Raw genomic sequence first — 1,153,433 nt, 5'->3', positions numbered from 1 at the left:
AAGCTAAGAATTTAATATAGCTAATAAACACATGCCAAAATGAATACAAAGAAAAGCCAATGAATTTCTAAATGCTTGAAAATTAAGAAGGAATCAAAGCAAGGTCTATCCTGTTAGCGAGTGGTCCAGGTTCTTTATTTCCATGTGCGAGAGCAAATCTGAGAGATGATCTGGGGATTAAAAAAGAATTCTTTTCCCTGCTTACGTGTCTTTCTGAAAGCGCGTGATCTTTTCTCTCTCTGGAACTGAGATAAAGGCTGACAGTGTTGGGGGCAGAAAACAATTTCTGACAATTTCCTTACAGTGCTGCCATTCCACATACTGCCTTACTGCTCCGTCTGCTTCGCTCTTGGGTACCAATTTCCTTTGGGAATATTTGGGGGAATGTTATTTATTCTGATGCAACTATTTATGATTTTCCTTCTGTATTCTTTCTCTGAAGCATATGTTAATAAAACATTATTGATTTTTGGTACTTTGACTCCTTTATTATTTCTCTCAGGTGTGAATTTTTTGTCTGCTAAAAAGTACTTCCTCATTATTGTAACGAAGGTCATCTTCTGGTGAAAAAGCCCAGCAATAATTAAGCAGGAGGTATATTTCCCATTTTATTATAAATTCAAATGTCTGGTTTAAATCAAATAGCACACAGAGACTTTAACCTTGATTAAATTCACATATGCTGTGTGGCAATTATTTCAGTCTTACTTGGGCTTACAAAGATGGTAGATAGCAGTTTGGTCCAATGCTGCCCTGTGAAGAAAAATTTATAAAAACCTGTAAAACAAGTTACCTTCAGACTTCTGTTAAAAGGCAAAGTATTTTCTTCCTTATGTTTTAACAAAATTGCTTCCAAGAGTGTCCAGGGTGTACTGCCAAGAGAATAAACTGGGCTTATTTTTCAACTTTGTATTTGGCTAAGATAAAAATTGTCTTCGTGTTTTCAGTATATACTTTGGTGATTACTTTTCAGACATCTGGGACAAAGTATTTAAAATAGTTTCACATAGGCTCCTGTACTCTTTTTCTCCATTTCTGCCCGTTTAATGATGAATTGCAGTTAAACTATATTGTTGTCAGTCTTAAATAATATGCAATTCATCTTTACTGCAGACTATACTTTGAAAAGTAGTCTACAGTCCCACCTGAAGAGTGTATTTTCAGTACTGTATTTTGTCTCCAAATTACTTCCAGAGTCAAGTGTTCTCCAAGTTGAAGTACTTCTTTTAGGTGCCAACCCAAATGGTTGAACATGGGATCTTAAAGGAGAGCGGAGCTCTTTTCCTGTACATCGGCACCAGTTTGGAAGGATTTTACTGACCAAAAATTAACTCCTCAGTTTAAGCAGTACCAACCCATTAATCTTGCTAGATTACTTCCTTTGCAATGCCCTTGTTTTCAACAAATTTACACAGGTGTGACTGGAACTTGTGAAATAACTTTTTCATTGTTAACAGTTGAGGAGAATCCAGCTCATTCTCCTGTAGTAGTTCTGGTTCTGCAGCGGTCAAAGGAAGCTAATGAATACTGTGCATTTTAGCAAAAACTACTCTGAAAAGGCAATGTACGTATTTTCTGAATACGTTGATGCTGTTTTTAAACCCTCAAGTAACCTGGTATGAATAGGTTAAGGCACTTTGCTTTATTAGCACAGCATGAAGTTCACTGTGCAAATGATTGCCTCCACCTTGGCTAATAGTAAGGATTAAAGGAGGGAACTCAGAATTGAGTTTCAAAAGGCAGGTTTTGTCACTGGGGCCACTGTCATACCCACATTTTTTGTGGGGGACATCTAATAGTACAGACCGGTGTGATGTGTTCACTCAGGGAATAATATACATGCTTTCTATGATTTGAAGGAGATTTGGCCAGTAAAGAAAAATTTATTCCCCCCGCTTCTAGATTATACAGAGTGCCTACCTGACCTTTTGGACACTGATATGGGCTTACTCTGCCTGTGTTTCTAGGGTGAGGTGCTGAAAATAGAAGATTTGGCTCTGTGTCGGGCTAATGCAGCTACACTGCTTTGTGTCTGCTGAGGGCAAAGCTTTTTCCTTGGAGCCTGAGCAGGACCGGTTCATGTCTGCCAGAACAAGGACTGTCAGCATACCTGTAGGAGCTTTCCTCTTGCCAACTTTATTTGTCCCATTTGCCTAATGAAATAGGGGATAAGAGTAAAAACTTAAGCGTGGCTTTTGGAAACTGCCTAGATCTGGTTTTCCAAATAGAAGTTGCAAAGGGGTGCAGTCAAATCCATGGAGAGAAATGCCAGGAACGTTACAATCCTCTGAAATAACACCAGAGGTAAATACATCCCCGTAAACGAGGCACTGGGATGGCCTAACAGTGCTGTTGTGCTTTGATCCCTTTCTTCGTGGTGTGTCTGCTGATGTAACCCCACTGACTTCGCTTCATAAGCAACTCCAAGTGCCATGAGTGTTTGACCCAGGAGTTAGTGAGCAATGACCTGTCCTGGAGTGGTCACACCTTAAACACATTTTGGGTTTCTTACGTGTTTTTCTTTTGTTATTGGAGGCGAGAGTGTCGGTTTGGGATTATTTCTTTCTTTGTAGTAGTAGTTCATCCATAGATGTTGTAGATACCTTCTTTAGTCTATTCTTTCCTGAAAAATTTTATTATTTCTACCCTATTTATTTTGCTTTCCCTCTGCCTCCAGGGTGGAGCTGATCCGTTTATTTCCTTTTTTCTGAGCAAGGAATATGCTTTCTCATGAATCCTGCAACATGACATCAGAAGTACCTCTTTGAATTATGCGTTATAAGAACTCGACAATCAGGTTTTAAGTGACACCTTGCTGTGATGGCGAAGAGAGTATTTTTCTTGTCAGTGTCAATTTGAGTAAGAAGTGTGTGTATGTTAAAATGTAGTCACTTGTCAGAAAAAAAGCAAGATCTCATCACAGAGATGAAATGTTAAAGTTACCGCTTTAACATTTTGCAAATGTCCATACTGTACGTGTTCTTTATTTATTAACAGCCTGAGTCAAGAGCAAGACAATATGCTACTTAGGCCTTTAAAATATTGTCTTAGGTAGTGTACCTACCAGTTTTCAGGAGAAGCAACCTCTCGGCAATCTCAGATCCAAGCAGGATTTCGTAAGTCTTTCTAGGACAATGCAAACAGCTTGAGTGTCACCCGTGAAAGGGTGCAAATCTCTGAAAACAAGCGTGATGTGTTTTCCGAGGCTGGGAATGTAAAATCAAGGGCAGTTGTTTTCCGCTGGAGCTAGTGCTTTAAAGCAGTCTTCAAGGGTAGCATTATGGAGAATAAATCACAGCAATTCAATCTGGATGTAAGAAAGGTTTTGTAAACTCTTGGGAGGGCCATGCCACTGGAGGAAGAGGAGAGGTTTTGCAATAGCTGTATAAATATAAAATTGGAGGGGCTATTTCTGGAGACTGGCACTTACCTATTCTCCTAGCACTATCATTGTCTTGCTGATGTGAGCGTCAGTTGATTGTTCATCCACAACCCCGTGCTGGGTTTTGGAAAAAGAGGTAGGACGTTGTGAGACAAGAAGTTGAGGTGCTATTTCAGTTTGTGGGGTTAGGGGTGGAAGGATCTATGCACAGAGAGAGAGACATAAGTTGTTCTGATCAAATTTTTAGTCTTATTTGAATTCCTAGGATTAGTTTGAAAGGTGCCTTGTCAACCTGATGCTTTACTACCCTTTACAATATTTTCTATGTATTCTAAATGTCTTTGTTTTTCTTGATTTCTTAGAAGATATTATACTCAGTGTATTACTTTCGATTCCTCTCTCATACACTCTTTTTAATTACAAACTATCACCCAGAACTTGACCATCTGGCAAACGTTACATGAGTTTTGATATTTCTCTCTACCTTGTCAACACAGGGGGCATTTGTTTCTGGCTTTCTACTCTTCAACAGTCCTTGCTAAAATAAAACTAGCATTTTCTTTCCATGGAATAAGGCACATATGACCAGAATTGTGCCCGTTTTTCCAGCTCAATCTGATGATTTACTTAAAGATATTGCATATCCTTACAAACTTGCCTCTCATTATGTCATGACTCATATTTCTGGGTAGAACTTGGGGTCCTTGTTCCTAATTATTTGCTTGGGTGGCTGAACTTTTTGACGGATTTTTTTTTTTTTTTCAACTTTGAAATCAAACGCTTTGGCTGGACCTAAGTTTTCAATAGAATAGGTCAACCTGAAATGGCATGTTGAATGAGTTTACTTGGTTACTTGCTAAGGTTACTTTTGGAACCTTAGCAAGTAGGGAAACTCCAAGAATCATTACAGGAAAAAAATAGTTATCATCTCGTAAACCTATTTGGGACAAATAGGATTTGTATTGTTATTTCTCTTATGCTTCCTGCTGTCTAGGTTAGTTTTTCCTACCCTCACAAGAAAATACAACGAGGTGGGTGTCTCCTTGGTTCTTCAGCCCTGGAAGCACTTGTGCATCTGAATGACATTGGAAGGGGAGGTGTGAGGAGATGCCGTGGTCTGATAAAATCCAGAGACTAGCAGTACTCGGAGTCGATACAAAGTTGGCGCTTACTCTTTGGCCAAAGTTCTTGAATTTTCTGCAGAATTTTCTCTGAGTGCAAGTCCTGGTCACGCCGAGGAGCTCTCCACCTATGGCCCATTTCAATACATTTCTGTAGGATACTTTTACTGTCCTTATTGTAGTCTTTGTCCATAGGAAATGAGACTAGCCCAGGAAACAAGACGCGGGGGACGGGGAGAGGTAGGTAGGCAGTGGAGATGGGGAGCCCAAAGAAAGGATCAGTGGGTTAGTGAAAGCTGCATGACTCTGGATTCATTCCAGCCCTCCTCTGCACAGAAGCTTTTGTGAAACTCACTGTGGCTTCTGAAAGGAAGGTCCCTATTCATCCGGCCGCTGAAGGAGATCATGCTAATGGGCTCCAGGATCACAAAGACACGCACCACCTGCTGTCAGGAGCGCAGGTCAGGCTTTGTTTGCTGTGCTGAATGCTTTTTTACTTTAGAAACTGAAGTGTAGGTATATATTTGATAGAGTTTATGATTCTTTCGTGTCAGCATTTCTATTTTTAAAAGATAAGGCAGAAAAACAGATATTGTCCGTGTTGTTACAGTAGACGTAGGATGCGTCTCTTGCCACTGACACAAGGTAGAGTTCAGAAGAAATTCCTGGAAATCCATATGCAAATGTGTAGATAATAAAACCAAATCTAAAATAGTTTGATTTAAAATTAAGGCTTATTAAATTTAAGCTGAACTTCATCATTTATATTGAACAGTAGTGAATAATTTTGGCAGACAAAATTAGTATTCTCAAGTTTTCTGAACTAACATATTGCATCTAAATACTCATTGGACTTTTTACTTTAATAAAACATTTCTATTTAATTTCACATTAACAAAATGGATCTGTAATTTTATTAGGCTTGTTAACAGCAAAAATCTATGTTTGTAACCAGTCTGTCAAATTTGTCCTTTGAGAGGGATAGAAAATAAATAGTCTAAAATGTAACAAAGTTCAGTGTAGCCTGTTTTACATTTCCAGAATCTAAGTCATGATAATGCAGGATTCTCAAGAGTGTTAAACTCTGTCCTGAAATAAATCACCAAATTTGAAATATAAACATCATAAAGCATCTGTATTTGAAATGATAGGAGTTTTCCTATTGGTGTCAGAGGCACGTAATGAGTCTTGTATGTGTATCCACAGATAGTGTCTTCCCTTTCTCACATGATCTCATGAACACCCATTTTAAGAAATGAATTTCTTAGTGTGTTGAGATAATAGGAACTTTTTGAAGGATATAGTGTGATAAAAATTAAATTAAAGCAGTACTTGAAGCAACAAATGTAAACATCTCCTGAGGTATTGCATGCTGTATCCCAATAAGAGCACAGCTGCAAATAATTTGAAAACTAAATTGTATTTTTACATCAACACGGTTAGACAAAAATGACTTATTAAGTAATTGTTATTGTGACATAAGCTTCATGCAGTAGCTGAATTACTTGGCACAGCTAAAACCTCAAACTACCTTGGGAATTTACCACATTCTTTAATTTTCTGATTGATTAAATGGATTATTTGACATTTTGGCAGAGCTTTGAAATCACGGCATAACAAAGACTCCTTTCATTGCTCATTATTTGCTCTCTTCAGGCTTAGCACAGATTCTTTGAAATGAAAGGTTTAAGGTGCTTCTTTCCTGGTTAATTTTTGTTCCAGTTCACGTTTTTACTAGCAGTGTCACATTTCCAACTTAAATTCCCCCACTGTGTAAATGCAGTTCCTTATAATGACGGTATAACCTATGGAGATATGTAATCTTGAAAAACACTTATATACCTCACAACAGTGTGACTGAAGAATTCAGCATGACTAGTTTGCTATCGGAGAGGCTCTTAACCCTTACACCACTGGCATTTTCTGGAGTGCGGGAAACTAAGCAAAATGGTGGGTGTCTTTGTTCAGTTTGTGACAATGTTCAGTTTTCTGCTGCCCTGGGTGGAAGTAGACAACGTCATGCAGCAGCCTGGGGGGACGGTTCAGAGATAGCCAGGTAGGTTGGAGGACATTTGCCATCATCAGCTTGACACCAGTGAGCAAATGCGTTGCCTAACTGCACTTAATATCATTAACGAGCAGTAGCCGGACAAAACAATCCTACTTTCAACATAACAGCATAGTCCCCTCTATCGAAAAACAGCTCATGAGGGTACCTAGCGTGTTCTAGAGGTTCTGTGCCACGCTGTTTCTCAACACAAGTTTGGTGGAGCTAAGTAGCAAGTACACAGATGAAGTGAGACCTTCAGTGTCTTCTACTCACACGTTTTAATGGCAGAACTCCGCGGCAGTGCTGGATAGGGGACTCCTGATTTCAAGCCTCTGTCTTTTCTAATACTAGAAATACAAATTGCTTTGGCAGTTGCCCTCAGAGGGGCCTGTGTGTCCTCCCTCACAGTTGTGGGCAGCAGTCTGGGGCTACACAAGCGTGAGGACATGGCTGCACCAATTCCATCTCCATGGCAAGATTTCTATTCCCCAAAATCCTTTCCATGTGCCTGCATCAGTAACGGAGCATAGCTCTCCAGGCTGCCTGTGATATACAGCAAAATAATTACGTGGGCTCCTGTGAGCTCCAGGCATGCCTTCTGAGCCATGGTGGCTTCATGAACGGTTGGGACTATACAAACTGCTTGCTGTTCTTAAAATAAAACTTCCTTTGCAAACCACCACTTGCTATGCTCTATCTCTTGTGCTCTTCAAGACAGAGAAAGACCTTTGATTTGGTAAAACTGGGGGTCCAAACCTTACAAAGGTGAAGATGTAATTCTTTCATTTTCCCATTCCAAGGGAAGAAGAAATGCTAGGGTCCTGCTTGGCCTCCAGGCACTTACAGATGTGTCTCCAAGGTATGAAGTTCTGCTCGTGTGTCTAAGAATCTACGTTTGTTTCCAGTCATTATTAATGACTGGTTCTGAGGTGATGCTCTTACCTGTCGTGCTTCCCTTCCTGAGAGTGGGAGCAGGATCACAGTAATTAGCAAGCTTTTTCTGAGGCTATATCTTGAACTGGAAGTTGTATGGTAGCCAAGCCTGTTCTGACTTGGACAATTTGTCCAGCTGAGGTAAAGCCAGTGTTTCTGATAGTCCTCTAATATAAGGCAGTTTGAACTCTAAGGATGAAAAACACTGTGTAAGTCTATATATGATTATAATTTTATTCATCTGAAGTAGTGATTCTTGAAGTCAAAGTTGTGCAGTGCTTTATGTTACAATATGTTGTTTTCAATTGCCAATACCTTGTTCAAGCTGAAATTTTCTATGCCTGGAGTCTTCTTCAGGCAGATTACAAAAAAAAAAAAACCTGAACCAAAACCCCAGATCCACAATCCACTTTTACTTAGAAAAAAAGTTTTCAGCATTGTCGTACTAGTTTGAGGTGAGCATCTATGCGCTGAATAAAACCTTTCCGACACTATTAATGAACTAGGTTTGGTTCATATGATGGAATTCGTGGTTTAAAAACTTAGGAAATAACATACACAAAATCAAAGAAGAAAGCCAAGGTGCCCAATTCTGTGTTTAGGAACGTAAGAACCTACAAATCTCAAAAGAAGGGAGATGCAATCTTTTACATGCATTTTGACAAAGTCTTCAGTTACGCATTAATCATATGTCCCAGCCTGCCTAACAAACCCAGTGGCAACTGATGCTCAGATCCTGGCCCTCTCCACGGCTAAAAAGACAGGTAGTGTTTCACCTGAAGTGGAACAACTTCAGTTGGAAAGACTGAGGAATTCCCACTCCAGATATCCCACCTCAGATATCTCATGTGAGTTCAAGAGCCCTTAGGCAAAGTCTTGAGCATCCGAATAACTCATCAGCTGGATAAGAGAATAGGAACACCACCGGTATCGCCTCTGGGATGTGTTGTTTTGAGAAGTTGGAAGGGTTTAGGATGTCTAGAGTACATTCACCAGTTGCGCAGCTGAGGTTGGAACATCTCAGAAGGAAAGAATTACTGCATGAAGTTTAGGAATTGGTAGGCTCTCAGGGCCAGAAACACAAAGGTATTTCTGTGCCTAATTCCTGGCAAGCCATGTAAAAAGAAGTGAGGTTTGCGGGGGAAAAAATGTGCTTGTGCAACTTATAAATGGCAAGGGAGTCTGTGGATAAAACATTGTGTATCTCTTCGCATGCTCTAATGGTTGATGTTTTAGACGTGCTTGAATTATGGCTGAGGTAGCTGCAGAGGGGATGTTGGTAGCGTTCTAGCTGTCTGCGTGCATGCTTTTAGTCTGCTGCAAATGGGAGGAAATACGATTTTGCACTTAAAACCCATCCCACCTTAATAATTTCAGTTTGCGTCTGCCGAGGGCTGGCAGCAGTCGCTGCAGCTCAGCTGATGTGTGGCAGCTGGATAATGGGGCTGAACCTGGGGCCACAGCGGAGTATCAAGTGCATGCGTGAATCCTGCATATGCAGCAGGTTCTAGCTGTGACAAAGTCACTACTGACTTGATTTAAAATGAAAGAAACCAAAACCCGCAAAGGTTTTACATCTTACCTTTAATGAGATCATACAGCAGTTGTATTTAGTGTAAGACTATTTAAGGCATGGCTCTAGCGCTGAAGTCATCCCTTTTGGGTCACATATCTGCATCTGATGTGCCTCAGCTCTAGAAAGAGCAAGACCCTCAGGTTTCATTGCCCTCCGAGCAGTGGCACGTGTATGATCAACCACCTGTGCTGTTTAGAAATCCCTCGCTTAAGCACTGGTCCCAGTCCTTTGGGTAATGCCACCTCGTTGTCAGTTTTAGTTCCCACTTTAGTGTCTCATCTCTCTGTTAGCATAACACTGTCTACCACCATGCAAATAGCTTGCAATAGGCTGTAAAGCTGCTGAAGAAAGGCTCTGATTATAAACCAATATAGCCACGCTGGTATGAGATCTTGCTTGAATGTGCCACACGTCAATTTTCTTCAATTGCAACCCTGTACCTTAGGCCTAAGATCCACCTTGGCTGGTTACACTTTGGGAAAAATCTCAGTTCCTTTCTTATGCTTTACGTCGCGGTGTCTAGTTAGCTCAGCGTAGAAATTCACCCTATGTAACAAAAATACAGCCTCAGAATGAACTGAGCTCAGCATATAATTCAGGTTTTATTTTAAAACGGCTATAGCGTTTGTGTTGTATTTTGCATTGTGGATGTATTTGAGTGTGAAAGCTCGATGGGTTAGTTCTATACAGAGTAAGCGGTAGTTAATGAAACCTTTTATTAGTAAAGTTTAGATAATTACCTGGGTAATTGTACAGACAAATAATTCGGTAATTTGAAATGATTTATTATGTGTATAATGATACTTTACTCTCTTTAAGTGCGGCTTAACATGTTAATTACAGACACTCAAGGGACGTGCAAAAAGTTATTTTAGTGATCGTATGTTATTAATTCTCCAGGGACACTGCTTTTTTAGAACAGCACCTGCAGAGAGATTCAAACGTCAAGCCAACATGCAATATTGGCATTTAAAGATTTAAAAATAAACCCCCCAAAACAACTTCCATGGCGTTTTTTTTTTCAGGTTTGTTTTTTTTTTTTTTTCTTGTAGTGTTGAGGGCACTTCAGTTCTCTTGACAATGAGCCTCTACCTGGAATCGAGGTAGATGCCAAGTGTCTTTCTAGAGCACTTATCAGGACATAGTAATCCTGGTATGAAAGTACCCCACGTCATTTGATCCTATCTTCCCCTGTGACAGTTTCTGTAAGTTGCTGTTCTTCAAGTTCTCCTGGCTATAGCTACCTACCCAAGATAACAGATCTCTCAATTTTGCAGGTCAATACTGTTAATATGTAGCACTGCTTTAGTCTCTGATAGCATCTTTTCCGTTGATACCTCAGTGATGTCTTTTGCAAATGCAGAATACAGCAGCACTTGTTCACTGAGAGTACTATCATGCCTCTGATCCTGGGCTAGGTGTGGGAATATTGTCCCCTGTGACATTGGAACTATTGCTGTCTGACAAAAACATCAATCTGTTGGAATGAAGAGGTTTGGTGCTTTTTTTTTGCTTTTTGGTTTCTTTGGGGGTTTTTTCAGTGGTTTGGTTTTTGGGTGGTTTTTTTTTTTGACAAATCTCTGATTAATGAAAGGCAGAATTTCCTGAAAACCTGACTCATTCCTTGATGGCTTGCTAGAGATGGCACAGTTAGGTTTGTCATCTCTGGGGAGCCTGGGTGTGCTGGAGCTGTTACGGTCCTTGTTTTGATGTGGTAGTTGGGTACCAGCTTCATGCCAGGCAGCTGGGAGCCCCATGTCACCTCAGGACTCTCAAATCTTTTCTGTGCGGCAGGGAGCAGGTAAACACCGCCGAGACCTCACTGGGGGCTTGCTGGTGAGTTGTTACTGGGCAGGGGGAGATAAGTCTTGAAGCAAGTGCGAATTAATACTCTCAGGTGTGGTTCTATTCCATGTAAATGTGAAACTGAATAATGCCAAAACAGTGATGGTTTCTATCCATCATCTGTGCAGCCTGTGTTTCAGACAATTCTCCTGAGGAGTTATTTGTCAACAGTGGTGTGTCCTGCCATATCATATTCCACGGGTGTGAACTGTGTAAGTAAGTTTGAATGGAGGCAGAGGAAGGGAAAAGTGCAATGATTTCTTAGTAACAGATGTTGAAACTGCAGTAATGCACACACGAAGATCAGCTGATGAGATTGCCACCTCAGTCCTGTCATATCTGCAAATCCCACTGCTCTCTTTTTAGACCAAGTTATAGGTAGCTCTTAGTTGTTTTAATAGTTTAGGTTACCCTATATCCCCACCTGACCTCAAATTTGGTAGGAGAATAGGTGCATTTGAGTTGAGTAGGCATCTTCTTTCTTTTACGCACCAATTCTTCTTCACATTCACTATAGTTAGGCCTATCACGTAGCTGGCCAGAAGATACTGATGTCCACAGGCATTCATCCCACTTGAGAAAACCTGCCTTTTCCCTTATCATATTATCATAGCATGGGATTGTCTGGTCTCAGGTTTCACTTTGGTGGAAATTCCAGCTCCTCTGGATAAAAATACGCAGTTCTGAAAAGCGATGTGTATTTTATAACTTCTAAAAAGTCTAATATGGGTATTTTGCTCTTTACACAATTATAAATGATATTCAGCATAGTGTAGCAATGAGGAGATTCCAGATAGCACAGAGGGGATAGCTAGTAACATTACAAGAAGTTCCAAAAGGTGCAGCAAGAAAAATGACGTCCCATGAAGCAGCAGCATAAGGAATATATAACATGGAATTTATTCAGTAAATATCTAGATCGCCATTCAGTGGCATTCAAAATGTGCTAAACTGAGAATGAATACTGTACTTATGTTATTAGAAAAGCTTAGTAAGTTTGTATGTGATGGTTCATTCAGGATTATCTCAGGCATGTGGATATTTATCATGATATTACTGCAGCTAATACACTGAAGAGATGTATATCTCATTAAGCTAGGAAAAACTTTAATAGCTGATACTTTATCTTCAGGGCAATAAATCAAGGGAGCCTCTCTAGCCAAGCATAAAAGTTCAGACATTATAGCATGTGAAATAACAATATTGATCTCTCAAACTGATGCCAGTTGGGAACAGCTACAGAAAAGCAGGAAATACCCAAAGGGATGGAAATTGTGACATGTTTCCAAATCTTGCTTACAGGGATTCCACAAATCCATTGGCTACAGCAACTAAAAGAGGGTAGAAATGTGGTATTAATTGGCAGAGCGTGAATTCTTGAATCAGATCCATCAACTTTCAGTTGGTTTGAGAAAGGATCTGCCCAAAACTGAATGAAGAAAGAAGTAAAATACCATTTCTAATGTGTTTCTCTCAGTACAAGATCTTGCTCGTGGGAATATGCTGAGAGCTGCCAACATAGGAGCAGGTTGTCCAGAGGATAACCTGCTCCTAGACTGTTTCCCTGTGGCTCACTTGCTGCTTTTCCCCTGCTGCTGTGGAGAGTTCATGAGGATGCCCTCAGCAGGGGGAATTGGGTATAGAGCATTGAAATAAGGAATAAATAAGGCATAAGGATTGCCATGAACTTACACCACAGCAGATTACAACGTGAAAGGTGAAACTAATTCAAGAGCTGATGTATACAAGTACAGAGAAAAAAAATCTTAAAAGTAACTTGGAATGCAAAATAAGCGACATCTTCTAGGAGGATAGCCGTATTTGCAGCAATGTAGGATTATGCATTTGGGCACCTAACATAATAGTATATTGCATTACTGAACTGTGCTATTTTCTCATGAATCTCTTAGACAATAGCAATGCAGGTTGGATGAAAAAAAAAAAAAAAGGTTCTTTCAGCCATTTTTCATCTCAAGGCCTCACTTTGTCTCTCCTGTTTTTTACAGTCTCCTCTTCCCTTACTGTTGCTTTCAAATCAGGGACAACTTGGAGGAGATTGCTGAAAGCAGTAAAAGTACACAGCCAAATGAAAACTCTACAGAGAGTTTTGTTTTGGAAAATGTTATTCTCATTGAAAGCCTCTCAGGAAGCAAAATTAGATTTCTTTAAAAAACATTTTTGGAAAAAAAAGTACCTTTTTCTCTAGTGTTTAGCAAATTACTTTCAGGCAGTCTGCTAAACAGAAAAAGAGTTTTTTTAGTGAAAACTTAGGAGAGGAGTTGCTTGTTGGCCAATTTACCCGCAAAGCTATTAGTTCTTCTGACCTTGGAGAAGAAAACTGGAAATAGACGTATGATATCTGAGGACCATTTCAGCTTTTAGTACACAGAAACTTAATTTGATTCATATTGTGAAAATTTATATCCAACCACAACTTTCAGCCAAGCGTCTTACTGAGCGTGACATGTGCATTAAAATATTTTGAAAAGGGATCAAAGCGATAGGAAGTTGTTCTTCTGATAGGCAGCTGCAGAGTCATTCCTTGTCTGCATTGCATGAGGCACAGTAGTGCTCTTAGGGCTCCAAGAGCTATAAAACAAGCTCTTACAGAGCACTTCCTTTGCATCATCCTGATAAGAATTTCTGCTATGACAAACTATTTTTTTTGGTCTCTTATATCCAAATATTTGTGCAGTGAATGTTATTTTTCCCACTGGTCTTATACTTTTATAGTTGGAGTAGAGAAAAAAGCCAGTGGCTCAGTAGGTTAACACCTTCTGTAAATGTTATTATTGAACTTGTCCATCATTTTTGCTCTTCTGCTCTCCATGCTGGAACTTCAGTTGCTGTTTCTTTCTGTAAGACCTTCCCCCTCGCGTCCCCCTGCCACCATGGGATAGTGTGGCTGTTTTGGCGAACACGACAGTTAGGTCCTAGGAAAAGTGTAATGACGGCAAAGTAGGTTTGCCATAGCTACACAACCTTGTCCAGCCTTGTCTTTAAACCAGTCTTTCACACAGGAGCAGTGCACGGGCAAAGATTTGCAAATGAAGACAGCAGCGTGGACATCGTGGCAAACTCTACCTGTGCTGAACTCGCTCCCTTACCACCAACCTTGCAGAGCAGAAAAGCAGAAGAAATACATGCGCAGGGATGCAGCTTCGCATCTCTTTGCTCCTCTTTTGCCTGCAAGTTGCTGAGAAATCCCAGGTCTTTATTACCGCTGTCCCACGGTCTGATGGTGCTTCTTTGCATCTCATCCACATTATGATGCTGCTCTGCTTTGCGCTATCATCGGATTAAATTAATCCAGACATTATTCAGCACTATTCTGATAAAACTAGAGGTAGAACCAAGGTTTAGTGTGGCGGGTTTGAACGAACTATTCTTTCCAAAGGAAAGCACCAAATTTCCATGCTTATTTCTTTTGTGCTCGCCGAGCAACAGTCTTCTCTGCATAATTCCCTGGTTCCCAGCTGATCAGCAAATTGGCCTGTGGGCACTACTTTAGAGAGCATGTCCCGAGACATGCGTGGCCTGGCACAGGGACAGGTTTCCCCTGAGTTTGGCTGCAGAGCGACCTGCGGTTGCAGACAGCGTGGGCTCCCCCGGATTGGATCGGGGCAGCGATAAGCAGCAGCAGTCCAGAGAGAAAGTCACAGTTCAGGACACTTACGAGGCAAGAGACCTTTGCTTCTTGTATAAACTTTTTGTGCTAGTAAAAAGGCAGGAACTGAACACCTGAGTTTATCTTCCAGGGGTTTCTCAGCAAAGCTGCCATCAGTGGATCCTGCTCAAGACCTCGGTCAGGAGGAGGGAGCCTGGAGGAGGGACTACACTGGGCAGAGGAGCAAACTGAGGCAAAACTCCAGCACCCATCACACCTTAAGCCTTTTTGGCTGTTTAGGTTGCCTCAGGCTCCAAAACCAGGCCTGGTTTAGGATGGTACTCAGGTGGCTTAATCTGTATCAGCATCCATCCCAGGTGCAGCACGGCATGGCACGGCATCTTGCCTCAAGACCCGTGGTCGTTGTTTGGGGATGCATTACAAACCTGCCTGGTACCAACACGCTGATCGCAAAGAAGAAAGGCTAATGTATTTTTGAACATAGTGCCAAACGGGAGTCAGAGGAAAGGTGGCCTCTTGCTCTCAGTCCTGCCCTTAGGCAGCGCTGCGATACAGGACTGGTTTACGTGTTGTGTGGCAGAGCTTGGGAAGGAGGAAATAAAGCTCTTCCCACATATACATGAATCATTCTCTTCCCCAGCTTGCTGGTGACAATATGGTTTCATTTTGGTACCTTCCTCCGTGAAGGTACTCCAGTAACTCATGAACAGAATAATCCCAGAAGTCAGGTACTGTGCTCCTAACCAGCCGCACTTCCTTGCCTTCACCAAAAAATCCCTCGTACTTTCTCAATCTGTTAGGTTGGGGAAGAGGTAGAGAGAGATACTAGCATGTTTGGGGATTTTGTAGTTTCAAGTGGGGAAAAATTTGAAGTGATTGGGGAGTTCCCAGCCGTGATGCAGGGACTGAAGCTTCTGAGAGGGACAAGAAGCGAGTGTGATGAAAAAGCTGTGTTGGCTTTCTGTAAAAAATCTCCCAAAATAAAAATGACCTACCCTAGGAAATATCTGAAAATTGAAGCTGTTCTTCCAGAGGAAGTTAGCCATATGGCATTGTTCGTGTGAAAATACCTTAAAAATATTTTAACATACGAGAATTTTACTGAACAAGGCTACAGACATGAACGTAGTATTGGTTTGCCCCTCCGCTGCAGAAATATAGATGAGATTTAAAAGCCACAGTAATTTATGAGCTGTACTTAGAACCCATAAAGGGATATCTCAGATTCAGAATTGTTTCATTCCTGATGTGATTTAGAAGATTAAACTGTCATATTTTAGCACAGATAGATGGCCATCATTGCTATAATTAATCACGTACAATAAATTCTATTATTTAGAAGCTACTTCGTATAAAAGTTGAAAGTATTTTTTATATAATGCAAAATGAAGTAGATTAGTTAAGCCTTATAATTATGTTTTGTAGATATATGTTGATTTGTTTCATATGCAGAGGCTATTTACTTTACAAAATAATCCAATATACTAAATGCATACTGCAAAACAATACAGTAATGGAGTGTTTGCTAATGACTTCAATTTAAGGACAGCCTGTCTAATAGCTGAGATAAGATGTTACTAAAACAGTGTGCTAATGATTTGAAAATTACTACCAAAATTGTGTTCAGTCTACGACGGGTTGCAGGCATAATTGTGCTAATAAATAACCAAGTCGGCCCTGATTTTCAAGCTCGTATCATGATTACTATGAGTTTTAGAAATCAGACGGGACTAAATCATGCTGTTGTGCTCACACGAATAGCCTCTTTGGTGGCACTGCTCATTTGAGTAAGGAGAGCAAGCACAGCCTTGCTAGACAGGAATGCATTAAACATTCATAACTGACTGGTCAAAACTGCTTAACTGTCCAGGTTCCTTGAAATTCTCTCTCCTGAAATTTGGTCTGCGTACTGTCCTGAATATAAGTTTGTAGGTAGATATATAGAATTTTAAAATGTGGCTAAGATAGGATTCCATTCCTATCTATAACTAACAGTAAAACATTGTACCGGTGTCACTACCACCTTTTTCTACGTTACGTAGGTGTTCAAACTGCTCATCTAGGACAAGGTAGACCTGAGTTCAGTTTCTTCTCTGCCTGCATGGCACTAAAGTTGAATCTTCTAGCTTCTAAGAAAATGCTCTAAAAGATGCAAGTTTTTACAGAGGGTCAGTCATAGCTCCTCATGGAAGGGATCGTGCGTCGGTTTGACCAGTGGCTCAGAGCATCTGCTTGGTTTTTGGTCTCTACTGTGGGCTTAAATAGGAAGAGAATAAAATACATTAAATAGATCTCATGACAGAAGCTGAACCATAATTCATTGTTTTCAGTGAGCCAGCTTCAGCATGATACCACCCCAGAAGAGCCTTCAATTTGGCAATTAGCCTGTGAGAAGGGGGCTGCGTCTTTGTGCCCTCTGACGAGGCATGGGCGTGAGATCGGATTAGAGCTGCGCTGTCTTAGCAATACTGAGGTAGTGCTGGGAGTTGCCCGAGGCAAAATTCTGCAATCCCAAAGCAAATGTTTGGGTAGCTATAGTACTATTTCACAGCTGGATCAACAGTTTGTAAATCAGTATTTGGGGTTTATGCATGAAAATCTCTGTGGTTTGTGGTCCAAAGCTTTCGCACAGCCTCCCATTTCAGTGCTGATAAAATTTCAGCCTGTGTTCTTAAAAACAAGCTGGGGTTCTGCCACAGTGATTTTTTTTTTTTTTTTTCATTCAGAAACAGAATGAAAAACCTGTGCACAGCTACTTGTAAGGAGCAACACTTAAAAGCGTTAGCCTGAAACCGAAGATGTGAAAAAGTTTGTCCTCCCGTTTTCCGACAAGGCGGGGATTGTCTGTTCCTTCTGCTCCCCACTACAAGGTGAGGCAGCGAACCAGCTCACCTACTGCTGCGTCAACCCCCTTGCCGAAAAGCGGCGGCTGAGGCTCCCTCCCGAGGTGCTTGATTAGGATAAACGCTTTACGAGCACGCAGTCAGTGGTGTGTGCTGGCACGGCCTCCGAGGTGAGCGGGGAGGATGCCGAGGAAGGCAGACGTGGCTTTAGAGGAGCAGGTAAAGGGGCAGCTCTGTGGTGTACCCGCCTCGGCGGTGCAAATTCCCTACTGCTGATCAGAGCAGAGTTAAGAGGCTCCTGGCAGGCTGGGAGCCGCGCAGCTGCAAGCCGTGAGGAGCGGTGGTAAAAGGCTGTATTCAGCTGTAGGTCAGGGAGAGAAAAGCGAGGCTAAGCAAGGAACATGGGAGGCTTAATTCACTTGGCTGCTTCCTTTCCCTTTGCAGCTGTTCTACTTCAGGTTATTTACCAGGCCTGAATTCTTTCTTTATTCGCCATTGTTGACTGTAGTTAGCTTGCTTTGGGGTTGAAAGGAGCTAAGAGTCAATTATGTGTCTAGGAGCTTCTGAATGTCTTAAGTGTGGTAGATGGCTGCAACCCCTACCGCTCCCATCTAATGAGGCAAGGCAGACAGCTGCCAGCCTCCAGTCCGGCGCGGGCCCACCGAAACGCTCCAAACAGCCAAACAAAAGCGAATGGGAAAGGAGGCAACCTCGTTTGCAGGGCATCGGCAGCTACGGCACCGTTCGCTCGGCCTCTCTGCTTGCTCTGGAACTGCCGCCGTGCTCGCAGGGCAGGGGTCTTGCTGTGTGCCACGTGTTCGGCGCTGCCTAATGCGGGTGGACTGTCTTCACGTGGCTTCGAGATATCGGGAAGGTACGTGGAATGAGCAGTGAGTGATGCTGGGCTGCAGGGACGGTACCCTGACAGAGCTCCAGCTAGCGCTCGTGGTGCCGGGCGTTGCTCGCCGCCTGCTTGTTTGCTGGTTTTTATCTTGCCTCTGCTCACGAATGCTTGTGCTAACACAGCAGTGGTTACTGACGTATACTTTACAGCATCGTTTACCTCACCTCTGCTTCTAGTCCCCAGTCCGTTGGGTTTCGCCTAGCGAGTTCACTTTGCCGTTCACCTCCTCTGACTCCTCTGCCTTGTATCTTAGTTAATTATCTGTAGACAAAGCCACACTTGATGCCTTATCAACTAGAAAGACTGAATTAATCAGCTTTGTTAGGCAAAGGTTATAGCAAGGGGGTGACCATCCTATCCATCTGTTCACTCATCTCCTGAAGAGTAACCATAACAGAACTCTTAAAAATCCTATTAATGGATTATAGGTCAATAACCTAGACACTCCGATAGCACTGCAAGGAACTATGGACAAAATGCCTGGGATTAATGGATTTTCTGAAGACTTTTATAAGGTCTTTTATAGATGTTTCTCTCTCAAATGCTAATATGTTCTGCAAGTAGAAAGAAAATGGTTTTTTACCACTGTATTCCCTTGATGTGGCTAGGCAAAGCAGGGAAGTACCTTAAACTATGTAAAATGCATTGACTTGATCAATTAATATGTAAAGTTCAAGGAGAAAACTTTGGCCTTTTGCCTTTAGAAGTAATCATCCAAGTCGCAGAATTATCTCATCTTGACGCATGAGGAGACTCATGCATTGAAATTCAAAAGTTCACCCAATTTACTACTGGTGATCAAATTGGCAAAACGTACTGGGGAAGCATCAGACAATTCACTGTGCAGCATACCTTGCCGAGGCAAATACAATCTCCCTCAAATTTTGTCTTTTAGAAAAGTGTTCTACAAGTAGGCTAAGAAATTCTGTCAACTTCTTTACCCTTTAATTATGGAAACTTTCTTTCATTCGGAGGTGTATTGTAACCTATTCAAATGTTAGGGCTCTAAATACCGTGTTTGTGCTTAGTTTGCAGTAAGCACGGCTGTGCAACAGGGCGACCATTTATCTCTGTTCTTTTTTGCCTTGACAGCTAGACTTGACATCTCAAATTGCCGCAGCGTACACTCACACCCAGAATAAGGCACAAAGGGTGCAGAGCTGTTTATCGAATCTTTTGTCCCTTATGTCTATTAATGCGCAGTGTTGAAGAAAACTAAATGATTAAATATGGGAAACTGAAGATTTATGCCGTTGCTGGGAATTTGCTGCTATTATCTCCAGTGCTAAAATATCATTTAAGTTTTGCACCTTTCCCCATTATTGTTCTGCAAGAAGGAAGGGATCTGCAAGGTCTGAGGATGATTGGGACTTGGTCCCAAATAAATACACAATCCACATCTTTTCTGGAATAGTCAGTCGTTACAGGTGTTTACAGTATTATATTTATGCACCGGAAATAATAAAGTGGGGTTTTCTGTCTAGAACTTTTTTCTTTTGGGGGGTATCAAGACTTCTGATTATAAGCAGAGCAAATTTGGCAGTTCACTAGGTCTGCTAGTTTCCTGAGCCGCCTTTGCATTTCTTCCAAGCCCTCAGAAAGGATGCGGTGTCGTGTCACGCTCTTCAGTCTCTCAGGATGAAGGTCTGGGCTCTTACTGAGAGATTTTTCCTCCTCTTTGCCGAGGCATATCCCAGAGAAAGGTAATGAAAAAGATCCCCTCCTCTCACAGGGCTCGGGCTCTATAAGGAGCTGGTCTGGCCAAGTTGCTGAGGTTTCTTCTGCCACCCGCAGGAAAAAAAAAAAAAAAAAAAAGAGTTTACAGAACAACCCTCTCCCCATCCCTCAAAAGCGGAGAGTTCAAGAGGGCCTGGGAAGTTGGCCAGGAAAAGCCAGCTCCTCTTCCTCACCCTGCAGCAGAGAACCCTGAAGGGAGAGCATCGGAGAACTGATTATTTTTTTTTATTTTCAGAAGCAACCGTGAAAGAAGTCAGCAAGCGAAGCTGGAATCAGGCTGAGTACGTGGGGATGCATGTCTGAAATGGCAAAGGTCCTTCTCGATAGCAGCAGCGGTTCCAGCAAAACCAGGGCAGTGACCGCCTCTCAGCACCACACTCCCGGTGTGCTTCTGGAGGTGTCTGACCCAGGAACTGACCAAGACTGCTGAGATTTATCTTTGAGGTGTGAAAAGCTCTCAGCATGAGCTCATCGTCAGGCAGGGTTCAAACAAGGAGCTGTAGAGTGCTGGCAGGTTGTGCTTACTTCTCGCCCTAGCTTAAATGACTGCCCAGCCAGATAGGCACTTAATTCTCTTTATGTCACACGTTACTTAAAAAAAAAAAAAAAAAGAAAAGAACTTGCAAACATTTGGACATCTTTATGAAGGTCAAGATTTGCACACGAATTGTCTCTGAATATCACAGATTCTTTCCTGCCTTCTCATTTCTGGGGAAGCAGATGTAAATCCTAAGGGATGAACAATACAGGTATTGTCTGAACAGTTCTGCGTAAATCTTCCTTGACCAATTCCCTAAAATTGCAAGATGTTTTGTTTTGTCAAGGTTTGGGGGTTTTTTGTTTTTAATCTGAACACACTGATCTGAATTGATGTTTCCTTTTTTGCTGCTTTCACATATTTGCTGTCGTCTGTCACACATTTCATCTGGAAGCATATGAGTAACAGTTTGGCTAGAGCGTAGGACGAACAGAGAAACCTGCTTATAAAGAAAGATAATTGACACAGTAAGAGTTCAGGCCAAATCCCTTCCACAAACAGTCCCGCTGTAGTCAGTGTGACTAGTTGTGTGAATAAGGCAAACAGGATTTGGCTCTTGCTGCAGTCCCGGCTACCTTTTATCATTGGCGAAAGAGAAAAACACCATAAAATTAAATAGGTATCATCCTCCCCACATTCCTAGTGTAACTGTTTTAACTGGAATGCCTCATAAACAGATAAAGGCACTCCTGAGCTTTGGGATGATCATTTTTTAAATGACCATTTAGGGCTGGATTATGGTTTTACATTTTCACCTTGGAGGTTTTAAGGGCTGTTTGGGACATTAAGTGCTAACCTATCAAAGCCTAAACTGAAAGGCAATGTTGCTTGGGGTCGTATAGCCCAGTGAAATAATACAGTTTTGCTGCTGTTAATAGGTAAATACTTTCATTTGTGGAAGGAAAATGGTGATTCAAAAACGTTTGATGCCCTAAAACTCTCACAGCAGCTGGATATTTTACATTGGTTTCTATAATATTCTTATGATAACATTCCTATCCCGCAGGGGTCTGCTTGAATATCAGAGCACTCATCTTTTTTAAGTTTTGCATAATGTGAGATATTAAAATTAAGGCTGGTGTTTACTGTTCAGTTCTTACACACATATTCCACATTCACAGCTAGATATTATTTCCCTTGGAAATGCTTTCTGTCCCTGCCAGTTACTGAATGCAATCAGATAGCTTTGCATGGGCCAGCATACCAATTAAGTACCATGCCTGGGATGTGCGCTGTTTCCTCCATCAGAAGCTCAGTGGTTCATCGCCAAGTGAGCCGTGTATATTGATAAGGAGAAAGCCTGACTCCACGATGGAGGCAGAATCTATTTCTTGAAAATGCTTTCAGCGAGTGGTTTGAGGAGGAAAGGGGAAAGGGGGCAGGCGACATGTAAAATGGCTAGAAAAATGAAACAGGAGGAAAGATTAATGGAAGCGGGATCAGAAAAATATTCAATTAGAACTTGCAGGCCTGGTCACATTACTCTATGTTACTGTACATCTTGTCATTATCCAAATCTGTTGCTAAACTGTTGGCATTTGTCTTCATTATGCAGTAAAATGGTATAATGAATAGGTTACAAATATGATGGAGGAAATGCCCTGGAATTATCACGATGCCTAAGAATGAAAAATGCCTTAATTTAAATTATTGGTGTGCGGCATCTGCCAAGTGCACAGACAGATGTGAAGAGTGGAATGTGATTTTGTTCTGATGCTGCCTTCAAAGTTTCTGTTCCACTTCAAAGGTGTTTTCAGGCTGAATCCTTCCTTGAAAGCCAATGTCAGGGATGTGATACAACAGAGAGCAGCATTTGACATATTTTGTAGCTGCGAGGAACTGCGCAGCCTGATAGCTTAGGTCCGGTTTTGGAGCCTTCTGCAAGCAGCACTCCCCCACATGTCAGGTGGAGAGCTAGTTAATGTATAGATTATGACTTTTAACAATGAAGTGAGATATGAGGTGAGGAAAAAGCTACTATCTCAGCCTAGTTAATTAGACATAATTTAGTCTTCAGAATTGCACTGATCCGTACAGATGTGTTACCTTTCAAGCTCAATTTTACATTTGACTGATTATAATCTTCTAGAAAGACATTTTCAGGGTATTTAAACCTAACATTTGGCCTACTTTAAAACTGCGAGAGTCTGAAAATCAGTACCACTACATAATAAAGAATTTTATATTAGGATCAGGATATGAATGAATATTTTACTAAAAGTTCAAATAAAATCTTAAATAATATTAAAGTACTATTTCAGTAGCCTAATCTGGAGCATAGCCCTCCCTTTCCTAGATGTGTATTAACTTTAATAGAGCTTCCTAATGACTGCAAGGACTGCCCACCCAGTCTGAAGTCCAAGCTTCCGAACTCATTAGGAAGTATGTGTCGTAAAAATAATGTGTGCATTATAGAAGGAGAATGAGAAGTCATCCAGCAAGGATGCAAACCTGGAGCTGGAGGAAGTCTGTCCGCTTAGTCCTCTGCTAGAGATTTTTTGTGTGATCTTCAGAAGGTCTCGGTAGGTGCCCAGGCTTCATTTTTCCATCTGGAAAATGGGCATAAGGAGGGATGGAAGAAGGAAGGCTGAAAGGGGTATTCTAGCAGGAGTTGCTCTGACTAAGCTGAAGTTTGTGGGACACTCGACAGTTAGAGCAGTGACTGATGGAAACAACCTATTAAATTCTTTCCTTCAGTTTTTGGAGACTGTCACGTACTGCTGCAGTTCGTGGCACACAGATAGTGCAATACACGAGAAGATAGGTCTTCTACCTCGTGTGTGAAAAGTGAAGCACTCCGATGGGGATTTGTACAGATGTTCTTACTAAATTCTTTATCTTGTGTTGATATCTTTACCTTGATTTACATGTGTTACTTTGACATCAGATCAAGTATTTGGATGAGATTTCACTTCCATATGAGCATCGTTTTATATTGCATTAGATTTAATGGTATACAGCTAGCTTTGCTTCACTGTGAATGGTAGCTATATTTTAAACTAATAATATGCTGAAGCTGATAGGATTGTATCTATCATTCAGAGGATAATTCTAGTCTTAAACTTCATAAGTGCCGTTAGATTCTTCATGGTAATGTTTCACTGTTAAATTGCACATTTGGAACCAGATGGCTCAGAAAATTGATAAGATGATACCAAATCTCTCACCTCTCAGTCATTGTTGGGTTGAATCCAGCCCTGGTTCAGAGTAACCAAAAGTTGCTACTGTCTGACAGCTGTTTTGTGGCTTAGAGGTTTCCAAGTGGACAGGTGTCCACAACAGAAAAAAAAATTTAAAAAAACTACCTGCACAAATAAAGGGTTGCAGCAGAGGAGAGTTTATTGGCACTGAAAACAGAGTAACTTCTCTGATTGTTGGATATGTGTGTTGCAGAATGGAGTCTACACCTCTTTCTGGAGATGCCTAAAATGTCTAAATTCTGCTGCACCACTTTGGTGCATCAGTGCCTGTCAGTAAGCTCCTGTAACTTCTTTCATGAGTTATAAATTCACCTAAATGCTGTGCTGGTTTTGGCTGGGATAGAGTTAATTTTCTTCACGGTAGCTGGTATGGGGCTATGTTTTGGATTTGTGCTGACAACAGTGTTGATAACCCAGGGATGTTTTCTTTAACTGCTGAGCAGTGCTCACCCAGAGCCAAGGGCTTTTCTGCTTCTCCCCCCACCCCAGCAGCGAGCAGGCTGGGGGGGCACGAGGAGTTGGGAGGGGACACAGCCGGGACAGCTGACCCCGACTGACCCGAGGGATATTCCAGACCATAGGACGTCATGCTCAGCATATAAAACTGGGGGAAGGAGAAGGAAGGGGGGACGTTTGGAGTGATGGAGTTTGTATTCCCAAGTCACCGTTACGTGTGAAGGAGCCCTGCTTTCCTGGGGATGGCTGATGGGATGTGGTGAATGAATTCCTTGGCTGGCTTTGCTTGTATGTGTGGCTTTTGCTTTACCTGTTAAACTGTCTTTATCTCAACCCGTGAGTTTTTTCATTTTCACTCTTCCAATTCTCTCCCCCATCCCACCAGGGAGGGAGTGAGCGAGCGGCTGTGTGGGGCTTAGTTGCCGGCTGGGGTTAAACCACGACAAATGCATGTAAGATGAAATGCTATAATGTTTTCCATCCCTTTGAAATAAAGCTCTGATCTTTACAGCTTACAAGCTAGCTCCCTGATGAACAAATAGTTCATTACAGAACCCGTGTAACGGCAACAGTGTAGGAAAATATTTATAATGATAGCGGGATGCCAGGACTAAAGAAGCAGGATCATCTCCATGTTTTTTTAATCATTATTTCTTAGCATAGCGTGACTGGTACAAAAGGGAAAGAATAGTCCCCATTCTGCAGATAGGGCCAGAGGGGACAATCTATCATTGATAGGAATTAGATGTATATTTACAAGAGGGATGCATGGTATTAGATCTAAAACAGTGATTCTGACTACTTATCATTAATGCCAGGGGGAAACTTGATGCACTGATTCATGTGGTAGCCTGAAACACGGGAGGCTCAAGTCCTTTTTCTGCTTTTGCCCAGAGAGTCTTTTTGTGTGTCTTTGAACTAGTCCCTGTGCTTTAGTTTCCTTAATGCAGAAGAGGGAGGGTATCGCTCCGGTTCCTAAACGCAGCAGCGTGAGTTAAGTGCATTCGGGTCTGCGTACGAGTGCCTCGCAGTGACGGCCCCGGCAGGAGCCGTGGCTTGACAGACAGAGCTCCCGTTGGACCTCTGAGGATAGAAAAGATTAGCGAGCCCGGCTGCATTTGCTTTGCATTAGTATTTGTATTTCTTTTCTTTCTCACGCGTCCGCGTTGATCCTGCACAGCGTGGTGATGGCGTTCCCAACCCGCAGGCACAGAACCAGCTGTGACTGCCGTCCGTATGCGGCACTGCCCAGTTTGGCCAGAAATGCCTTGAGCCTGAGCTGGGGCCGCGAGTCTCCTCCAGGGATGAGCCAGGAGCGGGGATATGTCCCGTGGTGCCTGGGGTTGTCCCTCTGCCATGGGAGCCAGAGGCACAGATGGGGTGCTGCTGCTGAGACGAGTATGGGTGCGGGCAACAGCAGCCTGACCTGCAAGTTCAACACGGCGTCCCCTCTCAGAGGTAAAGCGTGACTTTTGTACTGGGTGCTACCGGTGGAGTGAGTGTCAAAGTGGTAAATGTGGCATGGAGGAAAAAGTTGCGCTCTTCCCAGCCGTTTGAGAATAATTATACACCGATTAATTGAAGAAAATGGCATGTGACACTGTCAGTGTTCTGAAACGTCACATATTAGATCCCCAAAAGTAAATGAGACACATATTCATTTTAATTAAAATGTTATCAAGAGGTGCTGTTGACCAAGAAGCCCATTAACAATAATCTGCTTTAGTAACAAGTGAGCAAGTCAATTTATTGAACTGAACTAAAAGGCAAACCCAGTTACAACTGCCCACTGAGCAAGTATTTGATCTTTCAGCTTTCTCTGTTTAGCAGGGGGAGGTGTTCCCTGAATATTAGACTTTTGTCTTCTTCCTCACTACCTTGTGGTAACTTGTAGAAACTGTCTCCATGGTGCAATCAACATTTGCTCCTCAAACTTAAAAGGGAGCTTTGCTAGCAGATCCAACTTGAAAAAAAAAAAACCATTTAGAGAGAGATGAGTTGCCCGGTACCATTATTTTCTTTTGTGTCTCAGCTGTTAAAATCCTTGTACAGGATGGACCGTTTTCCTTGGAGATCTGGCTATTTTACACACAGAGGTTAGTGCACAAGACTGGGGGTTGCAACAGAGGCTGCCTGCAATGAAAAATGACAAGGTTGCACAAATTTACCTTTTTACGTTAAATTCATTACTCCACTCCTTTAGATTGATTACCGTATGCTGTGTGATTAAACTGGCTGGACATTCCCTGAGAAGAATTCTGCCTTTATAGGAGGTCTCAACGTGGGCATAAAGCTGGCAATGACGACCTAGTTACTGCTTGTACTGGGAGCACTGGGAGGTGGCAACTGGCCAATAATCCAAGCTGTGTGGTGCAGTCGACACGCTGCAGGGAAGGGATGCCATCCAGAGGCAGGCTTGAGAGGTGGGCCCGTGCGAACCTCATGAGGTTCAACGAGGCCAAGTGCAAGGTTGCATTTTATTTTGGAATTTGTGTTTCTTGGTGTCTCTTTCCGTGGATATCCCGATCCAAGTTCAGTGGCCAGTTCGTTTCCCACACATGTGCATTTTATTTTTAGGACCGACGGGTGGTTTCTCGCAGAGGGAGCTGGAAGGACAGAAACCCAGTGGGCCACCAGCTCTTCTTCAGCCTGTGGGGATGGGAATCCAGCCCCAAGCTAAAGTCCTTTAGCTTCACCACAATAAACGATAGACGTGAGCACCCAGCAGTGCTGACACAGGCTGGTGTCTGGTGCGGCGATGTCTCCTTACCCAGCCTACATGGTGATAAGCAGAAGAGTGAGATAATTTGACTTAGAGGCTGCAGTAGTCTGTGGTCCCAGTGGTTACTCCCAGCTCAGGACAGGAGTTGGTTTGAACGTGTTGCGGATGGCGTTTTCCTTCTACCGTCAAGAAAGGATTGCCTGCTTAAGCCTGCCTGGTTATCATTTGGAAACGACAAGCAGAAGTAGAGCTCGCTGAGGATCCAGAGAGTTTATTTCATTTTCCTGGATTTTTGTATGATGACTCAGCTAGCATTTAGCAAAGACTCATAGGAATTAATTAGGCTTGTTGCTGATAATCAATGGCTGGCAACAAGTTATGTAAACCCTGCAGAATATACCGGGCATGGGAGAAGTTACAGCCTGTGATAGATTTACCATCTAAGGGCTAGATTTTTAAATCTTAGTCATTGCTTAGTATTGCAAGAGTAGGGAACTTGGGTGGCTCAGCCAGTCATTCAAAATGTAAATGCTATTGATGGTAAACACACAGATAGACTTCAAGGTCCAGGCAAGGGTTCTGCCTTTAGAAGATCTTCTATTCCTTTCTATTTGTAGCATAATATAATTTTAGTAACATGGATCAGTGTGTTTGGGCTTTACAGGAATTTTTTTCTTAAGAGATAAAATAATGTTAAGCCATCCTAATTAAATAGCAGGGCCATAATCAAATGTTGCTTTCTGCCAAGAATCTCTTTGAGAGGAATGCTCCTCTGGATTTTTTTTTTTTATTATTGTTTTATGGTTGAGAAAGCAAACTTCAGAGGATAAATGGCCTTCAAAATTGTCTTATCTCAGTGAAGCCCTTAAGTGTGCATGGAGGAGGAGATGAGACCATTCAGAATGAGGACTAGAATAGTCAGACTCCAGTTTACTGGAAGGACTTTGAAGATGATCGCTCTTGCCCCTGCCCCCAGGTGCAGCATTGCTGTGCTAGCAATGCAGTTCTCCATCTCAGCCCTGAGCACTGATTACAGCAATGTCATCATGCACTTGTTTGCACTGTGGCAGCGTGTGGCCTAGTCACATGAAATGTTTTTTGTGTAGCACATAGAGGTGACCAGGCATGGCAAAATATAAAAACATTCTCTTCAAAATTTTTTTTTTTTTTTAAATGCATGAAAAATTTAGGGTCTCAGCAAGAAGAGGTAATCTGTATGAGTTCATTGGAGCCAGGTATAGCTTTACAGGTCCTTTCTGGGGAATCAGAGCCCCACTAAACTGTACTGAATAAAAACATCCAATACACGCTGACTGCTTTTATTACAGTAAGTTCCTATATTACCAAGAAAACAACACCCAAAATGATAGTAAATGTAAAATTGTCAACATTGTCCATCATTCATACAGGCTGTGGCAAGAATATATGGATTGTAACCATGATGAACTGAAAACAACATTACCAAAATAACTGGAATTTACTCATTACCTGCAGGAGTGCAGCTATTACAGTCTACTATGATGAGTGTAGCTGGAGGTGTAGACGTGTTTTGAATGCACAAAACAGCTTCAAGATCGGGCATCTTGCAAACATACTTCTGAAATCTGCTTCTCTTTGTCTGGGTTTCTCTAGTAAAGCTAAAATATTTAGGTTAGAGTCAAGCCAAATATTATTCCCTCTTTACTGCTAGCCCTTTTTCCAAATATCTCATTTTCTCCACACTCATGGATGCTCCCTTGTGGGGCTTTTCATTGCATCTTCGACCTCCTTGTCTTGGGGCTAGCGGAAGATGACATACCACTCAGTAATAACACCATCATCTTTTAATGTGCATTCACAGTCTGGGTTACTGGCTACTGAATCTGCAAGGGGGCCAGTATACTTTTGTGGGTTTTTTTTCTCTGTTGCTTCAAATCAAGGCTTATTTACAGTCATGGGCAAGTATCTCTGCTGACCACCTGCAATCCTTTGGCCGACATTTGGTGTGAATAAACGATCTCAGCCTAGTGCCAGCCTTTGGTTTCCCATTTGCACGTGTCTGCTGGACTTTTGAAGATGGAAGTGGGAACAGCTCCATGGCCCTTCTCCTGGTGCACTGAAGCAACTTCTCTCATTGCTTCAAACTACTGAGGAAGAGGCACTTGAGTTTCTGTTCATAAATGTGCCAAACTTTACCTTTCCAAATTTCATGTGCTCTGGCTGAATGAAGGGTTCCTTTTCTGGAAGGTGTTCTGGTTTAGCATGTTTCAGAAGAACTCATTTCTTTTGGCAAACGTACATTTTAGGAAAAAAGAAAACAGATTCTCAACTGGACACTACACCAGATGGGTAAATGCTGGTGTCTACCTGCCTTTGAGAACAATGATGAAACTTAACAGTGAAAAGTGAACATTAACATGTTTCATTTTGATACAGAGCGTGGGAGTCAAGCCATGATCTGGAGGTACAGTAAAAACCAAAGAAAACTTATCTAATGTTCTAATTTTCTAATGTTTCTGAAACATTATGAATGGAAAAAAAATGGAATATGCAACTTTTCCCTTTATAACAGAATGTATTATATTTATTTGATAAAGCAATTAGCACAATTAACTAACTTTTTTAAGAGTCAAAATTGCTTTGACAGTGCTCTTTAATAAATAGTTTTTTGGTGAATTTGACATTACCTGTCACCAAGGTTAAACAAGGGAAACACTGCCTACTGGTAATACAATGGAAAGCTTTAATCTAAAATCAATATTGTTTTAAAGACAATTTGCTCTAATTAGATTGAGATGGTAACATGACGGATCTCTCAAGAAGTAAATTAGCTTTCTGTATATATGCAGAAGTTTAGTAAATGTCTCATTAAAAATGGGAACTCAGATCAGATCAGGCAATTTGCGTTGAAAAGCATCAGTTTGCTCCTGGCTGACCTGGTGATATAAGTAGCAGGGTTTCTAATATGCAAAGAATCAGATTCTTCCCTGGTCTTTTTTTTTTCTTTTTTTTTTCTTTTTTTTTTCTTTTTCTTTTTTTTGTTTGTTTATTTATGTGGGTGATTTAGATTTAAATATAATCTGGTACCAAGGAAAAAGAATATGTCAGTGCAGTGAAGTTACTGTCAATGTGTGCTGTGTCCTTAATGCCTCTCTGGCCTGAAGAGGGATGGTTTTTTGTTTTATGGTGATTCATAGTGATGTGATATAAAATAATATTGGCATAGTGTTGGCTGTAACTTGTAGCAGTCTATCTGAAGGTAGGTATCAGAAGACAGTGGTTAAGTGAAGAGGCTGATGGCAGAAGCTTCTTTCTTAGGATATCCACTTTGAATAAAACCTTTGTTTCAATGGTGGAAATACAGCGACAGGTAAAGACATGATTTGTATAGATAAGTGATGAAGGTGAAATAAAATAGATGCATTCCATAGATGTTTCTGGTGCAGGAACACAGAGATTCCTTTACCTACGAGTTGCTGGAAAAAAAGAAATAGGCGACTTCAGTATAAGGACATAGGGCTCACGAGAATTAATGTTTTTCCTGTGGTATGCAGAAAAACCAACTCATTTTCTACAAGCCATTACCTCCCTCACAATCGGAGAAAACCACTGAAAGTCCTTCCCAAAATGGGGGACATGATCAGAAACCGTTTCAAAAGAAGGGCATGGTTTTATTGTCATTCGTACTATAGGTAACCCAGATTTTTTAGCCCAAATTGTTGACTGACTTACCAACACCGGGAGGATCAATTTTAAAGCATTCTTGTTCAGGCATAACTACTTGAAGAACTGCAGGAACAGGCTCAGCCCTCCTCCCAAGCGCAGGAGTGCAGAGTATGCACCTTAGCATCTTTGCATTCTAAAGATAATTTTTTTCAACTAAATACCTTCTTCTCTGCATGATCAAATAGGGAAGACAACACTGAAAATCATTAGTTTTATTCAGATCTAAAAGATGGTGCTCAAAGTTGGGTGTATCCATGTATCAAAGATTCAGTGAATGAAAGAAAAAACAATGTACAATTTCTTACAGCATGGGAGAATTTGTTGTCTACTAGTTCTATTTGCATTTATGATTGAGTTTCGGTAGCAGATGATTGTTGAACATATGTTAATAATCAGCCCTTGGATAGTTCCACAAATATACTGAAAATCATTATCACATTTATGAATGTAACTTGTTGAGTAGCTGATAAATAGGCTGAGAGACTGATCAAAACAAAGCCTTGATGGAGAAAGCGTGCGCAGATTTTCTTGAGTTTTTAGTGCACATTACATCTGAACCTAAGTATCTCTTCAATCTCCCTAGGGCCAGAGGAAGAGAATCAATGGAGAGTGTGACTCCAAATCTTCTGAGAAATGAGGTGAAAAGGGCAGCAATGAAACCAATTTCAAAATCAAATTGCTATAGCAGTTAGAGATACTGATAACCTGCTAATACTTCAACAGTAAAAAAGCAGATAAGCAGTGCCACCTCTTCCTGTCTTTTCTTTGTCATCACGTAAATAAAGAAGTGTCGTTATCTCACCGGATATTTAAAATGCTTAGACATTCAGGGACAAAACCAGAAACAGTGGTGTAGGTGACACTGATGGTGGCGAACAGTCAACTGAGACAAGGCTTTGGCAGGGAAAAAGATTTTGCAGGACACCCAGCTGTTTTTATTCCTTAATGCTCCGCAAACCTTTTTAGGTTAATAAACATTAACACCGCTCCATGTTAATATTGCTGCGACATTCATCTACTTTTACATTGTCTCGGTAGCATTCATAACAGAGTCAGTCTAAAACATCACATTAAATGCCGTCACCGAAGGTGTCTGTTAACTTTTTCAGCATTCACTGTAGAGCTGTGACGGATGAAGAACCGCCGTCTAAACTGCAGATGGGTCAGACCCTGCCCTGCTGGTCAGTTTGGTTGACGTCAGGGATAACTAATCCTCAGGTGGAAGTTAGATCCGTCATACACCTTCCTTTGCTGTGCCACCTTAGGGCTGTCTGCTTTAGGAACATTAAAATAGCAGCAGCTGCCAGTGTAACTCCCCATCTTTGGGTTCAGCTCCAGCCTCTTTCGCACACGGTCTGTGCGACCTTGGACATTCCCTTAATCTTGCCGTACATTATCCGTATTTTGTCTTTTGTCAGTCTTGATTGTATTGTCTCCAGGGCAGAGGAGCCTGTTGCTTATCACAGTATGAGGGTATCTGGCTACTATTGTTATGCAAAGTTAATTATGAAGTGAAGTTATTAATACTAAATGACTTATACTGGTGGAAATTTAGCATTTAATAATTGTTCGCTGTTTAAAAATGTATTCCCTATCCAGTCGTTTTCATAGCAGTTTAAGGCAAAAGGGCATACAGTTGAAGCTGTGGTCGGGGGGAAAGCAATGCCAGCTGCCGGGCTTTTCGGCAGGCCACTGAAATCGGTTGGGACTGTGCCCTTGGAAGATTGAACCGAAAAGTTTTACCACCTCGCCTAGAATTTAAGCAGTGTCTATCTCAGCTATTTATATGAAGTTACGCTGTGCTCATAAACCAGTCAAACGGTGCCTCCAGGTTCACCTCTCATCCTGGCAAAGCAGCGGTTCAGTGGATCATCACCACCTTTTCAGCCATCAGCAAAAGCTGTTCTCCTCTTCTAGACATCTTTCCCTGAACTTCTGACAAGATTTGACCCTGGTTATATATCTGACTGGCTGCTTTTTGTGTTTCCCTGAACCCAATTCCACAGAGACTGGAAGAAATCTGAAAATAAAAGTATTTTTTGCAGGTGCAGACTCTTGGATGGTGGTAGGAGGGAGCATCACTGTGTCTGGAGCTTTGCTGGGTGCACTTTTCAGTGCCTGGATTTTCCCCTCATGTCCCTGTTGTTTTCCCTCATTTCCCTATTGTACAATAGAATATACTGCTTTGCAATTATTGACAGACAAACGGGATAGATTTGAGTAAAGTGTCAATCTCAATATTTGATGAATAAATGTGCAGGCAAGCGACATTTCCTGGGGCTCTAGTGCAGCAAAAATGTAGGAAATGTTACTTCTCAGACCTAGTGTTGTTTGCAGCCTATCACTACCTTATGAGCAGAAGTGTGAAAAACGTTAGCGGGGATAAACCATTGCCGGCCAGGGCTTCCTCTGGCATTGCGATGCACGTTGAAAATACTGCACCCTCTGAGCTGACCCACTTAAAAGTTTTCTTTTCTTTGATTAATGCATTTTGCAAATCTTAACTCTTAATAACTTTCTGCTGCCAGTACCTGCTGGCCTGCCAATGCACTCACACGCATGACTGAGGAGGCAATTGTCTGCTTTGCAACTGTAATTCAGCTACATCTTTTTGAAAGTTAGCCACCGTTGTTTCTTGGGGTTTTGGTGTAGGTTTTTTGATTTTTTTTAATGTTCTTTCTGCAATGCAGCTGTGTCTCGCTGGCAGTCAGAAGTGTCTGTAAGCTACTTTTTTTTCCTGTTGTTCAAGTATTCATTCTGCATCTGGCATCTCTGCAACAGGGACTGTCCAATTTGCGAGTGGGCACTGTTCCATCTGAACAGACGGGGAGGAGTGGAGACAGACAAAAGATCATATGGAGTAGTCAGCTAAAAAGTGTGGCATTGAACCCGATCAAGTGGCGTGGATTTTTCTTTATTAGGTTTTTTTTTTTTTTTTGAAAATCCTTTGCAAATTCCTTTACAGGGCAGCCATCAACACAGTTGACAGTAACACTGCACCCTGAACGAATGTAGGGTTTGAAAACTGAGTTTCACCTCCCCTCTCAGCCCGTGATTTCTTGTTCAGGGCATTAAAACAAAAAACCTCCTACTTTCTGTATTTGGTTTCCATGCCTGTGTCTGAAGTGTATTCAGAAGAACCCTTTTCACTGGTCATGACATAAAGGCTTATACAGCGGTATGAAGAACTGATGTCTAACTCTGTAACTCTTCAAAGCGGAGAAAAGCTTCCAAATTTTTAAGCTAGTTACACGGCTGATTAGATGGGAGTCTAACAGGTAACTTAAAAATCAACCCCTGCCTCTGCTTATGTCATTACAATGTAATCTGGGGACAGAGCTTAGAAAAATGTTTTCTCTGGAGCTGTTTTTTTCCTTTGTTTTACAGTATTTGTTCTGAGCTTTTCCAAAACCCTTTCTGTTTTAAGTTGCACAGTGTTAAGTGTCATAGGGTACAGAAGGTTTTAAAAAACCCCAACTCTGTTTCTTGCCTTTTTCATTTCCTTGCTTTTCTTTTCAATCCTAGCCAGTTCTATCTCCTCTTTCCTTTGCCCTTCACTAAGAAAGCACAATTTAATCAGATTTATTTTGAGATAGGGAAGCAGAAATTGAGAAACAGAGAAGTGATTCAGCATAGTTACAAGTTACTAGTGCATCTCTCAGCCAATGTGAGCACATATTGGAGGACTTGTATTTCCTCATGCAGTCCTGTGGGCCACTCTAAATTGTTATGTCAGGTAATGTTTCGGGTGGAAAGATTAAAGTATTTTCCTTCTTTCTTCTTTGTTAAGGGTTTGCTTTGTCTATCCAGAGCTTTTGGAAGACAAGCTGTCTGTTTCGTTCTTAATGGCCTACAAAAGCTCCATTTCGGTAGGTTGTAATGACCTAAATATGTGTGTTTGCGCATAGAGCTTACATTCCCAACAAAAATAGATTAGAGCCCATTGCGCTCCTCGGTTCGCTGATTTTGACTACTCGATACAAATCGTGCTCCTTGTCGCTGTATCTGTTCACTGATAAGTGTAACAGGTTGTGTTTTTATTATTTTTAGCCCTGCACAACTTTTATTCAGAAAGGTTGCTGGCAAAAATGACCTGCCTGGGTAGAAGAGAATTTATCCCCATGTGAAATCCTGTCTTGGTAAGATGGACAGTAGAATTTGTTGCCAATTTTTTAAACTCCAGACCCTGGTGCATACCAGGTCAGGAGGGGGGGCTCCTCTGCCAAACCCCCAAATGACTTTTCTTAAAATTAAACTTAAGCTTTTCATTTTACTGGGTAAATTTAAAACCCATTATTTAAAAAACAAAACAAAACAGGTTTCAGCAGAGTTGGCAATGCTTGTCCCTTCCTTCCTGCTAAAGTTTATTAACTAGGTGGATTTTGACAGCCCTGAACTGCAGAAGTGTTGCCTCGTTCTGTGTCTCAAATGTGGCATATATTAAAGCTCCAGGTCTGTGCCTCTATTTTTCTTTCTAATGAGAATCTCAGTTCTTCCAAAATCTAAGTGGTTTTTTTTTTTTTTAGCTCTTCTGCAGGGAAAAAAATTGAAAATGTAACTTGAATGCACCTTGCAGGCTTAAAAACCTGACCTGCAAATAAAATCAACCTGAAGCTTTTTAGGAAATCTGACAGAGTGGAATCCATACTCTGTTGAAATCAAATCTGCCATCTACTTCACTGAGAATAAGTCTTCATCTCAGATGTTTAAGCTGAATTTATGACTCCTGAAGGTCATGCATTTGTGTGTGATTTTTGAATGCTTGGAGCTGATATGTCCATGGTTTCTTTAAAAAGTTTCCTTCATATTTTCAGCCAGCCAAAAAAAGACTTTGCCCTCCATAACAGAATGTAAAGAAAATAGGCTAACTGCAGATACTGACCCTTAACTTCTCCATATTGTTCCCATTTTATATGGCTTTTGGACAGCTGTTACAAAAGGTGGTGGAATGCCTTCCCTTTCACAGTGTTTTGGGTTTGTGTGGCGGGGGTTTGGTGGCAGGGGAGGGGCTGCAGGGGCGGCTGCTGTGAGAAGCTGCCAGAAGCTTCCCCGGATCCAAGTGGGACCCACCTCTGGCCCAAGGCCGAGCCCATCAGTGACAGTGGTAACACCTGTGGGAGAGCAGGTTTAAGAGGGGAAACCTGCAGCGAGTAGGGGGATTGGAATATGAAATCCTTGTGCAGATACAAGGTCAGTGAAGAAGGAGGGGAGAAGGGTTGCTGGAGGAGGTTGATGCCCCCACAGCCCGTGGTGAGATGGCAGGCTGTCCCCCCCCCCAGCCCATGGAGGGGAGTGGGGGAGCAGATGCCCACCTGCAGCCCGGGGAGAGAGGAGCCCACGCCGGAGCAGGGGGATGCCCCCCAAGATGGCCGGGACTCCATGGGAAATCCCGCGCTGGAGCAGTCTGTGCCTGAAGGACTGCAGCCCGTGGAAGGGACCCGCGCTGGAGCAGTTCGGGAAGAACTGCATCCCACGGGAAGGACCCACGTTGGAGAAGTATGTGAAGGACTGTCTCCTGTGGGAGGAATCCACAGTGGAGCAGGGGACGAGTGAGGAGTCCTCCCCCTGAGGAGGAAGGAGCAGCAGAGACAAGGTGGGATGAACTGACCCCGACCCCCATTCCCCGTCCCCCTGCGCCGCTGGGGGAGGAGGGAGAGAAAATCGGGAGCAAAGTCAAGCCTGGGAAGAAGGGAGGGGTGGGTAAAGGTGTTTTGACATTTGGTTTTACTTCCTATTATCCTTGTTTTGATTTGATTGATAACAAGTTAAATTGATTTTGTTTCTTCCCGAAGTTGAGCCTGAGTTTTGCCCGTGACCATAAGTGGGGAGTGATCCCTCCCTGTCCTTGTCTCAACCCACAAGCTTTTTGTTATATTTTCTCCTCCCCATGCCACCACGGAGAGGAGTGAGTGAGCGGCTGCGTGGTGCTTTGCTGCTGGCTGGGCTTAAACCAGGACACACAGATGCAGACAGTGGAGACTCTTCTCTTTTGACTGGAAGGAGGCTTTTTGGCTGTATAGTCTGGCAACTTTGCTGAGCTCCTGAGCCTTTCATCTTAATTCCTTAAGGCAGCTTTGCAATTGTGATTTGCAGTTTTGACTGACTGTGTTTTGATATTTGGGACTCTAGTGATTCTGTGGCTTCCAAACAGCTAGCATCAAACCTGATATGTGGGGGCCATTAATGTAGATTTGAAACCTTGATGTTATGTAGCATACCAAGCATAACTGATTTCAGATTTACACTATATCATCTGTCTCAGCTGCTGCATCCCCCTCCTTCAATAGGCATGTAAGCAGTAAACTTCAAGGAAGATGTGGTTTTGTTATATGTGTCCTGGTGCATTTTTCTTCCTTCCTCCATCTTTCCACCAGTTCCACCCACATATTTTCCAGGTTGCTTCAGATTATAATGATTTTGGGAATCCGTTTTATTTTCGTTGAATTGACTAGGGAATGCGCAAAAGTTCGGCAGCTGTAATTTGGAGTTTACAGAGTTCCTTGTGTGTATTGCAGTCAACAAGGGAACAAAACAATTTAGTTTTCAACTTGCATGATAAAACGTACAGTTCTGTGGTAGTATCTCCAGGCAATTCATAGCATACATCTAGTAACACAGTCTCATTTGTTAGAAATATGTGAGCTGTATCTGTTGCTACGTAGACATATCAATAGTTTCATATATATAACTATATAAATAAAAAATATTCAGGATGTCACTACAGATTATAAAAAGTCTTCTGTGTAGCTTTCATTCCAGAAAGAATTTTGGCAGAGAAGATCAAAATATTTTTACAACCTTGCTGACACGTAACCCCAGAAGTCCTGCCCGATGAAGAGAGATTCTAAAATGTATTAATACAGGTCTAAGAAACGAGGAGGTTTTGTTTCCCACCCATTGAAAGCAAGAAATGTCTCCTTCCAGCCCAGCAGTGACAAAGGAGGAAGACAAATCCTTGGTGCCTTGGGAATTGCACAGGTACTGCCATTCTGGAGAGCACTAGGCTTGTTCTGCATGGCGGGGAGGGGGGAACAGGCTGTGACTGCTGCTTTGACTGGGTCAGAAAGCTGCAGGTCAAGTCTGTTGGCTTACAGGTATGAAAGGGAGGACTTGTACATCCCTTTCTTGCGCTGTGTTTTTCTGTATCGAAACATGTGCAGGGGAATAGTAACAATATGCTGCATTTGTACATAATGCATAAAAGGGAGGAATTTACTCGCAGTACTTTTGCTTTCAAAGATGCTTTCAGAAGAGCAGTGGATGATTTTGGACTAGAAGCCAGGTGTCTGTGTTGGCAACTGGTAGTGCTGGGCAGGGAGGGAGCAGCAAGTGGTTTCTGTCCAGCCTCGTCTCTAGTGCAAAGCTGCAGCCATCCTGCAGTTTGCAGCGATGCTGGGTGCGTGTTCAGTACCATAGTTGCAGTCACGGGGAAGAAACGGAGCTGAATTCGACCTCTTTCCACACTGAATGCTACAAGCGGAGGTGTCAGGAGCACATCATGGGCCCCAGTTTTATACTATTTAGTGCTGGTTATTAAGCAGGACACGCTGCCAAAAGATACTTTGGTTACCAGATGTCTGGTCGTTGTTTTAGCAGCACACATGGAACAGTGGCCTTGGTGTGGGCTGGTAACGTTTCAGCTAGGGGTTTGGATGGGGCTTTGCAATCTTGGTGGAGGAAGGGAGAAGAAATTTGATGTCCTGGCTCAAAGTACGTTGAAAGCAGCCCCTTCGTTTAAGGAAAAGAAATAACTGCAATAAGAAAGTTTCAGTGCATGATGATATTGATGAATGTGAAGAGTATGGCAACTTCCACCACCCGTTTTGGAACAGTTGCCATTTTATTTTCACTGTCAAAAATGGCCTAATGAAAGAATGGAAGCTCTTTGGAGGTATTGAAATTCAGTGATGTAAATACGCTATTTTTTTTTCTTACTCTCTCTTTCTTTGGGGGCAAGAGGCCACCAGAGCACAGGATGTCTAGGTACAGCATCGTGCAGTTTACTTACATGCATATTGGCCCTCAGGCCCTTTAAGTTGCTATTAGATGGAAGGGCGCTGCACTGGCATCTGCAGATATTCTTATATTTATGAGGGGAGATTACATGTGATCACTGGGAAGCAGGCAGGGGGGGAAATAAGAGCAAGAATTTAGGAAAAAGAGGTACAAGAAAAGAAAGGGTAGCCCAAGAGTAAATCTCTTGCAACTGCAGAAAATGAAAGAAGCACGGATGGCCATCACAGAAGATGACCTTTTTAGAATATGGTCAGTCAGATGGTGCCTAAATTATTAAAGACTTGCAAATACACTGGCATGCTTATACAGCAGGAGACAGTTACCATGGTTGAGATTAGAGAAGAATTAACAATACGGAAGTAGCCCAGGAATTATCAACGGGAAATAAGTTGGTATGTTTAGCAGCTGGTGTGTGGTGCTGGTTATGGCTCTGTAGGCGATTTGGTTGTCTGGTACCCCAAAAGCAGATTAGGAGGAGGTACCTTCTGATAACGCTGTGGATTGGGGATGGTGTTCCTTGGGCTTTCCCTACCTCACGCTGGTGTTTAGCAGAGTGAGGAGACGATGCCCTCCTCATCCTCTAACCTTTTTGCTAAGTTGCTGGAGCCCATTAGAGGGCTGAAGCCAGGATGATGGGGTGGAGATTCAGTGGAGCTATACAAAAGAAAGATGACCTGTGCCGGATGAGTCGCTGCCTAAATAGTTCCCAGATTCAGCCCTTCCTGTAGAAGTCAGGGGCAAAGTGCTTACTCATTTAAATAGAAACAGGATCTGAACTCTATGCACTTTTAGTGCCTTATACATGATTTGGTTAACATTCTTTTAGTATTTTGGTCTGGCTAATAACAGCAGCTTTAACAATAGAACTTCTAAATTCTAACCTAGCTTTTATGTGCAATAAAAAGGAGCCAGAGATTATTTAGTATTACTTATAAATAAAACTCTTATGTTTCATCTTTTTAATCAGAGTTTGCCATGTAATGGTGATACCTCTGAAAACATACCAGCTCCACAAACAGTAAGTGGTAATCGTAAAAGCACTTTCAGATTCCAATTGTTCCCATTCTCACAATTTATAGCCTGAGAAGGCAATTGCTGCATAGGTTGGAGAAGCAGCTGAATACTCTTTAAGTCTAGCCAGGTTTCTCCTGCATATTACCTTTTTTTTTTTTTTTTTTTTAAGGCATAGCTATTAGCCAGGGCTTTATTTCCTTGAATGCTACTTTCTAGGTAATGAAAAGAATGATATCTTTTTTGTCTCTTTACAGAGGATAACATAAGCAGCACAAACCTAGATGCAAAACATTTTTTGGATTTAAATAAGCAGAGGTTGTCTTTTGTTTGTGACGTCTATGTGAAGTAGATTGTTTTTCAATCTGAATTAATGTACCCTATCATTCCTCACCTACCTAGGCTGCATTGTCCCCTTTTCAGGACATACAATAGCAATAAAATTGGTGCAGTTTACACTTTTTCTGCAGGGCAGCTTCCATTCACTAATTCATATTTCTCTTTCCAAGATGTGTTCGTCCTTGCCATTTGCTCTTTTGGTTCATACCGCCCCATACTGCAGTGTGAGCCCCTTCTTGCACATGGAGTCAGAAAAGGAAACGAGGAAAAACATATCGTTTCCTACTACTATGGATGCCAGCTTTCATTGCCGTTCTCAGGCACTTGAGACTTCTTATTCTTCATTTTACACTCTTGGCTACTGATTTAAAAAGAAAGGAGATGTAGTTGCCTCTAAAAGAAGTAATTTAAGAGCTTTTTCTTTAAAAAAAAAACAACAACTTTTTAATCAAAAGTCATAACAACACAAATTCTGGTACCCAAACTGAATGGCAGATATGACAATACTTTTAGTACTTTTTCTGGTGAATTTCAGAAATCTTAGAGGCTTTACAAATACCTTCCCTAGCAATCTTGAACCATTTTGACTCTCTAGTTCTGCATAAGGAAGGCTTTGCTGCTGCCAGCTGGACTCTGTGCCTGGCTGGGGAATAGATTCAAGCAGGTTGGTCCTTCCCTTGCTTGCTAGAGAAGTGAGACTGACACAATTGCCTTTAAGCTGAGCTGGCTGACTTCCTACCGAAACACCAACAGAGCGCGAGAAAAGTCGAATTTGGGTCTTCCGTGGGAAGCAGCGGCCGGCAGCGTCCCCTGCCAGCCATGGCCAGTGCTGGCTGCGACCATGGGAAAGGTGCGTCGGGCAGCTCGCGGGGCTGAGCCCCGGCACCTGGGGTGGGACCGGACCTGGAGGATGCTCCAACAAACGGCCAGCCAGGAGTGAAAACCGTAAGTACCTAGGCAGATCGGCAAAGGTTTTCTACTACCCTGGTCTTCCATCCTTGGCACCATTGCTTGGATGGTGGTGGTTTGAAGGTGTGCGTCGTGCCTTAAAGCGTGTTAAAGGAAAGCGTCGGAAGAGCCCAGCTTTGTCCCTGAGCCAGAGGGAGGAGATGGATGCCTGCAGGGGTGGTGAATCACAGCGCTTCAATCGGACACCTGAAATAGTACCGTTGATATCCAGCCCATCTTCTGCCAGTATAAGACGACAGCCCTGCAAAGGTTAATCAGTTTGAATGTTAATATCATTCTTATTTTCCAACCAATATCTTTCAAATGTATGGTGTGCGCTCATTGTCATCCAGGATTAACAACGTGACAAGTTTGAACTTTTAAAAGCAAGACACTTTGTAGTTATTGGAGAGCAGAAAAAGGTTACAATGCTTTGTACGAAACAGAACCATGTAGATTTTTAGGCCCATAATTTGCCTGCTTTTCTCAATAATTTCTAAAGAAGTGTGGAGTATAAATAGGCCAAATTAGTAAAAGGGACTGGACTGCTTGTGTGTACAGTGTAAGAGGCGATCAGATAAAAGGAATTGTCCACATAGGTTGGCTCTTGCAGCCTTGTTCTGGCTGGCACAATATCATAATTTTGTTTGTTTCCTAGGAGCAAAACCACACTGGGCCCAATTCACCATTCTGCCTGACTCTCTCTACTCTTTTGGCTAGAAGTTATGTTTTGGTTGCAAATAATAGTCAGAGAGAAATGGGAAAATGCACAGGTGTCATTGTTTCCTTGATCAGTGTAAGGCAAAGGAAAACTCAAGTATTTACTTTTCTGCTGTGGCTGCTATTGTCCTTGGGGACTGCTGAAACTTTAAATCAGAGTCCTAATTGGCACTTGGATAGCCATGAAATACCAGAAGCTTCAAAAGGAGCTTAAGAGAGTAGTTGCTGCCTTTTGCCTGCTCCGTCCTGTGCTACCCACAGCACATACATAACAAGGATTTGGGAGATACAGTTATCGGCATTAAATCTTGCTGTGTGACTAGCTCAGACTTTGTAAGACTAGGCGCCCCTGAGCAAGGAGCTGACACCGAAGTCATAAACCTGGAGCAAATTACACTGTGCAAGTGATTGGAATTGTGACATGATTTGCCCTGATTCATCCGCTGGTGGTTTTGCTGCTGTTCGGGTAAGCCTGCAGTGCTTTTAAGAGTTGTGTTGTCATTTACAGCTTTTAAAAATCGAGATAGCTTGCCAAAAGTTAATGTGTTCTTGTGCCCGTAGCCTAAGTAGTGAGGAAGGGTGGAATAGCAGCTAAAGGGGTGAATGCTACTTGTGTGAGACCGGAGGCAGAGAGGGTCCGTGCTTGGCTGGTACAGTTGCACATCCCTGGTTTGGAGTTTGCCAGTTCAGAGCAACTTGGTTGACTAATGGCTGCCTCCACTGCTCCCATGTTTCTGGTGGACACTGGACATATTTTGAACCTGTTGTATTGGTTTGTTTTTTTTTTTTTAACCTGACACCAAAACCTGTTTTTATCAGAAAGCCCCCTTCACAGCTGTAGCGATCAGGGTAGTACTGAGGGTAGTAGCGATCATGCAGCATTAATGGAAATTCTTGCTGATCTGTACAGTGCTGGTTCCAGAGCTTTTGAATCCATTCGGTTGCCCTGTGCTAGAATGATGAAGCATGAACAAGCAGAGCTGGAGCTGTCAGGATGTTTTAGTCTAGCTGGATGCAGGCAGCAATGATAATGGTTATTGGAAACGAGGGAAATGGATTTTTTCTTTTTTTTCCCCCACACCAAACATTTTCTACTCCTAATGTTACAGTGTCTAGCACAGCTTCATTTCTCCAGGACAGGACTTCTTTCCAGCTGTTGCAAGCTGTTCTTGCTGACCATGTGTACACCATGCTGGAGGGACAGCACAGCTGGGGTAGATGCTCTTCTCCTTCCTGCTGGCAAAAGGGAGAAAAGTGGGCAAGGGACTCTTAATGTCTTGCCAAGACAATGAAAGTCGTTCAAAATTCACTAGAAGTAGGTGAACCTTTACTTCCAATAGAAAGCAAAGGCTCCTCGCACAGTGATGGGGTGGTTCTACTGCACTGCACTTAAAGCAGGTTGTTTTATGCCTGGGCACTTCAAACAAGTTTTGCTGGGTTTTAAAGAATCCCCAGAGAACTAAACCCCAAAGCTACCCCCAGAGCTGATGCCCTATCACCCCAGCCACCTCAGGCTAGCATATAGCAGTTAGGTACACTGGGAAGACATCAGAGAAATATTTCCTGGTTTGTTCTTCTTTCAGCTGATGTGGGCATGAAATTTGAAAGATGCCACCGTCCCCTACTGATACCCAAAGAGTTTTGCTTCAGTGGTTAGGAAAGGGAAGCGGCTGGACCATGTCCTGAACAGCCTTTGCTAGGAACCTCCGGCTCCAGCAATCCCAAGAAGGGCTATTTAGAGCAGGGAAGACTCAGCATTTTAAGAAGCAGCCATGAAATTTGGTAAGAGAAACACAAAAACTACAAGGAAAAGCCAATACCATTTGTACATCATTGAGACTGGACTGAAACTCTGCTGTTTACAAGTAGATTGTTTGGGTTTGAGTTGTATGAAACAGTTGTATAAAGTAGCTATGTTTCCATTTAGAGAGGCTGATTGTTCAAGAGTTATGCCATGGAAATGGCATTTATAGTTTTGTTTATGGAAGAGCAGAGAACGCAGCTTTGTAAGATCATTCCCCTTCCCGCACTGGAGCGGCCGTTTAGGCACTCACAGGGTCCGTCCCCCCCCGAAAGCCATCGCTCTGCGGTGCTGAGACCGGTGCTGAGAGATCCCTGTGGCCGTGCTCCCGTGTCACCGCCGTCATGATCTGCAAGCTCACCGGCTTTCTCTCCAAACTCTTCCCTCACCCCCTTCTGCCATAAAAGTGTGTGTATGTGTGCAGGTACATACAGAAATAATATCAGCAAGCATAAAGATAAAATAATTAAATATTGCAGTAGTGAAAAATAGTGGTGGGAACTACTTACTAACCCTCATATAGTTAGTCCTTTGTGAATTCCCAAGTATCCTTATTTTACTAGCATTAGCTTGTTCTCTGAAAAGGAACTTAAAGTGGGTTCTGGCTTTTTTTTTTTCTTTGCACTTGACTAATTTTGTGTGCAGTATTTTCAGTCTGCGTCAAATGAGATGGGTTGTTCCTTTACCTCTCAGCTGTGGAAGTTCAGCCTAAAGTTGGAGTTAGGGTCAGTTTTCCTGAGTAATATCAGTTTGGTAATATTGGTTTGGCAGGCAAAGGGTGGTGATACCTGGGCAACATCTCTGACCAGCCAGGGTTTGTCCGTGTGGAACAGGCTAGAACCTGGCAAGCAATTCAGATGGCAACGTGGAGTGATGCGGAGAGAACAGAGTCCATCCATCCCTCCGTCCGTCTGTCTCTTTCAGTGTTGGAATTTCAAGACAAGTAACATGCTTTTAATTTTGTATAAGCGGGAAGTGCCTGTTTCGCACAGTCATTTCCTGAATAAGAGCTGCATTTTGATTCCAGGTTCCTTGTTAGAGGCACACTTTGATAGGTCTAATCAGCGTTGTGGTTGGGGAGGGTGTGAGTTAAAGCATCCATCCATTATGCAGGAGTAACTTAGTTTTACTTCCAGGGGTTTTTTTGCTGGAAACTTAGAAGCCCCACTGCACAGCTGGAATGAAGAGTAACTTTCAATTATTCAGTACCTTGATTCCAGCAAGAAAAATGTATACCTTCTTTCATAATAGTACAGTACCTTTGCAAGAAGTAATAATATGACAAATATTGCTTTTTGCCAAATAAAAGAAACAGCCTTTTGTAACACTGCAATCACAAAATATCTGTATTATGTTAAAAAGTTTTACACTTATGAATGCATTAATTTACTAGAAACTTTGTTAAATATTTCATGTTTGTTGGCACAGGCTCTTGTCTGCTGCTTTGTTAGAAGACATCCACTGCAGCCACTTCAACTTTTGATGTTGCTCTTATTTTTAATTCCCCAAATGCTGTTGGCAGGGTTCTTTACTTTGAATCAAGGTTATTATTATAAAAATTCCACAATTCTGCCAATGAGAATGAGATAGTAAGCTATCTTGGCATGCTAATTTAGGTAACTTTTCAGGTATGCTTATTTAAACAAGAGAGGCATGAGAAATGTGAAAAATGCTAGCACTTATCGGAAATGCAAATGTGGCATTTGTTCAGCTTAATATGAATGCCTCTGCACCAGGCAACAACACCAGAAGTGCCAATTAGGATGCAGTCATGGTTCCAAAAATTCACCCTTTCTTTTCAGCTAATATGACATTTATGTGTTGGGTCTTTTTCTTTCGAAGAGTAGCTGTGCTTCAAACTACCTGCACAGAAATGCCAGTCTTGCTTGAATTTTATTTTAAATAAAAACCTGTTATTGTGCCAGGCATCAATACAGAACTGTTATGCGTGTAATGTGTTTTATTATGGCTAGAATTTAAAGAGCTGTGCCATATAGGTCAATCAGTGTTACGAATGACAGCAGTTGTTATCTGCTAGTGAGGACAGCAGTATAATAATAATGTTTATTGCACATCATTTTTCAATGATTTTATGCTATCGTTTAGGAGATGAATGAAATGGCTCTCTAGCAGACATGAATGTAAATAAATTAAACATTAAGAACCAGTGAGTTCTAATCATCTTTCTTTAAGATTGCACTAAATGGTTGCAATCAGTGAAATAGATGAGAGATTGCATTAAATTGCTCTTCCAGATACTATATCATGCCAGCTCAAACAAGGTTCACATGCATTACAAAACAGCTCAGGTTGAAGGAGCAGCTGGAATGCCTCATAGGCATGCATTAGCTGAGAGTAATGCACTGGTTGCGTACCACTGCTTACAGTCTTTTATATTAACATACATGGAGTGACAAAGAGAAACCCAAACAAATAACAAGGGAAAACCTGTACTGTTTTGTTCCAGGGCTTTACTCTTATTATAGATTTATATGAATATATGCCATGGTTTAGGGGATTATGCAGGACCATAGCATCGGTTGCAGTATTTTCTCAGCTCTTTCTTTCAGTCTCTGCTGGTATTTTAGGACACTATTGGAAATTCGCAGGGCGAAAAGATGACAGGTTGGAGAATGAAAGGAGGTTTGTTACTGTTATGAGGAGAGAATACAGCCGCTGTGATATGGGTAGCAGATAGGCAATATCTGAGAAGCTGTCAGCAGGACACGTTAAGGCTGGGTTTTCAGGAGCTGACCTCTTATTCTGCCAGCACAAATCCACAAATTAAATTGTGTGAGCAGTTAGGTCACAGAGAGGGAGAGACTTCTGTATCCGTCTGACCTAAGGTACACGCATGAAAGCGAACCTGAAACAGGGAGGGCCTCAGGGTCAGCAAAGACAGATTGGAAATCTGTCTCTTTAAGTCGCAGCACGGTAAGCACAATTAAAATTGTGGTTGCTCAGGTCCTCTGCTGCCAACAGCAGGAGCAGTGTCCCTTTTCGTTTAAGGGTAATACGGCCCAAAGTTATTTCCTTACTGATGGTGTGCTAGTCCCCGGCCGCGTGGCACTGCCTTGGCGGGATGCTCCAAGCATCCCTCCAGCAGCTGCTCTGGAGCAGCCCTGGCCCTTAGCGTGAGGCTGTGCTGGGAGGCAAGGGAGTCTGTCACATTTCCCAGCTTCTGGGTTCAAGTCCTGTTGGACAGTTGTCCTGTTAAGAATTAAAAAATTCCATATTTCTAGGTTTCCTTCCCTCCCTCCCCAAGCCGCAGCTGTTGACCGAATGCTACTCGCCTTCCTCCTCAGCCCTCTTACTTTCTGTGCCGGAATTTTCCCCATCTTACTGCACAGTGTGTGTTTTGAGAGGATTTTCCTGGAGTGCAGAGAGGAGGGCAGGAGTTAGCAGTGTGCAAACCGCGCAAGGTTTGGCATTCACCTCTTCCCCAAAACACGCCTTGAACTCGCTCTCATGCTCTGCTCTTGCCTCTGAGGGTAGTTGGCTGCACCCTGGACAGAAACACTCCTTTTGGGGAGGTTAAAGTGGCATTTCAGTTTGTCTGGGTTTTGATATCTTCACCTTGATCCGTAGTTTTAGACCAAATTCTGAATCCAAATAACCTGGCGCTCAGGTATTTGAAGATACTACTCGAGGTTTCTTCAGGTTCAGAAAAATGTGTTAATATTACTATATTGTTTGTCTTAGTGTTTATTCAGAGCATTGTGGGCTTTCCCCTTAAGAAAGGGAAAGAAGTCTGGGAACAAAAGAAACATTTACTGAGACATTTTTTGTGAATGTGAGAATCCTATGGACCATCAAAAAACTGGCTGACATCCCCCCCTTCAAAAAAAATTTTTTTTTACCTTTTTTCATCATTGTGGTCTTTGTTTTCAGTGCTTTTACACTTTTCCCTGTTGTCCAGCTTACTAACTTCATTGGTGAGTTTGTTTTGCTTCAAATCCATGTCAAACTTCGGTGCTGACTCTGATGCTGGGGGCTCTCGGGTGGCAGAAGGAGCCGTGTTGGGCTGTCCGCTGCTTCTAGTACAGAGCTACAGAAACCAGAGACAGAAGAAAGATGTGCTCTGCCCACTGTATGGTACAGCCTGGTTTATGGTAATGATGCACTTTTTTTCCTGGACTTTCATTTTTAGTATTCGATATCGCTTCCAATAGGAAAACCAGAGATACTGACGAAACATTCCTTGAGCGTGCCAGCTTATTACTTAACTGAAATAATGAGTCTGTGTTGAATACTTAGATGTAGTACATCTTCACCACGGTGAGAGAAAACAGTGGATGAAAGAAAAAGCTCCATCCTCAGGTTTTATACAGCCTTTTCAGTGACTACTCAAATTATAAAGCATTTTTTTGTTGGTTTGGTTTGGCTGTTTTTGTTATTTTTGTTGTACTGCACATTCATTTGGTAGCTTTTACTCAGGAGTAGACAGGAATCAGCCAGGTCATATCCTACACAAATATCAAAACAAACACTTGAGTCAACATCTGGCTATGTACCTCATAATTGCATGCTCTTCACAGTCCAATATTCTTTTCAAAGAGTGACACCTAAATCTTTCCTTAAATGCCTTAAGATTCAATAAAAAAAGACCTGCAGTACGATAGCTCTTTCAAGCCACAGTGGGAGAAAAAAGGAATCATTCTGGATTTTTTTTGTAGTATTACTCATCCTTATCAGTGGGCCAAAATTTATGGCAAGGAGCGGCAAGGTTAACAGAGTACTTCACTAAGTGTTTCAGAACAGATACTGACTCACTCCACAAAGGGGAAAAACTTAATCCTTATCTCATAACTGCAGGGAAAAAAAGATGGGAGCCCTTAAGTTCTCCCTGTGGCTCCCAACTTTACTCGTGATCACCACAAACTTCCTTTATCATTGGAAGTCTGCAGCATCTGCTGCTTTTAAAATCCTGAAATACTCCCAATAAAAGCACTTTTCTGAATCCAGCAAGAATTTGCTCTCTAGGTTCAGAGATTCTTCAGCCTACACAGGAGGTGTCTGAGGAGCGAAGATATCGGTGGACTATGTTGCAAGGAGACATCATCTGTATTTGGTAAGTAACATCTGAACCTCTTTTCTGCTGAGCAATACCACGTTTTGCCTGTGCCTTTCATATATGAGGTGAAATTTTCAGTGCTGCAGATAGCTTCTGACTCCAGTCTCTAAAATGGGAAGTTTTAAGACTCTGCAATTCTCACTGAAGTTCATGGAAGGTATAAGAGACCTGTACTTTAAACTATAAAAATTCTGGTACCCAAGGGGTAGTGAGACTTAGGTTATCTTTCCATTAATGCTAGCTATTACACTTGGGTGGCCTGCTGTCCTTTGGTTTATTTAACTCTTCAATCTTTTAACTAGCAGGCAAAAATATGCTTTAGTCCTAAGCATGAGAGCCGGCAACATAACCAGTACCACTTAACTTATATAGATGACAGTTAGCTGTCTGCTGAAGAGAAACAGGACAGATAATCCTAAGACCTTTTAAATTTTTTTTTTCTCCAGAATTTAACTGCAGAAGTTAGAGACTTCCTCCCAGCAGGTATAGCCAGCACTGTTCAAGTGGGATTTTGCCCCTACTTATTAAGTATTTTCTCATATTCCTCTGAATTTCAGAGGTTTATTGCTTTAATCACTGATCAGGCAAATGAGATCAAAACTAGAACAATAGTGTGATGTATAGAGGAATTCCAAGATGATTCTGTTTGAATTATTAGCCAATAGTTGAGATAACGGCTGTAGTCCAGAGCAGCAGGATGCAACACTGACTTGATGGATGTGGTGACTGAGGCTGAGATTCAGATTTGGTGGTTGTTAAAGTTCTTAACAGAGCCTCTAAAAGAGGTAAGAATCACCAATTCCCAAAGTCTTACGGTTTTGTTGTTGCAGTTTGTCATTGTTTGAATGGTTTCTAAATCCTGTCCAGGTCAATTCCGATGCTAGATACCCATGTTCCCATAGTTAGCAATTTGAAGGTGGTGTCTGCGCTCTGCAAAGGGAGCTTTTCAGCCAAACCCTGCTCTGAGAAAGAAGTGCACTAAAAATGATGGAAAGCACCCCAGCAAGATAAGACAGTCCATCTTTCATTTACTTATGTAGCACGTAGGAAGAGAGCGGGAGGAATCAAAGATACTACTGGTGTCTTGTGTTCCTGTAGTAGAAGTGATTTTGATAAGTGAAACTGTGGTTAGACTGCAACAGAGGAGTAGAAGAAGGGCAAATATTGCCTGAAACTATGTACAGGTTTTGCTGACTGATATTCCAAGAGCTTTGTGATACGCATCCAGGTACTTGAGGCTGTACCTAGACAACTAAAGGGAAAATGTGTAAAAAGGGATATACAAGTTCTGTCCCCTTTCCGAAACAGGTAGAGAGCAGTGAGATGGGATGTGGGGATGAAAACCTGTTTCTACAGGGCTAAAGAACTTGAAATACGTGCTCTGTTTTGAGCGGGGCAGGGGGGCACTTAGTGTGGAAATGGAAGTAGGTCTGCATCTGGCTAGAGAGGCTAGCAACGCATCTATATATTGCGACAGCTTGCGACTTCACGGTGCGAAACCTTTGCTAACAAAACAGGATAATGTCCCCCAAAGGGAGTGTCCTCCTGTCCAGCAGTGCCAGCTCAACTGCTTACATGTGACAGCTCTGCGAGTTGAGGCAAAAGACCCCACAACTTTCTCTTCCTCTTCACTTTCTGGGTTAATTTTTCAACCAATTAACCCCCAGGCTGGTTTGCTGTGTGGTGCAGAAGCAGCTGTGCTGATAATGCTGATGTGTGTGTGTGTGATTAGGTTGGGAGGTGGCCAGGAGGGCTGTGACTCTGTTTCAGGGTGCTGGCACCAGTCATCCTCCCTTGTGTATTCCCAGCTGGCCTGAGATCCACAAAAGTAAAACATCATCAGCTTTTGTATGTGTGTATTGCTTATGTTGGTCTAGGCTTCCACCTGACTGCAGTTTTTTAATTGCTGTGACTCTGTCTGTTAAGGATATGAGCTTTTTGTTTCCTGAAGTTGTAACTCCAAGCATTAGACCAGCATCACAGTGCCTTCTGCCAGTACAGTTTATTACCCTATGGGAACTAAAAACAAAATAACTTGTGCTGATAAAAGCATTTTCTGTGGGTGAATCTGTGTTCGTGCCCAGTTTTGACCCTGGTGTATTTAAGACCGCACACATGTCAGGGCTTTATCCTTTTATCCCCAAATGACTGTCAGGTTGCCTCAGGCTGCTGGGAAACTGCATTAACCAGTTAGGGTGGAAAGACCGGTCCCGGGCAGTGGCTCAAGGGGTGGGTGATATCTGCTGGGGATGCTGCTTTCGGGGTGAGCCTAGTGTTAGGCTGAGACCCAGGTCAGCTGTGACTGGTAAAGAAAGTGGGATTGTAACGTTGATGCCCTGCTCCGAGATGACCGGTCCAGGTGTGTGACAAGTGCAACGGTTGTAAATACAACTGAGGGGGATGCTATTGGCTCAAGGACCATTGTCATTGCTCACAATTCATCACAGAACCGCAGGAATCCTTATTTTCCAAAGTTTCTATAACCTCCTACAGAGGGGTTAGACATTTCTACGGAGCAGCTGCAAATGACCCGTAGCTGGTGTCCGTGCCACCGCTGGTTTGCAGTCACAGAATCGTAGAATCATTTAGGTTGGAACAGTCCACAGCCTGGAGACACTGCTGGCTCCGTGCTGTGCTCGCAGATCTGAAAGTCACCACGCTTAAGACTGTCCTGAGATGTCTTAAAGATCCAGAGACCTTCACATTTCATCTCACCAAAGGAAAACGAGAGACCTCGGAGGCTGCGTGATTAACCTGGGAAAGATTCATGTCTCATGCTGTTTTCAGAGTAACAGAAATCCAAGTTAAAATCAGTAAAGGGTATTCTGGAAGGAAAAACAGCAGGGGTTGGGTTATGTGGGGGTACCAAAGCAATGTTCCTGCTAGCTTGGGTAAGTTATTGTAAGTACTCCAAAACCACCGTCATGATGCTATCAAAAATATCCCCATCACCTTTTATAAAATGAGCGGGTCAAATTAAATCCAGTGATTTCAGGACAATTTGCTGATTGTAATTAAGTAAAATACAGAGTTCTCTTTCAGGTGTCTCTTGCTTCTGAAATTTATTTAGCTTAGAAACAGATGGAGAGAGAGAAGAAGAAAAAACCACTTTCCACTGTTTTATGGAATGAAGGTACTTGCAAATAATTACTTTGACTAATTGCACATTTTCCATGGGGTTATTGTTGAGAGAGAGTAGTTTTTGGTAGCATATATTTTAAATGCAAGGAATGTGAAATGCACTGCTAATCCACAGGCTTTGCTATTGTATTGCATCAACACTGGGGAAATGATGTTGGATGGGTGATGGAAAATGTATTTTGAAGACAAGTAATAGTGCTAGTAAAGGAACTGAGGTTTTAAGCTGGTAAAGATGTTTCTCTCTACTGCCTGCTAAAGAATAAAAGGTAGGAATTGGAAGCTCCACAAGTCATCAGCTGGAATTATCTTCCTGGAGATCCAGGAGAAAATAGAAGTCTGTGGGCAAGACCACTTCTAAATAAACTGAACAGTAAAAGCTAACCGAACAGGCTATTTTCCTTGCTGGAAAACTCTTTTAGAGTTTTATTTTACCATCTCTTGCTCCTGATTTTTCTCTTGATTGAGCAGGTATTTTTCAAGGGGCAAATGAGAATAAACAGTTCTTTTATTTTTCTTTGACGATAGTTGTCTTTACTCAACAATAATCTGTATGTAGCAGGAATATAGAGGTTCTCAAAACTTTTACTCTTAAATCAATTAAAAGAATAAGGAAAAGTCTTGAAGCGGACAATCAAAATGGCTGGAGGATTGGTGGCAAGCATACCCTCTACCTCACTGTAGTCATTGTGAGGTTTTTGATAATATGTTGTTAAATCTACATTTTTCTTCACTCTGTCACAGTAGTCAAGGATTCCAAGGATGCAATGTTTCAAAGGGGATATTAATGGCTTCTGATATTTTGAATTGTTTACACAGAGTGGAAGGGCTGTGGTGGTAAACACTGGAGGTAATTTCAGTGAGAACCTTGAGTGGAGCCAAGTTACACGGAGCAGATGAATGGAGGCTGATGTGGTGTCAGCTGGGACCGGGAGAGCTGACTCTCCTGCTCAGCTTTGGGAGTCAGCTTTTGGGTATCAGTAGCAAAAGTGCAGACACAATGAAAGATATAAGCAAATTCTTAATGGCTTGACCTTTCAGAAGACTGTATCTACGTGACTTTTGCCCTTTTCATTGTTACCATCCAGTAGCCTTTTCTTAAAAAAATAAAAAATAAAAAAACCCAACCCTCTAGGACAAAACAAACAAGCCCTGAATTAATTAATGTGAATATGAAAAGTTAGAGGATGATCTCCTGGGAGCCAGGCAGAGATATGGCTGGGATTTTGAAGCATCTTGCTTGCATGTAAAGAATGACATTTCTGCACAATCCTCATCATTGCGTATGATGAACTTTGTATCCAGGCTTAATGAGACTGTGTGGCTCTTGTATTTGTTGTCTGGTGGGGTTTTTTTTTTTAACAGAAACAGTTAGTGGAAATAATAGAGGGAAGAAAGGAGCAACAAGGAAAGTCAGAACCCAGCTATTTAAGAGAGACAACCTGAGCAGAACCCTAATGGACTTTGGGACACAGCTTTTGCAATAACCAAAGGCAGACTCACAGAGGTTTCCTCTGACACAAGTCCATAGCTTAGGGTTTCTTCACACACATCATTCCTCTCTGAGCACTTGGGCTGAGAGCAGGCACAGCATGATCAACTTTCCAGCCTAAAGCTTTTGCTAGCATAGTAGGATATGCCAACTAAATTCCTGTAAAATTTTCCCGATGTTTAACATTTTTCAGGTGTTTGTAAAAATGGAAACCTAGTGGATCCTCTGCAGGGTTCTCTTAGTAAAAGCAGCCAGCAGTGAAAACATATATCCAGTAAGTACATACCCTATAAAATGTAGCATGGGACACTGAAAGGCGATGTAGCTAAACTCCTGGGAAACGGGCTGCAGGCTGGCAGCAGTGTGGTAAGGAGTAAATCAGTTGTGATACGCGGCAGGACAAGAGAGATGTACTATGAGAGGTGTCCGTGAGGTTTGATAACAGTATTTCCCATGTAGTAGTTGGCATATCTGAGCATCAAGGGAAGGATACAATTGCTTATGGCATTAAAAAAGGGCAGTAATGCTATGGAATAGTGGGCTGGAAAATTCTGGCTGACTCCTTGTAAATGCTGATTCTAGCAGCTATACCAGCTGAGGAAATGACCTTTCGAGAAGCAGCGTAGTATCACTGTTGTATGGTGCATTTACAGTTGCAGACAGACGCTTGGCGCTATAGAATCAAATACAGAATTCTGTACAGTATTGCTCTTTATTTTTCAGTGATTAACTCTGAGAGCTGGGATGATATACCACTTGAGGTTTTCTCTGATGCTAAATCAATTTTCTTTTGCTCATATTTTATTGTTATAGTTATTGGTTCTGAATAACCCCTGAAAGCTTACTGCCATATATGAAACTGTTCCTTCATTAGTGTCTGATGATCCACAGGGATGTTTTCATGGAAACTTCTACATATTGACCTATAATTTTTCTAGGATTTGAGCAATCTTAATGATAGCAAAAAACCTTTGCTACTATAGAGAGGGACAATTATTTATTTGTAGAGTCAGCAGTGACTTTACCCCTAAGCTATAATAAAACTGTTAAAACCAAGTGTTCAGTAACTTCCCAGCTAGGAAACATTTTCTGAACCTTTCCCTGTATAGTTTTCTGTGGTTTGAATTATCATTTGTTAAATATATTATGACATACTATTTAGCACAGACCACAGCTTTGAGACCTTTGTGTGGCTATGTCCCCTAGGAATTTCATAAATAAATCACTGAAAACTAGACATATACTTCAATCCCTTTTGCTGTATTTTACGTCTTCTGAATGATATCTGCTTTGACGTGGATGAGACCAGGTTTATTAATGTTGCTTTATCAGTTGCTAAGGGCTGTGATGTGCTGAAGTGGAATTTGGACATTGCTGCTTCTTAGCATGTGTGGCTTGTAGACCATAAAGCTATTATCCCAGCTGGAGGGGGGGAAAAAAAAAAAACCACAACCCAAAACCAAAAGAAAAAATAAAAGAAGGGGAAAAAAGGTACTTATTATTCAAGACAGCTGAGCAATCTTGGTTCATCTGAAAACCTCTACTGAACTTTCCCCAAACAGGAAAATTAATGAAATGCCACTTGACTATTTTGCTTTTTCTGCATTGTATTTTGACATTAATTTGATCTGAAATTTCATCTTGACTAATAGTCAGCATCCTTAATATTCATCTTACTTTGGTGGCCCAGGTCTGTGCACTCAAGGATTTGCTGCTGAAATAGCAGTGTTTTGTAAAAGTCGGTGTTTTTCCTTGGTTGCTTACAGAAAGTAAATCTAAGAGAATTGGTCTATTACTGGATGTGCATCTGATTCTGAGTCAGTGAGAGCTGTAGAGGTTCAGCATTTCTCATTATTGAGCCATACAAACAAGGAGGTGCCTCAGACTAGCTCATGCAGACTTTTGAAAAGAAAAAAAAAAAAATACCAACCCTCACTCTGAGTAGCTCTGTTCAAATCTTGCTGCTTATCCTTCAGGCCTTGTCCATTCCATAATGTAGCCTTATTATAAAACACATTTAAACACATATGTGATGAAACCTTAGTTCTTTCTTTGGTGCAGTACTGCATACGGATAGGCCTAAAGGATGCGGGTTTAGATCTTGGTGCTGGAGCAGACGTGAACTCTATGCAGGTAAGACTCAGCGCTAACAAATGCCCGTGCTGACTGCCTTGCCACGCTGGGACCAATTGCTGTCACCCTGTCCTGGAAAATGCGTTCCCTGTCCTGCTTTTTGTTTGAATTCAATATGATGCCTTTTGCACAGCTTTTGTCATATTCATTTTGTGAAGCAGAAGAAAAATTTTTAATCAGAGGGGCCTTTTTTTGTCCTACCTCCATTAAATAGCCAGCTGAAAATAAATGTTTGGAAGTTATATTTACTTTTGTAATAAAAGTTAGATGTGATCCCTACCTACCATAATTATTTTTTAATCATGCGCCATACTATGCACCTCTCTGGCTATATATAGATTCTTTGACTGTATATATGCGTATACATACATAGGTTTTTCAGCTATACTGAAATAGAAATTTTTAATTTGTTCTAATTCTTGTTATATACAAAAATTTGACTGTTTTTCATGTGTGAATTTGGGAAGTTCTTTTTGTAAATCAGCTTAGTGTATCGTTACTTTATGTATTTCAGCAGAAGGCATACTATAGTGCTTTGGGCTGCGGTGTATTGAGATCAGCCATCCATTTATGAAATGCCCTCCTGGCATTTAGAAGCAATATCCATTCTGCAAGAGCAACAATGTGTGAAAACCTGTAGGAGGGAACATAAATAATGGTTTATCCAGTTGAACCGTAGAGCCACTGGTTTGTAAATAGGACAGATGTAACTAAAGTGCTGTAATTTGGAGGCTACTCTGTCATAAACCCAACTGACTTGCTATGTCTGAGACATGTATGTCACATAGTGTATCACCTGCTTCGTGCTCTACAGGTGGTGGATTATCTTTGGTGATCTCTGAGAAATTAATTATTAGATCTAAGGGCTTTATGAGATTAGGTAAACTCTCAAGCTCAAGTAGAACATCTCCAGTGTATCTCCCTCTGTCTTGGGCCCTCTGAGTTGCCTCTCAAATAATAAATATCCTATTTATTCTTAATTACAAGTAGGTGATGTGTATTTGCATTAACCTTTGTTTATTCTGCCATTGGAGGAAGTAAATTAGTGGCATTGAGACTATAACCTTTATTAAACAGTGTAGCCAACTAATCTGCTCTAATCTCACAGTACGAAGCTGACAAAGGTGTTTATGGAAACTTGCCGAGATTTTGAAACTTAACAGTAGAGAATTAAGCTTTTTGTGTGCTGTGGAATAATTTGTCTTGTAATTTAGCTTTAATTCACATTTTCACAATTAATTAAACATCAACCTAATCATTATACACATAAAGCATTTAAATTGATGTATGAAGAATGATGGGGAATGAATAATGCTTTGAAGATCCATTTCAAATTAGTTGTTTGATTAATGAATATTCCACAAGGGCATTTGTGTGATGACCTCTGTTGATGACTTAAGGAAAGGCATGTCTGTTTAGATAATGAGAAGACAAAGTGAGTGAGAGTTATCTCTGCAAGTAAGCAGTGTAGAATTACAAGGATTAATCTATAGGAAGTATATTACTTTTTTGCATTGCTTGTAAGAGATAACATAGAACTGTAAGTTCAGTAAATAAGTTTGACATCTGAAGATGCTACTTTACGATAAAATGCACTAGCTGTATATGTCGGTCGTCTTTCTCTGGTTACAGAGGACCATGGTGGAGGGCTGTTCTCTCTTCCTAAGCCCATTACTGCCTGCCAGTACCTAAAGGGGGGCCTACAAAAAAGCCAGAGAGGGATTTTTTTACAAGGGCATGTAGTGATAGGACAAGGGGTGATGGCTTTAAACTGAAAGAGGGTAGATTTAGGTTACATATAAGAAGAAATTCTTTAAGATAAGGGTGGTGGGACACTGGAACAGGTTGCTCAGAGAAGCTGTGGCTGCCCCATCCCTGGCAGTGTTCAAGGCCAGGTTGGATGGGGCTTGGAGCAACCTGGTCTAGCGGAAGGTGTCCCTGCCCACAGTAGAGGGGTTGGAACTAGATGACCTTTAAGGTCCCTTCCAACCCAAACCATTCTATGATTACGATCCTTCACAGCACTAGACCTTTTGTTTTCTTGCATGCAACAGAAGTAAAATGCTTCACACTGTAGCTTATTCACTTCCTATTGCTTCTATAGTTATAGAGATGAAATACAAATGTTTTACCTGGTAACCTTACTTAAGAGATTTGGTTTCCAGCTGTTTTACTTCAGCAGTGTACAAAATGTGTGTATAAAAGTAATGGTAGTCTTATATATCAAAATGCTATGTGCTTCGGCACCTACGAGAGTTTCCCGGGTGCGGGGTTCTGCCCCTCGCCTGGCACCCTCTGAGCTGCTGACTGTTGGAGGCAGCATGCAGCGCTGGGTGGGCCAAGCAGATGTTCAATCTGATCATGCCTACCTTCCATAGGAATGAAAATATTGGGGAAAAAATTGTTGCTGGGTATCAGTCTGAACATTTTTTAAGTTTATCACAAGATCCCAATGAAATATTTCATAAACGCTTTGGGCAACAGTTAGCTGTGTCTCTGCGCTCTGCTTTCAGCTTGTAGCATTGGAGCGGTGTAGGGACAAGAAAGACCACCCTGGAAAGTGCCGGAGCCTGAGGACCTCTTCAATGGGCGAGGGGTACATGGCAGGCACCCTGGCATGGCCACCAGTTCCCAGGTGCCATTTCTGGTGCTGTTGGGGTCACTTATTGCTAGTGTGGCTGCCTTTGGTGATCTTACAGAAGGCATAATTCAGGCAGAAAACCCAGTAGTCTTAGCTTTTCCTTAGTTTCCCTTCTCCTAGGCTGTCCCGACTGTGAAAAAAGGGTGCTATTTTTAAGTAAGAATTCAGCAGGGTTGAGAAAAATCCAGTCCAACCCCTCTTGAAGATACCTCTGAGTTCCCCAGCTGAAAAGAATGTAGACATAAAATCTGGTCATGAGTCTTTGCATAAAGTACTTTTTAAATTGTAGAACGTGGATTTGATGAAATAGGATTTTTTTCTGCATTACTAGGCAAGATTTACCAATTAATTTTTTTTTTTTTTAAGAGATAATTTTTCAGGTCCAGGATGGAGCTTGTGGCCAAACCCTTACCCTCTAAGAACACAGAAAAGGATGCAATGGGTGAGATCAATAATACCCCAAATCCAATAGTCTGTCTGCAGCAATGGCAGGTAGAGAAGCAAGGAAATCCTGAGCAGATAGCTCATATTCCCTGAGCTTCCAGTAGGCCAGGGGTTTCCTTCAGCAAGGGTGATATCTTTGTGTTTAAAAAGATAGATAGCCTGCTTGGTTCAGTCAGAGATTAGGATGGGGTGTCCCACATGCTAGTCAATAATAATATTTGTGTTCAGACTTTCCCTTTGGTTCAGGGAATATTGGATAATGGAAAGAAAGCCAGAATGCTGCTCATGCACAGATTGATTTAGAACAGAGGTGTGAATGCAGGTTTCAGACACCTTCTCTCACATTTTTTCCCATTCCCGAGTCCCTTTCTTCTGATATGTTTTGTTCTCTTAGTTGCAGTCTCAGCAAAAAATTGAAACAAAATTCTAATATTTCATCTTAATCCAGGCAGCCACGGAGCAGCCAGGTTTACTCTCTTCTCTTTCCCCTGAAGTAGAGAGGGCAGCCAGCACAACATGGCACCCTCTCTCCTCTCCGGCTCATTTGAGCTTGAGTTGACAGCTCGGGGAAAATGTTTTAAATTTCCTTTCAAACGTAAGATTTTTTTTCCTTAACCTGTGTGATTTCAAGGGCCACATTTGAGAATCTAAAAGGGGTTGCAAGCGGTGGGGACCGGGACCGGGCGCTTGTGGTTTGAACATCCACAGCTTTTAAACCATTCAGAGTCAGAGAAAAATTCCATCGTTCTCAGGCGCTCGAACTCTCCGCTTCCTCAGCACAAGGGGAAAACTTTGCCTGGATGTGACATGCACGTGACTCTCGATCGAGAGGTAATATTTCAAACAAGTTACTCCTGCTAGGATGACTCCTTTTGTACTGGATGGGTTTGGAGGTGATGCATTAAATCAAGACAGATCCTGTCCTCTTCCCCTTGGCATAACATCTCCTGCCTGCTGGCATCCCTGCCCTCTCGGGCCTGGGCAGGAGGAGTTTCTGCGAACTCTCGGTACAGGGAGAGCAAGAGCTCCCATTTCCCCAGCTTACATATTATTAAAAATAATTAGAAGGCAAATTAAAGCAGGCTTGAAGTAAAGGCTAATGCAGTGAAAAGGGTGAAATAAATTTAGAAGTAGAGAATATCAGCACACAGATGTCAATCACAGCAGGATAAACTGCAGTATTTACACAAGAGAAATCGGAACCATGCCCACTGTGCTGTCTGCCAATATGCTCCTTTGGAAAGGCACTATTTATAGCACGGTACTTTTACCACCAATAGAAGCCCACAAATATTAGTACTTAAAATACAGAATACCTTTGCAGTCATCAATGGATAATCATGATTTGAAGTTTATACCCCTAAAAGTGATCTCTTTTAACTTTGTCATTATTCTTTGCTATATTTCTGAATTTTGTTGTTGATAAAATTAATTCTGTGTTGTGATTGCAGTGAATAAGTGAGAACAACAGGAAAATATATTTATTGAGTTCTTTTTAAATAACACTTTGAATCAATAAGTGCAGATGAAGCTTCACTTTTACACAGAACATGAAGCTGTGACCAGAAAAAGCTTTAAAAATAATATGACAATAATGTTAACCATAGTTCACTGCTAACATTCATTTTGCTTTGGGTAGTAGATAAGTTATTCGGATACATCTAAATCTACTTTTCAATACAATGAGCACTTAAAAGCTTACGGCTGACTTTTGGTGAGACTTAAGGGCGTATATTTGAAACTGTGGCACAAACTTATAAGTAAAATATTAACTAATCTTTACCTGGATTCTGATATAGAGCCCCTCAACAAAATTTAGGAAGTTACTACATTGTGGAAGTTAGAACACCTGCAGTGAGATGCTAGTAAGTAGATGTGTTAGGCAAGGGAAATGCCATTCCTTGATTCATGCTGAACACCTAATTCCATCTAGTGTTATGTATGGCCTGTCATATGGTATTGATTCAACTGAAAGAGCGTCACTAGTTAAATAAAATATCTTTAAAACATTCTGTATAATTAGTTCATTTCTAATGATCCACATACCTACAGGAAAAATCCTAGGAAAGAAAGAAGAAATCTTCTCCCTCAAGAAAAGAGAAAGTGAGTACTCCACTCTCAGTTCCCAGCTGGTGTAAATCAGCGTCCTTCACTGCTCGGGGATTTGTCGCATTACGTATTTGTCTTTGCTTGTGGTATAGCTGAAGTGAAAAGATGGCAATCGTTTATCTCTAAGCTTCTTATCTTGTGAATAGTGTGCTGGAGTGTGCGTGTGCTCATGCATGTGTAGATTCAAAGTTATTGCTGGAATAATGAAACTACCATTTAACCAGAGAAGATTTTTATAAAATTGTAAGCCCCCCCGCCCCAAACCCCAAAACAAACAAACAAAACCCCCCAAACCAAAAGAACCACTAAGTGATTTTAAAGCCCCATGATAGAAGATCAATTGGAAGTTTTCAGCTCCCAGTGCCCAGCGGCAGCTGACTCCCCCATGCGAATTGCCCTCCTGGTCCCCCCCGGAGAGAGAGCTCCGGTGGGAGCGATCAGAGCAACCTGGCTCGGCTCAGCCAGCAGCCTGGAGTAACAATGAGCTGGCATTAATGCGCCTTCACTGAAGGGTGAAACTCTTCTGCAGTTCCTTTGCTACCTGTGTATGTCTTTTTTTTTTTTTTTTTTTCTCCCCCCCCATACAGGCTTCTCCTCATTAGTGCCCGAGAAAGAAATAGCCTTTCTGTGAAAGTAAAATGTTGAAACTCTACTTCTAAGTGTGTACTGTTCCACCCTTGCATTTTTAGTGGTGAAAACTGGTTGTTACATCTACAGCCGAACACTTCAAAATCCTGAGCTTATTGAAAGAAAAGGGATCAATTTTGAAACTGTGCTGGAAAGAAAAAAAAAAAAAACTGAGAGAAAGTATTCAATGACAAGGTATCCAGCCGTGCAAAGATGTTTGGAGAGGAGAGCTGCTGCCTTTATTCTTGAATGGCACAATTCAGAAAGCTTTTAGAGCAATAAAATCACACCTTTGTCAATCACGGGGGATGATTTCTGCACAGAAGCGTCGCAATGTAAAAGTCTAGGTGATGTACCCTGAGCTTGTTTTCCCGGTCCACCTTGAGGAATCTGAGCTGTTGTTTATGCATCGCTGTCCTGGTTCTCCAAACCTACCCACAGAAGCTATTAATTTCCAAAGAGACAGGAGGTTCACCACCTGCCTGGGGGGCCAAGTAGGATCTACTTCCACACTTTGCAGACCCTGGTCCGAAAAAACATTTAGCTTTCCAGGCAGGTGGATTCCTAAATTCTCATCCGAACTTTCACTGCATTTTCAGAGTAACCAAAGGTAATACATCAAAATGAAATTCATTGAATCAATGGCTTTATTTTGCCCAGCCTCGATTGAAAACTGTGTGGACCATGAGGCATGCGGTCTGTCAGGTACCTGTCTCTCAGAAGAGAATAAACTGTAGCTCCTGTGAAGCGCTGTGGCAGCTCAAGGAAAGATTAATGTTGAACTGTCCTGAGACAAGATATTTTAATTGTATTTAGCAAACTAAATTAGTTCTGCATGGATCAATCCAACCTAAGCCAATCTGTTTCATTTTCATTTTGTACGCTGGAAATTGAAACATGACAGAAAAATTTCAGTTCTCCCAAATTTACTTTTTATTTAAAAAGTCTTCCCCCTCAAATTATCTATAAAATTCTCAACGGACATGTAATATTTACGTTTTCCTGGTCGTGGCTAAAAGCCAGATTCCTTCAAGGTTGCTGTTTGCAAAATCCTTTTGCTGGGCTGAAGACATGCAAAGATCAAAGCTGTCCCTGAACTGACTGGTTTCATCAGGGAAAGGTGCCTCTCCAGCTCATCAAAACACACACTCTAAAATCAGGCAAACAGCTCAGAATAAATATTGTATGATGATTTCACTCAAAGGGGGCAGGTTTGGCGTTGTAGCCATGCTGCCATGGACGTGGATAGCTTTTGGTCAGCTTGGACAGTCGGTTAATGGTGCTTGCTTCCGTCTGCAGTAAAACGAGCTGTTCTGAAGAATCACAAGCCAGCAAATTCAACAGCGGGAAGGAGAGAGAGAGGGCATTGCGGAGTCGTTGCGCAAGGACCGGTAGCTGCTGCTTGCCGGTGAGAGCCATTCCAGACCTTATGCTTGTAATTGGCACTCTAAGATGCTTTTGCTTTTTATGTTTCCAAGCGAGCCATTCAGCTAACGTTAATTTCATTCAATGGCAATAAAGGTGAAATCTCTCTAAAAATAATTCTCTTCCTTTGCATTGAGATATGATCCCTAAGTAAACAGGCTTTAATTAATGGCAGAGAGTATCCTGTCAGCTAGCAGCACTCCCTTCCTCTGTGGAGCTACATTGAATTCATGGAGCTTTTAAAATTACTCCTCAGACACAGCATCACTGTTTCTCTTTCATCCTATCCCCCAACACCCCTCTCTGCAGTGAGACGTGGTGGCTTTGAGTGATAGGATACGAAAATAGCACCTAAGCAGCTGTACTAAGTGGGTCTGCTGTGCCATTAAAAAGGAGAAAATCTTTCCAGTTTGCTTTGTGGAGGTTCGTACAGTGGTGGCATTTCAATATTTTTTAAAAGCTCTCATCTTTTTGCATGCCCGTACTGGGAGGTGATAGCCTCCAGCAAACACGGTGTGCATATCATCATCGGCTTTCTCTGGGAGTTATCCTCACCAGAAGTCAGGGAAAAAGATTGTTTTGATGACTCACAGATGAGTTAAAACAGTGCTGGACTCTTCATCAGCTGTGGGTTGTCTCTGTCTCGCCTTGGTGCTGTGAGGACCGGAGAAAAGCAGGAAGGGTCACCTTAGCCCTCAAAAATGTTTAGCAGCAACTTGCTCCTGGCCCGAGGTATCCCACTTCCAGCTCCCTTTCCCTCCCCAGTGTGCCTGGAGTTGGGTAGTGCAGACCCTGGTGTTTCGGAGCATTTTCTCACTGCTTACGGCTATTTCAAATGAGCTCGCTGTGCTGCTAATGTTTCTAAACTGATGGTTGGCTGCCTGCTAGAGCGCTGCCGAGTGCACGCAACTTGCCTTGCAAAATGTAGCTGGAAGGATCCTATCTGTCGCCACCGAAGGAACGGAGCCATGCAAACTCCCCTCTGCTGTGGAGCACCCACGTAACGCAGTCGAAAGGGCTTTGGGAAGTACTTCATCCCTGAAGACTTCAACACCTCCCTTCTGTTACCTCTGTAAGGGCACCTCATTGACAACCTGTGTGTGCTACCTGCTGGCGAGATTGATCTTTACCCTGTGTCAGAAAGATGCTTAATGATCATTCAGATTAATTTCCAAATGTCCTTGCGATAGCTCTCAAGGAGGAAGACAAACAGTGGGTTTGCTATATTTAACTGGGTTTCGTGAGAGCTTTGTTTTGCTGATAGATTGAGTCAGTGAAGAAATGTTTGCCGGCAGTTATGACCTCATTGATGCCGTTGACCAAGCGGAAGGACGGCCACTTCTGCTGACTTGCCTGCGCGGGTGCTGGCGCTTCTCCCTCTGCACGGAGCAATAGGGGCATTAGTGGTAAGTGGAGCTTAAGCCTTTACACACTGAGGAATTGCTTGCTGAGAAATCCAAGGAGACAGAACTTCAATTAGAGGGAGGAGGATGAAAATCAAATGGGCGACAGGCATGGTGCCGTGGGCACGGCGTGCCGAACAGCTTTTTGGTGGCCACACCGGCGCAAGCAGCAGCTGCCCCTGCTGCTGGCTCTTGCCCTGTGTTTTGTGTCTCCCTCCTCATCCTGCAGTCCCATGCTGGCACAGCCTTTTTTTTCCAGGCAGGCAGTGAAGCAGGCTGGGAATTAAACACTTTTTTTTTTTTTAATTTTCTTCCAGAGGGTATTTTTCAGCTGGATCAAGTTTCTGCAGCCTACCTGACCATTTGGACACAAGTGCAGCGGCAGGGACGCAATGATTCACGGCCAGGAGCAAGCCATTGGAAAGGACGGCTGGATGGGGCAGTGACTGGCCAGAGCAAATCTGCCACCAAATGCCAGAGCACAGCTTCCATCCAGGCGGTATCATGGAAATGCTCTGTCTTTTGATTTAACATACAAAAACCTGCAAGGTAGAAATTATGCCAATTCACTAACTGGATTTCTGGAAAGGAGCCCCTATTGTATTTTGAAGAGTTTTGATCATACAGTCAAAGGAGCATGTACACGTAGCTTTGGTTCTCCTGTATCTTTTCCCAGCAAAGAATCAATATGGTTGCTGCGGATTTTCAAAGAGAAATGATAACCCTGTGGCAACTGGTTGTTTGTAAAAATGTTTTATGGTCGTTCTTGCCTTGCTTGACTATGATGAATAAGAAAGAGATGGTTCTTGCCTTGCTTGACTACTACGAGCAAGGAAGAGATGTATCCACCACACGCTCTGTTAATTGGGAAATTCTCCGGCGTTGCAGGCAGGCTCTTGGTCTGGTCCCCCCAGTGCCGCAGGGAGCATCCCCTTGTCCCAGAGCTGCATTTCGGCTGCTGGGCAGAGGTCAGGCCAGAGGGCTGTGAGGAAAACCTGAGAGCTCCTTAGTCCTAGGCCAGGGCAGAAATCATGAACTGGGATTGTCTAAACCAAAGACTAAATCTTAAATGAAAGCAAACCATAAAAATGGCTCTTTCTGACCTTGTCCAGAAGACCTCAGAGGAGTTTAAGGGGGTCATTCACAGATGGCATAATCGCCACGTGGCAAAATAAACCAAAATTGTGGCTTTAATATCAGAGAGATAATCAAGACTTGGCCTACTTGTTGCACATTTCATTTTATAGGCAGAAGTTATGGGTTTATGTACTGGAACTCTCTTTATAACAGCTTATCAAAAGTGCTTCACATGAACATATGTTTTCCCATGGTTGTGTTTTCTGAGCATGCTGAACGATTTAGTAATACCAGCTAATGATGCAAAATGGGTTTCAATAGTAATTTTAGTGGCTAAATGAATCATACTTAGATAAGGGAAATCTGAAACATTCCAATTTATGCAAAATTGCTAAATGACCTATCCAACATATCTCTGAGGAGAAGTTAACACAGGGTGGTACAAGGAACTGGAAAAATACAGCGATGTTTTCTCCTTTACAAATGAATGGGATTTTAAAGAGAACTTTAACATGCAATACCAACTATTTCCTTTATGCTTGTTATCTTTAAAAAGATTCTTGTAAGTCTTTGGAGATGAATTCTTTTCTTCCTTTCTGCATGTAGTCTGCTGAAGTACTGGTTTATTGTCATTTGTTTTCTTTTTTATGTGATTTTTCTGTCTTTTTCTCTTTCTTCTTTTTCATTAGATATTAATAAACAGAGGAAAACAGCAAAGTACAAGTGATGTGATTAGGCAAACAAATGCTGTAGTGCATGTTTTACCCTGCTTTATCTTATACACTTATCAAGTGAGGTGGTTTCCTCCAAAAAGAGGTTTTCAAATCTGCTTAGAAAATGAGAAGATTTCTTACACTGTTTTGGACATGCCAGTGTTGATTAACAAAGGCATTCATATCTGTGCAACTAAAATCAAATTACCATAAAACCTACAGAAAAGAAAAATGGAATTAGCTGAGTTCCATGCCATGATTTTTATCAGAAAATTATTGGGACTATCCATCTGCTTTGTATTTTTCTTAGGTCCCTGTCCAAAAGATGTGATCTACTAGCGTGTTTGGGAAAACAAGAAAAAAGGAAGGGACAGTAAACCAATGGAAAATCTTGTTGACATAATACAAGGCAAGCTATCCAGAAAAGTAAGTGTTACTCTTGAGGCACTAATTACTAACGATGTTCATGGTATGTGAATTTCAGTCAGTCTTCCAGTACCGGTAGGTTGTATTTCTAAAAATGGTGCCTGAAGAAGTGCTTTATTAAGGAAGCATATACTATTTACTGCTGCACTGGGTAGCATTTTATATTGCAAAACACTTCCTAACTTTTAAATAAATTTTATCCCTGGTGACAAGTTAATAGATATCACACTAGGCTATTTGCTATGAATTGATTTATGTTGGTAGTAGACAGAAACGGTAGCCACCTTATTCTGAGAGAAAATTGGGAGTGGGATGTGGAGCAGGAAGTAGAGGAAAAATGAATTTTATAGTGATCTTAATTAGAAAAATATTACAGCACCAGGGTCACACAACAGGAGTGAAGTATTGTTTCACTTCATGGCAGAAAGATTGATAGATTCTGCCTAGGATTTGTGGCAAAAGCCCATTGTAAATTGCTGTAAACGGCAAATAAAAATTACAGCCAGAAACAATTTTTTGTGAAACTGGTCTGCACAATCAGGATTTATTTTTTTCTTTCTTAGGATATTTCATATACGCCTATCTAAGGAATCTCCATATTTCCAAAACAATCTCTGCTGAGACATGAAACAACTATCCATAGAATATAGGACTTAAAATGAGTCCATGAGGGCAAGTTATCCTCAGTGCACATAAGGAGAAAAATAGAATTTTTAAAGTTGACATTGACCTATTTTAATTATTTCTGTGCTTCTCGGACACCGAAACATGAAGTTTGGGACCAGCAGCACCTAGAATGTGTCCCCTCAATAGGTTGGAAGCATACTCAGGGACTCTATTCAAGTGTAAAGGAACATTATAGGGTGGCACGATAACTGGTAGAAGATTACAGACTCTGATTAAATTACTGCAAGCCAAAAGCAGTGAAAATAGCACAAGAAATTAATTTACAGAAAAATCGGTCTTGAAATGTTCTCAAGCAACACTAATTTAAGCTTTTCATTGCTTTGAAGAAATGGTGTTACATGAAACTCAGAACACATTTCAAAGGCCTTCAAAAGCCTATAGAGGCTAAAATGGTTTTCAAGTCACAGCCCTTCCTACCTCTCTTTTCTTTTGGTATCACTGAGGAGCATGGTGGAAAGGTGGAGATCTGCATCGGGATAAGGTATGTGTACTTCTTGTATCTGGGAAATAAAAAAAAATCTCCTAGAAATCTCTGAGCTCTAGACCTAGGCGTGTCAAGTAATACTGTCAAATATTAAATCTGACTGCCAGTTAAGCAAACAAATGCCAGCAAATAGCTCCATGACAGGAAAATTAAGAAAATTCATTATACTTGTGGGCTTCCTTTTTTTTTTTTTTTTTCCCCCACAAGGCTGCAACTTGCATTACTTCAACCATGACATACCCAGGCCAGATCCTTGTTTTGTTCAGTGTACCTCCAGGTGACACACCACATTGTGTCACGTTCAATGTCTTAGTCTCTCTACTTTGTCTCTGAGAAAAGGGCATCTCATACGGGAGATAATTTACAGGATCGTGTTCTGAGGTAGTGGATACCTTAGATATACTATAGGTGGAATGTAACCAGTCTAAATTCAGGTGTCTACATTTAAACACCTAATTTCATATGGCTAATTGTTACCAACCACTTCAATGGGAAGGGTAGGGATTCCTTCCCGAGGCAGGCACGGTATATTCCGCCCTAATAAGTTCCCTGCCTGCTTCCCACAGCTGGAGGCTGACTCCCACCTTGAAGCCTATTCCTTGCCTCCAAGATGCTTTTTATTTTTCAAGTCTTCTATAGGTTAAATGTTCATCATTTGGAAAGGATCTTTCCTTGAATTTGTTAAATTTGATGTTGTCATATTCCCATGCTTTCTTTCTCTTTGTTAGTACTTTAATACCTGAAACACAGAAGCTCACAAAACAGGTTATTCTGTATCAATATGTTTCCAGAGAAAAAGGACACCTTTGAATGTCAGAACAGAAATCGAGAGCGTAGATTTTAGTGTAAATCTTATGATTAGGTCTAAAATCAGGAGTTAAATATGTTTCTTAAGAAACAGATTTACAATGTCATTAGCAGCTAATTGTACAGTGTTTATATTCCTACTCTCTTAAAGCGAATTGTTTTCTTTAAATTTTTTTTAAGTCTCAAAGCAGCAGCTGTCTAAAAAGAAGACTTACATTTTGCTTGGAAATTAATTCTGGGCATAGCAAATATTAGAAAAATGATAAAAAGTAAGGTCGCATTCTTCTCCCCCCCCTCCCCCCCCGTTAAATTATACAAATGACATTACAACATTTCAGAGTGTTTTTGGTAAATAATTTTCACTTTACATTGAATATTTGCACATTAATAACTTGGGGATTTTGTCATTTTCAGTGTACTCTTCTTTCATCAACGCTGTGTGATTATTCATAATGAGCAGCCGGTGTCTTTGAAAGTACTGTAGACTGTGCAAGTAAGATAAAAAAAAATTATTTTTGTAGTGACTGCAAACGAAAGACCTCATTAATCAACTAGATTCCATTTAAACATTAGCATTAGAAGCTTCAGTATATCATCATTATATGTTTAACCCCTTAAAGCTGCGCCCCTCAAAGTCACCCCCTGGAACCTGCGCGACAGCATCGCACAGAGAATACGTACCCTGAGTTAACGAAATGTGTGCTCCAGACCAAGAGCGGAGCTGAAGTCTCCTCCTGGATGCATTCTCAGACCTCTCGCTGCGTTTACTAAAAGCACTCTTTGAGCACTGACGGGAGAAACAGCTCCCTTTCCAAAGCATTTGGACGGGTTAAGAAACTGCTGATTCCACCGTAAAGGGTACAAAGCTGATGTGAATGGATTTTTGTATTATAAAGTTAGCCCAGTAACGCTGACTGCATTTCCCTTTCTCTGTGTGCGTATTAGCATCCCATTTTATATAACTCTTGGAAGAAATATTTGAAGTATTACAGAAATGTACCACTTTTCTCTGAGGAAGCTGTGGAGGTATCTGTTGCAGTCCATGGTTAAAGCTGAGATGCATTTTGCACTTATTAGCCGTTCAGCCCCTGTTAATTCTGAGATGTGTATTTTGGGACCATATTCTAGAAACACCATAAGGAAAAGGGAAGGCAGCCTGAAACTGTATATCTTTCAACTCAGTTTAATCAGGAGGTATGAACATAAAACACAAAGTTCCTTACTTGCAAATTTTGTGTTTATTACAGGGTGTCAGCAGAGATACTGCTTTCTTTTTTTTTCTTCTTTTTTTTTTTTTTTTTTGAGGGAGGTAAAAGAAAGCCTGCTGGAAGCATTAAAAAAGTCCCTAAAAACTTCTACATCTTTTTCAGTTTGCTGTGTTGCATCTGTATATGTTATACTCATCTGCTTTTTCTTGAACACTGCTGAGCCCCACTGGATTCAAGGTTGCATTTTGCCACCCATTGCATCCCTACAAGAGACAGTTACTTCAGAAGACCAAGGGCTCGGAAGCCTTCGAGCTTATAACTTGTTACGTGCTCACTTAGGGGTCTAAGGAGAAGAACAGAGACCTGAAACTGTCGGGCTAAAGAAACACTTGCTGCTGGTTAGGTAGCCACTGTCAATGGTGCGGTACTGGGTTAGACTCAGATCCAGCTGAGCAAAGCTGTGGTCTCCCTAAAGACCTGAGTTCTTTTGAGGACTGAAAATTAATGTGATCCTTCTGTGGTAGTATAGGGCATGCACTTTATATATGCTAATACAAAAATCTGTATTCCTGTGTGATCCCAAGGTGCTGTTTCTAAGCTAGATTCTCTGAAAATCTTTATTTTCACTAACTTCAGCTGGACTCCACAGCTGAGAAGCTGCTGGGCAGAGAAGTCCATGGCCCCAAGGCAACCCATAAACCGTGTCTCTTGCACTGGAAGAGGTGGGAGCTGGGACAAACACTGTCCTCGCACCCTCCCCGAGGGAGCACGCTTACCTGTATCACCCATGCAGTGTCATTTCCTCCTCCTCATTACCTTCCCACGTTATGAGACAACAGAAGTGTCCATGCGGACGGGCAACTTGTGCTTGATTTATTGTCGCCGATGCTGACACAAGTAATAAACTCAAAGGAAGATGAAAATTGCCTAGCAAGAATGATTCGAATAACACCTGCCTTCCTGGGCAAAGGAGCACTTATTTGCTTCTCCTCCACTGACAACATACTCACTGACCTTTACAGGAATGGTGAAAACTGCACACATGCCAATATTTAGGAAATTAATGCCTTTTTATATCTAGTCTCTAAACAAACATAAAGGAAAGAGCAGGATCTGTGCTCTGGCACTTATTATATGGCAAAAATATGAAGATTAACTCTCCTTCCAACAAAGGGAAGAAATCCTACTTACCTAATAAAAATCTAAAGATGTATTTGAATGATGTAGAAGATGTATCAATTCTGAAATGTTGAGGAATATTTTGAAATGATGTGTTGAATAAGTGATTTTTGTAACAGCCAGCACTCTCAGAAAAATGCCAATAAGTTTCTGTCCACATATTAAGTGCAAGTTGTGATTCTCCCAAGTGAATGAAATTAAGATTTGAAGTTGAAGAGCAATTTGCATCTTAAAACCACTATACCTCATTGAGCACAGTTGATAGTAGCATTCTGCCTATTCGAATGCCTTCTGGGTTTCAAGACAGGAAATAATTGTTGGAAATGTAGTATGTCTTTCTGTGTCTTTATAGCTGGAGATACTCCTATATAAAAATATAGACAAATGCTGTTTTACACCCAAAGGCCTGCAGAGACGGTGGTACCTCCATGCCAGAGATTCAGAACTCAAGTTGAGGAGACCTTGAGCAACCTTCCTTCGCTGGACCAGAAGACCTCTGGAGATCCCTTCCAGCTACTTTGTCCTGTAAGTCCATGAAACACTTTGTGTTTCCTTGCCAGTTCACGCACGCGTTGCATTAAGAATCGTGTGATTTCTGAAGGCGTTAAAGGGCTAATAGATGATGCAATGGAAGGGTGAGGGGAGAAGTCAAAGGTACAGATTTGTTAGGGTTAGGGCTGTCAAAACTTCTAGTACCTCTCTACCCCCTTTTTTAATTAGGACCAAAGTCTGGAACTGAATATCTCTAAGAGAGTGAGGAACATTGTGTAAGAGGTGTAATATGGGGATGTGAAGCTCACTTGAGGATGGTGCTGTTGTTGGTGGCTAGGGCTTAACTTCTGGACCGGTCTTCCTGAGAGCTCGGTGGAGGAGCAGCAATGCTCTGGCATGTCATACACCCAAGAGGGGTCCTTCGAGGAGTGAGATAACCAGCATGTCGCGTAACCGCCTCATGGGTTGATCTGATTCCTGCTGTGTCCCAAAGCAGCAAGCAAAGGAAGGCAGAAAGGTCACCAGGACTTTTATTTGTTCTCCCCTTCTCAGTTGCACCATGACTGCTGTGTCAAAGATGGTGAGACGCTTAAGCCATTAAAAAGTAGTCTAGTAATTTTATTTCCTCTTACAGAGACCCTGTCTCTACTAAGGGGATTCTTTTAATGCACAGATTTGTTAAAGGTGTTTCTTTAAATGCAGAGTACTGTTTGGCTATCTTCTTTCTTCTTTTTTTTTTTCTTTTTTTTTTTTTTTTTTTACCTTCCAGGATTTAGGTCAACACAGCTATAGTCATGTACAAGCATTTAAGCAATTAGCACCAGGCATGTTTTAAAATAAATGGCAGTATGTTGGCTCAAGGTAGAAATGCCAGCACAGAGACATTGAGGTATGGGTAGTACTAAGCAAAGCTCAAAGTATTTTTTACTATTTTATGATAAGATAATATGATTTGAGGGAAATATCTGTAGCTGGGTCCCTACATCATTCAGTTGCGAAAGCTTGAGATGGCTAGAGCATCAGAATGAAAAGAAATGGGCTGCCAATCTCCCCAGTCCCAGTAGGGTTAGAGATGAACAGCTCTTCACACAGCTACAGCTGCGCACCAGGCACACGCTTTTCTTCATTTAGCACTTGGGACTGACCAAACCTGGAGTCTGATGGACTGCTCAGTAGATGAGTATAAAAGTTCTTCTTTATCATAATTTGCACTGCACTGTTTGGTCAACTTCCATTATAGCTGTCTCCTATGATGATAGATAGCCCATAACATTTGAGTCACCCAATATTCCTTCCCAAATTAAGTAAAAGAGGAAAAGAGCTTAAAATATTTATAACGAAAGCCTGCATATCAAGTTATAGATAACCTCAGTTCTGAGATGGAGTCAGATATCCTCATTTTTCTTGTGTAATTCTGGACATTTTGGTATGAGTCTGACACAGGTCATAGCCCATGGGTTTCTGAGCAGGAGGCTGATAACACTATAAGTTGTGACTGTGGGACCGAGAGATAGGAATATCCTTTAGAGTGTGAGTAATAGACAGAAATGTTTTCTACAATGACCAAATATTATTTTTCATCAGCCCTCTAAAAAGTTTCAACCTGCCCTAATTTTCTCCATTGAATCTAATAGAACTGGATTAAACTACAGGGGAGATGAGAACATAAATTTGATTCCTTTCATTCCATGTAATATTAGGGTTTGTATTCTTTCAAGCTGTAATAACCTCTAGACTTCAGCAAAATTGAAAACCTTTAAATAGCCTTTCACAACCTTTCAGCGTAGTAATGAAGTTTTAAGTGCTCACTGGAGATTTTCAGTTCAGAAAAATCTAAGCAGCAGTAGATATTAAAATCTAATGTTTACTTCAACTCTTTTACAGCCTAATGGGTTTTTCTGACAGCGTAATTTTTAAGAGGTTGGGTTTCATTTATTAATATAGTATACTCACCCTGGAAATCTTTCTTCTTTAAGGACTCTGGTGGGAGCCTTATACTTATACTTTGTTGGAGCACCTGAAAAGCCAGCTAAAACAGAGAAAAGAGAAACTTGCTAAGACCCAACTAGAACAACAAGCAGGTTAAAAAAAAAAAGCCTCATGATTTAAACACCACAGGAGGCAAAAAACAAATTAAGGATGTAGATTCCCTGTGTGCACATAATTACAAGTGTGTGAGTCACTGGAGTCAGCACGGTTGCTCATCTACCTAAAGACCTAGAGAGGATGTCTGGCTGCACTCAACTCGGGGAGCAGCTAAACGGATTTTATTTATTTATTTATTAAGCTGTTGCTCAAGGGGGTAGCAATGGGGAGAGAAAATTGCAGGGTGAATTTACACTGATTAAAGAAACGCAGTCTGTGTACACAGGCGTTTCTGAGGCACAGTGTGGGACTGGAAGGATTCGGGGCTTGTGTGCTGCTAAATTAGCGGAGAAAAGAGGATCTGAATTTCATTGAGACAATAACGGTATAAGTCCCAGAGGGATATTTTTCATTGCTGTACCGCTCTATATACAATGTTTTATACATACATATTTTTATTATGCATACAAACAGTTATTAGTATTTGCTGGGAAACATATAGTAAAGTGACTGGGAGCTTTGCTTCCTCTTATAATAATGCATTCAGATGGCACTTAGGTATCTTTTGTTGATAGTTTTTCATCTTCTTCTTAAATCTTAAAACAAAAGCAGAAGGAAATACAGAAATAAGGACACAAGGAAATTATCTATAATTCCTCTATCCAACAGAGAGAAGTCCAGTGCTTCTAAAGCAACAAATTACAATATATTTTCATTAAGAAAATAAACATCTAGGAGAGGGAGGACTTGCTTATGATTATCTCTTAAGTACATAAACACATGCAAATGAAAAGAAACAGGTCCCAACATAGACATATATGTAACAGCAAAACATCCCATGGCTGGTTTCTAATTTCTAGCTAATTTTAACTCATCAGTGTGTGCTTAACTTTAAGAGCATATTTATTTCTATCGGTTAAACAAAATGCTATCGGGCTAACTACCAGTGCAGTGTCCCCAGCCACCTACTGAAATCCCTGTTATAGGTCCTTGTTTACCCATTCAGGCCAGTGCTGGCTTCTCCAGGAAAGGAGCTTCGTGACTTGTCTGTGATGCTCTGCTGTTGCTTCCAGCCTCTACTTCATGGAGAAGTGTGAGGAGAGTCACAGATCGGTGGTCGAAAGGAAGAGCCAAAAACTATAACTGAAGAACAGGAATGCCTGTGCTCAGCAACTTGCTCTTCCAGTTCCTGGCAGACACACTTCAACTGTTCAGCACTCCTTGCTCAACAACAGCAAAGTGTTAATATCTCAGAGGATGTCAATTGTCGAGCAGTGCAAAATGGCACAACTCTTCAATCTTCCCGAGTTGAAAAGAGACTAGAGGCTTTAGGTAAAGGGACAGGCTAAGAAGCCAGAGAAGTGTTCACAATATGGGGAGAAAAGCATGAGAGAGAGAGGGAGAGAGACAAAACATACACTGAAAGCAGTTTGAGGGAGACATTGCTGGTTCAGAAAATGCAGTCATACAAACATTGGAGGGAAAGATACTTCATTAGAAAGTCTAAGAGACTGAAACATGGGATTTCCCGTTTCATGTGTCATGTAATGCTCAGGATTAAATACTTTTGTTGGCTGAGACATCTCCAAGCAGTCATTTGAGCCCCTGCCACTGGTATGGCTGGGGCTGCTGCTTCTGCGAGGGACAAAAAGCTCTAGTCAGCTTTCCTCCTTGTCTCCAGATACATGCGCTTTCTGACCATGTGAACGTAGCTTTCTGCAGCACGTATGGTACAGAAATGCAGTGCCAGTGGAGCAAGTCACTTGCTTCTAGTTTTGCAGGCAAAAGTCCCATTCACATTACTTTCCCATGGATTTATTTAAATCAGTCTTTGGCAGATAGGAGAAGGAAGAAAACAAAAGGTTAGGAGCAAGAGGAAATGCTGACAGAGAAGGAAATGCAAGAAAGAATAATTGAGACCTAGAAGAAAAAATGACAAAATGGATGACCGACACCTCTGTTCTCACACAGTTACAGAAGGAAGCAGGGGAATGAACAAAAGGGAAAATGCAATGCAGAGAAATGATAGTTGAGGGATACGAAAAGCTCAGAACAGCTGGTAACACATGCTGGGCTAGCTCTCTCACTTGGTATTGTAGGTATTTGGAAGTGGCTTTATCAGAGTAGGCAAGTGTGTCACACCCACAGAGGAGAGCAAACCCAGGTCTACTTCTAGAGTAGTAATGGTGATGTCCTGGCCTTTCCTCAGAGTTAAGACATTGGTGTTCAGTCTCCACTCTTGGGAGATTTGTGTGCCTCTGCCATTCCTGTTGTGGTTTCAGCCCAGCTGGCAACAAAGCATCACGAAGCTGGTTGCTCGCTCCTTCCCCCCATGGTGGGATGGGGAGGGAAAAATATAAAGAAACACTCGTGGGTCGAGACAAGGACAGGGAGGGATCACTCCCCACTTATGGTCACGGGCAAAAGACAGGCTCAACTTGGGGAAGAAACAAAATCAGTTTAACTTGTTACCAATCAAATCGAAAAAAGGATAATAGGAAGTAAAACCGAATGTCAAAACACCTTTACCCACCCCTCCCTTCTTCCCAGGCTTGACTTTGCTCCCGATTTTCTCTCCCTCCTCCCCCAGCGGCGCAGGAGGGTGGGGAATGGGGGTCGGGGTCAGTTCATCCCACCTTGTCTCTGCTGCTCCTTCCTCCTCAGGGGGAGGACTCCTCACTCGTCCCCTGCTCCACTGTGGGGTCCCTCCCATGGGAGACAGCCCTCCACATACTTCTCCAGTGTGGGTCCTTCCCACAGGCTGCAGTTCTTCACGAACGGCTCCAGCGTGGATCCCTTCTGCGGGCTGCAGTCCTTCAGGCACAGCCTGCTCCAGCGCGGGATTTCCCATGGAGTCCCGGCCATCTTGGTGTTACCAGATAGGTCTGGGAGAGGTGTTACCGCTGTCTTGGCCTGGGCCAGCCACGGGTCTGACCTGGAGCCGGGGAACCTTCTAGCAGCTTCTCACAGGAGCTGCCCCTGCAGCCCCTCCCCTGCCATCAAAACCCCGCCACACAAACCCAAAACAATTCCCCACTGGTCTCCAGCCCCGTGCCCTGATGGAGCAAAGCGTGACATTTGGGCAGACCAAACCAAAAGCACCAGGCATCACAGCAGCAAATGAAAACTCTGCTGATGAAGACAGGCTAATGGACTTCAGAGAGAATAATCTGAGGTATTCATGCACATTGCTGCTTTGAAATTAGCTGTAACCACCAAAGAAAAAGACCAGGATATCACTATGGACAGGTCATTGTAAACCTCTGCTTAATATGCAAATGTGGAGCAGTCAATTAAGAAGCGACCCAGCCAAACTGGTTATCTAATGATCTAGATATAGAATAACACTGAAAACATCAACAGTGTCATGATTTGAAAAGGCTCCCTTCTCCCTCCAACTCCATGCTGTTGCTCAGCTCAAGCAACTCTGTCTTGGAAAGATATTAACGATGAGAGGGAGAGGCTTCAAAAGACAAATTTCTGGCACTGTTTAAGACAGAGTGAGATTTTGGGTTCACCAGATGGTCTTTCAAGGTCCTTCCAACCTGGCTGTTCTGTGATTCTATGATTTTGAAATGACAAGAGGCCAAAAAGTATCAGGACTGTTATGTATGGAAGGGGTATTGCCCAGAAGAGGTAGTTTACTCCTGTATCCCCTTTTGCTTAAAAACATATGTGAAAAGACAAAGTAAAGCTGAAAAACAATGAACTTTTTAAAAAAAAAACAAACTATTTTAACTAGTATATCCAGTCACTAAAGATACTTCCAGATCCTGGGAGCTGAAACAAGAACTGAACACTTGCATGGGCAATGAAAACCTCCATCTTATCTCCAAATAGGATGCTCTTTTTACACAGTTCTTATTAATTGGGATTATAAAAACTGAAGTCATCGGGCATGAACTAATTGCCAGGTGCATGTCTCCACTGCAGAAAGGAGTGCTGTGCAGATATGACTGAATTAACTGAGCAAGAGTTGGGGCAGAGATCTCACCCAGAATTGCACTCTCTGTGACTCCAGGCACTTGGGATTACTGTGTTTATAGAGAGTTTGGGTTTGTCTCCATGGCACTGCACTATGCCTGCTGCCTTAAAACCGACAATGCAAGGTATAAACTTCTCTTGTCAGAGATCAGCTCGTATGCCTTGCACCTTTCTCTGATTTTAGAATCATGTGAAAAGATAGACTGAGAAAAGAGTTCAAGATCATCCTAGTCTCCCTCTCTTCGACAGAGCTGGATCAACGAAGTCATGTGTCCCCATGCACATTTGTCTATCTTTAAGACCAAAGCATGGGCATTCCACAGGCTGCTCATCCGCTACTGTCATGAAAAATAGATTGTCTTTTTTTAAAAAGAAGCCTTTTTTTTAATGCTTGTTATTGTCTCTTTCAGTCTCGTGAAATGATCCACTGTAGAACATTCCCATTTCTCTTTCCAGAGGTTCTCCAGTGGTGTACAGTTCTGTACATTTTCTTCAAAACTCAGCACAGCGTTTTAGCTGGAGATTCTTCAGTGCTGGATGACTATTTTGTGAGCATTTCTCCATGCTTCTTGACCTCTCATGACAGCATTTTTGAAACAACAGGGCTTTGGTTATTCACATTAGTAAGGTGGTATGCTTTTTAAGTTTTACACTCTGTTCTGTCATGTAGGTGGCTCATGGAAATATCAGAGAACAACAGACTCAGGTGCAATGCACTGCAGAGCCCTGCTTGATAGAGTGCTCTGATAATCAACCACCGGTAGCTACATTTAAACTATTGTTTTTCCAGCAGTTACACACAGCCTGAAATAAATTCCCCCAGAACACTTTTCCCTAGCTTTCTCCTGAGATGGTGTCAAAAGCCTTACTGAAGAGAAGGTGTGTGACATCTACTATAGCTTCCATACCAACTAGTCATTCTCCTGTCACAGGAAGAAATTAGATTGTTTTGATGTGACTGTTCCTGACAAATCAACTCAGACTGTTGCTTATCTTGTTTTCTTTTCAGGGCTTATGAAAAGCCCTTTGTTTAATTGTTCCAGTGCTTTTTAGGGGATTTGAAATTGGGCTGGTAATTCTCTGGCTCCTTCTGTATAAATATCAGCTTTCTGTGGGCCCTTCCCAGTTTTCTAATATCTCACTAGTCACCCATGAATCCTCAAAGGTGGTGGGTAATGATTCTGACATTGCTTCAGCCAGATCTTTAAATACAATAATTGAGGTAATTACTTTTTAACCTCTTATTTGCCTGCATTAACCTGCGGTATTACCCCACTGTCATTGATATTGCTGGCTACCATATTGTGGCTGGCCTCTCTAGTAAAGACAGATGCAAAAAAAGTAGTAAGCTTTCATCTTCTGATCACTACCTGTTGATAATTTTTCCTTTGCAATTTGTGTTCCAACGTATTTTTTCATCTCCCGGTATTACTAATATTCTTGAATGATTTCTAGTTATGCACCATGTCACTTCATAGTTGTATCTCATTTCATGCTTTTGCAAGTCCATCTCTACCATCTTTTGCTATTTCTGTAAGCCTGCCTGTAAGCTGACACAATTTTTGCCTCCTGTATGTCTTCGAGTATTCCTGGTAAGTGAAAAGATTACCGTTTACCAAACTCTCTGTTAGTTTCTCTGTCTCAGAATTTGCACTTCTGTCCTTAGTACGGTCATGTCGAGGAACTGCCATTTCTCCTTGCCTATTTTTCCCTTTCAGCTTAGTTCCTGGAGAGCTGACCAGTCAATTTTTTCAGGTTATCAACATCTTGAAACCCACTGGTTTCTGTTTTGCTGTTCTTTCTCCATAGTGATGCTCACTTGACCTGTTTTCTATATTCATGTTTTCAAATTCCTTATGTGATTATTTAGAATCAAATATAGAAATACTTTGTTTCTGGAGCTTCCTCTGCCATCTGTATCTAGTAGATGTTGCCAGAGTTATCTGAAGAAGAATGGGATTCTGTGTCCTGGTATATCTAGTTTCCATTAGTTGCCTATGTAGCTGAAATGCTTGAGCACCACCAAGTCCTTTCATTTAAATGCTTCTGCTTATTGCTCATAAAAGGCTCTTCCACCAGATCATCCTGTTTCGGTGAACTTTAATAGATTCCTGACATGGTTTAACCCCATCCAGCAACTAAGCATCACATAGCCACTCGCTCATTCCTCCCCGCTCCCAGCGGGTTGGGGAGGAGTATCGGAAAAAAAAAAAAAAAAACAAACTATTGGGTTGAGATAAGAACAGTTTAATGACTAAACTAAAATAAAATACAATAATAGTAATAATAAAAGATAATAATAATAATAATAATAATAATAGTTGTAATGAGAAGGGCCATAACAAAAAGAGAGAGAAATAGAATCCAAGAAAAGACAAGTGATGCACAATGCAATTGCTCACCACCTGCTGACGGATGCTCGAGCAGCGATCCCCGCCTCCCGGCCAACTCCCCCCAGTTCATATACTGAGGGTGACGTTCTGTGGTATGGAATATCCCTTTGGCTGGTTCAGGACAGCTGTCCTGGCTGTGCTCCCTCCCTGCTTGCTGGCAGAGCATGGCAAACTAAAAAAATCTTTAACTTAGGATAAGCGCTACTTAGCAACAACTAAAACATCAGTGTGTTATCAACATTATTATCACACTAAATCAAGACACAGCACTGTACCAGCTACTAGGAAGAAAATTAACTCTATCCCAGCCAAAACCAGGACAATTTCCCACCACATGTATTTCCCTTTAATCATTACTTAAGAGCTCTCCAGCTGCTCCAAAGCTCTCTGCATTCTGTGATCTCAGAGCAAAAAATATGTCCTTAATATTTGAAATATCAGATCATTCCTTTTTCCTCTACCTGTACTTCTTGAGCGAGTTTTGTATCACCTCATATACTAGTTCTGAGAATGTGATTGGCTTGAGCCTCTTGCACCAAGTAAGCAATAATTTTGCTCGTGTATGAAGAGTTCAGTCTTCTCTTGTTTTTTCCATGTACTTGTGTATTGGTATGCGGACGTCTAAGATAATGACCAAATTTGATCCATTCTTCTCTTCCTTGTCTCGTCTCTGACCCTATTTCCAATAGGTCCATCCTCCCAAAATTTTACGGCTTGACCAGATAACTCCTGTTAATAGGTATCCATGGCGGCTTGCTTGCTTTGTCACCTCTCCCTTTCCATCCCAAAGACAGCTCACGTAGGCTTTACTGGCTCATGTGCAAAGATTGACCTCTGGTGGATTAGAGGGGCTACTGGTGTGACCCATTTGGGCTGTTCCTGCATCTCCTATATATCTATATACTTGGGAGCTGAGGTTCCTGAGAGTGGCAGGTGAGACCCTACTTGGTGCTTTCTGCCTCTGTATGAGCTGGAGCCTGATGGCCCCGCAGGTGATCTATCTGTCAAAGTCTTTCTACTTCATTTGTCTTGAAGTATAAACCTGAGAGTTTTAGATGTGTTTTATTTATAAGCAGAGTCCAGGGAGGGAAGTGCAGCAAGTGGGAAGCCAGGAGGAAATAACTTCTCTGCAGCTGCACTGGATGTCCATCTGCGTTACCCGTTCGCCAAATCAAAAGCGGTGGTTACTTGTGGAAGAGCTCGTGAGTAGCTGTCTGGAAATCACAACACGGTCTTGAGCTTGCAATGTAGACGCAGAACTTTACTTTCCTTGTGATGTCTCTTTTCTGTGGATATATTTGAGAATTTTATTCTGGACAGTGTATGCACCCCAAGCAAGCGCTGTGCTTTACTCTAGACTCTGCTGTGTGTTGTCAAATTAGCTTTGACACCGGTGGTACAGCATTCACCTTTTCACCCTCTGCACTCTTCAACCCAGCTACAGCAGCGCAACAAGTATGCGTCCAGCACAGCGTAAATCAGCATGTTTATTTTTAGATTTTTTGTTTTATGTCTTTGTTTCTGTAGGTATTTTAACTTCCACAAAACCACATCTGTGGGCAGCGATGCCTTCTGCTCGGTCTTCAGGAGATGGTGCGTATTCGTTTCCAGGATGGTATAAAGAACACGGAGCAAAAACCATGACTTGAAAAATTCAGGGAACACCTGGGTTGCTCTATTGCTGGTGTGTCCCTAGGGGCTGCCAAGGAGAAGCGCCCAACCCAGGCTGTGCCCAAAGAAGTACCTACCCCGGGGCTGCTCAGCTGGAATTGGGCTCCTCTCGGGATGCTTGGTCCTTCTCAGGCCACCAGGCAGCTTTTGGGAGAGGAAGACATGGGGATGGAGGAGGAGGTTGGTTCTCGCCCAAGTGCCTCGTGGTGAGAGCAGTCACCTCACCCTGGTGGGGTTTCCTTGTGTCAGCAGAGAGAGGAGGGGAATCCGGGAACCTCTTTTCTCCCATTGACTTGTTCAACCAAGAAGCATTCCTCCCTTACTTGCTCACTAGTTTTGGAGGGGTTTTTCATCATCTTTTTTTTTTTTTTTCTGAAAGTTATGTGTTTTCTTTAAAAGAATTGATTTTTTTATTGATGGATGCTGAGAAGCATGTTCAAGTGCAGGAGTTGGGTGGACATGAAACTGCTGCTGCTACTCTTTTAACTTTGTCTTCCTGCTGTTAGAGATTTATTTTTAAAATTGTGTGTAAATGCATTTCACATGCTACTGTGAAAGATCGAGTTAGTTAAGAACCGCATGAGCTGCTTTTATATTACAGACTCAGATTGGATAAATAAGGGGAAATTCCGGGGCTGGGGAGTGGTGGTAGGGGAGGCCGAATTACAGGCAGTAAATGTTGCCAAATCCTATACATTTTAAATAACAAAAAAATGATCTTTTTAAGCTCTTTTCTTTTGGCAGTGCTTTGTGTTGAACTGTTCTGATGGACGAGACTACAAAGCCATGGGGAAATTCTTCAAAGGTCTGGCACAATCTGGACCCTTGGTGTGCTTTGATGAATTTAATCGTATAGAGCTGGAGGTAATTGTAGTTCCAGTTTCTTAGCAAAGTTGGTATTCAATGGAAGTGACAAGCTTGACAACTTCATTAACAGTACTGACATTAAACAACATTGACTGAAGCTTACTCTTAAATGAAAAAAAAAATACAATTTTAGTACATTTTAATCAAACTCAACTGGTTGTCTATGCCAAATCTTTCCTTGTGATTTTTTTATGGTTTCTGCATTCGCTACTGTAAATAATAGCCAGAGAAATATTGCTGTAGCAACCTTCTGAGCACAGTGACAGAGGAGGTTTGTGGGGAGACATTGTATTTTGTTCATGATAGATTAGTGGCGAGATTTCTCTTCCGCACTGGTATGCAACCTGCCACTCACAGTGTTTTGAAAGACAGGAGTTAACTTTCATCAACAGAAAGCTCACAGCCAGGGAGAGAGACTGCTTTAATACCGCATTTATTACCTTGTTGGGGGCGGGGGGGGGGAGCAACAGAAACCAAAAAGGAACCCTGCAAAGAGGGATCTGCAACAAATGAGAGCTATGGGTTTCAAGAAGGTAATTTATTACACTTGCACAAAGCATAATTAAATGTCCACACAGGGAAATACTGCATAATTTATTTTCTTGCATAAACTGAGGTGATCTGGTTGATCTTCTACAGAGCCTACATTTTTCTGATTTTTTTTTTTTTCTTTCTTTTAAAATCACAGCTACTGACAACCCTTGGTAGAAGGTATTGACATTGAATTATGTTATAACAATTCATTTAAATTTCTGCTTCTAAGGTAACACCGAAACAGGCTTTAAAAATACAATATGCTTGCTGTATTTTCCATTATCTTGTATTAGCCCATTAGAGATACATAGCTCTTTCTGGAAGATGCTATGGCTTTAGCATTTTCATTCATTTAACAGGTTATCATTTGATGCATAGGGAATTTTCCAATGCATTGGGCAATTTATTAGCTGAAGGCTGTGATGGATTTTTGCTTTTATTACATTTAGTAGCACATTAAAACATCATTTTAAAGTTTAAAAACAAATGTGCTGGTGTTTTCAAACCAAAAGTGTGTTGAAGAGCTTGCTTTGTGCTTCCCTTCAATGCTCTTTGTAGCTGTTCAGCAAACGCTGACCCTTCAGACACGGGGTCTGAGCAGATGCAGGTGTAGGACGATATGGCTGGACTCACCCCCCACTATGTTTAACGTCAGCAATTTGGGTGGGCTGGTGGAGTGGAACTGTCGAACAGTCCAAAAGGAACAATACTAGAACAACTTTGCCGGGGTGGACAAAACTATAGGATCATTTCTTCCTTATCACAGTTTGCTCCTCTGTTAGACTTAGATTTTTTTCCCTAGATTGCAGTACCATGAAGAGCAACTGTGCCTGCATTGGTTCTTTTTCAATAAAAAGGCAGCGTGCACGCCTTTGTATATTAGAGTGCAGCATACACCAAGCAAATGCCTGAGTGAAATCTCTTTTGCCTTTGTGCGCTTTTTTCCTCTGCCCACTGACAGGAGATCCCTCAAGACCAGCACTAAGCTCCTCTTCATTAGAACCTGGTTTTCAATTTAAATTTTAATTAGAATGGATGACTAGGATACTTACCATTCGCTGTAATTTCTGCCTGCCACTAATCAACAACCAGAAGTATACTTCTTGTTTTTATTTCTAAAAACTAAGTTCCTTTTCTGTAAAAGGTTTGTTGCTGGCAGTTAAAATTATTGTAGCTCATCCCATATAGTTTCATTTTTGATCAGGAATCATGCTTGCAGAGGGATAGTCTTTTTTTTCACTCTTTTAATGTAAGGTCACCTAGAACCTGGATTCTTACATTAACTTAGGGCTAGGGTGCAGTTAAGGTTAGGGTTAAACTGCATACATGTGCAGTTCTAAATGTGTTTTTTTAACACTTTTTTGATCCATTATGATATATTATATTATGCTATATTAATGTATTATCATACACTGGATATAATGATATATGCTTGATGAGATTCAACTGGAGGATTACACCTTCCCAGTGTTGATTTTACTCGTCTTTTTATCCTTATTTTTTGTTTGTTTTAATTCTGAGACATAGTTTGAATTCTAGATGTCTTCAAACTGGAAAATAAACTACTAGATCTAAATATTACCTATGTGGAATTTCTGGTCCTCAAACTGCTGAAGAAATTTATTTCCAAAGAAAGAAGTGCCATACAAATGGCAAAGGATTTTATCTAACTAAAAGGCAATATACCTGATTAAGGAATTTCTCAGCACCTGGCACCCAGAGGCTGCCATAGACAGAGTTTGCTGGTACAGGATAACTTTGGTAGAGGCCACCCAGACATTTGAATGGTCCGATATCATTTGAAGGCTTTTATCGCATATTTAGATCAGTGCCTGGAAATCCATCAGAGGCCAGTAGGTATCTTCTTCTGGTTTAGGTCACTGGTCAATCCCCACAATCGTTCCCAGCCACAGCTCATTATCACTGTAATTGCCTGGCAGTAAGACAGTTGGGTCTGTGTCGGAGCGCTAACATCAGAGCTGTGAGTCAGCTTTGGGGTTTCTGAGGCTTTTTCATGTCCTAAAAAGAGCTCAGATCTAACGCAGCTTCTAGTCGGTAGACTTCAACTGCAAAAAAATACCATCTCTACATGTCTGGTTTCTTCCCTCAGTCCAATACCATGACATCGGTCTCATCTGCACAAGCTCGGCTAAGCTGCTGTCATCCACTCTTCAGTCTAGAAATTCACAAAGTTATTCATCCCTTTGTAAGTGTCGAAACAGGAGAGAGAAAAACACAGAGACTGTAAATGTCCTGTAGGGAGAACCATTGGGAATTCCACTGGGAATTTTGCCATTGAAGTGAGTAGATCCAAAATTTTGCCTCTTTGTCTTTAATTGCTCTTCAAAAGCTCTAATACTCTCACTCTTAATTTTGTATGAGTATTTGCACAAGAACATCCAGAATACGTAGTGGGGTTTTTGAAATTTCTAAGTATTTTTAAAGTCACACACTTGAATATTTTCTTAATGACACATTGTAGGAAAGAATAAATGGCAGAAATGGGAAATAAAATATTCCCTTAGAATTCTGAGTACTGAGATCTAAATAAGTTCACCACTGGTGTGTTACTGGGCCTGAAACTGTGTCACAGGGGTAAGTATGTACAAGAATTTCAGACTGTAGAGGAAGCTAGCTAATGTGCCACTGCATCAGGCCAGATATTACATTATAATGGATCACACAATTCAAATAACTTCAGAGTTTCTCTCATTTCATAGAAAGATATTATGCTGCTTCTGCATGCTTAAAGAAAGTACACTTTGACACAGCTATAATCACAAGAAAAGTAATACTCTAACAGGAAAATGAAATAGGACATTATCATGCTGGTAGATAGCAAAAGAAGTGAACTCATCTTTTCTGCAAGTGCATTCCCCAAACTGGAGATAAAAACAGTGATTTAATTTCTGTAATAAATATTCTAAGAGAAAGAAATCCAACCTTTTGCTTTCTGACCCCAACAATATTTGTTATTCATAATAAAGTGTTTGGATTACTAGCTCCAGCTATTTTTCTTTTTTTTTTCTTTAATTTGTTCCTTCGTGTTCTGTCCTTTTTTTTTTTTTTTTTACAGTGCCTGAATAAGTAACACAATTCCAAGTGTGGAAACAGTAGCTACGAGGGAGCTGTAGAGAAATAAGCAATACAGTCTTACAGCATATATCAATAGTATTTCTTTGTCATTCTCCTTCTGGAGCTTCCATAGGGTGCCACCCACCCAGGCACCCCGCTTGGACATGAGGGAGAAGGAGGCATTGCATTGGGCCATGCGATCACCATGAAGGCAACACACCTGGATAAATCTGGTTTTCTCCTGAGAGCCAGCAGAAATGAAGGATGGGCGCGAAAGCTGTTTCACACACACTTTGGCTGAGCTAGTGCAAAGATGGTCACATTATGAAGTATTATTGAAGAAGGTGGTATCCATCGATGCAATAATTTCTTCAGCCCGTCATCGAGCTAGTGGTTGGTCTCAAGGTATCCAATATCTGCTTTGTTATTGGCATTTGTAAATAAGAGAAATTGGTGGAATTATCTTAAAGGAGGGCTTTACTCCCAATTCACATCAGGTAAAACAGGAAATAAATCTCTTCTTTTTGTCTCCCTACACCTGCTTGATTTGAACCCCAGCATGTACTTTCCCTCATTGCCAATTTTTGTATCCCCGTGTCCAGCAGTGCCCTTCTCTTCCCAGCTTCCTAACCTCACCTGCCCATTCTCTGCCACCGATTAAAGTCCAGTTTGGGTTCCTTATTTCTGTATTGTCTTGTAGAAGCTGAAACATGCACTCAGGTTCAGATTTAACACTATCTTCATAGCCACGTGCTCTATTCTGGGACAACGATAGAAATGTTAATTTGAAATTTGACAGTCCTCCAAAGTTGACTTCTTAGTGCTTCCTCCCACATCCGAGGAAAAGGACAGATTCTGCCTGATGCAACCTCCCTTCTCAGTTCCCCCGAGGTGACAGTCCGCTCCCAGGGGTGCGATCCAAACTGTCGCACTGAGGTCTACAGTAGTGACCTGTGTTGCATGCAAAGACTTTTGCATTACAAGATCATCTCTCACTTTTAGAAACATTAATTTTTAGAAACACAAATGCTGTTTACTGGAAGGTGCTTACTTCCAGCCTGTGTCTTCCAGACCAAAATCAACAAGAGTGAGACAGCTCATATTTTTTCCTTCCTGATCTATAACCAGTTCCCTCACCTGCAACCCACTCTGGCACATTGATCTTTGTGCATTTAAAATATCAGTAAGATAGATTTCAGTTCCATCCCCAGTTTTTCCGCCATCCTGAAAAGATGTGACACCCTCCAAGCATAGGATGTGGCTAATTGAAGGCATTGAGTTGAGCAGGCAGAGTGCTAAGGGAATCTTGCACCAAGCCCATACACTGCCCAGCGCTGGTCCTGTAAATTTTGTGCATGAATTCTTTCAAAAATGTGCTTTTCCCATCAGTCAAACATCTTCTGGTGTGTATCTCTGTATATCAATGATGGTTGTCTATTTCTGTGAATTTTACAATACTTGTTTATTTTATGGTAGCTTGCGAGGCTGTTCAATTTTCACTGCTGTTATATGACATTCTCTTGTGCAAGGTATCACTTTACTATTGTTCTTTTATTTTTTTTTTTAATGTGCATGTGTTCACAGAGCAGCCTTGAGAACAGCATGCCATGATTGTTTTTCCTTACAAATGAAGGGAATAGCTGACTTTTCCTATTCATTTTCCAAATGTCACTTCATAAATTCAGCTGGTTTGTAACCACTGAAACCATCCTGGGTAGGTTCTGCTGTTTACTTATTTCCATAAGCAAACTTTTAAACTCATTTGTCCTGTTTCTAACGTTTTCAATACTCTTTCTTTGAAAGCTTCAAAGAAGACTCAGGATAATTAGTTTAAATCCTGAAATCCCATTTTTCCTTGCGGGTTGTCTTGATATTCTTGACTATGGGGATGAAATGTCAGCTATTTATAGACTTTTTTTCAAAAAAACAAAGTATGAAAATATTTATTTTATCCCTAAAAAATAATTATGCTTAAAAATAATCCTTTACTATACCCCCCTAAAATTCTCATGCAATGTACCTCTCACTCTCTTTTCTATCAAATGTGTTCAGTTTAGAAGACTGAACATGAAGCATCTTAAGATCTAACATTTTCAGATGGATCTGGACTTTTTTCTGCTACTTAAAATTTTATGCAGTGCAAAGAGGGTGCTCTGGGAATGCTTGCCAGCACCTTTGCTAGCAACGCAGAAGAGAATTTAGCTCATTCCTCCAAAGCTCTGCACTAGCTCTGCGGTACTAGTCTTGGTAAAAATGCTTAACGTATATGTAGTAAAGCAACTTGAAATCCTGACCTTACAGCAGTTGAAGAAAGCCTGGCCATTAATTTTGAAAATGTTATATGCTCTCTTGCTAATTTAGCAGTGCATGTTGGCATGTGACTAATGAAGAGAACTGCTCAAATTGGTTTACTTGACTGGGGCTCAGATCTGTGCAGATTTCAAAATGAATGGAATATATGTGCTTTTACATTCATTTTTCCCTTGTGACTACAGTACTGTAAAACATTGAATCTTTATTGGACAGTTGTTTTGTTTAGGACGATGGTCTTATCCTTAAATGAACAATTCACACGTCAGAGTGGTATTTTCTTCATGGACATATTGCCAAATTTATATTGAAATCCACTTTAATATCTATTCTTCCCGTGCTTTATTTTTGCGTGTTTATTTTATATGCCAGGAGTAGATATTCTGAGTGGCCCAGAGATGATATTGTAGCAGAATTGTTATTACCCTGGCCATTTTAGATCTAACTGCACACTAATTTTTCAAAGCTTTTGATTATTTGTCATTAAATGTATGTGAAAGTCGCACTTGGGTAATGGGACTGATGTGTTTATAACATGTAAAAGATTCACTTGCATTTCAACAGTGTATTTGACTATGCTGGTATTTATTTCAAGAATATAAATTTCCCAAATTGATGACCACACATCTGTGTGTGTATTTCATCCTGGTGAAAGTTTGCAATGCTTTCCCCAAAGAAAAGACATCCCATATTTCATTTCCTCATGCAGCTAAAGTTGAGAGAGGGGTTGGGTTTTTTTCAAACTAAGGGCTCAAGACAATGTTTGTTTTCTTATTTGTTTAAAAGAAGAGTGAGGTTGCTATACTTAAGTGTACTGCCCTGTTTCTTTCAAAGTGAATGGAAAACCAAGCTTCTAGTTAACTTGAATGTTTGAAAGGCTTTCTTCTGAAAAGGCGTATTCTTCTGTTGGAATTTTATATTTTCTTATCTTCAGCAGGGCCAGACTTTAAAGGCCTGAAAGCAGCTCCCATTGATTTTTCTGCAAGTCCCTAATCAAGTATCCGAGAAAGAAATTTGACCCTAAATAAGGATTTCTAGGGCAAGGGGGATTTGTCCGGGCAGTCTGTTTCTGAAGGAAGAAAGCTATATTCTTTCCTCTCTTGAAAGGCAGTTGATGAAAGAAACATAAGGAACGGCTTGGCAAAAGGAAAACAAAAAGGTTCTAAACTGCAGGTAGAAACAATATGTCTTTTGATAAAGCTAATGTTGCTTTGTGTTAAAAGCAGAGTTCAGATTGCCGGGAGTTACACTCTTTGTGCGATGATTTCCTGCCTCACGCCATCAAAGACTCGCAAGCACCATGTTGAATAAACTACCACTCAAAAAGAAAACCAGGGAAAAAAAAAAAAAACCAAACCCCGAAGGTAAGAGATGATGAACAGGTATTGCAGTGTCTTTTGTAGAGAGCGGGATGCAGATCTCGAAGGGCGAGGTGATGGGGACAGAGTCACGGTGGGCTGGCGGGGTTTGGCCACCGCAGCGCCTTGCCTCCGAGCAGAAACGCAGCGCAGCTTTGAAACACTGGTCTGGTGTTCAAGCAAAAAGCCCCCAGACCATCGTGACCCCACAGAGAAGGTAAAAGAAGTGTTTGGACTTGGATTTTTGTGCAGAGGTATACCTGCAGAGATACCCCAACCCCAACTAAGTAGTCGCCCGTTTCCCTTTTTTTTTAATGGTTTCTTCCTCTTTGGGTTTTTTTTTTTCTTCATTTTTTTTAAACCACATTCCCAACCGTGATAGCCTGTGATGTAAAAATCAACAAAACAGAATCCCAAACTTCTGAGTAAATATTCTATCTGCTACCCCAGCTTCGATAAGCTAACAGCTCCATTTCAAATAAGTCATTTATTTTTGCCTATTATGGTTTTAAGGAATAGGTTATATTTAGCATGTTCATATTAAAAAGGGGCTATTTGTCTATGTTCTTTTTAATACAACATGGGGAAAGTGATTAAAAGTCAAAATAAAATGGAATATTTATTATTTTGCCCATCTGTTAGTTACATTTGTTTTTTGCGTCCCTGGACAAAGTGGAAAATAAGTTTGCATTAATTAATTCAAGCAATTCTCTGTTGTACTATCCAAACACAATGTGTAATATTTGCAGCCTATTTCAGGTCTCAGAATATGTGAAGGGAAAAGATCCAGATATATTTGAAGAGGTGTAGTGATAACTTTGCAGGGTATATTTGAGGGGGGTTGTGGTTTGGGGGTTTTTTGGTTTGGTTTTGGGTTGTGTTTTGTTTTTTTTTATTTCCTGGTGTAATTGCCTTCACACACACACACACCCCCCAAAAAAACCTATAAAAAATAATCACTGAACTTCCTCTTTGCTATCTGCAGTTAAGTTGGAAACAATGAATTCTCTGTACTTCTTGCCCCTGCCCTGTATGACAGCACCATATCTTTGATGCTAGATTTCCAGTAGGTAACCTTGTTACTTTGATGAAATGTCTTTGAGAAGTGGGTTCACGGTAGAGTTCGCTAGTCTTACTGTCATAAAATGGGAATTTTAAAAGAAACAACAAAAATGTAAGCTGCTTGCTCTTTAGGCTTAAGGAAGGCTTTGTTTCACTCCAAAGCCTGCAGATTTCATGCATAACCCAAACAGAAATTATTTTCCCATTAATTGGGTCTCTTTTCCTGACTATTTTATTTTATTTTATTTTATTTCTTACTAGCTCATTTTAGAGCTGTGTCCAGCAGCTAGTACAGAGAGCAGGGCACATCACCACTTGTCTCCACATGCCACTGCCACTCTCTAGGTTGGAAGAAGAAAAGGACCCGGTATGGCTCCTACTGGGATCCTACCAGTCCCCAGTAGGATGTCAGGCCAATCTGCTGGTTGAAAACTTGGGAGTCAGCAGAGTTCTAGCATCTACTGTAAAGAAAGCCACTATTTCATTACGTGGCTTGTGGCAACTCGCCAGCTTTTCTTTTTAGCAGTCAACCTTGCTGTTAAATTGTGGAAAAGCAAAACCTCGTGGAAAAGCAAATATTTCATCTAAGCTAAATTGTCTCTGGTAAACAAATTTTTTAAAGTTAATTTGCTTGAGGTTTGCCATTATATTCAAGAGAGATTTGTCAAACCTTTTTCTTGTTTCCGTGTGTAATTTTAGAAACTCCAACTAGTGAAACATTTTTACAGCTAAATAAGAAGTTCAGCTTCACTGGGGAGTAGGCTATGGAGACTGCAAGCACTGACAGTTTTGCTGAGATAGTTTCATGGCCCTCTAGCACAAAGTGATGAGCAAAGAAAACACCAACTCTTGATTAAAAAGAAATGCACTTATTTAACAGTCTTACTTTTAATATCAATTTAACCTTCAACTAGCCAGTGTGAAAGCAGATGCAACGTGGCGTGTCTTGCTGGTATGCATTAAGCCCTTGAATGCTTTCATTTTAATTTGGAGCTGAAGTTTGACCTCATTTAAAGTTTTCCAGTCTTGTAATTATAAATTGGATGTATTCCAATGGCTAGTGTTACATCAGATATACTTTTAAAATGAGTTCCAGATTTTTAGTTCTTGTCACAAGATCTGTCTTTGCAACCCATGGGTGACAAGAGTAAAGTCTGTTCCCGTCCTCACTGGAACTCTGAAAGTTAATTTCCAGACATAGGAAGTGCTGGTTCCCAGCAAAACATTGAGAGATGTCAGCTTGCCAAAATTAACTCATCGTGCTGATGGCAGAGGGCATTTTACTTGGAGGCGTCTAATTTATAGTCACGTTCCCTATTGTCTGCTTGTTCTTGGGAGGAACTGGTGGAGTGAGAGCCGCCTTCCTCCTGCCCCGCTGCCGAAATGCTTTTTCTGACCATTACAGAGAAAGCAGCTCAGTGAAACTATTTCAGTTTCAAGTGCGTTAGCACATTCAATCATGACACATCAACTACTCCTTTACAATAGCAAGCTTCCTTGAATGTTTATGCTGTGGTTCTGCATTGCAAACCAGCTTCCTTTTTACATGGGAATTCATAGATTTAGCTTACAAAGTTCCTCTATGCGGAGGGCGGTGGGTTTCTGGGGTGCCAGGCTGGGAAAGGGGGAGCGAATGCCCTCCCGCAGGAGCACGGACCATCTCCTCATCTGCTGCTCCAGGGCAAGAAGTGTCTCTTGGACCTCTCGGCCCTTGCCACGAGCATGGAGCGACACGTCTGTTCAAAACCAGAACCAAACCGAAGGCCCTGACAAAACTGAGCGCTCCACTGCGCTCCCTGCTCTCCCCTTGGAGAGAAGAGCGGAGAGGGAATAGAACATAAATAGCAGGTATTAAATGTGGTGCTGAACACGTGGCTGGAGGGTATGCCTATGAGACCTATAATATATACTGATAAAGAGTATAAATACATAGTAGATAATGAAATTATATAGATAAATATATATTAACAATATGTTTGATTTCCTATTCATGCTATGCAGCAGTATTATTGCTAAAAAAACTAGTATGATGTGTTGTTTAAAAACGAAAAGCAGGCACATTTTGTCAGGATGATTTAAGACCATATAGAGTAAAAATAATCTATCATAGAGAAGAATTAAGCTTTGGCTGGAGACGAGACTAGCATGTGATTGTCAGAGGTTAAGTACTGGCAGTGCAATGTGTTACCACCCGGCAGAGGAGCTGCCTTAATTGCCCCTGTGAGCAGGGTGAGCCTGGCTCAACTGGGAGGTAAAGTGGGTTAGTCCAAACCTCAATAAAATAGACTGAGGTTAACGCAGTTAGGAAGAAGTTTCAGCCGCTGCGTTTTGGCTCATCATTGGGGAAGGCTCTATCAAATCAAAGTTGGGGTTTGGTCACTCAACCGAGAGGCGGTAAGTTATTAAGCTGTTGTAATTTGGTCTCGTTCGCTTGAGAGCTTTTGTCTGTCGGTGCCGCTGTGGGCGGGTGGGAACCGACTCGCGGGTCCCGCGGATGCTGAGCGGGATACGTGTATGCAATATCGTGGTTTCTTACAGCCCAGTCATTTGTACAAGGTTACTTTGCCCTCATGGTGTTTTTTTGTTTATTAGTGTTGTTCCCCCACTTGGTTTTGGACAATCAAGAGTATGTTTCTTGGTGTTTTTCTCTGGGAAAATGTACACGAGGTTTTCTGGGAGGAGAACCATCCTAGCAAGTCACTGGAAAAAAACCATGCCTCTTGCATGAGCCAAACCCCGAACTGGGATTTCCACTATATTTAAACAAGCTATGATCTCTGCATATCAGAAATCATATCTCAGTGGAGACTTTATCAGACATACTCAGTATGGCCCATTATGGTTGGCAATATGACCCTTTAAATCAAAATTATTTTAGGAGGCTATTTGTTGCTGGAAATGAAAAATGATATATTCTAAATGGGCTTCTAAACTAAGGAAATAAAGGACTTGGTGTTTCATTGCTGGATTTGGAAACTCTCCAAGGAAGATTTTTAAAGTCTATATCTTGTTTACAGTGTGTTCTCACTCACATATCAGATAAAATGTTATGTTTTCTTACCTTAACAGTTACTGATGGAAAATGTTTAACAAACAGCCTCACACAGGAATTTACAAAAAATAATGTCCAGGAGAATATAGAAGACAGTTCTATCCAAGATGAACAGTGTAGCTCATCAAAGTAGAAGCATTTCACTTTATTTATTTTTACCATCAGTTTGGATGTAAATTCATGAGGCTCACACCAAGTTTGAATTTGGTTCATTTTGTCTTATCTTTTTTTAAGACAAGAAAATGAGAACAAAGCCATTAATATCTCCAGTTCATGTTCTCCTCAGTTCATAATGACATACCAGGAGACTCATAAGGACTAGAAATAAATGGCTGCAAAACCCCTCCGTGTTCTTTTTCTTCTTAGTAGGCAATTGTACAGTCAGAGTTGACTTTTTACTTCAACTGGTGTATGAAAAAAACCTGTATAAAACATTGAAGATTCTATTCTAAAATCAATCAAGCATCTTCCAGACACGAAACCCCCAGTTCACATCCACCTTATGTTGTAAATGATAAAGCAGGAGCAATTTCACTCTCTTGTTACAGTTTTGAAAAAAATTTGTGAACTTTAAGCAGTAAGATTTTAGCACCTATGTTCTGAAGGTGTAATCCTTACAAGAGTAGCAATTTGCCAAACTTGAGTAATTTTTATGCTTTTTAATAGAGCTGATGTTTTTGGTTTGTTTTGCAGTCTGCAAGTGAGAGATGAAAATGAAGATGGAGATGGAAAGGGGTTGTCCATTATAGCTGTAGCTGTACCGTATTTATGAAGCCTTCTAAAACCAGTATGTACGGAGCCATCTTTTCAACAACTCTTAAAAAGTTGCCAGTGAGTGGCCTACAGCTACATCGACCTGCAGGCTAGAAAGTGGAGAGGGGTTGCTCTATCCAGGGTGAAAAGCAAACAAATACAGGGTTTGTGGAAGAGGCAGGGCATTATCCAAAAGATTTTTGTTAATTGCAGATCTCCCTAGCCTCGAGCGTATGCATAATATACTGTGTCTAGTTAAGGAATCTCTTTGCTGAGCGCTTATTCCTTGTTTGTAACGTAAGTAGTACATGACTTCTGGGTTAAGTACAGCCTTTTTGGTATCTATTATCAATTCTATGTACAAACGCATGGCTGCTTGTTGGTTTTAGTTGGGACAGACTGGGAAAGATGTATCTTTTGGGCTGGGGACATCAAGCACAGCATTCTCAGTTAAAGTAGCTAGAGGATCTTTTTGACATGATGCTTCTTTAAATCCTTATAGATTTTTGAGGTGAGACTTGGCAAGGAAGCTTTATTTATAAACAGGTTATAAAAGATTAATGGCTTTTTTTACCTAATGGTTAACCAAATCTTACAGCATACCTCCTGACAGGTTACTTACGTTGATTCTGTTATGTCCTTGTTACCATTTGTACTTTGTAGCTGCCTTTTGCTTCACCTCATAAACATGTGGGACACTTTACGCTCATGCATCAAGTATGCGATTCATTAAACTCTCTGGTAATCTCTTGCAATTTGTATATAAAAATGGGATGCACTGAACCCCCCTGAGATTCACCCCAAATAATTCTATGGCAATAATAGAATTATGAACACCCACTTATATATAATTGATAATAAAATCTTATCTAATTTTGAAAGGTACTGTAAATTCTGTATTAGAAACATTTTAAGTGATGATACTGAAAAAAAACCAACCCCAAACTCCTCCCAAACAGTATAAAAATCAGGTGGTTTTTCCGTAACTTTTCCATATAAGGAAGTCATTGTCTAGTTAACCAGACAGCAACGCTAGAGCATTAAAAAATGTAAATTGTGTAAGTACTATATTAAACAACGGCTGTTGCTCCATTTTGAACTGGGGAAGAGAAAGAATAGTCTAGTAGCTAGTTGGGCTTGAAAGATGAGATCTTTTTCCCAGTACTGCACTTTAGGTAAATCACTCTTAGGCTGGGCTACGTTTCATCGGACTCTGATCTAATATTAAGCCGTCTAAGTTTGAGCCGATGACTTTGCACTGCCCTGGCAGGAGAGATAGAGACAAGGATGTTTCCAGAGGGTTAGTCAGCGGATGAGCCTGGGGTGACATCTAACTTTAGCTACTCGAATTAGGGCAGACAAACATCGTGCTTTGTTTCTCTGACTCATAGGATAATGGCAGAGAGAGGCTGGGCGGTAAACCTATTTAATCCAGAGAGGTACTCGGGAAGCCTGCTGTTGGAGGCAATATCAGTATCTCAAACGGATACGCAGACAGATTTTGCCAGGACATTCCCAGACAGGAGAGCACTTCCAGGTGTTCTGGGATTTGTTTTGGTTTATTTTTAGGGTGTGTTTGTTCAAAGTATGAGTGAGGTTTTAACTGAGTGGGAACTTGGGAGAATAAATCTCCTTTGGTAAAATAATTAACATTAATTAATGTTAAGTAATTAATGTTAAGTGAGAGAAAAGAAATTTACTGCTCATGCCCTGATTATGAATTAACCACTTTTGTGGGAACTTTAAAGAAATGTTCACAATTTCATTAAGAATGTAAATCTTGAAGCTGCTGAGCTGCTGTGAACTAACTCAGCTGGAGGTGGGGAAAAAGAATCGGGAGCAGCGGTTTTGCACTGATCTGGTTCTTCTTTAATATTCACGTACCTGATCAATTTACAAAGTTCCCACCCCACAGACAAAGAAAATTCCTCTTAGAATAGGTGTTATCAGATTTATAATAACTGAAAGCAGATTGCAGCATTCACAGAAAGCTAGGATTTTTATTTTAGATAAAATATTAAATAGAAAGTATAGCATTTAACATTTCAGTTTGTATACATTGATTGAATTTTTATATCACCATTTTATTACCATTTTTGATAGCCCTGTGAAGCTGTTCCATGAAAACCCTTTCTTTCAGTTAGAATTCATTTTTCCTCTTGGTTTGCATGGTAAGAGGCATAGTTACTTGTATTGAACATGAGTATTCATAGCAACAGATTTCAATTTCGCAAGGAAATTCCAAGTACCTATAAAGAACCTTAATATGATATACTTTAAATTCTAAGGAGGGCACTATCTAGTCTGGAGCACAGTTTAGTGGTTCTGGAAAATAAATTGATGGAAATAAATTAAAAGTTAACTGACTTTTATTTAATTATCATGTTGCTAAAGTTTTAAATGGCAGATGTCACTTGGAATAGATCCTATTCTCCAGATCCACAATCAAAATAATCAATAAAACACATTCGCTTCAATGCTTTCTCTGCATGTAGAAAATAGAAATTCTCTCTCTCGTCTGCAACGTGCCGCTCCTGATTCTTATGTGTTAAAGGTGCTGTTTTCCATGGTGAAAATTAAGAAGAAAACATTTTCTGTATCCCTAGCTATTTGAGCCTGCTCCAAAGAGCCGGCTGGCTCCAGCATTTTCACACAGATGCAGGCAGTGATAGTCAGATGGCTCCGTAAGTGCTGCTGCTCAGTTTTGGGTGCAGTTCTGGCCATGCTCAGGCTGGGATTTTTCCATACAACAGCACTGTCCTTTATCACCTATTTAAATCCCAGAAGGAGTAAGAGGGGATAAGTGGGAGAGGGGGATACACGCCCAGGATTTCATGGGAATAGCAGCCATTTCTGTACTATCTGTCTTAAAATGGAGACCAGTCAAGGTTTGCTCATTCTACAGAGAGATAATTTTCTGCTTGAGATCCCGCAAATTAATTGCCAAGTGTCTCAGCTATCCCAGGAGAGGCGGTGGAAGGTGTATTGACAGTACCTGCAGATAGCCAGGAGAGATGAGCAGTTAATGGGATTCACCAAGTCACCTCCCCGACGGGGGAACGCGCTTCTGGTCTTAACTTAAAAATCAAATTCACCCGTCGGAGAAGCTCTCTGGCTTTGCAGGCGAGGACTTTCTCTCCACACCCAGAATTTCTAGGCTTAACTGTATGATTTCTGCCCAAAGTCAGGGGAGTTTGTCTTGGTCGAGCCTTGTCCCTGTCACGGCAGTGCGAGGGCGAGCAGGAGCTCTCCTTGGGATAGCCAGTGGAGACTGCCCTGCCGGGGCGCCTTCCCATCCCAGTCCTGGGGATGGGGTTTGGGAAGGGCTGGGAAAGTTCCCTGTGGTGGTGATACAGGCTGTAAAAGATGGACCTAACTGAGTGTACGTTTCAGAGCTACCTGAGCAACGGGCAGCGGCGCACCCAGTTGCGGCGTGGGAACCGCCGGACCCGCCGCCGTGTGCTGCCGCGGCGGGTGGGAACGCCACGTCCATTCCTCGTTAGTCCTGGGAATGTATCAATTAAAAGCCAGGAAACTACTGTCTCCTAAGACTTTACTGGTGCGCCTTGCCAAGTGAATGAAGGAGCATCGCCCATTTTAGCACGCTGGTGCCTGTGAAATCTGCGACCCCTTAAGAATCAGGGTAATTTTGCACAGCCTCTGCCCCGCTGGGTGGTGGAAGTAATTCCCCACATACATAAACCCGGTGCCACTGCAGACTCCAGCACATTTCAGTGCCAGGGTCACACAATTTGGGAAGGTTTAAAGAACGGTGGAAGCATCTGCACGCACAAGGCTGACAGCCAGGCAACAAGGTAAGATGCTAACGTTCGCAGGTTGTATTCAGCAGTGCAATTCAGCAGAGAGCAACCTGGGGGAGTTCAGCAGACGGTGGAGTAAGGAGGTGTTGAGCATTCAGGTAACGTGTGTGCAGCTGGGCAGACAAGTCTGTGTAGCAGTGATTTGGGTGAAAACCTAAGTGTGCTACAGATTCCTTGTTCACAAATTTTACCCAGAAAAATATGTATAAAAGCAAGGTCACTGTCAAAAACTAATTGAAGCAGAATGAAAGCCTTAAGAAATCAGGATTGTTTCTTGGATAACAAATAAGACGCTCTTCTCATCTTAATATTTTTATTAATGCCCATGAGATTTGGTGTCTGGGGCTGTGAGAGTGGGGTGATAGATACTAGATTGGATCAGCTGAACATATAGAGAGAAATGCTGCAAATCAATTTTCCTTGATACATGGACACGTGTACCAAGTGCTATAATATTGCCACCCCAAATGAGTGCCTGTAAGTCTTAGCAAATACTGCGCTTACCTGTGCGTGGGGGTGCCCAACGTGTCTGATGAAATAAGAAATGTTACAAGCTCTCATCTGCAAGTGAAAATGAAGTAAAGTCTTTCTCAGGTTTGAAAAGTTCCATTCTATGAATTTTTCAAATCGTCATTGCCTTTTCAAACCGCTCTGCGCCATCTGGGAAGGGGGAGTAAAAACGTTCACCATCTCACACTTCAGCTTGTTTACATGAGATTTCAGGTTGGTCTTGCAGGCCCAAGGGGCTCAGCTAATCACCTGGACCATATAGTGAAACAACCTGCAAACTGTTCAAAGTTCATTCATCGCTACTCCGCAGCGAAACTAATGAGCACGATTACGTCTTTGTTTGCAGCTGGGGAGGGGGGCAGCGGCACTTGGCTCTGCGCTGTGTTTCGTACCCTGCCAGGCACGATGGGCTCCCCGCGCCAGGTTCTCCGACCCCCCCGCTGAGCCTTTCTCTCCGCTTCCAGCCGCCCTCCTTACCTGCTCTCCCGGCGCTTCCCAGGTTCTTCTTCCAGCTCCGAGGCTGTTGTTAGTCCCAGCTGGGGCACTCCACGCCACATGGGTGCAAGCCAGCATGTTTGAATTACTAAAGCTAACAAGTGATTTGACACGTTTCCCAATTATGATGTGCAAAGACGTCACGCAAAACAACCCCCAAACTCTGTAAAAGTTTTGCTTCTACAGAAGTAGTAATGGAAAGGGCAAAACTTTCCAAGAGGCAGGAAAGGGGCCGTGGGAAGGAGGCTGACGAGAGGTGTGAGGGCACGGAGCAGGACCGTACATCTGATCGGACTTTGCCTTGCACCACGGCTGGGCTGTGCAAGGTGTCCGAATGCCCCCTCTTTGTATCATCAGCCACTCCAGGAGCTCTTTCGGGAATATGTGTGTGGGGAGGAGGACGTTTTAAATGTCTTAGCCTATTTCCTGCATGGAAAATGACTAGACTTTGGAAATTTAAGATCGGGTCTCTGAAGAACTTTGCTAGCTTCTTCCCTAATCACCCTCTTTCACACCCATACCCTACAGAGACCCCCTTTGTATTTGGATCTTTCCTGCCAATGGCCTAAAGATGGGGTTATATATGTATTTGGTAAATAAAGGTGGGAAGGAGCCATTTCAGCTGGGCTTAGCCACATCTTCTGTCAAACAAAGTGTGTGTAAGCAGAGCTAATTACAGAAAGAGGACCCTAATATTTGCCTAATTTGGAGGTGAATTTCCTTGACAAAAGGGGAAACCAACCGAGATGAATCTAGACAAGGAAAACGGGTCTACACTAATGCATCCTTAATAGACCTCCCCAACAGATGTATAAAAGAATCTATTTTCTTGCTCAAATATCTATTATCTATGTGTATGTATATATAAATATAATCATAGCTTTATACCCTACCATGCCATGTTTTCCTAATATGATTGCCTACTACTGTCCTGCTGAATTCCTGCCCCCAGCTCCTGCTTTCTTCTCTCCCTGGGAAATATGGATTTGCAGTGCCTGACAGGTCCACATTGACCTTAATAGAATTGCTTCCGATCTATGCTGGCGTCAATGAGAGGGACGTCTTGTCCTTTTCTGTGCCTATTGTCAGCAAAAAATCGTTCTTTCATAGTTGTTACAGTATGTGAATGAGGAGTGTCTGGGATACTGTTGCAGGTATTGGGAATTTGAAAGTGAAAGGATTTTACCTATGTGACTCTAGTCAGTCTAATCTATAAGAGAAATAGAATTTCTTTGCCGATCAAACTTAATTTCATTAGCTAATGACTCATGTAATTAAAAGCAATGTGTCCATTTTCCTGTCTGGCCAGGCAGCTCCTGGTAGGTGTTGCTGATGCCACCAAATGAAGGGGACCGCTGGGAGCACAAAACGAGTTAGAGAGGAACTGAATACTGATGGCCTCTTTGCAAGACAAGTTCTCTGCACTGTAGACATCTACAGCTTCTTTTTATGAAGTACGATCTCCGTGCTGGGCACCTTCTCCGATGATAACCCTTAATTTAAGAAGCATGCTGTCACGAGAGAGAGGAGCGAATAGGAAATTGCTAAGGATATTTTCTCTTCCTAAAACAAGAGGTATTTTACTGCGAGAGAGATGTAAATCACAGCAGGGAAATTGGCCAACTAAACGACCAGGGGGCTAGATCTGGGGAAGAATTAAATTTAGTCTCTTTATTACATACCTTATGAAGATGCAACATTTGAGATGCAGGTACGAGGATGGCAACCTCGTGTCTCCTGTGCCCCCAGCCACAACGAGCTGCTCCTCGGGTCCCTTTCGGAGTGCCGGCTGCCCTGCAGGCTAGCTGCCCCAGGGTGTGCTAGCCTCCCCAGAGGCTCACTGCCTGCTTGGACAGAAAGTCAGGTCCCCAGGGCAGCTCCGAGGCAACTTTTGTAAGCCGGTCCAATTTCCCATGGATCCTGCAGCTTGCAGTGCCTCCAACCTGCTGCTGCCAGGGCCGTGGAGCAAAACGTGAAAAGTTTGTTTTCTATAGCTTTAGCCAACAGAGTCCTAAAGACATATTTTTTACCTTTTTGTGATCTTGCACAGAAGGAGATGACTTGCAAATATGTCCCTCTATGCTAGATTCTATTTCTTTAGTTCCATGACGTTCTGCATTGTGTATTTGCCAAGTAATTCCAGGTTGTAATTCATTCTAAACAAAGGGGTTTGTGTGGTGTTTATTCTTTAATGATTGGACAGTGGATTAGAGCAGACTTTTGGCAGAGATCCTTCAAACTTGTTTACATTTCCATCTGTCTCTGCATCTTCTTGAGGTTTTTCAGGTTATTGTGCATGTACCTTATTTCATATTCCTAAGAGGAACAGGCATTTTAAAAATAGAAGTAAATGAGATATTTCAGGTTTTGAAATTTCACACTTGGGTATTCCTCAGTGTCTAACAGGCAGTTTTTTAGTTGCCTTAGAATTCTGAACACTTTTGTTTCTTCTACAGTTAATTTATTATGCCCTCCTTGAGAAAACCAGATTGCTTGTTTTTTAGCCTTTAAATGCTTTGGTATAGCTTTTAGTCGTTGTCTTGCATTAATGCGGTGGATCTATAGTTAGGGAGACTAAGAAATATTTCGCTTTCATGTGTTGGCTTCAACACTTTGAAAAATAGATCTTAGACTTGGTGTTTCATATTCATCTCCATTTTGCTTTTGAACACGCATGGAAAAGTGGCATGGTAATTTAAGTTGTTTTGGCAGGGAATTTGCTAGTAGCCTTTACTCCCTGAAATGCATTTGGAAATGCTTTTTTATTCTTTGAAAAATCTCACAGCATCATTACAGCCATGTAGAGTTATTAAATATATATTTTCATGGAAGCTATGAACTGTTATTTTCCCTTGGATGCACATCTGTATGTGTATGGGGGGGGATTGACAGGCTTTTCTTCTGGAAGTTGCCATTCTCCTTGTTGATCTGAATTATTGCGTAATAAATTTCTTTTTTTTATGGCATGAAACCTCCCTTCCGTGTGTTTATACTGCCTTATAGCAACCCAAGTGTTTTAAATGTCACAGTGAGCAGTTCAAGGTATCTAAGCGATTTGATCACAGATCAGTTTTCAACTGTTTCTTTTGGGCATGATAGTAACCTAATCTCTGATAGGACTAAAGGCACGCTGACAAACCAGATGGTTTTTGCCATTTGAAATTTGGATTTTAGAGATTTTTATGTGTTGAAGTAATATGGCATTGGCGATCTTAGAAATGCGAGTAATGGAATTTTTACATACTTTATCTGAAATAGTAGCATTCTTTCAAACTACCTGTTTGTGAAACCCACTCTAGCTCTGCCAGCTCAAGAGGGGAGATCAAATTAGGACATCTCAGAAAGCTTACTGTTCAAATCAGGTCTATTTAAATGTCATTCAACTGAACAACCAGAAACAATTCGCTGTTGAGAGTCTTCGGCATGTATATCCAACATACAATACGCACATACACTGTGTTTTGCTCTTTGTCCTTGCATATAAGGGTACATCACTTAAAAGAAAGAGATACACAGCATCTACTTCTGGATTGCAGTGGTAGAAACAAGAGATATGCCTATTCAGGTATCCCGCTGAAAAACAACAGCTTGCTGGTGCCGGCCATCTTCCGTAGCTGCAATATCATCACTAAAGTATCCTTAGCTTGTTTAACGGTCTCAGGGGACACCCCTGCCGGGGTCCCTCTCTGTGCAAGCGGTTGTCAGCAGGAGTGAGCCTGCCCTCCCATTCCCGACCTCGACCTCGTGCTGATGCTGCACATTGGGAAGATGAGGCTGGAAACTAAGGATTAGAGACCAAAGAGGTTGTTTGGATCCAGGTAGGGTGTCATCTGCTTTCAAAGCTACAGGAGAAAACCTCTCCAAAATGCAGAAACTTCTGGTTCAATTTCAAACACGCTGTTGAAGAGAGATGGGGAAGTGCTTGGCTGAGTCGACTGATCCAGAGTAGATTATTTTCCTGGGTGCATACATCTATCTCTCTCTATAAAATAAGAACAATAGAAATGACGAAGAGTAATGATGTCTCCTCTCATGTTAAAACAATGCCATGTCCTAAATCTCTCAAGGCGGCAGCACTGCTCACTCTGTAGGTCATTCTGATGGCAACAAGTTTAGAAGAAATATCATTTACAGGGGGGAAAAAAGGATGTGATGCACAGGTTCTTTTCTAGTTCTCAAACAGAATCAAGAAGGGGTCTTCTTTACATCTATTGTTGCTGTTAAGCCCTTTGGGCTGGATTTTTTGGTTTTTTTATGTATTCTCCCCAGAAACTCTTACTTCACAACAAGCCATTCAAAGGTGGAAGAGGTAGTCCTGGCTGCACGACAGATGAAAAACCAATCAGATCAAAAGCAAATACGTAGAGAAGAATGGAAAATATCTTTTCTCCTACGGCATTGTAGCTCTGGAGCTGGTCCATGGCGCCTGCAGCAGTGTCCTCTCATCAGCCTCTGGCTTTGGTCAGAAGGGGCACCCCATTTTGTAGCCCTTTTGGCTCTTCCCTGCTCCCCTTCCCTTCAGTATTACCGTTTCTCAGGCAGGCTAGTGAGCAGGGTGGGCTATGTGCCCCCCCAGGGCTGGCTGTGCCTGCATGTCCACTACTCACCCCACGGCCCCTTCCCAGCCCCGGGCAGAGCGGCACCAGCTCCTCGGCCAGGGGTCTTCGGTAGCCAGAGATATCTGAGCAGGGCTTGTCCCACCGTGCATCGCCCCACCTGACAGCCAGGCTGGAAGACAAAGAGGGGACGCGATGGTTTTCCGCTGGGACCTGCACGGGTCTGTGTTAGGCTAATGCAGGGAAGGCACGCAGGCTCTCGCCTCCCTTCCTTACGACATCAGGCTTAGCGCTGGGTATTGAAGAGGACTTTGTTTAGCAATCCAGGGCTATGAAAATAGCTTTTTTTTGTGTGCGAGTTGCATGTGCAAATATCTCATCTGGGTCTAAAAGAACACAGAATTTATGTATGCACAGTTCCTTTTTTATACTGTTATTCATTGCTGTTATGAGAGTCCACGTTTAACATTAATTTGGGGTCGTTTCCCTGTACATGCTGCTTCTGTCCTTCCATGTACCTAGTCTGTCACTATTAGGTAACAGAAAGATAATCTTTGCACCTTTAATGGGTTTCCTTTTATTTTAAACGAAAAATTATTTTCCAAAATAGATGGAACGCTCACTTTCTTTGATGCCAGCTCAGTATACCACCGAGTATCATCTTAGCTTATATCTTCACTACTCTGTGGTGGGATTTCAACAATAAACTGTTCATTTTTGCCAGTTTTTTAACTTGTCACCCTCAGAGATGTTTGAAAGAGACTTTTGATTCACAAAGTTTTATATGTATTTTAGATGATGAAAGGCCAGAATTTTACTTTTATGTTTCAGCAATAAATGTGGAACCTTCTGAACTTTTTTTAAATAGCAAATCTTATTAATTGTAGATGAAGGATTAAAGGAGATTTAAATAAGAGAAGCTAAAATGATTACATTAGTGGTGGCCCTGGCCGCACATTCCTTATCTGTTTTGTTTTTTTTTTTTTAATTTTCTGTGTCTGTCCCACAGCATTCTGTTCTCTGATAGCATCATTTCTGACCTCTTCCCAGGGGTTGTTTTACCAGCTCCTGACCACGGCATCCTGAATGTATCCATCAGGGAAATCATAGAGAAAATGAATCTGCAGCTGGTTCCCTGGTTCATTGGTTAGATAATACAAACCAGGACATCTTTCTATTTAATACTTTAAAATGTGAATGCGGAATTCTTTGGTTTAAGAAAATAATGTGAAAGCATTCCAGTGGAATCATACATAGCCTTTCACATCTTTAAACAGTTATTGTTCTGAACTATGTATACGCACTGTTTAAGCCAGCTGATAAATGGACCTCCAGGGCAAAAGCTTTAGAAATGAAAACAGGTATCCGTGGAAAAAAACAACCTTTCCTTTAAATCTACCCTCGTCTCCTTGCTTCCCCAATATCCTACTCTCTTTATTTAGGAAAGTTGCGATATATTCCTTAGTGGATCTGCTACCTTTGTATATTTTTTTATACATTGAATCAATTTTATGTATTGCATGTTATAACTTTAGGGGTGTAGTACCAGTCCTGTTGCCATCCTCCATTAGAAAACAAACAAACAAACAGACTTTTTTTAGGACTTAATATAAATCTTGTCTTTTTAGGGGGGTAATTTAGACTATGCATAGCAACTGCTGTCATGGAAAACGGAATGATCTCTTCGTTAAGCATTTTATCTCCATAAATAAATGTGATTTTTTTTTTGTCTTTGAAAGGTCTATGAACAAGTGCTAGTTTGGCATGGTTTTATGTTGGTGGAAAGCCCTCTAGGGTACACAAACCTCTGCTTTGAAAGAACTTGCTGGATTCTTGAACAGCAGGAAGGACAAGGTTTAATGGATGAACATAGAGTAGAGCATGTTTTCATACGCCCAAGAACTATCACTATGAAGCAGTTGTATGGCAGATTTGATCCAATTTCACATGAATGGAGCAATGGCTGGTGTTTCAGAGAGCAGAACAGGGCTCCTGTAGTGAAAACTACTAACCACTTTAATTATATTTTCATGCGTGGCCTATTTTATAGTGCAATTTTCCTGAAAGGCTTACAATTTGATTTCTCAAACTCAGGAGATTAGTTTGGTTAGGGTTTTCCTTGAAAACTAACGGACACCTGGCAAGCTTTTTTTTTTTCCTTCATGTGTGAATGTAGGTTACAAATAAACCTTACAGATAAACCCTTAAACCTATTTTAAGATGTGATAATGAGTAAAAGGCCAGTCTTAACCAGCAGTGTTCAGTATGAATAAGTGAACTGCAAAAGGCTGAGGAACTGGTTGTGATGAAGTGCCTGGCTACTGTTCACCTTGGTTCAGACTGTCTTTGTGGTGCAGGACTGAAGTGGACAGGGTGACTGTAAGCGTAGATGTGCATCTCTCTGTCTGTAAAGCAATGGCCTCGCCTTTCTGGATGGTCCCTGCTCTGACTTACAAGCTGGTGTGTCCCTGAGTAATAGCACGGTTAAGCGAGCTGAAGATCTGAACAGGATTTGGCTGGGGTGGGGAGAGAATAAATTCTAAGCCCATGTTTCTGACTATATAAATATTGGAGGAAAAACTGTTATGGACTCACTCTATTTACAGAATGCATCTTCCTTTCAGTACAGTCCCTGTTAGTATTTGCTGTGAATTGGATAGTATAAAGAGATTATTTTGCAGTATAGTTTAATCTGTTTCTGAAACAAACTGTCATAAGGGAGCACAATGCAGAAGCTGTCCAGAGATATCAAAAAGAAAGACATTTAGCCAACATGATTTTCCAAAAGGAAAACAAAATTGTGTCTTGAATCAGCAGTACATAATCATGAACAGACTCGTTTTCATAATGTCCTTGAAACAAATCTGCCATATGAGATAAAAACATAATGTATAAAGATACTGCGGCAAATGCAATGCAACAAGCTACTTCGGCATAACCTGGATCCAGGAACCTGAGACAACACTAAATAACAATATTAACATATAAAATGATATTGCTGAGAGAAAGGAGAAGGAATTAAGGAGGGCAAGGGAGAGAAAATGTTGCCAGCAGTGAATTGAAGTGAGATAGAAAATGGGTGAGACAGCTCATATAGGAAGAAGTTTCTCGCAGATGGTGGGAGCGTGGAGGGGGGGCTGAATGCTCCTGAGAGTAGCAGGCATTTCAGAAAAAGGGGGGATGGCAGTGCCAGCTCAGTGGAGGGAAGGAGAGCACAACAGCAGAAAATAATTCCACATTCTATTATATGCGCGTTAAAAAACTGGCTCTGGTGTAATTTTGTGGCATGTCTGTGTGTTCATCAATGAAGACCCTGGTTTTAGTGTTGTAGGGGCAGCTGCTCAGGCTCTCAATAGTTCTCCCACATGAGGATTGCCCGCTCACAAAGAACTGAGAATAATAGTGATTTTTTTCTCCTATTTTCAGGAAGATAAAAATCCATGGAGAACATGTTCACTTTAATGAGGTCACAGGTTTGCAAGTGGGACTGCTCTGAGACTTATCTGGCAAGAAATGGTTTGTTTGGTGCAGGTCGTCTTTTCTGCCCCAGACCCCCCACCTGCTATCACTTCATCAGCCAGCTGGGACTTCACTACCCACTTCCACACTGCTGGGTGAAGTGGCTTACCTTTTCTCCCGTCGTGGTTGAGGGCACCCAACAGGTTTCTTCAGCTCCGGTTTAGCGGGGCAGCCCGTGTGTTTTGTGCAGCAGCCTATGTAGAGCAGGGCAGAAGGACCTGACACGTAACTTGTGCGGGACCAGACTGCCCGCTGCCTGCTGCAGTTTGCTCCGGGCCAAGTTACCTGCCAGCACGGGAGCTTCTCCCCTCTAACCAAATGGACGTGTCCTAGACCTCTAGTGTTTAAGTGATTTGATTAAAGTTTGCTCAGGAGCCTGTACATGCAAGCAAAAGTGCCTTTTGGATGACTGATCCTGCCCTCAAGACCAAAAAAAATGTCATTTGTTCTTACTTTGAGGAATCTGTTCCGTTCTCCTCCACTTCTCTCTTCTCAAGGATCATTGAGATGTACGATCTCAATGGTTGTACAACACAGACACAGTGAGAGTAGCTATCAGCAGAGACATCTGTCCTTCGCAAGAAGGTTTCCAGGAATTCTAGAGTGGATATGGTGAAGTAGACCAGTATAATGCAAGGAGCCATGACACAATGAGACAGAGGAAAGACAATTCAGAGACAGCAAGACAAAGGAAAAACAATTCAGAGGAAGACATGACCCCAAAGGTGAAGAGGAGGCCACACAACCAGTTTTCTTCACGTGAGAAAAATGTTGCTAAAGAGAACTAAAATCTGTAACTACTTCCATAACACGTCTATTCTGCACACACAGCTACGGCAAGTGCTCCAGGGATGTTGTGTAATCGTGACTGGGAGGCTGGGAGGGAGGGTGATCACTCTATTAGAATGTGGCCCACACTGTGAGAAAATAATAATAAATGGATTGCTGCATCTTCAACTCTTAATTTAATTTAATTTAATTGCATTTAATTAATATGATTTTTAATCAAGAAGCAAAATCTAATGTATGATAATAACTCTGCTCTTCAGGAGAGCCTGTGAAAATCATGCATCTTGTTTGTAGATGGTACCAAAAGCTGTTTAGCCTGGGGGATAGATGCCTTCTTATATTTCAAGGATATTGAGTTCAAACCCTATGTAGTTTGTACTTTCATTAAAATTTCTATTAACTTTTTCCATTGGTATAGGACTTATGATTTAATTCTTTCTTTTTTTTTTCAAAGCAGAAATTGATTTATAAGCTAACTTATTTCTCATGTAAGAGAGGCAAATTAACTGAGAGGCAAAGTAACTGTTCATCAGCTAGTGACTATCTTTATGCCATTTTGGTAGTTTATTTGTTTATTTCCAATATTCACTTTTCTTTCAATACATAAACTATTCTTTAAAATACTCAGAAAAGCTAAGATCCAATTTGGATGTTGCTCTGCTTTTTATCTTCTCTTGCTACAAAGTCCACAGCTCTACATATGTATAAATAAATATATAACAGGCTTCCATGAGGTGCCCAATACCTAAACTAAAATGTCGTGATGCTGAACAAATACTTTCACTTCATACCCTGGAACAGGATGGACTGTCAGTGAGAATTGTCTGTGATACTTCTTCTTTTTGCCTTGAACACAGTGAAATGATAAACCTTCAGAATGCTAATAAAGTCTGTAGGACGTGTTCCGCACTTGCTGCATTTGCTGACACCAAACTGTGAATTTTCATTACCGTGGGGCAAATGCCAAGTCCACATTTGTGAAGCTCTTTTCTGGCTATGTAGATGAACATCCTGATGGGGACAATTTGGCCTAAAGCACCCACAACGCGCTTTAGACTTCTGTTCCATATGGCCCAGTTGCCTAGAGCTAAAATATCAATATAGAGCTGTAGGATGTCTTGTCCAGATGACAAGGGTGTTATTAACATGTTAGAAGAATAACAATAACTAAGCATTCAGTGCTGAGACAGTTCTTCTCATATACTATGCATAACTTCTTCTTATTATTGATATTTAAAAATGCACCTTTCAGGCTCGGTTCTGATTCCATTTGTCACAGTGCTCTTTTTCAAGGTCTCTTTTTCCTACACTGATGTATTATTCTCCAGTCTGAAAAGTAATTGCAAGTCCTTGAGGCTCATAAGGGATTTGAATCCTTTGCTGACTAAGGATGCGATTTAAATAAATGCTCATCATTAAGCAGGTATGTAGAAGCTGTGTTACACTAGAACCTCAATGTGCTCTAAGTGGAATTTGGTACTATAAAGCACAAAGATATTTTTCCCCAAAGGACCCTTCTTGGAAAGGTTTCACATGAAGAAGAAGAAATGAGTGGGAACAAGTGACTGAACTTTCTGAACTGCTCTTTCATAATCCTCCCTCTGTCCTTTCACTCCTCTCATGTTGAAAAGAAGTGACACGATTACCATTTTATTGCACTGTGAACAAAAAATGGCTAAACTCCTCTTGGTTTCTCTGGACGTGGCAGACCAGCGATGTAGGTACCTCCAGAGCTCAGGTATGTCTGAGGACCTGCACAGCCAGGGTGACCTTCGGGCACTCGTTACCTCTTCAGGTTAGAGTTCCCTTCTCTGGGTAAATGCAGCAATGTTTTGTAGTTTGTGCTGTCTGTTCATATTAAACATAAACAAGGGTGCTGGGTATTATTATTGTTGTTGTTGTTGTTGGGGTTTTTATTATTGTTGTCGTTGTTGTTGTTGTTGTTAGTAGTAGTAGTAGTAGTATTCAGCTTTCCACCCCACCCTTGGTTTTTCCTGTTGTCTCTGTGGCTTTCCAGAACTGTCAGCAGCAATTTTGGCTGGTCTGTGAGAGGAACGCCACTCTACGCCTGGCATCGGGTGAAGCAAACTGCAAGAAAAATGTTCTTTTCAACGGCTTTGCTGAAAAACGCCCCTTATTGCTCTAAACACAGGAATGGGTGGTTGGGATGCAAAACAGAGGAGCCAGCCATGTACTTGTGCACTGTTTCTCTCCCTCACATTTGAGCACCGGCATTTCTCCTTTTTCTTCTGCCTGCAGGGTTTAAAAAGCCGGAGAAGAGACGAAGAAGTCCCCCAGCTGCAGACTCTCCGGTCCTTTCCCTCCTTGGCCCTGCAGTATCGGCTGCTCAAAGACCTGGGTCCTCGGTGACCACAGCAAAGCGTGTGCTCATCCCTCCGCAGCAGAGCAGCGTAAGGTAAAGCCCATCAGCTCCCTCCTCTCCACCTCTGTTGCGTGTGCTCTGCTCAAGCTGTCCCCACGTTCTCCCTCCTTTCCCTGCTAAATCTGTGGTTCTCCCTCCTTTCGCCGCTAAATCCGTGGTTCTCCCCACCTCGCTCAAACCCTGACTTTGGTTTTGCTTGGAAAGACATTAATGTGCCTCTGAGCGCACGCCTGATATCTAGCAAGTGGCTGACGAGTGCAATGAGTTTTGCAGAACCTCTAAAGTAGTCTTTGCTGTTTGCAGTGAGTTCAGCAGAGTCCAGGGAAAGACCCCAGCAGGCAAGTGCTCCTTGGTGTCAGGCTGTGGGAAGTCCGGAATTCTGGGACCGTAATTTCCCGTGTCAGACGGGTCGGACCAGAGAGCAATGTCCCCTAGTAACTAACAGCCTCTCTCTATCATCTCACTGTACCTCTTCTTTTTCTTTCAGTTACCTGGCTCTAAGATATTTAAATCACCTAAATGTCTCGGCACCAGCCGGCACCGCTGCCCGGCCCTGGGCCGCTGGTTGGAGGCACAGAGCCATCGGCTGCGAGGGAGCACGGATCTCAGGTGAGGTTTCTGCATTTGGCCACTCAACTGGTGGTGGTGTTTCTGGGGGTAACTGCTGGGCATGCTTCATTTTTACATTTCTTTTTGTTTCGAGGTGCCCGAGCTAACCTGAAGATCCACAACCAGGAGGAATTTCTGACTGCATCTGGACCTCGGGGAAGGTAGGGCTGCAATTTCATAGTGGTTTCTTTCAGCTTTTCTTGCCCTCAGTCTTAAAAGCTCTTAGTGATACTGCTGTGACCAATAGCTGAAGAAAACTGGGACAGGCATTGACTATGTGATTTGTGTCTAGATCATTAAACCATCTCCTTCCCAGCATTTTAACTGCATCCCAAAGATTCTCTAGGCTAATGGTATCTTGACCCTGCTTTCCTCCCAAAACAAGGTTTCTGTGATGCTGTCTGCATGTTTCTGCGTCTAATGACTTGTGAACCGGTCGGTCGATGTCAATCAGATCTGCCGTAGAGGCACTGATCAGAGAACGCATTCACAGACAGATTCACACTTTCCTGCCCATGTGCGGTACAGTCTGACCTGTGATCCTCGTACAAGAACAGGAATTCATGTTTTCTCCCTCCATACAGGTTTCACCTCCAAGCCCAGGTGTTGCCCTGGTGCATGGCACGCTTGCACCACTGACCATGAAAAGCTTCTGTGTTCCATACTGCAGACAGGGGGAAAAAAAAAAAAATCTTAAAATCCTTCAAGTTTTATGCAGGAGGAGCAGAAAAAGGGGACCAAGAAGGAACAGGAGGGGACCAAGATTTCTGCAGTGGCTTGTGCTGGAGGGAAGGCTAGTCCTGTGCTAGACTTCAGCAGATCTGTGTAAGTACGTGAGACGTCCTTGCAGCACACCATGCACGCATGAGCCTCCAAGCAGAAGACACAAATATGTTGGAAACTCCTCTTCCTTAGTTCACAAATACTTGTCTGAAGGAAAAAAAGCACAACGCTGTTTCCTTCCTTCTTTCTTCCAACTCATATGATTTTAACTTCACACTGTGTTAGCCCTAAGCCTCAGCATGTGCAATATTTTGTTAGAGACTGTAACTGTTTTAGAGGCTGAAAGTCAAAAGCTCTTGAGATTTAACCTCAAGCAATGTTTTCTTAGGAAAGGGGAGACTTTCAAAGGGGTGCAATGAACACTAGAATTCGATATTAGAAGTTAAATTTATTGAATTACTATATTCAAAAAATCATTCTGGTAACTTCTATAAGCTTTCTGTTCCCTCAAGGCCTATAAAATAACATTTGGAGTATTAAAATATCTCTTGCTTTATAAATAAGTAAGTGGGAAAACAGTGTATTTAAAAAGCAATGATTCAAAAGATTTCTGAAAGAGGTAATCTATAAAATATGTGGTGTATATAAAAATATATTACTAAAGAATGATGTGTCAGTCTAGAAACTTGGACTGGAAACCAGGGCTTCCTTAGCTGGGGCTTGAGCTGAGAAAAGTAGGGTCAGAAGAAAGCCCAAGGTGGGTTGGGGCCACTTCAGGATAAATTACTTTGTGCCCAGCTGGAAAGTTGCTAGGCAGCCATTTTCTCTGAGCGAGTTACAAACAACAGATTCCTCCTCTTGAAATACAGAAAGTTCCCAGTTTGATACTGCTGACAAGAAAAAAAAGTATTTGCATTTTAAGTTGAGCACCCAGAGAAATCCCATGAGCAGAAGCTCATGATGAAGTAAATAGTTGCAGAGGTACTGGGACATCCTTTGCTCAGCCAGAACATCTGGAGGTCAACAAAGGAATAAAATTCTATTTCATAAAAAGCAAAAGTAGTTCCACTGGAAGGGCAATACACGGAAAGAGGAGGAATTTTTGTCATTCAAGTTCAAAGAACTTTATGGAGTTGTTTACTGCTATGACCTTGTCTGGGTGACATTAACATTCTTTTAATATCCAGTTTATGTACGTGTCAAAGATGTGTGTGCATATGCACGCATGCATGCATGCGTTAATATAAATATATTTTTACAGTCATTTTCAATCATTTTCATACTGCTAGATATGCATAGGTATAGAGACACTATCAATAAATCAAGGAGAAATAGTGCTGATAACAAGCAAGAACACCCCAGGGCAGAAAATGAAAAAAGTCATGCAATACCTTAAAGACAGAGAATAAACATGGAAAATTATTTAAAATTTCTTTGGGATAAGTGAAGTATGGACGTGATTAAAAGAAAGAAAGAACAAGATAGAAAGAAAAGTGTGGAATGTGTAGGACGTAGTCAAAGCACATAGAGTTTATTAAATAGAAGATTTGCTAGCTAAAGTTTGTAATGAAATATAACCGGATTGACAGTGAGGCAAGACAAGGTATGTACCAAGATCCAACCCTGATGTGCATCAGTGCCTGTTATGTGCAGGCCACAGACCGATGATCCCTGGCCCTCAGACTTTCTTGACCTTGCTTGCAGATTTTCAGTCCTACTTCTCTCCTCTTTTCAGCACTGCTCTGGGCTCTTCAGACACATGCAGTGGCTTTAGTTTCAGTCCATTGGCTTGAAGTTATTCTTATTCTTGTTTGGATATGTGGTTAGAAAGACTATATTCTGCTATCTCTTACCATATGTCTCCACCTCTTCAAATACAGAAAACAGTAAAAAAAAAGAAAATTATATATATATATATACACACACACACACACATATGGCAAAAGGAACGTAAAAGTTGCAAAGTCCAGCATTGAAAAGTTAGGCAATGTCAGACTGAATTTCTCAGGGCATCCTTAATTTTGCCTCCTGGTGAATATGTATTATGATACAGTTTTAATTACAAGGTTGCATACTATTACTTGTCCCCAGGACACCTGCTTCAGCAGGGCAGAGGATGGATGGTGCTCACTTAATGAGCAGCTCTTCAATATGTTCTTTTATCCTCATTGCTTGGCGTTTGGCCCCAGGCCTTATTTACTGCACACTGCTCAGGCATGTTTCTAAAGACAGAATTATTCATTTCCTACTCGACTGGTTCTTCTCACTCTATCTGAACATGTTACAAACTTTAATGAATCTTTACAATACCCTAGGAAGAGCAGGCTCGGCTACCTTTTATAGGTAGGGACCTGCAACATTTCCACTTATCCTTGGTTTTAACATTCATTTCAATTCCTTTTTTCTCCCTCCTTTCAAAAGAAACCTTTTTTTTTTCAAGATGGGCTTCTGCCCACATCTTATTTGCTGAATGTTGTGGCTGAAAATTTCAAAAACCAGTGCAATTTAAGGTAGCAACCCCACACAGAAAACATGGGTCCCTTTGACAGAGCAATAAGCTCTGCGAAAACACAGCACTGTCCCTACAAGACCCAAGAGTGACACTCTGGGTTGCAGAAGTTGTGCCTCACCTTTCCTGTAGTATTTCTATAGGTGGGAGTTTATGTACACATGCACGAGATATACATGACATGCAGACCTCCATGTATAGAGGTACATATAGAAAGTCCTGCGTACAGAGAACCAGGGTGTATATGGAAACAAGGCTGAGCCCTTTCCTCAAGCGACCCTTCCCCGGGCTTCAGCGCAGCTTTGCCAAGTCCCTCCAGCTGAGGAACTGGTCAGTGACGTCATGGCTGCTTCCTTAATGATAGAATCGACAGATTTGCTTACAAAATCTAAACCTCATGAATTATATTTTTTCTAAAGCCTGGACCCTTTGCCTGCATATTACACTCTAAAGCCTTCTGTAGCATGCCTGTTTCTAGAAACACGTGTAGTTTTAAACCACCTTTGTCTAAAAAGAAAAGGAAACTGGGCAGAAAAATTGGATCTTCCCTTTCCTTGCTTAACCTCTTCTGTTTACCGCATAAAAGCAGTAAGTTAAAATAAAGACCTGGTAATATTCTACCCTGGGCCAGTGAAATTCAATATCCAATATCCTTTGGTGGATTTTTTGACTTAAGAAGGTGGCGGTTTGCAGGTGCGTCAGAGAGATTAGCCTCTGTTTAGGAATCACTGAGAGGAAATGGTCGAAATTATAGCAGAAAGAATCTCTTTGGTGTGCACCTGGAAGAAGATTAAAACATTGACAAATTACTTAAGCACTGATGTATTTTTTTAATATTCTTTTATAGAAATCAGTACAGGCCAGTTGGGCAACTTATACAATTTTTTAGCTGAATATGTTTGCTGAAGTTCAGCAGAAAACTCAGCCAAGTTGAGATTAGCTGGAGAATTACTGGCATGCAAGACGAGAACGTCTGAGCCTCCAGAACCAGGTGACCAGCTTTTTTAATAAGTATGTAGACAGGCATGAGGTTCAAAGCCAACTGCTTTTTGCCATTTTTCCTTTTTTTATTTTTTTTTTTCCTTTTGGCTGGTCAGAGCCTTCAGGCACTTTGAATACCTTGATCCATCTTTGCATTCATCATGCCAGTCTGTGAATCTATGCCTTTAAATAGACCATTCTTATTGCTGGTTTTCTGAACATCATTCTCTGTGGAAGAATATATTCTTTTTCTAGACTATATGAATCTACCTAGTAGGAGACGAAGACTCGCTACATTACGGAACAGTGTCTGTAGCTAAACTTTTTCACTTTTTGTGAATGCCCGTATCTGATGCTGCAATTTTGAGTATCTCAGAGTTCAGATGTGAATTCAGATGTTCCCAGGTTTTGGGTGAGGGCATATGACTTTTGGAAATCAAGATTTTTTTGAAAGTCATAAAAGCATTCCTGGAGAGAAGACCCCAAAACAGCCCTACCCTCTGTGGCCTTTGTGCAAAGGTTTTGTAGTCACTTTGGTTTGCCGGTGGAGGACCTCTCCTCTTCTCTTTTGGCACTGAGGATACGGTGACATTTTTTTAGCTTTGGCAACTAATGAACACTGTCTTCTGAAATGCCATGAGATCAAGGAGAGAACTTTGGGTGAACTAGATTAATCAGGACTGTGTTGTTTTTCCCTTTTCCGGTTCATGGCATATTCTCATTTAGTTCACAGTTTACAGTGCAAGATAAATGGGCAAAACACAATCACAAGAGACTGAATTTTCTTTCTTCTCTTGCCTGTTATTTGTTGTGTGTGCATTCTCTTTCTATCTTTCCTGATCTCAGGCTTAAAGAGAAATTGAGTCTTTCCCGAGGGACTGATGGGAGAAGGAAAATGTGTTCTCCTTAAAAAAAAGGTATATTCAAAGACTTTATTAAAAATTTCTTAGTCTGTAATTACAATTACAAATAATCTGTAGAACATGTGTAATTTGATTTTCAGGTGGTTCAGACTTCCAGTTGGAATAAGAATTTCAGATATACTCCATCTTCTTCTCTTGTGTCCCATTCCATACAAATCTTTCTTTGACCATCTGCTGAACGACTTTTGAGAATGGCGGCCCAGACTTTTTTTGGCTTTTTTTTTTCCTCTTTTCCTTTTTTTTCCCCTTGGAATCTTAACAGACTGGTTTTTAAATTATGGGGTATGTAACCTGGTTAGAAAATAACCTCAGTTTGGATAGTAATATAATTTGCACTGATTCTGCACCATTAGATATAATATAGCATATCACTGTGGTAGAGAAAAGGGCTTTTGCTCCATTAGACTTCCTGGCATTTCATTGTCCTTCACCATCAAAGATGTTCACATCCAGTTAGTTCAATTACCAAGGAAATGGAAAAACAGAGGAATAGTGATTGACAGGAACCTGGAAATAAAAAGGCATCTTCACTGGGCAGGTACTTCACTGCTCTGCTCTTCCTGTGATAAGCCTTAGCAAGTAAGTGCTTCCAACAGCAACAGGTTATTCTTAACATTGATCACCTCCCTCTACTTCTATCACTGTTTAAATCTTTAATATATTTATCCCAGACTTTGCCACGAGAGTTTCAGCAGACTCCATTTGCAAGGACTCAGTCTGTTTTCTGTGATTAATACAATTCCGATACGAGGTATGGCTGGTTTTTATTTGAAAGGGGAAGACATTAATCTGTCATAGTACTTCTTTTTCACCTGAGCAATGAGAAAAAGGCAGACTCTGAGAAGGAACGGGAAAAGTTCCTGTCCTAGTACCTCCCCTCTGGGGATGCTCCAAGCAACAAGATTCAAAAGATACTCTGAAAAATCCAGCAAGTTCAACATCAATTATCTTCCTGTGGTGTTTTCCCCATCCTGGTGACTGGTGGCACACAATATGATGCCAGAAACTCATCAGTCTGGCAGCTGGGGTGTTTTTGTTTTGTTTTGCTTTGCTTTTCTTTTCTAACACTGATCCAGTAAATATTTGCTGGGCCATTTGCACCATCTGCCATGCAAATGTTAGTCCAAGGAAGAATGGCAGACATAGGGGAATATCTATGTTAAAGCACCATTTAAAGTGGAAATGCTGGTGCCAGTGGCAGGAAACTATGAGAACAAAGAAGCTGAGCAAGAAATACAGAGGAGAAAAGGACACAGCCTCTGCAGCTTTTTAGAGAATCATCTGCTTCCCAGCACCTCTGACCAAAAGTAGGGACCACACATTTAACATGCTTCTCTTTCCCCAAGACACTATGAACATGGAAATCCAAGGACCTACATGTGAGTGGCTTGGCACTAGGAGAGAACAAACTGGTTTGGCTCAATTAGAAAACAAACTGAGCCTTTGTCCAATATCTGCAACTAAAAATACAAATTTATGTGGCTCAAACCCACTTTGGTTTCTGTCTGTTGCTCTTGTGTGCTCAGGGGTTGCTGTCTGAGTCAGAAGCTGGAGGAGGCGTGATTTACAGCCAAGGAGGGATCATCTCGAGATATGGCAGTGTTGTTATAAACAAAACGCCGTGAGATGCGCTGATGTAATGAAATGCCCGTGTTGCCTCAGGCCAAAGAGGAGGACTTGTGATATTCTTATGATAAGTACCTGGGTTTTGGTCGCCTCCTCAATTGTGTGAGTCAGCTCTACATCTAATAGATTAGAAACTCATCATGTTTCTGACCGCTTTTCCTCTTAATGGAACCAGCTTCCTTTTGAGTTTCTTTGATACCCCCTGGATCACTTCAGATGAACTCTCAAAGAAAAAAAAGAGAAGAAAATACACCTTCCTTTTGTTTGACCTGTGGTACAGAGAAAGGGGAAAAGACCATGATATCGATTTTCAGACGGCGTGTACCTCACCACAGGTCAAGTCAGCTTACAGTAAAACACAAGGATCTGTGTAACACAAAAGGAAACAATAAAAGGTGATTTCCTGGGCATCAGCCACTCACAGCTATTGTTGCTGCAGCCATACAAAACCCTGTGTACTCCTGATGCTTGACCTTCAATCACTGTAACAATGACGTGTGGTTATGAAAGCACCGAATTTCACTTTCTTCCATTGTAACATTCTCCACTGGCATTTATGATAGGAATGATTGCTGTCAGAGAAAATGAAGTGTCAAGATGCTTGGACAAAGCCTCACAGCCATCCGTAGTGTTAGGAAATCACATAAACAAACCAACAATGTCATGACCAGTGTACATTAATGGAAGAATGATTGTTTCAACAGGGGGAAGTAAAAACAACCCTTAAAACAGAAAACGTCTTTCTCCTTTGGCAAAGTGATGAAGTGATTACCAGTGTTGTTGTTCTTATTAGTGACTCCTGCTTATATATTTCCAGCTAATATTTGATGCATTTTTGCAGCCTGGTGGTAGTTCTGGTCATTTTTCTTCACTGTGGTGAAACCAAAAGGATACATTTGTGCAACAAAATGCAAAGTACCAACCTTCTGGCTCAGCTCAAGTCACAGACAAAGGGGACACGGAGCAGCTGTATCTTTTGATGTTTCAATGGAAAGTAAAACCAAAACCAAATGATCCTTCCTATTGGAAGAAAGTATAACAAATCAGAGTTTGGAAAGCCAGGGTTAAATGAACTTACTTACTTACTTTCATTGTATAAACGATAAAATTATTTTCCATGTGCTTGATTGCATTGGGTTGATATTTCTCATTTTGTATGCGCACAACAGTGAGAGAGAGTTTGAATTTTTTCTTTCCCATCCATTTTCTCAGTGAATTCTCTGACTCTTTCAAATCTGAAAAATACAAATTATACTGTCAGAAGGGAAATCAGGATGGCATTTCTTGCTTCCAGACTTCCTTTGCTGCCATGTAGGTTATGCTTGCATGTGCTGGAATGGGGAGCGTTATACACTGTATCAGTGATGGAGTTGCTGTTGTGGATTTGCAAAAAGACAGTGATGTGAGTGAATCTGAAACTGTCATCTTTTTATTGTTTGGTGAGACAAAAGGTAATTTTTAACTCAGTCCCATGTGTCATTCACATGTGCTCAGTGTTGTCTGCAGCATCATCCATCTGCCACCTTTACCCAACCTGAGGACTGGGAAGCCCATCTCTAGCAAATGGAAAGCGTACATTAAAAATAATGAGCGCTGGTTTTGCAGCATTCCAGAGCAATTTTTTTCACTGAGGTATATGTGCAGGCTTATTTATTTCAATTGAATTTTGTTTCTGTTGTTTGACTTTCATAATAGATATACCAGCTATCAACCATTAATTGATTCATCATAGATGTATTGATTAATCTCAGATGTCGAAGAAGGTCGGTGCCGAACTGTTTCCAATTTTAATTCCAAATGATGCTTTTTACCATCTTGATTTAGTGGGCTCCCACTATATTCAGTTCGTTGTGTCTTGCTATGAGAGGGATGCATCTTCCTTTCCTTTCAAGCTGATTGACAGCCACTTCCAGGCAGGAGATAGCAGCTGCAGCAAACTCACATTCTTGTCTTCCTTGTTTGCCCTAAGTGAGATGAAACTATATAAAGGGTGTTTATTCTCTGAGATCACTAAGGCTGAGACTTGGGGCACTGTTCTCTTATGTGCCACAGGACTGCCATAGATAAGCCATACAGTTTTCAAAGACAAAATTTCACATGCTTTTCTGAAAGGGATTTAAAGTTGTGGAAGGACGAAACATATTTCCGAAAGTACCTGTGTAATGACCAGATCTAGGAAGATGACTTTCATAAAGGGCATATTGTTACATTACAATTTGCAGTGTCGTTGCTACTGGGACACTATAGATGTATGCAGTGCTTTAACGGGTCTGCATAGTTTAGTGGTTCACATACATTGTATTTCTCAGAGCAATTGCCTGTTGCCTGGGGGAGAGGAGAAATTTACTCTATTAAGCAATAAATATAATGTGTAATTGTGTTTAAATGCAAACTCATATTTTTATGTTATTTTTCTTTTTTAAGGGCACACCCTGAAGGTAATAATTAATTATAAAGAATGGCTGGACATCCAGAGTGACTTTATGAAATTCTAAAGCACCCCTTGACGTACAAAAATCTGTTGGTTTGCGGTGCCGGCACATGCTTGGTTTTCGTTTTCCTCACTTTTTCTGGATATTTAAGTTGGGCACGAACTGAACAACACATGATATCTCTTGCAGAGGCACACAAGATGCCAGAGCATCAGAGCATTTAACCTTGTCAGAGTGAGATCTATGGCAGGAAAGATGGCACTGTGAGGATCGGGTAGGGTGTTTGGCATTCGTTCAGTGCCTCTGCCGCTTCTGCATGCTCGTTCTCCCTTTCAGACAGATGGACCTCAGCACAGCTTCGTTTAGGCCAGACTCCAACGTTTATATTCTCCAGGTAGATTCTCACTCTCTGCAGTCCTCACCTTGGGGCTTGAGAAAGGTCAGTCACACTACCCTTATTAAAAATGGGAGTAGCTGAGGATGCAGCAAGGTTTCCCCTGTTCCAAGAGTACACGCTACCCGTCAACACCGTGGAGTTTCTAGAGGTGTGCACACTTGTCTTCTCCGGTCGGGCGATGTGACAAAGTAATCTCTTGCCGACAGCGTAGACCTTTGGCTCAGTGCCGATCTTGGACTTTTCTGAGAGCTGTGCTGTCAACTTCGAAGGCAGAAGGAGAAAATTGCAAAACTTCTGGCTCCATTCCCCGGAGGGGAAACTCAGGGACTGGGGTTGATGTGCCGGAACCTGATGGGGCTTTCTAGACGGCACGCTAACGCAAAGGAAGAGGTAATTAGTATTAAGCCTTCAGGAAGTACATTAACTGAGTTAGGTTAAACAGTAGTATTTCTCAGACTATTTTGTTTCCTGATACCGATCAAGAATAATTAATCTGTATATTAAATATTGTAATTATGTAGGAAGATAAGGATACATGAATTGCACCTAGCTGAAAAAAAATTTCTGAAATATTTCTTGAGAAGTAAGTCCCTTTTCTAGTGGTTGGGGTTTTTTGGGCTTGAAAATCAATTTTCATTCATGTCTGAGAAGGTGGGGGAAGGTGACTAAAACAATTTTTGACATTTTTTCTTTTATTCAGTATTTTTGCCTTGATTCAATCTAGTCAGTGAGCAAGCCACAGGTGACTCAGGGCTGACTGTATGGAAGGGATGCTGTTGCTGGGAGGAAGGGCTTCTGAAGCAGAGGAACGGGAGTCTCATGTAAGTACAACCACTCACATCCTGGTGTCTTTGAAGCTCTGGGCTTCAGTCCGCTACATATTGCAACCTGCAAGGCAGATCATTTAGCAACTGATGGAATTCATTAGAGTAGAACAATGATGACATTTGTATTGGCAGCTGTCTAGCAGCAAATATTTTAGTTTCATGCTAAGCATGATCAAGCCAAACAGGGATTGATTATAAACCCAAGTCAATATTTTGCTGGCAAAAGTAAAACATTCAGTGAGAAAAAAGTGGCCACTTTTCAGACAAACTTATTGTAATGTATTATTAATGCAAAGATGATCAGATAAAAACTGGAACTTGGCAAGCTGTCAAAAACTCGGAGTGAATAAAAAATTTATAAAACACTATTGAGTTATAACAATCCTATTATAGATCCCAGCAATCATTTTTGCTGAAGCACGCTCCTTAGATTATTTTACTGTTGAGACATTAGGATACAAGGATTTAAAGCTTTGAAGCTTCTCTCTCATTCACTCTCTTTTCTTTTGGAATAGCATAAAATTAAAAATGAAATTTACACAGTAAATTATTTAGCTTCAGTTCACATTTGGATTGAATAAGAACAATAGAGTTTAAAATAATGGCAGTATTTTTCCTTTATGGATTGTATTTTGCTGACTTACATGAAAAATTACCGCTATTACATTCAAGCAGAATGAATTGCTTTATGAAATCTGTAAACTTAATTTGTGCATGCACTCAACCACTAGCTGCAGACATGATGCTTTCAGGAAAAAAAAAATAACCCCGGTGAAATGCTTCTCCATCTATGGATTTTCTCTGCTTGCGAATGTTTTAAATTTTTATTACCTGTGTCATTCTTATATATGAGATCCATTCTTCCCAAATGCTGGGCAGTGACATTAGGTGGATACATTCTGAAATGGGCACCTATAACCGTCCATATCTCTGAGTGTCTGTCCCTTTTTGCACAGGGATTTCTAAAGTGCCTATATCACTCTTGTATTTAAGCTTCATTTTTCTTGCAGATAGCTTAAAGCAAGGGATGTCTTGAAATATCGGTTCTTCTGCTAGATTTCAGCTTTGTCTGTCTCACTTAGGACTAAGCAATTTTTGTTCCCTACAAGTAAGGCCAGCCCTGAAGGTTTGCTAGTTTAAAGCAATGTAGTTCTGAAATAAGGATAAAACTTCACTTTCTTTCTTAACACAAGTGTCTCAGAGCAGATCACGAGCTTACCAGGTCCTGTCAGTCCTAGATACCGCAATGCAACTGCCGTAAATGCATACAAGGGGGAAGGCGTTACCTGGACCTGTTTTTTGTCACATTGCCAGCTCTTTCAATTTGTATCCATATATTAATTTATCTAAGTGATAAGGTAGCTGCTTTGCAATAATTGACTTTCAGCATAGGGAGCAAGGTGTTCAGAAGGGACCTGGAGGATCTTTCTTTTAAGCAGCAGCTCTCCCACGGCTAAGGCACGCCGTCACGGGAGAGCGCAGGCAGACACGCGCAACACGGTTCCCGTACAAAATGCAGGGATGCACTGGCGTGATGCTGAGACCGAGCCGATGTCCCGGCTCCCGCAGCTGGCTGGCTAGCCACCCTAAGCGCCCTGCTAGCCACGGGCTCCCAGCATCCCGCTCTGGGCCAGTGCAGACCCTGCAGCTCAGAGTGCGAGCAGAGCCCACCAGCATTTGCCTGCCCCGCATGGTGCAGAGCATCCTGCGTTCTCATTTGAGGAACGTGGGGGAAATGAAGGCTCTTTGTAGGTATTTGAATAATTGATAATCTTAGAAGAGAATAGATTAAGCTTTTCTTCACTTACCAGCTCACCTAAAGTCTGAACGCCAGAGCACCTTTCGTCTGCTCACAGACGTAATGTAATGAAACCACGTTTGATACCATGACCCATGAATTGTTATTTTTAACTTGACATTTCTTTCACGTCACTGCAGATGTTCTGAGGAATGGGAAATAAATGAAATTACTGGGTTCTTTTGAACTAACAGTCTATTGTCAGGTTTATCATGTTACAGTGGTAACAGCAATTGCCTTAAGTGATTTTTAATGGATAACAGTACATATCAAGCTATGATCTTGTCAGATGTGAAAACTAACCAGGGTTAAGTTTCATCAATATTTGAATAGAAAGCTAAAGAAAATCCTGAGGGCTAAAGAAAGCTGGGAGAACAAGAGGTTATTAGGAAAAGAAAATAACAACAGGAAAACTTAGTACAGTTAATTAAAATTAATTGGCCATCCTGTTTTCAAAAAAATTAATTGTTGCAGCTGTTTATGCAAAATACGGGTGATTACTTTGCAATTAAGAAGAACAGAAATTTGATAAGCACGGTCACAATTACTTCATTTACATACATATATGCGTGTGTTTGTATATACATATATATAGAGATCGGCTTCATATTCTCCAGTCTGACATCTGCCAAGTGAAGATGTCACACTGCAATTCTAAGTACACACATCATGAAGAGCCATGTTCTGCTGTTCTGACATCACGCAGGATCTAATATGTAACCAGTAGCTTAGGATCCGTAATACAGACTTACATTGTGATACAGTCCAAAAAGCCAGTTGGTTCCTGGATCCCATTATGCTAGACTCTGACAAGCATAAAAAAAGAAACTATCCCTAGGTTTTCCAGTCAGACAGAGACAAAGGGGCTGGAGATAGACCTTACAAACAAGGAAACAAGAAGACGACTTAACTTCTGCTCATTTACATGAATTACAATTTTGCTTGTTTTTAACTAGGGTGCATAAGGGCAAGAGGATAAGAGCAGCCACAAGGGAGAAGAGAAATAGTCCTAGTGCATGACATTCAGTTTAAGGTGCCTAAATTTAGCTGGCTACATGTGTCTTTTCATCTGCTCTGCACGTCTAAGCTCCCACTGTGTTCAGTGGAGATTTAGCGGAGACAGGGGAATCAAAAGAGCCATTCAGCTCGCACACCTCGTGGTTTGTCAGCCAGATTGCTCCCAGAGACGGTGCTGTGGGCATGGAAAGGAACCTACTCCTGCACTAGAAGGGACTTATTCTTCCAGTAAACCATTATACTGAGTATGGTAATCACCTTCCTACCTGAATGCATTGCTTCGTAGCATCCAAAATGCCCTTAATTTATCTTAATTCTTAGTTGAGGCAATATTTGTATGAGGCTGCAGTGTCACAGAGGCTTTCCTCTCACTCTATGAGATGAACGAGATCCAGCTCAGCCATACAAATCTTCCCAACCCTTCCATAGCACAGGTGTGAATTTCTGGTTTGGATGTAACTGTTCATTTTTATTTATTTGACCTTTATTTTGTCTTATTTGGACTGCTCACTTGAATGACGCTCCACACATGTAAACTTAAACAAGCTTTTTGTATTTGGGCTTTTCAAAAACCACTCTGTGCTCTCAGCATCTGAACTTGGCACCCATGCAGAGCGAGAGAGCAGGAAACAATCTCCTGGAGTAATTTTAAGAGCTTTTCTGTAAATGATGTTGTACCAGTTACCTAACGGTGCACGAAAGCGACATAAAACTGGAGATGCTCTTACCAATGTTTCTGTGTAATCAGAGCATTAGGACGTCAGGTCTTTGGGCTGGAACTTTTTGAGTGGCATAGTATAGTTCAAGTGCCACTTGATGCTCAGTCCTGAGTCATGTCCCTTCTGCAGAGTGAGTGCGTTAAAGTCACGGTGGGATTGTAGCTGGTGGTTTTCTCAGATTCTGCTTCAGCTTCATGAATCAGATTTTTATCCGGGGAGAAGAGTAGTTGCATGGACAGAGCTGTCTTCTAACATCTGAGGTTAATCTTGGTTCTCTCCATTTTCTACCTGTATTGCAGATAAAGTGAATTGTTCCACAGGTACTGTTTCCACACAGGGAAGCCACCAGCCATGTCATTATCGCTGAGTTACCTAGAACTGTGTTTGCAGCTTCTTGAATTCTCGTGCTGGGCTTGCTGCCTCCTTTCCCCCTCTGCTCCCCTCTGTCCTATTTGGCTGTTATCTGCAGCTCTGGGCTGTAGAAGGGACATGCCATGGGACTTAGGAGCAGAGTTTTCAGCTTATTAGCATCTCAGCCAGTAAAGCATCTGATTCCATAAGGCCCTGTCAGTAAACCTAAAGGAAGGTCTTGTCTGCATTAGGATCTGTTTGGCTATTTGTAAGTGTTGGCCAGCCCATTAAACTATCAGTAATAAGAACTACCAGCCACATTTGAAGCCCCAGTACTTCGGAAATCTTCAAAATTCCTCCAACGTGTATGGTGACCCATTATCTCAAATGAGCTCATTGGAAATACAGTGTTTGGTGACTATTACCTCAGTGTGATTCACTAGAGTGCTGGCTAATGTGTTGCTTACTTCTGTTAGTTTCAAAAGAACAACTGTAATAATCAATTATCAGCGGGCGGTGGTTTCCTCCATGTTCAAATGCATCAATTGCCAGTTGCTGCCAAGCTCGGCTGGGTGCATCACAAATTGTCATAGCCTCCCGGTGCTTCTGTCTCTGGTACTTTGCACAGTGGCAATGATTTCTGACCATTTTTACTGTCTCTGCGTTCATGTTGGCCCAATAAAGTCTGCTTGTTGCCCAGTCTTTTGCATAACGCCATCTGAGGTGTCCTCATGAATCTTTTCCAGACTCTCTTGGTGCATTTTAATTGGAGTCTCTGTTTTCCCCTCTTTCTGCACTTGCTCATTCTCTCAGTCACCTCTGGGTTTTTTCCATTCCAAAAGTCTCCGGTAGTCAAGGGAACTAGTTTCTGTGCAGCCCAGTCTGAGCTTATTATTTCTTTTAAAGGACTCATTGCATTGTCACTCTCAGTTTCTCTCTGTTTTTCAACTCACGTGTTTTGCAGATCTAGTAACCATTACAGCAGCGTGTGTGCTTCTTCTTCCAAATACTTTTCTTTGGCTTTTTGTTTCGTTTTGTTCTGTTCTGCATTTTGTCCTTCTTTGAAATTACTCAGTTTTCTATTTCGCATTTGAGAAGTACTTTCATAACTCTAGCACTGAGCATGGAAATCACTGTGGCACAAAAGACAAAGCTTTGTCAAGAATGTCCCTGTAGTCACATTAAAAAATATAAGAGCATCCAGACTGGGTTGAGCAAAGGTCTATCCAGCCCAGTATCTTACCCCCAGCAATGGCTGACAACAGATGCCAAAGAATGAGTTTGAAAAGCTGTTGGCCATCTATGAGAATACTGAAATATTCTCCAAGTGTCCTACAAGTTCCAGGTCAGTGGCTTCCTAAACCAACATATTGGGGGGGCTGGGATTCTTTTTTTATTTATTTATTTTGCGTTTAATTAGTCTCGCACAATTCTTCTTCTCTTAATTGAATCACAGAATCGTAGACTGGCTTGGGTGGGAAAGGACCTTAAAGATCATCTAGTTCCAACCCGCCTGCCATGGGCAGGGACATTGGACTGGTTGCTTTTCAAATCTGTGTAAACCTCTATGTAAATCCCCAACAATCTGAAGCGAGAAGTTCTGCAGCTGAAGTATAAGCTGTGTGAAGAACAGCTTGCTTGCTTTTTTTTTGTGTGTGTGTGAACCTACCACCTCCGAGTACCAATAGATGCTTTCTTGTTCTTGTACAGGAATAGATGGCAAATAGTTCTTTCCTGGCTGTTCTTTCCCTGCCCTTCACAATTTCATAATCTTCTATTATATGCCTCCCTCAGACACTGCCTTTTCAAAGCATAATGCTGTTTTCTGTTTTGTTCTGTGTTCTTTTCCTGATAATTCTTTAGGTTGGCTTTTTTTTTTTTTTAACCATAACTCCACACCTTGCTGACATTTTCAAGGAATTTTCTACTTATCCATTAGAAGCCTAGGATCTCGGTCCTGAATGGTAATATCAGATAAAATTGCACAGTTATATATCAGAAGTTCTTCCTCATTTTCCTTGTTGTACATTTCTCTACACTGAGTTCTGATGTCCAGTCATTCAGCTTTAAGAGGTCCTTATACAGTTTTCCACTGTTGGTCTTCAACTTTCCTACCCTGAATAACCCAGTATTCTCAGTAAACTTTGTCACCTCACCGCCCACCCTCTGTTTCACAGCTTTTAAGAATATGTTAAACAGCGTGAGTCCCAGCACAGTCCCTGTGGGACTCCATTGGTGACCTCCCTCCACTGTGAAAATTGGCCATTTACTCTTACCCTTTCTTCCAATTGTTTAATCAATTATTTATTCATGCAACGACCTTCCTTTTTATCCCATGCCTGTTTAGTTACTTTAGGAGCCTTTGTAGAAGGACCTTGCTGAATGTCTTTTGGAAATCCATGTAGACTATATCAGCCAGATCTCTTTTATCCACATGAATGAAATAAGCAGTTTTTAAAGTGTGAATAATCTGACCTATTTCCAGTCACCTACATCAGGATGAAATGAAGTTACCCTTGGAGTGCTTATTCACTCCATTGACTTGAGAGGGAATCTAGACATACAGCCATTGGCTTCAGTGAGCTTTCCACTAGACAGCACAGGTATCCCTGCCTTTCTCTATAAAATGTATAAGGAGATATGTCTACCACTTTCTGGCCCACAGATCATTTATCTGTTGCTGTCGCACAGAAGTCAGCTCTTCTCTCCAAGTCCAGTTTTCTGAAATAGCTCTTGCTCCAGAGTCCATCCATTTGTTCTCCTGTTCCACTTGGTACCCAAATTTTGCCATTTTTCTGATGTTGTGCCTTACTTTGCTTTGAATGCTCACCAAAATGCAGAATTCCAAGCAGGACAGGGAAAACTAATAGGGAAATTTTAATAGGGCTTTTAAAGACTGACTTCACTCAGCTCAGCTCAGCTCCATACACCTGGACACAGAAGAAGCAGCAGGATCCCAAGACACTTGCTTCGTGCCCTCGAGGGTTCCAATCTGGCAACTTGTCACATAACGCTGTCTGAACACATGCACTTTCCATTATTTAATATGTTTGTTTTCAAAACTGTGAGGCTTGGTTTTAAACTGGGTTCTTGGTTCCTCTAGCTTGCCTTTTTTTGCATAGATTGTCTAATTTTCTTTCAGAATGACCCTTTTCCATGAATGAAAAGGTACAAATTCGCATGTTCAATATCTAGCTTAAATATTTCATCTGCTCATATAAATTGAGAGAAGTATTGATATATCTGTCAGATATTCTTATTGTAACAGAGAAATAACCATTCATTCAATTCATTATATTACTATAACAACTATTACTATTTGACCTTGCGAATATGTTTCTGTAGATGCTTGTGGTTTGAGAGTTTCGTTATTCAAAGATTTCAAACGGTTGTTAGAATTAACCCAATCAGTTTTCCTTTATGTTAATGATATTAATTATTAGAACTCGGATAGCTATGCTTCTCTGTCTGCATCATCATAGCATACCAATTCAGGTTTATGTAACAGTTTGGTTGGCTGCATTTCCACTGATAAAGAATTTGTGTGGAACAGCTTCTTGGTCCTTCTGGTCCACCGTCTTTTGTGTTTTCAGTTTCCTAACAGTGCCTGCTTATTTACATTTTCTTTTCCTTAATCTGCTGAGTTTATTATTTAATATGATTAATTCTGAAGTAGTTTCTTCCATCTCAGATCATATAGCAGTACCTATTTCAAAAGCTTGCTGGCAGTTTGTGATTAGGTAATTTTAGTCTGAATGAGCTTAAAGTCTTATATGTTATTCTGCGGCAATAACTACAGCTGTCTTTCTTGATTTAGACTAAATGCCTATAATTCTATAGCTAATTAAATTAAATCTTTGAATGCCCTATCTCTAGACTTAAATATCAGACTACTTTAGAAATATGAATATTTTAGGGGGTTAAAATTAGACGATTTATAGTAATGTATCTGGGGATTTTATTATGCCTCCTTTGAAATACGTAACATTATTTAATTCCAGATTAATATGTTTAGCAGCAAGTCCCTCAGTATTTCTGACGTGTTCTTCACAAGCCCTTCTCCCAACATCTGGCTACTGTTGCTCTTGCCCATGCTCCCAGACCATGCCCATCAAATGTCACTTACTTTTGGCCTCGGCCTCACACTCTTTCATGGTGGTATTTCTTCCTCACATGTTGCATTATAGCGCTGAGGCATCTCTCCTGCTTTTGAGCCTCAGGAACGACTGTGGAGCCCAGGTCTTCTGCCGAGGTGTGCCCGACATGGGCACCTCCCTGCAGGAATAGACATCAGTGCAGAGCTCCAGCCTCCATCAGGGCTTTCCTTGTCAAGGTCACCCCTGCGGCTTCCCCTGGGGTACCCGTCACTTTTTACCGTGTGCACTCCCACACGCACAGGTCATGGTGCTCAGTCCCACCACATCGCCCCAGCCTCTCAGAAGGTGGTTTCCCAGAGCAGGAACAGCCCCCACCAAGGGTAGGGCCACATCGGGATGGATGTGTCCAAACACATCACGTCACATCCCATTTTCTGCTTGTTTGACAGAGTAGGCAAAGGCTGGAGGACGTAGGGGCTCATCGCTGCCAGGCATGTCATGGGGGACGCAGAGTCATGGAGAGATGGACTTCCCCACGGTTGCACGGGAAACATGCGGCAGAGTGCAGAATTAAACCCAGACCTCCCAGCTGCCCAACAGTGCCTTAACTCCAAGACTGAATGTCTCCACTGTGATGATGAACTGTTTTTCAGATGAGTTGCAAAGCAGTCAGCTTGCTCCTCTGCAGTCCTGAAAGATCTCAAGATTGCTTTTCATGAGCTTCCAGTAGCATTACTTAGCTGAGTGTCCTGGCTGCAGTCCAGCCTGGCTTACTGCAGACTGCATCTCTAGACTTCCATCATTTCAGCTGTGTAACACAAACCATCTTAACACATCACTCAGCACCGCTGATGCTGCTAAAAATTTCCGTAGGGTTGCTCCGTAGCCACTGTAAAGCCATGAAGTGAAGCAATCCTTTTATGTAAATGCTGTATGCCACGTACAGTCAGTCTGTCTGTCTGCACTTCCAGTGCATGGAATTTTTCATTGTCTTTACAATTGTTATTGTTATCATGTACATTCATATATGATCTCATGGACCAAGGAGCTCTGTGAAATGGCAGTCTTTTGCCCTGAACTTGGAACTGGTTGTATACGCAGAAGTCAAGGTCGTGTTTCAAGAACAGCTTTTTTGGACACTTTGGATACAGGCAGAAAGGGATGAATAATTGTGATGACTCTTCAGACTCTTAGGCAGAGTCCTAAGAAATTTTTGAGCACCTCTTGAGAATTTTCTCTTAATTTTCATATTAAAACACCCATAGGGTCTGAATTAATCTGCTTCCTTTTCTGCTGGATGGTCCTCTCCAGACAAGCAAAGCCAACGCCAATGAAGCTCTGTATGTGTGATCCTGGCGCATTCAGATCCAGTAGATCTGTTGTGTAGTTTCCTAGGTTTGACTGGCTTGTCTAATCCCAAGGTGAAGTCCCACACGGTCAATGATTTTCACTTTTCCCTTCTTTGCTAATGGGGTAAGGCTGTGTTTTCAACACTTCACCTTCTTAGGGAGATAGTCAGGAAACAAGTCCCAACACAGGGTACAGCCTCCCTGGCTATAACCCACACCAGGCACACCTTAGGCCAGCATTTACCAGTTGCTTGCAACATGTATGCTAACCCCAGAACATGTTATAAGCTTTGCATTTTTTGGTAGTTTTATTAGTTTTTAAAATACGTCACGCTAATTTTATGAAAGTATTGCATTGACTCCATCTGACAGTTTTACATAGTCTGCTCTTAAGCACCAGCAAGATATTCATCGGCTTTCTTGAGAATTTTTGCCCATTTTCCATGCAGAGACTTTTGCCTCCCACTGCTTAAAATAGTGTTCAGGTTCAGCTTGAGTTTCTTCCGTGGATTTTTCCACTGTTCTATTTTTATGTACTCATTTCAAAGCCAGTCGAGTCCTTTTTCAGATATGTAGAGAGGGCAAAAAATTCTCCAAGCACAAGACCATCAGTAGACTTCAGTTGCTTACCTTCTTTCCAGCTAAGTATATATGGTATGTCAGCACTGGGTTTGGATGTAAAGCCCTGTGTATGTTGAGCTGGTTTAATCTGATTTTATTCCCCTCATTCCTTCAGAGTCTAATCCATTATACCAATGCTGTATGATATAACTGGAATAGCGTGTAAGACTTGATGGGAATATTAATTGTCCCTGAGAGCTATTTCTTCTCTGGGACACATATTTTGAAACTTTACTGCATAAGAAGTGGTTAGTAGTTTTTTCTTATTATCCTATTCCAATTGTATTTCTTATATTAGTTAGAAGTGTGAGTTAATATTTGAGACCTCTCAATAGGTCTTTTCACTTCCCAGAACCCCGACAAAGCTGCCATGGCATTGTCAGCCTGCCTTTTTGTTATACATCCTCAAAAAATTTGCTAAAGATATCCATTCCTGTTAAATGAAATCCAACATTTGTTATATATACTCACAGAAATGTGCTCTAGAAATTGCAAAATATAACCAACTTGAGAAAATGAAATCAATCCGTACCTCATCCACTAGATTAACAGAGCTTGAATTAAAAAAAAAAAAAGTTGCTAAAAAGAAAGGCCCAGAAAACCAAAACGTAAATTCCCCTTGTCACATTCCTGTATTATTGGCAGATGCCCCAGGCAACTCTGCTTTCTCTGTCTCAGAAAGTGGAAACTATTACCCCAGAGCACGGTGTCTGAAGAGATCTCGGAGCTCAGATAAACTCCGGGGCAGCAGACTGGGTTAACAGGGATGAGGGATGATGAGGGCAAAGAATTCCAAATCCCACCACCTGCAGTTCTCTTTTATTGGAAACCTGAATGCTTGGGTAAATGTTTCAGTTTCAATACTTTCTCCCCATGGCCGAGGGGGTATCGAGCTGGTCAGGGCTGTCGACACAACCAGCTCTGTCTGTCCTTTTGTGCTGTTTGTCCTCCCAGCAGAACGAGCTAGGGACAAGCGTTGCCAACTAACGGCAACAATTTGCTCTTAACGCCGCATTTCTTCCAGCCGCTCTTTATGCTCCGTCCTTCCAGAGAATATGGGTCTGCTTGCTTCAATCCATCTGCAGTAATTTGCGATGACACCAGATACCGTGTGGGGGGAGCAGGCATGACCCCACCGCAGGACTCTGGCTCCTGCCTAGCAACAGCATCCACCGGCGTGCTGGTGGTACCCTCGTCCTCCCCACGCTAGAAGAACAAATGCTAATATTCTTTGCATGTGACTCCAGAAACTGAATAATAGGAGCTGACCTGACCAGAAATGCCAGGATCACAAAGTCTCAGGAGTTTAGTCGCTAGCATAATGCATCATTATGCTGGTGAACCAAACTCCTTGCTTGCTGTTTGCAGCCACATTAAATATAAATAAGAGAACTAAACAAACCACTGAAAAATAGTCTAATTAAACTGTGCAGTGAGATAAGCCCATGCCTTTTAGTGCTTTTAATTCCCCATGAAAAAAAAAAAAAAAGCGTATTCTCTTTCCTTCTTTTTCATGACATTTGTTCCCACACAGAAAGGCTAAAAGCAGCTGGCGTTGGCTTGCCATTAATAAAGGACTTTCTCCTGCGAACTTGCCTGTGAATGACTTTGCAGGGTTAAGCAAAGCATCTGCAGGACCAAACCAAGACTTAGATCAACAGTGAATATGATCAAACTTCATTTGTGCGGCCGCTGATCTCCTCTGCAGAATAACCCCAGTGCCTGGCAGGGCCCTTCGCTCTCTGGCCTGAAGAAGGAGGGGAGTCAGGGGCACGGCACGGCACGGCACGGCACGGCACGCTGCCACCGCGCCAGGTCCTCTTCTCTGCCCGGGCTGAAGACCATGCTCAGCTGCAAGCACGTCCTTTGGGAGTCGGCGTTACTACTCACGGGCTGGAAGATAAGCAGGTGTGTAAGTGCTGTGTAAACCAAGGTCTAATTGGGAGTACTTGTATCTCCTCCGTGTGAAGCGTGTCCTACACGAGTTCTACAAAAGTTTAAATTGCCAGGCTCCATAAGTAGCAGTTACAGCCTTTTAGTTTTCAGGGCTCCTTCTCACTTGAAGGATTCATAAAAACAACTTTCGTCAGCTCTAGCTGTCTGCACTTCTCCCTAAAGGAGAAGTATCTATTAAACTTTTTATGATATGTAAACAAGTACATTTCCTTTAAAAATGACAGCGTTTTCACAAACAGTGCCCCAGTCCCTGGATTTAGCTCCAGAGAGGTATTTCATGGAAAATACCTTCCAGTCACTCTGCTTCTGATTACAATAGCAGATCTGAAAAATGGCCACTTGCCACATAGTCCTCCAAGCACTCGTAATATCCCCCTTTTCCCAAATCAAACGCATTTGAATTTCTTTGCCTCATAGAATCCAGCAGCTTTTTTGGGTGAGGAAAAACACGTATTCTGGAAAATGAGAGGCTGAATATTTCCCTCTGGATTCGGGTTGATAAATATTAAAGAATGGCAGCAGTTCTGATTCGCAGAGAAGAAAAAAGACACTACTCCAATCTCCTGAGCCATATTGGAAAGCTTATTTTATTTAGCAAAGAGAGTGATGAAAATTGCACTGGAGACGTCAACACTTTGGTAGCCCCGAAGCATTTTGGCACTCTCCGATTACAGGAACTGAATCGAGAGAGACTGCCCCGTTGCTGCGCTCGCTGCCTGTCCTAACAGGTGTATCAGGGAATGTTTGCCAAAAAGGCGGAGAATGGTGCATTTCTGATGAGCCAGTGGATGCCATGTAGCCAGCGAAGTAGCTCGATGATAATAATATGTCAAAACACAAGCAAAACATAACCTTATGTGAATCTCTGAGTGCTTTTTTTTGCTTGCAGTCTGTAGCCTTTTGAAAATATTAGGATTAGGCAACGTATTTTAAATCACTTCAACAGCCATTTTTAGAAAAGAACATGCTGTCCGGGCTCTACAACTCACCAATCACGTAAAATGAAATAGGCCACAAACACCCAAACCTAACCCCTCTTTTGACACCCAAACCTAACCCCTCTTTTGGTCCTTAATCACAATGTGTAACATTTCGAAATTCTCTAGCAACAGCTTTTCTAAAAATAGGCATTTAGGCTATCAGCGCAGAGTATTCTTCTAACCTTTTCAAAAGTGTTTGCAAATGACAAAATTGTTCCCATTGTAATTAATGGCATTATGTTGAGGAATATTGGGGAAACATACCTAAAGGCTCTGACAATAATTTTGTTACTAATATATTCCCCTGGTTTGCCTTTGAACTCTGCTATTCCTTGCCTTGCAGCTGTGTTTAATGAGTGGTGAGATTATTCAAATGAGCCCACAGCAGAACATTGTTTTCTTAGTTCCTGGATCTTGAGAAGACATCTCCTGCCACAGTCAGTAGGTAAAACCTGATTCACAACCTTAGCATCGAATTCAATTTTATGCTTAAGGGTTTGTAAGTACCTTTGTACCCTATAAATATAATTGTGCTCGGTTGTGATGGAGCTGATCTCTACTTACAGCAGCTGCCAATGAGCCGGCAATAAAACAAAGGCAGAAACAGCTCAGCCTGTCACCGATGAGTGAGAAGCCAAATGTGACTGTGCTTATGCCGTGGCATACAGGCTTCTGCGAGTAGATTGCAAAGAGAGCTTACAGGACACTCAGATGCAGCAGATTTGTATATGGGAGCTTGTTACCATCTGTTATTTCCCATTCTTAACCACTGGGTTTAGTCCCTGGGAGAGAAAAGGGAGACAGAAAGAAATTTAATTCCTTACGAAGATATATTGCATGAGAGACATTTTCCAGCATGGAAAAAAAATTAATAAGGTCCAATTTAAAACTGATAAATAGTCAATTCAGTATGGTAGGATTAAGGATTTTTCCTAAGGAATTTACCAAGAGATAAGCATCTCATGAATAAATAAATTCAGCTGCAGCACACTAATGTATTTATTGATTCACAAGCCATTTGTTTGAGAGTTTGCCCCTGAGGAGCAGAAGGTACCCTATTATTATTGATAATATAAGAGTTATAGTTATATTCAGAAACGACAAACTACATTTAAATGATGTCTCGGGGTTAGAACAAGAACCCACCAAAGCCAGGAAATTCAAAGTTAAGTGTGACACTATGTCAGAATGCATGGTGTCAGGAAAAATGACAGTTGTGTCTTCGCGTATCTTGGCTTCTGTGGTTTATATCTCAATTTTAATGGCATAGAAGTGATATCATTTCCCTCTAAATTCATTTTTGGTTTACTTTATCATAAATAAAACAGAACAGGGCAGGACTGTGCATATAGAAGGAGGCCACAACAGCTCTCCTGAGGTAATATCTGCCCGTGATAGAAATGACTCTTTACCACTTGTCTGAAGACCTACTTTCCAAATTGCTTATTATTTATTAGTTTCATGTTTGCCTGGTTAAACAATTTATTGATAGCTTTTGCAGGCAGGTATAAGGACGAAATACCTGGCCAAGAAGCTTACAGAGAGGATAGGCGACAGAAAAACAAGGCTTGTAGGGAGGTTAGGGAAACCACAGGAGAGCGGCTCTGAGCGGTGCTGGGACTTAGAGCTTTTTCAAAGACAGAAAGATTTATTTTTTTTTTCCAGTTGTCCCTTTTGCTAACATCTTCTGGGGGAAAACATCTTGAAAGCAACATCCACCATGCTGGAGACTGAAATGTCACATCCGTGCTCTGCCTTGAACAGCGGCTGCTGGTGCTGCTACGTCCAGTTAGGTGCTGTGCGGTCAGGGGGGCTGAGCTGGTTCGTACTGCCCGTCCTCCCTGAGGAACACATCCCCTCTCCTGGGGGGGTCTCGGGGGAGATCTTGCAAGAGACCTTTGATCTTTTCATAATCCACATCCCTGAGGGAACAGAAGGATCTCCTGCCTGTGTACTAGCTAGCTGTGCTGTACGCGTAATTTCCTTGCAGGTGGAAAAAGGTTTAGCTAAAACTGTGCTTTCCCAGGTAGGGGAAAACCCACGTTTGCCTTTACTGTGCCCTGGTAGGCAATTCATGAAGCTTAAATTATAATTGGTCGGAATAAGCTATGCTCCTAATCCTCTTTATTTGTGCAGCTCACAGGGGTCTCCCAGGTTACAGAAACTTTTATCCTTCTGTATCTCAGCTCCTGGATCCAAACGGGAAACCCACACCGTGAATTTGTTGCACGTTGCAGAGGACACCGCATCTGTTCATCAATGGCGGGATTATATTCGCAGATCAATGTATTACAGAAATTACAAAGGTTACACTCCGGGTTAACTTCCAGGCTGCAAGTTGGGGGATCCGTCCACTTTAGGGAGGGCGGTTCAGGAATGCTGGACTATTTGAAGGGCTGACATAACAAGTGGTCTATAGGCTGTTTCTCATGTGTGTGACAAAACTGACAACCTAGCCCCTTTCTTTACGTATCTTAGTGCAGTGAGAGATGTAAGTTAGATGCCCAGGTGAGGATCCTCTGTCTGAATATGAGGCTTGATAATTATATTTCCCTCGAAGGTATCCCAGCTGAGGCTTGCCTTCAAAAACAAACACAGTCCATATATATATTTTGCACACAGCGGGCAAATTCACAGGCAGCAACTCTTTTGAGATGTTTGTGTTGATAAAAGTCCATCATAGTAATAATGAGATTTTTTTCAAAGGTTGAAGAAATAAAGCCACAGATGTGATGAATTTCAGGTGGCCATTAATAGTTTGAACTTGGCTAAGTTACAAAACTGCCAGAAATTCTCACAAAAGAATATGAAAAGCTGGTGCAGGTGAGATCTGTTTGATCTGCTTATTGGAAGCGGGGTGGGAGATAATGTTCTTTGAAGGCAATTTTACAAATAATTTCTACTCTCCTAGACCTGGTCAGCATTTCAGCATGTGACTAATAACTAGGCTCATGGACAGGACCTTCTTTTTTTTTATCCCTGATACCCTTACAGCGGTAATCATGCGTCTTGTCAGTTGTTATAAAGATAAAGACAAATGTTCTCCATTGCTGTACTGTCAGCGCATTTCAGTACAAGCAGAAGGGTAGCACAGCACACCTGCTAGATGTGTGGAATATACCATTTGTCTTGTCAACGCCGCAGAATCGGGTGTGCTCTGAGATGACAGGATCTTCGGCAGAGCAAAAAATTTAGGTCTGCTCTTTACATTGCCGTTGACCATTCTGCTGCCATCTGTGCACCTCCCCAAGGCTCTTCAACAAGTTAGGAGATAGGGAGCGAGATTCTCTCCAAAACCGCTACTTTTTACATGCGGAAAAAACTTGCCTTTTAATTTGGCACACCTCATATAGAAAACCAGTGAGCTATACATTCATTATTAAATACACGCAGTGTGACTTGGAGGCAGAAGTTCATGATCGTGACCTTTCTTCTTTTATTACATTCAGCTTTTGAAGAAACAGATGGGGTTTAGCTTAACTGTTAACATAAATTGCCGTATGGAACAAAACACAGCTGATTATTATATTAACACTGATTTTAATATGTTTCATCATGTTATTGCGGCTCCAGTTGTCAGGCTATTCTGTTCAGTATATTCATTCAAGAAATTTCATGTTGTATCTTACAAATTGAGATCCTATTACAAACATATGGTGTATAAATAGATTTTGCCACCTGGTGACTGTTAAAAATCTGTAAGGAAGAGATTGCCATAGTGTTAACTCCTCCCTGCTGGAAGTCAATTTTCCAATCACAGACATTTTAAAGAAATGCTAAGAGGTGGAAGCTCTTGATTTGCTGCTGTGACAAAGGGTTAATTGTGCTAATTGCATTGTAATACCTGCTCAGTTTAAAGTCTTTCCCCGTTGTGATTGTCTTGGGAGTCAAATTGTTTTTAAATTGGTTTGTCACTTGAATGCATTTGGAACTTTGTGATTAGGGTTGTGGAAACGGAGATAATGTCTAAGTTATATAACAGTTCCTTCCATAATCAATCACTGTCTCGTTTTAGATCTACCTAAGAAGGTTCCTGCACACATGGGAATACGCCGATTGAGGTAATGGATGAGGTAAGCTAGCTGCTTGCTGGCTGTGAACATTTGCGTTTCTTTCCACCAGTGAGTGCTGTATGGAATATTTGTGGGCTCTCTGCTTTCTAGAGTCAGGCCCATGACCTCCATGAGTTATGGTACACCATGAAATGAGCAGTTAAAAAAAATCCTCTCCTAAATCTTAAGAACGTTTGCTTAATCGTGTTGCTCTTGTCTGCTCTAACAAACAAAGAAATAAGGCAGCAGACCCTATTCATTGACCATTCGAGTCAATGGACAGATTTTTATGGGCCGAGCACCAGGCCTGGGGATCTGGCAATTTGCAAAGCAGGTGGGGAGCATTGTCACTCATGGCAGCCTGTTTAGCTGCGCCTGACAGAGAAGACCTACAAATACAAGTCCTGCAGGCTGGTTCCTTTGTTTATAGATTGGTAAAGGTACTGAAATGTATATATGAGGTAGTGAGAAAGGGATGAGGTTGCTAGTAAGAATACCTAATTAATGGGTTGGGTTTTAAGGAGGTGGTTCCAATGGTAATTGGTGATCTTGGCAAAGGTAGCGGTGCCTATGCTCCGTAATGACCTGAGCACCATAAATGCTGAAGATAGATGGGTAGACTTGATAGCAATACAGTTACTCCAACAGTGTTATAGGGGCCAAGTAAAGGGCAAGTAATTCCCTAGGGAGGAAACTGATAAAAGGCATCAGGGTAGATTGATGGAAGGAACAGGAAATGGGTTAGCCGAAATTTATTGCAGAGCTGGGCAGTGCTTGCTGCGGGTAGAGTGGAAATATGAAAGAGAATTGAGTGGCGGTAACAGCCAGATAGACAAAGTGGAAGCAGCTAACGGGGAAAGGAGGCTGAAGAGGTGATTCAGATGCTGGATGGAGAAATGCATATGGGTGGGAGCTGGGTGCACAAAAGGCAGGCGCGGGAGGCTGGGATGTGGGGGATCTGAGTGGGACACGGGTGGGGGGTTCAGGGCCACGTGGGGATGAGCAGTGAAGAAGGGAGCAATGACGAATGGGGCCGGTGAGCGTTGCGAGCAGGCTGTGGGTGTAGTGAGCTGTGACAGGGACAGAGGGATGAACTGAAAGCATCCTTAGCACGCTGGGGACGAGTAGGAAACGCTCTCTTAGACCTGTATGCAGCTCTGAGGTGACGGGGCCTTTGCCCGTGGCTATGGTGCGCCTAATAAAAAGTCATTGCCTAAGGTACAGACCGTTGAAAGCATGGGGATTGTCGGTAGCAAAAGATAAAGCAATAGCAGCACAGAGAAGCGAATTCTCTCCCCAGCACATCCTCAATTCACTGCACAGTCAGCCTCCTTAAACCAGCTGTGCCAGGCCACCCATAGGAGGACTATGGAAAAATTACCGAAGCCTTTCGTATCTAAAGCAAGTATCAGAGGTGCTGTCAGGGCTGGAAACAAAATGGATAAGATACAGAGGACTTGTCAGGCCATTCATGTGTCCCACGCCAATGCATTAGTGTCCAGTTGCTGCATCACAGCAGTTTCTGGTTACCCAATGATCCTGGTTACCCCCTGACGTATGTTCATTGGGTTTCCTTGGCTGTTATCCCACAACTGAAGGGAAACTCTAGAGATCTGGTCATCACCAGAATTTCTGTCTTCACTTTGGAATAATCAGACCTCTTTCTGTTTTGATCTTGCCATGGGCAAACTATTTTAATTTTGACTACTGCAAGCAGGAGTGTGTTTTTATCCATTCATTTTCTTACCTTCTCTGGACCTGGTTATTTTGCCTTGGCTAAGATTTTGTTGAAAATAGGTACAAGTTTGTCCTGCAGCCTTCTGTTGTGCATCTGACCCTACTTGTGCTATTTCTTTTTCCTGTAGAAATGCTTAAATCACTACAGTAGTTAATGATGAAAATACTATATAGCATATGACATCATGATGATCACATAGAAATTTACAATCAAGATAAATTATTGTCAGTATTTTTTCTAGTATTTTTTGTCAGGTATAAAGTGCATAGAACACAACTTGTTAGTAAGACAGAAATGTACTGTATCAAGCTACTGTTCTGTGGCTTCTAAATGACTTTAAATCACATTGTATCCGATAATTACTAATGCTCCATTAAAGATCGGAAAGGCAATTTATTAGGGACTCCCAAAAGTCTTCTTTAAGCAGTGCAATCTGTGTTTGGTTAAAAGTTTACATAAAATCAATACAAAATTATAGCAGCATAAATAGTTAAACAGTTCTCCGTTAATGTTATACTTGAATCTGTTCTGCTCTCGACAATTTGGAAAATGTAAGCTACAGAGGAAGGGTAGCTGAGCTCTCAGGGAAGGAGGATGCAAATGATTTTGCTGTTCTGAATGCCATGTGGAATGGAAGACCATCAATCTCTCACTTGCCAGTGATGTCTTCGTAGTCTTTTTTTCATCTCCTGGAGGAATCTTGAAAGTGTCATCAAAATAATAGCAAGAGAAAGTTTTTACTGCATGTTAGTTCTTGCTAGCAAAATGTTTAATATTATTCCTTGGTAAGAAGTGGTTCTAATTTTAATTAAGGTCCAAATCATCTCCTCTTTACACAAAAATAAGAACAGTAAAGCAGCAGGTGCTGAGGCTGGGGAATAACTGTTTCATCCCTTAAAATAAAATTGAGGACAAAAAAAACCTCCAAACAAACCACAGGTGAAAAATAAACTAAGGAAAATTACTTTCACTTCCACCTACTCTGCCAATTTATTTACTAGGACATTATTTACCTCTGTCTAAAAGTCTTATAACCTTAAAAAAAAAAGCTAAACCACTTGTCAATTTTCCAGCCTTGCAGGGTAATTTCAACAGTTTGATTATGAATTGAACATATGTTCTACTTACTGAACTAAAGCAATGGATTAGTCATAGCTGGTGTCGAAAGTTGTTTTTGTTTACAAAGTGGCGGTGTTGGGTATACCTAAAGAAAGACTCCCAAAAGTCACATTTGTACCACAAGCAAATGGTTCAAACCTCAAGCTGGAAACATACACATTAATTCTTTTTCTCTTCTTGGCAAGTAAGGTAAAAGAAATCATCTCAAAAGTCAGTTCAGAGCACTGCTGCTAAGAGGGACATAACAACTGCACAAGACAGAGCAGGGGCAGAGGCGAGTAATCTGTTGATTCCCATTGTAGTAGTCAAGAATAAAGGAGGGGTGGTTTGTGTCTGATTTGGAAGGGTGTAAGCAGCAAAGTATTTGCAAAGAATTTAATCGGTGTCCCATATTGCATGCATCCCATTTGTTTCTCTAGCCGGGTCCTTGAAAGCCTCCGCTGTCTGGGCTTTGAGAAACCCAGGCAAAAGGACTTCCATTCTTGAGGGCTTTTCATCCCACCCAAAAGCAAAGTGACCTGTGACTTTGCTCCACAGCAAGTTTTCATAACTATCTTCATGTGAAGAACTTCTTTTGCCCATTAGTACTCCAGACACCAGGGAGACATGCAATTTTATGGCAAGTGAAGGATATGCTGTTTGGCAAAAGCGTTGCTTTTCCTGGTAAAGCAGACTGAAGGCCGTGGTGTAATGAACTTGCTTGGCTTACCACAGATCAACCTTAGGAAGAAAGGTCTGTATTTACGATGTATGAAAAAATCAGCAGGCCTTCCCTACCTGAGCATCCTATTTGCTTTAGACGTAAAATCTAATTTCTTAATGAGGGTATGTGTGGATCTTATCAACCTGCAGTTAATGATAAAAGCAAATCTTATAAACAGGCAGACTTTAAATAACACATTAAGCCTTATCACTGATGATATCTTTAATTACAGTAAAGCAAATTGTAAGACAGTCTAATGGGAAATACAAATTACTTGTTAAAATTATTAACAGAGTTAATGTGCTTACATTTGTTTATGTGTACAGGAATCATTTCAAATATTTGACTGCAATGACAATATGTGTAAAGATCAATTAAAAGTCAGGAAGATGAGATATTGGATTTTCAGACCTTAATAGGATTTCATCTGCACTTGTTATATTATGTTATCCACTTATAATTGAGCTTCCATCATATCATAGAATCTGTCACTTCACCAATTTATATTTCTAACCTCTAATGAAACTTCTATTTGCTAAGGAGAATTTTTGAAACCCATGATCCTGGTGGAGCTGTCTGGTACAAGCATTAATCTGCCCCACTCAGAGATTGGGGTTTCAGGCTATCGACACAAAAAACAAATGTAGCAGTGGCAATGCCTAGGTAGTCGCCTACTTCACAAACATAGCTACATACACGAGTTGATCTCATAAGTAGCTTAGGTGGAGTAAAAGGCAGTTTTATGTATAAGAAGCAAGCTAAACTGGTAAGATGAAAATTGCTAGGAGTCTGTCTAATATTAGTTTATTAAATTCAGCGGAATGAAAATAACTGACAAAAGCGCAACAAAAATACTTTTGTTTACTTGTCTGCTCTGTCGGCCCTGCCCCAGCCGAGGCTTTGTCCCTGGAATGGGTCTGTGATAATCCATCAGCACCATTTTTGGGGTCCGCTTGGAGTTGCTCAAACTCACTGGTGGTTTCCAGCCATGCGACGCTGATGGGGACCCGCTACAAGCCATGGCTATGGCCCCACTTCATCCAGCCCTGTCTGTCCTTTGAGTTGGCTGACGAGATGTAGCCACTCCAGCGGGGTGATCTATTGGCACTTTGACTGGGGAAGTGTGAGTGTTAGGATGAGCCCCCTGTTACATGAACACAAGCTCAAAAATAGTGTAAAGCCAGGGTCTTTCGGTGTTCTCAGGCTGAAGCTATTGTAAACAAAAGTGATCGCTCTAAACAAATACCTTTGTAATTTAGCTTATCTTTTCTTCTAGTTTCCATGCAGTATTCCAAGACAATAATTTGTGCATAAAGTGGACCTTGGCCAAGGTATTTCTATGGAGAGCTAACATTTTAGCAGTACTTTACTGTAACAGCAAGCTTAACCTTGAAACCAACAGATGTTGCTTTGAAATGATCTGATGTAAGGTAGTCTGTAAGACCAAGCTTAGATGATAATGATGGGAGAAAACACCAGACAGAGAGGATGTACTGATGCTGTGTTTGAAAGCACCTATCCATATTAAATTTTCTGGCAAACTATATATATATATATATATATATTAATAACTTTTTAGAAAGCAGAAGAAGTTAAGTTTTTCCTGACATCAGTCTGACCCTTGTTTAAACTCTCCACTGCTAGAGATTGTCTCAATTGATTACACCTGGGACATTAAGTAATGTGCTACAAAGATACCACATTGCACTCTGTCTTCTCTGGTATTTGTTGCTTAAAATAAAAAAATATTTTCAGAAAAAAAGCATGAGGGGAAAAAAAAAAAAAAGGAGAGAATATGAAAGAATATATGCCAGGTTCTCTGGCGGTATAAACTGGTATTGCTCCTAGCCTAGCCCCAGGTTTATTTACAGAGCCAAATACTGTTGCTGAGCTGATTTTTAATGACATGAGAAAAAGCTGAATAGAAATAGACTTGCAAAATAAGCCAAAGCACATACGATTAAAACTACAACAACTTTCAGGAAAACAAGTCTCACACCACGGGTTGTCCGTGCTGACCGGCAAGCGTTCCCTGTGGTGCCCTGGTCACCAGCTGTATCGCCGTTCTCCAGCTGAACAATAACCCCATTTTAAACACTAAACATAGAGTAGCAAATGTTTTTGTATGAGTGTCGGCACCCGCAGCTGCGAGGAGCAGTTGTGTGCATGCTCATCCCCCCGCAAAGGCGGTCAGGGAGGGCTCTGAAAGCCGGCAGGAACATCCGAGACCGCCAGGCAGCTTACCAATGCTCTGATTTACGCCTGTCCTCGCTGAAATATTGGGGTCCCCATTCCCAGGTGAGTGTCCTGAGCACCACAGTGGCTCTGGGGGTTTAATGACTCGGCTCCCAGCGACGCATTCCCCGCTTCAGGCAGGGTGAGCACCCCGCAGCAGACAAGGTTTTGTGGGCATCGCCCACTGCCTCACCCCACGGTGCTCCTGGCTGGGCGTCTGGGGCAGAGACCCTTGTCCCAGGGATCACCCTTTTGGCATCTCGCTGTCCCCCATGCCGGCAGGCTTGGGATGCTCCCTTCTTGTCCGCTGCCTTTTTTCAGGCAACCCAGTCTCGCCGTGCCAGCTGCGACAGTTTTAGGTGCTGAATTTTCCTCAGGCACCAAATGGGAGTTCATGTTTCAAGTACAGGGCTCTGATTTTCACTAGGCGGTACAAAAACCCTACTCTATTCCTTTAGTTTGTTTCACCCTAATTGATTTAATTGCTTTGAAAATGCCAAGCTATGTGTCCGCATCCGTTTCCACAAGAATGCGTTATTTGAAAATCTTCTCATTATCATTTTTGCACTGAAATTTCCTGATTTGGTGTGCTTTGCTTTCTGGCCTTAGTTTTCTTTTAATAAGCATTTTGAATGGACCAGTCTAGATTTTTAGAAAAAGAAAAGAAAAAAAAACATCTCCACTCATTGCAGGACTAGCTTCTGGGTGATGCTCAAATACCCATCTCATGCAGCATGGGGCTCACTGAGGCAATTGCTCCTGCACTCCTCTGAATGCTAAAAATGATCGTATGGGGGGATTCAGGATCATGCAGATCTGGTGTGTTGCACGTGTAGGCATAAGTTAGAGTTACCTCAGAGTGTACGATGTGTTGAACTTCCAGAGCCAATAGGCCAAAATTTGTAGTTTCCCCCTTAAAAACAAGGAACTGCTTTCATTATTTTATTTGCTGGCTTGTTACTACGGCAACATTTATATGAATAATTCATTCCTTCTTCAACTTTCTCTTAACAAAGTCAAAGACTGCATCCTAAATATCTAAGCAGACCAAACTCTTTTTTTTTCTTCCACTTTTTCCAGCTAAAATGGTGTTGCAATCCTTTAGTATTATTATGCCTGAGACAAGCATTATTCTCAATTATTATTGGTCATGGCCTGAAATTATTAAGCATTCAGTCCTTTCCATGATGCTTTCACTTAGACATTATTTTAGTCTATTCTTTTTGTTAATTGATCTTCTTAAGCCAAAACATTTTAAAAAATTATATGTGTGATATTAGCCTTTAAAAACCCTATAATTTCTCCGAGTTATTTTCCCCTTGCTGATACTTGCTAATTCAATGAGAAAGACTAGCCAGACATGGTCATCGAAAGCCCCAAATTTCACTTTGACTATGAAGTGCATCCCTGCATCTGCAGCGAAACTGCCGAACGTGTCAGATGGCGGCTGCCTGTGATCACACCAAGTCGGCCGGGAGAGATGCGCTACAAAGCTCCAGGTATTGCAGAAAGCGCCGCAGACCTGGCCAGCAGCCGAAGGGAAAACGATTTTGCAGAGGAAACGAATAGCCTGGCAGAGGACTTGGTGGCACGCAGAGGGGCAAAAGGCTTAATGAAAAGCAGGAGAGATTCCTCCCGAGATCAGCCCGTGGGCGCCCACCGCGGTGGGACGGCAGCACAAAGGTAGAAGGCGAGCGGCACCACGCAGCCGTTGCAGAAACCCAGCATCCTGGTTACCCCCTTGGGTTGTGCTTTGACAACATCCTAAATTTTCTGTTGGTTTTAATTTACCGACTGTTTTCACCAGAAAACTCATGGGATTGCTAGGAGCGCCTTTTGCCCCCCGCTAAAATATTTCAAAGCCACTCGTACCTACAGTTGGAGGAGAAAGATGAGCTCTTCAGATTGCCTTTTGCAAAATGTTTTTTATTGTTGAAGGGATGTGGAGCTGTTTCAAAGATTTTTTGAGTGATTTCCAGTGTCTCAAAAATTTTGTTCTAATTTAGTAGATCTTTGAAAAGAAGCAATTCACTTGATGACTCTTCAGCTGCTTCACTTTTCATCCCATTTCCTCTGCACATAGCCTGATACTTATTGACTTAAAATCATACAAAAAAAAAAAAAGATTTGTGGAACTTTCCTAGAGTTGCAAATCAGGAAGCCTGTCAATACTTTTCATAATCCAGAAAAAAGCCACTTAGGGATAGCTGACATTTTATGAAATCAAAGCAACTGTTCTGCTATATTTTTAAAGATTTGGACAACTCCTGAAAAGAAAAATGAGAAAAAGTGCTCCCGATTCTGAGCAAATACAGATTTTTTTTTAATGACATTCTCAGTCAATTTCCTATGTAATATGAATGATCAGCAAGCAGAGTTGTCTGATTTTTGTCATATTTATTAATGATGTACAATACTAGCATGGTACCCTGTGCAAATTATAAGCTGATTAGTTTTCAGCCGTGTCAGCTAGTACTTTGATCCTGTCTGAATTGATATGCTAAGCAAGGAGAAAGTAAATCATTGCTTAGGTGGGAAGCCTATATCAATACCACATGCTTCTTAGCAAGGCAGGAGAGGAACAACATATAGTTCATCTAGGTTGTTTCTTGTGCTTGAGCCAGCCCAGCCAGAGCTGGCTCAGGTACACTGAGCACTGTTAGCCTGTGCTGCATAAGTGTATAGAAAAAATATCTCCGTGCTGCAGAAAATGGCGATGGGCATTTGGTAGGTCCAGGTTGAATCAGTACCAAGTCCAAATGGCAGCAGAAATTGTGCTGCCGGCAATGCCCTGGTTTAACTGGGCCATGAAGCTGAGGGTCTCCCCACCTTTGTGCACTGCAGACAGCTTTGTTTTTAAGCCTCTGACTATTAATCCTCATGGCTTTGCCAAATCTCAGTTTGTGACTGCTTTGCTCCTTGCAGCTCCCCCTGCAGCCAAGCCCCCAACTTCTTAAAATTAATGTGCATGACTGCATGCCATTAAATAGTTGCAAGATTTCACCCTCAAAAGGTCATGTTTTATCGGTAGACAGGGCACTTCTGTTGACAGCTTGTGTTAGGCTATGTGTGTATGCACATCTGGGCGTGCATATGTCTATGACGAAGTGCTGTGAGCAAGATATAATCGTAATGTTGGGCAAAGGTTCAAGAAACTAGTCTCTCTCCATTAGGTCAAAGCAACACTGTCCTTTAATGTAGCATTATAAAAGTGTGACACAGATAACTAGATTAAGAATCCGAACTCGAAGCTACTCTAATTCAATAGTTATTTGAATTACAATACTGTGAAGATACATACCATGTCTTGTGACAGAAAAGGGAAAGGCTTTAATAGTTTCTATTTAACAACTGCAACACATCCTACAATTTAACTCTTCTCATTATGGCTTTTATTTCAATGCACTGTACAATATTTTGCTGCGAGAGATCTGTATATCTGTGTGTATGAATTAAGGTGATGGCTTTACAAATATCTCATTCTGACTGCGTCCTGCAAATCATTGTGCAGGGAGGGAAGAAAGAGGGAGCAGACGGGTTGCATGGGAAATGACGGTAGAGCATAATCTTTTAAAGCACCTTGTCACAGAAGCACAGTTAGGACCATATTGATCACAAAACTCACTACCTTGTAGGAATGATGCAGGATATGCTAAGGCATTGCAAACAATGGGAAATGAAACTTTCCATTGTTAGACAAATGGATTTATTATTCCTTACTGCTTTGTGGAAAACAAATAGACGACTTTGTCAAGGTGGGAAAGGAAGGCAACAGAAAACACATTGCATTCTCATTATCAGATGAGACCATTGTGTTTATTTCTCTTATTTTATGTGTTACAGTTTCAGTCTGCTGATACTTTCTCTGCTCAGAGGGCAGACCCAAAATGAATCTGATCGTGCCTGGCACCAAATATGAAAGCCCTTGATATATTTCTTTGCTCTGTTGGGTGCCTATAGTGAACAGCATTTTATTTTTTAGTCATCCATGTTATACACAAGAGTCCAATCTGGTGAAGTTTTCTTGCTCAGAAAGCCATATAGGCATGGACTTTAATCAACAGGATTTAAAGTGGGCTTTAAAATAAGTCTTTAATAGTGTAGTCCTCGACAGCAATGTAAATGGACTTATGTATATACTTAAATGTATTCCTGAGCTAAAAATATAATTCATATGAGAAATCTCTGAGACACCGGTAAGCTCTCAGCTGCAGTTATGTCCTCTGTAAAATGGGAGTAATTGTACTGATAGCATAAGCCTTTCAGGAAATCCGTGATATAATGTTGAAAGCAGCTTGCATCCAGCAGCCTCCCGAGGGACGTGATTCCCTTTGCTGTCCGAGTGAAAGACAACATTGCGGGTTGCACGTGAGGATATGAACACATATGCTATAGGAGAGGGACACAGAGCGAGGGAGCTTGGCTTCGAGAAGGATCAGAAAGAAGGGGGATGAAATTTTGCCGGCGGTGGTCCCAGAGCTGCCCTCCCTGACATTTTTAGCCACAACTGCTTTCCAAGCCTCCTTATCAGAAGCTGCTCCCACAGAAGAGAGAAAGGGCGACCAACTTTGCCTTTTGCTTGCTCTTTCCAGTGCCGTGCTGATGAGGCTTGGCTTATTCATTGAGTAGTGCTGGTTGAGGAAGCAGGAAAGTAACGGTGGTGTAATTACAGATTTCCTGCTCAGTGGGAACTTGGTGTGTTACTTCCCCAAAAGAACCTGTTGGAGCCGTCTCATCTGCAGCAGCTGGAGCGGGAAATCTCTGCTGGGGGGATTCAGTCTCCTGGTTCCTGGAAGCCATATGCACCAGCGGGAGCAGGCAGAGACACAGTGGAGGTCAAAACGAGCCGTTACCTCAAGTGCTGTCAAGTGGGGTATTGCTTGCCTGGCAGCCACATAATCTGTGAAGCAATCCACAGATTTAAAGTTTTGCTCAGAGGTCTTCTTGGTAACTTCTAAATTTAATTTTTAAGTCAAATCTTGAGTTTGAATTCTGTGATTATTGCTTAGGGGTCAATTAGTATCCCAGATACTGTATTTTTCACAAAGAGGGAACATCTAGATTCAAACACAATGTCTGAGGGACCCAAGCGGGATGCCTGTGTGATGGGCTAGTCCTTCAGTATATATGCATACAGAGACAGGAAAAAAAAATGATACCTTTTCCAGACAATTTCCACATCATTTCCCATTCCATTGTGACCATGCTGATCCCATCACTTATTCTTCAGTATCATAAACAAGTCATAATATATTAGTCAAAGCAGTTGCAAAGAGTTCATATAGCTGACAGGAATCCTGAGAAATAGGTTATACAGCATTGATCTCCCAGGAGGCCTTAAATAACAATCTAAAATGTATGGGACAGTGATCACTGGGTTTGTTACTGCCATTTCAGCTTGATATTTTGCAATTTACAGTTTCTTGATAAATTGGAATCCATTCAGCTGGTTCATATTATGTGGGACTATGGAACTGTCTACGTTACACTGAAGGATTAAAGTGAGATGCAAATGACTTGGAGGTATCTAATGACTTTGCTTAGCAAATTAATGTAGATGGGAAATCATCTCTGCCCCATTAGAAGGAATAAGATGCTACAAAACATCAACATGCAAACAATGCATTAGTTCAGGGTGCTTCTCCACTCCAAGAGGACGTTCCAGCCCCTATTTTCAGGATTTCCCACTTGACTGTTTGAAATTATTGCCTTAGGCTAAAACTTGTATTTGTAAAACAAGGTTTCAGGTTGGTGATATATTATTTTCCAGTCACATTTTTAACATTGCAGAAGGGGGTGGGGGTTGAAAATCAAGTTGTCATTCAATTTGTAATGCTCTGGGAGTATAAAAAGGAATATTTGCAGTTTGAAATGTACTTTTCCCTCCTAATTAGTTTCTGGATGTTGGTAACAATCTGGTTTTTCTGTTAAAGAGTTCCAATGGTACAAGTGGACATACCACGAAACGTTCACAAAATATTTTGGGAGGTTATGCTTTTCAAGCCAGCACCTTTGAGACTCACAAGATTGAACAGGGATTGGTGCCTTGGGAAAAGTTTGCTAAAAACATAAAATTTGACAGAGTCGTTTTGTTTGAAAATCAATCTGCTACATGTGAGTGATAATTTTCTTTCAACGTGAAATACTTATGGATTTTGTGGGTTCAATATGGAAACTTTTGCGGAACGTAACTGGTGATCTGCCACCATCAAGGGTTTGCAGAGTTCGGCTCTGCAGAAAGGACTCAGTCCCTGATCCATGGGACCCCAACACTCAGCACTGCAGGACTGACTTCTAGGTGTCTCTTTTTGGTCACTTTGGGGACATCCTGCTGCTGGAGCAACTGACTGGCACTATCATTTGGTTTTGTCCTTCTTTTCTCAGCCACTGCACTGAAAATCCATTCGGCTGCTTTCCTGCAGAAGTCAAGTGGACAAAACCCACCCAGCAGCTGGCAAGCTGTTGGCCGTCATTTGCAGCAGAGCAGTATTTTGCATAGATTTTTCTGCTTGGTTATTTTTAATTTGGATCATTTCAGCAACCTGTTTTACGACCTGGCCGCACACAGAGAGGTGCCAGGACAGGTCTGGAGCAGGGCTGGGAGGGCTGGCTGCCCTCCTGGGAGCAGAGGGAGGGCAGCAGGAGGTCTGCTGCCTTCAGACCATGGTACTTGGCTAGAGCTAAGCTGAAGCACCTTCAGTTCCCCAAACCAGGTACTGAAGATGTCAGATCTTCAGCACTATCTGTTTTATTCTACCGGTCTGGTCCCATGCCGCAACTTGGTAATTGTAGGTAGAGCCAACAGCAAGTTTTGGCTGCTGTCAATGAGAAAAAGGGTGCAAATGCTGAAAAATTGCAGTCTTTTCAAAGCAGGTGTTGTGTCACTCATTTGAAGTATCCAGCTGGTCTTGCCATGATGCTGCTGCAGAATTGGGATATCGCTGGTGACAGCATGCTACCCATGAAGTTCTAATGGATTAAAACCAATGTCTTTGGTGGGAGTTTTGCTCATTTAGAGATGTAGTTACTAGAAACCTCGCTTCCCTGCTTCCGTAATGATTCCTCTGTTTTCTTGCCGTCTCTTTCTGCGGCGGTGCATTCTTGGCTAGCACCACTCAGAGGATACGGGACTTGGGACAGTTGTAAAAGACGTGCCACTGGCAGGACCCTCACATGAAGTGGAAGTTGGGGTCAAGGCCATTTCCCTTCTTTGTGTTTCATCCTCTCCCCAGTGTGAAGGAGATCACTCCCCCTTCATCTTCTCCATACAATTCACGTCTCTGTAAGCTTTAATCTTACCACCCCTCAGCCGACTCTCTTCCAGGCTGAGGAATTCTCATCTATTCTTCTCTTCTTGAAAGGATGCCATACCCTGGCTCTCTGTTTTCTTCTTCCTCCCCGTGTTAGTCAGTTCTCTCACATCGCTTCTGAGGTGACTAAAATCGCACACAGTCATAAAAATGTGTGTGCGCCCTGAATTCGTAAGTGACATAAGGCCTTTTCTGTTTTGCTCTGATAACTTTTCCAATAACTCTGAATGTCTGATTTGCCTTTTTTACCCATCATTGTGCTGAGGTGCCTACATTTCTGAGTAATAATTGCTAAGTTAGAGCTCATCCCTGTACATTTATAGTTTGGGTTATTTTCCACACACATACTCTGCTTCATATTTATTACCGTGGAATATCATTTGCTATTTTATCACTCAGCCACATAGTATCAGTAGATCCTTCTGCAATTATTCACAATCAACTGTAGTCTGCAAATGTGGTCACCTCATTCCCATTTACAGCTCAGTTCTAAATATGCTGAAGAGCACAGATGCATCTGGGACCTCACGGTAACATTTCTGCACTGTGAAAACTGGGCATCCGTACTTACCTCATAGTACTTTGTTTCCTAGTACTAGCTTTACCTTTTAATCTCAGATAATCCCTTGCAGAAATTTAAAGCAATTTCATAGCGAAATGATTGTAGCTCCTTGCCTTCAGTTTGGAAGGCTGAGTCTGAGACTTCGCTTCTAAGTGTTTTTCTGAATTCCTCTCTAGGTTTTCTGGTATTTGTTTGAAGTTCTGATACTTGTTTGGGATTTCTTAATGATTTCTGTAATGCTGCATTTTTATAGAGAAACAAAAGAAAGTATTTTTGCACTTTTGTGATGCAATATATAGGTATAGTGTTTATTGGGTTTCTAATATTATTATCAGTATTATAAGTAGTTCCATGACTTGCAGAAATCATGCAGCGTCTTTTTTGTAGATTCTCCTAGGTCTAATAAGGATTGCCCTTATTAGCCTTTCAGTGGGATCACTGGATTCCTTCTGCATAGCTGTTTATCTTTGCAAACCTTGTGGGAGATTAAAAACCTCCTCTTTTTGTCTTTGTCAAATTTGGTTGAAACTGGGTTCAAAAGTTGCGTGGGAAAGACAGACGCACAGACATGTGCATGCAGTGTGACGGCATGAGCCCTTTCCTTAGGCAGCTGGGCTAGTAAAGCAAAGTATAGAGGATGTACTCTGAATTCTCCTGTAGTCTTGTATGCTCACTCCATTGCCATGCATCTGGGTCTTTGTAGTCTTTGTCAGAAATCCGACATCTCCAGGTATGCATAATGCATACTTCAAGAAAAGACAAAACCCACATTGCTATATATACAGGCTTATAATAACAGCGATACATTAATTGTTTTGTGAGCTTCCGAAAGTATTTCTATAGTGTCAACTAATGTTGAATGGAATAACGTGAGTTTAAGCAAAAGCAGTTTCCATGGTTACACTGGAGGTATTCTAAATATAGCAGATGATGTAATCAGTTACAGGGACTAGATACAAGATTGCTGTGTATTTCAGCAAGAAGTTTCTTCTCTGGAGATACCTGTGAGAAAGTGTCTATATTACTTGAGGATACTATTTTTCAAATTATTTCTGTTGTCCCATGATTTTCTGCTCCTCAGAGCCTTTCCATTTTTCCATTTACAGGCTGGTAGCTTCTTTATAGTTATTATAAATCATATACATCAGATCACTTTAATGCTGTTACAGAATCCTTAACACCAAATGTAACATTCCAGAAAACAGTTTCCACATCTGGCCAGAGGAAGATTGTAGGTTTTGTAATCTCTTCTACCCATATATTAAAACCCTTTTATCAGCATCTGTCATATCTGTCTATCCATCTTATCTGTGTGTATGTCCATCTATCTTTGCTCCCATTGCTGTCATGTCTCCAGTGCCCTCTGATCTGATTTTATCCAGAGAGAAAAGAATGGCTTAATGATCCGAACACATCTCCTTTTCCAAGATGTGTAATAAAACATTCCCCTTCCTCACCCCCAACTGAGCAATTATTTCCCAATGGAACAAATTTCACTCTGTAAAATTTGGACTAACTACTTAGCACGCAATACATAAGAATGAGTAAATAGGTAGGATGAAGATTTGTTGTCACTGGGGAGGAAGAGGGAGCAGGAGAAAATACTCAGAGAATTTATTCACAGCTGTTTGTCCAGCTCTCCTTTGTGTTGCTTTTCTGGCCCTACTGAGTCCTGTTGAAATTCTGATTTCTCTCTGACAGTGTAGTTCATAGTAAGTTCTAAGGGAAAGTAAGTCACTTGCTACAGACAGAGCAGTTTGCTTCCAGAGCAAGCTTTTTTAGTATATCTAGCTTCAGTCATTCCTGTTTTAACCAAGAATTCCTTTCCACTCCTGCTGTTTCTTTTACTGTTCTACTCCATTTCAACCTTAATTAATTTTAAAAATTACACACTGCATTTCAGGAGTGCTAAGAAAAAATACGGTAGGTTAGATAAACTGGAAAAAATGTCCTTCTCAGAAAGCACTGCTATACTCCAAGTCAGGGTTTCTTTGTTTATTAATAGTAACTGGTCAACAATTACTTGTCTTCTCAGAGCAGAGTGTTGCAAACGTGCTGCATTTCCAGTATCAGCAGAAACAGCATTCCTGTTTTCCACAGGCAAAGAGTGACAACATATGTAAGATGCTGCATTAACAGCTAGAGGCTAAAAATCATGCATCCTATTGCATTTTCACCCCTTCCAATAAACCCGTTATTAATCTTAGCTCCTAAACATTTTTTTTCTGGTGCAGATAGCCTGAAGACGATGATGTGACAGTGACGAAAGACTGCAATAAAGGGCCACTGAAACTTTTGGGGAGAGGTTTCTACTTTCACAAGGCAACAGGCAGTGGCAGCATTCGATGAACAGAAAAATTAATTCTATTTTCAAAATATGAAAGCTCATAGAATTATAGAAATTATGGAAGAAAAAGATATATAGGGTCATCTTTTCCATACTGGAGGCTGTGGCAGCTTTGTCCCTGCCTTATAAGGTACTTTTTGAGTCTAGGTTTAAGGTCTCAGGAGAAAGGGCTTAATCGCTTACTGTGGAAAACTGTTCCCCTGTATAGCAAGTTTCATTATCAAAGCTTGGGTTTATATTTAGCTGTGAATGTATCATTTCTGAAAAGATGATCCTACTACTGCTCCTGCTTTTATCTGTGATACCACTTTAATCAACCCTTTTCCATCCTTAGTGTTCAGGTGTTTCTGGTCCTTCTGGATGGTTCGTGTATCCTCCCACTCGTACTTGGTGCTTGGCCAACCTAGTCATATTTAGGTTTCTTACCTTTCTATACAAGTCAGGCCCTCTGACTGTCAATTAAGCTTTCTTGGTAAATGACTCTTCTTCCAGATGGGTTATTGACGCAGTTGAGTAAGATTTTACCTGAGAGTAAAATTGTTTCTGCAGTAGAGTTAACCATGTTTAAGGCTGCAGCCAGTGCTGTATTCCTGAGTGGAAGTTGACAGTAGTAGATTTGAAGGGAATGAAATGTAAAAAGTATCTGAATAAGGTAAATGTCAATTAAATAGACTCACTGGGTGAAATCCTAATCACACTGAAGTCACAGACAAACTGCAACGGGCCATGATGTCTCTTTGCCCTTGTAATCAAAGCAGAGCTGCCCCTGAGAAGTCTTTTTCTCAACAAGGTTGTTAGATCAAGCCCAAATTAGGGCTGTTAGGTGGGCACCTGCCTGCCAAGGATCACTTTCAAAAACAATAATACCTTTTTCTTTTGCTCATTCTTTTGAAGGTCTCCTGATCCTGCCTCTCCATAGGTGTCAAAATGCCTGATTTGGCACCCGGGAGGGAGGGAAGGATGAACAGGGTGGAGGGAGAACTGTCAAAGGCGGTCTTCCCTGATGGAACGGTCTTCCTCCAGCAGCCGCCGATCTGCCCTAGAAAATTCCCAATGCAAACCACTTAGTCTCCATCCCTTTCCCTCCCCTGTGAGGTCTTTCTGCTCCCTCCTGTAGCTGTGCCAGTTCAGCAGTTTATGTGGTTGAACTCCGAAGGGACAGACAGAATACCTGTGATTTTTATGTTTTGTGGTGAGATTTTTTTTCAGTTGTGCCTACCAGGCAAAATTAACAACCCCAGTGTAGGTTAACTCACTTAGTTCTCTTACAGTGTATGTGCTTGATTCAAAACCAGGGGGACTCATTTAGTGACTTGTAACCTAACAGTGATTTCTCTAAAACTTACCTATGGCTCCCACATGTGGAGTTTTGCCACTAATTTCAGTAGGGTAATCATGCACCCTCCTGTGTGTCGGGTGAATTCTGCTCTCATTCCAGAGTCTGTGCAGAGAAGGTAATCAGAGTTGTCATGCAAATCTATGCTAGAAGATGGCCCAGGAATCTTCTGCGTGGACTGGCCATATGACAATTAGATGGCGATGAAATTGGGTACCTGGCCCTTTCTGCCCAGCCAGCACATTTGTACAACAGCCATCAAGGAGTTTGGGAACATGTTACCAGCCTTGGAAGGGAGCTGAGAAACAGAATCATCCTTCCCATCCAGTCTTTCAATGTTTCAGAGGCTCAGGACAAGGTGGGAGATACATGGTTTAGGCAGCAAGTTTATTACCTTTCCTCATGATCATTAAGCAATCCAGGAATGGCTCTACGGTAATAGGTCAGCCATCCTCCTTCATTAATTTCAGCCACTTTGAGGGCTGCCGCAACCACTCTTCAGGCATCATGCCAACCCGTTGCTGGTATCCCATTTTCCGCTCTTCATGCATGAACTATCAGGTTGGAGAGAGATGGGTTTCTTCTTGTTTTGAAAGCAGTGCAAAAGAGTTTGGCATGAGGCAGGAGTCCACCTGTGGTGAGACAGAGGAAAAAAGAAGGAAGGGAAATGCATATTATGCTCAAGAGAAATTCATTAAATAACAATGAACAGGGGTTTGCAGCTGAGACAAGGGCAATGCAAGGCCATGGCACTTAGAGGCGAGAAGTTTCCAGAACGGCCCCAGCCCTGTCCTCCTGCTATGCACAGCAATACATAGGGGTCTCACCGAGCAATGGGGATATTCCTTTGCTCACTGTGTTCCCCCAGTCCCCAGCTGCACAGTGTCTCCATCAGCAAAATGTCCACGCGGACCACAACTACCCACAGGGCAGCGGTGAAACCATCAACCTAAAACTAGTTTCCTGCTACCACACGTAAGGTGAGTGTTGGGAGGCTTCAGAGGGCAACAGTGACCCTCTCCTCTGTGAAGATGGGTGCACCCAAGCCCCCCAAACTGTTCTGCATGCTCTAAAATTCCAGAGCCAGGCAGGCTGCTACAGGTTCATAGGACTAAGTACTCATCCCCCTGGCAAAAACATCCTTCCAGTATGGAGGGAGTGAATTAGGCTACTACCTATGGGCAAGACCTGTGAGAAATATCCCTTGGAAGCACGCTTTCCGTTTCCTGCAGATCAGGGACTGAATGTATGTGAAGGCAGTGGTGTGTGTGAAGACAAGCGTGCCGAGAGGCCTTAGCTTGCCTCTGATCTTATGCTACCTGTCTATTTGCAGTCCTGCCCTAAACCTGCCCATGGTACTCCTGGATGCGTGTGAATTTCAAGTTCTGCAATATTATAATCATCTCCTACAAGTCTCTGTCAAACATTTCCTACAGCTACTCTACCTAAACCCAACCTCTGGCTCTCGTAAAAGTAGCCTACAGTTGCAGCCTCACTTTCCTTCTCTTATTTCCCCATCTGTTGTGAAACCCGAGGCTAAGACTTGAGCTGGGGGGCATTTTTCTATTGACAGTAAAGCCTGTGTTACCATTTCAGAAGTCCCAGGTTGGTGTAGTTATGGTTTTGGCACAACGAATAAAATACCAAGTACAGTGTTGATGGCCAAGATGGGCGCCAGACATACCGAAGTGGAGGGCAGATCATGAGAGGCATGGGTCTGGTTCAACCTCCTTGCCTTTGCAGATGTACAGGGTGTGAGCTCAAAGGAGGTGTAATGTTTTCGCATGGCTGGGTGTCCACCTGCATCTGGCAGGCAAGCGGTGAGACCGAGAGCAACCTTCCCACGTGTTGCTGGAAGGTGAGCACCCCAAACCACTGCTCTTCTGGCAGCTAGGGTGAATGAAGTACAGACAGCAGCTATCCCAGTTATCTTCTGGACCAGGGCTGTGGAGAAAAGGGATGCCAGAAAGCTGGAAAGGACCTTCTTCAGAAGGAAAATAATAGAAAGAGCACTTTATGGAAAAAAAGTCTTTTCCAGAGGAAAAGAATGAAGTGGAAAATTCCAAGCGGTTCTACTGGTTTTACCCATCAACTTTCTTCTGCTGTTTCATCTGGGGGTTATTTTTCTTTTCTGTACGCATTTTGCTGTTTCTGACTCCTTAAAGCCTATCTCTCTGTTCTGCTGTGCAAAGCATCAGGGATGCATAGCAAGTTGATTATCCTCATGAAGCAGCTACCATAACGTTGAGATTCAGGCATTTTCTTTATCATTAGCCTAACAAAGCATATAGAGTTGTAGCTAACTGGAAAGATACAGTACATTATTGTTGTTATTATTTCTATTTTTGAAAACCAGGACACTGTGGTGTGGGGAGGGGGTGGGCTGCATGGGTGCATAGACAGACAGTCATTTAATTTGAAATGGAGAGCAAAATGTAATTGGTAGGCTTAGACTCATTAGTATGCTGCAGCCTGGATCTGTGATTCCTATTAGAAAAAATATTAAAGGGCCACTGTTCAGGGAATTGAAGGTGGCACAAACAACTTAGTGGAGTTTTTCATCAATATCTTGCAGAGGGGTTGCACCTTTTTGACTTTTAAGACTAGAACGCAATATTTAAGCAGAATGTACTCCATCAGCTGTACTTGCAGCATAGCACATCATCCTTTGAAGTATAAATCTTTTGAAAACAGAATAATTTCTTTGTTAGTCTTCAATCTGTATCCTTGGGCTGGAATAGTTATTTGGGCTTTTGATTTTATGTGGCTTATGTGCACGAAAGTAAAACACAAACAAAACAAAAAGCCAAAGGAAAACGCCATGCATGTTCTTATGATCAGGCAGAAAGGAAAAACATTAAAAAATCAGGATGTGTATGTTTCTCTTGCATACTTCTAATCAGAAAATAGGGTGAATTATAATCTTTTCATTAAAATAGTGGTGCAATGAAAAGTTCAAGGCTTCAGACAAAATTAAACTCCTTTCTTTATAAAAATATTAAGTATTTAAAAGAATTGAATTCATTATGTATTATTTATAGTCAATAGTTCATTTTTAATTGTGACTGAGTTAAGTTAGATTTCTTGCCAGACTTAATGATGAGCCTTTTTACATGAGGTATTTTCTCAGTGTGCTAGAAATGATCATAAACTCCCCGCTCTCATGAGAAAAATAAGCCTATACAAAACTTTACGTATATGACAGTAGTGGAGACACATAGTATTTGAGCACTTCATTGAACTACTGTTATAAAGTGGGTTTGTTTTAATACACCAAGGTATGACTTAAAAGAAAGCAAATGAAAAAATTCTGTATTGAGTCCCCAAAGACGAAATGTATCTATGCCAAAAGTTACAGTTCAGAAGATCTAAAAACATGGTATAGTTTCTTTCCTATTAATTATTTACACGTTTTAATGATAAGTTTTATTTGGAAGAAACCCCTTCCAATTTTCCAAAACTATCACATATGCAGTTGCTAAAATATGTTTTAGAAAACCTCACACAAGCAAAGACTAAAGAATCACCCTAATTCCTTTCTAATACAGAGATGCCAGCAGAGACATTTTAATGTATTATTACATTTAATCACAATATTGTAATCCATTCACCTAGAAATTCATTAATCATGCTGCAAGAAAGCATATTAAAATATAGTGATAGTGGGCAAGCAAATCTGTGTTCACAGCAGTGTTATTTAAACAACCGTATACACTCATAGTTATGCAATTAACCTGTAGGAATAATCTTTGTTACTACTATTATACATACCTCATCTGGAAGATGGCCTAAGCTGACAGTATAAATATCACTGAACTAAAGGTTTTACCTCGGCTGGTGCACTGTTTCTCCCCTGTAAACTGAACAGGCAACTTTTGGGGACCCCTGAAGTCTTCACATTTAGGCAGAGTTTTGGTCCCACTCACTTCACACTCTAACTCTGAGCCTGAAAACGAAGTGCTTATGGCTCATGGGTCAGAGATTCAGATATGTTAGAAAGAAGGATTCTTTTGCTTCTTTTGGTTTCTGTTTATACTTTTCTTTGTTATGGTGTTTTTCATTTAGCACGGATGAGGCTTCTATCTGCCTGTTTGGCTAGGATGAAAATGACAATTGTGAAAATTGTGAATAGTATTGTCATGTCATTAGGAACATTATGAATTATTTATATAGCATGCACAGGGTGCTAGACATCTTATATGCACATAATCAGACAACTCCCTCTTCCTAAAGTCAGGAGTTGTTACTGAGGAGTTATTACTAATAAGTTAGAGGAGGCTGCAACAGGATACAAGCATACAATCCCATGACCGAAATATTCATTCTAAATTCTGTAGTCTTTTTTCTTTTGCCTTTTTCAGGATTCTCTCTCATTTCCCCATCCCAGCTGATCTCACAGCCAGCTGTGCCCCCAGCTGCCCCCACACTCGGTGAAAGCAGCCAGCAGATACCATAGCAGTGCATTGCTGGTCCCAGCTCTTCAGAGCGCTTTCCAGGCACTAAGGTTGTTCTGGGGTGTCCTATGGGCTGATAAGTTTTTAACAAATGTCATCTTTTTGCTCGGAAGATGCCGAGCTAGTTCAGGCAGGAGCTAAGACCGTTCTTAGGGGATCCGCGATCTCCACCGTTCATTTCCAGCACTGGGTCTCACAGCAGAGTCTAGAGGTACGTCTTTACGGACGGCCTACCACGACATCCAGCTCACAAGCGCTGGCATGGTCCTTCCTCTACACGTGAACCGTGCCAGCGTGGGCTGAGCCAGAAGTCCACCACAAGCAGGTCCTTTGAGCAGAGGAGATGAAGCAATGCCACTGCCGTGGGAAAGGGGTGGGTTGATGCTCAGCTCCGGAGCCCTGAGGACCTGAGGTGCTCGGGTAGCTCCCAGTGCTTAGGTGGGAGCTGGTTACGCCGAGCCAAGAGGAGAATAAAAAGCTCGTTCACTTGGTAGGGTGAAAAATTAGGCCTGTGCCTCTCCCAGAAACTGTATGCTAGTAGGGCGGTTGACATTTAGTTTATTTGCAGAGACAATCTTTTTACTGCTGCCGGTCAATGGGGCACACTTCAAATGCTGCCTGCAGACCTGGAGGTGCTTTGTAATAGGTGACTCCTGTAAAAAAATGACAGAAAACTCATTCGCTGACAGCTGTGGGAACAGAGGTTCGTAACAGAATAGCAGTTTCACAATACATTGCTTATCAGGTGATTACTATTTACAGTCAAGGAAATCAGCATCTAGCCGAACATGGGAGGTGTCGCGTGATATTGGTGTGAGGAGGGGAGAATCTGACATTTCAGGAGCATCAGGCTGGTGCAGCCTTGACCAGGAGGCAGCGTGGTGAGCCTGGCCACAAGGCAAATATGAGATGCCAAAAAAATGTAGGGTGGGTCAGGTTTTTTCGCACCAGTCCGCTACAAAAAGCCCTCCACAAATACAAGTACCAAAACTCTGTAAATGATGTGAAAGTCTGACAGATTCTGGTAATTTCAGTGTCGGCACAGGCATGGAGGTGACCCAGGCGCAGCACTGGCGGCAGAGATCCAACCATTCCCGGTGTTTTCTACGTGAAAGCTTGCAGAAAATGCCGGACCCTGTTGGGGGCCGAGGACTCTCCATGGGAGACCCAGGACCAGTCCCACCACCCCAGCCAGGAGCAGGGCGGCTGGGGGCCACTGGGGCAACCCCGGGGGTCCAGGCAGGGACTGACGGTGCCGGGGGTGCCCTCAGGGCCATGGCAACAGTCACTTGGAGCTGTTGGAAAAACGTGTTTTCTGTGTGTATATTCAGAGAAATGCGGGTGCGTGTGTAAGCACCCGGTCGCCGGTTACAAACCAGACCTCAGAGTTACGGCTGTGAGCACTTAGAAGTAATGATATGGTGGGAAAATCACCATATGCTGCTATTTAATCCTGTCTCTCCTCCCTGGAAAGCACCTATTTTGACTGTGAGAGTAATATATGTGCTGGCGTTTGGAGGAAGAGACACCTTGAGCGTATGTGTGCTGTTTAGATAGCTTATACATAAAAGCTTATGATTCAAGGAGCTGACTGTCTAGCTGAGATAGGCAGTACCAGAAGAAGCAGCATTAAACCGAGAGATGAGATAGCATGCAATAATGCAAAGGGAGACAAGCAAAATCCTCTTGGCTAGTGTATGCTGTGGGTGCAGGTGTTGCGGCGTTAAGCTTACACTTCCCAGGTTTCCTTCCGTACGGGCTGATAGCCGAGCCTGGCGCTGCAGCGATAGCAGGGGTTGTCCAGGGAACGGAGCACTGCGCTGGCTGAGGGGACCTGAACCGTAACCACAAGACTACTGTGCCCAGTGGAAGAGAGAAGGTATTCAAACCACAAAAAGCGCTGTTAGCAGAAGTTCAGGCATCTCCAATAGGTAGGGGAATAAGAATCGGTAGTTGATAAAACACCCTGACTGTGAAGTTGCAGAGAAGGAGACGAGGGCTATGGGGCAGAGAGTAAAAATGGAAAGAGGCTGGAAGAGGAGGCTGAGCCAGCTGACGTAGAGGGATCTCTCAGGGACTGAAGCAGAAGACTGCAGGTCCCTGGATGTCTGGCTTACAGAGCCACTTGCAAACAGTAGATTTTGTGGTTGGCTGTCAAAATGAGTATCAGCTTTACTATGGAAGGAAAGTAGGGGTCAGTGAGAAAAAGGAAGGCTGCAGCAGATGTTGTTATGAGGATGACCTGATAGGTAAGTATGTGGGGTGGGATACAAAAGATGAAAAGACGGGAAAATACATGAATGGTACAGTCTCCCTCGGAGCAATGAGAACCAGCCTGGTGGAGCCTGCAGCTAAAACCAGAGCAGAGCACAGTAGGTCAGACAGGCTGGGAAAGCTGGCAAAAGAACATCACTGTATTTAAAATTTAAAGAAAAAAAAAAAAAAGACAGCTGTAACTGTGCTTTTGACAGTTGATTTAACTACTCACTTTTAATTATATTTTGTCATTTGAAGTGAGACGTATTCGCTTGAAATATTTTATCCACATGGCTTTTAGCCTTTCTTCCAATTACATCGCACCCAACCTCTTAAAGATTAACAAGCTTTAATGAACTCTATTGTTGCTAATTCATCTCCCTTTTATTTTGACAGTGTGACTTCTGTTTACAATTAGTACAGCTAACATTATGCAGGGTCATGTGGGTCGAAAGAAGAGGATTTCTATTCAACACGGTGAGAAAACAAAAGAGTCCTTTCTTCTGGAGTGCTTGTTACTTTTGTTTTGGTTTGGTTTTAATGAAGAAAAATCTCCCAGAAATAGATCTTCTGGTGGGACTTAAACTTGAGCATCTGATTCCAAAAGCTACCTTTGAAAACTCCCCTTCACTGCGACCTACCTCTGGAAGCACCTAAGGTTCATAGGTACTGTGGATTTTTGCCTAGTTTCTTAAGGAAGTAAGACTGATGTCATCATCCAGTATACATTTGTTTTACCTACAGATTCTCTTCAAGTACATTTGGAACTCATTATTTAGTTTCAACCAGATTTGAAAGTAGAATGAAGTCTTAAGTATATTAAATTCCAGACGTTTGATGAAAATAAACAGCTGTGTAGAGGAGTAAGACTTTAATTAGGGTGCCCACTATGAGAAAGCCTGCAGCATGAGCTTAATCCTTATTAGACACTGAAGACTCTATGAGGGAGAGAAGGAGGGAATAACAAATCCCAGCTGTGGTCTCCGAAATCTCCAGTCAGAACTCATATTCTGTCAGAGAGTAGATAATCCAAGAAAAAAACCAGCTTTTGGATGCATTGCTCACGGTGTTTCTCCTTTCACTCTATTATTACTCGAGTTATTTTATGCATTTGATTCTGAAAATGCCTAAAGACTCTGTGTGATCCCTGTCAACTTCCCCCTGCTTTCAAAGAGCTGAGCAGCCCATCCCCAACCTGAGGTCAAACCCAGAGGAGACTTTCCCCCTGAAGATTCATCTGCGCACCAGCCTGACCAGCCTTCGGAGGCCGCGGGCAGCCAGATCGAGCTCCCTGGTGCTCTGAGAGCACCTACCTCCTCTTTACCTTCATGGAGAACCTTCACTTGTGGTTACTGTGCTCATCTGCCGATGGTCCACCCATCACTGCTCAGTTCTGCTTTGCCCGAAGAGCCCTCCTAAATCCTCTAACCTTCAGTCCCAGGACTGCGCTGGGGCAAGGACAGAGGTGCCTCGGAGCCTGTGCCAGTGTGCGCTGGACAAGTTCAGAGGTGTAGGAGACTGTACTGGTTCTGAGACTGGCTTGGGATGACTAACACTGCATTTTGGTCCTTGTTCTGAGGTTATTGGATTAAACGGTGCTGGAACCCAGGCCTCTCTTCTCACAGGTAAGCATCCTTTCCTTAAACTATGGGGTTTATAAAATCTTCAAGTTCGCTCTTCAAATATCTCTCATCAGCCCCTTCTTCCTAGTTCCTGTACCTACCTTGCATTATTTTTATATAGCGGCACACCTTCAACATAGGGGCTGCTTAGCATCCTTTCCCAAGCTTGCCTACAGCTTCCTGCTTTTGCCTTTGTGTAAGGAGTAGCAGAATAATAATAAGAAGTAAGAAGAAGAATAAGTAATAAGAATTACCTCGGCAGTAGAATTGACATCAAGAACTGAGATCCTGCTCAGGCCTTGGGAAGAAAGAAAGAGTACAGATGTCAATCCAAGGGAGAGTTCTGGTGGTGACTTCTGCCTGAGGGACAGGACTTAAGACTTATCGTTGTCATTAGCTGCATATGTCAATTAGCTCTAGGCAGCTTTCTGCCCAGCATGCTGGTTATTTCTGAGCCCGTGTTGCATATGAGAATGCCTGTGTGACGCGTGGCTTTGTGGTGCCATTGGAGACCAGGCTGGATACACCGTCAGTTGGGGAGCGGGTGCTGTGTGTCATGCAGTTAGGGTGTAGTTACTGCACAGGGCTCTCCGTGGCCATCTGAAACTCTACCGTGCCGTGTTGGATCTGGATCTGTTGTTCACCCACTGCGGCGCAGAAGCCCTGTAGCTCGTGCCAGTTTGCCCTCTTTCTCGAGACTGCTTCAAATTCTGGAGATAGCTGGGCAAAACTTTGCCTGCTGTTGCCCTGCATGACAATGACATACAAGATCACCTACGCCAGCAACCTTTTAGGTTGCATGAGGGATCTGGAATCTCAACAGGAGAAGGCAGCTAAGAGTTCAGCACTGTGGGATCTGGCTTTTAGTCCGTTTTATTTTGAACCTAACTTTTAGTCTTGGTCATTGACCATCTGTCTTTTCATTAATTATTTTGGGTGTTCTGAAACTCCATATTCTGTCAGTCTTTGTAGTTGTATAATGAATTTAAACCTCCTGTAATTCAACCTGAAGAGCTATAAATAGATTTTGCTTTGGGCTGCCTTTCATTTTCAGCAAGCCCAGTATCTGTGGCTAACTGCTGTCTGCCTATTTGCATTTTTACCTCTGAATATAATCAAGTAGGTACCATGTTCTGACTCCTTTATTGTTTCTGCTGGTGTTCTGCATTCCCATGCAGGGAGAAGTCTTTGCTCTAGTACAAATGATAACAGTGCATCTTGTTCCCTGGCACGCTGCCGACTATTCAGGAATGCCCGGGTCATACAATCCTACCGCATCACCTCATAGGTCACACGCACACAGAGGCTCTGCGAGCTGCTGAGCTCCTTTAGCTCCTGCAGGAGCCCTGGTGTTGGAATTTGACTAGGATGGGGAGCTGGCACTTCAACAGAGATCCCCAGGGTAAATAATGATCACAAGGAGCACAAGTATGTGGCTTTTCAAACCTCTTCTGGATAATGTGAGAGGCTGATGAATGTAATCTTTTTCTCTTTAATGTTCAACTATCCTTGGCATAAAAATCTTCTCAGGCCTATGGCATCATGGAGGTGTCTGACTCAGAACAGTGAATAGCATGAAAAATGCAATGTTCACAACTTCTATTTTTATGCATTCATGCAGAGGAGGTACCTTTAGATTCCTCTGGTGGCTGGTGAAATCTAAGCATAAAACAGTTCCCGTCTTTGATAAAGTCAAATATCAGACTCCTGAACTGAGATCAGACTCCACAGAGGAACATTTAGATGTAGGCGCACACAACTTTGTTTGTTGTAAGTTTTCTCCCAGGAAAAAGGAGATGATCAGTGGTTTCAAACTGAGCATAGATTTTAATTGCTTAGTTATTTGCCAGGAGGTAGTAGTCACTAATATGTGACTGCACTGTACAAATTATTCCTGTAAAGTAAACTGGTATTTTTACAGGAACGTGAATGAGATGCTCAAACTGCATTTGAATAGAATCGGAGCAGCTGACTCCTTAAATCCCTTGTGAAAAGCATGGGCATAGCCTATTACCACTGTACCAGAGCATGTTGGGAACACTAAGGATTGGGATTTTTTTCAGAACCTGAATAGCGTTAAGTTTGAGCCATTTCCCGTTCTGTGACAGCAAAACAGATTAATTGTATCTCAGGCTCCATTTTCAGTATGTTTGTCACCAGATTGGGTGAATAGGATCGTAATCCTTCTATTCAGCTGAACTGCAGCTTACTGCTTGACCTTTTCAACAAATGTATTTTAATTAGCTGTATGTTCACCTTCTTCCTACTGCTGAAAGCAGGAAAAATGGATTATTGACAGTATGGAGTATTATATATTTAACCTTTTAGGCAGAGAATTTGGGCTGGAGTGAAACCAATCTGTAAGGATAGCTACCAATATTGTACAGGTCAAACTGTGGCTAATTCACAGCTTAATTGTATACACTCAGGTGTATACAGTGCACATCTCTGGAGCCACAAAATGTCTGTGGTAATTAAATAGTCTTTGGAGTTTTCTGTTCTTCCCTGATTCTTCTCTTTCCCCTTTTCTACGGCAGCCTCAAGCTCTGCATCTAAAGGGCACGACAAGGGCCCCTGTTAGGTGATTTGTGCAGGGGTGAGGCAATACTGAAAACGTTTGCCCATCTGCAAGGACATCTAATTCCAGCCCATCGGTAACGTACAGCCAGGCCCAGGGCCAGCTTCTGGTCAGGGAGGGGGCTCGTTAGAGAGATGGTACTTCAGGACACACTCCAAACAGAACTAATTCGGTTTTTTACAAAAACGGGTGGGAATCCCAGAGGAGAGGCCATATTCTACTGCGGGAGCATTGGCCAACTGCTTCCTCTTCAATCTGCAGCTTTAAAAGGCTTCAAAGGCTTCTCATTAAAATAAAAAGGATGTTGTTAGATCCCTATGCACCGATGTATTTTGTGTATTTGGCCATGGCTCTCTGCAAACGTTACAGACATCCTCACTAGAGGATCGTGCGTCTTATCCACCTCTGCTGTTCACCACAGCATCCCGCTGGCAGGGACCCTGGAATAAGTCACAGGCAGCCAGGGACTCTGTTAACTTTTTTATCCCAGAATTGCGATTTTGACCTTGGGACATCACACCACCTCTCTGACTTTCCCCCCCCCAGCTTTTATCTGCCTTGTCAGTTCATAGCACGGGCTCTTGCAGGTGGTGGGTTAGCTTTACCTGCGTGTCTGCGTGCTGCCTAGCAAAACGTTGCTGCGCGCGATACAGCCGGTGCGATGCAAATGCATCGTCAGCGCCAATCCAGGACAAACCGAGCGGTTCGACCTCAACCAAAGAGAGAGTTCGTATGAAAAATACAGCATTACGTGACAGCTTGCTTTCTTCGGTCCTCTGCACTTCCACGCCTTGACCTAAGGTACTGCACCAGAGCCCAGGCTGGCTGCTGGGAGGTCTGGTAGCCGCGCTGCGGCCAGGCTGAGCCGGGAGGAGAGCTGCCAGCCCACACGCCGAGGCAGGCAGCGCAGCCTCCACGCTGCTCGCAGCCCTGGACCGCCACGGAAAATAAGGTACTCGCAGCCACGGTTGCTCAGAGCACGGTTTGGACCCCAGTAGAGGGGACTGTGAATAGCTTCTGGTTTTCAGGAAACATAAGTGACAAGCTATCAACCCCAGCAATTGGTTTCTATCAGCTTATATTGGTTACATTTTCAAAGCTATGTTCGAAAGGAAAAGGGCAGGAAACATAATGCTTCAATGATACTGCCATTTGCTAGATTCCCTTAATAAGCCAGCTGTGAATAGATGAAATTGCTTTGCGAACCTGCTGCACGAAGCACACGTTCCTTGTAGCTTTCTCATGCAGAGGAATAGCCGCTGAGGTCAGAAAACGCCCCACGGATCAGCAGAGCAATTCTGCCGCCGATACCCGAAGTTAGGGTAACTCCTTCGGAAGGGTGCGAAGGAGGAGTGTGTGCAATGAGGTCATTTTGACCTCTCTCCAGCCAGACACATGCACCCATAGCAGCGATGAGGGCAGGAGGCTAACCCAGATAAGGGAGAACAAAATAAGTGCCAGTTTGATATACGAGTACACACCAAGCTTTAAGCCTGGCTCCTGCCCTTTTCTGTGTGTAATAAATGAAATGACCTTCCAGTTAAAGTGTAAGAGATTGGAAAAGACAAAGCAGAGCAGCGAGGCCCTTTTTCCCAGTGTATACTTGCATTAGAATTCTGCTCTCACACTCCTGCAAAGGAAAACTGTAGCTTGAAGAGAAAACAACATAGCATTAAGCCATCCTGGTGTCAAATATTGTAAAAGAAAACAGTTAACGACACTGCATTCTCATTACCAGCTTTGGGTATAATAGCCTCCCTCCCTCAATACCAAACAGGATTTCTTAGTGCTCTTTTGTGCTTAAGTCTCCAACTTGGCAATTCCACCCAGCCCGCTGCTCATAAACTGTAACTCCTTTGTCATTCCTAGGTATTTTCTGTAGTTTTTGCTTTTATTGTGACCCAAAACTATTTTATGACTGAGTTCTATTGTTGTTCTGTGTACAGTGGGTAATGAAACACCTTTATCTGCATCTTTTGGTTCTTTCTTTTATTCTCCCAGCTTAATGACATTACTGTGAGCACCACTGGGACTGTTATGCAGATGTACTGCATACCGGAGAAGTTGCTGCTTCAGGATAAGCCATTACTTTTTGTTGCCCCCACAGGCCTGGGAAAGATAGCTATTACAAACAACTTCCTGCGACAGTTACCTCATGAAAAATATGTTGTATGTCAAATTAACTTCTCAGCGCAGACCTCAGCTAATCATACCCAGGACATCTTCCTAACGAAACTCGAAAGGTACCCAGAGTTTTAATTAAAATCAAATATGTAATTGTGCTTAGTTTACTCCACAGAGATTATCCACAAAATAATATGAAATGCTCTCCTTCCATTTCTGACAGAATAAATGAAAGCTGATTTGTTTCTCCATGTAATGTTTATTACCGGGGAAACTACACTTTAATTGATGTTGAAATATATTCTGATTTATGGGGTATATAGAACAGCACATAGTCCGGAAAGCACGTCTACTTAACTTTATCTTCTTAGCTGTTTTTGCTTTAGGAGAATGAATCAGCTGCTTGTCCCTGGGTATTCTTCAGTCTAAAGCATATTAAAGGGAATCACCAGATTGGGTCCCAACTAGTAAAGAGAGCCATCTGTTAGGGAAAGATCTGAGCAGTAGGCTATATATGGTACTCGCCAACACACGGAGGGCAAAAAGATCAACTGGAAGAATGGCAGCATCCAGGGGATTATATCTAGAAAATGGTTAGCTCTCCAGCATCTAAATCATGCATTTTTAATTCATCACATGGCAGACAAACAAGTCAAACATTAATTGGCATGATAAAAGGGAGCTCATACTGTATTCTGCACCTTTCAATACGGAGAGAGTTGCTTGCCAGCCAGCCTAGACAAAACTTCGAACTTTGTATTTGCAAGCACCAGAAATGAGACCTGTGGGCAACATCCTGCATCAATTAATGCAAAAATAAAGAAAGAAATAAAAAAGTGAAGAGAAAGTGCTGAAAGTGCTCAGTGCGGGCATGAGTCATTAAGAACATTATAGATTATATTTTTGGTGTTAAAACTTACTGTAATAATTGCAGTAAGTAATAAAAGCAAACAACTAAGATTTTGACTCAGCTGTAACATAAATAGTCCAACTACATAAAGAATACATTTTTATGCACACTGGAGTTTGATAAATGCTATTATGAAAACTGACAGACTCTAGTGAATGAAGAAATATATCCTACCAACAGTACAAAGGACTAGAAAATGCCATGAGGGTATTTGCCGAGGGCCTTACAAGTCACAATCATTTTAATCTCTGGACATTCAAGGTCAAACGACTTGTTCAATGTATTTTTGTTTTATATTTATGCTTTTCTTTAAGCTGTGTTTTCAAACTTCTGTCATCAAAGAGAATGTTAAGGTAGTCTAGGCAGAAGATTTGGAGTAACTAGACATCCAAAAATGATCAGTCCCAATCCTGGCAAGGTCACCATAAGCTTTTGCTCTCTGAAATGGGCAGCTGCACTGGTTTAGCCCACACTAAAAATAGGAATTTTCTCTCAAATGAGGAAAATTCTCAGAACGGGACTGTTTTCAATTTATATAAAGTACATAGGCAAGAGCAGAGCTGACTCTAGGAAAGGGCTAGTTCAACACAGAGATGGTCAAAAATTGCCAATTTTTGATTACTCGCATTTTGATTTTCCAGTTCATAAAAAATATTTGAAAAGTCTATCTGTTTGGGTGATGGATTGCAGTGGACTAGCTATGAAATGAGTGAGAACATGCAGCTTCTGAAAAACGTAATAGATGTCTGGAAAAACTGTTAAATATTTTGAAAAAAGTGCCTTTCATGCTCTTTTTATATCTGCTTCTGAGCCAAAACCTGTTGAAGAATCTGAAGTGTGGTGTTCCAAAACTGTATGAAAGAAATATACTTTTTTTGAATAAGAAACACCAGTTACCCAGCCTAGATAGTTTTATGGACTAGATGATGTTTCTTCCCTGATCATGCCTGGCCAGGATCACTTGGAGGTTATTTATTACAGGCCAGGATCATAGTGGTACAACTTGTAGCATAATTTCCCAGAGTTACTTTGGCCCCCTCAACTGAAGCAGATAGCGAACATTTCAGAAAGATTTACTCAGAGTGAGTGAATCTTTAATGTATGCATCTACAAGCACTTCCTGGGAATGAAATCAAACTGTAGTACAGATGTTGCAGAGCTTCATTTTAAGGTTTCCAGTCGATCACAGAGACTTGTAAAAGCAAAGAACAGTTTAACTATGCTTGTAAGAAAGGTCATTGTTTGTATTTTATTAACTTTTTAATTGCTAAACATCTGCCACTAAATTGGAAGCCCCAGCACAAAGCATTTTGCATTTTATGTACAAATCAACACAATCTAGTGTAGTAAAAGTCAATGACGGAATGATGCAGTACCCAACTTGGTCCACACGATATAGGTGGCTGTCATCTTGAGGTGGGTGCTGTGAAGGTTAGATGTGTGGAAACACAGGTAGCAATTTGGAAAATGCAGCCTAGCTATTAAGAGAAGGCTGTGGGTGGTCGTGGCATCATGGAAATCCCTCCCAAAACATCTCCAGTGCAGATGTGCATGGGTGAGGATCAAAGGGAGCCTGGGCAGGGTGCGGGGCTCTCCTGGGGGCACAGAGTACTGGAGTAAGACGAAGGAAGCCAAATGTCTACAGGTCCATCTGGACAGTCATGGGCTGAGACGAGGGAGGAGGGAGGTGGTGGCCCCAGAGGAGGGATTCAGTCAAATACGTGGTTTTCGGGCAGAGTGGAGGCAGCAGGAGGCTGTGACAGCGATGCAGGGCGTACCTTCAGCGTAACAAACGCTGCCAAACTGCCTGATCAAAGAGGCGCTTAAGCTACATACAGCACAAGGCAACTTTCTGGTCTATAAAGAAATCAGCTAAAGGAGAACCCATCCTGGATCTGTCAGAGTGATTCAGTCGGTGATTATTTCAGTAGAGTATTTGATCAAATGACTCAAACTTCCAGGCATTTTGTCAACTGACTGAAAATGAACACCAGACGTCTGACTACATGCCTGAAGTCACGTACTGAATTAAGCAGTCAAATAAATAAGGGGACTAACAGTTAGTGCGCAGTGTGCTCTCAGAAATGAGATTTCTTTCATCCCCTGATGACAAAGATTGGACTGCCCTTCTTTCAACTGGTGGGGGAGGAGGGACAACCTGTACTTCTTTGCCTGTGTCTGCTTGGTTTGCAACTTGTCCAAACCCTCTGCTGAAGGGCAGTGAGGGGGAGGCGAGGGCTGCAGTGTACCCTCTTCTGTGTCAGTCAAAATATTCTGGCCTGGAACATGAGATGGGGAAAGATGCTCTTCAGGGGCTGGAGAAGCAACTTCATCTTCTTCTGTGGAGCTTTTCTTGTGCTGACTCTCTCTCGGAGCAGATTGCATTTACCCACCTGCTGGAGCAAATGTGGGTTGAGTGATTTTTGTAGTTTGATTACAGCTTCTGTTTTGAAGTTTTTTTGCCTGAGCTGCTTCACCATTCCTTGGTGACCACATTTAATTAATTCTTGAAAAAAAAAGAGGGAGATCTTTGCCAAGTAGCTTCTCTCACAGACAGGGTCTTTTCAGGGTGTACACTTAGGCCCCTCAGTGGAAACTTAGCTGCTTGCAGCCATATTTTCCATCAGGGCAGACAGGCAGGTTGCACTGTTAAGCACATCACTTCACGCCTGCTTGGGGAATGTGAAGTGCTGTACCGAAAGGCAAGAAGCGAACTAGCGCTTTTCCATGCTTGTCTGCACAGCCCTCTGGTGAACGAAGGGAACTCCAGATCCAAGTTCTCCCCGGAGAGTTCGTGATTAACGCAAACATTTCTTGTGCTTCCTCCAGGAGAGAGACGAAGAGACGAGACTGTCCTTACGAGCATCGCTGGGCTCGTTGGGCACTGCCCGAGCTGATGCTTGCTGCTGGCCCAGACATGCAGCCTTACGAGCGATTAGAATGTAGAGAGAAGCTTCGTGGCAGATTTCCCAACATGCAGAAATCTAGAAAGGTACTTTGTGAACTGAAAATGAAACATGTCTGTCTTTGGGAGAAGGCTTTGCTTATTTAAACATATTCCTGTGGATTTGTTTTGCTCAGCTTCAAGCAGAAAACAGCTCTCGGGAGCCCTCCAGACTCCCAGTTCCCCTTTCCCTTTGATGCAGGGAAACTGCCTGAGAATCCATGGCTGTCCGGCTGTTCTGCGTGGAGGAAAAATGGCCTGCCTTGAGTACTGCAGGCAGTTCCCTTCACTGCTAGAGAGAACCCCCTCACAAATGGCATCCTGTTGGTATTTCTGCAGGGCTCCCTCATCCAGAAGGTTTCAGAACAGATCTTACTCATCTGTGTGAGTTACCGCTTCCATTTATTCCAGGCAAGAGGCCTAAGTTAAAATGGAAATTAATGTATTTGTTAACTTTCCTCTCAGTTATGTTTGTTAGCTTTTCTCTTATGCACAGTGTATATTACAATGAATTAAAAAATAATAATAGCTAATCGCAGCCTGGCAGGGATTTTTAATGGATTTAATTTTTCTCTATCATGCTTACATGTAATCTCTAACATTCAGTGTTTTATGGGCTTGTTATCGCTCTAGTAGTGCTCGCAGAGTGTGCCTGGAGTGCTTGCAGAATAACTGTGGGAAATACAAGCTCCCCCAAGACCAACAGGTGCCCGTTCCCGTTCCCAAGCCAAGCAACACGTCCTGCGTCTGGATGGCTGGTTTAGCATGATTCACATCATAGGGGTTTTTGTCTTTCCCGCAACCACTTTGAGGGAAGGGAGCACTTAACGGAACGACTTACATCTCATAATCGGGAGGTGGCCTGGAAACATGCTCAGGCTCGGCCCTTGAGCTGCCCTTGTTGTGTTGAAGCTGAAAGACTCTCCATGCTTTTTGTCAAAATGAAAGGTGGCTACCTTTCGCTGTGTTGTGACATATTACATATGAAATTATGGCATTATTACACATGAAAAAGTAGAACCTGAACGTTGCCCACGTGGGTACGAGTGAGGTGCGTGTCGGCTGCGCAGGGGATCAGGACCAGCTGGGGTTCATCACTCTCCCCACACAGGTCCTGCCGCTGCCTGGGGGGGATATTTAGGTTTCACCACTCAGCTTCTTTTTATAAAGCATGAATCCATTGTAATGCTCCAAAATAGTGAGGATTGTTGGTCCGTGCAGAGCAGGAAGCACTGTTGCTATGGTAACCAGTCCTGTATAATTTTTGTGTGTTTCTGTAATAAAAACCAATATATATATATATATGTGCATTACTTTTATTAGATTGTTGTACCTTCGAAAAGCATTGCTCAGCTTTTTACCTCAGAATCAACAGTTTAATTTCAGACTGGGGGTCAGTATCAAAATGATGATCATTATTATTCCAGATGCTTTTTTGGTGGCCTTTGTGAATTTACTGATGGTCCCAGCTCAATAGATAGTGACAGGTGTCTACACTATTAGTGTCTACTACAATTAACACTAATTGGTACCTCTATTGGCAGCAGAGGTTGGCTAGGGATTTAATGGAGATGAGAGATGAACATGCTCTCTCTCTGTTCTTCCCTTCTTTCCCCAAATATAGAGCAAAACACATCTGAAGTAAGTCCTCATGGCCAAAGTAAAGAAGAGAGAAAGTTTCAATATTTATTACTTGGTTCGTTCCTGAGTGGTGGCTTAATGGAAGCATTCAATCTCTGAGACTTCCAATTTGGCACTTTTCAGGTGAAATTTTCATTACTAGCCTAATTTTTTCCAGGTGCACTTCTGCAGCTGCGATGTATTGTGCCATAATTTAGCACCTGCAGTTCTTTCTAACAGCAAGAATTTCCAACCAGGAAAAAAAAGGTTGGGTCCAGACTTGATTTAAGTAAGTAAAATTTAAAAAGCAACCCCATCACGAAAAGAGCAACAACAAGCTGCTTTTAAAGAAGGTTTAATCAAGCAGAAGCATTAGTGATACAATACTCTTTGCTGATAAGCATTAATAAAGAGAGGAAGGAATCTCTGTGTATTGCATTTTGAAGGATTTTCTACAAGACTGTTCGTTTGCTTAATTGTTACTTCCCTTTGTAGGAAAATCTCCCCCATTTGTTAATTTGTTTCTTTTCTTCTTATGCCTCACAAACAGCTCTAACCATGTTAAATTGTTCTCTTGTGATAGGGGAAAGGGGTTTTTTATTTATGACTGTGAAGTTAGTTGAAAGTCTTAGAAACGTGAAATTTATAGCAAGTTCAAAACAGGTGAATTACACTCCAAGCAAGTGTTGGCAGCTCTTTATCTTTTCCTTGTTTTCCATATTTAATTCCACCCTTGAAAGATGGAATATGCATCATTTCCCCATCGTCTCTCTCTGGTTCACATTGAGTGAAGTGTTTTGAATTAATTATGTTAAATTATTAATAGCTCAAGATTTGAAAACATTACAGGGTTTGGGTAATGTTTTATCAGGCAGTAGCTGTGTGATAATTCTGACGTTTTCATACAGCAGAGTACACTTCCAGCTGACTGATAGGTAAAAATTATGACTATATGTTGGAAGCACTGAATTCAGTTCATTGTGAAGCATAATAAGGTAATGAACGTTTAAGCTGCATATTAGGAAAAAAAAACCCCATTAATGAATAGACTCTGGGAAAAACAATGAAAGCAGCATTTCTCAGGTCATGTAAAATGAACTGTACAGAAATATAGAACACAAACCAGCTCCATATTGGTAAGGACATGAATGACATAAGAGGCCCTTTCTGCATCTAATTCCTGTGATTGTCTGATACAAAATATTATCCGATATATCACCTCTATCTGTCAGTAATTAACCGATGGCTAGCTAACAGTTCATTTGTCAGGGAAAAGGAAAAAAACTGTTAACGCTAGGCCCTCAAGACAAGGCATTGAGCTGCTAGAATTCTTCTAGCATAAAGGGCCAAATACAAAGTTTATCTTCTGTTAAATCTCCCTGACATTTTAACTAGGGCTATAAAATAAATGGTCATCTAAATCAAGCTGTATTAATTTCAAGTATTATTTTGAACCTGGTTTATGGCCCTACAACCATCCGACAGCATTTAAGGGAGAGGCAAGATAGCTGACAAAAGACCCGAGAATTAGTTCTATAATTATTTGCACAGGGAAAATGGCTTCTTTCCACATTCAGCCCACAGTGTAGTTCTTGATACATTTCATCGGCCTCGCGTAATAAACCCTGTGGAGGAATTAAAGAGCCAGGAAATATAGGTTAGACTCACGAGACAGACGCCGGCACTTAGCGCTCGTTTCAGCCCCCCCCGGCGTTTGCAGCCCACCTCCCCGGCTCTGCCTCCGTCTCCCCGGCTGCCTGCGCTTCCCCGGGTGGGAGCCGAGGACCGGGGCTCAGGGCACCCTCCCACCCGGGCAGGGATTGATGCCATCGCTCAGGAGAGCTGCCCTACCCAGGGCATCTTCCCGGGGTTGGCACAGTTTCTGTTTCTTGTACCAAGCAACGAGCTGTTCTGTGGGCTGACGAGAAATGAGAGCAGAGGGCTGCCCAACTCTCCTTGAAAAGTGGGATTTCACCTGCTCTGATACTTGCAGTCTCCTGGTGGTTAAGGTCCTTGGATGGTGGCGTTGGCGGGTGGGAGCTCTGAACCTGTTCTTCTTTCTCCCCACGGTACGGAGAAACCTCGAGCACCCAGCTGTGGTTTCCTTAAGAAGGCAGAGTGCCTAAAAGCCGTGTGCGACATGACCTAAATCTTCCTTGTGGATCTAGACCCATCTGAGTAACAAGCTTTAGTGTAAGAGACAAAATATGTATACATCTGTCCTTAGACATCTAACCATAAAGGGTTGTATTTCCTAAGGTATTTAGACATCTGTTGAGTCATGTAACTGCTAGAGTGATTTTCAAATGTACCTTAGTAGGTTTGACAGCCAGTTCTTATTTCAAAGAGTTATTTAGACAGCCAGAAAGATTTTCAAAGCATTTATCTATTTCTCTGAGTATTGCACATCTACTGAAAACCCAGTCCACGGTCTTTTGCAGGGAGAAGCGTGATGCCGTTCATATGCATCTATAACATACTGACCATTTTATAACATATTCTATAAGCCTTGGTGTCTGATTCAGTGCTCGCAAGGACTCCTGCAGGACTGGGCTCCACTAAGATGATTAACGTCTTCTCCAAAAGAAGCAACGGCTTTACTCTTCCTCCAGCCAGTAGGTTTTCAGCTTGTTTCACCACTTTCACTCTTGGTAGCTGGTATTTCAACACTGCCTCCTGTCCTCGCACTGCCCAACCCTCCTGTCTCTTCAGTATGTTAGACATTCCCCAGGGACCCAGCACAACAAATCCAGCTTGAGTAGAAGTAGAACCAACGTCTTATTTTTGACTCCTTAGCTTACCTCGTACCCACACTGGAGCACAGTATCCTTTTGCTGACAGCCCAACCAGGTACTTTTTTTTGAGGGGGAAAAAAAAGGGGGAAATTCTTGCAAGGCCTGTAATTAAAATTTGTTGTCGTACTACATGCTGAACTGCAGGGTGTCATATCTCAGCTCTCTTCCATTTATGTTGTTATTTCACAGTGTCACAAGTGTTCGTGGTGTAATCAGGATACAGAATGGCAGGACTGAAGCAATCTGCCCTGTAGTTGCCATTAGTTCAAGTTCTCATTGTCTTGTAATTAGCTGGAGTGAATGCGGCTCCCCAGCAGCACACTGCACACCGTGACATGCTTTGGAACGAGGCACAGGGCTGGAAATAAAAGCCTTTCACTCAGGGTGCCAAAGTGCCTACTGTAGGTGCAACACCGAAATTCGCTTATTATACTCCCTCTTGCCTAATTAATTCCATTGATACATTCACGTTCATCAGAGTTTTGTTGACAGTCTTTAACAAAGATTTTTTTCTTTTCCTTTTTTTTTTTTTTGTTTAAACTGGAATAGTTTTATTAGCTTGTTTACTTCAGAACAACGTGCCACCTTTGATTAAACTCCATGTGGATTTATAACTATGTCCTCCCCATGTTTCTGTGACCTTTACGGCACATCTGATAAAAATAAAAGGTCATGGATTCCAAAAGAACTGGTTCTAATAATAATGTCAAGCAGGCTCCCCTGAAAGTGTGTGATTTCCCTTCTTTCTTCTCTTCCTCTCTCTCTTTTTTTCTGCTTTTTCAAAGTAAGATGAAAATTAACATGAATAAAATTAATGGTTTAATTTTGCAGGAGAAAGAAGAGGGTTTACAGTGCTCCACTGGGGAAAAGGGCTTTTGTCTTTGTTGATGACCTAAACATGCCTGCCAAGGAGAAATATGGTGCCCAGCCTCCCATTGAACTGCTGCAGCAATGGATTGACCATGGCTACTGGTTTGACAGGTGCAATAAATATTAATTAGTGTGCTTGGCTACAGAGGAGTAATGATATACACTGTTTCTCTGAAGCGTTAAATTGTAGTGTTAGTCTTTTATAATTCCTCATCTTCTCAGTCACAACAGGAAAACACTCTGAGTTACATGACTCCCTGTATAGGAAAAGGAATAAAGGCTTATATGTTGCAGTGAATTACAGCATGAGAAAGGCAAGCCTATATAGGAGAGAGGCACGACGTGCATTTTTGTGTTTTTGAGAAAACATCACCAGTATTTAAGCCAGCACAACACAGTTTCAAATAAATTTTTAGTTCTTGGTTGTTAAGGTCTAAAACAAAATAATTTGTCTTTCAGCAAATGACTTTGAGGTTAAAATGCAGTTGAAGATGCTTTTCTAACATGCAGTCAGTGTTTAGAGGAAGAGTGTGTAATAGACTCAGGCACTTTTCTGCATGATTCATGTTAATACTGGTTGTTAGAAACACTTCAGATTCTCCCTTGTTTATGTCGCATATGCCTGAATTTAAAAGAAGTTTCTGTTGTTTAAGAGTAAGCCTAGTTAATCTGCAGCTTTAAAAAAAAAAAATCTAGATTTGAACAGAAAAAGTAAAATAGCACCTAGCCACGGAGGCTCCATTACAGTGCTTGATTATTAGACAAAAGTAACCATACCTTATGATACACTTAATTATATACACCTAAGGTATAAAGCAGCTGCACTTTTACCAAAAGAATGGGCCATTAATTAGGAACTGGTACTTCTTGTATGTTTTATTATTACTATCGTTCACAGTTATGCTTAAACCAGTCATTACACACATTACTGTACTTAAGACCTTGTTTTCTAGTAATATATGTTTAACATTGTATTACGACTTTACATGGCAGTCTCAGCCTATGTTCCCTCTGTGCTTTTCAAAAGAGAGGCATGAAAGATGGCAGGTAGTGTCTGCATTTTAATTGGAACTCCTACCTTTCTCTTTACCCTTAACCAAATAAAATAAAGGCTTCAGCTTTTTTGTAGTACGATACAAAAGAGCAAGGAAATAAAAGAGGAGAAATGTGGGTGTTTTCAAGTCTGATGTTTTCTCAAAACTATATTTCTTAATATTTTCAAAGTGAAATTGCACTAGAAGCCTAAAGCATTAGGTAGAATCTTTTTATCATTTTATACTGAACTGGGGAAACAGTGATTGAAATGCATGTAATTTTCCCGCTTAAAAATCTCTCATTTTCTAACAAATACAGCAGAGTTTCTTTCCTTTTAGGAACAATAAGGCTTTTCATTGTCAGAAATGTTCATACTAGCCTACCCTCTGTATAAACCATGAGAGGGATGTTGGGAAGAAACAGGTGGGGACAATGAGAAAACAAACTCATGCCATTTTGAGTACAAAGGTTTCGCTCTTTTATATACTCAGAATTACTTCTGCTTGTGGGTGCAGCTTGTCACTTGTCAGCTTGTCTGGATCAGCAATATACACAGAAAGAACAATTCAAGGAAGACGGTCTTCGCTGGATAAACAACAAAGCATTAGTTACCTGGAAGGCAAGAAGACTGGCATGTTTTTTCCCCCAATGACAGTCTATAACAAGCAAATATTTGCTGATAATGTCTGACAATATAGCCACAGGAAGAAGCAGCTGAGGTAATTCTAGGTAGTATCCTTTACTGTCAGAGGGATCCATGACTTTCTAAGGTGATTAAACTGTTGGCAGCAAAGCCATTGAAGATGCTAAATAGGAAAGATTTGCTAGTAAAAGACCCAAGACTGCCTCAGAGCCTGCTTTCTGTCACACACTATCTGCGTGGTGAATGCAGACAACGAAAAAGGTTCCTGATTTCACGCAGGTAAGAAGTCCCGAGGAAACTGTGCTCTCGCGTTTGCGGTGCCTGTCAGCCCCTGCTCCCCGACAACTTGTGAACCAGTTTTGACACAGCTATTGCAGTCCTGGAGATGAAAACGCACCCTGAACACACAAGGTGTGACCCCCGTGAGGAAGAGACAGGAGTGGTGCAGGAGCAGGACCGGTGTGTGCTGGGGTACTGGGGTGGGAGGGCTGTGGGGGACACGCTAGGGAATCTGAAGCTGTAGTGCTGCGTGAAGGAGTGAAAGCTCCCTTGGTTTCCCAGTCCATGAAACAAGTTATATGTTATAATAAATAATCAGAAGAGCTTTGCAACTACTTGCCTGGACAATCTGCTTCACGGCATATTTTCATTTCTTTACTGGTCTGAGTCTTTCTATAAATTACAGTCCCCTAAAGATCCCCCTCCAGACCGCTGGAGCCCAACATACCAAGCTCTGCACTCAGACTACCTTGAAGATGCGCAAATACCTGCATCGGAGGGAAAAGCAGATGGTATAAAGTCATTCCTACCAGAATTATCCCACATGGAGGCTCCTCAAATAATTCCCAGCTGGATGCAAGTAGGTCCATCACCTTTGTGTTACCCGAGCAGAGCAAAGGAGCAGGAACCAGGAGCTAATATGTGACCTCTGGAATACCTCCACCTGGCAGAAAACCACAGCTGAGGGTCCTTTGGTGAAGATCCCTTCATGGTATGAGTAACACAACATTCTTTAAAGGGGATGGTGAACTGCCAGAAGGAAGTAACAAACAAGACTCACTTTCTTACAGCTAAAGCTGTTATGACTTTTAATCTCCTTTATGGGAATTTGTTTAAAACCTGTTGCGAACCCACAAGGTATACTTGTGTTTGCTCATCTAGGTTTATTTGTTTGCGTCGGTGCGTATCGCATTCAAGTCTACTGGGGGTATGTCTTGAATACGCTAATGAAATGCTTTGACGAACACGTAGATGCCCCGTGCAAACAAGGCATGGGAGGGGGAGTCACAGTGCGCTAACGAGGGAAGGAAGATCTAAGCTTAGTTTTGGATGAGGAAGCCTTGCTGGCTGGAGCTGCATGTATCGCCAGCAGAAGACAGGTGTACTCCACAGGAGGAGCAGAATAAATCTGATTCTGAGCAGTATCATCATCATTTTGTATCCACAGCACGTTCGTCGGCGTGTTTGTGCATCTGTTGTATACTTAGGTCTTTGTACTCCAGCAAGCCTTAAGTTATGTAAGTGGTTGCACGTCTACACCTAATAGACCATATGTTACAAAATGGCTCTGAGGTGGCAAAATAAGGATGGGCTCAACATGAAGCAGAAAGCTTAACTGTACTAGGACTGGAGAAATGGAGGGGACGTGTAGCAATAAAAAGGAACAAATCCTGCCTTAAGATACATACTGTGAGGCGGGTAGCTTTTCCCATGATGACACAACCCTGTTATTTCCTGATGCTAGGAAAAAAAAGAAAGAAGAATTACCACTTGCGTGAATCTCTCTTTCTCTCTTTTCCTCTCTCCTTTGTCTTCCTCCTCATACATGGGCATTGATTTCTTTATTTACCAATACTGTCCCTGAGGAAAGACTATATTAAAAAGGTTAATTTTAAATGCAGTACAGCTCAGTCTGATTTCTTTCAGAAGCAGATCCTACAGCCAGTGCTTGGCCAGACAGTCTTGTGTCCTCAATTTACATTACTTTAAATCTTTGGCTTTTCAGTGGCACGATTCTAGTGATCGATGAAAAACTTAGTGGATGTGTTCCTTAGATGGATCAGTCCTGATTTTGGAAGTTTTTTCATTAAGCAGGACTTGGCCTTTGAACTTGGTTTGAAGGAATGCGTAATTGGAGAATTTTATAAAGAAAGATGAGATCTGTTCGCTTGGCCCTTTGTAGATCATATAGGTGGTTGAATTACTGGGCCGTTTGACTGAACCCATCTGAGATAGTCATCTTCAGCTCCAGGTAGAGTAAGAATCCATGCTCCCTCCCAGGGCAGGCAAATGGGTGGACAGCAGTTCTTGCTGGGGACGAGCAAACAAAAGTACGTCAGCGAGTCAAAGATGACAGAAGGCTTTCCTCACCACTCTTCTTCCATCCAGGTATACCATAAGACCCAGAAGATATTACACATTTGACAAAGGTCAGGATTCTGGCACATTTTGTGTAGTATTTTCTATTCCTGTAAATATCACACGTTTCCTGGATTAATCAAGAACCAGCTGCTTCATCTGCCCACTACTTGCTTCTAACACTTTAAGGAGAAAGACACATGCATTTATCTGTCTATCTATCTATCTATCTATTTACTTATCTCTGTGTTTGTATGCATATATATATGTATGAATATATATAAATATAGTTAGTATAATATCATACAGGTAGCAAGTAGATCTGGGAATGTTTATGCCATTTTATGTAGATAAGAACACAGTAGGGAAGCAGTCCATCATGTGAGGCTTTCCATCATAACAGTTGTTCAACAAATCAGCATCTTTTCTTTCATTTACCTCATTAGGAAAAGTCTCTGCCTCCTCCCTGCCCATCGCTCAAGAATCCTGTGACTTCGGCTGTTGGAACTCTGAAGACTGCAGCAGAGTCTAAGCCAGATACCACTGCAGGCTGTTCATTTTGGTAAGGGATGGAAAAATTCTAACTCACCAGCCATGCCAGATGAGGACAAGAGGTCTGGAGCATTACAGTTTGCATTACGGACCTGTGCGACTGTACGCTGAAGAGTCAGGCCAGTGTCACTCTGCACTGCTGTCAGGGCTGAGCCTAAGGGCTGACTGCCTGGGCTGGCCCCGCTGATGCTCACTTGAAGTAGCTTGAAGCTACTGGAAGGGCAGTCATGGCAACGCAAGGCTTTGCAGGGGCTTTGCCCGAGCTGCAAATCCTGCCTGAAAATCTGTGCAAATGCTTAGTTGTCTGTGCCAATTTGTTGACTGTGCTGTTTGTGCTGTCCCAGTTAAACAGTATTACCCAAGCTAACTCATTTAATATGGGTTCAAGCATGTCTCTGGAGGCTGTAGTCACAGCAGTATCCGTGGAGCAGAGCAATCCTAAGGATGTATGCATCTGGGGTTTGGGGTTTCAGTTCTGCGAATGAACAAAAAAAGTCATGAAATGTGGAAAATTTGGGTGGAGATCGGCTGAATTCTCTGCAACTTTTCATCTCCTACATCCTGTCTCTACAGCTATTGCTCTTCTGTTCCTACCCTGCCAATTTTCCCCCTCGTTTCCTTTCCAACCTCTGTTTTTTTTAAAAATGAACCCCCTGAGTCACACTTTTTCAATTTTAGATATAACATTTCATACTCTTCTATCTCAGGTGGTTCTGAGAAGTCATAGACACGTGAAACCAACAACATTTGGTCCCTGGCAATTGTCCCTACCTTCTCCAGGCTGAAATCAGCCCAAAGTGTTAAATCCCTGATGCGGACAGAGAAAATGAGTTGAGCTACCTGCAAAAGGACTGTTGCAAATGTTTTGGCTTCTCTGTAGGGCACAGAAGGAGAACAGAAAACATCTTCCCCTTACTCTTCACGTGATAGATGGTATGAATCTTGCTACAGCAATAAAATATTCCAGCAGCATCTGAAGAGGCATTACAGGGTGTATCATTTATTATTTCTTCATACAGTCATACTTATCATGAGATTATAAAGTTAAATTTATGTATATCATATTTTGAAAATTACCAGAGCCAACTGTGTGGGCTATTTATGCTTGATCTATTAATGAAAGAACTCACTTGGCAGGCACAAAATAAGAAAAGAAAAACACGTTTCAGTCCTTTCTTGGATTCTAGATCTTGGAGAGTATTTACATGTAGAAAAGTTTCAGAGCTTTAATCTTTTTAATGCCCCATCATCTAATACATTATTTTAGAAAGGCAGGAGGGAAGACAGCACACCACTCTTCTGTTGATCACAATCCCCCCTTAGAAAGTTCATTCAAATTGTGCGAAGGATGGAAAGGGGAGACAAGATTCAGCTCAGAAACCCCTTTCTTTCTCTTGCTTTGTACCTCACCATTGCACTTGCGAAGTCTTTGTGTACATCACACAGAACACCTCCGAGAGGGAACTGTATAACGGAAACAGACGCATCTCCACGGATTCCTTAACTGGTGATTTACAGGTGGTTTGAATATACTTGCCCATCCCTGCCTATCACGATAGAGTTTATATAGACCGTATGAGATTTAGCTGCATGGTTTTCTTCTGCCCCTTTTCTCAGTGGCCTTATCCCACACAAATCCTTCCTTACATGATGCAAGATGACATTCTTCCTATGTGCTGTCCTGGTTGATTCTTCAGATAGCTACCGGGCAGTTGTTGACTGTTTCTTCCCCTCAAATGCAGACCCCGAAGGGCCCCTTGGTCCTTCGCACACTCAGTGCAAAACTTTCCATGGAGCCTGGGCAAGGATCCTAGCTCTCTCTCCCTCTCTTGCTCTCAAATTCTTTCAGATTCCGTAACATATTATACCCACCACTCCTTGAATGATATTTACTTCCCACTATATCTTACTGTCACTCCACGGTTTGAAAACACAGACTCCTGGAGGTCACCGATGAATGAACGGAGTTTAAAAGTTATGCATAAAATCCAGAATTGTTGTTTCTGAAATGATGGTTTCAGAAGTGTTAAGTCTAACATTTTGGGAGTGTTGCTATTTCCACTCCTTACATCAGAGCTCTTGGAAAACAGCATATGCATTTATCAGAAAATTGAGATATGCAAACAAGACCGTATCTTTGGCCCTATCACAATTATTTTAGTTCTATCATTCACTGAATAAGACCATGAGTGTCAGACATTTCTAACAGCAAAAAAGTTCTTGCCAAGAAATTCAGGTTTTTTTTCAAGAAATAAGGACATCTTAAAAGAAATTCAAACCAGTCCTGATAAACAACAGAAATCACTAAAATGAATAGCTGGGAAATTTTTAATAAACGTTTTCTATTGAAAATCCTGAAACATAACTAATATTATTTGGCTTTGGTTTATATTATGATTTTATTCTATTTAATTTTTTTTAAACAAAATGCTCTATACTCACTTATTCTGTTATTGTTCTAATACCTTCTGGTTTATTTCTCCATCAGAAGTGCTCCCAAACTTGAGAGTATAATTATATGTATAGCCTGTACCCATCATGCAACTCCCATTTTGAGTCAGGGCCTTGTTTACCTTCTCCAGTGTGTTTTCATCTTCAGCTTGGGAACATTTCAGAGAAAAAGAAGGGGATTGACTATGGAGAAAGGTTACACTTCGATAATTTTCTGTTGACATGAAGCATTCTTGGTCAGAGGGTAGCCAGCTTAAAAAAGTCACTCCACTTACAGCCTCATAACAAGGTGGGGGATTTGAACGAGCCTTCCGAGGGATGAAGCCCTGAAGGCATGGGAAGCCATGAAGGACAGGTTTATTTTACAGCCCAAGAAGAGAAGGAGGCAGAGGGAGCCCCAAGGATGGAGGAGAAGATGCCTCCTGAATGCTTTAAAAGAGTCTGACACTTCAGATCGGTAAGGAAACTGAATCAGGGAAAAGCAGGTAGGAGTTTGACTGTTTTGCATGTATTTCTTTATTTCTTGTGCAGACTTCATGTAGAAGAGCAGCGGGGTTAGAAGCCTCTGCAAAGCCTGGTGGACTTTTTGATTATTACATATTTGTGGAGAATTAAATGGCAAACCAAAGAGCCTGCAAGGCTTGAACACTGGTAAAGTCTTGGGTTAAGCAGTGAAGAGGCTGTCAGTGGCCCTGAGAGCATGGCAGTCACGCCACGGGTCCCTGCCTCTGTAAGGGGCAAAAGGGAGCCTGTGCGGACGAAGCCTGACAAGGAATCAGAAGACAGCGAGTTGCCAAGCGCACTCAAAGCAGGAATCAACATTTCCATTCATTTTATTTGTGAATCCTCCCCAGCTGATAATAGTCATTTTCAGGGAAAGGATGGTTGTCCAACAAACACTGGCGACTGGGGAACTTGTGGGTCAGTGAAGAAAAGGACATCGGGCTCTCACCCCCGCTCAGGTTTTGCTACCCCTCTATCACTGCTCTCTGCCTCTTGCCCCGGTAGGTTGGGGAGATTGACGGTGGCATCAGACGGCATCGCATTTCAGATCACAGCGGCAACCCTCTGTCTTCTGCTTTTTTTCATGCGTGAATGGAGCGTGCGATTCTCTCACAGCAAGCCATAAAGAAGCTGAACCACCAGATGGACTGGTCTAGCACCAGTCACGCTGCACTTTTCTAAGGCTCAGGCTTCATCCACTTCTGCCCCCCATCCCACCCCCTCCCAGGGTAGTAGCTTTATGAACTGGAACAAAAATGCGATGAGGCTTTCAAGCCTTCTGACGCTGCAGTTCAGGCTCTTTCCTTACCCACTGCACATTTTCGGTTGAAGTTTAGCAGCAGTTTTTCAGAGAATGGAGTTTGAGATCTGTGACATGGACACATTTCAATGACTTGAGATGGGCAACACGTTGCTACTGTGGCAGCGGGGAGAAGGTGCGAAAAAAGAAAAGTTGCACCGAGCAAAGGGAGAGGAAAGAGACAGTGAGTTGACAGAATTACTGCCAAGGCTGTTTAAACAAAATAAAAGAAGCAAGTGAAACAAAAGCAAGGGAGAAGTACTGATTTTCAAGAGGGAACCTGAGAATTATTAGTAAATCAGGGACTAAGTATCCGCTCTGTTAGGCTGGTGTAGCTGGGGGCACTGGTGATGGCAAAGGTCCCTAAGCAAAGTTCCAGAGAAAGGAGTCAGCTCCCGCGTACAAGCAGAGGGAAAGAGGGTTGCTGGGCTAGTGCAAACTAAGAAAATATTGCATGTGCGGAGTGTCCCCTAAACTCACCAGGTTCCTGCGTGTTACAAAAGAATTGCCTTTTGGGGGGGGAATAGTGCCCATCTCGGACGACGAACCTGAGCAAAGCACGTTCTGTGGGGCAGCGGGTTTGCCTGTGCGGAGGCAGGCAGGAGGACCGGAGACAGCAATTTATTCCTGTAATGTTTTTCTTCTGCCTGATTGGCAGACCAGAGATTAGGCCTGTTCCAGTAATTTCTCTGAGAATGCAAATCTTAATTTGCTGTTTGTTAAATTCTTAACTAAAGTCTGAGGTCATTATTTTAAACTCAAACTGTTAGAATAAACACTGTCAGGCATGCATTTGCTTTAGAGAATAGCTCTTCCTGACAGCGGCGGAGATGCAGCTACCTTTTAATACCAGGCTGTGAAAAGCTCACCCCCCCCAGCCCAGCCCCCCCGCTTTCATCTGCAGTAAACAGCATAGCCTGTCCTTATTTTGTGCTATGACTCTATTCTGCTTTCTGAGGTGCATTTAATAGCAGAGGGATAGCGTGGGGGGCTTTACGCTATCCATTAAAGAGAGCTTGTGGAGGGAGAGCAGGCAAATTCATCGGGTTTGGGGGTTTGGCAACGACATGAAAAAAAAATTAAGTCATTTTGGGGTTTGATGGAGGAAGACGGGGTGTGGTACAAGTCAAGGACATGCTCTTGGTTGCAGCTATGGCCCCTCCTGGTGGTGGACGACATATAGAGACTCCTCGGTCTCCCTGTTGGGTTTTGATGTAATCTCCACAGAAGCCTTCCCTAACGAAAACAGGACAGGTATCTTTCCATGAAGAGCTGATTGAACATTTTGATGCGGAGTTCAACGCTTTTCTGAAATCATATCCAAGCTTAAATGCTTACTAAGTTTACTAACTATGTATCTTGTCTTGCCTGCCCATATCGCCAGCACGATGAGCCAAACCCTGTGCCGAGGAGTTGCACCCCATGGAAGTGAACGAGACTTCTGCATTTGCCTAGAAGGGAGAAATAGCACTATGATTATACCATTTTTCCAATAAAGATAACAAAAAGCCCTTATATGCATTCATTAAAATAATTTCTCAATGGTTTTCAGGGCTGTAAGTCATGTATTAGCTATTTCCTACATTTAGGTCAGAACCAAGGTCTGTTTAATGCACTATTCTATATCCAAAAGTAACTAAGAGCAAGTGTTTTGATAAGAAGGGATAAGACTTTCGCTGTAGGCAAACGCAGCATGCCCTGCTAAGCTCTTAGCTAACTTGATATACAGCCCTGTTCAGGAAAAGGGAATTGTCACTAAATTGTTGCCTTATTTTACCCTTCAGTAGGAATAAACTCGGCCTATAAGAATGAAAAATTTTAATACATCTCTATTACAATACACTCCCCTAATTGGTATTGATCTTCCCTGTGGTACCTGAAATGCAAGAAATTATTTCAGCGAGATTTGAGCTAACACAAAAGGGAAATGGAGGGAAAGATTGACACTGAAGAAGGTGGTGGGGAGGGGTAGGGGCTGGCAGAATGTATGGCTTCAGCAGCAAATAAAGAAAATGCTTTGTTCAAGGGGAGCGAGCATAAAACAGTCTGAGATTGAAACTGAGATGAGAAATAGCTTTAATAGGAGAGAAATAGATAAAATACGGAGTAAGGAAAAAAATTTAAGAGTCTCTAAAGAGGAAGGACATCTTTTCAGTGAACTAGCTAGGTGAACAAGCTTCAGGAATGGATTTAGTTGGGAATGTAGCTCATGTCCAGCAAGATCAGATGAGGTGTGACAACTCCCTGTTGGCAGGTCAGAGGCTCAGGAAAGCAGCCAGTGCCAGAACCCTGCCAAGAAACGCCTCTGCAGGTGGCAGTGTCCTACAAAGAGGTAGGATTAAAGGAATTCCTGAGCTTAGTCGAAGCACATATGTCTTGGGATTTTTGTTTAGTTTGTCTCGCATCCCCTTCAGTTCATGAAGTTCAAATTATCCTAAACTCCATTGCGCCAAACAAGCAATCTCCTCTAATGCACACGGTGGTGACAACCCAATGGGCTGCACACAAGATAATGTTGTTTGCTAATAATACAATCCCAAATGTATTTATCTCACAACAGAGCACCAGGTAAGTAATTAATTAAAAAGTTGATACATATGGCTTTCTTGAATTGGAGAACAGCATTAGTTCTGAAACATCAGATTTGTGATTTAGTGAAGATATTCAGCATTCTGTGGAAAGCCTGGTTAATCACAGTTTTTCAAAAGCCTAGTCCCATCCTCGTAAACAGAACAGAGTAATAATGAGGCTCTCTGTCACTGTGTCATAACAGAGCAAGGAGGGCAAAACTTCATTACACTCTTTTGACTCACCTTCCATCAATGTGAGTGAGATAAACACAGGGACCCAAAATATTCCATCAGTTTCCAGATGTGTAATTTAGTTCCTTGGTGGAAAGTTCTTCATTCTTCTTCAGCAAGTGAGGGGGAAGCCACTGAGACAGTATAACCCTCAAACCTGAGCAAACTGGGCTGTATATAAGTTTTCACAAAGTGCTATGCAGCTTTGAAGTGCAAGTTGTTCTTAAACAATTTGAACAAGATGCATTTTTTTCCTGTTTTAACCTTATTTGCATGTATTCATCCACATTATTTTGCAGTTGTTGAGCTACTTGGAAGATGGTACTCCAGCTAGAATACAGGTGCTGAGTTTTGTCTCTGAAACCTTCCTGAGCTGAATTCGGGCACGGCCTTAAGTGACATAGAACAAATTCAGTTCTCAGCCTTCATTCAGTATTCAACAGCATCAGGACGTGAAAGGTCGGCATTATTTCTCTTCTTTGCCAGGTAAACTTCAAACTCTATAAATTATTTCTGACTGACATGAATGTAGAGAGGGAAAGCAGTTTTGGCATACACATTCAAAAAGGAGAAAATCATATTTTGCAAAGAGTTCAAAATTATACTACTCATCGTTTTGTAATGTTCCCAGGCTGCACTGAGTGAAGGTGCTTATTCAGGACCTAATTTTCATTTGCAAGACAACTGTAACACTGTACTTTGGGATATCATTTGGGCTCTAACTCTACTAGAGTTTTGGGGTTTTTTTTTTCTTTCCCAAAAAATCAATGCAATCCTTGGCTGTGCAAGTCCTTCTTTCGGGGCGCTGACATCCAGCCAACAGAGGGAGCGCTAGCTTAATTAGCAAACCCAATTTCCAGCACTGCCAATGTTGCTGCTGGCTGCACAGATAAGGAGGTCATTATGGAAAAGCTATGCAAGCCTTTTCCCCTAAGAACTGGAGGAGGACAAAACGATTGCCAATGGTACAAAAAGGAAACCTAGTGAGGAATCACTTTCAAGCCATTGTGTGGATTTGACAAAAAAAAAAAGGGGGGGGGGGGGAACGACACAAAAATATGAAGCATTACCCATTAAAACAAAAGGCACCTCCCAGGGTGCAGCCTAGTCCTGGGGTTCAGCTGCTACCTGTGAACAAGCAGAGCCCTCTGAGCCAGTGCAACCTTGTATTGAATCTGGGGCCATCTGTCACCTCATTTATTAGAACTGGTTAAAAAAAAAAGATTAAATTCTTTGCAAAGAGTCCTGCTGGTAAATTTTGGCATTTTTTTCAGCGAGGACTTAATTGCAAATCTTATTTATCCAGTCCTCAGATCTGCCAGTCTCTGTGTACATGGTAATATGGCAGTACGCTGCTACTGTGAGCTGGAAAACCAAACCAAGCCAAATAAAGTTTTGTGTGCTTCTTTGTTTTCTTCTTTCTAAAAAAGGTCTCTGGCGTTGTTTAGACTGGGAATTGTACTCAAAAATTTGATCTCCCTTAATATATTTCATGTTCAGGGTTTACTTGCCTGCATCTTTAAACTCAGGTTTATTCCTTCCATAGCTCTGAAGAAGAAGAAATTAAATACATCAAATCTGAACTTAAAAATATATATATATATATACATACATGTATGTGTGTATATATATATTTCCTAAGAACTGTGGTTGCATGAAACTGAGAACTTATAACAAGGCAAACTCTCTGGTCCTGAATCCTACTGTGGAAACGAATAAGGAAACTTTTCACAGAGGAGCCCCAACACTGCAGGGAAAGAAACGTGCTTATGATGTCAAAAGAGCCCTGCGGACACTCATCTCTGCTTGCCTGGCTTTTTTCCTGGTGCAGGCCACTGCACAAAATAACCCAAGCAGGAGAATAAGGCCCTGAGATAATAAGGCAACTGCAAATGGTCAACCCTGAGGAAAAGTTAGGTTTTATTTGGGTTTTGAGTCTTTCAGAAAAACCTTCCCTCCTGCTGATAACAGGCTTATATCCCTGGCTTCTCTAGTGTACCTTTTCCAGTCTTTCCTGGCTGTAAAGGCTGGTAGAGCCCTTAAAAATACCTGGAAAACATAAAATGAGAGGGAAAAATGGGGAAGATGCAAACAGAGGCTTTAGTAATGTGGGAAGCAACACCTAAGAGCAATAAAAATACCAGAGAAAGCCATGGATTAATTAAAAAGATAAAGTAGTCATCATGTTAAATTTTTATTTCCTTTAATCATTTACTTTTTCAAATTGATTCCCTTTCTCTTGTGTTTTGATTACATCCATGTTTAGTCCTGTTGTCTGATCCAACTTACAGCTTCCCTGGCTTGATTGTCTAGAAATATGATCAAAGGGCAGATGTTTATAACTCTGGAAAGTTTCCTTTCACACAAGTTTATTGCTCTACTTGGAGGCCAAGGACACAGGAAATGCAGGCTACATCCAAGCTCACTTTATCACCAAAGGATTTCTAAGAACTGCACACTATCATAAACAAGATTTGGCTGAACTCTTGACTGACAGGCCAGAGCTGCTGTTTGATATCGGTGTACCCAGTTCCCTGCTGATAAACCTGAGCTCTAAAGTGGTGCTTTGAAACATCAATATAGGTGTACTTTTAAATTTTATTTTTAAATTTTTTTTATTTTTAAAATCTCCTCTTATTCCATTTCTCACCTCGCCTCTGTTCCACAACATTTTTGGGCAACAACACACATGAATGACCAAGCTGTTGCTGCTGTTTATGTAAATCTTCTTACATCTTCCCCAGAAGGGATTTTTCAGCATACTTTCTGGATAGCATGTTCAGTTTGAAATAGCTAAATGTAATCCATGTATTTTTGTGACTCCATAAAGATGTAAGTAGAAACCTGTGTTCCCAAGAAAAAGAAAAAAAAGGGAGAGGGTTGGTGGGTGGAAGAAGTTGTTTGCAACGTGCTTTTTATATTCCTGGACCTGAGCATACTTGAGGGGATGAAATTGCAGAGCAGTTTAGAGGTCCAATTTAAGTTATGCTTCACCAGCACAGGGAGGACTGGGTTGCTGAGGGTGTCTACTGCATTATGCTGCACTTAGGAAATGGTCAAAAGCAAGGAAGGTCAAGGTTGTGTACCTGGTCTTTCAGTTTTATGCACCAACCCAATAGAAAGTAAGAACACCAGAAACTGAGGTTAGACTCGAACGAGCACTGCTGCTGCAGTGTGGGCAAATGTGAAAAGACACGCTTTTGTGCCAGCCACCCTTATCTCTCATCATTTCCTACTGCCAACCTCAGTACTTTCTTTGTAGGAAAGCAAATGCATGCGAGTGTGGAGCTCAGAATGAGTGCTAAGAAAGACTTTAAGAAATCCAGTCATATCCTGTAAATATCTCAGACTCAGAAAAGCCTCTGTATTTGAAAAGGTTGTACAGTTACATGGAAATTATTTGATATCTTGGAATTTGAAGGCTGCAGGCTTCTTAAAAACACATGACATCGATGTATTATTTAGGAAGCAGTGCATTCCCTAGAGCACCCACCAGCTAACTTCATAATGTGAAGGAAAAAACGTTGTGAAAAAGAGCAGTACCCCAGCCCTTCACCCAAGGGAATAGCTCCTTGCTGAATGTGGACTTCCCAAGCTGCTTTCAGCTTGCATTATTGCAATCATATCTAACTAGCCTCGTGATTATTCCTTCTATAAGGCTGCCTCGTGAATCCTCTTTGTACCACAGAAATGGCTAGTGAGGGGTTAGCGCTCCCATACGCTACTTTATTCTTTGCCACCTTGTCTGAACTCTGCCATTTCAATGGGCAGCCAGCAGGAGAAAGTTTTTGATCAAACTGAAAATCCTTGTGTTTAAGTGGAGCCTGTTTTGTGAAAGCTGAGGGAATAGGCTGAGGAGTTAATACACCCACTCATCATCTAATGTTGACACTGGCTCATACAAAAGTACAAGTGAATAAAACTGCATCATTTTCTGCTAGTTTCTGGAGGTTTTGAGATCATGGGTCTTGGGATTTGCTTTGACACTCTGGCTGTCACTAGCATACTTGTGTAATTATTGTACATATTATCGATTTTGAAAGATTCATATTCTCTGCTTTTTTTATTGATTGGTAAGGGGTGATTTTATTGAAGGCAGAGCAAGTACCTCAAGCTATTGAAGGAACATGAAAATTAATGCAACTATGGGTACAGGAAGTCTGCTGGGTCCTTTGTGATAAAGTTGTAGACAGTCAAAGCTGGTAGAGAGGGAACTTCCCTTCCAGACTGTGAAGGTAATGAGAAAATCAGGTAATGATTTCAGGCAATTCTTGAAAGCCTTGGAGCTTCTAACAGTAGAAATATTGTGAAAGATGCACTGACTCTTCTTTCTTTTGCTTGCTTGATTTTTAACTTGATGAGCCCAAAATATGTTCAGGTTAATGAAATTCTGCCCTTGGAACATAAATTGTACAATGCAAAGTCAAAATTGCTAATGGTAGCGTAGAAATGAGGTGTTCAGTCTAGCTGCCTGTAAGCTCAATTTCATTTCACAAGTGATTACTGCTAGTCTGCTCTCTGGTTTCTGAGACAGAAATAGTCACCCATTCATTTAGCTTATAATAATAAGCAAAGTCTATGTTTGATGTTATTCAGAACTTGCTTTGAACTGTTAAATGGTCAACAGTTACCATGCAACTGAAAGGCGGTAACTTCCCTGTGATTCTTGGTTTAAAAGGAGAGAAATTCTTTGGTTTTAACTCAGTGATGCTGCTTGTGAAACATTCAGCTCAAGGTGTGAGCTATGAAATTCCCTCCCCTGCTGAGGACGAAGAGTCAACAAATGCTGCAACCGCACAGCCTCTTCCAGTCACGTGTGAAACAAAACCTCTCCGGCTCTGTCAAGAGGATGTCTTCAGTGTTCAAAATAGGTTAAAATAGGAGAGAGAGTTCATTTCATTTTTGTGAGTCCTTCCAGTGGAGCTTAGCATCATGCAATGATGCAGGAGGAGACCAGCAACATGAGAAAAAATATAACTGAAGAGGATTTGTGTCTTCAGGCAAGCTCGCTGACAAGAAATGAAAGCAGGCATGTGCAGTTTGTAAAGGTCCAGAGGGCCCCTTTTGATGAATGAATAATGGGGCAACTTCAAAAGCAGATTCCTGGAAATTAAGGAACACCTGATGCAGGTTCCTGCATTTTTGAGATTTCATGATATTCAAGAGAGATTTTGTACAAAAAAGTGAGTTGACACCGTTTTCATAGCTCACCAGCAAACACACTGAGGCTAGCAGGCCCCCAGCTCACCGTCAGACTTGCTCACTGGGAGATCATAGAATCACAGAATGGTTTGGGTTGGAAGGGACCTTCGAAGATCATCTAGTCCACCCCCCCTGCCATGAGCAGGGACATCTTTCACCAGATCAAGCCCCATCCAACCCGGCCTTGAACACTCCCAGGGACGGAGCATCCCCAACTTCTCTGGGCAACCCCTTCCAGTGTCTCACCACCCTCATCGTAAAAAATGTCTTCCTTATATCCAATCTAAATCTTATCTCTTTCAGTTTAAAATCATTGCCCCTTGTCCTGTCACTACAGGTCCTGGTCAAAAGTCCTCCTCCATGTTTTCTATAAGCCCCCTATATATATTGAAAGGCAGCAATAAGGTCTCTCCAGGGCCTTCTCTTCTCCAGGCTGAACAACCCCAAATCTCTCAGCCTTTCTTTATTGGAGAGGTGCTCCACCCCTCTGACGATTTTTGTGGCCCTCCTCTGGACCACTCTGACAGGTCCGTGTCTTTCTTGTGCTGGTGACCCCAGAGCTGAAGGCTGTACTGCAGGGGGGGTCTCACCAGAGTGGAGTAAGGGGAGAGAATCACCTCCTTGACCTACTGGCCACGCTGCTTTTTAAGCAGCCCAGGGCATGATTGGCTTTCTGGGCTGCAAGTGCACATTGCTGGCTCATACCAGCAACATTAACAGTGGAGAAGGTGTTGTGAAGCTGTGATTCTTTTTTCTGAGCTTTAAATGGACATATTCCCTGAAATTATTTTCTCTGATATTTTATTTTCTCCCCTCTTTCAAATCTTGCTTCTTTTCTACCTCTGCTTTTTCCTCTCCATTCATCACCTCTCCAACAACCTGGTCTCCTTTAAAGAATGGGGTCTCATTTCTTCTGCTTCTAAGGTGTAGCTGCATTTTGTCATTGCAAGGAAAGAATTTCCCTGCAATGGAAAGTTGACAGATACCGGCAGACTGAGCTGCAGATATACACGGATACAGCTGTTGCTCATCCTAGTGGCTTGATGAGCTATCCTAGATGATAGCTCTGGGATTATGTATCACTGGGGGTTTTTTGGAAGATGGTGACTTTATCACAATGATGCCATTCTTCTACTTGTGCTTTAAGTCCTTTGTCTCATCCAGGATACGGGGGAAAGGCTGGACCTACGACTAGACATCCACAAGTATTGCCATATTGCCCAAATAAAATGCGTCTGAAAGACAGTGTAGAAGTATGGAAAAAGAAATAAGAACACACCAAAGCTGAAGCTGGATACAAAACCAGTCAAGGGGAGTCGGAAGAGGCTGTCTCTCTATGCCAGCAGAGCAGAAAGGGCTGACAGTGGGGACGTGGTCCTTCCAGGGCAACACCACTGATGGGGAAGAAATGTAATTACTTCTCAATGTTTATCACAGACCTAGTCTTCTTTCCTCCTAGGTGTGTCAACGCTGCAAAATGGCAAGGGGAATTACTGGAAGCTGCATTGTTTTATCAAGATATTTAAGATACTCTGTTTTTTAGAAGCAAATGAATGGCTCCAGCCAAAATTTTGCGTTTTGCACACATAGTACACCAGTATTCACAAGCATAAGGTTCATTTGCATGGGTTAGCTGGCAACACTCATGCTCCTGGTGATTAAATCTTAGCTGTAAAACCCCTACCATTATAGTGCACTATAGCTCATAATTGTGTCCACGTGCGTGTGTCAAGAGCAGTCTCAGGCATGTCCATGTACTTTTCATCCTTTTATTGATTCCTTTGCACCTAAAAAGTCACAGCTGCTTCCATTTCAGGAGATGTACTATAGTTCTTCTTTTAAAACAGTATGACACAGTTCAGTAGCTGGAATGTGCTGCAGAGCTGGGACTGCTAGATAGCTTGTTTTTAATTTTCTCTGCAGGCAAGAGTAATGTGTAACTTCTCAGCAGAGTAACTGTCACAAAGAAAGAAGATAGAATAAAAGGCATATTTTGGCTCATGTCAAGATAAAACTGAACCAAAAAAAAAATCTCACAGTTCTGTCTTTATAACTCTGAAACTGAATTTATATCAAGATTTCTGGTTTGAATGAGAAATCAGCCTCAGACACTCATTGGAGACATTGAGACAATTCAAACTTTCCAAGACTTTCAGTGTGTTGGATTCTAGTATTTTGATTGAAACAGATCTCTAATTAATACTGTAAAAAAATTCATGTAAAGAAACCACTATCCGCAGAGAGTGCTGACGCAAGCATAGGGATGAGTAGTTAATTGGGGAAAAACTTCATTACACTTTTACATTTTGCAAACTGCCTTTTACAAATTCATGGGTGGCAATCTTAGCACTTGTAGGCAATGGCTAGGGGGGCACTCTGAAGCAATAGGAACTTGACCTCACTGCTTTTATTTGCTAAAAATATTTAACAACTGCTTTTAGATATTCTGCTAGCATTGGAAGTAGTGATTTCTTTTAATTAAAATATCCTAAAAACTGATGTGACAGGGTTCTCTGAAAGAAAAAAAAAAAAAAGAAAAAAAAGAAAAGAACTGGCAAATTAATTAACTAAACTAGAAGGTCAGTTTTAAAATCCTGCTGCAGACTAATTAAATCCTAGACACTGACATTTTTGGCTAAAAATTGCAACCATAGTAATTAGTGTTGCAGGAAATTTCCATATGCCATTGTGCCAAATGAATGAGAGTATTTCATAATTGTTCCTGTAGGACTTCTTGCAAATAGCTGTGAGGGACATGATCCTATTGTAGGAAATATGCGAAGGCATCGTGGCACTTTTGTTCCAGTAATAGTGGCTCCCCAGGTCAGTTGTGTGAAGGAGGGAGAAGTCTGACAAATGTTAGGAATTTATAATAATAAATTATTATTATAGCAGTCTCTCCTTCTTGTTGCCTAACACTTTTATAAATTTTGCTATTTAAAGAAACAGCCACTACTTAAATAAATAGGGCAAGCTATTAGTCAAAAGGCTGTGGATAAATATATGCTGAATATGCAATTAAAAATCACCATAGTGAACAATTTTATATGATAAAACAAAAGGTGCTGCTAATTATTTTATTTTATTTGCATATATTTAACTATGCAGAGAGTTTTTTTTTTTTTAATCATTAACTTTTTCAGGACTACTAAGGATTTGTTAAATGTCAGGCAGTAAAATTAAAATGTCAGTATATGACATAAGGGTCAAGTAGACTTAATAAACCTGAACTACATCATTCCACATTTATTTTTCTACTGGAAAATATGGTAAAAATGTGAAATGGTTTTCATACAGCCCATGTGCCTTTTGGATACAATAGATTGAGTGAGTTATTCAGACCTTTATCTTTTCACAACATTGTGCAAACTTCACTCAAACGGAAAAAGACTTCTCGCATCTTGAGGGGCACTGATACAAGGTGATGATTCGGGTAGCTTTTCCTTTAATAAATCTGCCTCTTCAAAGAAAATTAACATGTCAGAATAAGAAAATGACCAATTTACCCAATAATTAAAATGAGTAAAAGATAAATGACTGTTTCAGTTGAGTATCAAAAAGAGATAGTGCTGCTGTGCTGAAGGACCAGCCTGGGCTCACAGAGCTTACGTGCGTGCCTGAAATGGTGCTCCCGGATCGGCCAGCTTCATCCTCTTGTTCCAGGGCACTGCTCGTTCCTATTATGTCCCTCTTTTATTCTCCACAAAAGTGTCATGATTAGCACTTGGAAAAATAGTTGACGGTCTCCTCTGTGGTCAGCTAAACTGCAAAATGCTCAGCAGTGCTGCACCGTATGAGTGGGGAGAGAAACTTTCAGAGTGTCTCCAAGCCCCACTGGCCTAATGTCCTCAAGCCTCCGCAGTTAGTCTGCAGTTTCTTCTTTCAAAGACTAATGTGATGGTCTGTGACTGACTGCAGCAATCAAAGAGCATTCAGGTGCATGTAGAGAACAATTTTCTGGTTGATGCGTTCTTTCAGGTGAACTCATTCAGTAAAATGACGTTTCATACTTCTCTTAGAAAATTTCAGTATTTTTTATCTTACTGCAGGTGGAGAATATATGTCTCTGAAGCTATTGTTTCAGGCTCTATGCAAACTTAAGTCCTCTCCTGCTAAAACACGGGGTGAGACCAAATAGCAGGGGGATATAATCTGGGCTCATAATGGCAGAACTTCAGACACACGCGGTCTTATAATATCGGTCACCTGTACACCTTTGGGTGTTCCAAATCCTGGGTGCCCCAAGTTTTGCACAGGAACTTGAAGTCTTGGGGGATTGACACAAAGCCCGCTCCACGGGGTTGTCCAATCCATAGTCTAGGAGCTACGCTAGCAATCTTCCTATCCAGCCAGTCTCCACTGAACCTCAGAGAGGTTTGGCTTTGGGGATGCTCCTGCTAATGGGATGGGCTTCCTTCTCCTTGCAGAAATGTAGTTTGGAGTGAAAAAAATGTGTGTTCCACTGCTAAATACTGCACAGACATACATCTAAGTAGAAATAAAGATACAAACATGATTAAAATACTTGTTTGAACAATGAGACAAACCTAGGCAGGTTTTACAAATATAATGGTACCTGTTTTTTCTGGGTGCCTCAGCACTCGTTTCCCTTGGAGGAACTTACTTCAGCAACGACCTCCCCCACGGCCCGTGAGACACATGTCCATCACATCCTCTGCTAGGTCAGTGGGACATTATCCTTCCACAAAGGAAAAGAAACACTAAGTTGTAAGGAAATTTCAAGTGTTTTGCTCTTGTGGCACCAAAATGAGCTGTTGATCACAATAAATCATGGAGTTCCACAAGAAGGCCATCATTTTCGTTTACATTGGCAAGCTAACAGCTTTGTCCTCTTCCAGAAATAACCTTCCAGGCTCTTTGAATATTCAGGCAGAGGAGGGGGCTATGCTTTTCCTACGCTTATCCCCAGAACTGGAGTGCTGAATTTCTGTAAGGATTTCAAAATCTCACCCAAAAGGGGCTTGTGATCTGCAGGGGCACGGGACTCCTGTAGTCAGGACCCAACTTGTGATAACAGGTATTTGTCCAGTGGCAAATGTTGCTGTTAACTTGATTTAACTGTCTGTGTAGACATCATCACTGGAATGCATTTGTGTCAGTCGTTTAGGAATAATTGATTAGGGCACAGAGCAAGGAAATCTTTTATAGATCTGCTGTACAACACTAGGGTAGGTACCTCACATCTCTAGGGTTTATTTCCTCAGCCCTAAGTGGCAATACTGATGCTAAGCCACCCCTGCATTAACCACAGTATGTGTATGATGAGGGTACCTATACTGTTTTTACAAGCTTTGAAGTTTGGGAGGAGAAGAGGAGAAGACCGTGGGAGGTCTTTGTCATGCACAATTTGTCCCATCGCAGCTTTCAGAGCACCACAGTATATTTGCACGAATGACCCATTTATATAAAGCTCTCTGAAAACATTTTCAGCACAAGTGTATATCTAACGCAGATGTGGTGGTATAGCCTCTGGATTTTGAATCCATACTTAAAATTGAAACAGGCTTTCGATATCTTCAAATAGCAGCAGGATGCTGGATAATTTACATTGTGCCTCATGCAGGCAGGCATGTAATCCAGCACCCTGAAGCTGTGCAGCCACACACTGAGTACTAAGAAGTTACTTGTGCTCGTAGCATGCTGGAGAGGAGAGTCTGGTAAACTCACCAAACAACGGTGCTTTTCTCAAGACGGAGTTCATCCTCTCTAAAGGCTTTGGAGCAGATGAAGCTGAGCTAATCATCAAGAAACCCTCTCATCTCTATCATTACTTAGGTTTTTATGTTGGGCACTGTGACAGCTTTTTCCCCTTGTCGTCAGGAGGACAAAGCAGTGGTTGGTGCTCTCTGGCAAAAGCGGAGCCATTTATGGCAGGCTGAGTTTTTCTAAGTTAGTATTCAGGAGTCACAAGCAGTTGGTGAATGGAGAGACGATCTCAAAAAGGTGTCGAGAAGGGTCTGGCACAACGGGGGTCTTACGGCACGTTCCTCTCGGCTGATTGTCAAACAAAGGTAGAGCCAGCCATTACTGAAATGTATTAATTTGTGGAAAAATACAAAAATAAACCGGCTACTTAGGGCACTAACTATTACAGACAGAGAAATAATACAATAAATCACTGAAATGAAGAAATGTGGCAAGAGGCACTGAAAACCGAGAGATATTTTGTCACTAAATTGCAACATTAATAGTGTTTTGAAGCTTCACATTTAAATTGCCTATTTCTGATACTCAAAATGCACATTAGGAAAATGATGCTTATTTTATAGTTACTCATTAAAAGGAAGGGGATAAATAAGATGAAGTTTTAAACTATAAATCTCTTTCATAACGAACAACCAATAAGAAAGTGTGGGGCAGACAAATAAATGGATAGTGAAAGAATGATTTTTAAAATGCTTTTGTAATCTAGGATATAAATGAGCAACTGTCTCATCTGATCTAGGATGAGTCATTTTCAGAAGATCTGAGTATGATCCTCAGTGCGGGAGATACTCATATGTTACTTGATAATGAAGAAGAACTAGAAATAATAGAAAAGGTTATTTCTTTTCCCTTGCAATAATTCAGGCATTGTGCAATTATACTATTTGTCTCTTCTTTACATGATTGCAATTCAACATGTATTTCCCCACCTACAAATACATCATCTTTCCCCAGCTAACAAGGCATAACTTCAGATTACCTCATATAGACTGTATGACAAATTCAAGGGAAGAATCAGAAGGAACTTACACATCACGGTGGCATTTAGTCTTACTGGAAAGGTCTTTCATGATCACCTGTGTAACTTCCCAGTACTTGTTAATGGCTGCTCAGTAGCCTGCTGCTGATCGACTATTTGCATAGCATCTGCATTTATCTAATCTTTATTTATTTTTTAAGGACTGCAAAGTTACAGCTCATTTGCAGTGCTTCAGGATTTGAGTATTAAACAAAAATGCAAATACAGCAGTAAGCCCTTAATGAGATGTATCCAGCTCATTTTTTTCAGCATTAACTCCATTCTTTATCTTGTTTGAGCATCCACAGCATAAACTATTCATCAGCTCCAAAACTTCATTTTATTATATCATCAGCCGCTGCCATATATTTTACAAGTTTAAATTCTAATTTTATCCACAGTAAGAATAATAATGATGTTTCAAACTGGCATTTATAGTCCAAAGGAAAACAGCTCAAACACTGCAACAAAACATCTTTTCTCCTGCGCCTTGGAGAGTTACCAAGGCAAAATGCAATGATACACGCTTCTGGCTTGGTGGTACTTGACTGCTACTTTGCACTGACTTGAAAGACGATAAAGTCACAAGGTAAGGGGGATGCTAGTTCCACACACGTGAAGCCATGAAAGGAGGTCTCCTTGAGGCAATTTAGATGCCCTGAGGGAAATCCCTACCTTTGGAAGTATCTCAGCATGCACCACATTTTAGCTCCTAATTTTAATCTTCTGAGGCAAATGATAGAAAACAAACTTTTGCCTCCAAGAAAGGGGAACGTAATTCTCTGCTTAATACGGCAGTGTGGACAAAACCCTCAGGTCTGGGCCGCTGGATCACTTGTGTCTCACCCTTGGACCTCTGCTTAGCTTCCCGGTGTGCAGCAGCCCTTCCCCAGAGCCCTCGGAGACCTCCTTCACCTCCCTCACTTTTGGGCTGCATCACCAGGGGCAGGAGAAGGGATGAAAGGGAGCATGGCTTCCTCTCTCTCTTCAGTACTAGTATTTATTTTTTGTCTGTCCTAAAATGTTAACTGTCCCGGGGAGAACAGCGTGCGGTTCTGGTCACCCATAAATACGACTTGCCAGTACCATTAGGGGTCACATCCTCTCCCCGGCACTGCCAACAGCACCCATCTTTTTTCATCCCCTTGAGAGCTGCGTGAGAGTCATGGCACCCGTAAGGTAGTTTGCTGCCACAGCTGCAGAGTCGCCCGTGCCCAGGAGGATGACGACAAGTCTTCCATGTCTGGCTTCCTCAGGATTTCCTCTGGGATGATGTGGTCTGCAATAAGGACCATCAATCTCTCCACCAGCTTTGGGAGATCGGGTCTGTCTCTAATCATATTGATGGTCCTTATTCTGCTGCTCCCCCCCCCCCCAAATCAAAAATGAAAAACAAACATCAGAGTCAAAAAATACCTGAGTGTTTCATGAGTGCCTCTGTTGCAGCAATGACACCATTTAAGCTTCCATGCCAAAGTCAGCTCCACTGTGAGCTACAGAAACCCTTCTTTTTTCCTCAGAAACTGTGCCCACATTCATTAGGGTTCAGTTTTATCTTTATTTTTTAAGAACTCCATCCCCATTCCTCCTGTTCCCTCTATGTCTTGTGCTTTAGCCCGTGGGTTTGTACATACTGCAGTTTTGATGAACAGGCTACACTGTGTGGGGTGCATATTGCTCTGCATGCCTCATAGCAAATTCCTATTCACATTCATTACAAGCAAAGGCTATAAGGCTCTGTAGGTTTTTCTTGCAATTTTAAAACATGTTCATATGAGTTACTGAATTTTATGCCCAGGTTGGCTTTTATTGTTAATGGGTTTATTTGGGCAACAGAGGCCAAAACTTTGTCACTGTGACAACTTTTATGGCATCTTTGGTATCTTGCTTAGGAAAGAACAATGTTTTGCAATATGGGGTTGTTGGTCTTAAAATCCTCATGAGAAAGACTTCATCAATGCATCAACTATAAAGCTGATAATATAATATATATGGTAATATAATAATACAATAAATATTATAACATAAGTAATACAATAAAGATGGTAATATAATACAATCCTGGGGTTTTTAATCTTCTACATTTTCTTCGGATACTACAATGTTTCTGAATTTTCACAGTGGAAAATTTTATAAGTGGCTTGTCTTTATTGTTAGTTCATTTGCACTAAAGAATTATCAGCTTCACAAACTTCTTTGTAGCTCCCAGTGGAACTAGTGCAATTATAAAGTTGTGCCAATTTGGCTTCTTAGCAGAAGGTATCTGTTGGAAGAAAACAAATCTCTACATTAGATTCCATCATGAACAAACAAATCGTTTTAATTGGCTGCGTAATGAGATGGCCTTTTGTAAAGTACGTACTTGGAAAGTTCACTGTTAAAGTGGATCTCTTAAGTTCTGCACAGGATGAGTGTTGCAGCAAAACTAATTGTATGAAGTACAGCATGGCTATGTTTCAGCTTTTAAAATGTAGATCATTCATGTATTGCTTTTTATTGTCTGTTTAGCTGGTTTTAATAATTTAGCAGACTCTGAAATTCCACTATTTTACAACATTATATACTTGGGTCTTATTTGTTTAAGAGAAAATGGCAAAGTGTTACACTGCAGTTATAGGTCAACTTCATTTTAAAAGGATGTTATATTTCATTGACTCCTAAAACACAGCTGATTTCAAACAGATAACTTCAGAGTTTCTAAGACATTATGTTTAGACTGCTTAATTCTACTGCAACTTTTTCTTTCTGAGGATGACTTTACTAATTGTGCAAACCGGTATCTTTCTGGTAGTGGAGCAGGGGCAGCTCTTACCTTCGAGATTATGGGATCCATCCCCACAATAACTTCATAACCCTTCGTAAAATCTTTCTTATCCCAGCCCTGTGGTGAGCATGGCTGGTGCCCACGCCAGCACCCAGCCCACAACACAGCAGAAGTGGAAGAACATGCACGGTGGCAAATTCCCCGGCTGTCCCCAAGGCCACAGATGTGGGCATGTGCATGCAGCTTGGGCTGAGTGAAAGGAGGCTTCTAGGATATAATTAGAAGGTCCCAAACCCCCATCTGTCCTGTGATTTTGTCGATGAGGTAAGTGGTAAGGATTTCTTGTATAACTGAGTGCTTCAGCTGTCCTTTTTACAGTGAAGCTGAACAAAGTAGATTGGCTTTGTGTTGGAAAACAAGTTCAATAAATGCATTGCAGAGCTCTTGTGCATTGGTGTGGTAGGTAGCTCTTATTGGGGATTTTCTTCGCTGCCCACAAGCTCATAGAGATGGGCATGTGGCAACTTGGCTGGAGCTTGAAAAGAGGTCAAAGAAGAAATTTAGAAGGGTCTTTACAGGATGTAAAGGAACATTTTGTCTGTTTTCCAAAATCTACCACTAAATATTTTTGTCTTGTTAGGGTTATCTTTCTAATGAAAAACTCTACTGTTGTTTTGTACAATCTTAATCCCTTAAACTTTATTTGTGTAAAGCATATGCACACACTCACACACATCTACTACTGTTGAGATCCCCACCAGGTAAAAGGTATCAGCATCAGCACTGTGGTGGATAAGCGTGGTTTCAGAAGACATAACCGCAAAATATTTCTGAGGTAAAGGCTTAGAAATGTCTAAATAATGAAAATGAGTCAAGGGAATTAAAAATAGAGTTGTACGTTTAATGCAAGTACTTCCATCCAGCTTTTAAAACATTTTCATAAGGTATCTTAAGCTATCACATTTCTCTTTTCATTATTGTTTTGGTTTAACCCAGGCAGCAACTCAGCCCCACGCAGCCGCTCACTCACTTCCCCCCACCCAGTGGGATGGGGGAGAGAATCAGAAGGAAAAAGATAAAACTCGTGGGTTGAGATAAGAACAGTTTAATAGAATGGAAAGGAAGAAACTAGTAATGATAATAATAACAATAATAAAATGTCAATACTAATAAAAGGACTGGAATATACAAAACAAGTGATGCACAATGCAATTGCTCACCACTCACCGACCGATGCCCAGTTAGTTCCGAAGCTGCGATTCACCCCCCCAGGCCAACTCTCCCCAGTTAATATACTGGGCATGACATCACATGGTATGGAATATCCCTTTGGCCAGTTTGGGTCAGCTGTCCTGGCTGTGTCCCCTCCCAAATTCTTGTGCCCCTCCAGCCTTCTTGCTGGCTGGGCATCAGAAGCTGAAAAATCCTTGACTTAGTGTAACAACTGAAAACATCAGTGTGTTATCAACACTCTTCTCATAGTGAACCCAAAACACAACACTGTACCAGCTACTAGAAAGAAAATTAACTCTATCCCAGCTGAAACCAGGACAATTATGAACAATATATCAGAATTTTTTAAAATTCTGCTTTACTATATATTTTTTGCTACTTTTCTATACTCACTTTTAGTACTTAGAAGACATTATCCCTGCCTGGGCTTTTTTACCTTCTCAAGGAGGTGCTGTAGAACATAAAAGCAGAAAGTGGGAAAGCCATATTTGAAAACAAGGTCTTTAAGGTAGAGGTCTCAGTGAAGTCCTGATCCACTGAGACACTTAAACACAGATAGCTGGAAGCACATGAACAGTCCCATTAACACCAAAGAGAGCGTGTGTGTGCTTAAAGCTTAGTTTGAAGCTTTGCTGGTTCAGCAGCACATGGTGTTCGGGTTTGGGTTTTCAGCTGTACCCTAAGTTGGTGTCAACAACAAATTGTTATTTTTCTGTGAATATTTTAGTGCCATGTCAGACATGGGATTACTTTCTTCATACTGTTCGCAAATTTTGGTTTGCAAAAAAACCCCCACTACCGCAATCTGCATTAGTTAGTGCCTTTTAGCAGAAAAGTCAAAGATTAGATGGGCCGTAGAAATGAGCAACTTTCATGCCTTCGAAGTTGCTGCAGGGTAGCTGGCAGCACACTGCTGGGTTGGCCTGGCTGCTACCTTTGCTGGATTCGGCTGGTGCCTTTGGTGCATTTGTTCTGTGGGGGGGGAAAAAAAGTCAGTTTCTATTGTGTCTTTCAAAAGCACTGTGTTCACCACCATTAAATATCTCTCCATTTTATTTCAAAAGTACCTGTTCCTGTGGTAACTAAATGCAATACCCATCGTCATAGTTAGCATTCAGCAGACACTCGCCTTGACCTCACCTCTGCAAGCATCCAAGGTTCGTTCCTCTCCTTTATATCCACCGCACATCCCATGGCCTTTTGCAAAACCTCAGCTAAACTTCTTGCTTGACAAATGCATCCTTTTCCCTTCAGTAATGATTAGATACAGGTATGAAGTCTGCATTAAAACTGAAAGATTGTTTGAACCATACTAATATTGGGTTGCTGTATTGCTGCTGAAGCCGGGGATGCACCCTGCCTGACGACAGCACGGAGGTGCCTGGGCCACCGGGATGCTTTTTGGCCCCAAAAGTTCCCAGTGCAGCAGCAGTCCCTGTTGCAGCCCCAGTGGTTCAGAAGAGGCAGAAATCTAGGAACTGGTATCCCAATTTCTGTTTTGTATGAGATGACTTCTACGGGGCGTTTGGCTGCGTGTTCATGAATCAGATATGTTTGAATTATTTACAGAACCTGCTAGCTTCAAAGAACCTAATTAGAGTAGCATGTTTTAGGACCAAAAAAAGCAAGCTCTGCTCCTATAAGTAATTCCTGCTCTAATGAACAAACTCAGGAGAGTGAAATGCATAAACAGATTCCATGGGATCAGGGCATGGAACGTATTTTCAAGCCCAAGGAGTTTGTCAGCGTAATATCTATGAAATGCTACAAATATTAGTGGCAAAAGAAATAACAGTACTAAAACTTTATAGTGCAATGTAGTCTATTCAACGTCAAAGAGGCAAGTATCTTTTTTTCAGTATGACTTAATACAAACCCATTATTTACTCATCTAGAATGGAATTCAAATATTTGCAGAAAATACTGTATTTGAATTTCACATCAAAATGAATCATATTTAGCCTCTGTGCTGCTGACACACCTGTTATCTCAAGTTCTTTGTCTTCATTTCAGCAGTCACAAACTCTACCATAAACCTTTAAGGACTTTCATATTCCATTATTCAATTTATAGTAGCTTCTGCTACCATAAGAAGTATCCTTATAAAAATGACATCCAAACATTCCCTACATATTTCTGCACCATAAATTCCACATGAAATTCACTTGGTTTTAAAGTCAATTCAAGATTCTTTGATCAGAAGTGGAGATTCAGCCTGGTAACTTCAAGTTAAACTGTGTTATTTCTGTACTTTATGTATCATCGCTGACTATAAAAACTTTAGAATAAGAACTTAACTGGAAATTCTCCAGGGAAGTGTTTGAGACAGAAAGCAGTATGTTCATGTGTAGCTATATTGCTTCTACTCTGGTGACAGAAAGAAAAATATGTTTTTTTCAGTAAACTGAATGCATATCTCTCAAAAGTCTCACAGGGAATGGTTATTTATAACACTGAGCTGCCATTTTAAGATGGGTACTTTTGGGGGGGTTTTGACTGCCACCAATAATAAGGATTCCAGGCAGCAAATCGGATCCCATGATGAATATTTTACCACTTTCATTCTTGTCGATGATTTTGAAGGTAATCTTGAACTTCTGTTGAGATAGTAAGGCTGAAATTTGGACCAGTTCTTCTCATTAAAAAAACCTGGTCCTAAACATACCAGATCTGTAAAATATAGCCGTATTGGTGATCAAAAAACCCTCACCTGTGGGCAGCTGTAAACCTATTTACTTATTACTGTTCTTAAATCCCTGCAGGGTGAAAGAGAAATGAAAGATGTCATAGCTCTCCTCTTTTTTTTATTTGTGGTGTATCTGACCTGTACCTCGGCCCTTCAGTTATGATTTTACTGTGCACTATTTACTAAGCACAGGTAACAGCAGCCTACCTTGTATACTCCCAGTCAAAATCAAAGGCCCTTCTGTATGTCGGGGATATTCTGTTATTAAACCCCAACATTATTAGTTTTTCTTTCCTTTTGACAACAGAAATAGAAACGTGTCAGTAAGAGAAACTCTTCAATTATCTGGATTTTTTTGAAGGGCAGATCTGAGCCTTCTGAACCTTATCCTATTTTTAACAGAGTTTGCTACAAATAGGGAAGAAGTGGCTTGGCTGCTTGCCAAATCCTCCAGATCCGACTTAAACACCCCTTCCCTCTCACTGGCTTTGTCTAGACTAGGATCTGTAGGGGGTTCGTTTGCAAATGTTTGCTCACCCTTTCTAACCTGTGGGAAGGTTCAGGCACTTTTAGGGCAGATTGCCTTTAACAAATACTGATCTGACCCAGCTAAAACTTCCCAGATGTCCGTGGCCATGGTCAGCCACTGAAGCAGTGCCAGGCACCAGCTGCTTGTTCCGATGCTGCTGAAAGCATCACGTCGGGGGATTTTTCTCCCTCTGAGTGCAGCATCAGCTCAAGGTACCACTAACTGTGGTCCAAACTAAGCCAGCAGATACAGCGCTGAGGCAGACGAAGAGCACGGGCATCCACTGTGCATGACTCGACCGGCAAAAAAAGTCTTTGTGTGGTGGCTGTTTGATTAGCCCAGCAAAATCCACAGACCTTGGCGAGGGTTTTCTCTGAGACAGAACTGCAGGACTGTACCTGAACCAAATATTTGGGAAAGGAAAGCCCTCAAAGAGCATGGGCGCACACATGTGCAGCTGGGGAGGAGATTCAGAAAAAGCACATGTGATGCTCTGTCTTGCGATGTGCATGATCCTCGGGGATTCATTTAGGCACCCTTCAGCAGAGCCAGACTTTAGGTCTCCCGAAAGTTGTATCCAAAGCCTGCAGGTGCCCAGCTTGTAGAAACTGTAAATGTTGAGCTGAAGGTCAGGCTCCATGTTTTACTGTGAGTTTCTGGTCTTTCTCTTGAAAACATGGCCTAGTTATTAAATTCTTATCACAGGTACTTGTTCCTAAACGTTAGAGGATGTTTATAGTCTCCGTCCACTACCATTGCCCTTAGGATCCCAGTATATAGAAACAGGCTTTGCGAGGACAGTGTATAAGGTTTTTCTTCCTTATGAAGACTCTCACAGATGTGAGTGGGGAGATGTTTATCACTGCCATGCAGAAACCCTCCTGCCAAAGAGAAAATTGTTTGCTGACTACCAAAGCCGGAGGAACAGAGAGAGATGGATCTATGGAGGAGCGAACAAAGGGAGAGGGAGAGGCCAGCCCCCGAGATCGATTCTTTTCCAGTGTGAAAGCCACACTCCTTATTTTAGGAGTCCAAACAGTTATGTAGCCGGACATTCTGTTGACCAGCATTTACCTAATTTTTAAAATACAACTTTCATTACGTGTTAGAGCTCATACAATATTCATAAACACAAGTGTCTGCATCGCTTCTCCTCCGACCTAACCTTCAAGCTGCTGAAGTGGAAATTAGGTTCTGTTCTTGCTGGTTTTAACTTGGCATAACATTTGCAAATGATACTTGCTGGATTTGCTGAAGTGCAGAAGACTGGTTCTGTGGATCACACCCTCACTCCAGAATGGAAAGGATGGGCCAAACAAAAGGGCGGGGGGGGTGAACCTTTGTTTCTCTGACAGAGATAATTGTCACTCCAACATGAAATTTTGGCTCATCCTCTGTTTTGAACAGGTGGACAGATTCTTTGAATCCCTGCTGAGAAAAAAAACTTACATGATTCTGACTCCTTACCTTGAATTAATTAAGAGATTTTCAAAATGTTGGAACATAAGGCTTGAGTTGCTAAATAAGACACATGGGTAAGACTTGAAATATTACACTTTTCTGCTTTACAACTATATCTGAAAGGTTAGCACCCAGTGAAGCATGCAGATTCATCTTGTAAAAACAAAATCTGAGGTGCATCCATAAAGATTTTTGGCCAAATTAAGACCTGATGTTTAAGCAGGTGCAACTTCCCCATTGTGTGGGTAGAGTTTGCCATAACTGCAGCCTAGAGTTATTGACATTGCAAAGCAGGTGGAATAAGTTTATCCTGTTTTAATTGGTCTATAATATTCTCTCATTAGAAAACAAAGCAGCCACCTTGGCATCACAGGCACAGAAATCATCACGACTTTCTGCTGCCCAGAGAGGTTAGGAAGCTGCTGCTTTTTTCTTTTCTTGTCTTCTGATCAGGTATTTAGAACAGAAAGCTCACATTGTGTTTCTTTCTCTCCCAGACCTGGTGATTTTTAATACAATTTTTTCCATGGGCTGTGAAGCCTGAGCTCTTTTCTGGAAGAAAAGAGTAACCATTGTCCCTTGGTGACTATTCAGGCATGTCTGCAGCTTGTGTTGCTATACCCAAATTAGATTGACCTGAGATGCTGGGCAAATTCTTGAAATACCATACACTCAGTCGCTGAATTACGAATCCACTGGTGGTGTTTAATTTATGTAGGGGGTTTTATGTACAGATATTTATACTTTTTTATACTGACGATCTCTGAAAGGCGAGAAATGGTTTGAGTGTGAAGAATGTGACTGAGGCTCAGGGGATCTGTGTTCTCCTCCTCCCCACTGCCACTCATTTCTCATCTGACTTTTGAGCAAGTCATTTACATCTCTTTGCATCAGTTTCCCAGTGCACGTAAAGGAGATTTTTACAGCTACTTCAGAATAATTCATTAATAACACTAATATTGTTTCCTATCTTCACCTGTATTGTTCCACTGGGATAGAGACTCTGTGCCTACACAGTAACTGGCAGGAGAAACCCTCTCATAATTGGGGCTCTGTTTACCTAAACTATCCTGCCACACACGTGGATGTGGCACATACTCTGGCAGTGAGACACCTCAAAAAGATGGTGATTTTCCAGCTGTCACTCATCATTCATCTGCCTCCGTTCCACTTTCAACCTCCCTTCCAATGGTAAGTAGGGAGACAACCCTTCCCATTTACAGCAAATACAGGCTACGCGCACGGAGTGCGTACATCTCCAGTTTCCATGCTACAACTGTCGTGAACAACCACTTCTCCTGACCTCCTGCAACGCTGCGTGCTCTCTGCTCCACATGAGGATGGAGACAACTCAGTGTTTCTTTGGAGTCCTTCAACACCTTTCAGGTTTGGCCCCTTGGCAATTAATGGATGGCTTGAAAGGTTGCTAGAAAATGTAGTTCTTTAGCACTGCAGCACTCCTTCATTTAGTACTTTGCAAGTGAGTTGTAAAAATTTGCCCTGGAGACAGGGAAATGCAAATATAAATTAGATGGAGCACTAATAACATTACATTACAGAACAATGCAAACCGTTTTGGACACCCCACAGAGAAGAAATCCATGCATTCCTTTCTGAATTATCTTTATGGAAATTTCTGTAAACGTGCCGTTATTAAAAGAGAGTAGCAATTATTTCCTTCTTTGGTTCATCAGTTGCAGGGAGGGGGAGAATCGGCAGGGGAATTAATTTTGTTTTCTTCCTTCTTCTCTTTTTCCTCCATGTGCGTGTCGGAGAGCTCTCGCACGACAGGAACCGAGCGCGGAAGCCTCCGCTGGTAGAAGAGAGCAAGAAGGATGGGAGAAGTGGTCAACATCGTTACAGATGGGGCTCTGTAGGTGGAAGCAGTTAAGAGAGTAGCAGAAGCAGACAAGGTTGCGGCTAACAAGGCTACTCGGGAAGCCAAAGCTATTAAGATATGTTGACATAACATTTGCAAGCTTCACAGGGGCCATCATTATAAATTAGATTTAGTATTGATCAGACAGTTCAGCATCGGGGCTGGAGGAAAACTGGACACAGAGTTCTTTACAAAATTGGCACTTCAGATTCTGCCTTCTGATTAACACAGAAGAGCAGAAAACCCCCGTCTCCTGACTGACCTCAAACAGTGTGACTGCTGTCCTCTTCCAGGGAGCAAGCAGAAAGTTGCAGTCATTTGGAGTTGGTATAATCTTTCAAAATTGCAGTTACAGTCATAACAAGGACATTAAGAACAGGCCTGTGAGATACAAGTTAAATCCAACACGTCTGCAAATGCCAGCAACTCCTTGCTAGTAAGGCCTAGTAGAGGTTTTGCAGGAATATCATTCAGGATGAAAACCGGCTGGCAGCGTGTGACAAGGTGCACTGGGGAAGGGATCTGGTGATTTAACACACAGGGAGAAAGCAGCTTGTGAGGCTTGTCAGATCAACAGGGATTCTAGCCCCATACTTCAGATTAAATGCCCTCTTTTCTAACATTCACCTTTTGCTGTGCAACACCCATGCCTTCCTCTTTTTTTCTCTTTTCTCTTTTTTTCTCTTTTTTTCTTTTTTGCTTTTGTTCCGGCAGTCTATTTTCATGCCCTTCCAGTAAGCACCACCAGAGCAGAAAATACCCGAGGTTTATAAGAAAGCCACAGGTAATTCACTTCAACTGAAAGTTTCTTTGTCCAAAATGAAGGTTTTGCTGCACTCTCTATCATTTGGCACTGTTTAAATTCCCAAAGAAAATTGCTGCCAGCAGCTTGACAAGCATGCAGGGACCGGGCGCTCTCACCATGCCAAACCCCGAATAAAACGCAATTGGCAGGGGGAGAGGATGGTGATCCACCTCGTCCTCCTCCGATCTCCCAACGGCCAAATACCCTCCCGTGGTGCCAAGACTGGTTGAGACTTTTTCCCCTGCCCGTCTGACTTGAGTTCAAGGCCCAGATCTCCAAGGCACGGGCGGGAGTGTGATGGTACTCCCTCCACTCGCTCCTTCCTCGTGCAAGAAAACCGTGACATTGTCCCAGGTGCGAGCTCTGCGCCGACCCCCTGCCCGTGGCATTTCTGGGTGGTTGGCCTTGGCCTCTCACCGCGCGGACTGTAGGTCGTGTTGGTCTTATTTCTAACGCTCCCCGACGCACGGTCTGTTTGGGCATGCCAGACACCACGCCGGCTGTGTAGAGGTTGCGTGTTGTGTTCACGGTGTCCCGCTGTGTGTCCGGCTCTCTGGGGCTTGCTTTTCCCACCTCTTCCCATTCCCAGACATGGCAGAGGGCATCTCTGGCCCTGAGCAGATGTTCGTGGTCCCTCAGACAGGAATGGCGCTGGTCTTTCCTTACTCCTCTCCCCTCATCCTTCTGGACTGCTGCCTCCACACAAACGTCCCGTGCTTTAAAACGCTTCATGTCCATCGGCAGCCAAAAGTCGACGTTTGCTCTTAGGCAGCTGTGAGCTGCTACCAGGTCCCTGGAAGCAGCTGCTGTTAAAACAGAGGAACCCCAGATGCCACGTCAGCATTTAGCGATTCATACTGAATGAAGTATAACCTCCCTTCTCCTTGCCGGTGAGGAGGGATGAAGATCCAAGGACAGTGAGGTCTTCCTGGGCTCAGCCCTGGTTCCTGGGGATCTTGTCAGGCCACTGCCGCTGCCTTTCATCTGCTCCTCCAACCTCTGCCTGCAGGAGAAAGCGTCTTCCCGGAGTCGCTTCCCACCTCTCGGGTCTCTGGTGGGGACGGAAAAGTGGGAAATTCCCTTCTGAAGAGACAGAGAGGAAACCAAGCCTGCTCTGGGGACACAAGGGGTGGCTCGAAAGTAAATGAAACTTTTATTTAGGAAGGACTGACTCTGTGCGGATCCCTACATCACCAGGCTTCAATAACCCTTACGGGATATATTTAAACATCCCTTGGCTTTAGAGAAGAAGCGCGGGATGCGTGGCCGGCGCCCTGGCAGCCATGGCCGGTAGCCAGGGAGGGGGCCGGGGCGCAGGACGGCCACCTCCTCGGGGGAGACGAAGCGGAGGAGACCATCTCCCTCCGTCCGCGAGCCGCGGCGACGAATTCTAGCCGAGCGGCGTGGGGGAGCGAGCGGGGGACAAAGGCGGGCGAGGGTCCGCCAGCATCCTCCCGCCGCCGCGCTGTGGGATGCTCAAGTGCAACGGGGGTGCTCGGGTACGTGACCGCAGAAAAGCGCTGGGAGAAAGAAGCTCTTTAAGTGAGGCTATTCAAGCCTTTATGTCTCATCTCTTCACCCGCAGCGCCCCAGTAAGGAGCAGAGACTGCCCATAAATTGCAGTTTAAATCCATAATACCCCTGCGCTAAACTGTCATCAAATGGTTACAGGTAAAATAACGAGACAAAAATGAAGGCTGGAGAAGGATTTTTATTGCTTTTAAAAGGTCTCTCTTGCAAGATGCTTGCCTTTTATTTCAAAGATAGTGCTGAAGAGTATTAAGAAGGTGGGGGGAAAGAGAGCCCCCACATCTGAAGTGGGAAAAAACAATACTTTAATCACCACTCCTATTTATAACGTAATCTTTCCTACATTTTGTTTCAGGGTGTTTTATTCAGTACATCTTTTGTAACCATTTCTCTTTTGACTTTCTGGAAGATTATGCTAAATGTCAAAATGTCTCTTTGGGCTCATAAAGTGATGCCATAATAAAGCATCATTTTAACTTAGAATGGGTAAAACAATCTATAAAATAAAATGGAGCATTTTGACATTAATTGAAAAAGTTACCTGCTTTTCTAGTTTCAGCAGATTCATGTCAGCATTAAAAAAAATAAATTAGGTTACAGTTTATTACAACATGCGATGACCTTTAAGTAACTTTATAGCACTTTATGGTTCTGTTGCAGTCTTCTAATCAGCATTGTGTCTGAAGGAAATGATAAGCAGACTTTCTCCTTCCTCCAAAGTTCTGTTAGTTTTAATCCCTATGCACGGAGCAGGATTCCTCCTGCAGCCAGGTGAGTCAGTTTATTTTACAGTTATTTGAGTCTTGTAACGTCCTCCTGGTGAGGGTTTTTTTTTTTTTATGTTTAGTAACTTTTCAGAGTTTCAGAGCTTTTTTATTGCCACCTACATGTGAATAAAAACTAAATGTGGCCACTACAGCATTCAGACCTGTTCCTCTAACTTTGAACACCAGTAAATAGTTCTGCTAGAAACTGTGCATAATTTTCCATCGGAAGACTTTCTTGTACTAGCTGCCATTTATACAATGAATGTACCCTCAAGGTAAATTTATACTGGCAGTCTTGACACATGTTTACAAAATGCACAACACCGCACAAGCACATACACAGAAACACACTAGGAGGGTGTTTTAATAAGGCTAAAATATTATTTTTGAAAGTCCCTGAAGAAAGGTACCCTGCAAGTTTTCCTAAGTGGGTTTTTCAAATTATTTTTCTTTTAAAAGGAGAGAAAAATACATTAACCAAATGTTTCTAGCTGAAATTAAAATGTCTATGATACATTGCTTGAGTATAATAAATTTACCCCTTCTGTTTTTCCTGTGATTTAGTTATAACTGTCTTAGAATATAACAGAAGATACATGATTTAAATTAAAGAGGTCAGAACTGAACATTTGGGATAGTTCAATAAAAAGGAGAAGAAAACGGTGATGAAAAACAACAAAGCAAAAGAAGCCAGCAACCAAAAAGCCAGCAAGGGATTGGTGCTGCTGCCTTCTTGGTACGGGCTGGTAACGGTTCCTAAGCCAGGGGAAACCTCAGCTGGCTGCTTAGATCAGTTTTCTTCCCAGCATATATCTCATCATTTCTCTTCATGTGTTGGATCTATTATTATAAAGCATTGTAATTTCCACTGTCATACGACTAAGAGAAAATATTTCTAAAGCTTAGCAGTAAGAACACGTAATAGTTTAGATGCCATTGTAGTCTTTAATCTGCTAAGCATTTAGTTCCTTTTGTTACAATGAAAATAGTATATTTCTGCTATCGTGTCCAGAGAATTCTGGTGCAAATTGTAAGTTTTCTGCGACAAAGTTGTGTTTGACTATTTCTCTGATGAGGTGAAAGGTCAATTTGCTTATAGTTTCCATGCTTCATTAAAATTCAGCTTCTGTGCTGTGTAATGTGGGTAATATTAATTTTCTAAACATTGATGTACAGCAGCTGCTAACTAATTTCCATAATGGTTGTTCTATTCTAAGGGCATTAAACCTGAAACAAGGTGGATCCAAATGGAAAAAAATGTAGATGATTACTGGCCATCTGCCAAAAAGACGCTTGGGGACGTGAAATTTCTGGAATCACTGAAGGTTCATTTTGATCAAATATTCATATTCTGAGCCATGTGTCAACAATTTTACTGTTTAAAGACAAGGAGGTTGTGGAGGGGAATATTGACACCATCCTTCACGTGGGAGTTTGCTTTCAGACTTCTTATATAAAGGAAAATATGTTGTTAAAGAGGAATGGAGTTAACATTAAGATGTTTTCAAAGGAAGGTGCAAAAGTATTGGAGACACAAATTTCTTCCCTTGGGAAAAGGGAGCGTGGGGGGAGAGAGGTCGTAGTAATGCACTCAGCTTTGAAGTCAAGCATAACCATATGCATGACCATTTGGGAAATGCTTCCTGTATTTTCATTTCCACGGATTCATTATACTAATGCCAGTAGCCAGGACTACGTTTTTTAACTGAGGGAGCCACAGTCCTATGTTAATAGACTCACATGCCCAGGTGGAGTCCCAGGCTTGGGGACCTGAACTGGTAAACCAGCCAACACCTTCTGATTGCATCCACTCTGTGACACTTTGCTGCTCTGCTCCCCAAAGGCAGCACCTCCTCCTGAGAGAAATTGCCTGCTGTGTCCCATTCGGTCCCATTTTGCTTATTGCCAGATAGCTCACCCAGATCCACCTGCGATCAGCAATGAGTTTCTCTAGCAGACTATTTTTCTATTCCTGAGCATTCCACAAACCGCCCCTCATTTTCTCCAGTGGATTTGATAAGCGGTGTTACTCGAACATGCATCAGCTCACGAGCTATGCAGAGTGTGGTCGTGCAATTCATCTTCATTACCGCTCCAGTTTGACTGCACGCCTCCGTTACGTAGCACCGCACGTGACGGAGCGTTTTCTTCCTGGTAAGCTGAGCCAAAATGTGATAAACCAGGGAAGCTCTGTGCACAAACGAAATGGTGATGAGGGCTGTTTTGCCAGTGGAGGATTGATCGGTGCTCTACCTATGCTAGCCCTGCTTTCTTATCGCTTCCATTTCCTCAACATATGTGCTATGAATATAAGTGTGAAAAAAATTAATAAAAAGACAGCTACAGATGGAGGAATTTCTACGGCTGGGAGATCCCTCTGGGCTTACTAAATGCCAGTCTGAGTGCTGTTTTCTTTGGTAGGAGCAATGAGAAGGGAACCAAGACAAGGCCAGGCATTTGGGGCCGTCCCTAGAAGAGGACAGTGGCACTCCCAGGGCTTATTAGCTTGGGTTCATCACAGAGACGACCCACCTTCCACATCAGACTGTGGGCAGAAATGAGGTTTTAAACCTGCTCCCGACTGTGCAGACCCATTCTAACTGCCAGGCATTTGCATGTGGGAAATGTCAAATACAGCTTGGCAGTGGTCTATTTTTTACCTTGAATTTCCCTGCTGTCTCGGCTCCCCTGATTTCAGCCTTGTCCCCCTCCCTTATCCCCATCCCAGCGATGATTGTCAGCCATTGATAGGATTTGGCTCTATGTAACCCATGATGAGAAAGTGTTAATGAACATCAGAAACAACTACCCAGCCTGTCTGGGAACTGCACTCACTACTTCTGAATATTTCTGTGGCCTTCCAACTCACTTGTCAAGGCCTTCCCCCGCACATGTGCAGACCTAATGAGAAGTTTCTCCATTGCCCTTTTTTTTTCTCTAACCTAGACAGAGCTGTGTGTTGCAGTGTGAAACACAGGCTTCATACTCTCTGCCCTTAACAGTGTGTCTAACAGGGACAATCTGGCTCTTCTGATGCAATACATGCCAATGAAATCCCCATGACAAATACTTTAAAAAGGTATTTTTGGTTCTTTGTGCTCTGGTTTTATAACATTAAAATGCCAAGCTGCATGCAATAGTGCATCTAGACCAGCTCCGTTTGATCTAAAGCAAGATTAAATCAAGGTGAGAACCAAGTGATATTTCAGTTTCCCGTAGTTTTAGTGACTTAGCTTAGTGGCTTCCTAATCCAAAAACTGAGTTTGCACCTTTGTGATTAATAGTCCTTGATGGATATTTCTTTTGTTAATTTATCTAACTGTCTTTTCAACTGCATTATACTGGGGCCCCAGTGAGACCAAATAGGAAATGAAGACTGTCTTTACTAATGAGAATCCTCACTCTTGTTTTTTTTGTATTGATATCATTTAAACACAAGTGTAATACTTCTTTTTCTAATCTTTCAGAATAGCTCATTTCTGAAATTAGAAGAAACATAACAATTCCCAGCCGGAAATGTAGTATTTCAGGAAACGTAGACATTGCTGTAAATAAGGGCTTTGAACAAGAGGGAAAAAAAGACTTCTTAGCTTTAAATATAGCACTGTAATGAAAGATAATCGTGTAGAAAATTAATGACTGTGTTTTACCAAGCTGAACTGACTCTCCCCTTCTGCCCTCAGAATGGCCATTTGATTTTAACCCTGCTAAGAGCACCACATAAATAATTAAAGCTACCTGTTGGGATGAGCCTGAGGAAAGGGCAACGGGCAGGCAGCGCTGGGGACCCTGGTCCTGCGGTGCGGGGCTGCGTCCCCATTGCTCTCTCCAGACGCAGGGGACTTGGGGACGACTCCCCATTGCCCCTTAATCCACCTCCTCTCCTCCAGGGTGAGACAGGTCCGGAAATAATATCCCCATTTTATAGGTTGGAAAAACTGAGGTTTTTATGTTTATCACAGAAAAATTAGGACGAGCCGCGCGGGCATTATTTCGGCAGAGAATTAACGAGCTGGGAATGCCAGCACCCGTTCTGAAAGTTGTGCTCATGAGCTACCAAAAACAAAGGTGTTATGAAAGGAGAGGGAAAACACGGTTTTCTGTACTCCATTAAAAGTGTTGTTATGGTGCTCTCTGTTCTGTTACTCATTTTATTAGGATAATAATTTCAGTAAACTACATCTGGCTTTCCTGAGGGCTGTCCCCTCAGGTTAAACAGGCTGTCTAAAAATATCTCCCTTTTTTTTTTAAATGTTCCTCCTTTTTATCTTCCTTTTGATGGCTTTTCATTTGAATTATTTCTCTTTTTTTTTACGATTACATTAGCACGTTTTTCCCCTTAATTCTATAATCTTTTCAACTCTAGGCTCCTTTGTACTTTGTGCTTTTGTGCCCTTTTCTTCTCAAGTCCTTTTCATGTTTTCTCCCTTTTGTTTTTCCCTGGGAGCCTTTATTGTCATTTTATCCTTTATTTTTAGTCTTCAGCTGTACAGTAGGAAGTAATGCTAAGAAAATTGAAAAGGAAAAAGCTGCATAAGCCAATGTAGTAAAGAACAGTCATATACTGAGCCATAGGAGAACTTACAAAATGAAGGCACAGTGGTGAAGCCCATATACTTTTGGTCTCTGTGGTGCAATACTCATGAAAAATAAAACAGTGACATTTCCTTTAAAAAACAAAAAAGGCAAGCCAATAAACAAATAAAAAATCCACACCTGTGTGCATCTATGACTTTGCTATAAAAATGGCCTGGAAATGGACCACTTTGCGATAAGAATCTGAGCTAAATCCCCCACGCATTGAGATAAATCTATTTTTAAGGCACAGATGTGAGAGAATTTGCCTGGAGACTCCTACCAAGTGAGCAGAACCTGACAGTGACTGATTTTGGCTTGTGCTGGAAGCTGACTTACTGTTTTATGAGTTAACAACTTATTGTTTAAATGCTTTAATGCTGATTTAGGCCAAGAGTGCCTGCTTTGTATAAAGAGGTATAAAACCAGCTATCTTTTATATAAATCACATTCCTGACAAAGTCTCTTTTCCACTGAGGAGACAAACGTGGCCAATTAATATTGGGAATTTGGCAGATTGTTGCTACCAATAAACTGAACCATCTCTGTGTGCATCAAATCCCATCCTCCTATTTTACTTTTCCCTGCTGCAACTAAAATTGGAGAAAAATAGAAGTTAAAAAAGGGAGGCTCCGAGCAGCAGCTCCCAGGGATGAGTGCCGCACAGTGCTGAGCGCTCGCGCAGGCTCCCAATCTCACCCGCCGCGCAGAAGCCAACAGGAGCTGGGGACACTGTCGGGCTCTCACTATCTCTGATCTCCTCACCAGGGCTAGCAGAAAGACCTTGTTTTCTTTCTTGCTTACTGTTTTTGTGCCCCTCCTTACGAATTGCTCCCTCGGTGCTGTTGGTTCCCACCAAGCCCAGAGCCATGGGCAGGTCCAGCCTCCACTCCCCTTGGCAGAGCTGCTCCTTTAGTCCTGTAGTCTGTGAAGGTCTTTGTAGCAGAGCTTATTTTTAAGTATTGGATAGCATTAAGTATTGTTAAGACATATGTGAAAATAATCTCATTGTTTCAGTATGACTTGGTGCAAAACTATTAGCTGAAACTATGAACTGGGAGGAAAGAACAGAATTGGGCTGTGGGGTAAAGTCAGTTCAAGGGTTTTCTCATCAGATCAAGCAGGTTCTAGATACATCTAAAGCAACAGGCAGGAGGCCTGGACTGGAATTCAGCTTCCAGTGTCTAGAAAGAGTCACTCACCAGCCCCAGTACCATTACTTGTAGCCAGCAGGGCAACGTCGAGGTAGAGCCAGTGTCCCATCCACAGGCTTGAGCTGGAGCTCAGGCTCAGGCTTGTAACCACTCCACTGCTCATCCCTTTTTGCACCAGGCCACTGTGGGAGGCAGGAGGCACAAAATGTCCAGAAAAAAGTCTAAATGTCTGCCACTATGGACTTGCAGGGCTCATGTGATTAGCCAGCTGCATCCAACTGTTCTACAAATATCTCTCCCCCCACCCCCAAAAAAATCATAAATTACCATCTAAGTTAAATTCTTCAGTCAGAAGCCCTGTCAGAATGATACTGTCATAAATTTTTATGGAAACATAACCAGGGATGATGAGTTCTTGGGCTGTGATGTTTATTAAAGTGTTTATTGGAACCTTGCTGTACAGTAACAAATGATATCGTAAAACAAATTGGGCTGTTTCTAATCAGCGAAACAACACAAAACTGAGATATCTGAGGCAGATGCATTTCTTTCTTTCAATTTCCATTCCATGAAAAATTACCGATATCTTTCTGAAATCTTTTCAATCACACTGAATTTAGAGCAGTGTTCTAGCAAGAATGTCCTTTCTCCTATCCTATATATTTCACCACCTATTCTGTAATTATTTTGGTCTACTTCAGAGTCGACACATCCCTGAAGTCAATCCCTGTCTTTGTTATGAGTCTAAAATTTTCAATAGTCACGGCTTATAAACTCAGAGGGGACCACTGCAGATATTTAATATGTCTTAATGTTTTATTCAGACTGTAATTCCCTAAATTATTTTTCATTTGAGCTAGGTGTTTAGAGGGTTAAATTCAACCTTTTCGAGGATCACACGGTCGATCATAAAATCTTGGTAACCCTGCTTTCTGTGAGTGATGGTCCCCTAGCCATACCTTATTCTTTTTGAGATGCAGGTCCATCTTAGCACATCTAGCTCTGAAGACGTTACTGATGTCCTCTGTGTTGGGCTGTCATATTTCTTCTCTCTGCTCTCCTGTTTCCCTCCTCACGAGCCTCTGCTCGTCCTGTCTGCTGAGACTGTAAATTCTTTGTCACGGCGGCTTTCACGGCCAGAGCTTTTGCCAGCTTTGCGCGGCTGCCATCGCGGTGCCGTGGGGCCGGTGCACGGCTGACGGCTCCGGTTTGTTCCCCGTGGCCTCGCAGCGAGAGCTTGGGCTGGCAGCAGCCGTGCCAGCACACGGGCAGAGCTAAGACATCAGGGCTGGGAAAAAAGGAGTGCTTTGCTCAGAGGTCAAGAATGTTTATGTCAAGTGCACAGGTAGAGGCACAAAAGGCTTGCGTCGGCTGGGGGAGAGAGGTATCAGGGACCAGGAATGGGAAATGCCTGGGGAAAAGGGAGAGAAGGAAGAGGGCTGAGTGGTGCAGAGGGCTGGAAAGTTTCGGTGGTTTGGGGAGGTTTGGGGACACTACGGAAGACTTTCGGTGGTGCTGGGTGACAGTACAGGTCTGCTCCCTCCTCCTCCCTTCTCCCCGTGAATCTGTGCCCTTGCACAAACGGCGTGGGGAGGGGGGTGAAGGTAAAGACATGGAGATCAGCGGTGCAACGAGCCCATCCCTCTCTTTCCACCCTGGAGAAATCCCCCCCCCACGGCACCACAGCTGGAGCCCAACCCCTGCGCAGTGGTGGATCCAGCTGTGCAGGGAGACAGAGGTGTCCGCTCCGAGGGTAGCTTGGGTGGCTCGGACAGCCGGTCCCCGTCCCTTCCAGCAGAAAGGACAGGCAAAAGCAGGCAAAAGAGCCAAAGCTGGGGCAGCCGGTGCCGATCATAATTTTGCAGCCACCGGCAGTTAGCCGTCCAAGGTAGCTACGTGCTCTGCCTGCGCCTGAACTTTGCTCCGGCCGATCTCAAGGTGAAAGGATGATTCAAAATGATAAACTGTGTATGTGTATCTACTGGGAATAAGGGATATCTTTTAGCTTTGGAGACTGGCGAGCGAGCTGAGGAAAACCACTTTAAATAACATGAGATGTGGAAGCATATTTTACCTGTTTATCAGCATTTGATCTAAACCTACTTATATCTATTTCTGCATATTCTACAGATGCAGAATTGAGGCTTAGAATGAGTGGTGGTTTAGGCTGAGCGTATTTGTCCTAAAACACCTCATCTTCCCCACAAACAATCCCTTCAAAATGCAGATCTGTGGAAAGAAGGTTCATGCTCACCCCAGCATGAACGAACGCTGAAGCTGCTGTCACACGCACTGTCACGTCTCCGGCCACAGTCTTGCACGGGTACACAGTGCTCATTTTTCAGCCACAACTTTTATAATTCCCTGCCTAACACAAGCTGTGAGAGGGAGCAACTTCCTTTGACACGCAGATTTTCTGTTTACACAGGTAACTTCTACCTTGGAGACTGGAGCAGGGGGGGGCAGGGGGTCCATCCCCATCAAAATTTTATAAATCTTGCTAAGATTTTTTCATTACTGTTCTGTCTTAATAGTAATATGAATAATGCAATGGAGGTAACGACAAGCTTCATTCAAACTTGTTGCAACATGTAAGAGTTTACAGCATGTCATAACTATTATATAAGAAAACTTCCATAGTTTTTCTTTTCTCTTTATTTTTAGGAGGCTGGAGAGTGTTCCCAAGTTCTCATGAGTTTGTGCACTGGCACAGTAGTCTTCAGTGGGGATTTTGCTGGTTAATCCTTGCAGAGATCGACATGTGGTGACAGGGGCTGAGCATGAAAAGGAGCACATTGGAGAAAGTTAAGATACTAAAGGCCTTTTTTTTTTCCTGACATACAACAATTTAATATTCTCATCTTGTTTAATATTATCTTGATGATGAGTAACCTATAGAGAATGCCTTTTCTTGTGCTCTGTGACAGAACTCTCTTGAACCTCCCTTGTGTGCAACGTGCACACACACAAATGCACCAAAAACTTTCTGTTGCCATCCCTACCAGCTCAACGTTGTATTTGTCCATGAGTCAGCTCTAGTGTGATGTGGCAAAGATTTACAAAACTCGAGTTGAAACCTGGCTGGAAGGCAGCACGTTGTAACTGAGCAGAGAGGCCAATGCCAGCAATCTCTTCGTGGAGAGAGATGTTTGATTTTCTTAACTTGGACAACACAGTAGTCAACCAGGAGGCTCAGGGTTGACCCAGAGATACCATGTGAATATGTCATTAAAAGCCAAACTTTCGATAATCCTTGGTTTTAGCATTGCAGATAGAAAGACCGAGGAAATCATAGCAATATTTGCACGTTATTCTCTAAATATTTCTTCACTACCGCAATACACTCGTACCCGTAATTTACTGCCCTCTGCAACAAAAGACAAAACTGGCCTTTCTTCACAAAATGGGGGCACGGGATGGAAGGCGGGACATAACTGACAAAACCAGAGAAAGGACAAAGTTGTACGCCAACTCCGAGACACGAGGCAAGGCCAGAGCTTGCAGTGGCAACAGAGTGCTGGGGGACGTGACAAGGGAATTCCTGGTGGAGGTGGCGTGGGGAGAGGCATGGGTGAGCCAGACAGGACTAAACAGCTACATTTGAGATGGTCCAGAGGGGAGGGAGTGTAATCAGTGTTAATTAATTACGCTGCGTTTATTTTTACTCTGTTATTCAGTGCCCCAGGTGCTTTACTGGTGGAGAGGGAAGGCACACTAATAAATTGGTATTGCTGCTTATTATTATGTACTAATTTGTTGCAGCAGTTTGTGGGATTTTTTTTAAAGCAAGTCAATAAAGATAATATTCCTCAAAGGTGATTTCCAGATAAGAAGGCAGTTTATCAGTACTCCCAAATTTCAGCCAGCTGTCATTAAGTGTGTCTCGTCAGCTTGTGAAGGGCTTTGTAGCTGGGTCAGGGCTGCTGGAGACGGCTGCAAGGTTGCTAAGGGAACCGCTCTGTCCTGAGATTCTTCTTATGCATCAAACTTTCATCTTGCAAAATTTCTGTAGGCAAATCACTGTGAGATGAATGCTAATATGCTGCACAACTGGGACAAGTAGGCTGAGGTAGCTAGAAGGTCTGAGTCACATTTGTTTGATTTCATTTTCGTATTAGGTGTGTGCACAGATGCATATCTAAGAGGACATAAATATATGGTATTACACATGCATTTGTGCTTCTGATATACTGTACTACAGGGATTGTCATTAATAATATTTGGGCTTGGTGGGGGGGACATCTAGGGTTTTTTGGAAGGTGCTGCACCAAAAAAAAATCAATGTAAAGGTTACGAGAACAACCTTAAGTTTGGTGGGCTTTGGATCAGACTGAAGTGCAGGCAGTCTTACTGGAGCATTTCTGTCTCTAAAACAGGAGGCAATAGGCACAGACAAGCAATACGGCTTGAACTGTACAACTCGTGGAGCTGAAAAATTTTGGCCAAGAATTTGAAACAAACTTACCCTTAAGAAAAAGGCAATAAACCCTTTAATGTGTGCAGAGAGTAGATCACATGTCTCTTTTTCAGGTCTCACCTTATCAGAGAGGTCCATAGACAGTCTAGCACACTGCACACCATTTATCTATCTCAAAAAGTAGAGGGGTTGAGTGAACCCTGCTGGGATTTAAACCTTTGTTTCCAGGGTGTCTGGATATTTCAAAGCTGATACTTATACTACTAAGCCAACCCCTCTGGCTTAGTTCATTATACAGTGCAGCAGCTTATAGTGAACTCTGACCTGTAGTGAAACTCTTGAAAGTGACAATCCGGAAGAGTTCCAATCTTGGTGCTAGCTTCCAGCAAGAGTATAATTGGTTTATAAACAATTACAAAAGTTACAGAATTTAGTGTACTTTAACTATTGCTTGCTGCAATTCTTTAATGCAATATTTGAATTTTATACAAGCCTTCATCTTCAAGAAGTCTTACATTGAAATGACATGTCTATGACATGGGATACAGTCCATCAAGAGAGCACTGTGATTCCTTTTTGGCCTCAGAAGTTCCCTTGTATTTTCAGCAACTAGCTAATGGGCTGATTTAACATCAGTAAAAAATTAAAAATTAAATGTTTGAAAAGATTCCTTGTCAACCAAGATCACTACCCCTAAAGAATACAGGCTTGACAGACCATCTGACTATTATAAATTGCTCAGCTCTGCAATTTCCAGGAGCACAGAAGTCGGCTACAACATAGTCTTGTTTGTGTTTGTACTGATGAGTCTGAGATTGATGCAGTTCATAAAGGCGAACAGATAACTTTCAATGTCTGACTTAGATCAGCCTTCAGCAGACTGTAAGAAGTAAGTTTTGACCTATATCAGGATTAAGACCTGCAGCATTCCAAATTAAAGTAAATTAAACTTTTGTCATATCATCTGGCTCCACTAGAAAATTCAGTTTACAGGCAGAGTCTGGGCATGCACCTCCATATAGGGAAATGGGTGGCAGTGGAAGAGAGGATCATGCATTTTTCTTTGAAAACATGGTTCTTTGAAATTATGTAATTCAGAAATATGGCATTGTTATTATAGCATGATAATCCATGGATAGAAATGAGGCAAGGTTTGTAGGGGGAGATAATATCTTTTATTAGACCCAGCAGATTGTTGGAAAAAAACAGACAGTCTTCCAGCTACAAAAGCCATTTTTCAAGGCTGAAATAAAAGCAGCATCTTCAGTGTTAAAGGCAACTGAACAGTTGGTCTGAGTTTAACTTGATTACATTAAATAGTTAGACTATCTGGGCAAGAAAGTGGTTGGTACCTGTGGAGCAAAAGAGTGGTGTAAGCGAGGATAAAGTTGATAAGGTCATTAGCTCCTGTTGGGCAAAAAGAGAAAAAGACAGGTAATTCATTGTCTGTGAAAGATGGAGGGGCTTGGGGAGGGAATTACAATGTGCCATAAAGCCAGTCTCTCTATTTAGTCTGTAATTTTTAGTGTCCAGCAGGGGTGTGCATTTTAGCTCCCCCACTCCTCTTCTGAAGGGGGTTTGTACATCTCCCTGGAGGGTTAGGCCTGAGCAGTTGCAGGTAGAGTGGCTATTTTGTGAAAAGAGTCCTTCTGCTAACTGGGAGCTTCTGTCCTTTACTGATGATCTCTGTGAGTTTTTTCAGTGTGTGGTTATTGTGATTTTACTGCCATGGAAACTACATGGGTATCTGTCTCACTGGCCAGTGCATAGCGTGTGCTGGGATGTGCTTGTGCAGGAGCCAGAGGTTTTGATGCTTCTGTAGTGGTGCATTTACCGTGGTGGTCATGGAGGTGCGTTGGCAAGTCTCACATGTGTCGCTCAGATGCCGTATGGTTCACAGAGCCATTGAAATTTTGATTGGAGGAGTGCTCACTTAGTCCAGAGTCCTGCTTAAGCAGGTCTATGGCAAACACTAAATCAGACTTTGTGGCTTTGTCTAGCCAAGCAAGTATTGAAAACTTGCAAAGACAGAGATTCACCACGTCCCTGGGAAGCCTGTTCCACTGTTGCCCTATGCTCCTAGTGAATGTCATTCCTGATGTCCACTCTGAACCTTCAAAGCTGTGATTTGTGGCCATTGCATGTTTTTATACCATCTGCTGTCTACTAGAAAATTGTGGATCTGTTGACTTTGTAACTCCCCTTCAAGCTGTTGTAGGCTGCTCTTAGATTCTCCCCTTATGGATCCTCTTTAGCAGACTAAACAAACCCAGCTCCTTTGATCTCTCTTCATTGGCTATAAGCCCCGTGCTCAAGCTGTCACGGTGCACTCCACCAAACCTTCCACAGCTTTTTGAGGGTGCATTCTGTGTCATCATCCATGTTGTTCATGAAGATATTGGACAGTATCAGCCTCACAAGCACATCAGCCATATCTTTCACCACCTGCTGAGGAGTCCCATCCAGCCCTATGGATTTCAATACATTGTTGGCTGTCCTCCCCATATAGCACTGATGTGTGCAGAGATCTGGGAGCAGGTTTTCCCTGAGACAAAAAGTCATTGAGTACTTCAGCCTTTTCCATACTGTCCATCACTAGGTTTTCTCCCATTCAGAAATGGACGCACATTTTCTCTGAGTTTCTTTTCACTTCTGTCATGCTTGTACAATCGCATCTTGTTAGCTTTTATGTTCCTTTCCAGTTTTAGCTCCAACCGGGCTTTGGTCTTTCTGGTTTTGTCCCAACATGTCTGAGCAATACTTTTATACTTTTCCTTTGTTGTCTGCCCTTGTTTCCACTTCTTATGTGCTTTGCATTTTAGTTCATTAAGAAGCTCCTTACTTAGCCAAGTGGGCCTCCTGCCAAAATTCCCAGTCTTCCTGAACAATGGACTGAACAAGCAGTGCATGTTGACCTCCAGAACACTTGCTTTGGGCAGTGAACTTAGTGAGACTGGAGGGGGTAAGGGTAGGGGTGGGAGGCAATGTGCTGCCAATTTATTTTCCAAGGAAGGAAATAAATTCCAACTTTCTTCAAGTATGGATGATAATTCAGTAGTATTTTCAAGGCTGGGGTGTAACCCAGGCAGCTGCATACAACTGATGTGACTTTTTGAATGAAGTGACTTTGTATATGGTAGTATGGTGGTTTGGTTAAATACGGGGTCTATTTTCAGAGTTGCCTCACACGTGACGATCCTTTTTTGGTAGCTCTGGGGGGCGTTGGGTAGATGTTGTAAGGAGTTCCTCAAAGCTAATACACCGGTGTTTCAGAATCTGAGTGTATACCCTAACCTTTTTGTTTTGTTTTAAATGATTGATTGGTGATTAAATGGCTGTAGAGGTGGGTGCACTGGTCTGGGCTCTGGATGTATTCTATCTATTCTTTATGATCCTGGTTGTGACCAGGAAATTAGTGTTTGTGCAGAAAGCGATTAATGCTGTGGTGGAAATCGATAGGGATTCTAGGTTTTCAGTCCAGATGATGAAGCTTTCTTAGGTTTGTTTGTAGTTATTTAGAATCTCTTTTTCATGGTGACTCCTACAGCATATTGTGGGAGCATGGTCTTCCAGCTGTGAACATGTCTGAAGAAAGCATTTGTTATTGAAGGCAAAGTTTGGGGAGCTAAGGGTAAAATGCATAAGCTGGTCTTGGTGCTGAGGTGCTCTTTCTATCCTACAGAAGCTTCTCTATTCTAGTCTAGCATTCTTCATTGCTCTGAAAGTACCTACTACCTTTTTTCACTGCTAAACATAAACATAAAATCTAGAACAATTTTCCTCTACTTGTTTTCAGCTTTGAAGAACACCACTTCTCTTTCAAACCTAATAAAAGATATACCTGTTTTTCTCTTCCAGCTATATCAGTTGATCTAATAAAATGTATTACTTCTCTCTACAATCCTCTTCTTCCTCTGACTCAAAGAACATAGTGGAATGGATGTGAATAGCTGCTCCAATCCGCTCTTTCATTTGTGTCTCCTCTCATTGAGCCACTTGCATGGGAATAATGGCAGCATAATTTAGGTTGGGAGATTTCTTGAGGTCATCTATTCCAATCAGTTACTCGAAGCAGATCTAACTCAGATTAGCTAAAGGTCTTGTTCAGTTATTTTAAATGTCTCCAATTTTCTCCATGCTCCACAGCTTTCTGAGCAACCTGTCCCATGTTTTATTACTCTCACTGTAGATCTTTTTTCCTTAATATCCAGTCAGAATTTGCATTATTGCAACTCGTATCTATTGCTTCTCGCCTGCCACTAAGCACCTCTAAGAAATCTGGTCCATCTACTCTATACACTTCCCCGAGGTAGATGAAGGCTGCGCTAAGATCACCAGGTAGCCTTCTTGTCTTCAGACTTGACAAATGCATTTCTCTTAGCCCCTCATACATCATGTGCTCCAATAGTCAGTCATCTTGGCAGTCCTTCACTGTCAGCATCTTTCTCATACTTGAAACTCCAAAGCTGCATCCAGTACTGCGGATATGGTCTCACTGGTACTAAGTATGAAGAGACAATAGCTTCCCTTTCTAGTCTTGCTAGCTACACCGTTGCTAGTACAGCTTGTATGTGGTTGGTCTTTGAGGGTTCACTGCTGACTCATGTTCAACTTCTTGTTCACCAAACCCCACAAATCTTTTCCTGCAAAGTGCTTTCTGTCCATTTGGTCCCCAGCCTGTACTGGACTTGTGCAAGGGATTATCCACTCCCACACACAGGACTTTGCACTTACCTATTTTGAATTTCATGAGGTTCACCTCAGTCCGTTTCTCCAGCCTGTCCAGGTCTGTGAGTGGCAGCCCTGCTTTCCAGCATATCAACCACCCTCCTGCTCCCCATTTAGTGTCATCTATAAACTTGCTGAGGGTGCACTCCATCCTAGTGAGCAGGTTGTTAATGAAGACGTTAAACAGTCTTGGCACAGGTATCAATCTCTGTGGGACTCCACCAGTAAAAGACCACCGGTTGGACTTTATACTGTTGATGACAACTGTCTAAGCCCAGCAGTCCAGTCAAATTTTTATTCACTGTATTGTGCACTTATCCCATCTGTGTTTCACCAGGTTGGCTGTAAGGATGCTATGGGAGACAACGTAAACAACCTCCACCGCTTTCAGCTCATCCACAGATCTGTTCATGTCTTCATAGAAAATTAAGCTGGTTAGGCAGTTTTCCCTTGGTCAATCCATGCTGTTCTCAGTCACCTTCTCATCTTGCCCGTGCTCAGAAATGACACAATCCTTCCAGGAGAATTTGCTTTATAATCTCCCCGGGGACTGAGGTGAGGCTGCATGGCCTCTATTTACATGGATCCTCCTTGCCCTTCTTGAAGACATGTGTGACGTATTGGCTTTTTTCCAGTCATTAAGAACCTCCTCTGATCAAAGTCTTTTGAGGGTGATGGAGGCCTTGCAATGTCATCAGACAGACCGCCTGGCACCTTTGCCTGCATCCCATCTGGCCGCATGGACTTGTGCGTCCAGTTGGCTGAAGTCATCCCTGACTCGATCTCCTTCTACTGTGAGTGGTGTTTTGTTCACAAAGACTCTGCTAGTAAGCTCAGGAACTTGGGAGGGCAAATCTTTCCAATAAAATATGAGGCAAAAAAAGAATTTAGCACCTCAGTCTTTACCAAGTCTTCTGCCACTAGGTTTCCGGCCCCACGGTTGCCTTTGCCTTTTTTTTGCTACCAATATACATCTTGCTGCTCTTCACATCCCTTGCTAGTTTCATCTCCAGTTGAACTTCCTTAACTCCATCCCTGCAGGCTCAGGCAATGTCTCCATATTACTCCTGGGTAGTTGTTCCCACTTCTTCCTTCCATGCCCTTATCTGCTGCACCTGAGTTCAACCAGGAGGTTCCTGCTCATCCACACCGGCTGCCTCCTTCATTTGCTTGACCTCCTGCACATCAGAGTGGCTGTTCCTCTGCGCTGAGAAGGTCGTCTTGGCGATCAACCAGCTGTCCTGGGCCCCTTTGCCCTCCAGGACAAATAAGTAGTAGGACCAACTACTAGATTTATAAGAGCAAGTTAAACTATTTTATTGTAGTTTCAGTTGATTGGCATGCAAAGGTAAGAAAGAAATCAGCTCAGTAGGGCTAGAGGCAAGAGATAAAATGTCAGAGGGGACTTGTGTTCAGAAGAAACCTTTGTCTTGGCTTCTAAATCTGAGAAACACAGGCATCAAGCAAGAAAAATTTTACATTAAGAACTTTCTTTTTCTTTTCAATTTACTTTGATCAATATACTATTATCTCTACTAAAAGAAACACTCTTTCTATAAAAAGGTGCAGTATGGAACTGCCCGTTAACCAAGAAGCCAAGAGTGATTCTCTCCAGAAGAATATTTTCCAGTGAAGACATCCTAAGTTGAAAAATATCTTCTATAAAACTTCAAAAAATTGATGTGGAAGAGACAGCTATGCTGGTGTCTCTTACTTAGGCAGGTTGGTTCTGAAAAGTCTGCTGAGACCCATTTTATTTGCCCTCTCAGTTTACTTTCCCTTATGTTTACACATAAGTTTTACATTTTGAGTCTCAGTGGCTTCTGAAGATGTTTAAAACATATTCTAGTTTTGCACCTAAAATAATACTCATGCCACTATATTTAAGACTTGATTTTGCACAGCAAAAATCCTACAAATTAAGTAATAAGAGTGAAAAATTTAAAAATATCTGAAAAATCACTTCTGAGCGTGCTTGTATCTTCAGCTGAATATAAGCAGAATAGAGTCAAGTCCCAGCTCTTCCGTGATGCCATCCCACACCCTTTGTCCAGGACCAGGTTGAAGAATGGTGAAAACAGTCCCTGAGAAAATTCACAGGATGACAGTGTAGGTCTCCCATCACAGGCACACATGAAAGATTGCTTTGTCTTAAAGAAGTGAGAGCGGTTCTCTGTTATAAACCAAACTACTTTTATTTACGTTCTTTAGCAATTTGTAAACTCTTGACTGTGGCACTGGGATTTGGGGGGAGAGGGAGAAGAGGTGTTGCTGGCTTTTTTTAAAGTTAGTAATTTAATGTCTCTTCTATTTTAAATCAAACCCTATAAGGGAACTTCAGCTCAGGCTAAAAACCTATCAGCCAAAAGGAGAAACCTGTGACATGGGTCTGAGGATCATTGTAGCCCATGTTAGCATATAGAGACCCCAGTATAGCAAGAGCCTGGATTTCATTTCAGTATGCATTGTCAATGTTTCTACCTCCACTGCTTTTCTGTCCTCTTGACTTGGTGACGTCCTTTCCTTACTACTAACCCCCTCCTCCAGTTTGAGGGCTGCATGAATCTGCCCAGTCCTGTCACAAGGGTGCCACAGGTAGAAACGAATGTCCTCTCACTGCATGTTAAACCACAAAGTTACTTTCCTCCCATTGTACCTACACTGCTTAGGAACAGAGTAGAAATCTTTCGTCGAGTATTTCAAGGTTAAGCAAGCGGTGGTCTGCTGGCAAGTTCAGATTTCAATGACCATTTCCTGTTTGGGTTGGCTGCCAAAATTATAACAAAGCCAAAAACTTTGAAGAGGGCAGGCCAGATGGCATACGGGTTTGCAGACCTCTGCTATGATACTGGTCCTAGCTGATGCCAAACTCTTGCGCCTTAATTCTCTAATGTGGCTACCTTGCAGAGAGCATATATGCCCAGTTCCAGACCTTCATGGGAACCAGAAATGAATGCAATGTATCTCCTGAACCAGAAGCCATCTGGCTTCATTTTGCATTCTGCGATTAGCACCTCAGTGTCCATCATCCCAAGTCTGGAGGATGATTTGGTCCCATTAAAGGGTCTTCAAGCAGCTAGCTGCAAGATACAGCTGGCACCAGCTGAAAAGTCCCTGAAATCAACTAATTGCTTGACTCTGGCAGTGGTATGTTCGCTCCCTTGCTGCGAGCTCTGTGGATTGTCCTGCTTCCCATGTCATTCATCCACCTTTGGTCTTGCAAGCTTCAGTGCGCTCATCCACACTGATGCAGGGAGGACAACCTCATTCAGCACCATAGCCATTCATTCAAGGCTGCCTGAGAGTGTTACAGGCGAGCACGTTGCAGACCACTTAGAGACAGGACAGATGCAAGAAGGTCCTTGCTAGCAATGGTGTAAGTGTTTCTGGGGTAGATATCAGACTTGTCAGCAGCCCAGACGCCTTGCAGCACGAATACACACAAGGTACCCTTGGAGGCACTGCAGGGCCTGCAGGAAAAACACAAATTATCATCTCCGGTGTGCTGTGTTGGCCATCAAAAGCAATCTTGCAGGTGCCTTGATATCCACACGCCAAACTGCCTGCCTGAAAGCACCACCACATACCCAAGCGTGCTGAAAACCTGCCAGTGCCTCCATTTTGGGTCAGAGTTCCCTGAGCGCCTAAGCAAAGGCTTCCAAATGTACTAAAAACAGTCTTGTGTCCAGAGAAATAAACGTCCACTTCAGGTCCGTTGCACTTCCGACATAACTCGACCTTACTCCTCACAAAGGCCCCAGCAGGTTAGCTGTGGTCTAAGTTCTCCTGGGTCACTTGGACCGCAGTGAGATCAATTAAATTCACAGCTGTGCCCACCTTCGGCATAGTCGTCAGTGCCGGGCAACTCCCCATCCGGAGCGTGGGATTGCTCTCTGGCAGAAGCCCAGGCCGTGCACTGCTCCCCCGGAGAGATGCTCTTCAGCTGATGTTAGGAGCCATCTCCGTTCCCATTCGGCCAAAAAGCTGTCTCCAATAGCTTCTCCTGGGGCTGTGCACTCAAGACTTGTTCAGTCCATTTGGTGCTCCTTCTCCCTCCTTCATCCTTCTCCAACCATCACTGCTTCTCTCTTCCTCCTCTGCTTTTTTAAAAAAATAAATAAAATCAAGTAAATGGAATGCAAAAGATGTCCCTGCAGTGTAAGATAGTGCAGTTAAATTCTCCAAAAAGGCAGAATTTAACTTTCCAGATTGACTGTTCCCTGCTACAGATCTACTATTCCTGCTTTTTCTAGTACTGAGTAAATATATTAAGGTTGTAACAACTACAATACTTCTCTATTAAAATTTTAAGAAATGCTTATGCCTTTGTGCATCACAGTTCACCACGTTATTGCTTATCTACCTGCAGCTGTGGTACAGATCATATCAAAACGGTACAGTGAATCAAAAATGGTAATAAATGACCTGTCCCACTGTCACACCATCTAATCCTAAGTTCCAACTACATGTGTGCTCCTTTTTTAAAAGTTTATCCTATATTCAATCCATAGTCCGACTGCTGTGCCTTTCTGGTTAAATTAAAGCAAAGAAAGATTGTTCATTTCTATCTATAAATTAACACACAAGGCAAATCAGAAGGTAGGGCAATGCTCTCTGTTAAAGACCTTGTAGATATAAGAAGCAATAACATATTGAACAACCTGGCTAAAATTGTGTGTGTTTGGCTTCAAAAAAGAAGCAAAAAATAATTTAAATAGCTCTCAATTAAAAGAATAATGAAGTTTGCCATTTATAGTTGTGTAATTATCGAATTTTCTCCACCTTGCACCATTCTCTAACTGTCTTTTATTGTTTGGCATGACTGTCACATTGGATATTGATAAAACAGTATCTCCTGGAAAATCCTTTTAATTGTTCCACAGATAACGTAAACACATGCCAGATTTTGAGATCTTTTACTTGGTTTTCACTAATCTGGTTTCTTTTAAATAGGATTTTTAAAACCCACATCACAATATATTACTGAAGGAAATCCAAAACTGCTCCTCAAGCTTGTATGTCATTCTGGGCAAGAGATAATTGCTTTCTACATATATTTTAAAAAGATCTCTGCAAAGTGACAGTGATTGGAAGTTCAGAAGAACAACCTCAAACATGCAGGCGAAGAAAAACCAACAAGGTGCCAGTGGCACTCGTAGGAACTGAGTGGTGAAGTAGTGTCCTCCAGGCCCAGCTCTCAGATGCTCTCGGAGAAGATTGCTTGGGGAAAACACTGAACTGAAAAAGTAAGTGATTTACAACCTCATTCTCATAAAATGACTGTCATTGTTCTTGCAGGCTAAAAAACTAGAGCAAGCACAATGGGCCACTGAGCTAAAAATGCAGTACAAATGAACTTCCATAATCACAGCCAGAAAAATCCTGCAGCTGGGCATATCTAACCTAGTCCTGCAAAGTACTAGGCTACCTTTGATATAGGTATCATGAAAATGGATGAATGATATAGTTGAATGAAATGGTACTTCAAAAATATCTTTTTTAATATAGAGAAACCACAGGCAGGACTTGGAGATAAGGGAAAACATTAGAATTAATTTTGTGCTCTTTCACCTTCATTTCATTTGCATTTTCTCTGCCATTCTTCTCCTTCTCAATGACTTGGGCACTACAAACCAGTGTAGTAATTAAGACTATTTTGGTATGGTTTGTATAGATTTTTTTCGCCCCTCTATAACCTGCATGTCTCTCAGATAATGCCTGAATCCCAATCCTTTCCTCTCAACAGCATGGTTTAAAAACAAACAAACAAAACCCCAACTACTTCAATATTGCTTTACCATATGTGTCAATAGGGTTTAATCCACTGCCATCCACTGAACTGCTGAATTTGGTCTTGGAAAAAAATTGTAAGATTGTCTGGTGTAAAACATATGAACCAAACAGTGATGATACAACAGAAGAGCATCAAAACCACCCCTAATCAAATATTTTGTCATGGTCCCTATGGAGCTTCTGCTCCTCAAGCTTCACCAGAGACTTTTTCTTTGAGTCATTCCTGCAGCCCATCCCAGTCTACAGTTTCAGTTCTTTTGTAGAACACAGCTATTCATGTTGCTTCAGATCCTGCTGATTTCTTATTAGTGCACCTGCAGATCTTTAAATCTGCCATCGCAGAGGCCCAATGAGCAACTGATTGCTTTGCAGATTTGAAGATAGATTTTATTTTAGGTGCCTAAAAATGCAGATGGGTATCTAGTGGGATTTTCAAATGCCCATCATCACCTAGCTCCCATAGCTTTTATAATTTCTTCTGCATTTTCAGAAGATAGTTTTATCTCTTTGGCAGGCCTTCAAGGTCAAGCTGGCACACAAATTAAAAACACAGGGGGAAATTAAAATCCATTTCTGCAAAGCTTATGATATTTGAACCTTGGAGCTTCTGTTTAGGCATGGTTAAAAATGGAAATGCCCTACTTCTTTTAAGTCATATTTTTTACCTAATAAATAATCTGCAACTTCTGGTTTTAGAAAAAATTCCAATTTTCTTACAGTTTCTCATAATATCTGACTTCCTGCAGAGCTGCTGCATTGTTCATCCAAATTCAAAACCCACATAAAGCAGCAAAAGAAAACATAAGTACATGAGTGATCAGAACTGTGCTTATTAAATCACTAGAAATTGTCCATCTGCTGATGACAAAGAGCTGATGTAACTTGGAGGGTTGCACTTTGGCATATATCATGAGAAGCCAGGATAACAGCCTACGCTCTGCAAATGTGTATATGTGTAACTGGAACTTCTTACAATGATAGAAACAGATCCATGAATAAATTTGTGCAGATTAGGATCATATAAAATGCACAGGCTTGTGTAAAGTCTTACAAAGGGACGTGACTAACTTGTACTGCAGTCTCTGGGCTACTGAAGTGGGCAGAAGGTTGAACGTGCTTTGGACCACCAGACCTTTACAACAATTATTGCTCTTTTGGTAGCATGTCAGGATGGTACCTGGCAAACCCTGGTACTTAACTAATGAATAGCAACCACCCCATTTAATTTTGTATAGAATCCCTGAACCATTGCATTACGTCCTGGCACAGTTTCAGCTGACAGGTCTTTCCTTCAACATCTCTTGGGGTCAGCTCCTTTTTCCTCTCCAGCCAGTCAGTGAGGAAACTCTGTTGAGCTTGCTAGTAATCAACCACTGAATGAAAGAGATTAATACAATCGAGCATAAAATATCAATGCAATTGAACAGAGTAGTCTAATTTTACTCCTGCCTTCAAACATACTGAGTATATGCAATATTTAAGTCTGAAATTCTTTTTAGCTTCGTTTCCTTGGGAAATGAAGCTTCTGCATATACACTACATCTTCAGACACTTTTCCTCTTCTCTCTCCAAACAACATCGAACCCCATAGGCCAAATTTATTTAATAATAATCCTATCTAATAGAAAGACGGTGATCTCAAAACATTCAGCTTTGGCAAGAAGAAAGACTCCACTATTGACTCTTTGGGGAAGGACTGCAGTGAACCTACTTCTCCCTACGGATAGGGGCAACCCCATGCCTCTGGCTCCTTCCCTGGCCCTCTACCAGCATGGCACCAGACCAGAGCTTACCTGGAAACCTCTCCTTTCCAATGGAGTCGGATCACCAATAGTTAAGGAGAAAGATTTTCCTCAGACCTACCATGGGAGTTTTCTTTTCAATTGGCAATTTCATTTTCTGGAAATTTCGAACAAGTGAAAAGATCAGTATTGGACTATTTTCTGCCAAAGGAATGCAAAGAATATAAGCAAAACAATTCAGACAGGGTAGAAAATACGTCTATGTTAGGCGCATTACTCCCAGGCCTTCAGGAGCATGATTTTATTTTAAACATGGTATTGCAAAATAAGCATACATGAGCTCATCCCTAATATTTCTTTTGCCTCGTGGCTTGACTGCTCCTTGCATTGTCCTTCAGTTTCCTTGCACCATCACAGGATGGAGTGCAGCAAATTACATCCACCAACAGACAGTCAACTCCAGATGCTAACAGCTACTAATTAGTAAGGGAGAAAGGGAGAACGCTGTTTTGCTACCTGTTGCCATAGCATTTAATAGACTCTGCTCCCTCAAACCCCACAGTTTTCCATCCCTCCTGCTCCCCAGGTGCCATTAGTAGAGAATAATGGTTCCCAAGCTGAGGTCTGCAGATCACAGATGGGCTGCAAAGCCACACTTTGAAAGGTTTCCTAATTGGTAGCACACGTGTGTTTTCCTGGCTGCCGCAGAGTATTAATGCTCGCTCCCTGGCTGGGTGAAAGCAGGTATATTCTCCAGCATGTGAAAGGCCCATGTTAGGTCCAGCTGCTCCTTATTGGTCTGGGGAACTAATAGGAGAGGAGTTCAATAGATGAATTTCTTGTTGAGCAGTGCTATGTTGCTTCAATAAAAAGTTGTGTCTAGAGGCAGTACTTCAAAACCTTCCTGGTTCCTGTTACGAGCTTTCAATACTATTAAACCAGGACAAAACCAGTACTTTGTCACGTACTTCTAAAACTCACTCACAGCATTTCTGAAACATACAGATACTGTTTGTTCATGCGTTTGGGTTTTGACTTTGTGTCTGTGTTTGCTGAACATCCATTTGTACCCAGGGAAAGTGATATTTATTTGAAAGAAGCTTATTGCTGAAAGTCAAGGTAAACCTGCCAGATGTTGAGACTTCAAGACAGAGAGGAAAGGGGTAGATATCACTGCCACGTCCAGTGACACCATGAAATCTTTCATCTACTGAATTGGTTTACATGGAAAAGATTTATTCAGTTACGTGTTAGGAAATTCAAACGTTGGCTTGTTTTCTATATTTATTCACCAATGTTGGACCCAGCTACTGTTTTCTATCCAGAAGATGGAACATACCTGTTTCAAAATGCTTATCTTAATTGCATTTGCACAGTAGCAAGAATTTTGTGAGAAGTACTAGTCACAAAGAAATACTAAAAAAGAGCAGGAAATCCTTAACAACTTTTATCACCAGCAAAAAATGGACAGTGTGTAACTTTATCTAATAAACCTGTTTTATTATTCTGAAGACATATCTACTATAAACATAACTGCTATAAATGGAGTGCATTACATTCACCACTGTGCATGAAGCAATTTGCTCAGCTAATTTTTCAGTGCATCAAATGCCTAACTTTTCAGGCCATATTTTTATATTCCATGACCAGGTGAACTTTGCACCACTTCAAAAAAACATTTTAAAGAAAAGTTGTTGAACAAAACAGTATCATCCTCCAAAATCCTGCACGAATTTTCCTTCCATATTAAATGGGTAATTAGGGCAAGAAATGGCCTTCCTCCTCCAGTGCCTACGACACAGTTTGGATGTGTAACTGCAGCTTTCCCTGCCACTGCAGACACAGCGGTGTTCTTGGCAGTCACAGCAAAGGATGGAAGGATTTCCATCTTTCCCCGTCCATTCTCTGCTCTGGTTTTATGTCTCCAGTTCCCACTTTGTTGCATAATAATTTCATCCACTCCCCTTTGTCTTACTATAACTATTCCTTCATTCTCTCTTTCTTTTCCCTTCCTCCTGTTCCTCTTCACCTGGGTGCATCTTCATTCAATCATGGGTTTTTTATCATAAACCCATGGGCCCTGGGGTGTTCAAGCTCTTCTCATGCCCTCTGTGGCTCCTCTGGTCTCTTGGCACATGTCCATGGCACAAACGGTCACCACGCATTGAGGGAATCTGAAGTACATAAGCACGGGAATTAACAACTTCATGACATTGATTTTAAGAGTCAGCTGATAACAACCCCTGCTTGCTTTCCCCAAGTCTCAGAGCCAAGTGTCAGCTGTGATAATTCTGGTTTTTAATCAGCTAATTTTGCTGAAAAGGTTAGCTGAGTCCAAGACAGTTGCTCAGGAGGAAAGGACACCAACATTACCTCCCTTAACATCTGAGCCAACAAGAAAACACTGGAGTTTCAGGACACGCCTGGGCTACTACAAGTGAAAATAAGCCCCTCTCATCACAGCAGTGAAATCCATTTAAAAAAATCTTATGCCATAGCTTTTCACTGTGTTGAAAATCTCTTATAAACATTATGGGGTAGGCTGATGAACTGTCAAGAAAGAAGGAAACGGTGTCAAATTCGGATCATCTCTCCAAATTCCTGTCTGCCGGGAAGCTTTTCAAGATGATGACAAATGGCTGCTCTGCACAGAAAATTAGCCTCAGCCAATATCCCAGACCCAGGTTTGGGACGAGGCATAAGAAGATAGAAAAACAGTCACCTCCATAAAGTTCAAGAGCCCTGCTGAAGAGCGTGGCTGCAAAACGGTGTTGGCTGAATTGGGCGTCAGCCCCGTGGGTTTTCATCCCTAGTGAGAAGCAGTACAATATGGCTGGAAACATCTCTCAATTCAGAAGACAAGACCTTTTCACCAAATTTCTTCATGTAGGTACCAGGACGTTAATCTCTTGGAGTCTTTCCTTTCAGTAAATCAATGCCTGCTCCTGCTCCCACTTGACGGGACACTGCAGAAGGCCATCTCCTAAAGCCACAGTCGGGCAGTCGTCAGTCATCCAGTGTCAGAGGGCTGTGTTTCAATCAATATAATTACTCTTCTCATACCATGAGCTCCCACTTCATAGAGTAGTGTAAATGCAGGGTCCAGCCTCCTGCGTGGCAGGTGGTGTGCTGCCATCCCATGCCCCGAGGTTTAAAAAGAAGGTAAGCATCCAAAGTTGAGAAAAAAAAATAATTTCTGGAGCATTGTGAGTGGATGTAACACACTGACACTGAGGAATGAAAATCAAGTCATGTTCTCACACAAGAGGAGAAAACTTTTCATCATCTGCTGATGCAAAGGAAATGTTTTCTCCTCCCTGTCTTTTTTTTTTTCTTATGCTGAATATACAAGCTCAGTTTTCAATTAAAATGTTTCACTTATTTCTGCTCGCTGCTTAGAAATAAAAGCAATGCATTGTATCAATTTAAAGGGAAAAAACCACAACGCTTGACAAGCACAGGACTGTCGAAATTAGTTCATTAGGCTCCATTCAAATGTTGTTTCTTGCTATGCTAAGCAACCAAAGTGTTTTAAGGCTTTTGAAATAAAATTGTTAATTGTTTGCTTCCCCCCCCCCCCCCCCCGCCCCTTCTGATACATTTTTGCTTTGATAGTTTGGGAACACGGTGCTAACTGAAAATCTTTCAAAGGAACTCAATCCTACTCTATAGTCTGTGAAGCTGAGACAGACATTTAAACAAAGTGAAATGGAACACATCCAGTTGGGGAAAGGCTGTTATTCATTACAGCAGGGATTTCAAGCACCACATGACCACCCATCTCCAAAATCCTCATTATCTGCCTGAAGTATCTGTCAAAGTATGTTTTCTCTATACAAGTTACTAGGAAAGGAAATCACAGGGACTAATCAGATACTGTTGCTGTTGCAAAATACTTGATGGAAGAGATAGAAAGGAGAAGTTACCCAAGAAAGGGGTAAAAAGAAAAAAAAAAGAAAGGAATAAGTAGCTGGAGACTATTGTTTAGGAGTTACAGAAAAAGGCAGAGCAGAACAGCAAAGCTGAAAGGCATAACCAGGATGGCAGTGATGGCAACAAAGCGATGCACTCAGAAAGTATAAAATGTTCATTGTTTTTTTGGGGTGGGGAAAGAGGAGACATAATGTTTGGAAGAACATATAAAAGTGCGCTTCATAAAAAGCATCATGGGTTCTTAGAATTAAAGGCTATTGACTCTTTCCAGGGGCTAAAAGGCTGAGTTGTTTCTCTGCAGTGTAGGTCCAACAGTTAGGTTTGGGATACATAAGAGTCTTTCAAAGGAGAAAATTTGGAGCAGCAATACTGAAAACACAGAAGAACTCTTAGGTTTTTAACAACTGTGTGCACCCATCGTGGCGCTGTGCATCTACCTTGTGTACAAAATAACCCAACATGCAAAGACAGAGAGTGTCTGTGCATAATGAGGGATCAGGGAGGGCGTAGAGACAGAATGTCTGTGATTCCTTCCCAGCTCTAGAAGCACAAACATATTCGCTCCGTTGCATAGCACCAGAAGCACCAAACCTGACTATTCTGACTCCGAAAGCATCCTGGAATTAAAAAAAGGAAGAAAAGAAAAAAAAGTAAACCACCTATAGAAGGAAATCTTTTTTTAATTGTTTCAGTTTTAATTATTTCCTATTGCTGTGACTAACCCAAGCAAATGCAATCTAGAAACATTTTTCCCTTTAACACAGTGTTTAATGTTAATCTGCTGTTCTCGTCACTATGTGGTGTTAATGGATACACCATCTAGTGTGTTTTATGGTACATTTAAACCAGACATCTGGAGAAATAGCCATCAGAGTACTTATCTCTAACACCTATTGTAAAAACAGACTTAATAAAATGAGAACAAATAACAGTGCTGGCAATTACCCTTATCGTGTGTATTCTGGCAAGGAAGGTCAAAAGGTTGTTGGTCTGTATATATATGAACTGATTTTCTCTAATACAGTTTCTCACCTGATTTCCCATAGGTTTTTAGAGGCTTTTTGTCTGAGGGGAGAGGGGGAGGAAAAGTTGGGTTAAGCTACAATATGCTAGACAATAATCATGTAACTAATATGAGAATCTGGTCCCCCTACCAAGTAGTCATTTATATTAACAAAGAGAGAAAGAATCTGTCAGAGTCTCAGAAGATAAAAGGTTCAGCAATTTCAGAGATTTTACAGATATGTACAGATGTGGGGAGGGAAGTCACAGTCTCAGCTGCTGTGCATTACTATCACACCAAACTTCAGCTATGATTTTAATACTATTTTTTGTTATAGATCTGTTCCAGGGAACATAATTTTATTTTTTTCACCTTTTTCTTTTTTTTTTTTTTTTAGAGCTTATGTCTGTTGTATGCATCTCTAAGCATCCTGATGCTCAATAACTCCAGAAGTATAACCAGGTAGGAACTGAAGTAGTAAATACAAGGAAATAGGTTTAAATCAGTACAGAGGTAATTCTCCTTTTCTCACAGTTCAGACCCAGGTTTAGAGGAACTACTATGAAGTCCTCTTCCTAAAAACAAAAGGAATGGTTTTTTTCCCCAGGTTGCCTGTAAGGAAATGAATCTGGATTAAATTCAGGCATGAACAGAATGTGGAACAAGTTTGCAAGACTATTTCCATTATGTATACACTCTAATTCTGGAACAAGAATGCCCTTTCTCTGTTTGATATTAACTCAGCATCTGTGTGGAGAATTAATCCAGAATAGCTATCGTAGTTAATTTCCCCTGGTAGAAATGCCCCAAACAAAAGAAATTATCTTCTCTTATAAATTGCAAGTAAAGAGATAATGAACAGATGCTTTTTCCATATATTATATCTTAGAAAACTTAAGCCCTCCACCTAATTCAAGTTTATTTCTCTCTAGAACCTATCTAGAATACAAATACTTGTCTGCATTCATGCTCATACTTCCCTACCTTTGTTTTTAAAACTATGCTTTTAAATACTATGAACATCACAGCACATCCTTGTATTGCATGGGCTAAGAAATATCTTATGGCCCCAGGAAAATAGAAGCTAGTTCTTAAATAAATATTCCAGCAGACTAACCTACAGGTACACAAGGTTTGATTGCAATTTTGATGAATATGTTGGTGAATTAAAAAACAAAACAAAGCCCTTCTCAGATGAACTTTGTCTAGCATCTACACTACTCTGAACTAAGTACCTAAAATGGTCTGGAATTTCACTAATGGATTTTTGAAAGTTATAATCTATTTTAATATCCCTTTATACAAACCAAGCAAAACCAGGCTGCTATTACACAGCAGCCTTATTCAGATGATGTTCATGTTTCTTGAAATAACTTTTTTTTATTTTCCTTGATTTTACAGAAAAGAGGCAAAAGAACTAGATTAAATTTGGGGAGTATTCTCATTGTTGCGAGGAAACATCCTGGAGGATGAATGAGCTATTGACATTCTCTCTTCAAGCAAGAAGCTGTCCCAGGAGATCCATAAGAAACAAGAAATAACAACAAAGACTGAAAAACAAATTGATGAAACCAGAGATGGCTGCAGACCTGTAAATAGCTTTTCACACCGTTGCAGTTACTGTTTGAATTGAATAGTTTAGATTTGCAAATTGATGAAGAAATCCACTCATTTCTTAAAAAAATCCTTGTGAAGAACAGATTTCACATTAAATCCAATTTTAAAATAAATACCAATGCTTATATTTAGGCTGCAAAATCATACCTAGTGTAATATTAAGGAGTGTTGAGGGGACAAGCCATGGCAGAATTTGAAACATTGCTTTTAATACTTCACCTGGGATTCACTGTTTCAATGCTCACAAGTTTGGTTTCCAATGTTTTGTTTGGGATTAAACTGTAAATCACTCAAGCATGTTAATTAGCTTCTCCTCTAACCTGCTTTACATCAGTTCCATGTATCAATACTCTTCGGCTTGGTTTATTAATCCCACATCAGTCCTATTTACAACAGTGAAAAGTGTAATTCATTACACAGAGGATCAGCGACTTTAAAGATCATTATATATACAGATGTATTTAAACATACACACCATTATAGCAAATTTGGGAAATCAAAGAGCTTGTAACTATTGAAGCCTTTAGCAGACATAAAAAATGCAAATATTTCATGGAAATTATTTAAAACCTAGCAGTGATTAAACCATATTGGGATTTGTCCTTGGTGAAACCTGCTGTCGACAAGCACCCCCCTTTAATTCTTTCTTGCTCTCCTCACTGCAGGCTGCTGTTGATGTGCAGGTTCAAGTCATAAGCTTCAGCATCACTATGAATATTTCCTTCCTCACAAAGGACACCCTCACGTAAGATATCTTCTCAACATCCCAAAATATTACAAAGAAACAATAATTATGGCTAATTACTCACTCCCAGTACACTTATTTGTGGTCTACAATTTCAAAAGAGTGAATAGAAGACAGGTGCATAAAATAGGCTTAATGAGACCACCAGAAAATAGTTGCTTTAGCTGTAAATTACTACTTTTACATGCTGTATTTTTAAAAGTGAATGTGTTGCTCATAAAAGATATAAAATTAGTAGGGCTAGAAACTGAGTTCTTTTATTTCACCCCGGAAAAGGCATAACATACTGCCAGTGGTACTGAAAGCTTGCTAACGACATAATATTAATATTCACTAATACCTGGTGGGGTAAATTAATATTGCTTGGCATTAGCTGTAGTTTCGTTCACCTCCTGTATTCAGTGCTTGCTGTTATGGTGCAACTACATCATTTCTCCCACTATGACTATTTTTCCCTCCCTAACTGAGCAACCCTTTCTTGGTCTCTTTCCTTTTGGTCTTATCTTCTGCTTTTTCCTTCCAAGGAAATCCTTCATTCAGGATAACATTTCTGCCTTTCTCCTGGCCCAAACAGGGGGTCCCTTCCTTCACAATATATAATCTCCCTTCCTATTCTGCGGCCGCTTTAAATATTGGGCTTTTTCTCAAGGCTCCCATGTTCAGGCTCTTCTTCTTTCACCTAGCAAGGGACAAAGCCCTCAGACCGCACGCCCATGCCTTCCTCTCCTCCCTGGCACTGGGCATAAGCCACCCACGTAGAGGGAAGCAATTCCCCTCTGTCTCCTGGCTTTGTAATGCCTCATTTTGCAGGGTGTCTCTGACTGTCAGCTACATGCTAGATCAGACAACATGAGAGGAGAGACAGCAGCTGAAAGCAAAAAAGCTTTAACCTGTGTCGAGAGGCTTGCCTTTTACCTGCAGATAATTCCTCCTTGCTTTCCTCCTTCTCCTGTTTGAGCACTTCTGCAGCCTCAGGTCAGGTCTATAGATGCAAAAACCTGACCTTCATCATCGAGCAAAGGCCTGAGACAAAGGCATTCTCTCGCCTTCTGAGGGTAAATATGTATTTTGATCACGGTTAATCTGAGCCAGCCTCAAAAACACTTCCCAAAAGATAGAAGACTCTTCAATTTTATCAGCTATACTGAAACTCTCTTAACTTTTTTTTTTTTTTGCTTATGTAGTTACTAATAAGCTAGATTAGCTTTGTTTCCCTTTGGGGGAAGGTGCTAATATCTCCTGAAATCATTGCATAGCTGAGTGCCTACTTAGTTTGCTGGAGGTCCCAGGGATATCCCCTGCTCTAAGGCAAGGATGAAGGATCCTAAGATGTAGAAAGTACTGCCTGAAATTCCCTGGCTTATGTACTGGTGTTGGCCTGGGTGACCAGAAAAACACTGTGCTGGTCCCCAGGTGTATGCAGGTATGCAATAGTCCTCAATTAAAAAGAAGCGATGAATTACCAGGAAAATTATGAAGACTGCAGCCTGGTTTAGTACCTCCAGTCGTGTCCCATGCACTCCTGGTTAGTTGATGTGGCTGCAAGTCTTCCCCATCAATGCTGATGCTGGATTACCTTTAAAGCTTCCTGTGTTTTGTGTATATATGTATATGTACGTGCGTGTGTGTGTTATTTTTTCCCTAAGCTAGTTTCTCTCTCAGAACAGTAAGCATTTGAGGTTGAGTTTTATTGCAACACTCTCTTCTGACTACCTACAATCACATAATACCTCTGAACTTCATCAGGTAAGAAGTTAGGTTTAGGATTCACTTTTCTCTGTCTGCCATACAGACCTGGCGTTGTTTCTTCAACATTTCCATCCCTCAGCATAAGTAGCAATGAATTATGTCCTCTTAACTATAGGTAACCTTTTATACATAATTGAAAATTCTAGTTTCTTTTAAACTGTAGTCTGCCTGGATATTTAATTGGTCCTAGATTTTAAAGAGTCTATCTTCAACATTGGATATTTGATAGATCCCAAGAGCCTTGTTGCTGGCAGCAAGAACTGTCTCTTTGCCTTGTATACACTCAGGCTTAAATAATATCTTTCTAATTGCTTTTCTCCTTTAACTTAACTTTGATTGAGGAAAAAGTCTGTAGCATAATTTGGAAAATAATTTCCTATCCTAATTTCTTATGGCCAGCCTCTTGTGGCTTACAGATTAGTGGTTGACCAAGAGTTTGAATGTGTTAAAAATTCTCAATGCAATGAATAAGGAAGACAGAAATGAATATTGTGTTCCCAGCTGTTGCCTAGATTAATCTGGAAAAAAGGTGTAATGTCAATATGTTTTACAGTGGCTGTATGAGTCTATCTGAAACAGATCCTAGAGGATGAAAAGCATTATGTAGGTGCAAGTACTGATAGCATTTCAGCAAAATTCTCTTACCTCAGGTACTATGTAGATGTTCTAGACCTCTAATACAGTCCTTGCCATAATATCCCATTACTAAACACATATTTTCTATCAGTTTCCTTGCAGAAGCAAGCCAAATCCAAATTCTTCTGGAGATCATTTCAGGATGCATTTTCCAGATGTCATTGCACATGCCTCTGGTTTCTTCTATCAGCTGTCAGAGATCAGGGGGAAGTCTTTCTTGTCCTGGAAGGTTTCTGCACACCTGGAAAAGGATATCAGAGGCCCCCGAGTTAATGAAGGTCGATATGACTAGTCTGAAGCACGGGGATTGTCCCAGTATGCTCCAGAGGACCGCTTAACACAGACGTAAATACTGGGGAGGGTGTGAGGGGATCTCAGCCCAAGCGGCATCGGGTTTGTGCAGGGCGTTCTCAGCTGCTCTGCAGAAAGGCGAGCAGGTCTTGGCTTCTCTGCACGCTGCTGAGGTGCAGACAGTCAGGGCCTGATTATCTGGAATATCTTTCATGGCATCATATTTTACTGTCTGATTTACTTTACTGTGCTAAGGACTTTCTTATTTTTTTCTATTTTTAGTACCGATGTGGCCATCAGTAGGAAGATTTTCCTATACGGAAGGATAAAGGTCATAGGTTCAATAGAAATTAACACCAAATGCTGCATGAGGCTCTCCAATCTGTCCTTCTGTATGCTGTGACCTATTAAATGTCGCTGCCGTAGTTTGTAAAAAGCTCATAGACTCTAGCTTCACGTATCCCACGGAAAGCCGTGCTGTGGGTCACAGAGGGAAGCAGCTGAGATCTCCCGGCTACCCAGGACTGACAAGAGCAAGGATGGATTCAGAGAAAAGCCCTCATAGCTGTGGCTGAGCCAAGTCCCAGGCTGTAAAGGGACCAGAAACCAAAGAGCAAAAATATTTCAAGAAATCAAATGTAGCCCAAGAGGAAAACTTCCTTATTTACCCTGAACCCAAGCTTTTCAAAATTATTTCTGCCTGCATGTGGAGCTGTAAGCACCAGTGCCCCAAAGGGAGGGGGGAAACAGGAGGTCATGCATCCACAGGTCCCAAGGCCAGGAATAAATACCCCAGCCCACCTCTGTCCATTCAAAAAAAATAAATCAGAGCCAGGCATTTTAAAATTTGGTATTTTATCAGATGATCCATTTTAAACAGCAGCTTGAGCTCGAGGTAGTCATGTACAGCAAAAAAAGGAATTAATTTCTTTCTTTCTCCTCCATGTGCCACTGAGGAGTTGTTTCAAATAGGATTATTTTGTCATTCAAGTTTCAAGGTTAAGATTTGCTCCTATTTATGACTGCAACTCTAAAATCCTTCAAACCAGTAAACTATCACAGTAATTCCAGAAACAAAGGATGCATAATGAAAAAACTGAACTGAGAATTGAGAATCCTGTGGGCCACAAGGAGTGGAATACATTAACATTCACCTCTAAACACTTTCCTCGGTTTCTTATATATTAAAAATATAATAATAATAAAAAAAAATCCTTGAAGCATCTGTGAGATTGCGTGTTGGTCTCCTTTTGAGAAACACAAATTACTCTTTATATTTCTTCTCTGCGAGGGTTTGCAGCAGAACAAAGGCCCAGTAAACAGTGATGAATGGCTCTTCCTTCTCACTGGGGGAGCAGCTTTGGAGAGCCCACATGCTAATCCTGCCCTTACCTGGCTGAAAGATAAATCGTGGGGTGAAATTCTCTGACTTTCAACCCTACCAACCTCCTCTGGCTGAATGAGCCACTTCTGTTCACATGTGAGTTGTTACAGCATTTTATTTTCCTCTTTCATTTTTTGCCTTTGAAGAGGGAGTGAATTGCAACTACCCATGCCTATTATTAAGACCTGAAGAGAAAATGTTTAAATTAAAGATTGTACAAACATTCAAGCAGCAGTGTAATAAGCTCCGTTTGGGAGGCAATGTAGCAAGTTCTGTATTTTTTATTTGGTTCATTACTTAAAACTAAATAACAATTGCTAGTTTTATTGCTACCATTTAACAATGCTGGGATTTTCTCTGTTGGTGTTGAAATGTAGTATGATTTCAATTTTTTTTCTCCTTGACATTTTACTCTACTAGTTTAATATTGATCAGCAGATACATATTGTAATCTCTGCTTTCTGCAAGCTGTAACAAAGCAAGAAAACACAAAAAAATACCCTCTGGAGAAAGCCTAACCAGCCTGCTCTTTATTGTAAAATAAGGCTTACATCTGAGAGTACTATATCCCTCTGGCTTTATTTCACTTGTTACCTTGAGTGAATTACTTAATGATGGGAGGCAAACCTTTGCTAAAAGGTAATGTGGTGCTTAAATAGTTAGACCAAAATTCTAGCAAACTACACTTATTATTCCTGAAAAAGGACTGTAAAAGGAAGTTCCATCTTCCAAAACTGCTATTTTGAAATATGTTAGAAACAGATGAAAGGACCAATTTTATCACCCGCCCATTTGTCTGTCTATACATTTCTGTCTGTCTGTTTACTTCTCAGAAGCTCATTTCATTCTAGTCCTCAGAAGGAAAATAACATTTGTTCACTTAGAAGTGTTTTTTGCATCAAACACTTCCCACGATCCCAAACATTTAAACAGAGACCCTGACAGAGATGCAGCATTACTTAGGCTTGGGTTATGAAACGGAGTGCCATGAACGGCTGCCTGGAATAGCCCCTCTTGCATGCAAGCAATGCGTCCTATGGACGGAAAAGTGAAACTTCGGCACAAGCCAAACAATCCAGGGGACTGGGATAGAAGAAAATATTTCTGGATCTCTTTATTGCCTTCTTGTTGGCTGGGACTGTAGGCAAGAGACTAGGTGTGCGTGGCGAAGCTGGGGGATGTTTGGGTGCAGGACCTGGCAGGAGAGCTGGGAGGAGGGAGGGTGCCAGGAGGTGTGGACTGGGTGCCCAGGAGTAGCACCCATTTATCATCAATTACTTAGCAGGAAGGAGATGGCTCTTTGGGCGTAGTTTGTTCAGAAGTCAGAATTCCTGAAACCTTGCAACTTTGGGCAAACACTCCAGAAGGCTCGTGGAGTCCCTCTTACCATTTTTAGCCGCTTGTTGAAATCTCAGTGCTGGTAATGCCAGAAATCTTGTGAAAGGGACAAAGTCAGTTTGTCTTTCCAGAACTTTTGTTCAAATATAGCACTACCAAAATTTCTCAGAACACATTCCCTTCCTGAAGCCTTCAGTGGAAAGCACCCTAGAAAGCACTGTTTGATGTGGTACAGGAGACAATGGTTTGGGAACTACTAGAATAAGTGATTTAATTTTAGGCAAAGAGGGAATGAATGAATAATGGCTATAACCAAGAACTTGTTCTAGTTAAAAAGCAGGCAGGCCAAGAGAGAGATCTAGTGCTCCTCTGCCCTGGGAACAGCAAAGTCATTCCTCACAGGACTTCTCTGGACTGTAAATCACTTTATAAATGCAAAATGCCTCGGCACAGTCCCAGAACAGAACAATTCTTGCTGCGAGGAGCTATCAACTTGCTTTGCAAAGAAGAACTTGACATCTGGGATAGTCTATAAACACCAAGAAGAACAAGCTGGGACTGCAACCAAAAGCACAAACCCATTCTTGTGATGTACAGATGGGGCCTACAGAAATATCAAACCAGAAGGATTGAATAAGTAAGTTACTCCTCTCTCTCCCCCTCTCCCCCTCTATCTGTTTCTGTTTTTAACAACACTGAGCTTTAGAAATGCCAGTTTTTTTAATCTATAAAACCATCTGTGTAGCTTTTCTCAGTGGTATCCTTTCACTTACATCCTGTGTCATTGGTTTGTCTGTCTCCCTTGATGTTGATAATGTTGTTGGCAGCTTCTCTTGAAGGTTCCTATGAGCATACTCTGAATGACAAAGAGGTGGGGGGGAAGGACAGGCAATGCAAAGCGACTACAGAGCTGACTTTCATAGCCTTGCGCATATAGAATAGAGTTTATCTCTGTCCTGGTCCATTTTTCTTCAGCAGCAAAATTTCTAAACCACAGAAGATTTTGCAAGAATGGGTGACTTCCCCCTGGCCACCTCCCCTCTGCCCTGCAGCAGGATCCTCCAGGAGGACCTTGAAGCGCTGTGGAAGTCTGGCTATTGCGATACATTGTCGGTTGTGCATTTATTTGACACATAGGTCTCCACAACGCTTTCACAAGCTTTGTAAGAAGAGGGCCCTTTGGCTAACCACCTGAGACACGGGATGCACTTAAAATCAGGGTGGGTTTTCTTAAAGAACAAATTAACTCTTTAGTTGTCATGTAATCCTGACATTTAAATAATACTTCCTGAGCTGCCCCTCTGTGTGTCAAGTCTTTCTTTTTGTATGGACTAAGTGCCCCCCAAAGCCACTTAACTGTAGCCCAAAGTCTAGGGGGGCTAAATCCCTTTATGTCCCCCATGCTGCCAGGAATCCACACTAGCACTTTTTCTTGAAAATTGCTCATTTTGCTGTTTATGTCTCTCTGGTGCAGAAACTGTGCTGGCTGTATGAGGAGTGGTTAATTCCACAGTTAACCTCTCTTGCTCTTTCTGCCACAGCAGAGGAGTTGGCCTCAGGATCAGGAGGCCAGGGAATAGGATGGTGAAGCAGCTATCAAAAATATATTCTGTTTTAAAAATATATTCTGTTTTGTTCTGTTCAGTTCTGTTTGGTTCTCTTCTCTTCTCTTCTCTTCAGGCCACATCATTTCCATGCCATCCAGTTTGTATCATCAGCCCGGTGACTTAACTCTTCCCGATCAATCTCCCTTTAGACCTTGGCAAAATTAGCAAGTCAGACAAGCGCTGTCGGTCCAGCAACTGTGTCAGGGCTAGGCAGCCTCCTCCACAGAGAGGTAATAAAACAGGAATAGTGAAGCTGCCCAGAAGAACAGCTGTCCATCTTTAGCACTGATAATCTCCGCTTCAAAGGATAATAGAGGACAAGACCCCTTTGCAGTCTCTCATCCCGGCACTGGGAGGTCTGTGCACCCCTGGAGCGGGACTGGGCAGCAGAAGGCAGGTGTCCTGCCCAGCACCAAGCCTACAGGCAGCCCCTCCACTTACCCTCCCATCCCGGCAGCACCAGCGGCTAGGACAGATGTTCACTGCTGGATGCGGACATTGCTCCAAGCCCTTCTCCTTGCTGTTCCTGGTATGTGTGGAGCATGTCTTACTGTGTCTCAGCCTGCATTTTGCCTGCCAAGAAATAGACGCTTCTTTGAGGAAATAATAAACTAGCTGCTCTCTGTGTCTTCAGCTGGCTGCATGCAGATGAAAACATAGACAAGAGAAGATTTGGCCAGTGTTTTCTCTGTCTTGGGTATCTCCCAGTGTCCTGCGACATTCATGCTGGCTGTAAGGAGTTTGCAGCTGGATGGATATGCAGAAGGACTCCTCAATCTCCCTCCATCTCTACAGGTCTCTCCCCATTTTTTACCTTAGATTTATAATAAGCTTTGGAAAATCATTCTGCCTCACTGGCTAGGAAATAAGATCATTCTCATGGGAATGACCTACCACAAGCTCTTCAAACTCAGCAACCCAGGGAAGTCAAGATTGGCTTTCAACAGCAGGGACTCACAAAGCGTTTTCCAAGTCCCCTTCTGCAATGGCAGAAACGTGGGAATTGACTCAGGAAGTGACTTGGGAAGTGACTCGGGAAGTGACTCGGGCATCCTCATCCATCCCCCTGCACAGCTGCTGGTGGCCAAGAGCATGAAGGAAAGGAGGATATCTGTGGGGGACCTACAATTTGCAGAAAAAGATACTTCACTTTTCCCACCTATCCACAAATTCAGGAAGCTCAGGAACTCTTCTCCAACACACAACAACAACAATAGCACAGCTGAAGGTTATTCAGAGCTGCTGCACTGTCCTGAAGGACACCACAGAGATGGGTCTCCTGATGGACAATTGCAGGTTAGCCTACACCAGGACAGGCAGACTGGTGGGATGTATTGCACGCATCTTATCCGTGCATTGCCAAATGATCTACAAAAAGAGATAGGCAAAAGAGTTTTGGCAAATGAAAAATTTACTCCATGTTTTTTATCTCAGAAATTGTCATACAACAGGGCAATTTCAAAGGGTAAGAAGAATCTGGTCTTCTTCCTGAAGAAGTCTAAAAATAGGCAACTACTCCTCATCCTTGCATGTCCCAAAGTAAAAAAAAAGAAAAAGAAGGTAATTCAAACAATGCCATGGTGATCCTGAGTTGTTTTCCGAGGCAATGGATTCCATCTTCCTATGGCTTAACACTTAGGAACGTCTCCTAAAATGCACTGCTTTTCTTTGTCCTCAGCTGGAGCAATCCATGCACTTAACAACTTGCTTCCTAAGAAATCTTATCCTAACAGGATAGTTTAAAGTTGCAATTATTGCACACAGGGGCTGACGCTCTGTCTCCACAGTATTCTATAATGGGAATAAACCCTCTTTTTCTAGACCAAGGGACAAACCCAAGGCCCTGAGACCTTGCTGTCCTGACATATTCAGAGTCCTTGCAACCCTCTACTGTCAGAAGTCCATGGCCTTTTCCCTTGCTTCCCAGTCACCCCCACAGTCTCGGTTTTTGCAGTGAAAAGATCCAGCTCTCCTCACAGACATCACGGAGTGCAGAATTTCAACCCTCAAGTTGCCTTCGCGCCGTGTCTTCAAACACCTGTCTGATCTTTCCCGATAATATTATTGTTACAGGTCTCCAGTTGTGTAGTTATCAGCCATGTATTTAATTGGAACGTGCTGGTTTAAATTCAGCTTCTATCTGCGTGCCTGCCATTGTACTTCCACAACTCATTGTGAACACAAATACCGTTGCTCAGCAGTTAACAAAACTGATTGCACCAGCACAAATTCATTTTAAAATTCATTAAAAGTCAGGATCATTAATGTGTTGCATATTTTTGCACAGCCCAGAAACCTTCTGCTGGCACAATGTTGTGCTGGGCAAAACAAATCCCATGCAACAGCTTCTGTAACTTTGCTGACTAGTCCTTCCCTCCCCCTGCAAAACTGTGCTCCTAGCTCTGATGTGATGGCCTTCAACAAGAAGAGCAGATGAGAGGTCTCATATTTGTGGGTGCAGAAGGCAGGGAGATGGAGCATCTTCCTGTAGAAGGCAGATATTTGCAGTCAGTTCTTGACAATGATTTCAGCAATATTTTTCTGGCAATAATTCATCTAGTCAAAAAAAGCTGAAAAATACAAGTGCAGAAAAGCGAAAGTCTCTGGGCTGCCCATCTGTAGATAAGCAGCGAAACTCGTCCTGGTTTCAGCGGTGCAAACTCACCCTTATATTACTGATTGTGGGATACAGGCTCTCCTCCACTGACAAGAGTCCAAACTCAGAGTACTTGCTTCCCCAAAATGGTATTTTATCTGCTAAATTGAAATTCCTCCCATTTGAAAGAATTTCTCCAGCTTAATGTGACATCGCATGTTACTCCCACAATGCTGATAAGTCCAGTTAATTCCCTTCTTCTGTGGAGCAGGATGGAGGCAGACAGACAATGAAATCCAAGGAAGCAGGGTAGGGCTGTGGTTTTCCAAAAACTATGTTGTGCCCCTTTGCTTAATGATAATCTGAGAAACGAGCCAGGTGTTACGTGTCATAGCAGAGGGTAAATACCCTGTTCTTCAAGGCAAGTAACCAAAAAGAAAAAAAGGGGATGGAGAGACCCGCCTTGGGCCAGTGACAGTACAGGAATGGCCTCAGAAGCACAGGACAGAGTTAAGCACAGGCCAGAGGCCACAGTTTAAACCAGCTTTGACTCATCTTCTTATCATCCCCATTTTGAGCTTTCCAGAAGCCAGAGGGACTTGCCCGGGATGCCCCGGTGACTCCCCAGCATAATCCCCGCTGCGCCAGCAGCTCCCGAGCACTGCAGCCCCGTTCCACCCCATCCAGCCCGGACGCTTCACCCCCGAGAAACTTGCTTCCATCATACTTTGGTCATCTCAGGAGCAACACCGGCCGCTTCGCTGAACAAAACCCGGCTTCTCGAGCCTGGCTGGGCTCACGCATGGGAGGCGGTGGCAGACACCACGCAAACTCGCGGATGGTCGTAACGTTGCTGTCGGGACCTCAGTGCACTCTAAGTCCAAAGAGGCTTTTGAGGTCAGTGCCTGTAACCCGCTGACAGGTTTATCCGTCAATAAACTGCTTGAGGGGCAAAAACCGTTATCATTCTGCAAAAGCCTCCTAAAAAGCAATGATCATGCTAGGAAGATAAGCAGAGCCGTTGTGGCAGGATCTGATCTTTCTACCTTGCATTTGCAGCCCGTATTGCTCACCATCTTTGGACACAAGGGTCTAGCCTTCCTTTTTAACTTGTAATTCCCTAATATACATACAGCTCATCGAAGATTTGATATCCCCTCTCAGAATTTAGTGATGTGATCCTACTGATGTCTAAATGTTGCTGTAACTTGTATATGTTGATCTGCAGCAGATAAAAGCATACAGGCACTTAGCAGTGAGAGACTCTTGGATTTGAGAGCATCTCAACAGTTCTCTGCACTGAAATCTCAGAGCTGCAATCCGAACTAAGGTTTTAAAATACTGAAGAACTTTATTATTCTTTGGTTTGTTTCATTAGCAGGAAAATTCAAGTTCTTTCATGTAGAGCTACTGATAACAAAAGCTGGCTAGTTCTGAATGCCCCGCTGAATTCACAGTGGGGCTTGTGGAACAGGATTGTATAGCAACAAATGCCAACCGCTTAATGTCTCACTGAATTATAGATTTTGGAAGACTTTTTAATAAGAAGGAAAACAGTTAAGATGGTTTCCACTTAATTTTACACATGTATAAAAAGCATGGGACTGACATTGACAACATATCTCAGGAGGATTAAATTATTGTTTCACACTCCTTGTAAATTTGAGCCCTTAATGATACATGCATTACCCCCACTTAGATTATGTATAAAGATATAATTAATATACCAAACATCCGGCAGGTCACATTTTTAAAAGACCTAACACCTTTTTTTTTCCATAGGCAATGGATTTTTTTTTCCCTCCATGTCACACGGTTTTTCCTCTGAAGGTGTTACCACATTTCCAAAAGAGGAATGACTGCAGTGGGTTTCTTTGCTTTGTACTTCAGTTGTTTGTATGATTCTGTGTTTACCGTTTAAATTCAATTAATTTGAATTAGGCCACGACATGAAGCTTTAAGCAATTCTGCATTGGTGAAACATGAGGAGGTCCTAGTTCGTTCAGGATCCCATCCATCACTGGGGTGGGAGTCACCTTCTGCCACAGTAGGTATGCTCAGCACGGTGCACAATTAATGCCATGGTATTCCTCTGGATTTATTCAGCATTGCCTTCTGATAGGTTCTGCCCTCAGTGGCTGAAACTTACACCAATTTTATACAAACTCCTGCCGTTTCCATCCACTCAGGATTAAAGCAAACTGTCTGCAAGATTAAGCTCTACAGAAAAGAACAAGTAAAATAAACGAGAGGGCATCCAGCGTCCTGCTAATTATTGTGCTTGTGTATGCACACATAGTCTGTGTGTGGGTGCATACGTGCATGTATATGCTGCCTTATTAGCAGCAAGGCCACTGCAAGAGCTACTCAACAGTAAAGTCATCCAGGATTTCCCTGCTTCATCTGCTAACAATTTTGCTAGATTTTAACCTGTTGGGCTGAAGTATTCTAGGCGGATTTTCCTGCAGGCTATATACTTAGGGAAATATCCAACTCCAGACTGTTCTTTTATTTTTCTAACAACAATTTTAAGGAAAAATATGCCCTGGCCTCATCTTCTTGAAAGGTTAACAGGTCATTTGCTACTCCTTTGCAAACGAACCCAAATTGGCCCGTGTTACACGCCTTCCTAAGATCACAGTCCGAGCACACTTAGCACAGGAAAGCAGTTCAGTTCCTCAGAGTCTGTGTTTTCTGGGCATGGTCCCCACTGGGGTGCCCCGGCATCGCCCGGCAGCTGCTGCCCAAGGCTGGGGACTGTCACCAGGGCTGGCAGCAGAGCCCCGGCTTGGCTCGCTCGCAGTGGCACAGGGACGAAAGAGCCCTCTTCAGCTGGAGGCCAGGATGGGGATGGGGGAGCTGGCCGCCCACGGATCGTTTGCTGTGGAGGGGATGAGCAGGCAAGTCTGTGTCTGTCTATGGTACATTTGCCTCAAAGAGTTTGGGAGGTGCTGGGGGTCCAGCCCCCCCCGTCAGCAAATAGCTGTGACAGCCACTGGCAAGGCTTTGTTAGCACTGGACCACATAAAGGCTATTGCTAACGCTATCAGCTTTCCACAAGGGTAATTAGCAGAGATTTTTGGTGGCTGAAATTAGTGGAACCTCTGGACTTTAATCTTGCTGCGTCTTTTTGTTCCACCTGAAAAATGAAGATAACAATGTCCCCTCATCTCAGAGAAGGAAAACAGAATTCACCGCTATTCACGAGCCACTTGAAAACAATAGCAGTGACTGTCACCAAAAAGCTGCGGATGAAATTAATAATTATGTATCCAGAACACAGACTGAATAGAGTGCAATACCCGAGACATGGGGCCATGTGCTGAACTATGAAGATAAAACAGAATATTGAAAAGCTGCCCAGCAAGTGATCCTAATCCATCCCAGGCACCTGTGGGTAAAAAACATGTAGCTGTACAATCAAGCGCTCCTCATAATGCAAAAACAGAACAGAACTCAATTAAATGTGCACAGGCAAACTTGATTCTGGCATTTCCTAAGTTTTGAGGGCTTGATTTTGTAAACAATCATATCCTTTCAAGGTGTATTTTTGAACATGATATATGTATATGTCTTGTGGTGTGTACAAATACAGGTATGTATGCACACTTACTTCCCTGATTTGGCTTTCACCTCATTCTGGAAAAAAATATTGCCTACAATTTCTTCCTATCAGGAAGGAAGGAAGGAAGGAAGAAGAGACAGAAAGAAAGAAAGAGAGAAAGAAAGAAGGAGTAGAGGGCACTACTCGACCTATTAAACTGAACAGTACAGCTAGTGATCTCCAGTGCTTTAAACAAAGTAAGGAATTAACAAGAGTGCTCATTTGCATGTTCAGCCTACTTCCAAAGCCAGACACATTACGTGCCTGGGCATATACTTACCAACGTGATTATCATAGCAATCTCAAAATCTTGATCACACAGTAAATTGGTGCAACTGTCATGAATATCCTTGGGTGCACAGTTGCTTATGCCAGTAATTTCAAAGTTCAGCACATCTTTAATTTCAGTACACTGAAGACCACCAGGACAATCACTTTCAGCTGTAGAGACAGTTCATCCTGGCAGCCGAAACCATCTCAATAGATTGTGTTTGCAGCCCTCCTAAAAATTCCCCAAATTGGGGTGCTTGTTTTAGCTACTTGGAAAATCAGTCTTGGGAGAAATTCAACTCCTCTCTGGGTTTTGCTGCAGGGCAGCAGTGGCAGATTAGCCATCTGCATCAGAAAATTGCCAGCTATTGTAGCTAAGGCAGCAGTAATACGAAGGGGGACAGTTTGCAGGAAGAGTCCAAGTGTGCCTGCAGGGGTCCTGAAATACGTAGCTCCACTGACTAAAAATCAGTAAAGCGTTTGCTATTCACAGTCACTGCCACAGTGGCTTTGCTGGGTTTCACAAGTTGCAGAAGAAGGATTTATTTTTGACTTGACCCCACTTCTCTCAGCTCCGCAGAATCCTGATTAATGTGCAGCTAAGTATCTCATTAGTGACCACCCCAAACACTACGGGGACATCCTCGGTCTGCTGCCCACAGCGTATTTGTGGAAGAGGACACCTACAGACATACACCGACCTAAAGTACCACACCTGGGGGACCTGAGAAAATACCATTCCAACACAATTTTTTCCATGCAGGAATTCTCTAACTGGCTGTAAATGAAATGGTATTAATGAAAATGGCCCAAAATAAAAATTCAAAGTCGTTATTTTGAACATCTTAATGATTTAGGATTACTAAGCAATTTGCACAACTTAATTGGAGGCAGTAAGTTAAATGCAGTTTTCTACTGCTAAATCAAGCCAAGCCTTTTGGTCAGGAAGAATTCACAAATACCTGTAGCAAGCACATACCTGCCCTGCAGTCCTGATGTTGTCTCCAGTCCTGAAATATCTAGCAGTTGAAGCAGAAGTGACATGGCAGTGCCGTACTTACTGAAAATTACTGCCTAGGTAGGTTTGTCCAAAGTTTCCCAGTGAAACTGCTGACCATCCTATAATCCAACTATGTTTGCATTAAATCCTAAATCCGCCTTCATTATTGGAAAAAGAAGAAATCCTTCCTTTTTCTTCTGGACAGAAATTAAAGCTTACCTTGTAAACACCAGTGAGGATTTATTGTCTAAATGAGTTCTTCCTGTGGTGAAATTCTCAAAGACCTGCCTGTCAATACTAATGAAATCAACCCATCTTTCTTCTTTTGACCAGTGACTTTAAATTCCTAATTGAGTCCTTACGGCCATGTACCATGCCTGACCAGTCAAAACTCCTATCTCTAATGAGTTTAGACCATCACAAACTTTGAAAAAGGGTACAGTAGCTACCTCTGAACTTGGTGAAGGCAATAAAGTTGAAAAAAAAAAGCTAAAATAAATCTGCTTACTTTATCGGACTGAAACAATTCTTGATATTCCTAACATGAATCTCACAGATATTTCAAAGGTAAAATACAGATGACTCATTGCAAGATTCCTTATCAGAAAGCTAATATTCTGTGCTAAAGCAATGGAGCAATTTTTACACCTGAGTAATATAAGTGGGCAGTGAGAACACCTACAAATCAAGAATATTTTCTTAAGCAGATGTCTTCTGATTAAGGTAGAGATTACACTATTTTCTGGCTTCACTTACTATACCTAAGTATAAATGTAATGTGAGGGTATCTGATTTACAGTTATTTGGGTCTGTAATTAACACCCCCTCCAGCGAAGGATTAATATATCAGAAGAAAATGAAAACACTCTCTTGGTGATGTAGGTCATTTGAAATAGAATGATTTTTCCAAGCTGCCAAACTCCTTATTCCATATGTTGCTATTACAAAAGCATGTATAATGTGAATCAGAGAAAGAAAAGGAGGGTTGTATTCACATCCAGACTTCTAACTGTTACCATTTAAAAGGGCCATGAGGTACCTGTAGGTACAACTCATTCTTTTTCTGCCAGTGCATTTAGCGGTTTATTCATCTTGGGGAGAGTTTATTTGTTATTTTGCAGGTTGGACTGCGCTGGAACTTTGCGGGTTGCTGTTCTGAGTGGAGTTTGATTTCCTGCTGTCTCTCTTCATCACCTCTCTCCTTTTGTAGATTCCCCTGCCATTCTCCCGCTTGTATCTCTGAACAGTGGGCATGCTTTTCATTTTAAAAATTACTCCTACTGTGAGCTCACTTAACAGGATTGAACATTCGTGATTTTGCTCTTCAGCAGGTCTTTCCGCTTTTGAAGAAAGAGTTCAGGGCTAGCCACTGTGATCTGGCCATTGCTGCTTCCCTCCAAAATGAACTTCATTTTTCCCTGCTGCCTCCTTGTCTCATCGGTTTTGAGAAGTGCCACTGTTTCTGGTAGGCTGTACACGCAGATATTTGTTTTGCCTTTTAATTCTGACTCTCCACCCAAGAGATGCCCTGGGCCTGGTAGCCAGCAGCACTGGGACGTCACATTGGGGGTCCTGTGCAGCAGAGTCTTTCCAGGCTTGGGACTCCCATGGAGACAATGATGTAACTAGTTTTGGGGTTTCTGAACCCAGGACCTGGGTGCTCCCTCTGCGAGGGAGCCTGCTTCTGACAACCCCTGTGGTGGCACTTCTTGCCAGGTGTTGCATTGTAGACATGCCCTAAAACACCATGCACTGCTGGTCTTAAGAAGCAGTATCACTTCTCAAAGGACAGTTTGTGGTCATTCCTCATTGCATTATATCAGGCAGTGAGAGCTGGCAAAATTGCTATTGTTTGCTCTACGACCTACCTATTCAGTACCATGCTCGTGGTAACCGCAGCCTGGTAAAGCACCTTAGTCCTCTGTGACTAAATTTTATTCTTTTGGTCCTTTCTTCATTCACTGTAGAGTCCAGCACATTCCTTAGTCAATGCTCTGTTGTCCTCCTCAGCCTAACATGCTTACATAGGATGATGTGTTTGAGGCACTGCATCTCGTGAAAGAAATATTGGAGCCTTGGAGCAGAGATATTATCCTTTCACCCCACCTTTTACTTATTGCATGGCAATGCTATTTCCATGGGGGTATTGCACTGTTTTTTTTAAAATGCAGGAATGTGGGTTTCATTTCACAGTTCAGAGTCAGGAACATGATCCTGGGAAAGCAGAGGTCTCACAGGGAGTGCAATGCACAGAGATCACTGTGATTAAGCAGGTTTCAATCCTGTGTATCGAGAGCTCTGAACTGTTATGCCCAAGTCCTGAATAGGAAATTAAAATTATGGTAGCACTATGCCAAGTGGAACACTTTAATTCTTTTAAATATCCTCCTAGTGTACCTGTGCATTTCCCTTCTTTATGAAACAGAAAGCTTTTCTGACAATTAGGAAAGTGAAGAAAAATTAGAATGTGGAAGATGAAGGATAACAGAAGAAACCTCAAAGGGATAATAGTTTATCCCTTTTCATCCTCACAGAGTAATATGTTCCCTAGTGATGAAGGTGAGGGATTGTTATTGCCCTCATTTGCACAAACCTAGGTGGAATAGCATGGGTAAAGGCTTCTTGCACAGCCGTAGAGAGGCATGAGTTCAGGGCTTTCTGAAACATGCTTAGACAGCACCTCTTCTAAATAATGTTCTTTATGGGAAGAGAATTGTCAGCTACATTACCAAGTACCACATGGTACAGTGGAAAGAAATAAACTGGGAACTGTGAATTACATGTTACTCGTCACCTCCAGGCCACGTATTCAGGCAGTTCTTTAGCTTATCCATTGGTTTCTGAAAGGTCAAAATTAAGCTGGATGTTTCCACCCCCTTTACAGTAATATTACAAATTTTGGTGCGATTTAAGGGGATCTCGCCCTGCTTTCTGCAGGCTTAGGATGCAAAATGACAATATTTTGTCTCTTATATGCCAATTACATTAAAAGTAACATTGGTGTAGCGGCACTATTTTTGAAACCTTCTGCTAGAAGGTCTCAGGACTACAGACTCAGTTATCAGGCTTTTACATTACCCAGGAGAAAGTATCTACAAAGCCAGAGGTAAGAGTTGTATTAGGGACAAGATCAGAAGAAGAAAAGACTCTACTCTTCGTTGCATTCTCAGCTGCTGACTTTAAGCAGCACCCACGCTAAGGGATCGCTCCCTGGGGCTCTATGGTGTGTGGGAGCAAGAAAGATGTCTGAGGATACACACTTCATAGAAATAGCAAGGAGGGATTTGGGACTCCAACTATAATGAGCTGAACTCACCTTTGTTACACCAGTACAACTTCCTCGGATCTCAACAGGTTGCACAGGTGTAACAGGAAGCTGAGCGTTGCACTTTGCACGTTAGCACCAAAATTTGTTGCTCCAAAAGGAACCTGTGGGAAGTGATGATTAGACAAGGTATAAAGCTTATTTTGAAAAGGAGGGATTTTTGAAAGCTAGGCTAGAGGTTCCGACAAATAAGAGTGGTATCCAGATGCAATAGCTATAGAAAGATAAAGAAGAGTTGAAGATGTGATAAAAGAAGAGAGATGTACAGTAGAAAGCTGACTCCTAGCATAGTGCCACGTGAGGAGGCTAAGAATACTTTACTGCACAATTAAAGTTACAAAGGATAAGGCAAAAGTAGCTTAGTGTGCTTCAGGTCAAAGCTAAAGGTGGTGTCCATGATCACAAATGATATCACTTCTCCATGGAAATAAGATTTAGTGGAGACTTTTAATAGGTCTGCTCTGGAGCATTCTGCTAAAATAACCACATAAAAATCAGGTTGTCCTGGTTTTTTCAGAGGTGCTCTTGTCTTTTTACAGAAAAGCCCTCCTTGTCCTTCTTCAAATTGTTATTGTCTGTCATTGGCCACTGCCATTTAAAAAGCAGTTTGTTTCTCTTAAGTGCTTTTTGTTCCCAAAGCTCCTTGAACCTAAAAGAAATGGAGGCCTTTAGAAAGCTAATGGAAGTTTCAGGTGCTCAACACCTGCGAAGGGAAGGCTCTGGTTTTCTAGTTTCTCTCCACTCCCTTTTAAGCTATCTTTAATAAAAACATAATGTTGAATTGTTCACACTAATGTACACATACAGCACTCTGGTTCAGCCATGGTTCTCGTCTTCTGTTTCTGATGTTTGTGACACAGCCCTTTATTTCTTTTTCAGAAAGCTGAGAGGTAAGAGCGAGACTTTCTGTAACAACACAGAAAAGACAGGAATGTTAAAAGCTGTACAACAGATTCAAAATAGACAGTCACCTGATGCCTGTTCCATTCCTGGATTTATGCTGAAATATGGGGGAGAGTGCCAATGCATTCGTTGAATGCATAAAATCTGTGAGGCTGTCTGTCAGGTGAGAATCAGTCAGGAAGCCTGGAGCAAGGATACCCATAATTATGCCGTCAAAAGGCTTGCAATAAGCAGCAGAATATTTTATTTGCCATCAATCCTACAAAAAGTCTTTTATAACATCTGTGTCAGCAGATTCCAGGTCCCAAGAGATGCCACTTTTTGAAAGCAGCAGAGAACGCAGTAAGGGTTTGTGGTGTATTTGCCAAGTACATTCCGTGGAAAACCTCACTGGTTTAATGAAGTTATAGGTGGCAGAGGACATCTCAGTTTTGCCGTTGTTTGAGGCATTGTTTCTCAAGGTGAGTTGGATTTGCACATTGATTGATGCTCAGTTAATTTTCATTGTTGGTGACTCCCGTTTCCTATTACTTGTGCTTCAATAGCAGCTAAACCCTCTGGTCAGCCCCCTCTCACCCCAGTACTCTTCAGCCACCTCCCAGTTGACACTGGGAAAGGACGTGATGGTGGGGCACTGCACCCCCAGATAGCAGAGACCTGAGCCAAAACTTCCACACAGGGATGCTGTCAGTATTTACCAGTGAAGGTTGTTCCCGTGAGGTGCAGCACCATGGCATACCTACATCACCTCCGGGTACAAGCCAGCTTGCATCTGACGAGCGTGCATCCCTCTGTACATCGCAGCCTTTTGCATGTCCAGTTCAGGAACTAGCTCAAAGGAAGCCAGTATTTCCAAATTAGCCATGCCTGCTGAGATGCTTTACCAGAGTGGAGCGGTCTAATATAGCCACCACGAAACAGCCAGAAAGTCCAGTTACTGATGCTATTTACCGGAACGTTGGTTTTGGCCCAGAAGACTGTTTGTTGCCTCTTCTCTCTCTGATATTGCAAGGTGCATCCATATTAGTGAATAAGGATCGTTCTCTGGCCCTGAGGTCCACTGGCCCAGCACCGCCATCATCCATATGGCTAAATGCCTTTTCAAAACAGGGGCCACATCTGGCCTGCAGTCGGGCAGGTCCTTAGCCTGTGCTAACCCTCAGGCTGTGTCCGAAACCTGGCAAGGATGCTAACCGGCACAAGCCAAAACCACGTCAGGGACCTTGCTGTGCAACTTCCAGTATGGATGATCCCAGGCCAACACGCAGACCCATGCCCTGCCCTGGTCCACTGGCATAGACAAAGCCATATAACGTCACTTTGCAAACCTTCTGGCTCTGCTGTGCTCATACATAACAGTAGCTTGAAAGTCTGAACTTTTCATTTTGGTGACTGTAAATCAAAGCATCCCACCTGATCTCGAAGAAGTTGAAAGAGGTTGGAAAACGCAGCTTACCATTTGTATTCAACTTGTATCTCTTTTAATTTATTTCTCCTGCCTTGATAAACCACTCTGAGGTCAATAGTATCTAATTCAGCTAAACTGTGTCATAAAACATCTCTTATGACAATTTGTAGTTACGATGCAATTATCTTAATTTTGTCTCTGATGAGGCTCTTTCATCGATCGAGGTTTTGATCGACTGTATCTGTGCCTAAAAGAAAAAAAACGTGGCCGTGCCTTGCTGAAGCTCTTTTCACTGGCTGTTTCATATGGTGCCTGCTCACTGGAGCTCTGTAAGTGATATGTGAAGCAAAAGATTCTGCTTGTCAGCCTGCTTCACAGATCCACTGAAAATAAACACATCAGACACTGAGCTGAGCTAATGGCACACTCGCTTCTGGTTGCTCATTTTTGTTTCGGGTTAATGTCATGCCCCTGCATGTACCATCTGGAGAGGGGAAAGAAAGATTTAATCAAAAATTAAAATAGCTGGTTTAGGTTTAAGTTTTTCTTTTGTACTATGAAGTGCAGGAAGGGAAAATGAAAGGGTGTCATTTACTGTGACCATTGAATAGAATAAGAGCTGTGAATGCCAGCAGGTCTGCTTCTCACCCATGAATCCGGTGCTTCATTTGTTTGGGGGAAGAAGCTTTGCACACCTTTCCAGTGAACCTCAGCAATGCTTCTTGGTATAAACAATAGCTCATATTGTTGAGAAGGCTTATCGAGAAAGTTATGTCAGTAATGATGGGGATTTTCAGCTGGCGATCTCCAGGATTTGTGAAGCATTTGCTGCCCATAAATGTGTGCTGATAAGCTGCTTGCTGATTAGAATATTCTGTTTGCAGTGCAATCGGGCTCCCGTTTCTCTGACAGGTCTCCTCTGCATCTTAAAAATACCACTAGCACATCAACAGCTTATCACAAGAAGCTGTATGAATTCAGAACATGATTCTTTCGCAAGATCGTTCAGGTTAGGTGTCAGCATAGACTGAAAAAACAAGGCGCTAGCAAGAGGTGAACATAACAAGCATATCTCATAATCTTTCAGTGTTACAGCCCTCATTCTCTCATTCCTGCGTTTTTTGAATATTTGTAGCCTTCACTGTCCTGGTGTCTGCTTTTGACTGTAGGCTCCTCAGGGCAAGTGCGTCTTTGTGTCAGTAATACAGTCTATCCACTAATGGCACAGCACGAGCAGTAATGAGTGAGCCTATTACAAGCAGCTGCAGATACAAATATCAGCAATAGTCTGGATGCTCTGCTCCGTATCTAGGAGCTTAAAACAGGAAATGAAATGAATCACCTGATTGCTCATCTGAATAATCACACGGGAGACCTGTATGTTTAACAAGTTTAAGGCAAATCCACCAGCAGTTGTGCAGGATACTCTCCCATCCTGATGATGGTGTGTAATGAGAGGAGAGCCGTGAATGACTGCAGAGATGACTCCCACGTGGAAAGCTGCCGTGCCTAAAATAAGCAGCACTGTCTGGGTTCACTTGGACATTGTGGTGGACACTACCGGGCTCTTGGAAACTTCACTGCTCCTTCTCTCAGTAGGTGTGGAGAAGGCCAAGGAGAAAAGGATGTGCACACCAACACACCCTTGGCACTTGTCGACGTCATTTTCAGTTGCAAAGGTAAAACGTTGTCAGTGTCAGAGCCCTTGTCTCAGGACCTAACAGCTGCTCACTGTTAGGGCTTTCATTCCTTTTTTTTTAAAAGCTCTTTTAGAATTGGTAGAATTTTGCTTCAGAATTGAAACCGTCGTAATATCTTCATTAAGCCAGGGGCAGTGTCTAGCAACGGAGCTTTCCTGTGTTGTCTTAACAGCAAATGTCTTCTTGTATAAATCTTGTTAAAAATCCATTGAAAACACTTATTTTAACCACATGTTTAAAAACTCTGCATTTGCCATGTATGTGTACAGAAAAACAGATTGGCCCAGCCAGATACCTGTGGTTCCATTGTATCTGCTGTATTTTAGCTGCTCTAATTATATTTTAAATAATTGATGCAATTTTGGATATATCCAAATTCCCTGAAGCCTGTAGGGTGAGGATTTACCTCACCCTTGACCTCTGAGGGCACTGAAGTCCTAACTCAGGTATGTGGAATAGCCATGGGGTTATGTTGTGACTCGGATAACCTCAGATCAGCTCCCACTTTGTCTTTTCCTTCAAGCAGAGAGACCGTGGGCCAGTCCTGGAAGCAGTGAAGAGGATTTCCCGTGCCAGACCAGGAGGGAGAGCTGCCACGTAGCAGCAACCCGGAGGGAATTCCCTTCTCTTGCCAGCCCCTGTGCAGAGCCCTGATGAGCGAGCTGCCCTGCCTCCCTCCTCCAGCTAGTGATACGAGGAACCCACAGAGGAGGAGATACCCTGATATGAGGGGCACACAACACAGAGGAAGAGATACCCTATTTCTTTCTCAATATAAGCTAAAATTTCTTCTGGGTTTTTTTTTTCCTCAGACTGCTCAGGCCAAAATTTCCGTGAATTTTAATATGAATTTTTATTGTGTAAATTATTAAAGGCCTATCCCATCACTATTAGTATGCCCATTAAAGCACTTGTGCAGGAAAAACATGCAACATGGTATCTCAAAACCACTTTTAAATTATTGGTTCTGGTTTTGAAACACTTTTACATAGGCTCTGGTTTAGCATCATGAAGACAAAAACCTCTGAAGAAACTTTTTTCTGTGAAAAGTTTTTCATTTAGCTAAGGAAACCTCAGAGCTTCATGTATTTATTAGTGTATTTATTCATGGCAAGCACCCGTACCTGCAGCAGAGCTATCATGAACAATATGATATACCCTAAAGCAATTTAGTTCAGCCAAAGTGCAGTGGGGGAGGAAAGTTGTCTCTGACTGATACATAGACTTTTTCTGTGAGAATAAAACTAGGACGCCTTGACTGCACAAGGAACTTAACGTACTCAGACTGGGTCCCTTTGTTAAACCTTTTCACCTATTCAGTGGCCATAAGAAGAGTTTAGGCTGTTCTCTATGCACTTTTCTCATCTTGCCTGAGGTCTGGGAACATCTGCCGTGAGTGGGAGTGGCCCAGGTTTAAATAGGACTCCTAATTATCAAACCTTTTCTTCTTCCCTTTGTTTTTAGTTGTAAGATCAAGGTCATCTTTCCATTAAGTTATCCCTGCATTTGAACAAAAAAATCCTTTTATATTCCAGAAAGCAGAGGGCTAGATCCACACAGGCATTGAAATGCTGCTTCTAAAACTCAGGTCTTCATAAGCCCCGTTCCCCTTACTCCAGAAGCACCTGAAGGCTGTAGCTTTTATGGTTTGAAAATCACCTTTTTCTAGTCCAGTATCAGACTCTGCCTCATCCCAGAGAAGCCTTTCTCCCAGCCCCAGTGAGTGGCTCAGCTCCGTCTCAGACAGGGGCATGGTTGGGACCCCCAAACTAAGGACTGTGCTTTTCTGCAGGATTTACTGCAGCAGAGGTTCCCCAGTGGGCTTTTTCTACCAGCACCAGAGCCCCATTTCAGGGATTCAGCTGGGTTGTTGCCATCACTCACCTGTTCTGGAAGGGATTAACCCATTGCTCTGCCTGACAGCCCCAAGGCTGCCCTGACCACAGGCAGCTTGGACTGTCTCCCAGGCTGGGTTTGGACTAACTCTGCTCTGGGCAAGTTCTGCTCTGTACAGAATAATCAAATACTTGTTGGAAATGCGAGAGGGAAAGGCAGCACTTGATGCTCTCTTCGTGTGCTTCAGCTCTCCTTTGAAAGCAGAAAAGATGTGGTCTGAGGTCCCAGTTAGTCATGAAGTATTTAGTAGTCAGTACCCAAGAAGAGCTTGGGAGCAAGCTACCCAGAGCACCCTGCTATTCAGAAGCTTGAACGTGGCTTTCACAACCAAGGACACTCAACAACCTATCTCCAGAAAGGAAGAGCCTTCCTGAATGCTCAAGTCCAAGGGAGGAACACGCTTTAGACTTGTGCACAATTTGTTAGTGTTTGCTGTTGCCTATCTTCATCTTCTCACAGCAGAGCAGCTCCTTGGGCTCCATCTCGAGGCAAGCGCTTCTATGCATGTGCTGTATAGGGAGTCTAACACAGATGCTGAGGATGCTACAAGGTGACTGGGAACAAGGCTGTGATCCCCAAGCACGCCTTTTGGCAGCAGAAGTACTTCTGATAGCGGTTTCAAACCTTGTCAATGTTATGTCCATTTTCACAGTTTTCCCAACTTCAGTAAATACTGGACAACATTTTTATATTTCATTTTTCCTGTCTATATGAGAAGGTGATAATTTCTAGACCCACATGACCATCAGTATGTATTGTTAGATTAATATTCATGCAATATGCATTCAACAAGGCAGTTATCTGAGCTCTGCAACATTACCATGCACAAAGCAATCATTTTTGAAAGAATAGAGGGCTTTTAGCTTGAATCTCATTGAATCAAAATTACTTATCTACAAAAATGGATACTGTGTTTCAGAAAATGTAATTGCAATTGCAAAACTATTTACAAAAAAATTAGAACGGGGTTTATTTTTCACAACAACTACATGACTTTAGCTTTTGTTTTGTGAATTGTTGGCAAACAATATAAAAGTTTTTCACCTCAATGTAATTCACTGCTAGAATTTATTTGTCGTATAATTTAAGCATATATTCTTGATTTATAGTTTGTTCAAGAGAAATTTACAGCAGCATTCAACATTCTTTGTTGAGCTGTATTGGTTAATATTGATTGATAGTGCATATCAGATGATAATGTTCTGTTCCCTGATTAGATTACATTCTTATAGTAAGAGTTTTCCAATGCCAACTCTAATGCTTTTTAATTCCAAAATTACTTTTGATGAGAATTCTCTTGCAATCATCAAAAATGTCACTTGTTTCACCTATCACTCTTGCTAGCTAATATATATCATAGAGTATTCAAACAAGGAAAAAAAGGGGGAGCAAGCACATCCGAAACAAATGCATGCTAATGGAATTTGCTGAATTTTTCACCTCTATTAAAAAAAAAAAAAACAAAATTATTCACATCATTCTACACACTCATAAGGTTTCAGAATTCTGGATTTAATAAGTCTCAAAAAAATCCCTATATGGAGAAGAACAATTTCCTCTTTAACTCTTTAAGAAGGGAGTATTTATAAAGGGCATTATTCATGAGCATAAAGAAGTTCATATAAACCAGACCTAGCAGTTTTCACCCAAGAGGGCAGAGAGTCAGATGTGAAGAGTCCCTGTATCTTAAATGCCTGATCAAACCAAAACTAGGAAGGGGAGAGAATTCTGGCTCTGGTCTGGACAAGGCTAAAATCCCAGTGGACGTGCATGTTTGTGAAGTTTTAGTCCAACTTGGCAGTAATGGCGTGAGTGAAACTGACGCAAACGCAAGCTGATGCGAAGCGAAACACCTTGCAAAACAGTATTTTCAAAACACCAATCCCTAAATCCCACGGAGATCACACCTGAGTCTCTTCCCTGTACACCTCCTCAACTTCGGAGGGAGAAAACCATGGATGTGCTAGGTTCCTGTGCTAGGTTTTCTGAATGAAAGCCTTATATGGCCACCATAAACTTGATTCCAAAGGTGATTTAATAACTAACCTGGTTTCCATGTTTGCCACACTAGAAGGTAATTTCAAATAAACAGCATCTTTACAAAGAGAGTGGAGATGGTTTTGGCAAAATGTGGTCCCATCATGCAACCTAATAACCTGATCATATTAAGTCCTGAGCAGCTCATCCCACCTCTGGAGCTGGGATGGAAACAGAGTCAGGGCTGATGAAGGCTGTGAAGCTGCAGAACAGCCCTGCAGAACCATAGTATCTCCCCCTTTTTTACCCTCTGTGCAGAGTATTGCAATCCTCATTGCTACAGGCAGCAGTTGGTGCGCAGGACTGGACCAGACTGGCAGAGGGTAGCTTCGGTAGTGACAATCACCTGGAAAATCATCATTCAAGGACAAATGGCATAGAAGCCCTGTCACAGAAACAAAATACCATTTCTCCTCAGGGCTGGACGTGAGCCTGCCTGAGCCCAGATGCTGGACTTCGTCAGCTAATGATGCTAGACTGAGTGTGGGGCATGAAAAAAAACCAAGTGCAGGAGGAAAGCAGCCTGTGAAAGGGCAGTCATTTGTTGGTCAATCAGGCATCTGAGAAGAGGGAGATGAAAGACTGCTGGAGGTTACTGTGTAGGCAGATGTTTCACATGTTATTTGTACAGCTGAACCATTGATTTGCTGCTGCTGTTGGTTTTTTTCCCTAAATTAATGTTCCTTCCTCCTCCTGTTAAAATTGTTTTTGTTTCAAACACAGGCTCGTCGTTTGCAAAGGGGAAAGCGTAGTTTCTCAAGGGACACCAGAGAACATACTTGTTTTTCCCGGTGTCAGAATTTGGACATCAGGCTGAAGGCAACAGTTAACTTTTTGAAGCCAGCCCTACACTACTGCTGCATGGGTTACTCTTGTCATTCAGCCAGGGTCATCCTCCTAGAGGATAAACTTCTGCAGCAGATCCCTCCGAAAGGCCTGATGGGCTGTAGAAAAACTGCCAATATCCAAGGACGTCCATGTGCTGTGCTAGAAGCCATATGCTGTGGTTGTCTCCATGCAACAGTTCACTGCCCCTTTATAGCCCTTTGTGCTTAAGAAACCTGTTGGCATGGGCTTCCACTCTCAGCCATCCTGAGCTTTCTGCCAAAGTTGTCCTTGTTCTTGACTCTAGACCATGCCTTTTTGCCCATCTAGCAAACTTCTTAAACAGGTCCTGATTTTCAGGCATTTTCTTCTGCCTTGTATCTACCCTCTGGTCAAATTCTCTTAATATTCCTTAATGTTGAGAAGTTCAGTTCTGTGAAGCTCCAAATATAAATATTACTAGTTAGGACTGTCCTTTGTTTGTTCATAATGAATGTAACCAGACCCTATAAGCCTTAGGGAATCAACAACTTGTAGTCTTAGAATTAATCTCTTATTATCTGTTAGAATGAGTCTCCAAATAGATAGCTGTCAAGTGCAATGTCTTTTTGTGGAGAGAAAAAAAAAAGGACAAAAAAAAGATTTAAATCTCTGAAACTCGTAATGTTTTACTACCAGCTGCATGAGATTTTCCAAACTTAATTTCCCTATAATAATGCAATTTTCACTCTACAGTGCAGACAGATGCTTTAGGAGTAATTCATCCTACTTTCTGGTTTGATTCAGTGTTTTGTAGCAGGCATCATCTCTTCATTCCCCCTCACTCCCCCAACATCCCTGCTGGAGTTTATCGTTTGCAAGTTTTCACACTCCTCCAGCTACTGATCACTTTAAAGGGGGTAGTGCAGGGTGCCATCCCTCCCCCTCAGTCCTACCTACAAGAACTACACCCTGAGATTCAAAGATTTCACTCACATGAATCACCCTGTTAACGCTCTGCAATGACAGTTACATCAGACCTCCTCTCATCAACGAGAATTTCCAAATCCTTTTGCACAATAACTATCCAGGTGGTACTAACGCATGAACTATTCAATTTCTTCCCTTGCCAGCCAGCTCCAGCACTGTTCAATACAAACGTGACTTCCTGAGACTGAACTACATTTTCCTTCCTAGTACCCTTCATCTTTCACGCCCTCCTAGTTGCTTCCCTGATTAGACTATCCCTTTCTCCTTTCCTGCTGTATTTTCTTGTCCAAGGGGAAAGTAGCACTGCAGCCCTGAGGGATGATTGCTGCCATGGGAGAGCAGCTCTATAGCTGGCAGGGAAGAGTTGCCCATGTCCCCGCTTGCAGGTTTTGGGAGGTTACCCGACAGCAAAGTTTGTCCGTACAGGGCAAAGCTAATAGCTGTGCTTTCCTGCTGAGGCTGAATGTTCTGCATGGCACAGACGGTATGCTGGGCTACTCCACTGAGAGTAAAGCTGTGAGAGTGCAGTGTGGTTATTTGTATCCTCAGGAGAGGTTCCACTCCCAGAGTTCAGACTCTTCCTTTTGTTAGGCAGCGCACGGGAAGAAAGGGAATGTCTCTCCGTCAGCCGCAGCAGCTCGTCCATCGTGCCCCAGGACCTCGAGTCCTGCTCTGCCGCTCTGAGCTGTCAGCAGCTCCCTCCGAAGCTGCTGACACCAGCTCTCTGCTCCACTTCCAGTCTTTGTAGTTTCTGCTCAGGAGCCCATGGGGGAATTAATGCCGTTCCTAATACAGCACTGCCCAGGGCTAAGCAGTCTCTTGCAACATGATGCAAAATTATCAGTTTGCAAATATACATTCAACTATAAACCGCTTGTGGTTAGAAGGGTCCCCTGAGAAACTGTGGAAAGTGTGGAATGCCGTACATCCTGCATAAGCAGGCAATGGGGGAGCTTGTAGGGAGCCTCAAGGCAGCTGGGTAGAGAGTGATCAGGGACTAATCATAAGAAGGGAAAGATGGTGGGACAGACCTGTGGGGAAGACCAGTCCACCAGCCCTCTTTGGGGAGAAAAGGGCTTTCCTTTCCTCCCCTCCTTGCCACCTCTGCTGCTCCCTGCACAAAAGAGAGCAGAAAGGCTGCCTCCTCAGCAGAGGCGTGTCGAACCTATGGCAATTAAATCTTCCAGTTGGCAGATCCCAAAGGGTGAGTGACATTTAGCCTGAGCAGCACAAGCAGAGCAAGAATAAACATGGCAGGTGACAACTCGGTGTCTCTATACACAGCCTCTGTGCTGCTGGGGTAAACAGGGTCTATTTGGCTTCCCAGGAATCTGAGTCCTTCTGAGATCCCCCCAAAATAATGTTTTGGAGTTTCCTGGGTAGGCTATTGTGCCCTCAAAAAGGCAATTCTTCAAAGTGATACCCATGTCTGTTTCCTCGGCCATCTATATACTGGCTTTTAGTAGCTGGTACTCTATAGTTAGGGCATGACCAAGATACAGCTAGTGCCTGAGGGATGCTACTCTTTGAGCTGCAGTGGTGGCAGCACAGACTCTCAGATTGAATTTGACACTTTGGATCCTCAATATGGTCTATTATATTCACAGAAACTTCCTTGAACTATTCAGTGGTATTGTAAAGTTTAGTTTAAAGGTTTATTTTAGACTCGCATTGAAAATATTTCAGCATGCAGGAGAGAGAAATTCAGAATTCATTCATTTTCCCTGTCCTGGCTGTAAGTCAGCTCTTCCACAGTGGGATTTTCAGAGCCTTATTATGTTTCCCTCCTCTCTTCTCTGTGGTCATTTGACTGAAGCAGCTCCTCAACTTCACATTTACATTTTTCACATCTTTAAATAGAGCTCCATTTGCCTTTAATTGGCTTCACGGAAACACTGGAGTCTTCTGTGAATGTACACAAGCAATGATATCTAGTAACCCCTCAGAAATCTCCAAGAGAAATGAGCAAAGAAGCCAATTTGGATAATCCAGACTGTGGATTTAAGGCCATGACGGATGAACGCACTACAATTGGTGGTGTAGTAAATCCTCCAGCCTACCATCAAATTGTTTTCTATCCTATGACGGCTTTAGTTTCTGACGTTCTGGGTGACCAGAAGCTTGTTATTATGAAAAGAAGACATCTTCATTTGGTGCAGGTGTCGATACTTCTTGAAAGCTTCCCAGTGAAGCAAATGAAGGCCCTAGCCTTCTCTACAGGCACTTTTATTTATTCAGCTGTTGATTTCTGTGGTCTCTGACTTGGAAGAGCTGAGAGGACTTCAGCAGTTAATGTCTCCTAAGATTTCTGAATGGCTGAAAGCACGGCTTTGTATCAAGCGTCGGAGAGCTAGGACTCCTGGGCTCCACTGCTTCCTGATGGAGGTGAAGCATAGGGGTCAAACAGGGACTCAACATTATGCTTAATTTTTGCATCTGACAACAGTCTGGAGCTGTTGATCTGACTGACTTTGTAGCTGGTCACTCTCCCTTTCTTGGTATCAGATAATGGGCATAATAAAGACACTTCAGAGGACGTGGTAATTAGCACCTATTCATCTTCCAGCAAAGCAACCTCTTATGACTTCTGCTTTGGATGCCAAATTCTGCCCCACATCTTCATGAGATGCAGCAGCTCTCAGGATGGTCCACGTAAGCATTTGGATTTCAGATCACTTTCAGAAGTTAGCTGTTAACAGGCTACTCCCAGACTTAAGTGTGGAGCTGTTTGTTACTGCCCTGCTGCAGGACTAAAGCTTTAAATAATGACTATACAACAAAACACACACATATCCTTGGGTATATGCAAAATAAATACAAAAAATATCTGACATTTTCATGGTAATGGGATGTATGTGAATACCAGTCCACAATAAGATGACTGCTGCTGGTGAAAGCATGCATTTTTCCCCATAATATTATCCTAGTGTTTGATAATTCATTTTAAGAGAAAAATATGTCAAGTGAATTTGGATATGTTGGAAATTTGCATTTGAGCACCATTCTACATAAAAGTCCTTCCAAAGCCCTTGAATATAAATGAATCTAAGTTATTTCCATAACACGTTGAACCATTATGCCAATGAATGAAAAGCTCCTCCTAATGCTGTCAATTTATGTTCCAGATTGTGTACCAGGAGAGTAATCATACTGCAAAAGTTTCCAAAGCAGGAATACTCACATACACAGTGTTGTATGTTAGCCTAGTTTAAAATGGATTTTACTTATTCTTGTGCTGATAAAACTGCACCTCACTGTAAATATATCTGCGGTGATGGAGAATTTCTGTTAACCACTTTATGATCAGTCATATAAGATTCAGAAGAGAGACTATTTCTGATTTTTCCCATCGAAAACAATGATCCTATCAGGCTTATCAGTAAATATTCTGAACATTTTCTTCAGAAATTACCTGTGACACCTGCAGTATGTTCTCACATATAAGGAGCAATAACATTGTCACTAGAAGCAACTTATTAATAGTGCTTCATGTAATGCAGAGTTATATTTATTACAATTTTGTGATACGCTGCTACCCATTAGTCTAAAACTAAAACAGGGAAAGCTATTTAAAACATATCTCTAGCTGAAATCATCTGTGTCCTAAATTATTAAATGCAGTTTTCTGAATAACAATGCTAAGTCCAAGCTTGCTTTATAGCCTCTGGGGCTATTCTGTCAGAAGTTCAGCTCTGCTAAATCAGCTTAGCCTACTTGTAGGTCCCAGGGATGAAGAAAATAGAGGGAACTTTAAGTCTGCCAGCACAAGACCAGATATACTATCTTGTCCTGCAACCTCAGCTCTGCTGTACAGCTTAAGAAGCTGGGATTAGGACTTTGTGAGTGTTAGGAGACTTGGGGAAATGGCAACTTTCTAAACGTTTATTGATTAGTTCACTTTAACCTTCCTTCCTGCAGATTCTGTTTAAGTTCCCGATAAATTTCTTTTCTCCATTAAATTTGGTTCTCTGCTGAGACATCATTTCTCTTCGGAGATTTATTTCACTTATTTGACTCTCATTTACTTTGTTGTTCCTTCACTTTATTACACTGTTTTCCAGTTTTTTCTATTACCATTAAGTCTGCAAAGCCTAGCACTCCAAACCCATCTTCAAAGACTCATTCCTGAGGCAAATGAGAAGTCCTGTCATCTGGAAAGTCATTCAACCAGGACACCAAAAGCCATTCCAAACCTACCACTTGAACAAGATGTGATAAACTCTTCCACCAAGTGGCTAAGGAAATGGTTACCTCCACTTGGGGGTCTGGAAGCATGGTGCAGGTTAAACATCTACCATTTACCCATTTTTCATAGTTACCATAATAGGTGAGGTTACTAACTTTTTAAATAAGCATTGCTGGGAGCCCAAGAGCACTTCCTGGGCAAAGTGAGGAAGGTGACAAGTTAAGAGCTAATGAGTCGTGCATGGATTGTGCAAAAGAGCTTTCCCATGCCAGTTTTGGAGGCAGCTGCCCATCAGCCAAAAGGCCAGTTCTTGTTTCTCATTTCTGGATGTAGGGTCAGCTGTCTCAGCAATGCTGCCCTCAGCGTTTGACCATGATTCCGCTCTTCACTGCAAGACTGCAAGTGGGAGGCTCTGTTCATCTCTCCCATCACCATTCTCCAGTTCCTGCCTGACCAGGAAGACGCCCATCCCCAAATCTCTCCTCTTTTCCCTTTAGGACAACACCAAGGAATCAAGACTACAACCAGCCTGTCTTCCCAAAGGGGATATGAGGAAACTCAGTTCTTCTGTCACAATAAAGCCTCCAGTAGTCAGTATTTCACCAAGAAGTGTCCTCTCCTTCAGTCTCAACAATCTTGTTACTTATCTTTGTACACATAAATCTTTTGGCATAAATCTATTTGTACGGAAACTATCTTCTGTGGGCCAGATGGCCTTTGTGTGTATTTTAGCACTACTGCCAACAATCTGGGGAACTGGACAGAAATGAAACTCCTTTTCACAAGTCCTATCAGTGCATTTTAATGATGTAAGGCTTCTAAAAAACATCTACGATCAGATGGAACAAGGTTGGTTGGAGTTCTCTGAAATAAAAAAGAGCATATTCGTGAAGAGGAGGAAGGTACATGACACCCAGACTGTGCACCATCTATCACTGCTTCTGATAGTGCATGCTTTTAGAAAGGAAATTGAAAATGGGCTTACTTTTGCATAAAGATTTTTCAGCCAGCATCATACATTAGTCCCCAGGCTAGATCATCAAAAAAAAAAAAAAACCCAACCTATCAAGTGTTATAAATGTCTTAAGTCAGGATAAAAAGATCTTGAAAAATATTTGGTTTTCCTAAACTTTAATATGTCTGAAAGGGGCAGGTAGCAATTCTGATGGGTGCAGAAAAAATGCTGAAATTGGAGAACAAAAGTGAATTCAAGCCCTGACTACCTGAAAAAAACCCAAAACAACCCTACGGTACCCCAGGGTCTGATTTGTTAAAACCATTTCAGTTTAACGCTAAATTATCTAGATTTTTAAAAGGCAATACAAATAAGATATGATCAAGAATAACAGGAAGAATATATTTGTTTAGGATATTAATGTAGACATTTCCTGCAATTCAGCAATTTGTGAGCAACAAAATGGGTCCCATTTGCATTGAGCTTCTGACCTGCAATATAGCTATAAAGATACCTTTGAGATTTGTCTGTTCTCCTGGAGCTAATCCGCTGGCTTGATTCCTGAATTTTGTTGAGGAACATGATATGTATTGCATGATAAACACCACACAGAGGGTTTCCTGAGAAAGTTCTATCTCAAAAATAAAATAGTGACATTTTAAATGCCAAGGATTATCAACAGGTGGAAAATAATAAGTTAAGATATCACTCTGTTGGGATTTCTTCAATGCCTTTAATCCAGCAATGAAAATTCAGGACAGATGTGTATGGTTGGGTAAAAAAGGAGAAGCCTGATTCTTTAGCAAAAAATCTACATGAATCATTTCCACATGCCATTCTTCTTGACGAATGTTTAATATCCATATACTTGATGTGCACAGAAATCCTAAAGTACCTGGGGGGGGGGGGGTGTGTCTTATTTCTAACCTGATTGGAATTGGAATTACTAGGAATGTTATGAGAGAGCTTGTACTCAGGAGATCCGTGGACTGATGTCTTAACTGAAGAGGTCCAGAGAAGAGAATTAGAATTAGCCATAGACCTTCTGAACACCCAGCCAAATCAACCTCCAAAGCTTTGGAGATTTGTCTATTCCTATTTAAATATGACAAGACCTGCAATGGCAAGACATTTCACACCAAGCATTCTTAAGTCTGTCCAGTGCGGAGAAGCCCTCAGACCCCTGCACTTCACCCATTCTTAGTCTGGACTAAAGGACTTCAGACTGCAGGGTGACTGCCTGGTTCCACCAAAACTGGTGGCAAAGCTCTCACCGACTTCTGTGGAACCAGAATTTCAGACTAGGGATCTCTATCACCATTTATGCACAGCATACTGCTGCTTACTTACATTTACACACATACACACACGCACGCACACACGACTGCACTGACTTTGTACAAAGCCGTACTACGGATTGGAACATTACTGGCCAGAGAGAAAAATCCTTGGTTTTCTAAGGCAGCAAATTTCCTGAAGTCCAGCAAAACCAAAATATTGGCGTCCTGAAACTGTTGCTTTTGATTTGCATTTCAGCCAAAGCTAGGAGGAGCTGCCTTGTTTCCTCGTGAGCTTTTAAAATAGGAAGCTTGAAGGGCAACAGTATGTCTGCGTAAGAACCCAGGGCAGGGCTCGTCACAGTACGGATGGGAGTCCTTCTGCCCTGCGACAATTTCCCGCATCAGTCAGTGCTCTGACTTCAGAGATCAGCCCCATTAGCATGCATACCACCTGTACACTTTTTATTTGTAGAAGTAATGTAGAAGCAGAAAATGCATAGGCTCTCTGCTTGGGGAAAGAAGAGGGTGTGCTGTTCAATGCATTCAAATTAGGCTGCCTTTATGGACAGAAGTCCTACTTGTGTGATAAAAGGCAGGGCATTTATCAATGTTCCTCTTTCCTATTGCTATTCAATCCTTTATGAAACTCAGCCTGAAAACATCTGCTGAAACTTTCTTCCTCTTACAGTTTACCTGTTTTAAATAAAAAGGACTTTGGATGGAGCTAAACCATTTTCTTCTCTCACTGTTAATACTGACTTTGCTTTCCAATTGCTGAAATCTGTCTGCAGCTCAGTGCTTTCCTTTCTGAACATGTAGTTCCAAGACCTCCTTTTTTAACCAAAGAAGATTCACCTGGGGACTGTCTCCTAGGAGATTTAGATGAAGATTTAAGCAGAACATCACATTTTAATCAGATTTGTGCATTTTGCATACAAATAAATTGTCATGTGACAATGAAGGTCTTTCTATTAATAAGAAAATGTATTAATGTTAAAATGGAAAATACTAGCACAGGAGGCTGACAGACATTTAGATCTTATTAAAAATTAAAGCAATCAACAAGTTCACAGTTATTCCAGAGTGGGAATCTGATTTATATAGAGTTTTGATCTAATGCGATACCACTAAAGTCATTATCTGCAAAATAAGTCTATGAGTAGTATTTATGTTTGTCGTGGTTTAAGCCCAGCCAGCAACTAAGCACCACGCAGCCGCTCGCTCACTCCCCCCCGCACCCAGTGGGATGGGGGAGAAAATAGGGAAAAAGAAGCAAAACCCGCGGGTTGAGATAAGAACGGTTTAATAGAACAGAAAAGAAGAAACTAATAATGATAATGATAACACTAATAAAATGACAACAGCAATAATGAAAGGATTGGAATGTACAAATGATGCGCAGTGCAATTGCTCACCACCCACCGACCGACACCCAGCTAGTCCCCGAGCGGCGATTCCCCGCCCCCACTTCCCCGTTCCTATACTGGATGGGACGTCCCATGGTATGGAATACCCCTTTGGCCAGTTTGGGTCAGCTGCCCTGGCTGTGTCCTGTGCCAACTTCTTGTGCCCCTCCAGCTTTCTCGCTGGCTGGGCATGAGAAGCTGAAAAATCCTTGACATTAGTCTAAACACTACTGAGCAACAACTGAAAACATCAGTGTTATCAACATTCTTCGCATACTGAACTCAAAACACAGCACTGTACCAGCTACTAGGAAGACAGTTAACTCTATCCCAGCTGAAACCAGGACAATGTTATAAGACAGTCCTGTATGCAACACTTTGGCCAGGTAAATACAAAATAAACTAATTGAACGAAACCTAAAATTCCTGGTTATTTAGTGATTTTATTGCATTTATTGGGGTTTATTTCATTTTCCATTTGACAAAAATTTCTGTTAGTTAAGTACAAAGACCCTGCTGATCGAAAAAATATTAAAATAGCATATATCTGTGAAAAGGATTTTAAAAGACTCTAGAGTTTTTGTTAGTATGAGGGTAATGAAGTTGCTGTTACAGCTTTTTTACCTGTTTTTTTTATGATCTGTTCGTGGCTACAGTTGGATTAAAAGGGGATTTTGCTTTGAATTGCCTGTTTTCCCTCTGCAAAATTGGCTCCCTATGCCTCCTGCAGTTTGAAACAAACCCCCTTCTGAACAGGAATTCCAAATCTTCCAAATCACATTAGGAAGGAAGAACTTGGTATCAAAAGGCCAAGCTGCCACTATTTCTTCCTGATGACTCTCATTTAACAGCCATTAAAATGCAAATAGAACTATGATTTTCAGATCACAAAATTAACATTAACAGCTGGAATGATTGATTAAAGGTCATGGCAACTGTATAACTTAATTTCTTATATAATTGTGTTCAGTTTTCTGCAGATTGTTTGGATTTGTGAATTAATTTTAGCTGTTGCTGAACACTGACAGGTGCATTTAGTGGTCTCCCATTTTTGTTAATATCTTCCTGTGTGAATGATTCCCTTCTTTCCAGGAACCAGAATAGTACCCAGAGGGGACACTCCAGAATTACTATCTTCAACTAACAGGTTTCGCAGCTTATTAGCGGATCTCTCAGAAGTTTTTTATTGACCCAGACAAGACCAAAATGACAATTCATGTGTGGCTAACAAGTTACTCCTCCAGGAGCTTTCTCATGCATGTGTTTACAGAACAGAATAAAAATGGCACGAGGTTCCCAAGAGGCTTTGAGCTAACGGCTCAGATCCTATCTGAGCAGACCATCTTAGATCTGGCTTGCTTTAATGGATGAAATAAGCCACAGGTAGACCAACTTTCATATTACTTTTGAGTCAAGACATCGATAGGATGAGAAAGGAAAGATTTCAAGCAGTACCTGCCTGTACTGTTCCTTAGATGTGCAAAAATGAAACTCAGCTGTAATTCTTATTCTACAGCAAAAGTCGAAGTCATTTTTCAAAAGCTCTTAGAGCAAGATCTGCAAATACTCACCACCCACAAATGCAGCCAGCATTTCAGAAGAATTCAGCCCAAGAGTTTGAGCTTTTTTGAAGTCTACCTGCTTATTTCAGTGCTCAACTGGAAGCACATCTAAAAAACAGGTCCCAGTGACAGGCGCTAAGTGTTTCTGAAAATATGACCCTAGTGAACATGACTTGAGGCCAGAGAGAGTCTAAGCTAGCATAACTTGTACCTGATCTCACTCCCATGTCCCAGCAAGAACATGACATCAGCTCCAATGCCTGCACCTCTCCCCAGTGAGAGCTCTGTTCACCGTCTTCGGTTCCTCCGTCCCGAGTCTGCCTGCTAAGAGGTGCAGTTGTTGTGTCTGTTGGGAGCCACATGGGATTACCGAAATATTTCAGCACTTGAAAAGATGGGGAGAGTGTGTCAGTCTGAAATCAGGGCAAGACAAAGTTGTGCGGAGATAAAACATGGCATTTTATTTTTTACTTCCTTTGGTACCACTGCAGACAGACCTCTTTTAGGACCATTGAGACATTCTCACCCGACAAACTCTTTGTTTTTGGAAAAACGCAAGGCAGTGCTGATGTGCCTGCTCCCTTCCTGGGGCAAAGAGTAGCTTCTGAGGCTCCTCCTCTTCCTACTGAAGTTTGTTATAAAGTATTGGAGGTTTATAGAGACAGGGGAGGCAAAGAGCCCAGGCTGCATGTGCCTGCAGGTGACTTCTGATCCCATACTGGGCTTTTGAGTCCTACATTTTCCTGACAAACTCCCTCTCACACCCTGTCCCTTCAGAAGGAGAAAAAGCAGATCTAGAACATGTGCATCAGGGCAGGGAGTGTTGTAACAGCAGTAAGCTAAGCAATCCCCCACATGGGGGAAGATGCTGGATAGTTTTTATTTTTGTAGGCTTCCGCAGCCCTTCAAGTATGAAGGTTTAGCTGTAAAAATCCAAGCCGCTTCAGCAATGCCCAAAGGTCTAATTGTTGTTAAAATCAGGAAACGGAGAGCCCAAAATTACCCTGTTCAGGCAAATGAGAGCAAACAGGAATTAGAACGGTTAGTTTTCCACAGGCAGACAAAAGGACTGAAATGAAATTAGCCTTTAAAGTTTTGTCACAGATGGCAGGATAATGAGTCCTTTTCTGTTTAAATGAACTGAGTGTTCTCACAGCAAAAGTCTCATCTCAAAGCCACATCCCTGCTCTCGTAGTCATTATTCTCTGCTACCCACCTTCTGAGATGGCTCATACAGGGGGGAGAATAGAGTATCTTGACACGTATGAGAAGAGGATTTTACCTTGTGGGTTTACAACTAGCACTTGTAAAAACCTGAACTTTTGCCCTTGAAATTCTTTGTTTGTCAGTCAAATACAGATTGCATGAGGAGCATGACAAAAGCGGTCCCATAGCCATTGTCCACATAGCATTATCCCAGTACAGAAGGACTATCTCTAGTGAGGAGAAGGTAATTATTTTTAGGCACACTAAGTCTTGATTTCTATAGTAAAATTGCCAAAGGGGGGCATCAATATAGGTTATAATGGACTTGACTTCTCCCGCATCCCATCTTTTACTTATGCTATTCAACAGCTGTCAGGTGGGATCCTTTTGGGTTATACAACGTTATCATGGATAAACCAGCCTCTCTTCATGTGAAATTCAAATAAATCAGCTATATTTTTCAGGAGTTCATTAACATACAGAGAATTCCATGCTTTTAAAAAATTAAATGTTATCAGCATACATACTTTTCATTATGTAGCTGTTAGAGAATGTTAGTAAAGTACCACAGTGGCTTTAGTTCACATCAGTCTAGCTTCACAGACCTATCTCACATTATACCTTTTTTTAATATACAAAAATTGTATTTTTAAAATTAAAATTTTAATTAAATGTTTAAATATCAATTATTAATATATAGGGAGAATCGATCTGTATAAAAATAGCTTTGAATTTTTACAGTACTGCAGTTAGTGGACAAAAGGACATGTACTTTTGCCTGCATGGAAATACTTGGCAAAAATACACTTGTGAAAAATGCACTTACTGGCCCAAAAATATTTTGTGTGTAGCTAACGAAAGACAGTGAGAGCACCTAAAAACATACCTGAAAAGAGATGGTTCAGGAACACAGAAAAACTTAAAGAAAACTGTCATTTCAGGATATGAGATCAGTACTGGTTAACACAGAGTTTTCTCTAAGTGCAGAGCAATGTTTTGCCCAATATCGGTAGGATTGTAAAACACAGTTTTAAGAATCCTCCCAATTAAATGAAAATGTCCTTTTGGCTTAGTCCGTCTAAGTAAATGATTCCTCATTTGCAAAAATGTTAAGGCTAAAATTTTGCAAGAAAGTGCAGTTATTTTTATATATGTGTGTGTGTATATATATATATATATATATGAACAACCGGAAGGATTAATTAGCTATTAGTAGAGCACTCTTGTCGAGCCAGAAATATGGATGATTCAGACTCATAAAGGGAAGTTTTTAATTTCCTAATATGAAATCCAATAACCTTTTGATATGCATGTTGACGATGCTCCTTTTTCTTCAGTCACAATTTTGCTAAGTTGCATTAGTACTGAGCCCTTGGCAAAAATGTTTCCTTCATTATGTAAGTGATAAGTAGTCATATTATTATTCATTGAGATTCCCTGAATGGTTTTATTTTTGCAAGCACCTGCTTGCTTTGAAATATGCTTCCCCCTTTGTTTTGCCAATATATTCAGTACCTGTGGGTTTTCTGTGTATGTGGGGCAAAGTTTTCATATGGCAGGCATTTGGGCAGTTTGGGTGTTTTATTGCTTTTCTTCGGTACTCTTACATATTTCATCTATACTCCTGCAATATCTCTCTTTCTAATTGAATCTGTAAGTCAGAAGTCTAAGTGCACTTATAGTACACTTTATACCTATCATCATCTTGCTGCTACTTGCTTTCAATTAAGATAAAAAGCCCGTATCTTTGTGTTGTTGGTATTGGTTCATATTTCTGGAATTGTTCATATTTTCATTTAAGGTTTTGACACTCTTCTGAAACACTAGCTGAAGCCTCACAACCATTCCAGAAAGAAACGAAGGCTATAGAGTAGAAATAACTTGCCCAAATTTACAGACAAAGTGAGGATCAGACTTGAGATTAGATGCCCTGGTTTCAATCCCACCCCACTGAAGCTTGCAGATGATCTGCCATTGATTTCCTTTGGCTTTTGACCAGGCTCTGTATCGTCTGCCTCTTCTCACTCTGATTTCATAACGGTTCATTACTGTAATCTTTCTAGGGGTTATGAACTTCACTCTTTTCTAACATGGCAGTTAGTGCATGCCTGTGTTATGAGAATCTTCAACTACTAGGTTAAAAAAAGAAAAAAAAAAGAAAAGAAAAAAAAAGAATTTAAACTGATCCTTGCATGGATGGAAACAACCCTGGCTTAAACGGAGGGTACTGCAACCACATCAGGTTATGTAGGAGTCTGCATTTTGCTAGCCAATGCTAGCAAAGCCTCTTGAAGCTTTCTTTGACTTTGCTGGTAATTCTGAGGCTGATCCTGCCTCTGAGTGCCAAACTATTCTTGCAATTGGAGAAGACACAGACATTTTTTTCCCTTGTTATTATTTGACTATGGATTTCTTGAATGTATGCATTATTTCAAACACTATATTGAATACTTCCTCAAAAATAATTCTGTCTGCAGTTTATGCTTAAGTAATCCATAGAAGGGATTCACTGTTTGAAATGTCATGTTCTAACTCTTTGGATTGAGCATATAGTTTTCCTGGCATGTTTTTATGCCCTGATTACATATTAAAACTTTTAGACTAGTATTTCTACTTCAAAAGCTCACATTTTTTAAATCCAGTATTTTTTTTACTTATGAAATTTATTATTCAGTTTATGAACATTGACTTACAATATGAGCTTTCAATAAGTAATCTTGCCAGAAAGTTCAGTGACTGAAGTTTCAGTTTTGAATGATTATTCTGGCTGGAAGGTTTTAAACAGAGTCTAAAGAGTTTAATAGTAAGGTTGTTAATATACATAGAAAAGTTTTAGGGATATTTACCCAACTCTCTTACCTATATAAAGTACCAAACCCACTATTAGAGGTGATAGATTTCCATGCTGGCTCTAAGAGAGAGGACTTTTTTTTGCAGCAGATCCCTCTGCAGAATGAATTATAGAAGTGTATCAGAAATATAACCGAACTTTTTGACATCACAGAAATGTGATCAGTGTGATTTGATTCCTCTCTTCTGTCTAAAACAAAGCACTTGTAGAAGTTAGAGAAACTAAAAGCTTTATGCAGCCCTATCTTGTGGAATATATAGTAGTAACATTAAATCAATTTTTTCATAGTGGTTCTTACAATTGGAAAAAGAGTGTATTTTTGTGTGAGAGAGACAGCAGACAGGGAGAAGAGGGAAATTCTGCAAACATTTGTTCCAAAGCCAGTAAACCCCCTGTGTTTTATGCTTATATTGTAATTTCTTTGAAGTTCAGACTATCACTTAGTTGTATGCTTTCACTATATTTTGAACACTGAAAGAATATTAAGTAATACTGTCATACAACCAGTTATTATTAACAATAATAACAAGCAAACCCAAATTTGATTCATATGATTTGCCAATCTGACATCTTTGCTGTCAGTAAATATTCATGCAGTCAAGCTTCACTTCCACTGATGTTCAAAACATTGATTTTCACCTTTGAATTCTGAGATATTCAGAAAACAAACAAAAAAAAAACATTTAAGTTTGATTGTTATAATTTTCATTGACATGGTTGATTGCCTAAGTCACTCAATCAGAGCGCAGAAACAATGCATGCGACTTACATAATTAACACCAGGCTGGAACATAGTAAATGTTTGCGACACCTCTTTATGAGCTAGTCCAAGATTTTGGGAGGAAATTCTTAACTATTAAAAACATATGAAAAGTAGACCCCACTCACTCCCTTTTGTTCACTGATCTTTGGATTAACAGAAATGCTGGTAGAGCTAGCCATGAAGTAGTCAATCACTCTTCTAATTTGCTTCAAATTTTTAAAACAACAGGGTTTCTCCATGTTGCTTAATAAAGACTGAGCTCCCGAAGGACCCTGTGTCTCAACCTTGCAATTGGCAGGGGCTAGGAGCCACTAAAGCTGTTTGAAAAGAGGCAGCTGCCGGCATCACATAACCTGCCATGACCAGCTGGTCCCATTATGCAAACAAGAGTGTCCCTTGGCAAAGCAATCCAACAGGCTCCAGAGTGTATGGCTGTAGTTCAGTTGGTAGCTTTGAATGAAAAAAAGAAGTTGCTGAAAGGAAAAGGTGCTGTGTATAAGTAGTTTTCACCTATCCTCTCTCCAGTGTTGGTGGGTGAATGTTGCTCCAACCTTTTGCTGGAAAAGAGAGCTATTAATTACAGGCATCAAAGGGTTGTCCTGCAAGGCCAGCATGGACCACATGCTGGTCTGAGGAGCGAACTGTCTTTGGAGCGCCTTAGCTGTGACTATAGTCACAGTGATCTGTTAATTTTCTCATGAGAAATACCTTAAACCCATTTCTCTCTCCTGTGAGGCTCTTACAGAACTGCTAACAATAAGTGCAAATGTGTGATGATCAACCTTCCCCAGACCCACCAAACTCCAGACAAGCTGATATAAAGGCAACATTTTAGGGGGGCAATAAGACACCCACTGATCCCCCTTCTCAGTTTCCAGCATACAAATTAAGCAAATACTAAAAGTAATGGTGGCAATAAACAGTGTAGTTTGAATGAAAAACTCAGAAATATAGGAAAAGTAAAAGCAAGATGTAGTAGACGTCTGGACTCGCTGAACAAGATTGTCTTTTTCCTGCCTAGAATAACCTCATTTTTTCAATGATATATTTAAATGATATTTCCCTAACAATCCCATAACTCCACTAGTACAATTACCAGACCTGCCCTAGAGAGTTATCCGGGCAATCCCCAGTGGCTTCAACAGATCTGTTGGCAAATCCATCATCAGCATAATTTTGTACAAAAAGATTGAACTGCTATCAAGAACCAAGATGCAAATTCCTTACACAGAGTAGGACTAATCAATAGAAGCTTCTGCCTCTCGATGCTTTGCCTGAGACCACTCCTCACACAGGCTAATGCTGGTAATGCAAAAGAAAACTCGTTCTAGCATTTCAATGTTATCAACATGCATTTTTACCTATCACTGTCCTGATCAGTGAAGGCATTTTGTTTGTTTATGCAGCACAGCAGGCATATGGCACCTCACAGAAAAGAAAAATAGAATCAAAAGATCAAGATTCCTGCTGATGGAGCTTTCAGGAGCCACTGGACCACTATCCTCTGGCTCTCCCAGGGCATCAGTTCAAATTCTGTTGCCACTTAAGCATCCAAAACCAGGCTGTGATTGTGTACACTGAGTATGTCTAACATTAGGTTCTCCAAAGAGCGTATCCTCTTTGGTTTAAGAAAAAAAAAATACTGACTATTCTGTTATGAAAATAACTAGGCGTATTATAACAAATACATTTCTTGGACATGGTATAGTAATTTTCCCTTCTTTCATACAAGAAATAGTTCCTCAGATCCAAAATAAAGCCTTCCTAAACATATGAACCTCTTTGCTTGTTGTTTCTTCTCTTATCATCCTATCATCATAGAGACTTCATAAGTCATAATGCAACAGATGATGTTCCCTGTAGCTCCAGACTGAAAGATGTTTTTCACTTTCACAACATTTTTTTAGATTCTGAAAATGCTGAAGCTGGTGATTTTAAACGTCCTGCTTACTTTCAAAGTTGCTGAGGCTGCAGAATCAATCTCTGCAATGATTACCTTCTTCAAGTCTCTCTCATATATCAGTAAAACAGGTATACAGTCTTCCCTTTCTTATGTTGAGTCTGGAATTAAGGTGGATATTAGTCTTGCTTTATAGATTTACAGCTAAAGGTTTTTTCAAGATGTTGTCAAACAGAGCTAAGAAACAGTACAATTCCACTGGGTGTTTAAGAGAAGCCATTTATTGGATTAAAATTTAAGGGATTTTTTTCAAAATTATGAACTGCTAAGTGGTATCACAGCTAGAGATTATGCCACTGCTGGAGATATACTATAGCAAAATAAGATAGCAACCAGAAATCTTGTCTATTCTGAAAACTGGATGCAAATCCAAAATGACAGGTATAAGCAGGAAAGAGCAGTGAGAGAGGGGACACAATCATTTAGCATTTGATTCTCTGACACTTTAGAGAGAAACTGCTTGAGCCACCTTCTCTTTATAAACCTGACAGAAGTTCTCTGCCAAAAAAACATTTCTGTAGGTCCATTTTGCAAAATTGTGTGTGGACTAAAATAATGAAAGCAGGAAACAGCAAAATAAAGCAGAGTTTAATGGAGACTGTTGCAAGGATGTGGAAGTAAATGGATGAAAACATTTTGCTAGGAAATGAAGGTGCATAAAACAGCTGTGAAGGCTTTTGTTTTCCAGTTAAACACACAGTTGCTGCTGACAAAATAACCAAGTCCAAAAATATTCCCTTTCAGCCTTCAAGACATTTGGTCTTTGGCTTACAAATCCCTAAAACATCCTCTCCATCTTAAAGGTTTTCTGAGGAATCCTTCCCTTTTTTTCTTTCCCATGGGGAAAAACAAGCTTCTGCCAAGGCATAAAATACTTAATGTTTCCCACATTTAATTTGCAGTGCAACTAAGAAAACAAAAAGCCAGCTTCCTTGTGAACACTTTCAAGCTTCCAGCTCTCTGCCTCCCGCTCTTGGTGCAGGACTGGCCTCATGGGATTTCCTGGGAAATTTGCTTCTGACCGCAGCGGGCACAAGGTTTCACATTCCACCTCTTTTGCTCCTCTGTTCACAAGTATTTTTGTTCTCCCCATCTCCTTGCGAGGTGGTCTTCTTGTTCCTCTCCCAGCTGTCACAAGGCAGGGAAAGGACATGTATTTCTGACATGCACGCATTGCTCACAACCTCCCTTTCTGGTCAAAGAGAAGAAAAGCTGCAGAAACACTTGACACTGAGTGGTGGATGGGACAGAGTGCCTTGTGGTGGGTGGCATCAGGCATGGGATGGAGGTGTGGGACAGGCCAGGGGGCCAGAGGACAAGCCACTGCCGCCCAGCTTTGAAGGACCATAGGTCTAGAGTCCTGCTGACACTTCCCAGCCCTTGCTCAGCCTCAAAGCAAGGGGGCTGGTCTGGCATTTGCTAGTGACAGTTCCCTTCAGTCGGGTCTTCCATTAAAAGGTCTTTGTAGAAGACACAGGTGTCGACATCCCTGACACCCAGAGGTGTCACGCTTTGAAGAGAGAAGCACAATTTTCCTGAAGCGGCCTAGAGGGCAAACACCGGTCCTGCATTAAAGAGGATAACTGTCTTCTAATCCCAATCTTTGTGCAGAGCTGACAAGCCAGCAGTTCATGAAGCAAAGGAAGACATTTGTCTAAAAGGTCAATCATTCCCTGATTATCACATTTCTTGAAGCTTCCCTCAAAGCCTCAGGCATGGAGTAGCTGTCAAGTCCTGGAATAGTCTCCATCCTGGCAGTCCTTCTGTCCACCCAGCTCTACAAGCACACAGCACTAAACAGTATCCTAGGTCTCATGTGTCCTCCCATGCAGTCTTGTTCTTCCTTCTCCTTTCCCATTATTTGATGAGCCCTTGGATTTGACAACTATTATCCCTAAACACATGTCAGTGAACACAAAATTAACAAATCTGATGTGGAGAAAGTATCAGGATATTGTCATATTCAATAGGAAATAAAAGCAACCTCTCAAGTCACTTTGATGTCATTAAAATTGGCAAAAATGTTAATAATGACAATTTATATGATTATTTCACTGCATTTTCAAATCCGTCTATCTAACTCCCTCACATCTAGTCGACTTCATAGCACAATAAATGTTACGACACTGAAAAATTCCAGTCTCATTTTACATACTGTTTCACAGTGTCTCTGGACCACTTCTGTGTTTGGCGATGATGTACTACAGAAGGTTTCCTTCTAAGGAACGCTGACTACTGCCTCAGAATACTTATACTGGGACATTAATTTCCCAAAGTTGTTTTAATTTTGTAATTCCATAGGAAATAACAGTGCTCGTATCCAGAAGCTTCTCATAAGTGAATAGAACTGTTTTCCAGATAAGTTATTTTAAGTGCCCTCCTTCTTTCTGTCCTAAAGTCACCCCCAAGTTTTACTTGTGGAAGTATTGTTCTTCATTGCTCTCTGTGTTTCCTTAATTTCATTTTCTTGCTGAAAGCTGTTTATGTGCTTCTGCAGGGAGGGTATTTTAGAAATTTATTTCTTGATGACAGGAGAAAATTACTCATTTGTTTGCCTTACCACCAATAGTGGAGAAAATCTTGCACTCTTTATTCAGGAAAAGCCCTGATGACTTCAGCAAGAGGTTTGCTAAAATGTAAAATTGAAGGTACCATATTTTGGAAGTCTGCCTAATCTGAGCCCACCACAACGTACTGAAAGAACTCCAGTGTTGACATATAAGCTTGATGCTGAAGACTTAAATCTCTATGATTAGCTTCAAGCATATGCATAGTTAATTCAGGAACTATTCAATACTTGAAGGGATACACCGGGACAACTCTTGTTGTGATTTGTACCCACATGTGTCAATATACAGTCTGTCCTGATTTAAGGTCCCAAAATAAGATATCCAGAGAGGCAAACTTTGATGTTTTTGAAAAAGAAAAAAAGTTACTTAAATCTTTCGTTATTTCAGTAGCACAGAGTATGCTCTTGTCCCTGCCAAAGAGGTCCTATCTGATTTTGGGCAGGGCATTTAGACTAAATTGTTAATAGGTGATCACTATTTGCCTCTTCCACATATACAGAATGTGTAATGTGAATTCCTGGGGCCAGATCTGCATCCACAGCTGCAGCTGTATATTAGACCTATGGCTTGAACTCACTCATTTCAATAAAATCATACACTTAAAAAAGTCAAGCCCTGGGTATTTTGAGTAGGTTATGCAAACGGCTGTCGAGTGCTGTTGAAACTTACCCTTTCTGTATGACTGACCTACTGCATCAGCCAAGAACCTGAGCTCCTAGGCCAACAACAGATGCTTGTTAACAAAAACTCTTTTATGATATACCCTGTAAAACATATTTGGGTAAAGTGTTCAGGGTTTTAACAATCTGCTTTAATTGCGTGAACACTTATAATTATTTTTAAAAGATTTCCCTTTTTAAATAATTGACTTAAATATATGCAAACTGATGAAAGTCCTGTCAAAACAAATATTCACACTCAGCTTACTAACACCTGAAGCAATAGTTCCTTAGAGAAATGGTGACCTTATTAATGAATTTCAGTGACGCAAATGGTATCACTATGCTACTGCTAGGACTAGGTTACATCATTTTCTCAGCAAGGTCTAGGCAATGTAAGTCTAATTTATTTTCTGCCTTACTGCCTGGCCGTACCTCAGTTTTGTGTCACAACAGTTTATGTACTTTTGTGGCATATCATTGTTCATGATCAAAAAAGGTGGAAGTGCCAAGTTTGAAATGGCTTGATCAAATACAGATTCACCTTCTGAATTTAGCTCTACACAGCAGCAAAGAAAAAGAAGTGATGTACTTCCCAGACACAAGCTTGTGTACAGCATGAGAGTGCCTGCCAGTATCAGAGAAGTAAAATGTAAGAGCACTTTAATTCTCTAAGAGAGCCATTACAAAGTTAGGGAACACATTGTAAGACTAAACTGAGAACGCTTGAAAGTGGAAATGATCTTCAGATGTAGTTCTAACCTTAGCTCTCTTCCACAGCAATACCAGGCTTTCAGTCCTCCTCTCTGTGTACCTTTTTATCTGTTACACAAAATCTGCTAGGAGCATTCTCTATGATCTTTAGAAGTAAAGCAGAGGATTCAAAGGCTGTGCCAATATAGGAATGAGATTGGATTTTTCCCATATAGAGCAATTCCGAATTCTCTTGAGGGCAGGTATGAAAAGCTTGTTGCTCAAAACCAGTAGCAGAGTAGAAAGTGTATCCATTCCTTGATGACTGCAGCATCAAGAAATATCTCAAGAGACAATCTTCCTCCAAAGGAGTCGGTCTCCTCAGAATGAGTAAACACCATATCAAATTGGCCCAGACAGGAATGAATGTGCTGTAAACATGATTCCCACAATTACTGCTGAAACCTGCACTGAAACAAGAAGCAAAGATTTGTGAATAATTTCCTTTGAACAGTGATTTTCTGTTTTCTTGCCTGGCATATGGCATACCTGTCAGGTATGTGCTGGTCAGCAATAGATAACAAGAGCTGGTGTATAGAGAGAAACGAGGCTTTTGTAACATGGTAAGTGAAGCAAAGTAAATAATATCAGAAGTGATTTTTAGTATTCTGCTTTTTTACAACAAATACTTCTAATGATGAGGATTCTTCAACTTTCTTATTTAATTTTGTCTCCCAAAGTGTTACATTTTTCTTTTTAAAAGAGAGGGGGAAAAAAAGTGGATTGATAGTTCTCTAAGCATTCAGCGTTTTCTTTTTGAGCCATGTTGGTCAGCTGTAATTTGCCAGCCAAGTCACCCAATTTGTGCTATGCTTGTTTCCTAGCTGAATCCAGGTGTGAGTGCTCCCAGCATGAATACTGACAGATGAGTGTAAAAAATTGCTTCCTGAGAATACCTGCACCTGTCACCATGTTACTTGTCACTAGGTTTTCATTTTCTGAAAATGTTCAGAAATGTTAGGTGAATTTCCACTGCAGGCAAACATAAGGAAAGAAGGGTGAATTCAGCTGGAGGAACTTCACTTCCCATTCTACCCGGCGAGCCTTTCAGCCCCAGCACATGATGTCCTTGGGGTCTTGAATTTCACAGGAAGTTTCACAGAGGAGACACTGCAAAGTGTGGCAAAAAAAGTTAAAACATATTTTAACACCTGCGTGTCCATAGACCTGAACCAAATGGATAACTTGCCTAACTTATCTGAAATGTGAACAAAACATCTCTCTTTGCTACTCATTGTGGGCCCAATATGTGAAAGAGGAATGGTCTTTACTGAGAATTTCAGAGGTGAGGCCAAGATTGAGTTTATAATGGAAAACAAGTTTTGACCTTAACTATGCAGAGCCAGTAGCCTCTCCATAATACAACTGTCAGTTCAATTTTTGTCAGCGATATAAACATGGAATTGAAATAAGTGTTAGACTAGGATTTGGATGAAAGTTTTAATCAGATGAGCACCTGCACTCCAAGTTTTATTAAACCGTTGAGACTGAAATTGTGTGTGAAACATTGCCATCCAGTGGCTGCTTGTACAATTTCCAACACTACCACAAAAACATTTGTGGAAGAGAAAAACGTTATGGATTATGGCATTCCTCCTCTTTTATGAAACCACAGTGGTCTCTGCATTAGCACCACAATGCTAGACAGAAAGTTCAAATACCGAGGGTCTGCAGTTTTTTTCAAGTTGTGCACTTTTTAAGTAAACATTCATTTCTTATAGCAATGCATTGTATTGACATTTAGGTCTCAGAAAAAAAAATTCACTTCTGCATCTATGGTGTATCCCTCAGAAGAGGAGTTTGCAACTGAGAGGTGAAAACCCAAAGATGTGAAGCGGCCAGCCAAAGGCCATACAGCTCAGATCCTGAAATCATGATGAAATATCATTTTTTCCAGCTGAATGTCATTGCTCACTCCCCTTTATCTCATCCTGCCAGTCCTGTGCCATCGGTCCCCTGGAGTTTCCTCCTTCCTGAAAGCTCCACCACTGATTTTTCCCTCTTACAGGGGATTGAAACTTTTGAAAGGTCCACATGCTGCCCCTGGGAACTAACTCCTCTGATTTACCAAAGGACATCTAGAGCTTGGGCAGATAGTGACTTCTGCCACCTTGTCACCCACAGTCAGCACTGATCTGGAGGGACCACATTTGGTCTTTGTCTCTGATAATCCTCTGTCCCTCTGTGGAGCTACCCTGAGATTTTTCAGATGGCCAGAGAGAGTTAGAGGCACAGCTGCAGAAATTCAACCGAGGGCTTAATTTCTGTGGAGAACACTGCTGGTTGTTAATAAAAGCATCACCAGCAGTAGTCACATCTTTGCAATGGAAGTGCTAATCCATAGGAAATGAGATTGAGAATAGCTGTATTAGTTATTACTGTGACTCAGCTCCTTTGAGTCACGGCCCACATTGGGTGGAAATTAAGAAACTCTGCTCCTCTCCCAGGTCCATAAACCACCTGGTTCTACTTTCTTCTTATCATCACATTCATCTGATTTCCACCAGGTTATATAGATCTGTTTTCTCATCCTACACAGTCATCACATTGCTATGTCTGGAATCCCATGACAATAGAAGTCCTGATCCCCATTAAGGGAAACTGATGCCCACAAGTACAGGCATTATCTCACCAAGCTGCAAAGCAGTCCTTGTAGCATAAGATTAAAACTTATTCCTCAGCTCTACAGAGTTGCAGCATTTGGACTGGATGGTACACATCCCAAAGGACACAAGACCTTTGCGGGCAGGTAAATACTTGCTCTGTCTGTGGTATCAGGCTCGACTGTATACAGCAGCTAAGTTAAAGGTCACACTTATTACTAAAGATAAAAGGGTTAGTACAAAAATGTAGCTTATTTTGTTAAAAATAAAAGTAACTGTAGGATTGCAATACTCAGGGCAAGAAAAACAAAGAAATTAAAAGCTTGAAATAGGCCTGTACTCCCAAACTGTTTCAAGTTTTTCCTTTTGGAGATCTGCCCTGGCTAGCCAAACTCAGGAGCAGTCTGACAGTCCTGTTAAATGGTATCTTCATGGAATAAATCAAAAGGACACTAAATCACTTGCAGCTCTGGGACTGAATCATGAAGCATTACCCTATCTTATAAGTATACCTTATAGATTATTCAGCTATGCATCTAAAGAGTCAAATTCACCAAGCAGTAGCCCATCCCCTACATTCTGCCATAAAGAAGAGGAATCCATGAGTCTTGCTGTAAATCTGCAGAACATCAGAGGATTATAGTATTTAAACAAATCATCAGAGCCTTTCTAGGCTTTCTGCTTTCTTTGCTTTGCTAATTAACTTTTATGTAACTCATTGTATTACCTAGCTGCAACAGGGAGCTGGCACATTAATCCATCTGCAAGGTGACCCCAGTTGTGTGCTATGCAGATTGGGATATTGATATGCTGTTGTGGACTGCAAGACATATCTGTTTCTGTCCCTTGTCTGTCATTTGTAGACACAAAGGGAGGAATGGCTGAGAGTCTAACAAGAGAGCTTGATCCTACCATATCTCTAGACTAATGCAGGGAACAATGAGACTGGGATAACCATCCTCACTTGGACATTATGGTGATTGGCTTCATTACCGTGCCTATGATTGATCTGTGCTTTGAGAGACTTAGCCAAATCAAAGCTCTAAATAGATACAGCTTTTGTGATTGTTAATTTTAAGGCAGCATTCAGTGCTTTTTAGCTCTTGGGCTTATCTTTGCTCTCTCTGCATTTGAATCTATATAATCAAAGCCCCTTTGGGAGCTGTGACTTACTGCAGTCAGACTCGCTGCAGTTATGGAGGCCCACAGAAAAGATCAACACTTTTTCTTAAGTCCTCTGGATTTATTGTAAAGGCATCTGAAATGATGATCGCTATAAATATTTTTCAGCAGGATTTACTCTGCTATGAAAAAAAGGCAGGTGTTAAAGTTATTAGAAGTATGTCAAAAGTTTGCCACTTAATACCAGCCCAGAGGTATGTTTACCAATGATAACAACAAAAATGAGAAAAAGAAAAAAAATTCTACAGGAATTAGGATTTGTCAGGTTATTTCAGAAAGTTTGGGATCATTTTGGGAAAACCAATTTTTAGAAGAGAAGGCTGTATGAAAGCAGCATTTCAGCAATCAGACTCTCTAAATCCAAAATGTAGGAAACCTTTCTTGCATGAAATAGTGTGTTTCAGTTTCTAGTGATATCTTTTAAAGAGTCAGTCAAAGATTATAGAGTTTACTTGCCCTGGGATCCCCAGGTGACAGCAGAAGTGTGGACAATGACTTTTAAAAAGTCATCTTTCACCTGCACAGAGCCCCTGCAGCACCAAGACTTTCCTGCCATTTCTGACACACCATTTAGAACATGCATCTGAACCTCGTCCTTGCTTGTACAGCACCCCGCATGCTCTTATGCCTGCCAGAGAAACAGGACTAATAACAGATTTGAGAGCCTGTTTGTCATTACATTCAAATTATTCCCATATATGTTATGTCCCATCAAAACAGTACTGCATATTCTTCTGTCCCCAATTCAAGAAAAAAAAAAAAAAGTGTATTAATTCAAAACAAGCTATGCACAGATTTTGCAGGGTTGAGTTTTCCTGCTGCAATTGCTACAGCAGTCTTTTGAGCAGCCCAAATTTTGTAACCAGTTGCGAGGGGAGGAAGTTAAAAGCCAGAGAGATGTAAATTAATTATCTGGAAAGTTCCTAAGTGAGTTTTTGAGTGTAGATTTCCAGGAATGTGCTCTTTTGGACGAAAGAAGTGATTTTTGCTGAGAGCAGTGAGTGTTACTGATTTACTAAAGTTGATATTGACTAGCTGCCTGGTTACAGTCCCAGGCACAGAATTATTTGCCTTCCAGGCTGCCAGCATTAAGTCCTTCAGCTCATCTCTATTTACTTCAGACACAGCCCAGGAGGCAGGAAAATAGATGCCGGCTTTCAAAAAGGAGTCAGGCAGCAGAGAAACTGGCAAAACAATGGTTCCATTCACTGGCAGTCCCAATTTTCACAGGTTTGCTCCAGATCCCGCAAGTCCATGTCCTGATCCTATGAAAGGATACAGGGGAGTATTGCCGCGTCTCAGGGAGAAGCGGGGTTTCACGCAAGCAGCTCTTCGTAGGTTGTGCTTATCATGGCAACTGACCTGGTAGTTTGAAAAACCTTCAAAACCACCAAGGATATTAAAACTTCATAACATGAAGGTATTCCTGCACACAGTGCAGTGGCCCATATCGAGATGAGGAGCTGGTAACACCATGCACTGATGCAGTTTCACAGTTTGAAGAGGCTTTTGTCGCAGAGGTAACCCTGTAGTTCTTACTGGCATTCCTACTGTAGGCTTGGAAAGGATCTGAGGACATTCAGTACAGCCTCCTGTTATGAACAGGCGTGCATTTATACAGTCTACACTGAAAAATTTTGGTAGAAGACATAACGTCCCTTGATAGCCTGTTCCAGAACATTAATGCCTTTATAGCAGGATTATTTTCCTAATATTTAGCCAAAGTAGTGTTTGCTGAAACTTCAGCTGCTATTTTCCTTGGTCTGTGCTGATGAGCAGAGGGAACGATTGATCACCATCCTCTTTATAATAATCTTTTAAATTATAGAGGGTTGAAAGGTTATCAGCATTACCTCTCCCCAATCAGTTACCTCTTTTCTGAAAGCAACAAATCCTTTCCTCTTTCATTTCTCACAGATGTTTTTTAAACACCTCTGACTATTCTCATTGCTCTTTTTGGGAATGTCTTCCTTTTAATGTGTGGTGCTTTGACCTCTCCAAATGATGTCACACCAGCACTGCAAAGAGTAAATTCTGCTCAGTTCAGTGACACTCTTGCTAATACATCCCAGAGGGAGATTGATTTTCTATGCAACAGTATCTCACTGACTGATTTTTTTTTCAGTTTGTGATCCAGTATAAGCCCCAGACCCTGTTCTGCAGCTCTGCTGTCTTGTCAGGCATTGGCCATTTTGTGCTCAATTTCACCTTATTATCATCTTCTGCATTTACTTCTACTAAACTGCACTTTATTGACTTTAGATCCCAAGTTTCTCCACTCAGGTTGGTTCTCCAGTTAGTACAAAGCCACCAATTGCAGTTGCAGGCACTGTTTTTACCTGTAGAGATTCTGCTGGTCAGCAAATGTCCCAGCAAAGTAGGACCAAGGCTGGAGTGGAGCTCTCCAGGATTAGGGTCCTTCGTTAAGGAAGGCCCCCCCAGAAGCATGAAGAGGAGAAATAGCAGTAATGTTAGAGACGCAACACTTTCTCTCACTGTATTAGTTTCCTTTCATTGTACCTCTAACACCAAAAAAAAAGAAAAAAAAACCACAAACCCCACCTTCTTTCTTCTACTGGTAATGTCCCTCAAGTGCTTTGGTCTTTAAGACATTAGCATCTGCCTGCAAAGGGCTGGATCCCATGCATGCTCAGTAGGTCACAGCTGAACTGATCCCTTTTAACCAGCAGCCTTCTGAAAGCAGTTCACATGCTAATGCAAAAGACTGTCATAGTCCAGGAAAGTCTTTGTAACTCGATGCACCTATCAGCTCCTGAAAGCACGCTTTATTGTACTCATGAGTAGAACGGGTTGCTTTTAAAATATGACTGTTGTTAAGACCTGTAGATACCAAATAGTTAATGTACAATGCCTTTTAAATAGGCATAAACCAGCAGATGCATAAATTAAAAATAATACCAATGCCTGTATTCAGATCTTTGGATTCTAGGAGAATGGAGCTTCCATCAAAGAGCAACAACAGAGAAAAGATACTCTTGGACTTTGTGAGAAGACACAAGTTGAATAATATTACAGTAATAGGCAGGAATCAGCCTAGATTACTGTCCCAGTGGCCAAGTGATGCTGCTTAATAAAATACCTGCAGGGCTACCATGTCATAGCAGATGACATGAATATTTCACGGTGCTGAATGGAATGTTCTCTTTCTCCACCCCATAGCAAAAAAAGATACTGCTTGCTTATTGCAGTAAGGTACTTACTTAGGTACTTATTGCATTTGAACTATGCTCACTCAACACTAAAGAGAAGCCCTTTTCCTCTTCTGACTCATCCTAACCTCCTTGTATTGTCTTTAATAATAGCTACCTTCAGGCATGTCCTATACATAAGTACTTGAGCCAAGTGTGTTTGACCAACGGAGTAGAGTATTCATTTTATGAAGACAGTTTATAAATAAAAAGTTATGTATATGTTTCCTTTCATCTATAAAATGTGCCACAATTTAGTCTTTTTGGACTGTGTTACACTGGCCTAAGATCCAACAAGTGAAAAACTATCCAGAACTGCATTTTACTTTATCACAGAGAACAGCCCTGGTATAAGCAGGGGATTTCCAACACTATCTCTGTTCCTCACGACTTCCTTTCATTCACTGCCTAGGATAGACAGTAAAGTATCCACACGTAATATTGTTCTACTTTTAATTTTATATAGCATGCTTTGGAGTCTGACTCTTGTTTGGATCATAGACTGAATTCTCTGCAGCTGATAGCAGCTGAAATTCCACTGCAGCCAAAGTAGAACACCTACTTTTGCACCAGCCAGGGGTTTGATACGCCCCATGAAACAAGGACTCAGACTCTTCTTGATATGCATGCTCTGCACACACACCATCGCTGCCTCTAGTTAGAATGTGTATTAAGAATGGTATGAATTTTATTTTATGGGTCAATCATTATTAAAAATAATTACACAGCATTAGGCAGCAGCCACTTTCAAAAATGTCATTATCACAACTGCTGGATTCATCTGAAAAGGAATACCAAAGGGATTCATTTAAATTATGGCGGAATAGGCTGCAAGCTTTGATTTCAAAAATCATTTTTTTTATACAGAGAAATAAAACAAATGTATTAAAGTACAGTGGCTTGTTACAAAACAGTCTCAGTTCTGATGACACATCATCAACACCACCAACAGATGAGAACAGCCTGGTCAGTGGTCCACTCCAGCCATCAGTACCCATGCAGGCAGTACTCTGGGACCAGCAGCAGTGGCAAACATTTTCCAGAAAATCATTGTGCAGGTTCAAATATGCCAAAGGGCTCTGATTCGCAATATATGGGGAGTTGCATTCTCACAGATCTCTGCCCCATCACTTTCTGGGAGATTCTTGCCCAGAGGTGAGGCAACAGAAGCAGCTGTGTGATGGCTCTCAGCCATTGCACTTCAGACTCTGGTATAGCAGCTTAAACTATTCCTATCATTTCACTAAAACTGTGTCACCTGATGTATTAGGCTATGAACCATGTCAGCTGGAAAGCCATAACATACCATATCCTGAGCTACACTGTGTCCACTAATGCAAGGGCTACAGCAGCTCCCACTTCGGATGGGCAAGGCAGACAGCCCCAGGCAATGCTTCTGAAATAACCGCAACAGCTACGTCTGCCATGGCACTGAGATCACTTCATGCTTTAGACTCTTGTCCTATTATGGTGGAAAGGGGTGGGAAAAGCTACAGGATGGCTATAACGGAAGTCAGATTAATGGGGAGCTAAATCAGTGTAGTTATTTCCCTACCTGTAGGGGATTAGCAGTTTAGTATGAAACACCATTTTTCCTGTGAAAGCACATAGACTTGAACTACATACAATTGTACACTGCAGGCATTTGAATGCTGTCTGGTTTTGATTCATAGGCCAAATATATCACAAAATACACAGAATCTGTTATATGGTACTTGAGACAGAACTACCAAATTTCACACGTTACTTCTAGTTTAAATGTGCAAGATGCAAAGAAAGCCATTCCCGAACCTAATGGAATATAAGATATACCTAAAGATACATTTGGGCCACGACTCTGCAAAATAAGTCTATTTTCTGTTCCAAATGTGATTAGATATGTGTTAATATGCAGATATTGATAGATATGCTCTGTGTGTTAATAAGTTGGGCAATAACAGACTATCAGAGAAGCTACTGTTCTCTGCAACTAGAAGAATTTTTGTTTCATTGCAGTTTGGTTTCACATTTTCTTTTCTAGCTCCTATGGTTACCCTTCTTGCTTTGGCAAAAGATCACCTGCGGATTACTCTTATTTTGTCTCATAATGAAATATACAACATCTCACTCTGAGGAGAGAAATGTATACCTGCTCTAGATGCAAACTGTGCAGACTGAAACAAAATGGTTTAAAATACAGACACCGGAAGAAGAAACTAAAAGCAGTCCTGGAATTTAAATTGTTTCTGGTCGTGGAGAAAAACACATGTGGTTTTGGGGAGCCTACTGAATGATAAACATAGAGGACTAGAACTGAAATAAGGCCAAAGGGCTTGTTAGTGGGATAGTCTTTCCACCTGCAAAATAAGCAAAAATATTCTAATTTTAAAAACCCAACTCAAAGCTTAATATTCAAAGATCAAAGACAAACCAAGAAAATGTTGCATTTCATTGTCATATGAGGAGTTCCAACAGTAGAAAATGGGTATAATATAAAAAAACCTGAAAAAGGAAATAGAAGAAAATGCAGCCATAAAACAAAATTGCCCATGTTCATGTATGCATACCAGTATCAGAGGCAAATCTTGTTTGCCCCCCTTAAGCTAGTTCTATTTACTGAAACTGAATCCTAGATGGAAGTAGGCTGAGCAGAATTTTTCTTTTCATTGGTATTACTGTGCCTATTTTTCCAGACAGATTAATAACAGCTCCTACTTCTTCAGCAGCTGAGCTACATCTGTACAGAATTCTAAAGAAATGTTCAAGTTATTTTAAGCTGCAAGGATGAAGATTTCAAGGTAGTCTCTTAGGCAGCAGAAATCTCCATCAGAAGACTGGTTTCTGATTTCTGTCCACAATTCTCAGCTGCACAATGCAGCAGGAGCTGGACATGCTGCTAAGTGCACATCATGTCAGCAAAATTCATGGCCACTAAGTATATTAATAACTGGTGTTACTGTAATTACTTCTGCCCTGCTGTGGTAGTGCCTGTAGCCTCGGGACCTCATTGCGTTAGGTATTGCATAAGAATATGAAAATTAGATGGTCAGGTGTTTACATGATGTTAATAGAGGCAGTGGCACAGGGGAGTGCAAGGAAATGGTTAGATGGTAGCCCTCACTGAAATGAAAGGTGTGCACAGTACAGTGGATGTCTGCCCAATCTTGGAATTTGCAGCAAAGAACATAAAACAGGATTGTGGGATAGAATTTTAAACAAAATACCTGTGGACAACAAATGACCTAATGTAGCATCATCCCAACAGATTTATCTCTATTTTAGTGAGCTGATATATCAAAATAAATGTTTGATTGCAGTGATTAAAAGTCAAGTGTGCATCTGCTTACCTCATATATGGAATTAAATTGTGATAAAACTCAAGGCTTTACTTTTTTTCATGTTTGTTTTTGTCAGATCCATAAAAAGCAGACCTTACCAAGTTCAGTCAGCATGTCCTTCATGTGGCTGATCTCACATTTCTACACTAGAGTGTCAAGATGTGGCAGCTGATCATTCTTAATCTATTTTTAGAAATACGTAAAGTCAATAAAAATCAGCCTCACTGTGGTAGACTTTGAGCAAACACAATGCAGATACTGCTTGACCCCAAAGGGGTTATGAACAATGGGGAGAAAGCATACAGTCAAGTGCAGGTTTAGCTAATACTTTTTAAAGCACAGAGCAGGGCTTTCTATTACCTGTTCCCAGAAAAGCTCAGTATGCTTTTCACCGCTGTCCCTTCATTTTGCTCTTTTCCTCCATCCTTCTGCAGCCCTTATTAAAACTGACAGACACCTGTGTTTCCCCAGATTCTCCTTTTCCCTCTGGACATGTTTACCCAGTGGATTTCGAGGATTTGCTGTATTTGTTTGGGATTTCCACGTCTCTGGGTAGACAGAATTGGTGGCACACTGTTGCACATGGTCCAAAAGGAAAGCTGTGAGTAGAAATCTTAGTGATTTCCCATAGTATGAGTGTACCGTGCCGGTCCCTGTGCAATGTCCGCGCGGCACATCGTCAGCGTGTCCGACATGAGTAGCAACAAGGGACTCGCTGCTCAGCCCTCCTCGGCTAGGCCACCGAACGGCACTGCTTTCAGTGCGTCCCTCCTGCCCCCGGTGTGGATAATACAGCACACGGACGGGCCCGTTCGGCCTGGTCCCCTTTCAGCCTGGCCTCGTTTGCCTCGACGCCCTGCAAGGCCAGCCTGGGTAACGCCTGCGTGACCGCGCTGCAGGCCCCGCTCTCGGTTCACAGTCATCGTCCCCCTGATCAGGCTGTGATCAGTGAATGCTAACGGCATCCAGCTTCAGAGGCTTTGTCCCACTCCCCTGCCTCGGTTACTTTTTCAAGGCAGGTTTTTATTCCTGCGTCCTGATGCGAGCTGCAGGACTGTCTGCTTGCCTGCTGACACAAAACGCCCCACACACAGAGCAACGTTGTTCAGGCTGAGGGCTGTGGCTCCCAGGTGTATATAAAGGTATATATATTCTCTCACAGGACAGACTAAATCCCCGTCAACGAACACCGACGGCAGAAACGCGTTTTTTCAGAAGCCCTGGGCGCCCGCAGCTCCCCAACCTGGGCTGGGAACATGGATTCCCAGCTCGCTTCCCCGCCGCCCTCGCTTCACCAAACGGACACCAGCTCCAGATCGCGGGAGGCTGCTCCTCTCTGCCAAATGCAGCTAGGAACATTATGGAGAGGGCTCGAAATCGCCAGGCGGGACCCCAGCGAGCGTCCCGCTCCCGGCAGAACCGCCGAGGGCTGCCAGGCTGCTGTGAGAGGGCGAGTTCTCCTGACTGACCACAAGATGTCCTCCCTACCCCAACGCGCGCCCTGCGGCGCCGCGCCAAAACGCCGGCCTGAGAGGGGCTGAGGCGCCGAGGTGGGGAGTTCGCAGAATGGTCTGAGAGCTAGATTAACTCTTCGCTTTGATATTTGTGATGATTTTTTGGTTCCCCCCCCCGCCACTGTGGTCCAATGTGGGAAAAGACGGGCAGCCTCTAGCTGGCGGGCTGCAGGCCGGGTCTGAAGGCTTCACCGGAGTACCTCAGGTGCTGTCGCTCATTTAAACAGTGCTGTGTGGATTTGAACATCGAATCGGACAAAAGAAAGACTTTATGCTAAAAATAATTAACAGATAGAGAGCAAATAGTGCGTCTGCAGTACTAACATTTTGGCAAAATGTTAATTAAAACCACAGACAACGTGACAGACAGGGTGGACAGCACGAAACAGAGAAACGCAACTGTTCTGTATGTTGGGTCATATCGCAAGCACTGCATAAGGGTGAGAATAAGAGTAATGAGAGCGTGCGGAAGGTCAGCGTCAACGTAGGCCACCATCTGTTTTTTAATTCCAGTTTTAAGTTAACACTGCTTGGCTTCTGTACTCAGCAACCAGTCTTTTCTCTCTCCTCAGGCTGATAGAAGTAGGTGGAGGAAAGTACGTCAGTTATTTTTGGATATGGTCCATGAGTCCAAGCCCCAAATGGATGACGTCCACTGACTGTGAACTGTTCAACTGTATGTGTTCAAACCAAAAAAAAAGGTAGTTCTGCCTGACCTTTTTAGATGATTCTCCCACAGCTATGGAAATGCCGCCACGTTGGATTTAGCTGCAGTGCAAAGTTCATGGTGTCGTTACATGACATTCACAGCATTGGCTTTCTTTAAAAAACTTATTTGCATTCAAGGATAGAAAAGGGAATATAGGTGATACTAAAATAGTAAAATATGCCCAGCTGTTTTATAATTTGGGAGTCAAATATCTTTCACTATTGAGGAAAATGCAGAAACGTAGCTTCATTATCCCAAATCTAAACACAAATTTGAATACAACTGACAATATTTCAGCTGTAAAAGCCCAGTAGTAACAACACTTACACAGATGTAAGAGTATCATGGGCAATATGAAAATGAATCATTTAATTACTAGAAAGATAGAAAGGGAAGTTATAAAATCTAAAATTCACCTTTGAACCTTAAAGGGGTTCATTCTAGTTCCTACTATGTCAGTATTAAATTCCATATATAACTAATCTTTAAGGACCATAAGATATTTCCTGAATAAGTGCTTTCCAAAATCCTGGTTGAGAGAAGAACCTCATGGCCTGACACGGACTATGGAAATCTTGGTTCCTATTAAAGAAGCAAAACCTAGACCAAAAGTGAAGAACCCATGTACACCCTTCTGCTTCTCCAGACAGACTTCTGCGTTCATAAAAAGGTAGGAATACTGCTCATTTTAAACACCAACACCATACAAACTCTGTCTTAAAACATGCATAAACTTCAGATTATCAGAAGCCAGGAGCATGTACTGGGAACTACAATTCTTCACATGCACTTTCCTTCCCAATTTGCCACTGTACAAACCAGCATATTTTGGCCAATCAAGAATGAAAATTTGTTCGTTACTTTCCATTCAAGGAATGGCTGATAATCATGGCAGGCTTTTCAGTATGACTGTGTGATGACTGGGAAAGCAATATGAGGTTAGAGTAAATCAACAGCCAGCAGCCTCAGGAAAGTGAGCAGCCCCCTTTTGATACTTGTTGCTCCTCTCCTGAGGTTGCCCACTGCAGTCTTCCTCCTGGCACTTTATAGGATGTTTTAAATAAACTGGGGCCAGGTCCTGAAGCATCTTGAATATAGACACCAAGAGAGCAGACTGGGCTGAACACTATGGAAAGTGCTTGTAGAGACAGGAGGACAAGTCTGAGAGGAGGCACTGATCCGTCCTCTTCATATCAATCCAATCCATCCATATCAATCAAATTTTCATTCTTTACTGATCAGGGTACCTAAACACTGAAAGTTTCAAGTCCTAGCAAACCCAATACTGTAATCTAGCCAAGACTTACATCATCATAATGCTTTAAAAGAGATATAGAGCTGCAGGGAAAAAAAACTCAGACACTTATCCTGGATGAGTAATACAAGTATTACCTTCGCAGTATAATTATACTAGTGTAATTATGTAGACAAGTACTTAGGTTGCCTTTGTCAGTGTCTCTCTTCTTTTATATAACCCCTCACTATAAAACACTATTCAAACCAATGCTTTATAGTTTCAGCGTATGTTGAATAGTAGGAGGTTGTGGTTTGGCTGCCAAGCAAATTAGAGAGATGACTGCTCTCCCTGGGTAAGAACAAAGGAGTCAGTTCAATAGCAAGCTTGTTCAGGGAATTGAGAGTAGTTATTTCACAGCTTCTGACCCTAGATCTTTAGAGTCACTGTTCAGGGGAACAGACCAGATGCTCTGTTTGTGCTTTGTCCAAAGGCAAATACAATGAGGTGAAACTGCAAGTCTTAAATGTAGCAACCCAGAGCTGGAAAGAGTGGGACAGGGGTGTGTATGTACCCCAAAATTCCCGAGAATGGCATCTACTAATGCATGCATTCTTAGACTCCTTTCACAAAGCGGTGTAACTGCAGTGTGGGATTTCTATTTGGCTAGTTCATACCATGCTGCTGTCTTAGCATTTTCCCTTGGTGAGTGCTGCTGTGTGTCTCACAACCTGTATTTCCATGTTTGAAACAGGTAGGCTTTAAGAAGGCCTGCGGGGACAGCTTCGGAAATGGGAAGCTAATGCTGTATACATACATTTGCAGATATTATTGTCTAGAGACAGGAATTTTTCTGCTGAGAGAATGTAGAAAAGCCTCTTCTCTTTCAGACTAAAAACTCAAGTTGTCACAGCAAAGAAATTCTGAAATCACTGTTTTCAAAAGTCCAGATCTCTTTGTGTTTTTACCTTTCCACACAGTTCCCCCATGTTCCCCAGGCCTTCCTATGCCAACGTTTGGGGTGGCTGGCCAGCTCAGGGCTTAATACTGAGGATTTCCCCATTGCTGGCTCCTGGCAGCCCTGACGTGAGGTATTTAAAAACTGAGAACAGAGAAGCTGAGCCTGCAAAGAGCCACACATCTGGCTCCAGGGCTGTGTGCTCTTAACTTGCCATTGCCCCTTGCTTTATCAAACTGGCAGGTTCTCACACATGCCTCCTCAGCAGACAGCTCTATTCAATTTTTGCTAAAACATCTTCCCACAAAACACTTCAGTTTTGATAAATCAGTGCTTTCAGATGAAAAATAGTTCTACCTAAAAATAAACAACTAGCTTCAGCTTTGAGAGATGTGGATTAGTTAATTGTATCAGTGAGTGCTGGCTTTGAAGCTTAGATATAATCACATCCTTAATACCCAACCAAGCTCTGCTAAGAAGAAAGGATGATTTATAGAGCAATGCAGAAGCTGGCAGAACCTGAGGCTTGAGATTAAGCCCTAGCTTAATACTTGTTGATATTACTGCATCCTATGCCTCCCAGAAGGGATGATACAATACAGCAGAGAAGGCCCAGGTTTTGGTCATGTTGTTTTCTGTTCCTGTTAATTATCTCCCAGGTCAAGGTGTTTGTACTCTGCACCTGTGTCTGCTAATGACAAAGGATCTGTAACAGTCACACTAAAAACATTTAGCAGTCTGTCCTGAGTAATAAGCTAGAGCAATGTTTTGTCTTGTTTCCCAAAGAATGCTCTTTGGCTTGGGTTCACTTCACAAATTACATTCTAAATGCTTTTATCACAGTATTTTGACCCCTAAAAGTGAACTCTAAAATTCATAGCTGTCTTCCCCTCCTCTTTCAACTAAAATGGTTTCTTTGTATGCCTTCTTTGAGCAGTTTTCATGGGAAACAGTGACAAGCTATTTGTCTTAGAAATGGTTAAAAGGACACCTGGAAGGTTTAAAGTTCATGCCACCTGCTCACCATGTGGATTATATTCTTAACATCATGAATGTAAGGTGGGGAAAATGCATCAAGAGCAGCTGAATATCTGATCCTGATTCCCCCCAGTTTCATGCAACCCTGCACAGAACAGGGAACACAGTCAAAGCCACTGCAGCCCTTGGCTCCAACAGACACCAATGCTGAGAGTATGTGAAACTGCACTGGCATCATATCAGCTCAAAAAGTGTAGGTTAGGCATATATGGTCCTATGATTGTGAACACAGAGTGAGTGCTACTAGGGCAGTGGTTGGAATATAGATTTATAAACTCTGAAATATTTCTGTGAACTGCTCTGGTCCCATAACTGGGAGTTGTGCAGCTAACTGGCTACATGTCCAAGTGCTGGCATTTTCTGTTTGGATAATACACAAAAGCCTACTCTACAAAGTGCATCCTAATCATCCAACATTTTAAATTGTTTTTAATTTCAAAATAAATGCAATTGAAATTGAATTTGGCAATATCATATGCAATTTTCTTAATCAAATGCAACATCTATTATATACATTATTCAATGTGCATAATCTTTCAGAGCCTACAAGCAGCATGCCAAAATCTCCATATTGCAAAGACCAACCCCCATAACAGCTGAAGAGAAGGGACATCCAGCACTGGTCCACAGACAGGTGGTTACAGTAGATCCACAAGGTCCCACCACCTCCTTCTCCCAGTTGAGGCTGTGTTGGATGGACAGCTGAATCCTTCTGTGGCCCAGGATTGTCTGTCCCACCACATTGGTCCAGTGGCTGAGGGTTCAGATCACTGCCCAGACTCATTGCCAGTGCTACCCTGTAACTCACCACATGACATAGGAGCAGCAGAGCAAGTTCACATCAATAGCTCATGAGCTGTCCAAGGCTCAAAAATCACATTTGGACATTCTGGCCAGAGGATATGAATTATGAGAAGTTTGGGTGCTTAAGCCAGTGTTAGTATTCACTAATGAGCAATTTCCCAGCTGAACACTAGGCAAAGGACAGCAGGAAGAATTTTCTGTCCCAAAGCATCCTGTAGTTCAGCCTACTCACAGAAGCTGCACTGGTCTAAAGGCTGGAGTATTCACTTTGGTGACATTATTTCTTTAGAAAAATCTGAAGGGAATACCTTTGATGAGCCTCTCTGACACCCATTATCCTCAAGTTTGTCACAAGACTATCTTCTTCCAATCCCTGTAAGCTATGGCAAGGCAGTGTGTGCTGCTTAGGTGACACTCATAAGCCGAGGTTCTTCGGGACTGTGCACCGTAGCCACCTAATCCTCGTTGCACAGCAAAGCTACATCACTTGCTGCACCTGCTGCAGTCATAAAGAACAGCTTGCCCTGAAGCATACTTGGATCTCTCTTGCTATTTTTTCTTTCTTTATTCAGAAATTTGTTTCTGTTTCTCCCAGCTTGCAAATCTCTCCTAACTACTGTCTACAAGTGTAACTACTGAACGATTTAACTATCCCTCTGCAACATTTTTGAAGCTGTAAAGCATGCAGAGATTCAAAAAAGGGAAGAAAATCTGGTCCAGGAAGTGGGAGGACTGTTGGAATTCCAGTGTCATATTTTGAAATTCTCCTTTGAGAAAATACGTTGTTGAGAACAGCAAATATATGTGCTAGCTATTTAAGAAACACCCCCCCCCCTTGTGTATCTTTGCCCCTGCCACTTAATACATTCAAGTTTAATCAGATTCTTATTAAACATTGCTACTTTCTTGCCCAAGTCATATTAAAACTTAATTAGCAATGCTTCTTTCCTACATATTTTTATTTATCCTATTTTTCTCTTCCTCCAGGCCAGCTGAGTTTAGCCATAGAGCCCCATTCCCCTAACCTCAAAACAAACCAATTCCTTTTTATGTCTTCATTTTTTCCTGTTACTACGCACTTTTATCCTGTTGTGGTTTTGTTCCTCTCCAGCCACTGTGTAATTTTTCATGAGCACCAGCATTACACGGGTTTGATTCTTGACATGAATGTAATAACTCCAGAGAGTTTGTACATGCAGATCTGTGTTCTGAGGCTTTAATCTAGAAATGAGCATCAAATTTAGAACAAATCGGTTCACAAATCAGCTGTTCATATAACTTTTTCCTAGTATCCTGAGACAGTGGTGCCCTATGCAATCAACAGAAGCCAGTTATCTCTCTGACACTCACTGCAGGTGAATAAAAAACAGAAGGAACACACTGAGATCTCATTTTCTCCTCCTCATCATCCAGGTCAGCAGTGAAGAACTGGTTATAATTAGAACCCTTAGATCTTCTGAATGTAAGTGTTGAAGGACTCTTTAAAGCTTTGGAAGGAGTTACTTGGAAGGATTTGAGAAAGAGCTGGGGAATAGTCCTTCCTCTCCATAGCTTGTTAACTAGTACCACTATGGAGGGAATATATTCCATGCTGGTAAAGATCTATATATACCTTCTGCTCTCCCCAGACACATGGGTGAATATTGAAATCCTGACTCAGCCGCACCACTCACTCAGGGGAATGGTGAAATTCTTAAAACATGTCTGAATCCGCTGGTACACTCCGAACGTGTCCCCCCCCCTTCCTCCTTCTTCCCCCAGTTTTATATGCTGAGCATGACGTCCTATAGTCTGGAATATCCCTTGGGTCAGTCGGGGTCAGCTGTCCCGGCTGTGTCCCCTCCCGACTCCTCGTGCCCCCCCAGCCTGCTCGCTGCTGGGGTGGGGGGAGAAGCAGAAAAGGCCTTGGCTCTGGGTGAGCACTGCTCAGCAGTAACTAAAACATCTCTGCATTATCAACACTGTTTCCAGCACAAATCCAAGCCCCATACTGGCTACTATGAAGAAAATTAACTCTATCCCAGCCAAAACCAGTACAACTGACTATACAGGGAGGGAGTGTTCACAGTATTCTCATTAAGTGTTGCAGTTAGGAGCTAGGAGATAAGTGATTGCAATTTGGGGATCACCGTTATGTGCATGCAGAGTGAGAGAATCAATGTAGGCACCAGAGCTTGCCGAGCTGCTGCGATCTCTGACCAGTAAACTTTTGACCATGTGCATGGCACACCAGCTGTTACTGGACTGCCCTGATACCATCACCCGTCCCCATCCTTTCTGTGCACTGTATCCAACCCTTGAAGATTAGCCATGAAACTGCTGGTTTTGATGTGTAACTTCATGCTGTTTTCCCTTTCAGAAAGTGACCTGGCAAGGGGAGAAAGCACACTGCACAATGACTGTCTCTTGGCTGTATCATTTAAACACATGAAGGAAATGTTGTGGTTTATGGGCTGCAGAAACTGGAGTCGCAACCTTCCAAATTTCATATCCTCTTTCCATGAGTTCTGTGCATATTTTCCACTCTATAAACATAGCTTTCACTACCTTGTCTTTTCAAAAGCCATGAATTCTCTTTATTTCACTCACCAAAATATCAAACTAGGTAATTGTTTTACCACAAGAGGAAGTTTAAATATGGAACTAGCACAAGGCAACACCCAAATTCTGAATGCATCCTGAAACACAAAGGTATTTGAATCTGAGATATGTATCTATCCACAACATCCTTCTCCCAAATATCTCAGCTGAAGTTCTGCATCCGGTCTGCAGAACTGCAATGCTCTTCTGTCCCTCCCTAAATTGTAGGCAAACTCAGATCTAGATCTAAACTTTACACACAGGCATGTCTTTAGTTAAGAGAATAGGGATATTATTAATTGGCCCTGTAGTGCCCATTTTTGAATACAGTTGTTCTTTCACTTCCAAATATAGGGAAAACAGATGGCTACACTCTGCATTTACAGGAGGTAGTGTACAATAAGAATGCCTGTTGTAATAGGATATCCACAATTCATTTACCTGAAAAAACTGTATCATTTTGCTGTTTTAATCTTTCATCCTATGAAAATACAATGTTATTCTACAGGGACAGTCAGACTTTAGGAACTCTCTCCCGTGCATACTAGGGATTTTTTTCTGAATAAAAGTGATGACCAGAAGATTGATTGATTAATCCTTTGAGCTCTCTTCTGATATATCTTCTGCCCCAAATATACATCTTTTGGTCAGACTCCCAGACTGATCTAAATAGTCTCACAAAGCTGCATCCCATCGACTTTGAAATCTTCTAGGGAATTGTACCAGATGATGGGCACTGTAAAAGTGATTCCGTACCCAGGTTTAAGGATTGACACACCCCTAAGAGTTGAATGCCTTGGTGCTTGCCAATTATACTGAAATTATCCTTAATATAACCCAGATTAAGACAGAAGCAAAGCTAAAAAGCTTGGTTTCAGCATTGTATTGGAACGGAGCCCCTCTGCAAAGTGTTTGCTTTCTCTCCTTTGTTTAAAAAAATGCCTTCAGGAAACTATACATGTATTAATCATTATTTATTTAACAGGGGAGGGTTATTTCTTAGTAGTAATTAACTACTATTCAAAATATTAATACAATTATTTGTTAGAAGTAAATTTTTAAAGCATTATGAGTCTACATTTTTAAGTCTCTATAGGAAGAAGAGCTGCTTTACAAATAGCTAGAAAGTGAAAATTTTACCTACTTTGGCTCTTTTTGCCTCTGATTTTACAATTTTGTGCATCTAAGCAATTTAAACATGTTTTCCAGCTTCTAAATATTATCTTCACTCTTCATGCCTTTTTTGGCACTGTACAGGCCTCATTAAAATGCACCTAATCTAGGAATGTACTAGAAGTCAGATTCTCTCATCAACACATATTGCTCTTGACAGTGCTTCACTATAAATAGTCATGCTCAGCTTTTAATGATACAATGCAGAGTTATGAATGACTTTCCATTCTTAACGCACAGTTTCAATCATTTTTGCCTTTTAAACATGGCTGAAATTTCTTACATTCTTTCTTGGCTCAGAAGCTAGCTTTATTTAAAAATTGGTAACTTATTACTGGTTTAATTGATTTTAAAAACAAAAAGGCATTGTCCAAAATAAGTAGGTTTTGTAGACATAAAACAAACACACATTGTGGAAATGTCAGGTAAAGGACTTGCTGAATAATACAGGACTTCCTCATGTGAAGAAACAAGATTTAGTAATACTAAAGTTTGTATTAAATGTTTTAGAATAACATGCTGACACACACAATATATTGCTTATCTGGTGGTGTGTGTCTTACAGGTTAAAGAAATGTTGCAAGCACTTGCAGGTATGCAGAATTATGTAAATAGGCCTTAAGAATGCCAAGCTATTATGCTTAAATATACTAGTAAGTGAATCATAGAAAATTCTTCATTCTGTGGTAGACAAATATATATATACTATTCACAGATGTACAGCTCTTACTCATAGTATTGTTGGTTGTGGGGGTTTTTTTAAAACCTGAAATAACCTGCCTGAAATAATTCTGAAAAGCTCAAATTTCAGGCTCAGTAGACCAATAGGTTCATTAAAAAGTTATCTAATATGTTTGTTTAAATTCTTTTGCTTAAGCAGACAAGTTTGTAGGATCAGGATTTTGCCCATGTCAGACTGGGCAAAAATTTGATATCTTCACCTGAATTTTGTCAGAAGTGCAAAATATTGTTGGTATTTAGCACTGAAGTAATTTCAAAAAGCTTAGTCTTAATGCCATTTAGGAAACAATGGTTCTAAAAAATATCTTTAGCATTTCCCTTTTTACTTTCCTTAAACTATGACAGAAAAGATTGTGGCCCCCTCATCTATTTAAACAGAAAAGCCTACACAATTTCTTCCAATATTAGTAGTTAATCTATAGCAAAACTTGACTTTCTCCTGTCTTCCTCTTTTCACAGTTTCTAAAGTGCTGTAATTAAAAGTATATCAGTGTATCAACCCAAGAATGTTCATAGCAGAGTCAAATTGACAAAAAAATACTCTCTCTCTGGTTCCAGGCAACAGTCCTTCAACTGCCAGTTAGTATTAAGTAAAAGAAGGAGAAGGACCATTCATTCATTTGGGAAACCTACCATGTTTGGTAATGAGGACTTACGCTGCAGAGATAGGGGACTGGGATGCAGTGATGATGCAACTTTAATCATTTTCTTCCTCTCAGTCAGTCTTGCTACACTGAGAATGGGCAACTGCAGAGTTACCCAACTCTAGGCAAAAGGGTTCATTTAATCTTTTGCAAAATCCCCAAAATGTGGGTCCTTCGCACAGGCATAAACAGGGGAAATGATCTAACTACTTCCCCATTTCCTGTTCCTCTTTATCCTTTCTTTCCTCTCTTTTCTATATTCATTATTAATAACAAATGGACAAAAACAGGCATCAACTGCACATCTGGTTCAGCTCTGGCAAGAACTCTTAGGATGAAAGTGGCAACAGCTGCCAATCGCCTTAATTTCAAAATGGAAATTCTCTTATTAAAACTTTCTGTAAGAGACTGATTGATTTTTGCTGCCAAGTGAAACAGGCCAGTCCCATAGTTAAGACATTGTTGTAACTCCTCTCCTTTCCAAACACATACTAGCAAAATGCTATCCATGAATTCAGTTAAGAGCATGTGAGGGAGAGGAAATGAGTGATGTTTTTCTCCAGCTATTTTGACCTAGATTTCTAGAATTTCATTTTATGAGCTGATTTTGTGTAAGCTGAATTGGATTTAAGAGATATGATTATTTGTTTCTCCTATTTTTAATATAACAATTACATAAAATAGTAATCTCAAATTTCTGCTGTCAAACTGATTTTGAATCAGTAATCTTACTGGACTATAAAGTAGAGCATTTCAGAATGCCACCAGAGGGAGCCAATGCAATTGCAAACTTGAAATTCTAGTTCTTTTGCAAAAAAAAACTTACGGAAAGATCATTATCCTGCAAAATAGCAGACAGCAAAGAAATAAAGATTATTGTTCTGAAGCACAGTGTTTGTGCCTTTTGAAGTAAAAATCTACACAGTCCAATCACACATAATTAGGAACACTAATGTAAATGAAAAAAACCCTTGCTTATATTTTTTTCTTTTCCCCAGGAATAGCTGCATTATTTTCCTCTGCGCTGCACTTTAATAACCCCTTATTTTAATTGTTTATTGTCACCTTGACAATGTTTCCCTTCATATTTGGCCCCACGCCAATTCCTCAGCCTTTTTCTCATCTCTTTAAACTGACATCTCCAAACCAGTGATTGCAGATCACCATCTCCCATCCTATCAGCTGTGAGAAAGCTGTAAAATGTCCTGTGTTCTCGGAATCTGACTCTACCTAGCAATGCATCTGAGATTTTTTCTCTTGTTGCTTTTTCTTTGATTTTACTAGAATTAAGAGCAATTTGGTGATTGTCAGGCAATGTATTGCAGATACATAGTAGTGGTAAGCTCTTACTTCAAGCAGCTGTGCTCTAAGCACATCATTCTCAACAGTTCCTCATTTGTGGTTTTGGCTATTCAACTGACTAAATATTCATCTCTTGTTTCAAATTTGATTCATTTCTGCATCTTTTTTTAAGTGTCAGGGGTTTACCGTTGAGCGAGATGGTTAACCATCCATCACATCTTGAACAATTGCTGGTGAATGTGAACATTTGCTTTTCTCTATCATGCATAACATTGGAAATGGCAATTAATTTCTGTAATTGCTTATTAATGTTTTATTTTATACCATCTTCCTTCTTCCATCTGCTAAATCTAAAAACCTGTCCACTTCCCTTCTAGTGCTTATCCACTCACTGCAAACTGTGTCAGAAGCAAAAGAAGCTAAACCCAGGATCTTCTCCTGGCATGGCTGAACAGGACCAGCAGTTTCCTCCAGCCTTCAGGTCACTTTTTTGCACTCCCATGACTTCGACAAGACATGGGACATCCTGTTTTTTCTTAAGAAGAAAGAGTAAAACAAAAAAAAGGGGAGGAGGGGCGGAAGAATAGTGAAAAGGAAGACAAAAAGACTGCAGAGTGGAGAAGCCAGCAGTAGGAGTCATAGTACAACACATGGCAAGGATAAAAACCAACTATTGAAATGAGAATTAAGCCTTACTGGGTTTTGTTAGTCATGAGGATCACCCAGGGTTTCTCAAGGCTTCCCTATGCACATGTATTAATGCAATCATTGGAGTACACCCCTGAGTAAGGAAAAGAATGTGGTTTCCATGCCATGTGGCCCTTGTACCCTAAGGAAAGGAGAAGGGAGAAAACTATTACCCCATCAAGTCGTAGTTTTGCCTGGAAAGGGAGCTATTCTTTTGTTCCCCATGCAAAACACAATGAAGTAGTAAATGGTGGCAACTGGATGATCAGGAACCCACAGTGAAGCCAGCACTACAACTAATTGCTAGAGTGCTAGTAGCTTTGATCTAGTGCTTGGCTGTTAAAATAAATGAGTTGTCAACTTTGTCTTTTGCTGAGACTATTCTTAGCACTTTCGGGTTTTTTAACATTTATCATAATTTTTTTTCAAAACATTCATCAAGCTCTGAAGGTCTTCTCTAATCGAACTCTTTGAGGAAGATTGCTAACAGACATTATATTGTTCATATAAGCTCCATTAACTCAGATGCCATTTAGATGATTCCAAACTGTCATTTGTTATGCCTTCTACTTAATACCAAATGCTTTCACAGACAAAATATAACCTGATGATGCACTATGATGTTTCAATATCTGCTCACAATGCTGCTTTCTCTCTCAGCTACAGTGTTTTCTAAACTCTGGATTTTGTGAGTCATCAATACATTTTTCAGTGATGCATAGCTGTCTGTCATGCTGAAACTTCTCAAAACCTTCACAAAAGCAGCAAAACATACATAAATTTTCCTTTATACTTCCATGACACATTCTGATAGTGTTTTCAAGGTGACGTCAGTTTTCCTTGTGTTAACTACTAGATAAAAACTAAACTGACTCCTATTCATTCTTGGCTCAGCACACTGACTTTTTTTTTACCCACTGTTTTTTCAGTATTCCAGCAGTACAATCTGTCAAAATTAGAGAACAGCAAGCGCTATTCAAGGTCTGGGGCATTAGTGTGCTCTGATGTGGGAGCGTACAATTTTTTTTCAAGTCTTCTGCAGGATCTTTTGTGTATTTCTAATTTCATACTGTAAGCAAGCACAGAGGTTTTGGTTATAATAGCACTTCCTCCCTGTGCTCATCTCTGGTTTCGATGTCCAGTTTCCCCATCATAATTACGTGGCCTGCACTTGTCTATGACGTCTATATTGAGTGAGCATTGGAATGCATAAAAGAAGTTTGTGATGATCAGCTTTCTAAGATAAAGTTAAATTCATTGCATATTCCCTCATTTATCATTTTGCAAACCCAATATCTTTAAATATCTCCCCATGCTCTTTACAGTATAATTAATTTCTTTGTATGATGCCTTTATCTCAGGACATCTTTGTTTTGGTGCTTTTTCCTGTATTACTTTCTGTCGGTTTTGCTATCCCATGTTTTTCCTGTCTCTACACTTCATTTTGCTTTATTAGGTTCATGATTCCTTTTTTTCGAAAGACAGTTGTTCACTCCCAGAACCAATACAATGCGAGAGTCAGACCCGATAGTTATATTATAGCTGTATATGACAGTATTTGATTTTTTTTTTTTACATTTGTCTCTAGAATTTTCCTTCTTAGGCAATACATGATTTGTTTATTTTGAAGCAAATTATTGACAATCTCAAGATTCTAAGAAATACCCTATTTCAGACCAAGTCAGACCGATGGTGAAATTGTTTGGGTCCACTGTAGACTTTCATCACAGCTAGAAAGTTAGGACTACTCTTGCAGTCATATAGTAGGCATATTCTAGTATCCAGAACTGCATTACACAGGAATACTTACATTAGTACACAATCTATTCAGGTTTTGGAGTGTCCTGATATGTCTCTAAAGGCTTTGCTGCATAACCACTCTTTTGAGATTACTCTGAAACAATACATCTCATGCACCAAAAGAGGTGTATTCTGCATACAAACTTGATCAATCTTCTTCCTTCTAATTACTGAGTTCTATCCTCTGATTTATAAGCAGGACATCTCTCAGTTTTTGCTATTCTAAAGTTGAAATTATTCATTAAAACCAACCAGCCTCCACTTTTCCTAGTTTGAATTTTCCATTTTTTTATAGTATCTCTTCACGACATTTGCTTGGCAATCCCTTTTGAGGGGAAAGGTGATCAGAATGCAGATTCCCTCTGAGAAGGAGTTTATTCTTATTGGGAGTATCCACTGGATTTAAACCATGCTACAGGAATAGAAATGGCTAGATTCAACTATTCAACTTTTCTTTCAGAGTGCTTTTTACCTAAAAAGAAAATGCAGTTCTGCATGGGCACTTCTTGCCTATTTTATTACACAATTCTTAGGACATAAATTTTCAAGCCCTGAGATTCCTCCAACAAGTTTTTAAAAGGCTCCATTTATTAGGCGGTTCACATGATGCAGCACAGAGAGGAAGCTGCCCAGCTGCATGGCTGCATTAATACAGTATAAACTATACTAGGCATGCTGATGTCTGATGGCTCATTTCCTTAACTGATGTAAACTGATTTTTCTAATAACTTCTAAAACTTCATTTTAGCTTGATCAAAATACATTAGCCCAGAAAGAGATCACTAAGTCATACAGACCGCACAACAAATCCATTACACTGGACAGAAATTGTGTAAGGCCAAAAACTACGCAGAAAGAAGTCCTGTAACTTCATATGCCGTTTGATAACTCATACATTCTTACTGAAAAGCTCATTAAATCCTGTGTCGCAAACTTCACAGGATGAGGGTACAGACAAAAACTAAATGGAAAATAGAACACAAAGAGCAGATGGAGCGCCGGATATGCATGAATGGGTAGCAATAAGAGCACACAAATAGCTATGAAGAGTAATCAGAGTCAAATGTATTCAATTTGCAGCAGCTTTTCTGGACTGGGGCATCCTAAAAACCACACCAGTGAAGGGCTTTGCTTCTCATCTAGGGTTCGTGTTTTTACGTTGATTTAGAAGCATTAACTTCTGCAGCTACAGAAGGCTCTCCCCCCCCCCCCCCCCCCGCATATAAAATGACAGTCATTGGGCTGAAGTGACTTGTGCCATTTTACAGTCTGGCAAGGAGATGAGGGCCTGACTTACTGCTCACAAAACTTACCTGTCAGCAACTGCTCGTTCTGAAGGCTGTCCTCATTTCTTTCAGGCCACCCGGATTATTGTGGCAACTACAGTTAGGAGGGAACTGCTGGTGCAAGGAGCTGCTCTAACAACATTTTGTCCTACACTTAGCACATTCCTGCTGACGCTTTCTGGATCACTCTATAAGCTGCAGAAGAGGCAAAAACACTTCTGTAGTTTTTTTTAATTTTTCTCAGTTTGGACCCCTAACATTTTTCTAATGGGGTTATAGACCTTTGTACAACAAATATAAACACAGTGACAATCGGTTTGCTTCTCCTACCTTCCTTCATGGGCTCTGGTTTCAAAAACCCAAAAGATAACTCTTCTGTGTCAGGGCAGCTCTCCAGAAGGCTGTAGTGCTTTGGAGGTGACACTGAGCCAGTATCACTCAGTACTCACCTTGACTAATATGAAGCAGATGTATTTTAAAGTATGAATATATTTTAAGCTAACCAAAAGCTACCACCTCAAGAAAATGGAAAGTAATCACAATATCAAATAGCTTCCTATTTGTATAAAATATGGTCAGCAGTGCAGTTGTTTATGTGAAAAGGAAAGCTTAACATATTTAATAGAAGGCATAATTCTCAGAGTATGGTTTAACAAGCAGCTTATACTGAGAGATGCCCTGGTGTAGGAGGCTTGATCTAGTTCAAGACACTGTTACACAGCCAAATTTTAAGTGGCTACTTCAAATTAGAGATCCTACCTTGACTTTGTACCAGTGTCACTCATGAGCATGTTGCTGGTCTCCTGCATCGCACTCTATCAGATCTACTGCTTATGGACTCTGGGATGCCAGCGCAGCTGCACTGTGAGGATATTTTGTGCAGCCCAGCCTTCTGCCTGGGGGACCAGACAGTGCCTCCAAGGCAGCACTGCTGCATCTCACAGTTCGTCTCAGCTCCTGCAAAAGGAGACCGCTGTCTCAGCATCGCACCTGGGCAACCATAGTGCTAGAAGCAGGGGTAGTTCTGCGTGGCAGGAGAAGTACGAGCAGCTGCCATAGCATGGATCCATCCCAGATCACACTGCCAAGGATGATATCAGCTGTGCTGAACCTCAACATGCCAATAACAACATATGTTTTTTGTCAAGGTAAATAAGTGGTGACACAGGTGGATGACATCAAATTGAGGGGAGCAACTGATACACTCAAGGGCAGGGCTGTCATTCAGTGGGACTTTGGAAAGCTGGAGAAATGAGCCAACACGAATATCTTCCAATTCAACGAAGGCAAATGTGAAGTCCTGCAACTTGGATGTAATAAACACATACCACAGCCAGGAGCTGACCGGGTAAAGAGCAGCTTTGCAGAAAAGGTCCTGGGGGTCCCAGTGAACAACAAGGATGGACTTGAGTGCGCAACTGCTCTCATAGCAATGAAAGCTAATCATATACTGGGCTGTGTTAGTACCAGCACAGCCAGCAGATCAAGGGAAGTGATTACTACCCCCAGCTCCATCTGGCACTTGTGAGACTGCCTGCGGAGTACCGTGCTCAGTCTGGGGCACTGCGATACAAGAAAGATATCGACAAACTGGAATGAGTCCAGTGGAGGGTCACCAAAAGAATAGGGAGCTGGAGCACGTGACAAACAAGGAGACACTGAGAGCGCTGGGTTTGTTCAGCCTGAAGAAGAGAAGGCTACAGGATGATCTAACTGTTGTCCTCAGCTACCCAGTGGGAGGGAATAGAGAAGACGGAGCCAGCCTGTTCTTGGAGGTGCACAGCAAAAATGACAAAAGGCAACTGATCAACTTGCAACATGGCAAATTCCAAGTAGATATAAGGGGGGGGAAAATTCTTCACAGTGAGGGTGGACAACCTGTTGTGGCAAAGAGGTTGTGGAGTCTCCCATCTGTGATGATATTCAAAACTCAACTGGACAAGTTGCAAGCTGAGCTTCAGCTAAGCAAGCTGAAGGGTGGGTAACTAGCTTCAAGTTACAACGGTGCGCTAGATCCCAGCCCTACTCCTGCTTATGGTCATAAAGGGCCTCTTGCAGATGGCTGTTGCTCCAGGCAGCAGGTCTCTAGTAGCTAGCTGCTGAACACAAAGCTGCTGCAATGATGAGGAAAGCGTGGAACAAGATTGTTAGGACTGGACACGTGGAATAGCTGTATGCAAATCCTGAGGAGAAGGCAGGTGCTTCACAGACTTTGGAACATTGATACTAGTTCCTAGTACCTGTTCTGCTTTGCACTTACATGTTTCCATGACAAATCAGCAAGGAATGCATTTGCTCTGTAACCGCGAGTCATTGCAGCCTTCTAATAGTCCATCCACTTCAAAACAGCACTTTTGCTGTGCTGACTCATACCTCAATATCTCTTCTTGCTCCCCTTCTTAGACAGCTTCGGATAAGTCATCTTCTTGGTTGGGGTACACAAGGATGTCTTTGAAAGTCTGGCTTCAGAAGTGCGTATAGGCTTCACTGAGAAAACAAAGGTGGTCGTTGTTTTTGCCATAGGAGGACAGTTGGTTAACCCTTCTTTAGGGTTGTTTAAGAATTGCCATCACCAGCTCAGGTCAGAATAGGTATTTTTAGTAGATACGCTTGCTCTCCCTGCCAAATGGGGAGTGGGTGGAGGTTGTACAAGAACACGAGCTGGCATATTGACTGGCACTTTTGGTTCAGGGTTGCCCTGGTTGGAAGAAGGTGTGGAGAACGTACAAGATGGCTGATGCAGTCAGAAGTAGCTGTCCCAAAATGGGAATGGGTGTGCAGAAGCAGAGCAGTGAGCTGAGGCATGACCAAGGACTCTCATTACTAAACTAGCTGCTTTCTGATAAAAACACCCTTAGCAATGTACTGAGCTATCGAAAATGGTGCTTCCAAGAGCCTGTCACACCGTAGGCTTTCCCCATATCTCCAGCAGGTCCAGAACTCCCAGCCAGGTCTGCTTTTGCCCTCGTGGACTAAGTGGAGAACACAACAAAATGTCTACACAACTTGTGAGCCTGGCGCCGGTATTCTGAAAGTGCTTAGCAATGCCAAAAATTTGCAAGGGATGTTATGGAGACAGCAGAAGTCCTCTTCCAAGAGAAGACAGCCCAAGGAGAGGCCTCCTTGGAACCTGAGGCAAAATCAGCTCTGAGGTAAAGAGCAGCAGCTAAGGGAGGTGTGACTGCAGCAAGCACCACCACTTACACCAGTGGTCACATCTCAGCTACCTGGCCGCAGGGATCAAGGAACAGAAGGAACTGAGAAGGGACTAGCGAAAAGGTCGAAACTAGCCAAGTGTGAGTGGTCCCACAAAATGCAAACAGGCAATGTTTGATCCACCAGGAAGCCTCCAGGCTTAAAGTTAACCCATCAACATCTTTTGAATAAAATTTGAACCTGCCCAGCAAGTGTTGGACCAGCCTAGCAATACTGGTTTTGATCGTGCTCTTGGAGGTTTAAAGCCTATCACCTGATCACAGCCCTACCAGTTCATCTCATTATACTGCCTCTGAAGTAATGAAATTATTATGAGACTTTAGTTGTTATTTTTCACTTGTCAGGACAAAAGTTGAATCTGTTGCATCCCCTGAGAAACACATGTTTCTATTCAAATGCTTAAACGAGTAGACCGATTTTTAGAAATGCTTCATTTACAGGTCACTTATATTTAGATGTCTATGTATAGATTGCTGTTTGTTCTTTAGCTATGCTTGTCTGAAAAAGCTAAGCTGGGGACCTTTTATCCAAAGAAATATTAGCAGTAGCAGAGACCATCAAAAGAGAAGACCGGTTGTTCCAATCGCTTGTTTATTATACGGTGTTAATTCTTCATCTAACAAGCTAGCAAATTAAATACAGTTTCCAGTCTAATGTCACTGTGATACGAACTTAGAACCATGTTACTGCTGACCGAGTCGGTATCAGACCATATGGTCAGTACGTGTCCTTCTGCCTTTTTTACTCTCCAGTCCCCAAGTAATTGGTTTCCATTTCTCTCGTTCCCATTTTAGGTAGGTAAGAAGCAGGTGCTCCAGCCCCTTCACCCCAAGGACTGCTGACTCCAGGGCTTCTCGGGTTCCCGTCAAAAGAAACTTGTCTGCGTGAACGAGATGCAAAAACCCAAACGCAAAGACATCCGAGCCGCCGCTTTGCTCCTCACCGCCTCCCGTCGGCAGCTGCCTTGCGCTGCCCTCCTCGGCGATCCGCGCCCGCAGCTCCCCGACGGCTGGGAGGAGCAAGAAGACAAACCCCACGCGTGCGGAGGGGGCACAACGCCTCTCCTTCCCCACGCCAGGTCCGAAAGAATCCACGCAAACACGAGCTACGCCTAGGAAGTCCTTCCTCCTCCCACCGCCTCCCCGTGCCGGACAAGCTGTAAGGAAGGACACCAGCCGCCACTTCGCCTTTCGCACATCCCGCACTCGGCTCGCCCGACCGCAGCCCCCCCCCGAGCCCAGGAAAAAGGAGGGGAGGAGGGATGGGGGGCGGCTTTGGGCAGCGCGGCCGCGGCCACTTCCCCGCGGAGCGGCTGCGGGGACGCGCTCCGGGGGCGCGCCGCGGGTTCCTCGTTAGTATAGTGGTGAGTATCCCCGCCTGTCACGCGGGAGACCGGGGTTCGATTCCCCGACGGGGAGAGGTGCGCCGGCGCGCGCGCCCTTTTTGTTTCCTCGGCGCCACCAGACCCACGCCCGACCGTCAGCGTCCCCCACTCCCACCGGGGACCAAAATAACCGCGGGGCGCCGCGCCCTATCCTTCAGGAAAAACATTTTGCGTGGCCTCCCCGTCGGGGAATCGAACCCCGGTCTCCCGCGTGACAGGCGGGGATACTCACCACTATACTAACGAGGAGCTGCCCCTAACGGTCGTTTTCGCGGGGCTGGCTTTATCCCCAAGGCAGCGCCCCGGCGGGACCGGAGGGGCTCGGGCAGGAGCGGCGGGAACCGGGACCCACGGGCCTGCGGAGGGCGGTCATGTCGCGGGAGGCGAGCTCGGCACCACCGCGGGGTGGGGGGGGGGGGCCTCGGTGCCAGGGGCCGGCGGCGGGGGGGTGTGTGTGTGGGTGGGCAGAGATAACGTACTGGCGCGGGAAGGCGGGCAACGAAGCAGTGGCGGCGGAGAGGGGCCGGCGCGGGGTCGGTGCCAGTCGGCGCGGTTGCCGTACCGGGTGAGAAGGGTCCTCGTCGCCCCCCGTCCCCGTCCCCCCCGGCCGTGTCCCCCCGGGGCGGGGGACGGCGGCCCGTGTTGGGCGAGTTCTAATACTCTGCGTGCGGGTGCCCAGCAGGACCTCGTGGCGCAACGGTAGCGCGTCTGACTCCAGATCAGAAGGCTGCGTGTTCGAATCACGTCGGGGTCACTTGTTTTTTTGGTTTTTTTTTTTTCTTTCCTTTCCCTTTTGTTTTCCTTACTTCTACCGGCTTCGTCACAGAGGGACGTTAATTTTTCTTTTTTTTTTTTCTCTGAAGCTTAGGGTCTCCTCTTTTTGCTTGAACCTGAGAGGGAAAACAGAAGTATAAAACAAGGACAGTCTGAACAGCGGTCACCGATGAGGCAGCCTGCGGAGAGAAACATGAGAAAGAGGTGTTTGGAGATCGTCTGTCTGGCTTTCAGATTTCAACAGCACCAGTTTGAGGGAAGTACCGGGGTGAAACAGTGCCTCGAGGGGAAAGGAAACGAGGACACTGCTTTCCTTCCCCACCGTTGGCACTGGAGGCGGGAGGCCCAGGACCCGGGGTGGGAAAGAAGGGTGCGCGGAGCTAGATGGGAGCAATGGCGTGGGAATACTGGTGTACCAGTGTCACTGGAGTACTGGTATACCGATGTCACTGTAGAGATCCCCTTGGGTAAAATAGGCACATCTTTGTTTATGGCATGTGTGCATACGGGAGCTTCTAATATCACGCTTAAAGACAAAAGGCAAGGACATGTAAAAGATCTACTTTAAGTTCTACAAAGACAACCCACTGTGTGGAAATGATGAGAAAAAGTCAGAAAGATGTATAGGAAGGTAACTTTAAATTTTAAATGGGACAGAGGCCCCCAGAATGGCAGGGAGACCCTGTTTTCAGCACAGAAGCTCACATGAGAAGGAGTGGAAGTCAAGGCAGAGACGCAAGTGGTCCTGACCAGCCAAGAGCTCAGATGGATGCAAACACAAACGTGATGGGGAGGGAGAGGAGAAGCGCTTCAGGGGGTGATGGGTTTAGGCTCTGGAACAGATGAGTTTTCTCAGAGTAGACGTTTCTGCACACTGAGGTGCCAGAAAAGCACAGAAAGTATTTAGATTTGGTCTAGATATGAGAGACTGAGTCCTAGAAGTAATACTTTAGTGATTTGGAGGGACTGGAATGTTTGACACGTAATGAAATTTAATTAGGAGGGAAACAGAATAGTTTGTCAAGGGCCTGAATTTGAGGGACAGAGAGAAACGTGCCAGAGAGACAATTCTGAGTTTGTAAGAATTGATTATTACTGTCGTAAACCATGGCAGAAAATGAAGAGAATACAGAAGTATTAGAAACCAGACTCAGCAAAGTCATCAAATTATGTGGGGGTTTTTTTAAGATAAATACCCTTAAAACCTTTCAAATACAGAAATTCTGCATCTTCCTTAAGTCTTCCGTTCCAGTGCTTTGCTATCCTTACTGTTAGGAAGCGACTATGTGCAGTTTAACCCTGATGTCTCTTTTGGTGTAACTTAAATCCAGCCCTCGTGCTATTGCACTGGAGAACAGTTTATTCCCTTCCTTTTTATAGGTACTCCTTATGTTTTTGAAATTCATTATGCCTCTCCATAGCTGTTCTAGAGTAATAGACCATGTTTGCTGGGCCTCTGATTATTTGTATCGCTTGCCTCTGGAGTCTTTCCAATTAAGGTGCATTTTTAAGTGCCCAGAACTGGTCACAGTATTTCAGCTGACTCAGATTTTACCAGGTCTGAATAGAAGAGGAGGACTGCCTCACATGCTCTGCTGACAGGACTTGCATTTATGTGGTTAGTCCTTTTTTTTTTTTTTTAATGCATAGTCTGTTAGATGGATGCATTTTTTGTTGGATGCATAATCTGTTAGATGGATGCATTTTTTGTTGGATGCATAATCTGTTAGATGTTTCCCTGGTCCCACAAAATACCTCAGACTCGGCTTGATTATCCATCAGAGAGCTGGATGGAAGAAGTGGTGGCAATCTGCTTGCATTCCTGTACCGCTGCCAAAGCAGGTGCGCTGCTCTAGGCATTCCGCGTTGTTGCCAGACAATATCTCTGGCTTGCAGTAAGGGGTTCATCTAATCACAATACAGAAGATCTATTAATAAGAGTGCAAGTTTTCAGGGTGTGGTTTCATTTCACACTGATACACCTAACGTAACGTGAGTGCAGACTGTCACAAAACAGTCGGTCTCGCTCTGCCCTGTCCATCCCCACCTGCGCGTTTCCCCCGTTCCACTTGGATCACGTCTTGCAGTTGTGCAGCAGCAGCTGCTGGCTCAGCGTGCGGATCTGGTGGCACAACTACTAGGAGAGCGTCAGGAGTGCATGGCCTGGGACAGGATAGAGAGCAGGATCATCCTTTTCAACAGCAACCGCAACTACCAATGGTTCGGTTAAATTTTTTGTTAGCTGTTCTTTGGAGGGACAGCCTACTATCCCTAAATCAAAGTAATCTAGTGATGTTTCAAAGCTAAATGGAAGAATTAAATGCGCCTTAGCTATGTGCAAACTCTCCCTCTCAATTTCCTATTAGTAAAATGGTGTCGTGGTTTAACCCCAGCCAGCAACTCAGCCCCACGCAGCCGCTCACTCTCTCACTCCCCCCCCACCCCCAGTGGGATGGGGGAGAGAATCCGGGGAAAAAAGTGAAACTCGTGGGTTCTTATCTCAAGAACAGTTTCATAGGACAGAAAGGAAGAAAGTAATAATGGTAACAATAACAATAATAAAAGGATTGGAATATACAAAACAAGTGATGCACAATGCAATTGCTCACCACTCACCGACCGATGCCCAGTTAGTTCCGAAGCAGCGATTCACCCCCCGAGGCCAACTCCCCCCAGTTTATATACTGGGCATGACATCACATGGTATGGAATATCCCTTTGGCCAGTCTGGGTCAGCTGTCCTGGCTGTGTCCCCTCCCAAATTCTTGTGCCCCTCCAGCCTTCTTGCTGGCTGGGCATCAGAAGCTGAAAAATCCTTGACTTAGTCTAAACACTACTGAGCAACAACTGAAAACATCAGTGTGTTATCAACATTCTTCTCATACTGAGCCCAAACCACAACACTGTACCAGCTACTAGGAAGAAAATTAACTCTATCCCAGCTGAAACCAGGACAACTGGGGATAATAATTCCCTTTAATCTCACCGCAGCTGTTTTGTCGAGTAGACTCCATTAATTCTGAGGCACTCAAGTATGCTGGTGGGTATTTGTCCCTCACCAGTGTTTCTACAGTATGCGTGCTTCTGTGCTTTTGTCCCTGTCTAACTTTTAAATACTTCATTTGTAACCTGACTGATCTCTTAACACAGATGTTTTTTCTTATGAAATTGTTACTAGCTAAATATAGGCAATAACTTAAGTCCACATGAGGTTAAAAAATCTTGGAGCTGATGTAATAGCTTATATATGGTAAATATAGCTTCTGCACTATCTCTGTCCATATATGATAAAATTAGATATCCAAATAATGCTTGTTTGGAAATGATTCGGTGTGGGAAACTGCCCTGTAAACTGTCCTTTTCATTTCATTTCTGTCAGTGTACTTAAGCAGGAGCTGATACTTCTGTTTTCAATCCTTGTTGGTACAGGCCTTTGTCTCTCACAATGTCAGCGGTAAGACGTTTTAAAACAGTTATACCACGCAGTTGTACACATTTCTTTCCCTGCCTGGGGACAGTCGTACAGACCACCCACAGCACTGGGGACCCCTGTATTCACGAGGGCAACCACCCCTCTTGTCTACCACATTTACCGGCGACACAGACACAGCAGCATTCCCCAGCGGGTGCCAGTGAGAGTGCAGTCGCCTGGCCTGTCCCCCCGGGATAACTACGTCCACTGTCAAATTCAGCAGGAGATGGAACTCTCTCTATAAGAGAATTGCGCTAGAAGTGATATGCTCCGTTATAATAAGGCATGCTTTTTTCTTATTGCTTTGCTATTTCTACTTGGATTATGCTTAAAAAGAGATGTTTCTGGTAAGAAAGCTAGAATTACTAAAAAGCCACCTAATTTTTCTAAACTAATCAAGAACGTGGAGAAGAAATGAGTGATTCTAGAAACTATAGTTACACTGTGCCATAACGGCTGGGCAACTGCTTATTTTATTTATAGTAATCCTTTCCAGTTTCTATTGCCTTTCTCAGAGGGAGTATTATTTTCATTGTGAAACTCGCTGTGCACCAAGAATGAATTAATGTTTCATATAATTTTTTTACATTTCCTTTAGCTAAGATTTCCATATCAGCTCAGTCTAAGACAAGAGCATGTCTGTAACACTTCCTTAAATGCCTTTACCATGAATGGATTTATAGCCTTCACAATGTTGTTGTGTATTATGAGGCAAATGTCACATGTGAATGCAAATTACACATCTATACTTCATTACAAATTAAATGTGATCCAAACCCTCCACTGAATTTAGGATACTTTTTTAAGCACACAGACATAGAAAATTCATTTTTTCAGCGTAGCGCAACATAAACTACCTGTCTCGTTTTTATGGATGGCATTACAGGTTAGGAATCATAAACTTGGGGAAACTCAAAGCTAGAAATCTGAGATAGTTTAGAAGGCATTCAGTGCTTTCATGTCAAAGACGACTGTAAGACTGAAAATCTCTTTCTCACGCTCAGGAAAGCTAACAAATTCCAGACATTTGGGAGGGTCCTACAAAGGAAGGATTTCTGGCTTCTGCTTTCAGCATATTTCACATTTTTAGGCAAGCTTACAGCAGTTTTTCAACCACTGAAAATGGCCATAGTCTCACACCATTTGCACTTTTTCCCTAAACTTTCTTTCTGTCACCATTTATACTGACAAGGGGTAAAATGTGACTACCTGTTTCTCAGGTAGAGGCAGGTATTCTGGTTCTTTGAAAAGCAGAACTTGCTATTAGGGATAAACATTTAAGTACTGGAATGCTTCACGGAGGGCAAGGCAAAACAACAGCTTTGTACTCCAACCTTTAAGACACAAATTGTTTAATAGGCATATGGACCACCTCGTGTTTTTGGGGGTTTGGTTTTTTTTTTTCTCTGTAAAAACATTAGATCTTTTGAGCTTGTTCGTAATGAACTCATTCTCTTATCCTCTTTGACTGATGCCTTACGCTACACAAAATGCAAGCTTTCTTTCCTTCAAACAAAACAAACAACAAAGGTGCAGATCCTCAGCTGTATTAAGGTCTGATTGTGGTGACAGTTGCAGGTTCCAGTGTTAATCATTATGTATGCGCACATTTTGGCACTCTCTCATATTACTTGCCCTGTCTTCACCTTGTCTGGAGAACACCTGTTGTTCCCAAGGAACGACAATGAAAAGTGTAGAAGCAGGGAATAAAGGACAGTTTTCTGCCAAGGATTTTTTTATGGACTTGGCTTGCCAGAGAAGTCTACTGCTCTGAAATAGAGTGACACTGAAGTGTTATACAATGCTTTTTTAGCTTTTGTCACCTTGGAAACAGCTAAAGGTAAGCCAATAAAAGAGACCAGTGTCCACACTAGGGAGTTATATCAGTGTAACAATGTAACAGAGAAAATCATTCATGAAAGATAATACATATTTCTATAGTTAGGGAAATAACTTTCAAAACATAAATGGACTGTAAATATGAACTGTAAGTAATGTTAATCTGTGGCTGTGGCTCCACAGCCACTGTATTGGATTTTGAACAAGTAGCCAAACTTACGATGCCGGGTGTCTGCTGTCTTTATGCTTCTATGCCAGTTTTGCCCAACAACAAAAAGACAAAAAATACAGATCCAATGTAAAGCCAGTTAACCCATCCATTTGTTATGACCAAAGCTGAACTGGGAGTGTAACTGTAGTGATTTACTACTTCATACCATATTGATGTTGCATTTTCATGCTACACTTAATGCATTAAAACCAGACTTAACCACCCACGTACTTAGATTGAAAGGTGTAAACTGACTTCAAGCTCAAAAGGTTTCATTCCTTCCACTCCTAAGGGTCACTCACAAGAAAAGCGAGCGCCAACTGTATTGCGTATTCCGAACAGTATAATGAGTTGCAAATGGCAGCTGCACTCCTCTAAGCAGCAGCATCAGAAAACAAGCTTCAGGCCTGGAGTATAGCACCATTATTGTCTGTGGGGATGTTAGATGGTGCCTGCACCAACTTTTTAGATTGTATTTCCACTTCAACCACTTTGGTTAAAATTTCCCAGACCCAGTTCCCCCTTACACTGCTTTAAAACATGTTAGACTTGATAGGAATTGAGGTTATTTTTCACATTAGTACGATAGCTGAAGAATCTCTCTGCTGCTGCCTTTCTGAAGCATGCTGGGTCAGTCTGCAACTGGTTTCATATCTGGAAAAGATATAAGTTCTTAAAGGTGGGGGAAAGGCACCCAGGGCACCTAGAGGCTTTTAAAAGTGAAACATACTATCTATACTTTAAATTATTACTGTCAAATTGGAAAGGAATTCAATTCCTTTAAGCATTTCCAAAACACTTGTCATGTGATACCCATGTTGTGGGAAAAACTCTGGGTAAGATATGCTGAAAAATAAATAGAACCATCTAATTTGTTCTATTCAGGCTTAAAAGTAAGTGATAGTAGTCAAACCACATTGGTATATGAATATTTGCTTTGTATGTGTATGCGATCAATGGAAGGAAGACATTTCTACCCACTGTTCAGCCTCATCTAACAAACTGAAAAGGTAAAGTATATACAACACCAAGAACCAAATACTTTCAGATCTAAATTATAATGAACTGCAGATGATGGCCACCTTGTATCACTACTTGCACTACAAGGTAAATTCTCCAAGCTAAGCTTCTCCCTTGTATTAATTACTTTGTTACACCACACCAATTCCTCAGTTGGAAGCATAGGGCTTCTCCTGGGTGGGTCCTTGATTTGCCTCAAAATCACCTTCCACAAAAATAACCCTCAGTACCTTTATCTAGCTGATATTGTGGTAATGGCTAGGTAAACAGGAACGACAGCCACCATATTTTGTGATGGAGCAAACCCAAAGGGAGGAAATGCCCTTCCTCAACTGCAATTTAAACCTCTTTTTGGAACATAAAGAGGAGTGGGTGCAAACACTAACAATCCTGTTTCATATCCGTGATTGATGGGCAAATTAAAATATTCACTTCTTATCTCTGATACTGTAGCAGAGTGCTCAAAAGCATAGGATATATAGTCAGATGTAAGTATTAAACCGTTCCCATCGTAAAATACAGGAAAATTTATAGCAGCATTATGTTCCCAGCAAGCCGCGTGTGAGCACATGAAGATTTAAGTCGCTTGTTTAAAGACAGTGCAGTCTTAAACTCAGTCCTACTTCCTCAGCAGGGACACAAAGTGAAATTTCTGAAGTCAGCTCAATAGAACGACTATGCACCTTTCAAATTTTGCACTACTATCGAAGCGATCCGATTTTTTTGTTGTTTGTTTTTAACATACAAGTCATCACAACGGCAGCAGTTACGCTAACAGATTAGCTGCCGATTTCCCGGTTGGATTTCTTCCGAAGCCCGATAGCTAACGTGTATCACGTGAAGTTCCGCACTCGGCTGGCGATCGCAGCAGCTCGGTTCCCCTGAGAGAAAACTCCTGCAAGTCTTCTTTGCCCGGCAGCCGCTTCAACAAACTGAAGCTAAAGCCGGTGGCGAGCTCACGGCGTGCCTGAGGAGCAGCGGCGGGGACAGACCCGGTGGCAGATGTCACAGCAGGTCACAGGGATGGCAGCAGGTTACAGGGATCTCCTTAACCGCCCCCCCCCCCCCCCCCCCTCCTCACCACAGGCGCGACGCCAGGCCTTGAACCTCCTCCCTCCAGCGAGCCGTTCCCGCCCCTTCTCCCGGCAGGGGAAAACAGCCGGTCGCCGGAGAAGGACGGCGGCGGGGAGACCCCGCGGAGAAGCCGGCGGTAGCGCCGAGGGGAAGAAGCGCGGTTCTCCTCAGCGGGAGCGGGCGGCAGCAGGAGCCGCCGCCGCCTGAGGCAGCGCGCGCCCCGCGTCTTCCCGCCGCCTGAGGCAGCGCGCGCCCCGCGTCTTCCCGCCGCTGCTGCCGCCGCCTGAGGCAGCGCGCGCCGCGGCCCCCCCCCCCCCCCCCCCCCCCGCGCGCGCGCGCGCGCGAGCACCGCCCCCCCGCGCCTCTCCCGCCTGAGCCGAATTTAAACTGCGTTACTCTCCCTCGCGCAAAGCACTAACGCGGGTGGGTCCCGCGCGCCTTCTCCCCTTTTACCGCCCGGCAGCCAATAATAAAGCCGCTTCGTTCTCCTCTCTGCCAATCGGGGCGCGGTTTATTGCTGGCTGGGCGAAGCGCTCGGTGTGCGCGCCCGCCCGCTGTGGAGCTGGGTCCCTGGCGCGGCGCGGGGCAGGCGAGTCCTTCTTCTTCCCCTCCTCCTCCTCCTCCTCCGCCCCCGCCCCTTCTCCCCGCGCTTTGTTGGTGCCTCTCCCGGGAGGCTCGGCGGCGATGCCCGAGTTCCTGTCGGATCCGTCGGTGCTGACCAAGGAGAAGCTGAAGAGCGAGCTGATCGCTAACAATGTGAGCCTGCCGGGCGGCGAGCAGCGCAAGGACGTCTACGTGCAGCTCTACCTGCAGCACCTCACCGCCCGCAACCCGCCCGCCGCCGCCCAGCCCGACTTCTCCAGCGACGAGGAACGGGAGCCCACGCCTCTCGGCGCCAGGAACCGCGGAGCTGCCGCCGGGAGGGTGAGTAACCGCCGCTCCGGGACCCCCCGCCCGCGCTCCCTCAGCTTCCCGGCGGCCTCGGGCCCGTTTTCCCCGCCCGAACGGGTCTGTCCGTCCCCCCCCCCCCCCCCCGCCTGCCGGCCGCGGCTCCGGCTCCCTCTCGCCTTAACTTGAGGCCCGGCCCGGCTCGGCTCGGCCCGAGGGCGCGATCAGTCCCCATCGCCTGGGGCGGAGGGGCCGGGGGTGGGCGCGTTGCCAGGCGGCCGCCCCGCACCGGGAGGCGAGCTGGGAACCGCGGGGGTCGGTGCTGGGCAGCCGCCGGCTTCGACTCCCGCCTGTGAGCTTCTCAGCCGGGGAGGGGCAGCGCGATCGCGAGTGGAGCGTGAGGCAGGCCCCCCCCCCCCCCCCCCCGGACCGTAAATTGGGAAGCCGTGACTTTGATTTGGCGGTCGGTCTCGTAAGCGAGATACTCGGGTGTCGGAGTAAAGCGAGAGAAGCTCCGCACGAGACTGCAACTTACTTTGGAAAGACGACTCCCATCAGCTGTCCCGGTTGTACTGAAGCAACGCTGCTCTCTGTAAATACCTCCAGATGAAAGGACGAAGCTGTGAAGGAACAGCTTGTTTGTTTTGTTTAACGAAGTGGACTGTTTAGTGCGAAGAGGGTCTGCTTAGTGTATCTGTCTCTCTCGTACCTCTAAGCATATGTTTTATAGCAGAGTGCCTCTGCTGCGTGTTCAGTTGCTCCACTGTTGCTTGCTTAGACAGACTTTCTTTTATCATGTAAGGAAAGAGGGGGGGAGCTGATGCCGTTTGGAGTTTTTGCCTTTGGGAAAATGTGATTTCCTTTTTAATTTTTTAGTAAGTGGTCTGTAAATTTGCACATATGGAGAAAGCAGTCTTTTAAGTCATAGTTCTAAGCTGTCTGGTCTCCCGTAAAGGCTCGTGTAATGATTGCCAGCTACTGGAGTTGTACTGTGTGTGATATTACAAGTATTTAATTGTATCTGAAATACTATCTTTCAAAGCTCATTGGTAAAGGATAGCACGGAGAAGGGGACTCCTTTGAAGATCTTTCATATTTTAACCTTTAAAAAACCCCAACAAAGAGTTCTTGAATTAAGAAACTGAAAACTGCATCTAAAAGAGGAAGAGATTTCTAACCAAATTATTTACCTCTTTTTAACATCTGTCTAATTCAAATACTTCACTGGCATTCACTGGAGAAACTTTACAGTGAACTAGACACTTCTCTGTGGTCTGCCTGTAATGTTCGTAAGGTGCTTTTGAGTAAAATAGGATGAGCTTGAATCTGACGTGTTTCCTGCTTGTGGGAGAAGGAAAGTCTCATGACAGCTAAAGCTCCTGGATCTGATTTTTCCTTTCCCTTCCACAGTGCTTAAGCTTAAACAATTATGGGTGACTCTTTTGATGTTTACAGAATGGGTGGTACTCCTACACTTCTGTTAACAATGTTTGGAAGGCTCTCCTATTTTTGCTAGTCTTGTGTATTAATATCAGAGCACTATATCATCATAACTTCCAAAACTGAAGCAAATATTCTAGTGACACCTGCTTGGATTTGGGTCCATCATCCCCCCCCCCACCCCCCAAAAAAAAAAAATCTTGGTTGATGTATGCTTGTTGTCTGCTTAGTGCAGCTTAGGTAGTTCTGCAACTGCTTGTGGCTTGGGTAGCTGTTGTCCCTGTTCATGCCTTCTGGCATAAGGGTGCTTCTCTGGTCAGCTCTCCTTCCAAAAGAGTAACATACGGGTCTCCAAAGTGACTTGCCCCCAAAACAGCTGGAAGGGAGAGGCAGAGTGAAGGAAGTCTGACATCCAGGGGAGTGGGATTCTGGTGTGGGAACAAAGTGAAATATCTTGATAAGTAAGATTAAGAGAGGACAGGAGGGAAAGCAGTCAGACCTCTGAAAGAGAAGAAACTAGAATTAAGGGGCAAAGGGAGGAAGCTGAGACTGCAAGGCATTACGGGAAGGAGAAATAAAATAAAGGAATCCTGTATTTCCTGTAAGTCACTTGGTAGGCTCCAGAAACAAAGGTGGATTCAGCAACCTCTGTCTTTTATTCCTCTGTGTACCTTCATTGTTTTATCTTGGGTATTGCTTTTATGGGTATATTTAAAAGGACCAGAAAACAATTTGCACTGGGTGCGTAAGGAAACAAAAGTACTTTATAACATGTAGTGGTATAACACGGCTCTTTTCTGTTATTGGATTGAGATCTGAGTAACAAAATTGCAATGCTTTATTAGTTCCATTTTAATGTGTATTACAGGTCTTGGAAATTGTAGTATCGGTTTATATACATTGCGGGGGGTGTTGTAAACTCGCTATTTCAAACTTTTAGGCAATCAACTACTTAATATGTTTCTAGAACACCAAAATACTTGACTGTATTACAAAGCTATTTGGAGTGCTCTATTTTTCTGTATTTCCTGCATCACTCTAAAAATTTGAATACTGCTTAACTTCAAAGTTGCAAAAGTCTTCAATCCAGATGACTCAGTCAAGGCTAGTATTAACTTGTAAAAACATTTGAAAGAGGGCTTACATAGGTTTGCTTTTTGGAGGGTTCTGTCCCACTGTGCTTTCTGCTATTCCTTATTTTTTGGTATTTCTTTGGATATAACTTAATATTCTAAAAAAAAAAACCAAAAAAACCAAAACCCCCAAAACCCCAAACCAAAAAAGCTTCCAAAACCCAGCAACAACAATCAATCAAAAAAGCAAACTGATTTGGGAGTGAAGACTCCCTCTCACTCTTGGGATGGATAGAGGGAGAGGTAGAAAAGGGCCAGAATCACTCTTAGAGGAAAGAAACGGGTACTTTGGAATAGAGAATAGCAACACAGGCGAGAGATGTCACCTCTTTCTTCTTGAGTTTGTGTTTATTCAGTAGTAATACTGGCGCAACAGTTGCGAGCGCTTAAGTTTTTGTGTGCCTGCCTGCTGAAGTCCAAGTGCCTTGCGCGAGTAAGCAATCCTCTGGGTTGCTCCAGTCCCGTGAAAGGATTGGGATCACAGCCAAAAAGCAGTCTGTCCTTACTTTACGGGCGTAGGCTGTCGAGGGTGCACAAAATGTATTGTTTAATACGGCTTTTACTGTGGAAAACGTATCGTAGCCGGGATAGCCCGTTGGCCCGAATAACGGGCGGTCCTGACTTGTAAATCCCTGCAGTGACCGAGTGGTGGCGGAGCCTTCCCCCGTCCCTGTGGGAAGAGCAGAGAGGTACGACCGACACCCCCTCTCCCCGAGCCTGCGGTGTGTGTGCCCCTGTGGAGGGGCTGGGGGGGCTCGATTTGAGGGAGTGCTCCTGTTATGTTCGAATCGATGCCTCACTTGATCTGTCAGCTGACTTGCGGATGCCGAAGCGGGGGACAGCAGTGTGTTTCTCAAAATGGATATGAGAAACAAGTTCAAAGGAGTATTCCAAATATCCGTGTTGCAGTCATTGAACAGACAGGAAAGCTAAACCAGGTCCCTTGATACTGACGGTTAATGTTTTGACATTGCTGTAGTCATTAGTAATTTTAAACTGCCTACACTGTCATTTTAATGCTCTTTTTGCCGAAGTTCTGGGCATTTGATAATGCATTGAGGTGCACATCTTCCATTGATAAAAGCTGTGCAGCGATGAGACAAAACCCCATAGTTTTAATTCTACTACAAATTATGTCTTTTAAATCCATCGCTCTTCCAGCACTCGCTTCCAGAGCTCACTTTGGCTATATACTCTTACCAGGAGAGGAAAAACTTAAAATCATGCTTGTTTGGGCCTCAGTCTGATAATATTGTCTGGAGGAGCCAGCTTCTCCAGCTCTACTAATGTTTTTGAGCAACTTTTTTTTTCTAAGCCTATTTAGCATAGTGGTGCATGAGGACAGTGGCTGGTATGTGAGACACCTTTTTGCTGCAGGGGGAACCATCTGCATCTGGATGCTCCTGGTCCTGGTTAGTTACGGGCTGAATATCAGGACAGATAGCTCAAAGGAAAAATAACTATGAAATAGCATTTTTTGCCTCTTTAGGAGCATTGTTTTAAAGCACATACCAAAAATATCATCTTGACACTGTTGCCAAACAGGAGCTGTTCAGAGCTCAGAATGTGTAGGTTTTTATGACTTAGCTTATTGGTGCATTTCATGTCCTGGAAGAATCTGTTCTAAAACACACTGAGTGATGGTTTTGACCTTTAAAGTGATGATTTGAAAAAGATTGGTCAGATGTCTCCTCCTCACATCTGTTAATGAAGGTATAATGAGAGCATCTGGACCTGAAAGGCCTGTTCGAAAGGTTATAGAAGAGACCTATCAGGTAAAGAAGTTTTTTTGTTCTAATCAAGTAGCCAAGTAAATGAAGAGCTAGCTTCAGCTCTTTATGGTCAGAATGGTGTGGTAGTGATAATATCTGTAGCTGAGGTAACTGTAAGGTCTCAAACCCTTCCCTATTGGAAAAGGGAAGGTAATAGTAAAACTGGTAGTTTATGAAGGTTAGGAGTATGGAAGGTGAAACTGCACACTCCAATATGTGAGAGAATGTGAAGCATATATGCTACCCGGTGAAGGAAGAGAATCTGTTCAGTGTTTCCTATGCGGCTGTGTCTCTTAATTATGATGTGCTGTACCAATGTGACCCACAATACAGATAAACACCTTTGTGGCCTTTTAAATAGCACTCATCTGCTGTCTGGGTGACAGCTGTGGGCAGTAGGGGTGAGGTGACTGAGTAATTCCCACTGCAGTGAGAAGTCCTGCCATGCTGTTCTGCACCTTCAGACTTTCTGCGGTTCTAGACTCATGAACTAGGGAGATATGCTTGTTAAGAGTGCTGGTGTAATAATGGTGGTTATAGTTAAATAAAATAATCCCATTGAAGTAATTTTTGTCTAGCAGTGCATGTCAGTTGTTCAGCAGGGACACATACACAAGCCAGATCTCCAGGTCAGCATTCAGCTGATTGAGCCATGAGACCATCTGTTAGTTTGGTTTCTTGATTTGTTTTTTGTTGTGAATTTTTACTCTTTCACTTAGGTTCTCTGGAAACAACTCTTCATTATGCAGCATTCATCTGTTTTCAGAGTGGGTACATTGCCTTCACTGAGTAACACGGAATTTGGTGTCTGGGGGGTGGAAGGGTTGAGTAGTCCCCAGTCTTATAATTTAGGACTGTTACCATACATAGGCTTGGAAATTCTAAGTCTGGCACCTTTTTAACTAAGGTTAAAAGGTAAAGAATTCTTAAAGTTGCATGTATCAGTATCTCTGAATTACTGCTGCATAATTTCCTTTCCATTGTTTATTTTGTCTGTCCTGTAGCTTTTGGTAAATATTGTCTTGAGGTGTTTGAGGTTAAAAAGTTCAGTAGGACTTGGTTTAAAAAAAAATAATTCTACTGCAGGAAATGTTTGTGTATGATAAAACAAAAAGTGCAAGGGAACTAGAGACCTCTGTATTTCACAGTATAAGTCTATTATTTAGACTTGGCATGTGCAGTTCCTTATCTCCCCCTCCCCTGAGAGAAATACAGTTATTTGTTACCAGAGAGGACACTGTACAAACTGGAAAATTAAAGACCATTCTGTTGGTGTGGTTTGGGCTTTCTTAGCCTGTCTTAACCTCGTTCAGAGAAATAGTAAAGAAGCCCTGAGCCTTTCTGCTTCTAGTGGTGAAGCTGCCCCTGTTTGGGATTAAAGACCTTGAATGTCCTAATGTAGGTGCCATTTAACTTGGGATTTTAAAATGCCGCTTTTGGTGATGTCCCATAGTTGTCTGTTATATTATTTAATGGCTTCTTCAAGATGTTACATATGGTTGTCTTTGGTGGAGTAGTGCTAGAACTAGTAAAGGTACCCATAAAGATTGTCTGATAAATTGGTCTGTAGCTGACGGACTTCTATTCAGCGGGAATGCTAAAGATGAGGTAAGGGATAGCTTCCAGGTCTGAATTCTCATCACTTGCATTTGCTGCTCCTCTCATTAGTGAAAGAAGGTGAAAGCTTTTTGCTGTTGAGAGATGACACTCTGAGAAGATGAACTTCTCTTATGCTCTTCTTTTCCTGTGGCCCTAGAACGAGAATGCTGTGTGGGAGACCCATGCTTATAATTCACTTCGGTACTTGGTTGAAGGGTTGGGTCCTAGTTAATCTGAAACTAAGCCTGACAGATACCACTACCAAATTGCCACCTCTTTGGTGTGAACAAATCTGTCTCAAGTGAAATATGCAGATCCTCTTCCATCTTCTGTTTTCTAGAAAATGGCAATGACTAGAAATATTTTTTTTAATGCTGCCAGCTCTGGATGGAATGAGAAGATCTTCAGATAAGGATTTATTGGTCTGGGTATAGTGTTGCAAGAATATTTTCATTATGTGCAAAGGGGTCAGCTGCACCACCTTACTTCAGCAAATCCTGGTGTTTGCCACAATTTCATTTTAAGCACTTCACCTCTGCACCACAGTAAGACAACTTTAACTTTAATAATGGCCACCAGACCAGGGAAATGTGGGTGTGGGTTTTTTTGTTTTTGTTTTAATTTGCAATGATAAATTTTAAAGCTAGCTCTTTTCATCTGTCTCACGGGCTAGTCCCATGGATAAGTTGTGATGATGCATAGAAAGTGTAGCGGTGCTTTATACTATAATAGTAGTGGTAATTAAAGCTAATGTTGTTGCTGAGGTTAATGCTGTCGTACCACAGCCAAGGTACGGAAGAAATTCTTTCTTGCCTGATGCTTCTAGGTATGGATCTTATGGTCCAATGAGTGGTTAAATGGCAGCTTTCTACTTGTACAAGTGACATAATTTGCTTCTGCTTTAAGGAGAGTAGTTACTCAAAAGTAAAGGTTGAAGACCTCACAGAACACAAGGTAATCAATGCATCTGGCCATATTATTGAAGAACACAGATTACCTTCAACTTTTCATCCTCTCCCTGCCCTTTTTCTCTGCTGAAACTGACTATTCTGATGGTCTCAATGTATGGTAATACTGCAGGAAAAAGTGAAATAGTACTTGGAAGAAAAAAAAGTACCAAAGATCCTATGAGATATGTAAGTTTACTTGTGTTAGAGGATGGTATTACACATCAGTTGCAGTTAGATTTCTGGTAGTTAAGATTTCTGTAAAATGTCTAGTAGGGTGCTGAGTAGTTCTTCTGGTGTATATTCTTATAGTGTCTTCTGTGGCCTCTAAGTGATACAAAGGCAGAGATACATTAAATTAGGTTTCCAGTTTCTCTGAAGTGCCATTGGAATGTTGATTTCCTGCGCCATGGTGGTAGTTTTCTTCTGAAATATGGAAGTAGCATCTTGGCATCTGCTTGGTGATGTGTGCAAACACCAGAGCTGTCAACAGTCGAAACAGATCCCAACAAGAAAACCCAGCATGTGTTTTGGAACTCTTTTCCACTGTTTGGACAGTTCAGTAGTCCAGAAAAAAATGCACTGAATACAAATTTTTTGTTAATGTGATACCTAACTTGAAATAGTGTTATGAGCAACACATTCAAAAGTAAATACGAGTCTCCTATAGCTGCAGATTGGTTCTTTTTTGTGTACTAGATAAGTAGGCTCAGTTGCTTCAAAAACTAATTGGATTTTTATGTGATAAAGGAATAGAATTACTGATAAAGTGAGTTCTAAATCTGTCATTAGTGAAATCTGCCACTTTAGTGATCCTGTCCTTTCTTCAGAATGCTTGGAGTCTATATCTTAGAAATAAGAAATAGCATGAGCTCTTGGAGATTCTATTGCTTTTCAGCAGCTGATTTTATGTTCATCATGCTGGGATTTTCACAATCCAAGAGTTAGAGGAAAATAATTTAATTGGGGAGTCAGTTATATTTGGGAAATCCTCATACAGTCCCTGTTTAGCTTTAAAATATTAAGACACTTGAGGCAAGACCAAGCTTGCATGCAAACCAGTATTAACTGACATTAATGGCTAGGTAGATAATGTTGACTCTTACCAGTCATCTTATAGCCTTTTAGTGCTATCTTACTAAATACAACAAGAAAAAAAAACCCTGTTAACTGTGAGTGAGTGTTATAACATATTTGTATTTGGAATTTTAGTCTTTGGTAAGTACCAGAAAACCCAGATAGGCCCTCTGGGCAACCAAGTTGAGAAACATGTTAAGTGTAGAAGTTGTATCTGTTTATATCCTACAATTTTGAGATACAGATATGACTTACTTCAAAGCACTATCAAGATCTTTCTTACTTGAGAGCAAGCAGATCCTAAGCATATTTTTTTCTGTCTTACCTCCTTACTCTCTTGCAGATCTTGGAGCTTGAAATGTCTATTGTAGTAACAAAGGCTTCCCAAGTTGAACAAATGTTATGATCACTCTGTTTGGATATAGCGGAAACTGCTAATTTAGGAGTAGCATCTTGGCAGATTATTTTGATAACCATCTGTATGTGGTGGTGGTGTGTTGCCAACTGTTCGAGCAGTGTTGCCAGAGTTGGGTTTAGGATTTGTTAGAGCTACAGTAGCAGAGGCCTAAGCAGACAGGCAGGATTTTGAAAATTTGAGGGTGTTTCTGGTTTTGCCTTTCCTGCACTCGCTTTATAACATCCTGTAATCTTACAGAGAACACCAGGATAAGTGGGAATGGGGATTTTGGGAACTTGGTTGAGAGGGTGTAGATACTGAAGAACTTGTTCCATGTCATTAGAGGAAGAAGCGTTGACCTACTAGGTAGAAGAAAAATGTGAAGAAATGCCAATGGAACATAAATATTTGTAGCTTAGTATAGTGATGGTGAAACAGCTAGAAGCTTACCTCTCCGGTCATAGGAAAGAAATCCTCTCCTGTTGTATACTTGAACTTCAAATTAAAACACAGGATCAGAATAATGAGTAAGAATTTTGGTGGTTTTTTTTTTACTATAAAGGAGGCTTGTAATGGGTATTTCCTTATGTAAGTAGGAAACTTGTGCATGTTTGTTTAGTAGGTGTAAATGTTTGAGGTGTTTCACGTAGGCTTTAGTGGTGGTGATGGGGGAGAATATAATTACTGTTCCTGGTTTATATGTTCAGGATTCTAATATATTCCTGTTACCTTAGAAGAAAAAAAGATGTGTTCTGTATTAATTGGCAACACTGTCTCTTGTTTCTCCCTTGCACACTCACAGAAGGCCACAAAGAAAACTGACAAACCCAGGCCAGAGGAGAAGGATGACCTAGATATAACAGAGATGAGTAATGAAGATCTTCAAGAGCAACTTGTGAAGTATGGACTAAACCCTGGCCCAATTGTAGGTAGGTCAACTGAACTAGCAAATATTCATCTGTTCAACATATTTCTCACTAAGCCTCGGTTCTGAGCGCTAAGCTTCTCTGATACAGTTACTTACTAAGTTTAGTACCAATAGTCTTGCAATCCTACTTCCCACTTAATATGCTTTCATTGAACTATTTACATTGGGAAGACTTGAACCACTGCAGTGTAGGCAAGTCCACAGTTTGTTCCTCTTGTGTTCTAGGCCAGCTGGAGATGTTGAACTTCTGCTCTGAAGCTGTGTATCCATTAGTTAAAGTTCAGCGCTGGGGTAATTAGGTCTTCTGATACAGAGGTTGAGATCTGGGGCCTGCTTAAATAGAAAACACATCTTACATAATAACCTCATAGCATTGAGAGCAGAATGAGAACAGAGAACTTCCCCTTCCCTAGAGCATTTCCTACTCACTGCATTGTGCAATAATGTTTTCCTTTACTAATATTTTTTCTGGCTCCTTGAACCTAGCGTTCTATCCTGCATGCTAACCTATCTCAGGAGAAGTCCTGACCTCAGCTTAATCTTCTGCCTTGGGCACTCATCTGTGATGTGGGATCAAAGCTCCTTGCCCTTCAGATTGCACACTAAGCCAATGGCAAAGGACTTTGATTTCACAACGCTTCAAAAAATAGATGGTTGCCTGTAGCGTGCTGAGCCTTTTGTGGAATGTCCTTGAAATCCTGCGCGGATGGAAGTGTCAGTGATGGAGCCTGGAGTCCCATGTGTATTCAAAGTCATGCATAATATTTTCTGCTAGCTGTTTCTGTATGCCTTCCCATTCAACCTATCTCAAATCTTCTGAAAAATTCAAGTACCTATGTAGTCCACTGGAAAGATGTTCAAATTTGGTCTAAGTAAAAGCCTTAGTTCTGGATTCCGTTTCTTGTGAGAGTCTGCCACTTCTTTTCAAGGGTGGCTTCCTCTTATCTGAAGTCTTCTAAGGTTAGACTTTTCTGCAGCTAACAGCTCAGGCACCAGTTAACCTCTACAGATTTTTGCCAGCACAGTCCTGACGTGGAAGTATGTGCTAGCCTTCATACAATTTAGTTTTAAACAGCTGTCTTCCTAGATCAAGCGAGCCAATCTGAGGGCTAGGTGCAGCAAACAGAAGTTCCTGTGTTGCTGCTTACTTGCACCACCTCTGATCCTTATTGGACTGAATTTGCCAACAGGGCAAAGGTTAAACTAAGGGGGAAAGGGTGCTAGTTCCAGGGTAAAGGGATTAAGAGGATAATAGTGGAATATGCATGGAAGCTGTCGCTCTTGCAATATCAATCTCCCTAAATTTTCTGGGAGGGCACAACAACTTGTATATTGCCTCATATGAAACAAAGCACCTAAGAAGCAGGTAAGTTCCCTTTTTATAGGTAAACGCTTGTAACTTTCAGTGTGCTAAGAGGTCTAAGTTTATCTTAAGAATTCTCTTAAACCAAAAAGAAGCCTTAGAGGTAGAGTTATATACCTAGAGGTGTATGCTTTGGGCCATACAGACGGATTAAAAATAAAAAACACACTTTCAGAGATTCCCAAGGGGTATATAACAGCCGAGTTCTAGCAATCAAGTCAGGAAAGATGAAAACTGTATCTTTAGCATGTATCCTTCCTTGTTACAGCTACTACTAGGAAACTTTATGAGAAAAAACTGTTGAAACTGATGGAGCAAGATCCAGAACTGAAGGCACCTGTACCTCTCCCAGTGATTTCTTCAACTGCTGAGAACACCAGACAGAATGGAAATAATGATTCTGACCAGTACAGTGACAACGAAGAAGGTAAGACTTAAGAGGAACTTGCCTGTGAACTATTCAAATTGTACATCAATAATACTTGCAGTAGAAGAAATACCTAGAGGGCATAATCTTCCTGTTAGGTGAGGCTTTAAGATACTGCTCTAGACCATGCGAGTCATGTACTTGATCATGCAGTACTACCACAGTGATCCAGGTGCCTGTTCTGGGAAGGGAAACTTTTTGCTACCAAACTGTTCCCTTTTGTCCATTTTCCCCAGATTGGAGCCTGTAAATCTGATAGGTAGGAGAACTGCATATTAAGTGTTCCAGTGTTCTTTGCACTTCATCTTTAAGTGCAAGTGCAATTTTGTCTTACAGTGCTCACAGTAGTTATTTGCTGTGGGATAGCGTATGAATGTTTATTTACTAAAATTCTGTACTTTTTTTATTTAATGTCTCTCATATATGACTCGATCCCTTTTATGCTGTGTTCCTTATGGACTTAGTTTGGGGTGGCTTGATTGATTGGTCTTGGGTGTGGGTTTTGCGGTTTTCATATCAATTTTATATCAAAAAAGTACAGGGGTGGGGGAAGTGGAACCTAAAACACACCATCATACATCTTACCAAAAGTAAAAACAGTGTAGGCTTTAAAGAGTGTCATGAATGGAATGTTAGAAGATGCTTATTTTCTGTGGTTTGGTTTTGGGGGTGGGGTTTTTTTTGTTTTTACAGGAACTTCCATGGAGTTAGGACAGAAAGGGTTGAAATACAACTAGGGACTCAATGGATCTCCCTTGTATGCTTGGGCTTGTGTTTGAACTTTAATCTCTTGCACTTTTAGGGGGGAAGGGATGTTAGAGATTTATTTATTTATTTATTTTTAGGGCAGCCAAGAGCCCAGTCACAACTGACAGCTATCTCCTTATTCTTACATATGCTTCATCTAATTACCAAACTGTTCAAACGCAGGGGCGGGGACGGGACCAAAACCAAACAGACACTTCCCTCTGCCAAAAAAAAAAAAAAAAGGTTTCTATAAATAAACTCTAAATATGTTGGTGTACTGCTATTAGAATTTTAGAAAGGGGGTGGAAATAATACATCCTCTTACTGGTAAGATGACTGCTAACCACTCACCCTTCGGCATCAAAAAGGAGTTTATATAAAAGGGCCTATTTTAAAGGAAACAAAACTAACAGCCTAAACAATGTTGAAAAGCTTCAATACCCTTACTACAATCAATAGTATAATGGTACTTTGGTTAAAATAATTGCAACTTGATACCAGTTTCTAAGTGGAACTGCTGGATTGGTCAAAGCATAACTGAAATGTAAGATTTTTAGGACAAAACTGAAGTACTTGGGTCAGTGGTTTAAAATAGTTTTTAAGGTTATTCTTCAAAAGTCTTTGTTCTTCTACATTCAATGGAGAAACTTACCTGTATCTCACAACTTTTTTAGGAAATGGTAACTCATAACAAAGTTATGTTGCCTCTTAAAATGAATTTTTATTAAAATACAATTGATTTAAACTAGTATAACAACCAGTATGTATTATAGAAACTAGTTCTATTAAAACCGGTTACAGATCCGAAGACTGAGCTGAGGCTTGAGAAGAGAGAACCATTGAAAGCCAGGACGAAGACTCCAGTAGCACTCAAACAAAAAAGAGTTGTTGAACACAACCAGGTATGTTTAATTTAGTGGCATCTGGAACAGCTGCTAACTGCAGGTGATGTGTTCACTAAACACCTTACTACTTTTAACATAATCACATTTTACTAAGTGGGCTATGCTGTTTTTTAAAAGTTCTTTCAGAAAGCCTGTTCTAATACAGCATGAAAATCTTGTGAATTAACTATAGCTGCTGGTTTTAGCCTGTCTGATAACATTCAAAATTATGGTCTCCTAAAAGCTGTTTGTCTGACTTGCCAGCTGCTGCAGCACCTCTTAGAGAAAAATAATAGCCAACTTTAACATGTTTAGCTCTGGAAACTTGACAGGTTTTTAAGTCAGATGGGCTGATGTCATCCTGTTGGATGTTTGTAAACAGCTTGATTCATAAAAGAAGCAGTTTCTAAAAAAAAAAAAAAAAATTTGGAAAAAGGTTGGGGTTTTTGTTTTTTGTGTTTGTTTTTTTAGAAATGGTTTTAAATATGTATACATACATCATATTCCTATCTATCTGGCTTGATATCTATAGATACATGTATGCGTTTTGAATACATCTGTTTAATGGCTGTGGTCTAAATATAATACATGAAGTAATGTACTTCTGTTTACACCTATATTTATATATAGAAGGGTGTTTATGTGTGTACACACATGGACTAGCTATCTATATAATATTTTTTTCCTCAACTTTGCTTGTAGCAGCAATACTAGAGTAGACATTAATGTGTTGGAAAGCGTCTCCTAAGAGGAAAAATAATAAATAACAAGTTTAAATCTTGCTGTATGTACCACCTTGTCCTTTACTTATAAACAATATTAGTTCTATTGTCTTGGTGAAAGAGGGATTTTACAGAAGCACCTCACGTTTTCAAATTGCTGGCTGAATACTGGATTCAGTAGTTGGTGGCTGATCTGTCCTTGTGATGTGATAGTGTCACTAAATACCCTGTTCCCCAGCTTAGGTTACTTAGGATCTTTACAGTGTTATTCATCTGACCAATAACTAGTGGAGTTGTGCTGCAGTAAAGGACTTATATAGAAAACGTTCAGTGATTCAAAATCCGTCCTGTTAATAGCTTGATGTGTTTTAGCAGATCAATGACTTTTCTCACTACTTATGCTAAATGCCAGATACTTCCTATTTAGATAGTGTGTATGCATGTATAAACATGCTTTTGCTATGGATGTCTCAAAGCAGGTAACATGCTGCTGTGTGAGCTTGGGTAATACAACACAGTTATGGAGATCTGTAGCTAGTTCTGCTTATTTTTAATTGGATTTTTATGGTACAAGCTGAACAGATTTCACTTCTACAAAGCAAAACACACACTTAGTTCAACACACAAAATATTCCTTAATTTATTCAGACAACTCTTGCTCAATGGTCTTTATAATGGGCATCTGAATCTTGAGGTTCTTGTATTTAAGGTTTACTTTTTTCTAAATTGCTGTTCACCCAGAAATCCTTGCCAGCCTCAGTGTAATAGAGGTATTTAATTCAGCTATCAACAAACAAAGCTTCCTAGTTTTCAGGAACCCACTTACAGAATAAAAGGGAAGAGATACAGTGATGTATTTTTGTGGCATTTCAAGTGATGAGCGCTTACTCAATTTTTGGTCATCCAATTTCACTGTAATAACATTAGGTCCTTTCCATGTTTTGTCTTGCAATCTTTTATATGTGCAGTGTAGATGCAATATGTTGTTACTTGCATATTTTAATTACCAGTAGTTAATCAAAGGAATATCACTTAATCAAAAAATGATCTAATTTCAAAAGGATACCAAATTCTTCAGCAACTCGCTCTCTAGCTTGTTAAACCTTTTACCTTTCAACTCCTGACTGCTGTATTTAAAACAAACAAACAAACAAAAAACCCCAAACCAAAAAAAAAAAAATCCAAACCCCAAAAAACATCCCACTGACAAAAAATTACAGCCTCTTGAAGCCAAGAACAACTCAATGTTTTTGGCTAGCAAATATGTGTAGTCATATATTTTGCTGAGAACAAAAGTGGAAGGTGGGAAGATGTATTTTTTTTTTTCTTTCCCTCTTTCTGTGAAATTGGATCTTAAGTTTGCAGCTACTGTGTCAAGTGACCATACTCATTCTGCAGAATTATATGTGGCTGTTGTGCAGTGTGTGGCAATGGCTCAAAGATTATGAGGCTCTGAAGAGTAGTGGGGCTGAACTGGTTGGTAGAGTGGTGTGAGCAGACTTATTAGTCACTTCTAGGTCCTGTGCAGCACTAGTCTTAGTCCAGACGTACACGGCTGAAAATATTGTCTGTCATTTGGCATGGATGGATGTTGCTGTTCTCTTAAGAAAAGAGTGCGAATAGATAGTCTTGAAGCAGGCTGGCACAAAAGAATTTGGGTGGGGAGGTTGAGCAGGCTTATGGGTCTTATCAGTCAGTTAGAGGTGGAGGGCTAGATGAATTTCAGCTCGGCTGTTTGTGCTTAATTGCCTCATCGTAGTGAGCTGGAAAAGTTGGAAGAAAACCCTAATTCAAATGCCCCCCTCCAATCAGGTAGGTGAATATAGAGTTAGAGTTCAAAACTGGGCCTAAGGCCTCACAGTAAATGGTGCTGAACAGAAAGAGGCAGGCTAAACAAAATAAATGTTAAGGTCTCCTAGCAGTGTAGAACTGCTCTCTCTCATTGAGACTGTGTGTAGTGACATTCTGCATGTGCTGTGTTCCCCTACTCCTCCCTGCATTTTTTTGACTACCTGTATAGCTGGGCTTCTTAAAAATAAAACATGCAGTGTTGCAGCTGCTGGCATACAAATTTCATGTGGCATACACCCAATAAAAAACTTGGTAGGTCATAGCTGAGGTAAACTCATAATCTATAGCTTCACTACTCATGATTAATACGACAGTTAAAAGCACATTCTGAATGGTACTTGTGTACCACACCATTGTTGCCTTCTCTGGTTATATACAGGGTGTTGGTGTACCTAAAATGAGTCTTACATTCTGATAGGGTTTAATTAGTTCAGATATTTGTGGGATAAGCAGACAAGGCCTGCTCAATTGACATTGAGGATGACTGTAACTGTAGACAACAATTTTTCTTTGTTTTTTTTTTCTTTTTTTTTTTTTTTTAAATTTTTGTCTGTTGAATATGCTCTGCTGAAGTCTGGATGGGTCTTCTGCTGTTTTTTTCCTGGACTCTTCATGCAAGAAAAAACTTGAAACTTGGTACTTAAAACACATGACTGACAAGCATCTGAAGAACTAGGGAGAGCAGTGGTTACTTACTGAAGTACTTCTAACTCTTCATTAGAAGAAAACTAGTTCCTAGTCAAACAGCCTGGGGCAGGGGAGCTCTCTGATAGTAGGATGAGGGAATTGCCTTACTGCTTTCTTGAGTGGAACCACTCTGAAATTAGTGTTTTTCTCTAAGCTTCTAAGGAAGAACACCTCTCAAATGGAAAGTGTATAGGGGTGAGATGGGGAGCCATGAGTGAAGGTTGCAGGTTAAGCTTTTCTTAATAGGGAAGGGAAGCCAGTGTCTGGTGAATATATAAAGTGGGGTTGGGAGATCTTTCATCAGAAGTCTGTTTAAATTGAATATTGGAGACTTAGGCTGAAATCTACACTTCTGTACAAAACATCTGAATCTGTTTGAACTTGAGGTCTGTGCATAAATACACATCATTTGGCTTTCAAAGTATTTCAGTGACTTTGGAGTAAAGCAAAACGCTTGTGCTCCCTCTGCTGGATATGTAGCAGCTGTAATACAGGATTTAAGAGTCATAAAGCTGCTCTGCTTCTAGTTTCACTGGAGTAACTTTGAAGATACAAGTGGGGAATGGATAAGAGCGTTGTTAGATGGTTTTTTCCCCTCTTGATAAATAAATGCTTTCCAGCCTGCTCTCTTAACACATTGTTTTGGGGCTAATTACTGTTCCAGTGAAGTTACATCTGCTGTTAGACCTGTAACTGACAGTTGCACCAGTCTCTGTAACTTCCATCACCACCGAGTGTAACTTCCAAAAACTTGGTAATACATCAATGCATGAGGTGTTAATGTGCAAAGATTTCAGTATTAACAAACTAATAATTTTTATTTTTAAACTTAACCAAATAAAAAGGAAAATCCTGTATATAATCTAGAAGAAGCAGACCCTCATCTCCCTTTCCCTCCAGGTCTATGTTTGGAATTAGTTTTGAGGAGGATTTTTTCTTTGAGCATAAAACTTGCAATAAGGCATGGGGAAGGGTCTGTGTTTGTTAATGGCTATAAAAGTTTGGCACTTCATTTTGTTACTCAGATTTGTAAAGATCTGTGTCAGGCTTGATTGTTTAAACCTACTGTTGTGTGAAAACTGTGTGAGTTTCATCTCTGTATGTGGAAACTTTTAAGATTATAAAACATCCCCCCTGTGGCTGGAGATTAGTTCCTGTTGAAATGTAGGTGGTTGTGCCTAAACCATTCCCATCTCTGCTTGAGAGAATAGACCCCTGTCTGGGTAGAGAACAAGGTGATGCTTTCTGCTTATGCTCATAGATTAATTTTTTTGTGTAGGCAGGTAAGGTAATGGGCCTGGAAGCTAGCATATCTGCTGTCCATGACTTGATGTAACTACTTGTACCATTAGTTACTTCACTCTATTGCGGTGAGCAAATTACCAGTTTTTCCTGTTGTGCATTATCTAGTCAGTTCTGTATTTGAATAATAATGTGCTCTAACGTAAGTATTGTGGTCAACACTATTAATCTAGCTAGCTACTCATTACTGAATGTATTGGGATCCACTTTTTTTTTTGATTGTAGACACACTGCTTCTGGTGTATGCATGCTATTCTGGCTTTTGGTTGTGGGTATCCAATGTTGAGAGCTGGCTTTCATGCATTTGATCATGTGTTTGATGCTTGAATAGACCTATTCTCAAGATGGAGTTACTGAGACTGTCTGGACAAGTGGATCTTCAAAAAGTGGACCTCTGCAGGCATTTTCTAGGGAATCTACAAGAGTGTCAAGAAGAACACCAAGGAAAAGGGTGATGAGAGGCTTTTTACAATAGACAAGCTTTTTTTTCTCGCTGTTAGGGTCCCAGTGGCTATTTTATTCAATTGTTTTCTTTTGTTTGTTTTAAACAAACAGGTGGAAGCTACAGCACAGTTGCCTGTAGATGATGCTGTAATATCAGAGAGTACTCCCATAGCTGAAACTATATTGACTGCAAGCAACGAGACCCTAGTAAATATGCTTAGTAAATTTGTTTAATAAATCATGCAAGTGGTATTTTTCTGTAATATATCTTTACTGACAGAATCATTCTGTTTTGAACAGATAAAAGACTGTTTTAAGGAAAGTAAGACTATTCAGTAGTCTTTGAAACCACATGTTTAGTATCTGTATTGATACCTAATGCTGTTCATTTTGAAATGGGACTAGGTAGACACCTAGGTCCCATCTAATGTCTTTTTGGGGGGAGGGCTGAAAGGAACCACTTTAAAAGCTTAGATCTTTTCTTAATTTATTTAAGTACATGCAGAATAACTGCTTTAAGTTTGGCTTTTCGTGTGAACTAAATAGCTTTTACGTTTCTAAATGGCTTAAAAGAAACTACTTGGAATGATAAGCAATGTGTTTCCTGTGCTTATTTCAGAGTATCTGTTACACAACCTTCTTGAGTTAACTCCGAACATGCATATATTCAATGCACATAAAGGTTTTGTTGTTTGGTTCTGCCACCTTCCCCCCTTTTATTTTGTTTTTTGGCTGATTCTGAGTTTGAACAATTTTGAATCTCGGCAGGTTGTCAATAGGGTGCCTGGAAATTTCAAGCATGCAGCTCCTACACTGTCAATCAGTGAACTCTCAGACATGCCCAGAAGAACACCAAAGCAACCATTGATGACAGCTGAAGTAAATAAATTAAAGCTTAGATTGCTCTTGCTTACTCTGTGAACAAGATCTTGTGTGTATGTGCTTACTGCTTAGTACAGAAGGGGTAGAGGAGATTATTACCCAGGTGGCACTAGCCAAAATAAACTAGTGTTGTCACATGGCATAAAAGAGAGAATATAAACATATTTTTATCTTCCCCTTTCAGAATTGGGATGGGGGGGTGTGTGTGTGTGTGTAAATCCTGCTTTTTTTCTTTTTTTTTTTTTTCCTCTTTGTTTCCTAAGCCAAATATGTTTTGGTGTGTTATTTCTCCTTGTGCTGCTATTTTTCTGAACAAAATGTAGAAATTTTTTTTTCCTTTTAAATTCTTTGAATAGCTCAATGATAGAATTGGGTTTTCTACCTTTTGATCTTGTAAATTAGCCTGTCCTGAAAAAAACACAATGTGCCTTAATTTAGGGAATCAAATAATAGGATTACTATAGACCAAAAGCCTGAATTTAGAAAGCATCTGTAGATTCCTGTTGATTATCAAGAAAGAAAATGATTCTTTAATGTTAACCTATTCAAGCTGCTGAAATTATATACCTCTTGGAGAACTGTCTAAAGCACTTGCAAGTATATGTAATTGTATTAATGTAGTACTGTAATATTGTGGAATTTTACATTACAAGATAATGCTTGGCTGAATTTAAATGGAGTTCATTGCTTCGTGTAGTTACTGTAGATAAAACCTGTATTAACAACTGTGAAGCCTATTCTACCAAAGGGTCTGAGACTATGAAATGTGCTGCTTTACTTATTTATAATGTGACTGGAATGTAGACCTAGTTGTCAAATAGAAGGTTGTGGGAAAACTTGATGTTCTGTTTCAAACTGCTGAAGTTTTTTTCAGTTAGTATTTTACTGTACTGTGGCATTGTTTATTACAGCAAGAAGAGACAGATTGCCCACATCAGTGCTTTTTTAATCATGTTGGCCACAACCAATCCTGTGATCTGCTCAACACAGCCATGATAGAGGTGATGGTTAAGTTTTTTTTTTTTTTGGTCATCTACATCATTGGCTGGCAGGTGTATTGTATTTATACAACGTATTCTTTATCTTAAAGGAAACTGAGGAGAGCACTGAATGCTTTAAGACGCCAAAAGTGACCAGACAGCTGCCACTAACAAAGGTTAAACTAACTTCTAAAACCCAAGAAGTAAACTTCTTGAATGTCACTGGGTGACTTGTTCATTCTTAAAATTGCACATGGTTATGGTCACTGAGATAGCTATGCAGGAGCTTTCTGTTTTGCGGTTTGTTAGGTCTATAACTGGTTTTGGTTTCCTAGGTGGCGGAGAGAACTCATACAGAAGAACGAAGAGTAGAAAGGGATATTCTTAAGGAAATGTTCCCTTATGAAGTCTCAACACCTACAGGAATTAGGTATTTCTAAGGTTTATGGGGGCTTGTTTCTTGGTTCTTGTAAATCTGTTTAAGCTGAGAACTAGCCTTTGTTCATATTGGTAGATTTCTGAGGAACAATTTTGCACTCTGGCTCAGTGGCAGTTGAGATGACCACCTAGCTCTTCTGTTCTATATACATAGTTTTGTTAGCCAAAATAGCCTCTTTATTTAAATTGGGGGTGAGAGAACAGGGTAGTAGTATAGTAGGAATTATTACTGGAACTTCTGGACGTTAAATGTAAAGGGCTTCTCTGTGGTAATGGCTCACAATATTTAAATTTTTGGCTAGATGCAACTGCTTTAGGCCTGCTGTTAAATTAAGAAAAGGTCTCCCAGCATATATTTGAGCTTTCTTTTTGAGAGCCAAAAAGAATTTTCAGATACCCTGTTTCTTCCTTTAAGTAGCAGTCCTGTTGTAGTCAAAGATTACTCTTACTGTGAATAAGGATGGCACCTAGGAAGGGCTATTACACTTTTCTTTGCAACTTTGTATTTAAACAAAAATTGAAACAACCCTCTGGATAATTAAGCAATTCACAAAACTTTGTCCTGTTCAGAGAATAGGAGAAAAAGTTTCCCTATATTAAGATGTGAAATCAACTCCTGTGTTTCCAACACGTTAATTATAGCTTCAATTTAAACTGCAGTTGCATAAAGTCTTGCCATAAGGAGAATATATGGTACCAGTTACTACTACTGTAGTGTATCTGCTCTCTTGTTTTGAGGTCTTATCAGCGTAGTTAAATCTATACCACTTTTTGAATAAAAATCATGCACGTGTGCTCCTTGTATATAAGGACTTGGCAATGTATGTGGGTTTCTTAACTCTTACTGCTTTGTCTCTGGCTCTGTGTATCAGCTTAGCCATCAGTAGATATTCTAATGGCCAGGGACAATATTAGGTTTAGAAATCCCAGTGGGGCTGCCTAAGTGATCATTAAAGATGCAAGTAGAGAGAGTTCCTAGAGTCTTATTGCCAGTTATGATCCACTGATTATGTGGATAGGGTGAAGTGGCATTTGAGGTTTTTTTTAAGGGGTGTTTGTTTGAACACTGAATTATTAACTTTAAAAATAGTAGTGATAGACATGTTAGAGTTTGAGACAGATATTTGAGGTACTGCATTCACTAGAAATAATTTTTAGTTCTTTAATTATACTAAAACTTTCCTGTATACCTTAGATTGCTCTTTTAAATATGCAAATTTTAATTTTCTTTTGGTTTTTTTTTTTTTTTTGGATTAACAGTGCTAGCTGCCGTCGACCAATCAAAGGAGCTGCTAGCCGGCCTATAGAGCCCAGTGACTTCAGAATGGAGGAAAGTTACTCTAAGTATGCTCCAAAATATGGTACCTCAACTGACATCAAGTCAGAGAAGCCACCAACAACAAAAGAACGCTCCATTCCCCTGTGGATAAAAGTTCTTCTCTTTGTTGTTGTTTCAGTCTTCTTGTTTTTGGTTTATCAGTCTATGGAAACTAATCAAGGAAATCCTTTCTCTAAATATCTTAATATTGGCTCTGCGGGTGGTGCCAAATGAGTATCTTTCTGAAAGGCACACCCGACTGATCTCCTGTTTTTAATTGTAGAGATCTCTTCTGCCCTCTCATCGGCTCAAGGACTTCTTACAAATAATGTGATTGGATCCTGATAAATTGGATAAATGAAGAAAGATAATATTAAATGGACATCGGTAACTTTCTGGACTTTGGACTAGTAGGAGATCACTTTGCCATAGGAGTAACATTTTTTTAGATCTTTGAACTTTTTGTAGGCTTTATTTTTTTAATGTGGACATCTTTTAAATTCATTTTTGAGAAACTATATTTGTTTTTGCAAGAACTTGGAAGCTGAGAAGGGCAAAAATGTAGTAAAATGTGAAGCTGTGTTTTTAAAGCTTTTCCTTTGTACAGAAAAGAAGTTGTACTTTTGTCTCTATAAGATTATTGTGGAGGAGGATTTTAACACAGGTGATAAAGGGAAATGCATTTTTGTATGGATTTTTTCCAGCAACAATGTAACCAAATTTGATCCCTTTTAGGATGTTGGGAGAGTACAAGGACAACCTTTTCTGTAGATTTACTGTAACTTTTTAGTAAATGTAACTGTAAACCTGTTCGCATTTCTGTAAGAGTCTTAGTATCATATTAGTAACTCCGTTTAAGCGTAACATTTAAATGTATCCCTTCATTTTAGTGCTTAGTGTTGTAGGAGCAGGATACAAATCTAATTGGCAAGGGATGTCTTAGAGGAACTTATTTATTAGTAATACGTGTGGAAGATTAAAATTGCATCAATATAATTTGCTACTAAAATACTTTTTTGGGTCAAGGTTGTTATCTGAAGTAGTCTAAATTCTGACTTTAGCAGTGGTCTTTTTTTCTTTTTTAAAAAAGCGAGGTCTTTCCAACACAGCTTTATGTGATTATCTTTGAATGTTCATGTAGAGAAGTATTCTCAAAACGTGAAAAATTCCATATGAAGTTTTATTCTTGTATGAAGAGGGCATTGCTGCATTTTCTGCTACAGTTTCATCTTCTAAGGTGAGATTTACTACTTTCATGCAGTTGAATATTTTTCTCAGTGGAAGCATGCTGAAACACTCTATATTGTGTAACTTAGTTGAGCAGGCAGCTGACTTCACTACTACCAATGAAGAGTGATAAGCAACAATTTTTTAAAGTGAATGTATACATTTTGGTGTGCTTAAATCTGCAGCATACAGATGTTCAGTCTTACTGCTTGGTACAAGATCGCAATAAATCATACTACTTATTCTTAAAGTGCTACTTATAAAAAGCTGAGAACATTAGCTAATAGTCAATATCTTTTTACTCTAGGTACAATTATTGTGTAGACTATAGCTATGGGGAAGCTTTATTTTCCGTGAACTTTGGGACAAAAATGGTAATTTGTAGCAAAGCAATAGGTCTTTTTTTCTGTTAAGATTAATGGTTTTTTTTCCTTTTAATCTGCTTTTTTGAGTAATCAAATAGCTAAACTTGTGTCCATCCTATAGAAAACTGTAACATAAGACATTCACTTTTGGTGTCAAAATGCAGAAAAATAAAAATGATTTTAATGTGTGTGGATTTTCCTTATCAAAATAAATGCATTGCTGAAAAGCAGCAAAAGCAAGACAACTGATGTATCAGTGGTGTCATTTTGTGCTGCTAAGTCTTCCATGTTTTAAAAAAAAAAAAAAAAATCTGATAGTAAAACCAGAGCAGTTCATGTCAACACTTGGTGGGAGGGATATTCATCATAGTTGCACTATAACAATAGTTTAAAACCATATTCCTTTAGCCTATGTTAGGCCTTTAATTAGGATGGGAGGAGAAGTTAGTCTTCATTTGCTTTTCAGTGCTTAAGGAACTTCCTTTTCACTTTGAATTATTTTTCACCCCGCTTTGCTATATGTTTTAACACGAAATATATCTTTCTCTTCTAGTTACATGAAATACTTTCAGTTGACCTCCTTCAGGGATACTGTTAGCATCAAAAAAACCCAAACCAAACAAACAAACTCCAAACTGAACTGCAATGCAATTAAATGTCGTCATTCTTTCATTTATGCACTGTTTTGGAGAATCCTCTCAACTTCAGTGTTACTTCACAGAAGGTAAAGACTTTTCTATGTAAGTCCTCAAAGTAACCTACGTGTAGCTCAGTTGCAGTTGGAAGACAATGCGTCTTCAATAAATGAATGAGCTTCTTGTACTTGAGGCATTTAATGGTGTGAGATAGCCCTGAGAGTGATCTCTTCCTTCTTTATTCCCTCTCTTCCTTCCTCCCCCAGCCCCAAATATGGATTTACCAGCATTCCTAAAGCTATTCACGTTTGTTAAGAGTAACACATGTAGTAATAGTGCTACTAGCTGCATAGTTGCATGTGCTTAAAGCCTTCTAAATACTGCTGTATAAGTTACACTGAAGTATACTATAGTCTTTGTATCAAAGTGCTGAAGCAACAGGAACTGGCGTTCCTTTTTTTTTTAAATAATCTCGCTTTTGTTCCATTAGTTTATCTTGGCTTCTAGACAGAGCCAGGTTAAACTTCCAGAACCAATCACAAAATAGAGCAATTTTATGGACTTGGTATTAGTATCTGAATTCCAGTTGCAAAAATTAGTTTAGTTCTGACGTAGTAAATACTGCCTAAGTCCCTTTTAAGGCAAGGGCTACAAGAAGTCTGGGAAAAGGCCTGTGTAAGTTAATAGGCACGACAATTTTTTTGGTTTTGATTGGTTTTGTTCTCATGATAGGTCATACTGCTTAGAATGCTGTGCTTGAAAACATGGCAGATCTTGATTTGCCTGTCTGAATGAGAGCTTTCTAACACAGAGCTTGTGCTTTTCCCTTTAAATTTTGTGCTAATCTTTTATCATGCACCCAGTCTCAGGAGTCTGGTATTGGGCTGTGAGTCACTAGAGGATATCACTTGCAGTGTTGAGACTTAATTTTATGGCACCTGATCCATGGTGAGGCTGTGAGAGCTTACCTAGTGTCTGAGACAAGCTCTCAAGGAGGATCTTAAATTTAAATTCTGTGTGTGTTTTGAAACCTTGCTTTGTATTTAAGTAGGAAACAGTGTGAAGGAACTTTTTCTTCTCCAAGTTTACTTGCTAGCAGTATGCTCAGTACTGCCCTGCAGAATGCTTTCAGGTCCTTCCTAGGCTTGATCTGTGTGTGTTTTAGTTTGTTTCTTGTGGCACAACTTACAAAAATCTTCATGGTATTAAAATCCTCAGTTCCTGCTAATTACCTTCTCAGATGGTTCTGTGGACAAAATATCTTTTAAAAAAAAAAAAAAGGCATTAACAAGTTTGTGCAGAGTTAAACTAGAAAAGCTGAGTACAAAAAGAATGCCTTTAAATAACAGAGCTCCAAAAGGAGACTGGTCAGCGGTGAAAAATGCATAATTGCAAATGAAGCTTGTAAAACTGCGTGGCATGTCTTGTGTGTGGTATATTTGGCTTACTTTGATATGGCTGAAGTTGCATATTGGGCTGAACAGATTTTAAAAAAATTTTAAGAACTTCATCTGACTGATCAAAATAGACACAGGGGTGGATTGTGATGTGTAATTTTAAATCTTGTGCTTACAAACTTGGGAGTTTCAGCATACCCTTTGTTGTCTGTTAATATAGCTTTTACTGTATGTTTGGTAAGTCTACCTACCTTTGTCTAAAACTTTCCTATGACTTTTGCTTTTCTTTTTCCTTAGGGAGTATACCAGGCTGCTTTGCATCAGTGCAACAGCAAGCTACGACAAGTGTATACATGCATGCATGTGTTCATACAGCATAGGGTCTACAAGTTAATTCAACTTGTAAAATAGTCCAAAGGTGGCATATACACTTCTAAGTACTATGTATATATTGATATAAAAAAGAATGATTCCTCAGATTTTCTGTCCCACCTCACTTTGAAATTTTTTGTCAGTATTGGTAGTTTGTGGTTAAAAATTGCATCTGCGTTGCTGCCTTTATTTGTTATTTAGGGGAAAAAATGTTGTGTTTTATGGAGGAAACACATGTAATGTCTGGGGAGAATTTAGCTTTAAAAAGATTATCAGGTGAGGACACTTACGACAGTGACTTATAAGAACAGGATAGGTTTCGCTGCTTTCTGTGTTCAGAGGATGTGACGGCTGTCATTTAACCTAGCTAGCTGGGATCCTGTTGAAGGAGATGCTGCAGTGTTCACGCTTCCCTTGGGCTGTGAAACCTACTTACAGCTTGAATTGATCTGTTACTGATTCTCTAGAATCACGGTCTAGTAGTTCTGGTGTTGATACAGTGAATGAGTATGTAAAATACGTGCTAACCTGATTATCAAAGGTGTGGATGGTTGTTTCACTATCTCATTGTCCATTTCTGAAAACAATAAGTCACCTGGAGAACAAGCTTGTAAGAGCTTTGATTTTACTTACAGGCTTCACCAAAGTCTTAGAACTGAAAAGTTACTGCAAGACAGGACCTAGTCTACAATTTCTTGATTGTATGCTGCTTGGAGTGGGGGGAATGGAGGGTGTGTGTGGTGGGTGTTAATAACAGAAGGAGAGATGTAATTACGAAAACTTTGGAGTTGCCAAACTGACATTTTCCTAAACTTCCCAAATTTGAAAAGCTACTGATTAAAAAGATGGATTGAATTTACAATAGCTCTTTTTACTGTGAATCTGACAGGTGGACACCAAAAGGTAATGTCTTTCAAGTCTTCATCTGTTACTACCCTCAGAGTGTGTCAGGAATCAGATTAATCTAGATGGTTCGAATTACAGGCTACTGCTATTTTATTCTTTCACATCTGGGAAAAGTTGAAGAGATTTTCTATGTAAAATGATACGCGTTCAGCAGGAACATATGTTATCCCTGTATTTTCACGGGGATATGTTAGGCTCTGCTGTTTAATAGTACTTGTTAATAGCACAGCTGTTAGAAGTTAATTGTCAGCTAAAACCAAAGAAACTGATTGTTCCACAGACTGTAACTCCAAGTGTCAGTACTAATTGTGCACACAGATTGCCGTTAGATGTATATAAATAAATATAGTCACATGTTCATCCTTCATAATTAGAAGGAGCAGAGGTTTTCTATATGTTAAAAATCAGAAAAGTCTGCAAAAATTGCCATCATTTGTATGTAATTTCAAGATAAAAGCCCAAGTCTCAGTCATGCTTAGAAGTTACTAGTTAATGAAAAAAAAGTATCAGTGTTTGGCTTTTAAATAAAACAGTGCCACCAACCATTGTTTAGATGCAAGTGGGTAGAGCAGAACAAGTAATGGCAAAATGAACAATTCTGGCCTGTCTTTGTTGCTGCCAGCGGCAGTGAAGTGAACAGCGCTTCAGGCTCTTAGCTGGTTGCTAAATGAAAGTATTTAAAGAATGCAAGTTTCAGCTGACCTTTTCCTACTTGGCAGCTGGAGTCTAGTTTACTCAAGAGGGACTTAGCCAACCTAGACTTCTGTGACAGTGCTATTAGGCACGTGTCATTTTTGCCTGTGTATGACAGTCTGCCTGGATCAACTTGGTTGTGAAATACAGCAAGTAGAGCCAAGTCCTAAGGCTGGTGTGGCAGGGAAGTTCGATGGGAGCCGCTGAGCTGACCGAAGGGGTCTGTCTTCAGTGTGGCCATGCAGGTGTGCTATCAGTCGCATTATGGCTCCGTGCCCAGAAGTAATAGCTGGGGTACTCCGTGTGTGCCTCCTGCTTTGCTGTCCTCTGTGCTTACCTTGTTACAGAGCACTGTAGCGGATGGGGTAGTGATCAAGATGGTGAAAACGGGGGTTCTTATCTCTTCAGTAACTGGGGAGCTGAACTGTGCTGTGCCAGTTCTGTACTTATGTAAATCCACTAAATGGAGTGGATATCACGCTCTGTTAGAAAAGGCATAGTTTAAGGTAGTTAAGGCCAAGCATGTGTGCTGTGCTAAATAACACTCTACTTTTAACAAACCAGTAGCTGGCAATTCTTCTGTAAGTGGCTGCAGCCGTTGTAGCATAGGCCTTGTCATGCTGCCTTGCCAGCTTGTCCTCCAGCGGTGAAATGCAGCTTCGGCGGCCTGCCTCCTGACCTTGCTTCGTCTGGAACCGCGCTGCGGGAGGGCTGAATCTTCTGCGACGAGAGCAGAGTCTTGCATTTACCAGGCTGTGATTAGAAAGCATTCCTAGATGCAAACTGGAACGTGGGGCGACGCAGAGGACTTCTTCAAACTCCTCTCAAAACCGGGCTGTGAGGCGAAAGCGCTGGAAAGCACGGTGGGGAAAGGTCGAGCAGGAGTTTGGGAGTGTCTCGGGTTTTTGACATTGCCCCGGGCTGTAGGCCAGCTACCTGAAGCCTGCGGGAAGGAAGGCGCAGGAGTTCCCTCAGGGGCTTTGACGCGGGGAGGGTGCCCTAGAAGAAACGTCTCCCTCCCGGCGGACCGCATTTCTCAGGCCTGTCGCAGCTGCGGCGCACAGCCGAAAGGGCAAGGGCAGCCGTGGGACGCAGGCAGCGGACCGGTCCCGGTCCCGGTCCCGGCCGCGGGGGCTCTGCCAGCCGAGCCGCCCGGGTCGCGGCCCGGCGGCCCCCGGTGTGACAGGCGCTGACCGCCCTCCCTCAGGGCGGAGGCGAGGGACGCGGTGCGCAGGCGTGAGGGCGGGAAGCGCGAAGGCCTGGGCTGCGCATGCGCGGCGGTGCCGGCTGCCAGCGCGCCTCCGCCAATCGCCCCGCAGCTTTCGGGGCTCTGGCCCCGCCCCTTGCGTCGGCGAAGGACAAAGTGACGGAGCCGGCCGCCCGGGCAGCCTCTAGCGCCGAGCAGCGGTCCGCGCGCTGCCGCCATCTTAGGAGGTGAGTCGGAGCGGTGAGAGGGGCGGCCGACCGACCGCCGGCACCCGCTGCTTCGCCCCGGGGCGACGGGCCGCCCGGCGGGTTGCGGGACCGCCGTGGCGGGGCCCGTGGCGGGCCTCCCCGTGCCAACGCCGCTCTGCTCTTCTCGCCCGCCTCAGGTCGCCATGTTCTCGTCCATCGCGCCGCTCGCCCGGCTCAATCCCTTCTACGCGCCGCATTTCCAGCTGGTCCAGGATGGCGTGAGGAAACGCGCGGAGCCAGCGGAGGCGCCTACCGCTCGGCGGGGCCTGGCGGCCGCATCCGCCGCCGAAGGTGAGAGGGGGAGGCGGCGGGGAGGGGGCTTTGGGGAGGGAGCTTTGGGGAGGGAGGGAGGGTCGCGGCGGAGGCGCCTGTGGCCGTCGGGATGGCGGAGGGTGGGTTAGCGCTGAGGGGGGGCTCGGCCGGGCCGGCGAGGAGCCGGGGCTAGGCCTTGAGCGCCCGTTTGGAGGACGAGGAAGGGCACGGGCGGGGGAGGCGCTGGCAGCCTCTTCCGCTCCCCGTGCGGTGTGCGCCGGGTGGCGGCCGGGATCCGGTGGGACCGGGAAAGCAGGCGGGAAGGCTCTAATTCGGAGTAATTGCAGAGACCCCCCCGGTGGAGGCAGTCTGGGGGGTAAGAGAGGGCTTTTTCTGGCTCTGCTGGGCCTGCAGCCTCGCGGACGGAGGCTGTAGGTCCGTAGTCCTTTCTTCCGCGGAGGGGAGCAGCGTGTCAGTCTGGATGGATTTGAAAGACCATCTCTCCCAGCCTTTTTCTTTCCTTTTCTCCTTATTTTTTATTCTCCTGTTTAGTCGCAGCTGGACATCTGAACATCCAGACACGTTAGAGGTGTCTGCAGCTGTTCTAGTTTCTTTTTGGGTGTTGTGATTTTGGTTCTTTTATTTTCTTTTTTCTTCCCTCCTTCGTAGTTGTGGGGCATACACCAGATAGCTCTGGTGTCTAAGATACAGTGATGCATTTTAGATTTAAGTGCAGGGGCTTCCTGTATGTTTCTTGATCACTTTTGTGACTTCCAAAGGTCAGACCTTGATGATACTTTTAATAGCAGAGGTAGATGTAAAAATTCTAATTCTCTTAAGCTGTTAATAACTTAAAAGCATCTCTGCATTTATTTAAAAAAAATGTAGTAAGAAGTACTTTCAGCAAGATACCTCTTCTGAAGTACAACAATATTGAAGTATGTTAGTGCTCTTGCATGAGCATTCATGTAATATGTGAAAGAGAGACAGAACTCGGTGTTAGCTTTTATTAAGTTTTCAAGAAAGTACTTCTGGTTATCAGTGTACTAATCTTGTTGCTAGCTAACTAAAGCCCTAAATCGCTCTTTGGTATGCTAAATGTATTCAGTAGGTGCACTTATTTCTTCTTAAAAGCATTATGCTTAATCTTCATCCTGTGTTTAGGCAGATACAGTCAGAGGTGACTAGAGTTTCTTAGTCTTTGTAGTCTTTTCAGCTGTGTTCATTATTTCACGTACCAGTTGGTTCTCTGGCCTTTGTGTTCGGAGAGTAACACCTTGCAGAAGATATCTGAGCTTATGCAAGGTCACGCAAAGTCAGTACAAACCACAAGACCTTTTGAGTTCAGCTCAGGGTATCAACCATAACACAGCTTGGAGACAAAGTGTTTTGTGGTCAGCTCTTGGAAATTGTCCTTTGTTAACATGTCAGATCAGAAGCAGAGAAATGAAATGGTTACAATGTAGCTGTCTTAATAGAGTAGACATGTTTTTGTGCTATATGTTTATATTTGAGTAGCTTCAGGGTGTTTGTTTAAGCCAGTGTCTAGGTATGTTAGAATAACTTTCTTGCCTTCTGTACTACGTGTTTAGCCAGTTCTCTTTTCAGGTAACAGTTTCTAGGAAATTTGACTCTACTTCTGAAATAGAAAGTCTGGGATCTACTATGGCTTTTTTTTCCTAATACTGCTATGCCACTATGAACTTAGGTACCTGTAAAGAGCTCAAGCCTAATTGGTACTGGCTTGCTTTTCTTAATTATTGTTTTGACACCTAGCTGACAGGTCAGTCTGAATAGCATTGTAATAAAGCAGGTACATAAAACTACTTTTCAGCAGATAGATAAAACTGTACTTTTTTGTGGCTTCTACAAATGTCTGTCTCTGTCAGTTGAAGAGTATGACTTCTAACAGTAAATTTTTGTGAAAAAGGGAGTGTGAACAAACACTTCTGGTATCTGGGCAGCATGGTAACTACTGCAGTACTGTTGTGCTGCAGGCCAAAGATACAGCTAGACAGAGCTGCCCCGTAATATGGACCCAGAGTCTGTTCTCTGATTACACCTGCATGGAAAGCCTTGTTTGTGTTTGTTTAACCAGTTATTCTGACAAGTTGTAAACAGAGTATTACTGCTGTCTGCAAATCTGCTAGCATAACCAAGCTATTCTAGAGGTATGTGTAAGTCCCAGACCAGCCTATGTACAGTCTTGAGCAGTAGCTCAATTAAAAAAATTCTCGTAGGTTATGCATTATTCTGACTGTTAACTGATTTCTTGCTTTAAGTTTAGGCTTAATATGGTATCTGTGATTTGGTATTTGTAATTTTAGAATAAAGAAAAAATGATATTTTTATTGTCTTGGTGATTAATTTGGAAGAGTAAGGTGAGAAATATGGATGTAAAATATAATGTAAACCCTGGAACATTTCAGGGAAGAAGTTCCCTTATAATAGCGAAGTTAAGAGCAGTATAAGCCTGCTAGTGTTAACTGGTGCTCTGTTGATGCTGTTGAACGTAACTGTAAATTTTTGTTGATGTTCATAAAGGAATTTATTTCAGAAGCAAAAAGGGCAAAGAAGCTCTGAATAAAATGGGGTTTTGCTGTCTTTTGATTTTCATTAGTGTTTCTCTGGAGATAGTTCTTAAGTTGGTGTGACACTTTAATGTCTATTCCATTATATTGAAGTAACACTGCTAGATTTAATAGCAAAAGAACCTAGCTTATCCCTTTCTAGTCTGGGGAATATTTTCTACATAATGTATTGTTTTCTCTATGCTTTTTCAGTATATTAGTTTTGCTTATATATTTAAAATGCTAAGCATAGTAGCAGAACTGTGCTGCTACCTTATGCTTATTTCATACTGTTAATTGTAAACTTGAGTGTTTTCTGGTTGCAGATAATCATACCCTCTGTAGCTTCTTCAAAAATGGAAGAGGGAAACTGATTTTTGTTTTTCAGCCTGAGTAACTTTGCTCTATTGGAATTTGTGAAAATTAATAACTTGTTCTTTTAAGACTGGATGGTTTTATACACAGTACTGTATGAAACACTGCAAATGAAGTATCCCTTGATTAAATGTGATCTGAAAGATTCTGTACTGAACCTTGTTTATGAGCATTGAATGTGATGATTAATTTAATAATATTCTGCAATTTCATTAAACAGAAGCTGTAAAATCTGAGATTCTGTATTTGAAAGAAAATTAAAAAAAAAAAATCTGTATAGAGAATCTGAAAAATACCTGAAAAATATACCTGCATAAAGAAAAATCCAATGCTGATCTCGTAGATGTGTATAGTCTCTACTTAAATAAAGAAGTTGAGCTATCACAGAATATTTAACCAAAGCAGCTTTGTCTCCAGAATACGAGAGAAACACTATTCTTGTTTAATTCCTTGATACAAGAGAATGTTGGACATTGCAACTTTGAGTCGTAATTTCTACTAGCAGCTTCTGGGATTAATTTCTATGGTTTAAGTATGCTGTGAGCTAAAACTTAACTGTTTCTTCCGTTGCTTTTTTAAAGGAACCAACTCAGTTTGGAAGGCTTAGAATCAAATCTTGTCAGTCTAAAAGTGTTAATTTGAAGCACAGGAATTACTTTTGAGTATAACCCTACAGTTGAATAATACAGCATGGGAGATTATTTCAGTTTAATACTTTTGAGAAGGTAGCACTGAGTCAATTTTGTTTCTTTTCTGATCTTTGTTTCCATTTATGATTGACCATATGTATGTAATTTTTTTTCAATTAACTAGAATACAGCTGTGCATATGGCTCGGGCAGATTCTTTATGCTTTGTGGCCTTGGTGGGATTATTAGCTGTGGAACAACACATACAGCACTGGTTCCTCTAGACCTGGTTAAATGCAGAATGCAGGTTTGTTCTGCATGTTGGTATGTGGTGACATTGACAAAGCATGTTTAGTGTGGTATATTTAATCTACTAATGAATTGGAGGCATAAACTATCCCCTGGACATAATTGTCCAACAGTGCATGAAGTTTATGTAAAAGCATGGTGTGTCTTTATTTTTTGCTGCAGAATACAGTTGTGAATATGGCTCGCTCAAGTTTTATGCTCTCTGTGGCGTTGGTGGGGTCCTAAGTTGTGGCCTGACACACACTGCTGTTGTACCTCTGGATTTAGTGAAATGTCGTATGCAGGTTTGTATTATCTTAAACATCTCTTAAACTTTTTTCTCTGTGTAGCCAGCATATTAAGAGTTTACAGTAGGGACGCAGTTTTTTCTGGATGACAGGAAGTGAGTAAACTTCAATGCTGCTTTATCAAGTCTACTGCTGTGAGACTAACAAAATACCACTTTGAAGAGAAGCAGAGGTATTCAGGATAATCTGGATGAATTATTTTTGACTACATGTAAGGCACATTTAACTGACTATATTTGCTAAAAGGCACCCACCACAATATTACTCTTTGCTGGCTGGTAGGCTATCTAGCACTATTCGTGTGCTTTTGGAGAAGGGAAATAGTATCTTTGGTGTTTTGAAGGTCTACTTTTTTTAGCCTGGAGCAACATGCATGTATAATTTGATCCATTAACATTGTGGATATCAATGCATGGCTTATGGACTGAATACTTCCTAATGATGCCATTTTGAATAGAATGGGTAAAACTTGATATGGTATTGGTAAGGCCATCAGTGCTTGGGGCTAATTTCCTTGAAGTGGTTCTTGATTGAACTGAGTGTCATCACATTGCACTTAATTTGTGATACCAGCTTCCGCATTAAAATCGTCTAGTGAACAGCCACGGACAAATCTGTGCCTCAGGAAAGAAGCAAATTAAAGCACACTTCTAAATTTCTGGAAATATAGTAGTTAATGACTTCCCCATTGCATAGGCTGACATTGATTATAAAGGTGGCAATTTTGTAATGATAGAACTCCTGAAATGAGGAGGGAACTATGAATTAGTTAGACCTACTAGTCACACTAGGAGTACTGCATGTGATATTCTTAAAAATTATGTTCTTCTGGAAGGCCTTTATTTAGCATTCTTTACAAGAGAGGCTTTTTCACATACTTGAGAGCACGTGCAATTCTGGTCTCAAACTAGTAATTCTGTAACACATTGGACAAACACAGGGTGCATCAAATGAGGGTAACATGCTGCTTTCTACAAAATTTGCATTGAGACCAGGCTAACTGTGTAAGAATTCCCTATTCCTACTCGTAAGGAATAGCTGTAGCTGAGTATGTGTTTTATTTCTGAAAATGCAGCTTAAGTGCACTTTTCTAATTGTTCTTCAAAATCCAAGATCAGTAGCTTGACTACCTATGCCTAAGGTTGAGTTTTCTGAGAAGGAGATTGATCATGGGTAAAGAGGATGTAGCATCTCAAACAGTTGTTAATCTGACTGCAAATTGGGTTAATGGGCAGAAGGCCTGAGAGCTATACAATGCTTCATGTACAGCTAGGGAGCAAGGCCTCATACTTCCCAGGCTTCAACTGCTTGGTAGGTATGCTTGGCTTGGGCTACCAGTCCTGGGCTTCTTACGTGCTAAGGGTGATGATACTTGCCCCTCCTTCTCCAACACTTAAAGGAAGGTGCAAGAGGAGTGTTCCATGTGGATTCCAGGTGTGACCTTGTAAAACCTGTCAGCATTTATCGCTTTACAGATCCAGTACAGAGCATGTTACTAATCCTTCCTAGATTCTCCAGGAAGAAACCTGTTGCCTGCCCTCTCATGTCTTTTTAAAAAGAGGTCACCTTTTACGTAGATGATAAGTAAGCATGGTTCTGACACGAAGGGAGTCTCATTTTACAGTGACCAATTAAATATCCAATTTTCTAAAATTCTGAATCTTTTAAAATTGACATGTTTAGGTGAACTAGTTCCCAACTAGGTTGTTGCTGGACTGCAAGACAGAATATCAGTCACTGCAGGTTGGCATGCATGTCCCATAGCTCTTTCTGAAAGCTTTGGTTGACTTCTCATTTGGTATCTTCCTCCTTGCCCACTGAGGAAATGTTGGATGATGTCAAATATGAAAAGTAACAGTGTGATGTGACTTAAAATTTGTCAGAATGAATGTTTAAGAATTTGTGTTAACTGGTTTCTTTCCTTTCACATGAAACAAAATTATTCAGGTTGGTCTTTTTTTTTAATTTCTGATAAGTTTATAATGTAATCTCACTCAAAGTTTTGTGTGCAGGAAATAATTTATATGTAGCTTTTACTGTGAAGTCAAAGTACGAGTGTAGAAGTTCTTGAGTACTCTTTGATCTGCTTTGCTCCATCTGTCTTTGACTGTGTGGAGGGATCAAACTAACAGTGGACAAATACACTTTTCTGATTAAGACTCGGGTGAATCATCAGGCTTGGTTTGTGGTGAGGCTTCAGGGTACATAGGTGTGATGTGTAGAGTGGATGAGATTGCTGACAGAAGCTGTCAAATTTTTAAAGACACTGACCTAAACATAATTATACCAATATACTACTGGCAGTGTTAGAATAGTGATTTCAGTAAATCCTTTTGATACGGAAAGTCACATTGTTGATTTGGAGAATAAATCTAAAGCAAAATTCAGATAGTTACATGGTTTCTGAGTATTGAGGAACATACTGGCTGTTAAAATAAGTTAGGGTTTGAGACTAGCAAGTAACCATTATGGTTACATTAGTGTAACTTTGTGGTGAGTACATGGTCTGTCCAGGGAACCTTAGGCAGCCAGCTGTATGAGGAATTTAAGAATTTTATATTTCGGATGGGGGTGTGAGAAGGGAAATAGTAAGCTATATCAAGCACTTAACTGCCTATTCCTTTTAGGTTGATCCACAAAAATACAAGAGCATCTTCAACGGATTTTCAGTGACAGTCAAAGAAGATGGTGTTCGTGGCTTGGCTAAGGGATGGGCTCCAACCTTTATTGGATATTCCATGCAGGGGCTTTGTAAATTTGGTTTCTATGAAGTTTTTAAAATCCTATATGGCAACATGCTGGGAGAGGTAAGCCTTAAGTCGTTTATATGAGGCTACATATCTGCAACATAATGGTATTAGTAATGTAGAGTAATCGCAAAAGCACAATTCATTAATAAAAATGTGTGTTTAAATTCACTTCAGGAAAATGCATATTTGTGGCGTACTTCGCTATATTTAGCTGCATCTGCCAGTGCGGAGTTTTTTGCTGACATTGCTCTGGCTCCAATGGAAGCTGCTAAAGTTCGTATTCAGACCCAGCCTGGATATGCTAACACTCTGCGGCAGGCTGTACCTAAAATGTTTGGAGAAGAAGGCATCTGGGCGTAAGTATCTCTTGATTTTAATTTTTATTCAGGTTCTTGATGTTGAGTATTTTTTCCTAATGAAAAACTGTTGCTAAAACTAATTGTGGCTTTAGCTTATAGTACTTTTTGGTCTTTGTATTTTAAGATAACAACTGAACATACTTCAGGGGATCTGTGCTGAACTGGCTGTTAATTCCACATGCTCCTTAGATCCATCTTTGTGAGTATCTTTGTGCTGAGTTCTGCTGGATAACTTCAGTTTCTAGCAGTTCCAGTCAGAGATACTCAGCAACTTTTTGGTTGTACAGTCGAAGATGCTTGAGTCATTGGCATGTAAGAGTAATATAACTGCATGTTAGCTTTCTGTTCTGATAGAAGTGGCTGTAAATATACAAGTCATTTATCGCTATCGGGACTTGGCTGGTATGCAGACATGAGCCTTACTGCACTTGTAGTATCAGTACTGCATTACTGCAATGCGTTGTAATCTGAAAAGTGACGTACAAAAAGAGCTGTGCAGTTTAGGGGTTAGGTAGATTCTAATTTGTGTTGCTGTTCCCAAGTTAGCACTTGGGAACTAATAAAACTTAAATTTCTGCTCTGTAGGTATTGAGACACTTAAGCCTTACAGTGTCAGTGTTTAGAAGTTGTATTCTCGATAGTAACAATAAGCTAACTAAGTTTTTTCAAGTCAGAAATGTACTTTAAATACTGCAGAAGATGAAACTGAGTTTGTCTCTTCTCTGGTTAAGTTTCTATAAAGGTGTTGCTCCACTATGGATGAGACAGATTCCATACACAATGATGAAATTTGCCTGCTTTGAACGTACTGTTGAAGCTCTCTACAAGTATGTCGTTCCCAAGCCACGAAGTGAATGTACAAAAGCAGAACAGCTGGTAGTCACATTTATTGCAGGCTATATTGGTAAGGATTCTTTAAGTCCTAGACTTCGTTAAAGGACTGCCACAACTTTAGAAACTTATCCCTTTTCAGAGTATCAAATAGATGTAACTAGAATGGGAGAATTACTTGTAACTTTAAAATGTTCAGGGGAAAAAACTATATTCAATCTGTCAGTGGAAAATGGGTCTGTAGTAGGACAATGCTCTAATTGTTCCTATGTATTACCAATGTTAATATCCAAGTTTAGAAACTGCAGATGATTTAAGTGGAAAAAAACCTTGCATCTTTGCTAGGGTGGGGAAGGGGAGAGAAATCTGGATGGAAGGGGCATTTTCAATATGCAAAGATTCGGAAGGAGTTCTGTTTTAGCAGAAGAGGTGCTGCAAGAGCAGAACCGAGGTGTTTTCTAGTATTCGTGTACATGCTGTCCTTTTAGGATACCAGGAGGCTTGCCATAACTTCTATGCAATTTATTAGCAGTTTATTAGGTGGTGTGGTTTCAGTTGGGTGTATGTAGTGTACATAGTAATGGTACAGCTAAAACACCACAGAACTAATGTCAAATTATTCTTTCAGCTGGTGTGTTCTGTGCAATTGTTTCCCATCCTGCTGACTCCGTGGTGTCTGTGTTGAACAAAGAAAAGGGCAGTTCTGCTTCACAGGTTCTTATGAGGCTTGGATTCAAAGGTATATACATCCTTAGTTTCATGTATTTTGGATCAAGTGTTTGTGGTGTTTCGGGGAGGATTTCTTTTTTTCCTGGCTTCTTAACGCTACTCATGCTTTATGTTTTGCTCTACAGGTGTATGGAAAGGTCTGTTTGCTCGTATCATTATGATTGGTACCCTGACTGCACTACAGTGGTTCATCTACGATTCTGTGAAGGTTTATTTCAGACTTCCTCGTCCACCTCCACCTGAAATGCCAGAATCTCTGAAGAAGAAGCTTGGTCTAACTGAATAGACAACTCATGGACTGACTATGCTGGCTGTCCCAGTGATGAGTTTCATGAAACTTTTATATATTTCACTATGTAGAAAACAAACTCTATATGATGTCGTTATTGGCTGTGCCCTCATCCCACATGAGGGTTTAAATTCTATCACTGTCATTGCCTGAAATAAATGAGAAACAGAGCGCTTAGTGTCTGTTTACTACTGCGTATGTAAGCTTCATTTCATAGCAGCAAATACCTCAAATACTCTTCCCCCCACCCAAAAAAAAAAATTATATATAAATTAACCTGTTCTCCACTTTAGGAACTAGGGAATTGTGAAACAATCATAATAAAAATAGGCTTTCCCTGTTTCCAGAGAAGTGACAAGAACCTATCCTTGCAGAACCACAGCAACTAACTGCGGTTCTATGCACTTTGAGTCCACTGTTTTATTTGCCTATAATAAGCTGTTACAGTAGGATAGCTGAACTCCCGAATGGCTGAGATGAGACTGCAGTCTGATAGGGCATCCTGCTCATAATATAGAGGTTGTCCAAAGGAACCATATACATAGTAGTCCTGTTTCTGCTTTGGGGTGGTCATCCCAACATAACTAACTTATGCCTACTTGACTAATTTCTGCTTCTGTTGGTTTTGAACCACACCAAAGAACTCAGTCCTTTTGGTTGTACTGTGGAATTAAACAGTAGTTGCTACCTTAACAAAAGAAAAGCTGATGTTAGTAAGATTCTCAAATATATGTGACCACTAAAAGCTTACTACAGCCTGACAGTAAAATGAAAATGGCTTGCCTCTTATTGTAGAGTTTGACAAACTTGCCAGCTATTCCCTACACTTGGTACTCCTGTAGTTTGATTTTTGGGGGGGGTTGTTTGTGGGTTTTGTTTTAAATTAGATTAACTGTAGTGCTGAGTTTTGGTTGAACCCTGCACTTCTGCAGTGCAAGAAGCCATACCAATTTTTTTTGGACCTTACTTGATGTGAAGAAATCTAGGCTCCTAGGCCTGCAAGAGGAGACGCTCACACAATGTTTTGTTAAGGCAATCAATTTGTTTTTCCGGTCTTTTACAGAAAGACGAGAATGCTGCCTTCCTGCGTTTTGCCTGTTCAGGAATCCACAGTTGATAATCGCATTGAGAAAATCCAGAAAATGCCTAACGGTATATAAAGGGTTCACCGTATCCAGTACTACTTTGCTCACTTAGTAGAGCTGGAGCTTAAGTGTCTTTTGTGCAAAACTGTTTGGATATGCTGCCTTTCAGCATGTGAGCTGATGATATTGAATTTAGCTTGGCAGTCACGTATGTTGTACAGCTCCTTCCTCTTTCCTTGTGTCCCTTGGAGTCAAAAGAACAATTAAAGCAGGCACCGTTGGAGTAGCATAACTATACTGACTGCTGCATCTTACTGGAGTCTGATGTTCCTGCTACAATTTTAGGTAACATTGAGCTTCTTACCCCCTGGGAAAGCCTTCCAACTTGCAAGGTTTTGGATGGTTATGCTAAACAAGCAAGCTGAGCCTTATTTTGAATTGCTACCTTTCAAAATGAGGAGTAAAATCTAAAACTGCTCTACTTCCCTGTTACCATGACAGTAAACGTGTTCTTAGAGTGGTTGGTATCTAACTGCATTATACAGCAAAGTCAAATTCTGTAAGTCTAAATGAAACATTCGTAGAAGTAGCTTGGTGTTGAATTAAATATATTTCATGATGTAAGTGCATACATCTTGTTGCCCCATTGTGAGTAGGAAGCTTTGAAATTATTTAACAAATCATTAAATGCTCCTAAGAGCTTCCTTGGAGAACAGCATTAACTATGACTTCATCTTGTTTCAAAAGCACTGATGTTAAATCAGCTTTTGAAGTTAACTTTTGTATGTGGTTCAACTTGTTAGAAAAACAGTATCACTCTTGTGTACTGAATATCATCGTTTCTTCAAAGGCGTGTTTTAACTCATTAGACTTTGCTGGAAAATATCTTAAGTTCCTTCTAATACTGGAAAAATTAAGCACTTTTGTCAAATTTTAAGGCTGGCAGAAGAGTGAGACAAACTTGGCTTGTGCAGGGAGGTAGTCTGATTGTCAAGTAATCCGATGATAAGCTAAATTTCTCAAGACTGTTTCTTGTCATTCTATGTGTGGAGCAAAATCATGGAATTTTTCTCTAGAATTGGGTCACCTCTGTGCAGCCGTTGTAAATATGTGCACTAATAAGAGAATCTTAAATCTATTTTCTCATTGCTTACAGGCAGACCTGAAACTTACCTTTTTAAAGATGCTCAGATAATTTTATCATGGTAAATCTGAGATAAGACTACAAGGGCAGCTAGCTGTTCCCCTTTTCTTCTGTAACTGAGAAAGGGAAAATATACTTAGTGCTACTTCTAGTGTTGTGTTTCAGTGGAAAACTTGAGAGGGGGAGAGAATTGCCTTGCAGCTGCTGACTTCATTGACATTCAGCCATAGGCTTGTTTGGATGCTTGAGACGAAGGGGTTTAATGTATAAAATGCCATTGCTTAAAGGGTCACCTGCTGATATTTTAAATAAACTTCAGTGGGAAAACTGTGGTATTAAAATGCATTTAAAAGGTCAACTTTGTCACTGATAAAAGCTTTATAGCATAATGTATGGTACGTTTTCCAGGAGTCAAGAAGGTGGGGCAGGGGGGCAGTGGTGCTTTTGATGGACTTGTGCTTTCATTGCAAGGAAAGTCCTGTATCGAAAAGGAGCACACCATTTTGAACTTAGGTCCTAACTCCAGACCAGTCACTAAACCCCTAAGTGCTTTGTAAAACATAGATTCTGTATATGCTGCTTGTGTGTATTGTTTTATGAAGGAGGAAACTTCCTTTCTTGGTATTACTGGAGCTGAGATCTGCTTTCTGGTTTAAAGCATACTGTCTATATAAATTTGGAATAAGAACTCCATTCACACCCTGTGTATCAGGTTGTACTACAGATCAAATGTGCTGATACTTGCTGAAATGTTTGTTGCATATCATTTTAAAATGGGCTGTAATAATACAAATAGTTGTAATTAATTTACATTTTTACATAGAAATGATGTAGTTCACAGTGAAAACAATAAACATCCTGCTTTTTTATAGCAAATATGAGTACTTTGGATAGCTGAGCTTCATAGCTACATGGCCTTGTTACAGAATATGATTTTTGTAACTCCGAGTGATGTGGGAGGAGGATATCGCTCGCAGAAACTTCTTCCCTGAGCTGATGTTCTGGGGTCTAAAAGTAGATTTTAATGTGTTGGTATTACTTTGCTCGTGTCACTTTTCAGCATTAATCACTTAATGCTGTTGCTGGTTCATTTGTTTGTTTTTCCCCTGTGAGTTGCTAGCTAGAATATAATTAGCCAGTTCTGTACCTGCATACTAAGTTAAAAGCAAAGATGTCCTGAGGATCACTGCAGGTTGGGCTGTGTGGGATGGTATGTTTTAAGTAGCGTAGCTGTAATTTTCATTATTACCTGAATCTCTCAATCACCGAATAAAATTGCAGAGAGCATCGCTGAGTGCCCCTAGAATTACACTAAGTAAGGGGCTGTAGTTTTACTGAGCTGATACCTTCCCCGACGCTGACGGTACTGGACCAAGGAGGCGAGGTTAGTAGTCTGCTTTAAATTTATGAAAAAATACCTCACCCTCTGCCTCATCTTTTCCACTGTAGAAAGAGCTTTGCCTCTGACCTTAGACTGGTGTAATTACAAAGCTACTCTCAAACTTTCATTTAATTTTTTAGTACAGTGGAGGTGTGTGCTGGAAGGGCAAATGAAGATTTGTAACACCTGTGCAGGTTATGGGGGAATCACCGACAACTTGCCTTACTTCTGAGGACAATATGGTGGGTGCGTAAACTTTAGATCCAGATTTTTTTTTTTTTTCCAAGTAAACTTTACTTCTGTGACTTAAACTTTTTCTCTCTTGCTTGTAGCAACAAAGTTTCTGAAAGGATCGTAATGCTTTGGACCTGCACTTTCTGGGAAGGAAGGGTGGGTGGTCTGCATACATCTATAGATAAAGTGAAATTAATGGTTCTGTAAGATTTTTTGCATACTTAACTTCCCATGGAGACCATGAACAGGACTGTATACTTGGCTTTTCACTGGTAGATGTGTTGTAAGATTTGGAGGTTATTCATTTGTGGGTTGAAAGTGAAACCGACAGTTGTTTACCCTGGCTTATTTTCTGGTATTGTTCCAAAGAGAGAGTGTGCTCTTTTCATCCAGAAAGTCTTCTTTGCTGTTAAGACTTCTCTGATTAACTGTGCAGCTGGAGCATGTTTTCCATTTCTTTTCACTCATGCAGATAGAGCTCTTCTGGTTCTCCAGTTCCACCTCCCCAGATTTTTACTGGCTACTGACCACAAATGATTCATTCATGAAGTTGAAAACAGAATAAATAAAATTACTATAGCTCGTGATGCAGTTAATCCACTGGTAACTGTTAACTGCATGATATGGGCCATAGTGATAGACACACAGGATCGATTCCTCACACCGCTGTATCGATGTTCTTTTGGTAGCCGTGTCTGTTGTGCCAAGTGCTCTCCTTGACAGGACTAACGTGAGCTTGTACACACACAAAAACCCCAGGGTTGGTGGATTCAGTGAATATCAGGCTTTAATATACAGATGAGATATAATTATTACGTAAACCCCAAACCCTTATGGTGTTTGTATGTGCGTGTATATATATATATATATTTCAGGTTTGATACACAACGCATGCTTTAGCATGGCTGATCATTCTGGATGTTCTTTAATTTTCTGTCTCCTTCAAATGCCACTTGGTTATTTCCAGGGGCTTGCTTAAGAATTACGTGAAAGAGCAAAGGGATGCTGGTTGGTAAATAGTATCTGCGGGTGCTTTCGAGGAAAACTTGTCTTTTGACAGGTTTTATCCTTGCGGTCTGTCAGGTGGACTGGAAGGGGGTGAAAGAAAATTGGGAGGTAGGAATGGACCTACACCAGGAGGAAAACTTGATGAAACAAAGCATGAGGTTGACCGACGGCAACGAAGCAAGGACGGTACGGAAGACCAGCAACACGAAAAGAGATGGAATGCTGAATGAGGATGAGAACAGTAAGGCAGAGGAATGGTTCTCTCTTCCGTACAGTCAAGAGTCTGGTAGCTGCAAGGTGTTCAGGTATGACCAACTAAACAATTGAGAAGTTATAAAGGCCGTACTGTATGCTTTTACTTCTTGATGTAATTTCATTTATAGAGATTTTCTGAATTGCTGTATCTCTCCTAATTGATTTTTATGGTAATTTTTATTCCTATTTAATGCACTTTTCCCCCTTTCCTCTGCTAAACCCATTTCCATTATCTTGTTACTTCAGTCTACCGCATTTTCCAATGTCTCGGATCTCTTAAACTCTTGCTCTTCACCACAGAAATACTGCCAGTGGCTCTTATCAGTCTAACCTTTCAGGACCCGAGCAGCTTCTCTTCACGAATTCTGCTGCTCCCTGTAGTATTTTACAGGCTGAGAAACAATGAATGAGTAACACTGTTAGGATTCCTGAACACATACCGTGACACTGGGAGAAAGCCATCGGGGGGTTAGTAGGTCTTTCAAAGCACTGTCCCCAAATAGAGTTCTGTGTTTTAAAGAGTTAACAATGCTGTACAGTAATTACAATTTATAATTACAAAGCCTCACACAAAAACTTAAACAAATTATTCCATCTAAGTGTGTGACACACTTTTTGCAAGGCATCAGCAATATTTCTGGGCATTGCTTGCTTCACTGCATTTGCCTCTTTACATATTGTTTATTGAAAAGAAAAGGGAAAGTGCTACAGTTTACAAAAATCGTAGAGTGAATATATTGAGATAAATATTAAATTGCTACTGCAGTTTGACTAACTCTTGTTTAACTCCATCTGGAAACCACAATTTTATTCCTTCCTTTGGAGCAGGAAAGGAAAGCTGAAGCTCTGTCAGTCTTAGGTCCTGCTTTCTTCATGAAAGCAAACTCTAAAGGCAAGAACAACATTTTATGCTTTAACGCTGTTTTATTGTACAAAACAAGCAATTTATTAAATATAGCACCTGTCATCCTTCAGAAAGACAAATACATGCACAGAGACGTGTTTTTCGTTCACTTTATAGTTTGTCCCTTGAAATCAGTGTGACTTTTTTTTCTGTCCTTTTCAAAGGAAGAGGACAAATCTCTAGTTAAGTTTTGGTGTGCTTCTAAATGAAGCCTTCCAAATACTGTCTTTCTTCTCATTACTACACCTGATGGAGTTAACACTCCTCAAACACTATTGTTCTTTAGGCAGTGGCATTTCACAGCAATCAATTCATGTCTGAAATCTTGGTCATTTCATCTTTCGTATCTTTGATCTCCGTTTGAACTCTTGTTAGATTGGCCAATTTCTCATTCAGTAAAGCAATTTCCTTCTCCCGTCGTAATACATCCTCCACTAATCTTCCTATTCTCAGTGTTAGGTCACTTATTAATGGCTCCAAGATGGCAAAATCCTTTTTAAGCTTGTACATCTTCGGTTTTAAATCATTTGCAAATGTAACTGTCTTCAGAACTTTTGCTCTGTCACCTTCGAGATTCAAAAGTCTATCCGAATGCTTGTTAAAATCACTTCTTAACTCAGATAATGCTGTCTTAATTTCCTCAATTTTCCTTGCGTTACTGGATGCCAAGCTCTGTAGTTTTGTACTTCGGTCAATACTACTGGTAAGCAGGTCACCTATATTTTTTACCGTCTTCTTTTCACCTTTTTCTACTTTACCTTCTAGTGTTTGCAAAGAATCTGTCAACACAGTCATATCTGAGACTAGGCCTGAAATGCGCCTTATGTCAGTTTTTACTGTCACAATCGTCAAAGTTATGTTTTTTGCTACAGAAGCTGCATTCTGTTCAGCACTTGACAGTGCATGAGAAAGAGTTGTTAAATTCTTCTGCAATTCTTCTTGTTTTTTAATTATGCTGCTAGACTGTGTTTTCATTGTATAAATATCTTCCTGCAGATGTTTAATGTGAGAAATTATTTTAAGGTCTTCCAGATGGTCCATTAAGTTCCACGTCTTTTCACACTACAGGGATACAAATAAAAATATTTGACAAGATTTCTAGCTTAACAACTCACATCAAAACTAAAGCTATAGTCTAATGAAATATCTCACTATTCTGATACTGAAATTGAGTGCAAATCCTGTCTTTAGGAAATAAACTTCTGTTGCAACACACACAAAAACGTACTTTTTTTTCTTTTCAGTATATGTAACAAATTCCAGTGTTACTACTTTTTCTATTACAACAAAAATTACAGGAAGGTGCTATACAACTTTCCAGCATGACCTCTGAAAACACAAGTCATCAAATGCAATATTCTGATTTACAGAAATTTTTGTATTAAGCCTATAATTGGTGTGAACCAGAAACACACATGTAGAAAGATATTCAGAAATGTTTTAGAAAGATGCGTACTTTAAAATTCTCATCCAAAAATGATGGACCGTTTTATTTTGGTAATCATAGGATGTATTTTGAACATGTTGTTCACAAAAGAAAAAGCCAAAGGAATTAGGCATGCTTCCCTTTTGTTTAATGTTTTTCCTGTGAAGTATTTTGGTGGCTATTTAAACAGCCTACCTCCATAAAAGCTGCATTACTGAGGGAGCACTCATGCTACTGTTGGATTTTTGGCTGAATTTGCTAGTTCACTTTTTCTGTTTTTTTAACAATTGGTTCTTGGTTTTCAAATTTGAGAGGAAGAAAGGAAAATATCTGAGTGACGCTATCCTGTTCAATCCCCAATAACGTGGAGAGAGAAAAAAAAACCCACCAAATGGGCAGGTAAAACGCATTCTAAGAGGCTATAATTAGTTTCATACTAATCCTTTTCTTGACGCTAGTAGTAAAAATATCACCAGAGAAACAAGTATTTTTAACTTCTTGATAGCGTTGGTCAGTCCTCGCTAGCACAGAACTGTTTGCTTAAAAACAAAATACCAAAATTTAGGTTGTGGGGAGTTGTGGTGGTTTCCTAGTTAATGCCCTCTAAGGATGAGAATGTCCTGTTTGATCTCATGTACATTTGGCTTTCAATAGGGCTGAGGTTGATGAAAGACATTAAATTGGGGAGCATACCACTGGTAATTTAGCCACCCTTCCCCAAAAATATATGAAGTAGAAACACCCTGGAACACACTTCTGAAAGGTATTTAAAAAACACTTCTGTACAGAATAGTATTTCTTAATGGAACACTGAAGTATTTATTCCGTATCCTTTCTGGAAGAGCAATTTATTTTGGAATAGATTATGTACCAGGACAATCCATTACATCATATTTTTATTGAATATTACTAAACAGATAGAAATCTATACATAAGTAATAAATATATGAAACTGATAGACTTTATAACATTGAGAAATGCTGGTTTAAAAGTCTCTTGACGGGGCAGCATTAACTGTTTAGTGAAGACTTCAGCAGAGTTCTAGATAAGTGAATGTACAAAACCAGGATAATTTAACTTAAGCCTGATTAAGTCATAAATGTTGTGGGTTCATACTGCCTACTAAGCAATCTGCTTTCCTGAGTTCAGAAATAAGAAATTATCAAGACGTTAAGTCTGTAGACACAAATTTATGGTGGTCCCGAGATCCAAATTTCAATGAACAGGTATCGGGCCTATTAGGTAGGACTACATCCTGTGTAAACAGATCTATTAGATCTCAGGATAAATTAGATATTCCCTGCCTTCAAGTGCATGACTCCATGGCTGTCATTAATTGCTTTTGCAGCTCTTGGTTCACCAAACTTTTGGAACCAATGTCCATGACACTGTAAATTTTTTTTTTTTTTTTCCCCTTTGAAATGCAAAGCAATACCAGACCTGTCATGTAATGCCTAGCAGAGAACATTCTATAGAAGAAAAGGTTAAAACTTGTTTCTAACAGCACCAAAACAAACAAAACCAAAAAAACTCAAACCCCAGACTAATACAGTGACTGATCACACCAAACTTGCAAATTAAATGATAGAAGAATAATCTAGCAGGAATATCTGTTAATAGGAACTTCAGTCTATATGTAGTCCAGCGATTTCAATGGCAGAACAAAACTATGCCCGTGATTTTAGGAAGTTTGAGAAGGCTGGAAATGAGGTCTAAGGAGGCTATTTGCATGGGGTCAAAGAAATAAAAGATAACACCAGCTGTTATGCAAGCCCCTGCTTATAAATACCAGTACAAGAGAAGGTTCTCAGTAAGGGGTACTTTACTAGTGTTTTCTGTAATGTTGTTGTATCTCAGCTTCAGCTGTTAAAAATGTACTTGGTGCTTTCTTGCACATAATAAAATATGTAGATCCCAGTACTACCTCTGACATTGAGAAGCCTGTACCGCAAGCACAAAAACATTATGGTATATAATACGTTAAAAGCGAGGTACATGTATATCTGCCTAGAGGTAAGAACTTCATTGTGTTACAAGTCCATGGAATATAATACGATGAGTAACAATATAAAAAACTAAGTAGTGAAAACTAAATATAAATTGTCATCTGATGTCTCTGGTTTTGACTTTTTTTTTCTTAAATCTAAATACTTTGCTTCAAATTCCTTTTTAATAAAAAAATGAACTTTTAATAAATAAGCTGAAAATAATCCTTAAGAAAGTACTCCTCTCCTCCTTCAACACAGTACTTCTTGCTCTCTAACCTCTTTATTATAAGTTTGCCTTTCAGTCTGATCCAATGTCTATTTAAATTAATGAGAATATTTCAGCTATCCTTAATGTACGTTGGAGTCACATGATGTATAATAAATTAAAGTGCTCTTTCATCAGTGAAAGCCCCATGTCCAAATTTAGTTATCCCCATTCTGGTCAATTTCAAAGTTATAGCTTTCTAAAGTGATTTCTTTTGCTTTTGAAGGTACTTTTATGTCATGCAGTACTTCTTTTAAAACCACTACTTCATTTTGCACTTTCAATATGCTGTCATTGTACTGTATGCCTTCAAGAACCTTTTGCATTGCCATTGTATCAGAAACAGTTTTCAACATAGCCTTTTCCACAGTATATAGCTGTGTTGTCAAGTCCTCTATCTTCTTCTCCATACTTAGCAATTCACTTGATAATCTAAGAATAGAGTGAATAGCGTTTTCAATTGCTGGCAAATGAGTCTTGCACTCCTCAATTTTAGGTTCATAGTTCGCAAGTTTCTGATTCAGGTCTGTGTCCTTGGCTACCAGACTATTCTGTTCTTCTTCTAGTTTTTCAACTGCCTTTGCATGCAAGTCCAACTTTTGTTCAACTCTAGAGAATTCATCATCTTCTTGCCTTTTTAATGTTTTAATATTTCTGGCTGTACTGTCTTCCAAATCTCTTACTCTTTCTGAAAGGGATTTAATTCTTTGTTCAACTTCATTAATTTGGGAAGTAACTTCTGCATGTACGAACTTAGCTTCAGATTTTAAACCACCAGTGTTTGTGTTCATTTCATCCAAGCTTCTTCTCCAGGAATTTGTAACATTTTGGAACTTCTCATTAATATTCTGCATCTTTATAGAGAGAGTCTGTTCATTGTTCTGAATATCATTTATGATGTTATGAAGAGAAGGTATTTCCTGTTCAAACTCAGTCATCACAGAGATGGATGAGGCAGCTTCTCGTAGGATACTTTCAGAAGACTCAAGCTGCATTTATAACACAAAACAATGTCCGTGTCTGCTTAACGGAAGTAAGACTAGAAAACCATTTGCTTTTATTTAACAGAGAATAAAGTCCCTTAGAAGCCACTTCACTTGTTACAAAGCTCCTATATGATTTGTTTTCATATTTCATCTTTAAAATATTGTTGATTAACCTAGCATGAAGAAGTCACAGAAAAGGGTATGTTTGTTGTTGAATTTCTATAGAATACATGCCATTTTCTTTATTGTCAATCCTTTATTTTCCATGGTGGTTCATTGTTTTTTGTTGGTTTTTTTTTTTTTGTAAAATGTATCACACTACGTAAATCCCATGCAACATTTTGCAATCTGAAGTGTAATATATAAATATCCAAATTACATCATGTATAAATGACATCATTATGAAATCAGTGCTAAAACAACATCACTGCCTAAGCCATGCTGTACCCCCATCACCATCTGTAAGACAGAAGGGATAATTCGGCAGCCAGCCCAAAGTTTTCTACTTGATAATGTCACACGCAGATAAGAAAATAAAATAGCAATGAAAAAATATTACTATCACTTCATTATGTCTTATTATTAGAACAGGTCTACTACAGAAAAATGCCTGTAAATTTTCTTCAAATCAATGTGTATTAGAATTATACACAGAACAGTACTGGTAGAATGAAGTATGTGCACAAATGTACTTTTTTAAAAATAGTTTAGTGTCTAAAAAATAATACTGAGATACAACCGTTGTATTCACATACTTGAACAATGGTATGGATTGACATGTTTAGTCACATGAAATATTCCCCAAAGGCCTATTCAGAGGCAAGTACAACACATTATGAAAATGTATTTTAAAACAGTCAATTAAATTTAACTAAATGACAACAAAGTAAAACAACAGCAAATGTTCACCAGAGATTATCCAATTAAGATGTTGATGATTACCTTTTCAGAAATTAAGTTAACTTTATTTTCCACATCCAGGAATTTTTCAGCTTCTTGCTGTAAGAAATTGTACTTTTTTTCCATATCAGCAAATTGACCTGACTGCTGAAATAGGAACCTGCAAATTGCAAGTAAATAAACAGTAAACACAACTAGATAATTAGCATATATTAAGTGTTCCAGGACCTGATTCACAGCAATCTGTTTATCTAGAAAAATAGAGTTTATTTAAAACACTTGTGCTTTCATAAATTGATATTTATTAATATATTGAATAGCAATAAGAAGTTTCAAAAGATCTGCAATATTCCATACAGATTAAGTTAGGCAATAAAAGCTGAAATGCTAGCTATAGATAGATGATAGATAAATGCAAACCAGACTTAAACAGGTATACACAGAACAGTAAGCAGAAGCATCACTAATTTTATTCTACTATGTCGTTCTGTTTCTCAAAGATTTAGATAATAAAATCTGGGTGATGTTAAATAAGAACAAATTTTACCTTAATTTTCAGATTGATGTCTAGATTATAAGAATCTGGACTAATTTCTTGCACTAGAGTTCTGAGAATTTCATCATCTCATTTCTGCATGAAGCTCAGTTTCTGATGGAACTAAGGTACTGGTGCTGCCAAGATATTCTAAAACATCTTTTACAAAGATATTTGACCTTTACTTGAAGACTCCACCTGATGAACAATTTACCACGCTGCTGAGCAAGTTATTTACAGAAAACTCTACTTCACTTCTACTGTTGAATTATTTATTACCAGCCAAATGAGCCTTGTTGTACTTATTGTGAGATTAAGTTGCTCTTCACACTTAGATGTAGTCTCCGAAGCAGGTATTTACAATTCGTGAGGAACGCACCTTTTAAACTTTCAACATGATAGAACACATCAAGCTTCTATAATCCCTCACTGTATACCAATGCTTCCACGCTTGTGAATACTGCTATTCTCTCCTTGATCGTTCTAGATTTAAAAAGTTTCTACAGTCACTTAACCCAAACACTATATTCAGACGTAACTAATCATATTGCCTGTGGCTGAATACAGTATGGAATACAAAAGAAAATATTAAAATCCACTTTAGAGGGTTACCTACCAGGTCAGCACCAGGCAAAAAGCAAGGGAAATTATGCTCAAGCTTGTCCGTGAATCCATCCAAAAGCAACTCCGATTATTGCTGGTCCTCCGACTTGCCAGCTTCCCACAATTACTGTGCTTCTCAACCTTTTGTGAGCTGTCAGTGGTCTTGGATGAAGAAATACCTTTTTTCCTCTGCTTAAATTCAGACATTTTGTGTTTTTAAAAAGCAGAAGCAAAAGAGAGAGCTAGGAAAAAAAACCAAAAAGGACTAGTTACTTTTAAGTATCTTCAAATATAACCTCTTGCCCTTTAGTTACACAAATACACCCCCAAAAATGTCTCCTTCAGCACTATGTTTTCTAGTTATGTGAACTTTTGTAAAGTCTCATAATACTTTCATAAGACTTTGTGAAAATTTGTTTTCTATACCACAGAGCACTGCTCTCATGTTTTCTCAAACTGAACTGACTTTTGAAACTTTAGCTAATTTCACCTTTCCAGAAATATTTCATCTGTTGTGCAATAAGCCATTTTGAAGATATGTTTAAAATCACAAGGACTGAAAGCATGGTATTTCTTTTTATAGTTGATTACTGTCACAATTTTATCAGCAGTTTCACTGTCCTCCTGTTTTACTTGTAGATCTAGAAAAAAAATTACCTACTCGACATTAAAGGGGAAAATGAATCTTCTCATTTTTAAAAAAGAGATTGCAAATCAAGCTTTAATTTAGAAATAGTTCTGTTGCAATGATTTCATGTCATCTGTAAAACCACGGACACCAGTTAATAGCCATTAATAGAAAAATACAGAATATTAATGAAATATGCATCCAGATAAAAGCCATAATTTCCTCTTTGCTAAAGTTAAGGTCCGCATAGATTCAGGCAATATGAATCTCCAGTTTCGAAGAACGTGAAAGCTCACATTCTAACCAACCAAGTGGAAGTGCAGAGTGGAATTTTTAAGCCTAAAATCTCCCACCACACTGCTCAAAATAGACTAGATCCTCGGTGGGTTCGGTTTAGCGCAAGTTGAGACAAAAATGTTGTGCTTCTTTCCGGATCATTCTGCAGTATTGCCGCTTAGCCACGTGTCAATATATAAATATTTAAATATTAGAGATACTTACATAGTCTCATACATGCGTAAAGGGTGTTGTTTAAAATCCGAATCTGTCACAAGAGCGTGAAGCTTAGAGATGGAAGCGTGCTCCGAGTTGAGGTATGTAGGGAAAAACCACCTCTGGCTCCCCCAAAACCCAGCCGAACCGCTACTTTGTAGCTTTTAAAACACCTTTGGGATTGAGAACACGCATTACGAAGTTAAAACGAAGAGATCTGAACGGTAGTTAGGGAAATGGTTGAGCGCAGGGACAACAACTCGGCTTTAACGGACAACTTCGGAGCGCGGCGCTGAGGGGGACGAGCCCCTCTCCCCACAGCGACCCTTCCCGCCGCCCCACCCCGGCCCTACCCCCGCTCATCCCGGGCCACCGGCTGCCCTCTCCGCCCTCAGGGCTCCGGGGGGGGGGACGACGACAAGAAACCCCCCTCCCCAGCCCAGGAGCCCGCGGAGACACCGGCCAGCCCCGGCGGCACCCTTCCTCCCTCAGCTCCGCCGACCAACCCAGCGCTCCGGGCCGCCTTTCCCTCAGCGGCCGGGCACCCCCTCTCCGTCCCCTGGGCGCCTTCCTCCCGCCGTCACCGCGTCCCCACACCCGTTAGCGGCTCGCCCACAGCCACGCCGCCTCACACCGCGGCGGGGAGCCACGTCAGGCGCCCGCACCCGCCAACGGCCGCCTCCCCCGCCGAAGCCGCCTCCCGCTAACAGCGCGGCCGAGTTTCCGCGGCTCTGCGCCGGCGCGGGGAGAACGGGGCTTTGTTCCGTGAAGGGGGCCGGGTCACTGCCGGGGAGGGAAGCGGGCTGGGCCGGGTCGGCTCCTCATCCCACCCGCCGGGCCCGGAAGGAGGAAGCGTTCGCGGTGCGGGTTGCTTCCCCCGGTGCGGGGTAACGGCTTTCTCCTCAGGGTGAGGCGGGAACTTGTTGCCCGCCCGGTGAGCGGCGGTGGGGCGAGCGGGAGGCAAGGCGGGACGGGACGGGCCGTTGCCTGGGAGGTTTCGGTCTCACCGCCGCCCGCCCCAAGGCTGGCTCCAGCTCACGGCTCCGGAGCCGTCCGCTGTGGAGGCGGCTTGTCCCCCCCCCGCCCCTGCCTCAGGGGAGGTGGCCGGGGAGAGCCCCCCCCGGCCCGGCCCGGCGGTGGGAGGCGGGCGGGCGGGTTTGAGCGCTCCGGTTTCTGTTTCGTTCGCCCTGCGGCTAGTAACGGCGGCTCCGGTGAGGCGTTGTCTGGGTGTGAGGTAACCCTTTGTTTTGTGTGGTTGTGGGGTGCTTTCTTTTTGTATTTGCTTCGCGTGTGGACTGATTACTATTATTATTATTTTAACCTGGGCGTTTTTCGACTGGGGAGCTTTCACGTCCCCTTCCCGAAGCGGTGTGGTGGGGTAAAGGTAAGGCGGAAGACTTTCTAACTGCATAATTTTCAGTGAAAATAGGAAATTCGGTCAGTACGGCGGAAGAAACACTCCATCGGGTTATCCAGAGGCAGCTGTTCTGCATCTACCCTGCTCCTGAAGGAGGGACTGAAGGAAAAGGTGAGCTTTTCTGCAGGCAGCTGCGTGGTTGCACGGTGGAGGAGCTTGCAATCGCCTTCGGTTTTATTTTCTGTTGTAGTTCTGCCCAGTGCTGTCAGCCGTGAGACCAGTCCCGTTTCTCATCCTGTTGTCCCAGTCACATGATCCAGGGATTTAAAAAATTTGAGGGATGTAGTGGGTGGGGAGCAGACCTTTTCATAGAGACATTTAGCAAGTTCCTAGTATATGAGAAGCTTGCACAGACTGTGCTTCTTTAGTTCTGCAAGTGTTCATAAACATAAATTCAGAGGAATGTGGAAAAATACCCAGGTTTTTTTTTTTCCTTTTTTCAGAATTAGCAGTATAATATCTGCTTTTTTAATGAAAACTTCCATTCACATGAGCACAGAAGTTTTACTATGAGTCTAATTGTTAAAGATTGAAATTCTTTTTATACCTGCTTTATATGCCTCCAGGTGGAGCAATCAGGGAAATACTGTAGTCAGATTAAGTATAATAATGCTCAGCTGGATGTATTTATTAAACATAATAGCATATGGCATTTAAACAATACTTCAAGAATACTATTTATATTCACAGTAGCTGATGAACTATTACAACTTAACTATATATATGCCTTTTTTTACTCTGTTGAAAAGGAATATTTGATTTCCCCAGTGTTTTCTTGATGCTACTGTGCTGTCCAGCCAAGCTAGACTAGTGAGTCATAAACAGTATAATTAAATTCATATAACAGTGGTATGAAAGTCTCTTTATCACAACAGAAAGTAAAAAAACAACTTTTTGTTGTAAGTAAAAAAAAAAAAAAAGTTTAGCTTTCTGCAGTTTGTAGTATGAGCTTGCCTGAAGATTCACTGTATTTTCCATTAATGCAACTGCTCTGCTCCTTTTTCTGACTTTAAAACCAAAATTGTACTTGGAAGTAATGTTCTGGTTCTGACTTGACTCCCCCCCCCCCCCCCCCCCCCTTTTTCACATTGAAGAAATATGGACGTCAAGAGTAGAAATTATTTACTTATGAATCGCCAAGCATTGGAAAAAGACATCAAGACATCTTACATTATGGATCGTATGATTTCTGATGAAGTACTAACATTACAGGAGGAGGAGAGAGTGAAACAACAGGTAGAGTTGTCTCTCACTTATTTATCTTCCTAGTCAACTCATATATTTTATCATTCTTTTTAATAATAGTCATTTCAGTCTATCTCATTCCTGGATTCAGCAAATTCTTAAGCGTATGCTTAGCATGCAGTTTTTATTGCACTTCATAAGGTTGAGTTAAGGGCTTGGTCAAGTTGAAGGCTAACTATAAACAGTTTATAATTGACAGAGTGATAGATTAGATGGTTTCTAAGGTCTCTTAGTTCTGTATAACATCTCTTTTAATGTTTTTTCTAGAATACACAGAAGGAGCGAGCAGCTATGCTAATAAACATTATTCTTACAAAAGATAATAATTCATATAGATCCTTTTATAATGCACTACTTCACGAAGGGTACAGAGATCTTGCAGCGCTTCTTCAGGATGGCATCCCTGCCATCTCCTCTGGTAACGGAAAGAGTTCAATGGATGGAATGACTTCATACGGTCAGTGTAACTACAGCAATCCCTGTGCTTGAAAGTAAAGACAAGTTGCCTTTTTTTATTCCTTTCTAAGTGACTATAATACCTGTTCCAATGAAAAAGGAGTATTTGGTGCATTCACTTGTTTTGGTAGTGTAGTAGTCAGTATCTTTGTATTTCACGTAATTAATATGGCAGGAGAGTTACAACAATTGTGACTTTTGTAGGTCACCTTGAAAATGTTTATATTAAGTAATGTTTATTTTAAAAGATGGGAAACCTGAAGCTCTCACAGTTTTCTCTAAATTGTAACATTTTTGTTGTATGTGAAAGACAGACTTTTATTTGTATACATTAAAGAAGTTGAATCTAACATAAAAAGTTGTAGCCTCCAAAATTCTGACATTTATCTTGAAGAGTAATCTGTAATCTCTCAGCCTACATTCCAATAGTTGATCTTGTTCTTATGTTGCTTAATTCTCTCCACCAGATCTTTTAGTTACCCTACATAAATTCCTAACTTTTACCTACATTGTCATCAGTATCATCTTTGATTGATATGAAATAAATTGGTAGTTTTTAATGGGAAGAACCTTCTAACTGCATATGACTAACTGCCATATTTACTGGCACTCTACATCTTAAGAAGTGTTGTAGGCATGTGGAATTTTGATTATCTGAGTAAGATTTCCCAAAGCTTATTAGTATTATATGGCACTGCATATGGCCACTTTGTGGCCAGCAGTGAACAGATAAAGTGCACGTTTCCTTTCCTGCTATGCTTTACCTGCTCTATTGCAAGTCATGCTATCTTAGCTTGAATCGAAGGGAGTCTTGCTTGGACCAAAATGCTGTGCTGTTAACTGCAAAGTAAAAGCCTTACACAGCATGCTTTCTTTTCTGCTGAATCCATGGGGTGGTAACTTCAGGCTGAGAAAGCGACTTGATAGTTGGGTATAGTAATGTTGAGCTCCTGTCTTTGCCACAGTTTCTACTGGAGCTGTTAATTATTTTTCACTTCTAGGGATTGCTGTAACTAGCTTGCCTCATAGGTATTCCATTAACTGGAGCAATATTGTAGGTGGGAGGCTAGTTACTTGTTAAGTAATTTATTTCTAAAAAGCAGCATTTTTTCAGTATTTGGTGTTGTGAGTCCAGTAGTTTTTAGAGCATTTGTATGGGACATGAGGTGGGAGGGGAGCCCACTAGTTATCTGGGGTAGGGAATCGTTTGCTTTGAAGAGGCATCACATTTAGAAGTCACTTTTTATTTTCATGTTTCTTGTTTTTAACCTTAGTTAAGACAGTTCTCTGCGAAGGAGGTGTACCACAGAGACCAGTTGTGTTTGTCACTCGGCCAAAACTGGTAGACGCTATTAAACAGAAGCTGTGCTGCCTGGGAAGTGATCCAGGCTGGGTCACAGTTTATGGAATGGCAGGTTGTGGGAAGACTGTTTTAACAGCAGAAGCTTTAAGGGATCATCAGCTCTTGGAAGGTACGTTTAGAAAAACATCTATATTTTTATAAAAATTAATACAGGTATAGGCATATTGGACATATATGGCAAAGTATCTTATGTCATCTTGAAAGTAACTTAGGATTTAGGTTTCTGAATTCCTTAGGTGCTTCTGAAATATTTGCTTGCAACTTACAGCTTTCTTAACCCTTTAGTGCTCTAGGACCACTAAGTATTTTATTAATTTATGGGAAAAGATTCTGAATAGGTTTTCACCTTGGAATCTGCTTTGGTTTATGAGAGTAGATGCATCCTTAATTACACTAGTATCACTTTAGCTTAAAGCAGATCATAAGTTAAAACATTTAATGATTTTTTTTTTTTTTTTCCTTACATAGGACACTTGGAGGAGAAAGTGGGACTCAGACTGTAGAAAACATGACGTAGGGATAGAGACTACGGCATCCTCTGCTACACCTGACTCTTCTAGATGCCACTTTGTTCACTGTTTCGGGATAACTTTCACATCCCAAACTCTGAACTCCTGCAGTAGTACAGGGTTAAAAAAGTAAATGCTAAGTCAGACTAGCAGGAAGATGGATGCAGAAGGGGTTGTTAAGGGACAGGCAGGAAGGCATGTAGAGAGAAGGGATGACAGCACCAGTGGCAGTGTGAATTCTTTGTGGGAACTTGCCCTATAGAGCCTGTTTCTTTAAAAATAAAAAGTAGTGGCCTTGTAGAACCATCCTTCTGTGTTAGTGGTAGAGTTGCAAGGCTGGCTTGCAATAGACTTTACAGTTTTATATTTTAATTGAAATTGAGTTATTGATTGCTATTGTAAGCCGCTATTAAATATTTACACTTTTAAATGTATAGCATGATTAATATTGCTTTTCTTGTTAGATTACTTTCCAGGAGGAGTTCACTGGATCTCTGTTGGAAAACAGGACAAAGCAGGGCTCCTAATAAAACTTCAGAATCTCTGTAGTAGATTAGAACATGACTCTACTCTTTCACAAAGGCCACCACTCAACATTGAAGAGGCTAAAGATCGTCTTCGTTTGCTGATGCTACGCAAATATCCCAGGTGATGTCAGTAAAATGAAACACTTATTTTAATGGAAAACTTTGCAGAGTAACTTTGGTGTAATTGTCTAAGGTGTCTGTGTTGTGGTTACATGTCTCTGGTGTGTTTGTGTTTTTTTTTTTCTTTTTAAACCAACTTCCTAACTCTTCCACTTCTTCTGTTTTACTGTAGATAATTAGGAAGAGTTATTCAAGGTGAAGCTAACAATACTTCTAGAATTTTAATTCTTGTGTAGAGGTTCCTGTTAAAATTTTCTAAATTACTGCCTTACATATGATAAAAGAATAAGTAAGTCCAGATAAGTGTACAAAAGCTGAAAGGTAAACAAATATAAACAGTATAACTGTTCCTGTTTAGAGATTTTTTTTTTTTTCAATGGAGTAACTTAAGGGATACATTGTAGGCTTGTCCTGGGTGTGAATATATTTAGTAGGCTAATAAGGCTTCTGCTAATAAAATATGTTAACCAGCTGTGCAGGAGTCACATTCGCTTGAAAAATTATTAGTCGTTGAATAATGAAAGTTGGGAACAAACAGTTGGAAATAAGAATTGCTCTAACTTTCAGTGTTCTCATCATGTATGTAGAGTGCTTCACTGATGTGTGAGGATCATACAGCAGTAAAAGGGTGTGTATCACTTCAGAAAATTTTTCCTTTCTGGAACAGCTGATGGCTTTTTAAAGTGTTTGGTCTAGAGTTACCAAAGTGAAAGCAGGTTTTTATATGATCAATTATCGCCAAGAAGCCAGTTGCTTTCAAACTTCAGGAAAAGTGACTTGATTTAGTCAAGCAGCGTCTCAGTCACTGCACTTTTTGGTTTTCATCTGTGGGTAATAGATTTTGTTATTTGTTGAGGATTTCATTACTCTCTGGGAAAATCTGTACTAAACTAAACAAGCCTGCACCTGAGTGAGTTATCTCAAGAATAATACTCTGACCTTGTGATCTTTATAGATGACATAGACTAGAAGAATATTGCCATTTTTGTACAGGAAAAAAATAATCTTTCTTCCGAAGAAAAAATTTGAAAAACACTGCCAGGTCCTCCACGAGAAATCTTTCATTTTTTGTGGAAGTCTTATATGAAAAGTGCAAACAAGACACTTTCAACTGAAAGTGCAGGTTTCCCTGAAGTATGTTAAGTCACCACTGACACAATTCCTGTTATTTTTTGTTTATTAACAAACAAAACAAAACTCTTCAATACAGAAGAATTTGGATGTTTAATTGATGCACAACATCACAGTCCCTTCTGAGTAGAAGGGAGAACTCTGTGTTACTTTCTTGTACGATGTATCCCTATGGCATCATGAACTGTTCCAGAAGTTGGCAGCTACTGTACAGCCAAGTGACATGACAGCCTAACACGGTTGATGTACTATGCTGTGCTATATTGCTTGTAGTGCACAAAGTGACTCATTTACGATGTACTTACTGTGTTTTGTCAAAAGAGCACCTTTATGCTGAGGAAACTAAGGGGAAAAGAGAAAATGCCAGCTTTGGAAACAATTAGACACTTGGTTTTATTTAAGGGCATATCAATGCCAGCTGTGGCAGTGTCTTCCTTATAGACTGTCAGGTATCTCATGTAGGATGCGGTTGACCTGGCAATGTTCATTAATCAGTTTCAAGATAAAGTAACAGATGTTAGATAGGAGTATTGCAGAGGATGACTGCACCTCAAGGAAAAGGGACAAGAATTGATTATAAAACTTTTCTAGTCTGACTGCATTTCACCATTTAGAAACCGTGTTAATGTGATCACACTGTTCATCTTAGTCCTGTTTACCCTTTCCCTTCTCCTTCTCTATCCTAAACACTTGGAGCATATTGCCAGAGTTGACTCTAAAGGTAGGAACTTTGTATCTTGGAAAATTCTGTAAGTTTATGAAAATTGACAGTTGGATAAAGAAGAGAAATCCAAGTAGGTGCCTTCAGTGCTGAAAAGGGGTATACAGAATTAATTGAAGGGAAACATATTTTGTTGTCTTGCTAACTGGCCAGCTTGGACACGCGAGCTGGGAACAGGCTACAGCCTGTGCTGCATCCTGCGCAGTTAGAGATATGTGAGAATGTTGTAAGAAGAAATTGAAAGCCTTGCTGATGATGGGTTATCTGGGAAATCATAGTGGGCATGGGAGGAGGTAGGGGGGAATGTTCTGGGGAGTGAGGTTCATAGGGTGCAAGTGTATTGGAAACCAAGCTTCACTAGTTCTGCAGGTTGTGGAGGAGCTTGCTCTGCACTGGAATTCTCTTTGATGACAAAAAGTCACTTCAGCTATTTCTGGTTTCAAATAGTCAACCCAGTATATGTCTTGGGAATCAAGTGTTAGTCAAAGATTTCAAATTGTGAATCCAGTACATTTCTTGGGATTAAAGTATTAGTCAAAGGAAAACTTTGAGCAACATGGCATTATTTATTTTGTTGGATTGTGGTTGAAGAAATTGAAGCTATGATATTCTTTAAAGTTAGAAGTTTCAGTATTAAATGCCCTGTGATTGTTATCATAGTGTTTTGGGTTTTTGTTTCTTGTTTTTTTTTTTTTTAATTTTTTTTTTATAATCCTAATTAGGATTTAAGGTTTGTTGGTATGGTTGGAGAAGAAAGTCACTGGTACCAAAAGATTGGGAGGACTTTTACATTCTCAGATTAATTAAAAACATAAAATCAGGCTGTAATTCATGCTGCCCAGCATATTTTCAAGTGTGAAAGTACCACAGAATTAGTCATTTATGGCTGTGATAGTATTCTTGTAAACCCTCTGATTTATCAAAAGAGTTTTAGTAGAGGAATTGTATAAAAATGAGGTATGGGTATCCAAGACTTTTATGTAACTTTGAAAATGGGCTATAATGTGTATGTGCTTGTTTATGAAGGATAAAATCTTTATTTATAAGCATTGATTGTATAAGTGTCATTTAGCTGAAGAAAAATGCGGAAGTCTTCATACGCTTCAGTGGCAATTGGACAATTTAACCAGTGATTTGTGTAGCTGAAAATTCCATCCTTTTAATAAAAAAAAAAAAGGCAGTAAATGTAAACAGTTTGTAGAATTTGGTTTCAATAACTTTCTTTCCACCACAAAACACACAGAATGCAAATAACTGGTATTTTTTTCATAAATCTACTTGCTAGCCAATCTTTTTAACTTCTTGCTCCCTTGGAACCAACCTTTCAAAAACAGTTTTCACTAACTTCTTTGTCAGATACAGGCAGGTACAGGGAAGTCTACAAACATTATTATGGTGGGATTGCATGTAGTAACCTACAAACGTCACTAGCCACAGGATTTGAATATGCAGTCGCTATAAAATGTTGTTTATGTAAAAAGAGCCTCATCATCCAAGGCACTTCCTTCACTAGAGGATTAGTCTCATATAGCTTTCTGAAGATACAAGAACAAAACTGAAAACTCTCCAGTCAAAAGGATACTGACGTGGTTTCTCCCACAAAGCTTATCACTAGCCTGTGTCAAGCAGAGTTGTTACCTAGTTGTATACAACTTTTTTGTTCATTTATGATACCACATGACTTGAAAAACAGAGTAAATATTTCTGGATTTCCTGATATCTACTAATGGAAATATTTCTCAAAACTTTATTGTTTACACTTCAATTGTAGCTATAAAGCAATAAATGGTAAAAACTTTTTTTTAGAGACTTGCATTCAACTTTCTTGCACAGTGTTTAGTGCCCTCTTAAGATATTTTACATATTAATATAAAAAATTATGCATTGATACATTGTAAATTCTTAAAATGTTCTTTCATTATTAAAATGCAAAACTGTATTTTAGCACTAATAGTTGATCTGAAATCTGCAATATTTCTTCTTGCACTAGATCTCTTTTGATCCTGGATGACATTTGGGATTCCTGGGTATTAAAAGCATTTGATAATCAATGTCAGGTTCTTATCACCAGCAGGGACAGGAGCGTAACAGATGCTGTAGCTGGTAAGGAGCAGTTTCCTCTCCTGCACCACAGATTGTGTGTGTATATGTATGCAATTTGTTCTTGTGAACTTTCAAAAGAATCTGATACAATCTATGTCTATCAACTTGTGCACAAGTGGCAAAGTTTTAGAATTCTGCTCTGTGAGACTTTATGCTCTTTGTGAAATAAATGTTATATGTTATCCTGAAGGTTATATGTCTACATTAAAGAGTGCAATGATTCTCAACAGGGTAAATTAACCTCTGTCACACCGCTGCTGTTAGACTGATTATCTCTACGCTATTAAGCAGTCACTGCTACGACATGCCCATAATGCATTTGCAACTATTAGATTATAGTCTTAATTTTTTTGTCTCTCTAATGCAAACTTGATTCTGATAAGTAGAATTCATACTTTTCTTAGTACTAAGCATATAAAATACTATGCAAAAAATCATGAGCCAGGTCCTTTGCTCCAGATTTTGCTTGGAAAATACTCTCAATTTCCTTAGGATTTTTTACATTCTTTTAAATTTTTTCCATGTTTCTATGTCTAGGCAATAAATATGAGGTTCATGTGGAAAGTGGACTAGGACATGAGAAAGGACTGGAGATTTTATCCCTGTTTGTGAATATGAAAATATCAGAACTGCCAGAACAAGCTAACTGCCTTGTAAGAGAATGCAAAGGTATACTTGCTGCTCTGTAACATACCGTTTACCACTGAATGTCATTTTTTCTTCTAGGTTTTGACTTACAAATAGAGGAAGGAACATTCTTTAATACTGTATGCCTTAAGTAAAACACAAGTGCTTGTTAAAGGCTTTTTTTTTTTTTTTTTAAACTAAATAGAAGTGTCTCATGTTGATTTTCGAGTAGTTTTCTTCAGTATATCTTCCTCCTGCCCCACTATTCCACTTAAATTTGGTGAGTTTACAGATGTCTACATGGATGACATGTTTTGTTTGTCTGTTCTCCACACCTCAAGAATTTAATCAATGTATTGGGAAAATTACCTGATTTAGTCAACCACTTGACTGAATTATTGGATTGTGTTCCTTGAAAACCTCTAAGATTAAATTAATCTTTTCTTTCAGGTTCTCCTCTTGTGATATCCTTGATAGGTGCACTATTACGAGACTTCCCCAGTCGTTGGGAATACTATCTCAAACAGCTGCAGAATAAACAGTTTAAAAGAATAAGAAAATCATCTTCTTATGATTATGAAGCCCTTGATGAAGCAATGTCCATAAGTGTTGAGCAACTGAATGACAATTATAAAGACTACTATAAAGATCTCTCTGTCCTCCCAAAAGATGTTAAAGTACCTACTAAGGTAATAACAGCAATGCAGAGATCTCATAATTTTTAGTGAGATACAAACAAAACTTTAAAGAATTCATAAAATTTATAATTGTTGCATATAACTTGCACTGTATGTAACTTAACGGTAGTTGCCAGATTGGGTAGGTCAGGTCCATTATTGTGTCATGACTTTTATTGTCAGTAATGAAACTGAAAAATTGTAACTGAATAAATGTATTCATAATGTTTAAGTTTAATGTGCATTCCATATATAACTCTTTAATTATATTGTAACTGAGCTCTCTGAAGGCTCTAAAACTGTTATGTGAAATTTGTCCTGTTTAAGAAAAAGATACCATCACAATAAATCAGCACAAATAGACAAAAGACGGGATAACTTGTATTATCTGTCCTGTAGTCTGGTATGGAAGAATTGGTAACTTACTGAATTTATTACCATTTGTAATATGTCTATATTTGTTAGCATGTGTTTTGTTGTCAGTTAATTGGTAGCCTTTTATGATATTCACACAAGTCATATTACCCCTTAGTTCTGACTCTTTTCTGTCTTAATGCGTTTTTTTTAGGTTCTCTGTATTCTTTGGGATATGGAAACTGAAGAAGTTGAAGATATACTACAGGAATTTGTTAACAAATCGCTATTGTTCTGTGATCGTAATGGGAAATCATTCCATTATTATTTACATGATCTTCAACTTGACTTTCTTACAGAGAAGAATCGCAACCAGCTTCAGGTAGGGTATTGACTAATCTACTTCCTTTTAACTTTGTTCTCCAAAGCTGGGCGTTCTTCAGAAAATGTTCCTTTGTTAAATGGTATCCAGAGTAGCTTCATCGAATAGGCCCACAATGCAGTTAAACTTAATGCTGACTAATTAAAAACATTTATTTTCAACTTGAAACTGTGGAGTGATTTCACGATGGTTCCATTTGGAGCTAAGAAACTGAACTGAGAGAAGACTCTATATCCATTATTTCTCTGTCAAAGACATTTCCAGCAGGAGGTGGAATGTTCCACTGATGGTTCCAAAGGCATCAAGACCCTACCAGAATAGGAAGTTTCTTTTTTAATACAGAGAAGTGCTTTTTACTCCTCTTTTTCAATTTAAGGCAGTACTTGCAGGGAGAGGACCTGTAAGTCAGGCCCAATAAATTTATCAGTTCTGAAGGACAGGGCAGAAAGAGTAGATATAAAGAAAAGACAAGTTTTTAGGCTTGCTTTAGATCCACTTATGTAAGAGTCTTTTTTTATTGGCTACCCACATTTAATGTGCAGAGTGATTTGATAGCTGTTCTCAACTGAAGAAGGAAGGTCAACAGCTTGCTTTTCTGTTTTTTAATATCCAGAGAATGTTCTGGAGAAGTCTTAAGCAATAAATTAGGTTAAATGTACAGTTTTGGAAGGTAAGCTTTTCTTATTTCATTTGTCGATGTATTACGATTGAGAAATAATAATAATATTATTCCTCAATACTATATACTCAATACTATATGCAATGTAATATGAATAATAATTCTAATTCCTCCATGCTGAAAACAATCCATACTTTGGTATGGTATTAACTGAAAGTGTGTTTTGATTCACATTGCAGGAGCTACATAAAAACATAGTAAATCAGTACAAGAAATACTACAAACTTAATACTCCTGTTCCATCTCAAGAGGATTGCATGTACTGGTATAACTTTCTAGCGTATCACATGGCTGGTGCCAACATGCAGAAGGTGAGTTCTGGCAAGTGTCCTCTGTTTCCCTTCTTGACCCACCCTTACCCCTGCCTTTCCCCCCAGGCTTTTTCCCACTCGAACCTCTCTTCTCTCAGGCTTTTGTGCAGATGGGTAAACACTCAACACAGAGTTCTTTAGGGACTCCACTGATAATCACTGTCTGTTATGAAAACTACTTTATTTCTACCCTTTGTGTCATCTTTTCAGCCAGTTCTCGAGAAGTTTTCTTATTTTTTATCGTAATAGCTTGTGTTTTTCTTTTTAAGAAGCTTTGATAAAAAAAATCTTCTCTAAACCTTTTTGAAAACCCAGGCTCGCTTTATTGTATAATACAAAAAAATTTATTTCTTCAGAGAATTTGATTAGATTGTTTACTTTTTTTCTACAGAAGTCTTGTTTGTCTTTTCCTCTTATGTCATACTGGTTTGTGTGTAAAAGTTCATCTCCATATTACCAGATTTCAACAGCCACAAAAAAATCCAGCAACAGTTAGATGGGCACATCTCTTGTTCCCAGGATTGCCTTGGCACATCTAAAAAATTGCTGTCATTTTTGCCACCTACTGTTCTTTAGGTACTGAGCTAATATAAGATGCAAGTTATGCAGGAAGATCAGTATTTCAGTAGTTTCACTTGAATATCTTTAGAAGTCTTGCCTTGAATAGCATTTGGTCCTGGTGGCTAATTGCTTTATTTCACATGTACTCAAACCTTTTCAATTGAACCTCTTTTGAGATGGTTCATCTGATTCATCACATAAAATATACTTTGTGTAGTTATATTTTATAGGAACCTTCATAATTAATGTGAGCTACAAATCTAGTTTTTTTGGATCATACTTATTTCATTATCTCAGTCTCTTTAATTTTAATGTGTTGGAAAAATGTTTTTATTTATTTTGTAGAATTAGCTTCTCAGAGTTCTTTAGCCCGTCTCATTATGACTGTATGCTTCCCAGAGTTTACACTGTTTATATTACTTGTTTCTCAATATTTAGACATGACTTCTATTTGTTGGAAGGCTAATAAAGATGGGAGGTGTTCTTTTTCTTTGTTTAACCACGATAAGCTTTTAATCTTTGCAGTATTTACTGATTTTAAATTGGAAAATATTTTGAGCCTGTGCAGCGTTGTCTCTAAGCAGTTTTTCCGATCCCAGCAAGTATGTTTTTTTTAACAAGAAGGGCTCTAAGTATGTTAGTAACAAGAGGAGGTCTAAAGAAAACATTGGACTGATAATAGTTGGAGATGGTCATCTGGCTAACAGGGATAAAGAAAAAGCAGAAGCATTCAATGCTTTTTTTGCCTCAGTATTTAATAATACTGACAGACCTTGGGCTGCCTGGTCCCCTCAGTCGGAGGACCACGAGCATGGGAACAGTGACTTCCCATTTGTGGACGCTGAAATTGTAAGGGACTGGCTGTATCAGCTGGATGTTCACAAGTCCATGGGGCCTGATGGGATTCATCCCAGAGTACGGAAGGAGCCATCGGATGTTACGGCAGGACCCCTCTTGATCGTCTAGCAAAGTTCTTGGGAGGTCTCTGCTGACTGGAAGCTAGCCAATGTTATTCCAATCCACAAAAAGGGCATGAGGGAAGACCCAGGAAACTACAGAGCTGTTAGTCTAACCTCACTTCCTGGAAAAATTACGGAGATTATACTGCATACTGTTGAAAAGCATTTAAAGAATAATACAATCATCAGGCGCAGTCAACATGGGTTCACAAAGGGAAAGTCCTGTTAAACTGATTTGATATCCTTCTATGATAAAGTCACCTGCCTAGTGGATGAAGGGAAGGCGGTGCATGTAGTTTTTCTGGATTTTAGTAAGGCTTTTGATACTGTCCCTCACAGTGTCCTTCTGGACAAGTTGTCCAACTGTGAGCTGAACAGGTACCTGGTGTGCTGGGTGAAGAACTGGCTGAAGGGCAGGGCTCAAAGGGTTTTAGCGACTGGGGCTGCATCTGGCTGGCGACCAGTCACCAGCGGTGTTCCTCAGGGTTCAATTTTAGGGCCGGTCCTGTTCAATATAGTTATCAATGATCTGGATGCAGGAGTTGAATGCCCCATTAGCAAGTTTGCTGATGATACCAAACTGGAGGTGCTGTTGACTCTCTTGACGGACAAGAGGCCTTGCAGAGGGATCTAAATAGATTGGAGTGTTGGGCAGTGATTAATGGGATGAAATTTAACGAGTCCAAACGCCGGATTCTGCACCTAGGACGGAGTAATGCCGCACACAACTATAAACTGGGGGAGGAGTGGCTGGAGAGCAGCCCTGCAGAAAGGGATCCAGAGGTGCTGGTCGACAGCAGGGTCGGTATGAGCCAGCAGCGTGCCCTAGCAGCCAGGAGGGCAAACCCCATCCTGGGGTGCATCAAACACAGCGTGACCAGCCGGTCAGAAGGTGATTATCCTGCTGAATTCAGTGTTGGTGCAGCCTCACCTCGAGTACTGTGTGCAGTTCTGGGCCCCACAATTTAAAAAGGATCTTGAATGTGTCCAGAGGAGAGCAACAAAACTGGTGGCAGAACTGGAAGGCATGTCCTAGGAGGAGCAGATGAGGACACTGGGTTTGTCCAGTTTGGAGAAAAGGAGGCTGAGGGGTGACCTCATTGCTCTCTGCAGCTTTCTGAGGAGGGGACGTGGAGAGAGAGGTGCTGAGCTCTGTTCCCTGGTATCCAGTAATGGGACACATGTGAATGGTGCAAAGCTGCGCCAGGGGAGGTTTAAACTGAACGTTAGGAAGCATTTCTTTACTGAGAGGGCATTCAAACACTGGAACAGGCTTCCTAGAGAGGTGGTCGATGCCCCAAGTCTGTCAGTGTTTAAAAGGCATTTGGACAATGCCCTTAATTTCCTTTAGCTTTTGGTCAGCCCTGAATTGGTCAGGGAGTTGAACTAGATGATCATTGTAGGTCCCTTCTAACTGAAATTATTCTATAATTTCTGATTACCTTTTAAGTAGCTTTCTCATTTTTAATTTAAATGCAATTACAACAGATCGTTTTGCTCTCGTTCAAATTCAGCATCTGTTAGGAAGAACAACAGATCACTATTAGCAGAGTGATCTTTGCTAGACTGGACTAGAAGAAGCTTTTTCAGAATTGTATCTTAAACCAGGTCTTGTGTGCTACAGAAGTCAAGATTTGCTTTATACCCCCATCCCTTCTCTGACTAGCTGTATCAAAAAGCAGTCCTTTGCATTAAAATAACAAGCTTAGCCTTCTATACCCAGAATTTTAAAACAGGAAATTGCCTAAGTTTTTAACTAGACACAATTATACGGAGGCATATTAAATACCTAATGTATTTCCTTTGCTTTTCTTTTTCCCCTTAAGTAGATTCTGTTGTGAAAGTTATGCTCTGAACTTAGATTTGTATTTCTTGTAGGAACTCCGTGATCTTATGTTTTCTTTAGACTGGATTAAAGCTAAAACAGAATTGGTAGGGCCTGCTCATCTGATTCATGAATACGTAGAATATAGTTCAATCCTGGATCAAAAGGTATGGTACTAAAAGGTAAATGATCAGTCCGTTTGAAATATATTTTTCTATTTTATAACTGCATTTTCTTGGATGTATGTGTATATGGGAGATACATAGAAAGCTTAAAAACCTGAAACATAAAAACAGTACTAAGTTAAACTTTATCTTGGAAAAGAGAAAAGTGAAGAAAACTTACTTTTCAGTTTAAGTTGTAACTTCAGTATGTGCCCAAGTAACTGACCATGGAACTCAATAACTAGGGTTAACAACAGTACCTAATGGTTGGTAGATATGGTACTCTGCTTTTGAGGAGGTGTAGAATTTTGTTGGCCATTTGGAATAGTCTTTCTGATATTTCACATTGACTGCTTATTGAGTAAATCACTGTTGCCAATATCCTTTATTTGAAAAATAAGGATAATATGCTTTCCCGAATAGGATAATGAAATATTTCAGTCTATCGTATGTACTTGCTAATAGAACTAAACAGAAAAATAGAACTAAGTGCTTTTGTAAGAATATTAGCTGTATAGAAAATTTAAAAAGCAAAGGGCACTTAGGAAATAAATCCACTTTCTATGTTACCAAATATTATCTGCTCTGTACATAGGATAGCACAGTGCGTGAGAACTTCCAGGAATTTCTGTCTTTAAACGGGCACCTTCTTGGACGGCAACCGTTTCCTGACATTATACAGCTGGGTCTTTGCCAACCAGAGACATCAGAGGTGTATCAACAAGCCAAGCTATATGCACAAAGAGAAACAGGAACATTTTATTTGGAATGGATGTAAGTAGCTGCAGTCCATCTGCTGATATGTTGATCCCTTGATCCAAAGAAATAATTTAATGTACAACTAAATACAATGTATGGCTAATATAAGGACCTTTTTAAGATCTGCTGTGTTTTTTTCTGGGGAAAGAAAGTGAAATAATTTTCATGAACTTGTGGGAGGAGGAAAACTCTGGATATATAAGGCCACAGATAAGTAATAATTACATAGAAATGGAGGAATATATTTACTTCTGAACTCAATGATTGTTCCTTTTAAATAACTGTACAAAGGTGAAAATAAGGTACTCTGAAACTTCTCTAAATACTTTTTTTTTTTTTTTTTTTAAAGTTAGAGTCATAGCGCAGGCATTGGGTATGTTACAGTATGGTTTTAGGTTTCCTAGTAAAATGTACACTTTAAAAAGGAGAGCATTTGTGTTAACTTGCAAACTTTTTGAAAACAGCGAGATGGAAAATACTGAAAGGCTTTGTAATCTCTACGCAATCTTGAAATTTCTCCTATTTAAATAATTCTTTGCTGTTTTCATATTTTTGGAAGTTGTTTAAGGAAAAAGTATACATATCTAAACATTTTCCCACCACAGTCCAGTAGTCATCTGACCATGTAACTGTTAGATTCTTCTGCTTGATGTTTCTGTTCTGGTATCTGCAGTACTTGGTAGTTACAAAACAGAATGACTCTATGTCAGGTGATTATGGTAATAACCAGGCAGGTTGATCCAGGCATGCTTGAATTCAGGTCTTTTCTTTGAATATTTGGTTATTTCATTTTGCGTAGCTAACAGAATTCTAACAAAAATGCTTGGAAGTTGAAACAATGCAGAAGAGTTAATCTCCAGGTAGTTCAGGGCTTTCGCCTTGGATGTGGGAGGCTTATGCTGAAGAACGTGACTGAAATCAATAGAACACAGACAGGTGTTTTTGCTGTCCTAGGGCAAGGTTCTAAAAATGGTTTGTAGGATATGTAAGTGAATACACTGCTCTCTTGACCAGCAATTTTAGCTTTATTAAAATCCGCTAAAAAAAAAAAAGTCAGCTTAGGTGAGTCAGTATTTTGCAGTGAAAAATTGCTTTCATTCTACAGCGCAGCTACTTTGAGATATTTTACCCATTATTTAAATGCTAAGTCTGATGATTGAAACTGGTGATGATAAAAACTTGAAATACATTGATTCATTTTGACTCTAGAAAAAAAATTAATCTTGTAATAATCTATTCATCAGTGAAAATCATCTTAGTACAGTGACAGCTTTCTGTATTAAGATCTGGCTAAACAGGATGATTTTGATTGCTACTAATTCTAAGTTTTTGTTAAAGTAAGGCAAGAGTCATCTAAGGTGTGTTAGATTCTGTACATAATCTCTGATTTGAAATGCAGTGATAGACATAGATGTTATTTAAATATCTAGTGATAAGAGTTGAGTCATTGCTGTGAAAATTAAGTAAATTTACTAAGATCTAAACAAATTTTCAAATGTTTTTGAATAAGCTTGAAAAGGAGCTGCAGGAGAACAAATTCTCAGGAATAAATTTATATTTGGAAATAGCACATACCAGATCATAAAAATGTCATTAGGAAGGCTGTGTCTTGCACTGTAACAGCTTTGCCCATAAAGTAGCATGTGAATTTCTTGTGCATGTATTATCTTTCTTGATCTCTAAGCTGTAACTATTGGAGGGCAATAAAAACTCTGAGTGAATGTTGGAATTTGTGTTTCCCTTATTACTTCAGCATGAAGGCTGAGAGGTAAGGTATAGTGGGTTGGTTGGTTTGTTTGTTATGAAGCTTGCTGCTCAAGATGTGTGAAAAAGTGTTATTTTTTTTAGAGAGGATTTTGAATAATAAAAAGGCACTAGGAAATCCTACTCATCTAAAATCAACTGTCTTACCCTGTAGAAATAAAAAATCCTTGAAAAACCTCTACCGTCTGGTTGTTCGTCCGCATAGAGATGCAGTTTACCATGCCTGCTTTTCTAAGGATAGACAAAGAATAGCATCATGTGGAGCTGATAAAACACTTCAGGTAAGATACCTATACATGAGTGAAAAGAGATGCTGTGTACCATTTTGATAACATTTGTTAACAGTCCTCTGGCTTTTTTTTCCGCTGTTATGTGGAGATGTTAGGGGTTTAGAACATATTGCAGGCAAATGATTGAAAAGGATGTATTATTACATAAACATCAATTTGCGTGTTTAGAATAGTAAGCGTCATCTTCTAGTTTGAAAGCTAAACGGTATGATTTCAGGGTTTATACCCTCACCCCTGTAATACGTGAATGTGAGACACCTTTTAATGATACGGAAGAGCTCACAGCTTAAGTAATGCGCCCCAGTGTATTTAATACTTGCTTACAAAAATGTTATTTCCAGTCAGAGTAGACCTTCTACAGAACTGAGAAACACTAAGACATTTTAGTTACAGCTTTACTATTTCTATGGGATGGTAATGGACATTATGCTACTTTGGTGCTTAATTAGTAAATTGTCTTATGCAAAAGAAATAAATCTGGGGAGAAAAATGAACCCCTGAAGCTGAGGACAGTATTAGATTGGAAACAGGCCCAAAGTGCTTAGGAAGTGGATTAGGGGAGAGAGGGAGGAAAGTGACTAATACAAATTTGCCAGCAGTCTGCCTGCAGGGGAGCCAGCCAGTTCTCAAGAAAACTAGCAATCAGCCAGCCAGTAACCTGGTAAAGTATCCATATTCCAGACAGCCAAAGGTAAGGGAAAAGAACAACTTTTCTGCAAGCCTTTGGTATTGTTTTGGATGCTTGATAAGTTGAGTACTAAAGTAATAATATTAGTGGTGCTTAGTTGCTGTTCATTTGGCTACTTAATGTGTTGTTACTGTGTTTTTATTTATTTATTTTATTTGCTGGCTTCTACAATATTATGATCATGGCATCCACTTGAGGAGATGCCTGGTGGATGTACTCATTTTATGCTGTGCTGAAGTTGCTGTGCTGGGCTTCTGTACTTAATGGCCTCATTACTGAGACTGCAGATTGCTTATATTTCTCTTCATTTTTTACTCAAAAAAGTAAAATCTGTGGATTGGGATTGCATTTAAACTAAACTTTTGTTGAAGACGTAATAGAAAAATTAGTAATAATCCTTTTTTCATTGTTAACTTTGAAATTACTCGTGTTTTTTCTAATAGTGGCCTAAGCTTTTCGGTTTTCAAGGCTACTTCTGCTGTTTCTGTAAAATAAAAAAAGAATGATTGCTAAATTGAGAACAAGTATTCTGCAGAATTTACTGTAAATGTAGATTTCCTGTTACTTCAGTACTTATGTTCTTATTTGGACAAATACCAACCATTTCATTGTCATTGATGTTGCCATTCAATGAAAAAGTAAAGGAAAAAACGGGGATTTCACAACTGTAGTATCCTGAACACTGCTGTAAAGAACACCGTGTGATTTGTTTGAATAATTAAGAATATGTAACCTAAGGAGGAAAGGGAGACCTGATTATTTCCTCCCCCCTCACTGCCCCCATTGTAAAGTTAAATCCCAGAATTTTTGGAAATTAATTAATGTGACCCTTTTCCCCAACTGTCTTTTTATTGCTTATGACTAGCTCAAGACTGAGACTTGTGTCATCCTGTATGACTTTTCACTACTTCCATTTTCTTGTTTGTTCCCCAAATCATCAATTGCTGCTGAAATACTTACTTTCCACAGAAGGATATCTCATATACATATATATATATATATATATAAAATATATAAAACCTGGAGTTTGTAGTTTAAGAATAGTTTAGATTTTGTTAATAGATACAGTGTTTTGCAGTTACTATTAAAAAATACTGAGAAAGGACATGGATTTAGGCTTAAAGACTGAGGATAGAAAAAGTCATTAATGAAACACAAATTACATACAAAAATCTTTTTTAAAATCAGTTTTCACTGTTTCTCTCCCTAACAATTTCTACCATCCTTAGAAAATTGAAGCTCAAATTAAATTAAATATTTTTATAAATATTATGTTAATTTCCCTGAAATTATAAATACTTTCAAAAGTAAACCAATTTTATGAAGAGTTTATAGAAAGAGAGCTGTTTGAGAGAAATCAAGCTTATATTTGTGTTTTAAAATTGTATGTGAGTTGTAAGATTTTATTGTTTATTGTTTTAGGTGTTTAAAGCAGAAAGTGGAGAGAGACTCCTGGAGATAAGTGCCCATGATGATGAAATACTATGTTGCGCTTTCTCTGCTGATGGTGAATTTGTAGCAACTTGTTCAGCTGATAAAAAAGTGAAGGTAAGGAAATGGAGAGCAGAAAATTTTTTTTCAAATTAATAATTCTAATTTCAGTTTTAACCAACTCAGGCAGAGCAGATTCTTAAGACTAAAGGGTTTTTTAACTGTCTTAAATCTTTTGTGGATAATTTACTACTTAACAAACAGACAAACAGAAAAGTCCCACTTGTTACATGACATAAAAGATGCTTAATGTTAACATCACGCTTACAGAATTACCACTTATTTTACTTGTATTATCAGATGATTCTTTTTAAGTAGAAAATAATGTGTGAGTCCAATCCTATAGATAACTTGAGATGAATGTATCCATAATTCCTTTTTTCATGTTGTTTTTTCTGTTACATATGAATTATTTGGAATGTTTAATTCCTCAGTATTGTACAAAACCTTGGTGAAATGCCAGTATTTATCAGATTCCAATCTGAATGATTACCTTTCATCTCACAACTTCTTGTTTCTAATCATAAATATATATGCTTTTCCTTTATCCTCAAAACATTTTTGAGGTGTTATTAAGAATGTTTTAGGGCTTTATCTGTATTTCAGCATAGTTTACAGATTTTTTTTTTTTTAATATGAAGTACTTTAAATATATTTAAAAGTATTTTTCATCCTTCAATTCTGTCTAGATCTGGAATTCAAGAACAGGCCAGCGTAAATGTGTGTATGAAGAACACTCAGAGCAGGTCAATTGCTGCCAGTTCAATAACAGAACTGGTCAGTATCTTTTAGCCACCTGCTCGAATGACACTTTCATCAAAGTAAGTGGAAAATGTTGATATTATTCTCATGCTGCTTATCATAACAGGATGATTACTGATGTATAAATATATTTAAATGCTATAAATTAAGGGGGTTTTATGAACCTGGTAGAAGAGAGATGGCAACAGGGTACTGACTACAGCTCTGTAGCTGGTTTTCAACAAGGCAGGAGTGTTTATGCTCAGTAAAGGAGAATCAGTAAGCCGTGTATTGGTGGGGCATGAAGGTGAGGGCTTTGGCAAGACTTCTAGAGGGTGGGATGGGAATGGGAGAGTATGGGAGTGAAACACCTGATTAAAAATAGCATAAGAAAAATGAAGGCAGAAATTTAGGATTGAAAACATTAATAATGTAAAAAAATTATGCTGAAAGATTAAAAAAAAAAGCATTATGGAAGTGTAGCAGGTTAATCAAAAAATGTAATTGATTTGGAATAGTAAAGAAATGAAGGTAGAAGCCAACAAAATAATAGTAATCAAAGCAAGAGGTTTGTCGGGTTAACCAGCTGGCAACGTTCAGATTAGGAGGCAGTATGTATACACAGAAAGAGCAGAAACCAGACAACTGAAGTCTGCGTCTGAGGGAAGGGGGAAATCAGAATAATCAAGTAAGACCCAGACTGTGGCAAATAAGAGTGCAATTTCACAGTAGCACTAAGCAAATCACATAGTTAACCTGCACTGAAGATGCCCTGGCTGTGTATCCTTGCCTTTGTTGCGGTGCATGTGCCAATCTTGTTCTGCAGTGGTAAGGTTCAAGGACCCAACTCTGCAAAAACCTCTGTTTGGTGGGATTGGTTTTCTGCTCGTTTAGTTCCCTGTAGAGGCTGAATTGCCCAGTTCCAGTGCAAGAGAACTGTTGGCAGTAGACAGCAAGGAGTGAGATTGTTAGTGTGGGGGACAACTGTCACTTCCAGCTATAGTAGCAGGACGTGAGGTGTTCTAATGGTAATCTGAAGAGTTCTTGCAAGACCTTGTGTTTGTGTAAATTGGAGGTAAAATACAGTTAGGATCTGATGTCAAGGTAGAAAGAATAGGCTTTCGTGCTGACCTCCTGGATGTCTCAGGAGATGCATTTGCTGTCTGAGGCTGACACCTCGGAACAGGTAGATTTAGAAGGGGCTTGTTTAAAATGACCATTTTTACACTGTAAATGTGGTTAAGATTTCAGACAGTGTTTGACACTTTCATGAGTGAATAACAAGTACGCACCTTAATCAAAAGGGCCTGATTTTTTTTCGGAGAACACTGTACAACGTGACTGTTCTTGTTTTGAGCTCTCACTTGAACACTCAAATGCATGATTTGTTTTTTTTTTTTTCTTTTAAATCTAGGAGAAAGGGAATAAATTTGGAAATGGAAAAAGGAAGTGTGGACTATAGGCTTGGAAAACAGTGTGTGCGAGAGGGGTGGGGAGGAGGATCCCTAAACAAAAAACCATATGGAATGTTCTTTTAACTTTGTTAGTATGGATGTGGCAAGGATGATATTTAGACTGTCCAAGACTAACCTGAGAAATTTCATTTTTGTTATTATGTTTAAGCTACATAATTCTGAATTTCAAAGTTGAAAGGGAGAGAGGCAAGAGGAAGCTTCTTCCTCAGTCTGAGGAAACTTTCAGTAACTTTGTGCTGTTTAAGAGCCTTGTCTGCACTGTACAGAAAATTTAACTACTTCTATGTGATTCTGATATTAATAGTTTTCATGCACATTAGCAGATGGAGGTAAATTGTGGGGTAGCCCAGGCCATAGCATCGAGTCCATGAGCATGTGGGTAAAACTAAGGAAAAAAAATTGTCGTTTTGGTTGCCAGTGCATGATTTTGAGAACAGCATGAACAATCTGTCATTCAGTAATTCATGAATACGATGATATTTATGTTTGTTTCTTATGCAGCTTTGGGATTTGAACAAAAAGTATTGTAGAAATACGATGATGGGTCATGAAAATTCTGTCAATCACTGTAGATTTTCACCAAATGATGAATACGTTGCTAGCTGCTCAACAGATGGAACAGTAAAGGTACACAGTGTATTTTTAAAGCAACTGCTTGTTTTGATGATGGATTTTTTTTTTTATAAAATGCAAAATAGGTATGAGAAAACTTTGTGTCTGCATGATCAGCTTTAATGAATTAAATCCTAAAACAATTGATTATTGGTCTTATTTTTAATGCAAGATTTTGAAATGGCTTGTCAGTACCAGGAAAGAAAACTTGGGTGCCTGTAGTTGTAAATAAATCCTAGCTAGCCTCATTTTGAATCCTTTACTTTTCACCATTTTTTTTCCCTCCTAATGTACTTTGTTAAGAAAACTTGAGGGGGGGAGTGAAACTTTAAAAAAAAAAAAAAAAAAAAAATAGAAGTAGTTTAAGTTTTTAAGTTGATTGAAAGTTCTGTCATCTCTGAAAATGAATCATCAGTAGACATAAAAATTAAAAGCCATTTCTATGTGCTGTTTTTCATGTATGCACTAGAAGAGAATTGAGAGGTTAATAATGTGTTTTCCCTCAGAATGTAAGTATTATTTTTATTGCCTTTGGTTGCAACAGAACTATGCTATTTCAGAACTGCAATTTTTAAAACACTGTTGTCTTTCTATAGAGTGGCTAAATAAGGAAAGAAGGGTTGCTGTAGCTGTTGTCATTCAGAAGGAAAATTGTGGTGGAGGGAACAGAAATATTCAGTAGTTTTTTGTCAGGTCCCTCAATGAATTTAAGGTGCACAGCTAGATGTATACCAGATTTCTCATGGTGAGTGGACTTTTAATAGCATTGCAGAGCAGGTATTATTTTTGTTTCTATTCTTTTGTTAAGTAGAAGTTGAGACAGCATTGTAGCTGGAATGATATGAGGGAAGATCCCAGGGAGAGGGTTCTGCTATAGTGTAATTATATTTTTTGTGTGGTTTTTTGTTTGTTTGGGGTTTTTTTTTCCTCCCCCCCCCCCCCCCCCCCCCAAGCAATCTGGGCTTCTGAATATTCTAATGCTATTACCTCTGCCCCTCTTCTTTCCTAGAAGTGATTGGGAGTTAGCCCTCCCCTGTTGTATTCTGTATCCACATCAGTAAAAAAAGGTTTTGTGTATTTCCTTTACTTTTTATTGCAGCTTTGGGAAGCGCGTTCAGGAAATGAACTGAAAAGTATCGAGATAAAAGATTTCTTCAAAAATGCAGATGAGCAACCAGATGATGTGGAGGTTTTAGTAAAATGTTGCTCTTGGTCCAGAAATGGTGACATGATTTTGGTGGTAGCCAAAAATAAGCTTTTGGTAAGTACCTCACTTTAATAATTTTTCTGGAGGCACTATATTGCAATGTAGGTAGAAATTGTGATTAAAGATAAAATTCCAGCCCATTAAGATGTTTCAGATATAAGGTGCATGGTTTCAAGTGCGTGTGAAGTAAAAATATGTGGGCAACAAACTTGTTGACTGAGAGAAGTACCTTCTAAATTCAAGAATGTACGCTGTTGAGCATATAAGCGATTTGTCTATGGTGAAGTCATTCAGACTGGGTGCTGACTATTGTAATTATGTGTTCACAGCTTTTTGATGTTAAAGCATGTGGTTTGCTATCGCAAGTCATCATAAGTCATCACAGTACAATCCAATACTGTGATTTTTGTCCTGGTGATGAGTTAGTAGCAGTTGCTTTGTCTCACTGTTCCGTTGAGGTAAGTGAGTGTCTTTGTTACAGTATACTAGGAAAGACTGCTTGTAATATAAAATGTCACATTTGTCTTAATAGTTTCTTGCATGCAGAGGTAAAACAAATGTAGCTACTTTAGCAGGCTTTCAATGTGCTTCATTCTTTTTAATTTTCATTCGCTTCTGAAATGTAAAATATCAATTGGGAAATAACATTTTAAAGTTATATGTTCATTTTGGACAACAGAACTCATGTTTACATAAAAAGACTAGTTACTAAATTTATTTAAAGTTACTGTTGTCACTCTCAGGAGTATTGCTTAAAGCAAACCCTCTCTCCTATGCTGCTACAGAATGTGGCAACTCACTAAAAAGGAATGAAACAGCTAGAATAACTTTGGGACTGGCATGGCTAGAGTAAGCCTGTACAAGTATCAGTTTTGGGGTCGGCTTTTTTGTTGTTTGGGGTTTTTTTGGTTTTGCAATCTACGTGGTCAAGTTGAACTTGTTTTTCTTTAAACTGTGAGTGATTTTTTTGGTTTATTTTCTTTTTCTTTTTCGTTTTTTCCTCTCGTCTTACAAAATTCCAGCAGTCAAAGAGGCTGCTGATTCAATTTCCCTGACCATCGAAATGTGATAAGCAGGCACAGTTCTTGTTACATCTGATTTCAGAATGAGAAGTAAGAAAATCGTAGAAGAAATAGTAATTAAGTATGCTGCTTCATGTTTTGCAGTGTTTTCCCTGTAAATGCAATCTAAATCCACTTGAGTTCTTTTTTCATATTTTTATTGTAGTTATGGAATATTAAATCTTTATCAAAAGTGGCATATTGCAGGGGACACATGAGCTGGGTTCACTGCGTGACATTTTCGCCAGATGGATCTTTGTTTCTGACATCGTCTGATGACCAGACAATACGTGTAAGATGACATCTTTCTTTTTTGAAAAATGTGAATTTATATATATATATAATTAAAGTATTCATTTAAGAAATTGTTTATTATAAAATTGTACATCATATACAATATATACATAATCTATTTATATTATGTATTTAGTCTTTATGTATGTTTATAACCAATATAAATTTGAATATTTGTTACAAAATTATTTAGATACACAGTAAAATGAGCGGGCTTTTTTACTGTTTATCTAAATTTACTGTGTATCTATATGATTTTTTTAAGTCTGGTGGCTGTTCAAGAGTAATTGTAACCTTCTGTTTTGCTTTAGATTTTCTCTGAATCAGGAATTGTGAAGTTTTTTGAGGATCCTAGCAGACATGATATTACTTTCATTGTTAGATATATTTGCATGTCAATATTTAGGATGGATTTCTGTAATTGTAATGCCTCATTAAAACCTGTGAAAGTAGAACTATAGTTTACCAAAGTAACCTTTCCTTTTTTCCCAAGTTAACACTTACATTCTTGAAATTTTGAAAGCAATTGAAGTATAGAAATCTGTACTTGGTGGTTTTTGTAATTGGATTTCAACATTCTTCTTTGGATTAGAAAATTGTGGACTTTATAGCTATGACTCTAAACATGGGGAGTCTACTAGTCAGCTTGGAAAAAATTAGTTCTGTTTCATCTGTTGGAATCACTGTAGTAATTGCACAATGTTCCCTAGTAAATAAAAATAGCAGAAGCATAATTTCCACTGATTTAAAAAAATCAGTGTTACTTGCAAGTTTGTAAGACTTTGGTTTGCAGGTACTCTTACTCAGCAAGTTTTATATCTTGTCCTTATAAAACTAATGAAATACTGTGTTCTTCAACAGATTTGGGAAACAAAGAAGGTGTGCAAGTCTTCTGATGCTGTGCTAAAAAGTGAACTAGATGTTGTATTTCACAATGGTGAAGTGATGATTTTAGCGATTTACAATCAGAAGCATTTGCAAGTAAGCTGTGTTTCTCAATATGTTAGTACATTTGAATGTTATCTACACATCTCAGTAGGAAATGGAGGAAGCACTGAAAGAACTGCTTGTTCATGGCTTTCAGCAGTTGAATCTGTAGCAGAAGACTGTATGTATGATAACACTTTTATATCTAGAAACTCTGCCTAGTTTAGTAAGCAAAAAATGAAGTTTGAGGGGGAATTTCCATACTGATGTTGAAACTGAAGCTGGATGCAGAGGAACAAAACTGTTTTCTCTTCATGACTGGGAGGCTGTGGGCCCTCCAGGTGGCTTAGATGTGCGCAGCAATGTGTAAAGTGTGCAGCACATACAGACCAGGTGTTCCACAGCACGTGTATGTAGTGCATCAGAACTACTGCGTAATAGCTGAAGCAATCATCTCAAATTGGGGGAGTGAAAGGTGTGAGCCCAGGTCTGCCTGTAGCCTTAGGAGAGCATGGGGTCTTTTATGTCCTAAAGAAAATATTAATAGTGGATACACTTTTATTGCTATGGACCCCCCCACCAAGTAGTTAGTACACCAACATCCAAAATATATTTTTTCCATTCCATGATAGCAAATGCATGCACATCTTCTTTTTTTAATCATGATTCTCTAATAAATCAAATAGAGTCAGTTGATAGGACTTTCTTTGAAGTGAAGGCAATACAGTTCATTTAGATTATGCTTCTACTTGATTGTAACTGTTCAAACACGGAAGCACTTCCATATGTGTTGCAAAATACTGTTTACGCAAACCAATTGTGTGTTAACCCACAAAATAGGCAATGCCATATCTTTGTCCATGAGAGCGCTATTTCAGGTGTTTAGCCTAAAGCAGCATCTGAATGGGAATGAACCTTTGTTGTGGACTGTGAAAGCAGTGAATTCTTATTGCTGGATGTATAGGTAGGTGAGTGTTGGCTAGATTCTGCTGCCCTGCACTGAGGGACACTGTGCAGATAATCTTTTTGTGTAGGGTCATGTCCTTTCTCCTAATTTGGCCAAAGGCAAACATGTAAGCTATGTAATCCTGGCTAATCAGCATGACCATTGCCTTTATTTCTAGTCCTAGAGATGCTCAGCTTTTCCTAGGCTGCTACTAGAACGAGAGCTTTCTTTGCAGAAACTTTTCTTCTTGTTTGCTCTGTACTTCCTGTTTCACTCTTCCTGATTATTTTCTGTCCTCCTTCTTTTGTCTGTCCTGTCAACAAGTTAGCCATTTCTTACTTTACTTAAAAATCCTATTAAAGAAACCTTAAGTGGAATGATGGTGATATTTGAAGAGTGGGGAATATAGATGTGGAAATAGCTAAAATGTCTCCAGTGGGGCCTTGGCAATAAAAAGATTTCAGACTTTGAGCCAACAGAAAGCAGTCAATGTTGAAACTAAAATTTATGTGAGCAAATAATGTGCGAGAAAAGAGAAGCTGCACCTGTTGCAGTGAAGAAATGGGAGAAACCACAACGAATGGAGTTATATCTATTTATGTGGGGAGCAGTTCAGGATAATTGCTACTTTTTAATCTTCCTGAATTGTAAAATCTGTAGCAACTACTATGTAATGGTGTAGATTGGCTCTCATTTTAATTAGTAGACCTGATCTATTTATTTATGATTAGTATATTTCTGTTGTAACTTTACTTTAACCATTTCCTAGAGAAAAATGGTGCTTAGATTTTCTGCCCTAAATACAATATTCTGACATCCTGTAGAGGTGCAGTCATGAGAGAAGTCTCCATTGTAGAAAGAGAATAGATTTTTCACCCTTACACAAGAAGAGAAACTGACTGAGAAGACAAATTGCAGTTAAACATCTGTACTGTAATTTAACAGTATATCTCTGCTATCACATCTCTAAAAGTAGTTTTTCTTGCAGCCATGATGTTTTACCCTTTGTAGTCTGTAATCTCTCAGAATTGGGGTCCTAGTCACCTTTTGATGTGCAGTTTGTTCATTTTTAAACACTTTACACTGGTAGCTTTCTATGTTAAACTTTGTAAATCATTGTATTCTAAAGATTTTTTTTTTTTTCCCCCCCTTCCCCTGGAGAATTGATTTGAGGGCGATACTGCGTTGAGATTTGGTGTATTGTGTGTGCTAATAAGTTTAAAGTCATGCTTAGAGGATGCACTTGAACTATTTTATGCTCCATTTGGCATAAGCTGTAAAATCTGGCTGGCAAGGTAAATTTGAGCATGGAGCTTGCTATATGGCTTTTGAAATTTGGGAGTCACATCTTGAGTTAGATGTAGTCAGACAAACTTTAGAAAGCCTTCTAATACTGAGATGAGTTTCCTGCTGCAAACTCGTCCTGTTCAGAGAGCATTCTATGAAGATAGTTACACTGACCTTAAAAGCAATTGGTTTATGAAGTAACTGATCCTTATAATTCAAAGTCTGAAACTGGTACACTGTTCCTTTAGCATTCTTAGCTCTGTATTGTAATCTATTTAAGTTTAAATTTTAAAATATTGTAATAACTTCATTAACTTCTTATCTTGCAGCTTATAAATGGAAATACAGACAGTGTTATTATGCAGACAGCAGCTCCAGAATCCCCCATTTCCTGCTGTTGCTTAAGTGAAGATCTTAAATTTGCAGCTTTTGGACAGGAGAGTGGAACAATAAAGGTATTAAATCCTGAATTTGATTTTAAAATTAGCAGGAAAGCACCCTTCTTGGTGTTTTTTCCTTTTAAAGAAGTGCAATTTGAATGACTTTGTACAATACTATTCTTCAACATAGTACTTTAAAGTGTTTACATTTGCGAGTGATGCCTAAATGACAATAATTTAAAGGTAGTGCTAATAACATAGCTCTGAATTTCATTTTACCAAGGACTAAGCTAATATGAATTTTTGGTTGTTCCAATCCATTGACTGAGAATCATGTATTTACAATCTCATGTTGTTTAAAAAAGAATTTGCATGTTCTTCTCTTCCTTTTCCTCAAGTATGTAAAATAAATATAATTATTGCATTCTTCATTGTAAAGGTATTACAGTTGTTGGATGGGAAGGTTCTGAAGTCCCAGGAGGCCTACAGGACATCCGTGCAGCATTGTCGATTTACCTCTGATTGTCAGACTCTCATTTCAAGTGCTCATGATTCAGTTATACAGGTTTGGAAGATATTTTAAAAGATTATCTTGTAATTTATTTATAATTTATTTAAAAAGATCTCTTACACTATAGATAATGTAAACTCAGTAAATGACTACTGTATTTTGTATTGCTCTATCTTGATGCAAGGGACTGTAGAAACTGTAGCTTCTATTTATACCTTATGTGATAACCAGTATTACACAACTTCCATTTTTAATGCTGTTGATGGTAGAAAGGCAGCAACCCCTTTAAGATGGGCGAAAGGAATGTTAATTTTCAAACCAGATAACTCAACAGTTCCAATTACGTAAGTGAAGGGTTTGGGACGCGACCCAGAACTGGCTATATGTGGTAGGTCTGTCAGTGGACTTGCTTACAGTGTCTGAAGGAAGGAGATAGAGACCTGTCTCTGAGAGGGCTAGTGTGTCCACCTAGTCCAGTACAGTGCTGAATACAGATACTAGCTAGAAATAGAATGGCTGCACTAACGTGGTCTCAAATTAATAAGCTCTGCCTCTCAGCAAGGTAGATTTGCTCTGGAGAAGCATGCTGGTGTGTCTATATGAGCATTTTAGCTCAGCTCAGGGATGCACTTTTGAAGTGAATGTCCTGGTCATTTATGCTTACTGTGCTTTAGTTTGCACTGCAGAGCAGTTGCAGGCATGCTGATGGGATTCCTAAAGTAGAGCACATGCTCCAGCTACTAATGAGCATTCAGCCCACACAACCAAACTTGAGCTGGTTTGAAGTAAAACCTCCAAAACACGAATGAGTGCTGGTCCTCAGCGCTGTTTTGCTCACCAAATCTGTTCTGACATCAGTGTTCTACCTACTTGCTGATATACATGTAACCTATGCAGCATCCCGCTTGGGTGTTAGTTTCGATCTGAAGCTAGCTTGAGTGCCGTCACTGGTCAATTAAGCAGTACAGACAGCTCACCAGTTTATCAGCTTTTGGATCCTTCTTTCAGGTCTAACGTGGGTAGCTTTTCTTCTGGGTCCTCGGCTCGCTCTAGTGGACAGCGCCTCAGTTAAACCTCCAGAACTGTCATCTGAACAACTCTGCTTTCTGTCCGTTCTTTGATGCAGAAAACCTATTAATTTGAAAACTATTAAATCATTGTCATTTAAATTAAATTGATGCTTAATAGCTTCTGTAAAATAAAATTACACTTCTTCAGTTTTCAGTGAAGAGTTGAATTAAAAATAAAAGTGTCATTTTGATAAGGAAATGCAAAGCAAAATGCATTTCATTAAAAATATGCTTTAAAAATAAAAAAGAAAGTTAATTTAAGTATGGAAAATATGAGGTCTGCCAGATGACAGAAGTTTATTTGTTGCAATAATCAAAGGTTTAAAACACAAAACTTCTGGGGTGCCTAGAAAATTATTGTTTTGCTTTTTCTTTTGAAATTACCAGTGAATTTTAAGCATCAAATTCACTTTGAAAATCAGATTATGTGTGTATTATAGGGAGCTCTCTCGTAGGTTGACTATTAAATACTGTGGCATCCTCAATCTTCAGCATCTCTACTATGGATATCTTCAATATATCTAAGCTTTTAAGTAGTTGCCATCTCTAAGAACTTTTTACGATTCCTGTGACTTAAAAATTAAACAGTTAGTTCATTTGTAACTTATGTTTGCCATAAAAATGTTTTTTTTAAAAAGTATTCCATCTTTATGATCAGGTATGGAACTGGCAGTTGAGTGAATGTGTGTTTCTGAGAGGGCACAAGGAAGCAATCAAGGATTTTAGACTTCTGGAAAATTCAAAACTTCTTTCTTGGTCATTTGATGGAACTGTTAAGGTAAATAAAAGGCTGCTGTTGATCCTAAAGTGTAAGCTGACTTTTAAGACACAATTTTGCATTTTCTATTTCTAGTAACATTTATACTCTTCTTGTATTTTAACTATACCAGTAAGTATAACAAAATGTTGGCCATATTAGAACTAGGTAGCTGAGTTTTATCTCTTAATATATTGTTGTGTAAGATGCAGGTGTGTTAACCTTTTTGTAGTGTTACAGAAGTAAACTGTTTTTCCTGTCTATTTGGTAGGTTTGGAATATCGCTACTGGAAATGCAGAAAAAGATTTTGCTTGCCATGGAGGTGCTGTTCTTTCCTGTGCTGTTTCACCTGACGGTAGTAAATTTTCATCTACTTCTGCTGACAAAACTGCAAAGGTTGGTTGCTTTCTGTACAAAGATAAAAATGATGCCTTATTTGTCCTGAAATGTAGGCTATATTTTTTTTATTCTGAGGTAACTTGTGATTATTTAAGTTATCCTGTTGTATTTCTAGTATTAAATTTCCTGTATCTGTGAATATGTTTCTAAAGCTGTTATACAGTCATTCACAATTGATCTTGGACATAACTTGAGGCTGTCCTGGTGACTTCTGTACAAATAAAATGCACGTTTAATGCACAAGTTTGTGCAGAACACTTTGTTTAGTTCTCTGTATTGATTTGTTAATAGCCTAACATTCTTAATTTGGAAACTTAAGAAAAATTTCTGAAACTTCCAGTGAAAGTGCTGTCCGTAGGTTCTGGTATTCCTGTTCAGAATCAAGTGAACTGTTTAATATTCTGGGGCCGTCCCATTAGATTTTTAAAGTGTCCCATTAGATTTTTAAAATACAGCTTTAAACTGGTGGTTGAATCCTTTTTCTATGAACAGATTTAAACTTTCTTGTAAATCAGTTTCGTTAAAGAGTATATTCCAAGGAAAAAAATATACTCACAGTTGTTTCAGTAATTTGTAGCAAATGCTTTCTTACGTGATTCAGGTAATAAAAACAGACTACAGTATAATACATACATAAATGCACACATGTATATGCATATATACAAAAAGTCTTACGTACATTTGAATACTAATGCCTTTTTAGAAAGAAGTAATAATTGTTTTTGAACTTACCTTTTTCACTCGTCTTTAATGTCTTCTGTTTAGATATGGAGCTTTGAAAGTTCATCTGTTCTTCATGAGCTGAAAAGTCATGAAGCCTGTGTGCGGTGCTGTACTTTCTCTCCTAACAACAAATTATTGGCCACTGGAGATGACAAAGGAGAAATAAGGGTACTGCTTTAACTTTACTGTTTATTTTATTATTCAATCGGTAGTCAGTTCACAGACAGAAGAGTTCTCATAGTTTGTGTTCTGCATGTCTAATTTGTTAGCATTGTGTTGAACATCGGAGAGTTGAAAAAAGCAAAGTTTGCCACATGAGACAGTAGTTTGTAACCATATTGATGGATTTATGTTCCATGAATGCTGAGGAACCAATTCACATGATTTACTAATAATTCTACAGTGAATTGCGTGTGTGATTAAATCTTCCATATATGATACAGTTCTAAGAGGAGAATTCATTTTTTGGATTATACTGACAGTTCAAGTAGAATGCTTATTTACAAGGTTTTTTTCCTCTAATATAGAAAAATATGTTTTGTCTTTCCTTACTTGAGATTTTTTTTTCCCCGTTCAGTTTATTTATATACATAATCTTCCCTCTCTTTTAGATCTGGGACATTTTAACAGGCGCATTACTTCATTTCTGCTCCCCAGTTACTGTAGACGAAGGAGAACCAACACATGGTGGTTGGGTAACAGACCTCTCATTTTCTCCTGACAGTAAAATGCTTGTGTCATCTGGAGGCTTTCTTAAGGTAAGCCACGAAATACTAAAATATCCTAACATACCTAATTAAATGCAATACCCTCATAATTCTAAAGGAAAATGCAGACTAATTCAAAGAAACAAACCTGAAACATTTTACTTAACACAAAGCTGCTTCATTTTCATGACTGTCTAGCACTTTTCACTACTTTTCTTCTCAAATCTGAAAGCCCCCTGAAAAGGTCTCCTAAGAATTCAGACTGCAGACTTGGAGTTTGTTTTCAGACTCTGTATATTCCATTTTTATTAGCTTCAGATTTTTATTATCAGCGTCTTTCATTAACATCTTTAATATTAAAGATCCCGGTAATTTTTGTCTGCCTTAATATCCACTCAATTTCAGCAGCAATTCTGTTCTTTATAATGAGCAGAAAAATGCTCTATGTCAGGCTCTTTGGTTTTGCTTTGTTTTGTTTTTTTTTTAAAGATACTGAGTTTTAAATTTTTTCATAAATAGAAATTCAGAAGGAATTGCAAGTGATAATTTTCTGCCTTGAAAGACATTCTATAAGTAATCTTTGGAAGAGGGCTTGTCGAAACTGAGAAAATCAGTCTTTTCATCAGTCTTTCATTGGTTCAGACATCTACTGAGCATATGTTTTTTGGGAAGGCAAAGAGGTGATCTGTCTTTCAGTCTGTGAATTGATTCTTTGTAATTGTGGTGATCTGTTTTTCAGTCTGTGAATTGGTTCTTCATAATTGCAAATTTCTCATGAGGTTTTTGTTTGGGTTTTTTTCCTCATGCAATAGCTAATACCTGTTAGTAGAAACTGTGTGTGTGTATATGAAATGACAGGTTGTGGAGTTCTCACCTCACAGAGTGCTGGAGGTTAGTTGATTGTTGGTCAGTGTTTAGCTGTCGGACATGCTACCAGGCTAATTCTTTGAAGTCAGTTAGTAACCATTTAACAGAGACTGTTGAATTTTCTAATTTAGCATTGAAAACATCTTCTGACGTTCACTTCATATTAAAGAACAAGACATGCGTCCTGTTTCTAGCTTCCTTCCCATTTTGTCTTGTGGTTACACAGTATGGTGGTGTGATGCTTCTTAAACCATTCTATGACTCTAGGATGTTAGGGACTTCTGGAACTCATCTAGTCCAGCCCCTTGCTAGAAGTAGAGTTAGGTAAAGTTGCTTAGGGCTTTGCCCCGTCAAGTTTTGTCCCCCACTCCAGCAAGGGTGCCTCTGGGCCCTGAGAGGAGAGTGTGACTCGGTCATCTGTAACCCTCTTTTTGGTAGTTGAAGACAGCAGTTAGCCGCCTTCTCAGGCTAAACAAATTCAGTGCTCTGTCTCTGTTCTACGACATCTGTTCTAGGTGTCCAGCCATCTCAGTGACCATGTGCTGGATTTACTCCAGTTTGTTAGTGTCCTTCTTGTACTAGGCTGGGGCTCAACACTCAGTGACTGAACTGCTGACGACTACTCTTCAAATCTAGCAGTCTGCCCAGTTTGTCACCTACGTTGTATTCCACCCATCAGTCTGTATCTCTCCAGTTTGACTATTAGGGAGACCATGGGAGACCATGTTGAAAGCTTGGCTAAAGTCAAGGTTAATCACATCCACTGCACTTGCCATGCTATTTGCAGAGCCACCATTATTGTCAACAGAAGTCAGTTGGGTAGTTCAGCATGATTTACCTTTGGTAAATCTGTGCTAGTTGTTCACGATCACTTCTTGTCCTGCACGTGACTTGAAATGGCTTCCAGAAATCTTGTTCCATAATAATCGCAGACACTGGAGTGAAGATTACTGCCCTGCAGTTCCCAGCATCTTCTTTGCCCTTTGTGAAAATGGGTATGCATTTGCCTTTTTCCAGTCATTGGGACCAGATTCAATCACCATGCCTTCTCAAAGTACTGTTTTTCTACTTTTCTTTCAAGATCTACAGATGGATGTGTATGATGTGCATGAAAACACATAGACACACACACACCTTTTTTGTAGGGAGATACTAGTCAGTGAAAGTCTAAAACATTTGAGAAGTTTGGACCTCTAAGAACTGGACTGGGTTGGATTGTAGGGTTACACAGAAGATACCTTTAAATAAATGAGTCATCTTATTCATAGATGAGGTGCATCCAGCTATGTACCATTGAACTTGCTGTGTGAGTGGTACCCGCTGGCCCAGCACCTGATCACTTATCCACCAACAAAGGTTCAAGAGCTAATTAAGATCCAGTTTTCGGTTTGTTTGGGGTTTTTTTTATGGGTCTCCATCAAATAACAGACACTTTAGGAAAGGTGTTTTTAATCAGAACATTATAGCTGTGTAGTTGCAAATCTGTATTGTGCACACAACTATAATGTTACTTATTTCATGGGATGAGTAAGCTAAAAAGTAGCAGTACCACCTGCTTTTATAGATGATCAAAGCTGAAGGTAATCTGTTTTGGTATTTTGCTACTGCACTCAAATGTTGCAAGAATACAAGGTAGACTTCTTATTGGAACAATCAAGTAACAGCTTTGTGCTGGATTGTGTTTGGTTCAATTTTGCATTGGTCTACAGTTTTCCTGAGAAATGTGAAATTTCAGTCTACATTCATGGAGTAAACTGATGGTTGAAGGTTTCTCTGTAGCTTTGTTATTAGTGCTTCCTTTATATTCTAGAAAAAAAAAAAATTTAATCTCACTGAAAAAAACTGTCCTGCTAACAAAACTGCAAATGGTTTGAAATGTGTACATGATTGATCCTCTTGTAAGTCCAGCTAAGTTTTTTGGGGGTTTGTTTTTTTGGTTTTTTTTTAATCCAGCTATAGTTTCAATTATATTGTCTGGCAATGTCTCATGTATTCGTTTAGTTATATAAAAATACATAATCTTTTACATTTGGGACATGTTACAGTTTACATCTATTGATTGCATTTTGTGATGGGGTAAAGGGCAGTACCTGAATTTATTATTTTGTGTGCTTTCCTGAAATTAAACAGCTTCAGTCTTTTTGAAGTTTCTTTTTATCTGAAAGTCTTATACCCCTAGTACATTACACTCCAGTAAACATTTACTACTTAAGATTGCTTGTATTTTTATTTTTCATTCTACCTCTTTGGGGAAAGCAGTCAATTGGGCTTGCCATGTGAAGCCTGTTTATAGAATTTATTCTAAGCTTTCTTCAACTAACTGAAAGTGTGTTGGTTTGTTTTTTTTTTTTTTTTATAGTGGTGGAATGTAACTACTGGAGAATCCTTACAAACCTTCTACACGAACGGAACAAACCTCAAGTCAATACATGTGTCCCCTAATTTCAAAGTGTATGTGACTGTTGATAATCTTGGTATTCTTTATGTATTACAGAAGTTGTGATTAATGTGCTGAAAACTGCAAAGATAATTCATTTTTTTTTAAGCTGGAGACAAAATTCTGCTAAATGATTGTCTGACACTCACTAAGCTGTGAATTATATTTCATTGTTGTATTCATGATGTTTTCAGGTATATTAATGTACATTTATGCATGTTTTTTCAAATGAACTTGCATTTAATCTTGTTTTTAATAAGAATTATTATAATTCTTAAGTCTTGATTTGCATCTTAAGTATGTTGTTTCTAATTTTGTAAGGAAATTTATATTAAGATTATTCAAATGAGTTGACATTAATATTAACAGTGAAAAAATACTAGGAATCTAATACTTTGAAATTGTATTTAGTGCTAAGGCTGATGGCTAAATGCTCTCTAGCCATGAACACAACTGTGTAAGATGCAAAAAAATTTTTTTTTTTTACTGTGATGGTAAGGATTTTCATTTAGTACAGAATGGAAAGAATCAGGGACATCCTTCATTTGAAAAATGAGACTAGCTATCTTGGTGCTTGACGTTCAAAACAAATCAAGTAGCTGTTCAGTTTACAGCAGCAGTGCTTCCCGCTTGCAATAAGAACCTTCATGCTTCTAACCTTGTGGAGATAAAGTGCACTGTAACACATATGAGCTATTCCTATTAAGGGGAACACCTTGAGTCGTGTTTTCTCAAGGCAAAATCTGAAAGGATATTGCAATTTAAATGGAAGAGATTGTGCCACATTTCCAGTCAAAGGGTGAATACAGCTAACCAGCTAAACTGAGAATGGAAATGGTTTAAAAGGTATATATTGAAAAATATAAGGAGGTGTGAATTTTAGTTATTTTGCCTTTCAGAATTAGCATTCAGTTCATACTATGGAGACATTTTACTGTTGTCAGCTTTGTTTACATGGGATTCTATGCACAGGGATCTCTTGCCTGGTAATATGTGATTTCCTTATGTGATTTTCTGGGTTTTTGGTTTGGGTTGTTTTTTTTTTTCAGTCTATTTATAGATTCAATCTAGGGTAGAAATGTTGACGTTTTGTACTAATTATACTTGACATATCTTTTGTGAATAATTAGATAACAATTTTTCTTAGGTGCCTAGTAAACCTTGTTTAGTAAATTGTCTCTCAACTGCTATGAGCAACTGCACAAGCATTAATATGATTTTCATATTTTTGTAGTTGGCAGTAGAACACTATCTAAGTACTTGATTGTAAAAAGTACATTAGCAAGTGTCTCAACTGGTACTGAACAATGAAATTCTCACTTTTATTATTTTTTTGTGTGCATTTCAGAAGATTTAATATACATTCTTAGTATTTTCCTGGCTTTGACAATCACCAGTTTTTCCTCTTTTTTAACTTAAAATTCCACCATTTCTAAGGTGCTACTGAATACGGGTCAGTATAATTAAAGTACTGCTGGCAGAAATTTAAAGAGAAGAAATTCAATAGAAAAAACATGATGTTTTGTATTCTAAGTATTTACAGCATTCAATAAAGATCATCCAGGCAATATTGGCCAAGTTGTAAATTAATTTGAATTCCTAAGTGTTGTTTGGTGGGGGTTTTTTTTGTTTGGTTGGGTTTTTTTAACAGGGTAGGAGGGAGGGGAAGCCATGCCTCTTTTATTGTGGTTTTATTTTCAATCTAAACATAATGATGCTTTACAACCTACATCAAAAAATACTTTGGCAGGTAAGCAACAGTATTAAATATGAGGACAGAGGAAAAAGTGGACAAAGAGAAACCAAAGTCTTGGAACACATCCTGCAACGTTCGGGACAGATTTGCTTCTACTGTCTAGTTTGCACAGACCTCATCAGTTCCCTCCCCGAACAGCTGAAGATTCAAGGAGCAGGACGCTCCACTTAGCCAGCGTCCCTTGATTGCGTAGGCTGTGCTGTCCTTATTGCACAGGACCGCGTCGGGCTGAACTCAGAGACCCAACGAGGTAAAAAGGTAACAGGATAAATGTTTCACATGAGGAACCAGGACAGAAAGTTGTCTTTTGTGGCAATGCTAATGAAACTCTGATAGGAAAAACCAATCATGGTTTAACGAAGAAAGTGAACGGTGTATGAGCAGAGTTCATAGACGATTTCAATTTTGAAGCAAGTAGGAAGCAAGCAGCACAGAAGCTTGAAGTGTGAGATAAATAGTGCATTCTTGAATTCTTCTGCAAGAATGACAACACAGCAGCATTATACTTGTGCTGGAACTGAGGAAGCTGTGCTTCATAGAAGGTAGTGTTAACAGAGTCAGGATGGTTGCGTTCATGTGCAAATGTATGGAGTGGGCTGTAAGTCTTTGTAGCTGAGGTGGAAGAAGAGAAATAGCAATGAGAAAGTCTGAAGAGCCGAAGAATAGATACGATTTGCAGGAAGAGGATGACAAATTTTAAATGAGAAATTGTTAAAATAGGGGCCAACTGAGACAGCAACTTCTTTAGTTTAGAATATTTAAGAAGGTTAAGGCAGTTTACTGTAATAAAAAATAAAGTCCTGCTGTGTCATCAGATTTAGCTCTTCTCTTTGATGTTAGATGTATTTTAAAGGAAACAAGAGCAAGTTTGGCCAGAAGCAATTTTTATGTAGATTGAACATTAGTGCTTCCATTATCTCTTGTAATTCAGATCAAATTGAATCAGGCTGCATTCAGATTTAACTAATGAGCATTGCCAATTTTATCTAGTACTTTAACTGAAATTATAATATGCTTTTGTGTAAACAATTTTTAGGTACACTTCCTATGAACGATGCCTATCAGTTTCTGTAGAAGTTTTGAGTGTCTTCACTTTGGCGATTAGACCTACAGCTCCTTCATAAATCTCTTTTTTCTCTTTCCTTTATTAACAAGGAATTGTACTCACATGCAATACAGCTGCTCAAGAGGTTGCTTTATATTGCCTTGAACTGTACCATTCCTTTAACTACAGTGTCACTTTCCCCCTCTCATCTTATATAGCTGTTTGAAATGGAACTGTGCCATTATTGCCTGAGGCTTTTCCATGTAAAGGTTTATGGATCTCTTGTAGTGCTGGAGTGTGTGGGTAGAGCTGGAACTGGTAACCTGTTGCCAGTAGAGGAACACCCTCCACCCCAAAATTATTCTGCCTCCCCTAGAAAATGATGCAGTTAAACTCCCTATTACAGAATGCTGTTTAAATTGCTGATTTTTTTTTTTTTTTCCCTCCCCAATTTTTTATTTAGTGAAGTCTCTGTAAGGGACCCGTTTCCCCAGGTTGTATCTGGTTACGATAGTCTGTGTCCTTGTCTCTGCGCTCCTGAGGTGTTTTACAGAAGCTGATGCTTTTGCAGGTTTCAGGGGAAAGCCAGGCTGAGAAAGCAGTCTGACTCAGGTGGTTTCTTCTGCCCTCCTGGAACAGAACCTTGCAGGGAGGCCCCTCTGCCCCATCTTTAAGAAGCCAGTAAATCCAGAATACCAGTAGGTCACAGAGAATTCAGGTATGTTCTTGCACTTGCCAGTAGAACGTGACCCCCCTACCAAACTGTTTGGTTGCCCTTTCTCCTTCGTAGCAAGTACAGATGCCATGGCAGTGCCGGGGAGCACAGAAGTCAGCCTTGGAGCTGAGAGACGATTTCTGGTGTTTCCCTCTGACAGCACGCTCTGGTGTGTTTGTCAGCATTTTGCTTTCCTCCTCCTCCTGTCTGCTATGAAGACACAAATTGATTTGGGCTCATAGATGGTGATGATGATGCCCAAGAGCTCTGGCCACCTTATTTCTGTTGTGATTTCAAGAAGAGCAGAGGCCAAATAGAGAACAGGCAGTGTGCCAGATAGCTAGAACATTTTCTGTGTGATTTTTGTGCTCAATTCACTTTGCTCTTTCAAGCTAGGAACGGTGGGACACAATCACTGGCTCTGCTGATATGCAAGAAGATGTTAAGCTGAGACTAGGCTTGTTTGTGGCATGAACTCTGCAGTAGGTTGACCTCTATTTTTCAGCACTTCCAAAGCTGCTGTGCAGTGTGCTGCTATCCACGTCTTTGCATGTTGGTGTGGGTTTGGGTTTTTTCTTTGGCGGGGGGGGAGCTGTGGGTTTGGAGGGGGCGTGTTGGGTTTTCTTGGGTTTGGAGGAGTTTTTTTCCAAATTAACTTACTGCACACCTTTCTTCTAAGGGGGCTTTTTATGAGAAACCTTGCAACTGGGTTTAACAGATGCCTAAGCTGGGCTGTTAGGGTGCATCCTAAAAGATCAGTGAGTATAAAGGAGTAAGATTTTCAGTCTGCTTGTGTTATTGACAACTTCAGCACTTTCTATATCATCTCCTCCAGTCACACTCATGGGACATAGCGCAACTGTGTGATAGTTGGGCTAGTTGAACTCTAAGTGGCATGTGTGTGTTTATTCAGGATGAGAAAGCTAAAGTATCTTCTAAGTGTTTCAATAGGCAGTTTCTCTCTTGGGGCCTGACTGTTAACAGAACAAATTAGCTTCCTGTGCTTGTTTCCATTTAACAAACCATACGTTGTATGTATAACATGTGCTCTGAGAACGGTTAGATTCAAGTCCTTCAGGCTAGAGAGGATTCTTGTTCTGTACTCAAGAGGGATCATCTTAGTACTTAGGATGCCACTGTTAGACTCTGTGTGTTTGTGTGTGGTATTTTTCATTTCTTCTATTTACTACTTTCAGTTTATTTGTGTCCCTCTGACTTTTTTTTTAGCTTTGTCCAGTTTCTCTAATAACATATGAACTCAGGTGAACTTTGAAAATCATGATGTTTAAAATTACTCAAAACGAAGCAAAGACAAATTTACCTAATCCAGCTGTGTAAAAGTAAATACGATGCTGTTTAGATAAAGCTAGTGTTATTTCTAATGCATAAATGCACACAAAGTGTGCTTAATATTTAAAATAACTTAAAAAAAGGTATTTTGCATTACTTGCGTTTCTAAAGCAATAGGCTCTTTTAATTGTTCTCCATATATTTGTTCTCTATAGCAAAATTCATTTCTTTAGACAACCAGTATTTTCTAGCAAATGAGAGCAGGGTTTTCCTGTAGTTCTAAAAATCACATTATTTGTCTGTAATATTCTCCAAAGATAGTAATAACTGTCCATACTCCTCTTCCTCAGTAGAGTCAATGTTCAGCTTTATGTGCATTAAGACTTTGTAGCCTGCTGGTTCAAACTCGTATTCCAGTGCTGAGAAATCTTAGTCTTGTCATGTCCTGAGAGCAAGTTTTCTGGTCCCAGAGAAACAATGACAGGGACATTTCTTTCTGTGCTTCCCAGTTAGAACCACTTAAATTCATCTTTTAATACTATGATCAGTATTGGTTGTTGTTTATAAGCTCTTTAGCAGAAAATATACTTTTGGTTTAACAGCATTGCAATAATGCATGAGAGGAATGTCGTATTTTCAATGTGAGATTTGGAAATGCTTAGTTTTGTCTTTTTAACACTTCTTGGTTTGTGGTGTGGATTTGGGTTTTTTTATGGGTTTGGGGGGGGGGTATTTTAGTAGAGAATAGATGAATGAACAGACATAGGCATAGGTCAGTGAAAATCTGTCTCTAAATACAGATCAAACATTTTGCTTTAAAGAATCCAACCCGAAGCCGATAGTCACATCTTGATGGTTAAGCACTCAGCACCTAGACAGTAATGTAAGATATACTTACGCAAGTTGATAGCTCCTAAATTTCTCAATGTATTTGCATGATTTCTTACAATGTGCTGTACACATATTCAGTACAGGATAGCAATTATGCGTTTTATACTTCCACCTGTACAAAGGAGATTGAAGAAGTTGTGTGGAAGGGGTCTTATCAATATGTGACTTAAACTTCAGAACTGAAAAATGTGAGGAGGAACAGTTTAAAGAGTTTGAACATATTAAATGTTGGTTAAATTTTACCTCTATTTGAGTATATATTTAACAATAGCATGAAAAGAGGTCATCTGAGTGCATCTGAATTTTCAAAGCATTTAAAGAAATATTTTGAACATCTTGCAGATGTTGCACTCTCAGTTTCTCAAAGCCAAACAGTTGTGGTTTTGTCTACTCTAAAAATTATAGAGCAGATAGTAATTTTTTTTTCTTTCTACAGTATCAGCTATTAAATTGCTGTTCTGACTCAGCAGCTAGTTTTTCATAATCTGGAGCACTGGGTTTGACGTATATCTTCTGGGTACACGTTCATTCAAAATGAACGGTAAGTGGCCAAACTGAATCTGTGGAAGAATAGTTTTTCACTGCAAGATGGTAGCAGTGAATACCTGTCAGAGACAGGTACAGTTCAACTGAACCACATATGACCTGGAATTTTCTTCATAGCATATCTTGAGCATTTAAATTTGGTTAAAAATATATTAAACACAGTAGATGTCAATAAGCTAAAAGCCTACCAATTTGATTGTTTTATCTCCTTTTTCCAGAAATATCTTTGTTCAAAGGGTTAAACTTTTGTTTGTTAGACATGGAAAAAAGTCTATTCCTTGAAGTTATGGTCTATTTTTCCTCTTAAGCTTCTACTAGCTGTAGAGCTCTTTACACTTTGCAGTTTCTCAAGCTGCTTTACCCCTCATTACATCTCATATTTAGTCCTCAGTTCCTGTTGTCAACCTGCTTTCAAGGGAGGGTTCCACTGTTCAGGGTTCCAGTATTGGTAATGTTAGGGGAAGATTTGCTGGAACGATGTTGTACTTCACTCTCCTTTCTTTTATCGCAAAATGGCTTTGTGGAATGGAGCGTTTTCTCAGTTTGTGTTCTGGATCTTTCTGGTTTCTTCAGCATGTATTAGTGGAAAAAAAAAGAATGATCTTTACCAAGCTGTTAGCTAAGTGTATTATGCATCATACTGCTTTTTTTGCTAAAATGAATCTAGGAAATTAAGATCACCTTCTCTGAAAATGATAATTCTTCCTATATTTTTTAGTATTAGTTTGCATACATATTATATTTTCTGCTTTTCAAAAATTAAACCACAGTGCCTCCAGCTCATGCAGCTTGTACCTCCATTACTCCATTACCTATTTTGCTCCTTATTTGAGTTCTGTCATGGGTTAGAAATCATTTTAGGATAATACTATGTATCTGTCCATGTGTTTGTTTTGTTAAGCAGGAACCTATCTGGAAAATGAGAATTTGATCACAGTGAATACTCTGAGCAGTTAGCAGCAAATGCAAGAGGTCTTAACTTTGATATATTCTTCTTTCTCACAAAAGCAAAGTTTGGATATCTAAATTGGAATTGATAACTATGACAAGTAGTGAGGGGCTTTGAGCTTGGGTGTCTTCTGGTTTGAATGCGTTTTGTGCAACTTTTGAGTTCTAACAAAGTGGTTTTCCCTATTGAAATGACCGCACTGAGATATTTTTTGCTTTTTCTAAGGTGACTATCCATTCATGGGTGTTGAGAGTCCTTGAAGGGAAATATTGGAAGTTCCTAAACACAGTCAAAACTTCAAAGTGAGAACAGCTGAATTAGGTATTGTAACCCAAGGACTTACTTGGTCTGAATGGGAGGACTGCAAAAATTCTTCCCCAGAGGAAGCAAAGGCAAAATTTAAGTGACTGCAGTCAGACACCAGTAGCACACATAATCCAGTAGCAGTGGCACGTTAAAGGTGTAACTGTGACAGTGGTGTTTGTGCAGTGGCTGACAGAAGCAGTACTTTTTTTTAACAGTTAAGTGCTTTTTGCTTTCCATTTGAAATACAAGTTTTGCTCTTGCAGATTCTTGGACTTGCTTTTTCTTCCTCTAAGCCAGTTTTAGAGGCTATTTTGAAGAGGATATTCAACTAATTCTGGCATTTTTCCTTAAGAACCGAGTAGAGATTGAAAACTGGGTGCCTTAATCTATCCTTCCCTTTCAGAGTTGTTTTTTCCCGACAGATTCTTGCTGCATTAAACAAGTGAAGCCATATAACAAACATTTTGGTAATCAGGCCAACATAAAGTACTCATAAATTATCACCAGGCAGCTCTAAATCTGTCATAAATTCTTACTGACTTGCTCACAGGAATGTTTATGTAATTGAAAGAAAATATAGAGAGGAAGTTAAGTCTCCTTTTTACAAGTTAAATCAACTACAGCGAGATGAAAAACACCCACACACTTGGCTTTGGATCAGCGGAGACGTTCTTGAAAAGCAAACCTTTATGAAATCTTTATTATGAAATCAAATGATGAAATCAAATTCAAGGTGTAAAAATTAGCAGTTTTCCAGGTGTCACTGATTGTACTCTGCTTGCATAATCCGTGTATAACAGGGTATCACCTTGACCAGGGAGTTACAAGTTTGGAATCATTCCAGCAAAACAATTTTTGGCATAGGTGGGAACAGAGGTGTAATGTAGGATGTGTTAAAGCTGGGAATCATTGAAAGGCATCCAAGGAGTCATAGTTCTGCAGATGTGAGAGAAAAAAACAAAAGAAACCACGACAAAACCTGCTGAATGAGATGCTATCTTATGTGACATCCCTTAAAAAGAGGTGTAGAGGCTGCAGTGAAACACAGATAAATATATTAGATGTTTATGATACTTTAGAGTGTAATTTACAAATTACAAAGTAAAGTATAGGAGCAACTGATAGGGATTTGTTTGATCATTTGTCCATGATCTATAAATCTTTGATGATAATGCTGCAGATGATATAAATTGGCTAAAGACTGAATTGCAAGAATAAGTAGCTATCACAATATGATGTGTGTCTTTCAACATCCAACAGCATGTTTTTGTTACCTTATGGACAAAGTATAGCTTTGTCATATGTAGTAGACTGAAGAATGCCAGTGAGACCACCTTGAAAATGGTGGCGTGGAATCGCAAGTGGATGGTATCATCCACACAAACTCCAAAGCGTCTGCAGTGGTACGTAAACAGGGCTTGTGGGCACATAAAGAGGGTCTGTCTTGAAGGAGTGAGGAAGTGATCTATGTGCTTCATTAATAAGACATCAGCTGGAGTAGTGCCTATAGCTCTGGTATTTGTATTTCAGGGACAAAACGGATTCAACCGAAATTTAGAAGAGGACCACAAAAAGTGATCCATGGGCTGGGCAGAAGTCTTGCAGTGTAAAGTTTGAGTTGAATTGGAGAGATGGCTGAGAAGTCACCTGTTAGTGAGGTGTGGGAGAGAGGCAGGACATTTCAGCCTTGCTGACAAAAGAATAACAAGGTCTATTGGCTGGAAGAAAAAAAACCACCTTGGAAAATCATGTAAAGCAAGGGAATTCTTAATTTCTGCTTCTCTACACAAAACTGAGTCTAAACAAACATCTCAAAAATACTCAGTCTCTACTTAAATGCTCCAAGCTGTTCATATGCTTCAAATGTTATGGATTATTATAAAGCTAAGATCTCTATTCCCTTGCTCTGCATGTCTCGCCTAAAAATAGATACAGAAAGGAACTTAAGAGACCCTCTGATAAAGTTCCTTGTCTCAGGTCTGCATAGTCTGTGCTAGGAGAGTGATTGTAATGAAATACCAAGATTCCGGGTTTTTGTTGGTCATCTGTGGATCAGAAAAAACTTCAGTCTTGTAAAGGCCAAATTATACAGTACATCTTTTCACCTTCGAGATTGGCCACTTTAGGAAGTGCAGTTTTGAACACAGGTGAGCTGTGCCTTCAGGTGCGACAGGTATTCATTCATCTTTTTGTTTTCCTTGTGCAGTTTCCTTGCAGACTGCATCACGTAATGACTAGACTGCTGGCTGGGAAACAGATTTCCCCAAAGTCAGATTGGCAGGAATAGCTTTCCCCCTCTTTTTTCTGTAGTATAGGGTGCAGGCTATGCATTATCACCAGCTGGCATTACTTGGGTACTTCTCATTAAGGGCTTTCCTGCCATGTCAGGGGCTGGGGTTAGTGATGACACTTCAGTAGTTTCTTTACTTCTTGTAGCAATCGGTTTAATTTTCTAGGTTTGAGGTATTTGGCATAGGTAATTCTTGAAGCTGTACAAAATATAGCTGAGTGAAATGTAATGGCTGTGACAGAGGAATGGCCGTGGTGAATGATCTAACATCTTTTCATATTAACCTCCACTCATGCACAGCATTCCCAGATACTTGGAGGTTTCAGTAGGTTCACTCAATTCCAATGCAGAATTGTTTATCTAATCCGTCACTGATACCTTCCAGACAGTATATAACAATGTAAGTACATAAAGCTAACTTAAAGAAAAAAATATTAATCTTCTTTGCTACATAAACTCAAGAAATAAGTAGTGCTAGCCTCAATTATATACATAAGATATTTTTGCTTAGGACACGCCCAAGCCCTTGATTCGGCAACCTATCAATTATCATTATCCAATAATCACGAGCAGAAGAACGAAGACCGCACTGCATCTAATGCATTTTTTTAAATTTGTGTAGTCTATTTCTTTTTTCCTCATGGTGTCACTATAGGATAAAGTTAATGCTCTTTGGGTATTCTCTATACTGGAGCATGTTTCCATTTCCTTTGTCTCTGACTTTCTGGGTTTTCTATTACGTGTTTAGAAAAGATGACAACAAATATACTGGCTTCAAATTTGGACATGTTCTCTCAAGCATTGACCATCCTTAACATTGTGTGTGAATTTTTCATTTTGTTTTTTAAAAGGATTTAATACTGGAATAAATTCAGCTTTCGATAAGGACCTGGAGAATTTGAGCAGTTCTTCTAATGACTTGAAGGTAGGAATTGCCATGTTTAAAAAAAATGACAGAGACATGTGTCTTACAATTAAGTGAGCTTATGATGTTAAATCTGTGTATATTTTCGGTGTGTGAAGAAGTAGTCTAAGGCCCTCAGTTTCTGTCTAAGCTTCACTTTTTCTTATGTGATTGCAAAGTGTTTTGAATTCAGCTTTCTTGATTGATAGAAAAAGTAGTTTCCTTTTCCAAGCTCTTGGTGGCAAGAGGGGAGGGAGAGAATTTTGTTTCATTTACATAACGATAGCATTTTTGTCCCCCTTGTTGTTACCACTTTACCGAGACCCACATTTTCAAAGATATCTAGGTACCTGACCTCCACAGCGGAAAGGTGAAAGATGTGGCACTACCAAATGCATATAAACGTTAGGTAGGACTGAAGAGAAATTTGCTCGTGGTATTGTGTAAGAGTGGGAGCCAGGCATGGAGGTGCCGTTTCCCATTCCGGCATTTGGAGCATACCCTTCCTGAAAGGCAAGGACCATAGGCCATTTCCCTGATTTCCCTTTTCTGCCTCTTCAGTAGGACAGCCGTGTTTGGGCTGGCTGCATTCAGGATCGTAACGAGCCTGAGTGTGACTGTCTAGTCAGTGGGAAGGAAATCATCCACCAGTTCCACAAAATCTACGTCCTAGCGTGAACGCTGGCTGCAAGTGAATCTTGTACGCTTGTCTGTTAGCTGAGCTTGTGGTCGGCCTCGGACTCGCTTGGGTTATCGGCTCACAGGTGTGAAAGTTAACCAGAACCAGTGTATTCAAGGGTGGACTCGGTAGCAGTATGGTCAGTGTGCTAGTTTAGCAAAGAAGTTGGTTCACCTAAAGAAGTTATAGAGCTCTGAAGAGTTAGCAGAGCTTTTCAGCAGCAGCCTGAGCATTATCCCCCTGTGCTTTCCAGTGAGCTGAAAATCCCATCAATATTTCCAGCAAGAGTCCTTTTTTCTCCCACTCTCTTCAGCTGGTCTTTTTACATGAGATAACGGATATCCCTCTTCTTAGATAAGTGCCCACACCTAAATATTGTCTCTAATCCTTATGCCACGTCTTTCACTTACATGCTCATCACTGCCACACTGTTCCTCTGTAGAGTCAATTGCTCTTTGGGCTGGTAGTTTGGAGACAGTTGAAGTTACTATTTCTAGACTGTTGTCTTGATGACATCCTAGACCTATCATCCTCCAGTGAGGTGTGAAGTGGGACAGCTGAACAGCACACATGGAAAGAATCTAGGGCAAAATTAAATGAGAGTTCTGCACGTGGCACAAACTGCCTGGTTTGATCTAGAATGGAAGCTCTAAACTATTTCACAGTAGGATGTGAAAGTTTATTAGTTGTCTAGCATGCTGCTTTCTTTTCCAAAGGACTGACACAAACTTCTTCATGGCCTGCTAATTCTCTTCCCAACAGTCACCACTTCACGGCCATGCCAGTTTTTGATGCCGACATGTTGGCTTCAAGCTGCAGGGCATGTGGAACATTTGAGGTTCTGCAGGAGAAGCAGCCTCTCATAAACTTCCCGGCACAATACCAGAACCAGATATGCTGAGTGTCTCCTCCTGCCAGCTGCGGGCAGTAGCTCCTCTGGCTTTTAATAAACACCAGGCCAGGTTGGAGGAGTCACCATGTCCAGTCTGAAATGCAACCTCTGCTTTAGGAAACCCTCCACCTCCACCACACAGAATTTCCCCGTTGTTTTCCTCAGGAGTTTCTCCGGTCTTTAAGCCTTCTCCCAGCAGCAGCTTTTTTTACCTTGCATTATTAGAGAGCTCACTACCCAAATAATTCTCAAAATCCTTTGTCACCCACACTTACCCCACTTGGATTCCAATTTCCTTATCTTCTCATGTCAAATGCAGTCTACTCCCATATCGTCTCTCTTCTTTTGCCCGTTCTCCACCCTCCCACTGTAAGGCAGTTGTTGCAATTAACTCCTGGTTTTGTAACATCCAAATGCTCCAATTTCTTCACATACTCTCCTTGACTGCCCCTGCTTCCCTCTTACCTTGAGTAGAGGTCAAGAATAGCAATTTTCCTCACTTTCTGATCTTTTGAAGGTGTCTGGCTTTTTTCCTACCTTCACTTTTAAGACTGACCATTGTCCCCTTATTGCCTATATACTTCCAGCATACTAGGAACTTGAATGGAAAGTCACCTTGACCAAAAAGGACTAAAGATCAAGTGGTAACTGCTTTGGGTTAGTGCAGGTTTGTAGAAGTCTCTTTGGATCTGACGAAAGGAATGCTGAACCACTGTCCCATGCCAGGGGGGACCCCATGGACTTCTCTCCAACTGGCTTACACGAGTATCAGTTAGTGAGGGAAATGTTTCCCTCCAAAATCCCAGGTTTCTGCAAATACAGAAGTGCCTTATGCCTGTTAATTCTTATTTCTCCTTCCACTTTCAATTTACGTCTGCTGTGGGGTCTCCAATAGTTCACTGCCCCATCGTGTCCCAAAACTTTTCACACTCATTCCCTGCCCCGCCTGTCTCCTCCTTCATCAGTCTTGCTAGCCATCCTCAGTCTCTTTTGCCCCAATTATCTCTGCCAAACAAGTTCAGCTGCTTGCTGTGCTGCCTTACCTGCTTGACATCTCTTTGATGAACCTAGATCAAATTCTTCCTGCAAGTTGCCCGTTCTTCCCGTTGTTTCACTCCTGTCCCTTACATCTGCTTTGAGTTGAGCTGCGGCTCCTGTCTCATCCTTTAATTTTAGGGGTCACTGAGCTACAGAAGAGGTGCCCCAGTTTCATAGCCTGAAAATCTGGCCACTTTGTACTTTTGGTGCCTGAAGTGAACGTGTTTTACCGTAACTCCCTGTGCGAGTCTTTACAGGGTGCAATTAAATACGGGAAGTCAGCAGATCAGTAGTGCACTGAAGAACCAGTTAAGGACTTTAAAATATTCACCATCTGTAAACAAAATCTGTATTCGAAACCAAAACTGTCTCCACAGCAATGCCTGGGTTTGTGTGGGACAAGATCCAAAGCCCAGTGAACTCGGGGGAAGGGGAGGGGAGGACCTTTCACTGATTTCCATATCCTTTGGACCAGGCCCCGTATTTCCTTTAGCAATGATAGAAGGATGCACAAAGCACTGGGACTGTACAACTTCATTTTATTTTGTGTGCTTTTATAGGATATAAATAAATGACAAAATTACAAAATTTATAACTGGAAGCCCAAGCATATTTACATAAGTATTTGTTGCAGTGAGGCTACTATTTACTGTTCTCCTATACAATTTTCCTTTTGGTACCATATTTTTTAGTGTTATTTTTTTACTGTCAGTTGACTACATACATATCAACAGTGAATAGGCAAAAATATGTACAAGGAACTATTTTGTTCAAGTAAATTGAATACTGTATTAAAAGTATGTCATCACTCAGCGCTATGATTAGGTTTAACTGAACCATATACAATTATCAGGTTTAAACCAAGTTCAATTATCCATTTTTTTGGAATTTACCAACTGATGATTCTAACTGAAAACCTCAGCTGGATATGAAATAATAATTAAAAAAAACATTAAGACAACCACACAATTTATCAATATCTCTATAATGAACTTCAAAATGATTCACAATTTGACTGGATAGAACAATATACGTTAAAATGTCATTTTTCTCCTATAGTGATATTTGTACTGTTATAATTTCAGTTCTACATAAATATACATCATGGTATTATACAAATACTCCACAGACATTAAAAAAATTAAAACACTTCAAAGAAAATGTAAGTAAATCTTATTTAATCAAATCTTAAGCAAATGCTTAACTATTTTGTTCCATGAAAACATTTTTATTACTTTGGAATTTTTTTCTTTTTCTCACTATTTTTATTTAGAAAATGTTTTGCAGTAGAATTTTATCAACACTCTTCCAAACAAGCTTTCTGTGACAGAAATCTTGATAGCAAAATCCATGGTTTTGACTTTTTTTAGAACCACTGAGATTATTTTTTAAAAATACTATTAGAATTCATGGCTATAGCAATGTTGAACTGCATAAACTGTATGTAGGTGTAGTAGAATGACCATTCCACTTTCATTCCAGACTGATCACACGGAACATCCAGTGCACTGATGCTACAACTCTCATAATTTTCATAATGCTGCAATAGCAGTGGTTTACTTAACTTTAAAATAAACACTATTTGTCATAATTAATCTGGCTTCCTTCCATAAATATTCATATGTTTTCCTATAGTACTTCTCTTCCATAAAAATATCTAATAAATGTTTTCTGTGCATTATTAATAACTTTTTCTAACCATTCATAAAACTCTGATCCTTTGTTACAATGCAAGAGGTTCCTATTTCTGTAGAGGATCAAAGGACACCAATGATTACATATAAAACCAGCGCACACAGAAATCAGGGTGCCTAATTTCTTGTCACTTTAATGAGTTCTTTATTCAACACAGTAATTATTAATGAATTCAGTGGTTTCACAAATACTCTATTTATTAATTCTGGTTCTACTTCAATTAAAAACTGCCAAGATTTAAATAAAAAACCAATCAAATATTCTACTCATAGGCAGCATTAGTGTTAGTTTAGAGACCTTTTGTTTTTCTTAAAAAGTAGAATTCTAAAATAAGAAATCAAAGAAAGCACTGTGGCAGAGTCACAAGGGAGAACTGCGTGAAAAATAAGGTTTCTCACTCCTCTTGTGGACTGTAATTTGAAAAGTCTTCATATAGTGTCATTCTTCTGTCAGTGCTGCAGGAAGAAGAACATCACCAGAAATGACCGTCAGCCTTTTTTGTTAGTTACAAGGCCACTCATATACAGTGCAGTCTTCCTCTCTGCTGGATTGAAACGTTGCCATAAAGGAAAGGCTGTGCTGTGACTGCTTGGCGTGCAAGGCACAACAAGGAACAGGGGGACAGTTTTGTATCAGAAAATGGTAGTTTCATACTTGGTATTAATGCCTCTTTTGGCTTCTTGTCCAGGTTCAACAATCCATGGTAGGTTCGCCAGAGTCTTTTGTTCAGAGGGATCTATCTGCTTTAAGACAAACGCAAACATACAGACGGGTTACCATCTCTGGGCACAGCATTGCTAGCAGAAGTTTTTTCTTTAAACGAATAGAACACAGAACACATCCTGTATCGACAACGTCCTACAGCAGCGAGTGCGGTGGTCTACGCTCCCACGTACCCACGGTTGCCCTCTTTTTGCGGTTTAGATCAGAGCTGTGTCCACCCCCAAGCTATAGGGCATCATAGTTCGTTAAAGCCATCCTTGATTCTACGAAGTCCTTTTGCTACCGAGACAGACGATGGCATCAGGAAATGTTCTTGCTTAAAATTTTATGGAGGAAGATTCTGTGGCAATGGATGACAAAGTGTACAGTCATACATTTTTTTCCCCTTCCTCTCATCCAAGAATTAAATATCACAGAGCATGGGTCTCACTTTATAGCCAGTGAATATGATACAGTGTGCAGTCATTTTTCCCCTTTCCCTCCCAGATCACTTCTTTTAAAATAGTTTTCATAATTTTTTTAAAACCTCTACCATAAAAGAGTATTTCTCTGTCACCTATGCACTTCAGGAGGGCACTTTAAAGACAATATGTAGGTTCCAATGAGCTTGGATTCTCAGGCGTTTGGGATTCCAAAGAAAATATTGAATCCCAGTTTTAGAACAGGAGGGTCTGCTGAGGGTCAGAAAAAAAAAAAAAGGGAGGTAAGAAAAGAAGTTGCTTGGTATGACAAGACAATTGTAAATTGATTTGGATTTGTAATTTGATTAGGATACATATGTAGTGATTGTGTACCAAAGAAGTTTGGTGGGGATTTTATTTCTCAACAGGAGATCAGGAAAGTCCATGGAACCGCAGAGTTTTAGAGGTCTGCATTGGCTGTGATCCTCAGCACTTAAAAATTGGATTTAGACCGAATCAATTAAAGCTCTGCAATTACTACAAAAGATATATGCACAACCCTAGCCAAGCAACATATTAAACTGGAGGAATCTGAAATGAGCAGTTGTTCAAAACAGCTGCCCATGCTGCAGAGACACAACTTCTACCGGCTGATGAGCAGAGGTGGCACGACTGAGACATGGAGCGTTTCTGACTCAAGAGGTATATTCATTTATACAGCTTCTAGTGTATCAACTCTTAACTGTATAGCTGAATTTCATTTTTTTGCATGCATGACTACCTTCTACTTACCACTGACTTCCGAATACTAACACGTGGTTTGGGAATAGGTTTGGAGGGTTTGTTTTCAAAGCTTTCTGGGAGGGTTGAAGAATGGCCCCCTTTTCGTGCTTGTAGTGCAAGCTGATAGGCCACCTCAAATGCTTGTCCTAGTGTAAGAATGATTTCGTAAGCTAAATTCTGGAAAAAAACAAAAACAGTTAAAATTGGAGTGAGGTTGAAGTATCGTCAGATACATGAAATGGGGTAGTACTGGCTACAGAAGTGATTTCTAATGCAAATAATTAAAATCACCCTGGTAATAACTTCCTAAGCCTCTGCAATATTTACAACTATCATTTGATTTCTCATTGATGAAAACCAATCTAAATGTAATGTATTGTACTGAAAGTCATTGCTTCTAAAAACCTTGAAAAACATTGTCTCACTAAACATGAAACCAGGAGTGGGTGAGTGTGTCGTCTCTTTTTAGTACAAGTACGTTAACCCCCCCAGCTCCCACCCATCCTGCACTATTGCACCGATGTGACGTTCAGCCTGGCTCTATTTCAGAATTCTCTGCTGACCTGTCCTCCTCCAGAGCTGGCAGCCCAACGCGGGCGCCTCGGGACGCTCTGTGCTCCCACCGAACGGCCCGGGAAGCGGACGCAGCGTTGGTGTGATGCTTCCAAAAGGACAAAAAGCAAATGTCGCGAGCGCATGCTCTGCTTCACAGATGCAGGGCACCTAGGCGTGCATGAAAGTCAGCGCTCTGCTTCGGATGCACGTTTCCAGTCCTGGGGAAACCTTCTTGTGCTTTTGTTTTCTAGAAGTAGAAATGTTTGAGCTTAAACCGGCACGTCAGAAGACTCTTGTAAGTGGGGGCAGGGGGGTTAGTGTGTACCTCCAAAGAAGTCAGGCTCTTAAGACTAAGACCAGTTTGGTGGTACAGGTAGAATACTTTAAGTTCTCATTACATATGTGGAAAAAAAACTTGTTGAAAGGTTTATAAAGCATGAATGAGGAACCAGGGGGTCGGTATAAATATTTTTTCAGTACAGTTTACATCTCTGAAAAAGCAGTTCTGAGTTTCGAATTTGACCTTGTCTAAACTGCAAGTGAATTTTGATGGTAGTTTTTCTTCAGATTTGTGGGTTTGTTTTGGTGTATTTATTTCTAGGTTCCTACTAGAGCCTATTTCTAGGCTACTAACTTTGCAACAATGTTTTGAAGCCCTGCAGAGCAAATGCAAGCCTGCAGGCTTGCTTCCTTATGTCCTACAGTCTCCCCAGAATAATTTATAAATCTTTGCTGTAATTCGGAAGTTACCCTCTGCTTCCTCAATCTCTGTAGCCCATAGTTGGAAGCAACCCTGCATTGCTTTGCAACTAGGTGATCCCTTAAAATTCCCACGTTTCTGATGTAATTTTAAATGAGATGATATCTCTTTAGCTAGTCAAGTCTAATTTTGAGTTTGCAATAAGCCAGAAAGCAATGTAGGACACTTGGAAGGACACTTTCTGCCCTTCCATCATTAAAACACAGTTAAAAGGATAAGTGTTTTATTTCATGCCCTACACTGTAACTTCACTGTAGTCATGAAGAAATTCCATCCCTTTGTTATCACACATGTATACTGAGATAGTGTAGGCTAAATTCAGCATTTTTAGCTCATTAGAAGAGCTTCTTATAAAGGTGCCAGGGCTGGTCTTTGTTAGGTCAGACAGAAAACAATTATACTCCTCCACTGGGATATGCTCTCAGCTGTTACGACTGCAGTCACAACAGCAAGCTGGCCAAAGTTTCATAGCTTCCCAAATAAAAATGTCTGCCTGATTTGATAGCAGCAGTCTCCCACTTGTCTCCCCTTTAACTTAAGGGAACTGGCCAGGACTGAGAAACACTGAGGATGCAGTTTGCCAGTAGAGTAATAAATGAAAGACTAAAGTGACTATTATAAAAAGTGCCCTGCCTTTTAGCAGAACGCTGGCTATGGAATTAAGACCAACAGAGAGTATAATTGTTAAAAATGTACAGAATAATATTATTTGAAATGGAGTACGCCTATGAGTAGGACAAGAATATTATTCTAAAGACATCTTAATCAGCTGTCGTGACAGTAAGATAGTGTACTATATCATCATGGGATTGTCTACAGTGGATATTATTATTGCTAAGGAATACATCAACAGGACAGGGTGTAGTAATGGCTTGGAGAAAAAGCAGACTGTAATACTAGTGGGACTGAAAAAATGCACCATCCAGTGTGGCGTACAAAAGGGTCACAGAGACAGGCCTGAAAAAGCTCTGAGATAAGAGTGGAGACAAACAGAAAGTTTGCCATGCTGAGCCATAAATCTAGTCTGGGTCCTGCATCTTGTCAGAAGTCACTATGATTTGTTTTCTTTTGTAGTCTGTAAAATGAAAAAATAGGCCTGCCTGGAGCCTGAAAGCCATGGGAAACATGTAACTGTTTCTATGGTTAATAAATATTTGAAATATAGCAAATAGAACATTCACCGTTCTGTTCAATATTCAAAATGTAAACTGAACCATAACAAGTACATAAATTTCATACATTGTCTACTGTGGTAGAGCCTTGGTGGAGAGAAGTCTGCAGATGGAGGGCTTTAAAATTGTACCTTGTAAAATTTAAAAAAGCTATCTGAAAAATTGTATTTTGAAAAAAACAGCAGTAAATAAGTTTGGTTTGAAGAATTTCTCACCTGTAGTACTGGGAGAGGATTATGAGGATTAGAGTTGGTATGGATTCTTGCAGGGGCTATACCGGAGAGGTAAGAGAAGGATTTCCTTGGGGATGGGGGTGGAAAACCAAAACCACAAAATCCATCATGGAATTTCTTCTGAGAGAGTGAGGAGACTATTTGAATTTTTTACATGTGGCATAAAAGGAAGGAAACAGGTCTGCCTCCCCAAAGACGCTTAGCACAAAAGTTGTAGACCCTGTGCTCACTGTAGAAGACGTTGACCCTTACAGCATCCCATCGAGCTCCTTAGAAAGGCGGCAAAACTTTTAGGACCGCGATGCTTCAGAGGCTGCTACAGTCCTGCTCCTTGCTTGGCACAGCAGAGAAGGAACGTGAGTAAGCTAACGCCTTTTAAGCAACAATTTCTGGGAGATGAGAAATTGAATTCAATTGCCTTGTTTGCCATGTAATGTTACAATTCAATGCCCCAGCGCAAGCCTGAGTCAGGATTCTTCAGCTGCTTTAACTCTGCCAACCTATTACAATGGCTAATTGTTTTCTTACATTTTAACTGGCTTTTTTACTGTGTTAAGTTGCAGCAGGCACTGCTGCTTCATTGCATTGTAATGCTTCTATAAAGCTATGTTGAGGCTTTGAGAATATTTTAAGAAAGAGAGTAAGATCTCTGTCTTCTGAGCTATAAAAACTTAAAATGTCACTTGCAAAGGAATTTTTGGAAAAACTAACATTTTGCCTTTTTGGGCTAGCACTTTTGATGTAATGAGGATTTTATGGGTTTTTGCTTTTAAGTGATGATTTTCTTTTTTTTCTTCTTTAAGATCAATGACAAATCTGATCTTTTTTGAAGATTGAATTTACTGAAGAAGCTTCCTTTGGAGTTCCGCAGATGATTGGTGTGAGCTACCCATCACATCGGATATGTAGGAATGTCAATTAGGACACCCTGTGTTCAAGGTACCGAACTTAAAATGGCAGTTGGCAAAATCGAGCAGAACAGAGTATATGGAATCTTTACTTGAAAAACCTGAAAAATCCCAACCCAGTTCAAAATATCCATCCCTTGGGATGAAATCAGTTGCCTACTGTTTAGTCATACTAGAGTCTTCAAGGCCAAATGTAGAGGAATTCTACTACAAAAGCCTGACAAGAAGGGAAGGTTACTTACTAGTAGCGGGAGTTATGAGCGATGCAGAGCTGACATACCTATACATTAACAGTGTTAAGTACACATATGCTTTATCCTTCTAGACCACAGATACTTTTGGGTGGATCTAGAAAGGGAGTTTGTCTGCACTTTCCACCATGTCAGGCTTTGTGCATTCAAGGGGAAGAAAGCTCAGCTCGCCAAAGCTGGTGTGATGAGACCAACGTGGTTGGCATTTGTTTGCGATGGCTGTGCGCTCCTGGGCTGCATGAGGCTTTCGTGATCAGGCACTCCGGCAACTTAAATTCTTGATCCTTTCTCATTTGGGATTTAAAGCAATCGTGGATGGCAAACTCTTCTGAATCCATCTCTCTCTTTTAATACAGCACAGAAAGAGATCTTGTATGCAACTGGAGGATGGCAACAGGCCTTCAACGTGGGCCTTCATGCTGTTGCAAAAGCCATCGATGTAGATGAGACAGGAGCGATTCGTTTGCTCAGGAGCTGAAAGCTCCTTGTACCAAAGTGTGCTCCACCTCAAGAAGTTTGCCAGGAGCTGAAATGTTTTACACATTCCACCTAATATGCCCCAGAGAGGGGGCTGCCTGGGCATGCTGTCTCGGGGTGCTGCGAAGGAAAGATGTTTTCTGTTCTGGAGACATGGGGATGCCACGCTGATTGTACCTGGATGATCATATGAACAGAGAAAAAGTCCCCTAATCCCCTGGAAGAAGGCAATGAACAGAACTTTGAAACCTGAATGCATGCTTTTTCTTCTCTGCTAAGTATGTAGACTAGCAGTTACCAATTCTTATCCAGCTTAAGTCTATGCTATGAAGGACAGAATATAGAAAAGAAGAAAAAAGTCTTTGTGTTATGCAGAGCACCAGTCTAATCCTTGGCACGAGCCAGAGCAGAAATTGTTCCAATTTATGCTGGTTGTCTTCTATTCATAGGTGCATTGGGCAATGAAGGAATATCTGGTGGAAATTACTTTGGATGTCTCCCACGCATGAACTGGAATTCGGTATAGGAACTGTTATGGTTTGTTGCTCCAGAGGAATCCTTCACCGGTAGTTTTAGGGCTGGTTTATAAGTGAATGAGAGTGAAGTAGATTTCAAATATTGAGCAATAAATCCTCCTCTTCCCCCAAACCTGGTCCCCTTCAATATTCTTTAATCAAGTGTCGTGGTTTAACCCCAGCCAGCAACTAAACACCACGCAGCCGCTCACTCACTCCCCCCCACCCAGTGGGATGGGGGAGAAAATCGGGAGAAGAAGCAAAACCCGTGGGTTGAGATAAGAACGGTTTAATAGAACAGAAAAGAAGAAACTAATAATGATAATGATAACACTAATAAAATGACAACAGCAATAATGAAAGGATTGGAATGTACAAATGATACGCAGTGCAATTGCTCACCACCCGCCGACCGACACCCAGCCAGTCCCCCGAGCGGCGAATCCCCGCCCCCCACTTCCCCGTTTCTGTACTGGATGGGACGTCACATGGTATGGAATACACCGTTGGCCAGTTTGGGTCAGGTGCCCTGGCTGTGTCCTGTGCCAACTTCTTGTGCCCCTCCAGCTTTCTCACTGGCTGGGCATGAGAAGCTGAAAAATCCTTGACATTAGTCTAAACACTACTGAGCAACAACTGAAAACATCAGTGTTATCAACATTCTTCGCTCTGAACTCAAAACATAGCACTGTACCAGCTACTAGGAAGACAGTTAACTCTATCCCAGCTGAAACCAGGACATCAAGTTTGATGTTTTTGCAATTTTGATTGTAGAATTTTAACTCTGAGTAGACAAGTTACATGTACAGTCACTCCTAAATAGTATCAGTATCAATGCTGGTAGCTGACGTCACTACACTAAAATGCTTTCCTATCTGCAAAAAAAATTGTTCTTGCCCACATTTCCTGAGGAACTGAAGGACTTAAAAGAGTGAAATTTCTTCATACCATTGCAGGTATTGTATTACCATAATAGATACGATTTAAGATGCATCTTTTTTACACCTTAATGTGGATTTCTACCATTTCAAACTTTATTTTTCTTGACGTGATTGGACTTCTATCCATTGACAAATGGGTAGGATTGTTTCTGTTAGCAAACTGGAAGATCAGGCTAATGTACGTCTTAGAATTTAAATAGAAAATTTAATTTACTGTATGCTTGCATTCTGAATACCTAGCTATTTTTTATGGAGCTTGTACTTGCATCAAAAATGCTAGATCCTGAGAAACAAAACAACACAAAAAGAGAATATTTAAGTAGGTAACACCCCCCCCCAGATTATGTTGCAGGAGAAAACTAAGTTAAGACAGTTAGACATTAAAATTTCCGTATTGCTTAAAATAGCCATTTAAAGTGCTTGGGGTATTAAATGCTCCTCCTAAGGTATGGGAAGTGAGCAAAATGTTGCAATTATTCCTGGATCGCTATTCTTTCCTTGCCAAGCAAGGAGAAAATGAATTTCATCTGCTCTACCTGGGTCTACGTTTGTGCTTGATTATTAAACCTATAAATGGAACTGCAGTACTTTGAAACCATTAAGAAGTATTTAAATGGATCAGGAGAAATAATAGCCTCACTCAATCAGTCTAATTTCAGTTGATTCACTCATCGCTAAAATCTATATAATGTAACATCTTGTTGACCATAGTCTATTTTTAACACAATTTTGAAGTTTTTTCTACTCCCTGTGGACACGAAAATGTCAGCAGAGAATTTCAACAACAGAAGCACTGAACCAAAACACTAAAATTCCTCCTAACCTACCTTCCTGTACATCTTGTTATTTTAACTCTCCTACATGCTATCGCTCTGCAGTGACTCTTTCCCCAGTCCCAAACAAAACGCTTCAATTCAGACAGCTCTGGTTTTTTTTAAACTTAGATTCATGTAAGCATGTTTCAAGAATTCATACACATTATACCGTATTAAAATAATTTTTTCTTGAATGATTTTAAAGTTTTAATAGCATCTCAAATTCCTCTTGAGCTTAACTCAAAGGGTAAGTACTCCTGGAAGTTTTGGACAGTAAGCCCTCTCAGTCCTAAAAATTAGAGCCACTACTCATTTGACCAAATTTAGCTGAAAACAGCACGACTGATTAATTGACGTGTGTCCATGATTTTTTGAAACACCGGTAGTCCGTGCATCGCTGTCTGAGAAGCATACATGGAGGAAGAACTTAGTCATTTTCCACCAAAAGAACAGGAGCTGTAAGGACTTCTGCTGAATGTTTGAGATTGTTAGGCAAGAAGATTGGAACAAGGAAGTAAGAATTGAAGCATTAATTTGCTATTTTCAAAATAAAGGCAATCTTTTTGAAAAGGTAAAGGTGCTCTTAAAATAAAATGTCCTCAGATTCTGTATCTGCATTATTTGTTAAGCTAAAACTCCTGCTGACATGATAGAGAGGAGAGCAGAGTAGAATGGAGGGACCATCTAACAACAACAACAACATCATCATAATAAATACAATTAAATAATGATAAAAATTAATAAAAATAAATAAAATTAAATAACAAGAAATAAAAATAATAAAAATAATTAAAATTAAATAATAAATAAAAATAAAATTAAATAATAAAAATAATGAAAATAAATTAAATAATAAATAAAAATAAATAAAATTAAATAATAATAAATGAAAAATAATAAAATTAAATAAATTTAAATAAAAAATAATAAAATTAAATCAAATTAAATAACAATAAATAAAATTAAATAAATTTAAATAAAAAATAATAAAATTAAATAAATTTAAATCAAATTAAATAATAAATAAAATTAAATAATAAAAAATAATAAAAATAAAATTAAATAATAATAAATGAAAAATAATAAAATTAAATCAAATTAAATAAAAAATAATAAAATTAAATAAAATTAAATAAAAATAAATGAAAAATAATAAAAATAAATAAAATTAATAATAAAATTAAATAAAAATAATAAAAACTAATAAAAGTAATAAATAATAAATAAAAATTAAAAAGAATAAATGATAATAAAAATAATAAAAAGAATAAATAATAATAAAGAGTAATTAAGGAAAATTCATAAAGATAATAAAAATAAAATTTAATAAGAATGAATAAAAATAATAAAAAAATAAAAAATAATAATCTGTTGACGGTTACAGGGGTAACCTCTTACAGAGGAACACAGCAAGGACAATGCACAGATCTCTGTTTTCACAGACGTTTCAAATCCTTCCGATTCAGTGTGGTAGCCAAATATTCCCAGGAGCTCTTGAGATACAGCACTAACGCGCTACCTGGTCTCTCTCTGTGGTATCTGTAAGTGGTCTGGGTCGCTGGTTAAAGTAAGTACAAACCTCTTCATACGTTCTCTACACGTTTGCAGAGGGAGCTTCAGTTCTCCGGTTTATTCAAAATAACGTCAAAAAGTCTAAACAACATTGAGGGAGACGCCCTTTGAGTTACCGGGACTGACCCAGCCCAACGCCAGAAGCCGCGGAAGAGCCGGGTAAGCGAGCCGCAGCGGTCGCTGCCTGGCGGAGGTAACGGCTGCCCTCCGGCCCCAAAAGCCGCCCGCGGCTGCTTCACGGCGGTGGGCCGGCTCCCAGGGCCCCCCAGCAGCGCGGCCGCCCCTCCTCGGCCCCGCGAGGACGGAAGCCACAGGCTGGACGGCACCAGCCCGTCCTGCCCCGACCGCGCGGCCACCGGTGCCGGCTGCCCCGCAGACGGAGCGGGACTGAGCGCTGGCTCCAGCGCCCGTTGAGCCAGTTCTGATCTGGTGCGCGCTGAGATTTCAGAACGGGCGGGCAAACCTCGTGGAAGGCTATCGCTTAGGCTAGAAGAATTACTTGTCAAGAGTTGTAGGAAAAGCTACTCGCTAAGTTTACAGCCAACAGCTGAGATTACCGAGGTGAGTTATTTCAGATGGGAAATGAGATAATTTCAGAGAAAATCTTTGCTCTTCTCCAGAAATGTCCTTTCACTATCCCATAGCAGATTAGTCTTTTCATGTGGCAAACGAATGACACCTTCCGTTAATCACCATATACCCTGAAAATGTTTTAACAGAATTAAAGATGTATTACTGTTACAAAGAACCATTAAATGAAGTATATTCTGTAAACTGACCACATCAAACGCAGTGAATACATGGCAGTAGTGGTGATTAGTCTTCAAGTCTTTAGTGATGTACGCAAATGTAGAAAGGTCTTCAGGGTCTTGTGCAGCGCAGGAAATGTTACGGATTTCATGTTCAGCAATAATATTCTGTTTAAAAAAAAATATTTTCAATCAATTTAGGAATTCGGTGTGAAAGAGCCGTAAAAGGGGTGGGTTTAGATTTGCGTTTTGCTGTGCTGAAGTATTTCAGAAGTTTCTTAGTAAGACGAGAGTCAACACACCCCACGTGTGATATTACAGAGGTCATTGGAATTTTGACCCTCTCCAATGATGCCTAAAACTGCCAATAATCTGGTAGGAAACAATTACGTTCTAGCGTCTTCCCTGTGAGTCTGCTTGAGTTCTGTACAGTTTATTCAGTGTCCTATGACAAAGGGACACCCTTCCTGGCATACAGCTGTAAATGCAGTTTCAAAGCACTACACGAGCATCTTAGGATGCTGCTGGTTTTCTGTAGAATGATCGCTACATGACACTGGTTCAGCCTACTGATGGACAGGATCTGGTGAAACCCAACAGGCTCAATATCCAGGTTTTTGCACTTGTTTGACAAATTTCAGCTATACTTTTTCAAGAGGAAAAAACAAACCGCCAAACATCACTTATAACTGAAACCCTGAGCTCTTGAAAGGCTTCTGCTTAGTGAAAAGATAACTACAGGAGGATCTGGCAACTTTTCTCCACTTACTGACAACAGCATCCTGTAAGAGAGATGTAGAAAAATTAAACCATTCATGCACCGAGCAACACTACTTGCAACAGCCAATGTAAGCTATAGCATACTATTGAGATAAAGGTGGGGCATGGCTGTCCGATGAAATAAAAAAAAGCTGTCTTAAAGCTTTGGAGAAAACTATGAATATTCATTACATAAATTGCTGATATGTAATTATTGTGTTCAGGCCAAAGGAACCATGAAGCCAGAGAAGAAGATACTGCAGAGCGGCTTATGATTAGGCCTTGCTTCAGCAACACACGCATTTCCAATGATTTACTGAAACAGAAGGAGGATTTATTGAATATGAATTTACTTAGCCGTTAGTTTATATGCTTTTCAGAACTGTGGCCCTGCTGGCCGTAGCTCTGGCTTTTCCACAAAACCCCAAAGTGAACAAGCCTGCTGCAGCATGACGTCGCTATTGCACCACAGAACGTGGGACATCTGTGGTGTCCCGGTCCCTCGCAGAGCCACCGTTTGCTGCTGCCTCGGTGGCGTCTGTCCAAGTTAAAACAATCTCTCAGCATCTGTGGTCTTCCCTCACCCCTCTCTTTTCCTTCCCACCTCCTCTCCTCCCCGTCTTTTTTTTTTTTTTTTTAAGGAACAGGAAATATATGCAACTAAGTCACTGAAAGTGCTTTGCCATATCTTCTTTCATTTGCTAAGTGGCAACCTTCCCCCTTGCATGTGGGTGTCAAGTTTTCAAAAAGACACATTAATATATCTAATTGAAGAAATCATGGCTTAGGAAAAATCTTAATAAAAAGCATTCCAAATTTCAAATTATGGAAAAAACCGAGATAAGGAAACCATTACTGAAGAAATGAAATAATCCTCTTAATCTTAAATTGTTGCAACATACTTGATTATTTCTCTTTAATGCATTATTCATAAAAATTACAAAACCAGTACTTATGTTTCAATACATGCCAATTTATAATGACACGTATAAGCTCTGCTTAACAATCACTGGCTTTTTATGTTACTTTAAGCATTTTATTTGCTTTTTTCTCAAATTGATAACTTTTTTACCCTCAATAAAGATTTTGATGAGAATTACAATTATACGAAACCCAGGGATTTATTTAGATAGCCACAGATATACTTGTAATACACTGTCATTGATGTTGTATTGGCAACATTGTAGTTTAGAAGGCAGAAAGAATTAAAGCTTGGAAGGTCTTAAAATCATGTAAAATATTTATGCCAAATCATGAGCCACAAAGTAATCAGCTGAAGTTACGCAGGGTACATGAAGAGAGCTCTGCTATGCTGAAACTTTTCTGAGGTGACCTGGGGTTGACACAGGGCTTTGCACTTTAGTCAAAACTCATTTTAGTCAAAGATTATTTTACTGTTTTAACTTTAAACCAAGTGAAGTTTGGATACGTATCCATATCATGTTTGTTTCGAATAAAATAAGCTATACCAAAAATAAATCTTCTGGATGAAAATCAGTAGTGAAATTGAGCTTTTTCCCTAGCTTCTATAGGATATCCTCTGTGATCGCTTTTCAAAATTAAACATGCTTTCAGTGCACGCATTTACTGTTTCCTGGGGTCACTACTCCAGTAGACCCACGGTCTTATTCTGTGGAAATGACAAGGCTGTGAACCAGCTCGCTGCTCTGGGTACGCTCCTCAGGCTTTGACCGACACTGTACAGTTGTCATTCTAAAAACTGTCACTCCGTTTGGCAAGAGAAACCTCCGGCGCTTCTCCAAAAGCAGGGAAGCTGAAAGTCAGCTCTGGTTCTGCCAAGGAAATACCTTGGAGAGATCAGGTTTTTGCTAAGCAGCCTTCCTTTTGCTTGCCTACCTCCTGTCAGGCAATCCCCCTCCTGGCAGAAACCACCCAGAAGTTAGGGTTAGCTGTGACCCACGAGAAAATTCTGCAAGCCTGCTTTTTTCCTAAGCAGCAATTTCTTTCTGGCCTCACTCGCAAAGAAATGGTGTCATGTCAAAGTGGTGTCATGCCAAGCTTCAAGGCGCCACTGAAATAGCTGTCGTGGAATGAGGTCAGGGCCCCTTTGTCACCTGAAGCTTTGCCTGCTACGACTCGGAATACAAATTCTTAGCTTGGTGGCATAAAGGAAAAGGATGAACAGCCATGAGAGCTGAGTTTTCAAGCACATAACTGCTAGCTATTTTTGTCATTAGAAAGTATGCATTTATTGCTAAGTGGTGCCCAGCGCTATCAACTATAAGCTCTATGGAAGCGGTACAAGTCTGAATAGGATCTCACCTTAGTGCTAATCTGTTTTGGGTCTTGAAGGAATTGGGTACAGCACACTGTGGACCAGGATGATAACAACGCTCCTGGGAGAGTTGCAGGCTATTACCTGGTTTTTAAGGAAGGGAAAGGCAGTGCAGATTTTGAACTGGAGAGAAAGCAATCTACCACTTGAGAAAAAACACAGGACCGTGGCATTATTTACCTCCATCAAATACATCTATTGCACTACTAGGCACAAGATTTCAGTGGGACTGGTCTAGAGCCACCTAATGCAATTTGCCAAACTTCTTTCAAGTTTCTGTCCTACGGAAAGTTATATGTACTGTGCAAAGAGATACTGGAAGTTCCTTTTGTTCTCCTGATTTTTTTTGTAAACCTAAGGACATTGCAGTTACATCCTTTACACTACAGAGGAGATTTAAGAGCTGAAAACAGCCTTATCCAAGTTAGAGTTAATAGCGTTAAAATGTCCTGATTTATGCCCTGCACATCAGAGAACATAAAGGAAATGAGGGTTGTAGAAGCTCAATTTTGAATCAATGGAAGAAAAAGGAGCTGACAGGAATCCCTGGCCTCTCTGCTCTGGCAAATTTGCCAGACTTTACCTAACAGTAATTTCACCTCTGTTTTTCTTTCATGCCATCTTCTAACCCTAGATATGGCTTCCAAACTCTAGCAGAAGTTCACAAATCTGCTTTCACTCCTTCACCTAAACCCCAGTTCTAGTTAAACACCTTTAACAACTGACTGATCTGGCAAGTTTGACAGATACTGGACTAGATGTATCGTGTGGTCTGAACGTTCAACAACACAAAGCCGTTATATACATTATTAACCTGGTCAGGTAGCTGGGGTGTCAGACATTTTTTATATTGCTTAGTGAGTTTTAGTCACGTAACAGAAAAGATAATTTCTTTTCTATTCATACGCAACCATCAGTATGGATTGCATTTTCTTGCCATTTTAGACACCTGAAGAAGAGAAATTCATGCATTACTTTACTGCTGCTTACAGAGCTTGTACATTTTACTTTGGCTAAGCAATAACCCATTGCTCTATCCATCACCGAGTTCTCTGATCTCTCAATTTCTGCCTTTTTTTGTAAAAGATGTTGGATGTATTTTAAAATGTAAGAAATAAAGCACAGGGGCATTGCCACACAGGAAGATGAAAAAATATGGAATAACAACTGTTAAGAAGCTGCTGCAGTTCAGGGAGTCAAATGGCAAGTACCAGGAAAACAGCCCTCAGAGAGGCTCTGACATTTGAAAAGGACATTCACGGCTCATGTTTCTTATTCTTACAATGGCTGGCCCTCAATAAAACCTTGCATCTTTATTCTTCATTAAGACATCTTTTTTTTTTCCCCAAAATTATATTAATGAACAAAAATTTTTTTTTTTCCTGCATATTTAAGGAACTGTATAGGGAAGAACATGGTAAAGGATTCCACAGAGGCTTCCTGCCAAATGCCTTTTGTGATAAGCTTGCCTTTTAATGGAAGAAGGTTGGACACAATGTTCCATGAGCCATTAAATGAGCCATTAAAGCTGCTTCACTCGTCCTCCAGACTGAGTTTCTGGAGAATGACAATGAGATTACACCCATTTTGGAGAGAAGAGAAAAAAGAGAGGAAAACACAAAGTGCAACTGTCCCCTCTCTGGCCTGGTGCTCTTACAGAGCCAGCCTCATAGGTATTCCTATTTGTAAGAAATACAGGCTAATAATGAACAATTGCACATACCTTATTTGTTGCATCAATAAATTTGACTCCCTTGTAAGAGACAGACAGGACAATGGTTGGTACTTTCTTCATCTGTTCTGTAGACTTCTGAAATCAAAATGAAGATGTTGTTAGAGTTGTGTTGCACTGCAAGAACAGTGCTCGCTCTTTTCTTCTGACAAAATATGTAAGTAAGTTAAACAAAAGGTACTTATCCAAATATTTGACTTTTTCTTGAGCTGACTATGCTCCGGGCTTTTGAAAAAGCTGCCTTGCAGTTACAAAACTAAAAAGAGCCTTACAGTTTGTTGCGAGGATGGTAAAAATTCTCCTTTTTCCTAGCACAATGGGAATAGAATGAAGTAAGTTTGCCAGGCTTAAAAAGACCAGACATGCAATCAGGCGTTTCCCAAAACATGCGTGTTTAAGACATCTATCTGATACACCTCATTCATCGCTGCCTCCCCTCCCCTCTTTCTGCCCTTCCCAGCTGTAAAAACCAACAGCGCAGTACTTCTCATAGTACTGTTTCTTTGCTGCAATTAGTTGTTATTTAGAAATGTTTCACACTCTTGCCTTCTTGCAGTTGTATTTGTGGCACGAGGCAGCCCTGTAGCCCTCTAGGCCTGCCAGTCAATCTGTCAGTCCAACGCCGTATCTTGTCACGTCTGACCGTCTGCACTTCCTCGAGTGCAGCTGCTACTGGAAGCTGCTTTACACGTGAATTAGCACGGAGGCTTATTCTGCATTCCCTCCGTGCCAGGTTCTCCTACTCACAGTTCATGTCTTCCTATAAGGCTATTTTTTCTTTTATGCTAGTCTACTTCTGTGTGCCTTCAATGTGACGCACACAGCAAAGAAAGATATTTCCTCCTGAACAGATTAGACAAATATTTGGGAAAGGTTTAAGTTCTCTGCAGAAAAACCTGTTGATTAGTTTACAGATTAAATTTACTAAAACAGCCCCAAAACCAACCAACCAAAACCCCAAATATGGCATAATAGTTTATAGCTGATTTGAATTCTTTTAAGGTGGACAGCAATAACAGACTAGACTATTCTATACAAAGCTACTGTAGAGAAATAAATTAGATGATAACGTTCAGAGAACACTCACTCATGGGAGTATCTGCAAACAATCACAGAGACCAATCGAACATTTTCTTGAAAGGCAAGAGTAAGTTCAGTTACAGCTAAACATGAAGAAACATCAGCACACAGAATGAGAGTGTAAAGGCATTGAAAGGTCTAGAATTGGTGCCTAGAAAGATCTTTAGAGCAGCTGAACAAAAGTAGCAGTGGTGGTTTTGTATTCTTCAAGAAAAACAAAACAGCATCAATATAAGCTTGAAAACACAGACTGTATCTGAAAAATATATGTCAAAAACAGGTGATGCTAACACTAGAGAGCAAAACGAACAAAAGCTTAAAAGAGAAAAAACCTGTAATCAAGTCCCCTTATCAGATCTCGTTCCTTCCAGAATCAAATGATGCTCCATTTTTGCCAGCATAAAATTCAAAGCTACAGATCCAGCTACGTTCTGCAATTCGTGTCTGTGCCATGAAGGCTAAAACCTCTAATTAAAGTTTCAAGGAGAGCCCCACCCATCCGTGTAATAGAGAAGACTGTTGCATCTCTCAGTATCAAATGACAAGAGACTCAAGATGACAATCAAGTGTCAATTTATTCTCGAGAAAGCTTCCTTCATCCAGAAGGCTAGGCACTTTTAAAAAATGAAAGCTTAAATGGTAAAACATCCTGAAGAATCTAACAAAATCTGAAGGAAGACACGTCTGATTTGCATGTCTCTGAACTAAGTGCAGAAAGAAATGGTATCCCTGCCAAAAAGCAGAGCAAGTACATACCTGTGTGTGTCTGTGTGTGTCTATAACAGATCTCAAATGACCCTTTTCATAAAATTCAATTTCAATGCACAGAAAGCACAACAGTGACTGTACGGAAGCTGCAGTACCTACATCTATCAGAATAACAAGCAAAATACCCCGAATATGCTCATAAACAGACAAAATATTCACAAATATGACAACATCACTTTAATCATCTGGCAACCCAGCAATCATCCAACTTTTGTCCTTTCTTTCTATCCTGACAGCTACACTCAGGAGCTCTTTGTCTCCCATTTTGATCATTGTAATTATCTCCTTCCTCACCTCCTTAGCAGCAAAATTCCTCTTCTCCTCCAACACGCTATACAAACACGGCTACTAAGTTCATTTATTTTAGCTTTTTGGTGTAATTTGCACTATCTTCCATTTGCCATAGAGGTTAAGCTTCCTGTTGGCAAGGCCATGTTGTACTAACAGTCTGGGAGTCCTCTTTCATCTAGACCAGTAGTTTGTAATTTAATTATCTTCTGTATCTGTTCCACATTCACCTGGGTTTGTCTAGAGCAGACCTGATCTTTAGTATTTAATCAAGGTCGTGAACTGCCAGAAGACTGTATCTGAGTGAAATAGCTCATCAAGATACTATTAAATTATAGCTGGCAAATTAGGAAATGAATCAGAGACTGATGGACACTTGTAATTTATTAAGCCAAACTGTCTCAGCTGGTAAGGAGCAGCAGATGTCCCTTACCAGCTTGCAAACCGTACAAACCCCAGGATTTGTGCAAAGTTGTTCTGGAAGACCATAGTCCAGTGTAGAAACATGATTTTGGGAAACTATTCTGCACTTGTACCCTCATTGCAACAAAGAGTTGGGCAGTGGCGTTAACATCCTTCATTATTATAACAGTATTATCATGAAAAACACACAGCACTATCCCCCCCCACTCAACTCCCAGTGATAGAGTAACTGAAGTCCACCATGTAATTACTATTTCCAAGCACCTTCCAGACTTCCACAGTTCTGAGTTGTCATGGAGAGCTCATACTATACGCTTGTTGTTCCTTTCTTTTTAATGGAGGAGGTGGCTGCCAGGATGTGTAATGTGAGTTTTCAGAGCTACAGTATGAATATCATTCGCTCAGGCACTGTAACTGCTTTGGCTCTAAATTCTAGGATGTTGAGATGAAGCCCCACAGCTTTCATGGTCAGACATTTCACACCTCTGCGCAGGCCAAGTGGGCATCTCTGCCCAGAATCTGCGAAGAAGGTGGGATGCAGGAGTTACTATTCCCTTTCCTTGGGCTTTTCAGGTTCTAGCCACCGTATTGGCTCTGTGAGGACACGATGAGATGGCAGAATATTCTTGTCCATCTGGTGCCTCTATGGGAAGCAGATGGACCTGAGCCAAAGTTAGAGGAGCCACAGCTGAAGGCTGGCATTGGATGTCATGTGCATGTTGACATATGGTCTAATGCTCCAAGGCATGTTCATACCATGGTAGCAGGATTAGATTTTAGCTCATGTAGAAGCAATCATAGTGACAGGACCCTGTCTTTGGGCAAGTGCTCACTAGCCTGGAACTGGTCATAGTCCCTACAAACTCCATCGCTGGTGACTGCAACTTTGACTCTTTGTTTTAACACACTTCTTTAGGAGAATCATCTGGATGAACAGCAAGCGCCTTCTAGGCTCGTTGCCATCGCCTGTCTCCGATCAGCTGGTCGTCTCCGTAAGGACAGATGTGCGTGCCCTGTCTCCTCAGGTGCACTGCTCCTGCAGCGAGGAGTCTCAGTGCTGCAGTCTGCGTGCCAGAGACTGAGCTTTGGTCCCACTTCGGAAATGCTTCCTACGGGACAGGTAGGTGACTATGTGGAGGCAGGCCATGTGTAACTCAAGAACCATAAAGCAGGCTTGACTGCAGGCACAGGAAGATGGAAGAAAACATCACCATCCTAAATCTGATGTGACATTTGTTCACATAGAGCCTCTTTTTCTTCAGAATAAAGAGTATCAGGAATAGCAGCCTCTCCTGTATTTTGATGCAGCTGCTGCGATGAAGCTGCTTCATCCCCTCAGCACCCAGAACAGAGATCCGTCCAGTGGAAGGAGGTAGAAGGCGTCTTCTGCAAAATTGCCCAGTTACTACAGTGCTTGCTCTTAGAATAAAGGTCTGGATTTATGACCCTTCTGAGTTTGCATCTGAACCCACTGCTGCCATTACACAGGACAGCGCCAAAACCCTGAAAAGCCTTGGAGAGGACTGGTCCCAATTCCTTCTTTTGAAACCGGTCATCAAGGGGTGCAAGAGCAATGGTGCCAGAGGGAGAGAGTGAGAAAACAAGCTTCCTTCTGATCTTGTTTATGAATTTTCTTTAGTTTCACTGAAAAAAACCACCATACTGACAAGCAGACTCTAAACAGATTTCTGTAGTATAGTACTACAAATTGTCTTAAGTGGGTAAAGCATTTCCACCTGTATTTTGATTTTGAGTTAAATGCTGTGCAGAACTGCTAGACATTTATTTAGAATATAAACTAAACTCCAAAGAGTTTGAGATCCACCCAGCAGTGTACCTAACAAATCAAGATAATTAACGATGGCTTAAGAGGCAGAAGACTTTGTTCTAGGAATAAAGCAATATAAACTAGCTGTTCATTTTTAAAAAGGCCATACATGCAAATATAAAACATATAACCTAAAGGGCCTTTAATCCTTTCAAGACAGGATTGTACTGCAATACCTTGTTCTGCACAGAACTGACAGCACTAATCCAACACTTTTGAATACTCCCGTGGTGTACAAAACACGGTATCTCTGTGCATGCACACACACAAAGCAACTGAATGAGAAATTCAGGAGCACACGTAGAACGGTGTCCGAGTAAGATGCTCACGCATTCACTTGATATACTGTAGCACATGGTGTAATCGAGCCCACACTCACAATGCTTTCATCTCATCTACTTCTTTCCTGCCAAGAGGAAACAGGATACACTGGTAGTTCTACTTTGTCACGTTGACCACTTCCATATACTTATATATATGTTTATAACTGGATTACTCAGCTTTCATACAGCAGCCACAATGAAACCACGTTCATTTGTAGGTTTTCCTGCATATGTAATTATACTCGATCTTGCAAATACACAGTAAAAAGACATTATTCAACTATGCCAAGCCACTAACAATTCCATACATAAATTTTGAGTACAAGTTTAAAAGCCTGTAAAATCTTAAGATTTCATCTTGGCTTTTTACTTTTGCAAATGAATCTGCTAATTCTGTCTTATACTGTTTTTTAATAGCTATCCAAAAACTGTAGCTGGCAATTTTACTATTCAATTTTGTACGGGAATCCACTTCACTAAGAATCTGAACGTTTTCCCATACTGGTAGCAACTATTAATTCCAAATGGCATCAAAATGCACATTTCAAAATATGTATTGGTACCACCTACTGTCCTACCCATAAGCCTGTTACTTATGAAGCCTCATGAAACTTCCTTTTGAGTGAATCACTTTGACAATATCATGCATGAGATGAAACTGAAATAAAAAGTCAAAGTTCACTTTTGCCCAGTTAGTTTTGAAGCCAATTTTGAAACTACAATCTGCCTTGTAACAAAGATTTACTAACTTTTCTCGGTTCAAAAGGCTTAAAAATGCATCACTGATGTAATGTAATACCTCTTGGAATAAGATAGCATCTGTAATCCCTGTGGTACAAGACTGTTTACTTCTCTACAATTAGTGGATGCCTCCAAGCTACATCATTAATATGAACATGGCACTGGGAATGCACCTGCAACTCATCTGCTTGAGAATGAGAAGTTTTTTGCTTTTGCAGTATCCGCACGCTGAAAGGGCAGTGCATCCCTCCCGCACCTTGGACTCCTCTCAGCCACAGAGTTCAAGGACGTACAATCCTCTGAAGGAGGATCTGATGCCATGGATGCTGAATCAAATGGATCCTGTCCCATGGGATGGCATGATGTGGATGTGCATGTGCATAACATCTTTAAGACTTCCCACCACTTCTTTTTTCCTTTCGAGTAATACCCACGTGCCTGTTCCACTGCAGGCCCTCCCAAAGCAGTAGCCACACGAGACAGACAAAGCTGCAAGCCCTAAGAAAGCAGAGACCAAATAATCTAAATTCTCATATACAGTATTTGATCCTGACATGATATTTGCCTGCCTAGTTTCACTAGGGAGGACACTTCCACTTCAGGGGGAGAAATCAAGACTGAAAAGTAGAAAGGGATTAGCAGAAACAAGGAGACTGCTATCTATATCCAGCTCCTCCTTTATCTAAGAAGAAATGAGGAAGGAACGCCCCAGACCCTGCCTGTTTTCAGAGAGTCAACTCTGCTTCATCTTCATCTTCCTCTCCAGAGACAGGAGAAGCAGATTTTGTAACAATTCCAACTTTGACATTTTGGTCTTAAGTCAGCAAGATATTTTTAAACACCTGCCTTGTGAATAGAATTATGTTGCTGGTTCCCCAGAACTTTGACGTGAAATGTAAGAACCTCTTCTCCAGCAAGAAAACATTTAAGACAGACACATAATATTCAGGAAGGTGGCAGGATTCAAGAACAAAATCGAAGTTCCCTACTGCTGCAGTAAGTATCTGGTTGGTTCAGACTGTGCAACTGGTGTATGCAACATTAGTGATTTAACAATACTGCAAGGAAAGAGTCTACCTTGCTGCTGTGCTCATGCCAGTAAGTATAAAACTGTCCTCTTCCTATCTGGTCAGGGAATCCAGATGTGTAAATGCCAGATGGGGTCTACTGTAGACAACAAGTCTCCTCCTATCTCCAATTAAACTTTATTCCTTTTCTTTATTTTGATGTAAACACATTTTATTCTCACTTCATGTTCCTATGGTGATTTGAAGAGAAGGCAGTAATCTGATTGAAAACAGAACTTGTAATATTTCCTATTCCATGCTGAGAAGGATGAAAGCTCTTAAGTTCTTGAAGGCATCTCTCAAACATAATTAATAAATCTATTCTGGCCAGGACAGCAAGATTTAATCTCCAAGTAGCAAAGGTCAGTTTACAGCAGGTGGGAAGTGGAGATAAGGAGACAGGGCTGTCGACTGCAGAGGGAGTTTGTGAGAGAAAATAGCTGGAAACAAATAGGAAACCATAAAATATAAATCCATCCTCGGAGTGCAAATATGTGAATGGAAAAAGAAAGTATAATCCCTTTAATAGGCACAGTTCTTGCCAAATATCCATAATTTTGGATGGCTGCAAGAGTCTGCAATTTGGGTGGGGAAAAAAAAGCATGTATAACCTTGACCCCCATGCTGAGCTCAATCTATTGCATCTGCATGATTTTCCCCAAACAAATCCATCATCTGCCCTGCTGGAGCACACTGCTGCACAATGCTGAGAAGTACAGTGGAGAGCCAAGAAGAGTTATTAAGACAGAGGTTCCCATTTTTTTTTTGTTGGTTTGGGGGTTTGGGGTTTGGTTTTTTTTTTTTTTACATTATAGAAGATTTAGGATCTCCCTTCACTCTTAAGCTGTAAGGAAAGGAGGCTGCTCTAAGTGCCTCTGCGGAGTGATGTGAGGGATATCAGCATAATATGTCCCTTGAGAACCAAACCCATCAATTGCAATAACTGAAAGTACAGGAGGCGTCTCCAGCTAACAGGGAGGGATCTGCAGTCAGTGAACAGGACATTTTGGTTATTTCTCTGGATCTATGAATGATTAAGGAAGATTGAGACACTTTTTTTACTGATAGGCTTCTTTTGTCCTTGTGCCTCTGCTGACTGGAAGGCATCCAGTGAATATCAACACTTTTTTTGAGCAGCATTAGGTTAAAGACGGAGAAGCTAAAGCCACATTGACAGAAAAATGAGCTACCTAATTTTCATACGTTCTCCTTAAAAACTATTGTGCAGCTGACTCCAGAAGGATTAAAAAATTGTGGGGAAGGACCTCAACATGGTACAAGGTTATATGTGATGCACTCCCCCCCAACGTGTTTCAGATTATAGCATGTTACAGATTTGAAATATATAAATGGAAAAGAAAATAAATACTAAAATTAAAAATCTTGCTCTATCATGTTAGTCCAACCCTATGTAAAAATCTTACTGACTCTTAAAGAGACTGGACAGAATTCAGTACCTGAGAAGCAAATAACATATCTAGGTTTTCACTTCTTTTTTGTAAGTGAAATGTCCCTTCCAGTACATTTAAAGTAAAATGTAACTATAAAAGAAGACACATTTTCAATGACAACCCAGTGGTATTTAAATACAATAATGAACAGCACATGAGAACTCAGGATGGCTTAGGACGACCTGGACTCCCAATTCATAGACACCAACTTTCAGAACACAACCAGAGGGAGAAAGTTTTGGAAAAAGATACATTTTTCTCACTGGGAAGCTTACGCTAAAATAATAATCTGTTCCCATTAAGTCAATGTTTTTTGCTTCTGACTTGAATAGGAATATGATTAAAAGGATTACATTGAAGCAATAGATGAAATCCTGATTAAAAACTGTTTTACTCAAACCTCTTTGCAATAAAAAACTCTCAAACCAGAAAATAAACGTTCTCACAGCACAATGGTTTCAAAAGGGAATGTAAAAAATAAATTTATATAAACTCCATCACTGTATTATATAAGTAAGTGCCCTGTATGGCACTATAGACTACTAGTGCAACTCCATTATTTTTCTAGAAAAACTGTATTTTAAATTAAATCTGTTTTCAAACACTTAATTTTTCAGGTATATAACTTAAATTTGCCACATGTATTACTTTAAAAAAAATCTTACCATGGCTATAAATTATTTAGCGTGACTTTTTTGATGTTAAGCTTTCTAGTTCAGTCAAATAACTTACTGAAGTTGTCATATGCTACTATGGTGTCAAATTCTGCCTTAAGATCTGCACAGGCATATGCCTAAAAAATTGAACTGCTAAGTCTGACAGTTTGAAAACTGGATGGTATGCTTGCAGCCTGAATTAATTCCCCAGAACACATGTATGTGACTGTAGATCCCTCTGTGTCAAGTTGTTGGATTTTTTTTACAGGATTTTAAGCCCAGGTAAGGAATGATTAGCATGTAATTAGCTGAAAAGCCACAGATCTTCAGGCAATCTAGTAAGCATGAATTACTGCCAGCCCTTAGCTAAAACAGCTTGTACAAAAGTCTGTGTGCTGCAGATATGTAACCAATAGGAAATAGTTGTCTGATTGCATGAATTTTAGACATCTTCCAGCTTTCTAATTGATCCGAATGCTCAGAGGCATCTTCCGTAAAAGACTTATGATCCACAGAAGAAAGGATTTCACTCATTCATCTAAGTAATTTTACACATCTGGTAGATTACCAAACAATTATATTCTTCATTAATTAATCATGCTAGATATGATATGTTCGCCATCTCTATGAACAGGTGCGTTCTTATTACAACTACAGTTGGAAATAAACGTTGTAGCTGGCCTGTGGCTTGTTTTGAGTTTCCAGCAGCAGTATGTTTCTTGGAGATAGACTGGGCCTCATTGTAATTTTCTACAAACCATTATCAGGCCAAAGGGCCACAGGAAAACATATTCTTACCAGTTTGAAGGAAACCTAACCGCTTTTCGACCATCAGGTGACGCTGAATTAGATCCCTTTTCGTCCCTCAATCAGTATGCATGTAAATAACTCAAAATTAATGGGAATACTTGTGTGAGTAAAAGCATCCGTAGGATTATGTGACTGTAGGATTAGACCATACGTAAAAACAACGGCTTTGGTAACATGTCAATATATTTACTAGTACATACTTTCACATAGTAAATTCAATCTAGACTATCACATACGAGCTATAAATTCTGTTTATAAAAGCAATGTGATATGGGCACATTTAAAGTGTGGCGAAAGTACTTTGAAACATACTCAAAGATTCAAGAGAAAACGCATAATTTGTTTTTCTCTTAGATGTAACATGCAAAATAAAAATCTATCTTTAAATTTTGGAATTACTTGAATACAGAACAGAATTCCTACTGAACACCAATATAAATGCAAGGGAAATGGAAAACAAATGGGTAGCAGAACATTACAAAAGCAAAAAGGGCACAGTACAGGTAATCACAAGCTGATATCATTTAATATTATCATGCTAGAGAAAGGAGTAGGTTTACTAACTTACCCTCATCTTTGCACATGCATCCTGTGTTGACTCTGTGCCTCTTAACTCTTTTACCAGCATAGACCCTAAATACTAAAATAAAAAACCATTAAACTTAATTTAACTAAAATTCCAGAACAGACAAACATCTGCAGAAATGCACTGAAAATGCCTAAAAAACCCATAGTGGTAGCAGTCAACTTAATATATTGCTTTAGAGTTTTTTTTACTCTGCAGTTCTCTGATAAATCACTTAAACCAGTGTGTTAATCAACCTATGAAACAGGAATGCACAGCAACAAGTGTATTGAATCGGACGGAGCCCTTTGAAACGGTATCTGAAAGTCTTCTAGCTTATCACCTCAGTCACTCAAACGACAAGCAAATACTACAGATTCCATTTTTAAAAAGCCATTTGATTAAAAAATGGGGAATCTGCTTTTTTTTAGCTGCCATCTGCCCAACTCATATTGCTATGTGTGCAATCACATGGACGTGAAGGCCAGCAGCGATGTTAACCTCTGTGCACACAATCTGTAACTAATTTATGTGCAAATAGCAGAGCCCGATGTCAGCAAACAGAGGAAATAAATCTGAACTGAAAACTGGTTCACACCATTATTTCTTCCTAAGAAAAGGCTGACGCTGAACGATTATTTTGAAGCTTTTACTGATCTGAAGGAGGGCTGGGTGAGAAGAAGCAGCAGGGAGCTGGTGCTGGGTCCTGGCTCGGCTCGCTGAAAGCCGCCGTGCTCTCGGAGGAGCCTGCTCATCTCCGAGGATAGACAAGGCAGCGAGTGCCTCACTGACACATCCCCTTCCCTACCGGCCTCTTCCTCGCTATCTCACTTGCTGGCACGTGCAGTTTGAGCCCTCGCGTACCCCGAGAGCAGGCAGCGAGCAGCCTTGTTACTGCGAACAGGGCTGTGCGAGAGCCGCGCTCTGCGTTTCTCCTAGAGACGCTACAGGCGTGCGCATTTGTGGATGTGCACAGGTTCGCAGAGCTCTCTGCAAACGGGATGTTTCTGTATTTCTCTATGGTGTCACATGCAAGTCTGGCTTAACTGGGAAAAGAGGACAGCAAGCCACCCCTCATCATCTCCTCCCCAGGCAGAGAGCTGTCTCTCTTTGCATTCTCACTGCAGCACAATGCCACGGCTTCTCTTAAGGCTTCAGCCCTAAGAGAGCAGCACAGGAGTTGAAGAGAAGTGTTGCCACTGGTGAGAACAGGAGCCTCTTCCCCGGGGATGCTGCAGCCCACCACCGCTGCCTAAGCCCTTTCATTCTACCGCACTGACTCCCCTTGAAAACAGCCCAAGCTGAGCCAACCAGACAGTGAACCAGCTTCCTCTTTAACAAGAACCTATCAAAAATAACTTCATTTACAGCTAAACGCAAGATGGAGCTGAACAGAAAGTGTACTGGTTCAGCTCTCTGGTCTCCTGACCTAAACGGAGATATTTCCTTTAAAGCCTTCAGTTCACACTGTGTACCGCAGGAGTCTCTGACCTGCAAGAAAATGCATAAATGTTTCAACGTAGACAGTAGCCAACATGGTGATTAGTGAGAAACACTTTACAGGGCATTATAAATGGAAGGGTGAGCAACACCAACACTACCAGATAAGCACAAGCAGAAAGGAACGAATGAAGGGCATTCCTGGGGGCCTGCAGATGTGAAAGATTCATAAACCAAGCAGCTGCGAGTCCAGCTGGGGGCTCGATGCTGACATGAATAGGGCTTTGGGCACTAATTTGATGGGACGGCTTGAGATTGCCCTTGCAGAAGAACAACAAATTTAAAGCAGGCTCTGAAATTAGAAAATTAAATAAAAGCATATTCAGTTGAATTGTATCTTTCTCCGGATCCTGCTGTCTGACACTTTTGGCATCCTTAGCCTTCTCTGGGAAGGATGCAATAAATTTCTTCAATTTTTTAATTTTATTTTTTTTTTTATAGACTATGGTACATCAAATTGTTATTTCCTTGAAAGCTACCAGTTGGTCAGGCACCAGGGAAAAAAAGCAGTGCTTTTGAGCTCACGGCAGAACAAGAGGAAGAAAGAGAAGAGACAGGCAGCTCCTGTCCCATCTGCACAACAGCAAAAAGCCTCAGCTGCAGGCATTCAGAAATGCTTCCCATGGTGGACTGTGGAATAGACAAACAAATCACAGAAGTACTGTCCAATTTAGTTGTCAGAAAAATCTGAAATTCTAGGAGGGTTTTGCTTTCCTTTGACTTGCTGTACTTTTGGAAATGTTCCTTCTCAAACACCCAGAGCATGCAGGAGCAACACAGAGGACATCCAACAGTTCAGCTGAGTGATGTGACATACAATGAAAGCTGCCCTTGTTATAACTTCCAAGCCAGGGTTTTACTCCATAAGGCTGAGGTCATTACAGCTCAGGGAGCTGAGACAGTGCAGTGATGCACAATCCTTAATTAATCAACAATAACTTGGATATTGTGATTTGGTGATTCCTTAATCACCAGGAACTTGGATATTCCTGGTCATCCCAACTTCATTTCTTTAATGATCCACATGCCTTCCAATCTACTACAAAGATTACATCTGATTACGAATTTACTGCTGAATCAAGTAATGAGATAAGAGGCAGTCTTGAGATAAACCTGTTCACTTCACTGAAAACTATGAAAAATATTTAAAGAAGTAGAAGTCACTGAGCTTCCTTTTCGATTTGAGGTGCTGCACAGGAGAGATGCAAGACCGAGAGCAGGAGAGCTGGACCTTGACTGGGACTTGCTGAGGAAGGCAGAGGTTCGAGTTCCTGTCCAAGGACAATCACTGCATTCATGGCAGTTTCTACCCCATGAAGGTCTGATGGAAGGTACAGACATGCTCAAGGCCTGTGACACCCCTTCTGCCCTTCCTCAGTGGGAGCCACACTCTTGTCTCGCCTGCGCTTGGTCTCTAATTCCTACCTTTCCGGATAGGCTTTAAATCAGATCCAGCAGCCCCCAAAATGCTCCAGTGTTTGGTGAACAGAGCATTATCCTAAAAAGGACTGAGGAGTCAAGCTCCTTCAGGTGAAGAGGATCTAAACCCCATGCCCTGGACAAGTGGTTAACCCCCAGCTATCATGCTAAAGGCACTACAACCACTGAGCCCCTTTCCTTTGTAAAATAACTCAGCCTTGTTTCATTCGGTGGCCACTTCTGAAGCGGACACGGTGGTCTGGGAAGGACCTTCAGCAACTTTAACAGTGTTTTTCAGCAAAGTCGGAAAGGGAGATGTCAGAGTTTAAACAGGTGGGCTGAGGCACCCCTTCAGCTCCCCAGAAGCACCAGCCACCCTGTCCTGTTGATGGGGAACTCAAGGCTTCAGAAAAGTGTTTTTCATTTAAAACCCAAAGTCTTCCAAGATGACTTTCTGTACTTCAGGAGACCTTCCTCTCCTTCACAAGCATTTATAACAGCCAAAGAACACTAATTGTCTTTAGCTGTAGAGGGAAGCTCCATTTCTCCAGGGATGGGAAGTGGGAATCAGTTACAGCTATCAGGAGGTAAAAATAAACACTCCCTGCCCTGAAGGAACTGACTACTACTGGTACTTCGAGTAGTCATCAGTTTGGGAGAGGTCTGAATGTGCCCTTGTCCCATGGATGGAAAACACTGCTTCAGGACCCTGATCTCCATCTTCCTCAGCTCCATTCCCCCAAACCAGCTGTACAAAATTCAGGCAAGGCAATACTTACTTTAACTACTGTGCACACAGCATTAAGGTAGGCATGAGGATCCCGTATTATGTTTTATTATTTTTCCATAAGTACTAGACAGGGATTTGTGACAGATGAGAAGTAGGGCTGTTTGCTCTCACTGTCACTTCTACAGCACTTAGCCACTTATAATGTCATTTCTCTAACACTGTTGCTACGTGGACTGCAATATATCACAAAATTCATAGCAAAAAGTACTGTGCATCCTTGTTTCTCATTTATTACAAATACAGTATTTCAGAGGAAGTGGCATGTCTCATTAAAAGTGACTGAAAAAATATTATAAATTAAAAAAAACAACAGTTTATCAAAATCTAAGATTAATATATCTACCCCAAATCAAACCAATAATTTATCAACACTTACAAATGCTTTATAATCACATGACTGGAAGATGAGTTTCTCTGGATGATGCTGCCAATATTGCACAGGCGTTGATGCTGTGGCTTCATTTGGAGGTCGCAAGGTAATTGAAGGCTCTCCCCAGTCTCCTGTCTGAAAATCACAGTTCGAGATGTAAGAGAAGTTGCAGGCAAATTCGCTATAACGTAGCCCTCCATTGTGCTCAATTAACAATAATTTATTTTCTACACTTAGAGCCATGTTACTAAAATAAGTGAATACAACTCCTACAACATTCTTCATGATTTAATTTATAATCCAAAGTCATCTACTGTAGTGTTTAATGAGACTTTAATTAAATCTATTTGCTTTGAGAATAAAATCATTAAGCACCGGAAATGTTCCTTAAAAATAACTGTTTACAATACATATATGAGGATGAGAGCACTTGAAAAAAAATCATGAGATGCACAAAAATGCCATTCACAAATTCCACTGCGTGTTTTACAAGCTTTTCTACACAGTTAATAAGTCTTCCATTATCCAGCACATATAATTGCTAACTAACTTTCCTAAACAGCTAAATAACTGGGACTTTGCTTTGATCTGAAGACTTATACATTCTTCAAACATATGAGGCATTCTTTAATCTCTTTACGAGTATTTACTTTGATCACCCTCTCTTGATGTCTCGTTGTAGAGTTACTAACATTGCCCTTCCACACCCATCAGTCTCACTGATATCGGTGATTGCCTTCCTGAGCTGTCATCTCCCCTCTTTCCTCAAAGCCCTCAGAGAACATAGGTAGGATGGCAGTTTGCTGCAAAATCCCTTCACAGGACACTCTTCTCTCTTCCAAAAAGAGCCAACGCAGGCATCGGTACAGGAACACCCCCAGCACGGCAGTGCTGGTCTGGGTCTCACCTGCCATTGTGTATTTTTGGACACGGCTTTACTGGACCTCAACTGAGCTCTGGGCCTTTGGGAGCTCCTTCCACCTTGCAGGCCCATGCAAAAAAAAAAAAAAATCATTATTTTGAGGTTATTTATTTTTTTAACTGTGATCTCTCTTACTTTTGGTTCACATGTGCCCACGCTGCCCATGTCCTCGACACCAGGGTCGCTGCCAAACCAGTGTCAGCTCACTCTAACTGAAAAAGACCCATGGATGGATCCTTCTCCTCTTCCCAAGCCCTCTTGCCCCACTTCTCCCCTACCCTGTCCGGTCTGATCTGTCTCTGACTTCCCCTCTCTTGCCCACTCTGTCTTTTGGGGATCAGATTTCTCCTTCCTGATTCTCCTTCCTCCCCTGCCTGCTCTCTCTCAAACTATTTTACACTCACTTATATGATTATTTCAGTTTGGATTATGCTACTTCTTTCTTTACCTGCACTTATCTCTCTGTATTTTCCATGCATGTCATACTGTTTAAAATACGTGTGGAAGCTGGCAAGGAATTGTCACCAGCATTTCACACAGAATATGGCTAGAAGTTAAGACTTTTAAAGCAAAAAGAAGTTAAGCATCAAAAACACATGAAAAAATTCTTATCAAAGACATTCAAAAGTCTGGCAAACTATCACATCCTACTAATTAAATCAGGACAGAGTAAACAAAACAAGTACATCATTTTCATGTGTCACAAAATAATGAAATGACACACATTTGCACAACTCTGCAATGAAAAGCAAGAGATAAATCTGGAAACATCAACATTACGCTGCCGATATGGTAACTTCAAGCAAGTGAACATAATAAAACAAGTCAAACCTAGTTCATCTTGGCACTATTAGCACATCTACAAATTATACAGTACTGTAATTTCTGTTTTGCCTAGTTAAGTTGCCTATATGCTATAGATATGACTGCAACCTCAAATTTTGAAAGGAAAGCAGCAGGAGCAATTGCTCCAATTTTTGGCACTCTGTATCCACAGAAATGAATCCTTCTGACCACTAATGTATAAAAACCTTCTATCATATTTAATCTGAAGTGGGAATTTGATTTCTCTAGGAAGGAGTTCTCCTTATAAAATAAGGTTTCAATCATATTACAAGGGGTAAGGATCCACGTTCTTATTAATGGAGTTTGTATGTAACTACAAGAGAAGATGGATTGCATCCATCACAAATTCTCACAGTGTGCTCAACTGTCTCTTATGAGTTGTTCAAGGCCATAGCTAACAGACCACTTGAAATAGTCCTTTTTTTTTTTTTTTTTTTTTCCCCCTAATAAAGATACACTCCTGCATGTTCTGTGTAAGGAAGCAGATCTCGGGAGGTACATCCTATCCATTTAGCAAAAGGTTACTATGATGGAACAGGAGTAAATCCAGGACAGAGAAGCTATAAAAGTACATCTTTTGACCACTGCTCTTTCCACTGAGAAAGCATGGGGATGGCCATGAATTTTTATGGAGTAAGTGACCCTGGGTAGTGCTCCAAACCCTTTTGTTGCGCTGGTCTGCAGGTGACTTTCCTCGCATGCAGAAAATGGACAGTACTGACAAATTAAGCAGGGTACATAAGGAATGAAATGAGCACATCATTTTACAGTTTGACTCCCTTTTGCATGAAAGATTAAAAAAATGGAGAATCACATTGTTTCTGTCTGCAAATGAAGGGCAGTTAACAAGAGGAACAGTGATTACCGCTCATATTGGTTCAGTTTTATAAAGGAGCTAGGAAGCAATAATCACAAGGAAATGAGAAATAATCTTCAACCAGGCTAATAAAGCTAGACTCTTAGACAGGGACTGTGTGGAGACCATTCGTTTGTATCCATTAATTGCTCTATAAATATATACAATCAATCATCCTAGTACCTACTCCTTTAAAATTAGACAAACCAGAATTGACCAGATTGCTGTACATGTCTCTAGGATGATCTAAGCATGCAATACGGCTGAGGTTAAGGGAATGCAGAGATACAGGATTTCTGCTGCTCCTGACAGACCACTGCACCTGAAGACCTTTCATGTATTTCAGTGTGTCTTGTAGAGGGAGCAGCTACTAAGAAAAGCTGCATAAAATGAAACATCATAAGGTATAAATTATTATGATGGATGAAGACGACATGTTATACATAGTCATAAAATTTTCTTTTGTAACTGCATTGTAAGTGTTGTTTTAATATTCAGCAGAAGTGACTTCTGGTCTCCTTTCCTTTTGTTTCTTACCAAACTCCTTAGATTTTTATACCATACTATTGCTAGTATTCATTACCTATTTAGACTGAGTTGTACCAGGGTAGTCTCCAAAGCCCAGATCCATGAAGATGTTTAGAAGTGTAATTCCTATTACATATTCCACATGCAATTTCCTTTCCTTTCTTTTTTTAAAGGGAAAAAAGGCTTTTAAACAAGATTTAGACAGCTAAATACTTTCATAAATCTGGGCCTAAAACCTCTACAGGAAGAAAAGGCACTCCTCAGCTGAATGACTCTAGTCAGATACTGAAATTCTGAGATTTAGGATGTGATGATGGCAATTAACTTCAGGTAAAATACAAAGTAGGAACATCTTTGACCTAGAGAAGACTTGAAATGATAAGTCTCAAGTCTGGGGTAGAAAAATATGAACTACTAGTTGTTATAAATCTGAGGAATTGGTGTGGAACAACTCATGGGTGATGTATTGAGATTCAGGACCTTCATAAGCACCTAAACCACTTCCAAGTAGTATAGAAATGTTCGCAAATTGCCGTGAAGGACCAACTATGATGTTTGATTTCATTTTTAAAATAGATATGATAGGATAAGGATTTTCTGGTTTGAATATTTAATTTGCAATTATAAGAAATAATCAAACATTTAAGCTTATGTATTTTTTATGACACAATATACGTATGGAGATTTTTATCTCTCTGATGAAGTAGAAAGGCAAGAGATAATTTATTCCTCATCTAACTTTACAGCTCATCAGACAGCTGTGCAATTTATCACATGGTTTTTGCTGTACTGCCTGTGTTTTAGTATTCTAACCTCCCCATGCCTTTAACCAGTGCCTTTCCTCTCTCTGGCCTCAGTCACCTTGAGAAAGAAGATTTTTTTGCTCCACATTTTGCAGATAAAGAATTTACAACCACAAAACCATCTCAAGTCAGGTGCCAGAGTGGTAAAGATTCAATCCTTTTACAGTGACAATTTTTAACCATAAAGGTCATAGCCTTAAAGACCAGTATCTCATGCTCTTGCAGCGCTTCATAACCCTGAAAATGGGCAGATGTGTACTTCTCAGTGCTCTAGAAAGGGTCAGATGCTTGATGTCAAATGAGCTACAGAGGCAGATTACCGCTATTAGGTAATTTTTTACAATCATTGCACATCTTTCTATCTCATCCCATTCTCTGAGAACTGTATCTGACTCACATTAAAGGCACCTGGATGCTGAGGCAGTCACAGGTAAGAAGTAATCTCAATACAACTTCTATAAAATCTAACAGCTGCCTCATCTTTTTATAAAAATGTCAAGTTAAAAACCCTTCATGCTGGGGGGGGGGAGGGACTGGTTTTGAGTGGTTTGAATGTAGTCATTTTTAACAAGGACCATGTGTTACAACTTTTCACCTGTTAAAGCCTCATGCCTAGTTACAGTAACATGCATTAGTCACCATGACAACAATAAATTTGAGCACACATAGATAGAATGCTTCTGGCTGAAAAATTAATGATTTTCTCCCTGTAAGAATTTTCGGTGGACCAGCCAAATCCTCATTATTTGCTTACATTTTAATTCCTAAAGCGAGAGAAATTTTTTTAGCTCCTTATATCTGGCATTTGAAATAATGGAAACAGGTTCGTGGTGTATTTACATTTTAAAAGCTTCTAAAGCTCAGTAGCCAAAATGGCCCTCTCTGGCAGAAATGCTCCGAGGAGGCAGTTGTATGACAGAAATTAGGAGAAATCTACAGCTCCTCTGAAATACTAGGCTTAGTGAAACCTGAACGACTGGCTGTCACCCATACCATGCTGCAATACGGATCACCATGTTTGCTCTCATGGGCACAGCACGTGTGCCTCTGTCCCAGAAGTGATGAAAATTCAGAGCACCGTCAGCGTTACCTCTAATTCCCCAAAAGTGCCTCTGCAAACACGGCGTGCTCCTCCGCTAGGCAAAGCCTACAGATTAACACAGAAAGGGCAGCACAACACATTGGGGGGGGGGTGAAACTGTGCAAACTGAGGTGTTTACACGGTTTCTCGCTTTGGAAAAGTGAGCAAACAAAAACATCAGGAACAGAAGTCAAAGCTACCCCCAAGCGAGACTGCTGCTGGCAATCCCCCCCGTCCTGTATGTACACCATACAGCCAACAGATGCTAACCACACGGCACGATACACCAATGCGCGCACACATAGTCCCCAAAGAGGGCGGACAAGTTACGAACTTTTGTTTGTCATTTCAGCGACATGACACCCGTAGATAACACCACGGCAACAGACTGTACATCCATAGAGTGACAACATAGCCATTTATCACTGTATCTTACATTATGAACCTGATGAATCGATGAGAAAGGATATCCTGCATTCTGGTTGGTCCAGATCTCACAGACAGAGGACTGCTAATATAAACAGAAAACTACATCTCATCTTGTAAATATTAATGCACCGCAACTGCCAAAAGGCAAGAATAATTAAGAAAAGGCTTGCAATATCATTAAAGAAGGAAGTAAAACAGCTGTTAAAAGTAATTTTTTATTTATTTGCTGGCAAAATATTTTTGGACTGACTGGAAGGAAACATAGCTTATTCAGAGACTTTAGACGAGGTTTCAAACTGTGAGTACAAGAAAACAGTTTAGTCAGAAGTACTGGTGATGTAAAGACATAAAGTTATGCAGGCTTATAAACAGCAAATGCAGAAAGCACAAGAAATATTGGTTACTTTCACTTTTTGGCAGGGAAGAAGTTTGAAGTCAACATCCCAATTAAGTTTTCAGATCTGAATCTCTCTCTGTTGGAGACTTCCGCAGGGAGAGAGGAAGGGAAAAAAATCTGGCAATACAGCCAACAGGAAAAATACATTTTCTTTGTAACAATTACCAGAAAAGAATGCATTGCAATTAAGTGAAGCAGTTGCCCACCATCTCCTTCCAACAACAGTTCCTTTGCACACAAAGATACAGATAATATTACCTTTGGTATTGACCATGACCCCGCTGTCTAAATGAAAGGTTTCAGTCTACCTTCTATGTTATTGTACAGATAGTCTGTAGTAGCAAAGCAAAGTAAGCATACTGTAGCATCTCTAGCAAAAGCAACAGAACCAGGCAAGCATAGCATTCGCCAGCATCTTTTACATATTTCCTTGTTTGGACACTCATCAAGAAAGCATCTGTGACACCTCAGCAAAAGCTAAGATAACATTTTACAGTAGCCAGGCAACTAAAACAAAGCATCAGACGTAGGATCTGCCCACAGTATCTTCGGCAGGCAGCAACAAAAGGCAATAAACACACATCAAAAATGCAATTGCAGCATCCAGAATAGATAGCAATTAATATATCAGTATTTTAAGAACAGCAGGAATGTGCATTGCTGGTTCTCGTCAGCAGCAGCAGCAGCACCGATGCTCAAAACAATCCAAAGAAGTGCAAATCTTCTTAGAAATATGGGTCTTGCTCTTACCTTTTGTAGCCTGAAACCTGGCTGCCTGGCAGGTGACAGACTAGGTTATCGCTTCTGGTTACTGTCAGGGCAGGCTGGCATCCTCTGGACTGACTATCGAGCACTGCCAGACAGGCTGCTGGCTGCCTAATGTTGTTAATTGTCTCTTATTTCCTTCATGATTTGAAATGCATGCGCACACATCCCTTCCCCCAGCTTCAGTAATTCTTAAACTTCCCTGTATCTGGTTAATTTCTTCTCCCTCATCTTGTTTTCCAAGATATTTGCTTCTCCTTCGTGATGTGCAGGGCTCTACATTTTGATAGCATTAGCTAATAAAAACTTCAACTTTGGTTCACCATCTTCTACCTCATCCTCTGCAACTTGCTACAGAACTGTCCTCCTCCGTGTGATGAACACACACTCTCAGTGCAAGGCCAGTAGCAAACACTGCTCCAGCTACTTCTGCTGGACATTAGAATTAGGACATTTCACTGGTTGGCACTAAAGACCTTTTTTTCTGTGTGTCAAGCAAACTGACTTCTGGATGCTCCAGCCATGCCCATCACCATGATGCCTACATTTTTTTGCCTGGAGGTATTCCTGAATGGGAATCCACGGCAGGAGGTTGTGCCTCTGCTTCGCAAGAGAAGAGTAAAAGAGAAGGCATTTCCGTGCCAGGTGCAGCATCCCCAAGCATCTGGTAATCAAGAAAACATACTGCAGGGCTATTTGGACACACGCACTGAGGTCCTGAAAGGAGGAAGGTAAAGCAGCATGGTACCGTATGCTAGCAGGCATCTTATTTCTCCCTGGCACTCGCAGTGCTGGCACGGGGTTGCCGTGATGCCATCATGTCGTACAGCCGGTTCTCACCATCTTGCTATTCTGGAGACAAAGGTGCATCCTTAAATCCTGCCCTTCCCGAGGACTTGCCCTTAGGGAGTGGTGCAGTGCCTCGGCCGGATCAGCCAGGAGCCGGTGCCTGTCCCCACGCAGCAGAGGTGTGCGGGGCAATCCCCGCAGAGCTGCTGCACTGACACAGCGATGCTGCGATAGCGGCCCTACCGTGCTGCAGCGTGTAAACGCAGAAATACACCAGATACATCTATCAGCTGCTTTGGTGCTAACTCAGGAATAGGTATCACGACAATCACGACACTGCAGTAAGTGTGTATGCAAGCTTTAAGTTGCTCCATTTAAAAAAAAGGGCAGGAAATCAATCCTTTCTTATCGATGCTGATGGTACCCACCCTGCCCCTCCCTCCCCAGCTCATCTCCTCCCAAACACAGACGCGGGGGTTAGCACCCTCCCCCCAAGAGTTAGGAGCTCTCAATGTGATGCCCTTCTCTGACTGAGGGAATTCACACCTACGTATTTCACCTTCCTCTTTCACAGGTTAAAGCAGCAGAAGATAGGCTGTCTGCAAACCCCTTCTATAAACAAAGGAAGCCCTTCTTATTATTTGTAATTCTTTCGAGAAAGAAGAGGGCATAAAAGCAGATGTCTGGAGTACTCACCTGCAAGAAACAAGTTCTGGGTCCAGGTCTCTGCTCCAAGGACCGTTCAAGCGAACTAACCCCATCACACAGACCTACCTCCAGAATTAAAGGTTTGGGGGATCTAGGCTTAGGCTAAATCATCTTTAAATACAGGTGACTGAATTTATTAAATCAGTAATACATCAAGCGGACCAGCAGAGACTGAGAATTTCCCATGACTGTATGAATGCCCAGGCAGAAGGGCAGCAGTGCAAAACTCATTACTCAGTTCTGCACTCATTAATGTTTGAATGACTAAGGTACTGAAATGCAGTACAGAAGGAACATTAATTTCACAGAAGGTAATGAATTCAAATTCAGAAACCAACCTTTTCCTTGCACCACTGTAAAAATATTTAGCATTTACTATCTACATATTTTATGTCTTCAAAGTGCTGAAATTTTTTAATGAATTATGAAATCCCCAGGAGAAGTACTTAAAGTTGCATATGCTTGCGCTGGAGAGGAAGGAACCAAGGAAAGGAAAAAGGTTAAGTGAGTATCTGAGGCCAGAAAATAGGCAGTAGGCGGGAGAATTGGGATTAGGCTTCAAACACTTGTAATTTTCAGCTCCCAAAACATATGTCCTCAAAAAGAAGGAAAGGAATTGAATCTGTGCATGCACCTCCACCATAATCAACACAAATACACTTGGGCACTTAATACCACTGACACAGAGGTTCTGTGAAAAAGAGTTTAACGAAGAACATTTTCTTAAGTAATAGGCTAAAGAGCAGCAACAAAATAGCATCAGCTATTGCCTGATTAGTATCAAACACGTACTTATCTTATTCTTCCCCAAAAATAATGCTTACAAGTAATACTGCGACAAGACTCTGCTATCACAATACTGTTTTTGTGATAGCTATAGATGTCCCATGCATAAAAGATTTCCCTGCCCAGTCACCATGGAACACACCTCTGGCAGGCAGGAGGGGCGAAGGAAGGGGGAAAGGGAACGGCCGGCGCTGCACAGCTCCTGCCATCTGCTACCCAGGGTACACGTGGCTGGTTAACGGTGTGAGAGGGACGGAGGGAGGTGAGGCTCCGCGTTACCTGCTCTCCACTCATCCAGCTCCCTCCCCTTCCCAGCAATCGCAGTTGTGACGTGGTCTCCTCATCACTTTATGATTGTGTTTTAGAAAAAAACTGTTTAAAGACATTTTAACTTCTCCTGTTAATCCTGCTTGATTTGAAGAAAATATGTTCACATAAGAAATAATATTTCTTACTGTTCTCGCTAACTCCCTCCACGACAGAAGACAATAGGGCGTAATTACTTCAGATGCCTGTAGTAAAGTCAGTAGCCAATCATGTTACAAAGTATTTGCATATTTCCATCTGCTTCGAGTCTTTCTAATTACTCCTATATTTACTGGAAAAGCTGTAGGACAGTACATATACAGGTCTTCAAGGTCGTGGGCTGTGTTGGAGACAACTTAGTGTTTCATAAGGTGAACAAAATTAGCTAAGGAGAACTCTAGGCTTCATCCCTATAGACAGGGAAGGCTCGGTTGATAATCTGAAGACAGAAAGTAACTGTACTGAAAGTGATCACAAACCAGTAATATACTGGTGTGTATATATATACACTTATACACTTTCTAAGGAGAGGAAAGCAACAGAAAAGAATACCTGGACAGCATATGCAGAAGAAGCAGGAGCTGGGTGGAAGGCAGTCCTGATGTATTCAGCGAACTTCACTCGATGGCACTTTAGGAGGTGCTAAAGATCTACCTAAACTAGGAGCAATTACCTTCAGAGTGTCATAGAAGATACTGAAAGGACAAAGAAAGGCTAAAAGAAATATTTAAGATGGCAGAAAAGGAAGATTCAGAAACTTACAGCCAGCCTAACTGCAGGGACCAGCAAGTTACTAGAAATGTTTAAAAATCCAGTCAACATCCCCTGGTGCTAGCGGCCTATGGGACCTTCCAATGTTGCTCCTGGCCACCTGAAATAAACGCTTAGGAATATATGCACGTATGTGCATCTATCTATATCTATGTATATATTACTGAGAATAACAAAGAAAAAGCGTAATATTGCCTGCCGTGGGTTACCTGAGACAGCTTCTATGGGCCAAGAAAAAGTCAAGATGTTTATAATGAGGTCGTTCAGTATCAATCATCTCAGATCAAATTTCCTTCCTTTGTTGGAAAACTGGCTGACTGAACCAGCAGCAGGGAAAAGCAGCACAGCAGGACTCGGACACTGACTGCATGACTCCTGATGTGCAACATACAGGACACATGCCCCATACACAAACTAGCCTGTGTCAAAATGCAGAGGTTGCACAAGAAGTTGAAATGCTCTTTTAGAGAATAATTATCGGTATTTAAGCACAACTGGACGGGAAGATGCCGAGGCAATCTGCAATGATCTGCTCCATGCCGTGGCTTGGAGGAGCGCTCAGGCTCTCTAGGGAGGATCCAGAAATAAGGGACTTCCCAGAATGGGGTAAGAACTGAAAATGGATTTGATGAACTACAGAAATCAGTCAGATGAAATTCAGTAAAATAAGAGTATTCCTTGGGAATGTAAGATTAAATACACAAATAAAATAGCAAATAAATTAGCAGAGCGATTTAACAGGCAGGTGGGGAGAGGACACAAAAAAGATCTGGAAGTTTTAGTATACTCAAATTAAATACATCAGTCTTGCAAAAGAATAAGCAAATAGATTACAGGATAATTCAGGCTGCAAGGGAGCTCAGGAGGATTTCCATTCCAACCCCAGCTCAAAGCAGGAGCAGCTGTGAGATGGGACCAGGTTGCTCAGGGCTTCATCCAGTCAGGTCTTGAAAACCTCCAAGGACAGAGACCGGACAGCCTCTGTGAACAACCTGTGTCCCTGCTTGCCTCTCCTCATGGGGAGGAACGTTCTCTTGGCTCCTCTGGGCCTCGCTGCGGGGCTGAGCCTCGGGAAATGGCTCCCGTCTCCTGGCACTGCAGCCCCAGCGAGGCGCCGGGGGAAGGAGAGAAACAGCGGCAAACCCCGCTCCCTCTGATGCACGTTATCTAGCAGCGACTCGCTAACTATAATTCAGTCTAACTCCAGGAATGAGGAGAATTTTGGATCCCATCCCAGAAAGATCACTCTCGGCATGGCGAACAATCTTTAAAGGTGCAACAGCTGAAAGAAACAAATGAAAATTGGATGAATGGGGCTGTCTGGCCCCTTTTGTAATCGTCGCTCAGGGCCGTGGGAGAGCAGTTGTGCCGTCTCAGTAGATGCTGCTTCCCTGAATGTTCCCAAAGCTCTGGGGAGAGCCTGTCTTACCGGCAGGAATAATCGCAGATCCTCCTTCGAAAACGAGATCTTCAGAGATGGAGAGTGAAATCTGAAATCAGTATTTCTTTTAGAGAAGCAGAAACTAGCAATAACACTTCTTGTTAGAATAAGTCCATACGTTTTGCATTGGTGTATTTCTTTTGCTTCTCCTGAAAACACTTCACCTGAAGATTTCCGGAAAATCACCATCCGTTTTGGAACGGCGTTCTTGCAGGCAGGCAGCGGGTGAGAGGCGTGAGCACACGCTCCGGGTCAGTGCTCGCAGCGAGGTTTCACAAGAAGGTGCGTGCCACAGCCTGCACACCCTGCGAAGGGAGACGGCCGGCCCAGCACCGCAGACTGTCCCCTCCAGCCCCGCGGCAGGGCGAGAAGCAAAGCCTCCTCCCGCGCCAGGGTCGGTGCCGTAGGTCTCGCACACCTCCACCTCCTGCTCCACGCAGGGCCGTACACCTTGCACGTTTTTCTCCGAAGAGAAAAGACTAAGAACGCAGCCGCGCTTCCCTCTCAACCGGCCGGCACCCTCCGTCACGCGACGGCGATCTTCTTTGATAGGCAGGCAGTTTTCGTTTGACTTCCATCCAGCAACCCAGGATTTGGGTTCCTGCTGGGGAGGACCCACTGAGGGTCTTCCTAAGGATTTTCCAAGGCTATGGCTGCCCTGCCCGGCTCCTGGAAGGTCCAGCTTTACAGCCACAGCTCCAGCCCCGCCATCGGGGCTGAGCAGGCAAGCCTCTTCCGATGGACAACAGCCCTTCTGCTGGTGCTGCCGGAGCCTTTTAGCCTCGCACGGAGGACACAAGCTTCTGGACAAATACCAACAATAAAGATTATGAGGCTGTGGTCCCTGAACATTAGGTATCAGTATCTACATTTTAGTGAAAAATAACAACAAACCAACAACAAAAAAAAGCAGGCGCTTTCAGAAGAGCACCCCAAACTCTAAGTACAACTTTTTTCCAGCAGCGCAAAAATGTAAATGTTAGATATTAAAATGCAGCTTTGACTCTGAAATATTCAAGTTTTCAGTAACAATAGTTTATTTGACAGTAGAAACTACCTCATCTTCTCCATTTTTCATACAATCCTCCTCCATTTTTCGTACAGTCTTTCCAAGGTTGAGCTTCTAGCTCACAAGACTGAGTGTGAAAAACAGTAAATTAATAAAGAACATCTGTCCCCATCTTGAAAGAACATCTGTCCCCTTCTTGGTGTAGTATTTATGGCTTTAGTTTGGATCATTAATACCAAATATAGAAGCGGCTTCCTTAATTCCATATGCTGAAGCAGCACGTAGGTATGATCCACATCCCACGACTTTATTTCTAAAATGCTAGCTTCTGTAACATTCTTGAAAAAATTGTATCTTTCTATTCAGGCAGAAATTACTTAGATTTTTCACAATGTCTTTAACAGTTTACTTGTCCATTAAATACACAATACTCAAGGGATTTACAGATGAAACTTTGCTGAAATTTACAGTTCAAGATAGAGCCCTCCATGGCATTCATATCTGTCTGAATTAAAAAGGCAACTGTCAGTAACACCTATACCAGGCAATAAAAATAGATTCAGTTAAGCATTTTTCTTTTGATGTTAAATTGAAGGTCTTCATAGTTCAGTCATCCTTCCATATTAAAAATAAAAAGCACCTAAAAATATGAACCTTAGAGCATTTTGGTTTGGTTTTACATACTTGTCTTTAAAATGGCTGTCTGTTCATCCCCACAACATATACTATTTCATGCTTATAAAAAATGGAAGAAACCTTAGAAATAACAACAGAATGAAATAATCTAGACAACCGTATTTTTGTATTTATTGCTTCTTAAATCTACTAGTAAAGAATTCTGCTATTTCACCAGTAATTTCAACCATTGATAAAACCCATTCTTCATCGCTTCTTAGATTATCTCATTTTACACACCAGTATTCTCCCGGGCATATTTTCCTTCATTCACCGTAATCTTTAAATCCTTCCAAAGCAGAGAAGGAGACAGGAAAACAAACAGGAAACAAGCAAATAAAAAAAGTCATACTGTGGTTAAAAGTTAAAAAACTGAAGGTGGGTCTTATGATGCAAGAGTTTTATTTTTGGCTCCTTCAAATTTTCAGTGTCATCTTAGCCAACCTGCAACACCCCTGTACCCCAGTTTTCTTAGCTGTACAACGGAAAAACATGATTTTAAACCACATAGCCCCACAGTGCACTGGAAATATGAACGCATTAGTATCCATGAAGTATTTGGTAGATATTATTGAGTTGAAGGTATTATTTCAGAAAGCAGCAAAATTATTTCACAATTTTCCTATAAACCTGCCTTCACGAATTCTGTCTCTTGTTTTTATTACACTTTTCCCCTATTGCAGATGAAGGATCTCTGGTACTAACTCCATTTAAATGACTGTCTCCTGCACATCAATCCTAATCCTGCAATGAATTATTATATCTCACAAAATAACATTACAAGGCAGAATCCCAACAATCGGGGTACCTTTACTTCAAACCTGCTACCCAGTCATTACAATGACCTTACATTTAACTTGCATTTTAGAAAAAAAAAAAAAAAAAAAAAAAAAAGAAAATAGTAAGAGCCCTCAGACCATGCGACCAAAGAACGCCAAAAGGCTTTCCAAATTAAGTCTGGGTTCAGTATCTCTGGGAAAGAACCTCTCCTGCCAGCCTTTGTGAATAATTTTTCCAACCCTCTGAGATCTTAAAGGATTCTCTTCCTTCCATCACAGCCCACTGGGGTGCCCCCCATACGGGCCACAACTAGCTTTATCCTACCAGAAAGCTTACTCTGACTCATGAGCAGTTTTTTCTCCCAGAGGCAGACACAGCCCGGAGCTTTTCCCAGAGCCCTGAAGAGGCATCCACGCACCGCCTCCCGAAAGGAGAGACCTCTCCCATCTCAGGGTGCAGCACGATGCCTGACCCAGCTGGGCTTCTGCAAGGAACGGCGTGGATGCTTTTCGGCTCGGGGCAGGATGCAGCACGCTGACCGCCGCGGCGACAGGTCTTACGGACCGCGGTGGCTAAAAACACCGTATGTCATCAGCTGGAGCAATAAATAGCAACAGCCTCGGGGCTGGCAGCCTGGGATATGCTTGCAGCTAGTACCTAAAGCTTCTCTACTGCCTGGAGAATTGCAAATCCTAAAGACCTGACATTTTAACTGGTGTATTTTAATGAACTTAGCTATGCTTCCTTCTAACCTCCAAAGCTCTTCCCTGCAAATATATATTTGCACCCCCGTCCCATGATTTCAAGGGTGAATGAAGAGCCCAATCCCTCCAATGGGACTCCTCCTATTGATTTTGGTTCCAAAGTCCTTAGGCTTTGCCTGTATGATTTCAATTCTATTTTAAAGGTTTAGGCGATCTTAAGAACAGCTTCAGCTATTTTAAACTACGTTAATTTGGTCATATTAATATACAGTTTGTAGGCTCAGAATTCAACATCCACAAAGATGATTCAGACTACTCAACCCTTTCTGGATTTTTTTTTTTTTCCTTTTTAATTAGAAAACAAACCATCTCGCAACCTTCTGTATTACCTTTTTGGCAGTTGTGATTTATCCAACCAGACATCAAAGACTTTCAAAGTTGGACAAACAACTGGAGAGTTGGATGACCAAACCTATTCCAGTGGGGAATCCAAATTGGTTAGACTCATTGTTTATATTAGGATTTTCCCCTCTCAGGTCACAAACAGTCTGCTAGGGAACCGTGAATGAAGGTACATGCTGGCCTTGAGACAAAACCACCCACATTAAGTAAATTTAAATCAGTGCTTCCTCCAGGAAACAAAGCGTTGTATTACTTCTTACAAGCAGGTTTGATTATGGTTTAGAGAATTGTTTAAACCCATTTAGCAGATCAAAGGCAAACAAATTTAAGCTGATGTGCTCACTTTTAACAAACACTGGTTGATATCTGATGCAAAGGTCAACATGCTTGATGACTCCCATGTAAAAGTTTAGTGAAAACACAGGCCATAGTAAAGATGGAAACATCAGAGCTCACCATTTTCTCAAAATATCTTCAGATTTTAGATTTTAAATTGAGACTAAAAATAGTCTTAGATCCTAACATTTCTGAAATAAAATCAAGTTCATGAAAGCAATACCATGAATAAGCTCTCAATACCGTGTCGGCCTCTCTCTTCAAGGCTATAAAAATACCTATTAATCTCATTGTCAAAAACATACCTAAAACCATTTAAAAAAATCACAGCTTCAAAGATGTCTTTATGCACATCCGTCTACTATAGCATCCAGTAAACATGCAGATTCATAGAGCGGCATGCAAGCAGCCTAGCAAAGAAAGGGTTAAAACAAATAATATCCTCAAAGCAATTCCAGTAATCCCTCTAAATCATTCTGCTTGTGAGAAGTATTCTAGCTGGAAAGCTGGACTGGTATCAGCTCAGAAGTTGTTGTTGATCTGACATAAGCCAAAGGAACCTGCAAACTGCAAGGAGGAAGTTGCTAGGTAAAAAAAAAACAATCACGGAGCAGAAGGCTCATGTTAAGAATCAGTTAGACCTCCTTTATCTTCCAGAAACAATTATTTTACCTTTAATTTCAAAGGGGCTTTGGGGGAAAAGATTGAAGGAAATATAGTTCATTTTAGCAATGCACATATTGCAAAAAAAAAATTTAAAAATCTATTTTTGGGCTAGAATGGTTGAAGAAATCCCTGATTAGCCTCTTAATGGGGTGAGTCCAATTTAGTGAGAATGATCACCAGAGGGAGTCATTGACTTTCCCATTAAAGTCAAAGGGAATTTTACATACATCAGGAGCGCAGAATTTGGGGGCACAGCTGAGAAAGACTCCAAACAGATTGGAGTTCAGGGACTAACACAAAACACTGTTTTATGGATTTCATCTGAATCCATTTTCCTCTTTGGAGTCCCAAAGGATGACTACTATATTCCACAGTGAAAGTTAGAGAGAAGGCACTGAAGTCATTCATTCAGTGGGTACACACTCCCACAAAAAAAAAAAAAAAAAAAAAATCCCAGCACTTAATTGGTTTTAAAGTGGTTTGGAGTGGTGTAAGTAAGTACCAACTGCTCAGTTTTCTCTTTGGATATGCAACATACCACAGTCCTTCTGGAAAAGCCATTTTTAACAGCCCAAAGAAAATCTCCAGGTGCCATATATGAGAGTGTGTCATACCTCTTGGGAATACCAGAACTTCAAACAGGAAAAGAAAAGAGTGAAAAGGAGACAGCTAGTGTGCTTTTTGGGGTTGGGTTGGTTTGGGGGTTTTTTTTTCTTCAATGTTAGTGACTAAAAGAGGAAGTGAGAATAGGGGTTTGTGAACCAAGTGATAAAATGAACTAAGTAGATGAAGCAGCCTACTCAGCCATGAGCAAGTGTGTATTTCACGCTCAAACACCTAAATTTCACGACCTTCAAAGAAATATTTTCATGTTCAGGACTGGGCTTTTCCTTGCTGGACTTCAGCTCGATCTTGTTCTTGCCACAAAAGCCCAGCACTTTGGTTTGAAAACAAGCTCATTCACTAGGCAACTGTCCCCTTAATTCTGTACAATAACATTATACAGCAGAGAATTAAGAGATTAAAAAAAGACAAGGAAACAGCCCCACCCAACCAAATGCAATTTCACTTCCCCAGAAATGTCCTCTGAACAAATGGAATTCAATTTGTTTCTGTGTGCCCAGGTAATGGCAGCACCTTGTTTTGCTTGTATGCTTAATTACTTCTTGTTCATGCAATTAGCTGAGAGATTGCAGCCTTTTGTTCATTATGTTAACGATAACACAGTTATTTGCATAGCTGTTTCCATTTTGAGGCTGAATTTTGGATAGAGGCTCTACTTTGGGCTATGGCAGGCAGACAACGGCTGGAAGCCTCACACAGAGCAGCATGCAGCAACCTGCTCCTTCGTGGGGTGAGTCGCTCCGGGAACCGCACTGGCTGCCCATCTGCTTCTGACAGAAATCAAAGCCCTATTTCCAACATGTGCTGCAAAGACCTGGCTGTCTTTCATCGTACGTACCACCAAAAACCAGCTGAGTTCATCCTAAAGCATTTTCGCCAACCGGCTGTGCAAGCTTAACTTTACTGCCCTTTAGAATGGTACAAGACATCACTCTGGTCAACATATGCTTGATTTAAAATTATCAGTACTCTTACTGTGGTTGGGTGAAAACATTTAGAGAGGGAGGCTACTTTAGGCTTTCTTTCATGAACAGTTTGATTTAACATCCAGTTGAGTCTAGCACTGTTGCGATGCTCAAATGAGTTGTTGCGCAGTTAAATCTTTTTTTTTAAACACTCAAGATATATCCCCAGATCACAGAATTTAGCAGAATGCTGACCCTCTCCGTTAATAAATGCAGCAGTCACCAGCCCTCAAGTCCTCTGAGCTGCTGGCAGTGAACTGATGTCAGCTTATTTTTATCTATATTGCTCAGAAATTGAGGAATCTGAACCTTCTTACAGCAACGAGAGGCAGAGTCAGTACCAGTGGGAGACTGCATGCTCTGGTGCGCAGGAGGCACCTTCATCTCAGCCTCCAGGCACCTAAACACTCCCAAAACTCTACCTCTCAGGAGAAACTGCACACCAACTTACACTAGTTGAAATAGAGAGAACTGGAACAGACAGCTTGGAAAAATTGTCAATCTTCGTAGTTTACAATTCAGCCTTCATATATGACCCACAGCTATGGTTAGGATTAGTTCTGTAACAAATTGCAGCAAGGAACAGCCTTTTAATGGCATCGTTTTAACCCTACCTGTGCCATCTGCCTCTCCAGCTTTGACCGGGGAATGTCATCAAAATAGTTTTCATTTCTTCTTCTCCTCGCATCGCCCTGCATGATAATGTGGGGAACGTCCAGGGAGCCACCAGTAGTGAAAGTGCTTTGGCTAAGTGATGGAGACAACTGAGGAGGAGTGTGGTTACCGCTGGGTTCCTGGACAGAGAGGAGAAAAATGCAGCGTAAGAAGAACAGCGTATTGCTGACTTCAAACCACATGTTTAAAAGTGTATTTGAATTATTCATACTGAAAAAATTAAGGAACAATTCCTGAAGTAGAGGTTGCTGTAGATGAACTTTTGAGATTTGCTACCTAAGGCACGGAGCCCATGTGGAAGGAAAAATAATTCACTATTTACATGAACTAGTAGCAAATTCCCTCTCCGAAACCTCCTCGTGTAATATATGCTCCCTTCTAGGACTGCTAGAGAGATAAAACAGTGAGTTACTTCTTGTCAAGGCCCAAATAAAGCCATGATTTAGGGCTAGCTATTTGTAAGATGAAATACATTCTCACCACTTCTGAGCAGCCACTCTGAGCTGTGAAAGTGATTTGAAAGTGATTTGAACTCTAGCAACATCTCTTGCTGGAAAAAAGGAATGCACGAACGTTTACAAAATATAGATACTTTGTTTGCAGTTTTTATAGGTCTTGCAGAACATCCGTTTAACTTGAAGTACTGGATATCAGAAACAAGCTAAATAGCAATTCCTAGACTGCACGAAAGCATCAGAGTACAAATATTTTACCAGGATTTTCTTGTAATCTGTGCTGAACTGTGACCTTGTATCAGTCAGTGTGCAAATACCACAGCGAATTGACACATGAACTCTATCTAATAAGCATCTAAACACGTCCTCCTGATCATACATTTTACCGGGATCTGCCACCACACCGCTCACAGCCAGCCACCGTACGTATGTTTGGAAACACCTATTCTCATGCACATCACATCACTTGTTCAAACACCAGTTGCAAACACTGGTGCCCAGCTCCACCATCCGACACTCTCCTGGCAATGGCCATCAGCAGGAGCAGAGCTACAGCGTACTGGCCAGCCGTAACACCCCAGTGCGGGCTGCAAACCACTGTCACAGCAACTGGGTGGAGAAACACGTTCCTCTCTCATGATGTAGGTTACTGGGCTCAATTTATCTGACACTAGAGATTTCTCTGATAGTAAGTTCTTTGGAGGCAGAACAAACGCAGGAGTGTGGTTGCACAGCGCAGACCTTGTCTAAATTACCTATTGCTGTAATACTCTATTTCAACGCTGAACAAGAAAAAGGGACCTGAAGATATTAGAGGAAGCAAAGACCTGCTCCAGTGTACATGGAGGGTAAAAACCCCTGCCTTTTTATTTAAAGAAAGAATTAAAGTGGATATTTCATGCACGATTACATTGAAGCGAACCTAATGCTGAAAAGCATCAAGGTACTTTACTCCATGCTGTTAAGAAACAAGGTCTGGTGTAAGAAATCAGAGAGCTGTAATCTCTTCCAAATGGAAAGGAAAGTTGCAATTCTCTGTATGTGTTCAAGTGATAGCAACATCTGATGCTAGTATTTGAAACGTAGGAGTCTACGTGACGTTATTCCTTGCAATCACAATAACGGATTAATATTTTCCAGGTTGGTTGACTAAAACCAGGGATACACAGCTGTTTAGCAACTTCTAATTAACTGGGATTTTTTTGTTGTTTTTTAGTTCTCTAGCTTTCCTATGATCTGAGACAAGCACTTGACATTTCTCAGGGCAAAGAAAGGAGTGTTTTCCTCTTAGGAATAGTCTCTTTCCCTCCTTCACAAAAATCCACCTACATTTGGCCCAGTTAAAAGCTTCTGAAAAGCTGTAATCTGCACACACTCAGAAGGTTTGGTGAGGCATAATGTCTAAAGCCTCCCCCCGATTCTTCCACGGGCCCAATTCTGACTAGATGCTGCAGGCGCCTCTGCCCTGAAAATAACCTGAGCAGAGAGGCACCAAACGAGATCCTTTCTAATGACCGGTACCTGCCCCTCCAGCAACCTCTCTCTGATCCGAATCCTGGTTCACCCACTGTTAGCAGACTGATAGGGCCATCAGCGCATCAAAGCGACAGATGACCGTGCAATGGACATACAGATTCCAGCTCTCATAGAGCTCTTCATATTTTATCAAACTGCATATAAAGAGGAAATTCACTCAGAGATCTATTATTGGAAGATTGCTGGCAAGGCAATACAGGCAAGAATTACAAAGTCAAGGAATAAAAGAATTACAGTGCTGCTGCATTATGGAACAGTATGTAATTGTATGATTTTATGCTATTTTCTCAAAGTCGTCCTTCACAGCACAGATGGATCCTCTACTGTGCAGCATGTTGTCATATACTCAGCACTGTGTTATCATTAGTTATCGTGTAGTCAGTATTTTATTCTCACCTCGTTTCATGGCCCCAAACTCCTTCCCTAAACTCTATTCAATTCCTGCTCTGAAGATAGGATGACTAATACTGTCATTTTCATGATGCTCCTAAGTGCTTTACAAATGTCAATCAATTTATTTTCACAACACCCTGTGACTTCTGGCATTTTATAATCACCACTTTAGTGTGGGGGACCTGAGAGACACAGACAAAGGTTAAAAAATATCAGTCACTTTGGATGTCCAATTACAATATCTATTGCCTGATTTTCCAAGTGCTTGTATTCAAAACTCCACTTCTATTGATCTAATTTGCAGCACTGTGTGCTCAGCACTTGTATAAATCAGACTCCAGACTCCAGTCAAATATGCAGAATGCCAGTAACATACAATTAGTGACTGTTTATGAGGCAATTACCTAAATAACTTACCAAGCATTATCCAAGGGCTTTGTGGCAAAAGCAGGTGTAAATCTGTATTTTCGTAGCTACAGCTATTCCTCTAATCACAAGTCTCTCTCCCATTCTTCCTTCATTCCTCTTCCTCGCTCCATACCGACTTTCTCATCTCCATAACAGATCTGCAGACCAGGCACGGATGCCTGTGCAGGTGCTGTCATGTCCTCAGTACCGTGCTACTCTTAGTCACCAGATATTCCTATCATGTTTCCACCTTGTTGTGAATGCATGGATACATGCCCTGCAGGGACACCTGATCATATATTTCACTATTAAAATCTGCTCCAACCCCACTTCTCAGTCCTGCCGGTCACGTAAAGCTGGAACCACACAGGTCGGGGCTGGAAGGGAGCTTAAGAGATCTTCCCCAGGCTGTCTAGGTGCACCCCATGCCCTGCAGGTGTTTGTCTAACCCGTTCCTAAAATGAGGAATTCTCTCTAGTGAATTAATTCTTGTGTTAAAATCCAAATTTTCAGCCTAAATTTTTATTCCTTCAGGTCAAATTCCAGCCTCCAGTGCTGAGCAGGTAAGGATGGGGTTCCATGAATAACATGGAAACTGGTCCTGTAATTAAAGATTATAATGCACTCAAGGAAGGAAAGCAAGATTGCACAGGTAGCCTGAGATCCAGCATTTTCTGAGTTTGAAATCAAAATAACTTTTCCTTAGTACACAGTTATTGTGGGAATAACGTATTTTGTGGATACTTTTAAAGTTTGTTGCTTTTCCTCAATATTTAACCATTCTTTCCTTTGAAATATTTTAAAAGCTAATACAAAAAGAGTAGAAAAAGATCGAGTGTTAGCCTTGCTTAGGCTGACCTCGGGACCTTAAAAGCAGACTCTTTAAACAACAAACTATCTTTTCTACTGATCCAGAGCAACCTGGTCTAGTGGAAGGTGTCCCTGTCCATGGCAGGGGGCTTGGTACTAGATGATCTTTAAGGTCCCTTCCAACCCAAACCATTCTCTGATTCTATATAAATCAATCTTCTCGTAGCAGCAGGCAGTTTATTTAAACCAATTTTCAAGCTAAAAATTATTGCAAACTACAGACTAAATACTATGTCCTCATTTCATGTGAAATGGCACAGTAGCAGTTGATGGGAAAGAAAACCTTAATCCAAACTGATGTCCTCCTCTTTAGGATTCTGTGTGAAGACTCCAACACCACGAGGTGATGAATGACATTTAGCACTTGCCCGTATCAGTAGCTCTAGCTGTGGAGCAGCAGACTACTTTTTATCATTTTGACTGCAGATGGAGGACATCCAGTTTTCTCTTCACTATTGACTGAGAATATATAGTCCTAACCAATAACATGGGCTGTGGAAACTTTCCCACCTGCTGAAGAGGAACTAATTCCTCAGTCCAGAGCATTGAAAGTATTGAGCAAAAATGTGCGACTTTCAAATGATTCCTCTTTCCTGGGAGTATTTTAACACCTGCCATGCATCAGGAATCATTCACATAATACATAAAAAATAAAATACAAGAAAAATACCCACACGTTTGCGCAACGTGCCTTAGAGCAGGACACTGTAGACTTGCGAGACCTTTTTCAACATGGCATTAGGAATAGGTTGAATTTGGGGTGGGGGTGTGTGTCTAAAATGTCTATACGTGGCATCTGAGAATAAGCGTGGTAAAAACAGACTGGTCACAGAAATTGTAAGTGTATGTAAAAATGAGCCCTCATTCTGTCTTTCTCTATTTCTCTTTACACCAGGAAATTTAACTGGGGAGCACGGACACTCTCTGACATTTGGAAATTTAGTCCCAAATGCGATTCCAGTCAGAAATGCAGCCCCTTGAAAATAATCAGATCCAATCAAATGCAAAAGGTGTGACCTAAAATATCAAAATACAAAGTGTTGATATGAGCTCCCTTGGAGAGAACACAGTAGGAATGGATCATCAGACCACAAGTCGGTAAGGGTAACAGACAGCAAGGAAGCAAAGGCATTGGATAGGAGAAACCAAGTGAAGGTGTTGTAACGAGAGGAGATTAAATCTGGTCAAGTGAGGAAAAACCACAGGGACATTGCAACAGGGTTTCTGAAAAAGGGAACACAAATGAAAAATTAAAGACAAGAGGGAATTTTTGATACACAGAAACATCTTAATGGCATTTGTAGCTCAACAATTTCAAGAGTCTCTCTTTAAAGAAAGCATAAAGCATATCTCTGAAAAGTAAGTGCAAGCATTTGAAAACGTGAAAGGAAAATGGTAACTCTTCTTCAGCAATATCAATCGGCTGGGCTGGGATTCCTGTGGGCAAATGCGGTTGTGCAGCTTGTACACACCTGGTCCTGAGCTAGTTCCTTGAGCAAAGAAGATAAGCTGGTACTTCTAAGATACTAATCTCATCCTGAGGTAGACATCTGAAACAGATCAGATGAATCACCCTGCAAAAATGTCCATTTATATCCGCTAGCCATACGGGGAGGCATGACTGAGCAGGTCACCCTAAGGCATCTAGAACCCCACTGAAAGCAGCCACTGATTTCATGTGAATGTTACGAAATGCTTGCTGACTTTTTGAGAAATACAAACAAATTTTCATGGGGACTCACCCTGAGGGTTATTGACCGAGGTGGTTTCTGAGGAGGGTCTTCGTGAAGCCTGTCTCCCAAAGATGCCAGAACGCGCTTCCGGTGGCCAATCAAGCTGATTTTTAAGACCTGAAATAATGACAAAAATACCTCGTTAAAGAGAACACATTGCAATCATTAAATGAAGAGACATTCAGAGTGAAGCCATTTTCTCTTTAAACCTTTTAACAAGTTAGTCCACTACACAGGCTAAGCAGACAGAGAGCAGTGCGAGGCAAACAATCAGCAGAGAAAATGAGAGGCGAGATCAAACAGAGGAAAAACCCTGTAAAATGAAGGAAGAAACCAAAGCAGGTACAGATGTGGAAAACTGAAAAAAAAAAAAAGTAGGCTCAAAAATTAATAAGAAGGAAAGGAAAATGAAATAGGAAGAGAAGGCAGCAGACCGGGAGCAAAAACAAGGGAAGGGGAAGAAGAGACTGGAGAAGGAAATGTAGAGGTGCAGGGAAACAGCAAGTGATGAGGATTAAAGGGATTCAGGGGATGGATGAGGAAGAGAGTGAGGAACAGCCACTGAATGCTTAGAGAGGGCAAGAAGGAAAAAAAGGAACCACACAATGAATTAATGTTATCACTTGTAGATCTATTCACCATGCCTTTCACCGGTAATCTCCAAACGACACACACAGTTTGCACAGTTTGCATTATCGTGTAGAATCATCCTTGCATAAGAAACACAGGACGGACAAACTTTGTCCTGGAGGTCTACTACTTTTATCAGATGCAGTGAAAAAAAATCTCTGTTGCACACAAACATGACCATCAGTGGATAGGTTCAAATACCTTGCACCTGTCCAAATTCCAAGAACGCTGCCAAAAAGGTGTTCCAAATTTACTGCAACCACCCCCCACTTGTATCTTTCTGTGTCCCTGCCACATAGAGAACCACAGGATAACAGAGAGGGCAGGAGCAGCAAGTTGGAAACTTAAGCATCAGTGGAAAAATAATCTTATTTCAATGCTATTCTTTAATAACTACAATGGCTTCAGTGTGTAAAGCAGCTCTAATTGTAGAAGCAAGCCTCTGCTCTGCAAACAGCAGTGTCCTCATGTAACTCTTCCAGACTGTATATAAGGCTTCATACACCAGAGCTGCCTCCATTCCCTCTCCGAAGACAGTACTTCCCACTATATTTAGGACCACCGTGTGTCAACACCCTTCAGTTGAGAGGAATTTCTCACTCAACCTAGAAAAAGTAATAGTCCCCAAAAAACCCTGAAAATGCTACCTCTTAATTGAAAAATTACCTCAGTTTAAGCAGTACCACTAAGAGCTACCATTCATGAGAACAAGCAAACAAAACCCAAACGCCAGCAACTCCCCTACGCCATCTCTTAGATCCGCTATCTCAGGATATGGTACAGCAACATGCCATCATTATTCTGGTGGGTGAACTCCTGCCTACCTGTGGGCGAGTGAATTCGTCCACGCTTCCTCTCTTGGATGTCTCTGCACTATCTGATATTGTCGAACATCAGGAACATCTTGTTTGCCCGCATCTACAAAGCGATGGGCTATGACATGAAACAGATGGAGGCCTTCCTCTGAGAGGCAGATTACAGGGATGCTGCAGACCCTGCAGCTCAAGAGCAGACCCAAGCTGCAGAGTCCCACAAGCCTGCGACGTGCTCTCCTATGAGTCTAAATCTGGAGAAGCACGAGTGAAGCTGAGATAGCGCAGCACGTGCCGGAGGCATGCAGGAGACTTAGTTATGTATTCAGTCTACATTGAATGTTAAACAGAAGGGTGCACAGTTTATCTCCGTATTTAACTATATGAAACACGTGAGTGAACTACAGCTGCTTTAAGCATTACTCAGGTAATGCACTTCAGTGAACTTGCTTCTTTCATAATGCTTCCCCATCACCAGGAGCATTTACCCAGAGATTTTTAAGTCAAGCTACAGTCCTTGGGTTGTTTCGAGGTCCTCAGTGCTCTGAGTGCCTTCTTAGCTATATCAAACCACACACAGCAATTCTCTTTGACTTCACAGAGCTGTTGAACAACAGAGAAAAGGACACGAGTCTTGAGGGACTTTGCACATAAGAGATCAGCAGATGGGTCTAAATGGTTATTATTATTTCAAAAACTGTGCTTAATTTGAAAGAAATACAGATCTTTAAACACCGTAAGTGCTGCTAAGCTTATTCCACATTTTGTTTTTCCATTACAATGGTGGTCACCCCAAATCTGAAGTGGTAGGGATTTAAAGATGCAACCTACAGAAACATATGGTCCTCAGCCAACAGGCAGCTGGAGCCCAGGCTCACCTGGACCACGTACCCTGTTACCTGAAGACGGCTGTATTCTTCTGGAAATGGACTCCATAGTAATTTTCTTACTTCGAAAACCTGTTACTCAACTTACAAATATAAAATGCTGTTTTCTGAAACATTTCTGTATTTGAGTTAGGAAAGTTTAACAAACACCCTGAAACCTTGGTCTGTGATGGATTATCCTTGACAGTATTTATCAAAAATGTCAAATATCATAAATATAGGTCAACGGTGTGCAATGGCAAAGTTGCCTAAAGCAGTATCTTAGAAACATCTTCAAGTTGTGTAGCAGGTAACCGTTAAAAGTCTTGCACTCCTTTAGCCCACAAGTTGGTTCCCCATGAATATTTTCTATATACCAGGTAATGGTGAACACAGTAACACTGAGCTATGCACGTAAGTGCTATGCAGTAAAGCATTTTGTCAGCTGGATTGTAGCCTACTTAATACAGGACAGGGAAATGAGCTTTGCAGTGTGGCTGCAGGAATCAGCTACAACATGTCATGAAACTGTTCAGAGTAGCTTGAGGTCCTCCACAGCCTGTTATTTTGTTACTGTGACAAAAAAAAAAAAAAAAAGCACGTATACAACATGCCTCTTTCCACACCGACAGCAGGATACCTGAGACAAAAATAATACAACTCCATCTCATATATTTGCTTATATTTGATGCTGTAGTACAATTAAAGAAGAATGAATGGGGCAAGTCATTTGTCCAAAGAAATTACACATGCACACAAACTTAATCCTATTTTTACCTCCGTATTCTCCAACGATTAGCATACAAAATGAAATTCCACTAGGAAATATAAGAAATCCACAAATGTAACCAATGTAACACTTTGCATTTATATTTCTGACTTAGTTGACAGATGTTTTAAAAAACAAACAAATGTAGCCCAGTAACTCCCTGATGACTGTGTATGTGCGGATGCTGGAATTAACAAGTAATTCCATTTAAAACTGAGCATTATTTTTGCAACGTTCCTCTGCCTGATCTTTTCTTCTGATTGAATAATATGATCCAATACTGTATTTTATAATTATCCTACTTGGTTTTTTAAAAAAAATAGTATTATAAAGATTACTGAAATTAAAGACATCAATTCCCTTTCTTTTGGAATAATCTGGAAAGTTCCTGTATGGGCTAAAATTAGTACCATAATAGCGCAAGCAGTTTGGACTAAACACCTATCAGCAATCAGACACTAGAAACTAGCTACAAAGTGGAAAACTAGAGAGTGATCAGAATAGTACTAGTGATTCTCTGGTAGCAGCATCAGACACATCAGAATTTAAGAAGAAAAATGGTAAATACAAGCCAACCAGGTGTGATCTTCCTATCTCTGCAAGTAAACAGCCCAAAATACTAGCTAAATTCGATTTTATTAACCAGTTTACTGCTGGTTATATTGGAATAAACTCCAGGCTATCTGGAATTGCGGGTGAAGGATACACTGAGTATTACCACAGTGCTGCCCCACAGGGCTAATCTGAAATCACGGCAGTGCCCAGAATACCCAGGAAGGGAGCCCAGACTAACCAGTACAGCTCACCTGATCACCATAACTGGTTTAACTGAAAATTTGAAAAAGCATTAAATACACTTGCTATCTATCTAAATTCCCAGCATGGACAACTGTTCAAAATTTTACAAATCCTATTCACAGAACTGCTGTCAGTGATGAACAGTTAAAGCAAAAAAACCCCAAACCAACCAAATAAACAAAAAAGCGAAAAAAAAAAACAACCCATACCGCCCATGCTGACCAAGATTACATGGTGTAATAATGGGCATATCTTGAAAGATAAATATGCCTGAGTCAGCTGTGATATTGAATGCCTGTTGGCTTACCAATACCAGACACAGCCAAACCCAGTCCCAACCATATTAAACTTCTGCTGCGTTTTTCACATCGGGATACTTTATGTTCTTTCTCATCCTGACTGCAACCACCGATTCCTTCCAACCCTAAATTATCACAAACCCTTGCCATTTTTTAACAGCGCAGGGATTTTCCTATAGAGCCTTGACCGCCCAGCAAAGCGCAGGCAGGTGAGAACCAAGCGGCTCCAAATGACCCTGCAGACCAGAGACCTGGTGCAAGGCATCTCTGGTTTCCACAACTGCACTGGAAGCAATTGTTTATCACACCTCTGAAGAGGCTGGTAAGAGACTTATGATTTCGTATCATAATGATATGAAATATTCTCTAAATAAAGGTAATTTTGGACCCCGGGTTGTTACACTCCTCTGAGCTGCAGTGCTGCACACTGCTTGCTGCCAGAGCAGGGGTGTTACAATGCTGTTCAGCTGTTGCCATCCCAGTCAGATTCAGGTGGGCGAGATTTATTATTTTTTGCAGAAGTTCTCAGGACAGCCTGTGGTACTACCGAGGCTGCTGGAATTTTTGTCCTGACTTTGCCAGACAAGCCATTTTTGTCATTAAACTGTTTTCTGAATTCTCATTAGTTCAAGAATTGGCTGACTGAAAATACGAGGTGGCTAGTACTTTTGGCTCCACTAGAGATAAAAAAAAGTAACAGCAATTTTGGGCTTGTAATCGATAACCCTTAGTATTTCAGTGGGAAAATATTAATTTAATTTTTCATTAATAAAAATCAGGAAAATACAATGAAACAAGACCTGGCCAATACTGAGACATGGCCACTTTACCTCCTGAGGATGTGTCTCAGGCTACCTGCTGAACCACTTTTTAAAAACAAATTTTTAATAAAAAAGAAGTTAAATCCATGGCCTTCAAAAATAAAGTTAAATCACAGTTTAATGATTTTGTAAGCTTCAGATGTAAGGACAAACATTACATATGTGCATTTTTATTACATGAGGCTCAAAACCCCATAAATCAGAAATCCTAAAAGTCTATTATATATACAGACAAACACAAAGATTATTACGATAATGATTACCTATTCCAAGAGACAAGGCTGCAAGTATTATTTATGTGAAAAATACCAAGCACTAAGCAGGTCTGTACATAAAGCGAAAACAAGCCTTCTGTTTTCACAGGCAGTAAGTGGAAAAAGTATTGGACAGTTTGAAAGGCGGAATACATTCCTAAACTGAATCCTAGAGGACAGACATCTCAGACTGTTCCCTCTGCTGATGACTTGCATTTCCACTTCTGTGCTGAGCTAATGTCCAGTCACTGGTTCAGATTGGATTTGGAAAATGTGTGGTCACAGAGACCAGGGGTATTATTGCCGGCCAACCTCCTTGAGGTCTTCAGTGTTACTCATCTAGCACTATGAGAGAGCAACTGCAATACCAATATGTTATCCCACAATATTTTGCAGGATCACTTACATAGCAGATAAATTATAATTAAAGTTACTGGTACTACAACACATTTCATAATGAGCTAATCATTTATTTATCTATTTTTAATATGCAATTATCAGCAAAACACATTAATCTGTACACAAGCATGAAATATAGCTAGTGTAACAAGAAATAGGAGACAAAATACAAATCTCCGTAGAAAATTTTAAAAGCTCTGGAACTGATCCTTTTTCTGATCTTGATTCAATTTCATCACGGACTTAATTCCAAGCAAAAGGAAAAAATACACATTCAAGTCCCTTTAAAGAATGGGACACATTTGTCTACTAAATAAATAGCTTTTTTTTTTTTTTTTTAACACGCTCAAGGTTTCTAATAACATACAGTAATGAATGTCTTCATAATACTAGAAGCAGCAAACAGCTATTCGCTGCTTGGAGTAAAAATGCAGATTACTTTAGCTCACAGTTATAACTAATGCAGTCATTAAAAGGTAAGCTCTGTAATACGAGAATACAATCAGTTAATTACACAGATATTAATATCTTAGAATTGAAAATTTATTGTTTATTTCTATATCTTGCAATTATATACTCTCATAAAAATGGTAGTAAAAATAATGGAAAAAAACTAAGATGGTGTTAAGTATCTCCTTCTAACAGTACAATTTAATGGAGGTTCTTCTACGCATTTTGGAATTTTAATCATCATCTTCTAGATACACAACAACTACAGAAAGAATGTCTTCAACATACAGAAAGAAAAGCCAAACACTGGACAGGAGCACCTGGACCACGCACCAGAACAAATGTTGTTAAGAGATGATATTTAGCACACATTCAGTTTCACGGTATACTTGCAAGCTACCAGCTGTATGCATGAAGATCTAATTATTATTGTATTAAAGCATTTTCAGTTTAATAAAATTATTTTGCTGTATTGTAAAACATTCACAGTAAAAGCATGGGCTCCACCCTTGAACACCTAGTTCAAGCCAAGCCGATGCACCAAGGCTACCTCCGGCTTGCATCCAGGCTGTGCTACAGAGCGGTTCGCACAGAACTCCGCACACAGCGGTCCAGAACACACTTATCCCCTAAAGTATTAAATAGCCCAGAGTTACAAACTTGACCATGCGTTCTTGTCCTGCTGCTAGCATTAATATTTATCCAATTTTTTAAGGGAAGAGCTGTAAAAGAATTGTAAAGATAAAAATGCGAAAAGCGTTTGATCCCACCTGCCTTACAAAGGGACCTGGGAGCTGGGCGGGAGCAGTTCTTTTCACGGCCAGCTCCTCATCCGCTTCTTTACTTGACCACAAAAGAGCTAACACTGGTACAAATAAATGGGCAGGAAAGTATGACCGAGGATGGGGGAAGAAGAAGGGGTGGAAATCTCCTCTTCAGCAGCTGCTTCTGCTTACAGAGGTGCAAGACAAACGTGAGATATATCCACCACAGGGAGATCTCAGCTTCTCTCAAACTGGACCACCCGAAAGAAGAGACCAGCTAGCACACACACAAAAAAATAAAAATAAATTTGTATAGAACCCTAATGCCAAAGTTTTAACAGAAACCACGGTCTATGAGCCTATGCTTTTTAGTATTCAGCAGTTACTAAATTTAGTTTTCTAGCTTGTCTGTCAGGTGTCTGCCATCTTCCCCCTGAGGACTGGAACAAACCTGTCAGAGACAGGCTAGTCATTTCATGAAGAATGTTTTTGTTTCTCATAACTGTTTCCATCTTATCAGTAACCAGTGGACTCACCCTACTGCAGAGTGGCTGCTCAGCCTTGGCCCCACTGCTTCCTTTGACAGCATTCGGCACACTGGATGTAATAAAACTCATTTTGTGATGTGCTAATATACGCACCGTTGACTCTCTTTTGGGTACCATGTGTTATGCTGCCCAGGGATGTCACCTCTGTCAAGATCCTAATTTCATGACTTTACAGGAAATAGGCACCTACATACACGACATGATGGAAAGAGGGTCCTCAATTATCGCTCCATCTGCTCTGCAGCAACAGCCAGCTGACCAATTTCATCGCTTTTCTTTCAGCAAGGACACTCCCCAAAAGAATAAACTTAGAATGACTGATAACCTCAGGATAGGTTATGACATGACATACAACCTTCGCATAAAAATAAAAAATCCTCCACCAACTTATCTTCCCAATTGTCTTACACTATCCTGGTTTGCAATCCTTGCTCATTACGTAATTATTTAATTAAACTCATTAAAACAATTACTACAGGTTCTGGAAGAAAATCATGGCTTGAAATAAATTGTACCAGCCCCTCTCCCTGGGTTTCACACCTCCCTCCACCTTTATCAACCAATCTCATCCTTTAACACCAAATGGAAGAAGCTACTACATAGGTAAAAGCTACCAATTCATCTCAACTGCAGCTGTCGTAATCTACTCTTTTCTTTAAGGCAGTCTAATTGATTAGCATAATTAAAATAAATTAAGACCAATTTTGTCTAACCTACATTTGGTTTGGATTGTGACGCTGCTTGTCAGATTCTGAACCCCAAACCTTGTCCATTTTCCAACTAGATGATACAGCTTTAAAAAAAAGCTATCAGTTCTCCCTTATATCCTTGCTTCGTTTACATCCTTTATGCTATCATAACTGTAGCAATACTACTACTATCTTAAAAAAAGGCAACGGCCACCATGGCAGAGCAGAATCATACATCATAGCCAGAGCCGGCATCATGCTGTACTTTGACTCTTAATCTGTGAGGAGGAAGCACCGTGGGTGGGAGAGAACAGGCTCTATGAGCACAGCAGGACTGCTGGATTAACTCTGCCAGGGGCAGCAAGGGGACAGCAAATCATTTCTCAAAATATCTTTTTCTTTCATGCCTTGAGGTAAGAGCAGGAAGGAACACCATCAAAAAGTGGGGTTACAAAAGGATACAAACAAAGTGGCAAAAATATTCATCCGTCAATAGCTCAAGTAAGTTCTTCCCTTGTGGCTCCGAGCAACACGACAAATTCCAACATAAAAGATTATTGTCTGCACAATCTGAGATAAATTGAAACCGCAAGGCCGTTCGGATCATACCCATCTTCTTATGCAGATTCCTTCATTAAACATTCAACATTAGTCTGGCTTAAGGAAGAAACATTTTTGTACATAACCAAATTAGAACAAAGCAAGTGGGCAAGCTGTACTGAAGAGCTCTCCAAACAGGAGGCTGATTTTGTAACACAGTTAAAAAAAAAAGATAAACTGAGCTTCATATTAACACTGAAAACCAGCAAAACTCTGGTCATCTCAAACTTCTTATTTTATAAATTAAAAAGAATACAGATGTGTGTATCTTTCTGAATTCCACAGTTTGGGCAGATACATTATTAATGAAGCATTCTGGCAAAACCCACCAGTGAATAGGTTATCATGGGAAAGGCTTTCTTGCTATAAATTCTATTTGAATTTTCTCAGTGAGAAGGGCTGCACAGGACTCCTCATACAGGGTAGTGTAGCATGTTTTCTTCACCTCTGGTCTTTCTCTCTTTTTTCTTCAGCCTTATCAAAAGTTCCTGAAAAAGGAAAGTTCTCTTCAAAGGGAGTGTCAAAAAGAGGATAAACCTAATCTCCACGGCTCAGGCTTTGCTCTTCTGGTTCTTTACCTTAGGCCCATCCAACCCATGCAATAAAGTTGAGAAGGAAAGACAGTGCCAAGGAGTTCATTCCCCGCTTTTCCCATCAGCAGTAGTAACACCAGCAGTCATTATTTTGCAGAGAGTGTTCCGTGAGGGGATTTTTGGACCTGCACGAAACCAAAATGACTTAGCAGACCTGTGGATGCAGCCAAGTGCAGGACAGCAGCCCCACGTTGCAAGAAGTCAGAGGCCCCAAATCATGTCTATAATGATTCCCAAACCACTCTTAATGTTGTCAAGAATCTCCCCAATGTCTAGTCATGCCTTTTAATAATCCTAAATATGGTAATTTAGCAAAATATCCTTAACCCAACGATTAACCATTCTGATTCTTGAATTATGTTTTCGTTAATATTTAACCTAAATTGTCTCTTCTCTAGCTCTTTTTCTGTCCTCACTGATTTATGAAAATAATTCATCATTATCTCCTTTATAACATCCACTTACATGTTGGCAGAAAGTTATGTTTGCCCTCAATCTTGTTCCCACTGGAAGGAACATGCTCAATACACCAGTTATCTGGTTACAGCGTGAGACACAGCCATGATTTCTAACATACAACACGAGCAGAAAAAAGCCAGCAATCCCTCTTCCTCTCATCTAAACCACAATATAAACACGTAAAAATTTTACTTTAAAAGTAAAAAATATAAACCAGAAAAAAACCCAGTTCGCCTTTCTTTTGCAAGTCATGTATCATAACACACACGCAATTTCGCAAAACTCTTGTACCAAGAATAACTCTCCCTCCTAAATTTGTTTTAACTGGACATAAGGAATCCAACGTATAAGCACATTATCCCAGCTGAAACATAAAGGGAACCACACCAGGGGACAGAAATCTCCAAGTTTTTATACACACCCCTCTTGTTAGCATGCACAACATACATTCATATATCACTGTCCTTTTTTTGTGATATGCTGTTGACTAATGTTCAAATACTCAGTAGCTCTACTCCTCCTGCCCAGATTATTCCCCCACTACTGCTGTTCAGTAACATACTCACAGCTCGTTATATTCTCTCATGTGATCTGTACTTCCAAAATAAATCACTTTCACATTTCTTCAATTAAACCTTACATAACTGATTCAGCCCATTTATGCATTATGAAGATTATACTCTCTTTTAATCCTATTTTACAAATGTTACTACAATGTTAAATAATCACCCTTCAGATCAGAAATAATGCCATGAAAATCCACCTTCGATTGGGACGACAAGTTTGCAGACCTTTAATTTTGATAGAGCTTGAAATGTTAAAGCAGAGAAGAGACTAGTTTATATGAATAATTATAGCTATTAATTTACAGTATTAGGTATAATAGCCAGCGGTATTATTGTGAAGCCGAGTAAGTTTCTACATTATCTTGTCACAACTGTGCACTACAGTACAGATCACATTAACTCACTATAACATTAGAAATCCTGTCATGAACATTTTACACCAAATCACCACATGAACTATGATTAATAATGAATCAGAAGAGTGGATTTATATGAATAACAAGCAAAGAGAAAAAACCCTCTTATTACAGACAATTAGATGATAACGTAACTCACATATTTGCTATGTTCTAATACGTAGCCACTTGGGATATCTTCAATGACTTACTTAGACTTAACATGTATTTCTGAGTTGTACTAAAGAATTAACTAACATTTTGGGTTTTTCAAAAGAATAAGTAAGCCTAAATTTAGTCACTGTTAATTAAATGTAGTTTTAGAAACTCTACTCTTCAAGTACACATCTCATTTATGTGGGTTTTTTTAATTGTCCCCATATTTGTGATCCAGAAAAGTGTAAGGCTTTTCTTATTTTAAGAACCCTAACATTTCAACTTACTTGTTTCTGCTGTAATATGAAGCTTTGCATCATAAAATATTTTCCATTCATGATTTGTGTTCATATTTTCTTAGCAACAGATTTCTCACAGATACTCAACAGCGTAAGCAAACCAAATTTCTGCACAGAACTGAAAGTAAATGACTGTGTTACTTAGTAGTAGGAATGAAAAATACTGAAGGAAAAGGTTAAAATATGCTTTTGAAATGTTATGTTTCTGTATCACATACAACGGGCTTACTCAGCTGCGGGCAATTTCTTAATTTTCAGGAACTCATTCCATGTTTCACCCTAATTTGGTCCGAGACAGGTACAGCTGATCTTTTGTGAATTAATACCTATTACAAGGAATTTACCAAGTGCTGATGTTCCCTCCGAGCCCCCAGGACTTGGGTGCACTCCCCGGCCCTGAGCCCAGAGGACAGAACCAGCACGAGAGCGGTGCAGCCAGATTCTTCGTGCTTGAAGACTTGGAACAATAACATAAAGCTAACAAAACTTTTTAAAAGAAAACACTAGAGGTACTGGCAATTCAGAGCTGCCCAGGAGGTAAAAAGCCGTACTTCAGTTTGGAAAACAGCGGGAGCAGAGCGTGGTGTGCCCACTCGCCCCCTGAAATTCCGAAATGTGTTCCCAGAAAACAGCTCTCCACTGGCAGAGCGCGCTGGGGATGGACACAGAATCGCCAGTTCACAACCGGCATGCCGCGGGACAGAGGAGTTTGAAGCACAGCAGGATGCTTTAACGGGCGCATTTCCCCACCACCGTCCCGCTGCAAACCAGCGCTGCTCGGGGGCACGCTGAATGTGTCGCTGCGTGCTTCATCGCCGGGATGCGCAGGCAGCACTGAACACCTTCCGAGAGAGCTACAACTATATAATATTACCATCTACATTCGTGTTACAGACCAATGTGAACTAAGACGTCACGCAGGTCAGGAATTCCTCTGCATCCGTGGTCAGGGAGCAAAGGGGAACGCAAATAAATGACAAAACACGGCGTGCAAATCATCAACCAAGAGACAGCGAGAGACACCATGAGCTACAACTAAGTCTTAACTGTACAAGGAATTACATCTGTTGAGAACTTAAAATGCAAATGTTAAGTTTTATTAATCTACTTCTTAACTGCAGATACAACCAACGCAAGCTCCTGAAATAATAAGGTAAAATGGGAATTTGGAACCTAAGAGAGATAAAATGAGTGCCAGAAATTTTAAGAGGATGAATAACACAGGAGAAGAATAGGAAGACCAGAAAACGGGTCATTATAGTAATCAGGTGAGAAATAGCTAATAGAAGGATTTACATGTTACAATAAAATTAAAAGGTAACTCTTTGAAGGATACCAGTAGGTGACATCACAAGGCACTTGTGAAAAACCAGAGTACATGATTTTATTTGTTCTGGCTGTTCGGATAACTTTCCTGTTTTCTTCTTTGCAAATTCAACCTCCTTCCCTCTCATCCATCAAACCTCCCTCTCTCTTTTCACATCTGATTTTCAGCTCAACAGACCCCAAATTCCTTTTCCCGTTGCAGCTTTGCTCCAGGTCCCCTTTATTTCTTTATCACCCTCCACTCAGCTCAGCAATTTAATCTGCATTTGTAACCACATTCCCACCTCATCCAGCTGACCACTACGGAGGTGACAGGGAGAAACAACAACAAAAAGAGGAGCAAAAACTGCTGACCAACAAGCAAGGTAAAAAGCCCGGGGAGAAATGGAAAGGAAGCTGCTGGATTAATAATATCAGATTTGATTTAATGGCATCTGCTCTCCTCCATAAGCAGCAAAATAACCATGTAATAAACATTTTAAATGTATGTTTAATGTCTATTATAGATGTCATTTATGGGATAACCACCCAAGCTTGCAGAAAGAGACCGCCTCATCCTCCAGCAATCTCTGTCCTTATTTTGCACCTCTAGGATACCGTTGAAATGGAGAGAACAAACACCCACATACGTTTCTATTCTTTCGTAGTCTGTACAGTGAGTCTTCTGTACAAGCGGTGCTGCTAAGAGCACTGCAACGAGCTCCCCTCATCAGCTGTGACCTAGGACGACTTAGTATACTACCAGGCATAGTATGACTGTTTAATTATTTATTGAGATAAAACATATAGAGAAAACAATGTTTTACCAATAGGAAGCATTTTGGAGAATGGCTATTCAATAATATTTTGAAGAAGTAATTTTGTGAACAGGGGCTCCTGCTATGGGATTCTTTTTTTTAAATTGTGCACCTAATTTTTAGCTATCTAAAATCTCGTGAAATCTGTTCACCAGGATACATTTTCTTACTGTCTCAACCAAAAATGATTACAGTGTCACAATGCAAATAATATTTGGAAAATATCAAATTTTACTTCTGTATGTTACCATTGTATTATTTTGCTAATAAATTTTGTAAGCCCCCAGGAATTGGCATATATGTTAAAATCATCTAGGGTCAGCTTTAGCAATTTACAAGCTTCAGTGGTTCAGAATTTCATATTTTTAAGAAAACATGGCATGTGTTTGTATCAGCAAGTTTCATCCGTCATTATCCATCTCCCTCCTACACCTTTCTAGTATAAAAACCCCTTCTGCTTGCTGACAGAATACTAATTTGGCTTCATTTAAATGCTAAAGCAGCATAGTCCAGCTATCTCATTTAAAATATGTGTAAAGCTGTGAAACAATTGACAAGCACAATGAAGAGCGTCTACCCTAAGATCTGCATGGAATTATTTTTCAATAGACACTAAAAAGCCAAAAGCCTAGACTAGCCAAATTTTTCTTCCACACATCAGGGAAGGGAAAAGGGCAATATTTACCTAGCAGCTCACCACTTCATACCACCTGTTAAGATTAAAGGCCAGGTGATGTATACCCAGAATATATATATAGGCTTCTATTTGTGCAAGGGCAGTCACTCATTCTTGTAACTTCAAGCACATATTTATTCTGCGTGTGCAATAAGAAAATGTGCATTAACAAGGCCTGCATCAAATATAAATTAAGGCCAAGAGGAATTTCCATATATGAATAGTACAAAGCCCCTAAATATAGAGCACTCTATGGACAACTGGGCTGGTATCCCTCAGCAGTACCTTCCAGTGACCTGCGTTGACGAGTCTCCCAGACTTCTCTCCTTGTAAAGGTGTAGTTTTAAGGCATAAAATGGAGAGTATAATGAAACTTGAATTGGCATGATTCATCGAGTTGATTCCAAATCCTTGGTATGCAAGTACACGGAAGTGTGTATGTGGGGTTTAAAGAAATACACACAGCTTTATATAAAAATGCGTGATGTGTGCTACCATCTTTGTACACCCACACACGAATAGAAAGCAGGAAAGAAAACTGTGCAAGGGACCCCTCACACCATGGCTAGCCACAACACGCCTGAGAAACAGTGACCACCAAGGCCTGGATTTGATTAGCATCAAACTGTTCCACGTCAGAGCAAACTGGGAGCCGAGCCTTGTATTTCTAGGGTGCACAGCTGAAGAATTATTCACTCGGATGGTCTCACACAGTCTATTTCAAGTTCCAAATCAAGGCAGCTTAGCTTCCCTCCCACAAGCGAAAATGCAGACACAAGCTAGCGTGCTAAAATTTTCCTCACAATGGCAGAGAAAGTACATGGGCAAATGAGATAGCAAAACCTGTTAAACTTTACAACTGAGACTAAGATGAGAAGAAAGCAACCGTCTTTTCTCTTTAAACTCTCTAATTCCTGAGAAGCTAAAAAACCGCAGAGATTTAGCAGCAGAAGAGTCACTAGTAAAATAGTTTGTTTCAGAGGGTAAACGTAACTTTTGTTGTGCTGACTGCAAGATGACAGTAACTTCCGTTGGACACATCTATATTTCTAGATACAACCATCTCATTTACAGTTCAGTATTTTAAAGAAATGAAAACATGGAAGACCTGACCATAGTTCTAAACCTGCTTTGTACAACAAGACTAATGCAGGACTGAGTTAAGAAGCTGACCCATATACTGAAAAATAGGATCTAAAATTAAATAGGAAAATGTACATCATTATTTTAACTTAGCTCAAAGTTGCACAGCTAAATCTCTGTGCAGCAAACTGAAAAGTTATCTATACACTGCAGATTATTATGCACTCAGTGAACACCCAACATTTATATCAGTTTTGCTATGTTAGTGGTATTGAATTTTTCATGCATTTTAAAGTTGGATAAATGGTTAGGAAAATAATTCAATAGGTCAGACATTTCATTAACTTAAATATTAACAACAAAATCCTCCAAGCAGAATAAAAATGCTCTTTCCTGTGGACCTATGTACTTGTCCAGGGCAGCAGAACCCACTGAGAATCCTTCTCAGCTTGCCAGAAGGACCAGGGTGCCAGACGCCTGGGGCTGCACAACCTACATATTCCCTGTTCAAATTGCTCGTGTTTAGTTCCTAGCTAACACTTTACTTTTCGTCTAGATTTACACTGACGTTCTTGGTCCAAGGGGCCTTACTCCCAAAGGAACCTTTGCTTTGCTTTAATTTCTGAATGGACACTGAATATCAGCTTAACACTGTTTAATAACTTAATCAAGCATACATACATTAGGACTTTGATAGTATCTAAAATATTTTCCACAAATTTATAAATTACCTGTCTGCAATGATCTAATGCCAGGGAGTCTCTTTCAAACACCACTTATTGCTAACAAGGATGAGAACCTGGTTGTCTTGATGTCAATGGCAAAATACCATTGACTGCAATGAAGCCAGTGTCTCACTTGGACATGCTGTATTCCGATAAAACGGGGATTACACTGCATTGCAGAACTGAAAAGGATGGGTACAGTTAAAATGAAATGCTAGAATGAAAGCTGACTGTGTAAAAATAGTATTTTCTTATTCAGCAGACCTACCCCACAAATATATTCAATCTCATAGCTGCTTATACTCACGGCTAGAAAAAAAACCTAGGATTACTTTTTATTTCCATTTCAGAGATGGCACATTTATGGTGAGAGTAAGCAGATTCTGTTTATATTGTCTCTCACTCTTGTGATTTCATCATGAGTCTCACCAAAGTCTGTCTTCCTCCCCAAACCACAAACTTCTGAATCTCAGCTTTTGGTAGGAAGACAAATGCACTAGTCCCATGACTGCATAAAAAGATTTGAATTACTGTATCGGGGGGGGGCAACCCCCCCATCTTAATTTTCCTATGATATCTGAAGCCCTGAGGTTGACTAGCTTTTCATCATCTGTATAATCGCTAATTAAAGGACAACTGAACTTCCAAATTCTACACACAGGCAGAGCCTGCGCAAGCTGGAGCAGCCCTACTGTAAATACTGCCTGCAGAATCCTTATTACCATGTAAAAGTGAGAAAGACAGCCTTTCAGACACCAAATTAGACTTGCAGGCAACATGCATAGCGTAGTTAGGAGAAACCATTTATTTCCAAACTTGACAATTTTTACCTTGTGGTCCCCAAGACAAAACGAACACGGCACTTTGCTACCCTTCAATAAATCTTCAGCTTTTCACAGCTCTGGGTTATGAAAGGTTCTAAGTTGCACTTAGGTAAAAGGAATTCATAATCTCTCAGGGATGCAAAGAAAAGCTTGGACACAACCCAAGTGTAATCAAACTACTAAAACAAAAACCACATGCAAAGGCGAATGAGAGAAGTTGTATGGCAATATTTCTAGCTGGCTGTGCTCCGTAAAGGGCTGTTGAAACTCAGGTGTAAAGGACACTGTTGTTAGTGCTCATCATCTCTTCCCAACCCACTGACATAGCATGTAAAACTGAGGCAGATCCAAGACACGCTGGGAACAACCTGCAGTTTTGACATGTCTCTCCTTCCTCTTGACCCTAGAGGAACCTCTCCCAGCTGTTGGTGTCGGCAGTAAGCAAGAGCCACACATCAGCTCTTCCCAGCCACAACGTTAGTGACATACTAGTATAAGATGCAGATGATAGTAACTCTTACTAATAACTGCTCTGGATCCTATATTGTCAACTCTCAACTTTTCTAGCCTGCTTTGTTAACACTTGTGGTTTACTGCAGCAGAAGTCTACAAGGAACTAAAGCAGCCCAGGTCTCAAGAAGAGTGATGCCCATGGTGGAACGAAGGGAACTGGATGCATCCAATTTGGTAAGACTTGCCTTTGCATCTCAGACACCCAAGACTTCTATCACTCTATGGCAAAGTACGAGAGAAGACACAGCCCAGCAAGATGAAATGAAAAAGGGCTGTAAACTGAACATCAAATGAGTTTGGAACTGGAGAGAGCAGGGAGTAAAGTACATGTGCTCAGACATGGCCTCCTGCTTCACTAGATAAGTAAGAATAGGGTGAGCAATGTGATTCAAGAAGAAAATTATATGACACAGTATGTTTTATTTCACAGCATGCTGAAAAATGATTAAAGAAATGTGAAGAAGAGTAAAAGACTTGCTCTTTTAGCTTTACTTTCAAATACAGCAATATAACACAGAACCATCCTGATATGCTGCTGTATGCATCACTTCTATGCCTATTATCCAGCTTCTTAGAAAAATGAAATCCAAACCTACACATTTTATCTTAGAGCAGCAGCACAGGTTTTGTAGAGTGAGAGCTTATGAATGGTAAAACATGAATTTAGCGCAGTGAAAAAACAGTCCAAGCTCAGGGGTCTATTCTCTTCTGATTGCTTTTATATACTTCCAGCATTCAGGAAAATTACGCAGAAGCATTAGGAGTAGAATAGACTCCTGTGAAATGAGCTCACAAATGAAATTAAGAGAGGGAGAGAGCAGTGAATAACTGAATCCCCTGAGCCAGAAGAATGCCACGCTGGAGTCTCACAGGAGGATATGCAACACGTGCTGCTGTGCACCTACTTTGCAGTGGACCTGTGTAATTTATGAACCTGACAGCAATGCCATACATACCCACAGGCTCTTCCTAACCTCCCTCCCGCCCATCAGCATGCTTCCACAGAGAACTGCCAAGGAGACTGACACAATGAAAATGCAGTGGTTTGGCTGCCTTTCAACCTTCTATATACCCTGGAGACAGAAGGATTACTTATTATTAGCAATTATGAAATTTAATCCACTATACTGCATTGCATATGATCAAGCTTTATTGTACTCTAGTGAGTCTTACCATAGTATAAACACCAGATTATAAACCTATTTTTTAATGCATTGACTTTAATTTTATATAGAGTCAACCTTCCCTGTTGCAATGTGGTCACTTCATTCTGTACTTCTGATAGTGTGGCTCTTGAGTCTGTGAACAATTTAAGTGTATGCTTCTATCAGTGCAGAGGAGGAAAAAAACCCCACTAACTTGATTTCTCTTTCCTACCTTCTTTTTAACAAATGAAAACCTGAAGAACATGTGGATTAGCTGATAAACTTAAGGCTGCAGATGAAACTTGGCATACTAATAGGAATGAAAACCACTTCTCCTAAATCCTAATGCCACGCTATATTCACAAAATCATCCTGGCCTTACTTGCTGTATCCACACAATCTGAATGGGTGAAATAAGAGCCATAAAAAACATCCACCCTGTGTGCAGTCTGGGCAGGCACTCTAAGAAGTGGTTCACAGTCTTCACTCTCTGCAACTCTAAAATCAGATGTTCCACACTGTTTTCTTATAATGCTCTTTGTTCTCATAAACTAGTGATGGTATTTATGAAAATCACAACACCCTTTCTCACAGACCGCTAGTTTAAGTGAAAAATGATTGTGATTACATAAGTGACATTGCATTTACTGATCACAGTTATGAAGGAAAAAACGTTCTAAAAATATGTATTCTTTGCCCAGTCAAGGGTTAGCAAATATTAATCCTTGTAAAACAGTAAAATATCTAATTAAAAGGAGAGAGAAAGCAAAAATGAATTTTTAACATAGCCATCTATCACGACACACCGCCACCTTCCATCCCGGGTGGAAGGTGTGTTTATCTGCCTTTGCTTTCCTTACCCACTACATAGCAACATGTACACCGACGAACCCTTTCCCACAAACGCTCATGTTTTGCTAAATCCAGCTACCCTGTGGCATGGGCTTTTCCCCTGGGCAGCAGACAGGAGCGCTTGGTGCTCCTTGCCCTTATCAGTCACGCCGCGCTACCGGAGGGCACTCGGCGCAGCGAGGAGAGTGGTACGAGTTGCTACTCCCAGCTGAGCGAGTACTTTTACTTAAGCCAATATGCCACTCATCACACAGTGACTTATTTTAAAGAGGCATCTGGTGATTGACAAGTGCCACCAGGAGCGTAAGTAACAGTACACTTTCCTATGGATTTTCACTTATGTCTCCACAATCCTTCCCTTGACCCAGACCAGAACTCCGCCTTTCTCTGTACCTCTTTCTCCTCTGTATTATTTCCAGCTTCCCCAATCCTCGCAGTAATTGCAGCTTTCCACCATGGCTCTACTACTCCTTACCTGCAGTTTTTCCCACCCCAGCACTGCAAGTCACAATATCCTCGCCACAACGAGGATATTAAAAGGGTGCCCTCTACTCATTTTCATGACAGTTGTGGGAACTTAATACCTCTGAAATAAACCATTCTTCCAGCTCAAATGCCCAATCAGTTTGAAAGTTCAAAAGACTGACAGCATAATGCCAAAACCATACTTCTTTAGGTTAAAAAGCATTTCCCAAAAGGAAACTTCAGTGGAGTAAATCGGTGACCAAAAATTCTAAAATACATGTCTTCTAATAATAATTATAGGTCAGAGCAAGAACCTCAGATCTTGTTTCTTATGTAACTACAACATAACCACAGTTAATCATCGTTCACCTCATAAAATGAGTGTGATACTCTTAGGACTCTCTTGCTACAAACAGAAAAGTTAAAGCACCCCAAATTTAGACTCAATTCTGTCCTTCAGCAGCGATAAAACACAGCTCGGCGAAACAAACCTATGCTGTGCATTCGTGTCTACGTAAATGACACGATGTTCATGTAGAGTGAATGTCACTCCACACTCATGTCAGAACAGTGATTAATTAAGCAAGTGTGTTCAGTGATTTTTCTCACCCAAGCATGCACATCCAGAATTTCTACACAGGACTCTTTCGACTGAGATTGGAAAGAGAGGTCTGCTGCTTAGGACAAGCAAGCAACAGATTGATTTCTAAGCTCATAACATGTTCATATAATCATATTAAAAGCATTTTGAAATTAGAAACAATCCAGTTCTTTGATGATTTATCCACTAAGGAAAGCATTTTTATCAAAATAGCCGTACAGATAACCTTCTATTCAGGGAAGAACCAAGTTGTGAACCTGACTGTTCAAATAACAAAAACATCAAGCAGGCAAATGTTGTCCTCTACAAGAGTCTGATTATTAAGACTGGGGAATTTTAAATAGCAGGGAAGTGAATTACACAAAGCTCACTAAATCTGGGGAGTTAAGGGAGTCTTACAGTCCAGGTTAGCATGCCCCTGTGTGACAATAATGATCCAAAGACTCTCTAGAGGCTCCCGCTACCGCACACCGAGCGCTGACGAGCTGCAACTAGGCATTGCAGCAGTTGTCGTAAGAGCTGAAACTTCTGAAAGTGAAGGCGAGGATGAGCAGACAGGTAGTGACCGACCCTGGATGCAAAAGTTTCCTTAATGCACAGCTTCCACTTGATAGTACAGGAAAAAATACAAAAATTATTTCCTCTAACTTCAAGACAATAGAGTTGTATATTCTGAATGCCTCATCCTGCAATGGCTCCAAATACCTTCCTTTTGATGATTCACAGAAGAGTACCATCCTCGTGTGTCCTTTTGACTCACGCTGAAGCATAATTGCTGCTCTTTTTTTATTGCTGCACCTATTTTCTCTCATCTGTCCTTTCTGTTTTCCTTTTATTTCTTTTAATCTTCTAAATGTATAGATATAGAAATAGTTTTCTAACTTTTATTCTTTTTAACCCTCTTGTGCTTTGGCTCTTCTTTCTTTTCTGCAACTTTTCAGGAAGCCAGATACTGTCAAGAGTGCCATTTTGCCTCTTTTTATTCAATCTACTAATTTCTTCTGCTGAAATGAAAGTCAAAGGATCAGGAATACTTTAGTTCTTAAGATACTGTCCAAGCCTGCAGCTATTTAATTACGAACTAATTATGTGAATGACTGTGTTAGAAGTCATTAGAGGTCTAAGGGATAATGTCATGTATGATAGAACATAAAAGCTACAAATAGGTTTTCAAGCAGCAACACAGTACGTTACCCACAGCTGCAAATGCTTGTTAGCACACGTGAGGCACATCGAGATCAACTTTGCCATCTATACTATCCTGGGTTTGCCTGCCCATCAACTGTCACTTGTAGACTAATCTTGCTCTCCATCACAGACGGATAAACACCACTTTAATTCTGCTTAAATAAAGCAGGATCTTGCTTTGTAAAAAAAAACAAACCAAATGATCAGGACTATAGATAATAGCCTTTTGAAAGGTAAATCCACCAGGATGAGAAAATCAGTATAAGGAATAACTCCTGAGTGGAGCTGAACTGTAGCTTTCTGGAGCAATGTGTGAATGTCTGAGAACCAAGTTCAGAGTCCAACAGGTGAGCTTGAGGGTTAAAATGATTTGCAACTGCTAAAAATTGATTGATGTGGGGAAAAGGTCAATGTTTGCTCTAAAAATAGCAGAATTATACATGTGATGTATTCTTAAACTTCTGTCCTTGCAAGGAGGAAAGGTGTCAAAAATTTAGGCAAGGGTGACTTGAATCAAACTAAAAAAATGCTCAGCCATACTAATTTCACTAATTTGGCAAATGCCGAAGACAACTTTCTTCTAAGTCAATATGGCTTCTATCATGCTGAAAGAACAACTGTTCTTCTTCACTGTGACCACAGAAATCCTACTCCATGCACTCAGACGTAGTCTTCCTGGATCCATGAACAGCAGCGAGACCTGGTTAATACATCTCACCTAACAGACAGGGGTGAAGGTGTTACCTGGCTAAGAGGAGCATCAAGACGATCAAGAACCTAAGAGGAGCATCAAGACGATCAAGAACCTAAGAGGAGCATCAAGACGATGGGCAATCCACTAGGACCGTATACGCTTCCCTCTCCCAAATAACAGCAAAACCGAACAAGATGAACGGCAGTGACATTTTTGGTCCTGCATACAGCACCCAGCACCACCCAGCCAGTCACTGGGCCAGCCCTGGATGCAGGTGGCATTTGCATTTGCCCTGAAGGCAGCTCTGGCCATGCTGAATTTCCAGACCTGTGTGAGAAAGGAGATGGTGGAGCGGCCTGCAGATCACCTGCTGGGTCTTCTTGGAGGCAGAACCGAGATGGCAGCCTGCCACCGGGAAAGAGCCAACTTCTGCCCCGGTGACTGACAGGTTTGGTCTTGATCCCTGGAGGAAAATGTATTGCTGCTGGAAAAGCCAGCCTGTCTGTGAAAGGCCCAAAAAAAGTATGAATGGACAATTTAGGGAAATAACTACTCCTTATAACTCCCCTTTTTTCATTAACACTTTACTTCTTGCTTTGTTTTTGAAATAACTCATTTTAAGACACCAAATAAACGATACAGATGCTACCGCTTCACTAAATAACTGGACATTCTTAGTAATTAAGCAGGTTTTCTACACACAGTGGAAGGAAATATTCTAATGAACTGATTATATTTTTTTTTTCCATGGCACGGAGCACATAAAAATAAGCAATTTCAATAATCATTATTACTGCTACAGTATATATTAATACATTTCAGATAAATCACTGCCTCTACTATCAACTCAGTTACTGCTCCTGCAAATAAAGCAATACCTTGTTACCTAGCAACTGAGCAAGTCCCTGCTACACTGCAAAAAAAAAAAAAAAAAAAAAAAAGGAAATATATATATTTATATATCCCCTTGGTTTCACGTTGAGAGAACATCCATAAAGAACAAAGAATAATCCACTCAAATGCCCTGAAATTCAATATTTAAATAAAATGTTTGATCCTCCACGTTTCGTGAGTATCTTCAGAAGCTAGGTCTAGATTAAACATGCATTACCTCTTACTGACAATGTTCTTGCTATGCATTTCTTGGAATATTTTATTAATGCATATATAAGTACACAGACATTACACGTATAAGTCATGACAGGCTCTTAATGCTACATCTGATCTGTATTAGAATAGGAATAGCTATCACAGGGCTTTTCTGAAGTCCGTTTGCTTATGCTAAATCAGTTCCTTTCCTGTTTAACATAGCAAGGCACAGTATCACCTCTTACTGATGCAATGTCTCTTTTTAGGGTACTGTCATTTGTACAAATTATTCTTTGCCTTGCATAAAAAAACCCAAAACCCATACGTACTACAAAACCCACCACTTTGTTGCTTTTTATTTCATGTCTGTGACAGATAGCCAACACTGCGCGGGTCAAAAACGAACAAGGGTACCTCAGGAGTCCTACTTGCGCAGACGAGCTACTGTCCCGGGCAACACGCAAATTCGGCAGCAGCCTCTGAACCCCCTGGTTACCAGCGTGTGTCTGCTCCACACTTTACTCTGAGTTGCAAAAGCCAGCAGAAGTATTCACGGCCCCATGACTGCACAGTACGATGACATACCCTTCACTGCGACAAGGACTGCCAATAAGCTTGTGCAACAGAGAGAATACAAAGTCATGAAAATAGCTGTCCTGAAGGCCCACAGTTTCATCAGTAGGTAACTGTTCTCACATTCAACGTTGTCTAGGTCATCCCGCCGCCCCCAGCTCCAAAATGAAATACATCTGAAGACACTGCAAATTTCTCCTCAAATTTAGTGGCTCATCACAAACCACCACTGCTAATCACAAATTAGATGATCACTAAACACCATGCAAAGATTTTGAATGCTGCTCCCAATAGCAACATCTGTAGTGAAAGTACTCCTGAAACATGCTATTAATGTTCTCTTGAAACTTTCTGAAGTCAGGTATCTCTTAGTATACAAGGATATTGGCTCAGTTAATTGTAACAGGAAAGCATACACAATCTATATCATGCTGCCACGAACATCTGCTGCTGCTGCAATCCTTGATAATTCATAGCAAAAATATTCAGAAAATGATATGCTTGCACCCAAAGGCACCTCATTTTGCATGGCTCTTACCATTACTACTTTGAAATCTTTTGCGGCTTGGTTTTGCCCATTTGTTTAACATTCTTGCAGCCTTTAACAACTAGGTACCATAGTTCACCTCCCAGATGAATGTGTGGAGTTCAGTAAAATGCATAATGCATATGGATGGGCAAGGATGAAGTATCAGCTACCATGGCATTCAGAAGCCTCTTGCAATAACAATTTTAGAAGTTAGTGAAACACTACAACTTATACATCTCACAAGGATAAAGCAAACATCAGAGACCATACCCTACAGGCTTTGCATGACGAAGTCTGTGCATATTGTCTTTCCCTCTGGAACACAGTCTTTAGTGACAGATGGCACAACCACTACCTACAGATGGCTCAAATAGGGGCTCCATAGCTTTGATAAATACTGCAATCAACTCCTAGGATAGGTACGGTTCAGGCAGCAGAGCAAACACGGGGAATAAATCCCTCAAAAACTTCTTAACTGTCGAATAATCACACACATAGTATTATCCTAAACAGACAGATGAAAGTCCTGGGCTCTTACTGAGCTGACAGAAACTCACAACTACTTAAGAGGAGGTCAGTAGTTTAGGATAAAATTGTCTGAAATGAGCATCACTCAATTTCTTATCTACTTCATCCAGAAAACCATTTCCACTTTCATCATGGACCAAGTGCTCCTGGTGAAAGTATTCTTGCTTTCCAGTGGGATTTGTTATACTTTGGAGGAGCAATCAACCCTATCACTTGCAGGACCTTGGTTTGGTTGGTAGAAAACATCCTTGCCTCAGACGGATGATTCACTACAGTGAGCAGAAGTATTTGAATCACTATTCTAAGAAAATCAAAACTCGTGGACCGATACTGGGGCTATTTGTAGCAGACTAGCATAATCTTTTCTAATCTTCTATAGAAAGCTGGGAATAAGAGCAACTGGAGTGATTTCATAAAGGAGCATTTGCTTTAGTTGAGCACACATCTCGGAGACCCTGCTCTCTCATTCCCTACTGCTGAAAAAACAAATATGACTTTGCAATGCCTTTTGTGGCAACACAGGGCTACCAATGGGCCACGTTTGCTACATATCTTCAGCCACTCGTGCTCTGTGCCATTTGGGCAAGTTTTTCTACCAAGTGGCATCTACCAGAATGTTCTCACTGACCAAGCACTGCAACGCTATGGGCAGCACGTACGCAATACAAAATACACTGGTTCCAGAAATTCGTGGACGTTCAGCTAAATAATAGGAATATTGCATTTTCAAGTTGATGTCAGGACACAGAAGGGATGCACTCTGAGAAAACTAACATGCCCCTTGCTCTAATATGCATACTCCCTGTTATGTAGAAGCATCTTACGTATCCAAGATAAACATACAAAGGTATAAAAATATCTCCCAGATACATTAGGGAGGGAGGACTAAAGCTCCATGCAGAGTCCTTGGATTACATGACAAGTTCCCCAGCCTGCACCTGGACTATAACAGAAAATAATTATCTTTGCAGAATCCTCACAAATACAGGTCAGTAAGTTTTGTATCCCAAAGAGTAAAACAACTCCACCCCACCATTAACAGGCAATATGACGTCTCAAAGCAGCCCTTCCGAAATCTAAATTAGAATATGCCTACTGGATTCTTGGCTGTGGAAGAAGATACCAGAAGACAAATACAAACCGTAATCATTTAAACCTTGATTACAGTCCAATTACTACAGTATCTAGAATCTCTCCTGCAGACCTGAAGTTTCTATTCCCTTCTGCCATCACTATCTTTTCCAGAATACAAACAGACAACATTAAAACTGCCTGTTTTCAACTACTCCTGTCCACAATTTAACAAGTTTACTGTCCCCGACTTCCAAGTTTCACAGCCTGAAAATGTACTGTAGAATTAGGAGGGAGTCCACTTTGTCAGAGCTTCAAGAAACAGAAAAAACTGTATCGAAATTTTTCATTTATGATGAACTACCTCAACTTTTACCCCTTTTCAGATTATAGAAAACCATGACTGACATTCTTCTTTTTGAGGAACTACCATGTAGAGAAGGGAGACAGAGATTGCTATAGTGTCAATGTAATTTCTGAATGCATCACACTATCTTTTGTAGTATGTCAAAAGTATAAACAAAAACACTCCATGTGTCATAGTCTACAAAAGGTATCAGGTTTTATAGCGTAATAATGCATGACAGCTCTCTTAATACTTCTGATAATTCAGTAATTATGTAAATACCTTCAAATTTGATTACACACCCCCACCCCCCATTAAAGCTGGAGCCAAACTCCAACTGCTTTACATGTGAACGTCGCAACATGAAAACCTTTAGACTGAACGCAGTTACGTCAGTTTTCATATTGCTGGACTCAGCCCTCCCTCTGCTCACTGCAGCAATGTGTGACAAAGAGTGACTTGACGTTACACTATGATCCCCTAATCCTCAGTTTGACGGGGTAGAACGTGGGGATACCTCAAGTCTGAGCTAGCTTCGACCACCCACTCCCTTCCATGGGCAGGGAGATCCAGACCATCATCTCGTCCTCTTCAGCAGGGCCCTGCGTTGAGGTGGGAGGGCAGGAACCGGAGGAATGACGGTAAGCTGGATGGCGAGATCCACCTTGGAGACCATCAGTCAAGAGGATTGTCCACACACACTCCAGTAGGGCAGTTCCACCTCTCCTTCGCCCATGGAGAAGCACAAAGGCACCAGGGCAAAAAGCTGGGATTTGGGTTTTGGAAATGGTAGATGTGAATAACGAAGTATAAGATGCATAATATGTGAAAGTATAAACTTCAGACTCAAGAACCAAGGGGGAGGCAAGTGGCAGAAAAATGTAAGATAAACCAAAAGTGCTAAATTCCACTTAATTTACATGTTTGAATCAACCGTTTTCCTGCTATTACCACCTCTTTAGGAGCACCTGACTTGTAAGGATTTCCTACAGTCCTAATAAACTAAAGTAATACTTCAGGGACGTTACTAGTTTTTAACTAGCTCCCTCACCCTCTTAGTTATGTCATCGCTGCATTAGGATCAACATAACAGGCTTTTAACCAGAACAGGTTGTGGTGGCTGAAATAAGATATTCTAAAAATAAGATTTTTATAAATGTGACACATCAGCCCCTAGCAATAGCAACAATACCAGATATAGCTTCTGTATAATGCACGAACACAGGCTTACTTCCATGAATCAACAGTTTTGCATTAAAGTATAAAATCATCATCACATACAGATAACTAAAAGTGAAGATTGGTTAGAAAAGAAATCTTATTTTACATGAGTATTTGTACCTCCAGTGATATAATGTGATTATGGAGGTCAAATAACAATTCTATTACTTAAGTTACATAACTCAAAATAGAGTGCATGTCAATGCAAGAACAACATGGAAAGATGGCTGCTGTTTTCTATTTATTCACTGCTGCTAATTCAGATTGTTTCTTTTACAGTACTTCTGTTCTAAACTGCTTTTGCAAAAGAAATTTTCTTACAAAAAGTCCAAGTTCTTATACCATAAGGCACAAAAGACATTTTTTCAAAACCAATTCTATGCTATGCTCTGTAGCTAAAAAGGGATTCTCCTCTTGCAAAGGTCCCAGCATAGACTACCAACCTCGGACACCAAAGAGCACCAAGCTGGGGAATCACTTCCCAGTCTGACCCAAGTTACTGTCCTCAGCTGGCGTGGTCCCACTGCTACAGGGCATTACCAAGTCCTCTGGTACCACACATGTACAATGCTGCACCACACCAAGAGCCAGCACAAGCAAGTGGTAGCTTTTCTTGTGAAAATAATTAGGAAACTGACTGTTCAAAAGTAAAGAAGCTTCCCAACTTTCTGTTGACTGGAGTGGTCTTTGGTATACATAGTACCAAAGAAAATAGAATCTGAATGCAATCAACTATTTAAACAGGAAAAATTGCTATTTTGGGGGATATGACTTGCTCTTCAGCTTATGTTTTAAATTGCATTTATTTTTTAATGAACATTACCAATACTCTTATTACAGAAGTATAGCCCTGCAGTACTATCCTTAATATCAAGACCAAAGGACTTCAACAAAATTTTTGACCTAGGAAGGTCACCTGCTTGTTTATATAGTAGAACATGGCACCTTTAACGAAATAGAGTTCAAAACAAAACTTAACACTCTACAGCCAAGCTTTCCAGATTAGGACTGCCTAACGTCAGTTTCCTATTTCCACAACTAGGCATTTCCAGAGAATATCAACTAAACTAATGCTTCCTCTAAAGGCACCTTTCCTTTTGAAAACCACATAGTGAATTATAAAGTTTGGAGCCTAATTTTTAGGCCCTAAAGATGGAAAATATTGGCCTCGAGCTTTCTTCTTCAACATTTCATTTTCTCTGAAGTTTTAGCCAATCAATTGGTCAATGCAAATGAATCAAGAAGCATATAAAATCATAATAAAAGATGGCATCTTTAGCAAGAGTCCATGGGGCTTCTATCAGTGTTGGGGATATCATGACAGTGACAGCAATAGGGGGGTGCTTACTACCTTCAGAGAGCTATGTCAGGAGCTGCCCAAACATTGCTTCACTGCAGTTACAACTGAACGTACTCTAGTGCTTGTCCTTCTTCCTAGCACCCAGGAAGATTACTCCTGACAAAGTACAGGAGACATGATCTTCGGTCTGTGCAGTCACTGAAATCAATGGTGCTATGACAATTTACACCAGCTGAGAACCTTGTTCAAAATCTCTGAGTGCAACTTCTTAGGGTATGTGATGCTTTCTTCTCCTGCCCTACGCTTCCTTGCTCGTATCGTCACTGCAGAGCTACCGCTTAGTCCCATGCAACTCTGTGAAGAACACAAATGGTGACAGCAAGCCTTAGAGAGGGAGCAGGAAAGGGCACAGCCAAGCGCTAGAGGTGGGAAGGGGCTATTTCATCCAGGTCAACGCCAAAGATTGTCCTGAGCTGGCTGGTGGATGCTTATGACATGAACACGATGCGGATGGCACTAAATAAATACTTGTTATTACGGTGCTGTGATCATGACTAACACATACACAAAGTATTTACAGGCCAAGTATGGAGCTGTTTGGCAGTGTGCTGAGATGGTTGGGTGCAGACACCAGTTTGGAAGCACTTAAGTCACAGCAACACATGACGACCCCAAAATTAATATCTTGTGCTAAGGCAAAGGGCCTGTTAATGTCTCACACAGGTCATAAAGGTTCTTTCAATATCAACAGAATCCAAGCAGAAAATGATAGTCACAATTTTTAGTGCTTTTCCCATACTTTCATGCTTAAAGAAGTGCAACTTTGCAGGATTCAGACAATATTAAAGATTTATTGCCATTTTGCACAAGTACATAAAAATCACATGGACAGTCAATTAACTAAATTAATAAGCAGTGGTGAAACCCCCAGGAAAAGGTTAGTGCAACAGGTTTTTAATCCTGTGAGCACCTATTAAACTTAATACTTGTACTGTGAGTTTTTAAATGAAGATGAGGTTTGGAAGTCTTTTTATAATATGCCTCCTGTAAAGCCAATCTTTGCTTCTGAGACACCTGAGCTGGGCATAACCTAGATGAAGATTGAGAAGTACTCACAAAGGTCTGTGAAAATCCTTGAATTCTTGTCTTGCTAGTGCTAAGAGCAGGAACACCACCACATTCAGGTTTTAAAGAAAAATAATAACTTGCATTCAGTTTTGTAATGGCTTCAGTAAAAATACAAATGAGTCATACAATACTTCCCTTAGATTTTGCTGAAGTATTTTTCTGTGTGAGAGTTCACTCCAATATCCACTTACCTCTGTGGTGGTTTATAAATATTAGTACAGAAAGTTGAAGTTCTGTGTATTTTTATCATATAATAATAATGCAGGTGTTCATAAACCAATTGGGTACTCATTGATAATGAGCTTTCCAGGTGACTGCACTATTAACAAAGTAACACTTTTCCTACATGTTAGAATTACCTCTGAAAATATACCTGGAAAATAAAAGCATTAACAAAGCATCACAATGGTATAACAGCTCTTTGGTTATGGGATCCTGAAGGAGATAATTAGACAGTTTTCAGTTATCTTAAATTTTAAGTGTTTTAACTATTTGCAAACTGACACCTACCCAGCATATTTATTTATGCAATAAGTGACATTACCTAAGACTTTATAAAACAGAAGTTGCTAGATTATTTCTACAAGCACTTTTTATGAAGCTATTTAAAATTATGAGAGCCTTAATACCAATTTCAAGGGGGTAAGATGAAGCCTAAAAACAGTCAGATGATCATGCATTACAGCAATTAAAACTTTTATAATTACAGTTACTCCTATTATACATGTATATACACACACCTATACATACACATTTCAGTATTATATACTAAATCTGGATGAACACTGGAATTGACTTTGCATTTTCCTGTATTTGGAATAATTACATCCAACCATTTTTGTGGCTTACCAATTTACCAGTGGCTTTTACCATCATTCACCATACTTAGAAATAAAAAGGTAAGCATAATAGTGTTCTTCACTGAACAGAGATACACGAAGAAGAAAGAAATTATCTTCAGTATACCCTTGGTAAATGACACATATACTCTCACTGACATCTTTGCAAAAGCTTTACTTCAAAGTATATGGGACCAGCCAAGGCGGCATACATGCGAATACCCAGAAGCGTCAAAGGTCTGACTCCACTCTGCAGTCTGGAGGACCAGTCAACTAAATGAAGATGATCATCCACAGCTGGACAAGCAAAACAACCATTTATCACCTTCGTGTTTCACTATGTTTAAGTGTACTGAAAAACTAAATGTTTATTCTCCACTGTAGAGAAGCGCTTTCTGGAAAAAAGTTCTTCAGAAATTAAAAGACGGGCTAAAATCTGCTGTCAAACAGGCAAAACTCCCTGCTGACTTCATCTGCTATTACTGCAGCTACTATTAAATTTACCCTTTCTACAGCATTAGAACTTAAAATATTCTAAATAACAGAAAAATCTCTTTGGATGCTTGCTGACTGCAGGAACCAGGGACAACATGAAGAAGAACAAACCAATTACATGTAACAAACCTCATACAAATAACCTTGGATTTCCTGCATCAAAAAGCTGGAAAAACATAAGCAAAGAGATATATCCTTCCTTAACACATCCCAGTTCCATGTTTCCAGTAAGAGCACTCTCCAAAGGCAAAGTCCTGGGAGAAAGAACTTCCATCTCAAGCTTCCTAAGGCCTTTTTTTCCCCACCAGACACTTATGTCGGGCACTGCTGATAAGCATATAGCATGTGTGACAGGTTTAGAAAAAACAGGATGGTTGCAATTACTTTGTTCTGGACCAGCTGGAATTTCCAATTGGTTTTCCCGAAGGAAAACTGCCCTTCTTTTTGGTTGTTTAGCAAGGGATCATGCAAGTCTTGGAAACAAGTCAAGATATGAATATCTGCAAGGGGAAAAAAAGAAGTACAAATCTTAACCATCCGCAGAGTGAGCATGTCCCAGTGTTGAAGACCACTTTACAATGTCGAGCAAGTACCCTCAAGTGATAGAGCAGCCAGAGACTTTAGAAGATCCTCAAATACACTGTCCTTGCTCGCTACCTCTTCTCTTGATCAAGCTGCATTTCAGCCATTTGACTTTAACCCAATCTCAGTTCTCGGTGCAGGGACATATTGGGATACGAGTCTGTCCTGGTTTCAGCTGGGATAGAGTTAACTGTCTTCCTAGTAGCTGGTACAGTGCTATGTTTTGAGTTCAGAGCGAAGAATGTTGATAACACTGATGTTTTCAGTTGTTGCTCAGTAGTGTTTAGACTAATGTCAAGGATTTTTCAGCTTCTCATGCCCAGCCAGTGAGAAAGCTGGAGGGGCACAAGAAGTTGGCACAGGACACAGCCAGGGCACCTGACCCAAACTGGCCAACGGTGTATTCCATACCATGTGACGTCCCATCCAGTACAGAAACGGGGAAGTGGGGGGGCAGGGATTCGCCGCTCGGGGGACTGGCTGGGTGTCGGTCGGCGGGTGGTGAGCAATTGCACTGCGTATCATTTGTACATTCCAATCCTTTCATTATTGCTGTTGTCATTTTATTAGTGTTATCATTATCATTATTAGTTTCTTCTTTTCTGTTCTATTAAACCGTTCTTATCTCAACCCACGGGTTTTGCTTCTTCTCCCGATTTTCTCCCCCATCCCACTGGGTGGGGGGGAGTGAGTGAGCGGCTGCGTGGTGTTTAGTTGCTGGCTGGGGTTAAACCACGACAGAGTCCTAATGAAAAAGAGACAAATGCTGGGTATCGTCGTTATACTGATAACACAGCAGCCTGTATGTTCTTGTGATTTCCCTAGAGATATCACAAAGATCCTGTCCAACCCCACAGAAACGCAGCAAGCAAGGACTATGCAAATATTATCTGTCTTTTAAGAAAGGTATTGCAAAACTCTCTTAAGATGTTCCTCAGTCAGCTGTGTTAGAAGTATCCCACTAGTAGGAGGCTGAAGGCAGTAAGGAATGGAGGAAGACCAGAGATGGTCCTGGATTTTCTCCTTTGTGCTTGAACATTTCCATGACAATAAGAACCTGTTTCACCCTGTGATCCAAGGACAGAGAGAGTCTCCAGGAGGCCTGCCAGCACTTCTCAACCCAGAATCACTATTCTTGTACCAAGGAAGAAAGGCTATCTCTTTGATGATTTTCCTTTGGTTAAGGCTTGTTCAACACCAGTATCATCGCTCCCTTACACTAGGCATAATGATCGTTATCTGCAGCTAACATGAAGTTGGGCACAAATGCTATTCGCAACGTTGCAAGATACTTCAGAAAAATTCATTGGAGGGGCACAATGTCAACAAGATCCTTTCCTTTCTTTAACGCTATGCTCAAGCTTGTGAGAGTGAATCCAGCCCAAATTTGAGGGTTTTTTTAAATGAAGAATCTTTGGAGAGAGGAAGAAATGTTTCCCAGTTGACTGAAGGACCTTTAAAAAAATTCTATTGCTCCAGAGTCCATAAACAGAAGGCAGAAAAAAAACCCCGAACACCAGCTATCTCCTCTTCTTCTCCCAGACTACTGAGAAGTATATAACTCCATGTCAAAAGCAACATGACCACTGAAACTCTCCCCCAAAATGCCCCACTGTCTTTACATGTAATCCATAAAGAAGATCTCTGAGAGGAATTCAAACAAGGGAGCAGACTGATAACATATAGAGCTAAATTGTTAAGAATAAGGTATGAGAAGACCTGCGCCTTTGACTCTCAATGCTCAAAATACTCAATTTAACATGCTCAAAGACTCTACTGAAATTATCAGATTTTGACACTTTCCTCCTCAAAGGCAAAAAAATACAGAAAGACTATGGATAGAGACAGCAATCAAACTATGACAATGAAATGCTTTCCTTAGCTTGATTACCTTGTCAAAGCCAGGTTTATCTAAAGCATAACCCCTTGATACTTGGAACCAAGACTACTGTCTTGTAGACAAGCTGGCATAGTTGGCACATGGACTAAGAGATCAAGTACAAGCAGCCCTCTCTTATTGCCTACACAAAGGGAAAAATTACATTGGATCGTGAAGAGTGCCAGGCTGGTACAATTTTCCGAAGGTGTTATTCTCCAAAATTTGACTGTGATTTCTTAAAAATAAGCTTGTAGCTCATATAACTGTGAAGACAACATTGAAAATGTGAACTAGTATAAAACAACATGTTCCCAAATGTGAAAACAATCCCAAATCATACCTCTCAGAGTAAAAACTGGCCAGTTCATCACAATGATTGTTGATTTGGAAGACTATTATAAATTTTCAACATTTAGTAAGCAAAGCATTGTGATAATAGGATCATCAGGAAAAAAGTCCAGTCTTATAAACGTAATACAGTCATGCTTGGTATTTGGCAAATGAATAAGATTGGACCCAGAACGATACCATTCACTCTCATCTCTGCTGTAACTTCCAGTCTGCATGCAGAGCAGGTCTCTCAGGACCAAGAGCCAAGACAGCTCAAGTCCAAGGCTTGGCAGAATCTCAGTCTGCTGAAAGCAAGGTGGAAGTCTACGATTTGTGAAGAATATTATACATTATGCCTATCACTAACATTTAACAAATAAATACAAAGATCCTTACCAAAATGCGAGCTGTTCAACGTTAAAACAAAGCAAAATCTGCACCCTCCCGATTCATGGAAATAAATTAAAATGAGCATTTGCAACATGGAATTCTGATTACTCCAACACTGAAATGCCTTACTTCTTGGAATGTAAGTCAAATCACGACTGAGCTGGGTCACAGCTCCCTCCTCAAGTTCCTCAGTAGCAAAACTCTTACCTAGAGCTGATCTGCTTTAGTTTCTTAGTTCAGTGCAGCCTTCTTTGATGGCAGCTTCATTGACAGCTCTGTTCCTAATTTTCACATCCTCTACCCTCCCTTTTTAACTCCCTGTGCCCACTTCCAGTTAGAGGTGTCATTCCCCTCCAGAGAAAAATGCTAAGAAAAAAAGCATCAGGCCCTCAGCTTTCTGAATTAATTTTGGGGTACTGCATTTGAATGCCTTCCAAGTAGAATGAATATGTATAGTATATTTTAATTTGCCTTCTTACTGGATTAATTTATCTCTTCCTGACTATCATATCTCCTTTCTCTGGAAAAAAAAAAAAAATATAAAGGAGCTCACCAGCATTACAGAAAGCAGAGGTTACTTTGAATACATCAGCGAGTTCTTCCAATTCTCATCTGTCAACCATTTGCACAAATTCTTGAAATGGAACTTCTCAGGTGTGGAAGGTTAAGAGTGTCTGTGAGCGACCGCACAACCACGGCTCGTATGAGTTATATACACATATCAAAAAGAACAGATCTCGTAGTGAACAAGTGTCACCAGACCAAAATTCATCAGCTAAAATACCTTAGTCTCCATCCTTTTCAGAGTATCACTGAAATTTTTAGGATGCCGTCAGAATGGAGTTTTAGCTCGTTATGGTAATTACACACCGTAGGATCAAGGTTTTGTACTTGGCAAACAAGAATCCACTTTACATGAATGCTTACAATTTGTATTCATATTTATTCAGGAGAAAATGTCCCCATTATCACGCGACAACCTTCCACTGAGGTTTTTTTTAGCAGGTTGTTATATTTCATATTTTAGCATATACCGAAGATGACACAAATTGGTTCCTCATGCGCATTCAAATGAGAAGCTACTATCCATCACGTCAGGGTCTACTTCAACACAAGTTTGTGTCTCATTAACGGAGTAAGTTAAAATGTTCTTTAAGGAGCCATTACGATACGTTCTATCACTAATCCTGCCACAGACGGACACTCTAGTTTTCCTCACTGATGCCGTTGCTGTTGAGAACAGTATGGAGCACACCTTGATTTCGTGCGTGTGGGCACGCATTGCCACTGCTCACGGAGCAGAAGGAATTTTGCAAGGCATATGGCAACATGCATCGGTCCACATGCTAAAAATCCTCAGGAAAACCGTTACTGCACGTGTGCAGCAAATTGAGTTCCAAATGAAATTCTCGGGTATCATTTTCTTCTCACCCAATACCAACACTGCCTTCTTGCCACAAGGCAAAATAACTGTTCGTTAAGATGTATTTTTCAAACACGAGCCTTTTCCGAGACAACCGAAGCATAAACCATCATTCTGATCTCTACACGCTTCTGCTTTTCATCCCTTTTTTTTTTTTTCCTTTTTCTCTCCTAAACAACCGCAGCACTTCGCTCAACGAACCTTCCTTAAACCACCGAAAGGACAAACGGCGGTGCCTGGAAGCCGAGACCTCCCTCGCTCGCCAAGTTTCAGACCAGGGCACACCGCGGCCAAGTTACAAGACCGAAGAAAACCGACGTCGGCAATGCCGATACCGACACAACACCCCCCCGATACCCCCTCCCCACCCCGAAAGCAGCAGCTACCGGCTCTGCCCTCCGTCCTGCCGCTCCCCCCGGGGTGCAGCACACCGAGGCGGGGTGCGGGATGCCCACCTTTTCCCACCCCCGGCATTAACCATTGCTCGGTAACGCGGGGACGGAGCACACCGGGGCAGGCGGGGCTGGCCCGGGGCCGCCTTCCTTCCCCCCCCCCCCCACCACACCGGCCCGCTCAAAACTCACCAGCCGAGAGCACCGGCTCCGCCGGGCGGCTGAAACAACTCCGCCCGCTCCGCTGCCCACCGCCGACCCCCGCCCGCCCCGGGAGCGCGGCGCCCCGCAGCGCCGCCGGGAGCCGGAGGAGGAGCGGGGGGGGGGGGGGGGGGAACCGCCGCCCGCCCGCCCCAGCGCCGGCGGAGGGGGCACCGGCGAGGCGAGGGCTGACATAATCCTGCGAAAGCGGTAACCGCAGGCGCCGCCGGCTCCCGCCCGCCTGCCGGGGTCCGCCGCCGGCGTTTCCCCTCACCGTGGCGGGGGGGAAGGGAAGCCCGCGCCGTGTCCCCCGTCCCCCGCTCCGGGCTGTACGGCGGGGCGGGGGTGGTGCCCGGCTTTCCCCCCCCCACTCACCGCGTTCTCCCAGCCCTCCCCTGCCCCCCGGTCTCACCTAGGAGCAGCGGCGGCGGCGGGCTGAGCTGCCGAGCCCGGCGGGGGCGGGGAGGGAAGGGAAAGGGTTGGGGGGGGGGGGGGGAAGGCCGACGTCTGCTCCGCAGCCGCTACCCCTCCGCGCTGAGCATCTTCCCCGCGGTGAGTCAGTCAGTCAGTCAGTCAGGGAGGAAGGGAGGGAGAACGCCGCGGAGCCGCACACACCGGAGCCCCCGCCGCCCTCCCCGTCCAGCCGCCGCCGCCGCCGGGCGCTTCTCTCTCTCTCCCCCCCCCCCCCCCCCCCGCTTCTCCTCACAACTCCCCGCCTTCCGCGGGGGCGCGCGCGTCGCGCGCTCCTGGGCCGCGCTGCCCGCGGCGGTCTGTGGTAAAAGGGGCGGGGGCGCGCGCGCGCTCGCTCACCGCGGCCCGGTGCGGTGCCGGCGTTTGCGCGGGTCCCTGCGGAGCGGAGCGGAGCCGAGCCGCGGCACCTCCTTCCCCTGCCCCCGCCGTTACTATGGATATAGGCCCTGCCGCTCCTCCGCGCCCACCCGCGCAGGCGGACCGGCAAAACGCTCCCGGAGGGGAAACGCTGCCCCGGGGCCTTGGCGGCGGGGTCCGCGGTGCGGAGCCGGAGTGGGGGGGGGGGGGGTCTCGGGGGCCCGGTGGAAGTCCGTCCCCGCCGGCGGCTGGCGAACACCTTCCCTTGCTCCCTCGGCAAAACCGCTTTTTGGGGTGGTTTTTTGTTTTTTGGGTTTTTTTTTAACACCGGTGTCTAAATAAATCTCGGCAGAGCTCGAATTCCTGCGTTAATACGAGCAAATAAGCATCCCACGGGACTGCTTACTTCAGCGCCTGCATCCCATTAAGCGGCACCCGCGCCGGCTAATAAGGGAAATAAAATACAAAAGATAACGCCCCTGTAATTTAACTTTACAAAATGTCAGAGGACAGAGTTGCACTTTCAGTCCCCCATGGCGGCTCTTATCTCTGACTCCGCTTTCCCCGAGGAAGTTATACATTTGATGGCTGAGCACATTATCTGACAGGCTCAGCCAGCGGAGGCTGGAAGAAACGTTTTACCGAGTCAAAAAATTGGACTCCGTTCCGGCAGGTGAAGCGATGGGGAGTACAGGGTTTGTAACGCAGGCTGCGTTTCGCCGGCCCGCTCCCAGCAGACCTGTCCGAGACGCCGGCCCCGGGCCCTTGAGCCTGCCTTTGGAGCTACCAAGTCTCCAGGAGAAGCGGCTTTTCCATCTTCCGTGGAATAAAAGGCTTAATAAAAAAAGCAAAGGGAAAATTAAGTGTCGCTCTGCGGGCGCGGTTTGACACAGCCGATTCACGGTGCTGAAATTCGCCGTCGGTTTCAGCCTCTGCAAAGAGGAAGAACACGGACGAATGAGGTAGAAGCTGCAGACCCGGTACACCAGCACGGCAAACTTTCCAAGCACACGTACAAGTCCACAGTCTGAATTTCTCAAAGACCTCACATTGACTAAATGTAGAAACCTAATTCATGAGCCCTTTTGTTTGGCATGTCCAACCGCATGCGCTTATCTAGAACTTGAAGCGTAGACGGCTTTGAGCACCTAAATAAATCCTATTTGGGGCTCTGAGTCTATGTCCCTCAGAGCATCAATTAGGTCTTAAACGAGTGCTAAGCTGCATTTTTTCAAAAGGAAATCTTTCAAGAAGTAAACAATCGTGTTCATAAATGGTTCTTTTGGTTATTAACAGTGTTGATTAACACCCTTTCTCTCCAAAAAGCACTGCTGTGGCATGCGCACAGCCCGTGAGCTCGGCGACGTGTAACAGGTCAGCTGGAGTGACTCAACTCAACTCAGCGCCGACTTTGAATGCACGAGTATGTGTGTGAGGGAAGGCAGAGTAAGCTTTGCTATGAACCACTAAGAGCAACTCTTGATTATTTATGAGCTGAAAGGAATGCTTAAAGTAGTGATGCAAACTCCTAGAGATAGAGTTTTCTATACCATAATTGATTTTAGTTAATTAGCCCTGCCAAATCAATGTCGGGGAACCCCAAGCATTAATTCAAAAGCACATCTTAGGATGAGGTTTGGAAAGTTATTTTGATTTTAACTGAATACTCTCTGCTCCTTCGCATAGCTCCATTTTTTTAAATAAAATCTTATAGATGCAGTCTGGTGTTTACATAGATTCGATGTAGCCCATACGGAGGAGGACTGAACGGAGCACAAAAGTTTCGTTTCATCCTGAATCAGGAGAAAACATAAACACCTCGCAACGTTTCCTGAATACAATTCCAAAGGTTTAGACTGTAAATATGAAAATGACCATTTCAAAACATTTCTTTTTCATCTTTTCAAAACATGTTGATGCAGTATAAAATATTACATCTGAATTGTCGGTGTCATTTTTGTTCTGACATGAACAGGTCTTTTCAAAGCAGGCGTTTTGGCAGCATTTCCTTAAAATGTCGAATGATGTTTATGGATTTGTCTAAACTTTTCCAATACCTTGGATCTCTATCCCTCCAGCTAACAAGACTTTCTGCACAGTTCCAACTGACTTTGTCCTGGATTTTGTGATCTGCATCTATAAACTGAAATCAGATCTTTAGTATAGGTGAGATGTGATCCATTAACAGCTTTCTGAGTTAGGAGCAATACTTTAATGGACTTGTTAAGCCGGAGGAGGAACAAGTTAAGGATGTCAGCGTGAGCCCGATGTGATGACGGCAGAGCGCGGTAGAAGTGCCGGCCGTTTTCTATACCTGCCATAAACTTTATTACTTCCATTGATTGTAACATATTGCAGACTATAGCAGCTCTGCATGAAGGAAGCAAGCATGTAACAGCCAGCAAGTCCTAGGGAAGGATGAAGGTTTCTGGCGGTGAAAGAAAGGGCATTTTTTAGAAATTCAGAAGCTCGGTGAGGAGCTCAAACGTGAACCCAGACTGTTGTACTATTCTGACAGGGGAGATCTGCGTGATTTCAGCACAAGGTGCAGCTCCCAGTCCGACCATCTCACCTTCACCCTTCCAGCCAGCAGGTCTTTCTCCCAGGTCTGACCGCCCGTAGCGGTGAGGGCTGCGTCAGCGGTGAGACATGTCTGCACCTGCATGACGTCATCAGCCCAGACGGTTGTACCTGACGCTGTCACCCGCCTCTTGTTTCGGAATTGAAGACAAGGTTGCCTACCCTGCATCCTGACGGGACCAGATCGGGAAAGATAAAACTAAATGAAGCGCTGGACCATTCACCTCTGTCAGAGCAGGAATGTGCGGTGGGATGCTTCGCCGTCTGTTCTGTCGGGGAGATCTGTTACTATAAAGAGAAAAATTTTGCCTCCCTCATAGCCGTGAACGGGCCATTTCTTCAGTTAATGTTCTCATGGAGGTCACAGGTTGGGCAGAAATGGGGGGTGAGAAGTGGGGACTGGTTTGAGGGCTGTGTGGGCCACTGTGTGTTTCAAGAAGCGTGGTGAATTGTCTTTTCCTGAAGGCAGATTAACAACTTATTTTAGTAATGGGGATCTAGTTAGAAGGGACAGGGATCCATTTAATGAGTTTGAGCAAGTATTTTTCGAAGCTCCGAAATCTTAGATGTGTATGTTGAGGCCAAACTCGATCAGTGACGGTATGGGTGGATCTGATTAGATCAGAAATAGAATTTTCTTTTCTTAAAAATTCCCTGTGTTTTTCATTGAACTGATCAGCGAAGTATGCTGATGTGCTGAGCACAGCGATCAAAGCTTGGTCCAACATTTCATTTATCTGTTGGTCTGCAGATCACTATGAGGAGCTGCTCTGACGGCCATGATTCTTCTTGTAAGGAACTGGGCAGCTTGCTTTCTCTTTTACAGCCATGGGACGATCCTGTCAGATTGTTCTTGTAAGTGGCTTCAGAATTTTGGGGGTGCCATTACACATTTCAGCAATCTTCATCCATTGTGGTTGATTTGTGGACCTGGTTCTCTTAGCTGACGTGATGCTAGAAGGAAACTCGTAAGTCCTAAAAGTTGGAGAACGGCAGACACCATGGGATTCTCCTAACGTGGCAGTGGCTTAGGCTGAGCAGCAGTGGTTCGACGAGGGTGTGTTCAGGAATTTCAGATGAACAGGGCTAGTTGTTAACTAGCCTCATGGGAAAAGACTACCGTTATCATATTTGTCTGAATCAAAAAAAATATCTGACCAGTGGGGTAGTACGACAAGGGGGTCTCCATTCCTACAGGATGGCTAGAACTGGATCTGGTTTCCTATACTTGTATTTGTACCTATATGTACCTTAAAATCAGGTATTTTGGGGCATTTGTCGTTATTGTAGAAACCGCCTGTAGGCAGAAACATTCATGACCACAGACTCCAGACCTGAGTCGCCTCCATGTGAAAGGAACAGAAATGTCTCACACAATTGACATTTCAGAAATTGGAGGGTTAGATCATTTCTGGAAAAGGATCATCTTAATCTAGAGCATAAAAGACCATTTTAAATAAAGAAACCAGTTATCACATCCATAGAGTTAATTACATCCCAGATTTCCCAGGCTCAAACCACGAGTATCACCACACTGCTCTTTGATGAACAAGCCAAAATAGACCTAGATTTTTAACAAAATGGCCCCGAACAGTTACTTGTCCTACTGACAAACAATGTCACACATATTTTCAGGGAAAATGATATCTGTTGGAACAAAGGGAGGAAATTTGTTTTCTACTTAAACTTCATTGTTAATAAACAGTTAGCTTCATGCTGGGAATTTTTAGTCATAGAACATTATTGTCCTTTACCAATAAAGTTTATTTCTGAAAATAAGCTGAAGCAGCTTCTTTTTAGTAAAATTTAAAAATATTATATCCTGATTGTTCGAGTAACTTCTCCAAAAGCTTGTGCTAATTTTTTTTTCTTTCAACAGCGCTGAAAAGTTCTGTATTATAATAACTTGACTCTTTGTTACAGATAAGTATTTGCTAATTTGAACGGCTTTGCTGATATCCATACCCTTACTGGTTGATACTCTATCAAGGGATCTAGAAAGTCAGAGCAAGATAAAATTAATTCTTGTTTGCAAGTAGGGAAGTGATCTTTAATAAAAAGCAAGATAAAATGATTTAAAATACTTAACAGGACTGCTTTTATAATCCTTTCTCAGAGCCAAATACATTCATGTTGAATTGCCCGAATAGGGAGCGAGCAGATTGACTCCATACCATAGGTTATTATAAATACACATAAACATTATAATATTCCGATAGTGAGGTAAAATAATTGTTTAGGTATGTTTACTGAGCAAGCAAAATCATATTGTGAATCCAGTAGACAAACAACAAAGGTATTAGGAATTTTTCCTAGTAAATTATACTTGCCAAAATGACCCTGTAGCTGGCTCAGGGTGAGTATACAGGGGGGAAGGGACGCAGGGGAGAGGGAGAGCTGCAGACAAGAGTCACAGAAGTCTGTTATTGGAATTGTGTGCTATACACGGTCCTTAAAGTTAAGCACGCAATGAAGACTATGCACTTGGTAAAATATATGTACATAATTCTCATAATATGTAACACTTCCACCAGTGCTGTAGCAAATCAGGGCAAAGGGAATACACTAACTGAAGACAGACGAAGGAGCTGTGTTGGCTTGGGTAAGAAGCAGGGAGTTAAGTTTAAAGTGGGGAAGAGAAAGGGAGTTGTCATCTTTTGAACACAGAAAGCTAACAGAATGCTGGTTTAAGTAGGGAAGTCTCAGGGGGAATTTACTGCCAGTCCTGCAAGCTGGCTTTATTTTCAGCGGTGGGTCAGCACTCAGAGGATGGGATCTTGCTGTATCGGACAAACACTTCCGATAGCTTCAATATTCTAGAGGAGAAAAGTTAAGAACTAGAAGGAAATCTAGCTATTTTCCTCAACCCAGAGTTGTCTTTATACATTCCTTTTAACTCCAATCTCAGAAGCTCACGTGCCTATGTTTCAGAATAATTCAGAATTAATTTTGATTTTTATTCTTAAAATTGTCCAGTGTTGGAGAGAAGTCCAAAGAAGCTGATAAATTTGGGCTATACCGTCTCTCTGGAAACAGCAAGTCCAAATAATGTTGTGTGGGCATGCAGTTATTGTGGGACCCACACCCAAAGAGGTAACTGGAGCTGTCTTCTGGAACCACTGGAGTCTCTGCAGGGGCTGGTGCTGCAGTGGGGTTTGGGGAGGAATTCTCACTGGCAAACACAGATTGTGCTCTTTTGGTTTTTTTCCCCAGGACAATCTCATGGATCTATAAAAAAAATTAAACATCAATCAAACAAGAAGTTTAATATCTGAAGATCACCTGATTGGGCAAATAGAGATGTCTCGTTCACGCAGGCTCACCCATCTGGTTCTTGCTTGCTGAGAACTAGCTAGTACCTGAGTGCCAAAGGAATGGAGTAACTACAAACCACCTTAACCCGCCGCTGAATACGGTGTCAAGACATGAAACGGGCAATTACCGCTGGCAGTGGTGGTTACATTCATGAAATATTTGTAAGGACAGTTTCTCTGAGAGCAGAAGGCAGCACAAGGGAGTTCCTGAGATAGTACAGGTTTGAGGCTTTTCGGTTTTATTTCACTAAAATGACCCCAGAAGTGAGGAGGCATTGCAACCCAAATTGATGTAAAAAAGATACAAAAATAGTTTCTAAAAGACCATATAGAATCTAGTTTGAAGCGTCTTTAATTTTTCACATGGAATATCCATATGAGTATGAAGTATAATCTGGTTTCAAGGAGGTTAATGATTCTTGAAATCTTTAAAAGAAACAAAGAAATTTAGGAAAAGTACATAGATCCATTTTATTCTTGTGACCACAATGGTTATTCTACCTCTGACTAACTAGAAACAAAAATAAAGAGATGAGCGAACAGATATAATCTAATGTGCGATCAGAAAGCAAAGCAATGGAAAAGAGTGAAAATCTGCTGTTAATCCTGACTAAGAAATGTATAAAGTGGAATATTACCTCAGAATTGTAGAACAGAATATTTGCTTCCTAGTACTCAGACAACTAAACAGGGACCCATGAAGCGAATGTATGTGAACGTTAGTGTGTGTGTTTTTATTGGGAGAAGGGAAGCAATAATGGAGTATTGAACTGAAGGAAGGAGACGCCTGGCTCGGCCGGTTGGCGGTCTTCGTGTAGAAAAAGAAAGCATAAAATCTTTTAAGTTGTTTTGTTCTATTATTTTTCCTGTAACAGTACTATCTTTAAAACTTGTAAGTCACAGGGGAAGGAATGAATGGTTCGCAGACAGTTAGAGAGAGAAGGCTAGTTGAGAAAATTAATTTTGAGCTGGACAGTATAGTTAGTCCAAAAATACCATGAGATGATCAGCTTTGAAGAGAAAAGAAACTTCCCTTGACTTTAGAAATGCATGTGTATGCATGCAGAATGTATATCAACACTAAATATATGGCTTCAAATGTGTATTTAATGGCACCGTAAGATGCATATGCATGTTTTAAAAACCCCCTAAATACTGAATATAAGTATCGGTGTCAAAGGCCATGCTGCAAATAATTACTTTATTGTAACGGTGGCCATAATATATTGGCACTCTTCAAATATAAGATACAAATGGTCTATTTCTGAGACTCTGCAGTGTAAAATTTGTCAATATATTATTAACAGATTGATAGATGGATTATAAAGTAGAGTGATCAGAAAAAAGTCAGAAGAGAATCAAAAGATACACAGTATCATTACTAGGTAGCCTATTTAGTTATCCTAATTTACTGATAGATGTAGTTTCTTCATAATTAACATATGCCATTAAAAATACTGAAGTTTCGTTTGGAAAATCTAATCGAAGCATTTCTTCCTGGAATGGTGTGTTTTGAATAAGTAAAACAAAATGAAATATTCCATTTGAATAACTTTTTTTTTCCCAAGTCAAAAAAACATTGACTAACTTTCCAAATCAGTGACTTTCTCACGGGATCTATAATTAAGATTTCTACTTTTTCCCAGAAGGGCAGAGTCCCTCAAGGTCTGTCTTCCACTACAGTATGAAATTCCTTCTGAACAAGTACCATGGTGAAAAGGAGGAGGCACTAGGCTACGGACTGTTATGAAGTATGTCTATGAAGAGTGATCCCACATGAAAATGAATGCAGTAGGCTTTTAAACTACAATGCTACTATTTTATTTAGACTGAAAATTCAAAAAAAAATCTGGCTATGTCCAGATTAAACTTTTTCAGAATATTTTCTGCATTCAACATTTTGTGACTTCAGTTTCTTGAATAAGAAGAAGAATGAATAAAAGAAATTTGAAAGTTATAGAATATTCACTGGATGAAAAATCTTTATTTTTATCATTTTAAGAAAAAAATCTATTCAAATTTAGGAAGTAATCAAAGACAAAACATATGTTGTAAAAATACAAACCCACATGAATGATTCAGAAAATGCCTATCTTCTAGGGCCAGATGGGATTGCTACATAACAAATGCAAAGCAAAGGTACGATGACCTTTAATTCTCTCCCCAGGATCAAACATAAATTGATCCTACGTTAATATTCCACACTGCTGCAAAGGAGAGAAACGTGTTGTTTTTCTGTATTAAGATACTGGAATGTCAGACCATAAGACAATTTATGGCAAAGGGGCTGATCTAAGGAACCTGTCTCCGACCATGGGAACGCTTGTATTGCAGAAGGGCGATAACACCCCCCCTCCTCCTGGGCTCATCAGCACAACATCAGCTCCTGCTGTTCTGTGGGTACACCTGACTGACACGGGTAAACCAGGAGAGAGAATTTCCAGACTCTCCCGGCTCCTGCCCCTCTCAACATCACTCTTAATTTTCCCCTTAAACTGGCCTTTTCCTCCTCCTTGTTTGTAGGGTTCCCTTTAGGCTCAGATGTTTTTTTTCCTGCACTCTGGAAAACCACAACCCAAATACTGCGCAAGATGGCTATGCAGTACTCGACAGTGATTAAAGATCAGAGAATTGTCTAAGGACACGGTATTTAAAAGGATGCGCTCCGGCCAAGGAAGCTGGGTAGACTGTAGCTGAACGGAGATGTTTGGGAAACAAGATCTATGTGGGATTATAGAGTTAAGCAAGTGCCATCCGGAGGAAAATGACATAACAGGAACTGTCTACAAATAATTAAAGGCATGTCATAAAGTAGGCCATTTTTTGGATTAATCAAAGACGACCGAGGAACTCATTTAACATGTAGAAGGCAAAATTTAGGTTACACATTAGGAAAGACTGTATAATATCTGAACAAATAAGAGTTCATATACAAAACGCAGTGTGCTGTCGCTAGCTTAAAGTGAAAAACCGTTCAAGCAGTCTTTCATTTCTTGGGGTGATTTAGAAATAATTAAATAAACCCCGTGCTTTATAAGAGAAAGTATCAGGTGACCTCTAGAGGTCATCTCAAGCCCAAGCAACTCTGTAGCTACAACAACCTATGGCTTTTGGTAAAAGGCACCAAAAATGTAAGACCGATTTACACCTTTGTATTGTACACAATTAGACTGTGTTTTAACCACCCTCTAGGTACTTTAGACATTTACCACTATGTATGCAAACCATTCATTTTCATAAATGTTTTGCTTCAAATCCTGTTACATTAAGGACATTAGTGTAACCTTATAATATAAACAGAAAAAGGTGACTTACGGGCATAAGTGAATGAAAAGCAGACTGAAAAGCCACATTATGAAAGAATACGGGTTTGTAAATTACAACGTTTGCAAGGCTGTGTAAATTAAATAAAAACTGCTATAACATTGAATTGTGCATGACAGTAACTACTTAGTCCCCAATCTCATAATATGCATTGCAGTGAGACAATCACCCCCAGCATGCTGCAAAGCCCAGTCCCTGGCAACTGGCACTGGATGTTGTGTCTTTTCATCCATTAAAAAAGATTTCTAAGAAATTACTTTTTTCCCCTCTTCCATTTCATATTCTTTTCTTTGGAGCCCTTACAAATTTCTTTCTCATTTCTAATGAGCTTTTTTGGACAATGGGAATATACTTTTTTTCCTTTTAAATGCTGCCTATTCCTCCCAAATATGTATTAGTCAGCGACAATTTTAGCGATCACATTTTTGTCAAGGTAAAATCTTGTAGATGCTTCAACTCATTATTTTTAAATAGCATTCATAATTACCTACCCAAATTATTTCTTGTATTAGGCACAGTATTAACTACAAAGGCCAGAAGGGCTGTTAATTAGCTGTTAATTAAATCGGAAGGTCTGATAGTTCTTATGAATATGGTTCCAGCATTACATCAGCACTCCACGGTGTGCATGGCAGTAGGAATGTAGAAAGGGTCTCAAAGACAAAAATCTCTCAGAAGATGAATACGGGACATAATTCTCTATCCGTTCATTTGTGATGGGGCAAATGGATGTATCGGAGGGTGGAGTTTTTAGAAGATGGCTTTGCCTGCCTGGAAGGAGGCATAAGCAAGGCAGCCAGGTCAATTCAGATTTTTGCTATCAAAATTCTGCCAGACGATAAAGCATCCTCCCCACAGTTAGAAAGAAAATAGAAAGGAGTTTAGCTGGCTGTATGACTTAGCTTGATTGACCTGTTTTATGCCAGTTTTTAATGGTACCAGTATCTAGATTAATGACACGAGTACATAACAAACCGCAAACTCCAAGTATAAGCACAGAAAAACGTAACTCTGGTAATCCATCTTCCAGGGCAGTTTAGTTTGAAAGATTTTTCGTGCAACAACCTGAAATCTGCCCACACTTTTGTGGTCCAATACAGCCTCACCTACAGCAATCAAAGGGGTTTGAGTTCCTTTTTGTAAAAGGTTTGCTCAACCGTTCTGTTGCTTTCGTGCTGTTTCAGGCAAAATGGGGCAAAATACCAGTAAGCTTGAGCCTGTTCCTGAATAGATACTGGCTTTGTTGCACTCAGGTGAATCTGGACATGCCAGAAAGAAACCTTGTGCTTTTTTTTTTTTTGCCTTTTTTTTTTCCTTCCGTAGTGCACGATTTCGATAGTTATTTTTTCATTAGAATATGGGAAGATTCACTGGTTACAATTTTCATCTTCACCTACGATCTATAATAGCAATGGCAGGTGGTGATAATGAAGCAAGAGCTTTCAGAGTGTCAAAGAAGGTAGCTCTGGGATAATCAGCATTTTGAAGTTGTTTTCCAATCTGGAGCATGAAATCAAGCTGCTTCTGTTTACCATTGATACAGGCAGTTTTGTTGTTGATAAATAAATATAATGTGTATAACCTTTTGCAGCATTTAAATAATGGCTATATCAACTGGTATTTACTCAAGTAAAGCACCATGTCTTATCAAATAAATGACATCTTTTAGAGGCCAAATCACTAAAGCCAATTATAACATGAAATCAATTTTAACAATATATTTACTTCTGCTAAAATAACCCAACAAAAGACAATCTTAAATAAACATATTGAGCTCAAATAGAAAATCTTAATGATATTTGTATTACTTTCAAATTTGGAACCAATTTTTTCTCTTTCTTTTTCATAGTACCTTGCATTTTTGCCACATGCACACCACTACGGATCTTAGCAAATAAAGAATAATGGAATTACAGGACAGAATAAAATTACTCTTTACCAATCTGGAGTGTAGTAGAGTGATTAAAGCAAGTGGGCCGTGCCACTGGAGCAACCTACCACCACTATAAGATTAGTCAAAAGCAAAACACTTTTCTTAAGTCTGAGCCTAGAGAAGAGCGGAGGCTTCCTGGATAAAAATAGAGGGAAAAATATGCTAATAGCTCAGTAAAGATGCTCAATCTGTTTTTGGTAGACAATTCAGGTGAAGAAAACTTGGTCCTGCAAAACTATTTCTTTTCTTTTTAACTCTTAGAAATAAGTTACTGCTCTCTTGGGATTTATGTAGAAATTAATTCAGCTTTACTATTTTTGTATACCATTTTATAAAAATACAAATTGTTGTGTTATCTGTAATTATTTTTTGCTATCTGCTGTTGCGTAATCAACAGTGGATAATCAACATCTCTAAATTTTCTCTCCCCTATGTTAGCAGCAGCTGAAATAGTGATTAGTTAGTGGAATGAAATAACATATATATTACTGGGTGAAAACTTATCTAGCTTCTGCCGCCGATATGCTCAGACCTAACTATAACAGCTGGTTTCCAGCATTACCGTTCTCATATGAAAAACTTTTGCTGATATTTTAGAGATATAAAAGTACATTTCCTTACCTCTTTTAGCAGAACGGAAGCCCAGTAAACTTTCAAACTTGAAAAAGTGATTTGCTGCTCTGTATTTTTCATATTCCAGGACAAAAATTAAGTTCCTTTTCCACCTTTCCCCGTATTCTTCGTTACCTGTCTAGTGGCAGACTTCTCTAGCTAGGCCTATTGCCAAACATGCAAAACCCCCCCAAACCTGTAACCAAATAACGTAGCCTTATGGATTTCAGGGATGCTACAAGTGTCTTTACAGTTACGCGCTTATCTAATGTATTGGGTAAAAAAAAAAAAAGAAAAGAAGAAAAGGATGACAGCATCAGGGTAAGATTCTATCTTAATGAAAAATGTGTGGTCAGTAAGGGTTACTTTAAATTAGGTCTTATGCAATGACAGTTATTAGCAAAGGCTAATAACATTGCCTGACTCCAAGATCTGAGCAAAGAGTTGCCAAGAGCAAGAAGTCCAGGCTGGGGCCGGGGTGGTCTTCATGAAGCAGAAGATTGCCTTTCCAGGAAGATAATAATTCAGTTAGAGGGAGAAATTGGATGATTCATTTTCATGGAAATACTTTGGTTTATCAGGTTTGGATAAACGAAGGCAATCACCAGAAATATTTACTGTTCTTATTCTCCAGGCAGGACTGCTGAGGAAAAAAGGCTTCAGATAAGTTAACTAATTGCTGCTATGGTTCTCCAATGAAAGCCAGTTTTGAGAGAAGAAAGGGAGAAAATCATCCACTGAGAATGAACTTCCAGTGAGACGTTTCCCTGAAAAAGAAGCTCCTGATCCCGATGGAGAGACTGGATTAATAAGACAGCTTAAATACCACTGTAAGACGTTTTGGGTGTGTTAAATGACAAGGAACTCCCTAGCTCAGCTAAACGAGCGTTGGCTGAGCATCATTTCCTTACAGTCCCGTCAGCTGCGCAACGCTTTTGCCTCTCTGTGCTGAAAATGTCACTTGGCTTGTAGGTATCTGACCACGGCTCGTCCTGGAAATGGTGACTCAGTCGGAGGCCACAGTCACATATTTCTTAAGGCTATGGAGCATTGATTTAATGACACAAACCCCCCACCAAAACCACGAGTGTCGAAGTCATTAAAAAACGACTAATGCCAACTTCATACACAACAGACTTTTTCAATATCCTTGCCTCAGTTTTCACAGGATCTTTTCTTCTAAGCATCAGGGAAACGGGTGCTAAGACTGTCCAAGCTGACAGCCTACACCCTGCTGCAGCATGAGTAAGGAGATTTCACAGTGCAGAACAAAAATTTTCTTTTTTTGATATTATATTTCTCCCCCTCGGGTCCCCTCCCTTATGGAGCAGCTGTCCCTTGCTGCACTTCGACAAAAATAAGAAACTGAGAAATGTATCACACGTTTTCTGGGTAATATTTACCTTCCTGATAGGCCTCTCAAAATTTCTGAAAAGCCACATGCATTCAGAACTGACCGTATAGGATGAAAATGTTGAACTGCTTTATATTTTTAGAGATTATTGCAGGTTGCAGTCTGCTGGAATCATAGTTAAACAGCTTTTAAATTTATCACTTGGATTGTGTAGATGTCAGATCTTAATAATTGCAGTCCTCTTTATTGTGATGGATCTCCTGTAAGGAAAACCCATAACACTGCACACAATGCTTGTGGGGGTTTAATGAATGGTGCTCTTCCTTGTGAGTAAATAACAAATTAGTATACAAACTGCAGGCCATATTACATAAACGTTATACCTAATTACTTGCAGTTGTAAGGGGAGAAATACTTTCTAAAAGTTTCCCAGAAAACAGATGAATTTTGCTGACTGACTCTTATTTTGGATAATTTGCTTCACTTTACTCAATAAATTACCTAAATTGTGTAATTCTCATACTTTTTTCATTTGATGCATCACTCTCTGATCACTATCAATTTTTTTCTGTTACCTCCCCTTCTTTTTCTGCCTATTCTCCACATTTATTTTATGCATCTTGCATTCTCTGATCTGCACTTAAAACTTTTATAAAAAAGCTATTTCAATTAAAAAAACCCAAACCATTTGCAGTAATGTTAAAATACATATGAAGTAAGTATATTCCAGATAACTGAATGAAACACTCGATCTTAATTACAAGTCAGAATTTACTAAACTTCCTAATGAGATATCATGAAGTTTGGTGAAAATGTACTAACATTTTACCAGTTCTACTAATTTACTAGAATTTTAATTATTACATTTATCTAGAAGCATTTTAGTAAAGGACTACGGACACTCACAGGCAGTTATTCTATCATGTTAATCAAAGGGTTTGAGATTCAATTTCAGTACTGATAATATACAAAAATACTGCTAAAAAGATCAGAGCATCTAAATTAAAAAGATTAGAGAAAAATCAGCAGCAGCGAGACCCTACTTTACAGATTTTCTGGGAATAAGCACTGACATAAACAGGACTGATTCTGTGCGTGGTTGCAGGACAGAAGCTTGAAGTGGTGAAAAAGTACCAGCAGTAAAGGGCAAACTGAATCTGTATGAAATATTGCTGGGAACTCTGTATTAGACTGAAATGAGTTTTTATTACATCTTCCAAACTATTAGAAGGTTTAACCTCTTGGGAAATTTTCATTAGTTGTAGAAAAAAATGCCGTTAGCCAGCTTCTCTTTTCCAGTCAGGGATTCCTCTCAAGAAACACTGTGTAGCTGCTGGCTTTGATCTTTGTCCTATTATTTCAGTCTCATGCTTCCTCTCAAAGAGTCTGATAATATCCACTTTATGATAAAAATAATTTAACTGCCAAATGAGAACTCCCCTGATAAATGCAGAGTTTCTGGATGTTATTAAAAACATGATAGAATACAGTAAAAATTACAATAAAACACACCCTTTTAACGTCTGAAATAAGCAAGACGAATTGTATTACAAAATAAAGGACTAAAAAGGGGGTCTGGGACAAAAGAGCAATCATGGTAAATATGAGCAAGAGTTACAGTAACATCACCTTTGGAACAGCATCTCAAGATTTGGTGGTATAAATTGGAAAAGTGAGAAGGAGTTTGTTAACAGTGAGGAAGCCTGGCATCCAGGATGCTTCTACATCCAAGATACTGTCCTAAATTTCATGGTAGGAACCCTAAAAAGGTGATGGTCATGGAAACTCAAGCAGCAGGCATTTGAGGTCCAGAAATGAGTGTCCCAAATGGAGACTAGACTTTCAAATTAAGACATTTAAGAGAAATTTTGTGAACCGGAATTGAACATGCTTACATTTTTAGTATAAAAATCTTATAATGGGGAATCTTATTAATTTTTTTTTTCTAAGGAACATCAGCATAACAATAATGTCCTCGTAGGTAAGGGCTTGCTCACCTTTACAAGCCTAATTTCTGTCTATAGTTAGTGCCACTGGCCAAGCGAAGTACTTTAGGATTGTCTTACTGAATCTCTGCGTAGTGGTTTCTTCTGGTTATTGCTCTTGTGCTCTGCTGACACATCCCTGTCATTCATTTACTTTCCTAACCACTATGAGATACTGCATCAATGGCTTGAAGCTTCCATCCAGCATCAACTTTTAAATATTTTTTATGATCAGTGTCCATATCTGACCATTTGAAGCATAATCTCTTTTATCATTTTCTGTCTTTGACATCAACGTTTTGAGGTTTCCTGCATTAAATTCATTCATAGAAGTTAGAGCTGGAGAAAATCTTTATTAATGTCCCATTAACTCTCTGCAAATACAAGGCTATTCCCTATATTTTCTAGTTTTTGTCCAGTCTAGATTAAAAGGTCCCAAATGAGAAAGTTTTGACTACTTCCACAATAGTCTTATACACTGTATCTCAATGATGTTTTACCTCACTGATACTGAACTCCAAGGTTTTTTTTTCTTTTACTAATCTTATGCCTTTGCAGCCATTTATTCTTTTGTGAATAAAATTCTTCTCCTTCTTTGGTATTTCAGTCATTTGCAGACTATTATGTTACTGCTCATGTGTGAAAAGTTATGCAAATATTCCTAAAATCTGTGCCTTTAGTCGAACCAGATCTATTTAATGCTTTATAATTTTTGTATTTAGTCTCTCAAGCCCAAGGTTTATTTGCTCCACTGTAGTTTTTGTTATTTCCCTGTCAATGTTGTTCTCATAATAAAGCTTCGATATTATTTTTGCACCCCGTTTCTATAAAGATGGTTCAAGGTAAGACAGTGGCCATCCTAGAGTCTAATAACGTTTTCAGTTTGGTTTAAATAAAACATTTATAAAGCTGAGTGAAACCACTGTTTTATCAGATTGACCAATAAATACAACAACGTAAGGAAAAAAAGACAAAACCTAGCACCTAGCCAACCACTAGAGCCACTGAGAATTACCACTGAAGAAATTACAAAAGAACTATGGCAGAAGAGAGACTACAAAGTGAATACAACCAGCTGCTTCCAATGCAAATAGGTATGTTAGATGTGGAGCAGGAAGAAAGAAAGAAAGAAGTAGACAATAATCCCTAATAAGTATGCTATACATACTAAGATCATATCAATTCCTGATACTCATCTCTGCAGTAGGAAAAGCCGACATTTAAATAAAATCATGTTGCACGCTATTTGTTGAGGATTTCCTGAACACAGATGGCTGAACCCTGTCATGGCTGTTCTCCTCAAAGTCCCATATTCATTTATGTGTCCCCTTCCCCGTTCTATTCCCGTTTCCTTTTCTCTGTTTTCCTTCCTCTTCCCCACAAACCTTTTGCTTGTGAGCAAAGAGAGATTCTCTTTGCCCAGGGTAAACTCTGGCTGCACGGGGGGCAAAGCAGAAAATTTCTGTCATTGTGAAATGGGGTGGGTTTAGTGTTCTGAAAAAGAAGGCAAAAAAGAGAATTGGCACAAATTAGCTAGCTCGGATGATGATGATGATGATGATGATGATAATAATAATAATAATGAAGTTTAATAGACTAGTCCAAAAGTGACTGTTATTTTTGACATGTAGTGGACAGTTGAGGAAAAGCAAATGAGGAAGGAAGTGCAGACCCAGCAATTTGCTGCTTTGTGATGCTTAATTACTACTCCCAGCTTATTTCCTGCCAGAACAGGGAGGAATCGTGCTGCTACTTACGGCAGAGGCTGTTGTTTGACAACACCAAATGGAGCAGCCACTTTTGACAAGTCTTGTAACTTCTTTCTGAGAAGTTTTTATACTTCTGCCAGACACTTTGCATAATCTGAGTAAGTCGCTTGCCTCCCTATGCTCGCTACAGAAGGGAAGGAATGGTATTCACCTGTCCGTCATATTGAAGAAAACACTTGGGATTTCCCCCAAATTGAAGATGACACAGAAAGACAAAGTGCTGGAAGTATTTACCAAAAAAGTCACAATCTAGACTTGTGAGGGAATTGTACGAGAAAGCATCCTGGGTTTTTGTAGAACAAATCTTGACTGAAAACTTAATTCCTTTCTTGTTAAGGTACTAGGAGAAATAAAAGCACAACATTTTCCCTGAGCCTTTGTTCAAGTCATTGGAAAGATTGCAGGAAAAAAATAAAAGTTGTCTTTGGAGCAGAACTGCTTCCAATACCACATTTGCTGTATTGTTTATGTTGCTGCTGTAGTGGGGTCGGATAGACAGACAGCTACACAAACCACCCATGAGCACAGATTTCTGTGGTAGCCCAAAACTAACTGAAGAAAGTTGAGCAGAAACAATATCCTCCAGCAGATACCTGTAAATTTCTGACCAGAGAGCAGAGCTGCAGGAGACGTTGCTGAGAAGAGTTTTACTACCCAAGCACACAAACTGCTTGACTTAAGCTTTTAAATTAGATTACATCTCTTCACGCTACTGCATGGATAGCATAGTAAAGCGCTGTTTTTTAAATGCTTAGGCAAAAGTCTGATATATTTGTGAAACTGTACACTGGATCAAAAAAGGGGTTTTTGGTCTTTCTTTATGAAAGAAGTAGTCTCTTTTAATGTGAAGAGGTTGTTTTATGGTAAAAGGAGTATACCATTGAATATAAATGGTGCAGTGACACATAAAACCTCAGGTTCTAACGTATATTCCCCGTTGTATCTGAGGACTTTAGTATTGGAAAACATATTTTTCTGGTCCTGTTTCCTTCTGGGCCTCTCAACCAACATAACCGAGAAGGAGGGAGCTGGACAGTGTCCACTCTTAGGAGCTGTTAGTAAAGCTGTAGGAGCAGTTACTCTTGCACATCAACCCTCCCCTTGAGCAGGGGCTGAGGCACGCGTGCTTGTGCAGTCCTGGCAAGAGAAGGGTAGGTGGGGATGCTGTTGCTATCTCCAGCAACCTAACGGGAGCGTGCAGAGCAGATGTCACCTTTCTCTTCTCGGAGGTGCACAGCGACAGCGTGAGGGGCCAACCGACAGACACGGGTCGCAACACTGGAAATACTGGATGACAGAAAAAAACCCGTTCACGATGAGAGTAGAGAAATACTGGAATGGTTACCCGGAGAAGCTGTTGAATCTCCATCCTTGGAGTTATTTCTACTTGACTGGACGAGGCCCTGAGCAACTGGTCTAACCTGGCTCTGCTTTGAGCAGGCATTTGGCCCAGATGGCTTCCAGAGGTCCCCTCCAACTTAAATTACTTGTGATCCTATGAAAGAGACAGGGCAGCACAGGAGTCAAAGCAAATAAGACCTGCGGATATTTTGGTGTTAATTATATGTTAAAAAAGAAACTCTAGCTTCAGCGTTCACAGCTGGCATTTAGAAAAAATGTCTCTATTTGAATGATGAATTTATATGAGCCAAGTTCTGCCCTCAGTTACCCAGGTACCTTCCCACTGACTCTCTCGGACACTGGAACTTGTTTAAGCAGGATACAAATTAGTTTGGTAAACATGGATGCCACCAGGCCAATTCATTCTGGGGTATTTATATAGTGTCTTTTAATAAGGAAATGATTTGGGGTCAAGCACTGATACATTTACTTCGAAGGCTTTCAGTGACATTACCACTGAAAAAGAAACTCAGCTCACCATAACCAAGAAAGGGAGAAGGTAACTTTGAAAGACTTTTCAAAATAGCAAAAAATAGAGTTCGGAAAAGTAATCTTCTTTGTAACTTCATGTAAAAATCTTATCTGACAATTAGCAATCATATTATTCTCAAATTGCTGTTCCTTGTAATATTTGCAATTAGATGTGAGCATTATACAATACATTTATGTTTATTATATTATAATTTCTATATGAACTTGTGAAGGTTTGCCTATCAGTAAGTTATACAACATCTCAAGCAAACTGTAATATGCAATAACAACTGCCCTAGTTAAATGACAAAATATTTGCCGCATTGAAATGTTATTGCATGATAATTACCAGAAATTAACGTAACTCATTTAAGATGCTATTCTTTCACTATAAATCACTCTGAGAATGGCTACAGCACATTTCTAATCAGTACGCTTAATCTTGTGAAAATTCTGCTGAATGTATTACTTGGCCTGAGGCATTAAGGCAGGTATGCCTCAAGGACTCAAGCCCAAATGGCAGGCGGGGTGTTTGGATCTACGCAGGGACCACGACCAGGTCTGTTACAGAATGAAAACTCCCCGCATTCAACACGACAAACCCCACAAATCCAAGGGATTTGCCTTTGCCGGTGACCTTTAGCCAAGTCCTGGATATGTCAGAATAAATTATTAAAGGCCAAATGCTCCTATCCAAATAGATAACTCTCTCTATTTTTTTTCCTCATTTCAGTAACGTATATCAAATTTACTGTGATAATTCTACCAGTGTGTGTAATTCAAAATACTTTCATGGCAGTAAAGATATTTGGGGAAAATACCTTGACTCTTCCAGTCTCTATCCATGGGGAAACAAAGTAATGTGATAACTTTCAGCAGAAAGTACTCTTAAATTATGTCCAATTATGTCCATGGGTGGGTGTTCTCCCTCCCCTGCCAATTAGCACTGCTCTACCTTCTCCCCAGTAAGGCTCAGATGGTTTGCTGGACTTTACTTCATTCCTTTTGAGTGACAGTAAAAAGCAGTAGCAATTCCTAAGTCCAAACTCCCATACCGACAATGAGCTGCTGTTCAGGATAAGATTTGTAACCTTCACATTCTACTCCTTCACTTCCCTTTTTCCTCATTTGACGGAGTTAAATGCTGAGGCAAACTGCTCTTCATAACTCTCAAACCTTAAAATTAAGAACTTCTTTTAAGTACTCTGTGCAAACGTAGGTAGACTTGTTGCATTGTTTTGCTTCTATTTCACATATTTGTTTTTCCACACAGCTTTTAGGTTTTGTGAAATAAAATTCAAGTTCTGGAAAAGAAGAGCTGTTCAGAAGAAATACTAATTTAGCCAATGACCATAAATACCTTAAAAATCAAGCTGAAAAAAAATCAGTGCATCCAGTGGCACAAATTTACAAGTTCTGTGAAATGCAAATTTAAAGATGCTAGAAGTTATTTCTGTTGCGTCCACTAGCATGGCACAATGACTGTATTTTGTAAACTACTATATGTAAAGTGTTACTATTTGATCCTTCAGTGAACGCACTAATCAATGATAACCTACATATAATCAGAAACACCTGGCACTTATGCTTTCAAACGCTTAGGGAGTAACCAATGCCCTTTACAACCCAAATACATCCCATAAAAGGGAAGCAGCCAAAACACCAGGACACCTACTAAATATAAAACATACCAAGTAAGCCAGATAATTTCCTGCAGCAGAAAGCATTATCAGTTCCTCTCCACACTCTATTTAGCAGTCACTTTTTCTTATTCTCTGTTTTTTACAGTCCTGGTTTCAGCAGGGGTGCAGTATCTCTCTCTGGGTTTATGCCTCTGAGTGTGGTGACCCAAAGCGAGCCCATGGGAGCCACAGGTACTTGGGAAATTGCTTAGCACTTTGCAGAACTGAAATCATTAAAGAGTTCCCAGGCAAGCGCTCTGACAGCGTGAAGTACGGGTGATCATCCCTACAGAGTACATCTGCGCTGCCGACAGCGATACGTGGCATACTTAGTCGAAATCAATCTGGTTTTGATCGTTTGTTTTTTGTTGTAGCTGGGTTTTGAATTTCTGCCACATTTGCTCTCTTTACTATAGGAAATGTTTATTCTTACATAACTGTCAAAGGAAAACAGCAATATTTTGTGGGAAAATAGTGATTTAAATGCCTAGGGAATCCACCTCCCACCAGACTAGAACACAAGGTCTAGTCCCCCTCCATCGACATCCGTGGAGAAGCCAGTGACCCTGAATTCCTCCCTTTTGGACCAAATTCTAATAATCTTAGTTTAATCAAGTTACTGCTCTTAAAAAGGATGGTCAGTGAGGTCTGATTCATTATGTTTTAATGACACTTGTTCATACCTGGACTGGACATCCCAAGAGCAAGGCTCCTCTAAAATACCTTAAATTGAGCAGCAGCCTTCTAAAATATAAGATCAATGTCTTTAGTTTAGTAACATTTTTGAACAAATGAAAATCTCCAAGCTACTATTTGCTTTTACCCGAAACCATGCACATGCCATTAAAAAAAAAAAAAAAAAAAAAGGTTGACAGTTGCTCCCATAGCCCACTGATAATTACTTTCCTTGCCTTATCATGAAGAAGATTTAGCATCAACCTCATGCCCAGGTTTCTCAATTTAAGCATGAATGGGTCTGCAGGTGCCGAATGCTTAATCCCTACAGGTGAGGAGGTGTCTGTATTGCCCAGCAGTAATTCTTTCAGGTAACTACCTGGTGATAATGGGTTCTCAAGAGAATCCTGTTTTCCTAGATCAGGAGTCAGTGATCAACATTAAAAAGTTATTTAGGGTCTTGTCCACAACAGCAGAAAGAGCGAAGCAAGAATTTTAAATTGGGAACTTGAGAAGCTCTTCTGAGGCACATTTTATTACCCATATATTCTGAAAAATACTCTGCTCAAGTTTTCCTTGAACTTCAGGGGATTACGGATAAATCATGAGGAGAACACAAATGTTGCTTTAGCTTTTTCAAAGAACGAAAGCATAAATGAAAAGTTCTGTCACTGGGGGAGGAGAGGAAGGGGAAGAGATGACTAAGCCCTGCAGTTCTGGCACATTAAGGGGAGGGGAGGACTGTCCTGAAGCAGGAAAACAATAACCTAAAAAATAAGAAGAAAAGAAAAGTTATTAAAGCAGGCAGAAGAATTCTTCTTTATTTGACTGTTAGTTCAGTTCATAATCAGAGGGTTTTTTTCTATTTAATACTGATTTTTAAGAAGAACTGTGTTTTTTATGGATTTAGAATAACAGTAATATTTCAGTGGGTCTTTTTCTAATTCCAGAGAGAGTTCCAGGGCACACACTGGGCAGAATGTCACCGGAAAGGACTTCAATAGTTTCAACTGTTAGCTCAAGGTCCAGGCATAGCAAATAATAAAATATACACTACCATGCCTTCTTGCAGAAATTTCAGCAATAAGGAATGTCTTCGAAAAGAAACATTCAGCTGCTAGCATGACAAGAGTTAGTTAAGAAAGTAGACAGAGCACGCTAACAAGAGACTAATTTACAAAAAGATGGATGATGTACAAAGAATAAACTGACCTTTTTTCTTCAGAAAAGCTTTTCTAATTAAAAGTAAACAAACTTGCATTTGATAAAGCAGACCAATTTCTTTAACAGCGATATTTATTATCACCCTCACTTCATGCTTGCAATAGAAAACTCAGTAGAAAGGGGTTCAGATGTCATCTCCAGGGAGACTAATTCCATAATGAGCTGATGCATTTCAGGAGGATACCATTACTTTTCCTTCCTGTTGCCATGGGCTTTGGATGATGCCCATATTGAATTATGAAAAAACACAACAGTGATACTTATTGCTGAAAATTTTCCTATTATTTGATTAACTACTGGAATAAAGAACTGTACAGTTAACAGTTTTCTGCTAATAAGATAGTATGTCCAGTGTGAGGAAGGAGGAACTGTTTTAAAGTGCTCTGAAGTGAAACATTATTTTCTATTTGGATTTTGTTTTGAATTGATGGTATTTTGTTACTGGCTGACACTCTGAGATAGCCAGTTCCTCCAGATTTAAGGGATGCTTTTGATTTTTTTGTGGAAGTGCTTTTGCTGGCTTCTCCTGAACGATTATACTGAATTGTGAAGTTTTAACAAAAACTGAAAGTCTGTTATGCACAACAATTAAATGTATATATTTGATTATGTGAAATTCAGAGTGTTTTTTTTCTGAAAAGTTAAAAGTAAGCCTTTCGGCAAATGGAGTCTTTTCTATCAAAATGCAGCTCTTCTCTATACATTGAAGATTTTCATAAAACAAAGTGATCATTTTCACCGTATGTAAAATTGTGCCCTACGTGGGTCTATTTCATCCTGAGTTAGGTTGTTATAACTATTTCAATTATGTCTTCAAGTAGTCCTCGCCACTATTAACACAAACCGCATTGCTCTACATCTGGTCTTCTCTGCCTAGAGATCTATGTGTTCTCTTCCATTCTATGATCCCTTTCACCCCATTTATTTAAATGTAGACATGTTCAAAATTCGGCAGTTGGTAATTCCAGCTCATGACAAGGTCTTTGACGGTGAATCAGCTGCACGCAGAAGTCCTGTGCTTCTGAACAGCCATGACACAAGACCCGGGTGTTTCATGCCTTTGGGAAGAGGCACATCTTTACCTCTGCTTCATGTATGTCCCAGCACATTACAGCTAACGGCGTAAACACAGAAATCCTGTTTCCAAGGGGCAAGTTCCTTGTCAAAGTGCTCAGGGCAAATTACCAAGCACCAAAGAAAGAATAACTTTCTCAGTGCACCAGTATATTTCCATTCACACTGCACAAGAAGCTGGACCAGATTTTTACCTGGCAGTCACCACAGAACCATGATGTGTGCTGAATATTTTGGGCCTGAGCTGCAATACATCAAACATTTCTCTGAGACCACGTAAGCCCTCAGAGAGTCCAGCCAAGAGAAATATCTGCTTTCAGCTGTCTTCAGCCTGTTATCTATCCAGTGAGAGTCCCAACATCAGATAGCCTATGAGCAAGCCAAGTAACAATACTGCAGAAAGTCTCTAATCCAGTAGGTACAAAGCGCTTTAAAATAATTCGGTGTCCCATTAGTGCTTGTTGAATAGGATTTGAAAACTTCTGTGCTACCTCCATGTTTTGTAAGTAACGACAGGACAGAAGACATATATCCAAGACTCCAATGCCCTTATGTCCTCCAGGTGCTTGGATTTTTTTCTCACGCTATAGCACATTCAGAGTATTACTCAAGCAAGAAAACAGAGCAGTAAAAATGGTGACATTTTTTTCCCCACTACGTATTTTAATCCGTTATCTGTAAATCAAAATTTACTACTTCTCCCTCCTTTTCTGATTTGCTTGACTATTTCCTATCTTATGACTGCTTCTGATCCTCATTTTTCCACTTGGCAATGTAACACCTTCAGAAATAAGTATTAGTGCCCTTGAACTTACCATGGCCGTATATTAAAACAAAAGAAAAGACGTCCAGGAAATATACCAGTAGAAAATTAACAAAAGGTCACAAATTTGGTGCTGTCCTGAACTTTCAGAGATAATAAGATAATAAAATGAAATTAAACTGCACACTTGAGGTTAAATTATTTTAAGCTTTCTTTTAAAAACCATATAAGTGCTGTAAGATATTATTCTAGCAAGGATTATAAATGTTTTTTCAACAAACATTCACTTGTAAATAACATTTAAATTTGTGCCAGGATATATACGCCACGATAACTAAATAATTGCTACAGATATTACTACTTCACTTTGCTTTGGAGCTGGGGTTATAAAAGAAAAGTTCAAGCAAAGACATCTAGAGGCTTGGCTGCATGCTGCGTAGGTAGACTTTCCCCTACTTCATCACCATCTTGTGAAAATGGAGGTTGCTCCTGCAGTGTTAAATCAGAGTTAAGAGAGAGGCCAAAGTTTCATACTCTGTCCAGGCTTCCTTTTAACAGCCTCGTGTGCCCCCGTTAGCCCCCCCTGCCCCAAATTCATGCCTATCTTGAAAGCCAGGCCACTAAGGGAAGGCCATGGTATTTCCAACGTGTCAGCTCTTTTTTTCTCTGCCAACGTGTGGACCTCTTTTGACCTTATTGACGTTCTGGCCAGAATCCCTTTCCCTCCCACCCAAAAAAGATAAGGCGAGTGGAACCTGAAAGTACATGAATACGTCACATCCATTCCTTCTTCAGGTGTTCTCTCCATACACCGCCAGTCCCAGTATATTTCAATCATTGTTGAACGGGTATTGAAATACTGTTCCGCCAAACTAAGCAGCTGACCTAGAAGCCAGATCTAATTAATACTGGTTTGTATAGTATGAATAGAGATCCTTCAAGAACAGGAATATGCCAGAGACATGCTAACTATATGTCCACTGCTGCTGTCATCAATTTAATCCAAATTCTCAGGGAAGGAAGAAGTGATACTGCCCTATATCTCTTTTCTGTATCCTGACTAATGCACCTATATAATGATCGAGAAATAATGTCTTTCTACAGTTGTCATAAAAATAGGAGATAAAACATAATCATAAGAAATACAGGTCTAGGTTGTTTTAGAAACTTCTCTTATTCATATTGTAAATTAACTGTTGATTAACCTGAAATGTGTATTTATATTCTCCTTCATGAATAGGCGGTCTTAGAAAGATAAATAGATAAGACTAATATGATAGTCAGATCCTGCCTTATCAAAAGGATTCTAGGGAAGGTTAACTTTTTGAAAAAGAGCATCTGCCACCATAGCTAGCAAATTCCTCTAACCTTGCAGATGTCATGGGTCTTACAAAAGCTGTTGAAAAGTAGGTATATGAAATAAAAAATAATCCACCATATTTCCAAATGGTTCCAGGCTATATCCTTGCCAAATTAAGTTCCCATGACAGAACTTCATCTTTTAGTGGTAGCACAAATTAACAAGACCTTTCATACATTTTTAAACTATATCATGTGCAAAAGCAAATTTATTGTCTGCAGGGATTTAATGTGCTGCAGCTGCTCAGTGACATTCTGACAGAAGACAGAAATTTGTCTAGACCCTTTAAATAGAGTAAATATGCAAAAATGCATTGTACTGGCACTCACATGGGATCAAGGTGCCGGTCAGGGTCCAGTTTAAACATTTAGTTCCATGATACCTTCCTGGAATTAATCATTCTACATCTCAAAGAGAAAGGTTTTTCAAGGACCATTTAAATACTTTATCTCCTGTATAATAAGAGAGCCTGGGTGATAAATGTTCTTGTCCTGTTTATGAACTGCATCTGGTATCACTGGCAGAACACTGCTGGAGAAATGAAGAAACTTCACGTATCTTTTATCTTGTTCACAGAAAATCAATTAGTAATGCTGTAAGTTATATCTTAATCATGTGTTGTTTAAAAGGAAAGGGCATTTCTCCAGTGTAATGTATTTTTCCCCCAGTTCAGAAGAATCAGATAATGGCAGCTTATCTTTGCCAGTTTGGGGCTGAAGAAAAGGTTAAATATATCTCATTGAACTAGATCTCTTTAAGCCTATTCATGTATATGTGTTGTTCCCTGCTGACTTGATCCTCTATGTCATTATCCTTGCCTACAAAAAGCAGGAAAATGTTGTTTAATGCTTATTGGTCACTCTCAGGTTTTAGGCCATTTGCTAAATCCTTGTTCTCAGGACACTGAGGAACTATAAAGGAAGAGCTGGAAAGGATTCGTAGGAACTAATAGAGTAATTTTCTAATGGTGCATCCCATGGTCATTATTGTGCAGAGGACACTCAAAGAGTACAAATGCAGTGCATCTTTCCAATTTTCGCTTTTTTGATTAAGAGCATACTTTAATTCTGGAGGTGTGCTGGCAGGTACTATCTTCAATGTAAGGACAGCCTGTCTTGGATGGGTTAAAATGAAGTTACTAGTCTTACTACTTTTGAATCCTTTGCCTCTGTTTAGGAAGATGTGTGGTAGTCATTGAAAGGCTATTGTTAGACTGTATTGTAGGGAAAACATACTAGAATGAAAAAAACCCCTTTAAAATCTTACTCTTCTTCCTAGAAAATACACTACAGAAAGGGAATAAAAAATGTTTCTTTTTTTAGCACCAATCACAGCACAACATGAGGGGAAAAAACTGGTATCAGTAGTTAATACCTTGCTACATCTCTCAGGGATGAGAAAGGGAGTGAAGGAGGAGAATTGTGTTGCTTTAACAAAACCCAGCTATGCCTCCAAGTCAGCAGCTGAACAATAGCAGAAAAGAGGACTTAGAAGAGAAGAACGAGAGAGAGGAACTAGAAAAATGCCAGAAATAGTCAAGAAAAGGAAGACTGGACAGAAAAAGGTGTATTCCGGAGCAGAGGCTGGATATGATGCAGAAGAGGTGAGCTCACTGAAGATCAGTGATTGACAATGCCTAAGTGTATTGGCCTATCTACCCCTGTCCTGAAGCCTACTGAGAACACAGACCACTGAAAGCCTTTTCATTCTTCTAGTTGCACGGGACAGACAGACTCTCTCCATGTTAAGAAACACGACATGAGCAGCTATGGTCCCTCCTACAAATTGTTGTGGTCCACAGTTGTACAAGTATGCATTCGTCCTGCACATTGACTATTTCTATGTTACTTTAGTTTTCCAGCCTACTATGTTGTTATACATCAAAGCTATAGTTTTATTACTCTAGAATTGCATTTAACTGAAAAATGCCATTAAGTTGCATATCTCCCTAATAATGTATTTTACTAACAAAATCAAAGTAGATACCTTAGTGTGGAATAATTTCATACACAACATTAACCATTCACAGCATAAAATCTGCTTTCCAAATAAAGCACAGTGTTTACTTGGTCACAACCCCAAAGTCCAAGAGGATCTGAAGAAAGAGCTTTGCAGCCTGTTGAGAGCGTTCTGAAAGACTCTGTATACCTGGTCCCCATCCACCACCTCTGTGTAAACATCTTTCTGATGTGCAAACACTACAAACATCTACCATATGAAATGAATATCACCCTGTAATTTGGATATAAGTAACGTCTTTCAGCATCCAAATAGCAATTATTTTTGTGAAACAGGGCAGCATGAGAACAGGTGGGTCTTTTACAATAAGGTCTGGAATGATAGCACCGTTAACACCTATATCAGGCAAGAGTTTCATTTTTCATTGTGTGGAGCAGGGTGAAATTTCAAAATGTCATGGTACAATGGTCCCTTTCAGATATTTATTAATGTTAATGGATCAATCATACCTAATCAACTGGAACTTGCTGTGTCTTTTGCCCAGTGGGGAGAGGGCAAATACTAGCTATGTATGACTATATAATTTAGGGACTAAAAGCTATAATTCATCTTTTTTTAACCCAAGTTTTATGGCCAGTGCAGACATATTTTGACTTATCAGAGTACCTGCTCTTATTAAAACACCTTCAGTGGTTGATTTACCAACATTAGAATGGCTGACTATAGGCTGATGCAACTGGAAAAGAAGCAGGTTTCCAGACGGCAGTGGCTAAAGACTTTTCACACCTAAGACGACACAAAAAGCACTCCTATTACAGCTTCACCCAGGTTGCCAGGCCTATGTTCTGTGTTCAGCCTTCTATGTTCTGAAGTGTCCAAAAAATAGCCTTGTCCCGCCAGCTGAAGCCACTTCAGAAAAATATCCTGTAGAAGGAATAACTGGTCTCACCTCCATTCTCTTCTCGATGCATGAAAGTTCTGGTGATCTTCCATGCTTTCCAAAGTCACCAGTCATCACGATTGCTAATCTGTCCAGAGCAACCCATTCATATGAATTGCCCTGTTGATCACCAATGTTCCCACCTGCTGTTTAACATAATTTTGAAATAAAATTTTGAAATAATATTTTGAAATCTGTTTTGAAATAATTTGAAAATATTGCTAGCTAGGTGGAAAAGAACAAAAGAATCAGTGGAGTTTGATTGTAATTTCAGGAATTTCATTCAGTAGATATTTCAATATTCACTAAGGAAAAAATCCCTTAATGTGTCAATATCCGTCTAGAATATTATGTAATTGTTCTTAAAGGCACTCTTCAAGAGATACCAGCTTCCTAACAGCATAATTTCTAATGAGAAGAGGACAAATGCCTGCAAAAGTTGAAACTTGGTAAAATTAGTTCATCTGGAAAAAAAAAAAAGTAATCTTGCTGGATATCCCCTAAATAAACTATTGCTGATTTTAAGTGTGAGTTTCTGTACATGTGAAAATTTTTTTTATAATACGAAACTTGATCTACCTTTACTGATGGAAAAAGTGATGTCCCATACTAGGATCTTATCACCAACTATCACTTTATCACTATCACCTTATCAATAGCTTCAAAAATATGCAAACAGGCTTTTGTGGCCAGAAAAGATACCTTTTTTAAAATTATTTTTGGTTGTCAATAAGAGGAAAGTGAAAAAACTACCTTTAATAGTTACAATATACTTGAAATGTATTTTGCCAGATACCATAAAAATGCAAAACAGATGATCCACCTATCTAGGTATACAGTATCTGTCAGTAACAAGCTTAGAGAAAAATCAGAGTTAAAAATAATCTTCTTTCAGGGGTGTAATAGCAATTAATTATATAGTAATTTTCAGATTTTCTCCCTTTTGATCCTATTCATTATTCATTGTCCTGTGAATTGTTCTTTCTAATTTTCCCTATAGTAATTATTATTCAGTTTATTATTATATTTTCTTTTTCTGTTCGTGTTCACACTTAACTCAGCTTTTCTCTTTTAACTGCTTCCAACTGTCTATGCATTTCTTCAAACCTTTTTTGGTCATTTTGCTCATTCTTTCAAGTTCACAGTCCCCCACCAGACAAGTATATCAGTTCCCATTGCAAACTTCCCCACAGCCCTGCCAGCACTCTTCAAACCATTTTTGGAAGCATCAGCTCCACAGACATGCAAATAATTTTGCCTTTGAGTACACATAGTCTTTAACCAGCAACACTGACAATTTGTGACAAATATAGAAGCTAGAATGGCAGCCATGAAATACATTTCACGTAGTCCACTCCAGAGTCATCGAATGGCAGTATTAACAACTCAGTATTAACGGCTTGTGTCAGCTTTGAAGGATTTCAGATCCAAAAAGAAAGAACAGGCTCCATATGATGCTCCTAATTCCTCAGCTTATCTAGCTACAAGAAAATGTGGATGTGTATGTATGACCTGAAAGGAGTTCACTCTTTCTTGCTACTCAAAAAACCAATATCCTCATCATCGTAGACGTAATATCACCATATATTACCATACTACACAACCACCAACACTGAGATTTTTAAAAAGATGCAATACTAAACTGTACCAGAATTATTAGGCACTGATACTACTGTAGCATCATGGTCACCGCAACGTGAATCTTGTTCTCGGTTCTGTACAGGACTCCCAACACTGTTCATCTGCTTTTGCTCCCTGGACCTCTTAATACATTTTTTTTCCTGAAAGCTGGGGAGATGCCACCTCCATAGTTACCCTACAGAGGGGATGTAAAATGCCTGAAACACATCGTTCCCCCCAGCCTGCAGCGTTCCTCCCTCTCCCTCCCAAGCACCGAAGCTGATAATAGCTGTGAGCTGGTGGTGTAACGCCCCAGGAGAGAGGGAGTGAAAAACAGTCAGGAGCCCATATCCCAGGAAAGGAGTCTAGGAGGAGACTAATAGGGCAGCATACAAACATCACGAACGTTAGCCTTCACCATATGGTCACGTTCCTCCGTGACCTTAGTCCACCGAGACCAGACTGGCTGGACAGGAGGAGAGGGGGAGAGAGAGAAAAATCCCACCTATGGCCCCTGAAGCCTTGGTGACTCTGGCCAAAGATTTAATAGAACTGGGATAACTTAAGGCTACCATGATTCACTTTTGTTACCATCTTTATCAAGACAGCATCAAGTTATATTGTTCGTTACTAATCCCATGATGCTCTTCTAAGATGCTAACGCTTATCTACTGTGCTGTGCTCCATGAGCCATTTGCCACAATTATGTATCATATCAGAATATCTTGCTACAAGTCCTAAGCATTAAAAAGGGAATGGAAACAGGAGTAACACCCTAACGTTAAGCAACAATCTTTTATAAGTAGATGCAGTGTCAAGGCCTAAGCAGTGGAATAGATGGTGGTTTTACTATGGATGTTTTGTTGGACTTCACGTTGATTCCTACTGCCACTTCTCTCCCTCTTGAAATCTTTCTTTTGCTTATCTTTATGTCTATTTTTACTTTACGCTTTTATTTCTCAGATGTTCAGCGTACCGCCGTTCTTCCTACAGCTTCTCAAGTGACAGCAAAAGTAAAGCTATTTGGGCTCTGCTCCCGTACAACAGCACTTTCCCTTTGGCAAAGAGACGGCAATAAAGACGCTCATCAGCATCACAGCATTGCTGCCGTGCGATCAAGTGCGCCTTTAAAAGTCTGAGGTGGGTTATCACGCCCAAGAGAAAAAAACATGTGCCCCACTGTATACCTGGCAGTATTTATACTCATTTCACTGCTTCTTGGTTATTTTTTTCCTGGTGAAATTCTATGCCCCTGAAAGAAAGAGAATGGTTTGATTTCTCCCATGAAAACAAACAAAAAATGTTCTCTCCTTCCTTTCTAATGAACATTTTTTAGTAAGCTTAGAGTTTTACTGAACTATTTTTCTTTTCTTGTATGCCCCTACAATTAGGCAATAGTGATTTATGATTTCTTTTCTTGCCAGTCCAGTCCCTAAGGAACAATGCCTTTCAAACTTCTCATTTTCAAAACTTTACTGTTTTTTATCAGTGCAAGGAAGTCTAAAATGTAACCTTGCAATGTGAATCCATCAAAATTACTGCCACCTCAAATAAAAGGAAATGACAGAACATTCAGAGTACTTATAAAATAATTTCAGATATATTTTTGGAGTCATCTGGGAAAAAGTGGCACTACAGTATCTAAAAATACCGATTTTTACCCTGAGGCAGACTACCTATTGCAAATGAGAGACTTTTACTTTGAGAATGATTTTGTATTTTTACAGTAACTCTATTGACTAATTCTGAGCCTTATTTGAAGAGAAATGGAGGGAAAAACAGGAAGGAATAACATAAACAGTCCAACTGAGTAGCAGAAATCCTAAGATGAGAAAAGGAAATGTGTGCCATCTGGAAGAGAAGTTTCTAAACATAGACTATTAGGTTATATGGTTCATGATTAAGATCTGGCAAAAGCCTTCTTTTCTCTGGCAGAACAGACAGTATCTTGACTCTTGAATAATAATCATGATACTGCTGCAGAACAGAGAAGAATATTAGCTTCTAGGGATATGAAGTTCTGGATCCCCTGGGAAGAGGCCAGTCTCTTGTTTAAGTTGAATACATTTCACAGATGAAGAGGAGGAAGAAGAGAGAAAAAGATCTTGCCTATTTCCCCTGGATGTTATCAGTTGAGGAAAGCAGTTTGGCATAGCTCCTTACAGTGGGCTGACATCTCTGGGCTAGCAAGTGTCAGTAATAGTTTTATTTCTTTGGTCAAAACGACGTGAGTATCTGAGTCTGTCCTATAAATTATTTGAATTTGTAATTAATCAATATCTATAGTCTAAACTGGAGCAATGAAAAAACTGCTTGAAATGTATTAAAAAAAATATAAACTTACGGCTAATTTTTTTTAGCTGTGTTCTGTAGGCAGCTGTCCCTTATTAGTGAAATTATGCAAGATAATCTCAAAAAATCTTCTGGGTATCACAGGGGATTCGAGAATGATGACACCTGACAAATCATTTTCCTAGGCACTACACCAGAATTTCCTCTATGTGAGGAAAAAAGGAGACTAGAATGAGGAACAGGTAAAATCACTCAGAATAATGTATGAAAGATGAAAATCTTTTATAATTGCTTATCTTCACATTTTTATCTAAGAAGAAACCTTTTCAGTTACGGCTGTGCAGCACAATTCAGCACACAGTAGATCGGTAATTAGCAGCATCATAGTCACACCAGAGTGGGGATGTGCCTGGTCCAACACACACAGCTCCTTGGCAGAACAAATTAAAGCAAGCAGAGTGCAATAGTGCAGCTATATTGCTTCTTGCTAGGGAAGTTGCCACTGTCTCTTGTAAATACCCTCGAGGTTAAGGCTTCACAAAGCCATCTACGTCAGGGACTGCAGCTCCCTTTAAGATTATGTTCCAGGTTTAACTATTACCTTGATTAATCAAGAAACAGAAGTACTGAACTTAGGGAAATGCACATATTCTTCTATCTAATTCTTTTATTTTTATAGATATTTTTGCAATAATAATGTCAATTCTTTTTTGAGATCATTCTCGGTTCACAAATTTAAAGTATCAAAGATGAGATACTCTCGCTATGTTTTACAATCTCATCCTCAGATTCTAAATAAGTTACTTATGGTGGTAATATTTTCCATTAAATGAATATCTTGTCTTCCTTAATCAGTCTGCATGTGCACAATAAAATATGACCAGAAAGTGGATAAAAAAGGTGCGTGTGGGATACTTTATTCACCTTGGAGACATTTGGACAAGATCTCTTTTAATACTTAACTATTTTCTTAAATTTCCCAGAGGCTGCAGGATATTCAGGGTCACCTTGCCTTTACAAGGAGAACAAGCAGGCTAGTATCCCTCAGGCCAGGAACTATCACGAATGAAGAATCTTTTTCTAAAACTGATGTGGAAAAAAGATAAACCACAACTAATGCAACAGTGTGGTAGTCTAAAGTTTCCAGCATGCAGCTGCATGCAGGAATTTTCAGATCATGCATCTGTTTAAGAATCAGAGGAATTAGTTCCATGAATTATAGGAGATGGTTGGATAGGTTAGATAGCATAACTGTTAAGTAAAATTTGATGAAAATAGTTTAGGAAGATTTCATGAGCAGATTGGTGTCTGTTAAGAATGTCAGCAGCGTTTTCTTCAGCCAGAGTATGGAAGCTTTTTCCCTTTTGAGAAGAAACGTTGGAGGTTTCTGATTTACTGCAGGACAGCTGGGTGCAGGTGGCACCTTGCTCTAGAAGATTGCAGAAAGCCATTTTTCACTGTAGGCCTTGGGCAGCTGATTTAGCAGGGAAGTGAAGAGAATGAAGGTAAAATGAGCTAAAATAGCTAGGAAAGTAGCTTCTAGTATTTGAATGCAGAGATACACATACTGCAGCTGTGGCATTACAGAGGCAATTAAATGGGTGTTCCATAATCTTCGCTTGACTCACAAGCCGAATGGGACGTACCATTTTAAAATTCTGCCTTCATGCACTACATACGTGAATAAGTGCTGTATAATAATGTTCTATCTCCAGATTAGTGGATACAACATGACTAAGTGTGCTATTTTAATCACCTTTGCAATGATGATTACTCTACTGTAAGACAGTTTTGAGAATCTTTAATCTAAGACTAGTCATTCATCTCCATTTCTTCCTTGTCACAATCCACCCAGATGCTAACGTGACCTTTCTGCTCTTATTTCACCATGCTGTTTGCCAGAAGATTATTTTTAATCTGTATGTTCCTTCATAACAAATATGCCTTATCTCTCTCTTTAAATAGACTGAAAAAGAGAGTGGTTATCGTGATATCTATGATAAACTGTTTAAAGTAGTACAGTGAAAGGGACTGCACAGGAAATACTTTTATGTCATTTCATTCTGCCTCTTCTATCCGCTCCACCTTTGTTTTTAAAGAAGGGGAAAAAAAGGAGGCACAGGGTATTTTTGTGGAAAGCCAGGAATATTGGATAAAGCTGCTCTGTTCGTTAAAGGATCGTCAGTGGGATACTATCTCTGCAAAGCCATTCGCTGAGGAAATAACCTTTACATTCTTTTTGTGCTACCAAATTTGTACACTGATAAATAACAATGATCTTTAGCTATTGTCTGAGGATATGAAGCTCATACATGGAAAAAAATTGCAAAACCTGCGTTCATTTGGTGCCAGTTAGTTTGCTCCATCTTCACTACTTCATTTTTACTTAACGTAATAAAATAATGATGATCACAAACTGGTGATCTCAGAGGGCCTCAGGTAAGCCAGCGACATCCTTGTATAAGAATTATGTTAAAGGGGCTTACCCAAAATTCAAATGGAGGGCTGTGTGTTATCTTCTGTTCTTTACAGAAAGTGTAGAAGAGGTGATGGACCAAAACCTCCTACATATGTGGGAGCTCCCATTCTGCTATGCTCCAACAGGTGGCAGGGCTTCCAGGAATTTCTAGGGTTTTTCCTGCTGGGATCCTATGTAAGGTATGGTTGTCCCTCTGCGTGAAAAAAAGGCAGAAGAACAAGCCATCATAAAACATAAGGGGTAGCCTTGTGTTTATTTTCTTAAATGAATTTACATAGTTAGAGAAGAAGAAAGCTATAATTACTCTTTTTGGTTGCTAGATAGCGTTGCTGATTTTTTAAGCACATCTCTACAAAGGGCAAAATACAAAAGTTCATCTTGTTCCAAAGATAGTGTTTGTTGTCAGAGTATTACCTGTTTTAAGTGGTGGAAGAGCTCTGGAAAAATAACATGCATTTAATTGTGTCTATTGGGTATTCAAGACAGTAATTTATTTACCGGGAACAGCTTCATAGCTTTGTGTAAGGTTGCCAGAAGGAGCATCTGCTAACTACTTGAAATAAAACCCAGGCAATTAAGATACACAGATAGGAGAGGGATAGTGGTTTGTGGAAACTCTGGCCATACTCTGCCCTCAGTTACCTTTCTGTAGTTCCAGAATCACTCTTCAGAAAGTTAATAGTTACTTTGAAATGAGAATATATAACTGAAAGCAGTATTTGCTATATGGTTTGGAAACACAGTGTTAATTTCTACCTGAGACTACAGAAGTGAATGAAAATGGAGGTTAAAATATACCAACTTCAGTAAACCTGACTGGTATTATTTAAGACCCCACTTTACTATTTGTCTTGCTGATAACCGTAGCCCTAGAAATGCTACTTGAAAACAGTCTTTAAGATCATTGGCAATTAAGATGTATGAATAAACGTTTCTGATGTAGCAAACTTACAGAATATTGGAAAGGGTTGAAGGAACTCCATGGAACACTTAAAGCTTGCTGTAAAATATATGTCATTTCTTCTGGTTAGACTAGTATATGCTTGTTTTTAGTTACAACAGAGCAGGAAGAGCCATAGTGGAAATCATAGAGTATTTGCAATTCTTATACATTACAAGTCTACAAAGAATTTAAGCATATTCTGAATTTTGAATTAGTCCCACTGAAGTCTTTTTCATAAATGTAATTACTTATGGTTAAAGTACATGATATTAAATGCCATTCTGGATGTGACCCTAATGACATCAGGGGTATGAGTGTCTACTGATGAGCATATTCTCACGCATAACTTTCTTTTTAGATTATACTAACCACTACACAACTGTGGAGTATGTAATCAATAGATTTTGTTTGTTTCTATCTCTTCCACATATTATTAGAGGTAAAGGGCAGGTCAACCAAAATGTAATAAAGTATTTCATTCCACTGGGGAGTACGTGAATTAGGTAAGCAGGCCAAAAGTGACCGGCTTAATTCAGCATGATGTATCAGCAAAACAGAACAGCTGCCTTGGGGTATTAGTAGGTCAGAGCTTTAATTTTTAATCATCACTACATATAATTACTCATATGTCAGAAATACACTTTTAATTTAGTTATAGAACTTAGAGTAAGGGAAATGTATATACCTCTTAACCCTACCGTAGAATCAAATATTAGTTCAAGGGCTAGTTCCTTTAGCAGTATCAGAGTAGGCAAACTGTGAATGCAAAAACGAGTATATAGTTGCATCCAGACATTTTGGGCTAGTATTCAGTGTTGATTATATGAACTCAGACCCTAAGGAACACTAAATACCTTTCCTTAACCACAGCACAAAATACCTAAGAATTGCAAATGACCTCTTCTACCCTCCCTCCTCCCCCCAGTTTTCAAGATCTAAATACTCCAGTCATAAAGTCACTTCAAACCAAGTATGTCAAAGCACATTTGAAATGGCCAGTTGATGAGAGATATATCTACCTGAGTAGAATTTCCAGAAATATTTACTTGGAAAAATGCTGACTCTACTGTGGCTGTGTTCGGACTCATTTTGAGTATAATTTTGTGTGCCGATTCAGGCAAAGGAGTCAAAGAGCAGAAGAGTTCACAGAGAAGGACCTTTTAAAATGAATATTAGAGAATAAGAACACAGCAAATTTTGAACTTGTGAATGCGACTAGTCATAAAAATTTATAAGTTTCTTTTAACCAGTCCTGGAACAGAAAAATACTATGTGACTCACACATCCAATCAAAGCTCTTTAAAACATCTTAGATGTTGAATTTCAAATATTTGCAGTTGCGAACAATATATACACTAAAACTTACTCAGAGAAATTATCTCATGAATACGTTTGAGAAAATTATAAGATGTTCATGACAAAATCACATGCAGAAACAGAGCTAAAACTAATTAAATCCATTATTCACCATGAATTATTTGAAACTTCTAGTCATCACCAATATCAGATACCAAGCTTGTGAAGCAAGAGTAAAAATACTTTAAAGCAAGAATAGTATCATTCATAGTAGCCAGCATTCACACCTTTCCTCACGATTATATTATTTACATGTATTTTTAGGTATGAGAGAATACAATCAGTCATTTTTACATAGTCTTCCATTTTTATTAAAATCTTTTTTGAAAGAGCTCAGCACTGTTACAACTGCTGGAAGCATGCTGCATGACTTACAGTACAAACAGAAGAAAATTAACTTTATGCCAATGAGTTTATTGTAAGAATGTTTTTGCTTCAGCTTTCTGGCAATTTCTTGTAAAGAAGAAAAGACAAAGTGATTGATTATTTGCATATAATCAATATGCACTATATATTTGGATAAACAGGCTTCTGTGCAAACAGATCATGAAGCACTAAAACTTAATATGTTGAATTTGATAACGTGCAGAATAGTTACTTGTAACCTTTCAAACCGTTAATTTAGCATGAAGCCTTAAATCTTAACGTAAGCCCAAGCAGATACGCTCCATCAACCCAATGCCTTTAAACCTACAATCAGCGAAGTGGTCTGGGCATGGATCACTTAACCTCCACTAAAACTGTTTCCTGTTGCCGGGTAGTCACTAGAGACAGAAAGAAACCTGAGAAAAGCAACCTTTAAATCGGAGATGTGCTAATATTTCCGCACCTAATCAATAACAAATGGCTAACGTGACAGTGCTTTGAGAAGGAGCTGTGAATTCCCCCCAAAGAAATCTATTTAGGATGTGCTCCAGAGGAAGGAGGAAAGTTGTTGCGAGAGCCAGGACCTCAGTTTGAACTTTGGGAATAACGGCCCACAGTAGGGCTTCTGAATGTTTTCTCTCTCTACCCAAGAAACTGTGAGGAGACCGCTCTTCCTTAAGTCTACAAACCACAATTACATACAGTTGCAAGGTGGAACAACTGGATTAGTAGTCATTAAAACCAATTTATCTGAGTAATCTTTACTTCAGTGCTTGCAATTTTTAAATCCACATTCATAATTCAAGTAGATGACTCAAAGGATGGCCTGAGAGACAGAGTAATGGAGGAAGGAGAGGAGACATGATACCAGGGATCTCATACAGGTGGAACCTTTTTGGAGTAAAAGGTAAAGAGAGAGAGAGAGAGACAGAGAGGGCAGTGCAATGCACCGCAAAGACAGCACTTATTAATGGACTAAATTATTAAAATGGATGTTAATTGTTGCAAAATGTGAAAATGGATTATTTCTATAATTCAGGGCTCTCCTGTAATTCAGTCTCATGATTCACCAAAGGACATAAACAATAACATGAAAATTTGCCAATAGGTTACTTGTCCTCATTCACCCTTACTTCTCCAAGAGAAGACAGAAGGATAATATGAAGGGCAAGCAGTCTATGGAAATAAAGAATGGGTTTCAGAGAAAAACTAGTCGTTGCTCACTAGCAGCAAAACTGTGATTCCCTCTTCATGTTTTGTTACAGTGCTGACACAACTCAGACAAAAAGAGTGAGTCTCTGCTTACCTTTCTTATAGTCATAGGTGAATGAGGTTACCAAGAATAGAAAGTTCAGGATATCTTGAAAGACTTACTTTTATTCCCTGAAGAAAGGCCAGCCACACTATGCTGGATACATGGTAAACAGGCAGGCATATGCCGCTTCAGACTGGCATGTTGGCAGAAAAGCACAGTGTGGAGACAAACATGGATACCATTCTCTGAAGAGCAAAAAGCTAGATATATTACAGCAGCTTGAATGTCTTAAAATACAGACACCTATGTTTGTATGACAGCAGGAAAGAAAGAAGAAGTTTGTTGCTTGTATTTTTGTTTCTAATGAGAGAAGCCAATAAGGAAGTGTTACAGGAGCTTGGAAGACTGTGCCTTCTGGAGGGTACAGATTCCTCCAGAAGGTTCTCAGAGCTTTTTAGTTTCAAAAAGCAGAACCAGGATACACATGGAATATCACATGTTGCAGAAGAAACGACTGTTACGCATGTTATTTTGGCATATTTTGTTGGATAACAGGCACTTTGGTTAAAGAAAATCCTTTTCCACCTTTGCTTTTTTTTTTTCCCCTACCACTTTTACAGGGGACAGAAGTGTTCTGCTTCTCCGCTAATTCAGATTTGATATACAACGCACTTGACCAGGGACATTGACAATACAAGAAAATTGGCTAAGTATTTTGCTAAGTGTCTTCATTCTTCAAAAAAACAACCCTAGGAGATTATTTTCTCTTTCTATCTTACTTTCTTCTGCAGTATTTCTTTTTGTTGTTATTGATCCCCTTTTTTTTCAGTACTGTTTTGATATGCTGAGCATGCAATCGTTATGGAAAGTCAAAGGGGTTCACATCCTATTCTTGCTTACTCTCTTCCCCTTCCTTATTCTCCCGGGCTTTTGCTATTCAGGCTATCTTCATGATTCCTTGCATAAAAGGAGGAAGACATGGTCCCTCAGTCTTCTTTTCTTCCAAAACTTCAGTTGCTATGCAGCTGACCTCTCCTCTGGCCTCTTTCTGTTGTTGTGTGGCCATATGTAATGTCTTCTCACTCTCAACTGCAACATCTTGAAAAAAAATGAAAGGTACGAGGGAGTTAGTAGTGATATTGTGTACTCCATTTCTCATCAAGTTTTAGATATGCGATATGTGAAAGGTAAGTTGGCAGTGAAGCAGCACTAATTCAGATCCTCTGAGGACCTCAACCTTAGTATTGATAAATCCCCTCTATGGAAATGCTCCTTTTTAGAGGATCAAATCAGAGTACAGCAGTAGCTACTGCAAACCTGCACGCTCAGTCCTAATCCAGAAGGTCCTGTTTGCACTGGTTAGCATCAGTTACAGAAGATGTGGAAGACCTCTTGGCCTTGCAAGCTTTAGCTTTCAGTATCAGTAAATTCAGCAAACAAAGGTCAAACTTACTAAACCAGCACAGCGAAAAATTCTGGATAATGTGAAGCAGCCAACTAAGCAATTACAGACTGAAAACTGGATAGGCAGCTATTCCAGTGCCATCATCTACACATGTTGGTCAACTCATTAATAGTAAGTAGTAGATAGGCAATAAGTAAGTAGGCCAGTTACTTTCTAGTAAATGGATTTAATGTTTCCATTTCTTCTCTGCAATACTGACATTCTGCAAGGCATGGATCTTTTACAGTAACAATGAGATTTGACTTTCACTTTGGGGCCAGCATACTTCTTACATCAGAAGTGCACATTAAAAACCCAGCAGCTTCTTAAAGTGAAATGTAAAACTAAGAAATAGTCTATAAAGGATATTGCGATTGACTTATGCGGGTGGTTGGTAGACACATTAGCAAAAAAATATACCATGTCCTGGATGCTGTCTGCTGAAGTTATAAAACATGGCATCCATTCCCACAAAAAACACACACCCATAAGAGCTGTGACATTAAAAAGCAAAATACCTTGTCTGGTGGCTTCATTTTTTTCGATAGCTCTCTCTTTCACTTCTTATAGTAAGCTCTCCTGCAGGTCCAGAGAGGTGCTTTCCCTTCCAGAACAGGTGTGCTCTCTTTCTTGATCACTTTTTTGAATGCTTTCTGTAAAACCTGCCCTCCCCTCATTATACAGCAGATTGTTCTTTGGTGCTGCTCAATAACACGGTAGGCTCTGCAAATGCAAAAAACTTCACAATCTATTCCAAATCATTTAGGAAGAAGCAGATCTATCACCCTAGCACAGATATTCATTTGTTTTCCAAGCTGAGAAAGACAGGGCTTAGTATTTGGTCCCACGACTCCTTGTTGCTGTGACCAACTTCTGAGTGATACCTGAGGAATGCTTAGAATAATCAAAATGAGAAGTTGCGAGTGTTTCTTAATGTTCCTCCAAGATGCGAGAGCCACCGCATCTTTTGGTTGGTTGAGGATTTTAGTAAAACCAGCTTATATAGTCATTACTGACATGTAAATAGGCCTTTAGGTCAAAAGGAAACAATCTCACCTACAAATACTGATAATACAGGTTGCAGAACCCAAGTAAGTAATTAGAATGAATTCATTAAGCCCCAAGAGGTAAGCATTTGCCTCCTCCTGGCTCAGGAAGGACCTGTTGCTGTAAACCATCCAGACGCAAGAAGAGTCATACCATCCTGGAACTCCTACTATGGCACAGGAGAGCGAACTGGGGCAGAGTCTGAACAAAAGCTAAAGTCTGGGACTACAGCTTCATATTTTCCTGGTGTTTTTCTCTAAGCTCTTCTGGGAAAAATAGTCTTTTTTGTGCAGCAGGGAAAGAAAGAATTATAGTTCTCATAAAAACAAATACAGACTGCTGCAAATCTAATTCACCCATTGCACCCAAGAGAAAAAGATCAGAGATCTGGATTTGATAAGCTGCTGTATATGTATTCAAATATTTAATTTTTTTTTCTTCCTGTAGACTAAGACCTGTGACTGTGTGCCAGGTCATTTTTTTCTGTACACACAGAACCAGATTACTTGGCTAGGTTGCTCAGAAGTTGTCTTTATCTTGTAACAAAAATGCAGTAAGACTGCATGAAAGAGAATGAGGTATAAGCTGGCACTTACGCCATCTCAGGCACCAAGTTCTGCCAATGCTCCAACAGAGGGGCTCCCATCAATTTGTGTTATACAGCAAAGCAAGAGAAGCAGACCAGCAACCCACTGAACGAGACTAAATCACAACTTGCCTTTGGATCAATCAGCAGTGCCCATTAGCGAGCCTGAAGCCTGCAGAGAAAAGCTGCTCGCTCCAGAAAGGATACCTCTGTTTATGGCTAAACTGCTCGGTGGAACGGAGCCAGGGAGTGAGCCCAGGCACCACACTGCTGATCATCCACGTTAATTAACTGATAGCCTTCTCCCTGGGATGGCCAATTAGCACTCTCTGAGGTATAGTTCACAGGACAGCCTGCTCCAGGGACCGTTCTCGCTAGCTAGTTAAGACATGATCACCTGTTTTTGGGGGGGTAAGAATGAGATTTTTGCTGAACAGATACCAGTCAGCTCATGCCACTTAATTTCAGAGCCCACAGACAGTCCCTAACCATGTTTAGTTAGCAATCTAACTCAGCCTCCGTAACACCAGCCCTCTCAAAAATCTTCCTTTAAATAATCTCTGACCTTACCAGTACCTACCTTACCCTAGCTAAGTCCATCAGCCGAGAATGGCCTTGATGGCTTTCTAATACCTATATATTGTTGCATCATACACAGGACTTAACTGCTTTCCTTAAAAAGCTCATACGCTCTGCTAGTCTCTCAGTGTTCTTAAGGCAGCTGAAAATAGGAAGGAAGAAAATTCAAGCTTCCAAGCTGTAAATACGACTTGATAGTAAGAAGTGTTGACCAGAGGATTTCCACAAACCTGTTATATACTGTCAGCATGAAAGTTGCAGAAATATCAAACAGTACTAAATTTTTTGGAATATGTATCAATTTTCAAATTCAGATATATCTCCACAACTATAGCATACATGACTGTTTCCTGAGCAGAAGTATTTTGCGTCAGAAATAAGTTGTTTTCAAATCTTTTTAGAAGAAACTTCCTGCCCTCTGAATTACCCCCCAAACCAAAATCCTTGGAAAACTCGACCTCAAAAAGCATACAGATTCTGACTCCTCTGGCTGTTGCTTGCTTCTGTTAGTGAGTAAAAACATTTCTTTGCTCAACTTATATGATGTATTTGATGTAGTAGAAACTTGATTACAAAAAGCTCCTGGGTCACTTCAAGATGATTATAGGAATGATCAGATATGTTCTGAAATGCTTCCTGCCCTCCCCTCCAAATGAGCCCAGAGGATCTCCACACCACTCAGATTTGGTGACTCACAAAGCTCAGAGGTTTTCTGGCATATTACTCAACACTTAGTCACTGCTATGATGCAAACATTGCTCTCATCCCCAACCACTGCAGAAGAGATCACTATCCAGGGGTAACGAGGTAATTTTTCTTCGGGACAGAGCTCGGTAACACAGAATCTGGATATTTTCTTAGCGCAATTTTTATTCCCCATCATATGGTAGCCTTTGAACAGTAGAGGTCAAAAGCACCATCTCAAAGTAAACCAACAGTTTAGCATAGGATAATTAGTCATGGCAGGTACCTATTTCCCTCCACTGACCTTGGAGAGTGCCTACAACGTAGTGAGGATAGTAAACTAATACACTTATGTCAAAGAGTAAAACCACCAAATCATCTATCTACACTTTCACGAACTTAAATATTACAATAACTAACAAATACCTTGCTTTGTTAATAATAAACACAGAAGTTGATCTAACATAGCTTATCTTCTCATCCTTCAAACTGAAAAAGAACTAAATGCTAAGGATGTGATGTTTTGTGGAAAGTGTCAGCTTTCTACCAGCAACCATAGTCTGATCAACTTATTATCTAGAAACCTATGACTAAGTTTGAAATTAATTTGCAGAAATGCAGACAGAACAAAATCACCATGCTTCATATACAGCTCAATTAAACGAGCTAGACTGTCACACACAAAGAAAAGGCAAATAAAAGTCAGATAACCTAGAAATGACTCTTGAGTAGAAACACTTAAAATGTTCCTGTATCATTACTTATACCCTAAAGAGTTTCTCAACAGAAAAAGGTAACCTGCTACATCTATGCACCAGTGATCCTCAGTAAAGTAATCTGTGCTATACCCAGATTTTGTCAGAAAGGATATAAGCAAGTGGAGCGCTGCCTCCAACTCTATGAACTTGTCGGAAGATCTAAACCACCCGGAATCGCCAATAAAAAATTACCGATACGTCGTAAACTGTATAAGCAGCGAGGTTATCGCATTCTGGAGGATTTTAGCGACGGGAGCAAGAGAAGGAGTCGCTACGCATCACGGCACAGTCAGGTGTCATTCAGCCGTCTCTGCGCTTCTGGTGAGGACCCAGAGCACGTCCCCTCCGGTGCCCATGTGAGACCCCCAGACAGCGCTGGACGACCATCTCGGGGCCACGACTGACCCCCGTCCCCCCACAGCGCCTGATTCTGACACCCACCCGTGGGATGACGTCCCAGTCCAGCCTCGGCCTGTCCCTGTCCCCAGGGAGGTTCCCGATGCCCGGGGTCCTGCTGGCCTGATGCCCTTTATCTAACAGTGCTGCAAGAAGTTCTCCTGAGAACATCGTTTCTGTTTGACTGTAGACATGATAAATCGAGCTGTTCCCTTCTAAGGGAATCTTAGAATAGCTTGAATGACCAAAGGGGGAGAATCTCTGCTGTGGATGAGGTCTGCATGGAATGCTGCGTGTGGCTTGGAGTGCTGTTCAACGCTATACGCTGCTCGGGACTCCTAGCATCTAAAGGGGCATAAGATTATCTACGCTTCTTATAGTGTTAGCTCTAATAAATAGCTTTTTAAATGATACCTAAGTGCCTTTGTTGTCAGGGTCATAACGGACCAGCACCTCCTGGTGCAAAACACCAAACAGTTCAAATGTCTAGAAGATCAAAGACTGAGTACAAGATGTCAGGGTATCTCAATGGATCATCAAAGAAGTTGAGAAAAAGAGTGTGGATGTCTAACACTAAGTAAAACACTACAGTAGAGGACTAGAAACAAAATTAATTTCCATAAGTGACTGACTTAAAAGTTTACTTAGATTCCTCACTTCTAACTGTTGCCTTTGATCCCAAAATGACCCTGACGCCTCTTGCTAAATCTTGTTCCTCCGTCTACCCTCAAAATCCGTTCTTTCCTTTTCACCACCGATGGTAAAACATTGCTTTAAATCTTCTGCAAAGTGACTCCATAAACCACACCGTGGCTCTCTGTGGCGTGCATTACGCGTCGCCTCGGTTCGGCTTTGAAATGCTACGGTTTGAAACGACAGCGCTCGAGACTCCCGTCCGTATCGTATCGAAAAGTTGAGTCGTTTCTGGCTCAGGCGCTGCCCGAAGCAGGGAAAGCCGCGTCGGCCGCGCGAGAGGGTTGTCTGCACCCCCAGCACCCCGCCTGCGAGGACCGTCGAAGGGCTGCGGCGCGGCCGACGCGGCGTCGGGCTCCCCCGGGACGTTCCCGCCGTACCGCGGGACGGGCGGAAGATTCCTGAAGGAAGCAAGTCCCGGGTCGAGATGTACGCAAGCACCAACTTAACAGCTACCCAGACGCGTCACCCCGGCCGTGCCGATACCCCGGTAGCGCGGCTACTGACAGCGCCGTGCCCCCGATACCACGGATTTCAACACGTGTCCCCCGGGATAAAACCTGGGATTGAACAAGCCAGTTGTAAAGGATAAACCAGCCTCCACCGGGTAAGCCAGGATGTACGAGACCTCTGAAATCACACCTTCGCGCTGCGGTGCAGATAATCAGAGCCACCCTGTTGATGCAGAGCAGCAGGGAGAGTCCGGTTCGGTTGCTTTTTACCTGATCGAATGGAAATAAAATTAAAATCACCCATTATAAAGGAGGGATATAGCTAATTTTTCTTCTGCTACAGTGCATAGAAACACTGATCGTGAGTCAGGAAGTGACTGTGTGAAGTACCGCGCAGACAACAAGGTGATCCCTGCTCTCAGGAGTTTACAATATTAATGTAGTAATGTCTGCAGAGTGAGCAACGGAAGAAGTAGCGGGCTTTAATTTACGGTTGATGTCAAAGTTAGAAAGCAATCCAAAAACCTCGGTATTGTAGAACGTGAAATTGCTGAAAAACAGAGAAAAAATGTTGGAAAGAAACAAGATGATAATGGAAGATGTATCACAGCAAACACCTAGATTATTCTCACCCGTACTTTGTATCAACTTCTAAAGTAATTTTTTTAAAGTTATGTATAGTAATAAAGTAAAACACAGTAATAAGAGCAGGCTGCCAAATAGTATTTACAACACAAATCAAAGGGGTATGCTGGAGTACACATTAAAATTTAAACCTCTCATCTGCTGCTTGTACGACAGTATTGCGAGAAAGACAGAAATGGAATACTTTTGGCACTAATTAAAAATCCCCGTTGAGATCCAAGTCGTTAGAATTTCATATAAAGTGTTGTTATAGCAAGACAGTAATCAAGATGAGTTTTGGTATAACTGAGACAAAAAGGACTGGGAGTTAAATATACATGTTTGTCATTGCAGATAGCACAGGAGATTTTTAAGGTGGTTTAATGCATGTATATAAAAATCATGCTGAGGGCACAAATGCTCCTGCCTTTTCTGAAATACTAGGATGCAACGCAACGAGTGGAAAAATAGGGGAAGCAGCAAAAAAGAATCTTCATTTTTTTCAAGCAGCTCTTCTTAAAAAATGTTCTAAGAAGAACTAGGCTTGAGAGGACTGTAAAGAGGAGAAGTGTAGCTGTTTGGTATCATTTTGACCCTTCCTAATAAATTACTGGTACTTAATTGTTTTTAAATACCTACTTTATGTTAGCAATTTTATGGCTTCTCTATGGTGGCCTAAGAACATTTAGGAAACTGTTAAAAAATGATATAGCATGAAAACCAAAAATTACAGTCAAATAAACTAAAAAAGGGCAACATTCTAAAAAAAGATAGTTGAAAATATAATTTTCAGGTTGACACTGTCCATGTAAGTTCATAACAGTGTCAGGGTTGAGATCCACTCTAAGTCTGGAATGTGGATCTGTAGCCACAGCAATAAATTAAATATGCCCGAGAACATTCGTGGGCATCAAGGCAAAATTGTATGGAATGGTCTGCACCTGTGTTAGTAAATGCTGACTCTGCAAAGCCGAGGGACAGCATGGCTGCTGGGAATGGCCTCTAAAACATCCCAGCTCCGGATCTGTGCCTGGGAATTGTTGGGGAGAATGCTAGGTGGTATACGCCAAAAGGGTACCTGGGTCCTTCTGAAGGTGTGCTCTAGTGCCCGGAGACACTTTCTGAACACTGTTTAATTTACTAATATAGACACAGCTGGGGAATTCATTGTCCTAAAGTCACAACTAATTTGATAAGGTACCGTAACCCGGAGAGGCTATGTCAGTTGCTTGCTTATTATTGCAGCTAGTACAAATCCATCAGGAATAACAGAAGCTTACCTGGAATTTAAGAGGTAATATCCTGGGGGGTCCTGATGGAAATGCATGCAATAATGGCTTTGCAAAACACGGGTGAAATCAGAATTCTAATCAAAACCCTTCTTCAAAGTTTTCTGGCTCTAGTGGTGTGTTAAGGCGTCTTGGTGGGTCAAGAACAACCAAGACAATTTAAAATCTGCCAGGCTGATCTGTGCCATTTTATGTGTTCTCCCAAGAAACAACATACCATAAGAGGTTACTCTAGAAATAAAGTGCACAATGACAAACACTGTTTAAGATCTAATAGAAATATTCTTTTGAAATACCAAGAGAAAAGAAATATACTTTCAGGCTTCTGAGTTTGAGGTCAATTCTGGTACTACTGATTATGAACGATATAAAATAGTTGTTCATGCCAACATGACTCACCTCTTTGTTCTTTATGTCGAGGAGTAAGACAAGCTGGAAATGTCCAAATGTTGTCAGAAAATTATTTTGTTTTCACATAACACATAAATTTTGTGGATCATGAATAATGGCATTCTAGAAGTATATACTATTCCTTTGTTTAAGGTAGGGCTTGTGGGCAGAACTGAAGCACAGTAGTGTTGCTTCACCTACTGTACTGCTTAGAAAAAAAAAAAAAAGAAAAAAAAAAAGAGAATGCTCCTTGCTAGTTCTTCACACCCACAAATGCCTTAGTATTGGTTACAATGATAGTCCCTGGATATGTCAAGCCACAGTAGTCAAAATATTTGAGAAGTAAACTTCCACTAGTTGTTAACTCAGGAGCTTCTGGGTTTTAGTCATAAAGACTGAGTAGTTTTTTTGTATTTCAAAGGCACGTCTGTTCCAACTTCACTAACAAAACTCTGGCAGAAATAAATGTTGCAAATCCACACATTCCTGCACCCAGAACTGGCTACTGAGTGCTTAATTACATTACACTGAATGTTTGGGTACAAAGAGAATTAATTTCTCTCCATATACAAATTTCTGTGTTGTAATATCTAGTTCTAAGTGGTCTTACGTCTTTCTAGAATAACAGAGGTCACAAGGGCATATCACAACCCATTGCACGTTTGATCTTCTATTTATGTGGCATTTTTAGGTGAGCTTTCTAGAGCTTAGAAAGCATTTACATTGCACCTTTACAATACTTCTGATATGGATGGTTGGCTATGGCAAGATGAAAGAATGAGTATGAGTTTTAGAAAAAGTGTACCACTTTTTCTGATAAGCATTTTCCTAAGGTGCCTTCTCCCTTTGTATAGAAAGATGAAGCTTTCTTTGTCTGCCAGCCAAATCAGAGCATTTTTAAATGTCATAACACTTTTCAGACTGGTTTACTCTTCTTGATGTATGTTTTCTGGATGTCTTTGCTGTTGCAATCATTTGAGGTCCTTGTGTACAGGGAAATGCCTCTAGTTCTAGTCCTGTTCAATGACTGAAGTAGCTCTCCATTCTACCCCTATCATGAAAAGCAGTAAGAAGGTTATTCTGGTAAAGTGAGGTACCAATCCAGTTTAAATTCCCTGCATAGGTTGTGCAGCATGGCATCAGATGAATGTAGCTGATGAGTAGATGTTCTGCAACTTTATATTTAATAGCAAATGCACAGCCTGCTTTTACAAGCTTTCTTAACAGTGGGTTAAAGAAATAAAAACATCACCTGTAGAAAGCATCCACAAGTTCTGGAGATGATGATTATGTTACGTACGGGAGTACTATTAAACCCTAGTACAAACCAGCACAAACACGAGCTCAGAAAAGCGTGGCCCCAAGCACAAATTAGCAGTGATTGTGTTATACAAACTGTTTGTAAAATGGACAAGCTCTTCCAAAAGGTTGGTTCAAGAACTAGAAAGGGCAGAAAAAAAGGAAGAATTTATGAAATGTGCTTGCTTTTTGCTTCTTACTTCTTGTGAAATTTGATCCAGAGGCTTTTTAAAAGTCTCATTTGTGAGTACTCAATATTTAAGTTGGAAAACTAATGGCAGATGAATTGTAATTGTCTGTAGTACATGATATGAGCTCTCACTTCTGGTGTGATGGGAGTTTGTGTCGCATTGTGGAGCTCTGTGGGTCTGTCAATGATTTCTACTGGCTCAGCAGGGTTATTGTCAATAGGCTTGTATTTGCTGCATACGAGCCTACATGTCCACCAGAAAAAGATACAAAAGCACGTATACTGAAGTAGTTTAAAAAACATTAGTTATCAGAATTGGTTTTCTGGTGTGCAGACTTGGAATTTATCATATCAGTTCTGTTGTACTCTTTGTAATATTCTCCGTAATATTCTGTAAATTTCTCCCATGAACACTCCTACGAACCTCATTAATTAGCATATTAGGAAAATGCAAACACAGCTGAAGCAAACTAAGTTCTGTAGTCTGTGGAAATATTTGCAGTAGTTACCTAGCATTAATACCGTGTGCCATGGTAGCAAAAATAACCAACTGTGTAACATCAGAAATGCCAAAAAAGACAGAAAAACTTTTCATACTCTTTTTTTAAATAAGAAACCCCCTTTTGTAGAACCAGCAACACACTCTAAGCCTACTCAAAAGGGCAAGATTTGTAGTAATGAATAACACCTTTTACTAGACCAGATTGACACATTTGGGAGATACAGGCGTTTGGGCACAAAGGCCTTTCTTCAGGTCTAAAATAGCAACAGCAGCCTTTAAAGATCAATACAAGCTAAGAATATGCAAGCTGCGTATCTGAAGTTGCATATCTCAGGCCATCTGAGAGAAAAAGTAGTTGGTATTTGTGAAACAGAGGAATTGCAAAGGGAAAAGGCGATAAGCTGATTTTAATAAAAATGCAAGAGTGGCTGCGCTGGGCCATAGCAGAGCTCTAGATGCAGAGATATGTTTAAATCAATATCCCACCTAAAGCAATGGCCCATACAAAAAGAAAGTTCCTGTGATTGCACAGTTGTTCCTGTTCTGTTGTCACATACCACCTTAGCTGATGGCAATGTTTTACATGCAATAAACACGCTCATTTAAAATTCTACAAGATTGATGATACCTCACATAAAAAAAAACTAATTACAAGTCCATTGTGATTACAGTTCAAGAAGGTAATTTCAAAGGCTGAAGAAAAACACAGCTCTAGCAGTTGAACTGATAAATACTACCTACCTACCAAAGGAATTTCACAATATTAAAGTCTCACACCTTGGTCTTATTTGATCAAGGGTATTTTATCCTTAAACAAGAAATATGTTATTAATACCACCATTCAGAATATAAGTAAATGTCTGGATTCTGACATACTCAGAATAGTTAGGAAACAATACAGCAAAAAAAGACCAGAGAATTGCTGAGCACTGACAGTCTCGATCCTTGTTAGAAGAACACCAGAACCACCTAGTGGAATTTTCATTTATTACAATGACTCTAACATGCCATCTTGTAAGCAGTATAGCAATATATGCTGTTTTGTGGGAAAGTCACTATGTGGTATCACCACTGAGTGATGGAAGTTAGGGCTGAGGAGACTCCTATGAGGTTTCCGACCCACCTTCCTGTCATGCAGGGCTATTACTCTATTGTACACTGGTTTTCACCCACTTTAAATGTATCAAAGGCTGATGTTTACACTGCTCATTCGGAGAGACAGGTTTCTAACATTTCATATGTTGTGAACAATTTTTTCTTTTAATTAATTTTGAAGTGTCTTTTTTATGTAATCTTATTTTTTTTAAATTTGAATACATTAGTCTGACACCTTGCTGGTTTTACACTTCAAACCTGTAAAGTTCTGTCATGTCCCTTCTGTAGTCCATAGCAGTATTGGTAACAGTATTAAACTCTTCTACTGATATCTTCTAAATTGGCTTTGTCAACTATCTGGTGAGCTTTTTGTTTCAGTTCCCAGAAGCACATCTTAGTATCTTTTTGTTGATGTGTGCAAAACTGTACGGAAATTATGCACAGAAATATCAAGGGCAATTTAAAATACATGTTGATAACATGTCTTTTTATAATTTATATACATTTTTGTATTCTAAACTAATCTCAGGGATATGGGCAGGAGTTCATGATTCTACATGTATGGCTCCTCTGTCTTCAGTGAGCAGGAAAGTATAATCAAATTTCTTTCCTTCTTTGCCATATATGTACACATTTTCTAAGAGACCACTAGAAAAATGTTTGTAAAAGTTTTCTAGGTCTCAAATGTAAAGCAGATATATTAGTTGAACCTGGGAGACATACAGAGCTATACTTTCAGCAAGTGCTTGGTTTAACTGCCAAACACAGAATTAATTTTTATTATCTTGCAATGAAGTTTACAAAGTATCATTTTATATAAAACTTATTCTTAGGAAGTGCATACAGGTTCAAATCTGTAGGCATAGCTATAAAGAGCTCAGCCCTTAGAAAATCAGGGTCTGCGCTATTTGAATGGGACTTACCTTGCCTGAATAAGAAACACAGGTCCTGGATAGAACACAGGATTTTAAAAAGAGAATCTGAACATCTGTTTTATATGGGATTATTCTACAATTTTTCCACAGAAATGGCATGTCAGAAAAATGAGATTATTTACTTTGGCTACTCTTTCCATATATAACTAAGAGTGTGGGTTTCAAAAGATATGGTGAAAGTCGTTCTGTTTTGTGATACAAATGCCATAGAAGTAAATGAGGCATATAGCTGCAGGACTGAAAAAACCCCAGAGGTATGATACATGACGTTCCTAAGGAGTAGGCAGTACCCAGCAGTCTGGTACATCCAGTGGTTGTTAAGGATAAAATGTGTTGGTATACAATGGTGTGCTACAATAACTTTCTCAGAACATACCAAGACTTTCCAGTATGTTTCCACAACTGAGAAACAGGCTTCTGCGGGAAACAGGTTTCATCTCAGAAGTTTTGATACTGGGACTATTTTATTTTCTGATTATAGCTTATTATTTTTCCTGGATATCACATTTTTAGTCAATAATTTCTATCGTATTTTCTCGTGTATGAGGCCATGTTCAGATTTAGAGTGATATTCATCTTACGGAATGTAAATATGCACAGTAGAGACCCCAGTACTCACATAAGGGTCCCTTTAATTTAGCAGAGAGAAACAGGCACCTTTAAGGCATGACTCATTTAAATTTAAGCATTTGCTTAAGGGTGAGATGAATCATATCAAAGAAATGACTGCATATCTTCAATGATTATAGCAAGAAACTAGACATGTATCTTCTATGACTACATCTGAGTTGTAAATATGAATTTCACTGGTATAACCAGCAACGGAAATTTTATCCCTTCGTAGGTGCCTCTTTTGCTAAAGCAGAATATGACCTAGCATTTTCAACACAGGTCAAAGAAAACACTAATGACTTCTTTCCAATTGTCTGAAATTTCAAGTGATCACCTAGCTACATGAAATATATTTTCAAGATTACACTTTTGTATACTTTAGATTTTTAAATGTAATTTTTAAAAAACTGCATATTTTAAATAAATTTTAAAATTTTCTTTTCAGAACTGTGATACTGTTATGAAAAACAGTGTCTGTTTCTTAAGCCAATTTTTTTTAGCAGAAATAAAATAATCTGGAAAGTTTCCAGTATATCCATGATTGAATACTGTAGCACCAATCATTGCAAGGAACTTAAAAATTAACACATGTATGTGAAAAGCATAGGATTTTCCAACAATGCGATGTCTTGCTACACTTCCACCCACTTAACGAGTGAAATATGTAAAATGAGTAATTAATATAATGCACAGATGAAAGACACAGTTATGAATTTTGCCCAACATTGCCCTTTTTTTGGCATAATTTAGTAAAGATGTGCTTTAAAACCCTTTTCAGAAACTTGAAGCATTTTGGGAATGGCTGGTTAGCTGATGCACTCTAAAATACTGAACAATGTAACTGAGGTTCCTTCTGTTTATCTGTGAGAAGAGAGAGACTGGTTGGATCAAACCACAGTGAGGATATCATTGGTCTTGGGTTTTATTGCTCGTGCTGCAATACCATATGAAGGCTGGCAAAGGAAAAGTCTTAGAAAATAAAAGCCAGGGGAGGGAGGACATGAGCAAGTTAAACATAGCACAAGAAGCAGATTGGATAAATATATATTAAATTATATCACCCTATTAAATGATTGTGTAATACTTCTTTTTTTATATTACTATGTATACAGATTTACATATGACTTAAATACCTCATGGTACCTTACTGCAACAGTCACATCAGTCCACACGTTTAAAACGTTCTCAAGAGCCTCATGGCAAACAACGCACCGAATAAGCACGCTGAGTTACTAAACTATCAATAAGCTTTATGAGGAGATACAGAAGAACTCCAGAGCTTTACAGACACACGCACAATGACATATGTACCGCCAAGCCAAGATTTCAGCTGCTTGCAAGACTGCTTTGGTGAAAGCACCGAAGGCACAAACCCACCAGATACGTCCCGGAACGGACATCGCACCGACCAGTGTTGGTTCTTTATATAGCATGACCACTTACTTTCAGCATGTCAGATAAATAGGGTTAGGAACTCAGGTGGGAAACTCACAGTGAGAGCAAACAGAGCTCCAAAACATTTTCATGGAAACTGCCCTTGAGATAAAAAGGATGAAGCAGAAAACAAAATGACCAATAAAAAGAATTGATTCCACATGGTATTTTTCAAAGCCAAGTGTCAGCTAGCTTCTGAAATATATAAAGCACGCTACATTCTTATTACTATTTTACTAGTTGCACGTGAAAATTGACCATGGGTATTATCAGTAACACTCATCTCTCTTACGATTCACTAAAATGATTTCTTATACAGATATCTCCTTTACCGCATCATCCTACACTCACTTTGACAGATAACTGGGAAAGGGTTTTTTTTAAAAATAATTTTGCCACTTTCAAGACATCAGTAGGACGTGACAAAGATTGAATCTGAGTACAAGATTTCAGATACTCAGAATTATGTCTGTTGTGATTCTGATGACAGATTTCTGCAGTATCAGTAAACACATTTCTGACTGTCTTATTCATTTAAACTTACCTTGACGTTTTCCCATCAGAAGATTTATATTTCAGACCCTCTGAGTATATTTACTGTCTTGATAATTGCTACATGCACAGTCAAACCAAATAAGTGAGTTTCAGGACCAAATAAAATTCTTCACTGCCCTATTAATGGGTCTGTACTGAATTATAAGAAATATCTTCTTCGATTCTCAGAAAAAAAAAATAGAGTAGCTCATTGCATACTTGTACAGAAAAAAAATACTTAGGAGAAGAAAACCAAGTGGAATGCTAAAATGCTGTTGCTTATGGAAATATAACAAATTGTCAGCAATAAACAAAATCTCAGCCATTTTGCTTAACAGCACCTCCTGCAAAACAGTGAGGGGGTTTTATCCTTGACACATTGGAATAATGTGTGTTAAATCCCTGGGGAAATGCAGAGACGATAGCAGCCAGTTTGCTTCTCTTCCTTATCTGAATTCCAGAGACCATTAGAAATCTTATGCTGAAAAGCTGAAGTACGTTATATCAAAATCCCCAGGAAAATGTTTTGCCCAGAACCTTAACTTAAATGAAACATCTTCAAAGAATCTTTTTTAAACTCTTTCTCATGTCAAGGTATTCTTGACACAAATCATACCTGAAACACGACCCAATGTTTTATTTCTTCTATAATATATAATACATGTGGTCATCTTTCACATTTTCTGTAAATCATCATTTCAATATCCTGTAATTGCTTATTAATAACAGTAGTAAAAATACTGAGAGAAACTATAATTGTAGATCATATTTTAGAGAGTGTTCTAGGAGCCCTCTGTCAATCCCTGAAGATGATTCCCTGCTGCAAAGAGCCAGCAAGCTAAATTGAAGACTAAAGGAAAACAGAAAACCTAATTGTGAAAATAATTTTGAAAGTTTGAAACTCTCTATATAGCTGTGTAGTCATTTATTTACATTTTAGATAGACATAAAGTAAGGACTTTAACTTAATCTTTTTCTGTTTTATATGATACTTACATACTCTGTGTAGGTCACTTCAGTATGTATTGCTAGCCTCTCTTGCTAAGCCCATTAGCATCTAATGGCAGTTGTTTCCCACTCTTGACATCTCATCCTTGCACAGAACTCCCTCATTTACTACTAACTCTCTTCAGTTCTCAGTTTCCTCTTTCCCACGCTTCAGTTCTAGAGAATTTCCAAAGCCAACCACTCCATATGCTTAGAGGCTTATTAAACTTCTGTCATTTTTTTTTTTTCCTCTCACATTAAGTCACATCTTATGCTTCTGCTTCCCAGGGAGCCACAAATTAACGAAAAAAAATGTTCACAGATCAGAGCAGATAACCCAAGATAATGAACTTTTTTGGTGGATGTCATGTGCTAGTGCTACTGTATACTTTGCTATTAAAAGCAGGCAAGAAGAATTATTTCTGCTTGCAAATTGTTGCTCAGCTTCAACAAAAGAAGCAGTGTAGATCTATCACCGCTCTTTAATAATGTAAATTTATGAACTAGCCCAGTGTCTAGCCATCCATCCTCCTTCGCTATGGCTTTGACGCTTATCTATTGCTTATATAAATCTTACATAAATTTAACTCATCAGACAGGAAGCACAAACTACCTTGTGTTTGCTTACGTTCGCTGCAAACACAGTAGAACCATATTGCGTGTGGGAACACAAATGTCTAAAATACTTAGCTCTGCGTAATTCTTGTTCTTTTGCTTCATGTGTGCATGCGAGTGCATATGCATTTCTTTGTGGCATGCTGGAGGGATAAGTGTTTTAAAGGAAGACATTATGACTGTGTTTTCCATCTTCAAGTAGATCATGCATGTGGAAGAGAGGATGATGAGAAAACCTGTTTGATGATGGACTGCCAGACAGTCATTAGCAGCTCATCTGCAACTCCCCAGTATTATTATTATTATTGAATTTGTTGCTTAAAATGGTAGCATGGAGTCTAGACCCTGAGAAAATCAGGATGGCCGGGAGCTTGGGCTGACTCCTCCAGAATGATAAAAAATTGCTATTTGGAAAACTGATATATGTCCTTTCCTGATGAGTGTGTTCATGTAACCTAACTCTGGCTCACACAGGTTCTGATCCAGCTCTCAATACCTGAACAAAAGTATAAGTAGGGTCTAACTATATTTTTGCCAGTAGCTTCTGTCATTCCTGCATCTGAATCAAGTGCTTAATTCATGGATGAAAAAACACAGGAAAAACCCTGTAAGAGATTTTAGAACTGACCTTCTGTTTTGAACCCCATAAAACTAGAAGGATCTCTGATTTTCTATTAACAGAGTAACAGATTTGCAACAGCTATATTGTAATTCATTATCTGAATACCATTTTGAATATCATTGCAGAGAGAAACATGTTTAACTGCATTTTCTCAAATTCTTTTTCAAATTATGGCAGTGAATTCAAATCCATACCACATACTACTTTTGGATGAATACTGCATTTTTAAGATCTCTACATGATCTGAAGAACATTCTTTAGAATAAGCAATGAGTAAGTACAAACTGAGGTAGGAATATAAATTGGGAGTTAAATGTACTTAACCTTGCAATGACTTGATCATTATGAAAGGGGTCACAAATACCTGCCAATAACTATTTCAAGGGTGTAAACATTGGGGCTGCCAATATGTTATTTACATCTATAGAAAATTGATAACTGGAGATAAAGGTATGTAATTTTGAAAGAATACAGACCAAATATGAAACGTTTCTCGGCACCACCAGCTATTAGAATATCGAATTGCCCTTTATGGAAAGTGACTGAAATCTTATTCCTTTGAAAGTTAAAAACAATGAAAGACAAAATCCTTGAAGATGACTTTAAGGACTCAAGCCCGGTTGGCTGTAGGCTGCAATAGAACCTTTTATAGCTAAGTGAACACGTCCCTTCCCCTCATCTTTACTGTGTTGAAAAATTCTGACCTTACTTCTATTAATAATCTCAGTATAATACTTTTCACTCTTTCTTTTAAATCCAGGACTGTGTCTGTATGATACAAATGCAGTGGATTGCAGGGATATCCAGGCTAGCTCTGAACAACGTGAGAAGGGAGAATCAGGCAGAAGACCCAGGATAATGCTGCTGTCCTATTTCTGGCACATTGATCACTCTGATAGGTCTATATGGCACAGCACGGCATTTGCACCTACACCTTGGAATGTTAACAAAATCTGCTGTACAGGGAAAATATTTCTAAAATGTTTCTGATCTTCAACATCCTTATAGCTAAAATGACTGTCATTCAGTCCTCTTTACCTTTAACTATTAAAACCAGTCGTGAACAGAAGACAAATGATGCTAGTCAAGATCTGATAGACTCTTAGGAATTTTTATTGGAAATATCAAGTCCTCACAATATCCTATAAAGCAATGAAGAAGCAGAAAAAAAAATTTAAAACATTTTAAGGAGGAATTATTTCTCCTTCGCACACTGCTGAACGGGAGAGTTAGTTGAAAACACACAGTAGTCTTTTAAAAGCATCAAAATAGTACTGCAGTCCTTGAAAACATTATGTAATAAATTCTGCAGCTTTATTTCTTTGCAAACAGCTGATACTTCTTTTTTATCACTGCAAATTTCTTCAAAGTAAAGGCAGAAGTATTATTGCTTTACAACATTAACATTACTGTGTTCTTGTTTGCTTTTATCTACCATGAACTTCAAGTATTTTAAACTGACCTTCAATCAACATAATCTGTTTTAAAATGCCATAAACTAGAACTATGAGAGGTAGGTTTTGGGGGCAGCAAATGCAAACATTTGAAACAAGCAATTTATTCCAGCAAAACTAGCACAAATATTGTCTAGAATAGAAATAAATACTCATACTGAAATTATTTTAGAGGAACTACCTTTTACTACAGTCTACAGTTATTATTGTAATGAAGGATGCTATCCTAAGACTGCACATTTGGGAGGCCAAATTCAAAATAGGATGTGTCTAAAATTTCTAAATTACTATCAGATTAAAGGATCTGAAAAAGGACATTATTTTAAAATAGAAATGGAGTTTTCTCGCTGGCTCACCAACACTGAAAATGTTAAGCTGGTAAAATATAACTCTTTATCCAGGGCTCTTCTAAGCTACTGAAGGCAGAACAAGTTGTTGCCTAGGACAACAAAGTATTTAGTGACTATTTATTTTATCTGTTTTTGTAGAGAACTTGTGGGCTAGGAGGAGAGGTTATTTTCTCACTTTTTTAAAGGGAATAAAATGTCTTGGGTTGGGCTGCTTCTGCTGTGCTCCCTGGAAAGGAGATCACATTCTGAAACTTGAAATATAAACCTTCTTATAGAACACCAAGATTTTAGATAGAAAATCAGATGATAAGGCAATTTATTTGCTGCCTGAATGGAGACAGATTTTGTTAGGATACTTCAGAGACAGTACCCTCTCTGGCACTAAGCGGAGTAGGTTGCTTTAATAAAAAAATTATCTTGCATTACAAATCAATCATTTGTGCTACCTAGTGTGTTACAGGACAAGAAAATGATCCTGCAGGTGGAACACAATAGGTGCTAAAATTGCTCAGCTTTGATTATTAGCGCTAAAAATTGCTGCCAATCACCACCTGATTATAATTTGTTTTGAAGAGAGCGTGGGGCAGAGGGAAAGAAAAAAAAGAGAAAAAGAGGAAAAAACCCTCTGGTTTTGAGAGTCCTAATAAAAGAGTAAAGATTTACCTCAGAAAAAAGGTAAAAGTGATTGTTTAAAAATTATACCATTTTGATATGACTAAAATCCTTACATTTAAAAATAAATGCAGGAAATGGCAAACTTATTAAAAGAAATCTGCAAATTTCAATGGTTAGATTTACTGATCAAACATGGTTATTTTACTATCACTTTTTACTCAGAAAACATAATTTTTTTATTATTGTCACAATATAAGGCACTATAAATACAGAATTAGGGAAATTATTTCAAAGTACTTATATAATGTCTTCTATTTAAATAACCTCCAGTGCAAAATGACACCAGATGGATTGCAAAAGAATCATTATACTACCAAAAAATAAATGCCATGAAAATGTTCACAGTGCAAATGTTTTCTCTCTCTTTCTTTACCATGTTGTACTGTAAACTGAATAAAGCACTGTATTTGAACTAAAAGAAGTGTTTTTCCTCCCACTTCTCCTGAGTCTGAGCACTGCCGTGATACTAGGTGGGAGTGGGAAGAGGTAAACAGTGGATGGTTTGAAGAAATTGCCATGGTTTATGTTGTCTCCTGATCTTTTGCAAGTAACAGTATAGAGGAAAGAGGATGACGTATTTAAAAAGTATTTTGCATTACCATGAGGAACAGATGGAAGTTTGCACATCAAATCCCTCAAAGGCTACAAGATCGCTACCTATGCAAAATGTCACATGCAAAAACTGTACATAAGAGTTAAACAAGTTATGAAGTTACAATACTGGCACATGGATTTGTTGAGGATAAAGAACTTCCAACAAGATTTCTAGAAACAGCCACTGCAATACTACCACATAACAACAGTTTCTAAATGATCAGTAACATCCACAATCATTTAGGAACTGAGCGACTGATGGAGCTGCTGCCAGTATTCAAAGCAGAAAGAATCTGACTGCAGAAAGAATCATTTTCAAATGCAAGATCCAATGGAACAAACTTAGTATATAATTGCAATTGGTAAGTATTTCATTCTTGCAAAAGAAACAAAGACGTGCATTATTAAAACCATTTTGAGACCTGTGTGAGTGCCCTGGATTAAAAAAAATCTACACAACTATTGTTTATGGAAAAAAATTGCTATTTGTATAATATCTCATAACTTTTTGCAATGCAATGAACCTACTGATTCCATTTCAAAGGGAAATAGAGTAATTCAGAGAGCTATCCTTTGTATTTACAACTGCAGCATTGTTCTACTAATGTAGGAGCAACTGAGCAAATCCATATATATGTCTTACCTCATGAACAAATAATGCATCATGATGAAAGCTATTCAGTTCTAGACCCATCTTCAGAATATTTGATTTGAAACATATAAGCAATTATCCTGTTGTCAAAAAAATGCTTAATAGTTGGTCCTATTATTTATAGTAATCAGGATAGTTTTGCAAACAGATGAGCCAAAGCATTTGAAAGGATATTGAAAGTTTCCTTCATATTTCCTCAAACCAATCAAGGTTGTGCATTAACGATTTCAAAATTGTAGTTACTTAATACAAAACCACCACAAATGTAGTAGAAAAGATTTTCTTAAATGTCTTAATGCATCTTATACATAGACTACTACTTTACACTAATGAGTGAGAAGACCCAACGTTCAGTCTGCCTGGCAGAGAATTTGAAAGATTCCCATAAAACTTTCAAAGGCTAGAAATATCTGTTCCTCAGTACAACAGACACATTTGTTTTTGCAGGATGTCAGAGACATTTTCAAGCATTTTATGCTACCTAGAAACTTTGAAATACAAGACTTCTGGTTTTGCACCAGTACATCAACGTGGTTGTCTCCACAGAAGTGGCATTTGCATTTGAAATGTAATAGTCCATCATCTGGCTCGCTGGAGAGTTCATTACTTTCAATTATATACATTTATATATAGATACATACATACACACATATATGTGTGTGTGTGCATAGTTGTTTTAAAAGTATTGGTTCACATAAATTAACTTCAAGTACTTTATTAATCAAGTACACTAGTAATATGCTCCTGAATGTTTGGAAATAGTGAACAAAGAAAAAGTCATTCAGGGAATTTTCTAAACTCAACAACTACCAAAGTTATTTTTAATAACAAAATACCTAATAACTTGAGAACCCACAGCCTATTGCTAATGCAGACTCACGGTCTTGAAAGCTCTTCTGATTATCAAAATTGTTGGAGCCACTTCGAAAGCCACTACAGGAAGAGCTATGGGCATTTTTATCAGTCAGCAGTGTCTCTGAGAGATCAGAAAGGACTTTGGTCCAAACACTCTTAATTCTTTTCAGTGATCTGAAATCAGGCACAGGGCTCTGAGGTAGAGCAGAAAAGGAACAGGAATTGTAGATCTGCAGTCGCAATGTCTGAGAATATGTTCTTGAGATGTAATGTTTCGTTCCTCTTCAAAAACTGCCTCTGCAGAGTGGCACGCGTGGGAACTTAAGTAATAGCAAGAGAAGAGTTGTCACAGGGTAAGATGGCAAACAGAATCTGAAGGACAGCCCCCCTAAGAAAAAGGCATCGTTTGATGCTACGGAGCACGGGAAATTAAGCTGCCAAGTGGGCACGGTACAAAATCCATCCCTTTGGTGTGTATTACCCAATCAAGCTGTGGAGTTGCTATCGACTTTGCTGGAGTAGATGGGGAGGATGCTAAATGAGACGCTAACCTGGTCAAGGAATCTGAATGCATTATGTGGTCCATTTTTAAGTTCTTTAAGCAGAGACTATAAGTTGCGCTGACATTGTAAGTACATTAGTCAGGTAAGGCCTCATGAGAGCTTTGAGAACTAAGTTCAATACAGTGGTTTCTATTACTTAGAGCTATAGGCTCAAGCTAAATTTGTATAAAGCAATTCTGACTTTGAAATTAGACATGTATAGCTGGCATTCTGCATATTGGAGCTGTACAGAGAAGGACTAGAAAGATACAGAACAAGGATTTCTGGAAGTATGAAATGGCTAAATGGACTAAGACTCTTTGGTTTGTGAATGAGATGGCTGAAAGGAGAAATGATAGAACTGTGTAAAATGAACCACAGCACAAAAAAGATAAATGTATAAGGAATTCGAGGATGAGCTTGCTGAATTGCCAGCAAGGGTGTGTAACTTCTCCCTTCTTGTTATCTGAGGACTGGAGAGTGACAAAATTGATGCCAAGTTTTGAAAAGAGTTTCATGGAAGATTCATGGAAATACTGGCCTCTAAGCCTGTCCCAGGTGAATTAGTAGGAATTTAATAGTGCTTACAAGTAGTGGACACACAGATAAATACAACCAGTAAGAGTTAAAGTGACTGCATGTAAAGGCACCGCATATTTCAAAAGCCTATTGGTGTTCTTTGAAACAGTCAAAAAACATGTAGAGAAGGTTAATGATCTGTTTGATCTGCTTGTTTGCCTGGACTTCTAAAGTCTTTTGATGAAGCCACTCTTAAGCGGCTTTTAAGAAAAAAACCAAAAAAACCCCAGTCATGGCATTAAGCCATAAGAAGAGGTTCTTTCATGGATAAATAGCTGGTTAAACCAGGAAACTGCAGGAGAAAATGCAGTCTTCAGAGTAGAAGAAGGTTCCTAGTGAATTCCTGAAGAGATCTGTGAATGGACCTCTGCTGTTCAATATATTTATAAATTCCACAGCAAAGAAGACTAGCAGTAAGATCACAAAACCTGATGATGATAACAACTCATTCAAGGTAAAAAAGACTAGGACCAGTTAGGAAGAACTGGACCAATTCCTGAAGTCCCTGAGCTGAAAATTATTAATGATTAGAAGAAGGCTACGCAGATTATTCATAATATGCTTGTCCTACCCATGTAGCCCTCCCTGGCCATCTATTCATGGCCATTTTTATAGACAGCACAGTGGGTTAGGTAGAGCCTTTGATCTGTTTCAGTATGGCCATTTTCATGCTCTTTCATTCCTACAGTATAAAACCTAGTGGGCTGCAGTGAAATGATCATGTAGCAGCTTTAAATAAAACTAAAGAATCACTTTTTCACACAGTACCTAATTAAATTAAATGGTGGAACTTGTCAGCGATGTTGTGGAAGGTCCAAAGTATTTAGCAATGGAACTAATGGAAGGCAGTCCATTGGTAGCTATTTTCTCTCTCTAGTATCTTTGATCTGATCCTGAACAGCAATCATTATATCCTGATGTAAAGCAGGAATGCAATTTGTGAGAAGGTATCAAGAACACCTCCCCAAAACCTTAAAATCTGGACAATAATTGAGTTTAAAACCTCATTTAGTAAACATTAATTTTACAGAAGACAAAGACCGAATCACCCATGTGAAAGATGGATGTACAAAAATAGAAGCTCACAGTGCAAGATGAACTAATTGAGAAGAAATGTAAACCAGGCCACTTCCATGTAACCCTCCTGCCAGGAGTTCAGCTGTCTGTGATTCAAGGCCTACTTTCAGTACAGCGCAGCTGTGCAACCGTTCTCGGTTTTCTTCTGACAAAATTGCTAGGGTGTGAGAAGGAGCTGTGAGAGAGCGTACAGGCTAGAAGCATGTGAGATAAGAAAGGTAAACTTGCAGGCATAAGTAGAATTGTTGAGACAGGGGAAACTGGCACCTCAAGGATTCAAGGATAACACCACTCATATGAAAAGGTATAAAATACCAAGGAAAAAAAGGGAAATCAGAAGACAGCAGCTCAGCAACATCACAGATCAGCCTGTTCCAGGGAGCAACAGAGGCCAGCCCTCCCCTACCCGAGTGATGACTACTTGCCCATTAGACTTAGTGACTCATTTGGTGGGGGTTGATTTAATGCGTAGTTCATTAGTCCTACAATATATTTTGTGTGTTAGATGATAAATAACTTGCTTTATGCTTTTAAGCTGTTTATATCTTGCCTGAAGATGTCTTTGGTAAAAGTTCCCTGAAGAGAGTGACTCCCCGAGGGGGAGGGTTACGTAAGTAATCTAGAATAACAGACAAGAATAATATGATTAGTCATGTAGAAGAGCATTTATACTTTAAAGCACAGGTGCACACTTTAGATGGGCTAGGGGATTTCAGAACATAGTGGACTTTTTTTCAGCAGGTTATATACATTTCAGAAAAGTTCCATGTAGCTACAGCATCGAATAAATGACACCTGAATCTGGGTACAGAATCCGACCTCTCTAATGAGCCAAGAAACCTGGCAGACAAAACCAGAAGTTTTGGGAAAGCCCATGCTGGGAGAAGGCATTCTGAACACTTACAGTCCCAGGATGAGGAAATTGGAACAATGCTTCCCAGGAAGCACATACCTGAGAAAGTAATGAAGCAAATGGATCTGGGAAAATTCTTGATCTAAATGACAAATGAGTTAGTGAAACAGAATCTAAATTTCAAAGTCTGGCTTGTGGAAAAAGGACTGAGGATGCTGGTGGGAGCTTGCAAGAAACACAAATTAATAACTTTTAAAATTACTCTTCTGATTCAAATGCTTTAAGTAATTGCTGCTTGATTGTGCTTGAAGACACACATACACTATATATGTATACCTAAAAGTCTGAAAGAAACTAGCATGTAAGTTAGAGCAGACATTACCTTGCTGGAGTAATTTGCAATAAAATGCAGGAAGCTGCATACTAAATTTGTTTCTTAATGCCAATGAGGTAGCTGGAGGACCAGAGAAGCTGAGGGAAGATGGCCTTTGCCACCGGTGTCTCAGACCTGCTCCCTCTCTCATGTGCTTGGCATTCTTATTGCAGTTTTTTTTTAAAATGTGCTTGCCTAGATGGTAACTTACAAGGATGGCAAAACACTGTTGGAGATAGAGTAAGAACTGTTCTTTTTAGGAAGGTAAGAAGATTCAAAGCTCTGATCATTCCAGCGTCCTGCGGGAGTAAGGGGTAACTCACAAAGGTTAACTTTAATCATAGAGTTGTTTAGGTTGGAAAAGACCTTTAAGATCATTGAGTCTACCTGTAAATCTAACACTGCCAAGTGCCACTAAACCGTGTCCCCGAGAGCCACGTCTACACATCTAAACACCTCCAGGGATGGTGACTCAACCACTTCCCTGGGCAGCCTGTTCCAGGGCTTGATAACCCTTCCAGTGAAGACGTTTTTCCTAATATCCGATCTAAACCTCCCCTGGCACAACTTGAGGATATTTCCTCTCATCCTATCACTAGTTACTTGATAGAAGAGACCAGTACCCACCTCACTACAACCTCCTTTCAGGTAGTTGTAGAGAGTGATCAGGTCTCCCCTCAGCCTCCTTTTCTCCAGACTAAGTTCCCTCAGCCGCCCCTCACAAGACTTGTGCTCTAGACCCTTCACCAGCTTGGTTGCCCTTCTCTGGACACGCTCCAGCACCTCCAGGACCTTCTTGTAGTGAGGGGCCCAAAACTGAACACAGGACTCGAGGTGTCACCTCACCAGTGCCCAGGACAGGGGGACGATCCCTGCCCTGCTCCTGCTGGCCACGCTATTTCTGATACAGGCCAGGGTGCCGTTGGCCTTCTTGGCCACCTGGGCACACCGCTGGCTCACATTCAGCCGGCTGTCGACCAGCACCCCCAGGTCTTTTTTTCTGCCGGGCAGCTTTCCAGCCGCTCTTCCCGAAGCCTGTAGCGCTGCACAGGGTTGTTGTGACCCAAGTGCAGGACCCGGCACTCAGCCTCGTTGAACCTCACACAGTTATCCTTGGTCCATCGATCCAGCCTGTCCAGACCCCTCTGTAGAGCCTTCCTACCCTCCAGCAGATCAACCCTTGTACTAAAGCTAATCTTCTTAGCATCTCTGTATGTCAGTAGGGAGAGGCAAACTCCCCTAGGAAGCAATCCAGATAATTAACCATAATTTAACCACCCTGAATCATCATCTGGATGACCCTTTCTTTCACCATCCTTTATAGTTTATAAAGGGAATTTAGGGAGGCTAGCTTCATTCAGCTGCAGGGAGACTTTCAAAATATGCTTTCTTCTTTCTGTCTTTCAAAAAATGAACTGTATGCTTTAATAACGTAATTGAATAGATTTATGTCCTGAAGTAGAAGAAAAGTATCTTGGTCAGCATCACACATGGAAGATCAGAGGCACGTGATAAGTAAAACTCACAATAGTATATTGAGATGCATTATGATAAGGGATGACCTTATTAGTAGTTTAGGTCTCAGAAAAAACCATCTAAAACTTCATGAACCTCATCCACAGGCATGTGAGTTGATGATCACAAAAAATGTAGAAAGAAGATAATAAAGAGTTTTCATTTTTTAAGATGTAAAGAAGGGCTTGTGAAAAATTAAACGACCCCTTCTCTCCTCCATCCTTTCCGCTACACTAGTTTACCTAATAGAAAATATTATCTCTACCTTAATCTGTTTCTACACCTCCAGAAGCCGTGGATGATTTCACATTGGCTTAATGGAAAAAAGCACCAAATATGGACTAAGGGGTTCCTTGCACCAAAACAGGAATGGCTTTTATGTCAAATTCAGTGGCTGCAACTGTTTAAACTGATGACTAAAATGAAAAAGTTACCATATCTGTAGCCCTTGATACATTTTTATTGCATATTTGGTGTAAGTGCAAATGAAACTTCTAGCTCCATCTACAACTTAAGCACCAAGAGCCACCAAACCAAGGGTACTCTGAGTTCTTTTCAGGATGTTGAGTCTGTTTTTTCTCTTATTTTTCAAGTGCCTGGATTCTGACCTACTCAGGTCAGGAGTCCTATCCCAGAGTTAGTGTCTTTGACCTTTATGCATTCCTTTATGAAAAACTTTCTGTAATAAGCTCTTGTTTGCCATTGCCTGAACGGGAAGTGAGACCTTTGAAATTGATTTCAGACAGCAGGCCTGCTGGTCAGAGATAAGTATCTTGTTCTGCCAGACTGTACAATGCTTCAAACCAATTTCGTGTCCATTTCTGAAAGATTCCCTTCAATTGAAACAGAAAAATAACAGTAAGTACTTTTCTAAGCTACAGATTTTCTCAGTGAACATTATATCATTACAGTTAGCTGCTATTGATTGGTGGGAATCAAATATATACTGACTGGACTAAAATAGAAATTCTGTTTTATTTACTATGCTCTTGAATAACATAATCCAATGTTATACCAGGTGGGAGAAATATTTATCTGTATAGGTATCTATACCTATACAAATACTTAAACAACTGTCTAACAGCTTATTCTTGCAACTCGTGGCAAAAGGGAGTGTTTTCCCAAGAAGTACAGGCCTTCAAAAAGAACATGATGTTAAGCTTTAAAATTAGAGGGATATTCACTGGTCTGGTTCATACTAATATTACGGAAGTGTATTCCTGTTAACTTCAGTGCAGGTACTTCCCTTTTCATCAGTTTAAGCAAGTTTGAAATCAAACCACAAGCCTTTAATGAGGTTTTAATGATCCACTTGGGGGAGCTAAAAGGTAATTTGTTTCCAAATTGATTATGGCAAAATGTTTGGGATGCAAAATTAAGTTACAGGAGACAATGTGAGCGGAGTCTTCCACTTTTTTCAACTCAGTGCTGGCTGTTAATCTATATTAGCTTCTGGAGCAAAGGGGCCCCAGTTCTTATTAAAATTCCAGCCCCTTACAGAAAAAAGAATCGCAGTTATAAATAGCTTAGCAGCAGACACCCATAATAGTATCAATCATATCCTGACTTCAATTATACACCTACAACATACATTGAATGCAACAGACATAACATGTAAGGCAGAGTTTGGTCCTTACTCTTCCTTGACATTTTTGTGCTAGTTAACATTAACTGTAATGCAACAGCAATTAGAGGCAGAGATGCAGTACCTCCCATATTGGAAGGAAGAGCACAGCCTTTTGTCCGCGAAGAGCCCATAAAATATGACGTTGGGCTTTTCTCCACGTAGGGATTGCCCTAAAGTTCAGATAAACTGACAATACAGTTGGTTTCAAATGCCACAGCAGATCCAAAGCTATAATCATCTACCTTTTATAAAAGGAAACACCACCATTTCAGACACATGAAAATTCCATTGGCAAAGCTGTACTGTCGATGTCTTCACTGTAACAGTACAAACTTCATCTCACTCCAAATTACTCTGCAGTGCAGTCCACATTAAAGTTTATGGTAACCATATGTGGGCATCTAATTTAACTGACTCATGTAAATAAAGTTTCAAGTAAAAGTGATAATTAAATAAAATATTTTGTTCCTCTAGCATAACTTATTAACTATAGTTAAGGTTTCCTTATTTTATGTTTAATTTAGCCAGAGCATGTGGAAAAAGTAAACTTTACAAGAAGTACTGTTGCTAGGCACCTTAAAAGCAAAAAGACTTATGCTTTGTAGCTATGAACTACCAAAATATATTTTAAATGTCATTCAACATCCTGAAGGCAGACACAATCCTGCTGATTGAATACCATACTAAAGACAATGGCAAAGCAAATGGAAGCAAAGGGTACAGTCAACCCAGGTATAGGCATGAAAGCTGTAATCAGTAACAGTACTTGATGACAGTATTTGTAGTGCAATTTGCTTTTGTGCTTTCTCTTTGATATGTAAGGACAAGTACTAGAACGTATTTAGGAGGAACTACTGCTATAAATTGATCAACTTACATTAATTAATTCAATCTCCCAGATTTTTTTCACAAGGTCCATCGATGTATAGCCATTAATTAGAAAGGATTTGGTATAGTCACCCAGTTCAATGGAATCCAGCCATTCAGCTACAGAGGTGGGGTTGTAGCCATCGTGACCGATCTGCTTCATCTGAAAAACAGAATGAATAAGAATTACTGATGATATTCATTAAGCATCTTTCAGAACAGCAGTTATGTGTATTATTTTCTTTGGGTCAGAGTTATCTTATTCTCTGATCAACATTCTTTTAATGATTAGTACAACACAAAACAATTTTGTGAGCAAAAGCACTAATAAAACTTAGTGGATCTTTTTCTTATGGCTGCTTGCCTTTTAAGCCAGAGTATACTAAGACTGTAGCTGGAGTTCAATTCTTACTAGACATCAGAGAATCCATAAGTGAGGGAAGGCAAAAGGGTGAAAGAGACATTATTACTATCCTGACTGCACAAAAATGTCAGATTTGCACCTAAGATTTCATAGAAGGGGAAGAAATGAGGCTGAGGAATGGATCTTCCGGTATCACACTGCAAATGAAATATATTGCCCTGGTTATATTGTTCCTAATTTATTTCTCCTACTAGGTTATTGGATATTTTATAATGGTTGAATCCACACTGCATTTTTCCACCCCCAGGGGAGGTTTAAAAAAGTCTCTTTCCTCTACCTGGTCACATTTTTCATGGAACTCCTGGGAATTTTACATATTTTAGATTGCTCTCTGTCTGTAAAGTTGCTTGAGATTGGACAATCGAACCAAATATTATTGGAATGGAACTGACAGAATGACGTACGCAGAAGGGCACTGCTTGCATTTATATAGCAACACAGGCACAGAAAGCATAATCACATATATCTTGTTTTCATAACTAACTAAGAAATACCACTGGCATCTTATTTTTTCTGAATTTTGTTAAGTTACTAAGAAGTAAAGAGCTGCAATTTCTCTTTCACAATTGTCTCTCACTGACACAAGTGAAGATTTTCAAGCTAGCCATTAAAGATAAAAAAGCGTGAAGCCTCTACCTGTGCAGGTTGTTATGCCATGCTGTTTTTGTGAATTTTAAGGTAATTTGCAATAGTGGCAGAAGTAGAACAAAGTAGAAAAAATTACGCAATAGCCTCAATTTTCAACAATATTATACGCATATCATCTTTCTATAGCAGTGTAACTATTGCTAACTTGATAATACACTGAACTGGCAAACTGTTAAGAAGCTTTAGAGGTTTAGACACCTCGTGTTTTGCATGGGATCTCCCGACCGTGCAAGGGTGACACTGCACATGGTGAAAGCCAGTCTCCCATTTCTGCCTGCTTATGTACATTCCTACTTTCTGAGCAACAAGGGAAGTGTGACAGAAACATAATGCTTTGAGCTTAAGTTTGAAGTGAGTGACAAAGTAATTTAAAAGGAGAGAATACTGATCTTAATATCTTGCCTGAACCAATTTATTTCTCACAGTTTATTTGAAATACAACTTGAATTCAAAGCAGAGAAAAAAATTTAAGTCTCCATTTGAAAGCCGCAGTAGTGTTCGTTGATCTGTCTGTTCAAATGCAGAAAGCCAGCATGTCATGATCTTGATCTTGATTTCCTGCAGTATCAGAGAGGAGTGATGCAGGCACACTGCATTGTGGATATGAGAGTTTACGCTTTGGTCTTTTGCTGCAGATGTTGGATATAAAATATTAATGGAAATATTTAAATGATGTAGTGAAATCATGATCTTAAATCATAAAAGAGAGACAAGAGAAATCACATAATTAACAATGGGAATCATAGCCTTTCAGGTCACTTCTGTAACAAAGGAGTCATATTAGAGAGTCCAGTTTTGTTGTTGAACTTGACATTTTGGAATTTAGTTTCATCCTAATTTAGAATGAAATTCTTAGATGTCAAAAGCACGTCAAATTCCTCTTTCATTGTCATTCAGACTTACTTCAAATCTTAGATTGACAGTAGTCTGTCCAGCAGATGGCAAAAACATTGGCAGACCCCGGGAGCTCTGACTCCTGGGAAGCTTATTTCAAGAGCTAATTTGAAACGAGGTATGCTTAAACAACTGACACTTGAAAAGAAAGGACCCAATAAACTGAAGGAGAAAAATCTAATACAGAGAAGACATGAAGAAGATGTACAGGGCCCATGGGGAACACATGACTTTTGAAAGATATAAGGTATTTTTGTTTCCTTTCGCTAACAAAGAAAAGCAAAGCACCTTTGAAACAATTTTCAACGTATCCAGATGGGGCACATTATGCAAATTATTTCTTTTGTTTATTACTATTTGATCTTTATGTTTAATAAATCCTGATTTTAACGTGATTTTTTTTTTTTTTTTGACCTGCTGATTGAGAAAACTTATGCAGTCTGGTCTGTAATTCTGGTAACTCATCAGCCTCTATGAAAAGCAAACACAGCATGGGAAGTTTCTGAATTCTCAATTCCCACTGGAGATCTCCATCAACAGCGTTGTTCAAATAGATATCGCTCTACTACGGTGTGTTGCAGGGGGCTGCAGGCAAGCAAACACAGGCGAACCATCCAATAAGCAAGAGGCTGAGAACGACCGAAACGTATGCAACAATTTCACCCTTTGGATTTGGTGCCAATAGACAAAATCGCCATCGGGTCACTCTAGCCTACCTGAAGGCCACGTCGGGGACAGTGCAGCTGCGTAGCCTTGGATGCGACCCGTGGGAGAAAGAGCCGCGAGAAGCCTGGTCGGGGCCCCCCACCTTCTGCAGGAGCTCTCCGTGAGCTCAGGTGCGTGTCCCTGACTCTCCCCCAGCTATGTACGCCCGTGCCCGGCCGTGCACCTTGCTGATCCCCCCCCACCGACTTGCCAAGCGACCTTGTCCCATCCTCTTCCCTGTGGATTTGCCCTGGGACGTGGCTGTTGACGGTCGCTGCCGCCGTCCCTGCCCCACTCGCCTTGTGCCGGTGCTCCCTGCCTGCTCCTATTGCAGAAAATTAATCTCACGGCTAGAATATTTGCCAGCAGTTTCAGCACAAATGCAGTATTTTGTTTTGTCGTGAACCAAGAACCGCTCTCTTATCTAAAACATTTTCTAAAAGGGGTCTAATATATGAAAGTTAATAAACTTCGGTATCCGTCCTCTTGTATGGAAAGTTTTGTTCTGTCTGTTAATAACATCAACTAGCTTATTAACTGTCATTCATAGCTGGCTGTTTTCCTTTCAAATATCTATTGACAGACAGCTTCGTTATCTAGATGTGACAGTATCATTAATAGTATCTGCTTTTCATATAAAATGTTATGGAGTTTTTAAATAAAAAAAAATACTTTGAAATATCTGTCTGGAAGTGCTGCCCCTTTACTTTATTGGAGATCCAGTTTAGTTGCATCTTATCCTAGTCCTCGTTAATAGGTCATGGCTCTTGGACGGTTAGTATTTTTTTTTCCTATACTGCACCATGATCTTAACCTCTCACAGATCATTTACACCCTGTAGATTTCCTTGCTGATGCTATTTGCTGATTGATTTTTTTTTTTGAAAGAAAAAAACCCTCCTACCTACTGACTGTATTTCCATGTATAATATTTCAATCATTTCACACCAGCTACAACACATGCACCGGTGGTGTCAAACATCTAAGCAGCTATGTGCATACTGTTTGTCTCAGAGCAGTATAAAATCTCTAAGCTTCAGGTCATGACAGCCTTTCAAATATTAACTGCTCATAAATAGGGGCAGTGTTGTTCTTCCGCAGACACTGCTACTAGTTCATTCGGTTGTTATCTTTAAAGAACAATATCAATGTTAGCTGTTTCACTGCAGAGGATTTTAGCATGCTGACTATGGAAAAGGCTAGGAATGAAGCCCATAATTTAGAGAAAAAGAAATGCTTAAGAAAATATGATATAAATGAAGCATGGAAGAAGACACAAACCATAGGAGATTTCTCTCCCAGGTCCTATTGATCTATCACTAGTATCGCTTCCTTTGAAATGAATAGAAAGCAGAAGCCAGAAAGAGAGGGGTTTCTCATAATAAAATAGTAATATCAAGTAGCATCCTAATGGGTTGAGAAATCCTTTACAAGAGACTGTACGTCAGTCTTTTTACAGGTGCATCGCTGCTATATCTATACAGTATTTTACATTAAGATAGAAAGTACTTGAGCTTTTTCTCCGAAGGGTAGCCAAATAAACATGAAGTAATCACATATGCACCAGAAGCATCAAGGTGAATTCAGTAACACGGACTATTACCAGTTTTCTCTGATCTTCTCAGACAGATCTCAACACTGTGTGTATTAAAATCAAGCTTTTTATCTGCTATATAAGGAGAAAGAGATGACTTGACTTTCACAGCTTTTTAAATGATGGCTATGATTACAGTGAATTCACGCTTGTGTTGGTTTGCAAGAAAGATCTTTTTAGCAAGCACATAATGCTTTCTTTTAAACTGCTGGCCTATCTGAGAGATTTAAGCAGCACTTTTGGGAACTTGTATGAAACTATCAACTACCAATCTGAGTACTTCTGGATGATTGTAATGGGGCGGGGGGTATCGGGTCTTTTTTTCCTGTCTTTGTGACTTGTCTGTTTTACTTTATGTACTTTACAAACGTGATCGGTTGGACTTATGTTGTTGACAGAGGAAAGCATTCCTCCTCTGGAGCGATGAAAGAAAAGGCTCAGGAGAGTGACGCTTCTGGAGACCCCAGGGCTTGGCTGGCCCGGGGCAGCACGTGGAGCTGGGGGACAGGCACAACTCCCTAAGAACCTGAGAAGACTTTGCCTTTGCTGCTGTTGAGAAAGGCACGGAGTGAAAATAGGGACCTGCCTGCAAAGACACAGTGGGTGAGGAAGGGCTGTGTATAAACCTTTTGGTTTTCTATTCTGTCTACCTTGTCACATATTTAAAAAGTTGCCTATTCAAGCTTGTGTTCTATTAATGTTTGACTTTTCTTTCCGCTAATCAAAAGCCTCCTGTCTTCTTGTGGAGCTTACTATAAAAAGACAGTACAGGCACGTTCGCTTCACAGAGCTGCCTGATTCAGGATCCTGCCCCAATGGCAAATCCAGAAGACCACAAACTGAGTTCAGAGTTTCCTACCTAAGATCGCCAGCATTGCAATAGGCACCCTTTCTATGGTTTTTGCAGTTGGAATCTGTCTTCTGAATTTAAAGTAAAACAGATGCATACACAGATTTTTTCTGGAAAAATTTAAACAGATCCACATCCAGAAGACTGAAAAGACCTCCTAGTTCTTCATCAGACACAATGTCTGGGACAAGGGAGGAACAGGTCTCATTCAGTGTTACTGAGGATGATGTATGCAACAGTTCAGGACATTTCCATTGCATATAATGTAATCTTAAGAAGACCTAAATCTGGAATTTGTGGACTAAGTGGAAGCTATGGCCTTTGATCTCATGAGTTTCTATGAGTATAATTTCTAAAAGCACTCAGGGGTTGAACTAGTGGTGACCTTTTTGGCCCAACAGTACTATGGTTTGGTGCCACAGATTTAAAAGTAATCTGATGATTGTCTCTCCTTCGCATTGGTTTGCTTTGTAGAATAGTCTGGGTACACACTATCCAGCTTTCTGTTTGGAGGAAAGTAAACTGGAAGATCAGCACCAGTGATGCACCAAATGCATTTCAACCCCTAACAGGGACACAAAGATCTGAATCAAGTGGTTGATAACCTTATCACCAAGCCCTTCAATGGGAGAGAACACACATGTGCACATGGACCAAACGGTGGAAGTATACCCTTGTATTTGCTGTCAACTGCCCTTAACTCTTCATGACTTGTATCCTTTCCTTCCTTGATACTTCTTCTGGTTTAATTGCCTCGCTTTCTGTTGTCTTGCCCAGAAGTCTGTTTGCTGAATTTCTTTTTGCTTCTATAACGATTTTATTATCATCCACCACTTACTAATGCTATTTTTTTTGATGTTCAAAAAACCCATCAATCTCTTCAGCTTCACAGGACATCCCATAGGGTGCTAACTAGAGCCCCAAGGAAATGATGCTGTTCATCAACCTGTGCTGTAAGAAAGCTGAAAATGCTTCCTGATAGTAGGGTAACCTGGTGTCAGTATCAGGAGGCTGCTGACCTCGTGCCTGCTGTGAGGAGCCCAGAGGTATCTAACTATGCTTCCGTGCGGTGACCGGCGGGCCAGCTGCAGAAGCAGCCAGAAACAGATGAAGAAGGAGGCAGGGCCAGTCCTGAGGAAGAAACGCTGCTTCCATGGATAGGCACTCTTATGTATCTCATTTTTGCAGACCCTTTCTAGGCGTTCGAGTTGCAACAGACCGTGGTGACTGCTGGAACCTCTTCTGTTCTTCCTACAACTGCAAGTGCTGCTCCTGCCTGTTTTGTTAGGCCACACTGGCCAGTTTCTGTCATTGCTAGTCCACGGTGGGCTGTGCCAGCCCTCAGAAAAAAGTTTGCGTTATTAGTCACTACGATTTTTAGCTTTTGTCTAATGCTGGGTGTCTTCCTAGCGAGTGTGTTCTCTGGGGCTGGGCAGCAGCGATTGTGAGCCCTGGGCTGTTCATGACACCTCCGGAGGCCACCTTGGTGCCTCTCTGGAGACCTCTGAACCTCTGCATGTGGGACAGCTATGGACAACTTGGCCATGGCATGCTGTGCAGGCAGAGATGTTTCTGAGGCTGAAGAGGTCCGGCTGGGAACCCTCTGGGGCACAATGCCTTGAATACAATGTACTAACAGCCCGTTATAAGACCAAAAGGGGAGAGTCATTCTCTGAACGGAGTGTTTCAACCAAAGGCATAGGCACAGGGGAGATGAATCATTGGGACAAAAGCTCTTATCTCACTGGCGGAGGGGGAGGAGGACATAGAGAAGGGTTTCTTGGTGAGAGGGAACATAGAAAAGTACCCTCTGACCTAGCCAGCCCTGACTCTCTAGCTGTCTTCGCGTCTTACTCCTCCTCCTTCCCCAAGGCACGGCAGTCACTTACACAGGCCCTGTTAGCCTTTCAGTCCTCCCACCTCACCGACCATCTTCTAGCAGCTCCAACGGGAATTTTGTTATAGTGAAATGGCCTGCAGAGTTTCCAGATGGCACTGGAGACGGCAGTTAGCAGCCACACACCAGTAGGCAGAATAAACATATCTATCAACCCAGTGCCATTGAGGAGTGAATGGGTGAAGCGAGGAAGCCTCAGGGGCCATAAAGACATCTCCACTCCCTTTGTGTGGAGGTGGGAGTGGGGATAGAAATTCAATGACACAAAGAAACAGAGATCCATTTCTTTGCAATCTTCCCATTACATTTGAAACACTGCAAAAGACATTCAGTGTCAACCCCATTTTGCTTGTCTTACTCCAGTCACTCCTGGTTGGTCTTCCCTTCATCTGGGAAGGTGCAGCGACCTGAGGACAAGCACCATCCTTGATGCTCTGAGAAGATTCAAAGAGAAGAGAGGGCTGTGCTTATGGGTGTTGAAGAAACAGGTCTTTGCTATTTCAGTCTGTTAAAAAGTTAAAAAGACTTAACTGTGTCCTCGCAGGGGCTGCGCAGAGCACAGCCCAGACCTATAGTTTGGGAAACGCTGGAAATGTTTTGTGTCCAGCCTGTCATGCAGCCTGCTATCTTGCAGGCAGGGTGTGAAAGCCATAGTCTCCTTTTACACAGCATGTGACAGTTACAGTTAAACTGGATACTTGCTCCATTTCTGGGTATGTATGGTGTCATGACGTGGTGATGCAGAGGGTGCATAGCATTTCCCATGAGGCAGGCAGTATCCAGATGCTGCTAATACTATTGCTGCCTGTAGAGAAGATGCTAGTGCTCCCTCTGAATCCTGCGCTGGAATTACGGACCGTATGGATATCAGAAGTCCTTTTGATGACTTGAAAATATGTTCATAAATATGCCTCAGTGAGTAAAGGTGTGGGACAACTGAGTGGCAGTCTTTGTAGCTTATAGCTGCCTGTGGACAGGTTGCAGATGGGAATGTGGATCCCATCAGTGGCCCCTATGGAGCTCATGAACGAATACATGAAGGGAGAAGGTCTGGGGCAGAACACCCACACCAGCAATGACTCCCAGAAAGAAATTGTCCGTGTCTTCTTTCTCAGAAAAAAGGATGTGCAGAAAGTCGAAGTCAGCTCATTCAGGCTGTCATCCTAGTCTAGTTGCCATAAAAAGAGAATAGCTCTTCCTCTCATATAGCATATTTCTTTGCCTGCTGACTATTCTCAGAGCAGTCAGTAGGCACTGTGGAGTCAGCCAGAAATAAGAAAGTATAAAAGAAGCAGGAAGGGAAATAAGACTTAGTGTATGGGCAATGGTGGCAGGACCAGTGACATGCTGCTGTTATCTACATGATACAGATAAATGACAGCATGCCAAGTCTAGAGTGGCTCACTGATAGGCTCAGTTAGGAAGGAAAATGTTTGTGAGACTGCTTTCATCACACAGTTTTGAAGCACATGCATGGAGGGGATATTTGGTCTATGGAACCAGTCTAAAGCTAGTCTGAAGTAAACACCCTGACCTATAGCATGGATGTATCTAACTGCCTTGTTTTACTGATCCCTTCCTATTGTGCTGCATTACTTAAATAATGTAGACTACACGTTTGTGTTTCAGAGTTAAAAAATTCATGTGTTATGCTGGATTTTAACACTTTTTTCTGTCCTTATGGCTAAAGGTCTTATAAGCTGTGTAACGAGCAGCTAAGTGGCCTCCTTCCAAACCAGGAAACTAATTCCCAGAGGCATTAGAAGGAGGAAAACCAGCACGGTAGAAAGCACTTCCTTTGAATCCTGTTTTTCATCTTCACTTCCAGAAGAGCAGAACCAAGCAGTCACAGCCAGAAAGGGTCATAAAAGTTATGACACCAATTTGCAGCACCTCCTAATTTGGACGCTGTCTTTAGGAATGGAAGTTGGAGTGATCTACCTTTTAGCTGTGCTAAATGGGAGAGAATTAAACACCAGATTCAAATCAGCTTGCTAAGATCTGGGACGTCTAAGCCAATAGCAACAGCAAACAGATGATGTGGTCTTTCTCTGTTACATACACAGCATAGTTAATGTGCATATGCACAGTAGTTCTGTTTTCCTAAATGCCAGACTTACTGTGCTTGCACAAAAGAGTGTTACATATGAGTAATAGATCCAGCACTTTTTGGAAGCACAGCTTTACTGCTCATATAACACTGCTCACAGAGAGCATGTGCTCATAGCCTGCTCATATCCTACTTCTTGTCTGGTTCTGCAAAGCACCCAGGAAAGAGGCTTGGCTGCCTGCACACCACTGCTATGAGATTCCCAAACTTGCTTTGTGCCGAGACCTCTCCGTGCAGGAAGGAACAAGCTGCATACTTTACGAATAGCTCTGAAGCCAGGAGAAAGCTGCTTTCAGCTAACATCTTTTTTCCATCTGTCAAATGAGAGAACATGTTCCCATTATGCGCTGGGAGAAGGAGCCATACACTGAGCATCCCACACAAAACCTATCCTTTTTCTTATCTAAGTTCTCAGATAAGCTAGGATAATTCTTATTTTCAAAAACATTTTAGCTTTGAGGAATTCATTGAGAAGTCACTTGCACATAGGTTTTGGATGCCGAAATAACTTGACAATGCTCCTTAGGTTTCCTATCTCACTTAAGTGTGGCTAAAATTTTATGTTATGCCTACTACTATTTTCTTAGTCAATCAAGAGTATCCTGCACACAATTCTTTTCTCAGTATTAATTTTTTTTCTCAAGTCCTCCTACTTGCAACTTCAGTATCTTTTTAGACATTGTGTCTACCTCTTGACATGTCTGAACTGCCTTTTAATAAAACATATAAAATCCTTCTCCAAACATTTATTGATTTCATTCTTTTCACACAAAAAAATATTAAATGCAATATCAAACTCTGCTATGAAAGTTGCTCTAAGACTGATGTCATGTATAAAATATTTCCATTTCAAGAATTAACTTTACAAACGATATTTCTACTGGAGTGTCTTAACCTTATCTAATAATAATAAGCCATAAAGTGCTTTAGTTAATATTAATGTGAAACTTGAATAACTTAAATTACATCAGTGCAAGATGAGAATTTGGGCTACTAGCTCTAATCCAACAAAAATAAAGGGTATTTTGAAAAGCAGAAATCTAACCGAAAGATTTCAACTCTACCTATCTCTTACAAACATAGCAGTTTACCCTCTTTGGAAATGTTCTCCTCAAATTCAGAATCATTAGGGAAAAAATACTTTGAGAAATCTGGGTAAACATACTTTTTATACTGGTTAAAGACTGCATAAGAAACGACAATGAGCAATTCATCTATATTTGGAGAGATATGCGGGTTTTTTTCCCATTTAAAACAACTTCAAGCTCTAGAAAGTCGTTCCTAAACAGGCTATTGGTGTTTGAAATCTAGAAGTTCATTCTTCAGGAAGCCAGCAATTATGAGTGAAACCAGACAGTGTTTCTTATCAGCCACTAAATGCCTGTTCCATTTTCAGGCTGCAGAGATGAATATTGATGAGAATAACAAAAAGAGCTTTAAAAAAAGAGTATTTATACTTATATAAGGGGCAAAACCTTGGCAATAGATTTGTTGCTTGATTTTTGCCCTCTAAGCTTATTCAATACTGCCTGAGTATATGGCTCTAAGGAAGTGCTGTTCCATAGATGTTTTTTAAAGCACTTAACTTCCATCTCAAAATCTGAGTTAAAAAGTATCACAAGACAGGAAATATTAATAGTGAAACTAAAAATAACATAATCAGCAATGCTATTAAGTACTAAAACAGAAGGAGTCATCAAATTTTAAATCAAATGAGGAACAGAAAAGAGGTACATGTTCAAAACAAACAAACTAAAAGAATTTTTATCTAATGAGATTCAAATTAGTGAGACTCCAATTATGGTTTGAGATCTTAAAACATTTAGACGGTATGCCCTATTTTGAATGTATGATGACAGAGCTGAACTTATCAACAAACAAATAGATGTACAGAAATGTTTCACGGTTCCTTGCAGGACGTGAAAGTTTTTTAGATCTTCAGCAAGCTGTTGTGAATACAGCAAGGGTGGGGTTACATTAGATAAAACTTACCATGATCCCAATTTTGGGGCCCCATAACTATTCTGACAGCTGTGCCTTGAAAAGAACTTGGTTTTGAATAGGAAATTATGTATTTCTACTATGTAAGCTCTCTTGCATTGCTGAGTTATTTAAGTGAAGAAATGTGATGCACAGCTTCAGCTTTCGACTGCCTTTGTTTTGGTGTAACGGTCTTGCATCAGACAGGTTAAAAACGTGGTCCCTGAGGACTGTTTTTTCTAGCTCAACAGGGAAGCTGCTAAAGACTACCTCACTGCTGTTCAGCCCGTGCTTAAAGTCGTTCTGTGTTACTTAATTATCTTTGGTTCAGAAGATGTTGATTCTTCCTAGTAACTGCATAACCATCTTGTTCTCAACTGGTTTCAAGAGTATCTCTAGATCTTGATTCTGTCCTCCTTTCTCACATTAAGCACATTTTAAAAAGACCTGAAGTTGGAGTTTTTTGACAGAATCTGTTCTCAGCATTAGTATACTCTCCAGAAGCAGACATTATTAACAATGTTTTCATAAACACCAGTTACTGAGTGCAGGTAGCACTAAAACGATGATGTATTAACAATCCATTCATTAACGTTGAAAAACTTAATTAAAAATACAAGAAAGCTGATCTAAGAAGTATGAAAACCAGAAAAAATATTTCATTGGCTAAGAGTAGGGATTAAGATTACAAAATTTTGTTTGAATGATAGCATTGCTGAAAAATTCATAAATTCATAGTTAAACTTTAAATATCTATTGTAATTCACCACCTGCTACTTTTATATACCCTACTACTTGTATCATTTATCTCACTTGTCTAATATGGTATGTGGAACATTATTGTCTTTAATAATCTTTGATGTTTCAGTGCACAGACTAATATTGTAGGATATATGGATTGACTAACACATCCAGATACAGAAATTGTTCACAACTTCTGATTTTTCCCGTACAGAAGAAACCCTTGTTCACTTTTACAAGTGATCCATTCCGTAAGTTTTGATGCATGAAAAAGCCTCTTCCAGCAATGTCAGCCTCATGCTCTAGACTGAGTAGTCCTTTAATAACTCTTCTCATTCTCCAACATTATCAAACTGCAAGCAGACTAATCTCTATTTACCTCAATTATTCTACACATGCTGGTCCCAGAACACTCCATGCAATTTACACTAGGTTTTATTCCTGCCCTGATACCTTGCCCTAAGTATTTGCATCACATGTAGCAGCCTTCTGAGCCTTACTGGTGTCTCCTTCTCCTCATTCATCCTCCTTATACAGCTTTCCAAAATCAAATAGTAAGTTTTCACGCTAGGCCCACTATCTCTCTTGTTTGGAATGCTAGTTGAAGCCTCCACTGATATATTCTGGTATGCAAAATATAAGAAGAATCCCTTTCTATCACTGATTTTAAAATCCATAGTTTAAATCAGCTAGCACCAAAAATGATTGGAGAAATGACTGCAAGCTATTCACTCTGCAGCTGAGAAGCAAGATTCATGTACACAGCAGCAAATCAAATATGAAGCCTGCAGGAAGTCTCCGTATCTTACATGAAAGGCAGGTATTAGGAAAGCAGTGTTTCATCCAAGGCTTTTAAGAATACTTATATAAGGGGCAAAGTATTTCCAGGCCAACTGCTATGTAAAGACAGGCATCTGGGATTCATCGACAGCCGTATTTACACATATGTAATGACAATCTATAAACAGATTGAAAAGCCAAAAATAATCAAAATACCTTCTAAACAGCCATCACTTCAAATTACAGATTTTACTCTCCTTTGCTTTGTTTCTCAATTACATCTACGCAAAGTGAGTCCAATGCAATGACATTACTTTATGCCACATTTGCATATGCAAACAATATGTCTACAAAAACAAGAGAGTTATGTTTATCTCCATTCAAAGAAGTGTTTTAAATAATGTGAAAGCTGTAGGTGTTAGTTCCCCTGCTTAGATAATAACAAAAACTGTACCTTTGGGAGCAGCTGGATTGCTTGGAGTATTCTCTGTCTGTGTCCAGAGTTAAGGATTCCTATTTCCAAGAGATCCTGGTCCTCCATTACATTGCTTCCCTAAAAATGAAAAAAAAAAGGTGGAATAAAAATGAAAAAATAGCAGATGCCTTTAGTAGCCTGAAACAAGACCTTCTGTTGCACTTAAAAAAGAACACTTTGCTTCACTTATAGTACCTGACAAGAATCATCAATTACTGATGATTGCATTCATTTTCATGATGGCAAAACATGGTGGAAGGTGATTGAACTCATGGACAACTACTATACTGCTGGCAGCACTGCCAGTGGAGAAATTGTAGCTCTCACTCAAGCTAAATACCAAATGTGAACCTTCCTTCATTTGACTGGAACCAAAGACATGACTACAGAAATGTTCAGAAACTCTTCATTTTTCAATTCCCCTCCTACCTCACCCAGCTCTACATGAAGTTCATTTTTCTCCAGACTGGAAAATACTTAACACAGAATAAGATGAGCAGAGCGGTTGAGGATAAAATTATTGTTAGTAAAATGGTGAAGAAAGGGAGTGGTATCAACAAACCCCATACGGTCCCCATCCCCCTAAATTTAACTGTACCAGTGCAATCCTAACTTTACCTGTCACTGCTCTTATCTCCCTGCTCGTGGGCAGGTCAAATAATTCCTAACACGCAAATAGCTGAAGAAGACCATCTGTTCAAACAATACACAAAACAATTGCCCCCCAAAGTCCATAAAATAAGCCTCCACAATTCAAGCCTCTATTCTTAGGAGCTGCTAGCAGTAGGAGAGGACATATAGCTACACAAACAGGATAACACGTCTCCTAAGTTGAAGGAGTCTGACGCAACCCAGAGAGTAAGTTCAGCACCTGAAGGTTAAGGTACTTGATTAGCTGGCAGTGACTATTTGGAATCACAGGAGGCACAACAGTAGCTCAGAAAGGGAACTGCAGTCAGGGATCAAATCAAGATGGTTCAAAGTAGGCTGGCAAGCTTGTATTCCTTTTTTAGACCACCTTGTTTCAGACAAAACCTCAGCTTTTTTGAAATTTATTTTATTTTTAAAAAGCTTCTAACTATTACAGTTGCAAACAAAACCTACAAAACCCAGATGACCTGTCTTGAACTCTTACACCTGTTGGAGTCTCATGACACTAATTTGTTAGAAGCAAGAATCCTTATTATTCATACTCATTTAACATCATCATGAAATAGGCTTTATGTGAGCAAATCCGTGAAAACTTCATCTTCCCCCTCTCCATTTGGCTTGCTGCTTCTGACTCAGTAGAGCTTTTAAGCAGCAGCCAAATGAAAAGCTAATAGGCGCACAACAGAACATGCTTAAATACTTTGCTGAATCAGGGCTTAATAATGGATATGAATTCTTTCTGAGTATCAAAGCTCCTGTCCCCCAGCAACATAGCTTTCTTTCAAAGAGCACACTGGAATATGCAATACTTCACCCTGCTCAGCTGCTAAATCTTCACTCTTTCAGATGGACTGATTAGTTTACAGATGTACTCTTGAGGACCCTCAAGTGCTACTCTGCAGAGTATCCTGCAAAATCTAGGGGATGTCTTTTTAAGGCAATCATGGAAACTTTGCAAAGCTATTACATTTGAAATTATATTTCATAGTAAGTGGTACGATTTAAGGCTACAAGTCTGCAAATCATATCCTGAAAGATTTTGTGTGCAGCATTCCGAACAGGGGCAGGCAGAGACCTGCTCCAAAGGGAGAAGCTGCGCAATCATGCCGGTTTAAGTGGATCACATGGTGTAAGACTGCGCGCAGCACAGGCTGTGCAAACAGTGATAGTGATGAGGTGGGTTAATACCCCCTTCAGCTCCTTGGTAAACAAATACAACATCTAATTTCCCCTTTCTTCCTTTCTCCTTTAAATAACCTAAAGGAGGCTGTAAACTTACGGGAAGAACTGGGGGAAAAAAACTTCCATTTTGGGCTGGATTCTCCAGCTGCTGGAAATAGCTAGAATGAATGGATTTAAGGGAACTGAGCCAACCGAGGACCCAGTCCAAAACAAAGGCTATACATTTTCATTCATTTTAATAAATGCAGCTATTTTTTTTACAGCTTTCACTTCCTTTCGCTGTTTTTCAGATTTCACCTTTCATTGCTGGATAACGTTGCACAATCATGGTGTACTCATCACTGAGCTACTACACACTGTTTACTGGTGTCAGTCACCTTGGCATCCAGCTTCAAATATTGCAATGTTTAAAACCCAAATCAACTAACACTTAGGCACAGGAAAAACCCTGTCTATTTGAACATAGTTGCTGCATAGCAGAGAAAGCATTATTTTATTAATTCTTTACTACTGGTTTTTCCTTATATATTAGTTCATATAATTTGTTTCTTTGCAGCTGGTATTATACATTTTTTAAAGTATGTCAAGGTTACAAAATCAAATGTTTAAAACTCAGGAAAGCCTGGAATTCATGTTGCCTCCTTGTCCCCAGTCTAAGGCGGCAACAACCTGGTCTTTCAACGTGCTCAGGTTTTGGAGCTTTTGCTGTGTGTTACCATCAGTGCCAACAGTAGCAGACACTCATCTCTCCTGTAAAACAGACTTCATTGTCTCCTGCCATGGAGCTAAACCAGCTCTTCATCTTTCCGCAAGAGCAAACCAGGAAACTTTAGATAGTCAGCATAAGCCACTATTGCTTAAAATAGAAGAGTAAAACTGATAGTAATAGGAAGCTGCTGTCTGCTTTGCAGGCATACCTGTGAAGAGAAAGAAAGTGTTCCCCATATATTCCTGTCTCCCTGGTGTCTGCTCCCATTCTCCCTTTAATCCCAGTCCCTGATTCTTTTTTTACCTGGTTACTCTTCTTGCACTCCTCCAGTCACTTTCCACAGGCTCCTGTGTTGAGAGTGAGGAAAACTCACTAACTTCCTTTTGCAGCAGATCAGAGGCAAGAGGAGAAATTCTCCCCCTGCTCTTAGCTGCCATGCACACACTTATTATAAGCTGGGCCAAATTTAACCTCAATTAACTTTACAGAGATGACGTGGTAAACGTAATTAAAATGCATATGAATGCAAGAGTGCCTTTTCACATTATTTCAGCCTTAAAAAGAGCTGAGCTATATTAGCTGAAACATTCACCAAAAAGATTATCCTAGTAGACACCTAGAGAATTTGAGTGCAAAGATTTAACTTTGATATGCTTATATACAAAACAGGTTCTTATAACAGGAAATATGGGACAGCAATCTCTACTGGGGTTATTATGCTTTTATTATGTAATAAAAACATAAGAGGCTTTGTGATATTGTAGTTTCTTAAGTCTATAGGAAAACTTAGTTGGAAGGAAAACTTACTCCTTGGAATTAAAGCAATAGGAATAAATCAAAATTGCTTATACTAGGACAGATTCAGATCTCATTCACTTCAGCTTACGCTGTTGAAATTCCCGTCTTCTTAATACATAAGAGATAGTCTTACTTATGAATTAGAAAGATCCTGCTTCTGAAGTTCCACTTAGGAAAAAAGTGTGGCTGACCCACCCCCCCCAGGATTTGTGGCTCTGCACAGCTCTCAGGAATATCATCTTTTTCCCTGTAGGCACATACAGGAAGCCAATCTCCTGAGTAAGAAGGCAGTAGTTTCACAGAACAGTTGGGCTCAAGGAGGAAGGAAAAACGACTCTGCATGTGGGAGACTGGAGGCATATGAAAAACAACACAATTTAAAAAACCCAGAAATTTTGCCAAAATCTGAGATAATTCCTATAAGTAAGTTCAGAACAAAATACATAATGGTACAGTATGAGATAAAGATTTTACTGGCATTTATTTGGGTTGTTGCACACAAAATCACCTCTGGCACTTGCTACTTGAAGTTAATACAGTCTTTCCTCCAAATGCTGGATTAGACCTTTATACCAGATTCCAAATGTATAGAAGTACAGATATATGTACACGGAATCTTTAGAAAACAATTTAATCTGGAATATGTCAGAGTTATAGCAAAAAAATTACTCTCTCTATTACAAATAGCCTAATTTTAATACATTAAACAGTTCAAAGAACATCTAAAATCCAATCAAAGCATAAGATTCATAAACTTGTAGACAACTTCATTTACTGTCAAAACAGAACAACTTTCAAGATTCTTAAAAAAAAAAGACCAATACTCATTCTACATCCTGAAGGAGCAAAAGCACTTTGAAGATTTGTCCCTGAATATAATAAAATATGGTGATTAGAAGGACATATTAGGATGGCAGGCATGACTGCATGTTTCTCATTGCCCTCTTTCTGTACCTATGTTTTTAATCTTCCTTCGTGTATTTTCTGTGCTGGAGACCTATGGTGAAAAATTCCAGTGTTTGGTTCTGTCACCTGGTGTATGCATATCACAGATAAGGCCTGGTGGGTGTTCAAAGGGCCTTGCCAATATCTCCACCGATGCGTATCGCACCGAATCTCACCCTGGCTGACTGCTACTTGACACTGCAGGAGCACAGCTGGGGGGATCTGAATGGAGTTGGGGCAACGGGTCTCCTACGTGGGCTTACAAGGCTGCTGGAAATATGACCCGGTGCAGAAAGGAAAAAAGAGAATATGAGAGGTGGTACACTTAGCTGGAGTATCTGAGAGCACCATCATTCCTGCCGCTCAGATAAGAGAGGTGGGAGCAGGGCAGGAGCCGCTGGGAATGTTCTTCCATTCTACATGCTTGCAGTCTGAAGTCAGAGATCGAAAACGGAGACCAACAGCACCAAAGAGCTCTATTCTTTCTTACCCCTTCCACCCCAAGTGCATAACTGGGAAGGAAGGGAGCAGGCATCTGGTACGAATGGGAACAAGGACTGTTAAGAAGCACATCCTCAACAGCTCACTTAAAACTGCCCCCTCCTCAGTCTGAATTGCTTTGCTTCTCACCCACCTAATCCTAATATCCTTCCAAAGTGCATCCCCTTGAAACAGCTGACATCTAAACTGTCCTCTGTCTGGGAACAAATTAGAGACATCTCATAATGTAGTTAAGGACACATTGAATAACCAGGACTTTTCTTTTTCATTGTCTAAATCATATGCCAGAAGGTTTATAAATTTTCACCACAACGCAGCTTTTCGACAAGTTAAAAGAGTTTGTTTCTTAGAGACTTGCAAGAAATGACTAGAGAAATGTAGCTTTCAATAATGAACACTGCCTCTTATTAGTGCAGAAATTTCAATGTGTCACATGTTTCATTTCCAAACAAGAACTGGCAAACGACCAGAATTTAGCAAGCTTCAGTATGAGTGAAAAGGTTGCCTCTCACTAGTATTGCCACTGTTAACAAGAAAACAAGATCTGTAAGTCTGATTATTGAGTGAAACGCCTAACTTGTACTTTCAGGTCAGAACGATTTATCGGATTCCTGGAGATACTGCAGAAATTGTTATTTCACCTACAAACCTGACAAGACTATGTCAGAAAAATCCCCTGCAGCAGCATGAAATTTTGCCTTGGGGGAAAGAGATTGATTATAAAATATGTTAGGAAGAAAGGACCAAGCATGTTGCAAAATAGTAATTTGATAACGTTCTTCCAAAATTGTTTTGCTTTTAAACTACTGATGCTGATACTCATTCTCAGTCCTCACCTTGCTCTATTGTCAGTCTTTACATTTATGAATTTCTTAGCAATTAAAACCCCACAGAACCAAAGAGAAAATTGGAAGAAAGTTTTCTATGTTACTGTCATTTCATCAGGAAGTAATAATAAACTGCTATTGAAATGTTGACTAAAAAAGGCCATTTCACTCATAGCTAAGAGTGGGGTGATAGCAGTTCAGAGCCCTAATTTGCAAACTATGCATAAAGATAGAAGGTGATGTTAAGTAGGGTCAGTTTAAAAAGGAGTCCCAACAGACCCGAGCCCCACTCTACCTAAGTTTTAAAGATCTCTCTCTGGTTCACATTCAGTTCTTCCAGAAGTGAACCTCAAGTAACCACTGCCATCAAAAGCTTTTCAACTATTGATATTCAAATGAGCATATAGTCACAGACCTTTCACACAACAGTAATAGTTAATTAAAGTACAGTGATAATTAAACCATACTGATAGCTGGGACAAGGATCCTTGTAGGAAGAATTTCTGCTATTTTAATCCCCTCTTCCTTGTAGCACTGATTCATTACAACCAACACAATTGTCACATGCAAATTAGCTGCACTGATAAGGTGGCAATTGAAAAAATTACCTCTGATGTCGCACTTGGCCCACTTAATTACTAACGCTGTTGACCCAACTCTGCCTATTTAGTCATAACAATTCAATAAAATAATTATTAATACTTACCTAAATTACATCTTAATGTCTTCAATGTATATTGTGAAGATAATTTCACTTCATTTGAGTAATGAAAATTCCAGAGAGTCTATATTGTACCATTATTCTGATTACTTGAGATAAATGCTAGTTAGCTTAGATGCTAAATTTCTCAAAGGACCCACTTTAAAATCAATATTACTGTGAGCTAATTAACAGACTTCTAAATTCTCAGAAAAATATTCATTTCTCCAATAAGTGTGTAAGTTTGGGGAGTGCAGAAGGGGGCAAACACGATATTTTCAGACATAACAAAAATGCTGAATACCTGCTCTGCGTGTAACATGGAGTTCTGTTTAACCTTGGAGCTAACACTGGTGTTTTTGTAATAAATGTAAAAACTCTGTTCACCTCCCAAAATGTCTCACAGAAGTATTTCCTTCCTCACATTTTTATCAACCCTAGTCACGTTGTTCAAAATGTGAGCCACCCAAATCAGGCCGGAGAGGACAAAATGCAGAGTCAAAGACTTTGACTGTAAAATTCTGGGCAGGATCCACGTCTTAAAAATAGGTTATTCACAGGAAGGGTCTGTGAAATTGCAGCAAGGAAAACACACGCTCAAGAAAATACTTAAGCCTTGACACGCTGACGCCCTAAAGTTACAACCGAGGTCTTGGAAGCTCTTGTTCCTCTCCTGCCTGCAGCGGAACCCCGCTCACATCGGCAGCTTTTCCTTTGGGCTGGCCGGTGTTTGAGCTCTCCGTTCTGAGCAGAGCAGCTTGGAAACCACGTCAGACCTTCGAGTGAGTCTAGAAAGTAAGGTGTCCTCTTAGATGCCATCAGAGCTTGATCTGGTGGGAAGTCTCAGAGCACGCCCAAGGCAGAAACACAGGAGCACGGTGTGAGTTGGCAGCTGCTCTTTCTTAAAAAATGTGACAGGAGGAGGAAGAACGGCTTTAGCCATTAGAGGATTCGTGCAGAAGGCTGGAGATCAGATTCACGTGTCTTTCTGAAACTTGAATTTCCTAAAAAGAGAGCAAGCTATGCAACAGCTGACTCTGGGACTGAGGAGGAATCGTTCACTGGTCCTGCTGAAACTAAATTGCTGTGAAGTTTAGTCAGTAAGCCAGAAAGCAATATTATCCTTTAAACCAGTGACAGCTGGCTGTGGTAAATCAATCTTCTTGTGCTGTTGCTAGAAATGTTTCTGGTTTACATCCAGTGACTGCCAAATATAAAAAGCAGAGAAAAAGCTAAAAATTCAGGACTTTCTATTTCTTTCAACCAAGTATCCTAACTTCTGAGCTACAGACTCATGCTTCTGGTGCATACTGTTGTTTGAAAGAAAACAGTGAGCCAGCTGTCCTCATTCAAAGGGACGACTTGGGTGTCAAGAGCCAGGGAGCAGCACGGGACATCCAGCCTCCAAATGGTGTCTAACGCAGGGCTGCAACGGCAGGCAAAACTTTCAGATATAACTCCTGCTTTGGAGTATCTTACTTGCTTCCTCTGCTTAGCATTGCAACCCCCTTTCTTAACTGCCTTTCTCTTCCTATTAAGTTACGCAGGGTCTTGTGGGCCTAATTCAGTTGCAGGGATCCCGCTCCCAGAGACAGGAACAGTAGAGTCAAGCGTGGCGATGCTCGCTGCAGTGATTGCTGTGGCTAACTGCATTTTTAATATCGTCTTGGGGGCCTCACCTGGCTGTTTGGAGTCTACTCTGTGTGCTGCAAAATGAAGGCACTGCCTAACTTTCAGGTGCCCAAACCATTTTCAGGACCTACCTGCTAGTAACTGGAGGCTTTTAGGTCAACTGAACTTGCTGTTTTGTTTGGTATTACTAAATATAATAAAATATGAAGCAGTTCCCCCAAATGAGAAATACTGGAAAATGAATGGTGTTTTCTATGCATCACTGATTTGCTATGTTTAAATGCATTTCACGTTCCACCATGCTGCTTTTGATCTGCAGTGGTGAAGCAAGGGTAAAAGGTAAGAGACCTTGTAAGCTAATAAGGAACTGGAATATACTAACTTTCTCTAGGTGAAAATTAAAAGGGTGTGGGGAAAATACGCAGTCAGGCTTGCCTGCTCAATACAGTCGTTATGCTGAGACCCATTTTAACGTATTCCTACAGATTTTGTTTGCTAAGGCAGGCACAACGAACAGCCAGACTGAATAAGGTATTGTTGTCTCCCACGGCACACAGATGAGATTTCTGTTACATGTGATATTTCTTATACAAACCGTTGTGATTTATTTCCACGGTATGCACAGCGATATTACTAGCCAGGCCCCTGACGCCCAAGAGGTAAGCGGAGATGGCCTCCATTTTCTTCAAGCCCTTTCTAAAAATAAGAGAACATTTGATTAAGGGTTGACAATTTTCTTTTCTTCCTTTGCTTGTTCTTGTAATTCATTTCGCATGGGAAGTGGGCTGTGTTTTTCTGATCCCTTCCAATTCAGCAGCCGGGCGGCCGGCTTTGCGGGCCCACTCCCGTCACCACGGCAACCAGCAGATCGCTGCGATGCGATCCCGGGCGCTTTATGTCACTACACGGTGCTATTCTTCTCCGGTAATAATGTGGGAGATGTGTTTCCCTATTCTCATGAAGGAGGATGAATTATCGTTCCACTGGTCATCCCACGCGTCACGCGTGGACTACAGCATCATTTTAGGATGCGCTTCGCTTCACGCGTAGCGGCTTCGGGACGGGCTGGTTTGCACCGTGAAGGCTGTGCTCAGCACCAAGCAGACCCTGCTCCTCAGAAACACGCTAGAGAGTCCGAATCGAGGCTGTGGTTCTCAAGAATCATCAGTGTGACCACACTAGGTGAGATCAAAAGTCTCTCTAACTCATTGGTTCAGTGTCTCTGCTAGTGGCCAAAACTGCCCAGAAAAGCAAAATACATAAGTAATTTGTCTTATATAATATTTTTCTCACTCTCATCCTTGGGCTAATTTAAATTTAAGCATATGGGCATTTAACTACACTAGAGACTGAGTACTGGATACATAGCAGGCAGAAGACCTGATTTTGCTAAATACAAATCGACCGTAGATTTTGACAGATACGTAAGACTCAGCTGCTCTTCAGCATTTGGAGGAAGCTGATTTACCGTCCCTTTTCTAAATTGCAACAAGGCGTCCCTGCACTGCAAAGCTTATTTCTTTTTATGTGTTGCAGAGATGGCAGAAGCCCTGGACTAGCCTTCTTACAAATTAACTTTGGTATGATATATTCCACATGAATCAAAATAAGAGCAGTCCCTTCAAAACTGTGTTATAACGACAGACCCAAACTTGTCATGTGCATGGAAGAAAGGATACTTGGAATCATCAAATCAGAATCACAGAATGGTTTAGGTCAGAAGGGATCTTCAGAGATCACCTAGTCCAACCCCCCTGCCATAGGCAGGGACATCTTTCATGTTTCTCAAAGCCCCATCCAACCTGACCTTGAATGTTTCCAGGGACGGGGCAGCCACAACTTCTCTGGGCAACCTGTTCCAGAGTCCCACCACCCTCATCGTAAAAAAAAGTTCTTCCTTATGTCCAGTCTGAATCTACCCTTTTTCAGTTTAAAACCATTCCCCTTGTCCTGTCACTACAGGCTTTAGTAAAAAGTCTTTCTGTCTTTCTTATAAGCCCCCTTTATATCCTAGAAGGCCGCAATAAGGTCTCCCCAGAGCCTTCTCTTCTCCAGGCTGGAAAACCCTAACTGCCTCAGCCTGTCCTCCTAGCTGAGGTGCTCCAGCCCTCTGACCATCTTGGTGGCCCTCCTCTGGACCTGCTCCAACAGGTCCATGTCCTTCTTGTGTTGGTGACCCCAGAGCTGAAGGCAGTACTGCAGGTGGGGTCTCACGAGAGCGGAGTAGAGGGGGAGAATCACCTCCCTCGACCTGCTGGTCACGCTATTTGTGATGCAGCCCAGGATACGGTTGGCTTTCTGGGCTGCAAGCACACATTGCTGGGTCATACCCCATTTTTCATCCATCAGTATCCCCAAGTCCTTCTCTGCAGGGCTGCTCTTAATCAGTCCCTTCCCCAGTCTGTACTGATATTGGGGATTGCCCTGACCCATGTGCAGGACCTCGCACTTGGTCTTGTTGAACTCCATGAGGTTCGCACAGGCCCACCTCTCAAGCCTGTCCACGTCCCTCTGGATGGCATCCCTTCTATGCATAAAGGAGATATTTCACGCTCTGTCCTTTACTGATCCCTAAAACACTTGAACAAGGTATAACTGGACAATGAGTCTAACGAATGAGGGAAAGACATTCCCTTTATGCTAACTTTATCTAAGAATTAAAGGTTCCATTTTGGAAAACAACTGGGTAGCCACTGATATGTAAGAAGTGCACTCTGGAGTGATTCACTGATGGCTACATTTCTTAGTATTTCTTTGCCAACCCATGACAACGTATTTTTAATATTAAACAGTAGCATTTCATGGAGCATGGTCTAGCTATGTCACCAATAATACAGTAACTGTCACCCAGAACCTATAAAAAGACCCTGTGTAGCTATTGACTGGATCTCATATAAAATATTAATTACCACAGGCATCAAAATAGTTTGCCCACAATTTTTAAGTATCTTGCCATTGAACAATAACATTTATAATTCTGAAATGTAAAAATAAACAAACACGTTCAATAAATAAACAAACAAATGCAAAATCAGATTTCTGGCTGTGTGAGCCAGATAGTAAACTGTCTACTTTCTGTTCACTTTCTCCCTTCATATCTGCTTCTTCTCCTTGTGCAACTTATTCCCAATCCACGTATTATATTCAGATATAGTTCTAATACTGTGATCTTTCTTTCCATTCACATTCTCTGCTTTATTTACACATTTTTCACTCTTTTGCAAATATTCTTGTATTGTTTATCTCAGATACAATACAAAAGCAGTAATTAGACTACCATAGTTCTGTATTTTCTACCCATCACTGAGCAGTTAGAAGTTACAAATACTCACACAACGTGACAATTTTTATACCAATCCATAAATTACTTGCATATATAATGGCAGGCATAATCTTTTATTACCAGTGAATATAAGAGAAAAGCCCATGCATTTGAAGAAGTCTGTTCTCCGAAATCGAACTGTGAAACTTGTCTACAGCCAAAGCGAGTACCAGCTGTGAAACTTAAGTCACATATTGGTCTCATACAGACAGTCTGTGCATCTTGATATAGCTCTTTGAACTGTCCTTCCTGCCCAGCAAATAGTATTTGGTTTCAAGAATCTTGTACATAAAGGTAAACTTGTTCTGTTTTTTGTCTGAGGGGCTGATTATTCTTCCCATAGACATACTGCATCTTCTTAAAAATCTGAATTAACATGTTCAAAATTAACGAGAAGACAGCTTGATACATTCTCAGGGTAGTCTTACCTGTACGCAGACTGATCCAGTCCCAAAACGCTATGGAAGGGTTCTGCGATGTTGCTACATAGCTGATTTTCCAAGTACGCATGTTGGGATATCTACTGTCAGAGTCCAGCAAGCTGACACTCTACTACTTCGTTTCCCTCGGTCACAAGGAAACCTTTGTGCAAGTCAGTCCACCTCGTCTGGCACCCTTCTGCCTGATGCTACTGTGATGAGCATTTCCACCAATCCCTTTCCTATACAGGAATACTGCATTCGACAACTAACATTTAGGGAGTCTTTGGGGCCTCCCCCTATCCAAATTCAAGCAGTTCTTTTACTGAAGCTTTGCAGATTTCTTTGTGAGCAAGCTTTCTCAAGTTTAACTTTTGTTTGGGATAAAAAAATGCTCCTAATGGTCCTGGTGAACACTTGTGAGTCTCACTGGTCCCTTCTGCCTCTAACATCAGGTCCAAACCAGACCAGCACTACCAACAAATTGGATAATAAAACTGTATGGTCCTGATCTAGTGACACAAGATTGTGGGAGACTGTAACTTCACTTGATGCAGTTTCTAGATTTCAGTGCACCTTCTTAAAAGGAAAAGTTACTGCAATGAATAGAACAGACAAAGTAAGAGCAGCTGATTCCCACTACACATTAAAGGAATGTTGCAAAGTCACAAAGCTACAAAATACCAGAATGAAGACTGTTCAACACTGGCTAACCACCCTTCACCCCAGGATACATATTCTACATGGCATCATACACACAGTATAATTATATTTCTGAATAATCCATGAATTCGGTGTAGGGGGATGGGTGGTACTTACAAAACAAGATAGCTGATATTTCTTTTTTTAGCCTTTTTCATTCTCTGTGTGGGTCCATGTCTTATATATAGTTCCATTGAAGACCTCACCAGTAAGAATGACTCACTTTCTTCAGACTTTTTTTAGACATTCATTGAAATAATATTAGACAGCTCCAAACCCAGGAATTAATATATTTTTTAAGACTCCTTCAAGGCAAGGTGGCATTTTTATACCCATTATACAGATAAAGAATTAAAGTAGGATTAATTAGGGCCAGAATTAAAAAAATAAAAATTAAAAAATCTATTAGTTCTCAGTGCCTAAATGCAGGGATTGTTTTCTTCCATCTCAATGAGCACTTAGTATCTATCTACATATGTATTCAAAGGACAACTACCATCAAATTCAGTTTTAGCTGTGAGCACTCACACTTCAGCAAATCCAAATTCTGCTCCTTCCCTTGCACATGCGTATCAAAGGGCTTTCAGTGCAACAGTTTTATCAGAAAAGCTTGTCACAATTTGTAGCTAGCTGTCCAGGTAAATTGGAAGCCTGAGACACCTTGGAAAATGGAAAAATCTGAATAATATGATACTACAAAGCACGCTGGAGAGCACGGCCAACTTTCCACGAGGAGTCAGCTTAAGCCCAGCCAAGCAAACTAGCTCACTTGGCACCAGCCCTGTTGGGCCAGAGCTGTCTCCCAAAGAGTGACAAGAACATCTCTGTGAAAACCATCCAGTTAAATGTCCCTCTGCTTTTGTTTCAGGACTCCCTAAAATATTTTAAGTCAGTAAAAGAACTTAGATGTGAAGCAGATATCCTCCGTCTCCCTCTCTGTTTTCTTTTATTCCTCCACTTTCTTCCTCTTCCTCCCTCCCTCCTTCCTTCCTTTGATTTGGAGACAAAAAAGACACACAGTAATTTCTACTGAGGAAAGAGGAAAAGGAGCAAAGGAGGACGTGGGGAGCACAAGAAGAGTCCAGCTTGCAGGGATGGTGAGGCAGGAGGAGAGCTCAGAAAGACAAATGCATTTGGGGAGAGAGGGTCAGACACAGAGAATCTCAGAAATAGAGAAAGGAAAAGTGGTACCCAGGTAGCTCCAGGAGAGACAAGAGGAATGCTGAGAAACAGTTTCTGCCATGAGTTTGGCTTATAGAGGTAATAAAATGCACGCCTTGAAGCCTAAAGTAATGACAAATTACATATAGCTAGCTCATACACAAAAAATGTTCTGGACTCATTTTGCTGGGGGCATAAAGATATTAATAAGTATTAGATACTTGTTTTGTTTTTTTCTGCACTGTTTTTAGCTTGAGTCCAATCCTTGCCACTGAATTTATTCAGAACTTAACTGAAGGTACTCAATGAGATTCCTCAGGCAATCTGGTTACCTCTGACTCCCTGCTGAGAGACTGTGCTTTCCAACTACAGGTACTTAGAAACCTGTATTATCAAGGGACAGGCACAAGCAGATAATTGGCCACAAGATAGCTCTTAATATACAGATATTTCTAGCCCAGGATCCTCTCTTGATTTCATGTACGTGGGCCAGCAATGTTTCATAATTTCCTAGTCAGATAATTAAGGGAATAGAGAAGCATCTTCCACAAAATCATAATCCAAATGAAAGGCTGACTGCAGAAAAGACCCTTAGACACATTGTCCTATGCATTCTCCATGGAACAGGTTGCTTCTGCAAGTGCTAGCAAGTGTGTCCTTTATTCTCTTTTCCCCTGAGTCTTCATTTCCTATTGTTCAAGAAGGGAGGAAATCAGCATGCATTTTAAACAAATACATATATGAAGCAAGATGCTATTATATACGTAGCAGAGTTAAGAGACAGAGAGAAATCAAACCATACAAGCAGGGACAGCAGAATTTGCTGACAACATTGCCTGATATTACAGGGAACCAAAGATGTGTCTGTATCTGGGTTCTTTGGCATAATATTCCACTCTTGCTGCATAAAGTTATTTTTCTGGGCAGAAAGTGAAGATCTACTATTTCTACAGGCACTAAAACAAGTACTTAAAAAATCAGAACGTCAGGAAATGAAAAGTTCATGGACAGAATAGACACATTTCCAAATTCCAGGAGAGATGGAAAATGAAATAAAATAACTTGCATTGTCAATTTATAATTCCTTTCTGGCAACAAGAGGGATGCCTAGGGAGTTCAGAGAAGCTAACAGAACTATAATATTCATACTATATTTAAAAATGGATCAAGGCTAAAAATCAATGCAGTATTGTGCAATCTTTTATCCTAATGCAGCATAGCAGCTAAGAACTATTATTTCTTAAACTTACTTCAAGAAGTGGGCTTTCTATGTTATTAAAAGGGGAGCTGTTCAGAGAGAGCATACCTGAAGCAGTGAAAAAGCTGTTAGACAGTGTGGCTACTGAAGAATAGAAGCTATCAATCATTTCAGAGATTTTAAGAGCTGTAACCAGCTGCGTATATATTTGTTTTTAGTATGAGCTGTAAGATTCCAGTGAGTAAGATGCAGATATTTTCCCCTGTCTTCCTAATTGCAAAGGGGGACTGTGCACAGAGGGCCACTCTCTTACCAATTCATGGCTGCTAACTAGGCACTCAGAGAAAAGGCTGTTTGGGATTTGTATCAGAAAGGTCATTTGATAGGTGTTTATCCAGCATACTTTTATTCGTGGTATTCCAGTTTTTAATATTTAAACTGACTGTTAGCACTTGTATCCACAGTAACCTTATCCCTCCACATCTGCCACCTGAGCAAATACTGTGGCTTTTATATTTCAAAACTTCCATCTAGATCTAGTCTTTGGATCAAAAAAAGTTCAAGGAATTATTATCCAGTCAAAGACTTTCAACACAAATCTAGAGCAGGTATGGTACGTCTTGCAAATTTAACCCATTGTTGTTCCCATCAGTAATGTTATTAAATCATTCAGTTTCCAATAATTCAACAAAATACTGCATAAGTTAATACTAATAAATGTCTGAAACATGAGGTTTCAGATAAGCCATGGGCATATGTACAAGTATATATACCCTCAGTTTCATCAGTACTAGCCAGTCTAAAACAAATACAGTGTATTTTTGCATGGAGATTTTATCCCCTATGCACAGTAATTGGAGCTTAATGAGGGACAGCAAAAGATACAGAATATAATAGGTTCCATAGTGAATAAAATGTTTGAAATGTTTAATGTAGTGTTTTAAAGTCTACAGAATTAAATTATTTGGGGAGTAAAGTAGCATTTGTATTACTTGTTTTCCTGAAAATATATTTCAGTCAGGCGTGAACTAAGAACAAGACCAGAGACCAGGTGTGAATTTCATTGTGTGACCTTGTATTTACGATGAATAAAAGCTTGTTGTTAATTCAATCAATTATGCTTATGTGGAATAAAATCATAGTTAAGACAAGGCAGTTTGCTTTGTCTGCACTGGGCCTTTACCTTGCTTTCAGCAGTTGAAGAATATATCTTTTTTTCCCATTGAAAGTCAAGAACATCAAACTTTCTTAGAACTGAACCTGTGATTAGACCCATGTAAAACACTTGGGCAAAGTGTTTGGAGGTGACTGCTGATGCACAGTGCTCAGCTTCTGAAAAATCACAACAAAAGTGTCTCTAACTGAATATATTCATTTTTAATTGTCTAAAGTTATAATCTAAAGTGTTAAACTTTTATCTTCTCTAACTCTTTATTACCTAGTTTCTAAAACGCAAATGCAAATGAGAAGCATGTTTGGATGTATAAGTACTTTAGAGTGATAACACAATTCTAATGTTCCAGATGAACAATACTAGACAAGTGTAAATCACTGCTGAATGAGAAGGAACAGCAGTTTGAGGGTCTCATCATTATTTTAAACAATGATTGGGCTAAGGTTGTAAAATCATTAAGAAATGCAACATTAGAAAAATAAAAACAAGTTTTATTTTCAACTGCTAGCTCTTTGAAATGTGTGCTTGTACGTATTCAAATCTCAGTACATTGAATGAGGAAGGAATTTTGAAGGAAAAAATTAGTAGAGAAACCTGTGATTGAAGACTATCATAAGGCAGATGAATGTGAGGGATGAACTGAGGCTGCACAGCTACTGTAACTCTCCAGTTCTTTATTTCTGAGCACATGGAATTTTTCAGCTTAGTGAATTACCTTTATGTGTAACGTGTGTACATGTGTGTGCACATGCGTGTGCGAGTGCGTGTGTGAACAGGGAGAATGGACAGCACATCGTGGTGGGCCGGCAGAATGGACAACGTGTTGATAGGGGCTTCAGGGGTTTCATTGCTTTTGTCATTACGAAGGTTAAAACTGATGCTGGGGTGTTGGTACCATAAAAAAATATGTGGGCACGGTGTGTGGGAGAGGGAAACATTTTCACTAACGCGTGGGAAAACAGAGATCTCTAAACTGAAGGAGAGAAAGTTTAGGTGCCCAGGATGTTTAGAAGCAGGCAGGCAAACTCTGTACCAGGACTGGCTTGCTTGCATGGCAATTCTGGTACATCATTCTAGAACACCTTTTAAAAGGTATCTGTAGTTTTACTAGCAAAATTAAGCTTGCCTCGCTTGTCAAAATTTTAATTATTTTTGATGGAAGGAAAGCTTCTCATCTACATTATAAGAGGCACAATGTGTTGTACAACACATCTGTTTCTTTACTGGTTTCCCTTAAAAACTTCGTTCATCTCCCAACTGCACGGGTACTACATTGAGCTTTATTCTCTTCCCATTACATCCCATTGCAATATTCCATTCACTTCCCCATTTTCTCCCCACCAGACTCAGTACTGATGACAGTAACTCTCTATTGCTAATAACATCACCATCCTTCTTGAATAAGGCATTAGTTGTATGGTGAAAGGTTGAACACAAACAGGTCAGGAGTCTGGAAATCTATACTGAGGATGAATCCCGTGATCTAAGATACATATTGGTACTACTTTTGTATTCTATTTGTCCTCTAATAATTCACTCATTCTCCAGGAGTTCTCAAAGATGATTGGTAAAGGATCTAGTATTTCCTCTTCAGTTTCCTAAGACTCTTCGTTGAACATCACCTAACCTAGATGATTCAGAGATTTTAATTAACAAAGTACTCTTTTACCTACTTGCAGAATGATAGTTTGCCCTCTCGTTCTCTCCCTCTCTCTCTAATGTCTCAGTTCTCTTCATTAACACTGTATTTCACTAATTCTCGTACTTTTTTCTTTATGCTAAAACTAAAATTAGTTTTATCTGACTTCTAGCAATGGTCATAACTTTCTTAATATTCCTTTTAGCTATAGCATATTGATAAAGCCTTTTCTGAATGTATTCTACTCACATAGTTAATGAAATGTCATTTTCTCTCCTAATTTTTTCCTTTTTGTATTTTGGTTATTTACCTATACTTTCATGATGTATTCCCTCATTTCTTTATTTTAGATTGTTTCTATTTTTTTCATCTGCATTAATACTTGTTCATATAACTACCTGAGCTTTTCTTACATCATCCAGTATTCCTTCATAAAGGATAACATGTCCAAGAATCTTATGTTTATTTGCAGTTATCTGTTAGTACCCATTAATCTTTACCTGATAACTCCTTCAGAATCCCACAATGTAATTATCTGTAATCAAGTTCCTCTGTACTGCTGTGTCCTTCAAACATCTTTAACTTAGGGAAGTCTGTCATTGTTTGAGATTAGTTTACCTACTGGTCCAGATTCCATTTAATTGTTTCTTGTTGGACAATGTTGTTCTAAACCAGCAATATACACAACTGTATACTGTCTTCCTTTAAAAATTCCTTTTATTCTATTTTTTTTAAATTTTATTAAGAAGTATTCCTATATGAAATAACGAAGAATAAGCTGTAACTTTCTATTACAGACAGGCCACAGGTTTTAAGTCTACCATTGCCTTCCATTGCAAAGCTTTCCATTATTTACCTACAATGTAAATGCAATTATAAACTGGTGGTCCTTTGAATCTTCAATTTTTCACTCTGAAGAGTAAAAACTCTTAGACTTTCCACCTCTCTTAACCTTTAGACTTTCTGTTACTTTTAATGACCTTTACATATTGCCTTGTTTTCCAAATCTTTCATTAGTCATGAAGAATAGCATTATATGCATCATTCTATACACAAACATTTCTAATTCTTGAAGTTTTAGAATTGTTCTTTTTGGTAACAAAATCAGCTGGAAGGTTTTGGTCTTAAATAAATACATAGCAATAACACTGTACCGGCATTACATCTCTTATTTTATAAGTTATTAAAATGTCATGCTTTATTCCAATTATTAGAATATTCATCTGCTTTATCAACCTAACTTTCAGATGAGTTATTTGCAACTAGTTTCTAGTAAACTTGTATTCAGGGCCAATAGACAATTCCTCACACATGTAGTCTCAGAATACAGTTCATCGGTGTTTGTACATCAAGATGAAGGCCAGTCTCTGCACTAGGCAGGCTTTTAGCTCAAGCGGAACATTAACATTTAACATATTATTAGAAGAGATGGGACTGCTTCCAGTCCTCAGGTACCATGCTTACAGATAGGTACCATGGAATAGTTTCACTTTTAATGGTGACTGTACATGCAATGGCTTTCAGCGTCTGGATTTGGCCCTCTGTTCTTTGTGAGGGTAAGATTGAGCCCAATACATTGATATATACATTGGACAGGCTCTCTTCTCTCAGGCTGCTGCAGAGTGAGCTTCCCAAAGAGGCGCATGTGTGTGCACCAGGTGTCACCCACCTGAACGGCAGAGGTGAGTGGAAGGACACTCCACCGCACGTGCTGGCACCTGGCCTGCCTACCAAGTGTACAGCCTGAAGTCTTGTCTGCGTGCCTTGTACGTACAACCTTGTGTGGAACAACATTTAAATAGGGATGGCCAAATATTCCGGAACAGAGAAACCCTCACCTAAAGGTTAACTTAGCAGAACCTAGCAGACAGGTAGATGGACCCACCCCTGATTAAACCTTCAAGATACAACTGTTGAGAGAGGTTTAGATGAAAACATACTCCCTCTGACCCTCAAGGGATCCACCATACCCAGGATGTCTTAATGAAGTCAACAATCTGTTTGGAGATGGGTTCCTTATGAATCAATTGTTCAAATGAAAGACACAAAAATTGTCTTGTTTTTCTTTCCTCTGTTGAGCAATCGTTACTGCCAAAATTTTCCTAAAGCCTTTTGTCAAGTGCAGGATCAGTCACCAGCCTGCAGTGCCTGTGTTTTTCACACACACGCATTACATATATAGATATATAGACATGAAACAGATTCCTCTAAAAGCCCTTCCCACAGGGGAATGAGCACGGCCTCTCCAGATCTGCACGCACTCGCACGGGATGATGAAGAAGGGTCTGAGACCTCAACACAGAAAGACAGTGCTTATTTACACATGCGATATTGAGGAGTACGATTAATAAGCCCTTCTGTCTCTCACCCAGCTTGAGGAATACCATGACAGAAGCATTAACTGGAGCATGTGGAATGGGATTATTTGTTAGACCTGCTGCTGTTGCAGGATGACAGGCACAATCTTCCTCTCTGGCACCCACCTGAGCTCCAATTTGCAGGTTTTATAGTAAGAATCTCTACTAGGATGAAAAAGAAGATCTTGAAGCCTCAGGGATGGATGTTCTGAGGGAGGAGAAAAAGCTTTAAAAAAAATACTTTGTGTTTCCTTTTCAGTGAACCCTGGATGGATTCTAGCCCAAATTGAGCCATCAAAATTTTTGTGTCTACATGATAGCTTAAGGAGACCTAGTGAAAAAAAATCAATACAGCCTAGACAGTGATTCAGCTGACCAGATGAATCTACTTTAATTTATCCTAAAATAAATACCCTAATAGTTAGTCAGCCAGTCAGCTAAATTGCATTCTATGCTCCATTGGCTTTAATGGCCGATTAGGTGCTTCACCCAGTTGCCCACAGATACAAATTTAGAGTCATTTGAGGTGCTGCAAATGTACATTGCCTGGAAACCAACTGAAGCTCCAGACAGGTATGGGTTTTCCATAAATTCTGTGCCATATACTCCAGGCCTACGCAGATGTCTCAGACATCTCAAGTGGTTGCAGTACGTGGGCAACTGAACTGAGTCCTAAACATCTACTGACCGGTACACATGTAGATGTCTATATTTGAACTTTTTCTCTGCCCCACTCTGTTTTTGGCTAACAGGTTGGACTAAGGGAAGAGTTGGCCTGCCTCAGGAGGCACAGTTGCAAAGAGTTACCGAGGTGAAGGAGAGGAAGACTGAGAAGAGAGCAGGGTGACAAAGAGCCACTTTGCTCAGGGAAGAAGCCAAGGCCACACTGGCACGGAGAGGAGCTCCACAGTTTTAGTGTCAAGTTCTGTAGATCTGCCATGAAACTAAAAGCGAGTCCTGGGGTTTGCAAGTGAGGTCCAGATGAGGGGATTGAAACTCTTGGCTCCAGGCATATATTCTCAGATTTTACTAGATGTACAGAAAATCTTAAACCACAGCTTATTCCAGCATCAGTGGGACTCGTATTCCTTCTACTCTGCTAAAAATGTGGCTTGCTGCATATCACTGACTGCCAGTTTTAAGGTTGCCTTAAACAGTTCTTCATTTCTGGGCAAACTACGCGCAGACAATGCTCTCTAAATCTTCTTACGCTTCAGATGACGCATGAGTGCCCTGATGAGTCCCTGCATAGCCGTTATGGGCCTGGAGAGCTCAGAGCCTGGATGTTGCAAAGGTTGATCTGCTCTCCTAAGCACATTAGGAGTTGGCTTCTGAAAGTCACTAAAGTCACTACAGACTAGAACCCTTGTCAAACATTGGCCTCTTTTTCATCATCTGTAGCACGGCTAATTTAAGAAAGGTGTTGGCAGACTGACTCACTCTTTCAAGCTTTCATCTAATGCCCAAATCATCAATCTCTGCACCAGGTATTTTTGGATAAAAGCTGTGGTGGTCTCTACAAGTGCAGGACTTGGAGCAATGCACATAGACTATTTCTTTCAGGCGCATTTCACTCTAAAGAAATAAAATTGCTTCTGTCCTTTATACTCGATACAGAGTTTAAGATCCTCCAGAGAGATTAAAGGCAAGAAGAATTACTGGGTACTCCAGGACAGCAAATCCCAGGAATGACACCTGAGAGAGGGTAGTCTCCAGATAAACTTCAGCTGACTAATGAACTCCAGACCTAGTACAAAATGACAGAAAAGAAACAAAGAAAGAGAGAGAGGAAGGGAAAAAGAAAAGTCAAAGCTTAACTCAAAACTAAATCCAAAAGGATTTAGGCAGCTGAGGAGAATTGAGAAGGTAGTCCATGCCTAGCACTGTGAAACCAGGTAAATACTTGTGCAGGTAAGTTCACTGGATGAATACAAATACAGAAAATTATTAGAAGGAAAAGAAATGCATATGCAGCTAAGATACTAGGTGGAAACTCCAGGCAGCTATATTCAGTTCCTAGACATGTCACAAGCTCTGTCTGACCTACAACACTTAAGATTCATTTCAGCTGCATAAGCATCACGACTCTAGAGCCATCTGAGGTGCTCGGTGGTATCCCACCTAGACTCCAGCTGCTAAGCATGAAGGGCCTGGCTGTCTCTTGCCCTCAGTAATACCGGTCAGCCCTGCCTGGATCTCCTGGATCCCCTACAGTATCTCAATTGGTACTAGATACCTATGTCTAAGCAACTGAATTGATCTGTTAAACATTACATTAGTAGCTATTTTAAGAACTAGTGCCTCTTATCTCAAACGTATAAGCAATTTTAAATTCCAGCCTGCGGTCACTCTATGCCTCAGTTTCCCAACAGTGAAAAAGAGAGAATTTAAAAAAATACTTAGGCAATACTTAGATCCTCAGGCAATGCAAGCCATTTAAGTACTTGAAGGGGTAGAGGTGCATGTCTGTAAGTTCACAGCAGCAATGAAAGTCTAGTGTCTAACGCCAATTCAAGTTATTAACTGTTACCAGTGAACAATATTTTAGAATGTCAAAAAATATAACAAAATGCTTCATATTTTTCTGTTAACTCATTTTGTTTGCCTGGTCCCTGTTTCTCTCATGAAGTGTTTTACAAATCTTTTTAAGATATATTATCTTCATCAAATTGCAATATTAAGCAAATGATAAAATTTCAGAATATCTTAAATGATTAGAACAACCTATAAACAGAGAGTCATATGCAGTCCTTAACCAGAACTAGTCCCCGCTGGGCAGTGATTTGATTGAACCGCTTTTACCTCCGTGAATCCAGAATGGAGTCTTTGATGAAGCTCCAGAGTTGTAGAAAGCTGCATGCAAGGATCTAGTGACCTCGCATTTGTATATTTTCATCTGTTTCTCTGCAATGTAACTTTTTTTTCTCAGCATACTAAGTTATGTAGGCCTGCAAGTCTGCATAAAGATTATAGCTTGTCCCAGGGATATCCATGGGACCTATGCACCAAAAAGATGTTGACTGATTCATTAGGTTTCCTTATTGTTTATATCTAGTTCATATACTGCAATTTATGACTGATCTAATTGTTTTTTTGTACTTTAGAATTAGTTTAACCGCAAAATAGCCTTCACATTATGAAACTGCAGTATCGTCTGCATCTTCAAATATAGATCATCTCTGCACAAAGTCACTACAAATTTTTACATCTGAAGGACAGTGCAGCCCATTACACAACAAATTACCAAAGTTAATAATGATTGCATATATATACACACACACATATTCAAGTATGATTCTACTCCTATAAGCGCATATGAACCAAGTCTTGGGACTGAACCTGCCTTGGGCCTGCTAAGTATTATGCGAGTGTCATTCCTGCATGACTCTAATAGTAGGTAGGAATTGCACTTGCTATGTGTGCAAGTACGCTGTAAGTAGAAATAAAGTAGTTCATGAAAACACAAATAATTTTTTAATACTATGTTTCAAAATATTTTAAAAACATACATATTGATGAACTATGGAAAAATATTCATACTGTAAAGTTAATAGAAAACCGGCTGTTTCTTACTATAAAGTCCACACACTTCAGGTAACACAAACAAATCTTCCTAATTCTAAGCCCAGTCTAGTGAATAACTTTCCTAAAGCCCAAGGGGGACTAAACACAAGGAGTTAATTTCTATGATCTAATGAATGATTAACCATGAAATCTTTTATCTGAAAAACACCTTTTTATTAGAATGCTAATTTAATTAATAGAATTTTGCTGTTGAGAGTAGTATAAATAGGATATATTTGTACTCCGATGCATGTTATTCCAGGGACATTAATTATAACATCGTGATATTCCCTCTCCTGTTCTGAACATCTAGTAAGACCTATACTACTAAATCATACTTAATAGGAGTGTGATGGTTGTTGCTTAGGCAACAGAATGAATAAATGCAGGTCAGAATGTGCTTCCAGAAAAACAAAAGCAGGAATATGATAGAGAATGAAAAAGAAACATGTCTAATTGACTTTTTACTGCATTGAAGTATTGGAGTTCTTCAATGTAAAGTAGCTAACCTACCTGAAACCTTAATTTAGTAAGATTAATATGTAACATAGCTTAATATGTAAACCACTTTAATAAAGGTAAAGCAGTTCTCTCATATTAAGGAAGACTACAACACATTTAAGTTTGGAGTAATCTGAATTTTCGTCTTAGCATAGCAGGTCTTTCTTTCATTTTCCTGTATACTTTCCAAGTTTAATTTTCTCTTTAACATTTTGGCTAGAATGGAAAATATTTTTAAAAACACTCATTTAAATTTTCAGGAGAGTCTGTCCTTACATAATGCTGATATATTCAAAACAATAATATAAAAGGAAATTTGTGTTTTCTGATCATTTTTGTTTCCAATAAGATATGGGAACTATTTACTTTCTGGTACAAACAAAACCTGAAAACTGTAACAGCATGATGAACAGTGTGAAATCAATAAATTAGGAATTATTAAATTACTGAAATTATATATTTTTTATTACGAGGCAATTTTCCAGCTTTTTGCTTAATCACTGGATTTAAGAGTCTAATCTTCCATTCACATATGCATGCTACCCCAACTAACATTAAGAGTAATTATATATTTTACCTACAATATATATTTAAAAACAAGCCACTTCAGAAAAGGCTTAAATTAAAATGAAATTACATTAAAACATTAGCTAACACACAAGTATGCAGGAATAACTTAATCTGCCTGATACCTGAAAACTTTGATTTGAGTATTGAATAAGAGAATCTCGTATATAATTTGTATGTTTACGTAAGTATACTAATAAGAGACGTAGGAAATGAAAGTCTTATAAATTCCCCCCGAGTGTGGTTCGGGCCCCTCCAGAGCCAGGGGATGACTGGAAAACCCTCGGGGTAGGTTTTTTGGCTCCTCTGGAGCTCATCAGTTACCTGTGGTAGGTGCACCCCTCGGCATTTGTTATGCCACCTACAGCCTCTTGTGAACAATTTCCTTCTGTAATCTCTTTAACACTAAATGATCATCTACTTATGTAACTAAGACTACAACATATAGAAGAATATGTAGTTACATTTTGGGAAACTGTAGCTTGAAAGGTATTTTGGAATTATTTTTTTACATTGCTGGGCTGAGAGCACACCCTTGCAGCTTTGTTTTCAAGAATATTTAAAGGTAAAGATTCTCATGATTTTTACTGATATAAGCAAAAGATCACATGGCAGCCATGTAGAAGCAGGAAGAAACCTCTACACTATTATAATGTGGAAATGGCAGAGATCTGTGCCTTAATTTTCTAATCAGTAACCCAAAGGCATAGAATGATGTTGGCAAAAGAAGTTAAACAGGAAAAACACAACTCGTGATGATTTTATAGCCATAATCTTCATGCTGCTTCACTTCTGTTTCTTATATGCCAGGTGTAAGTTATGAAAAGTTAGAACTGTTCCAAGATATTCATGGTTACTAAAAATATCTTTTAAAAAGGGCTGATTAATAATATTTTAAGCTCTGATACTTTATAAGAAATGTAGTCGGGATTTTTGCAAGAGGTTCGAGTGATGGGAATACCGAAGCAGGTAAAAAAGTGATTATATAAGAACCTTCCAAGTAAGCTTCTCTCTTTACTGTCAATATTCATTTCAATGGAAAGTTTGTGCGTGACAGGTCTCTGTTACTTTACACCACATGGCAATACTGTAAATCCTGAAGTACATAAAATTTTCTTGCATTCATATGTTCCTGAAAAATGCCTCGAGTTAAAACATGAAAATGGAACTACTGGAAGGAATGCATTACTTTTCCACACAGGGCATAAGTTTCAACAAGTGAATCCCATAGCCTGATTATCTAAGATGCAAAAACATTTAACTGAGACATCCAGAATCACTTGCATAGAGAGCACACTTCATTAAATAATTTTCTGTTATTAAAATACCTCTCAATGCAAGAATGCCATTGCATGTTATTTAATTATTATTACAATTATGTTAATGTTTAAAGAAAAGTAATAATGTGATGTATTGCAGATAGGGGTGTTTACAGCTTTTACATACTGTGAAAATCCTGCGATGGATTAAAAGAACTGTGCATTTTTCCTTTTTAATCTGAAGATTGATGAGGAGGAGAAAGAACCTTAATATTCAGTTTTTCTTTTACCATATTTCTGGCTAGAATATTTTGTAACATGTACAGCTTGGAAGTTTACACAAGGACAGCTTATATATTAATTTAGCTAGACATAGAAAAGTGAAACACTAAACAGATTTTCTTAGTGCAATGCAGAATAGCTCTAAGGTTTTTATGAGCACAGAAGAGACAGACAAAAAAGGCAGCTACAGTGTATATACAGAGCTATGCACGGAAGATTTCTTACCATAAATTGCACATTGTCAAATCCATTAGCCAGCAAGTGGTTTTCATACTGAGGTAGCCCAATATTTTCCAACCATTGTCCCACTGTCTGGACAGGGCATCGGGGTCCTGTAGGAGGGTGAAGAGGGAGGCGTTTAAGCAACGAATAACCATCCACGGGATAATAGCGGTAGTCCTGGGCTGAGAGGTGGCATTGCCACATCGTGTTCCTGGGAAAGTTGGTATCAAAGGAGCCCGCCAGCTTGACAGATTAATGTTTTCAGCAAGCAGAAAAGTCAGAAGTAAAACATAGTTTACAGGGCAGTATATAGCGTAAGATCTGATCCTAGCTCTACATTTCTTAGTTATTAATCTTTACTACAGACCAGTACGTCATACAGTAGGGAAAAAAAAAAAAGCAAGCATATCAAGCTGTCAGCTAAGCTGTTCTCCGTTATATGTGATTGTTGGAATACTCCACAATGAGCAATGCACTGCCAGCAGCAAGAATTCTTTTTATCAAGTACTCCTACACTCATCAGTATGCAGCTCCATGCTTCTTGCTCCCCCTCGCTCGCTCCCCTTCATTACCCAGCCTAGGCTACACCTCGCATTTTCAATAATAGCCATCAGATAAGGCAGATTTTTTTTTTGTCTGCAAGCTGTAAGCCTGCTGCTGCTGCCTCCTCCTACACACCCATCCAAGCGTCAATCTTGAATGATGAGAGCAGTCAAAACAAATGCAGAAAATAGCAAGATTCAAAAGCAACCTAGAGCACTTAAATCTGAATAGAATCTTCATACCGGTTACGCTTTACATATCTGTTTGTTGTAGATTTTTACGTTTCACAAGACATTAAGAAATGCAATACATAAACCGTAGCCTATGGCGTGGTTTGCTGTGCCTTCCCCTTTTAATACAAGATAGGTAGCGGTCTGCATCTCTGCTTATATAATAGCAAAAGCCTTTAATGAATCGATAATGAATACGTTTCACAGTTTCTCTCCTGTAGTACAGCAAAAGACATAAACGGCACAACAATTTTAGTCAAAGTAATTAGATTATCTGCATGATTTCTTCAACCGTAAAATATTATAAGACACAAGAAAACCTTCATGCCAACATATAATAATTCAACTTGAAAAGGTCACCATTTCAAATGAATAATTAAAAGAATATTTTTACTAAGTAAAATTTTAAGTTTATATCCTTTTCTTACAAAAATGTGAATGACAGCAGGCAGACATATAAGATTTGCATTATTTCTAGAGAGGATGCATATTTTATCAACTCTAACTGGAAAAAATTTAATAAAAGATGATGAAGTTAAAATGAAAGCAAAGTTCATTTTCTGCACAAGAAACCAAATACCTCACGATGTAGTTTCCATCAATGTTCCATTTTTGAGACAGTTTCTCTCAAGATGGAAGAAAATATTTAACACCTTTGTTCTGAGAGCAATGTTTACTAAACTTTAACTTTTCATAACAGGATCAAAGGACTTGGTAAAAAAGGCAGAAAATGGGTATATTCAGGGTACAATTGTAAGAAGAATCCTGTCCAGTAGAACTTCATTTATTGAACACATTAATTACTTTTCTTTGTTTTTCTTGTCCATTGTGAATCTCAAGCAATGACCATCTCTAAGGAGGAATTTAATTCCAGGCATAAGGAAATTATAGATATCTGTCAAGGGCATCATCTGGGATTGATGATACTATGGCAGAAAACTGTTTCATAGAAATCCAAACCTACAGTCTGACCGACACGTTATAACACAAAGTCTCTGCAAGTGATGTGCAGAGGCTCCCTGAGCAGTCGCAGAACAGACTAAACTTAGCTGGATATTTAAAATCAAGAATATTATAAGAGTTTCAACTCCAACCTGACTAGTCCTTGGACTAAAACAAGATGACCTTTCACTCTGATGTTGCTGCTTGGATTTGTGGAACAACTCACGCAAACTGAAGTCCATAATGATTTTGTAGAATAATTTTAGTTGAGCTATAGAAGATCTTTCATGAGGTTGGAAAGCTGCCTAAGACAGGTCTGTAAGGCGATCTTATATTACTCCAGGTCTTCTTACTGATTTGATACGTTACTACCTGAAGTATGAAAGGTTCATTAGGTGTCTCAAAAAAGTACTGAAGGCTTATCAGGCACTGGTAAATCTATAATTGCTGAAGAAACTTTTAGGAGTTTTCTCAAGTATTTAATAACAATAGCACGTGAATATATGCAATATAGAGCATATATTTTCGGTAAAAGTACACTGTGCACAAATAGCTTAATGTACTTCAAACAGATTAATGGATAATGCATTTTTTTCCTCAGAGCAAGTAGATATACCAAATTGATGGGAATCTAGGTCTCATGGAAATACAAATGCATTTGTTCACACCTGTCTGTAAATCTTCCCTATTTTGCAGAGTTTTTTCTACTGTGAATCAATATCTTTGTACATAGATGGAGTATAATCCCTTCAGGGTTGTGCCCAGTTAGTAGCAAGGCTGTAAGGAGAAGGGTAGGCTATGTTGAGGTGAAATATACTGGACTTCCCTTGGGTAAGCAAAATTGAAAGGCTGGGCAAGCTCTTCAGAGAACAAATTGAGAAGAAAATTATCTTAAACAAGCTGAGAATTAACTCCTTGCTGAATTTTTCTTAGTCGACTGAGAAGTCATGAATTTCTTTGGAAAGGATTCCTGACTTTGTCTTCCCCTTTCCCCCATAAGCAGAAAAATTGATATTGGAAGGAGACCTAGTGAAGCATAATCCCACTCTTTGAAAGGATTGTGCATGATTGGCTCCTGTATTTCCCATACATGCATAGACACAAATGTCTCTGCATCCTGTGTCCCCCACCAACAAAAATATTCTGCCCACAATAAGGCACAACCAATAATCAATGTACCAGTTTCATGGTCAAACTGCTTCTTCCTTACCTTACTATAAACAGCATGGAAGTTATGCTGCCAGTGATGAGAAGTGCTTGGCTCAACGCCTAGCAACAGTGTAGGCAAAATTCAGTTTTTGAGTGGCTCCCCAGACACATTTCCTCATGTAGCTGTTGGTACTGTGTCTAACTATCTCTACGGCCCCAGTACTGGATGATTATAGCACTGCTGGTCCCACTGCGCACTCTCCTCCAACTCCGTCCTCTGCTGGTGTAACTACAGGTCTGGACCCATCAACACAACATAATGTTGCTCAGCAAGGGGAAAGAAAATAAGGAGAAACACAGTCAGCTTGCCGCCTTGTCCTCATCCCTGACTATCACCTCATTGCTAAAGTATCCTGTTATCTGCAAGACTTTTTCCCCTCTCTCTTCTGCCAAAGATAGTACTAAGGCAAAGGCAGGCACAGAACAGAGCCAGGAATGTGGGGATTTGGGTCAAGTCTTTCGTTACGGGAACGTGCAGCTCTTTAGATCTCCCTGTTCTTTCCCAGCCCAAGAGACTTATCTTAGGGGGGCTGCTTGGACAGTTTTTCTGAGCCAGTGCAAGTGGAACCTGGAGCAAGTGTTATTGCTTTGAAACTAGAAGGCTGTCTCTTCATTTTGCTAGTCTGTGGTTCAGTGCCAGCCCCACCAGTGTGCCGCTGCAGGCAGTGCCTGCCTTGTCTGTGCCTAACGCTGGTCCTGATATTGAAAAACGCCAGGCAGACTGTACGAGATGGTCTCACCTGCAACACATTTACATACTACTGTGTCTTCCTACGATTTCAAAGAACATAAATCCCATGAAAATCCTTCTGTGATACCACAATCAAAAAAGATGTACCTATTCCTGCATGGGAAAACTGACGCATAAGTCTCTTACAGGGATAGTAATACTTGGTTCTTTCTTCTCCAAGGCAATAGAAGAAGCACATTGAAGTGATGTCTGCAAGAAAGATGCCATCTGGTATGCTATACGATAATTTCTACAAGACGTCTCGTTCCCAATGAGACTCAGAATATCTTTATTATGGGGCTTGGAATTGACTGAATCTGTGATATCAAAGAGCACATGGTTTCAAACATGTTGTAAGGCAGACTTGCTCTAAATGCAAAGGAATTTAAAATCTCCTCTATTTTATTGTCTCTACTGTTGACAATGTGGATTTTTCTTTCTTCATTTTTCCTCCTTTATTTTTCGACTGAGGAAAAGAAAGAAATGTAGTGATTATTTGTAGAGGAGGTGCTCCCCAGTCATCATGAATAGATTATTATAAACCATTTTCTTAGGTAGGTCAGTACCTGTCGAACATTGCTAAACACTTGTGGTATTAAGGAATCAAAAACTGGAGAATTTTAGTAGCTACTGACCAAGAAATTTCTGAGTGGAAACTATACCACATATGAAAGGATGAATTGTTTAAGTTGGCAGCCAGTTTAGCAGAGCTGGAGAAGAAATTGATGCTAGAGTAAGTACTGTAACCTTTTTTTTTTTTTCTTTTTTTAACTAAAGCTTTCAGCCTTATCCAACACTAAATGGGATATCATTTTCCTTTTTGTATTTATGATTTCAGCCGGATAAAAAAGTTATCTCTCGACAGTGCGACAGAACTTGTGCTACAGCAGAGTTAGTGTGACAGGGTGTTCTAGTGAATAAACTAATCTAACAACACGTATTCCTGGAGAGGAGATAAGAATAGCTAGGAACAGGATGTTGTACGAGAAAAACTATGCCTAACATCCAGCAGACCAATATAATTAAAGAAAGTTTATTATGGGAGAAGTACAGTAGGTTCCAAGAAGTGTATGCAAGGTTCTGCTTTATCTTATGCATTTCAGTTAGGCTACTCAAAATGCTTAGATTTTAAACGATTTTTTCCATAAAACTCTGAAAAACCTGGATGCCTTACATAAAATCTAACTTCTGTCAGCAGCCTAGCTATTTGGATGATGATGCCACTTTAGATGATCGTGTCTGGTGATGCCGAGTATTTTCCTGAAAGTACTTTTAGAGACATTTTTCATGGCATATACAGAAACAAAACAAAATCAATAGAAACAGCTTGAATTTAAATAACACTATCTAGTATCTATAATCTAAAGGTTACATTCCATTGCTTATGTGTGGCTCATAACGCACAAAAATAATTCTCAGACCACAGCTAATGCAAGCTAATGGAACAACCCTCATTGACTAGGAAAATCACCCTCACAGTTCTTTTCTGAATTTTATACCAATATTTATTATAACTCTACATTACCACTATGTAAGTACAATAACTGTACTTATAATAACTGTAACTACAAAGTCAGAAAAGACAATTCATTTTACTTGACAGATGATTTGTCAACAGTGAACTGTACTTTGTGAACCCCACTGGCCTTTCTACGAGTTTGTGTTTCTGACTGGTGATGTATTATTTACCCAGGAATAGCTCGGTCGAAGCACTCCACTCCATCATCAAACATATATTTATTACAGACACTTCAAAGTTAGGGTATTTTTCATGTTCAGTTGATTGCTTTGGCAACTTTGATTTAGCCTCCTTCAGAACCCATCCTGTACAGGGAATGAGGGACAGATCTTACTGGAAAATTAAAAGATCTGTTTTCTAGAGTATGGCCACTAGACTAGGACTCAGGGCACCTTGTTCTATTCAAGACTGCCATTACTATGATGCTGAGCAATATATATATGGTATATGGTAACATATCACCATACAGCAGGATTGCTTGAGATACAGTGAGTCTTTCTAGATTCTGATTTTATATTTTAAATGAATAAATTTAGGGGATAATTTCTTTCTAAAGACAACAGGAAAATCAAACTCTATTATATAGCATTGCAATAGCCAGGACTTCAGTCAGATTTATATCCTTGTCCTACAGAACAGAAATACAAGATGGAACCTACTGAATTGCAAGAATTAGTTAAGAACAGACAGATGTTTCACTGTGAGACCACAGGATCAGCTGCATTGGATCATACCACAGCTTCATCTACCTTTGTCTGGTTTCAGCCATTCACCAGCTTCATCTACTATGAGATGCCTACAGAAGAGCATAAGAATAAGATGGACACGCAGTGATCCTTTCCTACCGTTTTCCCAGTTTCCAGCAATTTGCAGCAAAATGCTTTCCTGAAAGAGAAATGGTGTCTATGCTTAATAGTCCTTCATGGATTTTTCTGCCTGTTTGGTGGTTGACGGAATATGCTGGGAGAAAAAGGGTTGCAGGGAGAGCTGGATTCATCTTCCACCCTCCCTCTGTAACTCTGTTCCATGGGAAATGGAGGGAATGTCTCTCTGCATTTTGGATGCCACCACAAGGGTAATAGGTTACTGTAACCTTGTATTGCACTTAGGAAAGATATAGTTAAGATGCAATTAGAATTCAGCTGCTTTTTTTCCTCTCTTCACGAGAACTGGAGGAGCTTCTACTGCTGGAGGCAGTGTTGAGCAGGTGATATGAATCCAAATCTCAGTGGATCCCCACTATACTATGAAATAATTCTGTCTAACACAAATTCCTTTGGTAAGACAAAGAGCTTTCAGCTGCCTGGCATTTTTTCAGGAATCATATTCACATCCAAAGGGTAAATGTGTACATCCTTATTCTGGCTTCAATGAAAGTTAATAACATTTTCTGAAAAAAGGGGTTAGTTTCTTAGAGCAATTTCTGTGCTTGCCTCAGGAACTTTTACAGGATAATAGTAACACTACATTCACCACTTATGAGTAATCATTTTCACTGTTTTCGTCTAGCAAGAAAAAAAAAACCTTGAAAATTTACATGAGACCATGACCAATCAAAATATTTTATTTAATTCAGTAAAGATTTTAGACTACTGTTAAAAACTAGTACACTAAGTGTGTATATATATACATGTATACTCACAGTCTTGCTAAAAATACTATGCAAACCCAACCCTTTATGCTATAATTCCTGGCATCATAAAAACAAATTTACGTAATTTCAAATTTGAGCAAATCTTTGTACAGCTCTGTGCTAAGCAACACTGGACTAGCAAACAAGTAGAACTGGGTAACAGAGAAAAATTTGAAGAAACTGTTCAAAAAAGGTTTGAAAGAACACCGACTGCACAGACCTTTCTCAAGAAGCTAAATACAGCCATTAAAAAATGGTAACCGTAATTTCATGGATTTGGTAACTGCTGCAAGGTCCTGTGGAGAGCTGTGGAAATGAGATGCCTGTACTGACACTGTAGTAAACTATCTTATCTTTGAAATTAGGAATCTTGAAAGTACACATGACGGAAGGTTAAGGATTTCTCCTGGCATTATTTTACAAATCAGATTCAACCTGAGACAGTGTGGCACTTTGTCTTCTGTTTTCTTTTACCTAGTCAGGCTCAGAGGCTCCCTTGCCCCCAGCGCACCAGATTTTAGAGTGAACTCCTCCTTTGAACTGCTGATCAGGTGAATTCCCTTCTCTCCTTCCTGTTCTTTCTAGCTCCATTTTATAATTCCTTTTCTGCACTCCCAGTTTATCTCACTTCTACTCATTCTCCTTGTAATTTAGGATCACTTGCTCTTTTGTCATCCTTCATCTGCAGCTACAACAATCTGTTGTTTTGTTTCACATCTGCCTTTTTCCTTTTACTTATTTTTTTTCTCCCACTTCCCCTTACAAGCCTTTTAAAACAGGTAAAAAAATGTTCATTTTAAAATTAAATTACTTATCTAAGATTAAATTACCCCCTGAGATTTATCTAGAGTTGAGACTAGGTTGGATTTAGGTATTTGAGGTAATCCTAACTTAACATCAGCATTTTTATAGATTAGATACAGGGCAATATCTGCTACTTGCATTAGGTCTTCAATGTTAACCAGCAGCTAATTGTAAAGATGATACTCTAAATCCGTACTGGAAAAAGTGTGTTTAAATGGGAGCAAAGGTAACTTGAAGCTCTTTACTAAAAAAATAACACTGAACTACCTCTCACCTGTTTCTTTCCTAGAACATTCAAAATCTCAGAAAATAATAATATATAAATCAGACACCACTCACCCCATTTCACTGATAAGACAAAATGATAATAATGAATAAAACCCAGAGGTGTCAGGGCTCTGAGGGCACCGATGGGCCATGCTGTCCATGCCCAGCACCTCCCCAGGCCTCCCCCACCCTGCCCAGGACTCCGTTTCAGCTTTATTACATAAAAACTCTATAACCACCTTCTGTAATATTTATCCCCCGCTAACACAGGCTCTGCAACGCCAAAAGAAAACTGCGGCATCTTTCAATGAATAATAACGACGTTACTTGAGTGGGTGGCATGCTGGCACAGCTCTGGCAACTCCCTGGACCGTTTGCATATGGATGAGGTTACATAAACCCGGATCGTCCTGTCCGCGAGCTCCCGCACGCCGGCTGCTCCGCTCTCACTCTCCCACCTCCGGAGCAGGAACTCTCAACTGGCCTCCCCTACCCACAGACGGAGCCCAGGATCCCGTTCCAGGAATGGGTATCGGTGCCTACAGACAGCGCGAACGCCTCTCGCGGCATCGTACTCGGTCCCGTATGGCTTTTTGTTTTAGAAATTGGGGTGATGGAAATGCAGCTGTCCGGACAAGTTTAATAAACTGTACTCCAGGCGTCATTCCTTCCATCCTTCCTTTGTCAAGGCTAATGGATCGCAGCAAGAGCTCAGGTGGTCCTACAGGGACAGGTTACCTGAAGATGTACTCGTCAGACTGGTTTTGCTAACGTTTTGTAACATGTTAACGATTATTTCCTATACTACAAACAAGATCAAAACTAGAGCTGGTTCAATAAACCAAACCAACACCAACAGTTATTCTCTTAAATTCTGTTCTAGAGCTGTTTAGCTACATTCCTTGTTATTCGCTGTTTGAAAACTTTCGTGAACATGGATTTTTGCTTGCATAAATTTGAGAAGAATGGCTGGTGCCTATATGAATGCCATATTCATACACAAATAGGGGCATTTGTGTACCAACAAGATAATTTATTCTTTGGAATTATGCTCTATAAAACATTTCAAATAGCCTACCAGAAAACAGAAGTAGCAATAAGTAACTGAGATGGTCCATCACATCCCATAAATAGAAAAACAGTCAAATTGCAGAGTTCATAAAAAATATTTATCTAAACTCACACATGAAGTCATGAATAATAAATATACTTTAGAAATAGATACAACAACAATTCACAACTTTACACTAAATGCTATTATTAGCATTTAATTGAAAATTCATATTAGCAATCAATAATTTAACCTCAGCCATCTCATATTTGTAATAAAGCAATAATCTAAAATAAAGAGCTAAAGGCAGTACTGGGTAAAAGTAGAAAAGCAGTTTGGGGAACTTCCTTGTATCATGGGTTGTGAAGTAGGGGTGGTAAGTAGTAAATAGCAAATAATTTTTGAAGGATTTGAAGGCATTCAAATACAGTATCTTCCTGAATATAGGGCAATGAAAGAAGAAAATACTGATTCTAGTGTTACGATCATGAACCCAGGTTAACAGTCTGGGTTAGAAAGCAAATGAATACACTTTAGTTAGTTCGATATTCTAAATTACTTCATTTTCTGTAGGTGGAACTAAAAGTAGAAACAATTCTGCATGCTGTAAATTCTATAATAAGCCAAAGATTTTTAACTAGCATGTGATGTTCTTGTGATTACTAGAAATGTGAGTTCCCAAGGATTCATATCTATTTAAATCTAAAGACTACTAGATTAAGAAGGAAACATGAGTGAATCAAGTGAACTTTCAAAAAACTGTTATTAATTCAGTTTTAGTAGACTTAGATCTCTATATAATTTATGAAAGATAACCTTCATCATAGTCTCACTGGCCACAACATCTCTAATCCCTAACATATTTGTAAGAGTATTACCCATCTCATCTCATGCAAAAGACCACCAAAGATACTGAACAAAGAGATTTGCCCTCAGTAATCACTTTAAGGTTTTCATACAGTCTATTTTAGAAGTTAGGAATATTCTGTTCTTTTTAAAGTATTTCCTGGCCACAGGTTGTGACAGCCTCATTTTTGATCAGATACTTTTAACTTCACTGAGGTGCTAATTCCTATTCTGCATACATTGTTAACCTGGTACTGAACTTAATTCTGCTTTAAGGAATAAATGCTGTTCAATTTAGTGACATCAACTGAATTAAATATTAATATACATGGTGTAAATGATTACATAGTTGCAAGGTTCAGATTAAACTGCAAGGAAAAAGCTGAACCTAAGCAAGTGACTTATAAAACTCTCAAGCAATCCAATCATTCTTTTCATGTAATTTATCACAGCTTGAAAAAAATATCACTTAAACCTCTGGAATTACAGTAGGATGACTATGAGAGCATTATAGAATGAGGGCACCGTTAGCTTCTCACTTTTTAGGCACACCAACAAACACTCTGGCATTAACTTTGTGAAATCCAGCCAAACTGTCCTCGTGGAGATGACATAGATTATTAGTACTCCCCTGGACTGTCGTGGTTCAGTGGAGAAACAGGTTAAGACCTCAGTCCTACAGGAAATAACTTTGAAAAATGTTTTAATCTATTTTTTTCAAGTTCTGAAGTCTGCAATCTACCTTTGTTGATCCTTTTATCTCTTATCTAGATGGGCATAGCTCAGCAATATTCAACCCCATGGTGCAAAAAGATACAGTATGTACAGCTCAGTGACTTCAGGGATGGGTCTGACAGAGGGGACAATTGACCAGGAAGAGGAGATGGCAGCATTATCTTCCTCAGAAATGTTTTCAAATCCACTTAAGAATTAGGGACCCATTTACTACCAATAGAATCCAGGAGATAATGTGAGTAATGTTGTTTTTAAGCAACTTTCACAACCAATTACTGGGTTTTTTGTATCAGTGCAATTTTGTAAGGCTAGGCCATAGGCAGGTATATCCAAACTTTTAAAGTGAGAATAACTTTTATTCACTCAATCTGATTTTCTGTAATATATAAGGTTCTTCTTAGCATTGTCCCCAAACATGCTTATGCATCATACTACTTCACTCTCCATTTTACTATTAGTTGTCAGTATTTCTGAGCTTCGTGCCCTTGGAAGTAAATGAAAATCTGATTTTCTGAGTTTTGCGGTCTCTGTATTCATACCATTTTGCACTCTGTCTCAAAACAAATATTATGGGTGTATATGAATATGGTATAGGTCTACCTCATGCCTTATGTATGTAATGTACTTATTAACATGCATATCTTCTTTATAACTCAATATTATTTAATATAACTCAAAATTATTTAATTTGAGAATATTTTAAAAATACTCAAACAAGGGTCTAAGAACAGTGGTAAGTACGCTATTTGAATTTTCAGAGATTTGGTAGTATATTCAAACTGCATGTAAATTGTTCATGTCTGTGGTCAGATAGACTTCTATTCTAACCATATTTAACAGTGGAATGTAAGAATCAGATATTAGGTTAAAAACAAAATGAGAGAAGAGATGGTAGGGATTCGGTTTACATTACTCCTCTTTCTCAGATTAAGTCTACAAAATAGAAAACAAGTATCTTTATGTCTGACAGACGTTTTACTATATGCTCTCCAAGGAAGAATACATATTTTGCATTAATTCTGTGAGAAAAAAATACAGTTTGGTTACTCAGAAATAACAGTAAAGCTGATCAGACTGCGAAGGTTTAAACTTTTTCCAAAGGAGAAAACATCAGTACTGGAACGGGGTCTGAATCTCCTATGCTATTTCACTAAAACATTACACCTGATGTGGGGAAAAACCCTCTGAAAAGTCTCAGTATCTTAAGTCAGTCAAAATTACATATTAATCCTCCAATTAAAAGAGAGTTTGTAGAAGATTCCTTTGCTCAAGCAATCCTACTGCAGAGTATCTAAATTTAGCATGACAAGATCTTGTGGTCACAAGCAGACTACAAACAAAATTGAGAAGAATTAGGCTATACATTTACTCACTGACGAATGTCAATATTTATAATATTACAGTTCCATTTTCTTAAGTTTCTCTGTTTGCTGTCAATCTTCACTATTCCTTCTAGAAGACATATGCCAGAAATCATTTATTCAAGTCTGTGACTATAATGATTGAATTGCTTTGCAAAGAGTTTTGGAAAAAGAAGCCTGACATTGAACACAAAAAGCATGGACAGAGGTAAAAGGTATGTGTTGATAGGCACTTATAGAGAGAGTGGAAATGTAAAAAAAAAAATGCATCAGAGTTAGAGACTACATGCATAAATATGGTCTGATGACTTACATTTTTACTGTATTTTCAGTTTAGCCTGTGTCTTCTTTTGTAGTAGGCTGTTTCAAAACCAGCTCTGATTAATTGGTGTATGAAGAGCATATAGCTGAATATTACATTTATGACACTACAGGGTAAAACTGCGAATATAATAGGAATACATCAATAACAGAAAATAAAAGAAATGCTTGCAGCTTTTTGCATCCAACTCCCATTGCATTTATTATAAAACATAGCTAAAAGCTCTACAATTATCCTGCAGTTTGCCCAGTCTTCTGTAAAGTTTGTCTGGGGATTCAATGGATCATTAAAACAGATGCATCTTTATCTCTTGTTTAGGCTTTTACAATGTAGAAGTCAACAAAACATTAATCCAATTATTTATTATTTCTTCTATAGAATGTATATGATCTTTGGGTAAGTTCAGTGGCATGCAATGCATTATGACTATCATGTCCTCAGTAAATAAATGCCCCAAATATTTCTTCTACATATTTTACAGCTATAAGGCTTCTGTTCTCCACTATTTTATAATCTAGTCTATTACATACCCTTAAATCACCGTTCAAATACTTTGAAATGCAGAGATTTGTAAAAGAAGTATGAAGATTGGTATGAATAATGCATTAATAGAAATGCATGTGTGAAAGCACCAGAAGAAACAGTACTACGAAGGGTTACAGGTGTGGTCTGTATTGACAACCAAGGACACAGCTGACAGTGGTAAAACACTAAGGAATGTATTACTGTCGAGACAAGAAGGAGTGTGCTCTGATAAAACAACAGCACAGATGATTTATCAGCAGAAGACCCTATGCTACATAGGAGGACAGCAACAACATTACAGCACATTGCACGTGATGTTCATCTTCCTGTTATTCCAAAAGGAAGACACACTCTAGCCTTAAAATAGCCGAGATAAGGAAGCAAAACCAATGAGCACCACTGAAGTAAACAAAATTTTGGATCAAAAGGACCATACCACAGCAACTGTTGACTCCTAAAGATTTATCTAAAAACCAGTTTGCTATTGCTAATCAAAAGGAACCCAACAGACGCAATGAGGTCAGCCTGCCATGTCATACACAAGTGACCGTGGACAGGCAACCTGGACACACACACGTGCACACCTTGATGCTTTTGAATATGGAGTGTGAGACTGAGTGACATTCGTAAGAGAACGCGAGTGACTGTAAACAGGTTTGCCTGAAACAAGAATCACCTTCGCCTTCTGTAACATTTCATATTGACTTTAGCTGCACGAATTCCCCCCAGCAGTTCTGCCATTGCGACTTAAAATTCCACGTTCGCTCTGCAGTTGTTAATAATATACAAGGAAGTGCAGAATCATCCCCAAATGTGTGGCTCTGTTCCCTACAGTGCAGTCCTATAATTGATGGTAAAGAGTTCATAGACTTGCAGTTTAAAAATTTCAAACTGCATATGCATTTCCGATTGAGGAGGCATCAAACAGCACTGGGAGCAGAGACCAGCTGCTGGAGCTGTCTCCTCTCATCATGTCCCTCTTCTATCAGCTAGAGTCAGGTTCCCTCTGCCTTTTCTTTTTTTTCGTCTTTATGATGCAACAGATATTTTGGTCTTTTTGCACAGCCTATCAGCTTCAAAGGGAAGGTGGAAGTTGAGAGGGAAGTGATGTTATCCTTATTTTACAGTCTGGTTGTTGTGGTTGGCTACTGCAAAATTAGAGTTGTGGGTTCGAAACTGTAAGCTTAAGATGTCTCCCACTTTGCGAGAGGGTGCATGGCTCATTTTATTAAAATCTATGAATTAAATCCACTTTATCAAAGTGCTTAGTTTAACCACACGGAGATTTAAAAGGGGAAGTAACTGCTGCAAAACAGACAGTAAATTACAATTAAGGTATATACTTTCAAGTATATAACTTACCACTGTGAAAACTGCCTTATGCCAACATGCCTACGCGTATCTAATTAAAATTCTGCCTTAATTAAGTACTTATATCTGTTTTCTGCCCTTGGAGGAGGGAGGATATTAACAGCTTTGGAGGAAGACCACTTTGCCAAAACTGCAACCATATGGCAGCAAACAGAAAAGGACCAGCCTAACAAGGTTTCATCTGCTAAAAGAAAGTTTGACTTCTGAGTGAAATTTTAGCTTTTATAGGCAGAATCATACTAGGGAAGATGAAGGCTTCATGTCTGAGTAGTGGCAGTGGAGCAGATGGAAGAAAGAGAAGAAACTGAGCATGTAGCTTCTGGCAAAGGTCTGCGCAATTTCCATTACGTGTTGCAGCTGTACAGGGCATAACGTGAACTCTCCCTCCTCTCGTTCAGCTTTTCTGGCTGTGGCCCCACCTGATTCCATCTTTTCCTAGTCTGCTTTACTTTCCCAACCTTTGTGCTCAAAATCATGTCTCTCACAAATCTGAAGAGTCAAATTTCTTGCAATATTCCCCACACTGTGAAGGAGGAGTCATTGATGACAATAGCCTTGGTCATATCAGTAGAGAAGGCAAAATAAACAAAGAAAATAACTTTTGTATGATGACTGCCTACAACTTTCATCCTGATACCAAAGATCAGAAAAAATACACTACAAAATGCACTCTAATACAGTGCTCAATGACTACTATCATTCCCTGGCATTAAATATGCACTACATGAACTAGAAACATGCATCTGTAGTGGGCACATCCAGAAGCAATAAAGTCTTGCTTGCGGAAAAACTTGATGCAAACTGTAGTTGCAGGGTTTCTTCTGAACACAGCACAGCCCACTGCAGCTCTGCTACTTTCAAATGAGATATGGTTCACGTGCAGTGAACTCAGGCATATCTGTCAGTGTCCCAGAGTCCTTCTGGTTTTAAAGTAGCTCTAGAAGAGCCAACTCATGGGTTTCTCTGAAGTTGAAGATGTGATAATACATACTGCTAAAGTAAATATTTTAGAAAATTTGCTAGCTTTGTTCAAAGTGATTTTTTTAGTCTGGTATAATTCTGTTGCATACACCTCTTCCAGTAACAAGCAGCATTGATCTTTGAAAGGCACTCAGGTAGCCTCAGTGAGCAAAGTTTGGAGCCTTGATATTGATGCTTAGATATAGATGCTGAATGTGATGCCAGGATTACCTCCAAGCATAAGGAAAAGCACTGTTCTCACAAAAGGGCAACAAATAAACTTTGTAAAAACCAAACTTGCTAAATGTAGTAAGAAATTGCTTATTTCAGCTGTAAGAAAAAGGCTTGCCAGTATATTATGTTCGAAGCCAAAATTGTAGATCAAGAAACAGAAGATAATTCAGTAAATTGTACCCTGTATGCCTCTAGGTGGAACAATGAGGGCATTCGGGGGTAGGTACATGCTCAGCTGACCAGAGAAATCCTGACTACAGTGCACTTGTGTGCACACAGCAACTGGATAGTGCATTTATGGATAGCATCCAAACAAAAGGATTCACGATTAGCAGAATTATAAAATCATAAATCACCCTCCATGTGCTAGAACATATTTGACAGAAGTGGTTCTCTCAAAAGCCCAGCAGAATCCTAAACTGATTGTAGTTTATTTTGATATGGAATGACCTTCAACAATTATTTTCCTTGTCATTATTTTCATTGCTCTGACTTGAAACAATTCTTGCTTTAATCATGATGATATGATATCCATTACCCATGTTAAAAAAAAAATTTTTCTCTGAAGTAGATAATTTCTTGATTATTCCCTTTCAAGTGACTTGCAAATGTAAATAAACTCTGAATCACACACCTCCGAACAGCTACTGAACTCCAACTAACACAGAAATACTGCTATGCATGTCTTGAAAGACTTCTTTATTGTAGAAAAATTGTTTATAATGAGGCAAAGAAAATATGAAATTGAAGTGTTTCTTCTTTTTGCTTTACCTTGTAGACAGGTTCCATCTAAATCATGTTATCACAGTGGTCACAGAATCATTACAAAATAGACTCAGAGTGACTGAAAACAGTGACCTAATCCATTCAAATGTGTCCCCTCAAGGGACACAAGGTCAGCCAAGGTCAGTTATACCCCAACCTCTTTTTTTTTTTTTTTTTTTTTTAATTCTGGCAAATATCCAGAGGTCTTTAAGACTCTGCTGAAGGTAACAGAGGTTATAAACTCCCTAATAACCTATTTGGATGCTTCACTACATTGCCTTTATAATTTTGTTCTGGGGAGAAGAGGATGAGATTCATTTCAGCTAGTTTTAGACAGCTACGTCTGAGGAGATCCTCTAGGCTCTCTTTATAGATACTTGTAGTGCCATTTCCCATGCTTCAGACATTTAGATATGATGAACAATACCGAAGAAGTGCCGGCTTATCTAACTCAGTATTAGTGGCTCAGATGTACTCAATGCAGCCTACACTGCAGAAGTCTGAATTTAGACATTAAGAATAAGATTCACCTGTCTGACCTACCATTATTTTCATCAAGCCCACGTTTCCTTAACTTGCTTACAAGAAAAACATGAGACAATGTCAAAACCTTAACTGAAGTCCAAATACTGGGCATCTACTGCTCCTTCCTTACCTACAAATTCTGCTATCTGCTCCTAGCAGGGAATTAGATTGCTTTGATAGGTTTGCTCTTGGCAAATCCATGTTGTCTCTTACTTACTTCTTTGCTATTTTCTAGCTACTTTAAGTAGTTTATCTGTCCAGTGACTTTTCCATGAACTGAAAATAATTCCCCACATTCTCCTTACTTTCCCCTTTTAAAGATAAGTTTTACATCATTCTCTTTTAGTCTGCTGGTACCTCATCCATTCTGCAAGAATTCTCACAGAAACCCACTAACAGATCTAAGTTTTTCAGACAGTTATATAACACAAAATGAAGTTCATTAAATCAATTTTAAGATACCTAACCTATATAACCTGTTCTTTCCTTATCTACAATTGAGATTCTCACCCTAGGATTAGCTGGGCACGTCACATGCTCACCAATGACCTTTTCAGTAAACACATGTGATAGAAAGTCATTGTACGTTTTTGCCTTCTCTGCACCTACTGTGAGCAGCTTTTCCTTTCCTGCAGTACCCCTCTTAGTGGCCAAAGATTTCTTTGTTCTTCTTCTCCCTATTAATGTACTAATATAATTATTTTATATGAAATCTTCATTTCTCTTGCTAGTTGCATCTCACTGAGTGCTTTGGCACTTCTGACTTGTCTCTACATGCATGTGTTATTCCACCATGCTTCGTAAATAGAGAAATTCTCCTCATCACGTCTAAGGCAAAAGAAAAGATGACAATTTAGCCAAGCTGGTCTTTTACAGTTTCTTTTCTTCACATTGGTGAAGCTTGTACTATGGTCTTTAGTAGTGTTTTGTTAAAGAACTGTCCTGGCTTCGGCTAGGATAGAGTTAATTTTCACAAGAAGCTGGGAAGGGACACAGCCAGGACAGCTGACCAAACTGGTCAAGGGGATATTCCATACCACATGACCTCACGCTCAGTACATAGACTGGGGGAGCTGGCCGGAGAAGGAGGAGGCATCGCAGCTCGGGAACAGGCTGAGCATCGGGTTCCGGGTGGTGAGCAATTGCGTCATGCCTCACTCGCTTTACATATTCTTTCATTAGTATTACTGTTATTATTATTATTCTCCTTGTGTTGTCTTATTAAACTGTCCTTGTCTCAACCCATGAGTTTTTACCTTTTTCTTCCAGTTCTCCTCCCCATCCCACCGGGGGTGGGGGAGGAGTGAGCGAGCAGCCGCGTGGTGCTTAGTTGCCAGCTGGGCCTAAACCGCAACAAGAACCCACAGATTTCTCTTTAACTTGCACCCTAAAGAGTTTTTAAAATAAATTCTCTGAATTTATTGACACTACCTTCTTGAGACTTTTTTTCCCTGGGCAGTCTGTCACTGTAATTTCTTTCCCAATAAGTGCCGTGGTAACTAAAATCTCCCATTACTATCAAGTCCAATGACTTTGGATACATACCAAGAACAACCATGTTCTTTCCTGGACACCAACAGATATTTAACAGCTCTAACTAATCCTATTTTCGAGATCTCAACTCAAAGCAACCATTATATATTTGAAATACAAGCCAACATTTCCTCCCTTCTTCCCTTCTTACTGAAGAAGTTGTCCTCTGCATGACTGGACTACTGGTGTAATATATAAGATAAACTCTCTACAATGCCAATTTTGTCATAATCTTCAATTAATTCTTGTCTATTCCTCATTAATTCTTCTGTTAATTCTTCTCTACTCCTCTTTCTTCTACCATTAGCATACAAACAGTTAAGATACCTGGCAAACTGACCCATGACTCTTTGTCTAGTCACTTCTTTAATCCTGTTTTAAATAATCCTGTCTTTCTCAGAGGTTAGACCTACGTCCAATTTGCATTATTTAAGATGAAGATTTTTTGTCCTTGCCACATGGTTCTTAACTTAAAGTTCTCTTCTCTCAGAATAGAAGCCACGTAGTTATATTTAGGGTGTATCTGACTGATGCTTGACTTGGACGTGAGAGGAGAGAAAATAATGTCTCTTGAATCTTCAACCTCTTTATCCACTGCCACAGAGCCTTATAAGCACTTTGGATTTGCTTAGGATCATTCTTGGCAGTATCATTAGTATTCTTTATCACACACCAGTGATCGGTAGAATCCTTTGCAACCTGGCAAATTTGGAATCTTGTGAAGAAACACGCCAGCCATAATGTAAGTGCCAGGTGGTGCAGATGTCTCCACCTTGAGCAGAAGGTCACTAGCCAGCACCATCTTTTATTTCCTCTTGGTAACAGAGGTTTTGTACTCTGTGGGCTAGTGGGGGGGGGGGGGGGTGTTGTTTTGGGGATTTTTGGGGGGTTGGTTTGGTTTTTTTGTGGGTTTTTTTTTTGTTGTTGTTGGGTTTTTTTGGTTTTTGGTTTGGTTTGGTTTTTTAAATCATTGAGATTAGTTCTTACTTGCTCCCTGGTCAGCACTCCTGTTTTTGATTTCAGCAGTAAGCTATTCAGATGTTGAATGCTACATGCCCTCAGAGAACATTGGCAGCCATCTTCCCCTCTGTAGTTTCAAGTTTACTCCTCCAGTACCTGTACTGCTACCAAACTCAAAGCTCTGCTTTAATTTTTTTTGTTTCTAAATGCATGCTGCGGATGAAGTCCTCGCAACCATACTCAGCTGGTTTTGATTCTCTCCTTTCACTGCTCCTCTAATTGCTTCTTAAGAGATTCCCCTGGAGATCTAAAAGAAGTCTTTCCAGATTTCACCAGTAGGAAAATATAGGCCAAAGTTCCTGTAAATCCATTCAAGGATTTCATCACAAGATGTCATCATTGTCTAATTTTAAATATAGCTATTGAATTATCAGTGTATGATATATTTCCTCTCAAATATTTTTCACTGAGCATGAGATACTATGTAGGATAAAAAGCTCTTCATGCCTGGTAGATTAAGAATATTTGTGCTTGAATTTAATATATTTTTGTTTTTACTAACAGTTCATAAAAACACAGAAGTATTATATGATGTACAAGACTAAATAAATACTAAAATGAAGGATTCCATATCAAGCTACATTTGGTCTTCAGTATTAGCAGAAATTTTACTGTTTGCTAAAAAGTTATTAGGCAAGAAAAGTGAAGTTTCCTGAATATACTGCTCAATAATCTAGATTTTTTCAGTTCAACCCTAAGAGAAATCTCTTTGACTTGTACACTCTGAACATTAAATACATTATTTTTAATCTCTACTGGATAATCTTTTTTACACATATATTCAATTAAAACTAACAAAACTCATATTTATATATAAACTGACGAAGTATTTCAAAATGGTATTACTTGATACCATACTAGTTAATTTTTATTCCTAAGCAAAAGCCAGATCTTTACATTTGGCTGCGTTATGCTTGGCACAGAGCCAGGAAGGAGAAGGGAGAAGGTGAACGAGAAGTTCTGGGATGGAATTTAGGTCCTCAGTACTCCAACGCTTGGACAGATAAAACCCTAAGTAAAACACATAGGGATTCAGACAATCCTAGCATCTGTAAGTAAGTAGAGAGGGGCTATGTAAGGCACCTCTGAGGAACGCCGAGGCACCTTAGACGCTTCTTGCCAATAAACTATAGGAGCTTAAATAGAAGAAGCACACACACAAAAAGTTGATTTGCTGCAGAAAACTTCAAAGCAACCCCTTCACTGGGGCCAAAGACCTATCAAAAAAATCTCTTAGGTTGTATTATCAGTAGAGAAAAACTTGTGTATTGCCTTGTGGTAGTTAATAAGTGGTAATTAACACAAGCCAAAATCTTAAGTCAAGTAAAACCTGTTGTTAAATATATAAATATCACTGCAACAAGTCTCCGCTTGATTGGTTACTCCAGTCTAATGGTGAGAAATAAAGACTCCTTATTTTCTGCTAGATAACCCTATTATTTTGTTAATAAAACAATAAGAATATACTTGAAATATAACATGTTTGGTCTAATGCATTTAATGCATTCGATATTATAATAGTTCCCTTTGCTGCCTAATCTGTGTTTGACTGAACCTGGAAAAGGCATAAAGGAATGAAAAGTAGAAAACATACATGTGAACCTGCATATACACCAGCTCTATAGCAAAGAAACGTCTTTAGTCCAGTCTGTATGTACGGCAAAATTGACTTAATTTAAAGAAAAGTAGTTGTATTTTGATTAACAGTACATAGCTTGATTTCTTCATTAAGAGCAAAACCAGATTATCATTCTAAACTAGCTAAAGACCATTAAGAATTGACATAAAAGAAAAAAAGTGTTGGTTTGCAGGAAGCTGCACAACGAATAGAAAAAAAGTTGGGACTCAGAGTCCCCTCTGGGAAAAGAAGAAGTGAAGAAAAGAGTGGATCTCCTGCCAACTGAAAGAGCTGAAGAACCAAATGCCACATTTGAATGCCAAGAAAAATAATGCATGCAGAAGCCACAAAATGGCTGATGACAAGAGTTTGAGATATTTTCTGATCTTAAAAGAAAAAAGTAGAAAAAGCAAAGCAGTGATCAGTCATAGGAAGGGAAAGAGTAGTGCTTATACATCACTAAGTTATGCAAATTTGCGTACGCACACTTGCTTTTGTCTCATTTTCATAGCTCTTACTTGCTGTGCACCTTAATGGATGCCTGATGTTGCATTTGGTGCCTGTGTACTACTGTGGTGGGTTGGCTCTGCCTGGATGCAGGTACCCACCGAAGCCGCTCTATCGTGCCCCCCCTCAGGTGGACAGGGGAGAGAAAATATAATGAAAGGCTCATGAATCGAGATAAGGACAGGGAGAGATCACTCACCAATTACTGTCACGGGCAAAACAGACTTGACCTGGGCAAATTAGTTTAATTTACTACCAATCAAATCAGAGTAGGAGAAGGAGAAATAAACCCAAACCTTAAAACACCTTCCCCCCACCCTTCCCTTCTTCCCGGGCTTAACGTCACTCCCGAATTGTCGTGAGTCCTTCCCACGGGCTGCAGTTCTTCCCGAACTGCTCCAGCGTGGGTCCCTTCCATGGGCTGCAGTCCTTCAGGCACAGACTGCTCCAGCGCGGGTCCCCCGCAGGGTCACAAGTCCTGCCAGCAAACCTGCTCCAGCGTGGGCTCCTCTCTCCACGGGGCCACAGGGCATCTGCTCCCCCATGGACCTCCCCGGGCTGCAGGTGGAGATCTGCTCCACCGTGGACCTCCCTGGGCTGCAGGGGGACAGCCTGCCTCACCATGGTCTTCCTCACAGGCTGCAGAGGAATCTCTGCTCCGGCGCCTGGAGCACCTCCTCCCCTCCTTCTGCACTGACCTGGGGGTCTGCAGAATTGTTTCTCTCACATATTCTCATTCTTCTCTCCTGGCTGCGGTTTCTGTTCCACAGCAGCTATTCCCCCTTCTTAACTATGTTCTCCAGAGGCACTACCACCACCGCTGATGGGCTTGGCCTTGGTTGGCGGCGGGTCCGACTTGGAGCCAGCTGGCATTGGCTCTATCAGACACAGGGGAATCTTCTAGCAGCTTCTCACAGAGGCCACCCCTGTGCCCCACCCGATACCAAAACCTTGCCATGCAAACCCAATACATTCCACCCCTCGCCTCTGTGAATCACATATTTAAGAATTGTCATTAAAATCCACATTCATCACACAGTCTTCACAAACTTCACTCACATCACCAGAAAAAAGATTCCCACACCAAAACCGTCATTACAACACCGAATGAAAGTGGACAATTTACACACAATCCACCCCTTGTCTCTTCACCACAATTACAACAATCGAAATTCCCCACAATCATCCCGATCTCTAACATTGTTCAGTCCATGTTTTGCCTGTTACCTCTCCCAATTACTCTCCTTATCTCAAATTCCTGGATCCCTCCATTGGGCACCAAAAAGGACTTTGGGGGGTTGACCCTGGCTGGACACCAGATGCCCACCAAGCCGCTCTATCACTCCCTTCCTCAGCAGGATGGGGAGGGGAGAAAGTGAGATGGGAAAAAAAACCCCTCATGGGTCAAGATAAAGGCAGTTTAATAAAGCAAAAGCAAAGGCCATGTGTGGAACCAAAGGAAAACAAAATATTTACCCTCTACTTCCCATCAGCAGGTGATGTGCAGCCACTTCCCGGGAAGCAGGGCTTCAGTGTACATAGCGGTTGCTCCAGAAGACAAACGTCATAATAACAAATGCCCCCCCCCCCTTTCTCTTAGCTTTTAATGTTGAGCAGACGTCCTATGGTCTGGACTATCCCTTTGGTCAGTTTGGGTCAGCTGTCCTGGCTGTGTCCCCTCCCAAAATCTTGCCCACCCCCAGCCTGCTGGTGAGGGGGAACGTTGGAGAGGCAGCCTTGATGCTGCGCGAGTAGCCAAAACGCTGGTGTGTTACCAACACCTTTCCAGTTACCGCTACAGAGCACAGCACTATGAGGGCTGCTGCGGGGAAAATTAACTCCATCTCAGCCAGAGCCAGTACAACTACCATGATAAAAATAGTAAGCAGCAAATCCTGAATTACTTATAATATCTTCGGAGATTATTAACTATCTCCTAACCTAGAGCTTCTCTATGAATAATTCTCCTTTTCAACACTGCAAGTTTCAGAAAGAACAAAGTAGCCTGCCAGGACAACATGCCTAGCACTTTTCATAATACTGACCCTTACTCCTTTAGAAAAAAATAATCTGAATCTGCTTGTTTGATCCGCAATTATATTTGTATTCACTGCAGTTATTTTCCCTTTTTCCTAGATTCCCTTCTCACTGTCCAGCTACTGTTAAAATAGCTGTGTCAACTCTAATTGGTAAGACGTGGTTTTGTCCTGTACAGGTACAATGCTCCGTGAAATGGACGGTTGTTAAAATACTTTTCTTTTTAAATTTTAAGCGATAAGGTACATAGTCTCCTGCCCAATACATAAACCCAAGTAACTGCATGCAATTGCTAGCAGGGATGTATCAGTACAGGTGAGCTGACATAGCTTTGCCTCAAGACCAAATTATTCGGACATACAACTCAGTTTTCCTTCCATGTGTTAGGAAAAAGACATAGTAAAATACTTCCAAAATTCTTACTAACACAGTTGTACAGGTTTATGCTGACAAACCAAGAGGCTAGTCATGACTTAGAGTTCTTAGAATTCACCATGGTAGGGGAGGTTTGCAGATTTTCCCATCATTGCTAACACCAGTCACTGGCTGTCAGCAACATTTTCAGCCTTGTGCCAAATATTTGCTCAAAGCAGCATTAGATAATATAATGCTTTAAAAAGTGTCAGGAGCTATTGGATATACTCAGGGTCCCATCATTCCAAACAAAAACTCAGCTAAAAAAAGATTGAAAAATATCCCCCTAGTAGAAAGGCTTCAGTACAAAGACATTAATGGAATATTTTTTCTGGTAAGATTTCAAAACAACATTAATGACTCCAATATGCTATTTAAAGTAACAGCTCCAGGATACTGGGCCTAATGCATCTCTAACAGTAAACAACATTGATTCTGTTCATGGTTATTCAAATACCTACAAATTATTTCAACACAGTGGGTTAGTTAGCAATATCTTATCCACAGTTTCCCTATAGACATTTAAGTCAAAATTAAACAACAGTTGTTTTTCCTTACTTGTAGTGTGATCATTCATCTCCCCCAGTCCAGTATTAATTCCAGCATCTATTGAACTCATGATTTTATCAATCTACAAAAGAGAGAACAGTGAAAACAATTGATGGGCCCCATCTTTGTTACTTTATTTTAGTTTTGCATGCATAAATTTCTGGCATTACTACTCTCATTATGAAAATAACAATCAAAATTGCAAAGTGCAGAAATCAAAAGGTAGACAATTAATTTCTCCACTGATTTTTATTTTGCAACATTTCTATGGTAGCAAAAGCTAAAGCTTGAGACTAGTATTTCTTTGTCTACAGTACAGTTCCTTTCATACTGACAACTCTGGTCATCTAGGTATAACCACTAGAGGTCCATTTAAGCAGTAATATTAACACATAAGAATATTGCTTTGTGTGTTATAAAGTACTAAAGCAATTGTTCAATTAAGATTTCCTGAGAATTTCCTAGCTCCCTTTTTTCCATCTGCCCCAAGGCCAGTGAATAGGTATGAAACAGCTGTGTCCCCACATACCGCAGAATGGTATTGTTTGTGAAGCACTACATTGATCCCAAAACTCATTTGCACATTGCTAAATTACATTGAACTTACTATGTCAACACTATTATACCTATTTTATTTGCCATAAGAACAGGACAAAACAAAAAGTGAATCAAAAGGCTGGTGGTGTCTAAGGATGCAGACACAGTGAACCAGGTTTTACTGAGCTTAATATTAGGACTATTAGGAAAACTGTCTCCTTTTTAAAAACTATGTATTAGTCACTGGTGACAGAAGAAAAATCTGGGAATTATGTCAGCATCTGCAGATTTAAAATTCATAACTTTTTTTTTTAAATAAACTACATTTTTCTTACTCTTAAGAACAATCAAACCTTGCTGTCCCCCTAAAAAAGCAAACTTGGACCTGACTGGTATCAATATTTCATAACAATATATCCAAGTTATTGAGATCAAAACCTGATCTTAAGCATCTTTCCACTGAGAAAGTATCTCCTTTACAACAACAACTACCTTTGGATGCCCTGTGAAACCCAACATTTAGATAAGCTGGAAACTATTTTCTACAAAAATAACCAATCACACAAACAAGCTCTGGGCTCTTTCTGAAATAAAATAGCACTCTGGAGATATATACATTTCCCCATAGCAGTTGTTTTAAAGGGAAATTCTTGCTTCTCTGTAATAGCAGTAAAGATCTAAACATTTCCCACTCTTAATTTACCTCAGTAAGATAGGAACTTTTGTGTCTATGAAGAATCATTTACATTTTTGAAATTTAGCACAGGAGAAAAAAAAATTAAAAATAAGGTGTCTAAAAATTATTTTAAATCTAGTTCTAAAACTAAAATAAAATCTCTTGTATGAGCAAGCATGTGTACTACAAACTCAGTGTGGACATTTCTTTTAATAGTCCCGAATTCATCGTAGCTATAAGTGTATTCCCACTTCACACAAGAGTCAGGTATATGCCAAGCATTCTGTGCACAGGCTACATACCAGTTAGAGGATATACGTTAGATAGGGAGTGTTTGTAGAATGCATAATCAACCTAAAAATCTTAGACTCTCCATTCCTGCCCTTTTATCTCTTGCTGGCAGGCATTGCCGTAGTGGGAAATAATTAGCAAATATGTAAATAATGGGCATAGCTACTACGAATTTTACCAATTTTATTAGTGTCAGTGGCTAGGGCTTTAGTAGAAAATAATTTCAATGTCACGACAAATTGTAGAATTACTTCTGGTTAACTTCATTCGCTATAGAAACAATAGACTTCATTAAACGTGCAGCATTTTGAACAGAAATGCATGGCATTTTGTGCCAGCTGTCAAACTACCATGCATTACACTATGACATATTCTCTGAGGATTTGCAGTGTGGAAGATTCACTTTTTATTTTATGTCTGAAACTGAAAACAATAACAGCATTTTCACAACACCATATGTTTGCTCGTACTTAAAAACGAACAAAACTTACTTCTTCCCATTCTGATGTAAAGGAAGGTGTTCTCTCTGAATTCCCTTTGGAGCACTGTTGGTTTGGTGTGGGTTCACTCCAGTTGCTTCTTGCTTTTTTGTCATTTGGTGGATGGGTGATAAGATTAGAATCAGATTTTGAAACATTTTTGCACAAATGCATTTCAAGCAAAGTCTTTGGTAACGACCGTATTCTCCCAAGTGTGCACGCTCGCTCCACAAATCCCCCAGCGGTAATAACCCACTGTTCACTTATCCTTGCTGACGTGCCAACCAACGTATGATTTTCGACTGGTTTAGTTTTAGTATGAAATATGGTTCTGTTTACAACTGGTGGTTTTTTTTTCTTAACAGGAGGATCAGCGTTGCTTTCTTTCCGTAGCTGTATCTGCTGCACCGTGCCCTTGCTCAAAGTGCTTTTCTCCAGTGGGCCACCGCACCGGTTTGCTTTGCTGTACAGCTGGAGTGGGTTTTCGGGTGGGTCACACACAGGTGATGATCCATGAAGTAAACCTGCAAACTGTTCAGCGGGGTGTCCTTCAGGAAGCTCACTTTCAGTGGATGTTTCTCCCTGGCAAAGACACTCTGAAATGAGAGAGTACCTTGTAAAAAAACCAGGGCGATAAAATACCACAAACAGCAAAACCTTTACTCTCCTCAAAATGACTTTGGTATGCTGCTTGGTTCTTTCTTCTGTACAGAAACAAAAGACGCTTACGCCATGAATTGATTTATTAGTCTCTTAAAAAACAATTCTGTCCCTAAACTTGACTATTTTATCCTGAGTGGTTGAAAAACAGCTGAAAACACTCAGTGCTACACATAAATTCCAGGAAAAAACAAATCTATAAAATAAAATAGGTCATTGCTATTCCATCAACTTGATGGTGTCTCTTAATTTGTTATTGAGTTGAAATGTGTACAAATTATACAGTTTACTATGATGAATTAGCTAGTTAGTTTGTAGGTAGTAAAACACATGAAGAACCAGTATTGTCAGGAGTATTGTTAGTAACTTTTCTTTTTATAGTCATTATAATAATAGTGAATTTCCACTATGATGCCTTTTTACTGACAGTCTCTAAAGACTAGATCTGAGCATTGTTTTTATTTCTGGGAACTTTCGAGAATAGATTCAGAGTAATAGTAACCACTGAAAAAAATGAATAGGAAATCAAGACTTTTAGAAACAAGTTTTATATGCAATTTAACACACACACAAAAAAGAATCTACAGAAAAAAAAGTACTTTTTGGCACAGTTCAGAGTGGATTATTAAAAATTTATAGCTCTTTTTATGTCTGTGGCTGTAAGGACTAGGAGAAAAAAAAAAAAAAAAAAAAAAGATACTTTTTCTACCTGTGCTGCCTCATTTAAAGTGTTGGTGTGTGTAGCAGAACTCTATCCACACAGCATTAAGTTAGTATATTCTACTCAGAATAACTGTGTTTCCACTAACAGTCACATCTCTATAACTACTTCATTAAAGATAAATACATTCATCTCATTCCTGCTAGAAATTGTATGTTCATATGCAGACTCTAACTGTAGGACTGTACGTACAGCACTAGCTACCAGAAGGAATCAAACATAGCATCGCGTCATAATTTGGAAAGAAACTGAGCAGTTTCCTCCTATTTGATAAAATATCTGCTTGTAAAAAACCCCCACAAATCTCAAAATATCACTTCTAAAAGGAGGCAGTATTTGATTATATGAATGATAGAAGAAGGATTTTGGTGTGTACTTCAAAACACCATCAGCTTTTTTACTAGTCAGCAGCTTAAAAATGTAAAATTACATGTTTTTCTTATTTGTTAAAGTATCACGATAAAATTCTAATCAAGATTAGGAGTGCAACCTAGAAAAATCTACTTTTCTTCTTTGGGAAACAACTGACTAGAATATACACTTAAGCCATTTTGCAGCTAAAAAGATGTGGGGTGTTATGGCAAAAGGTTGAATGTGGGACGTGACAGAGCTTCAGGAATCAATAACACCAGAAAAGTGCGTTTGGGGGAAAAAAGCAGGGGACGAGAAGGACACAGGACATTCCCACTTTCTTTGATTTCTGAAAGTTGCTGAATTAACTGTATATCTGCAAATTTGAAGGTGAATTTAAAATGAAAATAAGTGATGCAAACAATGATTGACTCTGGTGTTTTTCTCTTGCATGAAAAACTCAGTAGCTGGGATTCCACACCAGATTGTGACATCTCATTTTACATATCTACAGGGGTAAGAAGTACGTAAACTCCCACCATAGTCAGAGATCAGATTGATAAAGTCAGTGGATCCTGGAGAGTGACGCTGCTCACTGGATGTTGTGGCTGGTCAGGTGAATCACTCCCTGTACTCCGCTAACTGTATTGACTAGACTGCCAATGACTATAAGGGGAGACAGCATCCAGTTTGTGTTCAGATACCTACATTTAGATGTCTTAATCACGAACTGAATCCTATTCTGCTGTTCCAGAGATGTGTTTTACAGCTATCTATTGAACTCATTTAAGAGAGAAACGTTTTTGTCAGGACAAAGTAAGAAAGAAGAATAAATCAGGAAAAAGAAAAGCTTAGACATCTGGATTGCAAGGATTTCACTAATATCTACATTATCTTCACTAATGTCTTTGCTACATCTACACTACTAAATAAAACCAGCCAACAACTATTGGGATCTAAGGGAATTACTAGGCTCACATCCTTCAAGCTAAACTCTCCTGCTTCTCAAGACAGAGCTGGCCCATCCAAACAATTACCGGGAACGGTCTCTGGCCTCAGCTAAAACTTGTGCTGTGTCTGGGTGCTGCCTGGGTGGGTACCATTCAGTACTGGCCAAACCTTGCCAAAACCCACACACCAGTCTAACAGTACAGACTGCCAAGCACCAGTGTTGTCTCGTGCCCTGATTTGTTCAATTTACTGCCGTAAACAAAAGACGTTGTTTCTGAGAACTCCCATTCCTCTGTGGTCACTAAATAGATGTAGTGACCACTAGAAAGTGTGTGTGTGTGCGCGCGCATCTCACTTTCTAGCAGCAATGCAGTGACAACATATCGAAACATTACTTTTGGTTATTGTTAGTTGAAGTGGCAGCAGTTTGCAATGTATTCAGAGACTCTGAGTATATTGTATGAACATTTTCAGCTTGATCTTTCAGTACAGTTATTGTATTGTGCATATATAAGTATATATATTCTACTGTAGGTATAACTTTCTTCTTTAAAATACCTACACGAACACTTTAAGGAAGCCAGGAAAGATGAAAACAAAGGTTGCCTGTGCAACCTCTAGTCTTCTTATGTGTTAGCAGCACTGTATTTCACTTTTTATATGATCATCTACTATTCTTCAAAAAACCACTGCCCGTTTCATTTAGTGTTCAGAATGAAGTTTGCTCAGTGAAGGAGAAGGTCTTCAACATTTTATATTCTCCTTGTTTAAAAAAAGTGGTCCTATTACCTATTTACTGCACAGCATTCAAATTCTTTGAATATCAAGTTATTCAGCAGCTCCTCAGATTTTTTATGATGCCCATTATCTAAGGGGTTCACAAATATGAACACACATATCTAGGGTGAGGCTGTAATGTGATAACATCCTAATTTGATAAATGGGAGATAAGGCACAAGTAGATAATGCTGAAAATGTCCAAAAATTTTGGGCATCCAATTTGAAATTCTTTAAGATTTGCTTTGTTCAGAGTACTTAATATTGTATAACACAGAATATTTTCAAAGCACAGTTGTTATTGACTTCAGTAGTTCTATAGGTCAGACCTCTAATGTCTCAAATTCAGCATTCGAAAAAACATGGAACCCTGTTAATGACTGCTTGGATAAAGTTTGGTCTGTCTCGATCAGCATAACAAAAGCTCTGGCAGAGATAGAGCATTGTCTGTGCGGTGTTCAGCTGCCTCAGCTGTCAGCTCGTTTCTTTGATACCTTTTGCTTTAACCAAGAGCTTTGTTAATTATACGACAAAGGAAGCACAGATCTCATAGCTATGCCTTCTTCACCCCATGATTTTGAGCAATGCGAACCACATGTATATTGGGCAATGAAGAAGACTGGGGTTGTCAGGAAAGAAAAAGTATGTGGTCATGATAAAGGTTAAGAAGCGAGCACCATTGCAAGCAGCAAGAAGCAAGTGCATGCTGCACTGCAGCCCTACAACAGGTTATCCAGAGGGGTGACATCTCCATCCTTGGAGGTTTTAAGACCTGGCTAGGAAAAGTCAGGTCTGCTCTGATGATGACAGTCCTGCTCCAAACAGGAAGATGGACTAGATGACCTCCAGACCTCTCTTCCAACCACCACCTCAATGATCCAATTATAATTCTGAATTTTTTGACTTTTGAATTGATAACTGTTAAGTCTGATGCTCTTTTAATACGGATTTGTATTATTATTTCAGTTTCCTAATGCAGTTAATGCTTAATACTTTTACGTTCAGAGAATAATGAGAGTACAGAGACGGACTATACCACTGCTTTGAACAGTATGGTAGCCTACCACTCACTGTATTGTTCTAAAGAAATCATAGAAGGAAAAAAATAATCCATGCAATAGATAGTCATAAAATAATTTGCCAGAGTACGCTTTTCTTTCTTATTCCAAGTCAGTATTTGTTGACCTAAGACCTGAAGCATGAGATATTACATAACCTCTTCAAACTGCGCCATATCTAAAACTGCAACTACATGTCTTCATTGCTCAGGTGAGCATCCAAGATCTCAGTCTCAAGAACTTAAAGTATGAAAAACTCTAAACAGGATAATATAATACTTCTTCTGTATCCTTGCTAAAATAGGCAAATTTACTTAAAAAAAAAAAAAGAAAAAAAAGAAAAAAAAATCCTTCCTTAGCTTTTAATAATTACCCATATCTGAGATTTGTGTCTTTTTATTGTTGCATATTTCTGCTATAAATTTTAAGACAACTGATACTGAAATCAATATTTCTTCTGAGGCTTATTAGTGATGCACAAAATGTGATATTTTATGTATTATTTTCTGTCTGGTTTTAAACATATCAAAATTATTCTTCTTCTTTGAATACTGCTACGCATTGAAAAAAATCCTTTCATTAAGTTGTCTATAGTGATGATCAATGTCCTGTGTCGTTAGAATTAATCTAAAATCTACTGATATAACTGAGAAATTCAGGCTCTCCATTCCTATTGCGTCCTATCCCCTTACTTTATCATATGATTTTGAACCTTTTCATTAGATGCTTTATTTTTATTTGTTTCAACCAACTTAACTGGCACTAAGATATGCAATGATATGATATGCAATTACATTACAATTATATGATATGCAATTACACTGCATAGGTCTATGCTCAGTGAACAGTAAGTTAATGATACCAGTTTTGCTTTCTCATGGGCTTTTGAGTAAGTCTGAGAACAGACTTTAACAAAGAGCATGGGGATACCAGGGAGAGTGAATAGGTGGAGAAGTTCAAGCTCTTGGATTGAATCCCAATGGAGAGAAGTTTTCTGTTTAAGATAAAGTATTTTTTCTTCTTTTTGCAAGAACATTAATTTTTGTAATCTTAAGAAAAAGTCAACAGAAAGAGATCTTGCTTCCTCACCAGATACTGCTTGTCTTACCACCTTATGTTTTCACTTGTAAATAGTATTCTAAATACCAGAACATAAACAGATGACATTTTTACAGATCTTTAGTATTATTACAAGTGCATGTAGAGCTTACCCATCTGAGTGGATTACTTCTGAAAATCACCGTGATACTGCCATATCTGTGTTGCATGGAAAACATTTACATTTGGAACTACAAATAAATTCAGTTCTGCTATAATCTCGAAGCCACAGATACATATTGCTGTTATCACCAGTTTATATACAACCAAACTGGCATTTAGGCAGTGGGTTGCAATTCAATCAGCTATTTATTTACACACTGGTGCACCCCAGCACCGTTGCTTGTGGTACATATATAGAACTCTGTGGAATACAATTTCTCACTTTCAGTATTTGAGAGTTATAATTTGCAGATGCTTCATTAAACTCACATATCTATTTTCTGAATCTGACTCCAAGACTGCAGAGCACATGAAGAAAACCAGGAGCATACTAAATACTGTGAATTTTGCATTCATGTAAAGTTGGAAATCAGCTTATTCACATTTGTATCTCAAGAGATTCCATGTTCAAAACTAAAGTACATTCAGGAGAATAACAGTTGTTAATAATAGTAATGAAAAGAGCTGTAATAGATAAATTATAATGACAGAGTTACATCTTTAACAGGCATTGCTGTTGCCATGGCACAACTTTCTAATGTAAAATAAAAAATCCACTAGAAATTTGTTCTATAGCTATGGTAACAACTGTATCGTGACACCTGCACTATTAATCTATTCAAGTTCTGTTATCACTTGATCCAGAAAGGCGTTTTTAGCAGCGCACTCTGCACATGTGTAACATCTTCCCCAAAATGTATTCTCAACTCCCTTTTCCACAAACTCGGTTGGCTGATTAACAGCCACAGCTGAGTGATATTTGGAGAGTACCCTCTCATAGAAGGGTGGTAAGCAAAGAAATCATCTTATTTGCATGATAAAGATTGCTTTGGACACACTAGAATACCTCCAGTAGTGATGATACTGGTTGTATTCCCAAAGTGATATAAAATGGGATGATCAGCAAGAAAAGGTTTAAGACAGAAAAATCATAGTGTATAAAAACTGAAGTAGCAATATTCAGGAAGACATTCTTTCACACAGAAAACAACATGGTGCTCTGACCAAGCTCCAGCTCTTTGATGGCAGTATGTTGGCTGCAGATATCTTTGATGAGGCAGCACAATGTTTTCTCACTCTAGTAAATGTTATAGCAAGGTACCATGGACCTGTGTGGGAGATATAACAACACAATTACTAAGCAATTAACGAAGAATGTGCGCTTCTACTGTCACCAGCAACAACAGAAAAGGAGCAACAGTGTCCAGCCAGACTGCTGTGTCTCCTTCTGCTTCCTCCTAAATCTAAAGGAGCCACCAGAAGGTGGTTTGCAAGCTTGGTGTTGGCAGCCTCCAGGCTCCGTGCCCAGGTTCCAACATTACCGGCTTCAAAAAGCCGTACAGCCCCTTAGAAATCACAGTAAAAGTCTCTGCGGATCATGTGTTTGCTCTTACGAGCTTCACAACTGCCAACTCCATCACTTAACATCCCAGGCTGCACTTGACTGTGTACTGAAGGGTTTTACTGCCTCACTATCGCTACCTTCTTGGTAGTTTCACTGTCCACATTCTACACATCTGTTTCACAATGACCCATCAGGATCTGCAATAGATGAGAAAGATTTGGGGGAAAAGACAGTTCCATATGGAGCTTTCTGAACATTGCTTGCCAGCCTCTAACGAAGAAAAAAAGCTTTCAGTGAGGAAGGATATTAGTTGGTAATTACTATTAACCCTAAACACATTATAATATCCAAATATAGGTCTTGCCCAAAATTTCAGCAATAGCAGTGTAATCTGGTGCAAATAGAGTTAATTTTAACTCTTATAGAGATGTATGGACTCTCCTGTACATTTTCAGAAGTTTGTTTTGATGCTTGTAGAGTATGTTCCGTATTTGAGGGGGACATAAATGTAATTTTTACGTAGATCACATACAGGGTTAATCTTTAACTGCAAATTTCAACATAGACAAAAACATAGAGCTGCAGCTGCCACCTCCATAATGCCGTTTCCATGAGAATTTCTTTCTCTATGACTATATAAGGCATGCTTCCTAGACATCTTAATGACAGACAGCCTCCCATGAACCATCACATTTTACAGCACAAGAATCTGCCTTGTACCTACTTGTCAGAATAAGAATCCTTCAGAAAACTAACATGTTAACATGTTTACAGGCTAAAAATTTCAGGCAGATAAAATAATGTTCAACATGCCCCAGGTGAAACACTGGACTAATTCAACACCCACGTTCAAGCTAAAATTCTACTAGAATATTTCAACTCTACCATGCAGCAAAAAATTTTAAAAAGCCAGTATTCCTTTGTAACACTCAAGCAATCTTTCATAAGAAATTCTGAGAAATGAATGGAAACTGATGCAAAATGTAATTTTGCAGAAAGATCACATATAATTGCATTGAAAAAATTCTGTGGTAATCTCTTCTTGCAGGAGAAAGCTAGCAGTTGAGCGGGCTGTGGCTGTGCTCAGAGAGTACATGTTAATTTGACAATGTAGTACAGCAGGGAAGAGTAATATAAGAGGAAAATTTGGTGACACTTAATAACCAAAATCAGCGCAAAGCAATATGAATGTGACAGATGAGCTCCTGAAACCATACCCTTTTGTTGAAGACTCTAATGAAACTTCGTTAATTGTTCCACTCCTGATATTTCACATATCAAATGCAAAGGAGGAATGACAAAACCCTCCACCAACTGGGAACAAAACTTACTAATTGTCAAGGCAAAAGAGACTAGAAAAATAATGGATGATTTTTAGAATGCTGTTTCTAAAAGGAGATGTTGCTCAACAATTTCAGCACTTCTCTTTGGAAGGAAGGATTTGCCTAAGTAACGATTCAGTTCCCCCAAGCATGAGATAAAAGCAGAAAGTATACAAAATATATGTTCTGGCATTTGCACTGATCATACATTTCTGTCTTTCCTAACCTTGGTAAAGAACATATTTCTGATCTGAGCAGTATTTTTAAGATATTTAATATGTGATACAAAGTAGTTTGCCTCTCCTCTCCTCATTCCACATACAAGCTCATGTATGCTCTGTTTCACCTTATAATTATGTTTCAAAGCCAGCAAGAATGGAATCAGTGCTTTCATAAGAAATAAAGTAAAATAAAGCGCCTGCGCCCGCCGCCCCTCCCCCCCCCCATCCCAAATGGCCTCATTTAATTTTTGCAAAATTTCCTCTTAGGTAGTAGAAACAAAGCTGTAAGGACAGAAGGTGTATAGATATTAAAAGTGTCTAGAAAGTACCTATGGCTGTAGAATCACAGTCCAGATGTAGATACATGCAGTCATGGAAGATTACATCTAGAACTGCAATGTTTTTCAACTCTGGAACATTTACTAAAATTTTATATAACTACTTACATGTAACTGTTTTGAAACTAATCACTAAAAATCATAGTCTTTTAGCAAGCTTGCAACTCACTACATCTTTTTTATTATAAATAGTGGGTGGGGAAAATTAAGGAATAAAAAAATAGATTCTCCATCTTCATTTTCCCCTAATGATTTATTTGAGGGTTGCAAATGTGAAAGGATAACCATCTAAATTCTTTTGAAAAGTATTTACAAAGCATAAATGATCTTAAAAAAAATTCAATCTAAACAGTTATGTGCAAAAGAATTTAGCTAAGAATATGAATTTTCTAGGCAGATTGACAATCTCTAAAAGAGGTTTACTTTTCACAAATAACTGTAGTTACTTCAAAAGGTAATGTCACACAGGATGCTTAAAAGCAGATTTTGTGAAAAGAAGGAAAGAGATTCAGGTGACTAAATACAGACATATATAGCTATTCTAGATACAGTAGGGTATCCAAGGTGACTGTAAGGGCTGAGACGTGACACGCAACTTATTGGAAACCTGGGTCTTTCTGGAAAAGTAGCAAGAAGCCAGAAAGGCTATTTGGAGTGTCCAAGTTGGTCTAGACATCTCTGTTTAGGCACTTGAATTGTTTCTTAGAGATCAAATGGTAGCAGACAAGGAGTACTGATGGTAGTAGCCATGTAGACAACAGATCTCAAAGAATCCATTATTGTGGAATAGATAATTGCATATGTGCACATACCCCACTTCAGATGACTCAGATGCACTTACTTTAGATAGGAATTGAAAACTTGTCAGCATTTCAAGTAATGATTGTTGGATACTTCTACCAAAGTAGCCATCAAGTTAAGAAGCCAGATCACCCGAGTGGCACACAACGTGAAAGGTTGGCTGACCCCAGATATCAGCTCAGGACGTTTTAGAAACATATGTGCACTTGGAACATAGAATTAACCTGCTATGAATTAACTATGACTGCTAGGAGAGTCAATGTGTAGATTTAGTAAGCTACTAGGATGCAGAAAAGCACTTGTTCTATTTCAGATTTAGTTAATAGGAAAAAACGAGCATTAGACTACAATAGCTCAGACGTGGAAGAGCAGTGAATGAACTTGGAAGGCAATTATCAACTTTCAGGCTCCATCACAAATGACACTTTACTAAGCTCTCATATTAAATAAATAAAAATAAATAATAAATAAAAATATGATTGTGAAAGACTGTCTGAATGATCAACTAGTTGCTGGTCAGAAGCTCCCACAGAGATATTTCCTTGATATTTCCAAATATAGGTCAGTTCTCTTGGTTAGAAACAAAGGGTCTGCCATCCACATTTCTGAACTACAGAGTTTGGTACAGAAAGGCAGAGTTTAATCCAATTAAAACCCCACTTACATAACTGGTTGAAAAGTCACACAACGCCAGGGCTACACATAGAAATTCTGAATGATTTATCTTCGGTTAGGCTCACGTGAAAGTTAGAAGACAGAGTTTCATTTAGTGAATAGCTGTGGCAACAGAAAACATTACCACTCACCCTGCTGCTCTTCAGTCAGAAGGTATCATTCAGCAGCTCCACTGCCAGAGCTGTTTGTAGGAACGGCCTCTGATCTGCTTAGGGCAAATCAGCTGTGCCAATTTGGGTAGTTGAGTTCATCTGGCTTATTTTGCTTGAGATGGATTAGAAAGTTCTCACAGAAACCCCTCTGCTGAAGCCAGATCTGGGAGTGCCCACCTATGAAAGAAGTGCAATGACAAGGAGGCGCTGGCAACATCTTCAGTTGCTTCTACAGAATTCTGCCATTCACGAAAGGATGATACATCTCTGCAATGTAAGGGTCAGCTTCCCTCTCTGAAACACATCAGGTGGATACTTCCCTAAGGCACCAGATAGCTATGCTTTTCAAATATGTTACACCTACTGAGAATAACATTTTCTTAGATAGGTGGAATAATGTGCATGATGACAATAAATATTAGCATGGTCGAATAAAGAGGACTAATTTACCAAGCTAAAAGGATTTAAGATAGTACAGCTTTCAAAAATATCCCCCAGACTGGTAGAAATACATGAATAAAGTCATTTTAAGAGTCTAGGAACTGTAAATAGGAAAACAGAATGTGAGTCTAAGGGATCAGAAAATACACTAATATTAGTGGGAATTATCTCATTATAGGTCCATAATTGATAGCCCAGATTCTGCTCAGATAACAGCCTGATCAGAATATCAGGAATAATAGGTTGCAGAAAATCCTTCCTCCCCAGAGAACCCCATCCAGTTGTTGGCCCATCTTTAATAAGTACATGAAACTTCCTTACTGTGTAATTAGATACTTTGGATTTAGAAAGCAACTTATTTTCAGAGTTAGCTAGTTTTTATCTACAGTGTCAGAGGAAATAAATGCTTCAATATAGGTTATAACAAGTTCATCAGGTCCTTAAATCCAAAATACCTGAAGCAGGACAGGCCTAGAATGTTATTATTGCTTCATTCTGCTCTAATTTATTTGTGTTTCACCCAGTATGAGGAAGACCGATGAACAAACATCGATAATTATGTTTACCTCCGAATTAAGGACTCAGATAGCCAGATCTGATCTTCCTATCATATATGCATTTCTGCTGTTTAAGCAAGTGTGCTTACATTTCACCTGAGGAACAGCTGAGGAGAGAAAAGGTCACTGTGATCCTGTTTTTTTGATATGTAGATGGGCAGAATCTGCATCAACAGGGAATTTCCATGTGAATACCAGGTAAGCTGATACATGAACATATACCTCCTGCAGAGTTGTGAATTCTGTCTTGGTTTACCAATCTCACAACTAGGGATTCCCATTTTCAGCTGGAAACATCAGATGAAGCTGAGGAAGATTTCACTTGCCATAAGAGAGAGAACTCTGACAAAGGGTAGGGAATTGCAACTAGGAAAGCTCAAAAATTTCATGGAATAATCCATATTTATGAACTGTAATATGTAACAGTTTAAAGTGATAGCATTTTTAAAGAGGGACTGTATATCTAAGAGGGCAGGGATAGAGGAGGGTCGAAAAAGTAGTACAGATTTCCTAAAAGCTTTGTACAGCTGTGACTGCTATTCAGACAGGCTACTATGAAGTGGACACTTGTACGAATGCAGAGAAATAATTAGGTGATCATCATCATCTAATTTTTTTTATTCTTCTTTAGAAGAATCCCTTCAAAATCTTTGTAGAACGAACCAACAGTTAGAAGGCTTACATTTGAAACAATTTGGTAAACTCAGCTATCTCCCTCAAAGATCAGGGGACCTGAGAATGGAAGTGACAGAGATGGCAATTTTTTTTCATTGGATAAATCACAATCTGTTGGACCTCCTCGGACGCATCATTTTATTCCTAATCCAGTGGATCACTAGGACCTTCCTCTAGTGGCAGGTCCACAGGAGATACCCAGACTTCCTTTGTACTGAAAACAACAAACAATGAAGTTCTGTTCACAGCAATGGGTTTGTCGATTGGGCACACCAGAGTTTTGTACACGTCAGATGCTGCCTACGAAGGTGTCTGAGTCACCAGTTGCCTTTTGGGTGTAACAGTCCCCCATTCTTCTGGTTCTGGTCCCTGTGGTCAGTCAGCAAGTAGATGGTTCTTCCCATTTACAGTGTGGTTCCTGACTGGAAGGTTTGTGGGGGTAAGGTGAAAGATCGTGCTACATTTCTCTCAGCTGTTCTCACCGAAAACTTAGAAGTGTTGCTTTTTCCTTTCACATAACAACAAATTTCCAAACCTCGGTATTTTTCATAATAGAAGTATCTCCCAGACAATGATTTCAAACACTTCCTCAGTATTGGATGGCAGAGTCAAAACCTTCACATTTCTCCTTTGAGCTTTTAGGATATCTCTTTCTGTTGTTTCTGTTTTGGAAAGGGACTCACTCACAGTGAGTCAGGTGTATATTAATTTTGGTGAGAGTGGCCTGATTCAAACTGTCCCTTCTGGAATACTTGTTTTCAGTCACTAAAGAAAAAAAGTCTGAGATCTTGGACTCAGCTTCCTCGCATACACTCCTTTCTTCCCTCTCTTACCCCCAAAGAAAACAACAGTTATTAAAACTGACAGAGTGGCTAAGTCCATCAGTCAGACATACAAACACAGTAGGAAAGAAGAGGTCTCCTGTTTTCTCACGCGCGTCGGTCTGTAACTTGGGTGCTAAGTTGTCTCTTACTTCCATAGATTAACACATTCGTACTGTGTTTAAGCCTCAACACATCTTCCTGCAGAGTTTTTCTAAAATGTGGCCTCTGCCTGCCCAGCTAACAATTGCTGCCCAAACCATTGTCTTGTATCTACTAAACTTCAGGCCGCCTGCTCTTGACCATTCAAGAACTCTTCAACAAAAGTCACCTTCTTGGTCCATTGCAGTGAGCATGTTACATGCTTTGGCTCTCACTGTTAATTTTAAGGCAAGTTGTGACATACAAATTCTTTCTTAATAAGCCTTCAAAGTCATGAAATAATTGATTCCTGTCTTTCATGTGCTAGCAATGCTCCGTTATTACTGGTTTGCTATTTTTACTTCTGCTGAGAAGTCATGTAGCAGAATTTAATTGTTCCGGTATTTCGTGATTCAAAGCGATTGTAAAACAACTGTATATTTCAACTAAATTGACAGCTGTAGAAAAATTAACATTGGTATACATTATGTTGCTGAAAAAGACAATTCCTTGCATTGCCTGAAGCCCACTGTTGCTGTTACACAGATCGGTGGAGGTTCAGGGTCAACTTGCTTTGAAATAACATTGATTCTTCCAGTGTTTTCTTTGATGAAGTTCTGCTCTGGCAAATTGTCTAACGTACCAAACACACTCAGGAGAACTGAGTATGCAGAAGTAGTTCATTAAGTCAATCATAATTAACAAATAATTGCAGAAACAATATTACGATTGTTTTAATTAGCATATTCTTCATTTGGAATAAACTGGAAATCAAATGATCACAATCTCCTGAGAAATTTACACAAGTCACTTCTTCCTCTCTTTAAAAGGGCAAGTAAGCATCACTAGCAGCTCAATATATCAGGCAGCACTGTAACAGATACCAGAACAAAACCTGGCAGCTGTTTTCTTTTTTCTTTTTATTTTTTTTAAAAGCTTTTATTGTTAAAATAATGAGAAATGACAATGAAAGCATTTTAATCACTTTTCTGATTAAAAGTGGGCACACACCTTATTGCTCTCCTTTTGTAATAATAGGAAAGAAAAAAGACAGGGAGAAGGAGGAAAGAGAAAAGAATAAGAGGAAAAGAAAGGAGCCATCCTGAAGACCAGAGATTCTAAACCCAGAAACTTCTGATGAGATTTTCAAATTGGTCCTAAAAAGGACTTTTTTTAATGTGCAAAGTGATTTTATGTTTTTTTTTATTAGTTTTCAAAAATCTCATGAAGATACAAAGATGAAGTGCCAAGTATTTAGCCAATACTTGTGTCTTGAAAGCATTTTTATATAAGCACCTAATGTAAAGAAGCACAGTCAAAAAAAGTCGAGATGGTCATGCCTGGAATAGGTTACCTTGAAAATTATAGTAGTAGTAGCACTTCAGCTTATGTTATTTAATTATTCTGCCTATCTGCACCAACTTAAATGAACAAAGGCTGATGAGGGTGGTGGGAATAAGTGACATGCATTAGGTATTTCCAAGGAGAATGACAGGAGTTCTAAATGAACAAGGAGTGAACCTCCGAGACATGTAGACTGGCCTCCTCCTAGCCCCATTAACAGGTAATTGAATTTTCTGATCTTTCCATCTTCAGATGGAAAACAAGGCATTAAGCTATTAAAATCTTCTCTGCTCAGAGAATAAAGGATGAGCCAAAATTTAAAGTAATTGGGATAGCTACAGTACTCGTAAACAAAGAATGAATCTGTGGAGAGAAAAGAGGCATACAGGCTTTTTTTTTTGAAAGCAGCTTCCTTTCTTCCAATCTTCTCTGTGGATATTTATTATAACTGGTACAAACTTAAAAAAAAAGTAAGCTACAAACATTTGAGGAAATATGCCATGTATTTCCAAACCAAAATTAACTCCACAGATAGGACTTTTGATCAGTGAAGTTTAAAAGTAAATTTTAAGTGAAACTTGATTTAAGTTCACCTAACCTCACAGTCTGACTATCAATATAAAGACTAAAAGTCTGTAATTTGCAAGTGCCATCAAAATATATCTAATCAATCTGAACTTTAATTGGCTTTATCATGTTATAGCAGCCCAAGACATGCAGTAATCACCACAGAGAAGTATACAAGTCTGAATCAAAGTAACTGCCTGCTTCTTAAAATTGGCATCTTTCTTCTACTTCAGTTAAACCATACTTTATACTAAAGCCAACACAGCAATGTTTTTACCACGCGAAAGACAAAGATTCAGCATAAATCAGTCATTTCCAAGGTCTGATACTTTTTGCCAGTTTTTTAAGTCGATTCATTGATAAAGACTATTAAAAAAGAAAGACCATCACACTTGTACAACTTTACTTCACAATTCTCAGGTGAAGAGTTGCAGAGCAATGATTTTTTCCCTACATGGCTAACTCTCCAAGAATTCCTGTTGAAAAGTAAGAACTCTAAGCCTTTTTGTGGTATGAGTTCTCCTTAAGTTATCTTCACAGTTAGAGAGACTGACTCAGAGCAAGTAAAGATATTTCATCTTCATTGTGGGTGTGGAAGCATCACTATCCGCCAAGATGCGAGAGGTGTACAGTGGGGAGGGGATTCTGCCCCTCTGCTCGGCTCTGGTGAGACCCCACCTGCAGTACCGCGTCCAGCTCTGGGGTCCTCAACACAAGAAGGACATGGACCTGTTGGAGCAGGTCCAGAGGAGGGCCACCAAGATGGTCAGAGGGCTGGAGCACCTCTCCTATGAGGACAGGCTGAGAGAGTTGCGGTTGTTCAGTCTGGAGAAGAGAAGGCTCCAGGGAGACCTCACAGCAGCCTGCCAGTACCTAAAGGGGGCTTATAAGAAAGATAGGGACAGACTTTTTGGTAGGGCATGTTGCGATAGGACAACTGGTAATGGTTTTAAATTAAAAGAAGGCAGCTTCAGACTAGATATAAGGAAAAAATTCTTTACTGTGAGGGTGGTGAGACACTGGAACAGGTTGCCCAGAGAAGTTGCGGCTGCCCCATCCCTGGCAGTGTTCAAGGCCAGGTTGGATGGGGCTTTGAGCAACCTGGTCTAGTGGAAGGTGTCCCTGCCCATGGCAGGGGTGGTGGAACTAGATGATCTTTAAGGTCCCTTCCAACCCAAACCATTCTATGATTCTGTGAGTCTATAAATTTTAAAGATAGGCATCAGACCAAGGCTCTTGGCTGGTTAAAGTGGACTAGAGTTTAAGGCAATGCTAGCCTGTATTCTCCTGAAGCTGATACATATGGTACAATAGCTTTAAAAAGAATATACACACAGCAGTTGGTAACTCAAATTCATAAACTTAAGGTCAGAAAGTGCCATTTGTACCTGTCCTGCATATAAGAGCATAGAATAAGGAGGTTCATCTCCCTGAACAAAGTGCATATCCAATAGTAGACACATAGGAGTTAAAAAAGAAGATGAACTCAGTTCTTAGGCATTGTACAGATCAGCTTGTGCCCCCACTCCAAGGCCACTAAATATGAAAATCAGTTTTCAGTTTTAATCACAGGATCATTCTTTCACAATTTTATGTTTATTGAAGTATTTGTAAAAGGCAAAGCCCCTATGATCGCACTTATTTCTATTTCACACTGCATTCTAAATGGAATATACAGAAAAGCTGCTTGAAGATTTTGAAAAAAAAAAAAAAAAGAAAAAAGACAGCACTTTAAAGAAGAGCTAAACCACCTGAGAAATAGAAAATATTCAAGAATAGTGAATTAGAAAAGGAGAGTGGGAAAACACAGAAACAGAAGCTAAGGGGGAATCTGAACTCTAATTCCAGGGAACTATTGCATGTTACCAGAACTGCACCGCTCAGCAAGTGCTTTCAGTCTTTTTGCTACATCTGTATCTCCTGTCAGGAAGCTTGTTTGATCAAGATATTGAAAGTAGATGTCTCTGTCTTTCATTTCTGCCATGTTCCTCTCCCATATTATCATAGCTGCTGCAAATCCAAATTACTGCCCAGGTGCAAGCTGAGGTTTTCAAATACTTGACTGGGCACTGCTGTTTGCTGTCTCTCTATAGATGAAGTGAATTGCATGGAGTTTTACTGCATACCTTGCCTGAGGTCAATCATGTTTAAATGCAACTTTTCTTACATAAATAACAATGACGTTATTTTGGTATTACATTTGATTTTGCTGCTCTAATTAGACCCATAGATTTGTCACAGACAATTTCTGGACTAAGTCATAATAATGTTGTCAGTATCACAATCATGCGAAAACTTAGGAAAAAAACAATGACAAGTTTACAGTAGCTAAGTACCTTTGAAAAATTATATACTGACTCAATCAAAAATAATAAAATAACCCCAAATACTTTGTAGTTATTCTATGACAGGTAGTTTTTCTTTGCTAATCATAATTACATGACAGATGTCCTTTTTCTATTAAAGCTTCACCTTTCTCAGATGTTTAGCTGTGTCAACAGTGAGTTTTCTTAACATCTTCCGTATTCACTCAGCAATCCATTCAGCTATGCCATGTGGGAAGCCCAGCCATGCTGTTCTGAGCTGTAAACCAGGTTGTAAAGGTAATTGTTAAGCCAAGATAACCTTCAGCCACAAAGCCAGAATTTTTTCAAAGTCATCAGAGACACCCTCTCAGTCCTTATACACTTATTCCTTTGCTGTGCAATCTTACATATGGCCTGTGTTTTGACTCCTGAACAAAGATCACTGTATTGATGGGCCTCAGCTCAAAATCTTCAGTCCCAAGTGCCGCCTTCTCCTTCAGTCATTGTAAGTCTCCAGAACCATAGGAAAACAAACAAAGAAACAACATCCCAAACCCCAAGAAACAGTACAAAGCTCAAGTAGTAAAAAGCTGGAAGCCAAGCTTCCAGTACGGCTGGAAGCAAATACAAAGATCATAGCTGATCTCTGGACTAACACAAGCAGAAGTCACCACTTTGGGCCCTTGAAGAAAAATCTTCAAGAATTCCAATAATATCTGAAAAACTAAGGGCAAAGGAGGCAAAGCTCAACCAAGCAACAGTCTGAAAAGAAGATAAAAGGGGTCAAAATGAAGGAACAGAATACCGAAGGCATTTTTGACCTGCTTCATGAACCCATGCCTTTCTTGTGAGGAGGTGGCCTATGCTAGACAAAAAAAATCCCAAACACACATCCCCATTACTACATACTTATTTTTGGCATCACAAACATTGTAAATCAGAAGATAATCACGCATACACTTACAGACTCTACTTTTCCTTACGCTAACTTTAGAGAGGGAACTCTAACCTAAAAATGTAAAGGTTCATCCTACATCCTCATGAGACTACAAACGCCTTCATGGAGGTTACACCAAAGAATCAGAGAAGGGTGCAGGGAAAAAGGAAAATAGTTTAATCAGGTAAAGGAGTCTTCGGGTTCTATCACTCTAAAGAGTATTACAAAATCTAAGGATGAATTTTAGCCTTTTCACAATGCCTTTCAGCCTTTTGACAAAAAGGTTATTTGATGAGCTATGAAATTGCACACCCTCTCTGCTGCATTCTTCAGAAAACGGAAACACTGACAATATGTAAGTCCAATGTTTGTGACAGAGCACAAGAAAAGTTTGGAAGTGTTATGCCTGAGATTGTTATTGTTCTGCTTCCTTTACAACTTCAAAGACTGTTAATACAATTAGGCTCCCACATATTCTTAAAATAAACTGGTGAACTACGCAGACTTCTTAATTTAATGTATAAACACTATGATTGATTTGAAAGCACCAGCCATAACTGAGTGCTGGATGTAGCTATCAGCCCTTGCACACCCTCTACGTGACTAAACAATACACAAGGATATCGTGTAGAGCCTTTTCTGTAGCACTCGCTAAAGTATCAAGAGTGTTTAATTGACAGCTGGGATCTTAGAGACACCAACAATCATTTTTTTAGATGTAGTTCATCTTCTCTCATAGCCCACTCCAACAACACATCTGGCATAAAGGGCACCACTCTCTACAGTGGCCTCCAAGCAGTTGCTTCTAATAATCCTGTCTCCAGCTTAAAGCTTTCTATCTTCTTACAAAAAATTCCCTTCCCACAATTTCAGTGGGAATACTGCAAATCTGTCAGTAAGTACATTGTAAACGTTCCTCTCATAAACCTGCCATCATGTCAAATTTCCACTATGCTAATTTAAGAGTAGTTTTCAAGGTAGCAACTGCTTTTGTTTGAGAATTTGGGAATGCGAAGGTGCTTTCTTGGAAGGTATTTTTGCACATGTGACACAGACTAGCTGAATAATAATAATGATACATCTACATTCATGAATATGAAGCCATTTTGTGTTGGAATAAAAAGGTAGTTCAGCTGATTTTTTTTCACAGTAGAACATTCAAACCTACCAAATCAACACCTGAATGAAGATTTTACATGTTTAGAAAGAAACTTGATTTTTACATATGCTACTGGAGAGGAATAATTTTTTCTTGAAAGAGAGCAATTATTTATTAGAATTTTACACACTATCAAGAATTATGTAAATCAAGAGATTAAGATATAGGTCATTTATTTCTGAAGAAAACTTTTTGAAGTATGAAGGGAGAAAAATTGAACATAATTTAAGCTTCTAGTCTTGGTATCAAACGAAGGCTGAGTCATAAAATCACTTTGAAGACAGCTGTAATGATATAAAATGTTACTGTGTACCAGCTGTTCACTGAGAGTATTCTGTTAAGAGATTGCCCCTTGCAAATATAAATTGTGGTATCCAGTGAAAAAATCTGAACTACCTCAAGCAGTAATTCCCCTTCCACTAAGGGAAAATAAGGTTTTACACAACTCCTTCTAGATACAAAAGAGGATACATAGACCTTGTTTATGAAACACAGACAATGTTTTCATTACCAAGGTCAATGGCAAACTTGCCTCTTGTCTGAAAGGCTCTCTAGATGATGGAAGAAGTGTAAGAGATGAAAACTAATTTGATGAAAATAAGAATATGTACTGAAATTCTGTAAAATGTCCCTCTGCTCTAAGTATTAATACAAGTGTACACTAGAAATAAACTCTGCAGACATGTATACTTCAACACTGTCTTGTTTAATGGCTGCATATCTGCACGCCTACAGAAAATCCATAAAAATCACTCTATTGTAACTTAAAAGGAATACCTTTGTTTGCATCCAGTTCTCTCATCAATATTTAACATTGCAGCTGAATCATGGTAAGGGAAGGAAAAGAACAGGTGATATGAAAAGTCAGCAGAAAGGAATAAAACCAAAACTACTTAAAGGGACACGAGATGTGACCACATTGCATTCATAATAATAACTACAGTGCACTGTACAGACCAAGATAGCTTAAAAAAACCTCTACATAGTTACAGAAATCTTGCAATATCATTGCAGTGCATAGAATAGGCTGTGAAACTTGCTCCAAATCCCAGAGCAAATTAGCCTATGCTACGCTGTATTTTAATACCAGTTCTCAAGGTAGAGGGAGTTCAAAGATGGCACAAGTGCCAGTTTTGTAGAAATATTCTCTACAATTTAAGTAAAATACTGGGGCTGCCAAGAAAGACTAAGGGAGTTCGGTTTTGCCTCAATTTGCCTACCTTGCTCAGATACCTTTAAAAATACCACCCTTCATATTTTTTAATTTAAAAATCCACAAAACCCACGTTACAAATTATTAAAAGCAACCTATTTCTCTTAATGGAAGACTACATAACTAAAGCAAATCAGAATGCTGAAGAAAACACTGTAGTCTGAAGTAAAAACTGCTATATTGTGACTCAGGAGGTACTCCTGACCTTTTCAGTAGTTTACCAGGTGACTTTGGAAAATCAGTTTAGCATTAGTTTGCCTGAATTTCCTTGGCTGCAATAATACCAATCCTTCTAAAGGGCTTTAAGACCTGCTAATGAAAACAGCACTATATGAGACCTAAGTATTATCAGCATCTTTTAAGATGCTTATCAGACTTCACCATAAATCCTGAATTTTTCAGAAGTCCTTTAAAAATGCTTATACCGTGCTTTTCTACTTCTCTGCTAATGTTTGCAGGAATCTTTTTTAACATGAAAGGAACTGAATATATGAGAAAACAAATTTAACTATAGAGTATACAAAGTGTCATTATATATATAGTAAACTGAAAAATTAGAGAATGTTTTATAAAGCCCTTTGGCTATAATAATGATGTGTTACTTCTAGGCACATATACTTCAAAAGAAAATGTGAAGTTTCATGATTATGGTTTAACTCTAATGGAATGAATTTAAAAGATGTAAATGATTAAATATTATTTTGCAAGACATCCCTTTTCACACAGTATGATACAACGAATTTAAATCAGAGGCAGATAGTACCTAGTATTCTTACAACTGAGAAGACTAGTATGTCAGACAATCTACTGTTTTGTTCTGTTTAAGACAAACAGGCTGCCTAGGGTCCTTGAAAGCCACGTTTTATTGGAATTGGAGCTAGTGTTCATTTTAAAGTTTATTTATTGTGCTTGCAGCAGACACACACAGAAAAGTATGGAGAAAAATTGTATCAGGAGTCTGCAATGTTGTCATGATTGCCAAGTTCAATTCCCCATCTTTCCTGTAGGCCCCCTTTAGGTACTGGCAGGCTGCTGTAAGGTCTCCCTGGAGCCTTCTCTTCTCCAGGCTGAACAACCCCAACTCTCTCAGCCTGTCCTCATAGGAGAGGTGCTCCAGCCCCCTGATCACCTTCGTGGCCCTCCTCTGGACCTGCTCCAACAGGTCCATGTCCTTCTTATGTTGGGGCCCCCAGAGCTGAAGGCAGTACTGCAGGTGGGGTCTCACCAGAGTGGAGTAGAGGGGGAGAATCACCTCCCTCGACCTGCTGGTCACGCTTCTTGTGATGCAGCCCAGAATGCAATTGGCTTTTTGGGCTGCAAGCACACATTGCTGGGTCATACTCATTTTTTCATCCACTAATACCCCCAAGTCCTTCTCCTCAGGGCTGCTCTCAACCCACTCATCGCCCAGCCTGTATTTGTGCTTGGGATTGCCCCGACCCATGTGCAGGACCTCGCACTTGGCCTCGTTGAACTTCATGAGGCTCGCACAGGCCCACCTCTCAAGGCTGTCCAGGTCCCTCTGGATGGCATCCCTTCCCTCCAGCGTGTCGACCGCACCACACAGCTTGGTGTTGTCGGCAAACTGGCTGAGGGTGCGCTCAATCCCACTGTCCATTTTACTGACAAAGATACTAAACAGCGCCGGTCCCAGTACCGACCCCTGAGGAACGCCACTCGTCACTGCTCTCCACTCGGACATCGAGCTGTTGACTGCAACTCTTTGAGTGCGACCGTCCAGCCAGTTCCTTATCCGTTGATATTGTTATACTACTACTACTATCATTAGTGTTAAAGATTATCAAACTATCTTACAAGCCCTTTCTTTACTGAGCACCATCTGTTTGTCTTTTGATTCAGGGAAAAAGGACAATTATATTAACTCAGAGTGATTGCTTCTTATTTCCAGGTCTTTGTCTTCTGGGTTTCCTGGACTCATTTTTTTTTCTTATTCCAATAGTGGCTAGAACTTCATAGAGGAGACGCTTGTGCTGTGCCAGAACAGGTCATTTGTATTAACTACCATCCATTAACTTCAGTTCCCAGAGGAGAATGTGACACTGATGGAGGAATACTATCATTAAAGGCTACACAGAGGAACCCAGGACAGCGTACCGCATCCAGTCCTTCATAAGAACAGGCACTGGTGCTGCAGAACATCAGTACTGAAGAGTTCAAAGGCCATGTGCAGGTGTGCCATGAGCTACAGATCCCAAAAGAGCTCCTCAAAACGATTTAAGACATATAGTACAAAAACCAGAGCTTATGCTGCAGTAAATTGGCAGGTAGATCAAGAATACTTCAGATGTCCTTGGCTCTTTCATCCCCACAGAATTCTTTGGGGATTTGGAAATACCCAGAGGATCCTCTGATATACATAACATCCATGAAGCTGTTACAATAGCTCCTGACTAATCCTTATGGTGTTAACATCTCCCACTTTTCAATATAATATTCATTATTTCAAGAGTGTCACATTCCTCACAGATAGCATGAATGACTACAAAATAATGATTTTTTGATAATTCTTCTTCTGAGAAAACATAAAATGGTGATAAACTGCCATTAACTTTGGCATGTAAAGCCTTGTGCAAAGCCTACTGAAGTAAATGAAAATATGATGCTGCCTCAGAACAAATTTCAGGACTGTATTTCTCAACATGACCATTTGCTTTAGGGTTTTTTTTATGTTTCAGCGCTAATACTTTTTATTACAATTAAAATTTGTGCCTTTAATAAATAGCTAGTAAATAAAATAGATTGTCAAAGTATTTTTAGCAGCAACTCATTTTTTCCTAGCAATACGCAATTATAACTGCCAGAAGTCTCTGGCATTTTTTAGCAACAGATATGTAGTATTCTAACTCTTTATTTTGGAAGCCTAGTATTATATTAAGCTACATTTTTCTATTCTGTTCACACTACTAATATGTAGAGTTTAACAGGATGCAAAGCCTTCTGTTTATTTATTACATTTATTTATGTCACATTGTGAAGACACACAAGTCTTTAAAAAGCAAACCGTATAATGAAACTGTTCAGAAAGGGAATGCATACCTGCACATTGTTTAAATGCCATTTATTAAGCTTTCAAATATTGAAAACTAAATAAAGCCGTAAATCCAATTTTGTTTGGTATTTACTTTTGAGTATAGATCTTTTTTTCAATGTGGTCTGCAAGTGATTAGTCAGTGATTTCCCCTGCAGTAAGTGTATTAATATTTCTCATTAGCAATCAGAAGCATAAAACAGATTTGTTCAGTCTGTATGTAGAAGAGGCTAATAATATGATAAAAACCTAAGAGCACTAATTTTGCTGTCAATTCTATATCCTGGCAATTACCTCTTAAATAGGCTGGACTTTTCTCATGTTAATTAGTGGTGTTTCAAAACCCCTAAATTGTGGAAAAACATTTTATTTTTTCAAGAAAAAGCTATGTATTTTGACATTTTTTCTAGAAAAAGACCAGGTTTATACCTAATTATGTATATGGATAACTTCTTTCATTCGAGCTGGCCAGTTAATTTCAACTTATGTATGTGTCAGCAAAGCCACCCGTACATGGAACTGTAACATGGATTGGTCTCTCTAAAGACTGTCTTCTCCTGATACGAAAACAGCCACAGGTCTGGGTTTTCAGTTTAGCTGTAAGTGTTTTAGAAGACACTCCACCTCCCACCCCACCCCCCATAAAAAAGAGACTGTTTATACAAGCAAAAAGCAAACCCATCAGGTACTTTAGCAAAAGGGCTGGTTTAAAATAATAAATTGCCTTTGTACACAGTCCTTTGGTAGCAGAGACACGTTGAACAGAGACATGGCTTTTTCATACTCCCACCCAGCCTGGCTATGGAAGAAAAACTTGTAGAAATCCCGTCACAGTATTTTAATGTTTTGGCAACTGCAAAATGCTCTCTGTTATAGTACTGACCATTGTGGTTCATAGCTGATGGAAGATGAGGAAAGGAAAAAATGGAACCCTCAAACCCATCATCTCTCCCTCCAGGTACCAGAACTGTGCACTCAAACAGGTCAGCTTAAAGCATGAGAGTTCCTTATCTGCATCTGCAGGAAAGTTACGCTCCATTAATTTATGCTAAATTCATGTTTTATTTTCTTCACCACTAAAAGGAATAAAAAAAGGAATAAAAGTTTTCATTTTTCCCTTCACTGTATATAACTATCTTCTTAAAATACCTTCTCATTGCCTCAATTTTTACTGAAAATGAAGTAAATAAGATCTGCTATTACAGCCCTGTGGAAAATATTCATAAAAAAATAAAATTACATGACAAAAGTTGCTTCAAAAATGAATGTGAGATATCAAGTGCAGCCAGGAAAGGCAAGGTTCATGTAAGAATTTCAACTTTTCTCACTGTATAAACTCAAAACCCCAAAATCTTTTTAATATATCATTTGTCTGTTTTTCATATTATGGCATCTGATCTGAAGAGTACTTAATCTAATGAATACATTTAAAAACAAGTTAAGAACATAACATGGTTATTTCTGATTTTCCATCTATTTCAACATAATCTACCAACGAAATTTTGCTGTAGATTAAACAGAGGTAGGAGACTTACTTCAAACAATTAGATATTTTCAATTTGCAGCAAAATAAACCAGACTGATACATTTTGTTGAAGTATTGGGCCTACCATCCACTTTCTGTTTAATCCAAGAGGAGGAGCAGTTAAGTGCCTCTTTATCGAACAATAGCCAAAATGTGGAAACCGCCACCAAGACTCCCAAACATATCCTGCCCAGGAACGCTGCTTCGCGGAGCTACACATCTTTTGGGCAAGACTTGATCTGTATGCAGAGAACATGAAGCTCTAACAAGAGTTTGTGATTGTCTGCACATCTCTACGTTATGCGTATTCTGCATGTGTCTCCCACCAAGTCACGCCACTTCTCGGTGCTTCATTTTTCTCCCCGATGAGAACGGAGCTAACGAAGCTTCACGTCCTCAGATGCGCACCCTTAGTTCTCTGACCTCACCCAATGCAACAGCTCCAGCTCCGTATTGCCTAGGAGACCCCTCAACATGAAACAGCACAGGTTTTGTCTAGTCCAGGGGATTTTATTCACTTTACGCTTTGTAAAGTGTGATGGGCAATGCTTCCCTTACGTGGGCACTCGAGACTGGGAGCTCGGCACAGCACGGACTGCCTTCGGGCTAGGAGAGAGGAAGAAAGCATCAGCCACGTCCCAGTCCTGGTATTTTACTGGTTGCTTAGGCAACCCAGCTCCACTGCGATGAAACAAAACATGGAAAAAGTAATCCCACTGAACGGGAATCCACTTAATTCAGAATCAGTATCCAGTTGATGCAGTAGTATGTTTTTACATAAGATCAGAAAAAACTGTCTGGTTTTGATGCACATTTTACGCCAACAAAATTGGAAAAGAACGGATATCAACAACTTACATTCTTTCCAAAATGCATCGAATCATTAAGGAAGCTGAATTTTAAATTCACTGTTCAGACAAAAATACTCATTGATATTTAGCAACATCTTCATAATAGGCAAGCATTAAAATATTTTGGATTAATTTCTGTGATAACATATGCAAGATTTATGGAAGCCACTCTCTTATTAATTTCACAGGAAGTTTTATGTCAGTAAGACATAATGGAGAAGCTCTTCTTGAGCTGAATTACCCAGCTGATGTCCTGAACAGCAAAGCATAGGCTTTATAAAATCACTGCAATCTAAATACTAGTAAGTACTGCAGTACCAAATCAGGGTAGTCATAGCAGAGTTGTGGTACCACCTTTCATTTTGCTGATGTGGTTGTGGTGATGTCTCACCAAAAAAAATTGCAGTAATCTATACTTGCGCTATTTAAATATGCATTAGTAATGGAAAAAAAGAATATTAATTGTAGCATTCATATTACTTCCCCCACAGTATTTTAAAAGTTGTATTTACAATAAAGCTAGCTCTAATTTTAGCAATCATTCTATAGCTGCATCTTAAAGCTGTATTCCTAGCTACTCTGAATTTCATTTGGACAAACGAACATCATTTGACACAGAAGGAAATGTAGTCCAGGTATGTTAAGCTAGAAGGACAATACAAGCAATTGAAGAGTTGACACAGGTCCACAGCTAAGAGCTCAGTATTTAGCATATTCAATTGAATTAGAAAAACAGCAGATGCATGGTCACTCCTTGTGTTTTAGAAAGGGAGGGGCTCCATCTAAAGACCAGAAGATCAGTGGTAAGGATGTTAGGAAAACAGTGATTAATTCCCAGCAACTATGTCCTAGAATAAGTAATTTTCAAAACATCAAACACAGAAGAATAATCTAAATCATAGCAGTGAGGCAAACATTAAAGTAGATACTGAAGCTCCTAACAGCTCTTCTTTACATAGCTTAGTTTAAATGTAAAATTCTAAGAATCGGCATTTAACCCAGTTTCTCAGCTACATGCTAAAAATACATACTTGATTTTTTTATATATGATTTCCACTAATAAGAAATCTGAAAATAAATGTGTCACCTACTATAGTGCCTGCATTTCGTATTTTATGCTTAATGTAGACAGGAGCTTATGTCTTTTTAAAGATAAAACAATTATTAGTTTACCGGTGTGTCACAGGTTAGCTTACAGTCAGACATATTCCTCTACTGTTGGATATATGCCTTTCTTGCCCTCTTCATTTGATATAAATGCTCAAGAAGTCTAGCTCCATATTTCAGCTTTTAAGAGAAATGGAAATTAATACTTCTGTATATATATTTTTTTATTTTAAAATATGGTTGCTGTGAGAACCTCATCTTCAGCTGCTTTATAAAATGAATTGGATTCATCTCTCCATTTTTCAGGTTTTCCTCTAGTATTTTACTGTCAGCTTCAACAAAACAAAACCAGAACAATCTTCTTCTTTAAACAGCACCTTCATTTCTCAATATCACAAACTGAAAGGCTTACATTACTTGCTTTCACAATGCTGTACTATCTGAACACAGAAAGGTATGCAATAATTCTCCTTGCAAAATGCACTGAACTAAATTAATAATTAGAAGCACAGTCATTTGTACAACTGCTTTGATCCAAATATCATGAAACACATTTTAACTACCACTAACAGGCAGCTACCTCTGAAGAACACAATGGAAACTATTCAGCAGACTATGGGCAGCATCACATATCCTTCTGCCATGGAAATTAAAGAATATACTTCCTTTGCTTAGCTTAGCATTTTAGATAGACAAACTATTGTGACCTATATGGGTGAAACTGTGATCAGCTTCTGAATGATGCATGAGCAAGGAGAGAATTAGGATCAGTCACAGCTGAAGTCTTTTTGCTCTTGTTTGTTTTTCATAAAACATTGAAGTTCTGTGTTGGAAATCCTGGGGAAACAGGGCATGTCTATGCAGAAGCATGAACAAGCACTTGCTTAACTCAGAAAAATCTTTCTCTACATTGAGTTTATAGACATTTCAATTATGGAGGTGCTTAATTTTGTTTTTTCAGCGTTAGTCACATTTGACAAAGAATGTGCCATTTATTATATGAATTAGTTCTGATTATTATGCTGATAATACCAAATTAAATCTGTGTGTTTCTGTTCTTTAATCAAGTAAGTATTACTTGCATTGACTCACTTTGCATAAAGCACATACCAAATGCTAGATAACAAAATGTTATGCAAAATTAAAAAAAAAAAATTAGTAAGCCTCAATTGGGTACTTTAGACAGCAAAACAATTTAAACCGTTAAGACTATTGCAATGTTAAGGAATTTGAAGAAGGGTTATTGGATTGTTATCCTAAACTGACTTGGATATTTCAAACACAATAATGAATCCTTTGATTAAAAATATTTTTTAGAAACCAATACTTACATCAAGCGATTAGAAGAAATCTTACTTACACTGAAGGAAATGTCTCTGTAACTAAATTAACACTGACAGTTGTTTCATAAGGGCATGATGTTTTACTGATATTTCCCTGAAGAAAGCTCAGTTTCATGATAATATAGCAAAAATAGGTCAAAACTTGAAAGATCAGGATATTATACTACAAGTTTTTAACACAGGGAGAGATCAAACTTCAACCTGCAATTTTTGTGTTCATTTAATCTTCCCTTTAACAAATTACAGTACAATTGGCAGTGATTAGAATACATTGCAATTTTCTTTTTAAAGATGCAAAAGGAGCTTCATGAACACAGCAACATTTTGAGGATCAATTTGAATTCCTTGGAGTGAATTTTTACCATCTGGAAAATGCTTCACACTTAACTTATTTTCAGTAACTCTTTGCAAAATATCAGGGCAGCACAGTTTTCACCAGATCTTTCTTTATCACAATTCTATAATTCCAATATGCTATCTAATTATAAAAAAAAATATGCAGAATCACACTTGAACCGTAATTGGGACAACTTTTGCATCTGTTTTGCTTATTCAGGCTTTGAGCTTCAAACAGCTTTAGTAAATACCTCATTGGAAAGGTACATTTCTATTGTTAACCACACTTTCCAAAAAAGCCTTCACATTTACTGTGCATTTCTGGGTCCAGACAGAAGTTCAAAGTCACCAAAATATAATCCCATAAGAGAATATTCTATATACTTTCATTTCCCAAACATTATGCCACATGCCATTAAACAATGAAAACACCTTTCAAATTTTGGATAAGCATCTTCTATCCTATTACATGTCCTCATACATGGTATTCGAAAGCATTTAGCAATACATCCAGTTTACTCCATCCAGAAATCTGGACTCTCGGAAAAGAATGTTAGATTAATTTCCACGTTTAATATATTTATTCTCAACTGTACTTTACATTTTATATCATCAACCAAATTCACTAATGTTTTACACAGACAAAAGCTCCAATGGTGGGTTGTTAAAAGAAAATGTGTCCTCCCAACCTCAAGCCAGGAAGGCATTGTGGGATTTGCACTAAATCTGTGAAGGCTGTGAAGAGAAGGGTGGCAAAATGAATGGCTTCAAAAATCCAGTTTAGTCACTGGTGAAACCCTTTTGGTATCTTTGACAGCTCTAGAACCGTCTCCAGCATGATCCAGAGATCCTATACTTAGTGATAACATGCCCTGCCTTCACTTTATTTGAAATCTCTTTATAATCTGTACTAACACAGGAAGATATAATTGAGCCTCAATGCCTCAGCAATAAAGATGATGACATAATGATCTCATAATATTTCTGAATTCAGCGTTATGCAAAAAATTGCTAGGAAAATGTCCTGAAAACCAGATAGTAGTAATGTCACTATAGCTGTAATGGTCTGAACTACATGTCTCTTTCAAATACAACATAATTCTACATTTTCTATTTATAGGCTGCTCTGAATCTACACAGGGCCAGACTGTGTACTGCTCCGGATCTTCTGTGCATGTGTGAAAGCCTGCCATAACACCTTACACCAGCTAGCAAGGCAGCTGTTCGAGAACAGCAGACAGCAACTCTCCCTGAACTCTTTTCGTGCTAGGGACGGAAGAGATAAACCAACCGTCTTTTCTTTTGGCACATTTTACATTAAATATCTGAGAATACCAGGCAAGGAGGTAACAGGCTCAAATTATTTTGCACGAACTTGCACTCTTAAGAAAGGGTCAAAAATACTGGAAATGGAACAAATTTTTCTAACACCCCTATGCTTTTCTAATAAACACCTATCCAGCAGGATTCAGGTAAACTTTATTGGCATAACGTGCCATGGACAACAGACCCTCCTCCTTCTCCTATTTCCCAGAGCAGACTGTGCCCGACTGAGACAGATCATCTCTGATGCGCCTCCGTCAGAAGAGCTTGTGACTATGTGCCGCAATTTAGCCCATAATATTTTCTGAACGTTAAGTGCTAAACTTAAAATTAGGAGTTTCATATTATTCTATTTTTAAAAATGATATTTTTCCTGAGCAGAGATTGACTCCGCATCTGAGGAAGCCACAGAGGATGAGTTATTTCATCTATGGGCAGAAATAATTTTGCTTCTGGCATATACTTCAAAGCAATTTTTAGATTCTGAAACAGAAATAAGTGATGAACTGTGCTAAAATGTCCCAAATTGATCTCTAGCCTTAGAAAAACAGGAAGCATGCAGATTTAAATGCTTTTTTAGAGCACAGAATAATCCCAAGTCTTGTCAGTTAAGTGAGCCAGTCCAATTCAAATGTGTCTTAAATCACTGTTCAGACCTATCATGCACATGTTCCACTTTAGAATTATGGATTTAGTTCAGAATGATATCCCACTGGTTTTGAACTAATGTATTTGCCTCCAGTGTTTTTAGAAAGAAAAAGCTCTTCCACACTAGTAATTTTTAATGTGTTGGAGTCTGATTTTATCTGAAATCTGCTAAACTCAGTATGAATATTTCCACTAATACCAATAAGCTTTGGATCAGGCCCCTACAGAATTTTAACTGGTACTCAGCATTCTAAACACATTTCTTACTGAATTGCACATATTGTCAGTATCAAATAATCTATGACATCTTCTGAAGATAGTCATAACCATAGATATCTTACCAAATATTTTATTTTGCAAAATATACTTGCACATTTGGGTCTATGACTTCAAAGAATAATATAGATGTAGTTATTATATAGTTAATATAATATGTAGTTACATATAATATGTAACTACAGCATGTAATTAAAATTCCTTTATAAAAGGCTATTTTATTTTTCAGGTTATGAATGAACGAGTGGTGGTAGCATGCAGCACAATTTGCTATATCCATTAAAAAACAGTGGCAATTTATTTTGTCTGCCTTGTAAGATTATGTAACTGCCTTTATTTGATTTTACGAGAAAGGATGATTTAGGACTTCTTCACATAATTTTCTGCTCTTTTTGGTGGAAAATGTTGATTCATCTAACAAAAGATTCACGAGATATAGTTGTTGGTTTCCATAACGCTTTCCTGACATAAGATTTCTCAGCTCCAGAAAAGGATGTATGGATGAAACTAGAGAACGTACAAACGAACAAGACCAGGAGTTTGAGGTATCCATTGGTGATGTGGAAAACAGAGGTTTAAATCCCTGCTCAGCCCATGTACTTGAAAGAAGGATTTTATAGCGTAGATAAGTAACCTAACCATCAAGCTGCTGACTATTTGCTTTCGCTTTCTCTTCTCTCTTCTCTTTTTGACCTATCTAATTTTTCTTGTTCTCTTTCTCACACAGTTTTGACAGGTGTCAGTACTCCTAAGTTGGAATAAAAAATACTTTGAAATTTTTCATCAGATATCAGTATAATCGTATCATTGACATTTACTTAGGAGAACCACTGGACCTAATGCCGTATCTTTAGTTTATTTCAAGCTTAGCTCTCAAGTTTCCAGGGAATAAGTGAGGGGTATAATGAATGCTAAGAAATACATTTCTATTAGATGAAAAATTATTTGCTCAGAAACATAAAAATACCTTTTTTTCCTGTATCACCAGTGTTGTTATCCTTGGGTTATCAGATTCAGGACTAAAATGACTAATAGCTTTGAAATACAGTTAATGTCCTTTTACTACTTTGCGTATTTATTTCCCAATGCTATTTCAATGACAGTACTTAGTAATTAATTCTTTAAGCTTAATTTGCTTGCAGATAGGATGTTAATCATACAAGATCTGTTGTCTGTGGTGTTGAGGCAGAACTTAATTATACACAGACTGATGAGCAGGTTTTCCTTTAGTTGAAATTACTGTAGTTCAGTATCAGTACATGACTATGGTGTTTAGCACCGTGAGTGGTCTTACTGGTTGTGACGCAAAAGAACAGAATGGAAGGAAAGTGCATATCCAATAACCAAGCTTGGTTTGTAAGTCCTAAGAAGAGTGCATATAGCTCCCATAAAAAGAAATAAAGCTCCCATAAGGAAAACACAACACAATATCTAATTATAAAGAGAAGTTCAAGATATAATAATATGTGATTATTTAAATCCCCAAAGGTGAAGAAAGGAAACAACTATATGATACTTTCTAAAGCAATTGTGCTGATTATTTAGGTAGCTGATATAAGTATTTAAAGCAACCCAATATCATCCATGGAGTAATAAGAGGCAGAGTAGCCTAGACCAAAATATATGACATTATTAAACTCAGAGAGATATCATCTAAAAAACTAAAATATGCATTAAAAGCATATACTTCACTATGATTCCAGGTAAGCACCATCATGAGATATTTTTGCTTTGATATTATTGTATGTACTACATTTTGTGAGAATGGTTTGCTTTCACTGCTGGAGAAAAAATATTTCCCCATGGCTACTGTTGCTATAGGTGACGTTTCAATTGCTGCTATACTGTGGAAGAATGTTCCTGAGAGAAAGAATATATCAGTTCAGAATTTTCTGAAATCCTGAAATAATCATGTCTGATTATTTCCTGAAATATTCATAAGTCTGATTATGACACTCGATTGGAACTTGAAAAAGGTCTATTCCAAAATTTTTATTCAAAATTAAGCCAGACACTTAGTACTTCAGTGCTGCTCACCTTATCTTTAATTGAGATTAGTGATATTTACATTTCCTCATATTTTTTGAAGTATAGATACATGATAAGGGGCAACATGTCACTTGAGCATCAATGCTCTTTTAGTAACTGGCCACGCATATACTTTTAGCATTCCTATGTGGATGGTAAGGAACAGCATACTCAGTATCTGTTCCACTGTGAAGTAGACGAATTCAACACTTGCTGTAGAGTTAAAGCATGAAGATACAACAGATCAGGTGAGGACCAGCTACTTGTTAAACCACCAAAATGTAGCTGCCTGCCTAAATTCTCTGAGTACTTCCGAGTACGTGGTATACTGTCCAAGGAGAACTTGCCCTGACAACATGTAGACACAGCATGTAGGAAGATATGGGCTGTCAGTTCCACTGACTTTTAACGACATCATCGGGGGTTTTTGCCTATAGGAATTATCAGACTATGGTAAGCTCTGAAGGGGAGTACATCACTCAGAAATGGAAAGCAAAGATGGACAGACCATAGCAGTTTACAATATGAAAAATAAATTTGGATGAATATTTATTATTCTGTGGTCATAATATTAAACTACTTCCTAGGCTACAAAAAAGCTTGGGGTAGTATAGTCCATGCAGTTCATGTTGCTCAAGAGGAATACTGTATGTTTTTACCTTTGTGAAAAATGCCTGGTAATACAGGAAAAAACAGTCTTGCCTATTCTCTGAACCTGTATTTTCAGCAGTATTTTTCTTTTTTTGTGTTTTTACCTGATTTATTTCTTTTTTGGTGTCACCTATCCCTTGGCTATGAAGATGGCATAGGATACCTTCCACAGGAGGAGGGAGAGGGGGACAATTACAAGTATCATCTCACTTTTTCAGAGAGATGCAAGTGAGCTAGCAAGCGGGTGGGGTTATTCTAGTTGTTTGAATAAACAGAAAATTATTCAAATAACTGAATATTTATGGGTTTAACAATCGGCTTTCCTGGAATTTATCTAAGAAAAGCAAAACAATAAGCTTGGTTTTACAAAACCTGTATCTCATAGTCAGGCTTTCTGATATCTGACATGGTAAAAGGGCCAATTGGAACTTTTTCTGTAGCTGAAATATTCAGAATCTCTCCTTTCTCACTGTTTTCATTCTTCTGATTCTTTTGTGATTAATAGGAGCTGGTTTATACTGAAGGCTTACAGGTGCATCTATGTTAGTGTTTTAGTTTGGATGGGAAATCTCCTGACAGCTCCTATTTATTGTGGTTTTGTTCACATCCTGGAGCAATCTCAGAGTCCATAATCTGTATTCCTTCTGGCTGAAATTAAATGGGAAGATGGGCTTCAATGCGAGCACTATACCGTTGTTGACTTTTTTTGTAGAAAATACACATGATTTGTTCTTCCCTGATTTTTAAGGTGCCACTAAACATTCTAAGACAATACTTTAAAATCCAGCAAGTGCATGATATACAGGATTCATTTGAAGGATACCTGGTTTTTCCTTTTGCCTCAGTAATAACAATATTAAACTGCCTCTTAGAGGACTGTTGCATATGTAAAGGTAGCTTTTTCATAGTTTAAACCCATTTATCAGAAACAAAAATCCCCAACAACAAACCCACTCTCCTGTTATGGGAAACACCAAAACTAGTAACATAAAAGTAAATTAACTTTTACTCAATTAATATTGAATTATTTCTATTGAAATATTGAATTATTATTGAATTATAGTATTGGTTTATAGTATTCTATGGAATCCAGTGAACATTAAAACTGAATAAACCTACATCTAACTTTCTCCTGATTATAGTTCATGCAAGCTAAGCATAACAAGACAGCTTTCATATGTCTGATACCTTGATAGCTTAATAAATTAAAAGCTGCTAGGGGAGCATTATATTTGAAGAAAAACTTAAATTTAAATTTAAAAAAGCAAGCATAGTGGGCCCCAAAGAATTCAAATAAGTTGAATTTAAACTAAACTAGATTTTAAACAAAGTGGTACTAAAAATGCTACAATGAACTTACTTTTTGGATGTGCTTGGATTTTCATACAGCTTGAGGTTTTGCATGGATATTCTTTCTTGACAAGTAAGCATTTTGCAAATTATTGTGCAAGGACATACTTCTCAACAGCCATTTAAAACCTGACTGTTACCAGAAGCAGGGGTCTTATTATCAAAGCTACAAGCTACCCGATACGTTAAAAAAGAGACTGTAGGTAGCATTACAAATTATTGATCATCAGAAGTGTGACTCAAACTCCTTGGTAAGACTATGTAGAAGTCTACATTTGATTTTTTCTGATGTCCTGGTTAAACCACGACATCTGATGACACAAGATGTGTGTTGCCTCTACTGTTGCCAATATGGATTCTGGAGAGGGAGGATTATCGAGAATCCTGACATTCCTATGAGGTATGTCTGGAGACATCAATTCTTAAAAAAAAATCCTTAGGAGATGAGTAATATTATTCCTTGTGAGCTGTACAAGATCGACCCAGAGTCCTTTCCTAACAGGGTACTTCAGCATGACTTGAATACTAAGAAATAACATACATAAATAATGCCACTACAGAGTAAGTCTTCAATACTTTCATTCTTGTAAATGTACAAACAGTAAATAGCCACTAATGAGCTCTACAAAACATCAACAAAAGTGGGAATAAGACTTTTTTTTCAAATGATTTAACAAAGGGCTTCTCTTGATATAAGAAAAATATCCGTAACTAGAAAACAAAAAAAGCCACGATCCAAAAGAAAATTATTCTGTGTCTCAGGAATTAAGAATCTGAGTTCTATGAACAGTGCTGCTGAAATGCAGAAAATTGGCATCAGCTGGTGTCACAATCTGCTGCGTGCAAGTCACACAAATGAAAGCTCTAGAACATAAACAACGGACCCACTTTTCAGCCTTCTGAATTTGTAAATGATGGGAAACAAAAGGTGCAACCGCCTCATGGGGATTAGATATTTAGTTAAGTATGGAACTCCTTGCAAAAATATCTTGTGGGTGCAAAAATTTTACATGGGTTCAATGTGGAACGGATAAATCCACAGAACAGAAATCTACTAAGGTTGTGTAATACGCAGGAAACATCCAGGAGGACCTTGGGCTGCAAATAGTTGCAGGCTGTAACGACATTCTGAAGAAGCATTGGTATGCATTTTTTTTTGCAATTACGTAATTCCCAAAGGCATTCATATTTTGTCATTGTCAAAGATGATACAGGGTAGATAAAACTATGCTCTTACTCAGGCCAGCCTTTCTAATGCTTTTTATTTTCTGTCCTTCTGTTTTGCTAAACTCATGAGAATTTATTCATTTGGGTCTCTGACAGTTCTGACATATTTTCAGAGTACAGCTTTGTATCTTCCCTAGACTTGGCCATCTGCCCCCATCTTCTTCATCTGAATAAGTCCAAACTCTCAGTGAATCCTCTGCATACCTCTAAGAAGATAGTATCTCTCACTATGTAACAATTAGAAATGGAAAAACCCCACTCCTTTCAATGTATACAATTTTACAATTAGAGTTACATCACAACTAGAAATACAAAATGAACACTCATATACAGAACTTGTATGACCAAGTCCAAAATTAGGTACAATATATGGTGTTTCTATAGATTTTCAAAGAAACCTTTGACAGTTTCAATTTATATTATTTATTATATCCTGAACTTGTGCAATTATTTATTTCTACCAAAGCGTAGAAATGCTCCTGAGAGCAAGGAATATTTTTAAATTTTTTCAAACTTGCCAGTATCTTTTTGAATTCTTATCTAATTACAAACTATCAAACTAGCTACTGTATAGAAGTTATTCACTAACATAGGAAAAAACAGATGTAAATATTTCATCTTGGTTTATAGTAAGATCTATTCAGTCATTCATGAAAGTGTTTCAGATTTATTGACTAGCTCCTGCTAAAAAACGGTTTTTGAGGCTAGAATCAAAAGTCTGGAACTCATGATGTCATCCCCATTTTAGACAAAATGATGGTGGCTATTCCAGAATGAGGGAGATCTGGGTTCACTTTTCTGCTTTCACTAAATAGCATCAAACTTTCATTTTCCGCAAGAATACTACCAACTGCAACGTATTCTGGTATGTGTTTCTTTTACATTGGTCAACTAAAGCTGGTAATAAAATACCTAGTTAATTAGCTAATGAGTGAGACTGACTGCCCTAGTTGTTGGATATTCACCAAAGTTATAGAAGGTTTGTTTTCCCACCCATATAGACCATTTTTTTCTACAGAGCACAACAAGATAAAAAGAGAGATTTATTACAGCAAATGCTAGTAGCATTACAATTGGATAACAAGGAACAGCGAATAGAAAAAGATGAGTTGAGTTACGTCACAGAAAGTAAGAAAGAGAAATGAAAATTGTCTTTTGTTTCAGAATGGTCTTAGAAGAAAAGAAAACAAAAGTTCTTCGTTACTGGTTGGTATGCAATACAGAGAGATTTTGTTTGTTTTTTTTTTTTTTTTTTTTAACTGGAGCTCACTAAGTATGCTCAGAAGACTAAAAGTTCTTTAAAAAAACAGGCACTTTTTTGCCATTTCCTTCAGTTCTAATCATCCCACGTAGGGCTCAGAAATATAGCAGGTGAGCAGAAAGCTTCTAAAAGATACAAACATTCTGCTAAGGAGAAGAAGCAGAAAAGCTATTAAATATGAATAAGAGGACATGATAACAAGAAAAGAAAAATAGATTTAAATGTAAGATAGAATACTCTAAATAATGCTACAAACAGTTTAAATACATCCACAGAGTGAAAGAAAATTGTACCACAAACAGTACAGTGAGGAAGTGAAGACTGAAACATCCTAGTGCTCTTTTCTCCTAGCCCTCATCTTGCAATGGCAATCCTTCTGACTGATGAAGTTTTCATGAGCATCCCTCCAGAGCTTGGTCAATCTTATTTACAAAATGTCCAAAGGAAAGATAAGGGAACAATATAAGGCATGCTGATAGCGTAAAGACTAGAATGATCTGTCTCTGCAAATGGTTCCACTACAAGTTAAGGAGTTATTTTGCTTCCAGCTTAGTAAAAAAAAACCAAAACAGCAAAGCAAAGAGTTGACTAAGATGACAATCAGATAAATAGGAGTATTGCCTATAGTTATTGTGCTTCTAGAAATGGCTAAGAATTGTAAATGAAACATTACAGAAAATACTTTTTCTCTTGACCTTACATGTCAGGATAGTTATTATAACTGGAAAAATTCACATCAGATACATATAATTAAAATTGTAATTGTATTGCTTCTAACAATTGCATTCATAACCTCTTCCTCCAAAGAAGCTCTTTAAAACCTGATGTTCCTTCAGGAAAACATTTTTTGATGTGATGAACCACTATTATGTCTGTCATCTCCCACAGAAGAGGACGTGCAACTAAATGAAGTGTAGTAGATTTTAATAGCACAAATAGACATGTACACAAACATGCATACCTTCCTTTATGTTTACTTTAGGGGTAAAAAAAAAGAGTCAAAGAAATAGCTAATACCTGAAGCAGACTGTAGTGTAACGTGTAGTGCTCCTAAGGATCCTGAGGGAAATCTTCCCCAATTTTAGGACAGTCTCTAAGAAATTCTCATCTCCAGCATCATCATAGCATTCCTCTATTTCTTACCTCCCTGCTTGCTAGATTAAGGCTTAAGAATTTAGACTTTCAAAATTAGTAAGTGCATTTTATGTATTACATGGGATTTTTCCCCCCTCTGTATTGTCAACAATTGCTAATTAGCTTTATTCATAGTAAGCAAATAATGTGGGGGGGAAAGAGCAAATCCTCTGAAGAATAGCCATCTGAATAAAAGATAGGCAAGCACATTGCTCAACACATGCCTATCCACATGTGGTCAGATGATTCAGAATTTAATTTGAAAAGAGATTAGCTGTTCATGTCATTTCTTGGTTTATTAACATATCCAATGCTATATCTGACAACAGGGCTTAGAGACCCATCTGCAGTTTTAGTCCTCCAATATGCCTGCTTCGAATTTTTTTATTTTCATGGTAATTTACTATGGACTTAGCAATCGGAATATCCCCATAGTTAGTGACATGTGAGACAGTATGGTTGGAGAGCAGGTTCACACTAACACCTTCTAAGTGGTTTTAGTGCAGATAATTCATTTAAGCCTGTGAAAAGACTGAAAGATAACACTGTACAGGCATTACTGAAGACCTAGGTAACACTACCATGAAGTTTAAGTTGGAAAAATATATCTCTAACAAGATTATTTTTAAGTTCAGGTGGCGTGGGATTTAGGGGCTTATTGTATCTAATGTTTCATGAAAGCACTAGTACAGAAGATCAGTTTCTTGCAAAAAGATATATTGTTTTTGAATGGAACGGCAGAACTCAGTTTCATCTACAGCTTTCCAAGCATCGCCTCACTTGAGCTTTTTGCTATCAGATCCTTGTACATGATATACTGCATGTTGACATATTTGTAACAGAGAGATACAATTACAATGAGCTTCATGAAGTAGGTTGTTTTGAAACTGGAAGGTGTAAAGACAGTAATAATTAACAAATAGGAGTTTATAATATTAATTAACCTTACCCTACAGTCTGTTCCTGTGGGACAGACTGTATCTTTGCCTTGGCTAACTGTGCAAAGGCTGGAATTAGAAGCAGCAAAAAGAAGGGCAACATAAGGAGACCTTAACGTGCTACATCTGCTGGACAACTTAATTAGAATTAAAAAGAAATTGTTTGAGACAGTACCGAGTATGATCCCCAGTAGCAGTTCCTGGAATAGCTCTACTATGTCTTACTAATTGCACTGAGTTGAACTTGGCTATAAACTAAAGGGAAAAAAGAGGTAATCTTCACAGATGAAAAGGCCGAAATTAACCTGCTTTGAAGAATGCCTTGGCACATTTTGTTGTATTGTAATCAAGATGATGATGAAGAAAATAAAAAAACAGGGAAGAAAAGGCTTCAATTTGATCTTCTCAGGCATTTCATCTGGAAAAGAGTTCCCAATCAATGATATGTTGGTACAGGCTCGTAATCCCATTTTTTTCAGATGTTCCCTCACTGGAGTTGCAGATGTCCACATACAGGAGATGGGAATGCTTTATTTACCAGCTTTTGTTGATTATGCTTATTTCATTACATGCCAATATTTTGCCCTTTCTCTGTCACTGGAAAACTGTATGTTCTTTTGGTAATTAGTAAGGTATTGTTAACAGACAGTATACCATGAACTTGCATACAGCACACCTAAAAATACCCTCTAGCAGTAAAAGGTATTTTCTTTTTTCTTTGTATACCTTTCATTTTGTATTTCACTTCTAGTAATTCCAAAAATTTATAATTGAAGAAACAAGCTTTAAAGAGTCTACATAGACATCACAGTTTGATCTTTTCATATCAGATCTTAATAAATGAGATATTTGAATACGAAAGTAATGTTGACAAATATGTGACCTACTTCAAATAGCAGCTTTGCTAATGTCATGTAAAGGAACATTCCTGCAGCAGAATAAATTTTGACTGTATCTAGGAATGCAACATAGCCACGAATTTTAGACCAGACCTCTGAACCAAGTTTCTAATACTTTCTAACAGCCACAGTAAGATGCTGAATGTCTTGATTCTCTCAAAAGAGAAAGATAAAAGTGCAAGCTTATCTTTAAGTGTAGGGCTGCTTTTGCTTCAGAAAAATTGGGCTTGTGAGACAAAACAAGTTGATCAGATACTTACTTTAAAAAAAGATCGGAAGACGCTTCAGAAACCTAAGGTGTGACTCAAATATTACTTTTTTAGTGTAGAAGAGAAAAAATTATAGTCCACATATTAAAGACTGAGTTCTTGAATTGTACATTCTGGGTTGTTCTAAGGAACGACGTGGCCTTCTTAGATGAATGAAATAACATTACTCATAGTCAGAAAACGAGACATGTAAAAAGAGTAGGAGCTACAGTAAGGTCCTCCAGTGGAGACAGACTTTGTAACTAAGAGATAAACTCAGTAAATACCTTTAGGTACCACAACAAGATGAGAGAAAAACTGTATGCTCTTTTACAACAAATGGTATGTGGAATTTTTTGAAAATTTAAAGATTTTCATGGACTATTGCCATGATATTACCTACAGACAACTGCTGACATTTTTGCTGCATACATGCATCTGAGTACAGATTTATTTTCTGATCTGAAACGGGACAAGAATATCTGCAGAACTGTCTTTTTAATTTCACAGCCCAATTATACTCAGTACGAGAAGACATAATGAAGTTAATATTGGTTAGAGAAAGATCCATTATTCTGACTGATCAAGCAGAAATGAAAAATAAAATAATCCAGAGTGACAATTTCAGCTGCAAGTGTTGATTGCGCCAAGCTGACGTTACCAAGATGGCCACAATTTTGCCGCCTTCAATCTTTAAGATTTACAGTTTCAAAAGAACTTCAGGGATGTATACAACAAGGTACAGAGCTATGATATTAGAGAGGCATCTCCCTGAAAGCCCAGAGTGCCCTCTCCTGGAGTGAATGATCTTGCACACCCAGTGGTCTTTGTTCATGGTCAAAGTTATATGAGGAACATCTCACAAACGAAACCATTGCGTGATTATCAGGTCTTTCATTTTTCATTTGGGTCATCATACAAAGCCCCTACTAAACATGTATTCAGATGATCAAGAAAATGACTAGCATCTTGCCATGACAGAGTTACATACAGTAATGACTTCCTTGTGCAATGGAGTGGACTCACTGTTAGTATAGAAAGTTTAATGGTAGTAGCTGACGTTATTTGGATCCACTGACCTCCAACGTGAGGTGAAATGCCATGCTATAGAAGTATGATCATTCACTCTGGATTCGAGAACACTTCTGTGAAGTCAATGTTCTTGCTGCAAACAAAGCTGTGAAAATAGGCTGCACCAAAGCTGCGTTCACAGTCTGCCCTATGTATACTGGCGTGAGAGAAGAGTTTCCATCAACTTGTTGCAGGTTCTTCTACCGGTTAAAGTTGAAAACAAATAACAGAATCTTTATCCTTACATTTTAGTTGCAGGCAACCTGATGTTAAGGTATCTTCTGCCACCCATGCAGGCAACATACATGGTTTTGTTTATAGTACAAGGCCATCTGATCCCAAAGGTGAAGCACACACTTACCATTACACATGGACTATTCTCCAGCTAATTAATCAGAAAATGTTGTCATATGCTGTCAGTCGGATAATATAGTGCTGTGGTACAGTTCAGTGGTTTTCTACTTGATAGAAATACACTTCTTGAAAATCAGGATCCCTGTTTCAAATCAGGGGATGTAGGGAATTAGCAAACACCAAGAGTAAAAACTGTGATCCCCAAATACAAAAAGGAATTTTCTCTAATCCACCAAAAGTTACAAGAGACTGATTCTTCTTTGGTAACACACTATTGACATAGAGGTAAAATGATGAAGATTTTAGAATTAGAATTATTTTGTTGTATTCATCTTCCACTCTGATCTGAATGATAATAAATCATTGCAAGTTTCCTGAAGAAAACATAAAAGCACTGAAATTGAGTAGGGAAATACTAATGCCTTATTTAGATGGCAGTTCCTGATTTAGAAATCCTTTAAAAAGCATTTTGATTGTTTCAAAGGCGGCAACAGAAAACTACTAGCTGCAGTTACTATGAAAATGGGTTCCTTCTGTCTGCTGTTTCTTTCTGGTCAGCCAGAAGACCCTTGACCTCAATAAGCATGATAAAATAATTTGTTGCTTTTTGCTGATGATGTTTTTAAAAAAAAAAAGAGACACGTAAATGCCCAAGAATATAAGATAGAAGGAAACACTGAAATGCACACAAATCCTCTATTATTATTGAACTAAACATTCCTTTAAGTTATAGATCTTCCATGAATTTTCAGAACAAGTTGGCAATTCAGAGGATTATAATCAAGACATATGACGAATTGTAATTGTCACTATAGATCTGGAAAAGGAACAAGGAACTTTTCAGTGAATCAGCAGCTAGCTAAAGTAGAGAAAAAGCCGTAGCAGAACACTGCTTCTGCTACTCCTTGCTGACCATTTGTATTCAAGGTTCTGCTTTTAACAATCTAGGTAAGACACAAGCCTCAGAGACTTCCAAGAGACACAATTCTGATCTGTTCTTTCTGGATTTTGCTGTTCTCTTTACGCATTAGTACTCCCTGTCTCTTGTAGAATTACAGTGCATCATCTATCATTAAGGAGTTGAAAGGATCTTAATGAATAAAATAAAATGTCGTTTTTTTCATTCAGACTAAGATTGTGTCTAATCTGTGATCCTATGTATTACTTAAATAATTCTAGGATAGAAACCATCGGGGCGGGGGGATTGTACTTTTACTATAATTATTTCATTTCCTAATGGTAAATTAATGATTTACTTATGGTAAACTGTACTCTTGAAAAACCTGTAGAAGATGCCCAGAACTTCAGAACCAGTCATTTTGCCTTTGTTATTTTTTCTTAGCTTTCTAGGCAGAGACAAGAGGAAATTCAGCTTCCACTCAATCCATAAATCAAATCATCCACAAATTAGAAATGTACAGTTCTAATAAGCATGAGATTATAGTTCCAATTTCAGACTAAATGAAATGCAGTGATTAAAAGTCACTGAGTGTAGTCCATTGTAAATTTAACCAAAGAAGATAAAAGTAAAGGAAATCCACATATTATGAAGAACTTAACCAGAACTGTGCAACAGCAGAAATCTGGAGAAGTTCCTTATCTAGCTCCAGTGAATGTTCTTTCTGTTTTCTTATTTTTGCTTTTAAACATCAAGACATATTTAGTATCATTAAACTACCTGGAATAAAATTGTAATCACTGAAGAGAATTTACAATAGAAGAAACAAGAACAACAAAAACCACCCAAAAGGCTAAAGAATCAAATGACCCCAGACCTAGGAATAAAAGATACCATTCAAATTAATTATTTCAGTTAGGCTTGAAAAGATTTGCTATATCCATGAATATAAGCACATACTTTTAGTTTCAAAGATAATGACACAGCCAGTCCAAGAAAAACAATATGAATAATTTCTGATAATTTTAACTTCCTTCATCATAACAGATAAGATTTCTCACACTTAACTTATTTCATGACAGTTCTTTAACAATATAGTTTTGCTTTGATCTAACTATGAAATTAGTTATTTTTTTATCATTTAAAAGCAACAGTTTTCAGAATTTCCAAACCCTACCAACCCAAAATATAGTGGATTCATCTCATTTGAAGACCTATGCTACAGAAGCCAATTGATAAGTTTCTACTGAATTTCAACATTTGCATTATTTTTCATAGTAATCTACTTCTATTTATACCTTAAATACAGTATCCATTTAAAAGAAACAACTCCATCTGCAGATCACATAAAATAGCTATCAAAGACATTTGTTTCAATATATCAGCTTTCCCAAATACTATACTATTCTGCTACAAGTTTAGCCTAGATAAAGCAACTCGCATATGAAATTTGAAAGGACTGAAGTAACTAAATGCATGGTTTACTGACACTTTCTTGGTCCTGAAGTTTTGATCTATGAAGAAGAAAATATTTCAATCTCTCTTAAAGCATTTTCATTATGTAAACCTCTATATACAGATAAAACCTTCACAGTTACAAACACACTATCACTCTAAAGTTTTGCTTTAATGAATCCCATTACTACTGCAGAAACAATGTCAGGTTACTTAGAAATCTCCCCGTCCTCATCTTTACTGATGGTTACATAATCATTTCTAATTAAATTTTTCCATTTAGAAAATCATAGTAGAGTACACTGACCACACAATGATGAAAGTAGAAGTGTACTTGAATCATCATAATTTCAAAAACTACAATACCTAAATTCTAGGCATTTCTGTAAAACAAAGTTTGGTTTATTCAAAATAGAACATTCATGAAAAAGTATATTTTAATAATATTAGTCATGAAATATAAGAACCCTTTGTTGAGCAGCAGAAAAAAAAAATCAGGAATGATTTTGTGTATTTGTGATAAATGTATTTCACTACCAAAGACAACAGCAATTCCAGCTTAAACCCACAGACCTATAATTTTATAAAGCTTTGTTGACAGGCAAAGTAAGCTTTTTTTTTTCTATACCTGGAAGTTCTCTCTCTTCAACACTGTATTCCAGAGATCCAAAGGAATAATTAGCTGGACTGATTGCAGGAGTAGAAACAAAACTTGTACAGCCAATGGTTGAGTTGATGTCAAAATAATTGTGGCTGTGTTTCATTCGGTGAAATTCCAGAGAAGATACTATTGAAGTGCGCTGCTTGGGCTACAAGAAAAATAAGTTCGGAGTGAAAAATACAGACTTTTTGTATTGTTTTCATTACTTGACATTTAATAAATTTACCTACGGTTTCTCTCTTTTTACTGTTTTTATTTGGGTCAAAGGTTGTACTGGTAAAAATCATTTCATATGACAAGCTGTGGTGTGCAGAGATAATTTCCTTCCAAAATTTGGATTAGTCTTCATTAGAAAAAATGCATGTCTTCATTCTAATCAATTTAATTCAAAATAAAATAGGGCTTTACAGCCTTGCATATAATAATTGCAATCATCTTTATAATAAGAAAGGGAGCTCTTCACCAGCTGCATTGCTGGGTACATCTTGCAAAACAATTAGACTGCTGATGCCTGTATAATGAAATTTACAAAATAATACCAAGCACTCATCACTCGAAAGCAACCCTCTGCTGTTTATTCAATTTATGAAGGGCTGCTTTAAATATTCAAAGACTGAAATGTCTAAAAGCTTAGGGGAAAACTGTCAGCTTAAAAAAACATACATGAAAATCAAACTATCTTCATGAGTTTTCAAGGAATAGTGAAAAACTCGATACTAGTTTGTACCAAACATTTACTTTTGAAGTGAAACTCTTCATTGACTCCACTTAATGGCTGTGCTTTGGATTGCAGAGCAGCTTCAGAGCACGAGAAACTCATTCCTTTTGGGTGGATCTACACCATAAGGCACGTTACAGGAGTGTACAAAACGTGCTCCAACTCCTTATGGCCTTTTGACCGTGGGACCACGCTAAAGCTAGCCCAAATAAAAACCAATGAAATCTATATAGTGTGATCGTCAAGGCAGCAACAACTTTTTCACTACACACATTTGTTCCCATTGCACTGCACTACTTATCAACGCAGATGTAACCTTAGTGCTCCATGTCATGGACTATAAGCCACAGACCACCGATGGTTTGCATTGTCGTGCTAAATAGTCTGTTGCAGCACTCATCTGGCTCCATACTCAAAATATCCCAACGCCACGATGCTCCTTGCTGCTTCAAGACCAATGACCTGAAACATTAAATGCCTCCTCCAAAATAGAGGAGGCCCTGCATTCAGGTGTATAGCTGTCTGTATATTTAATTCACAACAGTGAAAAACATCTCAGGAGCTGCTGCCTTAGATAACTAAAGCTGGGAAAAGTAAATAGAGAAAGACAGTAAAGGGTCCTTTAACTCTTCTTGGTTTAGCATGTCAGGCTTAACAGGTCAGAATATTTGTAAAGGTCAGGAATTTGCTACTTATTAGTGTCAAGGCCAAATTATTGCCCTGGGAGCAATAATACCTTCCTCAGACCATGAAGCTATTCACCATCCCTAACTTGGAACTATGTGTTAAAATACAATCTATCCCAGTGGAGTAACTTCAGTTTTGTTTGTGGACTATTTCATTTTTAGGTTATGAGCCCTGCAATGTTTGTGTTACAAATACAGAACTAGACTGGTTTCAGTAAAAATTCGCTCTTTTTATCAGAATGACAGGCAAAAACTTGAATATGCTTAGGTTTGCATAATGTTGATTGTTAAAGTTGTGTTGGGCACCATGTGAATTAACTGTGTCCTGTTAAAACTGAGAAAAATTGCAAAGGGTAAATTTGGGCATTCATCTGGAAATCATCTATGGTCTATTGAGGGGATTTACTTTCTTTAATAATTAAAAACAGTGTCTGCTTTGAAAGGCTGATTCCTAGGGCTAGTAATTTCATGGAAGAGTTCAATGAACAGGGACAGACTCCGACATCAAACAGTCTGGGTAAAAGTCATTGTTTGGGACCTGAGCCAAAGTAAGTCTCTGATCAGACCAAAAATATTCATGTGTACTAATTAAACCTAAACTTTTATAGACAACAAATTCATCAATGACCTAATTATTTCTAAAACTGAAAAAGATCTCTGGTCATTTAGAAACACGTTCCTGGCCTTTTCCCAAACAATGGTGTCTCTGTGGTTTTCCAGGAATTCAGCTTCTGACTTGAAAAGGTGACATTTCAAGTAACATGACGTGTGGGATCTCTGATTATTCCTAAACTGAGACAGTACCTACCTAAAAAGGCAGCTGGGGTGGTCCAGCTCCGTCTTCCTAAGCATCTTCAAAAACTGCTCTGGCTTTTGTCCGGTCAGGTCTCCAGCCACTGCTTCAACTGTGTGCCCCTTTCTGGGAGCCAGAATTGCAGCATCTGATGCATCATGTGGCCTTTTACTAACTTAGGGATGATCAGCTCTTTCACTACACCGTAGCTACTGTATCATCTCTTAAAAGTTTCACAAAACCACCTGCAAGGTCTTGGTAGGGGGCAGAGAGAGGGGGGAAACAAACCAAAAAAACCCCCCAAACTGTTCTGAAGTGTTTTTAAAGATCAGTTTCATCTGCAAATGCTCACATATTCGGAAAATGTGTTTGTCAATAAATAGCTGTGATTTGCTCTGGATACACGGGTTAGTAATATAAAATAAGTCTAGAGTGATTTTCAAAGATGATTATGGAAGTTAGAAACATATTTTCTGTTTGTTCGTGCTAACATGCAACCATCTGCTGACCTGAGTGATACAAAATACCTCCTATATTACTTGGGGCTTTGACATTATTATTATTAATTCAGACAAACATATCTCAGTTAAATATGTCTTTCCAATCTAAGGATTCTGTACAGAACCTCACGCAGCCTCTAGTGCTCTACAGCATAACACTTCTGCTATATTGTTTGGAGTTAACAAGGTCCGTCTGTCAATATGTGCCAATAATTTTTCTACATAATTACACAGGAATCTAGCATCTGAGCTTTTGCAGCTAGCGAGAGGAGCCTTTTCCACCTTTGCTGGCTCCTGTAAAATGTTATGTTGTTAAAGTATGCTAATCGTTCATTAATATATGCTAAGAGAGATGCAGTAAACCAGTTTGTGTTGACTGCATCCCTCTGTCTCTCTCTAAAGTACAATTTGCAAAAAAACTGTAAACAAAATATTTTTTTCTACAGTTAGGATTAAATTCAGTTCCAGATTTAGATAACTAAATTTACAGCATAGCTATTTACATCTACACTAGGTATCTAAGCTCCCATTACAGCCAGTTGATGTCTAGTCAATACAATCAATAGAGTCCAGAGAACAACTCGCCTCACCCCAGTCACCTTGGTATTAGTTCACTTGCCTTACCGCAGGTGTCTACCATCACTGGACATTCCCTGGGGCATCCCATCTGGCCTCCAGCTGGCCATCCAGAAGCATGCAGGTCTCCCCACGTGTGTCCTACATCATACCTGACAGCCTCCATGGGCATGTTAAAGATACCTTTATGGCACCTCAGGTGACGTTAGATGGCTCTTTTTAGGCACCTACATCGAATCCTACATCTCTCCTGAGCATGATGGGAGATTTGACATCCAAATCAGACAGAGATTCTTATATACAGAGACAAAAACATAGGTGGTTTTGTCCCAGATTGAATCCCACCTCACATGTAGACACACTCTGGATACCATACTTCATTTGTTAGAATCTGGAGTTAAATTCCAGACTTACTGGCAGAATATGTAGCCAGCAATTATCAAGTCACTTACTGGAGTCTTGTACCTTGGTTTCCTGGATTGTATCTGCCAAAGCCACTTCTAAATTACCTTTACCAAGATCTTTCGAGATAGGTCCTAAATAACTCTAAGATTATTTACTATATGGGATACCACAATGTCCAGGAAATGTAGTCAAGGGTCAAGGTTTTATAGCTGTGGAGATCGTACAAACACACAAAAGTCTGTCCCAAAGAGACGATGCTTCCTTCATTCTTTGCACCAAAGCCAGCTTTGTCAGTCATTACATGTCTGTCTCATACTACTCAGAAGGCGTGCACACAGTTAGATAACCCCTGTGAAATTGTAGCATACTTATGGCTTAACTCCACCCCAGTATGCAAGCTACAAAACCACATGCAGATTTGTCCTTAGGCAGATTTTCTTTATTCGTTACATTCATGTATTTAATTTACTTGTTATATGTAAATCTCTTTAATGACTGATTTTGTTTACTTGAAAATGTTTCTTTGTTACTATTATTTCAATTGTCAAAATACAACCTAGAAAACCCTAGACTATCCTAAAACAGCATACCACATCAGGCCAACAAGAAACCTTATCATCAATGCAAAAGCAATAATATATCAATAAAAATCTTTAAAGATCTTGCAATAACAAGATTTAAATAGCTTTCAAATCAGGTCTAATAAGCAGAACATTTTCATGTTAAGCCAGTAGTGAATAAATATCAATGAAAAATACCACTCTGAACACTGCAAAACAGGAAAGGCATCAAAATACACATACTGAATTGCCTTTCTATTAAAAAGACAAGGCCTTAATGCTCCCACGAATGGAAGTTGCATGCAAATTCTGTAATGCTACCATGACTCGCACGTAACACTATGAGCATGCAAGGGATCATTCAAATATTCCTCACCACTTTTAGCAGAGAGAGTAGGGCAAAATTCCTTTCTCAATTTAACATCAAAATATTTCTCCAGCCTGGAAGTACTCTGCAATACAAAGCTTGTGACTCCGCCTTCGCTTATCTTTCAGATTTGTGTACATAGCACCATCACGGTCTTTAAGGAATTAATTCTCACATCACTCCTCTGCACTATGGCAGAGCTATTAGCCCCATTTTACAGATCCTGAATGAGGGTATGGAGCTTTCCCAAGGGACAGATGTGTGGCTCATTAAATCACTGAGAACCAATCAGCCTAGAGGAAATTCTGCAGCGTTCCTGCCAAATTCCAGCTGCCCTACATAATGTAAAAATGGGTTTCAATTGGTTTGTACCATGCAGAAAACGTATGATAGAAGAGAACCGAACCCACATCCTCAAATTCCAGCTAGCACATAAAATACAGACTTACCAAAGAAAGTAAGAGGCTGTAGCCCCTTCCCCAAGCTCATCTCACATACATAACATAGTATGAGCCTAGCCATGTGGCCACATAAATCCCTCATTTTGGCACCTGCCCAGATGATTCCATTATTCTCATTCTCTGATCAACTCACTTCCACTTCAGAAATTTTCCTTTCTCCAGCTTCCTTGTTTCGTAAGATCCTGTTCTCTTTCTACACACTCATTTTCCCTTTCACCCTTTCCTTTTCTCAGTTTTCTCCTGTCTGCTGTTATATTCCCTCCAAAAGTACTTGTTTTACTCTAAACCACCCTTCACAGCATCCTAGCTGATTCCAGTTCTACTTGGTCTTCCAAAACTTGCTTCTCTGCTTTCTCTATGGTTTTGCCATCGAGGCATCTCAAACAAACTCCCTAACGGTTCTATCTCCCACTGACTTGATCAGTCACTACATCCCTCTCATAGTTCTTCAGTGCATCCAATTTTAACCTCTGTCCTCCCTTTCAAATACAACTTTCACATCATTTTTACAGTTTCTTAGTCTCTGTCCTCTGTCTCAACATCCCACCATCCCATCTCTGTTTCTATCTTTGTCTCTTTTGCTCATGTACACTTACCTAAAATCCCACAACATTCATAATTTTCTTGGTAAAATACAGTCTGTGAGAGGACAGGCTTCCTCACTCACTCCTGTCTCCAGTACCTCAGTTTTGATTTGAAGAAATCAGCGGGCCTGATACATTCTCATCTGTCAATGCTGCTGCCAAGAGTTATTTGATTTATAGGATCTGAACTAAGATGATCAAGTAGCCTTGAAACTGCAAAAACTGGAGATTACAATGGATCTGGGTTTCATTCATCTATGTCACCTAGAAGTGAAAGAATACACTGAACTTTTACTAGACTCCCGAATCAATTATTCTGTCAAGCCTCAAAATTCCATGTTAAATAAGCTTTGGCCTCCTCAGGGATCTGCTTGGTAGGGTACCACAGGTTAAAGCCCTGGAGGGACGAGGGACCCAAGAAAGCTGGTTCAATATTCAAGGACCACCTCCTCCAAGCTCAGGAGTGATGCATCCCAACAAAGAACAAGTCAGGCAAAAACACCAGGAGGCCTGCACAGATGAACAAGGAGCTCCTGGACAAACTCAAACACAAAAAGGAAGCCTACAGAGGGTGGAAGCAAGGACAGGTAGCCTGGGAGGAATACAGAGAAATTGTTCGAGGAGCCAGGGATCAGGTTAGGAAAGCTAAAGCCCTGATAGAATTAAATCTGGCCAGGGATGTCAAGGGCAACAAGAAAAGCTTCTATAGGTACGTCAGTGATAAAAGGAAGACTAGGGAAAATGTGGGCCCTCTCCGGAAGGAAACAGGAGACCTGGTTACCTGGGAAATGGAGAAGCCTGAGGTACTCAATGACTTTTTTGCCTTGGACTTCACTGGCAAGTGCTTCAGCCACACTGCCCAAGTCGCAGAAGGCAAAGGCAGGGACTGGGAGAATGAAGAACTGCCCATCATAGGAGAAGATCAGGTTTGAGACCATCTAAGGAACCTGAAGGTGCACAAGTCCATGGGACCTGATGAGATGCATCCGCAGGTCCTGAGGGAACCAGCGGATGAAGTGGCCAAACCACTATCCATAATATTTGAGAAGTCATGGCAGTCTAGGGAAGTTCCCACTGATGGGAAAAGGGGAAATATAACCCTCATTTTCAAAAAGGAAAAAAGTAAGACCCGGGGAACTACAGGCCAGTCAGTCTCACCTCTGCACGGAAAGATCATGGACCAGATCCTCCTGGAAACTATGCTAAGGCACATGGAAAATAAGGATGTGATTGCTGACAGCCAACGTGGCTTCACTAAGGGCAAATCATGCCTGACAAATTTGGTGGCTTTCTATGATGGGGTTACAGCACTGATGGATAAGGGAAGAGCAACGGACATCATCTACCTGGATTTGTGCAAAGCATTTGACGCTGTCTCTCATTACATCCTTGTCTCTAAATTGGAGACACATGGATTTGACGGATGGACCACTTGGTGGATAAGGAATTGGCTGGATGGTCGCACTCAAAGAGTTGTGGTCAACAGCTTGATGTTCAAGTGGAGAGTAGTGACGAGTGGCGTTCCTCAGAGGTCGGTATTGGGACCGGTGCTGTTCACCATCTTTGTTGGCGACATGGACAGTGGGATTGAGCGCGCCCTCAGCCAGTTTGCCGACAACACCAAGCTGTGTGGTGCGGTCGACACGCTGGAGGGAAGGGATGCCATCCAGAGGGACCCTGACAGGCTTGAGAGGTGGGCCTGTGCGAACCTCATGAAGATCAACAAGGCCAAATGCGAGGTCCTGCACATGGGTCAGGGCAATCCCAAGCACAAATACAGGCTGGGCAATGAGTGGGCTGAGAGCTGCCCTGAGGAGAAGGACTTGGGGGTATTAGTGGATGAAAAACTGAATATGACCCAGCAATGTGCCCTTGCAGCCCAGAAAGCCAATTGCATTCTGGGCTGCATCACAAGAAGCGTGACCAGCAGGTCAAGGGAGGTGATTCTCCCCCTCTACTCCACTCTGGTGAGACCCCACCTGCAGTACTGCCTTCAGCTCTGGGGACCCCAAGGTAAGAAGGACATGGACCTGTTGAATCGAGTCCAGAGGAGGGCCACCAAGATGATCAGAGGGCTGGAGCACCTCTTCTATGAGGGCAGGCTGAGAGAGTTGGGGTTGTTCAGCCTGGAGAAGAGAAGGCTCCAGGGAGACCTTACAGCAGCCTTCCAGTACCTAAAAGGGGGCTTATAAGAAAGATAGGGACAGACTTTTTAGTAGGGCATGTTGCGATAGGACAACTGGTAATCGTTTTAAACTAAAAGAAGGCAGATTCAGACTAGATATAAGGAAAAAATTCTTTACTGTGAGGGTGGTGAGACATTGGAACAGGTTGCCCAGAGAAGTCATGGCTGCCCCATCCCTGGCAGTGTTCAAGGCCAGGTCGGATGGGGCTTTGAGCAACCTGGTCTAGTGGAAGGTGTCCCTGCCCATGGCAGCGGGGTTGGAACTAGATGATCTTTAAGGTCCCTTCCAAGCCAAACCATTCTATGATTCTATGTTACACTCGCTCCTCCTTCAGAAGTCCTCTACTGGACTATGTACTAAAGGTCAGGGGGTTGCTGCCCCTTTCCCTCTTCCACCTCTGTCTTATCTCAGATGACAAACCAGACTGGGAATAAATAAGGGAAAAAACAGATCTTCTCCCAGTTTCCATTTTCCTTGGCTTCCTACTTTCATTTTAATTGCAACCATATTGCAGCTGTGGGTTGTGAGGTATAGCAGTCCTGAACACTAAAAACTGTAACACCTTTGTAGTGGTTCCCCTCTTTGACAGATGTGACCAGATTTTAAAGATACACCATTATTCCTATCCTGGGAAATAATTGCTTGAAATGAGCTCCAAATTGCAAGAGAGAAATTTGATAAGAGGAATATCTTATTCCTCAGCTATAAAAAGTTCCTAACTTTCAAAGATTAAAAAAAAGTTTTATTTTCATTGAAACAGTTGGAAAATAGATGTAAGGCTGTTTTCTTCAAAAAAAAAGCTCAGCTTCCAGCTGTTAGCAACATCCCATTTTGACCTACAGACTATGAAAATTGCTTATATTACATTTGTGTATTACAAATTTCGAAAGGTCAAGTTGATAGGTATTTTTTAAGTTCCATGCTATGGATACCATGGATGTGTGAAAATGTGGTGTATTTTCAGATGATGATAAGATTACTCACTAAGCAAGCTGCTCAAAACTGCCCAGTACTACATAGAAACAAGGAAAATGCTGTGAATCTGGTGAGATACCCATCAAAGCGCTATAGGTAAGTCTTCAATCTTCCAGATTCTGTGTGTGTTACCGTTTCCAAGCATTATATGTACTAGGGCAGGGCGATTGGCATGGATTGGTTCACACTCTTACTATTAAATTTCATTAGTCTTCAAAGCAGGGTCTTCAAAGCAGAATTACCTACTAGGAATGGTCCTTGGTCCATTCGAATTCCAAATCAGGCCTGACAGTGGATACTTTTGGAGAGAGAGAATTGTAAAGGGCCAAAACTATACCCAGGTTTGTGTTAACAATTCAACAGTAGAGATGACAACCTTCCAGAGCTCAGAAGCTTATTTTATTAGTGGAGATGTACATACCTACCTTTCAGTACCTGAACTATCTTTAGGCGCAGTATTTCACCAATTTGGTCTGTTACAAGTTCAGATATGAAAAATGTTCAATAATTCTGTATTATTTATGTTTATATTGAATCAGGAAACACAACCTAGAGAATCTTTCCGGGTAAGCAACCAACTTCAACCAAGAAAACACACGCGTGTAAAAGTGATATTCTAAAAACATAACACTCCTGACAATAAAAAGTGTTCTTCTGCTTTAATTTATACTTGTGCTTTAAGTATCCTGTTGAACTGCAATTAAATGCACACACACAGTACTGTGTATTGGGCAGATGTGTTTATGTTTTCATATAATCTCATCTCTTATTAAAATAATCTAAATAGAATTATGTTTTATAGTTACTTGTCAAAGGAGATCTTTTACAATGCATCTCTTTAATAATATTTTGGTTAATGTTGTTATTAAATAGAGCATAATGGATACTTTGTGACTAAGGAATTTTTTAAAAAAATACCCTCCTCTGGAGCTGTTACATGTCTTCTACCCGTTAATTCTGGAGTAATACAGGGGGGAAAGAATCAGTCCTGTGAGACAATTCCAACTGTAACGGTTTTTTGTAATTGGTACTCAGTATTTCAGGATAACAGAATTTCATAATGTCTGTCTTATTTTCAGTCACGCATCACATCTTAATAGCGTTGACAGTATATCTTTTACTTCTTTATTTTCCTTTTTTTTAAGGACTATTTAGGAGCTTTATTTATCTGTTTGTTTCTTTGTTTATTCATTTCAACATCATTAGAATGAGAAGATATCAAACTGTGTGCAGTAGATTTGCATAGACACTTTAAAGGTTTACAAACAAAATATATATAGAGAGAGAATTTTCTGAAATATATCTCCACACCTAGAATCAACGTGACTGACTGTTGTCAACTACCTTAAAGTCCTTGCAGCTGTAATGGATATATGCCACCTTGGAAACACTACATAACACAGGAGAAGTCTCAAGACCAGGCACACTAATGATGAAGGCTAAATCTGCCCATCTGTGGACCATAGAATACATCTCTATTTTAGTGGGTTTGGGGAATGCTCATCACCTTCAAAACTTCATAAAATCACGTACACAAGGGTGGCTTTTACCTTGGAGATGATGGCTTTGATCCTCCACAAAATCAGAACTCTCAGTAAAGTCTTTTTAAGTCTTATTTGCCTCTTGTGCTAAGCATGGACACTGCACGTGGTTGCACAAAGTCCAACACCAAAACATACCAGAAAAAGAAGTGTTCACCTGAACAGGAAGCATAGTGTGCCTTCACGGTATTTCTCCATGGTGATTTTCCTGGTTATTCCCTGACTGGCTGAGGTGGTGTAACTTGGGCTGAGCACAGAAAGCAGTTCATAAGAGGAAGAGGGTCCTTACACCCCAGCTGTCCGGTGATCTCATTCAGAAAGTGAGTGGTGAGAATTTATCGCATAACTGTGTTCTCTGGCCCTCTTTTTTATGATAAAATGTAACAGAGCAGATTTTTTGTGTTGCAAAACAAGTTCAGTAGATGCATCACAGACTTCTCATGCATTTGTGCACTGGTGCAACAGCCTGCAGTGGGAATTTCACTAAGTTTGCACACAGGCATGTGCCAACTCAAGCTAAGCGCGACGAAGGATGCGTTTCATTTGGGAAGAACTAAGTGTACTGCAGTAGGGTGTTGACATAGGGGAGGAAACCAGGTTATTTCACCATGGGGAAATAGTGACAGTAATCCACTTGAAAATTCTGTTCGTGGAACAACTAGTTCTGAAAATTTAGTTTCTGGAACTGTGATTTTCCAGAGTTGCCTCTAGGATGATTTTGTTTGTTTGTTTTTATTCAGAGTAATTCCTGCACCTAACTGCAAAAAGGATGAGATATAATTTCCTTGAGTGTAAATTACTATCACTATTTAGGTCAACTAGAGAGGCTCTGGAGCATGTATCTCCTATGGTTGGTCTGTCCATTCATGTCCAGGCTGCTAGAGGGGGTGGAACCTCATGGTCCCCGTCTTTCCCTATGCCTAAGTAAGTACATCTACATAGGTACACCAGGCTCACTGTGCATGCACAAAATAGTTATACATTAGTCAAGGCACAGTTGGTAGCCCAAACAAGTGGGATAGGTCTGTCAGAGGCTACAGATGTCCTGCGGGATTCCACTACCACTTGCAGAAAAATGAGACAATTCCTTTCTTCCTCTAACGTTTAAACTATTACCTTCTATTATATTGCTAGATGTCTTAGCCAGAGGAACAATGAACTATAGATGGAATTGTAACTTTGCTTAAAGAGGTTAAAAAAGATAAATAGAAAAAATTATGTCTAATGTAAAGACAGCACATCCAAACCCACAAGGAAAAAAACCATATTATAATGAATAGATTATTACAGATCTTAGCAATAAAGCCAGCAAGAACGAGATAATGAAATTTCATTGTCAGAAACACTTAAATTCTCTGTTCCTTTGTCTTTCTACCAGAAGCCCTCTTTATATCATTGAAATAACACTCTCAGGGAGTTGGGTTATTCACATAAAATGGGGAGAATACTAATTCATGATAGATAAAATCCAAGTCACTTTTAAATAATCCACATTTAGACATCAAAAGCTGTACCTACAGTTAGCCATTGAAACCTATCTTAGAAAGACAAAAAAAGAATATGCAAATGCTGGATTACATTTAGTAAAGAATTTAAAAGGTGAGAAGTCAGAATTCAATTTTATGAGAATTGGCCAATGACCCACAAGTGAATAGCACTGGCAAAAGAAACAGCCTTAGGAAAAAAGGTGCTCTTTCTCCCTCTATGTATATAGTTTACTTGTTCAAATGGAGCTGAACAAATAAATAAGGAGAGTCTTATTAAATTGAGTGGCCAATACCAAAAATAGGTGAAGCATCACATGCAGTCCAATTTTGTTCAGGCTTCATCCAGACTGACAGCTACAGGAAATGTGGTAGAACAAGCTCAATTTTACTATTACTTTCTAAAATTCCAGTCTGATAAGGTAAGTTATATTTTACCATATGTACTAACGTAACTAAGTTAAAACTTGAAAGAGAGCTTAAACTTTCAGAGGCCTTCAGTTAACTCACTAACATACTTGGTCTCCAGGCACATCTCATTTTTACTCCCATGTGCTGTTAGTATACTTCACAGAGGCATGTATCTTTAACGTGAAGCGTAGAATCATGTAGGTTGGAAAAGACCTTTAAAATCATTGAGTCTAACCGTAAACCCATCACCACCATGCCCACTAAACCATATCCTGAAGTGCCACATCTACGCGTTTTTTGAACACCTCCAAGGATGGTGACACCACCACTTCCCTGGGCAGCCTGTTCCAATGCCTGACAACCCTTTCAGTAAGAATTTTTTTCTAATATCCAACCTAAACCTCCCCTGGTGCAACTTGAGGCCATTTCCTCTCGTCCTATCACTAGTTACTTGATAGAAGAGACCAGCACCCACCTCACTACAACCTCCTTTCAGGCAGTTGCAGAGAGCAATAAGGTCTCCTCCCCAAAGCCTCCTTTCCTCCAGGCTAAACAGCCCCAGTTCCCTCAGCCGCTCCTCACAGGGCCTGTTCTCTAGGCCCTTCAGCAGCTTCGTTGTCCTTCTCTGGACACGCTCCAGCACCTCAATGTCTTCGTTAATTAGTAATTCATGAGTTAAAAACTTACTAAGGCTTGTCTGGACAATCTGGAAAAAAATATCAAGTGATTCAAACCCTGAACTAAATTCTGTTTCTTATCTGCATATATGTAACTTTTCAACAAACCCTCTTTTTCAGAGACTGACACTGTGAAAATTTGAAAACGAGACACATATTTGCAAAATGTGAGATCACAGGTACAAGCCGTAGCTAAGGTACACAGATGAAAGAGCACACAGATCCCTGAATTGCTGTGAAGTGTGCTAGCTTCAGGACTGGAAGCACTAGAGGTGGGTGGCAATGGGGCACTGAACTTAATACTGCTTCTGAGATCCGAGTGTCTCTCCAGAGTGCTGCACCGTGCCAGGGAGAGACACCATTTCATTTAAAATAGGCTTCAGCTTTAGTAATGGTACACTGAATTGAATAGTTGAGGCGTATCCAAAGAGTTTTAGATGGATTTTAGAGAGCAATGGGATCTCATAAGGGATGAGTGGTAGGGTCACAACAAACTGCAGGTTTCTCTCCTCAAAATTCATCATGATTAACTGAAGAAAGGATAAATTTCCAGAAAAATGAGTGGAAAGTTGGGGGAAAATAGAAATTCCCAGCCAGGTCTGTGATGGCATGTTTTTAATATAAGAAGGGGAATAATTATGGCCAGGTTAAGAGACAACTGGAAGGAAAAAGACAAAACAAGTTTTGAGTGCACTCTGAGGAATCCCTTGACTGTCCATGACCCAGAATCCCTCAGGATTCACACTTTGTGTATGGGGTTGCTCCTGTCTCACACTTCCCAGCTGTGGTACTTTCACCCCACGGGCTGGCAGTGCAGCATCGCAGCCTCCCTCCTCTTCAGGGACCCCAGGGTCCCCCCCCGAGCTGTGTTTGGTACACGTGAGCATCTGGAACAGGGGAGAGGAGAGCCCCCTGCGCTGTGCTAAACCTCGCATTCATACAAACATCTTCAAAGTCTGTCGTGTGCTGAAGCACGCAGATGCGCTGCCATCGTGTGAGCTGGCATGCAGCCTTAGAAAGAAAAGGCCAAAGAAAGCAGGAGGCGGAACGACCCCCACCTCCGCCTTCAAGCTCGGCTCTCCAGGTTTCTCTTTTTCCACTCTCTGCCACCTCCTGCCCTCCCCACACTGGCGGGAGGAAGGAATCTTTGGTCCCCTCTGCCACTGCTTACGCAGAAACACAGTGTTTCTCCTCACTGCGGGTAAACTGTTATATGCGCAACCCTCCAGGAAAGATAAGCAAGGCTATAAATGAAAATAACAACGGGATTTGAAAGGCCAGACTTCCCTGGCAGTTTCATCCAAGCTACCAAAGCCTGCCTAGTGCAAAACTGGCTGCTGAAGAGTTTCCCATTCTGCCTTTCACTGGCACCTTCCTGTGCTAGATGCACAAGACATATGAAAAGGGGAAAGGAGTGACAGCTGTTTTGGAAATTTATACGATCCCTATTTTAGATCTGTTTAAAATCTGTTTGGTTTGCTAGAAAAGTGCAAAGAGGCCCTGGCAGACAACAGAACATTAATTATTTTGCATGCATTGTGTAATACTGTTCATTAGTTTTACATGAGTGGTGAGAGGTCAGTCAAGAATAGAATCCCATTGTGTTAACCTTCAAAGAGCTTGCCATGTAATTGAATGCAGCAGGCATGGAATAAAGGAATTAAATACGCAGGCAGAATTAACACTGACGGTTTGCAAACACCGCATTGCAAATATCTACAACTTCTTTGTCTAAATTCCTGGGTTGAGATCTTGGGGAGAGGTGATTAGGTAAGCAACAAAAACAACGAAAAGGAAGAATACTGAAGGAATGTGCATAAAATGCATGGAGGAAGGAGAAGCATAATGGGACCAGAATGCTATAGTGTATCCAACTTCTCATGCATAGCATAGATTTACAACATACATTAAGCACTAGCCTACACGTGCCTTTCTGTTGTCATTTTCTGCATCGGAAGTGTGCCACATGTAGGTCCACGAGAGACATTTTAGCAAGTGTGGTAAAGTTCTGACCATATATATCGCACAGCTAGCTTTTGTTCTGCAGAATGATGAGAATACTGGGAGTCAGTGAATGGTACGATTTAAATTTGAAAATAGCTCCCCAGAATCTGCTGAATCCATTCAGAGCTAACTAGCAGGAGAACATCACCATTCAGTGTTCTGGGTCCATCTGTTGGCAATATCATGATGGAAACAGCTTTTAAAATGCTATTTTCAATAAGCTATCACACGACAGCTTGTTCCAATAATATTCCAATACCTTTCTATTTGCTTGCCGCCTACTATAAAAAACAGCTTAGAGGGAAGGAGGCATTTCAGTATTATACTGATGTAGGGTGGGAGGGACACAGAGACTACAGGAACAAGCAAAATGAGAAACAACTATAAAAAGAGAAAAGGAGAAGCAGCTGTGATTTTAGACCCCCTCCGATCTAGATTTAAACCAGGATGTGGAACCCAAACTACTGTAGTGTCAAAGAGGGATGGTCTGCACCAGCCAGTCATTAGAATTATTGTGCATTGACAGTATCAGCCATGGGAAACCAACGGCTCCTACAGAGAAATGGCAGGTGCACCTAGTAATTACCTTTAATTCTACAAGACCTTCTGAACTGTGTGCTCCAATGAGTACCGAAAGGAAGATCCACCTCATCACTGTAACATGCTCACTTGTGCGGCAGTAAAACAATCTGTCCTATATAATTCTTACCAAATATCATGTATCCATCAGCTTACTTCTTAAGTAAAACAAATGCCAGCAACATACTGATGATACAAAGCCTGCATCCACTAGCATCAAAGTAGCTCAGTTGCAGAGATCAGCTGAGCAATGAAGAACAGATGGCTGCATTTGAACCCAATGACTGGTAGGAGAGGAATAGATGTTCTTTTGGTTCACACCAAAAAAAGTTTCACAATTAGTCAATTCAAAGTGTGGTTGTCACACCTAGCTTTGACACACCTAATATCACGCCTTTTTAAGCGGGGAACTAGATAATCCCCTGAGGTTTCTTCTGACCTATGTTATCCTATGATCCTGTGATTCTAAAACTAAACTCCTCTATGCAGATAACGTCTGTACTACTGAATCAAGTTCAAAGATTTAATTTTTTAAAGCTTTTATTTTAAAAGGCTGTACTCCTTAAAGAATTACAAGGGGCACTCAATTTTTCCACGCATTAAGCATCTTGTTTACCAAACACTATTAGAAATACGTATAGTTAGGAAGGATGAAAGTTGGGAGGAAATGCTATACGAGAAGGTAAACTAAAGAAGGTATGAAACATTATGGGACCATGTAAATGGAGATACAGAAAGAGGAAAGAAAACCTGAAAAAGTAACAGGGAATTACTACTGATAAAAACAGAACATAAGCCTGGAAGAAAACCAATAGTGCATAAAAAAACCAAAATATTGCATAAAGACTTCATTAATCATTAATGCTGTAAGAAAAACATACTGATATCTCTCTGTACATTGTTGAGATCATTCATAAAATATTCTGTCTTCTCCTGCTATCAAGATTGCTTCCCAAGTACAAAAAATATTTTGTGTTCTGTTTATCTATCTTTGACTTATTCATATGTGTATAGCGATAACATCCTCTTAGAATACATGCATCATAGCCTGCTTTTAAAATGAAAAATACAACTAATAAGAGGATGCTTATAGTGATCACCTACCTGAGGACGTATAACTTTCACTATATTTTTAAGTGCAGTGTCTGGTGATGGAGGAGAGCAGTCAGGTGTTGGGCCTGTAGAGCTGTTTCTATGGTTACCAGATCCTGGTGCGGTAATTGCTACCTGAGGTGCATTATCTGTGAATAAAAATAGCGTTTATGTGAACTTACAAATACTTCATACATTTTAAAATAAAAAATTATTTTGAAAACAGAAAGCTACTCAGAACACTATTTCAACTTACAAAACCTATTATAATTTAAATGTATTTGGTAAAGGAATATATTGCATACCTACACTTATTTTGTCAGCTCAAACATTCATTCTGTGTTAAGGCAGGATATAGCACTCTCTTAATACCTAAATAAAATGAGGCACAAACCAAACACAAATCTTTTACTTCCGTTACCCTGAATTACCGATTGTGAATCCAAGTACTATCACTGTAAGAGCGGTGACTTGAAAGGGAGCTTTATAAGGTAACTCATATCTCATCCTGGAAAATCCTAACACATACAACCCTGTTCAAGAAGTTATATAAACCCATACTTGACGTAGAGCATGCTAATAGCTACTGGTGACAACTTGCCTGGACACGGTGAGCAACTGATCAGCAAGGATTAATTACACAAAAATATACCCAGCTTCTCAGATGAAATTTGCATCCTCCATAGAGCTCTGCACTGCAGTAGCTACCTTTCTAGCAGTATCCCAGCTAGATAACCTACGGCTGGCTTAAAAACGTCTACATACCTGCAGGTACATAGGAAACTGCTGTTCGGACATATTTTGTGATGCTGTTACCATTTTATGGCACTGTGAAGGACCATCAAAGGGACTTAAAATATCATTCTTACCTTCTTTAAATGTTCTTAATGCTGCTTGAACAATGTAAAGTTAGTGAAAATCAGGTCAGGGGATAGAGAGGACTATGAAATAAGGCATAGCTTCCCAGCTGTGATGGTCACCAAGCACCAGAATGACGTAGCAGGAGGCCAAAAGCTCCACATTACTTCATGCCTTTAGAACTGTATTTTTAAAAAAATACTTTAGTTTGTATTCTGGGGAAAATGCCATTGCCTGTGCATGGTTATGATGGCCTTTAAGGTGTCTGTGAATTTATAGAGTACCTTTCTTTGTGGGTCACAAAGACACGTGTTCCATGTTCCTAAATGTGCTAATAACACCTGCAGCTCTGCATTAAGACAGCAATTACATTCAAATCTCGTGTCTGTGGGCCTCAACTGACAGCCTGCAGAGTTCACAGAAGAAAGCCTATTTATTTGTAATTGAGGTGGATCTCCAACATGTGCTTTCACTCTGTGGGCAAATCCACTCCAGAAAAACCCAAACTCCAAATAAACAAAAGTAGCTCCAGTGCTGTAAGCTGGAGGATTTTTGCCTAACCAACTTCTGCAGGAACACACATGAGCTCATCCATCTGCACAAGTCACAAATGCCTCTGTGAAAGCAAGGACAGAAGCTTCTCCCTCTCAGTCCTACTGACCTGAAAGAATTCTTGGAAGTGTAACAGAGGTATCAAAGGGAAGGAAATACCCAGTTACATTAGCATAGCTAACATAGGATAAAGAGGAATAGTTGCAAGAATGTAAACTTTATGGCCTTTCCAATTTAGAGACACTTTAATAGTATAGATGATTCTACGAAATACTCCTGCAGAAACACTACATATGTGGATGAGGTCTGAAAGTTTCTAGTCAAATACAGACTGACAAACTGTTCTTCTAAAGCAAATACCAGGCTGGAATGTTTCAGCAATACTGTTACGCTTAATGAACATGTGAACAAATGTTCAGGTGGCAGCTTGGCAGACATCCTGTAGATAACCTCAGATGTTACCTGATGTCTGACAAAGTGAACCCTCCTTGTCACAGAAACAGACAATTCCAACTTTTTTGAAAAGTATGTCATCAAAACTGCCAGTCCTTTAGGTATGCAGTCTGTACACATAGAAGGGCTCTTCCTGAATCATTGCATCACAAGTGTGTCCAGAAATCTTGGATCTGAATTAGTTTAATTCAGAAAGTAATACATATGTGTTAATATGATGAATCAAACAAATGTTTACACAGCCTTAGAAAAGAACTTAAAGTGAATCTTCATAATAACATCCCTGACACGGAACAACTTGGATGGCATTCCAGAAAGCCTTGTATCTCTCTTATGCTTTCCAGCCTGACCTGGTATCTAACTGTAAAACTGTTCACATGCAGCATGTGAATGAGTATCCTGTGATTTGACAGCCTAGCTCATCGAAGGAGGGACAGGGGTTTGACCAGACACCCCACCAAGGCCTTGCCATACTCTTTGGAAATCTCATAGTGAGGATGAAGGTTAAATATGAGTGTTAGGAGCATCTTAATTGAGCTGAAAGTCTCATCCTCTTTTGCTCCAGAGTATGAAATATCGTCGTCTTTCACTCTATGGACAGACTCATCAATAGATAATTATCAGTGAACCTCCTTGACTGAGGAAACAGAGACTTGCTTCGATAGAGCCCTGCACTGTGTTTGTGGAGATACCAAACAAGGGGCTATACGCTGCTGCTGAGACACGCAGCAATACAGGCACCATCTACGAAGCTAAGAAATAACTTCTGGAGTGAGCAATGTTCCACACGAGCCTAGCTAAGTGTACTCAGTGCGCTTATTTACTTACTGGTGTGAGAGACAAACAGAACAATTGACTGACAAAGAGATAAAATTATAAAGAACACCCCCCCCCCCCCCAAAACAAACAGCTAAACCTATAAAGAACACAACCCCCCGGTACTTCAGCCGTCCCTGTATTTCTGTCGCTGCGGAGCCTGTGCGGCCGTGCTTCAGCGCAGCTGCCCTTCGGCTGTTTAGCACATGAAAGCCTTGCAAGTGAAATCAGGGAGCCTTGCAGATGCAGGAGTATCTCAAAGATGCAGCACTCAAAGGACAGATGGTGACAAATAGAGTTTTCTGCCCACCGTTTCATTCTGTTTCAAGGGCTTGTCGATATTCACCTCGGCTTAGTTTACCCGCACTTTAAATATGCAGAAGAAGAGGGTAACAGAGCGGTCAAGTTATACAAGCAAGATTTTGGTCTTTCCGCAGGAAAGACTTCTTGTCAACCCTGTTCAATGACAGGTCGCTCAAGGCTAGGTTTTGCCCCTACAGTCCCACCTGAGAAGCATCGAACTGACTGGGAGTGATGTTCTTGGAATGAAATTTTATTGGAAGATATTCCTTAGGGGAGGCAGGGCTGGCATATGCTCCACTAGATAGGGCTGAGAAGAACTCCAGCTACAATGTGTGCATACAACTATAAGCAATTCAGGAACATACATAATATGCAGCAATCTCTAAAAGGAGTAGTTGCAGTCTTTCCTTCTAAGCAAAATAAAGTGGTAATACAAAAAAGGATCATGCTTTTCAAATCTAAAAATAAAGCTTTGCAATAAAAAAAATCCAAATATTTTTCTTTGAAATAAACGTCCCAGAAAAAATCCAACTGCTCAGTATTTCATGCCTTCACTCCTTTCTTAAGGGAATAAAGTGTCTGACATGTAATGGTTTCTTGTAAACAATTTCTTTATTGCGGACAGCTGTTTATTTTCACAGTAGGATCTTCCCATTAGGCAACCAATAATGATTTACTACCTGGGTCTGCTCCATCAGAGAGAGAATATCGCCATCAAATTAGTTCCTGCAACCAATTTGGGCGACTTCTCTGTTTATGTATACGGTACTCATAGTTTCATTAAGAATAGATTTGAATATATTTTCTTTTGTAATTAAATGATACAGTAATTGTGTTTTCATTTCCTTTTCTCTTTCTCTGGTAACAAAACTAAAGCAAACATTTTTTTTTCCCCTTTAGGTCACCGTAATGGTAATATTGTAAGTTTCAGTGGAACATTTCATGGCAAAAAGAACTTGGAAACTTGAGAACCTACCAAATTTACCTAGGAAAGATTAGGTCTCATGCTGAGTTTCTGATTGGTGCTATAGATGGGGCCAACAGGGAAGTATTTATGGCCATCATTCTCTTCTGGTTCCTGGCTCAAGTTGCAATAAGCTGAGACGTTTCTGTAGAAGTCAGATAACACCAGGCTCCAGGGATCATCTGGCAGCTAAAAATTACTGAACTGCAGCATGCTCTAACAATATTCCTTCCTGCCTCCAACTTTCATGAGAAACTGTCACAAGGATTACATAACTGGAGCTTATTCTGATTTTTAAAAATGGTTACTGAGGACTTTCCATCCTCCGTTTCCTTTGTTTCAGGGCAGAGGAAATAGAATAGAATAGGATAAAGAAAATATACTATGTTTTCTATGTCCAGAATAGCTAAAATAGTTTTTTAAAAGGTTAGACAAACTCAGGTTTTGGATTAACTAGACTCATCTAGTGTGGACTATAAAAATAGCTATGCTGATTAACATCCTGGCGAATCTTACTAATTTGCTTTGTTAGTTGATTGATTGGCTCAGCATACAAGGTTTTAAAGGACAGAAAGTGTTACAATGCCATCATGATCACATTTACCACTATCTCATGGACATATAGAAAAAGATGGTGATTCTTAAATTCCTTGCAGGATTAGACAGGTTTCCACATCTTAATCTTAATTTCCAAATCTTAATGCCTCTTAAAAATCTATTTGCTACTTTTCCCAATTTTTGAAATATTTACAGTAGAAGCAGACTCAGTATTTACAGCAATGGCCACACTAGTGCTTCATACAACTTGTCTGTGCATATTAGTCTTCTTATGCATCAAAAGACTGTAATTACAAACGATGACATCATTGCTTAGAAGTTGAAGGTCAGGTTGTTCCTACCACCATTTGAAAAATTTTTACTCTCAAGCCACACAAGCATTATTTAAATTAGAGCTACACCCTTTGATTGTAGACAGGTGGCTTGATTTCAGTTACACTGAAACCATTTATAAAATATAATACAATTGCAAAAAAAAGAGATGCTTTTTGCGCATAGTGGTCAGCTTTATCTATTACCCAGTTCAATATTATTGAAGCCTAATTAATATAAGTATAGTTATCTTGTTTATAAAAAAGTTTAACTATGAAAGTACACTAACCTGTCTCACACAAAAAATATTATATAAGAATTAACATCAAAACCAATCCTTTCACAGGAAGAAAAGTTGGGTCTACAATTACCGACACTATAGTACTCAGTGATTCGTGCGCAATACAGTCTTTCAGTACAAAAAGGATTTCTAAATAAAATGAAAATGACATTATGTAATGTGTTATATATGTCTATCTAATAAGACTGATTCTTAGAACCAAATTTTAGGGCCTGAAGTTAAACTTCTGTATTCATATGCTAGTAACTAAATTACTATCCAAAGAAATGGCATTAATTTGTTCTCAGTCTTGAGCAATTTCAGGAACCGATCTTCAGACTTGCAAGGTGGGATTTCTCTAAATACAGCTACATTTCAGTGAGCATGCTAAACTCCTCTATAACTCAATGAAAATCCATTAAAACAGTATTAATTACAATTTAGAATATAGTCTATATTTAGCTATATTATCCTCAAGAAGTATTAGGTCAGAGAAACAAGCCCTAAGCTTCATTGATTATACTAAGATATGCATTAGCTTTAAACAATGTCTAGACAGGTAGCTCAGACACTTCTGTCGTAGACAAATAGGACAAGATTCAACTGCCAAAGTGTTGTTAACTAACGCCATCTCGGTGGTCCGAGGAAATTCAGGGCATCTGCAAGAGGCTTGCAGGAACTATGGAATTTCACTGCCCTTCTAAAGCATCAGCTTGGGACACCCAAAAGCATTTCAGATGTCAATAGACAGCTATGTATGGGCAACTGAATCAAGGTCTAAAATCTTGAGGGCTGAATTCCAACTCACAGCCTTAAAAACTGTAACCATTGTTTCCAAAAGATCTTTGTAAAAATGATACTTAATTTATTTCCACCCTCATGGTAAAAAATTATAGTAACTGTTTTCTGAAGTGTACAGGATAACAGGAGGTCAGCCAAGGAGGGGAGTGCAAGGAGCTCCTATTCATGGAGATGGTGACTGCTTTACACTTTTAAGGATCACTCAGATTTGAGTCTGGAGAGAGCAAAATGAAAGTGAATATTGTCATCTTTTAGTATATTGTAAGAGCAAACTATAGTGTTCTTTTACTGCTATCTTCTACTGAGATGTCAGACAAAAACATAAAAATGTTAACTGTTTAACTGAAACTATAAAAAATCACGTACTGGGAACCTTGCCTTTTACTGTGCTGTGTGACAGCAGGAGTCAGTTAGTGGATGATTGTCCCCCTTTATATGGTACACTGCATAGAGAAAAATGCCCTTATGGGTAGTAACAGACCATGTCACCACAGTTCAACAAGTGTTTCATCAAAATTTTCATCCCACTATCCATGTACTGTGAGGACAAACTGTTCACTGGAACTTTTCTAATAGGTATTTTTTCTCATAATGTACTCAAAGAAAAGGCACTATATGTATATAATGCCACAACATTAACTGTTGGGCAGATACCAAGTATACCAAGCAGAACACTTCCTACCACATCTCAGCAAGCAAAATATCAAAAGCCAAAAGTCAGCCCATATTCCAGAAATATAGTTATAATTAGATTTCACCTCAGAAATAAATCTGCACAATGGAACACACAGTTAATCTGTAGTTTTCCACTTTCATTACAGAAACATGCTAGCATCCCTTTCAAAATCTAGTTATGCCTGTATTAGCTATTACATCAGTTATTTCTACAATTTAGTGTAATGACAGTGGATGAGCAGATCAAAGCAGTTGATCCTCATGACACTCCATTTAGAATATACGTGGGTTTGAATTTTTAGAACTACATAGCATCTTATTTATTCTACCAGACACCCCCACCATACACGTACCTCACAGCTTCCAGAAGGACCCTATACTTTTGGTGCCCACCTAAAATGGAGCTTCAGATCAAAACGGAATCTGGTTTATGTGCTCCAAAACCAGCCTGTGACTGAAGCAATGAATAGTAACTGGGAACAATGATTTATTTCAAATTCACAGCCAGTGCTCTGAACCAAAATACAAATGTATACTCAGCCTATTTTATTTCCACATTCCAATTATTTGTGGAGTCACTTAAATACTATATGCTCAGATTTACAATTTGCTATAAGAACAGAAGAAACATGTATTTAACTTCAGAGGTATGGACCAGGAATAATCTAAAACTGGATTATATGCTACACATCTAATAGTGTGTATAGATACATTTACTAAATTCTAAAACCTCTGAAAATATAAAACCAGACACGAACAAAATACTTCAAGCACAAAGCCTAATCGTTATGACCTGGTAGAGCTTTATACTATAACCTCAGGACCTGGATAGATTTGTACACTGCAACTCCAGAAGAAAGAAAAAGAAGGGTGGAAAATGAATGTGCACATGCATACATATGCATAAATATATATAGATACACCTGCATACATATATAGACAACAAATTCAAAGGCACCCTATTACTAGTAAATAACTTGCTTTTATTCCTCACGCTCTGCTCAGTGTGGAAGATTTCATGCAATGTTTCAAACTACTTGACGGTAGGCCAAAACCCTGCATCTTTTTTGGACACCCCAGCATCAGGATAACGCCAAAATGCAAATAAAGCTCCAGATGGCTTGGTGTTGTCTGGGATCAAAATGCTTTTTAGTGTGGTATCAAGACAGACCTAAGTTTGATCAGTTATAGCAGACTCAATTTGCTAGACTATTAGAAAACTACTACAGAAACACTTATCCAGTCTGGCAATTTCAATGGTTTCGGATCTGTCTTTAGAAAAAAAATATTGGAATACCTTCATCTGTATTTCTTATATGTCCTCTTAACATCAAATGTGTTATATGGGGGCAGAAAACTCTGAAAAGAACATGGCAATGCTAATCATCTGTCTCGGACAGAAATCAATCATAACCACAATAGAAATCTTGGAAGAGTACAAAAAGAGATCATATGGAAATAGTACTGTTTATGGAGGATCAGTGACCAGTGACTGAATTTACATACATGTCCTCACAGAGCTCACAGCCACCAGAAGAGCTAGTTTCATTGACTAGCTAAGAAGGGAACATGTTTGTTAATGTAGGTCCCATCATTGACGGTACCATAAGATGCCCTTCAGTAATGGGCAAATGATTATCTAGTCCTTTAAAAAGCTTCATAACTGGAATTAATAACTGGAAAGAAGACTTGCCACTTATAACCACACTGGAGCGATAGATAAACCAGCATTTTCTGATTCCGGGGTGTCCTGGTTTTGGGGATAATCAAAGATGGAAGTTTTATCAGGGATATGCTGATATCCTCCTGCTGAGAAGACAACCAAGAAACTTGCCTGGATTATGGCTCAGGAAATATTTCCTACCATTCCTGAGCTTTATCTAAAAGTGAGAGAGAGACCCAGACCCACATAAAGAATCACCTGAATCCTATTCCTTATAATAAAGAGAATTTGGGCACAGTGATCTTCCTGAAGCTTACAGAGGGCTCATTAAAACACAATTAACCCTTTCTAAGGCAGAGCAAGGAGAATCGCCTCATTACACTAAAACATATCCATAGACGGATTTCAGTGCAAGTCTTAAAACAAAATATCTGAACATTTTGTATGGAGCCAGCACTACTTAAGCTCAATTCATTTGTTGTGGGTCAATCTAGGCTGCTGGATTCCACCAGCAGTAAATTTACAAGGCAGGAGCCCAAGTCAACAAGTAAGAAGAAACTAAGAAAGATCCAAAACTGAGCAGAGCAGCTCGCAAAACAGTAAAAATTGCCCTGATTTGATACAGAGCTGCCCTGTATAAGATTTCTTGGGCAGTATGTGTGATAAAAATGTGATGTCTCCTGTACGTGGTGGACCCATTGCAAAGATTCGCAGCAATTGCACACAGTAAATTAAGCCAGGCTGCAGTTCATACAGAAATCCAGAAAAAAATTAGAAAAATCTCCTATTTTGTCAGGCAGGTAACAAAAATGTTCGTGTTTTATAGTAGCCCCAATTGAGGGACTAGGCAATTTGCCATAGTATAGGATTCAGCTTTAAAATTGTTTGAATTTGACTAAGTCCCCAAAGCAAATCTTCTCCCTTACATGACTATTCAACATGGCATAAATCTAGGAACTACAGATAAGGACAATCATCTATTTCAGGATTTCAAGGAATGAAAATTACAAGAGACATTTCAAAAGAGCAGATGGAATACTGAACAACAGAATCAGTAGGTAGCTACACTGGATGCATCAAGAGAATGGGTGGACTAAACTGTTTGAATTTGCTCTTTTAAATTTGTTTTGTTTCCCACACACTTAAACCTGAATAACCATTGTTCTGAGCAGGATTGTAAATATATATCTGCAACTGTCTTGTTGAAAGCACTTGAAGCTATAACTGGCCCAGTCTTGGATGTGGCAGCTATTTCAGGATTGTGTTTGGAATTAATTACCAGTGAAGTGCATTCCAGCGGCAGCAGGGGGTCTGCTTCGTTGTTTCTGCATCATCCAGGAGAGTTGGGCATGACTATTAGCAACTTTTTATTTCCTCTAATCACCCACCTGCACAAATAGACTTTGGAACTGCTTCAAGCTTGCATAACCCTTGTAATACCAGGCAACTGTCTGGAAAAACATCTCTCATTAAGTACTAATGAGAGATGATGGGTGATTTCCACCATTTCCTGAGTAACCTTTTGAGACTGCCTCTGCAAGCTGTTGATGTCTAATTGAGCATTCAAAAATAATGCTACATGTTGCCACATACTTATTTTTTTGTGAAATGGTTTTTTTTGTTGGCTTTTCCAGGTTTAAAAGGTTTGTAGTGAAATGACTGCACTTGCCTATGACAGGCATTTTGTAGATTTTGACATTTGCTTTGTCTCAGCATGTAGTCATGTTTCTGGAAGTTCAATGAAAAGCATAGGGTGTAGTTACAGGTGCCAAAATATTTTTGTTTACTTCAGTCATTCACTAAAAACTGGAATGCCTAGTAGTCTCATAAAAAACAAACATCCTCCAAAAAAGAACGATACACATCGGGGATGTCTGTGCTTACTTTTAAATTTAACTCATCAGTAAGAGGCCACTGAATACTATCATATGCGTGTCTTGATATTTCACAAGGCTTCTCCTATAATCCAACAAGAATAACCAAACTGTGCTGTGCAGGGAAAGTATACTTCTTTTGCAAATGCAACAGATGATTTGTGAATTAGGCTACGTTTTCAAATTATCTCAGAATATAAACTGCAAAAGGTGATGACAGTAAGTGCTCTCAAATCATTTAAATAATACTGATGGGAGCCATATTCCCCAGGGATCAGACTCAGTTAATAAAATAATTTAAGCAGTCTTGAAGATAAACCTTCCAATCCGCATCTATCTTTAGTTGCAATGAAATGAAATTTATGAACAAAGCTATATTTTCATGAGCTTCAGTTCTTCTGAAGTATCAATTAGTTAATAAAGTTCTTTATCAGAACACTGAAGTCAAAAAGCTAATCAAAGTATCTTAAAGCCAGAGACCTAGAAATGATGTTTTAAGATGTTTCAATATCCAGTTATTCTTATTTAAAGTATCTAAATTTTTGAGCAACTTCAAGGAGCTCAGCTCTCACTCTGAAAATTTTTGTTTTTAATATATATATTTACATGGAAAAAAGTATTTTGTTCCAAACCTGAAATGTATGTTGTGTCCAGTGTAACAGTACACTCATTAAGCACAAAGAATTTGTCCAACAGATAGCGTGCACTACTAATACACAGTCAAAATTCAGGGAAACTTAAAAGTCTTTGCTGTTCATTTTGAAAGCAATATGGAAACATCTGCACCAGAGTGGACCAGCTACCCAGTCCAATATGTTGCCCTGACAATGTCCAATGATTTGAGAAAGATAAAGGAAATACTGTGGATAATTTTGAAATAACCCAATCCAGTTTCCAACCATTAACAGATAATTTGTGGCACGACAGTATTAGAGTTTTTAGTAACTAAAAAAACTGAAACACTTGATTGTTTTTTTATCTCCCAATTATCTTTTTTATAATTAACATGCCAAAACAATTTTGCCATATATTACTTTTATGTATTTTTATTTACACTTAGCATTTTCTTCTGAAAAATACGCAGATTTTACCCTTTTTACTAATATACCTGCATTAACTTATTTTCTACCTGCTGCAATTTAGATGAAATTATAGGTTACAACAGTATTATATTTTTACACATTATTAAGCTTACCTTCTCACTGACAAAGCAGGATTTACATAACTTCTGCTCTGAGTATTTAGAATCTTCTATACATTTCAGCATATTTAATTTAGTTACTGTCACATTGTGCAGTTTGTCTCAGTGGTTTTCTCTTCTTTTTTTTTGGTTTTAGGTTCTCTAAGATCCACAAGCTAGCTTTGCAGATTTCTTCAAATTCTTCCTATTAAGTGTTCCCACTAATGCAACCTACTACATTTCTTACAGAGACCACAGATATGGAGTTTGGATAGACCCCTGGAATTTTTGAGCAGCTAACTATATAAAGTAACAATAAAGATAGCACAAAACGTTACATATATTGAAGAGACATGCTATTTGTATTTGCTATTGATAGCAAATGAATAAATCACAATTTCTAGACCATGCAGCCTTGGCACGTTTGTTTGACATAGAGCCAAATGAGGATATTCAGACAAGAAGGAACATTCCAAAGCAGTGGGGCAGAAATGAAGTAGCTGATCCCATCCAACCACTAATACCAAGAGAGGGATCATAATTAAGTATGTGCTTTTTTTTGCCAAGTTTTATGGAGAAATATATGGCTAAAAACTATTCAACAGTCCTTAACTTTAAGTCTTAAACTACAACAAAGAATTACTATTAAATTACACTGGAATACAGGTAAGTATTTAGCCAAAACAAAAGGGAGGATTCACAGAATTCTTGTCACTCTTACTGCCAGAGCTCATAACCACTAACAACTTCCTATTGCAAATGTCATTATTCTGTTAGAATACGAGTTACAAATTCATTCCACGTTGCATTTATCAGGCAGATATCTAACAGTTGGACAAGCAATTTATAAAATGTGTTGCTTTTTGTTTGCAATGGCTTCGCAAGGCATTTAATACTTTTGTTAAATTTATCAATGGCAAGTCCTTGTTGAAGTTATTACAGGTTGGATGAGAAAAACTCTGAAATGCACTTATATAATTGATCAGAAAAAAAGTATTTTTTTCAAATTTTACTTACACAATATTCATAGAAAGTTTTGATATTTTTTCATCATAATGTAAGACAGAAATAGATGTCAAAATAATGGAAACGCTCTCGGAGAAAAATTTAGTTTCAATCCCAACACTACTGGTAAGAAACTGGTTTTAATTGTGCTATATTATTTAAGTATCTTCCAGCAGGGCGGGAATGTTATCTGAAAGAAAAAGGACATGGAGTGAACAGCTGGAGCTAGAGTGGAAAGAATATTTTTACTAACAGTTGTGTTTAATATCCTCATCCAGAACTGATACTACCACATACAATGATATATTGTATTATAGAAAGAATAATACACCCTGAACTGGAGAAAAAAGATGAAATGGTCCCTCTGAAGACTTTTCCTGCTTTCTGAAAGCAATAAAGCAACTGAGTTTGGAAATACTCTTTCATATGGGTTCTTCCAAATCTGCAGTATTTGAAGGCATATCAGAAAAAAAGGAAGAGACTAGTTTGATATCCTACTTTGCAGTAGAAAATTATTCTACCATTAGCTACTAGTAAAGATACGCTGCATCTATACATTTGTGGATTAGCAATACAAACCTATTCCCGCCCTATTTTGATAATACAGCAAAATCCAACATCTCTTCTACACTTCAAATTTCCTTTTGAGGTGACACAAAGATGAAAATGGTATAAAAAGAACAAAGATGAAATCTCTGTGAAGTAATAGAAGGAAACTTTTTGGCAGGAAGCTACATACTGCCATCAGGACTAGCAGATGCAGAAAGGGAGACAGAAGCAGAGAAAATGGAAGTATACGAGTGTTTTTTATTTAACTTAAAATAGAACAGGAGGGTTGGTTTTTTTGGTGGTTGTTTTTTTTTTTTTTTTTTTTTTTACAGAATGCAACACTGATTACCTTCACTAGCAATCAATGTTTTTCTACTTTTTAATCATTTCTGACACTGAACAAAACAAATCTGTTCATTATGTGCAAAAATGGTTTATTCTAGTAATTGCTTAATACTTTCACAAATATTTTTATTTTAACAAAATTTAGCAAGCTCTGCCAAGATTTCTGCTTTCCAAATCTGTAAAGTTAGTAGAAAAGTTTATTTAAAAAACTCATAAAACATATCATATTCTCATGAAAAAGTGAGTTCTCAGTAGAACACAATTAAAGGTACTGAAATATTAAATACAATAACTTAAACTTTTCACAAAATTACAACACAAGTTGTTACTTACTGGAAGGAAAGACAGGAGAAATAGGGTATGAATTTTTTATTCTAAAAGAGAGTATTTGAGATATGACTCAGGTCAGTGCTGAAATAAAATTATTAGCTTGTATATTCAGTTGATTGTATAAGCTAAAAGCATAGCCCAATTTTGATGCAGTCAGTCACCAAAAAAAAAAAATTCTCCCAAAGATTGTCAGCCAGAAGGACCAGCAAAACTTTTTCAGTTTGTTTGGTGGTGACTAGAGGGGGGAGTTATTCTTATGCTACGTCTACTAGGACCATAAAAAAAGAGAGCAAGGTTACTAATTGCGTTCGTAACAAAGCCGGTGACTTTTCACTACAACTTTTGAAAGAGCAAAGCAGCTGTGTGGCAGCGGATGATCCCTACAGAGAGGGAATGACGTGAAGCAGGGAGGGGGAAGCAGGCAGAGCCGTGATCCAGAGACCTCAGTATGTGTCTGTTAGCAGAACCACCAAACTGACACGTGAATGCAGCGTATAGCTGGTCGTGAAACTTTGGACCAATTATTTTTTTCACCATATAAAAACTGATTAATCCAAACTGATTTTCTTGGGGAAATGTATCATTTTCAGGATATTTTCATCAGAAATCGTTCTTGGAGCAGGATGGAAGTCCTGGTGTGTATTTGCAAGAAAGACTAACTGGGGAAAAAAAAAAAAAGACAAAGACTGTGGGGGAGGTATCCTACCAAGCTGATCTTTTGATCATTCAGTTCGTGGGTCTGGCCGGAGCTCAGCCCTATTCTGACAGAGCAGGGCAGGGCCTGAGTTCGTATTTCTTGGTCGGACATGGAGCTGGGATGGAGCTAGGATGTGAAACGTGGGCCCAGCACTGAATATTCTCATGTCCTGTGATGCAGATATAGTCACTCATGTTATAGCCTGGTACTTAGGGTTCTCAGCTTGATCCCCCACATCCCAGGTAAGTGCCCTGATATAGGACATAGAAATAGAAGGGATTGCCCAAGTCATCAAATCTGATACCTAAATCAAAGGCAATCACATAATAACTCTGCTACAAGGCACCTGTAGACTACACATCTGTTCACCATCTATAGCAAGTCACAAAACACTCCCTAATAAACTGTATTAAACTTGCAACCTTTAATACAAAATATCAAAAGAGCCTGGAAAACTACACAAGGAGCAGGAGAGATCAGGAACACTGTTAACGTCCTAACTTTCTACAACAGCTCAGAATGTTTAGATGATCCTAAGATATGTGTATTGCAGTGTCTAATGATTCATCATTCAGAGTTGAGCAGCTTTATCACCTGAAATTGAGAGACCAATCGGGGGAGAAATTAATCTTCCACAAAAGACAGTTCTTTGTGTGATTCAAGACATATGTATATTGCATTTCCAGTGTTTCTGAAAACCAGTTTAGCTTTCTTTATAGTACTTGAACTTTATTGCATTATAGACATAAGTCAAGTGAAACACTAACTCTTCAGCAATGGATCTCTCAAATTTTAGGACTCAGTTTCATCTGAATACAAAATAGGACAATATGCAAAGTCTTGAGTACAACAGAATAAAAAGTATGAAGTCAAGGCAACTGGTTCCTCCCAACTTCTAATACGGAGTAAGATTCAACCTGAAAAGCTTTGGAGAAAATTCAATTTAAGGTTTGTAGAAAATTCACAGACGCACCAGGAGGCATATAATATTAGCTAAATGCCTATTGAAGATCTCCATGCAGTGCTATACCCACTACACAAGCTTATATTCCTCTAGAATATACCAGATGCATGCCAAATGTAAACAAATTAATGGTAAGATGAAGTTTTACTGTTACCGGTAATATCAGCAATTTGATGGGTTTTATAGCAATCTTACATCTCATATTTATTAAATTATTGCCACTTATAAAAGGTACTATCACTTACATCTGCTCAGTTATACAACAATCTCAGCAGCATGTTGAAGCATGGATTACTTACTAGAATGGAATATGTTGTGTATGGTCTGTGTATATTTCACTCCTGACTCAAAAGTACTTGCAAAGGATGCTACAACTGATAGTCATTTAACAAAGAAAAAATCAGATCCTGCTAAAAAATATTTGCATATGAGCTTTAAAATGCAAAATACCTCAAAATAATTATGTTCCTTTGAATTATTGTCTTGATTTGAAAAAGGGGTTTTGTCTGACAGCATGCAGTCAAGTGTATAATGAGATCATTCTAGCTGGTAATCACACCGGGATGGATTAAACTGAGTGTTGGTCAGAATGTGTGCAGTTTGATGAGCACTCATTTGCAAAAATTGCCCAAAACTCCCATGAAAGCTAATTTTTTTCAACTGTACTTTAATGAATAATAGTAAAAAGCAATGAAACATCAGAAAATGTTTAACACATGTCAAGCAGCAGCCTTTTCCTCTCACTTTGCAGAGAAAATGTAAGCTAGTCCTTTAGAAAGTGGAATTACTTTAACAACATAAACTTGTTCACTAGAACATACTGGATGGGTGGAGACCTGCATGTATTTTGATAACGAACTGGTCACGTGGTATCAGTCATTCCCATGTGCTTTAACTTCAGAAATGACAGAGTATTTTTAAGAATAACATTCCATTGTTAAGGATGTTACCAGCGATATTATCCAGAGGAGCATAAGATGGGGAGCAATTATCTTAATTATATACTAAAAACCTCTTAGAGGGATAAGGTTGTAAAGGAAAGTACATTAGAGCTTTGATATGTAAGAATTGATGTGGCTTGTACAACCTCAATTCAGCCTCCTTTGCATGTACGTTCTGAAGAAGTCTTTAATTATAATGCTGTTTCTCTGCAAGACCTCTGCTGCATCAAGGACATAAAGGAGTGGGGGAAATGGACAATGGAACAACCCAAATTATGGCACATTACTCTAGAAATGTGACAGGAGAAGTAATATTATGAAATGAGAGATGTAAAATATTTTCCCTAAACAAACAGAAACGCACATGAAAATATGCTCGCATGAAAATATCCAAAGGGAACATTAAATGAGAGTTACTAAAGCTAGAAATTTTTAATCAACAGATCTAATTTGTATCCAAGAGTTTAAAAAGATCTGGCAAGAAGTTATCTCAACAAATGGTGCTGTTTCTTAATAGCGCTTGGAATACTGGTAAGATTTGAGAAGACTAAAAGGAAGCTAATGGAGTAACTTTAGTAGTTATAGGCTTTCAGCCTGACATCGGGAATAATGAATAGCTGATATGGATCACCATTAATAATAAATGAAAGGCGCATCAGTCATGCAAATCAGTATTGCCTCAGAGAAACTGGACCTTATTAGTTAACCTGTTTTTTTTAAATGAAATAAGTTTGTGTAATACAAGTAAATAGAGTTAATTTGACATTCACTTTTATAATACATTTAGGTTATTAAAATTTATTAAAATGGTCTATGTTTGCAACTGAGATAATTTTAAAAAGTTAATAATGAATGGTTCCAGATGTATGTGCATGAGAAATATCCACTGTATATATCACTCACCTGCTCTTTCCAGACTACCCAAATAAAAAAAAAAAAGTAACAGTTTTATCCATATTTACCCTACAAATACCATTGAGGGTAGGAGGAGGGTCAAAAAGCCTGTATAAACCTCATTCCTCTTAATGCTCTTCATTGGGATTCTGAAAACTGCCAGTTAAATGGGCAAGAATCAGTCAAGAAAGTACGACACTAGAAAGAGCTATCATAGAATGCTTCCACTGCCTGCTTCTCAGTTTGTGATACAGAAATTAGGTTTTTCCTTTGCTGGATAAATTCTGCTTTTGTCAAAAGGCAAGAAGAGAAATGAAACAAAAAAAGCAGGACTTTTTTTATTCCCAACACAGCAAAGAGTCAATTTTTGACATAGTGGTTTGCAGTTAGAGTCTGCCACTCAAGTGATGGCAAATCAGAGGATTTCCGTTTTCTAGTTATTGTTTAATACTAGAATTTTATGATAACAGAAGTTTGTCCAAATACAAAATTGCTCTGTTTAAAATACAGAATAACTAAGGCAACAGCTGTGTTAGGGGAACCTATGGCTTTATCTCACGCTGCCCAGGACTGCTTAGAGTAGAAGCAGACGGTGGATGAACTATTAGTGAAATCTTTTATCATTTATCTTCTCTCATTTATTCATTTTTCTGTTAATACATTTATAATTTGAGTCACACTCTAATGAAAATGGTGCTTGTTTTGCACCACAGGAGTTAAATTTTATTTTTCATCTCCCTTTGTAATTTCTATCAAGAAAGCTGATTCCCCCATCGTACAAGAAATTGAAACGATAAAGAGTGGATATGTTTTCTTCTTTAAACATTAGATAGGCGATATATGCGCTGTTGGTATAACTCTACTGACAGCAGGCTACAGCCATACCAAGAAAGAATAAGGAACAGGACCTGTATACATACAGCATATATGGATCACCTAGATCTGTTTCTTAGGTGATATCAGAGACCGGTCTTACCAGAACTACCTAGGAATGAAACTTAGCCTGAAAATTCTTTCTACAGTGGTCTCACTCACCTCCTGAAACCTACCCAAAGATAATTAAAATGGGTCATAGCATTCACATGCTGTCAGAATGTGATTTTAGGGAGGTAGCTAACTGGGCAGAAATCAGAGATGCACACCACACCGACCCATCTACAGCCACTTCCAACTACAACAGCATTATAGCACATTAAGAGGTATCCTCTCCTGATTTTGGACAAAGTCAGAAGAAAAGGGAAATATTCTCACAGACAGTACCTCATTTTTCATCTTATGCTACAAGATACACATTTTTTCCTTATCTTATATCAATACTTAATTGACCAATTCCTAATTTTAATAAAGGCCTGTCTTTTGGAAGAAGATATATACAGTGAAAATCTAACCCAGCTGAAATCAATGGCAAAACATGTCATAACATCAGTGAGGTTAGGAATATATGCCAGCCTCTGAGACTCAGATCACTCGAACACCTACTGGTCAAAATCGGGAGGTTAATAACACCTGTCAACAAAATAGTAATCAACACAGGACCAGAAACACAAGTGAACAGTGGTCCTCTAAGTGCTATAGTACTAAAAAAGCTAATAAAAAGCATCCTAATTGTACTCCAAGAACTATGATAATAATATCAGAAATACAGAAAATGGGTATGAAAATGTCATTATGCTAAAACAGAATTCCCGAGCTGCCCATATTTTGGGGATTTGTACTTAAAGAAAATAAGGACTATAAAATGCCAGAAAAGACTTAAAAATAGAAAATAAATTATAAATTTATAATTTATGTTATAGGAACAACTATATCAGCAAGCAGTCTCCAGGCATAATTTTCAGAAATCTTTTCTTTTGCTTTTTTGAAGGGTGCTTAAAACAAGTACTAGCTGTACTAAAGAAAAAAAAAACCAACAAAATGCATGATAGGAGAGCTATTGTATATTTTATTCTTCCATCAGCACTCCCTTAACCTTTATTAAAATGCCATGTGAAATTAAAAAATCTGAACTGCAAACATATGCTAGTGCATTAGACAAAATTGCTTCTGATAAGAAGCGTGCTCTCTATCCTGTGGCAGTAGGAATGACAAATATGAAATGTGTCATCACTGAAACTCAGTCAGGAGGTTAGTTTGGTTTCTAATACACTATGTTCTGGCAAAGATTTGTATCTTGAAGCTCTGTGATCCTTATATCTTTATAAATTAACCTGTTAAAAGAAGTAAATGGAGAAATTCTGTACCACAGCCAAATTCTCTCCACATGGCTCAAACACAGGTTAAAGGAAGACAAAGAAGAGCAGAGCAGAGAAAAAAGTATGTATAGGTCTTATAATTAAGGCTGGGCATTATATTTCACAATGAATAAGTTGTTGACTGAAAAACACAGCTGAAAACTGTTTGGTAATTTCCAATTTTCACTTTAAATTTCACTAAAAAGTTAAATAAACAGCAAAACCGAAAAAAATATTTTCAGCTGGACTAAATATAACATTTAGTTGAAAAAATATATGTTCAGTTCAACTACTTCAGGTCTTCTTATAATCCTCATAACTTCGCTCTCCTCTTCTTACACAGAAAAAGAGAAGGATACTAGGGCACAGAACGTAGATAGTATTATCCAGATTTCTATGGAGGCCAGTACGTCACATGGATGCATACGTACAGAACTAAGACAAAATAACTTGAACATACTGTGATACAGAGTACACACCTTTGGAAGCCCTCTATGCAACGCTTTACCGCCCTTTGGAGTCCTCGAGCCACCATGACAAGGCAGTAAATATAGACACGCATGAGGGCAATAAGAGATTTTCAGAATCATTCAGAGGCTGCCCAGAATTGCTTCTTGAAGAGTTGCTGGAGAGCTCTGAGTTAGCCAAAGACAGTATGTTTAGGGTTCCTCTGTCTTGACTTCAGTGGGCCACGAATACACTGAGGTTGGGAATGAGAAGCTGCTTAATCATTAGCACAGAAATCACTGGTTCTGAAACGGGCTTCTACTCAGAGCAACAGGCACAAAACCCCACCTATTTTTAAGATGTATCTTGAGAGGTTTATTAAAGGAACTACACAAAGGCTAGAACCTGGCTTTTCTCCGTTTAAGGGGAGTATCTTCATCACATCAGGGCACCGTGATACTCTTCTAATTGTCCTTCTCATGGCCTATGAATCTTTTTCTGTGCTAAAGGTAAAGGGGGATTAGACTGTATAAAACACCCTGAGAACTGGGAAGTTTTACTTAATAATGGGAGCATTTCTCTAAGGCCAAAAAATTACTTAGAAAAGAAACCATTTGCTGCCTAAGAAAGACTTCAGCTATTAGGTTGTTATGGAAACACAAGCCTCTTTTGTGAGTTACCTACTCCACTAAACCGATGCGTGGCTCCCATTACGATACACACCTATGCTTTGTGGTCCTTATTGACAAGCTCTGAGTAGCTCTTCACTTCTCACTCGACATACAGATGAATTATACTTTGGAGATATTTTCTCCTTGAGTAATAGATGGAAGAATAAGGGACATGGATTATCATTCATACACCATGTCAGGCCCTGAGGCACTAATAAGCTTTGCTGGCCCTGACCAGCCTTCTGAGGTCCTCCGTTCACATCCCCCTCCCTGGAGACACCATTCCGGCTCCGCCTGGAGCCTTTAGTTCCCGGCCAAGCTATGCCGAAGGACGGCCTGTCTTGTGCTTATTTATGCCCATGCCCTGTGCATCCAGACCCCAACTCGCGGGCTGACTTCCCAGCTTGGCCTTAGACCTGCTCTTGTCATCATGAACCTTCCTGGCCATCGCTGGACCTGATCCTGAGCTATGCATTGACTTTCTAGCTTGACTTTAGGTCTACCTCAAACTTGCTTGGTGATCTGGGCTCTTGGCTGAACCTGGCCACGATCTCTAGGTCTGCCCTGCTCTTGGGTGGTGAGATTGGGCCCTGACTAGTGAGGCCCCTGCCCCACCAGCCACGGTAGTCCCCTTCGCTCCTGCCTCCCCATCCCTGAGGGAGCAGCTGGCCCTTGCTGGTCCCTGACGCATCAGGCCTGAGACTTAGTACTTGGGAAATTCAACATTCTTAGCAGGGAGGCAGTAACGATCTCGAATATGCACCACACCACCAAAAGCTTTCATGGACAGTCAGTTGCTGCAGAAACATTGGTGTCAAATCAGCCTAATTTCATAGACTCCAGCTATTTTCAGATGGTTCTAGACCAACTGTTATATATTGCAGTCACTCTGCTTGATAAGAGACTCCCTCCTCTATTATGTTCTTCTCTCTACACAGCCAAGATGATCTTTCTTGATCACTGAAAGTATTTAATCCTGAGGAGTTAGACCGTGGGTCATGTGTTTAAGTGCACTATATTCTGCTATCTCTGGTTTAAAAAGCGTGCTTAAACGAAATACAGCTCTACTAGCAGTCCTTCTGCTTGAAGCAATTTGGCTAAGTGGACTTTGGAAAGGTTAGTGAATGATCCTTCAGATCAATTATAGTTTCAAAATGATGAAGCATGGGTGTCTAAGGCTACTTTTGAATTCTATTCATCCAGGCAATTTTGTATATCTGGCAGTGTGATGGTTCCTTTTTGTGGCCACTTTGCACAGGTTTGCTTATGGCTAGGAAATAGCACAAAAGGGAAGGCATAAATTCATTAAACAAGAAAAGATGCACTTGCTATCTTAGTCTCAATCCGGAGAACTGAAATGTCCAAATATTCAGGACAGGTGCTGCAAGTATTTGTTACTGAAGTCAGTCAGAAACTGATGACCTGACAAATAGCACTTTATTTACCAAGCCAAGTATTTAATGATTTTCAGAACTATGTAGAAGTTTCATATTTTAATTTTGATAGAAATGTTAACACAGCTAAGCTATTTTTCAGCTCAGGTTTCTAAAGAACTGTCTCCTAGATATCTGTATGAGACTGCTGACACAGTGTTATACAGTAGACACAAGAATGCAAGCAGAGGTGAGCTGACACACTGGCTACAAATTTTCAGGTTCATTTTCACTGTTATGACAGGAGAGGGATGCCAGGCTGAGAAAGCAAAAATCCCCTAACGTTGCAGTAGATAGGCCAGCTTGGGGACAGTTTGACATGTTGTAATAATTCAGTGACAAGCATTTTTTGTTAGTTCCCCTGCTGTGATTATGAGGCTATAAGAAAAAGGTATCATTAATTACAGATTTATTATCTTGCATGGTCCTCCTTACAAGTTACTGGCATTTAAGTGCGAATTAAATAATTTTTCTAAATAAAAAAACCATCATGACTGACAACAGCAAGATTTCTCCAAAGTACATTTAGCTGGGTAGATGACCAGAATAGCTGCTAAGATATCTCTTTCTTTATGTTTCAACTCCTTCCCTTGTGTTTGCCTGCTACAGGCTAGTGGCAACACATCACATATCTGAGGACATTTTTATCCCCTTGACAGAAGCCATTTCTTAGATGTACCTGGGTAGAGTAATTGTACCAGAGCTAGCCGTCTTTAAAATTGCCGACTTGGGAATTGCTGACCATGTGGCAGCTGAGACCTCAGCATATGTGAAACCCCTAAGTATTTACCTTATTTCTCAGGTGGATTTTGCAGCCCACACTGAGCTCTGCATTGCTATAGCTGAACTGTTTCCAGAGCTGAAGATGGCTCACTAAGGTCTCCTCGACCTGCAGCCACAGTAAAGTAACATAACTGGAAAAAATAGCTCCTTGATCTAGAAATCCCTTATCCAAGGATGATTTTCATGCAGTTTAGGAACAGCAATGTCTCTTCCTGTTATTGAGATTCTGTATTAAAACCTTTGTTAATCTGCATGGACGGATCAACTTTACCAAAGGAGGATTTTTTTTTTTTCCCCACTAAGTTATTCATGACAAACAGAGTTTGAAAAGTCCTCTCTAATTCCTAATGACACTCAATGAGACCTAAAAATATTTTAAGTAGTACTGGTCATCATTCATTATTATTAAAAATTTAGCATGTAGACTGCCACCTGGTCTCACTCCTAGGGAGTTTCTGCAGTAGAAAATAGAGGGGCAGACTGAAAGAGATATGATCTCTCTATTGGCTATGGACACACACTTAACTCCAATTAAAAAAATATATTTATTAACATTTCTTCTGTAACATAGCTCAGGTTTCATTCAATATTTCTGCTAAATAAAGTGTATGACATTACGAAGTATGGTACAAAATGGCCAAGCTACCAAGGATGCAAGTTAAGCCTGTAAGGGTCTTCAACATCACAGGCTCAAATGCAGTGTGGTGCTGCACTTAAAGTTCTGTTACCAGCATTCTAGACACTAGATAACTGATCAAAAACACACTGTTGTGGTTTAACTGCTGCCAGCCACTAAGCACCGCGCAGCCTCTCACTCAGTCCTCCTCCTGCCCGCAGTGGGATGGGGAGGAGAATCGAAAACAAGTAAAACTCATGCATTGACATAAGAACCGTTTGATAATTGAAATAAAAATTAATAATAATATTAATTGTAATGAAAAGGAAGATAATAAAGAGAGTGAAATATAACCCAAGAAAGACAAGTGATGCACAATGCAGTTGCTCACCACTTGCCAACCGATGCCCGGTTAGTTCCTGAGCAGCTATCCGCCCCTCCCAGCCATCTCCCCCCAGTTTATATACTGGGCATGACATGACATGGTATGGAATACCCCTTTGGCCAGTTTGGGTCAGCTGTCCTGGCTGTGTCCCCTCCCAACTCCTTGTGCCCCTCCAGCCTTCTTGCTGGCTGGGCATGAGAAGCTGAAAAATCCTTGACTTAGTCTAAACACTACTGAGCAACAACTGAAAACATCAGTGTGTTATCAACATTCTTCTCAGACTGAACCCAAAACACATTTTACCAGCTACTAGGAAGAAAATTAACTCTAACCCATCCAAAACCAGGGCACACACTAGCTTCATGAAGATATTTGACAATGCCTACTTTAGCATTAGAATTATCCAGTGCCTTGAGCTTTAGCCATTCATTAAAAGTTTATACCTTTTCCAAGACGATTTGTTGCTACAGTTCACAAAATTGTTATATCCTTAAGATCAAAAGGGCAATACTAATGCATGCCTTATGAACTAATAAAATTTTATGGTTATTTTTCAAGGTTAAATATATCATGTGATTTCTTTTTTTAACGGAAGGGCAGTCTGAAAATTAAAATGACTAGTAGAAATGTCTAATTTAAGGAATGAGGATACTGTTCTGGAACAGCCCAACAGAAAGATTAGTAAGATTGATTCATAAATCAATTCATTTATGAAATTAATTTTATGAGATTGATTTATGACATTTTAAATCCAAATTTATATTTTATTTACCAGAATAATTTGTCTCAGTGCAGTATTTCAGAATATTCCTATCAAGTCTTAACTGTTAGTTTAAAAGCAGAGATACTGAGACAGAGATGCTAACACACTCTGCCAACCTTGTCCTATCAATCTACCACAGAAACAAAGAACAGCTGAACTTGAACTCAGACACACACGCACAGTCTTTTTTGCTCTTAGATTAGTCCTAATTAGAAGCAATTATTTTAACTGCCAGCATAAACCAATAATGTAACTGTTGTTCTTCCCATATAAACCTAATTTCTTGCAAACAGACATAACACACAACATAGGATTTCAGAAGTGGAAGTAACGAACTTTACGACTACTTTTATTTCCTTTCTGTTCAGTTTTTCTCCCTTATATCTAACAGTCCTTCACCATTTGGTGCATGGAGTTCTCATCCTCTGCTATTCCCTACCAGTTCATATTATTTTTAATTTTCTGAATCTTATTCTGGGAGAACTACAGAGCAGTCTGGTTTTTTCCCCCAGTAGATCAGAGAACGGTGACTGACAAGGTGACTGTTCCCAACCTGTTAGGAGTTTACTGGCAGGGCAGATAATAGTTAGAACATGCAGCTCTACAGCTTGAAAGGCCAGCCAGAATGACCTTTCCTCTCAATACAGGAAAGGGGAATTTTCAATCACTGTGTGCAGTCAGTCTCACTCCTACTGCCAAGAGGTAGTAATGCCCCAGACAGTGGGGAGAGCTGATCAGTGTCCTACCACCTAGGGAAAGGAGACTGACAGATGCAATTTTATGTTCAAAGTGCTGCCTCATGCTCTGAAACGAACTCTACACATGACATAGTACAGCAATTTGAAACAGTATTCCCAAAGTCAGCGTGTCTCAGTGATAGAAAAACAGGGAAATTCAGGAAAAACAGCATGCAAATTAGATATGTTTTAAATGAATGATCTCTGCAATCATACATAACTTATTCAAGCAATAAATCTGTATGAACTGAAGTGGCAGGCTGACATGCACATACAATTATGCATAGTGTTAAGTACCTTACAACTGTGAGCGACATGGTTCATTTCATTTGGGCCATTTGTAGTATAACAGCCAACGTGATTACAGATATGGCTTACAAGCCAGGCCAGTTAGAGAACTACTACATTCATGGCTTAAAATAAAAATCACATTTTGGAATCTGCTTATCTATAGAGCCAAATATTCTTCCCAATAAAATGTCGAGGAAAAGATCATAGTGGTATATGGAAAACTAAGACGGAAGGAATTATAGCACATTTGTATTGTGAACTCATTGACCTTGTTATTATAAAGATGATGGGTGCCCTCATGAATGTCCTACAGCTTCCTTGGTTATTCTCTGGGCCTCTGATACGCACCATATTTAACCATAAACAAAACATATTTCCAGATTAAGACCTAAAAATGTCCTTTTTAGGATCTGTTTTTCATACTGATCTTAATGGACTTACTATGCCTAAGAAAAATGCCTATGTTCAGCAGACAGCACACTTCCAAAGCCTGGTATTTTAATACTAATTACAATGGAAAGCTTTGTAGTTGAGCCCTATTGCTACAGAGGCAGATAATGAACTCAGTTGGCCAATTTATGGGGTAGGGGTATGGCAATCTTCCCATTGCAATAAGTATGTTTATGGTGATTAATCAAGTAGAAATCTGAAAAACAAGGATAATTTGGCATTTTCTTGCTTTACTGAACAACAACCCGTAATATTGTCCTGCACAGTCTGCTAATTTTTTAGATTATCAGAGCCAAAAAGCCATCAACAAAATAAACCTTCAGTTACACAAGTAGTCATGCTGATGTTCCAGTCAGATTCTGGTCCACCCTGTGCAACTACGCTATAAAGATGCTATCCTGTTTTGTGCCACCTCTTAGATCACAGTTCATAACGCAGGTCCCCTCAAGTCTTCTTTAGCCCAAATTTTATGGAGAGGTGGGAATTATGATCCACTCCACCTCACCTTGCAGATTCCAAAGCTGTATCTGGATATCTGGCCCTTATATACTCTGCCTGATATAGCTCTGGCACTCTTCCAATACTAGTTCAGCTGCGAAATCAAGAAGGTGCTTCCCCTTACACAGACTAGATAGGTAACATGATGTTAGTCAACAATCATCTGTCATTCTTGTATATTTCCCAAATCACGATTCATAATCAAGATAGCAGAGGTCAAAAAGTCAATTGCCCACTTCAAATAGGTCTGTGCTGCCGAGAACTGTCATTTGTCAAAGCAGACTCTCAGTTCAATTACTTAAAGTGAAATGATTATATTCTGAAATTCCTGTACCAGGTGGTGACTAATGAGTTCAAACAAGGGTAATGGAAGAGAGCATATAATTTTGGAGAACATAAACAGTCCTTACAGATAATATCATTCATCTGACTCAGCCTAATTCTATTGTTTTTTAACTATTGTAACTCATTGCTATTCAAACTGTATAATACAAACAGCAGTCTGCCAAATGGTCATTTAATATTCCTATCAATTCTCATTCACTGTTTCATTTTCAAAACTGGAGCAGATCTTCCTTTATGTAACATGAAAATACAGAGTACTTTAAATTTTGAATTAATTCTAAAATGTTGTTGCTAAGCATTTCATTAAAATCAGAAACAGGTTAGTAAATAGATTGCTGCAAAAGGCCGGGCTTAAAGAAATTGGATTTCTAATTTGGCTTTTTGCAATCTTATATTTATCTAGGAAGTTATTTAAGCCTCTGCTTTGTTTTCCTTTCTATAGCATCTTGCTGTTAATCTTTATTCTGATATTAAGCTCTTACAGTGGCTATAGAAGACTATAATTATGCTGTGATGAGAGTAGCGTATTCTTAAAAATATAAACCTATACCTTCTACATATAATTCTATACCTTCTATAACATTACACTTACACCAAAGACTATGTAAAGGATTATTTGGCGATTTACCTGGTCTCGAGGAAGGAACTCTTGCTATCTCTAGGGAACAAGGTTTTTTGGTCACTGCTATGTCTATCGAATCACAAAGACTGCTGTCATTTTCTGAAGGAACTGCATCCAGAGGTACAGAGGGTATTGCTTCCAATGCATAACCTCTCTTCTTTGAATAAGATTCCTGAAATGCAAAAAATTTAAGTAGGTAAGAGAGATGTTTCTCAGGTGACACAGGAAAAGATCCAGGTTCAATAACTCTGGCTAGCAGGGTTTAAAATTCAGCAAATTAAATACCACGTTCTGCTGAAATCCAAACTGTAACAGACTGGAAGAATTACTTGCGTGCTAGAAGAGAGCACTTGTTTCTTTAAAATTTTCTGCAATATAGTTCTTATTTAGTTACAGATATGTCTTTATTCATCAAACTATGTATTTAGCAAAAGCTCCAACATAAATGGTCTTGCCACACCTGCTTTGCTAGATTCTAATTCAGGGGATGTCTCTTATTCAATTTTTTAATTATATTTCATGAAAGTGACAATTACATTAACCACTGCAATTACTTTCTCTCTGGGGATGGTCTTACAATATGTTTATATTATATAAGAAAGCTAAAGATAGGCCATCTACATTTTGGTGGCAGAATCCCAGGTTGAGAATGAAGATGAATTACTGCTCTATATTTGAGTGAACAGCAACAATGGCACAAGATCCTTTAACAGTGATACATATATATAGTGAATTCCCATCATCAGCAAATGTTGAGGGAGGGGAAAAAGGGAATTAGTCAGAAGTTTTGCTGGTACATTAAACTGTCCAATCAAGCAGACTGTCTCTGCTTTAGAACATGAATAAGAAGATACTATACAGTTTCACCAGAGTTTCTTGATTTGTGATTTTTTTTTTTTTTTTAATCCCAGCAGAAAGCAATTGCATGGGCAAAGACATATTTCCACATCTTTCTTACATTGGACATATGGAAAGTCAAGCACCACACAAATCAAATATGATGTAATAAAACGCAAAAGGCCAGAAAGCACCCTGACAGTTAGATATTATCATAGCACTACTCAGAAAATGATTGCAGAATGTGATGACTAGCACAGGGTGTGGAATAACAATTTCTTCAACAAGAACTCCTCATATTACCTAAGGTAAACTATGGCTGTAGATAACAGTCCTTTTTTTAGGTAAATGATTTAGACTGTTAGTGGATCGTTATGCTACCGAACTTTTTCCAGTTTTTCCTGCTCATTGTGTTGTGACCTGACTTTTTATGAGTTCACAATCTGGTAATAACTCAAGGCCTCTCGAAGGATAGGCTTGAGATGGCAGCAACAGGAGCTCTGCTTCAAAATTCTACTTGATGACTTCAGTAGAACCAAATTTTAAATCCTAGGTTAAACCACCACTGAATAAAGAACTTGAAAATGAATACTGGAAACAGTGAACAGGGGAAAAAAATATACAAAATAAACAGAATACTAACAAGAATTTGTAATAAAAAATGAGTACGTACTAGCAAACAAGATTAGAAGCCAGTGTTCAAAAAACATGCCTAAAAGAGTAATGTGATTGTGTCTCTACCTCTTTTACCCTTTCCTGTCAGAGTATAAGCTCTTTGCATTAGCAATCTTACTGGCATATAATAGTAACTAGTTTCAGCTAGCAGACTCTAAAGATGTAACAAGGAATTGGAAAAGTTTGTAAGTGGGCTTACTGCAGCTCCAAATACAACTTTTTAAACTTAAGTGATCTCATTCCATAAATGAAGTCAATAGAAAATTATTTCTGTAGCCCACATCCTCAAAAAGAAAGAAGCATGGCTATTAGGAAGAGTACAACTGAAATCAAGAAGTTTACAAATACACAGTTTTATCACTAGAATAAATATGCATGAGTTGAAACCTTAGGTTTAAATCACAGAAGACTAAAAACCTTGTAGTTTATAAATAACAGCACTGTTGACTCTGTATTACATTCCTGCCTTTTTATCACAATAAATATAGAAAATATTTCTCCCTAGACTGCGCTGTGTAATGTGGAGGCATCAAAGCAGCTGAACTGCAACTGCAGAACAAGAGGAAGATTCCTTCCTACCTTGAAAAAAAGGAATTTCTACCTTGTCCATTAAGTCTGCTGTAAACAGTCAGAGGCAAAAATGTATTTACCAAAGCAACGACTAAAACAGCAGACTTAGTTTAATCCTTGTAGATGCAAGTTTCTATAAGGGTAAGTCAGAATGCCAAACCCCTAGTAATAGTAAATCTGCCTAGAGAAGCCCATGAAGAAATACCACGGCCTTAAGACTGTCACCAAACACCAAAGTGAAACCCTGCTCAGCTCCTGAATTCAGCTACATTAAAAAAAGTTAAAAATTGATATATGAAACATAAGAATAGACATAAAGTAGGATCCCATGTGTATGTCACCCAATATTCTGTCTACAAAGGCAGCCAACAGTCAGTGCTGGCTTAGAGAACAGTGAAACCAGCACAAGACCAGGACAAGGACGTAGCAGGACTTCTCCTACAACCCTCTGAGGGTCCCACACTTCAGAATCAAAAGGTGCTGACTTTGTTTTGCATGTCCACCAATCAAACTTTCTAAAATTACCTTCTCAAGTTGCCTTTACAGCACACGTCACTTTACAGTTTGCATGCACCCCATTTGTTTTTAGCTATCTCACCAAGCTTGAAATCCCTAATTCTTGTACTTCAGAAGGCAACGAGTGGTTGTTCTTTACTTATCCTCTCCTTGCGATTTCACAGACCTCTGTCACACTTCCCTTGTCCTCTCCTTTAGGGCATGAGAAATTCTGATCTACTCACCCAGCTGTTTCAGGCTTTTGACCATCCCTGTCACCCCTCACCCTCTCAGTCTTCAGTGATGTGACAAGGATCAGATTTTCACATGGCATTCAAGGCGAGGGCTCACCAAGTACTCATGCTGACAGTGAAGTTCCCTCTTTTGTACTCTAGTCCTTTCCTAATTGCTCTTAACTTCCAATTTGATCTGCTAAATGTTATTCAACATTCTGTAATTAACATTGCAAGAATATAAATGTCAGAAGAATGAATAAAAATGATGGGGTTACTGAGAAAATGGTTGGAATGTAAATTACTGACAAGTAAATTCTTCCCAGATCTCTCCCTAATAAAGCAAATATGATAATAGTATGCCAAGCAGAACTTAAATAAGCTAGAGTCAAAAAAGAATTGCTAATACTTTAAAAAGTCTGGAATTCTATCAACTGATTAAGCAAAGACAATAAGCCTCAATTAAAAACTGCACAGGTAGCAAAAAACCCCAAACTTCTCAAGCAATGTGAAGTCTTCTGGTTGCTGCCATGTGTTCTCCATTTTGCAGGTACTGAGTATATTCTAGAAATTTTTAAGCTCTAAACTAATTTAAGTTAGATGTCCACAGATGACAAAATTATGTTAATATCAGGCATCGAGCAACGCAATTCTGGGTTTTTTTCTAAGATTAAAAGCTCTTCAGCATTCTTCTCAATAATATCAGTTCTGTTGTCTCACCTCACCCACTGCAATGAGCAGTAACTACAGTAATCCTACATGTCCTAGATATTTTCATCTGCATAATAAAACCTTCTAGAAATACTCTTCCATTATAGTTGAATAATCTTTAGTCCCAAAATCAAAATAATCCAAGTTTAATTTTTTTTAAATTAGAAATTATTCAATCTTGAATTTCTGTAAACTATTCCAAAAAGTTGAAGATGACACACATAACTGGCCACCACTATTAAGTCCGAATTAGTTCTTATTTGAAATTACAACTTCATAAAAGTAATGTGCTGGGTTGCTGGTACATTAAAATAAGTATGTTTGTGGAAAAGATAAACACACATACACAATAGAAGTGACAGAAAAAGAGAAGAGTAAGAGCAGGTGAGTCACTGGGAAAGCATTAAAGAACAGTTGCCTATACCGATAAAATACAAATTAGATTTTTGCCTTGTAGAAAGAAGGCCCTCAACTCAGAGGCCTCCAGCCAGCTGGGTCTCTTCTGAGCATATGCTCGGTGGTATAATACCTATCATATATAATCTGAAACCTAAACAGGGCTAGAAAATATAAAGGGGGGCGGTGAGGATGTGATTGTTGATCAGTAGGAATGAATTTGCTTCTAAAAGTATCTATATGGCAATTGCAAATGGTTATATACAAGTGTGAAACAATATTCCATAACAAAGAGTAAATCTTCAAAAACTGCATGATGTTGAGTTAGGCCTTTTCTTCTACGTTTCTGCCAAGCTGCTCACTACTCTTGCTTCTACCTTCTAGATACTCTTGCATTCCTTTTAAGAATCAATCTGAATGATGTATGCTCAAGGACTGAGACATAAGCAGTATATACAAATTTGTGTTTGTATGACCTAAGAATAAAACGATAGAGGCTCAGTAGGCATCTAATCTGAACTGACATTCTGACAAGAGAGAATCTGTATTTAACTGAAAGTTTTTCCTATCATCCATCTCCTTTCCTACAGAAATCAGGTCAGTTGAAGTTTTATTACTTCACTGGAACATGGGACAACACAGCAGAATCAGACATAACTGCCAGAGGAGCAACAGCAGAAAAACTGTTCTTTAAAGATGTACTGTTACATCTCATTCATCACCGTGATAATTCATGTAGGTATGTTGTGTCTCACCAGGCAATTACTAACTTATTTATAACTTATAAATTCTAAATTTATGAACCTCCTGGAGTCTAGGCTACTCACAGTTGAAGGCTACACTGTATCCTGTTATTGGAAAACTTACTAGGTCTGCATTTGCTTAAGTCTCTCTTTTGATATATTACTTCCTTGTCATTAAGCACTAACTGTCCTCACAATTTATGTAAGACACCTAATAAGAATCACAAAGATTAGAAGAAATAGTTATTTTAGCCCTAAGGCACTTTTTTAGTAAGTATGGTGAGCAAGAATGCCCCTATGCATATTTATACTTGAAAACATAAATTAAGGATACTAGTTTAGAAAAAGAATGATTAAGGGGCAGTTTCAATGGTCTTAAATTATATTTTCAGATAATTCAGACTTCAAAGAAAACTTTATGGCTATAATTATTGATTATCTGCAAACATATAAGAACAAGAAGTGAAAGATACCCAGGGTTTCCTTTCTTCTGAATAATAAACTTTAAAGGAGAAATATTCTCATAAATGTAGAAAGGAAGAACGCAATTTGTCTGCCGTCTTCAGAAAACTTCTTTTTCATTTATATAGATAATGAAGGACTACTATTCAATTCTGACATAGCCCTTGAGACCCACCAGAGTATTGTATCTTCTCCCCTGGCTTGCTGCACGCCAGAGGACCAGCATGAAGAATCCAAGTGGCTCTTCTTTCATCATAGTGGGATAAATTCTGCCTCGTTGTTCTTCAGGAGACTACTATGATACTTCTATCAATAAAACTTTGGAGAGTTATTGATCCTAAATGCTCCGTCAACCCAAAGCTAATGATTACCATGAGAGTGAGCAATAACTATTGCATTTATGCCATTTATGTCATCGAATTCTAGAGTAGTTTGGGTTGGAAGGGACATTTAAAGGTCATCTAGTCCAACCCCCCTGCAATGAGCAGGGACACCTTCCACTAGACCAGGTTGCTCAGAGCCCCATCCAACCCAATCTTGAATGTTTCCCAGGATGGGGTACCTACCACCTCTCGGCAACCTGTGCCAGTGTTTCACCACTCTCATCATAAAAAATTTCTTCCTTCTATCTAGTCTGAACGTGTTTGCATCAAACATACTTCCTGATGTTTGTAAACAGACCAATATATAACATTGTTGGATTGGGACACTTCACACTGAAATATTCATGATAAGTAACCAAAGGCTGCTGAGAGGAATCAAGAATTCAAGCAAGAAAGAAGTCCTGACCAGTCACTGAAGAGCATTAGGATAGTTTTTTTGACATGCAGCAAAGCGGTGGGGAGAATGCCCAAACCTGAAGGGGTTTGTGTGACTTTGTCACACTAATGTACTGAGCAAAAAGAATTGAAAGTATTTCCTATGTCATCATAACCCCAAAACACAATTAGGTGGTGAAATATTTATTTTGACCACCTCTCATTGAAAGAAATCAGGAATATTACTATAATTTTATGGCTAGTAAAAACACTGTTATCTACTACTAATAATTTAAGCAAAGTAATTTTTATAGTATCGTGTAATTAGAATAATTTTTCATGAGTCAAACTATGATAAATGTTCACTGTTGTGACAGCTAGAAACACTTGAATATGTAATTTGTCATAGAACAGATAATAAGGTTCACTTCATGATATATTACAGAATCTGGAAAATCCCCAATAATCTCATTCAAGGGTAGTGACACTGGAGGATCTACTCTGGTCTGCACAAAATATTTATAATATAGATTTTAAAAGGGTATTTTCTTTTACTCCCTCACCAAGCATCTGAAACAGTGAGTTTGCTGTTGTAGGAACAATACATGTCCAGAGTTATCTGAAATAATTCTTTCCCTCCAGCACCTGAAACAGCCTTTGTGAATAAGTTTCAGTAAGCCTTCCACAGAGGTGAGAAAAATGTTCATTTTAAAAAACATGCTAATTTGTTGTCCTGTATCTTTATATTGTTAGAAGTATAAAGATTATGTGTAATTTTTCAGAAACCATTCCAAAAAGTTAGATCTGCTTTTTCAAACTTTGTGTTTGAGGAAAAGTGAGCATTACTTACATAGCACAAATACATAGCATATCTTACATAGCATAAATCTACAAATGTAGACTTATCCTCTCCTTTTCAAAGGCATATTTTCATATATCTTGTTTAAAATCTAAAATTTCATATGAAAACTCTACAGATGTCAATCCCCGAAAGCTGAAGGTTCCTACAAAGCTTTACAACACAAAACCCACTAACATAGCCTAAACTATAAATGTCTGAAAATACGGGTAAATTGTGAGCATGAATGCAGTGTAAACCTCAGCAGCAGAACCATATCACTATATTTTATGCAGAGTTTTCATAATTCTATCTGGCTGATATTCAGAATTTCAAATGAAGTTAGATTGTTGTAGTCATGTTACATACTTTCCCATGCATACAGCACTCAGGCCATGAAAAAGAGCAGATGCTTCCTCTAATAAATAACTCACTGTGACAAAGAATATACTGCAAGTCTACATAATCTGTTTTATGCAAATGCTAACGGTTGTGTGTGACAACATAGCATAATACAACAACTGGTTTAATAAATGATTCTTAGTTTAGATGAACAAAATGCAATTACAAACTAGAAAGTAATTTCCAGGTTAAATATCCTCCCATTATTTCACTGTTTTCATCCACAACATTAAACAAAAAAACCCACGTCTTGTTTGCATATCAAGCTATAGGAAAATACGTATTTAAAATAAAGGCTATTGTATTAAAAAGATAAAATGAGCTGAAATCTCAGCTCCATGGAAACAATACTTCTATGCAAGTTGCTTATGCTCTAGTGCCTAGGTTTTAAACACACACACAAGCAGTTAGCTGAATAGATGGCATGAATTTTGGTAAATTAAATAAATCAGGATGAAAAAATTAAGAATAGAATGTTATGCATTACTAAGTATGATATTAAAAACACTAATTAATCTTTGTCAAAGTATTCAGACAATATTTCATAGCCAGAACTTCATATATGAAGGAGGGCCCATAAAAACATTTCTTTTCATACAACACTCTCTCTAGTAAGAGATAAAATAATTCATTGGAAAATGAGAAGTTTGGGCCAGAAGGTGTCTCGGAGGGTGAATGAAGAGGCTCAGAAGAGTGTCACAGTTTCAAGGGCATCAGCTTCAAAGTTCAAAACACACAGAACAACAGGAGGAAGGCTCTTCTAGTACCTACTGTGGTCAGAAGAAAGAAACCGCTTTCTACTTTCCTAGAGACTGATAAACACATCTACTTTGTCAGGCTCTGGACTTCACTCGGTAACAGCCCAAAAATTTGAAGGTGGTTCTGAAGGGACATTTCACACAACATCGGTTTGTTACATAATCAGACCTCTTCACAACAAAAAAAAAAAAAAAAAAAGGGTTTCTTATTTGTAAGAAAAGGATCACAACAGTTTTATAGGAGTGGTAGATCTCTTGACTTACAGTGATCCCAATAGTATGTGACTAACAGCTGACTTTTTTTAAAGTCACCATTAAATCACTTTCCCCTAAGCCAATGAACAAATATTTTCCACTTTGGGTTAATGTTTTCAAATGTGCCTGAGAGTAGGTGTGAAATATGCACAAAAAGAGTGAATGAGAATTTCTAGTTCTGCCTTTGGATCACAAGGCAGTGAGCCATTCATGCTGCTTTTCCCCAGCTGGAAGACCCATAGGCTTGGTCCAGCTCTTAAGTTTTGTCTCCTACTCTGGTAGAACCTACCAGATTTAGGTTTCCAATAGAAGCAGTGAACATGAAGTAAAAATAATCCCTCATATTATAAGGATCAAAACCATAGAAAATGTTAGATACTGAGAAACCCCGAAGTGGAGTCAGTATTTACTAGACAGCAAATGTAGAAAAAAGAGTTATCATACTATGTTAAGCAGACAAGCTGACATTCTCTCCCATTTTATAGCTTCATTCCTATCAATTACTGTGCCAGTAAATGAAAAATATATAGGTTGCTATGGAAGCGAGAGAGGAATAGAACACACCTAAGTAGGTCTGGAAGCAAAACACATCATCTGTGTGAATAGCAATTTTCACTATTAACAAAAAACAGAAAAGATCCCTAGAACTGTAAACTGACTTGATTGGAGGGCAGATATCACTAAAATGAGACATTATAGAGAACATTTTCTTTGAAAAGAAAGCTTTACCAACAAAGTGTGTTAATCCATTATCTGTTACAAATAATCTGTGCATTTTTATAAAATATTCTGTATCTGCCCATGCATCTTGTTCTGAAGTCATGTAAATACTTTCACAAATTTGCACAATAGAAACCAATTACTTGATGCCACACACAATGGATTTAATAGAAACTACAAATAAACGTTTGCTATCTCAGGAAAGGGAATCTTCCATGTTTAAAAGTTTTCCAGTTTGACACTGAAGAAATAAAAATTTAATTGTTTGGTATAAAAGTTATTATTGCAATAGTGTAAGCCACAACTCTCTTAAAAGAAACCCCTCCTACACACACTCCCACAGTAAAACAGAAAGAACAACAAAATGTTTTTTCCAAATATTAAAGTTACTGAAAGTCACATTATCAAAAATGAACAACTTTGTTGTGAATCATACCTTTATCTGGTACACAACTGAAGAGAAAATGAGATACAAAATCAACAGAATAACAACATCTTGAAATTGTTCTTTAAAGGTCCCAGGATGCAAGCAAAGTTTGTAAAAGTTAGTACTTTCTGATTAAATAGGACCAAATAACCTTTGTCTCCAGTAAGCATGGTATTTCAGCAGTATGAAAACTGAACCTAACGGTAAGAGACAATCAGAGGGAAAGTAAATTCATACTGTAAGTTAAAATCAGTATTTAAAAACTATAAAATAAATCATTCCATTACAACAGGAGAAATATGCACAGTAGTAGTAGACAAATGTTAATACAATGTTATCCGTATCTCCTATGTTCTTAAAGAACCCAGTAATTTTCTATTTCAAACCACAGTTCAGAATCATAGTTCTGAATGGGACCCTATGAACTCTGCTGTTTCCTGGCCAAAAATGTGCCAAACCCCACTAACATTCAGAACATGGATATTTAGCTTTATGGATACAAAAAGTTCCATCATCCAGTGCTATCTTATCATGCTACCTACATACTTGGCAATTTTATGAGGACTACTTGGCCATGTTGAACTCAATTAGCTAAGACTGAAAAATAAGGACAATACATGAATATAGTTACCTAATTCACTACTCATGACTGAAGCAGAAACATTCAGCTAATAAACATGTTACTTCCTTATGGCTCTTTAAATAAGGAATCCCACTGTTTTATGTCAAATCTCTACTGCTTTAATTGTTACTATAATGATTTCCATGGTACGATAAACTACTTATTGCAAATACTCAGCCTTACTTATTGCATAATGGAAACTGAGAACGTGGAGATTATGTAAAGTGAAGTGGATAAGGATTATAAGGTAACCAACGTCACATTGTCAATGAAATTTGAACTTAGAAAACTTTCTATAGGTTCGCTGCAAGATTCCAGTTTCAGAACAGCTACCACAAAATCACATACCTATTTGGCCAGAATTAAGGAATCTTGCCCCAGATTTGCACTCACGCTAGCTGTATGTAATACTTTCACTACAGGTATTCTTTATTAATGCTGCGTGACCTTCCTTCATATGCAAACTACTGTGTCAGTGTTTCACACAAACAAGAAGGTAAAAATTCCACAAAACTCTTTGCCTACTAATGCTGTTGCTCTAGGTTCTGATTCAAGTAATTTCTTATATTTCAACAAATGAGTAACTCAACTTCAAAATAGCAATGTAAATGCTTAAAGTTAACATACACTTAAGTAACCTGCAAACTCAAGATCCGTTCATAATTTCACAATGAGGAAACAGAGTTGGTCAGGAAAAGCAATTTGCTACTCGGAGAGCGTGCGTGTCATGTGGAACTACCTAAAGCCAGACAGCAGGAAACACTCGCCAGTGGATCTTTCATTCTGGGTCAAAAATGAGATTCTAGCCACTTACAGTCCAAACTGTGGAGTGCCTGCAGTTCTTCTTTGGTCATACAGTCCTGATGAGAAATAATTGTCCTTAGGAGAAAGATGTTAAGATAGCTATCCTTAAGCAGCAGCTCAAACATTGTTTGTGCACTTTACAATAGAACATTATTACATTCAAAAGAAACAAAAAAAAGATGCACTCAGTCTGTCCACTTTGGAAGTGGGCAGAAAGGAGTGAAGGAAGGCTGCCTGCTTTGTCAGCTGTGTACCCTCTGTAAGTGCCCTGGTGTTTAATTTGTGCACAAATTCAACTCAAAAGCTAGGCATGTAGTCAAACACATCCCTCTACTTTGTGTCTCACACTGGCTGGCTTCCAGTGGCTTCTTGTTCAACATAAAAGAGCAATCAATTGAACATCTTCAGAGATGTCCACGCTTTCTCATTGATGCAGGGAGCACAAGCACCCAGATGGGTTTCTGAATGAACTTTTCTGCTGTCAATATTTATTCATCACAATGCAAAACCAGTAACTCTACAAAACCAATCTGAATAAGGCAGAATTTAGGCACCTATCCACATACAAACAGATTACAACAGTTTACTCAAAAAGCTTTATGTGTATATAGAACTTAAGTATCTGCTAAACATAAAGGTTGATCAGGGACTAAGCTAGTGGGTTGTAAGTACTTAGACAATTAGGTAGGCTAAAACACTGCCTGAGAGTTATGGACTCAATTTTGCTAAATTAAAAATTAGGTAGAATTAAGCATAACTTAACATTGCCTACAGATTTTATTTCCTCTCCTTTTTCACAGTATAGAATGTTGTAAATCAAAAATTAGGATGCTATAAAAGTATAACACCTCCAAAAATAATACAGTCAACTTGATACTGTCAATTTATTAATTTACCTCAATTTCTTCACACTTATATCTTTTATGTTGAAAAATGTTGCAAAATGCAATATGTTATGGTTATAGAGAGACATTTATAACATGGTTTTTTAAAATGCTATCTCCCTCTTTTTCCAAAGTAACACAACTATTCCCTATATTACTAGTAGTATCACTGTTATTTCTATCTATTAGTGAGATTTTATAGATCAAGACTGCTTATTGCATCTGGAAAGTGAATAGAGTATTTGCATTCTACAGCAATACAAATGATTAATACCATTCTAGGTAGAATAACATAAAACACGATGTTCCTCATTTCCTAGCTAAATTGCCTTTCTGAGAGACCTTAAAGTGGAAAGACTTATTTGACTAGAATTGGCAGACCACATTTTCTATCAATAAACAAATCCAAAATACCTTATCATGAACACAAGCAACAATGTAGTCTTATATATTTCCCTTTGATATCTCAAATAGGGACTTCTCCTTAAATTCAGTTTCATTTTATTTGACTTCTAATTCATGAGTTCATCTTAATTATGAATTATTAATAGTGGAAAAATCATAACAATCAGGTTTGGATTTTAAAATACTCTTAGCCTTAGACTAGGTTTGGATTTTTGTGAACACATAAGTGTCTCCCGATAAAGTTCTGTATGTATGGAAGCCCAAACGGGATTAACCACATTAATGATTATGCTTAAGTAGGCTTAAGTAATTTTTTGAAGGAGGGTTTATCTCATTTTCAGACTCAGTATAATGGATACTGGTAATAAAAGTTTTCAGTGAAATACAACAGCCAGACATGACATTAAACTCAAGGCAGGCAATTTCTTTTGTACAGCAAGAGAGAATTCACAGTTACAGACTACAAAGTTGTTCTTTTTTAAATGCCCAGTTGTCAGTGGGGTGTTTACTTCAGAAGGAAATCAGGTTCTATCAATTTTACAGACTTCTCCAGGGACTTACTCAACGAAGCCATGAATTTCCCTACTACTAAACCAAAGCATAAATAAATAAATCCCTCACAGTTTCCAGTATTAGCTTGTCGGTTGTTCTCAAATATATTTGTACCACCATCAAAAAACAAAACAAAAACCCGAAAACCAAAACAGAAAAAGAGTTGCTAGGCTCAAAAAAAGTCCCAAAATGTCAAGTGCCTTCAAACAGCCCTTCATAGAACTGTAACCTTACCACAGCATGACTTAATAGCTAATCCATGTAGCAAATCCATGTAGTAATCACAGTGCCTAGATATCACCACCCAACTGATCTCTTAACTCCAGATACCTCAAATACCAGCCTTTTGTCTATGAACTCTTTTCCTCTTGTTACTATCATAGAAACAACAAATACAAAGTATCTATGATGGCTTTTTTTCCCCCAAAATGTAATACTAACAGTAAACCCAATTTGGTCAGAATAACCAGGAACTTCTACATAAATTTTCAAGTTTCAACACACTGCTTTAATACTTCTGATATGAAGCAGCTGAAGTTCAAACATGAAGTTTTTAATACAAAGTTGAACTTCTTTCATGTACAAAACTATTTGCTATGCATTATTGCTAGTCATTTGCTGTGCAATTCAAATTGATTTTTTTTTTTCCATTTTCCCATAATTTGTCAGGCACTACTGGAAGCAAAAACATTCCCTGAAAGTGTGTCTTCTGGTTACCACTAAATTGCAAACCAGAAAATAACAAAATGTAACGCACTTATACTATTTAAGATCTCCCCAGTTGATCACTGTGCCATATTTCAGTTAGGAATGTGACAGTGTTCAATTCAACATTAATTTCTACATGAATTTGAATACCTTTAATAGTAATTAAAGTCCATCTTGAAAACCAGCATGGTCATCAATACTTCATCTGAATTCTGACATGTATCAACATTTCCAGTATTGTTTAACACCTCTCTTCTTTCTCTATCTCATCCCACTTAGTTTTGCTGTTTCACGATCACACCAAGAGACAACACAGACCAGCAGTGCCCAGATTTACACAGGGCAGGACAGGGATAGCCATGCTTTCACAAACAGCAAGTTACAAACTGAAGAAAATGGAGTCAGTCCTAAAATTTTAAAGAAATTAGCTCATCTGAGGTCACATATCTAGAATTTCACAAAGAATTATAGAAAGTAGATGTTTATGATTATACAAAAGAGATCTCTGGAAGTCATCTCATCCAAACTTTCAGTCAAAGCAGAGCTATCTTAACCATTAGGTTGCTCTGGTCCTTGTCCAGTCAATTCTGAAAATACCCAAGGATAAATAGATTACAACATCTCTGGTTATATTACATACCTGTGTAGTGGTGTACAACTAGTACAGTACAAATGCATTTACCACAAGACATCTGAAGTCATGGGCAACTGGAAATTTACATTGGAAATTAAGAAGCTACATACTATATGCAAGAACAAAACACAGCTTCATTCCTTAAAACACAATCAGAAAATGTAGCCTAGCACTAAAATAAGCAACAATTTTTTTCAGTATACTTATTTCCCATCACTGTTCAGCAGGGTATAATCATCACCTGCTGATTCTTTCTAGGCAGAATACATATGGCACTTTTCAGTAGCTGCTTCTGTGCGTGGGTGGTGTGTTCCTGAAATTACCAATGAAACTTCAGCTTACTGCAGAAAAGACAATGCAAATCCAGAGCTTAACAGAAATATTTTTTTATGGGTAATATAGCTCTCCATGTCAACCCCATTTAAGTAAACTCATCCTTTAATCCACTAAATTAAGAGGAGAAAAAAACTAATCATATTTTTCACTGAAGGTTAGAAACCATAGGAAGATATCACAGATACTATAACAATTTTACTCTGGTTATTTGTGTTCCAGGTATACTGCATGCCAAAGTTTTCCTGGCCAATGGTGGTCCTCCCTGGAAAAGAATTCTGTCTCTGCCATGTCTGTATCATCACCTATCAAATTAGTACATCACCAAACAAGATAACAGGTTTCCTCCCCTGTAACATATACATTAGATAATGCCACGAGTCTTTCTATTTCTAATTTTGGTGAACATCAGCACCAAGTAATATTAGCCAAATCTGTTTCTTTACCAGTCTAATTTGAAATTACCTTTCAGTGCATTCAGTGGAAGTACAAGTTGTTAGTGAAGGATGACACCATTTCTTGTGTCCAAATTGTTAAAACACTTTAGCCAGTAGTGTTTAGTTAAAAACACGCTCTTTGTTTTTCTCTGTTTTTATTAAAAAGCAAAGAAGAAATACTCCCTCTTTTATACTCCCTCCTCAGCACCTCAACAGTTCAAAAAATTACTATAACACTTGCACTGAGCTTAAAATCTAAGAAAATTTTTAGAGGCAACTGAAAATAGAAGGAGTTCAAACTGGAATATGTTAAAATGAAAATAAACAATGTCTAATAAATTTCCCAATATTAAAATTCTCCAGAAGGAGACAACATAGAGTCATGCTGTCTCTCTCCAGAGAGTATCAGTACAGAGATTTTTTAGGAATAGCCTTGATCTCTATGTGAAACCTGAGTTAGCTGCTTACTTAATTTCCTCATTCATCTCTCAGGTATCCAGAACCGCCTTTGCAATTTTAAACATAATTGGTACAGAGGTACAGACAGACATGATGAACTTCTGGAAAAGTTGGATATGAAATACATAACCCTATTAACCGATGCATCAAACTCCAAACTAAATATTCCTATCACAGCCTATACTGATAAAGAAACAGTATTGTATACAGTTTCTCTCCTAAAAATGTAGTCAGGAGTCCACTTTCTCTTCCCTCCCTCTAATAACAGGCAGTTTGGGGGGAAAATTTCTCTTCCATAGGAGAACCTGTGACAAAGTTGCTAGACTTCCTACCTCTAGGAATCCTGGAATTGTATAAGCAGAACATAGATCAGCCTTACAAGTAAACACGAAGGTCTCCCAGCAGTTCATTGCTTCTAAAAAGATGAAAATCTGACATTAAGCTAGAAACATAGCGCTTCTTTAAATATTTAAGCAAACTTTCTATATCTGTCTATATTTTTGTAAATAGCCATGCTTCCTGGCAACTGGCAACATAATTTATACTTATGGCTTTTAAATTGAAGTTCAGTTTTTCCATAGCAACTGCACTGTTCTCTTTACAGATATTACTTTCATTTTGTAATAGTTAGACAAATGTGGTGTTCCTGGCCGGCCATCATGTCAAACATAGGAAATAACTGTCAGGATTTTTAAGTTATACATACAACACTTACTTTAAGAGACGGTGCAGTCAAGCTGATCCAGCAACTTCCTAAATGGGACATACCTAAACCTACCTTATCTCACAATTACTTTATATCACAATTAGGAAAATATGCTGGCATGGCTGTCAAGATTAAGGTGTGCAGACTGCTTGCTTTAAACTGATAATATTGCTATGATCACACAGGACTCTGCACCACCTATGTCTGACATAGCAGACAGCCCTGTATTTATCCTGTACATCAGGCCCTGTTTGCCCCTTAGAGAAATATTTAAAGCACACTATCCATGGAAAAGAAAATGGAATGAAAACTACAGAGTTTCATACATTTGGAGTATGCTGCTTCATTCCAAAGAAAGCGTGAGTATGTATGTGTGTGGGTGCTGATAAACTTTGTAAAATAAATATATTAGGAGCTGAATAGTAAATTAACCTACACTGCAGAATAGAAGATTAAGACCCAAGAAACAATTCTATTACTGGCACACAAGAGTGCTCTATACTTACTTACCATATTCCTTACCCCTTCCTTACCTTGTACCCCTTAACCAATTGATAAAGCAAACAAATGCCCTCCCCAAACTGGTCTTTGTTCAAATTGCTTCCTACTAATTTACCAAAATGTGTGTTTAGGCAAACTAGGAGAGAGAGGAGCTATCCCTTGTTCAATCTTCTAAGTTTCTGCCACAAGGAGACTTTATGGGACAAATGGCTGAAGTATTCCAGTACCTTCACCTCCAGACCCGAGCTGCTTAATGCCTGTTTCACATTTAAATATAATGAGATTGCAGGAGTTAAGGTTCTGTCTTCTCCATAAGGCAGGAGCAAGAGCCAGGAGCAGACCAACACGCACAGCACTCCTCGTAGCTCAGCCCCTGCTGTTACCAGTATTGTTCCTGTACTTTGCTGAAACTCAGACTGGGAAGAAAAACCAGTTGAAGGCTGGATTTCAGAGGTGTCAGTCTCCCAGTACAACCACAGGAGCGATACAGGTTGAAAAATAGGACCTGTGGCGCGTGTATTCAATAACTGAAGGTCTGCCTGCTCGTGAGGCTGTGGCTGTCTCCGCAGTTACGCGGTAGCTGTCACTACAGTCCACGAACTGCAGACAGCGCGGTGGTACAGCCTTACAGCCCGACTCCGCGGCCAGCAGTCTCGGCAGGTACGTCACCGAGGTCAGTCGCTGTGCTGAAGCCCCTGTTCTTACATCTTCACTGCTCTCGTTATCTGTGCTGTGATCATTCCTCAAGAGCACAAACAAAGCCGTAGCGTCAGCCCAATTATCCGCAGAACTCTGTCCTGGCAGCCTGTGTTTCTTTGGACATCCTAATAACTATAACTAACCATGTCCATATTAAGCTGATTATGCTATTTCTACCACTAAACTTTCCGACTCTGTATTTAGCTGAATTATGAGTCTCTTGACTAAAGCTTCCTCATTTAAGATGGTCAATAATAGTGACACTACAATGCTTCCAGCTTTTTTTATCATTAGCTGGCATTACTCAAAAATATTGTTTAAGGATCATATCTCAGTTTTCTTTCCAGTACTTACCTACAGCATAGTGAGATCTCTCCAGCTAAATATTATACCTTGTCACATAACTCCTATTTTTGTGGCTACTCTGAGAGAACGCTATATAAGAAATATCATATTGTTTTATTCCAGTTCTTGGACAGGAAGACTGTCCATTAGTATCATTTTTATGATGGCCAGAAATGCAACCATTAAAGCATTAAAAATCTTGGTAGTTACTGTAGGAAGATTTTACAAGAACTGGATATCCATGGAAGAGGGTCTAGTACTATCACACCATTTATAAAAGCGTTCTCTCAGTTTAACAGACATGTCATCGCAGAGTAAACTGTTTCCAATGAAGCCTGCAATGCTAGAACTTGAGAGTGCTGTAGAAGCAGTTTGGGGGTTTTACATCTTTGGAAGTTTTCAAAACTGTTTTTACCCTGCTGGTATTTAAGATTATTAGGAGTTCTAGAATCTGTAGAAGATAGCTATTCAGTTATACAGGTGGAAAAAAGGTTTTTCTATTGTACTGACTGACAGCCAGAAAATATAGAACCTGGAATTTCCTAAGAAAGGTTTTTTCAGATATAAATAACTCATTTGTGGAAGAAAACATTTTTTACAAAAATGTGCATCAGTTTTGCCAAGGATGGAGTTTCTAGTTTCTGCCCCCTAAAAAAGACTAATTTCAGAAAAAAAGAATAACCCCACATTAACCATAAATCATAACCTAATGTGAAATGGAATTCACTCTCTGCTAAAATAAGCAGCAGCATTTAAAACTTCAGTCTCCCAAAATCCAGCTGGGTATCCTTGCTCTCTGGCTTGCTTTTTTTTTATTTTAGGGGTGGGTGAAGCTGGTTATTAGCTCCATTCTGATGCAGAATTGGGCACTTTCTAAGAACCCTGAAGTTCTTACAAGACACAAAGATTTTCCATCAAGCTTTTCCAGAACTTTACCAATTGTGAGGCTGTAAAAGAGAGCTGTTTATTCTGAGAATACAGGTATTACTGCTATGTGAGGTTTTAAAAGATATCTGCAGAACAATTTACACAGAACTTTTTATAACAACCCTTTCTAAAATGACACTTCCCAGCACAGTACAGACAGAAATGACATACTGCATGTCAGAAGTACCTCCAGCCAAGCCTTTTTCCATAACTGCAATAAAGAAATCAAGTTTGTCAAGGAGATAACTGCCCTTTTCTTTGGCATATTGGAAACTGTTAGCTCATTAGGTCACAGATGGACACTGTCATAATTTCACCTAAAATTCACTTGCATTTTACCATTGTACCTCTGACTGTGCATATAAACCAAGAATCAATCTTTATGTTTGTTCTCCTTTGATGTGTAAACACAGTATATTTATATTACTGTAAAATCTATTTTTAGGTACAAAAGAACAGGAAAAATGAACTTGTCATTTGTGTTCAAGAGTAATTGATAGACCCTTTTCCCTATTTTGGTATCTTTGGTAGCATATGGATTTTAAGACATAGTGTCAAGTACCCTTATCTCACTGTTTCTTCATGATGAAGTCTGCGTTTTCTGATATGTTAGTGGACTGATACGAGTATCAGAAACACATTTTTGTACTTTTACCTAAAAACATGCTGTTGCAGATTATATCTATCATGATTTGTTAGACCAATTCAAGATATTGGACTTAATCTAAAAATTGAAATAAATACTTTGTGTTCTCGATCCCTTCGAACAAGATGTTCTCTGCTGCATTCTGAAGTAAATGTGAAAGATCCAGCAGATTAGCTAATAGGTTGAAAGATTGCATACAGTGATGGCAACACTTTATAAACTGAATTCACTGGTTTGTAATTCCGAGATTTTTCACTACTTAGTTTCTTTCCTTTCTTCCATAAACAGAAAATCAAGAAAAACCCAAAACTGTCTTCAATTTTTATGGAGAGAAACAATCTAGAAAAGTGATCTGTCATTTCATGAATGAACACAGAATGACTATACTCTTTTTTGTACCCATAATTAAAAATCTTATTAGTTCTCAGGGCAAGAAAGATGAGATTTGTAAGGTTGAGTTTAAAATTTAAGTACAATGAATAAAACTAATTGAGGAGTCACTGTCTTAAAACTTAATCATTCTTGAAATGAATCTCTCTTTATAAAAAGGAAAGACCAACCAACAAAGCTAACTTTATTCTATTTTTCAAATGCATTCCTCAGTTTTATGACACACTTTACATATACCTTACATAAAAAACAAACAAGGAAAACAAAAATGTTTTTTAAAATTAGGAAATCACTCCAAAATGGCATATATGTTCATCATAGGAAAGTTTAACAATAATTAAACCATAGGTGATACATATTTAAATAAGAAAAGTTCCATTTAAGAAATATTTTTTGAAACAAATTCTTAGAAATGAGGAATTAGTAACTATGGCACTCCTATTGTAAAGCAGGATAATTCCAACAGCTCTGCACCTTGCCAAATGTCTAAAATGATAGATAGCATGAAGTAGAAAACAGCTACTGAAAGGGGAAAGGAATATAAAAGCTCCTTATAAAAAGACAGGACAGTGCTCATTGTTATTCAAGCACATGAGTTGCCATATCCTGTTGCCATTGACTGCAGTGGAAGCTTTAGCATTGACTTCAAACAGGTGCAAGTCCCGTGGGACTAAAGGGAATAAAACCTACAGTCACGGTATGAAAGCAACAGTGTATAAAGTGTGGTAAGACAGGATATGTAATTCCAATCTGGTACACGAGAATCTGACAAAGCTATTTAAATGCAGTGCCAAGTGAGGATGCAACTGAAAAAACCAGACTTTTCTAAATAGAAGTTCGGCAGGCCTCCATTCAATGCTACAAGAAAAGCGCAGGAAAAATGTTACAGAAATTAGAGTGCTAAACCATAGTGGGGGGGAGAGAACAAGGGAGACCCAGAAGCAGCAATAAGCATCATCCTGTTCTGTAGCAATACAATATCACTTGTTCGGGACACAGCTGTTGGCATGCCTTGGTGGATACTGCAGACTGGCCTGCTCTGAGAATTGTTGGGACTTAGGCCCAAGTGTATTACCCATTTTTATTTATTCTCCTCTGTATTATCATGAGCATTTGAAAATGTTTGGGGACTTGTCTTTTAACTTACATAATCTTCAAAGAGAAGTCTCAGGCTACATTCTTACATCAGTTGAGTTATGCATGATGTCCTCAATTAATTCTATAAAGAAAGTAGCTGAAATGTCATTATATTAATTAGAAGCTAGTCAAAAATAGAGTACTTATCCCAAAGGAAACTACGTGACTTCAAAATTTCTTTCCAGATGGAATCGGAAGAGAAAGCTATGCAACACAAAATCTAAAATGGGGGTAATAAACACCAAACAATCTCAACATTAAACTTATCTGGAAGAGTATTACAGCAGGATGACCAAACCTCAACATTCAATTTTAAAACCAGATTTTGACATTAAAATGAAGACAGAAGGTAACAATTTTGAAGGGAATAAGGCAAGACTAAAAATGACTGTAAGAGGTAAGGCAGAGAAGAGATTAAGCAGCTCTTCTATAGTTAATAAGTTTTATGATGAAAAGGTAAACATATACCTGTGCAAGCATGGGAAATCCAAGGTTCCTGCATCCATTACAAGGTGTCAATGCCTCCCATAAACCTGAAGGACCACAAGTATTTTCACCTGCATCATCATCATCTTCCTCTCTTGGTGATAAACATGTTGAAGAAGGCCTCTGTACATAAAGAAACAGTACTTTCAAATTAAACACAGTGATATGTTGTAAAGAAACGTTTTACTTAAAAGAACTTAAAACATTCCCATTTATAAATTCCAAAAGATAAACTGCTATTTTAATACAAAGTAACTACTCAACTGTCATTCTGCTCTATGAAAATCACACTTTCTAAGGAAGGTGCATATTAACCCATCTGCAATCATACTTTAAATATGCATGAACATAATAATACACATTATAACTATGCATTTATTTTCTTTATTATCAAGTAATTGGCAATTTCTACTTTATTTTACTTTAAAATTTGCTTTAACATCATTAAGCTTAGGATATCCCACAGTGAATAAAAGCTAACATTAAAAAAAAAATACTATCCCCAAGAAGGAAATAATATAAGCTAAGGGGATCTTGCTTCAGTAGTTATCTGTTGTGTTCAGAAAAGTACAGCTGTATTACATTTGCCTAGATCAGTCCAAGGTTTTGCAGAAAAAAAAATCAATTCAATCAAAATATGATGTTTCAATTTTTATTTTATATCTACCAATAATAAATGTGTTAGCTTATTTTGTAGGCAAAAATTTTATTTAAAAATGACCTGTCTTATTTTGTTTCATTGGCTAGAAGGGATGAAAGGTACTGGGAAAAGTCACTCAGTCATGAGCATTAAGGCTTCCATATTGGTCTCAGTGATAAGGGAATAATGCTGATTTTCACTTAAACCAGTATCCTAATTTTCTATGACAGCCAGAAACAGGAAGAGCGGACAGTTCTCATTTATGTTATTTTGCTACACAGGATAGGCCACCGCAACTGAATGAATTGCAGTGGCAACTTTTATTGATTTCAGGAGAAGGAGGAGGAAAGTTAAGCCAGTAATGAATGATTTTTAAAATATCATGTTAAAAAAAATTGACAACAACAACAACAAAATGTAAATTTTACTCACATCTTCTTTGTCCATATTTAAATTGGAATACACAATAGCTGTTCTAGCCTGCTTGGCATTTGTTTGTGCAGCCTACCTGATATTCAGATACTAAATGCTGTCTTTAGGAATGCTTGTTTGTCTTAATCTTTCAGTAGTGGCTGGATTTTTGCTTGATCAACATAATGCTGTTTAAGACAATAGCTGACCACATCTGTTAATGTGGTGGTAACATTAGCTCTAAAGCACTGCTATGAGGCCCATAAGGGGGAAAAAAAAATCAAAACCAAAAAAACACTTAACTGCAGGTTATTGTAGCCAATAGAATAAAAAAAATGTGTGGAGTCTGCTGCAAGAAGGGGAATGCAGAGGTGAAGGAAAAGTAGGGGGGGAAAGAAGCAGAGAAACAGCAGCAGTTCTGAAGATGAACACAAGCTGATGGAAACTGTAAGACAAGCAAAGGCACCGCACAGACAGGCACTAACTCAAACTGTGTAACATCTGAGGATCATTTAATCTTTGACTTTTGTGCTAACTTCTTATACACAGATGTGGTTGGTATACCATTAATTTCAGCAGAAAAAAATTTTCTAAATTCTATTTCAGCTCAAAGATGAGATAAACAGTATATCCATCACCACTAGTCTGATTCCCCTCGGTTAGAAAATGGTTGTTCCCTTGTTGCAGATTTCCTGAATCTAGCCATATCTTCTAAAGTTAGGTGGATTTATTTACTTTTTATTTTAAAATCAAATTCTAAAACATTCTTAGCATGGTATTTCATGAGGTTATTTTGACAGTCAAGTGGTACCACAGAATGTGTTGCTATAGCGACCAATATTCTTACACAGATTATTAAAAGGATTGGGTTAACTCTGCAGAGTGTGGGTCGTGAAAGACTATTATTGCTATGCATTTGCATAGACAAACGAAACAGACTACAGGTCTTTCCCTTCTATTTATGACGCCATCTTCCATGGCAGTTGCCCTACGTTTGCATTTTATATCTCTGAATTGTTGTACTGTTGTATTGAGAATAAAGTGCTTCTTGCCCCCTGGAGCAAAAAGCAAAGAACTGCAGCAGTGCTGAGTACAGGAAAGCAGGTAACACATTAGCTGTGACCTTACAAGCCAATGTAAGTGAACGAAGACAAGAGTCACAGAAAAATGTCAATGTACCTTCTAAAGGTAAAAAAATACACACACATAATATTGAAGAGAATTTTTCAACACAACTAAAGGAAGATGAATAATGAAATTCAATACATTTCAATCAAAGGAGAACATATGAGTATTTAGCCATTACAGGAACAGAGTAGAAAAAAAATCATATCAAAAAAAAATACACAAGCAGAATGAAAGAGAGTTGTATTATTTCCATTAGTTTTTTTTTTATAAAAATAGCCTAAGATAGAGTGGGGATCACAGGAATTTAAATTAATGTCAATATGAACGAAAAGAAACAGGAAATACTATATAGTCAGGTCTCCCAATCATTCAAAAAAGGACCAATGTCAGAGTTCATTAGACACACTATTGGAATAAATTGACTAGTACTTTTATGCAACTAGACAATCCAGGATTAACACAATACAGGCTAATTTACTGACTACTGCAGAGTAGGGTTGGCTCTTTTTATACTAAATGACTGATTCCTGTCATCTTGCCCAGATTTCTGCTGCTGATAAAGCACTAAGAAGGAAGCATTAGGAGAAATGCATGCGAAGGGTCAGGAAACAGTTACTGCTATCGCCTTTCTCACCCATCCCCGCTGCCAGAAGACCAGTTCTTCCCAGCCAACAGGCACAAAGGGATAAGTGGGAGTTGCTGCAGGGAGGGAGAGCTGCATTTGCAAAGAGGAGGGAAGGAGTTAATAGCTGCATGAGAGAAAGGAGAGTCAGAAGTGCCCCAAATGGGGAAGACTGGGTTTGCATACCCTGGGGAGAGGAATGCAGCTGGAGAAGACTGGTGAGATACAGAAAGATCTACAGTCAACCCTGGGACCTCAGATTGTCACACAAGCCCATAAAACTGCCAACCCAGACCACCCAGGTTCCTGCTATTCTCTCCCAGCCTTCATTCCTTTCCCAGAACTCCCCCATTTTTCTGTTCTGTTGTATGATTTAATTTTGCCTCCTTAGAGATCCTTTGGACATGAAAATCTAATTCTGTGTGCGCTGCTGGGAAGCCTTGAAATAGCCCTGTAGGGAGAGTTTTAGTGAAACCGAAGTTATTTATGCCCACTTCTCAGAAAAAAGAAATAAATAGAGAGGAAGAGATTTCTGTCACCTTAAGAAAAATAGACACAATCAAGAACCTTTTATTCATGCCTGTTTTGACTCAAAAAACCAAAAAGTAAACGTATTTAGAAAATGCCACCTAGATCACAGTTGCTCAATTAATTGAATTTGACATTGTGAAATGGTGAAGTCAATATAAACTGTAACACTAAGCTTCAAAAAGGCCAACTCTGCCTAAGCGAGAAGAGACACGAGTATAAGCGTCACATATCCTCACAGAAAACAGACAGAAAACCTTAAAAGATATTAGATATGATATGTAAAAAGGAAAAAGTGGTGGGGAAACCACAAGACATTGATACAGAATAAAAGATTTAATAAAAGTTCTGGTTTTTACTGGAACACTGAATTAAGTATTAAAAATTGCTTACAGCAGTAAGAGACTAACAATATAATTTCTCTATGTATAAAAAAAGACAGATTAATAATGTAGCAGTAAGGGAGTAGTAAGATCTAGCATAAGGACAATGGACCATTACAATTAGTGGCAAGTTTTCCTCTGACTACTGGGCCTGACACATCACCTCTGATTTTCATACCTAATGAGCATTTAGATTATGTCTTTGAAAATTTAGGTATGGAAGTCTTCCTCTTCATGTCTCCTTCTACACAAAAAGCAAAATTTGCCCAGCAGGATACTTTAGACTGAAAAATACTTTATAAACAGGCTATTTGTTCTCCCAGAATATGTATGTACATCAGATTGGCTATCACAGTAACTTGACATCTCTCTCCTGGTCTAAGAGAACAAGCCAATATTTAGCAACAGACAGAATGATGAGTACAGACAAAAAAAAAAAGCACAGAGAAAGTCTGTTCCACTCTTAAAAGTCAACAGGAAAGAGAGCACCTTTAATCTTAACTATTACTTAAAGCTACCAAGTTCACAGCTCATTACACCGTGTATAAAACATACATAAAGTTTTCACTTTCCTTTTCACAGATGTCAACGATTTCCTGACTACCATATGACCTCATTATGTAGACAGGTTTTCTCTATGAATACAGTAAGTCATACAAAGCCTCTTATTTCCTTTTATACCCTCTTTTTCTCAGGTTTTCATTAAAAACTAGTCTGCTTTCCTCCTTGGCATTGGTAAGCAGCCATTGCTAGGCAAAATGTGATTTAATTCCCTCATTTCGGGATACAGAGAAGACTTTCCTATAGTAGTCCAGTGGACTCTAAAACCAAACATCAAAGTCTTTCTTTACTTTCTGTATCTCTGATTCTTCAGAGCTATCATCCCCTCGCAGAAATATTACAAATACCCTTTCAGACAGTACCCACTAGAGCAAGACAGCACCAGCAAAACTGGTAAATATGTAAAATAATAGGACTTTTACTGTTTGCTATTGCATCATACTTCTGGACACTAATGTTAACTTTTCTTTTATCTTGCAGCATATGACATACTAAGAAAATTAGCTTTTTGAAATGGAGCGGCAAAGACAAAATCCAGAAGGCAATCTCCTTCTGCTTATGGAAGGTAAAAAGCAACCAGACATTTGGTAAGCTAAATGCTACCACTCAGTCTGGAACAATGAAGTCAGTAGGAGGTTTCTTCCAAAGAAATAATTTGTCAGACATAGGACCACGCAAATATTTCATATGATCCTAACAGCTGGATTACAGAGGCGTGCCTCTACCTCTCCTTTGCCTGGCCCAAAGGATATGTAATTATCTCGTGAAATAGAAGTAAAAAATATACAGTCCTATTGTCTAATATTCTCATTTTACATTACACTAAAATCTAACAGAGAGGGAAACTGCTCCTGAACAGCCCCTATAACTCGGGATGAGCAGGATGAGCTGTTGCCAGCAGCTGTGGCAGCCCAGCCAGGGACCACGGAGCCGGGACGGGTTCCTGCGCTCTCAGCGCTCCCCCTGCTGCTGCCCAGGCTGCTCCCCAGGGAAGATGCCTGACGGATGCAGAAGAGAAAAAGCAGGATTTGGGCAAGAAATGTAACACCGTCAGTTGCTATTTTTCCACAGCAGGATCCCTACGTTAACCAAATGTACCCTTTGGGGATTCAGTAAGGGTCCTGACAAGGAGCAGCCTCAGTGTGAAGACACACGCTACATCTTACAAAGGACAGCGAAACGTTTTGGTGGCCTGGGCACACCTTTCCTGTATATCCCAAGGCGGCCTTCTCCCTGCTTGGTGGTTTTCCCTTTCCCATCCTCATTATCTTGCCCTTCACCTTACGCTGCACCCCTGCAGCCATTCTTTCACAAATGTGTTCCTAGTTTACATTTCTTTCATTATTTCATTTGCAATGAGTCTGGTTCAAGTTTGATTGCACCTCCTGTATTCAGCAAGGGAATACCAGGAGAACAAGGATGGCCTTGGACCTAAAGCAGCTGAATGTTGGAGAAGCGTATTCTGTACCTGCCTCTGCCATAATCCCAGTGGGATGCTGGGCATGTCACGTAAACTTCTCCGAGATGGTCACTAAGTTTGTGTTCCTTATTTGCTGGCTATATTGAAATTGTGAAGGCAAGTTTGCCAAAGTGCCGGGCTACATCAGGAATCAGCATGAGATACTGTGACACCTTTTTCGGCGGCATTTGAGACTAAGTGCTCTCAAAATCCAAGCGCTAGCAGTCCCAGACAGGGAGAATCTTGACCTCTACACCACTGCACATCAGCCAAGCTGCATGTGATAGTATTTTCTGACTGGGGCTCTGTAAAAAAAAAAAAACAAAAAACAAAAAAACAACACCCTTGTCTGAAGCAGTCACACGCTTTGAACTCAAGACCAGTAATGTTTGAACCTGGGAAGAAATTCCTGTAACTTGAAGTTAGCAGAGTCACAGTAATTGACTATATATAACAACAGTAAAATGTATTAACTTTAGGCAAACATGATTAATTCACATACGTGATGAAAAGTACATGAACGTGTAGTTACTGCCCCTCAGTGGGCAAGTGCTATTGACACCTATGACGGTGAGCACCCCAGGAATTAATCATTCTGTCTTCAGAGCAGGAACTGACAGTATGCAGTAAATATACCCTGGAACTAGATGGCAAGTACAATGCACACTAAATAAGGTCAAAATTGCAAGTAAAAATGAGATTATAAAATGAATGAGTACATCTGAATGTGTATTCAAAGCAGAATATTCAAACATTTCAATTCTTTAATTCATCCTTACATGTAACAAATAATGACAATGAAGACAATGCTGAATCTCTGCACTACTCTCTTAAAAGGATGCATATATACATATGATACGACAAAAGTTCTAGGATTTAAAAACGTAACAAGCTATTAATCAGAAAATACCAGGCATAAGCTAAAAAAAAAAAAACAAACCTTTTCTTCCATCGATAAAGGAATCAATATTTTTCAAGATTTAAGATAGTTTTTCATTTGCTAAAAAATAACCATAAAATTAAAAATGGCCGATCAACAGACTGCCATTTATTACTAAAAAGGTTGATGTTGGCCAATTGATTTTTCGCTAAACAAAAACTTTTGAACTGAGTGCTGTAATCTTCATATGAAGAGAACTTCATCTATATATAAAAGCCACTACTAGGACACTCATATTTAGTGATCTGATATTTTGTAAGTATATGTTAAGTGCAAAGCTAAAGAGATCTCAACGTATTTCAGTAAGAATCTTCAACTCTTTTCTAACTCCTGTTTAATTTTGCCATGTGGGTGAAGATTTTCAAATGACAGAAAATTCAAGAATTCAATAAATCAAAAAATTGTAAAGAATGGAACACTAAGTGCTTTTAGTAATTATAATTTAACCATAATAAGAAGGTATTTGTTAAGAATGATATAGTAGATGGATCCTACAGAATTTTCATGAAGTATCTTAGGAAGCATACACAGCATTTGCTTTTCAGTGTAAAACTAACAGGATGAAGTGTTAGCTGCTTGAAGCTGCAATATGCACTGCCCTGATTCCAAAAAGCACTTACAACATCATTCTTTTAAACTAGTTTGAACTCTTTGAAAGCTAGGCATTTAATATGAGCTATTTGTTTAATCTATGGATTAAACTAGTTGTCTTTAATGCATGGAAGTATAGGCACTTCCACAACTTATTTACTCCACCCCAATACCTGTGTTTGGGACAGGATTCAGTTGCCTTCCAAATTAATTTCTCCCTCTTAACATTAGGTCAAATAAAGCAAACCTGTGTTTTAAGCACTCATCTAACTTTGAGCACGTACCTGATACTCATAAATCAGACTATTTGCACACTTCATATCAATTTCAAGTCCTTACTACCAGAGCACTGTCAGTGCTTTGCTTGACCAAGGAAAAAGAACTTAGCACATTGAAGCATAAAGGCCCAAGACAAAATTCAACCCAGCAAGCCATGTAGACTGCAAGGACATTCTATGCTACAGAAATGTATTTCTAGGGATGCCTTTCCATCCCACAGGCACAGTAGATTTGAACTAAGTTGGTTCAAGTTTGTAGGAAGGGTATACACAAATGTAGGCTGCGCAAAAATGCAGGATTTTGGTAACTTTTTTTTTTGAGTCTTGAAGTTTAAGCACACGAATAGTTCCAGTTAAGTTAATGGGATTTCTCATGTTAATGACAGGCTTATGTGTCTCCCTGAATCAATATGCACATGACTCATTCCTAAATGTGACTCACTGTGAAAAACTCATGTACCAGTTGAAAAAGAAGAGACTGATAATGAAGGGTATAGGAGCTTGCAGAAAAGCAAAATCAAGTGTTAATATTTTTGGAAATATTAAATAGAATTAAAAGCTTAAGCATATTTACCTTTGCATAAAAGAAAAAAATATAATTCAAAGTAAAGACCAGCATTTTTTGGCTTTAAATGTCACAAAGAAAATACTGCTTGCAGAATAACTACAGAGGCATCTCTGTATTTAACATCCCTATACTATCTGAATGTTATCATATAACATTTGAAAAACTCAGTGCAATGTAATTGCAAAGCAAATCAGCTGTATAACATGCATTTTTCTTTTTTAAAGTTGTGAAAGAGAGGGTGGATAAGTGGGTGGCAGAATGATGAAACTTATAGAAAATACATTATTTGTCATGAAATAGAGCAGAAGGAACAGAAATTAAAGAAGGGGAGAAAATCAGGTGGTAAGTGAGTAGGCAGAAGTCACCACTTTATTACTCCTCCAGTGCACTGTTTTTTATTTAGCATACATATTCTCAGTAGAAGTGTATTACTGAAAATACAGTTATGATCCCATTAAGTTGCTGTTGGCTTAATGAAGGACATAAGAGAAATCATACCTGAATAGACAAAGCCAATCTAACGAGGAACTATATACAGCACTGAATTAGTCATCTGAAGATGAATGCTGGTTAAGAGTGGATAATCAAAAAGGCCTTGAAGAACATTTGTACTAGATTATCCACAGATCCATCAGTAACAAATTGCTAGTAGTTTGCCATATTGTCACCTAAGTGCTAAATATAATATAAAACCAACACAGTAGAATGTTGACAATCAGTTGAAACATCTTGACAGGCTATAGACATTGAAGGCCTAACTGGAAAAGATCAGTCAGACTGTAATCTACCTTTTGATCTCAGAAAAACATGCAAGTGCTCAGACTCTTCTAGAGCCAATAGAAAAAAGGATCACACACACCCCGCCCTGTGAGAGATGCAGAATACTATCAGCTGGACAACAGCTCTCAATGCAGCCTGGTTTACATGGCAAGTGGAAGTAGAATTCAAAATCATCTTCACTAGGAAGGCAAAGGTTTTGCTATGGCTGGTAGGAAAAACTGCCAGGGTGAAGCTCACATACTGCAAGCTGCTGCTTTTTCCTGTCGTACATAATTAAAACAGTGACTTCACTGCAGTCATCTCAATAACCAGTACTACCAGAAGATTTAGGACAGTGGTTGGTCTCCTCATCTGTACCGTTCTTTTTGGCTGTGGTAGATTCAACATATAGACATGTATAGATCTACCGCAATACAAGCACACCTTTATGTTGTTTTCCAGACATACTCCTAGGTAGCTGAAGAGCTAATACTTAAATTCTTTCTTCAGCCAGTCATCATATAGTGTCTTAAAGGTCCTGTAAAATACAGATAAACAAGTCAGTAACATGCCTTCGTCTATAACTCCTGTGTAACACTCTATTTCTTATGAAGTACCTATGGCTAAATAAGTGATCTGTTAAAATCGAGATTCCTTAAAGGAAACAGCACCTTGGACAGAGACAGGGGCAAGGTAGTCAATATTCCAATACCCATAAGGAATCAACTATTAATAATTAAAAGACAGACAAGCATAGGAACCAAACATCTTTACATTTTAATATTATTTTTGTCAAGATTGACAGGCAGTGCTGAGGCTGCTTCTTTGCAGGCTGTGAGCAGTTCATATTGCAGAGATATTAGGCAGAGCACCAATATCAACAGAAATAATAGCAGTAGTATTAATAGAAACTGCTCAATCTCAAATAACTACTCAAGCAAATAAAATTGAAGAGCCTCTTCCAAGATTTTCCCTCATGGCACTAAACTGAAACTTATAATAAGTTTAGGAAGGACAGATGCCAAGAGAAAAGAAAATAGATGATCAAAAATGGTATAAATCATTCAACTCTTACATCCCTCTGGAAAAGCAAAGAAACTGGTGTAAAAACAGATGCATGCATGGTCAAGTAAGCCTGGTTCCTGCTTCTTATGTCAATTTAAAAACTTACACCACTGAACTCTGCCAAGGGTTTCAGTATATAGTGAAGTTGCAGAAAAGCTAAGGGGTGCAGTTATAGCACAGTGTTGATCTGTGTTAATTCCATGGGCAAACATTTCTAATTCATAGTAAATATTAGGCAGTTGCCCCTTAACTCTGAATTACTCCTGACCTTATATTTTATAGAGGTGTAAGAATCTGGTCCAATATATTTTTCTGCTATTTATTTTCTACTTGCTGAGCTTATTCACAGGGACTGAAAAAGTCTGCCAGCAGAAAGGCCAACAGTGAAAGTCTGTCATGAGTGGTCAATACTTCAAGACTCAAGGACAAAAATACTTAATCTTTTTTATATGCCAGTTATAAAATAAATGTGCTTGTTGACATTAGGATAGAATAAAAATGAAATTAAGCAAGTAGTCTAAACAAGTTGCCCAATGTTCTAATTTCAGCTACTAAATTTTTAAAGAAAGCGTTCTTTTTTATTAACTTATCATGGGTGGTCATTTTGCCCTGTGAACTATGGCAGAATATTTACCATTAGCATTACTTGTATACCTCTTACTAAGCAGCAGCAAAGGGAAACTGGGACAGCTGCGGCTAAGAGAGTACCTACTTATTCAACTTCAAAAGAATCATAGAATATGATATAGTGAAACCATACATTTACACTTATCTCTACCCCTTAATGGATCCTGTAGGGGTTCACATAGCTCTGATGGATTAGTAGGCTCCATCTTCTGTTTACACCATAGGAATAAAACGATGCTGTTCCCCTCACTACAGAAAACAACTGAGAGACATACCCATATGGTTCTCCCTTCTCATGCATTTCCTATCAGATGGTGATCATCAGGCTTTACTGTCAGTTCCAAGCTTAATGATTTATCCTTATACTAATAGAGTAGACATGAAATCAGTGTTGACTTTAAGTACATACAAAAGATATTTAAGATTTTTTTTTTCCCCTCTACGGTTTGTATCCTGTTGTGTAGGTAGAATACTCATTTATTTTAAGGTCACTATGTATTAAAAACACAATCAAACCTGCATTGGTACCTGCTGACAAGAGTGATAGAGTTGTAGAAATATTACAGAAATACATACCTCTGTGACATGCAGAAACATCAAAAGCTAAAAAGTTCTAGAATGATGTATTCCTTGTTTAAGATCACAGGATAGAAAGAGTATGTTTTAAAGCATTCTTTCTCCTCCTTTCCTTAACTCAATTATCTTTCCCTAAGGTAAACATCTACTATGACTGTGAAAAATAAGTCTCCCACATATTCAAGCTCAGGCTTTTTACAAATGATCAAAACTAATTTTTCAAGAGAGCAAAAGTATGTTTTCAGAAATTAAAATCTAATCGTACTTAAATGTTGGAGAAGTCCTTCATATTCCTTATAGATCTCATACATTGTTACATACTCTATTGCTCAAATGCGATAAACCAGAGTACTAAAGTTTCACAAACATTTCTCAATCCTTAATGTTAACACTGCCAATCTACCAGAGGGACATTTGGATCTTGATTAAGTTGCCTCTACACTGAAGTGCCTGCCTTTGGGCACCCTGCCTAGCCCCTACCTGCCACTCCAGAACACCGTGACTTTCCAAGTCCTTTATCACATCTGCCAGCCCCACATAGATGTCTCGGCTGCTGCCCAGAACAGCCCTAGATGCCAAGTTTATGCACCTGACTTGAGGGCTTATGGTGGAGTTCAGCTGCCAAGCATAGGCATCCAGCGTCATTTTAGATACTACAGAGTAGCTGTTGACCCTTAATCACTGCTCATGAAGGAATGACTGCACCCGTGTTAGCCCCACACAAAAAGCACCTTGGGCATCCACAGTGACATGAGATATTTAACATTAAGGCAGCTGGACCCCAGCTTTGGTATTTCAGCACCCATGCTGGCAATACTCTGATCAAACAGGGAGAAAATGAATTTTAAGAAAACCAAGGAAGATCATGATGAAAAGAACTTTTTGTTCTCTTGTGAGGGAGAAGCTGAAAACTTGATTCTAGCTGGAACACTGGAGAAAAGTCTGAGGAGAGAAGAAACCCAAGGGAAACGCAGGGCAGGAGTCTGTGACAAATTTTTGGCAGACCTCTAGGGAAGGTCAGGGCTTGAAAAAAACATCTCTGATGATCAATATCCTGGTAATAGCAAAAGTCATCAGTCTTCCTGATGATTTGGTTTTGTAATAATGTAACAGAGAGTTGAGGTTAATACTGCAAAATCACCTGTCTGGGTGGAAATCTCATGGTATTATCTTTTTTTTTCTGTTCTTCAGAAGTGACTGAAATGCTCTCAGAAGAGACCAAATGAAGTTGGAGACTGTAGTTAAAAACAGACATCGTGTTGTACACTGCTGCAGACTCACAGGATGATGGACACTGAGGGTATGGAAGAAATGGAAGAGACAAGTGTTCTGCTATGCAAGCCTAGCAATGGTGTCGACAATGGCACAGGCAGCTCAGGGATGTTAAAAAAAAAAGGCACAAATCAGAATGAAAAAGAAGGTTTTCTGAAGCACTGAATAACGCACAAAAAAAGATTTAATTAAAGCAAATATACTTCATATTGGGAAGATGATCTCAAGATCAGTTCTGATAGAGTCCTCAGATCCTGGCTAATCCTGTTGAGATTAGTAGATTTCTTTGGTACTCATCTAAGTATAATGAAACAGAGGTTGGTCTTCAAATTACATATGTGCTCAGTACTACAACATATAACAGTCTCTGAACTAAAATGGTCCTTGGGAAAAAAAGCAAAAATCTACTGTGGTTAATTTAATAAAACATAGCTATCCAATAGGATTCTTGACTAGATAAAACACTACTAATCATTTCCAGGGCACCCTGAATTTACATACAGCTTTATAGCCATAAAGACAAACAAGCTCTTTGATCTGAAAAGCTTATATTATAATTACTTTATATGGAAAAAATGCTACACCCATATCTGAGATCCTTATGTGAAAGAGATTTAGCTAAGATGAAAGAGTCCACAGCAGGGCAAGTGAAGCGGTTGGTAGCATGGCAAGATTTACATAAAAAATAAACTTGAAAATGCTAGGATTACTTAGGAAAAGGAAAGCTTTAAGAAAGAACAAGTCTGAAGTATTACAAGTTATGGAGGGTGTGCACAAACTATTTGTTCTTTTCTACTCTGTCAGATTTTGCTATATAAGAATAAATGGAAGCATATAGTCAGCAAATAGAAGAAAATGCCTGTACATACAGCACATGTTCTGCAAAACATAGCGATATAGGGTCATTGCAGTAAACAACGTGACAGATTGGAGCAAAAGGATTAGATACATTTAGGATTCACCAGTGCAAGCTAAACACATAACAGCAGAGAGATTCATTTGTCTGTAAGCTATTTTCCTGCAAGTATCCGATAGTCAAGGAATTTGCCACACACATACATAATTGCACAGACTAGTTAAATATTCCAGAAAATCACTCTGGTGTAAAAGGAGTAGGTACTTTTTAATGCAGATTAGATGAACTGGTGGCTTGGCCAGCACCTTCCCCTAGTTATACCTTACTCTATGTAGTTTAAATCATAGTAAGTGTTGTCATATTTTGGGATTTTATATTCCTAAATAAGTGCTGACTGTCTCACAGGGTAGGTCTATGCAGCACACCGGAGGATTGTCTAGCAATACTTCTACCAGAAATCGCAGCAGCAGAGAGCTGCAGGCTAATTTAGTTGGCTATGAAGCATGCCACCGGGCAAATTATTCTGTGCAGAGTTCCAAATGGCTGCTGTTAGGATCCCTTTAACACAGAAATCTTTACAAAACTGCACTGAAGCATAGCATAACCTATGGATAGAAAAAAATAATCTATTTTAATAACTCTAGGCTAGGGAAGGATATATTAAAAATGTCTGAACTTCCCTTGGCTAGGTAAGCTACCTAACAGAAGGGATAAAAATTTGTATGAAGTTGGTACATTTCCCCCTGCTTCTTTGCAATAACCAGCTCATGTTTAAATAGAAGTTAGAAATCATTTTGTAAAGTAGCTTATAGCAAGTCTATCATTCTATATTGACCAAGTGGATCCTTGGTACTGGACGTCACATTAGAAATATCTAATAAAAAAACCAACAGCAACAACAGCTCTTCTCAGTGGGAAATACCACTGTGTGCATTAGAAACTGGGACTAACAGATGGGTTTTAGTTGGGTGGTAGCTTTTAAAAACAATTTTTAAAGTTATATAATCTTATCTTCAGAGAGTGGGTAGACCTTTGCAACAAGGGAATCTTAAAAAGTAAGGTTTACATATCCTGGGAGAGATGGCTTTCATATTTTTACTTCCCACAGAAATAAGAGTCAGTATATGCTTGCAAAATAAGATTCATAACTGAACTAGGTATAAAAGTTAAAGAGCAGCTTAATACAAAATTCTTGCAATGTCAAAATTTGGCAATACATAAATTATCTATCACAATTATAAAGAGGAACTTTGTAAAGCAACAATATTCCAAACACTGACTCTCAGTACAATTCTCTCTTTTTTTTTAAATACATCATAAATACCTGTAAAATACAGCAAAGCTGTATTATCAAATTCAATAAATGTTACTCTATTAAATAATTTAAAATTTATCTGCTTCTCTCCATAGAGACCCAAACAATCAGGCCTTGATTGTCTTACTACTCCCTAATGAATAAGTAACCAAAATTGTTCCTGAACGTGTTTTTAATGTATCCTCATTAGCCAGCCGTTGTACATACTTCTGGCTTGCTCATCATCATTGCCACATGAAATTTTGCCTCACTCTGTCAATAATGCCTATATGCAAGTGTGTGATATTGTTAAAGGCTACCACGTTTGATCCAAGATAGTAATCATTTTACTCCAGCATAGTTGGTCACTCTTAGCCATTATAATATTTCAAGCCCAGCCGTTATTTGTTTAAATGTTATGTTAAAAAAACCCCACAAACTAAAACCAAACAACAGTATTATTGAATAATGTTACTAAATTGTTTACCTCAAAATTCTTCAACAAATTCCAGTGGTTATTACTTTGTAAAATAAAAAAATTCTTTTTCTATATGTGTGCTTTTTATCAAAAATAATTGTTCTTTGCCTTAGAGAAAAAAAATTAATCAGAATAATTGACTTCTAAAGGACCATGCATAAATTTTATTCACCTCTAATATATTCATTCTTAGCCATCTTCTTTTGAAAACACACAATTCTATGCTTTCAAGTCTCCCCTTATGTATAAGCCAAACATGATCATAGTTTTACTGCTTTTATATAACCTCATCTTCTTAATATTCTGACATAAGAGAGTAAAAAGTGAATCTTCTCTTTGAATACATACCATTGCTGTTTTCAACAATGTTAATAAGACGTTTTAAGGGTGTTTGTGGTTTGGTTTTGGATTTGGTTTGTTGTTTGTTTTGGGGTTTTTTTGTTCTCTCTTAATGTACATAAGTATCAACTTTCCTTTCTGGATGACAGAATTAAGCAGAAATTGACATTTATATGCCTGTGATGAAATCCAAATCTTTTTCCTGAGACTACACAGAACCTTTCTTCATGTTCAAATTTAAATTACTGCTGCCAGCCTTTATTATCTATTACATAACCACATTAAATTTAATCAGATATACTGCTGCCACTTCTTTGAAATCCCTCTGTAGTGCAGTCATTCTAATCCTACATGGTTTTACTATCTTCAGTTTTATTCTGTAAGCAAAAAAAAATAGGGGCACCTTATAACTTAAGATTCTCAGTATTTATTCCAGATAATTAAGTAAAATCCTTTAACATATAGTCTGCTGTTAAAAGCCCAGAAGCACTTTCTGGAACTATGGCTTTAAACTCATGTCACATATCCAAAGACAGCAAGATATTGCACTTGCAAGTGCAAATCAATAATGTAGTTTATGTATTATGCTTGTGAACACAATAGCATAAATGTAAAGGCAAACATTGCAAGCAACCACCTAGTACACAAGATTAAAGGGACTGACCTGAAGAAAATACTTCAATTTAGAGCTTCAGTTTTATTAGGTGTATATGGCAGATTCTTTATTATTTTAAAATCAGTTTTAGTTCAAGTTCTCATGACTTTGCCAAAAATATGGAGAATAGTTATTGTTACTAAATGAAAACACTTTTCAAATTCACTCTGAAGGACTGAACACAGAATGAGATGAAGCTTTTTTAAGAGTTAATTTTAAGAAAAAAATCATTAAAAGAAAATAACAAGTTTATGAAAGGAAAGATTAAGAAGTATTGTATCCAATATGTACATCTTGCAAATATAGATATACACTCATACACACACATATGGAAGCTTAGAAGTTCTTAATACCCTGGTTTTTGTTTTGCAATCCCAGGCTGTCCAAAGCAAATAAGTAGCACATTCTCCAGTATCCACAGAAATTTTTGCTTACATGGACAAAATGCCCATATTTCTCTTTCCTGAATTTTTTTAAATTAAGAAACACAATGAGCAAATACATTGCAATAAATACAGCATATTTCTGTTTTTTATATTATATTTAGAATAATTTGTTCTCACATGAACCTCAAACCTGACAAGAAACCAGTAATGACATTAGTTAGCACTCCAAGGACAGAGGAATCTGAGTTAAAGAAATTTACTTGCAGGAGCTCAGGAAGATTCCTCACAATACACACTTTGACATTCTTCTGTTCAGTTTCCTGACACAATTTTTCTGGATCACTGCTTTGCAAGTCATACCTATTTAAATTTTCTTGTTTGCTCTTGGATTCACACAGATTGTTTGAATACAAACTTGATGTGTAACCTGTGTGTTATAATACACCTCTAAATTTAGCCCTGATGTTTTTAGTTTAAATGTATGCCACGATGTTCAATAAATTTTCCTCTTATAAGAATTGCAAGTGCTTATTTTGAAGCAGTTTGTACTATCAACCATGTTAAAAATGCATGATTTTAACATAGCAATGAAAAAAAGTTGGAAAACTCTTATATAAGATGGCTGCTTTTGTTCTTGAAATTACTGAGCCAGACTGCCATCTATTGGAAAATAAATATTTTAAATTATACTTTTTAAAAAAAACCCTGAAACTACCTTTTGTCAAAAGCTGATTTTGCTAGCAATCATACTTAAGACAGCTCGATTTTTTAAAAGGACACACCTAAGTTAACTAAACTGTGATAAAATCGAGGATTTTCCTACATCTTTTTCCACCTTGTGATTTCTGGAACATGTTTCAAAGCACAGCTCCTTTTCTGACCTGCTGAACAATCAAATCCCAGTTATTTGGAGTGAAAGGTTTGTATTTAGCAAACACAGAAAAACTACTATGTCAGGACTGAACAATCCACAAGTATAAAGCTTTCCTAGCTTGCCTGTGCAGCAGCTATCAGGGCTTTCCATGTCTTTGCATACACAGGGGAACTAGAGAGTGTATTCAAGTCACAATGACAAAAAAAATGGGAAAAAGAGGCGGACAGGAACTGGGAGTTAAAAAAAAAAGAAAATCTATGAAACCACCATCAACCCCACCCCATGTACAAGCCTTTGAGAAAAATGGGCAATTCCAACTAAAATGATGCCTATGTGTATAAATGCCTTTTTGGAGCTCTCTCTGAAGTAGCATAATAACCCACATTTCCAGCTGCAAAACTATGTTCAATTTGGCCTTTAATTGTGAAGCAGATGAACAGGGGATTGTCATCTGATCTCATAATATACATGTTTTAATGACTGGTGAAGATAGACTAGGAAACATGGAATTAATATTTTACACGACAGCACATCAGAAGTACATTGAAACACAGCTAGAGTTGCAAAATCAAGCACTGAAATTATAAAGTTTCTAGTGTAGCTTTAACTTGACTTTCTTTAGTTTATTCTTTATAACCTACTCTTCAAATAAAAGATCACGTTAACTTAGTCTCATCTGACTTTGTGCTATTCAGCAAACAAGCATTCACAGTATTCACCCTCTTCATTAATTGCTCTCCTCATTCAGGGGACAGACAGTCTGCTTTGAGAACCCCCAAATTTTCCCTGTTTCCCTTTCAGCTTTTGGAACAGAAGTGTCCTGTGGGGACATCCTTCCTCATCTCCAGATCTGCTCCTATTCACATCTACACTGTGGTGTCTGTTCTTCTCCTTACTTCCATACTTACTGCTCCATTGTACCCTCCCTCTCCCAGATGTTCATGCCTTCCAGTCCTCAAGAACCTCTCCTTCAGTTTTCCCATTCAGCTCTTTGCATGTCCTGAGGAAACTTGAGACAACACAGAGGTGACTAGTAACTTGGAATTAAGGTGACTAAACCCAAAATTTTCATCCTGAAAGCTTTTTTCAGTTTCACCTAACCTCAGAGCTCTGCAAACTCTGCTTCCTGTTTGACTTTAAAATACTGTAAGCACATAAACCTCTGGGTTTTTTAATGTCTTATGTCACACATCACACACCTCGTCAACAGAAACACATTAAATAAAACGTGTAGTGTTTTCAGTGCTACACTAAATTTGATGAAAAGAAGGAAGTCCCTTAGGCCAAACATACCAGAACAACTTGCTAAGTGGCTGGGTGACTAATTGTCCAATAACTCAGCAAATGGAAGAATGGATTCAATTCTGTCTTTGACCTAAGAGAGCTCCAAGCCACAACTTCTTCAAAAGAAAATGTATTCTACAGGTGCTGTATCAGTGAGCAACAAACAATGCAAGACATCTGAAGCCAGAAAAGGAATGGAATTTGCTAGTGAATAGGCAGTCCTAAGTCCTGCTCTCAGAATTGCACTGGTATTTTTCCAGCAGTTGTAAAATCCCAAAAGAATACTGGAGGGGACCAACAGGCTGATGCTCAGTCCTTTCATGTGGAAGACTACAAAAGTGATGTTAAAACCCACCCTTATGCCACAGAGAACTGAACGCCACTTCCACTTCCCAGATAAAGCCTTTTACTGTCAAGTTACTGCATTAAAAATCAGGCAACCCCACTACCCTTACACTACACAGTAAGCCCTGCTCTTTCAAATAAAAGCAGCTGGCACTTAAATTCAGGAGACAATTCCAGGCTGTGGATCCTAGATAGACAGACACTCCCTTCTGCAGTCCTGAATCAACCAAAACCTTATTTAGGCAGAGCAGTACCACAGGCAATTTGGACCTCTTCAAAAAAGCTTCAAAAGAAGTTGGGTGGTTTTGTTTTTGTTTTTTTGTTAAGAAAAAAAGCTTTGAAATACACTCTGCTTCCTGATGCTTTCTCTTTCGTATGCCCATGCTATCCTCAGGAGGTGGCTCCTGACATTCCTTGCTCCAACTTAGTAAGTTTTTGACCCACGAGCTACTATTCCAAACAGAAATTCCCATGTCTTGGTCTCCTGTTTCTCTGAATAGCATGATGCAAAAAATGCAGATGTCTCCTAGCAGCCAGTTCCTTTGCAGAACCTCTCTAAGGGTCACAAAGTGTCATGACTTGGGGTTTTGGAACCTGTTCAGATCACTGGACTACAGGAGAAGTTGAAAAGCCTGCGCCAGACATTGTCTCTGGAACCAACATTTGTCAGGGAAACGGCATCACCTGACACATTTCCAACAGGGACCCGACCCCTACACCTCCTCAGAGCTGACGCTGGCGCAGTCAGCAATGAAAGTTAGGGGAAAAACTGCTGATCGGAACCTGAAGTAACTGCTCGCTTGTAGAGGCACACCAGGCGCAGTTCTCAGCCCTGTGCTGGAGCCGGTAACAGCGAGAGACAACACTGGGTCCTGCAGGCACAAGGAGCCTGTGCTCCAGTGTCACCACACGCCTGTGCTGCCCCGGCTTCCAGAGGGTCTTGGCACATGCAGCAGCAACGAACGTGAGCTGAATGAACGCAGACAAGAGAAGACCCCGCTTACCCTACTGAGACTTTTATGGAGGCTTCCCAGGGCTTCAGAAGAAGCTGCAGGAATTTTTCTCTTCTTTAATACATACCCAAGGAATCTATTTCTGACTCTCCATATCTATATATGTCACCACATCTCTCTCTCTCCATGTTCTTGTACATAAATATTCACTTAAGTTTCTTCAATCATCACCCTACTGTCACACTTCTACCACCATGCTCGCTGGTCCTGCCCCCAGAGTAGTTTGGCAGCATTCACCATTGCACCCATTTTCAGAGCTCAGCAGAACTCATCATTTTAGTGCTTCTTCCCGATTACTCTTTGATGTCTCCTTACAGCACATGTGCGTTTTTGTATCACCTGTGCACTGTACAGGGAGTCTACACACCAAGGGAAAGCAGCACTTCCCCAAAACTAAAAGACAGCATGTCAAAACTGGGAACAACTTCCTTTTTTTGATGCAAGGCAGCCAGGTAGCAACTGAACAGACTGAGTGACCTTAAAATACCTTAAAAAAAACCAAAATGGATGTTTTAGATCAAATAGGAAAATCCCACATCACAGCAGAGATTCCTCTCCATATAGGCCTGCATAGTTGGGTTTACTCTAGGGGAAAACACGCTCTGCCCTCCATCCTGACTTTGTGTTGGGAGTGTATACCCATCGTCCTGATTGTAGTTTTCTTTGAAAGAATAGCTGGGTGCACTAGTAGGAGAGCACTGCAACATGCTTTAAACAGTCCCCGTTTTTGAAGATCTGTTTTCACATCTAGTTCAATATATAAATAGATGAAATCTCAAAAAGCATATTGCCTAATTTACCTTTGTATTTGCCTGCTGCACGTAAGTTACAGATTTAGTGTCTGAATACTTCCTATTCACATTGTATTTCATTTAGGTCTGTAAAAGTTTCAGTCTGAGTAGACAGAATTATATGGATTACATTTTCTGCAAAACAGCAGCTGAGCAGATTTACATAGCAGTTAGCACCTAAATACAGAGAGACACTAGCAATATGTATGAAAATGCTTAAATGGGATCGCTACCTTGTTCAGACTGACTTCAACACGGGTTATGTATCTAATCATTCAAACATCTAAATGGGTTTTACAAAAGTATCTACTGCATTTCAAGGCAGCTAACCATCTTTGTAAATCTCATTCTGCCTACATATATTGTAATAAATCCTCTAGAACATAAAAGTCCTTAACTTGCCATGGTTTTCCCCACATATGAGAGCATAATTTTTCTTAACTTATGAACTACATTAATTGAAATTTAGCACTTAGCATTTTCCCTCTGTTCTGTGCTTTATTCCCTGGGCAATCCCATTTACTTTACTTATTGAGGAAGAGAATTCAATTTAAAAAAAAAAAAAGCCTTGTTACACTGTAAAGAAAAAATGAATCCTAGAGCACTTTATTCACAGGATTAGTAGTAATGAAGTCCTATTTTTCAACTGTAGTTGGAAATCACTGAAGTATCACAACCACAACAATTTTCAGTATTAGAAACTAAGGCTACTGGGAAAGCTATATTGTAATAATAAGAATCATAACTGAAGATGCTTAGCTTCTTTTTGGGGGATACTTCTGATGACATTCTGCAAGCATTTAGACTTCAGTATAGTACTAAGCATACTGATTTCAACTGATTTCTCAAAAACCCCTTCCTTGCACTCCCCACACTCAAAAGAACAACTAACCTGAACTTTTGGTCCTATTAGCGGTACCATAAAAAGCCATTCTGAGGTGTGGTAAGCAGTATCTTTGTAAAATAATGGGAACATTAAATTCTAAATTTGTAAGGACCACATGTTATCTCATTTTTTTCTATTATAATGTTAGACTTGTACTATTCTCACTCTTGTACTATTTCTTTCTTGAATGTGCCATAAGTAAAGCAGATATAACTGAATATATTGTCTTTGTATCCCATCTTACTTACTACATTAAGCTTGGTTTGGCTTCCACTGGTCATAAGTTCTTCCTCTGATACTTTACTAAAATTGTCCAGATAATGGTCTGATATTGTATGAGACAGATCTTCAAAAGAGTATTCCTTTTCTTGGCACAATTTGATTTCATCTAAGAGCTTTGATAATTCTCCAGTCACAGCTTCACCTTTAAAAACAGACACACCATTAGTCAATAATTAGAATACCAGGGGTAATTTATGCCTAAAAAGGAAATGCACATTCTTTAAATTTTATTGAGTATCTGTTATATTCCATGCCTTATCATCTAAACAGTGATCTTCATGCACAGTTCTCCCCTCAAAAATAATGGCATCTCATTCCAGAATGGGAATCACTGGAGGTAATCTACACACTTCTGCATTCCCCTATACCTGGCATTTAATTAGGATTAATTACAATATATACTTACCCCTTCTCTGTTTACTAATCCTGAAAATTGGCTAGAAATAGAAACTATCCAAGAATGTCAAATTAATCCAAGAAAGGAAAGTTTCTACAAACATACAAAATCAGTGTCCCATACTCTGCATTGGGTTCATGTTTGCTGCTGTAATCAATTAATACACTACATCAGTTCCATAAACCTTACGTAGGTTGGAATGGAGTTTCCAAGAATGCACATCTGTCCCAAAGTAGCCATGTTTTATAAAGAATTCTTGCTCACTTTCCCGGGATTAAATAGAATGGTAGAAGGATCTACTCTGCAAAACCCACAAGTTTAAAACATGCCTCCCTACAGCAGTCTATCAGAAACCCATGTTTAGTCCATTCTGCATTGTGTTTCGTGTTTTCTCCTTAATTTATCAGACATCTTTAGTTTAAAAAAAAAAATTACCAGAATAGTAAGAAAATGGGCTTTACACATCTATACTAACTGAGGGCCACTATTAGAAATACTGGTGGTAATAAGGATTAGAATCTCATTGAATGCTAACTTTTCTGCAAATAGCCCACTGCCAGCAGCAAGACCTCCATAGAGTAAAAAGCTGCTGGTTACAAACAACTGCATTAGGTTCTGATAATCTATCACGTGTGTTACACAGCTACCTTCAGTAAGGGCAACGAAAATGAGTGAAAATCTAGTTTTTCTAAGGGCAAATAAGAAACCCCTCCTCTTGACTAGGTTTACAAGAGTCATACTGTTGGAAACTACAGTCCTTAGACTTGATAAAATAGAAAGATAATTCCATTTTACTCCATCTTTGGGAATAAAATGCTGAAAAGGAAAAACAGAGCAAGCATATTAAGCTCAGCATACATATAATGCACATATGTACATTCATGTAACTAAAGCAGCCCCAGATAAGATTCTGCTTGGTCTAGAGCTCTTTTTTGTGTCATTTTTCTTCATAGTCACTGTTCGTTATGCTAGGTAAACATAAATATTTTAAAATATTTTTTAAAATTACAACTATGGCCAGTTATGACTGAAATTTTCAGAGCCAGGAACAAAAGCTGTTAATTAAAAGGATCTAATTGCCTTTTAATATCCAAGTAACAGAAGTGTTGCACTCAAAATTCTTGTTACTCTTAGTCAATGGTAACTTTGCACAAAACTTGTAAAATTAAACAAAGATATAATCAGGTTTATTTATATTCTGCTTTTTAATTGGAAATTTGAAATTATTCCATATTATAATAAGTAAAAATTGGAAGTAAAATACCTAAAAATTAAGACCTATTCTAAAATCATGATGCAGTGCCCTGGAAAGAAACAGGACTATTGTTTCCTAGACAATTATGTTCATGTCCCCAGTCCCATGTTCTCCCACATAGAGCCTGCAATATTTCTTACTGGGCAAGAATGAATTGCGTGACAAAACTAGAACTGCAAGGGTGCTAACCAACCTGTAAGTGTATGCTAACTGGCTGGCCGATTGCTGCCAGAACAAATACATGAAAGACAAATTTTGCCTATCTCTTTCAGTGCAGGTACTAATTAAGGTCTCTCCTCTATCTAGGTACTTATTTTCATGAAAGTCACAGAAAGGTAATTGATACTGCTATCCCTCTTCCAAATTTGGTTTAAATTATTTGAAATTAGATTGTGAGAGAATGGCAGACAGATGGATGGGAAGCACAATCAAGTATAATTTCTTTCCTTTAGAATCAGATTACACACTAGACAAGCAAAAGCCAGCTAGCACGTTTTACAGTATTTATACCTTGAAAGCAGAAACAAGAAACATGAGATCATGCCCTTATCATTAAGAAGTAAAACATATTTTAAAAAAAATTTACTACTTCATTTCAGGATGGGTGTTTCTATTGCATAGGGTAGTTGACTTCAGGATTCTACTAATCTCAAAGGAACTATTTATCTTTTTACACCATATGTCTGTTAAGTACCCCAACGGGAACCATGAATGGAACTAGAGCATTCCTTTACTATCACCATGAAGATCATAATCTGGCATGCAGCAGTAAGCTTGGTTTTCTCATGAATAAAAATTCTACCCGTAAACATGTTTTAAAAAAAAAAAAACTAAACACAGACACACACACCCCAACAAAACCAAAATAGTGAGGCTTAGTTATTTGCCAGCGGTCAATTACATTTACTGTGGATGATTACAGAAGGCAGAAGTCAGGTTTGGTTCTACAGGAGGATGATTTTCATGGAAGAGCAGGACAACATCACACTCAGGAAGCGCCCTATGTGAGTGGCTGTGGTGCGTAAAGGGTGAATCAGACCATAAGATGAACGTACATGCACACAACAGTGACAGTCACGGTGTATGAAAGATATGTTACAAGATGAATGGAAGAGCAGTACACACATGATCTTTGAAAGAGGCATCCAAATGTAACACAGTTGGAAGAGGTACTCACTGGGAAAGATAAAGGAAACAATCTTTAACTTGAATGTGAACAATGCCTGCGGAGTATTTTGACACATCTAGTATCTTGGTTTACCTCATTATGAAGTGTGTAAGGTCAGATAAATTAAAAAGACTTAAGATCACATAATGTAATACATCATAATCCATCAGTGACTTCTCTGAGGATACAGTTCTTCGCTTTCCTATATGACATGGATTACAGTGTATGTAGTCAAGATAGGTAATTCATGATGGAAAAAAGCTTCTCAGTATCAATAACTTTCTTAATCTTTTTCATTTTGTATGTTTGTATGAATGTGTCAGCAGTGTAATTTTAATATTAAAGAGAAGTTCAGTACAGCTTCTGTATTCACAGAGTACATGTATTTACTTTTAGCCTTTGGAGACGGAGGAACTTCTGGGGACAAAATGCAAGACTGATGTTCTGCACATTCCAGTGGGCGTTCCTCTGAAACACTTGCATTTCCCGTTTCCATATATTCTGCAATTTAAAGATACACATACACTTAAACTCCTGAATTAAGGGGGTTTATTCCAATCAAAAGTATATCTGCTACTTCATTTTTCATTAAAGCCTTTCCAATTTTTCATATTACAACCTTGTAATTATTCATAAACACTGCTGCAAGGCAATCATTTATTGAAAGTATTATAAAACACTAAAATGGCTAATTCTTTAATCTGCTGAAACTGTTACAGAAATCTCATTGTAGGAGTAATGGGTTGTGACTATCCCTGTGTTTTTCCTGTCCCCTTGAAATATCTGTGTAACTGTTCTGTTATATTATTACCATTGAAAGACTCTTCTTTCGTTCTAAATTTGTGAAGAGTTCTTGGACAAGATATTCAGGATATTCAAAATAAGTAGATATACTGATACTGTTAAGAAAACCAAATATTCTGCTTGCAGCACAGAGCGAGTGCATGAGAAAAAAAGAATGCAAACTCAAAAATGTAGTTAAAACCAGCAGTCTAAAAAGCAATGTTCTAAAATGTTTGTGCTTTTCCTCCTTAAAACTTCCCTTGTCCCACCTTCATGCTGATGTTTATAAAAACAGAAAAACGTGGAATGATGAATGTGCTAAACTTCAATTTCATTACTATTATTTTTGTGTAACTATATACATTATTTTCACATGCTTTTGTACACAGGCTAGCTCAATGGGACACCAAAACCTTAATGAATGTTATTGTAGGACAAATATTTAAATAAATTAGAAATTAATTTATGCAATAGTGGTGCTTTTTTTCCAGCAGAGTGACTGCTTCTCAGTTCAGGCAGTTATTCTGCATCTGCATTTTCTTGATTTTCTGAAGTTGCTGAAACAAGTTCTTTCTGATACCAGATAGTAACCACAACAGTACATGTTACAAGACGCATAAAAGCAAACTAAAATAACTGCTCTCATCAACAACAAACTGAAAGACTGAAGAGTTTCTGGGAAGTGAAATCTCTGATTTAATTTCTACAGTCTACAATGCACTTGGTTAGCTTGCTGTTATTCCTGATTAAATGACAAATCCCAAACCCCAAATACAATCTGTGATAAAATAGACATCTGAGAAAATTAAAATGGAAATGGCAGAGAACAGCATGCAGTTTCAGAATGCTTTGCAGGTTGTTGGGGTTTTTTTTTTAAAGAATGTATGATTTGAAAGTGTCATATATTAAGTTTGATAATTGGCAATGGTCCCCTGGATAACCTGTCATACATTTCTTCACATGAAAGTGGGCATTTCTATTTTTTGTGTGTAGCACTGAAAGCAAAGAAGAGCTGTAAGAGGCCATGAGAAAACCAGCAGCATGACAAAATGCTCTGGTATGTTTTCCAGCTCTGTCAGCTATATTATTTGTTAAGTTAATGCGCAAGATGGAGGAGAAACAAAAAGGAAGCTAGACCCAAAGGAAAAAAGCAATACATTCCTGAAAATATTTGCTTGATAATTGTGCAACCGTCCAAAAGCAAACCTAAAATGAAGTTCTACCAGGTTGGAGCATTAAAATTATTAGATCAATACAGATATTATTAGGAAAGGAAATGCAGGGGGGATTGCGAAGGACTAACTTTGCTGTCCAATATCATGCAAGACTGTGGTTTTAAAATAACACTCCATTTTTATTCTTTGTCAGGCCCCACTTTCAGACCAATGCACTTACCTGCTAAAGGCTAGTTCTGAGGAGGAAATACCAAGTTCAACCTAAGTCTCAAATACTTACTTTAAAAACTGCAGAGTTCCTTCCAGAAAACCTCTACAAAAGGCTCAGCACGAGGTATAGTGTAGAGGTTTAGAAAGGGCCAGCAGGGTGCAACCCTTAAAACTTAGACTTCTGTGGGACTTCTACCCCAACTTGGTTTTATACTATTGAAAATTCTATCATATATGTACAAGACAAATAAAGACATGGACTCAGTTGTGAGAGGCTTATAGTCTAGGTAAATGCATACTAACACACAATATTATCAAAGAAACAGATGCAAAACAGGTGATCTGTGGCAGGAGCCAAAGGCAAAGTACACACAAGCCCTGGATGCTTTCATCAACAACCAAATTCTGTCCACCTGCAGCTGGCTAGAAATTCACCTTCAAAGCCTGCCCAAACTCATTGAAAGAGATGTCACTGATACCATCACCTGCTCTGCCTACAGTGTACTTGAGAGACTGCTCTGGATTCTATCCCTTTCCTCAAAAAAAGAAAGATAATTCAGAACAAAGCCAAGCTTAGTCAATTATACCACTTAATGACCAGCACAGTTTCCCCAGATGTGGTCCCACAGAGTTTAGAGAAAAGCCTATCATTCTCACAACTGGGGAGAATAAAGGCTATTTGGGACACAACCAGGTTCATAATGCTTCCTTCACCAGCTTACTGTCACCCTGGTCCATATTTCACAGCCAGCCAGCATGACTAGCATGGAAGGGGTGAAGGAAGCATAGGTTAATACACACTTCGGAGATGTTGCCTCACCGTACTGCTTTGGGAAGAATGGAGTGTTTTACTTCATCAACTCAAATAGCACATTACAGTTCAGTAAGGATTAATACTAAGAATCTCAAAAACTTTGCCTGTTTAATAGCATTCTTTCCTACAGTTACCTGATTTTACCATAGCCCCACTCAATCTAAATAGCACACAAAAAGCGATAGCATGAAAGTGGTCACACAGCAGCAGAAATAAGAGCAGTGAGGAACATGAACCCCAGAAGGTAACAAGCACTGGAGAGTTTGAACAGCTGGAACTGCAGCTTTTGCAGCTTTTGGGACACCAGTTAGGCCAAAGCCAAGCAGAAGGGAAAGCATTTACACATAAGTGGGGCAACACGGCTGCCTCTCAGCAGAACGGCCGGAGCTGGGAAGGTCAGCCATGAGGAGAACACAGCCCAGCTCAGCTGGAGCTGCTGTTGAACTTCCAGGAACAGTAAAAGCTCAGGCTGCAGAGCACAGCTTGCTTTAACTTCAGCTCCTCTAGCTCCTACTTCCTCAGCGAGGTGAGAGGATCAAGATTTTTGCTTTATTTATAAACCTTGGCTTTTAGAGTAATGGCTACATTAGCCTCAGAGAACTTTTTACTTTTCCTTTTAATGGAAAAAAAGACAAACCCAAACAACTTTTTTTTTTTTAAATGAAATACAAGCTCCTTTCCCTTTGTTTTTAGAGCCTACTTTGGCCACGCCATGGGGTGGATTCTCATAGAGTTCCTCCCTAGACTGACTTCCCCTAAAGAGACCAAAAAGGCTTTTTAAACTCTAAAAAACCCAAATTTGGTTAGAAGAAATCTGAACACTCACCTTTTCAGCCAGAAGGCTCTCCAAGTAACTAGATGGGAGGAATAAAACTGGTTTAGAAACCACTCCCCTCCACTGCCAATGTCCCTGCAGGGGCATCCTTCTTCTCCTTCCCTCCGTGTCTTCCTGAAGGGCACCCACATCCATAGCACCCTCTGCCCTCCCAAGGGCTCTCCCAGAACCTGGCTGAGGACCCTGCAGCTCACAGCTACTGAGTCCTACCCCAGCCCAAGAGCTCTCAAAAAGCTCCACCCAAGCCAGCTCATTTGCTCCCCTGATAATGAGCCCACCTGAGACTTGGTAACCCCATTCCTCTTCTCTTTATAGCAGCAGCAGTTACCAAAAATGACTGGCAGCTGCTACCTTCAGGTGTGCTAAGGTGACAAACGAGCTGAGATGGAGGCTGGGCTGACTTCAGTATCCTAAATTTTGGAGGACAATTCTGGATGACTCAAGTTTAACTTAATCCCAGAGAAACCTGAAATCAGTAAGTGTTTAAGTTATAGGCACATAAGAAGACTTTTGTGCACTTGTTCAGGGAAGATAAACAGAAACCAGCACTCGAGTACTGCTATGATCCTGAGATAGGTAAGGGCGCAGCTAAACTTTCAGTCCCCAAAACAACAGCAGTTAAATTAATTCATAAACATAGTTAATACTCTACAGCTTTTGCACTACAGCCTATAAAAGGAGCTGAGAAGTCCCCAGGAAAAAACAAAACAAAACAAAACAAAAAAACAACAAAACAACAAAGGGAGATTGAGATCCCAATTCTTTTCATCCTGCACAGCTGTAATTAAATCCTTGACTGGAAACCTATTCCGTCTTTCCAGTGAGGCTGGCCTCCTGTACTCAAGGGAATGGAAGATCTACTTGTCCAGAGAAAGAGAGGGAGAGAGAGGGAGAATACAAGAAAGCAAGCCAGTGCTAATAACACCAAAGCTATTTAAGTAGAGGGGAGGAGAAAGGAGTCCTGGTTCTGCAGCTGCTTATGCATTTTCCATTTATGAATAATTCGGTAACATGTACAAACAACGTTAGGTTATTAAGCAGCTTCAGCAGAAGAGAGAGGAAACAGCTTTCCACTACATCTCCGTCCATACTGTCTATGCAGCAGAGCTTATTGTGCCTTCCTGGGGCTCGTGTCATTTTTCATCTGTTTATCTACTAACTCCTTTTTGTCATAATAACAAGAATTCTGCTTCCAGAAATAGTAAAAGAGCAAGATTCTAACAGAGAGCATAGTGGGCTGTGGAGAAAGAGTTGAAAGATGGTATAGCATGCACCTGCGTCACGTTCACATGTGCTAAAACTAAAACACAGCTGGTCGGTTTAATTTTAGGCCTACTAGCCTTGGCAACATCCCTTTTATCTTCAATGCCTAATTATAAAGCCCTAAGTGCCAATACTGTTAACTGCTTCAGCACTGAATGCCGTTGTTTCACTACATCCGTGAAATGCATCCCGTAGACTGGCCTTACTTGACACAGTATTCTCATTTTCCGCTTTTTGAGTACATAATGCCTAAACAGCTATTTCTCCATTACCACAATAAGAATCTAAACCGTAATAAGTATTTTTAATTGAGAACAATGCAACTCAGACCTGAGCAAGACACAGAAAATGATGGGACATATATGAAAGAAAAAGAATTAAAACTTGAACTGTCATTTCTAATAATTCCATCTCTAATTAACAGGCAGTAAAAAAAAATTCAGGTGGTGTATAGCTTACTCAGCCTTTTTCAGGTTGCTCTTTAAAGTGATTTTGTTATTTATTTTCCTTCTATCAGATAACGTGCCAAAATCTCCAAAAAGACAGCAGACTTTGCAAACACACAAAAAAATATTTTTGCAGAAACTTCAATTACTATTTTCTCAGGATAGCGAGAAAAGAAGTAAAAATCACAAAAACACTAGGATCACTTCTAAAACCTCACTGCAAAAGGTTTTGTTTCTTCTTAACCTATAATCTGTAAAAAATAGTTTTGTAAATATTCTTAAAAACAGGGAGAAAACCAACAGAAACTTCTATCCACAATTCTTAAATTCTGAAGGCCTCATTCACAGGTGGCTACTCGTCCTGTAGGTTTTGGTATCAGCTGAATGCATTTTGTATTACTGCCTCCATGAACTGCTTCTAAAGACAGAAATTACTTTCTTCTCCTTCAAAGAAGTTTCTCGTAAATATCCTCAAAACCAAGTCGTTTTCTTTCAAAACTTTTCTTACAACTCCATTACCCCTCTGCGTATAGGACAGAACGCTACCTATCAGGCCCACCAGTAATACCAGTCACGTTATTTCCTTGTCTAGTTCTGCCAGTTTATTTAAATATATCCTTCAGTCTTTGTTTTATATTTTGAAAGCTAATGACTTGTGGCAGGGACAAATATTATGCTATGTTAGTACTATAAACTGCACAAAAACACTCATAACAATGCAAGGGAGAAATGGTAAAAATTAATGAGAATGCTAGGTGATAAAATCTTACTCTACCCTAGCAACAAAGTGAAAGAATCAATTCAATGCCATTGTGTCTGCATAAAGAAAAAAATTAAGAAGAAACTTAGAAAATGTGGTCGGTAATTGCCTGACACCATTAATGTACTTTCTTTTTCCTGTAAGTCTACATGAAGGAGACATGTAAGCTCCTCTAGACAACCATCTGAAGATAGGAGCTTTACCAGGAATGTGTTTGGAAGCCACTGACTCTCAGCAATTGCCCTTTCTTTGCATGGAATTCATTACCCACTGAAGTCAAACTCAATTACAGTACATTTGGGTTTCCCAAAATCCCAGTGCTTCACTGATTTTTCAGCTACAACAGGATAAATGCTCACACTTCAGTGAAGAGTATACTCAGCTGGCTTTTTAGAAGAGAGTAGGTCTACTGTATCATCAGCAGTGCTAGTACTGAATCCTGTCACTCCTGATTTTATTTTTCAACTTCAGCTCACAGTTCAAACTTTATCTTTGATGGTTAAAACTTCAGTGAACCCTCTGCTGATGAAAAAGAATCTCAGTGGGTTCCACAAGGGAGCTCTGAAGGGACTCCTCAGGTCTTCTTAAGACTCAGAATGACATTTTTGTAAACATTTTTTGTCCTTGCCCATCACTTCTAACTATAAGGCAGACAGAGCAAAAATAAACAGCTGCTCATTACAAGCACAGTTTCATCATACTAATATGAGCTGAAACTACTAAGCAGTTGTCTTTATATTTTCAAGGCACACATGTGAAAAAGATTGCATGTCAAAGCACCAAAAAGCCTTGAAATTGATATATTTCCTTTTTGTGGTAAAAACTAAGGGCAAGTACTGATCCATCAACATGACAAACCCTTGAGAGGGGTTTGGGTGCTCTATTTTTCATAGAGCAAGGGTACTTTGAGGAAAATTTGTTCGTCAATGGGGTTCAGACTGCAAGGTTATCACACTAAGGAGAAAAATGAAACAATACAGAGATACTAAAATGAAAATTAGTTTAGTTGGTGAATGGACATTACAATGAATCTTAGATTAATATCTGAAGGATGATTGATTTGGGTGCCTAACAAAGTGGAAGTTCTGACTGACCCTTTTCCTGCCACTGAAGAAGTTTAAGTATGATATTAATCCTCTTTTCCTCTGCATAGTGGTATGTTCACGCTGCAGCTCAGTGGGGACACAAAGGTCGAGGTTTCACCATACAGTCTGAGTCAAATTAGGAACTCCCTTCTGCTGATAGGGGGAAGTCCGATTCCCCTCACCCATATCTTCCCACTTTTTGATGCACATTTCTGCCAGTTACCTGGGATAGAGCTAACTCTGGGACCTGAATCACATAGGAGGCAAGTTCATTAAAACAAGCAAATGTATATTTATATAATTATAATCTTATTTTTATTATTGTTACATACTATTAAATATAAGTAATACAATAAATTACATATTTTATATATTACTGGTTCACGAACTGAATCAGATCACTTTGCAGTCTCCTGTAAGCTGGGAATATGGAAGAGAACTGTGTAGCTGGAAGTAGGGGAGGGGGAAGGGGGGGAATGGGAGAAAGGGAATAAGAAAATAGGAAGGAGGGAGAGAGGGAGACCTCAAGGCAAGCTGTTAATTCAGTTCAGCTATAACATGAATCTGCTACTTAAGAGAGCACCTCTCCTCCAACTTGCAAAATTTTTCTTATACTTACAGGAGCTTTGTATCTTCAGTCCATCATCTCACTGGAAAACTTTACTGAAGCTGGCTAACAAGTTTGGAAGTTATTCAGAAAGAAAACCTAAAGGACACAGTGTGGCCACATGACATCATTTTCTCTAGGAAATGTTCTTATGACATAGAGTTATGCGGGAGACTGAAGCATGAGCTAATTCATATGTAGAACCAACACCGAACTGATTAAAATGCCTTATTTAAAGATGGGAGTAATCAACACAGGTGGAGATGCAGCAATGGTACCCGCAGGGAACTCCTCTGTCAAACACAGTTAATGAAAACCTAATCTGAAAATGCAGGGAACAAATTCCATAGAAGAGAAAGAATGATATTTAACACTTAGTTATGTACTAGCTAATGTTTCATCACTTTACTGCCATCTTCTAGAGTAAAAATTAGAAGTAAACAATGGAGTTCCATCAGTCTTACACCATGAAAGTAAGATGAGGAATGAGAACAAACATATGTACAACAAAATTATATTATTTCTGCTATAATGACAAGAATTACTGCCTGGTTTAATTTTTTTTTTAAATTTAAGGAAAATGAGAACAATGCAATGAAATGTTTGAAAAATTTGTCATCATCTTTCAGTCAAAGTTGTTATTTATGAACAAATCAAGCATTTCAATTGTAGTTTACCATCACAATTTAATGGAACTGCAGTGAAATATTACAATATGTTATTTCATAACGAAGAATGTACAAAGAGTAACTATAAGTGACACACCATGCTAATGTCTATTGTCCGAAAAGAAGAAAGGGTTTACTCTGAAATTCAGATATTCAACCACTTATTTTTGTGTATCTAGCAAACAAGAATTTTGTCTTTTTAATTCAAAAGACTACTCTTTTGTATAATGAAATATTTAAAGAGTAGAAATTACTATGTATCTTAATATTCCTCCATGCTATTCTGATTTGTCTCTAACAAATGTATAACTGAATACGACTTACCCTGAAGTAGAGCCGCAATTTGGAGCGACTGCTGAGATGGATGCTCTTTAAGAATATCTAAAACGGTTCTACCCAAACTGTCCTTTATGTTGGTGTCAATTCCTGAAAAAGAAAATGATCTGTGGTGGAATTTTTAACCCCAAGTACTTTGGATTATAAATGTGGTATATCAGACTCAATTATCTGGCAAATTGAATGCAAGCGGTTTTACAACTGTAGCAGATTAACAGCTGTGTTATAGCTGAAGTACAGCATCCATTTCTGTTTAAAGCTTGAGTAGCCTAAAATTCACATGCTGACATGGATTGGTTTTATGTTTCTGTAACTCATGGGGATATAAAGTAAGCTTCTTAAACCAAACTTGGGATTATTTTAACAGACTGTTCCTAAGAAACAGGCATCCTGAAAATAATATTTTATAAAATCAAGAAATTCTCTGAATGTTCTTCTTACATTCCTGGATTCTAATTCTCCCCAAACTGCTCTGATTCATTGGGGATTTTCTAGTCCACAGTACCAGTATGTGTTCTGGGAGCAATACTGAAAAAGTTATTAACCTTAGAAGTTTTGTACTTCATGTCGACATGTTTGAAATTCATGCTCTGAGTAGACTGAAATACCCATATGTAGCATAAGGGCTCTGTGAACAGCCAGAGCATTTCCTCACAGACTGCTCAAACTGCTGACAAAGTAATTGTTTGGCTCAAACCGTGAACGTAACTATAAATACGTTTGAGGCTTATCCTGGATAGGTCTCAGAGAACCTGTTGTACGTGATACTGCATGACTCTCCACCTTTGTCTTGTAGGGGCTACACTGGAAATGTTTGCCTTATGCTAGAAGACTGAAGTTGGTTTTAGTTTAGATGTACTTTCATAAAAAGTAAAGGCATGAAATGTCCTAATAAACAGAATGAGATTCTTCTCGGGACACTGAATAGAGGAAATCAGAGGAAGCAGGATTTATAAAGACGTTCTGGAAGCAGTGGCAGCTGATTTTGAGAGGCCAGACACACCAACTTACATCTTCCCTTTGCAGTAGCTACTTATAACATCTTCTGAGTCTTTTTTAAAGCAGAACTAGGGAAAAGGGGATTTTTAGATAAAAAAGGCAGAAGGTGGGGAGTGTTGCAGAAGTGCAGAGCATTTGGGGTTGAAGGATTTCACAGTGAAGATTCTGCTCCACTGTCTTGTACAATTGTACGCTGGCAGAGGCTATAATGTGTACTGTCTATAAGAGGTATTCTTCATCTGTGGTCTAAGGGCTTCCTATGTTTGTGTGATGTTCTCCAGTCCTTCCTCTGTCAGGTGAATTAATATAAAAAGGCCCTGTCTTTTTCAGGGCAGGTGAAGATCCCTTTCTTCCTCCTTCTTATTCATCCAAACAGGAAAGCATCTTGGACAGACCTTTTTTCCTGAAAACAGATGTTAGGTCAGGTATGCACTAGCTGAGATTCAGACGAGGAGCTGTGAGTAGGACATACTTTCTTTTGCAATATATAACCCCACAAGCACTGATAATAAAGATCAATGAGATCCCTCAGTGTAATGGAAGTTCACATATCTCAGAGAAGTAATTTCTAGTATTTTCATTCTCATTGGTCTTCTCATTTATGTGAGAAGACAGTTGTTTAGATGAGTAATTTACCTGCAACAATTCTGAAACTTTTATGTAGTAGATGGGTTTGTTGGGACTCTGTCTATATCCCTGTTCTCCTGTCCTTTCAGGACAAACGCAATTCTCGGAGACACAGTGCCTTCCCCTTTCTTCACAGGCACTCAAAGTTTATCCAGGAAATGAAGGAGCAAGCAGGGTGGTATGTTTGTTAGGAATAGCTAAGTGAAGGAAATAAATGTGAACATGAGTCTTCTGGCCTCTAGATCAAAGAATTTTCTTGGCTGTCTTTCAGAGTGAATAGCAAAATTTTATATAGCCATTTTGTCCTCAGAATACATTTATTTTCAGAATACAGTGGCATACACTGAGTCATATATGGAATTTCTGAGTCTTAGTGAAAACATTCCTTTTGTTCTCTGTGTATAGTAATTTCTTATTCTAAAAGAACACTATTTTAAAGGAGAGGTACATGTGATTAGATTTGCAAAGGCTGAGAAAGATAACAGTAATTTGTATAATCAAAACTTGAGGAGGCATACACCAGATTAGGAATATTAAGTATATTTGTTCAGTGTTTCCTGTAAATCAGATTTACCTGTTTCAAGTAAAATGCGTACTACGTCCACTTTTCCAAATAGGGCCGCTTCATGTAGCGCACTCCCTTTTTCTGTCTAGAAAAAAAAATATTGTGACATTTAAAATGCAAATGGAAATACCAATAAATCCTTTTGAAAAGAATACATTTAGAAAAGAAGTATTTATTTTTTCCCCTCTATTTTATCTACACATAAAAAACATTGAATGGGCAAGAACAAATACTACCATAATTTTTTTTTAATTATTCAAGATAACAACAAAAATGCTTCAGTTCTACGATGAGAATTAATAACTATGTAAGAAAATAAAGTAGGGGTGTAATACAACTCCCAATTAACAAGCCTGCATTTGTGTAAAATTTCTAAACTCTATTATAGGCAGTGAAAATCTAGCCAATACCGTCAGTGGAACATAGCTTTTCAGCAGAGTCAGCAAGTTTACGTGTGGACATCTACACTTCGGTGTTTTAATCTGAAACTCTATCACACCCTAGAAGGTCAATTCAGTTGCATGGTGAGAGATGCCCTAGGATATCCCACCTGGCCTCCAGCTGACGTTCCAGTTGATGGTCACATTTGATCTGCATCATATCTGCCCCATACAGATGTCTTGGATACCCTAAGGCACCTCCAACAGCATCAGATGCCTATGTTTAGATCGTTTAAATTCTACCTTACATGTCTGTGAACCTGATTTTGCAGATTTCTGTGACACAAAATTCTTTGTGAATGGCTTTTTGCTCAAACAAAATTTACAGTACTGAAAACCAAACTACCTCTCTTAACAAGCTACTTTTCTTAGTATTTTATACTGCTGACTGTTACTGAAAAATCTGAACAGAATGCCTTTCCATACAATAGCATTAGCACTAGCTAAAGCACTACTGGATCTCACTGAATCTCTGGCTCGTCTCCTTTTTTTGATAGTAAATTAGATTTTGAGTGGGTTTTATTTGTGGGCACATGTTAAAGGTTTTACTGCTTGAATTTTTTTTCCTATGTTTTATCCAAATGCACCATTGTCATGCTCGCTATGGTGGAAAGACTTTAAAGAAACACAGAAAAATTAACTCTGAAATAAAATAGTGATTCATTATTTATTAGTCGTATCAGAATCCACCAGTGTTACAGCGATGCAATGACAGAATATTTAGAAGTAATCAGAGGTCTTGAGATGGGATGTGAGAACACAGTAAGTGTACATATGTCCTACCAGTTGAGCCTAAAAACTCTTTGTTATGCCCATAACAGGAACACTCACTTTTTATCTTTCTTCACACTTAGTACATGGATGTATAAAGTAGAGCATGCCCAATGTCATTTACATCCAGCACATCAGGCATACTAACAGTATAACGGAGAGGAGAAGGAAGTCAGTAAGAGAATATACATATGAAAAACATATCTCAAAACAATTTCTAATCTTTCTATTTTCAGAAGCAATCCAGATGAACATTCACAGACTTATTCTGAACAAGAAGACTACATATTCAGATTTACTTAGAGATGGTTTCAGAATCCTTTAGTCAAACAATATCTACAAGAGTTTTCCAGTAACTGCAATTGACTTTAACACTGGAGAACTCTGCAAGGACATAGTGCAACCGCAAAGGCACGTGCAGAGCTTAAGGTGCAGCTCAGAAATTTCTGGGAATGAAAACAGTTCTCAGAAAAGTGACTGATAGCTATAGTTCTGATTACTGAAAAAGGCTTGACATCAGCAATCTTGAAAAAGGCTTTGACGCAGCCTATTGTCCTCTTTGGTATTTGAGTGGATATGGCATTTCCTTTGGATTGGTCACTTACTGACAGGAATAAATCTCAAGACTATTGAGTCGACCTGGTACTATTAGCATAGAGTTCCCTGTGAAGTCCAGCTTTGACTCCCAAAATATTTGACTTTGGAAAGACAGGTGGTGAAATTCAAAAGCCATAATGGGGAGAAGTTTAGCACAGTAACCTGCCAGGGAAGAACACCAAAACAGGGACTCAATCACAGATGATCACTCACTGTTTTGAGAAAAGAGGAATGTCTCTCTCATACTTGAACATACTCACTCAACTCACAGTTGAACATATTCTGTCATATCTGAACATACGCCAGCAATGTGTCCTTGCAGCAGAAAAGCTAACGATGTCCTGGGCCGCACGAGGAGGAGTGTTGCCAGCAGGTCGAGGGAGGTGACTTTCCCTTCAGTTCACCACTGGTGAGGCCACACCTGCAGTACGCTGCCCAGTTCTGGGCTCCCCAGTACAAGAGAGATCCAGAGCTACTGGAGAGAGTCCCTAAGATGATTAAGAGAGTGGAGCATCTCTCCTATGAGGAAAGGCTGAGACTGTTTAGCCTAGACAAGAGAAGGCTCATGGGGGATCTCATCAATGTGTACAAATAGCTGAAAGGAGGGTGTAAAGAAGACTGAGTGAGGCTCAGTGGTGTCCAGTGACAGAAGAGGTAATGGGGAAAACCTGAAACACAGGAGGTTCTGTTTGAACATAAGGAAACATTTTTTGCTGTGCAGGTGACTGAGCCCTGGTGCAGGTTGCCCAGGAAGGTTGTAGAGTCTCAATCCTTGGAGATATTCAAAGGCTGTCTGGACACGGTCCTCAGCAATCTGTTCTAGGTGACCCTGCTTGAACAGGGGGGTTGGACCAGATGACTTCCAGAGTCCCCTTCCAACCTCAGCACCTTCTGTGATTCTGTCAGGGATAACAATTAGTGATGTATACACCAACAATGAAATCCACAGAGATTCAAAAGTTAGAGGGGACCTGAGCACTAAATTTTAGTCCTACTGAGGATGAACTGCAGAGACGGGAAGCAGCTGCACCTTGACTAAAACTGTGGAGATCATTCTGTACTAATATTAATAAGGAACCCTTTTTTAATGGAAAAAATGGACATACTTTAGTGACAACAGCTATCTAGAATCCATTGCTGTGGCGTGATCTGAGACTGAGAAAGATTAATGTTCCAGCATGCTGAATCAACAGCTTTGAGGACAAAGAAGAGGATCTATCTTCAGACTCCTCAGTTAAGGGGTGAAAAAGATCCTGATAAGGTAATTGTCAGAACTGGCAGCCGTCCTTTCTATTGATCAAAATTCCCCACTGGAGGAAAGGCAAGTAATATTTTCCTTGATGAAAGCATATATCTCATAAGAAATGGAATGAAAACTAACATGAGAAGAGGAAATTTCCTGTAGATGTCTAAGGCAAAAAAATCTATTTGGGGGCAACTTGAGAGTCAGAAGATAGTTCTGTAACAATGAACCAAAAGCTCAGCTATGCATAAAGGGAGTAGACTAACTTAAGCCACCTACATCGGTAATTCATAGTGTTGGGAGAGGAATCCAAAGCCAAATGCCAGTTTTTTCATTTTATACTTTCTTGCTGCTTTGTCTATTCTACCATGATATTTCCTGTCATATCTGAACATGATCCTGAAATGCTTTACAGGCACTCTGCACTGCCCTGAATTCTGGGGCAGTCTTTGCTTTACAACTCCAAGCTATCAGACAATGCTAATGAATGCCATATCCCAGAAATGAGATATATATTACAAATAGTCTGTTCAAAAGAGGAATTTGAAAGGCACACCATATAAACAGTGGAATGATCTGTCCACTATATAGGTGATTTTCTGAGCAAGAGGGGAAATATTACCACGAAACTGAACTAAAATCGGTCTGGGAATATGGAGATTGAAAGCACACTTGTAAAACGCAGATGTGTAATCCTGCATGAGATGTCACGAAGATGAATGCTGATGTAAATCTTAAAAGCCCTAGGCAGGATTTCATGGTAATAGTGAATAACTAACAAGTGAATCAGATCCCTCGACCCAAAAACTGTCCAGAAGGCAGAAATGTCCTTGTTACCAGAGAGTTCAGTTACCAAACTCTATTTTAACAGAGGGAAAATACTGAGCCTCCAGATGAGCAGGGCCAGGAAAAACTTGGAGGACTGGCTGAGTAGATACGTATCTCTTTGTAGATGTACATGTGGCCTACTACTTAAAGATAGAAATAATGTTGGGGGGGGGGGGGGTTCTGGTGCAATAGAGCATGTTACACAAATTGGAAGGATTAAAAAATGTAGTTGCAAATAATTTCTATATATTATTTAAGATGTGCTAGAGTTTTTAGGTAGATCTTTTTCACTTACAACAGTGTACCTATGCACTAATATACCTTTGTTGTCTATAGTACAGCAAGCAAACTTAAAATTTATAGACAATATTCACTGCTTTACTTCCTGAAGCTTTCATTGCCTTGGATGATGTTTTCCTGGCAAAGTGAAGACTACCATTATATTTGGAAATTCTTCCACAGTGATATTTAATGCAAAAAATGCTGGTATTTTTTCATGAACACACTGATCTAAAGTCTGCTTGAGTTTGCATCAACGGATTATATACTGGTTCCCTGGCATAAGTTTTCTGTATATGAAATATACAGAACTATAGCACAAATTGTGCTAAGCATATAATAAACCAGCCCCTGCCCCAAGTAGCTTACAGCTAAATGCAGGTACAATGTCACAGCTGGACACACAAAGCAAGCAAGGATAGAAGGACATTGTCAGTAGGAACACCAGGATGCACAAATCAACTTGGTGTACAATTTGCAGGCTCACATAAAAGCATCAAGGGTTTCATTAGTTAGAGACTTTTTTAACCATGTAAATATGCAAGAGCTTGTAATTAAGTCACTTGGCTAGTCCTTATTCATAGGCAGTTGACTATAGTTTTGATATGGATTTCAGACATAATCTGAAGGACGGAACGGTAGCTTTGCAAATTGATTCACGGAATATCCTCCATACATAGTGACAGCAAAAAGGAAGGGGCATAGCTCTTTGCAGAAGAACTACAGTGATAAGCAATGGAAATTGCCATCGTTACTGGAACAGACAGGGAAGGCAAATGGGGATAGATGGAAGTTGGATAAGCAGAAGGGGCCAAGTTTTTAAGGTATTTACAATTATAAAGTTACTGATTACATGAAACACACTGAACTGTGCAGTATCTTATTTACTGAGGGCCCAAAATCTATCACTCACCCAAAACCTGTGTATTTTTCATATGTTTCAATTTAAATGAAACCTTCAAAGCATAAAGAGATGAAGCAGATTTGTATTGCCCACTTCTAAATAATTTCAGATTGAAGGATATTGGATAGACCTGGGAAATGAATAAAATGTGTGATTAATTCAATCAAAAATTAAATGCTGTCTATTATTAGTCCAAATATTTGCTATGATTAAAAGTGCTCAGGGAGTACAGAAGAGAAAGATAACATGGCTAAAGTAAACTTCCCATTTAAACAAACAAATATTTACAATTACAGAGTGATAGCAGATAGGCTACTTCTATAATTGTCTCTCAACATTCTGAGAGCTCTTTACTGCTGATAAACTGAATTTATTTAACGTGTATGAATGTGTACAATTTTATTTACCATACTTTGTATATTGTTCTTTCCCAATCAGTGATGCAGAGCAATTTAATTAATATTAAAAGAGCTGAGTTCAGTTTTAAGCAACAGGCTGATATTGCATGCTCTGCTCAGTTTAATAAGCTGCCAGTAATCATCAACAAAGAATTTTTCAGAGGTTATAGAAGTAATAAGTTAACAACATGTGCAGAGCCAACTTGTCAATATGCTAAGATGCTGAATGAAATGGAACATATTGATGGAGAATATGTATACCGGTGAGAAAATAAATAAATGATATTTCCTTACGGCAAGTAGGACAAACACAGAAGAAACAAGATTACCCAGTGCAAAAAATAAAATAAAATAAAATAAAATAAAATAAAATAAAATAAACCATGTGCCTAAGAATAATCAGAAAAATAATATAAACTACTTAAAACAAATTAGAATAAAAAAAAAGAAAAAAATCCTAGAATTTTAGTGTAGATGGCAAACGGAAAAACATTTCTAAAAGAATCTCTCATTTCTTAAAGGAAGATTTTACAAAATTTGCAGCCACTGTATTTTTTAAAGACCAGCAAAAAACTTTTGGTATAACTATAGATAGAAATGGCTTAGGAGAATTCACAGTAGTGCTAAAATTATCTAGATTATATAAGAGGAAGAACACATTTCATAAAAGTATTGTGTAATATTCAACCCTCATGTAACCCTCGGTTTGTAAGTTGCCATGACAGAGGCTATTTTTCTTCAATTATTCTATTTCTTAAGCATCAATTCAGGCATCAGTTTCTTTCTGACTTTTTCCTCATTCATATGCTAGAGATATAAGAGAAATTATACATTCAGAAACATCTATTCAAGGGTTCTGTTATATGTTGCTTTAGCATTAAACTTTTCTAAATCACTGAAGATGTAGTAATAGTAAAGGAGACCTGAAACAAAAGAGCTGCTTGTATTAACCTTTGCAAGTGTATCTCTGTCTAGTAAACCAAAACCAAATTAAATTGGAACCATAATGGTAGGCAAATACACAAGTAGGCAAACTGCAGAAAAAAAAGTGTTTCAGTTTGAAATAGTTTGAAGCAAGTAACAATGCTAACTCAAAAGATACTAGTGCTAATGAAAGTAGCAAAACAGTTTTACCATATTTTCATTTTGAAGGCATTTGAGATTATCCATTTTTAATCTTAAAATATGTTAATATTTTCTGGTTTGCTTTGTTGTTATTTTTAAATCTATCTTTTCTTTCCCACTTCACATTCTTTTCCTCAAAAGTTGAAAAACATTACCTTGATGGAGGAATCCAGAAATAACAAAAGTGCATGGAATCCTATATAAAAGGGAATTATCTGTACAAAGGTGTTTGATAAAATGCACCTAAAGCTTAAAATGGTTATAAAACTCAGTCAGAATTTAGGCAAAGTTCACAAGATTTATGAAGTCACCTATTGGTAAAGAATGCCTGGATGTGACTCTAAAACAGATGTAATTATGTTCGTTTGGTGGGTTTATCTGAAAATAGATATAAAGCTGAAACAACCTTAATTCAAAGCATACTATATACACCCAGACAGCAAGAAGGCTACTTTAAATCTGAAGACAAAATACACTTTAAACTCAAATACAGTGCTGTCAATCAAATCAAGAGAAATCATAAGACTAAGGCGAGACTTCACACATGACAGAATCAGGGCCTCTGTAGTTAAAAGGCTCGGACACTTTCCACTACAAAGAATTGGACATAAAATTTACTGCTGCTGCACCTTGTATCTGTTCCCATCTATGTCTCTTTCATTTAGTTACCCCTTTTACACCATTATAATGTACTGTGCATAGAACTGGATGCACCAAACAGCTAACAGGTTGGAGTCAGTAGCTGCAAGAATGTATTGCTATAGAATTTTCTTTTAGATTTATACAACAAGTGTTTAGAAAAACAGAAAATCAAAATTATTATTACTTAGTAACCTTGGGTTTAGAATGGGATAACCCTGGGAAAATGAGTTCTTAGTGAAGCATTGTTTCAGATTGCTATGACCATTAAGGGCCATAGTGTTAGCAAGTCATCTTAGTATCATTAAAGCCAATGTTGTAAAAAAAAATATATATATACACCTACATGAACAGTTGATATGATTTGTGTACCTACATGTCTCAAGGCAACATTAAAATATACACTCAGCTTTGAAGACACATATCTTTCTTGAGTTATCCCTTTGAACACATCATTTGGGTCATAAAAAATAATTCTGTCTTATGTATCACCTTGCAGCACTTCTAACAAAGTAAATGCAAGTGTATTTTAAAAGAAAAAATGTAACAAGTTATTTCATTTTTATCATATTCTCGTGATGAAGGAAAGTAAGGAAAGAAAGGAAGAAAGGAGGAAAGGAGGAAAGGAAGAAGGGAAGAAAGAAATTACACACTAACTTGGCAGCTGACGTCCATTCCAGCCTCCAGAAGCACCTGTACAACCGCTTTGTGGCCATTACGTGCAGCAAGATGCAAAGGAGTGTGTTTTCTTGTATTACAGTTCATCAGGTTTGGATATGCTTTGATGATCATTTTTACAACACGCAGACGTCCATAAAGTGCTGCCAGATCCAGAGGTGTTTCTAGTTTGTTGTTCCTTATTGTAGGGTCTGTTAGCTCTTCTAACAGGACAGCAACTACTTCTGAATGACCATATTGAGCTGCACAATGCAGTGCTGTTTCATTTTCATTGTTCTGTTGAAACAAAACAAAAGCTTCAGAAATTCATGTTTAATCACACAACAGAACTGCTCAGCTTCTATAAATTGTCTCCATGAGATCACTAAACAGGCAGGGTTTGCGATATAATGTATGGTAATGTATGTTAAACGCTTCAGAATGACTCCACTAAAATTTTACTAATAATACCTCAATACTTCAGCTTTGTGGCTCTCGAGCAGATCAGGTTCCTGTGTGTCCACATTGTTCCCAATCCATTTTTAACACCATGCCCCCAAAAACCTTGTTGCTCATGATATGCCAAAATCTGTAACCATCCTTGATTCAACTCTTCCTGAAATCATGAGTCCTTCTCTCAGAAATACTCTGACACTTATCATAAGTCTCTCTTCTCAGTTGAACTGGCATTAAATCATAGCAGTCTGTTATTAGGGTGGTGAACTTACAGAGAAAAACTGTAATGAAAATATATCAGACACAAGGCTAGTTTCATATAACACTGTAAAAGTTACTTTCAAAACAACAATCCAACCTTGCAAGAAGGTAAAATAGCAACTGTAGATATTAGAAAGACTTAGCATATCACGTAAGCAGCTAGTCTTCTCAGGGCTCCAGGGAGATGTATGTGTGCATTTTAAGGCATATGAGTATTTTTATGCTGTGATTGAATAAGTTTTTGCTTTATAAAGCAATGCCCCCCAAGTCTTTCCCCAAACACTATTTAATAATCTTAATAATAAATAAATATTGAGAATAAGCAGTACCTTCTTTAATTGTTTTCTTCCAGTTCTGCCTGTATACTTGCAAACCCAAACAAACAAATAACTTCAGGCAGAGGAAGAAAATAATTTATAGAGCTCTCTGAATTCTATATGCCATCTATATTATTAATATACCTTATGAAGACTTAAAATAGGCTAGACACTATAAATTTTAGAAGTATGTACATTGAATGCCTCTTCTGATATATGATTTAAAAAATGTTGTGACAGTTTTGAAAATGTTGTAAAAGTAGAAAGCTAATAAGCTAATATGTCATATAAAGAACTAAAAATTTATGTAAATTAATGTAAATTCAGAAAAGATACTAGAGAAGGGTAGAAACATAATTCTAAAGAAAGGAGAAGAGATAAATCTGAATCCATAGGTTGTATTTCTCAAGGAAACAAGTGAAGAAAGTTCTGGGGACAGAGAACTGAAAATAGAAAAAAAGATTTGTCTTTCGAATGACAGAAAGGGTGAGAGATTCAGAGAAATGAGGCTTTGGCCTCTTAGTCAAAAGCTAGCCAGGATAAGAAAATCCATGTTGCACAGTACTGTCTAGAAAGGTGGAAAGGGAGGAAACCTTTTTTTTCTTCTTGGTAACAGTGTTTATAATTCTATAATCAACAACTTAATTCTTGGGTTTGTGGTTTTAACAACATTGCTGTCATTTTCATCTTATCTGGTAATTTAAAACAACTCAGATGGACCTGGGTGACAGAAGAGACAGATCAATACATTCAGATGAATTAATGCTGCAGATAAACTCTTCAGGTGTCTGCAACACCACACAAGATTCCAGAGACTGGAATGTGTTTCCTGCTAATCTGCAAGACCGAACCTGGAGAAGAGCCAGGTAGAAAGTGAGAAGTTTCCATTGGCAGACATGGCTTGATGACTAATAAGTATTTGAATCATTGTGCATTATTCAGACCACCACGTGGTCTTTCTCTATTACACAGACAGTGAGTTCAGGTTAAAATACGTACTATCGCAATACTACATGGCTACAATGATCTATCACTACCTGTGATACGCTTTTTGTGCTCTCGTGACTTCTAATGTATCCTTCATACAGGACTGGGCAAAGCAATTTTTTTATGTACAGTGGTATACCCACAAATCACAAGCATAGTTTATTAGAATTTATTTTTAGATTTTCAATATTTTGTGGACAGAACTGCATAGATGAACAGGCAACTGCGGTCTAATTTTGTGTACAATTACCACAATTAAGTATGAAAATCAGATAATTGCACATAAAATGGTCAATTATGGTAATTTGTGCCTACAGTTACTGTATTTACATATCCATGGGAAATAGTTACACAAAGAAATTAGATGTATAACTATATCAACATTCTGTGAGGTAAATAGCAAAATATACATTTACTATACAATTGTCAAACAGATATATCTATCTATCCAGTAACTGCTTATGTTTGAATTTTTTTCAAGCATTTCTGGATATTATATAAAGTATCTGTAATCTTGTGACAACAGTTTAATATTGTAGTTTAAAAGTATTCTGATTAAATTTTCAGACATAAAAATTAAATTGGCTATGGCCTTTTTCTCAAAATGTAGTGACTAGCCAAAATTTCAACCACATATAGACACATAGAGACCAACCAGTCCAAATCACTGCTGCTGCTGCACAGCAAACCGAAATTTGCTCCCTCTAAATAAAGAATATCCAGCTGAATTTTCATGCAAGGGCATATTTACAGAAAAGTATATTTTAAAACAGCATAGTGTATAAAAGCATCTGCAAATCTGAACAAAATGTTATTATTTTCAAATGAACATTGTCGAACATTTCTGTATGGTTTGTTTCTTTCCATTTGCCAAATTAAAGCTACATTTTGGTTAATGAAAAATCAAACTGATTCAAAATTTAAAAGAACTAGGTATCACTGAAATAAAATAGAAGAATGCAACCTGGACAAACATGATAATTAAATTACCTACACATATGCAGTCATAACAGGCATTGTATATATTGTGTTACTAGAGCTGAGAGGTATTGCCTAATTAAAACTTAATAATACAACATCCTTCCCTCTTTAAAATGTAAATTAATCAACTCAATTCAGGTATAAAAGACAGAATGATTTTTCACTTTCAAAGAGAGAATTAAAACTTGTTTAACTGCCCTCTAAATTTATCTGCCTTGACAATTTAGTACTACTTACATAAAATAAATCACCTTGGAAGCAAGAGGTTTTACTGAGGAGAGAGGATAGTTTTTAAGTAGGTTTTGACAGAGTCTGCCATCTTCAAATTTAGGAAAGGAGGGAATGCCTACCAGATAGGCACAGTTGGTTCAGCATTCCCAGGGAGACCCCTAAGATGGAGGAGGCTATGACAGTGTATTTTCTGGACTGGAAGAAAATTATCTTCCTCTTCTCACCCCTCACGGCAAGACGGACATGGATAGCTCAGTGTTGTGAACTTCCTCCTTAAGGCATTTATTTATAGGAGACATACAGTAAGAATAACCACCGCCCCCCCAACATATGATGATATTTTAAGGGTTGAAGTTATGTGATTTCCTCGCTCCCCAAAATGCTGTTACTTCTGACTTGTCTTTTGTGCGGACAAAGCTAACCCGGGTGTAACTCTATTGATTTTAAGGTACTGTTTGTCCTCATATCTCTAAAATAGCCTATTATTTTGAAGAAATATTTGAAAGACATGAAAAAATATTCTTGAAGAAATAACTAATAATTTAGTACTATTGCCTACATTTTCAGTCCCAAATGTAAACATTTGTTTCTGGAGTACAGAAAGTTTATGCGCTAACATTCATTGCAGTGAGCAGTTAACCTGCTATGAAAATACAAATGTCTGCGTGCAAGTTACCTTGCAAGTCTGCATTGCATAATTAGATCTCCAAATCTGATATCCAAGGGCTAAATAATGCATCTAGTCCTGAAGAAAAAGACTAGAATGCTTTTAAAAATTTCAGATACTTCATTACATGTTAGAAACTACAAGATAGACCCTAAGACTGAATGAGTCAAGAAAAAGAAAGATCTAGAAATCAGAAACAAGACACAAAATGTAAGACAAAAAGATAAGACCAATATTATGCAAAAATTAGTATAAAACAGAAGTCCCTAGTATTCATAATAATAATATTTTAACCAAGTAGTTATTCATATGGCCCAACGGACCTCTTTCAGAAATAAGGAAGGCATCTTATGATTCAGCTTTAGACCTTTTGTAGTTTTCTTCTTCTTTATTTGTTACATGGGTCTCTTCATGGGCATGGTTCTGACATTTTCTAGCCTTTCTCTGAATCTGTTCTCTTCCACATACAGCCAGAACTCAGACTTCTGTTGCTGCAAACTGAATTGTGCCTGCACAGCATTGCATCTGCTCAGTATTGCAGGCTGTACGACATCATTCAGCTACCAAGAATGCGTGCCACTGCAAAGTGTAGAACGTATCTTAAGGTCTATTCATTAGAGGACAGATTACCAAATACGTTATAGAAACAATTATTGTAGCTTGGCAGTCTGATAGAGGTACAGGAGATACCAAGGGAATGAATGGCTCTCATGAATATTATATAGGTCCTTGTGAAGCCACTGTTAAACAGTGGGTATATTTAGGACTTTTACTGCATAGCTGTGTAGTTCTTTATTTTTGCCAAGGAAATTTTAAAGCTCCTAAAGTCCATGCAAATACTATACAAGCAATAACGACTCTCAAGTAGTGATTTTACAGACCTTTCCAAAGAATGCTCAACTCCTTTATTATCTAAGCATTTTGATGATAAACGTGAAAAGGGAGACTTCCTAAATCACCGAGCCATTTCTTTGTCATGTAATCCCAATGTCAAGTAACTGAACAAGACTTTTTTTTATGAAAAGCTTTGTGCTATTGCCTCACTTATGAAAGAAGAATTTAAGTTAAAGAAGGATGGAGCAATGGGAGAGTTTGAAAAAGTCTATCTATATACTCAATATACTCAAGAATAGTTAACTAGAGGGGAAAAAAAGATACAAAAATAAGGCTTTAATAATTAAAGAATTAAATAGACAAAAAAATAAACAATATATCCAAGACAGAGAAAGGAATGATCTCAGGATGGTCCTACTTCATCTATTAAAACAGGAAGGCAGTTTCCTGAGAAGAGAACACCAATATAAGTTAATAATTCTGAAAAAAATAAGGAAGTTTGCCTGATTGATTCAGCAAGTAGCATGCCACTGTATTTAATTACTGTGGGAATTAAAGTGCTTTCCTGGATGTCTAGGGCAAAGGCTGAACAATGTTACAACAGAAACACAGCCAAGAATGAGGAGAGCTCTTGGGAGCAGCATTGTGACTTTATTGTCCATTCTTTTTGAGGAAGGAAACGGGTTTTTACACTGTGCACAGATTTTTACAGTTTATGTGGAAAAATAACTAATAATACCCTTCTTCTTATCACACGACATCAATAAACCTGTCTAATTTAAAAGCCATGAAAGAATTAAAAAACCCATAAATTTCCTTATCACGTTTTCTCTTAAACACAAAAACAAGCATTAGAATTTAGGCATCCCTAATATTTCCAATATATTTTCAAAATGGATTTAAAAAGCAAAGCATTTAAGACAAGACTAAATATTTTTCTTTTTTTGTTCTGCTACAACTGTAATTGTCCACAGATGAAAATTTATTCATAACTTTGCTCACATCCAAAAATTTAGAAACCTGAGAGTTCATACCTATTAGGTGTTTAAAAGAAGGTCTATATTGTATCACCAGATGTGTTTCTCTAACTTCGTTGGGGTTTTTTTAAGACCTACCATTCCTGATGATTGAATTTTTTTCTTTCATGAGGTGTTGTCCTGTCGCAAAATAATATTCCACCAGTGCCTAAAGCTGTCTGCCAAAATTCTAGGAATATTTTTTGACATGCGGTCCCCTGATGATTTTTAACACAGAAATGAGAATGGGTTTAACTGTAATTTTGAAAAGGCACTGCATTTGCACAAATGTTTCCGAGCAACGTTAATGAGACCGAACAAATGCAAAAAGGCATTTGGGGAGATAAACCTTTTTCAGCAGAATCTGAATGAAATTCTGAACATGGCTCCAATGGGTATCAAAAGTCACCCATTGTAGTACAAATGCTGAAATTATATAGTTAATAATACCAGAGAATTTGGCTACGTGCAGAATCAAAACTGAACACAGAAAGGTTAGTGCATGGGCAATTGCCAATAAAAGCAAGTCAAGTAATCAGTCAAGTCAGAAGTTTCAGTTTATCAAACTATTTTAAGAGATACAAGTAGTTTACAATTATTGGTAACAGAAATGTAATAAAACTTAAAGTATTTTACTTAAACTAGAAATATCAGTTGTAAGAGGAGAAATACTCATAAATAACATAGTTGGACATTTCCTTCTTCCTGTAGCACTACTACGTTTCTTTATGTTTTTCTTTAAATCTACAGCAAATTGATACTGAGGTACTGAAACTCTTTACTGCATGCTACCCTGCTCCATTTCTATTTTTATCTTCTCAGTGCAGTTTAAGCCTCTGTATTCTAATGCCTAATGAACATTCCAGTAATGAGTGGTGTCCCCCTAGGGTCTGTACTGGGACCAATACTATTTAATATGATCATCAATGACATGGACGGTGGGATTGAGCGCACCCTCAGCCAGTTTGCCGACAACACCAAGCTGTGTGGTGCGGTCGACACGCTGGAGGGAAGGGATGCCATCCAGAGGGACCCTGACAGGCTTGAGAGGTGGGCCTGTGTGAACCTCATGAAGATCAACAAGGCCAAGTGCGAGGTCCTGCACATGGGTCAGGGCAATCCCAAGCACAAATACAGGCTGGGCGATGAGTGGGCTGAGAGCTGCCCTGAGGAGAAGGACGTGGGGGTATTAGCGGATGAAAAACCAAGTATGACCCAGCAATGTGCGCTTGCAGCCCAAAAAGCCAATTGCATTCTGGGCTGCATCCAAAGAAGCGTGACCAGCAGGTCGAGGGAGGTGATTCTCCCCCTCTACTCCACTCTGGTGAGACCCCACCTGCAGTACTGCCTTCAGCTCTGGGGACCCCAAGGTAAGAAGGACATGGACCTGTTGGAGCAGGTCCAGAGGAGGGCTACGAAGGTGATCAGGGGGCTGGAGCACCTCTCCTATGAGGACAGGCTGAGAGAGTTGGGGTTGTTCAGCCTGGAGAAGAGAAGGCTCCGGGGAGACCTGATAGTGGCCTTTCAGTACATAAAGGGGGCTTATGAGAAAGATGGAGAGAGACATTTTACCAGGGCCTGTAGTGACAGAACAAGGGGCAATGATTTTAAACTGAAAGAGGGTAGATTTATATTGGATATAAGGAAGACATTTTTTATGACTAGGGTGGTGACACTCTGGAACAGGTTGCCCAGAGAAGTCGTGGATGCCGCATGCCTGGAAGTGTTCAAGGTCAGGTTGAAGAGGACTTTGAGCAACCTGATCTAGTGAAAGATGTCCCTGTCCATGGCAGTGGGGTTGGACTAGATGACCTCTGAAGGCCCCTTCTGACCCACCATTTTATGATTCTATGATTTTATGATTCCATGAACATGTTCTAATGAATATCTTTACCATACAAGAACAATACAATGACAAATAAAGATGTCATTGTCCCATAATTTAGAGAATACTTGGATTTAGATAGTGATATTTTTTCAAAAAAGACAATTTTTGTAAAAGTTATTGGGAAAAATTCTGCTGCAAATTACCTAGTGTGAATCAAAATCAAATCTACTGACTTCCCATTGAAATTCACCTTTACTTATATGGAAACAAAATAAAAAAGTAATTCTGTAATTTGTTTGACTACTTTGAATAAATGTTTTCTTCAAATTTATTGCTGCAATCAGCTCAAATCAAAAAGATTTCTTCTGCATATTTTTTTCTTCTAAAAAGACTATAATAAGAGTTGCAAGGGAAATTCTGAAATTCATCCACATAGTCTCTAATTTAAGGGGATGGGGTGAACATTAAATGCAGAACTTGAAAATTATTGGTTTTGCAGGCTACTTTGGAACTCAGTTGAACTTCTGGAAGTCCCTGAGATGTCACTGAGAGAAGCATATAATGTCTGTGCTTCATTCTGATGATTTGGGGAAGTCAGTAAATGTTAGATGTTTTTACAATACGTATTTACATATTATGAATGCATGCTGAACTCTTTTCCTTCACATTTCAGAAGAAGTGTCAAACAGCATTAAGGAAATGTGAGTGTTTTTTATGACAATTACAATTTGATGCACAGGCAAATTCTACAGTACATTAAATACATAAATGTAAGGAAAAAGGTGCTATATGCGTAAAGAAAAACAGGCAGAATCACAAAACAGAGAACATCACTGAGAAATTTCAGAAGTGTTCACATTTTTTCCTCTAAATTTTTCACTACACATATTCTGTATATATATATTAAAAATGTATTTTGAACTGGTATTCCTCATGTCATTCACCTTTCTTGCATGTGATTTCCTGCATTAATACGAAACACTACATATTGACCTATATGTGGCTGTTACTTATTATTTATTTTTTCACAGATTAGGATTTCTTATCAATTATGTAATTTTATGATGAGAGTTGCCATAATAAATGTTTGTGCCACCCCGATGTCTTTACATAAACAAACATGTAAGTAGTTTGACTGTTAACAGCACAGCTTTATATTATATTTGGTATTACTAACAAATCTTGATCTCATACTACCTACTTGATCTTCATTCAGTTCATAATTTACACATTTTCAAGTCTTTATCAATGAATTTTAAACACATGTTTTGTAATTTCACCATATTTTGTAATTTAAAACATACATCATGCATGTCAACTAAGACTCCTGTATTAACATAATTATTATGCTGTAACCATTTTCTGTGTGTAGAGTTGCCAGTCTACATTCCACCACCCCCATAAAATAATTGTCATTTAACTGTTCGCTTCTTTACTGTTTTTTTCAATTTTATGTAATAGGAACAGTAGGGGGCATTCAGAGCTTTAGATGCTGGATATGGCTGGATATGATCTTATGATGTTAGTTAACTGCATTTTAAATGTGTAGAATGCAGTTCAATTAATTTACAGTATACCATATTAAATCCATTAATTCATGTAATATACATTTATGTATCGTGAGCTTCTCATTTACTTCTTTGTTGTGGTGTTCATTATTTTCACTTAAGTTTTTAGAAGCATTTCTTTTACACAGAATTTTAATAAAATAGATGAAAATCAACGATATATGAAAAATTAGTTGCAACAACTTTTAAATAATGAGCAAAATTATTTTCTTAAACTGAAAGCACATACATTCTTAATGTGATCCTTACCAAAAAAAAACAGGAAAAAAAGTCTGACTTGAGTATATTACTTGCTGTGGTGAAAAAGTGAAAAATGGCTATCCTTCTCCCCGACTCTCAGAAGAAAAAACAAGGAAGAAAAATAGCCCAGGATTTCTTATAAGCTGTAGCTTCAGCTCCACAGATCTGAGAGAAGCTGAGAGCTATGAGGAGCCACCTGCCCTACAGACCCTTTCAGCAAATAAGCAAAAGCCTCAGAAGCCTACAGACTCATGAGAATGTACAACAGGTATTAGGGTGAGGATGCCACTCTGGTGTTATTTGAGGATATGTGGGTGGAGATGGCTTTATACCAACATGGCATTTCCCTCATTCCACGACATGGATAATATTCTCCTGAGTAGAGTGCTAAGTAGCAGGGGAAAGTCGGTGCCAGCAAAGCGGTCCACGTACTAAAGGTGGCCATTGTCTAGAGCGGAACACCAGGGGATTTACAAGGTCAGAAGGACTGTGTACGCTTAATTTCAAAGTTTAATATGATCAAGATTCCCTTAAGAGACTTAAGGTCCAACATTTCTTGTGAGGACTGCTCACACATTTTCCATTATAAAGTTTTTGGGCAAAATCCATAAACAGCAGGAGATCTGATGACAAGACCTTTTTTGAGTCAGTGGGGTATAGAATCAGATGTATCCCTGCTTACTTGCTCCAGTGATCAAACCAGAGAGACTGGACAGCACACCTAATCAAGCTCCAGAATATTCTAGAAGTTTGGATGTATATGTGGGATTGGGGAGAAGTAGGTTCGAATTTACATTTCTCTCTCTGATCTTACTGAAATACATCTTTCACTATCCCTCTCTCTGAAGTTCCTGCATAGCTTCCAGTTTTCTGTCAGTAAGTATAAGGAATCTCTTCAAGCAAATGGATAACATGCAATCAGAAAGTTGATTTTTTATTTTGTAGCAGAAATAAAACTGAAAAAAAACCCTTCCCCTTGACAAAAGGTAATCCCACAGTTCAACTGGTTTCTTCCCACATGCAACAGCTGATGACAATGAGAAACACGGAGAAACTCCTAATCTGCAACTCAAACCACAGAATGACTGATTTTGGTTTTTGTGTTTTTTTCTTGGATTAGTCAAGAATATTATAGGATTTCCCAGAAGACTGTCACAAGGGAGTATTTTATTACTTTATTTTCCTATATTCCCTGCACTAATACTTGATATTCATATCATAGTTATTGTATGGATTCCAATGGCTAAGTGTATAACCTTAAATATCAAATAGATTACTCAAGCAATGGCATCTCACGCTGATAAAGTGTTTGCAATTTAGGTCTAACATTTCTTATTGTCTCACAGTTTGCCTTCTGGACACACTAATGTAGACACTGAGAGTGCAATTCATTTGTGAGACCGCGCTTTGCCATTGTGATGCCGTAGGGTACCCTACCTGGAGTCCCTCACCCACTCCACAAGGACACGGAAATTCTAAGCATCCTCTGCCATACCTTCAGGGCCATGCAGATGTCTCAGTTACTGCGGGGCCTTAGAAGGTACTGGATTTCTGTGTTTGGGCAAATGAATCCTGAATAACCCCGTTGGCTCCTGTGATTACACTGACTAGACCTCTGTGGTGTAAAACGGTGCATATACAGGTAATGTAGACACTAAAATTTAGGTCTGAATCTGGACCTGAGTCCCACCTTAACATTCCAATAACTTCCTGATTACCCTGGCAAATTCAATAGCTTATGGTTACTACTTATATTTCACAGCCTACTTCCAGTTGTTCAAGCAGTTCAGCTGACTATAGATGGTGTCAGATTTTAATCGCCTTCTTTCTATTTCTAAATACTAACCCTACGAATTGACCATATAAGAATATACAGAATGAAAACAGAAGGTGTGCCATATGTTTGAAAACAGAATGCAACATACTTATCCTGCCCTTACTCTCATAATTTTTCCCTAGTATTTACATGTCCTTTCTGCTGCACATGCATACATGCAGTCCATCTGGTTTGTCATTTATCTCTGCATATCAGTTCATTTACAATACACTCAAAATATACCAAGAATATTAATTTTATCTCAAAGTTTTTCAGGAATTTAATATCTAATAAAGTAAAAAAGACACAGTTTATGCAAATTTACATCAATATATATAAGATGCATAGTTAGAGTATGTCTTCATATGATTTTCCAGAAACAAGCAGAAGGTTTTTTCATTCTTTTTAAATCTAATATCCTTTAGGTCAGTGCCCATCCAGAAGAAAGATATCTGGTATGCTTATATTGGAAGATTTTATCAGTCTTGGAGAAGAAATTACTGAAACAATGGAAAATAGATTATTTTTTTTTAACTTGGCTATAAATTTGCCAGACCTAAAGAATATGTGCTGCTCTTTTCTGATGATGTATACAAAGATTTTTTATCACTTCACCTGTTCATTCACTCTGGAGTGTGATGGCCCATGATGGATGAGAATCTTCACAATGTCTACATCTCCTCTCCAAGCAGCCAAGTGAATAGGAAAATAACCTTTATTATCTGCCACATTAGTTGATGCTTCATACTGAAGTAATTTGAGAACTATATCCCTGGAAAACAGGAAGTAGATCTAAAAATTGACAGGAAGCTTATTTTATTAAGTTTTTCAGGAACATACATATTACCGAATTTTTTACCCTGAATAACAGAAAAAAACCCCTGTATTTCAAGTGAAACAGCTACAAAAATGAAGACCAATTATTTCTAAGAATGAAACAGATAGTAAAACATAGCCAAAATGTTATTAATTGTAATGGTTCTTACTTCTTATGAATACCCATCAACAATATTATCATCAGTTCTCTGAATCTGTTTCTTGCAACAGGATCACCTGGCCACAGAATCATATTTAGAATTTGCCAGTCCAGGCCATGTGCATGTCCCTCAAGACAAACTTTCCAGGCACTAAAGGCAGAGAAGTACTCCTGTCCCCATCATTGCTGGGTTCTGGAGGCAGGAAGACAAGAGGGTAGCTTTATGGACACGGTTCCTGCAGTAAGGCTTAAGTCACAGTTTTTCTTCTTGTTTAAGGCATTATCTCAAAGATGGAGGAAACAATTTAATCATGATCTAGTTAGATATATACTATGGAATAACTGCTTCTCTTTTCATTTCCCACATCCAGCTGCCTGAGAGCAGTGAGGAAAAAAGTGACTTTTATTATTTTAATTCCTATTATATTCCTTTCAGTATTTTCAGTGTGGCTTATCATACATTAAATGAAAGATTAGTATAAGCTGGTATATTGCATCCCTGATTTTTAAGCAGTCTCCTGTACTTAACTTCAAAAGTTAAATGCAAAAATCAGCTGTGTGGTATGATCATGTTATCAAGTATGTCAGAAAGTAAATAAATTCTGCCTTATCTCTCCATTTGTAATCTCATAGTTTGACACAGTCAGGCCTCATTAGTTATTAAGTTAATAGCATCTGTGATCCAGTGTGGGCAGTTCTACACACATTTTTGCTGAATATGGAAACACTGGCTCTTACTGATTTGGCTCAAAAACTTGGGTGGGGGAGGTGGGGAGAGGGAGCTCAATGCAGCTTATGTTATGACTAAACATGAAGCTCTTGACTACAAATTAAGACAGAAGGTAAATCCTGAGGCAATTCTTCTCCCAACCTTGATGGAACCTTATTTAATTGCCTATTGAGAGAAAAACGTGGCAAGTAAGAGTGAATATATCCAGGTCAAAAGAAACTCCAAGTTGTCTTCAAAAGAAATCATAGAGATACCAGAGTCACCACATCTAAGCTTTGAGGGAGACTTTAAGCTGGGCTTTGCTTACTCCTGACAAGGTCAAATAACATGAAAACAACCAAGAAAGAGCAGCTCCACTACAGGAAGACTTTTGCTACACAGAAAGTTCCAGAAAAGTGACACCCTAGAGAAACTTTTTAGTACAGATAAGGTTTGAGAGACTTCTCATGTAATTAATAGTTGGTCTTGCAGTAGATGGTCTAATGAAGGCTGGAGATACGGAGTAGTTTGAAAGGGACACAAATCAAAGGAAACAGAAATAGAACTAAGTGGGAGAAAAACAGCAATAACCCCTCCACAACTGAAATCTATAGATAATGATATACAGCAACTATTGGGAAGAATCTGTTGCAAGATTCAAGCTACAAAATAGAACCCAGGTCTCCTTCATCCTTCAAGAATGCCCTGACCCATCTCACTTCTCTAGGGTGAGTCTTTTTTAGCGTGCTGTCAGAACTGTTTCATTTTGTAGAAATAAATTTCAGAGAGGAGAAGACTGAGAGTCCTTAGCCCAGTAACATTACTGGGCTAAGTAAAATTACTTAGGGAGAGTGAGATTCAAGTGCCTGCCCCAGTTATAATTTAATTACTTATATAAAGCAGAATAGTTTCAAAAGCAAAGAGAACTATCCCAAAATAACCAAGGAGAAGGGAATTCATCACATACATACAATGATCAAGCAGAGACTTGAACACTGGTGTCCAGCAAGTATCCCAGCCACAAATTATTGGTTGAGTCATTAAGTCTTATGTTCTCACTTTTCCTGAAAAACCTTTGAAATCTCTCAAGTTCATCCTAATGTAAAGTGTGAAAAATTAAAACCCCAAAAGTTTTCAAAGGACAAGAACTTCTCCTCAGTGGGAAGGCTCCTGCGTCAAAAGACTGTACCCAATATTGATTTTGAATATCAAGTTTTAAATCTGAAACAGAGTGTAAAGGTATTTATTTGTTATTTGTGGTGACTAATGAAATTACAGACACCAGGTGTCTGTCCAATTCCTTTGCTGACAGTGCTACCATTGTAGCAGGATCAGTATGATGGCTTGGATAGCAGGTCCTGAACCATCATGATTTATCATGAAATACCTCATGATGTATTTCAGTTTACTTTAATATAACAAGCTATAAATGTGATGTCAGTAACTGCTACTTACCCTGCTGTGTGAGGGTAAGGAGTCACAGCAGCCGGTGGCCATTACGACCTTTTCAAAAGCTGCAGTTATATGGCTGCTGTACATAAGTCCACATCTTGAAGTTCTCTCTCGCTTCAGCAGAAGTTTGGCCAACACTGTGTCTGAAAACACTCTCTGGCTTTTGTATGTTTGGGGATTTTATAGTTTATATTGCTAGGATTCGCTCGACATCTCTGATAGATTCAGTGTTGATACAGCAACATTTTTACTTTGCTGGGTAACTATTGGTTTATAGTCAGTATTAAACATACTAAAACCAGTTTTCGTCTATTTAAAACCAGCAATCTTCGCAAGCTAAGGCTTAGGCATTTGTCAATCAAAAATGTGCAATGGCAAAGGAAACAATCCATAAACTATAAACAAGAAAAATGTGATTTTCTCCCTTTTTAAAAAAGGCTGAGTTTAATAGACCATATTAAGGACTTAGACCTAATTCCATGGAGGTAAAATATATTAATGGATGATTCTGAATCTTGCTACAGAACTGAAATTTTGGAAAACGCACAATATCTAGTTTAACAGTATTTTAACTTCATTTATTCATTCAGAAATGGAATAACCTATATTCACCAAGGGATTAATCTTGTCTAAAGAAAATATGCAGGTTTCTAGAATACAATCAAAGATACATCCTAAAGTTTTAATTTTTCCAAGAACGAATGCAAAAATTGTGAAATGAGTAAACAAAACATATAATTATTATGGATTCATATGTTATCTTATGGACAGTCCAAAATCAGATTAAAGTCAGTGCAAATCACTCCTAAATTCAGTTGGGTTTTGATCAGTTCCTTATCTCCCACAGCGGAATAACCCAAAGCCTTACGTCAATGTTTTCTTTAGTGAAAATCCAGTCAGTGTTAACATGGTCAGTTTATGAAGAGCATAGCTGGAATTCATGAAGTGGGGCAGCTCTTACCTCGGTTACAGTGGGGTCCATCCCACTAGAACTTTATAGACCTCATTAAAATCTTTCGTGTTCTGCCTTAATAACACCATGCAGTCAGCAGCATAATACAATGGAGGTAACATGTAGCAAGGGAGATGTAATAACAGAGGTAACACAGAACAAATTACCAGGTGTAATAACAAAACTTGTAGCAAGTTTCCACATTTTTTCACTGACAGGTCAATGCCTTAAAGCGTTCGCCCGCACTGGTATGCCTGTGCAGTACCCCTCAGTGGGGATTTTGCAGGCTTTCCCCAAGCTTGGTGAGACATGCATGTGGTAACTTGGATGGATGGCAGGGAGGGAAAAGCTACAAGGTGCCATACAAGGCAATAGCCATTTTTTTCCACCTTCAAGTGTATAACTACTAAATATTCTTATCATGCTACTTTTACTTTGATAATGATTAATCTATACTGTTCTTTTGTTTCACAGTATTGCTTCCTTAAACATTCAACGCACTATACGTGTGTACGTACACACACAAGTATACTACAAAATTTTCTGTTGCAATTTCCCACCAGCTAAAAAGCACTAGAGACACCATTAGCAGTAACAACCATAAATTTACTCAAAATTGAGGAAGAATTTAGAAAAACCAGTATAGAATCAATAGCTTCTAAACTGCATTTCCCATTTGTCTTTACTACATGCTGATATCAATGACAGTATCAAAAATTCTTATATTAATATATCCCATGGGAAATAATATTATTTTAGTAAGTCAGGGTTTGTCAATTTTCTGTGAAAATCTCAGTGCTATGCTACATATTTTTAAGTTACACAGTTAAATACCATTCTACATAAAAACTAAATGTGAGGCACTTACTTGTGTCCATTTAAAGCTGCATGATGTAAAGCAGTATAACCTGAACTGTCTGTGCAGTTTATATTTGGTCCTCGCCAGATGCTGCAAATAAAGCACAATTGTAAAGTTAATTTTTTGGCTTGGCAAGTACAGCAATGTCAGAAATCTGATGTATAAATAATCTGAAGATCTCTGCAACACATATGATTAAACCTTAAGAGACAATTTATCCTGAAAAGAACTTAAAATAGCAAATGTCATGTTGATATCAATATAATTTATTTATAAAAATAATTTTACACATTCATCTTTATAGCAGTCATGAACTTTATGTAGGGCAGTCTCAAAGACTAATAACTATTCTGTCATTTCAATTAGATCTGTTCTCCCAGTATTACTCTGGTAATTACACTGAGGATATAATCTGATTTTGCACTACTTTTTTCACAGGTATATATTCATTGAGTTTAGGACAGTTAGTCTAGATTCATACAAATGTAAGATTAGTGAGAACCAATCATATCCTTTAAAGGGACAGTAAATTTATTGTTTTTACTTGGCCTGATATTTTAGCTCCCATTTTAACCAACTATATTTTAAAATAAATTACTTATATATAAAACAAAAGTTTAATAAACAGTGTTTCTTTTTTTGTTGTTATCTTTCTGTGTTTTACAGCACTTATTTTACAGACAGCTTCATTATACATCCCATGTAACCAGTTTCACGATCTATTATGGACTCTTCACAAAACAGTAAAGTAGATTTTTTGTTTCAAAGTAGGAAAACAAGACTGCTAATCTACCACTCCTCACTGCCCCCCCGCCCCCCAAAAAAGCAACAACAAACTCAAACCCTGGAAATGGGATACCAGAGGCATATTGAGTACCAGCAGGTTTTTCTTCTAACTGACTACATTTGAAGCTGACTGTATCATTTGTGGAAACAATTTTTTTTATTCCATAACACAGTTTTCAACCATTAGTATTACAACAAGATTACGAGTCCTGAATTACAGTCTGTTTTCTTTGGCTTCTAACACAGTGTTAAACAGTCATTGGCAAGCCATATTTTCCTTTCACTTCATACCTTGGAATCAAGTGCTGCAGTTTAAAGAAAATAATCTGAAGCTAATATGTAAAAAGAATTTTTCATACTCACATTTTTCATGATCTACATCAATAAAATGACATGTCATGCTTAACATATGCTTTTTAAGAACTCTTTACTACTGAATCTGTATTTTATTACCTATGGAATACTGACATTGTAGACTGGTGTCTTTTTCATTGTGTGTGTTTGAATGATTAATTAGCTCATAAATTTAAGCGGTAGTTTTCCCATAAGTAATACTGCATGCATACAGAATTATTTCGCTGATACATTGTGTTCTGCAGCGAGTATAATTCTACATAGTGCTGGGTACCTCACCTCTCCCTGCAATTTAATTTCTTGGAAGAACAGGACTGAAATATTTTCTTGGGTGCAAAGAAGCAAAAAATGAAGGTTGTTTTTTTTTTAATCTGCTCAGAAGTCTACAGATGTTGTTTTCCACAGAAGGCAACTTCCAGCTAGCAAAGGCACTCTAATCTTTCCAATTAAAAGAAATTATTTTAACTTCATGAAGTAGTAAAAATTGAGTCCTTGAAACGATAGCTCCTCCATAATTGTCAGATGTTATTTACATGGCAGACAGGATGTCTTTATCTATTGGAAGGAAAGAAGTCCTTGTCTATCGACATTCTATAATCTCTTTTATACTTTTGCACAATACTTTGTTAGTTATTTTCTTATTTATTGGATTCTACTTTCTTCCTTTGATTTGCACCAGCTTATAGGAGAATGAAGCAGAAAAAAGAAAAGTGGTATAGAAAGTCGTATTTTAAATATTAAACTAAACACATAAGTGACTGGAATATTAATTTACTTGGTTTTGCTAGCTTGCTTGCTTTGGCTTACAGTTGTTAGGATTTGCCTGTTGGTTGTTTTTTCAAAAAGCAAGGGATCCATGAGTTCATCTATTATTCATGATGCATTAGGCCTTTAAAAAAATTAAAAAAAAAAAAAAATCACAGAAATCCAACCAAAACCTAGTTCTTTTCTCCCCTAATTTTCTCCTTTAATCTAGGCACTCTTTAATGCATTGTTGTACTTGCTGACTCTGGTCTTGTGAAATATTTTTCAACTGAAACTACACGGATTTTTTTTTCTACAAACTGAAACTTTATTAATGAGTATATAAATGCATCTATGTGAAGCTCCTCAGGACACTCATGTTGGGAGACAAAGGACAAAGGAGAGTGAGTAAATCCTGCTGACTCAGAGAGATGAGACGGGATGCACAGACTAATCGCTGTCAGCTCCCAAACGGTACAGAAAGACACGCTCAAAATCAGAACTCGGTTAGCAAATGAAAGAACACAGCAGACAGGAGCAGGGCTCGGCTGCAGGCACCTCTTCTCCCTGGGGCCAGTGCAGAAATCCCCTCCTGGGAGGTCTTGCATTGCTACAGTATTGCAACACTATTTCCTACAAAATGAACTGCAGGTTCACTATATACACTGGATATTTATGCTTTAATAACTGACAATCAAATTAAAATTGGGCAGTCTGTGAATAGAAATTCTTACACCCTAAAACTCCCAGCTGTGGTGAATAGTTCACCTAAAGCTTTTCTCTTGTAATCACAATAGAGCAAGGCAAAAGTCTAGTGGTGTATTAGCACCATAAAAAGCATCTGACTTCAAAGAAAAGTGGGGTGGAGAAAGAGAAAAAGCCTAAAGAGCCTTTCTTTGGCATCACAAACATATACAATATATGAGGAATTATCATATTGATTTATCTGTGTATTAAAACACTTCAACAGTTACTGTGAAAGCAACACTGAGAACCTGGAACAAAACAAATTACCATTCAACCTCCAGAAAAGGATATTTGTTGACAGAAGATTAGCAGCTCTTTAGATTACTGTTAATATTGAATTTTCTCAAAAATGTTTCTCCTAATTTTTTGATGCAGTCAATAATCAAGCTTCTTAATTTTACATGCATTAGTAAGTTAGGAAATTTTTTTCCTATGTACATCAGTAAATTAGGAAAACCTTTCTATGACTTAATGAATTTTAAGAAAGTAATTGAACATTTTTTTGTGCAAAAAAGCATTCTTCAGTCAATGATGAATTAACATCCTGAATTAAAACATGATCATCAACTAGTTTCTTCCATTATAACTTGCCAAAGTGAGGCACAAAGAAACTGATTGCCAAAAGCAGAAAGACCTTCTTATTACAGTTTGCTTTCACTGTGGACAAAGAATATTGACCTTTTGAACTGATGTCAAATATTAATGGGAAATACTCTTTACTTGGTAAGAAAATTAACTTTTTTTCTTTTTTATGAGCTGAAGATAATTACATATAAAGAGCAGCATTTCAAAAGTGATATGAAAATGACAGACTAAAGAAAAAGATGGCTAGTTGATTGATTTGTTATTTTGCTATGCTTTTCTCTATACGGAAAAAAATAATTGTGAAGTGGCTGTTGTTACACACATATGAACACAAAAGCAAGGAAATCAGAAGTTAATTCAGCTAATCTTCATCACACAGGCACACTCCCTATCAACAGGACAAGAACCGTGCGTACATGCACAGAATTTCCATCACAACTTTACATCTGTTTCCATCGTATTTCCCCTCTGTACATATACTTTCATTATATTATTTCATTATTATTTAATTATCCATGCACTAATATTTATGTCTTTATATGGTAGTTTTCCTGAGGTGAAAGGAAAATATTTTAGCAAAACAATGATAAGAGTCTTTAAAAGCCATAAAAAGCTGCCTGATGACATCAGTGTGGATCTGCCCATTGGTTTCACTTAAACCTTATCTGATAACTGACTGGTAACTCTCTTTGGAATTTATTTCTTCTCTGAAATGAAGTGGCAAGGAAGAGGGTGACACTGTCTGGATGGAATCAATTCCTCCAGCGGAGATGGATAGAGCATGGTGGTCATGCCTGCATATTTGAGGGTCAAAACCCTGTTGAGGGCTGAGACAGGCTTAGTATATGCCCAGTCCTCAGTCACCCCCTCCTCTCCCCACCTTCTTTCTCAGGTCTTCAATATTTTTGGAAGCTCTTCCTAGAGACCCCCTGGCTCTTCAGGACTACAGAAGTAGTGAATCTCATCTTGCCACGTCAGTTTTAATAGTGGGCAATCCTAAGCTTCATCCTGTTTCCATCGATATTGGTGGCAAACACCAACCAGCTCATATAAATCTAGTTTCCTTATTGTTCCATAGAATAAATATGTATTACAGGAATTTGTGTTGTTCTGAGCCAAAATCTTCCAAAATTTCTGTCTATTGTTGTTAGTCTGACAAAAACACATTGCTTAAAGTTATTAGAGCACATAGCCAGGCTTCTATACTCATTAGTGCTCTGCCTATATTCATACACATTTTCAGTCATGTAAACTGAGCTTATGCAAAATATATGGACAATTTTACAGAGCATTTTTGAAAATGCAGACTTTTACACAATAAGATGTATGATCGGTTATTCAGACACAAAATAATAAAGTTACTTATAGCGAACAGCAGCAAAATAGCTCCCATTCTCTATCTGATGTACAAATAAATCATATAATTGACAACAATGTTGCTCTAACCTATAAAAATTAATAATGTAACTTATCAAATATAGAAGTGTTTCATTTTAGTAAATATGGTATTTTTTTCTTTCTACAGATTCCTCTTTGATGGAATCCAGTGTTACATAAGATGTATTATCCTGTAAAAAGAATTTATGTCTTTTGCATGTATGGTTTTACCTATTATTTGCACTACTTTGCTGAATTTGAGATACATTTTCCAAGGAAAGTAAATTTAAATACTTACCTTTACTGACAGTGGGAAAAAAAACTTTTAGAAAGTCATTTTTTAAAGCATAATAAATAATTAATGAATAATAATAAAGTACTCAAAAGTTGCACATGGAAAAACAACATTAAAAAATGCATTTTAGGATTTTTTTGAGCAAGTGTGGCTATAGGTCTTAAAATGACAAAAGTAGATGATGAGTAAGACTATCTTAGATCTTGTTTTCAGTATTAAAAACAGCTGTTGCATGTAGCAATGGAGAGTTAAAGATTCAGTGTTAAAATAATAATAAAAAATATTTTTATTATTTTAATTTTAAAAAAAATGAAAAGGAGAAGGGCAGAGGGATTATCAATTCAATTAATATTAACAGTATTTTTAAAGCTTATTGTATATATAATTCCAATTGTTTATTTAAGTGCTTTTGTTGTATCAGTGTGAAATGCGACTCAAAAACATTTCAATTTTGAATGTGTGGAATGTGCTTATCTCATTTTGATTTCTGCTGTTTAGTTGTCTCAATATAAATAATACAACAAAATTTATGGTCAACTAATTCACGGGATTAAGTATGTTGTTCAAGTTCAGGCTCTAAAGTGGCTTATTCCACTTGTTTTCTTTAACCTTGATCTGTTTACAGTCTTGGCCATAAATAGTGTAAGTCTGGAAAACTGGGGCACTTCACCGAACTGTGATTTTATTCCATACTGATTCTGTTCAACTGGTAAGCGATTTCTATTTAATATGAAATATTGAATATAGTAAATATTATGAGTTTGATTATTTATTTTACAACATTTACTTATTACTAAGCTTAGAGTGGCTCCTATAGAAGTAGGTCTCAATCCTACACAGTGGTCTGATAATGAGGTACTTAGGTACATAAAGCTCCTTCCTCCTTCAATCACTTATGCAAAATTTTATCTGACTCCGTGAGAAACTGTGAGTCCATATATCTAGGGACTGTTGCCTTGAAGTCTCCTAATAGCTGGATATCATGAATGAATTTCATTGCAAGTATGCATTGCCTGTGATCAAAACAGAGAACATGACAAACCATAGGTGGCTCATCCTCTCTATAGGTGCATGATCAAGTTAATCCAACAAATCTTATTTCAGCAAAAGGCCTGGGTTTTACAAGACGGTTACCTCTACAAGATCTACAGGTATGGCCTATGTTCCATAAGTTTAAGATTTATCATCGTAACATGAAATTACTATAGGAAGGGAGTGCAGAAAATAATTAAAGGTAAATCCAGCCTCTACCTTTCTTTGGCAATGAAGATTTCCAGAGCTAAAGTAAATTCTCCCGTGCAGCATGTGTGTGAGATGATACAAAGATTCTGCTCAGATATCTCCATTCCCTTCCTATCAAGGAATTATGCATTTCAGCTTGGAAACTTGAAGAACTGGAATAAGCTAAGAAAGGAGCATATAGAGAGCCATTTGATTCCTCATTAGGGAGATATAGTAGATATTCACAAAAAGTACTACTGGGATCCTTCCGGGGTGTCTATCTGCGATTCTACGCTTCTCTGAAAGGCAGAGAAGGGTTTCTTCCTCCCAGCTGTTGCAGAAGCCTCCAGTATACATATAACCCCTTTTGAATGTTAACTGGGAACAGAGATGTGAAGACAAATTAGGAAGAGTCATTCACTCCCATCTAGTCTATCTAAGGCATGAGCATCAATACCTGTTGTGATTGAATTCCAAATTTGGTTTTGCTTTTGAAAACCTGTCTAAGGAATGATATATGCAGTATTAGTAATATCCATAAAGATGGATATCAAGCAGTAAAAAAAGAGAAAAAATTCATAAACTCACAACATTATGAATTTAGCCCTACCGTTATGTTTATCTTCTGTCTATCATGCTTCTTTCCTCCATGAAAAGCTACAACAGCAGTTGGGTCAAAAAAGATCTTTTTCGAAATATACAAACAGCAGGATCAGCACTTAAAGTGATAACATAAGCATGGAAGTAAAAAGGGTAATTTAAAAAAGCACATAGAACAAAGGCAGTATGTCCAACAATGTAAGACTCAAAACCCAGTATCTTACCTGTAATTACTGTTGTTCAAGTTTTGTGAAATATCACTGCTAAATGAACACTAACAGATTTAACAGACTGCATCTGCCCAGACTAGAACTTGGAGTAGGGTGGCAGCATTTAAAAGTATACGAATAACCTTAATACCAAATAGATAACCTAGTATACTTGCCCATTACCATTCTTGCTGTTACTAACTATATTTTTGATTGGGGAAGGATGAGGCTAGTACAGTCATTAATCCAATCTGCAATCCCCACTTTCTCCAGTGGAAAGAACTAAGAAAAGGCTGATTATAAATGACAGAAGTTCAGTGTGTGGCTGAGGAGGGGCAGAATCCCAGACATACACACACAGGTCCTGCATATCCAGAATACCCTTAGCCATAATGAGTCTCACAGAGTCAATGTGACCCCTCACAGAGACAATGTGACCTTATCCTCTGAATAACCTTAGGACAAAGGAAGAATTGCAATTGAAAGAAATAGAAAACATCTTATAAAAGCATATTTTGATAGAGTTAGGACTTAAGAAGCAACTCTGAAGGAACTTCTGAGGCAAGAAGTTACAGGACCTGTATATGAGGACATCGCGATTGTGAAGTACCCAAAGAACAGGCTAGAACAGTACTGAGATAAATAGAAACTATACAAAATTTCACACACGTGAGTGCTAGGTTATGTGATAAACAGCTCCTGTGTACATCCCCAAAGGAGCACAAAGAGACGACAGCAGGTGGGAGAATCAAGTAATACCCTGGCCCAGCTACTCTCAAGCTCATCAGAGAAGAGCCATCAGCGCATTAAAGTCCCATCCCTACAAGTCCAGCAGAGCGGACCAGCACAGGAGCAGGCAGGAACCCAAATTACGGACTCAGGGGAAGAGACACCCTGTTGGGGCCCCTCCCAGGGCTGTCCTGTGAGACCCTCCACCCCATCGTCCGGGGGTGACACTCATCAAGATGAGGCAACGCTGGAGCACATTTCAGGCTGAGAGGGGCTACTGCCTAGGGGTATGGGACACAGGGGATTGAGCAACACTTCCTAGGGACATTTAGGGGAGGAACCAAAGGCAGGGAGAGGGATGGATTTAGGGAGAAACAAGTGTGAGAAAATAGAAGGATAAGGGGACAAAAAGGGCAGATCACATGTATATAGTTGGCTTCACAGTACAATAGCCTGGCCACGTCCTGCACACAATCTTATTAAATTCCATTTCTATTTTCCTGGGTGAGGGACTCTATTCTGTGTGCATGTACGTATATGAGGGTCCGACTGCCAGCAACTGGGTCAGCTGACAGGCTAGTGAGCCCATGTGTCTGTGTTGCCAGAAACTGGAGCAAATGAGGGTCTGGATACCAGAAACTGGAGTGGGACCATGGGTCAGAGGGCCCATGTGTCCATGGAGCCTGCAACTGTGGAGTGTGGGTGTGCAAGACAGTGTGTGATTGCTACCGAAGATAAGCTGGACTAGTCAGCAAGTAAGTGAAGTAGCCTGGGAGCCAGTTGTGTGTCTGCATGTCTTTCAGGCTGAGACGATGCAAGGAGCTGGCTGTCACATAAGGGCAGGCTGAAGGTTAAATTTTGCAGACCAAAAGACGAGCAGTAGACTTCTGCAGAAGCCACAAAAAGTATTTTGGTTTTTTAGCCAACTTTGAACATCTATATTAAAAATACTAGAGAAATAAGTGGTCTTGTATGACAGATTTAGGCCACTGGGAGGTATGTTCTAGGAGTCTGCAGATTAGACAGTCTGTGCACGTGTAAGTATATGCAAATTTAGATACATTCAGTTTGGGAAATAATCTACCTAGAAAAACATGTTGACAAGCACTCAGTCTTTCCAGTTAAGTACTTTGTGTGGTAAAAACTAAATAAACTAAACCTGAACAAAAGTCACATGAACTAGTTTAACTGAACTAGAACTCCATTTCCTTGAAGCTGGAATCATTTGAAGCTATGTCATTTTATTCTGATCGAGTTAATAGTTTTATCAGTTTAAATGTTATTAAAAAATCAGGTAATATGCAAAAACATAAAGGAGAAACACTTTGACTTCTTGATGATGTCACGCAAAGGAATAAGCAATAAATTAGTCATGCTTTATTAAAAGAATCTGTCATGTATAAGGTCACTTTGCATTTGACCTTTATCTAACCAGCTTGGTTTCATCATTCTTTGCGGACTACTCATCTCGAAGTACACTGGCTGGGTATACTGTATAATACTGTGGCTATATTCAGAGAGCAATATGTTCCTCACTAATACTGGTTAGCTTTGCCTTATCGTTACAGTCAAGACCAATTTGCCTGGAGCAGCTAAAAGAGAGAAAGCTTTCATCAGTTATGACAGCATGGTTCCTCTGTATTCCAGTTGTCTATAGGGACAAGCTGGGGTTTTGCTCAGTTCATAGTGAACCTTAGGAACTCCAGCTTGTCAGCGATGAGTCAGACAGATCCTTGGATCCACTCCAGAGTTCTGTCCTTGAGAAGCCAGTCATCCCAACAGGAAAAAATGTTAACTCTCATTTGGCATCATCCTGCACAAGAACCCTGTGAGAACAGCTACTAACTAAATTATGTCCAAAACCAGATCAGCAGGCAGTATCTTTAATAAGTAAAATCATTCATGTTTAAGCAATGTGAACCATGTTGTCAATGATATCTCCATGTATGATCTTACATGATGTGAGCAACCTGCAGGGATGCCATATGGCTAATGCTGAAGATCAGTGCATCAGATTAACTGTTCCTATGGAGGGCAATTCCACGCCCTTCATCATGAGTTTGGGCTCCCTACATATGTGAGGTAGATGGGTTCTACACATTTGTTATGAATCAGACCTACACGCTTTGTATAAGATCTATAGATTGATTAAGATCAGCAAGGAACAGGGCTCCACTGTGTTAGGTAATATTAGGCCATACAACAGAGAAAGACAAAGAATCAGACATACTTGACTATTTTTTTTCAGTGTACATATAATACATATATACATATAATACATATATACAAATGTACATACCTATATTGAACTCCCTTTATAAATAAATGCTGGGTTCTTTCATCTCCTCCCAGACAACTGCTATTTAGTGAGATTATATAAACAATAATTAATTTTGTGTAAGCACAGCAATGGAAGTGGATCTTCTGAAGGGTTTTGAAAGCCCTTGCATATCTCATGATTGTAAGGTACACTTACATGAACATACCTATGAACACTGAAGTATAGTATATACCATCAGTATTTTGATTGGAAGAAGAGAACACATTCTCAGACAGACCACTGCGACTTCTTCTTTTGTAAAAATTAGATGGCACTAAGTTAAAAAAATACTCTAGTACTTCTCATATCAGAAACAAACTGAAGCAAAGTCCTATTTCTCTTTCTCTCAAGAATCATAGAATCATAGAATGGTTTGGGTTGGAAGGGATCTTAAAGATCATCTAGTTCCAACCCCGCTGCCATGGGCAGGGACACCTTCCACTAGACCAGGTTGCTCAAAGCCCCATCCAGCCTGGCCTTGAACACTGCCAGGGATGGGGCAGCCATGACTTCTCTGCGCAACCTGTTCCAATGTCTCACCACCCTCACAGTAAAGAACTTCCTTACAACTAACCTAAATCTACCCTCTTCCAGTTTAAAGCCATTACCCCTTGTCCTATCACTGCACTCCCTGTTAAAAAGTCCCTCCCCATCTTTTCTGTAGGTCCCCTTTTAGGTACTGGAAGGCCGCTGTAAGGTCTCCCCAGAGCCTTCTCTTCTCCAGGCTGAACAACCCCAACTCTCTCAGCCTGTCCTCATAGGAGACGTGCTCCAGCTCCTTAATCACCTTCGTGGCCCTCCTCTGGACCTGCTCCAACAGGTCCATGTCTTTCTTACCTTGGGGCCCCCAGAGCTGAAGGCAGTACTGCAGGTGGGGTCTCACCAGAGTGGAGTAGAGGGGGAGAATCACCTCCCTCAACCTGCTGGTCACGCTTCTTTGGATGCAGCCCAGAATGCAATTGGCTTTCTGGGCTGCAAGCACACATTGCTGGCTCATATTCAGTTTTTCATCCACTAATACCCCCAAGTCCTTCTCCTCAGGGCTGCTCTCAACCCACTCATCGCCCAGCCTGTATTTGTGCTTGGGATTGCCCCGACCCATGTGCAGGACCTCGCACTTGGCCTCGTTGAACTTCATGAGGCTCGCACAGGCCCACCTCTCAAGCCTGTCCAGGTCCCTCTGGATGGCATCCCTTCCCTCCAGCGTGTCGACCGCACCACACAGCTTGGTGTCGTTGGCAAACTTGCTGAGGGTGCGCTCAATCCCACTCTCCACGTCACTGACAAAGACGGTGAACAGCGCCGGTCCCCATACCAACCCCTGAGGAACGCCACTCGTCACTGCTCTCCATTTGGACACTGAGCTGTTGACCGCAACTCTTTGAGTGCCAGTTCCTCATCCACCAAGTGGTCCATCCATCAAATCCATGTCTCTCCAATTTAGAGACAAGAAAACAGATATGATGACATATTTTGTTAGGAGAGATATTCCTTTAGCTGTTCTTTTTTCTAATTCAACTGACCTTGAATCTTTAGTAAGAAAAGTTATAGAGGGTTTTTCCCAGAATACATTTTTGGAGGTCCAACATCGTATTCCATCCATCATAAATGCATAGTTTTGCAATTTTAAACACATTCTTATCACAGACAGGCAAAGTCAATATTTATCATAAAAGGAGATTTTAAAGCCTCTAAATGATTAATTATGCATCCTGGAACACTTACTGAACTTGTTTAAGTGGAATAAAAATTCCTGAAGTTCTGGCACTGGAAGCAGCACTGGGAAGAGTCACAATATATATCACAAATTTTTGAAATATGGATGCTCTTAGAACTATGACCTCATTCCACAATTAAAGATTGTTCATCCTAGAAACCAACCTGAGATGAGACTCTTTGTTATAGCTCTAGGACACACAGAACAGAACTTGCTATCTATAGATTCCGCAATTCAGCTGGCTTTAATACCTTGTCCTTCCTAATCTGTGTTTCCTCAAAAGTAGAGTAATTCTACTAGACACCAGTAAAATAGACACCAGAAAAAATACATGATTCCATTTCCTCTTGGTTCTTGAAGGTCATTCCACACCTCATTCTCAATTTATGCTGAGATTTGAAAAGGAGGTTCAGAAATCAACCTATAGTAAAGTCTTAATCCCTGCATCAATGAATCAATCACTAGTGATCTTGACATATGAGAACGTGACAGATGTAAGAGTGTCACATCTTATGTCTGCATCTACATGGTATTACATCAACTATCCACATGATCTCCCATATTCTCAGTCCAAAGCTTCTGTATCTTCCTCTCATAACAGCAGCAACAATATCCAGCCCTTTTGGACAACCTGCCATAAACTTAACCTGAACTCAGAACAGTGGAAGAGTGCAGCTCCAGCAACTAACTTCCAAAATATGGAACCTGTGATATTAGGGCTCTTGAAGTCTATCAACAGCCTATAACATACATACAAGATATACACAACATTTGTGCTTTCTGGTAGAATACTTCCTCAATTAGTCAGACTCTGTAGCCCTAAGCAGACAAGGAGCAAGGCAGAGAATATTAGAAGCCTGCAACAGCACATTTTTGCAAGATATAAGGTAATTGAAAGTAACCTTGATCAAAATGTATTCAAAATAGTACTAAAACCCCTTCTTATCCGTAACATAAAATATTAAACAATTTGAGTCTGTTCTCTGGAGTAACATAGTTTCAAAACAGAGGTGCACTTAATGTCTTTACTAGAATGCCTAGCATAGAGTATTTGTATGTTACCTGTCTCCATTGGAGTGCTAACACTCATTCTTTCTATCAGCATTATATTAACATTGTTAATAAGAACACAACCTAGGAAAGGCATTTGAAAGATAAAGATAGACATGACAAATATATGATAGAAATGATAGTTACTGCACAGAAAAAAAAAATTAGCACCTGTTAGATTACATCAATTCAATATTTCTTTCTTTACTTCTCTTAACTGGATTAACACATTAAATAAGAAAGTTGGTTAGTGTGAAATTAGATATTGCAATAATTACAACTGAGCAAAACCAATCCACTCATCACATTTTCTCAGAGGCTTAAACATTGTATTACAGAATGGTGGCTATATCAGACATACTGCATAACCTAAAATGGAATCTTTGCAACATCCAATCTTTAACACATAGAGCTATTATAATGTGACAAGTTTAAATGTTGTTGGCATAGTATAGAAAATCTGGATAAGACAGATACTGGATGAAACTGTGTTCTCTGGTACAAAAATTACTAAACCAGGAAATGTTATTAACTAAGGACAGTTTGAGCATAAATCCTCTATCCTATGCTCAAGCTAATCAGAATGGTAGGGCAAAAAAGCTTTCCAACAATACAGACATAGTATTAATGCCTTAATTTCTCCTCTCAGCAACATGTCATGTCCGAAATAAACAATATCAAAACAGAATTGTCCTACTGAGCACACATTTCATTTGCTGTGCTTTGCCAACAGAGGTCAGAATTACCTCAGGAGCATTCAAAGCATTACTATGATCATGACTGGAATTACTCTGTCAGCACAAAATTACTTTCACAAAGACAAATAACATACTTTAACTAGAGAGGCTAAAGTTTCATAACTTTACATATTACAAAGGTCTTCCAAAGCTTTTGAGTATGTAACAAGAATGTCACCACTTAAAATTTCATGAACTCCATTACTGAAATAATTACAAAGGTCATTTCCATCACATCACGAACAAAATATTTGGTAAGATGTACTACTCATCACTTGGATCACTCAGAAAAAATAAATTCTTCCAGCATGATGCCTTTTATTGAACAAAATCATTTACGACACATAGTTTAGAAGGCAAAATGTAATTACAGTAAAAATATTCACTAAATCTGCAGTCTATTTATGTTAGAATTCCTCATTCAAATCCATTAGAAGTTATTGTTTCTATTCTATTTAAAAGCCTTATCAAATGTAGAAATGAAACCCAAGACTAAGAGGTTTAAATGACACTGAAGCTTCTACTATAAAGAAATATCTGGCTGATGTAGAGCTTTAAACAGCTTAAAAAGAACAACCCCCCCCCCCCCTTATTTATAGATATATCTAACGTGAACACTATGTTTCTTAATTCTACAAAAACAATGAAATACTAACAAAGAAACTAAACATTCTTTGTACCTCAAATAGTTCTACTGGGGCATGTTTTCTAGAAAATGAAGTAGCCATCTACTCTATAAGTATTGCAAGTGCTCTGTTCAGTTGCAGCCCCATGGATCATGAGCTTTTCAGCAATCTTAAAATAAAAATGCTAAATTTGGGGAAAAATATTTCAAGAATGTTAACTGACTAATCTTGTTATCTTTCTGCTCCTTAAAATAGAACTGATAGGATACTCCACAAAATCTGTTTTGGCAGAAACCTTTATGTAAAATATATTACAAGACTCAGCCATTACAGGAATAATTTAATGTCCTTTCTGAACTGCCTCTTTGGTAAGAAATATCTGAAGAACCCAAATTTGGGTGCAAATATTCCTCCCAATACCACAGATTTTGAGAAACATTGGAGAAGAGATCCCAGTTCCAATAACAATAAGACACCATGCAAAATGATTCATCCCAACTCTCTCTCCCTATAATCTACTATTAGCTCCACGGTACATACAGGACTCATGAAACCGTTACTATGATTTGTTCAGCTGTGTTTAATGCAAATAGTGTTCCTAGCTCTTTATATAAGCAATAAAAGAACAATCCCGAAATATCTAAACTAAACGTAACATGTAAGGATAGACTGGCCTACAGCACAAAAAGGGGAAGTGATACACCAAAAAAGGTTATGAAATGTACTTGTGAGATGGCAGATTCCATCTTGTTTTCCTTTATTATATGTATAAATCATATTTATTTTGTTGTTTTACATTAAAGGTCATTAAATTTAGATCGTCTGCAGAGAGGAAGGGATCCTTGTTTGTGAAATCTCTAGAAAGGTGTAGATTTTTAGAGAATGATGGGGATGGAAGGCCTGTGACATATATACGGGCTAGGTTCTCTAGAAGCTACTTCATAGTAACTGTTAAAAGAATCCAGACCCAACCCCCCCTGAAAAACAGGCCCCTGTTGAAATTACCTTATACTGAATTCACTTTAAATTTTGATTATCTTTAATCTTGGAAAGAAAGATTTTTTTCTACATCTCATTTTAAGGGCACTTTCAACAAGTAGATTTGATTGTTAGTTCAATCTTGACAGTATAATTATTCTGTTAAATGAAGAAATAATCATTTCACCAGAGGGTGCACAATCTGATTTCGAGTAGCAAGAAGAGGGATGTTTTCCTCCAAGTGTTGAAGCCTGTCCAAAAAAATACTTATCATACATGGAGTCACATCAGAAAAAAAAAACCAAAACCTTCTAGTGGAATTAAATTTAAAAAGTGGCTGAGACTTCACCCAGGAAAATATTAAATTGAACCAAGACTTTGTTTAGGTCAGCTTTCCTGAGTAGCTGGATACCCAGCACCCAGCAAGAACTACAGAAAAAGAGATTCATTCTTTAAATTGCCCTGCTCACGTAAGGCCTGACTAGTTGCTGGTTCATGGCTGGTCTCCCTTGGTCCCACTATCCAGGCAAAGAACCTCATATAGGTGTGTCTAACATAGCTTAAGTTAGTGCAATTCCAGGAACATTTCTTTCTCAGTGAGGGGGACGTTATAGTAAAAGGTAAATGTTTAGAAACCACCTAGTTACCAGAATATCCATCTCTTCTGGATTTTCGAGAAGCCAACTGAAAAGAGTGCAAAGTGATCTGAAGGAACCTGGCATCCTAAAAGGCATGAGAGCTCATCGCAGATTTATATGAAATACCTGCATTGATAATGCACTTAGATTCAAAAAAAAGATTGTACCACAGCAGTACTCCTTTAATATTGATAACTGAGATACTGAATTAATTGGGGGTACGTTAGTAGCATAAGGAATTGCCAGCCACAACCAAAATAATTCCATACAGACTTTGATCATGCCAGTTCAGAGGAGTCTGACTGCACAGACAACCTGTAAACATTTTCAATAAAAGAGTAATCAAACAAAGCTGAAAGGTTAATTTCTCCTTGGGCACAGAAACAGAATACCAGGATGCAGTTTATGGCTGCAGAAACTTTAAAACTATACCAAATCTACAGCAAATAGAAACAAAACTTCTGACCTCTTTATAAAACAGAAAACATTAACAGTTCAACATCCAATGAAAGAATAGATTCTCATTACAGTGAAATACAACTTTTAACCTAGTTGATCATATAGTTCTGCCACGTAGGAGACAAACATTTAGTAACAAATCCAGGACATGAAATCTTTTCAGAATGGCTTTGGAAGCTTTTTTAAATGGCAAAATGAATTTTATAACTTCAGTTTTGTAGCTACCACGGTTACAAAAATCTTCACCGAAAGGTAAACTGATACTGGATTGTCTCTTTAAGTTTGCAAACAGAAACTGTTTTTCTTTTAGGCTTTCATATATCCCCCAGTTCACTCTGAACAATCTAAAATCCGTAACAAATTTTCCAGACAATCATGTTTAGGTAGTGGAGTTTTGTGTACTTGTCTTCCATGTAACAAACAGAGGTACAATTGTTTTAGTCCTCATTGCACAATTTGATTTACAAAATGGCAGTGGGCAATCATCTGGGATCTAGAATGTTTATATACTGTTGCTCTGCTTAGCTCCCTGAAGTTACGTCACACATTGTATGTAGGTTAGGACTCTCCATTCTGCCAGAGTCTGAATGCCACGTCAGTTCCCTTGTCACTTCCAGTCTGAACCATCTAGGAACTCAGGCTGCATCAGCAATAGTAAATTAAACATGTTTGGAACTATTTTCTGGCATTGAGGTCACACTGGCATAGAACGCTCCACACCTACACTACTCAAACCTTCCAAACAGGGTAGCTGCATCCAGATTGTCTATCAGGCTCTAGGCCCATACTAATTCTTCAGCTGTGCCGGGTAGCTCACTCCTTGGGAGGATGCCACATGGCACGTTCCAGTACCAGAAACGTTCCCTGGCATGTTAAAGTTAGATGTGGCCTCACATTCCTGTCACAGGTTTGGCAGAAGCCTGTCTCCCAACAACAGCATTTATCAGCTTAGAGGATACAAGAGCAATACTGTCTGAGTTTCGGTCCAGAGAGATCTGATGAGCATCTGTCCACGGTTCATGTTTGTGCTTTATGACTTTGATCCTCCTAGCAGAGGGCACAGAAAGGAGGAATGTTAAACTGACCCCACCTCCTTTTTCAGCCTTTTGCCTGACTGTGTGATAGAGGGGAAGGGGAAGGAAAGTTGTATACGTGAATATCCCAAACAATATACTGTTGCTGGTAAGTTAACTTCTTTACTTCTTTTCTCCTTCTTCACATGCACACTCATATTGAAGGAAATTCCTAGCAGTGCATCCGTAATTGCACAGTTTACCGGCAAGGCAGTCTAGGAGTCTCATTCTGGTATCAAGCTAAGAAAGGAATCCACAATGGACTCAGAGTGACCTTATTCCAGGAAAAGATTGTTAATGGCTACAGCGGCATGAATCTCCTCAACTTCTTAGCAGAAAGAATACTTACCAAAAAAAGCAGTCTTTAGAAAATGGTTCAGAAAGACAAGATAGGCATAGACCTGAAAAATTCTCACATGAAATATACCCAAATTTCAGTTCTATAGAGGAACAGGAGCTCTTGGAAAAAACTCCCATCCAAATTGTATGGGAGGAACCCAGAAGTGACTGGGTGGGAAAAAATAATTACTTCCACCAGTACAAAATGAGCTGAAATTAAGGACAGTCAAAGCTCTTACTAAACTAACAGATTTCTCACTTCTGATTTTCCAATCATCACAAATCAAAGAGAAAGAAGCCTTCTTAGCTGAGAGGGACCTACTTAAACATTGGAAATTTGGCCTACTTATCAGAGATAGTATCTCCTGTAATTAATTATATGGTCTTTCCAGAAGGAAGAACAACTCTGTGTCTTGTGTGAACAGGTCAAGGATGAAAGTTAGAGTTGGATATCCACACCCATGATGAAGGATGTCCTGGTTTAACCCCAGCCAGCAACTAAGCACCACACAGCCGCTCATTCACTCCCCCTGCACCCAGTGGGATGGGGGAGAAAATCGGGAAAAGAAATAAAACTCCTGGGTTGCGATAAGAACGGTTTAATAGAACAGAAAGGAAGAAACTAATAATGATAATGATAACACTAATAAAATAACAGCAGTAATGATAAAAGGATTGGAATATACAAATGATGTGCAGTGCAATTGCTCACCACCCGCTGATCGACGCCTGGTTAGTCCCCAAGCGGTGATTCCCCCATGCCCCCCCCTCCCCCCAGTTTATATACTGGGCATGACATCACATGGTATGGAATACCCCTTTGGCCAGTTTGGGTCAGTGGTCCTGGCTGTGTCCCCTCCCAACTCCTTGTGCCCCTCCAGCTTTCTCTCTAGCTGGGCATGAGAGGCTGAAAAATCCTTGACTTTAGACTAAACACTACTTAGCAACAACTGAAAACATCAGTGTGTTATCAACAATCTTCTCATACTGAACTCAAAACATAGCACTGTACCAGCTACTAGGAAGACAATTAACCCTATCCCAGCTGAAACCAGGACAAGGATGTCCTGGGATTAGGCACTTCCATGGTGCCAGCCCGTCATACTTTCTCTGAGAACCCCTGAAAAAATGGAAATGAAAGGAAAGTATAAATCAGGGAATTTAATCAGAGAAGGAATCAATAATACAGATTCCAAGGCCTGACTACAGTTGAAGCAGGGCAGGGGACACTTTCTACTGATCTCTGAGACAAAAAAGATCAGCTTCTGGAAGGCTCAGGTCATAAGATTAAATTATAGAACGTTGTCCTAAACCACCCACTCACAGTTCACAAGCCTAAAATAGGTCAACTTGTCTGATAGTGTATTCAGAGCTTCTAGGAATTCAAATCTTACACTGGATATACCAATCTGAAAGATTAATCAGCTCCCAATACAGAAGAAAGAATTTCCTATCCCCTTGTTTATGTATCACATTGTGGCAGTGCCATGTGCAAGCTCCTGTATCTTTTGATTTGGTAAAGAAATATTTGGCATATACTTTGAACAGGATATTTGTATAGAGATGAGTCTACCACGAATACCAGAGAGTCTTTCCTGCAAGGCTTAGTGGCATCTCCAGGGAAGGAAAGAGACATGGGCAGGAATTTGGAATAAAAGAGCATCCGTTTAGAGCCACTGAATGGGATGTGCTGCCGTTATGGAAAATTTAAATCTTACAGGCAAAATTATGGTCTAAATAGTCTTAAAGTGCTTTTCAGTGCCACAAGCAAACAAAAATCAAGTTTATAATGTCTGCAGATTCTGACAGGAAAGGTCATTAAATGACACCAAGTAGTCTAGCACAACCTGACAGAAATTTGAAGAGCTGTTGGAAGCTGCCTCATTTTTAGAAATTATGAGGAATGTAATTTTTATGAACTCTTACAAGATTTTTGCATAGCAACTCTAGTCAACTCTACTCAATAGAGTAGAGGAAATGCAAATTAAAACTTAATACCTGTTCAAGAGAGCTACCTTTCCACACCTAACCATCACAGTGAGGATAAAAAGGCACTCCAGTCCATCCAAGAATGGGAAACTGCCACTGAGGACACTTGGAGTCACGAAGAGTCCAAACTGCAGGATTGTATAGTGGAATTGGTCACAATCAATTTTAAATAAAAGATATTTCCCACAGATAAATCACACTACAGAAAAAAGGATCTTACAAACTGAGAGATACAAACCAGTCCTGTTGATATAAACATAAAATAGCATTGTATTTTATCATTTGAACTATGCAGCAAAACAGCTGATTTCTTGGCCACTGTCACCCAAAGATGAAAGAAAATGGGAATGGTTCTGTACAATAATGGGACTGGGAGGAGACACTTAAACGGATGTTTTAACCAATGCCAGTGATGTCCAGTACAAATATATGCAACGAAAGTAGAGTCCCCCTATTTTAAACATAACTTTGATGAAATCTTAATGAATTATATCATTTCTCCCTGTTTCTGAAAAAAAAAGTATGACAGTCTTTTAGTATATTAGGCATATAGCAGTATTTTATGCTTCAAATATTGTTGGCAGCTTGGCTGTGCACAGAAACACAAGGGAATCTTATTCTGCAGTGTGCTTCCTTGTGCAACCAAACTGCCAGCAAAGTCTGTAGCACAGAACAGTACAGAACAGTATTTTCCTGGAAAGGTGAGACAGAACCCTGACCCCATTTACTAAAGAGCAACATTACAGACATATGAGCTCTCCTTGACACGGCATTTTCCTTGTGTTGGTACTCTTTAGATTGTGAGCTTTGTAATTAATGAGACAAGCTATCATTCATATAACCTAGGGGAACATCCATTTAATATTATAATTCCCTGAAAAACTCCAACGTTAACATTTTTGGCATTAATAACTAGAAATTGGAAGTACTCATACCTCTTTTTTTTGGACACAGATGAGTGCTGTGACAACACCCTCGGCCTTGGCATTAAGAATGACTATGGTAAGCCCAGGATTCTTACAGTTTTTCTCCAGTATCCTCTACATGCTGCAACAACTCAGAGTTATCTGATAAGAGACGATGACATCACTGTCCTGACCACCATGTACATTGGAAATATGTTCCTAAAGACTCCTGATTTCTTCTTCCCAGACTGTGAAGAGTTCACAAAAGTGGTATCACTACTTGGTTCCAATGAAAGCGATCTAGCAGAGAGAAAGGGCTGAAGCTTTTACAGTTCTGTCTTCTCTTCTGATGAAGCCCTAAAAAGTACATAATGGGTACAAACTAAAACACCTATAAAAAACTAAATGCAATTAATACTGTGTATTAGAAATAAACTAAATACAACACAAGAAAGGGAGGAAAGAAATCAGAAATTCAAATTATTTGAACTGAGCTCCTACTAGTTCAGTCCTGTAATTACAAGGATTAAAAGAACATGAAGACATGTTTGCTGTACATGGTGGATGTAATGAATTACGGACATTGCTGGTCAAAGACTTCTGATTTCAGCTGCATGGACATATGTGTGCAGAAGTCAAGCGTGGGGCAAAATTTAGGAAGACTAATTTTTTCAAGTGCTTAATGGATGAGACAATGGAGTAGAAGTCAAGCCCTCATAGACGGGATTGGGTGTTGTCTGTGTAAAGAGAAAAAAGAATGAGAAAGGATGCTAATAAGAGAAGAATAATGAAACAAAAGAAGGGAAGGTCCTACTCAGCTACACAGAGTACTGGTCAACCACAAGATTACAAATAATAATAACTAAAGTTAGTTATAGTATAAAAGTCATATTCTTTTGTTATTCTTTGTTTACACTTTCTAGTGATCTGAATTAAAAGAAGTGTACAGTTCTAAATTTAGACCCCACCCCATGGATCTCAAATGAAATATAAAAGAAGAACAATAATCCATATACATACAATCCACAGTTAGAAATTACATATCTCTTGGCACACTGTAAAATGTAGCCTTATTTTAAATCGAAATGATTTTAAATATAGTTATTGCTATAAGAAAAGAAAGCCATCTACAAACACAGGATAAAATAATCTTCTAAATGCTACATACTGTGGAGAGTTTTGTAAATAAGAAGTATATGCATATTGTATAATTATTCACTTCTTCCCAAGGCCATTTCCCTGCTTTGGAAATCATTTTCATACTTAGACATTGAGCTACTTGAAGCAGAACACCTATTGGTAACAAATCTGAGGAAAAAATTTCATATTATCCAAAAGGCAATATGTGGATTTTATTTTTATAAAGGTGCCCATTTAAAGTCTTACTATACTGAACTCAGTCTAAGCTTTGAATGAATAAGATATTATACAAAAGTGAACATAGTTACTATACAAATCATCAATATTTCAGCATTGTAAAGACAGCAATATAGAATTATTTTTTACTACAACATTTGGTACTATCCTATTAAACATAAATTATGCATAAAATATTTTGAAGTTGAATGAGCGAAGTTGCTTTGTCAATAATTCAGGCAATACAAGAACAGCAATTCCCCACGTATCAGTGCTTCCAACAGCATTTGGTTCTATTTTTATTGGTTCTATTGCTATTTCTTTTTTCTTGTAGTTAAGGTGAAAACATAAAATGAGGTAAGTTATAGCTGTGTAATACATAAATAAAATAGTGATTTTTTTTCCTGCTAATTCTTTTTATGTGAAGGGATAAAGTTTATTTAAATAAAGCCACATTTCCAGGATGAAAGAAAACAAAATAAAAAGATTTTACAAATTTAAGTCCAAACCATCAGCATAGTTACTTCCCAATTGTTACAGAGAGAAAAAAATGATTTGTTTAACTTCCAAAACTAAGGGACTGGAGTATCTTTCATAAGAGTAGAGGCTGAGACTGCTGGGACTGTTTAGGCTGGAGAAGGCTTGAGGAGGAACTTATTGATAAGTATTGATGGATGTAAAGAAGACAAAGCCAGACTCTTCTAAATGGTGCCCAGTGACAGGACAAGAGGCAATAGGCACAAACTTCAACACATGAAATTTCATCTGAAAATAAGAAAACACTTTTTTACTGTAAGGGTGGTTGAACACTTGAGTGGGATGCCCCAAGACGTTGTGAAGTGTCCATCCCTGGAAATACTCAAAACCTGACTGGACACGGCCCTGGGCAACCTGTTCTAGCTGACCTCTGCAGATGATCTCCAGAGGTGCCTTCCAACATCAACTGTTCTGTGATTCTGTAAATTAATTTTACATGAAGACGTATTTATCGGTTTTTTACTAAGAGGTCCACCTCTTGATGTCAGCCATAAAAGTACACATAATAGAAAATGCATCTGTAATCTTTGTTCTTCAGATCCAGAGAATTCAAATTCTCATCTTCAACTATACTGAACTTAATCTAAAAAATAAAGCTAGACACCAGTAAGCAGATTACATCAAGATTAACTCTCATATTGTAACGATGGACTAAATACACCCAGTCGTTTGAAACCAGGGAGGTTTTTTCCCTTTTAACACATGTAAGGCAGGTGTACCATGTGTCCCATCCTACTTACACTTTCTATGAAACTTGGAGCTAGGACACATGATGCATTAGTAACATCTAGGCTGCTTTTGGCTGTCCTAGAGAGAAATGTGGGAGATGATACATTGAACTGCATTCAGTACTGCCATAAAGTCCTCCCATTAATCGCTGGGATAAGAATTACGAGACTGGTCAAGAATTGGTCAAATGACTTGTACCAAAAGTAAGACCACAATACCTGACAATATCCAAGCAAACTTTCAAATGTGCTTATTTCTTTTCTCCTGAAAATCTAAACATCTGTGGTCCGGATAGTAAGCCAATTTCAACAATTTCATCTTTTCAGAGTGTCTCTGACAATGTAGGTAATAGGCTGACTGGGAGAACAGAAGCTCAGCCCCACTAAAAGACAACTCTCTAATTTTCAGAGGCTGAAGGAACTTCTAGGTACCAGAACTGCTCCACCATGAAATTATTTGTAGACAATGCCACCTTTAACAATGACAGACTTTGCAGCAGAAAACAAAGGGAACATGCAATCATCTCTATCAACTCTTACTGAAGAAAGTAACAGAGGAGGAAAGTTCCTAAATTAAATCACCTTAAATTAGTCGATGAGAAAAAAAGACTATCAAAAGATAGTTAAGGAGGAGAACAGCACTCTTGTCCAAGACCCTCACTGCCTAAGAAGCTAAGTAACAGTAGCAAGTAGTGGACATGATTGATCATGATGAATCCTATGCACGAGCATGAGCACCAAAAGAACTTGGCACCTGTAGATACTGTTGCCAGAAAAGACACAATGCTTATGGTCAGAAAGCACGTTTTGGAAATAACACGCACAGAATGTAATTGTGAAGACTCATAGAATACATGAAATGGACCTTTGCGATCATCTGATTCAACCACTTTCTTTGAGATGGGAAAACTTCAAAGTTGGAGCTAATTTTGAGGTTAGATCAGTTTGCTCGGGATATCGTGCAGTCAACTTTTAAATATCTTCAGTCATGGAGATTTCACCATCTCTCTTGCCAATCTTTTCCAGTGCTTGATTACCCTCATTGTGATTTTTATCACTAATACCTCATCAAAATTTTCCTTGTTGCAGTTTGTATCTGTCCCCCTCTTCCCTTTGCTGTGCACACCTGATATGAGTCTGGCTCTTCTCAGCACCAAATGAAGCAGCTGAGGACACTTTAATGAGAACCTGTTCAGTCGTCTTTTCTTCAGACGGAACAAACAGCTTTTTCAACTTTTTGTATGTGAGTGCTCCAGCCTCCTAAAGATCTTCATGTCTCTCTCTGCTGGATTCTCTCCAGTTTGTTCGTGTCTTCTATTTGTGGAGTCCAAAACTGTACACCTCTCTGAATAGAGGTGAATACATACTTCCCTCAACTTGCTGGCCATGTATACTGTTGGCCTTCTCTGCTGTGAGGGCACACTGCTGACTCATGTTCTCATCACAGATGGCAGTCAGGTTAGCCAAGTACAATTTAGTCTTGGTAAATCCATGCTGATTCCTTCATTTACCCTCTTGTCCTTCATGTACTTGGACATGGCCTCCTGAAGAAAATACAGATACCCTGATGGGGCTGAAGATATTAAAACGACTGAAGATGATTCAAGAAAGGAATAATCATTTTACATTCTTAATTCTATACATGGTTTAATAGAAGTCCATGACCATAATGATTGGCTTTCAAATCTTAATCTTACTTCCTTATTGACAGACTGAAGCCTAGATACTGTCCTTCAATTCACTATTGGAAAGCCCTTTTATTTTCCTAAATCTCTTCTAAAAAGAAGGGCATACCAAATTGCAAGCAAAAATTATCTGGCTGAAGCTGAAAGGCTTCTATGTTCTGTGCTTCGTATTCAGGTTCCCATGACCTGAAATTCTTTTTCATTCATTTTAAAGTGCTGTTTTGCTTTTTCTTAAGGCCTAGAATTGTGAAAAGGACAGTACATATGAGATAGGTAACACATATATTTTAGATATCTGCCTCCCCAGGATGAACCCTGAGTTAAATACATATGTTACCCACACATATTTTGCATTGCCAGAATTAGGCATCTCAGCTAACACTTCAGCAGAGAATCATCTAAAATGAGAATACACAGTATGCAGTTCCTTAAAACTAGTCAAGAGGAAACACTGAAGACATGCGTGTTTCTGAAAACCCCTCTTATTTCAAGGATGAGGCATCTCAAGACTAAAGAAAAATGTCCTCCATTTAACACCCATAGTTCAGAGGGTCTTTCATGCTTATAAGCAACCATCTTCTCTTCCCAAAGAATTGAGAAAAGCTGACTTCTTTCTTTCCAAGGTGCTCAGTGATGGTGGCAAATCTTTAAAAAGGGAGATCAGAGCATTCACCTGGGAAATATCCTAGCCTCCAGTCCCTTATCTAGTGAAAGGCTCTATGTTTTACCTTTGGGAAATTCTAGATCAAATACAGAAACAATCGCAAGAATAATAGATCAGTTGACACGGGTTTCGCAACAGAACATTTCAAGGATAAAGAAGAGCAAGGATTTTCTCTCAGTAACTATGACTAGTCTCTCTGAGAAAACCTACATGGAATCTCTGAATATAGGCTAGTATCTTGCAGAAGATGCTGCAAATGGCTTGTGTTTTTAATGACAGGTAGTTTAATGAAAATCAGTTAAATAAAAATAACAAATACACAGTTTGTGGTAAGATATCTATTTAAAAAAAATGCAAAATCTATGGAGTAACACCGAAGGAAAATTAGAACATCTCAATTTTGCCTGTAGTAGCTGTGAGAAGTTATTCCTGAAATGCACCATACTTTCATGATTGACACATTTCTTGGATTTAAGGCTGATAGATTACTACATATCAGAAAGGATAAAATAATTATCCTACACTCCATATGATCTGAAATGTTTCCAGACCAAATTACAATTAATTCCAGGTTCTGCTACTGGTGGCCCTCCTTGCAGGAAGCAGGAAAGGATGCACATCCCTCAGAGCCAGCTCAGAAGGGAAGAGAGGAGAACAGTCAAAGGATCCAGAATACTTCAGCATTAGGTGGTTGCTTGCCAAGTGAGTAGAAAAAGAAAATGCAGGTGAACTTCATGTAGTTGTGTAGATTTTATCTGGGAAAAGAGCAGTAGGCATCTCTCAGAAGGAAAGAAGATTTAGAGAAGAAGATTATGCTGTGAGAGCTTATGAGAGGAAGCTGGGAAAAGGTATGGGAATTGTATTAACTTAGAATTCTAAGGGCTGAGACACTTGTCTTATAGGATTAAAGGGTTAAAGCAGCAGATATTCTCATTGCTGTCAGCCTGGTCTGTCAGAGTTCAAATTTACCAATTATCCTGAAGCCAGCTGTCCCTACTATTCCGTTCTAAATTTAATAGTCTTGAGAAAATGTTATCTTTCTAAATTAAAATGATTTGCAAAAGACAGGGTAAACCACTGCCAAGTAAGATATCCACTTAGCCACACACATACACGCTCTTTCACTCTCACTGAACACACTCTCCCTGCTTTTACAATCTCATACTGTATGCTTGTTCCTGAAGAGCACCCACAGTTTTAACGAAGACATTTCAGTACTTTCATACTTTCCACCTTTACTCCCTTCCTCCTACTTTATTTCTCCCCATGATAAATCAATTTTGATAGAAGCTTCCATTTTCCATTATGCATATACTTAATTCTATGACTTTGCATGCCTACAGAAGTATGAAATTTGTTCAGATTTAATTAAATTCTTGCTTTCTTGGTTTATCATGAATTCTGCAATTGCCCATCAACTAATAGATTTTTAATTCTGTGCTCATAAACTAATGGGCAGTCTTACATTTTTGTCTTTAAAACTGACTAAAATTGAAGTTCAGTTGAAAACACTGCCATTAAAAATGTGATTTTAAGGCAAAAGATCAAGATAAATAGAGAATAATTTGATAATAACTTGGTATGATACTATATTAATGACAAAAACTAGAAGACAAACAGTAACAATAACTATCATCCTTATAGGAACTACTCAAATCTTATTAAGATGTATTCCTAAACAAAAATATTTGAATAGTTGATCTATCTATTAATAAGAAATCAATGACAATTTCAAACTGTCTTCTGATTTTTGTTCAGTTTTAAGCCTGACAAAGAATGAGAGCTTTGTTTTACTTTGACCACAACTGCCACAAAATCACTTTAAAAGGCAAACTACATGCATGGAAGATTTTTTGGGGATGGGTAATGCTAGGTCTGTTTAAATTAAGTCTTAATGTATTTGATTAATCTGCTATCAGTCAACTGCATGATGTTTCACTGACATTACTCCTTGTCATTTGTAATTCACTGTCTATTATGCTTTCCAGGAATTTTCAGTAATGTACTTCACTAACCATATTCATAAACACCTGAATAGGAAATAATCTAATACACCTGCAATGGAATAATGTCATACAAAACTAATACATGATGTGCCCATTCCAACTGTTTAAATACAATACTCTTCTCAGAATGTCAGTGCAATACACTGAAGATTTGCTTAAGACCCTGTTGGCATCAGTAGACTTGGTAATGTACTGAAAGTGAAACTTGTATCTCTTGAAGTTCATAGAATCATTTTCGTTCGCAGATTCAGGCTCAAACACCACCAGCTGAAGGCGGTTTTGTAACTTCATTGCAAATTGCATCATCAAGTAGAAGGACAGAGAGGACAGTTGTCACAGATCCAGTATAAACATAAGGATCTTTTCCAAAACATGGGCACGTGGTTGTCAACTGTAAGTTATAAACAAACATGTTAGGTACTGCCTATAGTCACTAACTTTCACTATAGTGAAAGTCAGCTTACGATTACATTTGATACAGCTTCTGAAAATGAAACGGCTAACCTGTAGATGCAGGGCATAATTTCGTCAAGTGAAAGTAGCTCGGATTAGATCAGCTGTCTACTATTATGAGAAAATTTTCACCAATCTGAGGATCTGCTTTAACCTCAAATTATTTAAAAAATTATTGAAAAGATGTCACAACTTACTGCAAGTGATAATATGCTAGTCTTAATACACCATTTAAATAAAAAAATGTTCATTACTTGAGATGTCAAGAATAGATCCTGGCTTATTGTGCTAGACCAGCTACATGGCCAAATAACAGATTTTGCCCAACTACCTGCAGGTACTGCCAGATATGAATTCCTCTGGGTGTTTCAACACAAAATGAACTAGGCACCAGGATATGCCCCAGGCACCAACTGTATAAGTGACACTATTTTTATTACAGACATCAAAGAAGAGGAAAACAAATACCAAGATGCAACAACTCCTACAGGGCAGTTGGGAAAGACTGAAATTAGAAAAGCTAAAGTTGAAAGGAACTGAATACCAAAATGCAGACATCTGAGGAACTCTAGACAGACTCAAAAATACAAGAACCACTTGCCCATACTAAAATATGTGAAAAGAAATCACAATTCTGGCACACCCTCCTTTTGTAGCCTTGAGAAAAATACAGTATAAAATATTGGGGTTTTTTCTATGACTTTTGTTTGCCTGTGTTTTTGTACTGTAAACTGTTTGGGATTAGGAGTATTCTTACTATATGTTGCTAGAGAATTTAAGTACCCTGAGCTTTTCTGAGATCTCTCAATTCTTGTGATAGTATAAACAGAAGTATCTGTATAGAGTAGTTATCTAAAGTATCTGATACCAACTTCTGCATACTCAGTATTCTTTATATACTCTGTCTTTCTAATTTTATTTGTATTCTTACAAATATTCTTTAATTATCAAACTGTTTTATTGAGCTCAACCCATTCCCGCAGATTATCAAGGTTTTACTACAGTCTAATTCTGTCCTATAAAGTATTTTGTAATTGTTTCCAGTTTTTCAGCATCTGTCAATTTGACTAATGTCATTTTGGTTTCTTCCTCCAAAATGAAAATACTCAGCAGAATCAAGCTTCAGCACGTCCCCAAGTGATAACTTATTTCAAGACACTGAACAAAGGAAAGAAACAGGTTGGACAAACATGACAGCTTTCATACCAGACTTTCTTGAGGTTAGCTTGGGAGTCAGCCACATTTAAATGCATCTTCCTCTTTGTTTTACTGTTAGAGTAACCCTCTAGTTACTAACCTTAAAATTTGGTAGAATAAGCTATTGTTTATAGTCTCTATTTTTAAAGTCTCCTATCTAGTAAAACTTTAATCCATTACAACATTCATATTCAAGCTAATGCAATGGTTTTTTTCATAATTAAGGTTTTAAGAATCACAGTATCATTTGGTTTACTTAAATCCAATTATATATTTAAAATAAAAATGTTGCATATTCCGTCCTCCTTTCATTATCTAATTTTATAATTCTATTTTAAAATGGAAGTGAGTTTTTCATGAATTATGATTCATGAATCATTAATGCTTTCTGCCCAGGTTCTAGATAATTAATGATTTTTTCCTTCATATTCAAAGTAAAATGATAGTAAAATATTATATTAGACTTATAGAAAGCAATATTTATCAGCATATTTTTCCTTTTTGAAAACCATACTGTGGGATGATTTCAGTTCTTCACAATTTTCTTTAAAAAAGAATTCTCACATGTGGAGAACATTTTCAAGCTCATATCCTTAATAAAATAAAACATCCAGCCTATGTAACAAAAAAGTACTTAAGTATCATGCATTCTGAAAGTTGCTTTTTTGAGAAACTTTACAAGGTCTCCTCCCATTACTTATTAGTTAAATACTTTGAAAATGTATCTTTCATACTCAAGACTGATTTGTAAAAGTGTTCAATGTACTGGCATTCTGAAGCTAGTTCTCCACTTGGAATGTTACCAGTACAGCAGTACTAGTGTAAGACAAATTGCCTGTAACATGCATATATGCTGGATGTTAGCAAAATGGTGCTTTTAATGGCACAAAGGAATTCTCCCATTCACTCTCCAGAGTAACTAGTTAAACCAATTAAAATTAAATTCATTTACTGAGGGATTTAATTTTTCCTTTTATATATAGAGATATACACACACATAAATAAATGTTCTTTCTTACCCTTTCAACCAGCACATTTTTAATCCACAAATTTTCATGCACTCTCGTGCATGATTTTTTTGAAAAGTCTTAAATCTTAATATTATTTTAGGATTTCTCAAACTATTTCCATACTACTTGACTACAGTATTTCACTCTACTATAATAATCAGATTGTCTTTTATAAACACTAAGTTCCTTGAGTGTATTATTCCACATTAATGTATTCTAAGAATCTGTTCATCCTACCATGCAGAGTTAAATAAATCATGGTCTCCTGTACCAACCATGCTAAAAAGTTACTGCCCATCAGTAAAAAACAGATCCAGGGATGATCTTTCTCTTTTTTATGGATGGTAAATTTAGCAAGTGCCCTAGCAACACTGCCTATTCTTAAGCATTACCTCCACTTCCCAGTGTTAAATCACATTTTACTTTGCTTATGACTACAACTGCTTTATTTGAGTTGGAATTTCATGTCAGACATCTACCTCAGACTAAACAGTTCTAAGAAAGGAGATCTAGAGTCATAGGAGAAAATATGGGATTTCTGAGGGCAGGAAATGTGAGTGAGCATATGAAGGGAAATTCACAGGAAATTAAAATAAAATTAAATAAGAAGACAGAAAAGAGGACCGAACTAGTACAGCCAAGACCAGAAATTTGGAGAGAGGGAGCTGAAAGAATTAAAATAGCTGAGTAAAAAGACTGGAAGCATCAGCCTCCAGGGTAAGACTAAGAGCTGTGAAAGGACACAAAGACTCACAAGATATTTGGAGTAAAAGCTAAAGCTAGGAAGGCAGTTGGACAAAGCAGAATAGTTGAACTTCCACTGAGTGAGCAGAAACATTTGTTAGAAACTGCTAGAACACATTTCCTAAACTGCATCCCATGGTAACTGAGCAAATGTCAGCAACACTTTCGGCAAAATAATAATCATAGAATCATAGAATGGTTTGGGTTGGAAGGGATCTTAAAGATCATCTAGTTCCAACCCCCTGCCCTGGGCAGGGACACCTTCCACTAGACCAGGTTGCTCAAAGCCCCATCCGACCTGGCCTTGAACACTGCCAGGGATGGGGCAGCCACAACTTCTCTGGGCAACCTCTTCCAGTGGCTCACCACCCTCCCAGTAAAGAATTTTTTCCTAATATCTAATCTAAATCTACCCTCTTTGAGTTTAAAGCCATTACTACTTGTCCTATCGCTACACTCCCTGATAAAGAGTCCTCCCCATCTTTCCTGTAGGCCCCCTTTAGGTACTGGCAGGCTGCTGTAAGGTCTCCCTGGAGCCTTCTCTTCTCCAGGCTGAACAACCCCAACTCTCTCAGCCTGTCCTCATAGGAGAGGTGCTCCAGCCCCCTGATCACCTTGGTGGCCCTCCTCTGGACCTGCTCCAACAGGTCCATGTCTTTCTTATGCTGGGGTCCCCAGAGCTGAAGGCAGTACTGCAGGTCGGGTGTCATGAGAGCTGAGCAGAGGGGAAAAATCACCTCCCTCGACCTGCTGGTCACGCTTCTTGTGATGCAGCCCAGAATGCAATTGGCTTTCTGGGCTGCAAGCACACATTGCTGGCTCATATTCAGTTTTTCATCCACTAATACCCCCAAGTCCTTCTCCTCAGGGCTGCTCTCAGCCCACTCATCGCCCAGCCTGTATTTGTGCTTGGGATTGCCCTGACCCATGTGCAGGACCTCGCACTTGGCCTCGTTGAACTTCATGAGGTTCACACAGGCCCACCTCTCAAGGCTGTCCAGGTCCCTCTGGATGGCATCCCTTCCCTCCAGCGTGTCGACCGCACCACACAGCTTGGTGTTGTCGGCAAACTGGCTGAGGGTGCGCTCAATCCCACTGTCCATTTTACTGACAAAGATGTTAAACAGCACTGGTTCCAATACTTCAGCAGATGAAAATTATTGTACAAATATAAAACTTCACCATGGACAAGAACAGACTGATGATACCCATCTGAAAAGGGAACAGTTTTAAATCTTGTTCAGTGCCTAAACAAATCAAATGTACGACTGATACATGCATAATTGTGTAGTTCTTGCTAAGTCTATAAAAATATAGTCATAATACTTTGAGAGGTTCAGAGTTCTGTACTTCTTTGAAGTCCACACCACAGAGAAAAGTGCAAGTCCACTTCAAACAGTGCTAACATTTCTGAAGCTACCATGGAAGCGCTAACACATTTCTTATTCAAAAATGTCATCACACAAAAATAATGAACTTGAGAAGCGTACTTTAGAAAGGATTCAATATAGTACAAGCAGAACACTCCCTTACTTGGCAACATATTGCCTTTAGAATCCAGTAAAGTGTTTGACTTCCACTTTTTGAGTTTTTGATAATCCACTTCTCTATGTGAAACTTAAACTAAAAATCATTCTGAAGTGGGTTGGGGTTTTTTTTGTTGTTTCTACTTTTTTAAACAGGAAAGACTAGAATGTGAAACTCAAGACTGCTGGATTATGACGGGAAGATTAAAGTCCCCCTTTACCATTGTTCTCTCTTCCAAGAAAGTGTCCTGACCAATAATGCTTGTAAGTTTTGTTTTTAATTTTTTTAAACTATTTCAATATGTTTATGTAACTATATATAATCTTTGGACCAGGGAAAAAGTGTGTGTTGGGTAAACTAGTGGTTAGAAAACTCTCTTGGGATAATGACAGACCGGAGACTTGAACCTGCGTCTCACATCAGAGCTGAGTGATATGGTTATCAGCTTAACTACTGGTTTGGATTCTCTTACACTCCAAGCCATTTCTATTCTGAGAGACTTAGATCACTACAAGTATCATAAAAACTAGCACTGTTCAAGGGAAAAAGCTGGTATTTCTTCATTAAAGCTGGCTTAAAAAAAAAAAAAAAATCTTTATCCACTTTAATGTTACTACTTGTTTCAGTAGGACTACCTGCCCTTCATGGCTATGTCACACATTCATGCACACCTACAGACATACAGACAGACACCTCTGCTTTCTTGAAAAAAGATGGGGGTGGGGGGAAAAGGATATGTACCTTCAATGTCCTCGTATCATTTGAGGAATGTGTGTCTCTAGGGAAAGGAACTTGCTCTTTTCACTGAAGCATAGATCCATAAAATGGACACATTGCTACCTATTTGTGACTGCGCTCATCTGCAGAATTTTCAAGGTTTCCTCCATAGGCAAGACATCACTCAAATCTATTTGCAAAATTTGTTCAGTATGTTTTCTTCTACTTGCATTACTTTCTTTTATTACCAAGCCCTGTCTCATTAGCATTTAAGTAACATTCCTCAACAGAAAAGAATATGATGATAAAGTGAACAATTATTTACATTTAAGTTTTTAAGCTGCAGTGGAAAATACTGACCTATTGAGAAATTGATAGTCTAGCTCACTATTGATTAACAGTGAAACACATAAACACAACTTGATAGTGTTTCAAATGGAGAAGAGAATCTAATCATCAAAACACTAACAGAATTTGAGATGTGTAATATTTAGCACAAATGGGAGAAGTAACACTCAGTTACACAGTATCATTTATATGTTCAGTGTCTAGTTACAGAATACATTGCTGTTAGCCAAAAGACATTTTGTTCACTTGGAATGTGAATTAATGTTTAGGTGTGCAAGTCTTCAGCTGTTATGCTAAAGATAAATGATCACAGCTTAAGCCTGAGAATCAATTTTAAGGGATGCATGGCAAAACTCTCTTTGGGTACAGTAATTGCTACTCAGAGCATATGCTTACTGACCAAAAAATCTGTTCAAAAATCAATCACTTCAATATGATGGAAAAAATCAGATACTGTATCACATACGGCCAACTTCAGCACAGCCACACAATACCAAATTAAGAGACAGATTACATTTCAAATGAGAAGATAAAGTCAGGCCATTATTTCCTTTTCTGATAATTTTTAAGGTGGGTCACAAATCACTAATCTTAGTCCAATGTGTTTGTTTACAGTTTTTTTCAGCACTTTCAAATCTAGCTAAAAACTCTTCACATGATGCCCATCAAAACTAAACTGAAAACACTTTTAGAAAGAAAATAATTCTTCATAAATTAACCAAGAGCGTTTTAAATACCAACTTCAAATGAAAAACAAATATTTTTATCATTCATATTATTGTCAAGTTCTGTATGCTTAGATGTGCAATAATGTGCCCTAATAGAGTTGCAAAGGGAAAGAGATTTGTCATTAAAACTATAGTGCATCTGACTGTGATGATCCAAATATGAGGCCGTGTGACTAAAATTGCATATGATTAAAAGAATGCACTGAGACAGGACAGCCCCCTTTGCTGCTCTGATAAATCAGCACTCATTTAAAATAGTTCCTGACAACTCCCTATGTGAGTGTCAATCCAACTGCTTTGAAAGGTAGCATCTGCCTTTTAGTTACAGTGAAAATAAAGCAATCCTTTACAGAGTTTCATATGCTTTGTAGGAGGCTCATCTGATGCCCAGTAAGTGTGGTAGTGCAATAGTCTGAAATGAATCTTCTATATAGATTGCTTTCTATGGAGCTGAGAAAGGAAATCCCCAAAGACCCCAAAATAACTAAAGATACTTTTCAGGAATATAATGAATTGTCAGTTTTATCAAGAGGTTCATTCTTCTCAGGAAGATCTCAGCTGTATTCTGGACTTTTCCAAGAATCCCAGAAGACTGTAGCAATGCATGCTGCATGACGGTTGCTGAAACTACTGACAATGCCACAGCATCTCGCAAGTCAAGTGAAACTTGGACAAAGATGTGTACTATGAGCTGACCTTCTGGAATAATTGTTCTTAATTCCTCTTTAGAGTTTATTGGGAACTTATCCAGAAATGGTGACATCTTGTGTCATTTAAGAAAGTCATATTTTCAAAGGAGATTTTTTTTAATTAGCTACTATGAGTTGAAGACTAGCCAAAGTAATATACTTCCTTCCAAAGAGGTCTAGACACTCTGGCTCCATCCTTTAAAGAGTAATCCTGAGGCCTGCTGTCTCATTCTCTCCTGAGTTTTTTTTAAACCCAAGAATACATTTAAACAGAAATACCACAAAGGGACTCAGCTCCTTCCTTCTGCCTTTTTTCAGAGCTGGTGGTTTTGGTTTTGGCATTTTCCCAAGTAGCTAGGCAGATTCATTCACATGTGCTACGGGTCTGTTAGGCAAAGACCAGATGACATCCAACCACTCATGTGTATCTTCTTGTCACTCTCTAAATAAATTTATTTGCCACTTCCTAGCTTTCATCAGTCTTTGAGGAAGGTTCTGAAAGTGGATCTCTACCTCTCTGTCCAGCAAATTATCATGCCCCACTTCCCAAATCAATCCTGTATCCCTGATCTTATCACTTTTGCCCAGCATTGTGTCTGTTCTTTCAAGCTTCCCAATGAATTCTGCCCTGATTATGTTCAATTTTTCCATGGCTTTGTTAAATCTAGTGCCTTCTGCATTCTCCAAAAGCATTAACTTAGATCTTCAATTTTTTCATACTGGACTCCCTGGCCTTGGGGTGAGTATCTGCAGCAAGCTCCTCTTTTTCAAGGTTGGCATAAGGAACTTCAGGATTCTTCACTTCCTAACTTTTTCCCCCTTTTCAAGCTGGTGTCACAGTGAGAGAAAGGAAGGGGAGAAAAACAGTTATGCTGGGAAATGGAGGGATAATGATGAGAAAAAATTCTATGAAAACAATATGTAGTTACTGAAGGAAGGGAAAGAAAGCTCTGTTTGTCTCTTACCAATATCATAATTAGCTGATTCATTCCCTGGAGGTTGTCCACTGAAGTAGGTAGCCTAACAGAGAGGATGCTCCCTTGGCTGTTTAAAAAGCAGACATTTCTTAGCAACCTCACTTGCTTTTCTCAAAACTTATTTCCTGAGTCTGTGCCCTGTTACAACCAGATGAGCTTTAAAGCAAGAGGAGGAGAAGCAACTGTTGCAACAGTTTGTTTTGTGGCAAAAACTATTTATGCATTGGAAACACATCACAAGATTTCTGTTGCTGTTAATCCTTTTCCGACATTTATACCTATGTAACTCTTACACAGTTTTGGAGCACTTAAATTATTTCTGTGGCAAGGATACCTTGTCATAACTGCTGCTGAGGGTCTAGGTCTTGGAGTTCTTGTACACCCTCAGGCTTGATCAAAAGAGTGAAGAGACCATATGATTAAAGTCAACTCCAAGTATGTTTTGAAAACTGACAACAAAAAGCCCATTTTTCCATTATACAATCCTCACAAACAGAAAAATTAAGAGTTTGAGTATCTACCATTGTTAAGTCACATCACAAACTGGCTCAATTTTGTTTAGCTATGAGATGAGTATCTAGTATTTTCTGAGAAACAGTACTAAAAAATTCAACCAAATAAAACTTATTCCTAAACACTAACTGAAGATGTCACTGGTCTAGTTTGAGTCAGTGAGCAATAGAAGCCAAAGATTCTTCTTCTGATTGTAGGAGACACATTCAACAAGGGAAAATACAGGATGAAAAGAAAATGTTCTTATTTCAGCATGGCTGAGTTTTTTTCACAAGTTAACGCTTTAGAAGTATTTCTGAAATCTAACAATTTTTTGTTTTGATGCTGAGAGCCCTTTAATTATATAAATTCCCAGATATTTCAGCAAAAAATTTACTTGTTTTAAACTATTATCTTTATTTAAAAAATATATTTAAATATATTTTTTAAAACAAGAACAAGAGACTGCAGTATTTTCAAATCTAGTGCAACATACTTCCATCTTAATATGAAGATTTTGGCACTCTGCACACTTGGAGTGGAGAAGCAAATATCCCAAAATAAACTACTATCCTTTGGGGCAACTCATTAAGCAGTGGCTTGTTAGATGTAGAAGCAGGTGTAAAATACATATACAGATCACTTGACCAAACATCTGCAACTTTAACCCCATGAAACATTTGCCACTTCAGTCCTTGAACTGAAGAAAGCATTAAGGTGTGTGCTTTTTAAGTACATGCTTCCATCTCTTCAAAGTAAATTTGCCTTTCAAGCAGTGTATTTTTTGAAATAATAGACATATGTGATCTAGATCATAATGAGTGATGAGTAAAGGAACCCTAACCTGTGAGGTTCTGGATCTCGCTGCATTTCTCATGATTCCACTCCCTCCTTCTCAATAGTCCACCTCTAAACCCAGCTGATGCCCAAGCCTGAACCTGCTCCCCAAGATCAGTTTCTTGGGATTTAGAAGAAATCAGACAATGGCATCATACTGAGTATGTCCCATTGTTTCTCCAGGATTTTCTGCAAAATCTGCATCTGGATCCACATCCTCTTTCTTGGTTGCATTTCTGATAATCTTCACCATAATTCAAGAAGTGCGCAAACCCAATTATCACAATAATGTCACAATCAAGTACTAACATTTTTAGACGGTTATAGGCAGCTCCAAATCAATGACATATATTCTTCTTCAGATCACACGGGATGGGTGTGCCTTCAAACACTGGCATTATGTCAAAATTCTTGGGCCTGCAAGTGTCTAATGAACTTTTCATTTTACCTTTCTTTCATCTATTCTTGCCTGAATGACAGAGACATGGAGGCTGAATGATGAAGTATCTCTCTTTTTTGGTTAAGCAGTACCAACGTGGTAACAGTGACCAGGACTGGCTTCATCTACTGTAAAGCTTACTCCTGAAGTAATTCATTAACTATAATTTGTCAATTTAAGTGGGGAAATGATACATGTCCCATTTGTGCCTCAAACTATCTTTCTAGGGCATGATATATAGAAGGAAACATTTCATCACTGGGGAGTGACCGTGCTCTTTCTGCAATAACTGTTTCCCACAAAAGAAGAAAGGAAAGTAACATCCTTCCCCTACATGCAGCTGTTTCATTTCCATCTTCAAATTACTTTCAACAATTAAAGTTTGATTTTCCTTGCCTCACCTTTGCTGCTTCAGGTAATATAATGGGAATCTTGTTCAAATGCATATCATTACTTGCCAAAAAGAAAAAAGAAAAAAGAAAAAAAGAAAAAAAAATCCTCCAGCACCTCTAATTCCACATCATTTTTTTGTAAGGATATTAGATACACATGAGGAGTTGTATTTTTTGTAAATTAATAGAGGCATCTGCAAATTCATTATGTTCTGTTCACCACCACACAGGTAGTCTATATCTATATTCTCAAAAGAAATATATTTTTCTGTTGAAAAATATTTTTTTTTCCCATGGAAATATATATATAAATATATACAGAAAAGTGCATTAAAGTATTGAGGTTGCAAAGGCAAGGACTGAAGTGCTGGTGCTAAGTCATCCTGCTTACACATATGTATTAGCCTTAATAATTACACGATTCCACATTATTTTTTCCTGTGCAATGAATGCTGATCTTGGAACAGTTGAAGGCCTATCCCCTACAATGGGGATGACTGAATAAGAACTCTCTTCTTTTTGAAAAATCAAAGGTATTAAAAGGTGCGTTGGTACTTACTAAATCGATTAAACAAGAACAGGAACAGCAGTTTAATGCTGCACCACAGAACTGGATTCTATCCGTGTCTGCACTCCAGAAACAAACCTCTGAACATCTGAAAAGATCTTGATACATTTCAACATATAAAATGCTACTTAATTTATAGAGAATGTTCTTCACATAATACTTCATTAAGATGTGAAACCCTTGCTGTGAGATGCTATGAATGCTAAAAATTTGCATTGCTTCAAAGACCAATTGAACAAATGCATGGAAGAAAAATCCACTGGAGCTATTAAATACAAAGACAATACATCTGCTTCAGAAAGCTGCTGTAAATTGTTGGAAGCTGTGAGAGTACACTGGAGGAAATATTACTTACTATATGCTTGCTTTGCTACTATATTCTTCTAAGACCAGCCTCTTAACTCTCAGTCACTACTGGAGAAGAGTACTTGGCTAGATGGACCTTCATTCTGAGCAAGAAGAGCCATTCCTTTGTTTTTACACTAGCTATATTAATACTGTGAAAAGTGAGCTCCTTGTAGTCACCAGCTAGAAACACCAAGTCAGTGGATACTTCTCACCATAATGTAACTGTGCTTCAGTTAGCATTTGTGAACTGCAGATATTAACACCCCTGCTCGGTCATGGTAGTACTGTGACAGTAAACTCATTAATGTTGTGAAGCAGTCAGATACCATAGTGACAAACACCCCGCAAAAGCCCAGGAGAAAAATTAATCATTCATTTTCTAGAGAAGAGTTTGAATTGTGTGCAGTAAATAAGGCTCGGGGCTAAACATTGAATAGTAAGGATAAAAAATATTTAATAACTGCTTATTCAATGAGCACTGTCTATCCTGGGCTGCAACTGAGGTAAGAACCTTGTGAAAGAAAAGACTACAGGACTGTGTCATTAAAAAAAAATACAATGTCTACATTCAGGCAGCTAAATAAAAACTGCACCAGCAACCTTATTTTTACCACTAACAAAAAAGCAAACTAGAACTCCTGAAATTTCCACCATGTGGTGTCATCTTGGCAAAACTTTACCAGATGATTTAGGATCTCTATATCCATCACAACAACCTCTTTCACTGAAACTAATGGAACGACTGATGTCACTTTATTAGCCACTGCCTATTTTAGCACTAAAAGAAAATAAGACAGTTTACAAATGCATTTCACAAATATTTGTTATAACAAGGAAATATGAAAATGTCAGGCTTTGAATGAAAACTGTATTTCAGTGGATACACATTTTCTCTTTATTCTGCTGAATGTAACTCCTTTCACCCTGTTCTTTGTATCTTGTCTCCTAAACTTGCTTCTTCCACTCCTCACCAGTGCTAACCTCCATGGCCAGCCGGTCTCATTTCTTACTCCCAGTCTCAATTCTTATACCCATTTCCTTTACTAACCATTTCCAGCACTCGAGCCATTTCAGATTTTTATATACAGCCTGCTTGCTGAAACACTCCAAATACTCCTATTCAGGTCTCTCTCCCTCCACCTGTCTTCTAGCCACATCTCCTCACCCAGAACACATGCCTATTCCATTCTTTTAGAGGCTTCATTTTCTGCTTATGTCATGATTCCTATCCTTCTGAAATCAAGACTTACATAGTCTACATGAAAGTAAAAATAGAGGGGATAGATTTAACTATTGTGACAGGCAAACAACAGATTTGTAACACATACATATACTATATACCATATGCTTTATTTCTACATTTGGTATATTTGGTTCTCTGAAACGTTACTTGTGCACATTATGTGAGAAGATCCCTGGCAGATCATTAGACCACTTGGTTATGCAAGATACTGCTCTGCAATAAATGTGCACAAAACAGGAAGCAGAGTGATTGCAAATTACTTACGAGCATAATCTGACAAATTAGCTATACAGATGACAAGGAGGATATGGAAGTGGATAAATAATTACTCGAGAAAATTGAAAACTAAAAATAAGTGTAAATTACATTTTTTAGGAAACCTTATCAATGACTTAATTGGGATTCTGGGGTCAAACTGCTAATATTAATATGTTGGGGGCTTTAATCTGCAAAAATAACCTAGACACACAGATTCACTACTCATATCTAGTATATCTATAAATAGAAAACATCAATAAATAGAAAACAATGACCCTGACAAGTCAGCAAGTAAACATGGAAGACATTAAACTCACAGTTAACTCTCAGAACTACCAGTAACAAACACACTAGAAAGTTACATCACAAAAGTTTGAAAGTTCGGCAATATGCAGAGGGAAAATACCTATTCCAGAAGATATTCCAAATTCTAATTTATAAAACTCTTCTTTCTTTTTTTTTTTTTTTTTTTACCTTCTCTAAAAGGCATCTATTTCCTGGACACTTCTCACACTGTGACAACATGAATACTTTACAACTTAACCTATTCCAGCACTTGTCTGGGCTATGAAGGGTTAGGAAAAAAATCACATACCAATCACACCATTCTTACAGGAGAAAGAAATTACTAATGTGTAAACTCAAAGAATAAATGTGATACTGATGTTTTTGTAATGACTAATATGACATAAAAAGAAGAAAAACCACAAAAAATTGTCCAACCTGACATAAGAGCCTGTAGCGGTGCAAGAGGTTATTCAGTCCCAGCTGCAGGACTTCACAATGGCTTCGGCTGAATTTCAAGCGGCTCCAAGCAGCCCGTTTCTCAACCCTGTCCAGGTCCCTCCTCATAGCAATTCTTCTTATGAACTGTTTCTCCCCAGTTTGGTAGCATCTAGAAACCCGCTATACTTGACATATTGCAATCAATACTGGCCTTCGAATCCTGAGGAAACCCTCTAGTAGACACCAACAGTTGGGAGTTTTTACTGTTGATCACAACCCTCAGAGCCATGCAGTCCAGCCAAGTTTCCACCGATCTCATCATCCTCTCAGTCCATAGCTCACTATTTTAACTGAAAGAGACTGCTCTAAAGTAAAGTTGAACAGCATTCGCAGTTCTCCCCTTGTCCTCAGAGGCAGTTATCTCATTGTAGAAAGCAATTAAGGTTGGTCGGGCATGATTTGAGCTTGGTAAATCCATGCTGGCTGTTCTCAATCACATTCTTGTCCTTCGTGTGCCTAGAAATTACTTCCATGAGGATATGCTCTGTAACTTTCCCTAGGACTTCGGTTAGACTGATGAGCCTGATGACCCCAGAACATTCCTCCTGCCCTTTCTGAAGATGGGTGTGACATTTTCCTTTTCCAGTCATCAGAAACTTCCCATGTTTGACATGATCTTCCAAAGATAACAGTGGCCTCGCAGTAACATTGGTCCCTTGAATTTAAGTGTTCCCCTGATCTTCCTCTACTGTGGGTGATGTTTCATTGCCACACAAATTTTGCTAGTAGGCTCAGGAACCTGGGAAGTCAAACTTTACCACCAAAAAAACAAAGCAGAAAAGGCAATGAGTGTCTTGCCTTTTCCATGTGCTTTGTCACTAGGTCTCCTGCCCCACTGAGCAGTGGGTCCACATTTTCTTTTGCTGTCAACATACTTACTTTTGCCCTTCCCATCCCTCGCTAGTTTCAACTCCAGCTAAGGTTTTTCTAACTCCATTCTTGCACACTTGGCATATTGGTAACAAACCTCATGTGATACAACATCATGCATTTTATGTATTTTTCATGCATGTCTAAATTCAACCATTCAGGATTCTGCCTCTTGACCAGATAATCAATAGAGTACCTAGTAGTAATAGTACCTAATGCCTACTATTTCCAAATTCATTCAAATCAGCTATAAAATACAAAAGGAGAGAAATTCTACCCGGATTTTGTCTTAACCTATGCTCCCTAACTGTATTGGCTAGATCTCCATTGGCTATAATGGGAACTTAGACACCTAGCACAGACATCAACACCTATAGAAACATAGCTACCACTGGGTGTTTTAAATTGGAACCAAATTGCACTCAAGATGTCATTTTTAGCATTTTTCTTTCTTTAGAAAACGTATGTGCAATAAATGGGAAACAGTGTAAAATGATTTTAATAAAAGCACAACCTGATGGAATTAAATCTCACAGAACCTTTCTTATATTAGATACATGTACGTTATTAGAAATTCATAGATGTTAAATTAGGTACAGAAGAGTTGTTGTATCACTTCTTAAATGCAAAGTGAACATACTGAAAATTCTGTCACCAGGAAAAAGTAATTAAAAAGTAATAAAAGTCTTCCCATAAAGGCTATAAAGTTCAAACAAAATGTATTCCCTACTTCCCAAAAGGATCCATGTACATGAAAATGTCATATCAGTAGGCAGGAATTAACACTGCTTATTATGCCTTACACATTTAACATTAAAAGTTGTCAAAATATTTTACCTGGAAGTAATAAAAAGGATTAGGATCTGTACTCTGATTGGAAGTGTCCAGCAGAAAACTTCCATGGCAGAAGGGAATTCCAGCTGTGGAACTCTTGTATATGTCACCTCCCCAGGCGAGCAGGATGAAGGAAAGGGAGTGTAACTGCACTCTACACTGTATTGTCCCTTAGGGATTATATACCAGTAACATAAATTAAAGCAGTTTATAGTATGCTTCAACTAGTGCCTGTGTCAGGGCAATAAAAAAATGGCCTAGAGCCATAAGCAGTTCCTTAATAGCTCATCCACGAATACCCATACAAACTGAAACTGAGACAAATACAGAATTTACCTGTAGATTTTTAGAAACACGGTTATGTTCTTCTTCATCACTAGTGCAGTGACTGTGAAAATGCTTGTCTTAAAAGCATCTGTATTTGCTCATCATAACATTTCCAGCCTTGACAAGTCAAAAGATAGCAGACCTTTCAGATTACATCATTCTTCATTTTATTTCATTTATTGCCCCTCTTAGTTCTGCTATAACCACTTAAAAGCAGCAATGTTATGTATCAATTTTAAAAATGTATAAAGCAGCATTAATTCTATTGAATTACCAAACTACTAAAATCATCAATGTCAGACAAGAGGGAAAACAAGATGGTGATCAAAATGCATTTATATGGTCCTCTGCAGAGTTGGACACTAGCTATCTAGTAGCTAAGAATTCTAGAAGAATTCTAAAAGAATTCTTTTAAGTTACAGACATTTCAGCTTTCTGGGCATTTTCCTTACCTTCTCCTTAACATGTTTGTGAGCTGTGAATCCTGGATCACACTGAGCTCCTAGGGAGGATTTATTACACAAACTTTGGGAATTGCCTTGCCCTTAACAATGAGATTTCTACCAGATGTCCTGGGTACTGCCCACATTGCTACCTTTACATATGGTAAATGTTTCAAACTTGTGAAGAAATCTAAGGAATTCCATAGACAAAATTTTGTCTACACTTCGATTGAAAGCACTTATCAGAAATAGGAATAAAAATAAGTCTAAGAAAGGTAGAAAATAACAAAATGAAGGTTAAGTTTCAAGAGAAGCTCTTACATTTGAAGGGCAGACATGCATAATCAAGGCAGCAATCAACTATCACTAATACCAAACAGCACAAACTAAGTGTTGCAGTGATCATTAATTTGCATTTCATACTGAAAGACAAAAGGAAAAAAATATGTTCCCCAAAGACTTTTAAGTTTCCTACTCTAACAGGATAAAGAAGGTAATTGGGGAATCTGGGAATGCTTGTCTCTGCTTGGGACATCAGTACAAACCCCTCCATCTATTAATTAAAAGTAGTGTAACTAAAATTAGAAACAAGCATAGACTAATTGGATGCCCTATTGACCTATATGTAACAAATACTTGCCATTTTATTACCTGTGCTGCTTGTCTGAAATAAATACCTTCTAACACAGAAACAAGTGACCTCATAAGTATGTAAGCTCAGAACCCTGCTACTGCAAGCCTCATATAATACAATCTCTTTATAAAATCAACCTAAGAAAGTTTCTCTTACTTTAAACAACGCTATTTGTAATGAAAAACAGAACTAGTGCCTTTATTTTTGTTGATAAGGTGATCCATTTGTTGTTTAAATTATAACGTGAAAACAACTTTGTTAAAATTTTAACTAAAGCTTCATAAAGTATTTCCGTATTTTAAACACTTTCTGCTCTACAAGCCATATCCAAGTGTGATCTGATTTTGCGCAGGAAGCTGAATGAATCACAGGGCTCTGCACAAGGATAGAAGTAGATTTGTGTGGTTCTCAGCATGCACTGAGGCCATCAGGCTAAACTGTGGCTTTGCTGCGAGCAAGACACTGCTCTGAGAAACAGATGAGGAAACAGATTGCAACTCACAGACTGGCAATCTGCTTGCTGGGTTTCTTATACTTTAGAGGAAAAATATCTTGGGCCAGGCCTATACATGGTGTAGCTGCGCTAAGTAAGGACAAGCAAAGGATGGAGCCATTCCCTGCCACAGTCTGCCAAGTGTAGAAGGGGAAAAAACCAGCTCCATGCAGGCTGCTCCGCCCTCCCATGCTGTGTAATGGCAGGAGCCAACAAAGAGCAAGAAGGGGCCAACTCACCCTTCCCTACTACTCTCTGCCAGTTCACATTAATTCATACCCTATCCCATAGCCCTGTTAAAAATCCAAAGCTCTTTTAACACGGAAAGTTTAAAAAGACTAAAAATTAGCATTTAATAAAGAACTACCCATTTTTCTTTAGGTTATAACACATTAGTAGGGCAAAAAGGAACGTACGTGACTGCACATGGCAAAATTATATGAGGTCTCTGAGATACACAAAAACCTTCAAAGCTATTTTTCCTAAAACGCTTTGAAAGAAACGAAGTCTGTCTCTGTCGAACAACAAAAAACTGGTTGGTCAGTAAAAACATGTTGCATATATTCAGATAATCAAATTAAGTAAATTAAAAACACTGGGTTTGTTAGAAGCACATTACTCTTTTTATGTGTTAAATCATTCAATGTACATTTAGGGATTTGGGATGCAGGAATTGAATGATACATTCTGTTAGAGGGACTGTGGGATTTCACTCTCAAGTTTTAAAGTTTATACTGGAATAACACAAAAGCCAGTGAAATAATTTAAAAATCTGTGAAAATTCTCTTTGCAATCTACTACACACCTAAAAACCACTTTTTTTTTTTTTTTAATATATGAAACAGAGAAAAGAAACTTTCCTTACACTTCGGTCTTCTAAACTCTGAATGTTTTATGAGGTGTCTCAAAACATCCTTGTTTCATAGTAAAAGAACAGATCCCAGCCCTGCACTAATTTTTGGGGTTGGAGACTGTAGCCTACATGCACATGTAACACAGCTTTAGATGTCCTAGTGTATCCCACCTGGAATTTAGATATATCTCCACAGGTCATGGTTCTTTGTTAATCAGCCCATGCAGATGCCTCAGAAACTAATGGGCATCTAAAATGCCACTAAACACCTAGGCTGAAACAACTAAATTACTCTATGCCGGGTGTTTACTGAGGATTATACTCGCTCTAGATGCTAACTTTTGCATCGGAGGAATTCACCGTCAGTATATTCAGCCACAATCTTTATATTCCAGAGCAAAGTATGGAAGTTGAGTTAGGGGCCCACAGACTGACCCAGAGCCTTCGAATGCTCCTCCTGAACTGGAACAAGTTATACGGTCCACCCAAACATCACCGATCTGTTGTCATTGCTTTAGATGAACCAATTTGGGCATGAGGTCTTACATAGAATCTATTACAGATATCTGGGTGCATATGACCTCTTAATTAAGCATATATCATTTTTATGCACTTCCTACATGCTCTCCTTTAAGCATGTGTTTAAATCCTCACAGGAATTCATTCACATATTTATATGCGTGCTTAAATAGCCTTCTGGAACACTGTTGTCTTCCTGAACTGTTGTCATAATTTAATATAATGACTTATAAGTTAGAAGTCAGCCCTTTAAAAATTAGATAATTTACTCTGCAATTAACATCAATGAATAGGTTCAACTATAAAACAACCATACATAGCCTTGCCCTATTTCTCCCCCAAGTGCCATAAAATACACCAAGAGTCAGAAAAAAATTGTTACAAAAATGTAAATAGGAGATCAGAGCTCAGATAGTTTGTTCCTTGTTTCAGATAACAATCGATGCGCATTTGTCAATTCATGAATATTAAATTTCATTCACAAGGTACATAATTACTGCAAAGCAAATTTCCACAAAAAAAGGCATCAAGCCACGGAGAGTACAGCCGCATGAACTGAGTTGTCTCCAGCACTTAGAAGAAATCCAAAGGGATAGCGTACTGCTACTTAGACCAACGTATCAGGCACAGTATTAGTCCATTCTATGCTGAAAGACTTGGACTTTTCCAACCAAATGCTAGGAAGAGCATTGATAAAAGGAAAAGAAATGGCAACATGGACCTTTCTCACCAGAAGAGGATAGGTACGGTTCTGGGGCACCATTTTAGGAACTGGGCAATAATTATGATAAATGAAACACCAGGAGTTACTGTCAAACACAATGTCTCCTAAAGTTCCTATAAAAAGAAAAATATGTCCCTATATTTTTTTCTGTTGATTTCTGTTTATTATAACTTTCAAAAGCAGTTTTTAGTCTAATAAACTGTATGCAAAAAATACTAGTATAGCTTTATTAGTACGCTACTTCAGTTGGTTTTCTGTTGAAAAAAATCTTCAGATCACGCCCACCTCAAATTTAAACTTTTATACTGTACAATTATGGCTCTTGTACAACTTTGCTATTTTCAGTAAGTGTTGATTTCCTAAACAGTATCAAGGTGTTAGTATGATTTCCTTTCAGTACCTCCTTCTGTTTCCATGTGTTCTGTACCAAGATAGATCCAACCTTAATCTTGCATGTCATTCTGAACTTAATCTATAACTACTGGCATCAGTTAGATCATACAATTTCTCAAAAAAAAAGCTATGTTAAAATACCTAGCACATATAATTCTTTCTTAGAAACACTTTCTATAATGCATAGTAGCTTCTACTTTGACCATTCCTGGTGAAGTCAATGAAATTACTAAGATTCCCTCTAAAAATCATTATGTTCAATAGTGTGTTAGATTGTGAATGTTTATGCATCAATCCATTATTGAATTGTTTTTAAATGTTTTCAGATGACTTCTTTAAAATTAGAAATATTTTAGCAGCTGTATGCTAAATTTTTACTTTTAAGTTACATTTACAGAAGCCATAGCCATTCTTTATAACATTAGCAAGAAATATCATAAATAAAACAGTGCATGTTTTACTTTGCTTTACTTCTCTTTAAGCTAAGTGCACTTCCAGAAAAAAAAATAAGACTACGGTTGAGTTTACAACCTAAAATACTTAAATTCTGAGTAAAAAACAATGACTGTCATGATCCATCTGTATGTACAAAACACATGGTCAACATGTTCTCTATACACAAAGTAAAACACTGCTGTATAATAAAAAAGAAAAACACAAGCAAATACACTCCCTCTGGATATACAGAACTTATGATATACAACATGAAAGTAACAGTGCAAGAATATAGCACAGGCACTAGCCCTGCAGAAAGTCACTACACAAATCATGCGGTAGAACTGGATTATAAATGGCTAGTCATTGCACTGAAGTGAACTTACTCCTGTACTTACAAAAAATGGGTATCACATTTTAAGACAACTCATATTTTAAATTCAACCAATTATCTGGCATAGTCCTTGCTAAGCAGCCTATTCAAGTACAGCACAGAAAGCAATCTCACAGTGTGTTTTGATTTTGGTCAATGGGCTGATAATTAAACAATAGTGCAATAACTAATTGAACTGGGGCACCACAGAACTTTGGCAAACTATGAATATCTGAACTGTTGTTGTTTACAGCACCAAAACCAGCTTTAAAATAGCAAGACCTTATGATAGAGCTTAAACAGGTGTAATTTGGACAGTTACACTGAATTTTCTCTGATAGGGAACACTGAAATAATATATTGACGAGGAGATACTGGCAATAGAATCACAAATATATTTTCATTTAAGCAATTTCTGTTTCTCTAGGCCTTTTCCTTCTTTCCAGGAAAAACAAACAAACAATCAAAAAACCCCAAACCAACCAACCAAAACAAAACCCCAGTTTATTCAATTTCTAGGTCAACAGTGTTTCAGTCAGTCTCCTTTTGCTATGCCTAGTGTAGTGTTGAACAGTAGCACTGGACTGTGTGCTGCAGACCTTCTCTTGTTCGAATACTGTCAAATGTCATAAATGCTTGTGATGATGCTCTTACTTAAGAGCACGATGAAACTTAACATCAAAGCCATGCTGTAGATTGCCCGAGATATGACTAATGACTAAAGTTAAGTCCTTTCACCCAACATGGCCAGTAACCCAGTTTCACTCCACTAAATCCAGGTACCTTGAAAGTAACGCTGCTCTTACCTAACCTGCTCCGTAAGTTTTACACCTCCTCTGCCTTGGTGATCTCTCATAAAAAAGATTCCCTTTCTTTGTTTTGTAGGCTCATTACTACGGCATGCCTAATTTCTTCTGCAAGTGAGGGTAGCAACTATGGGTGAGGGTATGGGGTGAAGCTACGGCTTTTTACACAAAATTCCACAATACAATGCCTTGTCTGTGATTAACGCTTCCACCTGTGATTAAAAGTAGTGATTTGAAGGTGAAATATCAAAGGGCGAACAATTAGTATATTGTGCATATTAGCCCAGCAATAAAAACATTAAGTTCTGCACCACAGCTAGTAACAGAATGAACGAGTACCTTACTGACGCATTGAAGGCAAGAAATTCAGTATCGCTATATTAATAAAATGACTGCCTGTGACTTTAAACACGGGCACACTTGTACTTGGCGAGAGAGTGAACGATTTATTGTTACTATGAAGGATGCGGGAAGGGAAAGGAAGATGAGAGGGGCGATGATGATGATGATGATGATAGGGAAGAGGAGGTTAACATCCCCAGGTCTGATGGGGAACGATGTCCCTACCTCAGTAAGCTGGATAAGGGAATAGCTCCAGATCCACTGCCCAGGATCCCTCCTTTCCTCCCAGAGAGGAGTTTCTCCACCAGAGCCACATTCCCAGTGCGAGCAGCTTCCAGCAGTTCCTGGTCCTTCCCCATGGTCAGCCACCGAGCAGCCCCCCACGCACCGGGAGAGCTGCAGCCCGGGCCCCCTCTCCCCACAGCACGACCCCCCCCACCCCAGCCCCTGCCTCCGAGCGGAGCACAGCCAGATTCCTGCAGTCCCTTCCAGACCAGCAGGAGCAGCAGCAGGAGGGAGGAGGAGAATCACCTCCTCCTAGTTCCACTGGATCATTTCTGGGTGGAGTGTGGAGGAGAAGGCGGGGGGGGGGGGGACACACACACACACACGACACGCACGACGCGAACGAGGCCAATAAAGAACCTCCACACACACACACACACACGCTCCCGGGCACACACCCCGAGCCCCGGCCCGGAGGACGGAGCGGGCAGCCTCAGCCCCGGAGCCCGGTCGGGCTGAGGGAGGGAGGGAGGGAGGGAGAGAGGGGGAGAACGACCCTCACGGACAGACGGACCGACTGACTGACTGACTGACTGACTGACTGACAGACGAAGGGAGGGGCGAGGGAGGGGGGGGCGGAGTCTCAGCCCTGACTCGCCAGGCCCGTTGCTGGGGCGACGCGGCTGGCGCTCTCTCACTGGCTGCCCGGGTCCGCCGCCCGCCCCGCCCCGCCCTTCCCGCCCTTCGCTAACGGCAGCGCCTCGCGCTCCACTGCGGTGCCGCGGGCGGGCAAAGTGGGGGGGGGGGGAAGCACGCGCGCGCCGTTCCCGCCTCCCGCCCCGTCAGGTGCCTCGCCCCCTCAGTCCGGGCGGCGGGAGCGCCAGCGGGGCCGGCTGCTGCAGGTGCGCCGGGAACGGGGGCACGGAGGGACGGGGACGGGCGGTTGGTTCCTCCCCGCGCTGCGGAAGGGGAAGGGGAAGGGAGGGACGTGGGTGCCGGGGCGATGGAAGGGGGGGGGGGGGGGTGTCTTCCCGCCGCTGGGTGCGGCGAGGGGCGAGGCCGCCCTGCCCCGTCGAGGTGTGTGTGTGTGGGGGGGGGAGAGGAGCGGAGGGCGGGCTCCTGAGGGGCGCGGGCAGTCGGAGGGGGGAGCTGAGGGGCGCACACACACACATATCCCACACACCCCACGCACACGTATCCCACACACACACCCCGGCCCCGAGCCGCGGGTGGGGTCGAGGGGACCGTGGCGTTCCGCGTGTGTGTGAGGAGAGCCCCCGAAGAGGGGTTGGCGCCCGCCCGGGGCCGCGGGGGGGGGTGGTGGACACACAAGCTCCGGCAGAGACGGGAGCCCGGTTCGTCGGGCAAAAGCTGGCGGAGCCGAAAAGGAAAATCCGGGCCCCGCGGAGGTGAGGAGCAAAACCGAGTTGCCGGCTCGGTTGATCGGCGGATCAGGCAGGCGGCACTGCTGACACCCACCAGATGCCAGGATCGTGGCTTTTTAGTGTTTCAAGGGACGAGAGGTGAAACTGAACATATTTGGTGTCAGATCCGGTCATCCCTTCTGGTACTCTTGGTTCTGGTATGGGTTTCAAACGTGTAACCTTCTGAATCATATGACTTTTCCGGGCACCAAAATTAATCGTTCCTTATGGCTTTCGGTTTCTTACAAGCTGTGCTGAAAATCATCAGTGCTGGCCAACTCGTAGGCACATCCTGGTTTAATGCACCATTTGGTACCGTGCATACGTGAAAAGCCAAACGACGGCCCCACGTTCCTGTTTTAGTTTAGTGATTTCCGTAGGTAGAACCATAGGTACGACAGGCAAATAAGTTAAGCCCCCTTACCGTTCCCCCACTCGCATCAGCGGCACTCCCCCATAGACTGTGCTCACAAGATGTAAAGCACAGCAATGGCAAAATAACATTGTGGTAGGCAGGATTTAATGTTATGTTTTCAGCGACAGCGTTAATTACTCCAGACCTATGGTACGTTCAAGTCAATGGGAAGATCCTTGATTCCACAAATGATTGGGTTTAGTCCCTGTCAGTAACAGTTTTACAGGTGTTTTCATGTTTTTGTTAGCTAATTCTAATCTCTTAAAAACCAACAGAAATTTCTTTCTGGGGTCAGATTTTCTCTTACCAAGGAAAAAAATTATCATCCTGGAGACTTACTGTTCCACAGCAACAAAACAGTATCTATTTTTTAGCTTAAAAATGTAATTTGCATAGTTTGGCACTTTCAGGATGTGAAATGATGTCTTCTCCAATGTTGTCAACAGGACACAGAATTGAGCACCGGCATAAAATTATTAGGCAGAGAGACTCTATACTACAGCCTTTCTGGTTGAAAGAGTCTGATACAAATAGCAATTTTAAGGTCTGATTCTGTGATCACAAGTGTTTCATTATAGTTTAAATAAATAAATGTATAATCACATGAATTAGGATTTACAGTTTAAAAGTCCTCAGTCACAGCAGAGTCACAGTGGAAAACAGTAATTTAAAGCTGGAGTAGAAACTTACGTACCTTGTTACCAGCCACTTGAGCATTAACTAGTTCCAAAGAAGTTAGCCATAAACTAAGAATAGCCCTCCATTCTGAAGCTTCTTGATGTCCTCTGTTAAGGCAGACATAATTTCCCTTTATTTCTGCCTTGCATTTGATTTTTGTATGCGATCACATGCATTGCCTGATAAATACCTTCTCACACGTATCCTTTGCATGAGTAGATTTCTTCAAGTTTGCTCTGAGAGCCTCTGAAGAGGTGCCAGTATTCTGTGAAGAGCTAACCGCAAGGCAGGGGTATATGCATAAACCTGCGCATTTGTGAAAAATCAGATTAGAAGCAGATACTAAAGAAAACTCAGTTTTTTAAGAATTTGTATTGTTTATGTGGTTGGATCAGCAGATGGCAAATATGACTCAGTATAAACGTTACATAATTCTTCTTGGGAAAATAAAATCTCAAGACTGTGCTCTAATTGAAAAGATCACCCAGAAAGCTGTGGAAGAACAGTATGGAGAATCGAGATAGAAATACCAATGGAGCAGATGCATACAGTAGCCAGCAAATTCAGGAAGATTTTATGAATATAGCAAGGCTCAAAACATACCCCAGTAAACCCATCAGCCTAATGCCCAACAAAACTGCAAAGGCCAAACAGAGGATTTAGTTTCATTAGCAAATAGAGCAGAAAACAGTTCTTCTACCAATTTGAAAAGTAAAAAGGAATTTAAGCAGCATTATTTAATGGAAGGGTTAAACATGGATAAATTCTAAGGGCCGCTGAAGCGAAGAATTCAGAACATGGGTTGGTCTCTTTCCAGAGATGAAATCAATAGTGGACTGTAATAAGAAAAAAAAAATGTACCGAGACCGAGTTAAATGTAAATGGTCAAACTTATTAGATCAGGTGGACTCCTTTGTGTTTTTAAATGTCTAATGTTCTTTGTTCCTGGTAATATCAGGTCAGCACTGTGGAGTGTTAAAAATTATATGTACGATGAATATGTTAACTAGACATAGAAAGTAGAAACATAGCTTTATAATTTGCAGCGGTTACAGATGAGAAAAATAATTTGTAAAACAGCCGAGATCTTTCAAAACATGGTATGCTTTTTGAGCAGTGCTGTTCCATACCACCGCAGAATTTTGATTCTATGATTTTACTATTTGCAAAGACATTTTAAGTTATGACCACTGCAGCTGTCAGTGTCTTAAGTGCCATCACACCTTCAATCTCAAAATTTCTGTTAACACAACATATGCCTTACCTTCTGTTTTCTTCCATTTTCTAAAATACCAGAGAAAGCAGTTAGCCTACCTACAAATTCTTTAACTGGTTTGTCATTTGAAAGGACTGGGATTGACTGTAATAAGCAGGGACTTTCCTTAATGTTTTTACAATGCAACTGTCACTTGGCTTTGTTCTCATTTCAGGGTGACAACTTCTTCATTTCCTCCTCCTGCAGCCTCCCATGCTTAAAGGCAAATTAAATGGGTGCTTTCTAACATTTTGTGACTTTCCCCTCTCTGTTTTCAAGCAGGAACATGGAAGGGATATGAAAAACTGAGTTGCAAGTATTGGAAAAAAACAAATCTGTGTGATATTAAAAATAGTTGTGTAGAACAGCAAACATATTAACATCATATTTCAGGACTGTCTGTTATCAATTCTCCCATGTAAAGATATAAGGAAGGTCTAAGATCCCTATTACAAATTCTGAGGGATATTCTGAGAGAGCTCAAAACGCTGGAAGAAACCATCAGATTGGTTTGGCAGTAGAAAATAAATCAGCATTAAATAGGCCTAATTATTATTCTCATTTCTGTACACCCATACTAAGTCAGGGACAAAGGCTGCAAAGTGCCCAAGAGAAAGTGCTGTTTCTCATGCACCTAGGTGGCAAGAGGTTTTTGGGCTTAATACTGTCTTTTGCTCTTTACAATATATACATAGTGTAGAAAAGACACAGTGAACTTCAACCAACCATGACTAGCTTTGTGTTTGCGCTGCTCATCTAGGAGATACCTAAGCCTGAGGCTCAGAGGCTAAGTCCAAAGCGGAGGTTCTGGGAGCACGTCTGAGCTCTTGAGGCCAGGCGGGAATGCCCATCGTGTCCTGGTTCCCTGTCAGGGTGAAACCCAGATGCACATCAGCCTTCCTCCGGGATGGGCTCAGAAGGTAGATGGGCACAGCGGACAGGTCCTCAGTTGAGATAACTGGGACACACCAGAATACTCACCTGCTGCTTAGTTTAGCTCTTGCCGCTGAAATATGCAAAAAGCCTTAGCTCCCTCTCCACTGTGAAAGAAAATTATAGAAACTGAAGGTACTAGGCCTAACTCATGAGGAATATAAAAACACAAAGAGTGCTATGGTTTCAAAAGAGCGTGTGAATGCCTGGACTCACCAGATTAAGTAGAAGCTGAAGTAACATGTAAGGAAAAAGCCATTTTTGATGCCTGTCCTGGTTTTGGCTGGGATAGAGTGGATTTTCTTCCTAGTAGCTGGTACAGTGCTGTGGTTTGGGTTCAGTCCGAGAAGAATGTTGATAACACACTGATGTTTTCAGTTGTTGCTGAGTAGTGTTTAGACTAAGTCAAGGATTTTTCGGCTTCTGATGCCCAGCCAGCAAGAAGGCTGGAGGGGCACAAGAATTTGGGAGGGGACACAGCCAGGACAGCTGACCCAAACTGGCCAAAGGGGTATTCCATACCATGTGACGTCATGCCCAGTATATAAACTGGGGAGAGCTGGTGTGGGGGGTGAATCGCAGCTTCGGAACTGACTGGGCATCGGTCGTCGAATGGTGAGCAATTGCATTGTGCATCACTTGTTTTGTATATTCCAATCCTTTTATTGTTATTATTGCCATTTTTTAATTATTATCACCATCATTATCATCATTATTATTTTCTTCTTCCTGTCCTATTAAACTGTCTTTATCTCAACCCACGAGTTTTACTTCTTTTTTTTCCCCCGATTCTCTTCCCCCATCCCACCGGGTGTGGGGGGGAAGTGAGCGAGTGGCTGCGTGGTGCTGAGTTGCTGGCTGGGGTTAAACCACAACAGTGACTTATTCACAACAATCCTATCTCTGACTATACAATTCTGACTAGATCACACTTTCTGTAAACATGTACTTGCTTTCAGGCATGTTGTCACAGTATAAATTTGTAATGGAGAAGAACATACAAGGAAATGGTCCCTTAGTAATGTTGCACAGCAGCACGATGCTGTCTCAGCGTTTGCACTGACTGACCCCACTAGATCATTCTCATGGGGCTCCCAACACACTGAAGAGAGCAAGAAATTAAACCATTATTCTGTCACCCAGACACTGACCTACAGAGTCACCCGAACGTACCATGGGAAGCGTGCTGTACTCCCCAGAGGGCTGTAATGTCCCACTGCTCCGAAGTCTCGAGTACATACGGGCTGCAGGTTGTGTCTGCGCTGGAGAGCTGAGCCTCCAGAAAACAGTGATGGGATCGTACTGACAGTAAGTCAAATCTGTCTGCCGTGCCATTTCCAGCGCAATTGCAGTTTTGCTTTGATGGCAGATGCCGAGATTAACTGGTATATCTATACATTTCTTTACATGTATTTCTTGCGTGACAGCAGGTGGGATTAGCAGTATAATTATTCATCCAATCCTTCTGCTCTGTCGTAGGTTTACATCAGTTTGCTATCAAAATATGCCTAAGCCTGTTTTTTATGCATTAGAGAGAAATGTAGAATCACATGCGAATACCCGTTGGTAAGAGCAGCATGCTGATTAGAAGCCCCAATCCAGTGTGTGCTGACAGATACAATACAGTATTCCAGCTTTGCCTGTACTGCTCAATGCACAGCTTGTTGCAATAAAAATAACTTGTTTCCACCTTTGATACATCGCAACCTCTTTCGGACTTTAAAATATTTTCCACTTCTTATCTTCACTTTAAGATACGTACAACATTGCCTACACATCAGGTTTTGACTGCCTGAAAGAAGGATCATAGGGAAATCTCAGCTGAAACACGCTGGTGATGAGGGACCGCAACTGAAGGTACAGACAGCTGTTAAAATTGCGCACAAACGTTACCCTTCTGCTCTTGAACAGTAGCACACAGGAATGCCACCACAGGGGAACTGCCGCACTGAAAGGCAACAGCATAGCTAGAGGTGTTCTGCCAACAGCTTCCACTCTGTTTGTGACTCTAGTAATAGCAACTATTATATAGGAATATATAGTGGTAAATCACTCCTCAGGATTAATAGAAATGGCTGAGCAAGCACTTGCACATCAGACATCCTTTAGGTATGTTTATGCTTGTGGACACACACTGTGATGACCAATAAGGCAAAATGTATTTGAAATTCCAACTGTGCTGCCCTGCAACACATAGCTTCAGACCTCCTTGGGTCCAAAGACGAGGGTGATTACTGGAAATGAATTGTGCACACAGAAGAAAATGGAATATATTTAGGTAATGATCTGGGAAGGCTCAGAACTGTCTATATGTATTTAAAAGGTATCAATCTCAGACTGAGAGCTGGGCGGTAAGAGGTTGATAGAACTGGGAATAATAGGAAGACATTTGAAAGGAGAAATACATGACATAAATTTATGATTAATGTTGCAGTGGGAATTAACATGGAAGCAAATGGATACTGCGCTGTTTTTTTTCCTCAGAAACCAAGTGGATATGGGGCTGCCAAATACACAGTGAAGGACAATCTTCCACTGATTCTCTCACTAGCTGTAATTGACCAATCTTTGCAATTTCTAATTTTGATTGTTACTCTTAACACAAATGATGCAGCTAACTTTGCACTGGATTCTTGGGTCTGGCCAGTTCTTTTTGAGTGAAGATAACTACTTGTGGTGAAAAAGTGGTGGTCGTTTCAACTACCAGGGCCTTTCTTTACAGGTCAAGTCCAAGGGGTTAACTCAAATTACAGTCCCATAAAAAAAGTTTTTTTGAAACAAATCAATAAATAAAACCAACTTGCCTGGACCAGATTAAATTCCTGAAAGAGTCTGAAGGAACCTGAAATCTAACACTCATGAAATTAAAATGGTGAGGTGCGAGCTACTGTTTCAATTGGCCATGGTACTAAATGAGTGGGAGGTAGCAAATGTGATGGTAATAAATTTAACGGGCTTGAAGGGGGATTTGGAGAACTACTGAGTCTGGTTCCCGTGCCTGGCAAATTGGTAGACATCTGGCTACACATAAGAGTGAAGATTCAGTACAGCTTCTGGAGAAGCAAGTCACGTCTCGTGTATCTATCAGAGTTCCTTGAAGGAGTCAAAGAGCATACGGAAAATGGCAGTTCAATCAATAGATTGTATTTAGCTTTCCAAAAAGCTTTTGACAAGGTCCTTACTGAATACTTCTAAAGAAACTAAACTGTTATCAAGTACAAGGGACGATTCTCTTGTGAATGGACAATTGCTTAAAAGGGGGAAAGTAAAATGGAGGAATGGCCAGTTTTCACAAGGGTGAGAGGTTTTCAGAACAGCTGTAGAGATCTCTCCTAGGACCTGCACTGCCCAGCAAACACATAAAGAGTCTCTGAAGAGAGTATGAAGTGAAGTAACAAAGTTTGCTAACGAAACAATAGGTTTCAGAATAGCTTGAACTAAAACTGAGTATGAAAGAGTACATCATGGCATTGTTCTAGTAGACAGTAAAATAGGAGGTGGAATTCAACATTGATAAAAGAAAATAATAATTTCTCTGTTGCAACATAGGAGGGGGATTTTGGATTCCCCTTTTACAATTCCAAAACCTGCTGTTAATCTCCATAATCTCAAGTCATTGGGGATATCTCTATGAAAATGTCCATTTAATGCTATATGGTAATCAAAATGACAAAAAAAATAATTGGGAATTATTAGGAAAGGAAATGAGCATCATTATGTCAACGTATAAAACCATTGTGTTTGCCCTGTCTCAAAAAGATTACATCAGAACTAGGCAAGATACAGTAAAGGAGAAGAGGCATAATCAGATGTATAGTACAGCCTTCGTATAGCCTAAATACACTAGGCCACTTCAGCTTTAAAGAAATGATAACCATAGGGAGATAGAAGCATACAAAATCATAAGTGGTATGGAAAAGGTAAATATAAAACCATTATCCATTATTTTTTCCTAAACAAGAACTAAGGAAATACAATGAAATTGTCAGGGGACAAGCTTAAAACACATTAATGTATTTTTTTCATTCAAACATTTTAATTTAGAATAGGCTTAGCGTTGCTTTCTATTACACTTGGTTGCGCCTGGTCTTATTCTGATAAATCACCTTTTAGCATGGAGACTGCTACCTATGCATGCACACTGACAGTAACAGCACAAGCAATAGGTATGTAAGCTTTGCTTATCATCTCACTAATCTATCTTGACTCAGGATACTGCCTTGTGTAAGAGTGTAGTTTAATGTAGTCTTCATGTGTAAATTTAAATACACAGGGTATTGCTTGCTATGGTTTTGTACAGGACATGTACAACCACACAGTGATTCTGATGTTAAGGGTGCTTCTGCTATCTGCCAAGAGGAACAATTAATACCAAATTTGTCAGAGAGTGGTTTTGTGAAGCTGATACTTTGCTCCCAGCACAAAATTAGGGCCCCTGACATATTTTACTTAGTCAGCCCAACAGTAAAAAGGTTCTTCATTCTTAATTACTTCTCCAAGCCCCACAAAACAACATTCTATAGTGTTTATTAAAATTTGAAAGCCAGTCCTGTACTGCCTAGGGAAGGAAGTTATTGCTTTTTGCATGAGAGGATGTGGTTATGCAGTGAATTTCTAAATCTCATTTATCTCTTGTGTAACTGGATTACAGAGGAAAATATTAGCATGAGTAATTTGTTTGCTAATGTGACAACTCTCTCATTTTTGGCCTTCAGACAATACAATAGATTTTGGTCAAAAATATTAATTGGTAAAGTCTATGGCTAAACCAGCCAATTCATTTGATTTATGCTCATTATTTATCTGAACCAAAGGTGACTATCGACCCTGGGCAAAAAGCTCTACTAATTTTCATTCAGTAGGTAAGTTAAAGCTGAGGGCTCAGAGGCAGAAACATACACAAAAAATATTAAATGTAAGATAAATGTTTAAAGGACACAATAGCGTATTGACCTACACCAGAGCATCAGTAGCAAAGGTAGCAGAGAGGATTACAGGAATATCCAGGAATTACCGGCATATCCATGACACTCTTCTAACGGGAGCTGATTCAGCAAAACACATTTAGGAATTAATCTTTGGATTCTTTTTCATAGGAAGAAAACTGGTACGGCTATTCATGATAGATGTTCTATTTCCATATTCTATTAAGAGGATAGAGAGACACACTCTGCTATGGATATGCAAATAGGCTAGCATCATCCGAGAAAAATACGCAATAATTAATGCAAAGTAATCTTTAATCAAATAATTAAGTAAACCACAAATTGGAGCTAAAAAGATCCCCCTCTAATAAAGAGATGCACTGTAAGAAAAGTGTATGAAACTGTATTAAAGCAAGGTGAATAACTTAAGTAGGATGAATAATTCAAGTAGGAAAATTCTTAAGTCACATAAATCTGGTAACTGCTGTGATGAATTTTTTCTTACATTTGTTTCTCCTTTCACACCTCTGAACCTGCCAAGCACTGTCGTTTCTTGAAAATAGGTTTAGTAATGGCAAATTAATGAGCTTCTGTGACCCCACTATTTTATCACATCATTCCTTTTTATGGTGAAGATACCACAAAACATTTTTAAAATTGAAACAGCAAAATCTGGAACTGCTCAGTTTTATTTTTATGTTAGCGTTTCATCAAACTATTGCTTGTCTGAGCGATAACCCCACGAAGACGCTACCCTGCATTAGCCTAATACCTTTTTATGACAGGGTCTGTTTCCCCACCACTGCCATTTTAGCAAGGAAGCAACAATTCAGATCTGCTGTAGAAGCCAAGTCAATTTCGTTTGTTTCAGGTAGGATTGTTTTTACATCAAGTCATCTTTTCCAGTTATTTTGAATCTTTTAGTACACTTTGTAATGTACCTGATCTGACATACATTGTGTATACATGTCTTTGTGGTATCTAAACACTCATACCACCTCATTTAGCGTTCTGCATGTCTTCATTTATTGTGCATTTCTCTCTTGCCAGAATTTTTAAATTTCCTTTCATAAAAATTCTCTTTGTCCCTCTTTTCTACTTCCTTCTCTTCTTTAATATCACTCCATATTTCTCGCAGGGAAGATGACCCCGTTGGGATGGCTGTAGTGAAAACGTACATCATGCTCACGGCACATTTGAGTTACAGCTCTGCCTCATCCTTTTTTGTGTGCAGCTTCAGTTATCTTCCCCTCCAGTGCTTCAGTCTCCGATTCTTCTGGCAGGCCCGTTTCTGATGGATCTCCGGAACAGCGCTGTGGGCGAGATCTCACAGTATCTGATATAACTAAGTCTCCTGTTATTCATAAACCTCATTTTATGTAGGTTCTCCTGATTGGCGTAAGTTTCCAAGTGCCCTTAAAGTGAAGGGACATCAGTGAAGTGGGAGGTTATGGCAGCGATACCCTAATGGCAGCGTTTGTCAGTTAATAGCCAGCTACTACATACAGTATGGTGTTGCTCCAGGTGCAAGTTTCTCTCACCAGATGGAGAAGAGAAAAAAAAAAAATCTGTTCCTGCCTATAAATCACTAATCCCTGCTAGGTAAAAATCTTGCTTTTGACTCCAGCAGCTGTAGATTTAAAGGCAGGCACAGTAACATTAAGGATGACAGCTATTCAGCCAGATAGGAACAAGTTTTTGTGAATAAGGTGCCCAGAATTTGTTGTAGTGTATTGTTTTCCCTACACTTATTTCAAATACTCTCCCTTTTTCCTCCTTCCTGACAGCAGTGACTTACAGTAGCTAAATAAGGGACATGTTTTGCATAATGGAAAGGCAAGAGATTAACTACGTTGTCTTTGCCTGTTGAAATATTTTGTCAAGTCCCATTTCAAGGAGTCTTTTTAAATCTTCTTAACGTTATGACTTTGAAGGCATACTTTCCTGTTGCATAAGCTGAAAATGCTTCTGATAATTGCAAAGAAAGGTTTAAGAACCTCACTCTCAGATATATCTTCAGATGAGTATCAGTTGGAAACTTAACTTGCAGTTTTCCATGAGTTACGTGTCACCGGCTGTTAGTGATTGGAAGGATTTAGGATCCAGTTAAAGCAAATAGCTTTGATACTGCTTTGAAGAATTTCTCAATGACTGTTTGCAACTTGCCGTGTTTCTGACATTATTCCTGGATAGGAAATGAAATGCTGGAGATGACTTTTTTTTTTTTTTTGGTAATTTTTAAGAAAACTGTTGTATAAACATTTTTAAGTACTCAAGAAGTCTGTAAATAGATTTTTTTTTTGGTGAATATTGCAGAAATAGTGAATCTTATGTTTTAGATGAAAATGATTTTTCAGGACTCTTCCTGCCAGGTTTGACCAGAGAAGCCTCATTTCTACACCAAATTCAGTTCAGGTAAGTGGCTGTGATTGTGTTGGTGTCCAGTATATTGTCAAATTCTACAACACGTTCTAGTATGCGGCATTGCAGGATGACACCTTAAAAAACTCTCCGTTGTACCTATCCTGAGTTGCAGACTCTTATTAGAAATAAAATTTAAAAATAAGTCGAAGGAACAAACCACATTAAGATTTCAGAGGAATGAAAAGACATCTGCTTTCTATGCTATTTTCTCTAACTCTTTGACAAAAATAAAGCGACCCCATTCCTACAGTATATTTTATATAGATTGCTTTTCTCTCTGCTTAGTCATTCTGCCTGTAAGTTTTTGAATAACCAAACAGGATATAAAAAGGAATGACTCCAGATCACTTACCACACACTATAGTGTGAATATAGACTGTCTTGTTCGATTCCATCTGGTGAAGGTGGGTAAGGCAAGCATTTGTAAAGGATTACATTTGGTCATTCGCAAACAAACAGGAAACCTCTATATATGCTGCTTTTATTAAAAATGAGTAGAATAAAATCAGAGTTTTTTCTAGTTAGCAAAGAAATTGAACAAATAAATTGATGATATCAAGGTGGAGTTGTTCATCTATGCAATGATAGGAAAACCAGAAAAATTTCCTAAACTTTTTATTTTAACAGATAATGATGACGCGCAACAAATATGATAAACATTTTGCTATAAAAGGGACAATATGTACAAAAATATGTTTTTAGAATTTATTTAAACGTAAAAGGGGGAAGAAAGTCTTTCTTCTAACAATGTTCAGGCAGTTTATATGATGTATTTAAAGAGGAAAAAATTAGTATGCCATAAAGAAGGCAGTAGTAACAAAGATAAGCTTTCTAAATGAAAAGTGAAAAAAGCCCGATTTAAAATCATGTTATGAAACTCATCACCAAAAGTTTATAAAAATCCCAAATTGTATCCTGACATTTTCTAGTTTAACGAGACTGTTCGTGAGTCAAGAAACAAGAACTGCTGGTCCCCAGGAGGCAATGAAGCCCCAAGTGACTTCTCGGAGTGCCATCTAGTGCTGGCTAGGGGAGAGGAGTGCTGCTCACCATGTCTCCCTCCTGTTTAGAAGGAGGATGACTGAAAAATTCATAATTCTGAGAACTGGTTAAGCACTGCTTTTCTTATTAGTAAAACATTATCCATCAGGGACCTCAATATGATAATTCGCATTGCAAAAGTATTTTCCAGTGCTCAAAAACCTCAACAGTTACTAGAACAACGTAGTTACACTGGGATAAAAGTATTTGACAGTTGCACCTTCCATGGTAATGGTGTACTGAGGTTTGCAGACAATGTGAAGACGTCCACGTTTGTTCCACAGATAAGTTGTTTAGAGACGGCTTCTTTATTCAGCACTTACCGGCTCAGACTACCACTTCTGAAGTGCTCATTTGTTCATGTGTCTCAAATGTTTAAAATACTTACCAATTACCTAACTCAAATCAAATCATGGTGGTTTCAAACATACTCTAACCTAGAAGAACTGCACTAGCCAGTTCATGCATTACGCTCCACACACTACCAGCTCACTCTCGCAGAAGACACAGCATTAGTCCTTATCTCACGCACCTTATAAAGCGATCAGCATTTGCAATGGTTTCTTACCTAGTTGTGATGCATCTTATTTTTACTTCCAACACGATGCTCTCAGAAATTCTGGGGCAACCTAAGATTTAATACTGAGATTATATGGGGAAATCTTTAGGAAATACATATACTCCACTTCTGCTCATAGTAAAGTAAGTGATGGCAATAAAAAGAAAGGCAGGAGATAGCGAAGAAATAACAAAATACAGATACTTCAATGTAACTGGTTAGGTATGGCTTGGGCAATGACAGACAAAACCAAAATGACCTTTAAACAAAGTTAATATTTACCCATTTCAGTAGCTGGCAATATGAGAGATTGATCTTTTTGGGATGCAGAAGTTTCCCCTGATTCTGGGAGAGAGCACAGAGTTCAGCTGATTTTTGAAGATTTACTTCCTGCAACGTGTTTCAGCTAGCTAGTAGTGTGACACACTTGCAAAGACATTCCATAGTATTTGAGAAGCTGGAAGTTGCAAAAATATTTTTTAATATTAATTTTGAAGTGTTCCAAAAACACCTTTCATAACTAAAATTGTTCTGATTTTTTACATCCCAAATACACAATAGCCAATAAGTAGATTTTAATTAGTAACCAGACAATTCAAAGATAAAATGTCTAATTTCAAAGAGAAAATCATTTTAGAAATGTGAGGTTTTAAAGATTTATGTAAGAATGCTAAAAAATACATAGAACTATAACTACGCAGCTTCTATTTACTATTAAGATTTATGCTTTTTCTTAATTTGATTGAGAAACATTTCCTCCAGCACAAGACCAGTGTACCTCGTGTTTCACTCTATGTTTTTTGCATCCCTTTGTACTGATTAACATGCTCTTTGTGCTGCTCATGCTTTCAGATTCCATGTCGTTAATAAGTAACACAAGATGAGGCGGTGCAGTGCCACAAAACTAACTAGAGCGCAGCTTAGTGCCGCCTGCCTGCCCCGTTCGAAGCCGCGTGTCTGCCTCAGTACGTTCCAGATGCGCTTCAGCACTACAAAGCCTGCTGCGAGGGTCAGTGACAGATGTCTTCACGGAGGCAAGGCAACGGGGCTGCTAGTCAAAAGATGGCCAGCGAAAGTGAAGTGGCACGGGTTGGAAGAAAAAAAAAAAAATGACAAGGTTGTGTTGCAGGACTGTCAAAAAACTCATTTCCCTACTGGGAGGGATGAATGAGTGGATTTCACAGCAAGTACCCACAACTTCATTGCTACTTAACCTATTAGCGAGGTCATTTTCTGTTCCTACAATAGATAAAAAGACATTGATTTATATCAACAGCTGAATCAGAATCTGAAGTACGCTCTAAAATTTGCAGATAGCAACAGTGAGCTGAAGAACTACTTCAAGCATTTTGTGATGACTGGTTTAAGAACTAGACCAATACAGGCACATTTTTTGTATGGAAACCATTTTCTCCACTGTTACTTACCTGAAATCTGGTCGCTGCAAAGAGTTTGCTTCTGCAATACATTCGCATATTTTGTACTCTTGTAATTGTAGATGCTTGATAAAGTCTTTACCTTTATTATCACATTCTTCTTACATTTATTATGAATTTATTATGAATAAAGGTAACCATTATCACGTCAGACTTGGGAATTGTTCTGTAGCTAGCAATTATCCTTTAGAGATCACTTATGATCCCAGTTTAAGACTCCAAGTCAGTTCCTAGGGGAGAGAGTGTACAAACAGACACGGTTGATGGGACCAGGAAATAAAGGACTTAGGCAAGGAAAAAAAAAAAAAAGAAAAGAAAAAAAGAAAAAGCCGTTCCCTCCCAGGCAGTGCTGTGGTCCCCCGTGCCAACAGCCATGGTGGGTTTAATCCAGGGACTGGAATACCTACTGTCACGAAGTCGGAGCAGGGACATCGGAGAACAGGCATCACCTCTACAGAGCTGCCTCTCCAACAGGCTTTTTACAAGTAATTCTGTAAGGCCACATCATTTTGATTTAAAATTGGTGCTTACCAACAATGTCAGAGTTACTGTGAGAACTGGAACAGAGCATGCCAGAACGATTCAATGACCTAGCCCGGGAAAGGGCACAGCCTCAAGCTAACTTGAAAGCTTTATTAGACATTAAAGCAGTATTTCTAAACAAGCTGAATGAGCATTAAGCTAATCTGCAGACCAGTTTAAATTTCCACAGCAAATGTAAAATAAAACTTCTTAACAGTTTGCCTGCAAGACTCCGGGAGTCAGTTTTCTGTATACATTGAAGTTCTCCAAACTCTGTTCCATTTAGTTCTTTGCAGAATAGAAGTGGTGATTCGTTCAAGAGGCTCTACCAACGGTACATATTTCATATCTAGGATTTAAGGTGGTCATGAAAACTAGCAGAGCCCAGAGAATGAATGAAGCTGTTTCATTTAATCTGAGGCCTTTAATCGCTATTTTTAGTATAACCTATTAAGGCTTAGTTTAACTTTATACTTTCAAGCATTAATAAACTAACTCTCCCTCTGCATTTTTTCAAAAGCAAAACTCATTTCAGAGTGACACAGTACTATCACTCTCGGTAACATCAAGTCCACAACCAAGCACACCCGTCCCTTCTGAACTGTCCGCAGATGATGCCCATTACTGCAAAACTGCCACAAAGTAGAAATGTATTTGGTTACAATGAAGTGCAAGAAAGCGATACCCTGAATTTCAACATCTGTACTGAGAAGAGCTGGTTTGGGCTGTTGTTTTGGGTTGGGTTTGGTTTTTGTCAAAAGAAGCAGGTAGTAGCTTGTGCAGTAATAAGGACAGGCATTTGATATTGCTGTTTATTTCTTTTTAAAAATTAGACAATTCTCAATGAATTATTCCAGCAACATGCTACTAAGCACTCTATACATTCCTTTCTTCAGAATAATTCTAACTAGTTCTTGGCAGGGATAAACCGAGTAAGAATTACTGACTTTAATAGTACCAATCAGAATTAAACCAGTTGAGAACTCCTCCCCTGAATCTGACACGGTATTTTTTTGAAATTGGACTACTCATATTTAATACTGTGTTGTCTTGAATACCTTTTGAAATACAAAATATTTAGTTTCTCTATTAGAAACAGTTATGCGTGTATTTTTTCATCTTATTCAGAATAGTAAGATAAAAATTTCCATGGGCGTTAAAGGGAGTTTCAAGTAGGGTGTCATAAAGCCGGCCTTAAAATAGTGCCTGAACCAGTTCTTCCACAGAGTTCTTGATTAACATCTACATACTTTCAATAACTATTTTCAGCAGTGTAAATTATGTGTCCTCCAAAAAGTTTTAATGAAAACCATTTTAATTAAAACTAGTTTGACAGCCTGAATATGCAAAGTCAAACCACAAGATACTAAATACTTTGAGATTTGTCTGCATATCTACAAACAAAACCTCCCTCAAATATCCCATGGAGCAGAAACAATAGTGGTAGCAGTTAAAAGATTTTCAGTTGTCAGATTCAAGGTCACTAGTTAAATTATTCAGTCATTTTTACTTCTAGCAAAACCAATCTCTTACAGGCATGTATGGTTTTGTATGTTGTTTCCTCAATTGTTTAGAAGCACACACTTATATTCTCTATTTTACAATGTTGTGCTTTTTTTATTTATTCATCTGTACCAGTTTTTAGCTGAAAATTATTGTTCAATTTGTACAAATCACCCATGATTTAAACTGTATAATTACATTTCATGTAATCTCACAATTTCATTGGGTAATTAAATGATTCTCTACAGCTTTTTTATCAAAAAAAGCAATATACAATTAATGAATCCCTGTAGGATTTCCCCCCCTCCCTCACAAGCATTGACATTACATATTTAAATACATCGGACCAAATCCTTGGGCATGTCTGATGAGTTGTGCAGAAATCAGACACGCATGCAAAATGGTTCAAAGCTCACCTTTCACAAAGGGCTGGATCCTACTGCAGGGCTATATCCTCTTCACAGAGAGAGGAAAAAAAAGTGTGAATGTGTAAATTACATCAGCTGTACAGATACCCTGGTCCTTCGTGCACAAGGAGAGCCCAGTTGTATGCCCTCTTACTTAAATTCTCCAGCATTTACTGTGGTATTTTAGGAGTGCATATGGAAAGGGTATATGGAACTCTATAGCACCAGAGGATTATTCTTACAATCCTCTCCGGGCAAATTACGCTGAATTTAGGGCCAGTTTAGGGCTGGTATTTTAATTTTCAGAAGCTATACTATTCTCAAGGATCTAGCCCATATCATCATAGTGCAAATATAACCTCCTGTATGATACCTTCTGGTAATAATAAAACAACATAACCTTAACAAACAGAGGTATAGTTCGTTAATGAGGTGTGGTACATTTTACTCCATTATGCAGCTAGGCACCTTCTTTCATTGCTGAGCCATCCACTTTTCAGAAAACATTTTAAAAATAACATCTCCTTTGATAATATTAAAAGTAGATGATAGGATTTTTTTTTCTTCAGTAAATTAATAAAAGTACAGTATAAACTGATTTTTCCAAAGTCATTTCAGTTTAAAATGGGCTGAAAAAAGTTACAATGTTTAATGATCATTTCGGAATAGTAACTAGTTCACAAACATTTTGTTCATAATGAGAAAAATTTGTCTGCGACAAAAAAAATAACCACGTCTTCCAGCGATTTACAAACATTATTTTAGATGCCACCATCACCTGAAGTTCTGTTGATGACGCCTTCCACCAGAACGCCGTCCTACTGATGATCAACACTCATCTTCTTTATACGATGAAGCAGGGCGTCTTTTTCCATTTGCACCTCAGCAAGAGCCATTTTGGCTTTGGCTAGTTCCTGTTTGAGACATTCATTTTCTTCAATAAGCTGAAACGATTGGGTTAGAAAAGAGCGTTATTAGCATTCCTGCATACTGACTGCTCTTTCCATTACAGTAACTTTTAAAATACCATACGCTCACATTCGTTGCTGGGTGCGGGTTTGTTGGGGCTGAGTCAATTGCGACCAATTCCCCGTCAATGAGTGTGGAACAGGGAGAGAGTTGATGCAGTTAGCTCAAAAGGCAAGACACCCAATACCCAATGTTTTAGCTACGTCATTTCCACTCTGGAGCGGAGCAGAAACGACACCAGGTTCCAAGCTCTAGGAACGGATTCTTACCCAGTGAAGAAAAGAGCCAAATCGATACGCGGGTTCTGTCATCATCAATTCAAAATCCAGGTATGATTAATAGATTAGTAAGGGTCTGACTTAACAGTCTAGTCCTTTGTCTTTGGCAGTTGTGTGGTACAGGGATGAGGGAGAAGGGGAGAATAAGGGACTTGCTCCCTCATAAAACTCCCTCTGATGTAAAGGAGAAGAATTAGTCTGCAGTGAATTATTACCCTATTTAGAAAGCAGTATTAAATGTATTTTGCATGCCTAAGTGCTGAACCATACTATAATATCCATAATTCATATTTTCCATCTCAAACAGATTTCTAACCAGAAGTAACCCCCAAGCCCACACCCAGATAATCTAACAATTATGATGATTACTGATTGTAACAATTTTTTTTTTTTGGGGGGGGGGGAAGTCAAAAGGAATCCTTAATACCTCATTTTTAAGGAAGTCAACTGAATCCCTGCTTGATTTAGAAGATCTGGGAATTTCACAAGTAGTCTGTGTGGCTTGGTCCTGTGTTTTATGTCCAACAGGTCCAGTTGCTTGCTGCAATGCACTACTTGAATTCTTCATCTTTGACACATCATTTACTCTTTGATTGTCTATATCACAGAAATATATAGGGTAGAAGGTAGGGTTTTTTGTCTTTTTTTGTTTTATAAACTTTGATTCTCATCAGCACAAAAGTAAAACCACCTAAACAAATATACTTGTAATGTTAAGTACATTTATATTTACTTCCCAATATCAAATATAAGAATAAAAAAATAATTAAAAGTCATATATCCTTTTTGAGGAAGAAAGAAAGGAAAGGAGGCATGAGAAGAAGCAATATGTAGCTTCCAGCTTGAAGAAAACGATCACAGTATCATCACCACAGAATACGCACTCTGAATAATTAGAAGTTTGAGAACTATTAATATTGCTATTAATACACTATCTCCAGCTCCAAATCAGATCTGAAGACTGCAGTTACATTTGAAGACACAGTGAGATAAACCTGCAGGATCAAGCAAGTTTTTAAATTAGAAAATAATTTAAATGACTTGGCATTAAAGAAACTTTCTAGCAGTTACAACCGAAGTGCACTGTAGTATCTATTAAAATATGCTGCTGTACACCAAGAGAAAAAATGAGGGTCATGGTTCTTAGTAGTCTAAAAAAATACTCTGGGTTGGTTTTTTTTTTCTTTTTTAAACATTTCCTTCTAAACAAGAGTTTTCTGTTCATTACCCCCTCCTCCCACTACACACACCTGTGAGGACTCAAAAATGTAGCACTGCAGATACATCAATCACTGCAGCGCAGGCAGCATTTGACCTGTGCTTTTGAAGTCACTGTACCTGAGCAGTCCATGACAAGAATAGGGATCAAAGCACTTCAGCAAAAAGGGGAAAAAATGAGAGCTAAAAGGAACCTTAAAACTCCGTATTTTCTCACTACATTACTGCTTCTTGCAATGTTTAGTATAAAAAGATGACCAAAATGCATTGAACATCTTTAAACACTCGAACAATGTATTAGATAAGGTGGAGAAACTAAAATACAAGCAAATCATACCACAGCATACCTCGGAGAAGTCTGGTCCACCTTTGCCGTACCTTTCCATGAGGTAGGTGAAAGGGCCGTTAAGATCACCCTGCAGCCTCCTCTTCCTCAAGTCATACAATACGTTGCATACTGTTGGATTAATATATTCAGGACCCGGATAAAAGGCGGGGTGCACCCTCTGCAATTTGGTGAACAATACCGAACTGAAGGGTGACTGACACTGAGGGGCAAGGCTGTTTTTCGGAGGAACCTGGACGGGCTGGAGAAATGGGCTGACGGGAGCCTCAGGAAGTTCAGCTGAAGCCAGTGTGAAGTCCTGCAGCTGGGAGTGAATAACCTCTTGCTCCACTACACGCTGGGGACCAACTGGACAGAAAGCAACATTGCATGAAATGACCTGTAGGCCTCGGTCAATGGGAAGACTTATCATGAGTCAGCAGCGAGCTCTGACAGCAAAGACCAGGCACATACAGGCTGTACTAGCAAAGGTATAGCTAGCAAGATGAGGGAAGTTATTATTCTCGTATACTCAGCACCAGTGGGACCACAGCTGGAATACTAGATCCAGTTTTGGATTCCCTAGTGTGAGAAAAATACCAACAGCAGAGGACCGCCAAGATAATCGTGGCCAGGAGCACCTGATGTACAAATGAGGGGCTCGGAGAGATGCACTCATCAAATCTGAAGATAAGAAGGCTATGGGGGGATCTTAACGCCACCTTTGCCTACCTATAGGAAAGGTATACACAAGATGGACCAAACTTCCCTGAGGTGCTTGGCAAGTGCTCAAGTGCCTCTGTCTTGAGGTGGCAGGACAGGAGGCAGTAGACACAAGCTGCGACAAAGGAAATTCCCATTAGACATTACCAAAAAAATGAACCATAAGGGTGATCAAACACCGGGACAGATTATTTGGGGCAGGTTGTGGTATTGGCTTTTGATGCTCAAAACTTGACTGGACAGGGCATTGAGCAACTTGATCTAATCTGCCCCCGCTTTGAGCAAGGAGTAGGACCAGATGAGCTCTAGAGGCTTCCTCCAAACTAGATTACTTTATGATTCTTTGACGTAGCTGTGAAAGACAGCAGTAAAGTTCCAGCTCTAAATGTATTGATATTGAGATATCGAGGTGCAGGAACATACAAACCTCTAATAAGAAAAGAGCCATCATCATTTCTTTCTATCCAGAGTATGTCAATGTGTAGTTTTATGGGTACCAGCTCAGATGCCTTGAGATTTTCACGTGGACTGTCATCCTAAAAAATACAAGTATTGAAAAATGAGTTTACCAGGAAATCAAAGTAGCCAATTAAGATGTTCAATTAAACATGGGTGGATTTAATGAAACTCAAAAGGGAACATTTCAGAGTAGCATTTTCTAATGGGATCTCCACTAAACTTTTGCTCCATTTTTTTTCCCAGAGATCATATTAAAGGCCCAAATTTATCTCTGGAGTAAGTCTGCTGAACTCAATACTTCAAAGTATTTTTACAGACATCTCAATAAGATTATATCCCAACTCAAGACATTCTTTAGCTCAGGAGCTCTGAGAGTCAGAGATAAGAAGCCTGTACTACATAGTATCTGATTTTCCCTTGAACTATTTAAAGATCGAATGGGTACAGCTATCATTCTTGAACGGATTTTGCCTTTTTAGAATTGAGTTTGGGATGACACCAGCTGCAGTTCAGTTATATTACTGTACTCAACAGAAGAGAAACTTCACAAATTACTTCTTTTGGGGTGTCCCCAGGAAGTCTTTATAGTTCATTATCCCTGTCAAGCAGAATAACGCAGCCAGTATCATCAGAAACTATACACATCAGCATTAAGCACATAGCAAGAAAGCTGTTGAGATATAACTGCCAAAGCTTCTCGAAACACCAATGAGACTGCAGTAGAAAATGCAAAAAATAAAATAACCTTTCCTAAATTCTTCCTCCCCATGAAACACACCGCATCAAGTCTCATGCAGAAGAAACAAAAGAATATACTGCATTGAATAGGCAATGCAGCATAAATTTGAACCATATCCTTTTGCTCTTTATTACCCAACAACTCTATAGAAATGAATCATCTGTATTGTATGTCAAATTTGCAGTTTGTCAACCACCATGAGTAACTTCACTGTGACTCGTGCGCACTTCTGAGTGAGCACTTCAGTGCTTTCACTGCCAAGCAGACTCTTATTGCTGGTTTATTAACGTGTATTTCCCACCTCAAACAGCTGCTTCCTCAAGAACATTTTGCTGAAGTCTGCCTTCTTGCCAATAAACCAGCACAATCCTGTTTTTAAATTTAAATGACTATATGTTAAGACTTTCCTTTTTGCATTTGGGCATTCACGTTTGCGAAACACTGAAACCCAAGGAACAGATCCACAGCTCTTACAGAAAGTGCTTGTGCTACTCCTGTAGTAGAAAGGGCCCTAAAGGAGTGCCTAAGGATCCTCAGGGGGTGGAAAAGCTGCATCATGGAGGGAGGGAATAGCGATGCACTCCAGTAGGACACAGTAGAGAGAACAGTTGCCCTTCCAGTCAAGAATGATCTTAGCAGAATCAAGGCCTTAGCCCCAGATGCAGAACTGGAGCTGCTGCTCCAGTCCTCACTTTGTTCAAAGTTTAGATGGGCTATTATTAATTTCCAAAGCAATGCTATAATTATCTTATCTTCATGTTTGGTTTTTTTGTTGTGTCCCTGCCCATCCCACACCCAAAAAAAAAAAAAGTGTCCTTATCTTTATATTCAATGGTTGTGCAGCACAAAACTCACCATCTCCTTTAAATGTCTGAAAGAAAATCCCCAAGGAGACTTAAGCAGGAGTGTCCTCTTAATGTTACTATTTTAAGCTATGGTGGTGCTAAAAGCTTGCATTACTTAGTATCTGTTTCCAGGTAGAGCAGAACATGAAATCTGGGTCCTAAGAAACCGCATCCAAGTGGTTTGAACTGGAATTCCCATAACCTTTTTCCTTTGTTTGTACTGAACTTTCATTGCAAGAACTATCCTCTAAATAGGAGAGAGAATTAACCTCTAAAATTTGTGTTTTGTAATTAGAAAACCATTACTATGCTAAGCAAAAAAGCCGAACCAGAAAAACCCACATTCTGCCTCTAGGAACTTGGCATACCTTGCCTATAAAACTCCCAGACACTTTCACTCTACAAAAGAGACTGGGAGAGGAGAAAAAAAGTATAAAATATTAATTCATATAAATAGCTTCGTCATGCAGAGAATTCCCTTGTAGGCATACCACAGAGCTAACCAAATCTATGGATTTTTAAATTGGTTTAGTGTTATCTAAAGACCTTCCACAGTATGATAGCAGGTTCTTTGAAGTTAACTGTATCCAGATTAGTAGTTCATCATCAAAGAAACAAGAACACGTTTTCTTTTAGAGCAGCCAAATAGCTCATTGTTAACATACTTTTAGGTTAATCCTTGCATTAGAAACTTTTATCTTCATAGGCATCACTTCTGCAACAGTTTCGTCTTCTAGAAAATGCTGAATGTTTGTGAGGGAAGATGTTAGAAATTCAGCACTGAAGTTCTCTACGTGACACTGAAGAAAACCGTTTTTTACAGCCAGCAGAGAATGTATGACAGCACTAGGCCCACTTTCCCATCTCAAACTAATCTCAGGCGATGAATTAACTGGTCCAGCCACAGATTTACAGTCAGAACCTGTTGCAAAAGGAAAACAAATTTGCATTAAAACTTTGCAATGTGCAAAAGAGCAATTATGATGCAATTACTTCTACCTCTATTGTCCAACTGATTTTCCAGAAGTACTTTTGAAGTATTATCCACGAATTATAGCATTGCAAATACAGAACTTCAGAGTAAATTTCTAAGTATATCACTCCAAGGTACTAAAGAAAAATAAACAGTACATACAAGGACTAGCAGCTCACCGGAAAAGAACAATATGGAAGTATCACCATGCACAAAGAATTTGTTCCCTCAATGTCTTGTCGATGGAAAAACAATTATTTTGCATACTTTCCCACTAACTTCTTCAGTTTTTATTTCAGAAGAACATTTAAGTCAGTTCACTCTCAGGACAGCAGGTATTCTGTTGGAAAGGCAGAATTTCCTGACGCAGGAACTTACTTGCTAACACACAGGAACATGAAAGGCAATGCAGTAAGATGGAAAACATGAGCACAGGGTGCCTCCACTGTTTGGGTGGCAGTAGATTTGAACCTTAAAAAACCTCTAGCAGTTTCTTGTTGGTTGCAGTACCTTTAACCAGTAGGGAGAGGGAAAAAAGAGAAAAAAGGGCTAAAAAAGAAAAAATTTAAGGTAACCAGATTGGGGGGGAGGGGGGGGGCGGGCGGGGCGGATGGCCAGTATCCGTTTGTTGTACAAAAAAGAGGGTTCACCACCAGAAATAATTATGCCATGGGATTCTCAAGTCATTTGGTCACTATGATGGCTGACCCACAGAAATTATCTGTATGACAAAAAGTGTATTCCTAGTAATTATATTAAGAAGCAAACATTGAAACTTAAAGATAGCTGAAATCAAAGTAACTCAAGTAAAATGAACTGAATTATGTCAATTTATATTAGTAGAGCATCTAACTGTTAAACAAATTTGAGAATTAAAACAAAAAAATGCTTCTTGGTTTAAACTCTGGAAAATCCAATTTCCCTCAGGAAAATCCCATGTTTATAAGCTCAGAAATTGGAAAAAAGAAGTGGATAAAGTTAAATTTAAAGATGAAGTAAGACTTCCTTTTTCTATTTTTGTTTCTTTAATACTATTCTTTCTCCTCTCCCCATACTACTGACACGCAGTTTATTGTAATCTCCCCTTCCTGATTTCTGCTTGTGCACGTATGAGCAATTACCAGAAAGCTGAAGAGAAGGCACACGGGAAACCTGCTAGCAGCCTTCCAATACCTACCATGAGGTTACAAAGACAAAGACAGAGTCAGGCTCTTCACAGTGGGGCTCGTCAGAAGGTGGAGAGGCAACAGCTCGAATTGCAACGAGAGAGGTTCAAACTGAATGTAAGGAATGAGGAAAATTAAGCAGTGGTGCAGGCTTCCTAGAGAGGTTGTGCAGTCTCTGCCCTTGGAGGTTCCTTCCAAGAGCTGATTGGGATAAAGCCCTGAGCAACCTGGCCTGATCCGAGAGCTGACCCTGCTTTGAGAACAGGATTGGACTACAGACATCTGGACATCGCCTCCACTCCTCTACCCTCAATTATCCTGTGATCCTATGAAGTGCAGGTTTCCTCTGTGGTGGCTTCTTTGCTGTATACTATCTAATGCTAAGTAATAATGCGTACTCTCACAAATACAGTGTACTTTACCACTCCATTTCAGACAGAACCTACCCTGAATAATCTGACTTGTACTGCAAAAGAAAAACACAGTATGCTGGTGGGCTGCAAGTTACATTCTCTTCAGTAAAGCTTATCCTGGATGCCTTCATATAAAGAAAAACCATACTTCACAGAGTTAGTGTTCCTTCTGAATTACACAGCTGGTTTACAAGGCACTTGGTTAAAGTCCAAGGCGTCACGGCTGATCACATTACATTTGCGAGACACGAGCTTTCTGATATATCAAGTCTCTATAGTTATACTCGGGTATCCTGTTAAAGAGAAGATATTTGCAGCATGTGAACGTATTTTTAAAAGGTATCATTAGTATATTGTTAATTGCTCCTGCAATGCTATAACAACTGTTCACAGCACTAGCATTTAAGGATTCGGGTTCTTGATATGCTAAACCAGATGAAGCACAGATCAAAACTGTATAAACCAGATGACAATTCACTAAGTCACACTGACACTATGCTGGGTCAGACTCATTCAAAAAGTTAGGAGGTTAGCTTTGAGTGAATAAAAGTTACGCAGATGAGGCAACGTGTCCACGCTGAAGTTACAGCACCCTCCCACAGGTATCCCACAGGTCTTTGCAACAATCCCTTTTGCATTCTCCCAAGTTCTTGTCCCCAGGATCAGTATCTCTAGATCCTCAAAGCCTTTTCAAGGTAGGATCATAGAGCATAAGCTTTCTTTATGGATAGATAAAGATTTTCTGTCGTTGCAAAGTTGCAGATGCACTTAGCCTAGTCACTGGCCAGAGGCAGACCCAGAGCCGAGCCCCAGTGATGACTGGTTACCAGTCACAGCAAGTTCTGCACTGGACCTAGGAGGAATTCCTGTTTGCTCTTGGGAAGTAGTAGCAGGGGAATGTTACCTTTCAGTTCCTCTTAAGCAAAACTACAGACCAGATCGCTCTGAGATGCCTCTGCAACCTTCACCAGCAGCAGCTTATAAAGGGCCTATTGAGAACCTACAAGACAACAAAGGACATTGGCGCAAAACTGGCTTTGGTCCAGGTTCCTAACAACTGGAGAAGTGGACCACATCCCTAGTGGGGATGCTGCTATGGCGCCTAGAAAAGTTAAACACCTACTATGTTCCTGGACAATGTGCTTCCTCTGAGAGGGAGCCAAACTAAGGAAAACAGATGCATGCAATGCTCATGGATACCAACTATAATGAAAGATGCCGTCTCCAGGAAAATGGCTCCAAAAGAGTACTGGGAAGAAGGTTTTGAGCAGTCAGGAGGAACTGTATCAGTGTCTGTTTTGTACTTGTCTATTTAAAAAAAAAAAAAAAAAGTGGGGTAAGAGGAGGGGTGAGAAGAAGGATAATTAACTTTCTATATTCATCCCAGAAAACATACAGGCTAGTCAACTGTTGCAGACCAAGTGCAGTCAGACAGACATATAGCAAGAGGCAGTAACTTTATTCAAGTAATACTGTCACAGCCTGAATGTAGTACAGGTCTGAAAACTGTAATTTCTAGTTTCAGCACAGCATGCAACAGACACTGCCTGGAGCTACAGCAGCCCGGCAGAGTAATTAATTTGCTTTCCTATCTGTAGATTAATCGGGTTCCCCTTTCTGTGTGGTGCCGAGTTCTCATGGATGACCTAGCACAGCAGTAGAGTCAGGGCACATGCACATATTTATTGGCACTAGAGTCACGGTAGATGAACATATCAATCGATCTAGGTTGACAAAGACCAAATGAACATGAGAATCTTCAGCCTCTGCTGTGAACCAGAACCTCTTCCTTTGCTAGCTCTGTGAATAGAGGTTTCCACAACAGCCATGACTCCATCCTTCAATCCTTCCAATGTTTAAGAAGTGCTAGATCTCACATTTCCACCTCCACCCCCCCAAAAAAAAAGCACAGTGCAAGTATGAGGTACCTTTTGTGGCTCTAGTCCAGACAGAAGAGATTAGCTAAGCTACCAAGAGTCCTTGAGAGGAAGGGCAACTCTCCAGATGGGAGAACAATGACCACTCTGTCCAATGAGTCTCTGCAATTGCTTTGGGAAACTTTGTTTCCCTCAAGGATCTATATTCTTCCCACAAATACAGAGAAAGAAGTAAGCAGTATGTGCCCTAAGTACTTCCAGACCAAAAAAGAGTGCCTGCGTCATTGCCAGAAGAATCCACTAAAGTGTAGAAAAGTGGCAGAAGAAAAGACCACACATTCAGTCTCAGCTGTGAAGTCAATCTTGTTTATCTGGCAGATATCTGGAAGGGGCACAGTCAGAGGATGGAGTAAAAATCGCATTAAACAATACAAAAGCTGCTATGAACTGCTGCTCCCTTTTCCTCCAAGCACGACAAGGTCTCAGTAAAAGCACTGCTCTTCCCAGAGTACCTCTGCCATACTCTATCCCCCCTTCTTTTGTTATTGCTGCCAGACAAGATGTGATAAAGGCATGGTCCTGCAGCCAGCCCTGCAGGGAAGTGCACAGCTGCCACATTGCCCTCAAACTTATTCCAGCTAATTAGGCACACTCTTCCCTTTCTACACCTACTCCATTAACAGTATAGTAGCTTTTAAATGGTTATTTTTACCCAGAACACCTTTGTAGACTGTAATTATGACTTGATTATTCATTGCTTTGCATAGTTCCTCAGTTTACTGGTTACAATTGTTAATTCAGCACTAGAGAAAGTTTTATTAAAGGTCTTGGGCGGGGGGGGGTTGCTTTTATTGGGATATTTTCTTACGCTTTTGCTCACTTGTTCTCGTAGTTGTATTTTGTTACTATTAACTCATTTAAATTGTTCCTTTAGATCTAATTCTCACGCTTCTTCCCAGCCTTGATCCTCTGGAATTGTTTGTTTTTTTTTTTTTTTTAAACCTGCTTTCTCCCTTAGTTCTTCTATTAGAATAAATGTGGGAGATGGGGAGCAGCAGTGGCTGCAGAAGATTCCTGACTCAGTACAGAAAGCACAGCCCTACAGTGAAGAGAAAAAAAGATCAGTGGAGAGAAGATGCACATTACAGAATGGGAGTGACCAGCAATGTACAAAAAAAAAAAGCGTTGCTGGCCCACCAAAATTCACCCACCCAGATAGCCACCAGAAAGAGAAAGGAAGACATATGAAGTGGAAGTATTTGGAGATTCCAATCACGTTATAACCTTTTGTCCATAAAATAATCAGCCAATGCACAAGCCTCTCATAATCAGCTGAACCAGAGGAAGCAGGTTCTAGTTTTAGATCCACATGAGAGCAGGAAGGTGGCATGTTCTTACTACTTACTCCCTCTTGCTTTTACAGAGGATATGACAGATAACCAGAAATCAGTTTGCCTGCTGTATGAACTGAAGGTCAGCCATGAGTCTTCCCTGCTGGACCTCCCTCTTGCCTTCAGATGCCTGAATGCAACTGCAGCATCATGCAACAGCTGCTCAGGCAGCAGCTGCTGGCAACCGCTCAGCTTATCAGCAAATGGATTCTTTAGCTAGGGCATCAGAGGCTGTACCACCAAGCACAATTTCCTGAAGAAAATCCGTGCTGCTGGAAGGCTGGAAATAAATGGGAGCCAACAGCTGCTATAGCTCTTTCCTGGGAAAGCAGATGAACCAGAAGCAGGAAGCAGGTGCATCAGGGATCTGCCCCAAAACCCCTACAGCGCAACGGAGCTGGCATCCAGCAATCTGTGTGGAAGGCTGGCAGAGGGGAGCAAAGCAAACTGTGACGTGAAGCGGCACGCCAATACATCATGCCAAGAAAAAAACCTCACAGTATGTGAACTAGGTTTTCTGGCAGAGAATGTATATGTACTCAGGCCCCAGAACAGCTCTGACAATACACTGGTTGATCTAGTTATGCAAATATCTGGCATGAAAATACACCCTGTGTTGCTATCAAGCTTAAAAAAAAAAAAAAAAAAAAAAAAAAGGCAAAAAAAAAAAAGGCTGTCCTTGGAGCTCATCTTTCCTGACATGGAGTCAATTTTTACCTTTTCTTAAACCACAGATGATAAATCTGTTTAAACTGTGGGTGTTAATTTAATCTAGAGAAACAGATCTTGAAGAAAAGAAAGATCCCTTCAAACCAAGGTACATTTAAGCAAAGTATCGTTAGAGCAGTAAGGGAGTTCCATCTTCATAAAATAACAACATAATGTAATGCAACTTATTTGATTTGAAAAAAGCAAACTAATGACCAGAATTCAATGCAACACATTTTTTTACTCACACTATCAGAAATAGTTCCATTTTTATTTCTTTCCCTTTTAATGTACAGCAATTAGGAAAGAAATCAGAGTAGATATTCTAAACCAGCATGAAAAGGATGCTATTGTACCAACATAAAACTGGTTTTGTGCTTTACGGCTAATACAGTGTTCTTATTTACTTAGAACAAATGTTTCCAACTCCAATTTCACAACACTGAGATCTAATTGTTAGTTCTTACCAACAGTTCTGTTGCAAAGATAGTGTCGAACACTGATATTTCCCAACTGATTTGGTATCACTTGGTTGACCTGTAGGCATATTTCTGTGTCTTCACCTCTGATGTCAATTTCACCATTAACGCCAAATATTTGGAAAACCACAACAGACATCTGTAAACAAAATCAAGATAAAACAATATGAAATTGTTTTTTAAGTTCTGTCGAAACCTTTTCTCCCACAAAAGGAAAAGAATCTTTGTATCCTTAACCCTTGCTCACAGAAAAGCACAAAGTTTTCTCATTTCTTCTTCTTTTCTTTTTGTACCCATTGGCTTGACAATGGGTTGCTCAATTGTCTGTCCAAAGACAGACACTTGTTTTTATAACCCACTAATACCAATTCAGAATTGGACAGAAAAAGCCATGAAAATAAGACAGACTTTCCCCACTCTGACAAAGAAGCATGTGACCTATGTGACACCTGAAATTTTCTAAGGCTGCATTCAACTTCATGCATATCATAAGCACAACCAAGCATTTGCGGTGCTGAATCAGACCAGGTTAAAGAACCAGGATAGGCTACCAAACTTTGGCTATCTGCATAGTAGTCAGCCCTTTTTCTCTATTTATTGGATTGCTGTATCTTTCAAAAAAAAGTAGCAGCCAGTTTCAAAAGTCAGCTTTGGTATCAGAAGATATATGTCCATCATTACTACTGTTTTGGGCTCATTTTTCTAATGACTTATTAGTTATAGTCTACAAGTAGAAAAACATATGCTAACATGCATTTGCATAACAATCTGAATGAATTCTGGTTTCTCCATATTACCTATATGCACAGATGATTGAAAATTTATTTAAAAGGAACCAATCATTGAAGTGAGCTGCTTTTTTTTCTCTCTTTTTTTTTTTTTTTTTTTAAATGAAGGTGATCCACAAATAGTTTAAAGCAAAGGTAGGATTACATGACTAACATTACTAAAAAGGAAAATACGTCAGCAAGCACACAACAGATTTCAGTAAATTCACTGTCTGTCTTTGGGCCCATATACTCTTAGGTTTCCAGTTCATGACTTTAACTGATAGAATAATATTATTTAAGAAGCACTGATTAGGGCAAGGATCAGCAAGGTATAAGTAGATAGGCAGATGGAAAAAGTTGGACCCTGCATAATGTCTCAGGGAGGGAATGTCTCTCTACATGCACTATTCTTCTAATCTTCTCAAAATGCTGGGCATTCTCTAAATACTGACATAACCCTGGACAAGAGGCATCTCTGATCTGACCCAGTAGGGCTGTTGTTACACTCCTATTTGCAAATACTACAGAATGCTACCAGTGCTAAGGAAACATCTCCATATAAGAGATGTCAGAGTTATGGTGCTTTCTTTTAGATATACTTGATGATGTTAAAAAGCTCATTTTAAATATCATATTCAACAGAGCATAAAAGAACATGATGATATTACAAAATATTGCTATGTACTAAAGCAGAAATATTTTCTGACATTAAGCAGCTACTGTCATTTATCAATAGTGGCTATAGAGGAGACAACAAGGACAGAGAATGCTCAGTGTAACTTGGATTAAAATCTTCATTTGTACTTAATACAAATGCACTAGATTTATAGGCTTACATAATACACTAACAAAAGTTCCCCAAACTACTTGAAAAATCACCTCTAGAAGCATGAGTTTTAGCTCTATTTTAAGGTTTAATTTACTGAAGCATGTATTCTAATGGAATTCAATATTACCATTTCTTCACTAGTCTCATGGGCATTCTCTGAAGCAGCGCTCATGGCATCTGGAGATGACCCATCACAATTTTCAATCACTGTGCCTCCTTCATGGGCATTTTCTGATGGGCTTTGATAGTTTGTGGCTGTAATACCTTCCGCATATACATCAGAAAAAACGCAAAGTTAGCATAGCATAACCTGAATCACTCCTGCATTAAGAATAAAGTCAGTGTCTGTTACTGTATGCACACATTAACTCATTTTTTAAGATGAGTTGAACGACTTATTAAACAAATATTTATGATTGAACTGCCAAATCCATTCCTCTAACAGAGAGTTCAAAGTTCTAGATGCTATGCAAGACAAGATATAGTGACAAAACCAAAATGGCACTCTACATGCATTGTTTAAAAAATTGTGAAGGGCCTTTTTTAGTCTTTCAAATCAAATATAAAACTGATCCAGCAGAAAAAAAGGTTAAAGATTCCAAGCCATGTATCTAAAACACTGCACAGTGCCTTTAAAGCAAATGCTTGCGGTTTTATGTTTAGAGAAATAAGCTATATATATTTTCGTTAGAGTGATCATGGTAATGTTTCCTTGACAACTAGGAAGCATGCAGACTTAACCTGCAGTTAAATATTGTTTAACAAGCTAAAAACACATATAAAGGTTATTTAAAACGGAAAGTATATTTTATGGCATGCTCCCACACAAGCACATGCAGGAATACTACAATGCAAATATATAACAAGTTTGCAAGTAAAGCATTCTTCTCATTGCTCTAGACTGAAAAGAAACCCTACAGAAAAAAATATTGTCATTCTTTATTCAAAGTAGAATTTATCAGAAAAGAGGTACCAATAAAGTCGTCTTATCATATTTCCTGACATTAGAAAATTATTTAATCAGTTTTGCCAGAAAGCTACTAGATCATTACAATTGCATAAGCCCACAATACTACAGACTATATAGACATAATTACCATATGCCTGAATTTCTCCCTCAGATCTGGAGTAAACGCTCATGCACAGATGAGCAAAAATTGGACAAATACCTGCTGTTAGACCGTCGATAGCTAGGTACTGCTCTGTAAGGAACAAGCTGCAAGGAGACTACCAAATCTATCTGCCTGGTAACAAGCATGGTGAGTATTAACAAAAAATCCATTTCTTTTTCATCTACTTGTAAAATTAAAGCTTCTTTACCACTTCAAGCATAACACTGATTCAGGGTACAAACCTGTAAACACTTACAGCCAAAGCAACAGCTTTCAAGCAAAGCAGGGAACAGTTCTGCTTAATTCAGAGTTGCAACATAGCACTGCAATGCTTTTACTCTCCTCAAGAGGAAAATTACTTAGTGTTTAATTAAGTAGCACTACGTAAGTAGCATACCTTATTGCTTTCCCTGAAAGCATGTGATATGCTGTGAATATATTTGACATTACTGACCGGAGAAGCAAACAGAAATAGTGCTGTAAAGTATCCAGGATTTGCTGTGCTACAATCCTTTTGAGTATTATTTTAGTAACAAACAACATTTTCATGTATTGCTTAAAAATATTTTGTTAAACCTACTTACCTTTCTCCAGAAAGCTTTGGCTGTCACTTCCATCACTCTCTATCAAATGATCCTCTAGCATCATACTATCAATAGAAATGGTATCCAGAGAGACTTGTGATGGACTTCTCTTCATATTCTTGTAAGAAACAGAGAATGCAGGGAGGTTGGACGGGCAGCGTTCCTTAGGCTTTGCACTTTTTAAATATAAAGATATCAGGAAATTATTATTTCAAATTAAAGGAATTAGATAGAAGTTACTTTAAAAAATTCCTCTAAACCAGGCAAGATACAAAAGAAAAAATCTGATTATTCAATAATCCTTTGGCAAGAAAAAGATATAAGCATAGAAACAACATGCATTCCTGTAGATATTTGCGTCAATATTTTTCTCAATATGTATTAACATTTAAAGTGAAAGTAAATAGTTTAAATCAATTAACAGCTCACTTTAGCTTTGACTGAATGGTGGATACTGCGTATCTTATATCTTTACATACTTTTAAAATTCTCATCTACTAGATGTTCACTTCCATTGACCGTTACTAAAAGTATGTGGCCAAGATTGACAAATATTTTCAAATAGAAGGAAAATTGATTCAATCTTCTGTACCTTGATGAAGACTGGGATGCAAACATTCTAACTGAAGTCACCTTCTCTTTGTTGATTTCAAGCTCTTCAGATTCTAAGGCAGTTTCTGTTTCCAAGTCAGTGACTTGGTTAGGACAGCCTTCAGTTGTGCCTTCCTGTTCATTTAACTTACTTGAGAATATGTTTTTGTCATCCTCTTTATCAATGAAAAATTCTGTAGAATCTTCTCTCTTATTTAAAATGGATGTTGAATCTCTAGGATGCAAGCTACTTTTCTCACTTAGAGGTCCACAGACCTCCTCTGAATCACTTCTACTAAAAAGTCCACTGCTTCCTCCTTCACTCGTATCTCCCAAACCTTTATCTGACGCATCATCTGAAAATGACATTCCTTTCTGAAAATCCGTATTACTGTCCGATTTAAACAAAAGAGGATCTATTAAAATTCCTTTATTAAGTTCAGCATTCAGAGGCTTGCAGTCATTTACATAATCAAAATTAGTAATACCAGCTTGCACTATCTTATTGCCAACTAATTTACTCTCTGAAGTAAGAGCTTCCCCATTTCCCAAAGGGGAGAGTTCTGATGCCATGGGACTTCCTTCTTCCACAACTGGAGACTTACAAGGGTTTCCCTGAGTCACTGGATGGAGTAGTAAGGCTAGTTCTGCACTTTTCAGTAGGATCCCAATGCAGACATCAGTTTGCTTTGCAGGTTTTCCTGTCACTGCTTCTACATCATTCCTTAAATTTTCTAGGAGCAATACAAGAGATTCGTGGAGAAACAGCAAAAAAAGATACTGGTAATGATTGATCTGCACGCTCACGTGTTTCTGAACATGGACAAGAACATGTACATCTGCATCAGAGGAAGAGCTTTCAGAAAACGCTCCTGAAGTGTCTGACATTTGAATGCCATTGGTCAAGGGCTCTGTCTCACTGCTGTAATATTCCTTTAGAAGTTTTTTACGTTGCAGTCTATTAGCAAGATCACTAGATTCACTTTTTGGAATGTTCAAAGCTGTCTGATTATGCGATAAAAGCTCTTTTTGTGACTTTGCAAATCTTACTGGCTGGCAAATCCAAAGTGAAAGTGGGAATGAGTCCACAAAGCTTATTGGTCGGCCTTTCCCACTTTTCGTTCCTTCATAATCTATCCAAAACTGGGAAAAATGCAAGGCCCAAACATCAGTAGCTGCAGATGTCTTTAATGCATATTTATTCAATTTTGGGATGATATAACCTTTATAAACATCATGCATTTTAGTATCTTGTTCATGAGCATGTCTCTGGAAGATTGGATGCAAAAGATTAAAATTCTTCTGGGACTTAGGAAAAGTGGTGAAAGTTCGACTGAAAAATTCACAGTCTTTGAAGTTCTGAAACAAAGCTTCTAGATCAGAGTGTCTGCAGTTTGGTGAGTATCTTGTATTTGTAGCAATCATCTCTGAACTTTGAATGGAAAGTGCACGAGGTTGATCTTTATGAATTTCAGGTTTGTTTTCACATGGGATGATGAACTGCAAGAAAGAAATATATTTTGTCTAGTTAGAAATGTGTAGATTAAGAAGGTATACAATTAAAGAAACAAAATAATAGCCATGACAGCTAAAATAAAGGAACATAATCATAGTTTTATGAGAACTCAAGTACACTAACACAGAACAGGGATAAGTCAGGCTCACAGATTATCACTTATGTTTCCCTTCATTTTTAAGAATGATGCTGTGGCCTCTAAAACTCAGTGTTTGTATAAAAATGTAAAGGTCTCAGGCTTTTCTTATGTGAAGGATTTAGATTTAGTTCAGCTACATTAGGCTGAAGTGTCTCATTTCTTCAACTCAGAAACAGCTTGGCAGAAAGTTTCTTCAAGTGTTCCAAGTATTTACAACTTTGAACTCCAAATTATAATTCTCTGGCTTTCAAACTGATTTGTCAAATAGGGTTTTTCACTACAGAGTACTACAGTATTTTATTTCTATGTTAATATACAAAGAAACAATTAAACGTGCTAACACAGCTAATATTCTTAACGTTGCAGAACACAGAATAGGTATTTTGTGATCATTATCTGATAATCATAATAATTTTTTTTCATAATAAGAAAATACTCCAACTCCTAAAACCCAACAAAATAGTTCAGCATACCGGATTTAATTTAACTTGCATATCTTTAGTGCAAGTTTTAAAGGAAATATATATTTTTATGCCAAATCCTGTAATGGATGTTGTTGACATGGACCTTCGCCACACTAGTTTTGATAGTATCAGTGACGCTACCTTCTGTCACAACATCTCCATGCTGAATCTAGAAATATCAGAGTGAAAAGAAGTCATCCTAAAGACACTTAAAAGATGGGAGTGATGAAGTTTCTTCACGTAAATAAAAGGACTTAGAACAAAATAATCAAATATGTAACTATGTCATAATTAACTATATGATATGTAAATATCAAGCACACCAATAATAAAAGTCATAATTTTCTAGAATAAAAATAATGCAGTTAATACAGGGATGAAATAATTAATATGAATCAAGGTCTGAGGGATTTGAGAATACTTTTATCTTCTCTTAGTTTAGTGAGCTATTCACATGTAGTAACTCACTATTAGATCAGTCTGTATTTGTAGTTGCCTGGTTGTTAGCTCTCAATAATTGTTTTCATTCAGTACAAACCATGTCCTTTTAAAGTTCCATTAAATATGCGCCAAGAACCTTAGGAAGATAACCATGTCTCCATATGTTATCTCTTTAGAATCCTTGAAACCTCTCCTGTGGGCACCATCGAAAAGACTCGTTGTTTTGCTCACCTCTGAACCTTGGAAACCAATGCCCAATGCAAATCAGAGGGGGCAGAAATTGTCTGCTGAACAATCCTTCTCCTCCAAAGGAGGAGACAAGGGAAGCAAAAATCTGATGTTCAGCTGCATTAACAAGCATCACCCCTCTGGAATAAACATATAGAGAACTTCTATACCTGAACTACAGCCAAGGGCCAGCGTGAAACAGAAAATGGTGAGAATGGGTTTTGGAGAAGGAAATAAACCTTCGGTTGAACTGCCTTCTTTACTCCAGGCATTCACTAACAAGACAAAAGTTTTGATATACTACAACCAGAGTAACAAGGGAGGGCCCTTGCATTAATACAGAGCGCAAATAGGAATTTTTTGCTAGTCATTTTTACTTTAATGCTCAATTTTTTTTCTTCTGCTATGTCAGCTTCATTGAACACAGTGAAATAATTTGTTAATACTCCCATTCAGGTCTTCAATACAAAACCAAAATACCCCTAGGACATAGACAAAGTAGCATGGTAGACAGATGTCTGTCTTCAAACCATCATATTCTGCATAGCTTTCCAGAGCAGCGTTGCTTATTGTGTGGGTTGTTTGTTCATTTATTTGTCCATTTATTCCTTAAGCTGCTTTGCTCACAGCTATTCAGAGTAAGAGAAAAAGTCTTTTCCTCCAAGGAACCACAAAACCCCTCCTCAATGACAGCGTACCTTTAACATTAGTCCATCAACTCTAACATCAACATGTTCATCTGATTTTGAATTGTCATTTAACTTGTACATGGCCATGAACTGAATAAGACTCTGTTTCAAATCCAGCACAAACTGATTTAGCCAAAGAATACTTCTCTCATCCAGGGTGAACTGTAAAGCATTCAGCTGGCCATACAAATTTGGACATGGAACTAAAAGAGAAAACAAAACAAAATCATGAGAGTAAGTAAAATTTTTAGGGGTTGGTTGATTTTTTTTAATTTTTTTTTTTTAATGAGTACAGACTTACATTTTCACCAGTATTTTACATCAGAGAAAGAATGGAAACCCACTCCTTTGGTCCCAAGGAAGAATAAATTGTTAGGGGATACCTAAAGTGATGCTTCTTTCTCTCACTTCAAGCAAGTAACTGAGTTTTTGAATGTAAAAGCTAATATTAGAATAGAACGAAGTCTGAGGAGAGGGGGAGACTGTCCTCATTACAGAGGGAGGGCAGGACCAATGAGATTTGCTGTCCTCAAGTCCTATCCCCAAGAAATCCACTGACATATCTGTATATAAAACAGGGCCAGCCCCATAACACATTAATAAAAATAACTCCAGCAGATCTTTGTTGCATCTTAGATACTACTGCTATAGTTTTGAGTTCTTTTATGTAGCCATTGAGTTCTTTTATGTAGCCAGACAGTGGAACTGCGGAAACAATACATGTATGTTGGAGAACGAATAATTTATGTCAGTAAAAATGCTGTGAGTGTTTTCAGACTTAAAAATCATATTTATAAAAACCAGTATTTATAGAAGTTTGCCAGAAGCAAGCACTGTGGAAATGGAGCAGTGTTGTGTTCTTTCCATTTTAGAAAGCCATTACCTATTTCCAGTTGTCAACCTGGAATCAGTATTAAGCTTCATAAAGGTGAAAGTAACACACAAAATTTATGGTCTGGTACCAAAAAAAAGTCTTACTAGGAAAGTCCTTTCCATCTGGGTAGTAATATTCAGTGAATTCAATATGAATAGCTGGCATTTCTGGTGGAAGATAAAGTGACTTTTTATTGCAAGAGATAAGAGCTTTAGGGGAAGAACGACATTGGTCTGCTGTTGAAACCTGTAAAAGATAAAAGATTCATTTCATTAATACACTACATTTTTATGAATCATTAAGCATTTGTAGTTGCAAGGCACTGCTCCTAGTAGGGTAACATTCCACTGCTCTCAGATGTAGATCCCCAACTACATGAAGTGCTAACAATGAGAAACCTAGTTGCCTTGTAGTAGAAGCAATCCGCATAGAACAGTTTCACAAGAAAACTACATAGTATTAACAATACCAGATCCCCTTCCTTCATGCCAGGCAGGAGGCAGCAGGTCACTTTCAAAGGCATTCAGTAGAAGCCTAGAGTGATCTGGTATCCTTATTGCAAACACTACAGGTACTGTATAAGCAATTAAGCTAGGACGTGGTATATTTGCATACCGTCTGTCCAAAAGGATTCCATATCTTGATGATAAGGGATAGATAAGCTAGATAAGTTTATTACACAACTGTTAGGAAGTCCTTGTACTGTCGTAAGGACAGATTCCAGTACATGGGCCAACTCTCGACTGTACACTGCTAAGCAAGGTGTTCAGCATGCACCTGGCAGAGGTATGTATGCTTGGCTATGCCCAAAGTCTACTTCACAGGAGAATCAAGACACTATAGAACAGTAATCCTCCGTTTCTGATTCCTTCCAATGTAAATTATGAAACAAGAGATGACCTTTTGATATATATTTGACCTTAAATTTCTTGGAATGTGCCCTAGTTTAAAAAGTACCTTGTCAAAACAAAGTTCTTTCATCCAACACTTAGTAGGTCAGACTACTAGTTTGAAATCAGCCAACATATTAATATTGAATATATGATGATGTCTACTTGTGTTAGTTTCACTGGAAATAATGAATATATAACCTTTATAAGCCTGCTTCACTCTACATAGCTGTTTTCAAGCTGCAAACATCTCTGTATTAACACACACACAAATTCAAGTAATAACAGATCTGTTTGGAAAAAGAGCTTTTTGTAGATTGTATAGAAATGATGACAATTAAAAAAATTGAAAATGTATTTGTGTAGGGAGGAAGAGGAGACAAGCATCTGAAGAGTAGAAGGCAAATGAAAACACTGACAGTACAAAATGATATTATAAAACCACTTCAAACCCAGATGAAGGCTTCTGGCAGCAAGCTGCAACCTCCCACTCTACCAGAAGCAATATAGCAAAAAAGCACTGAAAACTGGAACAAGAGCAAGTAGAAGTCACAATGACTAAGGGCACACACTAAGCATTTTTGTTAGGACCTAAAATTTAGTAGTAGATCCTCCTATATCACTACCATTCTGCCTTAGAGATATACTCCTCCTCTATTCCAGTTGCCTCCTATCTGCACCAAAGAGTGAATCTGGACCACAACCAGTAACTAAAACTACTCAAACAAATGGGGGGGGGGGGAAGAATGATTAAGGTGTCTACTCAAAATATCACTGAGGGAGGGAGGGGCTGGAGAAAAATTTTAAAAACCTCTTAATTTAACATGTAAAAAAAAAACCCAAATCCATGTACTTTGAAAAAGATAATAAGAAAAGCATGAAATACAAACCCACATATTAAAATATTGGGTACCTAACACAGTACAATGAAAAGATGAAATTCCAAATGTCAGGATTTGGGGAACAGTAGAACTTGGATCAAAAACATAGTTATGATAGGGTATCATCTAATACAAAGTCGGTAAGAAAATATCCACCAATTTTAACAAAGCAGAAGCAGGCCCATAAAGGTCTAATCCAATAATGAATGGAAAGACTTCTACTAATTTCAATGGGCTTCGGAATTGTCCCTTAAAAACCATAGTTATGTAACAGTCAAGGGCGAAGAAGCCCCAGTTTTACTAACTTGAAGAAATGTACCTGATATATATTGAAATCTGCAAGTCTAACCACAATAGGACTAGACATCAGTTTGCCCTTTGGTTGTTGGGAAGATACAGAGGAAGCCCTAGATGTTCCTTTCGGTATCTGTTCCTTGCCTGTAGGAAAGAATAGTGATGAAATCATTGAAAAGAACAGTCTTTTTTAGAATAGTTTTAACATTTCATGGAATTAGAGCATTAGTGATGCAAACAAAGTACCTGTTTGTAGGTTCTGAGGACATACAGCAGGTGGTGATATGGGAGGAGAATCTAAGACCTGGTCCTTCACAGCCTGCTTAAGCAATTCAACATTGCTTTTGAATTCATTTAATAATTCTTTGGCCCATCCACTCCTGGTTTTAGTGGCATCACTATAATGCATCCAGTGATTGCAGCTGTCTCCTGCAAATAAGAAGAACGGGGGAGATACTAACTCATTTGAAAGTTTGCTTCTAACCGGATAACAAGTTTCCACTACTTCATAATTCTTCTTCAAAATATAATCTCATTGTATGCTGTAATTATAGAACAACAGAAGTTATAACAGACGTTAAAACAGAAGTTATACATTACATAAAAACAAGTCTCACTGCTTCACAAAATCACTCAGAAAACAATGTAATATTGCCACCTGCCTTTAAACACCACTAACTAATGCTGAAAACATCACTGAATATTTCCAGTTCAGAGAAATCTGATAACATGTTAATGTCACACGTGAGAACGTGCAAAAAAAAGTTTCCCTGAAAAAAAAAAAAAGAGCAAGTAACAGAGCAATGTTCTCATGCTTATTTTTTCTAAGCTTCCTTCCTGCCAGAACTGTGTCCTAAGAAGTTCCTGGTCCCTTTCCAGAAATATGTTCTTTTTGTCTTGGCTCTCTAGCACCTTTATGGCACACAAACAAGAAGGTAAGTTCAATCAGTGCTGCAGCACATGCAGCCTTAAAAATCAAGCCCAGTGGAAATTCTTTTATTCCTAACATGTTTCTGTTGGTCAAGCATTTAAACCTCTGAAAGAACGCAAGGATGCAATACAAATAACTTCTAACAAGTGGTACCTCACTCTTCAAATACCAGCATGCGAAAACTTACTTTATTTAGGACTTAACGAGGTTTTGCATACTTACACTGGGGATGTCTAGATATGGTTGCTATTAAAATAGGAAAATGCTTTGGGAAAAAATTGTGATTTCAAGTCTAAATGCAAAGATGGAAGAAACTTTAAAGGAGGGGCCTACCACAAGAGACAGCGTTTTTCCCCTGCCTCACAGCCTTCTGATGGTTATTCATATCTTTCTAGCTAAGGAAGAAGAGAAAGGAACAGGGCAGAAAACAAAAAGAGAGCAAGAGGGCAAAGATACATTAAATTCAAGTCCATGAAGCTAGGATTCTACAAAACACGGCTGAAGTGGGGTCACCCCAAGCATATGCACATAAACTCTGAAGCACCTACAGGACAGCAGCATTATAGGGAAAGCTCTCATATCCCTTCTGGGAAGTCAGTATGGGCAGGAGCCTCTCTGAAGTGCTTGTACACTAACACACGCAGCACAGGCAACCTGTGGGAGCAGAAGGAATTGGAGATCTGCATGCAGTTGCACGGCTGTGATCTCATTGGGATCACAGAGACACAGTGAGATAGCACACACGCTGAAATGCTGCAAAGGATGGACACAGGCTCTTTGGCAAGCACAGGCCAAGAAGGCAAGGCGGGCGAGTCACCCCTTCAGTGAGATCAGTGGGAACACATGGAGCTCTGCCTTGGGATGGATGATCAGCCAGCTGAGCCCTTACAGGTCAGGATTAGAGGGCAGACCAACATGGATGATGTTGTGGTGGATGTCTGCTACAGACTGTCTGACTAGGAAGATGATGAGGCCCTCTTCAGACAACTGAAAGAAGTATCATGTTCACAGACCCTGGTCCTCATTAGGAACTTTAGCCACCCCAGTATCTACTGGAGGGACAACACAGCAAGACACAAGCAATCCATGCCAATTCTGAAAGTGCATCAATGACCACCTCCTAACACGAGTAATCAAGGAGCCAAAGAGAGCACATGCTCCGCTGGACCCAATTCTTACAAAAAAGGAAGAACCTTTCAGGGATGAGAAGGTCAGGGGCAGCCTTGGCTGCAGTGACCATGACATGGTGGAGTTCAGGATTCCGAGGTGTAGGAACAAGGCAAAAAGCTGAATGACAACCCAGGACTTCAGGAGAGCAGCCTTTGGCCTGCCTGAAAGCATCTCATGGGATATAACCCTGGCCAGAAGAGGGACCCAAGAGAGCTGGTTGATGTTCAAGAATCACCTCCAAGCCAAAGAATGGTCCACCCCGAAAAGCAGGAAATCTAGCAAATATGGAAGGAGGCCTGTGTGGATGAACCAGGAACTCCTGACTAAATTCAAAGATAAAAAGGAAGCGTACAAGATGTGGAAACAGCATCAGGTTACCCCAAAAGAATATGGAGGATGGTGTTAGGAATGCCAAAGCCTATCTGGAGTTGAATCTAATGAGGAGCATTAAGGACAACAAGAAGGGCTTCTACAGGTGTATCACCAGCAAAAGGAAGAGTAGGGGAAGCTTGGTCTTGCTGCTGAATGGGACATGGGACCTGGTAACAAATAACATGGAGAAGGCTGAGGAACTCAATGCCCTCTTTGCCTCAGTCTTCACTGGTAACACTTGCCTTCAGAATTCCCTGGTCCTTTAGACCTTTGGGAAAGTCTGGAGCAAGGAAACCTTCTCCTCAGCAGAGGAGCATTACCTTAGGAAACATTTAAACTGATGAGACATGCACCAGTCCATGGGATCCTAATGAGATGCAAACAAGTGCTGAGAGAGCTGGCCAATGTCATGGGGAGGTCACTCTGAATTATCTTTGAAAGGTTGTCATTGAATAGTGATGAGGAAAGACTCCTGATGACTGGAAGAAAGCAAATGTCCTTCCTATCTTCAAGAAGGAGGATGAAAAGAACAACAGGCCAGTCAGCCTCACCTCAAAGAAGGTAATGGAGGAAGGTAACAGAGAGCAACAGAGCAAATAATCCTGGAAACGATTTCAAAACACATGAAGGACAGGAAGGTGATTGGGAGTACACATGCACAGATTTATGATCGAGAAATCATGCCTGATGAATTTTACAGCTTTCTACTATGAGATGACCAGCTTGATGGATGACGACAGAGCAGTGGATGCTGTTTATCTCAACTTTAGCAAGACTTTCAACACCGTCTGTAACATGCTCAGTGACAAAATGAATTATTGACTAGGTAAGTACATACTGAGGTGGACCGGAAACTGGCTAAACTGTCAGTCTTCAAGGGTTGGGAACAGCAGCATGAAGTCTAGCTGGAGGCAATCATCTGTGGTATACCCCCAGGGCCAATACATCTTCATTAATAACCTGGATGATGGGACAGAGTGCACCCTCAACAACTTTGCAGATGGTACAAAACTAGGAGGAACAGTTGATACGCGAGGTGGTTGTGCTACCATTCAGAGGGACCTCAAGAGGCTAGAAAAGCGACCCAGCAGTAATCTCATGAACTTCAAAGGGACATCCAAGTCCGGCATCTGGAGTACAGGCTAGAGGTTGACCAGCTGGGAAGCAGCTCTGCAGAAAGAAACCCAAACCTGAGACAGTAGAGTTCAATATGAACTAGCTATGTGTCCTTGATGCAAAGAAAGCCAACAGCACCTTGGGCGGCTTAGGAAAAGCATTGCCAACTGGTCAGAGGAGGTGATCCATGACCTTTACTTAACCCAGGTGAGTGCTGGGTCCAGTTCTGGGCTCCCCAGTACAAAGCAGCCATGGACTTGCTGGAGTGAGTCCAGCAAATAGTCACAAAGATACTTAAGGGGCTGGAACACCTTTCAAGGAATGGCTGAGATAGCTGGGATCATTTAGCCTGGAGAAGAGAAGGCTCAGAGGGATCTTATCAATGTGTATAAATGACTGATGGGGGGAGTAAAGATGAGGGAGCCAGATTCTTTCTCAGTGGTGCCCAGTGACAGGACAAGAGACAATAAACACAAATCTCCACCCTTGGAGCTATTCAAAACTAACTGGACACAATCCTGGGAAGCTAACTTTAATTGACACCACTTTAACCAGAGGGGTTGGACTAGACAATCTCCAGAGGTGCCTTCCATCCCCAACTATTCTACAATTCTATAAATGGAGATGCCATTGCCACATTTATCTGTGAAAAGTGAAGAGCAGGCCAGATTGTAACAAGAAAACAATATTTTAGTGGAGCTGGCACTGACGTTCCTACCATCTGAATTTATTGCTGGTTGTCCAGGAAGAAAATGCTTTCCAATTTCTCATATTGTCTCAATATATCAGCTTGATCAAGAATTTCCTGTGCTGCAAAATGTCCTACATGATGGCAAAGCAGCAGCTTTCTCTGATCATCATCCAGCAACACATCAGCTGCACAGATACTGGGTCTGGATAAAAGATTCTGTGAGGGCAGGTCTGGGAGGACTAGTAAAGCGATGGATTGCTGTACAGACAGGTTTACAATATCCAATAAGTCTGGCTTATGTTAGGGTTATCACAGTCAATGGACATACAACCTGCTTCATTTTTGTTAAGTACTATGAAAGGCTATTGTTGGAAGGCTTGATTTTCCATGGGTTAGAAGTTCACCCTACAGCAAATATGCCTCAGACTCCCTTCAGAGTCTTTCTACGTGGGGTCTGTTACAAAACCAACCACCACCCCCCCCCCCCAAGAACCCAACATGCAAAATAATTAACTGTTGAGGGCTTTTTCCTGAAGGTTTAATCGCAATTTCCAAGAAGATGATACCAAAAGAGCTATTTCTAGATATTCCGTAGGCCAGAAAGGTAGAAAACCAGGAAACAGTCTGGTAACAGTCACAGAAGAATATAGCTATTTCCTCCTTCCCCACTATTATAGAGTATTAATTTGGTGTTGTCCTTCAGTATGCAATATTGCAGAGCCTTGACTTCAGGATAGGAATGCTCTGCATATCAGGTGATAGCCTGATAAGAGCAGTATATAGAGGCATGATACCTACAAGGCTAGAGAACTCCCTTTGAACTTTCAAGATTAATATGTGCTCCTTTGAGTAAAGGAACTCTCCTCTCTGTGACGATAGTTTGCCCATAGAATTGCCACACTTTTAGAAAAGTGACCTCTTAAAAAGGAAAAAAAAAAAAAAAGATGACCTCTTAAAAAGGAAAAAAAAAAAAAAAGGATGACCTCTTAAAGTGGAAAAAAGAAACTTTCTGGCATGTTGCCTTCCCCTCCACACATCCACCCTTTTGGATCAAACACCACCACCTTTGGCAGTTTTTTGTCATAGCTTATCAATGAGACCTAGATTTCTGTTACTTAAACATACTTGTACAGAAAACCATTTAAGACTGCAGAAGAACACTACCTTTAGAGGCACCACCTTTGCTCTGCAGCTGATCTTTTCCATCTCTGGTTTCACGTAGTGGGAGTTATGTCCCATGTAACCATTACCTAAAAGCATTCTCAGTGAGCTTCTAACATGCCCATCCAAGAGCCTACAGTGCATGGTTCAACCTAGCTCTGAGGAGAGCTCACAGAAATCATAGATAGACGAGACCCTCACTTCGACATAGAAATCAGAAGTGACAGTAAATGAAAAACATAGCTGGTTCACAAGACAGGCATGTGTTAAACCTCTGTAACTTAAGGTCCCACTTTCATAGGACAGGAAACCAATATCACAAATTTCAAACCATATTAGGACAATCTATAGCAAGGAAAGAATATTGTTTTTCTTAAGCATATTCTTTTCTGTGGCTGTGCATATTTATTTGACCTATGCTAAATTACATTTTTTAAGGTGCAAAAACTGTACTTGCTACTTATGAATGAAATAGATTGACATTACAGGATTCCACCTGCAACCATGAGTGTCAACAAGGACATGAGGCAAGCTATGGCTAATTCAATCTTTAATGTACGTGAATAATCACTCCAAAATGAGTGGTCTGTGTTAGTAAAAAGCAAAACAAAACACAACCAACCCTCCCCGCCAACTAAAAGCCCCTCCACTGTACTGGATTGCCTTTGATCTCAAATACAACAGCAAATGTATTTTGTGTCTTCTAAATTTTTTACATTTCTATAAAACCTATTTACTAGAAATTATTTGTAAGAAATGCTTCTTTGGAAATTTCTAACATCTGTTTAATAACAATTCCTTAACAAAAGGCTATACAGTTGAACCTCTACACACTGGGATTCTTGTTTAGCAAAATAAAAAACAAAACATTGCTTGGAAATAGACATAAAATAGACTTCTATATGGAAAAAAAATCTAGCAGATTGACTCTTGCAAATATCCAATTAGTGAATTCTCAATCTGCCATACTGCCTTCCTCTGTCAACACACAATTCTTTTCATGTCAGAAATGTGTAAACACCATTTTGTTGACCAAACAGAACAGTGAAAAGGAAAAGTGTTTGGCCTAAAATTGCTCATTCACAGAAATTAATTGGTTCCCAGGTTGTTGCTTTTGTTGGGTTTTTTTGCATATAGAAGGAAATAAAAAGGTGTGCATTTCAAATGCTTAGAACGTTATTATCCAAGCTGTATACATACACACACACAATTTTTTTAGTATTCAAGCAAGATAGTTAATTCACAACTAATTCACAAAATGCTCATTTTCATACCTGCTTTGTGAAATGGGTAATAGTCCACTGTTAAATAGCTGAAGGAAAGCTGCATTGCCCCTCCTGTAACACGCCTATTTGAGTCTGTAAAATAAAACTATGCTCAGTTCTGCAGACATTGTATTTAGCATGTTAGTTCTTACGTTGCTGCATTAGTTTAAACAGCTACTTCTTCCTCCCCTTTCCTGGCTCTCCTTACAACCTCATTATCTTCCCTCAAAATTTTCATTCAGATAGTCTTCACTGGTTTCTAAAGATCAGCTTTTAGAACTCCTGTGTTCTGTACTCGGTTGCTACTAACAAATTGCATATTGTTTTAAACGCTATTAAAAAGTAGACAACTCTTTGAACACATATTGCTGCAGTTTTTCTGAAACAAAACTTTCACACTGAATATATGATTATGATCAGTCATTCGAAGTCAACATTTACTTTCAAGAATATTGTACATACAATTTTTTTATTTTATTTGACAAATACTATTGCAGTAAAGAGGTCTTCTCAGAGTCTTCTCTTCTGCTTTTTCCACTGCTAAATTTAAACTTCATGGCCAAAAATAAAGGACCAATAAAGAGATCTTGTTAAGAATGATAAATCCCAACTGCAGTAGATACACCACATGTAAGGAAATATGTCTCTAGCCAGTGAGCCTTATGCTCTGCTGCTCTGCAAGATTCTTCCCCAATCAAGGAAATACATTCACTAAAACCTAAGTTTTCCACACTCTTTTCTTCAGCAGACCTTGTATGCCTCTCAATTTTTCAGTAACTAGCCAGCTCCTTGGATATACACCGATATGTCATTCTCTTCTGATCACTTTTAAAAGGCATGAAAGAAGTGTCATTTGTCGTCTTTTTTTCTGATTCTAAATATGGCTATATGCAATAGCCTTTCATTTAAAAAAAACCCCAAACCCCAAAGTACAAGTATTACACACAAAATTATAAAGCCACAGAACACTTGTTCCATTCTTTCCATGTGCTGCAGAGCATACCAAATTCTCCAAATTACTAACAAAAAGAGGACTGCTCTTTTATTAGTCTGCATTTTATAAGAGTAATACAGAAGCAGATTGTACAGTGGCCCTTTCAAGCCACAGTATTGTTGCCACTGCATTCTTCATAACCCAGTTAACTTATAATATAAAAGAAAAAAACAGCAGTAACAATCAGACTGGACAGAATCAGTTTCTAGAAGACAGGAAAAGCACTGAAGCTACTAGCACTCTTAGCAGTTTTTATTGCGTCTATTCCAAAATAATTACATTTAATAATGAAATGTTGTCCTAATAGAGGCATCTAGCCAATTTTAAATGTGTCTACAGACACTGAAGACAATTCTGAATACTCCTTTAAAATAAAGACAGACTCTTGATTAACATTATCGTATTCTCCCAAATGTCTTCTAAAAATGATTATGGTTCACAAGCATGTTACTTTTTTTTTTTGAAAGTTACCTTTTTCTTTAGCATGGATATCATCACATATATGTAGATCCAAATGAGAAATTACTAAGTGATGAGAAGTTTCCTTAACATCAAAATCATTAAACAATTTTACTATTGCATCGTTTTGATCAGGTGCTGCTGTTGTCTGGTGCGCTTTCACCTGCTGAGAGCTGGGTGCAGGGGCAGAGCTCTGAAAAAAATACTTAGTCATGTCAATTTATAAAGTTTATCCTTCCTTTCAACCAGAAATATTCTTTTTCTTACTCAAAACAGGCCTTTGAAATAAGGAAAAATCTGCATCGCATGCATTCACCTTGGATCGTTATTGAGATTTAAGTGTGCTGTTTTAGAATAAAGCTAAGTTGAGCTAATGCCTAGGTGTCACAAAGAAGCAATACCAGTGCATCCCCCATTCTCCTCCTCTTCCCCCACACTTCTTTACAGCCCTGTCACTTGCAGCACTGGTATTTTTCTAACTTTTGTTGCAAGCTGTTCAGGGAGCTAAACCAGCAGAAAACTATCAATTTTTTGTTGGGCTTATTTCTGCTAGTTTAGTTCCCCAAACTACTTCACAATAGGGTAAAACGTGAGCTGGTGCCAGTACCAGGGAATTAGCAAGATGCAAGTACAGGGAATTTGAGAATCAGGACCTCCCTGCTCAGTAACAGCTAGCCATTAGATTGCTGTAGCTAAACCACTAAATCATGCCATAAGTCATCAGCACCACTGCAGGAACTGAACTCTCCATTACAGTACACTATCTTTATTGTAAGAGATTCTACACAAATGACTTTACTCAATCAGCCTTAGTAATAAATTATGTTTTATTTTTATAGGACTATCTTTTATCAGTATTTCTGATCTTTTAGCAGTATTTCTGCTGCTTCTTCACAGACAAGAGTAGGTCCCTACCCCCAACACTCACAAAAGCCCAGCTGGTCTAGTCTACTGTATGTGCTGAAAGACCACCAAGATTTACGTAAGACTATCTTACATGCAGCATCAATATCACATCTATGCCAGCAGAAATATGTTAAAAGCAGAATTATTTTTCACTATGTATTCCAACAAGAGAGCTGCACGATGGAAAGCTCTTACTAAAAGCTAATTTTCTAGTAGCACGAAAACAAACTGGACAAGCACTTTAAATCACTGTAGTAAGCATATCTATCCACACATTAAGGCTACTTTAGTATGTCTTAATTATATTTTTTTTTAATTCATAACCAGAAAATATTTGGAGAGCAAATTCACTAAACAGTTAATCAACTGTTAAGTAAATACAGAAGTCTAAATACTCTGTACATGGATAAATACAACTTTTTTTCTTTCCTGCAATTAACATCAATACACAAAATCTTGTAAAATAAAGTCTACCTTGTACTACTGTGATTCATTCCCAATGTAATTTAAGATATACGGCTGAATGAAAATGAGTAACTAAACATTCTCCAAAATAAACTAACACAACAAACCACATTGTGTTGTATTTTAGAACACCTGATAATGATAATAGTGAGACAATCAATTATCATACCTGTGCTGTTTCAGAAGCCAAGCTTTTTCTCTGTTCTGTTGATTTCTCTATGGCTTCACTAAGAGATTTGGCATACTGCACCATAGCTTTCAACTGTGAATCAGTCAAAACCCATAGCAAATCATCCAGAATCAGAACCAGTTTTGATGCCACTACATTACAATCCTTTAACTGTAGAATAAAAATTTAAACAAGTCAAATGGATTCATTAAATACTTACATTTCTTATACCAACTATAAGAAAAAAAAAAAAGTTGAATGCAAAACCACACCTCCCCAAAAGCAAATTTCTTCCATATAAATAACAAAAATATTTTTTATTTTAAATTGTAATCCCCTCATTAACTAAAAAGTACCTAAGATATAGTATATTTATGCCTCACTTTTTATGTTTGGCATGCATTGGATATTAAACTGATGCATTTCTCTAAATGCAAATAATGTAAATATTGCCCGAATCTAGAGAGGTAAGACAACATGCATCATCATAAACAAAGCTCTGCAGATCAAACGACTTCATTAGTAGGACCTGTGCAATGTCTTCATCTTCAAATTCTGCCTGCAATATTTCTTGTAAACTCTACAGTCTTACCGATTATATATTATTAAAAACTTAATTCAGGGAATTCTACATTATATATGGCCTAAATTTAAAACCTTTACTATGTGCACATATGCATTAAGAGCATGAGTTAAAAATGAATTCATAAAATAATAAAAGATTTCAAACTTTTCAAGTTTACCCTTCTTTTAAGCGTGACCCTAATTTTTGATTGGTTAGTAATCAGTCGAACTGGAGCACTCATGATTTCATGCTTAGAACTCTGGATTGCATCTGCTTCTATTCTGATCATCTGCCAGTTGATTTCTTTAAAAGTCAAAACCTTTAAAGAGAGAGAAAAAGAGAAAAGCACCTTTATGCAATATGACAGTTTACCTGCGCCTAAGCACATGCACGTGTATGTATATATCTGCACACAGATACACACACGCACTTATACGTATCCTTCACGCAGACCCATATGAACCGAACAAATACAAGTCACTTGTTATTCCACTTACAGGTCTCAGGAAGTAAAACCCTGATCCTCCTCTCTACCTCTAGAACGTCACAGAAATGTTAAGCTAGTTCCAAGCACACAGAGGTAACAAGCAGCATTTAAAATATTCAGAAGAAAATAAAGATCACAATCATTGCATACTAGGTTGCTTTTGGTAGAGGGAAAAAAAGAAGATTGTGTAGTTTAGTTTCAAAATGCTAAATCCTAGTATATAGGAAAAGAGCAGGGAGGCAAGCAAAGCTACAGGATGGGAGGTGTTTGGAGTGTTTTATTTCAATTAAAAGACAAAGTTAGTTACACATTGAGCACGTTGCATGCCATATAGGCCCCACAAGCTTTGAAACCGTTACACGGGTATCTAGAAGACACAGCAAGGACATGTTAGAATAATGATACAAGAGCAGCAAGTACAGCTAGATATTGAAAATCGAATATGGGAAAATGAGTGATTGTCCAGCAGCAACATCATGGAGAACATCAAACGAACAGGACATCAAGAGGAAAAAATGTTTATACTAGTTTCCCTAAAACTCCTTCCTACATTACTCTGAAGAAATAAAGTTCAGCCATAGGGAAAGTGGAAGAGGGAAGAGTTTGTTTGGCGTGTGTGTTATTTTTCAGCTGTCATTCTCCTTTTGTCAATTTGAAAACTGCACAGCCTATGTCCTGCAAATGTAAGCAGAGACTTAAGTAAAACAGACCCAATGTGTTTGGGAAGGAGGCACGCACAATAATTCAGCAAGATGGAAAGGCACAGTGCAAAGCAGCCTGTAAAACACTATTTGCAGAAAAGCAGAGTACCTACCTTCCTCATCCAGAAGACGCAGGATGAATGGAAGCTTCTAAAAAAATTCTAAGGAGATTCCTTATTACGTTAAGAGTGTAGCTACAGTGCAAAGCTAAAAGCTTACTCCCTTAAAGCATAGTTTTGCACAATTTATCTTTATAGTACAGTGTTGGTTTTGTTTTTTCAACTTTTCATGCAATTTACTGCTAACAAACCATTCACTATAGTTTCTAGAAATTTGTGTTTCCAGAATTCATTGCAGTAAAAGGAACACTCCCCAGGGAGAGTTCTGTTGTGTATGGGGCGATTATTCAGAATAAAATTCTTCCTAAAAAGCACAAAATCAAAAAATACGGCAATACAAAATTCCATCTAGTCAAACTTCTTCCTCGTTAGATTTCATTAACTCATGAGCATTAGCATACAGATAAGCTCCAGGAAAGACAAACTGTCAGAAAAATAGTTTTCAACTTATTATTTTGGGGGTATTTTTACCTAACATTCTCTTGGGGTTTCTTTCACTGCATAAAAAGCAACTACCTGACTCCTTAACTCTCAGTAAACTCTTTGTTCTGGAATAATCATCTTTAAATGGGTAAACATGGGCAAAATTTGACACACCTATTTATCCAAGGCCAGGTGCATGCTAAAATAAGTCTTTCTCAATACAACATACAGCATTTAGAATCAACCTTGCACTCAGTATGCATTTTACTTTGGTTACATGGCAGAAAGCAAAAGAATGATATACACCAATCTAGGACTTCCATGTTAAGTTCTCCCAGACAGTAGAAAAGTATGCACTTTACTGCTATTACTTTTTCGTATATGTATGATTTAGTTATTCCAAGAAAAATATTTAATTCTTGCATAGGAACTTGATTAAAATTCAGTTAAAACTGCTTAAAGAAAAAAAAAAAAATCCTTATTAGGCAAACCCTCACAAGCAAATAAATAACCAGTTAAAGCTTTAAAAATAATAAAAATAATAAAACCCCCCAGCACAATGCCTTATCCTTCCACACTTAATATACCATTTCTGTTTTTTTCAGTACTCTTCAAGTCTGGTCCAGTTTGCATTTTAAAATGATCACAAGCTTGGAGAACATAAGAAGGGAACAGTACATATGCTTGCCCTGGTCTTCACTCTTCCCTAAGCATCCATTTTGGCCACTGCTAGATACATGACATTTGATCTGACTCACATCTACCACTTTTACATCCTTGTGTTTCTAGAGGACAGCTGAAATTACTGGGCACAGAATGTCTCCATAGCCAGTAACGGCACGTTTCCTAGACTGGATAAGGTTGCAATTCAACTTCCTCCTCCTTTACTACAAAAACAAGGGAAAAAAAGTTAGCAAAAGATAGTATTTACCTCTCCACGCTGAGCTTCTTGTATTCTGGTAAATCTGAGGTCAGCATGTTCCCAGTTTGCATTTACACTATATATTCTCAGCTGGGAAAGTTCAAACGAAGCATTAAAGGCTTTTGCGCCAATCCTTATTATAATGGAGTTCACAGAAACCGAAATGCCTTCTACCACTTTTTCAGCAAAGCCATATTCACTAAAAAGTGAAATGCCAACATATTAAATACACACCTAATGAAAGGGCACAAAAATAAATTTAAACAGCTGAAAAACAACATGAAACAAACCATAAAATAAGTTCCTGATGTATTCTCCAGTAATGAATTTTTGTTAAATATACTCAATCTAGTTTACAGGAATTTCCATCCTATGATCCTAATCTCAAAATAGTCATTAAAGAACATATTTTGGACCAAGATCAATCTCCATGAAGTATAACAATGAATGCAATTTTTCCAGATAAATATTTTATACATATATATAAATGTATAAAAAATAAAATATATATTATACATACATAAGAGTAACAGTCTACAGCATTACGTAGAAATCTTACTCTTCTTTACGTATATATAAGGAGTAACTCATGTCAAATCAATTATTTGGCAATTTCAATCTGGTTAGTATTTATCTCTATAAGCTAAATTATTCCACCCGTTAAAACTAGCGTCTTTCATGTCTACAAAACAGTATAAAGTATTGGCTTTGTTTCATTCTATAAAAGAGAGGCATCCTAAATCGTGGTTACATTTCTACATCAAATGCATTCTAGTATTAAAAAGATAAAGCAGTTGCAATTAATTTTTTAATAAAAATCTTAAGCATTCTGAATGTTTTAGATTAATGAATGGAAAATTGTATTTTAAATCTTCCTTTAACATCTAAAATTTTTTGCCTTTTTTTTTTTTCTGCTTCTTTGAAAAGTAGATTTTATGTGGTTTGTCATTCCTTTTCCTTTTTATAACTTCCATCCTACACAGAATCTCTATGGCAATGATTTTCAAGCTGCACCCTAGGAGACATAGAGGCCCATGGACTGCTTCTACATATTAGGCAGAAGTTAAAATAAGAAAAGCAATTGTATCATCAAATTTGTTTCTCTGTATATGGGTCGCTATGCCCACTGAAAAATGCTTTGGGTCCATAAAAAAGAAATGACTGGGGGAGTTGCGGGATGGAAATCACTGATGCAACGCTATATTGTCCCACCAAATTACTTGACTTTTGGGCTATATAGTGTGCATGAAATCTTTCAGTAAGATTTGGCTGATACAATAAAGGAAATAGAACTTTAAAACACCACACTAACAAATAGCCCTTAATACTGTTTTTTAGACCAAACAAAGGAAAAATAAAATTTTTTTAAAACCCACCCCAATATTATATATATTTTCCAAATAGGTTGAAGGCAAAATGTCTTTAATTTTCAAAAAACTTAATATCGATTAAACTTGGTAAATTTTTGATGCAGTAGTTGCACCCATATGAAACGTGCCTAGGAAGCTCCACACATAGTTCAGATGTTCTCTCCAGGCTTGGGTCTGCATAGTTCCATTATCGCTATACATATGTAACTCCACCTACAAGTAATAAAATTTTGGAAAGAAGGAAATAGCAAGCTGCAACACTACATACTTCTGAAAATTTGCCCAGGATCTAACTGTTTGATATTAATTCAAAATGAGTAATTTAAACTTTTTTGAATTAATTACATGTAAGTATCATCACTGACCTCTGTCCAGATGCAGTTGCTATAGGAGAGGGTCCGTTAGGGGCACGTGGCTCTTCACATGTGCTCATTTCCATTACAACTTTATCCAAGGACTTGAAAAACAAAACAAAACAAAAAATTGGAGACCTAAGAGGTAACGAAGTAAATATATAACATATGAAGAAAACACAAACAAAAAAATCACTTGAGAACTTTTTCTGAAATATACATAGAACAGTTCTTACCATGTCAATTTTCCCATAAACCTTTGTAACGTACCAAAATTAACTATTTTTTAATTTGTTCATATAAATTTTTAAGTTTTGTGAATTCTAACTGACCTTCCCAGTCAAATATTGGATTACATAATTCTTGATCCCTGACTATTATTTATCCATTACACACATTTTCAAAAATTCCATTTTGAAAAGGGCAGGATTTAACGCGTGCTCATCTCAGTTTTCTTCCTATACAATTGTTCTTTCAGTGAAATACTTAATACCTCCTGAGTTTTCTAAATGGTTCAGTAAGTTCAGAAAATTTTAATGGAAAATATTTGAAACTAGTCTACTAAAATTCGTGATAGCAGATGACGTTTTGTGCCGCATCTTTAAAACAAAATCTGAATATATGTAATACATACACGAGTGTGTATACGTTCTGTGTATATGCATCTTCAGTAGATCTAGTAAAACAAGTAATTTCTAAAAAGATATATTCTAGCATAATTTGCAACACAACATATTATAGTAAAATTGTATGCTATTACTGTATTCTTTGTACATGAGGTGGGACCCTTACAAAAGAAGCTGGGAATTAAGGGAATGAGACACCTAAATCCTATTTTATCTGAAGGCTATATTTAAATAGTAGAACTATAACACATAGATATAAATAATGCATACTAACAGGGGGGTGAACAGAATGAGAACACACCAAATGCAAAACCTTATTCCCAGCAACTGAATAAATCCAAGAATCTCCTAACTTACATTACAATGCTTGTGACCTAAATTTATCATACAACCTGGGAAGGCTCTTAATTTAAGGCTTATAGCTCTGAAACCTTGTCCCATTGGAAGCTCATCAAAACACAACAGCTAATACTACTTCCCTGTCTAGTTCTGACTTTATACCACCCCTTCTGAATTCCTCCATTTACCCTCTCTTAGGTCAGACAAAGCACACCAGAAAGCTTTGTCCTCAATTTTAGATTTTTCATGATTCAACCTGCTCTACCTACTGGACTTTATTATCATATTGTGTTAATTGCACCTGTCTTCATAATCCACTTGCTCCACAACATTTTTCTGTGCTACTCTTATTCATTAAATGCCCTGACTACTACCTAGAAAGCCATAAACTCTCTAGTCCAGATTTATTTGTACTTCACTATATTTTGATGCTTAAAGGGAAGCATTAGCTGTTAACAGTAAATTTGGACATTTTTAAATTATCTTCTCAGCTGTCTCAATGAATAACTTGCCTTGCAAAACAACAGAGGAAAAAACAACACGGAAAAAACAATCCCTTAGTTTGAGGATAGTGGGGGTTGGGGGGAAGCCAGGATTTCTCTTGTTTATCCTAACATTTTTAGATGTTTGACCACTCTTCTAAGGTTTCTTAAATTAAGAGCTTCAGAACAATCTCCTTCACTACATGACTAGTGCAAAGAACAGTAGTGCAGTGATTTATGGAGTTTGCATAATATAAATAGGAGTTAATGAAGAACACCTGGATGTAGATACCTGTCTATTCTTTTCTCACTGGCAACTACTGTACTTTGATAGAGGAAAAACTGCTGCACAGCCTCCTTAGGTCCCCAAAGCACTCCTCAAAATTATATTGTTTATCATATAGAAAAAAAAACTGATTATGAGCAAAGATAACTTAGTATTGGCCACTATGTTAACAGACAGATTTTCACAAAGGGCAGCTCAGCTCAGTGAAAGTACCTTTGGCTAGACAAGTGGGTTCTAGTTACCTCCTAAGCTATGCAGACAGAGGATGCTATTCTAATTTAATTGAACTCTCAGTAGCAAAAATATCCCCAACAAAATAGTGGAAGTTCAGTGATGTAATAAAGGGCTGAAGTTGGACATTTAGGCCATTGAATTCACCTTGCTTTAGAAGTCAAAAAGGCTGTTGTACAGTGTACTATTGAAGAGTGAACTTTTGTTATCAATTTAGTGCACTTGTTCAAGGAAAGCTTTATGTAAAAAAGGTGACTTTGAAAGTTATATTAGCAATCTCTGAAGCTAAGATAAGTTCAATAGGAGCAAAACAAACAATCAGGCCTTGCTACCATAGGTCAAAGTATGTAATCTTTAAGAATAGCACGGCTTAAGCCGATTTCCTAATTTGGCAGTTGCATCTCATAGTCAAGAGGTTGAATCATCTCACTTCAGCATTACCACGCTTTAAGCTCTGTGTGTCAGGAAGAAGCGGTACAGACATTAGTACGTTACAACTGGGTCACTAGCAAATGCATCAAGTATTTAAAACAACATGTCTTTCCCAAGTCTGATTCAGAACTAAGGCATTACAAGCACATTCAGGAATTCAGTGCAAGACTGGGAAGCATGACAGTTAAAGGAATATTCATTCCTAAATAAACACAATTAAGAAAAGTTTAGCCATCATCAAGCAGATCACTTCTGGTGCCACCACATTTCTTAGTATACTTAAAAATGAACAAAATTAAACAAATGCAAGAATTAGCATTACTTCTAATTGTCCTGAGTCCTATTTACACATTTTACATCCTATTTATATCCAGGCTGAATCCTAGGCTGTTACAGAAACCCTGAACTGCTACATGTATCAAACCTGCCATAACTGAGACCATTGGGTGGAGTACAGATGCAGAATAGAAAAATCCTTAGAAAAGATAGCTCCAAAAGACAGGCAGGAACCTGTAAAAAGGTTAGTTGGACAAATAACCACCCTTCAGGTAAACCCAAATTAAGATGTAAAGACTGAAGAACTTGACAGAAAATAGCTAACAATCAAACATTATAGTGATGATGCCCAAAGCCATAGGTTAAGAAAACAAACCTACCAGGAAAAACATTAAGGCATTTTGTCTTGATCTGCTGCTACCCAGAGGACACTTAATAAAGGCCCATTAATGTTTTGGTTATTTCTAGAGTCAGGTCAAGAGAACTATATAAATATTTGAGATAAATTCTGCTACACACAGTATATTTAGGAGTTGATCTCAAAACTCACCAAAGAGATGGGATGTGTTTTCAATTTTGTCCATGGTATCTGCAAGGGAAAACATTATTCTAAAGCAAAGTAAATATCAAAAATAAAGTGAAATAAAGCATTTGTTTAGAATGTGTTTTATATGTACAAATTATATTTGTAACTCCTGAACTCAGAATAATACTCCTTTCAAAATATCAAGTTTATCTGAAAAATATTGTATAGTAAATTTATGCACACACGAATTTATTTTAGGTGTTAAAAACAGAACTTCACAAAATCTAATCTACTTATCACTGAGCAGAAAACAGAGGAATAAAATAGCATCTGTCTCTTTAATACTGAGTTGTCAAGCATCAGGAAAATCAACACTGACTTCCACATTCTTTCCTTTAAAAGGAAAGAAAATCCACATTTGCTCTGTTGGCCTACAAGTAATTGGATGCCTGCAACAAAGCATCAAGTTCACTGCATTCAGAAAAATCAGGACAATCTCCCATTAAGGAAAACAAAACAAAAACCCCAAATGACTGAAGAGGTGCCAAAATTTGACCAGATCATAACTTCTGTCAAAAACAAGCCATAACTTCATTTCTTACTCTCATATTAGTATAACCTAGGAGACATGAAAAACATTGCTTTAATTCTTAGCAGCCACAAGGACCAAAAAAGCAACGTCTACCAGATTTAGAGTGTTTCCACATTTCCCACAGAGACCAGAATCCCTCAGAAAGATATTTTTCAAAATTGGAAAGGAACAAGAGGGAAAGCAACAGAGAGAGAAGGGTAAAGAGAAGAAATAACACATAAAAAAGAGAAAAATAAATAATTATAGTAGACTAATTACCATGGGCAAATACAAGCTTTTATCTCTACCCCTATTTCAGAACATACAGGAATAAATTCTACTCAGAGAGAAAAAAAGAAAACTTAAAAAAAATCACTACTTATTTTCAACATTTCCATACGTATTTCATGTCATCACATGAGAAACAAAGATTACTAAGAAATTATTGCCGGTAACATCTTTGTTTTTCTCTAAAATTTTATCAAGCACACATCACAATTTTCTATTAATACAAAGTTGCTTGAAAGTTTACAGAAGCAGAAGGAAAAAAAGAAAGATGTGGCTAATTACCATTGCAGCACAATAAAATACTCACCCTAATGGATGCTTTATTGCAAAAGACTTTGTTTATAGCAAGCCATGTTGGAAGATCCAGCATGTTCTGAAGCACCTCTTGATCCAGCTCTAAATTGGTCAGCTGACCTTCGCCCTTTAATGTGCTCAGGTTGATCTTGTCAGGTGACAAATTTTTGGTGAACCTAAAACCAAACATGCACCTTAAGCAAATGCATATAAAGCAATCAGCTGTCCCACATATAGCTGACAATTTAACTTAAAGCAATGGTCTGGGGGTGACGAAATCATCTTAGGTACAATTCCACCCTGAAAAGAAATGGTACCATGGAATTGCTTAGTCCCTCTAAATTTTTGCACCTCATTAACTCCATTTACAAATACATAAACAAAATTAAATATATTATGAGGTATCTTCTAATTTGTCTATCATCCAGAATAACAAATCCTTGATTCAAACTATTTAACAATTTATTTTAAATTATATAAGGTAAAAGTGAATCTATTTCACTCTTCTTTAGTTTTTCAAAAGGAGAAAAAAAAATCCAAAACCTCTACAACTGATGCTGTCATTCTTAGAGCAAGCAGGAGTGGCTTAGAATTCACTCAGGAGGACTAACAAAAAACTACTCCTCACAAATAGTACCTTTCTATATATATTTAAAGTTAAAATCTTGAAGAGTTTTGTTTACATTATTCATTAGGTTTAATCATAGAATTTAATAACATAAACTAGAAACATACATGCACACACATAGCAGCATGGTGTATACAAAATATTGGATGAAAGGTCAATCTGATATACAAGGGCTATTTAACTATTTAAAAGAGTACATGTGCAATAAATTTCATTATACTTCAAAGGCGCTATGATTTGCTGATACCACAGAACAATCCACATGACTGTGTCAAATGGTTCACATCCTTGTGAGACAAAAATCATAGATACTCCACCCTCAAATCAACAGCTGTAGCATTATATCTTCCACAAGCTGAAGAACAGGCTATACTTAACCACACTTCCATTCTGCCATGGAAAATTGTTTCTGCTCATGAATGGGGTCTAATTTTACAAGATTAGGTAGTAGAAAATACTATTGTTTGCATTACGCTTTGTGACTTTTCCCACCAAAATCTCCCCACACTGATATTCTGCAGGTAGAGAGCAAAGGGGTTTGTCTGTCCACAAGGATGGAACATCGCCCCGAAGCAACACCCCAGGAGGTGCAACTCCAACATTTCCTTCCCATTAGAGACCAATTTCTAACCGAACTATGAGGTCCTTATGAAGTCAGATACTCAAGGGGAGATGGTGGAAGAAGGTGCAGAAGGCTGGCAAGCTTTTCCTCTTAACAGTTTCCAAGTGTGGCTTGAAACACGGCAGGCATTTTCTCAGTCCAACAGCTTTAGTGCATTCTTGTGATGGTAAGCTTTGGAAATGCATTTACCTAGCCTGACAAAACGCAAGCATCCATTTTACCACTCCTATGAAACATTCAGCCAGACATCAAAAACTTACAGAGCTTCATCACTTGTCAGTTTAATCACTAAGAGGAACTCTCAAAGACCAAGACATCTGGGGGTGGAGGTGCACAGGGGAAGAAGCTTGTTCAGAATTAAAAGTTCAGTTGTTTATTTTTTTTAACTATACCTGAAATTATTCAGGATGTATTTGCAAATAATACTAGACAAGTTTCTTATGAGAAAAGTGTTGCAATTGTTTCTGTATTGCTTACAAGGCATAAGTTACCTGGAAGGAATGAGCTTTGATTCGTGAATATTTTAATAATTTCAGTACTAAAAATACATGAAGATAAGGCTATTAGCAAATATATTTTCCTTGACAACTAATGTGCTTCCAAATGCTCCATTTAGAAACATTATGAGGGGAATAAAGGACTTAAAATTATTTAATTTTCTGGTCACCCTTCCTTGTTCCTTTTAACAAGAAAGCGTAATGAGAAGAGCTGAGTAACCTGCCTCAGTAAAACAGCCCATCAGTAACTGCAAAATATAAAGCCTCCTATCTCAGAAATCATATTGCCAAGTCTCATCTGACTCAGCTAATTCAAATTCCTAGAAGAAAAAAAAGCAACCGTTGAATGTTTTCAGTCACATCATAGTAACTCTTCACTCTTGACTTTCTAGATGAGGGTCAACAAAAGAATCACAAATTGGTGTTATTTTAAAGTCACATTTATACAGCGAATGCCAAAATATTCTCCCATTACACACACACACAAAGTCTCCTGAGACTCATGCTTTGTGGAAGAAATCCCCCGTTGCTATGCCACACCAGAAATGCCACTCAACTTGGAGGCAGATCTAACCGTCGTCTTGATCTCAACTGCAGGCACATCACAGTGAAAGCCAGAGGATCTACAGGAATGGGTTTCCAAACTTCATAGTGAGAAAGACACCAAAATACCATTAAGGAGGAGAATGGAGACCGCAAAGCCAATCTTGAGTTACTTCCGACATCCTTCAGACAAAATAGGAGCCAGTCCCTCCCAACAAGGAGCAGAAAGACAGGGAAATCAATTTCAACAAGGAGCATCATTCCCCCCCCCCATTTCTACTTTTTTTATAATTTTCTGAGAGCGTTGCTTTGAATTTGTTACCTCTCCTGAAGTCAGTGAAAGGAAAAATGCTCTGAGTGCTGCTTCATTCAGCACAGACTGATGTAAGAGGATCTCCACCTGTGAGACTACACCCTTCATTTCAAGTCACAGAAAAAAACTCTTAACAGGTGAGCTGTGAGAAGGTATTTCAGGTGGAGGCACCTGTAGCAGCAGATCTCTTCATTCCACTTCCAGGCTGGAATGTGACTGATGAGTGGATGCTGAAGAGACTGTGGTGTTCCCCCAAAACCCACAGTAACTTCATAATATACAACAACCCCATCTGCTTTGTCCAGAGCTGATTTTCCACCGAGGATGCCAACACTTTACGTTTCTGTGCCAGTTCCCTGCTCCTTCTAAACTCAGTTGTTCCATAGAATACACTTTTGTTTGTCTGTTGGGATATTTTCAGCACCTTAGAACCATTTCATACTACTTGATAAAACAGGAAAAGCTTTTAGTTTTATACAGTGGCCTCTAACTTAAAAAATAAAAAATTAGAAGTTGGCCTATTCGGGCAGCTAGCCCTGCAAAACACAATGTGATCATACCCGTTAGTTAGAATTTACAAGAATTCAGATCTTCATACATAAAACTAAAAGAAGAGCCAAATGACAAAAAGAACAGCATTTTGAATTAAAAATTTTAAAAAAGCCTTAGGGCAACCACAGCTCTCCAAATGGTATTGTTCTAGGATGCCGTGGTACATCAAACCAGGACATGCCCCACTGAGCCAGAGTGCTTTGACTTTTCTTTCTGGTGTGCTTCGCATTCAGTCAACAGAGACTGGGGGAGAAGACGTACCACAGACACATTGATGTGTGCCTAGTGCAAGTTCTGCTGAACTTGCTGTGATTTGGTATAATCACGACTGACAAAACTGCTACCCACATAAAATCTGCAATTTAATATTTTAATGCTATTAACTTTTAATTTTATTATTAAATTCAATGTTAATATTATTCTAAATATTCTGGTGTTGGAGACATTTTCTAATATTTATTGCCAGGCAAAAGCTAAGGAGGAGGCAGCATGGCTTTGGAGGTTGGCAAGTTATCTCTACATCTAAAGAACTACTGTGTCTCTTAGTACTGTAACCTAGAATGTTTAATTGCTTGAACTTTGAGAACTTATTAGGCTATCATATTTATGATACCATTTTTATGTAAAGCAGAGAGGTACTTCCCGTAAAGTTAGGGTAGAATCATGTAATTCTGAATATGTAGTAATTATAGATCTTTGATTGTGTCATAATGTTTCATGATTAGAAATCTTTCATCAGGGAAAACCATTTAAAAATTCTCTATGAGCTTTTCATATAACTACTCAGAACTAATAACATCACCAACTTCATTATATGCACACATTCTTCTCTTTTACTTGGCACAAGCAAACAGCTCCCCCCCTTCTTGCCATTTGTTTTTCACCCTGGTGTTCATTCCTTAGAATGAGTTAATTAATCCTTAAAAACTGGGTCAAACTGGGAGCAGAGGCCTTGACAACAGGGCTCTTTCCCTGCACAACATCCCATGAACTCCTGACTGATGTTCCTTTCCTAGGGAACAGACCAAGTGCTAATACCCACTACTCAGTACAAGAAGTGAATAAAACAGAACAGAGAAAAGTAAAAGGGAAGGGCAAGAGGAATGTAAGTAAAGGGCATGGTTGAGTTCAACAAAGCTTTACGTTACGCTGTTTTGCTGTGGCAGTAAGACATCACTGTTATTGAGGTAATACATACTTGGTTTGCTAACACCACAAGATACTCTTAGCAAAACTGTTTTCACGGATTTAGCTTCAATTTCACAAACTACCCTTCCTTCCTCAAAACATACGATTTGAGGTTTGAATTACTATATCTGATAGCATGAATTTCAATTCAGTTTTAATACTCAATTCTATGAGGTAGATTAATGCTATAAAATATTTTACACTTTAAATGCAAGAATCCAGAAATACGAAGTTATCAATACCACAAGCAGCCTGACATAGCTCCCTTGGGTACATATATACATACACCCACACTAAGTACTACCATGCAGTTAGACAGACAGTTCAACTTTAATTTACAGAGAACAGATTAAGAGTTTAGTGAAAAGCATAAGACTGCACAATAACAGCACAGTAGTAAGAATTGTATGTAGAGTATTAAGTTACAATCATTGTATTTTGTCAGGAACACAACAGTTCTTTTCATTCTTTTCTCTCTAAAACAACTAAAAATCTACACAGAAGATTAATTTTTTTCCTTGCCCAAAATATTTATTTTCTAAAGTTTTGTTTGTAACAATGCAGGCTTGGAGCTCTGAATGGAGCACTCCACTATGCTTGCAGAGAAGATGGCCAAGAAGTAAAACTAGAAACAAAAAACAACCAAAAACCAGTAGAGAAGACAGGGGAAAACACTTCTCTTGAGAACACATGGTTTATGGTATATGGTTTGTATAATGAAGGCCACAGACCACACGAAGCTTAGAGTAGTGCTCCTCAAAGGTTTGGAGAGAATACCAGATGCCTTGTCAAGTTCATCAACAGAAACTCCAACCTCTGGATTTAACAGAGAAATAACAGAAGTCTGGATTGCATATGGACACGGGATTCTCAGCTGTTTTGCACATCTACTGAATATACAATCTCTTCCACCTGGCTCTACCATATGCCTCCCTTGATTTTAAATAAACTTCCTTCAGTGATTTGATCCTGCATGTATGCTTTAATCATGACAGACTATTAAATCATAATATGTGCCACATGTTTTGCTTATCTCCTTATTATGAACTAGAACTCCTTAAAAAGATGTATGGTTCGAAACAACCAGCTCTGAAAAAGGGAAGCACGACCTACCAAGCACTGGCAACTGTATCAATACAGCAGAAATGGAACAGAAAGATAACTGGGTTTTTTTCCTGTTTCACCTGGCTGAACCATGTTATCAGATCACAAAGGAACTCTATATTTCTGAAGCAAGAAAAACAGTCTTTTATCAGTTGAGTTTCTGAGAAGATTATCAGCTTCTCACAGCTCTAGGTAACAGAGAGAAGGAAGTCTACTATCATTCTGCTCACTGTACCACTTCAAATTTTAAGACTTTGTGTTTAAATAGAAGAGGAACAGAACTAACTCTTTGTCAAATCTGCCACAGAAACAAAGCATCGGGATCACCAGAGTGTGTACTGTTATAAGTGACTTCCTCTCATCCGGTTAACACCACAAATCAAAGCTGATTTTCAACAGCAGTTTTGATCTTAAAAATAAAAATAATAGTAAAAAAAAAATCTAAATCCCTCTCACCTTTAAATAAGAAAAAAAAAAAAAGTCACAGCAAATAGCATGCTGCAGGCAACATAACAATTTCCTCTCTCGTATTTTCTTTCCTGTAGCCAGAAGTATCAGTGTCTCAGGAGCAAAACATCACCTGCAAATACTGAGTTCAGGAGCATTGCTATACTTTTCCCCAAGGCAGCACATCATTAGTTAAGTCCAAAGTACCAAGATGCTTATATCTATTTAGATGGCAGCAAGTCCTAGATGAGAAAAACAGACTCCCTAGATTAAAAAACAACTCTACATACCAGAAACATTAAGCACAATCACATTCAGAAGAGTTCTTAGTAGCATTCCCTTCTTGATCCAGGTATGACAGGAGAGAAAAGGTGAGACAGACTACAGTCATACAGGATTAAAGATTTAGCTGCCGTTAAGTGAACGGCTCACAGACCAAAGAGAGACTTTACAGATGCAACAAGTGATTGACCTGTATTGAAACAGTAAGGCACTAATGAAAATTTTGCGTGGATGTGATAGACCAGGGAAAAAAAAACCACAAATACAAACCCCAAACTTCTGTAAAAGATGTCTATTTTAATCCTTCAGACCTATGAAACAAGATTAGAATCAAGCAAATGAAATCTTCTCTTGGTATTTTAAAAAACATCAACCAAAAAGCATCACAAAAGCTGCTACAAAAATTAACTATACAGTAAAGGCTTAAGGTTAGTAGGAATTGGTCAGAAGACTGCAAGAACAGCAATATCTATTATGTCCAAAGGACACGTAGAAACCCAAAGGCACTGAGTATATTTAGTAATGCCCTAGAAAAACTTGGTGAACTATGAAGTAACGGAAACCTTTGAGTGAATCCTGGCTGTCCTAGGGACACTTTAATTTTAATGCAGTGTATTGAAGTAGTATTTCACCCAGAAAGAAACCATTAAGTATGGTTTATGTAAGATGTGGAGTAAATGACTTTTAGCTCTGCAGGCTGAGTTAAAATGTGTAAAAGTTGACAGATAACATTAAAGTCACATTCATCAAGTCCACAGAAAACTGACCTTCTGAGGAACCCAAGACATCAGCAAATGGCTTTGCAGCAACAGCTGACTCATTGATGATGCAAAATACTGAACATTTGAAGATACAATTCATGGAAACTACTGGGTTCTAAGTGAAAGGTATGTTTTTAGGAAATAAAGCTGGAATATAAGAGAGGGTGAAAAACTGTCTGGGATACATGAAGGTTAAAGTACTTCTATGTACAAAAAATGAATGGTAAGTAGTACTAAATATCACCACAAAATATGATGGCATGCCCTCATCTTGGACACTGCATCCATTTGTGAAAATATTAACACTAATTAAGAAACAAAGAGGATAAACAAAAACATTAACGACAAAGTAATGAACACTACACAAAAAGTTAATTGGATGCTTATTTATCTTAAGAACAAAAACACACACAAAACTAAAAGAGAACACTTTTAAAGCCAGTAAAAGGAAACACTCATTGCAGAACATTTTAATGCCCAAGAAAACATCAGGATAGAATACAGTACCAAAATCAGAAGCTTCAAAGAATTAAAAAAAAAAAAAAAAAAAATTAAGGTACTTGTGGTAGGGTTTGTAGGGAGAGGTAATACCTTTTATGCCTACAACACAGTAAGATTAACCAGATGCGCTCTGACACATAAACACTTAAGTTCTTTACTTAAGAATATTCACAGTACATTAGGTTGAAAATAAACACTTGTGAGGATAAAGTTTAATATTTCTGAACAAAAACAGTCCCGCAAACAATGGCACTCTCACAGTCTGCACCAGGAAGACAGCACTGCCATAGCACTTTAAAATCTCACCACCACTGTCAGCAGACAGCGGGTAACCAGTAGGCAAATCTACAGTGGACAGAACTTTGGTGGTCTGAGAGACTATCTTCCAGCCTTTATCCAGAAGTCATCTGTATCAGCAATGTTGTGTCCTGCATAGATTCCCAAATACCATGCAGTTTCCTCCCAAGAAGCCCCTATCAGTAGATGAACTGCAAGGGCTACCATTCCCTCATTCTGCAAGCTATAGGGAATCACAAGGGACTCCTAAATGGCAATACCCACTGCAGCAGCTATACCCGTCACCAGACTTTACAAGTACACCCCTCAGTACCTACGATACCTGACTGGCACCTTCTTACACCCTCCAACATCAATTTGTACAGGAGGAGGGTATCACCCCTTTACCCGTGGGTAATGTAGCCACCCCACACGAATGCCTGCATGCTCTATTTAATCACACCTTGAACTTCTGTAGAATCAGGTCAGGTGTGCATTTGGTGGCTGAGTGCAAGATGGAGAACCCTGCATGGCCCACTGGATGTCCAGCATGGAGAGGATCTGCACGATCTGCTGTGCAGTGTCTTGCCAAGGTGCTCCCAGGCCAACCCTCCGGAGCAGGACAGGACATTCCAGTTTGCACACCCAGCCTGGACCTACTGCTCTCAGCTGGCCACAACTTATAGCACACTAGTCAAGTCCAAAACACTACCTACAACCCTACAGTTTCAGGTGGGACTTTTCAGGCTACTCTACAGGACCTGAACCACCTAACACTCATCAGGCCTTTTGACTTATCAAAGTCTGAAGACAGATCTTCCTTTCCAGGCACTAATTAGGACCCTGACTCAACAACCAAGCCATACGTGTGTAACGCGTCTGGTGCGGTGTCACACCACCCCCCTTCTCTCTCCCATCCTAGGAGGTGAAGCGCTGAATGGTACATCTGCTTTGCTGATGCTTTCCAAATAATTGCTTCCATTTCATCATGACACAGAAGGACTTCAGCATGGACGACTACTCCAGCTGACTTCCTAAAGACAGCTTAGTACACTCATCCATTCACTCTAAGACCCATTCCATACCTTCTCAAATACTGACACTCCCACCAACTCTCTTGACAGCACATAAAGTTTCCCCCAGTTAATTCTGTAATAATACATACAGGAAATTATTTTCCTTCTATTTGGAAAAACTGTACTGGTTGCTTTTTGGGTACAGGCAGAACTGAAACAGCTGCTGTCATCAATGGCTATTATCTAATTATGTGTCATGCAGCAGATCTGCTCAGACATAGCCAACCACTGTGCATAAATGAGGAGCTTACACTGCATGAATTATAATAATCTTGCAAGTAAAATATTGCTCAAGCAATTTCTCTTTCCTTTATGGTAAATCCTCACACAGACCGATACTGGCTTTTCTATTCCATGAGTCTTTTCACACACCACTCACGCAAGCATAGAAACGGTCAGTATTATCAAACCCCAAAAACTTGTTTCAAACGTGACAATCCTATACATGACAGACCTTAATGCATACGTTGAGTACAAGATAACATAAAATCCTCATGTACTAAACCATATGTAGCAAGGTATACGCAACTTCCACATTGCAAGCAGCAAAAATAACACCTCACATTTTGAGAACTTGCTTATACTTGGTAACTATTAAATTCCACTCAAAATACAACATTCTGCACCTAATGCAAAGAAAAGCCACTTGATGCAAAATAATTTTATAAATTTAAAATCAAGAAATAACAGTGCCATGTAAAAGCATGACAACATCTGCCTTTTGGAAACCACATCATTTATTTATGTGATATTAGCAGATATTTTTTTAACGCTAACCGATCAGATCTCAGAACAAAATAAGATTTTTCAGTAAGACATGAACTAAAAAGGACTATTTTAATAAAAAAAAAAAAAATCAGCTATTCTCTTCTGTAAACTAGGTAAAAAGCTGACTGATCCTTCAAATATCTATCAATACAGAGGTAATAAACATCAAGTTACAAAAAGGAATTAAGTAGGCGTAAATGACAAACAGCAACTGTCAAACAGCCTAAAGATATTGAGAAACACCTAGAAGACTACATCTAGAAAACATACATAAAGATATGTTTATAATGGGATTGCTGATTTATTTCACAAACCAGTTTTGCAGATTTTGTTTAGGACTTAAAAAAAAACCAAACCAAACCAAAACAAAAAAACCCAAACCCAATACACATAGCTGCACAGCAAACAATTATTTTTTGCAGAATTGTAAGTTACAAAACCAAACAGGAAAGAAAACGGAATTAATATTTTATAGAGCTCATTTCACTCCCAAATTTATATAAACACATACCACCTCTTACATTTACTCTATAAAGGTGGGAGAGGGGAAGTTACCTGAGGGCAAGGTATTCAGACAAAAGGCCCCTATTCCTGGTGAAAGCAAGTGGTCAGTTGCCACGGCTTCTGAGAAGCTTCTGGTACTCATTTTGGTGGTAAGGATATTCACAGCAAACCAATCTCCACCAGAGCCAGCTGGGATCGCTGCAGGGAACGGGACACAGGGGACACACAAGGGATCAAGTTCAAAGGGAAAAAGGAGTGATACAATAACGTAAGAGAGTTTTAGCTAAAGATAACTGCAGTTACAACAGTTTGTTACGCATCATGACATTACAGAACTAAAAAGGAAACGGATCTCTGTAAAAAGCTGGATTCCCATAAGAACATCCCTTGCTGTCTGATACTACAATACTGCAGCCATGTTTAAATGAACAGCTTACGGAGAAAATTTTAATCTTGCAGAAAAGGTCTATATAATATAGCCAAGTGGTTTCAGATATACTCAGTAAGTATATTTGGAATGTGAGAAGAAAGATACCCTGGAGACACAGCATAAGAGGTTTTTATTTTATTTTGAAATGGGAAACAATTTTTCAGTTTTGTTTTGCCTAGCCTGTGATTTCTCAGCCCACATTATTTGTCCCTATTCATGGTGTCTCAACTTCACTTATTTAAAATTCAGATTAAAGAAACATGACTCTACAGAGGTAAGGGAATAGGACTTCTTGCATTTGTTTTTGTATTTGAGGCAGTACTACAAAGACCTGCACACGTTTGACATTCTGATTTTGCAGGCTGTGAAATTTTAGTACATTAAGCTTCTCAAAAATTGAAAATGAGAATCTTTAATTTGGCAAACCATGCAGTAATTTAAAGAAAGAAATTTTCTGTTAACTGTCGTCACTTTAAAAAGATGCCTCAGCCTAAATATAATTCCTACACTTTGACCCTTTTGGGTACAATAAAATCCAAGCATTTGGACAGTGCCCTTAGTAGGCAGTTTGTTGGGATATTTGAACAATGTTTAGGAAATTTATCACTAAAGTGAATTACAGATACTTAGTTACAAGTGATTTTTTTTTGGCAGACCTCCAGATCCCCAGCAACGGGAGCAACTACAACAGGAGAATTGTTCCAGGAGTAAGCAACCACGTAAATTCCAGATTCCTGGGTAGCTGGATCCCAAGGTTGCTTCCTTGGGAGTCAGATAACAGAAGCAGCCAACTTCTCCGAGAGAATAAAAGCTCTGGTGTTCTCAAGCTATATGGTAAGCTGCATGGCAGAGCTACCACAAAACCTGGGCTGGGGGCATTCTTCACACAGCAAGGCTCGTACATCCAGCGGGGAGCCTGGAAGTACTAAATGCCACAGCCCGAGTTGCAGCTCTTTTTTCACTTTTCCTCTCCTATTTCTTCCCATGAAAAGAGGAGGCAATGAAGAGATCTGAACCCTGGTTAGCACCAGCTCCACCGAGGTGTATGTAAGAACTTCTGCGGGAGCTACCGGGTTGAGAAACCTGGGTTTCCCTGCAAGCAGCCAAAACCTAGGTATGTTGTGTAATTACTTGGTAGCAATTACTCTCATGATTCGCAAAAAATCTGTGAAACAAATCACTTCACGTAAGCCTTCATAATTCCATTAATGTTTTATCAGAAATTATCTGATCTCCTTTGCCCAATCTGCTTGTAAAAGAAAGCAGAAAATAAAGCAAAATACACTTTAACAAGCACCTCTCACTCCGAAGGTTATTTAGTACATACTTTTATAACCCTTTGATGTAAAAAAACCCCCCACGCTAAGGCTTCAGCAGGAGAAATACCAAATTTAAAAAAATGTAACTGTGGGCTTTGTTTTGATTCTTACATACTCCATAATCATTTGAACATAAGACGCAATTTTATTCCTCACAGGCTTTATTTAAATACCCTTCTTCTTGAGAATGCTTCACACTAGCGTATCACCTACTTGAACACAAAGTAATCTTCAGCATCATTTTTATTCTGAAACTTATTTCCCAGTAAAACTATTCTGAGAATCATTTAAAGAAAACAATCACATACTATACAAGTAAAATGCTGCTCATTAATTCCTATTGATTCTGCAAGTGCATTAATTTTTATTATGTATACATAAGAGTTGTCTGACTTCAACAAAGCTTCAGCAGAACTTTAATTGTACCAATAAAATGTCTGCAGAATCAGCATCCAGGTTTATAATACATTTGCAACATAATGTAAAGCAAGCTGAAAACTATAAGTCAAATTCTGTGAGTTTATTTTATTAACCCAAATGCTACGGAAATCTTAAGAGATCTTTCTGAGATGTAACACAAGATTTAATATTAAATCTTAATAAACATAATGATTAAGAATTCTACCAGCAAATACATTATTGCTGGTTTATCGCCAAAATACCTTTATCATTTCATAAAGCACCACAGCAATTTCAGTTTGGCCTTTTGGAAGATGTTCTGTTACAGAAGCTTAAAATGCAATACCACGCATGAAGCTACTAACAAAACAGAAGAAAAAGTTTTTTTATTTTTGTTGAAAAAAGCATTTATTGACTCCTTTATGCTCGTCAGAACACTACCAACACATTCACACAGACAAAACTGTTGGCGTTAAGTCTCTACGTAAATACAGAAAGTATTGAATTTCAAACATAAGGGAATTTAAGAAATACAGGATTATAATGAAACTTTAAATTGCTCCTTCTCCTCATTCTCTCCTGCTGTCTCAAGCACCTCTCCTTTACTACCTGTCCTTTTTCAGACTCGTTCTTTCACTATGTGCAGCATTTAAGATAGACATTATGCTAACACTTTCTGTAAGCATTCAGATTCAACATAGATTCATTCAGAACAATGTAGATTGTTATGTCTGTCTACACTGTGTTTTGCAATTTTCCCCGCATACTACACAAGCCAATAAAGTCAGCCGCATAGAATACACTCTAAAATCTTCAGTACAAGCAAAGAGAGAAGCTGTTTTACACTTAATCTAGGAAAAGGACACACTTTGTGTTCTATGGCTGGCTAAAAGAATCCGGTAACTTCCACAAAACTAAAGTGACGTAGAAGTGGAATACACGAAACTGACAATAAGCAAAAATTCTACTTCTTTTGCTACTAGCAGAAGTTTCAAAGTTCATCCGAACAATTTTGGTCATCTAGATACAGGAAGGAACGAGCCCATTCTGGCCAAATAAAGATGTTACATTGGTAGATTCTAAAAGGAGTCACCTCCGATCTCTTGAGATGGCAACATCCCTCACCAAACAGGAATGTCCTACTGCTATAAAAGCAGGGTGATATGCAGGTCAAATATTTAGGTAGCACATGTATCAGTGAAGTTGTACCAGATGATGTAGGATATCAGTGTTTATAGCAGGATCAGCTGATTCCTGATATCCATACAATTAGTATGCTATTCTTTGTAAAATCAATCTTCATATGCGTTTTAGAATGATTTCCCAACTATGAGGTGAAAAAAATTGTCACAAAATTTATTGCAATTTTCTTCTATTGAAATGTTAGTATTTTCACATCTATTGCCTCAGGTGAGCAAAAGCAAGGGTCTAAGTTCATGAAGAACACTACATAAACTGAAAACAATTTGGGTTTCTGCCATACCAAACACTTTTAAACCTCTTACTGTTTTCTTTGTGAAAATAGCAAATAAGGTTCAAACAAAGAATGTATTTTTTTAAGTTGAAGTATGTGTTATCATTGGTAAACTTAAGAGTTAATATCTAACTGAGATGAAGAATGTTATACTCAGTGGAGCTGTTTAACTCAACATAGAGGCAAAGTTTGTAAGCTTTCTTTCATGCTGCTTAGACATATTCTGATAAACAAAACTGTTTTTCACAGAAAGGCATGGATATTGCAGATACTTACACAGAAGACTCAGACCACTCACTAACTAAAATGGGAATTTCAGACAGTGATACTAAAAGCCAAAAAACACCTGAAAAACCCTTATACAAGTCTGTGTCAGTAATACCAATCTCTGTCAATATCTTGGATCCAAACAACTCAAGATTCAAACCCCTGTGGTAGATATGATCCCCTTATAGCCACAGATAGTATAACAGGAACACTATTGTGAACTTGCATAGTGCAATCTAGAGTCCTACTGGAAATCTTTAACACCATCGTTTTACACACTTGCCTACAAAGTCTAAGGAAAAAGAAATAACGCTGAAGGGTATCTGCTCTTATCATAGCAGAGCAGTGCATGGAAAATGCTGCAATAAAAGGTGCTGTTCAACAAGAAATCTCTCACCTGCGAAAGCATGTAACAGCACAGATGAAGATTCAACACAAGTTTTAGTTCACTGGGGAAAACCTTCACAGTAAGAGTAAGGGATCCCAACACTACACAGAAGAGTCCTAGGCACAGTGTCTCACTCCTACCTTTGTAAAGGATAATGCCATGATCCGGACAGTTGTTTCATTTTAGGGCACGTGTATTATGAAATAAAGACGCTCCACCATCCACATTCACAAAACCCCCACATCTAACACAATATGGAGCTGACAAAAATTAAAGCCTCCAAATGACAAACTCATCTCTTCAGCTCTAGCAGATAGCATTAGTTTCATATCCTATGCCAAGCACCACATAATGTGAACAACAACAACAACAAAAAGAAGTATTGTGTTCCCACCCCCTTCCCTCCTCATTTTCTTCCACAGCCTTGGAGAAGAGCAACACATGTTGAAGACAGAGGACACAGCTTATATTTAAAAAGTTTTTAAAAGACTATGAGAAAGCTAAAAACTCATCACCAAATCCTGACATAAGATACAGCTTTGTTACAAGCTGAGTAAATAAGCTCTACCACCTTCACTGTTCTTAAGCTGTAACACAGCAATAAGAAAAAACTTTTACAAAGGTAAAAAGTCATTTAAGATACCAAAACTGTTCCAAAATGCAGTTTGGATCTTCCTCCTCTTCTTGATCTCAGACTTTAAAGACTCATACCTACATAAAAACTTTCCCTAGCTAACAGGCTCCTTCGCAACACCAGCATCCGTATCAGTTCATCTAAAAAACACTGTAAACTGCTAAATGGAAACTACGCTGCTGAATGACACAACGCTTTTAAATTTGCATATACAGCATCTAGATAGTAAGAAAGCTGAAAATTGCTAACAGATCAGTAACAGATATTGCAGCAATCTTCATGGCAAATATTGCTACATCAATGATGATTTGGGGGACAAGCTGACCTCCAGAGATCCCTTCCAACTTCAACCATTCTGCAATTCTGTGATTTGTGGCAAAAAAGGAAAATACTTCTCTGTAAATGAAGGTACAAGTTCATATCTTCTGTTTTTTGAAGTACATACTAGATTTGGCATTCTTCAAACATAAATACAATCATCAAAAATGAAAGTAAATTGAGATAAAAGGATAATTCTTTCCACTCTTCCTTTATTATATATGGACTTCTTCCAGTACATTTTAATCCTGCCACTAATACCTGCTTTACTGAAGATGGCAGATAGGCATCAGTTTTGAGGAACTATGAAAATTGCAGAACAGGAACCAATACAGTAATACAGTACAAAGTGAAAGTCTCCTTTGGCACCCTCTTTATTACCGGAAATTCCTTATGCATGTGGCTCCATGCTGAAATAAAACAGTGTGTGAAGCCTACCTTAATCATGTTCTTATAAAATGTATTAAAGAAAAACCTGAAATAAAGAACGACATTATCATTTTTGTTGGAAAACCAAGTTCCTCAAATTTAAAAAGCCACCAGATTTACAGGTGTTCATGTCATTTGAATTCTGTTTTCTTGTGTAACCAACTTCTGGAACCACTGAAGCACCAGTTCTGCAGGGAGAAAAGATATTATCTGATCATGTGATTAAGAACACCCATAATAAGGGGCTAATAATACTACTATATTTTAGGTAGCGAACACGCTCTTTTAATGTCGACATAGTGTAGATCATAAGCCTCAACTTCAGCTTGCAAACCTCAGATTGTTAGATATATTCCATAAGCTTTTTAAAAATGATGAAACTTGTCACAATCATTTGACTCAAGGCTGATGACATCTTCGTATTGCATCTCCATTCACACAGTGCTCAGTTATTTTCATGTGAAAACAAGATTCTTTACCAGCATTCCCAGCCACAAAACTCAGGAGTAGGGTAAGGGAGAAAAATTATTCTACTACTGCTTCATACATCATCTTTAGAGGATAGATATCAAAGGATTTGGGATGAGAATTGTGTTTTCCTTGTGCATCATCAACAGGTTAGTCAAATGACAATCTGTCATTTAATTCGGTTTGATTTTCTCTATTTATTAGCACTGATGAAAACAAACACCTGTCAGAAATACCACACAAAAACAGAATAAAACATTTTGAAACAAAATAAGCAAATAAGGGACCAACATTTCAGGTTGTATTTTTTAATTTATAAAAGTAAACTCCGAAGAACAACAATGCTGCGGTATCATGACACATCAAGTACCTAAGAGGTTTTTGTCTTTCTTTAGAAAACGGGAGAAAAGTAAAGTGGCTTTTCAAAATTGCATCAATCAGGTTGTGCACTTCCTGTAGTTTTTCCAGCAGGTGACATTGACAGCTACAAGATTTTACCGTAGAGGGTTTTGGTTTTTTTTTTTTTTCCTTTGTTTTTTCTGTTCTAACCCGCGAGGCACGTTAGATAGGATTCCAGGCGCCCAGAAAACGTCGAACTTACTTCACCCCTTTGGCGTGCACCGGAACGCGTCTCCTTTGTCAGGACCCCTCACCTGCGCCTGCGAGAGCTCAGATGTCGCGACAGGACCCGCCAGGACACACCCCGAGCCCCCCGCCCCCCCACCCAGCGTACCAGCCGGGACGGCGTCCGTGAACACCCCCCCCCCCCCCCCCCCGCCGCCTTTGAATCACGACGGGATTTGGGGCTTTTTTCCCCCGTTCTTTTCCACGCTCCCCCCTCGCACGCCTTCTCGCCGCCACGGGCTGCTCTGCGGCGGGGGGGGGGGGAAGCCCCGCGGGCCCCCTCAGCTCCCACTCCCGGGGGGGCTCGGGCCCGCTGCCACGGCAGCCCCCGCCCGGCTCGGCTCGGCTCGGCGCTGCGGGGGCGGGCACCGTCTGCCCGGCGGGGAGGCGACCGGAGCCCGGCGGTGACTCACTCCTGCGCCAGGCAGGCCGAGCCCCCTCCTCGCCTCGGGCGGGCGCCTGCACCGCCCGGGCACCGGGCGAGGGGGGGTAGGGGCCATGGATGCGGCTGTCACCGCCGGACAGCCCCGCACAAGCAACCGGCCGCCCCCAAGAGTCGCCCCGAGGAGGCGGCTCCAGCTCCACCCTCGGCGGGCTGAACGAAGCCCGGTCCCCCCGCCCCGCTCCAGGCCCCGGCGGCCGCTCTTCACCCGGAGACGCGGGAACGGCAGCCGCCGCCGCCGCCGCCCCCCCCCCGCCTCAGCCTACCCGGGGCACGGCGCCGCACTGACCTGGAGAGATGCTTCAGGATCTGCTTCTTGATAATCCCCGCCATGGCGTCTGCCGGCCCGCGCCCCTCACGACGACCAGCCGGCACCGGGGACTCGCCTCATCCCTCCGCCTTCCCCTTCCCGAGGCGGGGAGACCGCCGGGAGCGGGAGCCGCTGCCTCCGCTCTCTCTCACTCAGCGCCCGCCGCCATCTTGGCTGCAGCATCGCCTAGTGACGGCGGAGGCGGTAACGGGGAGGGACGGGCGGACCCGGAGCCACCGCCCCGCGCCGGGGGGCGGCAGCCCCGGGCAGGCGAAGGCGGGGAAGGGGCTCCGCCGACCCTCGCTTGCTCCCAGGGTACCCGCTGCCCGCCGCAGCCGGGGTCCGCCTGGTCAGCGCCGCCGTCCCCCGCGCCTCAGCCGCCTCACCGCCTCAGCCCCTGCTCGCCCCGGGCCGCCTTTTCCCCGCTCTCCTCCGCCGGCTGCTTCTTTCCTCCTTCTTCAGCTTTCCCGTCTCCAGAACTCTAAAGGCGTCTCTCTGCGTCCCCGCCTGTGGAGCGGGTCCCCCGTGGGCCCGGACTCCCCCCCTCACCCCCATGGCGCCCAGCCCGCGCTCTCCCCCCCCCGCACCCTGAGTGACCGACGCCGGTTGTTATTGTTTGTTGAAAATCTGTTACAAAGTGCCCACTAAAAGGGCTTCTGTGTAACAACAAGAACAACAACAACAAAAAAAACAGGTTCTAGCATCTAGCAAGAATTCCTCTTGATAAAACGCTTAGTTACCTGCGCGCGTTAATACCTGCGCGTCATGCTCTTCCCAAGTGATCTGCAGAGCTCGTTCACAGAAGCAGTATTTAAAGTTTTTCAGATAAACTCCTTTACTCTAGCTCTTTCATCATACACTTACCTTGACTAGCCAAGTGAGACGTTTACCCTTTTTATACCTCTGTTTTATAAGCAATATTCATTTCCAGCTACAAAGAGCGTTCCTCACATTTGTTTCCATCTGGGACCCCCAAAATCATTCCAAAATGACACACCGAGCAAGCAAACAACCCCAGAAGCAACAAATTCGACCCTGCCATCTATTCTTCCAGAGGAAGGTGGAAGAATTGCTCAGGCAGCAAGCCCTGCCCGAAGAGCCGCACGCCTGATCTTGGCCCAGCGGAAAGCCAGGATGGCTACGGCTCCTATAGCACCACACCAAAGGAACAAGGCCAGGTAAAAGGAAGAAAAGCTTACTGACAGAAACTTATAATCATATGGCAATAAATTCGTATGTATATACACATATATAATGTTTCCCTTAACCCAAATTCCTCAGCAATTACTCAAACCCACAGACTTGTAAAATCAGGTTGTTCCCCAGGTGCTTACATTTCGCTGGGTATCTGTGGCAACTATAAAGCCTACAAGTTATTTTAATTTTGAGAGAATAGCTTCTCATGCTGTAGCAAAATTTCCAAGTCAGTTAAAAAATAAATGTCTTGTATTAGTTTTGTTCATCCAGTAACCCTCTTCTCTGGGGGTCCCTCATTCAGAAAAGGTATCTTGAAGAATTTCAGTGGTGGGTAACCAAGTACCCTAAAGAGCAGTATTAACTGGAAAAAGAAAAAAAATTAACAATTGTAAAACTAACAAGCTTTTCAGATGTGACCTCTATATGAAGGATGGCTTGCTGCCTCTATAATATAGTCTAGGGCTGCAGAGGAAAGATATCAGATACTATTTTCTTTGCTTCTCATATACATAACAGATTAATAATTCACATGCAATGAACCAAAACCCCAAGGATCTTTAAGTCAGAAATATGTAGCAGTAACAGAAAAAATAGGTCAGGAGATGAATGTTTTCAATTGATTTTTGCAGGCATTTAAAAATCAGTCAGTTGTGTAATACTGACCTCATTATATTCTTTAAAGGGATTTATAAAGTGGGAATGAGCTGTGTATGAAGCTAACTCTTCTATTCCTGTTTTAAGTTCAATTTGCTCAACTAGAAAACATTCTGCCAGTATCTTGGAGAAACGATGCTCATCATCATGATGGATCAGCTTCTCATCAAGAAAGAAAATACGAGGGGCAAGGAAAGCAGGACCCATGCTGTGTGTTCCCATTCAAGTGTCCTGCAAGCGTGGCCCTGGCAGAAAAGGAAAAGTTCAGAGGCTCTTCACTGACGTGAGAACTGGAAACCAGAAATATTCCTGTCCGGCAGGGTTGATCTGAATCATGACCTCATGTTCTCCCCCATCTCCTGGAGCACACTGAATGGAGGAATGGAGGAAAATAGCACAGATCAATCCCCCACCCCAGGGAACTAGAAGGGCATGTGATAAGGAGCCCAGCTTATCCCTTGGTTCCAGCAGAGTATGTGACACTTCTTTTTAGAGCCTGATGCAAATTAGTATCAGGATATCCCCCGACTATGTTTATTAACACTTTGGACTGATTCTCCAAATCACAGTCGCATGTTTGCCAGCAGATGAATTTCTGCTAGCATGTTCATGATAATTAGACCACTCCTATGTGAAAATGGTCCTTGATACAAAGTCCCAAAGTCTAACTCCTGCTCTGAACAGGGGAAGACAACCGTTTATGAAGGACCTTGTGTCATCAGCTGTCACCTTAATATGATAACCTCAAAGAGGAAGAGTGGCTTAGCCTTCCTGACTACTTTGCACTTGCAAATATTGCTATGTAGGATTTCTTCATTTAGCAACCAAGGCTCTTTGCTCTTGATTTACCAAAATGACTCCCCACCCAGTGAGGAGAAACCTTGTCACAGGAGAAGAAAAGGGGTGGCTGTAGTGGCGGATCATCCTATGTATTGCCATGGGTCCCGCTGATCTGGGTCCTGCTGATCTGGACCCTGACCCGCCAACTTTCCATGCTGACTTCAGACCTGCCTGGTCACCATGGACCTGCCTGGTGATCCCTGGGCTATGCCTGGCCCTTGTTCACCTCACCAGACCTGATCCTGATCCTGACTTGAGGACTGACTTATGGGCTTGACCTCAGACCTGCTTCATTATCACACACTTGCCTGCTGACCTGGGCTCTGGGCTGCCCCCCCACCCCTGCCTGCCTTGCTCCCCGGCTGGGGCTGGTGGGACAGGCCCTGGCTGGCAAGGTCCTGCCCTGCTGGACACAGTATCCCCCTCAGCTCCTGACTTACCTCCCTTATGGAGCAGCTGGCACGCATGCCAGCAAGAAAGAACCTCACTTGCGAGTGTATCCAGGATACTAAAACGATCTCAAAGAAGAATTTTGGCTTATATTTACCAGAGGTAATTTCTAGGGCCTATCTGTGAACTCTTCCAACTCAATAGAAGACCCAAGAACCCAAGGATGTACAGAGTTTCCCATCAGGCAGTCATCTCATCCGCCAGCCTGACCTTCACCATCACCTATATAAAGAAAGGTGCGTGGAGTTCAGTTTATGGATGCTAAGTTGAGGATAATGCCCCCCTGTGTCAGGGTCAAAGAATGCAGTAACTTCTTCCTCAAGGGTAACTTTCTTTGGAAGCTCTAAAGAACCTGCAAACTCTGTAGTTGACACCATTCAATCATTCTGAGGCTGCACATTCCTGCAGAGTTGAGAGGAAAGAAAAACAAAAACAACTAGAGCCCAATCAGCTTCAGAAATGTGAAGGTCACAGAATTAACAAAAAATATTTGTTGTTTTCCACATTAAATAAAGCAGTAGCAAATGTGACCTAAGAAGTTCTGATTTAGTTTCAGCGAGTGGTTTGTTTCATAAATGCAGAATGAGAAATTCAGCATGGCTTCATATGCATAATGCAAAAGATGATGGTCTGCCTTCAAATGCAGACGTGCAAGGCTTAAGTAGTCTGGCAGACCATTGCTCAATGTTAAAGAGCATCACAAAATATCAATTCTAAGCTATTTTAAGGGTCAATGTATGGGGTTTACTACCATGTGGACATTTGAAAGTCCTATTTATTTGTCCTTGCTATATTATTGACTTTGTTAGGTACTCATATCAACAACAACAGAAAGCATTATCAGAAGAGTCATTGCAATACATGGGTGAATATGTAAACAAACTCAATAAATATGTGAGTTGCCCTCAGTTAGCAATGACAGTAAATATACCAACTTTAGCTCCCAGAGATTTTAAATATTTATGTGTATCAACCACTACACATAAATCTAAGTGAACTGTTAAAAGCCTGGGACTTGTCCTATAGGTCCTAAAAAAAAAACCAAACCAAAAGTAACTCTGAATTCAATACAAGTCATTGAATGATAACAGATGAAGTCTCATAGACCTGGAGCTAGTATCTAGAAGAGAAAAAGTAATTCATTAAATTCTGGCTTTCACCTTCATTTTCACAAGGCAAAAGTTAGCAACAGCTATAACGATCTTTTGTGTCTGAATTATTATTCTAAAAACTTTATATTATTAAGAAAAGGATAAAGTAAAAATTATGTGATTTTACGAGTAATATTTTATCTTTGTCTGTAACACTGTGAATACCTAGAGCATTTGTCACAACTCTAAGTTTTGTGTGTTTTGGTGTTTAGTTACAAAATCAAGATTTACTACTACTATACCTGTTGGTGGGCAGAGAAGGAGAACAACCAACACTTTACAGTGTTCTTTAAAATCCAGAAACTCCTGAACCAGAAAAACAGGCTTTTGATAATTCCTGTGACCTCTCCTCAAGAACCAAAGAATGTATCTGCTACAGCAAGGATTAAGGATGCTGTCCTTAAGATACTGACAAGCACGTAAAGAGGATTGGTCTAAAATCAGATTGCCATGCATTCTGCTGAACACCCTGGCTCATGGAAAGACATTTGATATTTGTTAGGGTAAAGAGTCATCATACAGAGTAGCAGTTATTTTTAAGTTCTGAGATTTCCGAGAAAGCCAATTACATACAGATACAAAACTGTAATGCACTTTCTGTTTTATTGGATAACAACAAAGATACTGGTGATGGTAAGTAAAACATGTAATAAAGCAAAATTCATCATAAAGACAAGCGCAAGATCCTGCACCTGAGACGACATGACCGAAGAGCCCAGTGCAGCTAGGATCTGTGTGGCGGGGGAGCAGCCTGCTGAAAGGGACCTGGGGGTCCTGGCGGACAGCAAGCTGAAGAGGAGTCAGCAGCGTGCTGCTGCAGCAACCGAGGCAGATCAGATCCCGGGCTGCATCCACAGGGGCATTACTAGCAGGGACAGAGACATGATCATCCCACTCTGCTCAGCGCTTGTGTGACGGATGCACTCGATCCCCCCTTAACCAAACCAGCAGTAGTTTGGTACAGGCTCCAAAGGAGGTAAAGGACTGAGCCAAGAACTGCTCTAGGAAACCCACAAAGGAGCGGAGCGACGCAGTGAGAACAAAGAAAGTTGCAGGTACAAGGAGTCTCGTGCATACCTCTCCCATTGTATGCAATTTGACTACGAGCCAACCACTTTATCCCATAAATACGACAGACTAAGCGAGCCTGCTTTGAGCTCTCCCTGCTAGGCAGCGTGGCTGCATGGCAGCGATCTCCCCTCGAATCGGGACACCTCTGAACATTGCTCCTCAAAGCAAGGAGATCTTCTACCAAGGACACATTGTTGAATGAGCCCAATTTGAGTTCTCCCTGGATGGCAACTGGACTGCACACCAGGCAACTCTCCCCTTGAGCAGGGACGCCTCTCAGTGTTAAGAGATATTAGTTGTTTAGCTTAACTAAGTAAGTTTTAAAATAGAATGAATCACCTAGAGTTATAATGTTGTGTGATCTAGTATGCTGTTTGCTTAGCTTTACTTAGCATGAGTAGCTAGATTTGCTGAACTTGTACTGAATGTGTACCTACTTAGTCAAAACAGGGGCCTCCAGAGCCAGCATAAATCACAAAATAAGGTTTCAGGGCTACAACCATCAACAGCAGCTGCAACTCAACAAGGTAACAGCCTGTCTGGAGACAGGGAAGGAATCCAACAAAGGGTCAGAAGATCTCAGACCAGAATCACTATTGGACCAAATGGTGCGTGGAAGGCACGTGAAGAGAGTGTGAAGAGTGCGTGAGGGGCAGGTGAATAGTCTGTAAGTGTATAATTGCCCAGGGATTTCTTTGTTCTGGTCAGTCCCTCCCTGGAGGCACCCAGCTCGAGCCGATCCTGCTGCTGTACCACTCAATTAAATTATTTATTTTTATAAGATTCAATGCCTGAGACTGTTTTGGGAAACCTACGGTTTGAGCTTTGGAGCAAAATAACACCGGATGCCTGGATGGAAGATAAGTGATGAAGAGCACACTAACCTTTGAAATCCTGAGTGACATAAAGGATTGATTGTGCACATATAATTCCATTAGCCATAAACCACCGACCAAGCCTGGGACTAAGTCTGGATCCAGCCGCACATACACCCCTCTCTGAGAAGGAGTTTAGAAAGCAAGGGGGTCTGCTCTGAACCTCGAGACTCAACAGGAGGTTTTCCTTACCCTTTGTACCTCTTCCATTAGACATAAGCCGTTGCCCAAATATGAGACTAGGATTGGACCTAGCCACCCCTAAGGTCCATCAGGAGTTTAGAAAGCAAGGGGGTCCACTCTGAATCTCGTGACTCAACGGGAGGGTCTCCCTTACCTTTTTGCACCTCCAGTCTCTGTGTAAATCATTCTAAATCCATTCTATCTCGACTTTCCTTTGTATATTTCTTCCATGTAGTGGAAGTAACAGAGTAAATCTTGCCATTGAACTCTGTTAAGTGGCGCTTTTAATAATTCATGCTAAAATCACTTTTGAGAATACCTTTGATGGTGATTCTTTAAGTGATCTAAAACACTCCTAAATCAGGATCTGCGATAGCTTGTCAGGCCACACCTGGAGTACTGTGTCTGGTTCTGGTCCCCACGATTCAGAAAAGATGTGGACAGACTGGAGAGGGTCCACATGAAGGTGGCCAATGAAGGCCAGGCAGGTGATCAAAGGGCTGGAGAACCTGCCCTATGAGGAAAGACTGAGGGAGTTAGGTCTCTTCTCCCTGGAGAAGAGAAGGCTCGGGGGGGGCCTCATCACAGTATTCCAGTCCCTAAAGAGTGGCTACAAAGAGGATGGAGGCTCTCTCTTCACAAGGAGACGAGGCAACAGGTATAAATTGCAGCAGGAGAGGTTTCCTCTTGATGCAAGGAACTTTTTTTACAGTGAGAACAATCAATCACTGGAACAACCTCCCCAGGGATGTGGGGGAGTCCCCGTCGCCGGAGGTTCTCAAGATGGGGTTGGACAGGGTGCTAGATCACCTCCTCCCGGCGCCCCGTCCCACGGAAGGTTGGACCACATCATCTTTTGAGGTCCCTTCCAGCCTGGGCCGTTCTACGGTTCTGCGATTCTAGGAAGCCGCGTGGTAATTGACACGGACTGTGGTAAAACAAAAGCTGGTCAGTGACAACAAATACCAAGAGCACTGGGTTTTATGCTATTTACAGTAAAAGCGTTAATTACAGGGCGCTTAGAGCAGCAGTAAAATAATGATGGTGGAGCGTACCGCCTTCTCCCTTTCCATTTCGCACCATTCTCTTGATAGGATATTTCCATACATTCTGTATGCTATGTCTAAATATGTTGATAGTTTTAATATATTGTACCAGCCATGGAAACTGGTTTGCTGCTAGGTGACTGTAAAAGTGAGATTTGGTAAATAATTATTACAAATCTTATACTAACACTATGATTGAAACAATAGACAAAAGTATAGCCAAGCAGTTAACCAGTAGAGGTAGGTACTCATAAGTTTTGCAGTTCTTTGCTCTTATGACTAGCTGTTCCTGTACGCTAGGTGAGAACAATGTTGAAACTGACCACGTGCGATTGAAACTGCGTTAAGCTTCAAGATCAAAGAACAAGGACAAGAATAAAGACTTCGAGGACAGCCAGCAAGAACCTCAAATGGGTCGGTGGTCGCAAAAGCAGCCCTTCGACTCAAATGGATCCTTCATTGTGCATGATCGGATGTAGGCAGTACTATGATAATCAGCTGCAATCATTTTTATGTATATGTATCCTAATCTGATTAATATGCAATTAGTCAGTCTATATGACCTGTTTGTGCTAAAGCTGTGGCACGCACGCTAGGTGGAATTATCCCCCGTGCACCCAGCGCTGCAATAAAGAACGCCTGCTTTCAAAAACTCCAAAACGAGCCTTCGAGAGTTTCTTCGACCGGCTTTTCGTCATCGCTCTCACAGAAAAGGCCCCCGTTGCCCTGCCGCGTTCTCGCGCGGGGCGATTTCCACCCACCGCCTTTCTCCCCGACGCGCCGGGTTGCGGAACGACAGCCGCCGCCCCACTGAACCGCCACGGACACCCGTGACGGGACCCGCCGCCGCCGCCCCACTGAACCGCCACGGACACCCGTGACGGGACCCGCCGCCGCCGCAGCCCCACTGAACCGCCACGGACACCCGTGACGGGACCCGCCGCCGCCGCCCCACTGAACCGCCACGGACACCCGTGACGGGACCCGCCGCCGCCCCACTGAACCGCCACGGACACCCGTGACGGGACCCGCCGCCGCACTGCACCGCCACGGTCGCCCGCGGTTCTCCTTGGCGGGAACTTCCGGGTCACGCCCGCCCAATAGCGTCGCCAGCGTCAGCGGCACCACGTGAGCGGCGGGCGCGCTGCCGGAAGCGGTCCCCGCCGCGACGCCTGCGTCCCATCAGGCAGCGCGGCGCGCGCGGCCCCTCCGCTCTATGGTAACCATAGAGATCCACGGCGGTGGCGGATCAATACTGGGACGGCGGCGGCCGCGGCGCCGCGGGGAACATGGCGACGCTGGTGCTGGATAACGGCGCCTACAACGCCAAGATCGGCTACAGCCACGCGAGCGTCAGGTGAGGACCCGGGAACGGGGCGGGACGGGCGGGAGGCCCCTGATCTCATCGCTCCTCCGGCATCCTGCTCGCCGCACCGGCCCCTCCGCTCCCCGCCGCCGCCCGGGCCTACGGGAACCCGCCCCTCCTCTCCCTCAGCCCGCTTCACCGGGGCAGCGGGGCGCCAGCGCGCCTGCGCACGCTGCAGAGAGACCCGGCCTGGCTCCGCCCCCCCGCTGCCTGGCTCCGCCCCCCCTGCGGCCTGACCCCGCCCCTCGCAGTCTGCCCCCCCGCCGCATGCCCCCGCCTCCTGCTGCCTGACCCCGCCCCCCTGCTGCCTGACCCCGCCCCCTGCGGCGAGGCGGCCGGCGTGGCCGGGACAGCGTGTGCGAAATTAGAGAGGATTTCCCTCGTGGTTGGCTCCCGTGAATGGATTACAGCCGAAACACGGCAGCGAAAAATGTACTGCTTATGAAAGCGGCGTAAAGACAACGAGCGTGTCTCGTGCCGTGATGAACAGGAAACTTCCCCCTCTTTTCCAGCGTTATTCCCAACTGTCAGTTCAGATCCAAGACTGCGCGCTTGAAAACCTTTACGGCAAATCAACTGGATGAGATTAAAGATCCCTCCGGTCTTTTTTATATTCTCCCTTTCCAGAAAGTAAGTAAGATATCCTGCGTTTAACGTGATAGCCAAATGTAAATTGTTTTAAGGAATAGTTTTCATACGATATGTCCTGACTGCAGGGTTATATGTAGTATCATACAAGAATCAAATTCAGCAGTGTGACATTTAACAATCATAGAATCATAGGGTCGTTTAGTTGGAAAAGACCTTTAAGATCATCATGTCCAGCTGTTAACCTAATGCTGCCACGTTCCACTAAACTGTGTCCCTGAGCGCCACGTCTACACCTCTTTTAAATACCTCCAGGGATGGTGACTCAACCACTTCCCTGGGCAGCCTGTTCCAGGGCTTGATAACCCTTCCAGTGAAGACATTTTTCCTAATATCCAATCTAAACCTCCTCTGGGCCAACTTCAGGCCCTTTCCCCTTGTCCTGTCGCTTGCTACTTGGGAAGAGAGCCCGACACCCCCCTGCTACAACCCCCTTTCAGGCAGTTGCAGAGAGCAATAAGGTCTCCTCCCCAAAGCCTCCTTTCCTCCAGGCTAAACAGCCCCAGTTCCCTCAGCCGCTCCTCACAGGGCCTGTTCTCTAGACCCTTCAGCAGCTTCGTTGCTCTTCTTTGAATGCGCTCCAGCACTTCAAGGTTGGCCTTGTAGTGAGTGAGGGGCCCAAAACTGACCACAGTATTTGAGGTGCGGCCCCAGCAGTGCCAAGTCCAAACGCACAATCACGTCCCTTGTCCTGATGGCCACGCCATTTCTGATACAGGCCAGGATGCCCTTGGCCACCTGGGCACACTGCTGGCTCACATTCAGCTGGCTGTCAACCAGCACCCCCAGGTCTTTTTTTCTGCCGGGCAGCTTTCCAGCCGCTCTTCCCCAAGCCTGTAGCGCTGCACGGGGTTGTTGTGACCCAAGTGCAGGACCCGGCACTCAGCCTCGTTGAACCTCACACAGTTATCCTTGGCCCATTGATCCAGCCTGTCCAGATCCCTCTGCAGAGACTTCCTACCCTCCAGCAGATCAACTCTCCCTCCCAACTTGGTGTCATCTGCAAACTTACTGAGGGTGCACTCGATCCCCTTGTCCAGATCATTGATAAAGATATTAAACAGAACTGGCCCCAGTACTGAGCCCTGGGGAGCACCACTTGTGACCAACTGGATTGAACTCCCTTCACCACCGCTCTGGGCTCGGCCATCCAGCCAGTTTTTTGCCCAGCGAAGAGTATATGCCCCTCCAAGCCATGAGCAGCCAGTTTCTGCAGGAGAATGCTGCGGGAAACGGTGTCAAAGGCTTTACTAAAGTCCAGGTAAACAACATCCACAGCCTTCCCCTCATCCACTAAGTGGGTCACCTTGTCACAGAAGGAGGTCAGGTTAGTCACGCTTTCACAAACCCACGCTGGCTGGGCCTCATCACCTGGTTGTCCTGTACGTGCTGTGTGATGGCGCTCAAGGTGATCTGCTCCGTAACCTTCCCCAGCACCGAGGTCGGACTGACAGGCTTCTGTCAAAGAGAATAATGTATATAGGAAACAGGATTTACACTGTTTTCGTAGTGTAGCAATTAACATACCAATGGGGAACACTTGTAACTTTCTTTACACTATATAACATTTACTCCTTAGCGTAGAAATGTGAATTTAGACATTTTTACTCTCAAATTTCTTTATTTTACCAGTTTATCAATCACTTGACATTTTTTGATTTCTAGTAATTTTATTTTTTGTAAGTATTATTTTATTTTCTAAATAGTGTAAATTTTTTTTTCTAAATTCCTACAGGGTTACTTGGTGAACTGGGATGTCCAGAGACAGGTGTGGGATTATCTTTTTGGAAAAGAAATGTATCAAGTAAGAGCCTTTTTTTAATTACAGATTTTGTGTAGGTTAACTACTGACTAATGGAATCAACATAAGTACATCAAATATTAAATAGAACTGGTGAGATTACTGTTCTTTTTGAAAGTGCTTTCAGTTAGGATCACAAGGATTTATTTTTTTGCAAACTGAAGAAAATTTTTACTTTGAGGTCTGGTGTAGGAATTTAAAAAACATTTAAACTTTTTAGTCTTGTGTGTATTCATACTGAGTTCAGTTCACATACGTTAAGAAATTCACATCAATATAATTAAGAGTTCAAGTTAGTAAAAATAATAATAGACAGATACAGTGTGGTTTAGAGATCAAGAAACTGTTGATGTAAAAGAGAGTGATGAGCTAGGTCAGTAGGCCAAAAGACTTACACATTAAGTAATAATCTTTGGCTAACCATTTTCTACCTATGAGTAAGTTGAATGTATAGAATATAAATATCTGATACTCATGTTTTCTTACTTATCACACGAACTGGATTTAGCACAAGGAGTGTAGTAAGGCTTCCCTTTTATTTTTTCTTTTAAAAAAATGTTATATACTCTGCAAGTGTTTGGTTTTTTGTAACACCTAGGAGGCAGAGTGGTACTGAGAATGAAAGTAATGCCTCAAAATATCTTAGTCTGCGTACATAAAAATATACAGTGCTGGCTTTTGATACTTAGCTTTCATTTTAGTTTTGGAACTAGGTTCAATGTATTCATGGTTTCAAGGAGAATTTGTTTTTAATTCTTTTTCATGAGTGAAGACTACCGAGAGACACAGCTGGTAGTATGTTTAGGGCCGTATCCACTTATGATTGCAGTAACCCTCTGAAGTCCTCTCTAAAGGAGTTTGAGATACCAGTAAGTGCAGAAAGCCCAGGATCTTTTGCTGGTCTCACTTGGGAGTTTTACTGTTGATTCTACTTTGTGCAGGACTTCATCTTTGGTTATTAGATAAGTAATTTTGTGATGCAAGTGCCGAGCTGTTGAAGAGACTTACCTTTCTGTAGTTGACAGGATTAGTGTAAAGTATCTTACATTTAGTATTGTAGTGTTCCTTTATGGGTATCTCTTTAAAATGTTGGATTACGATTTGTAAGGATGGCAACAGGAGCAGAATATGTATGAAGATATTCCCTTCTATTATGTTTTTACTCATTTATTTGATAAAGTTGTATCGCTACTGATGAAGTGTTTAAACAAACCTAAAACTTTCTAAGTTTGGCTTCTACAAACAAATATGGCAAGTGGTAATCATGTCTTCAAATTTACACCATCTTCAACTGCTGCAAAATATGGTAATGGAATATTAATTTCTAAGTTTTGTGTAATGACAGTCTTAATGTATTTTTCATAGGTGGATTTTGTAGATACCAATATTATTATTACCGAACCTTATTTTAACTTCAGTTCAATACAAGAATCCATGAATGAAATTCTATTTGAAGAATATCAATTTCAAGCAGTTCTTAGAGTAAATGGTGAGTCTGTCTCCTTCTAGTTTGCATTTATATATTTTTGAAGGTTAACTTTATAAATAAATAAATAAATGAATTTGCATGCATGCACACACATGCATATGCACACACCTGTATATATAAAGATAGTAAAGAAATTACTTAATTTCCTTCCTGGCTCTTGAGTGATATGCTCCTATATGTACTCTAACTGGATTAAACTTTTCAATTTTTAGAAATTCCAGCTGTACTCTTATACTACTTTCTTAAGAGTGTCATGGTATATAATTAAAGGACATTTGAGGAGAGTCAGGATGACAGAGATAACTGATGGATTTTGAAACAGGATAGCATTTGAGAAAGTCTACCAAAAATTTGCATGAAGTCTTTGATAGCTTTCCTTTTTTGGGGGGTGGGGTTGTTTTTTTGTTTGGTGTTGTTTTGTATTAGCAAATAAAATGCAGCGTTACGATAAAGAAATGTATCTTACAGGGAATGTGTAAATAACATCACAACCCTTCTGAAAGATAGTTGGACATAGGATACTCCTTTAGATAGATTTGATAACTTGTGGTGTGATCAGTCTGCTTGGACTTCATGGGAGGAAAATGAACATGGACTGGAATTATTGAAAAAGAATAAATGGGGGCATATACGATACTTCATTTTATCTACTGTCAAAATTAATTCATGTGTTGGCTGTAGTATTATGTATTGAGGTCTTAGAAGTCTGTCAAAGGCATTTAAAATATGAAGCAAGTACACTTTCATATCAATGTAAATTCTAAAAATGTATGTTCATATAAAAGTTGGATGAAATTTTCTGTATTTCAGCTGGAGCTCTTAGTGCGCACAGGTATTTCCGGGATAATCCATCTGAGCTATGTTGTATCATTGTGGATAGTGGATACTCTTTTACACACATTGTACCTTACTGTAGAAGTAAAAAGAAGAAAGAGGCAATCATCAGGTAAACTGCAGTGTGTATTTCCTAGAAGAATTGTTTGCTATGCCTGAAGTTAATAATGACAGAATTCCTTGTGTTACTCCTTTTCTTTAGGATTAACGTTGGAGGAAAACTCTTAACCAACCATCTGAAGGAGATAATCTCTTACAGGTAAAGCATGTTGATCATCGTCTTGAGACCTGGTATGAAATGAGCTAGAAGTTTGTGGGGATATTCTTACTGGTTCTGTGAATTTTAGATTAAATGCTGTTTAAAGGAGAAGGGAATTTTTGTCTGTTATAATCTGCTAGATACTGTCTTGAGCTTCAGCTCAAGGTGAGTTAAGATGAGCTTAAGCTCTTTGAAGAATTAGGCTGTTAGTTTTTAAAGTGCCAGCGCTTTTGAAGTTGCTGAGGTTACCTGTGTGTTCACAGTTATACAAGTCCTTACATATTTTCTGAGATGTCTCAGCAGATCATCGTTCAATTTGCAAACTGATTCTATCAATACCACAAATAAAATTCAATAGGATCAACTTTTCATTAGGATGCTTTAGCTTGGAACTTTATCTAGGTAAAGGTCTTTGCTAGTAGAGCTAATTGCAGGATTTATGGCTATACTTCTTAAGAAGACTTTGGGCAAACGCAGGTAGATGTTTGTATTGAACTGTGAAATAGGAAAATACTAAACTCCAGTAGGCCAGGAATGCTTTTGTACATTGAATACAAGTTTTAAATATTGAGACAGTAGCTTTCTGTCATTTGAAAACTATGGTTGTTCATCTCCAGTGGAAAACTGGACAGGTAATGCTAAGACTTTATTCTCAAACTTCTGTGGTTTTGGTTTTTTGGTTCTTCACAGGCAGCTACATGTTATGGATGAAACGCATGTAATTAATCAAGTGAAAGAAGATGTGTGTTACGTTTCTCAAGACTTTTACAAGGACATGGACATTGCCAAGTACGTATACAATCGTACTAAATTTAAAAGTTGGTACTTCTGAATAATCTATTTGTATATACAAATAGTGCTATACTCTTAATCAGAAAATTTTGCAGTTAAGTCAAAGGAAGTCTTGTCACTATAAACAAGTTGGGATTTAGAACTTGTTTTTTATTATGTTATATTTTTTTCTCTTTCAGATTGAAAGGAGAGGAAAATACTGTAATGGTAGATTATGTTTTGCCTGACTTCAGCACAATCAAAAAGGGATTTTGTAAGGTAATGATAGTATGGTTTTTGAAGTATATTTGTTTGGACTTCCCCTGCACAAGTCTAGTAGAGAGGTTAAAAAGACTTTCTTTTTTCTAATGCTGTATGGTAACTTCTTTCAGTGCTATGCATTAATTGGTAAAGTTTTCCTCGGGAAGTTGAGATGAAAATTAAATACTGTTCTTCCAGCATAGCATTTTATGTTTTATTATTTAATACTTGTAGCTTTCTATGCTTGTGCTCTGTCATACAACCTAGCCATATCATTATTGTTGGGGTTTTTTTAAAGTTAAGTTGGAGGATGTTTTCTCTGCTTTGATACTTTTTTGTGAGTCTCTCTGAATTTCATTTAAATACCCTAGTAGGTAGAAGGTTCAAAGTCATGTTATAGAAGTGCCTGAAAAGTCTTCATACCAACAAAGACAAGTTAACAATTTTATCTCATTTACTGAGTTGGCCATAGTTTCGAAAGCAGTCCCGGTATTTGAAGGCCACTCTCTTGCATACCTGTTTTATTTTGCTTTAGGCAAAACTGCAATTGATAAGAGCAAAGTCACTTCAGATTTAATACAAGAGTATGTATTATTCTTAAAAGATTTGTTGATAATACGACTTAACGTAGACTATACTGCCTACCTCTGCAGTACATGAAAAAGATCAGCTGAATACTCTAGGATGTAGTTTCTTTTCTTAAGCAGTGGCTACTATTCATGTCTTTAATTTAGCCAAGGGAAGAGATGGTGTTAAGTGGAAAATACAAGACTGGTGAACAAATACTTCGTCTAACAAATGAAAGATTTGCAGTTCCAGAAATACTCTTCCATCCTTCAGATATTGGTATTCAAGAGATGGGAATTCCTGAAGCCATTGTTTATTCCATTCAGAATTTACCTGAAGGTATAACCTAAAAGTATTTTGAAAAGTGGGTGTGTGGGGGGGTTGTGTTGTTCTGTTTTGGTTTGCTTTAGCGGTTTTTTTTGTTGTTGTTTTTGTGTTTGGTTTTTTGTTTGTTTGTTTTAAGCATCCAAAGTGTCTTAAGAAGCTGGTACCTTCAATATGCCAGTTACTAAGTTGTTGTGAACTGTTCTGTCTTCTGGTGTGTGTCACATACTCTAGAACTGACTGGCTACAAGATTCTCTGTTAGGCAAACACAGTTTTGTGGTGATTCATTGATTGGTTTCTACTCTTGTTTCAGTTAATTGCTGTAGACTTAATTCTTAACATCCTTTCCTAATGTGACCTGCCTTTGACACTGATGATGCAATATACTTGAAATTAGTTTTAGTTGTGTTTTAAAATACATTTCTTCACTGAAGAAGAGAAAAATGAAACTGATGAAACTCAGTAATTTAAGCATCAAAGTATAAAACCTTTCTGACTGCTGTGCTTGTCAGAAGTAATACAGATGATGTACATGTAATGAATGTTATTACTACAAAGAAGACTTTCATAGGTTTTGTCATACCACATAAGTATGGCGGCATTGAGGCTATTATTTTGTACTCTTTAAAAGAATGTATCATTTAAAATAGCTTTTGAGAGGGGAATTGTGTTGGCAGACATGACATTTAATAGACAATATAAGAAAACAGTAGTTATCAAAGCCAAATTCTAAAAATCATGAAGAACAGAGGGTGATTGATCACTTTTTTGTGTTTCTCAACAAAACCATTTAACTGATGTGATCATTAGATGATCATAAAATTCTTCTATGTGTATTTCTTACTTCTGTTCCAGTTCATAACAAAATTGGGAAAAAACCTTTAAATATACATTCAGTCTCTCTCTACAGATTTACTTATTTTTTTTACAGAAATGCAGCCTCATTTCTTCAAGAACATAGTTCTGACTGGGGGAAACACCCTTTTTCCAGGCTTCAGAGATCGGGTTTATTCTGAAGTTCGATGTCTTACTCCAACTGATTATGATGTTTCCGTTGTTCTTCCTGAAAAGTAAGTTCTAAACTGTACAGGACAAGCTCTGTCCTTCTGGCAGAACAAACTGTAAAGTAGGATTTCTTTGGCTGATTAAAAAGATAGATTGAGTAAAGGGGTTAATTTAAATTCTAAGTGAACCAAAACTGTACAAGAAGGTTTTAAATCAGTGAAGTGTTTTCAGGATCAGTCTTTTTATTGTGAACAGATAAATAAGACTGTATTGTCATTAAGTGGCTACATAAGTATGCAAGGTCAGAGTTTAGGCTTTTACTTAGAAGAATTTTCAGGATCTGAATGCTGCCATGTCATTATTCATGTAGCCACTTCAGGGATTTGGAAGGGGTAATGTCTTTGCAGAGCGTATACAGTTGAGACAAAACAAGTATGTCTTGAAAGTACAAAAAAGTCTTCACTTTTTTAAAAGTATTATTGAAGAGTATTTAAAAATATTACTAAAGAATCATTACCTGTGCAAAGTAAATACAAAGACATCTCCACGTCCTGACCTCTTCACACGTGCCCCCAAAGAGGCACTTGCCTTTTATAAAAAGCAAAGTCAGTTAGCCGTGCTAAAATTTCAAACTTTGTCTCATAACTTGTCTGGAGCTGGGTGGTTTGATTTAGCAATCAAAAATATATTTTTAAATACGTATGGCTAAGTAAAAGTCTTGGAAATCATCACTGCATACTTCTATTTGAAATGAACTTAGAGATGAGTAACAATAACTTTGTCATTTTTCAGCCCTATTACTTATTCTTGGGAAGGTGGGAAGCTCATTTCTGAAAACGATGATTTTGAAGACATGGTAGTAACTAGAGAAGATTATGAAGAACATGGACACAATATCTGTGAAGAGAAATTTGATATATAGGTAGCATAGTTGGATACATTGTTATTCCATTGTTTTACTCAGAATGGAAGTCTTTGAACTACAACCTGTTTTTTGTCAGTTAGGATTGTGTTTTAGCTTTCCTGTATTTAAGTGGGTTGGGAAAAAATAATTTTCAGAGTTTAAAAATAAAGTTCTACAAGCCTAATACTATGAAATAATTTTTTCATTGTCATTTCATTATGTTCTCATCTTTTGCTGATAGCTTCATTGTATTCTTATTGCAGAAACCCTCAATGCATGAGGCAATAAAAATACTGAATGCTTGTACTGGTGTGACACTAATACACAGTGAGAAGGAATCAAGATTTCTTTTTTTTTCCCCAAATATTTCTCAAACAACTCGTGCTTGCAATTCAAACAGCTATAAACTCCTGCTGTCCACTTCCTTGCTGTTTGATATCTGATTCTACACCCACTGAGCTGCCTCTTCCTTACAAAAGCCCTATGAAATGATAGACGGATTCATCGCTTTTTATGCAATGCTTTATTATCATCATCTTTAAATTAGCACATGAAAATTCTAATGAAGTCACAAAGTGCAAGAATTTGTTTTTTAAAAATACATTTTTTTTCCCAAAGCAATTACCAGTCCATCTAGCCTACAAATTACCATGTTATCACCCCTCCCTGTTACCAGGTTCAATATTTTGAGTAAGATTCAGTAAAGGGACTGAAGAGAGAGAGAGAGAGAGAGAGAGAGAAGGAAAAAAAAAAAACCAAACCAACCAAACTAAAATCCCCTTCTCGCACTACTCAACACTAGAAGCACTTAATCAGGAAATACTTTCCTGTTCACAATTCTCAATAACCTACTTCTGTACATGCTCCCTGCTCCCTTTTCTGTGAGAATGACCAAAACTCCCACACAGGGCTAGAAAAAGAATATGTGGCCCTGTAGTCTAGTAATTAGGGCATTCACCTCTGAAAGGTGAAACTTGGGCTTTTTTCCACCTCCAGAGATTATTTATTTTACATTGGACAGTCACTGTTAAATAACAAGTGCATAAACAGGGACACATGGACAGAGATTTCAACTACATTCCCTGACTTCTAGGGCCAGGTCATTTAAATAAGGCTGCTTGAAACATGCAAGCTAACACAACCTATTACCTGTACACATAGCTGGTTATATCTAACAGTGGTAACCATTTCAATTTAAAAGAAAAGAAAACAGCACTTGCTTTTCAGAAAGCTTTGGTATCCTGGTAACTTGACCACATGTTTGAAGAGCCATTGAGGATGTAGATACCTAAAGCAGCATATCGCAATAAAAAGTCATGGTCATAGTGGAGCTAGTCTAGCAAAGGGGCCACGAAAACGATAAGGAATTGGAGCATCTGTCATACAAGGAAGAGGCCGAGATGTGATTGTTCAGCCTTGAGAAGAGACGGCTCAGGGCAGGGAATAAAGACGACTGAGCCAGACACCTCTCAGTGGTGCCCAGTGAAAGGGCAGGAGGCAATGGGCACAAACTGAAATGCAAGAAGTTCTACTTAAAAGTAAGGTGGGTGGCTTTTTTGGTGTTTTTGTTTTGGTTTTAAATACTGTCAGGCTGGTCAAACTGTGGACCAGACTCACCTGAGAGGTTGTGGCATTTCCGTCCTTGGAGATATTCTAAACTCAACCGGAAAAGCCCCGGAGCAGCCTGCTCTAATTGACTCCACTTTGAGCTGGGTGGTGTGACTAGACCAGAGGTCCCTTCCAATCTCAGTTCTGTTTCTGTGTCCAATACATGACCAAATGTCTGTCATGAGGATGGAAGTAGTAATTTAACCCCTATAACATTATACTGCATATTTATTTAATGATTTGAATCAGCATTTCCTTGTCAATTTACAGTTAACCATCAACGTGTCAAGACAGGACAACATGATTTCTAGCTTTGCCCTATGAATCCAGAAATGCTATCAAAGTATTTATGACAAATAACTGGACACTATCAAAGTATCCTCATGTTAAAATAAATTGCTTACACCAAGAGATCTAAAACAATATTATTACTCCTCAAGTTTTCTCAAAATGTAATTTTTTACTTACTTTTGCATAACTGCCAGATTAGCAGCAGCTCAGTCTGCCAGAGTGGGGAAGGAGCAACAGGCTATAATTACTGACTGCAAGCACACACAGCTCCCCTGCCTAATGAATCTTGCCTGCCACAGAGTCAAAACCCACTGACCAGCTCCTAACATTTTTGGCACACTTTGTACACTTTTACAATACTCACAGGAGTCAATCTATGGTTTAAGACTAGTTTACAGTTTGATTATGAACTACAGATAGAAAAGATTAAAAACGTTACTGATTATCAGCCCAAGCGTGGCTCTGAATGTAGACTTAGGTCAGCTAGAAAGCCATGGGATCATGGGACGGAAGGAAAAAAGTACCAAACCTTGAACTCAAAGCAGCACAAGCAGTGCGCCATTATTACTAATTTAGAAGTAATTAAGTACATTTTGCTTAAAAGAGTCATTAATTAGAATTAATGCTTTTGAGCAGCATAGTAATTTTGATAGTTGTAGTGTCCTGTTACTGAATATGTAAGGACATAAGAAGAACATGGTTTATATAATGAGCAATTTTCATATGCATCCCCTCCTTTTTACCAAAAAGAAAAAAAAAGGCTGTATTGATGTCTAACCATTTAGAGTACAAAATTCACATGTAGTTTTACAACCACTACAATAGATCAGAGAATGGTATTTTCGGAATTCTTTAATTAATTTCTTCTTCTGCTTCAAAGGAATAGTGGGGTCATTGTCCATCCCTTGAACCAATGCAAGAAGATACTGATTTGTTTGTTGTTTTTGATCTTCATATTCTTTAGTTGTCACGCGCTGACAGAAGGTGAAGCCTTTGTAAGAAATCAGAGGTTCAGTTTAAGTTCAATGCATCATATAAGAGCCAGATTAAAAAATATGATCAGAAACATAGGTATATTGATATTCCAGTTCAGATGTAATTGCAATTCTCTACAAACAATGTGAGTCGTATAGCCCTCCACAGAGCGTGGACAAACATCTAAACATCAACTGCAAAAAAAAAACCCCAAACCTGAAAAGCAGTGTTAAAATTGCAATATCACAGATGATTTTATATTGCAAACACAAAACACACCTGCAAGACGAAGAGCCAACACCGTTCTTGCAAACAGAAGCCATAACAAAGAATGCTACATGACAAGAATGGCACCTTGCAGTTGTCATGATCCAGTGATTCCCTGTGAGTGAATCAGATCCATAGCAAGGCCCAGTACGTAATGCAAGTGAATAAATACTTCGAAGAAACAGTTGCCTCTGAATTCAGGAATACAATTCAGGAACTTCTAGGTGACTAGACAGCCCAGCATGGTTTGGTCACCAGAAGGAGAGATGATGGAACAGGCAGCAGTTCAGGGTGAGAGCAGAGCAAGAGCTGGTGCCCGAGAGATACACAACTTAAGCACTACTTAGATGTAAAAGTGTTGTGAAACTACGCAGTAGAGTATTGCCCTGCAAGGATTCAAGCCCCATCATTGGACGGTGACTTCTGGCCAGAGGAAAGACTGGCATTCAGCTACTCCACATACATGTTAGTGAGCAAGTTGGTTGAACAAATGTCAATTGCCTAAAGGGGAAAAAATTCTTACTATTCCTTCTGTACAAACACCATTTTCTTAAGGCTTCACATAGAGAGTGGTAATAACCTGAGCAGCCAGATCTTTCATGTGGACCTGTCCTTCCTTCTTTTACAATGAGTCTGTCAAACACCAAATGTGAAATACTTTTTATGGTTTAGTAGAGTCAGATCAAGAAAACATAGCTCTTCCAAAAGGGAAAGCTTAACAACTTCTGGCAAGGAGATTAACTCTTAAACTTCAGGGTGGATCCTTCAGTCCAGTGGTTTCAAGTAGCTTGCTAGATTAAAACCAACCCCAGAGTTCCCTCAGTGTTTTTAGGAATGTTTACTTCCAGCAGACCTAATGATTACCTTCCTGCAATAGACAGACCCCTTTTCTGGGGTCTCCCAGCCTTCCCTCCTGCTCCCACCTGAACTTCAGAAGTTCACCAGCTAAGAACGCTCTGTAGCTCTAAGGAAACATTTTCATCCTGTCTCCTCCATGAGAAAAGGGAAAATGACACCAGAATATGAGGCACACAGGAAAACAGGAATATGCGATGCTGGAGAGCTTACAATCAGATCAAACTACCTATTTTCAACAAGTAGATGGAATCTATATGCATTTAGAGATTGAAACTCCAAAACTTAGTAGGGAGAGTATAGTATGAGGTACTTCAGTTGTCTGTTCAGTGTGCTGAGGGCAATCACACCGTCTCCAAGAATACTGTAGACAGGCAACTCCTTCCTCTGTTGCTCAGCTCTGTATTCTTTGGCTACACAATATGCAATACTCAGAACACTGAGCTGGAAGCAATTTGGACACATTCCAGAACCCAGTACAGATGGTAAAAGATTCTGTACCAAAACTACTTCTCAGAGAGCTGATCTATTAAATATAGTATTGAACAGTACAATAACTTACAGTATTATTCAATTCCCTTATTGCTTCTCTTCAATGTTTAAGCACATAATGCACTGGCAATACAGAAGTCTAAAGGAAGAAACTAAAGAGTCAGAGAGAAATTAAATTATTTAAGCCAGTCCTTTTAATCGCAGTGCTGAAAGACATTTTTGGCAGCAAGGCCAGATGGAATGTTAGCTTGTAAAAGAAATGAGCTGGAAAACTCTAATCCCACATACACACCAAGTGTCAAATGCTTTCCTTTTAGGCTACACTACCCTTCTGTAAGTCTTAAGCTCTTAATAAACTTCATGCTTACCTGGAAAAGGAAGAGAGTTCTTCAAAACACTAAACAATCAAGGTCTGTGTTCAAGACATCTATTAGAACCTCAAACTACTGAGTTCTATGAGAATTTTTAGATGTCTTGTGGCAGAAATATAAGAATGCTGTTCCTAAATACAAAAAATCACATCAAATTCACAAGCCAAATTATAAGCAAGTTACTTCAGGGAGCACATTTTGCATTAACTTCTCCAGAAGTAATTCTATAGTAAAAAAAAATTTGTAATGTGTTCAAACTAGACAATAATAGACACTTTGTTCTTTAATATTCAGAGGTCATTTTTTTGCTTATAGCAGATAATTATTTGGTGAATTAGCCACTTGTTGCTTTAATGCTTCACTTTTAATAAAGGAAAAGAACATAGTCTGTGCAAAGTTATAGTCAACTGATGATAAATTGATTTTTATAGAAAGGTTTACATAAAAATGTGTATCACATCATCTACCTGAATCAATATCTGGATCTTGTCCTTCTAGCAAACTCTGAAGTCTTCTACTAGTTAGTTCCAGAAGAGTTAAAGGAGTCTGAAAACACAATCGGGAAAGAAAAAAGTTACAAAAACAATACTTCTGTATTTTGAGAATCTAAAGATTTTAGATGATCAATTTAAAAAAAAAAAAAAAAATCACATAATTACCTGCAAAAGAATCTATGCCTACATTTATTTAGGTACCCATTCAAAACGTCTCAAAAAATTGCACTAACACACATATACTGATATTTATTCCTGATATTTCTAGCCAAAGAAATAGGAGGCAAGATGTTCTAGATGTTGTTTTCCACTGAACTACGGCAAAAACTGTAGTGTAGACCTTGAACTGATTTCAGCATATATAATACAAAAGGCTCTCAACTGCAGTTGTGAAAGAGTGAGCCACCATCCACTCTGCAGTCACTGCTATGAGGCAGCAGGCACTTGATTTGTCAGATCTGGCTCCATCTCCAGTCATGAATCAAAGGCCTAACCCTCATGTCAGAACTCTTAATAACCAAAAAAAAGTATTTTGTTTTGGGTGTATATTAACACATACAAAACTCACAGTAACCACACTACCGCACTGGAGCTAATTAAAAAAATAAAAATCTCCAATCTCTCTTTAGTTGAGGTCAGAAGTGGAAATTAATGTGTTGTATAAGAACTAAAAATAGTACTTTACTGAAACAAAATCAATGTTTCTGTGATGCTTATTTGTAACTGGACAATAAGTGTCCAGAGCATTTTACAGCTATCTTACAACAGCTGAGATAACTAATTCATCTTCATCTAGTTTAGTGTTTTAACGAGGAATTTTATAGTTGAGGGAAACAGTAGCAAAGCATCACAACTATAACGCACTGGTTGAATTCAGAAAGTCAATATCGGGTCTGGGAAGGTTGCATCTCACATGTGTGACAATATGATGGAATGTAAATAAAGGAGACTGTAAAATATATCTGAATGTTTACATAACTGATCAACTTAAATAGAAAGGCCATTTCATTTTGTGGTTCATTTATTTTCTTTAATTTAGAAGTTAATGTTTCAAAGTACCAAAAAGGAACTCTTCAGAGTTGTCAAAGCTGTATGCCGGGGCACCATAGCATGCCATCTAATATATCACTCAGAGTATGTCAGCTGATTTCTAAAGGAGAAGGACAAAGCAGCCTAAAAATTTAGCAGACAGCCAACAGAAACAATGTGCCAAAAGGGCTCTATAAAAATTTAATACTTCAAGTATTTTCTCAGCACAAATGATGCAAATAAAGGGAAAGGGTATTATAGGTAAAGGATTGCAAAGCTCTCAAAAAGCTGTCCTCCATAGTCTGAAATAGATTCTCACCCTACTTGACTGTACCATTAAACTGTAACAGGTGGAATATTAAACTCTGCTCCTCAGACCTCTCATCTCCAAAAAGGCACTTCATGGCATTTAACATTTAAAATGACAAAGCCAATAAGGCAAGGAAAATGCTACCTTGAAGAGCTCAGAGTGATTGTCCATCAGAAACTGAGTCAGCAGTTCTGCCTGTGGTTTTGACAATGTCTTATTTTGCAAGATGAACTTTGTGCAAGTCTTGATGATCACAGATCTGTTATCAAACTGGAGAAGAACAACCCAGATCTGGCATTAGATTTACTTGCAATGTGTCAGCAAATACTAAGTATAACAGGATGCTATCGGTGGGAAGAACACCTTGATATTTGTTTTAAAACAAATCACATTGGAAGGCAGTAAACAATACTTCTAACTAGAAAAAAACCAGTCAGTCTTACTACATGAAAGTGCTATTTCCCACACTAAACAAAACAGATACTTACTTGTTTTTGTAATTTGTAGCCCTCAGATTCAGATGCAATTGCTATGAATGCCAGGAGTCTGTGTAGTTCTTCTCGGATATTTGGTGCTAATAATTTTAAATAAAGTTGTGATGCCTCTAGAGCTTGATCTGTATTTCCTTTTTCTGCAATGGAGTAAAACAGTGCATGCAGTGCAACTGTTCATTTTCAGAGTCAAGAACACATATTTAAATTCCAGTATTAATCCCATTTTTTGGGGGGGTTTCCCTCCAAACAAAGCAGGTTATCTCAGTGACTTCTAAAACCTTTTGTCAAGACTCAATACAGCATTTAATCAGTATAAGCTTAAAACCTTTGTCCCATAGCTAGTCAGGGAACAGACATACTTGGACAATATATACAGGACATTACTAAGTTCTGTGTACAATGTGCAAACACTGAAGTGATGTTTGCACTGTTTGTGTTTACACATCTTTGTATTATATTCCAGGATTCATCTCAAAGTAATTAATGAGCTGAACAATTCTAACTTTCTCATTGCTTTGAGGTTTTGTTTGGGTTTTTTTGTGTTGGTTGGTGTCCTGTCCATGTCATCATCATCCCTCCCCCCCCTTTTTAAGCCATTAGGTTTTAAGTTTCTCAAGGAAACGTGATAAATTGGAAATAACCTCCTATAAAAACCCCTTTAGATGATAATTCTAGTTATCTTCACTTTGAAAGTGAGGAACTATCAAAAAGCCAAGTAACTTTAAGGCAAGAGCAAGATGAGGGCAGATATGGGAATAGAATCTACGTATGATTTGCTGACCTCTGCCCTATTACTGGGACAAAGGTTATATTTTACAATAAATAACCCAGGACTTTCAGGGGTGTACCACAAGCCATTTGAAACCATCTTTGATTAATAAGAACACCAAAAGAGCAAGTAAGTGACCCTTTTCCAAAAGAAGCACAGACAAAAAAAAGCAGGAAAGAGAATTGCCAAAGGACGGGTAAAAGTGTAGCTATGAAGACAGGAAGTTAAATCATTTCTAGAGAAAAGTTTAAGAGTTCCTCTGATCTATGATTAAAGCTTTACTGAGTTACTTTAAAAGACTGTAGGGGAAAAAAAAAAGAAAAAGTTTCAATGTAGAAAGGTTCAGTAAACCCCATGGACTAGTTTGACCAACTGCATTCATCTGTAACATAAGTACTCTAGATCTGTTTACTTTAAAGCAACGAGCACAGCAACATGTTTGCCTTCACAACAGATCTGTATTATCAGCCATCTTAAATCAAACTGTTTAACAACTGAGGAAAACAGTTATACCCATATATACATTGATAACAAAATGAAGTCATACTTCAGCTAACTGCAGCATTTCTCAAATTAATTTTCAAAATGTTTTAAATATGTAAATGTTCATAGCTAGTTTGAGCCCTCTCTTGCACTAGGGTCAGAACAACAGCACTTTATCAAAGTAAGGTGAGCTGCACTGGATTCTACTGGAAACTTATTATTAGAATCCAAGTTGTTAGGCACTGAAGACCATAATCTATTCCATAGCACTGAGAGGGAAAAATGGTTGTAGAATAGTTAAGCATAATCTCCTAAGAGTGATCTAGTATGAACTAGAACACAGCTGAGGACCCAAGAACACAGACTAATATATTCAATATTTTCAAAATTCAGCTGGACCCAGCCCTAAGCAACTTAATCTAACTTTGAAATTTGTACATGCCTTGAGCAAAGGTTCTGACTAGCAACCTCGAGCATTTCCCTCCAACCTATAAATTAAAGTGCATCTGCAATAGTGTTGCAAATGGTGTTATAATTCAGTCAATTAATGCTTAGTAAGTTACATCCTTTATACAGTTTTCACTTGTATTTTTTATTCCAGGTTGCTCTTACCTATAAGTTCTATAATTCCTGAATGAATATCGAGATCTTGAGTGGCAAGAAGGGAGTCCTTCTTTTGACTATAATACTTTATTATAATGTCAAAAAGAATCTTCTTGTATGTATTCAGACTGCTGGGTTTGTTAGGGCTTTGAGGTAACTGCTGACTAACCATCACTATGAATTGGTCTGGGAAATACTCCAAGCATTCAATTGCAGCATAGAGCCATTTGTCAAGCCTGTAGAAGGAAAAGTTAGTTTTAGTGTTTACTTTAAAATGCTCTGCCTATTCTTATTTAATCCTTTAAAGAAAATTACACAGAAATAACCATGCAGGTATAGTCACATATTTGAACCACAGCATTAAACTTGTTGCTTATTAAGCAGTTTATGTAACTTATTTCACTATAGCAGTTCAAGGACCCGCTCAAAAGAAGCGACTTCCATGGTTTTCCTATGCTACAGGCAATACACCTGAGGTATGCCCAGATCAAAACAAGCTGCAATCATGCCAGACTGTCACTGACCCCAGGACACTTGCCTGATTCAGCTACTATTTAAAACCAAACACCACCCCACTATTACTCCAACACACACAATGAAAACCCACCAGGGCTAACCAGGGTGAAAAAGCAAGGGACTGGATCTTTACAGAAAAGACACAAGACAATTAGTTTGAAAACAGAGAACAATAAAAGTAGTTTAAAACCCAGAATACTGTGGAAGCAGTTTATTATATGACCTACCATAAACACAAGAGTTTTCTTAAGCATTTGTTGCCTGTATGAATCAACTAGGGAGAGAAAATGCAAGGAGAACCTAAAATTCAGGTAGACAACTCACTGTTCAAAGAGGCTGGAAGGTCAGAGGAAAAAGTCACTAACTCAACCATTTTGTACAGAAGAAATCTAAAATTATAGAAATGTCGGGGGCAGAGGGAGAATTACTTTTATTTGATGCTCTGGATATAAAATAATTTGAACTGAATCAATAACATGTGAGGAGATGCAGTTATTACTTAGGATCCACAGAATGTTATTTTAATCATGGAGAGCAGAAAAAGAGATTTTGAACTTGCTGCTGGACAGCTAGATAAACATGAACTTTTGTTAGAACTGCTGCAGCCAACAAGGATTGTATAAGTCTTGGATGCGTAAATGGGGTAATACAGTAAAGTAGAAACAGGATCATGACCTTCCTTTAGTTATGATCCCATGAGCAGTGCAATCACTGCAAGCAGGATTTGATTACAGTTTTTAAGGGCCTGCATGGAGAGCAGGTATTTGATTATTTCAAGCGTAACATGACACTACTTGAAAACTGAAGACAGAAAATTTGAGATATAAATTATGCTTACTCCCCCACCTTCATATTGGGGGCAATTAATCCTCCAAATTCTTGTAATACTGCTGGCTGTTCTTCATACCTGAAATTTTCCCATTTCTCAAGCATGCTGTAAGCCACACCTAAGTAATATACTGTCTACAAAGACATTACTCCAGCCCCCCACTTAATTGTAGAATAAAGTAATGAAGCAAGCGTTTAATTTTCTAAACACTCATCTGATATATTAGCAAAGACGCAAATGTTAGAGACAATTAACACAGAATAATAGAGTAAGAACCACATATAAGATATTTAAGAGACATAAACCCACCAATCACCCAAGAATCAAGCAGAACAGGAGTATAAAGCTCAAAAGAAGCAGTGTTCATTAAGCCATTTTGGGAGGAAAAACCCATGGAGTTCAGATGCTATCCAGCAATAAACCTACTTTGGAACCAGGAGTTTCATTATCTTATGTAAAACTCTAAACCTATGTAGAAATATTCATATTTTCTCCCTAAAGCAAGAAGACATAAAAACTGTAAGAAAGTCTCTTTAGGTACACAGATTGACCTCAAATCTCACAAACAGATAAAAACGGTATTGATTTGACAGAAATAAGCATTACTATGACATACACACAGGAGGAGACATGCCTTGACATATTCATTAAAAGTACATGCTAAGATAGAGATCAGCCAAAGCGCAATCAACAGGAACACTACAAAAATAAGAGAACATTTAAAGAAAAGAGCACTGACGACATACAGCCACTTTCATTTTTATATTCTCATGATATAAGCATTCTTCAGTGCTACAGCTTAGCTTCTCCTTTTCTGTTGCTAACAATAGATGCCTTATTGACTTTCTATCTTCACAGCACCACCACCAGGACTGTGACAAACAAACAAAGTCTCAGAATAAATTTTTTCAGGTTCTAGTATCTGTTATAGAGACCTAAGAGTGAAGCGTCTGGTCTAGAAACTAGGAGTGGTTTTGACACTTGAGGTTAAAGTTTTAATGTATACTTAAAATCCTCAAATGTCCAGTCCCAAGCATATAATTTTTGTGAATTCCCTTACCACTTCTGAGAAGAAGCCAACAAAGGAAAGCACATTAACGCCACCCCCATCTGCAAGTATAATGATGTCTATTTTGTTCACTTAACACAAATGTTTGGTCAAGAGTAAAATAAAGTGTTTACTAACAAATACATTTCACAGATGTGTAACTTACTCAGGCAAGTTTAAGCTACACGTAACCTCTCTGTCCAGGAAAGTATTTGAGATAATCAGGTCTTCTTCTTTGCCAAAACAGTCTAGTTTTGTCTTCACTGAAGACACCAAGATATCTTCTAGAAGTGGAACATCAATCAACTGCAGCAATCGTAGCAGAGTTTGCTGTTTCCAGACGTCTTCTATTACTGATACCGTAAACAAACAAAAAAACCCACCCTCAGAAATAAGATCTTACGTAAAATACTAACCTTTGTTTTTACTCACTCAAGAATGTTTTAAGAGTTCAAAGAAAACAAGGTAACAGCAGGGGAAGAAGGGATCAAAATAGGAATGCTAAGAAAGAAGGCTTTAAAGAGAACATCTCTCTCCATCATATTAGAATTAGTAATAACCTACTCTAATTAGTAATACGTACAAGCAAAGACAAGTGAAGAGTAAAGGAACCATATAGTACAGAAGTACTTAATCTTAAAACCTATTTCCTTCTGAAGTGGTATTTGCATAAATAGAATAGCACCATCCTGCAAAAACTTAAATCCTGTTTTGTTTCCTTCAGTTTACTCACTATGAGCATTTACCCATTTAGCACTCATTTTGCTATTTTGTCATTAGTGACATGTTAAATTTAGGACTCCGAGGGGCAGTGTTTAACAGAAATGAGGTACTCACTCCAAGTAGACACAGTGAAGAACGATCAAGTTTTAAAAAGAAAAATTCAATCCTCACCTCTTTTTGAAAGCAGATGAGTCAGTTCATTAACCATGATCTTTGGAGGTAAAGACGCATGAACATTTATTGATCGAAGGAGCTCCTCTACCCTCTTTTTATCAGCTGCTTCTAATGCTAAGGGGTTTGAACGTGTTGTTTCACACTTCGTTCTGCTCAGGGGGGGGAAAATAATAAGTTAGATGTATAACAAATACAATCAGAACACATTTATCTCTGCCACTTCCCAAACTGCTGTTAAATCGGGACTTTAGGGCTTCTTTGTATCTGGGGTCTATCCTGCTGCTAGAAAACCAATTATCCGCATCTGCTTTGTGGAAAGGGCAAGGATATTGATTCCAAATACTGTTTATTGGTTCCATTTCTTTTACCAGCTGCCAGCTAGTAGTTCATTCATGTTAATTCTCAGATTTCAGCACAATTGGTTGCAAAACAAAATGATTCCTAAGCTTATGCTACTGTGCCAGGCTCTATTCTAAATAACAAAGGGAAGATCAAAGCAGTTTAACATTACCAAGAAATATTAGGTAGCACTTGCTATTTAGGCATAACGTTTCTCAAAACTGGCACATAGTTTCAAAAGCCCCCAATACCTGGGCTAGACAGACATAACTTCATCTGCAGATAACCCACCTTAACTTAAAAAAAAAAAAAAAAAAAAAAAAAGAAAAAAAGAAGAAAAAAAAGAAATCAAAATAGTTCAGAGTAACCCACTTGGAACGTCTTTTTGTCTTCTGTTTGCAGATTTGCTCAGGAGACAAGCTCTCATTGTCTTCATTCTTTCTTGGAAGAAAAGGAGTAAGACTGCTATTTACAAATTTATAGAGACTAGTGTTTGTGTCTTCAAACTCTGTTTCTTTCTCATTCTTGAATAAGTAAAGCTTTGCTCCAACTGGCTCAAACACCTTGTGATCCATCAACACTTGGCATACACGGACTCCCTTCAGCCGAGAAATATCATTGCAGCTTAGGTACATGCTTTGCATAAGATGGCTCAGTACCACGTCAACAGCATTTGAGCCGGTGAAACAGTTTTTGTATGTTTTCAGATGCTGTCTACGCCTTTTGATTTCCACCTGACTGTGAAGAGCATGAATAATACTATTCCACAGCCGAGTTGCTTGAAAAGGACCATCACAATCTGCAAAATATTTATGTGAAAGTTTTACAGATGTTTATAAAGCTTTAACATTTTAAAAAATACTTTACTCTGTGAAATTTGGTTTTTGTATGTATTTATTGAAAACCTCTCCAGAAATCGGCTTAATTTTACAAAGACAGAGAAAGATAATGCATCATGAATCAGTCCTCCTTGCAAGCTGACTCCCACCCACTAGGATAGAGTCAACAGAAGGGAACAAAGACACTAAACACAGGCGAGGAAGGGGTTTTTGTTACTGTTATTACCACACATACTGCACGTACGTTCACATCCACATTAATTCATTACAGAATCACAGAACGACCGAGGCTCGCAGGGACCTCTGGGGTCCACCTGGTCCAACCCCCCCTGCTCAAGCAGGGCTGCCCAGGACCGTGTCCGGACAGCTTTTGAGTGTCTCCAAAGGTGGAGCGTCCACCCCCCCCCCCCCCCCGGGCGCTCCTGAGGAGAGCCTGCCTCCGTCCTCTTTGCCTTCAGGTACTCCCAGACAGTGATAAGACCCCCCCGACCCTTCTCTTCTCCCACCTGAGCAGTCCCAGCTCGCTCAGCCTCACCTAGGGGACACGTTCCTCCGTGCCCCCCCGGTTCCTCCTCCACACACCGCCCTCAGCTCAGCCACAAACCGGCACTTGCCGTAGGCGAGACCCGCCTGCCCCGCGACCTTTACGCTCCCAACACCGACACACAGCTCCAGGCCCAGCCCCGGCAGCCGTGCGTGTCCTCCCCCCCCCCCCTTCACCACAACGTCCCCCCGCAGGCGGCTCCGTCTCCCCTCAGCACGGCTGGCGCCTTCCCGCCGGCGGCCCCTCAGACCCTGCTCCGCTCCCCCCGCTGAGGCGCGGAGCCGCCGCCACAGACCCTCCGGAATAAAAAAAAAAAAAAAAAAATAAAACAACCCGCGGTAGCGGAGAGACGGGAACGACTCCCTTCCCTCACCTCGCCGCCTCCCCCGCCGCGGCTCTAGCTCGCTCTGACTCCGGAGCCTCCTGAAGCGCGGAGTCAAATAAACCGCCATCGCGGCGGCCGCTGGCGGAAGGCGCATCACTTCCCGCCCTCCGCCGCCTCCCCCGGCCGCCGCCCCGCCGGGGCGGAAGTGAGGCGCTCTCCGCCGGCCCTCTGCCCGTCGCCGTCGCTATGGAGTAGCTGCAGGCGGGACGGGGCCGGAGCGAGAGACGGAGCCGGCGTGAGAGACGGAGCCGGCGTGACGGGCGGCCCGCCGGGGCCCCTCAGGGAGGCGGGCGGGCGGGCGCCGCGCCGGCAGGTTTCCGCGGGCTCAGGTAAAAGAGGCCCGTGTCGTGTCCCGCCCCGGGGGCAGGAGCGGCTGCCCGTGGCCTAGTGGCACCGCAGGGGCTGGGGAGGGAGCCGGGAGGCCCGGCGCTGAGGGGCTGGAAGCGCGGTCGTGGCGTGAGCGGGGACCGCGGAGCTGCCCGAGGCCGGCGGATGGCGGATCACCTGCCGGCAAAGGCCGCTCGCCGCCGGTCACCTCTGACCGCGGCCGCCCCGGGCCGGCTCCCTGCCGGCTTGCCCCGGCCGGCGGTGAGGACGGTCACCGGGCCCTGGGGGGCAGCGGGAAGGAGGGGGGGGGGGGGGGGTTGTCGGCGGTTGTGGCTGGAAATAACAGTAAATGCTTTGTCCGGGAGGGCTGGCCCGCAGGAGACGAGGCGGGGGTTTGTGCAGCGTATAGGTGAGGCTTCGCCTGGCAGCAGGTGACAGACAGATCCCCGCGCAGGGACCTCGTTCTGTGAGTTTTTGGTGGGGTTTCGGTTGCAGCTCGGTGCCGAAACGACGACTGAAAACGGTGGAAGGTGACTCGCTCTGAGGGCCGCCACGCCGCGCGCAGCACAGCGTTGCCTTCGATCCTCCTGTTGGTTTTGTAACAAGTGCAAAAGGTTGGTTGTGCCTGAGAAACGTTTCGGGGTGGCTTGGGTTTTGGGTTTTTTTTTTTCCCCTTTTGTTTGGTGAGGCTCGGTTGTTCTGGCACCTGTTTCTTCTACGAATTCGTCATTGTTTGGGTCAGAGGGATAGGATGGAAGTTTGGGTTGGGTGGCATGAAGTACCCATGCACCTGCCTGCTGCTTTGGTTCCCAGAGGGGAATCCCAGCTTGTTACAGGTCAAAATACTGGCAGAGTGTATGACGCACTGCTGTGCGGCGTGCACCCATATCCATACGTCAGATGAAGCTATGGATTAGATCAAGGATAAATTAATACTTTTAGATCATGCAGTTGTCTTGCGTGAGTGAGAGCTGAGGAATGGTGAGGAGTCTTTGTTTTGAATTTACCTTTATCTCAACATTTCAAACGTTTTGCCTCATTTTTTCTTGCTGTGTTGGCTGTTGCTTACTACCTTGCCAAGTGATTGGGTCGTCATCGTGCAAACATGTTGTTGCTGATGTACATCAGCATAAAGACCGCTATCGATTGTGAGGGGAATTCATGAAAACAACACATTTTGCATCTGGATTTCTTTTTAGGATTAGTTCCAGGTTTCATGGACTTAGTATCAGTAGCATTAATATTGCTCATGAAATTCAAACAGGAAGAAATCAAAGTTCTGAAACATTTATTTACTGCATGTCCTGTGTTGCTTTTCTGAACACTGTTACTCTTAAGGTCTTGTACTTTTCTCGTTTATTACCTTTCAACTTGAAATGAAAGTTTCATTGTGGGTGAATGACTGACTTTATTGTCCCATAGTTGTTAATTTTTCTATAAATAGTAGTTCAGTGTTAAAAGAACTGAACAAAACAGTTTTCATACAGTTGAGAACCAAAGTTGTATATTTCAGATATGGTTAAATCATCATGATTTGTGGTGTTATAGATACTACCCAAAATAGATTTTTTTTTTTTTTTGGCATGGATTTTCTAGGTACATTGTTCCTGTTGACATATATTGAGTTTTTACTAAAATTGGTGACAGCAATTGTTTTTATAAAGCAAAAATAAACTATTTTAGATTATAGTCCAAATGTTGACATGAGGATTTCTACAAATTTACAGTGTTAGATGAACATAAACGTAAAACCCAAGCTGCTTATTGAGAAGTTTCTCAGTACTCCTTACTCAGTAGCTAAATTAAACAGTAGTTTGCATACTGTCAGGCTGGAGAGGAACAGGTTGGACAGGGCCTACCAGGCTTGATTTTTAAATCCTAACCCTTCAGACACTGGAATGCTGTTAACATTCTCACCTAGTGGCTTTTCCAGGCTTCTCACTGCAGTTAGTCTGTCACCCACAGCAGAGGGCACTTCTGGTTTAATCAGTATTGCACCATTTTTCTACCACCTGTATAGAGAAGCTCTGTTTCAGATTTAATCAAAGGAATTTGAACATGCATGCATGTGCATTTTTCTTCATAATATCTCCGCAATTAATTTTGCAAAGCGTCTCTTTAGTTTTGAGAGCTCTTAACACGGGATTGTATTGCATTGATACTAGAGAAGGTTTGCTGGCTGGGAGTGAATGAAACAGTGCAAAAAGCACACGATTTAAAACCAAATAAATTAGATTTGTTGTTATCCTAAACTCGTTAGGATTGATTTTATCGTCCTTTAGCATATAGAGTTTGCCCCATGGAATAGCTGCAGAATAAAATCTCTGAGAGCTGGAAATACGTATAGTTCCTATTTAGAATACTCCATGATCCTTGTTTCTACCTACTTATCAGGTTAATGAAAAGTTCCTTTATACAGGGCTATTAGCCAATGTCTAATAGCTGTTTGGTCTTGTGCTGCACAGTTAGGAATTGCCTGCATTTTTCCACAGCACAGTTCATAAAGTAAAATTAATATATTGTAATAAAATGTCACATACTGTAATAAAATTACTTAAGAAAGGAATTCTATGTTTCCGTAATTTATTTCCAGCTATGTTCTCAACAAAACACTTAGTACGTACCAAGCAAGGACATAATTATTCTTAAGATTATCTCATTGTATTCAGACTCAGCTTCTCATATCTAAACTCACAGTCCCTATAATTAAGACCAACTCCACCGTGAACATGCTTGCAGTCATATCTGGTTCTGTTCCTGAGTAGTCACGTTGAGGCCATAACTACTATTTCTGATTTTAAAGTTAAGTATTTGCAAGGTCGAGATCTGTGCAGCTGGATACCTTTCTTTTTTATAATGTATTTTCTTAAAACTCTTAGTCTGGTTCTTCATTTGGTAGCGCAAAGTTGTGTCACTCAGCTGACATGGAAATTGGAGAAATATCTATGGAGCCACAGCATTAGTGTATTTCTGCATTTCACAATGGAAGAGTACTGAAGGCAGGATATACCTGCAACAATAGTCAAGGTAGAGCAGCATAGCTGTGTTGCTTCTAGCGCTGTGCTAGAGTTTGCTTAGGACTAGGTTAATACTGTTACATACATCTGCACTGGAGTAAATTGTTCACTAACTCATATAACTTTTTAAGAAGTTTTGTTTAGTATGTTTATTACCTCTTTTAGAAAACAAGTCTTATCTTTCCAATTTAATACTAATCTGATTATTTCTCTTGATTTCTAATGGAATGAGATCTGTAGTACCAGGGGGAGAAGGTGTGCATGTCCAAATAACTTTAGTGTGGTTGATTTCAGTCAAGTTTGACTGAGGTACACGGGTGTCAAAAATAAGTTGCTACAGATTTTGTGAGACTAAGTTGCTGTAAAGAGGAAAGAAACTCTGTCTCTGTCTCGAATGTGGAAGAAGCTGTGGCATAAATGCATATATTAATGGACACCAGATAATCTGTGTAGACCAGAACGTTGCCTTATAAATGTATATAATACAGTGGGAAGAGCTTTAATTTGTGCAAGCAAACACCTCACATCCGATCAGAAGGACATGGGGCTGATCAGTCCCAGTGCTCACTGGATTATTTGTTAGTGCTTTCTGCTGCTTTTTTTCCTTGTTACCATGATTTGGCAAACATCTTCTTTATCACAACAGAATCTTGTCTTGTCCGTTTGAATAGGAATTACATTCTCTATTTTTCAAAGAAGTAGTTTTACACAAATTGTATGCGAATGAGTTATGACAAATAAGGCCATAATTGAAAATAGTATTTCTGCAGGTTTCAGTACATTTGCTGATGTGCTATCTTAGGTTTATTTTACTATAGGTTGAAGAAATAGTACTCTTCACACCTTATTTGAAAGAGAGAATGAAGAAACATCATTAAATGTTGCTTTTGAATATACCACATAATGCTGATTCCAGGAATCATTTCTTCTTGCATTCTCTCTTCATCTTTGCTCACACTGATAAGGAAGATGAACATTTATCTCTTTTTTTTCAGTTTATTTCCTGTCTTCATTCTTTCTTGTGTATCCATTACCACAGAGACAGTTGTATAAATGGGACATAGGCTTCAGCACTTCTATCTGGCAGAATAGGCAAGTCAGATTTTTTGGAACTAATTATGACAACTTAGGAAACTGGAAGTACACACTACAGGAGAAGATGAACTAAATTGTAAGCTGCCGCAGTCTTTTAGCTCTTAAATTTGCAAGGTGATGTAAAAAAGCTTCCTTGTACAATTTTCTTAAAGCATAAAAAGATGGTTTCTTGTTTCCTTCCCTTGTGGCAACTGATTAATACTTAAACTCATTAATACTTAGGTCATACAAATAGTAATGTCAGCAATCTGATGCATAAAATACTGAAATTTGAGCTTGTATTTTGACAAGCATAGTGTAGGAAAGAACACATTTTTACTTGTCTTCTGTATATAATACACATCTATTCTTTTGCTGGTCTGGGATCTTAAGCAATCCGTCCCTTCAGAAAATGTGTAGTTCCGTGAGCAATAGAATAAAAGGAGCCTGGTTTCCTTCAGATTTGGTTCTCTTTATTAATTGATACTGATACACAAGGTGTGAACCTTTCCCTTCATGGGAGCAATTTATAGATTCTTTGCATTATTCAATTACCTGTTCTCAAGAAACGGTTTATTTTCTCAGTCCTTAATTGCTTTGTTAGATCTAATGAAGAATGATCAAGAGATTCAGAAGTTTTTGAGGAGGAGTAGAAGCAATGACATATAATCCCGAGGCATGCACACACAGATACATTTGTGCAGTGTGAATATGTGTAACTGCAAAGCCCTGGAAGTTATATTTCAGTATTCTTTCTGTCGGTTACTCCTATATCCTATTGGATCCTTGGTTAGATGTTATAGTTTTCAACATGTGTCTGTGTTAACAGAAATTGTGAGAGGACTGTGAAGCTGGGTTTTTTTCTTGTCTTTGTAGACATTGGCGCACAGTTGAGACAATGGAGTCCATGCTGAATAAATTGAAGAGTACCGTTACAAAGGTAACGGCTGATGTCACCAGCGCAGTCATGGGAAATCCTGTTACCAGGGAATTTGATGTTGGCCGACATATTGCCAGTGGTGGTAATGGTCTTGCTTGGAAGATATTTAATGGAACTAAAAAATCAACAAAACAGGTGGGTTGTCGAGTAAAGACCTACGTTTATAAGCATTAGGTAACCGACTGATAGGTAGCAGTTGCTAAGTGGCATTTAAAAACAAAATCAAACTGGGCAGACTAATGCTAAGGGTAGTACTGTGAGTAAAATGAAATTAAGTACTCAACATTATTTAAATATAATGTTCTCAGCCACACAGGTGATAATTGCTTTAAGCCTTCACTGCTGGAGAAAGAAGTAGTTCTGCATTCATAGCATACAATTCGAGACCAAGATCAAGAATTAATCTGAGTTAAAAGTGATCTGACAAGAAGGAAGTAGTTTGTTTTAACATGGATTGGTTCCCTAATTTGTTTTACCTTGCAGCTTTTTTGGCAGCACTGCTGGCTTTTTACAGTTTAAGATAATCGTGAAGTATGCTATCATTTGTTCTCGCAAAAGAGACTATAGCTGCCATGCAGAAATTGAGGGGTTAGAAATGTTAAGTCGTGAGAATCAGTAACAGGAAGGCATGGGATAGAGGGGGAGGTTGTGGAGGAAGTGAATTGTGTCTTCCCTGTGCTGCTTTCAGATATTGTTCCCTTCTAGTTTCCTTAAAGTAGTAGGTTTAGAGCGCTAGTTTATAAACTTCTGACTCACTTGAAGTCACATGTGTAAATGAAAGTGGGATTGTGACTTTGGAAGAAGGTTTGCCAGAAACAGAGTTTAAGAACTGTTATTATAGAAAATGATTTTATTGTACTGGAGAAATATGAAAAGTCTTTTTTCAGTCCTGGAGAGGAAATAGAATATTCAGCGAGTAAATAGAAGTGTTACTAAGTTATGGCCTTCAGTTAAACTTGATGCTGAAGTGATGTGAAGTCACTTAGACAATGAATCAGCTTGCTACAGATGTACCAAAAAGAAATGGACGCAAAGGAATAATTTTGGAAAGCATATATACAATCTGTTAGATGGTAGGAAAATAAACTGTAGCAGATAGAGAAGAAATGTACTATGCAGAATAAAGAATCTGTGGAGAATGTGTGATCTGATTGTGACAGGATCTGAAAGATGTTAAGCAGGTTCTTTTGCCATATTCTCAAGCATCTGTATAGCTGTTGCAGAACTCTATACATCTAGTATTTCCTGAATTTACCCAATGTACCAACTGGGGTGGTTTTGGTCTTATGCAACTATACAAAGAAGTGATAACATTGAAAGTATGGTAGTTTTGATAGGTTTTATACAATCTCTGTGCCCAGTAAGCATTTGACCTGTAGCAGGTGTAGCTTTAAGGTCTGGAGAATTGTAGCAAGTTTCTTTCACTGCCTAATTGACAGAGTGTATGTAATTTGGTTCCTGTCGATCATGTTTTTCAAGCTTTGAATGGGTGTTCTAACAACTGATTTTGCAGAGTATTTGTTCAGGTGTTACCACATGTGATCCTACAGTATCTCTGTAAACCCTGATGTAACATCTGTACATTTGTATGCTATCATTAATCATTAAAAATACAGCAGCAGTTGTACTGCAGGGAATTTCAGATGGCTGGTGATTTGACATGCAATTACCATCCATTATTAATATTACCAGTTAGTTAACATCATGTCAACATTCAGTTTGCCATTGCAAAATAAAACTACATAGCAATACAAACAGTTTATGTTGTGTTGTATTGCAATATATCTGTTCTTTAACATTTTTTATTTCTTTTGCATGTACCTTTTGAATGTTAGCTGGGCAATATGGAAGTGGCTGGCTGCCATTTTCCAAGCAGTAGCAGTCATTTTTGTGAAGTGATGCACGTATTTGCTGTATTGCAAGTGTGTATATCTAATTTGAAGCTACAAGCACTCACCTTTATTACAGTAAATGTGTATTGTAATCAGACAAGCAGGATATAAGTGCTTAGTTGCCCGTGATGTTGTCACTTTACAATGCCACAAGTAATAATTTAAGTCACTGTAGCCAGATAAAATAGCTAAATTTGGAGGCTTAGCATTACAGCAGTAGAACTGATCAGAAATCTTTGTTCTCAGGACAAATGGAAGTCAGCAGTCTTACAGAAGTTGGTCAGCTGAAGTTAAGATTTCAAATACAGATTAATTGGTTCCTATTTTAAGTCAGTGGACAGTTACAAATATTCCACCTCTAGTGACAGTAGATATGTATGATTTTATTCCTCTTTTCAGAGTTCCGCCTGGTTCCTGCCTTGCTGGTTTTCCTGGATGTCTGAACGTTTACATTTGGGGGTTTTTTTTAATGTGCCTTGTCTTTTCTTGCTTACTTTGTAGGTGACTGAATAACAATGTAACAGAATGCAAGGAAATTACTTACCTGTGTGCATATGTTTGTCTGGTGTTATTTGATAGCTGATTTGCAGCTGTTTGTTTGAAAGATTTATGAGTTTCTGGTTATATGTGTATACGTGAAGTAACATTGCTAATTTTACAGCATGTATTTCTGCTCATCTCGGATTTGTTAACTTAGTCTTTATGCACTTATGTTTTTCCTGGCATAATAGGGCAGTTGTCCTTTTTTCCACTTAGAAAGTGCGATCGTAAAGAAATAGATAGGATAAGGTCACTTAATGTTCTTGTTGGCAGCTCCGTTGTAAAAACTAGCAGAATTAAGGAGATAATGGTTTGCTCTTCAAGACTACTGTAGTTGTGTTTAGCTGTTACTGTGGTAGCACTAAATATATTAATGGGAGGTAAGTCAGCTTTCTGTTGTTTTGGCTGTGCATACAGTAGCTTTGAAACGAAAGCTTCCTACTATTCAAACTTTAAAGGCTAATTAATTTTAAAAGTGAAATAGTTGTATACCTTATGACTGAAACAAACTGATGAGAAAGTAGGGTTGTAAAAAAACAGTGGCAAGCTTCTGAAAATAAACCCCCCAAAAGCTGGAGGAATATCTTTTTCTGGCAAAAGACCAGAGTAACACTGGAATGCTTTCCAGTATTTTAGTTCAGAGACTATTTTGCTTTGCACAGTGGGAGGCTTTGGTAAAACATTGTGTGTTTGCATATTGAGTTACATTTGATTATTCATTAAAAAAAATGCGTGAAAAGGAAAACAAACATAAAGTTTCTAAAATCACTCTGACTGCTACCTTAAAATTTCCTTTGCTTTTATGTTCATGACTTAGTCTTTAATGTGATCACATTTAATTTTTTTCCACGAGAGCACTACATCATTCAGTTCACAGGATAGATGGTTATTAAATATTTTGTGGTGGTTTTTTTGTTCCTCATTGTTCTGTGCTTAGTCTCTGGCACTATTACTCCACACTATTCAAAATCTCATTGAAAATAGAAGGATTTGAGTTTCTGTAGCATTCCTTACTATAGTGCTTGAATGTTTTATAGGTATTTTTAACATGTTTTCTCAGTATGCAATGAGATGACTAGGAAGCAGTATTGCTATTCCATTCTCATTACATTTCCACAGCTTTTAGAGTCTTCAGTTTAGAAATACTTTCTAGTTTTGTTTGCATCTTTTTTGACACACAAACCCGATGTGTTTCTGAATTCTTGCCTTCCTCTTAGGGGCAGGAGAGAAAGTGTGACATGCCTTGGTTGCCTTTTTCTGGTTAGGGAGAATTGTTTCTCTCTCTCTTCCCCCCTTCCCCTCTTTCTTTTTTTGTTTTTTTTTTAGCAGTTGCATTGGCTAAGATAGGAGCAGAATTTTTGCATTCTCTTTGGTTTATAAGGTGTTTACATGTGTAAATAAGGACACGTATTTTAAAGTGTCAGTGTGTGTTTCAAACTGGTGTGTGTTTCATAAGGAATGCAGGATTGCAAATGGACTTGGAGGATGTGGTGGGTTGACCCCGACCAGCAACCAAGCACCCACTCAGCTACTCACTTCCCCACTGCCAGCAGGATGGGGGCAGAAAAACTCATCGGTCAAGATCTGGACACTTTAATAGGTGAAGGAAGGCGGGAAGAAAACAAGCAAAGCAAAGGAAATTGCCCACCACATCCCACAGGCAGACTGGTGCTCAAGCTAGTCTCCAAACAACAGCTACTTTGGAAGCCAAAACCCTCCTTCTTCTTCCTCTACCCTAGTTTTTACCACTGAGCATGATGTTATACGATACGGAATAGCCCTTTGGCCGGTTCGGGTTGGCTCTCCCGGCCATGTCCCATCCCAATCTCCTGCCCACCCCCAGCCTACTCGCTGTGGGGCAGAGCAGGAAAAAGAGAAAGCCTTGACCCTGTGCAAGGACTGTTCAGCAACAGCTAAAACATCGGTGTGTTATCAACACCATTTTAGTCACAAATCTAAAACACAGCACCATACGAGCTGCTGTAAAGAAAGTTAACTCCATCTCAGCCAGACCCGGTACAAAGGAAAACTGCCCAAAGAAGCTGGGAAAAGGAAATTGGGGCATTTGGTGATTAAAACTACAAGGATAAAAAACCTTTATGAAGGGGTATATTAGTGAATACCAGGTCTTTGGGACAATGGTCAACAGGATTCCCCTGAAATACACAAGCACAATCAAAGAGAACTGATTTACACTTTTCTGTTCAGTGTCTAAAAGCATTCTAGATGACTTAATATTATTATAGCCCAGTTAAACCATGTCCTGTGTCTTGCATGATGTGGACAATGCTTACTCCTCTTTGCACAGGTGACGTTTAATTCCTTGGCAAAGGCATTGTAGAACTGAAACACTGATCTTTTCAGTGATTCGTGTTAAAAGTTCTGAATTCTTGGCATTAGCAACAGGTGTTTTCTTGAAGGTCTTCATCCTGGCAAATATTTACGTGGTACACATCATAACATACAGCTGTCTCAGCATCATCACTGAGCTTTACCTAACCCCACTTTGAAGTAAAGCGCTTGGCTTAAACACGTGGGAGGTGAGGTAGAAGGTGTGGACTATCTCATGTTTGTGAACAGAACTGAGATTTAAACTTAGATCTCCTGAGTGGCCAGTCTAGTCCCCTACGTACTTGTCCATGCTTCCTAACCCAGGTAGAGGCATGACCAGTATACTGTGCTGGGACAAGAGCTTGTCAAGCTGGGTGTGTATACTTCCTATCACAGAATGAATGAAAATTTGTGTCGTTAAAGATAAGGGTTGTTTTGTCTCTACTTTTTCACTTTCTTTGTGGAGAGCAGTCGGGGTTTTTAAATATATTTTAGTCTTTTTATGTTAAATTTATTTTTATATCATGAAGTTGGTATTACGACAACTGCAGAATTAAGTAACAAGTAGTCTGCAGGAGGAAGCTACTCTTCCTTCAAACCTATGAAATGAAAAAACCAAAGTGGAAGCTCCCCTAGAGCTTTCTGGGGAAAGAAGTAGTAACTATGTAAACCTTTGCAGGTTTTCGTCTCAGTAAGTTTCCATCAAAGTAGTTACAGGAAATAGAATCCCTATCAGCTATAGTCAGTAGCCCTCTTTTTTGGGGTTGGATATCAGTTCTTGTAAAACAGAAAAGGAATAACAGAAATAATGTATTCATAGTAAAAATTTGACAGGGTTATCTGGTTCACGCAGCATAAAACCATGAACGCTTTTAAAAGTTTCCAAGCATACTGTATAGTTTCAGTAATTTTTGTGCATTGAAACTGTGTTCTGTGGCCCATGACTCAGCTATCTCTTAATTCTTCTGTACAATAATGTCTGGTGACTTATGGGGTTAAGATAGTAAACTGTTGATATGGCGTTCTGCATATAAAAATCAATGTTGATTATGGAATTGAATTTCAGAATGCCATATTTTGAATTATTAATATCGGAACACATTTAACATTTTTATGTCCATGAGCAGAGATGGCTGTATGCTTTCTTCTTGTATGAGATGTGTTACATGAAAATGAAGGTATTGGAAGCAAGTTGTCACACAGCTCAAATTACTTTGATTCTTGATACTCCACAATAACTAAGTCTACAAAATCAATGTGATAGCAATCATTTTCATACTTAGAATACTACAATTTCATATACATAGTTATATGTGAGCTAATTTTGGATATGTAAAAGTTCTGTCAGACTTCAAACAAATGATGCAGGATTGCAGCAAGCACCAATAGAACTTATTTATAGCTATCATAAAATATTCAAACCATAGCTGATGTCCTACACTATCTGATTTAAATATTCGCTTTCTGATTCTTTTGACTTGTCATTAAAGAGAATTGCTCTCAGAACTGCTGTATTAATTTGAAATTTTGTTATTGGTCACGTACTGCTCAATACATTCACACTTCATACTGGAAAATGTGTATTTTTTAAATAGTGGGTATAGTGTATATCTTCCATCCCCTGTCATTGGTTCCTCCCTGCCTTGTGTCAATGTTAATGTTTGATCCATTACACTTGAGAGCTGGAGCAGGGAGCTGGTATGGATAGAAGCAGGAAAAGTGTACTGAGTTGAGTTAGTTATAGATGTTAACCTGCTAATGGCTTAATGAAACAGGTACCAGCTAAAAAATATAACCCAATTTTTTGTGTATTGGACTGAATTTCTTTTTTTATATAGCCTATTTCTAGAAGTCTTTTTTTTAAATTAATAATGTAACTGTTCCTGTGAGATTTTAATTAGAATAATGGTTATAAAATATGCAGTATAAGAGCATAGACTTCCTCTTGGGACTGAAAGCTGTATTTTCATATTATTTTGTACTGGTTTCTAACCTTTTCATAATGCTGTTGTAGGAGTATAAGAAAGTCTCTGTTTCATTGTAAATTTTTTAATTCCTTTTTTCTTCAATTGATTTATTTCTCTTTAATGGCTTCCAAGATGGTGATGTAATCTAATTTTTTATTTCACATCCACCTCTGTAATTTCAAAGTTTCATATAAATTTCTTAATTTTCTCCGACTCCATTTACAGAAGTTGGTTGGAAGAACTATTTTCTGTGTTTTTAACATTTACTGCATTTCTGGGACTTCTTTTTACACATGTTTAAGCATTAAAAAATTCTTAATGTTTTATCATGTGAATGGTCTGATCAGATTAATTGATTATTAACTATAAATTATCTTTCATGAATGTCTAGTTTAATTTAGATCATACTGGTTTGGAGCAGAACAATGAGACAGGGTCTGGTTTAATAAAGCACTACTTGATATATTTAATGCTAAAATTAATTTGGATCTTCTGCTTTGTCACTGTGTAGATAGTGGTTATAGTTTATGTATTATTGTTTGTAACATAAGGAGCAGTAGTACCTTGATTCTTAAAATGTATATTCCGAGGTTATATACAGTAACCTGTGTGATTATGACTGGGACAAGTTAAGGACAATATGTATGTATAAATATACTTTGAAATACTTATTGCATTGGTGGGATTGTACTGTTGATTCAAAAAAATGTGTGTATGTAATTGTGTACAGGCTTGGTTTTTGGCTTTGTTATATATTGAGTGAATTTTGTTGCTTATTTCTAGGAAGTGGCTGTTTTTGTCTTTGATAAGAAGCTAATAGACAAATATCAAAAATTTGAAAAGGATCAGATTATTGATTCTTTAAAACGAGGTGTTCAACAGCTGACCAGGCTTCGACACCCTCGACTACTTACTGTGCAACATCCATTGGAAGAATCCAGGTAAGCTGTAGTACAGTTGAGAACAGACTTTATTAATCATTGTTTTGTTATTGGACGTAAAATACCTGGAACATTCAACACATACATCTGATGAGATTCAAGTTTACTGTATTTACCTATGTGAGAATACTCATGTATTCACCCCACCCTCAGATTTTTTTTCCCCCAAGCCATAGGATCCATTTCTGGTGTGAATCCAATTAATAATCTAATGCGTGATTTTAGTGCAGTTGCAGTTATAAGGCTAAACATGACCCTTACAGTGTGAAAATTTGGTAGTTCAATTAATTTCACTTTTAAAGAATGCTCTTAAATATTGTTTTCTTTGAAAAGGTTGTTGACGCATTTGTTCCATTTATGAGATGTATGTACTTAGTGCATGTGAGACTGGAGATTTTTGGTAAATTGTATGTGTTGTGGCCACGTACATGTTTAAAAGGTCCTCAAATGTCAATCAAGGGAGACGAAATTCAGTGTGTTTTTGTAATGCTTATTTGATTTATGTAAGGTTGGTCACTAGGCAAATAATGGGTTAGTCTTCCAGATTTATCGTTCAACTGTACTGATAACTGCACACTAAAATCTAACAAACAAAATGAAGGTTTCATGTTAAAATAGAAAGCTTTTTTTGGAAAAGTTTTTTTTCCAAAGTAGTTTTTCTAAATGGTAGCCTAATAAAGGTTCACGTACATTACTTTTCAAAAGTCTGCATTTTTGATTGTGTCTGTTAACCTGCATTTTTCGAAATGTACTGGCTTCTAGGAGCTGAGAATACGGTAGGAATGCTTCTTCATCTTTGCGATGCCTACTTTGGGAAAGATTTCTTGGATTAAATGACACTTGCATATTCATATACATCTTTCCTCCAGTACTAAACACATTTCACATTAACAAGGCTTCAAAGCTGTCATTGCCCCTATAGTTCAGTATGCGCCTCAGAAGAGCCTTAAGGAAGATCAATTAGGTAATTGAAGACAGCTCTCAGTAGTCTACAACAGTAAATAAACTATTACATGCTAAATGGCCTAGGGTCATCTCAGTCATACTGTATGCAAGTGAATCCCAGAGTATACCCCAGGCTTCTTCCTAAGATTGTCACAGTATTTTGATTGACTCAGCAACTGCATCTGTAATTATTTTTTCCCTGAACTCTGCACTTCAGAAGAAAAGGCTAAGGTTCATTCCTTGGAGTGTTAAGAAAGCTTAGGTGTTCTTGTGAAGAATTTAAGCCTTTTGAGTAAAATAAACAGTGTAGTTCTGTCAGAGTTCTCGTTCGTGAGTTTTTAGTAATGCCCTATGCTTTGCTCCAGTTGTTCTTCTTTCCATACTCAGCACATGCAGCTGCTGGTAGAAACACTAGTAGCACAAAACCTGTCCAGTTGCTTGCTGTGCCAGAAACCGATAACGGTTTTTGGAGGGGATTCATAAAAGAAAAGTTTGCTTAGAATATTTGTGTGTGTCACCTTGTGCAAGCATGCTGTAAGATTTCTTTAGAATTGCAGGTCTTTCCAGAATAGTTATTCTTCAAGAAATCTGTCATGGGCTCCTTCTGGCTCGACTGTACCTTTTTGTGTCTTCAAAGTAACATACAGTTGTGTTGAAGTGCTTGCAAGTCACCCTTTATTCCTCCATTGCGGGTCCAAGGGGTACTTGGTGTACCTGCACAGGTGAAGTAGACATAGAAAGAAAGGCCATACCTTTCTGACCCTAGTGTGTAGGTAGCTTTTCCACTATTAATAGAATGTTTCTACTCCAAATTATTGGTATTCAATATAATTATATTTAATATAAACATATATATATTGTATATATTATGATGTATACATTTTTACATACATTTGTATAATGAATAACTACTTATACTAAATATTTAATATAAATACATTTACTTACAGCTGGTCTTGAATTCCAGTAACAGCACAGATAAGCAATATTATTCTATATTTAACTGGTTATTGGAGAAAAGGATGAAAAAGCCAAATTATAAGTTCACTCATAATGTCATTACTACCCTTTAAAAACAGTAGTAGTGTGAAGAGTCCCAGATACTTAGTTTACTAGACATTCCATCTGTTGCTGTTTTTCCCAAAGCATATGCGTTTTTGGCCATCACTTTTATTTTTAACTTGTTTTCTTTTTATTATGTTACTCTGAATTTCATTTTGATATTATTCAGGGAACTGTTCAGCTTCTGCAATACTCAATTGCTTTAATTAAATTTGCCCCATCCTTCCGTTACTCTGGTTTAGGTCCTTATTTAATTAGCTCCTAAAGTAAAAAATAAAAAGCCATCCCTCAAAAAAACAGCAATCAGAGAGTTCATGTTATGAAAACCACTGAAGTGTTCCCTAGGTATTTTTTGTCATCTCTGCCTTAACAGTAACTAAATGTATAAGCTCTATGGTGAAGTTGAAGTCAGATTGAAAATGTAGGACTTTGTCTTTCTGTGCTCTGATTCTTCCTTGTGATTACTACACAAACGAGTTTTATAGCCCTAGTTGTGTTAATAGAAACACAAAAGGGACGGTGTTAACAGAATGCTAGCAAGGAAGTTCTGTCAGGTTGGCTGACACTTGCGTTTAATTTTCAGTTGTTTTTCCTTCAGAAAGGCAGTGGATAAAACTAAAGTAAAAATAAAATCTAGATGAGTAATAAGAGGTTTGAATGTTTCAACAGCCTTACTTTACTTCAAAGAGCAAGCTTGTTAATTATTGAGAAACATAAAAACTATGTGATAGATTCATGCTGAGGCATTGTGTCTTCTGTGATGCTTTTATGGAATGAACAGAAAGTTAGGATTCTTTCTTCTTGCCTAGAACTTTATATTCAAAAATATGTCTTTATTACTGTTACTCAGTCTCAGTTTTCTGTGTTCATACTGATGCAGTATTTAGTGTTCTCATGAATTACTCATCCTTAAACCAGGTGTGTATGCTATACCATCCATGTAATGCTTTCTCCAAAAAAACTTTAAAACAATTAAGAAGTGAGGTGCGATGACTGTCCAGGGCCTCCAGCCTGTGCAGACCAGTATGAAGGATTTAACAAATAACTCTGTGTTTGTGAAGTTTGTGAAACTGAGACATACATTGTTTTCAGGACTTTGAAATTTGAAATTTTGAAGCACAGTGTTACAACCAGTCCACTTCATGTGCAGAAGTTTGCTTCATCTGTGCTTTTCAAACACTGTTGACACAAAAATGCATAAACAAGACCTGTAGTTTTTCATGAAGAAAACAATAGATAAAATAATGTAGAAAACAGTCACTTCACTTGCAAACTGCAGTTCGTACAAGCAGCGTATTTCTGTTTGCACCTCTTCTATTCATTTGCAAAGTAAAAGAATGTTCAGGTGCTACCTTACATTTTATTAATTTTGTTTCTGATCATTGTCTGACCAGATTAAGTATTGCTTCAGTCAGGGATGTGTCAGGTTTAGGCACAGATAAAAGCCTGATTTTATGATTTTTAATAATAGTAAGAATTATTTGTTTGGTTTTCCTGGATCAGGACAAGAAAAGCATTGTTTTGTTAAAACTTTTTGTGAAGCATTGTGTGCATCATTAGTGATGTATGTGAATGTTAGAGAATAAAGTAACTTAATTCTAATATTTTTGAATACTTCAGATATTTATATATTTCTCTTTAGTATTATATTACTTACAAGAATTCAAAAGCTGAAATACAACATGGTTTTAGGTAGCACCAAGTGCTCTGGTAATGTACAATATGATGTTTGTATGGTTCTTTATTCGCAGTCAAGAGATTTATTACATTTATTTACAAGAAATGTTTTTATGTATTTCCGCTACAGGGATTGCTTGGCATTTTGTACAGAACCAGTCTGTGCAAGTTTAGCTAATGTTCTTGGCAGCTGGGACAACCTACCTTCTCCTTTACCATCTGACATCAAAGAATACAAACTTTACGATGTGGAGACCAAATATGGTTTGCTTCAGGTATGACACAGGTTGTCCTTATAATTTTCATGTGCTTTTAGTATTAATGATTGTTTTATAAAGTTTGTAAACTGTCAAAGTTTTGTCTGCCTATATAGTATATCAAATAATTGGGAACTGAGAGGTGATAGTGCCCTGATTGCTGTAAGTGTAAGAGAGGATGAACACGGGAGTGTCTAAGTTGCTACTGGTTTTGCTTATTCTGACATGGAAAATATGAAATCAAATTAATTTTTATTTTTCATATGAATGTCTACACTACAGCTGTCTCTCCCATATGTGAATCTTTTCTTTACCTTCTGTGGAGGAACAGAAGCTCCCAGATTTTATTTCATGAATATGTTGATCAACTTTGAAAAGCATGTGTCCTTATGCTGTGGTAGTTAATCGGCATTAGTAATCTCATCTGCTGATTACTTATCTGTGTTTAGTTTTCTTCATACATAATTTTTAAGACATAGCCTAAAGTAGTGGTGAAAAATTGTTTCTTAGTTAACATAACAATTTAACCGTGACCACAGGAACAGAATTTTTGTAAATGTCTTAATAGAATATTTGGGGAAATATTTAACCTGAAATAATAATCTTTTATTAACAGGTTTCTGAAGGCTTGTCATTTTTGCATAGCAGTGTGAAAATGGTCCATGGAAATATTACTCCTGAAAATATAATTTTAAATAAGAGTGGAGCATGGAAAATTATGGGGTTTGATTTTTGTATTCAGTCAACAAATCCATCTGAACAGGAGGTAATAGATCTTTATCATCATTAAATTTCAAATTCAGATCTTTGTCTGAAACCAGTTTCATGACCTTGCCTTTCAGTACAGAGTCATTTATTTAATATTCACCTCTATATTTTGTTGGCAGGAAGTTTGAACATATGGCACAGGTCTGGGTTGAAGTGCTGCCTTTGGTTGTCACAGAAAAAGAGCCTGAGTTGGCTCAGTGGAGTCAAAATAGACTAGTGATGGTTTCAGACAGAGTCTGAAGCCTGTGCCACTTCTACTCACCTGCATGTTGGATGACATGCAAAGCTACCTAATTTAGTCTGTTGCACCCACTCAGTGCCTAGCTGCTACCTCCTAAAATGAATTCCCGTCATAGCTAGTTTCCCTCTTACAGCAGTACTTTGATTTTACATTACACTTCCCGACTCTAATATTCAGACTTCTGCTAATCACTCTATGCTGCAGACACAGATTCTTAACAGTTTTGCCTTACCCTGTTTCTGTTTCATTCATAATTGAATTTGAGTGAATTAATTATTTTTTGCTGCTTGAGTTTCTTATTTAAAATGTTCTTTAAAAATCCCTAATAAATGTACTTTCCTTTACTTCTTTTATAGCCAAAGTTCCCGTGTAAGGAATGGGATCCAAACTTACCATCCCTGTGTCTTCCAAATCCTGAATATCTGGCACCAGAATATATTCTCTCCGTGAGCTGTGAGACAGCCAGTGATATGTACTCTCTAGGTGCTGTTATGTATGCAGTGTTTAATAAAGGGAAACCAATTTTTGAGGTCAACAAGCAGGATATTTATAAAAGCTTTAGTAGACAGCTGGATCAGGTATTTGTTCTATTTGTGACTATTACTCATTGATTTTCATATTGGAAAAGTTACTGTTTTAAAATAGATGTAAATAATTAGAACACAATACCAGTGCTCCAACACAATCTGATAATGGTATCTCACCTTGCATGCTATCTTTGTAACAAGAAAAAAGAATCCTACGAAAATACGGGAAATAAAAATATGTGTAGAGAAGGTTACATGTACCAACTTCATAAACTACAGATTTCATTTTTCACCTGATTTTGCTGTAAACCTGTTGAATGCTGATCTTGTGGAATAAGTACTCCACCTGTTGGGGTGGATGATGTGAAACACAAGGCAGTAAATGACCTATGTAGGACCATTGAAGATGGCTGAGTTTAGAGTGATTTGATCACTTGACATTGCAATTAGTATCTACTCAGCTATCAGCTACTTCACATTTTTGTGGACTATGCATATTAACAGAAGACAGTTACTTGGATCAGCTGACATAATGTACGTTCATATGCAAGTTTCCTTTGTCGTAACTTCTTTGGGTGTCCATTGCCTTAGTTGTGTCTACTGTGTTTTGATGTGTGTAGACACCACCTCAGATAATAATGTGTACCTGTTTAAAAATACTGGGTTTGTGTTCTCTGATAACCCGAACATGATGAGAAGTTAGAAATAGGGGAATGTGACCTGAAGCAGGTAGGCTATTGGGAGACAGAAAGAAGACTGAGGGATCAGAAGCAGCAAATGGGTTTTAAAAGGGGAGAAGGGCGGGATATCAAAGGTGTGGGTAGAGAAACCATCAAGAGGACAAAGTATAGTCCTGTTGTATATTGGAAATAGTTATATGCAGGATTTTCTGACTTCATGGTGCATGTGCTTAAATTACTTACACAGCTGAGCCGTTTAAGCTCCAGTACTCTTCAGAATATACCAGAGGAGGTGCGTGAACATGTAAAGCTACTCTTAAATGTAGCTCCAGCAGTCAGACCAGACGCAGATCAAATGACTAAGGTCAGTTCATGGAAAATACAGTAGCCGTAGCAAAGAGGGAAAATAGTGTTTGATTTGTAGAAACAATAGAGCTATTTTAAAGTGTTTTCCTTATTAATCATTTTAGTTGAAATGTTAAATATTTTTTAACTATTTTGGAAATAATCATGTTAGCTGATGCCAAAAGTTGTCCTTATGCTGACCTTTATTAATATGGAAGAAGTGGGTGCTGAAACAGAATTTAGAATAGTCATTCAATGCAATGCTATTTTGTTGCTTTCCAGTACAGTTGGAATTATTTTCTATGCTGTTGTTTTTATACAATTAAGTCTTTAAAACTGTACTGGAAGGATTTTAAAGCCATAAAATGATAAAGGGCAGTAAATGTAAGGATTAACTTTTGGCTTATGATTTTTGGTGTATTCTTAAGTATGCAGAAGAATAGCTTAAAACGTATTTGGAGCTTACTTGCCATAATAAAGCAAAAATTAATTGCAAGTAGGATAATTTAAGTTTTAATTTGACAAACTCTTCCTCCGCTTTCCCATCCGAAAGTAGAACTTAAAAGCATGATTCTTCCTTTGTCTTATGGCCTATTTTCTCATATCTCATAGCCTTTCAGGTTCCTGCTTATAGATTTGCTTAGCTAAACAATTTTCTTCTTTTCCTGTCATGTAAAAAGATTGTATGCAGAGAGAAAAATCAGTGTCTTAACAGTTGGAAGAAACAGTGAGTGAAGAAGGGAGGGGGAGCAGGTAATGGTTCTGCCAACATATGTGCTGAAAGATGGGTAGTGAGGAAATTGGCAAATATTACTCAGGTATCAGCTCATTTGTCTGAAGGACTACAACAAACAGATCTGTAAATGGTTGTATTAAGCAGTATGGTTTTATAAAGATGTTAACTCTTTTTTACCATGTCTGCACTGCAGACTGAATTGTAGGGTAAAGATATTAGAGCTTCAGTTTTAAAAGCAGTTTGTTATGGCCAGCATGACATGAGCTAAAATGGAGCTTGACATGGGCAAGTTTACCTTGCTAGTTTCAACTAGTTTGTGTTAACCTGTGTAGAATTCCACGATCACATACATTTTGGTGTGTGATCTAGAAGACAGAACATAAGTTTACAGTGCAGACTAGCTTGAATTCTCTGCCAATAGATGCTTCTCTTCTGTATTGCCCTACTCCAATCTGCTTTTCTGATTCTTTTTTTCTTTATTGCCCTACTCTTACTGGCTTCTCTTTCTGCCTTACAGCAGAGCTTCTTCAAATGTTTTTATAGCCTTTCTTTTTGCACAAATTTCTGAACTGAAAACAAGTGTCCAAATAGACTGAGAGGCCATGCTTTGTCTTTAACTGTTGTGAGCCCATGAGGTTTGATATATCCCTCCCTAAAACTGAGAGCTAGCAGGAAGGAGGAATCTTACCCGTGCAAATTTTTGAATGCAGAACTTTTCATTCCAGTCTGTGTAGGTCTGGGATAGACACTCTTCTACTCTGTTTGTTCATCTGCTAATTGAAGGCTGAATATTTGGGGATGGATTTTTATATAAACAATCTTGTTATCATCATGCATTTTTATCAATCTTTCATTTACGATGAAGCAGCTCTGTCAGTATTAATATGATACACCATGGCTATAGATGAACTCCCCTGGTATTTTATTGGTGCCATCTTTATAAGTCTGCTCTGTGCATATGCATTGTTAGACAATACTTAAGATGGCCTGTGCCCTCTCTGCTGAAGTAATGCAAACATGGGAGATCATGTGAGAAATTATAGTGGACAGGATTTACAAGTGTGTCTGAACATTGCAGAGAAATTTATGTAATTACACATTTATTGCATATAAATGCTTGTTGATTCATTGTAAGTTTCCAGATCTGGATGGCCTAGTAGGTAATGCTTTGTTGTAATATTAAGTAGCATGATTATTCCTAGCAGAACTTTTAATCAAGGTTTTTACTTTTCATTCCATTTTTTGTAGACAAAAAATTATTTCACATACAGTAAGTTAACTAGGTGCATATAACATGCATGGGTTTCTTTAAAATGCTAGGAGAATTCCATCTTAATAATTAACTTTTATCTGTGAATATTATACTACTTAGTAATGTAAAAATGTACTTTTCTAATTGTTAGTTGCAGGCACATTGTTGTAAAGGTTTACTATAGTGCATTGAAAAGGTGAACAGATGATTATCTTTTGGAATCTTTGTAACAGTGTTAATGTTGTCTCCCTCCAGATCACAAGCTTTTAATCTTATTTTTAGATACCATTCTTCGATGATGTAGGAGCAATGACGCTTCAGTATTTTGATTCATTATTTCAAAGGGATAACCTTCAGAAATCACAGTTTTTTAAAGGCCTACCAAAGGTTCTGCCAAAACTACCTAAGGTATGTCTGTATGATGTCTTGAAACAGTTTAAAAATATGTGAACATCTGTTAACATTCTAAATCTTGTAATGCTGGATTTTGTGTAGCACTGTACCATAGCAGACTGCCATGAGACTGCCAGAATGGAGCAGTAGGAAAGAAGGGAAGATTAGAAAATAATTGGTGTGGAAATACTCCTCAGCTATCAATAATTCTTTAAATGGAACATGTCAAATTGTGCTATCAGTATGTGTAAGGCACCATCATTTGCATGTCCTCTTGTAGTTCATCCTGCTTTGAAAGGGAGTTGTCTTCCCTCCACTTACAAGGCTTTCCCTTTGTTTCCAGATTTTATCATAGCTCTTTGAAGTCATCTTGCCACCTTTTCTCCCAATAAGATTGCTTCAAGTTTTTTCATAGCAAGGCAGTACTTTAATGTTGAATGATGCAAAGCTTCCTTCCCTCAACAGACTAAGTGCTTTCTTGTGCTAGCAGTGCCCAGAAGCCTCAAAGGCAAATGTCTGTCATTACAGATTTCTTCTGTGTAGAGTTAGACACTATGTCTAGACTGACTCCTTTTCCTTTTGTGGTATTCTTTAATTTATATAAGGCATAATGCATATGTAATAGAAAAATAGTATTAGTTTAATACATAATAGAATAGCTGAGCTTCTCAACCATTGCGTTAAATTTCTTTATTTTTAATTCTGTTTTGAACTACACAGTGCAAAATTCAGACTTCATGTTTAATACTCTCTTCTTTTTAATTTAGTAATTTTTTCCTTTGATCAGAAATTGTTGATCCTTTGAATTTGGAAATAGATGGGATGTATTTCACCTAAGTTTAGACAGCCACTGACAGACCTAATCGCCTTTAGGGCATTCTTTTTTTTTTTTTTTTTTTGAAAGTATATTTTATGAGGGAAGGGACTGTGCCCTTGAACTGTGTATTTCTCTTTATTGACTTCAAAAGCATTTAAGGATGTCTAACTCTACAGTAGACATCCACAGTGTAAATACTTATTTCTTAGCAGAATCCCATTTAGGGAATGTACCTGGAGTTTTACAGGGAGGTATAGTAGGATTATGTGTTTGTTAAGTGAGTGATGGGGTATAGAAAAACTGATTATTTTCTGGGGGTGATAGGGTCTTTTTTAAGGGTCTTTTTTAAGAAAGCATATAGAATAAGGTTTTCATAATTCATGTATGTGGCTGAAAGTCCTATTTTCTGTACAGTTAATTGATTTTTGTTGACCTTTGCAGTTGTTACAGTCTCCAGTTATGTTTTGAGTGCAAACAGAGAAAAGTAAGCAAAGTAGCACAGTGTAAATTAGCTAGAGTATACTGTGAAAATAAGAGTTCAAAGTTGAAAATTGTCTGTCTGCTTTTTTGTAAATATAATACAAAAGCTGTTGAGCTGGCATGATAGTAACTTACTGCAATGCAGTACAATGTGATGCATTCTTGCTTTTTTTCTTTTAGCGTGTTATAATTCAGCGAATTTTGCCTTGCTTGACTTCTGAATTTGTGAATCCGGATATGGTACCCTTTGTCTTGCCTAATGTTCTCCTAATTGCTGAGGAATGCACCAAAGAAGAATATATCAGGCTTATTCTGCCTGATCTTGGTCCTGTTTTTAAGCAGCAAGAACCAATCCAGGTATGTTAATATTGTTCAGATTACAATTTTTCTCTTTGGTGTTTTTTCCCCTGAAAAATGACTAATTATTCTATTTCCCTTTTGCAGCTTCACACTGATTGCCCAGCCTGCTCTGTAGTTGTCCGGGCAGTCAGTCTTGATTCATACAAAATAGATTTTTTCCAGGAAATTCACAAGGCCTCTACCCCTGCTTTTTTAGATGGGTTTTCTGAGGGTATATTTGCATTTATAGATGAGATTAGATTAGCAAAAAAGGAAACATTTAATTTACCACTCAATTCTTATTTTTGGTTGGTTGTAGAAGGTATATTTGTAAGCATTTTATCACTTACCTAGCCTAACTGAGCAGGGTTGTACAGTACAACGTTTGCACATACTCTACCAGTAGCTGAACCTATGATTTTTTTCTTTTTTCTTGTATCCAGATTGCTGGCACTGGGATCATGGGGTGGAAAAGTTATAACTTTGGCACTTCTTAAAAGTGTTGTTTATTGATAATAATAAAATAGTATTTATTGGAGGGCTGTGCACAAATTTCTGAATTAGTTTCATTTTGACAAATGTATTGTGTAAGTAAAATATGCTTTTTTCTGTTGTTTACATGCATAAAAGTAGTAAGACATTATCATTACTGTAAAGGAGCAAAACATTTGCATCCTTTTGTCAACACCATGTGCATGATGATTCCTGAGAATTCTGTCACTAAGCTAGGCATTGTGCCTCCACAGATAAAAGGCAGCTATGCATTCCTACTAGCTCACCTTGTTTTACTGCAGGATGCTATTATTTCTCTGCAGAGCACTTAAGGGGCAAGATAAACACAGGAATGAACAAGAAGATCTTTTATTTCTGGGTTTCAGAAAACCGGATCAGAGAACTCTCATTATACTGCGGAGGGGGGGAAGGGGGACAGTTGTGTAACTGAGAATACCTCAGAAAATTAGAATTACTTAATGCTGTTTACTTTCGGTACACTGAGGCTTTATGTTAGCTTTGTTGTTGTTTTGAAAAAATTAAACCTCTAACCAACCAAAAGCCAGTGAACATCTTATTTGTGCCGTTTCATCCTAAAAGGTAACATTGTGTTTTGCTACCTTTAACATCAGATTTGTGAGACAATCCTCACAGCAAAAAGTTTGTCTCAAAGTTATATCTGGAGCATAATGGGCACAAAAGCTGTTTTATTTCTTGAGAAATGAGGGAAGCAAAATACAGACTTGGGGTCAGCTCATAAAGAGCAAGCTTTGCGAAGTTTTTCACTAGCTTTCTAGATACTACATATTAAATTCTTATGGTGATGTTTTTAATGCACACTAAGTACTAGATGGCTTTTTCTACCATTATTTCTGTGGTCTTTTTAGTATGGCAAAGTTTAAGTAATCTTGGACAGGTTTTCAAAGTTAATATACCAGCAATTTAGGAAAAAAAAAAAAAAAGGTTCAGGCTGCCAGAGGATTCAGTCAGAATTCTAGATCTGACTCTCTTTGTGCAAGGCAAAAACGTTCAGTTCCTGTGTGTTTGTAACTCATGGAGAGGGGCGGATGGGGAAAGTGCCAGTGTTTCTTCCAAACGCTCTCTCAAGATGTTTTAGATTTGTGTGAGGGGTCTGTTGCTTGGCTTTCATAGGCTACTTGAGCTAGGAAGTGAATGTATCATAGGGAAGCTGCTGTAATTCAGTATGAAGAAATTATTATCCAGTGTTCATAGTGTCTTTGTGTGAGGGAATTTATAATATGAAAATGGAATATTTATTTAAACCAGTCATCCACTTCGTACTCTGGGAGTTAGCGTGGAGTAACGGGTGTGCTGTAAATTAACATCCTAGCTTACTATGACATAGCTTCCCAGTGTAGACAAACCCTTAATTTATATCTAGGGGAATCTATAGAGAGTTAGCATATGATGTGCTGTGAATTCATATTCTAATTCAGAACACCAAAGCGTACCCTGACAAGTACCGGGCTCTGTATTAATGAATGAAGCACATCTTTAGCGTTATTGTTTAGAGTGCAACTGCTGCTGCTTGCTTATTAGCTGGTGCATGTGAATCTGTGACTGTTAAAATCTTAGTTTCTACTTAGATAGATAGAAAGTATCAAATATGACCTTAGAAAGCTAAAAATAAAAGGGGTTCATTGGAACAGCATGAACCACTTTCTAGTTAAAGACGGTAGAGAGAGATATCAAAAGCGATTCAGCTTTATGTTATCTTAGTTGAAAAGCATTGACAACCCGTGGAAAACAGCTGAACTGCTTCTGTGAAATCTAAATGACTATATAGTACCACGTTTAACTTAAAAGCAGTCTGTTACATGTTCAAATGTCTGGTTCTTACTTCAAAGGAGCTTTTCTAGTTGTTAAATAACAGGTTTCATTCATGTCCTTTTCAAATTTGCAGGAATAATCAGACTATCCTCCAAAACTATACATTTAACTAACATAGAAAATGTCATGTCACAGTATTACAGGGTTGCTACATGAGAGAAGAACAGTGTTATGAGCGCATGTAGGTTTGAAAAAGCCAAGTTTAGGACAAATAAAAATTCCTTATTCAAGAATAATTGTAAAATCTTAACTTTAGAACTGATCTGGTCCATCTCACCCTATTCTCCCAAATTTGGGGATATTGCATCAGAATTAATGTTCATGGAATGATTGAGTGAGTATGTGTGTGTATGTGTACAGTTTAGGTAATTATAAATATACAATAAGCAAACACACATTAGCTGCAGTTTAAAAGAATTTCTTTTTCTTCCCTGTAAAGGAAAGCAAATGAAAGGGGGAAACTTTTAATGTGGTCTTGGTACACTTTTACTTCTACACTTTGATGCTTCTGTTTATTTGACATAGAAGCATGAAATCTTTTCCTCCTATTAAATACTTGGCTTTTTATTATTAATGTGGTACCATTCACCACGATTTATCCACCTAGACTAACCTATTTTCTAAAAGGAGTCTAGATAGCGATGGATAGTCAGAGTCACCTGTAGCACGTTGTCTCACCTATCTGAGATGAGACATGAGTCTTAAGAGTTACATCACGCTCTGTATTGGAGACTAAGCCTGGATGAGTAAGTTAGAATAGCAGCTAACTTTTAGATGGCTAAGCCTAAGCAAGGTGAATCCAATATGTAAATATGCTATTCTAGTGTTGCTTTTTAGGTTAACGTGATGTGAATTTTTTTGTTTGGGATTTGTCATTTTATGATACACAATTTCCCTGTGAAATAGAATAAAGGTATTTTGTGTCCATATAGTAGCTGTAACGTTCTTTTCATTGCGTCCCTATTTTGATTCTAGATACAGGTGGAATACCGCTTTTATATGTGAAGTTGTGATCAAATGCTTTGAGGGGACAGCATTTGAGCCATAGTTTTTTGAAAGTTTAGCTTTTTCAAGAGGATGTGTGTATAAAGATTTTCTGTGGGTGGATTTTAACAAAAGACCATGTTGTAAATAGAAACAAGAATTCCTTCCGTAGCCGTTATGATTTCTTATTCCAGAAGGATTAGTCTAGAACATGCATATTTTGTTTGATTTGTATTTGCTGTTTTTAAAATGCAATAATATGTCAAAGTGTTTTTTGTCTTCCATGCCTTCAGGCAAGCAACATGGTAAGTGATCACATTTACTGAGTTACAAGAAAACTTCTGAAGTTTTTGTGATATGATACAACACACTTTAAATTTTAAGTATGTGTTTCTGGAGTTAAAACTTTTGGCTTCTGAATTGTCTTTCTTTTAATAGATCTTGTTGATCTTCCTGCAAAAAATGGACTTGCTTCTAACCAAAACTCCACCAGATGAAATAAAGAACAGTGTTCTACCAATGGTTTATAGAGCCTTGGAAGCACCTTCAATTCAGATCCAGGTATAGTAACTGCAGCCTTTATTTAAAACAATTTTTTTCTCTTTTCTTTAAGCTGATGTGCCAGCTTTTTGTATACTCATGTGTGTGTTTACTTGAAAAAAAAAAGCTAAAGCCGAGCAATAATCCTGAATGTTGAAAGAGAGTAATGTTTTATTAAAGAAAACTTGTTTTAGTAAAATGAAATTTAGTTCCCTTATTTTCCAGGGAATAACCACTTGACTGTTGTTCTACTGCTCTTATCCTAAATTCCTACTAGCCACGATAGAAAGAAGTAGGATGTGCATTTATACTACATTGCCTGTGCAGCAGAAAGTATGCAGGCATGCATGCTCTTACCAGTCAATGAGAGGTGGCTTATTCTGAGGTCCTACTGGTAAGAACATGCGTGCTGACCTTGGAAGACCTGATTTGCTGTAAAATCATATTAATATACCTTCTGGTGACATTTTTATGTACCCATATTTTAATTTTTCTCTTTATGCTTTCTCTACCTTTCTAAGGTTCTTTTTTTTAAAAACATTCTTCTACTGGAATTAAATTCCAGTTACCCAAAGGCATTCAAGAGTGGGAGGGGGAGATACACAAACAAAATATTTCTTAAAGAAGGATTTGGATAATGAGATGTGGCTTTTACCTTTGCAAAGCCTTTGCAATATTATGGAGAAAGGGTTTTGTTTCTAAATACCTGGCGTGAGTCTTTTCTGCATTAGTAGTTTGGTTACTCAGGTATTTATTTGCAGCATATACTTAATACTGCTGTCTCTCATTTTTTTGAGATTGGTCTGAAATTGGGTATTTTTTTTTTCTCTATTGCTTAAGTATATTTACTCTAGATATGCTCCTTTATCTTTCAGCTTATTATGCTGCTGCAGTGTTGTTGATAGTACTCATTCAAATTTGCTTGACTTATGTAGGAAAATGTTAAAGTTCAATGTAATAAAAGCAGGTTTTTATTTAAAGGTGTTTTGTGAAAATGTAAGATATTCTTGTTATCCAAATATTTTACTATAAATTTATGAATACTCTTTTTTAAATCTATTTTCCAACGTTCTATATACATATCATGATGCTTTATTATTCTGGCTATTTTTAAGTGAGTCTGATAGATTAAGGTCAGCTTAGTTGAACATGATATTTCCTTAAATATTTCCTTAAAAGGAAAGCTTAAGAAGACATTTTAAACTAATTTTGATCTTGAGTAATATTAGTACTAATTTTATAATAAACTTGCATGTTTCTTTTTAAACTTATGCAGAATTTTTTTTTATAGGAGCTTTGCCTAAATATAATTCCTACGTTTGCCAATTTGATAGATTACCCATCAATGAAAAATTCATTAATTCCAAGAATTAAAAATGCATGTTTGCAAACTTCCTCTCTTGCTGTAAGTATCCTAATAATTTTATCTGTCACTTCTCAGAAGATGTTGTTACCTTTAATTACTTTGGCTTTTCTGCTGTTGTGTCTTTAAAGTAAAGCCCATCAGCTTTGTTGCTGATGAAAACAGAGCCCAAAAAGCTCTGTTTTCTTTTTGAGGTTTTTTTTTTTACTTTCTACAAATACAAAAGCACTGTTTACTTTTTCACTCTAACAATTTTTAAAGTTGTTAACAACTTATTGTGTTAATAATACTGTAAAAATTCTTGAAGTGTATTCCACAATAATGTATGTTAACAGTGTTTGTCATGCAGAAAAGCCAAGGCTTTGTGAGCAGTGTGTAACTATATGTATTTTCCTTTTATGACACAAAAGAGGTTTTTTAACTTGTCTTGAATTTTCAGATATGAAGGTTGTAGTTTCAGTAGCGCCTGTTTTCTTCTAAGTATGAGTTCTGTAAGCGTTTTTTTTCCTTAGGCAAAAATATAGTAAACAGTTTGTTTAATTCTTATCATACTTCACAGGTCCGGGTAAACTCACTAGTGTGCTTAGGCAAGATTTTGGAGTACTTGGATAAATGGTTTGTGCTTGATGATATTTTGCCCTTCCTACAACAAATTCCATCCAAGGAACCTGCAGTGCTAATGGGAATTTTAGGTAATTAATACTTTCAACTTTCTCCTCTTTTGTGCTTTGATGTTGTAAATATGAAAGCTTTCTATATTATCATTGATAATGTTTACATAGGGTATCGCTAAAATGACTGCTAAAACCTTCCTGTAAGTATGCCCCTGTTTAGTTACCTTATGTATTGCGGGTACTTCCAAACACTAGTACATGTATTTGTAGTCTTCAAGACCCAATGCAGTTCTGAGTACTCATTGCAGTTCTTGGGCAGTGACACTTTCATGGACTGTATGGTCCATGCAGCCAGAGAGGCTGTTTTCCTTGAAAGAGTATATGGTCTGTCTTCTTTCAGATGCTGCTGGAGGTTTTAAGATGTTACTATTGCCTTCTCTTACCACTCTTGCATGTCAGATAATATAAATGATTGTACACAAATCTACTGCTCTTCACTGCAGGTTTTGTTAGACTCATTTTGTTGGACATGTAAGCAAACACGGCTGCCTTTGCACTGAAATAGAGCGTAGTCTGGGTGAGGTTTCACAAAATAGTTGACAAACCCTAATGGCTTGTTACTTCTGGAAGGGGAAGCCTCACTCCCAGTTGTGCTTTCCTTGTGCCACTCTGGTGCTTGCCTAACTCAGGATGTGTGTTTTTAACAACTGGAATGGGCTCAAGGAGACCAGATGACCAGAGTCAGTGCCAAGAGGTGTGACTGCGTGGCCAAGTCTGGAAGACAGTGGCCATTTCTCTTACAACAAAGTAGTAGACAGAAGACCATTTGTAACAACAAGCTGAGCTGTACTGGCAGCAGCCCCCATTAAACACTGTAATAATATGTGATGGTAGCATTATTTTGATTTGCTCAAAATCAGCAAGAGAGCATCTATCAGTACAAATTTAAAGCTGCCCGTTTCCCTTAATCCTTGCAGCGCTGACTTGTATTTGCTGTCTGAGAATGAGGGACAGTACCTCTTTTACTTCAGTTGTATTACTCCTGAATTCTATGTGGATACAGTGGATAAGTGAACCCTAGTTTGGAATTGATGGGCTGAAATCAATTTTATATACTTGGGCTACTTTGTTCACACCGTTTACTAAACAATTTTTGCTATTTTGATGTTTTATGTCAGGTATTTACAAATGTACATTTACTCATAAGAAGCTGGGAATTACCAAAGAACAGCTTGCAGGAAAAGTATTGCCCCATCTGATTCCTCTTAGTATTGAGAATAATCTTAATCTCAATCAGGTAGGAACATGACTATGTTGCATGCTTTTATTTGATAAATTGGCAGAAAATAGATTTAAACTGTTGTCAGAGAAAAATTCATACACTACTGTATGTTTCTGTCTGTTGTAAAAGCAAACAAACAAAACCAAAAAACCTGCCAGTATTACTGTATTTGCGTGTTTAAAGCTTGTTATTTTTCAGTGGATTTAACTTATCTAGTATAAAATTTCAAAATTAATACTATCACCTTCCAAATATCCTGCAAAAGCAGTTAGCCACTAACATAATTACAATGCAGATTAAAAGCTAAAGTACAACTTAATGTTTCTCCCTTGCTCTTGTTTGTAAATGTTGCAGATAATGTAGGAGTGCAATCATAGGAATTTTTTTGAAAATTAATCTGGTAATATTCATCTGTGGGTTTTTTGTCTGGGTTGCCCCACTGTTTGGGCGGTTTTTTGCAATACATACTTTTCACTGTTTTGAGTTACACTCTGCTTGTAGTTGGGTATCTAATGGAAGATACAAAGGTGGATTATAAATTATTTTAAAATGTGCAGTTTATCTGAGACTGTGTATTGTAAGTTTGATGAGATATTGCCTTTTAAGTTATACATGTCTGAATTCCATCACTGCAAAATCCAGACTTCTTGTATATTTCTTTTACAGTTCAATTCTTTTATTTGTGTTATAAAAGATATGCTTAATAGATTGGAGGCAGAACATAAAACAAAACTGGAGCAACTTCATGTCATGCAAGAGCAACAGAAGTAAGTGTTTATTTACATGTGTATTAGGGAAGGAACAAGTGAGCAGAGATAAATTTCAGTTAATTTTTTAGCAAATGAGAGAAAACTCTAGCCATAGCAATAAAAAATCTAGGTAATTCTTACTTCAGTAGTTGAGAATTACCTCAGATAAGCACAGTTGTCAGCTAAGATTTATTAGTCCTAGAATGATAATAGTATTGTGATGTCAATAGTTTTATAGAATAAAATCCTTTTATACAGTTCAGTCACAGTTTATTATTTTGAGTCAATAATTTTTAATTAATTCATTAAATGTAAAAGTTCATACTGAGCTCCACTAGTACAGTTTATGTCTTGCTTCTGTATGCTAAGTTGCTTTTCTGTAGTTATTGAGAACATTCACCATACTGGAGAAACATAAACATTGCAGCCTTTTAGAAGGCAGTGATACTTGAAGATATTTAGAGCTATTTTATGGAGTCTGATACGAGGTGAGATTTCTGAGTCAAATTAACTTGGGCCACCCAAAGTCTGTGTCACCCCGTTCAGAAGGAGGAACTAAGACCGTGTGAAATGATCATTAGGAAATCTTTACAATTTAGAATATTAACATTTTCCAGTCTCCTGCAAGCGTTATGTAAAAATGGCAGTGCTCTCAAAATGCAATTTTTTGGTATTATTTAAATGCAGAAGAATAATCTGCATTGCTGAGTTAGTGTTGTGGATGTGACTGCAAAGTTACCTTTTTGTAAAATGTATACTCTGCATTATATAGATCTTTGGATATTGCTAACCAAATGAGTGTGTCTGAAGAGGCAAGATCTAGTAGTACAAGTAATCAGGTAAGCAACAATATTTTATTGCGTTACATATAGAAATTTTAAATTTAAAATTACTTAGCCAATATTTATGTTATGTTAAATTAGAACATTTCAAATAACTAAGTTTTGTTTCTGTGAACTTAAACAGATTGACAAGGTGTTCAATACTAGTGGAACTGACCTTCTAACTAGTGCATCTGATAGTAAAGAGAATGAGATGTCATCAAAACAGAAAAAGGTGTGTTTTACTTTGTTTTGGAATCCTGTTACATCTGTCTGTTTAATACAAGGCTGATACTGTTGCGTAAAAAGAGTATGTGTAAATATTTACCATATTTAAAGCTTTAAAAGAAAAACTAACTGCTTTTGTGTAGCACAGCACCATATATAGTCACGTGTGAAGGTCCACTGGAAAATGTTCAAATCATATCCTTGAATTTCTGTGAAAGCCTTTGCTTGAAAATAGCTTTGCACAAAGTAGGCAGCATTAGGATTATAAATTTTTGGTCATTTTCTTTCTCCTTAATTATAGATTTCAACGAAACTGAAATTTCAGCAGTGGATTTAGATAGGAAAATCAAAATAGGCAACTTTATGATAAGATCACAAACAGAGAAGACACTAAGATGCAGAATTTCACGTAGTAGCAGAGACTAACATTTACCTTACAATTCAAAGTTAAGTGAAAATGAACAGTCAATATGGGGATGAATACAAAAGCAAAGAAAAAGCATGACATGACAGAGAATATTAAACATAAGTATAAACTATTGTAAAATTCTTTTCATACTATTAGTTATGTAAATGGCTCCCCAGAATCTATACATTTTATCATTTCCATTTCTAGTTATCTGAACCCTCTCACTAATTTTAGACTAAGGGGGAATGATTTTATGATTTTATCCTTCATCGTTAACAAAAGTAGAGTTAAAATCCTGAAAAGCCTCTTAAGCAATCTTAGAATAAAATTCCCTTTCCAACTCCATGGTCAGTTGCAGTTCTGTATCAAGTGCCAGTTGGTAACCATATAAAAACAAAAACTGTGAAGAACACTTTTTCTTATGCCCAACATTAAGAAGACAAAGCTAAAATAGTTTTGTTGTGATGCCTCTTTATTTGACATCTGCTCAAATTTCTCATTATGCTACTTAATATTGTATTTATTTGCTTTAAGTACTTTTTTAGCAATATGATAAATCTTATAATAGATTTCGTGCTTATCCACTTTCCCTTTTGTGAAATAATATGTATTGTTCTATCACATATTATTGAAATGGCAGTGCTGTTTATGAAATAAAAATATCAATGTAAGAATACCCATTCTGTGCAACTTAGTGTCAGTACTTTCCCTTTTAAAGGCATCACTTACACTTGAAGAGAAGCAAAAGTTAGCTAAAGAACAAGAACAGGCACAGAAACTGAAAAGCCAGCAACCTCTCAAGCCACAAGCAACTGCAATAACACCTCCAGTGAAGCAGGTGAGAAAGAACAAACTACTGCAGTGTTTCCATTGGAGCTGTGGTGCTTTTTCCTTTCAAGTCTGTATGCATTTAGCATGTTTTTCTCCTGTGAATCACCTTTATTTTCACTAGTAGTACAATGGCACAGCTGAGAAAAACTAAAATAAATTTTGATCTGCCTTCCATTTGCATCATTAGCAATATTTCCCACTTTCTAAATTGCAGGAGTGTCCAAAGGAATAATTATTATTGGAAGGCCATTGTTCTAGATAAGGAAAAAACACATATTAAAAAAGGGGTTTGCTCTGAAGAGTTTATTAACTAAATATATAAAGGGCTTGGGGATACGAATGGGGCATGTAAGCAAATGTCACAGTAGTACTTAGTGTATTGTCTTAGCTGTCAAAGCTGCATAACGATTAGTTCTAAGTAGCAAAGAATGAAAATGACCTAATTGCTTTTGTGTATAATTACATTTCATGCCCAATTCCATGCATTAAATTCTAATTTCTGAAAAATGAATGCCACTTCTGCAGGAGCGATGATAAAGACTGCTCGTGTTTGTACAGGAAAAGCGTTTAACTGCATTTTATGTATTTTGCAGACAAAAGACTTGACAGATACCTTGATAGATAATATGTCATCTTTGACTAGCCATTCTATCAACAAAGCTAAAGTTGCATCTTCAAACAGCTTCTCTTCTGTCCCTTCTATGGGTGTTGGAATGGGATTTTCATCACCTATTGACAACACAAAGAGAAATATAACAAACGGACTAAATCCGACTATGGGTTTCCAGACTGCTGGATTCAGTATGGGAGCTGGTCCCACCACTCAGAATTTCTTCAGTGGTCCAAGTGCAACAGGAACAACCAAGATGAACATTGTACCAACTGCCAATATGCCAAATTACAGTCCTATGAATGCTGCATCTGCGATGTCTCCACTGACGCAACAAAACAGACCCCCAGATATGTCTGCTTTAGATAATCTTTTTGGTCCTCAAAAACCCAAAGTTAGTATGAAACAGTTGGCTCAACAGAAATCAAGCCAGTGGGTTAATCAGTTTGTACCCCCACAAGGGTCCCCAAGTGCGAGCAGTTCAGTCTTGGGACCTCAGATGAACATGATAGGACAGCCTGGCTTTGGTATACAGGGTAATCCTTTCTTTGCTCCTCAGAACTTTGCACAACCGGCGAACACAATGACAAACAGCAGCTCAGCTAGTAATGACTTAAAAGATCTTTTTGGGTAAAATGTTTTCTTCTTTTAAAGATGGATGAAATTTGGATCATGGGTAAGCTGATTAACATCTTTTTTTGATTAGTAAAAGCATGACTTGGGGAAACTTTCAGCCCAGCAGAGTAAAGACTTTTGCACTGGAAAAAAGACTTGATTTTGCATTCACCTGATACTGCAGTGGAATTGCGTAAGTGCAAAGTCATCTTACATGCTAAAGATTTCCTGTCTCTTTACCGAACATCAGAGCACTGAAGGTAGGATGCGTATGCTCAATCAAAAAAGAAGCAGCTAAGTATTTCAAAATTATGCAGAAGTGTACTCAATCAACTTCTATGAAATTTCCTACAAAATTTTGTTTCTTAAGTTGAACAAAAATGCTTAGGGGGTAGTAACACTAGTGAATGCAATCCTGCAGGCCAGTCCTTTCAGTGTCTGCTAAATTCTTACTGATGATTTGTGTTGCATGAATTTGGCACAAACTGTCATTTTGCCATATGACAGTTTGCAAAAAGTAAATTCTTAAGCTGCCTCAAGAAGTTTTGTTAGCCACGTTACATAGAAAGATCTTTAACCAGTAACTGTGTAAGAGGCTAAGAAGAGAAAGTATTTTGTATCTCTTTTCTTATAAGGTGATTAAGGTGGTAGTAAACTACAAGAAGATTCAGGAGGCATAAGAAGTTGTTTTAAAATTTGGTGCAAGTTTGGGACAGGGTAAGAACACTGCTCCAATGGTCATGCTGGCTTACAACCTGTTTTGTAATGCCAGATCCTTGTTACCAGCCCCACAGCAAAAGCAACATACCACTTAAGCAGGATTTTAAAATACTTGTGGTGACTTGATCACATCTATTATATATTCCAGTGTTTTGGCTAATTTGATACTGCTTCTAACTGGTGTGAAAAAAGACTATGAGTAGTTATGGAACCTCCTAAAAAGAATGTTCTCTGTAAAATTCAGATGTGACTGCCCCAACTGTGTAACTAAGCAGTTCAGTGTAACTAAACATACACTGTTTAGTTACACAGAAATATCTTGAATTACTTCATAGTTTTTGGCTCCGTTGAGAAGATGGAAAAGGATTGCCTCATGCAAGTTGCACATGGTTGTGTGAAAAAGCAGACTGCCGTAAATTGCCTTGACTAGAATAAACTATTTAATTTTAGTTTTGTTTTAACTTACGTCCTTATGAAGGATAGATTAATATGAAACAAGATCTCAATTACAGATTTGTAAGCTCTAGAATATATGGTAAATACACAGGTATTTCAGATCCTTTTTATTGTATTACTCCAAATTTAATAAAGCTCTCCGGAAAACCAAACAGTGGTTTCTACTACTTCCCAGAAGGTGTATGTTCAGCTTGCCCATGATAGAATCTGCTCTGTCAGATACTACTGTTGGGTTTTAACTTTTTCTTTCCTAGGAATTTCAAGAGCTTTCTTACGTACTATTTTGAAGACTATAGCTGGCTATTTTGAGAAGGAAAGAACTAGTTACCTTTTTTATGGAAAGCCTACATGCTTTATTTTTCAAAGCCTTTCACTGAAGAAATTGTTCTTTCATTTGCTGCTTAAGAAACCAAAGGGCCTTATGCTGTAAATGTGACTTGTATTTTGTTATATTTCCACGGTTCTAAGCGGTAATAGCATTAAGCATATTTCTTAAAGAATTGTTTATGTATTATAGCTGCTGCCTTAGTCCTATTATTTTAAGATACCTGGGACCAGTGAAATTGTGGTTTAGAAAACAATACCTAACACATTGTGATGCTTATGTGCTGTTAATATTCATGGTAAACATTGTAGGTTATGTTAAGATATCTGTGTAAACTTAAGACAATACTAGAACTGTTAAACTGTTTAAGTTCATTTACAGTTACTAGTACTCTATACTCTCAATCACACTAATGTCTTCTTTTGTGTCAACTTTTGAAAGCTACATTTTGTTAGGGTAACTTAAGGCAAGCCTTTGAAGAATTACTTGAATCTGTATTCCCCTAAATTATTTGGAAATATAAAAAATGACATCTCTTAGGACTCTACAATGTATTAAATTAATACATCCGTGGTAAAGGCCGTCTTAAATGTCAGTGTCCTGATCTGGGGTTTCAGTCCCTGATCCCCCTGGAGTGGGGGCTTTTCAGAACTGGATATTAATTTAACATATTGGAGGGAAAACTAAATGAAAAAAATTGATCAGATTTTATATGGTAGACATTCTAAACTGTGGGGGTTGGGGTATGTGCTTTTGGCATGGGCTATCTGAGAATATTATCTCATTTGTAAGAACAAAGTCAAAAAAATCCTGCAAGTTCAAATTAAGAGAGGCTTTTCTATGCAGTGGTAATGTGATGGAATAAGATCTTTATCTGGCTCAAGTAATACGATTTCTTTTTCTACTTATATTTGAGAACATAATTTTGATTTCTCGTTTGCTGCAATTTTCAGAATGACGAGAGTAGAAGAATAACGACAAAGAATACTGAAAAGGGTGCTGATGAAAGTTACAACAAAATTTTCTAGTTATTTAAAAATAAAAAAGAAGTGACTTCAGTTAAAATGAGAGGGTCAAATCCTTCTTCCTTGTAGATGCTTCCTGCTTAGTGTGTCAGGAAAATGGCTGTGTGTGAAGTTCCCTAATTATTTCTTCTTAACTTAAAGGAAAGAGGAGTTGCAAGAGCTAAGTCACCCTAAGGCCATGTGCCACTTGGCTCCTGCTACAACAGTTTTTCTTTAGGAAGCCTTGTCCAGCTATCTCTCCACTTACAAGTCATCATTGTGAGGCCCTGCACGAGGCTGGAAGACTCACGTTGTGGCCAGAGTGAATAGCATCGTTTGAGAGCAACAGGGGTACTTCACATCCAAGTTGTTTGCGAAGGAGTGAGAGGAAGGGACAGTGTTACAAAATGTGGGCATTCCAGGGACCTTCTGTTTCTGGACTTGGATGGAGAGCGGCGTTATATCTAGCTTGGCCTGAAGCAGAGGGACTGTCTAGCCCTAATACAAAACAAAATGGAGAATGCAGGTTTGAAATTGATATCTGATTAAGAAATTGCAAATTCTGTTACTGATAAAGTAACCTAAGTTCTTTTTACAATGCCTTGAACAATACTATAAATTACACAAAATTTCTGCCCTTTGCAGTCAGCCTAATTTAAAGGAAAAAATGTGGAAGCCTGTCAGGTCATATCACCGCCTTACAGCCTCCACCCTGTGCACCTTCTGTGCTCGCCCACTGTGAGCAGATCTTCATTCCACTGTGGAAATGAGAGCAGGGTCTGGGCTGAACTGCCCAGCCCACCTGGCTTACTTCACATTCATTTGTAAAGGAGAGGTAAAGATAAGGGAGTAAGTTCCTATTCTTTAATTGGTTTATCTATATTATGTTTGCTACAGAAGGAGAAAAGAAGTGGAATTAGCTGCATCTTAAGTATAAGCATCAGTTGTGCTTTGGCTGCTCTGGTGTTTGCTAAATGAACGTGTCTGCACCAAGACAGTGGTGTTTTCCATGTTAGGACTGTTGGTTCCATTTGGTTTTAAGTATGAAAGTCTCTGAAGCATTCTCTGCAAACTCAGTCTTGGAAAACAGACTAATCTTGCTAGATAGAAGGAATGTATTAAAGAGGCTTGAAAAACCTTCTCTGCTGGGTCTGATGGAGAGGAACCTTGAAACTACTGATTTACAGATTAGATTAGGAGCCCCTCGGTCTGCCTCTCTCAAGAGGAGAGAAACAGGGAGTGAAATGGCACAAGTGTCATTTCAAGGAGGGAGGAGGGAGCAGATTTTCTGCTCCTTTTCATCACACAAGTGGTGTGAATAAGGCACAGAACAGCCTGTGGAACCTGCTCATGCAGGAGGACAGCAGTAGCAGAGGAGTCTTTTGAAAGGTAAAGGAGCCCACCAATTATTTGGGAGATGGGGAGAGAAATTTTACTGGGAACATGAGTAGAATGCCCTAGTTTGTTTTAAGGAAGATACTATGTCTTCCTCTCTCCATGGTGATGTGAATTAGAAATGTTGTAGAGAAGCTGTGGCCTTACAGGTCTGCACAGAGGCTGAGTACCCCAAGTAAAAGGCTGAATTTTTGGATGTATAGGTGCACAACATTTCAAGCCTTATTATTTAAAACTTTACTTTTGCGTTAAGTTTTGTCTTTTTAGCAGCACCTGATTCACATTTATGTGGAACTTTAACAAATACCCCAATGGCCTTTTAAAGTAAGAAAAATATGTGTTAACTTTTGTATTATATCCCCTGTTATAATGTTATCTATGTCTGTAGATAGATAAGTAAGTGTGTGTATAGATTACAGGATTTTAGATTTTTCAGTTCAATTGCACCAAAAGAGCAATGAATAAATGAGAAGTTAGATTTGAGTCAAATTCCACAAGGCTTCCATACAGGCTAACAATTATATGATACTTTTGTTGTCTATTATAAATTTACATGCTTAGTCTGCCTACATCTACGTGACTTGAGCAGAAAAGGAAAGTTTTTAAAACAAGTTTATGAACACTGGATCTCTCATTGCAGATGAAGTTTTTGGACTTTAGAGTGAACTTTGTTTATTGATTAGGAGTTTTTTATTGGGGGTGGGTGGGATAGCGCTGATTTGTGCCATTTCCAGTGAAAGAAATATGGGGAGGGGGAGTACAGAAAAAATACCCTGTTGTATATGTGACCCTTTTTTGTTCTTTGTTAAGAGATATGCTGCATTTTATATACTCATTGTGAACTATTACTCTGAAATAGCTGTGAGGGAAACCTGTCTGGAGAACTTCAGCTGAGTTAGCTGATTTTCAAGTGAGGTTCTGCCTTGTACCTTACTTTCCACTAGGTTTTGACTGCTTTACAAGGAGATTACACAAGGCAGTAAAACCTTGGATTCATACACCAAATCCCCTTGCCTTCCAGGCCTCACATTTGTATCAACAGAACAAATAAGCCCCTGAAATTGTATTGTCTTTAAGTTCTCTGAAACAGTTCTAACTGCTGTACAGATTTCTGAGATGAAGTTGTAAATCAAAATGTGTTATAGTGAACTCAGGCCTTGTGCAAAATATTTAATACTTGTTTATTTGTCTAATCGTACAGTCTCTGTACTAGTGGCGGTTTTATGTTTTGATTGTAAAATATTAAAATTCTCATGAGATTTATAAAGTGATGTTACTGTAGTGTCAGCTGTGATTCATAAATAGAACTGTCATAGCATGGCATTAGTGTATATCCGGTTTATTGGACAGCTCTTCAAAACCAAATTTATTCTTCTATCAGCTTTTAGATCAGTTACTTAAAAAATATGTAAAAGGTACAGTGACAGTTTTGAGAAATTCATATCACTTTGTACTCTGAATGAGGTTGCCTATAGAAATAAATGAACTTTTCGTATTTTCATGTTGGAAGATATTTTTATTTAAAATTTCCGTAAAATCAACTTACGTAGAAAACTTTATCACTCTGTATATTTTGTTTGAAATGCATTTTATCCCACGTAATTTTGAGCTCATTTCTTAGAGTGGTTGCTGTCCAGACATTTGTAAAATGTGATCACATATTGCCTTCATGCAAAGAATAAAAGTCCTGGGGAAAAACTGACGCATTAGATGTCTCTAAAATTAGCATTTACTTTTCCTGAAAGCACACCCAGCCGTGTCAGAATCTGGGGTTCTGATGCCCCACAGTGGTCTCAGTTTATATTTTCACTGCTCGTTTACCCAGAAACCAGCCCTTTCTCTAAACCTGGGTTTCAAGATACACTGCTTTGTCAGGCTTGGAGTTTGCCAGCACTCTGAAGGAAGCTAGTTCTCAGCTTTTTGTCTGGTATAAATTGATCAAGTATGAGACATCTGAGGTCTGATCTGCTGAGAAGCATCATTGTTGGCTGGACGTGGTATGGGAGGACAGAGTAAAGGAAGAAAGAGATGGATTAGGTGGAAGTGGAAAGGTAGCGTCAGGTGGCTCCGATGCCCTCTTCATTTTCATTTGCTGAGGATGACAGCATCCCCATTCCTCCCACAGCTGTATCCAGCAAGGGAGTACAGCCTTGTAACATGCCAGCTTTCAGGCAGCAGCAGCAGAAGATAAGAGAGTGAGCTTTCAGTACGGTGGAGACATACTTAATGGCACCCTGCCGAGAAAATGCCTGCCTTAAATTGCTCCGCGGATCCCAGTCCTGATCTGACTTGAATGTCCTTCGCCGCGGTAATGTTCTCTTTGTCTCCTCCCTTTCTGGACGTTGGTAGGATCTGTAACTGTTACCTGTTTCTTAAGCAGGAAAGTCTCAAGTGCTGAAATCCAGATGTTCTGGATTGGTTTGTTGTGGCTTAAAATTGCCAGTGTCATAAACTCATAAATTAGATAACCTAAGACTGGAGATCTTTGCAGTTGATGGTTCTTTGCCTGGAATACTTTGATATTGGCAGCTAATTGTCTCTGCTTCGTCACTTAAATATCTCTAGTCCCCTCTTTAGGTATGTCATACACCGGAGCTTTGGGTTAATCCTTTTGATATCAGTGTAGAGCTGTGTTTCCCTATCAAGTTTGCAGTTGTGAGGAATGCGGCTCAGTTGGTGTAGGAAATGAGCCGTTTGTGAGGAGTTACGCAAAAAATGGTTCATGCGATGTTCTCTTCCTGTTGCCGGACACAAATGCGCTTGTCCGGCGTCTCAGAAGCTGCCTGCGCTCGTGTCACCAGCTGGAGACCGCTGCGGTTGCTCGGTAGATTGGAAAACTGCCTCTTAGGGTGACAGGGTGGGTTCCAATTTGTTGTGCCGAACTTACAAACCAGGAATTCAGAAATAGACTCCTACCCATGCACAAACCCCAGAGCAGCTAAATAAATACTAGTTATTCAAGCTCTAAAATAATTTACTAAGTATTCTAGGCATAAATTTTAGAGTTAAACTATAAACTTTAAAAAAAAAATCTTTCCTTTTTTCCTCTGTAGGACACCTGCCTATGAACAATATTATTACGGCTCTAGAGCAGTTTCTTACTGCAAATTAAGGCAGTCGTGGATGTGGAGCAACTTGGAACTTAGAAATAATAGAGATTTAATGGCCTGCCTATTTCTACTTAGCAATTTTTAAATTTTTTTTTTTGGTCAAGCTTTTTGCTTGCGTCTTAATCATTATTTGGCCTTTTTTAATGGAATTTCTTAAAATGCATCACCTTTTACACAACATTCAGAAGGCTAGGTTTTACACTGTTCTGCAGTAATTAGCCATTCAAATCAAGGATAATCAAAGCAGAAGTTCCATTTGAAACTACATCAATGAAAACCTTATTATCTTTGACCTGAAAACAGAGGGGTTTGGTTTTGGGGCATGAAGTTACTACACAAGCAGCATTTGTTCATGTCTGTCTCAGTGGCTCCTTAATTCTAGCTTAAGGCTATGGTTTGTAAGAGTAAACAAAAAAAAAACTTTGAAGAGCTTCCTTTCCTGCAGGTGACTTGAGAACCAGATACCACAAGGAAGGATAACTGGCTTATTTTCCAAACAGAAAAATCAAATACTAGAGAAGAGAACTCAAAAAAATTAGAAAAGAGAAACCAAAAACTAGAAAAGAGATTCCTGCCCCTGCCGTGCTGATAAAATAATCGCTTACCTATGACACCAAAGCTGTAAGTGCTTAGCTGATGTCACAAAAGTGACTTCAAAGAAGCAAAAATGCTAATGAAGTCATCAGATACATCTGTAACTAGAGCAATAAATTTTATCTAAAGAATCTATCCTAACATGGCACCAGATAGATTTATTTATTTTAAAAAATAATTTCTAAAAATAATTGTATCTTGCAACAATCGTATCTTACAAAATCAGAGCAGGAGAATCAGGAAGAATAAAATTACACTAATACGTCATTTTCATACTTTTGTTGTTAAGCAGGAACTTTCAATGTAGCCTTTCCCCAAAAAGCATACTACAAACCCTGGCTTTACTGGGTTACAAGATAGAAAAAATCTGTTTAAAAAATTAAAAATATAATTTAAAATATTTGGAACACACTACATAAAATTTTGATGCCAGCTGTGCTCAAAGCCTCCATCTGTTATATAAAACTAGCAAGAGAAGTAGGTTTTGGTGCGGATTTCTGACTTGAGAGATACTAAATGCCATTTCTGCAGTCTGAATGTTTTCAGTATAAAGTGCTAATGTATTTTCATTGTTATCCCATGCAGGATTAAATTATTGATTAATCCGTTTTTATTTTGGGGCAAGCAGGAAACTCTTTAAAATTAGTTGAGTTTTTTGTAGTTTGTGCGTATATGCTTTATGTTTCCTAAAGAATTCATTGCTTGATTCTTACTGATTGACAACCATTACAAGAAGGATTTGCTGTGAAATACCACCTTTGCATTATACTCACTGCCACATTTTGCAAACCAGAACCGTACAGTCGAAGCTCTTTGATTAAACAAGCACTATAACTATTAGTTAAGCTTATCGGATCATTAACTGGCTGCTGGGTAGGAGGTGTTTCCTTATTCTTTTCATGACATAGATAGTACAAAGCCTTGATTTTCTGCACATTGGAGAAATTAAATAAGTGGAGGTCTCTTTGCACATAATTGCCAGCTTAACTGAGCTCAGTCCCACGTACTGCACTTATTCCATCAGAATTTTTCTTGGGACTCTGTGCCTGCTACTTTCCCAGACCCTTTCTGGCACAGCCATCTCTTGCAGCTCCTCTCGCTTCCATTTTCTTTCCTACATCAATGCCCACAGGCAGCGCATGGCTGTGTAAAATCGTAGAAGGGCAACGAAAATCAGAGGGCTCCGACAGATTTTTTTTTTTTTTTTTTTTTTTTTTTTCCCTCCTGGTGGTACTTGGTCAGAGAAAGCTGAATTTGAGACAGTGGCAGCCTGAACTTTGTGCCTGTTGCTCTTCAGCTGGAGATGGTTGCTTTGCCGTCAGGGGCTGCAGAAGGGACCCTAACGTGCGGCTCTGCATCTCTGCTCGACGGTCCAGCTCTGGCCAGCGGCCGGCCTGGGCGATAGAGGTGGCTGATGAGAGGGCACGTGTCTCCTTTGCTACCCGTTCTACGGGCAGCGTGAGACCGAGGGAGAAATGTTAAAAGCAGCTGCAGGTAAGGGAGTGATCCAGAGGATTACCGAATCCAGATCCCGGAGTGATACAGCAACCGTTCAGAGCAGAGAAGTGGATTTCAGGGAAGGGCTGGGAAAAAAAAAAAAAAAGAAGAAAGGAGAGTGGAAACTGTCATCTGCCAAAATGACAGGGCGTGCAGTGCCGGCCCCGTAGGCATGGACCTGTTTTCTTTGAGATAGGGCCCCCCGCCCACCCCATCGGTTCAAATTCCGAAATTGCCTGTGCGGAGGGTGCTGGCTGCCGCTGTCTCATCAAAGAGCTTAACTGGGCCTGACTGCTGCTGCTGCCGGGCGGCTGCTGGGGCTCAGGTTTAATTTAGCCATAACACACTTACGGGAACGTTTCGTTCCTGTGTGTTTGTTTTTGTTGGAAATGACTACTTGGTTAGATTGAATGGCTGTGATTAGAAAGTTGAATAAATTACTCTCTTTTTTTTTTTTCCCACCTGTTTTGCTGTAGCAGGCATTTTCTGGTGAAAGGTAGGTAAAATATTCAGTGTAGAAAACTACATAGAGGTTAGATTAATAAAAAAAAAAAGAACTTTATTAAACCTGTGTGTTTTAAAACAAATTTATTTGAACAAAAGTATTAGTAACTACAAGCACTGTCCTGAACTGTGCATTACTGGTCACCGTGTCCTTCAAGATGCCACAGCTGTTGAATTGCATTTTTCTTCAGTTCTTTTTTATGCATGCATTGTAAGGGACGAGCAGGTTTTGCTTCTTTAGTGTTGCTCAGTTTCTTAACTTTGAAAAACTAATGCTTTAAAATGGAAATAGAACTGATATCCTTTCTACACTTTCAAAAAAAGGTGCAACTGGTGCTAGGTGCTTAGCCAGTGATTTTCGCTAGCTTAGCAATATGAATATCTGTAAAAGTCTGGCAAAACCGTGTTTTTTGAATTTTCTAATTTATAGATTGTAAGAGATGACATACTTAGTCACTGATACAGGTTGTCCAGATTTAAAATATTAAACAGACTTATTTTGCTCAATGAAACAAAAAGTTGACTTACCAGTTTAAGCTGTGTCTCTCTCTATGCCGTAATCAATTTTTTTAGTGAGAAGGGGCTACATGAAAGGTATTCTGGAACTTATTTTATTCTAATATAAATAAGCGTTACCTGCAGTTCAGCATAAACACAACTCCCCCTCCCAAGGAAACTGTAGCATATGTGGATTTTCGGCTCTGTTTTTAAGATGAATGTGAGTGCTCAGTCATCCTTCTCCCTCGTTCCCACTCAGCCCTTTCCAACTTTGAACCTATTGCCCACTTCCAACCCTTGTTTGATGAGAGTGTGATTAAAATACTAAAGGTAAGGAATTCATGTAAGTTTTATGGGAACCATTGGCTCATTAGAGCGGCCAACTTTGCACTTCAAGTGAGAGAAGGGCTGTAGTGTGAGATAGCTCCTATTAGAGACCAGAAAATTCATGTAAGGGAGAGCCCCAGGAAGGCAGGTTTTCTAAATTCTGATCTTCACATAGTAGCTGGTTTGGATATTTACTTACATATTCCACAGGTCTTTCAACAGTATTTGAAAGGAAAGAATTTTTTCATTAACTTCTATCATGATGTTTTCTTTGAAAGAGTTCAGATCTGGCATTAGAGGAACACAAGGAACTGGTATAATGGTATAATTTGGTGAATCAATCCAGTGAGAGACTGTACTCACAAATTGGGTATCACCACAGATAGTTTTGAATAGCATGTATGCATGTGCTGGCATAGATTATCTGTTCAACATGGAGAGAGGACAGTACCAAAAACTATTCCCCTTTAAAATCTATTTTCCTAGTAAGGGCAGAAGGGAAACCAGAAAAATTTGAAGAGATAGAATGACCTGTTGAGTAACATGTAACAAAAAGATTTCTAAAAACATCAAAGCAGTTCCTTGCTGATAGTGACAGGCTGTAAAAGGCGGCAAGAGATCTTAACTTCCAAAACGATCTGTAAAATACAATAAAACTACCATAAGGTGTCACTATAACCCAAGCAACTCCCAAATAAACCGCAAACATTACAGACATGTTCTTAGCCGGCTACAAGGCTTTCCTTATACTGCTTTGTGAAAGTACAAAGGACCTGTTTTTAAATAGCAGAGTATTTCTGTATGCACAGAAATAATCATATACAATACACCAGCTTTATATTTTCCTTTTTTTTTTTTTTTTTTTGCCTGGAAGGTGTATTGTCACCCTTTCTTAGCATTTAGACCTATTCACTTTTGGGAGAGCAGTGAAGAGTGCAGTTAGCCACAAAAATATCAGACTTAGGAAACTACATTTTACACAGTGGTTGTTGGCTCTATATACAGAAGGGGTTTTTTGCCTTAGAGAGGGCTTCTGTTGAAGAAGTTCATGCTTAATATATTTACTTGTATGAAGTGGAAAATAAAAAAAAGTTTTCTAGCATTAAATATATCTGTAGTAGTTAGTGCAATGATGTGGGAGCTCTGCCCTTTTGAGGGGAAACAGATGTACTTCACATAATAGCTTTCCACACAGAAATGCTTTAAAAAGCCCTCCTACTTACTGTGTAAGGTGTAATTAATTACCATTTAATTAGCAGTTTCCAGGAAGGAAAACTATAAATAAGAATTCCTATTTCCATTATTGTTTTATTTGTTGTTAGCATCCCAGGAGCCTCTGTTTTTATTTCTTGTCCAACTGTGATCAATTTGCTTTCCTATCAGCTACCTGATCAGGAAGCAGAAACTAGAAACTAAAGATGAATTTTTTAACCATTTGAAATTAATGCCGGTTTTGCCACAGACATCAGGGAAACAAACATAGCATCTGAAAAATTGATTTGGGCTGACTCAACACAGCATTTAGACATGGCAGGAAAGGACTCAGTTCTCATATATGGTAAAATAGAGATCAGAATCCGTCTTCATTTATGGAGGAAAAGTGCAGATGTTGTAAAGCCACAGATTTCAAACCTTGAAGGACCATTTTGATCATTTAATCCAAACCCTTGTATAACATGGGGTCCCAGATCACCCCTTTCATCTTTGACATCAGATGCTGTAGATCTCAAAAGCTGGGTTTATCTCCATATTGGCTCTAAAATACAGTTTTAATACAGCCTTACTAGAGGTCTTTGGGGGATATGAGTCTGTAGTTTCAGCAGTAGCTACAAGTTGAATGAGCCAGAAGTAGATTTAATTTTGCAAAATGTTTCTTTGCAAGTGCAGGCCTAATCATGCTGTGTCTTGGACTTAGATTCCAGCTTGCAAGCAGCAGACTTACAATGATATGGTATAACACAATGTGTTTTAAGAAGGTCTGAGACAAGGAGAATCACAATGGGGGTAATTTAATTTTTGCAAAAGAAAATTAAGGCATAGGGTTAAAACAGGAAAGGAAAAAGTAGGAACAATGAGAGCTGGGTCCATAAGGGCTATCATGTTAGGTCTTGTTAAAGAAAAGAGATTTCTTCAGCCGATGCTCCAAAACACGTACTGGGATTAATCGCATCGGGATTGCCATGGCCTCATCCAGCCCATCCTTGCTGGGAGCCGGGTGGTGTCCCAGTGGATGGTGCCCCAGCAGGAGCCGGGCGCTGCGAAGCTGCGGTGACACTCTCTGCAGCAGCGTTTTGGAGTCCAGGCGTTTTACTGCTCCTGCCGAGCAGCCTCCCTGCACAGAAGCAAGAGTGAGAAAACCCTTTTCTTTAAGGCTTAGGGAGCGGGTCAGTGAATTTCAAAAGGGGCCACGGCTGCAGAACTGCAGAACTGCAGGCAGTGGAAGGATCGCAAAGCGTAAAGAGGAGGGAGAGGTGAAACCTCTGTGAGAAATGTACAGTTCTGCTAGTGGGGAGGTGGGCAATATTGCTCATGTGAGCCCCTCCATCCATGAGGCGAACGTGCCAGCCAGGACGCCTCTCTGAGCGAGCCGCTTGAAGCGTTCCCAAATGCACGAAGGACAGACTTAAGGCTTCCGTGCTAAATGCCATTAGAGAACGTGTGGATAAGTGAAAAAAGCGCTAAATTTGAAGCATAGCTTCTTCCTTGTGCCTGCTCTGTGCTCTCTTTAACTGAAGCAGGAGCAGAAGTCCAGAAAGAAGGGCAAACTGAAAACCTGGGTTCCACAGCTGCTGGGAGGTATGGGGGTGTGAACACCACTTCCCAACCCGAGCCCCAGTCTTCCAAGGTGAATTCCTTGCACTGGGATTTGCACCGTTTCCAGTTTGGAGCTGGGCTCTCACGTGGTTTCAAGCGTTCAGCTGCCTTAAGAGCGCTCAGAAAACTATCCCAAATGCTAGCAAATACACGTTTGTTTAAATGGAAGACAATTTCCTCGTGTACTTCTACGTGTATACATCCCTAAAAGCATACCTACGTCTGATGTCTGGCAGTTAGCCTGCGAGAGTTCGTTTTCCGTGTGCCCTCTGAAAATGGGAAACGCTGTTTTCCTGCACGCGTGCGATTGCGTTGGGCTTGTGCTCCCTCCCGCAGCGGCGACCTTGCTGCTCGGGCTGTCGGCACGTCCCGACGGGACAGGGTGCACCGGGGCCAGGCGTCGGGAGTGGGAAACCGGGAGGAATCGCCTCCTCTTGCTCAGCTGTGGAGATGGCCAGATTCAAGCCTGAGGAGGAGGAGGAGGAGGAGGAGGAGGAGGTGGTGTAGCTGCTCCCAGGGCAGCAGGACATGCTGCAGGGAGGGTTTACCGGGCGGTCTTTGAGTCGGCAGTGGGAGCAGTTGCTGGTCAACCCAACTAGACAGAAATACACCCAGAGAAGCCCTGCTGCAGGCATACGGGTCCGTAGTGCTGGGAGCTGGCTGGCCCCACGGCCCTAGCCGCACTTACTGCTCGCTGTGGGAGGACCGTCTGCCAGAACAAACGGGGGGGTGAGCTGTGTTGAGCCTGGAGTTTTCCAACAGTGCTCTGCAGCACGTGAATTATTCAAAGATGAGAAAGAACCTGTAACCAGTTCTGCGACAAAAGAGACTCCAGCCAAGCAAAACTTCCTCAGCTCCCAGATATTCCCCTCCTGTCCCTCTCCCTCTCCCTCTTTCTCTCCCTCTCCCTCTCCCTCTCCTCTCCCCTTTATACCAGGAATAAAGGATTTCAGTGCAGGCTGCTTGCCTGCCTCACCTAACGGTGAGGAAATGTTTTCTCCAGTATTCTCTTCCTTGTAGCGGAGCTGGGACAATTGAGACATTTGGTATTTGTATTACGGAGGCACCTAAAACCCAGAGACTGCTGGCCCATGCAAGGAGCCAGGGGAGGGATGGAGGGAGGGCTAGCCCTTGCCCTGCTTTGGCCCAGATTTACATCCCCCTCCATCCTCCTCGCTCCGTTCAATCACCCAAATGAGGAGCCTGTAAGGGAAACCGACTCCGATCTGTTTTGTTTCTCTGGAGGAATCGCTTTCTCGCGTTCCTTTTCCCCTCTCTCTCTCGGCAGAGTCTGGGCAGACCACGCTCTGAACAGAATTGGGGGGGGAAAAACGTGTCCCCCGTGCCTGGGAGGGTAAGGACAAGCGTAGGGCAGGAGGGGGGCCGGGGGCAGAGCAGGAGCCGGGGTTCGTGGGTGGGCAGCTGCCTGCCCTCCTGCCCTCCGCACAGCACCTCGCAGCTGGGACTTTCCAGGGAAACCCAGTTCTTCTGCTGGTGGTGCTGCTGGTGGTGCTGGTGGTGGTGGTCTGACAGGCACCGACATTTAACTGCCCTTGGGAGAGCAAGGGGAACGTGGGAAACACAAAGCTCTCCGTTTTTCTAACAAACTGGAAGGTTTCTGCCTTCCCCTCCGCCCAGGGAACAGGGAAGGGCTGACAGGAGCCCAAAACTAATATGAAATGGGGCTGCTTTTTTTTCCTTTCCTCGTCATCCATAACCCAAACCCAGTAACTGAGGCCTTGCCAAAAGCAGAATTTCTTCATTTGACTCCAGCCAACGCGCAGGCTTGACGAGAGTACTGGCAGGCTGCATTTCCACGAGTGTTTTCATTAAATATTTTCCGCCAAGCTAGGAAAAGTGTGTTGTCATCACAAAGTCACACCGAGTTGGACTGGTTCACCTCTTTCAGCCACTTTGTGTTTCAAAAATGCAATGCTTTTAATTTATAGCCGGTCTTTCATTGCTTATTCAAAGGGCATCGCACCAACACACCTCTGTGTCTGTCTGGGCCCAGAACATCAATAATAAATGACCAGGCTGGGGAAGGCGGCTCTGGGTTCAAACCAGCAGGTTCACTGGGGCAGGGGGGCTCATCGGGGGGGGGGGGGTACTTAGTGAATGGGAACTGTAGCTTGCAATAATTCCCTCCCTGCAGAAAGGACTCGTAAATGTTTAATAAACTTCTTGCCCTTGCCATAGAGGAGGTCTTATTAATGGAGTGGCTTGAGGACAGGTATTGTGTCCGTTACTATAGCACCACCTCGCACGGGATCTGGGAGGGAGGGAGGGAGGGAGGGAGGGAGGAAGGCTCTGAGGATGAGCCCCAGCGAGCCAGCCTGAGGTTGGTCCCTGGAAGAAGCAGCCGTGTCCTGCCCAGGGACCCCGACCCGCGGCAGCCCCCCCAGCCCGGCACCAGCTGCCCCGTACGGGTACCCGACCCGGCACGGATGCTCGGCGGAGCTGCTGCAAGTGCATCGCCAAATGCCCGAGCGCTTCCGAGGGGGGTTCTCTCCAGAGCTCTTCTCGACTGACTTTCTGGCTTTGGAAGATCGGGTTTGATTTTTTTTTTTTTTTTTTTTTTTTTTTTTGTCTTCCATGCGCCTTTCTTGAGCAACTGGTTGTTATTGCAGAGGTCACCGAGGGGACCGGCGCAGGCTCCCCAGTCTGGCATCGGGAACTATGCCAGCAGAAGTGAATGCTTGTTAACATAAGGGATTTCCTGAAGAAGAAAGACAAAATGCCTTTCAAAGGGTTCGGTTCGCTGAAGGAAAGATTTTTTAACCCAGGGAAGGAAGAGGTGAAGAACACCGTTAGTGACTCGCTGGGGAAACTGAGAAGGTAAAATCCAACAGGAAATTCCCAGACAGGTCCATCGGTTCAATTTATTAAAGAGAAACGAAGCATAGAAAAATGTATAAACACAAAACAGAATCTAGAGTTGCGAAATTATTATCTGAGTTCAGATAGTGAGACACCCCTTGCTGCAAGACAGAAGGTGTAAAAGGAGCACTGTTACAACAGCAAGTGACTATAGATGATAGAATATTTATATTAAACAAAAAAAAGGTGAAAATAAGTTATAAAATAGTGTTCTAATATTAAAAAGAGCATGAAAGTGTTTTAATTAAAAACTCTTAAATAATTAAGTGTGAATAATTCTGTGGTTTAGCTTCCATGAGAAAAACTGATGATTTAATGGCAATTAACACTCTCAAATGATGCCACTCTTGAAATTAGACTTAATGTTCCTAAATTACAGGGGTTTTTTTGAAGATCTTGCTCCGAATCAGTAAGAAAAAATGTATTCAGTAGAGATGTGTATGTGTGTGTTTACTGAGACTAGCAAATTAGAAAAGGGAGAAGCAGCTGTTTGCTAGCAAAAAGAGAAAAAAGGTTAAAGATTTTTATCTTAATCTGACAGTTTACAAAACAACAAACTGAAAGATTTTTATTTTTTGAGACATGAAAAGACGATGTAACAAATGACCCATTTCATAAAGGGAAAGAGATTTCTCATTTAAATGGAAGATTATTTCTATTAGTAATGGCCACTGACAATATTTATTTGTCTAATCAATAGATGAGAGCCAGAGGGTTCAGTGGCATTTCTTGCATGCTTGATGTGACGTGTTTAAAATCTTTGTATGGATCAGACCAACATTTTAACTGAATGTATTTTTAGTGATCGAATTGTATTTGCTTTCATATCCATCCCTTTACTTTCTTTGGGGAATGCTGTTTTCGAGATGTAGTTCTTGGCACATCTAAACATGCCTTTGATCACAAGAAAGTGTATAATAATTTACATGTATTATACTACAGCATGTATATACAGGAAAATTAGCATGTACACTTTTAAAGAAGTTGCTAATATGAATTGGTAGATTGCCAGTTACACTATTTCTGTACCATGTGAACAGAGTGTGTGTTCTACACAGTTTCAACTTAACTTTTCTGCATTTACAGTGTTATAGTTGAAGTCAGACATTTTGCTTTTTTTATCTTTATGATATACTACAGTAATTCCAGGGATTCCATTTTTCTTTTAAAATATCAAGTTAAAAGTCATTTATTCAATCATAACTTCTCTTTGCTGTGGGCTCTGCTGGCCAATTTGACCAAATAGACGTAGGGTTTGTATTTAGTGAGTATGTGATGCAGCAGTACACTGGGTTTGCTGTGTGGAAAAGGTATGCAAACTTTAAATTATCCAGATTACTCTTCTCTTGTAGCCGTGTATCAAGGATGTCATGCTGGTTCCTACACAGTTGATCGATAGTACTGGCACCCAACTTCAGTAACATTGCTACTGAATCAAACCAGACCAAATCTGAGTTGAGATACAAGAAAGTTTGCTGGACTTAATTATTTTCTGTTTTAAACATACCTATACCAGTGCCTTTCTTAGATATACTAGCCAGTGGAGGAAATAATCCAAACAATAAAAGTTTTTTTACTATGTCTGCAATCAGATCTAAGTAAGAATTGCTGCAAGCTGAGCAGTCTCTTAGGAAATATGCAGTCATATCTGAAGGTGTCTGTAAGGAATGAAACATGCATATTTTTAACTTGAACTTCATTCTTTACAGTTTAGCCTACAAATGGGAGCATACGCTTCCTTTTTTACGTGATGGTATCTTAGTATATATACCAGCTGCAACCTTGACTTTGCTCTTCATCCAATCCAATTGGCCTTAATATGGTGTAAATCAGCAAAGAATTTGGTTTCTCTTCTAGCATTTGATAGGTGATTAATTATATTAATGTGCATTTAGATTAGGTCTCCAAGTGTGATTTCACTGACTGCTGTGTGTTGATGTGGGATCCAAACTAGCAAAGTGGGTAGAAAAATACCCTTTATCTTTGGTAAATATGACGAGTCTTTGCCTTCCTACCACATTTTCTCTGTCTCGCAAGCAGCAGAGCAGATCCAGAAGTCAGTGTCTGGCAACACCGGCTGCTCCAGAGCCATTGGCCACAGACAAGTTCAAGTGCTAAAGCACAAGCAGCTTTAGCTGCAGAAAACATCCTCACAGGTGTGTAGTGACCTCAAATTATTTTGTGGGTGCTACAAAACAAGAGTCTGCCCACAGGAGCTGAATCCTGGAAGGGAGGCAAGGGACTGAACGGGTGAGACCCGAGAGGCGTCCGTCCTTTAGGCTGTTGCCAGCGGTTTCATTTGTGAGAACTTAGAACACGTTTTAGAAAATGTTTTAGATGTTTTGTGCAAAATAATTTTTTAATGCAAAATGGGGTTTGCTCTTGATTAGTTAAATACAGTGAGGCAGCCAAAAAAAAAAAAATAATTTAGAGGATTCAAGGCTTGGGTGAATGCATATCAGAGCTGGTGCTCTGCAAGCCTTAGAAGTTTCCCGGAAAAGAAAGCTTTTCCCGCAGGCACAAACACTTGGGGTCTTCCGTGAACTTAGTGCAGTCAAAGAAAAATTCATGAACTAAAGAAGAATCTCAGGCTCTGCCTGCTCTGAGGATTTCAGGAGTTTTGGGCCAGCTAACGGCAACTGTGAGCTTACCGATGAAGTGGGAAGTGACTAAGTGGGTTTACAACTCAAAAATGTCACCGTTAATGTGAAAAGTCGTATGGGCCATGTCACACAGCTGCTGTACGTAGTCTGATGTCCCTTGATGAATTAGCCAGCCTAAACTGCTAAAAGCTGCAACTTAAATCTGGGTGATACACCCTTGCATTGGACAGGGCTCCTCCGCTGGATCATAGACTTCGCCCTCTCAAATTTTTCCTTTGCACACAAGTCCGGAGAGTTTAGTGCCCCGCAGACCCGGCAGCACTCTGAACACAACGGGGGGTGTCCGGACTCGGGTGGTTCGCGAGTCGTACAACCGCGTTAGTGCTCCAGCACCGGTGCTGTGCGCCGGCGCTGTGCCGAGGAGAACCTGCGAGGCTGCCCGGGAGTGCAGCACCTGCGAGGTGCAGTCCCATGGTGCGTACGTCTGAGACGCGCCACGGGTTTCACGCGAACACCACGCAAACAACAGGCAGAGAGGTCCCACGCATTGGGCGACTTAAGAGGGGCTTTGCCTGTCCGTACTGGGATTTTGTACCGAGGCACCGGTGGCAGGGTTTGGTACGGAAAATTATCACCTGGGCAAATCCATAGAGAGTTAATGAGATTCTACATGATTGTATCTGGTTTTGGATAAATGATCTTTTTCAATAGTCATTGTGTAGGTTTCCGAAGTTACGCCAGGGTCGTCAGTAATTGTTGGGTGTGATGACTGATGCTGGATTTGTAGGTGTGAGGTTTGAACACTGTGTATGATTGTGCTGCAGCTGCCTGTGAAAGACTGTAATTATCCAGTAAAAGTCGTTCAAGGATGTGCTCTAACACGTGGCAAGTATTGACGTTTGCCCGTTATTGTAAAATCTATGCGTTTTTAATCAAATGAAACGAAATGGTGTGATTCTAGCCCACCTACTTTATCATTTCAAGAAATAACTATTTCCTATGCTAAAATCCCATAAATACAGATTGCTGAATGTATATGTGTTCTAGGGATTTTATTTATTAGTGGTAGGAACTTTGGAAATTTCTTTCGTTCTTCCAAAATTCTGTATATGCCAGACTAGTCATTCAACAAAGAACAGAAATTTTGCATACAGTTATTATGACATTTGGGCACAGAACATGGATGCAGATATCCTCAAATAGCTTAGCTCTTCTTACTTGCCAAGTGTTGTATGTTTGCTGAAAAAAGGAAACAGATTGATGTAAGGACTGAATATTTCCTGTGCTGCAAAATGCTCTCCTGCATTAGTCAGGTAATTAGAGGAGAGCACTGGCTCCGAAGCAGTTTTGTTCTAAATCATTGGTGTACAACAAGTGAAAATTTTCAGTGGCACTACCAAAATATATAGGTCAACTGGAAGATATATTTCTCATCTTTCATGGAGTTGCCATACCTTCATTATGTACCTGGTCAATAAAATAAAGCCAAAAAGCTAGGTCAGACACTGGCTCTGTGAATGTCTGCACTGCTAGTGCTTCATCCCAGCTCCATTTTTGGACTGCTATTGCAAAATAGTTTTCTGCAGGACAAATCTGCTAAAGAGGGGTTAACATTAAGCTTTGGGGGTATGAAATATACTGTGTGGATTTGGGGTCATGGATCAGTCCTCAACTTGCTTTTATTAGTGAGGGGTTGAATACAATAGCAAAACAATTAATTTCTCCGCAGAGGCAATGTTGGCCCACAGCGCTAGTCCTGGCTCACCACTTTGAACAGTGAATTTGGAGCAGACGGATGTTTTCACGCCTATCTGAATTGACAGCCAGCTGAAAATGTCCAGATCAGAACAGATGTTTTGGCTTTGCATGATGTGTCTAATCTTTGCCAGCTGCCCAAAATAATGCACCAATTAAAGCTTAATGTCTCTATTATAAATAGAGAGCCTGGTAAAGGTATAAAAATTTGAGAAATTGTGCTTTGATTTAATTCAATCAATATCTTAGATTATGTTAGAGGAAGACAATTAAATTACTTCTTTTGGTTTGTTAATAACTCTTTTGAGATGACAACAGTTCTAAAAAATAACTAGTCGATTGTCTTTTCACTTCCTGAGGTCTTTATTTTTGATATTTTATTCCATTTACACCTACCTATATTAGCACACAGAGCATGGAATACACGGTGTCTTCTTTTTAAAGTGCCTGACTGCGTTACTCTCTGTACTCTCATTTCACTAACAAACGCTGTTTCCCTGCCAGTGAATCATAAGATCTCAATCACCTTCAATAACACCGCAGTAATATCACATTTCCTGTTTTACCTTGCTTTAACGCAAAGTCTTCCCTCCAGCCTGACAATGAGCTAATGATCTAACTTCGCAGTTAGCACTGATTTGAGCAAGGGATTAAATCAAATAATCCCGGGAGTTCCCTTCTGGCCCAAAACACTCTGACTCTAGTGTTTTTTGGAAATATGAGCTGATGGACTGTAACATGCTTTTTTTCTTTTTGCTAAGACTAAGGCTGAAGTAATGGTTTTATGATGCGATGTAAAAGGAATAATATAGTAAATGATGCACCAGTTAGCCTGTAGCTCTAAAGCCTAGAAATGCTGAGATTTTTTGGTGAAACTGCATAGTGGAAAGATATATTTAAGTCTACTGGAAGCACCCCAGGAAGCCATACTTACCACCTGTATTTGCAAAACCTTTAGTATAGAGTGCTATCTGTTAGATTATGGGTAATACGTTAGATTTAGAGCAACTGGAGAAAGCTGTGATTAAACCAACACTGTTCTCCCAAAAGACCCAACCAGCTCCTGTGTAGATCAGGTGTAGCCCATCCATGTATGCTCTGTCAACATTTCTTTATAGCCGATTTTTGTACGGGAAACCAAAGTGCGTTAGATTTCAAATACACTCAGCCAGATGTGTGAAAGAAGGAAATAAGTTACTCCTTATCAGCAAAGAGTGAACAAAGTCATTTCATCATCTTAAATGGCAAGCTGGGCTTCCTTTAGATTAAGTAACTGTTCATATTTTCACAGTACTGGGAGTAACTCCATGGCAGGCACAAAAGGAGCTGGATCCTGAGCTCACTGCTTCAGAGCAATGCCAAAACTGAACGGCTTCCTAATGGAGCTGCTGATCAAGGTCTCCCTTAGTAAACAATTAACCTTAAGCTCGTGGGTAGTGTTCAATGGGCTAGCCACGTATTCACAGCTAAGCACATGCTTAAGTCTCAGCATGTCAGAAACCCTGTATTCTGCATTTAAAACAAACGCATGGGAAGTTCGTGTTAGGAAAGGACGTATCTAGCTCCAGTCCAGAGGTGCATGTTCAGTTATTTCTCGCCTCCCTTTTTCTACCAGAGACATCCCTTGGTCCTGCAGCGTCCATGGGACGTTAATAGCTCCAATCAGATTGGGAGACCAGATTAATTTTTAATTGCACTATCATGCAGTTCCAGATTACATAGAAGTGCCATTTTGTTTAATATGAATCTCTCAGCCAGGGTGCTTGTGAGAAAAGGAAAGGCTGAGTACGCAAAGCTGGAGGAGCGGCTGCACTCCCATGTTAGTTGGCAGCTGATGGGCAACCTCTCGCAGGCTGAAATGGCTGGGTACCATTTGCTCCCATCCCGAGTAAATGGGAGAGCCTGCATCCCTGGCACCTTCCCTCCCAGTTCCTCCCAACCGCACTGCCGTTGCCACACCACGTTTGATCCCAGGCAAAGCCCTTTCAGCCTCCGCTGCCGAGGAGTGGTGAATCTACAGCCCGGAAAGTCGCCGTCTTCCTTCAGACCTCATTTCGCATTAAGTATTTTACAGAAAGGGCAACACGTTTGACAATAGGAGTTTCAGGGGTTCGCTTTGAGCAAAACCATGCTTTGTGCTGTATTTGCCCTTTTCTTGGAACCTACTGCCAGCTCTGCTTAGTGGATCTAATTAGAAATTACGATTAATTTCTTCGTATGTATATTTTCCTAACAACCAGCAGAATTTATCACAACAGAGCTCAATTTAGCTCACATAATTATGCTCATGAATAGCCTGCGAACATTTTTCCAGCTAGCTGTCCGGCTAGGTAGCTCGGATTTACAAACTTCAGAGGTCGTTCGTGATAAAGTGTAGTCTATGCTAACCTTTCAAAGCCTGCCCAGCATTAACTCATCACACCGCCAAGAGACAAACGCCTTGCAAGGAGATGATTTAGCAGCCGACCGGAGCACGTAACTGCCCATCTACATTTCAGCAAATTTTACCGAGACAATAAGGCGTTTTCATTTTCTCTTTCTTCATCCATTTAGGAAAATCGATGGCACCAACGTCGAGGAGGATCGCATTGAGCTGACGGCAGAGGGCCGGCCCGTGCTGCCAAGCACCCGCAAGCTGGCACCCTGCGACTGCTACTGCTGCGGGCTGCCCAAGCGCTACATCATTGCCATAATGAGCGGTCTGGGCTTCTGCATCTCCTTCGGAATTAGGTGCAACCTGGGTGTTGCCATCGTGGAAATGGTGAACAATAACACTGTTTATGTTAATGGAAAACCAGAGCTGCAGGTGAGAAAACGTCCTCCTTTCACTGTTCTGAGCAGACCCCATTGCAGAATCGTCAAAGTACCGCGTATACGTAGATCAAAAACTGAGGGAGGGAGACACGTGAGTCTCCATTCACACAGATGTGTAGATGCTTTATTCCTGTTTAGGTGTCAAAGTCACATTGAAAATCTGTAAGATCTGACGATATGCAAGGTCATAGAGAATGTAAGCAGCAGAAATGAGAACTGAATCGGCTGGCATGTCTATCAGGTCACTGATCTTTCAGTTATAGACAGATTTTTTTGCAGTGGCAGAAGCTTTTACTATTTACTATCTATCTCTCAGGGAAGTGCGCTCTGATGCTGCTACAGAAGGAATTATTAATTGCTGTATGTAGCGCTGCACTCGCTCTATTCAGATCAGTAGATGACTTTCAAGACCTTAAAGTAGTCACTGGCGATAAGGCAACAGGTTTTTACAGATTATTGACAATGTGGATTTCTGTCTAGAGGTATTCAGAGGTAGGTGCCAAGCTATTTTCAAATTTGCAGTAGATGGCATGTGGTTCGCAGCAGATGCCTACAAACCTTTAACAAAGCACCCAGGAACTGCAGGTTCGATGCATACCTTAGTTTCCCCAGTCCTGCCTTGGTAAATGGCTGTGATATCATATAGTCCCTTTGTGGACTTAATGAACTTGAACCTTTACATTTCCTCTACTTGTTGACTTTTTTTTGGATATATTTTGGAAATTTTTGTCCTAACAAATTATTCACAGCAATATTGACTCTGACCTGATGATTCCCCATGTGCTGAGGTCTAGGGGAAAAGCCACTACAGAAGGACAAAGTATCACGAGACCCTCCCAGGGAACAGAGGCTTCCCCCAGCCCATGGATACCCTTTGTTTGTCAGCACATTCCCTAAAACAAAACACGTCTCCCAGAGAGGCAGATACCTTCTGTCAAGTTTCTAGTGATGAATGAATAGCTGTGCAATTATTCACCCACTTTTCTCCCAGATATTTTGAATTTTGGTAAAGTGCAGAAAGTGTCTATAACAAATTTCCAAAGTTAAAAATACGCCTGCCTGCATGACTCATGGTCATAGGAGCTATTGAGCTGCAAAGACCAGAGACGATGCTTATGATTCTAGAGCTGGGGGTTAAATAAATCTTCCTTCCCTTCCCACATTATGCCATGGCCAGTCCTTCAGTGTTTTTCTCTCCCCTTCCTAGCTATCAAGCAGACTGTTGCTAATCAGACTCAATAAACCCCAGAAAGATTTACCAAAGTGAACGAAGAGTTTCCTAGGGGGGAGCAGCTCTGTGGAAAAGGACCTGGGGGTCCTGGTGGACCACAAGCTCAGTATGAGCGAACAGCGTGCTGCTGCGGCAAAGCAAACCAACAGGATGCTGGGCTGCATCAACAAGGGCATCACCAGCAGAGGTAAAGAAGTCATTATCCCACTCTACTCTGCGCTTGTCAGGCCACACCTGGAATATCGTGTTCAGCTTTGGTCCCCGCTATACAAAAAAGATGTGGAGAGGCTGGAGAGGGTCCAGAGAAGGGCCACAGACACGATCAAAGGACCGGGAAGCCTGCCCTTTGAGGAAAGGCTGAGAGAACTGGGTTTGTTCAGCCTTGAGAAAAGAAGGCTTTGGGGAGACCTTATCACCACGTTCCAGGATTTAAAGGGTGGCTACAAAGAAGATGGAGACTCCCTTTCTACAAGGAGTCACGTGGAAAAGATGAGGGGTAATGGGTACAAGTTAATCCTAGGGAGATTCCGACTGGATACAAAAGGAAAATTTTTCACAATGAGAACGATCACCCACTGGATAATCTCCCCAGGGAAGTGGTGGATTCCCCAGGATCGGACACTTTTAAGATTCAGCTGGACAGGGTGCTGGGCCATCTTGTCTAGACCGTGCTTTTGCCAAGAAAGGTTGGACCAGATGATCATTGAGGTCCTTTCCGACCTGGTATTCTATGATTCTGTGATTCTAGTTCTTCCTCATCTGCAATCTCCTCTCACCAGCTCCTGCTCCTTAGACTTGCTGCTGAATTTGTATTTATTCAGCCTGATTCCTGTTCCCTGTGATCCCTCGGGGACTTCGTGGTTCTGTACTTCACCCCGGAGCAGGAGGTGCCTGCATAGGCTGGGAAGCTCACAAGAGGTAGTTTGAGGAAATACAGACAAACTCCTCTCACAAATCTCAAATTATTCTGTTTGGGCATGAGCACCTCCTGATACAGGGACTTTTTCCACGTCTCATGGTGTTTCTGCCTTCAGAAATTAACACTACCTAGAAACTAAGCTGGAAATGACTAGTAGAAAATTAGGTATTTAAAACAGAAGTGTAACTCAGCACAGGAAAGTGGGTCTCTTGTCAGAATGCATATTGATGGGGGGGGGAAGCCCTTTAGCCCTCTGTAAACATGTCTGGCTAATTAATGCCTTCTTTCTCCCTGCAGGTCAAATGATGTGCTGTTTTTAAGTTTGCTTGTTTGGGGAAAAAAAAAAACCCAACCAACCTACTGGGGAAAACTGGTTCTTCTTTTTATGTACAGAAAGTAATACAGAAAAAAGAGATGTTGAGGTTTATCACTCTAGTTTTCATTATTTCTGTAGTGTTTTAGTGACAGTTTTACTTCAGAATCTAAAAGACATCTGTGCTGCTTCCTCACGTGATGCTTAGCCGCTTTTCCCTGCTTAGTGATTAGCATAAAAATGATCGTGAATCAAAACATCGTGGTTTCACTTTGCTCCAAAACAGTTCTTCTGAACTGAGGGTTCCAGGAGAAAAAGTTGACGCTGACCTTACATTAGTGTGAATGCACTGAGCCAGGCCCTGTCTGACCTCCCAGAATGGAGGGCAGAAGGGGCACCTTGGGTCACCTTTCTTTTCTTCACCTCCTCTGTGGTTTGCCCTGAGCTTTGGCTATCCCTCCTCTGAACGAGGTATGTCAAAGAGAGCCGTCAGGGAACAGGAATGTTCTTGTTCAGGAAGAGCCTTGAGAAGGCTGAAACTGCTTGGTATCCAAGGATGAGGCGCATGGTGAAAGCATTTCTCTTGGCTGCAGGCATTTCTGGCTAGGAACCATCAATGACCAGCCTGTGGCTGGCCTTCTGTATCCAAATCCAGCCCTACAACTGGCATCACTTTTAATAAAAGATAAACTAGTCAGTTAGCTAGTGTCACCTAATTTGCGTGGATACCATGGATAAGCCTGACCGGGAACCTGATCAACCCAAAGGACCTAAGCAACCTTAGGGAAACCAAGCAGTCTTGGGGAAATGGATATGTCCGTTGAAAGGCATCGCGTCCTTGTTATAACGCTGAGCAGGCTTGAAAACAAAGGTTTCAAGACTAAGCAGCCCCGGGGGAAGCAGTGACGAGTGGCAAAGATGAAGGTCCAGCGTTAGCTGCCTTCTGGCTGAAACCTTTCTCCCTCCTATCCACCTGACTGAAAGCTAAGAGCAAAAGCAGTAATATCTCACGTGGGAATCTGATATCCTTTTGCCTTCACTGGAGGGGGTTTCAAGCTCAGCAACACCAGTCAGCGTAAAGAGGTTGCTTTGATTTGGAGGATGGGGTGACTTCTGTATGACTTCCAAACAGTGGTTATCTTACAATGAGTATGCTTCGTCTTACAGCATTTTTTTTCTGTTTCCTTTACAGAAAGCCCAATTCAACTGGGATCCAGAGACGGTGGGACTCATTCACGGCTCTTTTTTCTGGGGTTACATCGTGACACAAATTCCAGGAGGGTTCATCTCAAACAAATTGGCTGCTAACAGGTAAGAAAACAATAATCAAAAGAATTAAGCTTTACAGCCTGATGACTGGTTTACACTGTTTAAATGATGACTACCGAGAGAGTGAATTAATGTGTTTCAGGAATACACATCTGAAAGTGAACGTGCAGTATTTACGTCTATAACCAAAAATGGGACCAGATTTCCATTCTGGGTCTATTGCTGATTCTCCCAATTTAGCTTGTTTACCTCAAATATTTACACATTTCTTTAAACAATAATGCTTTCTGGAGAGTGTTAGGAAAATCACACCTAATGTTTCAGACAATAATTGTAGCATTTGTCTTTCAGAAGTTGCCTTAGTGTTTTTTAGCTCAACTTAACACCAAACAAGAATTTTCCAACAAAATTTGACCTTCCTCCTTTAAAAATTCCCTATGGTCTGAAGCTGGGCACGTAGGAATTACAGAACTGTTTATGTTCTGAAGACACAAATCCATCCTCATGCACACAGATATCCTCGCCATGGCTGCATACAGTACTGACTGTCATTAGGATTGCCTAGAATTTCTAATAGAGCCTCATGATTTCCGTTTGGTGAACTCTGAACATCTGTACAGATTTCTTCTATGCTCATTGTGTTTATGAATTTTTTTTAATTCAACTGCTTTTGGAAATGAAAGTAAGAAAAGTAGCTAATTTTGCTAAAGCTAACTTTGGTTTTGGACATGTTCCAGAACTTGGAACATGATCATAAGAGAGAGGCGGATTGTCTGAAGACAGCTGGTTGTGAATGAGATCATGAGATGTGCATGTTAAGGGCGCTTGGGATCTTCAGATAAAATAGATGGTTGGAACTCATTTCATTCTCTGCAAACAAGACATGACTTATCTACAAATGCTTTCAGAATTGGAAAAGGTCTCTAAGACCGGTTATATAGTGTTTTGCCCCAAATCAAAGTACTTTGCATTCTGCAAAGAGCTCTAGGGGTTACAAGGCTTCCTGGGCGTTCTTCCCACCCATATGCCCTGATGGAAATGACTCCAGGACAGAGTCATCCCATAGAATTGCCCAGAAGTTCAGTCCCAACTCCCCTCTGTAACCGAAAGTTACTCAGAGTTCAATTTGCACTGCTTCTTCAACACTACTAACATCCTCAATTATTCATTTCTTTACCACACAAAAGTGCCTAAGCAGAGTATTTTTCCATCTCCTGAATAAGCCAAACAAATTAGCTAAGCTTAATCATTTCCCCAGCCTTTCTAGTCTTGCCACCAGCTTTTGCAGCAGAAGGGCCTCAAAACACAGATGTGCACACTGTTGGCTGAATAATTCAGCATATTATTAGTTTGGCTTTTGTTTCCTTAATTTCCTTGCAAACAGTAAAATCAGCTCTGTTTACACTGCAACTCAATGTATTCTGTCAGCAGACTACTTAGGTATGTGTTGTGCGTGTGCACAGAAAGCTGTATTTCTGTCCCCACGAGAGTTTCAGACTCAATCTAATGCTATATTACAACATCACACTGTAGATTAGACTATCGTAACTGGGTTTAGAAGTAGAATTTGCTGAGGAACAACAATATCCCAAAAGCTGAGCTCAAAGAGAATTTCTGTTTGCAGTAATAGGATTCACAGGTCTGGCTAACTCCATGTTTTTCCTTTATTCCCTGTTTACCCACCCAATTTCAGCTTGGGTAGATTCACAGGGGTGCTGAGTTGCTGTTTCAGAGGGGTTACTTGCTAAGACACAAGGCAGGAAACCAGGAGATTGGGGCCGGTCTGTGAACCCACCACCCCTAGAAAGACAAATGCTTTCTTTTCTCCCAGCTGCACTCTGACAAGGAGATGTGTTATTCTATCCTATTACTGACATTACAGATTTAGGTACAGACTCTTTTGTCACCTGTTTAAATCCTGCTCAGCGCTGTGCAACCTTGAACGTACATGGATGCCCCCACCCCAGGCACTTCTGTAATGCAAATAATTATCTGTCATAATGTGCGATTCAAATGGATCTCAGAACAGCTGAAAATATTGAGTGCTTTATGGTTTTGCACCAAAACCATCTAACACCATGTAATTTGCTTTATGCATTTGTCCAAATTTGTGTAGGTCTGCATTCCACCAAAAAGTTCATGAGCCCTTTAGTAACACTATCCCTTTACCTCGCTGCTTATCCTCAAACATGCATCTAAACGTAATTTTGTCATTGTTTGGTGCTGACAAGGACACCTGAAACATAAGGCACCTCTTGATACCAGTTTTCAGTAACAGCACGCTGCTGGGCAGAGGAGTCCGTCGCTGAAGAAGTCTGGTTTGATCCCAAAGGTGCAGATGGCCGGGGATCATGCCAGTGAGGAAAGAAGAATACACGAATGAATTGAAAAGAACTGGGCTATTTTTAGCCATGGTGGGGACCAACTTCTTTGGGATAAATGGCACTGAACTGCCGGAAGGATGCTGCCTCTTTGTGGAAACACTACTCAACCTCTTAAATAATAGCAGAAGAGTGATTAGTTCTAACTCAGTATAAGCAATGCATTTACTACCTAGGCATATTAAGAGTTGTCGCTAAATGAAGTAGCAGAGATTGGAAACTCAGTCTTCAGAGCTAGCTGTCTGGAGAATAAAACACGTTCTCTTTCTTAGGGCTTATTCTTTCACGTACTTATTAATTTACATAATTTGCTGTAGCTCCCTGAGACTGTCAATAGCGTTACAATAACAGACCTGATATTTCTATTAGTGGCAAGGAAGCAAGGTGCAAAACTCTTTTCTTCACTGATCATAATAGAGAACTAAGTAATACTTATTTCTCCGTTAAATGTTTACTTGGCTTTGAAAGCAGTCTCTTAAATGCCAAGATATGACCATAGGCTTTGTATTCTACTTCAGATTTTCAGACTGCTTTCTATATAAATCCGTTCCTTTGTCACTTCTCCCCGCCAGTTTACCCAGCCTCTTTGCTTTTGTGTTCATCTGTTGAGTGCTTTCTTGTCATTCAGATTATGAGCTGTCTAGGCATGAACTGCTGTTTTTGCAATAGGTGTAGAGAATTTAGATAAAACAGTGTTGATCTCTGACTGTAGATTCTTTGTGCTATAATACTACCATTAATCCTACTGTGAATAATAAGACCAGATTCAAAAAATGAAGTGATGTATATTTCCTGTGAATAATTTTCAAAAAGAGACTGAAATGTAAACAACTGAAAACCTTATTGAAAAAAAAAAAAGAAGAAAAGAATAGCAACAAAAGGCTTTAAAAGTTTATAAATATTTTGAAGTGAAGCATGATAAACAGCTATGCCTAATAAGATCTGTGTATGTCTGGCAGAAAAATCAAAAGGGAGAGAAATACTGCTGTTGTCCAAATCATATGATTTCTGATCAAGTATCTGTCTAATACCATTCATATATCAGAAGGAAGTTTAATGTGTCTTTCTGAAATGCCAGACTTAAGACAATTCAAAGCTTGCTAAACGTCACCGAATTTGAGTAGTTCGAAAAAGGAACGTGAATTATGGTCCGCAAACAGCAGCACGTTGCTGGCTAACATCAGCGTAGCTAGGAGTTGAGGGTCTTGAACAAAAGAGGCAGCTTTATTTTCCGGGTGTCACCTTGAGTCTTGGAGCAAGACGGGGCAGCTTTGGGCTGCCCCCCCATATCCCGAGTGCTGTGGTCCCCAGGGCCACCAACTGCTGCGACCTGCTGTCTGCAGAATGAAAGTTCTGCCACACAAAGGCAGTCCGCAGGGAGCCAGGCATGGTTGCTTTGAATTGCAGACAACACAAAGAAGACAGCAAACTACCGAAGAGTAGTAGTAATCTGTTCAATTTGAGTAGTGCTTGGCAGTTGTGGAGAACTCCTACTGCCAGGTCTGGTGTTTTTCAGTGCTCTAGCAGGACCTTAGAGGGGATCCTCATGTATATCAGCTTCCCCAGCTTGGAGTAATGAACTCTTGATATTCAGAGAGTGCACGACGCAGCTACTGAACCCCGGTCCTTGCACAGAAAGGAAACCGGAGGCTTCGGTCAGCCAGATGTGAAGATGCATGAAACCTAAACTGTCGAGCACAGCTCGTTCCTACTAAAGGTAGTAATTTCAATGATCGTTCCAGCTGGTTGTCCCAGTCTCTTTCTTGGTTTCCAGTGGTGTTTTTCGTGGTGCAGCAGCCTCAGTTTTCAAACGAACTCCCCAGATGTCCTTTCACGAGCTGGGCACCCTTTTCCCTTGCACCGCAACTTCGGTGCCCGGCAAACCTGCCGCCCATGCCGTGCTGAAATGACTGCCCTGCAGCCCAGCTCTCTTTCATGTCTAGCGTCACCGTTGTTTATTACTGACACAGGGCAGTAGGTGCGCACCACTTTTCGGTTAAACATAGGAAAACCCGTGTCCACGCTGTGAAAAGGTCCCGCAGACTGCGGTGAGTGAGGCAGACGCGGCTTTGAGTGCTGTCCCAGCGCCTCCGAGCAGCCTGGTCCTTCAGGGATGCTGCTTGGATCCATTACCACTACGCAGAGGCTTCTGCTGCCTGTTTCTCTAATGGGTGCTGACATTTGGGAGGCTGCAAATGATTTCCCAAAGGCGCTGGGCCCCAGGTGCATTCAGAGCTTCGACTGACTTGTGCCCACCTGCAGCAAGTGCTCTTCCCAAGCAGGGTAACAAAATGTTTATATCATGTTTTTCACAGAATTTGTCTTGTAGAAATGCCCCTTCTATGTTATAGTCACAGAGGACACGTGTAGCTGTTATTTAGAGAAGTGATGTTGGAAAGGAGTTGACCTTAAGCAGCCCTGTTATACTTGATAGGAGCAGCAAGTGGGACTAACCAACACATACCCATGTTCAGAGAGGCACTTAAACCAGACTGTAGCTGATTGAAGTTAAACCCTACTGATAGAACAGAATTTAAGTACTTCCCAGAATAGGACTGCTTCTCTCAGGCCAAGATTCATACAAACAGCTTAGCCTCCAGTACCAACACCCGTATCTATTCCGCTGATACAAAGAAAAATCCAGTACCTTTGTTTAAGTATGTATAAAACTTGTTTTCCGTTCAGGGAAGAAAATGTATTGACCATATAGGGATTTATCCTCTTTTGCCAATAAGAGGACTTTACAAGTATTTGGGTTGGTGAGATTGTGGTACGTGACGCTGTCTCTGTGACTGTACCCAAGAACAGCATCGCTTCTGAAAAGTAGACAAAAATTATATTCCCTTTCATGTTACTTTTTTCCATAGGGTATTTGGAGCAGCTATCTTTCTAACATCTACACTGAACATGTTTATCCCTTCTGCAGCCAGAGTGCATTATGGCTGTGTGATGTTTGTAAGGATTCTGCAAGGTCTGGTGGAGGTAGGAGCACTCACCATTTTGGTCCTTTCATACATCATTTGTTTTTAGAGATTTGGCTCTAAAAAATCATAAGATCTTTTGGTCAAGGTTTCTGATCAATCCACATTTTTACTTGTTACTCATATTTAGGATGACAATTTATTAATCATACCAGTTTATATTTTAAAGTTTACTTGAAAAGAAGTAAAAAGTTTAGGTTTCTGGTGCTGCAGTTTGATCTATTTTGGTTTACTTTTGCCATCGTCTGCATGTACCAAACAGCATTTTTACCCCAGAACACATTACCATTGAAGTGATTATCCAAATTAGTTTGACATCTTCATACCCAAACAACAGAGCTCTTCCCAGCTTACCTAACCCTTCCTACATCATTCCGCGGTGACAAACAGCTAGACAGGTTAGACAGTATCAGCAACTGCTCAAAGTAGGAATGCCGTGAAAGCAATTCATATGATGTGTGAAATGTCTGCCAGGGCGTCACCTACCCAGCCTGCCATGGGATGTGGAGTAAGTGGGCTCCTCCGCTGGAGAGAAGCAGGTTGGCCACCACATCGTTCTGCGGTAAGTTCATAGGCTTATACAGTTTATGTAAGTACATATTCCTATTAGACGTATTTTATTCGTTTCGAGATTTAAAAGAGAAATGCAAACCCTCTGCCCTTTCCTGCACCTGCCCACATACCCATTGGGCTTGTACTCCTAGCGCAGGAACCTGAGAGTCTTTTTGTTTAATAGGTCACCATTTTATCGTTGAAAGCCAACCCTCAGAATGGCTCTCACAGTAAACTAAAATGGGTCTAGAGGTGTCACGTGAGAGAAATCACATTTTTTTTTTTTCCATTTGCTCCATCCTTAGGGATTCCATTTATTATACGTATTGAATTGACCCTCCTAAGCAAGTACGCACTTAAAAAAATTATCTTAAAAGGACTTGAATACTTTAGGCTGGCTGCTCTATATAGTGCAGTGGAGGTGATGTAACTTGTTGCCACTGGCTGTTCTGCTCCACTGTTTTGAGTTATGATCAGGCTTGTACTTTGCTCTCTTCTCTGGTTCCCCTTCCAGTGCTGACAGCTGGCTTGTGGGAAATTTCAGAAGACTTTGGGGACAGGCACCCAGTGGGAAGATGGGAGAAATCAAACTTTCTCATTGCTTTTGGAATGTTTCTAGCCTCTGGCAAGAGCCTTAAACCTTGTTATGAAGCAGGGAGCAGGAAAAATACTGAGGTTTTACACCTTGTTCTTCAAGGAAGATACCCTCTTTTTGCTTACAGTCATGCTAATGAAAAGAGGAAAAAAAAAAAAAAAAGGTCTTCTACTTTTAATTCCATCCTCCAGGTAGCAGGTTTTGCCACAGGTCACTCTGTGATACCACAGTTTCTTGCCAGAAAAGACTACTGTGAGTGTCAGACCTGTCTGGCCTTTTCCCAGGTCTAGTTTGAGCTGTGTCCTCCTCATACGCTCTCCTGCCTAAAGTCTTCATCTTCTTTTGGTGACCCTGCAATCTTCAGTTAGCTGCTAATTCCAGGGAAAATGGTAAATGTTAGTATCTCCTTACCAGCTCCAGGCTGGATTTGGGTAGGTGGTTAAATGTAAGGAAGGTAAGGCATAATTCAAATGTAGTCCCTCTGTCTTTTTACCTAAAAAGTCCAGATATGAAGAGTACAGGGCAGGAATGGTTCTGCTGTAATTTCAAATGCGCTGTGTTGGCAGTGAAGGAAACGGCACTTCTCGTTACTTCACTTTCCCTCTAAGACACCTTCATCATCTGTATTTGGGGTGTCCCTTCCCATTTGTAACAGGGAAATTGGAATGGTGGGTGGATTCTAATAATACTGGAGAAAAATCAGAAATAATAGGACTTTGAAAAGTAAGCAATTAGGAAAGGTGGAACAGAAGACAATGAAAATAAATGCAGGTGGTGGGGTAAAGCCAGCTGAAGCTGAATGCTTGTAAGAGAGAATATTCATAGAAAATGTAGAAGTCAGAGAAGAAAAAAGTCTGTCCATCAGGAGTGGAACTGAAAGTCTAGGGAAAATACAACTCTAAAATACGAGAAAAAGGGTAAAAGAAGGAGTGAAATAAGAGAAAAAAAGCAGCTTTTCGTATCATGGGAATTTTATTTTTACTACAGATGACTCCAGGATTTAGTGATTATTTAGGTGTTTCCATTTTCTGTAGAACAGGCCAAAAGAGAAGCCCCTCCACCCTCAATGCTCTCTCCTTGAAATCCTAGCACCAGGTAGAGAAAGATCCATCTTGCAACGCAGCACCTATTTCAGTGGCTACAAATTGCTGATTCTTGCATTTGAACAGTGCACAGGAACAGTGGAAAAATTAGGAAACCCCATGTTAACAAGGTTCCTGGTTTCTCTGACTATATTCTTGCCTGGGGCTTTGCTATTGCTGTAGGAAAAATGAATTACAGAGAGATGAGGGAGAACGGTCACCGTGAACCATTGCAGAGAAGTATTTGCTAATGAGTAGAGCATTACCAAATGTTCATTAACAAAGTATGTTATACTCTCAAAACTACAAGTTTCTCATTTCCTAGAATAATTCAAAGCAACACTTCTTGCATGTGAAGCCACTGGCACCGTCTTGCACTGAACCCAAATGTCCAGATCGCATGAATTCTCTGTAGGGCCTTCATGGAAATTCCTTTCCAAGCACTTAAATACTCATCTCTTTCTACAAGTCACTTGGAAATATATTTCACCAGTATTATGTATTTCCTAATCAGAAACCTTGGCACAGACCACTTTTTTATCCTTTTTTTCCCTGTCAACTTTTGCCTATTTTTTCCGGCTGTTTGTTCATGCTGCTGATACCAACTACACATGATTAAACAGACTCAGGGTTGGTCTGAACACCCTCTTCGCTAGCAGCACTTGTGGGATCACGGGGCGAGAGCCACGACAAGAGCCTCCCAGCCTATCTGCAACCGTCAGGATTTCTGAACACCAAGAAGGCTTCTGAAATTTGGGCCATGAGCTTCTCCGGAGCTCACCTCACATGCCACAGGGTTAGGAGGGATTCCCCACTTCAGCGCATACGGCTTATGCCTGCGCGGTGGTTTACCATCAGTTCCAGCTTTGCAAATCCCATTTAGCTACAGGGCTCAGCCCTTCTAGCTGCAAAATGAGACTGGTGATTCCACACCAGTGAGGGCCAGTCCTTCCCACCACCCCAAGCTGAATTTTACAGTTGCCATCCCATTGCCCACGTTCACAAGAAATCATGGTGCCCGTCAGCCAGAGGCGTCCCTCCAGTTCTGCCCCCGTGGGCACCTGCCTGGATCATCTGCACTGGAAGCTGGGCTCGCCTATCATAGCTGACATGTTTTCTTAATCCTTTTTTCTCCTCAGGGTCTTATGCAGGTGCGGTGGTGGCCATGCCACTGGCAGGTGTGCTGGTACAGTATATAGGATGGTCATCAGTCTTCTATATTTATGGTGAGTTGCTTAACGTAAAGGATCTCTGTGACTAGACTGGTACTGCCAGCGGTTTTGTTAAACTTGTATAACCAGTATGGATCAAAGTTGTCTGGGGGAATGAAGATGTTGCAAATGGGTATTCCAATGTATTCCCTACTTATTGCAGCTTCTGAAAGCTTTTATTTTGTAATCATCTGTTGTAAAATGTTTTAAAATTGCAATGACCAGGCTACAGCCCATGGTCTCCCAGTGACAGGGTTGGATGCAGTTGCAAAGGTTGCTCTGTAGCACAAACACTCAAGTGATGGGTGTCCCGGAGGGCACGCTAACAGCAAATGCTGCAGCGTATGCTGCTGACGGGGACCCAAACGCCTCCGAAACCTTCTGCCCTGCGACACCTGCCCCACGCTGCCCACCCCCGGTAAATGCGGCGCAAAGTGGTCTCGTCACAGGGGTACGACCCCGTGGCTGTGCTGGGATGCCTCGCGCTTCCCCCTGTGGCACGTGACGGAGCTGTCTCAAACCCGGCCTCGCACATCAGCAACCCAGTTAAGATGGGTTTTCTCTGTTTTCTGACACATAAAGCTTTGCTTCTGCCTTTTCGCTGCCCCATGCATATCATGTAATACAAGTGACAACATGCTCAAGTGCTTTGCAAGCGGGCATACAGCACACACCGAGATTTGGTTTAACTGGCTCTTGAAACAAACTTCAAGGCCTGAAGATACTGAAGTGTGGCTTTACTGGCTTTTAAAACCGAGATTTGCTTTTCCTGCCTCTGCAGGAATGTTTGGGATTGTTTGGTACATGTTCTGGCTGCTTCATGCCTATGAGAGCCCTGCTGCACATCCAACAATAACCAACGAAGAAAAGATATATATAGAAACAAGTATCGGAGAAGGAGCCAGCCTAGCTAGTGCAAGTGTAAGTAAAAAAGGCTTTTCTGGTTATGATTTGTGAGCACTTTGCACAAGATGAGCCTATGACTGGATGGATACTATTAGCCACTTGAGAGCAGCAGAACTATTTGCTGTTGATGTTTAGGGGCTTTTCCTTTTATGAAAATTACAGGACCAGGCTCACGCAGCCGGACACGATGAGTTCAGCTGCGAGGAAAACACATAGTGCTGTTTCAGCTCTTGGCTTATAGATCCTCCCTAAGCTAGGGAGGGAAAGGAGTGGGCAGAGAGGGGAAACACCACGCTCTGATCTCCTGCTCTTGAGTTACTGTCATGTTTGTTCTAAAAAATATTAATGGAAATGGCTAAATAAGAAACTGGCTGCAGATGTTAAATTATCCAGCTGCCTTTTGAGCTCTTATTAAGGATGATTGAAATTCTGAAAGCTTAAGGACAGGGTTTCTGCCCTGCTCAGTCTCACAGCAGCTCAGCTCACTGTTCTAAGACTTCTCTCCTCTCTCCGAGAGGATCCTGGAAGATCCTGGAAACTCAAAACTAAAACCTATTTTCCCATCAAACTTCTCTCCATTTCCTCAGATAACTCATTTTTGCTAGTGGTGAAAAACAAAGCTGTTTCTTGATAAAGTGTTCCTTCTTGGATTTTACTCTAAAACATTCTGGAGCAAAATAACTCCAAACTCTTTTCTCTACACATTTTGTGTAATAGCCTTGCTGAGAGTATAAAGTACGAGACTCTCCTTTGGAGCATGCTCCTGAAGTTTGGCTGAAGTCACTCAGGTCGTGGCTGGAGAAACACACACACTCATTCCAGATGACGGTTTTCCCCTTGCTGTACAGTGGTTTTACTGCAGAGGACACTGCCACCACCACCATGTGTTCACACATGACCACAGGCATACGGTTGCCCGTAGAACACAACTACCATTTAAAAAGAGAAAGGAGAATGTCAATGTATATTGCCATAGTTACATATTTCAGCTTCTGATTTGAATTATAAGTGAATAGGGGTCTGAATTGGTTTTTGTTCCTGCTGTATGGAGTATTGAGGCATAAATAGACACTGGAAATGCCAAAAGCAAATTATAGAAATTAAATCCTCTGCCCCAGACTTTTTTTTGCTGAATGAAGTGAATTGGGTTGAAGCAGATAGCTACCTGGTGCTGCGCTACCTCATATTCCTTAGCTTGGATAATCCTTTTGTCACAATCCTTTCAGTGGAATGTCTCAAACTGCATCATGCCGAAAAGTGGGGAGTAACACACGGTTTTCTCTAGTTTTCTTTGATTCTGTTATTGATCTTATTATCCCAATAGCAGGATTCCAGAAGACCTTCTGTAATTTCAGTAAGTAGAGCAATAAGAGTACACTAGTCATCCTAAAAATCCTAACTATTCTAAGAAAGTTTCTTTACTTGTCTTTTGCCACTAGTCCAGGAGATATCTTTCACTTGCATTGTAAGTGACTTGCAGTGTAAATTGGATGTAATGTACTGGATAGTCCTGATACTAAAAGATACTGGGCTCTTTATCCTGCCTTCTGCCTACTCAAAAATGTCTTCAATTTTTTTTTTATTTTATTTTTCCTAGAAATTTAGTACTCCCTGGAAGAGATTTTTCACTTCAATGCCAGTTTATGCAATCATTGTGGCAAACTTCTGCAGAAGCTGGACCTTCTATTTGCTCCTTATAAGTCAGCCTGCTTACTTTGAAGAAGTCTTTGGGTTTGCAATAAGCAAGGTAAATGTCTAAGATGAAGCAGTGACCTTCAGACCTTACCCTAGGAGATGCAGAGTGCTTGAAGATCCCCAGATCTCTCTGGAGTCATTACAGTAGATTATTCACAGTAGTTGGGATGACATACTTCTGGTGATCTGCTAGAAATAAAAGCTTGCCTGCATCAAATTATTAGCAAAAGGAAAGAACTGAAAAGTTGTTGTGGGAAAGAGCTGATTAAAAAAAACATATATCATGAAAAACACAAGGTAAGTAAACAGAAATGCACATTTTGTTTAGTGCTGGCAGTTTAGCATTACTTGCCAGGTAATTTTTATCCCTTTTTTTTTTTTTTGATTTCTTTTCATTGACAATGAGGGGTCAAATTCTTTATGGATTGATATTCCCTGCCACTGCCATTTCATTAAAGCCAGTATTGTTACACTCCCTCTTCAGAGGATGAATGAGGACTGCAGAATATTTGTTTCAGAAAAGTTTTCCCAACATTCCTTTAAAAGAGCTACTTGCTATATGGTAAATTATTTTCAAGCAAGTGTAATCCTGCAAACTGATAACAAGCAACATCATTATCTGTGTGGTCTGGGAGCACCACCATGCCCAGGTTCTGCAACGCTGTCGTGGTAGCAATGACGCTCTGAATGGCCAAGCGCAGCATGGAGATGAGGAACAGGGGTATTAAGAAAAAATAGGTTGGTTTATTCTGAATTGCCTTTCATAAATGCTAGAGTTGCACCTCTGTGCACCTCACTAGTAAAAAACTAATGTAAAACTGACTCAGTGTCAATGTAAGGAGGTTGCGCATCCTAGAAAATAAACTCAACTTCTCACTAAATTACTTCTTCAAACAAAAGCTTCTAGAATGTGACATGCTGATCACCAAAACTCCGCAAAATCATCTTTTTTGCATATCTGGGATATGCACCAGAGCTAACAGAAACAGTAATAACCCTTTGGCAGAAAATTCACCAAGGGGAAGCCACACTTGACCAACTTGATAAACTTCTATGATTAAACGACTGGCCTGGTAGGCAAGGGGAGAGAGCAGTGGGTATTGTCTACCTAGAGTTCAGTAAGGCCTTTGACACCGTCTCCCGTAAGATCCTCACAGACAAGCTCTTCATGCATGGGCTGGTGGAGCAGACAGCGAGGTGGATGGAAAACTGGCTGAATGGCCGGGCTCCGAGGCTGGTGATCAGTAGTACAAAGTCTAGTTGGAGGCCAGTAACTAGCAGTGTACCCCAGGGGTCAATGCTGGGTCTGATCCTGTTTGACATCTTCATTAATGATCGGATGATGGGGCACTGTGTACCCTCAGCAAGTTTGCAGATGACACAAAACAGGGAGGAGAGGCTGATGCTCCCAGAAGGTCGTGCTGCCGTCCAGAGGGACCTCGACAGGCTGGAGAAATGGGCTGACAGGAACCTCATGAAGTTCAACAAGGGGAAAGACCTGCACCTGGGGAGGAACAAGCCCATGCACCGCTGCATGCTGGAAGGCCACGCAGCTGGAAAGTAGCTTTGCAGAAAAGGACCTGGGGGTCCTGGTGGACACCAGGTTGAACATGAGCCGGCAATGTGCCCTTGCAGTAAAGCAGGCGAATGGTATCCTGCGCTGCGTTAGGCAAAATATTGCCAGCAGGTAGAGGAAGGTGATCTTTCCCCTCTCCACAGCACTGACGAGGCCATATGTGGAGTACTGTATCCAGTTCTGGGCTCCCTAGTACAAGAGAGAAATGGACATACTGGAGAAAGTCCGATGAAGGTCCTCAAAGATGATTAAAGAACTAGAGCCTCTCCAGTTCCTATGAGGAAAGTCTGAGAGCTGGGACTGTTCAGCCTGGAGAATAAAAGGCTCCGGGCAGACCTCAACAATGTATAGAAATACCTGAAGGGAGGGTGCAAAGAAGACAGAGCCAGGCTCTTCTCAGTGGTGCCCAGTGACAGGACCAGAGGCAATGGGCACATTCTGAAACACAGGAGGTCCCACCTGAAACGCTTTTTTACTCTGAGGGTGACGGAGCGCTGGCACAGGTTGACAAGAGAGGTTGTGGAGTCTCCATCCTATGGTCACCCAGGTCTTTGTTGCAGGTTCTGTTGGAGGAAAGCTCTGAAATCCTTCCACACAAGGATTCAGGATAAAAACATGTCCAATGGCGGAGGGGGGGGGTGGCGGGAAGAGGTGAAGAAAAGGTATGGTTCCTGTTCTCTTCCCCCTAAATCTTGAGGGAAGGCACGAGCAGTTAGCACTCATTTGTCTAATTGCAGGTTGGCCTTTTGTCGGCAGTTCCTCACATGGTCATGACAATCATCGTACCCATTGGAGGGCAGCTAGCTGACTTCTTACGGAGCAGGAAGATTTTAACCACTACCACTGTAAGGAAGGTCATGAATTGTGGAGGTACTACTGGATTCTGAAAATACGATATTTCAGTTGTGTGCTGCAGCTGATGCAGATACCATAGTTTGGTCCATGTTTAATTGTAACATGAGACAAATTACTCTAGATTGCATCTGCACCTGGTTAATCTGAAACATTTAATGGAGAGCTGATGTTAGATGTCCTTATGGTATAAATAACCTCACGTTAGATGTCCTCATGGTATAAATAATAATATGGTAATAAGAACTGGCCCAGAACTGATGAAACAGGCCTCATCCTGCAATTTCATACAGACAAAGCTAACCACGTACTGTGGTGCTTGGAGAGACCCTTTCCCAGTGGATACAGCCTTGCAATAACTGGCCACGTTCCCGTGTGCTACTTCCAGCAGAACCCACTGGCAAGTTCAGGTCAGAAGAGTTGGGTAAAAGAAAGGCAGGGGACGGACAGACTCATTTTTACTCAGCACAAAATAATTTGTTTCCAATTCAGTCACTGACATCAATGACATCTACATGTAAGGAAGATACTAAATTAGAGCAAAAATTTCAAGCCAAATAGCCTGTGGAGTCACTCTACTCTGCCAGTTCCTGGCTCACAATATTTGTGGACGGCACAGGCTGCCCAAGAGGGCTGCAGTCAGAGATGCCATGCAGCTTGGCTATGCATCTTCACAAAGGATTCTCGGATTCATTGTATTTTCAGGGTGTATTTACAGTGTCATTCAAAAAAAAAAAAAAGCAGAAGGATTGTAATGTTACATACTAGAAAATGTTAATTTGCAGCAATGGCAGAGACTGGAAGTTTCCTGTAACGCTCAGGGATGCCCTATTGTGTTGGTGGCACACTTGTCCGAAAAATGCTTTTTTGTTCCGTTTGCCAAGAACATGCCACATCACTAAAACATGAGAAATTGAAGGCAAGAAGTATTTTTCTCCTTTCCCTAACACGTTTGTGAATTTTTCAGCGCTTTGCACAGAGTCACTTTCTCCTTGTTTCCCTGTACTGCTCAGTGAGTTAACTTCACCAACTGCTTGGGTCATTTACACAGCAATGAGGAGAAAAAAGTACATTCTCAAACAATAAATATTCAAATATTTCTGTGAATCAACAAAGCTGCCAAGTATGTTCAAGAATAACTGTAAGATACGAAAGAATTTTGTCTCATTTTAAGTTGCTATTCTGGCTAGACCTTATTAGTATCTCTATGACCAGTAGTAATTTAAATGTAATTTATTCCCCTGTGTTTCCTTTGAAGGCTTTGGGATGGAAGCAACCTTGCTTTTGGTGGTTGGTTATTCTCATACAAAAGGTGTGGCTATTTCCTTTCTGGTGTTAGCAGTAGGCTTCAGTGGCTTTGCAATTTCAGGTAAGAATTAATCTTATTATTGGTTTTACTATTAGTGATAAAAGTGATGTTATTACCCTCACTGTTGTTACTGTCATCGCTTCTATTATTCTCTTTGCTCTTAGTGTGGCTGCTTATGGGGTATTCCCTACTTTTTCCCATATCAAAAATCATTTACTTCAGTATCTGTGAAACATGTTGCACATAGGGCATGAAGCTATGAAAGAACCTGCTCTATTGATTCCAGTTCACATCAGCTTTGTGCTGTTATTTCCTAATATACTTTCACAGCGTCAGCCACCTTTTCTTCTTCCATAAACAGTATCCCTAAAAGGAGAGAGAGACTTACTCTGGAACGAATAGTTTCTCAAAGGCTATCAGTTGCAAACCCGCTCCCAGCCCTAGCTGCCAGTTTCTGCTTTTTAGGTCAGTCCTCTCTCTGTTGTGTCCTATAACCAGCCCTGCTCCAGAACAGCTGTTTCTAACACTTCCATGGGTCTCACCAGCCTCACGCTGACTTTTGTAGCTCCACCAGTACCATCGTTATTAAAAAAAACCCCTTTTGTTATGAAGATGGAAGGCCATCAGCTAGCAGACTGCCAAGAAGATGGATCTGTTGAGCAAAAATTGACCAGTAAAGTAACTGCTGGTTTTCAGTTGTTTCAGGATTATGCAGATGGGAAGTAGTTTTGCTGCTCAGTTACGACGTATTTGCATAGCAGGCCATTTCTATCAATCAATTTTTATTGCAGGATTTTCCCAGTACTCAACTTTTACTGTATTTAATCGCAGGGACTTGGAATTCATCATCCTTTCTTGTCATCATCCGTAGCTTAGATGACTAATTTTCATTACCTAAAGCAAGATAATTATCTGAGCTGATTTTTACTATTTGTTTTTATTTCTTAATAAAATATGTACCCAGAAGATATGCTACAGTAAGGGTAATTATTTTTCCTACTGGTTTATGTTCTGTTTTTTTATCATGTTGTTAAACTGCTATTTAAAGTACTGGAAAATGTGTATTAAAAACCACTGCTACCTAAATAAAAATATATCAGACACTTGACAAACATGAGGCATTCATCCCTTAATAAAAAATGTTTGCTGAGTGCATTGTTTCAGTCTGACAAGATGGGAAGCACAGATACTTTAAACGAGGCCAAACCAAACTGTATTTTCTATACAACGTGATCCCCATAGGTGGGGAAAAAAGAGGTTTTGAAAAAGAATAAAGCATTGCACCATATCTTCCATCTTTATCACCAAGAAAATACTACCCTTCTTTCTCATATATTTGGTAATGGGGTTTCCTACCTTTTTCAGGCTTCTTCAGCCAGAACGGCTGGTGAAAGCCCTGTTGGCCTGGTAGCGCAAAGCTGTACAGTTGACCGTTGCCTCTCGTTTGTTGTAGGATTCAACGTGAATCACTTGGACATAGCCCCGCGTTACGCCAGCATTCTGATGGGGATCTCCAACGGCGTGGGGACGCTGTCGGGCATGGTGTGCCCGCTCATCGTTGGTGCAATGACGAAACATAAGGTAACATTTCTCCATGTTTTCTGGGAAAAGGATTAGGTAATGCAACAAAAGTTAAGACATTTCGAAGCTTCCCGGGAACTCCATTTCATTATCGATCTCTGCAGCTGTTTTCTGTTGTTGTTTGTTTTAAACGTTCACTTTTACAATATCACAGGGGCCAGATTCTCAGCTATTATAAACTAATTATCTGTGTAGGGAGATATTATTTTATACAACCTGAGGCTGGGTTTCTGTAATATGTCCATACTACTGGGTAATGCTTATAGGACTTGGGAAAGTCCTCTACGATGCATCCTCGGTAGGGTTCCTAAGCAATCACTGATCTACAATAAAATTAAATTAGTTGTTAGAGAAATCCCTGCATTTCCAACTCCATGAATATTTCACATCCAAGAGAGAAACTTCACTGTGAGAAAAAAAAAAATCCCATGTTTTATCTTATTAGCTGTTACGAAAAAAAAAAATCTTCACAATGACTCATAAATTGTTCTATCTGTAACATCAGGAATCAAACAGTGATCACAGTCATTGTTCAATATGTGCTAATTTATGGTCTAATTCAGAGAGCAATATTTCTTTTTACTGCAAACTTAATGAGACCTGCACGGTTCTTTCAGACCCGGGAAGAATGGCAAAATGTCTTTCTGATCGCAGCCCTGGTGCATTACAGTGGAGTGATATTCTACGCTATCTTCGCTTCTGGGGAGAAGCAGGAATGGGCTGACCCTGAAAACCTCAATGAAGAGAAATGTGGCATAATTGATCAGGATGAACTAGCTGAAGAAACAGAGATGAACAATGAAACTTTTGTAAGTCCAAAGAAAATGTACGGTGCTACCAGTCAAAACAGTGAAGTACAGAGAAGGGAATGGAGAAAGCAAAAGCAAGGAACTCAAGACATGGAAGAACAGACTTCTTACCATTATGAAAATGGAAATTTTCAAGATTTGTCATAATACTTGAAATTGTAAGGTTTGTACAGCAGCTACTCCCATCCCCCCCTTCTGCCTAGCTGCCCAAATCATCTGGTATCCATATTTATTTTCTTATTCAATCGTGTAACATCTGGCCATGCGGCTAGATACAAGGGGTGGTAGTTCCCTTCTAATAGCATGGAAGAGGGCTAACAACAATGGGACTGGGAGAAGTGGTACTAAATCCTTGCTCAGCCGTTGTACCCCCCCGGGAGGAGCTCCTGCCCTCGTTAGGAGATGACCAGCCCTGGCAGGGCTCCTGCCTGGTGCAAGCCTACGACTGGAGGAGCAAGGAGTGCCCTCATCTTCTCTCCTGAACAGAGAAGGGACAAGATCATACCAGATGGTGAATCCACAGTGATATATGTAATTACTAGGGCTCCAGTGGCATGAAAGTCTGCCCTGAGTGGCCCTGATTTACCGTTTTAGGATTCCTGTAGGTCGGCATTTGAGCTGCTTAACCCATGTCAAACTGCAAGCTCATGCTGAAAGAAAAGCAGTTTTATGGCAGTAGGCTGTAATTAATTACTAACAGTCACTCAACTACAAGGAGAGCAACATGTAGCAGAGATGGCATAGTGTTGCTTCAACAGTTCCTTCAAATGGATTGACACTCAGCTTTATATGCATAGCCCACCAAGTCTGGATAAGGCAATAAAATGGATACTTGTAAGATTTCTCCCCCTCCAAAGATTTTGTGCTGGCATGAAATAATTTTGAATACAAAATCATCGTTAGTGATGCAATATTATTAATCCTTACGAAAGGAAATCTTAGTCCTGGTGGGATTAGGTTTCTCACTCAATTCATTATTGTGAAGTAATTTAAATATATTTTTCTAGTATTATACTGATAGAGTTCCTGGCCTCAACCCCAACAGTCCTCGTTTAGGTGAATGAGCTTACTTACACGAGCAAAGTCTTTGGTTCTGGATCTGTAACTTTTCAATGCCTCAGTCTTGCTGTCGCTACAAATGAAGTCCTGTACCATTTGAGAGTTAACAGCGTATCTACGTCTGAAAGTAATTTTCTTTTGTCATCGGTATATGTTTGACAGTATAAAGTGGCTTTAGCCCTTTTCTACCATTTTTGGAATCAACCAGTGGAGCATGCTGTATCATCTCAAGCAGCTAGCTGCAACTCAGAGACTCGTTGTGGCATTAATACTCTTTTCAGAATGGAGAATTTCAGTAAGCTGTGATTTAATTTGTCTTTCATTATGATTACTGCCTCATTAAATTCAAGTGCAAGCTATCCTGTCTAGCCTACAATGTGCTTTGTGATGCTTCAGTATTATTGTTCTCATGTACCATATATAGCCACTGTGATGCACACGAGATTTGAACATTTCTAACATGCTTTTTGCTATTTTGTTGAAGTGCAATTGAACACCATGAGTGGAATTACACTTGTACATTCATTTGAATCCATGGATGATTTATCTTCCCTACAAATGTAATTAAACAGGGAGACCAGGAAGTTAGCTGATTCTCTTTTCATGTCTCTGGTTCCTTTTCTACCCAGCAAAATCCAATCTACAAATATGTATGGATAAGAAGCAAAGTGAGGTGAATGGATGCATGCCTAATTTGACTACAGTGAAGTCTTTTAAATTGATATCAGCAGATAATTTAATGATAGGGGTATTGTTAGTACAGCTCAATCCTACCTTGACACAATGCAGTTTATTAATAAGGCACTCAAAAAAAAAAATCTTACAGCTTTATTCTGTTAGGACAGAAAAGAATATTTTTTTTCAAAATTCTAAACTTAGTTTAGAGTACAGTTGCTTAAATCACAACTGACATTTAGAACAGGTATAAGAAAAGATCTTTCTTGCAGGTTATAGTCAACATTTGGGGATTTAAGTGGCAGGAGCTTGAGCCAAATGTTCTCACCAGTCTGTCACAAAAGCTGGACCAGCTGCGGTCAAACGATTTTGCAACATCCACCACACCTTAATGAAAGAGAGAGGGCCACTTCTTTGCATACGTGCAAATCAAACAGCTTCTTCCTCCCTCTCCAATCACATAGCATGCATGTAGTTGCTACAGGAACTCTTAATAGGGAAAAATCACATTATGAAAGGATTTAATATAAGAACCTGTGTAAGTATAATCTGGTAGAGAGGAAAGAGAAGACGAGACAGTGGACTATTCCAGAAACAGTAATGTTTTTTGAGAAGAAGCATCATTTTTCCAGTAATGATAAAGGGTAACTTTCCTGTCTCGCTAAGAGGAACACAAAGGGAGTGAATGTTGTTGTTACGACAAAGAACTACAAACATCCCAAAAGTTTGGGAAATGGCCAACTGGCACAGGAGAGCTCGGTTGCCTCTCTGGTGAACGTAGCTGCTATTTCTTACTGTTATAGATACGTGCCACAGCTGTCACAAGTGATACCGTGAGGAGCTCAGTTTAGCAGGACCATTTTGTAGCCGCATAGAGACTGCACTGATTTAGTTCAGTGGAAATTTGACTTCAATGGACGTTTGAGCATTATTTAATGCCCTGAAAGAAATGGTTTAAAAACATTTGGACAAGCTTTTGCATTTAAATAAGCACTTTCTTTCTTTTCTAAATTTAACTGCTTCCAGAGGCAGAATATCATCTCTGAGCAGTTAAAGTTCTGTACAGACCACGATGCTTTTCCAGGCAATCGGATTCAGATGTTTGGGCTGCCTTTCTCCCTTTCCTTTTCATCTGTTTAAACTGTTCAGGTGCATTGCATGAAGTGTAAACATCAGCACTGGTTGGAAGTTAGTTTTCTTTCCTGGAAATCTTTGTTACTTAATCAACTCTTTGATCTACACAGTGTCTTCCACAATACTGTATGACCAAGAATAAAGCCAACTTACTGGGATCAAACAGGCTTTGCAACTCCAGTTTTGCTGGATGTCTCTATCTGCAACCTGCTCCGACAGCCTTTTCTTGTGGGATCTGAGAAAGCACAATCACCGAGGGTGTTTCTGCTAAAACTGCCTTCTTAAAATATGTTAGAATTTGGAACATTTAAACAATCAGGGAAACAGCTGGCATATCCCAACCTGACTCCAAATAAATCATGGCTCTAATGCTAGTGGATGCAAATAACTCAAATGATATTTTCTAAGAAGAAATATTAGCCTGATTAAAATTCATTTATTGCATTAGTTGCATATTTTTCTGTCCCCATGTCCAAAATATTTTTTTGCATATTTTCACATACAAGACAGTGCTCATACACTCAGAATTTGATTTGAAAATGGCTTTCTGATTGCAGAAGGAAGCAAAATTGGGTTTATATTGGAAAAGAGGAAGAGTCAGCTCTCCATAATGTGAAATGGTAGAATAGATAGGCCACAGAATATTAATTTAAGTCTGAGGAGAGAAAAAGTAGGACCGTAAGTCCTAGGTATATGTTGTTCAGTGTTGTTATCCACTGATCTTTCTTAACAAAGCAAGTTGCAGCTTTTATTTCCTTGACACCTGATGTTTTCTACGCACTACTAGCAAAAGTTTAATGGTAAGCAATACTCCTTTTATACTTCTGTAAGAGTTAAACAAAATGTTCCCTGCAGTGAGAAGGGAAAAACTAATGACAGAAACAATGAAAATTCACCTGAGTAGAAACTTATGCAGGGAAATAACCACTTAGTCCAAAAGAATATACAGACTTTGGGGTAAAAAATATAACAAGGTCATCCAGATGTTAACAAAGTGCCAGGAGGAGTCTCATGTCTGTAACATAATTAATTTGAAAGTAGCAAGGCAAAAATTAATTCAAGGTCACACAAAATGTATCATGGCTTCGCATGAGTGTTTCCAATTGACTCCTGTTGTCAGATAGTTACAGAGATCTATAAGTTCAGTCATTATTTTAAGGAAAATTGTGTAAACCCCAGATTTATTATCTTATTTTTCTTCCCATTTTCCATTAAAGACCTTAATTTGAGAGTGCTATTTAATTATTCATATTTTAAGAGTGAGTAGTTCTTGTGGTTAAGAGAAAGGGGAAAAGAGAAAAGGAGAAAGCAAGTTGTAGCTAAAAGCCAATGCAGACAGAGGGCTGAGGATGGATAAGAAATCAGCTTCCAAATCCTGGAAAAAGAACTTGGAGTTCTCTAGATTTTTGAGTTAACCTACAGGATGCAGATGATGTTCTGCATCATCCCAAGGTTCAGCGAGTTCACTCAGGTCTCATTTCAAAGCTTAACTCCCATGAAATCAGGAATAAATAAATGGAGAGATTAAAACCTCCTCATTCTTATGTCATCCAAATGCTTATGTTGGACTAGATAACACTACTAGGGAGGCAACACTACTAACACCACTGCAGCTCTATATGTACATGCAGAAGACAGTCTGGCAGGCTTCTTTGTAAAAATGCTTTTAATTACTCACATACTGATATCAGTTATTTCTTAACTTCCATTTGATAACAATGTTTAGCTGTGACAGGAAAAATAGTCCCTTTTTTATTGCAACCTTTTTTGGTTTTAGTGTTTATACTGCTTATCATTTTACAGCTCTTCCATATGCAAAATTATATAAGTAAAGAAAGAAATTTATAGAAGAAATGTAGTAAGATTGTACTTCTTTGTGCTGAATTATCTTTAAGATAACATTATAAGAGCCAACACATTTTTCCCTGAGAGCATACCATTTTAAGTCTTGATCATAATAAAAGCTTGACCCATTTAACTTGTTCCCCCCCTTCATTTAATTAGTGTATTGGATATCTGCAGCAGCTGACAGACTACATTTGTTTATGTATAACCGTATTTATCTGCTCAATAAAGTCAGTGCTCAGACTCTGGCTGTACAAACTTTTGGCATCTACTTTGCTCCTTGTTTTAGGCTTAGTTCTACCTGCACAACAAATTCAGAGCTCCTTTCAGCAGGTCATGGCTGTTTTGTTAAATATGTGTTAGGAAAACACCGGAACTCCTGAAAAATAAATCTCCGTTGGCTCAGAGTTGTGGTTGCCCAGAAGCATCTCACGAATCTTTGGAGCACCAACCTCAGGAAGACAACGACTTTTGTAAACCAGGAAATATTTAAGGTACGCAGTAAAGACGGCTCTGCTCTCAGGAGCTGGCAGTCATCACCAGCAGCACCACGCCAGGCGCTTTCTCTTGGCTGGGCACAGCTGTAATGGACAGCAAGGGGATTAGTCAGAGAAACTTGCTGATGCCATAATTAAGATAAGGGGAATGGGACTTTCTCTCGGTTTAGGGAGGGGACTTTGATCCCATCTGCTTGTATAATCAAAAGAAAGATGTCTGCGTGACCTGAGAGACCAACCTATCTCCTGACAGAGATCAGTTCTGTAGTTTGTGTTGGTAGAAATCTGCGGGGGGATGGAAGGGGCTTATGGTGCTGATTCATGGTGGGCAAGGGAAAATCACAGTACTAACGTGAAACTTGAATTTAGACGTGAAAGACATTAACGTTAAGGACAATAACAAGTGAAGGACAGTCAGCCTGAATGGGTGCAATGTTGCTCCTGTGGCGTACCGCTGCTATATGGGGCAGGCAGAGGCAGCTAGGAATAACCCCAGCAGGTAAGTTTTCCCTCAGTAAGGGAATACAATATCCTCTGTCCCGCGCTGTTCGCTTCCCATTTCCCATCGCTCTGCACTGCCTGCGGGTTCACCTGTTACAATGCTTTGGGCGTAGCACAGAAAAGAGCTGCAGTTGCACAGGACCCTTATCTTTACTCTGTGTTTTCTCCTTTTCACGTGTGGCCTCTCCCGACCCTTGCTAGCTCATGGAATGGCACATGAGACCCCAGGGCAACACAGAGTTAATAATAGCAAGGGTTTGCTTTTTAGCAAATTCCCTATTTTTATTTTTTTTTTTTTTTTTTTTTGGCTAGAAAAGAGGGCGTTTTGTGCCGAGGTTCCTGCTCGCCACAGCAGCTGAAGCAGCCGGGCCGTGGCGGGTGGCTGAGGCATTACGCTGGCTGGCCAAAGGCTCTGCGGCCTCCGCTCTGCCAGAGCACGAAGGGAAACGTCACCCTTGGACAGAGCCGGAGGGAAAAGTCGCTGACAAAGCCGGGAGGGAAACGGCAGTCAGGATCCCTGTCCCCTACCCGTGTTGGCTGCGCTGGTGACAGGGACTGTCAGAGCGTGAGAAGCGGCCGGCGTTTCTGAGTAGTTTTCTGCATCCCTCATCCACTTTCTTACTATTTCCAAGCGACCGCCTCTATTCCAATTTCATGGAAAGCTGTGAGCAGCTTAAAATGCCCCTTGCTGACTGGCCTGCTCTGCTGTTACATTTACTTATGACGAGGAGCAGCCCACTGCTAATTCCTTCTGTCTCCTGAGCTGTATCCAGAGCCTGTTCTCCGCAGGGAATCATAGAATCATTTAGGTTGGAAAAGACCTTCAAGATCATCGAGTCCAACCATCATCCGTGCCCACTAAACCGTAGAGCTCCCAGTCCATCCCGCCTTCAGCCCTCTTGAGCTGTACCTTTGGCCCAAAGCCCACCAACCTGCTGGCTCCCTCTTGCCACGGCTCAGGCGGGAGGATTATCTAGCAGTTGTTGTTGGGCAATTTTATGTCTTTTGGAGAAGATATGGCACCGAGTCATGCCAATTATTGGGAAAGACTTCCCCGAGGTTTAACAAAAGCATCTGCCTCTTCAAAAAGGCATGTAGGAGAAGTTTGCTAACAGGTTGTTCTCTGGTTTGTGTCAACGGTTGGGATTGGGTTTAGAGGACACAGGCACGTGTTAGTTTGAAAAAAAATCACAGGATGTTTCCCTGAGCCATCAAATTACTGCAACAGCTGAAGGTCAGCAAATCATCCAACCCAACACACCACACATGCAGATTTCCTCATCAGGAACAGTTGGTACAAATCCTTCTAGAGAGCATAGTGTTTCCTTCAGTAATGTTTTCATTAGTGCTTCCCCCAAGAAACTATGAAATAGCTAACGATGAGCGACTAAATTCTGCCAACCTTGTGCAGAGTTTGAGTTTCCACATGTGGTGTGCTCCCCAACATGTTAGTAGGCTTAACTTTTTAATTTATTTAGTGATGCTACGTTTTCTTCGGGGAGCTAGATTTCTCTATGCTAGTGCCTTAGTGAAAGATGCCCAGGTAAATTTGGTTACTCCACAACGCATCACTTCTTACAGCATCACAGAATAGTTGAGGTTGGAAGGGACCTCTGGAGATCATCTAGTCCATTGCCCTGCTGCTCAAAGCAAGGTCAGCTAGAGCCAGTTGCCCAGGACTGTATCCAGCTGGGTTTTGAATATCTTCAAACACGGAGACGCCAAAACCTCTCTGGGCAACCTAGTCCAGTGTTTGACCACTCTCACAGTGGAAAAAGTTTGTTTAAATGCTTTTTCCTGTATTTCAATTAGTGCCTCCTGTCACTGGATATCACTGAGAAGAGTCTGGCTCCATTTTCTTTACTTCCCCCCATCAGGTATTCATACACATTGATGAGATCCCCCTTGAGCCTTCTCCAGGCTGAACAGTCCCAGCTCTCCCAGCCTCTCCTCACGTGTCAGGTGCTTCAACCCCTTAAACATCTTCATGGCTCCTCGCTGGACTCGATCCAGTAAGTCCATGTCCCACTGTGGTGGTACAGCCCCCCAGACACTCTGAGATCTCAGAATAAGCTATGCATGCTGTGGGAAAACCTCCCATCGTGCTGTTATCTTAATTACAAGCACAGCAACTTTTGGGCGTCAGGCACTCTTTGGCCACACCTGGGCCATCTGCTGCCTGAATGGTACATCAGGACCACCCTGATATTTCAGGATAAGCTATGCATGCTTTGGAAAAACTCCCATTGTGTTGTTATCTTGGTTGCAAGAGCAGAGACTTATGGGCACCAGGCAACCCTGGCCACACCTGGGCCATCTGCTGCCTGAATTGTATACCAGAATGACTCAGCACAAACTGTGGCCAGAACGTAAAACAATGGCCAAAGCCAATCGTCTGGAGACCCTATAAATACCGATCCAAGGAGAGACGCTTTGGGCTCTCCGGGGCTGCAGTGGGCTGTGTGACCCGGTATCTCCCCCTGAGCTGGGACACCTCTCAGGGTAGATTTCACCAGGATTGAAAGATCGTCCGTTGACAATTTTGTGAGGACTTAAAGACCCGATTTTGCGAGGTTCACTGACTGTCCGTTGGTGAATGCCAGCACATAAAAGTGAGTAATTCATGAAACTCACAAGAGAGAAATTTGAATCATAGGTTAACCTCTGTGTATGTGTGGGGGGGTGAAATTTGGTTCAGAACTGTTGTATCTGAGCGTGTGCACTTGCAGTTTGGTTTGGAACTATTTGTCTGTGTAGTTCAGAACTGTTTTCTCTGTGTGTGTGTGTGATTTCATTTAACCTCCATCTATGTGCAACCCTGCTGTAAGTTTCGGGTGATCCTTGCCATTTTCGAACCTTTAAGTCGCAAATTTGATTGCAACAAATTCCATCGAATCACTCTGTTAAATTGGCTAAGTACTGTTAAAATTATACAACCTAATCTAGTGATCTATCTCAAAAATATTAATAAATCCTAAATTGCTGCTAAACCAAAGCCGTGTAACAAAATCTCCTTCACGACACCTACTTGCACTGGGGAGCCTAGAACTGGACCCAACGGCCCAGATGGGTCTCACCAGGGCTGAGCAAGGAGGAGGGATCACCCCCCTTCACCTGTTGGCAACACTCTCCCTAATACAGCCCAAGGGGCTGTTGGCCTTTTTTTGCCATGAAGGCAGATTGCTGGCTCATGTTCAACTTGTTGTCCACCAGGATGCCCAGGGCCTTCTCTGCTAAGCTGCTTTCCAGCCCAGCAGTGTCTACTGCTGCACCGAGTTGTTCCTTCCCATGTTCAGGACTTGAATTTCCTTTTCTTGAAGTTCATGAGATTCCTGCCGGGCCATTTCTCCAACCTGTCAAGGCCCCTCTGAATGGCAGAACAAGGACCTGGTGTATCAACCACTCCTCCCAGTTTTGTATCCCCTGCAAAGCTATCGAGGGTGTGCTCTGTCCCATCATGCAGGTTATTAATAAATGTATATTGGTCCCAGTATTGACCCCTGGAATATACCACAGATTACTCCCTTTAGCTGGGCTTCATGCTGCTGATGCCAAATCTTTGAGACCAATGGTTTAGCCAGTTCTAAATCCAGCTCACTGTGTACTTTACTAGTATGTACTTCATCATTTTGTCAATGAAGTTGTTATGGGAGACAGTGCTGAAAGCCTTGTTAAAGTGAAGCTCTCCCCTTGTTCAGTGAGCCAGTCTTCTCATTGTAGAAGGCTGTCAGGTTCATCGCCTCCTTCTTAAAGATAGGAGTGATGTTTGCTTTTTTTCCAGTCACCAAGAATCTCTCCCAGTTGTTATGACCCTTCAAAGACAACTGAAAGTGGCCTCACAGTGACATCAGTAGCTCCCTCAGCACTCCTGGTACATCCCACCAGGACCCATAGACCTGTGCATGTCCAAGCTGTTTAGATGTTCCCTAAGTGGATTCTCTTCCATGGAGGGTAAGGCTTTCTTGCTCTGGACTTTCACACTGGTCTCAGGGACCTGGGATTCCTGGAGGCTGGTCTTACCAGTGAAGACTGAGGCAAAGAAGGCACAGAACACCTTGGCTTTCCCTATGTCCTTCGTCACCCGGTCCCGTGCCCCATTCAGCAGCAAGCCAAAATTTTCCCTCGTTTTCCTTTTGCTGCTGATACAGCTGTAGAAGCCTCTCATTGCCCTTCACATTTCTCACCAGATGCAATGTCAGGTGGGCTTTGGTTTTTTTAACACCGTCTCTGCATGCTTTGCATGCTCTGTATTCCTCCTGGGTCACGTGACACTGCTTCCACCACTTGTATGCTTCTTTTCTATGTTTGATTTTAGTTAGGAGCTCCTTGTTCATCCATGTGGGCCTCCTGATGCCTTTGCTTGATATCCTGCTTTTCAGGATGGACTATTCTTTAGCTCGGAGGAGGTGATTTCTGAATGCTAACCCGCTCTTCTGGACCTCTCTTCTCTCCAGGGCCATATTCCATGAGATTCTTCCAAGCAAGTCCTCAACAGGCCAAAGTATGCTCTCCTGGTGCAGTGTTATGATCCTGCTTTTTGCCTTGTTTCTGCCTCTTCAGATCTTAAACTTCACTATCCCGTTGTCACTGCAGCCAAAGCCGCCCATGACCTTCATGCTCCCAAGCAGTTCTTCCTTGTTTTAATGAATCAGGTCCATCAAAGTGTGACCTTTCTTCAGCTCCTCAATCACTTGTTATCAGTTATAGTCAGCTACCAGGTATCAACGATGCACTCCAGAAACTACCTGGTTTGCTTGTCCTGCTGTGTTGTCCCTCCAGCAGATATTGGGGTGGTTAAAGTCCCTCATGAGGACCGTGGGCTGCACACAGGAGACTTCTTCCAGTTGTCTGAGGAAGGTCTCACCTACTTCTTCCTCTCCAGACAGTCTGTAGGAGACACCCACCACAACATCGCCCTCCTTGGTCTGCCTCTAATCCTGACCTGTAAACTCTCAGCTGGCTCAAACTCCATCCCAAGGCAGAGCTCCATGCACGCTTGCTGCTCATGTACACGGCAATTCCACCTCCTTGCTGACCTGGTCTGTCCTTCCTAAAGAGCCTATATCCATCCAAGGCAGCACTCCAGTAATGTGAGCTATCCCACCATGATTCCATGATCCCTATGAGATCAGAGCCCTGCAATTGCACACAATTCCATTTATTTCCCCCCGCCCATGCTGCGTTAGGGAGCAGCTAATTTTTCAGCAGGAAGCGTGTGAGTATCTACCATCTAAAGGCAAAGAATGGAGGCACTCCAAATTTTTCATTAATTTCTAAAGCTTTGGACTAGGAAGTAGATTGCTAAAATACTGTTAAATTGTGACATTAAGTGGAGGGATCAAAGGTAGGTACAGGAAAACTGCTTTTTCACACCTCGGTTATTGCCTTGAAGTAATCCAAGGCTAGGCGTAAAGGCAGTCAAGGTCTCATTTCATTTTAGCACCTGCTGGCTGGCATTTCTATTACAGAAATCATCATGTCTCTGCCCACTTTTACTGGTAATCTCAAAAAAGAGGACTGTATCCAGGCCATCATAGATCAAGCTTTTCCACTCGAAGAAATGAGGAGCAGTATATTTACAGAACAGAGATTTATTACATTCAAGAAGCCTAAAGTATCTGGTTAATTACAGTTAAATTCCTGGAATAAATTGACAATATTCCAAACAAGACTTTATCAGCTTCTTTGCAATACAGTCCATTTTACTGGCATGCCGTTCAAAGGTTTCTGTTGCAACTCATACTTAGGAGAGTTACGTAAAACTTGATGTAGGAATGAGTGACAAAGGTTTTATTTATTTCATATTATTATCTGTTGACTTTTAAAGACCTAAGTAACAAGACAGGTTAAGCAACAAGTCAATGATTAAACCGATAAAATGAGTATCAGCTATGCTAGTTTTAAAAGAGATTTAGAAAGTATGAAGCAGAAAAAATACAGTTCTCTGAGTTGTAAGTTGAAATACTAAGATTTTTCTGTTCTACAGCTTATTTACAGTCTCTATTTGTTAATTATCATCTTTCTCAGGCATTTATTTTTGTATAATCTTTAATGTCAGAGGAGAGGCCTATGTTTGGGAAGTTTAATTTTTAGATCAACTTTACTACACGACTGGGTTATGCTTTGTTCAAATTTTCCTAAAAGATTTAAGAACTTATGTTTCTTCAGAGAAAACATTTTTGAAAATAGAGGGTATCGTGCTGTAGCAGTGACATTAAGGTCTTGCATAGTTCATCACCTACTTGAATAGCAGTTCCGTCACTGGGAAAATAGCAGTACCCTCACATTTTCTAATTTTGTGTTGTCTTTCTTGGACTACATTGAAAGCAGTAAGAGCTAGGTATACCCTTCCTTGGCCCTCTCTGGAATTAATTGGATGTGGAGAAAAAAGAATGCAGTTCCAGGGTTTATGTAAATTTCCAGGTTGATATCACATATCCAGGAGAAAAATATTTTCTGTTTTTAAAAATTCGTGCTGCTACATGCATTTTTTTTTCCCCTCTATCAATCTTTTATTTGGCAGGATGTATGTTTACTGGCTGCACATTAATGAGACACAATCTGAAATACATAATCATCTGCTAGTGTCTGGGTAATTTCCATGCATACAGGAAGGAATCTCTTTTGTTGTGTTTACATGAGGATGGCTTTCTGGCAACATGCTTTACATGTTGGAAGTCATCAGTTTAATAACGTTAGAACAGCATCAGTTGTATCTAATAATCATACTATTACTCCAGTATTTGGTACCTTTGGTGCTCCTGTCAACTTCTACTTCTGTGTTTAGCATCAGCAGGTATTACAGGGAAAAGACTACTGGAAAAAAATAAGGCATGATTTTTGCCCCTCAGTTGTCCGTGATATTAATTTCTTTGTTAATCACATGTACAGATTCTGTGTCCTTCAAGTAGCAATAGCAACACTTACACCTAGGCACCCACATATGCTTCAGCCAAAAAAAATTTCATGTATAACTTTGCTGCAGCTAAGACTCAGCTGTAGTCCTCACGCTAACCAGAACAGCAGCTCCCTAGTTATCGATCACCGGTGCTGTCTTGTTTTAATTTTTCTCTCCAATTTAAGAGATCAGAAGCTGGAACTTCATTCTCCATGCTACATGGCAGCTCGTTCCTGTGGGCTGGGGATGTTTTTGTTAAGTAGTTCTGTACATCAAAGAGGTTGGTAGGAGCGCTCTTGATTCCTCCTGGAGCTCATTTCTCTGCTGGTTCCTGCCAGACAAGAGAGTTAACACCAGGGATGGCTGCTTGGTCCAGCCCTTGCTCCCAAGAACTTCCTAGCCATTATTTCTGTAACAGTAACACCTTCCTTTCTGCATTTGCCATTACGGTAATCAGTTTCTATGTCCAAGAAATATAAATATGGCTAAAATGGGCTGGTGAAACATAGGGACTGATCCTACAGGCTCTTGAGGATTTATCCCACCATGGGTTAGCAGCTGAGAAAGGGCTGTCTCCTGTATGAGCATGGCACAACCTCTGGATGGGCAACTCCATTGTTCATGGGAAATATCTGTTTTGGGGGAAGGCTTGTAAATTCAGAGAGTTATAGCCACAGTCCCCCACAGTTCGACACAATTCTGAGGAAACCTTGAGGGAAAGGATAGAAACCTCTAAGCTGGCTCCAGATTTGTGAAGAGCCAGTGCAGAGGGAGGAACGATGGTTATGCTGCTGAGTAGGTGAACTGCCATGCTTTGAACTGATTTTTACCCTTTTTCACATAAATTGTCTCATCCTACACACCTATTTAAAGAAACAGTTAAAGCCTAAAATTCATTAATTTGTAAGACTCCCTTCCTTGTGAAGGTTTGTCACCAAAGACAAGAAACAGAACTAGACAAATTTCCCATGCATGTAATCTACTCTATCTATTCTCTAGATATCCTGGTTTTATTATAGGTTTCCTGTTGTGGGATGAGATGGGAACATGAAATGTATCTGCCAAGTGAGATTTGAGATAAATGAGGGATCTGCCAATGCAAATGATTCATATTTTGGGATATGACCCAATTTTGGACAAAAAGGGTATCAGATTAGGTTTTGATAAATGAAGCTTTTCTTATGATTGAGCCCAGGTTAATACTGCTATGAGATAAGTAACCTCTCCATTTCCTGATTTGTGTTGTTTAAATTTAATAAACTTTATACTGCATTTAATTTCTCTCTTCCAGAAAGGGAAGTAATTTGTTTTCAGAATGCAATGATGTAAACTGAAGATTAGGAAAGAAAGGAAAATAAACTAAATCCTTTAATTCTCCCAAGATCTATTGTTTAACATCCCTTTAACTTTGTCTTCAACCACGACACTTTTCTTTGGCCTTCAAATCCCTTTTTCTCCTCCGTACCAACTGTTTTCTAGGTGGAAACCAAGAGGATGATCTGACTGGCCTGGGCCCTAGTACATGAAATAAGGATCCTCTGCCCTGTTGTCTGCGGTCTCCCTCACTCTCCTCCATTTCACCTCTGTGTTTCTTACCTCCCACTACTCGGGCACTGCCTGCTCATTTGCTTGTTACTGCTAATTATGGCAATAAGTACCTCATGCTTTCTTTGCACCTCCATGGCTAAGGAGACCATTGTCCTAGGAGAGCTGTGGCTGTTTCAGAGCTCTTTGCTGTAACGTGCCCAGGAGCTGCGCACCGGTTCCACCAGTCACCCCACCAACATCTTCCGCAATGAGGTGGGAAGGGCTCTACCAACACAGTCATGGCTGACTTTGTTGGAATTAAGGTGGAGGCAACTGAAAGATAAAATGATATACTTTCTCACTTTTTGGAGTTTGGCGATATCTCAGCTATGTCCAGGACTCAATGTTATCTAATTTCCATCTCCTTTCATTTTTCCTTAGCTGGGTGGAGTCACGAGCACTCTTCAGCTGAACTTGTAATGTTGACTTCTTAATATCTCACTTTTTCCAGTGCAAGTTGGCCATTAAGAATTTAGTCCTGCTGCTGCTCCCCTGCCTGCCACAAGCGACCATAACCATATTCACAATTTATCCAAATTCCGGTAGGGAACAAGGAAAAGCCAACAAAAGCTGTGAAAGCTGCTCTACATCAGGGTCCTGAGGACACTAACAGGCTTTAACAGCCCTGATCAGCCTCACCTGGGGCCTCCCACACACCTTGCCCTTGGGCTCAGGATGCTATTTAAGCTCAAGCCTGGGCCCCTAGTCCTAGCCTGTGATAAGTTGGAGGTGTGTTTGGTGCTGACTCCTTATGTCCTGGCTCACTGGTGGATTTTTCCCAGGTGGACTGCAGGTGTAAGCTGTAGCCTGTGTTATCTCCAGTCCTGCTTCTGCTCTGCCTCCCGGGTGGACCTCAGGCTGATGCTGCAGGTAGTGTGTCTCCAGTCCTGCATCCGACCCTATCTCCTCCTGCTGCTCTCGGCTCATCCCTGGGTGGTCCCTGGTCTTGATTCAGCACCTCGCCTCCCCACGGCCTGTTGCTATCAGTTCGGGTACTGCGGGACTATTCCCTGTTAGTGGGGCTATCCTCAGCTCCTGGCTTATCCTCCTCGCGGAGCGGTCCTGCTCCTCCCTGATGTACAAGTGTCTTCCTCGCTGAAGGAAGAAGGCAGCTTCTTCCAAACTGAGTCCTGCATGATTTCTCATAGCCAAATCTGATGTTCCCCCTCCTCCTGGATGTATAGGTGAGTGTAATGAGCTTTCCATCAGCTGCTGAGTGTGTGATGTGCCCCTGTTCTCCGGGTGGTCATGGACTTCTCTGGGCAGGATGGGGCAGTTCCCCTGAGCTTTGCTCTGGGTATTTGTCTGGGGTGTGATGCCTGCTCTGCAGCCCTCCCTCTCAATAAGCAATGAGAGGAGTCATCTACCTGCAGTGCTTCAGAACGTGGGAGACCCTCCTCTAGGACAATAAAGTATAGAACTGAGGGTTTAAAAGGCTAATAGTGACTCTGGCTTGCCGAACAGCATTAGCAGAGGCTCCTCCTGCGCCTCCAACAGCTTTCACTGTCCATTCACATGATGCCTGGACTACATTTCCTCTCCCATCCTGAAAGAAATGGTTTCTTGTTAGTTACTGAGCTAGTCCTTTTAAACACCTTTCTTCTTCCTTGACAATAGACACAGTATGAGAAACAAGTAGACGTTTAAATTTTGCAGAATGAATCTACTTAGTGTGAATATTCTAGCAATTCAAAAGCCTATCTAAAAATATCCCAGTATTTATTAATAATACTTCACTCATCACCTTTGACATTTAGTTTAAAAGAACTGCTTATTAATGAAAAGACAGTGCATTCATTTACTGGAATAAATCAACATTTCATAATATTTTTATCTCTCCAAATATTTACATAAATGAAGGCTAACCCTTATTGAACTCAATCACTATCATACTGTATAACATCAAAATGTCAAGAGGAAAAAATTGAAAGAATAAAGTATGTATTTACTCTGAGGCCTCTAAGAGAACTTCTTATCAGCTAATACTGTGCTAACACGTTAAACTTAAAGCTGTGATTCCTCTACGAGTTTTTTAAACTTGTAACCCCTAGCAGGAGGCGGTGTGGGGGGAAGCGTGTAATATCAGTACCTTAATTAAAATTTAAAATAATGAGAGAGAATCTAATGTGGAATAACCAGAACTTACTCATAGAAAAAACACATTCTGAATTTCAGTTAAAGTCAGCTAGAGGGAGGTAGACCAAGTTCCCCACACTGAAGTTGAGTATCTGATACTGTAGCTGGTTCCATATATGCTCCGCTCTGCTCTTGCACCCAGGCAGCTTTAAGACGGTATCTTCTAAATAACCTATATGCTCTTGCTAGGGCATGTTGGCTAACTATTAACTGCGTGCCATTAGGGAGGAATTCCCCCTCTTAGGACAGATTGTTCCATAGTCATTTTACCCTTCGTGACAGTCCACTTTAAGTAAGTGATAAAGACAGAATATTGGATTTTATCAGGCACAACACAGGTTTGTTGAACAAATTTTGCCCTGTTCAGAAACTGAATGACTGGAGAGCAACTTATAATGAAGAGGCTCTAATTAATGAAAGACTTACTAATAAGCTAAACTAATCTTAAAAGTGGAGTTATTCCTCCGCTTTTGAAATGCAGGAGGAAAAAAAAAGGTGAACAGCTACTAGAGTTAACTCCCTGAAACTTTGCACCCTATTCCTTTCCTATTTTAGCCTGTACAGAAGCAGCTTTATCTATTAAGATTGCTTAATTACCTTCCTATGATAAAATTTACTGTAAGCTCGTGAGAATTTTGGCCATCCTTCAAGAAATGAAAGGCTTCCTTTATTCATTAGAGTGGTAAATAGCGGTGTTTCTGAGAGTGCCTAAGAGGAAGAAATGGCCAGTCCGAGGGACAGACCACGATGCAAAGTGGTGTAGATGATGTGTGTCATTTGCAAAGCAATCATAAATAAGGGGTGCTGCAGGGATGAAAGAAAAGCTGCAGGTGACTCTGCTGTTTAGTGGCAACTGTTTATAATCAAGTTGGAAACACTTTCCGAGCTGGAACTGATGGTTTGTGCTGAGGCATGGTTTGGTTCAGATGAGCCCTCAGGTGTCTGCAGTACCATTCATGCTGGGAGCTGTCAGCACGGGGGAAAGGGGTTTTTAGCATGAGCAGATTTCAGTCAAGACACGTGTCTCTTGACCTGCCAAACAAGCACAGACTCAAGGTCTCTCGCTAGTTGTGACTGGTGGTCATCTGTACGATGCTGCCGGAGCTCCAAGCAACTGGCTGGGAGTAGGCGGAAAGTTGTACAGCTGTTGACAAGATTTCCTACGCAAAAAGAAGGTACTGGTCATTTGTGGGTACGTTATTTTCATATTTTCTTAATGTGTGGTGATGCATTCATAGGGGTGTGAAGAGAAGGAAACGTTGAAGATGAATGCCCAACCTACCTTCTACCTTTTCTTCCTTTCCCCCTATCCTCTTCTGTGCTAGATTTTCCCATCCACAATTCTGATGACAAACTACTTTGTTGCCAGGAATTGTCTTGCCTTTCTATGGCTGAGGCCATGGAGCTACCTTGTCAGTGCGAGCATGGGATGGCAGTTATTTCAGTGGAGAAAAGGCAGAGTAGCAGGAGGAGGAGCAGCAAACAGGAGCTATGATAAAACCTCCAATTCCTTCATGGAGTGTGGGGTTACAGGATTAATGTTAGTATTGTCTAGAGAAGTTTTAGGATGTCAGTAAATTTTCTGAAATTTTAAAAATTATAGCATGCAATGCTATCCTAAAAAGATATTCTATTTATAAGTAACTGGATTTGAATCTTTTCCCTTCCTCTTCTCTCCCTTGATGCTGTGTAGCTAGTCTCTTGTAACACTAAAGGAGATATATTTGATTTGCTCTAATTCCTTTCTGTTTAATTTTCATTTGCACATCAGCCACAATAAAATATGAACACCTGGCTTGAACTAGTAATGCCAGATGTCGTTGCCACAGGCAACATCTCCTCTTTTGATCATGTGGATTCTTTCTTTGCTTTTTCCAATAATGTCTTGAAAGTATTGATTAGTGGACAAAGCACCACTTCGCCACTTGCCTCTTTATTATTGTAAGGAAAGGAAAAAGGTTTTAATGCAACAAATTTCTTAGTGAATAGGGCCATTAAATTTGGTTTCCTTTGTGGTGAGCTCTTCACTGTCTGACAAACAGCATCCACACAGAGGAAAATGCTTTTTGGGGAAGAACCTCTATTGAAAGTTGGTCTCCAGGGACTTCTAAATAGCAATTGCTCTGTGCCACCAACTCTCTAGGACCAATGTTGCAGGAGGCTGAAAGCTGAAAAAGAGATTTAAGGTCTTCAGAACTAGCTGAGACATAGAAAGCTTCATGAGGCATAATATGACATTTGTTGGACTTCTTGTCTCAGCCTCCGCTGCTTCAGCTGGTAAGGGACAAATCCCATCACTGGCCTCAGGATGACCAAAGACAGACGGGTTTTTGGCATGTGTTTCCTAGGCACCACTGGAGTGGACATTTACTGGAGTGTAAAGACGGGATGGTGGCATGTTTGGAGTTGTGGAGGCCACCTGTCTCCTGTGGGCAGGGTTGATTTGAAAAAAATTCTCTTATTTGAAAGTGCTTTGTCAATTTTGCTAAACGTGAATTTGTAAATGATGAGATTTCTGTTTTACAGGAGTGGTGGCTTTCAGAAAGTCAGAAATGAGGACTGAGAGAACCTTAGTCTTAAATGTACTTATTATATGGCCAGTGTCTGCTGGAATGAGCTGTAGGCATAAATCCCTGAAAGCAGTACCCCCTTGGGAGTGCTAGTGTCCAGTAACAGCCTTATGGCATCATTCTCCCATTGATCTCTTCAGAAACCTGTCATACCACGTGTGTTTGGCTGGCTACCAGGTGAATTTGCAAGGGAGACAACACATGAGAAAGACCCTTTATTATTACATTTAAAAGAGAAGGATAGAGAGTTTCAGTTTCCTTGATATAAGCTTAAGGATCAATATACCTTTTAAATTTTTTTTTTTTACTCTTAAGCTTGGGGGAAAGCAAGGGAATTTTACTCTTGATAGTTTCAGGGCCAGCAACTGTCACCTTTCTCCTAGAGAAGACTGTGTTTGCTGCCCAGTGCCTCTCTCTCCTGGAGTAGGAGGTACAGCTTGTGTCGCTGTGTATTCACTCTTTATCAGACAGTGCAAATATGTAGAGAAGGACGGAGAGCATATACCATGTGGCAGACATGAACTCGCTTACCACGAGGGATGCTGCCAGCTGTTTCTTCCAGCTGAAATTTGCCTCAATACCACTGCCAGATCAACTCACCCCCACTGGATATGTTTAGCAATGCAAAACAGGGCATTATTACCCTTGCTGTGTAGGTGGGATGTTGAAACAGAACAGCCTGGATTCGTTCCACTTTAAATTCCTCTACTGGGTAAGTGGGGATGTAGCGGTTCGAGGTCCCCTTTTTGTCAGTGGCAAGAGATCAGCATTTTCAGATGAAGTGCAGCCCACCCAGGTTGTGATTCACCATCTACAGGTACCAATTTCTTCCCCTTGCGCACAAAAGTTGCATGAGACTACGAGGTTTAAAGTTATGGGCCTCGGTTTCGTGCCTAAAGCTTTATGGAACGAGCCCAAATCAAAATGATGCAGTTTGTTAGAGAGTGTGGCAGATCCGGGAACCGAACTTTAATGTCCCCAGATCCCTGTGATGCTGTAATTTATAGCCCATTCTGCTTCTTCAGTACTCAGTGTGATGCTCAGTTCCCCTAAAAAGTGTAAAGAGTAACAGAAATACTTAGAAGTCAAGTACATGTGCTGGAATGACATCTGGGCTCCTTGGGTGGGAAAGACAAGGAGGCTGCGAGTGTCATAAAAATGTGCACGTGCAAGAAAAGTGTTATAATCAGCAGCAAGGTACTATCGCCCCACTTTTTGAGCCAACTTCCCCCCTGCACCCAGCCAGAGTAATAACGAGCATCTCAAGTCTCTGATGATGGACAAGCTGGGATACACAATGTTTTAATACAGCCTGTGTTTGGAGAGTTTCGCAAAGAAAGAATTGTTAATGAGTAATCCTTGTCCATTAGGGCACTGAGACAATGAGCCCAAGCTTTGATTCATTGTGTTATCACTACAGGCTTCTGCTAAACCTAAAAAAAAAAAAAAACCAAAACCAAAACAAAAATGTTCCTGTGTAAGAATCATTAGGATACTGAACTGAGCGCAGAACTGTCTTACATCCTGCCATCTGCAGTCTTCCAGAAAAGAACAGTAAGTAATAATTCCTTAAACTGATAGCTCTTGCTGTTGTATACTATAAAAGCAATTTTCTCACCTGAATTATTTAGTGGATGTTAATGGATTTTTGACCAGAAAAAAAAAGATTTTTTTAAAGCTAGTATTTTATTGAAGAAGAAAAATATGTCATCTCATTTACAAAACTGGCACAACAGCAGGAATTCCCCTTGGGAAAAATGTTAAGGTCATGAAAAATAATGACGGTGTTGGAATTTGTCTTTAGAAAGCTGGCTTCTGTGTCTGTGTGTCACTGGAAAAGAAAGCATAACTTTGATACTGAGTCTTTCCTGCAATAACACTATCTAGTTAATTATGTGCATCAGCTTTAAAATTGTACTGGTTTGTTAATTTCTTTTCCTTTTAGGAAGAGAAAATGTTTTAAATGTGATTAATGGGAGAACAGACGGCAGTCCAGAGAGGGAATAGTTCTATTTGGTTTATGCAATTTCTTTGTTTGGCAGTTTTGGGTACAGATTCCAGGTGCGTCTTCCGAAGTCCAGGACTTTAGCACTTATTTCACATAACTAGCACAAGCAAAAGGGGGTTTCACATTTCAAGTGATTACTATTTGAATCCATTGCCAGTTTTTAAGAAAACGTCCGTTTATTCTGAGAATTCCTCCTAGCCATTTATCTTCAGAAAACTAAAATCATGGTGGGACACATTTGGCTTTTGTTATTTTTACTGCTGTTGCTTGTATTACAGAGAACCTAGAGATCCCAAACTAGATTGGGATCCCACTAGGCTAGACAGGAGTCCAAAAACAGGTTAAGAAAGGAGGGTTTGCTTTTTTATCCGGTGAGACATGAAAAAGGAGCTGGGAAAGGAAGACACAGAGAAATGGTGTTCAGCAGGTCATCCCAGGGACGGTCAGAAGCTGGCCCCACTCTTTGAAGTTACTTGCCTACTTACAGAAATGCCATTGAGACGTCTGGTAGAGTTTTCAGTTCTAGTTGTGACTGACTTAAAGATATTTAATTTTGCTTCAGAATTAAGCTGTAAGAATATCCTTTTTTTTTTTTTTTTTGCTGTGTCCTGTGTCTCTTTGCTGCTCTGATTTTAAATGTCACATTAAAAAATCTAAACGTTAAATTTCAGACCAACACAGTAACACCAGTCCTGCCTCTGGTTCTCAGACTTGCTCATATTGTTGCTTATATTTTGCATCAGTTGCTGTGTAGCTGCCCGTGGTGCCACGCATGCCAAAATGATCTGGCAGCAAAAGGCTAGGAACAAGGAGCACAAATCTTCCTAATGCTTTCGTGTCTCTTTGATACACTTTGAAACAAACAAACAAGCAAATAAAAAAGCCTCTCAAATAAGCGAGGCACTGCATTAAATATTCTACAAAAAGGCTATGAGGCCAGATGAAAAGCCTGTGAACTAGATGGGAATTTTCCTATTGATGTTAACAGTGTTTGGGTTGGGCCATAGATTAATGATGTTACTGAAATTTCTCTTTGAGCAATTGGCAGCCAGATGTGTAAAGAATAGGACAATATTATGGGACAGAAGGAGGGAAATGTACCTCACGAATATTCGTGAAAAATTTTGCCAGTGCTTTGATATATCTTCCTTTACTGAGTAATTTAAATAGATTCAATCATTCTTCTTCTGAAGGTAAAACGTAATTAGACTATCATGGAGATTTCCTGATGATCAAACATATTTTTACTTTACCTGAAAGTATGGGGCTATGATGCTTTTGTCTTTCAGTGAGCCCAGCTGATTTTAACTTTAATTATTTCATGAAGAGGCTTGGCTTTGCTTACACAGAAGCCAGGGGAAGCTTTGCTGTTGACCATAGTAGGGTCAGAGGTACCTTATCCACTGATAAGAGTCCACAATAAATCTGAAACCTACACCCACATGCATATGTGTATACATATATATTTGTACACTCCCATGAACAAATATCCCGAAAGAAAGCTGAATAAACATGCATGCACATACATATGGTGAAAGAACAAACCACATATGTAAAAACATACATCTTGGTTTTCTCAATTACACGTAGAATACATAAACATGCATTGATTGACTGTTCTGAAGTATGCTAAAGGATACATGTGATAAAATTTTATGTAATTCAGAGCTTTTAATATGCAATTCATGAAAATAATCTCAAGCAATTGGGCATATGTTTTACTTTACATACTGATCTCTGTTTTTCTTTGCTGTATATTTTTGGCCTATGAAAATAATCTCAAAAGGTGCTGGAGTAAATAGCTTTATTAACAAGTTAGCTAAAATAATTATTTGGGGGGGGGGGGAGGAAGCTTTGTAACTTATCCGATGCCTCTTAATTTCTCTTGAGGGGCTCTTACTTTGGAGAGCAATATTGAGTTCCTGTGCACCTATTGCCTTTATTTCAGCTTTTACCCGTCATCTGATGCATTCTTTTGTTACATCTCAGGATGGAGTACCAGTCAAGTAGGCAAAGCAGTCTAGATTCATCTTGATAGCAGCAGCTAAAAGATACACTTCATGAGGTAGAAATACCTATGAATGTTTAGTCATGCCAAAGATGCCTGCGAGTATCAAGAAGCATTCCACTATTATGTGGTTTTGGTGGCTAAAGAAATCGGAATTGAGAGTGGTTACTGATCCCAGGTCACGTAGGTGAACTTCTTCTGGAAGCTGAGATGATATAACTTTGTCACCAGCCAAAAAACCGCCTCAGCCCCTCTATCTTTGGAAGATATACTTTTGCCAACAGGTTCTGTGCATCGGTGCCACATGTGGCACCCTTTGTCACCCGGCCGTGTTGCTAGCAATTTGGGTGCCTCTGTACGTCTGCTGGCTGCGAATATCCCACCGGCCGGAGCGATGCTCCTGCTCCACGGGAGCTGCAGCCGGCTGGGACCACAGCTCTTTAACTGCAGCACCAGCCCACGAGGGGCTGAACGTGACGTTGAACGTGGCGGGGTGTGCGATCTGGAACCGGCTCTTCGAACGTGGAATCTCCCCCTGTGATGCCCTGCGACACCGACTTAGGGTGACCTATACTATTTCTCAGAATGGAATAAGGTGTGGAATAAGTGGTGCTTGAATGCTCTGTAGTGTGTACTTGGTGTAGGTCTGAAAGGTGGAAATCAGTAGCTGCTGCTTTTAAATACCGGTGAAATTAATTGGATAAATCTAATATAGGATAGATGGCTCACAACAGGCTGGATTCAGGGACAAATCAAAGCAAAATGTCTACCAGTATTTAATGGAGAGTTTGGTGTTCAGGCAAATTTACAGTAGCAAAGCTACATGTACTGGAAAATATATTTCCAGCCTTTTTAATGGTGATCATGTCTTGTGCCTTGCAGAAATCCCCAGAAGACAGGATTAATTTCCTTCATGAAATCCAGTAAATGGTCTACATCAGCTGAATATATTAAAGAAAATGAAGTATTAAAAAAGGTGGGAACTGTAAAATTGTAATGAACGTTTGACTCAAACTGAATCTAGCTAGATCAAAATTAATGTGGCAGGAGGGGTAGAGTTACAAAACCTGTAATGTCCTAGCATACTGGGAGGTCATGACAAATATATCCTCAAGTTTCTTACTATAAACAAGGCAGTATTAATAGCACCAAGGGTAGGTTTGTGTGTATGTAAAGAATAATAGATTCTAAGAAGTCTATCTTGAGGTTAAAGAGTGACACTATCCAATGACGTGTTAAAAAATGGAATAGCCTCAAAGAAACAAGAAAGAAGTTTATAGACATTTCAAAGAGACCGTAAAAACACAGACACTATGTTAGCATTTAAAAATACAGCTTGCTTGCTTTCTCCTTTATTTGCAGCGCAGACTAGACAGATGCAGGATATATACCTTACAAGCTAATAAGCTATGCATTGAAAGTCTGATCGTATACTGACAGTCTAACAAAATACTTTAAAATGGGTGTCATCTTGGGACTGTCCTTAAAGTATTTTGATATAACAACCGTTACCTAAGCAGATAAGTTCTAGTCCCTGTATGAACATATAGAAAATCAGAATCCCAACGCTGACATGTTAGCTGTTGCAGCGTTAGCTCCTCATATAGGGTCTGAGGAGGAAACACGAGAAGCCGTAGTGGTGACAGAACACAATATTCAAGTCTGGCTGCAAGGAGAGCTAATCCTGCAAGGAACTGCAAGGGTTGCACGCCTGTGAGCTGTAAGAAAGCTGTCGAAGGGCTTGGACATGAGGAGAGGCTGGAGATGGCCTCTCTCCTCTGGTCTTCAGCAAGAAAATCCAGAGAAACCTTCAGGAGCCCTCTGAAGATGCCCCATTTTGATGTTTCTCTTACTGACCACTGTTGGGGTCTTGACTGTGCTGCTGTCTTCTCCCATCGCAGAACCCTTGAAACGGGCTGTAAGAGGAACCCCCTCCCAAGGGTCTGTCATGGGCAGTTCACGAGAAAACTGGCTTTCGGGAATTGTAAGACCTTTGCAGCCACGTGAGCAGCCCCATCTCTCCAGTCCAGCAGATACCTTCCCCAGCAAATGTGGTGGCGAGGCCGTAACGTGGTTGGAAGTAGACGTGTGCCTACTGGGGTGGCTGGGCTGGTTGTCAACCCCCATCCCAAGATACGGGGAGGTTTTTTTGCTGTTGCAAGACTGTGTTTCTGCACTAGATTTGAGACTGTGTGTTTACATGTTATTTGCCACAAGAACCCTATCTGGTCTGTGATACAAGTAGCTTTTGACATTTCTGAGTAAACTGTTTAAATTATCTGTGGGTGGACATTTAAAATGCATCTGTCTAATTAGAGGGCCTTTGTTTATGTTAGGAAAGAAATTAATGAATCCTTACGGACAAATCTGAATATAATTACACAGCGTGCTTACCACTCTCACAAGCTACTTCCCAGTCTGCTCAGCACTGGGGCCTCCTGCCGCCTTCACGTTTTTGCCAGATGACTTCACTTCTGCTCGAGAAACATGCTGAGCCCTCACTGGGAAGCAGGCTGGGCTATAACTCTCAAATCCCTTCCGTGAGTGGAAACGCAGCCCCAGGGACAGTCCCACGGGAATAAAACTGAATAAAGAATCAAAAGTATAAAACAAAGAAAAACAAGATTTCTGTCAACTTTATGCAGAATCCCCTTGGTGTCCGCATAAACCCTTGAGACATCTCCTTGTTGGAGCTGTACGTTCTCCTGCCGCTGACGGTCCTGCCTCAAACGCAATCCTGCGTTGCCCCATCCCACCCACGCGAGCCCAACCTGGGCCAGGGAGCCTGTTGCCCACCTTCCTCCTGGATGTGGCGCTTCTCTAGCTATAGCCTCCGCTCGAGCAGGAGGCAACGGCAGGTCTCTTGGCTCTTATTTAATAGCCCGGCGGTCGGAGCGGGAAGGCGACGACCTGGGTACGGTGCCACTGTCAGCCTCGGGAGATGAAAGGTTCTCCATCTGACCTGCTAGGAAAGTAGGCTGCGGAGCGGGCACAAGCATCTCCCAACGGGAGTTATACGGCTGCTTGAGACCACAAAGGGAGCGGGTGGGCGAGCCTGGTTATTAGACCGAGGCTTTGCTTTCTGTTTTTGCCACCGTTGATCTTGTTCAGACAGTAATTACTGAAGGCAAGATAAAGAGCCAGTCACTGGAAATTAAACTCAAGTAAACTCAAGTCTCCTGGCTTGGTTCTTCTGACCTAACCATAAACTTACACTTTTTCCGTAAGCGAAAACTGTGCGATGATGAAAGGTTGATGAAAAAGTAATGCAAACAACTGGCATTCCCTGGAAGGGGGGCTGGGCAGCATGCCCTCAGCAGGTCAGGCCAGTGCTTCAGTCTGTGAATATTTGAATAAGGTTGAGCATAAACTGCCATTAGTTTTAAATGAACAGCAGAAGGATGGCAAATAAAATATACCACAGCAAGGAAAAAACAAACAAACTAGATGCAGCATTTTATTTAAAGGCTGAATTAGGGATTGTAACTTCAAGCCAGTGTTTGTCACAGTAAATATTGAAACAACCTCCTGAATCCTGCCTTATAATAGGTACACAAAAAATAGTTATCTTGTTTTAAATATTATTTTTGCTTTATATCTTTCAGGGTCTCCTTTCAACCTATTTCTTAATTGCCATATTCCTCCTGAACTGAAGAATAAATGGGATCTGAAATGAATTTAATAGGACATCACCAGCTAGCCACTGCTGATGGATTTTCTCTTGCTGAAGGTCCTCATTTGTTTGGTAAGTCACCAAATTAGGTTAAAATAGCAAGCTATCCTTTACTCAGAAGCCTAGAAGAAAACGCACTGAAATCTCAAGTCAAGGATGTGTGGTTGACACGTGCCAACCTTCTTGAATCTTCAATACCTATGGAAGGAACGACAAATAACGGGTCTGTGGTGTTAATGTAATCCTGCACACTATTGCTCTTGTCACTGCTCATAGCAGAGCATGTAGCTGTTTCTATAACACTATTCTAATACCTGAAACCATTCCACAAAGACAGACCTTTGTATGTAGGCTGGATGTTTTCTTCATGTGAGTCTTTTAAATCAAGCTGAGCAGGTATATTTTCAGTTAATTGGTAATAAAATTATACTGCAATGTATTTGCGTTGCCATATTATGCAAATTTATGAAAGTAATTTCACCTAAATTAAAACCATTGTCTTATTGAGACCATTAAAAACTTATGCTATTAACTTCAATGCACAAGAAAATTTGTAATGCAGGCTGGAAAATTCTCCTTGCTCCAGTTCCACTGAATTTTTTAAGGCTAAGCATGTGTGTGTTAATGAATGAAGAATTCTTGGTCAATATTTTATAAGCATGGGGAAGCTGTCTTCTGTTATATGCACTGCTAAGGAAATAAAAGAGAGAATAATACATTTTTTAGCCTTTCTTTTGGCAGCAGAGGGGGACCTTCATTGAGTAACATGATACATTCAGAGCCTCACACACAATACAGACCCCCACAGAAAGCTGCAACACTTCAGAAGTTTCCAGTCCAAATAAGAGCAGAATTCTGTCTTTTTGAGTGCTGGAAAAATTGAGAACATTTCAGTTTCATCTATCTGAAACAAGAATAGTGGCTTGGGCATGGAGGAACTCTGACGCGTGGAGCCATCCCTGCTGCAGAGCCCTTAGAAGTCAGGAACATCTCCCCAAATCAGACCACTTCCAGTGTCCTGGCTCCGTACAGTTAACTAAAGCACTTTCACTAATGATAAGCAAACCATATTGCATTACTGTGTCTTATTGTTGTTTCCCCTAAATATGTTGGGGTTTGGTGGGAGAAATGTTTTTGCAGTTGTTAAAAAAAGTATGTGTAAATAGCTAAACCACTTACTTGCTACCTGTTAATTCCAATGTCAGGCCATGATATACAAAGAGGAGAATGATGTTCAAATCTAGGGTGCCAAATTTTACATCCAGTCATCCCTTTGAAAGTCCCACATAATTGAACTACTTCAGATTTTCGTCAAGAAGATTTTCCCCCTGATGTCTACTTTTTCACTAATTATTTCATTTTTTTTAAAGAGTAACAATCAGGTAGCTTCAAAATACAAGGAAGCATGTCAATGTAAAATACTTTCCCTCCACACTGAAATCTTACTCAGAAATTGTGAGGTCTTCGGAAGAGGGATTGTGTCTCCCATTATAGGTATTCAGAGCTTAGCACAATGGAGATTTAATTCAAACTGACATTTCTGTAACAGAAAGAAATAATGTATTAAGGGGTTGAATCAGGGGTCCCATTAGGAAAGAGACTTAGCACTCCTGCTGTGTTTCACTTAAGCTGACTTCTGTTTTGTACAGCCACTTGGTCCGGTTTTGTGGGATGTCACTCAAGTCTCAGAAGTGAATTCTTTACAAATTTAGTGTCTTTTGCTTTTATAGATGGAAAAAACCCATCAGAAATAACATGCAACTGAGTCCACAGAGAAAATTACTCATTGTGAAAACATGATTCCATCTCTTCAAAATGCTTATAGGAAATGATTTTGCCTCTCAATTTTATATTTGTAAACTATTTGCATTTTTTTTGACATTCAGTTTTGGTAGGTAGAGAGTTGTGAACCCAAAGAAACAGGAAGAAAGCTTTTCTTTTAAATGAGCCTTAGAATATACATTTCTCCAAGGACTTCTCTCATATTACAACTCTGATGTAATACAAGTGAGAAACTGCTGGCCTACAAACATCAGCCTTTATCCAAAAGTCTCCTTTTTCAAAGATGCATACTCGCATTCTGTAAAAAGCCTTGGAAATATATTATCTTTTCATTATGCTTCACTCAGTCTACGGGGAGAGTGTTCTTAGACCTTCAAAAACAAATCTAAGTGCATCTCCAAACATTAGCTCCAGGTTTCTCAAAAGAAATGTTGTCAGTAGTGAGTTGCTTGTGCTGTGAGACTCATCACCATGGTAATTCCAGGACACTTCTAATGTACTCACCCTCCAGATTCCTGGTTGCAGCAGGTTTCAGAAGAGCTTAAAGGAAAAAAAAAAAAAAAAAAGGTTTTCTACCTTTCAGTAGTTGGAAATTTTATGTTGCTATTTTAACAGTGTATGTCTAAAATGAAGTATCTCTTTATGTCTTTGGAGTTAGTGTGTTTTAACTGCAGTTTTTCACTTCTGTAGTTATGAGTCCCTGGAAAAGGGGGCTCAAAATGCAAATGAGGAAGGATCTTTAACCCAGCAGAAGTGAAGGTCCTTCCCTTCCATCCTGTCTTCTTGGAAAACTGCTTCTATTTTTCTACCTCACTACTGAGGAGATTTAGAAACTTCCTAGATCTCTTTATGGAAAATATCTTTTTGAAGAAGTGGCCAAAATAAAATGATACATCCTCTATAGCATCTGCCTGCAAGATCAACTTTTTATTCCTTGCAGCTCTGGTTTTCCCAGTGGGGGAAAGGGACTCTGGATGACAAGAAATCCTGGGAGTGCATGCGTCTCGATGGGACCTATCCTGTCGAGATGCTTCTCTTCCTCAGTCAAACCCTGGTTTTATTTCACAAGCCCCATTGAATTGAACGGGGCCGGCTATGCGAAGACTGGTCCAGTTTCATATACTGAACTAAGAGAGTGACACACCTACCGATCTGCATTTTTGAACCCCTGTAATTTAGGACTGAAGTCCTGGTCTCCTTTAAAACCTTTGGGAGCTTTGTAGTTCACTTTAGAGCCATAAATTTATTCCATGGACGCTTCTACCATGATAGACATAGACTGATCTGAGCTCCTCCGCGTCCCTCCAAATTGACTGGACACAAGCTGTGACCTAGAAGATGCTGAGGTGCGTTAGCTGAAGCTGACAAGCCTTGCTCTAAGGCTTGGCAATTCTGCTGGGACAGCAAGACTGTTGCAAAAACGTATTTGACAACATCTTCCAATTGCCTTTGAAAGTTTTTCATATTAGGGCCGATACATGTGTTAAATACCTATATCTCCATTATCTTATTTTTTCCGATGGTTATCACTTGCTCTTTTTTACAAGGGACTGAACTAATTTTCAGACACCAAAAATGTCTCCTTCATATTTTAAATGTGGAGGGTAAACTTATATATTTGTATGGCATCTGAAATATATACAGCAGTTGACTCAAACTGTCGTTTATGTAAGTAAGTAGCAGGCCTTTAAAGTAATAGTCCCATTCTATTTTCTGTGAGAGCACCTTATACAGAAGTTATTAATATGCAAGATATTAAGTGTGAAACTTCAGCTATCAGAGATGGAATTATTTCTAAGAACCTGGAAAGACAAGTCAGTACTATTATATGCTTAAAATGAATAAAGACCTATTTTAAGTATTTTTTGATGGCCTGATAATGTCGTCTTGTAATGTGCCATCGAAATATAACAAGACAAGGAATGCCACCCTCATTGTACATATCCCTAGCTGAGAAAGAAGTTTTGGGGGTGAATGAGTGCTCTTAAAAGCTGTATGGAAATGAACAAGGAAGAATAAACAAAAAATGACACGTAACAAGACGGAAAAGAAAGCAATACACCTAAACTTGTCTTAAATATTTGACAATGTAAAAACAACAAAATGCCATTGAAAATTGTTGTAGGCCTAACTGTTGTGCCTAAGATGAGCTTAAAAGGCTGACTCCCTTTAGATAAATTTGTATTTGTTCTGGTTATGCTTTTTTAAAATAAAAAAGATAGTAGGATCAAGTGTCCAAACTGATTAAACAGCTTCAAGATCATAAGATATGTTAAATAACTAGTTACCTTTAGCACCACCTGGCAGATGATGCAACATCTGGCTTCATCCCTGCAGAGAAGATAATTAGCCCTGTAACAGACCCCCAAATCAAAAGGAAACAAACCAACACAAATTAAAACAGAGTATCATGTATGTATAATAATTATGAAGAGCACCAAACCAAACAGAGTAGCAATCTGAGAAAAAAAAATTAATGAGAAGGAATGCAGGTGAACGGGGCTCTGAGGGTGAAGGTTGCACCGCCGAGCAAGGCGAAACCAAAATGCGTTTGTGCGATGCTTTCTGTTGTGCACGAGTGAGTCATTTGTGGATCTTGGCCTGGAAAGGAGACCGTTTTGTGAAATAAGGGGAATCTTGCAGTCTGGGGCTTGATTCTCTGCCTATTTACTTCCAGGTGTGATCCTCAGACCTAATTCTGGTCACGATGTGACGCTGGGTCTTAGTGGGTTCATCCACAGTGCTAAAGGAAAGAGGCTGAAGACTGAAAGGGGCACAGCACCCTTGACTGTCCATCTTGACACTACTCTACTCTTACCTTGCTCTGGGGCTCTCTTTTGGATTGCTTTAGTAGGTGTCTTTAAGACATGGGCTTACTCCAGGGACTGCTTCCAAAAAGGCAGCATGGCCGAGACTGCAGTAGGGTTGGGTCCTTTCACCCTACACTCTCCTCTGACCCTGTCTCAGTGGGGTTTGTACCTTCGTGCTTGAGCTGCCATCAAACCGAGGCGTGCCACGCGATCTTCTGACGTCGTGCTGTCCCAGTAGTGCTGCGGTGGCATCCAACACAGCCCTCACAATGTTACAGATGCTTTGAACTGAAATGACGTATATTAAACACTAACGGCTACGTGGCCCAGAAGAGCGAGGTCAGCAACAAAGACCGCGCAGTGCAGATGCCTCCTGCCCGCCCTGGGGACAGTTAGAGTTACCCCTAAGCTACGTGGATGAGAAGTGATCCTTGGCGTTTGGCCTCGGGGCAAGGACATCCCTCCGGCACACTTCTGTCTTGTCACGCAGATGTGTCCAGCGTGGCCTGAGCGCTTTGGCCTTTTTTCGAGAATAGATTTCTGTGCTTAAAAAAACCCTACTGTTAATCCTGTCAGCTAAAACGTGCTTCTTGTGATATTGAAGTGGTTAATCTATTGCACAGAATCACCTGACATTACTACATATTTACTGATAAAAATTTTGTTGTAAATAAACCACAATAGGTGCAAAATTACAATGGCTAGGCTACTTGGAGGCATCGCCTTAAACGGTAACCAAATTTTATCCAGGTAAATCCACACTGGGAACGGACATTGCTATTGTTTCAGACATTTACAAACAAGTTTCTCTGTAATGAAGTTAATCAGTAAACTATGTAACCTCTGGCCTGTGTCACTCCTTTGCTAATCTTAAAGAAAGTTCTCACAGTAAAGAAGGCAACAGGATACGGACAAAGCAGAATTAAGAAGTTTCATTTATACATAGTCTTTAGGGGGAAAAAAAAAAGAAAGAGAGGGAAAGGAGGACTGGGTACCTCAAGGAGAGTATTTTTCTTCAAGAAATGGTCAGACTGAAGACAGCCTAAGGTAGGATATTGTCATGTTCTCACTTGGGCGTGTTTGCCATCTATTCTTGTATTCTTCCTTGAAACTGTAGGATGCTAGAAGGTTGTTTAAACCAAGTGATCTTTAAAGATCTGCAGCAAATAATTTGTTTGGAATTAAATCAGGATTTCATTAATGGTTATGCTGTGGTTTCCAAATTACTTTAATCCTGAATCTTGTTCTTATTTCTTTAAGTTCCTTCATGAATACCCTATGGAGAGTCAGAGGTTCATATTTTAAATGTTCTTAGAATTTTTTTCTCTTCAATTAGCTTTATATTATTGGAACAATAACTTTTACATTAAAATGTGATCTCGTAATTTCTGTAATATTCTGGATAAAACCACCTTCAATCTGCACATAACCTCAATATAATTCTGCAAACGGGAAAGGCTCTCTTTAGTTCCTACAAGGAAAATTCCCTTTCATTTCTACAAGTGGTTAAGCCTACATCAAATATTTTTTCAAGTCTTATGTAAAATATTCTGTGTAAAATTTAAAGGAACAAAAGCACAACTCTCCAATGAGTTTCAGTTGCAAGTGCTAGTGTGGAAAAATATTTGTAAAATGATGACCACATCTATGTGAAGGTTTCACTTTGATATTAGTAAGCTTTCCAGATTTCTGTAAAATGTTTTTCACTGAAAAATATTTATTTGCAAAACACAGTCTAAAAGATGTACAGCTATAAGTAACATCACATTTGTGTGCGCTTAAGCAGTCTCTCTTTAAAAATGTAAAAGGTACGCTTCTGAAAGGAAAAACAGATAAATGTTTCAAAATAGCGAAGACGACGCAAACGTAAAACATCGCTGTATTCCAGTGAGCTTATTTCTGACTTCACTTTCACTGCTTATACTACTGCCACTCCAGTGATTCCAGTGGGCTGGCTCATGCTTTACAGCGGCATGAGACCAGCCCGCCTCAGACTTCCACTAATATATACCTGGAGAAAGGCATATGTACATTCCGGTTGGCAAGATAAGATTAGTTTTCTTTTGCGATAAGAAACTATTTGGTCTAGACTCGTATGTACTTTGCAAAGCAGAATTCCAAAAATCAGTGTGGTTTTCAAATGTGGCGTGGGACAGAGCAGTGCACCGTATGCCTCTGGAAGCAGAACCCCTTCAGCTTTTGTTGGAAGCCTCGTGCACACAGAGGGCTGGGGAACACAGCTCAGACCACGCTTTTTGGATCAGGTCATAGAAATACTTTGTCCCAATAATTTCAAGGCATCTAGTTTCTATTTCAGCCTCATCGTTTGTTTCAATTTTTTAAGATAATATTTCAGAGTAAAAGGATATTTCAACTAAAAAAGTGAAACAGTTTCATTTTGAAATCATCTTTATGGAACACCTCCGCAGTTTTAAACAATTATTTTTAGGAATGACTTTAGATCACTAATGCGTTGGAGCAGACCGGTTCTTGCAATGTTTAATTCTAGACTCATTGACAATTTTGTGGAAAAGAAATAATTTGACAACTGTTTTTGATCTGCTCTGGGTAGAGAATGGTGTCTCACTGAGTCAGCCCAAGTTGGCTGATTTCTAAGGACGAAATACAGATACCCACGAAGCCCTTCAAACAGGTCTATTTGGAAAAAACAAAAACAAAAACAAACAAAAAAAACCTTTAAGCTGAAGAGGGAAAACCTACATAGCTACAACCTAATTATCTTTAAAAATCAGTCTGGTCTCTGTAACTAGAACCTGAGCACTTTCCAGAGTTTCAGCTGTAAACCTGTTTTACATAAACCAAGCCCATATCCTCTCAGTCTCTCTCAGCCCTGCCTGTTCTTCCTTTTCCCTTCCATTGCTCTGAGCATAGACTTAATTCAGCTGAATTTTTTAACTATGTGCCTGACACAGAAGGAAAAAGAAGGAGATACAGGCTGGTTGGTTAACCCCCCCCGCCCCCATTTAACTTCATACATTAAGACTCAGGGTTTTTTTGTTTCCTCCAGAAGCAGAGTAGAATTAATGATTGTGAAGATTTTTCTAAACATATCTGTAACCCCAAGGGATCTACAGTGGTTTAAATAAACAACCAATATTGTTTCAGGATGCACTGCAGTTCTTTAGCAGACCTGAATTTTTTAACAAGCCCGGAGATTTTTTTTTTTTACTGTTGAAGGAGTGTTGCCTTCTCTTCTTGCTCTTTCAGAGGCCCAAGCAGTGCAGGAGGCTGGCATAGGGCTTTTGTGGAATTCCCTGTGGATGGCATAAAGTTAAAAATCAATAGCCTCTTCCTTTTCATTTTGGGATTGTCCCACTATCTTTTAGAAAACTCAATCAACGAAGTAATTACTAACTAGCAAACGACAACTTAGGTCTCCACGGTGAACAGATTCCTTTCCAAAGAGAGACTGAATGATTTGTATAATGATTGTGTGTCTCACAGTTAACACTGGTTTTTGTACCTGTAGTACCTTGACCAGTCTTTATGAGTAGCAGTCTCAACAAACGGTAAATATAATTAAAGACCACCTGCTCATTAAACCTATACCAAACAATAAAGGTCAGCATCAAATCATTGCTGTCCTCACCCTTTACATGTTTTGTCACCGCTGCAGCTGGCAGGTATCAGTGACAGTTTGCATCTGATGAATGAAGCTGTACCTTCACCTCCAGGCTCTTCCGCAGAGTCCCCAGGTGCCTGTATTTTGTCTCAGGTCTCTGTATGTCTACGCTGTTTATTTAAAGGGCATAAACTTGGGTTTCGGGAGTGCCTTCTGCTATTCTGCTTCTGCTAGTGTAGTTCTCAGGGCTCTGGCCTCTTCTGGAGCAACTGAATGCAACCATAATTAAACTAATTGTTAATAAGAAATGACACCATTATTCTCATTTGGTTTTGTGTCACATTTTCCAGACATACATCTTGCTGCTTACTCTTGAAGTGGGACCTCAACATCTGCTATTGGCAAAGATGTGCTGTGGACAATACAGCAATCACACAAATCCAAAACACTTGCATGGCTTCTGCAGCACGGTAAAGTAGGAAGGGCAGAAGGCTGCAGAGCAAGAGCATGAGACCTTGAAAGTGAAAAAGTAGGTGAAATGAAAAAGGTTAGTTTCTGGCACTAATTGAAGTGAGAGAAAGGAGAAGGAAGAATCCCCTGCCACAGATTTGAATTATTGTTGTCATTACAGATGTTCCTTCTTCTCAACTGTTAGCATTTCTTCATTGTTTCTGATTCCTCAGAAGTGAAGGAGACTTGCCAGGGAACCGATTTGTTGTCAGCAAAAATGTTTTTGGAATGCTTCTAAAGCGCTGTTAAGTAATGGTCACCAATAAACAGTAGTCTATGATTTCTTTGTACTGCTGTTGTCTCCAATAAAATGGGACTCAGCATCTTCCTGGAAATATGCACTATATTTCTCAGATTCTCTTCTTGGAGCGAATGAAGGAATTGTGTCAGTGTGTTCATGAAACGGCAAGATGTGGCTTTCTCCAACACAAGATAGGAAGTAGTTTGCAAATAACTTTTAAATTACTGTTTTCAGCTGTTTGACATGGGCTTGATTTTAACTACACCATCCAGGGACTGCTAGATGGTGGTGTCCTTGTAGTACAGAAAAACAGGAGACTTGAGTTGTTTGCATTTTTAAACCTGCTATTTAATGGGCAAAGTTAAGGTAGTCTCCAGACACGGTGTCGATCCCGACAGGAAAGGTTGCCATTCCTTGCACCACTGCCAGTTTGCCGTTGGCTCAGAGGTGAGCGGTGCTGGCTTACGGAGGCGCTTCCCATCAGAACCGCACAACCGCACGGAGCGTCGGGGCTGGGAGCCACTGGACATGGGATGGCGAGAAGGTCGCGTTTTACCACTTATATTAGGAGTATCTTCCCTGTTCCTTCATGGTAACCTCACTTTCCCCTTTCAGGCTCTAGTGGAAGGTTTATTTCAGGTTCTTCGCTTTCTAATTAAGCCTCACTCTTGTCATCCAGTGCAGTTTTTCCCTGTCATGATGTATTCATTCAGAATTAAATAGAAATTAACATGATGTTTGAGTCTTCATCCAGCTTTCACCAACGCCATAGGGGTTTTGGCTTTTGTTTGGATTTCTCTTATTCTCCTGTGAGACCTAATTCAGGTTGCTAGCTTCTCTGTGGTGTGGATTGCTCGTTCTTGAACATTTATACAATTAGCTGCATGGTAACTTTCAAGATTTTTTAACGTAAGTGCCAGTGCCGGAAATTTCCACCAATAATAAAGGAGTGGCTGAGAACGGCTAAGTTACTTTTAAAATATCTTGCAATGTATTTGTGTAGGACCGGGGCCACAGTAAATCTGAGCTCAGATAATGCAGTCTTTATGATTATGCCTTGTTTTTGAAATGGATGTCTGGAAGTGGAAACTTCTCTGACAACTGCAGGTTCATGGTAGTAATAGAAACTGGGTTTGCATTATTATTTTCCAGGTGTCCTTTCAGAGCCAATGAGTTCTCCAGTGCAAGAGGCAGATGTGTCACCGTACGCACAGTACAACGGTGTGCCATTTCCCCAAGTTCAGCCTCAGATTTCATCACCGCCGTATTACTCCAACCTCGGCTTTTACCCTCCGCAGCATGAGGAATGGTATTCCCCCGGGATGTACGAGCTCAGGAGAATACCCTCAGAGACCTTGTTCACCAGGGAGACGGAGATAATGGATATGCCTGCAGCCAAAAAGCCTAGACTGGGTCACTCCACGGGAAGGGTGAAAGGAGAAGAGCTCTGTGTGGTCTGCGGTGACAAAGCCTCTGGGTACCACTACAATGCTCTTACTTGTGAAGGATGCAAAGGTAGGATGACATCAATTACAGAATACAATTCAGCTAATAAGCACAGCAGTTTCTGATTTTTTTTTTTTTTAATGTCTTGTTAATTTTATCCGAGTCATTAAGCATTTTAGAGATTTACGTTTGGATCCGGTGTACGCTATTCTGTATTTTCCCCAAGACAGATTGGCAGCATCTTCCACCATTGTCCTGTGACTATAGAGCACCACTGGCCAACCTACGGCTCTTGAGCCATCATTAGCTCTTGATAAACCGAAGAACAGCTTCCATGTGGGGACCTGGCAGCCTGGCTCTGCCGTCTTGGAGGCTGTGGAAGGAACCAAACCCACGGAGGCCGCTGGGAGTTCAGTGCTAGGCTGCCCTAGAAATCAGCTGCAAACCCAGCCCAAATGCCTCCTGTAGTGTGCATTGAAAGGAGAGAAAGCCATCAGCTCCCACCTGCAGCCTGTTCCCGGAGAATCTCTTTCCCTCAGCTCCCAAAGCATGTGGTGGGTGTCTTCAGGTTTGTGAGATGAAAGGATTGCTAATTCTAGACTTTCTTCAAGGGGTAGCCCCTATCCCTCGGGAGGGAGCTTCTTCAGGAAACAGGTGGTATCTTTAGGATAAATATCTTGCTTCTTAGGAGAACAGTATTCACAAGTTGGTGTCATGATAAATGGCATATCAAAAATCATTACCATTACTGGAAACACGATTGCCAGATATTTTAGCAGAGAGGGACAAAAGGTTATGCAGATGGAATAGCAATTATACCTAAAGATGATTACTCTGTGACAGGGCTGAGGTACATTATAGAAAGAAAAATAATGCCCCAGTTTTTCATTCTACTCTGTGAATAAGTATTTCATTATCATTTCTGTTCTATGGATAAAGGCTAAAGCATGGACATTACTGAAGCACTAAAATATCTTAATGTGGAGCTCACTGTCACTGAGAGTGGACTTTGAACTAATTTGGGGGCTTTGCTTTATCTATTACAAATTTATTTCTGAGGGCACAACAGACCACACTGGTCAACCACTCTAAACACGGATACAGTCAAGGGTCCTATAGTTTATCTCAAGAATTCCAATAAATAGGAGATTCATTTCTTTCTGCTGTCTGTGTGAATAGTCTCAAAGCCAAAAAATATGAATTAACTCATATGAATGCTGTCATCACAAACCAGATTAACCAAGTAATGATATGCTTACTCTGTTAGTAAGCTATTCCTACTGTTTATTAACTTCATTATTAAATGTCTTAGCAATTTTTCAGAGACTTACAATTACAAACTATGGAATGTTCTTAGGAGAGAGGTTAAAACCACCAGGTATGTACTCAGACTAACACCCATAGTGAAAGGAAATATGCATTCATCTCTACTGATTCAGTTTGAATCACTCTGTGTAACCATAATTTTACTGCTTTACTGGGATAATTTATTTTCTGTTTTCGCTTGGCTTCATGACTGCAACATCAATTACAAAGAATAGTACCCTTGATCAAACATAGTAAAAGTTGAATTAAAGATAATGCATTCTGCTTCTACAATAAACTTTAGAGGTGATTAAAGTACCAGCTGATTCAGTAAAAAGATGTGCTGAGGATAGTAATTCTGTTTGACAAGGTGAAGGGGATACTATGCTTTCTAGACCTCTGATCGTTCTTGTGCATCTATGGAATTTTTCACATGGGTATACATTACCCTCAACGTATGGAGACCAGAACTGGGCTTGGTACTTCAGTTGTGCTCTTAGTGCAGTAGAAGAACTACCTCACATGTCTCACATCCAAGTGTGAGCTTAGCCCTTCTTTTCGGCAACAAAACTGTTAATTCATACTCAATGTGTGTCCAAAATAATACGCAGATCCCTTTCTGCAGGACTAGTGCTCACCTTGCAGCACCCCTGCTCCGTTGATGCCGTGGACATTCTTATTCAAAGGGGGAGGCTTTGCACATATTTTTATGGGATTCAATCCTCTGTGATGAATATGTTAAAATTTTTTCATTTCTTTCTTGGATAATGCATTCAGCAACAAGCTCCATTCTTTTTGTTTTTCTTCCTTGGGCAGAAGGAGCAATAGTAAGATCTTATTTATCGTCCCTCATGAGAATATTAATCTAAAGATATGGGCAGGAGTATACACTTCTATATATTTTTTTTAATACATTACCAGCCATTAACAAATAAGTATGAACTATTTCATTAATATTTTACATATTATGCAAAAGCAGATTAAACAGAACATTTGCTTTCATACAGCATTCGCCTGTGGTACTATACAAAAAAAGAAAAGGCTTCCTTGAAGTTTCTCTCACCTCTAATATATCACTTTAGAAAATGCTGCCTTGGTTAACAATAATAGCATCGCTGTTGTGGTTCATAAAGAATGAGGCAGTTCAGGCTTTGTTACAGTATAGGGAGCAATATACTGTGCTTTAAAGCCTGCTGCTGTAGAGGGCATTTCTGAGACAACCTCTGCAGACAGACATGGAAGACTTTTTGGTATAGCCTCAGCCTGCACAGCGATACTGGGGTTTAAGCCTTTTTCAGATGTTACAGAACAAGTGTGACACAGTATCGCGCTTGTTCAATAAAGCCACAGAGTAAGTTCTGCTGAGAGAAAAGCTAGTTGTGAAAGGCTGGCGCTGTGAGTTTTTGCAATCTTCAAACCACTCCTGATAACGCTTGATGGCTCTCACGCCAGACGGAGAATACCTCCTGCAAAGAAGGGTCCCACTTTAATCTTCTCCTCGCACTAACACCCACCATGTGGGCACGGGGGGAAGGAACGCCGGAGCACGTCCTGATAGTCTGAGAGAGCGGAGCAGGGGCTTTGTTAGCAATTGTGAACTTCAAAAACTTTTAAATTGAGAAACCCAAAGCAGCTGGCCATCAGGATGGCAAACAGAGATATTTACAAAGCTTTCATCTCCACTTTTAACAGCTGTCCTCCTTGAACTGTCATAATTTCCGTAAGAAAAATCAGCATCAGTAACATCAGAGCAGCTCTAGCCATAATTAATCATATTCATGACTAGCTAAGAGAAAAAGCAAATTCAACATTTCCAGCCAACATGAGCCTTTTGTAATTTGGCAAGATCAGGTAAAAGTTAGACTGTGCCAGAAAAACCTTCAGCTTTGGGGGCTACCCCTTCATTAGTTTAACAGCTGCCATTTCTGATTTACCTCTGAATTTTTGTAAAACTCTTTCTGGTATAGAAGGTCACACACAAAACATTTCAGGCAGTTTAAGTTCATTTTGAATTATCAGTCAATAATATATCTAGAAATTCCATTCATACCAAAAAGCTAATTTCAAAATTAATTATTAAGAAGTCTGTTCAAGACAACAGTGATTCAATAATCACTTTAAGATAAAACTGAAGCAAGAGTAAGGTTAAAACTACTTTTTGCCAAAAAAATTATTTCACTTTTCACTTCACATCATTTCACTTTTTCAAAAACTTTATTTTCAAGGAAAAATATTTAACTGCTTGAATCTTGTTGGTTCCTAGCTTTTGCATCTGTATTTTTCATTCTTCTTTCACATTCTTACATACTTTAAAAAATTCACTTACTAAAGTTCTTTTTCTTTGCTCCTCCATGAAAAAGCAAATGCACACCTTGTGGGTAGGGTGAGTGATAAAGTCATCAATCGGACTTACAACGTCATAAATATTTGTGCAGAGCTTTTCAACATTTACTACTAATTAATGTGTCATAAATTACAGGATTTAAATTTAACAAGTAAAATTCATAAATTATGTAAAGCAGATGCAGGTGCCTTTAACTGACACTGAAAACCTACAGCTTAAATCCAGGCCTTTTTCTCCCTTCCTTTCCCAGTAAATGGTAATGTATTAAACACCATGTGAATGATGAATAAAAATAATGCCTGGGGCTGCTGGAGGTTCTAAGCAATCTGCATTTCAAAAGAGACTGATGCCAGTCAACTGTATGTGTCTGAAAAGCAGCCAATAAAACAGACAGCATGGAAGAGATTTCAAGAAGGAATTACAGCAGATTCAGAGAAATGTCAGATTTTTTGTGACCAGATAGTGGAATTGTTTTACTGGTGGCTACACATTGGTGCTTGGAAGAGATTATGCAACTACAAAAACATGGGCCAAAGTTTGGAAATTGTCATCTCGCAATGGCAAAATCATCACGTCTTCTGTTATCTCACCTACATTCAGCGGGACAGTGTCTTAGCTGGACGCATTCTGAAAACACACAGACAAATTCTGCAACGGACAAAAATTCAGATTCACATCTGAATTTACCCTAGGATTTGAGTATGGGAGACTGGGTCTTATCTGGTGCCTCTCTTAGTGCATCAAAGTGCCAGGTTGGAAAATGATGGTGGTTTTATTGTGCCAGCCAGTGGCGATAAGAAAGCAAAAGCTTTGAGAATAGCTCTGGTTAATGTAAATTTACGCAGAGCTCTAGTTTGAAGTACACTATAAATCAGTGATGTGCCAGCAGAAGATCCCAGGAGTCTATTTCAGAAACCTGCCCTCAGATGGGGAGGAGACCTGATTCCCTCTGTAGTTGATACTAACTAGGCTGTGCCATAGGAAGGACAACATAAAAAGATTACGATGACACAGTGAGTCACGCTAAAAATTCAGGAAACGTTCATGTCGTCATTGGCAGCAAAGACTCTGTTGTTCTGTGATGACTCTTTTATTCAACTACATTTAATATCTTGACCACTCCACACTTTCCCCACAGTGCTGCTCTCCGAGGTGTGTAGGCAGCAGCCAAATAGGAGATTTGGACAGGCTGAGGAAAGGTCCTCTCAATTTCTTCGATCAGTTGCTGTTTGCAGTTACCACTGTGCAATTTTGGAGTGAATCCAGTGAGGATACCAGTAGAGCTGCCTGTGCAGGTGAAATGAGGTGACTGCTTAACTCATCAGGTGGATAATATTTAGCAAATGAGCCTGGAGTATCTTGTAAACAGGGGAAGAGGCCACACGTACAATAGGCAGACACGATGCAGCTTCCTTATTAAACCTGGGGATGGGCAAGCAGACCAGTATGTGGAGCTTCCACAGCTCCCAGGAGCTGAGGGAACGGTGGTGAGTTATTCAACCCTCTGTCTGTGCATCCTGTACCTCAAGAGACTTAAAAGACTCGTATTTTTTTCACTGGCTATTTGTATGGTACCACCCTACAGCTCTAGTGCTGGTGCTCAACCTGCTCCTGGCAGGTTTCAGGTTTGGCTCTGGTTTTTCCCAACATTCATAGTGCCGGGACCTTACTTTGGGCTAATATCTAATGATTGGGCCTGTGATTTATCATGTTAATTTGTTAAATTATATGACTTTGATACTGTTGTCAATACAAATATCGAGAATATAGTCATGCAGGCACTGAAAGAAACTCACGGTGCAGCAGAACGTGTGTCATTCAGAAAACCCAGGTGCTCTTCAACTTGATTACATTGCTGCTTTGAGTGTTTTCTTTTACCTATGCCACTGCTGTGTTGTGCAGGGTTCTTCAGAAGAAGCATCACAAAAAACGCAGTATACAAGTGTAAAAATGGAGGCAACTGCGAGATGGACATGTACATGAGGAGAAAATGCCAGGAGTGCCGTCTAAGGAAATGCAAGCAAATGGGCATGTTGGCTGAATGTATGTATACAGGTATTTGCATTATATAGTCAGAGTGTGCGTCAAATACTGTATTTGTTTAATTAGGCTGGTTTTAATAATAATAAAGCTATAAAAGATGTCATCTGGCAGGTGGAAGGCGCATTAAAGATGATGCCATGCCTGTGCATCAAATCCTGTTGGAAAAGACAAATGCACTGCTAAGCAATGGGATTTAGTTAGTGGTCAGGGACACAAGGGTGTAAGAGCTGAGCAAACGGTGAAGGAAGGGCTGTCCTGCACTAGACGACAGCCAGTAGTCGGCTGGAGCGGGAAGGAAAAGCAGTCAGGGGACGCGAGTCCCCAGGAGACTCCCCAGGAGCGAGGAGTTCACAGTGTTGTGGAAGCCAGCGCAGGAAAGTCCTGGCGCTTCCCTTTGCTACTCTTTCTGGGGCTCTCCTTGTCAAGTTCTTGCTAGCCAAGTCCAAATTTTGGCATTCAGACAATGCCATTTTCAAGAAAAGAAAAGGACCGCCACTAGCAGGAAGTTTCTGCAGACTCGCCAAGTGTATATTCCCAGACCTCACGCAGCAATCAGGCAAAGCCTGCTAAGGGCTTGCCCTCTGTTATAGTCTCAATAACTCTTCTTGTGGCGTTATAGATTTTCCTGCCTTGCGTATAGGCACATAGGTAGAACCATCTCCAGAAATGAAACTGATGGACTTTAATAATGTTTCATATTAAAGAGAATATTCTATTCAGACTGAGAGCTTATAAACTTTATTGAGCCTCACATCGGATAACTTAGAACAACAGGGATATTGGAGTGCAATTTTAAACATGTTTAAAACTCCATTTTGAGTCAAATGTTGGCCAATCCATTATTTTTGCAAGCTTGCTCCTGAAAAAACTCTGTAAACATCTGCTCTTCTGCCTTCCATGAACAGGGCTACAATTTATTTTTCTTGATGGCTCCAATCGTTTTAACATACCCGTATGTGTGAAACCAATTTAGGTTCATACAGGAAATTAATCTACTTGGAATTTTTAATATACTTCTATCCCTCAATCTGATCAGAGGATGCTATATTAACTGTTGGTTTTGTGAGAAACAATAAGCTCCATCAATATTTGGAATGCATTGCCAGCATAATGTAATTAATCTTTCATTCTGCAAATTGAACAGGCTACAAAGATCCTGAGATATGACATATTCTCGTGCAATATGTAAATATATGAGCAGACACCACCACTGCGATGACAGCACTCAATGTGTCCCTAAGTGTTGGAGGAAAAGAACTCCCCTGTGGTGCTGATCCCAGATCCATTGTTCCAAAATTTTGAGGGTTCAAAATAGCCCGAGTGACTCAGTACAACAACAAAAAAACCCATCACCAAAAAAAAAAAAACCAGGTCAGCGTAAATAATACTGACGGGGCCCACATGAAACTTTTAAACTGGCCTATCATTTTCACAAACTGGCATATGTGAAATAAAAGCCAGCGAGTGCAACTGCCATCTGACTCTCTCTCTGCAATGGAAACAGTGGGTATCTTGTGTTGCTCATGACTTAACCATAAGCACGCTCTAATGCACTGCAATGAGGATGTTTGGCAAGGTAGTATTTAATGGCTTTTAAGTACGAGTGTGCTGTATAATTGCTTTTAGTTCAAGGCAATCCAGGACAGTAAAACATGAAGCTTCTAGTAGTATAGAGCATTTATTTGGAGGATAAAAAAAAAAAAAAAAAAGACTAGGAAATAAAAGGGTACCTTGAACTTTGTTTCACTTACTCATTTTGTAGGATTGTAATTGCAAGCTCTGTGGATTCTTTCTTCCCCTCTGAACAAGGAGGTAAAGTCTTATAAATATTTATGGCACGGCTACTCAACAGTCCTACACCTGCCCTTTATACACAAACCACAGACAGATCAAAATTACTAACCATCAATTTCAGTTATTTGCTGTCATTTTGATATAAACTGCAAGTTTCTTGGGTGAAATATCTACCTAGATATTAGGTAGATAAGAAGACCCTTATCTACCCAGGGTAGAAGACCCAGGTTCTGCCACTCTTCCTGGAAGGCAATAACCATTTAATACCCATTGAAACCTAGCTATCTCTGAGGTAAAAAGTAAAGTCCTGTCTCTCACATGAGTTTTCCAGCTAACTTAAGCGGAGCCAGAATAGGATATCAAGGTACTACTCAGTAGCAGGAAGCATGAGAAAAATCTCTCTTACTGCCTAAGGCAAATGTAAACCAAATTTTCCCTAGGAAGGTAGTAGACCAGATCCTCAGCTGGTAGAAAACAGCACAAGCCCATTAACACCACCAAAGGAGGCACTGAATAATTTAGAAAAAGAAATCTATGATGCCGTGCGGCAGCACAAATTACATGGCTCGATACCAATTATTATCTCCATCGTTCCTATTCCTCCCTTTCAAGGTATTATTTGCAGGTCTTATTTTAATCATGTAAATTTCCTCTTCTCTCAGCAGTTCAGGTAGGTTATTTTATATAGTGCTTAAACAGGAAATTAAAAACATTCACACCGAAATTCACTGTTTTCATGGTATCTTCCTCCACCATCATATACTCACTGAATGAGCCTCTTTTCCTGCTCTGCGTTTTTGACAGTGAAGAATGGGAAGGATACTTGAGAAAAGCTCAAAAAAAAAAAAAAAAACCACCAAAGAAAGAAAGAAAGAAAAAAACCCTGTGCTGATAGGTTTATTTTTAGATGAATACTTAGCTGTTTACTTTTTCATTTGTGCTTTCTGGCTGTGTTCCACAGGTTGTGTAGGGTACCTATTGTCCCTTTCTTTTGTTAGCACAAGCAGATGGCTAGTTTTTATGACATCCACGCAAGGAAGCTCCGTGGTTCAAGGTACTGAAATGTAGTCTAGAACAAAAAAACCCCCACAAATGCAAAAATCCTTTCATGAGGGCAAGTGAAACTCTGTAGTAAAACCGGGGCTTTATTCAGTCCTCTAATACAATGAAATACAAAATAGCAAGACCAACCCGGTAACATTTTAAATAAATACATTTTAAAGGTACATTTGCCAGCCTGAGTTACTTCTGAGCCTACATTTTCAGCTGTTGGTCTGTCTCTACAGTGACACTGTAATGGCTAAAGCCCTGGCGTCCTCTCTTCTGAGTGGGCTTTCTGTGCAAAGATTTTGCACTACAGCCATAATATCGCTTAAAGATTATTGAAAACATCCAGTGCCCTTTGTGTAAGAGCAGCTGCACCTTGATTACCGTTTTGGATGGGACGGGGAGGAGCACGCTTTTGATGACAGTCTTCCAATTGTTCCCATTTCTTGCGCTTTGGTTCGTGTCTTGGAGCACATGAAGGGGTTTTCTTTTGGATGAAACGAAACCAAAGGGGTTTTCTTTTGGATGAAACGAAACCAAAGACGCACTTCAGCGCACTCCCGTCACTAACGGGTTTTCTGTCTGTGGGACCAGATTCAAGCTGGTCCAAAGCAGGACCCCTGACATGCACGCTGTGTGGGTGCCGGGTCACCAGAACCAACGGCTTTGCTCTGCGGACGGGCTCCCGTTGGGCTAGACTACTCATGAGTGTGTACTTAGTATGTCTCATTAGACTCGCATCCAAAGATAACGACACGTTCAGGAAACAATCTGCACGGGTAAGTGGGTTTGTTAGTGTAAAGGGCATTCATGGGCATGTCTATGTACCTAATCAGTGCCTGAGACATATATAAATCCAATTGCCACCCGTTGTATTATGTGTTCTAGGTCTGTTAACAGAAATACAATGCAAGTCAAAAAGGCTACGGAAAAATGTGAAACAGCCCCCAGATCAGACAGTCAATGAAGATAACGAAGGCCATGACATGAAACAAGTGACCTCTACAACTAAAATATATAGGGTAAGAAAATTCTTGTAGTAGTTTGTACAGTAGTGGTGATGTTTGAGCTAAATGTGGCTAGTACAGTGAATATAGAGTACTTGCAAACTCTCCGGAGCTGTCTGTATTAATTAAAACTCCAACGCCCACCAAGTCAAGGAAATACCTTGAGTATAGAAGTAGCTCTGATATTTTTAGTCAAAACTCAATAAAGCATCTAGAAAATCCATAAAGTATTTTTTCTGTGATACATATGTCAGGTATATATCATATACAATGAGGTGTGGTATTAAGTTTGAGCATACCTAGTTATTTGCTAAACTTTTCCTTATTTCTAATAATAAACCACACAAACTCATGCAGTTTGGAAGCATTATACATCTCTCTTCTGTACACTTCTATAGAAATCTCAGTGACAAGCAAACCTCTTGTCTGCTTGGTCTCCAAGTGTGAGAAATAGATGTATAGTTTTTGCCTAAAGCAAGAGAAGCTAGATCATTTCTATGATTGCATTTCATGATGGGCTTTTTTTTTTGCCAGTATAGGAGAAAGTAGAATTTACCCCAGAACAGCAGAACCTTCTTGATTACATCATGGATTCATACAGCAAACAACAAATACCACAGGAGGTGTCAAAAAAACTAGTAAGTACACTGATGAAGTCATTTTTGAGGTGTGGGTAATGAAGCTGAGGATTACACAGCAGAAAATACTTGTACTCAGCCTAAGTAGGTGTAGTATGTGGTAGAGCAAACTATGGGTAAACGCTTACAGTTAAAACATGCTGCACGCGTGGCAGAATCTCTCCCATTCAGTCCACAGTTAGACCACATTTTTGTTTATCAAACTTAAATGTTAAGAAAAAGCTTTCAACTCTGGAAATACACTTTTATGCTCAAATCTAACCTTTGCTGATTGGAGCTTTGTTATTTGCATTGTCAGTACAGGCAGTGATTTGAGTTCAACTTGCAAGCTTCCTTTCTATAAAGACACCAGCCTGGAAGCTTAAAAATATTTCATTTTTTTGAACCCAAATTCCCAACATTTTCCAGGTTTGGATTTTTTTTCATCCCCTCTTCTTTCCTTTTCCTCTCTACCTTCTAGAAATTCCATTTTCCCTTTAAGAGCTCCCAGTTTTCATGGTAGAGTGGAAAAACATTGGGAAACAGGGAGAAGAGGAAAAAAGAGCTTGAGAGAGATCTATTTTTTTACAAAACTGTCATGTTCAATCTTAAAAACAAAAACAAAAACAAAACAAAACCAACCCAAAACCACTGTAGAAAATTATTTCCTAAGGCATCAACTTTGAAAACTAAAAGGAAGACACTTGCAGGGTGAGAGTTGAATAACCCATAACTAACTCGTGCAACTTATTTCCATGGGAGGTTGAGGAGGTCAAAACCAAAAATATATTACAAAAAAAAAATAGACAAATTCACGTATAACAAGGCTTTTGCTTAAATATTATGGTACACACAGAACTTCTAGCTCAGGCAGTGCCTAAATCATTGCTTGCTAGAGATGACACTGAAAGTGAGACACGTTTCAGAGGAAAGGACGATGGCTACTTCTTTTACTTTTTACATTCGCCTTCCAAAATACCTGGTTTTGACTATCATTGGAGACAAATTACAGTGTTAGATGGACCTCTTGCTTGATCCAGCCTAATGATTCTTGTATTTTATGCACTTAAATGTGAAGTGACAATGAATATTAACAGATTTTGTTTGGTTTGATTTTCAACAGTTACACGAGGAATTCAGTGCTGAAGGAAATTTTCTGATTTTAACAGAAATGGCTACCAGTCATGTGCAGGTTCTTGTGGAATTCACTAAAAAACTACCAGGTATATCCACTGTGTTGGGGCAAATTTTGTTATTGCAAAATTTACATGCCTTTCAGCTGCCATTTGGTGATTGTTGTATATATTTTGAAGACTATATAAAAATGCTTCCTCCCCTGACACATATGCATTCTTCAGATACTGTCTAAAGAAAAGGAGCTTTGTGCTCGGCGGAATAGCAGGTTGAACAATTCCAACTCTGTCACTCTGAGATACGGCACTCTTTACCTGTTGACAGACAGAATGCTCAGAGAATGGCTTGTGTCTCTAGGGAGATTTTATTTTCATATATCACTGCAATGCCAAATAGTCTGCCTCTAAATTACCACTAATGCTTGCCAGACTCTGCTTCACTGGCTTTGCTGCCTTTCTAGCAAAGCCTCTAGGTCACGGCATCCCCTGAATTGTGAGTCCTAAACAAGAACTTTCCCTAGTTAGTGGCACGCGTGGTCCCTTGCATGGCGTGTTATGGACAAGCACTGAAAACCTGAGTTTATCATTAGTATTTTTTTAACTCCCAAGTTGATGTTACCTCAAGAGTGAACACTGGGCATGGTACAGGCTCCTTGTAATTAAGGAAGGTGCATTGTAACACTTAGCTGTATGAAAACATTATTTTCCTGGTACTCCCACCATATTGACCTTTCCTCTGTGTGTTACAGGCTTGCTTCAAAGCCTAGCACTGCAGCTGTAACTATATTTTTTTGTGCTAACTGGGATACTGGCTCGCAGGAAATGAAGAAGGGAGAAGCTTTGTAACTGAATAATCTACTATCTTCAGTGTTGACTTAGAGTACATCTGGCAGGATTTGTCACCTTTTTGTTTCATTCTCCACTTTATCTTCTTCCATGCTTCCTCACAGAATCAGGGGGTGGGTATAAGGTGGGTACCTGCATTGGCAAATATGAAGAGAGTTTCCCAGGATCTTCAGCTCCCCAATCTTCTTTAGAGGAGCAGCTGTGTAGTCACACAAGTTACCAAATTTCTTCTTGTTTCTTCAGTGGGTTTTAGAGCCTTTCCCCTCCAGAAAGAGAAACGCATATTTAAAACACAGCTGGAAGCCTTTATATAAAATAGTATATTAGTCCAAAGGCAAGATTTAAAATTTGATGCTTCAAATGCTGATTTTTGCCATCAGAGCATGGAAAGGGCTGAAAGCAGCATGACAGTGGGAGAGTCATACAGAGAGCTCTGGTGGAAACATGGCAGAAGATGTTGGGGAGCAGCATCAGGCTAGAGAAAAACCCCCACTGTTGGTTACACTACGCCACTAGATTTTGCTTATCGTGTTCCTCTTAAAGTAGCATGAGCACTGAAACACAAGTCTAATTCTCATAAACTTCAGCGAGGTCCAAATCTGTGTCATTTTCTGGAATCTGGATTTCAGTTTCCACAGCGCTTGGCAACCCTACTGACATCAACATCAAGGTTACACACATGTGTAACACCTCATGTGCAAGAACTTCAGGACATGAAAGTAGTGGGGATTTTTCTGTTGCTGCCTCACTTACACCTAATGTCTCCCCAGGCTTCCAAACCCTTGATCACGAAGACCAGATTGCTTTGCTGAAGGGCTCAGCAGTAGAAGCCATGTTCCTCCGTTCAGCCGAGATCTTCAGTAGGAAACTTCCTACAGGACATACTGTCCTTTTAGAAGAAAGAATTCGCAATAGTGGTAAGTATCTTGTTTAACAAAGAAACAGCAAACCACACCATTGCACTTCTGTGTCAGTAGTTTGCCCTTGGAAAGCTAGTAAAATTGTTTATTAGCACTGAAACAGGTTTATCTGAATGTTGTTCTTTATATTAACTAGAACAAATCTAACTCGGCCTTGAGTCTAAAGGTCATAAGGTAAAGGTTTATTTATAAAAACATTGCAAGTACGATGAATAACCCTATATCAAATAAAGCCAGTGCAAGTCTCCAATGATAAGCACGAAAGAATGATGAAGAAGAAATAGCACCATTTCAAATTATTCACATAAAATATCAATATTTATGCCTTCAAAGGCAATCACTACAAGAAGGAAAGAAAAAAAGATTTTAGGATATTACTGGAGATGACTGAAGGGAACCACCTATTCATAGGGTCACTTTGGTAAAATTGAATCACACTGCACAAGGTGCATAGAAGAACTGTAAACACAGCATGTTTTCAGTATGTTTTCTGCTTCTTAATGTCCATCAAAGGCTAAGTGGCTATGATCAATTCTACTGGTTCTGGACATAAGTCTTAATAATTACAAAAAGCCAAAGAGAGCTGGATATTGTTTGTTCCTTAAAGCAAGCAAAGTCATGTTTTGCATTGTTACGTGTTCTTTGTGCTCCACTGATGCAATACTGAAGGTTTTGCCTTTTTTTGTATTGACCAGCAAACTTTATCCAACCCTCAGCTCCCTATCATTCAAAATTCAAATGTAACAACAATTCTGAATCAGAGTCTGTCTATGGCTTCTGGCTTCTGGCTTCCTTTTTAATCGTCAGAAGGAGAAAAGACAGGAGGCCATTTAACCTCAATACTAGTCATAGAAATGGGCTTGAACTCAGTTCTGAAACTCTTAAAATCAGTAACTTGAAGGTACTACTGCTGTATGCAAAATTAGGCCAATACTTATATATTTGAAACCCTGAAAAGGAGTTAGGAAACTTGAGAATAACTCACTTGCTGAAAGTATATAGTTAGTTTGGCTTAGCACACTCATTTCTGGGTTTATATTTTGTAGTTTTTTGTATTTCTTCCATTTTGATTTATTATAAGAGGCTATTGTTTGATGGACTGGAAATGGTGACTTCCAGAGTGATATGAATGGCTTCTGGTCCAGGTTCTGCAGGCAGAGAAGTATGCCAAGAAGGCCAGAGATATTTCCTGGAAACTGTAATGAGTTGTCATGGATCCAAATGTCTTCATTAAGAGGTTTTTCTATTGGATTATAACCAAAATTTTTGATAAAAATAGGTCTTAGAGAAATGAATCCATATGAATACATGATTACTGAAAGCTTCTCTCCTCTGATCTATGGCGTGAGTATCAACCTTCTTGTCCGAGGTGTCAACTGTTCATAAAAAATAGACGCAGGAAATACTTTGATCCAGAACATTACATAAGCCATTATGTCATACCAATAATTTTTTCCCTACTCATAATTTTAAAATAGCCTGTTAATTCTCTGCAAGGATTGAGTCCAGATGAGGTGCAATATTATTTTTTGCAATTTTGTACTAGACTTAAAAATAGCATTTCATATCGTAACATGACTAGCTGGAATATGACATTTTATCCCGCAGTAATATTATTTACCTGTCATGAAGCAGGTTAAAAAAATAGCATTTTGTGTAGAAGAAAATTTGAAGACAAGTAACGATTTCAAATGTGGTATTATTTATTCCAGAGGAAGATTTCCTGCAGTTCTTCTTTTCTGGGTGTGGGGAAAACCCCCAAGGTAAATTAAAAATGAGTTCTGGATCAGAACAAAACCTGGGCTGAATAGTTCCCAAGAAATGAAACACAGTAACTTTTTTAGTGTGTGTATATATACACATACATGTCTTATTGCTCTTGGAAAAGGCTCTCTAAAACATCTTCCCTCAAGCTAGGATCAAGTTGGGGACATAAGAGGAAATACTGCTGCTAGAATTTCTCCCTCCCTATATTACAGGTGAATAATGTATTATCCAGCTTACTTGCTGTTGGCTGCATTCTTTCCTTCCATTAATAGCCAGAATACAGGACAAAATACCCTTTTCCATGTATTTTATTTCTCTACTCTGTGCAAATTCAAGCCTACTTAAAAACATTTTCCTTGGCTGCACTTAAAGGGGCTGTGACAGTAAACAACAAAAGTGGCTTCTAAACCTTTGCATTTGTAGCAGTGTTAACTTAACTGCTGCTACCGATGCTATTTAACTGTTAGTGCTACTGCACAGACCTAGAAGTGACTCAAAATTTCCAGTGTCTCTCATTTGGGGCTGACATTGCTGCATGCTAGAGCATATCTGTCAACCTGACAATGTCCCTTGCACAAAAAGGCTTAAATGTGTTTTTTAAATGCCCCTCTGCCTATGTTTTCAGTACTGGTAACTGCCTGTCACTTAGTGGCATCACTTCCTTTGCACCAAAAATACAAACTAATTGGTTTATAAGAGGGAGGATTTTTAGTAGGTAGGTTTGACTCTCTTATGCTTCCCAGGTGCATTTCTTAGTGTTCACTGAATTTTCATAGGAATCCTGTTCATAGTCACACAAGCTACCAGAGTTTTTTTGTTTTGACTTTAAGAGCCCGCATTGGTGCAATTTTTCTGCATATTTTGTCTTAGTTTAGGATAAATTCCAGAATGACACATTTAGGCAAATTGAATAATTTCCAGTTGTTTAAAAATATCTGATACTGAAACAGCTTATTTTTGTGGTTTAAATCCTGGTCGTTTTCAGGTATCCTGAGTTTAAACAAAATGAAAGACAGACAACCAAATTCTTCTGTTATCATTGCTTACCCATACAGCTTTCAAAAATATTACATATGCAGTTCACACACCTGCACGTCATAGGACTCAACACCAGGGCTCTAAGTTGAATAATAGCCTGTACCAAATGTGATATTAAGGTAGAAACTTAAGCAGCCTCTTCCAGCCTTAACCAGTAAGGACAAATCCTACTAAAAGTGGCAGCTGGCCATTATAGACTGGTCCAAGAGATAAGACTGGCCAGAAGAGTTTAAACCCAAGTCAAAGAAGAAAACCCAAGAGAATAACACATAAATTTGGAGATAGGGACTTTTTTTTTTTTTACGTACACTTCACTGAAAAAAAAGACTAACTGAAACACCCTGCAAGGACAATAGAGAGCAGCAGAGGAAATGCAGTGATAGTTGAGTGAGAGTTTAGAAATGAAATTTATAGGTAATGAATGAAGAAGCAGCATCAGGATTATTCATGGCTCCCAGTGAGGTCCTAAACACTGTCAGGCCATCGGCCATAAATTATTGCTGTTAGTCAGAACTTCTGTCCACATATTTTTATGTGCAGACAAATGTCTGAATGTCACAAGTCCTATTGTCAAGCCTTGACGTCTGTATCCATAAAATCAGGGAGGGCAGTGGGGGTCCTGCCTAAAAGTCACAAGCTGTCCAGACTTCTGTCACCTGCCACCATGTCCACTTTGAAGCGGCTCTCATCTATTAATATTTATGCCTTCCCCAGTCTGATTGTATGGAATGGATTTTTTTTTTTTTTTCTGATAAAGAAGCCAGAGATCTGGTGGTGATGACCTTTGAGCATTAGCAGCTTTCATTTTTATTCTCATGCTGATGAGGTGTATTATTTCTTTGCTTGAGCATATTGCTCAAGTCCTGGTGCATCTCAGTGACTGTCTGTCTTTGTGTCCTGATGGTCTTTCTCCATAAGGTGCTATGGAAATTCTTTCATTAGCTGCTCCTGAGACTGAAATCCTCTCCTACTCACTCTAATATTGAGACTTAATGAGAATACAGATATTTTATTTAATGTTAATGAGAGCTTGTGCCACTTACTCATCCTATTTGATGCTTCACTACGCATACACCACGTTGTGACTGACTGACTGACTCATTCTGTGAGAGGCTGACATCCTAGTAATTTAATGCTTAGTTTCTTTCTGTTGTTTTGAAAGCAAATTCTCCCCATTATTGAGCAGTACAATATTTTTCAAAACCAGTGCTGAGATACTGAATGTTTTCTCAGTGAGCATTTATAGCTTGTTTTCCTAAGGATACCGGCTTTCTGCGGTCATGAAGAGACACAGATTTTTATGTCATCATTTTATTCTGCAGAGCAGTTCTACAAATTGCAGTATTGGGGAATAAGATACTATCTGATCTGGACAGAAATGGAAGAATCCGGACCCAAATTTTCACTTGGCAGCAGGACACCTGACATTGTGAAATGTACTGTTGTCTTCCTGGATGGGTTACAGGTGCTGAAGTACAGTGGGATCCAAGGAAAAAAAAAGAAATAGCCACAATTTCAAAGCATTGGCAAGAGGCCACCTTCTGCCCTTGAACGTGGGATACAAAGTTCCCACTGATTTGGACAAGAGACTCCTGCAACCAAAGGCAAAATTTGGCAGCAGGATAATGGATACCTAATCACTTCCGTTGCCTTTGGCTTTTATTATTTGATTATTAGTACTGAGTAATGGTGGCGCTTCAAAACCCCATTGTGCTGGGGTTCGTGCAGAGAAACCAAATGAAATGATCTTCACTGCCAAGTCCAAAATGTCTAACCCTCCCAATGGTCATGTGCATCCATGTGGAAGGAGACACTTACCATCCTGTGACTCAACCCAAAAATGGCACACTGCCCAAAACATTTAGAAATTAGGACCACTTTAAATTGCAGAGTATAGGAAAGAGCTTTTCTGTTCGTATACAGTCCTGCACAATCTACCACACCGAGTTAGCCAGTGCCATGTTCCTCAATTACAAATGAAGTTGCTAAAAGTGTTTAAATCGTATCTACAGAGTTAATTTATACCCATGAAAAGAAGAACAGATGTCAGGGGACCCAATCTCTTTTCTTCTGCATAAGTGTGCTTCTCCAGGCCAAAAACTTATTTAGGCTCGACCTATGAAGACTAGCTCAAGGCAGTGCAGATGCTGCTGCTGCGTGCCAGACCGCACTCCTCTCCTGACTGCAGGCACTCAGGCCACTGCCAAAGGATGCTATGTGGCAATGTCATTCGCATCCTCCTTGCAGGTTTGGTTTGTTTGTTGTTTGGTTTTTGTTGTTTGTTTTTTTTTTAACTAAGGTTTCTTTGCTCGCTTGCAATGATGGCTTCACAGTGATCCTATTGATTGCTTTTGAGAAGATGGGTTTTTGCTATCCTGATCGTGAGTTCTCCCTGGCACGTGCTAACCTCTCATTTAAGTTGGCCATTTAATCCCTACAAGATGATGACAGAGGAGATGTCACATGCACATGATCTGGTCTATCTTCTCTACTGGCTAGATTTTCCCCTTTTTGGTGAATTTGGTCAGTGTTTAAACGGCCACTGATGCATTTAAGTAGCTTAGAAGAGAGAGCTCATAAGCAGCGTGGAAAGCAGTTCTAGTAAATGAAACACTGTGAAAGATAAGATGTAATTTTGCAAGTAATTAATATATTTTATTTTCATAAAACAGCTACTAATATACCCCTGGTTTCATATCCACTGGCACCTCTGTGTTTATCAAGAAAAAAAGATCTCTCTATCCATATTAATCACACAGTGCCAGTTACGGTTAATTAGTACTTACTCTCAAGCTTTCTTCTTGCAATAGATTAATCTATTCAGTTTTACTGAACAGCCAAAAGAGGAGAGAGAATAGTCTCAAAAAGCTAGCAATACTGACTCGATATCACAGTAAAAACATCTATTCCAGGATTACATTAACTGGATGATTATTTATGGCCTGACACTGCAAACCTTATGAAAGCAACAGTCATCTTACCTTCAGAGAGAAATCATAGGAACAAAACCCTAAAAAAGGCAAGGTCTAAAACAATGCTGTGTCTTAAGCTACAGATAGGAATGAAATTGTGCAAGAAGTAAGGGGTGCTGAATGAATAATGCTCATGGGTTTAAATCTGCTCCAGGCTAATGCCGCAAGGCCGTATGCAGTAAAGCTAGTGTTTCCCATTGACTACGCTGGGGTTTACAGCCAGTCACGCGTTAACGTCGCGAAATCAATCAAATGAATTGCAGTATCTTCTGTAGATGGTAAGAGTTGGGCTGGTGGTTAGGTAGAAATCTGTGTAATTCAGAATGATGCTCAGTGCAACATGAAGGAGGGGCATGTTCTTGTTGCCATAATGCTGCATGAAACAAAGCTTTTGAAACCTTCTTGAAAAAAAGTTACAGAGGAGGCACCATCAACACGGACCGGGAAGCTCTGCCTGTCTGACACGGTAGTGTGCAGGGCTCTTGTCTGATCCAAATAAGGAGGGTTAGACAGAGCTAACTTTTCTGTTCTTAGTGAGGCCAGAAACATAACTTTATCTATTTGATTTTTTTCACTTTTGGAGTGCGATTTGTAACAATGACATTTGAAAAGTCATATAATTCGTTTCTCCTCTAGCCTTTCCAGTTATGAGCACCAAATCGCCTTTAATTCTTTTTCTGATAACCTGAATTGAAGTGACAACATCTTGTATGATAGATAAGAAAAAAAAAAAGCAGAACTATAAACATCTGTTTCCTGCTTTTTTGCTTTCTGGTGGAGCTTATTAAATCCAAACTGAAGCGTTTTCAATCACATTAGAAAACAGCCCCCTCTTGTGATGGCAGAGCGGTTTGTGTAATGTGCGTACAGGATGATGAAATAACAGGGAAACTCCAGCACAGATGGAGTAAGGGCAAAACTAGTACCCAAGAAAAAAATTCCATTATCCTATTCTCGAAATTGCTCATTTTGCATGGTTTCATTCATAATTGTCTTGTGACATAGATATTTTTAAAGATTTCAAAGTTCTGTTCTCTTTAGTGAAAGCAGTAAATCAGTTGCATTGCTGAAACATCCCTTTTTACTCCCATTCACCTCTTCTGTTTGATTTCTCTGTTTGGAGTACAGTAATGCAGAGAAGCTCTCTGCCGTAATTTCATTTGCTTCCACATCCATACTCATTTTCACCCACCCATGCTTTAGTTTCTTAATGTTAGATTATAAGCTTTCTGGGGCAAGGATTGTTTTACTGCACGCTTATACAGTGCCTGGACCAGTGAGGACCTGAATTAGTTATTTCACACCCTGTTCACCAGCATCATTTTCACCCCACTTCTGCTGTATTGACAGTAGGACTCGAGGAGCTTTGTGGTCAGCAAAACAATGAATTCATCCAGCTGAAAACTAACCTGACCCCCCCAAAAAGAGAAAAAAAAATCAAATTATGAATATGAGAAACAAATGATGGGAATCTTAGTCACAGCCCACTTCCTCCCATTTCCTGTCCGCTGCCAAGACGATCGTGCCCAGCGGCGTGATACCTTGCACAGAGACTTCTAAAAATATCCAGCTTGTCTTGGACTTTTCTCATGTCATTGCTGAGCTATTCACTTCCGCGAAAGGAATTCGTTTGCTCTGCTTTAGGGCTCAGCTAGGCTTTTTTTTTTCCCTGTTTCCAGATTCACGTGAACTTTAAGGCTTTGGTGTGTCATATGTATGTGTCCTTACGTATGTCATATTGTAAGTCACTTTGGTACTTAAAACTGCACAAGAGAGACAGGCGGTTCCCCAACAGTTAGCAATAACAAGTGTTCAAAATTTTAAATAGTTAACGCTCATGACTAACGACATAAACCTCACAGAACATTAGATGCTATGACTATTGTTTGCTCTGTATAAAGCACCAGCTGTGTTACTAACTTTCACAGGACGAGCTGACCCACATCGTATATATCTGCTTACTTGACACAGACTCTTCTCAATAGTATTTATTGAACTTGTTACAAAAAACAAGATTTGTGGCTTGTAATCTGAAGTGAACATAGCTTGCTCATGTCACATGTTTAAACACATCATTCAGCCACAAAATAAACCACGCCCTGCAAGACCATACTTTCACTGTTGGGACACAAAACTATTCCACCGATTGAAGTAAGTTCTCACTGTCACAGCAAAATGTGACTGTTTTGTAGTTAAGTCAAGTGACTTCATGTTTCCTTTCTTTGAGTTCCACCTGCTGAATTTCATTTTGCATTTCCCCTATTGGAGGCACTCCAAACCTCACCAGTCCTGGACTTCAGCTTCGTCTTGTATACAACACCCAAAACCGCATTATTTCATGCGGTTATAAAGGCTTCTCCCAGAACAGCTCAAAATTAAGAGGAAAATGACAAGAAATCCTATGGCCCTCCTCTGTGGGAACAGAGATTTCCATCCTTTCGGCCAAGGAAGTCCAAAAGGCTCTTGCTGCAGAGCCATTACTTAGGATGTCTACACCTCGTCAATGCCACCGCTTCAGAGCTGCAAGCAGCCGTTGTCAACAGTCTAGTGGCTGCTCTGAGTGACTCACACACCATGTAAAAAAAAAAATAATAAATAAAATTTGATGTCACAGGACCTACTTCTCTTTTACACCAAAAAGCAGAATGGAGTACATCTGTAATTTAAGGCTAAGTAAGAACATTGTGACCTGATGACAAAGTCAGTAAGAGGAAGCCCCATCGGCGTGCCCCAGTTCAGTAACCCCAAAGGGTTTTGCTGATGGCGAGAGAATCGCATGATCCCATCCTAAAATTGGGGTGGATTTTAATTGTTTATGGCTCTGTACTTTATAATACACTAGTTTGTGCTTTAAGGTAGTAGTAGTTGCAAGCAAGTTGATCTTGGACTACAGGTAGTCCTAGACCTAGCTAAAGTTTCAGGCTACACAAAGGGAGCAATTAAGTCTCTTTATGGAGACAACCAAAGTAACTGCCCAAGGCAGTTGGCTGCAGAGTAGAGTTGGGCTAGAATTAAACCACACATCCTGAGAGGTTTCCATATAACTAATGTAAAGATAGGGAACGTGGGGACTGTTTCGCAAACTGCATCCTGGAAACAGAAGACAGCTAGAATATCAGCAGACAGTGAGAAAAACACGTATGAGACTTGTCCTGAAGAGCTAGACGGACAAACCTGTAGACAAAAAGGAATTGCTTGAAAGAAAGACTTTGAAACCGTGCGAAAAGAAATTGCCAGCACTTGCCTGTTTCTACTCTGATCTGGAAAACAAGGATGTGCTTGCACTTTTGTAACTAATTGTCTTGGATCAGGCCTGATTTGTGTAGTACACTTCACCCACCACGACAGTAAAGGCTTCAAATCCTGAATAACTGCTCTGTGGCAATAATAAAATTATTTCAATAATTTAAAAATATTGTAACTCTTTTTTCTCTCACAGGTATCTCAGATGAATTCATAACTCCCATGTTTAATTTTTATAAAAGCATTGGGGAGCTGAAGATGACACAGGAAGAATACGCGCTGCTCACAGCCATAGTTATCCTGTCTCCAGGTAACTTCTAATCCAGAATTCAATATTAGTGGTTTTGGAAAGAAAGTGTGAGGAGTGTGACCAAAGACTTGTAAAAACTTACATTCTACAAAGAGTAAGTGAGCATACATGCTTTATATTCAGTTGTTAAACCAGAAAACAAGCACAAAAATCCAAACTCCAAATGTCCTGCTACACTATCTGGTTTTGCATACAAGGAAAAAAAATGCCTAAATACCCTGCTTAAAAAAATTACTGGTGTGTCTTCACTGCTCAGCATGACAGGCTTCTTCAGAAAATCCCAGATGTGGTTACACGCACATCACTACAGACAGTTGTGGAATGTCACATTTTTTAGAGGGAAACTGGGAAACCCTGTAACTTAGAATAGAGAATGGGAATGAAAGTTTTCAGCCTTTATTGAACAAACACCAGCTGTCAAGAGCAGAAGGACAGTAAGCAGCAAGTTGCCCTCTCAACTATGAAGTGTTGGAAACTGCCCTTTCAGAAGGATCAGCACAATAGCATCTCAGCCCTGAGAGCTGAGCTTTGCTGTAAAAACTAATTCTTTGACAACACAAAACTAACCAGCTCTACCTAACAAAATACGGAGAAATCGTATGGCACCTCAAACAAATGGACTATCATAGGAATGGGAGAAGCCTGATGCTTCAGGACAAAAGACAGACACTGAGGTTTCCAAATCAGGTTTCATGGAAGGTGGGAAGGTGAAGCAATTCCATTGCTCTTTGAGTCAGTGTGGCTCAGGAAATTTTTTTACACCAAAAATTTCAGTGACAAAAAACCCCATCCTCCTCTTTTCCTCCTTCTCCAAACACCCAAACACGTACTTCCATATGAACAGAATAAAAGGACAAGTATTTTCTAACAAAGAAATTTCATCTGAGGGTAAAGATGTTTGATTTCTTCCTGGTGACCTGCATGTACGCTCTTCTCTACTGGCCAAATTCCCCAGTTGTATTACACCTCCAGGTACTCGTGCCATGCTGCTCAGTTGTTGCAATGCATCGCAGGATGTACTCAGGTGCAGAACTGCACTGGGAGATGATGATACAAACCCAGAGAAACATTTCCAAGTTAAAACTCTTCAGTTTTTTAAAAAGTTGAAAGTTTTCCCTAGCTAGACGTGGGAAGCTTACATGAAAATCCCAAACCAAAAACACAATGTTAAGCATTTTTATTCCCTCTTAATTTGAAAATAAATATTCTTGGTAGGTGTGAACATCAGTGCCCAGTGTAAATATTTGAATATTTTTATAATCATTTATCAGTGTAAATATTTACTTTGTATATTGCTAATTACTTCTTTTCCTTTAAAACCATAACCAGATCGACAATACATAAAGGACAGAGAGTCCGTGGAAAGGCTTCAAGAACCCCTGCTGGATATTCTACAAAAAATCTGCAAACTTCACCACCCAGATAACCCTCAACACTTTGCATGTCTTCTGGGCCGTCTTACAGAATTACGGACATTTAACCATCATCACGCAGAGATGCTGATGTCATGGAGAGTGAATGATCACAAATTCACACCTCTTCTCTGTGAGATCTGGGATGTGCAGTGATGGATACTTTTTATTTTATTTTGGGAGAAATATCTTTTTAAAGGACCACATAGCATTTATTTTCATAGAAAAATATCCCACAGTACATTAAATTTTCTTTACTGCATTTTTATAGGAACATGCCATGGGTTCATAAAAGTCATTTTATTCACTATACACAGAATATCGTATAGCTATCCAATCTTCACACACGAGTATAACTTTCTCTGTATTTATATTCTCTGATCAGAAAGAGTCCACCCGCTCCTCAGAGGAACCCTGTTAATTCCTGCTGCAACAAAGCTGATTGCAGTTACAGTTCCTCTTGAACAAATGGGGAAATGCAGGTTTCCATTCGTACTTTTTCATTGCAGCGTTTTCCTGCTTGGCCTCCGTGAAGGAATGTATTCCAGATATTTACGGTAATAAACCAGCTGAGATGGTCGCACCGCCACAGCCATTTGCTGTTCAACTGTGAAACGCGTTCACGTAAGACGACCAAGATGTTTCTTCAGAAGGCGAAAAATTACATAATGGAGAACAGCCACACGCACACACCACCCCTCCTCGTGATACAGACGCGTAACTTCATTTGCGTTATTATTTCGAAGTAAAAACTATACAGTATCTATACTCTGTGGAAGCGCATCCCAGGTTATTTCGCTTTACGACCTTGCTGGTGCTCGGCGGCTCTCGAAGACCACCGCCACCGTCCCCGGGACAGGCAAGGTGGTCGGGCTGGGGTGGGCTGGGGTGGGCTCCCCGACGCCACGAGGGGCTGCAGGGCAGGCTGGGTGCTTTCCTTCTGCCCGGGGTCCGCTCCCAGCAAGGTGAAACCAGACAGGACTGGGACACCGGTGCGCCCAGGGCGCTTCTCCTCCCAACCGCGGCCCAGCCGGGGAAAGGCTCTTCGCCCTCCTGCCAAAAGGCCTCTCTTCGGCCCGTGAGCCCCCTCGGTGGGCAGCCGTTCCCCCCCCCGCCCTTCCCCGTCCTCCCAGCACCCTGCTCCCACCACCCCAGCGCTGCCCCAGGGAAGCAGAACGGCTTTCCAGAGCGGTCGGTGTCCCCCCGAGGGGACGTCCCTGAGGGAAGCCGGGCGGGCGGCTCCTCTCCACACAACCCGGGCAACCGCGGCGGGAAAGAGACGGCGGAGGGCGCGGCCCCGCCCCGCGGGCGCTGATTGGTCCTTTCGAACGGAGCGGCCGGCGCGGGGCGAGGGGGGGCGCCCTGGTGCTCGGCGCCGGGTGGAGCGCGGCGCGCAGCGGCGGCGGCGGCTGGCGGTAAGTACCGCGGGGGTACGGCCGGGGGGGGGGGGACACGGTGTGGTGGTTGCCCTGGCCCTGGCCCCGGACCCGGACCCGGACCCGGACCCGGACCCGGGCCCGGACCCGGGCCCGGACCCGGCCCGCGGGGAAGATGAGGGGCGCCCGAGCCGTGGGAACCGCGGGCGCGGCTTGTAAGGGTCCCGCTTGCGTCGGTGTGTAGTTGCGGCATTCGGTGGGTTCCGCCCATCTCTAGGGGCAAGCGCTGTAAAACGGGTTTGAGCCTCGCAGGTCGCGGGGAATAGAGCCCGGTACGGGGCTAAGCGTGTTACTGGGATGGGCTGGGTCACCGTTTCGGGGGGCGGCAGCTCCCAGCCGGCGCGGTTAGCCTCTCCGGCATGGGTGTTGGAAGGGGAGCGCCGGGAAACTCACCCTGGGGAAGGGAGAGGGGAGGGTTTTTGCATAACAGCCTTCAAACCAGTCTCTCCTGTGCCTCACGCAAGCGTTTGAGGATGCGGTGCTGTTTTTGTAGGAGATTTGCCCTAGTGCTCTTGGCTAAAATACTCATTCGTATTGCTTAGTAAGCCGAAAAACGCCTGGCTCCTTTCTTTGCCCAAAAGCTGGCTGTATTCCAGGGATGCTGTGTGTCACCTTTGGCATGGTATCAGATCAAGACATGGGAAAAAGTACATGTATACCTTTAGGACCTATAAGGCATAGCTGGCCTATGCGTTCGTAATTCTAAATGTACTGGGTGGATCTTTCATAATAGGACAGGGTTTTAAATTCAAGTCATAACAAACTCCTCCCGACTATGGCCAGCCAGCAGCCTGCCGCCTGAGCGTCAAGCGATGCTCCCCTCAGCGTGGCTTTGCTGGAAGAAGCGTGGGGTGGAAACGGGAGGGCAGAGTTTGTGAACGTGAGCGAGCGGCAGGGCTAACGCGTGCGGCGTTAACCAGCCTCTCCCCAGACTGGATGCTCCTGTGGTAAAGGAGCCGTCGGCACGTCTCCTGCGGAGATGCCGGCAGTTGAGATGGAGTGCTCCTCCCTGATTTCAGGGGGGTTTCTCTGCCCGACAGGGGAACCCAAGGCCTTTGCCGCCCTTTGGAAGGGGCTCGTGGGCTCGCTGCCGCGTGCTGTCACCGAAAGGTGCGGAAAGGCAGTCCCCGAGGAGAGCAGTCGGCGAGCCTTGATGTAAGGAGTTGGTTGCCACCTTAAAGCCCATCACCTTGGACTGACTAGTCTGGTTCTTTCTCTTTTGTGCCTCTGAGGCCTCCCCAGGGAAGCAGAGCACCTGCTGACTCAGTAATGCAACAAAAGGGCTCTGTAATTGCTGTAGTGACGGAGAGAGTAGCGCTCTGGATGTCTCTTCTTGTGCCTACCTCTTTTCTTCTGCATGTTAGGATATGTGTACCAAAAAAAATCTTGGCTATACTGTAGTAGGTTTCAACAGATACTGACTTGACAGCTTCTTTCATTTCGGAGTGTTCAAAAACATCGGTTTCAGTAGGTACTGTCAAGACTAATCTACAGTTTGCAGCTGCTCTGGGTTAGTCTGTTGTGACTGTCTTTGGGTGTTGATGGAATAGAAGATGATGTGTTATATATCTTAAATACAGGGTGAAGATGTAAAAGTGTTTCTACCCAAGGTTTCTTTAATGAGTCTGTGAACCCAAGGCTTTTTAATGAGTCTGTGAATCCCTTTAGGTTCCACTTAAGCCGGGTCAATGGCCGCTTCATCTATGTTTTAGGTATCTGTGGAGTTGTGGATTTTTTTTGTTTGTTTGTTGCTTTGAAAACTGTGCAGTCAAGTAAAATGGGTCTTGGACTCGGTTCATCTCGTGCTACAGTATGGCTTGTAATTAGTGTAGCGTGTCTTGCTGGTTGAGCCCCAGTGAATGATCTGTAAAACCTGATACAACTGATAGTAAGCAGGCTATCTCCTGTAGCATCTAAGAGCGTGTGTTTGGCACCCTGAAGTATTTGCGTAAAGTGCTTTCGTATTTGCTGACTTTGCTGTTTCTCAGGTTGCCTGGGGGCACGGTGGCGGGCATCTCTCCGGAGAGCAGAGGCAGACTATGGTCTTGCAAGGCTGTCCTGTGCGGGTGATGTGTGGGATGTGTCTGCACCCCCTTTCCTGAGAAATGCTTGTCCCTACGCCACGTGTCAGTAGATAGGTACGTTTTTCTCACCCCTCTTTCCTGACGTTGATCCATAGCTCTAGTCCTTTATTGGAGGTTGGACAGTTGGCCAGCCGAAGGCAGCTCCTGCCTTCCCCAATACATCATTTGGCGCTGACCGCCCGTCTGGCAGTAAATCAGTGTCTGCTCTCTGGTGCTTCCCCTGTTTTAGGGGGTAGAAGCGGGTACAGAGAGCCCTCCCAGGGACCTTGGGGATATCAGCTGGCCTGGGAATGGGAATGGCGTGGACTGAGGCTGCGCATGGGACACGATACAGTCCATTTTCATTCCGGGGTCTTTTCTTTCACGACTCTGACCCCTGAACACCAAATGCCTGTTGAATGAAGGTAAGTTGATAAAACTGGCAGGTGTAGAAACTGATACGGTTCTAGCTGGAACTGCCTGAATTCAATATCAAATACTTGCTTCATTATGTACAGCTTTTTGATGCGGGGAACCCAACTGGTTTTAGAAGAAGTCAGATTTGGTTATGACTCTACCCGGTACTGCCGTATCTGCCTCGCCACAGCACCTTCTGCACCTTTGCAGGCTGACGACTTGAAGGTGCCAGACTTTGGGGTCTTCTCATCCCGCGCCTCTCCCTGTAAGTGATAAGGCTACATTAATCTGTATTCCCTGCGATCTCAAAGCTGGACTGTTTGGGATCTGAAAATGGGTAATTGTTACTATATTAATTTTTCAACTCAAAACTCATGCAGGGTAGTCTGTATCATCAGAGGGGTTTTTGTTAAGTGTTATTTAGATGCCATGTCAGTGAGTGAAGCTGTTTGACTTTCTAGAGAGCCCTTTGGCATATGGGCTTACAAAATAACTTGTTTTAGAAGAGCAGGCCCTTGAAGTTCAAATGCCACAATTTTCCCCAATCTTTTTTTTTTTTTTTAGTTTTCCTTTTTTTTAAGACTAGTTTTTGTTAGGCATGCCACGAAACTGCAGATGCTGAGCATTCTTGTGATAGCTGTTGTGTGAATATTTTGCTTTGTTCGTGTTTTGAGTCCTCCCCGTGAATTAGGCTGCCTTTTGTTTTCCCTTGGCAGTTAGTATGCTAGAGCTCTTGTTAGCCTATGTGGAGCTCCTTATTTTAATGAGACCAACTTCTCTACTGGCTGTTCTGCTGTTTTATTTATTTTTTTTAATCAATGAAGCCTCTTACTGCAACTCTCTTGAGACAATAGCTTTCTTATGCTAAAGGAAAATGTATTCCCCTGGACAAAGCTGTGGGAAGCATAACATGCTCATTAGTAATGCTTGTTATATACACTGCCCTTCCCTTGTTCATTCACAGAAGGAAAAATGACATCAAGGAGACGATGTCTCCTCTTTCTTTTTTTTTTTTTTTTTCTTTCCCCTAGAAATAAAAGGAGGGGGAAGGATATCACTTGGAGTGTCTCTGATAACGTTTGAGAAGTGCTAGCAGTCCTGATACAACGAAGTGGCTTCAGCCCAAAAACAAACTGGTTGCTTATTTGCTGGTCGTAGAGGTAAGTTGGTTGAAATGCCTGACATGTGTGGCCCTATGTAGTGTGGGAGGGAAAAATGGGGAGGAAACGGCACCGTTCTGCTTTCTGGGTAAGAGGAAGGGGGAGAATTTTTATGAGAATTGGGTCTTCTGTGATGGGCTGTTTGGTCTTTTGTGTAGGAAGGCCAGGTTGTGCAACAGATGGAGGAGGAGAGAAGAATGCCATCTACATATAAAGCTTAAACATCTGGGACAGGAGAGGGAAGTTATTTATTTTTAAAGGAAAACAGATGAGTTAAAACTGTCTGACAATGTCTGCAATCTGGTTTCCAGCTTAATCAGATGAAGTTTTATTGCAGTTATTAAGTAATGGAGCAAGAAAGTTGTTTTTAATTGGCTTTAAGACACAGATAGATACATTTTGAGGTTGTAATGCCCTCCACTATCACTGTGGAGACTTATGCTAAGAAAATTCCTTCTGGTACGTGTACGCAGCTAACCTGGTAATAACTGCGCATCTCTAGACCTGGAGCCTGCATGGAGAGACTTAGTGATGCCCAGCCCCGTGTAGAGTTTGTGCTGGGTTTTCCCATGATTGAAAGCATTGCTGGAAAATACTGTGTTGGCTTCAGGAGAGAAAGGGTTGACCAGGTTGCCGCTAAAACTTTCCTTAAGGATTGTTTTGCCAGGGAATTGTCCTGATAACCATGTTGCTGGAATAGTTTGCAGCATTCGGTTGAAACCATAGGTGTGTGCTAGCTGCCTGGCAAGTCAAAATCCCAACAGAAATTAATAAACACATTGATTTCTGTCATGTATCTATGCAAGAAGAAATCTCATTCTTCAAAATTATTTCCTTGCTTTAAGATTTTCATAATCTTCAAAGTATTTAATGTAAACTCAGGATGCATATGTCTGTATGCATGCATGTACAAGATACACTTGTGATAGCTTAGAAGGAAAGGGTGAATGCCAACACTGTTAAATCCAAGAATGTTTTGAAGTATTTATATTTCTCTTTGGCTAAGTAAATGCCTTGCAGGTCCCTAAAATCATGCAAACCTTTGAGTATTATTTATGCATACAAAGTTAGTTGCTACTTTGTGCTGTAATAACTGCTGCTTTACTTAAGGGCAGAGAACTGAAGTTGACTGAATACTGGATCAAAACCTTAGCTGCTAAGGTACTTCCCTCTTTCCCCCTCCATTCCCGATTCGACTTGTTGTTATTTTTCCAGAACAGCACTGGTGGGTTTTTCTTGGGATTTTCATGAAAGCAGGAGGGATGGTATTAAAGATTCTCTTCTCTTTCCCCAGAGGGAGAAACTAATGTAAATGCAGGTGACCATGCAGAATGCAGTTCAGGTAAATGCCTTTGGTGATGTTTGAATGCTGTGTAATACTTTTTTTTTAATACAAAAATCTACCCTGAAGCAGATGAAATGCTAGAATCCCCAGAGTTATCTCTAGTTAAAAAAAAAAAAAAAGAAGTAATAGTTTTCCCATTTTACAAATGGAGCAATGTGACAAGATAGATAACCCAGTGTTAGATCAGGCAGGTTATCCTTTCTCTTTCTAAGCGCTATTACCTAAGAAGGTTTTGAAGTCAAAGGCTGAGATTATTTAAAAACTTGCTTGATGATTAAGAGGTGTTTTTAAAACCCCTATGTTCTAGTTAATCACTTAAATATAAATAAATGTACTTTACAAGCACACATACTTCCTGATCTGAAAGCAAGTAGTTAAGAATACCAGAGGGACTCTTTCTCTTTGGGGATTTTGTAAATGAAATTTCAGTGTGGTCCTTTTCTTGAAATGTAACGGTACCTCTCAGTTTGAAAATAAGCAATCCTTAAGAGAAATGCTAAGGATTCATGTTCATGAAGTGTGTTATGTTGTCGCATGGGAATATGTTTCCTCTTTTAACAACATCATTTTAATGATTTAAACACAAAATGCTTCTGAAATGTTTGATCAGAGAAATCAGTAGTCTGTAGTAAATTATGTGATAAACTGCAGATTCCGTTACTTAAAATGTGCTGAGGAAAAAAAACCCACAAATTTAATGCATTTTTTTCTGTATTTAATATTCAGGAAAGTATGTAGTTTTAAATCCAAAGAAGTCAGGGGAACGAAAGTAGTAGTACTTTTGATACGGGAGTTACTAATGAGAGCTGCCCCTTTGGTGATGACTGTTGTGTTGGTTTGGTGTATCTGAAGAGGAATGAACACTTACTCTTTGAATAATAGGTCTTTAGCACAGTTCAGCACTGCAGGTTTTTGTCATCTGACTGCAAATATTAGAGCTCGCCGTCTTCAGCGTTCTGGAATCTTCTGCAGGTGTGGTTTGGAGATGACCTTCCCTTAAGTCCCCGCAGTCCCCTGACCCCCCGACACGGGCCGGGTTTGGCAGACGTGTGCCTGTACGACCAGTGGATATCTGTGCGGCATGAAGCAACTCTGGTGCCTATGCAAGAAGATCTGTCGATCTGGCTGTCTGGCTTGCTGGGTGAGGTTAAAAATAGATCACTGCCTAATAAATTTCAAAGCGCTTTCCAATATTCCAGTCAGTGCTGACACTTAATATCTATAATACTATTAAGATCTGGTGTATTTGAGCCAGAATGGCTAGGAGAATCGCATTAAAATGCGTGCTTTGGTTTCAGATTTTTTATTAGCCGCCACCTCTTAGAGGTAGGATGATTAATCGTTCTAATTTATATTTCTGAATCTTGTTAGTCTAATTAAAATCTAATTAAGGGGATATTTGATTTTATTTACTTATATTTCTAATTTTCCGTCTTTAACACTGTAGTAAATTATATGATTAATAGAATGCTGACTGAGTTGCCTCTAAGTTCACATGAAACTTCTTTGCCTTCTGTGGAGTAACTCTAATATTGACCTTCTTTTTTTAGGAATAGAAATCAAAGCAGAACAACTGCTAGAAGAACTCGATAATGGGGTGTTACTCTGCCAATTGGTTGGTGTTCTTCAAAACACAATTAAAAAATGTTGTAGCTCAAATAACTTAAGGGTGAGTCATATTGTGATTTTTAATACATATATAAAGTCTTTAATGGTGAGTAGTAGTAAAAGGAAAGCAGGTGAGTGAGGCTTCCCGAAGCAGCATTCCGTGTGCTGTGTATCCAGAGATGGATTAACAAGCCTGGCGTTATAGATGGATAAACTGTCCTTATGCAACAAATGACTTATGCACTTTGTTAGTCAAATCCTAATGTCCTTACTAGTTTTTTAGTTTGATTTCAGTAGAAGTCTTGCCAGAGGAAGATCTAGTCCAAGTCTGGAGTTTGTTCCCCTGATAATGTCAATGTGGGTTGGACAAGACATCCTTGGGCACTTGGTGGAATGTTTTGTTCCAGCAGCTGGTGGCTAAACTCTAGTATATAGGTTAGCCATGAAAATACCCATATTGAGACGTACCTGGAGATGGGCTTCAGTGTTTTTGTTAGGAACCAAGGCTGAGCTGAAATGTGAATCTCAAGCAACTTGCAGTCTGTGTTTGTACAATGAAAAATAGTGATGTGTCACTTTTGAGTATAAAACCATGTAAGGCTGGTGCAGGTGGCATGTGTTCGAGGTGCAGGTACCCAGTACAGCTACAGCAACGCTTGGATTTGTCAAATAGTAGATCACCAGCTAATGTGCCCTAATTGGTAGTGCTTCCCTTGGGGGCAGGAGGAACTGTTTCACCATATCCAGACCTTTTTTTTTTTTTTTTTTTTTTTGGTGTGTTTACCTTCTACTGTTTTATCCAGTAAACCAGGAGTTTTAAGTAATGGATATTTACTGGTAAGTAATAGAACAATAACTAATATTAGAATTATTATCAACTGAGGGTGGGACAAGACAGCAGTGTTAGGATGCCAAATGGTATTTATAAATGCTGCAAATCCTTAGGGGTTTTTTTAAGGAGGACAAGATGCCTAATTTGTGTACCTTTGGACTGTTTGTTTAGTTTTGAAGATACCAGTTTAAAAACAAAGAAAGTACTGAATTGTTTTAAAGGAAACTGCCTTTTGCTTCTTTTTGATTCCCTCTGCTTTCTAGAATGGGCTCTAAAATGTTGAAATCTGGCAGCCAAGTACAGTCTAGTTGATTTGAGGTTCTCTCTCTGGGCTTATTCTACTGCTGTGAACAGAGCTTGGGAGCGAGAAATAACTGTGTAGACCTGTGAAACCACCACTAAGACTTTTAGCCCAGCATATGGGGAAATGGGGAAGCAACTGTCCATAGCAGCTTTGGGAGAGGCTGCAGAGCTAAGGATTGTTCACTCAGTGACACAAAATAGTTACTAACTGCTGTTTCTGTGCTCTGAATTCACGGTTTATTTTCCTTTGCAAATATGCTTTGAAATGTGTTGGCAATGTTGATGTGCACAATGTACTTTTTGTTTTCTTCCCTTGCCAGAATTTTCCTATGAGAAAAGTTCCGTGTAAGAAGGATGCTCCATCAGGATCTTTTTTTGCCAGAGATAATACAGCCAACTTTCTTAACTGGTGTAGGGCCATTGGAGTTGATGAGACTTACCTCTTTGAATCTGAAGGTTTAGGTAAATCTAGCTTTTTGTAAGCTTTGCTTTGATCTGTATGTGGATAACTACCCGGTCAGGGAGATCTTTTGTGTTTAGTCTTTTGAAACCTTTGTCACAACTATGCCTGTCTCTTCCAAGCTATTAATACTGTTATTTCTTTTAAGGCAGCGTTCAAGTAAAAGCCTTGACAAATCAGTTCAGTGACTTCTCTACCTTGCGTGATGCTTTTCCAAACTTCTAAAAGTTGCCATGCGAGATGAAGGGGGGAGTGACAGCTGGGCAGCAAACTTGCATGTTTTCCTTCAATAAAAAGGCCCGCTGAGAAACAGAGGAGAAAAGTGTGGTTTTGCTTTCCCTGTGCGGGAGGACCACAGGGCCATGGAGTCAACTCACAATAAGATCCTTTATTTGGTATTAGAGCTCATTCTTGTTGCAGAAAGCCCTCAGAATAATGCATTCATGACTGCTAAATTTGGTAACTACATCAGGGCGTTGTGGCTGAAGTGGCAACAGTCTGTTGGTAATTAACATTTACTTCAGGACCTACTTGACATGACTCTAAACCATTTGTGTTTTCCCATTTAATAAGATAGTTATAAAAATAAATATTGCCAACTGTGTGTATGCCTGCCCCAGTGCACAGTCTGTCCCTTATAACAAACAGCTTCTAGACTGATACTTCCAGATGGAATAAAATTTTTTTGATGGCTAATTAAGAGGAATTGTGCTTTCATCGCATGGTAAATAATGAAATGCTCTTCTACCAGCTATTATGTCAGTAAAAATTAATTAATGCAAACCTTTCTGTAGCAAGCCAAATACTGTTTTGTTTTGGTTGTTTTTAAAAAAGGCAAAATATCTGCTTGTCAGCAGAATAGCAAAAAAATTGCAAAGTACCTTTGTTTTCCATAATCAAATGAATTCATCGCAATATCTACTAGATTTTCTTGAAGTCTTTGTGCCATTTAATGCTATTTACATGGGAAGCACTGTTTTCATTAACTGCTTTACTTTCAAGCTCTTCTTCCTGCTAGTTGGACTGCCCGTGCTTTCTCTACTGGATAAGTCATCTTTTAAAATAATTGAGAAAACATCCTCATTTGCATCTGTCTCATTCTGATTAAACTAGTGAGTGTGCCTTTTTTCAGTGCCATGAAATATAGATAAGTAGGAGAACTGAGCTGTAAGAAAATTAGTTTTAGTATTTTTTTCAGTTCAACTTGTATGAATTGCATTGCTTAAACATCTTTGTTCCTGTGAGTGGATGGGTAACTAGAACCTGTTTAGCTTCCCTGAGATAAGCAGACAGGATTTCCTAATGCTGTGGCTTTTGCTTGTAGCCAAAGAAGTGTTTTGAAGTCTGACTGTAACTCTTGACACAAGCTTGCTTTATGGCATAAATATCTTCTGTGAGCCTTTTTGGCAGTTGAAATGAGCAGACTTGCAGCCTCCTTGATGAAACATTCTTTCCACTGATGTTCTCCATCAAACTTTCAAGCCATTCTTTATGAATGAAATAAGGGAAAGACAATTTGACAATTGTCTTTTCCCTATCAGATACATATAGCAACACCTCCTGAAAAGTGTGGATGGCTGTGAAGGAAATGAAGTGGCTCCTGAGACAGCAGAAAGGGAGAGTAGCCATCATGGGATGCCCTTTGACATCAAGCCAAAACAAATGTCTTGGTCTCTGCTAGGGGTATATTTGGATTTTTCTCTTCTGGATTCAGGCAAATCATGCCCCTTCTGTTACAGCTGACAAACACACGCACAAAAAAGAGATTAAATGACGTCTAGTACCTTTTAGATTATGGCTGTGTCAACTTTCTATTCTAGATTTACCCTTCATAATCAGATCTTTTAAAAAATAGACTTACAAACTGGAGTAGATGATGTAAACAGGAACATCTGATTTCATACTCAGCTTATACTTTAGGAAACACTTCAGTCTTATTTAAAGCAAAGTCGTTTTAAATATCAAATTGAACATCAGAAGGATGTTAGATTTCATCTCTAAACATAGAGCTGGCTCATTAGGTTTCTCTTCAGAGTGAATTTCCAGTTTCTACTGAATGTTGTTACTGCAGGGTGTGAAGAAAGCCAGACTTGTTCATATAAATGTTACAATTTTCGTGTGATGTATCTACAGCTTTTCCCATTTCTTATACTTGATGGTGGTGGGGGAAAGAACGGCGCCTTGTGTGTGGGTTGAGGGGAGCTGAATGACCTTTCTCCCAGCCTTTGGTTTCTGAGTTATTAGGCAGCATTCCTAGTTGGCTCAGAAAGCACAGGGATGGTTTGTTTTCTAAAACTTTCCTACAACTGTTCTTAGAACGTGTTGAAAGCATTTCAATTTTGAGGCTTGTATGGGGACAGAGGAGGAAGTAGTTGCTTGTGCGTGAGATTTTACACTATTTTCTTTCTCTGTTCATGGCCTTGTTTCTTTTTCCTTTTCCTTGCACACCTAAAGATGGAAGTTTCAAGAAACCAAAACAGACATTGTTTTCCTTCTGCCTCTTCCATTCTTCAGCGCGGCAGTAGAAATAATTGAATGTTTTCATTTCAAAGTTGTCAAGCAAACCCAGAAGACTTGTGACAGTCATCTTCACACTGTTTGGCTATCTGAGTGTTTGTCTCTTAAACCAACGTCATTCTCACCACCTCCTTTCGGTCAGGGGTTTTGACGATCCTTTTCAGATAGAGCCTCACAAAGATACCCAATTCTGAAGAAAAGCTCTGGGTGGATGGGGCAGGAGGTGGGGGCTGATAGGGAGAGGTGAAATGAGGGTACAGCATGGGGTAGGGGAGCTGCCACTGGCGAAGTGGTATCGTCTCGTGGAACTGGGTGAATCTGCCATATGGACGGACCCTGCTGGCACCCGGAACTTTTAAAGTGAGAAGAAAAAAGATCTGTTGCTTACTGAAATGGTAACAATCACCCGGATTATTCTTTCACAGCCAAGGGTGTAAACCACTCGTGCTGACTGGCTGCATAGCAATCCACTTGTCACCTAGGTCCCTTGCAGCGTATTCTCCTACGGTTTTTCACCTATAGAGTGTCTGTGCCTATCTATGTCTGCATGCACGAGCATGAACAGATGGAGTATATTTTTCTATTTGCAGTTGTTGAATGCTTTTCATCCTTAAGACTGCAATAATGTATTTGGAGATAGGGAAGGGAAAACTCTCAGTTCTCTTTCTTTCCGGTTCGCATCAAGAAGGAACAGCATAAAACCAAATAATGTGTATTTCTCTTAAGAGGTAGAGAAGAGTTTGATTTCAGGAGTGCCAGGATGGGTTTAAACACTTTATGGAACAGAAAATTAGATTTGGAAAGCATATAGAGTTTTATCCGTGATAATGTAGCTTGCCTCTGGGTAGAATGATGGCAAAGTTATAGTCATCTATTCCTTGTCTTCCCTTCTCTGTACCTAATTGCACAGGCCTCCCCACAGTAGAGTATGAGCTGTAATTCCCTCTTATTCTCTTCCCTTTTAGTGTTGCACAAGGATCCAAGACAAGTGTATCTTTGTCTGTTGGAAATTGGGCGCATCGTATCCAGGTATGTGATCTGCACATGCTCCTAACAAGAAATTGAAGAACACATTCTGTTAAGTAAAAGCTAAGACAAAGATAAGACAATCTGCAGTCATTAAGTGCAATGCAGTAGATGTTAATTCCATGCAGAAAGTAATGAGTAGCTTTTCTAGGACCATTGTGCAATATGAGTATTTTTTCAAATATTTATCAGACTCTTTTCATGGAGAGGTGCTGATCCACACTGTTTTTTATAGCTGTATGTTTAAATGCTACATTCAGCTTATAGGTATGTGTACATCTTGGAAGAACTCACTGAACATTAAATACAGTTTTAAGGTCTTTATTTTTTAAGCTTTTTAGCAGGTATCTATCATTCTCTGAATTTAGACTTTTAATTTATTTCTAGTGCAGAGCAGGAAGCTTTAAGATAGCTTATCTAAATTGGATGTGACCTAAATTGTGTAGTTTTGACAATATTTTTACTGCTGAGAAGGCAGTAATGTACCAGAGAATGGTAGCTCTAAGACCACCTTAGGGAGGGTTTCTACTAGAAACTCAGAGCTGCTCCTTCTCTTTGGATTATCAAGGCAGTTATTCCTACGACTGATTTAGTGCTGTTCCCTGTCAGTCAAGCCGCTCAGAATTTTGCATGTTTATCAACATCTGTTTCTTCTTGTTTTCTTTAGTAAATTAGCAATTAAACTCTAGACTTTTGTATTTGAGGTATGGAGTTGAACCTCCTGTACTAGTAAAACTCGAGAAGGAAATTGAGCTAGAAGAAACACTGCTGATGACCTCTGGACCACCATCACCTATTAGCACAGCAAAGTCATGTTGTCACCATGGGGAGCTAGATGAGGCAGTAAGTACTACTTATTTATGGTGATGTGGGCTCTACATCAAACTCTTAAGTTTAGTACTTGTATGATCTGGCTCAGTAAGCATAGGCTGGTTTTCATTTAATATTTGTGAGCCTCCTTAAATAGAAAACAGAAGGGTATGCACCTCTTTTGAACAACTATTTTTTTCTGAAAATGTAAGCAAAATGCTGTCCTATATGTTTTGGAGTTAATGCCTCAGTGCATATAACTTGCCTTGACTCGCCCCCCGGCCCTTCATTTCTTCTTTGAGTCTAAGAAATACTCTCATTCAATTTTTCTGGTGTGTCAATATTCTATGACTGTAACATATGCTTCTCTTCAATTTGACGTTTTCATAAAACTTCATCAAACGTTAAAGTAAGCTTTGATGAAACTCTTTTGAAAAAGACTTTAAATAAAACCTCTGTAGCTGTACCACTTGGAAATGAATATGTATGCAGAAAAGGAAATGATTTGTACATCTTGTGAATTGATGCAAAAGGAATGATGAACAACTTTCCTATTTTGCTCAAAAATGCATGTTGAGACTTTAAAATTCATTTATTTTAAAGGTCCTCTGTGTTGTAATGTAAAACTACTACTTCTTTGGGAACGTCAGCCACCAGATCCTCACTTTCTCTGAAAACTCTCACTATTTTCCCTGCTTGGCAATAGTTTTGACTTTCCAATTTGTTAAATTTCTAAGTGGCTGTAAGAGGCACACCTTCTCTAACCCTGGACTTATTTGGGGACTACCTTTCTCCTTTTTTCAGTGGTTTCCTTCTTGGGTGTCACATAGAAGGTTAACTTAAAAGCCTTACAAAAAGTTAGGAAGAACGCTGAAGTAGCCCTGGGTCAGGTGTGGCAATGGATTTGGTCACAAGAGAGACCCAGGCACTTGTTTCAATTTCTGGAGACCATAACAGTGTCTTTACATGGTTGTGGTTGGAATTGATGCTACTGTGCATAGTGTTATGGACAAAGCTTAAAAATGAAAGTAGAAATAATTTAAAATTGAAGAAATCACGAAAATTGGATTAGAACAAATCAAAATATTTGTATATACTGTTTGTTCTCTCTTTTAATCTTTTATCCTACATTTTGAAGCCCTATGTAGCTGATATTTTCTTGGGAGGGAATAGAATTCTAGTTTTTCCTTAGATTATGGGATGAATATATCAGTATCTGTTCTTGTATTAAATATCTCAATAAACTGTTAAATACATGCCTCTGTCAAAATACTAAGAAATGCTTTCAATTTTAATAACTAGGTTAAACATATAGCAGAAGATCCTCCCTGCAGTTGTTCCCATCGATTTTCAATTGAATACTTATCAGAGGGACGTTACAGGCTGGGAGATAAAATACTCTTCATAAGAGTAAGTAGTTTTCTCAGAATTCCAATTTATATTCATAATGGGGAGAGAAAGGCTTTTAAGTAGAATGCCTCATTTTTATGGTATGGTTTTAGAATGACAGAATGATTTATATTGGGGCACCATGTCATCCAATCCCCTATTCAAAGTAGGTGTAGCTACTTAAATCTTACAACCATTGATTTTTACAACCACACCAAACTAAGTTAATGCTTTCCTGTGGTGTTTCCAAAATTTCAGTAACGAGTTGCAATATAAATAAGGATGATCCTAGAGTATCCTGAGAACGTTGCTTGTTCAAAATCTGGACACTTGGGGTTTATAATTTGCAGGATAGTTGAGCACTCTCTTCAGCAGGCATAAGAGTTTGTGTTACAAGGACATCCATAATTTGAACAAAACCTGTGTCCAAAACTCTGTATACTAAATAAAGATGCTGACAGAATGGTTAAAATGTCTTCTGTATGTATGCTTTCATTACTTCCTGACACATGACTGTCTCTGCAGGGGAAACTGTCTATTAAAAGAATTGGGAAGCATAAACATTATTTATCATGTAATTTCTCTTTTTTTTTTTTTTTTTTTAAGTGAAAGGAGGTCCTATTTTTAGTCAATTTCAATAGATGTTAATGTCAGATGAAGATGTAATGCTGCATAAAACAAACCAGAAATTTCTCTTGTTCTTCTCCTGCTCCCACCCCCTCTTCCTCCATTCTCAGATGCTACATGGCAAGCATGTGATGGTACGTGTTGGTGGAGGCTGGGACACTCTTCAAGGTTTTCTGCTTAAATATGATCCGTGCCGAGTGCTTCAGTTTGCAACTCTGGAACAAAAAATCCTGGCGTTTCAGAAAGGGATCACCAGTGACGGCGTCCCCAGCTCGTCAGCTAGAGTTCAGGAGCCTCCTGTTATGAATCCCATGTCAGCCGTCAATATGTTTCAAAAGCAGCCATCGAAACCCCCTACTCCTGTTTCAGCTCTCGGGGCCAGTGCCAAGAAGGCTTTATCTAAACGTCCTCAGTCCCCTGCCCTGGCATCACCAAAAGCGCCAGTGCCCCCGTCCTCCACAGCCAAGTCGTTGACAGTCAGATCCAAATTACAAGGGTCTTCAGCGACAGGCGTGCAATCTCCTTTCAAACCATTAACTGGTACCGCCAAGAAACTGGAGTCTCCTGCACACAACTCACCAGCTTCTGCTCCTTCGCAGCCTGTAAACAAAAGATCTTCGCCCGCAGGAGCGAGAACGGCTCTCGTTCACTCCGAAACATTGCGCAAACGTATTCGGTCCCCCGATGCTCCCAAGGTGAAATTTGCCCTGCCTCAGGGCTCCCCGGCGCCAGCGCTGCATCCTGCCCTCTCGTCCTCTAAAAAACAGCCGTCTGACTTGCCTGGGACAGCTGAAACGATGGCTTCGAAGCAGAAGTGTGTCCCTGCTAACTGTAAAGCTGTATCTGTCCCTAAAACCAAAGCGAATTCCGTTGCTCCGAGGGCTGCTCGGCCGCCCGTTACAAACCTGCGTGCTGTTGCCAAGTTTGCACATTCTCAGCAGCTCCTTGCAAAACCTCCTTCTGAAAACGCTATTCAGACCTCAGGAACTGGGTCTCGGCATCCTCCGAAAGCTCCACAAACAGCTTCTGACCTGGCAAGGAACCTGAAAAGTGCTTCAGTCCTAAAACACTCAGCTTCTGCACCTTCCCTTGCAGTTAGCAAAGCATCAAAGTCACCACCTAAGCTGGTATCCACAAGCAAAACCGTATCGTCGGTTGTCAATAAGCAGCCAAATGTCAGTAAATCCCCTCAGGTTGGACCCGCTTCATCCAAACCTCCTGAACGCACTCCCTTATCCGTTGTACGGCTTCCTCAAACTTCAGCCAAAGCGGCAGTGACCAAAAAGCCAGCGCAGCCTTCCACAAAAGGTCAGCCTTCGACCAAAAACTTGCAAGCAAATGAAAGCTTGGCCCCAGCGGCCAAGAAGCCTCTCCCTGAGGGAAAATCGGCAACGGCGTGTAACAAAGGAACGCCTGCTGTGTCAAAAGGTCCTCCTACGAAGAGCAGGCAAGATGATCACTACTTCGTTATGACAGGGAGTAAAAAACCCAGAAAGTAAACTTATTTGTTACTTTCTGTGGAAGTCTTAATTTTGTTTGAATGGGCCTCTTGTATCTGCTACACTGAGGATAAGGAAAAAAGTTAAATAACACTACATTTACCATGAAATATTAGGTATAACCTACATTTTGCTGCATAACTTACAGTAAGAACTGTATTTGTTTTGCAGTTTAGAAACTTCTATTTGGATATATTTAGAAGTGAGCTTGCTTGCTGTGTAGCACTGTGGAATAGAGACTATGCCTGTTTGCTGCTAGCCTGACCTGCCGGGGGGAAGGCGGGAGCGAGGAAAGGGGAGCTAGGGCTGCTGCTTTTGCTGCGGCTTATTTTCAAGGGATTGAAGCCTGCCCGAGAAACATCTACCCAGGGCAGAGCCTGAGCGATTCTGGTGGTTCTGGCACATCTGCATCGAGGCCTGTGGCAAGCGATAGAGCTGTGCACAAGCTGTAAAATTTCTAATACCTCAAACAAAACTGTGAGGTTGTGGGGTTTTTTTTTTTTTTAGTTCATCTGTGTCCCAGAACCCAAATTTGGGTCACCTGCATGTATTAGAAAGAGATCTCTAGTCATGTTTAGATTTGACAGCTGCCGTTATCAGCATTCACTGTGCCCCCCATGTGCCTTAAAGTGGCTTCAGCTTGCTGGGAAATGGAGCTTTCTTGGTCTGTGGTGTTGGACATGGAAAATCCTGGCGTCGATCGCTCGCTCTCATTGTGCCTTAGCCTCTCAAGCTCATGACAGATCCCTTCGGTGAGCAATGCTACTTTTAAATCCCTGGGCAGATAACCTTGCTTATTTTGTGCTCAAATCTGACTGTAAGTGAGCCCAGTCTTTCCTAGAAAGCTCTTGCTGCACGGAGGGGAGCTCCTGCATTGCTGGGAAGGTGCTTTCCCCGGGGCTGGAGCCCCAAAGCAGCCCCAGCTCCAGCAACGCCGAGCTGCAAGCACTGACCTGCACTGGCAGGCCTTACTGCTCAGCAGGAGTGGCCTTTGCATGTAAAAATTGCTAAATACTTCTCTCAAATGCTACAGGTTAATTTTTGTGGGCAGTCTTAGTCTGCAGTGGCCTTGTTTTATTTATGGAGACCATCTTACTTACCTACTTTCTGGAGGCGAGGAATAGTTTCCCAAAGGGGTAATGAGGGACTGTGTTTGCCTTTAAACATCTGAAAGTGCCAGAAAGCTATGCACTGTTTATGTTCTCAGCTCCTGAAGGCTTTCAGTGGGTTAAACATTCGTGGTGCTCAACACCTTTACCCTTAACAGAAGTGAGTTTCATGGTAGATTAATAAAAACTACCGTCTTTGGGAGTACTGTTGTTTGGGTTACTTTGGATTTAATGAACAGTTTCTACAAACACTGAGGAGTTTCACACTCTTGAGGTCTGTGAAGAGACACTGCCGACTTCCACAGACCATCACTTCTGCTCTCCATTCCCAGGATGTTTACTTATGGGCAGGAGAAGAGATGCATGGAAACTGCAGCTTCCAATGTTATATATTTAAATGGGTTTGGTTTTTTTTTCCCCTGGAACTAGAGTAAGCAAGCATCATAAACTGAGTTCTCGTGTGCAGTGGCAAAGTCATTGAGCTGCCTTTCTGAGCACCTTGTTAGCTTTTTTTTTTAATTTATGATTCTATTTATGCATATCTACTGTACAATACTGCTTACAACCTGCTGGGAGTAAACAGTAAATACCAATATCCAAACTGTAGGAGGGAAACAGATCAGTTTTAATAACATGGACACAAGTCCCACAAGCTCCCATACAAAGTTGTATGTCTGGGGAGGGCCTTAGGCTTGCTTGTTTTATAAATACACTGGTCAAAGCCACTACTGGAAGTGTTAAGAATAGTATTGACTGTAGTGGACTGCTTTCAGGTTTGATAAATTTGGCACACAGTTTCATATGCTGAAAGCATTTTACAGCACATGACTTTTGATTTCAGGCTTCCAAATAATGAGCTATGATGTGATATATCTCATGCAGATTAATAGCTGAATTCTTGGGGTTTCTTTCTGTACTGGGTCTGGCTGAGATGGAGTTAACTTTCTTCATAGCAGCCCGTATGGTGCTGTGTTTTAGATTTGTGACTAAAACGGTGTTGATAGCACACCGATGTTTTAGCTGTTGCTGAACAGTCCTTGCACAGGGTCAAGGCTTTCTCTTTTTCCTGCTCTGTCCCACAGCGAGTAGGCTGGGGGTGGGCAGGAGATTGGGATGGGACATGGCCGGGAGAGCCAACCCGAACCGGCCAAAGGGCTATTCCGTATCGTATCGAGTCACCCTCAGCAGCACAGACGGGGCAGAGGCAGAAGGTGTGAGGGGTTGGCTTCCAAGGTGGCCGTTGTTTGCAGCCTGGCTGGGCTGTGGGAGTCTGCCTGTGGGAGGTAGTGAGTGATTGCCTTTGTATCGCTTGGTGGTTTGGGTTTTTTCCTCTTTCCTTCACTTATTAAACTGTCTTTATCTCAACCTGTGAGTTTTCTTGCTTTGGCTGTTCCTCTTCTCTCCCTTGTCTTGCTGGGGAAGGAGGGGAGAGAGCGAGTGAGCAGCTGGGGTCAGTGCACAACACCTTTTGAACCGTTTACACAGTTTTTAGTAGTAATTTAAACACTGAGACTCTTGGATCTCGGTGTAAAGCTGTCTTAATATCTACCTTTTTGAACTGTAACTTCAGAGAAAATGAAGCAGATGGCTTCATCTTTGTGATCCATTATCTCATGCAATGGACTGAATTTTATGGTTCAAAATGAAATAAAAAGTGTAAGCTTTTACAGTTGAAACCTTAACAGCTAATCTGAAGATGGTTCACCTGTTACACGTGGGTAGGCTTGGTTTGGTTTTATTACAAAAATAGTGTATTTGAGCATGGTCCAACTTCTGTGAATATTGCAGTCTCCAACTTCATGGTCATATTCTAACTATGGGTGTCATGTAACATGAGGTGAGCCAAGAATAAGATGTAACAAAGTACCTCCTAATGGAAATATGTACTCTTTTTGCAACGTTTACATTGCCAAATAGCAAGTCTAATCTTCAGCTTGTATTACTTTCTGTGAGGGAAAGATAACTTGGAGCAAGAATCTGACCGAATTCCCATGTGTTATCGATTTCCTTCTGTATGAGTACTTATTTTAAATAAACATATACTGCACCTTTTTTACATGCACACTTTTTTTTCTACTGTGTGGGTTTTTTGGGGTTTTTTTTTTGCGGGAAGGGAAAGAGGATGTTTATCAGAATGCTTTTGTTTTTGCTGCACCACCACATAAATAGCAGCTTCTATCTCAGGCTATTATAAAGACATAAATAGCTGCTTCTAATCCATTGCTTTGTTTGGAGCTCAAGACCTCTTCACTCTGATCCTGGTTTCAGTATGACTAATTGAGTAGAAGGGAGTTCCTACTCTTTCCTAGCTGACAATGTGCCTGAGTAGTTTCAGATATACCTCTGAGAGTTTTATTTTTTGCAGCTGTACTTGAAATATAAAGCACTTATGTGCCAATATTTTCCATGCTTGCATCTTGTCAACAAACTTCAGACCTCCCTCTGCATCTGTTACCATCAATAACAGAAACTTAATTGGTTTTATTGAGAGGACAATTGGCTCTTCTCACTGGAGTCACCTAATTAAGGTTTGGGGTTTTTTTTTCCCCTATTTGATTAAAAAAAAAAAAAAAAAAAGTTTTGATACCTGCAGTTTTCTGCCTATTCCAGAGTGGGTTCAGTTCCTGCCAGTCTGATGCTGGTACCTAATCATGTAGATATACTTACCCTTCCACTTCAGCTTTGCCTAGTAAGTACATTCTTACAGCATCTACCATACTCGTTCCTACAGGACCAAGCTCTGCAGAGATGTTAAGTTACAACTTGCTTTTAAGAGATGGTGGCGTTGCAGCTGGCCAATAAAACACAAAGACAGCCCAAGACTCTCTCAGATAAGTATCCTAACCATCGAACTACAACATCATGCCTCCTTGTCCCAGGGAATCTTAAATCACTTACTGTCCACCAGTAAAGCTTTAAAAGGAGATATGGAAGATGGTTTTTTCCTCCTACTCTAAAACTGCCTTCACTGTTGGTAGGTATTGCACGTTCTGGTGAAATCGCATGTTTTATTCTGAATGCGGGTAAAGTGACGTCTCTTCCTTCCTGGGTTAGCTTTCTAGCCTTTAGACCTTAACAGAAAAGATGGGATAATTCACACTTTTTATGGGTAGGTATACAGGATTGGTATTAGCTTTTTTTGAAAAAAGGGCTTACTTCTAGTATCCACAGTCCAAAGCCATTCTTCTAACTCAGTGGAGAAGCATTCCTGAAGTCTTAAGTTCTTGCTTCTCCAACTCCAGTGAAGAGTGTAATTTCATGTTGTGGCCCTGCTGACAACTAGGCAATGGGAAATGCTACTTCCTCACTAACCCTATCGGCGCATCAAAATCAGAATAGCCTCTCTGGTGCATTTTAACTTAGGGCTCTGGCTCCTACTCCCACGTGGAGTTCCTAATCTGGGGAAGTCAGGCTTTTCTGCACTCTACCTCATGCTGACCGTGTGCAACTCCCCAACAAAATGTCCTGTAACCACATTTCCATTTCCTTTGCCAGAAGTAGATTGCTCAGTGCAACTGTCGTGCTCCTCACAAAGTTATCCATACTTTTCTAGTAATTGTTTGGCTGTTACATTGCTTTGTACTTAACAGATTTCCTACAGTAGTCACCAAAATGCTCTATTCCTCATTAAGATACTGTAAGTCTGGCTGTCAGAAAAGCACCATTTATTGTAGTGTGACAATTTACTGTATGTACTCAACAAAAGTTCAGCTGCTCAGTCAACAGAACACCTTTCTTTTTTCCCTCTTGTTCTCATAGTGATCCCTCTGTCTAAACAAGTCTGGATCCTGTATGCCCTATGGGTTTTGAACATCTAACTGCAGCCCTTAAATCTCTTTTTGGATCTGCTGTTCTGAAGAGAAGTAAGGAAGGACACTTGCTAGCGTTTAAGCTGGGGAAGTGCTGCATAGAGTGATCCTGCTTGTCACTATTTCATGATAGTGTGAGTTAGGTAAATAAAGCTTATGATATGCTTCAGTTAGACCAGATTCCCTTTGGTAGAAGGAGAAATCCTTGCAATACTCTGTTAATATTTGCTTCTGGAATGACAATCTGGATTAGATCCTGTTCTTCATGTTGATCGAAGTGTAGCTAGCAGTGATTTTTACTGTACTAAAACTTGAGGGAGTCTAAAGCATACTTGTGCTAAAGGTTCCCATCTAGTCACCTCAGTCTAGTTCTTTCAGCTTGGGTAGTTCTCCCATTTGAACCAGCAGAATTGCTTTCTTTGATGCCATTGCTGTCAAAGTCCATTGGTAGCCAATGGTCTATTACCCGTTACAAATGTATGAACTGGATCAAGTACCCTGAGGACATATTCCGGAGCCATACTGAAGCATGCAGAAAGAGTTCATGTGAAGCTACAGATCAATCTTTCTGTTTTTTCCCAAAGCCCTACGTATTTCACATAGTGAAATCTGGCTGTGCTACTAATGGGTGTTTTAC

General features: G+C 39.8%; 12 protein-coding genes, 5 long non-coding RNA genes and 4 other non-coding genes across 60 annotated transcripts; 13 read left to right on the top strand and 8 right to left on the bottom strand.

Annotated features, from left to right (window-relative positions):
- Nucleotides 1–71,986: 71,986 nt before the first annotated feature.
- LOC128135667 (uncharacterized) lies at nucleotides 71,987–74,319 on the bottom strand. The gene is made up of 3 exons (XR_008233197.1): nucleotides 74,118–74,319; nucleotides 72,988–73,063; nucleotides 71,987–72,281 (listed from the first exon to the last, which is right to left on the bottom strand). It is a non-coding gene; the product is annotated as an uncharacterized LOC128135667 (long non-coding RNA).
- Nucleotides 74,320–216,540: 142,221 nt separating this feature from the next.
- LOC128135495 (uncharacterized) lies at nucleotides 216,541–221,260 on the bottom strand. Its single transcript, XR_008233095.1, has 3 exons — nucleotides 221,174–221,260; nucleotides 220,263–220,396; nucleotides 216,541–216,675 (listed from the first exon to the last, which is right to left on the bottom strand). It is a non-coding gene; the product is annotated as an uncharacterized LOC128135495 (long non-coding RNA).
- Nucleotides 221,261–323,224: 101,964 nt separating this feature from the next.
- On the top strand, nucleotides 323,225–323,296 carry TRNAD-GUC (transfer RNA aspartic acid (anticodon GUC)). The gene has a single exon. It is a non-coding gene; the product is annotated as a tRNA-Asp (tRNA).
- A 143-nt stretch (nucleotides 323,297–323,439) lies between these two features.
- Nucleotides 323,440–323,511, bottom strand: TRNAD-GUC (transfer RNA aspartic acid (anticodon GUC)). Its single transcript has one exon. It is a non-coding gene; the product is annotated as a tRNA-Asp (tRNA).
- A 433-nt stretch (nucleotides 323,512–323,944) lies between these two features.
- Nucleotides 323,945–324,016, top strand: TRNAW-CCA (transfer RNA tryptophan (anticodon CCA)). Its single transcript has one exon. It is a non-coding gene; the product is annotated as a tRNA-Trp (tRNA).
- An 8,086-nt stretch (nucleotides 324,017–332,102) lies between these two features.
- TMPO (thymopoietin) lies at nucleotides 332,103–357,333 on the top strand. Of its 9 annotated transcripts, XR_008233147.1 has the most exons (12): nucleotides 332,110–332,576; nucleotides 341,708–341,834; nucleotides 343,465–343,623; nucleotides 345,172–345,272; nucleotides 350,148–350,267; nucleotides 350,372–350,467; nucleotides 351,029–351,139; nucleotides 352,054–352,143; nucleotides 352,233–352,298; nucleotides 352,458–352,552; nucleotides 353,821–355,115; nucleotides 356,024–357,333. XR_008233147.1 is itself a non-coding variant. In XM_052774621.1 (11 exons), the coding sequence occupies exons 1-11, from the start codon at nucleotides 332,337–332,339 to the stop codon at nucleotides 354,110–354,112; spliced, it is 1,497 nt and encodes a 498-aa protein (XP_052630581.1). In that variant the 5' UTR covers nucleotides 332,110–332,336; the 3' UTR covers nucleotides 354,113–355,715. The 9 variants fall into 9 exon arrangements, 8 of the variants coding, with proteins under 8 accessions (XP_052630585.1, XP_052630583.1, XP_052630581.1 ...); XM_052774621.1 differs by lacking the exon at nucleotides 356,024–357,333 and having other exon boundaries at nucleotides 353,821–355,715; XM_052774623.1 differs by lacking the exons at nucleotides 350,148–350,267; nucleotides 356,024–357,333 and having other exon boundaries at nucleotides 332,106–332,576; nucleotides 353,821–355,715.
- A 3,442-nt stretch (nucleotides 357,334–360,775) lies between these two features.
- SLC25A3 (solute carrier family 25 member 3) lies at nucleotides 360,776–370,478 on the top strand. Of its 2 annotated transcripts, none has more exons than XM_052774634.1 (8): nucleotides 360,776–360,907; nucleotides 361,066–361,219; nucleotides 365,225–365,346; nucleotides 367,977–368,156; nucleotides 368,274–368,455; nucleotides 369,190–369,362; nucleotides 369,918–370,028; nucleotides 370,144–370,478. In XM_052774634.1, exons 2-8 carry the CDS (start codon nucleotides 361,072–361,074, stop codon nucleotides 370,302–370,304), a joined length of 1,077 nt encoding a protein of 358 aa, XP_052630594.1. In that variant the 5' UTR covers nucleotides 360,776–360,907; nucleotides 361,066–361,071; the 3' UTR covers nucleotides 370,305–370,478. The 2 variants fall into 2 exon arrangements, with proteins under 2 accessions (XP_052630594.1, XP_052630593.1); XM_052774633.1 differs by lacking the exon at nucleotides 365,225–365,346 and adding an exon at nucleotides 364,939–365,060 and having other exon boundaries at nucleotides 360,793–360,907.
- LOC128135734 (small nucleolar RNA SNORA53) lies at nucleotides 368,634–368,873 on the top strand. Its single transcript, XR_008233221.1, has one exon. It is a non-coding gene; the product is annotated as a small nucleolar RNA SNORA53 (small nucleolar RNA).
- Nucleotides 370,479–376,318: 5,840 nt separating the features above from the next.
- On the bottom strand, nucleotides 376,319–384,222 carry IKBIP (IKBKB interacting protein). Of its 3 annotated transcripts, XM_052774630.1 has the most exons (4): nucleotides 384,151–384,222; nucleotides 383,035–383,263; nucleotides 381,926–382,043; nucleotides 379,160–380,986 (listed from the first exon to the last, which is right to left on the bottom strand). In XM_052774630.1, the coding sequence occupies exons 2-4, from the start codon at nucleotides 383,226–383,228 to the stop codon at nucleotides 380,156–380,158; spliced, it is 1,143 nt and encodes a 380-aa protein (XP_052630590.1). In that variant the 5' UTR covers nucleotides 383,229–383,263; nucleotides 384,151–384,222; the 3' UTR covers nucleotides 379,160–380,155. The 3 variants fall into 3 exon arrangements, with proteins under 3 accessions (XP_052630592.1, XP_052630590.1, XP_052630589.1); XM_052774632.1 differs by lacking the exons at nucleotides 379,160–380,986; nucleotides 384,151–384,222 and adding an exon at nucleotides 376,319–377,380 and having other exon boundaries at nucleotides 383,035–384,142; XM_052774629.1 differs by lacking the exon at nucleotides 384,151–384,222 and having other exon boundaries at nucleotides 383,035–384,142.
- A 639-nt stretch (nucleotides 384,223–384,861) lies between these two features.
- On the top strand, nucleotides 384,862–438,475 carry APAF1 (apoptotic peptidase activating factor 1). 10 transcript variants are annotated; one of them, XR_008233061.1, is made up of 32 exons: nucleotides 385,316–385,669; nucleotides 386,653–386,794; nucleotides 387,071–387,260; nucleotides 388,534–388,731; nucleotides 389,596–389,779; nucleotides 393,621–393,733; nucleotides 394,271–394,402; nucleotides 394,811–395,049; nucleotides 395,606–395,773; nucleotides 396,632–396,763; nucleotides 400,162–400,275; nucleotides 400,868–401,046; nucleotides 402,950–403,076; nucleotides 405,196–405,321; nucleotides 405,954–406,085; nucleotides 407,982–408,107; nucleotides 409,192–409,353; nucleotides 409,629–409,757; nucleotides 410,527–410,652; nucleotides 411,516–411,635; nucleotides 414,144–414,269; nucleotides 414,634–414,759; nucleotides 416,434–416,553; nucleotides 416,804–416,929; nucleotides 417,698–417,823; nucleotides 418,267–418,413; nucleotides 421,589–421,680; nucleotides 423,417–423,672; nucleotides 425,039–425,185; nucleotides 427,800–427,904; nucleotides 432,306–432,379; nucleotides 438,215–438,475. XR_008233061.1 is itself a non-coding variant. In XM_052774206.1 (28 exons), the coding sequence occupies exons 3-28, from the start codon at nucleotides 386,657–386,659 to the stop codon at nucleotides 421,730–421,732; spliced, it is 3,750 nt and encodes a 1,249-aa protein (XP_052630166.1). In that variant the 5' UTR covers nucleotides 384,862–385,048; nucleotides 385,562–385,669; nucleotides 386,653–386,656; the 3' UTR covers nucleotides 421,733–423,256. The 10 variants fall into 10 exon arrangements, 7 of the variants coding, with proteins under 7 accessions (XP_052630166.1, XP_052630168.1, XP_052630167.1 ...); XM_052774206.1 differs by lacking the exons at nucleotides 423,417–423,672; nucleotides 425,039–425,185; nucleotides 427,800–427,904; nucleotides 432,306–432,379; nucleotides 438,215–438,475 and adding an exon at nucleotides 384,862–385,048 and having other exon boundaries at nucleotides 385,562–385,669; nucleotides 421,589–423,256; XM_052774208.1 differs by lacking the exons at nucleotides 423,417–423,672; nucleotides 425,039–425,185; nucleotides 427,800–427,904; nucleotides 432,306–432,379; nucleotides 438,215–438,475 and adding an exon at nucleotides 384,862–385,075 and having other exon boundaries at nucleotides 385,562–385,669; nucleotides 421,589–423,256.
- On the bottom strand, nucleotides 435,487–881,207 carry ANKS1B (ankyrin repeat and sterile alpha motif domain containing 1B). 9 transcript variants are annotated; one of them, XM_052774196.1, is made up of 26 exons: nucleotides 881,055–881,207; nucleotides 831,586–831,666; nucleotides 827,244–827,400; nucleotides 815,427–815,723; nucleotides 807,555–807,630; nucleotides 805,343–805,444; nucleotides 796,763–796,873; nucleotides 793,519–793,694; nucleotides 771,644–771,784; nucleotides 750,713–750,878; nucleotides 723,433–723,569; nucleotides 706,789–706,969; nucleotides 661,408–661,991; nucleotides 659,422–659,494; nucleotides 635,166–635,272; nucleotides 608,830–608,928; nucleotides 595,764–595,916; nucleotides 490,052–490,159; nucleotides 484,587–484,766; nucleotides 471,856–471,930; nucleotides 466,390–466,518; nucleotides 462,308–462,379; nucleotides 452,296–452,382; nucleotides 447,548–447,685; nucleotides 438,579–438,746; nucleotides 435,487–437,405 (listed from the first exon to the last, which is right to left on the bottom strand). In XM_052774196.1, exons 1-26 carry the CDS (start codon nucleotides 881,186–881,188, stop codon nucleotides 437,295–437,297), a joined length of 3,843 nt encoding a protein of 1,280 aa, XP_052630156.1. In that variant the 5' UTR covers nucleotides 881,189–881,207; the 3' UTR covers nucleotides 435,487–437,294. The 9 variants fall into 9 exon arrangements, with proteins under 9 accessions (XP_052630156.1, XP_052630158.1, XP_052630157.1 ...); XM_052774198.1 differs by having other exon boundaries at nucleotides 435,487–437,402; XM_052774197.1 differs by having other exon boundaries at nucleotides 471,856–471,927.
- Nucleotides 438,956–444,713, top strand: LOC128135371 (uncharacterized). The gene is made up of 5 exons (XR_008233064.1): nucleotides 438,956–439,419; nucleotides 441,458–441,645; nucleotides 442,093–442,228; nucleotides 442,805–443,604; nucleotides 444,187–444,713. It is a non-coding gene; the product is annotated as an uncharacterized LOC128135371 (long non-coding RNA).
- An 11,319-nt stretch (nucleotides 881,208–892,526) lies between the features above and the next one.
- LOC128135452 (uncharacterized) lies at nucleotides 892,527–896,472 on the top strand. Its single transcript, XR_008233091.1, has 2 exons — nucleotides 892,527–893,099; nucleotides 895,561–896,472. It is a non-coding gene; the product is annotated as an uncharacterized LOC128135452 (long non-coding RNA).
- A 992-nt stretch (nucleotides 896,473–897,464) lies between these two features.
- Nucleotides 897,465–958,202, bottom strand: BLTP3B (bridge-like lipid transfer protein family member 3B). Of its 2 annotated transcripts, XM_052774425.1 has the most exons (22): nucleotides 957,975–958,202; nucleotides 950,545–950,691; nucleotides 940,445–940,607; nucleotides 939,303–939,341; nucleotides 936,093–936,184; nucleotides 934,367–934,556; nucleotides 931,884–932,024; nucleotides 931,141–931,311; nucleotides 929,613–929,793; nucleotides 928,157–928,240; nucleotides 921,688–921,870; nucleotides 921,467–921,585; nucleotides 919,481–919,622; nucleotides 918,512–918,705; nucleotides 915,027–916,525; nucleotides 914,435–914,610; nucleotides 912,866–913,002; nucleotides 911,128–911,278; nucleotides 904,798–905,054; nucleotides 902,517–902,625; nucleotides 900,251–900,420; nucleotides 897,465–899,520 (listed from the first exon to the last, which is right to left on the bottom strand). In XM_052774425.1, the coding sequence occupies exons 3-22, from the start codon at nucleotides 940,505–940,507 to the stop codon at nucleotides 899,395–899,397; spliced, it is 4,224 nt and encodes a 1,407-aa protein (XP_052630385.1). In that variant the 5' UTR covers nucleotides 940,508–940,607; nucleotides 950,545–950,691; nucleotides 957,975–958,202; the 3' UTR covers nucleotides 897,465–899,394. The 2 variants fall into 2 exon arrangements, with proteins under 2 accessions (XP_052630385.1, XP_052630384.1); XM_052774424.1 differs by lacking the exon at nucleotides 950,545–950,691.
- A 603-nt stretch (nucleotides 958,203–958,805) lies between these two features.
- On the bottom strand, nucleotides 958,806–961,351 carry LOC128135552 (uncharacterized). The gene is made up of 2 exons (XR_008233118.1): nucleotides 961,234–961,351; nucleotides 958,806–959,553 (listed from the first exon to the last, which is right to left on the bottom strand). It is a non-coding gene; the product is annotated as an uncharacterized LOC128135552 (long non-coding RNA).
- Nucleotides 961,352–966,592: 5,241 nt separating this feature from the next.
- On the top strand, nucleotides 966,593–975,998 carry ACTR6 (actin related protein 6). The gene is made up of 11 exons (XM_052774574.1): nucleotides 966,593–966,819; nucleotides 967,341–967,458; nucleotides 969,212–969,280; nucleotides 970,643–970,766; nucleotides 971,577–971,712; nucleotides 971,803–971,859; nucleotides 972,550–972,648; nucleotides 972,831–972,909; nucleotides 973,626–973,797; nucleotides 974,715–974,853; nucleotides 975,581–975,998. Exons 1-11 carry the CDS (start codon nucleotides 966,752–966,754, stop codon nucleotides 975,708–975,710), a joined length of 1,191 nt encoding a protein of 396 aa, XP_052630534.1. The 5' UTR covers nucleotides 966,593–966,751; the 3' UTR covers nucleotides 975,711–975,998.
- A 1,008-nt stretch (nucleotides 975,999–977,006) lies between these two features.
- DEPDC4 (DEP domain containing 4) lies at nucleotides 977,007–990,226 on the bottom strand. Of its 3 annotated transcripts, none has more exons than XM_052774691.1 (9): nucleotides 990,119–990,226; nucleotides 988,735–989,161; nucleotides 988,021–988,172; nucleotides 987,293–987,479; nucleotides 984,743–984,969; nucleotides 982,873–983,015; nucleotides 982,529–982,654; nucleotides 981,019–981,097; nucleotides 977,007–978,582 (listed from the first exon to the last, which is right to left on the bottom strand). In XM_052774691.1, exons 1-9 carry the CDS (start codon nucleotides 990,222–990,224, stop codon nucleotides 978,365–978,367), a joined length of 1,665 nt encoding a protein of 554 aa, XP_052630651.1. In that variant the 5' UTR covers nucleotides 990,225–990,226; the 3' UTR covers nucleotides 977,007–978,364. The 3 variants fall into 3 exon arrangements, with proteins under 3 accessions (XP_052630651.1, XP_052630653.1, XP_052630652.1); XM_052774693.1 differs by lacking the exon at nucleotides 977,007–978,582 and adding an exon at nucleotides 978,781–980,682; XM_052774692.1 differs by lacking the exon at nucleotides 977,007–978,582 and adding an exon at nucleotides 978,781–980,332.
- Nucleotides 990,227–990,332: 106 nt separating this feature from the next.
- On the top strand, nucleotides 990,333–1,030,669 carry SCYL2 (SCY1 like pseudokinase 2). Its single transcript, XM_052774366.1, has 18 exons — nucleotides 990,333–990,459; nucleotides 995,425–995,623; nucleotides 1,003,002–1,003,159; nucleotides 1,006,974–1,007,118; nucleotides 1,007,717–1,007,866; nucleotides 1,008,466–1,008,687; nucleotides 1,009,564–1,009,680; nucleotides 1,011,932–1,012,057; nucleotides 1,013,520–1,013,696; nucleotides 1,017,444–1,017,566; nucleotides 1,018,837–1,018,950; nucleotides 1,019,468–1,019,600; nucleotides 1,020,701–1,020,819; nucleotides 1,021,471–1,021,571; nucleotides 1,022,326–1,022,392; nucleotides 1,022,520–1,022,609; nucleotides 1,023,730–1,023,849; nucleotides 1,024,436–1,030,669. Exons 2-18 carry the CDS (start codon nucleotides 995,447–995,449, stop codon nucleotides 1,025,084–1,025,086), a joined length of 2,790 nt encoding a protein of 929 aa, XP_052630326.1. The 5' UTR covers nucleotides 990,333–990,459; nucleotides 995,425–995,446; the 3' UTR covers nucleotides 1,025,087–1,030,669.
- Nucleotides 1,030,670–1,040,629: 9,960 nt separating this feature from the next.
- SLC17A8 (solute carrier family 17 member 8) lies at nucleotides 1,040,630–1,071,207 on the top strand. The gene is made up of 12 exons (XM_052774714.1): nucleotides 1,040,630–1,041,149; nucleotides 1,048,103–1,048,355; nucleotides 1,052,019–1,052,137; nucleotides 1,057,344–1,057,458; nucleotides 1,057,932–1,058,019; nucleotides 1,060,826–1,060,912; nucleotides 1,061,679–1,061,818; nucleotides 1,063,401–1,063,550; nucleotides 1,065,812–1,065,944; nucleotides 1,067,185–1,067,295; nucleotides 1,068,689–1,068,816; nucleotides 1,069,434–1,071,207. Exons 1-12 carry the CDS (start codon nucleotides 1,041,007–1,041,009, stop codon nucleotides 1,069,770–1,069,772), a joined length of 1,806 nt encoding a protein of 601 aa, XP_052630674.1. The 5' UTR covers nucleotides 1,040,630–1,041,006; the 3' UTR covers nucleotides 1,069,773–1,071,207.
- A 17,842-nt stretch (nucleotides 1,071,208–1,089,049) lies between these two features.
- NR1H4 (nuclear receptor subfamily 1 group H member 4) lies at nucleotides 1,089,050–1,130,867 on the top strand. 6 transcript variants are annotated; one of them, XM_052774678.1, is made up of 11 exons: nucleotides 1,089,050–1,089,239; nucleotides 1,093,426–1,093,519; nucleotides 1,096,149–1,096,288; nucleotides 1,106,295–1,106,657; nucleotides 1,112,140–1,112,292; nucleotides 1,116,010–1,116,143; nucleotides 1,116,668–1,116,766; nucleotides 1,117,869–1,117,968; nucleotides 1,119,495–1,119,641; nucleotides 1,128,861–1,128,974; nucleotides 1,130,304–1,130,867. In XM_052774678.1, exons 3-11 carry the CDS (start codon nucleotides 1,096,204–1,096,206, stop codon nucleotides 1,130,540–1,130,542), a joined length of 1,434 nt encoding a protein of 477 aa, XP_052630638.1. In that variant the 5' UTR covers nucleotides 1,089,050–1,089,239; nucleotides 1,093,426–1,093,519; nucleotides 1,096,149–1,096,203; the 3' UTR covers nucleotides 1,130,543–1,130,867. The 6 variants fall into 6 exon arrangements, with proteins under 6 accessions (XP_052630638.1, XP_052630642.1, XP_052630643.1 ...); XM_052774677.1 differs by lacking the exon at nucleotides 1,089,050–1,089,239 and adding an exon at nucleotides 1,089,858–1,090,081; XM_052774681.1 differs by lacking the exon at nucleotides 1,089,050–1,089,239 and adding an exon at nucleotides 1,089,871–1,090,081 and having other exon boundaries at nucleotides 1,112,140–1,112,280.
- A 2,989-nt stretch (nucleotides 1,130,868–1,133,856) lies between these two features.
- Nucleotides 1,133,857–1,150,429, top strand: GAS2L3 (growth arrest specific 2 like 3). 4 transcript variants are annotated; one of them, XM_052774666.1, is made up of 11 exons: nucleotides 1,133,857–1,134,639; nucleotides 1,135,334–1,135,462; nucleotides 1,136,573–1,136,623; nucleotides 1,136,757–1,136,804; nucleotides 1,137,780–1,137,948; nucleotides 1,138,358–1,138,476; nucleotides 1,139,871–1,140,012; nucleotides 1,143,493–1,143,556; nucleotides 1,144,258–1,144,396; nucleotides 1,145,666–1,145,773; nucleotides 1,146,490–1,150,429. In XM_052774666.1, exons 4-11 carry the CDS (start codon nucleotides 1,136,775–1,136,777, stop codon nucleotides 1,147,876–1,147,878), a joined length of 2,160 nt encoding a protein of 719 aa, XP_052630626.1. In that variant the 5' UTR covers nucleotides 1,133,857–1,134,639; nucleotides 1,135,334–1,135,462; nucleotides 1,136,573–1,136,623; nucleotides 1,136,757–1,136,774; the 3' UTR covers nucleotides 1,147,879–1,150,429. The 4 variants fall into 4 exon arrangements, with proteins under 4 accessions (XP_052630626.1, XP_052630628.1, XP_052630627.1 ...); XM_052774667.1 differs by lacking the exon at nucleotides 1,136,573–1,136,623 and having other exon boundaries at nucleotides 1,133,858–1,134,567; XM_052774665.1 differs by lacking the exon at nucleotides 1,136,573–1,136,623 and having other exon boundaries at nucleotides 1,133,858–1,134,639.
- The last annotated feature ends 3,004 nt before the right edge of the window (nucleotides 1,150,430–1,153,433 follow it).

Source organism: Harpia harpyja, chromosome 23, assembly GCF_026419915.1.
Source record: "Harpia harpyja isolate bHarHar1 chromosome 23, bHarHar1 primary haplotype, whole genome shotgun sequence".
In the NCBI taxonomy this organism is placed as follows: domain Eukaryota; kingdom Metazoa; phylum Chordata; class Aves; order Accipitriformes; family Accipitridae; genus Harpia; species Harpia harpyja.
The sequence above is the reverse complement of the archived record's forward strand: the minus strand, read 5'-3'. Positions and strand labels throughout refer to the sequence as shown.

Bases quoted from the DNA above. Each gene is read 5' to 3' on its own strand.
- ACTR6 (XM_052774574.1), top strand. From the start codon at position 966,752: ATGGCGACGCTGGTGCTGGATAACGGCGCCTACAACGCCAAGATCGGC. The intron at 971,713-971,802 runs GTAAACTGCAGT...CCTTTTCTTTAG, and splicing joins AAGAAAGAGGCAATCATCAG to GATTAACGTTGGAGGAAAAC. The intron at 972,649-972,830 runs GTACGTATACAA...TTTCTCTTTCAG, and splicing joins AAGGACATGGACATTGCCAA to ATTGAAAGGAGAGGAAAATA.
- NR1H4 (XM_052774678.1), top strand. From the start codon at position 1,096,204: ATGGGATCTGAAATGAATTTAATAGGACATCACCAGCTAGCCACTGCT. The intron at 1,096,289-1,106,294 runs GTAAGTCACCAA...ATTATTTTCCAG, and splicing joins TGAAGGTCCTCATTTGTTTG to GTGTCCTTTCAGAGCCAATG. The intron at 1,112,293-1,116,009 runs GTATTTGCATTA...TATGTGTTCTAG, and splicing joins GGCTGAATGTATGTATACAG to GTCTGTTAACAGAAATACAA.
- SLC25A3 (XM_052774634.1), top strand. From the start codon at position 361,072: ATGTTCTCGTCCATCGCGCCGCTCGCCCGGCTCAATCCCTTCTACGCG. The intron at 365,347-367,976 runs GTTTGTATTATC...TATTCCTTTTAG, and splicing joins TAGTGAAATGTCGTATGCAG to GTTGATCCACAAAAATACAA. The intron at 368,456-369,189 runs GTAAGTATCTCT...TCTCTGGTTAAG, and splicing joins GGAGAAGAAGGCATCTGGGC to TTTCTATAAAGGTGTTGCTC.
- TMPO (XM_052774621.1), top strand. From the start codon at position 332,337: ATGCCCGAGTTCCTGTCGGATCCGTCGGTGCTGACCAAGGAGAAGCTG. The intron at 343,624-345,171 runs GTAAGACTTAAG...AACCGGTTACAG, and splicing joins GTACAGTGACAACGAAGAAG to ATCCGAAGACTGAGCTGAGG. The intron at 351,140-352,053 runs GTAAATAAATTA...TGTTTATTACAG, and splicing joins AACCATTGATGACAGCTGAA to CAAGAAGAGACAGATTGCCC.
- IKBIP (XM_052774630.1), bottom strand. From the start codon at position 383,228: ATGTCTGAATTTAAGCAGAGGAAAAAAGGTATTTCTTCATCCAAGACC. The intron at 382,044-383,034 runs GTAGGTAACCCT...TGCAATTTGCAG, and splicing joins TTTTGCCTGGTGCTGACCTG to GTTCCTATTTCAGCAGTCAG. The intron at 380,987-381,925 runs GTAATCATCAAC...TTATAAATGCAG, and splicing joins TTAACTTAATTTCTGAAAAG to CTTGAGTCTTCTGAAAGTAT.
- APAF1 (XM_052774206.1), top strand. From the start codon at position 386,657: ATGGACGTCAAGAGTAGAAATTATTTACTTATGAATCGCCAAGCATTG. The intron at 400,276-400,867 runs GTATGGTACTAA...CTCTGTACATAG, and splicing joins GTTCAATCCTGGATCAAAAG to GATAGCACAGTGCGTGAGAA. The intron at 417,824-418,266 runs GTACTGCTTTAA...CCTCTCTTTTAG, and splicing joins ATGACAAAGGAGAAATAAGG to ATCTGGGACATTTTAACAGG.
- DEPDC4 (XM_052774691.1), bottom strand. From the start codon at position 990,224: ATGCGCCTTCCGCCAGCGGCCGCCGCGATGGCGGTTTATTTGACTCCG. The intron at 988,173-988,734 runs GTGGGTTACTCT...CCCCCTGAGCAG, and splicing joins AAGACAAAAAGACGTTCCAA to AACGAAGTGTGAAACAACAC. The intron at 982,655-982,872 runs GTAAGTATCTGT...GTTCTTCTCCAG, and splicing joins GCTACAAATTACAAAAACAA to TTTGATAACAGATCTGTGAT.
- BLTP3B (XM_052774424.1), bottom strand. From the start codon at position 958,018: ATGGCGGGGATTATCAAGAAGCAGATCCTGAAGCATCTCTCCAG. The intron at 934,557-936,092 runs GTCAGTGATGAT...TTCACTTTTTAG, and splicing joins GCAACTGCATCTGGACAGAG to TGAATATGGCTTTGCTGAAA. The intron at 931,312-931,883 runs GTAAACTTGAAA...TTTATTCTACAG, and splicing joins GGGTCACGCTTAAAAGAAGG to TTAAAGGATTGTAATGTAGT.
- ANKS1B (XM_052774196.1), bottom strand. From the start codon at position 881,188: ATGGGGAAGGACCAGGAACTGCTGGAAGCTGCTCGCACTGGGAATGTG. The intron at 462,380-466,389 runs GTAAGTGTTGAT...TTTTTATTTTAG, and splicing joins CATGTGATTATAAAGCATTT to TATTTAGGGTCTATGCTGGT. The intron at 437,406-438,578 runs GTAAGTAGAAGG...TTTGTCTTAAAG, and splicing joins TTAGTATTCGGAAGTCAGTG to CAGATAGATCCCTCTGAACA.
- SCYL2 (XM_052774366.1), top strand. From the start codon at position 995,447: ATGGAGTCCATGCTGAATAAATTGAAGAGTACCGTTACAAAGGTAACG. The intron at 1,009,681-1,011,931 runs GTCAGTTCATGG...TCTTATTTTTAG, and splicing joins ACGCAGATCAAATGACTAAG to ATACCATTCTTCGATGATGT. The intron at 1,018,951-1,019,467 runs GTAAGTATCCTA...CATACTTCACAG, and splicing joins TGCAAACTTCCTCTCTTGCT to GTCCGGGTAAACTCACTAGT.
- GAS2L3 (XM_052774668.1), top strand. From the start codon at position 1,136,775: ATGCAGGTGACCATGCAGAATGCAGTTCAG. The intron at 1,137,949-1,138,357 runs GTGAGGTTAAAA...TTCTTTTTTTAG, and splicing joins CTGGCTGTCTGGCTTGCTGG to GAATAGAAATCAAAGCAGAA. The intron at 1,140,013-1,143,492 runs GTAAATCTAGCT...CTTCCCTTTTAG, and splicing joins CTTTGAATCTGAAGGTTTAG to TGTTGCACAAGGATCCAAGA.
- SLC17A8 (XM_052774714.1), top strand. From the start codon at position 1,041,007: ATGCTTGTTAACATAAGGGATTTCCTGAAGAAGAAAGACAAAATGCCT. The intron at 1,057,459-1,057,931 runs GTAGGAGCACTC...AATGTCTGCCAG, and splicing joins TTCTGCAAGGTCTGGTGGAG to GGCGTCACCTACCCAGCCTG. The intron at 1,058,020-1,060,825 runs GTAAGTTCATAG...TTTTCTCCTCAG, and splicing joins GGCCACCACATCGTTCTGCG to GGTCTTATGCAGGTGCGGTG.